Source organism: Muntiacus reevesi, chromosome 3 (genome assembly GCF_963930625.1).
Source record: "Muntiacus reevesi chromosome 3, mMunRee1.1, whole genome shotgun sequence".
In the NCBI taxonomy this organism is placed as follows: Eukaryota; Metazoa; Chordata; class Mammalia; order Artiodactyla; family Cervidae; genus Muntiacus; species Muntiacus reevesi.
The window spans coordinates 228,783,575-229,937,007 of NC_089251.1; the positions used below are offsets into that span (position 1 = coordinate 228,783,575).

The 1,153,433-nt window shown below is 36.7% G+C and overlaps 2 protein-coding genes, 1 non-coding gene and 2 pseudogenes across 6 annotated transcripts; 4 read left to right on the forward strand and 1 right to left on the reverse strand.

Moving 5' to 3' along the window:
* The first annotated feature begins 91,705 nt into the window (after nt 1-91,705).
* Nucleotides 91,706-694,988, forward strand: GALNT13 (polypeptide N-acetylgalactosaminyltransferase 13). 4 transcript variants are annotated; one of them, XM_065927849.1, is made up of 15 exons: nt 91,706-92,084; nt 125,283-125,353; nt 161,894-162,139; nt 351,961-352,129; nt 482,050-482,216; nt 482,855-483,062; nt 486,153-486,323; nt 504,333-504,450; nt 528,842-529,022; nt 639,345-639,484; nt 651,906-652,004; nt 680,058-680,192; nt 688,267-688,296; nt 690,486-690,682; nt 694,624-694,752. In XM_065927849.1, exons 3-14 carry the CDS (start codon nt 161,998-162,000, stop codon nt 690,672-690,674), a joined length of 1,749 nt encoding a protein of 582 aa, XP_065783921.1. In that variant the 5' UTR covers nt 91,706-92,084; nt 125,283-125,353; nt 161,894-161,997; the 3' UTR covers nt 690,675-690,682; nt 694,624-694,752. The 4 variants fall into 4 exon arrangements, with proteins under 4 accessions (XP_065783921.1, XP_065783925.1, XP_065783922.1 ...); XM_065927853.1 differs by having other exon boundaries at nt 161,894-162,005; XM_065927850.1 differs by lacking the exon at nt 688,267-688,296.
* On the forward strand, nt 384,104-385,395 carry LOC136162936 (syndecan-3 pseudogene; annotated as a pseudogene).
* Nucleotides 460,282-460,388, reverse strand: LOC136165599 (U6 spliceosomal RNA). Its single transcript, XR_010662607.1, has one exon. It is a non-coding gene; the product is annotated as a U6 spliceosomal RNA (small nuclear RNA).
* An 84,320-nt stretch (nt 694,989-779,308) lies between the features above and the next one.
* Nucleotides 779,309-780,054, forward strand: LOC136163434 (lysocardiolipin acyltransferase 1 pseudogene; annotated as a pseudogene).
* A 181,996-nt stretch (nt 780,055-962,050) lies between these two features.
* Nucleotides 962,051-1,135,018, forward strand: KCNJ3 (potassium inwardly rectifying channel subfamily J member 3). The gene is made up of 3 exons (XM_065927854.1): nt 962,051-962,839; nt 972,944-973,160; nt 1,134,318-1,135,018. The coding sequence occupies exons 1-3, from the start codon at nt 962,135-962,137 to the stop codon at nt 1,134,902-1,134,904; spliced, it is 1,509 nt and encodes a 502-aa protein (XP_065783926.1). The 5' UTR covers nt 962,051-962,134; the 3' UTR covers nt 1,134,905-1,135,018.
* The last annotated feature ends 18,415 nt before the right edge of the window (nt 1,135,019-1,153,433 follow it).

Genomic DNA, 1,153,433 nt, shown 5'->3' on the forward strand with positions numbered 1-1,153,433 from the left:
CCTGGGCTTCTGTGATGGTTTCATTATTGACCTCTCAATATTGTAGGCAGATTCTTTACCCACTGAGCCTCCCCAATGGTTCAGTGGGTAAAGAATCTGCCTGCAATGCAGGAGACACCGGAGACGTAGGTTCAGTCCTTGGGTTGGGATGATCACCTGGAGGAGGAAATGGCAATTCACTCCAGTTTTCTTGCCTGAAAAATCCCATGGACAGAGGAGCCTGGCGGGCTACAGTCCAGAGGGTTGGAGAGAGTCAGACATTACTAAGCATGCACCAGGCACTCATTGCCCTCCCAGTGGGAAAGCCCTCCTTAAACCCACTCACTAGTCAATATCCTCTTGATGAGCTATTGTAATTTCTGCCATCCTCTTCATCCTAGTCAGGGTCCAACATCCCGCACAGAGCTAGGTCTCCCTTCCAGGCATATACTTGGATTAACTTATTCAGGGAGGGAGGAAGGAATGCATACAGTAAGGAAGGGAGACAGGGTGACAGAAAGAGAAGAATTTTAAAACACTAGAAAAGTTGGGACCCAAGAAATCGTTACAGAAGTATTTTTATATTTTTAATGGCTTGTTTGGGGGAGTTCCTATTTTTATTTTTCTACTCTTAATAACAATGTTCAAATGTGTTGTTTTTCAGGCTTTCTATGTATTCATTGGAATGTATTGGGTCTTTTCATTTTTGGTGATCTAACATGTTTTCAGTGTTTTGGACATTCCTCATTAGAGTTTGAAAATAAAGCACATTTTCTGTTTTCGTTGTATAAAATTGATAAATATCTATGAGGTTTTATATATTCCTTAGGATATTCAGATTTTCTTCTTCCTTGCTTATCTACTATCAACTCTATTCAAGACTTTAAAAAAGTATCAAAGTCTTACATGGCAATTCTATTTCAATTTCTCTTTTATATTCAAACAGCTTTGTTTCTGTATTATTCAGTTCAGTTCAGTTACTCAGTCGTGTCCAAGTCTTTGCAATCCCATGTACTGCGGCACGCCAGGCTTCCCTGTCCATCACCAACTCTCGGAGCTTGCTCTAACTCGTGTCCGTTGGGTCAGTTATGCCATCCAACCATCTCATGTTTCTGTATTATGAAATGATATTATTTAGCATGTGAAGATCTAAGAAAATTCCCCACATTGATTAAGAGCACAGAGTAGAAGTCACATTTGCCCACTGTATTACTTAAACTCTACAGTTTCCTCATTTGTAAAATCAGAATAATTCTGGGTTGGCCAAAGTGTTCATTCAGTTTTTTCCATAAGATTGCTCTAGTAGTGCTCAGTTGTCTAAATTCATTTGAAACAATTTTGTTAGAGTGTATTGACAGCTGTCATATCAACACCCATTAAAAAAATTAAATTTGTTGAATTTTTGTGTAGCCATTTTAACATTGAAGATGAAAGGAGAAAAGGCAACGTCTTCAGCATATTATGCTTTATTGCTTCATGAAAGGGAAAACACAGCTGAAATACAGAAAAAGATTTGTGCTGTGTATGAAGAAGGTGCGTGATTGATTGACTGTATCAGAAGTGGTTTACAAAGCTTTGTGCTGAAGATTTCTCACTCGATGATGAGATGATGGGGTAGACCAGTTGAAGTTGATGGCAATCAAATCGAGACTAATTGAGAACAATCAACATTATACCATGTGGGAGATAGCTGACATACTCAGAATATCCAAATCAAGTGTTCAAAGTTATTTTCACCAGCTTGGTTATGTTAATCACTTTGATATTTGAGCTCCACATAAGTTAAGTGAAAAAAGCCTTCTTAACCATATTTTTGCATATGATTCTCTCCTTAAACATAATGAAAATGTTCCATTTTTAAAGTGGATACTATGCAATAATATGGAATGGAAAATGATCATGGGGCAAGCAAAATGAACACCACTAGCCACACCAAAGGCCAGTCTTCATCTGGGCAGGCAAGCACATATTTCCTAAAATGCTTAGCAATTCACATCACACTATCAGATTTCCTTAGAGAAATCTCTAGTCTTTCCTATTCTATTGGTTTCCTCTATTTCTTTGCATTGTTCACCAAAGAAGGCTTTCTTATCTCTCCTTGCTATTCTTTGGAACTCTGCATTCAGATGGGTATATCTTTCCTTTTCTCCTTTGCCTTTTGCTTCTCTTCTTTTCTCAGGTATTTGTGAGGTCTCCTCAAATAACCACTTTATCTTCCTGCATTTCTTTTTCTATTTGCAAACTCACTGAGCTATATATATTATTCAAATTATAATGGAAAATGGCTGATTTTGATATCCAATTGCATAATACAGACAAGTTTGATTTTTATTCAAGTGCTTAATGGATAAAAGTTACAAAAAGCTGGATGACAAAAAAAAAGTGCCTGAAAAATATAAAAGGACAATAGAAAAAAAGTGTAGGGTACTGGGCACATATTTTGAATTTTTGCTGAAAAAGGCCTACCTGTGGCTCCTGAAGAAATGAAATATAGGTCTGACAACTTAGACTAAGCATTGTAAAAACATTGATCTAGAATAGAAGACTTAGTCAATGGTGAATTCTAAAATTATTTGGCTGGAAAACAGAAAAGGATGTTGAAATACAGATAAGATGTTCTTAGTTAGAAAAATACACGCTCAACATATACTGAAATAAAACGAAGGTATTTGAAGCATATTTTGTTTGTTTCTATTGTAGTGTTTTCTGTTTTTTTTTTTTTTAAGGAAAATCTTACAGTGTGATTTAAAAACAAGCCCGTTTAAATAAATTAAGCTGATAAAATGTGTTACTGGTCTTGTTAAGTTTTACTTAAAGGAGACTAAAGTAAATTGAAATGTGTTTAACTTTATGAAACAATTATTGCAATCAAACATGTCACCTTGAAATTGATTCATTTAACAAAACAAAGCATAGCATATAAAGACTTAAATTAGCATATTTATTGACATGGCTTACAAATATGTTTTCTTTGTCACCAAATTATTTTTCCCTTTTTGATCAAAACAAGGCAAGATATTTATTTTGGTAATCGCCTTTTCTACAAAAGACAAATTGAGCTTAGTAAATGATTTATGTATGTGATCTTATTTATATGATTGCCGTCCAAGGATAATGCTTTGTACTTTATTTTTAAATGCTATTTAGTTCTCAATCAACTTTAAGAACTTAAAGAATATAAAATGTATATTTATCAGACTTCTCCAATTTTACTGTATAATCTTTTAACTTAATTTTTTTGCTTGTTAGATTAAAGATTTTTGTAGGCGCATACTTTTCCAACAACCTGCTTAAAGATCATTCTCTGTTGGAAATGTGGTAGAGAATAACAGGAAGCAACTTCTTGCAAAATCAATATGATACAAACATTAATCAGGAATAATCACTTGAGGCCACAGGAAGTGCCCATTACCTTACCCTCTGGAGAAGTGGGTAAGTGGAAGATGACGATTTGAGCACTTATTGTAAGATATTTTAAAAATAACCAACCACAATAAATGTAGTCCAGTTAAACAAAGAAATAAAGTTTGAATATTCATCAAGCCTAAATTGCTAACTATGCTCTAGGGAAAACTGACAAACCCAATTTCTGGAGAAAATTATGATATAGGTGCAAAGTCATAATTTCCCTTTATAAAAGAACTTGAAACAAAGATAGGAAAATAAAATAGAACAGTAACACTGAAACCAAGCAATGGTTCTATATTGACACTATAAAGTGTAAGAAACATTAGCTGGCTATACATTTTGAATTCTTTATTCAACAAGAAGAATATATTAAGCATTTACCATGTTAACTGAATATTAGGGGGTGAGAAAGACTGAGAAAAGAAGATAACCATAGATGTTCTGCAAAACCAGAGTACAAAAGATGGATTTTAAAATCTAGGAATCAGAGTAAAATTATATAAATAATTATATATAACAACTGTTACCTATAAAATTATATATAAAAATTATTAAAAATAACAATTTTTAACAAAGTTCCATATAGTCAAAGCTATGGTTTTTCCAGTAGTCATGTACAGATATGAGAGCTGGACCATAAAGAAGGCTGAGCACCAAAGAATTGATGCTTTTGAACTGTGGTGCTAGAGAAGACTCTCGAGAGTTCCTTGAACAGCAAGGAGATCAAACCAGTCAATCCTAAAGGAAATCAACCCTGAATATTCATTGGAAGGACGAAAATTGAAGCTCCAATCCTTTGGTCACCTGAGGTGAAAAGCTGACTCATTGGAAAAGACCCTGATGTTGGGAAAGATTGAGGGCGAGAGGAGAAGGGGGTGACAGAGGATGAGATGGTTTGTTGGCATCACTGACTCAATGGGCATGAGTTTGGGCAAGCTCTGGAAGAGAGTGAAGGACAGGGCAGCCTGGCTTGCTGCAGTCCATGGGGTCCCAAATAGTCAGACATGACTTAGGGACTGAACAACAAAAATGATACCTCAATGAGTTTTAAAAAATATTTAATATTAAAGTTCTGTGGTATAGAACATAAGTTCCCCTTATGGAAGTAATTTCAGCTTTCATGAAGAAACCTCTCTGACTTTTCTTCTTTTTCTTCTTTCCTTCTCACTTACTCTTTACTTTGCTTTTCCAGAGAAGAATGCCACTTATAACATCTATAAGGTCATGAAATGCAAGTGGCCGCTTCAATGTTGAAAATTTTCAGATAATTAAAAAATCAAGTAAATGAAATATAAGACAATATTTTAATTTAATCTTTTTCAAGACAGTATTGCTACTTTCAAAGTTTAGTTAGAATATCTAATCAAATTTATGAAGAGTATTGCACCTTAATAGGTTGCTGAAGAAATGTAAAGTGTTTGGAGAAGACCTCAAGGCACACTTCACTCAGTTTGACAACTATTATTTATGGTCTGTCTTTTCCCACTAATCTTAACCCTTACCTTTTCCGAAACTTGATATGGACTCACACCCACACACTTCTGGGGAACAATACTGGGCCATAAAACCTAAATCTAAAATAATCTAAAAGCAGTTCTAACACCAACGATGCTGCGCTGTGCTTGTCGCTCAGTCGTGTCTGACTCTGTGATCCCATGGGCTGTAGCCCGCCAGGCTCCTCTGTCCACGGGATTCTCCAGGCGAGGATACTGGAGAGAGTTGCCCTGCCCTCCTCCAGGGGATCTTCCCAATCCAGAGACAGAACCCAGGTTTCCTGCACTGCAGGCAGATTCTTTACCATCTGAGCCACCAGAGAAGCCCTATCAAACCATATATAACCTTAATTTTTAACTTGACCCTAATGTTAATTGTTTTATAGGCCCAACTCTAACTCTAGTAACAAGTACTAATATTAATGCATACTTAAATCTAGAAGTAATTTAGAATACCCAGAGCCAGGAACACCAAAAGTGTGTGTAATTATTCCCTTATTTATGCTTACTGATATTAGTTAATATAATGGATGATAAATGACAGATTATTAATTTTTAATTAATTACATATCATTGCTGGGATACATATTATTTTTAAGCAACCTTCCTGGAAAAGTAATTGAAATACATAGTATTGACTATTATGTAAAAGTATATGTACTAACATATACTTACAGCATTTAAATTATATATATAAATAATTTTAAATAATAGGGAAACTAGTCACAATCTATCTAATATATCATAAATAGGTATAAGTAAATCATGATAAATGTTATCTTAAGAAAAATGAAAAAAAATTCTGAAATATGACAAATTTATTTAGTGGACAGCATGGAACACTGGGCTTATAAGTGATGTCTCTTTTTTTCCTCTCTCTTTCTATTTTTTCTTTTCTCCAACTTTTCTCTGATATGTATAAATTAATTTCATAATCAAAACATATTTAATAAATTATGCTACTGTAATTATCAGGAAAAATAGAAGGTAAGTTATAAATCTGATTATATCTAACATAATGGAAGTTCTAAGTGCTTTTTAGGTGAATGCAGAGTTTATTTGATTCAGCAAAAATTTATAAAGGCATAAAATCCAGATTTATACTTTTCCATGATTTCTTTGACAGGAAAGTTCCTTTTGTGAGAACTTACCCATGTTAAAACTTACTGAAGAACTAAAATAAATTATCATAATTACTTCTGATCAAATTCTGCAAATGTGCAAGCATTTTTTCTGGAAGTAGAAAGCATCTAAATTGTGTGTCATTTTTACATAGACAGAATTAATTAATCCAAAGAATTTTTACAAAAAGGAATATTGGTTCAATGAATCAAATAACATATAATGTTATTTTTTAAAAATAAATAAGTGCAGGAAAGTTTCTCTTCTCTTTAGGACACCTTATGCATTACTAAACTAACGATGTAGAGTTTCAAAAATGAGTCACAATTCTTTCATTTCTTAAAACTTATTAGGACATCAGTTTGGATGCAATACATTGATGGAAACAAAGTCAAATATTGATACAGAACATAATATTACTGAATAAATATTGATTGATTTACTGTGGCAAATTTGAAACTTCATTTTTAAATGTATTGTCAAAATCAATAGGGACGGTACATAGTAACCCATGCTGCCTCACTCAGTTGTTGACATAGTCTACTGACTTTTCAAATTTCTATTAAAGGAAAGATTCCCAGTTATTAGATGCAAAGCACTCATATTGTCATACAAACTATTCACTTACTAATAATACCTCATCTCTTCCTTGTAAACTTTCTTCATTCTTTTCCCAAATGTGAACATATCCTGGACCAAAATATATTATTTCCAAGAAAGGTTAAGAACAATAACATCTTTTTTCTTCATCATGTACTCTGTTTGTATCATACTACTTATATTTAATTTTATACTGTCTTAAAAATATTCTGAAATGGTACATTTATCTAAGACCAAGAATCATTATTTTTCCTCAAACACCATGAAGTATACTGAATTATACTGAATGACTAAGTCCTGTCCGATTGCCAGAAATTGTCCATACTGAATATCATCTCTAATATTTCTTTGAGTTTTTTCTTCTTTCCTTTTTTAATCTTCTCTTTGCTTGTACCTTTAGTAAAATTTAGGATTACTCACTAAAAAATATATTCATAATATAAATTATGAAATCACTTTTCAAATGAAGTGATGACCTCCTAACTGAAAATGCACATGATTGCATAGGAAACAGGAGAAGAAAAGTATTATAGATACTAGTGTTAACATAAGGAAAATCTATTCTGCCCATTCTAGTACTTTGCCTTTAATACAGAACTTCTACATAAGTGTGATTATTATTGTGGAAACCAAGCAGAAGAAAAAACTATATAAAATTTACCATTTCCTTTCAAGTGTGCTTTAATCTGAGAAAGTGGTTAAGGACAGAATATTTTTAAAGTTTGTATCTAGACACTGTTAAAAATCAAGGTGGAAGAAGGAGAAGCTGTTTGTGTTTTGCTTCTCACAACTGGTTGTATGCACTTATTCTAAGCTGATCTATCCTTTTAAAAGCTCTAAAAATTCTCTTGAAATTCATTCTGTAAGACTAAAGAGCACCAAGACTGGGTCCCCCCATGCCTCACTTTATGCTCCCCATAGCAATCTGTTGGGCTTCTCTGGTGGCTCGGAGGTAAAGAATCCATCTGCCAATGCAGGAGAGGCAGATTCAATCCCTGGGTCAGGAAGATCCCTTAAGAAGGAAATGCCAACCCATTCCAGTATTCTTGCCTGGAGAATCCCATGGACAGAGGAGCCTGGCAGGCTACAGTCCATGGGGTCACAAAGGAGTCGGACAAAACTTAGCGACTAAAAACTACAAGCAGTCTGTTAGTTTTCTCCAAGGACAAAACATCCTCAGTGATTCACTGAAGCTATTAAATAACTTTTTGAGACTCCAGAATGTCAATTCCAGCAAAGCATTAACATCTAAAAGAAACTTCTTTCAATTGCTGCTGCCTTTTATTCCTGATTCTGTCTATGCCAAAGATTCCTGGACTAACTACCTCTAACTCACACATGACACATTTACTGAAAACAGTTGTAAAGAGAATGCCAAAAAAAAAAAAAAAAAAGCCTGTCACCCTCCATAAGAATCTTTGTAGTTTTCCTTTGCTGCGCAGCCCTGACATTTCAGTAATTGCTTTAACCTTAGTGCAGCCGGGCTTGTGCCTTCCCTAGATGAAACATTTCCTAGACTACTTATTTTAAAGTTCTCTGCTTTGATTACTAAGGCACCAAGTTTCTCCTCTGCCCTGGCCAAGGCTGCTTTTAGCCTGTCAACATGTCTTAATCAAGTTTTTTTTTTTTTTTTTTTCCCGGTGAAAATGGAGTGCCCATGGTGAAAAGTGGTTTCATCATTCCCTGTCTTCTTTTAAGGCTCAGTCTGGTAGACTAAATTGACTTTATGAAGCTGATTGGCATTTTACTGTAACTGCAAAGTTAGTGGGAAAAGATGTTTATAACAAGTACCTCTGAAAGTTAGTAGCTTCTTTATAAGGTTTGTTGACAATCAAGATTGTTTCAAATTGAAATAAACCATGTAAGGTATTATAAACACTTTAAGAAGTTAACCCTGTTATCTTTGTTTCAGGGCACCAAACACTTTTCAGTGTTCCTGAGGGTTACCTGTTCTCGTGAGAGCTGGTAACACAAGGAGGGGAGTGGAGAGGACTTAGATGATGTACATTTTAAAGAGTAGTAGTTTTTCTAGAGAAATAGAATGCAATCCTCAAATAAGTTTAAAGGTATGAAATGCTTTGAATATTTGTAAAGTTTGAAATGCTTTGAATATTTGTTCATACTACTTCTTCATTGGGAAATGACCCATAATGTTGCTGATGGTGTTAAATAGGACAGTATTATAATTAATATTCTCATGTATTTTCTCTCTTATTTTTATTCATGACTATTGCCACATGTAATCAAGTAAGCACTTCCACACCAGGTTTCAGGGAAGGGATCATGCTTATAAAAGAAAGAAGAAACAAGAACAGAAATCATTCTTGGGTTTTCAATTTCACAATCTAGGGTACAGACAAATAAGAAATATCCAAGCTATAAGCAATAGATTTCAGGTGCCATAAAGAACACTGGCAAAGTTTCCCTGGCATGAGCTCTACTTCTTATTCTTAGTCTACACTAGGTAGTATTCTTGACTATAAGGGGAAATAGATTGAGGGCTAGTAAGGATGGAGAACCCCTGGAGGAGGGCATAAAAACCCCCTCCAGTATTCTTGCCTGGAGAATCCCCCTGGACAGAGGAACCTGGTGGGCTACAGTCCATGGATTTGCAAAGAGTCGGACACGACTGAGCAACTAAGTACACACATACACACACGCACACACACACACACACACGTGCGTGCATGCGCGTGCACACACAGATGGAGAAAAGAGCTGAAATGCTAAATTTAATGATTCAGCTTATGTTCTAAGCTTGTGTACTAAGGTGTGAGCCCAGAAATTACCACGTGATATTTCCAAGCAAAAGGGGCTTGAGACAGCCTGTCAGAATTCCTCCATACCCTGGCATTGCCCAGGATCAGTTTCTATTCTTGTTCACTTAAGGGTGGCAAGTGAATAGTGCAGTCATTCCTGCTCTCTTCTGTTATACTTGTGAAGAACAGAAGTATAGGACAGAAAAAGGTTAGATTCCAAGACGGCCTTAAGGTCCAAACTAGGGACCACTCAGCTTGTACTTTGTGAGTTTCATAGGTTACCAGTGAAAAAAGATATTAAGATAAACCAGGTATGTCGACCCAGATTTTGTGCTACCTAGCCCACCTCTTCACCTGAAACCCTGGGATTTAAAGATGAGTAAATGGTCAAGTGAGGCAATTTTAAAATGGTTTGATTAAGAATCCTCAATCCAGTGAAAGTTGAAGTGAGAACTCATACTAAAAATTAAGAAGTGTTAACAGAAAATAAAGTTATATTTTCTTCTCTAAGTTAGTGAATACATCATCATTTGTTTATAGAGTGGCAAGCAAAATTCCTTGTAATGTGTATAATATGTAACCATGATTACATATTGTATTTAAAGCCAAAACAGAGAGACTATTCTAAGAATAAGCTTCATATGAGAAGATAAAAGAAAAAGCACTTTATATAATTTTCAGAAGCATGGAGTTAATATATTAGATCCACAGCTAGTCCTAGTCTAACCAAAGAAAAGATGATAGCTATTTTTTTTTAATTGGCAAACATTTGAGTTCACAATAGATAAAGGAGTCAGAAATGCTCTCCTCCTGTACTAAATCTCTTATTCTTCTTTCCAACTCTATTTAGCTGTGGAAAACTGCAGCAATAAAGCGTAATAGCCATAGTTTTCTATTTCCTCCTTTATTACTGCTTTCTTCTCTTCCTTAGTTGTTTTTATTTCTCTTGCATTTCTATGTATAATCTTTATCTTACTTCCTGCTCATTCAGTTTCTGCACTTCTCTCTTCTCCCTCCTGTCTTCTCATAAATCAAGATAAATGTAAAAATATAACATAGAGCAAAATGAGTTTAGATACAAGACCATTTATTATTATTTTTTTTTCTTGGTAAGCTAAATAAACCTTCTCCACTTACATTAATTACTTTAAATAAATGATAAAAAATTATGAGAAAATTGTCAATAAAATTTTCAATGAAAACTCAATCTTTTTCATAACTTAAGGAAAACAAATCAGTGAAAGATTAATTTTCACATACCGGATTTGCAAAATTTTAACATTGGTGAAATTATATAGGTAAAGTAATTTAAAATTTTACTTGTCAACATATCTGTCTCAATAAAACTGAAAAAAAAATTGGGAAAACCTAGTTCAGGTTAAGTAAGGGATGAAGAAATAGCTATACACACATGCTTTGGTAGAAGGGTAAATGGATGCAATGTTATTTGGCAATATCTATCCAAATAATGAAAAATGCAGAAAATCTTAAATTGAGCAACTCCAGGTGTAGGAATTTAGCCTGAAAGACACACTTTCAAATTAACGACAAGCTATATGATAGAGGATATATTATAATATTGTTTTATATTGCAAAACTGTCCTCTGGTAGAGCACCGGTTGAATAATGTGCTTGGTGACTTTCTAAAGGTGAGATAAGTGCTGATATGGAAGCTTTCCAGAGTTATTATTAAGAGAAAAGTGACTGAGGCATTATATTTGTATGATATAATACCTTTTGTTTAAGTACAAATAATATGTATGCTAAGTCACTTCAGTTGCCATGCCCTCCTCCAGGGGATCTTCCTGACCCAGGGGTTGAACCCGAGTCTCTTACATCTCCGACACTGGAAACAGGTTCTTTACCACTAGCACCGCCTGGACTATCAAGAATATATCTATATGTATATCTAGGATTGTGTAATATAAACTTAAAGGAAGATAGACTTGGAGTTAGAATGTTAAATGACAATATTTTCTTGAAAATATATAGAAGATTTGATTTGTGTGTGTCTGTGTTGCTCAGTCATGTCAGACTCTTTGCAACCCCATGAACTGTAGCCCACCAGGCTCCTCTGTCCATGGAATTCTCCAGGCAAGAATACTGGAGTGAGTTACCATTACCTTCTCCAGGGGATGTTCCCAACCCAGGGATCGAATCTGGGTCTCCTAAATTGCAGGCAGATTCTTTATCTTCTGAGCCACCAGGTCAGCACATAAGTTAGTAACAGCAGTTAACCTTGAAAAAGATGGAGGACTGGGATGAAGGGGATCAGGTTTAATTTTGTCTTTTTTTAAATTAATTTATTTATTTTAATTGGAGGCTAATTACTTTACTCTATTGTAGTGGTTTTGCCATACACTGACATGAATCAGTCATGGGTGTACATGTGTCCCCATCCTGAACCCCCCTCCCACCTCCCTCCCCATCCCACCCCTCAGAGTTGTCCCAGTGCTCCGGCTTTGAGTGCCCTGTTTCATGCATCGAACTTGGACTGGTGATCTATTTCACATATGGTAATATACATGTTTCAATGCTGTTCTCTCAGATCATCCCGCCCTTGCTTTCTCCCACAGAGTCCAAAAGTCTGTTCTTTACATCTGTGTCTCTTTTGCTGTCTTGCATATAGGGTCATCATTACCATCTTTGTAAATTCCATATATATGCGTTAATATACTGTATTGGTGATGGCTCAGATGGTATAAGTGTCTGCCTACAATGTGAGAGACCTGGGTTCGATCCCTGGGTCAGGAAGATCCCCTAGAGAAGGAAATGGCAACTCATTCTAGTACTCTTGCCTGGAAAATCCCATGGGTGGAGAGAACTGGTAAGCTATAATCCATGGGGTCATAAAGAGTCAGACACAACTGAGCGACTTCACTTTCACTGTATTGGTGTTTTTCTTTCTGACTTACTTCAATCTGTATAATAGGCTCCAGTTTCATCCACCTCATTAGAACTGATTCAAATGTATTTTTTTAATAGCTGAGTAATATTCTGTTGTTTATAGGTACCACAGCTTTCTTATCCATTCATCTGCCGTTGGACATCTAAGTTGCTTCCATGTCCTAGCTAAACAGTGCTGTGATGAACATTGGGGTACACGTGTTTCTTTCAGTTCTCATTTCCTCGGTGTGTATGCCTGTCAGTGGGATTTCTGGGTCGTATGGCAGTTCTATTTCCAGTTTTTAAAGGAATCTCTGCACTGTTCTCCGTAGTGGCTGTACTAGTCTGCGTTCCCACCAACAGTGCAAGAGGGTTCTCTTTTCTCTGCACTTACTCCAGCATTTATTGTTTGTAGACTTTTGCTTAACTGTTTAAACACAGGGCCATGTGTATTTGTCTCTTTTTGCTAACAAAAGGTGTTTTCTGGACTGGGACATTAATGCATGTTCATATTCATTTTATGTTTTTCTGTACTAAACAAAACCACATAAATGTTATTTTTTAAATGGAAAAATAACCAGTTTCTACCTCACATCTCTCATGTACTTTGAAGTATAAGATTGTAAACCATAGAATCTTTAGTACAATCTCATTTGGGGCCCTGCACTGAAATTAACTTTAGGGTTCTCAAACTCTTCTTTTTATCATTATTTTAGATTCTTTAAATGTTAACCATTTTGTAGATTCTTCCTGTCCTCATTCAGACCTGCAGTTGCTCAGATGTTTATACCACATGCCTGCCTAGTATTTACATGAAATTACTGTTAGCTAGAAGTATTTGATTACACTAAATTGTCAGTAATTTATCAATTTTTATAACATCCTTACAAAAATATTTGCACTTTAAAGACAAAAGTGGTTAATTGAACATTTTGTCTTTTATGGTAGAATATTAGATATGATTTATATGTTAAAAAGATATGTGTTTTAGAGAGAATTCCTATTTTCCCTGAAATAGGGGCATATAAGAATGGCAGTCAGTTTAGGGTTATTGGGGTTTGTATAGGTCAGGATGGGGTAAGGTTTTGCTAAGGTAATAAAATGTAAAAATGTCACTGGCTTAATACAATAAAGCATGTCAAATGAGTTCCCTTGACAGTAATGGCAAAAGAATGTACTGGAATTGAGCCAAAATAATTCCGTGTATCCATAGACAAAACTGACCCATTTCTATCCACTTCACGTTTCATTGGCTAACATAGTCACATGACAAACCTAAGTCTAAAAGGCATGGAGTGCAATTTTCCCTCCATAATGAAAAAAGAACAGGATATTGGAAACAGTAGAATTATTTCCCAAAGTGGTCTTTTATTTAGCCTATCAAACTCTATTTCCAAGTATTTGAAAACTAGTAGTAGAAGATACTTAGCACAAAGTTATTATATTAAAAGAATTTTCACTTTGCTAAATAATTCCAGGACTTCTCAATCTGTATTGCTGTTGTTTTTCAGTCACTAAGTCATGTCCAACTCTTTGTGTCCCCATGGACTGCAGGGCAACAGGCTCCTCTGTCTTTCCCTATCTCCAAGAACTTGCTCAAATTCATGTCCATTGAGTTGGTGATGCTCTCTAACCATCTCACCCTCTTCCTTCTCACCTCTCCTTTTGCCTTCAATCTTTCCAGCATCAGGGTATTTTCCAATGAGTCACTCTTTGCATCAGATGGTCATAGCATTGGAGCTTCAGCTTTAACATCAGTTTTTCCAAATGAATATTCAGGGTTGATTTCCTGCAGTATTGACTGGTTTGATCTGTTTGCAGTTCAAGGGACTCACAAGAACATTCTCCAACACCACAGTTCAAAAGCATCAGTTCTTCAGTGGTCAGCCTTCTTTAGATCAATTCTCATACCCCTACATGACTACTGGAAAAACCATAGCTTTGAATATATAGACCTTTGTCAGCAAAGTGATGTCTCTGCTTAATACACTGTCTGGGTTTGTCATAACTTTCCTTCCTAGGAGAGTGTCTTTTAATTTCAAGGCAGCAATCACCATCTGCAGTGATTTCCAAGCCCAAGAAAATAAAATCCATCACTGCTTCCTCTTTTTTACCTTCGATTTCCCATGCAATGATGGAACTGTATGTCATGATCTTAGTTTTTTAAATGATGAGTTTTAAGTCAGCTTTTTCACTATAATCAAGAGGTTCTTTAGTTCCTTTTCACTTTCTGCCATTAGATTGGTATCATCTGCATGTATGAAGTTGTTGATATTTCTCCCAGCCATCTTGCTTCCAGCTTGTGCTTCATCCAGCGTGTCATGTTGCATGATGTATTCTGCATAAAAGCTAAATATTAGATGATAGTATACAGCCTTGTCATACTCTTTTACCTATTTGGAACCAGACAGTTGTTTCATGTCCAGTTCTAACTGTTGCTTCTTGACCTGCATATAGATTTCTCAGGAGACAAGTAAGGTGGGCTGGTATTCCCATCTCTTTAAGTATTTTTCCCAGTGTTTTTTTTTTTTTTTAATCTACACAGTCACAGTCTTTAGCATAGTCAAGAAGCAGATGTAGACGTTTTCTGGAATTCTCTTGCTTTCTACACTATCCAACAAATAGTGTCAGTTTAATCTCTGGTTCCTCTGCCTCTTTGAAACCCAGCTTATACATTTGGAAGTTCTCAGTTCATGTATTGCTGAAGCCTGACTTGAAGGATTTTGAGCATAATCTTGCTAACATGTGGAAAAAGTGCAATTGTATGGTAATTTGAACATTCTTTGGCATTGCCCTTTTTTGGGACTGGAATGAAAATTGACCTTTTCCAGTCCTGTGGCCATTGCTGAGTTTTCCAAATTTGCTGGCATATTGAGTGCAGCGCTTTAGAGCATCAGCTTTTAAGATATTAAAGAGCTCAGCCAGAATTCTGTCACCTGCACTATCTGCGTTTGTAGTAATGCTTCCCAAGGCCTGCTTGACTTCACACTCTAGGATGTCCAGCTCTAGGCTATTGACCACACCGTCATGGTTATCTGGGTCATTAAGACATTTTTTTGTATAGTTCTGTGAATTCTTGCCACCTCTTCTTAATATCTTCTGCTTCTGTTAGGTTCTTACTGATTCTGTCCTTTATTGTGCCTATCCTTGCATGAAGTGTTCACTTGGTGTATCCAGTTTTCTTGAAGAAATATCTAGTCTTTCCCATCCTATTGCTTTCCTCTCTTTCTTTGTATTGATCTTTTAAGAAGGCCTTCTTATCTCTCCTTGCTATTCTCTGAAACTCTGCATTCAGTTGAGTACATCTCTCCCTTTCTCCCTTGTCTTTCACTTCTCTTCTTTCCTCGGGTATTGTCTCTGACAACCACTTTGCCTTCTTGCATTTCTTTTCCTTTGAGATCGTTTTGGTCACCACCTCCTGTTCAATGTTACAAACCTCAGTCCATAGACCTTCAGGCACTCTTCCACCAGATCTAATCCATTGAATCTGTTCTTCACCTCCACTGTATGGTCATTAGGGATTTGATTTAGGTCATACCTCAATGGCCTAATGGTTTTCCCTACTTCAATTTATGCCTGAATTTTGCAATAAGGAGCTCATGATCTGAGCCACAGTCAGCTCCAGGTCTTATTTTGGCTGACTGGATAAAGCTTCTCCATCTTTGGCTGCAAAGAGCATAATCAATCTGATTTCAGTCATCTGGTGATATCCAGCTGTAGAGTCATCTCTTGTGTTGTTGGAAGAGGGTGTTTGCCATGACTAGTGCATTCTCTTGACAAAACTCTATTAGCCTTTCCCTGCTTCATTTTGTACTCCAAGGCCAAACTTGCCTGTTATTCTGGATATCTCCTGACTTCCTGCTTTTGCATTCCAATCCCCTATGATAAAAAGGACGCCTTTTTGGTGTTAGTTATGGAAAGTGTTGTAGATTTTTATAGAAGTAGTCAACTTCAGCTTTTTTGACATCAGTATTTGGGACATAGACTTGGATTACTGTGATGCTGAATGATTTGCCTTGGAAATAAACAGAGATCATTCTGGCTTTTTTTTTTTTTTTTTTTGAGGTTGCACCTAAGTATTGCATTTTGAATTCTTCCATTGACTATGAAGGCTACTCCATTTCTTCTAAGGGATTTTGCCCACAGTAGTAGATATAATGGTCATCTGAATTAAATCTACCCCTTCCCATCCATTTTAGTTCACTGATTCCTAAGACGTTGATGTTCTTTCTTGCCATATCCTGCTTGACCACATCCAATTTACTTTAAATCATGGACTTAACATTCCAGGTTCCTCTGTAATATTATGCTTTAAAATATTATTATTTTAAAGAATATTATTCTTTAAAAGATTAGCTTTTACTTTTACTACCTGACACATCCATAACTGAAAGTCATTCCTGCTTTGGCCCAGTCACTCCATTCTTTCTGGGTCTATAGTAATGCCCTCTTCTCTTTTCCAGTAACATACTGGATACCTCCACACCTCGGGGGTTCATTTTCTGGTGTCGTATCTTTTTGCCTTTACATATTGTTTATAGGGTTCTTGCGGCAAGGATACTGGGGTGGGTTGCCATTTCTTCTTCCAGCGGACCATGTTTTGTCAGAACTCTCCAGTATGACCTGTCCATTCTGGGGGGCCCTGCATGGCATGGCTCAGCTCATAGCTTCATTGAGTTATGCAAGCCCTTTTGCCACGACAAGGCTGTGACCCATGAAGGGGGTCAATCTTTATTATAAAGTCTATTTCTCAACTTATAATTAATTTTCCTTCATATCTTTCCTAACTTCTCTTTGAAAACTAGAAGTTAATCCATAGAGCAAAGCAAGAACATAGAAAAGTAATAGGAAAACAAGTATTCAAGGCAGAGCTAGACTCAAATCTCAGCTCTGAAATTTACTAGCTGTGTGGTCTTTGACCCATTAATTAATCTTGGAACTTGACTTTATCAGTTAAATTTTGGAATGGCCTATATTATTAGGTTTTTACAAAGGCCAACTAATGTTTATGTGTTAATTCATTGCCCAGTATGTAGGAAGTACTCAATAAATGAATTAACTTCAGAAAGGGGCACGTATATAAGGCAATGACATTTTCCTCTTGTTTTCTCAGTAAATAATTCTATGCATAGAGGGAAAGAATGCAAATTCATTTATGCTGTTCATTGGAAATTTAACCTGAGTCTGTGAAGAGATGCTAATCAGATGCTAAAGTGTTAGAAGTGTGTTATCTTTCTATTAAAAATGAAACCAATGGCACTAACATAATACTGATGTTATAATTTTGATACAGTTGCTACAATGACACCAATTCAGATTCTCAGGTGTCTCTTTTTAAAAATTCACTGTTGCAATTCAATTCTTAAAGTGCACATACCATGTTATTAGTAATTGGATTCTAAAACTTCAGTAAAATGGAATATAAAATGCAACTTTAACTTCATCTCCCATGATATAGAAGAAAGATTTTTAATAGTACCTTTATTATTTCAGTATATTCTTATGAGCACAGCTTTCAATGTTAGTCCCAAGTGCATCACTGTGTTTCATTTTTATATTGTAAGATAATATGGAAGGCAAAGCTGATCTGTATATCTCCAGGCTCACAGTAAAATGAGAAGGTGTAATTTCTCGTGAGTGATGATTTTACTAGAGACTGCAGTTTTCATAAAACATCTGGATTACAATAGCTAAACTGGCTTTGATTTTTCTTAGATGTAAATATAATATCCATATGTAGCATAACAAGATTTTCAACTTTTCTTTCTTTTTGTCAGCCCCTGTAGTTGTTGAATAAATCAAGAACTGTTTACATTTTGTTCAACGTTCAGCTTCATTTCCATCTAGTTTAACATGTGTGGTGAATGTAATGTATTCATTTTTCAAGAAAATTTTCTATTCTTCTGACACTAGGCATGATTCAGCAAGACACCATCAAAGTCAAAGATAGCTTTGGTGAACTGTCCTTCTATCATAATCTGAATACCATAATAGTCCTATAAAGTAGCTAACATTTTTTCTCTTCCATGCCAGTAATCCATTATACAATGTTTCCATACAGCTCGTATCTTAAATCATGCCTTCTTTACTAGCATAATCTTCTTTTGGACAGACTTTTAACATTTATACCTATGAAGCTATCTTCCTGCACATCTGACCTTAATCTAATTCCTCTTAAACCTCACTTTAACCTACTTCTCAAACAACCAAAGTCGTTTAAACTATCAGTGTGGACTACTGCTGATCGGTCAGTGCTGAAAATTGTAATCACACTGGGCAGTCCTTGCTTATACCTAACCTCTTTTTGCTACAAATCTTACCCAACTTCACACTTTTGGTTCTGTGTTCCCAATTTTAATCATATTTCTGGTTCTTGGGATTTAGGTATTTGTTTTTACTAACAGACTCATATAAAAGAGTCTCTTGTTCTCTCTAGATATAATATCTTCTTGATGTTTACAGAGTCAAAGCCTAACAGCAACCGTTAGATAATACCTTATTAGTTAGAGAAATTAGAGAAAAAGTCCTGTGTGGGAGGGCTATAGGACATACAGTCAGTGTTCATTCGGGGATATTTCCTCTTTTAATGATATGTCCCAAATATTGACCACTTTTCACCCAAATTTGAGAGCAATGAAAATACTGCCTATGCATTTGTTACAATAGTTTGAGGTCCTGTCACATACCAAGCAGTGAACTAGGTGCCCGGGATACAGTGATCACTAACAGAGACATGATTTCTGCCTCCTAGTTCACAGATTATTGGGAGAGATGGATAATTAAGTGTGAGAGTGCAATATGGTATGATAAAACCTGGGCTCACCTTGGTGGCTCAGTGCTAAAGAATCCGCCTGCCAATGTAGGAGACCTGGGTTTGATCCCTGGGTTGGGAAGATCCCCTGGAGAAGGAAATGGCAACCCACTCCAGTACTCTTGCCTGGAAAATCCCAGACAAAGGAGCCAGGCGGGCTATGGTCCATGGGGTCACAATGAATTGTACATGACTGAGTGACTAAACAGCAGCGACAGTGATAAAACTTATTTGTTGGTGACAACATGAAACACTCAGATGAATGTTCCTAAAGTACAAAGGTAAGCTCTGAGAGACAATTAGGTGTTAGCTCAGTGAAGCTGCAGTGGTATGAGCATTTCTGAGAGAGGAACCATCATGTGCAAAGGGTCTGAAGATTTTTGTTCACTTGCTTTTGCTTTCTACAAATTGAAGTCTTGTTGCATAAAACACTAGAATCATCCCATAGCCTTAATATTATATATTACATTTTTTCCACCTTGGAGGGCAGCCTCTTGTATTGAAAGCAATCATAATGTCAGAAACTATAAAGTTGTCACATTAGTTCTGTCATTGGGCAGGTTCAGGCGTGTGGCATGACTTTCTATTGCCTCATTTTCCTCATCCTCACCCTGCCATCTTGTATTGTTACAAGAAAATGCACTTATAGACTTCTCGGTGTCACAGAATTAGAATGAAAACATCTGTAGAGAATTGATTAGTTTTCTTTCTAGTTGAAATGTACAACACGCACTAGATGATGAAGCTTTGGTGTGCATGCCAGGCAAGAATAAATAGGCAGGTACCACCCAGAGCGTGGATTCCTCTTGGTGGCTAGGAAAACTGCCATTTGAAAAGGAGGCTTTCATTTAGCCAACATATGAAGCTAGATATTCTTGATTTTCACAGATCTCAGAAAGAATACTAAAAATGGGGCACTTTTTTTTTTTTTTTTTGCTAGAAAAACCGCCTTCAAATTTTAAAAAAAGCCAAAAAGCCTAAATCTAAATGGAACAGGGTATCAGATCTGACATTTTCCGTTGTCCCAGAATTAGTCAACAAGAGTCAAAGCGGAGACATGGAGTGACAGTTACTACAAATTCTATAGAGAATTACAAACAATTGGGATTAGACACCACTTCTTATGAATAAAATATGGGAAACTGACAGGGTGTCACACCCCAAGTTTTGACTGCAAGAAGACTCTGGCTTCTGTTTTGCTTACTCTCTCAATTTTTATCTTGCTCTCCATGAGGGAAGCTTTCTACCTTGTTGCAAGCTGCCCACAGACAGGCCCTCAAGACAAGGATCTGATATCTGCAGTCAACAGCCAGTGAGAACTTGAGTCCTGAATTGTGTCCCCTCCCCAAACTCATATGTTGAAGAGCTAACTCCCAGAACCTCAAATGTGACTGCATTTAGAAGTAGAGTCTTTTCAGAGGTAATTAAGTGAGGTCATTAGCATGGGCTTAATACAGTGTGAACCGAGTCCTTATAAAAAGAGGAAATTTGAATACAGGTATAGAGGGACGAGGATGTGAAGACAATGGTAGAAGACCAAGGGCTGATAAAGAGCCTCCCCTCACAGACCTGGACAGGAACCAACTCTACCAACACCTGATCCTCAGACTTTTGGCCTCCAGAACTGTGAAAAAGTAAAAGATGTTGTTTAAACTACTAAGGCTGTTGTACTTCACAAACTAATACACCTGCCAACAACCATGTGTGTGTGCATGTCAGTAGATCTTTTGTGGCCTGTCAAAAGTCAGAAGACTGAATTTGGAAAAATCCCCCCCACCCCCCAAGATTGAGACTTGAGAAATTGTTACAGATGTACTGAAAATAGGAACAGGAAAGGGAATCTAGTGTGTGGTGAAAACAATGGATGTATCAGATGTGGTGTAAAGATGGAAGTGATTTCATCCAAAGGCATCATGGATATTTGACTAGGCTTTAAGAGTGAGGTCACTTCACAATGTTAGAAACATCTCTATCATGAGAATACAATACATATTTGATATAGAAAATATATAGCTGATAATATCAATGTGGAAAGAATAAAACTTTGGAAAATAGCATAAAAATGGAAGAGAGGATCTTCCTCTCTTCAATGATATAGGAAAATCACTTTCATGAGCAAGGAAGAAAAGTCAAGAAAGGAAAAGTCCTAGAAGTGAGATAGCTGCAAATGTATCTTGAAACCAAGGGGAGATGACCTAATCTTGAAGCTAACAGAAAAAGCTGAAAATAGATTTCTGTTTCTTTCTCTAGTTGGGTATATATACCAGAATCTTCTCCACTTCCCTTCTTTCATTAGTAATCTTTGATGGCCCCTCCATATTGCTTTGAGGGTGCATTTTAGCCTCAGCCAGAATTTCTACCCCTCCTACCAGTTGGCCAAAGCCAAGTCCCATATCTGCTGTGTGTAAGTCATCTCTCTGCTCCGTCTCATTATATCTCCTTATTACCTCCTCTTACATACAGTTTGTGCATCCATGCTTACTTGCGCAGTTGTGTCTGACTCTGCAACCCTATGGACTATATCCCACCAGGCTCCTCTGTCCGTGTGACTTCCCAAACAAGAATACTGGAGTGGGGTGCCATTCCCTTCTCCAGAGGATCTTCCTGATCCAGGAATTGAACCTGCATCTCCTGCATTGTAGGTGGATTCTTTACCATCTGAGCCACCAGGGAAGCCTATATATAGTTTACTATTTCTAATTCCACGGGCTTCCCTCATAGCTCAGCTGGTAAAGAATCTGCCTGCAATGCAGGAGACCAAATTTCGATTCCTGGGTCAGGAAGATCCCCTGGAGAAGTAAATGTCAATCCTCTCCAGTATTCTTGCCTAGAAAATTCCATGGACAGAGGAGCCTGGTGGGCTACAGTCTATGGGGTCACAAGAGTTGGACATGACTTAGTGACTAAACCACCTAGACCACCACCATTTCTAATTCCATACCTCAAAAAAGTAATATATGCTAAATTTTTGTGTGTGCCATTTGTATTGTTTTCTGTACATTTCTGTGTTTGAAATATTTCACAATTTATAAACTGAACCAATGTAAAAAGTATTTGGGAGCCATGGGAAACAATGATTTTTTTTTTTTTTTTTTTTAAGATGAAAATGCCTGAGTTTATTTTTATGAGCTCAAAAACATATTTAAATATTTAAGTTGGTGACTCCCATTTAACATTTTTCTTCACAAATATAATCTTAAGAATATTTTTAATAATTTGCCATTTCAATCAATTTAAACATGTATTTTGCATCTTTAAAGTCCCAAATATCCCCTTGTTTAATGTATTTTCATAGATACCACCAAACTCTAACTCATGGAGCCATGGGAAACAATGATTTTTTTAATAAAAAAGGAATTGTTCAAATTCTACTCTGTTGGGAACCACCATAAAATGTTGGCAAATATATTTTCAGCCTTTTTCTATATATGTCTACATGTAATTATTTTATTGAGTGTTTATATTATTTATATTGGATTATCCTTTATAGTGTAGTATAACCTACTTTTCTCATGTAAAATTCATACTGAAACATTATATTTTTATAAATGTTTTGATAAATATTTTCTGAGCATGGTATTTGAAGGCTACATGTTAAATCTTTGCATGCCTGAGTTTATATATTCAGTATGCTACTATTGGTCAGTCTGCAAGGCGATCAAACAGTCTGTCCTAAAGGAAATCAGTCCTGAATATTCATTGGAAGGACTGATGCTGAAGCTGAAACTTCAATACTTTGACCACCTGATGCGAAGAACTGACTCATTGGAAAAGACCCTGATGCTTGGAAACATTGAAGTCAGGAAGAGAAAGGGTCGACAGAGGATGAGATGGTTGGATGGCATCACAGACTCGATGGACGTGAGTTTGAGCAAGCTCTGGGAGTTGGTGATGGACAGGGAAGCCTGGTGTGTTACAATCTATAGGGTCTCAAAGAGTTGGATAAGACTGAGTCACTGAACTGAACTGAACTGACTATTGGTCATGAAAATGATCTTCCTGTGTCATAGAAATGCTTATTTGTATCACACTCTAAGATAAATAACTAGAAGAGGATAAAAATGTTTGTAAGAAATTTTATTTGTCAGATAGCTCTCCAGAAAAGTTGTATAATCAATTTGAGAAGAACTGGCATATTAACAATATTCATGCTTCCTGGCAGAAACATGGTAGATTTCTCCAATTTTTTTATTTGACTTTGGTGCTCTGCGATATTATTTTATAGATTTTTATACATGTTTTATACAGTTTTTCTGTACATTTTTAATATTCCTCTTCAAGATAGAATTGTCCTTGCACTTTCTCTCTGCAATCAAAACCCAAGACATTCTTCAGAAAAAGGAACACAATATTCTACAATAGATAACTTAGCTTCTTAACCCTTTAACTGTAGGATGTTTCTCAGCTATATTTCCTCAAATGACAAGCCATACTACTTCCTACAGCTTTTTCTCTTTGCTTTCTCACTTCTGGAGTCAAAGCTGTAAGACTGTATAAAAACTATGAAAGAGTATTTTAAAAATACTCTTCCATCCAACATGGACAATGGTGTTAGTTTTCTTTATTCTTTCCCACACAAGAAAATAGCCTTCCTGTTTGACATGTTATATACTGAAGGAAATGTCACATCTTTGGATTTAAGTGTGAATAAGCCAGAAGTAAAATCAAAAAAGAGCATTTCCTTATATTTTATCCCAGCAATATTTCATGCATCTCCATAAAAGCTAAAATACAAGCAAAATAGAAACACTAGTTAAACAGATGAATGAATACTATAGAAATTTAGCAGTTACAGGATGTAATTTCCCACAGCATACATGGATTTTCTATGATAAGGAAGTTGATCCTATTAATGCTATACATATTACAGTACCTCTTAGCAGATTACTTTGAATTTTCAGAAGGGGAAAGAAATGTCCTTTTTACTTCAAAATGTCTGTTTTAGCAGTCAGTATCAAACTGTTGAGTTCCATTTCAAACTTAAAGACAGGAAACAAAGATGGGCAGTTTCAATCTTGAAATTTAAAATTACTCATCAAAAAGGACTTTTATTTCACTGTCTTTTGATATTTTATTATAATAAGCTTTCAAATTAAATCTCATCTAAAATTCAAAAGAACTTTTTTTAAAATCTTAAAATATTAGGTATAATTTAGTGTCCTACAAACTTACTTTTAATTTAGAGGATTTCAATGGAAGTTTTTTAAAATGTCTCTCTTTTAAGATTTTTTCTCTTTTAGAATTATTTTATTCTTAGAATTATTTTATTCAGTTATTCAGAAAGCTCTCTAGCACCATAAAAAGTAATTTAATATAGCAACCTGCAGCTAAAGGCAACCTGCATGCTTAATTTTTTTTAAACCAATACACATTAGTTTAGTTTCTAACCATATAATCTTTTAAGTATGTTAGGAAAATTTTACATTAAAGCAATATATCAGAAAATTTTCAAAGCATAAATAAGATGAATTTAGGCAATGATAAACATAGTAAAAAGGTTTGTTATTTCTATTTCTGGTAAAGAGTTCTTTCACTTATCAGTAAAACAGTGCTTCAGCATAGTTTCTTCCATTTCGTTCTTACCAGAGTTTCAAAACACAAGTGACACAAATGAAAAGGAAGATAAGAAAAGGCTAAAGAAACCCAGCAAGTATGGCTTTTATCTGAGTGCAGTGGTGAGTGGCCTGAATTTGTGTGTTGAAAACTTTCCTCCCTGTGTTAGTTTGTATTCATTTCTCTTTTAAGTAATTGCACTGCTAATACCTAGTGATTGATTGGCAATCTCTTTATAATACTATGATTTATGGGCAAAATAATGCTCCTACATTATTTAAACTCTTTAGTTTGGTTGGGAAAATAGCCAAAAATTGAATCAACCTGGAGGAAATTATAGCCCAGGGGCTAATTTTGCAGAAACCTTACCTACAAAGGTGGTAGGAAATGTACTCCCTGTTTACTGCCATCAAAGCTGAAGGGATTATTCTCAGTGGATAATGAATGACCTGACTTGACCTGCCGCACACCTGCCAGTGATCATGGGACCTACCCGATGAACTCCTGAATCCAAAACAAGAAATATATTCAGAAAAACAGATCTAGTTAGGCATCTTTTTGTCCTATTCATAAAAACAAATCTTTGGAAACTTCCTTTATGACTTCATAAAAAATACACATAATTTCTTCTTGGATTCCATCCAGTTTAAGATTTTAATTAATTCCTCAAAAAGAGCCAGTTGTGGATATTCACTAATGGGCAAGATTGTTTCATGTTTTTGTTACCAGGTCTGTTTGCTTTATTCCACTTGGTTTAAGGTTGCTCTCAATGTCATAAGATTCTTAAATTCACCTACTATGTCAAGGATAAAAAGGATGCCACAGGCAGTCAATTCACAATTATTTCCTAAAATAAACTACTGGTGGCCCTTTTATACCCAGTATAGAGCATGGAGGTTGAAGTGCTCTCTCCCAAGCATGATCGCTTTCCTCCACTCTTGACTGACATGCACTTGCAGATGAAACTGTACCAGAGTGCAAGAAAGAGGAGAGGCCTTTCTTGCGCAACATTGATCTGAGAGTACAAAACTCACCTCGACTCCTTTCTTGCACACATGCAACTTTAGTAATGAGAGCACTTCTGTGCAGATAAGGAGTTTATGTAGATGATGTGTTTCATGCAGGAAAGGACTCATTACAATGCACAGCATCAATGTTGTCCATTCAACTCATGACTCATGGTCAGGCAGATTTTGAGATGTAGCAGATTGGGAGCGTATGAGACTAGCTGTTGTGGAACAGAGGAGAGAAGGGAGGGCAGAGTAGAAAACATTTCCTCCCTAATATAATGTATATCTAAAAAAAAAAAAAAAAAAAGAAAAGGTTACCTGTACTGTGGTCTGCACTATGCATTATTTAATAAGACAATCTATCATAATTTAACAAACTCCAATGTCTATATTCCACGAGCAATCTAGTGACACTCAAGTTGCTCATATGGAGTAACTAATTTGAAGCTCTGGCTTATCAATTGCCATGCAAATGATCTTATACTACAACGATGATCAGTTAAGCATACCAGAGTTATATCATGAATTTAGTACACTGAAATTTAACGAAAACATCTTTGACTCTATAAAATGTTTGAAATTGAATGTGTTTTTCCAAGCAAACATAGAAGACATGGCTATAAAAATCTTTTTTGGTCAAAATGTTGTGTTTCCAATGGAACAATGTATCTACTTATAGAATTTATTATAGTATCTCATGAAGGTGAAAGTGACCTTGTTGTCTCTCAGGATTTTCTTTGGTGCCATAATTTTTTTAAAAAATTATTGTCTGGCCTTCCTCTCTTGCCTATTTGATTACTCAGCCCTTCCATTGTAAACAAAAAATATATTTTATATTTTCATCAAATAAATGTAAATCACTAAAGGCAGTAAATTTATCTTGTCTTACTTGTTTGATGCAATGAATTAAAAGGTTTGTTTTTTATTTTTACCATTATTTTCATTTTAGTCACATTTTGTCGACAAATGGAAAGAGACGTTTTAAGCTTTAGTTTTGTATGATCTGTATTATGAAATGGAATAGTTAATAATGCAGTTGATGAGCATTAACATGAAAGCCAGCACGCTGGCCACAATTAAAGCGTACCTTGTCAGCAGTCACGGAAGAGAGGTGAATAGCAGAGAGTCTAATGGCAAGCCTGTTAAGTATGCTGAGGACAGAAGGCTTTTAAAATTTTTTTGAAATAGTAAAAGCATTTGGTACCCAGTCTGAGAGAGAAAAATGTCCAAAAGCATTGCCAATAGGCTATAACTCACCACTGGAAAGAGTTAAGCTGTGTTTCCATAAGTGGTTTTAAAAAATGGCTTGGGTGATGCTCTTGGCCTTTTAAAAAGTGTTAGGTTATCATCTGACCAAAGGTCCTTTTTGAAACACTCTCTGAACTGACAAAATAGCATCTACCCTACACAGTTTTCAGACGATCAGCTCTCCTAAGAATTAATCACATTGGCTGGCATGTTAAAGCTCACGGGATCCCTGTAGGACGTTTCCCATGAGTCCGCTTCCTATTTCACCTCCAATCAGCAGGCATAGAGATGAGAGTCTTCCTGTGTTTCCCTGAAGAGACCACCAGTTACATTCCTTTTGGTCACTAGTAAGTGCTTTATAAAAGCATTAAAATCTTCCCCTTGCAGTCAGAAGCAGTACTCCTATGGGATTCAGTTATACCTTCAGTCAAGAATCTTTGAAATAAAGTAAAGATAAAATTACAACAAAGACAAGTAATGCAAAGGACTGCTGTTTGACCTTACTGAGACCCGTATCTCATTTCTATTGTTGGCCTAGGTTTATTGAAGTATTCTTGTAAATAGATTAAAAACACAGATATTTGGCCTCAAGCTGGTGGAAGTAGGTGGTGTAGAGTATCAGTATTATGAGTATCAGATTTCTGGAGTAATTCTGATGTAAGTTCTAGCATCATCTAGGACCTGGCTACTGGTGAACCACAATGTTGGAATTATATGGAATCTTGTTAGAAATGAAGAATCTCAGGCCCTTCCCAGACCTACTCAACCAGGACCTGTATTCTAAAAAAAAAAAAAAAAAAGGCAAACTAATATCTCCCGGATATTTAAATGCACAATAAAATTTTAGAAACCTTACTCTGTACAGTCCCTACTTGATTTAAATGAACACATAACTTATTCTGTGCTAGCCAAAAACTTCTCTTAGTATTACAATTCAGGATTTCCTGTGCTTTTTCTCCTGTTGTTTTTTAATTTTCGCTGAATGCATAGAAGGGTTTCCCTGAGAGCTCAGTTGGTAAAAATTACTTAAACAATTTTTTTCAATTACATTTTGGGGACTTCCCTGGGGGTCCAGTGGTTAAGTGGACCTGGGGTCCATGGTTTCACTCTAAGGGACACAGGTTCAATCCCTGGGTGGGGAAAAATAATTTAAAAAATAAATTTTGAACAAATTTTACTGTCTAATAATGATCTGCATAACAAAATTAGAGTAGAATAATTAGAGATAAAGCAGAACACATAGGTGAAATATATTTTCTGAGTTATTTCTGAGAGTGTGTGTGTGTCGCTGTTTAATCCTGTATGTTTTGTGTGCACTCATCTCCTAAGATAGTTGCAGTATTTACTGATGATGATGCAGTAGTAGTAAATTGGATTACAAAATCTTCAGAACTAAACTAGGACTTTAGCTAAGACAACATAAACATGTGTTGTTAGACTTCATAGTGGTCATTTGTAATCAATTAACTCCTGTTTCTTAGTGAATAGAGAATAATTAAATTTAAATAGAGAATAATTAAAATTAAAAAAAAAGACTCTTTGAAGAACCAGTTTTAAGGGGAAAAGTTCACCATAGTATTGTTGTGTAGGGAAAGATTCTTCTACCTAAGTTGTTATAACAGTTGTATTAATCTTCAAGTTGGACTCAAAAAAACTAGTGTTTGGTATCTTTCCATGGTATCATTAAACTAATAGTTATTTAGATTTTACTATATTTTACTTAAAAATAGTTAAACTGATTTTTCCACATTTCTATATGTACAGCATTGAGTATATTACTGCTGAGGTTTTGAAGTGGATATTATAAATGTTTGTGAATAAGCATGTATGTACATCTGAGAAGTACTTGTAGTTTATTTTCATACCATATAGACACCAATTCTATATTTGTTAACTGTTCCTAACAAGTTTTAGTTTTCCAGAAGGCAAAATGCCAACTAATAAGTCCACCCCATCTACTGGGTGACTTCATAAGGTGAGAAATGAGAATAATGGAGAAAAATGAGCATAATGAATCCAATAAGAAAAGCCAAACACAGTTATAAATAAAGTAAAATATCATGGATATTTTCTGTTAAAAGTCATATATATTTTGTCAAATCGGACGTTGTTCTTGTTAAATTTAAAGCATTAGTCTTGCTCCAGTTCCTGAAAGGATGAAAAGGGCAGCTGCATAAACCAGAGCTACCTGGCGCTTCTTAATACCTTATTTAGTTGGCTTCAGACTCTGCTTACCTCCCCCAGCCTCCCTGACCAGAAAGGCACCTAGATTTGTTAGAAATTATATTCTTTTCTCCATTCTCAATTCCTGAAAGCATTTGTATGTGCTGATAAAACAGGGAGTGATGCAAAGAAACTAGACAGATACCCAGGAGTCTCAACGATCACCAAGTCAAACCTCCTTCAGAATCAAGAATTGTCAAGTAGATATCCAGTGCTTCCTATTCTATTGAGCTGCCATTAAAGGTAACTGTCATCAATTCTCAATTATATTATTGTTCCAAATACTTACAGTCTATTCCTGTGAGAAAAAAGAAAAGAAAGAAAGAAAACTTGTATTTTCCTGCCACATATCCCTATATCAGCCTTGATTATATAATTTAGTTTGGCCAATGAAATGTGAGGAAAAGATGATAAATGCTATTTCCAAACTCTCTTTCTTTAAAGGATACAAATGCTTTCTCTCTGTTTTCTTGGCCATGAGAGTGTACCTGAGTCTTGAATGAAGAAATGGAACAAAGATACAGCTAAATTATGACTTACATTGTACATAATGTAAAGGAGGAATAGCAAAGTTTTGTTAGACATTGAAAATTTGGATTGTTTGTTATGGTAGCATGATCTGGCCTACTCAGACAGATAAGGACAGCTATTCTCTATCTCTGTCAACTAATGTCTCTTCCCTTTAGTGCTCTCCTCACTCTTGCTCTCATGTGTTCTTTCTTCCTTTTATAAATATGTAACATTTTCAGTTCAGTTTAGTTGCTCTGTCGTGTCTGACTCTTTGCAACCCCATGGACTGCAGCACACCAGGCTTCCCTGTCCATTGCCAACTCCCAGAGGTTGCTCAGGCTCATGCCATTGAGTTGGTGATGCCATTCAGCCATCTCATCCTTTGTTGTCCCCTTCTCCTCCTGCCTTCAATTTTTCCCAGCATCAGGGTTCATATCCTACACGATCTGTCTGCTCCATAAGAGCTCTCCTCAATGGAAACACTACTACGTGTCAACAGGCAGTGTCCTAACATGCCCTGCATTGCAGAGACAGTGTGTAACAGTGCAATGCAAGATAGATTTGGAAGGCAAAATGAATCCTTTGGTTAAGCATTTGCCAATTTGGATTGTAAATCAAATTTTCAGTTCAGTTCAGTTCAGTCGCTCAGTCATGGCCGACTCTGCCACTCCACAGACTGCAGCAGGCCAGGCTTCCCTGTCCATCACCAACTCCCAGAGCTTGCTCAAACTCATGTCAATTGATCGGTGATGCCATCCAGCCATCTCGTCCTCTGTTGGCCCTTTCTCCTCCCACCTTCAATGTCTCCCCGGCATCAGGGTCTTTTCAGATGAGTCAGTTCTTCACATCAGATGGCCAAAGTATTGGAGTTTCAGCTTCAGCATTAGTCCTTTCAATGAATATTCAGGACTGATTTCCTTTAGGATGGACTGGTTGGATCTCCTTGCAGTCCAAGGGACTCTCAAGAGTCTTCTCCAACACCATAGTTCAAAAGCATCAATTCTTCAATGCTCAGCTTTCTTTATAGTTCAACTCTCACATCCATACATGACCATTGGAAAAATCATAGCCTTGACTAGATGGACCTTTATTGGCAAAGACATATCTCTGCTTTTCAATATGCTGTCTAGGTTGGTCATAACTTTTCTTCTAAGGAGTAAGGGTCTTTTAATATCATGGCTGCAGTCACCATCTACAGTGATTTTGGAGCCCCCCAAAATAAAGTCTGTCACTGTTTCCACTGTTTCCCCGTCTATTTGCCATGAAGTGAAGGGATCAGATGCCATGATCTTAGTTTTCTGGATGTTGAGTTTTAAGTCAACTTTTTCACTCTCCTCTTTCACTTTCATCAAGAGGCTCTTTAGTTCTTCTTTACTTTTTGCCATAAGGGTGATGTTATCTGCATATCTGAGGTTATTGACAACTCTCCTGGCAATCTTGATTTCAGCTTGTGTTTCATCCAGCCCAGGGTTTCTCATGATGTACTCTACATATAACTTAACTAAGCAGGGTGACAATATACAGCCTCGACATACTCCTTTCCCGATTTGGAACTAGTCTGTTGTTCCATGTCCAGTCTTACTGTTGCTTCCTGACCGGCATACAGATTTCTCAAGAGGCAGGTCAAGTATTCTGGTATTTCCATCTCTAAGAATTTTCCAGAGTTTGTTGTGGTCCACATAGTCAAAGGCTTTGGCATAGTCAATAAAGCAGAAGTAGATGTTTTTCTGGAACTCTCTTGCTTTTCTGATGATCCAACAGATGTTGGCAATTTGATCTCTGGTTCCTCTGCCTTTTCTAAATCTAGCTTGAACATCTGAAAGTTCACAGTTCATGTACTATTGAAGCCTGGCTTGGCGAATTTTGAGCATTACTTTACAAGCATGTGAGATGAGGGCAATTGTGCAGTAGTTTGAGCATTCTTTGGCATTGCCTTTCTTTGGGATGTAACAATTTACACACACATATATTTTTATTTGCCACCTGAAAAAAAGCTGACTCATTGAAAAAGACCCTGGTGCTGGGAAATATTGAAGGCACGAGAAGAGAGAAGCAGAGGATGAGAAGGTTGGATAGTATCATTGACTCAATGGACATGAGTCTGAGCAAACTCAAGGAGATAGCAAAGAACAGAGGAGCCTGGTGTGCTGCAGTCCATGGGGTCACAAAGAGTTGAACAGAACATAGCCACTGAACAGCAACATTATTTTTTATTGTTTCTGCTTCTGTATATAATGTTTTGACTTCTATTGAGACTTCAGTTTTTTTGTTTTGTTTTTTTTGTCTCCTATGTCTTTCCCCTTCTAACACCTACTACCAATCCTCTTAGTCTCATTAAAATTCCTAAGAGTATATCATTTTATTATCCTTATTAAAAGGAATTCTCGTGCCCAGCTAGTTAATTGGCTACTAGTCAGCCTTTATATTGGTATACATGAGAAATCTGCTGTGACATGCCATTTACTATGTGGATAATATTTTGGTAGCAACTTCCATGATTGAAAAAATTGTTGCATACTCTTAACTGTTTTTAGAAATAATGAATATTGTTATTTCTCTGTCTTGAAGGCTTTTTCAAAACATTAGTATCTATTAACAGAGTAATTGTACTATAGTACCATGGAATTTATTAAGGAAATCCAAAAGTAATCAGAAGTTATAATAAAATTGCTATGTTATGAGTACATCTAATCCTTAAAACCACCTTTCAGGTTTACAATTCTTAAAACATCAGTAGATATGGATGCCAATTTCACAAAACATCACTGATAATAATACATCCTAAGTTATTTTTGTAACTTAGAGCATTTATCCAGCAGAGGGAAAATAGCTTCGGTGTTCTTTCATTTCTGTTCAATTTTCACAAATTAATATTCCTTTGCAGGCCTGTTTCATTTAGTTTCAACATTACAGAAACCAAAGACTCAAAATATTTCTAAGAAAAACCCTCAGAAAAACTGTGAAGTTTATAATGGCAGCAAAGGGAGTAGGTGTGTGATCTTCACTTCTCTGAATTTCAGTGCTCAAAACCATAACACAAATTAGATTCCATATTCAGTACAGCTGACTCTTATTTTGATGATATCCTATATTCCCCTAATTCAGTGTCTACAATTACAGGCTAACTCTGTAAAGTTAGTCTTCCTCAGGAGCAATTTTAGCCTATTAGGCTGAACAGTATCTTATACTTTTAATCTTAAACTCATCATTCCCTTGTTCCAAATAAGATGGGTATTTTCATTTTCATATTTGTTGTTGCTCAGTTGCTCAGTCTTGTCTGACTCTTTGCGACCACATGGACTGTAATCTGTCAGGCTCGTCTGTCCATGGGGTTTTCCAGGCAAGAATATGGGAGTGGGTTGCCATTCACTTCTCCAGAGGATCTTCCCAACCCAGTGATTGAACCTGAGTCTCTTGCATCTCCTGGATTGGCAGGTGGATTCTTTACCACTGAACCACCTGGGAAGCCCATGTCATTCCCAACAAAACCTATTTACTCAACTAAATGCAATCCAATCTTAGTAAATCCTGATCATGCATAGTTCATTCATTTCAGTACTTTTTCATTTCTCATACTGAAATGAGAAATGTCTTCTTTTACTGAAAACACATCTTACTTTCCTTAAAAATTTTTTTCACATTAGGTTACTTTTTCTGTTGACAAATTAGTAACAGAATAAAGTCTTATTTGATGTCTAGTATTCCTAGATACAACAGAAGTATACTTAACACAATGGTTCTAAGGACATGTCTATATTAATTAGATTAACAAATAAATATTAATACCAGCTGTTAATTTAATATGTCATACTTTAGGAATGAGTTTATTTCATTGTGCTAACGCTATGGACTGAACTGTGTTCCCATTATTTCATATGTTGAAGCCCTAACTCCCAACATGACAGTATTTGGATAGAGGGCATTATGGAGCTAATCATAGTTAAATTAAGTAATAAGAATAGAGTTATAATCGATAAAGTTGGTGGTCTTATAAGAAAAGGAGGAGAGAGATATTTCTCTATCACCTAACACAGAAAGAGGTCTTTTGAGCACATAGCAAATGGGTAACCACCTACAAGCCAAAAAAAAAGTGAGGCCTCAGAATTAAACCTACTTTATTGTCATATTGATCTTTGGATTTCTCAGGCTCCAGAACTATAAGAAATAAATTTTCCCTATTGAAGCTACTTAATCTGTAGTGATAATAAACCCCAGGTGGCTCACTGGTAAAGAATCCACCTGCCAATGTAGGAGGTGCAGGAGACATGGGTTCGATCCCTTGGTCAGGAAGATCTGCTGGAGGAAGAAATGGCACCCCTCTCCAGTGTTCTTGCCTGGGAAATCCCATGGGTAAAGGACCTGGGGAGCTTCAGTCCATGGAACCTAAAGAGTCAAACATAACTGAGCACACACCCGCAAGGCAGCTTGAGCTGATTTAAATAATTAATCACTACTCTACCTTTCATCCCCCTTATACACAACCAGCTAGAGTGAAAGCATCTGCTTTTGTCAAAAGTCTCTTTGGTGGTGGTGGTGGTGTAGTCGCTAAGTCATGTCCGACTCTTGTGACCCCATGGACTGTAGCCTGCCAGGCTCCTTTGTCCATGGGATTCTCCAGGCAAGAATACTGGAGTGGGTTGCCATTTCCTTCTTCAGGGATCTCCTCAACCCAGGAATCGAACCCAGGTCTCCTGCATTGAAGGCAGGTTTCTTACCAACCGAGCTACAAGGGAAACCCCAAAAGTCACTTTAGACATTCTTAAACCAATGACATGACAAAAATAGAACGTCTTGGAACATGTAGCAGAATACAAATTTATGTTAATATAGAAACAATAAAGGAGCAGATATAAGATTCTGCCAACAAGAGGTATGTGTCACCAGTGACAAGACTTATGTGAAAAACCCTCAATCTGATGATTCTCCTGTTATCCTTCCTTGCTTTTCAAAAAAACTAGTGACTAGTTAGAATGGAAAAGGAAGAGTATCTTTCTTTCTTTTTAATTTTTAAAAGAAAACATTTGATACTTTCCCTCTAGTCTGATGAAGTTCTGGGTAGATGATATAGAAATAATTAGAAGAAAATCTAATTATTTCATGTTAAAATGAATGACAGAAAAGTATAATGTCAAAACCCACACATTTTTCATAATATAAAATAATGGATCAGAATGACATATACAGAGAATAAAGTGAACCAGAAAGATATACTCATATTAAATATGAAAAATTTCACATTTTATCTTTTAATGAGTGGAAAGATATAAAAAATGTTATAAAATAAAAGAAATAACTTTAATAAGAATTAGAAAAACTTGGAAAATGAGTGACAGGATTTAAGAAAAAATAGCGTACAAAAGAAATTATTATTTATAAACTAAAGTTAGATTAAAACACAAGAACAAATGAACATAAATTTGGAATATATCTATATAATTATGTAATATGTATAATATAGCATTGAAATATAATGAATAATGTATCTGAATTTAAAAATAAAATATTAACAGGAGAAAAATTAAAAAAGAATGGAAAGGGATGAGAAGGATTGAATTAGGAAATGACAGCTATTAACAGGTACAGAGAAGCAAATATATGGATAATAGAAATGGCCCCCCAAAAAAGCAAGGGTATGAAATAAATACTAAAATACAGCAAGTATACTGAAAAGAAAAAAAAGTATATTGTTATTAAACTTTTCCATTCCAGTGATTTATATCAAGACAAAATTGAGCTGTATAGTAAGATACTCGATAAATGAAAAACATGAGCACAAATTTTACAGCTAGGACACTTATTTTTTCACATAAAGGCAGCAGACTAACTATTGTTGACTTATTTAAACTCAGAAAATTGTTCCCTTTTCTGAGAAATCTATTAGAGGACAATCCTTTAATAGAAAACCAATATGACTGCATTGACATAAGAACTCATAATGAAGAGTACACATAGCTATTTGTAGGATTAATTTTAAGTGAGACTTAAAAGGGAGAGCCTATGATATATTCAGACTGTCTAGTTATAGTACAACAATACCAAAAATGAGCAGAGAGTATGAGAATAACATATGCAAAAATATTTTTTTGAGATTTATCAGTGGAAATGGTGATTTTAATAGTGTTATTATAAAACTTTAGTATATGTAACATGTGGGGGGAAATAGTCTAATTGTTTTTATTTCTATAATCCCCTGTGTTCTTTCAAATCAGAATTCTAATCCAAGCTGAGGAAGAAAATCTATGGATTAGTACAAATGATTAATTTTAAAATCTTATAGTACTAAATTTGAAGTGGAAGTATGAAATTAAGAGTATTTATTCTGATACACATTATATGTACATATGTCATATTTACATGCAAGATATATGTATATAATGTACTATGTACATACGTACATATAAATATAAATGTTATATATTTACATGTATAAATGTAAATATATATATAAATATAAATGTTATGCATACATACATATAAATATAAATGTATTATGACTTTACCACCAAAAAGCCTAGAAACAATGACCAACTGAGAAGTAATTAGAAGCTTTAGCACCTAGCAGGTAGGTTGTAGTCTTGAAATACCACTTACCATCAAAGTACTAGAGGTGCTTGGAAAAATATCTCGGGGTAATCTGGAGCCTATGTCCCAGCTAAACCTAGAACACTTTATTACATTGGCTGGTAATGAAGCATCAGAAATTACTAGGGTAGTGTATAACACTAGGATTATGTCAATTTGAAGAAGCTCCCACTGACTAAAGACAGGCTAATTTATACTTCAGTGAGGATAATAAGTTTGACTTAAATTTATTGATAAAATATTTTTTAAATACTTAAACAAGGAGAAAGTATATATCTTGTACCACTGAGTAACTGAATAATAGATGAAGAGTATCTCTTTTAATAATATTTCAACTAAAAATAAGCAATAAATGATGGAATTGAAATATTACTACTTTGGCAGCTGTCGAATGGCTATATAGCATTTCTTAGTATGATCATACAGTAATCTACTTTAATTATTTTATCAAATAATTGTGTATTTACAAGGGAGAAGGAACTGGCAACCCACTCCAGTATACTTGCCTAGAGAATTCTAGGACAGAGGAGCCCGGTGGGCTGCTGTCCATGGTGTCGTACGGAGTCAGACATGACTAACACAACTTTGCATGCATGCTTGCATTGGAAAAGGAAATGACAACCCGCTCCAGTCTTCTTGCCTGGAGAATCCCAGGGACAGAGGAGCCTGCTGGGCTGCCGTCTATGGGGTCGCACAGAGTCAGACACGACTGAAGCGACTTAGCAGCAGCAGCAGCAGTGTATTTACAAACATAAAAATATGAAAGATACAACAAAGACTTGTGTTCTATCCCCAAGTTTAAGAAATATGTCAATAAGTTTGAAATTCTCTATATGTCATATGTCCCATTCTTTCTCATGGGTCATTTCATAGGTAAACTTGGCTGTTCTCAAAGTTTCTTGTTCTGTGCTATCTCCAAGATTTTCTTTGATTTCTTTACATATATTATATATAGTTATTTTAAACTCTGTGTCTGAAAATTTCAATATCCAGTCTTGAGGACTTGACATTATATGTCAAGTATAGTATATACTTGTATATACTATATACATGTATATATTATATACATGTATATGTATATATACTATATACATGTATAAATATACATATATATACTTGTATATACTATATATATACACACACACATATATACATATATACACAGATATATACACACTTGTATATACTATATACTTGGCATTATATGTTAAGTATAGTATATACTTGTATATACTATATATAAGTATATATATTATATATATACATATACATGTATAATTATTTTGCCTCCGTTGAAACATCCTTCCTATCCCTTGACCCAAACTATATGTATATGTATATATATATAATATATATACTTGTATATACTATATATATATATATACACACATATATATATACACATATATATGCTTGTATATACTATATACATGTATATAATGTATAGTATATACATTATATGTTAAGTATAGTATTTCCATTTTGACCATGAGATCTTTTCCTGTACATTTTGTGATGTTTTTCTCCCATGAGTCCAAAATTTTTGTATCTTTATTTATGAAAATGCAGTTTGATGCTTAAAGATGAGTCTTTTCCTAAAGAAAATGTACCTATGCTTGGGAAGATGTCTGGCTAAACTATTAACCTGGAATCATTTTCAAATGAATTCTCAGCTTGAGGTTTTTAAGGCTACACCACAGAGGTGAGTTTTCTTATCACTGGCTCTTCAATGTCTATTTAAGAGCACAAGGAATAAAGGAAAAATCAATACAAACAGCCAAAAGAGCTATATTGAATACTGTGGTTGGCACTTTAAAATGTGAGTTACAGGGATATGACTATGTTTTCTTGCCCTATCATACTGACAGCCTTCTTGTGTTTTATACATTATCTCATTTTATCCTCTAGCTACTCTAGACAGTCAACATTAGCAACATCTATAGTCTAAAAAACTAAAGTTCATAGAATTTAGCTAACGTTTCCCACAACATTCTTAGTTTGTGCCTGGTTTTTCTGTCACTTCCCGTTACTATAGGACTTGGAGGTGGTGTGGTTTCTCCTAAATTCTCATTACCATTTTCAGCAGATTTCTCCTTTCTGCTTGCGCTTTTTTTTTTTTTTTAAGACAGTCCTTTGGAGTGCCTAATTTCAGAGTAGATCTCCTATTAGTTCTCCATTTCGCTGTCATTCAAAATTTTAAGGTTCTTTTCTTGGTTAGTAAATATCTTAGTCCCTACTTCATTCCCTTATCAACTTTTTGCCTGTCATTTTCCCTTGACTTTATCCTCCATTTTATTGATATGTTCAGTATTTAGCTTCTCAAAACTGTTATATGTAAGTACCCTCCTCTGGCAACTTCCATGTTCTCTTTCCAATTCACTTTAGCTTCTTCTCTCCAATAATTATTTTGCCTCCATTGAAACACCCTTCCTATCCCTTGACCCAAACTATTCTTCACTGTCATCTGCCTTATCTTCCTCTCGATTTTCTATTTAACCATGCTAGCTTCCATGATTAATCACTCCCTTGTAGAGGCCCTCTACTCTTTTGCCATTCTCTAGTGCTGTCAGAATTTGCCTGGCCAAATGCCAAACCTGATTAAGCTCATAATTCTGGTTACTCTGTGCATGCACCTGAATATTTGAACATGCCTGGAGAGAAAACAGAACCACTCTGACTTTTTCGCACTTTAAATTTATAGTCACTAATCTTCAGTGTGCACTCAAAAGTGCTAAGGAATCCTATAATTCCCCAGTAAATTTACTTGTCTACTCATCAAGATGATTCTTTCTTACTTCCTCCTCTCAAACATCTTAAACCCTCTCATTTTCCTCGTGGACAATCAGTAACATCAATTCTTGCTATGCTGGTAACACAGAAGCCACTAGGAGACAATTCCCTTGGCTTTTTATCATCAAATCTTTCAGACCACATTCACATGCACCCAGTGTTCATTGAACCTGTTAGGATGCTTTTGCCAGCAAGCAGCAAACCACTAAAATGTTAAGATAGAGTTTTTGACATTTCATTAAAGAAAACCAGAGATATGTGACTTCAGGAATGGTTAATTAAAAGTCAACCCACCCATTTACCCGCTGAATCCCATCTCCTTTTGTTTATTCAAGGATTTTTATCTCTCAAATAACCCCTGTTTCCTTTGCATCAGCAATTTTCCCCTTTCTAATTAATTATTTCCCTTAACATACAAATATGCTATAATATTGCTTAGTTGAACACTTCTTCCTTTTGACCTGAAGATCCCCATCAATTACACCAAAGAAATAAAAATTTTGGAAAGTGTTGTGTATGGTCACTATCTTCACTTTCTCTTTATTCCCTTTAATCAGATTAAATTATTATTAACAATCTACGTTACATCTTAAGAACTTTTATCTAATTAAAATTATTATATTATTGTGGTTTACTCTCATCGAAAGTGTTACAAATGTCTTTTACTAAGTTCTATTGACTTTCTCTTCTTACTTACATCTTTGTTATTTTACAATATCATCCATTATTTCAATTAATACCAAATGGGATAAAAGAGGGCTAGGGGAAGAGAATTAAAGAATAAGGAGAGGATAAATGAGCTTTTGGAAAAGATCAGCAAAATCCTTGGAAAGGTATAGGAAAATATGGGTGAAGGGAAGACATCTTTATATGAGGGCCTGTCATGGCCATCAGCTTCAGAGTCATTGCGTTCTATTAAGTCAACACAGAATACAGTTTATATCTTTGTGGACTCCAATTTGTCCAGTAAAATGCCTTGTTTATAAATAGGTACAAAGTAGTACTTTTCCATTTAAATTTTTCAAGTTGTATTTTCAGAAATATTAACTAAACATCGAATGTGATTTGCACAATCTCTTGGTGAGGTTGGGACTTCCCTGGTGACTCAGTGGTGAATAATCTGCCTGCAATGCATGAGTTATGGGTTCAATCTCTGGGTTGAGAAGATCTCCTGGAGGAGGGCATGGCAACCCACTCTGGTATTCTTGCCTGGAGAACCCCATGGGCAGAGAAGCCTGGCGGGCTGCAATCCATAGGGTTGCAAAGAGCGGACATGATTGACGTGACTGAGCATGCACCCTCGTTGGTGAGGAAGACTAAAAAAGAATGGCTATTTTTGTTTTACTGCATGTGTGATTTGAGGCCAATCATTTAACCTCTCTGCACTCTAATTTTATCATCAGTGAAATGAGTAAAAGGCCCATGTTGCTACCAACATGTTAGCATTAGTGAGGATTGAATTAATTTAGTACTCAGCACATAGCGAGGGTATTTGTGTTATCTTTTAAGATTATTGTCATTATTATTTTAAAGAAAGGAAAACTGATATCCATAAAGGTTATAATTACCCAACTGGAGAAGAGAATGATGAGTTCTCGATCAAAATCCATGTATTTTAATTTTTCAATGATCTTCCACTTTACCCGATTGTTGAATTCAGAGGGTATCACTTAGCATGGGTTTAAACATAAATTCAATTCCAAGCAAACTTTTATTTCCTTTAGGAGACTGATATTTGTCTTCTTTCCCGACAATGAGAATTAAAAAACTGATTAGCTTTACCTCTGTTCACTGGCTGCTGAGAAGTTGAATCAAATTTAAAGTGTAATCATAGCAATTATCTGTCTTTATTGCCTTTATCTTCATTGCTTTTATCCATGTCTTATTTGTATTCTGCTTTTCCCTGGTAATTACTTTTTACATATATTTTTTTTATTAGCTGTCCTTCTGAATTTCTTAGAAGAATTACTAACCATTGTTGAACAAATAAATCTCTGCTACTGTTGTTGGAAGCTGCGACAGAGAGTTGCCCACATGAGAAGTAGATAAATTGGAAGCCAAAGCCTACAATTTGAAGCTTCCACCCTTGTGGCTCTTTATTTAAAGCTCATAATTGAAACCACTATTTGTTTTCTCTGTCTGTGATGTCTTAATATATGCAGAATAGTTCTTCCAATTGTCAGTTACACAAGCCTTTTTTGTTTCTCAGGCTCAGCTGCTCTGGGGGACAACAGTCTTTCTTTTGAAGTGCTCATACCAGGGTTCTCCAAAATTAACACATTTGCCACAGAACGTCTACCTTTTTTCAATCCTCTGTCTCTTTCTAAATTGAGATACAATATACAGGGTAAAGTGTATAGAGTATATTACTCAATTATGCAGTTTAAGAATTATTTGCTTGTTTACATCCTTTTAGCCACCACTCAGATCAAGATATAAAATATTTCCAGCACTCCATAAGATTCCTTTGTGCCTATCTTGTCTACACCACTGCCCCCAAGAGGTAACCACTATTCTGACTTCTATCATCATCAATTAATTTTGCCAGTTATTGAACTTTCTGTAAGTGAAATCATGCATAGACTATAGACATTTTTGTGCATCTGGCTTTTCCCCCCACTTCACCTATCTATGAGATTCATTCCTGTTTATGTGTGTGTGTGTGTGTGTGTGCGCGCGCCTGTGTTTGGCAGGTGTTATTTTTTTGCTTGCTTGCTACACCTAAATGGCTCTATTCAGCTCATACAGCAGATTATTTTATTGTTATGTCCCAATCCATTGTATGAATATACCTCGATGTATATTTCCATTCTCCTTTTGATAGGCATTTGGCTTGTCTCCAGTGTGGGATTACTATGAATAAAGTCACTTTGAACACTGTATATTGGCTATAAATCCGCCTGGGCACTTAGATGGTGTAGAAGAGGCAAGATTATAGAAGCATCCATCCTTTCCTTCTCTCCCAAGTTTTTGTTTTGAAACTCCTCAGTTTTTTTATGAAGCTATGATAAGCAGACAAGCCTTGCAAAAGAGGAAGAGAGGACCTAAAATATCAGTTAGAAGGACAGAATAGAAAATTTTCACTTGCTATGAAAAATATTACTCTCCACAATTCCTTTATAATCACAAAACTAATGGACATTCTAGTATTCTTTATACCCTGTTTTACTTTGCACCCACAGCATAATAGAGAAAAGAAAAGGCTTATTTAGCAGTGGCCATCTCTTATAGATTATTTTCCTCCCCAGTCCTAATTTATATTCCTTTCTCTTTAGCATTGACCCTTACTCCTCTGCTTATCTGAGACAGAGGTAGAGGATACCCAGTGGTTTTCCTAGTCTGATTTTATCTGGGGCACACTGGCAATTTCTCTCTACTGTTTATTCTGTATTTTCTATGCACAGAAGTTGTTCCCTTTCTTATCTTATGTAAATGGTGACATCTTACAGGAATGTGACTTTAAAAAATCCTACAGGTTTTCTTCATCCTTACAAATTTATCTGAACCATTTTATATACATATAGTTATTTTGTTATTCATTGATGCTGCTGATAGATTAAAATACATTAAAAATAATTCAAAATGGTTTTCCCCTTTCATCTTGCCTTTTCTCTTTTTATCTAGACGTTTCATTTCTTATCAACTTTTTACAGAGATCTGATTTCTTATTGGGTTCATCATCACAATATCATTCTTTACTTAGTTTAGATTTTGTATATGAGTTTTGAACTCTTATCTATTTTCTTTACAGGGATTCAGAATCTAGTATATAGTTCTCTGTTACAGACCAGTGGAAGAAAATTTCAAAGTGGAGGTAGAGAGGTGTGAACATATGTAACACTGTTTTTAAGGATCTGGGAAAAAGGAAGCATTTATATGTTGATAAACTTATTGTGATATAATATAGTTGCATTGCTACTTAAAATATGTTTTAAATATGTCTCAGCTATCAAGAAAGCTAGATAAGTATCCTCAATTCTCCTGAGTCTTATACCTAAAGCAACTCTGAGTAAATTCTGGAATTAGAAAGAAGCAGATTACCCAGACCAATTCCCCTGCCTTAGTCAGCTCAGGCTGTTGTAACAAACTACCAAAGTCTGGGTGTCTTAAACAGCAGAAATGTATTTCTCACTGTTCTGGAGAATGAGAAATCCAAGATCAAGGTACCAGTCAGTCAATATGGTTCCTGGGTGAGAGCTGTCTTCTTGGCTTGTAGACAGCTGACTTCTGGCTATGTTCTTATTATGTTCTTATTGGCTATTTTCTTACATGTCATCAGAAAAAAAGAAAGAGACAGAGAGACAGATGGAGGCAAAAAAAAGAGAGAGATTTCTTTCTCTTCTTATAAAATGACAAATCTCATTTTAAAAACTCCACAGATCAGAGTTGTTGCTCTAAGTGAATATTGCCGAGGGGGTCATTCACTCAGCTGCATTGACGGGCAGCCTGGCTGTGCCTGAAGCCCCACAGAGGCACTTTGGTGCTCCCCCACATCATCTCTCTTCGCAGCGTCTCATCCTTTAGTAGTGTCTACATGGCTCTCTCTCCAGCAGGCCAATCTGTAGCTCCTTGAAGCATGGCAGCCACCTTCCAGAAGAGAGGACAGAGCCCCCAGACACCTTCGTCCTGATCCAGAACAGGCACATCATCCCTCCTTCCACATTCTGTTTACTGAAGCAAGTCACTAGCCATCAAAATCAAGGGGTGGGAGGGGGACAATAGAAACAGACTCCATTTCTGGGTGAGAGGAGCCACAAAATTTCATCGCCAAAGGTGGCAAGATGGAATATCATTGCAGCCACCTTTGGAAATGCTCTGCTACATCCAGAATATAATAAAGTCAGCCAGGACCACCTCTTCTCCCTTACAATCTGCCAATCAATGTTCCTAATTGTTTTCATTACAATCTTTCCCTACCCAGTTGCAATGACCTTCTTAAGACTCAGGCCTTATAAGATTATGAATGAATTCTAATCTTGATTTTTAATTCTGGCCGCAATGAATTTTTAATAATGTATTATTAGACTTTATTTTTTAGAGCAGTTTTAGGTTCGTCTCAAAATTGAGTGGAAGGTACAGTGATTTTTTTTGCTCCTACCCATGCACAACCTTCCCCATTAACAACAGCACCAGCAGACTGACACATTTCTTACAGTTGATGAAGCTACCCTGACAGATCACTATGTTTGAACCCCAAATCCATAGTTTACATTAGGGTTACTCTTGGTGTACATTCATTGAGTTTGGACAAATTTATAATGATGTGTGTCTGCCATTATAATATCAACCGGCCCAAATGAACTTGGTAAACACTTGTATTTTTCTGAGGTACAGTTTGGCTCATTCTTTTAACTGCCTGAGGTTGAAAATCCCATCTCACTGAGAGGAAGTAGGGGAGAATTGAACAGTGTTGTCTGAAAGATTCTGCACAGAGTGAATGCAGTTCAACTCTCTGTAAATATTGCTAATTGTTCTCAGTGCTATATATAAGCTCTGTTTAAGAACTAAAGACCATTAGCATGCTCCCATCTAAGTTTTTGCTTGCTCTTTGCTAAACTTTGCTCTTTGCTAAACTCCTCTGTTATTAATGCCAGTCTTCACTAGCATGACCATTCTCTTACCTGTGGACTTCATTTAGTTAATATATCTCTTAATGGGTGTACATTTCATTTGGACGGACTGGGCAGTGAAAAATAGATAGTGTCATCTATACCCTCGTTCTGGATGTTATAAATCTATTGACATTCCTGTCTTTGTTTAAGCCTGTGAACAAACAAAAATTCTTAGGCTTTGTTCACACTTTCTGTTCAGTTATCTCTCCCTCATCCTAGAGATAATATATCCATTTTGCTGTGTATAAACCTAATGTATAAACTTAAGTAAAGTGTCTAGGGACATTTGAAGAACTACCGAAAATTTACTTTCACCTCACTCTGTTCAGGTAAAGCCCAACAAAAAAATTAAGAGTATATAGATTTTCTAATAAAACTTCCAAATAAGAAACTCATAATTTTAAATACTGCTAAGATTTACTCCTTCAGACTCACTACTCTCCAAATACACAAATCTTGAACACCGTTAGGTAATAGCTATATGCTACTTCATAATGGGGGCAGTACAGTTCTGGTTGTTAAATAAGGTCATTAACTCTGCATGTCTTAAAATAAGAATGGTTCCATTCTTAATAAGTTTTGCTAAACATAATGGAGCATTTATAAAAATGTTCTCAAATAGTTACTTGTCATAAAACCCTGAGGTAAGATTTGGTTATAGGTCTCAGCTCCTATTATTGTGTTCCATTAAAATGTGCTGGTGGTTTATTCCTTTGTATTAAGAAAAGTCTTTACACCTGGGATTCTTTATTCTGATACCCACCCAAGTTTTTAATCATACCCCCTAAGATACACTTATTTATTCAGTTAAAGTGTCAGTTTCTTCTTTGTATAAAATGACTACCCATGATAATATCTCTATTTTCTTCATTGTCTCATTCAGCATCTGTGCTAGATGGAAGGGATATACCAGTGACCCAGGCAGGCATGTTCCATGATCCTGGGAAACTTACATTCTTATGGAGAAAAAATAGATAAAAATGTGCAGTATGCCACTGGACTGCCAGGATTTTGGAGGCCATCAAATGATGCAAATAGATGAGGAAATGTTAACCACTCACTTAAATCTAAGATATTAAGAAGCTGGTAACCAAACCCACAGGCCTTGAGAATTTAGATCTCTATGAATTACATGTATTCAAATCATCCAAGTATATTTTGAAAGACTTTTTAGAAAATGTAAGAGGTTCCTGGAAGCATGGAAAGCAGGGCAGTGTTATTTCTTCCAAGTTGCTTTAGTAAAACTCTATTAAAATAAATGTACATGCATTGACCAGAAAAATGTGTATTGTGATTTTAGATACAAGTTCTATAAACAAATGAAAAGGAATCAAAAAGCAATGCAAAGCAAGGAGAAGTGAAAGGAAGGAAGAAAATTTAAAAGGCAGTGGAGCAAGGGCTCTCTGAATCTGCGGTGGTGGTATTTGAACAGAGACCTGACTTCTGAGGAGAGAGTCTGGGGATGTGCAGTCATCCAGGCCAGAGGCACAGAATATGAGAAGGCCAGAAGATGGATCACATTTTGTAAGAAAAGGGTGAATGGTAGGAGCTGAGGTTGGGAAAGTGAGGAAGGACAGCTCATGAAGTGATTTGCATGCCATGAACATGTTGCTCAGCTTTTAGTTTTGAATACAATGGAAGTTATAGCAAAAATGGCTGGTGCTACACTTAGAAATATTCTTTGATTTATCAGGCTACTTAAAATTTGCCTTTTTGAGCAGGATCTGCAGCAAGAAAAAATTTTGTGACAAATTCAGATTGTGGTACAAGCAGTTTTGCCACTTGATGTATAAAATATGACAAATTCCAGAGTTCTTTAAGCATCTGTGGTAAATAATAGCAACATATTGAATCTCGAGGAACCCCCAGGAAGAGATTTCAAAGCAAAATCTTTAGGTTCTGAAGCAAGATTGGAGATTATGCAGAAGAGAAGCCTACACTGTTCAAAAATCATCTCCTGCCATGGTATTGGACCCTGGTGGAGAAAGTGCCTGACCATAGCATATCAGAAGCCTAGGCAACCAGAGTTTTCTTCGTGAATTAGTTATTTTCACTCATCAAGTTATAAGGTCTGGCAGGAACAGCAACAATCTACCATACAAGAAAAGGTCTACATTTGGGATCATTCCTGAACAGACAGCTCAGAACCCAATGTCATTCCTTGCACCAGTGACTCTCAGTATAATTACACATAGGATTTAATAAGGTATTTATTAAGTTTCTGTCTGATAGAGACGGAAAAACCTGGCCAGGTTCAAAGATTTATCAAGCCAAACAAAAATTTGTATACATCAATGCTCATAGCAATATTATTTATAGAAGCCAAAAGTAGAAACAATCAAATGTTATCAACTGATGAATAAAGAAAAACATGTGATATATTCATAAATAGATATTATTTCACCATATAAATAAAGTACTGATACATGATACATCATCGATAAATCTTAAAAATATTGTGCTAAGTGAAAGAAGTCAGTTACAAAGGACCACATACTATATGATTCCACTTATACAAAATGTCCAAATTAAGCAAATTCACAGAGACAGGAAGCAGATTAGTGATTGCCCATTATTGGGGATAGAAGGTGTGGAGGATGATGGTTAGGAGGGAGGGTCATTAAAATTTGCTAAAATAATTTGTGTGATGAATGCACAATTTTGTGAATATATGAAAAGCCATTACATTGTGTAATTTAAATGGGTGGAGCAATTGTATGGTGCATGCTTTATATTTCAATAAAACTGTTTTAAAAGAAGATGGATTGGCTTGTTAGCATGTCAAACGCTTAAAATTGGTTACTAATACATTACAGCTCTAGATAGCAATGCTCATGAAAGACAGCGATGAAGGGGAAATCCTTTCAGTTGTCAGAACTTCAAGCAGGTCTTCTAGCCATCAATTTAGAGGGGAGAGAGAAAAGATTGAAATTAAGAATATATACAGATTCTTCATCAGTGGCAAATAGTTTGGTTGATTGGTCAGGGACCTGGAAGGAGCAAGCCTTAAAGCTACAATGCAGTAAATTCTGAGAAAGGAATATATGAATAGATATACAGGAATGAACACACAATGTGTGGATCTTTTTGTCCCAGATTAATGATTACCAGGAACATCCACCACACTTAAAATCAGTGGAGAGAGTGATCATCCCACAGAGCTTCACCAAATGCTACCCTCACCCACTTCATTGCTTGCACAACAGGCCCAAAATGGAGAGGCCCTGGGATCAAGGACAGAAAAATATGTGTAGGTCCCAGACTGAACTAGCTACTGTTGTTGCTGAACATCCAACCAGCCTTGGGAAAAACTCTGAGGCCCCATTAATCCAGGAGATTAATAAGTAACTTGGAACATGTTGATCACATCAGACCTACCTCTTCCATCTTTGGAGGGGCAACGATTCATTATTTAGATGATACAGATTATGAATATGGATTATGCCAATAGTGCCTCAGCTAGTATCACTATTAAAAGGTTCTGAGCATTTATCAGATAGGATCCAGCGTAACACAGCTTTGGACTAAGGAATCCACTCTTTTTGAATGAAGTGTGATGATGGGCATATGACCTGGAACCCCATTGTTTCTGCCGTATACCGTATCATGGTGAAGCTAGAGATTGATAGAAATTTGGAATGGTTTGATAGTCACAATTCTAAGATGTGTCCCCAAGAGTTCCATCCCCTGTTATATACATATCTTCTCCCGGTTATTCAAACACTAATCTAGTTTTTCAATAAAGAAATTTACTTATGAAATTAATATTCCAAATGAGGTTGATCTTAAGTTAGGGTGATTATCTGGATCGATCTATCACATGAGCCCTTAAACTCAGACCATTTTCTCTGGCTGGTGACAGAAGGGGAAATTAGAGATTCAAAGCAATGGCATGATGTGGTGTACTGTTGCTGACATGAAGATGGAAGGGGCCACTTGGCAAAAGAATTCAATCACCTTTGATGAGCTGAATGATCACCCTAATGATATGCAGCAAGGACTTCACAGGGGACTTTAGTCCTAAAACCACAAGGAACTGAATTCTGCCAATAACCCAAATGAGCTTAGGAGTAGATGTTTTTTTTTTGTTCCTGAGCCTCCAGAGGAGAACTAACCCAACCAACTCGGATTTCAGCCTTGTGATACCCTGAATTTAATCAAGCTGTGCTGAACTTCTGACCTACAGGAAGTGAGTTAATAAATGGGAGTTGTCTTCACTCACTAAGTGTGTGGTAATTTGTTACTCAGCTATAGAAAACTAATACAGGTGGTCTCTGAACAGTACACCTAGGATGCCAGGCTTATGGAATTGGACCATTTTCTTTCAAGCTGCAGTATATAATTTGAATTATCAACTATTATATGATGTTATATCCTACCAGGTAGAATAATTAGGTCTGGGAACAGAGAGGTGGAAGTCAGGGTGGACTATCTCACCATCACTTTGTACTTTTCCTCCCCACAACTTTAGGCTCATTTGGACTAGAGATCCTGATTCCAGCTATGACATGATGGGGCCCTCCACCAGGAAATGCAGGTAAGGTTCCCCTAAACCCAAAGCCATGATGGCCACCTGGTCACTTATTGATCCTCACACCAGTAAGTAAGGTAAAGAATGGAATTGTTTTACTGACATGAAGAAATGAGCCTTATTTTCATGAAGAAATAGTGATGCTATGTAATGAAGGCAGACATGATTATGCTTGGAACTCAGGAAGTCCCATAAAGCTCTTGTTGGTTTGGGTCTTTTTCACCTCTAGTAATAGCCATGAGTAGGCAATTAATCAACAGCAACAGCTTTAGCCTGTCAGATTTAGCCTGACAAGTATAGTAATGAGAGGTTCAGACCCCAAGGGTACAAGGTAATGATGATCCAGTAGGCTATTTACCTAGTGATTTTCAGCTTGGAGAAGGGGTGAATTTTCCTGCCTGGGGTACATTTGGCAATATCTAGAGACCTTTATAATCACAATTTGGGGAAAGATGTACTACTGGTGTCTGTGGGTTGAAGTCAGGGATGGTACCTAACATCCTCCAAGGCGTCTCCCATAACAAAGAATCATTTGTCCCAAAATGTTAATAGTGCTGAGGTTGAAGGACTCTAATTTAATTCAACAGAAATGCTGATCAAAGTTAAATGGAATGTAGAAATAGTGATAGAGATAGATGATAAATATTTGGGGAGCGTTGAAGAGGAAGAGAAGAGCTGTATTGCTTTGCCAGGCAAAGGGGGCCACAGTGGGCTGATGCTCTGAAAACTGTGTCCCCAAGAAAAATGATAAATATTAATAATCCACCTTGAGATCAATTTCAGGAATGGACTTACACTGTACCATCTGAGCCACCAGGGAATTCCATTGTATTCTATATGTATATAAAAAATAGAACAATTCACTTTCTTGAGATTAAGTTGTGCGTGAATCAGAGCGGTACAAATGGTGCACTGGCATTTAGCTCTCAGGGCTCTATCCTTGATGGACCTTAACTTTTCTAGGCCCTCAGACCTGCCTTCCAATTTCCAGTGTCTTTTACTTTGGGCTTGAGTGCTCTGTCTCTGTCTCTCTCTCTTGGTCCACTGGAGGCTGTTACACATGAATGACTGGTGGGCCAGAAATGCTGAGGAATTAATGCCTGTGGTCCCCACCTGCCACCCCTTGTAGGAACAACCTCAGCAAACGTCTAAGAGGAACTGACTTCTTTGCTCATCTAAGTGGGCTTCCTTGAGGCACATGCTATATGCTGACTTCTAGAATTCCCTATGGGATTCACTTGCGCATAGTGGCAGTTTGCTTGGTAATACATTGTTTATGACTTCTTACCTTTCCCTGTGTTATGTCCCGTCTGACTGGTGTTCCTTGGGATCAACTGTCAAGTAAACTCTTTATACCTCAATTCACACCATGGTCTGATTCTGGGAAAACCTAAATTAAAACAGAAACTTTTGGAGATGTTTAAGTCAGAGAATGACATCATCTAATTGATATTTTTAAATAGCTCCTGGAGCTTTTTTATAACAAATGTGTAGTTGAGAGGGCAAACAGTATTGAGAAATGCTGAGGGCTTGAACTCAGCAGCGTAGGCTTGGATTACAACTGGGAATATTAACAATATAGCTGAAGATAGAGAAAAATGTGAAAATTTGGCCTGAATAATTAGATGTGCTCTTGAGAACATGTGGAAAAGAAAGCTGCTGATGCAGTGGTGCTGAGGATATAGAACAGGGCAGAGGGAATAAAAATTTATTTCTTTGCATATAGTCATTTGGTCAACTCTGTCTTCTAAGGTTAGGTGTTAGGTAACAGTTAAATGTGTAAATCTGGAGGTCTGAGAATTCAGAAAATTAAGTTGGAAGTAATAATATGAATGGCATTTCTCCTGATACACAACAGAAAAAAGTAGAATTTTATTAGTATGTGTCAAGTGCTAGAAAAAATCCTTGTACATTATTGAACTTTAAAGAACTGGAATTTGATATTTAGAGAAGTCTGAATTATTTTATTTTACTATTATAGTAAGAAGAAGTTTCAAGTCACTCCAATGATAGCTTTGGGGTATAATGAGGAAATCTGTTAGCTCTGAGAATGATGTCCAAGCTCTGAGTAAATATTTCCTTCTTGTATGAAAAAAAACAATTATGCTTCAGCAGTCAGATTTTATAAATGGCAACCTTTAAAACATATTTTAAGAAGTAAAATGATCACAAATCATTTTACCATAATGAAAAATATGAGTATTCATTTTTTGTACAATATCTATTAGTATCATAACCAAAACATTATTTTGTTTTTAATTTTTACTTTGCGTGTCTTGAAAGATTTCTGAGTTTATCAAATGTTTATTTTTAGAACATGATTTTCAATCACTACAACTCATTTCATTGTATAGTTTTAAGACAATTTGCTTATAGTTAGACATTGAGTTTATTTATAATATTCTGTTATTATAATATAGTACACACTTACTAAGCCTTTGACGATACCTCTGATCATTTTCTTTGGTTACATACCTAGAAAGAGAAAGTTATTTAAGGTTTCATGGCATATATTGTTATGTATTCTAAGCAGGCTGTGCCAATTTAATACCTGCTGTGCCAATTTAATATTTGTGCCAATTTAATACCTGTCATTATTGCCAGCATTAAGGATTGCCTTGGCCAATTTGAGATATATATATATATATATATATATATATATATATAATCAAATATATATTTGTGTGTATATATATATAGATATATACATATCAAGTTTTTATTTTATCTGCATTTTTCTAATTACTATTGAGTATTAACTTTTTGTATATTTTTGCCATTTTTATTTCTTCTTTCTCATTACATGTTCAGATAGTTTGCCCACTTTCCTAAGGAGAAATTTTTGTATCATTTATTTGTTTTGCCTGATAAGAACTGTATCTCTTTTTTACTACAAATTCACAAAATTTTCCCTGTGTACCATCACTCTTTCATTTTTGCATGCAATGACATTGTTTACAAAAGTTACATATTATACATAGTGGAACTCTTCCTTCAATGTTTTCCTTTCTTTGTATTCCTGTGTTTTATTTCCATACTCTGGACAAGTAAACAGTAAACATTATTTTCTTCTATTTTTTTTAGTGTCCTCATTTTATATATTGATACTTGAAATTTTAATCCAACTGAAAAGAAATTTGGTTTCAAGTGGGATATATAAATGATATCTAAGATTTCTTTTTAATGCCATATATTGATTAATCATTACAAATTGGAAGATATAACAGTCGATTTCTCAACAGTTTATTTTATTTAATTAATTTCACTATTTATATTTTGGAATATTGTTTGGAGTAGTGCTTATCATGAATTTTCATTTTCATAATATAAAATCACTTTTATTATGTTTGTTGATTATCTTTGCCAGTTTTTAAAAAATTACTGTTAAACTTGAAAATATTTTAAGTCACCATCATTCCGCTACCTGAACCACTTATATCTATAAATGTACGTGGTGACAAAGGACATCTGTTGTACTGTTTACGATGCTATGCTACACCCTGCTCTGTGATGCTGGAGCTCGGGCCCACGAGCCACACTTCCTGTTTGTGTCAGGTTCCTGGAGGGACTCTATAGGCAGAAGAGGATCAAGGAACTAGCTCCTTCTTATCTGCTTCCTGTGGACTCGGGTAAATTTCTGTTCCTGTAAGAATCTCCCTAGGAATACTTCTCCACTTTGATAGCAGCAATTTCTCCCTGTAAAAGCAACTGTATTCATTTTACAGATTTTCCGGCCTTCACACAATCAGCCTAACCATGTCCTCTCAGAGACTCCAGAACCAATTGCCTGTGCTCCCTCCTCAAAGTGCTTTCAGTTCTATGAGACCTTCTCTACACACTTCAGAGTATAATAAATCCAACTTCTTCCCTTTGTTTCCTCAGCCCTAGGAGTGGTAACTGCTTTTGAAATTGCTTTCTTTATGAATAACAGAGTTCTCTTTTTTCTTTAGTCATCTAGTTAAGAGCTTTATACCTTTCTCTTTTAATTGGGTTATTTTCCTCTTACGGGACTCTTAATAACTGGAAAAAAGTATTTCTCCCTGTATTAGTCAGGGTTTTCTACAGAAACAGTACCAATAGGATGTATACTTACATGATTATATACAGTGATGAGATGGGCAAGTGCCAAGATCTTCAGGGTGAGTCAGCAAGCTGAAGACCCAGAAGAGTTGCTAAACCCACACAGGTTCAGTTCCTGTGTGCAGGCTGGCAAGCTTGAGACTTAGGAAGAGTCAGTGTTTCAGTTCAAGTCAGTCAACTTTTCTGTTCATCTCTTCACTGATAAGAGGAGCCACACCCACAGTGAGGGTCAATTTGCTTTACTTTGTTACTCTCAAGCAAAAGGGCTTCCCCAGTGGCTCAAAGGTAAGAATCTGCCTGAAATGCAAGAGACACAGATTAAATCCCTAGGTCAGGAAGATCCCCTGGAGGAGGGCATGGCAACCCACTCCAGGATTCTTGCCTGGAGAATCCCATGAAAGAGGAGCCTGATGGGCTACAGTCCATGAGGTCACAGAAAGTCAGACACAACTGAAGTGACTAAGGATGAACTAACTCATGCACTGATGTGAAAACACCCTCACAAAAACACCCAGAATAATATTTGACCAACTATGAGCAACCCAGTGCCTAGTGAAGTTGACACATAAAATTAACCATCACATTCACATTTATTGACTTCTTTCAAGCCTTTCAACAGAATGTTATAGTTATATCTATATGTTCCATATTACACATACAGAGTTAATTATGAGATATTTTCAGTTCAGTTCAGTTGCTCAGTCGTGTCCAACTCTTTGCGACCCCATGAACTGCAGCATGCCAGGCCTCTCTGTCCGTCACCAACTCCTGGAGTTCACCCAAACTCATGTCCATCGAGTCGGTGAGCTATTTTACACCTTGTTATTTGTGTGCAGGGACTATCTTTTCAATATACTTTCTAGCTGATTATTGCTGAGATAAAGGAAAATTTTATTTCCATTTTCACATTAAGTGTTTTCTTCTCTAAAGTTAATGAAAGAAAACAACTATATACTGAAAGGATAATTATGTTTCTAACAGTATATATTAAAAGCTTATGCCAGCATAAATTGAAACTATCTGAAACTTTCGATGAAATTGAAACTTTCAAATTGAAACTTTTGTCAATGCCTGAGCAGCCTCACTGTCTAGGTGCAGGTCTGTATCATAATACATATCCACCAGGAAAGAATGGGGAAGGCACAGTGGCGGCTGCAGCAAAGGCAGGAAATGTCACTGGGGGCATTGCTAAACTGGCAACTGTTTCCAAAAGAAATTCTATTTATAGTGAGATACAAATCTTATTGTAGATGGATGTGATCTGTGAAGGCATAAAAGACAATTTCATTTTTTCAGCATGAGATTCTTGATTGATCAATTTTGCTGTGATCAAAACAAGTTTAAAAATAAATGGAGTTATTATGGGGTTTAAGTTGTTCAGAGAATTAAGTATAGAGGTGTGAAAGATCTTTATTTTGACCCAAATGCTTATCTAGATGAGTGTGATTAACATAACATAAAATTTGGGGGTCTTAGTTACAGAATGTCAGAGTTGGTTGTTTGCTAACAGATTTCAATGTGAATAAATTACATTGGTGAAAATGTTGTTCTTCATTTTAACCAAAGTCGAAATGAGGGGATTAAACTGAGTCAGAATTTAAATGATAGAAGAACTTGAATTAGAATGGTCATTTTGTGATATATTTATATAACATATTAATATGAGCGACTGAACTGAATTGACCTGAATACATTTATTTAGTATGTCTTTCATTATTGGGATAGACAAGCTTCCTTTGTGAAGTGTCCGAGAGTAAACACTCTAGGCTCTGGGGACCAGTCTTTGTCACAGTTACTCCGCTCTGACTCTTTGTGTGAAAGCAGCCACAGACAATAATAAACAAATGAACAAAGCTGCGTTCCAACAAAACTTTGTTTACAAAAACAGGCAACAGGCCAGATATGGGCCCTGGGCTGTAGTGTACCAATCCTAGCTTTAGAAGATTAAAGGCAGAGAATGTACAATTGACTTGCCAGGGAGAAATGTTTGAGGTTTTCTCTCTCAAAATATGGTGAGAGTTCAGAGCTTTGTACCACCAAGTTTTCTAGTCCGTGTGATCCCCTTCTGAGGCTTCTACTGGGTAGCTGCACCCTCTAGTCTTCTGACTTACTGACCTGGAAAAGGTTGTATGATTTCTAAGTCATGTTACTGAGAAATGTTGTTGAATCTTCCTCCAACAGAATTTTTCTTTTATTATATAAACATGTGCGTGCAGGTGTTTTAAGCCACTTCAGTCATGTCCAACTCTTTGTGATCCTATAGACTGTAGCCCGCCAGGCTCCTCTGTCCAGGGGATTCTCTAGGTAAGAATATTGGAGTGGGTTGGCATTTCCCCCTCCAAGGGATCTTCCTGACCTAGGGATTGAACGTATGTTCTTATGTTTCCTCATTGGCAGGCGGGTTCATTATCACCAGTGCCACCTGGGAAGTCCTATTTGAATGTAATCAAATTTGTTTTCATTATGATGTTAATATACTGATCTGCCTATCCTTACCCTCTTGCAAGGGAAATTCTCTCACCTGTGTCTGTGTGTGTCTTAGTCACTTAGTTGTGTCCAGCTCTTTGTGATCCCACAGTCTGTAGCCCACCAGGCTCCTCTGTTCATGGAATTCTCCAGGCAAGAATAGTGGAGCGTGTTGCTGCGCCCTCCTCCAGGGGATCTTTCTGACCCGAGGATCAAATCCAGGTCTCCTGCATTGCAGGCAGATTCTTTACCATCTGAGCCACCCTTCTGTTAATAAGGTAGATATATTACCTTACTTAAAGTTACCCTCACTTTCAGGATCAGGAGAGTATGGTTTATTTTAGAGAAGCTCGGTCACAGAATGGTTGCCGTGTTGTGATGTACCTTGTATGCCAAGATGAGATAAACCAGGAAATGCAAACTGGAAAGCTCCCAGAGGCCAGGCAGATAGTGTAAAAGACGGAAGGATGCCAGGGTAATCAGCGGTTCACTTCCTGCTTAGAAGCGCTCCTCTAAAATAGGTCAGTGCATAAAGACAAAGGTAAAGGACAAAGGAATTTCAGCTTAGCATGGGTCACAATTGGGAGAGCTGGGAACCTCTGTCTAGGGGTCTATAGCTAATCAGCCCCAAGTCACTCTTACAGTGAAAAAAAAAAAGTCTAATGTTGTTGGAATGTCATCCCCTTCAACCCAATCCACTCAAAGGATAGTAAAAATTATGATGATTATTGATAAAAGTTTTCAATCTTTACATGTTGGGATTTAATTCAACTGTTTTAAACCCTGTGATGGGGTCACCAATATATGAGTTTAAAACAAAACAGATCAAGATGGCTTAAAATAAACCTCGAGTTATAATTTACAACTTCTGTAGCAAAGAGCAATTTTCTTTTTGGAGAATTTAAATTTGCAAACATAAAGAGATAGATAATAGGCTTCTATAAGATTCATAATAGGAAGAAAGAAACTGACAGAAAATGAGACAGAGTTGGGGCCAGAGCAAAATGAAATCATCTGTACCTAGAATACAGGCAGTGCCTAGTAAATATTTGCTTTTCAAATTGAATACATTGAATAAACAAATCTTCAAGTTAAATATTTAAGCTACCATAAAGTATGAGTAAGCAGAGTAAGTCAATTGGCAGTAAGTCAATTGAGAGAAGACCAGAGAAGAAACGCAAAGAAAAATAGAAACTCTAAAGGAGATCATTTGCTCTATGAGAGAAAAGGGAATAGAGTCAAGTCACTGGAGTTATTTCTTTTCATGATGCTTTTTCATTCTAGTTCTGGACCTTTACCATATGTAAGCTTACATAAAGTCTTCTTACTCTGGGCTAAACTCAGTTGATTTCTTTGTAACTTAAACAATCTTAACCAAGCATATAACATTATTGGGTATCTCTAGTTGCTGAAAAATCTGTGAATATAGGATTATGGTGGTTAATCTTATCTATGGGATCCAAAGACAGTAGATAGGCAAAATATACTAATATATGTGAAACTCCAAAGCATAAAAATTGCTTATCATCCAGCAATGTACATTGTTGTCAATTCATTTAAGATTCAGTTCAGTTCAAGTCACTAAGTCATGTCCAGCTCTTTGCGACCCCATGGACTGCAACATGCCAGGTTTTCTTGTCCATTACCAACTCCCAGGGCTTGCTCGAACTCATGTCCATCAAGACCATGATGCCATACAATCATCTCATCCTCCCTCATTCTCTTCTCTTTCTGCCTTCTATCTTTCCCAGCATTAGGGTCTTTTTCAGTGAGTCAGTTCTTTGCATCAGGTGGCCAAAGTACTGGAGTTTCAGCTTCAGCATCAGTCCTTCCAATGAATATTCAGGGCTGATTTCATTTAAGATTGACTGGATTGATCTCTTTGCAGTCCAAGGGACACTCAAGAGTCTTCTCCAACACCACAGTTCAAAAGCATCAATTGTTCGGTGCTCAGCTTTCTTTATAGTCCAACTCTCACATCCATACATGGCTACTGGAAAAGCAATAGCTTTGACTAGGTGGACCTTTATTGCCAAAGTAACTTTTCTGCTTTTTAATATGCTGTCTAGGTTGGTCATAGCTTTTCTTCCAAGGAGCAAGTGTCTTTTAATTTCATGGCTGCAGTTACCATCTGCAATGAATATGAAGCCCAAGAAAATAAAGTCTATCATGTTTCCATTACTTCCCCATTTATTTACCATGAAATGATGGACAGGATGCCATGATCTTAGTTTTCTGAATGTTGAGTTTTAAGCCAGCTTTTCACTCTCCTCCTTCACTTTCATCAAGATGCTCTTTAGCTCCTCTTCACTTTCTGCCATAAGGCTGGTGTCATCAGCATATCTGAGGTTCTTGATATTTCTTCCAGCAATCTTGATTCCAGCTTGTGCTTCATCCAGCCCAGCATTTCCCATGAATGTACTCTGCATATTAGTTAAATAAGCAAGGTGACATTATACATCCTTGATGTACTTCTTTCCCAATTTGGAACCAGTCAGTTGCTCCATGTCCAATTCTAAGTGTTGTTTCTTGACCTGCATACAGATTTCTCAGGAGCAAGGTAAGGTAGTCTGGTATTCCCATCTCTAAGAATTTTCCAGTTTGTTGTGATCTACACAGTCAAAGGCTTTGATGTAATCAGTAAAACAGAAGTAGATGCTTTTCTGGAATGATCTTGCTTTTTCGATGATCCAACAGATGTTGGCAATTTGATCTCTGGTTCTTCTGCCTTTTCTAAATCCAGCTTGAACATCTGGAAATTCATGGTTCATGTACTGTTGAATTCTCTAAGCTTGGCTTAGAGAATTGAAAGCATTACTTTGCTAGCATGTGAGATGAGTGCAATTATGCAGTAGTTTGAGCATTCTTTTGCATTGCCCTTCTTTGGAATGGGAATGAAAACTGACCTTTTCCAGTCCTATGGCTACTGCTAACTTTTCTGAATTTGCTGGCATCTTGAGTGCAGCACTTTCACAGCATCATCTTTCAGGGTTTGAAATAGGTCAACTGGAATTCTATCACTTCCACTAGCTTTGTTTGTAGTGATGCTTTCTAAGGCCCACTTGACTTCACATTCCAGGATGTCTGTCTCAAGGTCAGTGATCACACCATCATGGTTACCTGGGTCATGAAAATCTTCTGATCTTCTGTGTATTCATGCCACCTCTTCTTAATATCTTCTGCTTGTGTTAGGTCCATAATGTTTCTGTCCTTTATAGTGCCCATCTTTGCATGAAAGTTTCCCTTGGTATCTCTGATTTTCTTGAAGAGATGTCTAGTCTTTCCCATTCTGTTGTTTTCCTCTATTTCTTTGGATTGATCAATGAGGAAGGCTTTCTTATCTCTCCTTGCTATTCTTTGGAACACTACATTCAAATAGGCATATCTTTCCTTTTCTTCTTTGCATTTGCTTCTCTTCTTTTCTCAGCTATTTTTAAGGCCTCCTCAGACAACCATTTTGCCTTTTCCATTCATTTTTCTTGTGGATGTTTTTGATCACTGCCTCCTGTACAATGTTATGAACTTCTGTCCGTAGTTCTTCAGGCACTCTATCAGAAATCTGTCAGTTACACTGTATAATCATTTAAGATTATTAAGTTCGTTACCTATCATTCAGACTCTGATGCAATCTTTGGTGCAAGTGATACTTTTAATAACTAGAAAATAATCCAGAGAAAGAAACAAGTTCTGGGGAAAAAAAATAATGAAAGAGATTTTGTTTACCCTATTAAACTAAATATTTTAAATATCATAATTTTTGGCAAATTGAAATCTTCAATTTTTTTTAGTTTTAAAGATATTATATTTACTTTAAATTGAAATTCATTAATTTGAAACTCAATTTCAAAGTATATAAATGCTTTATTATCCAATAAGTCTATACTTCATGATAGAAAAGAGAATATCCAGCAATCACATATATTTATATCATTATTTTAGCACTATTATTTCATGTCATATTAAAATATATTAAATATACATTTCAAAAACAGATTTTGCATTTATGGATGTTAATGCCAAAAACTGAGTCCCTGTGCATTGGTGCCAAGCCGAATCAAAGTTACAGAGTGTTGTATGAAATAGAAAAAAACAGCTTTATTGTTTTGCCAGAGAAAGGGGGACCAAGTGAACTTTTGCCCTTGAGAACTGTGTGTCCCCACCTAGGAGGACTCGGTAAGGAGTTGTATAGCTGTAGTTCAAGGGCAGTCCTGCTAATGAGATTAGGGTGTGCCCAGGGCTTGCACCCTTTAATCTGGCCTCAGGTGATCTCTTGATGAGCTTCTCTGGTTCCTTTAATCTGGCTTCAAGTGGTCTTCTCTGGAGTGAAGAATGTTACATCTTTCATGGGGCGGGGGTGGTAGGGGCAGATTGTTCTATAAAAAGGCTTACATTACAGTATACTAACACATATATACGGAATTTAGATAGATGGTGGCGATAACCCTATATGCAAAACAGAAAAAGAGACACAGAAATACAGAACAGACTTTTGAACTCTGGGGGAGAACGTGAGGGTGGGATGTTTTGAAAGAACAGCATGTATATTATCTATGGTGAAACGGACCACCAGCCCAGGTGGGATACATGAGTCAGGTGCTCGGGCCTGGTGCACTGGGAGGACCCTGAGGAGTCGGGTGGGGAGGGAGGTGGGAGGGGGGATCGGGATGGGGAATACATGTAACTATATGGCTGATTCATGTCAATGTATGACAAAACCCACTGAAATGTTGTAAAGTGATTGGCCTCCAACTAATAAAATAATATTAAAAAAAAAAAAAAAAAAAAAATAAAAAGCACCTGAAAAAAAAAAAAAAAAAAAAAAAAAAAAAAAAAAAAGGCTTCCCTGGTGGCTCAGATGTAAAAAATCTGCCTGCAATGTGGGAGACCTGCGTTCCATTCCTCGATCAGAAAGATCCCCTGGAGAAGGAAATGGCAACCCACTCCAGTATTCTTGCCTGGAGAAGTCCATGAACTGAGGAGCCTGGAGGGCCACAGTCCACTGTTTGGTGTATGCCTTGAAATGGAACCAGGCCCAAGATTGTTCTATTGTTTCTGGCTGCTCCTCCCTTTGTGTTCCCTCCTCCCTCTGTATTCCCTCCCTTTCCTGATTAGGAACTGTTTGAATCTGCCCTTTGGAACTCAAGGAAGGTGTCCCTGGAGGGAAACTGATGACTACTCCCTACAAGAAACGGGCGATACACAGAAGAAACCAACACAATATTGTATAGCAAGTATTCTCCAATTAAAAATTAAATTTTTTGTTTTGTTTTGTTTTGTTTAAAGAAAGAAGTAGGGAACACTTATAGACTTCCCTGCCCAGGAATGCCACAGGGCCTTGCTCATTTTCAAAACTAACAGATTAACTCAGATTTTGGTGGGTAATGAGGCTACTTGTTCCACATGACTTGAGGCAATTGACTACTCAACATGGAACAACAGACTGGTTCCAAATAGGACAAGGAGCATGTCAAGGCTGTATATTGTCACCCTGCTTATTTAACTTACATGCAGAGTACATCATGAGAGACACTGGGCTGGAGGAAGCACAAGCTGGAATCAAGATTGCCGGGAGAAATATCAATAACCTCAGATATGCAGATGATACCACCCTTATGGCAGAAAGCAAAGAAGAAGTAAAGAGCCTCTTATTGAAAGTGAAAGAGGAGAGTGAAAAAATTGACTTAAAGCTCAACATTCAGAAAACTAAGATCATGGCATCTGGTACCATCACCTCATGGGAAATAGGTGGGGAGACAGTGGAAACAGTGTCAGACTTTATTTTTTTTGACTCCAAAATCACTGCAGATGGTGATTGCAGCCATGAAATTAAAAGACGCTTACTCCTTAGAAGGAAAGTTATGATCAACCTAGACAGCATATTAAAAAGCAGAGACATTACTTTGCCAACAAAGGTCCGTCTGGTCAAGGCTATGGTTTTCCCAGTGATCATGTATGGATGTGAGAGTTGGACTGTGAAGAAAGCTGAGCACTGAAAAATTGATGCTTTTGAACTGTGGTGTTGGAGAAGACTCTTGAGTGTCACTTGGACTGCAAAGAGATCAATCCAGTCAATTTTAAATGAAATCAGCCCTGAATATTCATTGGAAGGACTGATGCTGAAGCTGAAACTCCAGTACTTTGGCCACCTCATGCGAAGAGTTGACTTATTGGAAAAGACCCTGATGCTGGGAGGGGTTGGGAGCAGAAGGAGAAGGGGACGACAGAGGATGAGATGGCTGGATGGCATCACCAACTCGATAGGCATGAGTTTGAGTAAACTCTGGGAGCTGGTGATAGACAGGGAGACCTGGTGTGCTGCGATTCATGGGGTCGCAAAGAGTCGGACACAACTGAGCGACTGAATTGAACTGAAGGTTGAATATGGGATTAATCTACCCTCAATCCATTTTAGTCATGCCACTTTTTGGAACAGTGAATTTCGCAAAAGCATTGAATATGCCTTATTATGGGAGCCAAAATAAAGCAATATGGATTGATCTTTTACACCAGTCCTTGTTTAAGATAATATAATCTTAAGACTTTAATTTTAGACTCTCACTTCCAATTGGAAAATTATAAAAAAAAAAAATTCTGGAGAAAGCATGCAGTTTTAGCTATGGCTTCAAAATCTGAATGCAATGATGGTGAGATAACACAAGAGAAATTCACTGATGTACTAAGATAAGAAGACCAAAATATCCTAGAGTTAAAACTCCTCTCCAGGTCCTTCCCACCATTCTATGCAAAACAAAGAACTCTCACCCTAAGAAGAAAAAAAAAAAAAAGGACATTATGTTGATTACTCCCAGCTCCCAGCCGGTTCAGCCTCTGGCCGATCTCCAAAATTCCTTGTCAGCAGCCGTTTAAGAGACAACTATTCCTAACAACCTTGGAGAAGAACAGGCCCCCTTAAGACAGTAGCTTTCCACATACATACCTATATATACTTTTCGTTTCTTGGGTAAGGGCAGCAGCTTACTAATCTGACTGCTGCCCTTCTCGCCTCATTAATGGTGATCTGTTGCTGTAAAGTACCAGTCTCCTTCTTTTTCTGAACCTCACCTTCTCTAACTCTGTACCCTACAAAATCTTTCCTTTTCTCCTTTGCCTTTAGCTTCTCTTCTGTTCTCAGCTATTTGTAAGGCCTCCTCAGACAACCATTTTGCATATTTGCATTTCTTTTTCTTGGGGATAGTCTTGATCACAGCCTCCTGTACAATGTCACAAGCCTCTGCCCGTAGTTCTTCAGGCACTCTGTCTATCAGATCTAATCGCTGGAATCTATTTGTCACTTCCACTGTATAAGGGATTTGATTTAGGTCATACCTGAATGGTCTAGTGTTTTTCCTTAATTTCTTCAATTTAAGTCTGAATTTGGCAATAAGGAATTCATAATCTGAGCCACAGTTAGCTCCCAGTCTTGTTTGTGCTGGTTATATAGAGCTTCTCCATCTTTGACTGCAAAGAATATAATCAATCTGATTTCGGTATTGACCATCTGGTGATATCCATGTGTAGAGTCTTCTCTTGTGTTGTTGGAAGAGGGTGTTTGCTATGACAAGTGCCTTCTCTTAGCAAAACCCTCTTAGCCTTTGACCTGCTTCATTTTATATTCCAAGGCCTCCAGATGTTTCTCGACTTCCTACTTTTGCATTCCAGGCTCCTATAATGAAAAGGACATCTTTTTGGGGTGTTAGTTCTAGAACGTCCTGTAGGTCTTCATAGAACCATTCAACTTCAGCTTCTTCAGCATTACTGGTCAGGGCATAGACTTGGATTACTGCAATATTGAATAGTTTGCCTTGGAAATGAACAGAGATTATTCTGTCACTTTTGAGTGCATCCAAATACTGGATTTCTGACTCTTGTTGACTATGATGGCTCGTTCATTTCTTCTAAGGGATTCTTGCCCACAGTAGTAGATATAATAGTTATCTGAGTTAAATTCACCTATTCCAGTCCATTTCAGTTCACTAATTCCTAAAAAGTCAATGTTCACTCTTGCCATCTCCTGTTTGACCACTTCAAATTCGCCTTGATTCATGGACCTAACATTCCAGGTTCCTATGCAATATTGCTCTTTATAGCATCAAACTTTACTTCCATCACCAATCACATCTACAACTGGGTGTTGTTTTTACTTTGGCTCTATCTTTTCATTGTTTCTGGAGTTATTTCTCCACTGATCTCCAGTAGCATATTGGCTACACACCAGCCTGGGGAGTTCATCTTTCAGTGTCCTATCTTTTTGCCTTTTCATACTGTTCATAGGGTTCTCAAGGTAAGAATACTGAAGTGGTTTGCCATTCCTTTCTCCAGTGGACCACATTTTCTCAAAACTCTCCACCACGACCCATCTGTCTTGGGTGGCCCTACATAGCATGACTCATAGTTTCATTGAGTTAGACAAGGCTGTGGTCCATGTGATCAGTTTGGTTAGTTTTCTGTGATTGGGCTTTTCATTCTGTCTACCCTCTGATGTATAAGGATAAGAGGCTTATGGAAGCTTCCTGATGGGATAGACTGACTGAAGGGGAAACTGGGTTTTGTTCTGATGTGTGGGGCCATGCTCAGTAAATCTTTAAACCAATTTTCAGTGTTTCCCTCCCTGTTGTTTGACCTGAGGTCAAACTATGATGGAGGTAATGAAGATGATGGCGACCTCCTTCAAAAGGTCCCATGCATGCCATGCTGCACTCAGTTCCCCCGACCCTGCAGCAGGTGACTGCTGACCCACGCCTCCCCCAGAGACCCCTGGATACTCAGGGGCAAGTCTGGGTCAGTCTCTTGTAGGGTCACTGCTCCTTTCTCCTGGGTCCTGGTGCACACAAGTTGGTTCCTTGTTGTATGTGTTTGTGCCCTCCAAGAGTCTGTTTCTCCAGTCCTGTGTAAATTCTGGCAGCTCTATGGTGGGGATAATGGTGACCTCCTTCAAGAGGGCTTATGTCATATCCAGGTCTGCTGAACCCAGAGCCCCTGCCCCATGGCAGGCCACTGCTGACCTATACCTCTACATTACACATTCAGACACAGTTCTGGCTCAGTCTCTGTGGGCTCTCTGGGTCATGGTGCACACAAGGTTTGTTTGAGCCCTCTGAACATCTCTGAAGTGTATGGGGTTTGATTCTAAAAGTGAATTCCCCCCTCCTACCATCTTGCTGGGGCTTCTCCTTTGCCATGGATATGGGGTATCTTTTTGGTGGGATCAAAGTTCTCCTGTCAATGGTTTTTCAGCAACAAGTTGTAATTTTGGAATTCTTGCAGGAGAAGATGAGCACACATCCTTCCACTCAGCCATCTTGAAGCCTTCAGATTAGCAGGAATAGCCAGGAGAGATAAGAAAGTCTTCCTCACTGATCGATGCAAAGAAATAGAGGAAAACAATAGAATGGGAAAGACTAGAGATCCCTTCAAGAAAATGAGAGATACCAAGGGAAAATTTCATGCAAAATTGGGCACAATAAAGGACAGAAATGGTATGGCTCTAACAGAAGCAGAAGATATTAAGAAAAGGGGGCATGAATACACAGAAGATCAGAAGATCTTCATGACCCAGATAACCACGATGGTGTGATCACTGACCTTGAGACAGACATCCTGGAATGTGGTCAATTGGGCCTTAGGAAGCATCGCCGTGAACAAAGCTAGTGGAAGTGATGGAATTCCAGTTGACCTATTTCAAACCCTGAAAGATGATGCTGTGAAAGTGCTGCACTCAAGATGCCAGCAAATTCAGAAAAGTCAGCAGTAGCCATAGAACTGGAAAAGGTCAGTTTTCATTCCCATTCCAAAGAAGGGTAATGCCAAAGAATGTTCAAACTACCACACAATTGCATTCATCTCACATAATAGCGAAGTAATGCTCAAAATTCTTTAAGCCAGGCTTCAACAGTGCATGAACCGTGAACTTTCAGATGTTCAAGCTGGATTTAGAAAAGGCAGAGGAACCAGAGATCAAATTGCCAATATCCGTTGGATCATCGAAAAAGCAAGATCATTCCAGAAAAACATCTACTTCTGTTTTACTGATTACATCAAAGCCTTTGACTGTGTAGATCACAACAAACTGGAAAATTCTTAAAGAGATGGGAATACCAGACTACCTTACTCCTGAGAAATCTGTATGCAGGTCAAGAAACAACAGTTAGAATTGGACATGGAGCAACTGACTGGTTCCAAATTGGGAAAGGAGAACATCAAGGATGTATCACCTTGCTTATTTAACTAATATGCAAATTACTCATCATGTGAAATGCTGGAATCAAGAATGCTGGAAGAAATACCAAGAACCTCAGATATGCTGATGACACTACCCTTATGACAGAAAGTGAAGAACTAAGAGTCTCTTGATGATAGAGAAGAGTGAAAAGCTGGCTTAAAACTCAACATTCAAGAAAATAAGATCATGGCATCTGGTCCCATCATTTCATGGCCAATAGATGGAGAAACAATGGAAACAGTGACAGACTTTATTTTCTTGGGTTCCAAAATCACTGCATATATGACTGACTGCAGCCATGAAAAGATGCTTGCTCCTTGGAAGAAAAGCTATGACCAACCTAGACAGGATATTAAAAAGCAGAGACATTACTTTGCCTACAAAGGTCTGTCTAGACAAAGCTGGTTTTTCCAGTAGTCAGGTATGGATGTGAGAGTTGGACTGTAAAAATGCTGAGTCCCGAAGAATTGATGCTTTTGAACTGTGGTGTGGATAAGACTCTTGAGAGTCCCTTGGACTGCAAGGAAATCCAACCATTTCATCCTAAAGGTAATCAGTCCTGAATATTCATTGGAAGGACTGATGTTGAAGCTGAAACTCCAATACTTTGGCCGCCTGATATGAATAACTGACTAGTTGAAAAAGACCCTGATATTGGGAAAGGTTGAAGGCAGGAGGAGAGGGGGACAACAGAGGATGAGATTGTTGGATGCCATCATCGACTTGATGGACATGAGTTTAAGCAATCTCCAGGAGTTGGTGATGGACAAGGAAGCCTGGCATGCTGCAGTCCACTGGGTTGCAAAGAGTCAGACATGACTGAGTGACTGAAGTGAACTAAGAGAAGAAAAAACTGTTATAAGTTTTTAATTTGAAATCATCTTATAATATTTTTGAACTTTAAATCCATGTATCTAACAAATTACTCATAGCTTTAAGTTTTATTCTATGCTGAACTTTTCCTGAACTATATTGAAATGCACATTTTTATTTTTTTTGAAATTAATGATAAAATTAGAAACTGGAAAACATGGACCTATATTAGATGGACTTTCTCTTCGAAATCACTATGGAGTCTTCTAATGTTTATGAACTAAAAGACTCATGACTTCAAGACAAGGAGTAAGGAGTAGATAGAACACAATTTTAAAGTTAGTAAATGTACTGAAACAGTCATGAAAATGTGGCCTTATAAAGAGTCTAAATTTACCACTTGAGGATCTCTTCAGAATGAGAAGAACATAAAGTAAAAAAATTTTTTTTTCAAAAAGTGGTGAAATAGGAGATGAGATGAAGGTACTCTTGGTATGACTATGCTTATTTTTCTCTACTGACAATGTGGTTGGCACATATAGCTATTGTTCATTTACTTGCATTTTTTCTCTGAAAATTTGCCCCAATGAATTGAAGCACTTTAATTACAAACAAAAATAATATACAACTAAAGTAACAAATTATATGAATCTATTGGCAAGAGTATTTTGTTTTGAACACATTGTTTTGCTCAGGGTTTTCAAAATGTTTGGCATTATGCAATTATTATCCTAAAATATCTGTTTACAGAAATTTACTTTCACAATTAAAACTACATGTTCAGAAAAAAAAGAGGAATAGGTGACATTATGCAAGAGTGATTGACCTTATGAACATACTAGGGAAGTAGATCATTCTATGTAATCTGTGTAGTAAATCAACAAATTTTCAGGAAGCAACAATCTGATCATATTGAGAGCAAAAAATGTTGAGTAGAGAGCCACAAAATTCTAAGCTTCCAGTTGTGTGCAAAGAGAAAATAGATGAAGCTTGCAACTGGGTAATTAAAAAAAAAAAGAAAAACTTAGTAAAAGGAGGAACAGAGGTAAACCACAGGCATAGTGCAGTACCCTAAGGCTTATAGCAGCAGCTATTAACAGCTATGTGGTGAGGACTGCCTGGCACAAAATACAACCTTAAGGAAACGATGGACTGAGCCCAGAGTGACCATGGAGGGAGCTGATACAAAGATTATATTCCTTGACCTAACTTTCCTGCCTCCTCTAATCTCCTGATAGTGTTGCCCTTTGGGTAAAGTCAACTAGAAGCCTTTCAGACCACAGTGCAAGATACAGAAGGATGGGGGTGCAGCTGGAGAAGTAGATCAGAAGTATTCAGCACAGATTCTAATCTTTTATACTTCCGCCTTTGTATCTGTGTAACCATCGAAAGTTACTTAACCTTTCTGTGTCTGATGATTCTTATCTTTTACATACCATCCCTTACTTTTCTAAACGCTCATGATTCTCTGAACATAACTTCAGAATCAGTTGTTTTAATTTGCAAGGCTTTGTACTACTTAAAATTTATTTTAAAAACATATTTTAAAAATCTCATTACAACTAAAAGATTTGGTTTCAACTACTTCTAATTATTATATGCCTTTATAACCCTGTTACTTACTCTTGGCAATTAACCTAACCCTTAAGCACAAAGGCTTTCCTGTAAGAAATTTAGCTATTTAATATTCTTCCTTCCTATAAAGGAATTCTTTTGAACCTTAAATCATTTCTCTTTTATAAAAACTTTTACCACCTTTAAATATTTGTTTAGGTTTACCTTAAAATAATCTATTCCCTTATCATTTTAAAACCCAGAATTCCAGCATAATTGTCATCTATTCCTAGAAACTTTTACTTAGCATGAAAAATTATTTTCAAAGAAGATGAGTAAGTGACTAATATTTGTTGAGCAGTTTGAGTCAAGAAAATTTTATTATACATATTATACCTATTGTTTCATTTAAACTTGTAAAATCCTCATTTTACATATGTATTAAAGGCTGATTTGGGATTCCCAGGTGGCGCTAATGGTAAAGAACCTGCCTGCCAGTGCAGGAGACACGAGAGACATAGGTTCAATTCCTGAGTCAGGAGGATCCCCTGGGGTGGGGACTGGGGGGCATGGGAACCCACTCCAATGTTCTTGCCTGGAGAACCCCATGGACAGAGGGGCCTGGCGGGAGACAGCCCACAGTGTCGCAAAGAGTCGGATACCAATGAAGCAACTTAGCATGCACAAACACTGATTTAACAGAAAAGGAAACTGAGGAATCAAGATATTAAATCCTTGGGCACACAGGTAATAAGTAATCAGCCAGAATTTGAGTATATATCCATCTCATCCCAGAGCTGAAACACTTCCTGAAATATACTACATAGTATTTATACTTTTCCCCAACTTTCTCTAATAATTTTTACTATACAAGGTGTGTCTATGGTTTGAGAAAATCTCACGAGCATCTGTGTTATGGTTAGATGTAAAGTTCAAAGCAGAACATCTGTAAGTACAGAATTATAATGAGGTCCTTTTTAGTAAGCAGTCTGTGTCTATAGCAATGTATTTTTGAGATCTAAAGAGTTCAATCAACACTCAAAACAAAGTACACAAAAAGTGGTGTTTACATTTTTTAATTTTCATTGTTGATGTAGTTCAGCTTTAAGATTTAAGCTTGTTGATCTAAGGGAAAACAAATGAGGCAAGTACAAAAATCTTAGGGGATGCGTTTTCCTATACAAAAGAAAGTACAGTGGGTATGGAGGTGGAGGGTAGAAGTTTAGAGAGATTACATTTCCAATAATAGTAAAAGAGCTTGTTGGGGAACAGCTTTGCCACTGAGAACAGTTAGAAAAGATGAGAAAACAAAAACAAAAATCTGACCCACATCAGAGAACTAGCAAGGTAGCCAGAAGGTGGAGAAAGGGAAATAAATTGAAATAAAAGCCTGACATTTAATCTTATTTTTAAAAAATTTTTTGCTAATTCATATCATACAGAGCTGAGAGACCAAGAGGTTAAAGAGAAAAAGGCACTTGATAGATGAGGAACTCCACAGATTTTCAGACGTCTGATAAGTTGATGAGACAAATATTGCAGAACAGAGACTATCAGAGAGAAGAGGTCCTGGAGAGTATATTTGGGAACCTGAAAGTGTCACAGTCTGACAGCAAGGGTGACCTGGAAACACACCAGCTTTCACAAAGGACTGAAAAAATCCTAAAACCAGCTCAGTCCCCAACTGGATGAAGGTCTATTCCAAGAAGATGTAGACTTCTAGGCACTTCAACCTCTGCAAAATCAAGGTGGCTTGTGTATTCCAAAGGGAATCCTTTGAGGATGGTCTCAACTGCAAGCCAGGAACTGGGAGATTCAAAGGTATTTGAGAGAATATATGTACTATAGAGGAGGGATTTAAGCTGTTCTGCTCTTATGAATCTTCGTGGTTGAGGTAGTTTCAGTATCCTGAATTCTCTCAGAAAGATTATAGCTATACACTGTCGGCAACAAAGAAGATGGTAAGTAGAAGATGGTTATATAGCACTGGTAAAATGAATACGAGAGGATTTGTGCACGACATCAGTGGTATCCACCAGTTACACTTAGACTGAAAGTTAATCTCTAAGATTCCATCTTAAGAAGTCAGAAAAGTATAAGTAAATTGAATGTAAATGCTGTAGACAGACAAAAATAGTAAATATAAAAATACAAATTAATGACTAGAAAGCAAATATGAAATAGAGAAAAACAACTAGGCCAAATGTAGCTTCTTGGAAAATGCTAGTGAAATTAAAATCTGGAAATATCAAGAAATTTGAAGAAATAAAAATTACCAGTATCAGGAATTTTAGAAAAGGTGAATATCATTTTAGATATTACAAGTAATAAAAACATAAGAAAATAATGAAAAAAGAACTATACCATACAAATAAAAATTTAGAGAAATATAAAAATTCTTGTAGTTCAGCTGGTAAAGAATTCATCTGCAATGCAGGAGACCCTGGTTCAATTCCTGGGTTGGGAAGTTCCCCTGGAGAAAGGATAGGCTACCCACTCCAGTATTCTTGGGCTTCCCTGGTAGCCTAGATGGTAAAGAATCCACCTGAAATATGGGAGACTTGGGTTCAATCCCTGGGCTGGGAAGATCCCTTGGAGGAGGGTATGGTCACCCACTCCAGTATTCTTGCTTGGAGAATCCCCATGGACAGAGGAGCCTAGTGGGCTGCAGTCCTTGGGGTCGCAAAGAGTCAGACACGACTGAGCGACTAAGCATAGCACAGGCTGAAAGTAAAGATGGAAACAATATGAAACAAATAATCTGAAGTAAAGTAATCAGATCTATATTTGAAAACATTCCCAAAGAAATTACTGACTCAGATGGTTTTATTGGTGAATTTGACAATATATGTAAGAAAGATACTGTATATTCTGAAAACTCTTTCAGAGAATAGAAAAAAATTTGTTTTCCAAAGCCAGCAAATTCTTGATCTCAAAACCTGACAAGGACATTAGAAGAAAGGAAAATTGCAAGTCATTCTCTCTTATTTATTTATCTCTTATATATTTATAAATATATATTTATATTTAAATATAAAATTATTTAAATACAGTATTAGCAATCAAGTCTAATGAAATATGGGAAAAATAACTATATCAAGATCAGGTTGGATATATTCCAGGAGTGTAAGTTTGTTTTAATATTCAGTAGTCAATGTAATTCACCACACTAACAAAATAAGGAATTAAAAATTATATTGTCATTGCTATTGCAGCATTCTATTGCTGCAATAGAAGCAGCAAAAGCACTTGAAAAGTTAAAACATTCAAAATAAAACCAGGAGTAGAAAAAAGTACTTTAAACTGAAAAAAGAGCATCACAAAATTCTAAAACAAAAGTCATACTAAATAGTAAACTATCTGGAGATTTCCCTTAGAGGATAGGAATAAGAAAAAAATAATGTCTGCTCTTTAGTCTCTTATGTCAATAATGAACTGAATCCAGTATTGCATTCTTGCTTAGCAGTAAAGTGAGGCAGGAAGGGGAATAAAAATAAAAGTGTTAGAATTCTGCTTCCAGCAAAATGTATGAAAAAACAGTTTTCAGGCAATGATGATTAGGCAGTGGAAGATACTGATTGCTGAGAAAGCAGGAAACAACAGGGTGAGTTCTATAATTACCCTAGTTTGTGACCTCGAAAACCAAAGTTATGGTTTTTCCAGTAGTCATGTATGGATGTGAGAGCTGGGCCATAACAAAGCTGAGTGCTGAAGAATTGATGCTTTTGAATTGTGGTGTTGGAGAAGACTCTTGAAAGTCCCTTGGACTGCAAGGAGATCCAACCAGTCCATCCTAAAGGAAATCAGTCCTAAACATTCATTTGGAAGGGCTAATGCTGAACCTGAAACTCCAATACTTTGGCCACCTGATGTGAAGAATTGACTCATTGGAGAAGACCCTGATGCTGGGACAGATTGAAGGCAGGAGGAGAAGGAAATGACAGAGGATGATGGTTGGATGGCATCACTGACTCGATGGGCATTAGTCTGAGCAAGCTCCAGAATTTGGTGATGGACAGGGAAGTCTGGCAAGCTGCAGTCCATGGGGTCACAAAGAGTCAGACATGACTGAGTGGCTGAACTTGAACTGTGACCTTGAAAATGTAGGGAGGGGAAATCAATGTAGATCTCAGTGGTCTTCCTGAGTTGATGGGACAGAACTAGGAATCCAGGGAGATAGCGAGGCCAGGGTGGTGGTGTTTGCAAGGCAAAAATGTGGAGAGCTGCATAGAGAAGTCTAGAAATATGTGCTGGGCTCTAAATATTCAGCTGATACCAATAGCACATATGCATAGAAACTAACCGGGACTGCAAAAGCAGAGAGAAGTCCTTGAAGTTCACACAGGTCTGGGAATAGATTCTGTTCCTTTTAGTAGGACACAGGATAAGTCATCAGAACGATTTTATCTCTGTAATGGGGAAAAAACTAGCATAAAAGCTCTTCTGGTCGAGCCTAACAAAACTCAACATTTAGCTTCAAACTATCACCAGAAAAATTAGCTGTTACAGAACAAAGTCAAAGTCAATGTGCATGCGTGCTAAGTTGCTTCAGTTGTGTCTGACTCTCTGCAACCCTATGGACTGTAGGGTCCTCTGCCCATGGGATTCTCCAGGCAAGAGTACTGGAGGGGGTTGCCATGCCCTTCTGGGAAGCCCTCCAAAGAAATGTATAGAAATACAAAAATTCCCAGCATTCAATGTCTGTCAACCAAGCAAAAATTGCCAAGATAGAAGCTAGGAAATATAAATCATAATGTGAAAAATCCATCAGTAGAAACAGACACAAAAGAGAAATTTATGATAAATAATAGACACGGACATTAAAACAATTTTTATAACTATATTCCATTTATTTAGATGATAGGGAAAGATTGGGCATAATTGGGAAATGCAAATATATAAAAAATTAACCAAATCAAACACCTAGAGGTGAAAAATAAAATTTCTGAGATGGGAAATGCACAGAATAATGTTAACTGCAGGTAAGACATTGTAGAAAAAAATTAGAATAGTAACAGAAACTAAAAATAATGATACAGGAGATGAAAGAATTAAAAATCTTGAAGAAGCTTTAGTATCTGTGAGACATCTTTGAGTATCCTTAATGTAAGTAGAGATCCCAGATGAGAGTGGAGGGAGGTGATAGAGAAAATGTTAAGAAGTATTGACAGTTTACCACATTTGATGGAAACTACAAACTCATAGTTCTCAGAATCTCCATAAGAAAAAAGAAGAAAACTAGATTCTAGCTTATCATGATCCAGTTGCTTAAAATAAATAATAAAATCTCAGAAGTCCAAGAGAAAAAAAAAACATACTACATTTAGAGAGACAAAAATAAAAATGACAATGTAATTCTTATTGGAAACAATTCAAGCCTAAGGGAGTGAATGTCACTGAAATGCTGGGAAAAATAGCAAAAAAGCCCACAAGCAATCTTGAATTCTATAGCCTTATCATATATAAGGGAAAATATCTTTAAAAAATGTAGCTAAAATAGGACTTGTAGAGACAGAAAAGCTGAGAGAATTAGTTGCCAGCAGACTGCCAGTATAGCAAATTTTAATGAAACTCTTTAGGCAGAAGAAAAGTGATGTCATATAAAACTTGGTATCTATACAAATGAATGAAGAGCATAAAATATGTAAATATGTTAAGTAAATATAAAAGAACTTTTTTCTTGATTTTAATATCTTTTTAAAGATAGTGAACTATTTAAAGCAAAAGTAATAACAATGTATTATGAAATTTACAACCTATGAGGAAATAAGACCTATAACAATAGCACAAGGACTGGAAGAGGAGAAATGAAGTATACTTTTGTAAGGTCTACTCTATATGCAACATTAATATATTATTACTTGAAAGCATACTATGGTAAATTAAAAATGCATGTTATTAATCTTAAATCATTTGTCAGAAATAACAGAGTAACAGCTAATAATGAAAAAGGGGCTATAATGGAGTCATAGAATTACTCAGTCTAAAAAGAATCAGAATAGAAGAAAAAGGAAGCAAGTAATAAATACATGCAATAAATAGAAAACGAAGTGCAACATGATAGATTTATATCCAACCATATTAACAGTCACATTAAATGTAAATGGTCTAAACACAAAAATTAAATGGCAAAAAATACCAGACTGGATAATTTTTTTAAAAAAGACTCAGCAATATACTGTCTACAAGAAAGACACTTTAAATATGTGTCTTAAATGTGCAAACATTCAGGCTTCAGTGGCTGTGGTGAATACTACATGAAGTAGATTACCTAGTCAATATGATTTTCAGAGTTTCAAAATATATAAAGCAAAACTGCAAAGAACTGAAAGAAATAGACAAATTTACAAATATTTAAAGAAGAGCATAAATTATAGCATCATATAGAATAATATACTGATTTGATTATTAATGATTACTTGCAACAGATGGTTACATTTCATAAACACAAAAATGAGAGAAAGAAACCATATGTGACACAGTGTGTATGATTACTTTTTATTAAGGTTAAAAGATAGATGTTAGACATCAGGTCATCTTTGGGAAAGGAGAATAGTGATTTGAGGGAGAAACATGATAGGGTTTTTTGGGTTTCAGTGATATGTTGCAATTGCCTTGCATCCACTTGCAGGAACTGATTGTTAAATTTTTGAATTTTGCAAACTGGTTGGCAACAAGTTGGTAGCTTCAAACTGGCCATGTTGGAAGTAGTCACATTATGAAGTTATATTTTTTCAATGTGTTTTTGTTTTTTGCTTTGTTTTATTTTGAGGTGGAGGGACTGGTTGTTATGTATTTAATAGCATAATCTTGGTCCAGGATGTATTCCCTTTGTGAAATCCAGTTATCCACATGTGAGTTGTGAACTTTATGTTCTACTTCACAAGATAATTAATATTTCAAGTGAGAAAAAATGGAAGTCCTTATAATTTAAAACAAATATCTTTAGTATAGATTAATCCTAACGAAGAGGAAGTGGAGCAGGAGAGCTAGGTAGACAGCTGAGGGAAACAAAGGGGCCAAAGCCCTGATACAATCATCGATTTATCCTTTTTCACCACTTAGGTCAAGGGTCATGGCCTTCTATTTTTAAAGGTCAGACAGGTAATATTAAAGAATGAAGATAGAGTTTGAGTATTTATTCACATAAGAATATTCTGCACCTCCACAGATAAATGTCTCCTATTTTCCTTGAAAATCACATACCTCTTCTTGATATATTTGTAACCTGATTACTACAATAATGAACCCTTTTATCACACTAACAAGGTTTGAATATAGCTTTTTTGTCTTTTAGCTTTGTGATCTTGGACAAATTATGTAACTCTAACTTCTAGTTCTGTCATTAGCAAAGTGGTGAAAATAATCATACCCCACCACTTAATTCATTCAAAGAAATAGGGTTATGTGCCAGATATGATTCTTAGAGAATGAGATATAGCAAAAGTAACATGCATCAGGTTGGCTCAAAAGTTTGTTCAGATTTTTCTGTAACATCTCATGGAAAAATCCAAATGAACTCTTTGGCCAACCTGCAAAGATTCTTTATCTAAAGTTGTTTCTATTATAAGATGGACACAAAATAAATAAGACACATAAGTAATATTTGTATGTGGTGATGCCCATGAAGGGAAGTCAGTTGGGGAGGGAAAATGGGGTATCAGTGACGTAATATTCAATTACCTGGTTAGTTTTCACAGAAAAGATGACATTTAAGTCAAAACTTAAGTTACAGCTGTTTGGGGGAAGGGCATTATAGGCTGAGGGGAAAACGCATAATCATGCCTGAATTATTTGAGAAATATCAAGGAGGCCAGTATGACTGGAAAAGAGTGAGAAAGTATCAGAGAGGTGGGCCACCATGAGAATTCTGAAAAGTGAGAATGTGCAGGGTTTTGAGCAGAATACTGATGTATCCCAACGTGGGTTTAATGGGATCAGTTCAGCTGCTTTGTTAATAGGTTCAAGGAAGGCAAAAATGAAAAAAGAAGACAGTTATAATATCCACATGAGAAATAATAACTTCTTGGTCTAATGAAGTAGCTCCATTTTGTATTTAGCAAGTAGGTTTAATCTTCCTAGATCTTCTAATTCTTAAGAGAATCCACATATCAAAATTTTTAGTGAAAAATATCCTAATTTTCTAATATTGAAATAATTTTTTTTGTTTTAATACATGAAGACACTTATACAAAAACCCTTATCTGCAGATGTTTTACTGGAATCATTGTGTCAATAGAATACTGCTACTAAACCTCATGACTCCTCTTTGTAGCTAGGTCTTTGCTATATAAACATGAGTTTCTCCAATCAGGTCTGGCTCGGTATTTCTCCTTATTTATTCCGTACTATTGGGTATTGGTTTTCATTTCCTGTACTTAATCTTTTTTAAAACTTTATTTTTGTTTCGGCTGCACTGGGTCTTTGTTGCTGTGTGCAGGCTTTTCTCAGGTTGTGAGGATGAGAACTGCAGTGGTTTCTCATTGTGGTGGCCTCTCATTGCAGAGCATAAGTTATAGGGCACGCAGGCTTCAGTAGTTGTTGCACATGGGCTTAGTTGCCTGGTGACATATGGGAATCTTATTTGCTGGCCCAGGAATTGAACCCATGTCCCCTACATTGTCAGGCGGATTCTTAATTACTGGGCCACAAGGGAAGTCCCCTGTATTGAATCTTGAAATATGATACATTATTAGAGAAATGTATCCCTTACTAGTAGAAACAAGAAACTGACTAGTATCCTTTTAGCCCTAGGGAGCTATTTTTGGCAGTGTTTTTCTGTGCTATTTATCTCAAAATATGAGAGGTTAAAAATTGACTAAGTAGATAACTAAAACACTATCCAACTACTAATATTGAAAGGAAAAAAAAGCAACAACATAGATTGGCACTGAACCATAGATAGTGACTATAAAATGCAAATTGGGGAACACTTCTAATGTTATAGATATATCATCCAAATTTCTATTTAAAAGTGAGTATTTATTTTTAAACCTAAGAATCATCATTTCAGAACTTTTTAATGGAAGACTTTGCAAAACATCATGGTAAATACAGCAATATTATTCAGTATTTATAGAATAATTGACTTAGAATCCAGTTCAAATAGCTCTGTAGTGCATAGATTCTCAAGTAAAGTTCATAATTAGTATGTATAAAATCAGCTCCTCTTTCCATTGGCACTGATAGCAAGAAACACAACAGTTAAAAGGTAGATTAAAAAAGAAAGAAAAAGAAGACCTAGATAGTCAACTTCTCAAAAATGGATAAATAGATTGCATTCAAATACATGAATTTGTTCAGTGATTTTATACTTTCTTCTGAAACTCTGGAAACTGGGCTGTCAAAAGGTAAACTATTATGCTGAAATGAAAGTTATCTTTCATAATTCTTTGCAAAGAAAATTTCTGAATTTGCAAAATGTTGGAGTTATTATTATCAAAGTAACTTTGGTCCTGAAAAACAGATCCTGTCTCTGTTCTTGTTTCTTCTTAAAAGCTTCCTACACTTTCACACTAGCCAGTTTTGGACATCTTTGTACTTGCTACAGTTAACTATGCAAGTTCAGTTCAGTTCAGTTGCTTAGTCATGTCTGCCTCTTTGTGACCCTGAGGACTGCATCACGCCAGGCCTCCCTGTCCATCAACATCTCCTGGAGCTTGCTCAAACATGCTCAAACTCATGTCCATCAAGTCGGTGATGCCATTCAACCATCTCATCCTCTGTCGTCCGCTTCTCCTCCTGCCTTCAATCTTTCCCAGCATCAGGGTTTTTTTCTAATGAGTCAGTTCGTCACATCAGGTGCCAAACTATTGGACCTTCAGCTTTAGCATCAGTCCTTCCAATGAAGATTCAGGACTTATTTCCTTTAGGATTGAGTGGTTGGATCTCCTTGCAGTCCAAGGAACTCTCAAGAGTCTTCTCCAACACCTCAGTTCAAAATCATCAATTCTTCAGTGCTCAGCTTTCTTTATAGTCTAACTCTCACATCCATACATGAATACTGGAAAGAACAACTTTGACTAGATGGACCTTTGTGGCAAAAATGTCTCTGTTTTTTAATACGCTGTCTAGGTTGGTCATAACTTTTCTTCCAAGGAGCAAGCATGTTTTAACTATGCAAACTTCAGGCCAAACTAGGAATATGAGATAGAGTTACCTGCTTATTTACTTAGTCCTAAATTGGTTGGATTATGTCTTCTTTTACGTGCAAAGTTGTGAAGAATTCAGCAGCTGGTTGTAGGCAAGATGATCTTCAGCGAGGAACTTTGTTGTTTAGTTGCTTAGTCGTGTCCGGCTCTTTTATGATCCCATGGACTGTAGCCCACCAGGCTTCTCTGTCCATAGAATTTTCTAAGCAAGAATATTGGAGCAGGTTGCCAGTTCCTACTTCAGGGGATCTTCGTGACCCAGAGACTGAACCCATGTCTCCTACATGTCCTGCATTGGCAGGCAGATTCTTTACTAATGAGCCACTTGAGAAGCTCAAGTGCAAAGATGGCATGTTCTTAAGCAGAAGAATGTTCTTTTTCTTTGTAATACTTGCTGAAAGAAATATTTGGGGGATATATATAGTGAAAGAGTGAGAGGACAGAAAACAAATGTTGCAAAAATTTAACAATTGGTAAATCTGGTTGAGTTGGGGAGTGATTCACTATATTCAACTCTCCAGACTTCCATAGACTAAAAATTTTCAAAATGTGAAGAAAACTGTAGACCTTGAATTTCTACACACCTAGGATTTAATCCCAGTTTCACCATTTATTAATTGAATAATCATTAGTAAATTAGCCTAACTGAACCCATTTTCTATTTTATCGTTAGTTACTTTTGTTAACCTCGTACTGTTGTTGTGTTATTGTTTAGTTGCTAGGTCATGTCTGACTCTTGTGACCCCATGGATTGTAGCCCACCAGGTTCCTCTGTCCATGGGATATCCAAGGCAAGAATATTAGAGTGGGAGGCCATTTCCTTCTCCAGGGGATCTTCTAGACTCAGGGATAAAACCCATAGCTCCTGCATTGACAGGAGAATCCTTTACCATTGAGCCACCTGGGAAGCGCCCTATATGTGATATATGCTATTTGGCCCTTATTAAGTGGCAGGCACTCAATTCTGTCCATTGGGACATTTCTGTGACAATGAAGACAAAGCCCATGGAGCTTACATTTAAAAGTGGGAATCTGTATGCATATGTGTGCTCAAGTGTGGTTGTGTGTGTGATGCTTGCACATGAGCACTTGTGCAAATGATGGGGCATTAATTAGTTCTCAGTTATTCATAGTGTGAATGTTTATTCTGATTTTAGGTTAGAATCATTCATTAGAGATTTGAGGAGGGGGAAAAGCAGTGAATTTCTGACATGTACTTAAGTGGTGTTGATCATCTTAGTTCCTACCCCAGCATTGTTCCCAAATCAGAGAGCATGAAGTCTTCTAGGATTTACTTTAAGCCCCCTTTATATTTGAAAATTGAAAGCAATAACATTTAAAATACAGAAAACTTAGAAATAGTATTTATTGGGTACCTAGTATGAGCCACATATATGCACTGCATCATTCAATTCTTAAAACATCTACTTTGATATATAGTGCATACTCATTTTACCAAAAATGACTAAAACTTCTCAGAAAGATATATGTCCAAGGTCACATTGCTACCATCAGAACATTTATTCATGTCTGTTTTTCTCTGAAGTCTACAAACTGACTGTGGCTCCCTGAGCTTGAGAAGTAAGATTACATATAGATGAAAACACACACACACTATTTTGTATAGGCCAATGAGTATATACAGGTAATTTTTTTTCATTTACTAATTTCTATAGTTTACTTATGATGAAAATGGAAGGAGAAGCACCACTTTTGAAAAGTTGATTCTAATATAGTTAACTTTTGCTGTGCTTTTGTTTCTTCAGTGGATTTTTAGAGGCCATGACACCAGGTTTTATATCAGTTTTTTTTAAATCTAGCTACTGGGAGACCTGGGTTTGACCCCTGGGTTGGGAAGATCCCCTGGAGAAGGGCATGGCAACCCACTCCAGTATTCTTGCCTGGAGAATCCCCATGAACAGAGGAGCCTGGTGGGATACAGTCCATGGAGTTGCAGAGAGTTGGACATGACTCAGCAACTGAGCACAATACAGGCAACTCATTAAGTATTAATTTCAGTTTTTCACTCTATCATTGGGTACTGAAGTATCCTTAAGAGTCAATGTAACACCTACATGTCGCATGGTACACTTAGTCCCATTGTGTGTTTAATGAGAAGTAGCTCTAAAAGCTGATTTTCACATTCAAGAACCTTAGAGGAATTACACACTTAGAAAGATGACTATGGGCATTAACGTTATAAAATTTAATTTATAGATTCACACAGACAAATAATACATGTATACCTATACATACATAATACATACATAATTCAGTATAATGAGGTGTTGTTCAGAGAAGTAGCAAAATTGTGTCAAATTGATAAAACTAAAAATATGGAAATATTTTGAGAACAGTTTTGTACATTCTTGAAGCAAGTTCAGTTCATCTCGGTTGCTCAGTTGTGTCCGACTCTCTGCGACCCCATGAATTGCAGCACACCAGGCCTCCCTGTCCATCACCAACACCAGGAGTCTACCCAAATCCATGCCCATCGAATCGGTGATGCCATCCAGCCATCTCATCCTCTGTTGTCCCCTTCTCCTCCTGCCCCCAATCCCTCCCAGCATCAGGGTCTTTTCCAATGAGTCAACTCTTCACATGAAGTGACCAAAGTATTGGAGTTTCAGCTTCAGCATCAGTCCTTCCAATGAACACCCAGGACTGATCTCCTTTAGGATGGACTGGTTGGATCTCCTTGCAGTCCAAGGGACTCTTAAGAGACTTCTCCAACACCACAGTTCAAAAGCATCAATTTTTGGTGCTCGGTTTTCTTCACAGTCCAAATCTCACATAAATCCATGACCACTGGTAAAACCATATCCTTGACCAGACAGACCTTTGTTGGCAAAGTAATGTCGATGCTTTTTAATATGCTGTCTAGGTTGATCATAACTTTACTTCCAAGGAGTAAGCGTCTTTTAATTTCATGGCTGCAGTCACCATCTGCAGTGATTTTGGAGCCCCCCAAAATGAAGTCTGACACTGTTTCCACTGTCTCCCCATCTATTTCCAATGAGGTGATGGGACAGGATGCCATGATCTTAGTTTTCTGAATGTTAAGCTTTAAGCCAACTTTTTCACTCTCCTCTTCCACTTTCATCAAGAGGCTTTTTAGTTCCTCTTCACTTTCTGCCATAAGGGTGGTGTCATCTGCATATCTGAGTTTATTGATATTTCTCCTGGCAAGCTTGATTCCAGCTTGTGCTTCATCCAGCCCAGCGTTTCTCATGATGTACTCTGCATATAAGTTAAATAAGCAGGGTGACAATATACAGCCTTGACATACTCCTTTTCCTATTTGGAACCAGTCTGTTGTCCCATGTCCAGTTCTAACTGTTGCTTCCTGGCCTGCATACAGGTTTCTCAAGAGGCAGGTCAGGTGGTCTGGTATTCCCATCTCTTTCAGAATTTTCCACAGTTTCTTGTGATCCACACAGTTGAAGGCCTTGGCGTAGTCAATAAAGCAGAAATAGATATTTTTCTGGAACTCTCTTGTTTTCTCGATGATCCAGCAGATGTTGGCAATTTGATATTTGGTTCCTCTGCCTTTTCTAAAACCAGTTGAACATCTGGAAGTTCTTGATTTAAGTATTGCTGAAGCCTGGCTTGGAGAATTTGAGCATTTACTAGCATTTGAGCATTTACTAGCGTGTGAGATGAGTGCAATTGTGCGGTAGTTTGAGCATTCTTTGGGATTGCCTTTCTTAGGGAGTGGATTGAAAACGGACCTTTTCCAGTCCTGTGGCCACTGCTGAGTTTTCCAAATTTGCTGGCATATTGAGTGCAGCACTTTCACAGCATCATCTTTCAGGATTTGAAATAGCTCAACTGGAATTCCATCACATCCACTAGCATTGTTCGTAGTAATGCTTTCTAAGGCCCAGTTGACTTCACATTCCAGGATGTCTGGCTCTAGGTGAGTGATCACACCATTGTGATTTTCTGGGTCGTGAAGATCTTTTTTGTATAGTTCTTCTGTGTATTCTTGCCACCTCTTCTTAATATCTTCTGCTTCTCTTAGGTCCATATCATTTCTGTCCTTTATCGAACCCATCTTTGTGTGAAAGATTCCCTTGGTATCTCTAATTTTCTTGTAGAGATCTCTAGTCTTTCCCATTCTATTGTTTTCCTCTATTTCCTCATTGATCCCTGAGAAAGGCTTTCTTATCTCTCCTGGCTATTCTTTGGAACTCTGCATTCAAATGGGAATATCTTTCCTTTTCTCCTTTGCTTCTCTTCTTTTCACAGTTATTTGTAAGGCCTCCTTAAACAGCCATTTTGCCTTTTTTCATTTCTTCTCCATGGGGATGGTCTTGATCCCTATATTCTGTACAATGTCATGAACCTCTGTCCATAGTTCATCAGGCTCTCTGTCTATCAGATCTAGTCCCTTAAATCTATTTCTCACTTCTGCTGTATAGTCATAAGGGATTTGATTTAGGTCATACTTGAATGGTTTCATGGTTTTCTCTACTTTCTTCAGTTTAAATCTGAATTTGGCAATAAGGAGTTCATGATAAAGATACATTTAAATATGTAAAACTCAACTTTCTTTATAACTTGATAAATTGTTAACATCTTAGAATATAAATCATAAGAGGTCAACTCTCATGTTTATGAAATTCTTCTTGGAGTCTATCATTATTCTCTTTACTGCTAATAAAATTAGTTGTTTTTATATGATAACAATGATTTTTCCAAGACAAAAGTACCTTAAAACATCACTGCATACTCTACCTTTGCATGTCTTCTTTCAGTTCAATTCAGTTGCTCAGTCACCTCTGACTCTTTGTGGTCCTGTGGACTGCAGCACACAAAGCTTCCCTGTCCATCACCAACACCTGGAGCTTACTCAAATTCATGGCCATTGAGTCGATGATGCCATTCAGCCATCTCATCCTTTGTTGTCCCCTTCTCTTCCTGCCTTCAACCTTTCCCAGCATCAGGGTGTTTTCAAATGAGTCCGTTCTTTGCATCAAGTAGCCATAGTATTGGAGTTTCAGCTTTGGCATCAAAGCTTCCAATGATTATTCAGGACTGATTTCTTTAGGATGGACTGGTTGGATCTCCTTGCAGTCCAAGGGACTCTTAAGAGTCTTCTCCAACACCTCAGTTCAAAAGCATCATTCTTTGGTGCTCAGCCTTCTTTATAATCCAACTTTCACATCCATGCATGACTACTGGAAAAACCATAGCTTTGACTATATGGATCTTTGTCAGCAAAGTAATGTCTCTACTTTTTAATATGCTCTCTGGATTGATCATAGCTTTTCTTCTAAGGAGCAAGTGACTTTTAATTTCATGGCTGCAGTCACCATCTGCAGTAATTTTGGAGCCCAAGAAAATGAAATCTTTCACTGTTTCCATTGTTTCCCCATCTATTTTCCATGCAGTGATGCGACTGGATGCCATGATCTTCATTTTTTGAATGTTGAGTTTTAAACAAGCTTTTTCACTCTCATCTTTCACTTACATCAAGAGGCTCTTTAATTCCTCTTCACTCTCTGCCATAAGGGTGGTGTCATCTGCATATCTGAAGTTTTTGATATTTCTCCTGGCTATCTTGATTATGTCTTCCTTAATATTAAATTGCATCTTATGTCTTCCTTTATATTGTCTATTAAATTTAAAATTATGGGACCTATTGTTTAAAACTTTTTCTTGTTCTCAATCTACTAAGTTTTAATTCTATGCTTGTTCTTGCAATATCTTACATTTGTAAAATGCCTTACAGTTTTCAAGGAAATATATATATTCCTTTTTCTATATCATAACTATTACATATTTCTGACTTAATGGGTTATTATGCATTTCAGGCTCATTAATGAAAAATCATAATACATGTTCTCATTTTACATTTACAGTTAATATGAAGTGTAATATAGACCACTACTATTTCAAACTAAAGTGAAATATATTTTTATTTAAGCTTCATAAGTCCCTCACCATTAATTGTAGTCACCTTTCTTACTAAATGGTAGTCAATCTTCTGTTATTTAATGTTGAGACAGCTGCTTCTTCAGATAAATTTGGCAACACAAATGGATTTAAAGTGAAACAGATTCTCTCCTTTTCATCCAGACTGTAACCAGATATTTAGATAGAATTCAAGATAGAAATTTGTGACACTTTACTTAATACTTTCTACTTCCTCTTCACTGTTACACCTTAAAAAATTATGAACTTGACTTTTTAAAATTTTATTGTCCAGTATACATAATTTTTGTTGTGTACATTGTGTAGCAACATAAATAGTTTTCTTTGAATAGGACAGCCAAAGAAAAATGAGGCCAAGAAAGAAAACCTAATGTGATTCTGGGAATCTCTTATTAAAATGCTTAAATTAAAAAATAGTGGCTTCAGTACTTTTCCTTGTCCCTTATATCTGACTTTAATTCTGTAAGACAATAGTTTTTACATCTGTGCATTGAGAAAATAAAGAGCTATGGTAGCTGCTTGTTGGCTGAAAGATTCTGTGGTTGTTACATTAATGTTACATTAATGTTATTCATACTGAACTTATGAGTAAAGCATCAAGTAACTAATTAAAGCACACTGGAAATGTCTTCATTGCAACAGGGTGATGTTTTAAAATATAGCTTTAAAATATGAAAATCAATAAAGTTTACCTGCTATATAGTTTTTTAAAATCAGTGTTCATATTCAAATTTTAAAGAGATTATTAAATTCTTAGATGTGAAAATAATTTTGTCAGTATAATGGATTTTTCCTGATCTTTAATAAGCAATGAAATGTTATTGACCAGATAATGTCACTTAGTATATATATTTAATGAATACATTACTAATACTTGTTATGTGCCAGACATTGTACTCAATCCTTGGAAACAGTGATACAGTCCCTGCTTTTCAGGAATTTATCTTCTAAGAAGGGATATGTCCATATGGTATATGGAGGTGAAAAACTCTTGAGGTTATGGATGTGTAATTGTTTCATGCTTTATGATGGTACTTAATATTCTACTTTATATTTGCCTTTGGATTTAACAGAGATACAGAGAGGTTAAATGATAGCAAACCCATATTCCCTTACGTGAATTCCAATGCTTTTCCACATTGTTCTGCTTTTCATCTATTTATTTATCTCATTTTATGAATTCTTAGTAGTGGCTTAGTTAGTCTTTTCCATATTGTCCTACTTACTATCTATTTATATATTCTTGTCAATTAATGTTAAATAGTAGCACAGTCAGACTAGAGTGACCACAAAGTTGATTGGGAGAGATTGAGTGTCGCTCTCCGTGGTGCTGAAAGATTTTTGTGGGCTAAAAATTAGTTTCCCCTAATTTTTGGACCCTAATGGTTATTGCCCAATCAAGAATTTAAAACAAGGAGAGAAAAAGTAGTGAGGAAAGGGAAGACAAAAAGGGAACATCTTATAAAAAAGGCATAGCTCTTGACTAAGAGGTGGTTGGATTGATTTATTAATTAACAGAAAAAGTTTGCAGGCACCCCACTTGGAGTGAAGTTACAATAACAGACTTTTAGACTCTGTGGGAGAGGTGAGGGTGGGATGTTCTATGAGAATAGCATTGAAACAAGTATACTATCAAGGGTGAAACACATCACCAGCCCAGGTTGGATGCATGAGACAAGTGCTCAGGGCTGGTGCACTGGGAAGACCCAGAGGGATCGGATGGAGAGGGGGGGTGGGAGGGGGGGTTGGGATGGGGAACACATGTAAATCCATTGCTGATTCATGCTAATGTATGGCAAAAGCCACTACAATATTATAAAGTAATTAGCCTCCAACTAATAAAAATAAATGGAAAAAAAAAACCAAAAAACAAAACTCCCTCCACCACCACTGCCACCTTATAAACTTTAACTTTGTGCTGGTGTATCATACTTTATATTGGATAAAGTGGGCATTAATCACATAAATATGCAAAACTGTAAGTTTGCAACTGTTAAGAAGGATACAGGGCTTTATGGATCATGAGACAAAATAGAGCAAATATTAGTGTATTAATATGGAGCTTGGTTAAAAGTTGATTGAATTTTATTCACACTATTAAATTATATAAAAATAATATATGAAAAAAATATATATGAAAAAAGGTAAAATCTGCCAAATTGTTTCTTTCCAATAAGATTTTCAAAAATATTTTAATGAGATATTGCTTCCATGAACTCACTCACCTTTATATTAATTGATTATATTCTTGAAATAGATATAAAATTTCCTGATCATGACATTTTCAATGATGATATAATAGTTAGTCAACATCAAAGGTGAGAAAGCTTGTTTGCATAAGTAGGTGAAAATATTTTAAACATTTACTTTTATGACTAAACATTTATATCAGTTAAATTGCTATTTTAAAAGCATCAGCACTACTTTTCTTTCATTAAAGTTGTGATTTAAAATTTTTATGTATATAAATGGATTTCAAATATATTCAAAATATTTATCAGAAAAAATAAAAATAATTATAAAGCTGGAGTTTGAAGAATGCCCAAGTATTATTAGAATAACCCATCTGCAGCTGACATAGCTACCACAAAAATAGAAAATTAGCAGCATACAGAATAGGATTGTCTGATATTTATGCTGGAGCTTTGGGTCATTGACTGGAATTTTGGGTCATTAATTGGAGGTATACTCACTAGAAGTTCCTGTCCAACCTCCTTGCATCCCATCTACAGTGGGGTATGTGATGTTCCTTCATCATTTGATGTTCTTTTGCTCCTGAAAGAAAAAAAATCCTCAAACTCTTCCATGAGCCCTTGTCAGTTGTCTGCAACTGAATGCTGTAGCAGATGTCCAGAAGTAGACACCTCTTTATCTATGCCACAGAAAGAATTGGACACACACTCAAATAACACTCGCTTAGTCCATTCTCCATAGAGGCCTGAATAAGTTTCTTATGATCAGAGACTGCCTAGCTATGGACTCTGGCAATCTGAGGCCACTGTACTTGGCCATTCATGATGGGTAAGGTGATTAATATATTATGTGAAATGTATAAATGATTTGTGGCAGACTAGTTTGAAAGCTCAGCTCTTAGCCTGTTTCAGTTTTCTTCTGATAATTTACCTCCTGATGGAATTACATACTTATTTGTTTAGAATACAGCACAACAAAATGTAGCATTCATGAAAGCAGTCCATGTCTTTTTGCTCACTGTTGTAAATCACGTTGCATGATATATGTATTCTACACATATTCACTGGTTGGAGGATTAGGCTCTAAGTTCAACGGGGCTCTCTTTATTCTTGCTCTTCAGTGCCTACCCCAGTGTTTAGCTCAATGTAGGTGCTAAGGAGATAACTAGGGACCAGATTATAAATGTCTTGTAAGTCATGTTAGGAATTTTAGACTATTTCCTAAAAACAATAAGAAGCCATGGAAGTATTATAACTAAAAAGAAGTATTATTAGATTTTCACTTTAAAAAAATTCTAACTTTCTGTTTCTCTTAACAGAGAAACTATTGGGCATCACCTTTCTCCTACCGATCCAATCTAAACTAAGTTATATAACACATTTCCCCCTCTTCTTCACTGCTAATAATTTGCCCAAACCTGACAATTTATTAAATTAATTAATTTAATTTAAAACATGTGTCTGTTCAGTCACTCAGTCCTGACTCTTTGCAGCCCCATGGACTATCACCTGTCAGGCTCCTCAGTCCATGGAATTTTCCAGGCAAGGATACTGAAGTGGGTTGCCACTTCCTACTCCAGAGGAACTTCCTGACCCAGGGATTGAACCCTCATCTCTTGTGTCTTCTGTATTGGCAGACAGATTCTTTACCACTAGTGCCACCTGTGAAGCCCAATTATATATATATATATATATATATTTTTTTTTAATATATATATATATATATATATATATATATATGTCTTTTTTTGTTAACTACAGGATGGGCAATTATACCTGATAAACTTAATATTCATGTCTTTTAGTATATTCTCCATCTAGTCACTCTATGTATTGTAACTAATTAATTGTGCAGTGTTGGTCACCCCATTTAAGTAAATGGGATCATCCCAAATAAATAGATGGGATCATCCCAAATAAATAAATGGGGTCATCCCAAATAAATACTTGCAATAATTCCTCATGGACTAATTTTCTAGTTTCTTATTTGATAAAAAGTATCAGACAATTTTTACTATATTTAATACTCATTTACATTAATTGTTGTATCTAACCCTTTTGTTTTGCCTTCCATTTGAAAGAAAAGAAAAAGAAAGGAAGAAAAAGAGAAGGGAAGGGAAGAAGGAAAAGGGAAAGAAAACAGCAAATGTTGGCAAGGATGTGGAGAAATCAAAACCCTTGTGTACTGTTGGGACTGTGAAATGGTGCAGCTGCTGTGGAAAATGGAATGAAAAAGTAAAAACAGACTTACCATAAAAACTAAAAAGTAGAATTCCCTTATATTCTTTCACCAAATTTAACTGTTAAAATAATTTTTTTTCTGTAGGTGTTTTTGAATCATTCTGAAAAAATTGCAGCTACTATGCCCTTTTTACTCCAGAATAGTTCATTATAGCAATCACAGCAAAATTGTCAAAATCAAGACATTTAATGTTGATATAAATTAGTTGTAATTAAACATAGATAAAAACCTAGAGATGAGTTTATTCATATCTTGCCTATTGTCCCAATGTCCTTATAGTCATGTGTTTTTTTCCAGTTGTGTTTTGACTTCACATTGTAGTATATGTTGCATTTGCATTTAGTCATTGTGTCTCTTTAATATCCTTTAATATGGACCAGTTCTTAAGTCTTTTTTTTTTTTTTAACTTTCATCACAGTGATTTATTTGAAAAGTACAGGTATTTTGTGAAGTTTCTCTCCGTGTAGGTTTGTCTTTTGCTTCTTTTTGATTATACTTGATTATGTGTTTGTTTTTTGGTCTGGAATACTATTAATAATAAGTTCTATTGTGTACTTCTTAGTTCACCACAGCATGAAGCACAGGATGTCACCTGATCCCATTAATGGTGATGTTAATCTTGATCACTTGGTTAAGATGATATTTATCAGATTTATTCACTATAAGGACTCTTAAAATTCCTGTGTCATTAAGAAGAATCTAAGGATTACAAAAATGGCCTCATGTGATTATTCCCCCTCGAGTGTGCATTCTTCTTTGCAATATGATTTTGCAGTCTCCCATTAAGAACATGGAGTATATTATTTCATCCTTTGAATCTGGGCATGGCCATGTAGCTTCCTTCTGTGTCTTAGCAGAACTTTGGAAAGTGCTCTACATTGGAGTATACACTCCATTGTTGCTTTTCAGAATCCAGCAACTACCAGTACTCAAGGATACAGGACTAGCCTGTTGAAGGATGACAGGCAAACAAAGACAGCAACATCTTAAAGATGATCCATCCCAGCTGAGTCCTGCCTCCAATCAGCTTGCCAACCAGCAGACAAGTGAGCGAGGTCATCATTCACCAGCCAGTCCAAATTGAGCCTGCCAGAGCAGAAACCACCCTAACAACTCACATAACGTTGAGAATTTATAGATGTTTATTGTTTTAAACTGCTAAGTTTGAGGATGATGTGATAAACCTCAAAACATAATTCCCAGGGAGATAATTTGAGAGTACATAAATAACTGAATACATGTATAACTTTTACCTACTAGTTTCATGATTCTTGCCCTGGTTAAATATTACTACAAAGGTTGCAAAATGGTATTGCTACCTTTTTTAGAGACGAAGAATGTAAGAATGGGGGCTTATGTGTTTTGCAAGTACATATGACTAATAAGTGGCTGTGCCAGCATTAGAAGCTTAACCTTTTACCTGCTGGTCCATAACTTTTCTCAATATGCCATGGAGATGTGAATGACGTGATGACAGAACTGACAAAAGCAAGCAATAGAGAAAAAGACCAGTGTCCTTGGTGTTAAGAGTGACATCTTGTGTCCTCACACAAGGACAGAAACACTAATTGATGAGGGTGGAAGGACTGCCCAGGGTGGACAGTGTAGGAGGGAAAATTAAATATAGTTATGATCATACCAATTTAGGTAATCATTGATTCATGAAAAGATATAAAGATAATGTCTCTAAAAATTGCCTTTCATGAATATAACCAAGAATGTCATTGATACACTAGATTACAATTAATAATAGACATTTATGCAACATGACTCAATATTTTTGGAGTAACTCTCATATCCTCCCCTAGTTTTCCCAAATAAGCTAAGAAGAAGGAGCTAAGATAACATGAGGTGACCTATGTTACTCCTCTTAAAAATAAGAAAACTGAAACGGTATTAAGAACCCAAACTAACCAAGGGTCAAAACTGAATAAATGTCAAAGCAGAGACCTAAACTCAGCAATCCCAATTTCCTAGAACAGTCCCTCCCACATGGCAGAGAGGGTTAGGTCCCAAGTCTTCAGATGCTAATAATATGAGTCTTAAGTTTGTGCCTCGTTCCATGCACTATTCTAAAACCCTTACAGATAATTTAATTCACTCAGTCTCATGGACTTGATACTACACTACACATTAACTTCACTCTGAAATGCAGACATTCAGGTGCTTCCGTGTTTGTGTCTTTTTGCTGTAGAGACCCTATCTTCCAGACTGAGAAAGGAATTCAGAGACTTGCTTTTTTCTTTACCGCTCCCTTAAACATTTAAGAGCCCAAGGAAGCCTTTTGCGTTTCCAGGTCTCTTACAATGCTTTCGGCGGCGGCAGCTGTCGCCAGCCAGAAAACTAGGATCCTGCCAGGGTAAACGAACTCTAATGGACAAGAGGCCAAACTCTTGTGTGTCCTTTCTGCTTCAGGGCGCCTAAGCCTCAAGTTCCCTGCAGCGCATCGCCAATGGAGAGCCGACCGCGGGGGTGGGGTTGCTAGAGCTTTCCCGAGGGCAGTCTGCACCCCGCGCCCCAGCACCCCTCTAGGAGATTATCCGGTGCCCTGGGCTGACGCAGTGCACTCAGCCTGTTTCCGCACCGTGGGACCCCGGGCCGGCCAGGGACCGCGGGGCGCTCCGGGGGGAGAGGAGCCGACCCCCCGGTCGCTCCTGGGGGCCGTGACTGCCAAGTATCGCGGGACTTTGCACATCGCAGGAGCGGCAGCTCCAGGAGCAGCTGGAGCGCGCTCGGTGCGCACCGCCCCAGCCCGGGGAGGAGCGGGAGCCGGGAAGGGGGAGGGCTGGGGGGTGCTGGTTACGTAAATGATACTAGCCCAGTGAGAGGCCTCCAGGCTGGGGCTACGGGAGGAGGAGGAGGGGCCGCGCGAGGAGGAGGGGCTGGGAGGGAGCGGGCCGGGGTGGGAGGGGGGCGGGGGCCGGGGGCGAAGTGACCAGGCGGTGGCGGCGTCTCCGCCGAGGTGACAATGTGCTAGGAGCCCTCGCTCGGTCTCCCGCGCCTCCTCGGCCGTGGCGCCCGCTCTTGAGGAGCCCTCCAGCCCGCCGCTGCGCTATGAGGGCGCCTCTCCGGGGCTGGCCGAGGCCGGAGCCGGCTCGCTCTGCTCCCGGGGAAGTGTGAGCAGAGAGGCGCGGGCGGGAAGCGGGGCTGCGCGCGGCGCTCGCGGGCCGGCGCGGGTTCCAGGTGAGCACGGGCTCGGCGTGCCCCACACTCCTCGCAGCCGGCCGGCACCTGCCGGGCTGGGTCGGAGGCTGAATTCCGTGCGTGGACCGCCGTTCCCTCTTCGCGGGATCCCTGGCCACGACAGCAGGTCTCCGTCTCTCTCTCTCTCTCTCGCTTCCCCTCTGATTGTCTAGGGAGAGTCCTCTTTGGGTGGCCCGAGTGCCTGGGTGGGCGCCGCAAAGTCCCGCAGCGGCTGGCAGCGCACGGAGCCGAGCGCTCCGAACCAGTCCCGGGAAAGGGGCGCCGGCGAACCCGGTACACCGGCCTCTCGGGCTCTCGAAGCGCGCTTGCTCGCCGCTGCAAGTGCGGAGGAAAGACCGCGAGGCGCGGAACTTTCTACCGCTGCCCGCCCTCCACCCTGCTCTCTCTGCTCCCGGGCCAAGCTGGGGGGGCGCCGGCCACCCTCTGCGCTCCACGGGCGCTCAGCCCCGGGGGACGTGGCCTTCCAGCCCCAGCAAGTTTCTCCCACCAGCTGCGGGCGGTGTGGCGCTGCGGTGCTCGGACTCTTCTACACCCGGCGTTCAACACCGGGGACGCGCTGGTCTCGGGTGTTGTCCTCGACGGTTGCCTTCCACTCTATTTCTGCCTTCCTTTGCCTCTGAGTCTCTACTTGTCCGTGCCCGAGTCCGTTTCTTTCTCTAATTCTCTGGCTTACCGCATCCGCTCCGGGTTTGTCTCTCTCTCATTCTCTTTCCCCCTGTTTTTCTTGGGATATTCCCGCGTCTCTGTTACTTTATCTTTTCCGCTTTCTCTCTGTCCTACCTAATTTTTTTCCTTTATATATTTTTTCCTCTCGCTGCCTGTCTCCTTCTCTCATTTCTCCTGCCTGGTCCTCCCGCACACCCCCAGCTCCCATATTCCGAGACTCCTTGTCCAGGGGAGAACACCCCGGCCCTCCTGGGCACCCCCAGGTACCGAGACCTCCTTTCTCAGAGCCAGAGGAGACTGAGGAATGGAAGCAAGGGATGGAAGCAGAGTGCTCTTGTCTGGGCTGTCGTGAGGGGGCTGAACGAGAGTCGCAAGGGCCGCCTCCACGGCCCAGGTCCGAGGGCTCTGCGCTGCTGCGAACCTGGGCGCACGCAGGCTGTTTGGACAGCGCTGGCTGCGGGTGCCCTCCTCTTACTCCGTTCTTTGCCTGGAAACAGTTGAATTTCCAGGTGGAGAGGCTACATCTCCAGTCTTTACAGGCAGCCACAGGAGGAGACAGTGGGCAGATAAACACAGAAGCTTCGGGATCTAGGGAAATCTAACCTGGGAAGGGTGGGAGCTTTCCTGAGGCAAAGGTGTTGCTGTCGGAGGAGTACTGGAAACTGCTTGCCTTCAACCGTCATAACGCTCAATCCTTGAGTGATTTCTTGGGAGAGAGAGCGGTCACTCTTCCCTGAAATACAGCATAGAGATTTTATTTGCAGGGTTAAAGATACTGACCTCCCCAGCCCCTTGAAATTTCGAGTATCCTTGGGGCCCCGAATCGTCAGCTTTATATGAAGATTGCTTTTGCTCAAGGTTGCTCCCTCCGCCTCAGTGTGTGTGTGTGTGTGTGTGTGTGTGTGTGTGTGTGTGTGTGTGTGTGTGTTTGCGCGTTCGTTCGTGCCCTCTAGTGTTAGAGAAACCTGCTGGTTTGAGAATATTGAAAAGTAAGGTGAACCTATTGGTGACTTACTTTTGATCTCTCCCCTTCCTAGTTCGTTCTCCTTGCCTTCACCCATCCTTTCCTTTTCTTCATCCTGACTTTTTGGTTGCAGTACTGATCTTTCCTTTGCCTTGATCTCTACAAACTCCTCCTCTCCTGCAGAATTAGGACCTCAATATTGAAACATCATTTGAGTCCTTAAGAGGTGGATAGATTTGGAGAATTTTCATAGCCTAAAGCAGGCTTTCAACATAAGAAAGCATGCCATTTTTCTGCATCATTTCAGTGCAAACCAGGATTTCATATCTCTTCCTTATGCCCCTGCCCACCTTCAACTCCACTGAGAATTTTCCCTGACTGTTCCTCCTTGTTTAAATAAATGCTTTTCATTCACCAGTTTCTGTGATACTCATCCCATTCTAGGGCTTAAGTTGATTGCTTCAGTAGAAAGTGAAAGTGAAGTCGCTCAGTCATGTCCGACTCTTTGCGACCCCTTGGACTGTAGCCTACCAGGCTTCTCCATCCATCGGATTTTCCAGGCAAGAGTACTGGAGTGGGTTGCCATTTCCTTCTCCAGGAGATCTTCCCGACCCAGGGATTGAACCCGGGTCTCCTGCATTGCAGGCAGACGCTTTACTCTCTGAGCCACCGTGGAAGTCAAGGCACTAAGCAATTTTGGGCAGAAGAAAAGAAAGGTTTTCCAAAGGAAACAAAGTGCTGCTGGTATAGATTAATTCTGGATCCCAGTGTCCAGAGTGGGGCCAGGTGCTGTCTCGGATATTCGGACCCTAGCACAGTGTAGGAAAACTAGTAAATGCTTCCCAGAAACTTACTGGTTGATTGATTAGCATGGAGCTAATCAATAGCTTGCATAGGCTTTCATTGAAGTCACCTAGCTATGTGAATGTCTACATACAAGAAGTTGAATTCTACGTCTTGTTGGTTTGTTTCATTTAGTCTTTTATGAATGGGAATTGAGGACTAGCAGAAGGTGAAACATGAGTCCCCTGTGTCCTTAACCCATTCGCTACTTGAATTTGACCTTCTGTGCAAGTCTTTAACTTGGCTGATGTTCTTTAACAGTCAGTGCAGAGTTGAAGAAATGAGTTTAGAGGCTCTGATGGGTGGCATCTCTCAGCCTTCTCACCTAAAAGTAAACTAGGGCATGACATTTGTGAGTGAATACTTTCTGGTGGTTTTCACAAGTGAAAAGTTCTCTCTCTTTTTTTTAATGTAAAGAACAGATGTATCAGCTTAAAATATTTGGGGCCTATAAATTAATTTGCAAACTGAATCACTTACCTTAAATAATTTATAGGTTCCTTTATTGCTTGGAATATATGTGAGAGGTGTGATACTACATGTGTATGAGAATTTACCAAAGTACCTGGAAATGTAATGCCTCCTGATACAAGTTTCTAGTAGGAATCTCTGTGCTGCAAAATTGTTTTCATGACGCTATGACAGTCACCTCTTAAAACAGTTGAGGATTTACCATGAATATTGTTCTGGAGTATGTTCAAGGCAATTTTGCTTTTAAAATATTAGTTATAAATCAGCTCCTACTTTATCCAGTTTTTCATATTTAAAAATAGCAAAGACATAGTGAAGATGGAAATTCTGATATTGGTTGAGATACATTCTGATCTCTTAATAAGAATACTGAGACATATTTAACTTTTTAACGATGTACATTACTTTCAAGTTTAAGTTATGTCAGAGTGAAATACAGTGTTTCCATTTTGCCAAGTTGACTTTAAGAAGTAGTAGTTGTACAAGAACACTTCCATGTGATAGAGATTTTGCAACTTTTTAAAAACTTTGGCATTTTAGGGAGAGGGTGCATAAAAAAGGAATAAATGGATATTTGTATTCTTCCTGGTTAGGAAAATGAAGATGATATTGGTGCTTCTGAATAAAAAGAAAATTATAGAAGATGATTGAGAATAAAATATGAATAAAGTCCTGCTATGTGAAATAAATAACAACGCTACATGTCTCTGATAAGTGTTTTTGTGCTTTATGAAACTGAGCAGATCCTATAGTTTTGTCCATTAATTTGTTTTATTAAGTATCCTATTTTCAAGAGGCAACTCCTGCAATAAGCAACAAATTCCTGATTGTGACTTTTAATACATTGCCACTTGGGGCTTGTGTTGATATCAGTAGTAGAAACATGTAGCCCTCTTAAATCTAATGAGATCTAGCAGGATCCCTACTTTGAAGTCTGACTGACCATATGCCTAATTAGCCAAGAATTTTAACTGGCCTTTGTTTTTTTAATCCTTCCTGTCATCAGAGTAGACACATGTGGAACATCAAATCAAGACTTAAATACAACTGCCACTTCTTAAACTCAAGTTGGAAAAATAGAAACATTGTATTTCACTCTGATATAACTTTAACCTGAAAGCAATGAACATTGTTAAAAAGTTAAATGTGTCTCAATATTCTTATCATTAAGAGATCAGAATGTATCTCAACTAGTATCAGAATATTCACCTTCACTATGCCTTTGCTATTTTTAAATACATATACTGAGTCTGACAGTCTACTTGATGATATTTCATAATATTTCCCATGCTCTGCTACAGACACACTAAGCATATATCTGAATACATAAATCACATTTAAAGATCCTATACTGTCTGCTTTGATAAACCATTTTAACATTTGAAGTCATTTTGACATTTTAGACTAATATTTGCAATTTATATATTTAAGCACATTGTTTAGTTACGTTTTTCTGCCATTCAGTTATAGGCATACATATTTTTGAAGAGTCCAGCTTCCTATTGTGAACTTTAGTACTTAGAAAATTCACAGAAATTTGTGAAGATGAATATACACATGAATTTACTAGTAGCTGGTCATCCGTTTGGGGCATTATAAGCAATTATCTTTGGGAACAAAGTATAATAAAGTAGATTTTAATTATTTGATATTTATTTCTTTTTGATTAAGATATAAGCCTATGTGTATGTTCTCAAGGCAGTATATTTAAAATAATATGTTTAATTGGTCCAAGATAGTTATCAAGAAATTATTACAAATGGCTAAATACATTTATGTGATTAATATGTGTTCTAATATCCCTTTTAAATACAATAGCTAAAATCTTTGGTATTAGTTTTCCAATTTTATTTATGTTTAATATATTTAAGGCCTATTTGTGCTGAAATTCTTAATTTTTAAAAATTATTGCTACAGGTTACTAAGAGATTGCTGGCACCTAACTTTCCTCTGAGGACCCAACTTCATTCAAATGTCCAAATAATTATAAATCTCATAAACTATCAGATTCTCTTTTAATGTTTGTTATTATTGTCCTCCACAGTTGACCTGAAACAAGATGCAAAATATTGTTAAACATTGTTCCATCTTAATGGTTAACCCTCCCAACATGGCTTGAGAGGGATGTAGGGGAAGTGGTGATTATTACCATCATTGGTATGAACATATTTGTGACCCTCTGTTAGGTGAGAAAATGTAAAACACTGTCCAGATAAATACTGAGGCTTCTTCTTTCTTTCTTTTTTTTTTTTTTCCAGAAGTACTTACTGTTAAGATAGATAGGAACTCTCCAAGATATACCAGGGTTTCTACCATGATGTAGAATTAATTGGGACTCTATTAAGTACATTAAACTACATTGAATTGTCACTTAAATCTTTGTTTAAGATCTTGTAGAACATTATAAGAAGAGTGTGATTAAACTGATGTTGGTACTTCGGTGAACAATACATGTGCTGAGTAGCCACTGTAAACAGGAGAATTTCAAACAGAGCTTGTACATTCAAAGTCATCTAAATTATACCTCAGAGACTAGTAAATGTCAGCTTAGTCTCTGCCTAATATTAATTGCCTTGATATTATACGCACAGTGCCACTTTTTTGTTGTTGTTATAAAATGAATTTTGACATTTGAGGAGGATTATCTTCTTGTAGACCAGAAGCATAACAATTTATTTAATTTCCTTTTGAGATTTTTATTATATAATTAGTTTCAGATGGAGAGGATGGGATTCATATGACTATCAAGATCCACATGCAGTACCACCATTAGGCTAATGAAAACAAAATTGGGAACAAATACTTGGAAACAAATACATGTAAAGGTGTAGCCATTTTGATTTATTGATGAGGAAGTTAAAATGATGAAGAGTTACAAAGTGATAAAATAACTAAAATTTATTGGATCCGTACTTCGACTTGTATTGTGAGTAAGTAAACATCTAACAGCTTGTACTACAGTTTATCCTTGAAATTGTATGAATTATATGTAGTATTACTATCCCCATTGTATAAATGAGGAAGTGCATATGCAATATCACACAGCTTTCTGCATTAATATTAGGCGCAGGGATCACATCAGTTGTATCTCTCTCTGAAGCCAGTGCTCTAAGAGTTCTCAAACTGACATTTTCACTGACTAATAAATTAAAAAAAAAATGAGTTCAACTTCCATGTGAACATTTTCTTTTTGCACAATGAGAATAATTTTTAAAAGTCTATTTATATCACTGTCATTTTATGAAAGAGTGGACATTGTAACACCAATAAGATGGCAAAACTAAATCACAAAATTTAGTCCTTATAATAGAATAAATTTAGCTTCCTGTGCTTTCTACATTGCATTTATTTTCCTAATTTAACAAAGACTGAAGAAAATTCATCATAGTCTGGTAATTTATTTCACCACATTCTGTAGCCTGCGATTGGAACACTTAGTCTGAACCACTCAAATATACTGCTATCCAGTGGACCCCAAGCACTCATGCAACACAGGCCAGCATGGGTGTGATATCTATGACTTTGTTCTTATAGTTATTCCTTTCTCTTTCTAGTTGCAAATCTGGGCAATACAATTTGTATCTAGGAAGGATGCTAGCAATTACCCTAAGCCTCAGTTTACTGCTTCAGTTTTTTTTTTTTTTTTTGAAAGAATTAGAGAATTAGAGGCAATTTGATCTTTTGTGGTAATTAACCACAAATCATTATCACTAAGACAGTGCCAATCTGTGTCCTTGAAAAGAATGAATGCTAGGCAAAAACAAAATGAGCATGTCTCAAGAACTTATTCTGTCCTCTTTAACCAGTATGTCCCAGTCTTTAGGGATCAGTTTGATTCCTTTTTTTTTTTTTTAATATGTTTGTTTTCCTTGTTGAGGACAAATCAGTTTTGCTTTAGGTGAGAAAGAAAATTCCAAAGCAAAACTTCTAACTTCTTTTGTAAAACTGACTGATGCTATTAAATCCTAAGTTGCTTTGGATAGTGACTACTGTGGCCATTGAAGGGGAAGTGAACGCTGGTGGATTGTGTGGGATGTAGTTAAATTGACTTGAGACATTGTTTAATGTCATTGGCAACAAACCAGTTTGGAAACTGAAATTATCTCAAGAGGTTTTTGTTTGTTTGTTTTAACATAGGTTGTCAGATTCCACTGATACAGATTCTCATTTGCCTGGGATAGATACATAGGGATCTATGTTTATAAACATTTTTCTAGATAAGTTTGATGTACAAGGTTTTAAGCAACTGAACTACTTCTAGAACACTTTTCAGATTTAATACTTTTTAGTCAATTAAACAAATATAGAAGTTACTATGTCCTGGACATTATTCAGAGTACTTAACAGATATTAATTGATTTAATCATAACAGCCCCTCAAAGTAGGTTTTATTAGTACCTCTATTTATAGACAAGGATTGAGACACCAAAAGGTTAAGTACTTGCCCAGGAGAAGTTGATGAATGGTGGAGCATGGGGTATGCTATTTTGATGAAACCATGATCTGCTTTAAGTCACAAAACTTGAAGCAATAGAAATGAAAATGGAAGCCAGATTTCTGTGTTTTGTTTCCTATTTGAATAATTTTTGCCTCTAAAAGTAAAGGAAGAAAATCTGACGGACAAAGTCAAAAACAAAGCATGTTTACCTTTTAGAAGTCATAGCACCAGATGAAGAAAGAAATTTAATTATGGAAGATAATAAATGTGGAAAAACAGTAGTTTTCTTCAAGTAGATTCATTCTTGACTTTTCTTAGGTGCAGACCCATCCACCCTCTCCCCACCATCCCTAGCAAAAAAGAAAATGAAAAACAACAAGAAGTTAACACACTGATGTAGACAAAAGAAAAAAACCCAGAAGTGGGATTTCTATATAGAGACTTCAATCTATAACTAAGATCTACCTTAGTTAAAATACAAAATAACTTATTGTCCTGCAATTACTGTTCATAAATTGTTTAGATTACATTAGGAAATATTAATATTTAAAAAAGAATTGGAGATATCCTGCTGAAAAATCTTGATATTTCTCTTAAATATATTGTTGAAAGCTTTATATAATATAGAGTATCTATACTCATTTGTAATCGCTGTTAATTTATAGAGAATTGATGCATTTATCTTTGAGGAGGTACTCCTTACCTCTGATCTTTGGTTGATTTTTAGCAACTTTCTATTATTCTTGTTTAAAGAACTTATGTAGTATTTAATGAACTTTCTTCAGTTTTAAAAATATTCTTTTAGATGGGTACTTGATTAGATTGTTATAAATTGTTTAAATTAGATACCCCAGTAATGAGTTATTCTACCTGCCTGGTTTTTAAAAGGTAAAAATCTACACTTAAAAACAATCTGTTTTCAGATTCTATAAGTGAAGTGAGAGTTATGAGATTACTGACTGAATTTTAAAACTCACTTCTACAGTATTCTCTCTTTCTCTCATGGTAAATTCCACCTCTTTTTCTGAATCCTCAAGGCTCATATTTCTTTGATTCTCTTGATAGTTCAGTCTCAAATGAGACTATATATCACTTGTCCTGAAAAATATTAGAAACCAGCCTGTGCCTAATCATGGTTCAGATTTCACTCATATCCTGTAGATTTTCAGGGTAGCTCTCTCTTTCCTTCTCAAATAAATACTGTTTCATCATTTCTCAATATACTTTTTCTTCTGTATCTTTTCCTGGCTCCTCTCTTCCTTCTTCATGATGCTCTTGACTTTAAATTGTCCTTCTTCCGTGGCTTAATATATCCTCATAGAGCAGGGCTGGACTTATCTATTAGCTTTTTTCTTTTCTTTTTTGATTCTATAAAAATGTAAATAAAAAAGCTTCTGTTCATTTCATCATCTAGTCCCTGAGTAGGTAAGAGACAGACGCTGTAGCTCTTGCATCTGGGTCATTTAGCAGGAGGCTTGGGATGCTAAATTTGCATCTCATTACCTTTGTCTACTTTTAGAATGGTGTGCCTGGACCCTGGGGTCAGTTGGCAGTATGCAGGCCCTGGCTCCAAGGGAATGCTGTGTTGCTTGAGGGGATGCCAATTTCAGTTGTCATCCAGTTCTCACATTCCTTGGTCAGATTTTCCTTATAAGATTTCCAATATCTATTTTATTATTAACTCTAGACTATTGACTTCATGTTAGAAATTCATTGTTATATTAATTGATAGGTTATGATGAACAACTTTTATAATTTATATTCCATGGCTTCTATTTCTGACTTCGAGATAATGTTTTTCCTATTAGGTAAACCTAGAGCAGGCATTTTGTCACAGATTTTTTAAGAGTTTTATTGTTGTGTCCTACGTTGAGATGAATTGTAGGTAATTGGATGGTGCAGCTGAATTAACACATTGAATTGCTGGTTATGAGACACTTCATTTGCTGTTGCAGACAACAATAGGCCCATTTTGCTTCTACAATGCACAAATTCTTATTATCTGTATAAAATTCTAATTCTAGTAGAATAACATGTATGCATCATTTCCATTCCTTTTGTGAGGAAAAATAACCTCAACAAATGTAAGATATTAGCCACTATTTCATTAAATAATTTTGAATTTCAATACATTTTTTTGTTTGATAATGTTAATCAGTTGCCCACAAAAATGACCCTTCAGAACATGAAATCAGTAGTCCCACCTTTACCCCGGGTACCCTAAAATGTGTGTAGGTGTGCAGTTTGCATTAATTTTTATAGAGAGCCTCACTTGAATGGTTCTGAACAGCATTGCTACCATCAGGAGTATGGTGATATGCAACAGTGTAGTTTTTAATGCTTGTTACAAGCATAATAAGAATTATGCTTGTTCTTGGGTTTTTCTTCATTTTACGTGTTTTAAGGGCAACTTCTCTAGGGAGGATGGAGACATATCTTTATCTAAACTTTCTCCTGAAAACTCATTAACTTAAGCATTAAATTAAGGAGTTAAAAAGATATCAAACTGTTACAAAGTGTATGAAGTAAAGACTGCTGAAGATGTGGGGAAGAGGGTGCTGCTTTGTCCTGAGTAAGCACCAAAAGGCTTAAGTGAGACACTGGGGCTGAACAAAGTAATCAACATGTACAGATGGAATGCGGGCATGCTTCAGTTATATATGACTCTGTGAAACCCCATGGACTGCAGCCTGCCAGGCTCCTCTGGAGGAGGCAAGAATACTGGAGCGGATTGCCATGCCCTCCTCCAGGGGATCTTCCCAACTCAGGGATTGAACCTGTGTTTCTTATGTCTCCTGCATTGGCAGGCGGGTTCTTTACCACTAGTGCCACCTGGGAAATCCTAAAGTGTTAGTGGCTCAGTTGTGTCCAGCTCTTTGTGACCCCATGAACTGTAGCCCATCAGGTACCTCTGTCCATGGAATTCTCCAGGCAAGAATACTGGACTAGGTAGCCATTCCCTTCTCTAGTGGATCTTCCCGACCCAGGGATCGAACTCAGGTCTCCTGCATCACAGGGAAATTCTTTACTGTCTGATGGGATAGCCGGCCTTTTCTTCACTAATTCTACTTCCTATGCAAATATCCTTGTAGCAAATTTTTTTTTTCACTTTCCCTCCTAACTATCCTGCTTAACATAGGCTAATGGAATTATATGAGTTGCTAAGAGACAAGAGGGGCAACTCAGTATAAAGCATCTTACAACTATGGAATAAATTCCCTTTTATTTTGACACTTAGGATATTTAAGCCTAATAATCAACTCCTTGCTTACCCAAAGCAAAGTCTTCTAAGCAGCAAGACCAACTTAAGTACAGAAGGTTCAGCCATTTCTTTTCCTTTATTCTTAAATAAAAACCCTCAACCAAGTATCACCAGACATTTAAGGGGTATTTTATGAAAAAATATTAGTAAAAACTGCAACACAAACGAGACCAAGAAAACTGAAAACCAATGACAATGAAATGACCTTGCATGGACCAGATAATTAAAAGATCATAAAGAAACCAAAAAGTAAAATTTTTGAAGAGATTCTAGAAAATATTACATTCATAAAACAAGAAGATGATAGGGAAGAGACACAATAAATGAACAAGAAAAACTATTGGAAATTAAAGATTTTCAGATCAATAGTTCAGATCAATATTCAAGGGAATATTTTTAATTCAAATACACAAAAAAACCTCAGCAATGCAAAGGAAAAGAAGAAAAAGGTAAAAAGAATCGCTATAAATCTCTCTGAAGCATGACTTCCTGCTAATTGGAGTTCTGATTATAAGAAAACAAAATATATTGTTAGAATATATTTTAAAAATTAATAGAATCATTATCAAGTTTATGAAAGAAGATGATCTGTAACTCAAAATTCCATGTCCAATATCCATTCAGAATATCAATCAAGTACAAGGGTAGAATTAATACATTATCAGGCATCTAATGATTAAATATGCTTTCCTCAAATATAATCTTTCTTATAAATTACTTGAGGTTGAACCCCATCAAAGTATAATTAAGAGAAAGAGAAAGATATGGCATAATAGCTATGAAGTAGTCCTATTAGGCAAATGATTCATATTACTTTAATCTGATATTGAGTTAATGTAAAAGCAGTGGAAAGCTTTGTCTGGTAGGAGGCTCTAGGATAAAGGGGGATATTATGCAACCTTTAAAGTCCAAGAAATGTTTGAAAAGAGAAAGAAAAATAGTGTGAAAATGAAAAAAGAAGTGTAAACTTCATCCAAGAAGAACCAAAGTATATGCTAGAAGGGAAAGTAACCATAGAACTTTAGTTGGCACTGACATGAATAATATTTTTATATTACTTAAATATGTGTTTTTTTAACTGATTTTCAATTTTCAGTATCAATCTTTAGCTAAAAAGTGGAAGAGAATCATAACTATAGACAGAATGCAAATATTAGCAATGGCATTGCCACAGTAAACATACAGATGGGAGGGGTTGGGAAGTAGGTATGATGCTTGGAGAAAACAGAAAGAAGGGACAGAAATTGGAAGATTAGCATATTATAAAATAGGGGTCAAGAGATGCAAGTTAGAAGTGTTGATACATTCCTTAAAATTAAAAAAAAAACTGAGAAGGAATAATAACAATATTAATAAGAAGAATATAGAGAAACATGGAGTGTGGTATGTGGGATAATTTAGATAATGTCTAAAATACTTTGGGTCCATTTGCTTGGTCAAAATGTGCTTTAATTTAATTTTTTTTTTTAATGTGGTTGCTTTTGGTGTGTCTCTACTCTCGAGATTTTCACAGATAGCAATCACTCTTTGTTAAATCACCTTGGTCTGTAAAGACATTTGAATTTAACCATTTTGTTTTAGAACTAATAAATAATTAAAGGTGATTCCTTCTGGGGAGAGGAATAGTTTGGAATTAAGGGAGGGGAGTTCAAGTTATAAAGAAATATAAATACTTGGAAATTTATTATTAAACATAGTATCAATTATCTCTTACAGTATTATAAAAATTATGGGACTAAGAGGAGAGCATTGGATTCTGGTCTTGGTAAAACCCTTAATAAATTCTGTAGCATGTCATTTTAAATTCTTTGGATCTCAGTTTTTTCATCCTTGAAATGATGCAACTGGTAATACCAAAAAAAAAAAAAAAAAAGCATCATATGACTCTATTCTAGTGTTTGTTTATTTTCCAAATGTAGGCCTATCGTTTTCTTTAAAAATGAAAAGAATCATACGTTTTCTAGGTCTTATTTGCTTATAATTAAAAACAAACTTATTTTTTCTGATGTAAAGCTGCAAAGCATAACCAAATGATTCTCCAGAAAATCCTATTTCCATTCCACCTCTGTTTTCCTAAACATTTAATAGCTAGCACTCAACAATAATTTTAAACAACATTTTGTAGTGGTTTCCAGATAGAGACAGTAAATTTTATAGTCCTCTGTGTTATTAAATTGTACCAGTTACTCTGATTACCTGATGTGTCTGCAGATTCACAGAGGAATTGAGAGATGAAGGATGGCTGTTTCAACATTACACAGATGTGAGAATATTGTCGTCTTAGATCTGCAGCTGCTCTGGAAGTTCTCATTGCTTCTTCTTACTTGGGTTAACACTTTAATTTTGTAGCTAATCAGAAATAGTTGCTTTAAAGATGCTAGCTATTCCTAATGAATGTGAGAACACAGATTGGTCCCATAAGAAATGTCTAACCTGCTGATTGTTAGAAGATTTCTGTGTGTGGGTGCTTTAGCATCTTTTAACTGTGAACATTCATTCAACAAACCAAAAAAAAATTGTAATAAATTTCTATAGATAGATAGAAATAAAGAGATTGGCAGAAAGAGAGATGGAGACCAGAGGCAGAGAGAGAAGAAGAGAAATAAGGAGTAATGAAGTTTCTGGTCTCTCCACATGCCCTACTCGGCAGTTTGGGCCTTGTATAACGTAAAAAGTAGTGAAAGCTGAGAACACAAGTTACATATTAATTAATACCTTACAATCTAGTATTTTCATGATCTGGAAGCCTAGGAGATTCTGAAGTGAGAAAAAACAAGTCAACAGTGAGGCATTCTTTAAAGCTGTGAGGGTCTGGTTTCTAGTAGGTTGTAATTATAAACCCTTGGGTCACCTCATTTCACCTTTTTCTGAGTGATCTGGCTTTTGGACAGTGACTGGGGGCAGAGAAGAGGATGTTTTGTCCCTTTATCTCACTGGGTTCAATGAATCGAGGGTCTATTAAATTTCCTTTTAAAGGTGGAGTTCTTGGCAATGAGTTCGAGCAAGCTCCAGGAGTTGGTGATGGACAGGGAAGCCTGGTGTGCTGTAGTTCATGGGGTCACAAGGAGTCAGACACAACTGAGCAACTGAACTGAACTGACTCTTGGCAATTAATTATAACCTTTAGCATATAAATCATACCTTGATTCTAAAGTAAGAAAAATGCCGAGATTCGAGTTTGGAAGAGGCAGTGGAACATGGTTGTGTTAAAGCTACAAGTTTAAGACTGCGGTGCCTGCATAAATGTAGTTCAGAAATTCTGAAGTATCCAGTTGCTTAAGCAGGTTGACAAAGCACAGTTAGATAGCCTCTGTGGGATTTAAGTATTTCATCTTTCAAATGCAAGTGACAGTGATCATGGCTAACTCTAATAGAACCCAGATTTCTAATTGGTTATAAGGATTTCTTTTAGGGGCTTTACATAATATTGGCACTTTCAATTCTCACAGTTCTAAGAACCAGATATTTATTTTCATGTATCTAATAATTATAACTGCTTTCATGGGTTGAGGTGATTATGCATGTAATGTACTGATTACTGTCCCTGGCACTTAGGAAGTGCTTAACAAATACTAGCTGCTATTAGTGTTATCTCCCATTCTAGGGTCCTCTTCTGGCATTTACTATGTCAGGTGCCTAGAAATCTGATCTGCTTAGCTGATTTTGAAGATAAAATTCTCAAACCTGCAAGAGTTATTGTGAAGAGTAACTGTAAAATCAGATCCTACGAGGCAATAAATAAATAGCAGGTAAAGATAGGACTGAAGCCAAGCAAAATAGAAACCCAGTAAAACTGGATTAGTGAAATATTTAGAAATCTTATTTAAGAGAGAATTGAAGGTAAATGAAGGCAGGAAAAGGAAGAGCATATCATAATGAATTGATCATAATATTGTACAAATTGTATCCAGTGCTAAACCCTGAAATGCTGCTTTGCAGAAAGTGCATCTAGCTTAGAAAAAGGGTGGAAAGCTTCTAATCCTTTTAACTTTATTTGGAAAATTTTAGCTTCACTGCTGATTTTTGTGAGGTGTTCTTGGCTAAGTTGAGCAGTCATCTTCCATTTTCCCCTTAGTTTTTTGATCAGCTTTGACTGTATTATTTTGTCTTGGCTGATTCTTAGAGAAATTGAAAGATGAGTGCTTTTTCTCTGTGGGAATATGAAAAATAGTTACCATTTTAAAACATTACTATTCTAGCCTTAGTTCTTTGAGTGAAAAAGATGAAACATTATTGTTATATTTTTGTTCTTTAGTGACACAGACTTCATTTTAATTATGTGATGTCTTATTTTAATGATTTTTTTTCTAAATGCTCAATCGAAGATTCTCCATTTTTTTATGTAGAAAGACGCATAATTTGAGATAACAAATTGTAACTGATTTTTTCATTTAGAAATATTTGAGTTCCAATTCTCTTGTCTTATCATATGAGAATAATATGTTGTTTTCAACCCTGAGTTTGTCAATTCCTTCACAATAATTTGTACAAATGATAATTATACATAAATTAATAAACTGCTGGTGGTAATCTAATGATGCATCATGCTGTTTCTGATTTATTTCTGAATCATTTGCAGCCTATTGAAATGTACCAGGACTAACTGTTTAACGTAACCTGTAACTCCCTCAACTCCAAAAATATGTTCAGTAGGATAGAATATTTATTTTTTAAAAATGATGAAGGAAAAGCTTATGTTATGTTTAGTAAGAGTTTATTATATAAGAAATGGTTATATAGGTTACTAAATAGCAAATGTGTTTTATTTGTGTTTGAAAATCTTTTTCATATTAAAAATAATGAAATTACTTAAATGAGCTTTTTACTACTTTTCTTATTGTGATCCAAACAATTTTCTAGAGCTTCCTAAAATAATGTGGGGTCATTAGTTTACATTTTCTTAGTCTTCCTGTTGCCTCCCATCCTGAAGTTTTGTGTTTGAATATATTTTACAAGTGATTGAAAAGTTTAGTGGAAATTTCAATAACCTTGTAAGGAATTTCTCTGTGAGAAATAATTAAAATCAAGCAATGACTCCTGCTATGTCTGGAAATCATGCATGAGGTTAACTCTTTTCAAACAAGGTCACATTAAGTCACAGACAGACAATTGATTTTTTGAATTGTTGCATCTATCTGCCAAAATATTACACCACTCATAATTTATAGTATGATAGTCCATTGATAACTAACCTTGTAAATTCACTTTGTGGAGAGTTTTTATTTTATTTAACAATGATTTGGGAGTTAGTACTCACAGAAAATATTCACTATCATTATAAATATAAAACCATTTATAAAATATAAATATAAAAGATTTAAAAATATGATTGATTTTGCAGTACATTTTTTGTAGTTTTTTTTTTTAATTAGAGGATAATTACTTTACAATATTATAATTTTTTTTTTGGGCCATACATCAACATGAATTGGCATTAGGTATACATATGTCCTGGAGAAGGAAATGGCAACCCACTCCAGTATCCTTGCCTGGAAAATCTCGTGGACTGAAGAGCCTGGTGAGCTGCAGTCCATGGGGTTGCAAAGAGTCAGGCATGACTGAACGACTAACACTATACATATGTCCCCTCCCTCTTGAGCCCTCCTCCCACCTCCCTCCCCACTGACTAATACTAAATAAAAGATATAAACTGTTTCCTTTCAGAGGACAGAACTGATGCCCACCAAATATGTGTATACATGTATGTGTGTGTGTGCATGTATTCCCCAAAGGGTTTTTACTGAAAGCGGAGTTTTTATTTTTATGTGTTTCCTAGGTATTTATCTATTTTTTAATGGGAGAAGACTCTTGAGAGTCCCTTGGACTGCAAGGAGATCCAACCTGTCAATCCTAAAGGAAATCAGTCCTGAATATTCATTGGAAGGACTGATGCTGAAGCTGAAACTCCAATACTTTGGTTACCTGATGCGAAAAACTGACTCATTAGAAAAGACCCTGATGCTGGGAAAGATTGAAGGTGGGAGGAGAAGGGGCCAACAGAGGATGAGATGGTTGGATGGCATCACCGACCCAATGGACATGAGTTTGAGTAGGCTCCAGGAGTTGGTGATGAACAGGGAAGCCTGGTGTGCTGCAGTTCATGGAGTCACAGAGTCAGACATGACTGAGTGACTGAATTGATGGTTGATTTAGTGGCTTCCCAGGTGGCGCTAGTGGTAAAGAACCTGACTGCCAATACAGGTAGATGTAATAGATGGAGGTTCGATCCCTGGGTCTGGAAGATCCCCTGGAGGAGTGCAGATATACAGATATGTACAGCAACCCTCTCCAGTATTCTTGCATGGAGAATCCTCATTGTCAGGGGAGCCTGGTGGGCTACAGTCCTTGGGGGTCACACAGAGTAGGGCATGACTGAGCAACTAAGCCCTGGAGTACTAACGTGGTTGATTTATAATATTGTGTTAGTTTGAGGTGTTACAGCAAGGTGATTTAGTTATACTTACATACATATGTCTACACATACATATTATTTTTCAGATTCTTTTCCATTGTAGGTTATTATACAATATTGAATATAATTCCTTGTGCTATCCAGTAAGCCATTGCTTACTGTGCAGTAGTGTGTATCTGTTACATAGTAGTGTATATCTGTTAATCCCAAACTCCTAATTCACCCCTCTTCACTCTTCCCTGGGCTTCTCTGGTGGCTCAGCTGGTAAGGAATCTGCCTGCAGTGTGGGTGACCTGGGTTCGATCCCTGGGTTGGGAAGTTCCCCTTGAGAAGAGAAAGGCTACCCACTCCAGTATTCTGGCCTGGAGAAGTCTATGGACCTTATCGTCCATGGGGTTACAAAGAGTTGGACATGACTGAGCAACTTTCACTCACACCCTTCCCCTCTGGTAACGATGTTTGCTTTCTATGTCTGAGGTTCTGTTTGTTTTGTAAATAAGTTCATTTGTATCACTTTTTTAGATTCCACATAAATATAAGTGATATTATATAATACTTGTTTTTCTCTGTAAGACTGACTTTACTTAGTATTGATAATCTCTGGATCCATCTATGCTGCTGCAAATGGCAGTATTTCTTTCCTTTTTTATGCCTGAGTAATATTCCAATGTGTATATCTACCATGTCATCTTTATTTATTCCTTTCTTGATGGATGCTTAGGTTGCTCCCATGTCTTGGCTATTTTGTAAACAGTGCTTCTATGCACACTGGGGTGTATTTATCTTTTCCAATTAAAAATTTCATATATTCTGTATATATACCATGGAGTGGGAATGCTGGATCATATGGTAACTCTATTTTTAGTTTTTTAAGGAAACTCCATACTGTTTTCCACAGTGACTACACCAATTAACATTCCTACCAACAGTATTGGAGGATTCCCTTTTCTCCACACCTTCTCCAGCATTTATTATTTGTAGACTCTTTGATGATGGCCATTCTGACAAGTGTGAAGTGGTACCTCATTGTAGTTTTGATTTGCATTTCTCTAATACTTAGTGATGTTGAACATCTTTTCATGTGCCTGTTGACCATCTGTATGTTTTCTTTGGAGAAATGACTATTTAGTCTCCTGCCTACTTTTGATTGGTTTGTTTGTTTGCAATTGAGCTACATGAATAGTTTATTTATTTTGGAAATCAAGCTATCATCAGTAGCACTGTTTGCAAATATTTTCTCCAATTCCATAGGTTGTCTTTTCACTTTGTTTATTATTTCCTTTGCTATACAAAAGATTATAAGTTTCATTAGGTTCCATTTGTCTATTTTTGTTTTTATTTCTTTTACCTTGGTAGAATGATCTAAGAAAATATTGCTGTGATTTATGTCAGAGAATACTTTGCGTATGTTCTATCTAGGATGTGTATGTTGTCATATATTATATTTAAGTCTTCAAGCCATTTTGAATTTATTTTTGCATATTGTATGAGGGAGTGCTCTAACTTCATTGATTAACATGATTTACATTGATTTACACATGATTTACATGTTGCTGTCCAGTTTTCTTCTGGATATTTTTAAGTGTGGATCTTCACAATCTCTTGGGTATTGTTCAAATTACTTCTTTTATGATAATGCAGATTTATTCTTGACTTTGAGTTGTTTTATTAACTTTAGAGTCATTTTGACCATTTGTTGGACCATATTAAGTTTTGGTTCAGCTTTTTTTGATGTCCCTATCTAAAACCTTATCTTCAGTATAACTTTCTTTTCAGACTTAATTTAATGGTTTTGAGTTTTTAGCCAACCTTCAATATATTAGAAATTTTATGAATTCCTATCTTTTTTTGCTGGTACCCATAGATAGAGCTCCCTTTGCAGAGCCAAGTATGTTTATCATAATGGCCTGACACCAACACCACCAACTCTTCATATACCCTTTCACTGTTTTCACTCCTCTTCACAGTAATACCCCTAAAACTCCACCATTTAGTCATTTTTAGCTGATTTATTTTTGTCCTCTATTTTTAATAGTGTATGTATTTGCTTCTTGCCAAAGAAAAAATATGTTATTTTAATCATTTTACTCATCTGTATTTTATTTAAGGAAAATGAAGTTCCTCAAGTCGTATCCAACTCTTTGCAAGCCCATGGACTATACAGTTCATGGAATTCTCCAGGCCAGAATACTTGATTGAGTGGGTAGCCATTCCCTCTCCAGAGGATCTTCCCAACCCAGGGATTGAACCCAGGTCTCCTGCATTGCAAACAAATTCTCTACCAGCTGAGCCACCAGGGAAGCCCAAGAATACTGGAGTGGGTAGCCTATCCTTTCTATACCAGATATTCCTAACCCAGCAATCAAACTGGTGTCTCCTGCATTGCAGGCAGATTCTTTACCAGCTGAACTACCAGGGAAGCCCTTCTAAATAGCCATGTATTTTTAATTTGCCAAAGGGCTACATCTCACAATAACTTGATGTATAAAGTTGTGGGCCAGCAAAATATTACCACATTTTGATACAGAAGCATAATTCCTTGGTGCGTGAAGTGATTCCTACTTTAGTCAATATATATAATCAGTTAATAAATAGGGCTAGTGGTTTTGGGATCTACTTGACTTAAAGCACTATGTAAATACAAGATCAGTGACAGGTACACACTGGTATACTTAAAATGGATAACCAACAAGGACCTACTGTATAACACAGGAAAGTCTGCTCAATGTTATGTAGCAACCTGGATGGAAGGGGAGTTTGGGGGAGGATGGATACATGTATATATATGGTTGCATTGCTCTGCTGTGCTCCTATCACATTGTTCATTGGCTATACTTTAGGATAAAATAAAAAGGTAAGACCAAAAAAAAAAAGCCAAAATAAATAAATACAAGATCAGGTGCTTCTAAAATTTCATTAACAGACACATACTTACAAATGAGTTTTTAGCAATGAGTTCATGTAAAACCCTGGGGGTCCATGTGGGGAGAGCCTTTTTTCTTTTTGTCTGTCCTACTGCTTTCTTTCTGTCTTGTCTCTTCTTTACTCTCTCATACTATTAAAGAGAGGATTTTTCTCATTCCTGCTTCTGGGGATTATACCTCATTCAAAATGAACAACATCTGCAAAATAGAGCTACCTATTTTCATAAGGCTAACCCATTCTGTCAAAAAAGGGCCTCTTATGCCATGAAAAATATAAATGTTGTCTTTCCATATGAACAATATTACAAATTTATGAATAAGGAGCACATTTCTACATGTTATCCTGTAGAGTTTTTACTTTTTATTCTCTGTGTCTTTCAGTAAATTCATCCACACTGTGTTATTTGTGGCTGTATTTTACAGGAAAGTGTGTGCCTTTACCACTGTGCAGGGGCTTCAAGGACAGTGAGATTCTTCAGTGTCTAAAGTTCTTATCTGATGATATGCTTAGCTGATTGCCATCAAGCAAGCCACTCAGAGGACTTAAGAATTCAGATTTCACGCAGCGTGCGTCAGTCTCAGGGATAAAATTGAAACTTCTTCACGTGTTACTCTCTCAGTACAGGTTCACACCTTCAAGTCATTAGAAATTTCATGAATGCCTACCTTTTTGAAAGATAGATCCACATATAGGTCCACCCACATATCCATCGCCCTAGTCAGGGCCATGTGGCCCGGTACCAACACCAACCACAGCACAAAGGAAGGAAGGAAAGAAAAGGAGCCTGTGTCTCTAGATGGATGCTGTGTTGTGGCTGACCTCTTCCTCCCTTCAAGCAGCTGCAGCCCTGTGGCTTGTTGTGCCTCAGACTTCTTGTGTGACCTTGGCTTACAGTGGTGTCCAGTCTGAACAGGGTAAAAATTTCCGTTTTCCTCCCAGCTGGTTTCAGGTGTGAGATCATGTCACTGAAATTTATCCTCTGACATGCGGCTCTATTTCTCCTTAAAATGGAACTGATCAGGAGTTGTCCTGCTCATTATTGATACTCATGAAGCATTTAACATAAGTACCTACATTTTTGTCAGTTTCTGCTGTTTAATAAATCCTTTCTTTTATCTTCCTAAATTGTAGATGTATATCTACATCTGTCTGTCTTTAAAAGATTATACAATCCAAGAAGGCAGTCCAACATTTTTTTTTTTTTTTTTTATGCTGTACCTAGCAAAATGTCCTGCACAATTAAGTCTTTCCTACACACATTAATTAGATTGCACATGTACAGATAGGTCCCCTAGGCCTTCCAAAGCCAGAGATGCTACTTTGGAAAATGATGCAGGCCAAAAAGGATTTAGGTCAGTCAAATTTTTATCTGGCTTTCCCAGAAGGATAGTTGAAAATGCCTTTCTGCTGTGCTCTATTAATCTCTTCCTTGTGATTTTTTTCCTTCTCACATTCCATTGTCAGCTCATCAAAGATTGTGGACTTCCTATACTTCTTATCAAGCTCATTGGGTATTTGAAATGGCAATGTCTTTGTGATATTCACCAGAGTGGCCCAAGAGTTCTTCCACTTCTGTCATTTAAAAAACAAAATTATCTGCAATGTGTCCCCTTTGCAAGGGACATAAGTCACAGAGTTTAAGATGGAAAGGGATCTTGAGGGGTGATCCTGTCAGCCCACACTCCCTCAGTCGAGTCTATGCCTAATCTAAACCCAAGACTGACATGTTTTTTAAAAATAAACTTACTCCACATTGTGTAGTCCATTACCTATTCCACATTGTCGGTAGAGGGATCTCAGTAAAAATAGTTCTGGACATGTAACTCTTGGGTATAAAAACCTTTGAAAGCCCTACAGGTTAAATTTCAAAATTTTCAGCATGTCATTCAAGACCCTTTATAGTAATCTATCCCAGTGAGCTCACTTCTCATTTATTACCCTATCCTGATCTATTTTAAGAATTCACTGTATTACTTTGTTACCTAGGCATGGTATAGATATCTATGACTATTTCTTTGCTTGTACTGTTTTGTAGCCTTGAGATACCTGTCTTTTCATTTCAAGGATCAGCTTAAATTCTACCTCTTTTTAAAGGATTTCCCCAAATTTCCAAGGCAGAAGTTTCCTATTCCTTTTTCCAGTTTTCATAGTACTTTGTTTCTATTGCTGTTGCTAACTTACATCATGTTATCTTAGTTGTATCCTCCTCTGCCTCCCACTTTAAATTATAATCTTTTTCACAGTGAAGGTATCACATTCCTTATTGTTCTCTGGAGGCTTACCAAAGTCCATAATATAGCTAGTTATTCAATAAATGTCTTGAAAAATTGTTAAATATTGATTCAGTAGGATAAAGGGCTGTGAATTTAATGATACTCTATTCAATGAATCTTTGTGACACTTCTCATGTCTGTTTCTAGAATATGATAAGGATATAAAATATTAGCTAGTATATATATATATATATATATATATATATATATATATATATATATAATCTAGTCCAAAATTAATCACTGCAAATTTATCAAAAGAGTGGGTTTGAAAGGGTATTTAAAAAACTTTTATTTCCAGCAACCAGTAGAACTTGAAGTCCCTTTCAACATTTCTGGAGAATGAACCTTCAACTTCTTTCGCTCTTTATTTGGCCCTTTTTTGGGAAGCCCATTCTTTGTCATTCTTTGCAGTAAGGCATTTTCCTTATTCTGAGCTTAAATTTGATTCCTTGTGATTTTTCTCATTGGTTTTACTGGTCTTAGTTCTGCTTTGGGGGAGCACAGAAAGCAAATTTAAACTATTTCCCACACTGTCAGTTCTTCACATAGGAACAGCATTCAGATTTATGCTGTGTGTTCAGTTTTACAGGTTGAGTGGCCCTAAATCACACTGTGTGTGTGTTCAGTTCAGTCGCTCATTTGTGTCCAACTCTGTGACCCCATGAATCACAGCACGCCAGGCCTCCCTGTTCATCACAAACCCCCAGAGTCTACTCAAACTCATGCCCATCAAGTCAGTGATGCCATCCTGCCATCTCATCCTCTGTCGTCCCCTTCTGCTCCTATCCCCAATCCCTCCCAGAATCAGGTCTTTTCTAATAAGTGAACTCTGCACATGAGGTGGCCAAAGTACTGGAGTTTCAGCTTCAGCATCAGTCCTTCCAATGGATACCCAGGACTTATCTCCTTTAGGAGATGGACTGGTTGGATCTCCTTGCAGTCCAAGGGATTCTCAAGAGTCTTCTCCAACCCCACAGTTCAAAAGTATCAATTTTTCGGCGCTCAGCTTTCTTCACAGTCCAACTCTCACATCCATACATGACCACTGGAAAAACCATAGCCTTGACTAGCCAGATCTTTGTTGGCAAAGTAATGTCTCTGCTTTTGTTTTTTTAATTTATTTATTTTTTCCATTTATTTTTATTAGTTGGAGGCTAATTACTTTACAATATTGCAGTGGTTTTTGTCATACATTGACATGAATCAGCCATGGATTAACATGTATTCCCCATCCCGATCCCCCCTCCCACCTCCCACTCCACCCGATTCCTCTGGGTCTTCCCAGTGCACCAGGCCTGAGCACTTGTCTGATGCATCCAGCCTGGGCTGGTGATCTGTTTCACCCTACATAATATAATGTCTCTGCTTTTTAATATGCTCTCTAGGCTGATCATAACTTTCCTTCCGAGGAGTAAGCGTCTTTTAATTTCATGGCTGCAGTCACCATCTGCAGTGATTTTGGAGCCCCCAAAAATAAAATCTGACACTATTTTCACTGTCTCCCCATTTATTTCCCATGAGGTGATGGGACCAGATGCCATGATCTTAGTTTTCTGAATGTTGAGCTTTAAGCCAACTTTTTCACTCTCCTCTTTCACTTTCATCAAGAAGCTCTTTAGTTCCTCTTCACTTTCTGCCATAAGGGTGGTGTCATCTGCATATCTGAGGTTATTGATATTTCTCTGGGCAATCTTGATTCCAGCTTGTGCTTCATCCAGCCAGCATTTCTCATGATGTACTCTGCATATAAGTTAAATAAGCAGGGTGACAATACACAGCCTTGACATACTCCTTTTCCTATTTGGAACCAGTCTGTTGTCCCATGTCCAGTTCTGACTGTTGCTTCCTGACCTGCATACAGGTTTCTCAAGAGGCAGGTCAGGTGGTCTGATCTCCTTCAGAATTTTCCACAGTTTATTGTGAATCACACAGTCAAAGGCTTTGCCGTAGTCAAAAAAGCAGAAATAGATGTTTTTCTGGAACTCTCTTGCTTTTTCAGGATGTTGGCAATTTGATCTCTGGTTCCTCTGCCTTTTCTAAAACCAGCTTGAACATCTGGAAGTTCTCGGTTCACGTATTGCTGAAGCCTGACTTGGAGAAATTTGAGCATTACTTTCCTAGCGTGTGAGATGAGTGCAACTGTGTGGTAGTTTGAGCATTCCTTGGGATTGCCTTTCTTAGGGATTGGAATGAAAACTGACCTTTTCCAGTCCTGTGGCCACTGCTGAGTTTTCCAAATTTGCTGGCATATTGAGTGCAGCACTTTCACTGCATCATCTTTCAGGATTTGAAGTAACTCAACTGGAATTCCATCACATCCACTAGCTTTGTTCGTAGTGATGCTTTCTAAGGCCCACTTGACTTCACATTCCAGGATGTCTGGCTCTAGGTGAGTGATCACACCATTGTGATTATCTGGGTCGTGAAGATCTTTTTTGTACAGTTCTTCTGTGTATTCTTGCCACTTCTTCTTAATATCTTCTGCTTCTGTTAGGTCCATACCATTTCTGTGTGTGTATGTGCATATAAATACATATACATATATACACTTGTTTCATATATGCGATTAACTCCTATGTTAGTGCACAACCAACGAGAAAACAATTGGAAATCATGGTAACTGAATATAAGATAACTTGCATAGATGGATGTAGAGATAGAGACAGAAAAGTAGATTGCCATATAAACAATTCACATTCTGGTCAATATATATTTATATATATATAATTTTAGGTTTTACATAGATAAAAGGTGCTAGATATTATATTAGACTTCTAGATTTTGAATTCCAAGATAATTATATTTTGTGGTTATTTTATTGCCATGCAAGAAATTATCCATAAATTTAGTGGCTTAAAAAAGCCACCGTAATCTCTGTTAGTTCTGTGGGTTAATGGGGCTCAGCTGGGAGATCCTCACTTGAGATCTCTCTTGTAGCTGCCATCAAGCGGTGTCTGGGACTGGAATCATCTAAAAGCTGAATGAACGGGATGTCCATATGTGAGTATCCTTTACTCACGTGTCCTATGCCTTGCGCTCCTCAGCATGGCTGCCCTCTCCAGCAGAGTGACCTGAAATTTTTCCATGGCAACTGAGCGTGCCAGCAGGCAGAAAACAGAAGAGGCTAGGCCAGTTAAGAGTTACTCCTGGACTGGTACCCTGTTGCTTCCATCATAGCCTTTTGGTCAAAGAAGTCCTAGCCTCTGCTGATATTCCAGGAGGGAAAGAAATAACTTCATCTTTTAATGGGTAAATGTCAAGGTTACGTTGCAGAAGTTCATGCAGGATAGTCATCTTTGGAAGATCCAACCTGCCACACCCTATGTTTGGAAGATATAGTGAAGTTAAAGATGCACTTTATTTAATCAGTTTTTATTGTTAGAGAAGTAAACACAAATGTGGTAGATTTAAACAATGGTATAAAACATGAAGAAATCACCAAAGTTGACCATAAAACATAATAGAAAGCTAACTCACATCTTCTACCTAAAGTTCATCACATATTTACATACATTTCTAATTGAATCTCATGATTTGAAAGATCTCAGTTCTAAATTTAGGCTCAAAAGAAACTTCACTTAAGAAAAAAGAAATTGCTATTATCGGATAGCTAGATTATTTAATCTTTAGTTTCTGGAAATTCATTTCTGGTGTATAATATAATCTCTTCTGCTACTGTTAAAACAATTTTGTTACTTGGAATCTAACTCTAAAAATAATCCTTCACACAATTAAAACTAAACTATTAGATATTTCCTTTTATGAAATATAGATTTTTCTATTTGAGCCATTTTAAATATTTTTAATTTCCTAAATGTTAATTCTTTCTATTCCTCTCCTCTGAATTCCTTTGAATTTTTCTTCATTTTAATTTTTGCTTGATGTATGAACCCTAATATCTGCTATTAATAATTTATCTGGGTCAAATAATCATTAAACCCATGACAGAGAAACAAGCCATATTTACAATAGAAAGTGTAAAAGGCATTGGCTTAGGGCTCTTAAGAGCCAATGAAAATGGGAAGACAGAGAGAGAGAACACATTAGAGAAGACTTTAGAAGTTACAGATCAATCAGCTTGCTTTGATATCTAGGAAAATAGGGGAATAAATCAAAGAGACATTTGATTTTTCATACATCTCAAAGAGCAGAACAAATGTGGGTAACAACCAACATTGCTTTGAAAGTATTAAATCACTGTGAGTTCATCTAATTTTATTCTCTGACATCATGACAGGACTTAAATATGAAGGGAAACAAAAGAATTCATATATCTTCACTTCAGCAAGGTTTAATTTTTATCTCATGTGATGTTCTCATCAGCCAGTTAAGAAAATGCTGTCTTGGGTGAAGGAAGGCATTTCTTGTTTTGTGTTATTGAATCAGTGACCTGCCAGGGCAGACCAGTTGAAACTCTCAAAGGGATTGATTGGATTTTTATAATGAATAATATCTGTATTAATCTCCAGAACTTAATAATACAAAATATGAAGTCTATGGACTAGGAAAGTTAAATCTACAGCTAAATCTATGTGAATTTGCAAGAATACAAAGTATAGATAGGAAGAAAAGTGGCTGAAGTATCTTGAAGTTTGATTAAAACCTTCAATTAAAGTGGCACTTAATCTAATATCTAATGCTAATATCTAATCTAGTAAAAATGTAAATGGTAATATCTAGGCATACTGACACACTGTTGCTATAAATTAAAAATGAGATTTGGTAGAGGGCTTGGATTTTCCAGAGGGGTCTGTAGCATTTTCTGTCTTTGCTTGCATCTCTTGTCATGTTGTAATCAGTCCTCTGGTATGTTTTCAGTTACAAGACTGTAACACATTTTCATCTATCATCTTCTTTAGGTCCTGTAAAACATTTGACTCTTTGCAAGAAAATAGGAAGTGTTAATTTCTCCAAAAAAAAAAAAAAAAGGCTACTTTACGAACGTTGCTCGGTTTCCATGCTTTTCCATTTAAACAGTTTTATTTCAATGTCATATTTTTGGATAACCTCTTTGAAGACATTTTAAAAGGTAAACTCAACACTTGTAACAACAAGAATGCATAAAACTCAATTCAAGACATGACAATATGAAGACCTAGGGCCAAATCAGGCAGCAAACACTATGTCATGGCTGCAAATGGATGCAGTGACTGTAAAAATACAAACTGGTTGTGGGGTTGTTCAAATATGAAAATTGTGTACATCTGTGTTAATAAGATACAGTTTAGCAAATTTTAAAAGCCTCATGCTATTTGATCCAGGAGTTTCCTTCTGGGTATTTTATCCTGAGGAAACAATCTTGCTGTGGCAGAAGATATATTCAGAAGGAACTTTACAGTGGTTTTTATTTTTTGATAGCTGATATTTGATAACAAGTTATAGATCTTTAAATAATGGCATGTATGGGATACCAATCAGTAAAATTATTTTGCATTGTAATGATAAACATAATATTGAAGAAAGGAAGGAAAAAATAACCTAATTATGAAAGAATTTACATTGTGTAATTCTTAAATAATGATTTGAAAATAAAAATAGTAAATATATTGTTTGAAATTAAATATGTTGTTTTAAGAATTAAGGGAGATTTTTATTTATGTTTCTTTTTTTTTTGAATTTGAAAAACAGAAGTTGATATTTCCGATAAGGAAAAATAGCTACATAAGGGAAAAAAACACTGATGACCTTTAAGGACTGTTTGATAATCTTTTCTTTTTTAGTTGCTAATAAATTTTATTTGTGAATGTCACTTTATTATTTAACTTTACATTACTGTATTCATGGACTATAGTAGTATTATTTGTATGGTTTATTTAAAAGTCCAAAGCTAGATTCCATATTTACTTTCATTCTCCTTTATTTTATGAATTTAATACGCTTATATAAATGTTATTAAAATATGATTCTTTCATTTAAATATTTGCATATTAATGTATAAATTATACATCAGTTCAGTTCAGTCGCTTAGTCGTGTCCGACTCTTTGCGATGCCATGAATCGCAGCACGCCAGGCCTCCCTATCCATCACCAGCTCCCGGAGTTTACTCAAATTCATGCCCATCGATTCGGTGATGCCATCCAGCCATCTCATCCTCTGTTGTCCCCTTCTCCTCCTGCCCTCAATCCCTCCCTGAACCAGGGTCTTTTCCAATGAGTCAACTCTTTGCATGAGGTGGCCAAAGTACTGGAGTTTCAGCTTCAGCATCAGTCCTTCCAATGAACACCCAGGACTGATCTCCTTCAGGATGGACCGGTTGGATCTCCTTGCAGTCCAAAGGACTCTCAAGAGTCTTCTCCAACACCACAGTTCAAAAGCATCAATTTTTCGGTGCTCAGCTTTCTTCACAGTCCAACTCTCACATCCATACATGACCACTGGAAAAACCATAGCCTTGACTAGATGGACCTTTGTTGGCAAAGTAATGTCTTTGCTTTTTAATATGCTATCTAGGTTGGTCATAACATAGACATATATAAAATATAGAAGACTATATGTTGTATACTATATTTATCAGTTCACTTCAGTTCAGTCACTCAGTCGTGTCTGACTCTTTGCAACCCCATGGACTGCAGCACGCCAGGCTTCCCTGTCCATCACCAACTCCCAGAGCTTGCTCAAACTCATGTCCGTCGCATTGGTGATGCCATCCAACCATCTCATCTCATGTATATATGGATTTTTTTAATTTTAGTTGTCCAAGAACATTGAACAATGATGCTGATTTGTTTTTTAACTTCTTAATGTTTTTCTTGATTTGAAACACTTCACTGATTATCTCTTTGGCTATTTTTCTGTGATTCCAAAATATCTCCATGAAAGCAAGACATTTATTTATTTCTACCTTTTTTCCCTAATTTACAATTTTGGTATAGCTTCAAGCATACAGAGAATTAATAATTATTATACTTAAGAACCCTGACTACTCTCTGTCCAGATTTGTTATTTACATTTTTTCCCTGTGCTTTATTATTTCTGCCTGTTCTTTCTCTCTCCATATATGTTTATATATATATATATACACACACACCTGTATATACATTCTATAATTGCATAATTATATATGCATATATATGTGTACATGTAGATAATGTTTCCCTGAATCTTTTGGGAATAAGTTATAGACATCATGCTTCTTTTTAATTTGTATTCATTTATTTTTTACATTAACTTATTTTAACTGGAGGATAATTACTTTACAATATGGTGATGGTTTTTGCCGTGAAGCAACATGAGTCAGATACAGGTATGTGTGTGTACTTCCTCTCCTGACCCCCGCCCAGCTCCCTCCCCACCTGTCTCTCTGGGTTGGCCCAGACTGCCGGCTTTGCATGCTTCTTTACTTGAAGTATTTCAGTGTGTGTTTCCTAAGAATAAGGACCTTTTCCTATGTAACTATAGTAGTTTTAACCATTAAGAATATCATTTTAACAAAATGCTATTATGTATTAATAACTCACAGTACCTCCAGGATCACACATGTGTTTGGTTGTTATGTCTTTTTTAAACTTCCTTCAGTTTGGAACATTTCTTCAGTTGTTAATGACTTTGAAGAGTTCGGGACAGATATTTTTAGACTTTTGTCAGTTTGGATTTGCCTGATATTTCCTAATGATTGGTTCAGTTTGCACATTTTTGGCAGACATACCACAGAAATGATGTGTCCTTCTCAAGTGCATCATACTTGGAGACTTGTTATGTGGGTTTGTTCCATTCTGATGATTTTATCCTTGATCCTTTATTTAAGGTGGTCTTGTTTCTCCATTGAAGATTACTGCTTTCTCTATTGTAATTAATAAGTGATTTGGGGGAAGATACTTTAAGACTATGGAAATATCCTGCTTGTCAACACACTTTCACCTACAAGGGCTGACCCACAGATATTTTCCTGACTTAATCAGTTAATTACAATAATATTAATAGTATGTGTTTCATGTTGATTTTCTAACTCTAAGGTATATTCTGTGCAAGGAAAGTTTTCCAATTCTTCCTTATATACTTTATTCATTTGTTTTATTTATAATTTATATTCTGTAATGAAGTTTAATTCTTTATGATAATTATTTATTCTGATTTTCCAACTTCCCAGATTTGACTTGTGAGAATTTCTTCAAGCTAAGGCCAGGGTCCTTTTGAAATAGCCCTATCCTTTATTTTTTCCATCTTTTGGCTGCTCTGCACATCGCATGTGGGATTTTAGTTCCCTCACCAGTGATCAAATGCATGCCCCCTGTAATGGAAGCATGGGGTCTTAGTGACTGGATTGCCAGGAAAATCCCAGCCCCACAATTTCAAAATGCCTTACTCCTCCCTGAGGAAAAAACAAACAAAAAAATGTCATCACCTTGAATTCTATATCTCTTTAAATATTCTCCCTATGTTTGTGTTCTAATATGTCAGGATAGTTTTTCACCAGTTTCAATGGACTTGCAGCTGGTGAATTTTATGTCACTCTTAGGACCTTTGTTTTCTTCTCTCCCTCAGTTTCTAGACCCGTTATATCACTGTAATACATACAGTGGGAGCTTGAAAGATACTTCTGTTAGAAATTGGTGTTTAATTTTCTGTTTACTGGTAATCTGACATTTTTATTGTCCTCCAACTTCTAGTTATGCTGAAGGCCTAGAATTTGTGTGTTTTTATTTGTTTTTGTTGGCTGTATATTTTACCGTATGTGTGGAAAGTTTCAGATTTAGGTGGCTATTATTACCACAACTACCTCAAATTCCAGGCCCATATTTTTTAAGCATTCCACAAAACATATTGGTATTTTAAGTTATTTGTAATATGCACTGATGTAACCAGACTTTCTGGGCTGCCTTGCTTTACCTTTAGTGGTCATCATTCTCTTAACTTAGATTATTTAAATTGAAGGCTTTTTTCTTTATTATTATAATTATTTTATTGAATAGCACACCTCTCAACCCAGGAGTTGTCTCTGAAAAATGTGTCCACTGTAGACAAAAATATTATGATTTGAGATGATTGAAACTTATGATTATATACCAGTCAATTGTATTATTAAAATTTCTCCTTTAGCTTTAAAAATTATCAGCTATGTATTTAAATACCTGGAAATTCAAGCCCATGACTTTAAAAAATGTATATGTAGGTAGAAATAAGGTATCTAATCAATAACATCTGGTTATGACAATATTGTGAAATGTAGTTAGAAGCAGTCACTTAAACTAATGAAATATGCTCTTGGGATATAATTAATATCATTCTTCCAGTTTTACTGCAAAGAGGTCTGATTATAGTTGGTAGTTAAGGGGGGTTTGGATCAGGAGCAAAACATTCTGATGCTTGAAAATTGCAGAGTAGGAGAGAGTTTGCAAATTAGGAATTAGATGAGTGCAGGAGACATGTCTTATGTGAGAGCAGCAATCATTTTTCTGCTCTCTGGAAGCTGTGAACCCAGACTTAAGATATATTTGCTCTTTCAAAAAAAAGATAGAAATTAGGACTCTTATGAGAAATCACTTGCTTTTGAACATTTTTTAATATTTTAAAATCATGTTGTAGAATTTTTTTAAAAATTGCCTTACACCAGTTTTGGTTGTGATGCTCCCGTTTGCAGCTTCTGCTCTGCATGAGGTGTAGGGACTAGTAGGTGTTGTGAGAAGAAATTGAGGTTGGAAGTGGCTGGCTCTAAGCCCAGGATCACTGCTTCTTAGCTGTGTCAAATTGGGCAAATCATGGGATTAAGTTTAGTTTGAATTCTCTTACCTAGGAGGATGACTATGCTACAGCATGAAGGAATACCCAAATCTGCCATTTGTTATAACTTTGTAATTCTATTGAACCAATATGTGAATGTGAGTTTGTATCAGTGTCTTCTATTTCAACTCTGAGTTTTAAACTTAGAAAAATGAAATTTATAAAAATACAGGGATTCATAAAATTTTTTGATTTACTTTGGGCATTTACCTGTGAACTCAGTAACTATCTCTAGTTTCATCTTATTTGAGAAACTCTCTGTTGAGCATTAGTGCAATCATTCATTCCTGTGCAAGGTAGAGGCCAGTGCCATCCTCATATCTTTCACATACCAGAAGATCGATTAATTAGATGTTCTACTCAGAATGCCTGTTCTGCTTGTTGAACTGTTGATTTGGTAAGCTGATATTTCTGCTTCGTCCTACAAAGAACCAAATCTCTGGGCAGAAATTCTACTAGCTGCTGAGAGCTAATGTCTCTCTAAAGATGCTTGCTACTTAATTTTTATTTGTATTGTCTATAGTGTGTTTGAGCTGTCGGAAACAGCACATTGTACTTTGAAGGGTTACTTTAATTATCATTAAGTTGTGCTTTGTTTTATTTCATTTGAACAGTTCTTTTATAAAACAGCATACCCAGAAGCATAAAATTCACTTAAATTTTGAAATATTTTGTACTTTGAAATTACTGTGCTTTCCCATACACCTTTCCTTTAAACAAACACGTTAATTAATGAAATCTGATTAAATAAATTTCTCCTTATAATTGGCTTTCTGAAAGAAATGTTTATTTTTGTGAGGTATGCAAGTGGCATGTCTGCGCTTTTATGTCTGTACATAGTTTTCAATTAGAATTGAAGCACATTTACAAAGTGAATCAGTGTAATTCTCTGAATAAATCAAGCAAAATTCTCCTCTGACTCAGGGATCTTCATGTATTAGACTGAAGTACATTTTCAAAACTTGAGTTATGTAACAACCACCTAAAAACTCCAACTAAATTCACTTACAAATACCTCATATTTTTGAATTGCTCTTATGTTATTCTGCCTCATTCTGGGGGCCTGTGTTTCTTAAACAGATTTTGAAAGTCCACATGCAGACTCATCTCAAGAGTGTCCTCCTTGACTGATGTGTAGGAGATTTGCATATAGTTGGGAACATTTCTGTTCATCAGCCCACTATAATATGCTAGATGCATAATCTATATTTTGCAAAACCTTATTTCAGTATGTTAAAATATGTGATGTCTGAATGAGTGTTGGTCTGGATTAGAGTTTCTGTGACCTTGGCAAATTGCTTACTCTTCTGTATTTCTTTCTTTTCACAGATGCATTTTGTAGGAGTATTCTGAGGATGAATGTTTGCAAATCATTCTGAAATTGCCAAGTGCCACATACAGTAAGTAATATGTATTTTTATTTTTCCACTCAATTGCACTCATGCTGAATAAATTTGGCATACAGTCATGAAAGAATACATTTCTATTTACAGTTCTTTATATTTGTGGATACTGAGGAAAAATGTATGTAAAAGAGAAAAATTTGAGCTATTTGCTAGTCTCAAATTGCATAATTTCATGATTTCTGATGACTGATTTTACTTTTGTTCTATGTACATAACTGGTACATAATTTTTATCACTTAGTATTTGTGAGCCTTTTTCCTTTTAATCATAAGTTGAGAAGCATGTAGAAAAAAATTAGTGTTATTAGCCAGTGTTGCTATGGAAATTTTAGAGTAGTATTGAATTACATATTTGGATTTTCTGAGGATTAAGATTTGCTATGTATCAGGCAGTTTATATATTTTGTCTTAATTCTCCCCCAAATATGTAAAGATCACTATTCTTATTCCCATTTTATAAATGAGAAAATTGAGATCCAAAATGTTTTAATACCTGCTCAGTATCTATTCAAAGTGAAGTTGTTAGCTTTGATGGGAAACAGGCTTTTCAAAAAATATTACCTTCACCAATAACTTAGAAAAAGTAAAATTAATTTTAGTTAAGAGTCTGAATATTTAAGAATACAAACATTTTCTAATTATTTCTTTGGATTTTTGTTTAGTGTAACCAATATCACAGAAGTGTTACAGATTTTTTTTTTCCGTATTGTCTGACATGTCATTGCTTCCATTTCAAATAATGCTTCCAACTCCTCACTTAGATTGCTTTAATTAGCAGGAAATAAGTGAAAATAACTTGATTCTGAAAGGAAGTTTATAAATCGTATAAATTATTCTTTGATGAAAAGTGTTTAGAATTAGACTTCTGAAGCTCTCTGAAAGTCCTATTTCATTTACTGAAAAAAAAAATGAGTACTCTTATATTATAATTTTAGAGTTGAAAGGAACCATAGGATCATAGAGACCTGGCATCTGTGAGCTCAAATTCCTTGTTTGATGAATTGGGATAATCTGGCATAAAATTCAAAATAAAATTTCCAAAAAATGGAAAGACAATAATGGCAGCATTGATATTGTACGTTGTTTTGCAGTATAACTACTTTTTCAAAAAGGTGGCATAGTGTAGTGTTTTAAAATTCTGACCCTGGATTCAGACCACCTGGTTTTAAATTCTGGATTTATCACTTATTCAGTGTTTCAGCTGTGTGACTTTGAATAAGTTACTTAAAGTCTCTTTAAATGGGGGAAAATTAGGAACTAATTTGTGGTGAGTTTATACATGTAAACCATAGCACAGTTCCAACTGCATAGTTAATGGTCAATAAATGTATATGGTTATTACACTGGGACTGATTCATTTGGATATTTCAATTCAAGTATGTATGTTAATAAGCATCTTAACTTCATGATTATGTCATATAAAATATACAACAAAATTACTCAGTGAATACTGTCAATTGACATGCTCAAAAAGAACCTAAACTTTAGCCTTCTTCATACACAAATCAAGATGCTCTTAGTAGTTACTTTGCCTCCTTTGAACTTTTAGTGAAGAAGCAAACTATTTAGTCAAATGGAATGTATGTCCTGTTCTGTGCTGCTTGCAAATCTAGGCCCAAAGCGTGTTTGTGTGTGTTTTGAATATGAGAGGTAGGGAGTTTTGTGTTTATGGAATATTAAATGCTTGTTTTGAAGGAGGCCAGGAAAACTTATAGATACAGAATAAAGAAAATGTTAAAACGATTGTCAAATAATTGGGAAAAATCTCATCCAATGTTTTGTTAAACAGTTCATGGAAATTGAAGGGCTATGGGCAAGAAAAAAAATTCCATGTACCTTACATTCAATATCTCAGTTAATCTAAGCAATAATATAATGAGGTAGGTATGTTATTACCTCCATTCTTCATACAAGGGAAATGCACCACAGAAAGTTTAAATATATCATTCATGGGAGCAAAGGTTGAAGTTGATCTAATTTTTTAATATAAATGTATTTATTTATTCATATTTTGGCTGTGCTGGGTCAACAAAAAGCAAGGGCTTTTCTCTAGTTGCAGCTAGCAGGGGCTACTCTTTAGCTGCAATGCACAAGGCTTCTCACTGCAGTGGCTTCTCTTGCTGCAGAGGGGGGACTCTAAGATGCACAGACTTCAGTAGTTGTGACCCATAGGCTCTGTAGTTGTAGCTCCTGGGCTCTAGAGCACAGGGTCAGTAGTTGTGACCCTGTGACATGTAGGATCTTCCCGGACCAGATATTGAACCCATGTCTCCTGCATTGGCAGGTGGATTCTTTACCACTGATCCACCAGGGTAGCCCTGATCTAATGTTTTATTGAAGCATAATTGGCATAAACATTATATCTGTTTCAGGTGTACAATATGATTTAATATTTGTATATATTGCAAAATGATCACCACAGTAAGTTTAGTTAACATCTATAGCTATACATCCCTATAAATTTTTTTTCCTGTGATGAGGACTTTTACGAGTTACTCTCTTAGCAACTTTCAAATATGCTATAATTTTATTAATTATAGTCACCGTGCTGTACATCACATTCCCATGACTTTTTTATTTTAGAGCTGGATGTTTATACTTTTGATCCCTATCACCTGTTTCTCCCACCCCTCACCTTCTCTTCTGGCAATCACCAATCTGTTCTCTGTATCTATGAACTTGGGTTGTTTGTTTTTAAATTCCACATGTAAATGAGATGATATGGTATTTATCTTTCTCTGTCTAACTTCTTTCACTTAGCATAATACCCTCAAGTTCTGTTCATGCTGTTGCATATGGTAATATTCCATTCTTTTTCATGGCCAAATAGTATTCCACATATATGGAATGTATATATGCATATACACATATGCATTACATATACACCACATCTTCTCTATCCATTCACTCATCAGTGGACACTTGTGTTGTATTCAGATCTTGACCATTGTAAATAAAGCTGCAGTGATTGTGGGGTTGCATATATCTTTTCAAATTAGCAGTTTCATTTTCTTCTGATAAATACCCTGAAATAGAACTGCTGGAGCATGTGGTATTACTATTTGTAATTTTTTGGTAATCTTCCATGCTATTTTCCACAGTGGCTGCATGTATCTACATTTTCACCAACAGTGTATGTGGGTTTCCTTTTTTTCAAATTCTTGCCAGCATTTATCACTGCTTACCTTTTTGATAATAGCCATTCTAATATGTGTGAGGTGATACCACATTGTTGTTTTGATTAGCATTTTCCTGATGATTAGTGATGTTGAGTATCCATTCATGTGTTTCTTTACCATCTGTATGTGTTCTTTGAAAAAGTGTCTATTTGAATCTTCTATTTTTTTTAAGAGGTTGATTCAATGCTATAGCTTTTTTTCTTTATCCTCTTAATCCAATATTAAGCACTAAAATTCAGTGACTGGTCTTTCTTTATTTGCATAAAAACCTTACTCTTCAATCTCAGATCATAGATATTAATTCTTTAGTAAATAAGTAGTTGCTGATTGAATTTCAACTAAACAAATTACAATTGCTTATACTAAATATTGGTAGGACCACTCAGCAACCCAAAACTACCTTGAAAAAATGCTGTTTGAGAAAAGAGATCTTGGGGGAAAAAAGTGTCTTCCTTAAGGCCGTAGAGCTATTTTATGCTTCTGTTAATCTTACTTCTTAGAATTTGAAGTTACTGGCCACACCCTTTTCTTGCAGTTCTTCAGCCACTTGGTACAATGCAGAGAGGTTCAAATTGGAGAGTCCATCTTGACTTAATCCTCCTCCCTATTCATCATTTTCAGGCGTGTCTGAGCTCAGGCACATCCTTTACAACACACCAGCCACACGGATACTTTCCCTTTCACTCTTTAGTGATCTTCATCTTTTGCCGTTTTAGTCACCTACCAATTCCCGGACCTTCACAGGTCACCTCTTGAAATGAACCATTAGCAGCATTTTACCTGAGGGATATTTTGAAACTTCCTAGTATACAAAATATTTTTACTCTAAAAATGAGTGAGTCAGGTCTTTGGTTGTTCTCATACTCATCTTGGTTTTGACAGAAGGATTTAGAGAGTATGTCTACTTTTGTTTTCCAGAATTGGTCTCTGAAAGACAAAACTAGTGTTCACATTTAGTATTTTTATTTCATTTAATTCAATAAATACTTGTCACAAGCTACTATAATATGAGAGGCACTGTGTTGGTTACAAGAGTAGGTGCTTGTTCAGTATTAGTTTAGTCGTTCAGTCATATCTGACTCTTTGCGACCCAATGGACTGCAGCAGGCCAGGCTTCCCTGTCCATCACCACCTCCTGGAGCTTGCTCTAACTCATGTCCATCGAGTTGATGATGCCATCCAACCATCTCATCCTTTGTCATTCCCTTCTCCTCCTGCCTTCAATCTTTCCCAGCATCAGGGTCTTTTCAAATGAGTCAGTTCTTTGCATCAGGTGGCCAAAGTTTTGGAATTTTAGTATCAGACCTTCCAATGAATATTCAGGACTGATTTCCTTTTGGATTGACTGGTTTGATCTCCTTGCAGTCCAAGGGACTTTCAAGAGTCTTCTCCAACACCACAGTTCAAAAGCATCAGTTCTTTGGTGCTCAGCTTTCTTTATGGTCCAACTCACACGTCCATACATGACTAATGGAAAAGCCATAGCTTTGAATAGACAGACCTTTGTTGGCAAAGTAATGTCTCTGCATTCTAATATGATGTCTAAGTTGGTCATAGCTTTTCTTCCAAGGTGCAAGCATCTTTTAATTTCATAACTTCAGGAGGAGACAAAAACTGACTTTCAAGAAAATTCTGTTTATAATTTGAGGAAATAAGATATACCCAGGCATAAAAAAAAGCAAAGGATATGGTATTAAGATACAATATCATCAAAATAGTCTAAATTAGTCAAATTAATAAAGTCATTTCAAATAATTTGAGGAATAATCAGAAAGGTTATATATATGTATATTTAAAATGAAGCATTAGAGGAGATATAAGAAAGGAGATACAATTCTAAACTGCACTGGTTCAAGATTTCACCCTGGAGATTGTTATAGATATTTATGCAGGTGGAAAATACTAACAGAGAAGTCAAGGCAATAGTATATTCAGGATTGGATGTGAAAAGGCATGCTTCACATTCACTGAGTGGCTAATTAGTTTGACAACAGAATAATTTTTTTGTCTTGAACTGAAAACTGATAACACTGAGAAAAGAGGCTGAAGCTTGTTGGTAGGAAATACTGATCATCAGAATAAGAAAGTTGAGTCTAATTAGTAGGCAATTGACAAAACAAAGAGAATATTTTGTAAGGCCAATCATGTGAAAAAAGTTTCTTATTTGAATATTAATCTGGTGTTCTCTTCACGATGGATTCCAGTTGTAGTCAGGAAGAACACTTTGCAGAAATATGTAGCACTTTAAGATGAATGAGATGAGGGTGAGACCAAGGCTGTAGCAGTGGGAATGGAGAGAAAGGAACAGATGTGAGTGAGGTTTTAAAGGACACAGGGTCAGGAAGTAATAATAGTAATTAACGCTTTATAGCATTTGCTGTGTATGAGTCTCTGTTTTGGGCTTCCCCAGTGACTTGGTGGTAAAAAAAACCCACCTGCCAATGCAGGAGACATGGTTTAATCCCTGAGTCCATCCCCTAGAGAAGGAAATGGCAACCCAATCCAATATTCTTGCCTGGGAAATCCCATGGACAGAGGAGCCTACTGAGCTACAGTCCATAGAGTTGCGAAAAATCAGCCATGACTAAAGCAACTGAACATGTACGTAGGCAGACTTTGTTTTGAATGACTTGTGTTTATTATTTAACTTAAACTTCAAACAACTGTCAATGGTAGACACTAATGGCTTCTCTATTTACACAATAGAAACTCAGGCAGCATCTAAGTACATTGTCCCAGGTCAGATAACTAGAAAATAGCAAGGCTGGCACTTGAGCCTATCCAGTCAAACTCCAGAGGATCTGCAATTAACCACTCTACATCATTCCTCTAAAAAATAACCAAAATTTCCAGATTGACTGAACTGGAAAGTGACATTACCAACAGTCAAAGAAACTGATTTCTTTTTTTTTTTTTTTTAGTGTTTACCTTTTGTTTAGTTAAATATTTGGTAGGGAGGAAAATATTCTGACCTTTGGGGAGGATTTTCCCTATGGTGAGTGATGAATCTTATGTACATTTTCACTTCTCTGCTGGGCAACAGGAACAGTGTAATTTATGATATTGTTCAATTATAAATTAGAATAGTAAATATGTCATCTTAATGTGATTTGTCTTCCTTCCTTAACAGAGCTTAAATGAAACAAGGATGAAGTGCTGAATTAAAGATTTAGTATCTTGGGCCCATGAAAGATCACTATTTCAGACTTAGTTTACCAATCATACTAAACAATAATTTTGACAAGAGAAAAAACTAACACCCAGCATAGGGAGTATCTCTCTTTTTCTATATTGAAGAAGTGGCATAATGCACTACTTAGGAGCATATGGACTCCAGAACCATACTTATGCCTGGGTTCAGATCTTAAAATGAGGCCTTGAACTGTGTGACTTGTGTAAACTACATAAACTCTCTCTGCCTCAGTCTTTGCACCCCTGAAATGTGACACTAATGCCTTTGGAATATGTAAAGATTAACTAAGATAAGAGCTTCCCTGGTGGCTTAGCTGGTAAAGAATCCGCCTGCAATTTGGGAGACCTGGATTTGATCCCTGGGTTGAGAAGGGAAAGGCTACCCACTCCAGTATTCTGGCCTGGAAAATTCCATGATGAAAGTGAAAGAGGAGAGTGAAAAAGTTGGCTTAAAGCTCAGCATTCAGAAAACTAAGATCATGGCATCTGGTCCCATCACTTCATGGGAAATAGATGGGGAAACAGTGGAAACAGTGTCAGACTTTATTTTTGGGGGCTCCAAAATCACTGCAGATGGTGATTGCAGCCATGAAATTAACAGACGCTTACTCCTTGGAAGGAAAGTTATGACCAACCTAGATAGCATATTAAAAAGCAGAGACATTACTTTGCCAACAAAGGTCTTTCTAGTCAAGGCTATGGTTTTTCCATATGTATGGAGGTATGGTCATGTATGAATGTGAGAGTTGGACTGTGAAGAAAGCTGAGCACAGAATTGATGCTTTTGAACTGTGGTGTTGGAGAAGACTCTTGAAAGTCCCTTGGACTGCAGGGAGATCCAACCAGTCCATCCTAAAGGAGATCAGTCCTGGGTGTTCATTCGAAGAACTGATGCTGAAGCTGAAACTTCAATACTTTGGCCACCTCATGCGAAGAGTTGACTCATTGGAAAAGACCCTGATGCTGGGAGGGATTGGGGGCAGGAGGAGAAGGGGACGACAGAGGATGAGATGGCTGGATGGCATTATCGACTCAATGGATATGCGTTTGAGTAAACTCCTGGAGTTGGTGATGGATAGGTAGGCCTGGCATGCTGCGATTCATGAGATCTCAAAGAGTCGGACACAAATGAGCAACTGAACTGATCTGAACTGAGATAAGGCACTTACAGTGGCTCCAACCAGAGTAAATTCTCAGTAGTTTTTAGTTATATTCATTGAACTTTATCTCATATACAGTTGACCCTTGAACATCATAGGAGGGAAGTAAGATGTGTCCACTCCCATGGAGTTGCAAATCTGCCTTAAAAATAAAGGACATGATAAATGATTCAACTAAAGGCGGGAACTTTAAACATTTTGGATTAACAATCAGGACTCAAACACTAGTTCTTTTAATTTTATGTACTATGATTTCTGATAGAATACAAACTCTTTTCCATACTTAGTTAATTTTAAAATCTATGAAATGAAAATACAAGTACTATATTTATTTTTAAAAGTCTATGTAATTTATATATAGTTCAAACCCTTGTTGCTCAAGGCTCAATTGTACATTTTTATTTATAAACTTTAATTACAGAATTATTGCTACTTTAAAAATTTTTTTGCTGTGAATTTTTATATATTAAGCATACAAAACAATAGCTTTTATAAGCAAAGATTCATGCTTCCATCATACAGATCAAGAGATAAGACATTTTCTGCATTCCAGAAACTGCTTTTTCTGCTCCTGAACATTAACCTGTTTTCCATCAATTCCCTGACAGATAGCAGTTTTGTGACTTTTGCAGTAATTATTTCCTTTCTTTGCATGATAGTTTTAAGCTTTCATTGTTGTTGTTCAGTCACTAAGTCACGTCCACCTCTTTTGCAACTCCGTGGATTATAGCCTGCCAGACTCCTCTGTCCATGGGATTCTGCAGGCAAGACTACTGGAGCGAGTTGCCATTTCCTTCTCCAAGGGATCTTACCAACCCAGGGATCAAATCCATGTTTCTTTCATTGGTAGATGGATTCTTTACCACTGAGCCACCAGCAAAGCCAACCTTTCATTATGGTCCCTAAATACAGAATTTTAATTGAACATGATTTATGAACATACATACAATATGTAGTCTTTTGTGTTTGGTTTCCTTTCCTGAATGTGTATTTCTAAGTTTTACTAATTTTTTTTTTGTGGTTCATTGATTTTCATTGTTACATGGTATTCCACTGTATAAAAATACTCAGAATATAAAAATATTCAGAATGTGCTGTTGATGCACATTTGAGCTGTTTCTAGGTTTGGGAAATTATAAGTAATGCTGCTGTGAACATTCTTTTAAATGTTTATTGCTGCATATTTACATACATTTATATTGGATATATATTCTCCAGTGAAATTGCTATTATATTTTATGCAAATTTTTAATTTTAGTAGATATTGCTAGTTTTCCAAAGTATACTAGCTATACTCCAGTCAGTAGTATATGAGAATTATGTTTCATCTTTACCAATACTTGACTTAATCAGTCCTTTTAACTTTAGCCATTCTAATGAAAGTATAGTTTACATTTCCTTGTTGAAAAATGCAGCCATGCTATGTGGTTTAATTGCCATATGGTTATAATTGCCTATAAATTATCTGTCCAGGTGCTTTTGCTTATTTTTCTACTGGTTTCATTTTTTTAAAAATAGTTATTATGCAGAAATTAGTTATATTTGAATTAAGAACACTGTATAAATTAAATAACTTTTCCTTCTCTGTGACTTGCTTTTTCAATTTCTTAATGGAGTTTTTGATGAGGAAAAGCTTTAAATTTTAATATTGATTATATTTTTACCTCTTTACATTTATATTTTTCCAGTTCAGTTGATTTTCATGAATGGTTTGAAGTAGAAGTGAAATCCTATTTTCCTTCCAAACAGATATCTAGTTGTTACAGAATCATACTGAAAATTCTCTCCTTTGCCTACTACTCTTCATTGCCAATATCATAGATTAAATATCCACATATCTGTGTTTTGGGAAAATTATTCTTTTTAATTTCTCTATTAGTTTCATCTTACTACTTATGACAATATTTTAACTATGGCTATGTTTTAATTGTTCTTGTTATCTATTAAAACACATTCCCTGGCTGACTTACTTGGCATAAAACCCTAAAGGTTCATTGATGTTGTTGAAATATATGTGGAATATAAGAAAAATGAATGCATGAACAAACCAAATCAAAACCAAACACATAGATACAGAGAATAGAGTAGTGGCTACCAGAGGGGAAGGGAGGGTTTAGGGGAAGGTGATATGTGTAAAGAGGCTAAGGAGTATGGTAACTTATGGAACTAAACTTTTTAGGTGGTGAGCAAACTGTTGTATGTACAGTGTGTGCACAAGTCGAAATACAATATTGTACACATGAAACATATAATTTTACATATCAATTAAAAATATCCTCCCATCATATTTTTATTCAAGGAATCTTGACTTTACCATATTTCATATGAGTTTTAGAATAATTATGTAAAATATGACAGAAAAGTTAGGGTTTTGGTGGGATTGTATTCAATCTATTATTTAATGAATTCCTGAAGATTCAGCATGATTACAACATGACTTGACTCCTTTAATCTATGAATATATATATAAAGTACATGCTTCATTTATTTAGATCTTTTTGGTTTTCCTCAATCATATTTTCTGCCTTTCTGCATAGAAGTCTTACTCATTGTGGTTAATTTGTTCCTAGAAATTTTATGCAGTTTAATATTATTATGTATTACATATTTTTTAAAACTTAATTTTCTTTCTGCTTTTTACATAAAGAAATGTAACTTTTGTACTGAATTTGCATACAACAAATAGTAAGCTCACTTATTACTTCCAATAGTTTTTGAACAGATTCTTTTGGATTTTCTACATAAAGAATTACACTGTGGTCAAAGATAACAGTATTTAATAGTTGTCAAGTTTTATACTTTTTTCACATCTTATTGAATTGGATAGAAAGTTTAGAACAATGCTGAATGAAAATGGAAGGAAAAAAGTACATTCTGTTGTAATTCTCAAATCAGAGGGAAAACTTTCACCATTTTACTATTAAGAATGATCCTTATTATAGTGTCTTTTGTAAATATCATACACCAGGTTAAGAAATTTATTTTAATTCTGATTTTTCTGGGATTATTAATAACAACTGAATTTTTCATTTCATCAAATGCTTCCTCTGTATCTACTGAGATTATCAAATGATTTTTCTTGTTTTCTTTGTTGATCTAACCGCTTACAATGAAGGATTTTTTTTTAAGATTTCCAATTCCAGCAGTAGTACTGTTGCTTCCTTGTGCTTCGTGTGGGCCTAGAGGGCCAGAGAATTTTTCTCAGCATTTGTTCTCTACCCTCCTAATGCTTGCAAAGCAGTTGTTGTCATTCAATCGCTCAGTCATGTCTGACTCTTTGCAACCCCGTGGACTGTGGCACACCAGGCTTCCCTGTCCTTTACCATCTCCCGAAGCTTGCTCAAACTCGTGTCCATTGAGTCGGTGATGCCATCCAACCATCTCATCCTCTGTCATTCTCCTCTTGCTTTCTATCTTTCCTAGCATCAGGGTCTTTTCCAATGAGCAGGCTATTCTCATCAGGTGGTCAAAGCCTCAGCTTTAGCATCAGTCCTTCCAATGAATCTTCAGGGTTGACTTTCTTTAGGATTGACTGGTTTGATTTCCTTGCAGTCCAACGGACTCTCAAGAGTCTTTCTCCAATACCACAGTTGAAAAAAGCATCATTTTTCAGCCTTCTTTATTGTCCAGCTCGCACATTCATACATGACTATTGGAAAAACCATAGCTTTGACTGTCAGGCCTTTGTCGGCAAAGTGATGTTTCTGATTTTTAATACACTGTTGAGGTAGAAAGCCTCTTGTCCCTTCTTGTTCCTCCCTCAGAGGTAGACTGCTGGCTTGTTACTTGGTGCCATGCTCCTGGTGTGGGTGGGAAGGTTCAAGGATACTTTATTCTAGTGTTAAGCTTACGATGTTCTGTGCATCTGGGCCTCAGCTGTGTGGCTTTTTCAGTATTCCTCCCCATTCCTCTCATGATGTTCAAACACTTACTTGACTCTGGAGTTCTTTGGTAGGGACACGTGTTCTGCTGTTTCCCCAGTGGGAGCAAATCTCTGCTTTGTGTTAGCATGAGATTCTTGGCCCAAGAGAGTGACCATCCCTCCCCTAGGCCCTGAGGACTTTTGCTTCTACCTCTCTCCCAGAAACTGTGCATCTTTTCCAGGGCCCTCAGGAGGACCAGGATTTTCTGTCCTAAAAGGTGTTGTATTAGACAATGGAGTGGGGAAGCAGAACTGGTTTTGTGCCTCTGTGATACCAACGTGCTCTCTCTGGCTTCCTGCCCTAACCTTAATCTTTCTGCTGAGCTGCCAGGAAATGCCTTAGAAAGAAAAAAGAGCTTCTGAATGAGTCTATATACCTTTGTGTCTGGGGGATCCCCGGGTGTCTGTACTGTTCTGTCAGCCCCTTCTGGCCTTTGAGAATTTGTTACCATTTTAGCTATTTGCTTCTTACCGACTTCCAAAATGAGCACATGTCCCTCTCATGAACTGTCAGAGGTGAAATGGTCCCTATGTCCTATCTCTCCTAAGAATGGCTGTTACCCTTTGAAATTTAGTTAATCTCTTTGCTTTGTGACCCCAGGTCTCTGATAAGCTCAGGAAAAGTTATTATTTTATAGCTCATCTGACCTTTTCTCATTGTTAGGATAAGTGTGATATTTTGTTCTGTCCTTTGACCTAAGTGGTAGCAAAACTGCAATTTTTTAAAAGTATACATATATATATATTTGTCCCAGCTTTTCAAGTTTTCCAAAGAAAGATGAGTTGGTTTTTTTTTTTTCTCTCTCTATTCATTACCTAGTCTGCACTTGTCAGAGCTAGAACACTTGAGTCAGTATTATTTTTAGTAGTCTTTACACACAAAATTAACTGTTGCTCTAACATTTTTGTGAGCAATTGAGGCTCAATGGATTTTCTATAACATAATTTCATTGCTTTCAACCAGGTAGAGTTCAAGTTTTCTTCTGCATAAAGAAGTCTGGCAACTGGCATGTGGGGCTGGAATTGTACTTTAATCATTAGGGAGTTGTTTCTTTAGTTCTCTTCCAATACTTTAGCAGTATGACTTCATCCTCAAGGATTTTCGAGCAGCTAAGCTGATGCCTGGAGCCTAGCCATCGTATTTGTGTTCTGTGCAGCAATAGCGAACAAACAAAATGCAATGGCAAAGGTCATGCTGCCAGCAGGTTTGTTGCTGTCCAGTCGCTAAGTCATGTTTGACTCTTTGCGACCCCATGGGCTGCAGCATGCCAAGCTTCCCTGTCCTTCACTATCTCCTGGAGTTTGCTCAAATTCATGTCCATTAAGTTGGTGATGCTATCTATCCATCTTATCCTCTGTTGCCCCCTTCTCCTTTTGCCTTCATATTTTCTCAGTATTCGGGTCTTTTTAAATGAGTTGGCTCTTTGCATCAGGTGGCCAAAGGATTGGAGCTTCAGTTTCAGCAACAGTCCTTCCAGTGAATATTCAGGGTTGATTTCCTTTAGGATTGACTGGTTTGACCTCCTTGCTGTCCAAAAGGCTCGAGTCTTCTCCAACACCACAATTTGAAAGCATCAATTCAGTGCTTAGCCTTCTTTATGGTCCAGCTCTCACATCCATACATAACTACTGGAAAAACCATAGCTTTGACTATATAGACCTTTGTCAGCAAAGTAATGTCTCTGGTTTTTAATATGCTGTCTAGGTTTGTTATCGCTTTCCTTCCAAAGAGCAAGTGTCTTTTAATTTCATGGCAGCAGTCACCATTTGCAGTAATTTTGGAGCCCATGAAAATAAAATCTGTCACTGTTTCCACTTTTTCCCCATCTACTTGCCATGAAGTGATGGGAACATGTGCCATGATCTTAGTTTTTTCAATGTTAAGTTTCAATCCAGCTTTTTCACTGTCCTCAAGAGGCTCTTTAATTCTCTTCACTTTCTACCATTAGAGTGGTATCATCTGCACATCTCGAGGTTGTTGATATTTTTCCCGGCAATCTTGATTCCAGCTTATGATTCATCCAGCCTGGCTTTTCGCATGATGTACTCTGCATATATGTTAAGTAAGCAGGGTGACAATATACAGCCTTGATGTACTCCTTTCAAATTTTGTCCAGTCATTTGTTCCATGTCCAATTCTATTACTTCTTGACCTGCATAAACCAGATGGTTTAACCCCCCTCAAAACTGCTCTCCAGAAACTACCCAATATTTTCTTCCTGAGTGCCATTTGTTTGTTGCAAACAAAGCTGTTATGTATAGTGTTTCTGTTGCACACATAAATCCTCGGAATGTGTCACTAGTAGGGAAGGGGAAGGTTAGTATTGGGTAGGCTCTTAGCTGACTCAATAGAAAAGACCCTGATGGGAAAGACTGAAGGCAGGAGGAGAAGGGGACAACAGAGGATGAGATGGTTGGATAGCATCACTGACTTAATGGACATGAGTTTGAGCAAGCTCCGGGAGATGGTGAAGGACAGGGAAGCCTGGAGCACTGCAGTCCATGGGGTCACAAAGAGTCGGACACAGCTGAGAGACTGAACAACAATAAGGCTCTTAGCAGCCTCAGTCACAATTATAGGATGGGGACTACATTTAAGTAATCAGATTTCTAAGGCAGGATGGTGTGGGTTAAAATACACAGGATCTATTATCAAACAGAGCTGGGTTCTGATCTCAGCTCTGCAAAATACTAGCTATGTGACTTTGAGCAAGGTCCTTACCCTAACTGGTCCTACTTTCTCAGCTGTAAAAGGACATGATATTAATAGTGACCTCTTGAAATATTTTTTGCAAAGATAGAATATGATAATATATGCAAAGGGTCTATCACATAGGAGAAGAGTAATAAATGATATGTTTTATTTCACCCATGTATATTAATATAAATTCAGTTATTTAAGGGAGGGCAGAGTCTATTCATGCCTAGTACTGATGGAGAGGGTAGAAAGGCAATTTGTCTTATTTCTCCTGTGTGAAGCTTCTTCTCTTAGAGGGGATGGAAAGTCTCACTTTCTACCCTTAAATAGATCAATTTTATCCTTTGAACTATACTGAAATATTGCTCAAAATTTAGGCTTAGGATAGTAGCACTTTATATAATATCAAAGCAAGAAACAGATAAAAGGATTTCTAGTGTGAATTTTACCGCTGGAAGTTATGAAACTTGGGAAAGTCATCAGAACCTACTGGGTCTCAGTGTTGTCAGCTGATAAATAGGTGGTCAGCCTTAACCACCTATTGCATAGTCTTAAACCACCACGATTCTATGCAGTTTTATTTGCCCTAGACAGATAGCTCTTCTTGTCAAAAGAAATACCCCAAAGTCTAGCAAATACATGATAAATGTTTATTTATGCTAAACAAAGTTGAATTTTTATAGGAAATGTCTTTGTGTAGAGGCTTTGCCAAGTCCTGAAATGAAACAATAGGATTCATTAAACCACATGGTGTTGTGTGTTAGAAAACTGGCTTCACATTCTGGTTGGGAAGATTTCTGGCTTAGACGAGTGTGTCATTTGGGGCAAGTCGCTTAAAGTCTCTGAGCCTTAGATTTTTAACTGATAAACTGGACAATATATTTTAAAGCCCCAAATGAAATAAGCAGCAAATGAAATAAGAAAATATAAAAAATTTAAATAAGATATAAAAAAGATATAAAAATATAAAAATGAAATAAGAAAATATAAAAGTACTTTTAAAAACTGTACAAGTTTAGCACTAAGCTCTGTAGAAGGTCCAGCAGATAAAGTATAGAAAGTATCCCATTCTTTGGTATGGAGATTGTATGGTAACATTTTATAAATAAAATACAGTAAAAATAAAGCTACTAAGGACCATTGCTTTAAAGTTTGTGTTAGATTTTGCCAGGCAATTTTTCTGTCCATGTTATGTTGTAGGAAGTGGTGAGTCTAGTGCAGCCCACAGAGGCCAGAACAGGGTGTACTTCATGACTCTGTATATGAAGTCTGTCCTTGAGGTGAATTTCCAGATGTGATCTTTCCCTGCATCCGAAGCAGTCTGCTTGCGATCCAGTGAGGCTGAAACAAATAGCAAATCATCTGCAATGCGTGGCTATTAGGACTGTCTGCTCTCCTCAACATGCCCAGCTGATTTGACAGTTAAGCCTCTTTCTCTATAAAAAGCAAGTTATTAGTAAAAGCACGGTTGCCATATGATAAAATCATCTCTATTGTTGAACTGATTAAATGTAACTGCAACGCCTGGTCTTTCAGAAGATGTTTTGTTTTTTAATAAAAACCTAAAGATCATTTTTGCTTTCAAACATACATCAAGATTATATAGCCCCTATTTCTATATGTATATGAGTGTTTATTTATCTTGTCAGCACCTTTTAAAACTAGAAGCATGCCACATGTATGTTAAATTGTGTTAAGTGCCCTAATATAAGTATACAGATTGATGGATTTTTACAATTATGTACTGTGTTATTACTACCTGGATCAAGATACAGAGCATTTCCAATCCCCAACAAATTCCCGTTTGTATCTTCTCCCCATCAGTAACCTGTTGGTTTATCATATTCTTTAAAATTTTGGCTTTATGATAATGAGCATCTGAAAAGGTAGGAAGTTTTTTGAAAGGCAATCCAATCTCTTGAAAAATTTGGGAAATATTGATAACGTGTTACATAAAAGAAAAGCTGCTGAACAATGATGAATAGTGCAATAAACTATAGTAATAATATTGAAGGCAATCAACTATACACTCATTGGAATGAAACAGAATTGCAATGTGGAAACCTCATGAAATTCTATCCAAATCTCCCACCTGCTAACCAAAAAATAGAGCCACCACGCAGCCTGGTGAGTATTCCATCAGTCATGTTGCCTGGCAACCTCAGCCAGTATCAGAGACACCCAATTGAGCAGCAGAGAGTCAAACTAGAAGGTATCTTGGAAACAGTAGGGTCTAGCTGAAAAAGAGGGACGGAGGATGATGAGAGAGAGAGAGGAATAAAAAAGGAGTAACTTGACCATTGATCCATGTTAGTCATGACCATGAACAGTTTTTTTTTTTTTTTTTTTTTTTCCCCTTTTCTCTCTAGTAACTAGCTTAGAGCAAAATTCTTTGGGTTTCTTCTTCCTTCACTGTGCTTTCCTCCTCTGCTGTGTCTGCTGGTCTGAGTGCAAAGGTTTGGTAAGAAACATCACTATTAATTTTTTAGGAGGGAAGAATGTTAATAAGTCATTTTCAGCACATTCAAACCGTGTTAACTAAGAGTTCACTGAGATTTGCATCATGCAGTATTCTGTTTGCTTCAGTCATACTTAATCTGGTTTTTAAATTAATATACTTTTGCTAAAAAATGAAAAGTAAAGGAGATCAAAGCAGTCAGTTCTAAAGGAAATCAACCCTGAATATTCATTGGAAAGACTGGTGCTAAAGCTCCAATACTTTGGCCACCTGATGTGAAGAGCAGACTCATTGGAAAAGACTGATGCTGGGAAAGATTGAAGGCAAAAGAAGATGAGGGTGGCAGAGGATGAGATGGTTAGACGACATCACCGACTCTGGACATGAATTTGAGCAAACTGAGAGATTTGGTGATGGGGAAGGACAGGGAAGCCTGGGAGCTGCAGTCCATGGGGTTGCAAAGAGTTGGACACAGCAACTGAACAACAGCAACAATAAAGTAAAATACCTTCCACCTAGAGTGAACCCCTTTCATGGAAGTCATGAAGGAATAGTGAGGGAGGCATGCCTCAGTCCCTCTAGGGGGACATCAGAAGTGATATATACCAGGCACACATGGTGATAATCTGAGATGACTTTAGCTGAACCCTTCACTTTGAGATAGAACTTTTATGTATTTTTCTAGAGAGGTATCTTCCATCCTCCATAATTTGGTATAAAACCTTATATGCTGTCTTGTGCTCTAACCCCACATTACTCTCCTTCTTTCCTTCCTAAAAGATGACATGCAGAGAAAATAGCATCTGTGGATTACAAGGTTCCTGCTAATTTACCTCTGTCCATGAATTCTTTCATTTTTCCCTCCCAATGCATCTTGCTCCATTAGGCAGTGCTGTCACACATGCTTATACCTGTATGTGTCCTAAGAGTCCTGACTCAAATGAATATTTTCTTCCTTTTCTGTATCTTCAGTTTTCCCCCTGTCTCCAAATTTCCTTCATTGGCATTAAAGATGTCAAAATATTTTTCTGCTTAAAAGCAAAAGAGTATCTATTCACAAATCCTCCCTTCATTTCAAGTCCACCTTTAGCTGCACATTACCTCTTATCTCTACTCACAGTTAAATGTTTCCAAGAATTATCTATATTCTCTGTTTTAAACCTGCATCCTCCATTCACACCTCAATGCACTAAGGCTTGCTTTCTCAGCTTGTCTGAAACTGTTCTTTCTTAGGTCACTGAAATTAGTCCTGGACTACAATTCTTTGATCTCTTAGCATGATTTTGTACCATTAATCATGCTCTCTATTTTACAGTATTATTTCTATTGGAATTATAACACTATACTCTCATTATTTTCTCTTCTCTTGATAGCCCCTGCCCAATTGAACTTGTGGGCTTATCTTTCTTTAAATTGGACTCTATAGGATTCTTCGTGGAAATTTCCATGGCTTTAATTAACATTGGTTTTCTAACCCCCTCATCTTTTACCTCTCCTAAAATTCAACTTCTGTATTCACTTGCCTCTGGGAGTCCCAGTTTATGTCCCATGAGTGTGCATGCATGCTGAGTCATTTAGTCGTGTCCGACTCTGCAACCCTATGGACGGCTGCTGCCAGGCTCTGCTGTCCGTGGGATTCTCCAGGCAGCAATACTGGAGTGGGTTGCTGTGCCCTCCTCCAGGGGGTCTTCCCAACCCAGGGATGGAACCCGCATCTCTTACATCTGACCTGTGTTGGTAGGTGGGTTCTTTACCACTAGTGACGCTTGGGAAGCTCTTTATATCTAATAGGTGCCTCAGAATCATCAAAGTCTACCAACAAATTTATGAATGCTCCTAATTTTTCTATAAAAGACTTATTTGAGATGTATAAAATGATGACTGCATAAAGAACAAAATAAAAATAATAAAATTGATACTCTTATCAATGGATCTGCTTTTAACAGGTCTTTGATTTTATCTGGAAATATTGAGTGGCCCCAACATTTTTGTGGATATGGAAAAACCCAAGCAATGTTTTGGCCAACCAATATTATATTAAAAGATCTGGGAGGTAAAATGCCCCAAGCATCTAGCAGAGGGTTGAAAGCCTTTAGGTACTTAAATTTGCCAGATAAATGAAGTAAATAACTTATATTTGAATGAATCTTAAGTGCTTCTCTCTTTCTGAGTTGTAGGAACAATTTTGCTCATTGCAATATTGATCACGATAGTAGCAATGGCTAAAATGTAGTGGTGCGTTGTTATGTGGCAGTTCCTCTGATTCTCATTTTATGGACATACTCTTTACCATGACTTTTCAAGTAGGGAGAGTTCTTATTGTTATTTTGTAAACCTAGGAGCAACTGGGCTTAACTGGCAAATTAACCTCTCCAGTATCTTCAAATTAAAGTATGGTAGAGATGGGATTTGAATTAAAGTCTATCTAATACCCTAACCATGCTGCTAATGCTGAATTTTAAGAAAAAACTACAGTTTATATATTTCTGGCTCTTTTACATAAATGTTCATTGTTTTGATATTTTTGCTGTTTTTAGCATCTTCAGTGTCTTAGTAGTGGCATATGATTACAAGTACTGTCTTTCTTAGGTATCATCAATTGTAATTTTGGTTTTGATTGGAATAAAGAAAGAACTTAGAATATATATTCAGGTGCTGAGTAAGAGATGGAACTTCTGTAAAATGGCAAGTAGAGATTATGGAGAAATATTGGGATGGTCAAGAGCGAGTGATGGTGTTTTCTGCATAGAAGAGGGAAAACTACAGGAAAGCTGGAAAAGAATTGGAAAAATAATTGATATGTGGAAAAAACGATGGACAAATATATCCTACAGAGCCAATTGTAAATTGAAATGAAAAATCCTGGTGAGATGGCTTTTCTAATTAGAAAAAGAGGAGACTGTGGGGAGAAAATGAGATGAATAAAAAAGGAATATAAGAAATATGATGAAGAGTACTATGATTAAATCTGATCAAAGAGATATAATTTAATAAAGTGAGAGAGTGTGAATAACCAGGAATTAAAATTGACAGAAAGAAAAAAAATTTCCATGCTTTAGTTAATAGGTTTCATTGACTCAGATTGCTGCCTTTATACCTATCTGCTGGAAATGTAAAGCAGAAAGGAAAATAAAGCATTGATTGCTGTTCTGCTGGGGTGGTGCTGAATAGATGTAGGAAATCTGAGAATTTTCATCCTGATTATGGTTTTTTGCAAGAGAAGAATCATACCAGTATTTTCTTTCTCAGTTTGAACACTGTTTCATTCCACAGAAATTAACAGATAAGAGATTTTGGAGCAGAGGACACCTACTGATTTTTTCGGATGTCAATCACTAGTTGGAATTATTTATTCTGCTTATCAAAATCAAAAGAAAATATTATAGCTATTCAGCTACATAAACAGTGGAGCTTTTCCTTGGACCAACAGATGTTATTGATCTTGATGCTTTATATTTTTGCTGTTTGAGCTATGAAACTATAAAGCCTTTGCAAAAAATTTATGAAGAGTTTGCTTTCAGAATTTTAAACTTGACTTAAAAATAAGCTATAATAAAAAAAGCTGTCTATTTACAACATTGTTTCTCGCTGCTATGATATAAACTATAAAAATACCATTTCTAGAAAGGAATCTAACCGTTGAGGTTAATTTGAACAGGCTGATAATCACTTTTCTCCTACCCTTCTCTACTCCCCAGCCCCCTACCATATTCCTATTGCTAATATCTGGTGAATAACATGGAAAGAAAAGTTGCTTCCAGGAGTTGACTTAATTGCCAACAACAGGAACAATGTGATACGTGAATATATGTTATTTTGGTGTCCCAGAGAAATAATGTTATATAATTATTGCCTTAAAATGATAGTTAGGGTAACACGATAGTATTTTTGGATTGGACATTTAAAAAGTGTAATATAGATTATATTAGTTGTATACTACATCTGTTATTTTTCTTGTGGTCTCTGAAAAAAGAAATATGCTGGGGTGTTTGCTTTTAGCAAGGAGGTTTTCTTGCTCATGGTAATTTGATTTTCAATCTAACCATTTTTGTTATTATCTTAGTAATGATTTTTTTCAAATTACAATATACTCTTAATATTGATATGAAACTGCTTTTCTATAGCAGTAATCACTGCACTTCTCAGATACTTCAATTAACATGCCATTTTAATCTAAATCATGTATAAGGGAAGAGCATTTTAGGATCTGAGTAGGTATGTCTTCAAAATATTACAATTTCTTTACATAAGTGAAATACAAAATCCATTTGTGTTGTCTCCTTTGTAAAAATGTAGTTGGATTTGATGAAATACAGGCTGTGACAGTGAGAGTGATTGGAAGTGAATAGTCTCCCCCACTTTGTGCATGAATGAGTGCATGCTCAGTCACTTCAGTCTGTCTCACTCTTTGTGACCCTATGGATTGTAATCCGCCAGGCTCCTCCGTCCATGGGATTTTCCAGGCAAGAATACTGGAGTGGGTGGTCCTGTCCTCCTCCAGGGATCTTTCAGACCTAGGGATCGAACCCAGGTCTCCTGCATTTCCTGTACTGCAGGCAGATTCTTTACCATTGAATTGCTTTTAAATATTGGTCCTGATGAGTTTAAGAGTGTATTTATTTGGAAGAAGGTCTACAAATACAAAGGAACAAGCAGAAACAGTTCCTGAATCTTGGGTGAGACCCCAGGTTTGAAAAGTTAGCCACTTTAAAAAAAGGAATGTGGAGTTTTAATAGAATATGGCATGTAGGGTGAACTTTTATCTTGCACATAATTCTGTAATACTGTAGACTAGCTGAAGAGAGAAATTCTGAAACAGAATCCTTAAGTCAAGCTTTATTTTTAATGAAAGGTACTGCCCCCCTTTTCTTCTTTATTCCATTTTGTGAATAACTTTTGACAATCCTTCGGGTCTATTTGTTATATTTTATCATAACTATGCATTCCTGTATACCCTATTTATAAATTATGCTGACATAATTGTGCATAAAGCCTTTTCTTTAGCATGGGTTTTTTTTTTAAAAAGGGAGTTTTGCAGTGGAGAAGCCACTAGTTCAAAATACAGGATTATTTTTTAAGAAAGCAGGTCAAAGATCATTTTTAATAAATCACATTTCTTTCAAAAAAAATTTTCCAATTTACATTTCTACTGGTAAGGGCCCATTTTATCCCACCTTTAAAATTGATTTTCTCAAAAACAGTATTTGATTTTAATTTGCAGTTCTTTAAGTGGCACAATCCCTAAAGGAATTTTCCCCAGATAATAGGGAAAATATAGCCTTGTTTTCCACTTGCCTGTTCATGTGCTTCTTAGATATAATGGTAATCTCTGCTCAACTTTAGAATTTTGTAAAGAGGCATGTTTTTCTCTTTCTCATGTGTTTTTGGTAAATAACCTTACTTTATAATATTTCCATGTTTTCTGGTATTGGTTTATATGGTTCATTATATTAGATTGCTTTATATTGATTAACAAGTTAAAGTTTTTAGCAATTTCAGATAACAAGTTTACTTTGCTAATAAGAAGATGAATTTTAATTCTTTAGGGATTTAATAATTTCACTTTACTTTTAATTAATTGGGGGCTAATTATTCAGTATCCTTATTTTTAATTCTCTGTGTACTTCTTCCTTCTGATTGTCTACCTTTTGAGGCACTTAATGTATGATTAAAAACTCAACCAGGAAGGGTACAGGAAAAAAAAAAAAACCCTGAAAACTAAAGTTGCAAATCAAACTGTTATGTAGGGATACAGTAGTTTTAATAAAGTGTTTGTGGGTTTTTTTTTTGAGTGGAAGAAGTTGAATATTTCACTTGTTAATATTTTTAAAATCTTAAGAAAGATATGTCTTTCTCTCATGTATCAACTATGGTAAAAATTTTACTAAATGGAGATGACAAATAAAATTTTATTTATATTTGTGTAATTTTAGGATGGAATTTTAGAAGGCAGCTTTAGTTGGTTTTGCTTCTGGAACTTTCTGTAACCAAGTCCTTCTGTATCCTCTCCTTTGTGCTGTTGGAGTCCTTTTGTGCCCTAGAGTTCTGGGATTTTGCTTCATTATACTTCACTTTCTTTTCATCTCCTACTAATTGCCTGCTGGAGCAGAGTGACTCTGATGTACTTTTATAAGCTAATATGATATTATTCTTTATTTTCTATAAATAAACATTTGGAAGAATGTCTAGATAAGAAATATCCATACTACCATGCATATTTCAAAGGAGGAACACTTGCAATTCATTCCTTAATCTTTTGTCGTGAAGAAATCAGAATCCTTAAGACCAGCTAAGAAGTAGGAAGCTGAGGTTAAGATTTTCTAATGGTTTACTGTCACAGTGGCATTATTTATTTTCTTTGTAATCATGTTATTTATGGCAGAAGATGACTAGCTTGCTGGTAAATGTCAACTGGGAACTGTCTAAATCCCCTACTGCTGTCTTAAATCTCTGGGTTTTACATCCAGATGAACATTTTGGATTCCTGTTTTCCTCTCTCATCAACTATTAATGAACAAGCTTAATCCACTGGTATATCATGTTATAAAATGAATACTGTGAGTGCTCAGTAACTTCAGCGTGGCTGCCTCTTTGTGACCTTCTGGACTGTAGCTCACCAGGCTCCTCTGTCCGTGGGATTCTCCAGGCAAGAATATTGGAGTGGGCTGCCATGCCCTCCTCCAAGGGGTCTGTCTGACCCAGGGATCGAACCTGCATCTCATGTGTCTACTGTACTACAGGCAGATTCTTTACCTACTGAGCAATCTGAGAAGCCAAAGATGAGCAGGTTTTAAGTGGATGAATATAGCTTTTAAAATTTAATTTCATTACTTTCTGAGGGTCATGTATTGCTTTCTGCAAGCTTTTTCTGTGAAGACTTAATTGCAAGGAAATCAAATCAGTCAATCCTAAAGTAAATCAATCCTGAATATTCATTGGAAGGACTGATGCTGAAGCTGAAGTTCCAATGGTTTGGTCACCTGATGCAAAGAGCCGACTCATTGGAAAAGGCTCTGATGCTGGGAAAGATGGAAGGCAGGAAGAGAAGGGGATGACAGAGGATGAGATGATTGGTTGGCATCACCAACTCAATGGACATGAATTTGAGCAAAGTCCAGAAGATGGTGAAGGACAGGGAAGCTGGTGTGCTGTAGTCCATGGGGTTGCAGAGTTGGACACGACTAATCAGCTGAACAGTGACAAGCTGGCACTAGTGGTAAAGTATCCATCTGCCAAAGCAACAGACTCAGGTTCAATCCCTTGATGGGGAAGATACCCGGAGGAGCAAAAGGCAACCCACTCCAGTATTCTTGCCTGGGAAATCCTGTGGACAGAGGAGCCTGGTGGGCTGCAGTCCATGGGGTCGCAAAAGAGTCAGACGTGACTGAGTGACTGAGTGACTGAACACACGTTGCTTGTAGAATCTCATTAACATATATTTTAGACTTTAATATTCACAATATCTTCATAGAATGGTTATTTCTATACCCAAGAGTGACTTAGAAGGCCAATATATAACAAACTGCCTTGAAAAATAATGTCTATCTTCTACATATTCTCTGTAAAGCTTCACCTTTCCTTCAACCTCTATGCACAATTATTCTATTGCTGTATTCTCTTAACATTAATAGTTACAGATTATAATTATATGTTGAAACGAGTTCCACATCTTGGAATTACTCCAAATATTTCACTTACATCTTTTCTTATCCCTGCTCTGATGCTCTTGTCTGTCTCCCATCTTGGATCCTAAATAAGAAGGCAGAGATTGTATCTTTTTATCTGTTTTATCTTTAGTACCTAGCATAGGTGTTGGCATTTGTATCGGTAATCAATTTTATCTGTAGGATAAATGAAGGATGTACATTACTTTTTATAATTAAAGTGATAGTTTTATTCTGGAAGTAATATATGCTGTTATTAAAAATTCAGTACTACAGAAGACTGTGAATCAGTTCTACTCCTCAGAGATTATCAAATTTAGCTAGTGTATCCTTTTAGAAAAATTTCTATATGTATGAAAACGCACACATACAGACTTCTCAATTTTTCTTTGTGTGATGATTTCAGGTCTATGAAGGGCCTGGAATTTGATTGTACTTAATGAAAAGCTGTGCTTCTCTGGGCTCAGATGGTAAAGAATCTGCTAATAAATTAGCTTGTTACTGGTTCACAGAGGTTGGCAGAATAGACTCCTATGTCAGAGAAAAGGGCATTTTTAGTCATGGCACGGCAGGTTCTTAAGTTACAACATGTTTGTATCAGCTCTTCTACCTACCAGATCTCCTGGAGGTAATGTGGACTGGCCCCAGTGCATACTGACAACATGACAAGGTTGAATTTCAGGAAAAGAACAAAAAACCATAGCGAATCAACCAATTTGTATAAAGCAGTAAAGAGCTGCTCTTGGTCCTAGAGAAAAATCTCATCTCATTCTTTACGTTGCTCACTGTAAACACAGCCCTGAGAAATGGCCTGGGTGAAGAGTGATGGGGACTTGAATCTAGGCATACACACTATAGGACTGTGAGACATCCTAAGGAGGAAGGTCTTCCAATGATAGCTACCCTTGGGTCCCCCATCATTTTGGCTTCTGGTGAAATTTCACATGAGTATGCCATTCCATTCAATGCCTTGATTAATCTGACAGAGGCTGAGGATAATTTTCTTCAATTTTTCTCATACCATGTTTACTTGACGTTACTATAAATAGGACATAAAGCAGCAGGATTAGGTGAACCTGCAGTATTGACTTTAATCAGGTCTCCCAGATCATGGACTCACTCACTGTAAATAAGTCTCAGAGGATTTCAGAATGTCTTATTTTTGTATAGCGCAGATGTAGTCTAGGCCACCTTATTATCCATGTGACTAGTGCAAGGGAATGTAGCCTGATGTGCTGATCCTTGGTTCTCATTGCAAAAGACAATCAAGTACCTCAGTAACCAATGGCAAGATAGTCTATAAGCCATCCTGCCCCACTACAAACATAAAGTCTAAAGGGGCATGGTTCACTCCAGTTCAATATTTGTGGTTAAACTTGGCTTGGATCACCACTACATTGATATGGCTAAGCATGTGCCTTATCACTGAAGATTTCTAGCCTGGGTGGCCATACGGAGCATAACCCAAAGCTGCTCAGAGAAGTGGAGAAGGAATCCCTTTTTGGAAACTGCCATTGAAGGTATCAGGCGCAGCAGAGTAGTTCAGGACTGGTCTATATAACATTTCTGTTTTATAGCACATGGATAAGATGGCAAAGAAACAGTAGATCAGATTGCCAGCTGCAGAAGCTGCTTCACTGGGGTAGACCATGGGATTATCCTGCCAGGCTCTAATGTTGGGGTGACCAAGAGAACAACATGAATTAGTCTCCCACTCCTTCCTTACACCTCTTCATAAACAATTTGCTTCCTCCTCAGATATCAAAGTTGTCAAGTTCCCTCCATAGCCATAACATTTGTGTGTCCCAGTCTAATAAATATAACATCACCTCTTTTTTCAATCATCTTTTACTCAGACCTAGATCTTTCATAGAGGAGAGTTAAATATAAGTGGGACAAGGGTGTTTTTACAAAAAATTACAGGTATCTTCTAGGTTGGCTCACATGGAATATTGTAGTGGGATTTGGTTAACAATGTACACCACCAGGGGCTTCTTATCCTCATGGTCTAGGACCATATCAGTTCAATAGAAAAATACAGGTGGTGGGGTCAGAATTAAGTTTTAATACTCTAGGCCTCCTTTTGGCTTCACTGTCAGCTAGCGGCATGCCATCTGGGTTGGCTCGAGGTTGTTGTTGGAGAAAAAAAAAGTCCACCACGTTCAGGAATGGACAGGGTGGAATCCATGTTTTCAAAATTAATTTTATGAAATTCCCTACCCATTTTATCCTGATCATTAGTCAGTAGGTAGCCAAGAGAAGATGAACTTTCTTTTGGGAAGGCCAAATTCAATGAACCAATTCTCTTGCTCAGGTGGGTGTACCAGGAGGCGATTAGAAGTTTGGTCATATATCTTTTTTGGTTTTTAAAGAGATCGTTACAATATTCAACAAAAACTTTGAATAGTAGAAAGTGTGGGAAATCTAATTGTTATTGTTCAGTCGCTAAGTCGTGTCTGACTCTTTGCGACCCATAGACTGCAGCACACTTGGCCTCCCTGTCCTTGACTATCTCCTGGAGTTTGCCCAAGTTCATTTCCATTGAATCTGTGATGCTATCCAGCCATCTCCAAGGAAACCATATCCAACCAAGGAAAATCTAATACCTTGATTGTTATCCCATTGTTGAATGGCCTTTGTGACAAAAGACATACCATTGTCAGACTGTAGGCGGTCTGGAAATCAGAAAACATGACTCAGGTGAGTTCCATGGGTCACATAGTTGGAGGTAGTTTGTTGGACTAGAACAGCACAGTGTAACCTGAGACTGGGTAGGATGATGACTTGAGCTCCTGGACTGAACAGAGATGTACTCACACAGAGCTGTAGATGGGAACTCTGCTCCCATTATCCCGCCTTCATTTCTGAACCATATTTAAAACAGGTACATATGAACTTCAGTCGGCTCTGCTAACAGGCTACTTCAGCTTCACCCTTAATTATGTTTTTGTCTTAAAGCAGTTGCGGTTTGGGCAGAGGGGACCAGAAGGATCAGAGGGCATGGAACAAGAGAGCAGCTTTATGTAGTGAGCAATTATTTTCAGTTTAGAGCACCATTTACCCACAGCTCAAACAAATGAATGTTTAATACAGTTTTCAGTTTTCATTATTATTATTGCCAGGGTTTGTATAATTTTTTCTCCATTTTTACCAGACCTTTTACTTCTCGGTCCTTCTTGCATTCACTCATTCAACAGATGTTGATTGAGCACCAATTTTGTGCCAAAAAAAATGTTTTTGGTATCTTAAGGATAGCACAGAGAATAATAAATGTAATTCCATGGCGAGAATCAGGCAGTAAATAAATTAACAAGTACTAGTGATAAGTATTCTGAATCAACCACATAAGTATATTGCATAGATGGTGGGAGGGCATTATCTTAGATAAGTTGGTCCAGAAAAGAACTCTCTGGGGATATTTGAGCAGTGATCTGAATAAAGAAAGGGTGAAAGATTGTTTCATTATTTAGGAGAACAGTGTTCTGGAGAGTACTTCAAGCATGAAGATTCTGGAGTGCATTAAGTAAGTGAGAGAGTGAGAAGATGAAATCTGAAAGGCAGTCAAGGTCCAGATTTGGTTGTTTTATAGGCAAAGTTAGGGATTTGGAATTTATTTTATTAATATATGTAATAAAAAAAACCATTGGTCAATAATGATCAGAACTTAGAAAAGATCCAGTTAAAATTTAATTTTAACATGACCAAATTTACTTCTGTGTGGAGAATAGGTTTTATGGGAATGTATTTAAGAAAATCAATCCCACTCTTACATATGTACTCAAGAAACGCATATGTCCATATGTATTTGTCCATATATCAAAACTTGTACATGAATGTTCATCATCAAATTATTCATGATAGCCAAAAGGTGGAATTAACCCAAATGTGGATCAACTGATAAATAAAATCTGATATATTCTTGCAATGGATATTATTTGTCGAGAAAAAGAGGTCAAATACTGGGATGTACTACAACACGGATAAAGTCTTGAAAACATTATACTAATTGAAGAAGACAGTAACAAAGGACAACATGTTGTGTGACTTCATTTATGTGGAATGTTCATAACAGGCAAAGCTATTGAGATAGATACTCAATTAGTGGTAACCTAGACCTAGGGAAATGGGAGGATTGGAGAGTGCAGAGGAGTTGTTTCCTTTCAAGGAAATGAAAGTGTTCTAAAGTTGATTGCGGCAATGGATGCACAACTCTGTGACTATACTACAAGCCATTGCATTGTACATTTTAAATGTGTGGATTGGATTGGATAGTATGTGAATTCTATCTCAATAAAGCAGTTTTTTAAAAAAAAGTTAAAGCAATATATCAAGTTGGTGATTATGTAGGTTAAATCTATAGGTAGAAAGTGAAAGTGTTAGTGACTCAGTCATATGTCCAACTCTTTGCAACCCCATGGACAGTAAGTGGCCTGCCAGGCACCTCTGTCTATGGAATTCTTCAGGTAAGAATACTGGAGTATAGATGAAGCCAATAGATTTTTCTGCAACGTTGCATAGGGGTGTGAAAAAAAGAGCTGTCAGAAAATAGTACAAAGTATTTTGGCTAAGCTGTGTCAAAACCTGCTTAGGACTTACGTAAGATAATGACAGAACTGACCAATGGATTTGGCCATGACTGTCTCAAATAAGTCTTCCACATAATGGTGAGGGCTAAAGACTGTTGGGTTTAAAATAGGATGGAAGGACAAGGATATGGGATGTATAGGCAGTGATTATACATAGTTCTTTCCAGGAGTTTTGCATTCAAGGTGAGCAGAGAACTGGAAGCATAGATGAAAAGAGATGTGGGGTCAAATTAGTTTAAGATGATTATTCATATGGCATCTTTGTATTGATAGAAATGACTTATTCAAGGAGAAAAACTGAGGCAGAAGAGACAAGTGCATCAGTAAAGCCCATGAATGTGTGGGGTCAGAGAATGGTATATTCCTTAAAAGATAGTTCGTCCATCATCACACTCAGACTTGCAGATTCAGGGGTGGCAGTCATAGGAACTAGCAAGTTGATACACTCCACATGGCAGTAAGCAAAATCCTCTTCTGACTGTTTATATCTTCTTGCTAAATGTATACAGGTAGTGATGAGCTGAGAGGAAATGGTGCGGAGATGGCAGTCTGAAGGCAAACAAGGTGCAAAGTTATCTGAGGAATGGAAATTGATTTGACTGGAGCTATTGCAGGATGGCTCTGAGGCACTGCAAGTCCAGTGTGAGTTCATAGATTTAAAATGAGAACAGGCAGCATATTTTTGGGGTTTCTTTCTAGTCATGTTCATCTGTTTGCATGTAGGAGTGGTGTAAGGGAAAGTTAAATTTAACCAGTGTATTGGTATGCTAAGGCTGCCATAACAAAGTATGACAGACTTAAACAACAGAAATTTATTTTCCAACAGATTTCAGAAGTCCAAATCGGTGTGTCAGTAGAGTTAGTTTCTTTCTGAAGCCTTTCTCTGTGGTGTGCAGATGATTGCCTTCTCTGTCTTCTCATGGCCTTTTCTCTGTGTTTGTCTCCTAATAACATCTTCTCGTATGGATACCAGTCATATTGGATGAGGGCCCCTTTGTATGACCTTATTTTAACTTAATTACCTCTTTAAAGGATCTATCCCCCAATACAGTCACATTCTAAAATACTGGGGGTTAAAACTTCACATATGAATCTTCTTGGGGAGGGAGGCACACAATTCCACATATAACAACAATGCTGGAGTTTTAAAATTTAAATCTATTTTTGAGGTGAGAGAGGGCATATGTAAAATGTGCAATCTGGCTTTCATAGAGTTAATTATTTAAGAAAAAGAGACAAATGATGAACAAACTTTTAAAAAAATGCATTTAAAAAATATGTTAGGAGAGTATTAATAGGTACCAAGAGTAAAAGAAAGTAAACTAAGGAAACACAGAGTGATTAAATTGTGTGCTATTTATAGGTTGATAGCAAAGGTCTCCGTGATTTGACTAGAAAGTAAGATTTGAAGGATGTTAGAGCAGGAAGCCATGACTGTATCAGTGGGCAGAGAACGCAGCGTATGCACAGCCCCGGGGCGAGACAGTGATTGGTATGTGTGAGGAACAGCCAGGAGACCCAAGTGACTGGTGTGGGGATCAATGGTGCGAAATGAGATCAGAAAGGTAGTAAGTAGAAGTGCTCTTATCTGATGCAGTTGGACTATAATTTCTCTAGTTAATAAAATTTTGAGTAAATAAGGGAATCATGCAATAGGTACATAAACATTTTGGTTTCGCCTTTAAAAATGAAATATAATTTACATAGACTGAGATGCACAGATCATTTTTTTTTTTTTTTTGAAATCCACAACTGATTCCATGTATTTTATTTATTTATTTATTTATTTATTTTTTTAAATTTTTTTTTCAGTGGGTTTTGTCATACATTGACATGAATCAGCCATAGAGTTACACGTATTCCCCATCCCAATCCCCCCTCCCACCTCCCTCTCCACCCGACTCCTCTGGGTCTTCCCAGGGCACCAGGCCTGAGCGCTTGACTCATGAGATGCACAGATCTTAAGTGTACAGTTCAATGAGTTTTAACAACTGTAAAATCCTGTGTAACTCGTATGCCATAGGCAACTACATCTGTTAACTATATGTCTAATAAGTAAATATAAAATATATTTATAATGCTCTCATATTACATATATTTCAATATAATATAAATATTAATATATTCATACATACTGAACATATCTGTGATGCTCATCCTGACTCCTGATCACACACATACTGAATGTATACTGCTTCTCTAAGGATTAGGGAAGAGAATCCTCATTCATTTTTTCTTGTTCTTTCAATGCTGTTCATGATGATAGTAATTATTACTGTTCAGTTCAATTCAGTCTCTCAGTCATGTTTGACTCTTTGCGACCCCATGAACTGCAGCACACCAGGCCTCCCTGTCCGTCACCAACTCCCAGAGTCCACCCAAACTGATGTTCATAGAGTTGGTGATGCCATCCAACCATCTCATCCTCTGTTGTCCCCTTCTCCTCCTGCCCTCAATCTTTCTCAGCATCAAGGTTTTTCCAATGAGTCAGCTCTCCACATCAAGTGGCCAAAGTATTGGAGATTCAGCTTCAACATCAGTCCTTCCAGTGAACACTGATCTCCTTTAGGATGGACTGGTTGGATCTCCTTGCAGTTCAAGGAACTCTCAAGAGTCTTCTCCAACACCACAGTTCAAAAGCATCAACTTTTTGGTGCTCAGCTTTCTTCATAGTCCAACTCTCACATCCATACAGGACCACTGGAAAAACCATAGCCTTGACTAGACAGACCTTTGTTGACAAAGTAATGTCTTTGCTTTTCAATACTCTGTCTAGGTTGGTCATAACTTTCCTTCTAAAGAGTAAACGTCTTTTAATTTCATGGCCGCAATTACCATTTTGGAGCCCCTAAAAATAAAGTCAGCCACTGTTTCCACTCTTTCTCCATCTATTTGCCATGAAGTGATGGGACCAGATGCCATGATCTTAGTTTTCTGAATGTTGAGCTTTAAGCCAACTTTTTCACTCTGCTCTTTCACTTTCATCAAGACGGTTTTTAGTTCTTCACTTTCTGGCATAAGTGTGATGTCATCTGCATATCTGAGGTGGTTGATATTTCTCCTGGAAATCTTGATTCCAGCTTGTGCTTCCTCCAGTCCATGATGTACTCTGCATATAAGTTAAATAAGCAGGGTGACAATACACAGCCTTGACATACCCCTTTTCCTATTTGGAACCAGTCTGTTGTTCCCTGTCCAGTTCTAATTGTTGCTTCCTGGCCTGCATACAGGTTTCTCAAGAGGCTCTACTGTGCCTCAAGTACTGTTACTACTATTAGTAATTGCTATTACTACTATATATTGAACTCCTCCTATGTGTCAGGAACCAGTGTAAGAACTTTGTATGTCTTAATTAATTAGATCCTCAGAGCTTTATGAGGTAGCTATAAGAAATATACATTTGGTTATCCAGCCAGTCCATCCTAAAGGAGATCAGTCCTGGGTGTTCATTAGAGGGACTGATGTTGAAGCTGAAAGTCCAGTACTTTGGCCACCTGATGCGGAGAGCTGACTCATTGGAAAAGACCCTGATGCTGGAAAAGATTGAGGGCAGGAGGAGAAGGGAATGACAGGGGATGACAGAGGATGAGACGGTTGGATGGCATCACCAACACAATGGACATGGGTTTGGGTGACCTCCGGGTGTTGGTGATGGGCAGGGAGGCCTGGCGTGCTGCGGTTCATGGGGTCCCAAAGAGTCAGACACGACTGAGCAACTGAATTGAACTGATGAACTGATTCAGATGACCATAATACGTTTCTCAACTATATTTTGGGGCTTCCCCAGTGGCGCAGTGGTAAAGAATCTGCCTGCATTGCAAGAGATGTGGGTTTGATCCCTAGGTTAGTAAGATCCCTGTAGAAGGAAATGGCAACCCACTCCAGCATTCTTGCCTGGGAAATCCCATGGACAGAGGAGTCTGGAAGGCTGCAGTCCATGGGGTCTATAAAAAGTAAGATATGACTGAGTAAACAACAACTACTGTTCATATTTTGTGACTAGAAAAAGGCATAGAACATTTAGGTAACTTGAATTAAGCTACACAATAAGTGCATGTGGAACTCAGATTCAGGTCATGGCATCATGACTCAGCAGGTCTTATGCTTAGTTTCCTACTAATAGTCACATTTTATGTTATGAATATGTGAAGTTTCCTTAAAGACAAGTGAGGGCAGTTTTTTCTTTTTTTCCACCATCTTTCCACATAAGGCATTCATTTAACATTATCATTGGCTGTTTCTTTGTCTCTTACTGTATATTTCCTTGTGGCATGGTTTTTATGGCTTACAGTGCTTTTAACAGTGCACTGTTTGATTTAGGCTATGGGTAGATTCCTCTAGTCCACCTGAATTTTAGATTTTCATTCATGTGAAGACCAGTCTTTCTGTCAATAACTGTAATTAATTCAGGGTGATTTTTTTCAAAGCTTACTCACTATAATTTTTAGTCATTAAACCAAAATGCATAATTGTCCAGTCATCAGCTCCCAGAAGTTCCTGCCTAACTACTTAAAACATTTAAAGTGTGTTGGTAGCTGGAATGTTCTGGAAGCACTGCCAAAAGTTTTTCAGGAGCTTCATTCATCCTTTGGGAGCCTCAAGTATAGCCTCATAAAATAGATTGAATATATTTGCACCAATTATGTAGTTTTCTACAAAAGAAAGCATTTGACTAGAGATAAAAATGTATCTAACAGCAATTAAAGTAGACCCCCCCAAACCCAAGTAAGTGATAGCCTTATAACTAAAAAAAAAGTCTTTCTTATTTTAAAAACGTACTTACCAAACTTCTAAGCTTTACTTAGATCTTCCTTTTCTTTTTTTTATATATTTGAGATCCTTTTTTATAGCATAGTAAAATTGGTGCATGTTTTCAAACAAAAATTCTGTAATATCTCAAAGTCTATGGATAATACCATTATTTAGTGCACAAGAAAAAAAAAAGGAAAGACAATATGATTAGCAAGATGACGCTTGATAGCTCTCTAACTCCTGATTTTTTTTCCTATCTAGAGAAATATTTTAAAGAGGGGAATACTGTGTTCAAAGCTTTGAAACAATTAGAAAAGGGTAGAAGAGCCTGTCGTTGATGCAAAGTTAGCCACGTTCCACATTGATTTGCCAAGCCAGAACCTGGATTTGGCTTGAGAAACAGTAGTGTTTGCAAATAAATAGGGTCTTACTGGAATAGATGCTGAGTCTCTTAGATAAACTTGGGCCACCTATTGTGCTTATGTTGGTTAGTGTTACTTTGTGTATTGTGCCATCCTTCTGCTCAATCAGTTTTGTTCTTAAGAAGAGAATTGAAACAGTGTATGTGATTACTATTTTAGAAGTACTAGCAGATGACAAATGATAAAATTTAGTATGTTTTCAAGGTAGAGATGTTTTCACAATAGATAGAATGAAAAACTTGATATATATAAGGAAAGATTGTTTCATAAATTAAAATATTTAAAGAGCAACTTAGCTTTATCACATAATATGGTAAAGTTAGAGTTTTCTCAGTGTTAATATCTTGATATATAGATCTAGCAGGGTATGAAATTACCATAATTTGAATAATGCTTGAAGTGATAATAAGATGTAACTTTCATTTTCTATTATGGTTAAAGTTTAAATTACATTCTCAATAACCTTAACTATTAGGCTCTTATTAGGAAATGACTTATCTAAGACATTTTAATATTTAATATTAAGTGATTTTAGATTTTGTATTATAATAATATTCTTTATATTTCTTTTAAAATAATGTTCTCATACTTTATCTAGCTTAAGTCTCACAGTTTTGTGAGGTAGATGGGGAAGGAAATATAAGTAAAGAAAATGAAGCACAGAGCAAATGCTTACTTAAATTCATAATTCCACTTTATGACAGCCAGTCATGGTTCTTTTTATGTTTTTTATTATAGATCTTTATCATAAAGTATCCTATAATACATAGATCTTATATAACATATAATATTTTTTTATTATGGGATGTTTTATTTTAAGGTTTTCCTTCAAATCTGGAAATGACCATTTAGCTACCATCAGTGTAATATATACTTTTACACAAGGCTCTTTTCCTACAATAAACTGAAGGAACCTGCTCCATCTTATGTTCAAAGAAAGACAGAAAATTCAATAGGCTGAATTGTTTCAAATCTCATATTCAGTGACACATACATAAAGTAACAGGACATATATATGTGGGAATCCTTCCCTTGTTGTCAGGTTTAGAGGCTGAGTTCCAATGTTTACTTATAATTTTTGCAGAAAAATGAAGTTGAAATGAAACTAAATAATTAGCATGCTGCTTTTCAAGAAAAAGAACCACTGTCAAATATCATGCAATTCCTTAGATTGTATATGTTCTATTTTTTAAAAATATTTGTTGAATAAATGTAAATTTTTATGTAGTTGTTAAAAGTAGGCTCTGTTATAATATTTTTTTTAAATTGTCACTTTATGTAAGCTTTGAATTGTTACTACTCTGATCAGATTGTGACGGACAATAGCATTTGTGTTGCTTTATGATGCAAGGTCAGCTGCCATTAATTTAAACAACTTCTGCCTCAGCAAATTGTACTTTGACGTTTTTACTTTGAGACAAGTGTTTCTGAAATAGTCCAAGTATCTTTGTATTTAATAGCTATTCTCCTCAAATATCTGTCAAAATTGTTACTTGTCTTATTCACATAAATGGATTTATATTTCAGTTTCTATTATTTTAATGTAGCCAATGATATGAGACTATTTTTGTGTTGATATAATTATTCTATAGATAGAAATAGCAAGGTAGTTATTATTGTTCTATGTAGTGTAAATAAAACAAATAAGTATATGTTATTAAGTCCACACTTACTTTAAGTATCTCTTATTAATTGCATGTCTTTGTTATGCCTTTAGAATTCTTGCTCTGGTTATTTTAAATCACTTTACATTTAATGTATTATTCACTGATAATTTTATGAATGTATGCTACCCATTCTCAAAAGCATATCTGTAGTGATTATTTTCTATGCCGATCAGATGGGTTTTTAAGGATAAGTAACTGATGACTTATTTCATGTAACTGTCTTTTTGTCAAATATTTTTTAAAATGTCTTAATATTAATGACTGTATTCTGCAATATGCTTTACAAGCATTATAATTTTTGGTCCTCATAGCAAATTTTTAGTTTTGGCACTGTTAGTTTCATTTTATAGATGAGAAAACTGAGGCTTACAAGGTCTCCCCTATGTAGGAAGTGAATAAGTCCAGGCCTATCTGTGTAAAGACCAGCTCTTAGCCATTGCAATATATAATAACTCAGGATGACTCTAGTTCAGCAACATTGGCTCCTTAAAAGTGCTGAATCATGGTAAATTCAGAACTGCACTATTTTATAACCTAGTTCTTTACAGAATATGGTGATAGAACTTTAAGCAAAAGGCAATACAACATGAAGAAAGCAAGTGGTTCCCAAGGGCCCAGCAATATATTGGCAGACCTAGGATTAATTGTTAGAATTTAAGCCCCTTGGCTTGCTTACAGCTCTCATTTATTTGGACTTTTCATTCTAAACTTGAAGGCCAAATGCTGATATATATGAGAGCATTAAATAGCAATATGTTTCATGTTATATCACATTTATGCAAAATAAACTGTGAGACAATTATTTTTTCTTCTTTCCTTCTTTCCCCAAATACAGTGGGATGCACCCTGCTTTTATCCGAGAGTTCAGCTCTGTGGCTTGGATTTATCATAGCCGTGTCTGTCTTTGATCTCCGCGTTAACTAGAAGTCAAGGGAAGACATGAGGAGGTTTGTTTACTGCAAGGTGGTTCTAGCCACTTCACTGATGTGGGTTCTCGTTGATGTCTTCTTACTCTTGTACTTCAGTGAATGTAACAAATGTGATGACAAGAAGGAGCGGTCCCTGCTACCTGCGCTCAGGGGTAAGCGCTTACAAAGCAGATGTTTCTTTTATACACATAAGAATGGTGGTGACTCATGATAAAACATGACATTTCTAAATAAGAGTTCCGTTTCTTGACTTAGAAGAGCATTTGGGCAGAACTGTTAATGTACATTTAGCCATGGGAAACCTACTTTACTTTTCTTGGCCTCAAGTGTTTTGTTGGAAGGAGTGAGGAATTATCTCACCTCTAAGGTACCTTCCAATTCTAATAATTCCAACATTGTTTGACTGTAGTGAGCATTCAAATTGGCCAGAATTTTAAATTTAGTCTTTCAGAAGCATAAGCCTTTAGAGATCAAGAACATAATGTAAAAAAGGAAAACTACTGAAGTGAGATGGTGAGGAAAGTAGAAAATGAGACTACATTACAGCCCTCAAAACTTCCAAAAGCAATAAAAGAAGGACACTTTTTTAAAAAGCAAAACATGTTGGTGGCTAGATTTAACTTGTGGGCTATCAGCTTGCCATCCTAAGTTAAAGGCAAAAGATAATTTTAAGTGTGTTAAAAACTCATTCTCACTCAATATTCCCTCTTAAGGAACCAGTGTCAGTGACTTAGATAAGCATGAAGGTAAAGAAACACAATAATTTATATAAATGGTGATTTATTAAATATAGTCATTCATTTCCTAAAGTTATTCCATGTAATTTTTCTATGCTTTCTTTTGGCTTAAATGTCATTAATTTATTTCTGAAATACTCCTAGTGAATGAGTGCTTCTAAAGTACTTGAGCATGCTTGAAATTGGTTTTAGTTTTTGTTTTGTTCAGTTGCTAAGTCGTGTTTGACTCTTTACAACCCCATGAAATGCAGCATGCCAAGCTTCCTTGTCCTTCACTATCTCCCTGAGTTTGCTCAAACTCATGTTCATTGAGTCAGTGAAGCCATCCAGCCATCTCATCCTCTGTTGTCCCCTTCTCCTCTTGCCCTAAGTGTTTTGCAGCATCAGTCTCTTTTCCAATGAGTTGACTTTTCCTATCATATGGCCAAAGCTTTGGAGCCTCAGCTTCAACATCAGTTCTTCCAATGAATATTCAGGGTTGATTTCCTTTAGGTTTGACTTCTTTGATCTCCTTGCTGTCCAAGGGACTCTGAAGAATTTTCTCTAGTACCACAGTTCAAAAGAATCAATTCTTGGGCACTCAGCCTTCTTTATGGTCCAACTTTTATATCTGTACGTGACTACTAGAAAAACCATAGCTTTGACTCTACAGACCTTTATTGGCAAAGTGATGTCTCTACTTTTTAATACACTGTCTAGTTTTGTCATAGATTTTCTTCCAAGGAGCAAGTGTCTTTTCATTTCTTGGCTGCAGTCACTATCTGCAGTGATTTTGGAGCCCAATAAAATAAAATCTGCCACTCTTTCCAATTTTTCCCCATCTTTTAGCCATGCAGTAATAGGACCAGTTGCCATGATCTTCATTTTTTGAATACTGAGTTTTAAGCCAGCTTTATCACTCTCTTTCACCTTCATTAAGAGGCTCTTTAGTTCCTCTTCACTTTCTGCCATTAAGATGGCATCATATGCATATCTGAGATTGTTGATATTCTTCCATCTTGATTCCAGCTTGTGAGTCATCTGTACTGGCATATCACATGGTGTGAAAATTGTGAAAATGAAATTGTTAGTCGTTCAGCCGTGTCCAACTCTTTGCGACCCCATGAACTATAGCCCGCCAGGCTCCTTTGTCCATGGGATTCTCCAAACAAGAATAATGGAGTGGATTGCCATTCCCTTCTTCAGAGGATCTTCCTAATCCAGGGATCAAGTCCATGTCTCCTGCATTGAGGCAGATTTTTACCATCTGAGCCATCAGGGAAGTAAGAGTACTACAAGAAAAAAGTTGCAATGATCTGAGAGAATAGCATTGAAACATGTATATTATCATATGTGAAACAGATCACCAGTCCAGGTTCAATGCTTGAGACCGGGTGCTCAGCGATGGTGCACTGGGATGACCCAGAGGGATGGGATGAGAAGGGAGGTGGGAGGGGGGTTCAGGATGGGGAACACATGTAAATCCATGGCTGATTCATGTCAATGTATGGCAAAAACCACTACAATATTGTAAAGTAATTAGCCTCCAATTAAAATAAATAAATTAATAAAAAAATAACAAAAAAAGAAAAAAACTGCAAGAAGACTGGAGTGGTTTGCCATTTCCTTCTCCAGGGGATCTTCCCAAACTGGTGACTGAACCCACAACTCCTGCCTTGGCAGGTAGGTTCGTTACCACTGAGCCACCTGGGAAACTCCTTCACATAGTGTTCTGTGCATTTAGGTTAAATTGTCAGGGTAAAAATATACAGCCTTGACATACTCTTTTCCTAGTTTTGAACCACCCCATTGTTCCACGTCCAAGTTTTAACTGTTGCTTCTTGACCCACATACAGGCTTTTCAGGAGACAGATAAGGTTGTCTGGTTTTTCCATCTCCTTAAGAATTTTCCACAGTTTGTTGTTATGCACACAGTCAAAGGCTTTAGCGTAGTCAATGAAGCAGAAATAGATAATTTTATTCTCCTTGACTTTTTTTCTTAACATTTTTTATCTTAAAATCTAGTTTATGTTAATTCCTTATGTAGCAAAAGTTTTCTTTATAAGCATGATGAAATGTAAACTTTGAAGCCCAGTTGATATATTTGTACCTTTTGAAAAAGTGAATCTAATTTACTGACTTGAGGTTTCCATTCATTAAATGAATGTATTTTGCTTCTAATATTATAGATATTTTTGAGGTTATGTATTAATCAAAATATTCTAAGAAAGAGAGTTTCACTGATACTATCTGATTGTATGAGTAGGGAAATTCAGAAAAGCGTTTCTAAAAATTAATTTTTTGTTGAGTGATTTTGTTGGATGTCTTTAGTTTACTTTGCAATAATACTCTGGTCCAGCTGGATAAATTATGATTATCTTCTTTTCAAAATGAGTCTAATTCTTTCAGTAGAGTTTCTGACTAGTACAAAAAATTGAGAGAAAGTAATATGAAAGTGACTGAGCCTAGACCCATTTAGATAGTTTATATACATTTTTTATGCCCTTATATTAGAATTATTCGAAGAGGAAAACTTTATGAGTCCATCAGTTTTTGATAAATGAGCATGGGAATTGATTTGCTGATCTTTGGTTAAAATCACAGAATAAATCGGCCTTCTCTGCTTGTTAGAACTGGTTGAGCAGCTGCTTGGCTGAAAGTGGAAGTGTGATTTGATGGATCACATCAGTTTAGTATGATAACTTGGTCATTTGTTGAACTGAGACATCTAGATTGGTCACAAAAAATTTTATGATCTGATTCAGCAAAACTATGACAGCCTTTTCTGGAAGTACCCAAAGAGCAATTTTGCTGATTTAAGTTCTTAATGTTCAGTTTCAAATCTCAAAATGTAAAATTTAATGATGCAAGGCAAAAATAGTAATTTTTCCTTGTACTTAAAATGTAAAATTAAACTATATTCTCTTTACTTTTAATACTTCTTTAATGTTATACATTAATATTTGTCTTGAAAAAGTGAAAATTAGGCTTTATAGTTTTAATTTCATCTTCTATTGTTACTCATTATTTCAGAATATTACTTTATTTAGGAGCTCATGCTGTGTATTTAAAATAATATTTTATTTACATGTAGATGATATTGTACAAAGTGCACTTGGCTGAAATTTTCAGGTTCTAGATATGTTAAAAACAGGATTTTTTGACCAAAAAAGTTGATCTTTCTGGACGTTTTTGTCTCCATTATTAAAATAAAGGCTTTGGACTAGGTAGTTTCTAAGATGTCTTCTAGTTCTAAATTTTAAACCACTTATAAATACCCAATATTAGCAAACACTCTGAATTAATTTTTGAGATATGTTCATTTATTTACCAAATCATCAATTATTTAAGTGCTTCTCAGGTTAACATGTTGTATATCTTAAACTTACTCAAAGTTGTATGTCAATTATATCTCAATTATAAAAAAGAAGAACATAGTCTGGTAATGGGCAAAAAACAAGAAACAATCCCAAGTATAATCACCTTCGACTTCATAGGGGGCATTACAAGATAGGTCGCCCCAAAGTTAAAAATCCAGCTTTATTGACCAACCTGGTCCTCAAGTCCTCCCCTGTGAATTATTAATAGCTGTGTGACTTTTAGCAAATTCCTTAACAAAATCTTGGTGTTCTATTTAAGATGAGAACCTTAAAGTCAATAAATCTTACTTCACAGAGCTGCCGTGAGGATTAAACATGATGATGTAATAAGCCTCTCAGGGGAGTGGTAGCTCATGCTGACCCTTCATCAGTGTCTGTTAAACACTGTGAAAGTAATGAAACATCTGAATGGACTCCACCAGGCTCTGCCGTCCAGGCTGAGTCAGGTCCACAGCCTGGGGAAGTTATTCTGGGTATAGCCCCCAAAAGGAAGTAACTCTTCAAAAGAAATGATGGACTATGAGCTAAGACCTGCAGATGTAAGGGAAACCAGGTCTCTGTTGTCATGCAGCTTATTTGTTGATGTTGTAGTTCCGTCACTAAGTCACCTCTGACTCTTTGCGACCTCATGGGTTATAGCATGCCAGACTCCTCTGTCCTCTATCCCCCAGAGTTTGCTCAAATTTATGTCCATTGAGTCAGTGATGCTATCTAACCATCTCATCCTCTGCTGTCCTCATCTTCTTTTGCCTTCGGTCTTTCCCGGCATCAGGGTCTTTTCCAACGAGTTGGCTCTTTGTATCAGGTGATCAAAGTATTAGAGCTTTAGCATCAGTCCTTCCAATGAGTATTCAGAGTTGATTTCCTTTAGGATTGACTGGTTTGATTTCCTTGCCCTCCATGAACCCTCAAGAGTCTTCTCCAGCACATAGTTAATACTAAAAATTCCTTGCTCTCTCTGTCTCTTTCAGTAAAAATGTAATTTAGAAATGATTACAAAGCACAGAGAGTATTGGGATGAGGAAGAACAGTGCTCTGAGTAGAGCATCTAGGATATTAGAAATGGATCTTGAGTACTAGTTAAAACTTCATAGAGACTGTGGCATTTAAACTGAGTTCTAAAAGATAAAAGTAGGAAGTAAATAGTTAAAGAAGAAAACACTAATTTTTATGGAATTATAAAGATAACAGAACACCCAAGATACTTCTGAAGGGAAAACATACAGAGATCTTACAAAATTTGAGTAATCAGGACTGTAGTATTTGCACAAAGGGTAGCCCAAGTGCCCAGAGGAACAAAATAGAGATCCTAGAAGTACACACACATGTTTGGAACATTCAGTATATGAGAGAGGAAGCACTGCAAATCTGTAGGGGAGAGAAGAGCTCTTCAACAAATACAGTGAAAATCGTGGTAATATGCATGGAAAATAGATGAAACTGGATGCTTAACTCATGTCATAAACCAAGGTACATTTTGGAAGTATTAGAGTAACAAGAAAACTTTACCTTTAGCAGAAAATAAAATAGGCATTTTTAGGACTCTGAATTAAGGAACAATTCTGAAATACTATACAACATCATTGACTATAAAAGATACTGTTGATAAATTTGACTATATTAAAATTCAGGAAGTTGGTTCACTTGCATATACCTTAAAGAAAGTAAAAAGAGAGATTATAAACTAGATGTTCGAAGAACATGTAGCTGAAAGATTGTCAAATATATATAAATAACTCCTATTATTAGTAAGGAAAGCCCACATAGTACAACAGGAAAAAATGTGCAGGAAATAAGCATAAATGGACATTTCTTGGAAAAAGAAACACATATAACAAAAAAGAAAGCTATGATAAAATACTGAACATTGATTGTGAGAGGGAAATGCAGACCAAGACTACAATGATATATTTATATACATTCAATTGGCAAAAATTAAAAAGGTTGCTAATACAAATTGTTAGAGGTGATGTATCTTCACTGTTTTTAATAGTAACTTCAGGTAGTGGTTTGACATTGCTGTGGATATCTAAAAATTCATGAATGAACAAGAATCCATAGTCATATACTTATAAAAATCTTTCCACATAAGCAAATATTTTATAGTTCTACTGTTCATAAAAATAAAAGTTGAAAATAATCAATAGGCCAATTAATGCAAAAGCTGATGAATGAATAGAGGTATGAAATGTAAAAGAATAATATATTTTAGTCAAAATGAATGAACTACTGCAATTTGCACCAATATGAATTAATCATGATAATACAATAGTAAATTAAGTATAGAAGTTATATCTTTCAGAGATGATACACAGCATGGTACAGTTTCATAAGTTAAAATCAACTTAGTTTTTCAAATGCATACTTTAGAACTGTATAGAGATACATCAAGACTTCATATAAAGCAAGTAAAGCTGACTGTGAACACAAGATTTAGGATCTTGATTGTCATGTATCGGGGCAACAAGTGCATGGGGTGGGAGTGAGTATTTTGACTGAATATGGGGCATGGCTAGGGTCCTAGGTGTGTTTTGGATGTGGGTTTGATGTGTCTGTAATATAGACAACTAAGTGAGTGAATAAGAACCATTGAATGGATTTGAAAAAAAGGGGAAGCCACTGAATGAGTTTAGAACACAGCAGACATGATTAGCTCTGTGCTGTGGAAGGTTCACGTGTGGAGAATAGATTGGGGAATAGACAACTGTACCGGGAGGTGGGGTAGGTAGTGGTGGGGGCCTTTCATGAGTTCTGTGCGGGAAGTAAGGCCTGCTTAGAGCATCGTAGTGCCAGTGAGATGTGAGAGAAGTGGGTAAAATAAGGAGATATTTGAGATACAGGATTAAGAGACCTGGGTGCTTGACAGACTCTGGTGGGTGGAGGAGATGGAAATGTCACGGACTGGTTTCAGGTTTCTTGCAGGCATTATTTGATCCAATTTCTTGATAGGTGAGATGTAGGAGTTGAGGTAGATCCTGAGTCTATTTTGTATGTGTCGCGTTTGAGACATGTGTCGGGCAATTGAATGGAATTGTTCAGTAGGAAGTTGACTCCATTAATAAACTCTAAATACCAGACTTAAAAACCATCATTTTTTTTTCTAAGATGGATTACATTCTTTTCTTCCTTATTAAATGGAGTATATGGAATAGAATTGAATCTTTGCTTCTGAGTCAGCATTATCATGTTATATATCAATTATTGAGTGATGCTATAAAAAATGATTATTTTGAGGGACTTTCTGGGAGCACAAAGACTTGTTCTAATATTAGATACAGGGCCATGAATCCTTTTCCTAAAGGAGTACCTTTGGGTAACATAAGTTCTTGTTAAGGGAGTATAGTTCTTTTATGCCACTCTGGGGCCACCTAGAGCTAAAATGCGCTGAAGGATATTTCTGACTCCTAACTGGTGTGGAATACTAAGTGATGCTGCTCCAGGGTTGGAAGAGTTAGAATAGCTATTTGAGAGAGTAGGTATTTAAAAGACCAATGTCGCTGCAGTGCACCTACAAATGCTTTGGGGAAATTTGAGGTTAGCCGGTCTGCATGATCTCTGTCCTCTGGCTCCTTCACTAAGAGTCCATGTCCTTAGGCAAGTTAATTTCTCTCTCTGGGCCTCAGTCACCACGTGTAAAATGAAATAAATATGAATCATGGTTTTCAGTCATGAAAAAGTGTTCTTCAGTTGTATCTGACTCTTTGCGACCCCATGGACTGTAGTCTGCCAGGCTCCTCTGTCCGTGGGATTCTCCAGGCAAGAATACTGGAGTGGGTTGCCGTTTCCTTCTCCAGAGGATCTTCCCAACCCAAATACTGAACCCGGGTCTCCTGCTTCGCAGGCAGATTCTTTACTGTCTGATCCACCGGGGAAGCCCCGGTTTTCATGCTCATTTCCAAATGAAAGATTATGTTTCTAGCTATTTTTTCTCAATAAAACTATGGAAAATGAACTATTTTGTTCAGTCCATGGAAAATGTATTGTCTGCTAGAAGAAGTGGTGATGTGGAAGTGACATGGGGAGAGAGCTGCTTAGCAACCCCAGGAGAGCCTTCTCATCACAGAGGACAAAGGGATATAAAATTATGATATTCAAGAAAGGAAGGAACCTCCCATTCTTTAACTGATCCTGAATATTGAACATATTACACATACTTAGGAAATGAAAGAAAACTTACCTTCAAAAAAAAGGGGGATGAAAGAATATTTAAGAAAGAGTTGTTGCTAGTATGTAAATAAAGATAAGTACATTAGCCAACAATAATAAAAATAAGTATAAACTATGATTATTCTAAATTATGTATACACGTTAACTTAATTATCACACAAAAATGTGGCGACATTCTTCTTTTACATATAAGTACACTGAGGCAGAGTGAGCCTATGAGGAAATCACTTCTATGTTTTTCTTTTACTCATGTACACAGTATTTCTAACACCAGACATGTTGACTTTTCCCCAAACAATTCTCTGCAACACCAGCTTGGTGTCCTCCAAGTTTGACACTGTCTTCCTGGACTGAGCATCAGACCCCACAAGTTAAGGACTCATCCCACAAGGCTGCCCCCACTTCAGACACCAATTTCAGATCCCATCTTGCGCTCAGTACTTCTGACCAACCAGTTGTCAACTGGCACATCCATGACCCCTTCTTGAGTTTGATAATTTGCTAGACTGCCTCCCAGAACTTAGGGAAACACTTATTTACATTCACCAACTTATAAAATTTATAATAAAGCATCTGTGTGAAAAGCCAGATGAAGACTTACGTAAGTTGAGGTCCAGAAAGGCATCAAGTGTAGGAGCTTCCGTGCCCTTGGAATTGGGATACATGACCTTCCTGTCATGTAGATGTGTTGAACAACATAGAAACTCTCTGAACCCCATACTTCTCAGATTTTTATGGAGGTTCCATCATGTAGGTATGTTCAGTATCAGCTCAGTCTTCAGCCCCTCTCTCCTTCCTGGAGGATAGGGGGTGGAACTGAGTGTTTCAAGCGTCTGATCATGCCCTGGTCTTTTTGATGACAAGCCCCATCTCAGAGCTATCCAAGAACCCAACCTGAATCATCTCATTCGAACAAAAGATGCTCCTATCACCCAGGAAATTCCAAGGGATCTAGGGGCTCCATAACAGGAACCAGGAACAAAGACCAAACATCAGATGCTCTTAGTGTATAACTTAGGAAATTATAAAGGTTAGAGTAACCCTGAGCCAGGTATTGGTGGCAGAGACCAATACCTATATCTTCTATTGTTTCACAGTGTGATCAAGAGGAAGTGCCAAAATTTTAACAACCAATAGAACAGAATTTGGTTATTGTAGTGTAAGTTCAGTAAAGGACTTTGTTATCACTTAATGCCAGTTTTCATTGGAATTCAAGTGTCATGCTTTCATTCAGATACCAGTATGGAGCACAGAGTCTAACAATTTGAGCTGAGAGTTTTGTCTTCGCTCTCAGAGGCATCCAAGAGTTGACCAAATCTCCCTAGCTAGTAGGATATATAAATCACGGTCAGGAAAATATTTCCTAGGTACCCTTCTTGTTTCAGATCATTTATGAATCAGTATTGCCATATCTGGCATTTTAATGTTTTGCAAAGTTACTTTCATGCCCTTGTGTCCCCCAAGGTCTCCTTGCTGCTGCTCTGAACTGGGGGGGGGGGGGGGGGGGGGCGTGAAATCAAGAAAATGAATGGAATTGTTGACTGCCATCTTAATTCCATCCCTGCATGTTTCCCTTTAGCCCTGCCCGGGAGATACCCTGGTCTCTTCTCATAAATCTGGGGATACAGGTAGCCTTGCAGGATCTTGGTTGTTGGACCAGGGATGGAACCCCCACCCTGGCAATGAAAGCAGTGAATTCTAATCACTGGACCACCAGGGAATTCCCTCTTTTGTTTCTTTCTAGGTAATCTCTTCATAACACTAACATCTAGCCTTGTAGTCATTTATTAAATAGAAGATGCTTGTTGACCTTGTTTAATCTTTAGTGCTTTAAGGGAGAATTCTCTGTGTAGGTGTGAGAGGAAACTGAAAAGTAGTGAATTAAAGTGTTAAAACTAGCATCACTTTTTTCTTGTTTTTTAAAAATATGGCTTCACCTTTAATGGGGGAGGGTAGAAGAGCATACGGAGAAGGCAATGGCAACCCACTCCAGTACTCTTGCCTGGAAAATCCCATGGGCATAGGAGCCTGGTGGGCTGCAGTCCATGGGGTCACGAAGAGTTGGACACGACTGAGCGACTTCACTTTCACTTTTCACTTTCAAGCATTGGAGAAGGAAATGGCAACCCACTCCAGTGTTCTTGCCTGGAGAATCCCAGGGACAGAGGAGCCTGGTGGGCTGCCCTCTATGGGGTCGCACAGAGTTGGACACGACTGAAACGACTTAGCAGCAGCAGCAGTAGCAGAAGAGCATAAGAGATTACAATGTATTGGAATTGTCCTGAATAAATTTTGATGACTACTGGGACTTTCAGGTGATAATATTTATAGTCATACAAAAGGTAGGACATACAGGCTCAATCAACTTGGAATAGGACATATAAATGTCCCAGATAATTTTCAATTGAGTTTATAAGTGGTATTCAAAAACTAATAGACTTTGTAAAATTTTGACCTTTGATATTTACTTTTGCCTTACATAGTTTTGTTCACAATTCACTCTGCTCCCTTCTCCAATCCAGACAGACATATCAGTGTCAGGAAGAAAAATACATTGTCATAATGAACAATTGTGAGGTTTACTGTGGCAGCTACTTTGTATATAGTTTCAGTTAGTTCTCACAGGTGCTGTTGAGTGTAGATACGATGTTACTCTCATTTATATATAAGAGACTGAGATATGAAAGGGTTAATTAATGTCCCCAAGGTCACAAAACTGAGAAGTGGGAGGAAAGGGCTCTCAGCCTGGTTTGTCAGACTTTTGAGCTCAGTATGTTTAAACCACAATGTTATGCTGTGTCCCTGACTCAAGTGTCTAGATTCCTTTAAGGCAAAATAATCATAGCATTTACATACTATTTATAAAGTAATTACAAATAGTGTGATATTTCTGGAGGACAAAGAAGGAGGTGGCCACTGACCTTGGGTAATAGTATGTCTTATTTAATTATAACTTAGGAGAATAGTACTCTGGCAAACTTACCTGTCTGAAAGGTAGGCTTTCAGACTTCGGTAATTTTGTATTTGTTGAGTTGTTACAGTATACTGATTAATTTGGGTTTCAATTTTCCTTAGCAGTTTCCTTTGGAGCGAAGCCTCTTAAGTCTTACAAAGAATGATTAAAAGTTGTAAACAGTAGTAAAGCACTATTTTTCCTCAAAATTTTAGCAAGAAAAATTGAGATAAGTTTTCATCCATTTATTTGTTAAAAGTACTGGTGTAGGTACTTTGAAATATACAAAGCTTAATCAAATAGAACATCTGTCTTGAAGAATCACACAGTCTACTGGAGACATGGCATGTACATAAATAACTACATTACAAAATAGAAAATGGTAACTGCTATAAGAGAGATACCAAGTAAATTGCTATGAAAGACCCCAAAGTATATTAATTATGTGGACATGTGAAAATTGGGAGGGAGTGGGTATCAGGGGAAATAAATTATCAGAAGAAGGCTATTGGCTTTCTCAAAATGAGGATATAACAAATCAGTGAATTGGTTGATTGGGGCAGAATCAGACATAAAGAGGATTTACAGATTTTAGGTTGAAAGTTAAGATAAAGAGAGATTTTAAAGGACTTTAAGTGCTGGGGAAATGAATTTTAGTTATCTTCTCCAGGAAATGGGAAACTGTTGAAGGTTTCTTGAGAAGGAAAGATGTGTTTAGCATCAGATGAAGTTTAGAAGGAGAATACAGTGTTGTTTAGAACGTGTGCAAGATAGCACTAAGATATTTTCAGCCACTAAAGCTATTCATTAACTAAAACCATTTAAATTACTTGGCAATTAAAACCTCTTGAATATTAAGTCATTTAAATTCTTTATTCTGAAAATTAATTGGTTAAAAACAAGAAAGTTTTCTGTTTTGTAAAGTCATGTTTAGAAACAGTTTGAAGAAGTAAATACTCATATCTTTGCTTATTAGTATGAAATAAGATGAGCCACTTCACTCAACACACAATTTGAAGGTTGATTTGTGTCAGAGCTGGAGATAGGAAAGTAAAGAATCACCCTTATTTTAGAAGGAAATGTCAGCATATAAATACTGTGCTATCAGGAGGAGATAAAATATACAAAATAAAGAGAAAAACATCAGTAAGACAATACCTGTCTTTTGAGGGCAAGTTCTAATTTTCAGTTTCATAAAGATTAGAGTTGACTGAATAGAGAATGAAGGGCAAAGCTTATTACCAAATAGTCCATCAATAAAATGGAAATGGACACATTTTTATTTCTACCCATTGGAAATCATGGGCACTAAAGGGCTGTGTTGAGCAGAGACAGCACACATCGTATATGCTCAATTAATAACTGTTGAATGAATAAAAAAATTAATGCATTATCTTTGTGGCAGATTTCTGTTTTCATGATAATAAACAATCGAGTATAGGTGGATGATTAAGAAGCTTGAAACAACTGTATTATAATGGCAAACATATTTTATTATGGTTACTCTTTCCACACAGAGTCCAAATTTCTTTTATCTTTCATTGTCTCATAAAATTTGATCTCACACACTAGCAAAGTAATGCTCAAAATTCTCCAAGTAAGGCTTCAACAGTACATGAACCGTGAAATTTTAGATGTTCAAGCTGGATTAGAAAAGGCAGAGAAACCAGAGATCAGAGTGACAACATCTGTTAGATCATCAAAAAAGCAGGAGAGTTCCAGAAAACATCTACTTCTGCTTTATTGACTACGCCAAAGCATTTGACAGGGTTCAGTTCAGCTCAGTCACTCAGTTGTGTCCGAATCTTTGCGAGCCCATGAACTTCAGCATGCCAGGCCTCCCTGTCCATCACGAACACCCAGAGTTTACCAAAACCCTTGTCGATTGAGTCGGTGATGCCATCTAACCATCTCATCCTCTGTCGTCCCCTTCTCCTCCTGCCTGCAATTTTTCCCAACATGAAGGTCTTTTCAGATGAGTCAGTTCTTCGCATCAGGTGGCCAAAATATTGGAGTTTCAGCTTTAACATCAGTCCTTCCAGTGAACACCCAGGGCTGATTTCCTTTAGGATGGACTGGTTGGATCTCCTTGCAGTCCAAGAGACTCCCAAGAGTCTTCTCCAACACCACCCTTCAAAAGCATCAATTCTTCTGCACTCAGCTTTCTTTGTTGTCCAACTCTCACATCCATACATGACCACTGGAAAAACCATAGCCTTGACTAGATGGACCTTTGTTGACAAAGTAATACCTCTGCTTTTTAAGATGCTGTCTAGGTTGGTCATAACTTTCCTTCCAAGGAGCAAGCATCTTTTAATTTCATGGCTGCAATCACCATCTGCAGTGATTTTGGAGCCCCTAAAAATAAAGTCAACCACTGTTTCCACTGTTTCCCCATCTATTTGTCATGAAGTGATGGGACAGATACCATGATCTTAGTTTTCTGAATGTTGAACATTAAGCCAACTTTTTCACTCTCCTCTTTCACTTTCAATAAGAGGCTCTTTAGTTCTTCTTCACTTTCTGCCATAAGGGTGGTGTCATCTGCATATCTGAGGTTATTGGTATTTCTCCCGGCAATCTTGATTCCAGCTTGTGCTTCATCCAGCCCAGCATTTCTAATAATGTACTCTGCATATAAGTTAAATAAGCAGGGTGACAATATACAGCCTTGATGTTCTCCTTTTTCTATTTGGAACCAGTCTGTTGTTCCATGTCCAGTTCTAACTGTTGCTTCCTGACCTGCACACAGATTTCTCAAGAGGCAGGTCAGGTGGTCTGGTATTCCCATCCCTTTGAGAATTTTCCACAGTTTATTGTGATCCACATAGTCAAAGGCTTTGAAATAGTCAATAAAGCAGAAATAGATGTTTTTCTGGAACTCTCTTGCTTTTTCAATGATCCAGCGGATGTTGGCAATTTGACCTCTGGTTCCTCTGCCTTTTCTAAAACAAGCTTTAATATCTGGAAGTTCATGGTCACGTATTGCTGAAGCCTGGCTTGAAGAATTTTGAGCATTACTTTACTAGCGTGTGAGATGAGTGTAATTGTCTGGTAGTTTGAGCATCCTTGGTATTGCCTTTCTTTGGGATTGGAATGAAAACTGACCTTTTCCAGTCCTGTGGCCACTGCTGAGTTTTCCAAATTTGCTGGCATATTGAGTGCAGCACTTTTGCAGCAGTATCTTTTAGGATTTGAAATAACTCAACTGGAATTCCATCACCTCCACTAGCTTTGTTAGTAGTGATACTTCCTAAGGCCCACTTGACCTCACATTCCTGGATGTTTGGCTCTAGGTGAGTGATCACACCATCATGATTATCTGGGTCATGAAGATCTTTTTTGTATAGGTTTTCTGTGTATTCTTGCCACCTCTTCTTAATATCTTCTGCTTCTGTTAGGTCCATACCATTTCTGTCCTTTATTGAGCCCATCTTTGCATGAAATGTTGTTTGACTGTGTGGATCACCACAAACTGTGGATAATTCTTCAAGTGATGGGAATACCAGACCACCTGATCTACCTCCTGAAAAATCTGTATGCAGGTCAGGAAGCAACAATTAAAACTGGACATGGAACAACAGACTGCTTCCAAATTGGGAAATGAGTACATCAAGTCTATATATTGTCACCCTGCTTATTTAACTTATATGCAGAGTACATCATGAGAAATGCTGGACTTGATGAAGCACAAGCTAGAATCAAGATTGCCAGAAGAAATATCAACCACCTCAGACATGCAGATAATATTACACTTATGGCAGAAAGCGAAGACCTAAAGAGTCTCTTGATGAAAGTGAAAGAGGAGAGTGAAAAGTTGGCTTAAAACTCAACATGCAGAAAACTAAGATCATGGCATCTGTCCCTTCTCTTCATGGCAAATAGGTGGGGAAACATTAATAGACTTTATTTTTGGGGCCAAAAATCACTGCAGATGGTGACTGCAACCTTGAAATTAAAAGATGCTTGCCCCATGAAGGGAAGTTATGACCAACCTAAACAGCATATTAAAAAGCAGAGGTATTACTTTGTCAACAAAGGTCCACCTAGTCAAAGCTATGGTTTTTCCAGTAGTCATGTATGGATGTGAGAGTTAGACTACAAGGAAAGCTGAGCACCAAAGAATCGATGCTTTTGAAGTGTGGTGTTGGAGAAGACTCTTGAGAGTCCCTTGGACTGCAAGGAGATCCAACCAGTCCATCCTAAAGGAAATCAGTCCTGGGTGTTCACTGGAAAGACTGATGTTAAAGCTGAAACTCCAATATTTTGGCCACCTGATACGAAGAACTGACTCATTTGAAAAGACCCCGATGTTTGTAAGATTGCAGGCAGGAAGAGATGGGGACGACGGAGGATGAGATGGTTGGATGGCATCACTGACTCAATGGACATGGGTTTGGTTAAACTCTGGGAGTTGGTGAGGGACAGGGAAGCCTAGCCTGCTGCAGTCCATGGTGTGGCAGAGTCGGACATGCCTGAGCAACTGAACTGACCTGAACTGAAAATTTGATTTACAATCCAAATTGGCAAATAGATAACCGAAGGACTCTTTTTGCCTTCTGAATCTCTCTTGCATTTCACTGTCACACACTGTCTCTGCGATGCAGGGCATGTCAGGACACTGCCTGTTGACACGTGGTAGTGCTTCCATTGACGAGAGCTCTTATGGAGCAGACAGATCATGTAGGATATGAAACATCACATGGGGGACCCAGAGGAACATTTATGAAGTTAGACTGAAGAATGTTGAAAAAGTTGCAGGTGTGTGGTAGATTTTATTCGTTTATGAAAGAAGATAGGGAAAATGGAAATCATGGAAAATTAATAAAAGAAAGTCTTAAAAGTGAAAGAATCCAATTAAAAAAAAAAGAAAATTACCAAGAATAAAGTGATGGAGTTATAGAAGAGGACCCATCGTTAGTCAGTAAGTTAGGCTCTATATAAATACATCTTTGGGAATGACTGAACATATTAGTTAGATAATGAATGTCATTTCTCAATAAATTTTGTTGAGTTGTAACATTAATGCTCCATTTTAACTGTGCAATTTGATAAGTTTGACAAATGAATCTCAGGGTTCAACCTCACAGGTATGATCCCCTGTAAAATATCCCCACATACCCCCAGGCAGTCCAATCCCTCTCATCTAGCCTCAGACAACTACTGATAGATTTTTTTGTGACTGTTGGTTAGTTTTGCCTATTCTAGAAAATCTAATGGATGACTATGAGTTCTTATGTGTCTGGTTACTTTTGCTTAGCATATGGGTATTGAGATTAATCCATGCTGTTGACTATATCAGAAGTTTTATTGCTGAGCAGTATTCTGTTGCATGTATTTACTACAATTTATCTTTTCACCTGTTGATGTATATTTTCATTCTTTCCAGGATGGTTGTGAATAAGGTTGCTACATTTGTACATAAGTCTTTGTTTACATCAGTGGACATATGTTTTTACAACTCTTGGGCAAACATCAAGGAGTGCTAGTGCTCAGTCATATGCTCAATGTTTTTTAATTTTGTAAGATCCTGCCAGTCTGTTTTCCTAAGTTGCTAGACTATTTGCTATCCCCATCAGCAATATAGGAGAGATTTAGTTACTCACATCCTGGCCCACACTTCTTAGTCAGTGTAATTTTAGCCATTTTCATAAGTTTGTAATGATTTTTCATGATGGTTTTAATTTGCAATCATGGTAACTAATGACACTGAGTATTTTTTTCATAGTTTATTATTTTTTTGGCCATCCTTCTTTTATAAAGTATTAGTCATATTCTTTTGAATATTTTTTAATTCGGTTGTTTATGGCTTGCCTTTTATTTATTTATTTGTATGAATATAAGTTTTTAATTCTATTCTGGAAAATACCTCAGAATTAAAATTGCTGGGTTGGATGGTAAGTATATTTTTAAAAAGAGACTACTAAACCATCTTCATAAGTAACTGTACCAGTTTTTGCTTGCACCAACAATGTATTATAGTTCCAGTTGCTACTTTTATTTTTAGCACTTCCTATTTTCAGTTTTTTAATGTGGCATATTGTTTAATAGATGAGGCAAATTGCTTATCAAAGATATTTATTTACACATACATATGCATGGGCTTCCCAGGTGGCTCAATGGTAAACAAACTGCTTGCTGGTGCAGGAGATGCAGGAAAGGTAGATTTGATTCCTGGCTCAGGAAGATCTCCTAAAGGAGGAAATGGCAGCCCTCTCCAATATTCTTGCCTGGAGAATCCCATGGACAGAGGAGCCTGATGGGCTACAGTCCATGGGTTGCAAATAATTGGCTGCAACTGAGCACACACATGTGTCCTGAAAAGAAATTAGGTATTAATTCCCCCCTCCAAGATTGATATGGCTTTATATTTGTTTAGGTAATATAGTATTATCTAGTTATTTATTTTTAATTTTATTGGAATATAGTTGCTTTATAATTTTAAATGATATCCTTCAAAGAGCAGAGATTTTTTATTTTGATGAAGTCCAGTGTATCTTTTCTTCTTTTGTTCTTTTGGTATCCTACTTAAGAAATCTCTGCCTATGCCAAGGCCACTCTATATTTTCTCTAGAAGATTTATGGTTGCAGTTTATAAAAGTTGAGTTAATTTCTGTGTATGAGGTAAGGAGAGTCAAGGTTACATTTTCCAAAATAAAAATCCAGCCATTCCAGAAACATTTTTCCTTGAAGGTAAAAAAGGAGAGGGTTTTAGAAATAAGAACAATGCTTTCATATTATATTTCTTAGTATGAATCTATAAGTTTTTCTATTGCTTACATGTATGGTTTGGTTATAAATATTTGAGTCTACTTTCTAAAATTCATTGCATATTATATTGAATTGGTATAAAATTTGTTATGTAGCTTGAAAAGTATCCAAACATTACTAAGCAAATTTTAACTTAAAAGGCAAATGAAAATCTAATTTACAACATTAACATGAAAACTTTTTTCTAATAATAATAAATACCTATTGTAGTAAAATATAAAATACAAATAAAAATAAAGAAGAAAAATAGCTTGAGATGCCACCCAGAAATTCCATATACTTAAATAAAATTTACTATTTAAACTGTTATGATTTGTACAACATGAGCACTTTCTCCTGCATGATATATTCTTTCAAAACATAGTTTTAAAGGCTGAGTAATATTTTATCATGTGTATTTATCATAACTTCCATAATTAACTACTTTTCATTAGTTTTAATGTATATTGCTGCTATTTTTTTTTTTACCACTAAATATTGTAATGAACATTTTTAGGAAGTTATTTTTAAACATGTTGCTAATTATATACATAGAGTAGATTCTTGGTTGTGGAATTTAGTTTTTAAAGGTGTAGATATTTTTAAAAGGCTCTTGATAGACATTTCTAATGACTTTCTGGAAAGCTCATTCGTTCTTATATTTCATCACTGATAGATGAGGATACTTATCGTACCATGTTATTTATAATTTCATTTAAAACACATTTGATAATTAGAGTACTTTCTAATCACACATTTAAAGCATTTTTATGTTTTATTATTCTTACATTAAAATTTTACTATTAAATAATGAGCATAAATATATACTGGCTTCATGTTCAGAGTTTTGAATGTAAAGATAAATGGATGATGGCTTAAAGGATGTGATGTATTAAACATTGTACAATATATTAAGCAATTACAGAATCTGGGTGTTGGTAAAATTTTAAGTGTATCACATTTACTGGTACCAGTAAACTCTGTAGGGACAGGAAGATAAATATGAAACTTTTGGCTGTAATTTAGGGGAAAAACCTTCAGGACTGACCTGAGAGGTACTTATCTTCACAAATACTTTGAGTTTTTCTGTTGTTAATTTTTTTCACATTGAATTATTTGATCTATATGTAGTTTATTTTTTGTAATAATGAGGATGTATATTTTCAGTAATGACTCGTGACACATCTTTCCTCTCATTGCTGATTTCTAATATTAAAATTGTTGTTGTTGTTGCTCAGTTGTGTCTGTCCAACTGTTTGCACCTCCATGGACTGTAGCATGCCAGGTTCCTCTGCCCATGGGAATTTTCCAGGCAAGAATACTGGAAGAGGTTGCCATTTCCTTCTCCAGGGGAACTTCCTGACCCAGGGATTGAACCCACATCTCTGATGTCTCTTGCATTGGCAGGCAAATTCTTTAGCACAGAGACACCAGGGAAGCCAAGTGTTAAAATTAACATATAGAAAATCTTTATATCTAGCAGGGTCTTATATGGTCTATTTATTTGATTCTTTTGGTTCCTTTCCATGTGATTAAAAATGTTATGATTTTAAATTGTAGAATTATTTTAATTATTTAACTTTATATTAACTGACAAATAACTTTAAAAGTTGCAAACTGCTCTAGTCTGGAAAGCAAGTACATTATAATTCTAATCTTGGCTTTGCTACTTTTATGTGTCTCCTTGTATCACTCTGCCTTGAGGCTTGGAGCAGACCTACTCTTCTTCTGTATCTAAATTTCATGATTTTTTTTCATGATAAATGAATGTAAAGTACTGTTATTATAGAATCTTGCCATATTTCTAAATAGAATCAGGCTGTGGAATGTGCCAGAATATTCATCTTAAAACTATATTTGGCATTACTAAACCCATTATTCTTTATCTTCTTTCTTTCATGCTTATTGGAAGTACTTTCAAATGAGTTTTCTTATAGGTCTGTCACCCTGATTCTATGAGTTGGTATAATGAGTGGGAATATTGGATATAAAATAGTATAGTGGCAGGAACACCAGTGCCATATTGGAAGATCTGGCCTTTATCATGACTCTGACCTTAACTTGATATCTGATCCAAACAGAATCTCACTTTCTCCACCTTTTGAGGATTAAATAGATGTAGTAGAAAAATACTTCAGGTATCACAACAAAACTCCACAAAAAGAAATTAATACAACCCCCCCCCCACACCGATATACCTGAAGTTATTGGCTCTCACAATCTTATTCCTTTAAGTAAAAACACTTAAAAAACTCAGTTATTATTAAAAATCTCTTAAATATAGTACATGCCTCCTTCTTTGAAAGATTAATTTTTCTTTCAAGTTATGGTAACATACAGTCTATATTTTAAAAAAATTCTTTCAGTGTAGAAAAATAGAAGAAAGGATATAAAAGAACCTAGAAGGCAACCATATATAAGTTATTATAATTAAAGTTTTTGTTTATTCCTTTATATTTCTAATAGGGATCCTCCTTTATTTCATTTTTATATTATGCTTAAGTCTTTGAATTTATACTTTGAATATTTTCTTGCATCAAATATTTCTTAAAACAATTTTACGGGCTGTACATTATTCTATCTAATACATCATAATTTTTTCCCTCTAACTTTTAAAATAAGAGGATAAAGGATTATAAAAAATCTTCATAACTGTCTTCATTATTTGCCACTGTGTAGTATGTCTCTATTGTAGTTTTTTCTTTTTCTTTAGAGTAATTGATGTTATAATTTATTTCATTATTAATGTACCTATTTTGGGTATGTCTCATTCTGTTTATTGCTTATTACACAGGAGATAGGCTGGATCTCAAAAGATAGATTCTTGGATGGGAGAAATTATTGAGGAGATTGACGATCCTATAGAATTAGAAGTTTTATGTGTATTGTTAATGACATCTTTATCATCATTAGAGCTACTACTAATTGTCTAATGTATACCAAGCCTCCACTCTACCATGTGATATATCATTCAGTCTTCAGAAATCTCTATGAAGAAGTTAAGAGAAAATCATCCTGATAGAGTTTTCTGAACTCAGTTTTCAATTAAATTACCCCAATCAGTGTCCTTCCACTATGACTTCACCAAAAAGACATTTTATGAAGACCACTTACATCCTCCATTTTAGTAAATCCAATAGCCAATTCTCAGCTTTTATATTACTTGACTATGAATAACATCTGAAATACCTTAATCATTCCTATCACCCTGCAATACATTAGTGAATTGTCTTAGAGGGTAACACACTGTCCTGAATTTCTACCTCATTGACTACTTCTCAATCACCTCTTCAGGTTTCCTTTCTTCATGTCACCTTTTAATATTAAGGAAGCTCAGGAAATGGGATTGGATTTATCTGTTCTTTATCTATGCATATGTGCACACTGAGTCACTTCAGTCATGTCCAACTCTTTGTGACCATATTGACTGTAACCCGCCAGGCAGCTCTGTCTGTGGGTTTCTCCAGGCAAGAATACTGGAGTGGGTTGCCATTTCCTACTCCAGAGGATCTTCCCAACCCAGGGATTGAACCCAAATCTCATACATCTCCTGCACTGGCAGCCAAGTTCTTTACCACTATTGCTACCTAGGAAGCCCATTTTTACTTATGCTCACTACTTTAGTGATCTCATCTGACCTGATCTCATTGCTTTATATGCCATCTCATATTTTACAACTTGCAAATTTTATATATCCATCTCACACTTTTATCTTAAATTTTGGACATGTACAATTCGAGGCTTAATGGATATGTTCTTTCAGATTCTTAGATACCTCAGACTTACTGTTTTCGAAACAGAACTCAAATCTTCCACCAAAGACTTCTCAACTTGCTGTCTTCTCTGCCTCAGTTTTAGCAGCTCTGGCACTGCAGTTGCTTAAGCCAAAAATCTTAGTCATTCTTAACTTTTCTCCTCTTCCATTTTATACTAGAAGATACTATTTTTTCTTCCTTTAAATATATTCAGAATTCAAGCATTTCTCACCAATTCATTGGCCTCTCTGTTTCTACCCTTGCTCACTTGTAATCTGTCCTCAATAGTTCAGCCAGAGTGATTCTTTAAAACTTCTGTCAGATCATGGCTTTCCTCTGCAAGCCACTTCATTGGCTACCACTCACTCAGCTGGAAGCAAGATTATTTTCTTTTTTCATATAACTTTATAATATTAATAAAAATTTGCACATTGATATATATATATGCTAATTTTATATGAATCGGTAAAATATTTCACAACCACTTTAATAGGCTGAATAATGTCTGAAGAAAATTCAGGTTCTCCTGGAACCTTAGAATGTCACCTTTTTTGGAAATAAGATCCTTGTAGATATAATTATTTAAGATGAGATCATATTGCCTTATGGTGAACCCTAAAGGCCATGAATGGTGCCCTTCAAAAAGAAAGAGTAGATAGAGAGAGAAACAGAGGAAGAAGAAAACCATGTGAAAATGGAGGCAGATACTGGAGTTATGCTGCCAAAGACAAGGAATGCATTCTAGAAGCTGGAAGAAGAAGGACTCTAGAACTTTTGAAAGGATCATGGCCCTGCTGACAACCTGGTTTTGAACTTCTAGCTTCCAGAACTGCAAGAGAATATATCTCTGTTGGTTTCAAGCCACCAAGTGTGTGGTAATTTGTTGTGGCAACTCTAGGAAATGAATACAACCACCAACAACCATTCTTAAAATGTTCCGTAGTCATGAAAGCCTTAAAAGAGTGAAGCATGACTTGTCCCAAATCACAGGGTAGCTCAGTCGGGATTCTGTTGGTGATATTAAGAAGTCTCTATCAGTAATTCAAGGTTCTATCTCAAATGCACTTCTCCATCTTTCTAACTTTAGTATCAAGATTAAAAATATTTTAGGGTACTGTGGGAATACATATTTCAGAAAGTCACCTCTGTTAGAAAAAGAGTTAAGAAAAATAAAGACTATATACACTGTTACCAGCTTATATAAGCAGGCTACTGGAGTGATTGTTTTATTTCATAGTTTGAAGTTCTCATTTCTCATGACAAAGAGAGTTGGAAATGAGTTGGAAGCTATCTCGTGATATGTGCATGCAACCTTTTAGCTACACAGAGTAAAACTTTCTAGTATGGATTACTCAGTGTGGTCCACACAATGGCCTTGTTGATAGAATTTATATAAATATAATATTTTAGAATTGATACACATATTATAAAAAAGATGTGAGAAAGGGTTACTGGTCAATAGGCTTTTTTTTCCAAACAAGAAATGAATATCCAAGGAGATAATGTTAATTATCAAACTTAAAAGAATAGTAGAGGCCCATATAAACCTACTGAGAACCTGAGGATTTTAACCTAGAGCCATAATTAAAAATTAGAGTGACTGTGAAAGGGCCTGTACAATTTGCAACCTTGCTGTTGGCCTCTTGGGTTTTATAATGTTCCTTCCTGAAATGCATCATTATTGTTATATCTGCTATACCTACTACCATTAAAATTTAATTTTGTTTACCAAGAATCAAACCCCAAATCCATTAATCTGTCATTCTGGATGCACTTTTTGGTGGAGTAAATTTTATCCTCAGTTACTAACAATTCACTGAAGATTTCTACAGTCCCAAATATGAGGAAATCCTTTGGTCCTCTTAACTCACGCAGTACTTTATCTAAATGTCTTTCATTATAGTCTCTTTGTTTTCAGATTCTTTATGTGCATTTTGTTTTTGTTATTGTAGTTCTTACTAAGGTCACTTTGTATTCAAAGTTAAAATCCATTTGTGACTCAGTAAATAATCCACCAATGCGTTTTTCATAAGGTAAGTAAGGAATCAATATTTGATGAATGAATAAGCTTTGATCTAGTCTGGATACCCTTTTCTGCTTTTATTTTTATTTTTACTGTGGTTCTTTGAAGATCTTTCAGTTTATCTGTGCTATTCACATGCCCACCAAGTGGAATGAAATGGGCATGGCCATGTATAGATGGTCTTGTCTTATTACTTGACATAAAATGTTTGATAGAGCACGTTGATGACTGTTGTGTGCCCTCAGTAAATATTTGCTGAATAAGTATTTATAACTGGTCTGCATTTCGAAGGTGAAGAATAATTTGCTGTTACAAGTGATGTATAGACTTTATTTTGACTAGTACCTGGAATTATCTGGACGCTGTACTTTTTTCTTTGAACTATCTTGCTGCCTTGATATTCTTCTCCTTCCCATCTGTTCTCTACAATGATAGCAGATAAATCTTCTTGAAACACTACTTTGATGCTGTTACTTGCCTGCTCAGTGTCCTTCAATAACTTCCAACTAATGGCAGCTCAAAGTCATAACTCCTTACTCTGGCACTAGAAGCTGTCTACAGTCTGATCTCAGCACAAAAATCTAGTCTCAGCTTCAAATCCTTTACTAAAAATTAGTGTGCAGTGTTTAGCACACAGACTTTAGGGTGAAAAATATGAGCATTTTAGTCCTAAACTTGTTATTGCCTAAAGATATGTCCTTGTACACTTTATTTACCATTTTGAGCCTTAGTTTCTTCATCTGAAAAACAGGAATAATGACTACACCTACTTTCATTCCATTCTTCCACAAATATTCAATTATTAAAGTTCCAACTATGTGCTAGGCACTTTTCCAAATATTGGGATAAATCGGTAAACAAATTAGACTAAAATTATTGTGGAGTTTGCATGCTAGTGGGGAGGATATTCAAGGACTAGAATAAATGAATACATAGCTTAAATTAAACATAAGAAACCTTATTTCAGAAGGTATTTCAGCTTTGAAAAAATGTTGGTAAGGAATTTTAAGAATTGAGAAGAGGTGACAATGAAGAGAAAGAGTGGAAATCACTCGTGGAAGTACTGAGGTATTTTTCCTGTCTTACTCCAGAAATCATAGAGCTACCAGAAGAATTCAGATTTTAGAGATAAAACTGATTTCAAGCTTCCTATTACTTGTTTGGCCAGAAGGTCCTAGGAAATTGGAGTTATGTGTCAGGAAAAGTAGTTGGTTTTGACAGTTTAATCTTCTGGGGTCTCTATAACATAAAATAGTCTAGATGAAGAAAAAGTGATTTTTTTTCTTACGTGGGTGAGAAGCTTTCAGAATTCTTGATTACTATGTTAATATGGGTATCACTATTAGAAAGAATAGAAAATATTTTATAACATTCTCTGCTTGGCATATGACCATCTTTGTTTTCTACGTGTTTGAGTATAAATATACAAATTAGGTAGAATGAAAAACACATGATGAATCTGGGCAAAGTATTTCTTCTGAATCTTAATTCAAGACTATATACATCTTCATGTCATTATCGATTTCCCTCTAATAACCCCGTCATGGCATTTCTTGGTGATAGACTGAAAGCACAATTCTTTTTGTGCCTTCAAGTTTGTGGATCATCGGTTCTTAACCTGGAGGCCTTGAAAACAAATGCTTCTTTGTATACTCTTCTCCCACCCTCTGCTGGTGAGGCTTCTAGTGGGGCATAGACACTGGCGCTTTGTACAGTTCCTCAAATGACTTAATGTGCAGTCTGACCTGAGAACAACTCATTAAACTGACCTAGGTTCTGCCTCTCTTCAACCTCATCTCCTACTATTCTTTTCATAATTTACCTTTCGCTAGACAAGGCCTTTTTTTTTCATCTCCCCAACTGCAAGTTACACTCATCTCAGGGTCTTTGCATTTTCTACTTTACTGAAAATGCTTTCCCACATATGTGTTCATTTAACATTTCAGCAAATATTTATTGATCACTTTCTGTTCCTTCTGTGGATAAAACTGAAAAAGAATCCCTCTTAGCTTGTCTGCCTCTTTCTCATTATTAAGTGATGCCAGTTGTGAACTATTCTGTATTTCTCTCCCTTTTAAATTTATAGCCCTTATCTTATGAGTTCCAGATTTGTCTTACCTATTCATGTACTATTATGTCTCTCACCTTTAGAACATATGTTCTAGGAAGATGAAACTTTTGTGTTTCATTCAACATTTCATTCTCAGTGCTTAGGATAATATTGATTATTCTATAATATTAGAACATGCTACTGGAACACAGTAGGTATCCAATAATTAATTAGTTAATCAACAATTATGTAATACAATGAAATGTGAGCTCTAGAGTTCTTAGCTGAATCTTACTGTTCAGTTCAGTTCAGTCTCTCAGTCGCGTCTGACTCTTTGCGACCCCATGGACTGCAGCACGCCAGGCTTCTCTGTCCATCACCAACTCCTGGAGCTTGCTCAAACCCATGTCCATTGAGTCGGTGATGCCATCCAGCCATCTCATCCTCTGTCGTCCCCTTCTCCTCCGGCCTTCAGTCTTTCCCAGCATCAGGGTCTTTTCCAATGAGTCAGTTCTATGCATCTTACTGACCATGAAGCTATTTAAGCATAAGCTTTAGGGTCCATATGATCATGAACCATTTTCAATTTTATATTCTTTATAAAGGGTTCCTCCAAAATTAATTTGTTTCAAGCCTTGTAAACCTTGATGTCACTTACATCTCAACTTAATTTTCTTCCAAACTAATCAGGTATTAATTTATTAGAGCAATATTTGTATTACCTTAATTACAAAAATAAAATAATTCTCCTGTAAAGAACAGACTGTGTTTGTATCATATGAGGTAAGTGAATAAAGATTTGAAACCAAAAATAAATGTTTGCATTAATAGCTTGCTTTGGAAAATGAGAATTCATTTTAGTTTTTATTTCAGAAACAAGTTTTTCTGTCAGTCTTCTATACTGGGCTATTTACAATAACTTACTTAGTAAATATATTTAATTTCATACTGTTAATTAATTAATTGCTGCAGAGCATTTGATATTTGCATATTAGATAGTTTTGGTAAAAATAAATGACATGGAAATAGATGAATTTGCTCTCTTCAATGCCTGATTGAAAGCTGTATGATACTTATATGAATGTTAAAATTGTAGAAATAAGGTCCAATTTTTAAAATTGTAAGTGTTTTTCAAGATCACATTCACACCTGTACCTAGTGAAGTCTTTCCTGAATCCTCTAGAGCAATATAACATCTCTAACTTAGGAATTATTATAATTTTTAAAAAATGTTATATTTTTTAAGCTTTTAACTCCTATTATTTGTGTAGAGGATTCTTCCTTGAGGATGATATTCATGCCTAAATCATTCCCTAGCAAAAGGGGTTTCATAGATTTCCTAAAGTGTTCCGTCAGTAATATCTATGCTTCTCAGAGCATTGCAAATGGACTACTGAATTTAATGCAAACTAAATTTCTCTGAGGTAAGAAGACAGAGTATTACCAATAAACTCCATAAGCTATTGATTAATCGCTGGCATTGCTGGTTCTGAGTGGGAGACTTTTCATCTTCTCCCTCCTTGACTAAGATGGTAGTAGAGGAAAGCAAGGCTGAAGAAGCTCCCTGTATTTTCATTATGGCTGAGACTCTATAGAGTTATGCTTGTATGATTATCTCTACTTGCAAAATGAAGTACTCTGGGTGTGAATTTTTCCTTTGTGTGATTTTTGGCAAGTGTATTAGTTTTCTGAGTTTTAGCTTCCTCATCTATTATCTAGACATAATAACAGTACAGTAATATACTGCTTCATAGTGTACTTCATAGAGTTATTATCAAGATTAAATTATGTAATATCTGCAAAAAATTTGCATAGTCCTTAGAACATTCTGAAGTGACTATTATTATATTAGTAGTAGTGGTAGTATTTTATTATTTTAAATCCAGGTTACTTTAGTGTAGCTATCTAGGGAAAACTCTTAAAATTAATTTATATTCACCTTTAATAGGATTACTCAAAATCAATGGTTTTGAACTTTAAATATGGATGATTTCATGAATCTTATCAGTAATTCAGCTAGCCACACTTATTTAAATAATTGCCAGGTTGCTGAGGGGCAGAGGATCAAAAATTAATGTAGTAAAAAAAAAAAAAAAAAAAAAAAAAAAAAAAAAAATTAATGTAGTAATAAAGGCTTCCTTGCTTTTGAACAGATCAATATCTGTAAGTGAACTAGAGGCACTTACAACTAAATATCCAGGAATGAATTAAAAATAGATTCACTGTTATTGAATGGAGCTAGGGATCTAAGATTATGGTCTCTGCCAAATCTTAGTGGCCTGAAACTGTATTTCTCTGCTACCATCTCCCTTTCTGTAATTCTTATTAATTTCAATACTATTGATATGCTTGGATGCTTAAAATTATATTAAAGAGTCAAGTTCTTTAATCAGTAATAGCTTTGATAATACAAATGCAAATCACAATCATTCTCTAGTAGAATTTTTGTACATACAGTCATACATACAAATAAAACATCTGTATGATGATTCTGGGCTTCCCTTTTGGCTTAGCTGGTAAAGAATCTGTTTGCAATGAGGTAGACTGGGGTTCAGTCCCTGGGTTGGGAAGAACCCCTGGAGAAGGGAAAGGCTACCCACGCCAGCATTGTGGCCTGGAGAATTTCATGGGATTGCAAAGAGTTGGACACATTGTATGATTCTAGAAATTCTTTAACTTCATTGAATATAAAAGATAGTGGAAATAGAAAAGAGCAATTTCAGACTCTAAAATGAGGCTTTTTTTTTTTAAAAGAGCCCAAGAGGATTTAAAACTTTAACTCTTATCAAACGTCTATAAAAATCAAATTAAAGATCAGTTTTACTCTTTTCCAGATCTCAGATTATCACTTACTAATTCAATTGATAGAGACTCATGAAGCTCTATTCTGTGCAAGACATCACGACACATGCTGGGATATAAGTGTAAGCCAGATAGTCCAGCCAATATGGAACATAAACTTTAAAAGCAGAATTGTGTGTTGATTTGTAGTTGTGATGAATGCTTTAATCCCAAGTGATATGACAGCATTTAAATAAATGACCGGATCTTATCTGTATCAAGGCCCAGCGGCAAGGAGGAACTGACAGATTTGCAAGACTGTGAAAACGCTAGCTACGTTGCTGGAGGACAGAACCCAAGGAAGTTCGCAGTGTGACCTAGTCATGCTAGCTTATATCAAGACGGTTGCTTTTAATTTGAAAAGCAGTAGGACACCTCTGAAGGGTTTTAAACAGGGAAGCGCTGAGGTCATAATTAACTGCTATGTAAAAAGATAGATTAAAGAGCTTGAAACATGGCTGGGAAGGAAGACCTACTGGGAAGTAGTGAGGGAGGCATAATGGCAGTTTGAATCTTTTTGGTGGCACTAGAGGTGGACAGTGAGAGAAATAGATAGACTTGAGAAAGAAGGATTTAAGAATAGGAATGTGCCTAGCTTTGAGACAGTTAGAAATTGAGCATGAGTGAGAGGGAAGTGATGAGGATAATAACCAGGCTTCCTTCCTGAGCTAGTACCGGAGTGATTGTGATCTTTGCTAAGAAAGTGAGTTTAGTCTTGGATTTGTTGTACTTGAGATGCCCTTGAGGGATTCATCGGAGAGTGTTGAGCAGGCAGTTGGATACATGTTTCTGAGACTTGAAGAACTAAGAGGCAACTTTAAAATTTGAAAACTATCATTTTAAGGCAAATGAAAGAAATACTCCTATTTTACTCATCATATAAATGTAGGAAGCCTATCATTTTACTTTTCTTGAAATGTGAGTAGGAAATAGGAGTAGATTTCCAAAGGATTCAGATGCATGCAATGGTTTACAAGTGTTTTCCTTTTCCCCCTGAGAACCATAGAGTACTATGCAGGAGCCTCAGAGCGTCTTGTGTACCAAGGTGGGATCTGGGCATAGAAAACTAGGCCCTTGAGCTCCTTTTCAAGGCAGTGAGTTTTGCTCTTATTTAAAATGTGAGTTGCAATTTCAAATAATACTATACTTTTAAAAGGACTCGTTTTTTAACTTAAAAAGATACCTACATTCCGGATTGGAAATGCTCTGATATGTTATTAAAGATGAGTGAGGATTCCCAGTTCACAACCCTAACACATGAGGATGAAGTTTTGAAGGATAACTATGCATATGTATCTCCCAAATTATTTTTTTGGATACTAAATATTAGATTGGAAAGACTGTTCTTTTAGTCTCATTCAAACGTCTTTTCACATTTGTGATATTTATAAAAGATAATTTTCAGAAACAATAAGGTGAGAGTTGCATCAATTTTCAGTTTCATATTGTGAGTTTTGCCTTGTCACCTGAGATCAACAATTGGCTGAACCAGATTATCTCCTTTCATTTGGCAGATTTCTTCTAGTTGCATGGCTTATAGACTGGTGGGCCATATCCCTTTCATGAGATGGAATGGTCTGAGATATATTTTGTTTTGTCCAGTTATTTTTTCTATGCTCTTATTATTAATTTAATATACATTTTATCATGTCTATTACAGTAATTTCATTTGTAGGATTGGTGAGTAGTCATGCCCATTTTCTGGCTACAAAGGACACTTAACACACAAAAAATGCCCCTTTACTACCGGAACTGTAAAGGTGTAATTTCAGCTTTCTGACGTCCTTTCAAACTGACACTCAACTCTAACAAATGTATGCTGGCAGAAATTAGCATTTCTTTTTCTCTCATATTTCACTACAACCTGCAAGAACAAACAGAGTTCAAACACTGATCATTTCAGGTCACTGAAACATTAGAAATCAAAGTGACAGGCTCAGAGAGAAATTATATTGTGGAATTAAACTTTATGATCCATTTGCATGGATGAAATGTATGTGACTCATTTTAGTAAGTAAATACTGTGAAATTTATTTAAATATTGATCTGTTTTCAGTGGATGGATTAAATGAGTTTCAAAATGGGGAGGTTATAAATACATGCAAAACATTTTCTGCTGTGATACAAATCCTGCGCTGTTTCCCTTTACAAGTCTGTAAATAGATTGCTGATAACTGCAAATTCTGTTGTGAGTTATAACCATCATCTATTACCAAGTTTACACATCAAAGTCAGTGTTTCTAAGAAAAAAGGGTGATGGACAGATTAGTTCCTTCATAGTATCTGTCAATGTAGATAGCTACCTCATTTTATAGGTGAAAAACTTAACTATCTTTAGCAGGTAATATAGGACTGACTCTAAGATTCACTCACTATTTCCTTTAACAAGTTGCATGATGAAACTATAACTTCTAACTTGACTTTCAGAGATATGTTGAATTATCTTAACCAAACATTATGTTTCATTTTTCAGGACAGTTTGTAGGGTTTTTCCAGTAGTCACGTGTAGATGTGAAAGTTGGACTATAAAGAAAGCTGGGCACTGAAGAATTGATGCTTTTGAACTGTGGTGTTGGAGAAGACTCTTGAGAGTCCCTTGGACTGCAAGGAGATCCAACCAGTCCATCCTAAAGGAGCTCAGTCCTGAATATTCATTGGAAGGACTGATGCTGAAGCTGAAACTCCAATACTTTGGCCACCTGATTTGAAGAACTGACTCATTGGAAAAGATCCTGATGCTGGGAAAGATTGACGGCCAGAGGAGAAGGGAACAGAGGATGAGATGGTTGGATGGCATCACTGACGCCATGGGCATGAGTTAGAGTAGGCTCTGGGAGTTGGTGATGGACAGGGAAGCCTGGCGTGCTGCAGTCCATGGGGTTGCAAAGAGTCGGACGTGACTGAGTAACTAAACTAGTATAACTTTATACAAAAACAGAAAAAAACAAACACCATACAGACAACAATAGCTACAACAAAAGCCCCAAAGCAGATAAAAGTAGTTTTACTTTATAGTAAATTTTAGTAGTTTAGTAGGTTAAACTACTAAAAGTAATTTAATCTGCCTAGAGGAAAAAATTAAGTTTTAGTTTTTTCTATATCAGGGTGTTGAGTGTATTTAAGGTACTAGGTATATTTAAGATGCTGAGAATTTTTGTTAGCACTTGGAAAGAAAGGAAACAAGATTAAATTTACTTAATTTATTACAAGGAGAGCTATTTCTATCCATAAATGATGCAGGCAATAATAAGATACATTTTCTAGAGTTAATTTTTTGATATGTCTATTTTATCTATAAACTGTCTAATTTTCTCAGTTATGTGCAGAATGGAATTTAGTATCAAGTTTGATTTAGTGAAATTTACTGCAGTTTTCTGAATTTTTACGATTTTTAAAGCAAATACACATGTTACTTTAATCTTTACCAATTCTGAGCTTTGAAATATTACCTCCAAATTATATAATTTTAAGTGAGAAAATGACTTCCTATCAAATAGGAAATCTATCTATCTATGATATATCTCAGTTACTTTAACCTAAAAAATAAGATATGTTAATCAGGCCACTATAGATATTTATTTACAAACTTTGAAAATATGAGAAACTTCAACTTATATTATAAATTTTGTTGTTATTTTTCAGTCGCCATATCGAGTTTGACTGTCCGAAAGCCCGTGAACCACAGTATACCAAGCTCCTCTGTCCTTCACTTTCTCTTTGAGTTTGCTCAAACTCATGTTCATTTGAGTCAATGATGCAATCCAACCATCTTATCTTCTGTTGCCTTCTTCTCCTCTTGCCCTAAATCTTTCCCAGCATCAGGACTTTTTCCAATGAATTGGCTCTTTGCATCAGGTAGCCAAAGTATTTGAGCTTCAGCTTAAGATTCAGGCCTTCCAATGAGTATTCAGGGTTGATTTCTTCTAGGGTTGACTCATTTGATCTCCTTGCAGTCCAAGGGACTTTCAAAAGTCTTCTCCAGCACCATAGTTCAAAAGCATCAATTCTCCAGCACTCAGCTTTCTTTCTTTTTTTTTTTTTATTTTTTATTTTTCAGTGGGTTTTGTCATACATAGATATGAATCAACCATAGAGTTACACGTATTCCCCATCCCGGTCCCCCATCCCACCTCCCTCTCCACCCGATTCCTCTGGGTCTTCCCAGCCCACCAGGCCCGAGCACTTGTCTCATGCATCCCACCTGGGCTGGTGGTCTGTTTCACCACAGATAATATACATGCTGTTCTTTCGAAACATCCCACCCTCACCTTCTCCCACAGAGTTCAAAAGTCTGTTCTGTACTTCTGCGTCTCTTCTTCTGCCCTGCATATAGGGCCATCGTTACCATCTTTCTAAATTTCGTATATATGTGTTAGTATACTGTAATGTTCTTTATCTTTCTGGCTTACTTCACTCTGTATAATGGGCTCCAGTTTCGTCCATCTCATTAGAACTGATTCAAATGAATTCTTTTTAATGGCTGAGTAATATTCCATGGTGTATATGTACCACAGCTTCCTTATCCATTCATCTGCTGATGGGCATCTAGGTTGCTTCCATGTCCTGACTATTATAAACAGATCAGCTTTCTTTATAGTCCAACTCTCACATTCATACATGACCACTGGAAAAACCATAGCTTTGACTAGACAGACTTTTGTCAATAAGGTGATATCTTTGTTTTTTATTATGCTGTCTAGGTTTATTGTAGCCTTTCTTCCAAGGAGCAAATGTCTTTTAATTTCATGGCTGTAGTCACTGTCTGCAGTGATTTTGGAGCTCAAGAAAATGTCTCTCACTGTTTCCACTTTTCCCCATCTATTTGCATGAAGTGATGGGATCAGATGCCATGATCTTAGTTTTTGAATGTTGAGTTAGGCCAGCTTTTTCAGTCTTCTTTCACCTTTATCAAGAGGCTCTTTAGTTCCTCTTTGCTTTCTGCCATTAAAGTAGTATCATCTGCATATCTGAGGTGGTTGATATTTCTCCTGGCAATCTTGATTCTGGCTTTTGTTTCATCCAGCCTGGCAATTCGCATTATGTACTCTGCATATAAGTTAAAAAAACAGGGTGATAAAATACAGCCTTGACATTCTTCTTTCCCAATTTTGAACCAGTATGTTATTACATGCCCACTAGTAACTGTTGCTTCTTGACCTGCATACAGGTTTCTCAGGAGGCAGGTAAGGTGGTTGGGTATTCTCATCTCTTTAAGCATTTCCCACAGTTTGTTGTGATTCACACAGTCAAAGGCTTTGGCATAGTCAATAAAGCAGAAGTAGATGTTTTCCAGGAACTCTTTTGCTTTTTCGATGATCCAACGGACACTGGCAATTTTATCATGTTCCTTTGCCTTTTCTAAATGTAGCTTGTCCATCTGGAAATTCTCAGTTCCACATACTGCTTATTCCTAGCTTGAAGGATTTTGAGCATAATCTTGTTAGCATGTGAAATAAGTGCAATTGTATGGTGATTTGAACATTCGTTGGCATTGCCATTCTTTGGGATTGGAATAAAAGCTGATCTTTTCCAGTCCTCTGTCCACTGCTGAGTCTTTCAGTTTTGTTGGCATATTGAGTGCAGCACTTTAACAGCATCATCCTTTCAGATTTGAAATACTTCAACTGGAATTCCATCACCTCCACTAGCTTTGTTTGTAGAAAATACTTCCTAAAATCCACTTTATTTCACATTCCAGGATATCTGGCTCTAGGTGAGTGACCACACTATCATGGTTATCCAGGTCCTTAAGACCTTTTTTCTACAGTTCTTCTATGTATTCTTGTCTCCTCTTCTTAATATCTTTTGCTTCTATTAGGTCCTTGCCATTTCTGTCCTTTATTGTGATTCGGCCCATCTTTGCCTGAAATGTTCCCTTGTTATCTCTAAATTTCTTGAAGAGATCTCTAGTCTTTCCCATTCTGTTTGTTTTCTCTATTTCTTTGCATTGTTACTTAAAAGGCTTCTTATCTCTCCTTGCTATTTTCTGGAACTCTGCATTCACTTGGGTATGTCTTTTCCTTTCCTGTTTGCCTTTTGATTCTTTTCTTTGCACAGCTGTTGGTAAGCCCTCCTCAGACAACCACAATGCCTTCATGCATTTCTTTTTTCTTGGGGATGGTTTTGGTCACCACTTACTGCACGGTGTTACAAACCTTCATCCATAGTTCTTTAGGCATTCTGTCTACATCTAATCCCTTGAATCTATTCATCGCCTCCATTATTTAATCATAAGGGATTTGATTTAGGTCATACCTGAATGGCCTAGTGGTTTTCCCTACTTTCTTCAATTTGAGCCTCAGTTTTGCAATAGGGAGCTGATGATCTGAGCTACAGTCAGATCCAGGTCTTGTTTTTTGCTGATTGTATAGAGCTTTTCTGTATTTGGCTGCAAAGAATATAATCAGTCTGATTTTGCTGTTGACCATCTGGTGGCGTTCGTGTGTAGAGTTGTCCCTTGTGCTGGTGGAGGAGGGTGTTTGCTGTGACCAGTGCGTTCTCTTGGCAAAACTCTGCCAGCCTTTGCTTTCTTTCATTTTGTATTCCAAGGCCAAACTTGCCTGTTATTCCTTGTATCTCCTGACTTCCTACTTTTGCATTCCAGTCCCCTATGATGAAAAGGACATCTTTTTTGATGTTATTTCCAGAGGTCTTAGGGTCTACATAGAATCTTCAACTTCATCTTTTTAGCATTAGTGATTGGGCATATACTTTGATTACTATGATATTGAATAGTTTGCTTTGGAAATGAACCAAGATCATTCTGTCATTTTTGAGATTGCACCCAAGTACTGCATTTTGGACTCTTTTGTTGATGATGAGGGCTATTCCGTTCCTTCTAAGGGATCCTTGCCCGCCGTAGTCAATATAATGGTCATCTGAATTAAATTCGCCCATTCCTACCCATTTTAGTTCACTGATTCCTAAAATGTTGAGGTCCAGTCTTGCCACCTCCTGTCTGACCATGTCCAATTTACCTTGATTCATGCATCTAACATGCCAGGTTCCCGTGCAGGATTGTTCTTTACAGTATCGGACTTTATTCTCACTCCCAGACACATCCACAACTGGGCGTCATTGCTGCTTTGGCTCAGCCTCTTCATTCTTTCTGGAGCTACTTCTCTGCTCTACCCCAGTGGCATATTGGACACCTACTGACTTGGAGGAATCATCTTTCAGTGCCATACCTTTTTGCATTTTCACACTGCTTATGGGGTTCTCAAGGCAAAAACACTCAAGTGCTTTGCCATTCCCTTCCCCAGTGGACCATGTTTTGTCAGACCCTGCCTAGCAGGGACATGCTCTTCAGCTGCTCCATGTCGCCAGAGGACATGCCTGGTGTCCCGGTTGTCCCACTTGAGTGTGTAAGCCTGCATCAGTCACTGCGTGTTGATCCACGTGCTGCCTGGGGCCTGGGCAAAGGCCCTGCTGGAGTTTTTGGAGTTGATCAATGCTGTAGGATGCTCAGGAGTGGACGATTACTGGCCTGTCTGCTGCTGCTGGCTGCCCTAAATTAATTACATAATGTAATTTAGTTCCCTTCAGCCTCTTTTCTTCATTTAAGTTTTGTGTTGGGTTAGATTATATGATAAAGTTGGTCTGTGATCATTTACTGAAGTGTCCATTGGATGGCTTAGGTTCATAGTAATGAAAGATTTAGGCTTTAAATATTCTCCCAAACTTATTTTCAAATTCGACAAAATAAAATGAGGTATCATTTACATAAGGAAATAATAAGAAAGATTTTGATTGAGATTTATTTCTTTGCAACCCTCGATGTTCTTGACATTCTGTTTTAACTTTTAGCACCCATTTAACATGTGGCAGTATGGATGGTCTAAATGAAATAAACACATTTGTAGCCTGATATACTGGCCTTTTCAAGAAAGGTAGTATCACTTACCACGTTTCCTTTAGAGAAAATATTGTTACTTCCTAAAGGAAAGGATATTCCTGAAGAACAGAAATAGTATGGATCTAACAGAAGCAGAAGATATTAAGTAGAGGTGGCAAGAATACACAGAAGAACTATACAAAAAAGGTCTTCATGACCCAGATAATCATGATGGTGTGATCACTCACCGAGAGCCAGACATTCTGGAATGCGAAGTCAAATGGGCCTTAGGAAGCATCACTACGAACAGACAGTGGAAGTGATGGAATTCCAGTTGAGCTGTTTCAAATCCTAAAAGATGATGCTTTGAAAGTGCTGCATTCAATATGCCAGCAAATTTGAAAAACTCAGCAGTGGCCACAGGACTGGAAAAGATTTTTCATTCCAATCCAAAAGAAAGGCATTGCCAAAGAATGCTCAGGGTACCACACAATTGCACTCATCTCACACGCTAGCAAAGTAGTTCTAAAAATTCTCAAAGCCAGTACGTGAACTGTGAACTTTTAGATGTTCAAGCTGGATTTACAAAAGGCAGAGGAAGCAGAGATCAAATTGCCAACATTGGTTGGACCAACGAAAAAGCAAGAGAGTTCCAGAAAAACATCTATTTCTGCTTTATTGACTATACCAAAGCCTTTGACTGTGTGGATCACAACATACTGTGGAAAATTCTTAAACTGTTGGGAATACCAGACCACCTGACCTGCCTCCTGAGAAAACTGCATGCAGGTCAAGAAGCAGCATTTGGAATTGGACATGGAATAACAGACTGGTTCCAAATAGGTAAAAGAGAATGTCAAGGCTGTATATTGTCATTCTGATTATTTAACTTATATGCAGAGTACATCATGAGAAACTCTGGCCTGGAGGAAGCACAAGTTGGAATCAAGTTTGCTGGGAGAAATATCAATAACCTTAGATATGGAGTTGACACCACCCTTATGGCAGAAATCAAAGAACTAAAGAATCTCTTGATGAAAGTGAAAGAGGAGAGTGAAAAAGTTGGCTTAAAACTCAACATTCAGAAAACTAATATCATGGCATCTGGTCCCATTGCTTTATGGCAAATAGATGGGGAAACAGTGGAAACAGTGGCTGACTTTACTTTTGGGGGTCTCCAAAATCACTGCAGGTGGTGACTGCTGCCATGAAATTAAAAGATGCTTGCTCCTTGTAAGGAAATTATGACCAACCTAGACATAATATTAAAAAGCAGAGACATTAGTTTGTCAACAAAGGCCCATCTAGTCAAGGCTATGGTTTTTCCAGTAGTCGTGTATGGATGTGAGAGTTGGACTATAAAGAAAGCTGAGCATAGAAGAATTGATGCTGTTGACCTGTGGTGTTGGAGAAGACTCTTGAGAGTCCCTTGGACTGCAAGGAGATCCAACCAGTCCATCTTAAAGGAAATCAGTCCTGAAATATTCATTGGAAGGACTGATGCTGAAGCTGAAGCTCCAATACTTTAGCCATCTGATTTGAAGAACTGACTCATTTGAAATGACCCTGATGCTGGGGAAGATTGAAGGAGGGGGGAGAATGGGACAACAGAGGCTGGTATGGTTGGATGGCATCGTCAACTCAATGGACATGAGTTTGAGTGAACTCCGGGAGTTGGTGATGGACAGGGAAGCCTGGCATGCTGCAGTCCATGGGCTTACATAGAGTCGGATACGACTGAGCTACTGAACTGAACTGAACTGACCTGAAAGGAAAGGAAAGATAACATGAGACTAGAAATAGGCAACTCTTTAATCATGTCACTGATTTTGCAATTTAGCTTAAGAAAACCTCTATCATATTTGATTATATCTGTTATCTTTAATTTTAGTTTTATTTTTTATAGTAAAATGCTTCTTAAAGGAAATCCATTGAATGTTAATTTTTTTATTTATAGGGAATACACTTAAAAAATTAATGATATACCTAAATTGTAATCTGTAATGTTGTCAAGAGATCAAATTGTCAACATCTGCTGGATCATTTAAAAAGCAAGAGAGCTCCAGAAAAACATCTATTTCTGCTTTATTAACTATGCCAAAGCCTTTGACTGTGTGGATCACAACATACTGTTGAAAATTCTGAAAGAGATGGGGATACCAGACCACCTGACCTGCCTCTTGAGAAACCTGTATGCAGGTCAGGAAGCAACAGTCAGAACCTGAAATGGAACAACAAATAGGAAAAAGAGTACGTCAAGGCTGTATATTGTCACCCTGCTTATTTAACTTATATGCAGAGTACATCATGAGAAACGCTGGGCTGGAGGAAGCACAAGCTGGAATCAAGACTGCCGGGAGAAATATCAATAACCTCAGTTATGCAGATGACACCACCCTTATGGCAGAAAGTGAAGAAGAACTAAAGAGCCTCTTGATGAAGGTGAAAGAGGAGAGTGAAGAAGTTGATTTAAATCTCAACATTCAGAAAACTAAGATCATGGCATCCATTCCTATCACTTCATGGCAAACAGATGGGGAAACAGTAGAAACTGATGTTTGACCTTAGGATATTTCTTTCTTTTTTTTTTTTTTTAAGACTATTTATTGTGCTTTTTGATTGTGGCGGGTCTTCATTGCTGCACGCAGGCTTTCTCTAGGTGTGGTGAGCAGGGCCTACACTTTGTTGCTCTTTTCAGGTTTCTCATGTGGTGGCTTCTCTTGTTGCAGAGCACATGCTCTAGGCACTGGGGCTTAGTAGTTGCGGCTTGAGGGCTTAGTTGCTCAGCAGAATTGGGATCTTCCTGGTCAGGGATTAAATGGATGTTCTTTGCATTGCAAGGCAGATTTTTAAGGAAGCCTGGGGTCTTTCCTTTGTAAAATTAAAAAAAAAAATATATATATATATATATACATAAATGCTTCATAGTAAATGCAATTACTTATGTATAGCTCTGAACAGTATATAGGAAACTCTCCAGGGGTATTCTCCATGCTATTTTTACCAATATTTAGTATTCATGACAGTCCATAGGGTTGCAAAGAGTCAGGCACGACTGAAGCAACTTAGCACAGATTCATGACTTACTAAATACCAATTCTTAAATAACTTAAATATGTTCATTATTTCTAGTTGTCAGGTAAGAACATCACTTTCTAAGAAAAGGCCCCTTGCTTCCTATTAACTCCTCTTCTTTCCAAAGTTCAAATGTTGATTTCTTTGAAGTCCTCTTGACAGCATTCTGCACAGACTCCTCTCACTTCCATACATACAATATACCTTCTCTACTGGTGCTTGTTGGCAAAGTAATATCTCAGCTGTCTAGGTTACTCATAACTTTTCTTCCAAAAGCAAGCATCTTTTAATTTCATGGCTGCAGTAACCATCCGCAGTGATTTTGGAGTCCCCCAAAATAAAGTCTCTCACTGTTTCCATTGTTTCCCCATCTATTTGCCATGTAGTGATGGGACCATATCCCATGATCTTAGTTTTCTGAATGTTGAGTTTTAACCCAACTTTTTCACTCTCCTCTTTCATTTTCATCAAGAGGCTCTTTAGTTCTTCTTCACCTTCTGCCGAAAGGGTGGTGTCATCTGCGTATCTGCAGAGAAGGCACTGATGACAGACTCCAGTACTCTCGCCTGGAAAATCCCATGGACGGAGGAGCCTGGTAGGCTGCAGTCCACGGGGTCGCTAAGTCAGACATGACTGAGCAACTTCATTTTCACTTTTCACTTTTGTGCATTGGAAAAGGAAATGGCAACCCACTCCAGTGTTCTTGCCTGGAGAATCCCAGGGAAGGAGGAGCCTGGTGGGCTGCCGTCTATGGGATCGCACAGAGTCTGGACATGACTGATGCGACTTAGTAGCAGCAGCAGCAGCAGCAGCATCTGCGTATCTGAGGTTATTGATATTTCTCCGAACAATCTTGAATCCAGCTTGTGCGTCATCCAGCCCAGCATTTTGCATGATATACTCTACATATAAGTTAAATAAGCAGGGTGACAATATATAGCTTTAACGTATTCCTTTCCCTGTTTGGAACCAGTCTGTTGTTCCTTGTCCAGTTCTAATTGTTGCTTCTTGACCTGCATACAGATTTCTCAGGAAGCAGGTCAGGTGGTCCGGTATTCCCATCTCTTGAAGAATTTTCCACAGTTTGTTGTGATCCACACAGTCAAAGGCTTTAGCATAGTCAATTAAGAAGAAGTAGATATTTTCTGGAACTCTCATTACTTTGCCAACAGAAGTCCATCTAGTCAAAGCTATGGTTTTTCCAGTGGTCATGTTTGGATGTGTGAGTCATGTTTGGAGGCTCAGTTTCTATAAAGAAAGCTGAGCACCAAATAATTGATGTTTTTGAACTATGGTGTTGGAGAAGCCTCTTGAGAGTCCCTTGGACTGCAAGGAGATCCCATCCATTAATTCTAAAGCAAATAAGTCCTGAATATTCTTTGGAAGGACTGTTGCTAAAGCTGAAACTCCAATACTTTGGCTACCTGATGCAAAGAAGTGACTCGGAAAAGATCCTGGTGCTGGGAAAGATTGAAGAAGGGAGAAGGGGACAAAAGAAGATGAGATGGTTGAATGGCATCACTGACACGATGGACATGAGTTTGAGTAAGCTCCGGGAGTTGGTGGTGGACAGGGAAGCCTGGCGTGCTGCAGTTCATGGGGTCACAAAGAGTTGGGCACGACCGAGCAACTGAACTGAGTCACTGACTGACTGGTGCTTGAGTTTTGTGAAGAATTCCATTCCTTTTCACTTGGTATTCTTTTTTATGTCAATTTTTATATTAAATGTGGATTTTTTTATGAATTCCTCTCCTTTGGACTGGGAACTCCTGGAGAAGTTGGTTTTCATCTTACTTGTATTTTCAGTGTAAAACATAATATCAAGCATAATAATTATATAATAATGAAGGGAAATATGTAAAATAATAAGAAAATTCTGGAAAAGATTAACTTTCATTTGTGTCATTTTCATTTAGGTAGTTTTGTTGGACTATATCAACTTCACATGTCAATGGCCTTCCTTCTTACCTATGATAAAAAATTATAGAATATGAAGAATTTATGCCAGTAGCTCCTTAATAATACTTGAAAACATGTCCTCACCAGATGTCTCAGGATGCATTCCAGGCCTGTTTGTTCAATGCATTTATCTTTATCAAAATGATGAGGAAAAACAACTTTTGTTTTTGAGACTTTTAACAGTTGTTCTTTGTTTCCAAGTCCTCTCATTCATTTCAGTTGCTCAGTCATGTCTGACTCTTTGTGACCCCATGGACTGCAGCATGCAGTACTTCACTATCTCCTGGAGTTTGCTCAAACTCAAGTCCATCAAGTCAGTGTTGCCATCCTACCATCTCATTCTCTATTGCCCTCTTCTCCTGCCTTCAATATTTCCCAGCATCAGGGTCTTTTCCAATGAGCCCACTCTTCGCATCAGGTGGCCACAGTGTTGGAGCTTCGGCTTTAGCATCAGTCCTTCCAATGAATATACTGTTTCTTTACTTATTAAAAAGCTATTCAAGAGGCCAAATTTGGCGATGGTTTGTAATGCTGTATTTATTGGAAATCTTTGATTGTATTTAATTTCTTTGGTGTAAGTTGTTATGTGATCTCAGCACAGTCCTACAGATTAGACCACTTTTTACTGTGTTGGTTCTGAAATTGACCCTCAGCCAGCTTACTGAGCATTATCTGCAAGTAAGATGAAGTTGCTGGGTAGCATTTCCAATGATGACAATACACTGAGCAGGTGTCCTGGGAGCTAACTGTCTCCTACTCTTTGGTTCTGGCAATGAAAAGACAGCAAAGTGTCTGTGACTTTGCCTCTTTTCCAAATCATTAACTTACATTTGCTTTTTATAGTAAATAGTTGGCTTCCAAATATCAAATGCCACAAGCATTGATATGGAGGGTGGTTTATTCAGGAAGAGTGTCACTTAGAGATTATAATATTTTCTTTTTGACTTTCAGCTTTTAAATCAGGGGAAAAACAAAACTAAATTTACCTAATTTATTGACAGGAGATCTATTTCTATCTGGAAATAATTTAGGTAAAAAATAAGATACATTTCCTCGAGTTAATTTTTCAGAAACATAAAAAACAATTTTATGTTTAAGCAGACATAGATCTATTTTATCTATAAACTGTCAAATTTTCTCTATTTGTTTATACATATTTAATAAGATATGTATATATAATATTAAAAAAAAGAATATTGTTACTGTTCCAAATTAAATATTTCAGCTTTAGTTGTGTTCAGTCTCTTATTAGTTTCCAACTTTTTGTGACCCCATGGACTGTAGCACACCAGGCTTCCCTCTCCTTCACTGTCTCCTGGAGTTTGCTCAGATTCCTATCCTTTGAGACAGTGATGCTGTCTAATCACCTTATCCTCTGCTGACCCCTTCTCCTTTTGCCTCAGTCTTTCCCAACATCAGGGTCTTTTCCAATGAGTTGGTTATTCACATCAGGTGGCCGGTTTTAATTAGTGATAATTAATGGGTACTAGATTACAACAATATATTTGACCATATAACAAAAATCAACCGTATAAATGCAAGGATTGGGCTTCCCTGGTGGCACAGATGGTAAATAATCTACCTGCAATCTGGGAGACCTGGGTTGGATCCCTGGGTTGGGAAGATCCCGTGGAGAAGGGAATGGTGGCCCATTCCAATATTCTGTACAACTGTAACCCACCAAGGTGCACCCTTAAAAATGATGAATATACTTGTTTATAAAGTGTATGTCAGTAAGCTGATTAAAGAAAAGATAACAGAAGAAGGTAAAAACACCATTTGGCTTAAAAAAAGACTTATACAACTCATGGAAATTAAAAGTTGGAATTTACTTAATTTAAATAATGAAAGTTATATATCTTTAAAGGGCTTCCCTGGTGGCTCAGTTGGTAAAGAATCTGCCTGCAGTGCGGGAGACCCCAGTTCAATTTCTGGGTTGGGAAGATCCCCTGGAGAAGGGAAAGGCTACCCACTCCAGTATTCTGGCCTGGAGAATTCCATGGACAGAGGAGCCTGGAGGGCTACAGTGCAAAGGGTGACAGACTCAGACATGTCTGAGCAACTGAGCACACACTCACAGAGGGAAGCAAGAGGAGAAGCATGAGGGCCAATAACTAGACCATTACAGTAATCCAAGGGAAGAAAGGATGGTTTGAACTTTGGAGGAGGTAATGGAAATGAAGAGAAATCGGTGAAATTGAGATGCATTTATACACAAATGTGTCTTGATAATATGTTGGATCTGAAAGATGAATGAGTGGGAAGAATCAGGATGAGGTTCACATTTCTGGCATAAGCAATATATAAATGCTGAAGTCATTGAAATAAAATTGGACAGTTTTATTTGTGGGAAGAAAAATTGATTGAGAGTACAAGCAATGAGGGTGCTGTGAAAGCCTGGTCTGGTGTTGGCTATTGGATTTGAAAGTCTCATCATCCATCTGAGTGGAGTTGGAAGGTAAGTGGTAGAAAAATTAGTCTGGGCTTCGGTAAGGGTACTTTGCTGCTGTTACTTAGGAAACACATACTTCACAAGAATAAAATGACCTATCCAGACATGAAAGGGGATAAATGTTTTTAGATAGTCTTTGTGTTTGACGATCTTATATTTTAATTGGAGAGATCCAATATACATATATGTTTAAATAGTCCCAGGATACAGCCCATTCTTATGCTTATTGTGAGGAATTTGGGCATTTTAACTCATGCCAGAGCAAGACATAGGGATTATATAAGTGTAACTACAAAACCAGGTGCTGAAGGTGAAAAGACAGCCTTCAGAATGGGAGAAAATAATAGCAAATGAACAACTGACAAAGAATTAATCTCAAAAATATACAAGCAACTCATGAGCTCAATACCAGAAAAATAAACAACCCAATCAAAAAATGGGCCAAAGAACTAAACAGACATTTCTCCAAAGAAGACGTACAGATGGCTAACAAACACATGAAAAGATGCTCAACATCACTCATTATCAGAGAAATGCAAATCAAAACCACAGTGAGGTACCATCTCATGCCGCTCAGAATGGCTGCTATCAAAAAGTCTACAAACAATAGATGCTGGAGAGGGTGCGGAGAAAACAGAACCCTCTTACACTGTTGATGGGAATGCAAATTAGTCTAGTCACTATGGAGAACAGTGTGGAGATTCCTTAAAAAACTGGAAATAGAACTGCCATACAATAGAACAGCAATCCCATTGCTGGGCATACACACCGAAAACCAGAATTGAAAGAGACACGTGTACCCCAATATTCATCACAGCACCGTTTACAATAGCTAGGACATGGAAGCAACCTAGATGTTCATCAGCAGATGAATGGATAAGAAAGCTGTGGTACATATACACCATGGAATATTACTCAGCTACTAAAAAGAATGCATTTGCATCAGTTCTAATTATCTGTATGAAACTGAAGCCTATTATACAGAGTGAAGTAAGTTAGAAAGAAAAACACCAATGCAGTATATTAGCACATATATATGGATTTAGAAAGATGGTAATGATGAGCCTGTATGAGAGACAGCAAAAGAGACACAGAGATAAAGAACAGACTTTTGGACTCTGTGGGAGAAGACGAGGGTGGGATGATTTGAGAGAATAGCATTGAGTCATGTATATTATCATATGTGAAATAGATCACCAGTCCAGGTTCGATGCATGAGACAGGGGACTCAGGGCTAGTGCACTGGTACAACCCTGAGGGGTGGGATGGGGAGGGATGTGGGAGGGGGGTTCAGGATGGGGGTCACATGTACACCCATGACTGATTCATGTCAATGTATGGCAAAAAGCACTATAATACTGTAAAGTAATTAGCCTCCAATTAAAATAAATAAATAAATAAATAAAAACCCAGCTGCTGAAAGATAATCTCAAAGACTTGGCTGCATAGAAAATCATAGAAATAGGATTTATCTGTTAATTTCCTTGGCATACCAGTTAGAATGGAACTCACCCTGAGTTTGGGGATAATGACTTTAAGCCAATGGAGATTTTTTTCTTTCCCCTGAAAAGATTGTTATGGAATCATTCACTTGTTTTCCTGACCAACTCTATCACCTCTTCTGCATAGAATTAAATGGAAAAGATTTTGTCAAATAAAAGTTTTGTAACACTAAAGGCTCTTTGGCAATCTGTAAAGTATGACTAAGCTCTTTAAAGGAGAAGGACATGGCAACCCACTCCAGTATTCTTGCCTGGAAAATCCCGTGGACAGAGGCGCCTGGTGGGCTGCTGTCCATGGGGTCCCACAGAGTTGGACACGACTGAAGCGACTTAGCAGCAGCAGCAGCAAGCTCCTTAAAAACATTATAGGAAGCAGCGTAATGAAGCAGGAATTAAACATATGGGTAATCTTGGAAAAAAGCATTAGCAGTGATGGCTGAGTTGCTGACATCACATGGTTGTGAGCAGCATGGACATTGGTGGCCCTCTGACTAGTACGTGTCTATCCTTACCCTTGAGAAAAGTTGTAAAATTTGAGAGGGCAAATTCAGACTAAGGACCTAAAGCCTTAATATGTAGTGAAAGCTATATGTGTGTATACACACACACACACACACACATATACTTTTAAATCATTGAATTACTTATTTATTAACTTTTTTTAACTTAATCCAGGTGACTGGTTGAATTGGGTAATGTGGTTTATGCAAAAACCAGGAAACATATTGCATCTATAAAAGAGTAAATGCTAGAAATGGTAGTGCAAATAGAATGATCCTCTCTCCCTGATAAAGTTATCATGTTGGATTTAAATTGAACCACGGAAGATGGGATAATTTACATTAACTTTGGTTAATTCTGGCCATGGTATATGCGTTCAATGATAGATAGAGGTATAGTTATGGAGTAATTATTTGATGTTATTGGTAAAATAGCTTTACCAGTGTATCTGAAATTCTCGAATCTTCTCTAAATCAGTTTCCCAGAAATTTTGTTGGGCATTAATGCATAGTAATTCAAACCAAGGCAAAGCAATGCTTTATGAAAATATGTTTGGTTCTGTTGAAAACTCTATAATCTTATTTACGGCCTCAATATTCTATACTCAGAGTACAATGATAGGTCTGCAGTGTGTATTTTAAGCTCTAAGTATAAACCTAAGTCTCAAATCATACTCCTCTATTGCTTGAAAAGGCCACATCCTTTAGGGCTAGAAGTTAAGGAGCAGAAAGTGGAGAGTGCTTAGTCTTTGCTGATTATTTATATGCCTTCCTCTGAGCCATCAGTTATTAAATATATGTGGCCCAATTATGATGACAGAAGTCAACTCACTTTATTTTTCACCTGTGGGGTGGTGTGCAAGGAAGCATGGATATAAAGGGATGAGAACACTCTTCTCTTTGAAGCAAATTGATTGGTAAATTTTGGATAGCTGTAAAGTTTTAGAAAGATCTTTGCAAGGTGGATTGTGTGAGGAAATGTGTATGAATGTGGAAAGTCCAGGACAATTTCTGGGAGAGAGTGAATATCACAGAGAACTCTTTTTTGATCATTTTACATATCTGTTAATACTATAAAATACTATAGCAGTGAAATGATGCACATCCTTTTTCCTACTCTTATATGCCTTAGGACTTTAGTTAGAAATGTTAGGTAGTAAAAGACAGAAGTGATGTTTTAAAGCATGTTGATAGGATCTCAGAATGCATGACGTTTTTGACAAAAAAAATCTAGAGGTAAATAAACTTGTCATAAGACAATGGGATTAGTTCCATTATGAGAAGCATGATATCTATAGAAGAAAATTAAACAAAAATGATCAAAAGTGTATCAAAATATGCTCATTGAAATGGAACAACACATGAGAGTTTAATCTTTCTTGATCTAGAGGAAGTATACTATTGACAGCAAAATAACTGACATTATTTAAGGCTTTTAATGGACAGTTTGATATAGCATGAGCATTTTTTTCTCTAGCTATAGGTTGGTGCTTCACTTCTTCCCTATTTTTTAGATATAAAAAAATTAAGTCACACAGAAGTTAAACTTTCACAGATCGTACAATTAGTAGTGGAGATGGCATTCTCAAGGAGTCAGCTATCATTTAAGAAAAGATGAGAAGGAAAAGGATATAAAAATGTGGCAAGCTATCACGAGAGCGGGAGAGAAGGTATATTTAACAACAATTGTTCTTCATATCATAATTTCTACCTAGACTTTCCACACTTAATTATATGGATTGCCAGTGTGCCCTGGTGACTCAGACAGTAAAGAATCTGCCTGCAATACAGGAGACCTGGGTTTGATCCCTGGGTCAGGAAGGTCCCCTGGAGAAGGGAATGAGAATCCATTCCAGTATTCTTGCCTGGAGAATCCCATGGACAGAAGAATTTGGCGGGCTGCAGTCCATGGGGTCACACAGAGTCAGACATGACTGAGTGACTAATATTCTCTCTCTCTCCAGTGTTAGAATCCTAAATCTCTGTGGTATATGGCATACTCAGAATAAATAAATAGTAACTAATGTGCACTTTCAGTTTCTTATAATAAAGTCTTTCCACATTTAATGTAGAAATGAAAATGAGTCACTGGAGGATGATAAATTTTAAAGATCTTTGTTACAAGGGAATTAGGTTTATTTAATCATATTTTAAAAATATGTTTGAAAGTCTAGTGTGAAATTCACTACATCGAGTGGTGCTCTGTTACTTTGGAAAGGAAAACAATAGAATGGGCTTGAGAATATGGAATGAAAAATATCCCAGAGCTGTGCTAAAAAGCAGTTTAAATGGATAATCTGATGTGTACTTTTCTAGCCATACAGCTTACAAAGCAGAACTTAGAGCTTTCTTCTGAAACTTTGAGGTAGTTCAGACTAACATTTTAGAAAATTGGTATACAAATGGCGATAGCCATTGTTTCAAAATCTGATGAATAGACAGAAACACACAGTTGGCTATTAGCCTAAAGCTTAAATAATTTTTAGAAAGGGGAAAAGAACTGAAACTAGCCAGTTGCCTTCTATTTGAGATGGGTGCCCTGGGTTCTGATTAAACTCCTTTGTGGCAACTTTGAGACATATGTTCAACTGACCTTTAGGAAATGGAGAAATGAGAGGCAGGGCAGATTTATTTAAAGCCACCTTCAGAGTTTTACTCAGCAAAACTTTCTCCAGGATAGTCAATCAGAACAAATCATCACACACATTTCATAGAAATTAAAACCTAACTCAGAGAAGGACAGAAGCATTCTTCCACAATGTTGGGAACGGTGTGCAACTCATTCCAATAAGCCGTCAGCTGGGTCTGGATTGTGGTGGGACAAAGATTGTGAGAAGGAGCTGACTCCTGGCTGAATGGAAAGGCTGGGAGTGGAGAGGACTGAGGGTGAGCCTGAATAGGTTAGTAGAGAGAGACCAAGAGTACAGAGGATCAATCCAAATCAGATAGGCTATGAGACCCGAGACCCGCTGGAGCACGTGGGCAAGATTCAGAAGATGAAGGGTGAACTTGGTCCCAAGGTCCAAGTCAGGGAGGAACCTATGGGCAGGGGAGTGTAAAGCAGAGGTCCCCAACCTCAAGTATCTAATGCTTGATGATCTGAGGGGCAACTGTGATAATAGTAATAGAAATAAAGGATACAATAAATGTAATGTGCTCAAATCATCCCAAAACCATCTCCCACCCCCCCCAATTCATGGGAAAATTGGCTTCCCCAAAACCCAAACCTGGTGCCAAAAAGCTTGGGAACCTCTGGTGTAAAGAGGATTTCTCTCTCAGAGACTGCTCTTCACTCTTCAAAGAATAAGCTATGATTAAAGAAAGAACTGTTGGGTTAAGCTATAAGAAAGAATGGATCTGGTGTAGTTCATGCTATTGAAGCCAGTGGTGAATATAGATCTATAAACATAGAATTATCATATAATGCATTAAAACAGAGACATTATCATATAGTGGTCAAGGACATAGTTTTGACCTTTCGTTTGATTCTTATTTCTGCCACTCCTGGCCAAGTTAACCTTGAGAGATTATTTATTTTTTGAACTGCTATTTCTTCTTCTTTAAAAGGGGTTAATAGCATTACTGATGTTGTTGGGCTGTTGTTGTGGATCAGTGTGTTGAAGATTATCAAACTCTTCTAATTTACTAGGAAAAAGATTAAACTTAATGCTAAAGATAAAAGGGTATGGTGTGGAAAACTGACAGCATCAATAATGTTTGAAATTATGTGAGAGTGAAATTACACTGTTGAAACATTAATTTGATAATTGTTACTCTCCTTTGGAAAACTAAACCTTTTAGAGAAATGATAATGTCTTATTATTTTTTCCTAAAATTTGATGAATGAATTAATTATCATTGCTAAATTTTTATGCTGTGCTTTCAATCCACGAGTTCTAAATGATGACAGGAAGTATCAACCCTTTTGTGTATTTAAATATTTGAGTATCACGAGGTAAAAGAACTCAAAAATGAAGTGATAATTAATAGTTCAGTATGTTTTAATATCTAATATGTATGTTTACATGTAGTGTGCTAAGATAACATATACTTGTTCATTTGACTGATTTCTAAAGGAAAAGTTCCAGCACAAACCATGCTTTGATGAAAATAAATTAATAGTGAATCTCAGTAATATTTAAAGCTATTCAGAATGCATATTACAACCTACCTCAGTCTGTAAAAACATATATGGAATTTAAATAGAGTAGGACCCAGTAATTTAATAATAAATTATTCATTTTATATATAATTCATTGAAAAATACATGCATGGGCAAAGTTGGATTCAACCTGAACACTGAATGACCTGATTGTACAACTTGTTTCTAGGTTCCTAGGGTCACAGAACAGGTTTCCTAGTAATAAGGGTGATTCTGGAATAAGTGTATTTGTTCCTCATAACTCTCCTAAAAATCAAAATGGATTTGTAATATGTTGTCCTGGATTATCATTTGAGTTTGGGAAAACGTAATAGAACTCATAATTGTTTTCTAAACATTTTAGAAAATAAAGATGGAATAAAAACACAGAAAACTCCTGGCAGCACTAAGAGCAAAAAAAAATCAATGTGCTGTAACTGCTGCTTCATCACTCATCCCTATTAGGCAAGTTAATTTTTCTCCTTGTGGCCCATAGAAGTAAACTAATTTCATGACTGTGTTTCTTGCACATTATGTATCTTTTTCTAATTCTCAATTTTCTCATTTCATTGAAACTTTAAAGACTTACAAATGTCTACTTTATAAAAAAATATATTGTGAAATCAGACATGATATATAGTCTGGGTATAGTGTGTGTATATATATATATATATATATATATATATATATAAAATTAAGTATTTACTTGATTAGGAAATGTCAGTCTAAGCTCCTCTTTACAGAGTAATTTTGAGAAAACCAGAAGGTGCTATCTTAGGACTAATATATTTGATAGTCTTACCAAGTACAAAAAGTCAAGTTTTAGACACTCACCAAAAAGTTTAGACAATTCAAACACCAGAGTGTTGAAACAATTAAATATTTTAATTTGCTATATTTAGCAGCTATAAATTTTTGCAATAAATTAAATATCCAGTTCATGCTAAATAGATGGATGAAATTTTTAAATGGTATAAATTTACTAGATAGAACAGATTAAAATATTAAGATATTTGGTGTACTGAATTTGATAATAGCTATACTGGAAAAATGAGTTTTTTCCAACATTCACAGTAGAAGCCAATATAATTAATATGGTCATATTTTATTAACATATTAGAAGAAATGCTGCAAAAATGCAAACATTTTGTGGTAATGATTTTTGTGTATCCATTACCGTATTTTAATTACTTAGAATCAAAGAATATATTTTCTTATTATTTAACTCATGTATTTTCAAAAAGCATTTACTAGTATTATAAAATACCAAATCATTTAAAAATGTTGAGGTCTTGTGGAATGAATCTATATGGGTCTAATTAAGATAAAGAATATTGTCAAGGATATCTCTTAGGTTAGGATGATGGTTTTGAATTATTGTGCATACAAAAATTACTTATCAACTTCTAAATAGATTAGTTATAAACACTTGCTTATCTATTTGAATCTTTTCATTTTAAAGTTCATTTATATATTTTACAATTTTAAGACACACACATTGATAACTTACATAAAATATGTAAATCAACTCATGAATTGTTTATGTGGTTCAAAAAAAACTTTAAAGAACTTTCAACTCATTTATCTAAAATACATTTCATTTTACTTTACTCTTCCAAACTTACTTCTGTGTCAGAAATGTAAATAAACAACTGCATATTAATTTTGGAATCAATGAAGGGTTTTTCAATAAATTAATAAGACATTATTGTTGCTTTAGACTAACTTACTGTCAACTTAGACATAGTTTCAGTCATTTCATAACTAACATTTTAATTTTATTTTAATCATGTTGAACACAAAGTCTTCTTATCTACCTTTGATTTGTTTTTCCACAGGAAAAATTGTTATTCCTAATTGTTACTAGTTTTATTCCTAATTGTTACTAGTTTACTATAGAGTCTCCAGATACTTTATTCAGTTTCCCTGAAATTCTAAAAAATTCACTATGTACCTAACTTGATATAATGGAGTTAAATATAGTACATTGAAACTGAGATTTGTTTCTGACAGAACATGGCCCTTAAAATAAATATGGGTCAGTTTTTCTTAGTGTTAATATGTAATGGGTCAAGCTTTCTTATGATGTAGTATAAACTGATCTTTCCACAGTGATTTTATTTGTTGCTACTGTCTCAGTGGGTCAGTAGATTAGTAGTTACCTTTAGTGGTACCCATGCTGCAAAAATTGATCTGCTTTTGCTCAGTTAGCTTATGGATGGCATGAGGTGAGCAGGTATTACAACTGTTCCATTGATGTGGAGAATACTTTTAGGGTAATAATCTTTCAAATGTATATCCTTGACTGTGAAAATAATAAATCTTTACAAATGCTAATTAGCAAATAAATATACCAGGTGGATAGTGGCTCTGGGTTTTCTGTATTATTTTATTGCTAGTAGTCTCAGGAAAACATTTAATCACTGAAGAGTTATATTTCAGGTTAGAGGAGAATGGGATGGCAAATTTAGTAATTTTAAAAGCAGGATTTAAGAATTACATTTCAAGTTATAGAAAAATGGAATGGCAAATTTAGTAATCTTAAATACAGTATTTACATAATATGTAGCTTTAATAAAAATAAATGAAACTAATAAAAAATAACTAATAAAAATAAATGAAAAAAATACCTAATACAAGGTAATTACTATGTCAATGTAAATACTGGACAATTGCTAATTATAATAATAATTAAATAGTTGCCAACAGGCAGAAAATTACAAAAAAATATATATGTAGCTTTAGAATTTAGTCACTATGAGGGAAGATGATCATATTCATTTTTGAACTTTACTGTTTTAATTTTTGTGAATACTATGTATTTTTGAATTTTGTCTTTTTAGGTCATTAAAAATAATTAAACCTTAAATTTATGTCATGGTTTTAGAGAAAATGATTTAAATTGTTGGTTGATGAAATGGCTAATTCATGTTGATTTTGATATACAAGCAGTGATTTTCTTAACTTTTAGAGGAATTCCAAGAAAGATACTACTATATTATAGTTTGGAATCTTGATTACTTATTTTTTTTTTATTGGTTGCAAATTTTATGTTCAGGGTTATGCTTTTATTCTGTGAGATTCTTTGCATGTTAGAACCTGGTGCCCACTGTTATATTTTTTAAAAATCTACTTTAAACTCCTCACTACATAATCTCTAGGACTTAAGTGCTAGTATCTCTGATTTATTGTTCACTTGTTTGCACTATGACAGAATTTACAGCCCCAAAGCATCATGTGAAAGTGAGAAATAACATTTGAATCTACATTCAGTCTGGGGCCCTTTGCCCTGTGTCCCAGAGGCTTATCCAAGCAAGGGGTGGATTTATTATCCTCTTCCTTCTTGATGGGACAGCTTATGGACTAAGACAAAGATGGGCACAAATCTAAGGGGGAAATTCCACGCACATGCTTTGATCTCTTTGTTTTGTGGTTGTTAAAATAAAAATTCCCACATCTATCAAGATGAGCTAGATATATGCTTCTCAAACTTTAGTGTGCCTCAGAATCACAGTAAGAGACTGGTAAGACACAGATAATTTAGCTCTAACTGATTCTAATTCAGTAGGTGTAGGGTTAAGTTTCTTAAGCTCAAAGGCATTGCTGATACTGCCAGTTCATAGACCACTTTGAGTAGCGTTGATGTGGATATTGTTAACCAAGCAGAGCTATCAACCGAATGTATAATACTTCGAGGAAACTGAGTACATTTATTAATTAGGCACACAGAAGCATCTTCCACATGTTTGAATGTTAATAATTAGCAGAACTTTAAGGATCCAAATTTGGTGGTAATTATGCTGAACGTCTATTTTGTTTCATAAAAATTTTACATTAGAATAATCCTGTGAGAGTCTTAATTCCCAAAACTCACTAGGTTAGTTTAAGCATCAAAATGAAAGCTCCTTCTTTGATCACTTATCAAAGAAAAATAATAACATGCAAGTTATTGATGATTTAAAAAATATTTTTAAAAATTATTTTTGATGCATACATTAAAATTTTTGCTTAATGTCCTTGGTGGTGTGAAGTATTATCAATAAAATTTATGTTTAAGTAAATGTTTAACATTAAGAGATGATTTTTAAAATTATTTTCTAATTAATTTATCACAGATGTTACTGATAAAAAAGAGGTTAGCTTTATGTCAAACTTTACCACTTGCTAGCTTGTTATTGGTCTGCTTCCTCTTGTAAATTCACTGTTTGTAAATAAAATCTCACAAGATACCCGAATAATCAATTTTGGGTTCCAGTGATGGTGAGTCATCTTGTTGCAGGTTGTTAGTGTTAACAAGAAAGAGCAGAAAACGTGGATGCTAAATAAATAAATAAATTTAGTTAACATGCGTTTGAAAATCAAGACAAAACAGGGAGCACTCAGGGACCCAGAATCCTGCAAAGAAGGGAAGCTGAGATGGGAGTCCAGCATTCAGAGTTATTTTCCAGGTAATTGCTAATTTGCAAGTGAAAAGTTACTAGACTAGAAAGCAAAAGCAGAGCTTCTGGTAACCTTCTAGGGCTATGGTATATACCAAACATCCCAAGAAGGAGCTGTGATAAATACCCAAACTTTCCACTTGAAGCACTGGAGGGCCCACATGGGATATCAGGGTTGTGCTAGGCAGAGTTTTAAGAAGGCTCCATGACTCAGCAAAATTCTAAGTAGCCTGATTGGTGCACGTCATTGGATCAACCCCCTTGTCTTGAGGGTTAGAGGAGCTCCAAATATGAGCTAACATCCTGTGATTAGATTTACCTGTGATTAATTAGAAAAAGGTGAAGAGAATTTGCGGCTAATTTTGAGTTAGTCACGTGGAAACTTTAGGCCCGTCCTAGTCAGAGATATTCTCCTACAGGCCTTGAAGTTAAAAGCAGCCGTGTTTTAAAAAAAAAAAAAAAAAAAAGGCAGCTGTGTTTTGAGGGCTCCTTGGCATCTGTAAGAACTATAGGCAAGAAAGCTGGGACTTTATTCTTGTAACTGCAAAAAGCTCAGTTTTGTCTACCATCGTGTGAGCTTAGAGAAGGATCTTAAATTCCAGAAAGGAACATGGCCTGACTCACAAACTTAATTGCAGCCATATGAGGCCCTGAGCCGTTGGCATAGTTCTGCTTTTCCCTGGACCACTGAGCCACTGGAAACTGTGAGACTCTTCAAAGGTAAGAAGAGAGGTTTTGTTTAAGAAATTTATATCAGAGCTTTTCATTTCTAAACATTATATTCCCCAATTGTGTTAATGTTATATCCTGAATTGAGATTTTTTCAATGGACTCTGTGTGAAGAGATTTGTATTTTGTTTCTTTGAAAAGGATTTCGTTTACCTGGAAAAAGCTCTATGAAAAAAATTTTGCCAAATTCTTAACATTTGATGTTATAGTGCCTACATTAGATGTAGGATTAGAAAGTGCTGGATGGATGGGAGAAAGCAAAGAAAACTCTAGCATTTTCTTTATGCTCTTTTATACTTTTTTTTTAGGCTTGTTTCCTCTTTTAGTTTCTTGCACCCTGATATCTTATATTCACATGAGAGCCAAAAATTACTTCCATATGCAGTCCCGAGGAAGTCTATTACTGACTATAGCCTCACCTAGACTTAACGATGGTGGGGAATCCATTCTGTGTTCAGTGAAAAGAAAGCCTTCATGTTGCCTCTTCCGCCATATGCACTTCTTCAGTGCTTCCAAATTCAAATCAGTTTCATCAAATTTTGGTCTCCAGATGTCCAGCCTCAGCTTATAATTTAGTTCATTATTCCTTATTAGAATTTTATATTTGGTAGAGTAATCTAGAATCTTTCTCTCAAGAGAGAATAAAGTCTACTCAGTTTATCCCCCTTTAGGGAAATTAGGTTTACTCATCTTGCAACAAAATGCCATATTATTTTACTATCTGACCTTAGTATATTATTACTTGTGCTAAAAATTTATCCCTATTTGGGGTCGATTTTCTAGTTGTTTTTTTCTGAAACTTTTTATCCAACAGTTACCTGTATCCATCTGACTAAATATACCTTTTAAAAAATGTGTAATTTCCCTTTATTGACACATGTATGAAATAAAAAAACAGAACATGCACATATTATGTACAGAAAAACATTTATCCAATCTTTATTTAAACCAGGAAACAAGTGTTCATGTATGTCAGCACAGAAAATTTATAAAGGAAGATAATGGGACTGCTTTTCTAACACCAGTGTTTGAGTGCTTTAAGTTTTACAGTACTTTGAGATTTGCCATAGTAACTTAAAATATAAATTATGCCATCAAAAGAAATCTAAGTTAGTAGATTTAAGCATTTTACTTTCAAGTTATGAGTGGAGAATATGAGGGAAAAAAATAAGATTACTTACTTCCTGCTACTAGATAAGACCCAAGGCACGGCATCACTGATTAATTTTTAAAGAAATTCCTTTGCTGAAGTAGGTTTTGCAGTTAATAGATGGGATTCTGTTATTTACAAAAGTACGAGGTATCTGTAAACTGTGGCTGTTGACATTACTATCACCCCTTTTAACAATATCTCAGTGGTTTCTCAATATTCCTCTAAGAGAAAGCACAACTCTCAGTGAGCAGTTTTCCTTATTCTGGATTTTAAAAACTAATTTTTTAAACATTTCTACTTGGAAACATGTTGCTCACTGTAGCAGTCACTCTGAGGCTTAGAGGAAATAACAAAAGCTTAAATTTTAAAGAGGTCATGTCTACAGGGAGGATTTTACTCAGATATTTTGAATGTTTCTCATTGCAATCAGGCTTCTTTCCTCCAGCTTTAGCTTGTTAGTGCCATGCTTTTGTACTCTGCTCCCTGAGAAATAAATCCAATGTTGTTTATTTAAACTTTTAGATCTTTGTAGTCCCCCCAACAACTCGCAGAACAAAAAGCAAGTACCTGTTACTATGTAAATTCTGATGTGAAAAATGTGAAAGTTTTGGGTACAGCCAGAAGTGCCAACCAAAATGAAGCTAATCGGTATCTGTTTTAGGCAGTTACCATTGACAGATGTAGCAAATTAGATTATTCTTTGGCTTAATATACATTGTTGGCCTAAAGTACATAGAAAATTTACTCTCAGGTATTTCTCCAGCATAGATGAGTTTTTTGGGATAAGCAGAGAATTGTAGTTCAGAGTCTGCAACTATTGCAAGTCATGAAGTCCCGTCACTATAAGGGAGGGGGAATCCTTTTATAGAGAAAAGAAAAAGGAAATTGGGAGGGCTGTAGTGCACAGTTCAAAATTATATGGTCCCACTCTGGACAAATACCTGACAGACAGGCATGAATCCCTTGAGAAACATGTGCCATTGAAGTGGAAATTTGAATATTATAGCTATAAATTAGCTTACCACATTCTAAATAATTTTAAATGGCGCTCTCTCATTTTCCATAAGTAATTGTTCTTAGTTGCCAAGATTGGAAGCTGGGACAAAGTGAATGAAACAGAAATTCAGTTGTATGTAGGATTATAGTATTGGGTATATAATAATGTAATATTGGATTGTTCATTCATAAACATGGAGACAATATTTACAGACTTAGTTTTTGAAATTTAAGTTTATAGTGTTAGCCTCCTCAGAAGAGATTGGGCAGACTATCATTCTGCCAGATCAACAACAATCAAGAGAGTCAGATGATTTGAATGACTTATATGAGACAATGAAAAAATTGAATAACAGTAATAATTTCTACTTTTAAATGAGATGATAAATCAATAACTGAATGCTAAAGAAAGGAAGTAAAAGTGAAGTTGCTCAATCGTGTCCAACTCTCGGCGACCCCATGGACTGTAGCCTACCAGGTTCCTCTGTCCATGGGATTTTCCAGGCAAGAATGCTGGAGTGGGTTGCCATTTCCTTTTCCAGGAGATCTTCCCAACCCAGGGATTGAACCCAGGTCTCCCACATCGTAGGCAGATGCTTTATCATCTGAGTCACCAGGGAAGTCATGAATGCTAAAGTGCGTGATGTAAATGATCATTATTGAAAAGAAAAAATCATAATTCAAGGGGAGGTTTTTTCTTAAGGTGCTAGAGTTTAAAGGATGAAGAAAATGTAGTTAATAAGAATGTTCTGAGACTGTAGGAAAGTACAAACAGAGACTTGGAGGAATTGTATAATGTACTCATCTGGCAGGATTATCAAACACATAATAGAAGACCTATGGGGAACCCATGATCTTGGGAAGAACAAAGAACAGTGTATACATAGGCAGCATGGTATCCCATAAAAAGCACTACTAGGGATTCAGAGACCTTCTTTTTTATTCATCAAGTGGGAATTGTTGATTCTGTTTAATGAAATTTTGTGAGTGCACTTTTAAAATTGTAAGTTACATGAGTGCTATAATTGTTATTGTGGCTTCCCTGGTGGCTCAGACGGTAAAGAATCCACCTGCAATGTAGGAGACCTGGGTTCGATCCCTGGGTGGGGAAGATGCACTGGAGGGGAGGGCATGGCAACCCCCTCCAGTATTCTTGCCTGGAGAATCCCATGGACAGGGGAGCCTGGTGGGCTACAGTCCATGGTGTTGCAGAGAGTCGGACATGGTTAAGCACAGCACATAATAGTTATTAAATGTGTATTAACTGTAAGCTGAAATTATATCCACGTGTACTCTTAACTTATGTTTATAGGTAGAAATGAGAAATGTGGAAGTACTAGGTTTGGAATCTTACTATGCTTCCTGGTTTAAAAAACTATCAAAAGCTATTCTCTTCTTAAATAAATGATTGATTGCTATGATAATACTGTATAAACTGAAGAACACTATCTTAGGAAATAACAAACATACTACCCCAATTCTTATTCAAAGCTTTGTTATTCATGAATATTAAGGTGTTATTTGTGATAGTAGCATTCAGAAATCTACATAGTTTAAAAGTAATTTGGCAAGGATATGAGGAGTAGTATTTTACTGCCCAGATGCAAAGCTTAACATGATATATATGACAAAAGTATTTAGAATTTCCTGCCAAGCATGAGCAAAACCAGCACTTTTCTGAAATAATAGGATTAACTTCTTTCTCTAAATAACCATTTTTAATATTTTGAGTCTTACTCTGTATGTATCTTGCCACTGCGAATTGACATGTACAATGTGGACTTTGATTCTTCATATAGAGGATTATAACTGCCTTCTGAAGTGCTGAAATGAGCTCTACTTATGTTGCATACTGTCTTCAAATGCTAACTTGTATTTTTAGTACCTACAAGTGAAAATGAGGCTATTTGTTGACACTTGTCATTGCGTATTGCTCACATTTATGGCCCTGAAGTTTGTTTGTTTGTTTTAAATCCATGTAACTTTATTCCACTTTAGTTTTAATAGCAATGCAAAGATATAATCATGCCATATTTCATTCTTTCCCTCTTGCAACTGAGGAAACTGTGGTTAGAGAAATTATTGGGTTTTATAATTGCCACATATATTTTAAATGGGAAAACTGAAATTAGACTCAGGTTCTGATGTCATGCCTGGTGGCTTTTACTATGTATCTCTCTAATTTGTTATTAATATAATGAAATTGGAATGATTTTAGAGAATTAGATAACTGTGTAGTCAAGCGAAAGACCAATGTACACTGACATACCACTTTATGTTTGCAATATTTGTTCTATTGTTTCTGTATTTTTTAAATTGAAGTATAATTGATTTACATTGTTAGTTTCTGGTATACAACAAAGTGATTTTATGTATATATATGCTTTTCCACTGAGGGTTATTACAAGATATTAAATGTAGTTCCCTGTGTATATAGTAGGACCTTGCTGTTTATCTATAGTATATACTAGAGTGTGTCTGTAAGTCCTATTTCCTAATATATTATTCCCCCATCCTTTCCCTCTGGTAACATTAGTTTGTTTTCTTTCTAAGGGACCCATTGTGAATAAGTTCATTTGTAACATTTTTTTAGTTTCCACACATAAGTGGTATCATATGACATTTTTCCTTTTCTGACTTAATTCACTTTGTGTGATAATCCCTAAGTCTATCTATATTGCTGCAAATGTCATTATTTTGTTTTCCTTTATGGTCAAGTAATAATCTGTTGTGTGTGCGTGTGTGTATGTGTCTGTGTATTTGGTGTGTTTGTGTATACATGTATGTACTATTGGGCAGATTGTCATTGTGCCAGAACCTTACATATGTATACACGTATTGTTGTTATTCAATGGCCCAGTCATATCCAACTATTTGCAACCCCATGGACTGCAACATATCAGGCCTATCTGTCCTTCACATCTCCCAAAGTTTGCCCAAGCTCATGTCCATTGCATTGGTGATGCCATCCAGCCATCTCATCCTCTGAAGTCCTCTTCTCTTTCTGACCTCAATATTTCCCATCATCAGGCACTTTTCCAATGAGTCAACTGTTCGCATCACTTGACGAAAATACTGGAGTTTCAGCTTCAGCATCAATCTTTCCAATGAGTATTCAGGGTTGATTTCTCTTAAGATTGACTGCTTTGATCTTCTTGCTGTCCAAGGGGCACTTGGTAGTCCTCTCCAGCACCACACTTCAAAGGCATAAATTCTTGAGCACTCCACCGTCATTACAGTCCAGCTCTCAAAACCATATGTGACCACTGGAAAGATCATAGCCTTGACTTTTTTTTTTTTTTTTTTTTTTATAGCCTTGACTTTTATTGGCACCTTTGTCGGCAGAGTAATGTGTCTGCTTTTCAACACACTGTATAGGTTTGTCATAGCTTTCCTGCTGTAAAGCAAATGTCTTCTGATTTTATGGCTGCAGTCACCATCCACAGTGATTTTAGAGGCCAAGAAGAGGAAATCTGTCACTACTTCCACCTTTTCCCTCTCTATTTGCCATGAGGTATCGGGGCCAGATGCCATGATCTTAGTTTTTTAATATTTAGTTTCAAGCCAGCTCTTTCATTGTCTTGCTTCAGCCTCATCAAGTAGCTTTTCAGTTCCTCTTCACTTTGTCATTAGAGTAGTAAAATCTGCATATCTGAGGTTGTCAGTGTTTCTCCTGGCTATCTTGATTCCAGCTTGTAACTCATCCAGCTCGGCATTTCTCTTGATGTACTCAGTGTATAGATTAAACAAACAGGGTGACAGCAGACAGCCCTGTCATGCTCCTTTCTCGATCTTGAACCAATCAATTGTTCCATACATGGTTCTAACTGTTGCTTCTTGACCCACATACAGGTTTCTCAGGAGACCAGTAAGATGGTCTGGTATCCCCAGCTCTTTAAGAGCTTTCCACAGTTTATCCACACAGTCAAAGATTTTGGCACACTTGATGGAACAGAGGTAGATGTTTTTCTGAAATTCCCTAGCTTTCTCTATGATCCAGCAAATGTTGGCATTTTGATCTCTGGCTCCTCTTCCTTTTCTAAACCCAGCTTGTACATCTGAAAGTTCTTGGTTCGCATAATGCCGAAGCCTAGTGTGCAAGATTTTAAGCATGCCCATACTATCCTGGGAGATATATGCAATTGCCCAGTGGTTATCACATTCTTTGGTACTACCCTTTTTGAGAATTGGGATGAGGATTGACCTTTTCCAGTCCTGTGGCCACTGCTGGGTTCCAGATTTTCTGACTTATTGAATGCAACACCTTGATGGCATCATCCTTTAGGGTTTTAAATAGTTTTGCTGGAATTCCATAGCATCCACTAGCTTTATTAATAGCAGTGTTTCCTAAGGCCCACTTGACTTCACTTTCCAGAATGTCTGGCTCTGAGAGGTTGACCCCGCCATCATCGTAATCTGGTTCATTTGGATCTTTTTGTACAGTTTTTCCTTGTAATCTTTCCATCTTGATCTCTTCAGCATCTACTCGATCTTTGTTTGTTTCCTTTATTGTGCCCATCTTTGGCCAAAATGTTCCCTTGATATCTCTAATTTTCCTGAAGAGATCTCTAGTATTTCCCCTTAGTTTTATATACTGTTTATTAAAGAAGGCCTTCTTGTCTTTCTGAGCTGGTCTTTGGAAATCTACGTTTAGTTGGACATACCTTTCGCTTTCTCACTTGCTTTTCACTTCTTTCTTTAGCTATTTGTCAGGCCTCATGAGATAACCACTTTGTCTTCTTGCTTTTCCTTTTCTTTGGGATGGTTTTGTTCACTGCCTTCCGTACAATATTATGGACCTCTGCCTATAGTTCTTTAGGCGCACTGTTTACAAGTTCTAATCCCTTGAGTCTATTCGTTACCTCCATTGCATATTCATAGGGGATTTAAGTTGTGTCTGGCTTGCCTAGTGGTTTCCCCTACTTTCTTTAGTTTAAGCCTGAATTTTACAGTGAGAAGCTGATGATCTGAGCCACAATCAGTTCCAGGTCTTGTGTTTGCTGACTGTAGACAGCTTCTCCATCTTCGGCTAAAAAGAATGTAACCAATTTGATTTCGGTATTGGCCAGTTGGTGATGTCCATGTGTAAAGTCATCTTGTGTTGTTGAAAAAAGGGTATATGCTATGACTAATGCATTCTCTTGGCAGAATTCAGTTAGCTTTTGTCCTGCTTCATTTCATTCTCCAAGGCCAAACTTGCCTGTTACTCCAGGTTTCTCTTGACTTCCTACTTTTGCATTCCAAGCCCCAGTGATGAATAGAACATCTTTTTTTTTTTTTTTTTTTTTTTTTTTTAGTATTAGTTCTAGGAGGTCTTCTAGATATTCATAGAACTGATCAGCTTCAGCTTCTCTGGCATAGGTGGCAGTGGCATAGACTTGGATTACTCTGATGTTGAACGGCTTGCCTTGGAAACAAACCAAGGTCATTCTGTCATTTTTGATGTTGCACTCAAGTACTACATTTCAGACTCTTGTTGATTATGAGGGCTACTCCATTACTTGTATGAGATTCTTGCCCACAGTAATAGATATAATGGTCCTCTGAATTAAATTTGCCATTCCCATCTATTTTAGTTCACTGATTTCTAAGATGTTGATGTACTCTTGAGGGTCCCTGGACAGCAAGGAGATCCAACCAGTTCATCCTAAAGGAAATCAGTCCTGAATATTCATTGGAAGGACTGATGCTGAAGCCCAATATTTTGGCCACCTGATGTGAAGAACTGGCTCACTGGAAAAGACCCTGATGCTGGGAAAGACCCTGATGCTGGGAACAATCGAGGACAGGAGGAGAAGGGGACGGCAGAGGATGAGATGTTTGGATGGCATCACCAACTCAATGGACATGAGTCTGAGCAAGCTCTGGGCATTGGTGATGGACAGGGAGGCCTGGTATGCTGTAGTCCATGGGGTCTCAAAGAGTCGAGCATGACTGAGCGACTGAACTGATGTTTGTTCTTACCATCTCCTGCTTGACCACAGACAATTTACCTTGATTCATGGGCCTAATAGTGCAGGTTCCTATGCAATACTGTTCTTTGCAACATCGGATCTTGCTTTCATCACCAGACACATCCACAACTGACAACAAATCTTTTCATTCATCTGTTGATGTTTGCTTCGGTTACTTCCATGTCTTGGCCATTGTAAATAGTGCTGCTAGGAACATTGGGGTGCATGTGTATGGAGTTTTCATCTTTTCTGGACTTGTGCCCAGGAGATGGATTGCTGGTAACTCTATGGTAACTCATATGGTAACTCTATTTTTAGTTTTTAAAGGAACTTCCATACTGTTCTCCATAGTGGTTGCTGTTTATTCCTATCAATAATATAGGAGGTTCCCTTTTCTCCACACCATCTTCAAGTGACTTCTAATTTCATGGTAGCAGTCACCATTTGCAGTGATTTATAGCCCGAGAATAATAGAAGCTGTCACTGCTTCCATTTTCTCCCCATCTATTTGCCATGAAGTGATAGGACCAGATGCCATGATCTTCGTTTTTTGAATGTTCAGTTTTAAGCCAGCTGTTTTACTTTTTCCTCCTTCACTTTCATCAAGAGGTTCTTTGGTTTCTCTTCACTGGACTTCCTCTTTCCTGGACTGCCAGGGAAGCCTCTTATTTGTACACTTTTTGAGGATGGTCGTCCTGACTGATGTGAAGTAGGGCCTCATTGAATTTTGACTTGCATTCCTCTAATAGTTCATCATGCTGAGCATCTTTTCACATGCCTGTTGAAGACTTGGATTTTTCAGAGAAGTATCTACTTAGGTCTTCTGCCTATTTTTTGATTGGGTTGTTTTTTTTCTTTGTTATTTTGATGTATGAACTGTTTGTATGTTTTGGAAATTGAACCTTATTGATCACATTGTTGGCAAAAATTTCCTCCCATTCTATAGGTTATCTTTTTCTATTTTTATTTATAAGTATCCAAAGGTGATAACAACCTGAGCACTGTCCTTTTGGAGATCTCTGATATAGCTCCAGTTATAAATTAATAAACCTGGTAAATATACGAGTGAAAGTTTTTTTTTTTTAACATTTTCATTTGTTTTGCTATTATTATTTATTGTTTAGAGTTTATTCTCTCCTACAAACTGCTGCTCACAACTGTAAAGGGAAAAAAATGGATTTGTAAAATCTGTTAGCCCTTCCCCAGCAACCTAGCGACAGCTGATTTGCTACACATTATCCAAGCTGGGCCAGTCAGATTTCTTTCAGAAATTTAGAATTGGGATTCTCTGATGTTAATCTCTATAGTCTCTCGAACTAGGGTAATATAAACTCATAATGCAAGGGTTCAGCTTTGCTTGACCCATGTGTATAGAAAAGCAGAGAAAGCCAACCCATAGAGGGAGTGAGGAGAGGGGGAAGTTCCAAGACGAAACCAAACCAACCAACCAAAAACCCCAAAACAGATATATGGAGAATAGCATGATTAAGAGATTAAATATCCTCAGAAAAATAAATGTCCAGGTTGCAAACATCTTTTTTTCCCCGACTCTAGTTTCCAGGATCTTGACTGAGCTTTTGCTCTTGGCTTCCCTGTGTTGCAGCTGTATTGTCTGTTCATTTATTTTGCTTCATTCTTACAACACTGAGGGTGTGTGTGTGTGTGTGTGTGTGTGTGTGTGTATCAGTGGTGTCTGACTCATTGCCACCCCACAGGCTTCTTTGTCCATGGGATTCTCCAGGCAAGAATACTGGAGTGGATTCCCATTCCCTTCTCCAGAGGATCTTCCCAACCAGGGATCAAACCCTGGTCTCCTGCATTGCAGGCAGATTCTTTACTATTTAGGCTACAAAATAGGCTACAGGTTACTGTTTTGGCCTCAAGAACTTTGACTAAGACATAAATCAAAGATTTTGTCTTTTTTAAAGATTTAAAGATTAAGATTTTGTCCTTTTAAAAAATTTTTAAAAAATATTTGTCTATTTGCTTTTTAAAATATGAGACTGGTAAATCTTTGAAGAACCTTGGCTAAGACATAAATCAAAGATTTACCAGTCTCATATTTTAAAAAGCAAATAGACTTAAATATTTTAATCCTGTTTAATATTTTGCTTTGCTGTAGAAATAAATTTATTTTTGTATTTGAAAATACATCTTTAATAAAAAAAATTGCCTGTAATCCCACCATCTGGAAGTAGCTTCTGTTAATGTTTGATATATTTCATTGTAATCTATATATGCCAGAATATACTTGAGCGCACACACACATACACACTGAATCATAATCAACAGCAAGCATAGTTTTGGTTTGCTATTTTTAACAAAATGATTTTTGGAGATGGTTCATTAAATGGTGCTACAGCAAATAAAAACCATTTTCCTGTTTATGATCATTCTGTTTTTTAACTTAAAAATATTAATTGTAGTCTCTTTGGTTCTTTGATTTTTTTGTAATTTTCTTTTTATTCAGCAAATCTATATTAAGTGTCCACCACATGTCAGATAACTTTGATATAACTAGCTCATAAGATATGTTTTCTTACCTTAAGGAAATTAGAGCCTTAATGTAAAAGAGCAATTTGTTCATCAAATTTAGATCAGTCAGTTCTTTGAGGGAAAAGAGGTAAAGTGCTTGTTAGTGGGAAATTGGATTTTGGACTGAATATTGACATATGAATAAATGACTAAAGAGAAGGGTACATGTGAAGCAGCAAGAATTAAATTAGAAAAGTAAGCAGGGCACAGATCATGGTGAAGGGAGACTTACTTGCCATTATATAAGAAATGGATAAAACTGATAGTTTCAAGGAGGAGGGGTAGCTTGTGAGATTTACATTTTCAATTGATTATATGACAGAGTAAGATGGATTGCTCAGGTGTAAAACTTGATATGAGGAAGCTACTGGAAGTGAGAAATCTACTGAAATAGTCTATGTAAAAAATGAGATCTAATATCACTATATTAGGAATGGAGAGAGATTAAGTTATGGATATATTGAAAAGATAATTTATGGTATTTGATGACTGGTGGACTGTCAAAAAGTGAAGAGTGAGGAGAATCACAGGTTATTCTCAGGTTCTGTCTTGCTATGATTACTTGTTACATAGAATACAAGAGAAGGGACAGGCTTAGCAAACGATTATGAGTATTAATTTAGACATATTTGGCTTGAGTTTCCTGTTGGGCATCTAAGTAGAGATTATCAGTAGTCAGCTACTGCGCTAATCAGTTCAGGCTGACTATTAAACATACCATAGATTTGTGGTTTAAACAACAGAAATGTATTTCTCATAGCTCTAGGGGCTGACAGTCCAAGATCACGATGCCACCGTGGTCAGGTTCTGGTGAGAGCTCCCCTCCTGGCCTGCAGTGGTCCCTTTCTCTCCTCACATGGTGGGGAGAGAGCAGGCAAGCTCTTTCACTCCCTCTTCCTCTAAGGCCACAGTCCTGTCAGATTAGAGCCCAGCCTTTATTAGCTCATTTTACCATAGTTTACCTCCTAAAGATCCTAGCTCCAGATACTGTCACCTTGGGGCTTAAGGCTTTAGCATATTCATTTGGGTGTGACACAATGTAGTGCTTAGAAGCTAGAAATAAACCTGAAATTTAGCTTTTTGTGACTGGAGAGGTAGTTGAGTACGCCTCATGAGAATAGATGAGTCTGCCCCGGTTGGGCATCCAGAGTAAGAACGGAAATGGGTCAAGAACTCAAAGATCCATGAATCTTGCTTTCTATGATTTTGTTACATTGTCTGTAATGAACAGTGTTATCAGCACAGCATTAAACTAGCCTACTGTGTAGAATGTTGTTGATGTCTACTCTTCCGTAATCAGTATATAGCAAATGTAATATTAGATCTTTAAAAAAAGATCCTTGGTTAAAATTTGCATGGGGTTAGTAGAGGCCAATTGTCAAGCAGACAGACTATTTCTAAGTGAAGAAATCTATCACAGATAAGTCTCCCTGCAGATACTAAACCATGATGGTTCTCTATTTGTAGTCATTCAAATGATACATGAGATCTATAACTCATCACGTGCGCTTAGAACTGTTCAAGCATGAACTTTCCAGAAAGAAGTAAATTTTTTTTAAAGAATTGCTGTTTTCAGAAGGAAAGTTATTGAGAATGTTGAGAGCTTAACATTTTTAGTATTAAGAAAAAATGTTAGGAAAAGATTTATGAAAGAAATTCTGTATAATATTAGAAATATAATGAGGGAATATATAAGTAGGAATTGGGAATCTGTCCAGATATTCCACAGAACAGTTTGGCAACAGCATTTCCATAAACTTAAATTGAACAATATTTTGAATTAAAAAAATAAGAAATTAAACATTATTTGTTGCAAAATTGCATCTCATGTTATTAGGCGTTCTATATCAAAAGTTTATGTAAATCGCATGAATCTTACTTTTCTTTTTTGGTAATGTTTGCCTATAAAATTCTGGTTTTTGCCATTAAACATGAACCTTGGTCATCACATGTTAATAGCCATATCTCTAGAGCATCGTGTCCAAAGTATGACAAGCTTTTAGGTAATCCTGAACCTCTAGTCTGTGAGAGCATCTGGGGTGCTAACAGTGATATGAACTGAAAGAAATGCTGACCTTGTCCTATATATTATTTTCTGGATTTTTAAGAATGCTGAGGGCAAATCAGAAGCTATATAAAGTCACAATATATTGCAACTTATTATATTGTCTGTGTTAGTTTGCTGGGGAAATAAATTTGATTAGTTTATTTTTCACAAGGGCATGATGATTTTTTTAATTCAATAGCCTGTAATTTTATTAATAGCTTGCAAATTGATTTTTTTGTTTTGTATACAGTATATTTTCACAAATATACTATATATATTATACAGTAAAAAACCAGTATATTTTACCAGTATACAGTAAAAAAACAGTATATTTTCAAGCATGAAACTTTACATTAAGATCCCTATCAACTGGGGTATTATGCTTTCATTTACTTCTTTCTACATAAACAGATGGCTTTAAGAAATGTTATTTTGACCATTTCCAATCTTCTAACATCTTAATGATATTCCATGCATTCTAATAAATAATAGGTTAACTTTTCTGTGATTATATTTACCACTTCTTTCAGGTAATTGGAGCCTTGCCCAGAGTACATAAAATTTACTTATACTTTAACCTGGCATACCTTTATGAGAATTTTCTTGTACTTTAGTCATTGCTTTTAATTCTGCTGCATTTTAAGGGACATGATGATTATGCATTTTTAAAGACATACAATACAGTGTATGGGTTAATAAGTAAATACGAGACATAGTTTCTGCTTGGGATGTAATGATCTGGAAGGGGCATTACTGTCACCTTTAAAACAGCAGTAACAAAAAAACTTGAATATCTGCAAATTCAGTTTTTCTTAAACACATCAGAGAGTTTTGGTGATAGGGCAACCAACTAACTCGAAACTTTAACACAGGGCAGGATCACTTTTTTGTGGAATCTAAAAGCGCTAACTCAAAATAAGAGAGTAAAATGGTTTACCAGGGGCTGCAGGGCTAGGGGAAAGGGAGAGATGTTTTAGTGTACGAATTCGCATCATGTAGAAAGGAAGTCCAAGAGATCTAGTGCTCAGTCTAGTGAATAGAGACAGTTGTACTGTAATCATCAGACATTCTAAGAGCCTAAACTGAATGATTCTAAGCACTAAGAAGACACAGTCGTTATTTGTGATAGAGGTGGTAATTATTGCTGTAATAACAATTAAATTGCAAGTATAAATGTCTCACATTAATGCTATACACCTTACATTTACACAGTTATGTCAAATATATCTCAATAATAAATTTAAAAATGAATTTAAGTACACTTTATTAATAAAGGCAGTGCAGGTTAGAAAAATAATTTGGTATCTAGAGGCTACAGATATAAAACAGGCATTTTTGTTCACTTGTATACTTCTCTACATGGATCTCACGGGATGCCCATGGAGAAAAATAAAGATTAGCTAGAGTCCTCAGAAAGCAGCTCTTCTCGCACAGACTTAGTATAGTGTACTGCAGCCACTCTGGGAAAGGTAGGAGACACCATCTGGATTTTTCCATTCCTTGTGAAAAGTTTTAAACGGCTAGGGGAAGGATAAACTGTGACTCTTGGGGTCCTAGCTGAAAACCCATTGAAGCAAGGGAAAGACAGCAGAAAACACCCCTCTTTCCCTACAGAAAAGACAATGCAAATATCTCCTCATCTCAGATCTGCAGCTGGAGGAAGAAATTGACGTGCTAAAAGGACCCAGAGTCAATCAAAACAAAAGAGAATGAATATCCATCATTCTGGTCTGCCACAAGGCAGGCTAACAAGCTTCAGATAAATGTAACAGTGGAACACTCCCAGGTGAGTAAAATAACATGCAGAGAGACTTTCTCAGAAGCACAGAACCAAGGAAAGACTAAAGTTGAGGGCAGAGAAGCTATTGAGAAAAATCCCTCAATCCACCTAGTCCCTACCCTAAACACAAGGTAATACAAGAAGAATATGATTCCTGAAATACAGGCAATAACCTTTGGAATAGCAAATCTCAAGCCTAGCTCAAATCGTGAGTAAATTGATTCAAATCCTAGCACTAACAGGATAGTCACTCTCATCTTTATTAAAGACATAAGAACCATTTGCTCAGTCTCTAATGTCTAGCTTTAAACAAAATTTATGACGCCTACAAAATGGCACAGTAAAATGGACAGACTGCCAAGAAAATTCAACCGACTAGACATATGACCCAGATAATAGAACTATCAGACACATTTTAAATAACTATTATTAATATTTTATAAACCCTAATGTAAAAGGTGGATACTATGCATATCACACAGATAATTTTAGCAGAGCTGGAAACCATAAGAAAGAATCAAACAGAAGTGTTACCAATGAAAAACACGGTAATGGAGTTGAGGAATACCTTTAATGGACTCCTCAGTATGGATGGTACAGCTGAACAAGAATTATCGTACTTGAATGTAGGTCCGCAGAAATTACTCAGAATGAAAAACCAGCACAAAGGTCTAAAACATAGAAAAATCAGGAAAAAACAAGAGTTATGGTACAGTATCAACTAGTGCAATTGTAATACCAGAAGTAATTTTACATATGTGTAGTTGTAATCCAATATAGAGAAGACAGAATGCAACCAAATAAAATTTGAAGAAATAATGGCAAGTATTTTTTAAAATTAATAAGGAAAACATTGAGAATTGAATGAAAAAAATCAATGGGAAACACCAAATCGTGCATTGAAGAAGCTCAAAGAACAAATTACCATCAAATGATAAAAGACAAACAGAAAATCTTGAAGATATTCAGGAAAAAATGCATATTATACACAGCTGACTTCTCATCAGAAATAGTCCAGAAGACAAAAGAAAGTCAAACACCAGGATTTAGTATAGTCTACAACTTTAAATTGTCCAAAAACTAGGTTATTTCACCTACACTGGTTAATGTCATGCAACTTGTTTCTCTATCACTAAATTGTATATAGTAAGAAAATTAGCAGATGTCTAGCATGCTGTGATCAAACAAATTTTAAAGTAGGAAAACTATTTCAAAGGAGAGTGGTTTAAACTACTAATTGATTTTTTTTAAACAGTATGTTTGATCCATGAAGGCAAATATTTTGATCACTATTGTTTATTAATACCTGCACCAGTGGTTGGAATATAGTAGATATCTGATGCTTATTTGTCAAAAATTTTGTTGAATAAATGAATCTGTAATGAGAACACATCATAACTAAATATAACAAAACCATTTTTCTAAAGCATGCTTTAGGAAGATCTAGAATTATCTATCTGTCATATATATATATACACACACACACACATACATATATATGTAACACACACACACCTAGAACATGTTTTAGGATTTTAGCATTATTGTGTTACAAATGTTAATTGAAGATTAGTCAAAGTTGGAATGAGGAGTGAAAAATTTGCTTTGAGACAAAGACCTCCTTCCATGCCCAATAATTTTTGCTGTTGATAGACTTAAAAACTTGACTTTCTATTACGTACTTACTTCATTTCTTTGTTCTGATATTTCTAATTTGCCCTTAGTAAGAGTTGAATGGTTATTTCCTCTTAAAATCTGTGCACACACACACATACACATGTATATTAGAAGAATTGTTAAGACAAATTTTTCCCATTTATCGATGCACTTTGCCACCTCTTAGTGTACAACTTAAAAACAGTTACAGCAGCAGTGACTTCTCTAGAGACCGTCTTCAATCTTAAAGTGAGAATAGTTAACATTACAGTTCCTTTGTTTAAATTTATCAATACTGAAAATAGCGGAATTGATCCCTTGATATATACTAATTGCCTAGAATGTGACCACAAATTCTGCATTGCAGTTACCATCATGGTAAATGCTGTTTAACTTATGCAAAATTTATAGAATGATGACAAAACAAAAGCTTCTGAGAGAATAATTGTTTCCCCACAAGGTGAAACATCTTAGACTCCATTCCTAAAGTGGATATCAGCCTTGACTTATCTATTGACTCATTTGATGCACACAAGTAATGGCAAGATAATATACAGTATTAAGATATATTCTATCCTTCGTGGCCGGGGTGTATGTGTGTGTGTGTGTAAGTGTGTCTGTGAGTATATGTGTATGTATATATGTATGTACTTATTTTCATATACTTTCTTTTAACTGACTTTTTCATTTTCCTTTACATAATCATGTGTTGTTGCTTTAAACTTTACAACCTGAGTCTGCCCTTTAATTCAATAAGGGAAGAAAGAAAACACTACAAGAGTCTACAAAAATTCAGAAGGATAGTCCACAAAATTGGCTGCATGTTGAAAACACTTGTGGAGTTCTAAAGAAATATCGATGTCTTGGTTACAGCCCCGGAGACTCTAATTTAATATTTATGGTGTGTAAATGGGATATTAGGATTTTTTAAAAAATCAACTCCCCAGACATGCCTTATGTGCAATAAAGTTTGAAAACCACTGCTCTAGAAAAGAGTTTATATAAGTATGTTTATATAAGTACCTAATAAGCAAAGATTCATGTGTAAATTAAGAAGTAACCATTTTATTAATCTTTTTTGATTTTAAGAATCATAAAAGTGTGCTGAAGTTATTTTTATTGAGAATTTAAAGTGATGTGATGTACTATATAAATCTTCAAGAAGGGGTATGTTCTTTTTGTGGAGTGTATAGAATTGTCCTCATTGAAAGTCAAAAAACATGGGTTTGAGTGGTGATTCTTTTGCTTCCTAAGTATACTACCTTGACTGGACTTCTTATGAAACTTCCTTATGTATCAAGTGCAGATAGTATTTTATTCCTTACGGTATTTTGCAAATTCAGTGGAGTATGTGAAGGAAATTCTTAATAAACACAGTGTAGATTTTGAATATAATTACCCACTGTTCTCTCTAGACTTATTGTATACCGTGTATGTTTTTGAGATCATTTTATTGAATAAAACATTTACTATTAACTCATTCACATATGTGTTCATTAAGTAATACTTTATTTAAATACCTACTATGTTTTTCAGACACTTGCTAGTATTGTAGATACAGACCCACACATAGTTCCTGTCTTTCAAATGAATCAATAATACAGAAGAAATACACACATACATTTGTATTTTTGATGATGAGAGGAAGTTAGAATTCCAGGATCTGCTTCACTAAAACATAAATGCCACATCAAGGTCATTTTATAACTTTTTAAAGTCCAAACAAAATGCATTCAGGTATAAGACATTTTTCTAATTCCTCTTGGGCATTGACATTTTGGTGCATTGAGTGGAATACATTGTGATTTAAAAATGTATTTATTGGGAAGTAGTATAAACTATTAATGGATAAAGGTGTAAGCTCTGAAATCATATTGTCTTGGTTTAAATCTTTGCTTTACTGGAAGTCAGCTGCACAACCTTTGGCAGATTTTTAAATTCTGTGTTTTACTGTCCTCATCTGCAAAATAAGATAGCAATGCTTACCTCTAGGAATTGTGAAAATCAATGAGACACACCTTTGATGTGTGGCACATGGGGAATGGGCATTATTCACAATTTATTGTAAAATTGCTTTGTTATTGCTTAGTCAGGGAGAATATTCTTTTTGCTTTTTTATGCATCAAAATGTTTAAGTGGAACTATGTACTTAAGGTATGTACTAGGCGTTACAGAACCAGAGAAAATGTGATTTACAGAGCCAGATAAAGGAAAAAAGTTGCAAGCATGAAATATTTTATGTTAAATCAACATATCAATATTTTCTTTTTCTGCTTTCTGGCTTAAGCCTATTATTATTCATCAGACACTCATATCCTTTATTATACCTTGTGGTAATTTTAAAGAGAACATCTGTTTTTGTAGAAAGTCTGCTATGAAACTACATTGGTAGAAAAAGTAGTAAACCTAATACAAAAAGTTGAGGACTGCTGCTAAGGAATGGGATTATATTGATTTAGTTTGACTTTTATTATGTGTAGGACACAATTATAAACTAACCACATATTTCAGATGAGTTGGTATTGTAAATTCAGTGGTTATTTTGTTCTTTGATGAAAATCTATAAATTTTAGGGTTTGTGAATGGTCTTATGAAATGTGGCTTCTTCCATTGCTGTATTGTATTTGTCCTAGAAATTACTCAAGGTAACTTAAATGGGGAACTCTCTGGATATTTTTTAGTCTGTGATACTTTGCTTGTTTTTCCCAATAAGTACACTGTGACTTTTAGGCATTAAAACTTTGCTTTGCTTCATATATATACATATACACACACACATATATATCTATATACATGTTTGCATATATGTAATGGATATATTTATATTCATATATATATGTGTGTGTGTATATATATTTAAGAGGGAGTCTCTTGATTCAGATAATGCAAATTTTTCATTGCCTTTTAAGTATTATTTTTATCTTAGAAAATGCTATGGCTTTCTTTCTGGGTTGATATTATGACAGAATGGGTCAAAACCAGTGTAAACACAGTGTTAATTTTACATATGAGGAAAGAAGTACACCAATATATAAATTGAAGTATGTAAAAAGTATGTAAATTGATGATTAATTTATATGGATCATCAAGATAGCCATAAAACCTATTCACAAATGAGAAGTTCAGAATTCCTGCAGCTTGGCTTATCCTGTTAAGAGAACATATATTTTTAAAAAGACATAAGAATGTATATACATGGTCCAGAGGGAAGCCCTTCTGTTACAGTATAAAATATAATTTGTATATGGTTACTGCTGATATAGGAAGGTTCTAACATCTACCCCAAATCATCATGATATTGGAGATGAGCTTTATAACATATCTAATTCAGATATAGATTTTATTGCTTTTTTCCTTTGTTTCTAAACAAAGTGATTATACTGACCAAAGATAGAACTGAACTAAGGTAGGATATTTTTCCTGATTGCAAGGCTATGTCTAAGACTTAATGTTCAGTTCAGTCGCTCAGTCGTGTCCGACTCTTTGCCATCCCATGAATCGCAGCTCGCCAGGCCTCCCTGTCCATCACCAACTCCCGGAGTTTATCCAAACTCATGTCCATCGAGTCGGTGAGGCCATCCAGCCATCTCATCCTCTGCCGTCCCCTTCTCCTCTTGCCTCCAATCCCTCCCAGCATCAGGGTCTTTTCCAATGAGTCAGCTCTTTGCATGGCCAAAATATTGGAGTTTCAGCTTCAACATCAGTCCTTCCAATGAACACCCAGGACTGTTCTCCTTTAGGATGGACTAGTTGGATCTCCCTGCAGTCCAAGGAACTCTCAAGAGTCTTCTCCAACACCATAGTTCAAAAGCATCAATTTTTTGGCACTCAGCTTTCTTGACAGTCCAACTCTCACATCCATACATGACCACTGGAAAAACCATAGCCTTGACGATGTGAACCTTTGTTGACAAAGTAATTTAGTCTCTGCTTTTTAATATGCTACCTAGGTTGGTCATAACTTTCCTTCCAAGGAGTAAGCGTCTTTTAATTTCATGGCTGCAGTCACCATCTGCAGTGAATTCGGAGCCCCAAAAACATAAAGTCTGACACTGTTTCCACTGTTTCCCCATCTATTTCCCATGAAGTGATGGGACCAGAGGCCATGATCTTAGTTTTTTGAATGTTGAGCTTTAAGTCAACTTTTTCACTCTCCTCCTTCACTTCCATCAAGAGGGTTTTCAGTTCCTCTTCACTTTCTGCCATAAGGGTGGTGTCATCTGCATATCTGAGGTTATTGATATTTCTCCTGGCAATCTTGATTCCAGCTTGTGCTTCTTCCAGTCCAGCGTTTCTTATGATGTACTCTGCATATAAGTTAAATAAGCAGGGTGACAATATACAGCCTTGACGTGCTCCTTTTCCTATTTGGAACCAATCTGTTGTTCCATATCCAGTTCTAACTGTTGCTTCCTGACTTGCATATAGGTTTCTCAAGAGGCAGGTCAGGTGTTTAGTATTCCCATCTCTTTGAGAATTTTCCATAGTTTATTGTGATCCACACAGTCAAAGGCTTTGGCATTAGCAATATGTGAACCGTGAACTTCCAGATGTTCAAGCTGGTTTTAGAAAAGCAGAGGAACCAGAGATCAAATTGCCAACATCTGCTGGATCATCGAAAAAGCAAGAGTTCCAGAAAGACATCTGTTTCTGCTTTGTTGACTATGCCAAAGACTTAATATTAAATGACCATAATTTGTATACAGCCACACATCAGCTATTGGTTTTATTTTTTTTCCTGAATTTTACAAATAAAGACAGAGGAAAAAAATCAGAATAGGTGAAACAACTTTATCAATTTGACAAGAAACACCTAACTTACTCAATTAAACAGTATATTGGGCCTTTGCTCTTGTGTTATAAGCTTCAATAAGCCTTTTGAGGCTAAAGCTTGTGTGTGTTCTTTTGTTCTGTTCTTGAACAGTCCTTTGAACATTTGAATGCTGCTTCTGCTGTCTTGCCGTCAATCTTCATTCCTTAGATTGTTGTTTATAGTTAGTTTTTCTCATCTTTGTCTCCTAGACTAGTTTTTTCTTATATTTGTCTTTCAGAGTAGTTTGTAAACCTCATGGCAATAAAATATTTCTTTCCATGGCATTGTATCAACTAGGTGTTTGGTGAATGCATTGAATAGATTTAAACCTAACATTTAAAACTGGCATGTTTTATAATTGATTTTAACAAATTACAATGCAAGTGATACTCTTTCTATATAATAACTATCTTCATCTATAATAAGTAAAATAACTATGTGACTTGATACAGAAGACTTGTGGGCTATATATCATAGCTCTTAAAAGAAGGAGCAACATCAAGATTTTGATGGGTGAAAGGTTGGAGAAGGAACTCAAATTGAACTTGGGTTCTGCTCTGAATATCTGTTATGATTTAACTTCTCTGGATCTCTTACTTTGCACATAAGTTGAAAATGATTGCATTTGCACCATTAATCACACAGTTGTTTCCCTCCCCAACCACTTTAGAAATACATACTGAACACTATTACATGCTTCCCATGATTCTAAGTACTAAGATTTTAATCCCTACTTTCAAAGAATGATCTTACACTCAGTGGGTTAGACAGACTAGCAGACTCTCTTACTACAGGGTTACATGTTACAGGACTTCTCTAGTGGCTCAGATGGTAAAGAATCTGCCTTCAGTGCAGGAGACTCGTGTTTGATCCCTGTGTTGGGAAGCTCCCCTGGAGAACAACATGACAACCTACTCCAGTCTTCTTGCTTGGAGAATCCCATGGACAGAGGAGCCTGGCGGGCTGCAGTCCATGGAGTCACAAAGAGTCAGACACGACTGCGCAACTAACATTTACATGTTACAACATTATTATTCGAGTCTTACTGTTTGGTGACAGCTTAAATGGCACATCTTCAAAGAGGAGACCCCTGACTTACCCACCCAGTCTAATGCTGTATCCCCAGCAGTGTCATGATCATTTTTAAAGTGAACAGCACTCTCTAAATCCTCTTTATGTCTAACAGTCTGTTCTGTTTCTCCCAAATGAAATGGCAATCCTGTAACAACAGATGCCATTTTATTCACTTTGCCCCCCAGTTTTAGTGAAAAATAATTGACTACATCAGTGCATAAGTTTGAGTTAAACAGCATAATGGCTTGATTAACATACATTGTGAAATGCTTACCATAATAGGTTCAGCTGACATCCATCTTCTCATCTATTAATAGGTACAATAAAAAGAAAAAAACGGGAAAAACTCTTCTTATTATGGTGACAAAACTTAGGATTTACTCTTGTAACATTCCTATATGTCATACAGTAGTGTTTGCTACAGTTATCAGGTTGTACTTTATATTCTAGTACTTATTTATCTTATAATTGCAAATTTGTATCTTTTGACATCTTTCCTGTATTTTTCCCTCCCTCATCCTTCCCTTCTGGTAACCACAAGCCTAATCTCTTTTTCTCTGAGTTTGCTTTTTATTTTAAGTGAAATCATACAGTATTATTCTTTATCTGACTTATTTCACTTAGCATAATGTCTTCAAGGTCCACTGATTTGTCACAAATGGTAGTATTTTCTTATTTTTAATGGCAATAATATGCCCATAAATATTTATATAACAACTTCTTTATCCATTTATACATTGATGGAAACCTGTTTTGGTGTCTTGCCTATTGTAAATAATGCTGCTATGACCGTGAGAGTGCAGATATTTTTCCAGTTAGCATTTTTATTTCCTTTGGATGTAATCCCAGAAATGTAATTGTTTAATTATATGGTGGTTCTATTTTTAATTTTTTAAGGAACTTTCATACTGTGTTGCATAGTGACTCTACCAATTTACAAGCCCATCAACAGTGCACAATGATTCCATTTTCTCCACATCCGTACCAGTGTTTTTATCTCTTGTCTTTTTGATGATGGCTTTTTTTTTTTTTTAACAGATTTGAGTTGATATTTCATTGTGGTTTTAATTTGCATTTCTCCAGTGACTAGTGATGTTGAGCATCTTTTCATGTACCTGTTGACTTCTTGCATATCTTTTTAGAGAAATGTCTATTCATGTCCTTTGCACGTTTTAAACTTGGGTTATTATTTTCTGCTGTCAATTTGTTTGAGCTCTTTACACGTTGCGGGTATTAGCCCCTTATCAGATGCATAGTTTGCAAATATTTTTCTATTCTGTAGGCTGTCTTTCACTTTGCTAACGGGTTCCTTTGCTGTGCAGAAGGTTTTTAGTTGCATTGTAGTCCCACTTGTTCATTTTCTATTTTGTTGCTTCTGTTTTACGTGCCATATCCAAAAAATTATTACCAAGGCCCATATCAAGAAGTTTATTTTTGTATTTTCTTCTATGATTCATTTTATCTATGTTCATTGTTTTGGATCTTACACTTAAGTCTTTAATCTGTTGCAAGTTAATTTTTGTGAGTGATGCAAAATACCTAAGTTCCATTTCATTCTTTAAATATGGATATCCAATTTTCTGCCACCATTTATTGAGGGTACCTGCTCCATTGAGTATTCTTGACTTGCTTGTGAAATATTAATTAACTACATATGCTTGGGTTTATTTCCAGGCTTTCAGTTCTGTTGTATTGGTTTATTTGACTATTTTAATGCCTTTATCACTATGTTTTTATGACTACTCTTGTATAGCATGAAATCAGGAAAGTTCTTCCTACTTTCTTCTTATTTTTCAGGGTTTCTTTGGCTCTTCTGTGGTTCTATATAAATTTTAAGAGTGTTTTTCCTACTCTGTAAAAAAAAAAAAAAAAATGCCACTGGAATCATGATAGAGATTTCACTGAATCAAGATGACTTTCATTAATATTTACATTTTAAAAATAATCTTTCAATCCATGAACATGGAATACTTTTCCATTTTTATGTGTCTTCATTTCCTTTCATCAATATGTAGTTTTCAGCATAGAGATCTTTTATGTCCTTAAATTTATTCCTAAGTATTTTATCACCTTGGATGCTATTGTAAATGATTTCAGATAACTATTGTTAGTGAATAGAAATACTACTGGTTTTTGCAAGTTAATTTCTTATTCTACAATCTAACAGAATTTATTGATCAGATCTGGCAGCTTTTTGGTTTAGTCTTTAAAATTTTCTATATATAAAATCATGTCACTTGCAAAGAGACAATTTTACTTCTTCCTTTACAGTTCTGATAACTTTTATTTTCCTTGCCTGACCTGATTGTTCTAGCTAGGACATCCAGTACTTTGTTTAATAGGACTGGTGAGAGTTGGCACTTTTGTCTTATTCCTGATCTTAGAAGAAAAACTTTCAACCTTTTAACCATAAACTTTTAACCATAAAGTATGATGTTAGTTTGGGCCTTTATTATGTTGCGATATGTTCCTTCAGGTCTACTTTGTTGAGAGTTTTTATCATGATAGGAGATTGTTTTGTCAATGCTTTTCTGCATCTATTAGATGATCATTTGCTTCTTTTCTTTCATTCTATTAATGTAATGTTTCTCATTGATAATTGTGTGGTGACTTTCTTTGTCTCTTTTTACCAGTTATAATTTAAAGTATTTTTTTTTTCTGATATAAGGATAGCTATTTTTTTTTTTTTTGGTTTATCATTTGTTTGAAATGTCTTTTCCCCTATCTTCAGTCTCAGTCTGAATCACACACATGACTCTCTTACAGGCAACATGTTGTTGGATCTTGTGTTTTCAACAATTTAAGCCATTCTGTGTCTTTTGATTGAATGTTTTCATTTATTAAAAATTAAAGCAATTCTTGATAGGTGAAGACTTACTGCTGTCCTTTTGTCAAATGTTCCTGGTTGCTCTGTACATCTGCTATTCCTTGTTTCTTATCCAGCTCTTTTTTTGTGTGTTTTGGTATCTTTTGCTATCAGTATGCTTTGACTGTTTGTCATGTTCTTCATATAATTAGTACAGAATTTTTTCCATGGGTACCATTAAGCTTACATAAATATGTTAAACAAATGAAAATTTTAAACTGGTAACAAATTAACTTCATTACAATTCATAAATGTTACACTTTTCCTTCTGCTTCCCTTCACATTTTAGGTATTGCTGTTACATTTTTTATATTATGTAGCTAATAGCAAATAATTGGAATTGTGGTAACTTTTACTACTTAGAAACCTTTTAAACTATAGTTTTGACTTATCCATTACTTTAAGCATCACTTTGGCATTTTCTGGAAGGCAAGTCTGATGTTAATGAAATCCCTCAGTTTTTGATTGGGAATGTCTTTATCCCACATTTGCTTCTGAATGACAGCTTCACTGAATATAGAATTTTTGATTGACATTTATTTTTTTTTTCAATATTTTGAATATGTCATCCCATTTTCTGGCCTGAAGAGTTTCTGTTGAAAAATCTGCCACCAATCTTATGGAGTTTCCCTTATATGTAACTTTTCTCTTTTCTCCTGCTGTTCTTAAATTTTTTTCTTAGACACTTGATAATTAGAATGGATCTTGGTGTAGCTCTATTTAGGTTCTATCTACATGAAGTATTTATGGATTTGAGTGTCCATTTTTCTCCTCAGGATTGATAAATTTTTGCCATATTGCTTTAAATATACTTTCTATCCCTGTCTCTTTCTCTTCTCCTTCTAGAATTCCCATAATGTGATATTTTTCATTGTGTTTCATAATTTCCATAGGATTTCATCATTCTTCTTTATTCTTTTTGCTCCTCTGACTGGGTAATTTCTAATGTTATATATTCTAGGTCACTAATTCTTTCTTCTGATTAAGTCTACTTTTTTGAAACTCTATTGAATTCCTCAGTTCAGTTATTGTATTTTTCAACTTTAGGGTTTTTGTTTTTATGTTTCATATTCGATTCTTGAACTCATGCATCGTTTTCCTAATTTTGTTTAGCTGTCTATTTTTGTTATTCACTAAACCTCCCTAAGATGATTATACTGAATTTTTCGCCTGATAGTTCATAGATACCCATTTCTTTAGGGCCATTTATTGGAGCTTTCTTAGTTTCTGTTCATGTCATATTTATATGACTTTTCATGGCCCTTGATTTCTTATCTTGTTATCTGCCTATTTGAATAATGGGGCTCCTTTTCCAGACTTGACCGGTTTGCTTTGGGAGAGACAGTTCTTCACCAATCAGCTCAATTTGGGTTTCTGGGTTTGTCTGCTGGGTTGTCTGCCCAAGGACAGGTGAACTTTGCTATTATGGTCTATTTGGGGACAGGGGAACCTTTTGAATTCTGCAGATAGAGATGGAAGGTGTAGCCTTGACTAAGAAAGTTAGATAGGACTACTGTCCTGGTTCCCTACCAAGTGAGACTGCAGGATCTGTTCAGTGGCTGCCTGGATTCTCTAGTTAGACTGACTAGATGGTCAGGACTACACACTATATTCAGGAGTAGATGGGGCTGTGAGTAGCTTCTCTGCTCTGGCAGGACAGCAGGCCAGGACTTACGGCCTGTGCAGCTCATTGGGAACCTGAGTCGGGCCTGAGCGTACACTGAGTTCCCTGATCAAGTGAGGCTATCAATTTTATTCTGCAGATGGGTCAAGCTACCTGCCATTCTCTCTGTTCAAGTCACTCACTGTACGTAGGGCTGTTGAATGGGCTTTGCAACTTCCCATGTGCTCAGTTTATGTTGCCTCAGCAGACACACTATAAACTGTATTTAGCAAGAAGTAAGGATATGGATTTGATTTTCTGCCTGGATACAGTAAAAGAAGCAGCTCTAAAATCTTTGAGCTCTTAACTCAAACTGACCTGCACTCAAATTCCTGGATGAATAGGGGTACTGGCTCTGCTCTGCAAAACTATTGAGTCTGCTTGCCTTTTTCTCAGCTTGAGCTCTGCTGGGCCATAGTGATTTCAAGTATATTTGATGGCCCTTCTGGCAAATAGATAAAGAAACATAAGGCAACTTTATTCATTTGATGGAAATTTATTATGTATTTGTTATGTCTCAGGGTTTCCCTGGTAGATCAGTCAATAAAGAATCTGCCTGCAATGTAGGAGCCCATCTGCAGTGCAGGATGTGGGTTTGAACCCTAGGTCCAGAAGGTCTCCTGGAGAAGGAAATGGCAACCCACTCCAGTACTCTTACCTGGAAAATAGTCCAGAGTGACATACAATCATATAACAAAATATCTAACCTGAGAGATCAGAACCCTTTTGAGGAAGTTTCATTGGGGCTAAAACTTGAATGATTTGTTTGTACCACCATGAAAAGGTGGTGAGGTTATCGTATGCAAAGGCACTGTGATGGTGACGACTGAGGTGTTTTAAGAAAGTGAAAGAGTTATGGATGAATGCTACATAGTACTTGATACAGTAGGAGAGATGTGACTAAGATGCTGAACCCAGAATGTGTAAAGCATTTAGTTCCACATTAATAGTTAATATCAAAAAGCAAAATGTATATGAGGAAAGAACATAAGCAAAGCAAAAAAAAAAAAAAAAAAAGAGCAATACATAGAGGCCTCATCCTGAGCTTAAGTGGATTAATTAGAAAATCAACATTTCCAAAAATATCTTCTACTTTTATTGTAAGCATTTTAAAAGTGTTACATGTATAGCCATTGCACATAGAAATAAGAAATCTATGAAATGGTGGTCAACATTTTTTTGCTAGTCACTTGTTTTTTTTTTTTTTTTTTTAATATTATTTTATTAGTTGGAGGCCAATCACTTTACAACATTTCAGTGGGTTTTGTCATACATTGACATGAATCAGCCATATAGTTACATGTATTCCCCATCCCGATCCCCCCTCCCACCTCCCTCCCCACCCGACTCCTCAGGGTCCTCCCAGTGCACCAGGCCCGAGCACCTGACTCATGTATCCCACCTGGGCTGGTGGTCCGTTTCACCATAGATAATATACATGCTGTTCTTTCAAAACATCCCACCCTCACGTTCTCCCCCAGAGTTCAAAAGTCTGTTCTGTATTTCTGTGTCTCTTTTTCTGTTTTGCATATAGGGTTATCGCCACCATCTATCTAAATTCCGTATATATGTGTTAGTATACTGTAATGTTCTTTATCTTTCTGACTTACTTCACTCTGTATAATGGGCTCCAGTTTCATCCATCTCATTAGAACTGATTCAAATGAATTCTTTTTAACGGCTGAGTAATATTCCATGGTGTATATGTACCACAGCTTCCTTATCCATTCATCTGCTGATGGGCATCTAGGTTGCTTCCATGTCCTGGCTATTATAAACAGTGCTGCGATGAACATTGGGGTGCACGTGTCTCTTTCAGATCTGGATTCCTCAGTGTGTATGCCCAGAAGTGGTATTGCTGGGTCATATGGCAGTTCTATTTCCAGTTTTTTAAGAAATCTCCACACTGTTTTCCATAGTGGCTGTACTAGTTTGCATTCCCACCAACAGTGTAAGAGGGTTCCCTTTTCTCCACACCCTCTCCAGCATTTATTGCTTGTAGACTTTTGGATAGCAGCCATCCTGACTGGCGTGTAATGGTACCTCATTGTGGTTTTGATTTGCATTTCTCTGATGATGAGTGATGTTGAGCATCTTTTCATGTGTTTGTTAGCCATCTGTATGTCTTCTTTGGAGAAATGTCTGTTTAGTTCTTTGGCCCATTTTTTGATTGGGTCGTTTATTTTTCTGGAATTGAGCTTCAGGAGTTGCTTGTATATTTTTGAGATTAATCCTTTGTCTGTTTCCTCATTTGTTATTATTTTCTCCCAATCTGAGGGCTGTCTTTTCACCTTACTTATAGTTTCCTTTGTTGTGCAAAAGCTTTTAATTTTCATTAAGTCCCATTTGTTTATTTTTGCTTTTATTTCCAATATTCTGGGAGGTGGGTCATAGAAGATCTTGCTGTGATTTATGTCGGAGAGTGTTTTGCCTATGTTCTCCTCTAGGAGTTTTATAGTTTCTGGTCTTACATTTAGATCTTTAATCCATTTTGAGTTTATTTTTGTGTATGGTGTTAGGAAGTGTTCTAGTTTCATTCTTTTACAAGTGGTTAACCAGTTTTCCCAGCACCACTTGTTAAAGAGATTGTCTTTTTTCCATTGTATATCCTTGCCTCCTTTGTCAAAGATAAGCTGTCCATAGGTTCGTGGATTTATCTCTGGGCTTTCTATTCTGTTCCATTGATCTATATTTCTGTCTTTGTGCCAGTACCATACTGTCTTGATGACTGTGGCTTTGTAGTAGAGTCTGAAGTCAGGCAGGTTGATTCCTCCAGTTCCATTCTTCTTTCTCAAGATTACTTTGGCTATTCGAGGTTTTTTGTATTTCCATACAAATTGTGAAATTATTTGTTCTAATTCTGTGAAAAGTACCGTTGGTAGCTTGATAGGGATTGCATTGAATCTATAGATTGCTTTGGGTAGAATAGCCATTTTGACAATATTGATTCTTCCAATCCATGAACACGGTATGTTTCTCCAACTGTTTGTGTCCTCTTTGATTTCTTTCATCAGTGTTTTATAGTTTTCTATGTATAGGTCTTTTGTTTCTTTAGGTAGATATACTCCTAAGTATTTTATTCTTTTTGTTGCAATGGTGAATGGTATTGTTTCCTTAATTTCTCTTTCTGTTTTTTCATTGTTAGTGTATAGGAATGCAAGGGATTTCTGTGTGTTAATTTTATATCCTGCAACTTTACTATATTCATTAATTAGCTCTAGTAATTTTCTGGTAGAGTCTTTAGGGTTTTCTATGTAGAGGATCATGTCATCTGCAAACAGCGAGAGTTTCACTTCTTCTTTTCCTATCTGGATTCCTTTTATGTCTTTTTCTGCTCTGATTGCTGTGGCCAAAACTTCCAACACTATGTTGAATAGTAGTGGTGAGAGTGGGCATCCTTGTCTTGTTCCTGATTTCAGAGGAAATGCTTTCAATTTTTCACCATTGAGGGTGATGCTTGCTGTGGGTTTGTCATATATAGCTTTTATTATGTTGAGGTATGTTCCTTCTATTCCTGCTTTCTGGAGAGTTTTAATCATAAATGAGTGTTGAATTTTGTCAAAGGCTTTCTCTGCATCTATTGAGATAATCATATGTTTTTTATCTTTCAATTTGTTAATGTGGTGTATTACGTTGATCGATTTGCGGATATTAAAGAATCCTTGCATTCCTGGGATAAAGCCCACTTGGTCATGGTGTATGATTTTTTTAATATGTTGTTGGATTCTGTTTGCTAGAATTTTGTTAAGGATTTTTGCATCTATGTTCATCAGTGATATTGGCCTGTAGTTTTCTTTTTTTGTGGCATCTTTGTCTGGTTTTGGAATTAGGGTGATGGTGGCCTCATAGAATGAGTTTGGAAGTTTACCTTCTTCTGCAATTTTCTGGAAGAGTTTGAGTAAGATAGGTGTTAGCTCTTCTCTAAATTTTTGGTAGAATTCAGCTGTGAAGCCATCTGGTCCTGGGCTTTTGTTTGCTGGAAGATTTCTGATTACAGTTTCGATTTCCTTGCTTGTGATGGCTCTGTTAAGATCTTCTATTTCTTCCTGGTTCAGTTTTGGAAAGTTATACTTTTCTAAGAATTTGTCCATTTCATCCAAGTTGTCCATTTTATTGGCATAGAGCTGCTGGTAGTAGTCTCTTATGATCCTTTGTATTTCAGTGTTGTCTGTTGTGATCTCACCCTTTTCATTTCTTATTTTGTTAATTTGGTTCTTCTCTCTTTGTTTCTTAATGAGTCTTGCTAATGGTTTGTCAATTTTGTTTATTTTTTCAAAAAACCAGCTTTTAGCTTTGTTGATTTTTGCTATGGTCTCTTTAGTTTCTTTTGCATTTATTTCTGCCCTAATTTTTAAGATTTCTTTCCTTCTGCTAACCCTGGGGTTCTTCATTTCTTCCTTCTCTAATTGTTTTAGGTGTAGAGTTAGGTTATTTATTTGGCTTTTTTCTTGTTTCTTGATGTGTGCCTGTAATGCTATGAACCTTCCCCTTAGCACTGCTTTTACAGTGTCCCATAGGTTTTGGGTTGTTGTGTTTTCATTTTCATTTATTTCTATACATACTTTGATTTCTTTTTTGATTTCTTCTATGATTTGTTGGTTATTCAGAAGCGTGTTATTTAGCCTCCATATGTTGGAATTTTTAACAATTTTTTTCCTGTAATTGAGATCTAATCTTACTGCACTGTGGTCAGAAAAGATGACTGGAATGATTTCAATTTTTTTGAATTTTCCAAGACCAGATTTATGGCCCAGGATGTGATCTATTCTGGAGAAGGTTCCGTGTGCACTTGAGAAAAAGGTGAAGTTGATTGTTTTGGGGTGAAATGTCCTATAGATATCAATTAGGTCTAGCTGGTCCATTGTATCATTTAAGGTTTGTGTTTCCTTGTTGATTTTCTGTTTAGTTGATCTATCCATGGTTGTGAGTGGGGTATTAAAGTCTCCCACTATTATTGTGTTACTATTAATTTCCTCTTTCATACTCGTTAGTGTTTGCCGTACATATTGCGGTGCTCCTATGTTGGGTGCATATATATTTATAATTGTTATATCTTCTTCTTGGATTGATCCTTTGATCATTATGTAGTGACCTTCTTTGTCTCTTTTCACATCCTTTATTTGAAAGTCTATTTTATCTGATATGAGTATTGCGACTCCTGCTTTCTTTTGGTCTCCGTTTGCGTGAAATATTTTTTTCCAGCCCTTCACTTTGAGTCTGTATGTGTCCCTTGTTTTGAGGTGGGTCTCTTGTAGACAGCATATATAGGGGTCTTGTTTTTGTATCCATTCAGCCAATCTTTGTCTTTTGGTTGGGGCATTCAACCCATTTACATTTAAGGTAATTATTGATAGGTGTGGTCCCGTTGTCATTTACTTTGTTGTTTTGGGTTCACGTTTATACAACCTTTCTGCATTTCCTGTCTAGAGAAGATCCTTTAGCATTTGTTGAAGAGCTGGTTTGGTGGTGCTGAATTCTCTCAGCTTTTGCTTGTCTGTAAAGCTTTTGAATTCTCCTTCATATCTGAATGAGATCCTTGCTGGGTACAGTAATCTAGGTTGTAGGTTATTCTCTTTCATTACTTTCAGTATGTCCTGCCATTCCCTTCTGGCCTGGAGGGTTTCTATTGATAGATCAGCTGTTATCCTTATAGGAATCCCTTTGTGTGTTATTTGTTGTTTCTCCCTTGCTGCTTTTAGTATTTGTTCTTTGTGTTTGATCTTTGTTAATTTGATTAATATGTGTCTTGGGGTGTTTCGCCTTGGGTTTATCCTGTTTGGGACTCTCTGGGTTTCTTGGACTTGGGTGGCTATTTCCTTCCCCATTTTAGGGAAGTTTTCAGCTATTATCTCCTCGAGTATTTTCTCATGGCCTTTCTTTTTGTCTTCTTCTTCTGGGACTCCTATGATTCGAATGTTGGGGCGTTTCACATTGTCCCAGAGGTCCCTGAGGTTGTCCTCATTTCTTTTGATCCTTTTTTCTTTTTTCCTCTCTGCTTCATTTATTTCCACCATTTTATCTTCTACCTCACTTATTCTATCTTCTGTCTCCGTTATTCTACTCTTGGTTCCCTCCAGAGTGTTTTTGATCTCATTCATTGCATTATTCATTTTCAATTGACTCTTTTTTATTTCTTCTAGATCTTTATTAAACATTTCTTGCATCTTTTCAATCTTTGTCTCCAGGCTATTTATCTGTACCTCCATTTTGCTTTCAAGATTTTGGATCATTTTTATTATCATTATTCTAAATTCTTTTTCAGGTAGATTCCCTATCTCCTCCTCTTTTGTTTGACTTGGTGGGCCCTTTTCATGTTCCTTTACCTGTTGGGTATTTCTCTGCCTTTTCATCTTGTTTAGATTGCTGTGTCTGGAGTGGGCTTTCTGTATTCTGGAGGTCTGTGGTTCCTTTTTATTGTGGAGGTTTTACCCAGTGGGTGGGGTTAGACGATTGGCTTGTCAAGGTTTCCTGATTGGCGAAGCTTGCGTCAGTGTTCTGGTGTGCGGATCTTGATTTCTTCTCTTTGGATAGCAATGGAGTGCCCAGTAATGAGTTTTGAGATGGGTCTATGTGTTAGGTGTGACCTTGGGCAGTCTGTATGTTGACGTTCAGGGCAATGTTCCTGCGTTGCTGGAGAATTTGCGTGGTATGTCGTGCTCTAGAACTTATTGGCTCTTGGGTGGTGGTTGGTTTCGTTGCAGGTATGGAGGCTTTTGTAGGGTCACTTATTACTTAAAGATTCATGTAGTCAGGAGTTTTCTGGTGTTCTCAGGTTTTGGGCTTAAGTCTCCTGCTTCTGGATTTCAGTTTTATTCTTCCTATAGTCTCAGGACTTCTCCAACTATACAGCACTGATAATAAAACTTCTATGTTAATGGTGGAAAGTTTCTCCCCCGTTAGGGATACCCAGAGAGGTTCACCGAGTTACATGGAGAAGAGGAGAGGGAGGAGGGAGATAGAGATGGGCAGGAGGAGAAAGAGGGGGACTCAAGAGGAGAGAGACAGATCTACGAAGTTGTCTGATCCCAGAGTGTTCTCCGTAGCCCAGACACCCACAAAGATTCACAGAATTGGATTGGGAAGAGAAGGGGGAAGGAGGAAATAGAGGTGTTCTGAGGTAGAAAACAGAGTCAAGATTGGGAGAGAATAATCAACACACTCGTGAATAAAAATGGGAGCTGAATATTGGATTCTTAAATGTTCACAATTTATATCATATACTGAAAAACAAAAATTAAAAATCTAGAGTAGAGGTTAGACTCTTAAAAATACTATATTAAAAACAAAAACCAAAACACACAAAAGAAATTTTAGAAATATATATGAAGTTTGGTATAAAAATAGGGCTTCTCTTCTTTTTTTTTTTTTTTTTTCTTCCCTTTCTCTTTCTTCTGTAAGGTTATAGTGGATTGAAAATGAAAATTAAGGCGTAGTAAAAGGCGTGCTAGAGGGCTTTAAAAGAAATAAGAGAAAAAGAAAAAGAAAATAGAAGAGAAGAAAAAAGAAAAGAAAAAAAGAAGAAAAAAAAAAAAAGAAAAAAGAATGAGAAAAAAAATTGTTTTGCGTAATTAAAAAAAATCGTAAAAATCTATGAAAATGAAAGTTAAGGAGTAATGGGGGAGTAATAAGGAATTTTTAAAGGAAAATAAAAGAGAACCAAGAAAAAAGAAAGAAGAAAAAAAATTTTTTTTTTCCTTACTTAAAAAAAAAAAAAAAAAAAAAAAGAAAAAAAGAAAAAAAAAAAAAAAAAGAAAAAGAAAAAATATATCTAGGAGTTTCCCTGGAGCTGTTGCGGTCAGTGTGGGTTCGGCTCAGCTTCAGATAGCTCCTCGTTCCAGCTTACACTTCTCGATATCTACAGGCCCTTCCGGTGTAGTCAGTCCGTGGTTTCTTCGGGGATTTTAATCTGTTACACCGGTCCCTTTGTTTATTTGGGTTCTGTTGCCGGTCTCTCTTCCGCGCCTAATTTCCGCCCTGACACACGGGGCGGAGGTGGATTCTTATTCAGGTAGCTAGTTCCGTCGCGCTGCGGCGAGGGGCTGTGCGGGGAGGGACCGGCGCTCCCGGGAGAGGCTTGCGCTCTTTTCTCGATCTGCGCTGCTCAGGCTCCGGGCTGCTCCGTCTGAAGCGCGCGCCGCGCTGCGCGCGGCTCCAGCCCTCGGGCGATTCACAAAAGCGCGGCACACAAAGCCGGGCCCGCGCTCCGTCCCCACGCCGCCCGAGCGGCCCAGGCAGCCAGGCGCTTGACGGGCGCTCTCTCCCCGGGTGCGGCGCGTCCTCTGCCCCGCGCGGTCCCAGTCTCAGTCCCCGCCGGCGCCAGTCGGGAGCGCGCGCCCTCTGCCCTCCGCGTCCCCAGCCGCAGTTCCCGCCCGCGCCGGTCGGGCGCCCGCGCCCTCCGTCTCGCCACGACCCTCCCGGCGGGCTTCAGCCGCCCAGAATCTCGGTCCCTTTGTTCTGCGAACGGCCGGCAGCGCGCTCGGGCCGGTCAATTCTCTGTCTCTTTTGCTGTCCCACAGTTCAAGTTGGCAACTCACAAAAGCTCCCTCTGATTGTCCTCAGGGTGCTCAGACCCGGATCCAGCCCCAAGTAATGCCGCCCGCTCCTCTCCGTTCCGTCCCCACTTGCTGGTGGCGGATGCGGGCGTCTGGGGTACTTTTCTGCTGGGAGTTGCTTTTAGGCTCTTAATCTGTGGGTTTTATTTATTGTATCCCTCCCAGTCAGATTCAAACTCTTGAGATTCCAACACTTCCCCCAGGCCCGCCAGAGCGAGGGTTTCCCGGTGTCTGGGAACGTCCTCTATTAAGTCCCTTCCCGGGACGGATCTCCGTCCTTAGCTCTTTTGTTTCGCTTTTTATCTTTTATATTTTGTCCTACCTCCTTTCGAAGACAATGGGCTGCTTTTCTGGGCGCCTGATGACCTCAGCTAGCGATCAGAAGTTGTTTTGTGAAGTTTGCTCTGCGTTCAGTTATTTTTTTGATGAATTTCTAGGAGAGAAAGTGGTCTCTCCGTCCTACTCCTCCGCCATCTTGGCTCCTCCCTAGTCACTTGTTTTTAAATGGATAAATCTTTAATGGATTTATCTAATGGATAAATCTATCTGTCCAACTGAAGTGAAGTGAATTGTAAAACATGTCTATAATAAACAATAAATAGAAAATTGAGAATGAATTTGTCAGTGTCAGTTCAATCACTCAGTGGTGTCCAACTCTTTGCAACCCCATGAACTGCAGCACACCAGCCTCCCTGTCCATCAGCAACTGCCAGGGTTTACCAAAACTCATGTCCATTGAGTTGGTGATGCCATCTAACCATCTACTTCCTCATCCCCTTCTCTTCCTGCCTTCAATCTTTCCAAACATCAGGGACAATTCCAATGAGTCAGCTCTTCACATCAGGTGGCCAAAATATTGGAGTTTCAGCTTCAACATCAGTCCTTCCAATGAACACCCAGGACTGATCTCCTTTAGGATGGACTGGTTGGCTCTCCTTGCAGTCCAAGGGACTCTCAAGAGTCTTCTCCAACAGCACAGTTCAAAAGCATCAATTCTTCTGCGCTCAGCTTTCTTTCTAGTCCAACTCTCACATCCATACATGACCGCTGGAAAAACCATAGCCTTGACTAGATGGGGTATATCTTTCCTTTTTCCTTTGCTTTTCACTTCTGTTCTTTTCACAGCTATTTGTAATGCCTCCTCAGACAGGCATTTTACTTTTTTGCATTTCTTTTTCTTGGGGATGGTCTTTATCCCCAAGAATGTCACGAACCTCCGTCCATAGTTCATCAGGCACTCTATCAGATCTAGTCCGTTAAATCTATTTCTCACTTCCACTGTATAATCATAAGGGATTTGATTTATGTCATACCCGAATGGTCTAGTGGTTTTCCCCACTTTCTTTAATTTCAGTCTGAATTTGGCAATAAGGAGTTCATGATCTGAGCCACAGTCATCTCCCGGTTTTGTTTTTGCCAACTGTATAGAGCTTCTCCATCTTTGGCTGCAAAAAAAATAATCAATCTGTGTTTGGTGTTTGCCATCTGGTGATATCCATGTGTAGAGTCTTCTCTTGTGTTTTTGGAAGAGGGTGTTTGCTATGACCAGTGTGTTCTCTTGGCCAAACTCTATTAGCCTTTGCCCTGCTTCATTCTGTACTCCAAGGCCAAATTTGCCTGTTACTCCAGGTATTTCTTGACTTCCTACTTTTGCATTCCAGTCCCCTATAATGAAAAGGACACCTTTTTTGGGGTGTTAGTTCTAAAAGGTCTTGTAGGTCTTCATAGAGCCATTCAACTTCAGCTTCTTCAGTGTTACTGGTCGGTGCATAGACTTGGATTTCTGTGATATTGAATGGCTTGCCTTGGAAACAGAAATCATTCTGTCGTTTTTGAGATTGCATCCAAGCATTGCAATTTGGACTCTCTTGTTGACTATGATGGCTACTCCATTTCTTCTAAGGGATTCCTGCCTACAGTAGTAGATATAATTGTCATCTGAGTTAAATTCACCCACTCCAGTCCATCTTAATTCGCTGATTCCTAGAATGTCAACGTTCACTCTTGCCATCTCCTGTTTGACCACTTCCACTTTCCTTGATTCTTGGACCTAACATTCCAGATTCCTGCACAGTATTGGTCTATACAGCATCGGAGCTTGCTTCTATCACCAGTTCTATCCACAACTGGGTGTTATTTTGCTTTGGCGCCATCCCTTCATTCTTTCTGGAGTTATTTCTCCACTGATCTCCAGTAGCCTATTGGGCACCTACTGACCTGGGGAGTTCATCTTTCAGTGTCCTATCTTTTTGCTTTCTCATACTGTTCATGGGGTTCTCAAGGCAAGAATACTGAAGTTGTTTGCCATGCACTTCTCCAGTGGACCACATTATGAGTTTATAAATAAGTCCAAATATTTATTGATATCTACTTGGCATGTGTGCTGTGTGCTTAGTCAGTCATGTCCAACTCTTTGCAGTATCATGGACTGTAACCTGCCAGGCTCCTCTGTCCATGAGGATTCTCCAAGCAAGAATACTGCAGTGGGTTTCCATGCCCTCCTTCAGGGGATCTTCCAAACTTGAGTGTTCAAACCTAGGTCTCTCACATTGCAGGCAAATTCCTTACCATCTGAGCCACCAGGGAAGCCCTACTTGTCATAGAAAGAGATAAAACACCTAGTTCTACTTTCAAAAAATCCACTAAGAGTTAAAACTTATATAAGTGAAAAGTATCTTAGCAAACACAAGGCCAATACATAATTGAAAAGGGAGGAGATGAGTAAGGTCTGGTAGTTAAGTATTTAAAACTCTGCAGGGAATCAGATTTGGATTCAATTTTGAAGAAAATGTATATTAATGAATAAGTGGGGAGAATGGAGAAAATGTTAATAACAAAGACACAAGATCCAATTCATTAAAATAAGAATTAGCAAGATATGTAAAGTTTACACATAGATTGACTTTTAATGAAAAAACTAGGTTCAGGAATATAAAAACCAAAACCTTAATAGAAAGCTACCTTGCCAAAATATTGTAATGAAATAGATTTTGCACTATGAATTACAAAGGGGAAATAATTCAGCATTAGTTAAAATTCTAGAAAAAGTGGCTTTAAAGCCTTTCTAAAGCATAATATTATCATTTATGTATGAATTAAAACTTTGAATTATATTTATAACATAAATTGATCTCCCTTAAAAATATTGCATTCAAAATAATTTTCCCATTTTTGAGATAAACACCTTTCTTTTTTCATGGAATTGTTTCTTACTTAACATCCTAAGTTCTTATTTTCAAAATTATTGAGCATAATTAATAATTTTTGCTAAAACATATACACAGGTTTCATCATAAGGCTTTTAAAACAACAAAATATTGCTTTGCTTTTGATTTTGTTACAAGCTAGTTATTCACTGATGTAATGGGTATTGTTTTGCTACTAATTTTATATGTCATGTAACTAAGATTATGGCATCTAGTCCCATCACTTCATGGTAAATAGATGGGGAAACAATGGAAACAGTGACAGACTTTATTTTGGGGGACTCCAAAATCACTGCAGATGGTGACTTCAGCTATGAAATTAAAAGACACTTGCTCCTTGGAAGAAAAGCTATGACCAACCTAGACAGCATATTAAAAAACAGAGACATTACTTTACCAACAAAGGTCCATCTAGTCAAAGCTATGGTTTTTCCAGTGGTCATGTATGGATGTGAGAGCTGGACTAGAAAGAAAGCTGAGTGCCAAAGAATTGATGCTTTTCAACCATGGTGTTGGAGAAGACTCTTGAGAATTGCTTGCACTGCAAGGAGATCCAATCTATTATTCGATCCTAAAGGAGTATTCATTGGAAGGACTGATGCTGAAGCTGAAACTCCAATACTTTGGCCACCTGATGTGAAGAACCGACTTACTGGAAAAGACCCTAATACTGGGAAAAATTGAAGGTGGGGGGAGAAGGGGACGATGGAGGATGAGATGGTTGGATGGCATCACCGACACGCTGGATATGAGCTTGAGTAGGCTCCAGGGATTGGTGATGGACAGGGAAGACTGGTGTGCTGAAGTCCACAGGGTTGCAAAAAGCCGGAAATGACTGAGCGACTGAACTGAACTGAAAGGTAGGATATTTTCTTCTAGGATTTCCATGGGATATTTCATAAGACCTCATGTCACATGTAGTAACTCATAGTTTTCGTTTACAATATTGTTAGAGTATTATGCTCCTATACTTTTTTAACATAAATCATAAGATACCAAGTCTTACCCTTTTCTTAAGGCTTAGAAATTAAGTAATGCTTTAGGTTTTTGAGTGAAAAATCAGAATTACTTACACCTATACAAGTAGTTTGTGGATTCTTTTTTTTTTTTTTTTTTGGTAATTCTTCCAATCAATATGGTGCTATACATGGTTTCTTCTTGTAATAGTCCAAGTTGGAACATAGGGGAATAAAAGTGAGTGATGAGAGCTGTGATGTGGGAAAGAAGAAAAGGAGATGTAGGAGTGTGTATAGGTTGATACTGAAATGGAATTGGAGAAGTTGCAAAGAAAAAGGAGGACAGTAGAAGGTTGATAGCTGTGTTCTCAAAATATGCAGCTCATGATGGTGGGAGCAGGGCTTGAGTTGACCAGAATTTGGAGTCAGTATGTGAGGCAATTTTTTTCCCTCTTAATTTTTTAAAACAGGTTTAAGCCCATCCCCCAAACTGTTGGATATCACTTGTCTCTATCCCCTGCCCCCAGAAAAAAAAATCAACTGGAGTTGATGTTTAATTGAAGCTCTGTGAATTTTAACTTAGGTAAAGCCTGTCTTTCGTTAAGTAACTTTTACTGAGTACATTTTTTTAGATATTGGAGCTTGTGAAAATGACTATGGATTCAAAGGTAACAATTTTATACTGACCTTTGCAAAGTGTACACACAGTTTTGTTTGGGAATTGGGCCTTTGGTATATCCAATCGTTGCAGTAGTATTTGTTGCTTATTCTTAACAAGTTTGTTTTATAAACTGTGTTTGGTAGCAGACCTTAGAAGTTACTAGATTTCTGCGGACACTGAAATACCCAAGTACTGGGTAGAAATATGCTGAGAAAATTCAAGGAGAAATATATCTTATATGATTTGAGTTTTGATTGAGTAAAACTTAGAAAACCAAGAAATTTTATTTTCTTTTTCTTCTCATTTATTATTATCACAGAAGTGATCTGTGAGAGCTAATGAACTTCAGTGATCAGAGGATATTAACAAAAGTCATGATGTCCTCACTTGGATTTTTTCATTTAGATATGGCACAATGCTAACTTCCATAGACCTGTCTGTAACTTTGTAAACTATACAGTGTATTACCTATGTTGCATATTAATTATATGAAGAATATACATTTTATTACATCTTTTCCTGAACCAGTGTTCAAGACAGTTTACAGGAAATTACTTGATCAGAAATATCAATGAAAGCATGTTGTAGGACTTCTTAAAAAATCTGCCATTTCATATGAAAATTCAATGTCAATTTAAGTACAAGTCTTTTGATTTAAAAAAAATTTTTTTAATTTATTTTTGGCCGTGTTGTGCCCTTGCAGTGAATAAATAGGTCCTGATAACTGGACCTCAAAGGAATTCCAGTCTTCTGATTCTTAAAGTATATGTGATATACACTTTCATGCAAATTTCTGTTGTTAATACTCTGATAACCACTATAATTTTACACTAAAAAGCACAGTATGAGTAAATATTTCTCAAGGTGTCAAGTCTTGACTTCGAAATCCATGCAGTATGGACTCTTCTATTTCATTTGAACTACTCTTTCTCACTTTTTTGCTTCTTTTTCGTTTCATCTGTTATTTCTCACATAGGTAATTTTTCTCTAGTCAGAGAGAATTAAGTTGAGTAACTTTCCCTGAGGATACTGTCAAACTATTCAATTATTATTTTGGAACTCCAGAGTATGTATGTTACAGTCAGTAATTAAACATTTTTTTGAGTGATAATAATTTCATTCATTTGAAACAGCAGAGCTCTGAGGCCTCAGAATAATTGTAACAAAGTATAATAAGCCTGTGAGTTTTATTCAGGAACTACTTACTGTAATAAATAACATTTTGCAACTCCAGTCAAGTTGTTTATGTGATTTTTTATAGCCCACAGATTACAAGATTGCAAAATTGGCCATTGGAGTTAGGGACACTGACAAATTAAGTGTCATCTTATTTCAAGGCTATTGAAGAAGCTCTATTAAGTATGTGGAACTTTAAAAGGTAGTGTCATTACATGGAGACATATGGTCCTATAATTATTAACTTCTGAGGGAATCCCAATGTTGTAGAGCAGGATAGCACATGGTCTGACACAGTGACGATGTTAATCAAGAATAAACTTTATTCTATGTAGTGTGTTTTAGGAATTGAATTAAGAAATTGATATCTTTTTAGAAGATTTTTATGAGTTGTTTTTTAGTCTCTAAGCCATGTCCAACACTTTGTAACACCATGAAGCACTCCAGGCCTCCCTGTCCTTCACTGTCTCCCTGAGTTTGCTCAAACTCATGTCCATTGAGTCACTGGTACCATCCAGCTGGCTCATCCTCTCTCACCCACTTCTCCTCTTGCCCTCAGTCTTTCCTAACATCAAGATGTTTTCCAATGAGTCAGCTCTTTGCATCAAGTGGCCAAGATACTATAGCTTCAGCTTCAGCATCAGTCCTTGTAATGACTATTCAGGGTTTATTTCCTTACTGGTTTGATCTTGCTATCTAAGGGACTCTCAAGAGTCTTCTTCAGGACCACAGTTCAAAAGCATCAAATTTAAGAGTAAATGTTTTCAAAGCTTTGTTAATAAATTTCAGTTTTCTAGAAAATTCACTTAAGAGACTCCTCTGATATCAAGAAGATGGTGCTGCTGTGTATGGACTTTGTTTTATTTTATTGCTTCTATCTTCTTACTTAATATTTCAAGAGGTTACTTCCCATCTAAGAGTCTATTACATTTAATATTTGATAATAGTAGTAATTAAACAGTTGTCTAAAGACTAGCAGGTTTGTTGATGAAGGGATTTTCAGAGCAGATAATTAGAATCTGTAATTGACCTTTCTCTATGAATCGGGTGTATAGTTTTGAATCCTGATAGTAATAGTGAGTCTCCATTCTTAGCAGAGCTGAACATCCTGAGGTGAGAAGTGTTTATTTCTGTTGTAGATTTTCTCTGTGGCTTTGCTTGCCTCTTCAGCCTCTTTTAGGCTTCCCTGGTAGCTCAGTTGGTAAAGAATCTGCCTGCAGTGCAGGAGACCCAGGTTCAGTCGCTGGGTTGGGAAGATCCCCTGGAGAAGTCAATGGCAAACCGCTCCAGTGTTCCTGCCTAGAAAATCCCACGGACAGAGGATGGGCTGCGGACCATGGGATCACAAGAGGCAGACACAACTTGGCGACTAAACCACCACCACCATAAATGTATTAAGTGACTAATAGTTATCATGCATCTGTTTGATATCTTCTGTGAAATAATTTCCTGATATATTCTGGAAATATATAAGTGAAAAAACTGTATGACTCCCAACCTTGCCCACTAGCTACTTGCTAGAATAATGTACAAGGAATATATGAAAAGATTATCAATGTCAAAAAAGAGTTTATGCAAAACAGAATTTTGGAGAAGATGTGACCAGGTCTGCCCATGAAGTCGGGGAAGACTTCCTCAAATAGGTGCTTTGAACTGCTTGAAACATGTATGAGAATTTATGTGAAAGATAATGAAAGAAAGGCATTTTAGATTGTGGCCGCCCCTGTGCAAAAACTTAGAGACATTCACCATTAGTCATGGGTCAGGATGATATTGCTGGCTTGGGGATGTCATAGTGGTGGAAGCTGACCACTACTCCAGAGTCTAAATTGAGATGGGCTTTGGTTCTCATGCTATAGAGCTATAGTTTGGTGAATTAAAATAGGATGAAGTGACACAGAAGAGGGTTAGGAAACTAACACCCTGGGCTTGGCGACGGATGAGGAATAATGTGATAAAGAACACAGAAGCAGTACTAGATATGAAAGAATTTTAAAGAGACATTTCAGTCAGTTTTAATGAATGACTGGCTGTAGGGGAGAGTAAAGGGGAGGGACAGTGAAGGCTGATTCTAGGTCTCTCCTGGGTGAGTATATAAAAGGAACTCTGGGGGCAGGAACAGTTATTTTTGGAGGTGAAAATGAATTAAATGTTATGTTTAATCTGAGATAATTTTGAGAGATACAAGGTAAGATGTTCAGAAGGTAGATGGATTGTCAGCTCCAGCTCTGGTATTATCCTCTCGGAAGCCATAATTTGGAAATGGACTATGGACTGGCTACTAGCTGGGTATCAGCAGATGAGGTGGTAGGACTTCCCTGCGGGCTCAGTGGTTAAGACTGTGCTTCCACTGATGGGATGTGGGTTTGATCCAGTTCAAGGAGCTAAGATCCCACATGATGCATGACGCAGTGCCCACCACGCCAAAAAAGAGAGGAAAAAAAAAACTAAATCAGAAGATAACATGTCTATGGTCAGTGCAAGGGGAAAGGGAAGATATTTTAGGCTGACTAGTGACATGATCTTAGAATAATGAGACTGGCATTACTAAACTCAGTGTGTGCTGAAGTAATGAATAATAAGGATGGATCATGAATCTGCAGGATGAGGCCAAATTGTGGAGAAAAGTAACAGTGATTAAGAGTTTATGTCCTTTTTAAATGAAGAGACAGGAAAGGGGAATGAAATCACATGGTGAAAGTGCAGTTTAAGCATAAATAATCAAGTTGAGGTTGAAGGGGGAGAATTTATTACAGTCAAACCCATGTGAGTTTTGGTTCCTGTCGTTAGAAGAGACAGCAGAGGACCATTTTAGATGTGATAGAGGAGACTAAGAAAAGGAATGAAATGGAAAATTATGTTAGAATGACAGTAGACTGATAATTATATTACTGATTTACTTATTCTTAACAAATATTCTTTAGTTATCATGCTTCTTATCTTGTTCCAATTAGCCATTTTTCTCAGAGAACATTCCTCTGTGATGTTTGCTTCAGTCATCTCTCCATTTGGTCTTTATCTTCTATCCTGCTTCTCATATTTTCCTCTTTGTTTTTACTGTCCTGCTGAGTAGACAGACAGCTCTGAAGGCAAGTTCTGCTGCTTCAAGTATGAGGGGAAAAGCATGCCTGCAGTTATGATCTTGCTTTCTTGGCAGGCACAGAGAAGCAGGCTTTAAATTCTAGTGGAAAAAAAAACTGCCTTAGACTCAAGGCAGCAGTTCTGATGTTCCTTTGGGTTTATGGGGGAAAAAATGCAGTAAGAAACAAACAAAAAAGAAACATAACTAAAAGCAGAGGGACTCCAGATTGCACTTAACTCTTCCTCACCTACACTAAGATCCAGTGCACTTTGACTATCAATGCATTTTGGCTATTGCAATCTTTCATTTATTTTTCTGTGTAGTAAATGTAGGGAAAATATTACAGGGCTATTGATGAGACCATGATTGCCATGTATATAAACGATTTCAGTATGGGTTTGGGAAAAGTTGAATCTTGGCCATCCCCTTTAGGTTTAGCACTCGCAGTGGCACCTTGAACTGACACAGTGCCATCTATTTTTATAAGTCTTTTATAGATTTCCCCTAATATCTGACAAACTGTTCGTTTAGTCCTCCATGAGAGTTCTAGGCAGGCCCCATGTCTTTTTAGTAATTGTTCTTGGCATATATTTAGCAGAATTATGTATCAGTAAAATCTAATGTTGAGGTCCTAATCTCCAGTACTTTAGAATGTACCTTATTTGGAAATAAGGTCTTTAAATAGGTAAAAATGAGGCTGTTAGGTTGGGGCCCTAATCCAATGTGACTGGTGTCCTTTTAAGAAAAGAAAGTGAATCAGGGCTTGTGAACACAGAGGAAAGGCCGTGGGAAGGCACAGCAAGAAGACTGCCATCTGCAAATTAAGGAGAGAAGCCTTAGGAGAAACCAAACCTGCCAACACATTAATCTTGGACTTCTAGCCTCTAGAACTGTGAGAAATAAACTTGTTGTTTAATCCACTAAATATTTTGTTCTGGCACTCCTAGAAAATGAATACACTGTACTTTCCAATTAGTAAGTTTGTATTATTCCTGAGAGGATTTTTGGTAGCTGTAATTCTCTCTGCTGTACTGAAAATGTGAGACCTCCTGATGATTTGATGAGCCTTTCTCTTATTTTAACTTGCTTTTACATTTGTAATATTATTCCAGAGCTAAGTAGTTTCTGTTCTCATTTTCTTGTTAGTGTGATGTGTTTCACTTAATTGTATTTTTCATTCTTTTAGACATTTTGAATATATTTGCTAAAGCTGAAATGAGAATCTCAATAAATGAATAAATAATGATTTACTGACATCTGCAGCATCTTAAACTTTTATTGATCTTCAAAAATGAGATTTTCTAATAGAGAGTAATACATCAGAGGTTTCTATAGATTTTATTAAATGTGATGCATTTTCAAAAAACTATATCAGAAAGCATATTCTCAACACAAAGGCAGTATGGTTGACCCTTGAACAATGGGGAATAGGGGCACTAACCCTCTGTGAAATAAAAAATCTGAGTTCAACTTTACACTGGGTCCTCTATATCCACAATTCTGCAACTGCAGATTGTAGTTTCTAGTATGTATTTAGGAAAAATAAAATCCATGTGTAAGTGGACCTGTGCATTTCAAGCCCATGTTGTTCAAGAGTCAACTGTATAGTGATGTAGTCGAGTATATGATCTAGAGTTAACAGACTATGGTTGAAATCTTGGCTAAACCTCTTGGAAAATAGGTAACATTGAGCGGGAAAATTACGTTAAAGTCTCATTTTGTTATCTGTAGGATAAAGTTGATAAATAATGATGCCTAACGCATAGGACTGTGGTCAGCACAGATAAGTGAGTTAATAAAACAGCACCGGTTCATGGCAAATACTTCTACATCTGAGCTATTATTTTTCTGAATCTTATTGCTTGCTGGTCTGAAAAATCATCTTGTATTAATTTTGTTCTTATTAGAACCTTATTGTGATATTAATTTTAGGCAGAGTTTCTTATCCTTGGTTCTGTTGACATTTGAACCTTGATAGTTCTTTACTGTGAGGGCTATCCTATGCATGCAGATTGTTTAGCAGCATTCATGGTTTCTGTTAGGTTCCATTAGTCAATGGCCCCTAGTTCTGACAACTAAAAACATTGCCTTGATACTTTCAGATGTTCTTGGGACAAAATTGTCTCCTGTTGAAAATCACTGGGAAATATTTGACTAACAAAAAAAAACCTTGATTTGGAAAATATTATACCTATTGCCTGCTGTTTAAGTAAGCTAATAAGATGCTTGGTTTATTCTAAACTGTTAGCATTTTGTAAGATAATTTTTCTTTTAAAATACAATTAAACTAGGCTAGCTGAAATGTAACACCATTTCTTTTATTGTGGCATAAGGTTAAAATATCTTGGTATGTCTTTTTTCTAAAATAAAAATGTATAGTAATGGAAAAGTATAATGAACTTAAAAATTGATCATATACATTGTCATGAAAACCTCTATTTGGATAAAACAAGTTATACCTACATATTATCAGAGTAAGCTCAAATATTATCAATAATGGAAGTAACTACTGTCTGATGTTTCTCATGTACTGTAGAACACTTTGACCAAAGTAGTGTTGAGTGTAGGAGAGAGAAATTTAAATATTCATCAAAGTGTGCTACCATGTTTCAAGGTCAAAGTGTAGAAAGATGAAGTATGTGGGGAATTTTAAAAAGTATCATAGATGTATTATTTTGTTAGAGACATAAAATACATGGTGATTATATGGATATGAATAATTATCACCCTACCACATTATAGTATTAATGTGATGTTCTTGTGTTTTAAACAGTAGAACCCATAAAACAATGGAAAGCTTTTTTTTTTTTTAAAGTTCAGTGCATTTGTGCAAATCTGTCTGTAGCCTCCAACTAATAAAAATAAATGGAAAAAAATGTATCAAATCTTGTCTGACATTTATTTGGGATCAATCAAATGATTAACACCTGTCAATTACCATCCCTTACTCCTTTGCTCCTTGCAAGATGGGATGTATTATTACTGATATGCTGTTATATAGAATAGTATATTCCATATGTTATAAATATAAATATCCTGCAGTTTTTATCATTCTCAGAATTTTATATTTACTTCTTTGTTTTCATTTTCTTGGGTAGTTTTTCTTTTGGATCAACTTCAGGAAGTCATTCCAAAATAAGACTATAGTTCAATCTAAACATATCTTCATTCCTTGGTTATTTTAAATGTTTATTATTGGTTTGGTTTTTTTCTCAATATGTTTTTCTAACTGTGCCTCCAAAAAATTAGATGCAAATTTTTTCAATCCTACTTCTTTTCTCTTTTCTTCATTTTGTCTTACAAAGTCAACATTGAAATCAATAACAGAAAAGTTAAAGATTTTAAATGTAATAATAATGAACAGTTTGTAATATTTTGCATACATGACTTAAAAAAAAAATCTCATAGTAGTGCGGTGACGCAGATGTAATTATTTGTGGTGGAGAAACTTGAGCCTGTGGGTGGAACAAGGCTTAGCAGGTATAGCAGTAAGAGGCAGAAGTCGATTCCTCTGACTCCATAGACGGTGCTCTTTTGTTCATTTGCACATTTGTGCATTTGCACAAATGCACTCAGGGTCTGCTGAGAAAATAAACTTGAATTCCTTATTGTAATGTGTAATTCCTCTTGGTAGAGCCTTTGAAAGACTAATAAAGAGAGCCACAAAGTTTTGGAGAATGATGAAGTACTGCTCCCCATCCCCTTTTTAATTTCACTTTACAAAGCCTTTAGGATCTCTCCTTTGGTGAAAGACACAGCAGCCAGTTTAGAAGGGAAATAATATTGAAATATAAAATATGCATTTTAACAGTTAAATATCAGATATGGTGGCATGCTCAAAGAGGGAATATGTGAATAGATTGCTGCTTTCTTTTCAAGGCTTAAGAGCATTAGGAAATATACATGTGTGTGTATATATAGATATATACATATATATATGCTATTTATACACATTTCTGATATGTATATATGATATAATGTGTTCAGTGCAGTTCAGTTGCTCAGTGATGTCTGCCTCTTTGTGACCCTATTGACCACAGCACGCCAGGCCTCCCTATCCATCACAAACATCTGGAGTTTACCCAAACTCATGTACCTTGAGTCACTGATGCCATCCAACCATCTCATCCTCTGTTGTCCCCTTCTCCTCCTGCCCTCAATCTTTCCCAGCATCAGGGTCTTTTCACAAGAGTCAGCTCTTCGCATCAGGTGGCCAAAGTATTGGATTTCAGCTTCAACCTAAGTCCTTCCATTGAACACTTAGGACTGATCTCCTTTAGGATGGACCAGTTGGATCTCCTTGAAGTTCAAGGGACTCTAAATATGATATATAGAGAGATATATAATTTATATTCCACATATAGTAGGAAAGTGAGTTGTTTTACTTCATGGGATCTACTATAGTAAAACTTTTTAATGCTTAATATTTTTGTCATTGCATTTTCTTACATACTCATCATCTTCAAAATCAATTAATCATCATTTCAGAAATACTGTGCCCTTATATTGTACTATACTGAAAAATCTCTGAATATGTCTTAAAATTCAAAAGAAATCACATGTCATTATTTCAGTAACCTAAACTGAGTATTTTATGTCCGTTTGATAGCACAGAGGCAATATTTGACCCCCACTGTGAGGACGGAGAACATTATAACCTCCAGAACAGAATGTCTGTCGGAAACTTTGGGAGCATTGTGTCAGACAGAGGGGTGGTGCTCAGATGAGAGCCAGCAGTAGCTCGAACTGTCAGTAACAATATCTGTCCTATCGTCTCATGAATCGGACATTGTCTGAGTGGAAATCAGAAGGTAATGCCCAGGAGACATCAAATGTGCAGAATGTTCTGTTCTGTGTAGGGCAGCTTGTTAAATTTCACTCCCGTTTAAATCTCAATTACTGAAAAAAGCAGGTGGGGAAAAATATTTCATTCTTTCTTCATGTTGAAGCTCTTAACAAGTATCAGTTGGGGTTTGAGTCTAGTTAAAAGAATCTAATTTGGTTTCTTTAAATAGAGATTACATACTCACTAGGAGAAGTATTATTATGTGAATGGATATCATGAAGATGTACAGATACAGGATACTTTCCTTTTTAGATAAACATAGTCTAAATTCCACTCCACCATATGAACTTTATGATCTACGTGTAAACCATGTGATTTTCCTATTTAGCAAAACATTTGATCCAGTATACTGTCCCATCCAAATGCTAAACTTCAAAAGTCTATTTAGAAATGATTTTCATTTACAAAACACTGTATATTTCTTATTGTTCACACTTTTTAGCCAAATCAAAGGATGCAAGAGAAAATAGTTTGATTTATTTTTTTACTTGTTTTCCTGGTTATATTCCTCTACCATCCCACCTCCCCAAACTAGCCTGACTGCTTGAAAATCTTCAACACCAGCCATTGCTTTTTGAGTAAAGTTCAATCCCTAAGCCTCTAGACTTTACCTCCATGAGGAAATTCACTTTGTGTGTCTTATTTGGGGCTAATATTGTCAGTGCTTGCTGTCAAACTTATCTTTTCATAAGTACTCAGGAAATATTTGTCATAGAAAGAATTAATGTCATAGCGAGTGAAGTAAGTCACTCAGTTGCAATCAATACTGCCCTAAATAACTTGTTCTCTGTCCTCCAAGTGACCAAACTTTAAGGCTCCATCCCCAGATCTGAGGAAAGTTTCTAGGGACTAGGAATAAGGCATTGAATGACACCAAAGTTGTGTTGGAACATTACTCCTCCCTGTAATTCCTGTATCCTAAACAAATTCCTTAAATCTATCCTATTTTATGGTGTGAAAGTGAAGTGAAAGTTGCTCAGTCGTGTCCAACTTTTTGTGAGCCCATGGACTATACAGTTAATGGAATTCTCCAGGCCAGAATACTGGAGTGGGTAGACTTTCCCTTCTCCAGGGGATTGTCCCAACCCAGGGATCGAACCTAGGTCTCCTGCGTTGCAGGCGGATTCTTTACCAGCTGAGTCACGAGGGAAGCCCAAGGGAAGTCATAGCAAGGCACTGCATTATTTGTCCTCAGTCTACTTTCCCAAGCTTATCTTCCATCATTTATTTCCACGTATTCTGTTTTAACTCAGTGAGTTTATTTGCCCTGTTCTCTGAATATACACCGCTTTCTTCATGTATTTTAAGTGCTTCTTCTCTTTAACATGGCATGTTATCATATCTACTTCTTGTTCTAAGAGCCACCAGCTCAAGAGTAGTCTGTTCCTATAGTTTCTGTAATCTTATCTAGATTATTTTTGTGTTCTTAAAACTTTAGTATATTGCTTACATTTCTTTTATTAATTAACTTTCTTTTCCCTTTCAAATCACAGTTATTGAATATGTCTTTTCTCTCTTCCTTGAGGAACTTGAGTGTAAGAGATAAGAGTATGTCTTAACTCCTCTTTTTCTTCAGTGGTACCCAGCATAGACCCTTTGCTATGCTGATGCTCAGTGAATGGTTGTTGACTGAATGAATGCATGGTTTCCTTCTCGATACTTCACTAAAGAACTGATTTATCTCTTAGTTGTCACTTTTTCCCTAGATATCTTAAAAACTTCCCACAGCTCATGTGATTAATTAGGAATTCAATAGAACTTGGCTTTTAAAAATAGCTGAATAACTTTTGACTTGAGATGCATGACAGGATTGAACATTGAACTGAGAGGAAGAATCTTGACTTCTGTGATTGGCTTCTCTATAAACTGATTGTATAAATTGGCATCAGAATCAATGATTTAAAATAACTAACATCACATGCAAAAACACCTAAAGTTGTATACTTAATAATAATATGTAATAAGAGGTGGTCAGTAAATGTTCATTTTTTTCATATTCTATTATTTTCCTTCACTTTCCTATTTTCTTCTGTCATTAAGAAAATTTCCAATTTTAAATACAAAGTTTAACCTTTTTAAACTTGTAAGTCTTTGAAAACTTTTATTACCTGGGTTTTATATCAATTCATCTTTTTTCTTTTAGTGCCTTTGATTTCCCATATGCAAAAACTGGAAAAAAAATCTACTGCTATATATTGATTATATAATGCAGAAGACTAATAAGACTATCGTACTCCTAGGATGAAGTATTTGAATACAGCTATTTTAAAAAACATTACTTGTGGGCAATATCTAGATGTATTACTAGTATCTACCCACTAATTCTCCTTCAGAATGAGTTTGTTTATATAGGTCAGATGTAGACTTACATATGTATGGTTAACTGATTTTCAAAAAAGGTGCAAAGGCAAATTTACCCAAGGAAGTAAAATCTTAGTTTTACCTGAATGCCTGTATGCAAATGTGTGTGTGTGTGGTGTGTGTGTATGTCTGTGTGTGTGTGTGTGTGTGTGCTCAGTCATGTCTGACTCTTTGCAACCCCATGTACTGTAAGCCTGCCAAACTCCTCTGTCCTTGGGATTCTCCAGGCAAGATTACTGGAGTGGGTTGCCGTTTCTTCCTCCAGGGGAATCTTCCCAACACAGGGTGGTCGAACCCATGTCTTTTGCATCTTCTGCACTGGCAGGCAGATTATTTACCACTGAGCCCATGGCATTTGGTCCCATGCCTTTATGGCAAGTAGATGGGGAAACAATGGAAACAGTGATAGACTTTATTTTTGGGGAGCTCCAAAATCACTGCAGGTGGTGATTGCAGCCATGAAATTAAAAGATGCTTGCTCCTTGGAATAAAAGCTATGACCAACCTAGACAGCATACTAAAAAGCAGAGACATTACTTTGCCAACAAAGGTTTGTCTAGTCAAAGCTATAATTTTTCCGGTAGTCATGTATGGATGTGAGAGTTGGACTATAAAGAAAGCTGAGCACTGAAGAATTGATGCTTTTGAACTGTGGTGTTGGAGAAGACTTCTGAGAGTCCCTTGGACTGTAAGGAGATCCAACCAGTCAATCCTAAAGGAAATTGGTCCTAAACACTCATTGGAAGGACTGATGCTGAAACTGAAGTTCCAATACTTTGGTCACCTAATACGAAGAATTGACTCCTTGGCATAGACCCTGATGCTGGGAAAGGTAGAAGGTAGGAGGAGAAGGGGATGACAGAAAATGAGATGGTTGGATGACATCACTGACTGGATGGATATGAGTTTGAACAAGCTCTGGAGATTGGTGATGGACAGGTAAGCCTGGCGTGCTGCAGTCCATGGGGTTGCAAAGATTGGACACAACTGAGCGACTGAACTGAAATGAGCTAGTTGGGAAGCTCATATGCAAATAGAGCAACTCTGTTCCCATCACTTGCCCAAAACCCACGTGTCCTTCAACTAGTGACTGGATAAATTAACTGTAGTACATTCATATAGTACTATACTTCTCAGCCACAGGTCAGAAAGATCCTTTGGAGAAGGAAATATCAATCCACTTTAGTATTCTTGCCTGGGACTTACCATGGACAGAAGAGCCTGGCTGGCTACAGTCCATGGGGTCGCTAGAGTCAGACATGACTTGGTCACTAAACCACCACCACTGATAAATGAAACAAAAAAGCTTTCACATTCATTATGCTGAGTGGGAAAACTGGATTCAAAAGACTCTAAGCTCTATGATTCTTTTTATATGATATTCTGGAAAACAGAGATAGGAAACAGATCTGTCATTGCCAGTGGAAGGGAGTAGAGAGTGAAATTTTCTACACAAGGGCACAAGAGAGTCTTGTGGGGTGATGAAACAGTTTTATGTCTTGTGATGGTAGTTACACGACTGTGTTTGTTTTCTAGAATGGATAGAACTATATACCAAAAAGGGTGAATTTGGTGGTGATTACATGGCTGTAACTCATAGAACTATACATAAAAAATGGTAAGTTTTGCTGAATATAAATTATGCTTCAGTTAAAAAAAATTCTTTCTTAATCATTGAGAGAAAATTCACTTTTCAATACCTTGGGACCCAAATTACATTAGTCAATGCTAAGTAAATTCTGGTTTAAATAAAACATTAGAGGGTGGAGACCAGTGTTGACTTAACTGATGCCATTTTGGGGTCTTATTTTGGATATTTCTACCTCTGCTAAGATATCCAAGATGTTAAGAGTTATTGGGGGTGGTGGGTGTTTTTATTTGATGCGAAGAGTGAGTAGGCAAAGAATACTGACTGGAAGAGCTTGCAGGAGCTATGCTGGCCTTGGCAGATCAAGATGAAAGCTTTTCATAGACTATGCATGTTCCTTAGTGAAAGGACAGGGTCAAGTCTTGCATGGCTTCTTTTTTATACTCATGAATTCAAGAAGAGAAATGTCTATCCTCAGAAACAAGTACATGTGAATAAACAAGAAGTAGAAAAAAGAAAGCATATTTTTTAAGAGAAAAGATCTCATATCATCATATTGCCTCATAGGATGACTCACTCAATGATGCTACTTAATTCAAATCGATTTTATTTGAAAACAAGATAATTTAGCTATTGTGAAAAACATTTAAAGTAATTTTTAAAACAAAGGGAAATTGAGGAATAGCAGAAAGGCTGACTAGTTACCTGTGGTCGCATTGCCAATTAGTTGCCAGGTCAGCCCTTTAACATAGGTTGATTCAAGAGTAAAACTCAGCCTTATGAGTTTGCCCACATCAGGTTTACATTCTTCTTACCTCCTCCAACCTATAGGACTTAAATACCTTGGGCAGATCACTTAACTTTTTGTACCACCATTTCTTGAAATAATTATAACAATAGCTCTTGCCTCTTGGGATCATTATGAAATAATGCTTGTAAATAATAATGTTAGGCAAATTATTCAATATGCTTTCTTCTTTTTAGTTAAAAAAGTTCTCTTTATACAGGACTATCTTGTATCCCTGCCCGAGACAGCTATCATATCTAACACTGAGTTCTTTTTGTGTTAGAGTATTTAGATCCTATGTCAAAGGGTTATGGTGGTTCAGTTGCTCAGTTATGTCTGACTCTTTACTATCCCATGAACTGCAGCACACCAGGCTTCCCTGTCCTTCACCATTTCCCAGAGTTTGCTCAAACTCATGTCCTTTGAATAGGGGATGCCATCCAACCATCTGATCTTCTGTTGTCCCCTTCTCCTCCTGCCTTCAATCTTCCTCATCATCAAAGTCTTTTCAGTTAAACAGCTCTTTGCATCAGGTGGCCAAAGTATTGGAGCTTCAGCATCAGTCCTTGTAAAGAATATTCAGGGTTTATTTCCTTTAGGATTGACTGGTTTGATCTCCTTGTGGACCGAGAAACTTTCAAGCATCTTCTCCAACACCATAGTTCAAAAGCTTCAGTTCTTCCATGATCAGTCTTCTTTATGGTCCAACTCTTATATCTGTACATAACTACTGGAAAAATCATAGCTTTAACTATATGGACCTTTGTTGGCAAAGTGTTGTCTCTGATTTTTAATATGCTGTCTAAATTTGTCATAGCTTTTCTTCCAAGGAGAAAGTGTCTTTTAATTTCATAACTGCAGTCACCATCAGCAGTGATTTTGGAGCCCAAGAGAATAAAATCTGTCACTGTTTCCATTGTTTCCTCATCTATTTGCCATGAAGTGATGGGACTGGATGCCGTGATTTTTGCTTTTTGAATGTTGAGTTTTAAGCCAGCTTTTTGACTCTCTTCTTTCACCTTCATGAAGAAGCTCTTTAGTTCCTCTTTGTTTTCTGCCATAAGGGTGGTATCATCTGCATATCTGAGGTTATTGATATTTCTCTGGGCAGTCTTGATTCTAGCTTGTGCTTCATTCAGCTGGGCATTTTGCATGATGTACTCTGCATATAACTTAAATAAGCTGGGTGACAATATGCAGCTTTAGTTTACTCCTTTCCCAATTTGGAACCTGGAGTCTGCTGTTCCATGTCAGTTCTAACTGTTGCTTCTTGAACTGCATACAGATTTCTCAGGAAGCAGGTAAGGTGGTCTGGTATTCCCATCTCTTTAAGCATTTTCCAGTTTGTTGTGATCCACACAATCAAAGACTTTAATCAATGATTCAGAAGTAGATGTTTTTATGAAATACTCTTGCTTTTTCTATGGTGCAACAGATGTTGGCAATTTTATTTCGGATTCCTCTGCCTTTTCTGAATCCAGCTTATACATTTAGAAGTTCTTGGGTCACATGCCATTGAAGCCTAGCTTGAAGGATTTTGAGCCTCACCTTGCTAGCATGTGGAATGAACACAATTGTACAGTAGTTTGAACATTCTTTGGTATTGCCCTTTTTGGGATTGGCATGAAAACTGACCCATTCCAGTCCTGTGGCCACTGCTGAGTTTTCCAAACTTGCTGACATATTGAGTGCAGCACTTTCACAACTTCATCTTTTAGGATTTGAAATAGTTCAGCTGGAATTCCATCACCTCCACTGTATTTGTAGTAATGCTTCCTGAGGACCACTTGACTTCCTTCTCCTAGATGCTTGGCTCTAGGTGAGTGATCACACCATCGTGCTTATCTGGGTCATAAAGCTCTTTTTTGTATAGTTCTTCTGTGTATTTTGTCACCTCTTCTTAATATCTTCTGCTTCTGTTAGTTCTATACAATTTCTGTCCTTTATTGTGCCCATCTTTGCATGAAAAGTTCCCTTGCTATCTCTAATTTTTTTGAAGAGATCTCTAGTCTTTCTCATTCTGTTGTTTTCCTCTGCTTCTTTGCATTGATCACTGAGGAAGGCTTTCTTACTTCTCCTTACTATTTTTTGGAATTCTGCATTCAGATGGCTATATCTTTCCTTTTCTCCTTTGCCTTTTGCTTCTCTTCTTTTCTCAGCTATCTATAAGGCCTCCTCAGACAACCATTTTGCCTTTTTGCATTTCTTTTTTTTTTTTGAGATGGTTTTGATCACCACTTCCTATAGGATGTCATGAAGCTCTGTCCATAGTTCTTCAGGCATCTGTCTATCAGATCTAATTCCTTGAATCTATTTGTATTTTAACTGTATAATTGTAAGGCATTTGATTTAGGTCATACCTGAATGGTCTAGTGGTTTTTCCTACTTTCTTCAATTTAAGTCTGAATTTTGCAATAAGGTGTTTATTATCTGAGCCACTGTCAGCTCCAAGTCTTGCTTTCACTGACTGTATAGAGCTTTTCCATCTTTGGCTGCAAAGAATATAATCAATCTGATTTCAGTATTGACCATCTGGTGATGTCCACGTGTAGAGTATTCTCTTGTGTTTTTGGAAGAGGGTGTTTGCTATGACCAGTGCGTTCTCTTAGCAAAACTCTGTTAGCCTTTGCCCTGCTTCATTTTGTACTTCAAGGCCAAACTTGCCTATTATCTCTTGCCTTGTATCTCTTGGAGTGTCAAGGGAATAGATGTTTTTAGATATTAGAGTATTGGTTTAGTCCTTTAGATAATTTGTGGCTTTGATTTTAAAGAAATAGGATTTAAAGAAAAGAAACTTGTAGTTTGAAGTTTGGTCTGAGAATAGATCAAAGACCAACATTGGGAGTCACTTTGAAGTAAATGCTCTTTTTTGTTTTCCTTTTCTGACTTTTCTTATAAAATCTAAGAGTATTTGTGTTCTACTATGTTTTAGGTGATGATAACATTTAACAAAATGGATAGATTTTCCTATTAGTGTACCTACAGGTAAATACCAGGTTGTTGACGCTTCACTTTCTCCTTTTATCACTTTCTTGCATGAGGACGTATATTTCCCTTTATTTCATAATCGCAGTATTTTTCTTTGCTCTTATTCTCTTTGTATGAATACAGTGCATCATTGTTGCCTGGAACATTTTTAACATTCACTTTTAATATTTTGTCATTTGTATTTCTATTATACTGATGGGAAATTTTCTATGTATGATTGTTTCCTTTTTATAGTTCAGGTTCAGTGCCTAAATATATTACATTTATATTCATATTTATAGGAATGTTTCAGATATATAGCATAGTATTATAATTTGGCATCTGTATACACTGCAGAGTGATAAGCACAAATGTAGTTACCATTCATCTTCATAAATCTGACCTCCTTCACCCATTTTTCCCACCCTCCAAACCCTTTCCTCTCTGGAAACCACAAATCTGTTCTCTGTATCTATGAGGTTTTTTTTTTTTTTTTTTTAAATATTACACATATGAGTGAAATTCTATAGTATTTGTCTTTCTCTAACTTATTTGACTTGTTATATACTGCAGGGTCCATCCAGGTTGCTGCAAGTGACAGGATTTCATTCTGTTTTTATGGCTGAGTAATGTAATATAAATATTCACATATTCTTTATCCATTCATCAGTCCATTGGCACTTAGGTTGCTTCCATATTTTGATTGTAAATAACGTTGCAATAAATACTGAACATAGAGGGTCATATGTCTTTTCAAATTAGTGTTTTTGTGTTCATTAGATAAATACCCAGAACTGGAATAGCTGGAACATATGGTAGTTTTATTCCATAGTTTTTTTGAAGACTATCCATACTGTTTTCAATAGTGGCTGCATCATTTTACAGCCCTCACTGCATGAGGGTTTTTTTTCCCCCACGTCCTCTGATGTTTGTTTATTTTTTATAATAGCCTTTCTAACAGGTGTGAGGAGATCTAATTGTGGTTTTGATTTTCATTTTCTTGATAAGTAGTAATGTTGAAAATTTTTTCATGTGTCTGTTGGCCATCTGTATGTCTTCTTTGGAAAAATATCTATTCAAATCCTCTGATCATTTTTGAATTATTTGTTTTTGTCATTGAATTGTATGAGTTGTTTATATATTTTCACTATTAGCTCCTTATCTGATATGATTTCCAAATGTCTTCTCCCATTCAGTAATTTGCCTTTTCATTTTCATTCTTCTCTGCAGAAGCTTTCTGGTTTCATATAGTCCCATTTATTTGTGTTTGTTTTCCCTTGCCCTTAGATTCAGATCCACAGAATCATTTGTCATTCAAATGTCAATAAAGTTACTGTCTGTGTTTTCTTCTAGGAATTTTTTGGTTTCAGGTACTACATTGGAGTCTTTAATCCATTCCGAGTTAATTTTTTTGTATGATGTGGGATAGTGGTCCAGTTTCATTCCTTTGAATGTGATTATTCAGTTTTCCTAGCACTGTTTATTGAAGAGAGACTATCTTTTCTTCATTGTATGTTCTCTTATCCTTGTTGTCAATTTGTTGTCCATATATATGTTGATTTATTTCTGAGCTCTGAGTTCTGTTTCATTGTTTTGTGTGTCTCTCTATTGTTCCAGTACCATACTGTTTTGATTATGGTAGACTTGTAGTATAGCTTGAAATTATGGAAATACATTCAGCTTAGTTATTTCTCAATGTTGTTTGGGTATTCAACATTTTTTTTTCTTGGTTTTCTGTTTGGTTCTCCCCCTTCCCCTGTGAATATTTTCTGTGTTTTTTTCTTACTTTTTTCCCCAGAATGCTTTCTGAACAAGCATGTCATGAATTTCAAGTAATATACTTCTATGCTCTGAGGTGACATTCTATGTCTCTACGATTGCCCATATGAGGTTAAAAAAAAAAAAAGATGAGTAATAAAAGAAACTCCACTATCAAAGTTACTGCCAGTTGATTACATATCTAGTGTTTGAGATTTATTCATGAAAATTTTGTATTTCACTTCAGAAACCCATGTTATATTGGAAAAATGCATATATTCATTTTATAATTTAAGGCATAAATCATGTGCAGGCATATGCATAATTCCTCAAATTGCATTTGTGTAAAAATATTCACAAGAATGATTTCTCCTTTCTTTGACTCCCTTCTTTGCAGACAGGAACCTAAATCCCTTGTGTGAGTTAGTCAGTCATGTCATACTCTTTGTGACCCATGGACTATAGCCCACCAGGCTTCTCTGTCCATGGGATTCTCCAGGCAAGAATACTGGAGTGGATTGCCATTCCCTTCTCCAGGGGATCTTCCCAACCCAGGGATCAATCCCTGGTCTCTTGTGTTGCAGGCAGATTCTTTACCATTTGAACTAAATGTCTCATTCTTCCTTTTATAACATCCTTTGAGGAATGTGTGTTGGTACCCAAGAGAGCAACATCTTTGTAAGAGGAAAAACCAGTTAGGCTGATCAAATTGACAAATTTTTGGTAGAATTTTCTTTACAGGAAGCTTTATGAACTGAAAACTGTATCCATAATAAAATAAGTAATTCAAAACTATGAGCTCACCTTAAAATGGTCTTTAAGTGTCCTGTATATTTCAGTGGGCTGTATGACATATTCAGTGTCTAATTATATTGGCAAAATGTGACGTGGGACAAATTTTGTTAAGAGTAAAAGAATTTCTATTATAAGCGTTTGCAGATGAATGCCAAATTACTCTGCTTAGGCAAAGTTAAATGGAGGCTTGATCAAGGATCTAGACTTTCTGGGTCACTAAATCCCACATAAATCATCTAATTACATGATTTCTCTTATAAGTAGGAAATTTTGCCATATAACATTTTCTTTTGCTGCTTATGTAAATACGGCTATTTCTCTGAGGCAGTAGTTCTCCCTATAAGAAGGCAAGATAGTGTCTTTGATAAGTTTATCCACATCAGGAGTCCTTCTTGAGCCACATTTTCTAGCCTGTAGCTCTTTGTTTCCTCTTTTTGTTTAAGCCAGTGTTGTTCATTGAAATACAGACTGAAAGAAATATAATGCCTCTTTTATGGGACTGAGTGTGATCAGTCCCTTAGTCATCTAGTATTTATTTTCTGACGACAGCATTCACAGCAGTTTAAACATATTCCTTCCTGTGCAACGTGTACACATTTTCAGGGACAAAACAAATGTTTAATTATTAAAATGGGGATAAGCACATAAGCCTAGATTGCACTGAATTTTGGCTATAAGAATGGGAGTGACTATTTGGAGGAAGTATCCTACATGCAGTTTTAGGGAAGAAAGTGCTCTAGATAGAAGGAAGAATTCTGTTCTGTAGAATTAAGACAGCCTGAGTAGAAGTGGTTTGCTTTAGAAAATAAGAAGGTAGGGCCTTCCCAGTGGTCCGGTGGTTAAGACTCTCTGCTTCTAAGCAGGGGATGTGACTTCAATCCCTGGTCTGAGAACTAAGATCTCATACGCTGCAGAGATGCCAAATATAAAAACAAACAAGAAAAGGAGCTAACTACAAAGACAGCACAAAGGCAGCTACAAAGATACGAGTGTCTGCATTCATAAACATATGCTTGTGAAATTTCCACAGTTCCTTCTCATTAAGAATATTACCTTTCAAATAGGCTTTTAGAGGATTGTGACCTCACCAGAACAAAAGCAATAGGGTGTGATCTAATGGTCATTCTCCAAATTTAATGGATAATATATCTTTCTATTGGATCAAGCATTCTCTATTCCCTCAAGCAAAGGAAATTAACTGAAATCTAAACTCGGTTGTTAAATAAACTAATAGGTTTTATCTTTTTAGTTATTATGCATTTCTGTGATAGACTTTTCTTTATGATAAAATTACTGATCCCCCATAAAGATAAACGCTTAGGTAAGAAAAATGTGTTAAACTGATTTTCTCACTATTTTTTTTTAATAGCTGTGTGTCTTTTTCTAGTTGAAAAGAAAAAAAAAAACAGCTATTTTTCTGGATAAAATAAATGAAAAACATGTTGGCTAAAAGTCAATATATCTCTGAGTTTGTTCTCCAAAAATGCCTTCCAGTTAGAAAAACAAAAAAAACAAAAAAACACCCCAGGTTGATGGTACACTTTATTTGCCTATAATGATTTAAGTGTTACTAGAGACTCAGGTTTATTGTATTCATCACAGTAATATCTTAGTAGCATCCTTACATTTTTAATCTAAGGCAAAATATTGATCAGCCTATCCTAGGATGTAGTTAATACATTAGCTGATCAATTTAACTGTCCTGATAGCTTCAGATTCATAGATCAAATGCTTTTTATAGTACTTAGAAAACCTTGAATTCTTAATATTTATGCTCAGAATTATTTTCAGCCTTTCTTCTAACTCTACTTAAAGTTATTGTTGGTAGAGCCATCATTAAATGCGAATTTGAAATCAAGCCCACAGCTGACACTAATGATAAGAATTGCTTAAATTTTAGTTAAGCTCTTAAATATACCTTTGCTTAAAGCTCCATGATCCAGGTTCCCTGAATTTGTTATAAACTCATAATTATTTCATGGTACTCTTGGGATTATAGAGTGTCAAAATAATAAAAGTGCTATCATATTTATGTAATGTTTTGAAAACAGTCAATTACATATGTATAGTAAAACTAAAGCATTAGAAAAATTTAATTCATTTTAGTCTTAAGTTGAGTTTTCTTTTTTTTTTAATTTTTTTAGGATTTTATATACTAAGTGACTACTTACAACTGAAGAAAACTTTATGAAAAAGGCAAGAAGGAAACTTACTTTTCCCAATTTTAAAACAATTATATATTGACAGGTTGCACAAAAATGTGCAGGGAGGTCTGTGTACTTTCTTATTCTTTTCTTTTTCTCTTTTTTATTTATTATACATTTATACAGTACTGCCTTTAAGTGTTAGGGAAACTAAGGTGAATGCAATAGACATAGCCCTGGAAAACTTCATAATTGTGTAATATGGAAATGTTAAGAGATAACCCCAATCAAATATATTAAATGTCATGCTGGAATAAAGAGAAATAGAATCATGTAATTCAGCGTTGGAGCCAAGATGGGATTAGTGAGCAAATATAAGAGAGAGTAATGACAAGATAAATCTATATACTTTTGTTTGTTTGAAGCAAATGTATAGAAATATTTGAATAGAATTACTCAAATTAGAAAATCTTTTTTGTGGTAAAATTGTAGTATATTATGATTTCAATACCATTTGGATATTCAATATCATTAGCCTACAGAATAAATGTTTATTAGAAAAAAATACTTTTAGGGTATCTAACAGTTTTGGAAACAAACAATATATTTCTTTTGCATGTATTAATGCATCAATTCATTCACCAAATATTTATTAAGTATTTGCTTAATTCCAGTCATTTTATTTGATTTATAGGAGACCATAAATAATATATGGAATACATAAATGATATGCAAAGTTTTTTATTTTTTATTTTTCAGTGGGTTTTGTCATACATTGACATGAATCAGCCATAGAGTTACACGTATTCCCCATCCCGATCCCCCCTCCCACCTCCCTCTCTACCTGATTCCTCTGGGTCTTCCCAGTGCACCAGGCCTGAGCACTTGACTCATGCATCCCACCTGGGCTGGTGATCTGTTTCACCATAGATAATATATATGCTGTTCTTTCGAAACATCCCACCCTCACCTTCTCCCACAGAGTTCAAAAGTCTGTTCTGTACTTCTGTGTCTCTTTTTCTGTTTTGCATATAGAGTTATCGTTACCATCTTTCTAAATTCCATATATATGTGTTAGTATGCTGTAATGTTCTTTATCTTTCTGGCTTACTTCACTCTGTATAATGGGCTCCAGTTTCATCCATCTCATTAGAACTGATTCAAATGAATTCTTTTTAAGGGCTGAGTAATATTCCATGGTGTATATGTACCACAGCTTCCTTATCCATTCATCTGCTGATGGGCATCTAGGTTGCTTCCATGTCCTGGCTATTATAAACAGTGCTGCGATGAACATTGGGGTGCACGTGTCTCTTTCAGATCTGGTTTCCTCAGTGTGTATGCCCAGAAGTGGTATTGCTGGGTCATATGCAAAGTTTTAAGACGGTAATTCTTGTGGCACAAAGAAAAAAAGAGTGGGTGATAGGGAATGGTTGGATGAGGGACATCTTACAAATGCTAAGTAGAGGTCTGGGTAGACCCCTTGAAACAAGAAAATATATAAAGTTTGTTTTGCAATCTTTTAAAGTTGAGAATTCCAGGCAGTGAGCATAGCCAGTGTGAAAGTGGCATCATGCCTGCTGCATTTGTGGGGTGGCAAGGAAACCAGTTTGGCTAAAGTAGAGAGAACATCTTGAAAATTGATAGGCAGTGAGTTTTGAGAGATAATGGGGGGGGGGGGGAAATCACATAGGGCCTTTTAAGCAAGTGTAGACTTTGGTTTCACTCAAAGTAAAACACGTTGCAGAGTTTTGAGGAGATGTGTAACATAGTCTGTCTGTCTTTTAAAGGGATTGTTCTGGCTAGTGTGTTAAGAGATATTGAATGGCCAGATAGAACCAATAATGCCATTTGGAAGGCTACTATAATAATCTAGATGAGAGGAGAAGGTAGCTCAGATGAAGATGGAGCAGTGGAGGAGGTGACGAGTAGTCAGATTATATCTGAAGTCAGAAGCAATAATTTTTTGTTGATAAATAGGATTTGAGGTGTAAGACAGAGATAGACTTTAGGATGACTCCAAGATTTTGAGACTGAGCAACTAGAAGATGGAATTAACATAAACCAAATTAAAGAAAATGTCCCCTTTTGCCTAATCCACTGATATTAATATTCAGTGGTAGAATTCAGGTAGATTTTGTTAAAGAATATGAAAAAAATATTTTGAGGAAAATGGAAGTAAGGTTAAAATTAGGGAAAATAGCAATGTTTTATATTTAAATTGCTTTCAGATACTTTGACCCTTTCTTTCCCTTGCATGATCTTTAGGATCCTAACCATGGCTGAAAGGAGAGTGATAAAGTTCACGTGATAATGCTTTAAAATACAAATGATCAGAAATAGCAAAGGCTTTGTTTTGTTCTTAAGGTATTGCTTCTGACATCTATATATAAATATTTAATCCCTACCTAAATATATATGCCTGATACATCATGCTACCCTAGAGAAATCTTTTGAGAAAACTTATGATGCTACCTTCACACAATAAAATTAGTTTCATCCATTTTTTGTCTGTGAAACTGTCCATGTAGATATTTCAAAATGACTAATGTTTCATACTGCTTGAACCTGACTGGAGCTGACTTTTGGCTCAGATCATCAGCTTCTCATAGCAAAATTCAGGCTTAAACTAAAGAAAACTAGGGAAAACAATAGACCAGCCAGGTGTGACTTAAATCCCATATGAATTTTCAGTAGAGGTAATAAATTGATTCAAGGAACTAGATCTAGTGAATAGTATGCCTGAAGAACTATGGACAGAGGTCCATAATATTGTATAGGAGATGGCAAATAAAACCATCCCCAAGAAAAACAAAAGCAAGAAGGCAAAATGTTTATCTGAGGAGGACTTTACAAATAGTGGAAGAATGAAGAGAAGTGAAAAGCAAGGCAGAGGGGGAAAGGCACATCCAGTAACATGCAGAGTTCCAAAAAATAGCTAGAAGAGACTAGAAGTCCTTCTTCAATGAACAATGCTTAATAATAGAAGAAAACAACCAAAGGTAAAAGGCTAGAGATCTCTTCAGGACAACTGGAAACATCAAGGGAGCATTCCACCCAAAGATGGGGACAATAGAGGATAAAAATGGTAGAGACTAGAAGACACTGAAGAGATCAGAATGGAAAGAATTCATGGAAGAACTATATAACAAAGATTTAATGAACTGGATTACTATGATGGTGTGGTTAGTCACCCAGAGCCAGACATTCTGGAGTGAGAAATCAAGTGGATCATAAGAAGCACTGCTGTTAATAAAGCTAGTGGATGGGATGAAATTCCAGCGGAACTATTCAGATCACTAAAGGAGGATGCCATCAAGGTTTTGCATTCATTATGTCAGCAAATCTGGAAGATCCGGCAGTGGCCACAGGACTGGAAAGGTCAGTCCTCATCCCAGTTCCCAAGAAGGGTAGTACTAAAGAATGTGCTAACTGTTAGACAGTTGTACTCATCTCCATGCTAGTAAGGTCATGCTTAAAATCTTGCATGCTAGACTTCAACATTATGTGAACCAAGAATTTCCTGATGTCCAAGCTGGGTATAGAAAAGGAAGAGGAACTAGAGATCAAATTGTCAACATTTGCTGGACTATAGAGAGAGCAAGGGAATTTCAGAAAAAAACATCTACCTCTGTTTCATTGACTACGCTAAAACCTTTGTGTGGATCATGACAAACTGTGGGAAGCTCTTGGAGAGATATGAATACCAGAACATCTTGCCTGTCTCCTGAGAAACCTGTATGCAGGTCAAGAAGCAACAGTTAGAACTCCGTATGGAAAAACAGATTGGTTCAAGACGGAGAAAGGAGTATGACAGGGCTGTGTGCTGTCACCCTGTTTGTTTAAACTGTAAGCTGAGCTCATCATGAAAAATGCCAAGCTGGATGAATTACAAGCTGGAATCAAGACAAATGGGAGAAACATCAACGACCTCAGATACACAGATGATACCACTCTAATGGCAGAAAGCAAAGAGTAACTAAAGAGCCTCTTGATGAGGGTGAAGGAGGAGAGTGAAAGAGCTGCCTTAAAATGAATATTAAAAAAGCACTAAGATCTTGGCATCCAGCCCCATTACTGCTTGGCAAATAGATGGGGAAAATGTGGAAGTATGACAGATTTCCTCTTCTTGTGCTCTAAAATCACTGTGGATGGTGACTACAACCATGAAATCAGAAGATGATTGCTCCTTGGCAGGAAAGCAATGACAAACCTAGACAGTGTGTTGAAAAGCAGAGACATTACTCCGCTGACAAAGGTCTGAATAATCAAGGCTATGGTATTACCTCAGACTTCTCTGGTGGCTCAGATGGTAAAGAATCTACCTGCAATATGAGAGACCTGTGAGAGCTAGACTGTAAAGAAAGCAGAATGCTAAAGATTTGATGCCTTTGAACTGTTATACTGGAGAAGACTCCTGAAAATCCCTTGGACAGCAAGGTAATGAAAACAGTCAATCTTAAGGGAGATCAACCCTGAATATTCCCTGGAAGGACTGATGCTGAAGCTCCAGTATTTTGATCAACTGACACAAACAGAAGACTCATTGGAAAAATCGCTGATGCTGGGCAAGATCAAGGGCAGAAGGAGAAGAGGACGTCAGAGGATGACATGACTGGACAGCATCACCAATGCAATGACCATGAACTTGGGCAAACTCTGGGAGATGGTAAGGGACAGAAGGCCTGGTGTGCTGCAGTCAGTGGAGTTGCAAAGAGTTGGAAACAACTTGGCAACTGAACAACAACAATGATGCTTTCTTAACATAAATTAGTTTCATCCATTTTTCATCTGTGAAACAGTCCATGTAGATATTTTAAAATGATTAATGTTCCATACTACTTCACTGCTTCTATTAATAATTGTGTTTTGGTAATATACATTTTTCAAAATATTTTCAGTATATAAATACATTGCGTTTTTCGTAGATTTTTTGTTTTGTGTTAGCATTATGTACCAGACAGGATCCCTGCAAGAAAGATATAACACACTCAAAAAAAAGAATGACTAGGAAAAGCTTAAAAAGGGGAATATTTATAAAGGTGTATGCAAGGTTAAAGGAAACCAACAAGGAATAGTAAATCTTGGGCAGTAGGCTCACAAGGCTAAGGTTGCTGTTACATACCCGAAGCAAGGGACAGGAACATTTCTGCAGGTTCCTGAAGATTGAGTTGTAACTTTAAGTACAGTCATGTCTGTTCAGGTGTGCATGCATGGTAAGTCGTGTCTGACTCTTTGCGACCCCAGGGACTGTAGACCCCAGGCTCCTCTGTCCATGGGATTTTTCAGGCAAGAATATTGGAGTAAGTTGCCCTTTCCTCCTCCAGAGGATCTTCCTGACCCAGGGATCGAACCTGTGTCTCCTGCATTGCAGTTGGATTTTTTTACTGGTGAGCCACCAGGGAAACCCCTAATCTGTTCAAGGAGGCCACTTTAAGGAAATAGTAAACTTAGCATGTATGTGTGCCGAGTCACGCCAGTCATGTCTGACTCTTTGCGACCCTATGGACTGTAGCCTGCCAAACTCTTCTGTCCACAGGATTTCTCAGGCAAGAATACTGGAGTGGGTTGTTATGCCCACCTCCAGCAGATCTTCCCAAGCCAGGGATCGAACCTGCATCTCTTACAGCTCCTACATTGGGAGGTGAGTTCTTTACCACTAGACCTACAGACAGTAAACTTTAGTAGAGGAACAAAGCCTGGAACAAAGCAAGTTTGACCTAACATCTCACACATGATGATCCTCCTTGCATTCTCATTGGCTAAACACAAGAGAATACTTTAAGAAAAGGGCGACCATTTGTACAGTCATAAAGGTCAGTCTCCAGAGAGACATAGTGACTGTGGAGAGCCAGAGACTAGATTTGGAGGAACAGAGAAATCCAGTCAACGTGAAATTATATTTTGTAAGGGAGGAACTGGTTTATATTGAGAACCACAAAAATATCAAATATTATGATCCGCATCATGCTCCCCAATAAATACCTTTTGCAAGCAATACTGCTTTATTAGTTTATACATATTTTTGAATTTTTATTAGAAAATGTTTTCAAACTTACAGAAAAGTTGCAAAAATAAGAGTATTACAAAGAACATTTGTATATCCTTTAACTAAATATCTTCTTTGTAAGCATCTTATTACTTTTGTTTTACCATATGCTCTGTTCGTCTTTCTCTAATATATTTTTTTATTCTATCCTAAGAATGTGACCGGCCAGTAGGCCCTGTGTCCTTGACTAACAGCTTCCTCAAAGACTTCTGTGCCCTGGCATCTACCAAGTCTGGTGTGGGCAGCCTGGCCACGAGGCCCTGAAATATCACACACCAGAATTTGGCCAGACTTGTCGGTACTTTGTGACAAATTATAATTTCATGAATGTTACTTTTCTACCTGTGATTGCACCTTTGTTTTAGTCATAATTCTAAACATAAACGTATGGACTGCTCACCATCAGTCCCTTTGCAAGTTTTTTCAGTTCTCTCTTGGTTGGATAAAGCTCATGCCCAAGTAGACTCTTCAGGAAGTGTACATGTATATAGTACTCCCTGAGTCCTTGCACATTTAAATCTGTTTTTCAATATTCTTGACAGTCTAAGGTTTTGACTAAATAATATCTCTGACTCACACTTTTAATTCTTTAATTTGCTTGAAAATACTATTCTTCTTGTACCTTGCTTTGTGTCTGTTTCTGAGAAGCCTGTTAAGGATCTAATTCTGTTGAATTTGCATCTCTTTGCTGAAAGGTTTTGAGGACTTTGTCTTTAAACTTTAATAGCCTTGATAGATACGGACCGGAGGTTAGAGTGCCAAGTCGATTGAAACCGTGTGCTACTTCAGTATGTGGAGTTCAGGTGCTCTTGTTTTCATGATGTTTTCTGCTCATCATTGTAAATATTGAAATGCTGATTTCCTTTCATTCTTGTGATTTTCCTTTCCATGGACTGTAATTGTGTTTGCTTTGTACTATTGTTGATTATCTTCCAATTCAAACACTTGCTCTCTGACCCTTCTTACTTATTTTTAAATATCATTTTTATTCTCCTGGTGATTTTACTTCTTTTATACAATGGCCTTTATTTAATTTTCATTTGAACTTCTTTTGCTGTCAAAATCTTTTCCTTTATGGCTTATCTGATATGTTATTCTTTTTCTTCTGTTTCTTTAGTGAGTTCATTCAGTTCTCTTGCCTCTTCTTATTTGTCCATTTCTGGTATTAGTTTTTGTATATATAACTCAAGGTGTTTTTTGTTTGTTTTTTTTTTCCATAACCCTAAATACATGTTTTAGGATATTTGGTTCAATTTGGAATGATTTTGTTGTTTCTCTTAGCTTCATGTTTGTTTTTTAGGACATGCTTTAGTCACAATTTAAAAATTTCAACAGCCATTTCATAATAATATTATGTTTTTTCTATTATTTATTCTTTGAATAGGATTCCTAACTTAAAAGTAGAGTTTGTCATTTTTTGCTCTTTTTTGCTCTGTTTTTAAAAGAATTGTGTTGTTGATGGTGGGAAAGAGATGAGGGGTTGGTGTTTTGTCACCCCTTTTCCTATAAGAAATATGATTTTCCCTATTATTTTCTCATTTTCCTCATGCCTCATTGTAGCCTTTCTGTTTCTCTTCAATAAGCAGTGCTTCTTCAGGCTGCCCCTGACAATCCTGCTTATTGACAAGTCCTCTATAGCTAATGCTATAATCAACCACAGTTCACTTGAATTTATTATTTTGAAATACAATGCTGCAGTTTAGTTTTGGGGAATGATTTGGTCTGTTTCATCTATGTCCTCTGTTTGCTTCACATTTTTTCTTGGGAGTCTCATGACCTTTCCATCTTACTCTTCATACCCACAGACATAGCATCAGGTGACTGGTGAAAACTCTGCTGGAATTTTCTTTTCTCTCTCTTTTTTTAAGATTGTTGTGTTTTGTTTCTTAGTGATGTTGAAGCCCTGCATTATTTTTGGATTTACTTGCCATTAATGTTATTTCTATGATTTGTTTGGAAGATATGTGTGGAGGTACAGTGTCAGTTTGCCATCTTTGTTCTCCAAACATAGCAATATTAATTTATTTTTATTGTAAATAACACAATCAGCAGCAGCAGACTTCAAAAAATTTTGGTTATTTTTTAAAAAATAATCATGTAAAGTTTTACTATTAAATTGGTGATTTTGAAACAAGAAGTCTGGTTTCAAAAGCAAGGGATTTAGTGGGGCAGGGGGGAGCAGAAATATGTATTCTATAGAAAATCAGTATAAAAAGTTTCCCTTTAGCACTGACAAGTGACCAAAGACATCCTTCTTTAGAATTTTATTCTAATGACATTAAAATATATGTGACAAAGCTACTCTGCTTAGTAGTGATATAATTAATCATGAATAACATTAAGAAAAGATGCTTAGTAACTAGAACTTACTTGCAAAGTTCCTGAAAAAATGATAAGTATTCTAATTTATCTCATATTTTTTTCTAAAACAATTGACATATTTACTGTTTTGACTACATTGACAGGACATTTAGTCTTTCTACCAGTTTGATAGACATTTTAATGTGATTAGCCACTTTGAATAACATTATTATAACATAGAATATTTAGAAGTCGGTACGATCTAACTTTAATGACTGTCAAAAACTGAATATCAGTTTAGGTGGAATGTTCCCACCTTGAAAAAAAAGGGATAGCTTTTAAATAAATTTCCCCTGTTTGGTAAAATGAATTTGATGGTAGCATGCTATTGTTGTTACTGAGAAAAGTTGGGAGAAAAATGACAGTTATATTACAGATTCCTACTTTTAAAGTTCAGCGGAGAGCTATGAAAGTAAACAGTAGTTGGGTTAAAGTTTCAAAGAGTTTTTCTCAGGTGTCTTGAAACTACTGTTGACTTTTCTTCTCATTCACTTTCTCTCTCTCTGTCTCTCTTCCTCCTACCCACCCTGGGTATAGGGTGAGTTTAGGCTGACAAAGTCTAGTGGAGGAAATGAAACATCAGAGGAGCTGTTCCTGTTTTGTTATGTCACATGTTAAAAAGTAGAGGACAGCCAAATGGCAGCTCTACCTCTTCCCATCCTCATGAGCATATGCTGAGTTCTGGTATCATAAAGAGTAGGTTTTTGATTAGGAAAGTCAGCATGAACTTCCCTTGTTATAATGGTGCTTGGGAAACAAAGTCCCACTAGAAAGAAGAGCCTGAAATAACCACAATACAGATCTCATCCTTCTGGTGATTGAAAATAGAGTGGGCTAAGTGTAAGTAAAGTTCTAACCCAGCCTCCACTCAACCTCTAAGCTACCTCCCTAACAGAACAAATACAACCCACTTAGGAAATTATTGTAGGAATTCTCTCTCAAACTTTGTTCTTGTTGTCCAGTCACTCATACTTGTTCTGCTCTTTGTGACCCCATGGACTACAGCACACCAGGCTTTCTTGTCCATTACCCACTCCTGGAGCTTGCTCAAACTTATGTCCATTGAGTGGTGATACCATCCAATCATCTTGTCCTCTGTCATCTCCTTTTCCTTGTGCCTTCAATCCTCCCTGGGCTTTCCCAGCATCAGGGCCTTTTCCAAAGAGTCAGATCTTCGCATCAGGTAGCCAAAGTATTGTAGCTCTGGCAGCAGTCCTTCCAGTGAATATTCAGGATTGACTTCCTTTAGGATGGACTGATTTGATCTCCTCGCAGTTCAAGGGAACTCTCAAGAGTCCTCTCCGACTACACAATTCGAAAGCATCAATTCCTCAGTGTTCAGCCTTTTTTATGGTCCAACTCTCACATCCATACATGCCTACTGGAAAAAACCATATGGACCTTTGTCAGTAAAGCAATGTCACTGTGTTTTAATCCACTGTCTAGGTTTGTCATAGCTTTTCTTCTAAGGAGCAAGTGTCTTTTAATTTCATGGCTGCAGTCACCATCTGCAATGATTTTGGAGCACAAGAAAATAAAGTCTGTCTGTTTCCATTGTTTCCACACCTATTTGCCATGAAGTGATGGGACCTGATGCCATGATCTTAGTTTTTTGAATGTTGAGTTTTAAGCCAGCTTTTTCACTCTCCTCTTTCACATTCATCAAGAAGATTTTTAATTCCTTTTCCCTTTCTGCCATAAGGGTTGTGTCATCTGCATATCTGAGGGTTTGATATTTTACCCAGCAATCTTGATTCTAGCTTGTGCTTCATCCAGTCAAGCATTTCACATGATGTACTCTGCATATAAGTTAAATAAGCAGGGTGACAATGTGTAGCCTTGACACATTCTTTTCCCAATTTGGACCCAGTTCATTATCCATGTCCAGTTCTAACTGTTGCTTCTTAACCTGCATACAGATTTCTCAGAAGGCAGGTAAGGAAGTCTAGTATTTATATCTCTCTAAGAATTTTCCAGTTTATTGTGATCCACACAGTCAAACACACGAAAAGATGCTCAACATCACTCATTATTAGAGAAATGCAAATCAAAACCACAATGAGATACCATTACACACCAGTCAGGATGGCTGCTATCCAAAAGTCTACAAGCAATAAATGCTGGAGAGGGTGTGGAGAAAAGGGAACCCTCTTACACTGTTGGTGGGAATGCAAACTAGTACAGCCACTATGGAAAACAGTGTGGAGATTTCTTAAAAAACTGGAAATAGAACTACCATATGACCCAGCAATACCACTTCTGGGCATACACACCGAGGAAACCAGATCTGAAAGAGACACGTGCACCCCAATGTTCATCGCAGCACTGTTTATAATAGCCAGGACATGGAAGCAACCTAGATGCCCATCAGCAGATGAATGGATAAGGAAGCTGTGGTACATATACACCATGGAATATTACTCAGCTGTTAAAAAGAATTCATTTGAATCAGTTCTAATGAGATGGACGAGACTGGAGCCCATTATACAGAGTGAAGTAAGCCAGAAAGATAAAGAACATTACAGCATACTAACACATATATACGGAATTTAGAAAGATGGTAACGATGACCCTATATGCAAAACAGAAAAAGAAACACAGAAGTACAGAACAGACTTTTGAACTCTGTGGGAGAAGGTGAGGGTGGGATGTTTCAAAAGAACAGCATGTATATTATCTATGGTGAATCAGATCACTAGCCCAGGTGGGATGCATGAGACGAGTGCTCGGGCCTGGTGCACTGGGAGGACCCAGAGGAGTCGGGTGGAGAGGGAGGTGGGAGGGGGGATCGGGATGGGGAATACGTGTAACTCAATGGCTGATTCATGTCAATGTATGACAAAACCCACTGAAATGTTGTGAAGTAATTGGCCTCCAACTAATAAAATAAAATTAAAAAAAAAAAAAAAAAGGCTTTAGTGTAGTCAATGAAGCAAAAATCTTTCTAAAATTCACTTGCTTTTTCTATAGTCCAATGGATGTTGGCAATTTGATCTCTGGTTCCTCTGCCTTTTCTAAGTCCAGCTTGAATATACCGGTTCATGTACTGTGGAAGCCTCGCTAGGAAGATTTTTGATCATTACTTTGCTAGGGTGTGATATGAATGTAGTTGTAGGATAGTTTGAACATTCTTTCGCATTGCCCTTCTTTGGGATTGGAATGAAAACTGACATTTTGTAGTCCTGCGGCCACTGCTGAGTTTTCCAAATTTGCTGGCATATTAAGTGCAGCACTTTCACAGCGTTATCTTTTAGGATTTGAAATAGTTTAGCTGAAATTCCATCACCTCCATTAGCTTTGTTTGTAGTGATGTTTCCTAAGGCAAGCTTGACTTCTCAGTCCAAGATGTCTGGCTCTAGGTGAGTGATCACAGCATCATGGTTATCTGGATCATTAAGATCTTTTATGTATAGTTCTTCTGTGCATGTACGTTCTTGTCACCTCTTCTTAATATCTTCTGCTTTGTTAGGTCCATAATATTTCTGTCCTTTAATGTACCCATCTTTGCATGAAATGTTCCCTTGGTATCTCTTATTTTCTTGAAGAAATCTCTACTCTTTACCATTCTATTGTTTTCCTCTATGTCTTTGTATTGTTCACTTAGGAAGGCTTATCTATCCTTGCTATTCCTTGGAACTCTGCATCCAGATGGATATAGCTTTCCTTTTCTCCTTTGCCTTTTGCTTCTCTTATTTTCTCAGCTGTTTGTAAGACCTCCTCAGACAACCATTTTGTCTTTACTTTTCTTTTTCTTGGGGATGGTTTTGATCAGCACCTCCTGTACAATGTTACAAACCTCTGTCCATAGTTCTTCAGGCACTCTGACTACCAGAAGGCCAAACTTGCCTGTTACTCCAGGTATCTCTTGACTTCCTACTTTTGCATTTCAGTCCCCTATCATGAAAAGGACATCTTTTTTTTGGTGTTGGTTCTAGAAAGTCTTGTAGGTCTTCATAGAACCATTCATCTTCAGCTTCTTTGGCTTTAGTAGTTGGAGCATACACTTCGATTACTGCTATATTGAATGGTTTGCCTTGGAAATGAACTGACATCATTCTGTTGTTTTTGATATTGCACCCAAGTAATGCATTTCAGAATCTTTTGTTGACTGTGGTGGCTAATCCATTTCTTCTAAGGGAATCTTGCCCACAGTCGTAGATATAATAGCCATCTGATTTAAATTTGCTCATTCCCATCCATTTTAGTTCACTGATTCCTAAAATGTGGATGTTCACTCTTGCCCTCTCCTGTTTGACCACTTCCAATTTACCTTAATTCATGGACCTAACATTCCTTTTATATAAGGATGGCAGAGTTGAAGGATGTGTGCGTGGATCTATGTGTGAGAATACCAAAGTTATTTGTAGTGTCTGCATAAATTACTAATAATAAAAATAAACAAAACTAGACATGCTAAGTGGCAAGAAAATGTGACCTCTTAGAAAAAAAGCAGATAATAGAAGCAGAAACATTGATGACTGAAACAAGGACTCACATGTGACTATTATAAATATGTTAAAATAGAAAGAAGAATGGAAAAAATAAATTAAAAACAGATCTCAAACAATATTTAAATTTATATATATTATATATTTACATATAAATATATATTTAATTATATATGTATGAAGTGGATGTTTTAGAACTGAAAAATATTTGAACAATACAATATATGAAATTAAAAATTCATCGAATGAGGATTAACTGCAATCTTGATAGAATCTTGAACTCAAGTCAGGCCAATGGAAAACATGCAAACTGAAGCCCAAGATGGAAAACTGAAGAAAAAGGAAATATACAGTTGGAGAGATTTTTTGTGCCATAAAAAGGAAAAATACAAATGGTTAAAATCTCAGAGAAGAGAGAGTCAGAATGGGACAAAGCAGTATTGGAAAAATAATACCCGGGACACATCTGAATCTACAGCTTTAAGAAATTTGTTGTTGTTCAGTTGCTAAGTCGTTTCTGACTCTTTGAGCGACCCCATGGACTGCAGAACACCAGGCTTCCCTGTCCTTCACGGTCTCCTGGAATTTTCTCAAACCCTTATTCATTGATTTAGTGGTGCTGTCAAACCATCTCATCCTCTGTCACCCTCTTCTCCTCTTGCCCTCAATCTTCCCTAGCATCAGGATCTTTTCCAATGAGTCAGCTCTTCACATTGGATGGCCAAAGTATTAGAGCTTCAGCATCAGTCCTTCCAATGAATATTCAGGGTTGATTTCTTTTAGGATTGACTGATTTGATCTCCTTGCTGTCCAAGGGTCTCTCAGGAGTCTTCTCCAATACCCTAGTTCAAAAGCATCAATTTTCTGGTGCTCAGCCTTCATTATATTCCAGCTGTCTCATCCGTGTATGACTACTGGAGATTTAGCAATCCCTAAATGGCTCAGGTATTAAGAGAACACTGCCATGGCATAACAGAGCCAAATATTTTGCACCAAAGGTTGAAAGAAAATCTTGAAAATAGTTAAAAATTTTTCTTATAAAAGCAGCAATAAGACTGAAAACTGACTTTTTCCTTTTCCATTAAAACATATTTTAAATGTCTAAAAGGAGAAAAGTTAACATAGAGTTATGTACTCAACTATTCCTCAAAAATGTATGCAAGATAAATTCTTTTTAAATAAAGCAATGTGTCTATAGTAACTTTTACTACAAGAAATAATAAGGAAATTTCTTTGACTTGAAGGAAAATAACTCCAAACGGAAGCACACAACTGCAGAAATAGTAAGACAGCTCTGGAGTGGTCAATTATAGATACAGGTCAACATGTAAAACTCACTTCTACTTTTATATACTAGTAACAAATAATTACAAAAATGAAATTTTAAGAATGCTATCAGTGACACTATAATAATAAAAGCACAAAATACCCAGGAGTGAAATTCATAGATGTGTGAGACCTCTATATTGAAAGTCTTAACTGTATTTAGTGAAGAGCTAAATGAGAATATAATTTATTTGTAGATTTATTATTATATATCTAGGTTTAGTTTTTATTTTGGTGGGTATTAATTAGATAATTTTAATGTTTGTGTGGAAATTCAAGTTTGAAGTATAGCTTGAACAACATTTAAGAAGAATACATGTTACCAGATTTCATAACTCATCATAAAGTTTGAGAAATTAATAAAGGATTAGCTCAGGGTTCAACAGGTCAACCAGTAGGATAGCCTGTAATATAGAAATAGACCAACACATATGCATTTGGGAAAGGATGATCTTTTAATGAAAGTTGTGTCTCTTTCTTACATAAAATTAACTTGAGAATAGCAATTGACAGAAATATACAGTTATCATTCATGTTCTATCCCAGGTGGCTCACACAGTTCAAGATGCATATTGGATATTGAATAAATAGTTGATAGGTTAGTAGCACAACATAAACCTCATTAAATTTTATTAGAATTCTAAGTTAGGATCAGCAATATGACTGACCTAGGGTTTAGGATCCTGAAACCTTCCTTATTGAGGGTTGGACGAGCAACTGAACTGAAAAAGACTTAGAAACAAACAAAAAAAACCTTAAAAGTCTGCAAAAAAAGTTATTTTTCCTCTTCATTTTGATAGAGCAAGATTCATGTGTGAGATAAGAAAAGTTGTGGCATTTAGATGTTATTAAGAGATCTGTAAATACTTATGGCTGATTTAAAATGGATAAATTGAAGTTTTTCTATAAATGATGTTTCTACATTTGATTGCCTTTTCTAAAACTTATGGAATTAATCATGGTCAAGGAAATGCTAATTTTCCAAAAATGAATTTTCAAAGTAAAATTGAATGCTTCAGAAACATTTTCTGATTTATGACATTTTTATTTAATTTGGTATTTTTCTTTTTTTTGGCATTTTTCTTTATTAATTCAAGCATCATAGCTTTTATACCAATATTTTATTCTATACTAAAAACTGAAAAGTGAAAGTGTGAAATGTTAGTTGCTCAGTTGTGTCCAACTCTTTGTGACCCCATGGACTGTAGCCCACCAGGCTCCTCTGTCCATGGGCTTCTCTAGGCAAGAATATTGGAGTGGGTTGCCATTTCCTTCTTCAGGGGTTCTTCCCCACCCAAAGACTGAACCCGGGTCTCCTCTCTTTGTAGACAGATTCTTCACTATCTGAGCTACTAGGGAAGCCCACTAAAAAATGCACTGATGTTAAAACTGAAATTTATTTTATTTTATTGAACTTAATCAGGTGTTGATGCATTTGGATGAGAGCCTGTAATTAAAACTGTCTAGAATTTCTTGGTTTTTAATGTTACATCATAAGTAACAAGTTATTTTAATATCATTAATTGTAATACAGTATCAAATATCTCTAAACATTAGAAATTTATAAGTGAACACTTTCATTTCTTAAAGCAAACACAATACACTTGCAGTTTCACCTTTCTGTTCTCAATTGTATCATTTTCCTAATTCCAAATACCCTTGAACTTTAAATTCTGTGTAAGTACAGTCAACTCTCATTATTTGTGGATTTTATATTTGTGAATTTGCCTACTTGCTAAAATGTGCTTGTAACCACAAAAATTAGAACTGATGGAAATTTTATATTTATTCTTGCACATACGCAGAGCAGCAAAAATTTTAGTTGCCCAATATACACATTCCTGGCTGAGAAGGTAATGACCTGGCTTCTTTTTTTTAGTTCTTATGCTATAAAAATTCATCCTTTTAGCAGTCTTTCTAGTCATATTTTTTGCTACCCCCCTCCCCCCGCCTTGTGGTATTGCTGTTGAAAATAGCCCTCAAAGATAGTGCTGAAATGCTATTGTTCCTATGTGCAAAGAGCTGTGATATGCCTTATGGAGAAAATATATGTGTTAAATAAGGTTTGTTCCCACTTGACTTATAGTACTGTTGGCCCTGAGTTTAAAGTTAATGAATCAACAATATAGTCCATCCAGAAAAAGAGAAAATTCACTGATCTCTGCACGGCTGTAAACTAATGGGTAGTACGTGATGAAGCTATGGAAAAGACTAGAAAGTGCTATACCTATGCATTCATGAGATGATGACCAATGGAAAGCATATTGAAGAACATTGTTGTGAGGCTGATAGCCAAGAAAACTTACAATCATGTTACCCGGTGTCAGGAAAATGCTAAACACTTCTTGGCTACTGCTAGTGGGCTTGCTCATTTCAAACGGTGATACAGCAAGAAGATGTTAAAGGTGCAAGTGTGGCAGTTTCTGCAGATAGTAGGCTGGAGAACAATTTTTAAAAACCTGATGAATATTATACAGGATAAGGTTTATGTAGAAGAGTGAATTTTCAAAACAGATGTGTCTACCTTATTTATAAGGAATTTAGGAAACAAGCCTATATGACCAGATAGTGTTTTGAATGTCAAAAATGTTATGATCACAGGCTTGCAGGAACCCAACTCTATTTCCTCTGAGAGCAATACTTTGGTATTAATTTAATATTCACAGAAACTCTGTAGAACATAACTACTGCAAATAATGGGGAGCAACTGTACTTTATCTACATGTGTGTGTAGTCATCGTGCTTGAGCATTAGACTTCTGTGTGAGCATCAGGCTTCTGCTGTTCATATCAAGGGTGGAAACATTTGGCATATAGCTTACAGTCTGTTATTCACTTTCAAAGAGACTGAAGCTAGTTGCAACTTTTTCTATTTTCATTTCTGTGTTTTCAGGATGACAAAAATTACAACCTAGCCCTATAGTTCATAATTGTTAGCAGTTTATCAGAGCCCACTCCTATACTTCCATGTTTAATGTTTCCTTATTACAGCATTTCACCCAAGAGATTATGTAATGCCTTAACAGACTCAGTTGAGCATTGTTGCCTTTTCATAAGTACGAAAGACTGATCTACCCATCTGTCTACCCCTGAAATCCTTACAGCAGGTGGAGGTGGTGTGCAGCTTCAGAATGCAGATAAAGTTGATATGGTGAGATTGCAATGTGCTAACACATTTTTTTATTGGAAAATTATTCACTGGTCTTTAGGAAAACAATTCCGTCCAAACCTGGAACAGTAAGAATATGTTACAATTTGCATGACTCAAGGACTTGACTATGTTCTGTGTTGGAGATTTTCAATTTGTGGTCTGTGGACCTCTGGGACCCCTGAGATTCTTTCAGAGGATTCATGAGGTCAGCATTTTTTTTCATAATCATATTAAGATATTCTTTGCTCTTTTCATTTTGTTGAATTTGTTCTTATGGAGATAACACATGGTGAGTAAAAGTGGTGATACATTCACAAGAATGAGTTCAGTGTCTATATAAATTAATGATAAAATGGAAAGTAAACTTAAAGCACATTTTTTTATAACTCATACTGTCTATATAGTGGCTATCTAGAGTAAAATCTCTGTGCAGTTGTTTGAATAGTAAGCTGAATTAACTATTCTTTTCATAGCATCATTTTTAAATGGACGGATGACAGAGAAGCTATGAGTATTCAAATTAGGTACTGGGCAGACATTTTTGTTGAAAGATAGAGTGAACCATTTACCTCAGGGAATACACATAGCAGTATTTATTGCCAGTGATAAAATTTGAGATTTCAAGTGAAAATTAGAATTTTGGAAAACTTGTATTTCTTCACTGTGTACTTGATAGTTCCCTGATATTTAAAGGCTTTTCAGAGGAGATCAGTGATGATATAAGCAAATGTGATATGTACATGAAATATCCCGCATTTGGAAGATCTGAATAAATCAACAAACCAATATTCCCCATGCATAATGTTACAGTGCATAATGTTATTAAATTATTCATAGATAAAAAAACAATTCAAAGTTCAAAGTAGACCAATAAATTAAATCTACTCTAGTGTAAAATATTCATTATTATGGCTTCAGTTTCTTCATTGCAAGTCATCTTTAAGAAACTATTTCTTGTTGAGTTTTGATGTAATATCCAAGTAGGGTATCCACAATTATTGCAGAAATGCTACAAAAATACTTATATTTTCTGAATATACATGTGAAGCAAAAAAAATATAACCAAAACAATATATTGCAACAAATTGCCTTCAAAGCCAATATGAGGCTTCAGCTGGCTTTTTAAAAAGATATTTTAGATTTTTTTTTAATGTATGAAATATCACCCATAGTTTCTGGAAAATATAATGATTTTACATTATAATATTATGTGTTAACACGTTTAACAGGTTTACTATTTTTACATTCAAAAATTTTTCAAATGGGTAGTCTTAATTTGTAATACAGTTAGTGTTGATAGCTATGACACAAATATATGCTCTTTGAGTCTTTAGTCATTTCTCAGAAAGTAAAGGAGTACTAAAAGCAAAATATTTGAGAGCTGCTACACTTTGTATTGGAGATATCTCAATATATATATAATTTTTCATATATACACACAGACACACACACAGACACACACACACACACACACACATACATATGACCAAAAGAATCAAATAGTTAAAGCTATCATAATGAGATGTATGATCCTTTCGTTAGGAGGGCAACACAATCGCAGTCATACTTTCAATGACTGACTGACTAAAAGTCTCTCAGTTGTGTCTGACTCTTTGTGACCCCATGGACTGTACAGTCCATGGAATTCTACAGGCCAGAATACTGGAATGGGTAGCCTTTCCCTTCTCCAGCCTTTCCTGATCTTCCACCCAGGGATCAAACCCAGGTCTTACATGTTACAGGTGGATTCTTTACCAGCTGAGCCACAAGGAAAGCCCAGTGAGGAAACAGCTTTCAATAGGGAAGGAAAAAAATATTACCTTTTTCATAAGGAGGGATGGTGAATATTTGGAAACAAAAATATGATCTGTCACATTAGATATCATCATTTTCCACAATTTTATGGATGAGAAAAACAATTCTAATTATTCCAATATTGAAAAACAGTATGTTTAAGTAACTTGTCCTTACAGATTTAGTGAATGATGGATCTAGCATGCAAGCTGAAGCACTCTGACTTTATGGACTATGCTCTGGGTCCAATAGTACACAGTAAATTACATCCAGTAAAAATTACCTAGCACCTCATTGTATTTTATAAATATGGCAAATCTGTAATTTATTGTTCAAACCTGGACACACTTTTTGATAAATGCTTAACTGAATGGTATGCTTGTACCAGTTGTAACCTAAAGCTGTCCCAAGGAAACGAAGATGAGCAGTTATACTGGAAACAATTTTTATAAAACATTGTAAGACTATTTGGCAGTAATTAAGGGCTTTGGCACATTAGATAAGGAACGCTAATCCTGTAAACAACAAGAGATTGTGAAATACATGAAGTAATAGCATTCGAGGCATAGTAAATGTCTAAGTTGGCTTTGCTTCTTTGATGTATACTGTAAGTGAAACTTACTAATCTTTGTAGGCACTAATCTTCTTCAAGATAGGCACTAAAATTGGTTCTATTTTAGCTCATTCTAACTACTCTCTGAAGTAATAAATATCCCTAAAGAATGCCAAATAATAGTTCTAAAGTTTTAATAGCTAGAGTAGAATGAATAATAAAACTTAAGCCAAGAATTGATTAGTGTAGCAATGAAAAGGACCAAGATTTTCTCACCTGAGATTCTGTGCGTATTACTTTGTCTGCTTAGTGAAGGGATTTATAAATGCAGCTGAGTATACAAACTACAAAAGCTTATTAATTTTAACATTGCTTATTCATGTACTAGAAACCTTTAGGGGAGTTTTGCTTTGTAAGCTTTTATAAGCTAACCAGACTCATTAATTGTACTGGTACAACTTTTATTTACAAGATTCCTATTGATGTACATAACATTTGAAATTTGAAAATTTTAAAGTAAAATATAAATCCCACATAGAGACCTGATTTTAGAGCCTGAAGTAAGCAGATTACTCCTAAAAGAAATAGTAAACAAACAAATATATTTTATACCACTTGTGCATTATTTATGAATACTCCTTTAAATTAAAAAGAAGACACTATTTTCATCTACTAAGTGGGGAAAGATTAAAAAATATAACAGTGTTGGTGAGGCTGTGGCCGCATGATCATTCTCATATACTGCCATTGAGAGTTTAAACTGACACATCTTTGTGGGAAAAAAATCTGAAACACTAGTAACTCAAACTTTTATAAATATTTCTGGACATTGACAGCAAGGAATTTATCCTTTGCACATATGCATAAATTTAAAACATATTTACCAGCATTATTTATAATATTAAAAATCTGGAAACAGTAATGGAAGGTAAAGCAAATCATGGTTTTAGGAAGTTTTCAGTCATAATTTTATCAAATACACTTTTGACCCTTTTCTCTCTACCTTCTCCTTTTGGGACCCTGCCCCCTGCACCCCAAAGCAAAAATCAGTATGCTTGTTGTTCCAGCAGTTCCTTAAGCTATTCTCATTTTAAAATTAGTTTTCCTCTTTGCTGTTCTGATTGAGTGGCTTCCATCATTTTGTCTTCCAGGTCTCCTATGCCTTCTGTGTCACCTAAGCTGCTCTTCACTTCTTCCAGTGTGTTTTTCATCCCACTTACTGTATCCAGCAGCTCTGATTGGATCTTTTTTATATTATCTAGTTCCTTATTAAAATATTCAGTTAACAGTTTTATTACTGATGCTTTGAACTATTTATCTGGTTAATTATTTGTTTCCTTAGTTTTTTTTTTTTCCCTTCAGTTTTTTCTTCTTTGATTTGAAACACATCCCCTTGTCTTCTCATTTTGTTTACCTTTCTCTGTCTCTATGAAATTCTGTGAAAAAGTTACCTCTCCTGGTCTGGAAGGGGTGTCCCGGTGCGGGAGCATGCCTGTGCAGTCTGTGTGTGTCCAGTGGCTTTGGTGGGAGAGTTAGATGTGAAGTGAGCCTGGTTGGGTCTTCCCCAATGGTGTGCTGGGAGTTAGTACCGTGGTGGGATGCGGGGCCGGACATGAAGGGGCTAGAGCCAGGGCCAGGTGCTAGCTGAGGCTTCTTCTATATCCGGTGGACATCCCCACCCTATCAGAAGTGCAGTTGTGTCCCAGAGCATGAGGGCAGGGTCTAAGCTGGCTCACTGTTCCCTCGGTGTGCACTCCTCCCCTCCCAGCAATGGAAGCTTTACCCCAGCGGGGAGCAGAGGTGGAGCAGGAGGGGCTTGAAGGAACTCCTGATGCAGGCCAGGTCATGCACTGGGCCAGTCCCTGCATACCACAGAGTTCTAGACAGCTCCAGATCCTCCGCCTCTGTGAGGACCGTAATAGCCACCCTTAGCCTGTTCAAAAAGCACTGCCAAATCCCAGCTGGCCCTGTCCCTCCCAAGTGTGCACTGTCCTGGGAAAAGCAGCTTTTAACCTAGTGGGAGCTATGCTGGAGTCAGAGGGCCAGAGCCCTGGGCCGTGTCAACTGCTTCCTCCACCTTGTTTGTAGGAGTAAACAAGCATGGCTGTGCCCTTCACAAGCTGAGCCTTGGTTTCTTACAGCCCTCTTATAAGCCCAGTGATTTCCAAAGCAGCTAAAGGAACTCATCTTCCTGGTGTCTTCTGGGACTTGGGTCCTCACTATGTGGGTCACACCCCTCACTCCCCAGGGAGGATCTGCAAGCTGGTGATATCCTTCTCTTCTGTGACTCCTCCCAGGAGGGCAAGTTCTTACTGACTGCTTTGCTCCCTTCCTACCTGACTGTGTGAACTTTTCTTTACAGTCTTGGTTGTGGAAGAGCCATTTACCAGTCACTGAAGCGACTTAGCAGTAGCAGTTTTCAGAGAGAGCTGCTCTACATGTAGATGTATTTTTCACTTGCTCATGAGGGGAGGTGAGCGCAGTGTCCTCCTACTCCTCCATCTTTTCCGCTCCCTTTTGGTATCTTTTCCAACTACCAAATACATTGCACTTGAGGTAAATGATCGAGAATAAATTACTAACATGGGTTTGCATTCGTGTGGCCAGGCAATATGCAATGGTTCAAAGAGCAGACTCTGGATCCAGCTCTTTTGTGTTTGAATCCCAGCATGTATTACTATGTGACCTAAGGAACAGTACTTAACTTCTCTGCCTCAGTTATCTTGAGTACACTGATATGGGGAGAACAATGCTAGCCTTCTTCAGAATTGAAAGAACTTCATGAGTTAATGCTTACAAAATGCTGAGAATATTGCCTGGTACATAGCATGCTTAGTTATTAAAATTTCCTTTCTCAATGACTACAGTGATTGCAGTATGAACATAAATGTATTCAAATCTGGGAATGATTTGTTGGGAGCTCTACTGTTTTATGTAGGGATGTTGAAGATAGTCAACATGTAGGCTAGTCATCAAAAGATTTTTGGATATAGAGAAATGTGTGATAACCTGAATGTTTATTGATTAATTTATAACTATATAAAAACTATTAATGTTATGGGATATCATTAAAGAGATTTTAGAGGAGGAAAATCTTACAGCATGTTGATAAGTATCAGTGAATCAGGATAAAAACAATATTGAAAGACATGCAAATAGTTTTCCTTAATTGAAATTTTCTTTTTTCAAACTTAGATAATTGAAAACAGAATACTTTGAAATACAGAAAATAACCTTTGAAGTCATTTACAAATGTAAGATGTTACAACTTATTAATAAATATCATTATAAAATTTAAAAAATGAAAGCAAAATTAAATAATTTTGACCCCTCTTTAACAACACAAAATACTGAGAAGAAATATTGAGCTGAATGAACATTACATAGTACTCTTTTGTTGATAGTTTTCTTTAGGTAATCAGTCTTATGGACTTGAGAATATTCAAATATAATATGTCCCAAAAATACTTTCGACCCCTTTTATACCTTTGTTTTCTTAATAGTTAATAGAATAGTTAATAGAATTAACTATTAACTAATAGTTAGTAGAATTGATCTCTGCAAGCATCATTTCAATAAAAGGTGCTAGGAAGCTTTATACTTTGGAAATCTTTAGGCATCTTGGCTACTTTACTTGGCATTATTCATTTATTCCATAAAAATTCACTGGGTATGAACTAGAATGGGCTTTCTAGGTGGTTCAGTGGCAAAAATTTGCCTGCCAACACAGGAGACACAGGTTCGATCCCTGGGTTGTTCCCTGGAGATGGAAATGGCAACCCACTCCAGCATTCTTGGCTGGGAAATCCCATGGACAGAGGAGTCTGGTAGACTACGGTCCATGGGGGTCTCAAAGAGGCAGACACGACTGACCTACTAAACAGCAACAACAATGGGTTAGAATACGGGCAACTCTCATTTAGTCATAATTGAATGAAACTAAGTGGGGAAAAAGAAAGAATTAGGGATTATCTTGACGACCAAAGTATTGGAAAGTTTGCTTTAGAACTTAATTAAGAGAACAGAGTTAAATAGCAATAAGGAAAAGTTAAAATTCCATCTTGGTTAGGATGTCAATCTGTAAATATGATGAAATTCTAGAACCAACAATCAATAGAAGGAAATCTTAAGATTTTTTTTTTTTAGGGTTCTTTAGAAACATGGTTTTCATATAAGGATGTGGAAAGGGAGGAGTGTTTACTTGATTTCTAACTTGACACCCTCTTTAGCATCTCCTGACATACTGCACTGGCAAATTCCTGCATATCCAGAGTTCAAAGCACCTTTCCATACTTCAGAGGCACCTCTATATTCACTTTCTCCATAATCCTTCGATTATTCTAATGGTGTTATCAAAGCGTGATGATTTCAACTCTTTGTGAGTTGGGACCCTTGGTTAGCAAAAGTATATCTGTCATCACACTAGTGTTTAGAAATTTTGCAGTTCCTCAGGTAAATTCAGAGATTATGATTTCTAAGCAGAACATTATTCTCTGAGAAAGAAGACCAAAAATGTTGGATTTTGAAGAGTTTATTTTTTAATGCTTTTCATGGTGTCTAATATATCACCATATTATGTAATCACTTTGAAGCATCTGGTGGTATATTTTATGTTGCTGTGCATATAGGATTCCCTAATACTTTTCAAACATACTGAGTTTTATGCTCTTGCTGCCTGGATGTATCTGGGGAACCCCTGTAATCCAGTTGATTTTCATATAAGCTCCACGAAGAAGTTATAAAGCCTGAAGACTCCTCCTCTATCTAAATTTCTTTCATCTCTGGATATTGATCTCAACCCCAGCACCCTTCTCTTGACTTTTTCATTTTTAATTTCCTTCTACAGTCTTTTCATATTTTATACCATTTCAATACTAGCATGCAGACCTCTTTTTGAAACAGAAACAGGCATTATTTTAGGCTTCTTTGTCTGCTCTCTGTTCCATGGCTGCCTCTGTTCAGGACTCACCTTCTTATATTGACTCACGTCAGTTTTAATTAAGCAGTGTCCTTGTGTCATCTTACCAGAAATCCACATCACTGCGCATGAGTTCCTTTTATGTGGCAGTACCAGCAAGTCTGTTTTTGTCCTTGCTATGAGTGAAAGATAGTACAAAAATGCACTCTGATGGACCAAGTACATTCCTACCCAAAACTGAGGTCATAGACACCTGAACACACTCTGAAATACTTGCTACTGCTATCCTACCCCCAAATTATACCCCTTTAACCTACATTGCAATGATTTTTCTAATACTACTGAGCAACTTCCCATGAATATGAATGCTATCAGAAACCAAATGCAGATTGCTCTGAAGGTAGACCATTGTCAAGTGACCATTGATTTATCTTATTCATGCTTGGATAATATGTCTGGTGTTTAACAATGTTAAGTAGCCTCAAACTTAAATGGACACTTGTGGTTGAACCACAATAAAGCAGTGTGCTTGAGTCCTGGGTTCTCTTAGTCTCTGGGCTCTAATTCAAGCAATTTCCTGTCTATACAGCAAAAAAGATTTTTCAAATATTTTGTGAATGTGACAGATTGCTTCTAAGATAACATAAGTAATTAGTACCTGGTACCTGAGTAAAATCCAGAAACCAGTTTACTATTCTGTGTTCAAATAGATTTCTTGGGTATAGGACTGTTAACCACTAGGAGTCTCTTATATCCATGAATTTAAAGGAAAGAACACAATCATGGTTTTATGAGCTGATATTTGCTCAAGTATTGTGTCTTCCAAGCTAGAAGTTTCCTCTACTTTATGTTACAGAGCAATTGAAGTTTCTATATGGCATTAAAAATATTTGTATTTATTTCATGAACTTTGAAGATTAATTTGATTATTGATTATATTAATGTCCTTTATCTTGGTTTCCTCACTTCTTATTTAAGGTTGTTGAACACAGTGGTATCTAAAGATCTTTAATGCTCTCACTTTCTGCATTAGCAGGGAAGTTTGTGTTTTGAATATCTTTATTATATTCATCTGTTGTTGTTTAACCACTCAGTCATGTCTGACTCTTTGTGACCCCATGAATAGCAGCATTCCATGTTTCTCTGTCCTTCACTATCTCCTGGAGTTTTCTCAAACTCATTGTCCATTCCTCTCCAGGAAGAGAAGGGGGCGATAGAGGATGAGATGGTTAGATGGCATCACCGACTCAACGGACATGAGTTTGAGCAAGCTCCAGGAAATGGTGAAGGACAGGGAAGCCTGGTATGCTGCAGTCCATGGACTTGCAAAGGGTCAGATATGACTGAGCAACTGAACAACAATATGTCTACTGAGTGGATGATGCCATCCAATCATCTCATCCTCTGTCGTCCCCTTCTCCTTCTGCCCTCAATCTTTCCCAGCATCAGGGTCTCTTCTAATGAGTCAGCTCTTCACATCAGGAGGTCAAAGTATTGGAGCTTTGGCACCAGTCCTTCTAATGAGTTTTCAGGGTTGATTTCCTCTAGGATTAATTGGTTTGATCTCCTTGCAGTCCAAGGGACTCTCAAGGGTCTTATCAAGAACTACAGTTCAAAAGCATCAATTCTTCAAGTGCTCAACCTTCTTTATGGTCCTACTCTCATATCTGTACATGACTACTGGAATAACCATAGCTTTGACTAGATGGACCTTTGTTGGCAAAGTGATGTCTCTGTATTTTAACATGCTGTCTAGGTTTGTCATAGCTTTTCTTCCTAGGAGCAAGTATCTTTTAATTTCATGACTGCAGTCACCGTTCACAGTGATTTTGGAGCCCAAGAGTGTAAAGTTTGTCACTTTTCCCATTTTATTCCCCATTTATTTGCCATGAAGTGATGGAACTGGATGCCATGATCTTTGTTTCTTGTATGTTGAGTTTCAATCCAGCTTTTTCTCTCTCCTCTTTCACCTTCATCAAGAGGCTTTTTAGTTCCTCTTTGCTTTCTGCCATAAGGGTGGTGTCATCCATATATCTGAGATTATTGATATCTCTCCCAGCAATTTTGATTCAAGCTTGTGAATCATCCAGCCTGGCATTTTCCATGATGTACTCTGTGTATACATTAAATAAACAGGGTGACAGTATACTACTTGATGTACTCCTTTCCCAGTTTTGAACCAGTTCATTTGTCCATGTCTGCTTTTAACTATTGCTTTTAGACCTGCATGCAGGTTTCTCAGGAGACAGGTAAGGTGGCCTGGTTTTCTCATCTCTTTAAGAATTTTCCAGTTTGTTGTCATCCACCCCGTCAAAGGCTTTAGCATAGTCAGTGAAGCAGGAGTAGGTTTTTTTTTTTTTTTTTAATTCCTTTACTTTTTCTGTGATTCAACTTATGTTGGCAGTTTGAACCCTGATTCCTCTGCATTTTCTAAATCCAGCTTGTATGTCAGAAAGTTCTTGGTTCACATACTGTTGAAGCTTAACTTGAAGGATTTTGAGCATAACCCTGCTAGTATGTGAAATGCTCACAATTGGATGGTAGTTTGAACATTTTTAGCATTAGCTTTTTTGGGGGGATTGGAATGAAAATGAATCTTTTCCAATACTTTGAGCACTACTGAGTTTTCCAAATATGTTGGCATATTGAGTGCAACACTTTAACAGCATCATCTTTTAGGATTTGAAATAACTTAGCTAGAATTCTAGAATTCTATCACCTCTACTAGCTTTGTTTGTTAGTAATGCTTCCTAAGGCCCACTTGATTTCGCATTCCAAGATATCTGGCTATAGGTGAGTGACAACACTATCATGGTTATCTGGGTCATTAACACCTTCTTTTTTATAGTTCTATGTGTTATTGCCACTTCTTAATGTCTCCTGCTTCCGTTAGGTCCTTGCTATTTTTGTCCTTTATTGTGCCCATCTTTACATGAAATGTTTCCTTGGTATCTGTAATTTTCTTGAAGAGATCTCTATTTTTTCCCTTCTGTTTCTTTGCATTGCTCACTTAAGAAGGCTTTCTTATCTCTCCTTGCTGTTCTCTGGAACTCTGCATTAAGTTGAGTGTATCTTTCTCTTTCTCCTTTGCCTTTCACTTCTCTTCTTTTTTCACCTATTTGTAAGACTTCTTCGGACAACCACTTTGCTTTCTAGCATTTCTTTTTCTTGGGGATGGTTTTAGTCACCACCTCTTGTACAGTGTTATGAACCTCTGTCCATAGTTAATCAGGAATTCTGACTACCAGATCTAATCCCCTGAATCTATTCATCACCTCCACTCTGTAATCATTAGAGATTTGATTTACATCATACGTGAATGACCTAGTGGATTTCCCTACTTTCCTTAATTTAAACCTGAGTTTTGCAATAAGGAGCTGATGATCTGAGCCACAATCCATTCTCAGTCTTGTTTTTGCATACTATATAGAGCTTCTCCATCTCCATCTGTAAAGAATATAATCAATCTGATTTCAGTATTGACTGTCAGGTGAAATCCGTGTGTAGAGTCATCTTTTGTGTTGTTGGAAGAAGGTGTTTGCTATGACCAGTGCATTCTCTTGGCAAAACTCTGTTAGCCTTTGCCCTGTTTCATTTTGTACTCCAAGGCCAAACTTGCCTGTTATTCCATATGTCTCTTGACTTCCTACTTTTGCATTCCAGTCCCATGTGATGAAAAGGACATCTGTTCTGGATGTTGTTTCTAGAAGGTCTTATAGGTCTTCCTGGAGCCGTTTGACTTAAACTTCTTTGGCATGAGTGGTTGGAGCATATTGGATTACTGTGATATTGAATGGCTTACCTTGGAAACAAACCGAGATCATTTTGTTGTTTTTGAGATTGTACCCAAGTACTGCATTTTGGACTTCTGTTGACTATGAGGGCTATTTCATTTCTTCTAAGGGATTCTTGTCCACAGTAGTAGATATAATGGTCATCTGAATTAAGTTCACCCATTCCAGTCCAATTTAGTTAACTGATTCCTAAAATGTTGATATTTACTCTTGCCATCTCCTGCTTGACCATGTCCAATTATCTTGATTCATGGACCTAAACTTTCAGGTTTCTATGCAATATTGTTCTTTACAACATTGGACTTTACTTTCACCACCAGATATATCCACAGCTGAGCATTTCTGCTTTGGCTCAGCCTCTTCTTTCTGGAGCTATTTCTCTGCTTTTTCCTGGAAGCATGTTGGACACCTACTGACCTGGGAGGCTCATCTTCCTATGCAATATTTTTTTTGCCTTTTCATTCTGTTCATGGAGTTCTTGAGGCAAGAATACGGAAGTGTTTTGCCATTCCCTTCTCCAGTGGACCACATTTTGTCAGAACTCTGCACTGTGATCTGTCCATCTTATGTGGCCCTGCATGGCATGGCTCATGGCTTCTTTAAGTTACATAAGGTTATGATCCATGTGATCATTTTGGTTGCAGAGAGTTACTCTGTATGTAAATAGTCTCTGGAATACTATATATATACCTTTCTGTTTTTCTATTGGAGAGATTTAAATGCTATCTGTTGGTGACTATTTTTAGAGTACCAAGCAATAATGGTTCAAAAGTAATACTGAAATTATAAATATCACTTTTTATTGTAATAGATTAAAGCATAATACAAAATCATTTTTATTAAGTTCCTTATATCTGTGTGCTTAGGAATTCATTCTATAATCTAATTATGGATTTATTTTGGGAAATTTGTTGCTGAACTGGTTAACAAAATTTTTGGTTTATGTAGTTTCTATTGTACAAATAATACTTGGATTTTATAAAACAAGATTGGTTGATATATTTGAGTATGAAAAAGACTGTTTGAAACAGTTCAATGCATAAAATAGCTACAATAGTAACTCTAAGGTAATCTCACTGATTCATGAAATTAAGTATGGCATCCCTAAATCATTTAAATATTCTTAGAAAGGTCACATTATGTTTAAAACTACTATGATAATACTAATGCTTTCAATTGCCTCTATCATAAATGCTGAAAACCCATATATTAAAACAAATTCACCTTTTATGCCAACTATTACAAGGGTGTTTATTTTAGCTAAAATAGTAACAAACCTTGCTCTTAATGTTCAGAGACTTCATATACTACCAGTATGAAGATAGCGTCATGTATTACAAAGAATTCCTTCTTCATTCATTTCATAAAAGAATGCTGTTCATTTTTTTTTACTCCTTGACATACATCAATTATTAGTCTTTTTGTATTTAAAATTGTGTAGAAATCTTTTATACTTTGAGTAATTTACCACAGGCATCAATTTTGAACATTCACATCAAATTTTGAGGTTAAAAAGGAAATTCCTATATTCTCTGTCACTGTTATTTTATTTTTTTGCTCACTAAGGCAGTTTAATTGCTTTCAATTAATTTCAAGGTCATGCTTAATTATTGATCCTGTGCCTGTTCCTACAGAAGATTTTCTATAATGAAGATGCCAGAGGACCCAGTTCCACACAATTGATTTATATTTATATTCCTGCTGAGCTCTGTTAGTCTCCCTTCACCCACCCCTCCACTTGCTCAGGAAATAGAAATATTTGGCAGGACTAATTCTCAGAAGATAAAGACACTTTAATGGAAGAAAGATACCAATTTAAATAATTTCTTTGAATAAAAAGAGCATTCCTTATTTTTTCTTGCTTAGGTTTGGAATAGTGGCGACTGAAAACTGGGTTGGTACTAATTGTTAAGATAGTGAACAGTCATGATTTAAATATAAGCTGAATGCCTAGTATGTGAATGACTTTCTTTGTTTCTGTAAACCTTTGTTGTTTTCAGGTGCAGCATAGCCTCACAAAAGCTAGTTGCAGAAATAACTAGATTCAGATGAACAAATTGGGGAAAACGCACTTAGAGGCTTCATTCAGAATTCACCGACTTTATGAGAGACAGGGCATCATGAAAGAGTCTGCCCTAACTGAGTGTAAAGGAGGCACTAAAGCCTGGACAATTCCAGTGTCTTGGTTTTGATTTCTGCTTGCATCATTTAATTGAAGTAAACGTCAGACAAATTACCTAAATTGTGAACCTCACTTTCTCGTTGATCATATTAAGAGTTTCTATGTGGATTACATGTACTTTATTTTAAGCTTTAGGCATAAATAAGGTGCATCTCCCACCTTCTGATTTTGTTCAATGAAGGTTCATTCAAGAAAATTTTATCAAGTCCTTTGTAATTTGGTTAGTTTTATAGTGCCATGATTAGTCTACATTGAAAGTTATACTGTGGTTGTTGCTTGTTTTCAGTAGACAGACTTTCAGCAAGCTGTAGTGTGGAACTGACCCTTCTTCCCTTTTTTTAGTGAAATATGTTTTTCTTTGCACAGAAAAATCTTTTTATATTTACTATTATGTTTATTTCAACTAAAAATATGAGTACTTATGAATTTATAAATAATCAGTATTCTACACACTCATCTATATAAGCTTTTGATTGTATGCATTTTTATTCAAACACTGATTTTATTTTTCCATCAAATAAATGTAACTGTCCACAGAGGATTTACCTTTGAATTTGGTTTTGGTGATACCTTAAATTTGGATTACTAAAGCAAGGTATACCCATGTATATTTCTAAATTTTATCAACATAATATAGTGGAACCCAACAGATTTATAACCTCAAGAAAGTAACAATATTCCTTAAAGAAAATGGAAGTAACTTATAGGTATACTATAAACGTAATTGAAACAGCTTTCTGGATGGAAAATAACAAATCTAGTTTGTGATGAAATAGGTGGCATTAGTTCACCATATGTAGTCTATCATCATCATTTGTTTTTCAGGAGAGAATTTAGTTATTTATATAGAAACCTTAACTCTTTATCCACATAAATACTCTTCTAACAGTATTACCTATACCTTTGGCTCAGTTGTCTAATTTTTCAGAAATTGGACAAATTAGTGGAGTCTTAAACACTATGATACATGATTTAAAAAAAAAACTCTTTGAATCATTGCGTGTCAAAATACATTGCATATTAACTGAAGGCACATTGTGTGTGGCATTCATAGCACTTATATTCTGATTGTACAGACTTTTTTTAAAACCTGGTTCTTTTATCTTTGACATTTATGTCTACCTTGGAGTTTCTTCATTTTATTTTAATTTGACTGAATTGATTTACTGTCATAATCTATTGTAAATTTACTTGGCTAGATCCCGCTGTCAGTTTTTTGCCACCACTTCTTGAATCCAAATAATTGTAAGACTTTATTCTTCTAAAATGTGATTATATTAGTTGGACTAGTAATCTTCAAATATATTTATTCATGTGCCCCAAAAAATAATTGAAAAGTTTTGTAATTTGATAATATTTTCAGTTTAATCAATTCAATTTAGGATGCCACTTTACTTATGGAGCATTTTCCTGTCATTATACAACATTCCCAGAGCAAGGACTTGGAGATGTTACTTTCAGACCTCAGTGCTGGAATAGACTGACCTTCAGAGGAGCAGTATAATATTCTTGGGCTAAACTGTGTAACTAAAGCTATTCGTGTTTTTCTCTTTTTTGTCAAAAAGGAGTCAAAATTAAACCTGTGTCTTGACTTCATGGTCAAGATATTTTGAATATATTATTTGAATCTTATAACATTTTTAAAGAATTACTCATGGCTTTATGCTACTGATTTTCGCTTTCCGTTAATGCTTTTGTTTCAGAGCATTTTCAAAGTGTTTCTGTAAATGGCCTTGTATCCTTTTTGAATGAAGTAGATTATAAGGAAATAATTGAGACATATAATTATAATACAGTGTGAAAAGTTTTACTATTTGATGAAAATGTATTTACAGAAGCAGTCACGGGCTATGCCCCATATACTATAACTTTTTACAGTGGCCTGGAGTCTCAAATTTTGCAAAAGTAACCATGGCTTTCATATTTTATGTTATAACCTATATATTCTTTTTTCTTGTTTCATCTTTGGTAGATATGAAGAAGAAACTATTCTATAGTTTAATTGAACCAGATTCAGACCCTATTTTCTTTTGCCCATTAATCCTATTTTAATCTTCCATATTCTATATATGTTAAAAATTGGTGCACATTTTCTAGAAAAATGCTCTATATACAGCTAGTTATTTCTGTATTCAGTTAACAAGTAGAGGTAGAGGTAACAATATTTGTTTTAAATAAATATCAGGACAGTTTGGGGAAGCATTTTTACACAGAAGAGCCAATGCTGTTTATGCTCTTCAACCTCAATTGCCAACTGATTACTCTATTGTTTTCTAAAATACCTGGGAGTATAAATTGCTCCAGAGACTGTCCAGTTGCACTTTTTGCAGAGGTGATGTCAGAGACTAGGCTCTGAGATATGTTCTGAACCCTGGAGGGCTCTTGTCTGTTTCTTTTTCTGGATACCAGCCCCCTCCAGTCCTCACTTCCACACACCCCATTGTTAGAGAATGCCTTTAGGCTTGATTTTCTTTGTACTTTGTCCCAAACAAAACTGCTTCCTTTGGAAAGAACTTTGGAGCTCTCTCATTTTATGTAAGCCAACCCTGGCCAAAATCTCTGTGCTTCTGGTCTCCAATGCTGAGGGTGGGACAGAGGTCTACTTTTCTTAGGAGTGACAACTCCTGCTTCACAAGAAAGATACTGACGGAGGTGGTAGCTTTTGATCTTCTTTCTTTGCCTCTCTTAGCATAGATCTTTTGGCCTATGACTGTGTGGTGGGGCAAATGTGATCAGGACCCCAGGATTCTTGGTCAGTCAGGGGTTTTTCTCCCTGCCATACCTGGGTATGACATGATCAGGCCTCTCAGCCCTTGTTGTCTGGAATAAAGCTGCTGCAGCACAGACCTGGGGGAGGGGAGATAAGAATGTTGTCTGTCTGCAGTTTAAAATTTATTTCATCAGTGCAAACCCCAAATATAAGCCCATTAAAAATAGCAAACTCGATTTAACCATTCTATCCTTTTGAAAATCCAGATTTCCTATTCTACAAAATGTACCTTCAGCACTTTTCCCAGTCTATTTTAAAATAACCTCTGTGGTTGAGCTTATTCCACAGTCTCAGGAAGCTGTTCCATAATTCATTTATTGTTCGTAGTCAGGAAGTTGCTCTGGATATTAAACTCAAATTCCCTTTACTGTTATAAGAATAAGTTTTCTCAATTAGAAAGCTTTATATTTATTCTACTCACTTATATGCCTCTACTTCTTTCCTCATTTTGCATAAACATTTATAATTATCCAACAGAAATATCTATATCAGCACTATTTAAAATTTTAAAAATTTAAAATGCAGCATTGAAGAATGTAATGTACCTTATAGGATGAGATCTCTTTGCTGTGGGAAGAAAACAACAAATATTCTCATTATAATCTTTTGCATAGTGATTTAGGTTCTTAATTTGATGAGCAAGACTAAATATTAAATATATAATTATCAACATTATTAGCAGGGATGAAAGGGATAATTCAGTAAGAACCAACTGTTGTCATAAAAATTGCTTAAAATGATTTAACTACATAAATAAACTATAACATTGTAATGATATGCAATAATCCTTTCCCTCTTTTATAGCTAAGGCTATATTTGAAGTCTAGTGCTCAAAATATTTCATGAAGCCTCTCATAATCTTGCTGAGAAGTTCTTCACTTTAGAATAGAGACACTGCAGTATATCCTGAATGACATGTTTATATAGGTTTATTTACCTGCACTTACATAGATTTAACTTGTTTACCTGTGATAGTTTTATTTTTAATATTTACATGATTTTTTACTTTTGTAGATGTATAAATAAATTTTATTTGTATTCAGTTTTTATTCTTCAATTCTTATCACTGATTAGAATGATGATAAAAGGGCATGCTTATCACATGTGTATAAGACGGTCAACTTGGGGAAGAGTTGGTTATAATGGCCCAAAAGCTCAAGACTCAAAATAATCTTCACAAGCTGAAGAAATTGGTCATATCTATATACACATACAGTTTGTGTTAAACATTTAACTAAGTAAAAGGGATGATGTTACCTTTTACCATTTTTATAGCATATATCATATTTTCTGATTATATGTTATCATTAAACTTGCTTTCAACAGTTTTAAATGAAGAGTTGAAGATCATTAATCAAAATCTGTTATTTTCAGCATCATTTATAATAGGGAATTATTATATTAAACCATTTGAAATAATCTAATTTATATAGAAAAGTATTCATAAATCCTTTCCTCAGAATTACAAGCATTTCTGTCAGACAATGAGTTATAATGGCTAAACTGAAAAGTTTTATTTTTCACTCTATTGAGGTGATTATATATATTTATTGAGATGTTAATTAATGGCTTTTTGAGTCCCAGTGACCAGTGTAAGGCTCTATAGTCAATAGCTAAATGAATCAGTTACAGAACTACTTTGAACTAATCAGGTATTTAATGGTATCCTGAGAGTTTATTATCAAAATTTAGGTAGGCAGAAGCCATGCCTGGCAAAGCTGTTATCACAAGCTAAGTATAAAGGGTCTTGCTGCCAGTGGATGCATTTCATGCTTCATGTTGTAAAAAATGCTGTAATTCAGTTGTGTATGGTTCTGATGGTTTCAAGTTGGTGCTTTGACTGTCTAAGTTCCAGCTGCTTAGGCCTGTGAGTCCTCCTGTGAAAAATTGTAAACTCTCAGCCAAATTAACTGCAGTAATTTTTGATAGATTTCATTTATATTGGTAGGGATTACTCTACACTGCTCTCTTTAAAACTAATTTGTTTCTAAAATGAGAGCCAATTAAAATTACTAAGAAGAAAATTGAGGCAACATTTGACATTTTATGTGCATTAGAAGGCCCTGTCTTTTCTGTGAAGGTGTTTTGCTAGCTAAATGAGATATGCAAAATGTCTTTTATAGTATGGATCTTTTGGAGTTTAAAAGCAACAACCCAATTTGAAATGCAGGCTCCATGTAGGCTATATCTCCTGGAATGCTGAAAATATCTTCTCTAATTAACTTAATTAACTGGAAATAACCGAAAACTGTCACTGTTGGAATTGCACTAGCATATTCGAGTACTTAAAATGTACAGTTATTCTTGCTAGAATCAGAAGTTGTTTTAAGAGGACCCAGGAATGTACTTAGTATCAAGACTAAGAAATTTATGGTTGCACAGAAACATCTCTTATCCCATAATCAGTGCTAACAATGGTAACTGAGTGTGGTTAGGTTAGCACTTGATTTTCAATGAGAAAAATAAATTGTATGTACTTGAAAAATCACAAGCATGAAATAGGAGTACAGGGAACATTGTAGGACGTAGGCAGCTGAAGGTACTGAAGGTCTTAGGTTAAAGAACTCCTAGTAGAGAAAAATGATTAATTTCTGTGCTGTACCCAAGCAAATATCTGGATTGTGTTCCACTACTTGTTAAAAAAATATATAATATTCAACACATCTACTTTTATAGCACTAAGCAGAAAGATTTTAAATATAAATTCAAATACTTAAAGGCTCAGAAGATTTCATGTCCCATTAAATGAAAATAATCCCACTTATGTTTCAATAGAATCTCAATTGCAGAAGAAATAAAATAATATGAATAAAGAAAATGAGATGTGAAATAGGTTGTAAATGCTGAATATTTCTTTTAAGCTGTATTTTTATAAATTATTCACAGGTAGAGAATTCTTTTTTTTTTGGTGCCTTTTTAAAGTGATATTTATAACCAAAATATTAGTGATTGTGGAGATTAAGAGAGATGAAAGTATAGTTAATGCTTATCTGAAGACTAATACCCTTAAGCATTAAAAAAAATTAGTTTAATGCAATTCATCAGTATTTGTTTAGCATCTCTGATATACTATGCTTTGCCAGTACAAAAATGAATAGGACACAGTTGCTGTGTGTGTTTAACAGTGAGGAAGATGAGTTAGTTATTCATTTGCACTAGCTACAAAAAGATCATCCACACTGGAGAGACTTGTTGGAAGAGTTGCCATAGTAAAGGTAAAATAATTAAACAAAAATGAATACAGAAAACCATTTATGAAATATTTAAATAATTTTTCCAGACATTGCTTGAATCTCATGGAGATTCCAGACATTTCACAGGTTAGTTATTTGACTCATTTTGGAAATGAGAAAATTTCTTGTAATAGGATGAATATCCTTGCCCAATATCCATATACTTCAGTATACAATTAGTATATCAGAAAGCTTAACTCCAGCTTGTTCTACATACTTCCTTGACCTCTGCTCCAAACTACCGTGAAGCTGTTTGTTATACTGAATAAAAATAGTATATCTATACAGCTACATGAGGAAATAAGCAGAACTGCCTGTTGACATGTTTTAAAAGCAAGGTCTCTTGATGTGATGCTTTTGTAGACATTCACTACATGTAGAATCTGTCACTGTTTAGAGTTTGGCATTTAATTTTCCCAAGATGTTGCATACAGAGTTATCTCAGAGTTCATAAATGTAATGTGTCTTTAAAACTGGGCTCATGTCCGAGGTAGATAAGTTATTGTTTTTCTCAAGCTTTTCTCTTCTGTATAAAATTCAATGCTGTTGATCATCCCCTTAAAGCCAGCTGGACAGGTTCCTATAAAATTAGGCCACAGTTTCCAGGGTTGCAAAGTGTAGTGGCTTTCCAATGAGAAGAGCAAAATGTCTAGTCACGGAAAGAAATATTTGGGCAATGAGGTTGCCTCTGTGAGTTTGTTGGCTGGGCTCAGAGCCTTGATGTAATGCTGTACATCTTCAGGGTTGTATATTCTGATCATCCTTTATTACCCTGAAAAGTGAAAGTCACTCAGTCGTGTCCAACTCTTTCTAACTCCATGGACTGTATAGTCCGTGAAATTCTCCAGGCCAGCATATCTGAGTGGGAAGCCTTTCCCTTCTCCAGGGGATCTTCCCAACCCAGGGATCGAACCTAGGTCTCCCTCATTGTGGGTGGATTCTTTACCAGCTGAGCCACCGGGGAAGCCCAAGAATACTGGAGTGTGTAGTCTATCCCTTCCCCAGGGGATCTTACTGACCCAGGAATCGAAACAGGGTCTCCTGCATTGCAGGTGGATTCTTTACCAGCTGAGCTACAAAGGAAGCCCTAGATGCCTATGATTAATAAGGCATTGATTTTAAGGCACAATAGGGTAGCAAAGTACACAAATTATTTGCCAGCAGTAATCCTTGTCTTAAAATTGCCACTTCAAATAAACTCTGAAGACATATTTTGTTGCAGCAAAAATGTATCTTTTCAAATAAAAATTAAGATAATTGATTTTAATTTGTACATATAATCTTGTTATCAGTCAATTTTTCTTTCTCTGTCTCTGCTCCCTTTTCTCCCTCTTTCATGTCTTCTCTTCCTCTCATTCTTTCTCCCCAAATACATTCCAGTATTTAACTTGGCTCTGAGTAGTTATGTACAATACTTAATTGGCAGACTGGCTTCACTTTTGAACATATTCTCTTGGTTTACTTGTTCACTATTTCTCTGCCAGTTAATTATCTTGCTTGCCCTCATCTTTGATATTTCTGTTTTCAGAGCTCTCAGTTACATAACCTGTATCCATAAAACTAATATATTTGTTATATTAAGGAGAAAAGTTGAATAAAATAATTTTATGCTTAAAAATAATACAGTGAATATTACTATTTTTGTCACCATTCAATGCTTTCTATCAGTTAATTTCCCAATACCTATACCAATTTCACTGAATCTTGGTCCATTTTAAAAAGCTGAAAATTTTTGAAGAAGAATATGAGAAAGAATATGTGTATGTATGTGTGTATACATATATATATATATAAAACTGAGTACTTTGAAATCACCAGAAACTGACACAACATTGTAATTCAGGTATTTTCAGTTTTTTTATAAAAGCTGGACATTCTTTTGGTTCAATAGAAAAGAAATATTTATGGAAGATGAATGTCAGCACTACCTGATGCACAATTGTCTGTAATGTTTTTGAAGTGAAAATTTCTGTTGCACATGTCTAATACTTAATAAATCTAACATGTATTGTTCATTTTTTAGCTAATTTAATGTCATAGCAACAGTTTTAGCGGTTAGAACAGTTTTGCAATTCTTTCAGCTCTTCACTTCTTATCCGGATGGTCTGATATCTTTAGGTATCATTTAGTCCCATCTCTACTTCAGAACATGAGACAGCAATGGCAACCCACTCCAATATCTTGTCTGGAAAATCCCACGGACGGAGGAGCCTGGTAGGCTGCAGTCCATCTTCGGACATGACTGAGTGACTTCCCTTTCCCTTTTCACTTTCATGCCTTGGAGAAGGAAATGGCAACCCACTCCAGTGTTCTTGCCTGGAGAATCCCTGGGATGGGGGAGCCTGGTGGGCTGCCGTCTAAGGGGTCGCACAGAGTCGGACACAACTGAAGCGACTTAGCAGCAGCAGCAACTACTTCAGAATTATTAAAGACAGTAGATTTGCTACTTGGTCATGATATATGATAGTTATCAGAGAAGAATTTATGTTTGCGATATCACAAATTTGCTTTTTTAATATTTTACTATTTTGATATTATTTTGTTATACCCTTATGTATTTTATTTTACATATTTAAAACATTAATCTGCAAAGAACTATAAGAACTTCACTGGAATGCCAAATTATTATATGGAACAAATGAAGGATGATTACCCCTATTTTTAAAGGTTTAATGTAATATTTACTTTCAAATCATTGCCAAAAACAGACTAAATTTTTGCACTCCACTTCCAACTTATTCTATCCTCAAATTTCTTTCTTTATTCATAATGCATATAGTTTCTCTATAACAAGAGAGAAGGGAAATAATAGCCTTTTCTTAATAGCTGAATAGAAAACAATTCTATTTATTTAGTTCTATTTTTCATGGGTCATATCAAAAAATGTTCTATTTATTAAGCTAGACATGAATAGCTAGGGTTACTTATGAGATTATTTAGAATTTACATATTTTATTTAAATTTTAGAAATATATATTTTAAAGGGCACTGGTTTTAAAATTTATAATATACTGAATGTAATAGTTTTGATTTTGTAAATTATGAAATGTTTCACTATTAATCATGAATCCCTATAAGTCGAACATTGTCTTTTTCAAAGTATGCCTATCAACTCCTACAAATCATAAAATATGTAGATTCAATAATTAATTTATTCTCTCCAGATATCACATCTATAAAACATGAATGATAATGTTTATGTTCTTGGTAGCGAGGTGCTAGACATGGGAATGATTTGAAGTTTCTCTCAGATATGAGAACAGGTATTTTATTCTGTATGAAAAAAAAGTGAAATTGTTAGTCATTCAGTCATGACCAACTCTTTGGAGCCCCATGAACTGTAGGCCACCAGGCTCCCCCATCCATAGAATTCTCCTGACCAGAATGCTGGAGGGGGATCTTCCCAACCCAGGTCTACCACATTGCAGGCAGATTCTTTGCTAACTGAGCCACAAGGAAAACCTAGGAATACTGAAGTGGGTAGCCATTCCCCTTCTCCAGGGGATCTTCCTGACCCAGAAATCAAACCCAGGTCTCCTGCATTGCTGGCAGATGCTTTACCATCTGAGATACCTGGGAAGCCCATACTACTAGTTAAGGTATAGTAAGGAAAAATCATATTTATCCTTAAGTTATCATTTTGTTAACATTTTTATTAAAATGCATATTTTTAGACAAGAAAATTGAAACAGAATTTAAAGTTTTCCAATGGAATTTATGTTGTGTATTAAAAGAAAATAAAATCACAAAATAGTGTTTTTCATCCCCATTCCTTATACCATTCTTTGCATTAAGTATATACCCACTTCTCTTCTGTCTTTAGAACATAGAATGGAGAAAGAGACAAATAATTTTGTTATGAATCATAGATTCATAAAAAACATGCCATCTTTCCAACTGACTGTGGACAATGACATTGAAATGGCTATAGTAATCTCAAACTGAGTTAAAAATAACAAATATGTCTCAACACTGAAATGCTTCTCAAGCCTTCTCATCTCATATATGCAGTGACTCAGACTTGAATATGCAGAGATGATTATCACTGCTTACAATATTTTCTCAAATGATATTCTTCTCATTTATATCATAAATGACCATTCCTTTTAGTAACACTGATAAGGTATAAAATACATTTACATCATGTAGTTCAAATATTATTAATAACTTCTTATTGCTTCTAGGATAAATCCAAAATTAGTAGCATAGTTATCAAGTTCTTGTGGGTAGTGCCTGTGGGGAGACCAATAAACAGCGACCCTCTTCCCTGCATGGATTCTAAAAAATTGAAAAAATATTTAAAAAAATGTTAATAGTTGCAGGCTTGTTAAAACAGGACTTCTATTAATAATAAAGATTAAATTGCAAGACATCACTTAGTATAAGAGCTAAATGGTTCTGTTAAATGAATCAGAGACTCAAACAGACCTTTGCAATATGACCCAGGGTACTTTGGGAGTACCTATTTTATGTCATTAAATTAAATAAATGAATAAGAAAACAAATCTTTTTTAAAGCCTTAAAGCACATAGCAAGTCACACCCTGAGTTTCTTATGATTGTCAGTATTTTAACTGGAAATTTGCTATACATTTACACATTTTTTTTCTATCAAATGAGTATTAGATTACTTTATTAAAATTTTACTAAGTGCTTACTCTGTTGAAAGCACTTTACTAGGTTTAATCAGGGAAAAGAGACTAGGAAAGTCTCTGCCCTCCCATAGTTTGTAAACTAGTGAGCAAGGTGGATGAATTAAAAAAAAAAGAAAAACCTCTGGGATGGCAGCAAATATAGGAAATCCTATTATATGTGAGTGATGTGCTATGACAATAGGAAGGAAAAAAGTTAAACTTCTGTTGACCAACAGATCCTACTTAAAAGAAAATTGTTCTAAATAAATCCAAATTAAGAAAAGGCTTGATTCTATATTTATCTTGATAAACTTAACATGGAAGATAATACACCCTATTCATTAAAATAAACAAGTTTTGGAGCATCTCCGGAAATATTTGGAAATTTGAAACTATAGTAACTGTACCATTATGACCCTTCATCAAATACTGTAGCCTTATATACAATATTTGTTCAGTATGCCTAATATAATAACAGTTAGGTTTTGAAAAGTCCTTCAGAAGTAGATTTTGCTTAGAAAAAATGTGAGAAGCTTAAGAAAATCTTATTTTATATATATATATATATATATATATACATATATATATGTATATGAAGAACTTGGACAGGATTTTAAAAGTTTCATTGGACAGTCTAGAGAATCTAGACAATGCTATCCCATAGAACTCTCTGCAGTGACAAAAATGGATATATTTAAACATTGTCACTGTCCAGTAAAGCATCTCCTAGCCCCATGGAATCTTGAGTACTTGATATGTGATTACTGCCACTGAATGACTGAATTTATATTTTATTTCAATTAATTTAAAGTAGCCACACATGACTATTGGCTACTATATTGCACAAAACAGCTTTAGAGGGTATTTATGAAAACTGGCTGGGGTGTTCTTGAGTAATTGAGGAGAAAAGGAAGCCGTAATGACAAACCAAGATAAAAACCGGTGAAGCCTACCTAGTCTCTGAAGCCCATTCAGTTCTCACTCTCCTCTCTCAGTGCAAAACTCATGCAGTAGGCCTCCCGCTTGGTATGCTGCTGCTAAGTCACTTCAGTCGTGTCCGACTCTGTGCGACCCCATAGACTGCAGCCCACCAGGCTCCGCCATCCCTGGGATTCTCCAGGCAAGAGTACTGGAGTGGGATGCCGTGTCCTTCTCCAACGCATGAAATTGAAAAGTGAAAGTGAAGTCACTCCGTCGTATCCGACTCTTCGCAACCCTATGGACCACAGCCTACCAGGCTCCTCCGTCCATGGGATTTTCCAGGCAAGAGTACTGGAGTGGGTTGCCTTTGCCTTCTCCACCACTTGATATGAAGAATAAGTAAAGGAACAAGTGATTCAGAAAATTGGAATCATGAAAAATCATGCATCTAAGAGGTGGCAAAGTGAAGCCACTTGCACCAGGAAATCTAGAGATAATGAATTTCATAGTTTTCTTACTTATGTAATGTCCAATAGGAAACACTCCATTCTTTGCTGAGTAGATCATTAAGCAAAGTGAACTAACTCTATACTCATAAAGTGAAGGTGAAGTCACCCAGTTGTGTCCGACTCTGTGCAACCCCATGGAGTGTAGCCTACCAGGATCCTCCTCCATCCATGGGATTTTCCAGGCAAGAGAACCAAAGTGGGTTTCCATTTCCTTCTCCAGAGGATCTTCCTGATCCAGATGTCGAACCTGGGTCTGCTGCATTGTAGGCAGACTCTTCACCTTCTGAGCCACCAGGGAAGCCCATAAAGGGGTAAATAAATGAGAAAGATTGCAAGTAGAATACATAGCATTTGACAATTAATTAAATGAAACAGCTCTGCAGAGATTGGTTCAAAATTGACCACAGAGGAAAATTGGGTGCAATTTACAGAATACCTAGGGAAAGAAATTGGTTTGAAGGACAAGATGATGCCATTGTAGTCTTAGAATTTGCTTGAAGGGAGTAATTATGTTGGTCTACTCTGGTAATGTTTCAGTCAGTCAGTTCAGCTCAGTTCAGTCGCTCAGATGTGTCCGACTCTTTGTGACCCCATGGACATCTGTACATGACTACTGGAAAAACCATATCTTTGGCTAGACGGACCTTTGTTAGCAAAGTCAAGTCTCTGCTTTTTAATATGCTGTCTAGGTATGTCATAGCTTTTCTTCCAAGGTGCAAGCATCTGCAGGTGCACTGCAATCACCATCTGCAGTGATTTTGGAGCCCAGAAAAATAAAGTCAGCCACTGTATCCACTGTTGCCCTGTCTATTTGCCATGAAGTGATGAGACTGGTTGCCATGATCTTAGTGTTCTGAATGTTGAGCTTTAAGCCAACTTTTTCACTCTCCTCTTTCAGTTTCATCAAGAGGCTCATAAGTTTTTCTGTAGTTTCTGCCATAAGGGTGTTGTCATCTGCATATCTGTGGTTATTGATATTTCTCCTGGCAATCTTGATCCAGGTTGTGCTTCTTCTAGCCCAGCATTTTGTATGATGTACTCTGCATGTAAGTTAAATAAGCACGGTGACAATATACAGTCTTGATGTACTCCTTTCCCTATTTAGAATCATTCTGTTGTTCCATGTCCAGTTTTAACTGTTGCTTCTTGACCTGCATGCAGATTTCTCAGGAGGCAGATCAAGTGGGATGGTATTCCCATTTTTTAAGAATTTTCCACAATTTGTTGTGATCAACACAGTCAAAGGCTTTGACATAGTCAGTAAAGCAGTCAGTTCAGTTCAGTCGCTCAGTCGTGTCCAACTCTTTGCAACCCCATGATGTGACAGGGAAGCCCGGCCTCCCTGTCCATCACCAACTCCTGGAGTCCACCCAAACCCACATCCATCGAGTTGGTGATGCCATCCAACCATCGCATCCTCTGTTGTCCCCTTCTCCTCCTGCCCTCAATCTTTCCCAGCATCAGGGTCTTTTCCAGTGAGTCAGCTCTCCACATCAGGTGGCCAAAGTATTGGAGTTTCAGCTTCAGCATCAGTTCTTCCAATGAACACCCAGGACTGATCTCCTTTAGGATGGGCTGGTTGGATCTCCTTGCAGTCCAAGGAACTCTCAAGAGTCTTCTCCAAGTAGTAGTTGTTTTTCTGGAACTCTCTTGCCTTTTTGATGATCCAGCAGATGTTGGCAATTTGATCTCTTGTTCCTCTGCCTTTTCTAAATCCAGCTTGAACATCTGAAAGTTATTGGTTCATGTACTGTTGAAGCTTGACTTGGAGAATTTTGAGCATTACTTTTTAGCATGTGAGATGAGTGCAATTGTGTGGTAGTTTGAGTATTTTTTTGGCATTGCCTTTCTTTGGGATTGAAATGAAAACTGACTTTTTCTAGTCCTGTGACCACTTCTAAGTTTTCCAAATTTACTGGCATATTGAGTGCAACACTTTCACAGCATCATCTTTTTTGATCTGAAGTGGCTTTACTAGAATTCCATCACCTCCACTAGCATTGTTTGTAGTGATGCTTCCTAAGACCATCTTGACTTCACCTTCCAGGATGTCTGGCTCTAGGTGTGTGATCACACCATCATGATTATCTGGGTCATGAAAATCTTTTTTGTATAGCTCTTCTGTGTCTTCTTGTCACCTCTCCTTAATATCTTCTGCTTCTGTTAGGTCCATACCATTTCTGTCCTTTATTGAGCCCATCTTTGCATGAAATGTTCCCTTGGCATCTCTAATTTTCTTGAAGAAATCTCTAGTCTTTCCCATTCTATTATTCTCCTCTATTTCTTTGCATTGATCACTGAGGAAGGCTTTCTTGTCTCTTCTTGCTACTCTTTGGAAGTCTGCCTTCAAATGGGTATATCTTTCCTTTTCTCCTTTGTCTTTAGCTTCTCTTCTTTTCTCAGCTATTTGTAAGGCCTCTTTAGACTCCATCTTGCCTTTTTGCATTTCTTTTTCTTTGGGATGGTCTTGATCACTATCCACTGTACAATATCATGAACCTCCGTTATTTGTTTTCAGGCACTCTGTCTATCAGATCTAATCCCTTGAATCTATTTGTCACTTCCACTGTATAATCATAAGGGACTTGATTTAGGTCATACCTGAATGGTCTAGTGGTTTTCCCTACATTCTTCAATTTCAGTATGAATTTGGCAATAAGGAGTTCATGATCTGAGCCACAGTCAGCTCCTGGTCTTGTTTTTGCTGACTGTATAGAGCTTCTCCATCTTTGGCTGCAAAGAATATAATCAATCTGATTTCAGTATTGACCACCTGGTGATGTCCCTGGGTAGAATCTTCTCTTGTGTTGTTGGAAGAGGTTGCTTGCTATGACCAGTACATTCTCTTGGCAAAAGTCTGTTAGTCTTTGACCTGCTTCATTTTGTACTCCAAGGTCAAATTTGTAGCGCTTTAGGATTACCACTGTTGTGTTTTCTTTCACAATTATGAGGTACACAAGGTGAAATAAATACATTAGTTTTCATAGGCAGAACAATAGCAAAAATGAAATTATTAGTGGCTCAGTTGTTTCCAACTGTGACCACATGGATTCTAGCACACCAGCTTCCTCTGTCCATGGGATTCTCTAGGCAAGAATCCTGGAGTTGGTTGCCATTTCCTTCTCCAGGGGATCTTCCTGACCCAGGGATGAAACTCATGTTTCCCACATCGCAGACAGATTCTTTACCATCTGAGCCATCAGAGAAACCTGATAATACCTTAAACATTCAAATGAGAACTTGTATTGTTAACAGGAATCATCAGAAATCAATTATGTACATTAATGGGCTGATAGGACATTGAAGAACTCTTCCATATATGTGTTTATGTATATGTGTATATATATAAATACGAATTATACACTGAGCCTGTATATAGGAACTTCTCAATACCTTTTTTTGACATCTGACACCATATTTTTCATTTATTTATAGAGAATGTAGGAGTGTAAATCTTTTCCCTTCTTCATGGCTTTTTGGCTGATTTAATGATTATATTGGCATAAAACAGATTAACAAGAGAAAATTTTAATTTTTTATGTATAGGAGCCTCATAGAAAATATGAGACAAAGAAGTGACTGAGGTATGCAACCTTTATATGTTTTAAACAAAGAAACAATAAATTTGTGAAGAACTTACGAGACAAAGTAGTTTGGGTTTGGGGTAATAAATTAGTGAGGATGTAGCACGGTTTATTTATGTAGCCTCCTTGCCCCTAAATTCCCTATCTCTCGTGATAAGAATGTCTCTCCTCTTCCTGTTACAGGAGGATATCTTTTACATGGGAAATTTATTTTCTCCTTTCAGGGCAATAAAAAGGTTCAGAGTATCCTTCTTGCACTGACTGTTTCTCAAACAACTTTAATTCAAAATAATTCATATGCTAAAGTGGCAACTTTGGGGGTGCCATATTTTGCTTACCTTCAAAAAAAAAAAAAGGATGACAACTTTTCATGGAAATAATATGTAAAATAATACATGTCAAGCTATCTTTAGTAATATATCTTAAGCTTCCTAAATGATTTTGCATTGTTAGCAATCTCATTTTGGCTCAGTGGCATTAATGGATATATTTAGGTAGACTTGAAAAGGATGTTTGAGAGAATGCTATATATATTTATTTCCATTAAGTTTCCGTGAAATTTTGATCGAATCAAATCAAGACTTGGCAGTGCTTTGGTCAGAGGTTATGTTGTTTATTTCATTGTTACTAAGGGATAAACTCTGGGTCAAGGCAATGTTCAGAATTGAATCGTTTAGCACTTCAGATAATAAGTTCAAGATGTTTATATTGCAGTAGAAGCACTATGAGAAATGAAAAATGTGTGGGTAAAAACAAATACTCAAAATTATGAGGAGACTAAAGTCTGTTTCTCTAGCTGAATTTGTCTCTGGCAAAATAATCAGAATCAGTAAAATGCTAAAATAATATGAATTACTACTATAAAAATAAATAGTATAATGTAATTACAAAAATGTTGCTCATGAATTTTGGTGACTATAAAGAAATCTGTACACATTCACACACGGGTTTTTATGTGAACTGAAGTTCTTAAATCGGTAGCTAGATACCCATGAGTGTGATTGCTCATTTTAAACATGATGTTTAGTTTTTTAAGGACTGTCTTACAGTTACTTTGGAAAGCAAACTGTCATCCAAAGTGCTATACCAATCTTACATGCAAGTTTATGAAGAATGTGCATTTTATTTTTAGATTTTTGTATGATATAAATTAGGTCAAATTGATTCATAGGGCTGTTCAGGTCGTCTATATCCTTACTAATTGTCTGCCTACCAGTTCTATCACTTACTGAAAGAGGAGTGTTGATATTTTTAATCATTTAGTGGATTTATCTATTTCTCCATACATTTCTATCAGATTTTGACAAATTTACTTTGATGTTCTTTTGTTAGTTGTATATATGTTGAGGTTTATTATCTTTCTTCTGATATTTGGCTACTTTATCATTATGTATATCACTTTTATCCCCCGTAATTTTCCTTGTTCTGAAGCCCACTTTGAAAGTAACATAGCTGATTCAGTGTTCTGTTGACTTGTGATAGCATAGTCCTTTAACTTTTAACCTAGTCTTTATATTAAAAGTGGTTTCTTGAAGACAACAGAGATGTGAGTCCAGTTTACTAATCTAATTGAGCGATTTGATTTAGTTGGTGTATTTATACCATTTGCATTGAAAATGGTTATTTATAGTGTTGGATTAATATCTGCCAGGTTTGTAACTTTTATTTATTGCAGTTGTGACTTGCATCTTTTTTCTCTACTTTTTCTGCCTTCTCTTAATATAATTGAGATTTTATATGATTCTGTTTTATTTTCTCACTTACTGCATAACTTTTATTTTTAAAATAATTGATGCTGTTGAGCTGTGTTATTGGAGAAGACTCTTGAGAGTCCCTTGGACTGCAAGAAGCTCCAACCAGCCCATCCTAAAGGAGATCAGTCTTGGGTGTTCATTGGAAGGACTGATGTTGAAGCTGAAACTCCAATACTTTGGCCACCTGATGCGAAGAGCTGACTCATTGGAAAAGACCCTGATGCTGGGAAAGATTGAGGGCAGGAGGAGAAGGGGATGACAGAGGATGAGATGGTTGGATAGCATCACCGATTCAATGGACATGAGTTTGGGTAGGCTCCAGCAGTTGGTGATGGACAGGGAGGCCTGGCGTGCTGCAATCCATGGGGTCACAAAGAGTTGGATGTGACTGAGCACCTGAACTGAACTGATTACCCTAGAATTTACAATACATTTAAACTAATCTACATATATTTTCAAATGATGTTGTTCCCCTTCATGAATAGTGCAGGGTTTGTTTTTTTTTTAATATGAATTTTAATAGGAAGTTAAAACTCAGCTACAATAGCTGGTTTTAATTAAGCACTTGCTATATTCTAAGACATTGATAGTATAGGTAATTTTTTTTTAACACATTCTATGCCTTATGACATTTCTTTTATTCACTACACTTATCTGTGTGCTATTATCACTCAGTACCATATTACTGTTACTTCTTTAGACAAAAATTATTGGTCATTTTATTTTAAACTGGCTTGGTAAGCTGATGCAAAGGACTTGGACAGTCTTTCCAACAAGTGGTGTTAAAACAATTGTCTATCCACATTACAGGTATAAAACTGCAACAGAAAACTGAATCTTAAACTAAATACTTATCTATTAAAAATTCATCTGCAAAGGAGTATAGAGCTAAGTGAAATAGATGTAACTATAAAATTTGTAGGAGAAAATCCAATGACTTAAAGTGCTAAAAAATTTTATAGCAGGACATATATAAGCAAACAATAAAGGAAAAAGACATTGATAAATTGGACTTAATAAAAATTTAAAATTCTGTTTTTCAACAGATACTGTTAAGGAAGAAAATATCACAAATTGGCAGAAAATATTTGCAAAACAGTATCTTTTAATGAACTTTATCCAGGATACATAAAGAACCCCTATAATTTTATGAGATGACAGATTACCCAAGTGAAACAAATGGGCAAACATTTTGATCAGACACTTCATAAGAGAAGAGCATTTAATGGCACATAAACAGATAAGCACATAAACAGATGCTCAACATAATACCATTAGGGAGATTCAAGTTTTATTCAAAATAAAAACATACATGTACTAGAATGGTATAAGTCAAAATACTAAAAATACCAAGTTCTAACTAGAATGCAGGGCAACTAGGTATTTCATTATTTGCTGATGAAGATGGGAAAAAGACTCATTTTGGAACTTCTTATAAATTTAACCATGTACTTACCATATTCTCTACCAATCCTGTTCTTTAATATTTTACCAGGAGGTTGTGACCACACAAATACCCATATGCAGATGTCTATATCTGCTTTATTTTTAACACCTAACAATTGAAAATGATCAAATGTCCATTAACTGGTGAATGAATTAAATTTTGATATGTACTTAGAAATACTACTTAATAAATAAATACACAGAGAAACATGGATAAATATCAAAAACATCATGTAAGAAAAAGGCAAACATACAAAAATAAACAGAAAACTGAATAGTGTGCAATTCTATTTTATATGAAATTCTAGAATAGTAAAAATATAGGAACACAAAACAATTATAGTGGTTGTTGGGCTGGAAGTGTGAGAAGCAGATTTTCTGCAAATGAGCACTTATAAAACTAATTGAAATCCTGACTTCAGAGTAGTCTATATTTTGATTTTGGTGGTGATTATATCTGTATGTTGTTGTGGTTGTTCACTTTCTCAGTCGTGTCTGACTCTTTGCAACCCTATGGACTGCAGCACAACAGGCTTCCCTGTCCTTCATCTCACAGAGCTTGCTCAAACTCATGTCCATTGAGTTGGTTGTGCCATCCAACCATGTCATCCTGTGTTGTCCCCTTCTCCTCCTGCCGTTAACATTTCCAGCATCTTGGTCTTTTCCAGTGAGTTGGTTCTTCACATCAGGTGGTCAAACTATTGGAGTTTCAGTTTCAGCATCAGTCCTTCCAGTGAATATTCAGGGTTGATTTCCTTTAGGATTGACTGGGTTGATCTCCTTGCAGTCCAAGGGACTCTCAAGAGTCTTCTCTAACACCACAGTTGAAAGCATGAATTCTTTTGCACTCAACCTTCTTTATTGCCCAACTCTCACATTCATACATGACTACTGGAAAAATGATAGCTTTGACTATATGGACCTTTGTCGGCAAAGTAATGTCTCTGGTTTTGAATATGCTATCTAGGTTTGTCAATGCTTTTCTTCCAAGAAGCTAGAGTCTTTTAATTTCATGGCTGCAATCACCATCTGCAGTGATTTGGAGCCCCAAAATATAAAGTCTGTCACTGCTTCCACTGTTTCCCCATCTATTTGCCATGAAATGATGGGACTGGATGCCATGATCTTCACTTTTTGTATGTTGAGTTTTAAGCCAGCTTTTTCACTCTCTCCTTTCACCACCATCAAGAGGCTCTTTAGTTCCTGTTCATTTTCTGCCATAAGGGTGGTTTCATCTATATATCTGAGGTTATTGATATATCTCCTGGCAATCTTGATTCCAGCTTGTGTTTCATCCAGCCTGGCATTTTGCATGTTGTATTCTGCATATACTTAAATAAGCATGATGACAATATGCAGCCTTGATGTACTACTTTCCCAATTAGGAACCAGTCCGTTGTTCCATGTTTGGTTCTAACTGTTGCTTCTTGATCTGCATACAGGTTTCTCAGGAGGCTGGTCAGGTGGTCTGGTATTCCCATCTCTTTAAGAATTTTTCACAGTTCTTTGTGATCCACACAGTCAAAGTCTCTAGCATAGTCAATGAAGCAGAATTACAAGTTTCTTTCTGGAATATCTGTATACATCTGTCAAAATGAACCTTAATAAGGATGATTTTTATCATATGTAAATTATATTAATATACCTGATTTAAAAATCTTTAATAGGATAGATGGAATAAGCATCAAACAATCCAATTCTTAACCAAACTGTCATAACTTCTCACAGTAAAGACCTATTTTGTTCAGTATTTATTACTCTCTACAATATTGCCAAGAGAAATATCAACAATCTCAGATATGCAGATGATACCACCCTAATGGCAGAAAACAAAGACAAACTAAAGAGCCTGTAGGTGAGAGCTTAAAACTCAGCAATCAACAATCTAAAATTATGGCACCCAGTCCCATCACTTCATAGCAAACAGAAGGGGAAAAAGTGGAAGCAGTGACCAATTTTATTTTCTTGGGCTCCAAAACATCACTGTGGATGGTGACTACAGCCATGAAATTAAGCGGCAATTGCTCCTTGGAAGAAAATCGATGTCAAACATAGACAGAGACAGCACTTTGCCGACAAAGGTCTGAATAATCAAAACTATGGTTTTTCCAGTAGTCATGTATGGATGTGAGAGTTGGACCACAAAGACTGAGTGCCAAAGAATTGATGCTTTTGAACTATAGTGCTGAAGAAGATCTTTGAGGGTTCTTTGGACAGTGAGCAGATCAAACCAGTCAATCCTAAAGGAAATCAATCCTTCATATTTACTAGATGGACTGATGCTGAAGCTCCAATAGTTTGGCCACCTGATGTGAAGAGCTGACTCATTGGAAAAGACCCTGATGCTTGAAAAGGTTAAGGGTAGGAAGAGAAGCGGTGACACAGGATGAGATATTGGATGACGACACTGACTTCGACGTGAAAGTGAACAAACTCTGGCAAATGGTGAAGGAAAGACAGGGAAGCCTGGTGTGTTGCAGTCCTTGGGATTTCAAAGAGTCGGACCCAACTTAGCTACTGAACAACAAGTTTGCCTTTCAGCAAAAATTTGTAAAGCATGTCAAAAGGCAAGATAAAACACAGTCTGAACCAGTGCCATCATTAGAATCAGACTGAGATATTTAGGATATTGTACCATACACCTTAATGGAAAAAGGTATATAGCATTCAATATCTCTTTAATAATGTCAGCATATAAAAACTGTGACAAAAATTTAAAAGGAGATATTATAAATTAAAAACACAGTAAAAGAAATGAAGAGTGCATTTAATGTGCTCCTAGCAGACTTAACACAACCAAAGAAACAAAGAACAACCTTGAAAATAAGACAGTAAAAATTACTCAAACTGAAATGCAAAAGAAAAAAGTTAGGATAAGCTTAAAGAAAAAAAAAGAGAAACTATGATGGCCAAGACAGTAAGACCAAGTTAAAAGTGTGATACTTGTGTAAATGGAATAACAGAAGACAAAGAAAAGGAAGACAAACAGTTAAAATATTTTTTCAATAAACCACAGATACCACAAGCTTAGAGAACACACATAGGATAAATAACCAAAAATACATACCTAGGCATTTTATATTAAAATTGCAGAAAACCAAAGAGAAACAGAAAATTTTGAAGGCAGCAATAGAGGGGAAAAACGTAATAAGGGAATAAGAATTACAGCAAACTGCTCATCAGAAACCACATAAAGAAGACTAGAGTGCGGTGAAATCATTAGTGTTGGGAAAAAGAAGTGAAAAAACAAAGCAGACTTCTGTATATAATGAAATTATCTTCCAATAATGAAAGTGAAATAAACATTTTCTCAAAAACTGAGGAAATTGATTGCTTACAGACTTGTAGGAAATATTGAAAAAAGTTCTTGTAAAGAAGTAAAATAACATGGCAGAAAGTTGCTTCTAAATAAAGGAAATGTGTCAGAAAAGAAATAAATGAATATCAGTATATTGATATTGTTCTACAAGCAAAAGATGTTTTTATAAATGAAGACCATGAGAGAGAGAAGTGGTATCTATAGGAACATCTGAGATTTAAAGAAGAAAAAAAGTTGGAAATGGGACCATGATTAAGTGACACATGGAGATGCATAGGTCAGCTTGAATGATGTGAACTTATAGAAAGCAATTTTTGTCATGTGAACATAAAATGTATTTCCATAATGTTCTCTACTGACCTGTGTAGGGGACTGAAGGTAATTGTTTCCTTGTTGATGCGCCTACAATACCTCAGTGTAAGCTTACCTCTTTGCCAGATAGAGCTCAAAATAACAAATATAACATTCATAGTATTTGAGTAAATACTTGTAGTTTATAAATCAATATTGAATTCTCAAATGAAATATATTTTACCCTTAAAACTTCCTTGTACCTCAAATTGTAAAGAATCTTCCTGCATTGCAGGAGACCCGGGTTCGATCCCTGGGTTGGCAAGATTCTCTGGAGAAGGGAACGACAATCTGCTCCAGTATTCTTGCCTGGAGAATGCAATGGACTGAGGAGACTTGTGGGCTACAGTCCATGGGGTCACAAAGAGTCGGATATGACTGAGCAACTAACACTATTATTACTTAGAATAAACAGTACAATGAGATGCATAATACCCATTTTTAGGGCCCTGAGCAACTAACACTATTATTACTAAGAATAAACAGTACAGTGAGATGCATAATACCCATTTTTAGGGCCAAATCAAGAAGAATAAAACATCTAATAGTGGTGAGGATATGGGGCAACTGGAACGCTCATACTCTGCTGGTAGGGATATGATTTGAGGAAAGGTTTGCAATTTCTTATCAATTTGAAAATATTCTTAGCATACAATCCAGCAGTTTTATTCCTAGGTATTAACTCAAGAGATGACTACTGATGCACTCAACAATACAGATGTGTCTTAAAGATCTGCTGAGAGAGAGAGGTCAGACACAAAAAGGCTACATACTGTATCATTTTATTTATACAGATGCTACAAAAGCAAATCTGAACTCTAGTGACGGAAGACATATGACAAGTCTGAGCATCTGTGACTGGAAGGAACACATGGCAACTTTGAGAATGGTGGATATTTTGTGTTTTGACTGGAAGAATGGTTAAATGGGTATATATATATTTGTTATAATTCAACAAACTGTACACACAATGAGTGTATTTTATTGATTTAAGTAATATTTCAATAAGATTAGTTTTGAAAAATATATCATAATTATGGGGGGCCAAGAATTAACCTTAAAACTAGTGGCATTTCTGGATTTTCCTTTTTTCCCCCTTTTTAACCTAAAAATGGGCATGATCAGAATATACTTCATTATCTTAAGAGAGATTTATCATCTAAAGGAGGGCAATCTCCTTTATACAGGTGGTAGGGAAGCTAACTATATTTGTATATAATAAGTATATGGATGTGATTAAAAAAAAAGATATCCAACATTCCCAGGTTTCTAGTCAGGAGGAATATGCTCACAGGATTGGCTCAAAAGATTCAGAATAAAATCCAGGTACATTTATCATTATGTACAAAACTAATTTACCTACTCCGATGCACTAAGGTTTGTTCTTTTATATTTTGTTATAGGTCTGTGTCCAATTAGCAATATGCAAATTAAGCCACTGTGTGTGTAAAGGGACTTTATGTTTCCTGCAGAAATCATTACATAATTATTAGAATCATATGTAAGGATGAAATATTTGGACGTATTAACTCCCTATGCTTTGTCACAAGCCAGAAAAGTCATGGCATTAGGGAGTAGTCAAATATATACACTATTCTGTTAATACAATATATCTCTCACTTGTAGGGAAAATTTTTTTTAACAGATATGAATTTACTGAGTTAACATGAAGAATGATCAGTTCAGTATGAAAGAGGGACATTTTAAATCAGTGACCTTGAGATTAAATTGATTAAGAAAGGGAGAAATACTGTGCTCTCAGAATTATTCAGTAGAATTTGATGCCTTTAGATTGATTTTAAATATACAGCATGTGTGCTGTGTTTAGTCGCTCAGTCATGTCCGACTTTTTGCGACCCCATGGACTGTAAATCGCCATGCTCCTCTGTCCATGGGGATTCTCTAGGCAAAGAATACTGGAGTGGGTTGCATGCTCTCCTCCAGGGGATCTTCTCAACCCAGGGATTGAACCCAGGACTCCCACAGTGCAGGCAGATTCTTTACCATCTGAGCCACCAGGGTAATTTCAGCCAAATGAGAGATTCTGATTGAATTTTGGATTGCTCTGCTTTCAAACAAATAATTAAAGTAACCACATTAAAAAGAACATTATGTAAACGTTTCTGGAGAGATTTTGGGCTGATAAGCTATGTATGTGTGTGTGTATGTACGTATAAATAGCACAGTCTCTGAGCTTAAGCTGCCTGGTTTGGATCAGGACTTATGAACTGGTCAAACTTTGACATTATTTAAACTTTCTGTATTTCTTCTTCCATGAAATTGGGATGGTGATAACTAGTGTACATTTTATTAACTTGCTATGCAGATTAAGTGAGTTAATGTATGTATTATGCTAAGAATAGTGCCTAGCACATGAACACAACTTATGTTAGGTGAAAGCACAGAATACTTTCACCTAATGATGCCATATTCTTTCTTATAAGGAAGATAATGTACCATCTTCACCATCTCAAGGCCTGTTTTGTTCTTGTTTATATTGAACAATAGCACAACTTTCCAATGAAAATGTGCTAGCAGTATTGATAAGAAAGATATAATAGAGGAAAATGAAAACTCTTGGTTGGTGAAGCAGAACTGTGGAATATATATAAGATTAAAGAAACACTAGAGTAGAATTTTTTTCTCTATTGGTCATTGATATATGCCAGGCATCTCAAATAGAGCCTGGCATACTGAAGTCAGTAAATGTTTTTTGAATTAAATTGAAATGAATATGAGGAGATGGTTTTGTTATATTTTGCACTTAAAAGATTAAACATTCAACTATATCAGAACAATTATAACTAAACATGCAAGACACATGAAATAGAAATTGTTTAATAAAATACCATCCCACATTTAAAAAAGGAAATCTGTGTGAACCATATAATTTGTAGGTAGAAAGGAAGACTACAAAATGTCTTGATAAGTCTTTGAAAATATCACAAGACAAAGAGAAATTAATGGCAATTTACTTTACATGAGAAAAAATGGAAGAAAAGGAAAAAACTCTAGGGAGAAAATTTTTATTGATCTATGAATTTCCCAGTGTACTCTATGGGAAATATATCCTGAACCTTGCAGTTAAACATGACAAAATTTGGTTCCATATTCCCTGCTTCCTTTTTATTTCTAATCTGCATAGTTTAAAATGATCAATACGAATAGAGATTACCTAAATAATTGTTTAATAAGTATAACTCTGCCTTGCACTTCTACTTAAGCTTGCTTTAAATTCATGGGAACATCTTTTAATAAGATCAGAATGCTTTCACCTAATGATGCCAAATTCTTTCTTATAAGGAAGATAATGTGCCATCTTTACCATCTCAAACTGTGGACCCCTACCTAAGTAGTTTTCAATGAGTGAATACATTCTGTCAGTTAATGCAAGGCAATAATAAGTTGCTGCTATCACATGGTTCTGCTTTGTTGGGTGTGATATTAAATATGTGAAGGAACTTTATTGCATTACTCTATCTGCTCTATTTTTCTCATCAATCTATTTTTCTTGAGACACTTTTTTTTTCCTGAGACACTTTTTAAGTTATCATAGTATTGTAAAATATCAATAAGATCATAAAGGTGAACTTGCAAAACATTTGCAAGCTAAACTCTGTTTTGAAACTCGAATAAGTGAGGTAAAGAAAATACTCTGGCTCTAAAGAATTCTCTGTTGAAAACACTCTTGTGCATTCAAATTTCCAATCTTGAGCTATTGTGAGTCTAAATTTTATAAAATATGTAAGTGTCTGGAATGAATGCAAGTCAATATGGCAAAACAGATGATACATATGACCTATCCAGATTAAGTTTTTTCATCCACTTGGTCTCCCATTTGAGACCGTTTGAGTTAGTGCAGTCATATAGGGGAAAAAAACAAAACAAAACAGAGGCCAGAATGAAGAAACAGCTGAAAGGAACAATATCTAAAGGGTAGTGAAATGATTTTTGCTCTGCTACAATGGAAGATGAACTAAAATTTGATCAATAAGCAATCTTAAAGTCCACTTACTAAAAAAGCTCCTAGCTACACTTTAAAAAAGGAAGCAAAAAAACCCACTTCATTTCAAAATCACTAGGGTAATTTACTTCTTTGAACTATGAAATAAGAACGGTAATAATTCAAATCAGTTCATTCATGCAGAGGAATAAATATAAAATAACTGAAAATAAAACAATATAATGATTCATATGAAAATAGTTGCCCCTTCCCAGTAGAAGGAATAAAAACTTATTAACCAAAAATCGCAATGGAATTGCCTACTGGATGACATTAACTTAAAATAAACAAATTTTACAGTTTTTTCCTAAAATGACTCCTATTACTTATTCCTGCAGAAAACTGGATCTATTATAAATGTTGAAGGCAGCGATGCCAGAGTAAACTGCTTTTCCTTCAGGTTAAAATAATTTCATGGGAAAAATTACTCAAGATTGATAGTTACCTTAAAACTCAAGTCCTAGTACAGAATCTCCATAAATAAATTTTAACTTCAGTAGGTTTATAAATAGTAGAGGATTAAACTAGCAATGTGCATGTAATGAAAATTAAACTCTTTGATAGGTAGTCATGAAAAGGAGATAATGAAATTAATATGAAAGAAAAAAGTGTTATTGGTAAAGATATTTTTAAAATTACCATTCCCCCAAATCTGTATATATATATTTATGGGTATGCATGCTGCTGCTGCTGCTAAGTCGCTTCAGTCGTGTCCAACTCTGTGCTACTCCATAGATGGCAGCCCACCAGGCTCCTCCGTCCCTGGGATTCTCCAGGCAAGAACACTGGAGTGGGTTGCCATTTCCTTCTCCAAATCATGAAACTGAAAAGTGAAAGTGAAGTCGTTCAGTTGTGCTGACTCTTAGTGGCTCCATGGAGTATAGCCTACCAGTCTCCTCCGTCCGTGGGATTTTCCAGGCAAGAGTACTAGAGCGGGTTGCCATTTCCTTCTCCAATGGGCATGCATATGTTTGCACAAATATAAACATATATGTGTGTATATGCATACATATATATACTATATATATATATGTTATATATAATCAGGTAGAATGGTAAGGATTATTAAGAGTAAACTATAAAGAAATAAGAAAAAGGGGGTTCATTATTGTTTCTCAGGCTCAGATCATTATCTGTTATTTTTTATTGGGTCACTGTTTTAATCTGTAGCTCGTTCAGGGAACTAAGCATCCACAATTTGCCCTGGACATTATGATGTAACCAAAATTTCTTTTAAGTAAAAGTTTAGACAATAAAAGCCAGGGTATATTTGGCAATATTTCATATAGATCTGATGAGTTTTGAGAAAGAGAGTGTTCATTTAAACATGTACCTTACTGGTAGTTGAACATCATGTTGATTTTTATAACAGCCTTTAATTTTAAAATTATCATATATCTTTGGCACAGACAGTAAATGCTTATTAAATGAGTGATTTAGTCCTTGTGTATTTTGAATGGTAAGTTCTTGGAATATGTGGATACTTTAAAATATATGCAGTGTATGATAGATTTCTGAAATTTTGACGTGAAGTGAAGTGAAAGTCGCTCAGTCGTGTCAGGCTCTTTGTAAGCCCAAGGACTATAGAGTCCATGGAATTCTCCAGGCAATGATACTGGAGTGGGTTACCATGCCCTCCTCCAGGGGACCTTCCCAACCCAGCCATTGAACCCAGGTCTCCCACGTTGCAGATAGATTCTTTACCAGCTGAGCCACAAGGGAAGCTCAGGAATACTAGAGAGGGTAGCCTGTCCGTTCTCCAGCGGATCTTCCCAACCCAGGAATCAAACTAGGGTCTCCTGCATTGCAGGCGGATTCTTTACCAACTGAGCTGTCAGGGAAATGTTGATAACATATTTGCATCATTAAACCATATTGCATTATTAAATATATGAAATAATACATTCAATTTAATTATATTGACTATTAAATAAGTTACCATTTATTAAAGTATATTGTTAGGGTTTTGGTTGTTTTTTATTATTATTAACTAACAGAAAATGCCTGGAGACAATGAAGAACTCACAACTTAAAAAATTAATGCTAAGCAATAAGATTTATAATATCTGCAAATAAATGCAAAGATCAGCAGCTGGTTTATACAGATGGCCAATAAAATGTTGTAATGCCCAAAACATAAACATAAGCAGTGGAGGCATGAGGCAGGTAATGATTAGCTGTGTGATCAGTGAGGTTGGCTTTTAGTTTGGGTAGAATATTGGACTTTTTTTTCCCTTCTACCAGAAATTGTCTCCATAAAAAATAATTATCAAAATATTACATTTCACATCATGGTGCCTCTTGCAGCATATTTACATCAGTTTATTTTGATGGCCTGAAATTATTGCTGGAGCTTCTGAAAAAAGATCTGCTTTAAAAATCAAGTAACCATTTAGGTAATAGGAAATTTGAGTTCATTACTTGACAGCTAAATTAAAGAACTGATATAATTTCATTTTTCTGAATTGACTGATAAAAACGTGAGCTTCCTCTCAGGGTAACATCTGATCATTCGAACATGCAAACCTTACAAGCCTTCAGTTTATCCCCATGATGTTTTTAGTATCATAGAAATTGGCACTATTTCCTACTTCAAGGAATACCTTTTGATTAATACTTTAAATGAAACAAGAAATTTTACTTTCATGATTTGACTCTATGTGCCCCACCATTCTAATCTTCCTTTCTCAGTTTTTGTCCTCCCCCTACTCAAGCCCACTTACATTCCACATCAGAATGCACACATATATTCACTATGTTAACATACCTTATTCCAATAAATGTGACTGTGGTTTTCAGTAGAGGCAGCAGAGCATGTCTGTCATTTGAACTTAATCCATATATTTGCCCTAAGAAATCCTATCCAGTAATTTTATATTTTTCTTGATATTGTGCTATTAAGGATAATCAGTAAGAAGGTCAACCCCCTGCCTATTATCAAGATGTGAGTACCAAAATGAAGTAGAACTTGCATAACAACCAACCAGTGATGACAACAAACAAACTTTTTTGACATCAAAATGTCTTGAGACCAGAATAAATGCCTGTTACTACCACTGCATCTACAGTAATTTCCAAAATGTGCTATACATGCCCTATGTTACTTCATTGGAGTGAGAAAAGAAAATATTAGAATTTTTCTTTATTTTTTGCATTACCACTAATGTTTTATGTTTGGTTTACCATAATATCTGTGTCACTCATCAACAAAAAATATAATTTATTACAAATATATACTTATGCATTTTTAATTGATTGGAGAACATGATTGAAAAAATGTTGAAGACTGTTAAAGTATATTATAGAGTTAAAGTGAAATTCAATCCAGAGAAAATGATAGGTTGAATGCTAAATTGTTTGAACCATAAAACTTTGTCACGTACGTGGGGAATTCACTACATCTCCCACATACCTTTTTAAACTTTAATCATCAGGAAACAGATGGCATTTTCAAGCAAGCCACCAAGGAGAGTATAATACAAGAGTTGTTTTCAAAAGAATCAACAGAGTTTAGAGAACACAATGAAAGATGGTTGTATATGGCGGCTCTTATCAGGGTTTAAGTCGCTACCACTTTGGACTAAAAGTGGAGGGGAGGAAGTCATTATATGAACTGATAAAAGAATACATCTTTAGTTTGAGTACAGAGTCATTTGCATCTGTGACACAAGGAAGAAGCAAAGGAGTAAATGACTTAATTTTATTTTCATCTTACTGTTCATCTTCTTATTGCTTACTTTCATTGGCCAAATTCAATCTGAAACCAGAGAAGTCCACAGACCTAGTCCATTCAAGTCAGCCTCCTGGGGCAGAGTTGGAGAAAGGTTAAGAGTGGAGTGTGGATCTGGAAGAACAAATAGAAAAATTACTGCATTCCATTTTTTCTTTTCTTTTTTTTCCCCAGCATATGTGCTTTTTTAGATGAAAAATATATGTCCCAAGTATAAGGGATATGTAAATACCATCAACTACCATATTCTTATGAATTGATGTTTTATCATTTTCCCAAACAAAATCTAAGATGTTAGTAAACATCAGTGCTCCTTGTAAAAAGGTAATCTAGAAAAAATGAAGTATGGAAATGAATTAACATAAAATACAGCTGTTATAGTCTTATGATATTTAGCTGCTCATGAGGTCTTAGATGATGATTATATATCCTTTTAGCTACAATTATTCTATGTGTATCCTCAGCTGTGTCAATAACTAGTCTGTACAGTGTTCTATACCTGATGCTATGATCCTGTGTTATAAGCCTTGTTAATTTGCCTTTATTGTGTGCTCAGTTCCTCAGTCATGTCCTGACTCTTTGCAGCTCCATGGACTGTACCCCACCAGAACCTCTGTCCATGAAATTTTCCAGGCAATAATAGTGTAGGGCATTGCCATTTCCTATTCTAGGATATCTTCCCAACCCAGGAGCCAAACCCATGTCTCTTGTGTCTCCGGCATTAGCAGGCAGATTCTTTACCATTAGTTCCACATGGGAAGACTCTACCTTATTGTGTTGCCCCATTATTCTACTACCCAGCCTATCACAGAAATGAGATGCTCCAGAGTAACCTCTAGGTTCAGAAATTGTTCTCCTTGCCCCTACCTTATGTGGGAGCAATCTCATTTTCTATTGGTGAATAACATCAATCACTTCAATCATGATTGTATTCCCTTTCTCTGCAGAGAAGGTTCAACAGCTTAAGGAGCTCATAATGGCCAGAGGGCAGACTCAGTTTCAAATTTTACAGAGCCTTAATTATGTTCTCTAGTGGAAGCATTTTTTCCCCATGGAAACTAGTATCCTTCTCCCCATAAAAGCTGGATTGTAGTGATAGAAATATGCTTCAGCGACTTTGCTTAAAGAGGCCATTTTTACATCCTCCTTTGGTTCCTGGACCTGTGCATTCTGTTTTAGGAGATACGACCTTATGCATTGAATAGTGCTTTAAGGTACATGATATCCTGTGGGATGCCATCCCCAGTCCACAAGATTTTGTCTCTCCAAAGTTGCTGTCATAGTCTTTAGCAGATTATTCCCTTCTATCAAGTTCATTGAGAGTTTGAGAGCAGTCAGTTTTGTCTTTTTTTTTTTTTGGTGGACCCATAGTCATGTTTTATTTTCCCCCCATAAAATTTTCCCCAGTCTATGGCAAGATTTTGTCAAAACCCAAGGAAAATAAAGATTTTGAAAGTCTACAAATGGTGGTACTGACAGTATCATGACTGGAGAAGGCAGATCCCAGATATCTGTTTCTCCCTTTGAGAAGACATTTTTTTCCCCACAGTGATGAAAGGGGTCTCATAGAACTGACCGCATATAAGTGGGGTCTTCCCAGGTGGTGCTAGTGGTAAAGAACCCTCCTGGTCTTAAAGACCTAAGAGATGGATTTGATCCCTGGGTTGGGAAGATCCCCTGGAGGAGGACATGGCAACCCACTCCAGTATTCTTGCCTGGAGAGTCCCTTGGACAGAAGGGTCTGGCGGGCTACAGTCCATAGAGTCTGACACAACTGAAGCGACTTAGCATACATGCATGCACGTTGGTCAAGAATGGTGCCATACAAATGGCTTCTACTATCGGCAAGTCGGGTGGTCATACCATAGCAACTGTGTTGAGAAGTTCATGTTATCAAATCAGTGTGTAGTCTTCATCTGTGTCTTCATGACCTGTTAGTACCTCTCCCGTTGACCAAGCACTGGATTAACTGGGGCAGGGAGGTGGAGAGGGGGAAATGACAGCTATAGGAAGGATAATTTTGCCCATGTGATTATTGAAGGGCTCCTCTGCCATGGAAGCCTTCTCTGGAGGATTCCATGGAACCTGAATCTTCATCTCATTTTCACATTGCAAGGGAACCACTCATATACTCCTCCATCAGACTTCTTTGCCATTGATTTTCCAGTCTTGCTGTTTTTAGTCCCCTACAAGTTGTCCAACCTTTTAGCCACAATTCATAGATGAATGTAGATTCCTAACTCAAACCATCTCTCTGTCACACAGTATTCAGCCAAATTTCCTCTTTGACTTTCTGCCTGATGGGGGTTTTCCTTTAAGTGAAAGTCACTCAGTCATGTCCAACTCTCTGCGACCCCCTGGGCTATAGAGTCCATGGAATTCTCCAGTCCAGAATACTGGAGTGGGTAGCCTTTCCATTCTTCCCAACCCAGAGATCAAACCCAGGTCTCCTGCAGATCTGCTCCTGAGTAGATGTGAGGTAACATCTTTTAGCAACTACCAGTAGATTCTTAGTTAATCTAGGCTTGTACCATTTTTTCCTTTATTAACTGGTCATAGGGCTATCCCCATGAAGTAAATTATTACTGAGAATGAGAAAGCCAACTAACAGCAATGCCACAGACAGGAAACCAGGGAAATAAATACCCCCGGCTCATCCATCTAATCCCTAATATCCCTCCACCTCCTATTCCCTAATGTCTATCCATTTCCTATTCCATAATATCCTTCAGTGCCTCCCCTACCAGAAATCAAAGGACAAGAGAACTTGGATGATGTGAGAGATCAGCCACCCTTGACACATCAGGCTGGAGCTGGTGCAGAGGAAGGCCTATCTGTATATATGTGCTCAGTTGCGTCTGATTCTTTGAGCCCCATGGACTTTAGCCCGCCCAGCTCCTCTGTCATGGAACTTTCCTTGCAAGAATTTCAAGGCATTGGCTTTTCCAGGAAAATTCTAGGCAACAGTACTGGGGTGGGTTGCCATTTCCTAGTCCAGGAGACGTTCCCAAGGAAAAGATCAAACCTGCATCTCTTGCATCTCCTGAATTGGCAAGTGGATTCTTGACCACCACCACCACCACCTGGGAAGCACAGAGGGAGGCCTTGTGGGCCAAATAAAGACACTCAACAAAATTACAATAAAAAAAGCCTCACAATACAGCAGTTGATTTAATTTTATGACTTAAAATACTTTAGGGTATTGGAGATAATCCATTTTTCTGCTCACAATATTTTATAATTTTTAATTGCAGACCTCTAGGAAGGATTTTTTTTTGCTTCTAACATAAGGAATCATAAGAACCTACTAAGTAATATTTGTTTCACATTTTCTGTGACTAATAGTAGCTAATAAATTTTGAGCATTATTGGACATCTTATACAGCTTCATAATAATTAAAATGTTACATTCAGAAATTATTTTAAAGATATGTCTCTATTACCTCAATTAGATGTATAGTCAATGAATGCAGTGCTCTTTCATTTTTTTTGGCCAAAGTGGGTATATTTTTGTGCACTTGATGAATCACATGTGTGATGATATATCAAATGCTAAGAGTTTATTATTGTGTATCTTAGATATAATTTGTAATATTGGGTAACCCAGGGGACTTCTTTAAAATGGCCATTGCTCCACTGCACTTTCCCCTTACAAAGGGTGGTTTAAAGCCAAAATCGGCGCTTCTGTTTCCAAAGATTTTTATTTATTTATTTGGCCATGTAGAGAGAGGTGGGAGCATGGGGAAATTTCCTATTTAAAGCTGAAAGTTAGGCTGTTACTAGAGCCATTGCAAGCTGAGGACAATTTAAATACTATGAATGAGGAAGCTCATTTTTAATGCAGGAGGAAATAGTTTCATGTTTCAGCATTATTTTATCACTTTAGTGAACATTTTAAAAGTTGGATCCATTGCTTCCAGGAAACATTTATGACTAATATATGCCTAACAACCTCTTAGCTGTACATAAGAATAGACATGTAGAGTGTTTTTTAAGGCTGATTGTGAAAAGAAAGAGGAAAATATTGATACTAATATAAAAATTTGCTTCTTCCTAAAAAGGAACCAAGAATTTTGCTATTTATCCCTATATGCATGTGTGTATGCTCTGCTGTGTCTTGACTGTTTGCAACCCCATTTAACTGGCAACTGTAGCCTGCCAGTATCCTAGACCATGGAATTTTCCAGGCAAAAATACTGGAGTGGGTTGCTCTTTCCTTCTCCAGGGGTCTTCCTGGCTCGGGGATCCAACCCAATGTCTCCTGAATTGGCAGGTAGATTCTTTACCACCGAGAGGCTGGTAAAAGGCTTTGGGAAGTAAAAGGCTTTGGGGAGCCTTTTAATTTTATTTTTTGTTCCTGCTCAGCTGCTCGGTGTTTCCCTTAATTCCTTAACTGTAAATTGTAGTGAAGCTCCTATGAGGAGCTTTCCTGCTAAAACAACCATCATTCTTGGATACTCTTCTACCTGCTTGTCATTTTATGTATATTAAGTAGCTTTCCTCCCTTCAGAAACTCCACTCAACACTGATCCCTTCTTTTTCATGCCCCTAATATCTACTAACAACTTCAGTATCTGTCAGTGTAAAAGCCATGTTACATCAATCATCAGTGAAACCAGAGTTTTGGTTAATACGTGGCTGAAATCACCTTATTGGATACAGTTGAACTGATTTAAAAAATAAAGATGACACTAAAGAAAAAATGTAAAAGGTCTTTTAATGAACCATTGTTAGTCTCCCTTGACATATGTTTATATGTCACATAGCTTTTTTAATGTAGAAATTGGCTTATTTTGTAGCATTGTTTTATGACTGCTTTCTTCACTTAAGTATAATATGAATATCTTTTACATTATTAATTTTCTATAGCATAGTTTTAATTACTTTTTATTTTCTGAATGTGAATATAGCAGTGTATTTTTGTATTTAAAATATGCATAGTATTTAGCATAGTCTATATGTAGTACATACAGTATTTAACACAGTCTATCTATATGGAGAGAGAGAATTTATACATTTTATCCAGCATGTAAAGACCCAAGATATTACTTTAATCATCTATGCCAGTAAAACTTTGGGCATATCTTTATTTCCTTAGAATGTATTCTTATAAAAGAATTCAGAGTCATAATTTATAAGCCATGTTCATTGTTTTTTATAGAATAGTACACAAATGAATGATATGGGTATCTACTATAGTGCATATGACGATGAGATGTCGTTCAGTCGTGTCTGACTCTTCGCGACCCCATGGACTGTGGCCTACCAGGATCTTCAGTCCACAGGATTTTCCAGGCAAGAACACTGGAGTGGGTTGCCATTTCCTTCTCCAGGGGATCTTCCTGACCCAGTGATCGAACCCAGGTCTCCCACATTGTAGGCAGATGCTTTACCATCTGAACTACCAGGGAAGCATAGTACGTATATGCATTGGCATATAAATTCCATTTATACAACACTAAAGTTATTTAAATATTTTATTTGTTGTTGTTCAGCTGTCACCATGTCTGATTCTTTTCAACCTCATGGACTGCAGCACCCCAGGCTTTCTTCCTTAACTATCTCCCTAAGCTTGCTCAAATCATGTCCACTGAGTTGACAATGCTATCTGATCATCTTATCCTCTCACTCCCTTCTCCTCCTGTCTTCAATCTTTCCCAGCATCAGGGTCTTATTTAATGAGTCAGTTCTTCACATCAAGTGGCCAAAGTATTGAGACTTCAGCATCAATCCTTCCAATGAATATTCAGGACTGATTTCCTTTAGTATTGACTGGTTTGATCTCCTTGCTGTCCAAGGGACTCTCAAGAGTCTTCTTCAGCACCGCAATTCGAAAGCATCAATTCTTTGGCACTCAGCCTTCTTTATGGTCCAGTTCTCACATCTGTACATGACTACTGTAAAAAACATAGCTTTGTTTATACAGATCTTTGTCAGCAAAGTGGTATCTGCTTTTTAATACACCTGTCTAGGTTTGTTATAGATTTTCTTCCCAGGATCAAGCATCTTTTAATTTCGTGGCTACAATCACTGTCCTCAGTGATTTTGGAGCCCAAGAAAATAAAATCTGTCAGCGCTTCCACTTTTTTCACATCTATTTGCCATGAAGTGATGGGACCGGATGCCATGATCTTAGTTGTTTGAATGTCAACATTCAACATTCAAATATTTGTAGCAGAAGAATTATGGATAAGAAAGACAGATGCATGATTATAAGACTAATAGCTGCATATATTTAAGCAGTCATGCTTTGTATTGAGTTACGATCTAGTACCATTTGTAATAGTTATACGGACTACTCTTTTTATTAAAGGTTGCAATTGGGATTTGAAATAGATTAGTTGCATACTCTGCTTTATTTAAATGGTTTCCTTAACAGTCTGCTTAGGATCTAATTTGTGATCTAATTAAAAACTCTTCAGGCCATATTCTTTGCACATTTTAATTGTGTGCCACTATCAGTAGAAATTTCTGAGCTTGTGTTAATGTATAAATTTATTTATAAGGCATAAATATAATATTCTCAACCTAAATATTAAATGGTAGTGAGGAATAATTTTTAATACAAAAGTAGATATGAAGTAGAGATTTTACATTTTTCAGTACCACATGGATAATTTTATACACCAGAGTCCTCTGTCCGTGGTATTCCCCAGGCAAGAACAATGGAGTGAGTTGCCATTTCCTTCTCCAGGAAGTCTTCCCAACCCAGGTATGGAATCTGTGTCTCCTGCATTAGCAGGCAGACTCTTCTACCACTGAGCCACCAGGGAAGCCTGATCTCTCACTTAGCAGGTGGAAAATACCTTATTAATATCTAACAAGAGGCAGTGTCCTGTTGGGAAACAGTAGCTAATATCTGCTGGACTTGACCCCATTGAAGCTTGCTATTTGCAACATTCTTACTGCCTAAAAATCTAGTTACTGAAATTTAATTGGCAAAAACCAGAAAACCACATATGGCCATGGTAAAAATTTTCAAAAAAAGTAATATTGACAGATGAATCAGATTTTTAGAAATGCATGGGTTTTTCCAAAGGTGTAATAAATGAATTACTATGTATTTCCACATTAAGTAAAATTTATATATTAAGCTCTGTATTATAATATTGATAATATTATATTGATATTTGAAGTCTATTATGGCTTTCCTGGTAGCTCAGACTATAAAGAATCCTCCTGCAATGCAGAAGAATTGGGTTTGATCCCTGGGTCAGGAAGATCCCCTGGAGGAGGAAATTGAAAACCACTTCAGGAATCTTGCCTGGAGAACCCCATGGACATTGGAACCTGGCAGGCTACAATCCATGGGGTCACAAAGAGTCGGACATGACTGAGCAACGAACACACAATAGAAATGGGCCAAAGCAAAGATATACTGAGTTCCTTTATTTTAACAAGAATTATTCTTGATAAACTCAGTATCTGTGGATTGACAAAAAAACATGGGCCAGATAACACTGAATGGAAGGCAAAATGGTTTGGATAGTGAGACCTTGTCTCAAGTGTTAGTGTGATTTCCTCATTTTCTGACTCCACTGCAAACACATTTATGATGGCCAAGATGAAAGTATTGTCTTAGGGAAATGATTTATTAGCAATGAAGTATGAATATTCAAAGATGAGAGAAATTAAAAGTCAAGATATTACATTTATTTCAGTTGACTATTTCAAACTGATAAAAACTAGAGAAGAGCTGGAGTGTATACAGAAATTAACAACTGAGTAGATCTGTGGATGGAAATACAATTTGAAAAAATTTTTTGGAAAATATGCTATTCAGAATGACATTTAGATTTTGGTCCAGTGTCATGCTTTTACCAGTATGCATCATATATTACTGTGTTCTTTAACATAATAAGTTTAAAAATGACCTAAATCTTTTACTCAAGTTTTTTTCCCCTAAATGCAGGATATCTCTTTTTATTTTTTGAAATAGACAGTGCTTGTTGTTAATTGGACATTTCTGCAACTGAAAAAGTGTTCATAATGCAATGTACATAGCAAATATCGCAGTTAATATGTTCCTTTTGGTAGACTGATCAGTTGGTTGATTTACATTTTGGGGTTTATCATTTTTATCAATGCAAATTCTATGATAAAATCAAATTTCATCTATATGGTATGCACTATGTTAAAATGAAAAATATGTTTTATATATATGTGCATATATAATGATTCTGCTTTTATATTTCAACCAGTTTTGTAATGTCGTTTTGGGTCAAGTTATCATTTTAAGTGATTTAATCCTATAATTAGAAAGGATATAACTTCTAGCATAGTACTTTAAAAAAAATTTAATTGGAGGATAATTGCTGTACAATATTGTATTGGCTTCTGCTATATAAGATGAATCAGCCCCAAGTACATATATGCCCCTTCCTTGCTGAACCTCCCCTCTCCACCCCATCCTTCTTGCACTGTTGGTGGAAATGTAAATTGATAACAGCTACTATGGAGAACAGTATGGAGATTACTTAAAAAACTAGGACAAAAACTACCATATCACCCACCAATCCCACTACTGGGCATATACGCTGAAAATAATAATTGAAAAAGACACATGTACCCCAGTTGTCATAGCAGCACTGTTTACAATAGCTAGGACATGACAGCTTAGTATATTAATCTGTTTATACAGTCCAAACTAGGTTTGGAATTGGGATATTTCCAATCATATTTAAGTGAAGTCAAGATATAATGTAGATTTAATTGCCTTCTCTATTATATTTGCCTACTAAGACTTGAAAAGTAACACCAATACTTCAGTGACAGTTCTTTTTGTTTTTCACTTTGACTGTGGAGGAGCATGGTATTTGGTGAGTGTGTGGGTGAATATTTTTTTCTTTATGTAGAGAAGAGAAATAAACAGGTGAGAAAAAAATTGAGGTTGTTATTTAAAGGTACTGGAGATACCTCAATAGTAAATTACACAGTCTTTTTAAATTTTTTTTATATTATTTGAAGAAGAAAAATAAAAAACTGTTTCTTCTAGAAAGATGTATTCTGCCAGGTAAGAGCAGGAAAAGAAAAAGTCTTCTTCCGCAGTATAATCAGTTAGCATTTTTTTCTTGAGCAAGGTGAAAAACACCAATAGGTCTGCTCATGCATAAAAAGAAAAATAACATTTTGTAAAATGTCAAATATGCATTCATTAGAGGCTATTATAGAAAAATATATTTAACTTTGGGGAGGAGACTCTTAACCTGATACACATTAAGTTGTCAACTACTTTTCACTAAGAAGCTGAGAATAATTAAGGAGAATATTAATATGTGCTTTCAAGCTAGTTCTAGGAATAAGAATCCTGTTTATGATGATTTTATTTTTATTGATAGCACTGCAAGATTATACACTTACTCTATCACTGACAAAACTATAATTTTTCTAATACTCAGCAAGGACATGGTCACAGCTTTGAAAATATTACAAAAAACAAGTACTTCTATGTGCTCTGACTTGATCTTCAAGCTCCACAATGATGTAGTTGAGCTCCATGATTTTCTACATAGAGTAGAAATCAATCCTATCTGCTTCATAGTGTTGGTAACATTGCATTGATGCTACTATTTTCTGTGATGTAATATATTTTTGTTGGAATTTATAGAGGACATTTTAAGACCTATGAATGGTGAATGAATGACTTTCTTAGCTTCTAAAAAGTGTAATTTTTTAAATCTCAAATTTTTTAAACTCTTTAATGCAACAAAAACCAAACATTTTTTTTTCCCAGAAAAAAAACATTGATCCTATATTTTCTGGCATTAAGGTTATAGACCAGAATATGTAAAATATCTATTTATCTATCTCTACCAAACTAGATTGAGAATCTATTTTCTTATAGATACATATAGATACAGATACAGACACATACGTAAAATATCTATTATTAATGGGTGGTATCATATAGCCTGATTAAATCCTTTGCTTCAGAATTAGAAAGATTTGTAAGGAAACTATAGAAATTCCTTTTAACAATTTCTATGGAATCAAATCTTAAAAAATAAACCAGAGAAATGAAAAGTACTTGGAGGCCCATCTAAGTCCATAGTCCAATCAGCAACACAAATTCACCCAAAGCCAACTTCAACAACTCCATCTGATTTTAGGGACAGTAAACTTACTAAGTCCCAGGGAAACATTACAGTTAGAATTTTGATTCGCAAATTGAACATGATAGACTTTATCATAAAATTCCTGTCTTCATTTCTACTTTTGCTTTTTAAAGTGAATGGGAGTCTTCATTAGCTTTAAGGTAATTTGTTTAATTTGAGGTTGCATATAGATATCTTTTTCATTTAAAAATTTCCCAGTCCTTACCACTTTTCTACATATGAGAGGATTTACAGGCTAATCACCTTCCTGATACCCGTACCTGAAGTTCCCCAGAGTGCCTAATCTCTTTTATAGTTTGGTTCATGGCAGTACAAAGTCAGAATAACCTTTCACAGAAAGTAATTGACTTGAAAACTTATTGTGTATTAGCACCAGTAATATCAGTCTTGATGTTTTATAACTATGGTCAAATAAGAAGAAATTCTCCTTGTTGTGTTCTACCCTAGTTTTGACTATATTTCATTTTTTTATAACAGTTTATAAAATGCTATAATTTATGGGTTATTTTCACATACTTTGTATTCTTTAATTTTTTTATTAGAATATAGTTGATTTACAATATTGTGTTAATTTTAGGTGTCCAGCTTAGGGATTCAGTTGTTTTTTTTTTTTGCAGATCATATTCCATCTTGGGTTATTATAACATTGGGTATAATGCCCTATACGCTACAGGCGTCATTGTTGCGTACCTATTTTATGCATAGTACTTTGTTAATCCCATAATCCTGATTTGTCCCTCTCCTCCTCTGTTACCTTTTTAGTAACCCTAAATTTGTTTTCTATGTCTATGAGTATGTTTCTGTTTTGTATGTACACACACATGTATTATTTTTTAGATCCCAGATGTGATTAATATCATAAGGTATTCCTCTTTTTCTGTCTTATTTCACTAAGCGTAGTATCCTCTAGGCCTATCTGTATTTTGGCAAATGGTAATATTTCATTCTTTTTATGGTTTAGATATATTCCATTATATATACATACATACATATATGTATGTATGTACATCTTCTTAATCCAGTCATGTATCGATGGGTACTTGGGTTGCTTCTGTCCTTTGGCTCATATAAATAGCACTGCTAGAACATAGGGGTGCATGAATCATTTCAAATTGGTATTTTAGTTTTTTCAGAATAAATACCCAGGAGTGGAACTGTTGGATCACATAGTATTTCTATTTAAAATATATTTTAAAGTAATCTGGGACCAAATCTTTGCCTTTTAAAGTATATGGAAATTAAACTCAATAAGATTATACTGTAATATAGCAAAGTATAATAATAGTTTATAGAAAAAATGCAGATTTAAATTATTATATAAAATTAAAAATTTAAAATATATAAAATATTTTAACTTTATATAAAATTCAATTACATTAATATAAAATAATATAGAAAATGTTATATATTATGTATATACAATATATTTGCTATAACATTGCAAAATGATGGAAGGTCAGAACCACAGCTCCATTTCTTCACAGTACCTGGTTTAATATCGTGAAAAGTAAATCAAGGGTAGATTAGGTTAACCGGAACCTTGTCTTCTGTTAACATACATACAGACATATGTATGCCCATGCCTACACACACACACTGAGTCATATATTTTATAGCCAGAAGGGACATTAGTGTGGTGATAACTTGGAGGAAATGCAAGAACATTAGCCTGTATGCCGAATCCTTAGTGCTCTTAATGAAAAAAAGTCAAGCCCAGAATACTGCTGTGAAATTCCAGTTATGAAACACATAGCCTCCAAATGCAACTTGACATTTAAAATTATATGTCACTGCTATGAAAGTTCTTTCTACTTATTTGAAAATGATTTGACAAAGGAATAAAGCTCTGATGGGGATAAAGCATTCTCAATCTTACTTGCTTTCATAAAGATATAATGGCAGTAGATATTTGAAATATTAAAATTTTTAAGTGGATGTGAGAATAAACTAATCTTGGTATATTTTCAAACTTTCTCTTTCATTATTTTGCACAACATAGTGTGCCCAAAGCTCAACTTCATCCCCTCTAATAAATGTATTAAAAACGCATGAAAGAGAAGCATGAAGTTTGGTATTTGTGTTGCTTATTTATTAAGTCTTAATGATTAGTCAGATCATATAATATGTGATATATTTGAAGGACAATGTGCAGTATTGAGTTAGTGAATTAAAATAGGTTGTTTCTTTAGTGTATGGCTTGTAAGTAGCAATAGAGACTTGACGATTATATTATTAAGCCAGTTTATAAATAATACACTTTAGAATCTGATCCAACGTGGATTTATATATTCAGTTCATTCATTATCTGTATGTTTGTATGTATATGTGTACCTGTGTGTGTCTTACAGCTGTTATTTCAAGAAACCAAGAAGGCCCAGGAGAAATGGGAAAGGCTGTGCTGATTCCTAAAGATGACCAGGAGAAAATGAAAGAATTGTTTAAAATCAATCAGTTTAACCTTATGGCCAGTGATTTGATTGCCCTTAACAGAAGTCTGCCGGATGTAAGATTAGAAGGGTGAGTTTACATTTGTTTTATAATCTAATATACTAGCAATCTCCGAAGTTTAGAATATCTTGAAACTTCAGTTAACTCAGGTTATTTGAAACCTAGAGCTATATGGTTCTGAATACCTATGCCACCACAGGAATTAACTGTGCATGCATCTGATGAGAGGTATGAACTATGTCCTTCTCTGGCAGAGCAAAATATCTTACTTGCAATGGCATTGCAGAATATACTACCAAACAGGACTTTTGCCTTCATTAAATATCTTTTTGTTTTGTTTTGCTTTAGCTTGCCAAAAACAGAGCAAATATGATCTGTGATAAATTGTTTTCTTATCTGTGTGGAAAGCTCTTACGTTTGCTTTGAAAAAAATATATGCTTTGCTATTTCAGCATAAAAATAACCTATTGCCTGTGTGATTATTGACACTTTAAAATGATTTATTGAGGATTCTTTAGCACTTTATGATGTTATTTATAATTAGAATGCTCAGTTATCAGCCATGGATGATATATACTCATTTAGAAATAATAATACTGTATGAAAAATTATGTTGAAGATTCCAACACTACTGTAAGCCATGCTTTAGGTAGTTGAACATATTTTAAATAGATGTAATAAAAATCATAATATTTAGTGACAGTATTGCATTCCTTATATGTAGTCCTTACAAAGTACGCTATTGGCACTTTGAACATGTTTTAAATAGATGTAATAAAAATCATAATATTTAGTGACAGTATTGTCATGCTTATATGTAGTCCTTACAAAGTACGCTATTGACACTTAGAAAAGGTATGTCCTCAGGTTTTAGAAAATCTCCAAGTTTACAAATATCCTCCAGAACACACTTCTGTTTATAAAGAAGTTGTTATTTAGGTATGTAATGACTTTGTCTATATACAATAAAATCATAGTTAATGCATATTTTGCTAACATATAATAAGTTATGTTACATTAGGGCTATGGTGACTTTAATATATTTACTAAGTATGATTTTTTTTCCCTTTCTGAATTATTTCAAGTAAGAGCAAAATAAAGTAACCCAAGTCTTATTGATACACTAGCCTAGGTTGTCAGAAGATTCCATTTGATAGCTAAGTATTGGTAACTGGTTATGTATACCCTTTTATGCTTTTGAAATGTCGCTCCCAGCAAACCACAAATAACTACATATTATGGATATTTTGGATTCCTAGCAAACTGCTAAAATGTCAAATTTAACATTTGTGCATTCCAGAGGTCTTGATAATTTTACAGGTAGTTCTGTCCATATTTGTATGTGTTTGTATATGTGTAGGTATACTTAAATTTTTAAAGATATACAATGAGCATGTTCTTTTAAATAATTTTGAGTATTTTATATCAGAGTTCATGTTTTAATGTTGCATTTATTACCTTCTGACGGTAAAGCGTCTACCTGCGATGCAGGAGACTCGAGTTCCTTCCTGGGGTCAGGGAGATCCCCTGGAGAAGGAAATGGCAATCCACTCCAGTACTCTTACCCTGAAAATTCCAAGGACGGAGGAGCCTGGTGGGCTACAGTCCATGGGGGTCGCAAAGAGTCGGGTACGACTGAGAGATTTCACTTTATTTTGATAAAATTGGTAAATGTAATACTTAAAACCATGTGTTTCAGGAAAACTATGTACACACTATTTCAAAATTTTTAAAATCAATATAAATATTTAATATAATTTTCAGATTTTGCAAATAATAGTAGCGAAGTAAATCATTTTATGTTTTATTTTTATGACATCACAGTGTATGCAATTAGTAAAGAAAAAATAGATACCTTCCTCAATTCCTAGACAAATCATAAAGTATATATGAAGTTCACTGGGGACATTTGCAAGTCATTTTGAGCAACTCAATTTTGTGACTGCCTGGGGACAACTGCTTTTGAGAAACACACTATGAGTCAGCTATCCAAACATTTTTAAAAATGTAAAAAGTTAATACTCATTTAATACTCATTTGAGTAGAAAACTATTTTCCAGTTTTGGTGTTACAGTTCAGTTTCTGAATAGTTATATCTCAAGATATATGACACATTAAGCTAGTTTCAGTGATGATTGATATACCAAGATATTAAAAAAATTTATAATTTACAAAGATCTTTATTTTAGTGAAAAATTGAGTTGATATTTATTTAGAAAGGGTTTGAACTGCCAAACAGTAGATTCATTAAAATATCTCAGAATATTTTGCTAGAATATATCCTTAAACTAGCTTGACTGAATTCATAAAATTGCCCAAATAGTTTAATGTTGTGTTTGACCTTAATATCAGTCTACAAATATTTGAAGATATATCCAGTGTTGGCCTGAAACAAATAGACTACCAGATATTTCTCCAGCAAAGATGGGTTTATTTAGGATCAACAGAGAATTTCAATTCATTGTCAGTGACCCTGGCAAGCCACATGCAAGTCCCCACGTAGCAAGAGAAGGAGAACACTTTTATAGAATGAAAGAGGAAGTCAGGAGTCAATCCTAGCTTTAATCCCGGTCTCCCACTTCATCTTCCCACCTATGTTCACACATCTATTCTCTGTGTCTGCATCTCTATTCAATTCAGTTGCTCAGTCGTGTCCAACTCTTTTGTGACCCAATGGACTACAGCGCACCAGCTTCCCTGGCCATCACCAACCCCTGGAGTTTACTCAAACTCATGTCCATCGAGTCAGTGATGCCATCCAACCATTTCATCCTCTGTTGTCCCCTTCTCCTCCTGCCTTCAATATTTCCCAGCCTCAGGGTCTTTTCCAGTGAGTCAGTTCTTTGCATCAGGTGGCCAAAGTATTGGAGCTTCAGCTTCAGCATCAGTCCTTCCAGTGAACACCCAGGACTGATCTCCTTTAGGATGGACTGGTTTGATCTCCTTGCAGTCCAAGGGACTCTCGAGTCTTCTCAAACACCACAGTTCAAAAATGTCAAAATGTGACTAGAGAAGGGAATGGCAAACCACTTCAGTATTCTTGCCTTGAGAACCTCATGAACAGTATGAAAAGGCATGCCTATTCCTGCCCTGCAAATTAAGTTCATCTGTACAGTTTTTCTAGATTGTACACACGTGCATTGATGTATGATGTTTGTTTTCCTGACTTCACACAGTGTGACAGATTCTAGGTTCATGCATGTCTCTACAAATGATGTATAATGTGTTCTTTTTTATGACTGAGTAATAGCCCATTGTGTATATGTACCACATCTTATTTATTCATTCCTCCTTTGATGGACATTTAGGTTGCTTCATGTACTGGCTATTGTAAACAGTGCTGCAATGAATACTGGGGTTCATGTATCTTTTTAAATTATGGTTTTCTCAGGGTGTATGCCCAGTAGTTGGATTTCTGGGTCATAGTGTAGTTCCATTTTTAGTTTTTTAATAATGATTTTTAATAGAAACAAATAGACCTTTGAAATATCAGAGTATCTCTCCTTTTAGCAGTTGTGACTCTAAAGCAGCAGGAGTCAAGTGCATTGAGCATCCTTTTACTATCTCAAAAGGTGAGCATTTGAGTTTGAAAAGTGGTGAATCTGGGATATAGAAGGACCAACACAGTTCTTTTGGACAAGATATTTGGAGGGCCTCTACAAATTTTGGCAATTGAGTCTTAATGATGGAATTAGATTGCTCATCTTAACCAGAAGATTGGTGCAACAATCCACACCAGTGTGAATGTTATAAAACCAGCCAAACAGCAAAGACTTGTCAAAGTCCCTGGCCAATAAAATAGATTAGTCAAATACCATGAAGTTCAAGTGAAGTTCTTCTACGAAGGAATCATCTTTGCCAGCTTTAGTCACAGAAAAAACAGTAACCAGTCTACAGGAGAACATTTCAGTCCAGTGTGGAAACATATAGACCATGACTGAGACATTGATATCTATTAGAGGAAATTGTATGAAGTCCAGTTGCCAAACCTCATATAGACCATTTGCAGAATACCTGAGAGCAGTAGGTATTTGAATGCCTGAGAGTAATAGGATAGACTTCCCTGGCTTGTATTTGCACAGTGAGGTAGGCACTGCTTGTGGTCTTGTTAATGCTTCCCTACTGTATTGATTCATGAAAGTTTTTTGGTCAGTAGACCAATGGTTTAATGCATGTACAGTGGTGAGGAGTGGGTTTATTATAGTCTTAGGTAGGACTGGGTTCTCATTGGTCCAAACAAGAGCTTTCTCTTTTTATCAAACCAATAGTTGGCACATTTCCAATCTTAATTTTTTGCTTTTCTGAAGCCAGTTGTCTGGCCTCTCTAACTAGTTTTACTAAATTATAACTTGGATAATTTGGAAATACGTTTTGAACCATGACAGATGCTTGGTTGCTGTTGGTCCCTTTAAGGATAACATTCCTTGCAGAAGTATCAACAGGATCGTTCCTCTTAGCTTCAAGAAATTTAAGTTTAGAATATATCAGACTCTTAATAATAGCGAAAGCGGCAGGTAAGATGTTTACACACAATAATTCCTGACCATCGGGTCCATTTTATATTTTATTTCCACTGGAAATAAGGAGGCCATGTTGCGTCCACAACCTTCCAAAGTTGTGAGTATACTACTTCAAAAGCATTTCTACTGTCAGTATAAATATTGGCAGTTTTGTCCTTGGCTTAAGTTCAAGCTCATGTTAAGAGCATGTAGTTCATCCTGTTGAGCTGAAGTAGCCACAAATTAAAGATGCTGCCTCAGCAACATCAAAACAAATTATGATAGCATACTCAGCACACTATTTACCATTGTCACCTTTAAAATGAAAACCATTGGTGAACCTTGAAAAGTCAACATTATCCAATGGAATTCACTGTAGATCATTATGAGGAGACAGGAGGTGGTGCACCAGTGTTAAGCAGTTATGAGGAAACTTGTGGGTGGTGGAGGGGGAAAAGAGTTGCCAGGTTAAGGTTATTACAACAGAAAAGAGTTATGTGAAGGGCGGTTAACAAAAGGGCCTCATAGAAGGTAAGATGAATGTATTCAGGAGAAGATTCAGGAGAGCTTCTACTGTATCAGATACAAAAATGTTTAAATGGATCACACAAAAATTTTTTGGTAGCCTTAACTGAATGGACAGTAGTCTATATGGCACTAAGGCAAGGCGGTATCCTAGGGTCACAGGGTCTGGTTGCTAGCTTTAATACTTTATAAGTTGATGATGGTGTCCATGTTTTTGGGTGAGTAATCCAAAGCTGTTCTCTTCCTTTTCATTTGCAAAAAGGAAAACTAAATCTGATCATTCTGATGTCCAAGGGTTAGTGATTTCATCCAACTCTCCTTTAGGTCCTGAAAACTGTGTCTTCCAGTTCATCCCCTAAAATTGGATTAAATTGAGTTGGGATTATTTTATTTATTTTTGTATTGTGTATAGTTGCTTTACAGTGTTGTGTCAGTTTCTGTTACACAGCAAAATGAATCATCTCTGTGTATACATATATTCTCTCTTGTATGACTTTCCTTTCCGTTTAGGTCACCACAGAGCATTAAGTAGAGTTCTCTGTGCTATACATCAGGTTCTCATTAGTTATCTGTTTTATATACAGTGTATATATGTCAATATATGTATGACAATACCAATCTCCCAATTCATACCAGCTTCCCTTTCCTCCCTTAGTGTTCATCCATTTGTTCTGTACATCTGTGTCTCTATTTCTGCCTTGCAAACAGGTTCACTTGTGTCATTTTTATAGATTCCACATGTGTGTATTAACATATGATATTTGTTTTTCTCTTCCTGACTTCCTCCACTCTGTATGACAAGACTGTAGGCCCATCCACATCTCTACAAATGACCCAGTTTCATTCCTTTTTTCTGGCTGAGTAATGTTCCAATGTAAGTACCACATCTTCTTTATCCATCCATCTGTGATGGACATTTGGGTTGCTTCCACGACCTGGCTATTATAAATAGTGCTGCAATGAACATTAGGTCCATGTGTTTGTTTTTGTTTGTTTGTTTGTTTATCTTTCTTCAGGTTACCTGCCCAGTAGAAGGATTGCTGGATCATGTAATAAATCTATTTTTAGTTTTCTAAGGAAGCTCTATACTGTTTTGCATACTGACTGTATCAATTTACATTCCCACTGACAGTGCTAAAGGGTTCCATTTTCTCTACACCCTCTCCAGTGTTTACTGTTTGTAGATTTTTTTATGGTGACCATTTCACCAGTGTGAGGTGATATCTCATTTTAGTTTTGATTTGCATTTGCCTAATATTCTCTAATAATTAGTGATGTTGAGCATCATTTCATATGCCTCTTATGCCTCTTTCATAACCATTTACTGGTCTTAGTTAATCTTAAAATCATATTTTGCAGAGGGGCAATTTTAGGCTTCTTATAACATTGGAAAACCTCAAAATACCAATCAAAATAAGTATTCCAATCATTTCTAGAAATTTTTAAACTAGTTCAATTTTAAGGAAATGAAGTTTGGGGATTTCAAAAATTCCCCATCCTTGTCATTGAGATTCTATTTAAATTGCCTTTGGTCAGGTCTGTCTATTTATTTAGAAATGTACATGAGGAAGGACCCTTGTTTTTAAACATAAAATCAACCAGAGTCCCTGTAGATAAGGCACTCTCAAAATATTAATAGTTAAGTGACTGGGATACCAGTTCCTAGAGAATTTTCCTCTAGAGCAAAGAAAATTTTTACACAATTTAAACTTTTTGAAACACATATGGTTTAATTCAAAAAGCTTACAAGTCAGTCCTTAGAAGATAGCTTGGTCCTGAAGGAGGCTAGACTGAAGGCTTTGGTTTTTTAGCCAGTCTTCAGAGGACAGCTCCCAAAGGAATAGGGCAAAGTTTGAAAAACCAGAAGTTTCATCTGAAGCAGCCCCATCCTGAAAAAATTGATCCAAAGGCCATTTTCAGCCAGCTTCAGTTGAAATAGTCTGATCTCAAGATCAGACCAAAGTGTACAAGGAGTAGTCACATACAGAACAAAACATTAACCAGAAAGACAAAACCTTTCAATAGATCCTGGAGAAAGCCTGCAGGGCTTCAGACACTATAGGATGTGAGCCCAAATCCAGGGAAAAGATGCTAATTCAGACTTCCAGGGTTGGAGAGAAATGCAGTGAATGACAATGGGCTCAATTGTGGGTATCACCTTTGTTCACCAGCCCTAGAGCCATAGGGAGTCTCCTCTGGTTTCACAGAAAGTCCATGGCTTTTCATTGGCTGAGTTGTTGCCATGAAAGAAAGTCTTTAAAAAAAAAAAAAAAAGCAAAACTTTATTTTATTGTGGATTCAGCTGGTTAACAATGTTGTGATAGTTTCAGGTGGATAGCAAAGAGACTCAGTCATACACAGACATGCATCCATTCTCCAAAATGAGAATCTTTCATCTTCCTGTTGGTCTCTGCTGTCCCTGCAGGGTGTGAGAGCTCTCCCTTTTGCTGTCTGACTCTGCTTAATTGAGGTTTCGTTTTATTAATTTTTTTACAAAAGGAATAAATCTAAATAAATATCTTATGTTTCCAAAGAGAAGAAACTAAATATAAAATGTGTTTTCTTGAAGGCAATTGTGATGAAACATCAGGACAATTTGGAATTAACTTTGAGAATGTCCATCTCTGGAGATGTCGAAATTTTTATATCAATTTGCTTATTTACTTAATATATTTAGCATTAAATTTTATAATGCATTTGTATATTATAGTTAATTATTGATGGCCATAAATAATAGAATCACAAATGATCATGGTATTTTATATTTTAAGTACAATCAAGGCTGAATGAAGCAGTTATAGTGAAAGTCACTCAGTCGTGTCCGACTCTTTGTGACCCCATGAACTTAGTCCATGGAATTCTCCAGGCCAGAATACTGGAGTGGGTAACCTTTCGCTTCTCCAGGAGATCTTCCCCACTCAGGGATTGAACCCAAGTCCCCCACATTGCAGGTGGTTCTTTACCAGCTGAGCCACAAGCAGTTAACCAAATTTATTACTTTTTTTGTTGAAGGCTCTCAGATTCTGTGATTCTTTTGTTTGAATTGATATAAGTATAAATAAAATTCCAGACAGCTATAACCAACCCTCTCTCTCCTTTGCCCATCCTCCATAAAAAAATAGTGCAATGTCATAAAATTATATTCTGAACTTAGACAAAAATGACTAGCAACTTGTGTTGATGGATCACCATTAGGGATTTGTTAGCATGTTTCTCAACTGGTAATGGATCTAATACTTTGTAAATTGATACAGTTTGAATTTAAGAAAGGAGGCCTACATATTTCTGCTTCAGAAAGCAAGTAAATGGGTGTCATTTTGTTTGGTTTTCTATCTAAAGTTTTAAAAATGATATTTAAGAGAGAAAGGGAGAGGGACAGAGAGTCTGTATAACCAAACTAAGGAAACCCATTAAGTGATATTAAACACATTATTTTAGCATTAATATGCTGATGTGTTCCAAATGCTGTTCTGTGTGCTGCGGATATAACAGTAAACAAAACTAAGTCTCTACTTCATGAAACTTAGAACAAATAAAAGAATGAAGAATGGTAAGGAATAAAGAAAGATTAATAAGGGAAATCCTTTTTAAGAAACTTGTATTTGAGTGACTTAAGTGGACCTTAAGCACCTAAATGTTATAATTTCATTTTCCTAATACACAGAGCTGTAACATATTTTCTAGAATTTTGAAACAGACAATGCCAGAAATATAGCAGACATATGGCTATATAAAACTCCATGAAGATACAAAAGCAAACACGAGATATATGTTTACCTGTGCCTGTGTGCATGTGTGTGTAATTATATCATTTTTTGAAAGGTGTTCAAACTGTATTTCCATGAAATCCAGCAAAAATCACAATCTGGTTTGCAAAAGTCATCAGTAGTCAATGCTATCCTCTGGCTCTAGGCTTTCCTGAAGTAGAGAACACAATACGATCATGATTAATGAAGTACTGACTCTATTGCATTGTATGCAAAACAAATATGAGCAACAAAAACCCAACTTTGGGGAAATTTTTCAAGTAATAAGGAGGAAAATCTCTAGGTATGGATCCAAAGAACATAGGTTTAAGATCTGACTCTGTGGCTTCTTATTGGATCTTGGGTTTCAGCCATTAATTTTCTAAGCCTCAATTTCCATTTACTGATGAACTCAGGTTGTGGTTGTTCAGTAGTTCAGTAATGTCTGATTCTTTGCAACTTCATGGACTGCAGCATGCCAGGCTTAACAGTCCTTCGCTATTTCTGAGTTTGCTCAAACTCACGTCTGTTGAGTCTATGATGCCATCCAACTATCTGATCCTCTGTCACCCACTTCTCCTCCTGCCCTCAATCTTTTCCAACATCAGGCTCTTTGCATCAGGTGGCCAAAGTATTGGAGGTTCAACTTCAGCAACAGTCCTTCCAATGAATATGCAGGGTTGATTTCCTTTAGGATTGACTGGTTTGATATCCTTGCTGTCCAAGGGACTCTTTAAGAGTCTTCTTCAGCACCACAGTTCAAAAACATCAATTGCTCAGCACTCAGCCTTCTTTACGGTCCAACTCTCATATCCATACATGACTACTGGAAAAACCATATCTTTAACTATATGGACCTTTGTCAACAAAGTGATGTCTCCGCTTTTTAATATCTGTCTAGGTATGTCATAGCTTTTCTTCCAAGGAGCAAGCATCTTTTAATTTCATGGCTGAAGTCACCATGCTCAGTGATTTTGGAGCCCAAGAAAATAAAGTCTGTCACTGTTTCCATTTTTTTCCCCATCTATTTGCCGTGTAGTAATGGGACCATATGCTATGATCTTCGTTTTTTGAATGTTGAACTTTAAGCCAACCAGTTTTTTCACTGTCCTCTTTCACCTTTTTCAAAAGGGTCAAGTAATCAATTAATTAACCCACCAATCCCTGTCATTTATAGCTAATATAGGCTTAGCCTTGACAACAAGAAAATGGATATAATATCACTGACTGTAAGAAGTAAAAAGAATATATTTACATAAACAATAAATTATAATATTGTATGGACATATAAAAATTGATAAAGGATAAAATTGTGCTGAGTTCCTAGTGAAATTTTATATTCATTATCATTCTATAGAATTCTTTCATACCCTAGCCTTCTTTTTTTTTGCCCCTTTTTTTTTTGACTAAGCAAGGAAGCTTTTTAAGCAACTGGCTTCTCGCTTTACTCTGCCATTCTTTTTGAATAAGAAATTAACAGTAATTATTGGGTGAATATTTATAAAATAGCTGTAGGCAATTAAAACAAAATGTTAAGCTTCTGTAGCATTTACTTGTATTCAGACATTTAATAGCACTTTAAGTTCTGATATTGAGTTATTTGAAGGTTATAATGCAGCTGGCATTTAAATATATTTCAGCAGGGGAAAAATGAGAAAATAGGAAATTTATTTCAGCTATTTATATCCCAGACCAAATAGCTGCTGCTTATGTATGCGTACTTGAAAGCTGATAAAGAGAAAAAGAGTCTAGCACACTTGCATTATTAGTGCAAAGAAGCTGTAGCATACAAATTCTGAATAAGATGCTCTCAAAGGACAAAGACTTTATTTACTTTATCACACAGAAGTAAACCATAGTATATATTTTTTCTGTGGTCAATCTCATAAGTGTACCTGTCCGTTTATATGGATTGCCTTTCCTGTGAATTAAAATATAGTAAATGTAGCATTGATTGCACAAGGAGACATACAAATGAGAATATTAATTGGATTTCTGACCTCTGTTCCATATCTTTTCAATTTGAGAATTACCACAACTTTCACATACTGGCAAAAATTTTGCCTGTGAAGATAATAATTTCTCTAATACTTTGATTTATGTAATGTGCTCATGTGTAGAATTAATTTCACTTCCCCAATTAGAAGTAGTGTGTAAGTACTCTGTGTGTTTGTATATGCATGTAAATATGTAATTATATATATTTGTATATTAGAAGAAGTTAGAGATGACAAGTACTGTTACCTTCCTTTCAAGTAAGAAATAACTTTTCTTTCAAGTAGAAAATTGAGTAAAACATCTAGGTATGTTTTCAGGGACATATTTGTATACTACTGTAGGCAAAAAACATGCTGCATAACTCCATTTACACTTGAACTACTCTGTAACAGTCTCCTTATTTAATTTTCTGACACTATTACTTTGAATCTTTAAAAATTATAGTAAAGTATATAAAACATAAACTTGACCATCTTAACTATTTTTAAATATATAGTTCAATAGCATTAATTATGAAGGCAGTCAGATGTGCCAGATTTAAATATACCACGTTGGCATGAAGATTATTTTGAGCTAAAGGCAATTGACAAAAAAGAGACACAGGAAAAGTTCTCTTCCCTCCCTCTTCTGCCCCAGAGAAAGGCAGGTTTCCCTTGTGACAGTGTGGTCACCTGTCTCTTGAACAAGGAAGGGAGCAACAGCAAGAAGGGAACTCATGATGGGGATGGAACTGAGATGACTACATAAACTCAATCTTACTAAATCACCCTCATCTTCCATTAGTTACCCCCATAGATTTGTCTTCCCACATTTTATCATCCCTTCAAGCTCCAATACTTTTTCCTTTGTCTTTTTCCCCTTTGTTAAAATGACCTCTTAAGTCCCTGAGTCTAATCTTTTCGGTCTTCTTTTATTTTCTAAAAGACCTCCATATACATAAAAACTGAAACAACGTCAAAATGAAACTTAGATGTCTTTTCCCAAGTTATTCTTTTCTCAGTTGAATTTGCAGTCCTGGTTTATTAACCCAAGAGGAATAATCCGAAGTTTTTCACTAGCCTACAAATATATTCACACTGTTGCGGGGCCAATCTCCAGAATTCTTTTTGTCATGCAGAATTGAAACTCTGTACCCATTAAACAGCTCCATATCCTCCACTATCGCTGGACACTGACAATCACCATTCTAATTGTCTCTCTGAATCTGGGTATGCTTTATATATAGTTGAAATCATACATCATTTGTCCTTTGACTGACTGACTTAGCATAATGTCCTCAAGGTTCATCCATATTGCGGTACGTGTCAGAAATTCCTAACTTTTTTAAGGTAAATAATATTCCACTATATGTATATACCACTTTTGTTTATCCATTAATCTGTCAAGGACACTTGCTATGCTTCTACCTTTTGGCTCCTGTGAATTATCCTACTATGAGAATAGCCAGCTGTGCGGATATCTCTCTGAAATCCTGTTTTCAGTTCTTTTGAATATACTCTGAGTAGAAATGCTGGTTCATATTCCAATTCTGTGTTCTGAGGATGCACCACACTGTTTCCTATAGAAGTTGTACCATTTTGTCTTGTTTTTATTAAATTTTGTTGACATGAAAAGAGTCCATGACATTTTTAAATGTGAAAAACAAATTGCAAGGCAGTTAAAAAGCAAAGGACAAGTGAGGAAAGTAAAATTATTGATCACTTCTAGTTTCGAAACAGAGGCCAAGCTCGTCTCATCACCTCTGTAATATTTATTTAACTCCTACCTCCAACTGGACCTATATACTGAATTTTTTGTTACAGTGAAACAAATATTTCATTATAGGTATGTGGAAAAAGTTTTCCAGAAGTAGCTGAGGTAGCTTGGTTGTGAAAGTCTTAGTCCAAAGACCTAAAGATCCCTGGTTTGATCCCAGGTTTTGATAGTTATTTTATTATTTTTATTTTTTTATTGAAACATAGTTGATTTACAATATCATATTAGTTTCTGTTGCACATCATAGTGACTCAGTATTTTTATATGTTATTTTCCATTGAAAATTATTACAAGTTAATAACCATAATTCCCTATGCTATAGAGTATAGCCTTGCTGCTTATGTGTTTCATACACAGTAGTTCTCTTTATCTCATACCCCTAATGGGCCCCTTCTCTCTTCTTCTCCTCACTAGTAACAACTAGTTTGGCTTTCTAGTCTATTTCTATTTTCTATATACATTCATTTCTATTATATTTTAGATTCCACATGTAAGTGATAGCAGGGCTTCCCTTGTGACTCAGCTGGTAAAGAATCCACCGCAATGCAGGAGACCTGGATTCGATCCCTGGGTTGGGAAGATCCCCTGGAGAAGGGAAAGGCTACCCACTCCAGTATTCTGGCCTGGAGAATTCCATGGACTGTATAGTCCATGGGGTCACAAAGAGTCAGACACGACTTTCACTTTCACTGTAAATGATATCATACAGTATTTGTGCTTCTCTGACTTTTCTCACTAAGCATAATATTCTCTAGGTCCATTCATGTTGCTGGAAATGGCAGAATTTCATGTATATTTTTATTTACATATATATAGAATATTTATATTGTTTTTTTCCTATATTTTGTCTTGTAAATAGTACTGCTATGGACATTGCGATACATATATCTTTTCAAATTTATATTTTTCCTTTTTCAAGCTATATATCCAAGAGTAGAATTTTGATAGTTCTATTTTTCATTTTCTGAGGAACCTCCATATTGTTTTTCATAGTAGCTGCACAAATTTATATTCCCACCAAAAAGTTAAAGTGTTTCCTTTTCCCCACATCCTCTCCAGTATTTGTTATTTGTAGATTTTTTGATGATGGTCACTCTGACAGGTGTGAGGCAATACCTTATTGTTTCAATTAGCATTTCACAAATGGTTAGTGATGTTGAACATTTTTTTCATGTGCTGTTAGTCATCTGTATGTCTTCTTTGGAAAAATATCTGTTCAGGTCTTCTGCCCACTTTTAACTGGGTTGTTTATTTCTTGATTTTGAGTCCTATGAGCTGGTTGTATCTTTTGGATATTAGCATTTCATGTATTTTCTCCCTCAGGTTGTCTCTTTATTTTGTTAACAGTTCCCTTCGCTGTGCAAAAGTTTTGAAGTTTAATTTGGTCCCATTTGTTTATTTTTGTTTTGTTTTCTTTGCTTATAAGAAAATGGTATGACTTATGTCAAAGATGTTCTATATTATCTTCTAGGAATTTTATGGTTTCAGGTCTCATATTTAGGTCTTTAATCTATTTTTAGCTTATTTTTGTATATGGTATGAGTAAATGTTCTGATCTCATTGTTTTATATGTAGCTGTCTAGTTTTCCCAGCACCACTTATTGAAGAAACTGTCTTTTCTCCATTGTATCAATGTATCCTGACCTCCTTTGTCATAGATTAATTGCCCATAGGTGTGTGGGTCTATTTCTGGGATTTCTGTTTGGTTCCCTTGATCTGTGTGTTTATTTTTAATGCCAGTACTATGCCAGTTTGAATCCTGTAGCTTTTGTATAGACTGAAATCAGGGAGTATGATGTCTCCAGCTCTGTTCTTTTTTCTCAAGATTGTTTTAGCAGTTGGGAATCTTTTGCAGTTACATATGAATTTTAGGATTATTTATTCCAGTTCTGTGAAAAATTTCATGGATATTTTGATAGGGATTGCTATAGATTACTCTGTGTACTATGGCCATTTTAGTAGTAGTAATTCTTCTAATACAACAGCACAAGACATCTTCCCATTTTTCTGTGTTTTTATATTGAATTTCCTTCTATAAAATTGTATATTTTTTTCAGAATATAGGTCTTTCACCTCCTTGGTTAAGTTTATTCATAAGTATTTTTAAATGTAATTTTATATGACTTATGTTTGCTTTCTCTTTATGATAGTTTATTAAAAATATATAGAAAAACAATAGAAATTCTATATATTAATCTTCTATTATAGAACTTTGCTGAATTCATTTATTAAGTCTAATAGTTTTCAACTTTTCTTCATTGAGTATGATATTAGTGGAATTTGTCATAAATAGACTTCATTATGTTCTTAATCCCTGTATGTTTATTCTTGACCATTTTTATTTTTGTAATTGATTTTTAGTTTCATACTATTGTAATTAGAAAAATGCTTCATATAGTTTCTTTTCTCTTATATTTGTTGGGACTTGTTTTGTGGCTAGCATATGATATATTCTGGAGAATGTTCCATGTGTACTTAAAAAGAATGTAAATTCTGTTTTTGAATGTAATTTCTGCAGATATCTAATTAAACCCAAAAATTTTATTGTGTCACTTAAAACTATTGTTGCCTTATTGATTTTCTGTCTGAATGATCTGTTCATTGATGTACATGGGGTGTTAAAAGTCCCCTACTATTATTTTAGTATTTTCACTTTTTCCTTTTATGCCTGTTACTATTTGCTTTATATATTTAGTGCTCCTATATTATGTATTAACCAATGTATTATACTCTTCTTGTATTGATTCCTGTATCATTATAAAATACCCTTCTCTGTCTTTTGTTATAGGCTTTGTTTTAAAGTCTGAAAATGAGTATTGCTACCCTTGCTTTCCTGTTGTTTTTATTTGTATCAAATATTTTTCCATCCTCTCACTTTCAGTCTGTCTTTAGCTCTAAAGTGAATCTTTTGTAGGCAGCATATAAAAAGATCATATTTTTTTTTTATCCAGTCAACTACCCTTATCTATGTCTTTTGATTAAAGAATTTAGCCCATTGGCATTTGAATGTTAATTGATGGATATGTACTTATTGCCATTTTATAAAATTTTTCAGTTGTTTATGTACTTTTCTGTTCATTTATTCTTTTTTTCTTCTCTTGTGGTTTGATTTTCTTTGATAGCATGCTTGTGTTCCTTTCTTTTCAGTTTCTGTTATCTATTATAGCTTTTCAATTTATGATTACCATGGGGTTCATACTTGTTGACCCATAATTATATCTACTTGTTTCAAACTGGTAGTCATTTAATCTTGCTGGGTAGACTATCCTATGCCACAGGTTTTCCCTTTCAGCATTTTGAGTATATTATGCTACTGCCAACTGAGCTGCAAAGGTTTTGCAGAGAAATCAGGCAACAGCCTTAGGGAGGTTCCCATGTATATAATCCTTTGCTTTTTTCTTGCTGCCTTTAGAATTCTCTCTTTAACTTTTGCCATTTTAATTATGATGTATCTTGGTGTTCGTTTGCTTGGGTTCATCTTGTTTGAAGCCCTCTGGGTTTTCTGTATCTGGGTATGTCCCCCCCACCCTCGCTTCTTTTCCTCAGGTTTGAAAAGTTTTCAGCCATAGTTTCCTCAAGTACATTTTTGATCCATTTCTCTGTCTTTCTTCTGGAACCCATGTAACGTGAATGTTGCTACACTTAATATTTGAGATCTTCTAAATTGTTTTCAATTTTTATAAATCTGTTTCTCTTTTTGCTGTTCTGATTAAGTGAACTCTGTATTCTGTCTCCCAGATCACTTACATGCTCTTCTGTATCACTTAGTCTGCTATTCATTCCTTCTTGTCCCTTGTTAAAGTGCTCAGTGTATGCATCATTTTCCTCCTAATCTTATAACATTTTTATCACCAATGTTTTGAATTTTCATCTGGTAAATTATTTCTGTTTCATTAGTTTTTCAAAGGCTTTTCTCTTATTCTTTCAACTGAGAGTAGTTCTTCTGCCTTTTCATTTTGCTTAACTTTCCCTGCCTCTTAAAACTTAGGTTAAACATTTACTGATTGTGATCTTGATGGTGGGCTCTTGTGTGAGAGCATCCCTATGTAATCTGCACATGCCAAATGCCTCTGAGGTGAGAGCTGGATTTGATGTGGGCCTGGAGATAAGTGGGCTAGAGCTGGCACTGGTGTGAGTTGGGACTTCTCTGCTCAGTGGCCATCACCACTCTATAAAGGGTGAGGTCTGATCTCAAGTTGCTAGAGCAGAGACCCTGAGGGATGAGTTTCCTGTAAGTATGTTTTCCCCTTTCCCTGTTCTGGTTCCTTGCCTCAGAGACTGAGGGTACTGAAACAAGTGGGGCTCATGTAGGCACTGATCTTGGTTTGGCTGCAGATAAAGTTCGGGTTCACTACTTGTACAGGTGACTATGGCTCTGCTCAGATGCAGCCGTGGATCCAAGTTCCTCTTGTCCTTTACAACTGCCCTCAGCCTCCACGGTAGCCACCCTACTATAGAACTGTTCTGCAGGGTGAGTGGGGCCTTGTGGACCCTCAGTGTGTATGGGGCAGGCGATCTGCAGTTTAGTGGCTGCCATCAGAGATCTGGGCTGCTTTTATTGCGCTGTTTGAGTCATCTTCAACAGCAATGGTACTGCCCCCCCACTGATGCTAAGCCCTGGGACTGAGTCACATCTGTGTCCCACAGTCAGATCTTCTCCCTCTTCATGGCTGCCCCAGGTCCAGTCCTGCTCTGTGATGTGGAGTGCGTGGGGCCAAAACTTTTGTCCATCTTGGGCTGAGGTGTGCTGTGGGGCAGGCTCAAGAAACTCAACAGCTTTTCAGAAGACTTCTCTCCTCCCTGCCTCAGGGGCAAATCAGTGTGTGTACTCCCCATGAGTAAGGTCTGGGACCCCCACAGTCCTGTTAGTCCCAAGTCCTCCAGCCAGCCAAGGAGGCTTGCCTCTCTCACATTGGACCCCAGGTCTGGGGTGCCCAGGATGTGGTTTGAACGGCTCGCTCCTCAGGGTGGCTGTCCCCACTCCCTTGTAATCTCTGTTTCTGTCTGAGTCCCGTTCCAGGGGCACAGTTCCCAAACTAATTGCTTTTATTCCATTCCTCTTTTTTATAACCTTCATTGTACAGGAGTTCATCTGGCAGCCTTCGGTTAGTTTTCAGTGAGAACTCTTCCACATATAGATATATTTTTGATATGTTCAAAGTGGGAGATGAGTTTCATGTCCTCTTACTCCATCATCTTGATTAGAACCTTGGGACTGTAGCATGTGACATCCCAGTGCAAAGGGTTCCACTTTCTCCACATATTTGCCAACATTAAATATATATATATATATATATATATAAACTATGCTAATAGGTGTGAAATGGTATCTTGTTGATTTGATTTGTGTGATTAATGATGTTAAACCTCTTATGTGGTTTTTGGCCATTTGTGTATCTTCTTTAGAGACATGTCTATTCAAGTTCTTTCTCCATTTTTTATTGAGATTTTGTTGATGTTGTTGTCCTTGAGTTCTATGAATTCTTTATATATTTTGGATATTAACCCTTTATCAGATATATAATTTGTTAATATTTTCCCCATCTGTAGTTCTTCACTCTGTTGATTTTATCATCTGATTAAAAATGAAAGTTATTTTTAAATAGTTCAGTTTATTTTTATATTTTGTCTGTACCTTTGAGGTCATATATAAGAAGTATTGCCAAATCTAATGTCATGAATCTTTTTCTACTATGCTTTGTTCGAAGAATTTTAGATCCTATGATTAGGTCTTGATCTACTTGAGTTAAGTTTTTGTATGTGATATAAGGTAAGGGTCCAACTTCATTTTTTCAGCATGTATATATTCAGTTTTACTGAGAGTTCTTGATGAGTTCTCTCCCCATTGTGTAGTTTTGGCACTCTTACCAAAAACCATTTGACTATATCTGTAAGGGGTTACTTTTGAGCCCTCTTTTTGTATTCTAGATTTTTTTTTTACTACTGTAGCCTTGTAATAAGTTTTGAAATCCAGAAGTGTAAGACTTCCAACTTTGATCTTTGAACATTTTTTTTAAAGATAGATGCTTTCCTCCCAGAATTTGCAGTTCAAATTTTCAGCTTTCATTCACAGACTCCTCTTTGTATAAGCAAATTATTAAAATTATTTTATATATTTGCACTTACAAAGATCTAATTGTGTGATCATGAAAATGAAATGATACAGTTCTCCATTAGATAATGTTATACATACATGATAGAAAATGTATTAAAAAGTACAGTATTTGGTTGGCAAAAAATTTCATTTGGATTTTCCATAAAATACCCAAATGACCTTTTTGCCAACCCAATTCATGGAATTATGAGTTTTAAAGAACCATTGTGTGGAGATGAGGTGAAGGGAACCTTTGTCAGAGGATGTATTTGGGGTCAGGCCGTACAGGGTGGTTGTATGTGGAACTGCAACAGATAGAAAGTAGATAACTTCCTGGGAAGGAAGAAAAGCATATTGAGGATCTTGCCAGTTCTGATTAGAACAAGGATATGAAACTACTTATTAAAAGTGAAGATTATAAGCAAACTTAGCTTTGTATCTGGATATTATTTCATTTTTACTCTTAAGAGTTTATATATTTAATCTGGCCAAATACAATTTTTTCTTTTGCTTATAAATTCTGATTGAGAAAGCAGAGAATTTAATTATTATATTCTAAATCTAACATGGTAATTGTATTTTTATTTACATATTTTGTCATGTAATTTAGGACTAAAAGGGTTTTTATACTTACCCACTTTCATGGCTGTTGATGTTTTCTTCAGTTCAGTTCAGTCGCTCAGTCATGTCCGACTCTTTGCGACCCCATGAATCGCAGCACGCCAGGCCTCCCTATCCAACACCAACTCCCAGAGTTTACTCAAACTCATGTCCATCGAGTTGGTGATGCCATCCAGCCATCTCATCCTCTGTCGTCCCCTTCTCCTCCTGCCCCCAATCCCTCCCAGCATCAGGGTCTTTTCCAATGAGTAAAATCTTCACATGAGGTGGCCAAAGTATTGGAGTTTCAGCTTCAGCGTCAGTCCTTCCAATGAACACCCAAGACTGATCCCCTTTAGGATGGACTTGTTGGATCTCCTTGCAGTCCAAGGGACTCTCAAGGGTCTTCTCCAACACCAGAGTTCAAAAGCATCAATTTTTCAGCGCTCAGCTTTCTTCATAGTCCAACTCTCACATCCATACATGACCACTGGAAAAACCATAGCCTTGACTAGATGGACTTTGTTGGCAAAGTAATGTCTCTGCTTTATAATATGCTATCTAGGTTGGTCATAACTTTCCTTCCAAGCAGTAAGCATCTTTTAATTTCATGGCTGGAATCACCATCTACAGTGATTTTGGAACCCAAAAAAATAAGTCTGACACTGTTTCCACTGTTTCCCCTTTTCTTATGTGTGTGTATATGCACACATACATATATACATATACATATCTTTATATATATAGTTTTCTACATATGAATTTTTCATGATTTGGGGCAGAATGTGTATTTTTTAAACTTCATTATAAATTAAAACTCATGTCAATAAAGTTAGATAGTTTTTGTTTAGAAAAAAATAGAATTTTAAAAGGAAATGAGAAAAGCAATTTTTAAAATGCAGAAATTTTGGATGATTAAATGGAAGAAGGTGACACAGTCTAGACTGAAACTAAACGAGGCTTTGTTAGGCTTTGTAAAACTAGAATGGAAGTTGTAACCAGCCATTATGCATTATAGGCCTAGAGGAGATGATGAAGAATCTTGAAAGTATAATTTAGACATATCATAGTAGGCAACTTGGAGGTGTTGGAAAAGAAATATGCCATGAATAAAATAATACTTTAGGAAGAGACATATCTGAAGTTTTATATAGCAGACATTATAGATAGGAGAAGCTTGAGTTTAGCAAAGAATTCCTTGTCTATTATATTCACATCGATACGATGAGATAGGAAGATGGTGATAGCAGTTACCTTAGAAACATTAATGATGAAGACCAAATTCAGGATAGCTTCAGGAGACATGAACATGTAATTAAAGTTTTAGTCTCGTGTGTGTGCATGTGTTTTAAACCTGAAGTAGATAAGGAGGAGGGACAGAAACTATAAGTAGAGATGATCCCAAGTATACTCTGAAGTGATATTTCCAAACTGGTGACTGACTGAATATAAGGCAAAAGAAAACAGAAGCCAAGGATGACTCTATTGTTTCAAATCTTAGTGACCAGGAGATGGATGGTATAGCTGATTTCATACACACACATAATCCCATACACACATACACTCACACATATGGAGGCATACATAACACTTTTAATATGGGTAGTGAAATTAACACATACATATTAGATAAAACCAGGTGTTGCAGAAACTTATCTTTCAGGCAGAGTTTCTGCCAGCATATGAAAGTTGTAGTAATTCTTAAAAGGAAAAGATATGTAACCAAGATTAGAAATCCAATTAGTATTCTCACTTTATATTTCTTCTTTGTGCAATCATTGCTACATTTTATCTGTACAATGTTAGCAAAATTGAGTAAAATATAAATTAAAAAAATTTTGAGACTCTAATAGTTCTAAAATTGTAAGTCAATTTTGTCATTAAAATGTGTAGTTTTTTCTTACTGCATGAAAAGAATGTGATTTAAAAAGAAAAGATAGTTTCTTAGGAAACACTTGCATATTGATTCAACTTAAGGAAGTACAAAAAAAAAAAAAGAAAGTATGTAGTTCTGCTATTGCTAGAAAAATCCTATGCAAGATGAATAATGATTTAGGTTTTAAAATATTCCTATTTTCCATGGACAGATGTTTTCTGTACCTTAAAGGGAGGCTAAATTGTTCTAATGCCAACTTACAATGTTATTTTGCTGAGGAAGAATTTGATTTCATAGTTAATATAATTTAACCATGAAAGTAAGAGAGTTTCATTGACATGGAGATGTTAACAGGTCTAAAATTCACATAATAAATTGTAATTTATATTTTCATGACCTTGAAAAGTCTCCTATAGAAATAAATCCATTTTCTGCATGACAGTTGCCATATAAATAAGACAATTTGTGTTTGGTCTTTGAATTTAAATGCTTAATATCTTAATTTCTATATAACTTTGTTGTATTAAAACATATTGAAAACAGTCTTAAAAATAGACTTCATTATGTACATTCCAAGTTCAACTTGAACTATATGGAACATATGTAATGATTACAATTTTAAGATAAGGAAAGATATGTGTACACATACATTTCCCATATACCTTTATTTATTGCATTTAATGCCTCTTGCTCTATTTTTCTCTTGAGGAAAGGCATTTTTCCTTTTTTGTCTTTTTCTTTCTTGGTAGTGAAAAAATATAGACAGAGTCATTGTCACTAAAGTGTCATAGGAAGTTATCTGATTCTGCTTAATGAGATAACTTTCTAAGATGGTATTCTAAGAAATTCAAATGGAAGGATCCAGTATAAAGTAATTATTTTATCATTGTACTAAGTAAGATAGAGTTAAAATTTGCAATATAAATTAGTAAGTAAAATTCAGCTTCATAAACACCTATCCAGAACCTCCTTTCTGATCAGTATTTTGTGAGAAATTATATAAGCAAATATAGCTCTCCATCTCTACCCTTATGAGCTTATTAACATATTGGTTAGGGAAAGAGATTTTCATCCATGAATTAATGAATATACATGAATTAATAAATTCTATAATAATAGTGAATGTAGTTAGTAGTCAATATTTGTTTAATTTTTATTACCTTGCAAACATTACATTAAGTAGTTTAACTACATTCTCTCATAGAATTCTCAGTAAAAGTTCCATGAAATATATTGTATGTTTTATTGTATTTGTCTTCTGGATTTAGAAACAGACCCAAGAGGTGAAGGAACTTCTCCAAGGTCATGCAGTTGACATCTGAATTGAGGCAGTATAACTGCTATTATTTGCTCTCAGCCACCAGAGAACACCCATGAATGTCACATGGAAAAGACAAGATAGGTACCTTACAAAAAGCCTCACAGAGCACATGAGCCATGGGTTAGCCCTTGAATAATTACGTACAGATGTGTACAGACAATTTCATACAGATATGAAGGAGAACAGAAAAATTCCAAGGGAGGAAGAGGAGATGGAAAAAACAGAATGACTATAATATGTGCTGAAGCAAATGATCTAATACCATAGTGAGAAACTCTAAGGATTACACAAATAATCATGCTGACTATACTTAAGGAGGCCCCTGATGCTGTCCATCAAATATATAAAACTTCCCATGTCTATTTTCTCTTCCACTTTGTGATTTATTATTTCATTATTGCAGCACTGCTTTCACACCTTCAGTAACTCTTCTTCAATCCTCACTATCAGCTTATGACATCACTTTCTTTTTAACTGAGAAAACAGAAGGAAATAGAAGAAACTCTCTGCTAGTCCCCTCATTGCATCCACTCCCTTACTTGCATTCGTAGCCCTGTTCTCTGTCTCCTCTCCTGTTATTGTGAGTTAATGACAGTCAGCCCATCCACTGCACTCTAGATGCCCTCCCTTCTTACTTACTCAAGTGCATTGTTCCAGCAACTTTCTTCACCCTTTCAATCATCAATCATTTTTTCTCTCTTGGGTTATTCCTAGCATGCGAACAAACTGTTTATTCTTCCTTAAAAACAAAACATATAAACAAAATACCTCTTGAGACAACACTTCTCCTCATAGATATGTCCACTTCCCTTCTTGTTGAAGGGATTGTCTATGTCTTGAAAGAATTGTTGGTGCTCACTGTCTTAAACCTCTCCCCATGTCCATTTTGTCCTAAACCCACTTGAGTTAACGTTATTCTTCATAACACCAGCACTGCTGTTCTTGCAAGCGTCGAACCGAGGGTTCCCGCCTTGCAGGCTGATTCCTTACCATCCGAGACACCAGGGAAACCCTTTGAAGACATTATGCTGTCCTGGTTTCCTCTTAGCTCTGTGGTTGGCCTTTCTCTTTGTCATTTACTAGTGCTTGTTTTTCCCTCCCTGACCTCTACACACAGGAATGTCCTGAAGATCTGTCCTTGGAGATGGCCTGTTTTCTCTCCCTCACTCCCTTGGCCATTTCCTTAGTCTCTTCAGATTAAATATCCTCTCAGTTACCAATATTTTCACCTGAATTATTGTAATAATCTACTGTGGTTTTGTTTTGTTTTAATTTTTGCATTTCCTTTGGATAACCCTATAGTCTCTAATTAAATATAATGGTCAAAGTGATCCTATTAAAATATAAGCTACTTTTTGCTGCTACTTTGTTTAAATCTCTTCAATGCTTTGCATCTCCTTCAGTGAAAAAACCAAAGTCCTTCCAATGCCCTATCAAGCTCCATGTGATCTAGCTTCCCATTACTTCTCCCACATCCTGTGTTAGTATTTACATACCTTCTCAGTTGGAGGTACAGTGAACACTGGAACATGTGAATAATACTCCGACTTCAGGGCTTTAGAACTTTGTATTCTCTCTGTCTGAATTGTTTGTTCCCTGAATATGCTTATGGTTTGTTTCTTTACCTTCAAGGGCTTTACTCAAATGTCACTTTCTCTCTGGGATCTTCCCTGGTCACATTATGTAAAATTATACACCTATGAAACCATCTATCTTCTTTCTTTGTTTTATTTATTTTTTTTACTAGTGGCTTCATAATATAGAGCATGTTTTGCTTATTTACTTTCTTTATTACTTGCTTCAAACACTGGAGCATAAGTTCATTGAGTGCAGAGATCTTTTTATATTTTATTCACAGCTGTATCCCCAGTTCTTAGAAGAGATTTTGCTATATAGTGGGCAGTCAATAAATATTTGTTGAACATATCTATAAATTAAATGATATATATTCTGGTGGTATATAGAGGATGTGATGGGGGGAAAGCTTGGCTTTGATTTTATAGTCATGAAGAGAGATGTTACAGGTTTTCAGAGGGAAACTGACATGATGACAGAGGTATGGATCTGCATTGGGCTAAGCTGGCATTTTTCTCGTCTTCCAGCAGAACAGTTAGCCTGGAGCAGAATAAGAAAAAAAAGAAAATTAGAAATAGTTCCATGTTGAGAATACTATAATGTGTTCTATAAAAAGATCAGAAAAAAATGAAGTAGCTGGAATTTAGTGGTAGCTAAGAGAGAGTTGACATTGTTAAATTTAAATTTGAAGTGTCCTCCTTATTTTTAGCATCAATTTATTGAGAAACTATTGGGTACATTTGACTATACTTGGTGCTTATAAGCTCTCAGCTTTTAGTCCTCCTTTCTAGTTCTCTGATTAGACTGTAAAAGTAAGTAAGTGGCACTATTCCCATTTTAGAATTAGGAAACTCAGGGGAGATGATACATTTGTTTGGACTAAACTACTGGAAATGGCTTTCTTCCATAATTTCTTCTAACCTTGCTGCCAGATTTCTCTTCCCAGTCTTTGGATGATTGATTTATCTGCATCTTCTGGGTATTTTCAACTAGAACAAAGGTCACATTTCCAAGTAGTAATGGTGTTAACCTAGTTTTGGGCTAAAAATAGGTGGTCATCATATTCTCCAGTGTGGTAGACATCCGTGTTTCCATTTTTAGTGAGGGACATTTTGGAAACCATCACTTAACAATTGCCAGAATGGACCAAGGACTCCTAGCTGACATCTTTCTGTCTCCCTCCCTAGCGTAGGATTCTGCTTCAGACAGTAAAGCACCCAAAGACTTGCTTCTGGGGCTTTCTGCCTCAGCAGACAGCCCCGAGGAATAGAGCCTAATCGAGAGGACTTGAACCCAGCTACCTTTTACTCTGTTCACTTGGAAACTGAGGTTCCTTGCCACAAGAAGGTACTTCTTCACCCACTGATACTTCTCTCCATCCAGTCCTTTTGAGACTCTTCTAGGATACTTCTTACCTCATATATCTCTAATCATCAAGGAAATCAAGTCACAGTTCCCCAAGTAACTTTCATATTTTTTAATTAATTTATTTTTTATTGAAGGATAATTGCTTTACAGAATTTTGCTGTTTTCTGTCAAACCTCAGCATGCATTAATTCAGGTTACAGATTCACAGTCAATAAATATCTATATTTGAGTGAGGTACTGATCTATCAAAAGCAGTCACAACCTCTGAAAAGAAATCTCTTGGGATCCCTTTAATTTCGCTTGATAAGTGCAAAATACCTTTCTCTCTTAGCCGAGAAGTAGGAAATCCCACCACATACCTAGTGACTTTGAATTCCCTTACTTCACTGACTCTTATTCAACTTTCTAATCTCCTCTTATAGAGGCAGAACGTGGGTGATAGAGATTTACAGTCACAGTATCGGCTCTGATATCTTTCCAGCAGCTTTTTTTTGGAATCACCTATCATTTGCTGGCTTAGTTTAGACACTTGCTAAAATTCTTACCCTATTATCATTTACCTGTCACCAGCAGTGTATACATTGCAAAGGCAGAATCTCTACAAGGATCTCTGACCCCAAAGTGGTGCCCTTCCTGATGTGTCTTACTTGTGTTCCTTGAGAGGGCAGAGGACAATGAAGTATGTGCAGAGAAGTGAGGGGGCAGTGGTAAGAAGATTGAGATTCTAAGGACAAACATGCATGTGGAAGGCTGCAGTGTACCTTGTTCAATGAATGTAAACTTGAGGACCAACTAATGTGTACTGTACTCTTAATGAGTAGTCAGCTAGAATGGGTCTGTCTGCATTTAAGGCACCTAGAAATTCATGCCAAATGCATCTCAAGACCAGATGATTTAAGTGGACTCTGGAATAGAAAGGAAAATGAATGTGAGTCCTACAGTGGTGTGATTTTCAGTTCAGTTCAGTCGTTCAGTCGTGTCTGACTCTTTGCAACCCCATGAATCGCAGCACGCCAGGCCTCCCTGTCCATCACCAACTCCCGGAGTTTACTCAAACTCGTCCATCAAGTCGGTGATGCCATCCAGCCTTCTCATCCTCTGTCGTCCCCTTCTCCTTCTGCCCTCAATCTTTCCCAGCATCAGGGTCTTTTCCAATGAGTAAAATCTTCACATGAGGTGGCCAAAGTTTTGGAGTTTCAGCTTCAGCATCAGTCCTTCCAGTGAACACACAGACTCATCTCCTTTAGGATGGACTGGTTGGATCTCCTTGCAGTCCAAGGGACTCTCAAGAGTCTTCTCCAACACCACAGTTCAAAAGCGTTAATTTTTTGGCGCTCAGCTTTCTTGACAGTCCAACTGTCACATTCATACATGACCACTGGAAAAACCTTAGCCTTGACTAGACGGACCTTTGTTGGAAAAGTAATGTCTCTGCTTTTTAATATGCCATCTAGGTTGGTCATAATGTTCCTTCCAAGGAGTAAGCGTGTTTTCATTTCATGGCTGCAATCACCATCTGCAGTGATTTTGGAGCTCCAGAAAATAAAGTCTCACACTGTTTCCCCATCTATTTCCCATGAAATGATGGGACTAGATGCCATGATTTTAGTTTTCTGAATGTTGAGCTTTAAGCCAATTTTTTCACACTCCTCTTTCACTTTCATCAAGAGGCTTTTTAGTTCCTCTTCATTTTCTGCCATAAGGGTGCTGTCATCTGCATATCTGAGGTTATTGATATTTTCCCAGCAATCTTGATTTCAGCTTGTGCTTCCACCAGCCCAGGGTTTCTCATGATGTACTCTGCATATAAGTTAAATAAGCAGGGTGACAATACATAATCTTGACGTACTCCTTTTCCTATTTGGAACCAGTCTGTTGTTCCATGTTCAGTTCTAACCATTGCTTCTTGACCTGCATACAGGTCTCTCAAGAGGCAGGTCAGGTGGTCTGGTATTCCCATCTCTTTCAGAATTTTCAACAGTATGTTGTGATCCACACAGTCAAAGGCTTTGGCATAGTCAATAAAGCAGAAATAGATGTTTTTCTGGAACTCTCTTGCTTTTTTAATTATCCAGCAGATATTGGCAATTTGATCTCCGGTTCCTCTGCCTTTTCTAAAACCAGCTTGAACATCTGGAAGTTCACAGTTCACGTATTGCTGAAGCCTGGCTTGGAGAATTTTCAGCATTACTTTACTAGCATGTGAGATGAATGAAATTGTGCAGTAGTTTGAGCATTCTTTGGGATTGCCTTTCTTTGGGATTAGAATGAAAACTGACCTTTTCCAGTTCTATGACCACTGCTGAGTTTTCCAAATTTGCTGGCCTATTGAGTGCAGCACTTTCACAGCATCATCTTTCAGGATTTGAAATAGCTCAATTGGAATTCCATCACCTCTACTAGCGTTGTTCGTAGTGATGCTATCTAAGAGCCACTTGACTTCAGATTCCAGGATGTCTGGCTCTAGGTGAGTGATCACACCATCGTGATTATCTGGGTCATGATCTTTTTTGTACAGTTCTTCTGTGTATTCTTGCCACCTCTTCTTAACATCTTCTGCTTCTGTTAGGTCCATACTATTTTTGTCCTTTATCGAACCCATCTTTGCATGAAATGTTCCCTTGGTATCTCTAATTTTCTTGAAGAGATGTCTAGTCTTTCCCATTCTGTTGTTTTCTTCTATTTCCTTGCATTGATCACTGAGGAAGACTTTCTTATCTCTCCTTGCTATTCTTTGGAACTCTGCATTCAAATGGGAATAGCTTTCATTTTCTCATTTGCTTTTCACTTCTCTCCTTTTCACAGCTATTTGTAAGGCCTCCTCAGACAACCATTTTGCATTTCTTTTCCATGGGCATGGTCTTGATCCCTGTCTCCTGTACAATGTCACGAACCTCCATCCATAGTTTATCAGGTACTCTATCTATCTGATCTAGTTCCTTGAATCTATTTCTTACTTCCACTGTATAATCATAAGGGATTTAATTTAGGTCATACCTGAATGGTCTAGTGGTTTTCCCTATTTTCTTCAATTTAAGTCTGAATTTGGCAATAAGGAGATCATGATTTGAGCCACAGTGAGCTCCTGGTCTTGTTTTTGCTGACTGTATAGAGCTTCTCCATCTTTGGCTGCAAAGAATATAATCAATCTGATTTCGCTGTTGACCATCTGGTGATGTCCATGTGTAGAGTCCTCTCTTGTGTTGTTGGAAGAGGGTGTTTGCTATGACCCGTGCATTCTCTTGGCAAAACTCTATGAGCCTTTGCCCTGCTGCTTTCCGTACCCCAAGGCCAAATTTCCCTGTTACTCCAGGTGTTTCTTGACTTGCTACTTTTGCATTCCCGTCTCCTGTACTGAAAAGGACATCTTTTTTGGGTGTTAGTTCTAAAAGGTCTTTAGGTCTTCATAGAACCGTTCAACTTCAGTTTCTTCAGTGTTACTGGTCAGTGCATAGACTTGGATTACCGTGATATTGAATGGTTGTGCCTTGGAAACTAACAGAGATCATTCTGTCATTTTTGAGATTGCTTCTAAGTACTACATTTCAGACTCTTTTGTTGACCATGACCGGTACTCCATTTCTTCTAAGGGATTCTTGCCCACAGTAGTATTGATTTGCATTGTGGTGGGAGGAGGGGCAAGTGGGAAGAAAGGAATGATTAAGTGGATGTCTGAGACAGATGGTGTGGACTTCAAATAAAGAAACCCACAGGGTGGTGGATAAATAATGATGAGAGTAGCATTGGGGAGTAAGGAAAAGTTGGACAACCCCATCCCAAGAATTCAGGAAGTATAGGATGAAATAAGACCTTTAAATGTTTGCTCCCTTTGAAAATAAAAATTGTGCAAGATCAAATAACTTGGAAGAACATTCTTCAATATTTTTGTTATAACATCTCATTATAGTCAAGAAGATCAGATAAGAAAAGATAAGACTGAGCAACATGTGAGAATCAAGTATTTATTTTAGAAAAAAAGTGTTTTTCCATCCTAACATAAATACTCAATCAGAAACAAATAAACAAAAAAAAGTTGAATTTGAATGAGAAGCTGTCATATACCTGGAATTTAAGTAATAAATAAAATTTTATTGGTAGAAGAATTACCAATTTGGATATGTGAGGAAATGTTCATTTTACAGTAAAATTTTTGTCATGCACAATTCCAAAATAACATAATAACTTTAAAAAGAAAAGACATTTAGTGCCTTTCATAAACAGTTGCAGTCATCTGAGAGTCAGTTCAGCTGTGAGTGATTTTAACAGAAGTAAATTGCTTCAACTGTGTGTTTAATAGACTGTGTCACAAAACTGCAACCCGAAAGCAGGAGGCTGGGAGACAGGAGGTAAACGTGAGATGTGTATGTTACAGCTGTAGCTTGGCCGTAGCACATACTTTTTGGGAGAACCTGACTGGGGCTAGCAAACTACCATATTTTCATATTTATTCTTGATAATAGGGGTGATAGACATAGATAGGGTCTTCCTAGTAAAGCATATTGATTTTTTATATATGCAAGAAATATTTGTGTCTTACAAAGAACATTATTAGAGAAAGAAAGTTAAGTAACACAAGGTACCTATTTTCACTATGCTTAAATATGGCAACCTAAACTATGGTAGATTATTCTTTTTACCTTTATGAAATTATAATGATGAAAGTTTTAGTTTGGTTCCACCTTAAATATGTGACTAGACTCCACACTGCCCGTATTGTATTTATAGTCACCCTTTTGTACAATTATTGTGATCATTATTGTGACTTATATTTCCCACTCACTTGTTTTATTACACTCAGTATACAAAATGTCAGATGACTTAGTATCACCACTTTTAGTGGCTATCTGAGTTTCCCAAGGCTGTTCATGAAAAAGGTCCATACTCTGTCACAGCACAGTCTTTGAATAAAGTAAGTGTTCCACTTCATCTCACTGCTATTGTCCATTTGACACCCAGACTGTGGCAACCATGTGGTCACTGGCGCAGTTTTCCTTTTGACATAGAGTACCTGGGGTGGCTGTGCATTGTTTGGGACAGAACACACCAAACTAATTCAGTTATCTCATTCACTAAATACATATTAGAGCCAACCACATGCCAGGAACCAGCGCCAGATCCTATGATTGCAAATGAGTTAGGCATATTCCCTGCCACTGTGGATTTTACTTTCTAGTTGAGGAAAGCAGAATCATACTCAAGAAACACCTTGTATGTTAGAAAATGTAGCATGATCAATTAATCTGCTTCTTTAACACACACATATAGCATTTTTTAAAGCTGTATTTTTCAAGGGCTGATAGAGGAATTCTAGTACTAAGGGAGCTTCTGATGATTAAGCAGCTTTGAGAAATTAGTTTAAATGTCTGAAAGTTTCAAAAGAAGAGGCAGCTTTTGAATGAGCTTTGGGAGTGGTCAAAATGACAGCATTCGAAGTAAAGAAAAGGCTGTTGTTTTTTTTTTTTTTTTTTTCCTTTCTCCTTTCCTGTTCATTCCTTTCTCTTCCTGAATATTTGGTTCAAAAGCCATTAGGTACAGCTGAACATAGGAGGAGCACTGTGGTCAGTCAGTCAGTCAGAGGTCATGCAAGGTGAGAAGGGGGTCCTAGTCAGCACGGGGTATCAGAACCTCTAGGGTACAGGACGAGCAACCCATGAGCATCAGAGCCCAAACAGGGTGAGAAGAAAGGCCTCATAGCAAAGAACACTTGTATGGGGCATCAAGAGCTGTGTAAGTCCAGATGGCAGTCCCAGGGAAGGTGGCCTGGAATAGCATCTCAGAACGTGAACAGCACTAAGAAAACATCATCCCCATAGGAGAGTTATCAAGAATGGATAGCGCCTGAGTGAGCAGAAGGGTGCTTTTACATGGGGGCCAGCCTGTTTAAGGTTTCATAGCCAAGTCAAATCTGCAGGATATCAATGTATGAGGAGAGTCCAAGTGGGATAAGTAAGTTTCTATGCAGGAGCTGGCTTAGGGCAGGATGTTGGATCCTCAGTAAGTTGAGGGGGCCACAGGACTGGAAAAGGTCAGGTTTCCAAAAAATCCCAAAGAAAGGCAATGCCAAGGAATGCTCAAACTACCAATCGCACTCATCTCACACGCCAGCAAACAAATGCTCAAAATTCTCCAAGCCAGGCTTCAATAGTATGTGAACCGTGAACTTCCACATGTTCAAGCTGGATTTAGAAAAGGCAGAGGAACCAGAGATCAAATTGCCAACATCTGTTGGATCATTCAGAAAGCAAGAGAGTTCCAGAAAAACATCTACTTCTGCTTTATTGACAATGCCAAAGCCTTTGACTGTGTGGATCACAAGAAACTGTGGAAAATTCTGAAAGAGATGGGAATACCGGACCGCCTGACCTGCCTCTTGAGAAACCTGTATGAAGGTCAGGAAACAACAGTTAGAACTGAACATGGAACAACAGACTGGTTCCAAACAGAGAAAGGAGTACGTCAAGGCTGTATATTGTCACCCTGCTTATTTAACTTATATGCAGAGTACATCATGAGAAACGCTGGGCTGGATGGAGCACAAGCTGGAATCAAACAGGCAGATGACACCACCCTCATGGCAGAAAGCAAAGAACTAAAGAGCCTCTTGATAAACGTAAAAGAGGAGAGTAAAAAAATGAAAAAGCTTCTAGCCGGAGCCCCAATCGAAAGCATGCCCGGCCGTCGCCACCATGAAGCCAGAGCCGCCGCACCACACCGGGGCGCCCACTGGGCTGGGGCCCGGGGCCCCCGGGCTGCTCCTGCCTCCGCTGCTGCTGCTGGCGGGGCGCGCCACGGGGGCCCAGCGCTGGCACAGTGAGAACTTCGAGAGGCCCGTGGCCCTTCAGGACTCTGGGGATGATGACTCCTTCCCTAAAGATGAGCTGGACGACCTCTACTCCGGGTCGGGCTCTGGCTCCTTTGAGCAGGAGCCGGGCATCGAGACAGACAAGCGGTTCAGCCCAGATGTCGCCCTGGCAATGCCCACCAGACCTGCGGTGCTGCCCACCATGGACCTCCAGCCTGTGGGCACCCCGTTTGAAGAGCTCCCTCTGAGCGCCCCACCCTGAAGCCAGCCACCAGCCCCCCACAGGTGACAGAGGTGCCAGGAGAGCCCAGCCAGAGAGCCACCACCATCCCCACTCCCACGGCTACCGCCACTGACACCACCTCAGGGGCCCCAGCAGCGGCCACGGTGCCCGCCACGTGGCCACCGCCGTCCCCAGCATCTCTGCGGCGCCCCCATCTGCGGCCACCACCTCTGTCGTAAGGACCACTGGCTTTCGTAGGCTTCCGCCTCTTCCACTGACCGCAGCGGCCACCACCTGGGCCACCACCCCAGCGGTGCCCTCACCTCCCACCATAGTGGCTGTCTTGGACACAGAGGCCCCCAACTCCCAGGCTGCTTAGCACAGCTACTTCCAGGCCAAGGGCCCTTCCCAGACCGGCTACCACCCAGAAGCCTGACATCTCTGAGAAGAGCGCTCTGCCCCTGGAGACCACTTCCCCTGGGCCCACGGAGGTGGCTCAGACCCCAACTCCAGAGTCCTTCCTGACCATCATTCAGGATGAGCCAGAGATGCCAGTGAGCGGGGGACCCAGTGGGGACTTTGAGGTGTCAGAGGAAGAGACTACACAGCCAGACACAGCCAATGAGGCGGTGGCTGTGGGTGGGGCCGCGGCCAAGCCATCCTCTACCCGGGACGCTGCCCAAGGGTGCCCGCCCAGACCCTGGCCTCCTGGACAGTGCTATCGACTGAGGCAGCTCGGCGGCTCAGCTTCCCCAGAAGAGCATCCTGGAGCAGAAGGGGGTGCAGGTAGCTGTGATTGTGGGCAGGGTTGTAAGCGCCCTCTTTCCCTCCTTCCTGGTCACACTGCTCATCTACCGCATGAAGAAGGACGAGGGCACCTACACGCTGGAGGAGCCCAAGCAGGCAAGCGTCACATACCAGAAGCCTGAAAGCAAAAGGAGTTCTACACCTAGCAGAGCCAGAGTGCCTCCCGGTCGCCTCAGGGCCACCGCTACATCCAGTCCCTCGCCTGGCACTACCAGCCCCAGCCTGGGACTGGGCTTCGGAGACATTCTGGCCCCACTTCATCTCTGCCACCCTCCCAAGTTCTGCCCAGACTGCCATCCTCACACAGTTCGTCCCCAAGGGGTAGGGGGCACTGGCATCTGCTCCAGACTCTGCCCTTATCAGCTCATCACTTGTTCCACATACGCGTCCTCCAACCGCCAGCTTGGGGCTTTAGGACCTCACATCAGATGGACAGGAGGAAGGGGACTCCTGACTGGCTGGTGGACGAAGGGGTGGAACTTTAGCCCCAACCTGGCCCCACAGGGCTGGCTGAGGTTTCCTTTTGGAGGCAGAGAGGCGCTCCTGCCTTTTTCCAGAACAAGCATTTGGCAAGCTCCGCCTTTGAAATCACTGGGACACTGCACCCTGTTGCTCCTGTCCCGGGCTCACTCTCTGCCTAGGTGAGACAGTATCCCTCACCCACCATCCTGTTTTGTGCGCCTGGCCTTTCTGGGGTTGTGGGATCATTTTCCCTCACCTCTGCTCAATGCACATGCACCCACAGGCTTCACTTCCTTCCTGGTCTGGCCCAGTTTCCTGAGAGTGCACTGGCAGCCACTTGTGAGAGGGGCTTGCACCTCCTTCTTCCTAGGACAGACACCGTGTCTCACATGGTTACACGTACTGTCGCACACAAAGAGAAAAGCATGCAATAACAAAATCACATGCAGTCTTGACCACCTAACTAACCCAGACATGTCACAGACACACACATTCTTCCAAAGATGTTTATTTTCATATATTTCTTATGTGTCCCCTCCAAATGCGTATGACAATGCAGTCACTAATCATCATAACCTAATGATAAAAAAAAAAAAATTCAGAAACTAAGATCATGGCATCTGGTTTCATCACTTCATGGCAAATAGATGGGAAAACAGGGGAAACAGTGACAGACTTTATTTTTGGGGGCTCCAAAATCACTGCAGATGATGACTGCAGCCATGAAATTGAAAGACCCTTGCTCCTTGAAAGAAAAGTTGTGACCAACCTAGACAGCATATTAAAAGGCAGAGACATTGCTTTGCCAACAAAGGTCCATCTAGTCAAAGCTATGTTTTTTCCAGTAGTCATGTATGGATGTGAGAGTTGGACTATAAAGAAGGCTGAGTGCCAAAGAATTGATGCTTTTGAACTGTGGTGTTGGAGAAAACTCTTGAGAGTCCCTTGGACTGCAAGGAGATTCACTCAGTCCATCATAATGGAAATCAATCCTGAATATTCATTGGAAGGACTGATGCTGAAGCTGAAACTCCAATATTTTGGCCACCTGATGTGAAGAACTGACTCATATGAAAAGACCCTGATGTTGGGAAAGATTGAAGGCAGGAGAAGGGGATGACAAAGGATAAGATGGTTGGATAGTATCACTGATTCAATGGACATGAGTGTGAGTAAACTCTGGGAGTTGGTGATGGACAGGGAAGCCTGGTGTGCTGAAGTCCATGGGGTAGTAAAGAGTCGGACACGACTGAGTGACTGAACTGAACTGAAGGTGATGGGGCACTCCTGTGTGACAGGATAGGATGACAGGAAGCTGCCACATAGGGTTGGGGCGGCACCTTATGCCCCAGAGATTATGTGTAGTGGGGAGAAGACGGTAGAGGGGATAGGAGATTGATTTCATACAATGGAATTGATTGAGAAAATCAGGATACTTGCTGTCAAAAAAGAAGATAAACACATGGAAAGGAAATTTTAGAATGAACCCTGTGGAATTAAAATGGAGCTGGGAATATCAGTATTGACTTCCAGGTTCTATTATAGAAAGAATAACAGATTGAAAACATTTTAAAGATAGTGTATCCATGCATTATATATGTTTGAGTATGTGTACACACACACACACACACACACACAGATATTCCTATACTTCTGTCCACTGAGAGGGCTTGGAAACGATGACATCCCAATAACAGTGAGCATTCCTGCAGCTATATCTTGAATTTCTTAATAAATCTACTGGAATCAGATCCTTAGAGAAATGCCTGATTGCTATCTTGAGTCAGTGGAAGTATGAGTGACTTCAGAACATCTTGTACCTGAGAGCATAAAGAATGAAGGAGGATATAGAATCTAAGGTACAGGACTCCAACAAACTTGGGACAAAATGAGCATCAAAATAAATAATGATATGAGTGAATTGCAGACTAATGAAAAAATAAGATTCCATTAGTCTATATTGAATAAATGAATAAGTAGACATTTTGGTGAGCAATGGGACATCTAAACAGCTTTAACAATCTTCTGAACAAACATAGTTAATTGCAAAGGTAAAATAGAGGACACTGTCTTAAGTGATGAAAGTGGACACTGTCAGCAATACAATGAGTCAAAATCTTGCCCCATCTGATAGTATGTAGCATCTTATTCGATATTCCTGCTGGAGATGCATAATTTGAATCTAATCATGAGAAGCATTAAACAAATCTGCATTGAAGGACATTCAACAACAACATCAACAACAAAAACTGGTCTGTAAACTTGCAAATGTCAAGGTCACAGAAGTCAAGGATTGGCTGAGTTTGAAAAGCCTAATGAGACATGACAGTCACATGCAACTCATACATTCCAATTTGAGCCTTTTGCTGTAAAGACATTAATAGAACAATTGGTGAAATCTGACTAGTCTGAGGATTAAATGATAGTAATGAATGAATTTTAATTTATTTATTTTAATTGTTGTAGTTTTATAAACTACATATCCTTATTTCTAGAAAATTCTTAAGTATTGAGGTTGATGGTTCATTATGTTAGTAACTGAATTTCTTTTGTGCTATTGTGTTATTTTTAATTATATTTTATTAGAGTATAGTTGCTTTACAATGGTAGTTTCTGCTGTCCAGCCAAGTGAACCAGCTATAAGTCTACATATATCCGCCCCTCCCCTTTTGTATTTCTTTTCCATTTAAGCCACCATAGAGCATTGAGTATTATTCAGTAGGTTCTCATTGGTTAATTATAGAGTTTTTGAGAATGTAATTTTTTGAAGTCTGAATTGAAGATGGATTGTTTGTTCAAAATTATTTCAGAAGCTGATAAAAGTATGACTGTCGTATCTTAAGTGTTAGGGATTAGTTTCCTTAAGGTGAAGACTGTTTTACAGCAGGTTTATTAGTGAGTATTCTTGGGATTAGTATCTTTGGGCAGGAAGAGAAAGAAGCAGGATTGTGCAGATGGAAAATCCCAGTAGTTTGCTGATAAATGTTTAATATATGGTATTTTAAATAATAATATTTTTAAAGCCCTGGTTTATATTGGTTGTACTTTCCCATAGTGAAAATACTCTTATTGTGGCTGATTTTAAGGTACGCACTTAGCATCACTGGACGTGATGCACAGATCAGCTCTAGTGCGCTGGTACCAACCAGCTCCAGCACGTGGTTGAGTTGAGCTGTGATGTCTGAATAGAAGCTTCAGGCAATCCTATGGGGAGACTTTGAAGACAGAATGTGCTTTTAAAATGGTCCCAGATTGGCACAAGTGGGCCAGATCACTGACCCATGGATTGATCCACCGCTGAACACAGGTGCCTTAGCAAGAAGGCATGCCACTGAGAAAATTCTCTCTCTTTCCTCAGGGCAGTCTTGAAAGCCAGCCTGGCAACTGGGGCTGTTTGCTGGCAGCACTCAAGCGGTTTAGATGTTTGTTTATTTGTTTCCTCCCCTGGATGAAGAATCTAGGGAGCACACCATAGCACCCATTATGTTCAGTGATAAATACCTGGTTTTTAACCAAATTCAACCAACCTCATATTTGGTTCTTAACCAAATTCATAAGAAATTGCTTCCCAGGTGATGCAGTGGTAAAGAATCCACCTGCCAATACAGAAGAACAGGAGATGCAGCTTCCATCCAATCTCCTGGAATAGGAAATGGCACCCCCCTCCAGTATTCTTGCCCGGAAAACACCATGGACAGGGAAGTCTGGCAGGCTACAGTCCATGGGGTCATAAAGAGACAGAGGCAACCGAGCAATCATGTGCACGCGCACGTGCACACACACACACACACGTGTGTGTATGTATCTTTAAAAATCTCTTCTCATTCTCAACTCTGTATCTGCTCACACCATATCAGGAGTTCCGATCAATTTTATTTAACACTCTTTAGTCATTAAATGAAGTTTAAAACAAAACAATTATTAAAGATACATGTTAAGTTCTGAGGAATCTTTATAAATATAATGGATAATCTGGAATTTATAGAAAAAACAATTTTGCTTCTCTTTGGAAGTAGCTTTTTCCAATGATCTTTATTTCCATAGTATTTCATTAGGTTACCACCATTAGTAGACAGAATGGTGTTATTCCCTCATCCGTCTGTGTGTATGTCTACGTCCAAATCCCCAGAACCTGTGAATATCATCTTATAAAGCAAAAAGGACTTTGTGGATGTAATTAAGTATATATTGAGATGGGGAGATTATCCTGGATTATGTATGTGGTCCCAGGGTAAGAGGGTGCAGGAGTCAGAGAGAGAGAGAAGGCCATGTGATAATGGAAGCAGAAACCAGAGGGATGCACTTTGACAGTGGAGGGAGGTTTACAAGTCAAAGGCTGTAAGAACCTCTCCAGGCTAGAAAAAGCAAGGTGGTGGGTTGCACAGAGCCTGCAGTAGAAGCCAGCTCTTCTGACACCTTGACTTTAGCCTAATAAAACTTGATTTCAGACTTCCAGCTTCCAGAACTCTAAAAGGATACATTTGTGCTGTTTTAAGCCACTATATTTGTGTAATTTGTTACAGTAGCCAAAAGATAATGAAAATACCAACCTACCCTAAGGGAGCCCTTCTAGGTCTGGCATGCAAAATCTGTTTAAGGTTTACAAGGACTTAAGATGCTGATTGTAGCTGATACACGACTTTCATGGTATAGAAGCAGTCCTCCAGGTTGACCTTAGTACCAACTAGTTTTCTTTGGTTTCAAGGATGAGAAGCCATTTGTATGAGAACCCAAGTGTATCCAGAGATCTGGGGAGCAGTAGCAAAACTTCTAGAATGAATGAAATCACCTAACTCTTGGGCAATCCAAGATTCAGATTCCAAAAACAGTTTTTTTGTATTGTCCAACTTGAGTCATAGAAAAGTTGTAGTTTTATTTGCTTATTTTTTAATTAACTTTTATTGGAGTATAGTTGCTTTACAATGTTGTGTTCTTTCTACTGTACAGAAAATGAATCAGCCACTTAAGTACATATATCCCCCCCCCTCTTTTGGACTTCCTTCCCATTCAAGTTGCCACAGCTCATTAAATAGAGTCCCCTGTGCTCTACAGTATGTTTTCATTAGTTACCTATTTTATACGTATTATGAATAGTATATATAGCCAACACATGGAAGCAACGTAGATGTCTATCAACAAAGGAATAGGTAAAGAAGATGCAGTACAGTATATGTATACAGTGGAATATTACTCAGCCATAAAAAAGAACAAATTGGGTCATTTATAGAGGTGTGGATTAACCTAGAGAGTGTCATACAGAGTGAAGTAAGTCAGCAAGAAAAACATGTACTTTTAACTGATAGGTCCTCAAGACTATGATCAATGAGGAGAATGTATAGGATATTATTCTGGATAGCTATCCACTTGGTTAATGGTGGCCATATATCTAACTGACTCAAGTTTATACCTACTGCCTGGAATAATTATTAACAGTCCAGTATGTACAATAAATCTCATAGTTATTATAACTCTACTGCCTCTGCCAGAGAGGCAGCATAGCATAGTGGCTAATGTCACAGATTTTTTCTCTCATCTGTAACATGGAAATAATAATAATGCCTATATTTTAAGATTGTGAGGAAATTTGAATGAGCTAAATATGCAAAAATAGATAAAGTATTGGAACAATATCTGGGTATTATTACATTTTCCTTGTGATGTCATTTTATATTTTATAAAAAGATGGAGAAGGAAATGGCAACCCAGTCCAGTATTCTTACCTGTAAATCCCATGGATGGAGGAGCCTGCCAGGCTACAGTCCATGGGGTCACAAAGAGTTGGACATGACTGAGTGCCTTCACTTTCACTTCACTTTCTGCTTTATTGACTGCACCAAGCCTTTGACTGTGTAGATCACAACAAACTGTGAAAAATCCTTAATGTGATGGGAATACCAGAATACCTTACCTGCTTCCTGAGAAATCTGTATGCAGGTCAAGAAGCAACAGTTATTTCTGTTGCTTGAAAGTAACGTGGACATGGAATGGACATGGAACAATGGACTGATTCCATTGGGAAAGGAGTATGTCAAGGCTGTATATTGTCACCCTACTTATGTAACTTATATGCAGAGTATATAATGTGAAATATAGGGTTGAATGAAGCACAAACTGGAATTAAGATTGCTGGGAGAAATATCAATAACCTCAGATGTGCAGCTGACACCACCCTTATGGCAGAAAGTGAAGAGGAACTGAAGAGCCTCTTGATGAAAGTAAAAGAGGAGAGTGAAAAAGCTGGCTTAAAACTCAGCTTTCAAAAGACTAAGATCATGGCACCCAGTCCTATCCATTCATGGCAAATAGGTTGGGAAACAGTGGAAACAGTGACAGACTTTATTTTCTTGGGGTCCAAACTCACTGCAGATGGTGACTGCAGCCATGAAACTGAAAGATGCTTACTCCTTGGAAGAAAAGCTATGACCAACCTAGACAGCATTATTAAAAAGCAGAGACTTACTTTGCCAACAAAGGTCCTTATAGTCAAAACTATGGTTTTTCCAACAGTCATGTATGGATGTGAGAGTTGGACCATAAAGAAAGCTGAGCACTAAAGAATTGATGCTTTTAACTATGGTGTTGGAGAAGACTCTTGAGAGTCCCTTGGACTACAAGGAGATACAACCAGTCCATCCTAAAGGAGATCAGTCCTGGGTGTGCATTGGAAGGACTGATGCTGAAGCTGAAACTCCAATACTTTGGCCACCTGATGTGAAGACCTGACACATTGGAAAAGACCCTGATGCTGGGAAAGATTGAAGACGGGAGGAGAAGGGGACAACAGAGGATGAGATGGTTGGATGGCATCATCAACTCGATGATGCCAGTTTGATATTAAGTTTGAGCAGGCTCTGGGAGTTGGTTATGTACAGGGAATCCTGGCATGCTGCAGTCCATGGGGTTGCACATAGTTGGACACAGCTGAAGGACTGAACTGAACTGATTATTACATTTTCCTTGTGATGTCATTCTGTATTACCCCTAAATGATTAAATAATAAAATGATCTTGTAATAAATTCTGACATAAATATATCCAGCACAGAAGATTAAAAGGAAGAAAGATTTGATTTAACAGATGACACTTGCAGAACAATTTGTGTAGTTTTGTTGGAAAATCTTTGGATTCAGAAGGCTTTATCCAACTCCAAAATTGAACAAGCAATAGTTGCACCTTGGGTATTTTACTTCAACTTTCTTAGCCTCTCTTTTCTCCATTGTTCAGTTGTTGATAAAAAATAATACTTTAAATCATATAATATTTGGCTGACCTTCTTAGATGCTCAGCCATGTTAATTTCCTTCTCCTGGCTGAAAGAAGTGACTACTAACGTTAGAAATTCTTTGCAGATATGAACAAGTATATAGAGGGCTTGGAAGGAGTCTTCTAAACATTCCTTCCCATGCAGAGGAACTCCAACCACGCCTTAAAAAATTCTCAATCACAGAGTAGGATGAGAAGGGTTAACATTACCTGCTATTCTAGGAACTTGTCCTCAATCCCACTTGCCTCCTATCAGTTCCCTATAACTTGAAACATACTAATGTATAATATCTATGTTGTCATTTTCATGCTTTCAGTCTATAAAATTGTTCCACAAGTATATCTCAAAGGAAATTCAAAACAGCACATGAGTTGCCAAGTCAGATAGCAATCCCATTTCACAGACGGGATAAACAAAATTCAAAGAGGTTAATTGACTTGACAGATAATATAGTGTATAATTGGAAGAGATGGGCAGGCTATGAAGCTATTTTCTTGACTCCAAAGTGTCTGTCTGTTTTGAACACTCTGAGGTCCTTGACTTTGAAATAGAAGCTTCTGTCTTATTAAGGCAAGCACTGGTGAAATAGGAACACATAAATGCTAAATTGTTTCTCAGCTTCACAGCTTGTTTTATCAGCTATTTTGAGATTATTCCACTAGAGAGTTTTGTACTTCTGGCCTGCTGTGAATCACTAATTATATAATCCATTTGTGGAAATGGTAGTATATTATGGGTGATGATAACTTTGGGGGTTTCTTATTAATTACTTGCCCTCACTTTCCATCTGATATTTCGTTGTTTTAATATACATGATATTTGTGTGTAATATACCGTGAAATATACAAATGCATACATATACACACAGTGTTAAGCAAATGAGTTTTTACTTTACTTAACCTTCAGTTTGAGTATCAACTATGAATCTGGATTCCTAAAAGCTGTGTTTTATATAACTTAAAAGAATTGTTTGGGTCAGTTTCAAATGACCACTCCCAATAAAAATCTTCTTTGAACTTCAGTTAGGCATAATTGCTACAAGTTCACAGTGTATGATTTTCTTAGCTTGTCATCTTCAGGAAAGGAATTTGAGATACCTTGAAACTGTGCAGACTTAGTCTCTTCACTGATAGGTTGAATGATTAAAGGGTAGCAAGATGATACCTCAGTATCTGCAAAACTTTTATCACATACTAGTGTCCGTGTTAAGGGGATATGGAATGGGGCAGTTACAATCAGTGTCTGAGCTAGGATACACAGCCCAAGCCTAGACCACAAAATCTGTGGGGCCACACAGAAAGCAAATTCCAATTTATAGAGTGAAAAAGGCTGAGAAATAAGGGAAATATGGGGTGTAGGGAGTACTATTAAGTAAGAAATTCAGAGACATAAGTCTTAGGATTGTCTAAGCATTCATACAGTTCTGTGAGCATGTTGGAAAGGATTCAATGGAGTAGACACACATAAAACTTGAAAACTTGTCTAAAATAATCCTTTCCAGTCAAAGGATGTTTTTAACCAAAACCAGTAAAAATGTTTGACTTCTATTAGATTTCCTTGATGGCATAATTTATATATTTTATCCTCTGTGTAAGGTGACTTTTCCAATACAAACTTTTTAGACTTGGGATTGAGAAATAAAGCTGAAACATTTGGAAAATTCTAAGCAATTGTGAAAAATGGGAATTTATTTTGTTCTTTCTATCCCTCATTTTTTATTATTGACTATAATATATCATCACCATACTTTTCTGGCTGCATATCTATTATCATAAGGAAATGTTTTTAGTCTTGGGGAAATAAGGAGATTCTTCTTATCATATTACTTGCAATACACTTGAATAAAAAGTCTCTACTTATTAAAAAGATATTTATCATGAGTTCTTATGAAAACTTGAGCTGATATTATTTGATTTTAATTTGGTTGTAATAACTATTATCTTTTCCTAAGGAAATAGTGGTAATATTTCGTATCATTTTGTTAGTTTGACTAGAGAAGTTGTAAATTCAGGTCTTCTAATATTTGAAAAGAACTAGTGAGCCAAACTTCTGCATATTCATACCAAAAAATCTCTGACATCATTAGGAATTTAATAATTTGAAAATTTTTACTTTTAACTTCTCACTTTTTGAGGAAATTTGTTTTATGCAGTATATATATATATCTCTGTGTGGATAGCTAACCTGTTAATATTAGTTATTCTCCTGATCAGTACTCTGGTCAAATCAATTTATAGGGAGCCACATTGTTGATATGGCATGACACCTTGACACATGGAGGTTTATTTAGAAAGACCTGAGTCTATTGTCTGAATATTCATATTTCTAAAGTACACACCAAATATAAAAATAATCAAATGGCAGGAATGAGAACTATTCTAGATGGAATATTTCAAGCCAATGGATCCTTTGGGCTATCTCGGAACAGGAAAAATATTTTTACCAAGTCCTGCAGGCTTTCTTAAACTTCAGGTGTCAAGGATTCCTTTGGATATCTGGTTAAACACATGAGCCCTTTCTCAGGATGTACAAAATATGAAGAGAAAAATAAGTCAGTTAGATAGAAAATATTCACCAAACTATTTTAAAATAAAATTTTTAATAGAATAATATGTGCTTCCATATTACTACTGTCTTAAGATACTTTTAATAACTACCATAATTTCAAAATAGTGCTAAGTAGAGATAATCCCAGATACCTGCAATTATGAAATGCTTATGAAAGTATTTGTGATTACTATTAGTGTCAAAGTCACAGGTACTATAATATGTTCATAGTTTGTTACTTATATTTATAATTAGCAAATGCTGGGTCTCATTTGGAAATATGCATATATCCTATCCAAGTTTATGAAACTCTGATTTATATCCATGCACTCCTTTTGGAGTAATAGAAACCCACAATTGGAAACTTCGGTCAGTTACTCCTCTGAGAGGTGGTTCAGTCACTCAGTCGTGAGTTCGGTCACTTTCCAGCCCCATGGACTGCAGCATACCAGGCTTCCCTGTCCTCCACTGTCTCCTGGAGTTTGCTGTAACTCATATCCATTGAATTGGTGATGCTATCCAACCGTCTCATCCTCTGCCATCCCCTTTTCCTCCTGTCTTCAATCTTTCCAGCATCAGGGTCTTTTCCAATATTTCAGTTCTTCACATCAGGTGGCCAAAGTACTGGAGCTTCAGCTTCAGCATCAGTCCTTTCAATGAATATTCAGGGTTGATTTCCTTTAGGATTGACTGGTTTGATCTCCTTGTAGTCCAAGGGACTCTCAAGAGTCTTCTCCAGCATATTTTGAAAGCATCAGTTCTTCGGCGCTCAACCTTCTTTACAGTCCAGCTCTCATATCTGTATATAGCTACTGAAAAAACCATAGCTTTGACTATACGGACCTTTGTCAGCAAAGTGATGTCTCTGCTTTTTAATATGCTATGTTTGTCCTAGCTTTTCTTCCAAAGAACAACTGTCTTTTAATTTCATGGCTGCAGTCACCATCTGTAGTGATTTTGGAGCCCAAGAAAATAAAGTCTGTCACTGTTTCCCCCTTTTCCCCATGGATTTGCCATGATGGCAAATCCCAAAGTGATGGGATTGGATGCCAGGAACTTAGTTTTTTGAATGTTGAGTTTTAAGCCAGCCTTTCACTCTCCTCTTATATCCTCATCAAGAGGCTCTTTAGTTTATCTTCGCTTTCTGTCATAAGGGTTATGTCATCTGCATTATCTAAGGTTATTGATATTTCTCCCGGCAATCTTGATTCCACCTTGTGCTTCATCCAGCCAGGCACTTCACATGATGTACTCTGCATATAAGGTAAATAACCAAGGTGACAACATACAGCCTTGATATACTCCTTTCCAAATTTTTAACCTGTCCATTGTTCTATGTCCAATTCTAAGTGTTGCTTCTTGACCTACATACAGTTTCTTGGGAGACAGGTAAGGTGGTCTGATATTCCTATCTCTTTAAGAATTTTCCAAAGAGATAATTTCAAAATTATCTCTTTAAGAAAATTCCAAAGAATTTTCCAAAGAAGTTTGTTGTGATCCACACAGTAAAAGGCTTTAGTGTAGTCAATGAAGCAGAAGTTTTTCTGAAACTCCTTTGCTTTCTCCATGATCCAAGTTGATCTCTAGTTCCTCTACCTTTTCTAAAACCAGCTTCTACATCTGCAAGTTCTTGGTTCACTTACTGATTAAGCCTAGCTTGAAGGATTTTGACATAACCTTGCCAACATGTGAAATGCCAGTATGTGAGCATTGCCATTTTTGGGGATTAAAATGAAAACTGACCTTTTCCAGACCTTTTCCTGCTGAAGTTTCCAAATTTGCCGACAGATGGAGTGCAACATTTTAACATCATCACCTTTCAGGATGTGAAATAGCTCAGCTGGAATTCCATGACCTCTACTAGCTTTGTTCCTAGTAATTCTTCCTAAGTCCCACTTGACTTCACACTCTAGGATGTCTGGCTCTAGGTGAGTTACCACACCATTGTAGTTATCTCGGTCATTAGGACATTTTTATATAATTCTTCTGTGCATTCTTGCCACCTCTTCTTAATCTCTTCTATTTCTGCTAGATGCTTACCGTTTCTGTCCTTTATAATGCCCATCCTTGTGTGAAATTTTCCCTTAATATATGCAGTTTTCTCAAGGCATTCTCTGGTTTTTCCAATTCTATTATTTTTTTCTATTTATTTTCTCATCTCTCTCGCTGTTCTCTGGAACTCTGCATTCAGTTGGGTATATCTTTCCCTTTCTCCCTTGCTTTTCACTTCCTTTCTTTCCTGCTGTTTTTAAAATCTCTTTTGAAACCACTTGGCCTTCTTGGCAAGCCCCTTTGCTATACCAAGGCTGTGATCCATGAAGGGCAATTGTGTGAATGGCTTTATATAAAATGGAATAGGGGAAATGATGCTGGTGACGTTTCTTTATTCTGTAGAGCTTCTATTACAGTTACTATTGTATTCATAGTCTCCTTAAAAAAGCGGATGTTGTAAAGCAGTGTCCATTATGTCTCATTTAGCATATCAACTAAAGCTAAGGAAAAACTCTTCATGAAAATACTGTCAGTGACTTAATGTTTTCTAAAAATGTTTCATGGGCTGTGTTTATGGTTTGGATAATCTAGACCAATGTTAGTCAAATTGCGGGCCAGGGACCAGCAGCATGGGCACTGACTGGACAAGTGTCAGATGGGTATGTTTGTGAGCTCCCTTCTGATCTATTGAGTCATGATTTGGGGAGTATGACCAAGGAATCAGTGTTTTAACAGACACGGAGAATGGCAAACACCGGTAACAGCAACCTGACTTAGTTGACAGTATTTAAACAATAAAAAAAATTCACATTATAATAATCTAGAATTTTAGTCGTTTGAGAAAAGACCAATTTTCTGTGTTATATCCAGGCAACAGAATATTATTCAGTGATAAAAAGAATGAGCCCTCAAGCTACAAAAGAACATGGAGAAATATTAAATGCATAATGTTAAATCAAAGAAAGCAGTCTGAAAAGTCTACGTATTATGTTATTCTAAGTACTTGACATTCTGGAAAAGGCAGAATTTTGGCGACAGTAAAAACTCAGTGGTAGCCTGGGATTAGGGGATAGGGACGAAGGGATGAATAGATGTAACATCAGGCTTTAGGGTCATGAAACTCTTCTACATGGTTCTGTAATGGTGGATACATGTTATTGTACATTTGTTAATAATGATGTCTATAAATTGACTTAGCAGTTATAGCAAATGTACCACACTGATACTTTGGCCACCTGATGGGAAGAACTGACTCATTTGAAAAGACCCTGATGCTGGGAAAGATTGAAGGCAGGAGGAGAAGGGGACAATAGAGGATAAGATGGTTGGATGGCATCACCAACTCAATGCACATGAACTTGAGTAAACTCCAGGAGTTGGTGCTGGACAGGGAGGTCTGGCATGTGTAGTCCATGGAGTCACAAAGAGTCGGACATGACTGAGTGACTGAACTGAACTGAACTGATACAAGGGGTTAATGATACAAGATACTATGAATGAGTGTGTGGAGAGTGTTGGGGTTGCAGAGGAAACTCTATATTTTCCACTCATTTTTTCTGCTAGCTTAAAGATAATTTAAAAAGTAAAGTTTGCTAAATATATATGTAGACACTAAACCAAAAAAGGATCTGGCAACACTGGGCTAGATTTTTATGTTGATATCATCATACCCTATATCTGGGTAATAGCCATTATCTTCTGAAGGGTTCAGAGACATCAGTTTGCCTCAATGCCCAACTTGCCATTTTAGGAGTTTGTTGTGTATGCTCCCAGCCCTCACATCATAATCATTCACGTAATTCAAAGGTAAGTTTTAAGAGTATAATGTTCATTAAGATCATCCCATAATTGACACCTGTGCTCTTGAGAGCTCTCAGTTAAATGACCTGCCGCCATATCTGTTACTCCTCCACCTAGATGTGGTTGGCCATTTCTTGTATGGCCCAGGAAAATGTCTTGCTTGTTCAGGCTTGTTTACTCCTCTTGTGTTAACCTCTATGAGTTAGGTGCTAAAAGATGAAACTGACTTGCTTGAGCTCATAGGAGCACTAAAAGGAAGCGTTAGTAGCAGCTGTCTACCTGCCTACCAATAGACAGAGCCAGAGCTCAGAACCACCAGCCTTGACCAAAATGTCCCTGACAACCTCTGGATTTGAAAGTGTTGACAGGGATTTTCTCAAATAGGAAGTTGACTACCAAATGAGGAAATGATGTCTAAAACATGAGAACTGCTAATTGAGAAATAACTCAGAATTTTGCATATCTTCCCTATCAGTCACCCTGAATATTGAGAGTCACTCAGATCAGTCAGTCAGTTCAGCCACTCAGTCATGTCTGAATCTTTGCTACTCCATGGACTACAGCACGCAGGGTCTTGCTGTTCATCACCAACTCCCAGAGTTTACTCAAACTCATGTTCATTGAGTGGGTAATGCCATCCAACCACCCATCCTCTGTTTCCCCTTCTCCTCCCTCCTTCAGTCTTTCTCAGCATCAGGGTCTTTTCAAATGAGTCAGCTCTTTGCATCAGGTGGCCGAAGTATTGGAGTTTCAGCTTCAACATCATTCCTTCCAATGAATATTCAGGATTGATTTTCTTTAGGATGGACTGCTTAGACCTCCTTGCAGTCTAAGGGACTCTCAAGCATCTTCTCCAACACCATAGTTCAAAAGCATCAATCCTTCGGCACCCAACTTTCTTTATAGTCCAACTCTCACATCCATACATGACTACTGTAAAAACCATAGCCTTGACTAGATGGACCTTTGTTGGCAAAGTAAATCTTTGCTTTTAATGTGCTGTCTATATTGGTCATAACTTTTCTTCCAAGGAGTGTCTTAAATTTCATGGCTGCAGTCACCATCTGCAGGGATTTTGGAGCCCCTAAAAATAAGTCTGCCACTATATCCCCATCTATTTCCAAAGAAGTGATGGGTGCGGATGCCATGATCTTAGTGTTCTGAATGTTGAACTTTAAGCCAACTTTTTCACTCTCCTCTTTCACTTCCATCAAGAGGCTCTTTAGTTCTTCTTCACTTTCTGCCTTAAGAGTGGTGTTGTCTGCATATCTGAGGTTATTGATATTTTTCCCGGCAATGTTGATTTCAGCTTGTGCTTCTCCAGCCTAGCATTTCTCATGATGTACTCCCCATATAAGTTAAATAAGCAGGGTGACAATATACAGCCTTGATGTACTCCTTTTCCTATTTGGAAACAGTCTGTTGTTCCATGTCTAGTTCTAAGTGTTGCTTCCTGATCTGAAAACAGATTTCTCAGAGGCAGATCAAGTGGTCTGGTATTCCCATCTCTTGCACAGGAAATTTTCCACAGTTTATTGTGACCCACACAGTCAACGGTTTTGGCATCGTCAATAAAGAAGAAGTAGATGTTTTTCTGAAACTCGCTTTTTTGATGATACAGCAGATGTTGGCAATTTGATCTGTTTCCTCTACCTTTTCTAAAACCAGCTTGAACATCTGGAAGCTCACGGTTCACATATTGTTTAAGCCTGGCTTGGAGAATTTTCAACTACTTTACTAGCATATAAGATGAATGCAACTGTGCAGTCACTTGAGCATTCTTTGGCATTGCCTTTATTTGGGACAGGAATGAGAACTGACCTTTTCCAGTCATGTGGCCACTGTTGAGTTTTCCAAATTTGCTGGCATATTGAGTGCAGCACTTTCACAGCACCATCTTATAGGATTTGAAATAGCTCAACTGGAATTCCATCACCTCCACTAGCTTTGTTTTTAGTGTTGCTTCCTAAGGCCCACTTGACTTCACATTCCAGGATGTCTGGCTCTCGGTGAGTGATCACACCTTCATGATTTTCTGGGTCGTGAAGATCTTTTTTTGTACAGGTTTTCTGTGTATTCTTGCCGCCTCTTCTTAATATCTTCTGCTTCTGTTAGGTTCCTACCATTTCTGTCCTTTAATGAGCCTATCTTTGCATGAAATCTTCCTTTGATATGTCTAATTTTCTTAAAGAGATCTCTAGTCTTTCCCATTCTGTTGTTTTCCTCTATTTCTTGGCACTGATCACTGAGTAAGGCTTTTTTTTAATCTCTCCTTGCTATTCTTTGGGAATCTGCATTTAAATGGGTATATCTTTAATTTTCTCATTTGCTTTTTGCTTCTCTTCATTTCACAGCTATTTGTAAAGCCTCCTCAGACAGCCATTTTGCTTTTGTGCATTTCTTTTTCTAGGGGATGGTCTTGATCCCTGTCTCCTGTGCAATGTCAGGAACCTCGGAGCATAGTTCATCAGGAACTCTGTTTATCAGATCTAGTCCCTTAAATCTATTTCTCACTTCCACTGTATAATCATATGGGATTTGATCGTACCTGAATGGTCTAGTGGTTTTCCCTATTTTCTTCAGTTTAAGTCTGAATTTGGCAATAAGGAGTTCAAGATCTGAGCCACAGTCATCTCCCGGTTTTGTTTTTGCCAACTATATAGAGCTTCTCCATCTTTGGCTGCAAAGAATATAATCAATCTGTTTTCAGTGTTGACCATCCGGTAATGTCCATGTGTAGAGTCTTCTCTTGTAGTTGGAAGACAGTGTTTGATGTGATCAGTGTGTTCTCTTGGCAAAACTCCGTTAGCCTTCGTCCTGCTTCTTTCTGTACTCCCAGGCCAAATTTGCCTGTTACTCCAGGTGTTTCTTGACTTCCTACTTTTGCATTCCAGTCCCCTATAATGAAAGGTACATCTCTCTTGGGGGTTAGTTCTCAAAGGTCTTGTAGGTCTTCATAGTAGTGTTCTGCTTCAGCTTCTTCAGCGTTATTGGTCAGGGCATAGACTTGGATTACTGTGATATTGAATAGTTTGCCTTGGAAGTGAACAGAGATCATTGTGTCATTTTTGAGATTGCAAACAAGTACTGCATTTTGGACTCTTTTGTTGACTATGATGGCTACTCCATTTCTTCTAAGGGATTCTTGCCCACAATAGTAGATATAGTCATCTTTTGAGTTAAATTCACCCATTCCAATCCATTTTAGTTTGCTGATTTCTAAAATGTCAATGTTCACTCTTGCCGTCTCCTATTTGACCACTTCTAATTTGCCTTGATTCATGGGCCTAACATTCCATGTTCCTATCCAATATTGCTCTTTACAGCAACAGACCTTGCTTCCATCACCAGTCACATCCAAAACCGGGTGTTGCTTTTGCTTTGGCTCCGTCTCTTCATTCTTTCTGGAGTTATTTCTCCACTGATCTCCAGTAGCATATTGGGCACCTACCAACCTGGGGAGTTCTTCTTTCAGTGTCCTATCTTTCTGCCTTTTCATACTGTTCATGGCGTTCTGAAGGCAAGAATACTGAAGTGGTTTGCCATTCCCATCTCCAGTGGACCACCTTTTGTCAGACCTCTCCACCATGACCCATCTGTCTTGGGTGGCATTACACAGCATGGCTGATAGTTTCATTGAGTTAGACAAGGCTTTGGTCCATGTAGTTAGATTGGTTAGTTTTCTGTGATTGTGGTTTTCAGTCTGTCTGCACTCTGATGGAGAAGGATAAGAGGTTTATGGAAGCTTCCTGATGGAATAGACTGACTGTGGGGGAAACTGGGTCTTGTTCTGATGGGCAGGGCCATGCTCAGTAAATCTTTAATCCTATTTTCTGTTGATGGGTGGAGCTCTGCCCCTCCCTGCTATTTCCCTGAGGCCAAACTATGGTGGAGGTAATGAAGATAATGGTGTCCTCCTTCAAAAGGTCCCATGCATGTACTGCTACACTCAGCGCCCCCAACCCTGCAGCAGGCCACCACCGACCCACACCTCCGCTGGAGACTCCTGGACACTCCCAGGCAAGTCTGGGTCAGTCTCTGTGGGGTCACTGCTCCTTTCTCCTGGGTCCTGGTGCACAAGGTTCTGTCTGTGCCCTCCAAGAGTCTATTTTCCAGTTCTGTGTAAGTTCTGTCGGCTCTATGGTGGGGTTAATTGCGACCTCCTCCAAGAGGGCTTATGCCATGCCCAGGTCTGCTGCACCCGGAGCCCCTGCCCCTGCGGCAATCCACTGCTGACCCGTACCTCCACAGGAGACGCTCAGATGTCCTTTATTCTACCAGTGACGTATTCCTCAAGTTTCTCTCTACTTTTCCAGATGCACTGCCCTCATCATTTGCTGCCTGAGGGTTTGCAGTAGCTTCTTAATTTATCTCCCTGTTGTCAGCTTCGTGGTCAACTCTCTTCCCCATTCAGACAGCTCCAATTTCTTTCACAAGTCTGTTAGAATTATCTTCTAAATGCAAATACGATCATATGGCTCCCTACCTAACATCTTTCAGTGACATCCTAGACGAAATGCCTTGGCATAATTTAAAACTTGAGACAGCCTTTCTAAGTTCATCGGCAGCCACTGCTCCAAAGGTGCCTTATGATCCAGACATACAGGATGCAGTTGGAGTTTTTAAACAACTCAAGTTTCCTCTTACTAACATAACCCTTTTACTATGTCGTTCTCTTTTCTATAATGCCCTTCCTCACCAAACCTGCCTGGTAACCTCTCACTCATCCTTCACCACCCAACAGTCATCTCCTTCCTCTGAAACTTTTTCTACCTTCTACCCCCTAATTCACCACTTCCATCTTTTTAATAGCACTTATTATGCTATTAAAGCATAGTTCATTGTTATGTAATGTAGCATCAGTTCATGATGATTTTTTTACATGTCTGTTTTCCCACACTGGAGTTCAAATCAGGGACTATGTTTTCTTCATTTCTCTTTTCCTAACATGTAGTAAATATTTATTAACTGTTCAGCCAACAGATACATAAATACATGGATGAATTAATCTGTGTGTGAAATACATAATGTTATTTTTTTAGCCTGATTTCATTACAATTAATTACAACAAGGGAAATTTTGTGGCAGATTGCGTATATGATTTAACTTCTTGTAGATTTTCTCATAGTCATTTTAAAATTAGAAGTGTGTGTAAGGTTTTCTGAAGTGAGAGAGGATAGGGAGGAATTATATAAAATGTGGAAGATAATCCCTTGAAACAGAGTGATTTTTCCAGGATTGTAGGCTTGGGTGTCAAATGACTTTACTAACACACTTGTATTTTTTTTTACCCAGAAATAAGCCGTGAAGGCATACTCAGTGTTAATTTTTAAGGGTTGTTCCTTTCATCTGACATTTATAACTTAAAGAGGCTTCAGCAATACTTTCATATCCAGGCAAAGCAGCTTTTTAAGAAAAACATTTAACTGTCAGTGTTGTTGGGTTTGCAGCTCTCTTTCATGATGAAAATTTTGAAGAGTGTTTCAGCTAACTCTGACATAATTCTATTTGTTACTTGACTGCGTATCCAATTAGATACTTTGGAAGGCAGATGTTTTTGGACACACATTTCTCTATAGCTGACTTAGAGTGAATTTTATTATGTGCTTGATTTGAAAACAAATTTCACAGCAGAATTTACAGAAATATGCTGCTTAGTTTGTAGTGCAATTCACATACTCAGCATGAATACTCAATTTATGAAGGTGTCATCAAGCTGTTTAAACCAACCCAAACACACATAATACAGATGGCATTGAAGACATCAGTGCCTGAAAAATAATTTGTGACATCTGTAGCCTTTCTCACAGTCATTTCAGGTTTTTGTACTTTTTATTCAGTGACTATTTTAAGCTATCTCAGATACGTAGACACTCATAGCAAGATGGAAATTGTTTTCCTGAGCATTAAAAATTAAAAAAAAAAACCCTGTATATCATTTTTGTTCTTTAATCTTCTATTACTTTAACTAGTGTATTAAACATGCTTTGGTAGTTCATTTTCTTTCCTTTTGTGTGTGTGTGTGTGTGTGTGTATGTGGTTTTATTTCTCATCAGCTCAAGAAACCACTTGTCTTAAAAAACCAGTGTAAATATTGCTTTTAAATATCTATAGTTATAATTTCTTAATGAAAGGTACACATTTCTATACTATGTATTTTTTGAAGCAAATGGATTTAATTGATTTCTGCTTATAAATATAATAAAGACATTTTTCCAGAAAATTATAACCACATATTAAAAAATCTAAACATTACCACCCAAAATAATCATAGTTAAACATTTGCTATTCATGATTCCAAACTTCTTTCTCTAAACTTATATCCTTATATAGCTATCTCTGTCTGTGTATATAACTAGGCAATTCATCTATGTATTACTTAAGGAGATTTTATGAGTACATTTTAAAATTTGCTCTATGCATTTAATTTCCTGGCAATCTTTCAATATCCACTATAAATCTTTGTAAGTATGATAATAATAAAACAAGTATTCAACAGACACACTATTTAATCTTATATTGTTGTATATTGAATAATTTTATGGTTTTGTAGACCATATTGACAATAAAGGATTTAATAGCAGAATAGATTTTAGAACTAAGATCGGAAAGCAGAAGCACATTAACAAAATGAGAGTTTAGTCTTTAAAATAAAAATTATTTTTCCTTTGATGAAAAAACATTTTTGAACTTAACTACCAGTAAAGCATTTGTTTGATGCTAATATTTATAGCATTTCTTCTATTTACATTAACATTTTCCTTTCTGGTAGGTACTTTAGTGAAATAATTTTAGGTTTTATTACTTGATTTAAATTTGATATGTGCTTTTCCCAAAAAAAGATAATTAAAACTTGAAAATGAAGCAGTGCCATTTTGCCTTTTTAAGCCAGTAATTTTGCTAACTTTTACAACATGTGATATAGCCTTCTAAGTTTTAGCTACAAAACACTTTTTCAGTTCACTATTAACAGCTACTGGATTTCATAAGTAAAAATATAAGTCATTTATTTTCCTATGATCCAGGATTGTTGCAAGTTACATTTACATATCTCTTGGAGATTGTCAATAATTTTTGTCACTTTTAAAAATCCTTTACAAGGAAATGCTTACTATTAACAATATTTCACCATTTTGTCATCCCTTTAATATCTAAGCTAATATTTTGAATCTCAAAGTCCACTAATTAGTGTGTTCTTTAAGAACATTTTCAGATGTTCTCTTTTTTCCTCTTATGTTATTAGTATCTCTCCTACCCAGAAAGTCTTTAAATCTGGAAACCTAGTAAGAGTAGCAATAATAGTGATAAAAAATACAATTTAGAGGATTTGTACTGTGAGGTGTTATGCTTAATATTTTATATGCATTGTCTATTACATCTTCTTAGAGCTATTGACATTGGCACTCTTTGCTTATAAAGAAGCAGACATATTATGTAGAGGTTAAATAAGTGGACCAGGCTGACAGAGCTAGTAAACTGAGAAATAGTTTGAAACTCAAACTGTCTGACTTCCAAAGTTGTACCAGTCATTTGACTACCAACTCATCTTGTGACAGTTTTATTTCTTCCATGCATGTCTATTTACGTAAATGGCAAAAGCATGGAGTCCTGCAATTGTTTTATGAATATGGTGGCAGAATTCCTAGATGTTTAAAATCTTTCAGCCTATTCTACATACCATGACCAGAACTAGTCTGAGCCTCAAGGGCTGCTCTTGTTTACAGTGATGTCAGTTTTATTCTAGGGTCATTAAGGATCGTTCTTTCCTACTATCAATGTGAAGAATAAATGAATCTCAAACTTTAATCTTAAAAATTGTTTAAAAAAATTCTCAAGTTATTTATATAGAGTATTATAAGCAATATTTATTGGAATAAATAATAAAGCAGAAATTTTTAAATATATATTTGATTCATTTAAAATAACAATAAACCCATTATTTGTTGCACAAATATTTTTATGAAAAGCTTTTCATTTTGCAAATTTAGAAACTGAGTAGTATTAATCTCTTTAATGTCTGTCTTAGAAAACTGAGGAAGTCTTATATCTGCTTGTGCATTCAATCTGTTAGAAATTGGTTTAGGCATATGATGAGTGTTAGAGCTCACAGAGATGTATAGTTGGAAGGGAAGATGTATTTTAATAGCCCTTGAAGATAAAAGTATGGCTATTTGAAATTTGATACTTTATCCAAACTCAAAGATAGTATACCAAAACTTTAAGAAAAATTGTTTCCTAAAGATCACTTACAGTACAGCATCTGAAACAGTATCAGTGAACTTTCTCTACTCTGCTGTATTTAAGTCTGTTACTCATGCAATATTTGTTAACATTATTTATTGTTTATTGGGGAAATATCTGTTCACTGAATTATGTTTGTTTTCCAAATTGAATCCCTTGCCTATTATACAGTTAGACAGTTTTACGATAGCAAAAAAATTTAATTGTTTAATATCACAGCTGACTGTATCAGATAACTTACATAGCTGTTAAGCTCTTTATGAAATTCTTAAGTTTCAAGTGAAGGATCTAATTCTCTAAAATCATAATTTTTGCCATCTCTTGCCTGTTTATCATAGACAAAACTCTACTATTGACAGTTGTCTTCCTTAATAAAAATGGAATCATTTTTGTTAATTTTCAAGAAAAGTCATGCACAAGCCCAAAATGGTAGATTCTTAGTTGTTCCTTCAGATAACAATAGCATTCCAAGAAACAAGCAGCTAGTTAATTTGCAACACAGATGATCTCAAAATTGCTTTTCTCTAGACAACCATTAAAAGTTGGGATGTTGCAGGAGTGCTTTAGGCATTGTAGTTCTTGTAGTTTTGGTTTGAGGGATTTAGGCATTTAGTCCTGGTTCTCCAGAGAAATGGAACCGAGAGAAGTTATGTGTGTATGTGTAGAGAGAGAGAGAGAGGGAGGGAAAGATTTATTATAGGAACTAACCCAATCAGATATAGAAGCTGAGAAGTCCCACTGTCAGCTGTGCCCAAGCTAGAGAACCAGGAATGTGGGTGGTGTAATTCAGTCTGACTAAAACTTGAGAATAGGTGTTGGGCAGAGAGGTGGAGAGATGGATAAAGAGGAATGGAGGCTGATGGTCTAAATTCCTGAGTCCAAAAGCACCCTTGATCCCAAGGGCAGGATATCTTAGCACAGATCAGTTCAGTTCAGTCGCTCAGTCGCGTCCAAATCTCTGCACCTCATGAACCGCAGCATGCCAGGCCTCTCTGTCCATCACCAGCTCCTGGAATCCACCCACATCCCTGTCCACTGAGTGGGTGATGCCATCCAAACATCTCATCCTCTGTTGTCCCCTTCTCCTCCTGCCCTCAATCTTTTCCAGCATCAGGGTCTTTTCAAATGAGTCAATTCTTCCCATCAGGTGGCTAAAGTATTGGAGTTTCAGCTTCAACATCATTCCTACCAATGAATACCTAGGACTTATTTCCTTTAGGATGGACTGGTTGGATATCCTAGCAGTCCAAGGGACTCTCAAGAATCTTCTCCAAACCACAGTTCAAAAGCATCAATTCTCTGGTGCTCAGCTTTTTTTATAGACCAACTCTCACATCCATAAATGACTACTGGAAAAACCATAGCCTTGACTAGATGTCCTTTTGTTGACAAAGCAATGTTTCTTCTATTTAATATGCTGTCTAGGTTGGTCATGGGCTACCTTGGTGGCTCAGAGGTTAAAGCATCTGCCTGCAATGTGGGAGACCCGAGTTTGATCCCTGGGTCAGGAAGATCCCCTGGAGAAGGAAATGGCAACCCACTCCAGTATTCTTGCCTGGAGAATCACATGGACAGAGGAACCTGGTAGGCTACAGTCCACGGGTTGCAAAGAGTCAGACATGACTGAGCGACTTCACTTTCACTTTCTTCACAGGTTGCTCATAATTTTCCTTCCAAGGAGTAAGCGGCTTTTAATTTCATGTCTGCAATCACCATCTGCAGTGATTTTGAAGCCCAGAAAAATAAAGTCAGCCACTATTTCCACTGTTTCCCAGTCTATTTGCCATGAAGTGATGGGACTGGATGCCATGATCTTAGTTTTCTGAATGTTGAGCTTTAAGCCAACATTTTCACTCTCCTCTTTCTCTTTCATCAAGAGGCTCTTTAGTTCTTCTTCACTTACTGCCATAAGGATGGTGTCATCTGCATATCTGAGGTTATTGAGATTTCTCCCGACAATCTTGATTCCAGCTTGTGCTTCCTACAGCCCAGCGTTTCTCATGATGTATTCTGCATATAAGTTAAATAAGCACAGTGACAATATACAGCCTTGACATACTTCTTGCCCGATTTGGAACCAGCCTGTTGTTCCATGTCCAGCTCTAACTGTTGCTTCCTGGCCTGCATACAGGGTTCTCAAGAGGCAGGTCAAGTGGTCTGGTATTCCCATCTCTTTCAGAATTTTCCACAGTTTATTGTGATCCACACAGTCAAAGGCTTTGGCATAGTCAATAAAACAGAAATAGATGTTTTTCGGAATTCCCTTGCTTTTTCGACGATCTAGCAGATGTTAGAAATTTGATCTCTGTTTCCTCTGCCTTTTCCAAAACCAGCTTTAACATCTGGAAGTTCAAGGTTCACGTATTGCTGAAGCCTGGTTTGGAGAATTTTGAGCATTGCTTTACTAGCGTGTGAGATGAGTATGATTGTCTGGTAGTTTGAGAATTCTGTGGCACTGCCTTTGTTTAGGATTGGAATGAAAAGTGAGCTTTTCTAGTCCTGTGGCCACTGCTGAGTTTTCCAAATTTGCCGGCATATTGACTACAGCGCTTTCACAGCATCATTGTTTAAGATTTGAAATACCTCAACTGGAATTCCATCACCTCCACTAGCTTTGCTCATAGTGATGCTTCCTAAGGCCCACTTGACTTCACATTCTAGGATGTCTGGCTCTAGATGAGTGAAACACCATTGTGATTATCTGGGTCGTGAAGATCTTTTTTATTCAGGCCTTCTGTGTATTCTTGCCACCTCTTCTTAACATCTTCTGCTTCTGTTAGGTCCATACCATTTCTGTCCATTTACTGAGCCCATTTTGCATGCAATATTTGCTTGGTATCTCTAATTTTCGGAAGAGATCTCTAGTCTTTCCCATTCTTTTGTTTTCCTCTATTTCTTTGCACTGATCACTGAGGAAGGCTTTCTTATCTCTTCTTGCTATTCTTTAGAACGTTGCATGCCAATGGAAATATCTTATCTTTCCTTTTCTCCTTTGCTTTTCACTTCCCTTCTTTTGACATCTATTTGTAAGACCTCTTCAAACAACCATTTTGGTTTTTGCATTTCTTTTTCTTGGGGATGGTCTTCATTCCTGTCTCCTGTACAATGTCATGAACCTCCATCCATAGTTCATCAGGCACTCTGACTATCAGATCTAGCCCTTAAATCTGTTTCTCACTTCCACTGTATAGTCATAAGGGATTTGATTTAGGTCACTCCTGATTGGATTGGTCTAGTGGTTTTCTCCACTTTCTTCAATTTCAGTCTGAATTTGGCAATAAGGAGTTCATGATCTGAGCCACAGTCAGCTCCTGGTCTTGTTTTTGCTGACTCTATAGAGCTTCTCCATCTTTGGCTTCAAACAACATAACCAATCTGATTTCAGTGTCGACCATCTTGTGATGTCCATGTGTAGAGTCTTCTCTTGTGTTGTTGGAAGAGGGTGTTTGTATGACCAGTGCCTTCTCTTGGCAGTACTCTATTAGCCTTTACCCTGATTCATTCTGTACTCCAAGGCCAAATTTGCCTGTTACTTCAGGTATTTCTTGACTTCCTACTTTTGCCTTCCAGTCCCCTATAATGAAAAGGACATTTCTTTTGTGTGTTAGTTCTGCTGCTGCTGCTGGTAAGTCGCTTCAGTCGTGTCCGACTCTTTGCGACCCCACACGGCAGCCTATCAGGGTCTGCCGTCCCTGGGATTCTCCAGGCAAGAACACTGGAGTGGGTTGCCATTTCCTTCTCCACTGCATGAAAGGGAAAAGTGAAAGGGCAGTCACTCAGTCGTGTCCGACTCTTAGCGACCCCATGGACTGCAGCCTACCAGGCTCCTCCGTCCATGGGATTTTCCAGGCAAGAGTACTGGAGCAGGGTGCCATTGACTTCTCCAGTGTTAGTTCTAGAAGGTCTTGTAGTTCTTCATAGAACTGTTCAGCTTCAGCTTCTTCAGTGTTACTGGTTGGGGCATAGACTTGGATTACCCTGATAGTGAATGGTTTGCCTTGGTAATAAACAGAGATCATTCTGTCATTTTTAAGATTGCATCCAAATACTGCATTTCAGACTCTCTTGTTGACTATGATGGCTTCTCCATTTCTTGTAAGGGATTCCTGCCCACAGTAGTAGATGTAATGGTCATCTGAGTTAAATTCACCCATTCCAGTCCTTTTTAGTTTGCTGATTCCTAGAATGTCGATGTTCACTCTTGTCATCTCCTGTTTGACCACTTCCAATTTGCCTTGGTTCATGGACCTAACATTCCAGGTTCCTATGCACTATTGCTCTTTACAGCATTGAACCTTGCTTCTGTCACCAGTCCCATCCACAACTGGATGTTGTTTATGGCTTGGCTCCATCCCTTCCTTCTTTCTGAAGTTATTTCTCCACTGATCTCCAGTAGAATATAGGGCACCTACTGACCTGGGGGGTTCATCTTTCAGTGTCCTATCATTTTGCCTTTTCATACTGTTCATGGGGTTCTCAAGGCAAGAATACTGAAGTGGTTTGCCATTCCGTTTTCCAGTAGACTGTATTCTGTCAGACCTCTCCACTATGACCCGACCGTCTTGGGTGGCCCCACACAGCATGGCTTAGTTTCATTGAGTTAGACAAGCTGTGGTCCATGTGATCTGATTGGCTAGTTGTCTTTGATGGTCATTTCAGTCTGTCTGCCCTCTGATGCCCTTTCTCAGTGCCTACCATCTTAATTGGGTTTCTCTTACCTTGGACATGGGGTATCTCTTCACAGCTGCTCCAGCAACGTGCAGTCGCTGCTCCTTATCTTGGATGTGAGTTCGCTCCTCTCAGCTGCACTTGTTTGTACACTGTCTCAGCCACCGTGCTTAGCACACACAGAGAGAAAAGTCTTCCTTCTGTTTTGTTTTTTTGTTTGTTTGTTTTTTGTTCTACTCAGGCCCTCAGGAGATTAGAGGATGCTCACCCATGTTGGGTAGGGCCATATGATTTACTCAGTTCAGCAATAAAAATGCTAATCACTCCAGAAAGCATTCTTATAAACCCAGAAATAACATTATACTAGCTATCTGGACAATCCTTCACCCAGTCAAATTGATACATGAAATTAACTATCATAGACGTACTTTCCATTTCATCACATGGAATATTTAAAAGGTATTTGTTGCTGTTTGTGTTGCTTGTTTGCTGGGAGGTGTGTTTCTGTCCTTTTCACTGGGAAGTATATTGAAGAATTTAATGATTTTTGTACAGTTTGTTGCTGAAAGAGCCAGTAGTTGATTTTACACCATCAGTGCAAATGTAGCTCTGAAGGAAATGCAAAAATAATATCTTAGTTTTGTTACGAAACTATTTGAGAAGCACTGCAGCAGTCCATCCACATTTATTGATTCTCCTTGAAATTAGTTATGGATATATAGTATGGTGATATATAGTTATATGGATAATAGTTATGGTGAGCTAAAAATGTAAAATTGTTTTTCACATTTTAAGAAGATTTGCAGTTTAAACCTATGACTTTGATCCTGAATGCACAGGACAACTAATTTAGAATAATGGATTTCATTATTTGTGGTCCCTCTCTTTGTCTTTTAACTTAACCTAAACCATATAGGAAGACAGATGTCAAAAAAGTGTTCCAACATCTCTTCAAAGTTTATGTATAACGAACTATTTATTAGGAAAGTGCTTTGCTCACTGTATTAGCCTGAGTAGATGTAAGATGCATGATGAAATAACAGGACCAAAAGACACGTAGTCTATTATGAAAATGAAATTGCACCTAAGTAGTATTGCAATATTTCTAGCTTTATACGTTTTATAACACCAGGGCTTCCCTGGTGGCTTACATGGTAAAGAATCTGCAATGTGGGAGACACAGGTTTGAGTCCTGGGTCAGGAAGATCCCTTGGAGGAGGGAATGGAAACTCACAGCAGTATTCTTTTTCTTTTTTAATTAATAAATTTATTTTAATTTTAGGATATTTACTTTACAATATTGTGGTATTTTTTTGGCCACAAAACAACATGAATCAGTCACAGATTCATATGTGTCCCCTCATCATGAACCCCCCTCCCACATCCCTTCCCACACCATCCTTCTGGGTTGTCCCAGAGCACCAGCTTTGAGTGCCCTGCTTCATGCATTGAACTTGCACTGGTCATCTATTTTACATATGGTCATATTCATGTTTCAATGCTTTTCTCTCAAATCATCCCACCCTTGCCTTCTCACACATAGTTCAAAAGTCTGTTTTTTACATCTGTGTCTCTTTTGCTGTCTTGCATATAAGATCATTGTAACTATCTTTCTAAGTTTCATATAAATGGATTAATATATTGTATTGGTGTTTCCCTTTCTGACTTACTTCACTCTGTATAATAGGCTCCAGTTTCATCTACCTCATTAGAACTGATTCAAATGCATTCCTTTATATGGCTGAGTAATAGTCTATTGTGTATACATACCACAACTTCATTATCCATTTGACTGCTGATGGACATCAAGTTTGCTTCCATGTCCCAGCTGTTGTAAACAGTGCTGCAGTGAACATTGGGGTACATATGTCTCTTTCAATTCTAGTTTCCTTGGTGTGTATACCCAGCAGTAGTATTGCTGGGTCATATGGCAGTTCTATTTCTAGTTTTTAAAGGAATTGCCACACTGTTCTCCATAGTTGTTATACCAGTTTGCATTCCCACCAAGGATAAGTGGGTTCTCTTTTCTCCACACCCTCTCCAGCATTTATTGTTTGTAGACATTTTGATGGAGGCCATTTTGATCTGCATGAGATGGTGCCTCACTGTGATTTTGATTTGCATTTCTAAAATAATGAGTAATGTTGAGCATCATTTCATGTGTTTGTTAGTCATCTGTATGTCTTCTTTGGAGAAATGTCTGTTTAGTTCTTTGGCCCACTTTTTGATTGGGTTGTTCGTTTTTCTGGTATTGAGCTGTATGAGCTGTTTGTACATTTTGGAGATGCTTTGTCAGTCATTTTGTTTGATATTGTTTTCTGCCATTCTGAAGGCTGCCTTTTCACCTTGCATATAGTTTTCTTCGTTGTGCAAAAGCTTTTAAGTTTAATGAGGTCCCATTTGTTTATTTTTGTTTTTATTTCCATTACTCTGGGAGGTGGGTCTTAGAGGATCTTGCTGTCATTTATGTCAGAGAGTATTCTGCCTATATTTTCCTCTAAAAGTTTTATAGTTTTTGGTCTTACATTTAAATCTTTAATCTATTTTGAGTTAATTTTTATATATGGTGTAAGTAAGTGTTCTAATTTCATTCTTTTACACGTGGTTAACCAGTTTTCCCAGCACTACTTGTTAAAGATGTTGTCTTTCCTCCACTGTATATTTTTGCCTCCTTTGTCAAAGATAAGGTGTCCATAGATATGTGGACTTATCTCTGGACTTCCTATTTTGTTCCATTGATGTATGTTTCTGTCTTTGTGCCAGTCTTGATGACTGTAGCTTTGTAGTGTATTCTGAAGTGATGAAGGTTGATTCCTCCAATTCTGTTCTTTTTCTCAAGATTGCTTTGGCTATTTGGGGATTTATGTATTTCCATGCAAATTGTGAAATTACTTATTCTAGTTCTGTGAAAAATACCGCTGGTAGCCAGATAGGGATTACATTGTATCTATAGATTGCTTTGGTTAGTATACTAATTTTCACTATATTGATTTTTCCAATCCACAAACATGGTATGTTTCTCCATCTATTTGTGTCATCTTTGATTTCTTTCATCAGTGTTTTATAGTTTTCTATATATATGTCATTTGTTTCTTTAGGTAAATTTATTCCTAAGTATTTTATTCTTTTTGTTGCAATGGTGAATGGGATCGTTTCCTTAATTTCTCTTTCTGTTTTTTCATTGTTAGCCCACAACAGTATTCTTGCATAGAGAATTCCATGGTCAGAGGAGCCTGGTGGGCTACAGTCCAGGGGCTCACAAAGAGTCAGACAGGATTGGGTGACTAACACTTTCACTCACATTTTACACAACAATCTAAATTAGTGAATTTACTATGTTACAGAAAATTGTCATGTTATCTGAAGAAGAGCAAATTCTGGACTAGCAGTCTGTGTTGCTTGCTCAAGACATTTGTTGTTATTTTTCAGTCCTTAAGTCATGTTCCAACTTTGCAACCTCATGGGAATGCAGCACATCAGGCTTCACTATCTCCTGGGGTTTGTTCAAACTCATGTCTGTTGGGTTGGTGATGCCATCCAACCATCTCATCCTCTGTCACCCACTTCTCCTCCTGCCCTCAGTATTTCCAAGCATCAGGGTCTTTTCCAATGACTCGGCATTTTGCATCTAATGCCCAAAATATTGGAGCTTCCGCGTCAGCATCAGTCCTTCCAATATTCATTCAGGGTTGATTTCTTTAGGATTGAATGGTTTGACTTCCTTCCTATCCAAGGGACTCTCCAAGAGTCTTCTCTAGCACTACAATTCAAAAGCATCAATTCTTCAGCACTCAGCCTTCTTTATGGTCCAGCTCTCACATCCATACATGACTACTGGAAAAACCATAGTCTTGATTATCTTGACATTGGTCGCCAATGATGTCTCTGCTTTTTAATATACTGTCTAGGCTTGTCATAGCTTTCCCTCCACAGAGCAAGTTGTCCTTTAATTTCATGGCTGCAGTCAACATCCACAGTGATTTTGGAACTCAAAAAAATAAAATCTGCCACTGTTTCCATTATTCCCTAGGCATATGCCATGGAGTGATGGAACCAGATGTCATGATCTTATTTTTTTGTTTGTGGAGTTTTAAGCCAGCTTTTCACTCTCCTCTTTCACCTTCATCAAGAGGCTCTTTGGTTCTTCTTCACTTTCTGCTGTTAGAGTGGTATCATCTGCATATCAGAGATTGTTGATTTCATCTTGTGATTCATCTAGCCCATCATTTCACATGGTATAATCTGCATATGTTAATTAAGCACAGTGACAATATACAGCCTTGGTGTACTCCTTTCCCAATTTTGAACCAGTCCATTGTTCCATGTCCCATCCTAACTGTTGCTTCTTGACCTACATATAGGTTTCTCAGGAGACATGTAAGTTGGTCAGGTATTCTCATCTCTATAAGAATTTTCCACAGTTTGTTGTGATCCACACAGTCAAAGGCTTTAGTGTAGTCAATGAAGCAGATGTTTTTCTGGAATTACATTGCTTTTTCTGTTGTAAGAGAGGCTGACAATTTGATTTCTGGTTCCTCTATCTTTCTGAAAGCCAACTTGTACATCTTGAAGTTTTCAATTCACATAATGTTGAATCCTTGCTAGAAGGATTTTGAGCATTACCTTGCTATCATGTGAAAAGAGTGCAAATGTATGGTATTTGAACATTCTTTGATATTGCCCTTCTTTTGGATTGAAATGAAACTGATCCTTTCTTGATGTTTTGTGTCAAATATTTCTCCTGGGAAATCTGCATGCAGGTCAAGAAGCAACAGTTAGAACTAGACATGGAACAGAACTGGCCCCAAATCAGGAAAGGAGTACATCAAGGCTATATGTGGTCACCCTGCTTATTTACCTTATATGCAGAGTACATCATGTAAAATGCCAGGCTGGATGAAGCACAAGCTGGAGTCAAGACTGCCAGGAGAAATATCAATAACCTCAGATATGAAGATGACACCACCCTTATGGCAGAAAGTGAAGAACTAAAGTGCCTCTTGATGAAAGTGAAAGAGGAAAGTGAAAAAGCTGGCTTCAAATTCAACATTCAGAAAACTAAGGTCATGGCATCCAGTCCCATCATTTCATGTCAAATAGATGGGGAAACAATGAAAACAGTGAGAAACTTTATTTTCTTAGGCTCCAAAATCACTACAGATGGTGACTGCAGCCTTGAAATTAAAAGGCGCTTGCTCCTTGGAAAAAAAAACTATGGCCAAACTAGACAGTACATTAAAAAGCAGAGACATTACTGCTAACCAAGGTGTGTCTAGTCAAAACTATGATTTTTCCAGTAGTCATGTATGGATGTTAGAGTCAGACTATAAAGAAAGCTGAGTCCTGAAGAATTGATGCTTTTGAACTGTGGTGTTGGAGAAGATTCTTGAGAGTCCCTTGGACTGCCAGGAGATCAAACCAGTGCATCCTAAAGGAAATCAGTCCTGAATATTCATTGGAAGGACTGATGCTGAAGCTGAACCTTCAATACTTTGGCCACCTGATGCAAAGAACTGACTCATTTGAAAAGACCCTAATGCTAGGAAAGATTAAAGGCAGGAGGAGAAGGGGATGGCAGAGAATGAGATGGTTGGATGGCATCACTGGCTCAGTGGACATGATTTTGTGCAAGCTCTGGGAGTTAGTAAAGGACAGGGAATCCTGGCCTGCTGAGATCCATGTGGTTGCAAAGAGTTGGACACGTCTGAGTGACTGAACTGACCATATGTGTGGTTTCAATTACTTAAATATAATTTTAATAACATTTTCCTTTAATCATTCTTAGAAACTTCTTAAATAGATGATTAAATGAATGAGGACAAGATAGAAAAAAAAAAAAAAAGGTCTTGAAACATGTGTGTAACTCTCTGGAGGAATCAAATTTGAGGCGCTTGAGCCAGACCTAGCATATAATATATCAGTGCTCACTTGGTGATTTTGGATATCTCCTTCTTTTTGAAAATGCATATTTAGGCTAGTAAGTCGAGTGGAGCATTCATAAATGTGTAAGTAATCTATCTTTTACAATTACTACAGTACATAACTCAATAATCATACTAAAATTTAATTACGTAACTCAGTAATCATACTAAAAATTCCAGTTACTCTAGAGATACATATGAGTTCAAAACTTGTTGAAGACTTGAACAGCAGCCTGAGATGACACTTAGAAATTATAAGCTGAGAATGGGGAAAGAAGTACCAGTAATTTGAAGTATGAATTCAATATAGCAAATACAGAATTTTGTTTATGTTACAATTAAAAGTAGTAAAAATTTTTTCTCTTCCTATTTCATTTTTTTCTGAACTTCTTTTAAGTAGAAACATAACTCATACTGTTTCAGCACAATGAGGTAAATAGCATACATTGTTCTCTATTAGTGTTAATGAGAAGGATGATTTATTTTACAGAATAATTAAGCCAAGGAAGGAGCAGTGATACAGTCGAGAATCAGACATCTTTCTCTGTTTCTTATTTCTGCTCTTTTCTCTGCATTAACTTCATATGTTCACACTGTTGTGAAAGGTCACCAAATGGTGGAAAATATGGCTTTCCAAAATTCACTTTAAAGTCACTTGACTCCTCTGGACAGATGCCCAAAAATGAACAGGGAAGGGACTCCTTGGATCACTTTTTGTCTGATGAATACTCTAGATATCATGGAATAATAACTAAGAACTAAAAATTATGGAAATCCCAATTGGACTAAATGAATGGAGTATAGGATGATGACAGTCCCCAGATAAATGATAGTATTGTCCCTGAAGAACTGAGTAACTACTAGGCAGAAAAAATAAAGGTGTGCATTGCAGAGATTCATTGTTACAAGGTTTTTTAAAATTTGTCTGTATGTGCTTAGTCACTCAGTCGTGTCCAACTCTTTGTGACCTCATGGACTGCCAGGCTCCTCTGTCCATGAGGATTCTCCAGGCGAGAATACTGGAGTAGGTTGCCATGTCCTCCTCCAGGGGATCTTCCAAACTCAAGGATGTAATCCAGGTCTCCCACATTGCACGTGAATTTTTTACCATCTGAGCTACCAGGGAAGCCCAGTCTATTAAAAGTTATTATAAATTAAGGTATAAAATGTAGCAATTTTGAATAAAAGTAAAATCCTCTACTAGGCTGATTACCAGCTGGGGAAAGCAAAAGCAACCAAAAAATATGTTATTATTAGCCCAGCTGAAGCTTTCCATGTAAGTTAATTAGTACTTATTAATGTTAAAGCTGGAAAGATAAGCCTATTAATCTCCTAATAGCAAAGAACATTTGATAAACAGCAGGCTATTTCTAAATTAGGTTGGTGAATGTTTTGTTTGTACTTACATATAACAAATGAAGATGTAACTATTATTATTTTTGCTTACTTTTGTGTTGTAAAAAAAAATCATCATAGGAAAAAAATTTCATTCTTAAAAATACAGTGTTATCTCACACACAAGGTATGGCTTTTCATTTTTCTGAATCTTGCTCTAAATTGAAATTACTTTAAGTCTCTTTCTCTACTTACTAACTATAATTGTCTTGAGGCAATTATTTACATGACTTACATGTAGTGTGCCTCAGTTTCCTAATATGAGAAACAGATCTAATAATACTGTATCATAGGGCTTCCCCAGTAGGTAGCTCAGTGGTAAAGAATTTCGCCTGCCAGTGCAGGAGACATAAGAGAAGCAGGTTTGATCCCTGGGTTGGGAAGATTCCTTGGAGGAGGGCATGCCACCCCCCTCCAGTGTTCTTCCGTGAAAAATCCCGTGGACTGAGGAGCCTGGTGGACTGTGGTCCATGGATTTGCAAGCAGTTGGATATGACTGAAGCAACTGAGCATGCAATCCTATATTATAAAAGTTTTTTTTTTTTTTAATTAGATGATGTAAAGGAAATATTTTGAACAGGGATAATTAAAAATTTTTTTCCATTTTTTTTCCTTCTGACCTCTTTTTTTTCCTAATATTTTTTTCTGGACCTACATATAGAGACAATGGAAACATTCTCAATCATAAATAAGATGTATAAAACTAAAATGTAGGATAAGAATTAGTTGATTTAGAAAAATGTTGAGTTGAAATGCATATGATAAGAGTGATGCCAACTTACATCTCAATAAATATATATGACTAACCACCCACATCACCTACTCTTACTGAGGTGGAGTGTGGGGAGAATGCTTGGTGATAAGTAAAGCTGTTTTACCAACATTAGCAAAAATTGCCTCACGTTGGAGGAAAAAAAAAGAGAGAGAAAGATACTAATTTTATAACTGCATCAATGCTGCTTATATTTTTCTATCATTATTTTTAACTTGAAAAATGCAAGTGGTTATCAAAACTATAAAAATAAAAGTCAAATAAACCAAGGTGTCCAATCATAAAAGAAACCATATTTGCTGTTCTTCTTGTGTGTTTTGCTTTTCAGCGTCTTGTTCTAAGTGAAATTCCCTCAAATGTTCCGTAGAGGCAGGCTTGCTTGCAGCAGGTTTCATGATGCTAGAGGACTGTAACTCAATTTTCTGATTTAATAGTGCAGGGCTATTCAAGCATGAAATTACCTCCTTCATGTAGAGCAATCCCCTTTGCCTGACAAGTCAAGGCTCAAAAACTTGATGTCTACTGTGATTACAGCTGTTGACCCAACAGCTGTTGCTGTTGCTGAAATCAGAGTTAAGCCTTTCTGTATACTGCACGGAAGAAAATATGCCTCTTCAAGCAGTTAGAAAGTGAAAATAGATATGGGGCTTTTATTAGAATCTAAGCACTATGTGATTAAAATGTTGGGTTAAAAAGAACCTGATTTGATTATAGCACGGATGGCAGCTGTTGTATTTTTTAAATTGACTAGAAAATGCTTTCATTAGATATACACATTCCTTTAATAAAAATTCTAACAGGTTTAAAAATTATAAAGGAGGCAAGTCTAGCTCAGCTTTATCTCTGACCATCTGGTATTCAGTAAACAATCAATTTGTTTTTTCCTCATTAACTTAATTGAATGCCCTAGGTGCTATTTTTTCCCCCTACTGAGGCCTCTGAGGTCTAAACATGGTAATAGTGTACAGAGTTGTTCAGTAGTAATCTAACTTTAAACACAAATGTGAGATGTATATGTACTTTTATTTTTCTGGGAAGTCACTTTTTAAAAGTGAAAAGAAACAAGTGAAACTAATTTCAATAGTATATGTTTTAATTTACCCAATATATCAAGTATATGAACATTTCAGCACAATCACTAAAAACATTTGATGAGAGATTTTAGATTCTTTTTATGTACTAAGTCTGGTTATAGTTTATACCTATCACACATCTCGATGTGAAGTAGCCATATTTCAAATACTCAGTAGCTTCATAATTCTGTTATTGGGTAAGGTAGGTCCATCATCCTTAAAATTCTAATGCAATCTGGACTCAAGGGTAATTGGAACACTTCAGAAAGTGGCAGAACTGGAGATGTGGAGTGGTTGAGAGGATTGACAATGATACTTAATTATAGTTGGGGCTTTTTCAGTATGATAAGGCTATAAAGGATGTTTCATGGAGTTAGACAAGGCTGTGGTCCATGTGATCAGATTACCTAGTTTTCTGTGATTGTGGTTTCAGTCTGTCTGCCTTCTGATGTGCTATTTAGCACCTACCATCTTACTTGGATTTCTCTTACCTTGGAGGTGGGGTATCTCTTCACTGCTCCAGCAAAGTGGAGCCGCTGATGCTTACCTTGGATGTGCGGTATCTCCTCACAGCTGCTGCTCCTGACCTTGGACATGGAATACCTCTTCTCACCCGTGGCTAGACTGTGCAGCCACTGTTCCTGCACCCGGAAATGAAACTAAGCCATGCCGTGTGGGGCCACCCAAGACTGCCGGATCATGGTGGAGAGGTCTGACAGAATGAGGTCCACTGGAGAAGGGAATGGCAAACCACTTCATTATTCTTGCCTTGAGAATCCCATGGACAATATGAGAAGGCAAAATGATAGGACACTAAAAGATGAACTCGCCAGGTCAGTAGGTGCCCAATATGCTACTGGAGATCAGTGGAGAAATAACTTCAGAAAGAATGAAGGGATGGAGCCAAAGCAAAAATAACAGCCAGTTTTGGATGTGACTGATGATAGAAGCAAGGTCTGATGCTGTAAGGAGCAATATTGCATAAGAACCTGGAATGTTAGGTCATGGACCAAGGCAAATTAGACGTGGTCAAACAGGAGATAGCAAGAGTGAAGGTCGACATTCTAGGAATCAGCAATCTAAGATGCACTGGAATGGGTAAATTTAACTCAGATGACCATTATATCTACTATTGTGGGCAAGAATCCCTTAGAAGAAATGGAGTAGCCATCAAAGTCAACAAGAGAGTCCAAAATGCAGTACTTGGATGCAATCTCAAAAATGCAGAATGATCTCTGTTCATTTCCAAGGCAAACCATTCTATTACAGTAATCCACGTCTATGCCCCAACCAGTAATGCTGAATCTGAAGCAGAACAGTTCTATGAAGACATACAAGACCTTTGAGAACTAACCCCCAAGAGAGATGTATCTTTCATTATAGGGGACTGGAATGCAAAAGTAGGAAGTCAAGAAACACCTGAAGTAACAGGCAAATTTGGCCTTGGAGTACAGAATGAAGCAGGACAAAGGCTAATAGAGTTCTGCCAAGAGAACGCACTGGTCATAGTAAACACACTCTTTCAACAACACAAGAGAAGACTCTACATATGGACATCACCAGATGGCCAACATCGAAAACAGATTGATTATATTCTTTGCAGCCAAAAATGGAGAAACTCTATACAATTAGCATATATAAGACCGAGAGATGACTATGGCTCAGATCATGAAGTCCTTATTGCCAAATTCAGACTTAAACTGAAGAAAGTAGGGAAAGCCACTAGACCATTCAGGTATGACCTAAATCAAATCCCTTACAGTTATACAGTGGAAGTGAGAAACAGATTTAAGGGACTAGATCTGATAGGCAGAGTGCCTGATGAACTGTGCTTGGAGGTTCCTGACATTGCACAGGAGACGGGGATCAAGACCATCCCCTAGAAAAAGAAATGCAAAAAAGCAAAATGGTTGTCTCAGGAGGCTTTACAAATAGCTGTGAAAAGAAGGGAAGTGAAAAGTAAAGGAGAAAAGGAAAGATATACCCATATGGATGCAGAGTTCCAAAGAATAGCAAGGAGAGATAAGAAAGCCTTCCTCAGTGATCAGTGCAAAGAAATAGAGGAAAACAACAAAATGGGAAAGACTAGAGATCGCTTCAAGAAAATTAGACATACCAAGGGAACATTTCATGCAAAGATGGGCTCCTTAAAGAAGAGAAATGGTATGGACCTAACAGAAGCAGATGTTAAGAAGAGGTGGCAAGAATACACAGAAGAACTGTACAAAAAAGATCTTCACTACCCAGATAATCACGATGGTGTGATCACTCACTTAAAGCCAGACATTCTGGAATGTGAAGTCAAGTGGGCCTCAGAAAGCATTACTACGAACAAAGCTAGGGGAGGTGATGGAATTCCAGTTGAACTATTTCAAATTCTGAAAGATGATGCTGTGAAAGTGCTGCACTCAATATGCCAGCAAATTTGGAAAACTCAACAGTGGCCACAGGACTGGAAAAGGTGAGTTTTCATTCCAATCCCAAACAAAGGCAGTGCCACAGAATGCTCAAACTACCACACAGTTGCACTCATCTCACACACTAGTAAAGTAATGCTGAAAATCTCCAAGCCAGGCTTCAGCAATACATGAACCGTGAACTTCCAGATGTTCAGACTAGCTTTAGAAAAGGCAGAGGAACCAGAGATCAAACTTCTAACATCCGCTGGATCATCGAAAAAGCAAGAGAGTTCCAGAGAAACATCTATTACTGCTTTATTGACTATGCCAAAGCCTTTGACTGTGTGGATCACAATAAACTGTGGAAAATTCTGAAAGAGATGGGCATACCAGACCACCTGACCTGCCTCTTGAGAAACCTGTGCAGGTCAGGAATCAACAGTTAGAGCTGGACTTGGAACAACAGACTGGTTCCAAATCGGGCAAGAAGTACGTCAAGACTGTATGTTGTCACCCTGCTTATTTAACTTATATGCAGAGTACATCATGAGAAATGCTGGGCAGAAGAAGCACAAGCTGGAATCAAGATTGCCGGGAGAAATATCAATAACCTCAGATATGCAGATGACACCATCATTATGGCAGATAGTGAAGAAGAACTAAAGAGCCTCTTGATGAAAGTGAAAGAGGAGAGTGAATATGTTGGCTTAAAGCTTAAAACATTCAGAAAACTAAGATCATGGCAGACACTGTCACATCATGGCAAATAGACGGGGAAACAGTGCAAACAGTGGTTGCCTTTATTTTTCTGGGCTCCAAAATCACTGCAGATGGTGATTGCAGCCATGAAATTAAAAGATGCTTATTTGAAACCAGATCTGAAAGAGACACGTGCACCCCAATGTTCATCGCAGCACTGTTTATAATAGCCGAAGCAACCTAGATGCCCCTCCGCAGACGAATGGATAAGGAAGCTGTGATACATATATACCATGGAATATTACTCAGCCATTAAAAATAATTCATTTGAATCAGTTCTAATGAGATGGATGAAACTGGAGCCCATTATACAGAGTGAAGTAAGCCAGAAAGATAAAGACCATTACAGTATACTAACACATATATATGGAATTTAGAAAGATGGTAACAATAACCCTATATGCAAAACAGAAAAAGAGACACAGATGTACAGAACAGACTTTTGGACTCTGTGGGAGGAGGCAAGGGTGGGATGTTTCGAGAGATCAGCATCAAAACATGTATATTATCTAGGGTGAAACAGATCACCAGACCAGGTTGGATGCATGAGACAAGTGCTCAGGCCTGGTGCACTGGGAAGACCCAGAAGGATCAGGTAGAGAGAGAGGTGGGAGGGGGATCGGGATGGGGAATACATGTAAATCAATGGCTGATTCATGTCAATGTATGACAAAAACCACTACAATATTGTAAAGTAATTAGCCTCCGACTAATAAAAATAAATGAAAAAAAAAATAAATAAAAGATGCTTACTCCTTGGTAGGGAAGTGATCACCAACCTAGACAGCATATTAAAAAGCAGAGACATTACTTTGTCAACATGGGTCTGTCTAGTCAAGGCTATGGTTTTTCCAGTATTCCTGTATGGATGTGAGAGTTAGATTATAAAGAAAGCCGAGTGCTGAAGAATTGATGCTTTTGAACCTGGTGTTGGAGAAGACGCTTGAGAATCCCTTGGACTGCAAGGAGATCCAATCAGTCCATCCTAAAGGAGATCAGTCCTGGGTGTTCATTGGAAGGGCTGATGTTGAAGCTGAAACTCCAATACTTTTCCCACCTGATGCAAAGAGCTGACTCATTGGAAAAGACCCTGATGCTGGGAAAAATTGAGGCAGGAGGAAAAGGGGACGACAGAGGATAAGATTGTTGGATGGCATCATCGACTAAATGGACAGGGATTTGGGTGGACTCTGGGAATTTGTGGTGGACAGGGAGGCCTGGCCTGCTGCAGTTCATGGAGTTGCAAAGATTCGGACATGACTGAGCTTCTGAACTGAGAAAGGATGTTTCCTTGCAGGTACAATGGAAATAGTAGCAAGCATTCACACACACAGACACACGTGCATATACATATACACAGAGCACTTATTTCCACGACTCACTGACTTTTCTTGTCTTTAGCAAGGTATGGATTAAGAAGCTTTATTTATAGTTTAAAGGTTAGAAAACTATTGTTTCAGAATAAAAGACACATCTGGAAAGGCTACAGTGGGAAGCAAGAAAAGTGTCATTGTTGGATGAGGTGTAGCAAGATGGATCAGAGATATTGAAGGAAGAGAGAATTTCCTTGTGATGTAGGAAAGCAATCCCCCTGGATTACCTATTTGATTGCCTCTGGTAAAGATTTAAATCACTTTTCAACTTCATGAGATGTTGAATTAATGGTTTTAGAATGTGACTTGATACCCAGGTAGAGTATGAAGCTGGCTAGGTTTATTTGAGTTACATTTATACTCACATAGGTTAAGTGACCAATGGTATGTGTGCTTGCTAAGTCACTTCAGTCCTGTCCAATTCTATGTGACTATGGACTGTAGCCTACCAGGCTCTTCTGTCCATAGGATTTTCCAGTCAAGAATATTGAAGTGGGTTGCCATTTCCTTCTCCAGGGGATCTTCTGACCTGGGATTGAAATTCTCAAACCTGTGTCTCTTGTGTTGCAAGTGGATTCTTTAAATTATCAGGGAAGTCCTAAACTGTTTATACTTGATAGCAATATGAATTAAAATTATGTGTTTTGCCTTTTTGTCATTGTGAATGAAGTTGATACAACACTTCATATTTATCTTCATAAAATTTGCTTTTTCATTAGCCTTCTTAGCCAGAAAATCAGCTGGTTTTCTAATAAACAGTTTTCATTTGTTCATGTCAAATATATGAAATTTTCAGAAATACTTTTTAAATTTTTAAAGACAGTACTTGGAAGCCTAGAAAATTTTAAGTAAATTCTGTTAAGTTGTAAGTTTTTTTGTGACTTACTTTAGACATATGTATAGCTTGGATAAAATGTTAAAATATTTTTGTTGCCAAGGGTTAATTTTAGTATTTTAGAAACAAAGTACTTAAAATTTGCATTAATAATTCTGATTAATGACTCACGTTCACAACAGCAAAAGTTGAAATTTGTCAAGTTCTTTAAATTAACTCTAAGTTCCATTTCTTGAATAGAAGAGCTATTGACAAACATTAATTAAAATAGAGTAAATATCACACATGTACTAAAATATTTTGACAAAATATTTTTGTGTGCATGTATGTGTTTCTGAACAACAACAAAAAAAATAAGCACGCAAGTGTTTTGCTTCAGTTCACAACAATAAATCAGATATCTCTGGCTTTTTCTGAATGATGTTGAGAGATAATTTTATTTGAAAATACCTGTAAAAAATCTATAATCCTTACCCACAGAATCAAATGAGCATAGGTATGTGTATATATCTATATGATTCACCCCATCTTCTCTCCAACAACTCAGATGGTACTGATATCTCTAACTGGTTGTTTTTCCTTTATTAGTAAATAGAACTCATGGACTCTGGCTGGGAGGCATCCAAGTTTGTGTTGTTTGATTGTTATCTCCAGAGTTAGGGCAGCCGTCTTCCTGGGAGAGTTGCTGGCCTTCCTCAGAACTGACCAGTGTGCTCTAGACATTTCCTGAAGAACCATGGCTATGACTAAATATCATTTGAATGTTAGAAGTGTTCTTCCTTTTACACTTTCCTCAGGGGATGTGATTTCCTCCATATACCTATTTCTTAATCAGTCACAATTCTGATCTTGACAGGGTCTGACAGAAACCTGTTACTCTATGCCAAGAAGCCCCCACTGTAGTGCTGTATAGAATTCCCCTTTGACAGAAAGATAATAACTAATGATAATTTTCCTCATCTAATTTACCTCCACTAATTCCTTGAGGGTTAATGCCAGAAGTTTGCTTTGCTTTCTAATATTTCCAGGAAATAAGTGGCCTCTGGAGTCAGACTTTCTGATTTTCAGTCTCAGCTCCACTTCTTATTAACCATGCTGCTAGCAACCTTTCTTTGCCTCAGTCTCCTCATTATGAAATGGAATTATAATAGCAACTGGACTTTGTGGGAGAAGGTGAGAGTGGGATGTTCTGAGAGAATAGCATTGAAACAATTATACTATCAAGGGTGAAACAGATTACCAGCCCAGGTTGGATGCATGAGACAAGTGCTCAGGGCTGGTGCAGTGGGAAGACCCAGAGGGATGGGATGGGGAGGGAGGTGGGAGGGGGGATCGAAAAAGTGATTTTAGATTGCACATCAGAACTACTCAATTTTTTTAAAAAATCACAGTATTTTAGCCTCAACCTAGACTTACTGAATTAGCATCTTGAGAAGTAACCCCCCTCCATGTTTTCTTTTAAAAAATCCACAAGTGTTTCTGATATGGAACTATGTAAGTGACTACTTTATGGAAGCATTATAATTCTAATGAGTGTCCAGTTTTGAGTAGTTATAAGCCAATCATGTACTAACAGTGACCATGTTGTGTTTTGTTGGTTGTGGAGAGCTCATGTGAAAGGATGAGATGAATGTTATCTGTGCCATACACGTGCCATGAAAACAGTGGGGTCGCAAAGAGGAACAGAAGGGTCAGTCAATGTTCAGCCATAAAAAGAAAATGTAGACAGAAAAATCCAGATTTCTGTTAAACTTCTTGGAAAAAACCATCATTTCCTGGGGGATTGGTGGTAAACTGGCTGGATCTGTTTGAACTAGATGGTGCATCTGAGTCTGTCTTCATTTTCTCCAATTTTCCTATAGTCCTTTCCAGAGCACAATTGCATTCTATTCAGGATAAACTTCTCTAGTTATCCTCATTGTTACTATTAGGTAAGATTTACTAGAGGCCGTCAAGCACTATTTTTTGTTGTTGCTATTTAGTCACTCAGTCGTGTCTGACTCTTTGCAACCCCATGGACTTCAGCATGCCAGGCTTCCTTGTCCTTCATCATCTCCTGGAGCTTGCTCAGACTCATGGCCATTCAGTCAGTGATGCCATCCAACCACCTTGTCCTCTGTTGTCCCCTTCTCCTCCTGCATTCAATCTTTCCCAGCATCAGGATCTTTTCTAATGAGTCAGCTCTTTGCATGAGGTGGCCAAAGTATTGGAGTTTCAACTTCAACATCAGTCCTTCCAATGAACACCCAGGACTGATCTCCTTTAGGATGGGCTGGCTGGATCTCCTTGCAGTTCAAGGGACTCTCAATAGTCTTCTCCAACACCACAGTTCAAAAGCATGAATTTTTCGGTGCTCAGCCTTCTTTATGGTCCAACTCTCACATCTGTACCTGACTACTGGGAAAACCATAGTTTTGACGATACGGACCTTTGTTGGCTAAGCAATGTCTCTGATTTTTAATATGCTATGTCTTTCATAGCTTCTCTTTCAAGGAGTAAACATCTTTTAATTTCATGGCTGCAGTCACCATCTGCAGTGATTTTGAAGCAAGAAAATAAAGTATGTCCATGTTTCCATTGTTTCCCCATCTATTTGCCATGAAGTGGTGGGTCTCCTCTTTCATCCTCATCAAGAGGATCTTTAGGTCCTCTTTGCTTTCTGCCATAAGGGTGGTGTCATCTGCATATGTAAGGTTATTGATACTTCTCCCAAACAGTATTTATTGGGAGTCAAACATTGTCCTGTGGGCTTTGTATGATTTTATCACAGCAGTGGGAAAACTGGGAACTGCTAATATCACAATTTTACCTATAAGGGACCTGTGATCAAAGAATAAGCAACTTGCCCAAAGCCACACAATTTATAAGTGATAGAGCCAGGATCTTAAACATTTTAACCTTAAAGAGTCAACCCCAGAGACACATTCATAACCCCTGCTCTGTGCTATTGCTCCCTCAACTTTCCCTCTTCAGCAAGATCCTTTGAAATAAATACATCCTTTTATATAAAAAACTGTTTCAAGAAACAAAAATATTCTTACCTGGGAATTTCTTTCTCTTTCTGACTTTTGTCTTCAGTTCTTAGATTTGGCCACTACCAAATCTCCTTAAGCTGAGATAGCCGTGCTTAGCATTTCAAGTTCAAATATTACTGATAACTGTTTTCCATTTTCTTCCAAAAACTTACCATGGGAGAAAGGCAGCTGTTTTCCCTTCAGGGTTCTTTCCTTTAGACATTATTAAATAATCTATATCAATAAATGTACTGACCCAGGTGAAACAGAGAATTCCTAAGAAACCATAATTCTGTTAAGTTTTAAGGCTGCTTCTCATTTCAATTTGTTCAGATAAAATACTTCACCTAAAGTTGAACTTTGATCATATCTTTCTAATATTCTCTGCCCTTAGTACTTCTCAGATTTTCAGCACTTCGGTATGACAAAGGATGTTTTATATATGTTTCTTTGTTTAGTGCTCAAGGCTTTCCAACAGATGGGGAATGTAGTACATAGCTGCTTCTTTGCCATAATTAAATAAGAACTTCTTGAAATTTTGAAAAAGCCACAGCTATTGGACTCAAATGAATTATTCTTCTCAACTTTTAGACTTGTGGATAATTATATGTGCAAACCAAGAATGCACAACTGAGCTCTTACAAGGAAATAATTTTGCTACTGGCAAGCATTCTTCTTGCTGCCTACCGACTTCGTGGTACTAGAACCCCAATTTCACTCTGAAGGACTGTACCACTTCTATTCACAGATCTATGTTTTAGGTCATACTGACCCAACCAGTCTAGAAGCTGAATTTGTAAAGTCTGTGCTCCTGCTCACATTCATTTCATTAGACCTGGGCCTGTGAATGAGTCAGTTTGAACCAATAGGACATCACAAATATCTGCTGATGTACACCCAGGTGGCGCTAGTGGTAAAGAACCCGCTTGCCAGTGTGTAAGATGTGGATTCCATCCTTGGGTCAGGAAGATCCTTTGGAGGGGGGCATGGCAACCCACTCCAGTACTCTTGCCTGGAGACTCCCATGGACAGAGGAGCCTGGTGGGCTACAGTCCATGGGGCTGCACAGTGTTGAACACGACTGAAACGACTTCACCTGTACTGAGTACGAAGCTTCCTCTTTCCTCTGAGAGCTATGGGGAAATATGTGTTCTTCTCTTTTGAACATTAGGATATAAGGTTTTAAAACCTGGGACTTTTGCAGCTATTTCCTATAGAAAGAGTAAAGTCATTCTTAGAAAGACTATGATATTCAGGCAAAACAAAAAATATCTCTAATGGCACTGCAAGATTTCAGATCAAACATATGGGGAGTCAGAGAATTCGGAACTGCTCATTCTTACAGGTGTGTTGTCTGGGATTTGGGTTACAACATAAAAAGTCCTAATGATAATTCAATAGAGAAGAGTTCATTCTTGAATTATAGTCTTTACAGTATTTCTTTTTTTTTTTTTAAATCTACTAGTGTTAGTCTAACGAAAGACAAAGTGCAGTGAATTTCTTATCCTAGAGTCAAAGGTAACATCAAGACAGAAATGTATAATATAACTCAATTCCTGTTTAGTTTAAAGCTTTGATTAAATCAACATAATGATCAGTGTGTACTTGAAAACAATGATGAAACTGGGAGGAAACTGCTGCTGGTCATTTTTGGTAATTTTACTTTTAATTATATCAGCTTTGTGATAATTACAAATAAAACCAGGTTGGCATAGTCACATTGTAATTTTAATGTGGACTTCCTAAAAATAAGGTTATTGTTTTTTGATGGTTTTTGAATTCTGATTTAAAATAATTAAATTCTCTTAAAACTATCATTTCATGAGCTTTCTATTGAATACCTTTGGCAATGTAATTGCAAATGGGTCATCAGGCTCTGTTTAAGTCCCATGAGTTCTAATTTTGATTACTTCTGTTTTTCTCCAGCTTTCTACATCAAAACATGAATTATTACATTGCTATCCCATTCCCTTGTTGCCCAATAGAAATTCTATTTACACATGAAAGCCTTTTAGCAATTTAAAGATATCTTTCATAACTGTTTTTTCCCCAAATCTCTAACATCTTCTTCAAGATAAATTCCCTCAACATCCTCCAGTTTTTTGTGTTTTTTTTTAATTTTTTCAATGTGTTATAAGTATAACAAGGTGTTTTCCCACAAGCGACTGACTACCATCTTCGAACAGGGAACTGGGGTGGAGAAGGTACCTGAGAGTGATTTTAACTCCCTCCACTTTTATGGAATGAGATTTACAGCTTTAAGGGATACTTCTGATCATAGAGTCTTTCTAGTTGGGATTACAGAAAAGAGTAAAAATGTTATTAACCTCAACACAATAAACAGTAAAATGACAGCAATGGGAAGACAGAGTAAGGTAGAGTTCAAGGGTTGAGGAGTTAATATGCTCATCTTAAAAACTGAAAAATCAACATACACCCTTTGTGATTGACAGAGCAAGAAATAAAAATTTAGATATGGTATTTATAAATATACAAGTACCACTAAGAGTAATTAAAACTGTATTGTTAAGAGGAGCGTGATATAAATGAACTAAATATTATCCTATTATAGATGAATTTCAATGTTTAATGTTAAATAATCCAATAAAAATGAGCATATTTATTCATTAAAAAATAATAGTTTATTGTTTGCAGTTATGGAGTGATAACAATAGAAAGGGCCTCCAAGTGTACACATCTGAGGAGCTTGACATAGAGTGGGAAGTCTAATCAGGAGATTGCAACTTTTAATTATAAGTTCCTCTATAATTTCTTTAGCATTTGCATATATTAATTTTATTAATAAAATCATTTTGTTAGGTTTAGAACAGTGATTTTGTTCTGCCACTTGTGATTCTCTTAAATATGTGTTATATCTAAATTTTAATATTTTTGTTAATGTAATAATGTACCTATTATATGATCATTGTAATGTATGAAATATAAGGGAAAAGAGGAAGTGTTTTCACTCTAAGAAGTAGGATAAAATACATTATAAAAAGTGTTTTTAGTATATTTGAAATAGATTCAACCTAGCATTTAGGAAAGATTTTAAGTTGTTCTATGCTTCCTTTATAATCAAACACAGGCACAGAGTGTGTATGTTAAACTTCAGGAAGCTTCAGATTTAGTAATTTTTCTTTCCTTAATACTTTTTCTAATATCACTTTTCTAATGGTTTACTTAATTTGATTTTTAGCTTTTATATAATTTAAGTCAAAGTAGTTAGACAATTTTACAGTTGTTCAACAGTAGAAGCTAAACAAGATATGTCTGAGTGAAGTAAGTTTTGCTTATTTATTTATTAGTGTAAAAATAATAAAATAATCAGCCTTATAATGTTGCCATAAAATTTGATAAGGAACATAAAACCAGAGATTGTAATACTGCTTGAATTCGGAGACTGCAATTTTTTTTTTAAATCTCATTTTGGAATGTGTCTCTTTTGGATTCCAAACAAGATATTTTGACCCTAGGTAAAAAATCTTTCATCGGAGCTCTGTCTTGAGTTTTCTAAGACTTGTCATAATCAAGACTTGGACTGAAAGCATAAAACATTATTCAGATATTCATTATGTCCTTAATCTTGTAATTGAAGAGCAAGAATCCTAGAAAAGTGCAGAATTGCTGTATTCCACATAGACTCCTCAGAAATCATATCTTCAGCATATGTAAAACTATTCCCACCAGCAAGACAATTTTGGTCAAAGGTGGTAAGGGATTAACTCCAAAAAATTTAAATATTTAGGCATTAAAGTTTCTATAAATCATTGTCCTTAAAACTTTTCTTTTAGGAATCAGTATGTTATCAATGAGTATTGAATTAATATGACCTTGCATACTGAAGTCATTTCTCTAGGTATTATTAAACTTATGCATGAAGAAGATTTTTTCTTACCTCCTTTACTTCTTTAAAAAAAATTTTTTTTTTTTTTGGTCCGCTGTGCTGGGTTATAGTTGCAACATGCAGGATCTTTAGTTGCAGCATGCAAACTCTTAGTGATATGTGACATATAGTTCCCTGACCAGGAATCAAACCCAGGCCATATTGGGTGGTATAAAGGTCCGTCTAGTCAAGGCTATGGTTTTTCCAGTGATCATGTATGGATGTGAGAGTTGGACTATAAAGAAAGCTGAGTGCCAGAGAATTGATGCTTTTGAACTGTGGAGTTGGAGAAGACTCTTGAGAGTCCCTTGGACTGCAAGGAGATCCAACAAGTCCATCCTAAAGGAGATCAGTCCCGGGTGTTCATTGGAAGGACTGATGCTGAAGCTGAAATTCCAATACTTTGGCCACCTGATGCGAAGAGTTGACTCATTGGAAAAGACCCTGATGCTGGGAGGGATTGGGGGCAGGAGGAGAAGGGGGCGACAGAGGATGAGATGGCTGGATGGCATCACCGACTCGATGGACATGAGTCTGAGTAAACTCTAGGAGTTGGTGGTGGACAGGGAGGCCTGACGTGCTGTGGTTCATGGGGTTTCAAAGATTCGGACACGACTGAGCGACTGAACTGATGTGTAGATAATATGTGTTGCATTAGTTCTTGAGAGCTATTATCAAGTTCAGCTGCCTAACTGAAGGAAACATGGTCAGCTTATGAGGAGTTGTCATAGGTATTAATAATTTAATCTAATTGTTCAGTGATGAAATTATAATAACAGTAATTAATAAAGACAATAGAAAGTCTTGCATAAATGTATATTGATGGCAGTGTGGGAGAATAATTCTCTCTAGTGCACTTTGAAACCCTGGCATGTCATAGAAGCTTTGTCTCCTTTGTTAATATTGCTTCTATGACAGAAAGTCAATTTAGGAAAGAAGTTCCAAGACCAATGCATCTGTTACCTGCTTTGTGAAGCATGGCATTGAAAACTCTCATACCTATTAGCTCATAATGAGAAGACATTCCTGGTGATAGCACACATGTATATCATCAGCCTCTGACTTTATTTGGAGTGACATGGGATTGGTCCCCTCAAATAACTGTCCCAAATGAGCTTACATAATTTTGCCACTTAAACATAGAGATAATCAAAACCATAAGTCATAAAATGTTGCTCTTTAGATCACATTTTTTAAAGCATCCTTCATTACCTGCTCCTTTTACAGATTTCCTTTATCTTCATTTGTGTTCTGATAACAGCAAGAGTCAATACTAAATGGCTTTTTGCCATAAGCATGTGTACTTGAGGATTCTTTGCTTTTCACTTACAGAATTGGCTTCTAGTTGAGGAGGGATATGCAGAAAGATTGATTTGTCTGGCAGTGCTTTGGCTTTACCTGAGTTGTTGTTCAGTTGGATTGACTCATATAGATGGACACTGGTGCTGTCCGTGATTCGCCCTTGACATCTCAAAGACTCTGAAGGATTCCCCTAGCTTTATTATTGCTGTTTACAATTTATCTCTTGACAATCACATTTTCACAACTAAGCTGCATTAAGTAAAGTAACCTTCCGGCATTTATACTGCTGACTTCTTTCCCTGAGATTTAATTCAATCTAGAATGATTTTATGAAGCACCTACCATACATCTGACTGCAAGAAAAGCTGTTCTGTGTCTAGCAGGGAAGAAAGATAGATAACTACATGTCAAAAAAAATATGCAGAAACATATAAAATTTTAATGGAATATCTATAGCGAAAATGAAAACTTGACTTTTTCAGTGGAAGAGGTTCGATTGGGGTAACATAATATTTGAACTAGACTTTGAAGCATGCATGTATTTTAACTGCATATAGTAAGTATTGCATGTCCCCTGATTAAAGATCTTTATTTCCAGGGGAGATGACATCTCTGAATGTCCTTGAAAACACAATTCTGCTTTTGGATTAACATAATGAATGGAAGCAGCGATTTTTAAGTACAGATACTACAGGTGAATTCTTCACAGACTAGGATGAGGGCTAACAGGATCCTCTCTCTTCAACCATGGTCTAGAAAACCCAGAGTGACTTAAAACCATATGATAAAGTAATAGATTATTAGCCTGAGAGAATTTAGGAGTTTTATTGGCTTTCTGATATCCAATAACAAGGTCCAAGCTTCTGTCACTGCAATATTTACTAATCTCATATTTGTATCCATCTTTCCCCACCATGACATTCTAAATAAAGAGTTTCTTTATTTCTGTTTAGAATCTAGACTCTTGATATTCCAAATAGGCTAAAACTATATTCCTTAGTACTTATGGATATATATTAATAATCCCAGCTGACCACTGTGAGTGATTTCAGCCTCACCAGGCATCAGGTTTACACAGGGAAATTTTTTTTTTTTAATTCAGAACCTTGAGCCTAACATTGAATATTTTGCTGTAGTGGATCTGGGGGAAAAAAATAAAATAAGGAGTTTGAATCACCTAATTACATATTCAAGTTGGCAGCCTGGAAACCACTGATTTAGATTTTGTATACTAGTGGGTGAAATATGCCTTTCTTACATTTTCTAGTCTGTGCTTTTGTTTTCAGGGGCTGTGATTAGCTCCCAAACAAAAATATCTCAGCACTTAAAAACTTACTGCATCCCAGTTAGGGTTGAGGACATACTTCATAATGAAATTCTTCATGAGTACTCAGAACCAGTCAGCCATTTTTGCCTTGAGCAGCCCTGGCAGAAGTTGATGGAGGAGTAAATATGAATATTTTGTATTCCTCCTTATTCACTTCCAATTCTATTTTCCTGTTAACATCTGGATAATTAATAACTTATTAATATTCTGCCTTCAGTTCAGTTCAGTCGCTCAGTCATGTCTGACTCTTTGTGACCCCATGAATCGCAGCACACCAGGCCTCCCTGTCCATCACAAACTCCCGGAGTTTACTCAAACTCATGTCCATAGAGTCAGTGATGCCATCCAGCCATCTCATCCTCTGTCGTCACCTTCTCCTCCTGTCCTCAATCTTTCCCAGCACCAGGGTCTTTTCCAATGAGTCAACTCTTCGCATGAGGTGGCCAAAGTATTGGAGTTTCAGCTTCAACATCAGTCCTTCCAATGAACACCCAGGACTGATCTCCTTTAGGATGGACTGGTTGTAGGAAGCTCAATTTATTGAGGTTGAACACCTTGCTGTCAAACTATCAGGATTGGCATCCCCAGTAGTAACTGAACTGTCTTTTCTGTGATATGTCTCATGTCACATTTCTGTATTTTTAATATTGGTTTTCTTTTGCTTCAGAACCACCTCCAAGTCATGTAATTTCTTTCAGTCATATACACTAGAAACCTGAAGCTCACCCTAATTCCTAAATCCTAGAGGACCCGCTTCATCTTTTCTCCTTCAGTCTTCCCTATGTGAGTGAGTGACAACACCTTCAACCCAGTGCTTTGGAGAAAACTCCAGGAGTCGTTCTGGATAGTTCCCTTTCAGTTCTAGCCCACCCTCATTTTCAGCTCTTCAAAACCCTTATTCTTCCGACTCTGTAATTCATCCTGAGTCAATCCTCTTGTCTCTCCTAGGCAGTCAACTTACATCACTGCCATTGTCATTGCTGAGTTATCTCCATTCCTTTATCCATGGAGTAGCAAGAGGGGACTTCATAGAAAATAGGTATACTAATGTCATTACTCAGTAACAATTTCCCAGTAGATTCTAATTGCGTTAATTGAAACAAAAAATCATTACCTAGTAGATAATCATCAATATGACTTCTGCCCACCTCTTTTACTATATGTACCACATTCCCACAAGCTCACTAAGATCAGGCACACAGGTCATAATACTGTTCTTTGGACACTGAAGTTCATACCCTTTGGACTACTGACCTTTTATCCTCTGAGGTACTTAACTCCTGAGTGACTCCTTGTTAATCAAGTCTAAGTTCACAGAGCAACAACCACAGTCAGATAGCTTCACTAATTAGCCTAACTAATACTTTCTGTCTCAATACTTTATCCCATCTAATTGATTCATGGAGCTTCATTCTATACTTAATCAAAATTTTCTCCCAGTGAAATATAAGATTTTGTCTGTTCCATTATTACCATATCTCTCACCCTGGAAAAATATCATATATGTTGTAAATACATAATAAATATTATTTGGATACATGAATAAATACATTTCAATGAATGATAACGAATCCTAGACTTTTTTCTCCATTCTGTAATCTCCTGAATTATGAGAGGACTTTGGTATATTTTCTTTTTTAAGCATCCAGTTATTAATATTCTACAATTCTCCTTTCCCCAGTTTTGTTGTTCAGTTGCTCAATCGTGTCCTACTCTTTGGACCCCATGGACTGCAGCACACCTGGCTTCCCTGTCCTTCAACATCTCCTAGAGTTTGCTCAAACCCCACTGAGTCAGTGGTGCCATCCAATCATCTTATCCTCTGTTGCCCACTTCTCCTCCTGCCTTCAATTTTTCCCAGCATCTTGGTCTTTTCCATTGAGTTGTCTCTTCACATCTGGTGGCTAAAGTATTAGGGCTTCAGTATCAGTCCTTCAAATGAATATTCAGGGTTAATTTCATTTAGGATTGACTGGTTTGATCTCCTTGCAGTACAAGGGACTCAAGAGTCTTCTCCAGCAATACAGTTCAAAAGCATCAATTCTTCAGCACTCAGCCTTCTTTATGGTCCAACTCTCACATCCAAATGACTACTGGAAAAGCTATAGCTTTGACTAGATGAACTTTTTCGGCAAAGTAATGTCTCTGCTTTTTAATACGCTATCTAGGTTGGTCATAGCTTTTCATCCAAGGAGCAAGCATCTTAATTTCATGGCTGCAGTCACTGTCCACAGTGATTTTGGGGTCCAAGAAAAAAATCTGCCACTGTTTTCATTGTTTCCCCATCTATTTGCCATGGAGTGGTTGAACCAGATGCCATGACCTTCGTTTTTTGAATGTAGAGTTTTAAGCCAGCTTTTTCAGTCTCCTCTTTCATCCTCATCAAGAGGCTCTTTAGTTCTTTGCTTTCTGCCATGAGGGTGGTGTCATCTGCATATCTGATGTTATTGATGCTTCTCCCAGGAATCTTTGCGGGGAGCGGCTTGAAAGAGCTGACTCTGGGAGCTGCCTTGATTGACTATCAAGGGTCCCTTCAAGGACATAGCTCTCTGTCCCGCCACCCCTCTCCTGGAATTTACTATCCAAAGTTAAACAGAACACTAGTAAGCCTTGAATGCACACATGACGCAGGTGGATAAGCCTTTCACGACCACCCTTAAGATAAACGGGATGCCCTTCTTATCCCTTGACGTTATCAGAGAGTTCTGGTGATTGTTATCTCAAAGTGATGTTTATGGAAAAATATTTTCTCTTCTTAAGATTCTCTTCTTGGTTTAGTATAAATGTAACCCTGAGAAATAAAGAATCATCGCTGACTGCAGCGATCCTCTCGACCCCATCTGTTCTGTGTCTTTATTTCTTAGCCTAAAGGAACGCGCCGTGTTGCTTGCTGAAATCTCCCAGCTGGTCCGGCAAATCTTGACTCCAGCTTGTGCTTCATGTAGCCCAGCATTTCACATTATGCACTCTGCCTGTAAGTTAAATAAGCAAGGCGACAATATATAGCCTTGATGTACTTCTTTCCCAGTTCTGAACTACTTATTATTCCATGTCCAATTCTAACTGTTGCTTCTTGGCGTGCATACAGGTTTCTCAGGAGGCAGGTAAGGTGGTCTGGTAGTCCCATCTCTTTAAAAGTTTTTCACAATTGGTTGTGATCCACATCATCAAAGTGGAGAAGGGAATGGAAACCCACTCCAGTATTCTTGCCTGGAGAATTCCATGGACAGAGGAGCCTGGCGGGCTAAAGTTCATGAGCTTGCAAAGAGTCAGACACAACTAAAGCAACTTAGCACACACACATGCATATAGTCAAAGGTCCATTTTGGTTACTCTGCAATTCATCTTACACAAAATTGCCAAAGTTAAACTTCTAAACCAGTAAGATGATAATCTTTTACGATTCCCCAAATCCGTAAGATAAAGCCAAAAGTCCTGAGCAGGATCTAAAGGCATTTTATATATTTCTACCTTCATTTTCTACTACTTCCTTCTTGTGAACCTACTATCCAATCTCATAAAACTATGTATAGTCTCAGATATTCCATAATATTTTTATACCCATGATTTTGCCCATGTGAGTATATTAGTTCTATGAAGGTTCACCTCATATCAGTTCTCCCCTCTTCATGGGCAGTTAGTGATTGTACAAGTATCTATATTAGCATTTATTGTGCCATATGGTAATTAACTCTTTATGTACTTTTCTAGTCCTGGAAAGTAACATAGTGATCAGCATATATTCCAAATGTGGATATTGAGTAAGGGATGGATAAGTGGATGGATCGAAGGATGGATTGATGATTGGAAGGAAAATAGCTTCCTACTAATCCAAAAGCATCATGTGGACAGAATTCTTTTTAAAATCATCTGAATTTTGCCTTGACACAGCCTTTTGTGCTAAGCTCTTTGTGCTAAGGGCTTAACACTATTTATCAAACTTTGTGTTAGTTGATGGTACTCCCAGGGGGCTCAGTGAGTAAAGAACCTGCCTACAATGCAGGAGACACTGGAGATAAGGGTTCAATTCCTGGGTTGGGAAGGTCTCCTGGAGGAGGACAAGGCAAACCACTCCAGAGAATAGCCTAGAGAATCCTGTGGAAAGAGGAGCCTGGTGGGCTACAGTCTGTAGGTTGCAAAGAGTCAGACACAACTGAAGTGACTGAGCACAGCACCATTTAATAAGAGGGATTAATCAGAAAAAACTATTTCTTTAATTCAGATATCACACATCATAATAAACACTGCAAAACTGGAAAATCTTTTACTTTGTTCTAGAAATGAAACAACAAAACTGAGAGTATTTGCTTCCAGGTTGTTAACTTAATAATATTAAATGAGAAAACTCTTTAGGTTTCTTAAGAATTGTCTAAGCTGAGTTGCTTTCTATGATGTCAATCAGTTTTAAAAGCACATGATGCTCTGCTTTAAATTTATCCCATATGCTTTTGTTTAATACTGGATTTATGTAACTGTTTTACTGCACAGTATTGAATTGATATCCTTTGCACAGGTACCAGTAAGTCACACACTGAAATGTTAATAACTTGGACATATTGAGTTGCATAAGTTATATAATTAAAATCATTTCATCTATTTTTTCTTTGATTTGGCAACTGGAAAATTTAGAATTACATGTATGACTTGTATTTTATTACAACTGTAGTTCTTTTTTCCAAAATCTCTGTTATTTGTTAACAGCTGTCATTTCTGACTCACACAATGTTTATCTCCATGATGCTACTCTCTTTCTAGGAGTTCCTCCTTTCATCATATTTTCTTTTGTCAATATTAAATAGTTAAATCAGATGAGTGTCTCTCTATATCATTAACTCTCCCAAATCATAATAATTAAGTGACTCAGTTTCATTTTTACCTCCACCACCTGAAAAATCTAGAGATTATTTATTTCAAAATTTTAGATTATGCTCCACTTTAGTATCAGAAAAAATATAGCTTTAGTTTTTTTTTATTTAAATTTCATTGATTCATTTGTAAATATTTGACTTGCATTATGTTCTATGTATAAGATCAGCCTTACACAGTTTGAGACATTTATGATTTTTACATTTACTATTTGTTTATAGAAAGGCAAGCTCAGTTTTTGAACATTTTTATCTGTTTATCTTTTATTCAGCTGAATGAAATTTATGTTTCTAAATAGGTCTGCTTATTCAGGCATAAACATATACCTACAAAACATCCTAATATTAGGGTGACATTTGTCTTGGCATATGACAGGAGGTGGACTTTGGTATTAAGGATTAAGCATAGGTCAAGAGGAAAGAGACTGCATCCCCAGGTAGAATCAGCCACTGGGTTGTATGTATCAGATTTGTTGCTCTTCCTCACCTCTGATACCATGTCTTATTTTAGGACTTTCTTGTCTCTACTTGGATGACTTAAAAAATCTAAGCGCTATCCTTTCCTCCAATACTCGCTCCATCAAATTTTCTAATTCCATACAGTACAAGAGAGGTGATTAAATATTTACAATCTTAAAATACCACTTTTCCAAGTAAGAGCCCCTGTTAATCTTTGACTGTGAGCTCATTAAGTACAGAGATGAAGTCTAAACCCGTTGAGAGGACACTCGTGGCTTCCATGTGGTTGACCGTGTGGCCGCTTCCCCAGTCTTGTGTCTTGCTAGCTACTCTCTGTGCTGTGCTAAGCTGCTTCAGGCATGTCCAACTCTCGATCCCATGGACCATAACCTCCAGCCACCTCTGTCCATGGGATTCTCCAGGCAAGAATACTGGAGTGAGTTGCCATGCCTTCCTCCACAGGATATTCCCGACCTAGGGATTGAACCCATATCTCCTGCAGCTCCTGTGTTGCAGGTGAATTCTTTACCACTGAGCCACAGGGGAAGCTCACGCTCTACATCCTGGCATATTTTCTAGTGGCATCAGTTTCGTCTTCCTCTTTCTCATCTCCATACTCGGGTCCTCGGTTTGCCATTGCTCAATTCTTTGGTAGTTCTCTCCTTAATAATGTGTTACATAACCTATCATTTTCAAGCCAATTTTGTTATGAATCTGTTTATTATAAGTCACCCAACTTAAGTGTTATAGTGCTGAGATCTTACCTTAATTTTTATGGCTAAGTTTCTTCATCAGAAAAACAAAGGGACTTCCCTGATGGTCCAGTGGTTAAGACACTGTGCTACCATGAAGGGGGCATGGGTTTGATCCCTGGTCGGGGAACTAAGATTCCCCATGACACATGGTGTGGCACCTCTCCCTCAAAAAAAGAAAAATAAGAATGACACATTACTTTGTAGGAGAATTGAATGAGTTAATGCATATACCTGGCAGATAGTCAGGGTTCACTGCATTAGTTATGTTGAGCTTTTTATTGTCATCATTATAATTATCAATAACAGTAGTAGGTTTCTATTGTCACATCATTGACATGCATTAGGCACTCAGTAAAGTGTGTAGACTGAATAGTGTTAGGTAATCAACTTGATTGAAGAACCCAGGAATAAAGGACAGGAGGAGAACTGATTGAATTAAGAAAGACAGAATGATATAAAGAAAGATTGAGGCCAGAAAACTTCAGCTGAAACTAGTCATGCCTGCATCCTTGTCTGAACCTTAATCATTCAATTTGACTGTCCCCTAAGGAGTCATTTTTCACATAGTCATTATAAGTTCCCTCAGAGACCATAGTAAGTATTAGGTGATATTGGATAGGACTAAAGGAGCATATGTAGTGCTGAAATGAGACTTTTCAATGTACCCTCTATAGGAATACCCGATTTACTTCCTACAGTTCAGTACTACTAACTTGACTGTTTTCTGCTTGAAAGTGAAAGTGAAAGTCGCTCAGTCGTATCTGCCTTTTTGCATGTCCAACTCTATACAATCCATGGAATTCTCCAGGCCAGAATACTGGAGTGGGTAGTTGTTCCCTTTGCCAGGGGGTCTTCCAACCCGGGAATCAAACCCAGGTCTCCCGCATTGTGGGAAGATTCTTTACCAGCTGAGCCACAAGGGAAACCTAAGAATCCTGGAGTGGATAACCTATCCCTTCTCCAGGGAATCTTCCCAACCCAGGAATCAAACCAAGGCCTCCTGCATTGCAGGTGGATTCTTTACCAACTGAGCTATCAGGGAAGCCCCTTTCCTGCTTAAACAATAAATAAGGTAAATAAAGTAATTTTTAAAGCAACCAATAAAGGTGTTAATAATTTTTACTAAATTTTCAATTAGATGAAAGAGAGTCTTTATTAGTTTAGTTCCGTTCAGTTGCTCAGTCGTGTCTGACTCTTTGCCACCCCATGGACCAAAGCACACCAGGCCTCCCTGTCCATCACCAACTCCTGGAGTTTGCTCAAACCGATATCCATTAAGTAGGTGATACTATCCAACCATCTCATCCTCTGTTGTCCCCTTCTCCTCCTGCCCTCAATCTTTCCCAGCATCAGGGACTTTTCCAATGAATCAGTTCTTTGCATCAGGTGACCAAAGTATTTGAGCTTCAACTTCAACATCAGTCCTTCCAATGAATATTCAGGATTGATTTCCTTTAGGATGGACTGGTTTGATCTCCTCACAGTCCAAGGGATTCTCAAGAGTCTTCTCCAACACCACAATTCAAAAGCATCAGTTCTTTGGCACTCAGCTTTCTTTATAGTCCAACTCTCACATTCATACATGACTACTTGAAAAACCATAGCCTTGATTAGATGGACCTTTGTTAACAAAGTAATGTCTCTGCTTTTAATATGCTGTCTAGGTTGGTCATAACTTTTCTTCCAAGGAGCAAGTGTCTTTTAATTTCATGGCTGCAGCTGCCACCTGCAGTGATTTTGCAGCCCCCCAAAATAAAGTCTTTCACTGTTTCCACTGTTTGCCCATCTATTTGCCATGAATTGCTGAGACCTGATGACATGATCTTAGTTTTCTGAATGTTGAGTTTTAAGCCACCTTTTTCACTCTCCTCTTTCACTTTCATCAAGAGGCTCTTTAGTTCTTCTTCACTTTCTACCATAGTCTATATTATGAGGTTTCTAAAAACAGCATTAATAACCAAAAGATCATTTCATAAAAAGTTGTAAAACAAAAAATGGGTACTGTGTGTGCTCATACATATGTGCATGCTAAATCACATCAGTCATGTCCTACTCTTTGCAACCCTATGAAGTGTAGCCTGCCAGGCTCCTGTGTCCATGGAGTTCTCCAGGCAAGAATACTGGAGTGGATTGCCATGCCCTCCACCAGGGGATCCTCCTGACCCAGCTGATTGTTTAAGCTCGAACCCGCATCTCTTATGTCTCCTGCATTGGCAGCTGTGTTCTTTACCACTAGCATCATCTGGGAAGCCTGCTATGTGTGCTCAATCCTGTCCAACTCTTTGTGACCCCGTGGACTGCAGCCTGCCAGACTCCTCTGTCCATGGAATTTCCCAGGCAAGAACACTGGAGTGGGTTATCATGCCCTACTCCAGAGGATCTTCCCCACCCAGGGATTGAATCCTTCATCTCCTGAATCAGCAGGCAGATTCCTTACCATTTGAGCCACCTGGGAAGCCCAAAATGAATTATTCCATATTATTTAATGACTAGTTCTTTGTACTTCACACTCATGATATTATTCCATAAGCATGATATGTTGACTTATAGGATGGACATAGTTCCTGGACTTTTGAGTATGTATTAGGATCTTCCCTGTTGTTCAGATGGTAAAGAATCTGCTTGCAATACAGGAGACTGGGGTTCAATCCCTGGGTCAGGAAGATCCTCTGGAGAAGGGAATGGCTATCCACTCCAGTATTCTTGCCTGGAGAATCCCATGGACAAAGGAGCCTAATGGGTACAGTCTATGGAGTCACAAATAGTCGGACATAACTGAGTAACTAACACTATAACAATGAGAAAAATAGAATTTAGTCTGAAAAATTAGTCTCTGTATTTATTGCTGTTGTTTAATCGCTAAATCATGTCTGACTCTTGAGAAGCCATGAACAGTAGCATGCCAGAATCCTCTGTCCGTGAGATTTCCCAGGCAAGAATACTGAAATGGTTTGCTAGTTCCTCCTCCACGGGGTGTTTCCATCCCACGGATCAAACTTTTGTCTCCTCCATTGGCAGGCAGATTCTTTACCACTGAGCCAACAGGGAAGCCCAATCTGTATATTCCTTTTTCATAAAATAAAGATCGGTTCGGTTCAGTCACTCAGTCATGTATGACTCTTTGTGACCCCATGAATCACAGCACACCAGGCCTCCCTGTCCATCACCAACTCCCGGAGTTTACTCAAACTCATGTCCATCAGAGTCGGTGATGCCATCCAGCCATCTTATCCTCTGTCGTCCCCTTCTCCTCCTGCCCCCAATCCCTCCCAGCATCAGGGTCTTTTCCAGTGAGTCAACTCTTCACATCAGGTGGCCAAAGTATTGAGTTTCAGCTTCAGCATCAGTCTTTCCAATGAACACCCAGGACTGATCTCCTTTAGGATGGACTGGTTGGATCTCCTTGCAGTCCAAGGAATTCTCAAGAGTCTTCTCCAACACCACAGTTCAAAAGCATCAATTCTTCAGTGCTCAGCTTTCTTTATAGTCCAACTCTCACATCCATACATGACCACTGGAAAAAACATAGCCTTGACTAGATGAACCTTTGTTGGCAATGTAATGTCTCTGCTTTTTAATATGCTATCTAGGTTGGTCATAACTTTCCTTCCAAGGAGTAAGCGTCTTTTAATTTCATGGCTGCAGTCACCGTCTGCAGTGATCTTGGAGCCCCAAAAAATTAAGTCTGATGTTTCCACTGTTTCCCCATCTATTTGCCATGAAGTGATGGGACCAGATGCCATGATCTTAGTGTTCTGAATGTTGAGCTTTAAGCCAACTTTTTAACTCTCTTCTTTCACTTTCATCAAGAGGCTTTTTAGTTCCTCTTCACTTTCTGCCATAAGGGGGGTGTCATTTGCATATCTGAGGTTATTGATATTTCTCCCGGCAATCTTGTTTCCAGCTTGTGCTTCTTCCAGCCCAGCATTTCTCAGGATGTACTCTGCATATAAGTTAAAAATAAAGATTGCAGTATTGAATATATATTATTTCAAATTTAATGTTTAAAATTGTGTGTGAAATCTAATAATACTGGATAATTTCTTGATCATTTATTATACTTTCATATTTAATATTTGCAATAATACAGAGCTAAGATTAAGTATGTTACCTGGAGACATAAAGTCATAGAAACACAGGGTTCAACTTAGATCTGGTTGACGCTGGAGTCTAATATTTGAAACACTTCACTCTGTTTTAGTCACTTATGTGTGTGCATGTATGTATATGTAGCTTATTTAATATTCATTTCTAAAAGAGTTTTAATCATACTTTAGATGAACATCATATATTTTTATTATGTCAAATGCCCTCAAGTGTCATAGCTCTTCATAATCACTTATCATAATTTGTCTTCATGATCCCTTTGAACCTATGTATATTTTATATCCCATCTAAACACTGTTTATAATAAGATCATGGATGTGTTATATGCATTGAAATACAAATTAGAAATTCTTTTTATTTCATTTAACTTGACCTGTGTTGTGGTACAGGGGTACCCATAATGATAGTACTTAAGAATTTGATGAGTACAGTCATATATCCCCTTTATATTTTTTGTATGACTATAAAAACGCTGGTTAAGTCCATTCTAACCTGTCCTAATCCCAGATCAAAGAGTTAGAATCTTGGGAAGTTGAGGTATCAAAACAAAGACAGGAAGAACTATGATTTTCTGAAGGAAAAAAAAAACTTTTGTGAAAGTTCAGGGAAAAATTAATAAATGATAATAAATGGGGTTTCTGGATAAAATGAGGATACCCAAATCCTTCATAAAAGGCAATTTAATTAAATCTCAGGATACATGGGGTTCTGCTGTTATGGTTTTTGTTGACCTATTTTTTGGTCACAAACCTCAAAGGAGGATTTAATGAAAGCTCAGATTCTTTTCTTCCAGGCAAAATGTATGTTTGCAAGAAAATACAAGTTTTTTTCATATAATTTCTGGGGATAAGACCCGAAGGATGGACCTTAGGTTAATAACTTCTGGCTAAATCTATAAATTAGGATTCACTTTACAGAAGTGCACCCAGCATCCACTCTTTCCTGCTAATGATTTTTTTCCTCCTAAGCTGTAACCTTTTTTTTTATGTTTACTGATTTAGCACTCATCTCCTCCCATCATTTATTAATATATAGTGCTGATGCTAATCTCTCCAACTCTGCTAGAAAGTTTGTTTCCAGGAAAAAGTTACAAAAAATATCCAACCTTTCAAATGTTCTGCATGCCCAGGGCAGTACTTGTACATTTTCTGAGTAATCACTGCAAGTTTCTTCAATTCCAGTTGTATTTCTGTATATCGCTCATGACAAAATCAGTAAATTTAAACTTGTTGGAGGATATTATGTCAACTTTTTATCCTAGTTTTTACATTAGAGTGATATGCAGTCTTTCTGTATTTTAACTTTCTGACATGTTTATATAAAAAATTATAGATCATTGAATTCCTTGAATATGTGGGTCGTATATCTTAGCAATAGTGTCTATAGATTTTTTTTCCTGTTTTATGTATTTTTCTCATATTTTATAAATATTTAGCTACTGGAAAATGTTCACATTTGGTGATAAGTGCATTTTAAATGGCAACATTTTACTAATTTATAAGCTTACAGAATATATATGCCCAGGAATTTGCTAGATACTTGGAATACAGTATGATTGATCCAAAATAGCCTGGGTCCCAGTGAGGTCTGTAATTTAGAAGATAGCTTGTAAATCATTAAGCCACTAAAGGGACCTGTAATTATATAGTTATTTATAATAAATGAAAATGAGAGAATGACAAGAGTATTATGAGGTAAGATAATATATGAAGGGACTTATTTCACAAACATATTTTTGGGGTAATATATATTTATAACATTGGGGGAATTTATATATTTAAGCTGAGGATAGTAGAATGACTAGCTTCTGGCCAGGTGAAAAATGGAGAATAAAATTTGCGTTAAAGAGAAAAACCTGATTTGAAGCTGGAGCAACCTTGGCACATTTAAGGAAGTAAATGAAGGCTAACATGCATACTTTATAAATTATTGGGAGAATGTCAGACAGTGTGATTTGAAATATAGGCCTGATTCATATTACGGAAGGCCTTGAGGGCCATGTTAAAAAGTTTATATTTCATTACGTGTAATGAGGGCCATTTAATGGTTTCACCGTGGTGAATTATATGATCATAATTTCATTTTAAAAATATTGGGTGAATGGTTTATGAAAAGTGGGTTGGAATTGGGCAAATACAGTGGCAGGTGTTGACTAAAACAATGCACAACATGAGAATTGTGAGTTAGTTTTATTTGAGGCAAAGTGAGGACTGCGGCCCAGGAGACAGTACCTCAGATAGCCCTAGAGACTGCTCCAAAGAGGCAGTGGGGTAAGGTCAATATGCAGATTTTGGTGAAGAGTTATGCGATCAAGCACTTAATTTACAAGAGGTTTTCTGCTAGTCACAAGGAGCTGATATCACCATGAAGGGATTTAGTGCTTTTCTAGATAGGAGGAGATACAAGGATTGGGAGCATGAAATCAGTTCCTAAAAAATACCAAACTAACTAAAGATCTGTTCTACCAGTTTCCCTGGAGCATGAGCACTTCACTCTCCTCCCAGACTTGCCTTCAGGGCATGTCGAAGGTCAACAGATGCAGCAGCCCAGGGTTCAGTCTCCACAGAGGCAGACGACAAATGCACCCGGCAAGTGCCAGTTTGTAGCTGACCCAGGGAAAGTGTTTAGGAGGCTATTTTTCTAGTACTGTTAAGTGAATTATGGTGATTTGAACTAAGAAGGTATGATGATGATAAGAGTAGATAGATTCAAGATATATTTAGGAAATATAGTTAACATACTGAAGATAAGAAGAGGCAGTGTTAGAAATGACTTTTGGAAGTATTGCTGAGCTGGGTAGTGTATATATGTCAAAAGTTTCTGGTGGCTAATTCTGCAACCACATGTGGAGAGAGAAATCACCAAAGAGAAAAATTGAACCCAGATGGAGGAGAGAGAGGGCTGCAACTTTCAGCCCCATCCCCTGACCTCCATGGAGGGAAGAGGGGCTAGAGATTGAGCTCAGTCACCACTGGTCAATGATTTAACAAATCATACCTATGTAATAGATTCTCCATGGAAACCATAAAAACCCTAAAGGAGAGAGAGCTTCAGTGTTGGTCATCACATGAAGATGTGATGAGAGCTGCACCCCTGGAGACAGCACGGAGGCTCCAGGCCCCTTCCTTCATACTTTGCATCACTTTTATCTGACTGCTCCTAAGTTATATTCTCATATAATATACTAGTAATTCAGTAAGTGAACAGTTTCTCTGAGTTCTGTGAGCTGCTCTATAAAATTAACTACACCCACGGAGGAAGTTTTGTGAACACGTGATCTAGAGCAAATCAATCAGAAGCACAGATAACAACCTGAACTTGCGATTGGCCTCTGAGGTTGGGGGTAAGTAGTCTCATGGAACTGAGCCCTTAAATTGTGGGCTCCGACTCCCAACTCCAGGTAGCTAGTGTCAGAATTGAGTTAAACTGTAGGACATCCAGCTGTGTCCCAGGATTGCTTGATATTTGAAAAACTATCCCACATTTGGTGATTAGAAGTGACAAAAGTGAAACTGAATTTTGAGAGTAGAGAAGACACCCTGGGGGAACATTTTTCTTTACAATTTGATATTCAAGACGAGATTCAGAATGTGTCATCATTAGAAACTATTGCAGCTGAAGGTGTGACTGAAGGCTCTTCATTCTTACTAAAAACCTATTTATACTGCATATACTATATAACATTAGAGAGACATTTTCCTTATATGTTTTCATAGTCATCAATTTCTAGGTATAAAAATTGATTGGATTTTGATTTCTTTTTATAAAAATCAAGAAGTCAGCAAAATAGAGTAGTCACTGTCCACATGAGGTTATCAAACAATTGGTTAGACCTAATTGGAGTGTAATATTTTAAACCATGCTACAACCCTGCAAGTCTAATGGAATTAATTAGTTATACAGATGACAGTTTCTCCAGCCATTTATAAGGCCTGAATCCTTTCTATCACATTTTTTTATTCAATATAGCAACATATTAATTTTTAAAACTCAATTACAAGCTGTAGGACTTAATCCACCCTTTTTCAATATGGTGCTTCCTAGATAAAGTTAATTTTGTTGGGGTAGAGATTTTACAAGTTATCTCATTAGAAGTTTTCCTATGATATAGAGACTTCCCTAGTGGCTCAGGCGGTAAAGCATCTGTCTACAATGCAGGAGACCTGAGTTCAAACCCTGGGTTGGGAAGATCTCCTGGAGAAGGAAATGGCAACCCACTCTAGTATTCTTGCCTGGAAAATCCCATGGACAGAGGAGCCTGGTAGGCTACAGTCCATGGGGTCGCAAAGACTCGGACACGACTGAGCAACTTCACTTTCACTTTCAGTTGGAGTGTTCTCCAAGTGTAAATATAAACTGATCTTGAAAATAGTGCAATACAGTTATATAAAATACCTCAACAATTTTTATTTTGATTATGTGTTGAAATGACTTTTTTTTGACATAATAGTTTAAATAAAATATATTAAAACTAAAAAAAAGTAGAATGTGGTTTTATAGATCCTATTTCCTTCATATATTAAAAATGTTTTTCCAATTATTCATTAGGATAACAAATTATGAATTTGAAATGTAAATTGCTTCCATTTAAAAAATACTTCAAATGTCACCCTTCTATTTATTAAAATGAGATTAAACCAGGAAAGTTCAAAATATTAATATTACAATAGGGTTTCACTTTTCTTTGTCTTTGAGTCATTGAAGTTTTGCATAGGTAGAACTTTGAGCAGAGCCACTTTTCATAGATTTTTATCAGTGTTTTTGCTTATATTATTAAGAAGAATATACAATAACAATTTACTTTCCTCCTTTAAAATGCTTTATAAGTAGCAGGTATATTAAGTATCTTTCATGTATTTTTGTTTTTTCTTTTAAAATTAAATTATTCAATTTGCTTCTGTCTTCCTAATAGACATACTAGTAGGAAGGGTAAGGGATACAAAAGGCCTTTATCATTTGTCTTACTTCTTGTAAATACTATCTTCAAAAGCAATGAAATCATCAAATAAAATTTAAAATTCAATTTCTAATGATGAAATCCTCACTCTTTAGTACATAACTTCTATTTAACCCCTTATTTTGAAACATAAAATTGAGCAAAGTACTATTTCTGGAAGGGATTATATCTGTGCATGCAATTGGAAACCAGTTTAGTGCCTTTAAGAGAAAACATAATTGTTATTAACATTTTAAAATTTATAAGTTAATTTTGTATATCATATGTTTTATTCTAATATATGTATCTATTGATTTCAGTGGCATCAAATGATATTATACACATGTACTGGCAGTTGTTAGCCTCATGAATTTTATAGCTCAAGCTGACTCTTTTGGTTTCCTTATGCATACAAAACTTTAGAAACAGCTATCAAAAAAATCTCTTAATGAGGAATTAGCATTCTACTAATAAAAATATTCAATGCTGAGATTAAAATAATTTTAATTTGTCATGATCTAAGCAAAATGAATGCTCATGACTAAAAAAAAAAAAGAAAAAGGCAATGAATTAAAAGTGTACAGAGGTATTTAAAATAGGAAGTGAAAAGAAACAAATGACCCTTTTCAGTAAAAAGCATTTTAAGACTTATTTCCAAAAGAGTGTGTGTGAACAGAATTTGTTGGACTAAACCTATGGACTAAGTTGACAACAGAAAAATCATCCATAATAAGAACTCACCTAGAGAGTCTTAGAGGTATATATTGCCATGAAAGACCAAGAGTATTCACCAAAACAGGAAACATCTAACAATGACATAGTGTGGGGAGCATGAGGACACTTCGGCTTCCAGGACACCAGAATATGACAGCCGATATGGATCCCATACATTGTTGATGTTGTTCAGTCGCTCAGTCGTGTCTGACTCTTTGCAGTGCCATGGACTAGAGCAAGCCAGGCTTCCCTATTCTTTACTTTCTCCCAGAGTTTGCTCAGTCTCATGTCCATTGAGTCAGTGATGTGATCCAACCATCTCATCCTCTGTCATCCCCTTTTCCTCCTGCCCTCAATCTTTCCCAGCATCTTTTCCAGTGAATCAGCTCTACATATCAGGTGGGCAAATTATTGGAGCTTCAGTATCAGTCCTTCCAATGAATATTTAGTTAATTTCTTTAGGTTTGATTTCCTTGCTGTGCAAGGGTCTCTCAAGAGTCTTCTCTAGCACTAACAGTTCAAAAGCATCAATTCTTCAGTGCTCAGCCTTCTTTATGGTCCAACTCTCACATCCGTACATGACTACTGGATAAACAATAGTTTTGACTGTATGGATCTTTGTTGGCAAATGATGTCTTTGCTTTTTAATATGCTGTCTAAGTTTGTGATAGCTTCTCTTCCAAGGAGCAAGCATCTTTGACTTGTGTGGCTCCAGTCACCATCTGCATTGATTTTGAAGTCCAAGAAAATAAAGCCTGTCACTGTTTCCCTTGCTTCCCTATCTATTTGCCATGAAATGATGGGACCAGATGCCATGATCTTAGTTTTTTGAATGTTTTGTTTTAAGCCAACTTTTTCACTCTCCTCTTTCACTTTCATCAAGAGGCTCTTTATTTCTTCTTCACTTTCTGCCATAAGGGTGGTGTCATCTGCATATCTGAGGTTATTGATATTTCTCCCAGCAATCTTGATTCTAGATTGTTCTTCATCCAGACCAGCATTTCCAGAGAAACACCTACTTCTGCTTTATTGACTATGCCTGTGTGGATCACAACAAATTGTGGAAAATTCTTAAAGATATGGGAATATCTGGAGAAATCTGTATGCAGGTCAGGAAGCAACAGTTAGAACCAGACTTGGAATAATGGACTGGTTTCAAATTGGGAAAGGAGTACTTCAAGGCTGTATATTGTCACCTTGCTTATTTAACATATATGCGGAGTACATCATGAGAAATGCTGGATTGGACAAAGCATAAGCTGAAATCAGGATTGCTGGGAGAAATATCAATAACCTAAGGTATGCAGATGACACCCACCCTTATGGCAGAAAGCAAAGAGGAACTAAAGAGACTCTTGATGAAAGTGAAAGAGGAGAGTGAAAAAGTTGGCTTAAAGCTCAACATTCAGAACACTGAGATCATGGCATCCGTTCCTTTCACTTCATGGCAAACAGATGAGGAAACAATGGAAACAGTGAAAGACTTTATTTTGGGGGGCTGCAAAATCACTGCAGATGGTGACTGCAGCCATGAAATTAAAAGATGCTTGCTCCTTTGAAGAAAAGCTATGAAAAACCTAGACAGTGTATTAAAAAGCAGAGACAATACTTTGCCAACAAAGGTCCAGCAAATCAAAGCTATGTTTTTTCCAGTAGTCAATGTATGGATGTGAGAGTTGGACTATAAAGAAAGCTGAGCACCAAAGAATTGATGCTTTTGAACTGTAGTGATGGAGAAGACTTTTGAGGGTCCCTTGGACTGCAAGGAGATCCAACCAGTCCATCCTAAAGGAAATCAGTCCTGAATTTTCACTGGAAGGACTGATGCTGAAGCTTAAGTTCCAATCCTTGGGTCACCTTATGCAAAGAACTGACTCATTTGAAAAGACACTGATGCTTGGAAATATTGAGGGCAGGAGGAAAAGGGGACAACAGAGGATGAGATGGTTGGATGGCATCACCGACTCGACAGACATGATTTTGAGTAAGCTCCGGGAGTTGGTGATGGACAGGGAAGCCTGGCATGCTGCAGTCCATGGGGGTCACAAAGAGTTGGACACTACTGAGGGACTGAACTGAGCTGAGCTCATCCAGCCTGGCATTTCACATGATGTAGGCTGCATAGAATTTAAGTAAGCAGAGTGAAAATATGCAGCTTTGACCTACTCTGTTTCCAATTTTGAACCAGTTGTCTGGTTCTAAATGTCGATTCTTTACCTGCATACAGTTTTCTCACAAGGCAGGTCAGGTGGTCTGGTATTCCCATCTCTAAGAATTTTCCCCAGTTTGTTGTGACCTACACAGTCAAAGACTTTAGCATAGTCAATGAAGCAAAAGTTGATGTTTTTCTGGAATTCTCTTGCTTTTTCTATGATTCAACAGATGTTGTCAATTTGATCGCTGGTTCCTCTGCCTTTTCTAAATGCAGCTTATACATCTGAAATGTTTCAGTTCACATACTGTCGAAGGCTAGCTTGAAGGAGTGTGAGAACTCTTACATACTAGCATGTGAAATGAGCATAATTGTGCAGTAGTTTGAACGTTCTTTGGCCTTGCCCTTTCTTTGAGATTGGAACAAAAACTGACCTTTTCCAGTCCTGTGGCCACTGCTGAGTTTTCCAAATTTGCTGGCATATTGATTGCAGCACTCTAATAGCATTATGTTTTAGTATTTTAAGTAGCTGAGCTGGAAATCCATCACCTCCACTAACTTTGTTCATAGTAATGTTTCCTAAGGCCCAGTTGACTTCACACTCTAGAATGTCTGTCTGACTCTAGGTGAGTTATCACACCATCATGATTATCCAAATCATTAAGACCTTTCTTGTACAGTTCTTCATATGCTTCCACCTCTTCTGAATGTCTTCTGCTTCTGTTAGGTCCATACCATTTCTGTCCTTTATTGTGCCCATCTTTGCATGAAATGTTCCCTTGTTATCTCTAATTTTCTTGAAGAGATCTCTTGTCTTTCCCATTCTGTTGTTTTTCTCTATTTCTTTGCATTGTTCACCTAAGAAAGCTTTTTTTTTTTCTTTTTCTCCTTGCTATTCTTTTGAACTCAGCATTCAGTTGGGTGTATCTTTCCCTTTTCCTTTGCCTTTTGCTTCTCTTCTTTTTTCAGCTATTTTTAAGGTCTTCTCAGACAATCATTTTGCCTTGTTGCATTTCTTTTTCTTTGGATGGTTTTAATCACTGTCTCTTGTACAGTGTTACAAACCTTTGCCCATAGTGCCTCAGGCACTCTGTTTATCAGATCTTATTCCAAGAATCTGTTTGTCACTTCCACTCTATAATCATAAGAGATTTAATTTAGGTCATACTTGACATGGCTTAGTGTTCCTCCCTACTTTCTTCAATTTATGTCTGAGTTTGGTTCAGATACTTGATTTTGGGAAATAAAAATAATAGAAATTTGGTGAAGCAGCTAGTCTGTAGCAGGTCTAATATATAGATCGGTGAACCAAAAAAGAGAATGGTCTGACCATGGAGTTTCGGTAGTCATCCTGGGACACTGGCATTCAGCGGAATTATATTTATTCAAGTTACTCAGAAACTGTGAAGAGATAATTCTATACATTCTTGTATCAGCTATAGATAGAAACATGTAAGTAACCACATTTCTTTCCTCATTCTTTGAACCTTCTTTCCTACTGACTCTTTCCTCAGCCTACAATCACTCTGACATCACTTCTGTCATATAAACAACCAGGTAAGTAAGCCGACACAGAAGAAATACGTCTTCACTTAACCCGCAATCTTCCATATGTTGCACTATTCTCAGTTTTTCTCAACAGTCAAAATTTTTGATAAAGTAGTCTTCATTGACTGTGTCTACTTACTTACCTTCAGATTATTACTCTATCCAGTGTAATCTTTCTGTCACCCAGGATACTGTATTGAAATTCATCTTATGAGTGTTACAAAGGGTCTGTGGGTTGGGACATCCAGCAGGGACTTCTCAGTCTTTCTCTTACAATGTGCTACTGACTATGCCTTCTATGAAATCTCTTTCTCTTAAATCTTATCTAAATTCTCTGAGTTCTTTTCAAGGCTCCTCCATGATTTATTTTGTCTCTCACATCATGAGCATTACAATTCATTCCTGACACATTTGTTTTCATACATCGTCTGTTGATAATTTCCCACTATCTGTCTCAACATTTGACTAACTCCAGAGCTTCAAAGTCAAATATTTTATTCTTTGCTTTCCATATCTCTTTGCTTTCTTCAAAGTCAACACATGACCTAAAATGGTGCATGATCTCTCCCTTTGCCTCTCTCATACCTCCATACCTCTTAGGGTATTGCTTATGTCCATTAATGATACTTGAAAATCTGAAGTCATCTTAAACTCCTCCATATCTTTCACCACACATCAAAATTAATCTCCAAGACCCAAGTATTTATTAAGCATGTCTTCAATTTTTATCAGCTTTCTAGCTTATTTTAATGATCATCGTCATCATAATAATACCTAACATTTACTGAGTTCTCACAATGATTCAGTCACTATGCCAAGTGCTTTACCTATTTTAGTTCACTTGATCCAACATCTTTATGAGATAAGTGTTGTAATTAATTCCATCTTTAAAATGAAAAAAGATGAAAGATGATAAGGTCACTGTACCAATTTGCTATCCCAAGTAAATGATGCAGTCAAGGTTTGAGTCAAGTTGTTTTTCTTTTTTTTATTAATTTACTTATGGCTGTGCTGGATCTTCGCTGTGTGTGAACTTTCTCTAATTGCAGTGAGTGGGACTACTCTTCATTGCAGTGTGTAGGCTTCTCATTGCCATGGCTTCTCGTGGTAGAGCGTGGGCCGTGGGCTTAATAGTTGTGGTGTGAGGGTTTATACTCCGGGGCATGTGGAATCTTCCCAGACCAGGGATTGAACCCGTGTTCCCTGCATTGGCAGATGGATTCTTAACCACTGGATTACCAAGGAAGCCTTTAAGTCAAAGTTTGAGTCTAGGCATTCTGATTCTAAAGCATACCTCCTAATCTCCTTACCTGTCTGTATCTTTCCAACGTTACCACTTCCCAAACTTTAATCTAAATTTATATTTAAATTTTGCTATGCATATTTTAAGGCAGTACCAGTTAGAGATCTGCATTAATAGTATGTTTTGCACCACTAGCATGCCTCAAGTTTGGTTTCACCTTTTCAAAAGATTCTTATAAATAAACCACTTCAGCTTCTACTTATGATAAAGCCACATCTCACCAACCCAATCCTGCTCCCAGCTGAGCTGTTTGGAGGTGGCCTTGGCCTTGGGAACTCTTTGGGACTCCCAAAAACTAGTTAAAACTAACAAAGTTTTAACTCTCCTTCATAGTCTGTGGCCCAGAATGTGCCATAGTCATACCCTATTCCATGCTGACATGGAAGAATGCCACTCTCTACCTGAGAAGTGATGATTTTTAGTAAAGTTTGTATTTTCCTGAAATATTTAGTGCTGAAATTTCAGTCTGTGGGCACATATGACCTTTAGATGCCTGATACACTAAGACAAAATGGTGCTCAGCAAGCAGTATGCTAATTTTCAATAAGTGAGGAATGATAGAACATCTCATATACTTCATACTCAGCTTCCAGAGCAGATATATGTTTGAATAAAAACTTGGGGATTGAAAAAAAAAAAACTATTTTGAAGTCTTTAAGAGAAAAATAGTAAAAAATGAAATTATAGAATTTGATAGTGTACTGAATAGGCTGTGTAGTGGATTCTGATGCTTGATCTTTGGCTTTATGTTATGTCTGCCTCAGTGCACTTCATTAAGTACCAGAATCTTGTTGACTCGGCAGTTTCCCCCATGAGCAAATGTTCCATATGTTCCCAAGCATAAATTTTATCCTTGTACCACAAATGAAAGATCTTAGATACTTTAGATTTTAGATACTAACTCTACTCTCAAAGCCTTTCTTACGCTATGGAGACATTCTCTTTTGAAATGCAGAAATTTATGTTAACACAATTTTGTTCTTGTCCTGGCTAAAAACATGTCTTGTTTCTCTTGTTATAGAAGTCATGTGTAAGTAGTGCATAAAGTAGCCTTTCATTTTTCAAAAGAGACTACAGTACTATAGTCCTCCTAGAAATGGAATCGCCCCAACATTTCTCTGAAATAGCTTGTAGTTCTTCCATAGTTGTCTCAGTTCAAGCCTTGTTTGTTATACTGGGAAAAAATTTGAATGCAAGATGGAGCTGCCTTTTTACTAACATTTCAGGAACATTTTTATCCTTGCTCTTCACCATTTGTTTTCTATATACATTTATGTTATTCTTGCCTCTTCTTTTTATCTTTTCATCATTTATTCTCTGTATATGATTATTATATCCCTGCCTGCTCTCTTTGTGCAATTCACAGGTTGATCTCACTCTCCCTAGAGAAGAAAGCACTGAGTATTCAGTCTATATTTCCTACATAGGAAATCTTATTGCAATCAAGTATTTAATCTAGATGAAAATTAAATTCCCAAAGGATTCTATAATAAATTTTTCAATGAATTAAAAAAAATTGATCAATGAGAAAAGCTTTTGAAAAGTTTCGCTGCTTTTCCTAATCACTACTATGTCATTTCAATGAGAACATATATCTTAAACAGCCAATATTATGAGAGATAAAGTTTAATGGTAAGAAAACCAGATAAGGACAGACTATACAAAAATGAAAGAAAAATATCTTATAGTAATCCCTAGAATTATTTTTGGTAAACCACTGAATGAACTTTCACCTAGCCTGTTCCTTTTGTTTTTAATCTGTTATATATTTCAAAAGGAAGTGTAGCATGCAAAGCACTTGGTACTAACATTTCATGGGGGAATTCCCCCCAGTAGCTACTAGACACACAGAAGAAGCAAGGTTACTTTTCAGGGAGTTCAAAGACCTAAATTCTGGTCACAGCACAGCCACCCACCAAGTATTTGAGAGATTTTGAAAGGCTGTTTTCTTTGTCTGTGATGCAGTTTCCCCTCCCTGACATTAAAGTTGTTAGATACTCTGAAAGGCACCTTGCTTGTCTGTGGTTCTGTGGATACTATTGCAAATATAATGTAAAACAAGAGAATAGGAAATATACACTCATGCGTAACTCTGCTCGTATAGCAAGAAGCATGGTTTCTTAAGGGTTTTGTTCTTTAGTAAGACCTTGCCTTGATATCAGTCATTTCCCCTCCTCTTTTGCTAGCTTCCATCTCTGCTCTGTACATCATTGGACTGAATGTCTCCATGGATGTAATTCTCTGGAAAGGAAATTGAGTTAACTGTCCCAAAGAGTAAATTCCAATGCTGGTTCCAGGAGTCTAAACCATCTGGAAACTAAATGAAACAGGGGTTGCAATAGCGGCTCAATCTCCCAATGTGGTTATCTTCAGGAAGAGAAATTAGGAAAAGAAACAGTCCGTGCACATATGTTGTCCCTTCAAGTAGGGACTGACTGAGAAAGTGTGAGTGTATGGAGTAGGTTTATGGACGAGAGAGCAAAATTGGCAGGGTAGGAGCTACATATGTGAACCAAAGAGAGGCAGACAGCCCCCTCCCCCCATGTTCAGAAAGTATTTAAGAGCGAAGCAAAGGAGCGCGTTGATTCGGCGATCATGTGCTGTGCTCAGTCCCTTCATTTGTGACCGGCTCTTTGACACCCCATGCACTATAGCCCGCCAGGCTCCTCTGTCCATGGGATTTTCCAGGCAAGAGTACTGGTTGTGGTGCCATTTCCTTCCCCAGGGCATATTCCTGACCCAGGGATTGAACTGGCATCTCCCGTATCACCAGCATTGGTCAACAGATTCTTTACCACTGTGTCACCTAGAAAGCCCTTGAATAAATCATAAAGAAGACTAAATTAGGAAAAATTTATGGGTCTAATCCAGAGATTGTGTGTGGTAGAGGAGAAATGCTTATTTTTTAAAATATAAAATTGTAGCTCCTTGTTAATTTATTTGAGGATAATATCTATAATTTCCTTAGCATATAAAAGTATAAATGTATTCACCATAAAGTATTTATTCAGGTAGTATTAAATCTTGGATATGATTTAAAAGAAAAACACATTATACTTATATTCAATTTGTTTTTGTTTTTGTTTTCATTTAAGACAGGGAATACTTTATTCAAACCCATCAGAGAAATGGATTGCTTGGGTCTGTAACAAAGCATCATGTTTTAAAAATATGGAATGCTTCACGAATTTGCGTGTCATCCTTGCGCAGGGGCCATGCTAATCTTCTCTGTATCGTTCCAATTTTAGTATATGTGCTGCCGAAGCAAGCACTTCAATTTGTTTTTTAGTCCTTTCTTAATCGAATGCAGATCTGAATTCTTTTAATAATGAAATTAATGAACATTACCGTGTTTTAGATATCTTAATAAAATAGATATCAACAACATGCAAAGGCTACTGGACAGATACTGAACCTATTTGACAGTAATTATAGTCACTATTTCTCTCCACTAAGTGATTGTAGATGAATAGTGATCTACTTTGCTTGAATTCATTACTTCATTTTTAATAAATCATTTGGAAATTATCTATTATAGGTAAAGTATTTATATCCAGGATTCTCATTCTTTAATAGTAATAGCTGCTCTTAACTAACATTATATTGAAATTTAGAACAGATAAATGTGACATTTTGATATTGCTTGCAGTCACTGAAGCAGGATATCTTATGTTACATTTAGCAATAACAATTGAGGCTCTGGGCATTTATGAGATGTTAATGATGAGAAGGGAGGAATTGATATATGGAGATTGCTTTGACTTTAGGTATTCATTGCAATTCACAAGATGCTTGGTAATAAGGTTGTTCTTCAGATATTTTAGATAAAACAAAAAGTTTAATTTTTTTTTTTTAACTGTGTGAGCATGTTGTGGAGAGAGAGACTGAGAGAGAATATAATGTGTTATACAGAAGAGCCCATGCAATTTATATACTTCATAGTATTTAAATTTTTCACTAAAAGAAAAAATTAAGAAAAACAATTAAAAGTCAAACTCTAGTTAATAATCGTGCTTCAAAATTTAATGGGAAGTATACTGATACTCTGAAATACATTAACATAAGATGGATAGAGAGCCTCACACAGAGAATAAACAGACCAGAATAACAATGCCAAAAAAAAAAGGGGGGGGGCTGTAAGAGAGAACTAGGCTTACCATTCAATGAAGCATAGTATAAAGCTCTATAATTAAAAGAGTGCAGTAGTGGATCACGGATAAACAGACAAGGAAATGAAATAGGATGTATAGAGATAGATAAGAAGAATAAATGAATGTTTGAGATAACAAAGTGACATCTTAAAATCACTGTCCTGGTCATAATAATAATAATTGCTTAGTCATTTTGAAAATATATAACTGGATCCATTCCTCACACCATACTAAAGCATAAGCACCATGTCAATCAGCAATCTAAATTAAAAAACAAAACAAAAAAAACCTGAATTCCTCTATAAACTTGGTAGAGAGAAATGACTTATTTTTCATTATAATTCCTATGCATGAAAGAATATCACAATACAGTTGAATACATATAAAAAGCCTTTCACATGCAAAAATATAAGTAAAATAAAAATACAACTATCAAACTGGTAGAAAATATCAGCAGGTATATCACAGATAGAAGAATCATTATTTCTATAATTAAAGATTTCTAAAAATTCCAGGGATGCAGAACAACACAAAGAAGCAAAAAAATAAAACACCTTCAAAGCAAAAATGGACAAAAAACTAGAACGAATATTCATTCATAATCACACACACAGAAAGTTGACTTTTAAGCATATTAAACACATTGAAGAATGTTTGGCTTCATTCCTAGTTAGAGAAATGCGTGTTAAAGTGACTGAGATATTTTTACCCACCCATCAGACTGGTAAAAAATTTTAAGTTTGGTACCACATTCTGTTTGCAAAACTATAGGAAAACAAAACTGTGAAGCACTGAGATGAGAATGCAGATTGGTACAACTTTTATAGTCCAGAGATTTGTCAGTATGTTATAAAATTGTGTCTGCATTTACCTTAAATCAGCTATGTTACACCTAGAAATTTACTGAGGCCACACCTTGAAATATGTGAAAAATATGCAGTATATTATAGTCTTTGTTGATATAATTAGGAGTTAAATTTTGATAAAGATATAACATTTTACAAAATCTCGAGTAGTCTCCTTACAAGGTACTTATTGTTAAAATAGGAAAGCCCTGGACATTAGGGAAACCAGGCAGACTCCACCCTATTCAAGTGGTCAACAATAAAATTAGTAATAACATAAATCAGCATCATGAGCCTCCTGTTATGGTGCACTATGAATTACAAAACATTTCTTCAGTTGTACTCTTGCCCCCAAATGGTGACCTGAGTCTAAAGATGTGGAAAAATCAGACAAAACTCTCTTCTCCCAAAATGATGTACACATTGTTGCCATTGATAGAAATGGCTGTACTTAATGAGAAATAATATAGAAAGAAAAGGAAGTATTTCTTATTTTAAAATGGTTGGGAGAAATAGAAAAGAAATTCATGATGTGTGTCATCTTTTAATTGATACTTAATTTGGCAATGATTAAGCCTTGCCATTGCTATTTGATATTTTTAAATTTTATCTTAGTAGATAATGAAGCTTGGTTTCTGTTTGATTTCTTCACTGTTTCACACATGAGACTTTGATCTTAATTTTGTTCTCATTCATGGATTTAAAATATTTTTGTAAAAATATATAACATGGTGTTTAAGTTCTGTGATAGGGGAACAACTTATAATTGTTTCCTGAAACATTTCTTTAGTGTTAGAAATCTATGATATTTAATTTCATGGAGTATTATTGAGTATAACATGTATTTTATAAGTAAATATAGATGGATATATAGATATAAAGTGCCTGATAGTAAAGAAAGCTAGAAATAAATGTAAACACTGTCTAAACCAAAGTGAAAAAAATGAATTCGTACAAAGCCCACATACTTTACTCCATATAGATAGACTTTCCACACTGACCCCATTCAAATGAAGTGCAATAACCTGTCTGATTTTCTGCCCCACTATTCATTCTATCCCGACTTCTAAAGATACAACTGTGCTTCTGAAAACAGAACTAATCATCTCTGTAAATGAGGATATGTAAAATACGTCAAGGCTTAGGGCACCCGTGTAGGGTGGTCCATGGTATGCTCTGCACAGTCATCCACTGGAAGGAGTGAGTGATGCAGTCTTCTAACGATGTTGTGCACCTTGGTGAGGGCTCTGTCTCACTGGAAGAAAGAGGGCCTCTTTCTGGGCACAAAAACCTAATTTGCTTTTAAGTCTATGGTGGCACGATTCAACTGTCCAGGACTCACACATTTTTCTAACCACGCAAAGCATAAGCTAGTTGTGGCCCTAATTCTAGTCGAAAAATCTGTTTCACATTTTGCCTGACCCTGTGTATCACTTTCAATTACCACTTTGATCTGAAGATCTAGTTCATATATTATCCTCTAATCCATAAACTGAGCACATTTCCTGTACTTGTGTGTTAATATGTTTGGCCCAATAAAGCAGAAAACTATTTTTTTTTATGAGTGAGTTCTTTTCTTTCTCTAAGCTTTCAGATACTGAGTTTTTCCAAATTTGAATTCATTCCCTAGTTTTGATCCTTGCTCCTTGATACTAGGTCCCATAAATATTACCAGTTTTCTGTTAGTATCTGTCTTCTGTTTGTTGCTAGGCGCCCCATGGCAATGCTTTCTCCCCTTGCCAGCACTTCACCTCTTGACACAGAGTTTTGCCTGAAACAATATCCATCATTATTCATTCTGTGTATAGAGCCCCACTTCACCAATTGAACTTTCTTTTATTATCTATTACTCTATCTTTCCTCAAGAATGTTTTATAATATGTGTCTCTGTGTGTGTGTATATGATAAGCAAGTGATTTAGAGTCAGAGAATTATTTAGCTAGAAAGTCTCATCAGAAGAATACTGAGAAGAAAGGAATCTTTTCTGGGAATATTTCAAACCTTTTCTTGAAACAGTAGCTACAGTACCATAGAGAGCTTTCCACACACTTTATTTTTTTTTTTTTTTTTCAGTGGGTTTTGTCATACATTGATGTGAATCAGCCATAGAGTTACACGAATTCCCCATCCCGGTCTCCCATCCCACCTCCCTCTCCACCCGATTCCTCTGGATCTTCCCAGCCCAACAGGCCCGAGCACTTGACTCATGCCTCCCACCTGGGCTGGTGGTCTGTTTCACCACAGATAATATACATGCTGTTCTTTCGAAACATCCCACCCTCCCCTTCTCCCACAGAGTTCAAAAGTCTGTTCTGTACTTCTGCGTCTCTTCTTCTGCCCTGCATATAGGGCCATCGTTACCATCTTTCTAAATTCCGTATATATGTGTTAGTATACTGTAATGTTCTTTATCTTTCTGGCTCACCTCACTCTGTATAATGGGCTCCAGTTTCATCCATCTCATTAGAACTGATTCAAATGAATTCTTTTTAACGGCTGAGTAACATTCCATGGTGTATATGTACCACAGCTTCCTTATCCATTCCTCTGCTGATGGGCATCTAGGTTGCTTCCATGTCCTGGCTATTATAAACAATTTGTATGGAAATACAAAAAACCTCGAATAGCCAAAGTAATCTTGAGAAAGAAGAATGGAACTGGAGAAATCAACCTGCCTGACTTCAGACTCTACTACAAAGCCACAGTCATCAAGACAGTATGGTACTGGCACAAAGACAGAAATATAGATCAATGGAACAGAATAGAAAGCCCAAAGATAAATCCATGAACCTATGGACACCTTATCTTTGACAAAGGAGGCAAGGATATACAATGGAAAAAAAGACAATCTCTTTAACAAGTGGTGCTGGGAAAACTGGTCAGCCACTTGTAAAAGAATGAAACTAGAACACTTTCTAACACCATACACAAAAATAAACTCAAAATGGATTAAAGATCTAAATGTAAGACCAGAAACTATAAAACTCCTAGAGGAGAACATAGGCAAAACACTCTCTGACATAAATCACAGCAAGATCTTCTATGACCCACCTCCACACACTTTAGAATGACTCCATTCTTGCTATGAAAAAAAATGTTATATAGGAGGAAAGGGGGATAAATGTATAAAATGTTCTGGGAGTTTAAGTGAGTGAGCAGTTGGACGTCCTGGGAGGAAATACGGTTTCATTGAGGAAGTGTGACTTGAGCCCTATGGTGAATAACGTGTGTGAGCACTGCAGGGAAGACAGCAGTCCAAATACAAGGAATTCTAGAGACTGAAAAAGATGAAGGCATGAGAGAGCTATGTTTCTTGAAGGAACTTTAAGATGTTCAATATTGCTGAGGAGTTAAAGGCCATGGTGAGAAGAGAAGGTATTACACGTGACACTAAGCCAGGAAGAGCTTTTATAGAATTTAACTTTAGACAATTAAGAGCCATCAAAATATTTGAATAAATAAATGCTTAGATTTGCATTCTGGTCTGCTATGAGAGGGATATACTTTGAGAGCCAAAATGTCTCCTAAATGCACTGTATTGATTCCATGCAATAAGAGAAGGGGTTGATGATCATCTATGTAGACATAGTAGCAGCAAAGAATAAGAAAGATGCTGAAGGAGGACTCATCAGGATTGATGACTCATGATGTCAACATCATCATCATAATGTCAGAATCAGAGTCCCTGCCTGCCAACCTGTGTGGTGGTTTTATTATCTCAGAGAAGTGAAAACCATAAGGCTCAGAGTGGTCAGTTGACTTGAATGAGGCCATAAATGAGGGTGGAAGTAAAACGTGTTTCAGATTCCATGCACATTGAAATCAGTGTTATTTTTACTAGCAAATGTGAAAGTTTAAGCTTATAAAAGACAACACTGAGTGATTTTGTTGCAAAGTCACTTTGATTATAGTTACCACATTCGAGAAACACATTTTAGACAACTCATTGTTAAGTACTTTCAGTAACATGAAAGAATTATATTCAGAGGTCACAGAAAGAGAACAAGCTTATAAATTCATGTTCCAAAACAACAAAGGCCATAAGACCTACTTGAATGATATTCTTTTGCTTTTAGATACAGAGTTGAATTATAGTTCATTTCCAAAATTAAAGAGTGTTCTACACAATACAAAGAATATAAAACTTTCTTGTACAATACTTATTTTTATGTACTGGAAAAAAAGAGATTGTGTAGCAACTATTAACATTCAAGTAACACCAGTAGGAGTATATGGTTGCCACTTATTTGGTAGAAATAAATCTAAAATAATTTTTATTTTTTAACATAAACCAGATGTCAACTTAGTGTACCCAATCTGTTAAAGTCAAGATAAGTTAGCTTCAAACCTAAAGTACAGTCTTTCCAAGATTGATTCAGTTCCCTGGGGGACTTACTCCTTTGTGACTGCTTTCTCTTTTCTCACAATCCAATCCCAATACTATACCTGGCTTCTTTCTTAAATGAGAGACAAACTTATGTAATCATCAATGTAGTGCATTTATGCATAGAACAGATTTAATGGATGATAGAGGTGGAAGTGGGGTTGCATTATAAAATTGTAGTCAAATGTACACATAGTGTTAATTGCTCAGTCGAGTACAATTCTTTGCAACCCCATGGACTGTAACCCACCAGGCTCCTCTGTCCATGGGGTTTTCCAGTCAAGAACACTGGAGTGGGTAGCTGTTTCCTTCTCCGGGGGATCTTCCTGACCCAAGGATCAAGCTCAGGTCTCCTGAGTTGCAGGTGGATTCTTTACCACCTGAGTCACTAGGGAAGCCCTACTTAAGATATAAAGTGAAAGTGAAGTCACTCAGTCATGTCCGACTCTTTGCGACCCCATGGACGGTAGCCTACCAGGCTCTGCCGTCCATGGGATTTTCCAGGCAAGAATACTGGAGTGGGCTGCCATTTCCTTCTCCACTTAAGACATAACTCATCTTTAAAATCTCTTGCAGTTATCACATCCTGAGGAAAGTCCACGGGTCACTTTAGCCTCTCATCATTTTACTTGCTCATTTCCTCTCCCCAGTTCCTGTTTACTCTCTGCTTTAATCTTTCCCACTTCAAGTGCTTGCCTTCCTGGAGCAAAGTAAAGTTTCCCCTTATCTCATTCAAAGCAGTTACTGTGTTCCTTTGTTTTCTTGGAAGGTACACCTTCAGGCTCCTTTTCTGCTTCCACAAGTGCCTTATCTAAGAACTCTACCTAACTGAAGGCAGTTTCTTCCCTAAATGAGAAGGGGCCGTATCTTATCAAGAAAGAGGTACAATAGCAGATTTTTGGGGAATATAATCTCTTTACAGTCTTGTATTTAACTCTCCATATCCCCTGGCAGAGGGCCCTGCAACTGACTCTGGAATTCTTGCCTGAAGAAGCCCATGAACAGAGAAGCTTGGCAGGTCATGGTCCATAGGGTCACAGAGAATAGGACATGACTGAAGCAACTTAGCATCCACACATGCACTCTGCTGCTGCTGCTAAGTCGCTTCAGCCATGCCTGACTCTGTGCGACCCCATAGACGGCCACCCACCAGGCTCTGCTGTCCCTGGGATTCTTAAGGCAAGAACACTGGAGTGGGTTGCCATTGCCTTCTCCAATGCATGAAAGTGAAAAGTGAAAGTGAAGTCACTCAGTTATGTCCAACTGTTTGTGACCCCATGGAATGCAGCCTACCAGGCACCTCTGTCCATGGGATTCTCCAGGCAAGAGTCCTGGAGTGGGTTGCCATTGCCTTCTCCGCACATGCACTCTGAATATATGTTAAATAAGCGGGATGACCTTATGCAGCCTTGAGGTATTCCTTTCCCAATTTTGAGCCAGTCTGTTCTGGTTCTAACTGCTGCCTCTTGTCCTGCATACAGATTTCTCAGGAGATGGGTAATGTGGTCTGGTATTCCCATCTCTTTAAAAATTTTCCGGTTTATTGTGATCCACACAGTCAAGGCTTTAGCATAGTCGATGAGCAGGAATAGATAGTTTTTTGGAATTCTCTTGCTGTAGTCCATGGGGCTGCAAAGAGTCAGACACAACTTAAGGATGGAACAAAGTAAAACAACAAAGGCATTTGCCATCTACATATGCTGCTATTGGAGAAGACTCTCGAGAGTCCCTTGGACTGCAAGGAGATCCAACAAGTCCATCCTAAAGGAGATCAGTCCTGGGTGCTCATTGGAAGGACTGATGCTGAAGCTGAAACTCCAGTACTTTGGCCACCTCATGCGAAGAGTTGACTCATTGGAAAAGACCCTGATGCTGGGAGGGATTGGGGACAGGAGAAGGGGACGACAGAGAATGAGATGGCTGGATGGCATCACCGACTCGATGGACATGAGTCTGAGTAAACTCCGGGAGTTGGTGATGGACAGGGAGGCCTGGCGTGCTGCGATTCATGGGGTTGCAAAGAGTCGAACACGACTGAGCGACTGAACTGAACTGATGCTGCTGCAGTTGCTGGCTTTTGACACTCCTTAAGGGGGATCCAGAATGGAAAGTGAGGCATTCAATATTCCAGGGATACTAATGAAACAGGTCTTTAGATTGTTAGGTATTTTCAGTACCTGATTTCATGATCCCAATCCTTGTATCTTCTCATATCTAAAAAAGCATTAATTCCCTTCATGGTGACATCAGCTCCTCATGAGGAGCAGAAAACCTTTTGTAAAGTAAGTGCTTGATTGCACTGAAATCCTCCTTCACAATATCTTACATATTGACCTTCCTCCACAACCTCTATAGAGCAGCCTCTCAGAGCTATCCGAGGTGCTGTCTCCCAGGCTGCAGTCCTCCTTTTGCCCCCAATAAAACTTATCTTGCAACTCTCAGGTTGTGCATCTTTTTAGTTGAGAGTTGTCATTCAGTTGCTCAGTCATGTCCAACTCTTTACAACTCCATGGACTGCAGCATTCCAGGCCTCCCTGTCATTCACCATCCCCCAGAGCTTGCTCAAACTCATAACCAGTGAGTCAGTGATGCCATCCACCCATCTTGTCCTCTGTCATCCCCATCTCCTTCTGCCTTCAATCTTTCCCAGCATCAGTGTCTTTTCAAATGAGTCAACTCTTTGCATCAGGTGGCCAAAGTATTGGAACTTTAGCTTCAGCATCAGTCTCTCCAAAGAATATTCAGGATTGATTTCCTTTAGAATTGACTGGTTTGATCTTCTTGTAGTCCAAGGGACCCTCAAGAGTCTTCTCCAACACCACAGTTCAAAAGCATCAAGTCTTCGGCACTCAGCCTTGTTTATGGTCTATCTCTCACATCCATACATGACTACTGGAAAAACCATAGCATTGACTATACAGACCATTGTCAGTAAAGTGATTTCTCTGTTTTTTAATATGCTTTCTAGGTTTGTCATAGCTTTTCTTCCAAGGAGCAAGCATCTTTTCATTTCATGGCTGCAGTCATCATATGTAGTTATTTTGGAGCCTGAGAAAATAGTCTGTCACTGTTACCATTATTTCCACACCTATTTGCCATAAAGTGATGGGACTAGATGCCATGATCTTAGTTTTTTGAATGTTGAGTTTTAAGCCAGCATTTTCACTCTCCTCTTTCACTTTCATCAAGAAGCTCTTTAGTTCCTCTTCATTTTCTGCCATAAAAGTGGTGTTATCTGCTTACCTGAGGTTATTGATATATCTCCCAGCAATCTTGATTCCAGCTTGTGCTTGATCCAGCCTAGCATTTCTCATGATGTACTCTGCATAGAAGTTAAGTAAGCAAGGTGACAATATACAGCCTTGATGTACTCCTTTCCTAATTTGGAAGCAGTCTGTTGTTCCATGTCCAGTTCTAACTGTTACTTCTTGACCTCCATACACATTTCTCAGGAAGTAGGTCAGGTGGTCTGGTATTCCCATCTCTTGAAGAATTTTCCATAGTTTGTTGTGATCTATACAATCAGAGGCTTTAGCATAGTCAGTAAAGCAGATGTTTTTCTGGAATTCTCTTGCGTTTTCTATGATCCAATGGATCATCGGCAATTTGGATCCTCTAACTTTTCTAAATCCAGATTGTAGATAAGGAATTTCTCAGTTCAGGTACTGTTGCAGGAAGGGGGACCCTTTCCAGGGCCCGAAACTGGGCTCTTGTCTAACACTCGGAAATGAATTTTCCAAGGAGACACATGTTGACAAAGCAAGAGATTTTATTGGGAAAGGGCACCCGGGTGGAGAGCAGGAGGGTAAGGGAACCCAGGAGAACTGCTCTGCCGCATGGCTCACAGTCTTGGGTTTTATGGGGATGGGATTAGTTTCCGGGTGGTCTTTGGCCAATCATTCTAATTCAGAGTCTTTCCTGGTGGCGCACGCATCGCTCAGCCAAGATGGATGCTAGCAAGAGGGATTCTGGGAAGTGGACGGACAGGTAGTGTCTCTTCTCGATCTTTCCCGAACTCTTCTGGTTGGTGGTGGCTTATTAGTTCCGTATTCCTTATCAGGATCTCCTGTCATAAAACAGCTCATGCAAATGGTTACTATGGTGCCTGGCCAGGGTGGGCGGTTTCAATCAGTGTGCTTCCCCTAACAGTACTGTGAAGCCTAGCTTGAAGGATTTTGAGCATTACCTTGCTAACATGTAGCCGACAATAGTGTTGCCAAAATCTTGGCTCTATGTGCATCTGTGCCAAACAGAAATATGGAAATAGATTCATGGAGGAGAAGGAAAGAGTGGCTTTATTACTCTGCTAGGTGAAGGCAGAGAATGCTTGTGCCTTAGGAACTGTGTCCCCTCCTTGGTGAGGTTATATAGTCAGGTAGGGATATGTGATAATGTTCAAGGGAGCAACATTCTCGCATGCTTTTTTTTCTTCTGGAAATTTTCCAAACTGGGGTTCTGTGCAGGGTCTTAGCAGTTAGGTCTTCTAATCTTGATGAGCCTCTCTGATCCACTTAATCTAGCCTCAGGTGGTTTTGTAGTTGCTCCTCCTTTGATTAGTAACTGTTTTGCCTTTCTCTATGTCTGCACTTCTATTCCTGCCCCGAAAATAGGTTTATCAGTACCATTTTTCTAGGATACATTTATATGCATTAATACATGATATTTGTTTTTCTCTTTCTAACTTAATGTAACTTAACTTATGTAACTTAATGTCAGATTTCCAGGGTTTGAAACCCATGTCTGTCCCTTAGAAGCAAGTTATTTAACTGATGTTCAAATTGTCATTATCAAATGGGAGTAATTTGGAATCTTATAAGGATTAAAGTTATAATTATTATAAGAATGATTATATTATTATATGTCATATTATTATGTAACATATAATTCTTAATTATTTTTATGAGTATTATGAAGAGTCCATAGATCACCAGAATAACCACCACCTTAACAGACAGTTCTAGAAGTCTAGGAAAGCAAAGCAAAGATAGATATTTATAGAGATTGGGAGTCTGGGCTTAAGTGGCTTAAGACAGGTCTTTTAATGCAGGAATATTATTGAGACTGGTTAGTGTCGACTAAAAAGATGCACAAGCTGAGAGTTAATTTTTATTTGGGGCAAAATGAGAACTGCAGCCTGGGAGACAGCATCTCAGATAGCTCTGAGAAGGGAAGGTCAATATATAAGGTTTTAGTGAAGGGGGAGTTCAATACCATTAAGCACATATTTTGCAAACGGTTTTTTGTTAGTGTGAGGATATGATGTCACCATGAAGCGATTTAGTGCTTCTCTAGATATGAGGAGATGCAAGGATTGGGATCATAAAATCTGATCCTAAGAACACCCAACTATCCAAAGACCTGTCCCATCAGATTCCCTGGAGCACAGAGTGCCTCACCCCACCCTGAACTCCCTCAGGGGCTGTTGAAGGTCAATAGCTGTAACAGCAGGGGGTTCAATCTCTGTAGAGGCAGATGGCAAATGTCATTGTTGTTCAGTCATTGGCAATGCTCTTGGTAAGTGCCAATTTTTAGTTGACATCAGTATGTGATGTAGTCGTTTAATACTGGTGGGTATATTGAGGGGAAAGTTTTGAGGTCAATGGATAAGCAAGCAGTCTTTCTATGTTATGATATATATTGTTCTGAGAAGACAACAAAACAACCTAGTCTCCTTAATAAGGGAACTTTCTGACCAATTAATTGTGTGAATGCATTTAGATTCTGGCATTTTTTTGAAGCATGAAACCATTTATAAGTTCATAGCCTTCTCTTAGTTCTGATATTTAACCTGTGTCATTGCAGATTTCACTTCGTTGTCAAGGTCAAATGAGATTATCCATAGAAAACATGTGGTACAAATGTCTGCTATGTAATTAAGTGTTCAATAAATGTTTGCTGTTTAGCACTTCTTTCTTATTATGATGCTTTTTCTTTTTAAATCAGGGTTTGACTACAGGAGGAGATGGCCTAACCCTAGATGAGGAATATAAGTTTTGATAATCAGATTCTCTATAGGGTGAAGTAAGTCAGTTCAGTTCAGTTCAGTCGCTGAGTCGTGTCTGACTCTTTGCGACGCCATGAATCGCAGCATGCCAGGCCTCCCTGTCCATCACCAACTCAAACTCATGTCCATCGAGTCGGTGATGCCATCCAGCCATCTCATTCTCTGTTGTCCCCTTCTCCTCCTGCCCCCAATCCCTCCCAGCATCAGGGTCTTTTCCAATGAATCAGATCTTCACATGAGGTGGCCAAAGTGTTGGAGTTTCAGTTTCAGCATCAGTCCTTCCAATGAGGACCCAGGACTGATCTCCTTTAGGATGGACTGGTTGGATCTTCTTGCAGTCCAAGGGACTCTCAAGAGTCTTCTCCAACATCACAGTTCAAAAGCATCAATTTTTCAGCACTCAGCTTTCTTTACAGCCCAACTCTCACATCCATACATGACTACTGGAAAAACTAGAGCCTTGACTAGACAGACCTTTGTTTGCAAAGTAATGTCTCTGCTTTTTAATATGCTTTCTAGGTTGGTCATAACATTCCTTCCAAGGAGTAAGCGTCTTTTAATTTCATGGCTGCAATCACCATCTGCAGTGATTTTGGAGCCTAGAAAAATAAATTCTGATACTGTTTCCACTGTTTCCCCATCTATTTGCTCTGAAGTGATGGGACTAGATGCCATGACCTTAGTTTTCTGAATGTTGAGCTTTAAGCCAACTTTTTCACTGTCCTCTTTCATTTTCATCAAGAGGCTTTTTAGTTCCTCTTCACTTTCTGCCATAAGGGTGGTGTCATCTGCATATCTGAGGTTATTGATATTTCTCCCGGTAATCTTGTTTCCAGTTTGTGCTTCTTCCAGTCCAGCATTTCTCATGATGTACTCTGCATATAAGTTAAATAAGCAGGGTGACAATATGAAGTAAGTAGTAGGGAGCTATTCCATCTTTAGTAATAGGAGGGAACACAAGTTAACAGACTTAACTCATGGATATTGAAGAGCAGACAACAAGCAGAGATCTCAGCAGAAATTCAGCATTAGAGATCTTTTAGCAGAAAATAATAAGCAGAGATTAAGGTAAGGAAGCAGGATGATTTAATAGCAGACAGCTACAGCCAGCCACAGAAATTTCAGATTATAACAATAAATGACTTTAAAGAACTAAAAGGGAAAGAGGCAGGACCTTTACTCCACACGGCTACACTGGACAAAGAAGTAAAGCAGTTTTCAAGCCAGGATGGTCTAGGCACCAAACCTATTGAAACTGCATTGAAGGTAAACAATAAAACAGATGCTTGGCACAGAAACTAAGAATAAAAGATGAGTTAACATGGCTATGATCAGAATCCTATCAGCAGTAAGGCTGAGCCAAGTAATTATAAGACCTTACTTATAAGATCTCATATATGTGTGTGTTAGTCACTCAGTCATATCCAATTCTTTGTGATTCCATGGAGTATAGCCTGCCAGGCTCCTCTATCCTTGGAGTTCTCCAGGCAAGAATACTGGAGTGGGTTGCCATTACATTCTCCCTGGATCTTCCCAACCCAGGGATCAAACCTGGGTCTCTTGCACTGCAGGCAGATTTTTTACCATCTGAGCCACCAGGTAAGCCCATCTCATATATAGTGCCTTATAATATAAGAATATAATAAAAATTACATTCATATAATTCCTTAATGATTTCATTCATTTCCTCAAAACCCCCAGAATATAGATATAGCAAGCAATTTACTCCAATTTAGGTGGTGACAAAACTGAAACTTCAAGTTTGCTCACAGATCCTGAATGGCAAAATGAAGATGTAAACATAGAATTTCCAGACACAGAGCCTTCTCAAATATATCAAAATAGAATGATGCCACTTATGTTCAAGAGGAATGTGTTATAACAGAATGACTTGTAGACCAATTTTCTTACATTCTTTCCCTTCCCTAACCCTAACTCATTTTTTTGTCCTGGCTCTACAAGCTTGAAAACCAAAACCAGCTGAAAATAAAAAAAGATGTAAAAAACTTGACATTTCTATACCTCTAGTACAGATTATAATAGTATAGAATTTTGATTGGGAAATCGATCTGGTGATTAATACAATAGCCTGTCTCGTCAAGTTTTCATACATCAACATCTTATTTAATATACTTTGTGACTTGCAGAATACTACCTTCTGAAGGGGATTTCCTGGTGGCTCAGACAGTAAAGCATCTGCCCGCAATACAGGAGACCCAGGTTCCATTCCCGGGTGGGGAAGATCCCCTGGAGGAGGAAATGGCAACCCACTCCAGTACTCTTGCCTAGAAAATTCCATGGATGGAGGAGCCTGGTGGGCTACAGTCCAGGGGGTCACAAAGAGTCGGACACAACTGAGTGACTTTTCACTTTTTCACTTTCACCTTTTGAAGAGACAGAGGCAAATAACATTAACTGCCTCTTAAAAAAAAAAAAAAAAAAAAAACCCTAGTCTACTGTATTAGTTGTATTTATTGTGAAAGAGTATAATGAGGAAAATGAGGCATATATGAAGTGCAAGACTACAGAAGGGGCTGAGTAGTCTTCTCTGGGATTAGGGAAGTAGAGAGAAAGAAGCTCCCTGTTCCTCCTTTTTCCTGCATGGCACTCCCCACCCAGGGTCCTCATGGCATGTTCAAACAGAAACCAACAAGCAGAGGAGTCCTGGGAAAAAAGTCCTGCTCAGCAACCCTCCTGTTATGCCCACCCCAATACATCAAAGAAAACAGGAGCAAGGAATGGATATGACAGCAAATAGGCCAAGGATGAATACAGGATCTGTTCATGCTGTGTGCTAAGTCACTTCAATCATGTCCGATTCTTTTCAACCCTATGGACTGTAGCCCTCCAGGCACCTCTGTCCAGGGGATTTTCCAGGCAAGAATACTGAAGTCATTTGCAAAGCCCTCCTTCAAAGGACCTTCCCAACCCTGGGGTCAAACCCGTGTCTCTTATGTCTCCTGCATCAGCAGGCAGGTTCTTTACCACTAGCACCACCTGGGGAGCCCAAGTATACCTGAATTTATAACAAAGGTGTTTGTGGCAAGTGTTTATCAATTTCTCTGGTGATTCATATGGTGAAGAATCTGCCTGCAATGCAGGAGACCTGACTTTGATCCCTAGATTGGGAAGATCCCCTGGAGAAGGGAATGGCTCCCCACTCCAGTATTCTGCCTGGAGAATTCCATGGACAGAGGAGTCTAGATGGCTACATTCCACGGGATCACAGAGTCAGATACAATTGAGTGACTAACACTTCGTAAAAAAAATTTTTTTTTAATTAGTCAAGTAATTATGACTTATAGGAACTTAACTTTTGGAAGGCTTAACACAATGTATATACAAAGAAACATATAAAAGACCTTGCAAAATTAAGCGCTTCATTTTACTTGAGGCTCCAAGCTTTCAGTTATGAAAGAATCACTTTCCTGTTGCCCAGGCTTTTGTTGCATGTATGCATTGAAAATGAAATTTCTTTCTGTGAATATAAATGTTAAGGAATTGGGAAACATTGAAACCATCCATAGTTCTGAAAGGTTCAATACAATTCCTACAGCTCTTAAAAATAAGAAGTATACAGAGGACTTGTACTGGAAGTCTTCATTTTAAATTACTGTTATTAATCTTCTTTGTTTGAGCCAGTTAAAGGTAGCCACTGACTCACTGAGCCACATTTCAGCAAGTCATGCAAACTACAGTGTTGACAGCCTTTGTTTGGAGTCCTAAATGGATTGTGTCTAACTAAACCACTGTGTAATTATGGATCCTTTGTGATTTCACATTCTCATCTTATAGTCAATTTTTCTTTCTTTCATATGGTGTGTTGTGTTCATAGCTTATCTGAAAACATCAATATAGCTTTGAAAAGGATAAAATCAAATTGTAACAATCTATGTTTCCCTAATGTGAACATAGCCAAGGGGAAAGATGGTAAATAGGAACACTATCTTACTGTATTTCCACGTTCCACATGGAGGAAATGTGATTCTATCACCATATTCTCTCCAAAGAAGAGCAGTTGCATTTATTTCTCCTACATTTATAAGTCAACAGCTGATGCACAGAAAACTGGATAAGCATTAGTATATATCCAGGTGACAGAGGAGATTGTAAATGAAGTAGAAAGACTTTCTGACTCCAGTATTTATAATGAAAGGAAATAGTGACTTATTTTAGTTCATATAAACAAAAAAAGATACTAACCTTATATATCCTATTTTATTTTTTTTTAATATATCCTACTTTAAAATGTTGATGTAAGCAAAATGTTGATGTATATATGTATGTCATATCAGTGGTTCTGTTAAATAAATCTGGGTAACTGATCTCAGTTTTGGCTGCACATTCAAATCCCCAGGAGAGATTTCTTTTTAATCTTATTACCCATAGCCACACCCCAGACACCTAAATCAGAATCTCTTTGGCTAAAACTCACATACCAGTATTTTTTTCATGCTTATGGGATGATTCTGATGTGCAGCCAAGATTTAGAGTGACACATAATTACGGAATTAAAAGGAAATAAACTTTGATTTTCTTTCAAGTATTATAGATTTAGAATGTCAAAATATAGTGCAAATATGAAATTCTGCTAGGATAAAGCTTATGATCTTGTTGGAATACCAGATTTCAGGAGCTCAATTTGAGTATTGGGTATCAAATACCTTTCAAATTGATTAAAATTGCTGTTGCAGTCTGACACATTTGCTCTCAAACTTAATTACATATACATTGTGCTCTCACAATTATGTCAAAATTTCCACTTCTATTTAGATGTTTACATAAAAGAAAAATAATGTCTTCAAAAGACAGATTGCTAAGAGTATTTGATCCATATGTACATAATTTCAGTGATAGCTGACTTTCTATACTTAGTTTTAATAAAATGATCCTAGGGAATCTACTTCTCTTTTTATAAACATATATATTTATAAATATATAAATTATTTTTTTAAATGCATAGAAATTTTTTCCTAATTTTTACACACCAACAATATCATTTAAGACATTTGATCTAGTATATATTATGGAGCAGTAATCTTTACCATTACTAATATTATTAAATTATAAATCATTTTATTAGCAATATCATTTATTACTTTATTATGCAGGGTACTGAAGTAGCTCTGTGACTTCAGATTTTTATCCTGTGAAATAAATATTTGAATTAGTCAACTTGGAAAAGTGAAAGTGTTAGTCGCTCTGGTATGTCTGACTCTTTGTGACCCCATGGACTGTAGCCTGCCAGGCTTCTCAGTCCGGTCAACTTTGAAAGTCCTTTCCCATTCCACCTTTTGGAGATTCTGAGCTTTACCCTGCTGTGTGGCAAGCATGCTCAGTCGTGTCTGACTCTTTGCAATCCCAAGGACTGTAGCAACCTGGGATTCCTCTGTCCTGGGAATTCTCCAGGCAAGAATACTGAAGTGGGTTGCCATTTCCTCCTGCGGGGGATCTTCCCTACCCAGGAACTGAACTGGTATTTCCTGTGGCTCCTGGATTAGCAGGCAGATTCTTTACCACTGGGACCACCTGGGAAGCCCACTCTGCTGTGTGGATCAAGCAATGTCTACCACACATTTCAGAGTATATCATTCAGTTGCCCAGTCACATCCGACTATTTGCGACCACATGGACTGCAGCACGTCAGACTTCCCTGTCCTTCACCATCTCCAGCAGCTGGCTCAAATTCGTGTCCAATGAGTCAGTGATGCCATCCAAGCATCTGACCCTCTGCGGTCCCCTTCTCCTCCTGCCTTCAGTCTTTCCCAGCATCAGGAGCTTAAGGAATATTGCCTACATGACAACTGTAACTAACCATCAACTATGAAACTCATACTGAGTAAGACACATGAAAGGTAAAAAGCATACACTTAAAAGATCATTAGAAAGGTCAAAACTACAGAATTATTTTAAGTACCTTCCCCCAATCCCATTATATAGGTTCCTTGTTGTATTTTCTTTGTTTTTAATTTTTTTCTGGAAAAATCACTGAGTTAAAAACTCTTCCAGCTTTGATACTAAAAGCATTTTTAAGAAAACTAAAAAAATCATTCAACACTTTAAGTATTTTTCTGTGGCTAAAGAAAAAATTACTGTATTTACCTGTTTTAAGTGTACACTTTTTACCTTTCATGTGTCTCACTCAGGATGAGTTTTATAGTTGATGGTTAGTTACAGTTGTCATATAGACAATGTTCCCTAAGCTTGTGTGAATGTGGTAATGCTGTTCACATAATCAAACTTCAACTAAGTTATGTGCACTATTTATATTCCGTGTGTGGAGTTTGTCATTCAGTATTTCTTTAGAAAGATTGCAATATGATTCTTTATAGAAACAAAATGTTACAGTATGAAAAAAAAGGAAGGAAACAGTGGCAAAAATTGAATTTTATAAGATGAAGCCAATGTTTAGCATCGGAGCAATGACTACAGTTTCTCTTGCTTATCAACAGCTGACTGATAGCCTTATTATCAACTGCTTATTATGTCAACTCAGGGCTAGCAGTGTCCACATTGCCAGGAGTCTTACTAGAAATTCAGAACCTTATTCCCATACCAGATCTACTGAATCAGAATCTGAATTTTGTCAAGATTTCCTTTGCCACTAAAAGTTTGTAAGTACAGTTTTATAGTACCAAGGAGGATACTCGCAAGATGAAATTGTTTTGTATTAATATTTTGTTACTGAGATACATGCTAAATGTATGTCTCTCATTTGTTAAGCAATACAACCCAAAACTAGAGAAATCCCTTTAGAATAGATGAAAGAAATTTCAAAGCAATAAGAAACTAGTGTGTCTGATGTATAAGCAAGCTTAAAATATTGATAGCAATCTATGTCAAAATAAATTTGAGAGTTTTTTCTATAGGCTTTAGGTATTGAATAGATCCTATTCAAGATAACACAAAGCATTTTATTATGGTTTGACAACATTTTTCTTTCCTAGTGGTGCATAAAATAATGATGTATTTTACCCTAGGTGACAAGAGGTTTGAAGAATTATAGGCAATATTTCCAGTTCAATGTATCATAAATCTGTTAAAAATTATAAAAATAAAAAACTCTTGTTCATATATATTTGTATACTTGAATAACTGGATAAACAGACATAGAAAATGTTTAACTTGTATAATAAGAATTATCCTATGAACTATTTTATTATTCAAAGTTTCTTTTGCAAAATAACTGTTTTCATAGGAGAAAGAGGAAGAATTAATAAAATATTAACCACATTTTATTTTATATGACATTAAATAATGACATAGTGGAAATTTTCTCTAAGTAAGCAAAATATTTTAGCTGCATTATTAGTAAATTAGTTCATTATAATGTTGTCACATATAATGAATATAAAATTAACATTTGTGAGTGGATTTTTTTAACCACAAAAATAAGGCTTGATGGAAATAAGTTGAGAAGCTGGATCTAAGTATCTGCTTTTGTTTTTATTTTATAAATGATTTATTTGAATAAATATCTTGTTCACTTTTTTCTTTATTAGCACTTAGCATAACATACAAGAGATTTAATTTAAAAGAAATGATTAATATACAAATGATAATAAGTAGCCTTCATAGACTATTATCCTTGGGTGAAAACAGTAGTTGCTGACTGTTGGACTGATTTCAGCCTCTTTTTCAGTTTTACTTCTTTATTGATGATGACAATCATCTTTACGACTCATTTTGTTCAGCATGCCCTAAGTGAGGGGGTGTTTTGATGAGGCAGAAGAATGGAGATTTGAGGAGAATCTTGGCGAGGACCTTTCTGACTTACCAAGACAGCTTTCTAAGTTTGTTTAATGATAAACTTCCTGAAAGCCCAAGTCAAATGACGATGAGACATATATTAGTAGAAACCACTTTAATCTTGCTACCAGAATGGGAAAAGATGACTGTGAATCAACCTACCTCTTCTACCCTACATTTGAACTTTTTTTATATTCACAATGTCTTATATAATGTGGATGGTTAATGAATGTTATTCAAATAAATATATGCTGAAAAAATGGTTAGACATATGTACATTCTTTCCTGGCTATATTACAGAGCACTTCACTGAGGTGTTATTTTAGACTGTTTTAAAAAATGATTAAAGTCTCTGCAGGCATATAGTTGGTATTTATTTTATACATGCCTTTGATGCCCACACTTTATTGGATTTTTTTCACTCACCTGTGAAGGGGACTAATTTTAATGATACTAATTTTGTGTCAAGCATTAGGTCATTTATTGATGGCAGGGTGTTTCTGGTTCATTTTACTTATGGAAGGATTTTAATTTTCTTGCTCTTCAGCATATTTCACCAGGAAAAATAACATGAGGTGAATAAATTTCTATTCCTGTCTGGATACCCAGTGACATTTTTGCAAAATACTCTATAATCACAATGATTTAACAATATGTGACAAAAATGTCTAAAATTGACAGGTGGATATGGCTGAGAGACCCCTGCACATTAAAATTGCAATGACCACCTAGAACACCTGCATGGTGATGGTTTAGTCGCCAAGTCGTGTCCAACTCTCTGTGACGCCATGGACTGTGTAGACCACCAGACTTCTCTGTCCATGGGATTCTCCATGTGGGAACTCTGGAGTGGGTTGCCATTTCCTTCTCCAAACATCTGCATATTACTTATCAAAATGTACCTTACAAGTTTGATGGCTTGAAAAGCAAAATCTGGACTTCTTTTAATTTATCAGCAAAATTAAGTTTTTTATTTTCAAAATATCAAGTTCTAAGATTAATAACAATTATTATGCAACCTTTTACTTAACCACATGTTCCAGGGATCAACAGCATCAAAATCACCTGGAAACATTTTAAAACCTGTATATTCTCAGACTGCACCCTAGATCTGCTAAACTGGAGATTGCCTGCTACCCAATCCCCAGGTGATCCCTCTATACATTCAAGAGATGTTCTGGAAGCTATACCCTTTCGTCATCTCTGATTTTGTTAGTTTTTTTTTTTTTGAATCTTTGAAATGTATCTTGACTCCAACATCTTTCTCTCAAAGTAGACATGAATTATGGCATTCTTCAACAGAATGAAAATGTACCTGACTAGATTTTAGAAGAAAAGTAATCTCCATTTTACAAGCTTCAAAGCCCTGTGAACAAATGTCTATTTATGTTCTCAGGAATTTTTGAGTTATACAATAATTCTTTTTTCTAAATAAAAAGACAGTTGTATCTACTAAATGAATTCCTTTTGTACCTGATCTTCCACTGATAGTCTCATAATGTTATTTTAGCTTTCTTAGACTCGTGTCCAAATCATGCCGTTTTGTTCCCTAGAGTTAATGTAAAATTAAAAAAAAAAAAAGTTCAAATAATACTAGTAAGTATTCATATTTCATTTTCAAAGTACCAAGTGAATACTCACAATATATATAAAAGGGAAAATAATTTTAGATAACCATAAAGTGTTGCTGTAATAAGGAACTTTTGAGTCTAATTTTGTGTCATAATGGGTATTTTTATTACAATGATCAGAAGGAAAAATGAACTTATTAGCTTGTCCCTCTTCTTTCCTTTCTTCCAGATGCAAGACAAAGGTCTACCCTGATGAACTTCCAAACACAAGTGTAGTCATTGTATTTCATAATGAAGCTTGGAGCACTCTCCTCAGAACTGTTTACAGTGTTATAAATCGGTCCCCACACTATCTGCTCTCTGAGGTCATCTTGGTAGATGATGCTAGTGAAAGAGGTAAAATTATTTTTATTGTGTATATATTTTTTAATTAAGAGCTTTATTGTGTTCAAAAAGATAACAGGGTAATGATCCATATTTTCCTTGTCATTATACTAAACCTAAAACTACCTATCAAATTTTTTCAGTATATCTAGTCAGTGCCACTCCAGAAACAAGTAACTAATTCTTTCAGTTTACCTCATGATTCCATTTGGTTCTTACTAACCTAAGAAATCAGCCAAAATGACTTTCCAAAGTATTTCTCTTTTTTCCCAACTCAATTGATCATATGACTGAACATTTATATGACACAGTAGGTATCTGGTTCTCTTTTTTTAGTGTAGGTAAAAGAAAAATAACATATTTAAGAAGACTGCATTTGCCAATGTGGCCCAGTTTATAAATTACAGTCTAGTATATTAGCTTCCTAGTGTAGCCTTATCCTTGTCAACCATGTGATAGAGTCATAATGAACTGTACACTAGTAGTGATGAAATCTCTGTATCTTTATTTTTTTTTTTAACCTAATGCAAAGCATGTTGATAGGAGTTGACTATCACTTCTGTGTGTTGAATTTCCATCTAGGTAGTGGTATCACTTCTCTGTCTTAAAAGAATTTCAAGACTTTATAAATTCTTAATTGCACATTACAGATTTTCTCAAGTTAACATTAGAGAATTATGTGAAAAATTTAGAAGTGCCAGTAAAAATTATTAGAATGGAAGAGCGCTCTGGGTTAATACGTGCCCGCCTTCGAGGAGCAGCTGCTTCAAAAGGACAAGTCATAACTTTCCTGGATGCCCACTGTGAATGCACGTTAGGATGGCTAGAGCCCTTGCTGGCAAGAATAAAGGAGGACAGGTAAGAATTCATATGCTCTGTCTGTCTGGATTTTGACTTAACTTGTTAGGACCGTTACAGCTATCCCTCAAAACTTTTCTTCCCAAGCTGCTATTTTCAGAATGTTTATTTCCTAGCTTTTAAAAAAGAAGTCCCCTTACTCCTTATTTAATTAAGATCTTGGTTTATTTATGCCAAACCTGAATATTTGATTAAGAAAGTCAAGCAATTAAAACAGTAAAGATGCTGAATATTCATTTTATAGATGAAGGAAATCAGTCCAATCAGAAATAGTAGTATATTTTACAAAATATATTTTCAAAGCAGCTTTGTCTTCACAACCACTCTGTGAGGTAGATAATAAAGATACTCTTCTCTGTGTCTGATGATAGGGAGGAACAGATGAGTTAAATAGCTTGTCCTAGAAATTGTAAATGACGAGGACAACAATTTAGGGCTCCCCACTTCCAGAACAATCTTCTCTCTTCCTAGTCACTGTTCTTAATCAAAGTCAAGTGCAAGCCACCTTGAAGATCTTAAAAATAAACTCATATACATTCATGCACCCCACTGAAATGAAATAATGATTTAAAGAAAAGCGCAGCTGTAAGAATGTTTAAGTAGTACTGCCATTCTATACAGACAGCATGAATGAAGAATGCTTTATAGAAATTAGAAACCCTCATGGATACCTGCAATTCTTTCCCATGTGATTCTATGAAGTTTAAATGGATTTCTTGCAGTTACTAATAACTATTGATGATAAATGAGTACCATTCCTAAGCACCTAATGAAGACAATTATGCCGATTGCTGTCTGAAATAATAGCAAAACATTGCATAGCACCTTGCTTGTACAGTCATTTCACGAACAGTAGAAAGGTCTTCTTAGAATTGAAGTTTTTAATTAAGGCTCCAAGACAGGGGCTGCTTTGTGTGAGCTACTGCAGCTCTATCACATAAATGGCATGATTTGGTATTTGCCAGGAAGATGGATGGAGGTTGTCAGTAAAATGAACCATGGCAGTTGAAGAAAGCAGTGGGAACCTTTTAGTCTACTGAATGTAATATATGGGTAATAACACTTTTCCATTCTGTGTATTGTACAGTATGCACAGGAGGGTAAGGCTGGCAAAGTAAAATGAACTTGGAACATCTTAAATGCATTTCCTGGCAGCTTTTCATACATTATGCTGCTTTTTAAAACATGTGTTTCATATTCAACTTAGTGAGATTATAATATAATGTTACTTCACTATGGTCATGAATAGATCATTTGTTTTTTAATCTAACAACATATTTAGATGTTCATTATATGAACATATAATGAACTCTAATGTCTTATCTTGCTTATATGTTCTAAAGTTGACATAACTAGATACTAAAGTTCTGTTCAAGGTTATTAGATCTAATGTCATCTCCCTATAATTTAAATTGTTAAATTTAGTAAAGAAAGAAAGATATTTTTTTTAATAAGGACCAGAGTTACCAAGAAGCTTATCCAAGGCTAGGTGAAACCTTTCAATTTCTTTCTTTCCCTTTTTTTTTTTTAAGATTCATTTGTTTATTTTCACGGCTGTACTGGGTCTTTGCAGCTGTGCATGGGCTCTCTCTAGTTGTGGCAAGCAGAGGCTGCTCTCTCGCTGCTGTGTGTAGGCCTCTCATTTCCGTGGTTTCTCTTGTTGCAGAGCACAGGCTCTAGGCACATGGGGTTCAGTAGTCACAGTGTGTGGGCTCCAGGGCTCGAGAGTGCTGGCTCTGTGGTGCTCAGGCTTAGCTGGCCCATGGCATGTGGGATCCTCCCAGACCAGGGATCAAACCTGTGTCCATGGCATTGGCAGGTGAATTCTTCACCACTGAATCATCAGCAAAGTTTGAAACCTTTTAACTTCAGAGGACTCTAGACATTGGTCAATTGTGTGGCATATAAGATCTATTAGAAATTGAGCGTTGGTGATACAGGTATTGCAAAACCAGAATAAATAATGGGCAACATTTCCTTGTTTTCCATGTCTGTGGATGATTCTAGAGCATATTTGTGTATTTGCTTTATATCTTATATGATAAACAAGCTCTACTTTTTGGAATTAGCTACAAACAAGACTCAATTGTTTAAACATTTACTTTGGAGATGACAGAAGGTTAACACCGTAATAAAACATATAGGCTTGGAATAGGGATAGACTAGAGAAAGTGAAACATGGATTAAAAGAATTCCTAATGACCTCCCATGGTGCAAAGTTCCTTATCCTAAAAAACCACCACCAAGAATATCAAATCTATGTGTGTATAACTTAATCACTTTGCTATGCAAAGTGATATATATAGTATAAATTAACAACATTGTAAATCAACTTTACTTCAGTAAAATAAATTAAAAAAGAAAAGAATACCAAATCTTCTGGCTCTTCCTCTTACTTTAAGAAAAAAATGAATCATAAAACTCCAGAGACTGAAGTTGCTTATCTTTTCCTATTTTAAAAAATGTAGATTGTTAGTGTAAACTGCTGGTCTAAGATGATTCACTCAGAAATTGTCATGAATGTAATATCTTTCATAGGAAATATTTACTTATACTGATGATCATGATTTTTATTGTTGCTTGTCTTTGTGGATTTTCATTTGTTTGTTTTCCATGAACATTTTCTCTGAGCTCTCTCTTTAATCTAAACTATTGCCTTTGAGAGTCAAGCTACCAGATTGAATTTGCTATCATTCATCCTTCACTCCCTGCATACCGTTGCTTTTCAGTGGGCTATAGCTGAAATGCTGCATAATATCAAAGCAATCTACTAATCATGCTGTGGGGAGAGGTTTAATGAAAAATAGGCCATGCTCATCCTGCTGAGTTAGTACTAAGAATGCATTTGGAAATTAGCTTGAGGATCAATTAGTATATTTGATTAGATTATACATGATAGAATAAAAGTAGACTGAAGTTGGATGTAATAAAAGGAAGTAATTCCATGGAGAAAAAGGTAACATGACAATAAAGGCAAATTAAAGTCAAAAAATAATTAAATTTCAATGTATCAGCTATGTGATGTTTAAAGAAGCTAATGAAATGTTTAAATCATCATTTTTGCATCAGCTGATTTTAGTTTCTCTGTAGGAAGACAGTTGTATGCCCCATCATTGATGTGATTAGTGATGACACCTTTGAATACATGGCTGGATCAGACATGACTTATGGGGGTTTTAACTGGAAACTGAATTTCCGTTGGTATCCTGTTCCCCAAAGAGAAATGGATAGAAGGAAAGGAGACAGAACATTACCTGTCAGGTATGTGGAGCATTTCTTCCAAAGCATAGAATGTGTATTCCTAGAACAATTAAGATATATTATATACCTGTTATTCATTCTTTAGGCTTTCAAAGACATCTACTTTTTATTCAAATACATATATGTATTATCGTGAGCATGATCATCCTAGAATCAATGGAAATATTAATTCTAGTTTAAATCAGCACGAACAAATTTAAGTATTGGCAGAGTACCAGTTATTTTTTGAAACTTTGTGTATTCTTATATTCAAAGTATATGTATTGTTAATTTTCCATGTGACAAACATGTATTAGCTTTGATACTTCAGGTGTAGATATATACCTACCTAAATGTAGCTTATACAGGGGTATGCTCAAAATTGAACTAACCAAAAATGTTTTGGTAAATGTTTTAAATTTGCCAACCTTAAAGAGCTACTTTCCCTATAGATACAATAAAAGATTCATTTGGAAAATTTTAATATATTAACAATTATGAAACATTTGTTCCAAATTATTTTAAGAATCTGCTTAACTTGAAATAATTACACTTAAAATATGTACGTCCTTAACTGAGAATATATATATATACACACACACATATATAGGTATACATGTACACCTATCATATACATCTTCAGTTTTCTAGACAAGCATTATCACCTTCTTCCTTTAACATATTGTTGTATACCTCTTACCTGCAACTAAAAATTGATTCTCTGAACAATACTTGGGGAAGAAGTTCACTAGTTTAGCTCTTTAAGATGAATTTGGCAAATCATCATTTGATTGGAAAATAGGCTTTTCCAGTGGTTCAGTGGTAAAGAATTTGCTTACAGTGCAAGAGATATAAGAGACATGGATTCAGTCCCTGGGTTGGGAACATCCTCTGGAGGAGGAAATGGCAACCTACCCCAGTATTCTTGTCTGGAAAATTCCATGGCAGAGGATCCTGGAGGGCTACAGCAGAGGGTTGCAAAGAGTCGGACACGACTGAGCACATACACACAGATGACCAAGAGAGAGAGAGAGCATAGAGAAATACCCTAATGTTTTAAAACAATGTATATATACATAAAACCCACTATCTAAACAAGAATATCTCAACCTACTCAGAGAATGGCTTATTCATTGTTAAGACTAATTATATAATGAATTAATTGAAGCTAACTCAAAAAAAAGCTAATAACAAGCTAATAACTGCTTGTTATTGAACAATTAAATATTGAGACTGTTAACTCTCTTGAGATATTAATTACATCAAAATAGTAAAAAGTATTTCCAAACAGTTGCATAAGGATGTGAAATTATCATGTCAATATGTGGAGTGTAATTTAGTAGTCCTTAAGTTTTGCTGTCATCTTCACATTCACCATGTCTTATTGCTCCTTGGCTTTAACAACTTGAAGGAATACAATGCCTCATGTTACCATTGTTTATTTAGAAATCCTATTTCCCTAGATCATAGTTTTATTTATTGTTAGATGATTTCTCAGCTTCAGAACCCAAGTGGAAATTATCAAAGTACTTGACCAGTACATTCAAGTAGAGATAGTGTGTTTATTTATTTGAAAATGAAGTTTAGAAGAATGCATGTGAGTATTTATTTTTTAACATGTTGGCAAAAGTTCTGCTTTATTTAATTAGTTTCTCCCAAATTCGAAACATGCATAATTAAGAGGTAGCCATTATTCATACGAAGAAATTGCCAGTGTTATTCATAAAATTAAAGATCTACGGAGAAATCAACCATTATCTCTCATCTTTAACTGAAACAAAAGAGGAAACATCTAAATTGCTGTATTTTAATCACAACTTATGTGATTTTTATTATAATAACATGGAGCAAAGATGGAATCTGAGTATGTTTATTTGTTTGCCTCAGTAATTGCACAGTATTTTCACTGTGAAGGGACAGTATTTCAGTGCTAAGGAGCAAGAGAAACAGAAATCTCAGTCTTTGCTGAAGTTTCAAGATTTTTATGGCAAAAGGTTAATTAATTCACAGGCTCTGTTGTAATAGCCTGCAGGTAATTTTCATCAGCATAGCTGTAACGTGAACTTTCTCTGTACTTGTAATCTATTACTTGACAGTGTGATCATTTTTCTTGCATTCATACAAACAGATAAATCATTGTAAGTGTTAAAGACAATTTTTTTTTCTACTTGATTAACAGAATTCTGAATAGCTAAAGTGATTAAAACGAGGTTGAAATTTTGGTTTTCTTAGTAGAATGCTTTATTTAAAATGTCAGTTATGACAGAACTTTCTAGGGACTATAATTGGCTAGTTAGTCATCATTTAGAAATACAGTCACACATCTGCATACACAGAGAAACAACTTGAACTTGTAACCTAACCTTAGTTATACTGCATTTAAAGTAAAGTTTATAATGGTTATACTTATTATTCTATTGTCAACCTCTGGTCTTTGATATTTTCTTTTTGATAATAAATGGAGTTCATGAAATGCTTGGCATTTGTGAAGTTATGAGTGTGGAATAATAGCATACATAATCCAGCTTTGTTCTTTCTATTTAGTTTTCTGTAATCAGTAAACTGTCCTTGACATTTTAGTAGTTAAATTATATGACTTTTCAGAAATATCTCAACTCTATGTACAAAAATATAGTAATCAAATTATTAAACCAGAAGCCATTAACCAAGAGCTTGTGTGTCGAATACGCTCTATAGATGTATTTTCTTTGGCCTATATAATGTTTGGCATTTATTAAAATTGCCAGTGTTTCTAAAATGAGATATTTAAAATAAAAATCTAAATTTCAAGCTATTCTTTAGAAATAAGAAGATTTTGCTACAATGGTCCAGTTTCCTACTTGGCATAACCAGGACTAACTGAGTAAAAAATGCCCATGTAGAAATAGCATGATAGTTTAGCCCTGTCTCCCAGTTCCTTTTTCAGTGTGTGTCTCCCTGATTCTAAGGCTGAAGATCAACTGCCATTTTTCATTCTTGCACTTGGAGAAATATTTCTCTGGATCTGTGTCCCAATCACAGGTGAGAGAAATATGCTTATTGCAACTAATTGACTTCACATATTTTTATTTGCATGGCTATAATCTTTTAAAGGGCTTCCTTGATGGCTCAGATGGTAAAGAATTCGCCTACAATGTGGGAGACCTGGGTTCGATCCCTAGGAGGAGGGGATGGCAACCCACTCCAGTATTCTAGCCTGGAGAATCCCCATGGACAGAGGAGCCTGGCGGGCTACAGTCCATGGGGTTGGAGAGTCAGCCATGACTGAGCAATTAAGCACAGCACAATCATTTAAATCTTTTATAATCTTTGATTTAGAGGCTACTGCCTGAAAAATGGCTGAGTTTGAAAGTCATTGAACACACAAGCCCTGCTCAGAGTCTAGCATCAGCCAGAGTCTACTGGATAAGGAAAAGGCCAGCACAAAGTGGAGAGAGTGGAGGTACAGGATTTAAACAAAGTCAGCTGATAGAGAGGTGTGTGCTTCTGAAAAAGAACCTGACGCTTAAATCTTATTGCTTGTGTTTATCTCTTAAGTATGCCCTACAAGTAACCCTAAATAAATAGTTGTAAAGATATTAGTTTCTACTTTAATTTCTCACTGATTAAAACAGATTACTTAATTAAAAATCTACAGGGTTATTTATCAAGTCTATTTGTCTTTCCCTTTTGTGTCTTACTTTATGGACTTTTTTCCCCACAATTTGTCATTATTAATATTCTTAGTATGACTCCATTCTTACTTTGAGTACCATGTTCAATATTTTTCTCAAGCAAAACTAGAGTTCTAGATTGTCTTCTAATCCATGCTAGCATAATATTGAATGAATGAGGCGTAAATGCCATTATGAGTTTTTTATTTCTGACACATTTGACTTTGTCCATTTTTGTTAACATTTGTCTAATCTCATACATGTATTTTTATCTCATTGAAATTAGGAATTTATAAAGAAAATCAAATAAATTAAGCAATAGTATTAAAAACACCTTGGGTTACAATTATTATGAATAACTCATAGTGTTCATATATATTATTTCCTGTGTCCTTCTTATATGATATGACACAAGGAGCATTGAAGTTGGCTTTGGAGGATCTGAGTTTTATTTCAAGCTCCTCCTATTGAGAATTTAGCAATTCTCCTTAACGCTGAAATGGAAAATCATCCTCCTTGTCTTGCTTTTAACTTGTGAAGTGCTGTAAAACATTAAATGAAATTTGAGACTATTTTAAAGGTAATTTTTTTCTGATAATATAAGTAGAATACACATGGATTGAAAAATAAATGTGAAAAATATCTGTATTTTTAAGCAGAACACCAGTGAGCCAGGTCTTTCATATTTTGTTATTTACTTCCAGCGCATCTCTTTCCAGATACGTTTCTCCACAGTTTAAAAGTTGGTATATCAACTTAGTATCTTTAATGCCATTAAACATTGTCACAAATAAAAATTTTAATGGTTGGTAATATCTAAATTATTTACTGATCTCTTTTTCAATTTTTGATAATCAAAGTCAACCTGAGAGTTTTACACTTTATTTTTTTGCCATTTGTATCTGTGATCTACAGTTTTTGCATATAACACAGTCTCTTTAGAATTATGCATTCAAGCAATATGAAATTTGTTTTAATATCCTGATACCTTTTGCAAGTTTGATTTCCCTCTCCCCCCAAATCATCACTAACTTCAATTTATCAGGAAGTATAATAAGTGAAATACACTTATTCTGTAAAATCTGAGACAATGTTTGTTATTATATAGTAGCAACTAGTGATATATTTCTTAGTTTTTAGCTATCAGACTTTATTTTCCTCAGTCCAGTGAAAATTGCACTTTGAAATTGGATAAAAGAAGCATAGGTAATGCCTATGAGACACCTCTTTAAAATAAGAGATGCTAAAGAAACAGCACAGAGAAAGTGAAGTTTGTGCATAGAATAGATTTTGAAAGAGTTGAACTTCAGAATATTCAACATTCATACCTACTTGTATTGAAGTCTAATATTTGCTGATTTTGAGAAAAAAATATTCTACCCCAGGTGGAATCTTTATATTCTTTGGAGAAAATAACACATTAATAGTATATTACTTCCTAATGGTTTAGGGGATAATTTGAAAGAGTTTCCTAGCAATCTGTTGGAATGAGATGGAAACAAGTCTGGTACAGAAAGTTTACAGGGTGATAAATAAACTATCATATTTATGTACTGAATAATTAATTAACAAAAACATTTTAAAATATCTGGCCCCATTTTTTATTTTAACCCATCTGAAGCACTAAATGAAAAAAAAAAAATTTGCACCATTTATTATATATCCTCTTTGGAAGTTTAGAGTTTTATCAGGTGGTGAAGATTATGAAAAAGGATTTAGGAAAAAGGAAAAAAAAAACTGTTCCTTCTTTGGGAATGTAGGTCTTTAAACACAGGTTACTGTATTTGATTCTAGTACTTCTTGATAAATGGATTCTTTGGCAGAAAAAAAAGCATTTGTCCCTATTGGGCAGAACTTTAATTTTTTTCTTATTCTTTAAATATAGCTTTGAAATTATCTGTGTTCCATAGACTCTGCAGCATCTGAACAAGTTTCCTGCTCAGAGGCTAAGTTGACATAACTCTTAAAATAACAGTTTCTTCTATACCAAAAGCTGCACCTTCTTACTCAAACATATGTTCAAATCAGTGTTGTGGTATGCAATATTCCACTAAACTTCCCGCTTTTCTCTATCCAAAAACCTTTAATTACATTCAACATGCAATTATTCATTACTTACTCTAGTAAAAGAATAGTTTATGCCTTTGGTTCCTTTCTTTCTCTTCTTTTTTTTTTTAATATTAAGTATAGTTGACAGAATACAGAAGGAAGGAAAGAAACTCACAGTGTCTAAATTTACTTTAGTTTCTAAACATTCACAGTGGTTAACCAATTGAAGTCATTATTTTTTTTATGACTTGAACAAAATCAAACTTATGGAACTATTTCAGCTTTTTGCCTCACATTTGTATAAATAATAAAATGTTTATGCTTTTCTTTTCTCTTTATCATAGTTTATAATATGTGAGAAATTTTATTAATGCAGAGCTGAAACCTGATTATCTAGATACTGTGTAATTTGACTACTGCAAATAACAGCCGAAAGCTGAGCTATAGTCTCACAAATCTTCTTTAGACTTTTCTCCAGAGATCCTGGTTATTTGCCAAGTAAGATTAAATAGAATCCTAGTATATCAAAGGATTAGTGAGAAGAAGTGATGTTTCAATAACTTTACAAGAAATTGCTTTGAACAGCAGTACTAACAGTCACAGAAAAACATGATACATATATTTGGAGCTTGAAATCAGGAAAAGACTATTTCAAATTAGCTATATCAAATCTTTTGTTGTGTGAGTTATATGGATAACTGGAAGCTGGTTAGATGGAGAAATAAATGACTGATATATAGAAGGAATTTTTTTCTCAACTGGACCATCAACTACTTGGTGGTTCCTGAATAAGATATTTAAATACATTGCGGTTAAATTTGGTTGATCACATCTGTAGGGATTTTAAAGCCCTAAAATATTACACTTCTATTAAAAATTGATTTGAGTCTGAAAATAAGATAAAGCTGATTATTATCTTGACAAACAGATGTTTTCCTCTTCCTCATTAAAATTAAAATTTAAGTGTGCAGTACTTGCTTAGTGCTGATACTATTCTAAGAGTATCACATACATTATCATATATCCCCAACTTATAGATGATCAAATTAAAGTACAGAAAAGGGACTTGTTGAAGGTCACATTGTGGAATTGAGCTTCAAATCTAGTCAGTCCAGATACAAAGTCCATATTCCTAAAACTAACTAGCTTCATCTTGGAGTGTCTTTACTGTGTACATTCTTTTCATACACGTAGTGGTTATACCAGCCCAGTGTAAAATACAGGATATATCATCTTATTGGTGAAAATGCATCATTGCATTTTAGCATTACTGAATAATCAAATGTATTCTATCACAATTTCTTTTGCCTTATGAAGTTCTGATGAAAATCTTCAGTATTTTTCCTTGTCAAATGCTTACTTTTCAAGTTCTTCACTACTCTGTGTTGTTATAAAGCTTTATATCTTTATTTCTAAAATACTATCAAACTCAATCCCCAAAATTCTTACTAGATGATAAGGTCTTTAAATATCCTGGAATTCGTGAAGTCATCTTTATTATCAATTTAGCAGATGTAAGCAAAGAATTTTTTTTCACAGTTTCAGAAATACAGTTGCAGGTAACTTTAACTTACAATATGGACATGGGGATGCATATTCTTTCTTGTTTATTTCAGTTATTCAATAAATGTCTATTAATATTAAACCAATATATTAACTGTACTTATAGACGTGGTAAGATGTTTATAGTAATAAATATAATAGTCAATAAGAAGTGACAATTGCCTCAAGAGAAGCAGAGTGCTATAGTACAAGGAAGAAGGGAAAGATGACAACTAGACTGGAGGGAAGAGGTTTGTACCAAAGCCAGCCTGTATGGACTACATAAATTTTGCGTTGACCTGAGCAGGTTTAAACATTTAAGGGGAGTTTACAAGGAAAGATTTAAGTGGCAAATGGATGAACAGATGTACGAAGGTTTGAAAGTGTGAAGCATTCACTGCAAACAACTAAACTTTTGCATGTGTACATGCTTAGTCACTTCAGTCGTGTCCGACTCTTTGTGACCTCATGGACTGTATCCCCCCCTGGTTCCTTTGTCCATGGGATTTTCCAGGCAAGGATGCTAGAATGGGATGCATGCCCTCCTTCAAGGGATTTCCTGATCCAGGGATCAATTGAACCCATGTCTCCTGCATCTCTTGCATTGGCAGGCAGGTTCTTTACTACTAGTGCCACCTGGGAAGCCCACTTTAAATACATAAAGATAGTTAAATGAAGGAGCTCATTGGGTCGCTCTACATCACTAATAGCAAAATAATATAAAAATCTGAAATTTTTTAAATATAGGTTTTGGAACATCTGGTTAATGTTTTAAGAGGAATTTTTATTTAGAGAAATTAAACAGGCTATGGTTTACAGAATACATTTTGGATGTTGCAGACTGCAGAAGTAATAACATTCCATAACAAATAGTTAGAAATAACGACAAAAATTGGATAACAGAGATAAGTGTCAGAAAATATTTAAAAAGGAGGAAGTATGTGGAAAATGACTGAATGAGACAAAATGATAAAGGTGCTAAATGGTGGTTTGATGAAATAAAATCTGATGAATAAAGTCTTAGGACTTTAGAAGGACATAGAGGTCTTTGAAAGAGAAGCAGACATGGTAGCACTTTCTCTGTTATATACACTGAGCAGAGTCAGGAGGAGTTTTTTAAGAAAGCATCTAGTGAGTTATTGAAAGAGCACAACCAATGCAGAGTAGAGAAGAGACTACATAGATCAGGAGGTGATGCTAAGGGCAGAAGACCAAGTAAAGAGTTTAGAAAGAGAAAAGTGCCTCTGAGAGACCCTTGAGAAGACTACATTTTGAGATCTGACATCCAGCAATGGAAAGGAAGGGGCATCGATAAGTATCATACAATATTCAAATTGGTAGAAGGAGAAAACTCTCTAGAACGATGCAGTGGGAATCAGAGGTGAAAAGAATTTCAAGCAAGGAGGCTGATAGATTGTGTTAAATGCTTTCAAAGGAAAGGCTATTGAAGTTCATAATCAATAGTCTCTTCCAGAAGGAAGTTATTGCAGAGATGGGAACAAGATCCAGATTCTAGTTAGAAGGTCAAGAGGAGTTGAGGGAGTATGTAAAAACCATCCTTTCAATAAGGTCACCAGTAAAAGTTATGTCCCTGGTTTAAGTGAGCAATAGAATGGAGTGAAGATGTATCGTAGTTTAGGATAGAACTTAATTGAGCAGTTTTGTAAGCTCAAAGGGACAATCTAAAAATCAAAGGTATGAAATACAGATGTAATAGTCAGTGAACAAAGACTTCCCTGATGACTCAGCTGGTGAAGAATCTGCCTTTAATGCAGGAGACCTGAGCTTGATCCCTGGGTTGGGAAGATACCCTGGAGAAGGAAATGGCAACCCATTCCAGTATTCTTGCTTGGAGAATCCTATGGACAGAGAATCTCATGTATAGAGAGAATCTCATGGATAGAGGAAGCTGGCTAGTTGCACTTCATGGGGTCACAAAGAGTGAGACATGACTGAGCAACTCATTTTCAATAGTCAATAAACAGGTAGCTGGAAGGTTGCAGGTATACTTTAGAGGTGGTGGGTTTGGTTCCAGGCTGCTGCAATAAGTGAATATTGGGTTAAAGTGAGTAATACTTTTTCTGGCTTCCTGGTGCATTTAAAAGTTATGTTTATATCATACTGTAGTCTATTAAGTGTTCAAGAGCATTGCCTCTAAAACAATGTATATACCTTAGCTAAAAAATACTTGCTAAAAAATTCTAACCATATCAGAGCCTATAGGGATGAAGGGTCTTATCTGGATGCTGTTGTTGATGCCTGCTGACAAATTAGGGTGGGCTTACTAGAAAGTTGGTGTGATTGTAGAAATTTCTTAAGACAGTAAATCTTACCACATCGATTGACTCTTTCACAAACTATTTCTCTGTAGCATGTAATGTTATTAGATAACATTTTATTCACAGAAATCCTTTCAAAATTGGAGTCAGTACTCTCAAATCCTGTCACTGCTTTATCAAGTAAGTTGATGTAGTTTCTAAATCCTTTGTTGTCATTTCCCAGTTTTCACAGACTCTTCACTAGGAATAGATTCCATCTCAATAAACTTTCTCTGCTCATTCATAAGAAGCAATTCCACATCTGGTAAAGTTTTGTTATGAGTTTGCAGCAGTTCAGGCACATCTTTAGGCTCCATCTCTAATTCTAGTTCTCTTGCTATTTCTACCACATCTGCAGCTGTATCCTGCACTGAAGTCTTGAACACCTCAAAGTCATTTGAAGATTGCAATTAACTTTTTCCAAATTCCTATTAATATTGATATTATGACCTCTTCCCATGAAGTGTGAATGTTCTTAATGGCATCTAGAAGGGTGAATGTTTTCCAGACAGTTTTCAATTGATTTTGCCCAGATCCATCAGAGGAATCACTACCGATGACAACTACAACCTAATGAAATGTATTTCTTAAAGATTAAGATGTGAAAGTCAAAAGTACTGCTTGATTCATGGGCTGCGGAATAGATGTTGTGTTAGCAGTCATGAGAATAACATTAATTTTGTTGTACATCTCCATTAGAGCTCTACGGTGACCAGGTGAATTGTCAATGAGCAATAATATTTTGAAAGAAATCTTTTATTCTCAATAAATTTTAGTTTCAATAGTGAGCTTAAAATATTCAGTAAACCATGCTGTAAACAGATGTGCTATCATTCAGGCTTTATTACTCCATTTACAGGTGACAGGTAGAGTAGATACAGCACAATTCTCAAGGGCTTTAGGGTTTTCAGATTGGTAAAGTAGCACTGGCTACTTAAAATCACCAGTTTCACTAACCCCTGATAAGACAATCTGTCCATTGAAGCTTTGAAACCCAAGCATTGACTTTTCCTCTCTAGCTGTAGATGCTAAGATGGCATTTTCAGCCAATAAAAGGCTGTTTAATCTACATGGAAAATCTGCTGTTAGTGTAGTGACCTTCCTTAATTATCTCAGAGTTCCACATAATTTGAAGCTTCTGCATCAGCACTTGCTTCTTCCCTTTGATTTTTATGTTATAGAGACAGCTCCTTTCCTTAAACTTTATAAAGCAACCTCTTCTAGCTTCAAGCCTTTCTTCTTTCTGGCTTGATAAAAGTGAAGAGAGTTAGGGCCTTGCTCTAGATTAAGTTTTGATTAAGGAAATGTAGCTGATTTGATTTTCTATGCAGACCACTCAAATTTTCTCCATATCAGCGATAAGACTGTCTTGCTTTCTCATTATTATTCATGGTTTACTGGAGTGGCACTTTTAATTTCCTTCAAGAAGTTTTTCTTTTCATTCAAAACCTATTTATTTAGTACAAGAGACCTATCTTTAGGCCTGTCTTGACTTTTATCACACCTTCCTCACTAAGCTGGCTCATTTCTAGTTGTTTATTTGAAGTGAGATATGTGTGATTTTTTTCTTTCAATTGAAAAAGAAATCATTGTAGGGATATCAGTTGGTCTCAGGGAATAGGGAGGCCCAAGGAGAAGAAGAGAAATAGGGGAAAAAATGGATGGTATTGAAGTCAGGACACAAACAGCATTGATTGATTTTTGTTTATTCGCTCAGTCATGTCCAACTCTTTGCAACCCCATAGACTGCAGCATGCCAGGCTTCCCTGTCCTTCACCATCTGTCAGAGTTTGCTCAAACTCATGTCCGTTGAGTTGGTGATGCCATCCATCCATCTCATCCTCTGTTATCCCCTTCTTCTCCTACCTTCAACCTTTCCCAGCATCAGGGCCTTTTGTTATGAGTTGGCTCTTCACATCAGGTGACAAAAGTATTTGGAGCTTCAGCATCAGTCCTTCCAATGAATAGTCAGGGTGGGATTCCTTTAGGATTGATTGATTTGATCTCCTTTCAGTCCAAGGGAATTTCAAGAGTTTTTTCCAACACCACAGTTCAAAAGCATCACTTCTTCAGAGCTCAGCCTTCTTTATAGACCATGAATAGTGGACTATAGTCTACATGAATACTGGAAACACCATAGCTTTGACTACGTGGAACTTGTGGGAAAGTCTCTGCTTTTTAATATGCTAGGTTGGTTATAGCTTTTCCTCCAAGGAACAAGTGACTTTTAATTTCATGGCTGCAATCATCATCTGCAGTGCTTTTGGATCCCAAGAAAATAAAGTCTGTCAGTGCTTCCATTGTTTCCCCATCTGTTTGCCATGAAGTGATAGGACCAGATGCCATGATCTTCATTTTTTGAATGTTGACTTTTAAACCAGCTTTTTCACATTCCTCCTTCAACTTCATTGAGTCTCTTTAGTTTCTCTTTGCTTTCTCTGATAATCTTGGTATCATCTGCATATCTGAGGTTATTGGTATTTTCCCTGGCTTTCTTGATTCCAGCTTCTATTTCATCCAGCCCAGCATTTCACATGATGTGTGCTGCATAGAAGTTAAATAAGCAGGGTGCAATATACAGCCTTGATGTTCTCCTTTCCCAATTTGGAACCAGTCTGTTGTTCCATGTCCTATTCCAGCTGTTGGTTCTTGACCTGCACACAGGTTTCTCAGGAGTCAGGTAAGGTGTTCTGGTATTCCCATCTCTTTAAGAATTTTCCACAGTTTGTTTTGATCCACACAGTCAAAAGCTTTGGCATAGTTAATGACCCAGAAGTAGATGTTTTTCTGGAATTCTCTTGCTTTTTCTATGATCCAAAGGGTGTTGGAAATTTGATCTATGGTTCCTCTGCCTTTTCTAAATCCAGCTTGAATCCACTGGAAGTTTTTGGTTCACGAACTTTTGAAGCCTAGCTTGGAGAATTTTCAGCATTACTTTGCTAGTGTGTGAAATGAGTGCAACTGTGTGGTATTTTGAACATTCTTTGGCATTGCTTTTCTTTGAGATTGAAATGAATACACTTTTTCCATTCCTGTGGCCACTTCTGAATGTACCAAATTTGATGGCATATTGAGTACAGCACTTTAACAGCATCATCTTTTAGGATTTGAAATAGCTCAGCTGGAATTCCATCACCTTTACTAGATTTATTCATAGTGATGCTTCCTAAGGCCACTTGACTTAACACTCCAGGATGTCAGGTTCTAGGTGAGTGATCACACCATCATGGTTATTTGGGTCATTAAGATCTTTTTTGTATAGTTCTGTGTATGATTGCCACCTCTTCTTAATGTTTCCTGCTTCTGTTAGGTCCATAACGTTTCTGTCCTTTATTGTGTCCATCTTTGCATAAAATGTTTCTTTTAAGAGATCTCTAATTTTCTTAAGCGATCTCTAGTCTTTCCATTCTATTGTTTTCCTCTATTTCTTTGCATTGATCGCTGAGGAAGGCTTTCTTATCTCTCCTTGCTATTATTTGAAACTCTGCATTCAGATGGGTATATCTTTCCTTTTCTCCTTTTTCTTTCACGTCTCATCTTTTCACAGCTATTTGTAAGGCCTCCTCAGACAACCATTTTGCCTTTTTGCATTTCTTTTTCTTGGGAATGGTTTTGATCACTATCTCCTGTTACAATGTCAGAACCTCTGTCCATAGTTCTTCAGGCACTCTGTCTATCAGATCTAATCCCTTGAATCTATTTGTCACTTCCACTGTATAATCGTTAAGAGATTTGATTTAGGTCATATCTGAATGTCTAGTGGTTTTCCCTACTTTCTTCAATTTAAGTCAATTTTGCAATAAGGAGCTCATGATCCCAGCCACAATCAGTTCCCAGTCTTCCTTTTGCTGACTGTATAGAGCGTCTCTATCTTCGGCTGCAAAGATTATAATCAATCTGATTTCGGCATTGACCATCTGGTGATGTCCATGTGTAGAGTTGTCTCTTGTGTTGTTGGAAGAGGGTGTTTGCTATGACCAGTGTGTTCTCTTGGCCAAAGTCTCTTAGCCTTTGCTCTGCTTCATTCTGTACTCCAAGGCCAAATTTGCCTGTTACTCCAGGTGTTTCTTGACTTCCTACTTTTGCATTCTGGTCCTCTATGATGAAAAAGACATCTTCGTTTTTGGTATTAGTTCTAGAATGTCTTATAGGTCTTCACTGATTGATTACATTCCCAGTTTTATAAAGGCGTGGTTCATGGTGCCCAAACTACAATAGTAATGTCAAAGATAACTGATTACAGATCAGTGTAGCAAATATTATAATAATTTAAAAGTTTGAAGTACTATGAACTTACCAAAATTGACACAGAGACATGGTGTAGGCAAATGCTGTTGGAAAAAATGACGCCAGTAAGGGCTTCCCTTAATGGCTCAGTCGGTAAAGAATCCACCTGCAATATATTGACCTGGTTGGGAAGCTCCCCTGGAGGAGGGCTTGACAGCCCACTCCAGTATTCTTTACTGGAGAATCCCCATGGACAGGAGAGCCTGGTGGGCTACAGTCCACTGGGTCACAAAGTGTCAGACATGACTGAGCAACTAAGCACAGACTTGACTCAGAGTTGCCATAGCCTTCCATTTGTAAAATACGCAATATTGTTGAAGCTCAGTCAATCAATGTGTGATTAAAAAAACAAAAAGAAAACGTGTGCTTATAGTCAGAAAAGAGCTGACTGAGGCAAAAGAATGAATACTATTCCACATTCAGAGGAGAGGAGACGTCTTTCCCTACCTCCTACCGAGACAAGAAGAAGGAAGAGGCCCTGAGAAACACGATGTTAACATAGAGATTGGGAGAGGTTAGACTTCATGACTGAGAGAGTTTCGATCTTATGCATTGCCTTAATCTTCAGTTTTTTGAGAAGAGTCCAAAACTTTTGCAGAAGACTCATATAAGATGAGACAAGGTAAACAAGTAAAGAGATAAAAGGATGGTTAGCTGTTTGTGGCCTAAGCAAAGAGTCAATAACATGGACTTTTAGCTTGACCAGATGACCTCAGCTTATTGCTATTTCAATGATTCTCAAAGTTTTAGGAACAGAAGTGGATGAGGAAGGGTAAGTTTACCCAGGAACTAATGTTTCTTGTTGTTGTTCAGTCACTCAGTCCTGAATGACTCTTTCTGACCCCATGGACTGCAGCAGGCCAGATTTCCCTGTCCTTCAACATCTCCCGGAGTTTGCTTAAACTCAAGTCCATTGAGTAAGTGATGCCATCCAACCATCTCATCCTCTGTCATCCCCTTCTCCTCCTGCCTTCTATCTTTCCCAGCATCAGGGTCTTTTCCTATCATTCAGCTCTTCTCATCAGGTGGCCAAAGTATTGGAGCTTTGGCTTCATCATCAGTCCTTTCAATGAATATTCAGGACTGATCTCCTTTAGGATTGACTGGTTTGATCTCCTTGCAGTCCAAGCAACTCTCAAGAGTCTTCACCAACACCACAATTCAAAAGCATCAATTCTTCAGTGCTCAGCCTTCTTTATGGTCCAACTCTCACATCCATACATGACTACTGGAAAAACCATAGCTTTGACTATACAGACCTTTATCTGTATAATATTAATATTTATAAAAAGAATGTAGTCAGGCAAGGACAGAGAGTCTAGTGTGCTCAGCTAGGTTTTTACTGACATAGTAGGATCTTGGAGAGAGGGTGGGAGAAGGGAAGTAAATGATTTGTAAAGGGAGATAATCTGTGAGAATATGGAGTAGCTAAAGAACCATATCATCAAAGGGACTTTTGTAGGATTTAAATAGGAAGGGTTAAAAAATTGAAACTTGTGTTTAGTGAAGCAGATTTCAAAGTTCAGCATCTTGGATCTGAAGTGTTTTTAGATGATTTTGCAATCCAAAATGACAGCATGTATATGGGGAGCCAAAATTAATTGAAGGACACTTAAGACTTTTGTTTGGATGATTAACATTAGCAACTATAAAGATTTATTACCAAGCCTTATTAGCTATTTATAATGTGCCAGGCACTGTGCTGAGTACTTAGTTCTATTTACTCAGTTCATCTTCACCTATTTGCTGTCTGGTAGGTAAAATTCACAGTTATTTGGCTGATTACTCCCCCCCCCCCCCAATATAATAGATTGAGTTGGTTGGTCTGACATTGTAGAGATGCTTAAAAAGATCATCTTAGCTAACTCAACTATAATCAAGGTTTTATATTTTCTAGTTACTCTGAACACTTAAGGTCTGCACAGGTGTATGTAAATAGTTCACGGGTAACATTACAGAGCAGTTAATTTAGAATAGAACATGATACACAGCACTGGCTATGACTGTAGATATTATTTAAGGTGGAATAATATCTCTGAACTGTTTGCGAGAGCTAACTGCCATTTAAAATACAAAAAAAAAAAAAAAAAATCCTAAGCATTCATCTTCAGAAAATATAGGATTTTTTTTTTGAGCAATTGCAAATTTTTAAAAGATTTTGTTACTTTTCAAGTAAAAGTGAAACTTAGAGTCATTCCCATGGTTAAAATATAATTTATTGTAGCCATTTATTATATATTTCTCACATATTTGTAGGAGTCATCACCAACTATAAGATGAAATTTAATTCATGTATTTAAGTTAAATGCATTTGTTCTTTACTAGTAAATATACAAGTGAATGGGCACTCTGAACTGATCTTTAAAAATGCATCATTTAACATTCTTAAGCACTTAGTTACATTATAATAGGATAATTGTAGCAATTTCTGTTCCTCATTTCATTAAATAGACTATTCAGCAGTGTGGTACCTTACATAGTTTTTTCCATGGACTTCCACAACCCCAATCATGTGAGGGTCATGACTACTTCATAATTAGCATCCTCTGAGCTTTGTTACTATTTCTCATTACAACTCAGTAGGTCAATGATAGTGTCCATGATAGGATCCCAGCAAGACTAGAAGTAAAAAAACAGCTCAGACCAAGTGAGGCTCTGCTGCTCCAACTGATGGACAGTTAATTGCCTAAGTGTAAAACAGTGATAGCACTGGGAGAAATAGAGAACTCTGTGATATGGTAGGTATCCAAGTACAATATTATATGGAGGTTTTTCAATGAAATACACTGTTCAGTTAGAGGATACAAACACATCCTGTGGCAGAAGAGAACATAATTTTGAGAAAAAACATTGAGTTTTCTAACAATCTCAAACTACCACTGAATAACACAGAGGTTAATCTGAATATACTTTATACCAGGCCCTTGGTATCCAAGGTTCCTCGACATCAGAGGACTCACCCAACACTGGATTGTGTAGTACTCTGGCATTTACTATTTAAAATATTTGCATATAAGTGGACCCAAGCATTTCAAACTCATGTTGTTCAAGGGTCAAGTGTACCTGAATGAACATCCTAAATCTGTTACTAGATCAGAGTTTCCGATCTAGTAAATTTAGCAGCACAGTAGAATCACCTAGGACCTCTACACAGTATCAAAGATCTGGTCCCCATTCCCGGCCAATTAAATCTAAATCCAAGAGAATGGTACCCAAACATGGAAGGGTAGTTTTTTCAGGATGTGTCAGGTGCTGCTAATGTGCTGTTAAGCTTGAAAATCTCTATTCAGAAATAATCATTGCTTGTATAGAAAGATTCATTTGTGAACTAGAACTTTCTTTTTTCAGTTTCAATGTTTACTGCTTTTACAGAAAAACTTTGTGTAGGTCACGTATTAACTACTGATTTTAATTAATCTTTTAAAATCAATTCCTTGTGAAAGTTAACACCTGATTTCTTAGTTTCTACAGAGGAAGTTTGAATGTGAAAACCAAAATCATTAATCCCAGTAAAAAGTTCTGGATCTGTGCCAAATGGCCTTCTAAACCCATGAATAGTATACAGGATTTCTGTTTATCTATAGGGTTATATGATTCATTCTATCATTTTAATTAGGTAAAGCAATTAGCTGTAGACAGATGTAGCACTATTATGGTACTTACGTAACTATTATTAGATACTTATTGCCTATAAATATTTCACAGCACTTATTTTTTCATATTCAAATAGATTGTAGATCTTTTCATAGAGAAATCATTTCCATAGGTTTCTACAGTTCATATTAAAATAATTTATAATTAGGTGACAGGATCACAGCTAGAAGTTTCATGACTAGTTCATCTCTTTAAGGATAGTGATAAGAACACAAATTTCTATTCCCTATGCCTTTCACACAGGATGTATATGCCCCTGTCTTAAATGGCCAGTGTTCCTTATATCTATTTGATCACCCATACGAAAGACTATAGACTAATCTAAGTTTAGTTTTACAGAAAATGTGAAATAAAATGCTATTTATTAATTTAAAACCTCTTATAATTTGGCTTTATGTTTCCAGTTTGAAATTTTTAAGTATACTGCTTTTTATTTAAAATGTTTCAGAAATATTTGCTATAGTCTCATTAAACTCCACACATTGTTTTCAAAAGATATTCTTTTGTTTTTGTTTTTTTTCAACTAGGACCCCAACTGTGGCTGGTGGCCTATTTTCTATTGACAGAAACTACTTTGAAGAGATAGGAACTTACGATGCAGGAATGGATATCTGGGGTGGAGAGAATCTTGAAATGTCTTTTAGGGTAATTTTATTTTACTTTATTTTTTGACTCTGAACATACTATGCTTTGGCATGCATGTGTAGACTCAGTAATTTATACTGTCAGATATTTTCTGTGAAGTGATACAAATTACTGATCAGTTGGTCATTTTAATACTTGTTTAGAAGCTAGAGTCTTTTTGCATGCAATATTTACTGTTAAATGGGAAATTAGAGGCATTTTAAAAATTTTCAAAATAATTCTTGTATACATAATTCAAAGACATTAGGACTTTTAGTTTTTGTAAATAAAGAAGGGCTTTATTTTTGAAATAAAGCATTACCCTAAAAATCACTTGGTGTTTTTGAACTGAAACTTGAAAGTGTTATATCTGTATTTACAAGTGCTGCTTGATGTTATTCTCAAATACCTTTAACCTGTGTTCAAAGGCATTCTGGATAATTCAAGAAGCATGACTGTTTTCATAATCGTAGACATTATTGTTTGATGAATGAGTTGTAATAATGCAAATGCACGTTTTAAATGGCCTTCCAAGTAAACAAAAATAAGAATTAGTCCATCATATATCTGATACTAGGAAATATATTAATAATTTTAATGTTGCATTTGAAAATTTTAAATATGAATGCATAAATATTCCTTCTTACTAAGAAATCATGAGGGATAACATACTGTTTTTTTCTTCAAACCACATTCAATATCATTTAAAAATTAGTTAAATTAGTAATACTGTTGTTTTCTCCTTTCTATAATTTGACATATTATTTGAAACACTATTGTTTTGCTGCATTATTTGTACAACAAAATTATTATAGTTTAGATATATTTGTCTATGAAATTCAAGTTAATTTCTCATTTAGAAAGTAAGCTTTATTGTTTACAAATATAAATATATTTGATATTGTGTAAGCAAATGTCAAAATCTGAGAATAAGAATTACTTTGAGTTTATATAATGTGAAATTTAATGGATCTTGGACAATATGGATTATTTTAGAAGCACCAGGATGTCTTTGTTACACAACTTTTTGCCTATAAATCTTCCTTACAGTCCCGTGTCTGAGAAGAGCATTAGTTAATGGAATTTTATTCTTTCTATCTTTGTTTATATACTTATAGTCCAATGGAACTTGCCCCACAAGACTTAGTAGCATACTTACGAGTGTCTTCTTCCTGTTAAGTACGTGATTCATCTTTGCACAATCTTTGGAACATTTGGAGACCCAAATTTTTTACTCAGTGTAGTTCTCAAAGTACAGAATATAAAAGCTAACAGTTAAAAAAGGAAGAAGAAAAAAGATGGAAGGAAGGGAGTTAGGAAGAAAGAAAATATATTTAAAAGATTAAAAACAGTTTTCTCATATCCTTAGACTTAATGAAGATAGCATTGACACATTAATTAACCAATATTCTTTGAATGCTGTGGTTGAAATTCATAAGGAAAAAAATCAACATAGCAACATTAGTAACATTTGGTGATCCTGTTGCTCATCTTTCTTCCCCCTTCTTTTCTAACAGTCTTACTCACCTTCTTTCTGCTCACCTGTTAAGCTTGATTCTCTGTCAATAGACTCCCCTTACCTTCATCGCAGAGCTCTCAGATTGGATGGGTGCTTTTCACCTAACTGATTGAAAGATGTGTTAGGGAAGAAGCTACTTAGGAAAGAATTTAGTGGAATAATATGATACATCTTCTTTGTAAGAAATGAAGTACTCATAAGTGAATGGTCTTTGAATGTGTAAAACATTAATTGTCTTTAGCTTCCATATATTATCAACAGAAACAAAGTGTGTATTTTGCTCTTTATTAACCTCTTGATTTGTGTTTTACTTTTCTTTGTGTGACATGGGTATGTGTTTATTTAATAGTTGGTACCCTGACTGAGGAAGATGTTGACTAAGAGAAAATGCTAGAACAATATATTAGCAAAGGGATGACACCCTCCTTTAGATTAATTTCAGAAAAAGATGTGTGACTGAATGAAATGAGAATATGCTAGGGATTCATAGTCAGAAGATCTATGTCTCATATCCAACTTGATTATTATACAACAAACATACATGGAACATGTAGTATGTCTGCTACACTTCACAGATACTGAGGCTGCAAAAATGAATAAGGCCTGGTGCTTTTACTCTCATAGACCTTTCCAGATGGCGGTAGTGGTAAAGAACCCACCTGGCAGTGCAGGAGCCATGAGACTCAGGTTCAGTCCCTGGGTCAGGAAGATCCCCTGGAGAAGGGCATGGACACCCACTCCAGAATTCTTGCCTGGAGAATTCCACGGACAGAGGAACCTGGCAGGCTACCATCCATGGGGCTGCAAAGAGTCAGACACAACTGAAGCAATCGAACACTCATTTACGCTCAAAGAAGCAATACATAGGCATTATTGTCAGTAAAATGCAATAGTTTCTTTCTTTATACATGAGGTTTTCTTGTCATTGTCATGTTAGTATAGGAAAATTTTTATTGTGTAGTCACTTAGCCATGTCTAAACCTTTGCAACCCCATGGGGGCCATATATAGGCAAATTACTTAACATCAACTGTGAAAAGGTGATTATGATAGTAGTAAAGATGGCAGAAAGTAAAGAAGAACCAAAGAGCCTCTTGATGAAATTGAAAGAGGAGAGTGGAAAAAGTTGGCTTAAAGCTCAACACTCAGAAAATTAAGATCATGGCATCTCGTCCCATCACTTCATGGCAAATAGTTGGGGAAACAGTGGAAGCAGTGGCTGACTCTCTTTATTTGGGCTCCAAAATCACTGCAGATGGTGATTACAGCCATGAAATTAAAAGACACTCATTCCTTGGAAGGAAAGTTATAACCAACCTAGATGGCATATTAAAAAGCAGAGACATTACTTTGTTAACAAAGGTCCATCTAGTCAAGGCTATGGTTTTTCCAGTGGTCATGTATGGATGTGAGAGTTGGACTATAAAGAAAGCTGAGCGCTGAAGAATTGATGCTTTTGAACTGTTGTGTTGGAGAAGACTCTTGAGAGTCCCTTGGATTGCAAGGAGATCCAACCTGTCCATCCTAAAGGAGATCAGTCTTGGGTATTCATTGGAAGGACTGATGTTGAAGCTGAAACTCCAGTACTTTGGCCACCTGATGTGAAGAGCTGACTCATTTGAAAAGACCCTGATGCTGGGAAAGATTGAGGGCAGGAGGAGAAGGGGACAACAGAGAATGAGATGGTTTGATGGCATCACTGACTCAATGGACATGAATTTGGGTAAACTCCAGGAGTTGATGGACAGGAAGGCCTGGCATGCTGTGGTTCATGGGGTCGCAAAGAGTCCGACACGACTGAGTGACTGAACTGAACTAGAAAGTATAGTTGTCTTATAGTTCTGGTCTATGTAGACTTGAGGATGAAAAACTGAGAAGTATTAAATGCCTGCAAAATATTATTATTCTGGCTGGTTTATAGAAGTTTAAGTCAATCCAAAAGTGTATCCTTTAGTGGATTTATTTATAATGGTATCACTTGATCTTTGATGCCCAAAATATTGTAAATACTGACAGACTTTGAATATCTGATCAAAATGATAGACTTTCCAAGAAAGAAGCATCTGGTCTCCTATACATCATAGGTTTAAATACAGTTTCAGAGCATTGAAGAAACACTTGAAGTCTCTGGATAAAAGTTCTTGGCATAAAATAATAGTGACTTCTAATGTGTATAGAACTAGTAAGTAGAATAGTTGAAAATTGAACCCCAGTATTCTGAGACCAGTGACTGCTGCTGATTTCTATACCACTACTGCCCCTAATCAGACTCATCCCTCCATAACACGACAACCCGAAAAACTAGTGGTGTTATCAGGAGAAAGAGGAGAAGTTAATATATAAATGCAGTCTTCTTCCGGAATGCTGAGAATGTGTTCTCATCTAGTGATTTAATCTTCTTCTAATAGACTGTAGCCTCCTATGGGTAATACACGTCCAGGGAAAATACGTACAAGTAGATCCAAGTGCTCTTGAAAAATTAGTCTCAAATACTATTTTCCACGCCATTACACAACAATCATCAAAAAAACATAAGTCCTAAAATATAAATGCTAATTTTTTTAAATGTTAATTTTTTAACTGATATTTATTTCCTGCTCAATAGGAAAAGGGCATGGAGTTGTGAACAAAATAGACAAAACTGTGTGTCCTTATGGAACTTATATTTTAGTGAAGGATACAGACAATAAACAGAAGTAAAATATATTACTATGTTAGTGATAGTGTTTAAGAGGAAAAAACTAAGGAAGGTAAGAGTAATTTGAAGCAGCAGGTGTTGGAAATTCTTAGTAGCTGAAATTCTAGATAGGAGGAATTCAGAAATGAATATCCATATAAAATAGTTTATGACAAAATTAACCCAGTATAGTATGACTTTATCATCAAAGGTGTCATTTATCTTTAAATAGTATCCCCAATGGCAGCATCAGAACCATCGAAAAAGCATCACCACCAAAAGTCCTTGCCTTGCATGAGGCAATAGCACAAGGGCAGTATTTCTAAAAGCACACGATATATGAGAGAATCTGCATTGTAGAACCAACTGAGTCATAAAAAGTCAGAAGGCAGCAAAGGACTCAGAAGAGTGTCCCACTGCAATGAAATGTGGTGGTTGTGGTTTAGTCGCTAAGTCGTGTCTGACTCTTATGACCCTATGGACTGTAGCCTGCCAGGCTCCTCTGTCTATGGGATTTTTCTGGGCAAGAGTAGTGGAGTGGGTCACCATTTCCTTCTCTAGGGGATCTTCCCAAGCTAGGAATTGAACCCAGGTCTCCTGCATTGCAGGCAGATTCTTTACCAACTGAGCTACAAGAGAAGGTTACAAGTATGGTCTGGAAGGGAGGCATCATGGGTTCAAGACCAAGGCTCTAGCGCCTATCACCTGTGTGAGTTTGGGTAAGGCATCAGGTCTCCTAAGCTCTCGTTTGTTCACATATGTAAGAAAGAGTGCATCAATTTTTAGATTTGTTCTCGGGAACTACTAAATGAGATGGTGTACCTAGTGCTGATCGCCCCCATTTGTCACACATAAATTGTGTCATAAGTGGCAGGTGTTATTGTTTTAGTGGTTTAAGCTGTGCAGTTTTGAGCAAGTCAAGGCATTAGTCAGCATCACTTAATCTGTCAACTTAAAAATATGCACAACATGAGAGTTGTGAGTTTAGTTTTATTTGGGGCAAAATGAGGACTGAGCCTGGGAGACAGCGCCTCAGATAGCTTTGAGAGATTGTTCCAAAGGGGCGGGGGGAAAGGTTAGTCAGTATATACGTGCTTTTGGGAAAGGAAGTATACATGGAATCGAGCACATAGTTTTCCAGCAAGTTTCTACTGATCTTGTGAAGCTTCTACTAGTCACAAGAAATAGTCATTACCATTAAGGATTTTAGTTATTTTCTAGATTTGAGGAGATACATGAATGGGCATAGAAAATCAGCTCCTGAAAATACATATCTGAAGACCTGACCTGACAGTTTTCCTGGAACATAGAGTGTCTTGTTTCTGCTCTCCACCCTGAACTCCTTCAGGGGTTTTGGAGGTCGGTAGATGCAGCAGCACATAACTTAACCCTTGTAGAGGAAGATGGCAAGTGCCCATGTGTGTGCTAAGTCACTTCAGTCATGTCCAACCCATAGAGCCACATGGCACTGGAGCCCACCAGGCTCCTCTGTTCATGGGACTCTTCCAGTAAGAATACTGGAGTGGGTTGCCATTTCCTACACCAAGGGATCTTCCTGACCTGGGGATTGAACCCGCATCTCTTACGTTTCCTGCATTGACAAGCGGGTGCCCATGGCAAGTTCCAATTTGTAGTTGACAAGTCCAGTGTATGTTAATTATACTGCAGTGAAGTTGATAAGTATTAAAGCATGCATGCACACACACACACAGAGAAAGAGAGCAACACCTTCCAAAGAGAAACAAATGAAGAAAAAATGTAACTGATGATATCAAATCAGCTATAGACTTACTGTCTAGGTGACATTCCCATTGTATCTTAGCCTAGTTTCTTTTAAAATACCCTCAGTATGATTCTAACCATCTCCCTCTCAGGACAACTATGTAGGTTAAATAAGACAATAATTATTGATTTTTTAATGAACTGTTTCACGCTATGGAAATTTTCATTTTATTATTATCACTACCCTTAAAAATAAGTTCTTTTGACAACAATCAGTAGTTTAATGAACAGAATGGGATTTACTTCAAATGCCCCAATTTTCTTTCCTTCTAGATCACTATAAAAGTAGCAATATATTTATCTGAAGAACATGTTTTATGATGTGAAGTCCATTTATATCAAAATTTCACAAGCAATGAAGTAGAAAAGAAATTTGCCTGGACATAATATATAATGGAAAAATGAAAGGCAGAGATTCTTATTGAACAGAATAGCATGGTAAATGAAGCGAAAAGTTTGTAGACTTTTTGGGGATTGTAGTACTAAGGTTTGTGAAAGTATTGAAAGTAAAGAATTTTTTTAAAATCCATGCAATTATAATTTTTACAAATGAAAATGTCAATCATAATAATTTATTAAATAGAAATAAATTTTGATAAAAGTCTGGTTGAGTTATATCTGTAAGAATTGTTTGCTTTATTTAAATTTAATTCATGTAAATTTGAGCATATTGGATTGTCAGTATATAAAACTTGACTGTTTTTGCTTTATTTGGCTAGTCATAGAAACCAGACTATAATAGAAATCTTTTAACTAAATTAACTTAATCTAAGTTCATGTGTTATCCCCAATTTTGGTGGAGATGGTTTTGTAGAACACTTTTATTTAAGTATTATAAAGTACTCACTTAATATTAACATAGAAACTTCTTAGCCTCTTCCCCCCATCCCAGATATATTGGCAAAAGTTGTATCTGTTTGAGTTTTACATCATGATGCTATACATATGTGATGTGGGAAATGATTACCACGATCAAGCTAATTAACATATTCATCACCTCACATAGTTAAGATATACTCTCAACAAATTTCAGGTATGTAAAACAGAATTATTAACTATAGTCACCAAACTGTACATTAGATCTTAGAACTTACAACTGAAAATTTGTATCTTATTAGCCTCTTTTAAAGGCTGCTGCTGCTGCTGTTAAGTCGCTTCAGTCGTGTCCGACTCTGTGCAACCCCACAGACGGCAGCCCACCAGGCTCCCCCGTCCCTGGGGTTCTCCAGGCAAGAACACTGGAGTGAATTGCCATTTCCTTCTCCAATGCATGAAAGTGAAAAGGGAAAGTGAAGTCGCTCAGTCGTGTCCAACTCTTAGGGACCTCATGGACTGCAGCCTACCAGGCTCCTCCGTCCATGGGTTTTCCAGGCAAGAGTACTTGAGTGGGGACTATTGCCTTCTCTGCTTTTAAAGTCTAAGAGGTCATAAACAGACATAAAAGTCTAAGAGATTATGTTCTTGTATAGCCTCCATAAAGAATAGAAACCACTAGCAGTTATTTAGTCCAGAAAACTACTCTAAACTTATCTATCTGTTGCAGGATCAACCTTAAACATGATGCAGATGGCTTCAAATTTTTACTTCTGTGCTTACAGTGAGATTTTCTGGCATTTGGGCCACCACTCTAACGGTTGTTTAAACATATCTCTTCAGTCTCTTTATTCTTCATTTAATTGAAATTATAGAATAAAATATTTTTAGGTAAGGGGTAGCTAAGACATTGTTTCTAGAGACTGTGTTACATCTATTATATATATTTCAGAACATTGGGTCAATAAGATCATGTAATATTTAATTTAGATATCTATAGAGAACTCTATTTTCTAAAATAAATGTTAGAATTTTATTTTGAATGGTAACCATAAGCATACTTGATTTCCTCTGCTCCTTTAGAAAACACAAGTGAACAACAGGATAATTAGATATTAATCAAATTTTAGGATAATGTTAGTTTCCTGCCTCTCTGGTTTCTATGACTAGCAGAACTTGTTTTGCATTTTAAGTTATAATACCGTAAGGCTTGGTTATTTTGATAACTATACTTCTTCATTTAAACTTTTTTGTTCACAAAAGCAAAACATGAGAATAAATATTATATTGGATAGTCATCCATGTAATGTTTAACCTCATAAACATATGCTACATTGAGATGTATTTTGTTTTAGAAATACAAGTCAATGTAGAGGACTTAAGTATACTAGAACTTGATATTAATCTATGGTTCTCTTTTATAGGGCTTTCCTTGTGGCTCAGTTGGTAAAGAACCCACCTGCAATGCAGGAGACCTGGATTCTATCCCTGGGTTGGGAAGATCCCTTGGAGAAGGGAAAGGCTACCCACTCCAGTATCCTGGTCTGGAGAATTCCATGGACTGTATAGTCCATGGGGTCGCAAAGAGTCGGACACGACTGAGCGACTTTGACTGACTTTTCCCTTTTATAGTACTTTGTTATCTCTAAAAGTGATTTTGATTTTTTTATAAAAAAATATTTTTTTGGAGGTAATAGTACCACTCACAGTTTAGTGCCTTCTTGAACTGATAACATTCACTGCTTCTTTTTCATGACCTGAATTCTTATCATGAGTGTTTCTCTGATAATGTAAATGTACACTATATTTGTCAGCCTGCAGATATACACATCTGAAATTCAACTTATTCTATTTGCTCTGTTTATTTTATCCATCTATCTATCAATCATCTATCTACCTGTCTAAATTTATGTGTATGTGATTCTGAGTGCAAATAGTTAAATATTCATAAAGGCCCAGATGAAAGTTAATTGTGGTTATTATAAAGTATATAGTGTGATAATAAATATATTTATTTTTAAAAGTTTACAGTGTAATATCTATTGCAAATGAGTGTTGAGAGGTATGCTTATCAGGTGGCTCAGATGGTAAAGAATCTTCCTGCAGTGTAGAAGACTCACCAGACATCCAGAAGGTGTTAGATAATTAATAAAATTCAGAAATTATGAAAGTTTGAAGATGGATATGTATGAAATGCATAAAATGGGGGAAATGGAGTTAAGACCCTATGAAAATAGTAATCTGTAAAATCTGCATTTTATTTCCATTAATATATAAACCAGAGTTGAATGATTCTTTATGGGATTTATTCAGAAATATTCACTGGGATAAATTTTAAGATTACTCTAAATTTTGGCTCTGTTTTCTTGAATTAAATCATTAAATGGAAGCAAAAATACAGAAAAGAGAATCTATGATTTCTAAAACTTGATAAAAACATTTTGGACAATGTTTTTCTTTAGCAAATGCAGGTACGTTTCAAAGATACTATGCAGAATTTCCCTGTAGGAGGAAATAGCAATAAGCCAGATTCACTTAGCTTTTTATTGAATTTTAGCGCATTAAGAAACCAATAACCTTTATTAGGGACAAATATCTGAAATGTCTCTTTTGTAAAACACACTAATTCTGACTTTTTTTAAAATTTTTCTCTGCTAATGTACAGAGAAGAATAACCCATGTGTATTCACATTAACTATAAAAATCCTTATGATTCTAAATATGAAGAACCTCAATTTAACTATTTGAATTTATGGAGATAAAAAGAACTTTCTGAAGAGTTTAATGTGCTCAGAATTGTTGCATGGAAAAGTTTGGCACTTCCTGTCATGGCCATATTTTACTAATGCTTACCATTAAGTGTACTTAATCATACGAAATGGCACTGATAATTAAGTCAATTATACTGCTCATTTACATTTAAAGTGCACCTAAGATATTCTGATAATGAAATGTTTGACATCCTTTTTGTATCTAAATATGTGCTCAGTGCATTGACTCTGAACTATTTATTTTATAAATTAAGGTTCCATTTTTTTTCCCCCTTAATGGAAAGGGAGAATTAAATAACTTCCAAAAATATTTCAAGTTTTGAAATTTTAAGGATCATTTATTTTATATATCCTGGGTTTGAAGAAATGAAATAAACCTGCCATTAAATTCAAATGAAGTTTGTAAGTAAATTTACTTTGGAGGATTTTACTATTTAATTTATAAATATTTGTTAGCAATTGAACATACAGATCTGTAGATCAGTCCATAGTCTCATAGAACTTGTGCCAGAGGGAGATATATGATAAATGAATAAACTGAAGAAAAAAAAAAAGTAGTCTGTTAATTTCAAATAAAGGTGAGTGCTTTGAAGAAAATCCAGTGAGAGGTGGAGCATTGCATTACTTTAGAGTGGTCAAGGAAGACCATTCTAAGAAAGCTTTTTAGCTGAGACCAAACTGACAGGAAGGATCCAGCTATGCAAGGATTTGCAAAGAGAACGTTCACTGTGGAGCATAATGCAAGAGCATCACATCTCTCATTCCAAGTCTGTAAGAGCACAAATATCCTAATGCTTTGGGAAAGGAAAGCTTTCCTATTTTAGAGTTAAGAACAGTTTATTCTCTCAGAACAGTAGTTGCTCAAATGAACAAAACTCTAGGAGTTTATTTTTTGACGAGGCTTTACATTTGAGTAGTGCTTTATAGAATTATTTTACACGTATTATCGTAATGGATCTCAGAAGGTTCTTTCTGCCATGTGTTTGGTTTTAATTCTAATGCATCAGTAATGTTTGCATTATACTTTATATTACCTTTATATGCTTATGTATCAATTTACTCCCATATTATCCATCAATCAATATAAATAATTATATACCTAGACCTGCACTAGACCCTGTGGATGGTGTATCTGTAGATAGATCATCGCCAAATTTATTGAAGGTTTGGAGAGTATAATATAGTGTAGGATCATTTCAAGGTGCAAATGTAAAGCTCATTATATTCAAAGGAAAAATTTCTATGATCTAAGATAACCAGGGAAGAATTTGTAAATTAAAATTTCAAGTGTTGTAGACAGTAGGGCAGGAGAGGAGCAGGGACCTGAAATCAGTGAAATCTCAGAACTTTGCCACTGTGTTCATTCCTTCTTTGTGCTTTGAACCACACCTGTGTTTAGGCTGGAATATCTGGTTTGCTTACCTTTTGTTTTCCCTCTTAAGAATTACTTTAACAAAATATCACTAAATCATTAAATATATAAATGTTTGCCAAACTAGGCTTCAAATGATGTAGTACCCATTAAAAACTCCAGGAATATATATATATTTTTAAAAATAGCCTCCAACTAATAAAAAAAAAAAAAAAAGAAAAAAATATGCCTATGTTTGATCCCTTAAAGATTTCTGGGACAAAATTCCAAAACTGTTGTGCCTATATATGTGCATTACTAGCAGAGTTGGTGTACCTTGCTAACCAAAATGAATGTATTCAAAATGAAATTCATGTACTTTGCATTAAAGAGCCAAATATAAGTCTCTATGGTAACTACTGCAATAAATGTGCAACGTCTTAAGCTATGATTATACTGTCACTGTTGGTGATGTCTGTCTTAAGTGCATGATTACCAATCATTTTACTGTTGTTCTAGTCAACCAGAAATGTAGATAAAAAAGGAAACCAATTATGAGATTTATTTAAATAAGGCTGAATGATTTCAGCAATAACTGGTTCTAGATACCAGCAATGATTCTTTTGAGGGTGTGAAATAATATTGAGGGAAGATTGATCCAACTGTTCAGAATTTGAATATTAAGAATCAATAAGATTGAGTTTTAAGTACCATTGAAAAGGTAGTTGGAGATTTTTAATACACTTTTAAATTACCTGTAAAAATAGATTCATCTTAATAGATTTCATTATATCTGCAGGAATTCAAACTTGATTGATTACAAATTCTTAAAATATTTCATTATCAAACTAGCTACTGGTTTATACTAGAAATATGCAAATATTGAAATAAAAATTGTGGTGTAGCATTTCTCTGTTGCCACCATGATGTGCCTGGATACTAAAACATGTTTCTACATGAGTTCCTCCATCGTCAAAGATTTGATTACACTTTTCTACTCGTTTTGTTATTTCATAGTTCAGCAATATACAGTCTTGGTCTTATATGTTTTCTCCATTTTATTTGGTAAACCAACATTCTATTTGTCTTTTAATTTTATTTTTTATTGAAGTATGGTTGAATGCACAGTAGGACCTCATAGTTTTACTTATGATTTTACATTCTGCATCTTAATTGGTAAAACAACTTTATATTCTTTTATTTGGGTTTGAGAAATCATCTTAACTTCCAGAATTTCTGAATTAAGATAAGAATATAGTAATTAACTGTTTAAGGGTAAAATGTCCAACACTAACCCTGAAATGATGAGTGATAATTAGACCTGATGAAAACCTAGTGCTCCTTGAGCATTTCTCTGACTTTGCAAGAGAAGACCCCAGGACCTACAAGCTTTCTTGTCAGTTTTGAGGAACAGAATGGAAACTCTTGACTCGTTAAGGTCATAGAAAGTTAAAAGTATATCTGAGGAAATTGAAAATGTGCTCCAGAGTGGAGGCAAATTATTGTGTAAGAAAGGTGACAGACTTGAAAGTTAGGTTTACAGAACTTATAATTAAATGAGAATATGAACATGGATATTTGCCAAGAAAGAGAATACAGAGGGCAGACTAGCAAAGCATGTCCTTAGGTAGCACATACATTTAGGGGTGGGAGAAAAAAAGAGAAAGTGAATGCCAAACCAAAGCTGTCAGGAAAGAAGAAATATATATCAGAAGAACTTAGAATGTAATGGTGATTGTCAGCAGTGTCAAATGCTGCAGAGAAGTGAGAAAGAATTATGAAAGCTCATAAAAAGCTTCATGTGCAAATTTAGATGATCGGATCAAGAAAAATACTAGAATGTAAGATGCTAAGAAAATTGAATTGTAAAGATACATAGAGAAAAGAAAAACTTTTCAAAGAAGATTCCCAGTAATTAGGGAAGAAAATGCATAGTAACTTAAAGGGTAAATATGATCAAAGTAATTACTTTATATTTGATATTTTATCATAGATAAAGTAAAATGGAAGCTGATAGGATTTTAAAATCTAAGATATAGTGAAGAAGAAAGAGGAAGGAACAACTGATCAGATTAATGCCTACAGATACTAGAAGAATATTCTAGATATGGTAAAGTACCACTTTTTAGTTTACAACACAGTTTTATGCTTATTGTTTCACTGTGTTCTTACCAAAGCACTGTGAATGAGTATTGTGTTTTTTTTTTTTTTTTCTATAATTAAATGTTTTGAGTTGCAAAGAAACTAAGTCATGCAGCTAAAAGTTGTCAGGGCTGAACATCAAACCCACACCTTTTGCTCCCAGTCTAGTGTTCCTCTATTTGAGTTCAAGATCTTAAGGTCAGGGTTTAGCTTTGGAGAGTTGACTCTCCCTCCTAAAATAGAAAGAAACAACTAAGGCTATATGAGATATTTCAAGGTAGAAATGAATAGAAAGTTGGGTCAGTTTCTTTGAGCTCAAGAAGAGTGGAAAGCAAAAGATTATCTACAGAGAGGATGGGGTTGATATTGGAAGCTTGGTAAGAGGAGAAAATTTTGGATTAAACACAGCTTCTTCAGCAAGCACCTGAATGAGCGTTGATGTTCTCTATGAAACAATCTTTAAATGTCACAAGAATGACATGTTGCAATTTTAATGAAACAGAGATGAGGAAATTACCTTCACTGTGCTTTCAGCATCAGATCTGGAGAAATAAACCATGTGCCATCTTCTTCTGGTTTGTGACTAATAAGTAAGCCAAGTAAGAGTCTAAGGGTTGCTATTTCATGTTTCCTCCTTAATTCATCTTCTAAAGTGTAATGTAACCTATGTTGACCACTACCAATTTAATTTAAAAAAATCAAAAACTGTCAAAGTAGAGTATGACTTCCCATCACAGTGAGTATTTGTAATGAATGCTTCATATCAATATGGATATTTTTATATGTTTCACTTTTATCTGACAAAAAATTTTACAACAAAGAAAAAATATCTGTAAGGTGATTTATGGAAGAAAAACATAGTTTTCCATTCATGGCATTAGAGTTTTATATGTGTTCTTTAGGAAAAGGGACACATTCTGCTTCTTTATCTGAAGCAGAACTTATAACTTTGAAAATGTATCGGGTCCTTAATACGAAACAGAATGTCTTCAGATGATTAAAAACCAGGAAAAGAAAATTCTGTCCATGAAGGGATTATGGTTAGAGTGAGTACAATCCGTTTCTTGTTGACATGGGAGACTGCTCTTAGATGCCAAATGCAAGCTGATGACTGGACCTTAATATGCCTGGTTCTTACACTCACAAAACTAGACTGGCCTGTGAACTACTTGAAGATAGAGAACCATGTTTTATTTTCTTTCTCCATGCCCCAGAGCCCAGCCTGGTGCTTGACACAAAGTCAATGGCTAGTAAATATTTGCTCGGTAAATGCCACCCAAGTCCCGAAGGAAATTGCTTGAGAATTGAGAGGTTATTCCCTTGCCTCATACTGATCACAGGCTTTCCATTTGAAAAGTGCTTGACCACTTTGCAAGTTATATAGGAGGTTCATTTAAACTAAAATGTTATAAATGCAGTCAGGGGAGGTGGATGGTTTATAGATGGAGAAATTCAGTGACTGAGGGATAACTCTTTTTGGAGGTACCAGGTTTTCTTCTCCCTCTGCATCCAAGTTCTTTTTCTGTATCTTTGTCATTCATGAAAGAGCAGGAGATGTTATAGACTGTAGCTGGATGCCCAGGTGGTCTACTGATATTCAGAGGTGACCGTTCTGGCATGAATTCTAGGGCAGGATCACACAGCTGTCCTGAGCTGCTCTGTGACAGCTAGCAGCGGATGTTACTGATAATTGACAGGCAGGCAGATCATCAGACATGGGAGGACAGCAGTGTAAAATGTAGAATATATGACCCAAGCCTCATTTAATAATCACAGAGCTTTTCATCTAGTTCTCAAAAATCTCATCTATATGCAATTTTCCACAGTTGAAATTTATTTGTAGGATTAATTATACTACAAGGAAAGCATAAATCCCATTAATTCTAGATTTTTCTTAGTAGCCCCCTTCAAAGCACTAAATATTCCAAAACCTCCAGTATTATCAAACTTTAAGATTATTGATTATTTGAAAGATGAAAAAGTATCACTGGATCACATAGCTCTTGTGCTTTTTTTTCCCCATGAATTATCTGCTTGCAACCATCCATACTAATAGAAAAGCAATACTTTTTTTGTAAATATGAAAAGTTTGATACTAATTTTCTTAAGCAAAACCTCCTTATATTACATTGGATTTTCAATATCCGGTAGGCTACTTGTTGTTCTTCATTTCTTGCCTGCTATATTCACAAGTTATTTGAGCAGCAATTGGAATATTTGCTATAACACAATCAAGACTGTGTGTTGCTCTGTTGATCTAAAGGAAAATTGAGAATTTCTGTAGTATCATCAATCCCAATAAGATGTGGGATAATGACAAGTAACAGTTCTCCTGTTGCCAGAAAGTTCAGCAGCCATGATGTGTAATTCTGAAGGTCAGAATGCTCTGAGGTGATGAAAGTTGTTGAGAGGCAAAAATAATAGTAGAATATATATTATAAAATGTTGGCCTGTGTGCTTTAAAGGTATTGTCACTCTTCATGTTAACTGCTGAGAATGGGTGCTTGTGTTTGAGAAGAATGGGAGACAAGGTTAAAAGGACTCCATCTATGACCACAGCTACCTCATGATACTTGTGATACACAGTGGTTCATACATAGACTGCCTAGTTCCTTTTCAGAACAGTTCCTCCATTTCTAGTCACACCCAGGGTAAGCACACCTTTTCAAGCTTCTGCTCTATTTTCCTTCTCTCCCTTCCTTGTGCCTCATCCCCTGCACCTTAGCCCCCAAGAATCACTTGCTAAGTCTTTGGCAAAGGAAAAAGATAAACTAGTTTGGGAGATTTCCCTTTAGGAAAGTCATTTCAGGATTAATGTGTTATGTCCTGTATGAAGTGAGTAGGTATAAGAGGTCCATTTTGAATTTGGGGCTTTCAGGAAGTTCAGTTCTAATTTAAGATACAAAGTATTTTATAAAGGAAAGTAGTTGATAAATAGATTGTTTTAGAGCCAATATGAAATAGTATGCTGCTGCTGCTGCTGCCGCCAAGTCACTTCAGTCGTGTCCAACTCTGTGCGACCCCATAGACGGCAGCCCACCAGGCTCCCCCGTCCCTGGGATTCTCCAGGCAAGAACACTGGAGTGGGGTGCCATTGCCTTCTCCATGAAATAGTATAGATTCAGATTAGAATTTTCTACATCTCATGCCAAGGTGAAAATAAAATCTTCAAACAAATTGCTCTAATATTTGGATAGTTCTTGAAAACCTCTGGAGATTGAAATTGATGTGGTGGTTTTCCTTGCCTTTATAACATCTGTGATATTTCTAAAATAGAACTATCAGTTTGAGAGAAGAAAACACATTGATTGCTTCATAATAAGTTTTATAACCTCAGACTTTCTGCTATCCAAAGAGTTCTAAGACTTCTAAGACAGCTAGGGTAAAGTAAGCTCACCCTAAAGAGGAAAATGTTGAGAGTTTTATCATTCCCATCTAAAAATCTTGTCTCTAAAAGTGTCATTTGCTGCATATAAGGAGATTGGTCTGGATCCTAGAACTCCAAAAGAAAACTTAGTCATTATCAACCTCTCTTACTCTTTTACATGTGAATTTTCCAAGGACTATCAAGATTAACTTGTTTCACATTCTACAATCAGTTTTTGTTTATTTCAAGTTCAGAATCTGGCTTTCCAGTTTTAAATCTGATGCTTTCTTTTTCATAAAAATTATTATATTAAAATTTAAATTATCTATTACTGGATAGATGCATCAGACATGTTGAATCTGTGATCTCTGGCAACTCAAGTGAGTACTTTAAAGGCCACAGAAGCTTGATATACAAGAGTCTTCATCTTGAGATATGACGATAATATCAGGATGTGACTTCAGCTCTGGAAACCTCTTCCAGACCATACACCGTGAACTGAAAGCTAGGTTATGAGACAAACCAACCAATTAAATGAGACATTTATCCAAATCAAAATGACTATGAAGAATAGCTTACAAGTTTCTTGTCACAAATGAAATAGAAATGCCTACTGAGCCCCTTCTGTCTGCTCCTTTTGAATAATGACTTCCATGCCTCTTGTGTTTATGCCAACTTATCAAGGATCACAGTGCCTTCAGGATCTTACTGAAAGCTCTTTTAGACTTTGCTTCAATTATAAAATTGAAAGGATTTGTCATTGGTCTACTCGAATATGTATAAACAAAGTAGAGAGTTGAAGTGCTGACAGGGATTATTTGATACAAACAATGACTATAGAGTGATAGATGAAAATTGAGTCATAGTATCTTGTTTCACTTGTCCTTTTGCCAGAAGTAAGAAAATAAGAACTTGTGTTCCTAAATCCACTTTATGATAGACACACATTTGTGTATACTGTGTAATTTTCCAGGTTTCCCTATATCAATATTAATAGATCAGTTAATATATATTGAGAACCAGTATTTTAAGCATATTTAAACTTTATAAAACACCAATATAGCAGCATATTTAAGTTGTGATATTTTTTTCACCGTGTGAATTATACCATTTACATAAAGTGAAGCATGTGATGATGATACTCAGTTTCATAAAATAACTTTCATGTGATGCTGAAGTTCAGTTTCATTAAGTGAAATGTGTGATTTTTTTCTCAAAGAGATAATTATGTGGTTGGCGAGATAAGATTAATGTATATATATTGTATATATGTGTGTAAATATATATATTTTGCTTAGTCTCTCAGTAGTGTCTGACTCTTTGCAACCCCATGGACTGTAGCCCACTGCCAGGCTCCTCTGTCTGGAGAACCTGGGGATTCTCCAGGCAGGAATACTGGAATGGGGTGCCATGCCCTTCTCCATAGGATCTCCCCAATCCAGGGATCGAACCTAGGTCTCCCGCATTACAGGCCGATTCTTCCCCATCTGAGGGAAATTCCCATAATTCCCACCGTGTGAATTATACCACATACATAAAGTGAAACATATGATTATTATACTCAATTTCATAAAGTGACTTTCATGTGATGCTGAAGTTCAGTTTCATAAAATGAAATGTGTGATTTTTTTTTCTCATGAGATAATTATATGGTTGGGAGATAAGATTAATGTATCTATCTATCTATCTATCTATCTATAATATATATATGTGTGTGTGTGTGTGTGTGTGTGTGTGTGTATGCTGTGCTTAGCCTTTCAGCCATATTCGACTCTTTGTGACCCCATGGGCTATAACCCACCCTCTGTCCATGGGGATTCTACAGGCAAGAATACTGGAGTGGATTGCCATACCCTCCTCCAGAGGATCTTCCCAATCCAGGGATTGAACCTAGGTCTCCTGTATTACAGGCAGATTTTTTCCCATCTGAGCCACAAGGAAAGCTGTATATATTTCATATATATATGTATATGTATGTGTGTATATATATGTATATATATATGAAAGTGAAAGTCTCTCAGTTTTATCTGACCCTTTGTGACCCCATGGACTATACCTTCCATGGAATTTTCCAGGCCAGAATACTGGAGGGGATTGCCATTCCCTTCTCCAGGGGATCTTACCAAGCCAGGGATCAAACCTAGGTCTCCCACATTGTAGGTGGATTCTTTACCAGCTGAGTCACAAGGGAAGCCCAAGAAAACTTGAGTGAGTAGCCTATCCCTTCTCCAGCGGATCTTCCCAATCCAGGAATCGAACTGGGGTCTCCTGCATTGTGGGCAGATTCTTCACCAACTCAGCCACCATGTGTGCATGTGTGTGTGTGTGTGTGTGTGTGTGTGTGTGTGTGTGTGTGTGTGTGTATAATGTATTTATATCAATATACATATACTTAAACATACATGCACACACATACACAAATATTTATCAAGATGCAAAAGTATTCGGAAGAGCTAAATGAGGCAGAGTGGGATAATATAAGTAGTAAATGTTATGAATCAGTGAAAATGGAGATCAATGAAAGATAACATAGTTAAGATGTTTCCTGGCAGAAAATGTATATGAAATAAGTTTATTAGAGAGGATGTGATACATAAGGGAAAGCACATACATTAATTCTTAATTTTAATCCCCCAAATTATGTCACATTATTGAATTTGTTTCCCTTGCCACCATCACTCTGGTCCAAGTCATTCTCCTCTCTTTTCTAGATGATTGTAATAATACCTTTATAAACCTTCCCTATTTGCTATATTCAAATTCATTTTCACATAAAAGTTTAGTATTGTTATGTGTGCTGCTTCCCTTGCCCCTCACAACATCCTCTGGGGTAGATTCTTCAAGTCTCATCTTATTACCTGAAACCAAAGCACAAAAAGATGACTTCACCCAGCTAGTGGATGTCAGAGCTAGGATACAGTATCAGGAACTAGAGCCTACACACTCAACCATTGTGCTGGGTGTCCTTCAAGTATGTTGTGGTGGTTGTCATTAAGTCCATGTTAATGACTTTGTGCCAGTGATAGATAGTATGTAGATGGGTTGAGGGGTAGGGGGTATAAAGATTGTATAAAAACAAGCACCTGCATGAATTTGGCACAACAGACTGTAAAATTAGAAACAATAGTAGCACTAGAACTGACATTGCTAAATTGGAGCTTATGAAGTTTATGAACCTTAATTAAAATGTCACTGATGTAGGTGCCAAAAAACATGAAAAGAGTAATGTATGTTAGTTAATTGTCTTCTATCTAGGGGAAGAAAATAAAGTACGTTATCAAATGAGCAATGGGTATTTTACATTTTGATTAACAACCTTCTCTATCATCAGAATCTCATAAAAGTATTTGGCAACGAAGGTAAGTAACCAGCTAACTTCAATCCTCTGTGCATAAAAGGACAGTTTGTGTTTTACACAGGGGCAAATTTCTTTGAGATAGATAATATACAAATATTAATCTCTTGGAAGCCGAGGAAATAACAATCAGATATGTTCAATGGTACAAAACAATTCATGCATCACATATTCATGTGGATGATGCATTGTTTTATTTAGTTTAAATTGTTTAGACGTTGTAAATAATTTCAGAGAACAAAATTCAGTATTCTAGTTGGAAACTAATTGGCTATTCTTTTAAACTCCTCACCTAAACCCCTAGACATTGATATTACAGTTCTAAAAAGAGGCAAAACTCACCAAAATTTGACTTTTTTAAGAAGAAGGAATCAACTAATAATCTACAGATTTTGGTTTTCCTTGATAGCAACAACAATGAACATTAAGTAGTATACAAATAACATTTTATTTCTTTCCATATGAAGTGTCAGGCATGGTGCTTAATAAGGACAATCTCATTAAGGTCTTAGGAAGTAGTTATTATTATCCCTGTTTTCTAATGGGAACATTAAAGTCTTGAAGACAGAAATAATTTTCAAAAGTATATATAGATAGTAAGTGAGAGAGCCACTAGAAAATTATTTTTGCTTATTTCTAAGCCCAGGTTCTTAATGACCCTGTCACACTTCCTTTGTTTTTTCTTCTTTCTTTTCTTTCTTACATCCATCCCAAATATTTTTGAAGATGCACTAAGGGAAATTATCATAGTCATTAAGGACTCCACTCAGTTGGAATTTTCTCCACTTTAATATTTAATCATATAGTTTTCTGGAAACTGTTTATTTTTTAATTATTTCACATTACCCAAATGTCTACTAAGTACCTGGTAACCGTCTGGTCAATTAGATATTTTGTTTTTATGTAAACTAGCTGGGGATTATCATGGTTAGATATCAGCTTAATTAATGCATAATGTTATTCTTTTCTACCTTGATCTTTTTATTTCCATGCAAGTATGGGGGAGATGCTTTACTTAGGAATTGCAATATTAATATTTCTTTACACATTCTTTGAGCACAGACGGCAATGGGAAAAGTATGCACTTTATTCCAGGAGTCAGTAGAGTGTGACCCACAAGCAAAACAGGCCAATATTCACTGAGTATGGAACAGTTACTTCTCTTGTCTCTCTTAAATATACTACAGAAAGCTGCCTCCATGTGAGAATCCACATCAGGGACAGGTTTTCCTTGTGTCTTGTAAATCAACAGTCATTACTTCACTCAGTTCAGTTCAGTCGCTCAATCGTGTCTGATTCTTTGTGACCCCATGGACTACAGCATGCCAGGCCTCCCTCTCCCGGAGGTTACTCTAACTCATGTTACTCAAACCATTGAGGTGGTGATGTCATCCAACCGTATCATTCTCTGTCTTCCCCTTCTCCTCCTGCCCTCAATCTTTCCCAGCATCAGGGTCTTTTCCAATGAGTCAGTTCTTCGCATCAGGTGGCCAAAGTATTGGAGTTTCAGCTTCAGCATTACTGCATTATGCCTATTCATGTACACATGAAGTCTTATTGCAAGTTAGAGGACAACCTAAAATCGGCACTTTGATGTTACGAGTGAGAACACTGGAAATCTACTTTCAAAGGATTTCAGATTAGATATTTTCCCTTTCTGTGCGCATGCTCAAGACATAGAAGCCATAAGCCTATAGAACCAGGGTAAGACCAAGAAGTGGCAGAGTAGAAATAAGTGCCCTCAACAACCACAATGCTAATCCAATATTTGCAAAAAAGAGAAATTGGAAACCCTGAGGTCAGTTGTAAATCACTGGTTTGTTTGCAACAGAGTTATTGCATAATCTGAATTTTAGTGAGAATACTAACTTAAAATGTTATTTTTTCTCCAGTTGTTGCATCATGCTCTGAAGAATATTCCTGTCTAATCTGACATCATTTAGAACAGATTCTATATATTTCTGGTCACTTTCAGTTATTAAAAATACTAGTAATGTTCAGCTTAATGCTTTGGTTTAATTCACAGTGCAATGAAAAACCATTGAAGGATTAAAGCAGGGGGAAAAAATGACAAGATTAAATATTTTAAAGACCACTCTGATTTCTCAGCACAAAGCAAATTATGGAAGAGCAATAGTGAAAGTGGAAAGACAAGAGTCTGTTACAGTTGACTGACAAGACATGTTGATGATTAGAACAGGCATGATGGCAGTAGAGTCAGAGATGGATCTGTTGAGAATTACTTTATAGATAACACCACCAGGATATGTTGATGGAGGAAACATAAGTGATGAAAGAAAAAAAGAAATCAGTGATGACTTCTAGGGATTTTTGGGGGATTGGGGGGAGGAGAGAAGGGGGGTTATGTTGTCTTTTTTATTTTGTTTTTTGATTGACTACCTGGTGAATAGTGGCTCCATTTATTGATGGTTTAAAGAAACAAAAAAACTGAAAAAAAATAATACCCGCTTGACAGGTGGAGATATATCAACAATTCCACTTCAGATACATTTAATTGGATGCCTCTGAGTCTTGCAAGAGGAGGTATCAAGTAGATATTTGGATACACAAGTCTGGATCCCACAGGAGAATTCTGGGCTAAGATGTCACTGTTCAGGTTTTGAGTATTCAGATCATACATAAAGTAATAACAAATAAGACCACTGAGATAGCCAATAAAGAGTAATGCCAACATTTAGATAGAAATTTAGAGTGAAAATGTATAAATAGTGACATAGTAGGATGGAAAGCAAGAGAATCCAAGAAAGGAGTCTGCTAAGTATTCATCAAAGGAAAAAACTGTGATTTTCATTATGGCAATTTTGTGGAACTAAGCATTTCACAAATGAGTAGGAAAATGGATGAAAATTGATGAAGGGATATAATATATATCAATAAATTTTTATATTAATTGCAATGAAGGGAAACAAAAAAAGATATGTTGGATGGGAATATAAAGGGGTGAATTTTTGTTGTGTTTTATAATTTTTAAAGTTTTTATCTCTTTTAAGTCTGCTTGAAAGATAGGTTTTAGATGATACTACACAAAGATAGGCATAATCTAATAATGAGGAAAGAAGTTGATGTTTCAGGAGAAAATCAAAGGGAAGACTAAACCAGTAGTTAAGACAGACTTAAGGGATATGCCTTAGACTGACATACAAGTACTGATTTGTCTTTGATAGGAGAGGAATCAACTTTCTCCATTTTAGTAGACAAGGAAGAATATAAAGAGGTGTGTATAATTACAAGAAAGTATATAGAATTTTTGCTATAAAGATGAGAAGGTTTCTGATCAGCTAAGTAATTTGATTATTTAAGAAAGAACTATCCTGTCTTTCTAGGAGAATGGTGAATTCCATTCCTCTTTTCCATCATTTCAATGTTGGGTTGGAACGTATTTTCTATTAGCAAGACACTGCTTAAGCAATTAAAAAATGAGAAAGTATAGATTGTGCATGTAATGTGCAATATTGATGAGTATAATTTAATTATCATCTTTCTTATTCTAGAAAAATTAAATGTCTCCTACTGCTACCTAAGACCAATAGCAGCCCTCTTCTAAGATAAATATTACTTGAGGGATCTATAGGAGAAAACTTTTTCTTTCAAAATAAGAATAATGTTATTTACAGCATAAAATTGAGTCTTTCCAATTAAAGCTAGCAATAATTATGAGTTTTATTTATTGGGATGAATAAATGTATATGGTGCATATATATCTATAGAAATAAATGTTTTTTAATTTATTTTAAATTAAACAAATATGAATTTTTAATGATAAAAGGTACAATTCACAAAAAAGATAAGCATCGTAAACCATAGACACTTTAACAAAAAAGAAAGAAAGGTTTTATGTATACTTAATACCTAGCCCCAACTGAAAAGTAAATCTAGGATACCAAGAAATATATGGTATATGTTTTTCAAGAGTTTATAGTTTTAATGAAGCAATAGTGAAGTAAAAATTTGTTTAAATTACATTATAATACATTCTTAATATAAGTGTGTTTAAATTACAAAAGTTACACAATACTAAGTATCCCCATAGAGCTTCCTAAAAGAAATGATCTTAGAAATGGGCTTTAAAGGTTGCATACATGTTGAACAGATATAAAGGATACTTATCATATTTTAACAATAACCTAGTCAAAGGCCTAAGATACAGGAGATATGGACAACTGAAAATGAATAGTTACTTAGAATTCCAGGTGGTTGGGTACAATAAATTGATTTTCTCCAAATCAAATTCAGTTACTGAGCATGGCATTCATGGCATTCATCATATACAAATTCACTTACTAGAAAATTTTGAGTATCAGATATGTATTAAATAGAAATTAGGTTAGCTCTAATACCAATCTAAAAATTTGGTAATCTAATAAAGGCATGTAAAGATAATTCCATCTTACTTCCTCCATTCCAATACTACAATATTTAACTATATCAAATCTTCCAAATTAGAAGCCTTTGCCAAACCCAAGTATACTAGTTCTACATTTTATGTCCATCTGATGTTTGTTTGAACCACATAAGATCTGAAGATTTGGCCTTGACTGAGTTAGCCTCAGTTGCTTCTCAGATGGTATTACTACATTATCTACAGTGATTATTGTGCGATTGCTCTCTCTTCTAGATTTGGCAGTGTGGAGGCTCACTGGAGATTGTGACTTGTTCCCATGTTGGTCACGTTTTTCGGAAGGCAACTCCCTACACGTTCCCCGGTGGCACTGGACATGTCATCAACAAGAACAACAGGAGACTGGCAGAAGTCTGGATGGATGAATTTAAAGATTTCTTCTATATCATATCCCCAGGTAAGCCATTCTGACATCTTTCTTCCTCTGCAGGGGAAAACAAAGTTTTAAGAATGCTGATCATATGTTCCATTATTGCCGTTATTCCATTCCTTTAAATAAGGTATTGTTTATCACTGTAATATTGTAGAAGATTGTGTTTGAAAAGTTGTCCTGTGAGGTGAATTTTGACCTAAAATGAGAGAGACTATTCTTGTTGCAAGTGCCTGAACATTCTTTTTCATTTGTTTCTTTATGAGTACAAGTATTATACTAAAAAAAAAAAAAAAGAAAAGAAAGAAGCAAGCAATATACAGGGAGATCCAAATTTAATTAACATGTATCAGTACAATTTAAGAAAAGAAATTTTGTTTTTATTTCTATGTTTCACACATAATGCTGACTGTTGGTAAGAAATATTTTTAATGTTTTTTTTGTTTGTTTGTTTATAATGTTCTTACAGAGATTTTCTTCTGTGTTATTTTCTTAAAATACCTGAGTAGGGAGAGAGTGAGTGATTTCCCACAGGAACAAGATGGAAAATTATGCAGATATAAAAAGTGCTTTAAAAAACATTTAATAACAGTAAATTACTCATCTATGCATGTGAAAAGGCAATAATATATGACAATAATATAGCATCCTACTTTAGTTACAGAGTAGGATAGATATGGAAATAGAAGTAGGATATCACTGGGTAATGAGGTTATGAGTATTTTCATTATTTCTTTTATTATTATATTAATTATAATAAAATATTAATTTCTATATATTATAAATTTTCTTTATAATACATAATATTTGTTTTTCAAAATTGATTGAAAACAAATTTTAAAAGAAAACAAATAATTAAAATATTAAGAGAGAAATATTTTAAACCTGTTAAAAGAGAAAAAATAAATCATTGTGAGAAACTCCATTACTGGATGATGTGATTATGAGTGATTTCATTCTTTAAGATTTTCTAGAATATCTCCAACAGCCATATTGCATAAAAAAAAACTCTGAGATATTGTTTTTAAGTAAAAAAAATGAAACATTATGAGAAGATACAAATAAGAGGAAGACAGGGTTGCCTTTAAGATCTCCAATCTAGACAAAGAAAGCAAGTCATAAATTATATAATAGAAATTCAGCTGTACTGGTAAAATAATTTGTTGTGTTCTATTTTTGATAGTTTATAATAGGACTTATGTCATCAATGCCATTATTACGTAACCTGCAAGAACAGCAACAAAAACCCATGCCCACAACCTCTTCTCTACATTATCATCTATCACAGGTTTAGAAAAGTCAGTGTGGGTTCTAATTGACATGCTCAGGTTCTGAAAGTAGATAATGAGGCTGTGAAAATCCTTCTTTTATAGATGAAGAAGAGAATGAGCAGTATGAGCTTTCTTGTTAAGATCCAGTATTACTCTGTAGAAAAGAAAAATTGGAGCAGTGCATGTGTAAATGTGTGATTAGGAGAAGGACTTTCTTCACACATTTTTAATCCTCCCCTGTGTCAAGACCCTATTGCCAGGAACACTATTTCTCATACAGATATATTTCTTGTTACAATAGAAACCCAGTCCAGATGTTCACAAAGTTGAGCTCTTTCACAAAGAGAGAGCTTGTAAATTTGCAGGAAAGCAGTGACATTTATATAACCTTTTCATTTTCTTTTGATGATAACTTGTTGAATTCAAATCATTACTTGTAGAGATATATAAGCTCAAACATCAAAAAAGAAGTAATGGACAAAAGAAATGTGTTATGTGTGATTATATACAATATACATTCAGGAATATAAGTAATTGTGAATAATTGTAACTATGTGTATTATACATGATGAATATTATTTGTGAAACCAGGTGTTAGTCTTTTGTATAATTTCATATTGAATGGAAAAGGCAGATAAATGGTAGAACCATTTTTCATAATGTAGTGAAATGACCAGCTTCAGAGTTTAAAGGTGAAAAAGAATGCCTGCTATCTGGAACTAATGACTTGCTGCTCCAGAGGGACTCTTTGTATATTCTGGAAAATGTAGTTATTTTCATTGTGATAAATATCATTTGGAAGGTTGTTATTCATATAAAATTGGCTCATTTAAGCCCAGAAAGGTACTTTGGAAAGCAGTAAAAGAACTTCTTGAGAAATATCTGGAAATATCCTAAGGGGTATTTATGCTTTTGTATGTCTCAGAGATAGCATTGCTGAGTGTGGAACCTGCCTGCTCTATACGGGCAAAGAGAGAAAACCACAAATCTGAAACAATAAATTGCTTCTCAGTGGAAAAGGAAGATGGAAAGTAAGCTGGAAACTAGAGTTGCATGCCTATAAACAATTCTAGCCCTAGGCAGATTTCAGATCATGCAAAAACAGATAAAATAGGTTGTATTGAGGAAGTCAGAAATCTGTCATTTGTATGATGGAAAGCCTTTGAGTGGGTAACTAGTTTTGTCATTACTGACGGTTTCTGTGACTCTTAAAATCATGAATTTCTTTGCTATCATCTAAAATCATGGGGTTTCTGTTTTTCATTTTAGTTTGCATGAAGAGAAGTTGGTGTGGGGAGAGATTGGAAGGATACATACATGTGCATTTACACTTAGAATTATATCCTTTTCCATAGTGTACATAAACACACATACAAACACATGTTTATGAAAAATCTAAAAAGTTTATATTGAATTTTAAGTCTCCAGAAACTCCATAAAAATCTGGTTAAGGAAAATGTTATAGTTCTTTCTAGAATTACCTCTGCATATCTGTTCATTTTTCCAAGATATTTTATAAGGATATTCCCATTTTTTTTACCAGGGCTTCTAGTACGAAATCTTATTCTCCACTTATGCAGTTGTTCAAAACGTGATCTTTAAGTACTGAGTCTTTGTGATTGAATGTTGACAACAATCTTGCTTCCTTCCAACATGCTCTATAAAATACTACCTTTCTACTTTATTGATTGGTTTAAGGATGCTTCAGTTCTGTCGTGAACTAAATGGGTACTCGTTCTCTCTCAAAAGTGTATTTCTTGCAGTTTTGATACAATGGCCAATCAATTCTTACTGTATGCTATATTCTCTTATCTTTATTACCTATCTCTATAGCCAGAGTAGTTCGGAGACTTGTGTTACAGTGCTTGGAAATCTTCCTGTCACTTTATAGTCCTTGAAAAAATTTATGTTTTGAATAATTAGAACAATAAGTGAATGAATGAATCAATGAGTGAATTTTTAAAGGGGACCCATTTTGTTTCATCTTTTCTATGGAATTCTCCATGGATGTCTGCTCTATATCAAGGAATCCCTTCATAATAATTGCAGCAAATCAGAACACTTTGTCCCAGCTCTCTATTCCAACCCTTGATAGCAGATCCACTGATAAAAGAGTAGTAAGACACTTCTCATATACCTGCATTCTCATTCCTTTGACTCTGCCACCAGAAAAGAAGTTTCCATTGGCTTACCTGTGTGCTTTAGGTTATAGGATTCTACCATAATTATTGGCGCACACAGTCATATAATTGTATCTTCCAGGGCTAATATAAAAGTCTAATAGGCATAATTTAGGAGGACAATAACATTTTCTAATAAAGCAGCATAAGAGCTCATAAACTTAAAATGATTACTTTTACACATATCGATTTGTTTTCTCATGACCCCCAATAATTTAACGTTAAAAGGAGACATATAAATAGATACATGTGTGAATTACTTTTACTTGTTGTTTTCAAAATATTTACTCTATGTCCTGACTGTCTTCCGTATGCCCATTACCCTTTGGCAATATTGATAGAGTTGCAATGTCTAATTATGTCCCCTAAAAGGATATATGAATGAAGAGAAGCAATACTTTGAAGTAGTGTTGAGGCCTGCATTTTCAGCATTTGTTTAGTTTGCTTTTCGACTGTCTTTTTAAGGATGCAAATACTATAGCATCATCGATTTTTAAAGCCCTGTAGGCTTTTAAAGCCTGAGGCGGTTCTTACTAGTAATTGGGCTGTTTCAGCTTGAGCCAATCTGATTGTCCTGGTAAATCCTTTGAAGTGATCTGATGTAAGCAGAAACCACTCTACACAGAACATCCCTTTATAAATGGAAACATTTTTCCGCCCCCCATTGGTCACAGGTAAAAAGCTTAAGAACTTTAATAGAGTGGAGTCACAGCACTGACTATATATTTGACATGCTTGCTGTTCTATAAATATTGATTTTCTTTCTTTGGAGAGGTAGATTTCTAACTGGCTATCAATTGACATGGTGATTAGAAGCAGCTGTCCTTATATCACCTCCAGTTGTTCTTCTTCTTTTTCTTAATGGGCTGCTCTGCTCTTATTCTGAGCACAAATTGAAAATAAAATGGTAAAGACTCCCAAACAAAGGTATTTATATGCCACTGGGAAAGCAGCTTATTTTCCTTGACATTATTGTAGTATTTTCATCTGTATTCCATGTAAACAGAAACCACACATTTAAAGAAGGTTTGTTGAACTTATTTTGAAAGTTAACTATCTAGTGCTAACCTTTTTAAAATGCTTTGGAAAAATCAGCTCATCAGAGGTAATGTTTGTTAATAGCATCTTTGGATCTTTTATTAAACTTAAAGGTCCACGTTCATTTCTATCTCTTGAAGTTTGTATCTGAAAATACAAATGTTTTCAGCATGCTGATTTGTTTAAAAGATAACAATATTTAATAACCAGCCCTTTGAGTGTAAGGCCTAATTTCTTTTATAATTCATAAAAATGTAGTTTCTGGCTGATATCATAAGCACAGGTTTTGATGTTTCCAGCAAAATGTGCAGCATGCAGGATTTTTGTTTTCTTTTTAAATAATCCGTGTATATCAGTTTTGGGTTGAGTTAACATGAACACATCTGAAAAGAGTGTGGCACTTCTGAAAATACATTTGTACCTATGAATTTTGAATTTTTGTTACTTAATAAGTGCTTTTTCATCAGTACCAACCATGGTATCACTGAGTGAATATGATATTATGAGGAGGAAATTCTCAATCATTTTGATATGCTGTATTGTAACAACACATAATTTATATGCCTCTGTGATCCCTTGAAATGCTAAATGTTGAAGTAAATGATGACACTTGTATTCAATATTATTGGTGTAGTGGACAGACAACTGCTTTTCCTCACTGTAGCCAATCACTGGTCAGTTTTTATTGTTGGTATTGTTACTAGTATTTCATGTGTATTTATTTATTTGTATTTTTATAATAATGATCCTGCTTTGCTTCTATCTTAATCTGATGAGAATTATTAAGTTCTTGATTTGCACTGTGCCAGGAAAAGGGACATGGAAAAGATATTGTCTTTGCCTTTAAACAATGAACTGCCTAGATCGTCACAGTTAATTAGTTTAAATGGAAAATATTAAGTACTTAGTACAAGAGGAACATACAGACAAGAATTGAAGGGGATACTTATAAAAACTGTTTACATTTTCCTAGTTTCCTCTTCCTCACCCAGGAACTTCAAAGTCAAATGAATCTTCAAGTTCTTTCCATTCTCCTTACCAAGTTCTCTCTAGTCCAGTTATCTTCATTTTCACACACATCCTGCATCCTGATAACTTCTTGATGTCCTGATGGCTCTCCCTGCCTCAAAGCTTGCCCACATTTCACTCACTCCCACAGTGCTGCTAGAGAACTTTCATAAACTTTGATCTCTCACTCACCTTAACACAAAGTCAGAAGTTTAGAACATGGCCAACAAGGCCCTATGTGGTTTAGTTAACTTTTCACCCTATACTTTCAACCCTAGCAGTCCACATACCAACCATGTAGAACCATATTCAGATGTACAGCTCAACACACTTCCTGCCACTTTTAGGTTTTTGCATATGTCTAAAACAGTATTTAATGAATGAATGAATGCTGCCGCCTCTGCCTAAAATACCATCATCATCATCCATGAATCAAGTTTGATAGAATTTCCCCCCAAGAGCTCCAATGGTTCCAGGCACTTCCTCTGTTGTAGCATTTACGCATTTTTAAAGTATTTTTTTTTCCCTCCACTAAGCTATAAAGGAACTGTTTCTGTTATTTTTTTAATGTGTGTGTTTGGTCCCATTTTTATGTAACGTTCATTGAGCTCATATTTTTAAAAGTAGTATTATATATGTCAGATGCAAATAAAATGTTTTCATCACCACCCCTGTCAGCCTTCCTTCAAATCCTTTTCCTATGCATTTGCATGAATATACATACATATACACACATATATAAGTAAATAAGATCATATAATGAGTACTATTTTCATTTCCTTTTTTAACTATGTTCTTCAATATTTTATGTTTAATTCACAAAAGATTGTCTCATTTGACTCTGCAGCTAAATTGTATTATATATCAAAGCTTATCCAATCATAGCAATATACAGCATTATCAGTTGTTTGCTGTTATAAAAAATTCCAAAAACATTATTGAAATAACATTTTGATGAACTTGGGAGGTTAATTCTGAAAAATGTAACAGCATTAAGAGAGTGCTGGAGGCAGATTGCTTGGGTTAGTTCAAATCTTGGTTCCATGTAACGCCACTGTATTTACTTAAGCTCTTTGTACTTACTTTCCTTATTATCAAATGGGATTTATAATATTATGGCAATCCTCAGAGATTTTTGAAACTAATGAAAAAAGATATATAAATCACTTAGAATAGTGGCTTGCAACTAGTGTTAGATATTTCTGTTATTATTGACTAGATATATGCATAGAAGTAGACTTATTGGGTCAATGGATATGTAAATTTATATTTTGGTAGATATTTTCAAAACTTCCATCCAAAAAGACTGAAGCCGTTATCACTTTCACCAACAGTGCTTGAGCACTTATACTATACTATCAACATTTCAGATCCTCAATCCTTCTTTTTTTCATGTATATTGATCTGAGTCTACATATATACCTACATTTATTTACAAATGGATATATATTTTCATATATATGCACTTTCTCTTCCCACACTTTTACAAGGAATGAAAGTCTATTGCCACTTTTTGTTATTTGGATTTCCTCTTTCCATTCCATACCTCTTGTTCATTTTACTTTTGGATATCTATGGTTCTTTTTAGATATGTATTCTGGTAATTAATCTTCTGTCTGTTATATATATGGCAAGAGTTTTCTCCCAAACTACCACATATGCTGTAATTCAATTGATAAACAAAAATATATTTTTAAAAATTTTTGAAAAGGAATCTGTTTATGTAAATTCTGTTTATCTTCTTCTTTATGGCATTTATGTTTTTTTTCTGTGTATGTGTGTGTGAAAACAGTCTCTCCCAAGCCTAATACATTTTAGGTGCCCCATAAATATTTGTTGAATGATTTAGGTTTGAGTTGAGTAAAATGCATGTTTTTTTTTTTTAAGTGGTCAGTGATCTCTCTGGGCAATAAACATGAGCAGAAATGTCAGATGAGATAACTCTCATTATGTAAAATATTATCATCTTTATCCTTGGGACATAAATAAAAGTATTCACCATAAAATTTCTGATTTTAAAGCTATTAATATGATTATATCAGTTCCCAATACAGTAATTCTTGCCTAGTGTCTTGAATTGTATTCATAGTTCATAAAATTAATAAACAGGTGATATAAATAATGTTTATTGAATCTTACCAAAATATTGAATTTGAACACTAAGGGTGGATCATTGTATTTCAGGATCTTTGATTAGCAATTCACAACTATCTCAGATAACTAACCCCTTAAATAATTTTATTAATATCAAATCTGGGCAAGTTCAAAGTATTTCTAGAGTGAATAAATGTAGCAAGTTCTAGTGAAGATCTGTTCACAGACTAATCACTACCTTCTAGGGTTTAGATACCAAACCCTCAGGCTTTAGTTTTTGCTCCCTGTTCCAACTAAGTGTCATATAGCCTTTGTCTAATGGGTGTGTGTTTGTATGCAACCAATTCATTATTCTGAAGTTTTCAACTAGAAAATTCTACCCCAGTTGGATTGGATGGATCATGATTAATATCCATATCCTTATGACTTGTTCCAACAGTCAAAGTAAAAAGTTTCAGTGTTTTTAAATTGGTACAAATGGTCAAGAACCCCTGTGTAAGATGTTTGGGTTTTTATTGTCAGGAGTTGGCCGAGAGTTTTTGCTTGATGTAAAAACATTAAATATGAATCAAACATGATTCAGGTGCATACAGAGGTTATATCATACCTACTTTCCTCTTGTCATCTTCAGAGTTCCCTAACTTCATTATTTAACTTTAAAGTACTTAAAACTTAACACCTTAAAAATTATAGTCAGTTACATCTCATTTCAATTCCAATTATTAACTGAATTGAGGGAATCACTCTGACACTCAGCAATAGTTACGTCACAAATTGATTGGTTGTCATGTGATTACACATTGCAGATTTCTTATTTCTAATACTCTGAGGCTAAGGCCCCTGGATTAGGTGATCTGGAGGGTCATGTTTGCCTAATTCCTATGTTATCATCATCTTTTGCTATTTTACATAAAATATGAGTTTAATTCTGGAGTTACCTAGTTAAATATAATCTTTTGAAAGTGAGAAGTAAGGATAGTTTTTAGAGAATTAGAAAGAAAACACAGTCTTTCCTAGATCCAATAATGAACTATCTAGTTTAAACTTTCCAGATATGCTCAACTGGGTTTTTTTTTTTAATAGTTCCTTGCAAAAGTAAAACAAAAAACAAGAAAGCAAAATCATAGCCACATACTTGCCTATCAAATATTCAATTTTAATGACAGATTACCTTAGCATCCTAATAATTTACAATCCAATGCCCTTGAAAGTAGATCTTCTTTAACATAGCAACACAAATTCTCTGGAAAATAAGAGTTTTACTTTTAGCAATTGTTTTTATCCAGTGTGCTTCATTTTCAAGGCAAACAATTCAGTATCACAGTATCCAAGAATATGCTCCTACCAGCAGTGTTGAAGAAGCTTAAGTTGAACAGTTCTATGAAGACCTACAAGACCTTCTAGAACTAATACCCCCAAAAAATGTCCTTTTCATTACAGGGGACTGGAATGTAAAAATAGAAAGTCAAGAAATACCTGGAGTAACAGGCAAATTTGGCCTGGGAGTACAGAATGAAGCAGGGGCAAAGGCTAATAGAGTTTTACCAAGAGAACACACTGGTCATAGCAAACACCCTCTTCCAACAACACAAGAGAAGACTACACATGGACATCACCAGATGGTCAATACTGAAATCAGATTGATTATATTCTTTGCAGCCAAAGATAGAGACGCAGTATACAGGCAGCAAAAACAAGACTGAGAGCTCATTGTGGCTCAGATCATTATTATTATTGCCAATTCATTATTAGTACTGCCAATTATTATTGCCAATCATTGCCAAATTCAGACTTAAATTGAAGAAAGTAGGGGAAACCACTAGACTCTTCAGGTATGACCTAAATCAAATCCCTCATGATTATACAGTGGAAGTGACAAATAGATTCAAGGGATTAGATCTGATAGAGTTCCTGAAGAACTAAGAACTATGGACAGAGGTTCTTGACATTGTACAGTAGGCAGTGATCAAACCATCCCCAAGAAAAGGAAATGCAAAAAGGCAAAATGACTGTCTGAGGAGGCCTTACAAATAGCTGTGCAAAGAAGAGAAGCAAAAGGCAAAGGAGAAAAGGAAAGATACACCCATTTGAATGCAGAGTTCCAAAGAATAGCCAGGAGAGATAAGAAAGGCTTCCTCAGTGATCAATGCACAGAAATAAAGGAAAACATTAGAATGGGAAAAACTAGAGATCTCTTCATGAAAATTAGAGATACCAAGGGAACATTTCATGCAAAGATGGGCTCATTAATGGACAGAAATGGTATGGACCTAACAGAAGCAGAAGATACTAAGAAGAAGTGGCAAGAATACATAGAACTATACAAAAAAGATCTTCATGACCCTGATAACCACAATGGTGTGATCACTCATCTAGAGCCAGACATAATGGAATGTGAAGTCAAGTGGGCATTAGGGAGCATCACTATGAACAAAACTAGTGGTACTGATGGAATTCCAGTTGAGCTGTTTCAAATCCTAAAAGATGATCCTGTGAAGCTGCTGCACTCAATATGCCAGCAAATTTGGAAAACTCAACAGTGGCCACAGGACTGGAAAAGATCAGTTTTCATTCCAATCCCAAAGAAAGGCAGTGCCAAAAAATGCTCAAATACAACACAATTGCACTCATCTCACACTGTAATGATCAAAATTCTCCAAGCCAGGCTTCAACAGTAGGTGAACCGCGAGCTTCCAGATGTTCAAGCTTGTTTTAGAAAAGGCAGAGGAACCAGAGACCAAATTGCCAACAACTGTTGGATCATCAAAAAAGCACTAGAGTTCCAGAAAAACATTTGATTCTGCTTTATTGACTATGCCAAATCCTTTGCATGGATCACAACAAATTGTGGAAAATTCTTAAAGAGATGGGAATACCAGACCATGTGACCTGCCTCCTTAGAAATTTGAGAAATGCAGGTCAAGAAGCAACAGTTAGAACTGGATGTGGAACAACAGACTGGTTCCAAATAGGCAAAGGAGTACACAAGGCTGTATATTGTCACCCTGCTTATTTAACTTACATGCAGAGTACATCATGTGAAATGCCAGGCTGGATGAAACACAAGTTGGAATCAAGATTGCTGGCAGAAACATCAATAACCTAAGATAGGCAGATGCCACCACACTTATGGCAGAAAGTGAAGAAAAGAGCCTCTTGATGAAGGTGAAAAAGGAAAGTGAAGAAGTTGTCTTAAAATTCAGCTATCAGAAAACTAATATCATGGCATCTGTTCCCATCACTTCATGGCAAATAGATGGGGAAATAGTGGAAATAGTGCCAGACTATTTTGGGGGGCTCCAAAATCACTGGGTATGGTGACTGCTGCCATGAAATTAAAAGACACTTGCTCCTTGGAAGAAAAGCTATGACCAACCTAGACAGCATATTAAAAAGCAGAGTCATTACTTTGCCAAGAAAGGTCTAGTCAAAGCAATGGTTTTTCCAGTAGTCATGTATGGATGTGAGAGTTGGACTATAAAGAAAGCTGAGTGCCAAAGAATTGGAGCTTTTGAACTGTGGTGTTGGAGAAGACTCTTGAGAGTCCCTTCGATAGCAAGGAGATCCACCCAGTCCATCCTAAAGGAGATCAGTCCTGAATATTCATTGAAAAGGACTGATGCTGAAGCTGAAACTCCAGTACTTTGGCCCCCTGATGCGAAGAATTGACTCATTGGAAAAGACCCTGATGCTGGGAGAGATTGGGGGCAGGAGGAGAAGGGGACGACAGAGGATGAGATGGCTGGACAGCATCACCGACTCGATGGACATGAGTTTGAGTAAACCCCAGGAGTTGGTGATGGACAGGAAAGCCTGGCATGCTGCACTCCATGGGGTTGTAGAGAGTCATACATGACTGAGTGCCTGAACTGAATTGAATTGTGGTTATGAGTGAAGAGAGCTTTGCATCAGTTTGTTGAAAGGAATGAATGCTGAACAATGGATACCGGCCAGGATGAAAGGAGACATGGGGAGGGCTTTCCAAAGGAAAGGGGAAATGGTTTCTGAAAAGGCAGGATGCCCGATTAACAAATAGGCTTTTTGCATGATTTTATCAGAAGCAGCATTACTATGGAGCAGTACTAGTAGTAGTTGTTTAGCCACTAAGTCGTGCCCAATTATTTTGCGACCCCAAGGACCTTAGCTCAGCAGGCTCCTCTGTTCATGGATTTCCCAGGCAAGGATACTGGAGTATTCCTGGAGTGGGTTGCCATTTCCTACTCCAGGGGATCTTCCTGACCCAAGAATTGAACCCATGTCTCCTGCATTGGCAGGCATATTTTTTTACCTCCAAGCCACCAGGGAAGCCCTATGTGGTGTAGTCACTGTTGATGTGGATTGTCAATGGCTAAGAGAAAGTGGCTGCCGTATTGATAACTGACTGCCTCAGAATCACATCATGGAAAGCTCTACTCTAGCATCTACTCGGCTCTGTTTTCTTTCACTTGACTTTCTCATGTTTAGAATCACTGTATTTTATTAACAAAGCAGTGAACAAGAAGGAAAGCAGTGAGGGATGGTCTTCTTGGCAGGCTTCCAAGTGCTTGTACCATAGGGACATTGTCCATAAATGTTTATGTCAGATGCCAAAAAGAAGTCTTTTTCATCATGGATGTCAGTAAAGAGCAATAGAGAAGGTTGGTGGGTATGTGGGAAAAACTAAAATGCATGGTCTAATACAAGTCATACCATAAAAACTGTATTTTATTTGTAAAAATCCTGGTGTTCCCAATGGTAAACCTTCTTCACTCTATCTCTACAGCATTCTTATCTTTCAGCAGCCAGTCTAGCCTGTCCTAGGCATAGACCAGAGAGGTTGAAGAAGGCTCTTTCTTTACTTCTACTTCCAGATGCCATCTCACTCTGGTACTAAAACCCAGATATTTCTCTGCGCAAACCTGTGTCATCCAAGATTCTAAATTTGATCGCTAGCTTCATCCGAATTCAGACTCCTGGGGACATTAACATTGAAAGGATGGTTTTTCCCTGTAGAATATTTTCCAGTAAGAGTCACTTGATGTTTTGGTTTCCCATTTTCTTCTGGTATTTATTGATCTCTCAGGAAAATCCTTATTATGTAGGTGGGAAAGACAGTAAGTGGAGAACCATCTTAGGGAAAAGGTATTAGCCACTAGCGTCATAAATGTATTGTGCTTAAGATTTGTAATGTAAGATGAGAGGGAATGCTGGGGTCTAAAGTAGGTGATTTTGGGCCAGGGAGGAGTGGAAATGGAAGAGAAGAATGATATCCTAGGGTTAAAACTCAAGAGCCAGCTTGGCTACATCATGATGAAGGGCACCAAATCTGGATAAGACAGACTTGAAACAATAGCAGCTGTTTCCCAGGGGTGGAGCTTTGGTGATGTTTTCCATTGTCAGCCTTTCTTCCTTTCTCTTAATCCATGATCCTTGCCAAGTGACCCCTATTTTCCCATACTTGCTTCCAGCTTCTTTATTCTACCATCTTTTAATTTTTTTTAGTTAAATATAACCAATAAATGCTATTTCTTCTCATTCCTTCAATTTCTCTATAAATTAAAACATTAATAGAGAAAATATGTCAATATTTTTGATCAAACAATGCAAACAGGTATACAGAAGTAAGTCATATTCCAGAAGTAGCTATGTAAGCTTACACAACTTGTAACTTTACTAGTCATATAATCTCTTTATCCCTCAGCATCTGCATCTATAAAGTGGGAATTTTATAATATTTATCACACAGAATCTCATTTTGACATCTCATTTATCTCACATATTCCATTTTTGTGAGCAATGGGATAAATTATATACAGATACTGAAGTGTATCTGAAGCATACTAAGGACTTAACAAATTATAAATAATAAATATCTGAAGAAAATAATAAAAGGATGCACTAGCCAAGGGTCAAGTATTTTATATATAAATATGTGTGTATTCTATTATTTATGAAAAGGTTATTAATTAAAATATTGTTGATAAATAACACATAGGTGATAAAATATTTATATAATAAAATGACAGTTTCTTTTATATAAGATACATTTCTGGGCAGAGATCACAGACTGCTTTGAGAATTTAAGTCTGTAAAACTATTCCCAGTTGGATACATAAATATACAACTTTGTTCATATAGGTTTGGAATTCATGGAGGCTTTGACTCCTACGTATGGATTTCAAAGGCATGTAGGATTCTAGGACTCTAGCTTTAAAGGCAAATTAGAAACCTTGAATTTGAATTTAATATCTAAACATGTAGATTTGTTTATTATGTTGGGAAAGTGACAGTTTCTCAGGTATTGAATATTTTTTATTTAAATTAGTAGCTGAAAATGATAATCTCTAAGTTCAATTATAACTTTCTATATTCTTCTGAAACAAGGAGCTCCCCTACTTCTTTTGTAATATGAGACCATTTTCTGCTCCCTGATTATGTTGATATAAACAGGATGATTCAGAAGCACTCACTAAGGAGGGATACATTCCACTGACTCAGGTCTTTTAAATTAGGGCAAGAATCAGGGGGCAAGAGCCAAAAATAAAGAGGATCAGAACCTTGCTCTCAGACTAGAAAAAAATTAAGTAGGCTTGTAACTGGATATTGTGGCAGGCTTAGTTTGAAAGAGCTCTGACTCGGGGTAGGAAGCAATTTCAGAATTTTTAATAGTATTTGTTTATCTTTGTCTTTCAGCCTTCATAATTTTATTCTTGAGATCTAGACTTTAATTGGTGGTGTGCATGTGTACTCAGCCATGTCCAGCCTTTTGCGACCCCATGGAATGTAACCCACCAGGCTCCTCTGTCCATAGGATTTTCCAGTCAAGAATACCAAGTTGCCATTTTCTACTCCAGGGGTCTTCCCAACCCAGGGATTGAACTCACATCTCCAGTGTCTCCTGCATTGGCAGGCAGATTCTTTACCACTGCACTACTTGCGAAGCCAAAATTGGTGGTCAGTTTTTATTATCAGTTTGTTTGTGCTGATTCTTGCTTTCTGTTACTGCATTGCAAATTATCCAAAAACCTGATAGCTTAAAACATAATATTTTATTGTATCTCATGATTCTGTGGATCAGAAGTTCAGGCAGGGCTCAACCGGGTGATTCCTCTGCTCCATGTGACATTGACTAAAATTACTCAGTAGTATTCAACCGTAATGCGGTTGGTCTGGGGAGTCCATGCTGGCTTTTCTTGCATATCTGGCACCTTCCTATGATGGCTAAAAGGCTGGTCTGAGTAGGATGGTCAACTGAGGAGCTTGTTGTTGTTTAGTCGCTCAATCATGCCCAACACTTTGAAACCCCGAGGACTGACTGCAGCATACCCTGTCCTTAACTATCTTCCAGACTTTGCTCAAACTCATGTCTATTGAGTCGATGATGCCATCCAACCATCTCATCCTTTGTTGCCCCCTTTCATCCTTCCCTCTGTCTTTTCCAGCATCAGGGTCTTTTCCAATGAGTCTCCCTTCACATCAAGCGGCCGAAGTATTAGAGCTTCAGCTGAAGTGCTTATCAGTGGCCTTTCCAGTATAATGGTCTAAAGGTACTCAGATAACTGTCAACGAAGCTGCCTTCCCTTTGAGTAAATGTTTCAAATGGGCAGAGGTGCAAGGATTCTCATGAGAGGCTTGAGAATCCCAGAATGTCCCTTCAACTACATTCTGTTAGTTTAGCAAGTCATTAAAGCAAATAGAATCAAGGAGAGAGAGTTTAGACTTTATATCTATCTCAAAGAAAGGAATAGCCAAGTATCTGTGACCATCTTTAATCTATAAGATTTTCCCCCTAAACTGAATAAAGAAGATTCAGTTAATCATACTCTTTGATTCATGGCTATGATTTGCTTTCTTTTTTCTTTTCTTTCCTCCCTTCCTTTGTTCTTCTTCCTCCCTCCCTTTCCCCAACTCTTCCTCTTTTTTCTTCAGCCCTCATTATAGATAACATTACATTTTGTTTAATATGTATATATTTTTCTTTAAAAGTATACTTTTGGGAGTTTTTATTTGAATATTTTATTGAAAACTGTATTGTTTGTGGTTAACTTATTTTTAATTAGTATAAATGGCATTCAATAATATTTCATTATTTTTCTTTTCTTTATACCACAAATATTATCATTTTAACACCCATGCTAGGTTTTTAAGCATACATCTATATGCTACAAAGCACTCAGACATGGAAATCCACTGCATTTTAACTATTTACCCTCTTAATGATGGTTGAAATCTTCCCTGGTAGTTCAACAGTAAAGAATGCTTCTGCCAGTGCAGGAGACATGGGTTCAATCCCTGGGTCAGGAAGATTCCCTGGAGAAGGAAATAGCAACCTACTCCAGTATTTTTGCCTGGAAAATCCCAGGGACAGAGGAGCCTGGCAGGCTGCAGTTAATGGGATTGCAGAGTCAGACATGACTTAGTGACTAAAGAATAACACCAAAGTGATAGTTACTCAAAGTAGTTCCAGTTCCCTGCCACCATTAATTTTACTTTCTTCAACAAATAATATCAAATAATATTAACTGTGTGATAGACATGTCTAAGTACTAACAACATACATGTTTTATGAATTTAGGTAAGAATGGGGAAGGGGATTTATGCCTAGGAGTAAAATTTGTGAGTCATAGAATTTTGTCAGATGTTTTTCAGAATTCCAGAAAGTATCTCATGGCAGGTTCCATTAACTTTGCCCATGCTTTTTTCATTAAGCAAGATTCTTTTTCAATTTTTAAATGTTTATTCTATTTTGAATATGTAATAAATTCATATAGTTCAAAAATGAACGTAATATAAAGCAAGTTAATGTGGAGAAATCTTGATCCAACCCCATTTCCACCCATCCTATTCCTCTTCCATGCTTTGTCTTAATTACTTTTGCATCATTCCAATGAGAGAGTCTTGATTTTGATATGACCTAGATTTATTGGGTTTGCTTACTGCCTTTTGGTTTATGCTCCTGAAGATTTTTAGAAAACATTTTCTCGTATTTTTTAAAATTCTTTTCTTTAACATTTTCACTCTTTATCATCTTATTAGTATGAGATATTTTATTATCTTAAATATTCCCAATTACGTCTTGATCTTACTAACTTTAAAATCATGTGCAAAGGGTACAATTTTACTTTACTAATTTTTTCATCCTTTGAATCTGATCCTTGTCCTCTGGAGGTTATTGAGCAGCACAATGCATAAAGATTTTTATTTTTGTATTGTGCTATATTTAAATGATACATTTGCAAATAACTTGGCCATGCTACATCAACATCTGTTTTTGTAACTCTGGGCTGTAGAGATAAGGCAGATTGATTTGCCTGAGGGGCCCAGGGTTTTCCTAAAGGGCAGGAACCAGTCCTTTTTCAAGTTCCACATTTAAGAGGTTAAACTAGGGTGGCCACAAGAGCGAAAGTAAATTGCAGAGAAAGTAGGGAGGACCAGTGGGCTTCCCTGACTGTGAATCAGAAAATGTGGGAGCGGACACAATGACTATGGTGCACAAAATAGAGATGAGGCTGCTCTCTGTAACTAGAGCTCCTGGGGCTGGTGCCCTCAGCAGGAGTATGATCATCTGGGACCGGCAAATGGGAATAGTAGGTGGGATTATTCAGCCCCACCACAGTGCCCTGGACATGGCCTCCAGAAGCAGTAGGTGATTTCCAATGAGAAGACTCTGCATTATTTGTGAGATGGTTCACTCTGGTAAAACCATTTGCCTCACTTTCCTTTCTGTCTCTTTATTGGAGACTCAGCAAGCATTCCTCCCAGAGGTCTTGAACCTGCTGGCACTGGCCCACTGTGGTTGGAATTTCCACCACCTCATCTCCACAAGGCTAAACCCTGGGGTATCTTAGCGCCTTGTAGAAGTGGTTGGGTGAGGAAATCAAAGGTACTTCCACTAGAGAGCCTGGTCAGTTTGAATAGGAACATCCTCATCCCTGAACCTGAAAAATGATCCATGCCAACTTCTCAGGAGAGCAGGGTTACCACTACCAACTCGGAACTCCTGGCCTTCTCAGAACAGAAAGCTTTGCTCCTGCCTCCAGTGTTAGGTGCAGTTATTCAAAACACCACTTTATTAGACATTTTAACAAGATCTTCAGTGATTCTTGTTCATGTTAAAGTTTGAGAGAAGCATTTGGTCTCATTTTTGTCTCCTCTGCTTGGCTCTCTTGTTCTCCCCTGGCCCCTCTAATAGATGGACAAGTATTTGGCAACATTGAGCCTCTTAAAGCTAAGATCAAATAGCTAAGCTTTTTATATGATTTCTCCACTTATGAAAGGATTCCAGTCCCCTATTCCCCCAACATAAGACTCCATGTTAAATTTGAATGTCAGTCCAACAACAAATAATATTTTAATGTCCTGAGCAATACTTGATTCTTGGGTCATATTTATGCCAAGTAATTAACTGTTGGTAATATGAAATGCAAATTTAACTGGACAAACTATATTTTTAACTTCTACATCTGGAAACTACAGTAACAAAATTACCCCTTGTATAACCAGCAATTTCTGCCAGCATCAATATGAGTATTTGATAAAGCAGCTATATCTTTTTTATAAGGTTTTCACTTCCTTTTTGAAGAGACAGAAGTTGAAATCCTAGTCTCTGCCCTCTACCAAGCCAGCATCTATATGCTTTTGTATACCTACAGAAGATGTCATTGAACAGAGCCACATTATCTTAAACAGGAACTGGCTCTGAGATACAAAACACTCTACTTTCTAACACTTGTCAGAAGAAAGCACTCAAAATTAACTGTTTAAAGAAAAAAAAAATCTGTTTTGAAAATATTCCCCAACATAAAATATCAATATTAACTAACTCTGCAGTAGATTAAATCAAATGCCAAGGGTACATTATACAACTGAGTCATTCAGGAGTGCTTGTTGCTTTAAATGTGATACCCTCTCTGCTGAATCACTGCTAAAGTTTCCTCTCATCTTGGAGGATAGCTGGTAACACCTGCTTTGAGTGGGGTTTTCTTTAGGTCAAAATTGTCTCTGCTATAATCTGTGTTGAGAATTTGCAGTTGAACACAGGATTCTTCCTACGGGCTGGTAACTAAGGCACTTTTTTGAGGAAATCGTTTACTGGCCGACCTTGGTTGGGTCCAACTCTATGCAAAGATAAAGTGCACTTTTATTTCCATGAGAGTACCAGATGAGAGCACTCTTTAATTTCAATAATGCAAAGTCTGTCCCTGCTCGCCAGATTTCCAGAACTTAGATGAATGACCTTAATCAGCAATATTATTACTGCAATTTAAACTCTGACTAGAGGAGTACTATTGATGTATAATTTGTAGTTTCTACCCAAGTCTCATAGAAGATAATTTAAGGAATATGCTGCTAACAATGCACTCCTCTGTATGTTTAAGGTCTATTTATGGATCAAATTAGAACATCAGAGTGCTGTAAATGTAATCATATCACTGGTAGAATGACCTCTTCTGAATTCTCTTTTTAGGTTTTGCCTTCAAATTTTATCAACTGTTGTTTCAGATATAGTCCTGTGCATTTAATTTTGAATTTTATTTATTTCATTTTGGCTGTGCTAGGTCTTGTCTTCATTGCTGTGAGGATTTTTCTCTAGTTGCAGCAAACAGGGGCTACTCTCTAGTTCTGGTGCCGGGGCTTCTCATTGCCCATTGCCACGGCTTCTCTTGTTGCAGAGCACAGCCTCTGGGCACACAGGGGTCAGTGGTTGCGGCTCTTGAGCTCTAGAACACAGGCTCAATAGTTGTGGCATACAGGCTTAGTTGCTCCATATAGGCATGTGGGATCTTCCCAGATCAGGGATCGAACGTGTGTCTCCTGCATTGGCAGGCAGATTCTTTACCACTAAGCTACCGGAGTAGCCCAGTCCCATGTATTTTGAAATTTTCACTTTTTAGCTTCTTGTTAACCTCCTTTCCCCCTTTTCTATGATATTTACATAATATTTTCATTAATTTATGTGTGTGTGCTGAGTTGCTCAGTCATGTCCGACTGTTTGCGACCCCATGGACTGTAACCTGCCAGGCTCCTCTGTCCATAGGGGTTCTCCAGGCAAGAATACTGGAGTGGGTTGCCATGTCCTCCTCCAGGGGAATCTTCCCAACCCAGGGACAGAAAACTCAGGTCTCCTGCATTGCAGGCAGATTCTTTACTGTCTGAGCCACCATGGAAGCCCTATGTTAATTTATATTATCTTTATTTTAGGGACATAGTGTAGAAGATTTTGTGTGTTTTTATGAGGAAAATGGGCATTCATGTGATAAAGTAAAGTTGAAAGAGTACTATCAAAGTAAATATCTTTGTACACAAATCCTGGATGTGAGAGTTGGACCATAAAGAAAGCTGAGCACCAAAGAATTGTTGCTTTCTAACTGGTGTTGCAGAAGATTCTTGAGAGTCCCTTGGACAGCAAGGAGATCCAACCAGTCCATCCTAAAGGAGATCAGTCCTGAGTATTCATTGGAAGGACTGATGCTGAAGGTGAAACTCCAATACTTTGGCCACTTGATGCAAAGAACTGACTCGTTTGAAAAGACCCTGATGCTGGGAGGGATTGGGGGCAGGAGGAGAAGGGGAGAACAGAGAAAGAGATGGTTCGTTGGCATCACTGACTCAACGGACATGAGTTTGAGCAAGCTCCAGGAGTTGGTGATGGACATGGAAGCATGGCGTGCTGCAGGCCGTAGGGTCACAAAGAGTCGGACTAGACTGAGCAACTGAACTGAACTGATATAATAGCAATTGATGTTTACATATCAATCTTCTATGCAGTCATTTTGTTAATGAAGTTGAACTTTAATTATTTGTTGGCCATCAATATTTATTCTCTTAAAAGCTTGTTCATAGTTTTGTTCATTTATTCATGTTATCATTCCCTTATTGATATTATGGTATGCTTTATGTATTCTGTACACTCTTCTTTTGTTGATTAATAGACGTTGAAAGTATTTTCACCCAGTTTGGGCCTTGTGATTTTCTTTATGAGGCTGTTAACTAACTGAAGTTCTTATTTTTAATAATAATGAAATGATCAATTTTTATAACGGTAGTCAGGATGTTTATCAATGTGTACATGCAGGCTTGTGTCTGTGCTTCTGTGCTTTGCCAGTTTAGTTCCTCTGGGTATCTAATTCTTTACATTTTTGAAAACATAAGACATAGTGAAGTTCCCATACCCTAATTCACCCCCTTTATATCATAACTAGTGAGTTCCAGGTGGGTAAAATTGTACAGAGAGGGAAAAGAATAGCCAGATGGGAAACCAATATTACATTATAGCCAGACAGATGATATGCATCTATATTCAAAGTGAGATTCCAGAGCAAACACCGTCTTACTAGGACTCCAGTTATAGGAAATTAACACATACACACACTTTAAATATAGAGAGATTGACCAGCACACGCTCACTGACCACAAGGAAACAAGAACTTCTCGAGAGCCTAGAGCTCCTATTTCTGCTATAGGGTCTAAGAAACCTATCCATTAGTATATATGTTCAGTGAATGTTTGTATATAGCTGAGTCCAATCAAATTAGCAATGCCTTCCTTGTAGCTCAGTCAATAAAAAATCTGTCTGCAATAAAGGAGACCCGGGTTTGATCCCTGGGTCAGGCAGATGCCCTGGAGAAGAAAATGGCAACCCACTCCAGTATTCTTGCCTGGGAAATCTCATGGACAGAAGAGCCTGGCAGGCTACAGTTGTTCCCTGGCGGGCAACAAGGGCAAATGAATGAATATAAAATCATCAGCTGTTGGACAAAGCTACTGTAGTAAAGTGCGGGAGACAGTAATCATCTCATTACCCTAATATATATACCTCTGTCTTCTTTTATCCCTACTAACTCATTTAACTGTGGTCAATTGAGAGAGATGCTAATCCAATTCCCAGCTTCATAATGCTGCTTCTCTTGCATCCAGGAATCAATGGTTTTGGGTATTCGTGTCTTTGTTCCAGAAATCTCTGTAAAATGGAGATTTTTTTTAGAAAATCTCCATAAAAATGGATCTCAATAAGACATCAGTTTTTACTCTAACCACACCATACCATGGATCAAAAATTCACATATTATTCTAACTCCCGTTTTACATTAGATTCAGTTGTGTTGGCTAGTATACGCATATGAAAAGGTATAGGTTCAAGTAACAAAATAAAATATGACCTAAATTTAAACAATATGATCTTGTTCTTTCATTAGTTAGTTCCTATTGAGTACTTTTAAACCCCAGTCCTTTTGTAATAATGTATATTTAAATGAATTACACTACAAATATTTTTTTATCACAATTAGTTTTTTCCCTTGTCTCAGTCAGAAGTGTGACAAGGACAAAGGATCACATGACAAGAGCTGAGTTGGGGTAATTCCTATGCCTGGACATTTTGTATTTCATCATTATAAGCATTATGAGAACTTAAAGAAAAACTTAAAGCCATCATAAATATTCTCTTTATAACACTATTTCTTTTCCTTATTAAAATATAATGTACAATAAAACTTTAATCAAGGCACTGGCTATACATGAAACAAAAATAATGCAAGCTTTTGAAAATGGGGAGGAAAGTATGTGGCAACAATTTCATAAGATTGTCTCTTGAAATAAACTATCATTAAAAAATCAGTTAAGTAACCACATTTTCTCACTTATAAATTTCCCAGTGTGTCTATTGAGAAATACTCTTTTCATATAAATAAAAATTCCTCTAGAATTGTAATGAAAATAAATTTCTGGGAAGTTAGTTCAGAGAGAAGTGACAATCGAATCTAATTTTGACAAAGTAATGTTTATGTACTGTTTTATATACTCTGAAAGATGTCAGGCTTTATCAACAACCAGGAAATCTTAATATATGGGCTTCTGTCTCAGAGTGGTGAAAGAGACAAAATCTCTGGAGGCAAATGCCCAAGGCAATCTTCATTAAGAAAGAAATTCATTTGATTAGTTTAAACAATTTAAACAGAACATACCTGCTGTCATTAATGTGATCTGTTTTAGGCTTGAATGCAGTTGTGGGTTATATAATTTATTTTATCTTATGGAAAATATTTGCTGTTACAACCTCTTGGAATCAGGATTCAAAATACCACACTTTTCACACCTGGTGAGCAATCCACACACTTAACCTCTGTATCTTTAGACACCCTCTTATTTCATTCTAGAATGCCCTTGTCCTTTATTCATCTGAAAAATGCCCTTAAGATCCTATTTACTCCTTGTCTTTTTGCTTAAGTCTTAACCCATGGCACTTTATCTGAATTCCTAAAATTTCATTTATAGAAACATATTTTTATTTATATCTTTAACTCAAATGGCATCTCCTCAAGGGTACAGACTTTGATTTATTCATGTGTGTCTGCCCAGTACCTGGAGCAAATTCTCTCCTATAGGAGAATACATAGGAGAATGGGCAAGTGGTAAATGAATGAACAAATGAAAAAAAGTTGTATTTATTTTTTCAAACATATTTGAACATGATATATTTATAATTTGTCGAATTACCCAATATTGTCCAGTATGTAAGCTGCTTCAGACATTATGAACTATTGAAAGGTTTGATGGTATTCAAGACAAAAGAACTGAGGTTGGCATGAAGTGTGTGGGAATATGAATGTTGTATATGTATATGAATATGAATGTTGTGTGAGAGAAAGAGACACTGTCTTCTGTGTGCTGTGCTTGGTCACCCAGATCCTTAGTTGTGTCCGACTCTCTGTGACCCCATGGACTGTAGCCCACCAGGCTCTTCTGTCCATGGGACTTCTCCAGGCAAGAATAGGAGTGGGTTGCCATTTCCTTCTCTAGGGGACCTTCCCAACCCAGGAATCATACCCAGGTCTCCCACGCTGCAGGCGATTCTTTACCGTCTGAGCCACTAGGGAAGCCTCCATCAGCCAAATCTAGAAATAAGGAACATAAACTCTGACTTTGTAAAGACTTGTCTAGTTACAATAAATCCTTGAATCTTAATGGGTCTCAGCAACCCATCTGGAAAGTGGGAATAATAAATTCTGCCCTAGCTACCTCACAGAGAAACCCTGAATATCTAACCAAGGGAGATTTTAAAGGAAATGGTAAGTGGTCTATAAAGCTCTGTTTCATGGTTTGCAAGGGAAATAAATAGCTCTCTCTGTCTCTCTCTCTCTTTTAAGTAAGATTCTTTGCTGGGCCCAATATTCTGAATGCTGAGAGTTCAGACAGACAAGTGGAGGCGTCTCTTGCAATAAACACCTACCTCTCCTAGTTGTTGCCAGGTCTCAGAAGTATCACCAGAAGGTGAACGGGTCTTCCTCTGGCAGAGTGGGTGGGGCTCCCTGCGCTCAGGCTTGAAATAGCTGCAACCTATGCTTCTCCTCTCCCAGAGCCAGATGACTGGGAAGGTATCTAATGGAGATCCAGCAAATTTATGAAATTATATTCAAGCCTAAAGTCAAATGAAGAAGATTCATTTGTTTTCTTATCTGACAGTAAAAGAAAATGAATGGAATATAAATCTATTTACTCATATATGTTTTCTGATATTGAGATATTTTGTTGTAGGAAAATTAAAAAAAAAAAAAAAACACACGGAGGTGTGTGCTGCCTCCTATTGAAAGCTTTTCTGCATCTCACATCTCCTTTTCCTAATTCTTTCCAAGCAGAATTAGTTATTTCATTTTCAATGCTTCTGTAGAAATGCTCAAACCTTAGATTTGAGATGTCACACTGGTTTGAAATGATCTGTTTATGAGTCTGCCTTTTCCACCAACAGGGAAATTTTTTAGAAAGTCTGTCTTTTTCTTTTTGTAAGACCAAAGCCCACCTAGCTCTGCACCTGGAAATCAGGAAGCCCTCGAGAAACACTGACTCTTGAAAAATAATGGACATTTTTAATCTTTACCTTCAGGCCTTTTTAGTATTAAGTATGTTCTAAAAAAAGGCAAGGACAGACGAGAGCTTGAATGCATGGCAGAAAATGGAGAGGTTTGGGGAAAGAAGAATCACATGACTTTATTTTTCAAAACCCTTGATAATAAGAGAAGACTGTGTAGCTGCTTCAACTTAGTCAGAGTGAATAAGGCTTTTCACTTGTTGACGCTATGCTCTCTATTCGTGTGGATGCACTTATGGAGGGGCATAGGAAAGAAAGGGCCACTCCAAAAAGCCCATTACAGAGAAAGGTCCTAGGAGTCTGTTATTAAGCTTAATATCCTCAGTGTTCTGGCACTATAGGGACTCAGCTGTAGAACAAACAGGAAACATGCCAATGAGAGAAAAATGGATTTTATTTGTACAGAAAGCAGAAAAGTCCCCAGCCTTTGAAAGGAGAGAGGGGGAAAGAAAAACAACACAACAACTTGGGAACAGTATAAAAGAAGTATAATGCCTTTGGAATGATATTATTTTAGATGCTTAGGATAGAGCTAAGGAATTCCAAACCCTAAGCCAGAAGAAAATGAAGTAGTTCTACTTATTTGGCAACAAATTTGAGTTGTAATGAAACATATATGATTAACTTTTGCTTTGACATCTTGAGTCCTTCTTGAAGAAATGTTGAATTAAAAATCCCCATCCTTTTTAGTGTTACCACATGGAGGTGAATGAAGACAAGTTAGGATGCAGTTTTAAAAGTAGGATGGGAGATGAAGAAATGCACAACAGAATGTTTAGAAAGTCTTCTGAAAATAGCTTTAGGAGGCCACAGCAGTCTTTCTGAGTGAAGCCATTTCTAAGTCAAATCATAAATGATATGCAGAAGTCAACCAGGGACAAGAAGACAGTGGGAAAAATGGATTTTTCCTGACAAACGAATCAGAATTTATCACTTCAGAGAATTAAGAGATAGCATTCTTTCCAGGAACCAAAAATGAGAAATTTAATACGATTGAAAGAGTTAAGTAACAGCATGGAATTTATTTCAAAGGGACAAGGGTGTCATTGAAACATATAAGTGGAAAATGAATTATTTTGAGAGATCACTCTTGACTGTTATATGGCAAAGGAAGTGGAGTGGGATAAGACTGAAGGTTGCAGGATGTATTCTAAACCAAGTGTAAAATGTTGACGGCCTAAATTTGTATAGTAGTGAGAATGGAGAGTTGTACAGAAAGTTCAAGAATACTGTAAAATAGAAGAAACAAAATGTAGTGAATGCTTGAAATTTTTGAGACAGAGAGAAGTCAAAGATGGTGGCAGGTTTTCTGAAGCAGATAACCAGATGGATAGTTACTGCCTTTGTATGAATGGGAACCCCAGGATAAAGTTCTGTGGTAGTGGCTTTAGGGCTTGAATGACAAGGACTGAAAATCCCCATCAGTGACTCAACATTTTTTATTATATCATATTTACAGTTCAAATTTCTCAAGTGCTTAGAATACTTCTAGTTCTGATTCAATTTAAATATTAATTATTGATTTCTTAGACATCAATGAGTTATCTTGGCAGATGTTAAAGGAATCCGTATTGAATTTAGAGTGAATTGAATGCTATGATATCCTATAGTGTTTCAAAATGCAGGCAGAAAAAAAAATCTCAATAGGGAATTTTATTTTTTAATTTGAGATTAGCTTGAAGAATCATATCTTGAACAGTATTGGAATGAATAAATGTCTTAAGTTTTCTTGGCAAAGAAAACCTTATGGGGATCTTCTAGAGTGTCATTTGTAAGGAGACAGAATGGAATGCTTAAACATTTTATGAAAGAGATGTGAAAAAAGAAATGTCCATGAGGAAACACAACAATAAGAGTTCAAAAGCTATATAAATGATTGGCTATGTGATTGGCAGCTCCAACATAATGAACTCAGCTGTCTGTGAAGCTTTGTAAGTTACTACAATTGTAGATAAAGGTGTCTGTGATATTATCCTCCATGATTAGTATCCAAGCAAATACACTAGATGAGTTTCATTTGTTAAAATAAAAGGATAGTTTCAAACAAAGCATCAGCTGCCATTTTCAGATTCAGTTGGAGAACCACGTTTTCCTTTAACAGGAAAAAATGTTCCTCATTTTAATTTGTCAAGAAGGGATAAGCTGCTAATTGCCTTTGCAATAGCAAGAACTATTCATTTAAAAGTTAGTCATTGTTCAACACTGATATTTTGAAACATTTTTTTGCATTGCTTTTGTAAATCAGAGATATAAAGAATTCATTGTTATTTTAAATGAATTCAAAATTAATATTATAATATGAAATATCAGAGGAAAATAGGGCAGTGTTACAGGAAATAAATGCCTGCACAATTAAAGCTTTGCAAAATTATTTGCTTCTTTCAATGATTTTATTCAACAAGTAGCAAATGCTAAACATTATTATTTTGAACCCAATAATACAAATGTATTTCTTACGTTCAAAGAATAAAGCTTAGATAAAGCCTTTTCTTTAATACATTACTGGAGCAACTAAAGAATCACTTTAATCATCAAACCATTTCATTTAATCATTTTTAAAAATTCATATATCTGTTATAAGAAGAATATGTCTGTACCAGAAAAGTAGAAATAAAAATATGTTTTTAAAGGCAATGATAACTATAAATCTAATACCAGAGATAGTCATTGTGAACATTTTTGTATATATTCTTGTAATATCCAGACAGAAAATAAGAAACAAAAGCAAGTAATTTATATATCTCGAACATCTTCCCATTCAAAAATTATATTTACACTTCATCATGACTGCATTATTTTAAATTATATGGATTAAGCAAAATTATTCACTCAAACCCTAATTACCAGGACTCTCGGTCATTTAAAATAAGTTACAAACTGTAGAGCAGTCAACATTTTTTGGATTTAAATCTTTACCTAACCTTAGTATAAATTATTAGAAATTAAAATTTTGGGATAATTAGTAAAATATTCAAATTTCCTCATGATCTGATAGCTTTCTTTATCTGTCTCATCTGCTTTAAGTCTACATTCATGTCTTTTTGTATCTATTCATTAAGTATCTACTTGGTACTTTGATAGGAAACCTTAGGAATTCTAAGATGAGTAATGTATAGATAATGACTATAAAGACAAGCCTGGTATGCTGTAGTCCATGAGGTCACAAAGAGTTGGACACAGCTCAGCCACTGAACACCAACACCTACAATGGCTAGAAAGAAGCAAATGTCTATCAGGATGAATGACAAACACACAATAATATCAAAGGGCAGAATATAGAACTACCAAAGTGAACAAGCACACCTGGAATTCTGATTCAGTGAGCTCCAATTAAAAGAACAGACTGTGAGGCACAACTGGGATGGTTAGTGGTAGAAATATTTTAAATTAGAGGTACAGTTTGCATAGTCAAGAGTCATAGACTTTTGATTTTCTTTCGAAAGTGGCCTTCACCTGGCCAACCCAAAGACCATCAGGGATACCAGAAAGCTTTGCCAACCTAGGCAATTAGACATTGTGCACATGAATGATAACTCCTGCAGTCTAATCAAGGATATTCTTGGCTCCCAGCTCATTTGTGAGACCGCAGGGGTCAATTTAAATTTAATATCATCAGTTGAGGTTATTTCATTTGTAGAACCTTTCCTGTTAAGCACTAAAGGAGTACAAAGTCATTCTTTAGCCAGAACATTTGATTTGAAGTGTGATTATATTTAAATGGTGCTTTTAGAATTCAATTTAGAATGCAGAAATCATGGACAATTTCTTTTGCCTAAGCAAACTAATAAAACCACGATCTTTTAAATATAATTATAACATTAGTTTGAAAATGGTCAAATTCTTTTTCTGATTAAAAGCCCTTGGTTGTAATTATAACTTGGCATCTAGTTTAGAATTTTAATGTCCCAATATTTATTAATAAGGAACACTCTGGTGAAATTAACTATTTCCCTGCAGTAGGATTTCCTACTACAAGAAACTTTTGATCTACCTTACTGTGTCAATCCCTGGTGCAAGAGTTCTAATTAGTTCAGGATATTAAAGTTCTTTTCTGGGAATATGACCACAGTGGCAGAGTAGGAAGACCCTGAGCTCACCTCCTCCCAAGGGCACACCCAAATTACAACTATTTATAGACAACTATTTATAAGAACAACCTCGAGACCAGAAGAAAAGATTTTCCACATCTAAAGATATAAGGTATGAGGGGCAGAGTTATAGGATGGCCAAGACTCACGCCCCCAGGTAGATGACCCACAAAGAGGAGGATAATCACAATTTCTAAGGTTTTCTCCAAAGTTATTGAAACAACTGGAGTGTTTATCAATACATAAATGGATACAGATAATGTAGTATATATACAATGGAATATTACTCAGCTGCTGAAAATGAGCTCTTGTCATTTGTACAACTCTTGTCATTGCCATAATATTCTTTGGATAGATCCAGAGAATATTATGGTAATTAAAATAAATTGGAGAAAAGCAAACACCACATTATCTCATCTACATCTGGAATCTAAGAAAGTAAAACAAAGTGAGAGCAGATTCATAGATATAGAAAACAAAAGAGTGGTTGCCAGAACTGAGCAGGTGAAGAGGTGGATGAAATGGATGAAGAGGATTAAGAATTTAAAACTCCAATTATATTCTAAATAAGTCACTGGGATATAATATACAGCATTATGAATATGATCTATATTATAATAACTTTGTATGGGAACATATGGTTATTAGACTTGTGATCATTTCACAATATGTGCAAATGTCAAATCATTATATAGTACACCTGAGACTAACATAATTTTGTATGTCAACTATATTTTGGTAAGTAAATAAATAAATGTAATGTTCTTTTCTGCTTTCATGCTCTAAACATTATCTAAGCAAAAATAGTTGTAATCAGTAACTTTGCAAATATACTATCTCTGATTATTAATGAATGAACATAAATCTTAAATGGTTAAATATTTCATTGTAATGGCTTATGTATACATTTCCATCAAAGAATCCTTGATATGCCTGGTAGCCTCTGGTGGAATTTCATGTTCCATATGTTAAGCATTCCACATTAGGGCTAAGGTCTAAGTGGAAATGCTACCATTCAAAATGTAAAGTAATGAGGCACATTAGCATCAATTCAGTATGATGAACATCAATTCATTAAAATGCCACACCAGATATATTCAATATGGTTTTCTTAATTACAAAGTAATATATATTCACTGAAGACTTTTTTTAATGTAAATGGATGATAATGGCATTATAGGTAAATTATGGGGAGGAAAGAAATGGAACAAGGGGGCTTTTAGCTGTATTTGTAATGTCTTACTTTTTAAAAAGATACCTGAAGCTAACATGGTAAGCCTAGATTGTGGATAAATAGTTTATCTATTTTTTAATATTAAAATTAAAAACCTAAAAGAAGACATTTTAAAACACCCATAAACTCACCACATAGTGATATTCATTCAGTGTTTTAGTGTTTAATCTTCTAGCCTTTGATGTAGGAATAACCAAATACACATTTTGTCATAAATGTGGATTGTAGTTTTTTATATCTTTGTTTGAACATTGTATTATATTAATGCTTCTATGTAAGATATATATTGTATGTCATATATGGATATATATCTAAATAGATAAAATTTATATAACTTTATTCTGTTAGGCATTTTAGGTTTTTTTTTCCTATCACAAATTGAGCTAATTGTTGCAGTCTTGATTTAAGTACTTCCAAAATGTCTTTTGGGCTTCGCTGATGGCTCAGATAGTAAAGAATCCACCTATAATGCTAGATACCTGGGTTCAATCCCTGGGTCTTAGGACATTTGCACAAAACTATCCTCAGAATGGGGCTTCCCTTGTGGCTCAGTGGTAAAGAATCAGCCCGCCAATGTAGCAAACGCAGGTTCAATCCCTGGGTTGGGAAGATCCCGTGGAGGAGGAAATGGCAACCCACTCCAATATTCTTGCCTGGAAAATCTCATGGACAGAGAAGACTGGCGGGCTACAGTCCATGGGATCGCAAAAGAGTCAGACATGACTGAGCAACTCAACAACAACAATACTCAGAGTGATAAGTTTAAAAACCTTCGCCAATTTCATAGGTGAAAAATCTCTCATTGCTTTCATATGAAATCAATTTTTTCCCCAAACGTGGAGTTTGCTTCATTTGCCCAAAGTTTCAATGGAAATATTGTCCCACAGAAATTCTATTTTAAGGGTACCAGTGTTTATTTTAATCAGGTATGAAAAAACATGTGGACATGGAAACGACTGTCATGAAAGAAGTTTGTTATACTCAGAGATCCCTAGAAACAGGAGGCCTGGCATGCCATACAAGGGGCAACTTGGAAACATGACAGAATCAGTCAGAATTACTCAGGAGGCAGAGGAAATGAGAAAAATGTGGACAGGAGACTCACCTGTGATTTCTACAGGAAGGCAGGGTGAGCTGGTTTAGGATTGGCTAATGAATATTCTCATTAGGCTCTAATATTATAGGGCCTTCCCTGGTGGCTGAAGGGTAAAGAGTCCACCTGTAATGCAGAAATATACTGATTCAATCTCTGGGTTGGAAGATACCCTGAAGAAGGAAACAGCAACCCCCTCCAGTATTCTTGCCTGGGAAACCCATGGACAAAGAAGCCTGGTAGGCTACAGTTCATGGGGTCCCAAAAGAGTCGGACACAACTTAGTGACTAAACAACATGACAACAAAATCAATATTTATGGACTGCCCCTTGTTGTCTGGTACCTGGCCATGGAATGACTGGAGCACGCAGATGGTGACCCTGGAGTGTGAGAGCCCTGCAGAGGAGGCAGTTGGGGTTGGACTCTGTACCGGTTGGTTTGCATTGGACAGGCACACTGCCTGAGCCTGCTAGGCTGTGTATCTACAGAGATTGACTAACCCTGGGAAGGGCAGTCCATCCAGGATCAGCAAGGTCTCAGATGTCAATGTGGCGAATACAGAAAATAAGAAAGCATGATTAATACAAATTAGTATTAAATGCAGTGCTTTTGAAGAATGAGCAGGCATGCATAATGCATTGGGGAATAAGAGAAAAAGACCAGAGATAAGATGGTTGTGAAAAGTATTTATTCATTTATTAAGCAGTGATTTTACATATTAAGTATTCAGTCATGGGCAAACCCAGATGCAGGCTCTCCTTTCATTCAACTTATACTCTAAACTTCATAAACACTAAACTCTTCATAAACACATAAAACTCTAAACTTCAAGAACATTGTACTGGAGTAGTTTTTTCATAGATTATACTAATAGAGGATGTTTCAAAACCAAGAGTAAGTAATATGCAGTTAGTACATCTACTGTTGTCTTCTATATCCTCTGTATATGACAGTTTTTTTCAGGTTTGCTTACTCTTTAATGGAAATAATGCTATTTATAATCTATTGATTAAAATTTGGAGGAATTGTAGATAATTACAAGGTAATTTTGCAGTGACTCCAAAGACTAATAAACATATTTTAGGCTAGTATACCATTATACTTGGAATGAAACTACAGAGATTTTTCTCCTAATATAGATGTTCTTACACAGACATTTTTGACTGGAAATAATGAATATAAGGGTTACCATGTGCTTTGAGTTTTTAGGGAGAGTTTTAGTTTTTATTGTATTCAATTCATATGCTGAAAAGGATATCCACTTTAATGATGTTGGGTATTAAATGATTGAAAGTGAAACTGAAGCTGCTCAGTCATGTCTGAATCTTTGCAACCCCGTGGACTGTAGCCCACCAGGCTCCTCCATCCATGGGATTCTCCAGGCAAGAATACTGGAGTGGGTTGCCATTAAAAGGTTAGGTTTTGCCAATTACTGATTTTAATTTTGTTTCCTTAAGAATGATTTGAACCCTATTTGGTAGTGAAAATTCTATTTTGATCATTAGTTTTGGTACCCAAGCCTTCTCTCTCTGTGTATACAATGGTTTTTCAGATTGATGACTTATTTCCCAATTACTAGAAGAGATTTTTATGTTTAATCTACTAGAAGTTTATTGTTAGATAAAATATACTTTCAGTTATAATACATGTTTTATAAACATATTTCATGTTTGTTTACCACAGGAATATTTTGCATGTAAATTAGGTGATATTATATGAACTGATTTTAAACGCAACCCTCCTATTTCTGTTTTTAAATAATAGACAGTGAAATAATTTGAATGTTGTATGTGACTTTGAAAATAGTAGAACACGTTGACACTATCCAAGCCAACCAGCATAGAATTGTGTTATTCCCATTGCCTGGCTAATATCAGATCTCTACTGCCCCAAATTTCTAACTTGATAAGGAGGCCATGGTTCCTTCATTCCCCACCTTCTGCTTATGACTCCAGTAACTGTCATTGAACCATTTTATCCCATCTCATCCTGCCCCATCTGAATAATACACATATATTCTTCAATGCAGTACATGAAAAGAATTTGACTTAATGCCACTGGACACCGTTTTCTTTGTTGTTATTCAGTCACTCAGTCGTGTCCAATCCTCTACAAACTCATGGACTGCAGCACGCCAGGATTCCCTGTCCTGAGCTTGCTCAAACTCATGTCTATTGAGTTTGTGATGCCCTCCAAACATCTTGTCCTCTGTTATCCCCTTTTCCTGTCCTCAATCTTTCCCAGCATCAGGGTCTTTTCAAATGAGTCAGTTCTTTGCATCAGGTAGCCAAAGTACTGGAGTTTCAGCTTCAGCATCAGTCCTTCCAATGAACACCCAGGACTGATCTCCTTTAGGATGGACTGGTTGGATTTCCTTATAGTCCAAGGGACTTTCAAGAGTCTTCTCCAACATCACAGTTAAAAGCATCAACTCTTTGGCACTCAGCTTTCTTTATAGTCCAACTCTCACATCCATACATGACTACTGGAAAAACCATAGCTTTGACTAGACGGATCTTTGCTGGCAAAGTAATATCTCTGCTTTTTAATATATTGTCTAGGTTAGTCATGGCTTTTCTTCCAAGGAGCAAGTTTCTTTAATTTCATGGCTGCAGTCATCATCTGCAGTGATTTTGGAGCTCAAGAAAATAAAGTCTGTCACTGTTTCCATTGTTTCCTCATCTATTTGCCATGAAGTGATGGAACCAGAAGCCATGATCATATACAACCTTAATATACTCCTTTCCCATTTGGAACCAGACTATTGTTCCATGTCCAGTTCTAACCGTTGCTTCTTGACTTACATACAGGTTTCTCAGGAGGCAGGTAAGGTGGTATGTTATTTCCAAGTCTTTAAGAATTTCCCACAAATTATTGTAAGAGACACAGTCAAAATTTTAACATAGTCAATAAAGCAGAAGTAGATGTTTTTCTGGAATTCTCTTGCTTTTTTTAATGATGTAACGGATGATGGCAATTTGATCTCTGGTTCCTCTGCCTTTTCTAATCCAGCTTGTACATCTGGAAGTTCTCAGTTCACATACAGTTGAAGCCTAGATTGGAGAATTTTGAGCATTACTTTGATAACATGTAAAATGAGGGCAAATTGTGTGGTAGTTTGAACATTCTTTGGCATTGCCCTTCTTTGGGATTGGAATGAAAACAGACCTTTCCAGTCCTATGTCCACTGCTGAGTTTTCCATATTTGCTGGCATGTTGAGTGCAGCACTTTAACACCATCATCTTTTAGGATTTGAAATAGCTCAGCAGGAATTCCTTCACCTCCACTAGCTTTGTTCATAGTGAGGCCCACTATGATTTCACACTCCAAGGTATCTGACTATAGGTGAGTGATGACACCATCACCATCATGGTTATCTGGGTCATGAAGACCTTTTTTGTATAGTTCTTCTGTGTATTCTTGCCACCTCTTCTTAATATCTTCTGCTTCTATTAGGTCCATACCATTTCTGTCTTTTATTGTGCCTGTCTTTGCATGAAATGTTCCCTTGGTATCTCTAATATCCTTGAAGAGATCTCTAGTTTTCCCCCATTCTATTGTTTCCCTCTATTTCTTTGCATTGTTCAGTTAGAAAGGCTTTCTTATTTCTCCTTGCTTTTCTTTGGAACTCTGCATTTAGATGAGTATATTTTTCCTTTTCTCCTTTGCCTTTTGCTTCTCTTCTTTTCTCAGCTGTTTCCTTAATGCTTTCATTTAGTTTTTATTAATTTTATTGGAGTATAGTTGGATTAAAATGTCGTGTTAGTTTCAGGTGACAGCAGAGTGAGTCAGTTATACATATACACACATAACCACTCTTCCTTTTAGATTCTTTCCCCACAGAGGCCATGGCAGAATATTGAGTTGAGTTCTCTGTGCCCTACAGCAAGTCTTCATGAGTTTCCTCCTTTCTATATAGTGGTCTACATATGTCAACCTGTCTTCCAGTTTATCCCGATCCCCACCCTTAACCCTTGGTAACCATAAGTGTGGTTTCTACATCTGTAATTCTCTTTCTGTTTTGTAGATAAGTTCACTTGTCCTTTTTTTAAGATTCCATACATAAGCAATATCATAGGATACTTGTTTTTCTCTGACTGGCTGACTTCACTCAGTATGACAATCTCTAATCCATCTGTCTTCTACAACAATGTTATTTTGCTCCTTTTTAATGGCTGAGTAATAGCCATTGTATATATATGCCACATCTTCATTATCCATTCCTTTGTTGATGGATGTTTAAACTGTTTCCATGTCCTGGTTATTGTAAATAATCCTACAGTGAACACTGGAGTGCATGTATCTTTTTGAATTACCATTTTCTTGAATATATGCCCAGAAGCGGGGTCGCTGGATCATAAGGTAGCTCTACTTTTAGGTTTTTAAGAAACCTCTGTAGTGTTCTCTAAAGTGAATGTACCAGTTTACAATCCCACCAACAGTACATAAGGGTTCCCTTTCCTTCACACCCACTTCCACATTTATTGTTTTTAGATTTTTTGATGATGGCCATTCTGACTAGTATGAGTTAATATATTATTGTAATTTTGATTTGCAAAATAATTAGTGACATTGAGCATCTTTTTATGTGCTTTCCAGCCATTTGTATATCTTCTTTGGAGCATGTCTATTTAGGTCTTCCACTCATTTTTGATTGGGTTGTTTGTTTTTTTTAAATATTGTTTTCATACACCTGTGCCCTGTGTTACCTGATGTATGGTGATGTTGATGGTGAAATTGAATTTTTCAAGATTCTTCTTCCTTTGCTTCTTCCATATCTGGAGAAAAATCATTATACCATCACCTTGAATTTATATATAAAACTAGTCCTTCATTTAATTCAGATTACAGAGACCATAACACAGAAAGAAATATGTGAATGTAATTGAGTTGGATGTTTATCATAAAATGATTAGTAGAAAAATATATAGTAACCTCTCTTTATATTGATCCCATGTTGAACAGCTTTTTATAGCTTACAAAATATTTTCAAATCATGTTGTATTTTATCATCAGAGTAATAGGCAGTTAAAGAATACCTTTTAATTTTATTATGTAAATGTATATGTGTGTATGTATATGTATACATATGTGTGTATATAAGTACATATCTGTATATATAACAGATAACTTTTAGTCATACAGATAAAACCTTAAGCTATAAACTTTTGACCTTACTGAAATGCACACAGATGTAAAGTGACATATTCAAGACTAGAATCCAATACATGTGTCTCTTGATCTAAAAATCTGCCCTACTTTTTTTCTTTTTAGTAAAATATATAGGCATGCACAAAGAAAAGATACAAAGATTGCCCACAATCCCATCATGAAAAAATACTCAATTATTCAACAAATACATTTTGAATTCTTACTATGCTAGGTACTGTTCTGCTGTACTAGGGAGAACTACAGCAAGAGAAGCAAATAAAGATTTGTGCTGTCAGGAAGCTTACATGCTAGTAGGGTGATTTAAGTAGGTAAAAGATCTACTATTTTTCAAATGGTGAGAATGTTATCGAGAGAAATAGGAAAGCAGGAAATTGTTGGCACTGGAGATATGGTATGTCGTGTGAAATCAATCACTAATCAAGAAACGCCTCATTGATAAGTTAGCATTTGAGCAAAAAACTGTTTGCAAACATTAGATACAGTATTCCAGATAAATGTGTGATTGTCATGCTGTAGCACAGTGAGCAGCAGGAACTGAGGAAGATGAAGTCAGACAGGTTGGAGGAGGGGGAGTAGAGGTCATGAGGATTATAGGTAAGTTATATAGGACACAGCAAGGATTCTGGCATTTTCTCTGAATGAAATTGATCCATTGGGACATTTTGAATACATGAGTGACACGATCTAGCTTAGATTATAACAGATCACTCTGAATCTTATATTGAGAATAGATTGTAGCTGGCTGAGGGGTGAGGGTGGAGATACAGTGGCTCCACAATAATTCAAGTTGGAAATGGTGATAATAGTAACAGTAGAGATGACATGAAATGATTGTATTCCAGATATATTTTGAAGTCAGAACCAAGAGTATTTGCACGTGGAAAGATGTGTGCTATAAAAAATAAAAGAATCAAGGGCAGACTCAGGTTTTGGCTTGAAGAAACAGAAGTGTTGCCAAAAATTGGCATGAAACAACTGTGAGAGAAACAAGTTTAGGAAAAAGATGATGAGTTTAGCTTTGGCCATGTTAAGTTTGAGATGAACTTAAGACATACCTATGGAGATGTTAAGTAGGGTTTTCAAACCATGAGTATAGGGTTTAGAAAGAAAAGTTCAGTTCAGCTCAGTCACTCAGTCGTGTTCGACTCTTTGCAACCCCATGAATCGCAGCACGCCAGGCCTCCCTGTCCATCATCAACTCCTGGAGTTTACTCAAACTCATGTCCATCGAGTCGCTGATGCCATCCAGCCATCTCACCCTCTGTTGTCCCCTTCTCCTCCTGCCCCCAATCCCCCCCAGCATCAGGGTCTTTTCCAATGAGTTAGCTCTTCACATCAGGTGGCCAAAATATTGGAGTTTCAGCTTCAGCATCAGTCCTTTCAATGAACACCCAGGACTGATCTCCTTTAGGATGGACTGGATGGATCTCCTTGCAGTCCAAGGGACTCTCAAGAGTCTTCTCCAACACCACAGTTCAAAAGCATCAATTTTTTGGCGCTCAGCTTTCTTCACAGTTCAACTCTCACATCCATACATGACCACTGGAAAAACCATAGCCTTGACTAGACAGACCTTTGTTGGCAAAGTAATGTCTCTTCTTTTTAATATGCTATCTAGGTTGGTCATAACTTTCCTTCCAAGGAGTAAGCATCTTTCAGTTTCATGGCTGCAGAGAAAAGTTCAGGTATATATAAACTAGGGAGCCATCAACTTGTAGATGATTTTCAGGTTAGAACCCTGAATGAGTTCACCAAGAGTAGGTATAGAGAAAATAATATCTAGTAAGAGATGAGTACTGAGGCAATTCAAAGACACTAATAATAAAATAGTTATTTCATGTCTCAAAAGATGATTGAGTTATTAAGTTATCACATAAGGAAGAAAAAGTGTATAGTAAACATTAATCTTAAAAATTCCCTTTATCACCCACCAATTTCAGTATACATGGCTTGGTTTATGCCAGAGATTGGCAAACTGTGGCCATGGGACAAACTCAGTCTATTTTTTTTAAATGAAAGCTAAGAATGTTTTTTACATTTCTAAATGGGAAAAATCAAAATAATAATATTTTATGACATGAAAATTCTATACAATTCATATTTCAGTGTCCATAAATAGCATTTTGCCAGAGCATAGTCATGTTCATTTTTTATGCATTATTTGCAACTATTGTTGAATAGTTGCAACAGAGACTATATGTCTCACAAAATCTGAAATATTTGCTTCTGACCCTTTACAGAATAAGGCCTGGCTTATACAATTCTATACATTTGTATGGATGTATGTTCAGTAAAATGAATTATATAATCAAAAATATATACTTATATATTATATGCAAAATATGTCTTCAGTGTTTTAAAGACATTTAAAATATTTTTCTTTTATGATGAACATACATGTAATTCAGCTGAGTTAAGCTGTCTGCCCTTAGGATCATGTCTTGAGCATCTGGTATATGCCAAGTACTTTGTAAATTATCACCTTTAGCATGAGTTTGCTATACATTTCACAGACAAGAAAGCTGAGGATCAGAGAGGTTGAACAAGTTATCAGAATACAAATCCAGGCTTATATGGGCTTTAAGACTGGGATCTCTTTTGCCCTACCACAACCCTGATATGTGGCATGCTAAGTTGCTTCAGTCATATCTGACTCTCTGAGACCCTATGGGCTATAGCCCACCAGGGTTCCATATACATGCGATTCTCCACGTGAGAATACTGGAGTGTGTTGCCATGCCCTCATCCAGGGGCTCTTCCTGACCCAAGGATCAAGCCCAGGTCTCCTGTATCTCCTCCATTGCAGGCAGATTCTTCACCTCTGAGCCACGGGGGACGTTCCACTGCCATGTGGAGCTAAGTAAATGGGGTGGAAGGACCTAATATACTGTGTGCAGGTCCAGCAGGTACTTGCAAAGGAAATTCAGAGATTGGGAGAATATTCAGAAACTTGGAGAAAAGTGGGGAACATGTTTTTAACATGTCAATATTAACAAGTTGTTACCTGACTCAGAAGATTGAGAACTATGTGTTTTGAGTGATATCAGTAAATACATACATTTGCCATTCTTAAGTTCATTCCTAGACAATGTATTAAAAAGCAGAGACATCACGTTGCTGACAAATGTCTGTCTAGTCAAAGCCATGCAGTCATGTATGGATGTGAGAGTTGGACCATAAAGACGGCTGAGTACCAAAGAATCGATGCTTTCAAACTGTGGTGCTGGAGAAGACTTGAGATTCCCATGGGCAGCAACATCAAACCAGTCAATCCTAAAGGAAATCAACCCTGAATACTCATTGGAAGGACTGTTGCTGAAGCTGAACCTCCAATACTTTGGCCACCTTATGCAGAATTGACTCACTGGAAAAGACCCTGATGCTGGGAAAGATTGAGGGCAGGAGGAGAAAGGGGTGACAGAAGATAAGATGGTTGAATGGCATCACTGACTCAATGAACATGAGTTTGAGCAAACTCTGAGTGATAGTGAAGGACAGGGAATCCTGACGTGCTGCAGTTCAAGGGGTCACAAAGAGCTGGACATGACTGAGCGACTGAACAACAATGACAAAGTTCATTCATTTTAAGAAAGGGGTTTTAATATATTGTACTAGTCAGTTTCCTGGGATCTAAAGATAAAAAGGTAAGTGATATGTTCCTTGACTCCAAGAAATTTTCAAACCAGTAAACTGAGAAGCAGGCAACTTTATTATGAATAAGGAACCAATAATTAGTGATCTCATAAGCCTGATATATTAAAATGTGAGACATTTCAGTTTTTTTTTTTAAATTATGTTTAGATATTCATCCCTAACCCTTGAAATTTACAAGAAGTCAATCAACAACCTATAGCCATACCCTTTCCAGAATGCCTTTTGTGGCACCTATGAAATGACATTCTGTCTTGAATGAACCTTAGATATGATAGTGTCCTGAAGTCCTAGGTAATACTGAAGGTGCTGTTCCAAATTGTGGCTACAACATCATGCTCGGTAGAAATGCACTTAGTAGTAGTAGTATAATTAGAAAGAGACAGGAGTCCTCCAGCAGGTTTTTGGTCATTTGAAATGAGATAGCAGATTATGAAAATATTTTGAAAAAATATTTTATGAGCTATTGAAGCTCAGGAAGGTGGCTGTACTTACTGATGTTACTGCACCTAATTGAACCCCTGAGAAGAACATTTTTCATTTTGAGAAGACGTGATTCTGCCACTTGTCTGTTTATAGAAAGAATATATTTCAGCATTTTGAGTGGCACCTTAGTGCCTTGGAAATATGAATACTGCTCCAAATATACACTATTTCATCTTCTTTTTGAGAACCTGATGACCCTTTACATGATAGAATATGTTTCTAAAGAAGAGGTTTTATGCATCCTGTCTCTATGATCTTTACAAATTCTTTACTAGGCAGTGACATTAACCTTGCATCTAAAACTGTCTGCTTTTAAGACACAAAGACTTTGTTTCTGAACTGTGTAATTACATGGTGTAAATATACACAATTTAAAGTAAATTAGCTCATACTATACAGCTGCAAATAAAAGAGGTTCTTGCTTGTTGACTGGCCTGACAAAGACTTTTAACATGCCATTATGTTGCTGTTGTTGTCATCCTTTCATCTTCAAACTAACAAATAGCATTCAAACAGTGTTAAAGGACATCTGAATTTTTTCTGCAGAAAACAGCTCTGAGCTGACATCAATGCTTTCAAAAAGCATAAAATAAAAACTGGCAAAGATGCTAGCTTGACATCATGGGGAAAGATTGTCAGACTGGATTATATCCAAATCCATTATTCCATTTAATCTTCACAAAAACCATGTGCTATAGGTATTATCATTTCCATTTTTCACATGAAAAATGCAACTCAAGATAGTTAAATACTATGCCTGTGGCTCTGTAATTAAAAGATCATGGAGGGACAACCAAACTGGATTTTCTTATTCCTTTTTTGTTCTTTCAATGGTATAGTCTTGGGGAATTTCCTGGCAGTCCAATGGTTAAGGCTTCATGCTTTCACCGAAGGGGCCCCAAATTCGATTCCTGCTTGGGAAACTAAAAAATAAAAATGGTAGAGCCTTGGAATACTACTGCCCACACCAGAAAATTCAAGTACTCTTGTTTCTAGACTGTTCTCATTATGCCATCACCATTAATCTTTAAGTATACAGACAAGAAGTAGATAATACAATTAGCTGGAGAGAACAGAAATCTAGAAAAATATATTTTGTTGACTAATAGAGGCATAGAAGAGGCATGATATATTTTAGGCTTGGGAAGGTTCACTTGGATCAGTTATGGGCTTTAGGACCATGAGGGGATATTTTATGGGCTCCAAGCATACTGCTTCTAATGTTGTCAAAACAGCAGAAGCTTAAGAAAACTTCATTTATAGATGTTCACTTTCCCTTGATTTATCCCCATCCTCTTTCCAAAATCTCTATAATAGTCTGCAGTAACACTTTGTTCTTTATCACTGAAATTCATATATCAATACTTTTTATATCCAAGTCAACAGAGTGGGAAGCAGAAGACCTTTAACAAGGAGACTTAGGTGGAAGCCCTAGCTGTAAGTCCTACAGGCTTCTGAGCTTGGGGCAGGGAATTATTTAACCTCTTTCATACTCAATACCCTTGTCTGTACCACTGAAAGTGTGTGTGTGTGTGTGTAACATTAAAGGGATTAAATGAGAGAAATATATATGGTAGTGTTTTCCAAAAAATAAATAGAATACTAGGAAAATCTCAAACATTACAATTACTTTGTCAGTAATCTACTTTCTCACAGACTTCCCCCTTCTTTGGATCCCTTATATCTTTATTTTTAAATGGATTTTTAAATATAATTCCATGCATTTACTGTTTAATGCATAGATTCTCTCTTAGACTCTGATCAAATATCTGTGCAATGTAGTTTTCAGAAATATTCTCAAAAATATATGATACGTAATCACTGTACACAGCAACCAACTGTGCATTTCATGGTCTCATTTTGGCATGGTAATTGTCCACTACTCCAAATCTGTTCATCTATTATCCAATTATTTATTATAAAAGTTAAAGTTAAGAATAGTATAACCTCATTCAGAAAATTTGAAATGCGAAATTCAGCATTAGAAAGTTTTATTAGGCATCATCACCAGCAGTAATTATTAACTTAAATTTTAAATAACAGGTGATTAATCCTATCTCAATATTTTAGTTTGTATCCTTTGATTAATAAAAATTCTGAATATTTTGCTTTATGTTTTTAATAGTTATATTTCCTCTTCTGTAGTCTCTCTTTTTGCCTATTTATCAGGGTCTTAGTGTATTATCATTTATATGAGCACATAATATATAAAAGATCTCTTTGATCTATCATGTTTGTTGTACATCTTTTTTTTTCTCAAAATGCTTTTCTTGTTCTTACTTTGGTAACAGATATTTTGAAGATCTGATTTTTAAAATTTGTATGTACTCAAACCTGCAATTACTCTTCTCTGTATTTTTTTTTCTATGTCTTCTCAATCTTATAAATCATTCATCCTTCAGTGGTTTAACCAATTATTATTAAACATAGTCTCTCCATACAAATCAATCACCACATATTTTGCTTGTTTTTTTTTTAATTAATTTTTTAAAATTAGTTGGAGGCTAATTAGTTCACAGCATTTCAGTGGGTTTTGTCATACATTAACATGAATCAGCCATAGAGTTACACGTATTCCCCATCCCGATCCCCCCTCCCCCCTCCCTCTCCACCCGACTCCTCTGGGTCCTCCCAGTGCACCTGGCCCGAGCACTTGATTCATGCATCCCACCTGGGCTGGTGATCTGTTTCACCATAGATAATATACATGCTGTTCTTTCGAAACATCCCACCCTTGCCTTCTCCCACAGAGTTCAAAAGTCTGTTCTGTACTTCTGTGTCTCTTTTTCTGTTTTGCATATAGGGTTATCGTTACCATCTTTCTAAATTCCATATATATGTGTTAGTATGCTGTAATGTTCTTTATCTTTCTGGCTTACTTCACTCTGTATAATGGGCTCCAGTTTCATCCATCTCATTAGAACTGATTCAAATGAATTCTTTTTAACAGCTGAGTCATATTCCATGGTGTATATGTACCACAGCTTCCTTATCCATTCATCTGCTGATTTGCTTGTTCTTCACTTTGTTTTTGCCACTAATATTAAAGCTAGTAGAATTAAGAGGTTTTATTATCAGACAAGAGTCATGGAAGAATGTCTAGTCTTATCAGTTCTCTCCAACTGAAATGAAGGACAAAAATTATAGAAACAGATTTCCAATGAAGGCAAAAGAGACCAGTTAGGTACCAGGTGCTCGGCAATTGTGACCTCATTTCATATTCAGCACAGCTCTCAAAAGTAGGTATTACTTTTTTTACACAGGAAACGACTGAGGCTATGAGAGGCTAAGCACAGTAGTAATTTCATATAGCCAGAAATCAGTGGAGCTGGTTCCCTAATCCAGATCCAGTTGGCCCAAAGTCAGTATTCTCTTCACCATGCTGGCATTTGTTTCTAAGGTATCTTTTACTTTGCCAGGACTTTCTATTTACCTAGTACCAGCATGTTAATAATAGCAATTAAGAAATAGCTAATAATTATTGACCTTCCTAGGGAGCAGATATTCTGCTCAAGCCTTGGCATGCTTTATCTTATTTGATATTGACCACAGTAATATAGAGTGCTATTATATGTCTATTTTTAAAATGAGGAAATGGATACTGAAGGTAATAGAGTTATGAAATATTAGAGGCTTATTATCATGGTCTTGTTCCTAGCTCCTGGCCCTTAACCATTGAATAATCTTGTTTTGTACCAATTCTGTACTTGATTCTTATCACATACTTTAAATAACTTTGAGAGTAGAAATATCTACTGTTATGAACAGTTGCCCAAATAATTTTTTAGTACATTTGTTTGATTAGGCACTCTGAATATATTCACTGCCAAATTAATAGTATTCAGTTCAGTTCAGTCGCTCAGTCATGTCCGACTCTTTGTGACCCCATGAACCACATCACGCCAGGCCTCCCTGTCCATCACCAACTCCCAGAGTCCACCCAAACCCATGTCCATCGAGTCGGTGATGCCATCCACCTCATCCTCTATCGTCCCCTTCTCCTCCTGCCCTCAATCTTTCCCAGCATCAGGGTCTTTTCCAATGAGTCAACTCTTCGCATCAGGTGGCCAAAGTATTGGAGTTTCAGCTTCAACATCAGTCCTTCCAGTGAACACCCAGGACTGATCTCCTTCAGGATGGACTGGTTGGATCTCCTTGCAGTCCAAGGGACTCTCAAGAGTCTTCTCCAACAGCACAGTTCAAAAACATCAATTCTTCAGCACTCAGCTTTCTTTACAGTCCAACTCTCACATCCACACATGACTACTGGAAAAACCATAGCCTTGACTAGATGGACCTTTGTAGGCAAAGTAATGTCTCTGCTTTTTAATATGCCATCTAGGTTGGTCATAACTTTCCTTCCAAGGAGTAAGCGTCTTTTAATTTCATGGCTGCAATCACCATCTGCAGTGATTTTGGAGCCCAGAAAAATAAAGTCAGCCAATAGTGTTAGTAGTGTTTAATAGTTTCACAGGGTTAAAATGTCCTTTCTTTCTTTGCTTTTTTTTTTTTAAAGCATTTTTTTACCAGGGGAATTAACAGTCAGGAGGGAAAAACACCCACACACGTGTTAGGTTTCCTAGCATGTCCTGGAGCTCCTTTGAAAAACTGTGTGCATTCCCTCCTTACAGGAGTGTTGACCCTGAAGTGTGTCACATTCATAACAAAGCCACGGCATCTGTTTCATGTTTGGGCTCGGCCTGTCTCTGATGTGCCACGAGTTGCCCCCCAACTGTGTGTCCCTGTAGGGGAATCTATTTGAGGAAGTCCCAATATTACTTTATACTAGACAGTAGCAAAACGTTCACAAAGCAATCCCTGACACCTTTATTCTGCAAGGTCTTGCAAATGCACTTAAATATCTGGCTCTCTGGAGTCTGCATGTTATTCAGAGGTGAGCATTCAGGATGAAAGAGCATAGTCAGAATCAAACAGAGCCTTTCTAGAACTTTTTAAGGGGTCATGGAAATGAAAAGACTAGTGGATTCATTCTAGTAATTCTGCTTTTCTCTATCTTCCACTAAATTTCTAGAAATAAATACTGCAATTTCAAAGTTCACCACTGTTGTGCATTCACTAAAATACTTTAGATACCAAATTATTTAAAAGTATCATAATATTTTAAAGTATCATAACAAATTAAACTTGCTCTATCAAATGTCATTCTGGAGAATACCAAGAATGTCCCAAAGAACATTCATATGAACAGTTATCAATAAATGATTTGTATAATCCAAGAAAAGAGCCATAAAGCAGGAATCAAAATATCTGCACTTAATTTTCATCAAAATTAAACATATAAATGAAGAAACACCTCACTAGTTTATACTGTTGTAATTTCCTATCTATGAAATGTGGACAAAATAAAAACATCTTCTCTTGCTTACAGAAATAGTGCAAGGATCATGTAAAGTACCATGTAAAATAATTTAAAGCACTTTTAACAAAAGGGACTCACTTTTAGGTTTTTCTCCTCCTTGGACAAAACACAGATGAACATGATACGAAGTTTTTAATTGTAAATATTTCCATTAGAAGATGGAAGAAATCAAAATGTTCTTTGCATAAAGTAGAATTATTCACAATACTGTGTTAGATCCAACATTAACACTGTTACAGGTCAAATTTTAGGATGTAGCTGATCATGGCTCAATTTACTGTGAAATCATTCAGATTGGTAAAGACCTGAGAACTGATATCAGTCCAAACCCTAGGGTGACACAGGTGCAGAAAAAGAAGCCAGGAGGGAAGGAGATGGACATACCCAGAAACTAATGCTTGAGGTGTCCAATCTAGCAAACAGACTTAATGTCCTAAAGCTGTGGACACTAATAATAAACACGCATGCATGCTCAGTCATAAAGTTATGTCTGACTTCCTTCAACCCCATGGACTATAGCCCACCAGACTCCTCTGTCCATGGGATTCTCTAGGCAAGAATATTAGAGTAGGTTGTTATTTCCTCCTCCGGGGGATCTTCCCAACTGAAGGATTGAAGGCACATCTCCTGCGTATCTTGCATTGGCAGGCATATCCTTTACCACTGAGCCACCTGGGAAACCCCAATAGGTGGCCATCCAGGCCCAAAAGCAACATAAAATGGATCCAGTGTTAAGTCACCTTTAAGTCTTGCACATGATTGCAGAACATAATGAGGTTGGATGAAAAGCAGAAGGAGGACCATGCCACTCGAGTCTGCTTGAAGCATCAGAGCTCTGCTCATTAGACTGTGTGCATTTCAGAAAGAAATGACAATTCTCTTTGTTGTTACTAAGAGCAAGGGAGAGACTCAATAACCTCGAGCAAGAGATTCAAGGACAAAAGAATAAACAGAAACAATTCTATTAAAAATAGACCATTAATTCAAAGTTAGAATAGCAGTAAGGATGATATTTATTTATTCATTCGTTCATTCAACAATATTCATGAATTCCCTACTATGGACAAATGAAAATACTGGTTTCAGGAATGTAGAAATAAAAGGCTCAATAGTCCTTATATGCTCATATTCTAATTAGGAGGTATATGGGCAAACACCCCAGAAGTAGCATTGTGTGGCAGGTGGCACAGAGCATGTAGGGTTGAGGCAATGGCTCCACAGAGAACGTCACACTCACATCACGTTTCAAGACAGAGGAAGTGTGTGTGTGTGTGTGTGTGTGTGTGTCTAAAAGCTTGAAATCAAAGTAAAACGTGTTAGTCTGTCAGTCATGTCTGGCTCTTTGGGATCTCATGGACTGTAGCCCATCAGGCTCCTCTGTCTATGGAATTTCCAAGGCAAGAATCCTGGAGTGGGTTGCCATTCACATCTTCAGGGGATCTTCCTGGCCCAGGGATTGAACCTGGGTCTACTACATTGCAGGCAGAATCTATACTCTCTGAGCCACCAGGGAAGCTTGCTTTATAGTAAAGACTTTGCTATTACTGAAGATTAAGATGTGTGTATGTGAAATGGGGTTTAGACTGCAGTTGGGGATGCAAAACTTGAAGCTGAAAAGAAAGTAAGCTTACAGCTTTGTGAAGATCTGTGTATGCCATGTGGAGAGCTCTAGTTTCTATCATGAAGAACTTAGGCATTGAAGGACTTTTATGTGCAGGAATGCCTTAGCACAGTTTTCATTCTGACTCAGTCTAAGCATTAAAGACAAAGTCATGCAATATCTTTTGGAAATGATGTAAACATGACATTATTTTTTGGAAAGATCTCAGATTTAATAAAGCTGAACAAATTTCATTTGGAAACATGAGTTAGCATTGTAATATTTTTTGCATCTTGTAGAAGTTTGCAATTGTGAACTTTAGAGCTGAGTTGGAAAAAAAATCCAAATCCAATAAAGACCAGAGTTCTACTTTATGAAATCACTCAGTCCTTAGTATACAAATAAATCTCTTATAAGATCGTATTGATCCATGCATCTCTATCACAAAGAAAATATAGATTCTAAACACTTTGATCAATAAAACAAGTAGTTTTATATAAGCATATAAAAAGGAAAATAAAATACATGTATTAGTCAACCATAGAAACCATAAAAACTATCATAATGTTCATTTTCTTTGAAACAAACTATTTACTAAGTGTACCCTCCTTCAAGAAGTCTATTTCATGTGAAATTTTTCTACATTCTCATTTCATGAGGATAATTAAATACTTTTTTTGTGGTTTTGACAATAATAAAAATATACAAAGCTAGATCACATTTTTGAGTACATTTATACAGTTTTATTTGGTTTTAAGCCTTATGCTATGAAATAAGTATCACTAGCTGTTTTAATAGAGGAGTGAACTTTGGCCGATGGAGGAACAGAAACTCAGTCTATCACTTGCTATACCTACCTCACCTCCAGGTAAGTCAGTCGACACCCCCGTGCTCTAATAACCAATAATGTGAACCGTGGATGCATCATTGTAACTGCCCAGCTGCAGCTCTACCCAATCTGCTCCTCTTTTGGGACACTAGCTATCTAACTCATTGCCAACTTTGGTTTCCCTAAAACTTGGCTCTGATTCTCAGGTAAATGAAACAGGTGTTTCCCTTTGCACATTGTCTGAAAAGTAAACTGTGGCACCTTTAGTCAACAAATGCTGCTATTTATTAAGTGCTTGTTAATACTGTTGGACATAGTTCTAAGCACTGTCCATGTGTTATTTCATTTAAGGCTGATAACCCATGAGGTAGACCCTCTTATTTTTCTCACTTTACAAATGAGAAATTGGAGTATCAGAAGAGGTGGAAGACTTCTGACCATCTGCCACATAGGACATTGTGGTGGAAAGCTTGAACTGAATCCAAATCAGTCTGACTCCCAGGTTCTCGTCCATGGCCACCAGTATGAGAAATAATTCTCAGCCCCCTCCTATGTGCCTTCTTGCAGCTACGAGTGTAGTACTCTTCAGTATCCCTCCTTCTCAGTGTCTCCATTTGCTCTTCAATTGACACAATCCTCCTTCTACTTTCCATGCAGCCTCATTGTGCTCTGCTCTCATGTGCAAAACTCAAAGTTAACTTAACACTGGATCCATTTTATGTTGCATTTTGGGCCTGAATGGCCATCTATTATCAGTGTCTGTACATTTAGGATATAAGCTACTTATTTAGCCTCTGCAGGCACTCTGAGGACTTAAAAGTACAGTATAGAGTCTAACTGGGTGCACCTTTCCTGGGTGGCACCCTGTTAGTCTTACTGGTGGTATCTTTACTTATCTGTTGCTGTGGTTTCCTGGCATCTAGATACTAAATTTCAATGACAGCTACTTAGGAGTGAGTACTGGCCTTTTTCTCTGGTGAACAGGTAGTTTTCTTGCATTATGGAAAGATCATGAGTTTTGAATTACAAAGACCCAGTTTCAAACATCAACTCAGCCTTTTAGTAGTTGTGCAACTTTCATCAAGTGATTTAAACTCTTAAGCTTACTTTTACCAGCCGTATAATAGATATTGTAATACATATGACATCAGGCTTATTGTCAATTAAGATTAAATAATGGATATAAATGACATTAACATAGTCCCTCCTATATAGTTAGCCTTCAATAAGTCCTTCTTGTTATCCAATTTCTTAACCCTAGATCCTTACCAGTTCTCTCCTTTCTACTCCTGCTCTGTCATGCCTGGGTTCCTCTACTTGAATAATAGTGTTTCTATGCCTGGCACATTCTCTTTGTTTCTGTGATACTAACTGGATCTCTGCTATAGTCTGTTTGGATCTCTGCTATAATCCTTCCCAGACTAAAATTATAGTTGGAATCTAATGATCATCATATAATTCCTAATGTCTGGGAACTGATTTGAATTTACAAACAACTTTCAATCTTTAGTCCCTACTCACCTGCCAGTAAAGTAATGTACCCCAGGCTTGCACCATACTGAGTCCCATGTCTTGTCTCTTCCAAGTTCAGGCTATATTGCCTATAGACATATTTATACTGTGCTAAGTCCTTTCGGATTCACCATGTCATTTGATTCTTTCAGTAAGTCACTTGAGGATGTGTAGTGGGTCAAATGAAGAAATAGAGACTTGCATTTTTAAAACAGTATTTCATAGAACCATATGAAATTGCTGATATGTGGACATTTTTTACCTACACAAACAATATCTTATGACTCAATCTTGTTTCTCAGTTGTCAAGTCATATCCAACTCTTTGCGACCCCATGGACTGGAGCATGCCAAGCTCCTCTGTCCTCCAATATCCCTGGAGTTTGTTCACATTTATGTTCACTGAGTTGGTGATGCTATCTAACCATCTCATCCTCTGCTACCCCCTTATCCTTTTGTCATCAATCTTCTCCAGTGTCAGAGTCTTTTCCAGTGAATCGGCTCTTTACATCAAATGGCCAAAGTACTGGAGCTTTAGCATCAGTCCTTACAATTAATATTCAAGGTTGATTTCCTTTAGGATTGACTGATTTGATCTTCATGCAGTTCAAGGGACTCTCAAGAGTGTTCTCCAGCACCACAATTTAGAAAGAATGAATTATTCACCTCTCAGTCTTCTGTAAGGTCCAAATCTCATATTCATACATGACTACTGATAAAACAATAGCTTTGTCTAGACAGACCTTTCTCAGCAAAGTAATGTCTATACTTTTTAATACGCTGTCTAGGTTTGTCATAGCTTTCCTTCCAAGCAGCAAGGGTCAAGAGATTTTTTAGATATTATTCACTTTCTGCCATTAGGGTGGTATCATTTGCCTATCTGAGGTTGTTGATATTTCTCCCAGCAAACTTAATTCCAGCTTGTGATTTATCCAGTCTGCATTTCACATGATGTACTCTGTATATAAAAAGCAGAGACAATACTTTGCTGACAGAGATCCATATAGTCAAAGCTATGGTTTTTCCAGTAGTCATATATGGATGTGAGACTTGGACCATAAAGAAGGCTGAGCACTGAATAACTGATGCTTTTAAAAAAAGTCTACAAGCAATAAATGCTGGAGAGGGTGTGGAGAAAAGGGAACCATCTTACATTGTTGGTGGGAATGCAAACTAGTACAGCCACTATGGAAAACAGTGTGGAGATTTCTTAAAAAACTGGAAATAGAACTACCATATGACCCAGCAATACCACTTCTGGGCATACACACTGAGGAAACCAGATCTGAAAGAGACACGTGCACCCCAATGTTCATCGCAGCACTGTTTATAATAGCCAGGACATGGAAGCAACCTAGATGCCCATCAGCAGATGAATGGATAAGGAAGCTGTGGTACATATACACCATGGAATATTACTCAGCCGTTAAAAAGAATTCATTTGAATCAGTTCTAATAGATGGATGAAACCGGAGCCCATTATACAGAGTGAAGTAAGACAGAAAGATAAAGAACATTACAGCATACTAACACATATATACGGAACTTAGAAAGATGGTAACGATGGCCCTATATGCAGGGCAGAAGAAGAGATGCAGAAGTACAGAACAGAATTTTGAACTCTGTGGGAGAAGGTAAGGGTGGGATGTTTCGAAAGAACAGCATGTATATTATCTGTGGTTAAACAGCCCACCAGCCCAGGTGGGATGCATGAGTCAAGTGCTCGGGCCTGTTGGGCTGGGAAGACCCAGAGGAATCGGGTGGAGAGGGAGGTGGGAGGGGGGATCGGGATGGGGAATACGTGTAACTCTATGGCTGATTCATATCAATGTATGACAAAACCCACTGGAAAAAAAAAAAAGGAAAAGAAAAAGGAAATGTCTGTCATTCACATTTCAATGATATTTGAAATGACATTAAAATTCTCTAAAGCACACACACACAAAAATGTGGTGTTGGAGAAGACTCTTGAGAGTCCCTTGGACTGCAAGGAGATCCAACAAGTCAGTCATAAAGAAAATCAACCATAAATATTCATTGGAAGGACTGATGCTGAAGCTGAAGCTCTAGTACTTTGGTCACCTGATGCACAGCACTGATTCATTAGAAAAGACCCTGATGCTGGGAAAGATTGAAGGTAGGAGAAGAAGGGGACAACAGAGGATGAGATGGTTGGATAACATCACTGACTCAATGGACATGAGTTTGAGCCAACTCCCGGAGATGGTGAAGGACAGTGATGCCTGTTGTGCTGCAGTCTATGGGGTCACAAAGAGTCAGACAACTGAGCAACTGAGCAACAGTAATAACTCTTAATATAAGTTAATAAGCAGAGTGACAATAAACAGTCTTGACATACTCCTTTCCTAATTTTGAGTCAGTTAGTTGTTCCATGTCCAGTTCTAATTGTTGCTTTTTGACTCACATACAGTTTTCTCAGGAGACAGGTAAGGGGTCTGGTATTCTCATAACTTTAAGAATTTTCTGCACTTTGTTGTGATCCACAGAGTCAAAGACTTTCTTATAGTCAGTGAAGCAGAAGTAAATGTTGTAATGGATCTCCTTGCTTTCTCCATGATTCAACAAATGTTGGCATTTTGATCTCTGGTTTCTGTGCCTCTTCACAACCAAATTTTTACATCTGGGAGTTCTTGGTTCACATACTGCTGAAGCCTAGCTGAAGGATGTTGAGTATAACCTTACTAGCATGTGAAATGAGCACAATGGTACAGTAATTTGAACATTGCCCTTCTTTGGGATTGAAATGAAATCTGACTTTTCCAATCCTGTAGCCATTGCCGAGGTTTCCAAATTTGCTGACATAACGAAGGCAGCACTTTAGCAGTAGCCTCTTTTAGGATTTTAAGTAGCTCCGTTAGAATTTTGTCAACTCTACTAGCTTTGTCCATAATAAAGCTTCCTAAGGCCCACTTGACTTCATACCTCTGTATGTCTGGCTCTAGGTGGGTGACCATGCCAATGTGATTATTCAGGTCAGTAAGACCTTTTGTGTATAGTTCTGTGTATTTTTGCCACCTCTTCTTATTTTTTTTAATCTTTTTTTTTTATTGAAGGATAATTGCTTTACAGAATTTTGTTGTTTTCTGTCAAACCTCAACATGAATCAGCCATAGGGATATATATATCCCCTCCCTTCTGAACCTCCCTCCCATCTCCCTCCCCATCCCACCCCTCTAGGTTGATACAGAGCCCCTGTTTGAGTTTCCTGAGCCATCAGCAAATTCCCGTTGGCTATCTATTTTACATATGGTAATATAAGTTTCCATGTTACTGTTTCCATACATCACAACCTCTCCTCCCCTCTCCCCATCGTCCAGAAGTCCATTCTCTGTGTCTGTTTCTCCATTGCTGTCCTGTAAATAAGTTCTTCAGTACCATTCTTCTAGATTCCACATATATGCTTTAGAATACAATATTTCTCTCTTTCTGACTCACTTAATTGTATATAATAGGTTCTAGATTCATCCACCTCATCAGAACTAACTCAAATGTGTTACTTTTTATGGCTCAGTAATATTCCATTGTGTATATGCACACTACTTCTTTATCCTATCATCTGTTGATGGACATCTAGGTTGCTTCCATGTTCTAGCTATTGTAAATAGTTCTGAAATGAACAATGGGATCAGTTCAGTTCAGTTGCTCAGTTGTGTCCCACTCTTTGTGACTCCATGGACTGCAGCATGCCAGGCCTCCCTGTTCACCAACAACTCCCAGAGTTTACCCAAATTCTTGTCCATAGAGTCAATGATGTCATCCAACCATCTCATCCTTTTCACCCCCTTCTCCTCCTGCCCTCAGTCTTTCCCAGCATCATAGTCTTTTCAAATGAGTCAGCTCTTCACATCAGGTGGTCAAAGTACGGGAGTTTCAGCTTCAACATCAGTCCTTCCAATGAACACTCAGGACTGATCTCCTTTAGGACGGACTGGTTGGATCTCCTTGCAGTCAAAGGGACTCTCAAGAGTCTTCTCCAATAGCACAGTTCAAAAGCATCAATTCTTCAGCACTCAGCTTTCTTTACAGTCCAACTCTCACATCCACACATGACCACTGGAAAAACCATAGCCTTGACTAGATGGACCTTTGTAGGCAAAGTAATGTCTCTGCTTTTTAATATGCTGTCTAGGTTGGTCATAACTTTTCTTCCAAGGAGTAAGCATCTTTTAATTTCATGGCTGCAATCACCATCTGGAGTGATTTTGGAGACCCCAAAAATAGTCAGCCACTGTTTCCACTGTATCCCCATCTATTTGCATGAAGCGATGGGACCAGATGCCGTTACCTTAGTTTTCTGAATGTTAAGCTTTAAGCCAACTTTTTCACCCTCCTCTTTCAATTTCATCAAGAGGCTCTTTAGTTCTTCTTCACTTTTTGCCATAAGGGAGGTGTCATCTACATATCTGAGGTTATTGATATTTCTCCTGGCCATCTTGATTCCAGCTTGTGCTTCATCCAGCCCAGTGTTTCTCATGATGTACTCTGCGTATAAGTTAAATAAACAGGGTGACAATATACAGCCTTGACATACTCATTTTCCTATTTGGAACCAGTCTGTTGTTCCGTGTCCAGTTCTAACTGTTGCTTCTTGACATGCATACAGGTTTCTCAAGAGGCAGGTCAGGTGGTCTGGTATTCCCATCTCTTTCAGAATTTTCCATAATTTATTGTGATCCACACAGTCAAAGATTTTGGCATCTTCAATAAAGCAGAAGTAGATGTTTTTCTGGAACTCTCTTGCTTTTTCAGTGATCCAGCAGATGTTGGCAATTTGATCTCTGATTCCTCTGCCTTTTCTAAAATCAACTTGAACATCTGAAAGTTATTGCTGAAGCCTGTCTTGGAGAATTTTGAGCATTACTTTACTAGCATGTGAGATGAGTGCAAATGTGTGGTAGCTTGAGTACTCTTTGGCATTCCCTTTCTTTAGGTTTGGAATGAACACTGACCTTTGCAGTCCTGTGGCCACTGCTGAGCTTTCCAAATTTGCTGGCATATTGAGTGCAGCACTTTCACAGCATCATCTTTCAGAATTTGAAATAGCCCAACTGGAATTCCATCACCTCCACTAGCTTTGTTCATACCGATGCTTCCTAAGGCCCATTTGACTTCACATTCCAGGATATCTGGCTCTAAGTGAATGATCACACCATTTTGATTATCTGGGTCATGAAGATCTTTTTTGTATAGTTCTTCTGTGTATTCTTGCCATCTCTTGTTAATATCTTCTGCTTCTGTTAGGTCCATGCAATTTCTGTCCTTTATTGAGCCCATCTTTGCATGAAATGTTTCCTTGGTATCTCTAATTTTCTTGAAGAGATCTCTAGTCTTTCCCATTCTACTGTTTTCCTCCATTTCTTTGCAATGATCACAATGGAGTACGTGCATCTTTTTCAATTTTGGTTTTCTCAGGGTATATGTCTAGGAGTGGGATTGCTGGGTCATATGGTGGTTTTATTCCTATTTTCTAAGGAATCTCCATAGTGTCTTCTGTAGTGGCTGTATCAATTTACCTTCTCACCAATAATGCAAGAGTGTTCCCTTTTCTCCACAGCCTCTCCAGCATTTATTGTTTGTAGATTTTGATGATGGCCATTCTGACTGGTGTGAAGTGATATCTCATTGAAGTTTTGATTTGCATTTCTCTAATAATGAGCAATGTTGGGCATCTTTTCAATGTTGGTTAGCTATCTGTATGTCTTCTTTGGAGAAATGTCTCTTTACGTCTTTTTCCTACTTTTTGATTGTTTTGTTTGTTTGTTTTTCTGGTATTGAGTTGTATGAGTGCCTTTCAGGGGACCTGCATCCCTGTCTGAGGTATGTATGGCTGCGGCAAGGACTGTCTGATTCTCATTCCATTGAGGCTGCCACAGATCAGTTGTTTCACTCTCAGCCTTAAATGTTTCTCCTCTGACTCAGAAAAGTGCCCCACTGTGGGTATTTGACCCCTGCTTCAGTTCCCCCACCGTCTGAGGGCAGATCCAGTCCTACTAGCACTCCTGTTTTTCCCCTTAGTTCATTTGTCCTACTGAGTTTTGCATGGTTCTATATATTCTTAACCACTAGTCAGGTACTCCTGTCCAATCTCAGCTAGTGTTCTGCATGCACTTCTGTGTCTGAAGGTATATTCCTGATGTATCCATGGAGAGAGATGTTCTCCACATCTATCTACTCCTCTGCCCTCTTGTTCTTTGCCACCTCTTCTTAATCTCTTCTATTAGATCCTTACTGATTCTGTCCTTTATTTTGCCCACGCTTGCATGAAATATTCCTTTTATATCTCCAATTTTCTTGATGAGATCTCTAGTCTTAAGCTTTTTATCCTTTTCCTTTATTTCTTTGCATTCTTCATTTAATGAGGACTTCTTATCTCTCCTGGCTAATCTCTGAAACTTTAATTGAGTTGGTTTTATCTTTCTTTTTCCCTTTCTCCTTTGTGTTTCACTTCTCTTCTTTCCTCAGCCATTTGTAAAGCCTCCTCAGACAACCACTTTCCCTTCTTGTATAGGATTTGATTAGGTCGTATCTGAATGGCCTAGTGGTTTTCCCTACTATCTTCAATTTAAGCCTAAATTTTGCAATAAGGAGCTCATGATCTGAGTCAGCTCAGCACAGTCAGCTCCAGGTCTTGTTTTTACTGACCATGTAGAGCTTCTCCATTTTTGGCTGCAAAGAACATAAACAGTCTGAATTTTGTATTGACCATCTGGTGATGTCCATATGTAGAGTCATCTCTTGTGTTTTTGGGAAAGTGTGTTTGCTATAACCAGTGTGTTCTCTTGACAAAATTCTGGTCACCTTTGCCTTGCTTCATTTTGTACTCCAAGGCCAAACTTGCCTGTCATTCCAGATATCTCATGACTTACTACCTTTACATATTCCAATCTCCTATGATGAAAAAGGCTTTTGTGTGTGTGTGTGTGTGTGTGTGTGTGTGTGTGTGTGTGTGTGTGTGTGTGTTAGTTCTAAAAGGTGTTATAGGTCTTCACTGAACCAGTCAGCTTCAGCTTCTTTGCATCAGTGGTTGGGGCATAGGTTTGGATTACTATGATGTTGAATAAGTACTCGGGCCTTGTGCACTGGGAAGACCCAGAGGAATTGGGTGGAGAGGAAGGTGGGAGGGGGGTCGGGATGGGGAATACATGTAACTCCATGGCTGATTCATGTCAATGTATGACAAAACCCACTAAAATGTTGTGAAGTAATTAGCCTCCAACTAATAAAATAGAAAAAAAAAAAAGAGAAAAGAAAAAAAAAAAGAAACAAATTGAGATAATTTGGTCATTTTTGAGACTGCACCCAAGTACTGCATTTCTTTTGTTGACTATGAGGAGTACTCCATTCTTCTAAGGGATTCTTGCTCACAGTAGTAGATATAATGGTCATCTGAATTAAATTTGCCATTGCCATCCATCTTATTTCACTGATTCCTCAGATGTCAGTGTTCACTCTTGCCATCTCCTGCTTGACCATGTCCAGTTTACCTTGACTCATGGGCCTGATATTCCATATTACTATGCAATATTGTTCTTCACAGCATGAGACTTTACTTTCCCCACCAGACACATCCACAGCTGAGCATCATTTCTGCATTGGTCCAACTGCTTCATTTTTTCTCAAGTTATTAGTAATTGCCCTCTACTCTTCCCCAGTAGGATATTGGACACCTTCCAACTGTAAGGGGCAGTGCTCATCTTCTGGTGTCATATCATTTTGCCTTTTCATACTGTTCATGGGATTCTTTTGTTTGTTTGTTTGTTTTTGTTCATGAGATTCTCGAGGCAAGAATACTGGAGTGGAGTGGGTTGCCATTTCCTCCTCCAGTAGACCACATTTTGTCAGAACTCTTCACTATGACGCGTCCATCTTGGGTGACTCTGCACAGACTGGCTCATAGCATCATTGAGTTATGCAAGTCCCTTTCCCATGAGAAGATTGTGGTCCGTGAAGGGGATGTTTCAGTCTAATACCTTCCTAAACATGCAGAATGTGAGCTCTTTTTCTAGATCAGGAAGTGTATCAGCATAGGTACATGTAAATGTCACACTTCATTCTTATGATACTTGCCACACTGAAATGAGAGAAGCCATCTTTAATTTTCTTCTTTGGCATAAAACATGAGATTCCAAAGGATAGATTCCATCTTAATGTCTTCAATTGGCATAATATGAAACCCTCCTCAGCTTATCACTTCTCTTGTAGAATTCAGGAAGCCAAATTCTTGGTCATACTTAGAAGGTTGTCTAGATGTTCTTTACTAGACTTATGTCCTTTAATGGTTCTCTGTTAAGTGTTTAATATGAGAAGGACTGGTAAACTTTTTGTAAACCTATAAAACATAGTATTAATCAATATATCCTTCTTAGCACAGTTAACTGACATGTTGTAACTGCTAAATTAATCTTCTTGAATGAATCGATAAACAGATTAAATAAAATAACAATCAGGTATAATGAGTACTGTAAGTATATTAGATTTTTATTATGTAAAACAGTTTCATATCTATTCTGTGGTTAAAATTAGGACCTCAAAGTAAATGATTTCTGAAATATATTCATTCTGCGACATCCTCTTGTATGGCATTAGTTAAATCATGTTACCAAAACATTAATTTTTTTCTCAAGTTAGATAACATAACATACATCAATTCAACATTGTGCCTTGAGCACTTTACTTAAAAGTGTGTTTTTACTTATTTATCTTATAAGAACTTCTTAGTACTACTGAACAATATTCTTGAGGGTCTCATAGGTTTTTTTTTCTAAATGCAAATAATAATTATGATTATATTCTAATTAAATTCAAAGCTTACATTTAAAATCAAAAGCAAAGGTAGTTTTCTTTCTTTTTTTTTTTTTTGCAAAGGTAGTTTTCATATGAACACCCTTTCACTGAAGTTGTGATGAAAGATGCATGGGCAAGTAATACAAAATACTGTTCATGCTTTAGTTTATAAAAGACTCTGAGTGCCTTCTACCTTCTCTTGAGGATGTTGTTGCAGAATTTAAATGATTTCTGAAATTTAAAAAAAAAGAAAGAAAAAAAAGTAAAATCTTATTGGTGAGTGTGGTGTTTAATGAGGAAAACAGAAATTTTAGTATGTTATTATCATACTAAATTTAATTAATTAATTAATTAATTTTTATTTAATTTTTATTTAATAAATTAATTATATAAATATAATTTATATTTAATTATTAAATTATTTAATAATAAATATTTGTTAAATATAATACTAAATAAAAATTTATTTAATTAATTTAATTTATTATCATACCAAATTTAATGAATTTATTGAATATTATCACTGTCCATATATTCTCCATATTGAGGTAGAACACCATAAATAATTGTGTCTTGTGGTCATATGTTATCCAGTATATTTTTAAGTGTCCTAGCAGTGCTTTTACCTGTTTACTATTGTATTGCAGATAAAATAGTATATTTTTTCCTCAAAATTTTTTGAAAATTTTTTAAAACACACAGCTAAGCTGACAGAACTTTGCAGAGAACAATGGTATATTCAACCTGTGATAATCTGCTATTAACATTTTACTGATTACTCCTTTTATGACATAGCCATCTACCTAGGTTTCTATTTAATAATCCCTCCTGTTTTTAATCCACTTCAAAGTAAACTGAAGATATCAATACACTGCCCATAAATACTTAAATTTAATACTTTATGTAGATACTAAATATTTAATATTAAACACTTAAATACTGTAAAATCACTAAATACTTAAGTAGCATCAACTAAAATCAATATCTGTCCAGATGTTTTCTTGAGGTGAAATTTACATACAGTGGAATATAAATATCTTAAGTGTATATATCTGAGTCTTGAAAATATACAACTGTATAAACCAAAACCCTATTCATATTATAGTACATTAACATCACACAGAAAATTCTCCTCGGCCCTTTACTTGTCAGACCATCTTCCCAGTCAGCCAGGACTCTGATGTTTTTGAGCCATGGATTAGTTTTACCTGGTCAAGAGTGTCATATAAATGAAATCATATAGTAAAGCCTCTTTATTTTAAGAAAAATTTTGGCCATGCCATAAGGCATGTGAGATCTTAGTTCCCTGACCAGAAATTGAACTCATAACCCCTGCATTGCAAGCACAGAGTCTTAATCACTGGACGGCCAGGGAAGCCTCTGAAAGCCTCTTTTATTGTGCATTTTTTGAGACATATCTGATACTGCATGTCTCAGTGGTCTCTTTTCTACTGCTGAGTCAAATGCCATTACTAGAGTTTGTTTATCCATTCTCCTTTTAATGAATGTCTGGGTAGTTTCCCATTCAGTTTTGTTTTGTTTTGCCATTATGAGTCAAAATGCTATGAATATTTATGAATAAGCAGTGCCAAGGCAGCAATCAGGTAGCTGATGACACTTAAGTTATTTCTGTTTCACCATTCTGGGGTATGTATGGTGGTATCTCTTTGTGATTTTGATTTTAATTTCCTGGTACCTAATGATGTCAAGTACTTGTATATTTATTGGCCATTGAGTGCCTTTATTTGAAATATCTCTGTTTAAATATTTTCTGGTTTTAATACAGCTGGCTTTTTATATTATTGATTTACAGGAGGGCCTATGTATCTTGTATATCAATCCTTTATCATATATGTTTCAGAAGTATTTTCTGTTTAAGTTTTTTTTTTAATCTATTTTTAAGCAGAATTTTTAAAATGTTGGCAAAACCTAATTTATCAAAGTTATCTGGTGATGTGTAAGAAACTTTTTTCCCTATAACCATGTCACAAAGTTATTTTCCCATGTTTACTCCTGAAAACTGTATGGGCTTAGCTTTTATATTTAAATCTGTGACCAGTCATTTTTTTTAAACTGTAGTATGAGGTAAGATTTGAGTATATTGCTTCATTTTGTCTGTACAGTTAATTATTTAAGCACCATTTTTGAAAATTTACTTTTTCATCTTGTTGGTTTGGCACTTTTGTTGAAAATTGAACGTCTGTTTAAATATATGACTATTTCTAGACTCCTCAGTGTTTCACACACCTGTGTGTCTTTGATTTTGCATATACCACACTACTTTGATTACTATAGCTTTACAAGTCTTGAAATCAGGTAGTTAAAATCCTCAGAATTGCTTCTTTTTTAAGATTATGTTGGGTAGAGTATGTCCTGTCATTTTAATAGTCCATTTAAAAATAAAAATTTGGAGAAGGAAATGGAAACCCACTCCAGTATTCTTGCCTGGAGAATCCCATGGATACAAGTGCCTGATGGGCTAAAGTTCATGGGGTCACAAAGAGTTGGATATGACTGAAGCAACTTAGCATGCCCCAAAATAATAATTGTCCATTTTACACTGTTTGGAGGTATAGCAGGTACTGACAAAGAATATTCACTTTATATGAATATTTTTTTATTTTTGTTTCTAAGTGTATATCTAAAGGGCTTCCCAGGTGGTGCTAATGGTAAAGAACCCTCCTGCCAATGCAGGAGATAGACTCAGTTTTGATCCCTGGGTTGGGAAGATTCCCTGGAGGAGGACAATGGCAACCCACTCCAGTATTCTTGCCTAGAGAATCCCATGGACTGAGGAGCCTGGCGGGCTACTGGACACTACTGAAGCAACTTAGCACCCATGCACATATATCTAAAAATTCAGAGTTTTCTCATTAGTGGATTGGTCATCTTATAAAAATGTAATGTTTCAAATATTTCCCTAGAAAGTAGGGATTTTTTTAAAGTTTCTAATAAGATACTGTTCAATTATTTAAACACAATTTAAAGTAATAAAACATGAAAAGCTTCAAAAGTAACATGATTTTGGTATAGGAATGAATACAAGAGACTTCTGATTATGTAAATGTAATGTCAGTTCTTGAAATGTTCATGTATTTCAGCTATTTCTTATTCACTTCTGTACTACTGGAACTCCTAAGATAACTAGTAGTTGTTCATGAACCTAATTTATTGGCCTTATAGGTTATTTTCACTATTGAGTCTAAAAGAAGATGCTATGTATTCTTAATGAAATTGATGGGAAAACCCAGAGTTTTGAATGAGACATATTCTTTCTAGGAACCTAACAGGTATTTGGGATGTGTTCAAGGTACTACTGATGAAAGCCTCAAATTCCTTGAACCTTCATCACTACTGCAGATATTTCCAGATTGATTTCTCACTATTTTAGATAATGTGGTTATTGTCTCTTTAGTCAAGTGTAGTTTTCCTTAAGCCATGTGAGATAAATTGCAACTCTGGTTGGTACTGTTTTCAATTTGTCTTTAGAAAATATATTTCAGATTTTGATGGATGAAAGCTCAGAATATATGTTACATATTATAGTGCAGTCTGCCTTTTAAAATCATCTCTGAAATCATGTATATGAAACATAAAACATATGTACAATATCATAAAAGTTTATTATATAACAGCAAAACATAAGTTGTTCATTTTCATAATTACTGATATGCTTCATGATAAATAAACTCGGATAATCCCAGAGTTTGTTTATAAATGTAATGATAAAATCTCACAGCATCCACAGAACAGCTTTATTTTGAGAGACTGCATAAAGAGTACTTTCCTCAAGCAAAATTATCTACTTCATAATGTTCTAGAACATTAGACACTTATGTTCTGAGGCTAAATTGTTTTTGATAATGGGCTATGAGGTCACATTTTCTTTTTGCTACCAGCAGATCAAAGACAGGATTTTAAATTTTGCTGGTTAGAGTCTCAGCATTCTGCCTTTCTGCTGGCCAGTTTGTTTAGTCTCCAGTAGAACAGAATTTCTTGTTTGTCACCACATCCCCCTTGAAATTAAAATAGTTCCAAGCATCTCTATTGGACTTCAGTTAGGCCTGATATTGTTCACTAAATCTCTACTAAACACAATTTCTAATGATTTCTCTTTGATCACCACTCTATTATTATTTGTGAGTGAAGTCTCTCAGTATTGATTTAAAACCAGTTTGCTTTATTTTTGACAAAGTTATATACAGATTTTCCCATTAGCTTTCTGCAGTTAAGTGAATAAATTTAAGTCTAACTGCTATTAAGTGCATTTTTCTTAACACTCCCTGAAAAAAAATTTGAAGAAGTGTGTCTCTGGCATATTATTCTGATTTTGTAAACTCAGACTCTTTAAGAGCCTGCGAATTGCCAGTTTTCAGTGGGTTCACATTAGATTTTAGTTGTGAGAAATCTAAACCCAAGGAAAAGGTGCTTTTTAATCAGTTCTTGAAATCAATAATGTAATAAAGCAATATATAAGAAATAAACCATTTTGAAGAAAATTTATAGGGTAGATATCATGGAGTATCCTAGCTCATTTCATATTTAAGTAAGTTATTTTGTTACTTACACTAAATTATTTTATTTAGGAAACTGGTCACCAATACAACTTCTGTTAAATAATTATGCTTCTCAATTATATATGCCCAATTTATTCTACTTTAGATCAGTATTCCCTCACATTATGTCTTTATGTCATTACTTTTGCCACTTCTTGTTCGGTGGTGAAGTCATGTTCAACTCTTTGCGACCCTATGGGCTGCAGCATGCCCAGCTTCCCTGTTCTTTACTTTTTCCCACAGTTTGCTCAGATTTATGCCCATTGAGCCAGTGATGCTCCCTAACCATCTCATCCTCTACCGCCCTCTTCTCCTTTTGCCTTCAACCTTTCCCATCATCAGGGTCTTTTCAAATGAGTTAGCTCTTCATATCAGGTGGCCAAATTATTGGAGCTTCAGCATTGATCCTTCCAATGAATATTCAGGGTCGATTTCCTTTAGGATTGACTAGCTTGATTTCTTTGCAGTCCAAGGAATTCTCAAGAGTCTTCTCCAGCACAATAATTCAAAACCATCAATTTTGCAGCACTGAGTCTTCTTTATGGTTCAATTCACATGTTTGTACATGACTACTGGAAAAACCATAGCTTTGACTACACAGACCTTTGTTAGCAAAGTGACGTCATTGCTTTTTAATATGCTGTCTAAGTTTGCCATAGCTTTCCTTCCAATGAGCAAGTGTCTTTTAATTTCATGACTGCAGTCACCATCTGCAGTGATTTTGGAGGCCAAGAAAATAAAATCTGTCACTGTTTCTACTTTCTCCCCTTCTATTTGCCTTGAAGTGTTGGGACTTCAAGGATGCCATGATCTTTGAATGTTGAGTTTTAAGCCAGTTTTTTCATTCTCCTCTTTCACCCTTATCAAGATGCTTTTTAGTTCCTCTTCACTTTCTGCCATTAGAGTGGTCTCCTCTGCATTTCTGAGATTGTTGCTATTTCTCCTGGCAATCTTGATTCCATCTTGTGATTCATTCAGCCTGGTATTTCGCATGATATACCCTGCATATCAGTTAAATAAGCAGGGTGACAATATATAGCCTCATTTTACTCTTTTCCCAATTTTGAACCAGTCAGCTGTTCCATGTAATGTTCTGTTAATTCTTGACACACATACAGTTTTCTCAAGAGACAGGTAAGGTGGTGTGGTATCCCCATCTCTTTAAGAATTTTCCACATATTCTAATATATATTTGCTTTTAACACAAATTGATTTTAAATATCTTCACCATTTAACTGACCCTTAAACTATGAAAATATAGGTTGATACATATTAAGTATCAGATACACATTAAGTATCCTTAACTATCAGGATATAAAATGATATCCATATACTACCTAAAAGTCCTTTTTTTCCACTAGTGGTGCAGATATCTCTGTTTAAAAAGAGCTTATAGTTGTCTTATATGCTCTATATAAATTCATATATTTGACAGTACCTGGTTGTTTTAACCTGACAGTTGATTGAAAATAAAGATGTGGATACTCAGGCAGTATGTTGAAAATAATATTATATTGGAAATTAGATAAAGTTGATCTACCTTCTAATTGCCCCTGTATCTCTTTTTTGCAATATAATTTTGAGTACATATTTTTTCTAAGGCCACATTAAAAGTGGAGATTAACCAAGAGAATCTTTAAGATCCTTTCCAGCTTTTAACTTTCTAGGAGAGTCAAAAATGCTTTATGGCACTCTTGAAAAATGAGTGCTGTATTTTTGGCAATCCATTTTTTAAGTTGCATTACTATTTTTTTGTAGTACTGATAAGAGAACTACAAAAAAAAAAAGGTAGTACTCTTTAATAATCCATCTGAGTTCTAACCTCATTAGAGTTCACTGTCTGCCTTGGGATCACAAGTCTACTCCTGGTTTCTCATTTGGCTACATGTTTGGTGTAGATCAGAGGGTGCTTTTGATATTTAACGAATGCAAATTCTTTAGTTAGCTGATTTGAGTCACTCCCAGGAGGCACTGATGAGGCACTGTGCTTTGGCAGAAAACAGCTGGAGAAAGACTTGACTTAAGATATTCTTTGTAACATTGGGTAAGCTACTCAAGTACTCCAGTCTTCCATATTCTCACAGGTAACAAAGCTACATTTATTAAAACTGCCATGAGAGTGTCAGTCAAGGAATAGCGGATCATTCAGTGGGGTGATCAGGACACTCTCTTAACACCACAATGTCACTTATGTTTGACATTCACATGGAGTGATGGCCATGGTAGGTAGGTAGGTAGATATCATTGGTCTTTAGGTGTGTGCCATATAAATGACAAAGAATGACAATGTGCACCTCTGTTGTGTTCAAATGGGCCTTATATGAGACTACTAATTAAATAACTAAGAAAAATTAAAAATATTTTATATTTTAATTTCTCTTTTTATTTAAATTTACTCATTTTTCTTTGGTCCTCTGTAGTGAGGTTCCAGCTTACTCACATCAGTAAATTTTGAGTATATCTGAGTTTTAAGTAGACTATGCCCTTGCAAACTGTAAACATTTCTGTAGAGTTTGAATATTTTTACATATTGCTTAAGGAATACTTGACTCTTGAAAATTATCCTCTGATTTGCTTTGCTCTGACACAAGTTACATGGTGCTCTAAATATACATATTAAAAGCAAGAATGCTGCTTTTTTCCAAACAGCAAGTTTTATTACCATAGAAGAGTGATCCAGTTATCTTTGATATTATTTTTCCTCCCTCTTATTTATTTGAAAAAATTATTCAGAAAAATCTGTCACTGTTTTCATAAGGTGATTTATTCAGGTGACTTGTGGGCTTTCAAAAAAGTTGTTTTCTCTACTTTTCATTATATGAACTCAGAGTTGTTTCTTTTTTAAATTAAATTCTTTTAATTTTAATTTTTTTTAAATTGAAGGATAATTGTTTTACATAATTCTGTTGATTTCTGTCAAACACCAACATCAATCAGCCATAGGTATACATATGTCCCCTGCCTCTTGACCCTCCTCCCACCTTCCTCTCCATCCTCCCCCCCTCCCCCCCCACCCCCCATTGTTATGGATCCCTGGTTTGAGTTCCCTGAAGCATACAGCAAATTCCCATTGGCTGTCTACTTTACATGTGGTAATGTAAGTTTCCATCTTTCTCTCTCCATACCTCCCACCCTCTCCTTAATTAATTAATCTCAATTAGGGGATATTTACTTTACAATAATGTGATGGTTTTTGTCATACATCACCATGAATCAGCTATATGCAAACGTGTGCCCCCTCATGCCCAAATCCCCTCTACTTCCCTCCTCACTCCACCCCTCCCTCCAGGTTGTGGCAGAGCACAGAGCACTGGCTTTGGGTTCTCTGTGTCATAGAGCAAATTCCCACTGGCTATCTATTTTATGTATGGTAATGTACATTTCAATGCCATCGTCTCAAATATCCCTCCCTCTCCTCCCACTGAGAATTGTTTCTTTTACAAAAGGCCTCAGTTACAGATCAGCAAACTGAGAGATCCCTTATAATACTAAGATGTTTCTGTAAGCATCCATAGAACTATGTTCATTATTATGTAAAATTTTACATTAAAAATGTTTAGGTTCAAAATCACTTAATTTGATATTTCCATGCAATAAAAGAACTTACTGTAAAAATTGGGAAAAGGTTACACAAGACTAAAAAAGTAAGAACCTTAATTGGTGCTGTTTTGATTTTATTTGTGACTTATTTCCCTTTTTTTTTCTTTTTAGAATTAAAAAAAAATGAGTCTTACCATTTTTCAAAATAGTTCCTCATTTGCTGATTTGATTCACAAATGTGTATGATCTTTTCACAAAGGACCCGCTCATTGTTCCAATTTTTATACATCTAACTATAGTACTTAGATACTTGCCAAGTGCAGTCTTCAGCATTTTTAAGTCTACAAAAAGCTACAATGAAAGAAATTCATGGGCTGCATTCATGGTACTATGAATTTTTTTTTTTAGCTCAATGAAATTCACTAAAAACAGAACCTATTTTTAGCCATTCCTTATTTCAATCTGCATTCCTTGCCTGAATAACTGTAATAAAATAGGACAAAACAAATTTTGATGGGCAATTTCATCTCATCCCATCTGTTCGGTTATGCTGTGAGGCAGAAACCTGGGCTTATCTGTCCTGCTGCTTGTAGGGTTGCCTTACTAAAGTGTAGAGAATCAGAACAACAACATAGTTCATTTATTTCTACTGCTATCACTGTTGGTTGACTCCCCTTCCCCTCCCTTCACAGCAGCGCTAAGACAGGTAGCTGGTGATACTGGAGATGACAGTTCAAATGGAGTGGAACTAAACCAGGTATCCTGTTCAAGATGGTCCTGACCACAGATCATTAGTGGGATGGATCCAACTCTAATCCACTAGGGACAATTGAAATTCAAACACTAGAGAGACCAACTATATACTCCAAATGACAAGAGGGATAATGAAAGTAAGGGTTGAGAGCCAAGAGTGAGCAGGTGGACAGAGACCAGATCAGCCCCGAAGCTGGTCATAATGCAGCAAAGAGGATTGCTGCCTGGAGCCATGGTAGCTAGAACTACTATTTTCCAACTAGAGGGTTCCTAGGATTAAAAGATCATGAAACTGTTGACAACTGCCTCAGTACTTGAGGACTAAAACTAGGCAAAAGTGAGACAGGATTTTCCCCTGACTTTCCTGATAAAATTCTTCAGTTATTCTGCTTCATTTTACAGACTAAAGAAAGACAGTCTCCTTGTGATTCATGGGTCACTTGTTCTTTCTCCAAAATGGCTTTGCACATTTTATTATATTTTATTTGAATGTAAACACAATTACTGAGCAGCGAATAATGATTTTCCCTACCCATTGATTACTAAGTGCATGTTGATGGCACAGATGCATTGATTTGTACAAACCCAACTTAAAATGGAGCAGGTGGGTATGTAAAGGTTTACTCAAAATCAATGTGAATTAGATTGCTGCTCCCCAGTAAAATGGATTATAAGTTAGAATGGCTATTTTCTTAAACATAATGTGATAGAATGCTAAGGCAATCTGTTAAGGTGGACTGACTCAAAATGTAGCCCTTGATCTTAAAGAGTCAGCATTGCAGAAGAAACATGTGATTTAATGAGCAGAGATATACATATCTGATGAAAGGACCATATTGTGTCTCTGAAAGTGTAGTTAATGAATTTCAGCAGATCTCAGGAAAAAAAAATGCTTGGCAATAAATCTTGTACAAAAGAAAGATGAGCATGTTCTATTACATTATATGGTATTACATCAACTGTTTTTCTTCCTAGATTGAGTATTTGCAAATATTCACATATACATATGTTACAGTAGTTTAATCATTGCACTGTTCTGAATGCAGAAGTGCTGACTTGATAGCTTTGGTTAAGGGAAAACCATTAACACTTATGTCCTTGTTTACTGCTATTGCTTACAATGTAAAGAAAATGATAATCTGTGTACAGTCCATTGGCTCCCTATTAAGGCGACTTCTTTCCTTTCACATGAAAAAGGTCTAGCTATTGATATTAAGAGAATAGACTATTCTTTGTCCAAATCTTTTTCTAAATAAATCTTGGAGGTTTGGAAAGGATATGCAGGGGACGAAGGTGTTAGAGGACGTGCAGTAGACAGGGTTTTAGCCCAGTATAGTGGACTGCTTTGGCACAAAAGCGAAATGCATTCTAAAATGATTGTGAGCTTTTGGTTTTCTACCTGATGTGCTCATCAGATGAGCTGTGCTTATGAGCTCATGTCCATTTGAGAATGATTTGCAACAGTGTACCTATGTGTGGAAAGATATCCCCTGCCAAAGTCCATTTTCATAAATAAGACTACTCAATAAGTCTTTATTGAGTATATATTTTGAATGCTCAATAAAACACACTACTTGGTACAAAATATATACTTAAAAAAGACTTGTAGTATGCTGCACACCCAGGATTTAAAGAAACAATAAGCAGAGCTCCTGCTTTCAAGGAACCCACACTTTAGTGTGGGGTCATAACAATTAGGCGATATAAACTCTTTGCAAGATGTGTGAATACAATTTCCCAAGAACTCAGAGGAGAAGGTGTGATATTAATCCAGCCAAGGAGGGTCATAGCATTTAAGTTGGCTCATAAAGGTGAATAATACTTTGGAGGGCTGGTATAGCAGGGTGAAGATGAGATTGGTGAAAAGATAGGGAATTCAAAAAGTATATAATGCAAAATTTGGAAGAGTGGGTTATATAAGTAATTAGAATGTGAATGATTGATGGGAAAAGAAGGCTAGAGGATTCTTGAATAGATAACCTGTTTCCCTGTATATTTTTCAGACTAAAAAGGAAAGTTATTTATATATGTCTGATTAGTTAATTTTGAGAAATATTTTATTGAGCAGAATATGATCAACAATGCCAGGTATAACAAAGAGTAAGCATATTTGTAGATCCATAGACTTAACAATATATTTATATACAGTTTACATATATATATATATGATATAAACGTTCCTTTCCAGGTTGATGTGTGTGTAAGCTTAATTAGATTATACTTCCATATCTGACACTAGTCAAGAAAGTAATTTTTGCTTAAGTTATTTACCCCTTTGAATGTAAGTGTTGTTCAGTTGTTCAGTCATGTTCATGGACTGCAGCTTGCCAGGCTTCCCTGTCCTTTCTTATCTTCTGGAGTTTGCTCAAATCCATATCCATTGAGTCGCATCTCATCCTCTGTTGCCCTCGTCTCTTCCTGCCTTCAATCTTTCCGAGCATCAGGGTCTTTTCCAGTGAGGAGGTCTTCGCATCAGGTGGCCAAAGTATTGGAGCTTCAGCACCAGTCCTTCCAATGAATATTCAGGGTTGATTTCCTTTAGGATTGACTGGCTTGATCTCCTTGTCCAGGGGACTCTCAAGGGTCTTCTCCAGCACCATGGTTTGAAAGCATAAATTCTTCAGAGCTCAGCTTTCTTTATGGTCTGATTCTCACATCCATACATGACTATTGGAAAACCATAGCTTTGACTATATGGATCTTTGCTGGCAAAGTAATGTCAGTTCAGTTCAGTCACTCAGTCGTGTCCGACTCTTTCTGACCCCATGAATCGCAGCACGCCAGGCCTCCCTGTCCATCACCAACTCCCGGAGTCCACCCAAACCCATGTCCATCAAGTCGGTGATGCCATCCAGCCATCTCATCCTCTGTCGTACCCCTCTCCTCCTGCCCTCATTCTTTCCCAGCATCAGGGTCTTTTCTAATGAGTCAGCTCTTCGCATCAGGTGGCCAAAGTATTGGAGTTTCAGCTTCAGCATCAGTCCTTCCAATGAACACCCAGGACTGATCTCCTTTAGGATGGACTGGTTGGATCTCCTTGCAGTCCAAGGGACTCTCAAGAGTCTTCTCCAACACCACAGTTCAAAAGCATCAATTTTTCGGTGTTTAGTTTTTTTACAGCCCAACTCTCACATCCATACATGACTTCTGGAAAAACCATAGCCTTGACTAGACGGACCTTTGTTAGCAAAGTAATGTCCCGCCTTTTTAATATGCTGTCTAGGTTGGTCATAACTTTTCTTCCAAGGAGTAAGAGTCTTTTAATTTCATGGCTGCCATCACCATCTGCAGTGATTTTGGAGCCCCCAAAATAAATCTGTCACTGTTTCCCCTGTTTCTGCATCTATTTGCCATGAAGTGATGGGACCGGATGCCATGACCCTAGTTTTCTGAATGTTGAGCTTTAAGCCAACTTTTTCACTCTCCTCTTTCACTTTCATCAAGAGGCTCTTCCATTCTTCTTTGCTTTCTGCCATAAAGGTGGTGTCTTCTCTGAGGTTATTGATATTTCTCCCAGAAATCTTGATTCCAGCTTGTGTTTCATCCAGCCCAGAGTTTCTCATGATGTGCTCTACATTTAAGTTAAATAAGCAGGGTGACAATATACAGCCTTGACATACTAATTTTCCTATTTGTAACCAGTCTGTTGTTCCATGTCCAGTTCTAACTGCTGCTTCCTGACCTGCACACAGATTTCTCAAGAGGCAGGTCAGGTGGTCTGGTATTCCCATCTCTTTCAGAATTTTCCACAGTTTATTGTGATCCACACAGTCAAAGGCTTTGGCATAGTCAATAAAGCAGAAATAGATGTTTTTCTGGAACTCTCTTGCTTTTTTGATGATCCAATGGACGTTGGCAATTTGATCTTTGGTTCCTCTGCCTTTTCTAAAACCAGCTTGAGCATCTGAAAGTTCATGGTTCACGTATTGCTGAAGCCTGACTTGGAGAATGTAATGTATCTGCTTTTTAATTCACTGTCTAGGTTTGTCATAGCGTTTCTTCCAAGGAGCATGGTGCTGCATAATCACTCAGTTGAGTCCAACTCTTTGTGACACCATGGACTCCAGCTCTCCAGACTCCTCTGTCCATGGGATTTCCCAGGCAAGAATACTGAAGTGGGTACCCATTTCTTTCTCCTTGGGATCTTCCTGATCCAGGGATCAAACCATTGTCTGCTGCATTACAGGTGGATTCTTTACCACTAAGCCCCTAGGCTTACTTGGCTAGATTCATCATAGCTTTTCTTCCAAGGAGCAAGTGTCTTTTAATTTCATGGCTGCAGTCACCATCTGTAGTGATTTTGGAGCCCAAGAAAATAAAGTTTGTCACTGTTTCCAATGTTTCTCCATCTATTTGCCATGAAGCGATGGGTCCAGATGCCATGATCTTCATTTTTGAATGTTGTCTTTTAAGTCAGCTTTTTCACTCTCCTCTTTCACCTTCATCAAGAGGCTATTTAGTTCCTCTTTGCTCTGCCATTAAGGTTGTGTCATCTGCGTATCTGAGGTTATTGATATTTATCCCAGCAATCTTGATTCCAGCTTGTGAGTTGTCCAGTTGCAATGTAATTAGATGGTCTCTAATATTTACTTCAAAATTTTGTCTCAGAACAGAATACTTGAAGTCAGACTGTCTTAGGTTAAAATCCTAGCTCTGATGCTTACCAGCTAAGTTAATGTTTTAATTTTGCTATAGTATCAGGCACTCTCTAATTCTCAAATTTCTCTTGTATAAAATAGGATTTAAAAAGTGCCTACATATGGAATTTAGAAAGATGGTAATGATGATCCTAAATGCAAGGCAGCAAAAGAGACATAGATGTAAGAAGCCTTTTGGACTATGTGGGAGAAGGGGAGGGTGGGATGATTTGAAAGAATAGTATTGAAACATGTATATTACCATATGTAAAATAGATCACCCAGTGCAAGTTTGAGGCATGAAGCAGGGCACTCAAAGCTGGTCCTCTGAGACAACTAGAGGGAGGGAATGGGAAGGGAGGTGGGAGGGGGGTTCAGTATGGAAGATATATGTGCACCCAAGGGTGATTCATGTAGATGTATGGCAAAAACCACCACAATATTATAAAGAAATTATCCTCCAATTAAAATAAATTGATTAATTAAAAAAAATTTTAAGTGCCTCCTTACAAGATTGCCTTCAGAATGAATATAAAGTGTTTGGATTACTTTCTGCCACAGAGCCACTGCTTAACAAATGCACTTTATTATTATTATGATACTGTATTGATTAGTAAGATAACAACATCCACTTAATTTCTTAGCCTGAAACCTGCCTCTTTATCAACATTACTCAACTCAGCCTTGGGTAGTGACACCTCAGTCCTGAGTTTAGTTTTCACTTTCCTAGGACTTCACAGTTTGGCTTTTGGTACTCACCCTAAGGCTTGATTTATTTTTGGAAAACTAATTAGATCCATTTCTTATGGTTACTTTTCCTTAACTGCCAAATTCCATGTACTTGTTCGCAGTTCAAGGTAAAAGGTGCCCAGTCACATGGAATTGACACCGAGTAGGCTATCACTTCAGAAAAGGAAAACAGCAGTAAAGTAGCAGTGAGGATGGGTAAACAATTGGGTGACTACAGGGAAACTTGATCCACCATTATTTTCATAGAAACAAAAGACTGGCGTGGTCCTTAGAAGTTTCTACTGTGACATGCATTGTGAGATAGGGGAAAAAAATGAACATAAATTCTTTCCTTCCCATCAAAAGTGAATCTAATTTTCCACCTCTTGAATCTAGACCCGTCTTATAACTTTGCCTTTGTGGCATAAGTGACATAGAGTAAGCTGTGAGCCTAGAATTAAGAAGAACTGAATACTTCATCTCTCCCTCCAGAAAAAGAGAAGGCTTGCCATGTGAGGAGGAGCCAGTTCTAACCCACTGAATTCTCTGAAAGACATGGAGAGATGCCTTATTATCCCCCTGCCTCCACAGTCAAAATCATCATAAGCCAGCAGCCCCCACCAAGCTAGCAGCTCCTCACAAATGCAAGAGGGAACTTGAACTTGAAAAGAAGGGAAGGGGAAAAGCCCAGCTAAACCCAGCGAGATTCCTTTTTGACTCAAAGTTGTGAGCCAAGCAATCAGTTACCGGTTTAGGCACTAATTTCAGGGTGATTTGTGCTGGAGCAAAAACTAACTGCTACACTTAGCAATGCATGAATCACCTCTTAGACATCCTCCACCAGCAGCAAACTAGCTTTTGCATTCAAAAAGAGATTTCATTCCTTGTCCCCATATTCATTTTCATGACTGAGGAGACTTTATTGGCTCAATAATTAGCTTTGGTCAACTTTTAAAGTCCTTAAAAAATATTAAATGCATTAATTGAGGTTTCCCTATAACAGATTTTTCCCCTTAGGTGATTGCTGGCTAGATGGCAACAGTTGTGTATTGGCCCAGTTTGGGAATATCTAGCTGAGAGATCACTGAGCTAGCATAATTTAAACTCTACTTCCCCCTCTTGGTTTTGTGCTATTTTCCTGACAGTCTCCTCCCTCACCTCTGTTGTATTCCATCTCCAATCTCTAAATAAGAACTTTATTGTCCTTCCTTGTACCACCTGTGGGGTTGGGTGCTAGAAGTACAGTAACATATGTAAATCACAAAATTTGTGTGTGTTTTATGGGATACCAAATTCCATTATGCAGCTTTTAAAGTGTCGTTGCCCAGTATTCATTTTGATGTCTGATTTACTTTAACCCAGTAATATTTTCTAGGCCTTAACTGAATTCAAAGCTTGTTTCTCTGTTGTATTTGTTTGCTTTCTCACCAAGTATTATGGATCTGTTTTCTAAATCTAATTTTTCTTTTTCTGACACTCTCTAGCAGCTGTGTCATACTTTCGTGTCAAAAACCCAAGTCTTAGTAAGCCAGATGTGTGCTTGTCCAACATGTTCAGCCCATTTTGAATCACTACTATTTCCTCATCCCTGTCTTCCTGTTATGCTTTAGATTTCTCAAACTTTGCCTTGCCTGCAGCTTTTTTGGAGCGGCACTCAGAATTATGTCTAAGGCATTTGTTTTATTATTTGTGGGGGGTAAATGATCATTTATTCTATGGATTTCTGTAATGGACCTAGTGAGGATTCTGTCATCCATAGTTATCTCTATCCATACATCAGCTAATTGTACGACCTTTTCTTAAAAATGCAATTTCACTGCCATCACTGTTCTGCACACTCTGACCCATTATAATAATGAAAGAAAATTAAAGTGCACTCTGAAATATGAAAAAAAACCCTAAGAGCAGCATGATGAAATGAAATGGTTATGTCTATAGCCTGAAATTTAAATATTGGGCAAATTCTTTGTCTGTAGGGAGTTTTTATGTGAAACTCTTTTAGAATAAATATAAAAGATAAAGACTACAGTTAAATAGAAGTGTTGAACTGACTCTGCAGACCTGTGCCTTCCACATCATGTTTATGTAATTGTGTTTTTAAGTCAATGTCTTTATTCATCTGAAAATATCACCCAGATGCTTTATCCCATCTACAAAGGAATCACATTTGAGCACTGCTCAGTGGGTTGGCATAAAAGTTTCAATCCCTTTATAGCCATCAGAGAAAACTAACTGGGGGTCTAAAAAGTGAAATAGTCTCAATCATTTACCTTTCAATAATTATTTTTTGATGTGAAAAGCATTTAAAATTCACTATCCTTGAGCTGCAAATAGCATAAGCTAAAAATCACACAGGTTTTGTATTGAATGGAGTACAATGAAAATTACACTGAGCAAATAGAGGTGTGAAACTGTTTCCTATCTTTACAGAATTCAAGTTGTCAGGCGAGTGTATGCTCCTCGGTTCTGTCTCGTCACAAGAAAGATTTGGAGTGATGGACATTAAAGCCCCTCTCGGCATGTCACAGCTCTTGGGTCTTGGACAGACCATATATAGCTCTCAGGTCTCGAATGGACCATTATAGCTCTTAGACAAATCAGTGTTATAGCTCCATGTTACAGCTCTATTTTATTTAGAAGATAGCAGGAAAATCCATCTTCCAGGCATGAAGGCATTTCGATCCAAAGACGCAAGGAGAAGAGCGCCCCAGCGCAAGGGGGAGAAAGAGAGAGCCGTTTGGCTCCTCTTTTTATGTTTTTTTCTTCCCCCTCGGCCTGCCCTATGCAAATTGGGTTAGCCAGGAGTGCTGTTTGTTCTACCTGAAGTCCTCACTCTGGTCCTCAGACCTTCCTTTGACCTTCCTATGTTCTATTTTTGCGGGCTTTTCCCTTCCTTGTCTTTTAGCCACCGCCATTTTGGGCTCCTTTTTCCTATTCTAACTACCTAACAAAGTGATAACAGAATACCTATTTGTAAGCAAGCAATGTTCCATTGAGAGACAAAGAAATAATTTGTAACTCATAATTATGGAAAGGTAATTTAAAATTTTTATCTCATGGAGTAAAGCATAAGTTTTCAATTAATCTCAGTTCTGAGAGCATTAATAATACAGTCTCATTGTTAGCAAGAAGATATTTAACCTGACTGTATAATTCATTAACATATTGTTCAATATCACTTCTCCTGTGGGAAATCAGCAAAATGTGATGATTAGGGAGGAGTGGCCTTAAAGGTGCAAGGGATAACATAACATTTCCAGTAATTCCACCAAGGCTATGTGAATAGTGTGATAGCAATTAGAAAGTACAGCAGAGTAATATCCTAGAAAGACTACCTTGGGCCCAATGAAATCAGATCTCACCTAAAATGTTTTCTCATGATGTGTTTTAGAAATTAAGTTTTAATCCATTTTCCTCTGACTATTAAGGATTGTTATCTTACCTTTTTTATGTGCATTTGCATTTTTATATTTTCTGCAAAAATGTAAGTGGCAATTTTTTAGCTCCTAGATAATTTAATTCAATGCCTCTTACTTTACATACAAGAAATAGAATCCCGTTCAGCTGGGGTGATTTTCCTAGTCTACTGCTTTCTTCTTCTTGAGTGGGTAAAGTCAGTAAATTCATCGAAGCTCTATTTATCCATTTACTCGATTCACTAAATGCCTTTGCCAAGTTTGTTATTAGGTTCTGGAAATATAAGAATGGGCATGTTCTTTACCTAATCTGATCAATTGTTGGATATAAACAAATAGTTTTCATACAATCATTTCCCCTATAACCTTTAATTTAAACAAACCAAAAAAACAACTATACATTATTAAAAAATAGACAAAAATATAATTGTTCTGTGTAAAAGCTTAAACTATTTAGAAAAGAGAATAAAAAGATGTTGAACCTGTGTAAGAAAGTGCTATATATATCACACCAAGTCCCTTCAAGCTCATTTGTGCACTATAATGACTCTCATACCAAATAACTTGAAAGGATAAGTTTTCCTAATAAAGTTAAGGTTGAGTTTACAAAAATCAGTTTCATAAAGTGATGTGGACTACTATGACAAGATCATCCTGTAAATGGACCAAGACTTGACATTCTCATTGGTTTTACTCAGAAAAGGTAGGAATAGCCATAGACCTAGGATTCCATCACCTATGTTCTTTCCTGTTAGATAGTCAATATGTGTAATTAGATTGATTGACTGGCAAAACAGTCTTATTTACTGCACTGAGGGAACTATCTCTATAAAAAGGAATCCCTTTTGTACCCAAGTCTTCTGAAGGCAGTCTTCAATGAAAAGAATGAGTATTTTTCTCTAGAGAAAACTGATCTAGTATAGTCTTAGTGAAGAGATCTAGACCCCTGTCCATTATTGTAAAGTCAATGTTACAGTCATCAAATGCTTTTATCCTTTCTACTAGAGTACTTAAGAAATAAATATCATCAATAAGAACTAAAGTCTGTTGATGTGTTCCTGTGATTAATCTTAATTAATAATACATGAAATACTTCCTGATTGTGTGCACATATATCATTTAACATTAATTTATGCCAAAGCCATTAGGAAGAATTTTGCAGCATATCACAGCCAAGGTTAGTCCTTTCTTTATTTTTTCCTTCCCTACCCATCAAAAAGTGTCCCAATTACCAAGAATGAACTAATCTGATATTTTTTTTGAAAGTATGGTTCCTGTCTTCTTCAAAAAAAAAGATTTCAAAAATTGTGTCTTTGTCTAAAATACATAGTTTAGAAAATAATTGCATAATATTGAAATATTGAAAAGAATTGCATAATAATTTGTATATATGTGTGTGCCTGTCTCTATACATATAAATATATATATAAATTATATATATATAAATATATATATATAAAACAGAATTTAATCATGAACCCCATGCTTGTCATACATGCATAGCTTCAGATAAAGGTCTTACTAGATTCAAATACTAAAAACAGGAATGTGATTCTGACTACCAGAACCTTGTAGGAAAACTGGGTATACCAACTGACATCTCTTCTTTTTGGCTAATAGGATGACAAGTACAATGAGTTAAGCTGTTAAAACAAATTCAAATCTGCTCCAAATCAACACTAATTTTCAAAATTTGTTATATAATATCAAGACTTCTGAGCAGGGTTAATCAAGTGAAAATTATCAGGGGCAAATTACGGTGATCTGTAAAGGACATAAGGAAGAATTAGCAAACAATGGGAGATGGAGAGAGACTGGGGTGAACAAAGACCAGCATGTGAAAGGAAGTTACCAGGGAGGAAAGGAGAGAATAGTTACACAAGAAAAGGACGGCTAAATTGAGGTCAAACAGTCATATATGAGTCACTTCCTAGATGTCACTAGAGGTGCAGGAACCCTAAACTGGGTCAAATATTGAAAGTAAGCATGTGGGGACTGATTAGTTTGGATTATGGGTGATGTAAATAAAGAACTTGTGTGGAGTACTCTTTCCCTCATGCCTGGTTGAAAACTGAGAAGAATGAATTTCATTGCTGCTATCTTTTAGCTTCAATTATCTAGGGACCACAGGTACTATGATATCTTTCTTAAATCCTGGGTATCCATAACCAAATTACATAATAGAATCCAAAGTTGATTCGGTCTGCAAATATAATTCATTGACTATATTTTTGGAGGACTCAAAGTAGTGAAGAGTACAGTTCAGGAACATCTACCTTTAGATTCAGACTCCAATCAGTTATTAGTTATATTACTTTCAGAAGGAAATATTGCCTTTTCATATTCAGCTTTTTTATATATAAAATGAAGAAAATTTTATCACAAAGATTTGAAAGTAGATTAAATGAACCAGTATATATATATAAGGTGATTTCACCACAAAGCTTGGAACATAGTGAAATCTCAATAAATAGTTGCCATTGTTGTTATTTATTAGTGGTGTAACCTTTGGTTTTAGAGATCGCCATTAAAAATAAGAAATTAAGAAATTTAAGAAAATTAAGAAAATTAAAGAAATTTAAGAAAATTAAAATTAAGAAAATTAAAGAAATTTAAGAAAATTAAGAAAATTAAAGACAGAAAGAATCCTAAAAGAATGGAAGGAAACCTGTTGCAATTCAAAGAGAAACATATCAATTAAAGAAAGTGTTTGAAAGCAATTAAAATGAAGAAATGAACTTTGTTTTTTAATTGAAATTTCCATAATGGGGTAGAAATAAAATTTGCTTTATATAGTTTGGAAAGTTCCTGGCTTTGAAACAAGGGAGGTTTAAATGAAGAGATAAAACACCAATGATGCAAATCTAAGCAAGAGCATTCTGCTTACTGGCAGGGAACAAAGGAGTTCAAGACTTTAAGAACCTTCATAGATGCAAAGAAAGGGAAATTGACCACATCAAACCCCTCCACGCAGAATCTGAGCATGGTTCCTGGAAATAGAAAAACAGTCTTAAGCAGAAATTCCCTGGTGGTCCAGTAGTTAGGACTCTGTGCTCACTGCTAAAGGCTCAGGTTCAATATCTGGCTGAGGAACTAATATCCCACAAGCTGCATAACTAAAAAGAAAAAAAAAGAAAAAAGAAGAAAAAAAATCTTAAGAAATTAAAAGAAAGTTAAGGAAAGGAATGGATAATGTAGACAAAAGGTCCAGAAATGAGTCATACAGCAGAAAGCATGATTCTGTTAGCCACTAGTTACACACTGCTGGTTCCTTGTGTCCTCAACCAAGTAGTTAGTAAGCTTTCCTGATAACACTAGCTGCTTACCAGCAGATTGTGAAGAAGAAGGTTTACTCTCTGAACCCAAAAGTCAGCATTGTTTTTTTTTTTAAACCTGATATGCAATTCCATTATTTATAATTTCAAGAGTAAAAAAACCCAAAACAATGAAATTGACTGTTTTTCCAACCTGCATAGTTTGAAAAATAAAGTTTTCCTGAATTCTACTGCAAACATGAATAATGCCAGTCCTGACTACAAAAGAATCTAGAGGCTATAACTTCTATCTTAATGAAAAAATAAGACTGAATTTTTAGGACCTTATCATTTTCTCTATTGATAAAGCAAGAGCAGAAAGGGTACAGATGATCCAGAAACATTTTTAAATGACAAGTATGGATAAAAAATTGCTCAAAGTAGAGTAATTATGGAACAAAAGCATTTAAGGATGAAAACATCTGTCATGGGAAATGGAAATACTGGGGGATAAAAAGAAAGTTCAATAGTAAAGCATGAAAATTTATGATAATAGAGGTTCTCATAATATTTTCTAAAATGTGGTTGAATAGAAAATGAGAAATAGTAGCTTGTAGTAGTCAATAGGCCAGTAATACAGATAGGAAAGATTGAGTTTGGGGAAAGAATGAATTTTAAAATGTGGATGTTTGGGGTTTTTTCCTCCTAGAATGAATTATTTGTGTCTATCTCTTATGAATTCCCTTTGATTACAAGAAAATTCAGTGGGTAATAAGTTGTATAATACTTGTGACAAATATTCCTGGCTCTGATGAAAAATCTCACACATTTGCTACCACAGCATATTATAACTTCTTGATAATGAGAAGCCTATATGAGTTTTTTTTTTTCCCTTGATATTTTTAATAAGAGTTTGTTTCTGTAGGAGATTAGATGATAAAAAAGCCAGTATTGCTCAGAAAAGCTGGTCACAACGTAGAAATCCCTGCCAACACTGAGAAACTAGCATATCCCTCCCGGGGTGAGTGGCTGACCAGTGCAGACCTGTCTTTCTCTTAAGGAATCATGAGTGCTGCTCATGTGGGGTGAAAAAAAATTCTTCTGTGAAGGATATTCAGTCAGATATTTCCCTGATATTACAATACTTCATGTTTTCATTATGGAGTAAAAACTTACTGAGTTTTCACTTTGCAGTATTCAGCTAATCAGAGTCAAGGAGATGGCTTGAGTTGGCCTAAGTGGAGGCTACAGGAGCCAGAAATCTGAAGTCAGATTTGTCATCTTGACTCCTGTTTCCCTCATTCCTTTGTTGTCGGATGGTTCACAGTTAGTTGATTTCTCTGAACCTCAGTTTTCTCATTACTAAAATAGAGGTAACACTTACATGATGCAATTATAGAACAGGGCTTGGGACAGAAGAAATGCTCAATAAATTTTGCCTATTTTCATTATAACTTCAGTGTAACATCCGGGAAATTCTCCACAACTTTCTGGAAGCTAAAGAGATGAGGGCAACAAGATGCTACAGGGGTACCGTTTTCTTTCACTTCCATCTGAGGGCAGATCTTGCTGTTTGAAATCAGTGCTCAATTGATTAGGTGAATGTTCCATTGTGTTCTAGAATTGTAGACTATCTGGCGAAGACTTTAAAAGGCCACCAAGTTTACTTTCTTGAGTTTTATTTAATTTATCCAAGGCAAATGTTGCCTTGGGGAGCCCTAAATGCTTGAGACTGAGTTTCTTTCAGATAATATTGTGTCTAGTTGTATTGAAAAGGGACTTTGAGAGAGGTGACTTGGCACTGTTCAGAGAGCACACACTTATTAAACAGACCACGCTAAATCCTGCTTCCTTACTTGTAACTTAGGTTAAGGTTCACTGACATGAGTTTCAGTTTCCTTAAGTGAAAGGAATTCATAATACATATATACCCCAAAGTTGTGAAAATTATTTAAAAATCAGGTATATAAGGACTATAAAAATTTTTTATCCAGTCAGTGCCAGTTCTCAGGAAAGAAAGTCAATGACCTCTGTGTAATTATTACACGTTTGCCAACATTGTATCAATACCTCAGATAGCTCTTTCACATCACTTGAATATTTTCCAGATCATGGAATTTGTCTTTTGAACAAGGCCTTTTGGCTTTATTAATTTTTGGTTTGTGTTCCAGATATTTACTCATCCAACAATCATCTATTAAGCTACTACTATATACAAGACATTGTTCTAAACACTAGTGATGCCACAGTGAACAGGCTAGACACAGTTCCAGCTTTCATAGAGTTCAAATTTACTGGAGTAGATGAATAATTTACAAGTAAGAAAATAAATAGGGCAGTTTCAAAGACAAAGTGCTGTTGAGAAAATAATGTAAAAGCAATTAGAGAAGATAGCTGCTTTTGGTTGAATGGTTCAAGAAGACTTCTCAGTGAAAGTGGCGTTTAACTAATGAATAGGTGCCACCATATAGCAATCTGGGAGAGAATGCTTATGGCAGGAGACAAAGTGCAAAACCCTTAGATAAGGATGAGCTTGTTATTTCTGAGGAAAAATAATAAAATTTGTCTTAGTTTTCTCAGTTTGCCATAACAGAAAATTATAGACTGGGTGGTTTAAACACCAGAAATTTATTTTCTCACAGTTCTGGAGGCCGAGTGGTCCAAGATAAAGGTGTCAGCAAGACAGCTTCCATTCTGGGGCCTTTTCTCTTGGCTGGTAGGCAGCGGCCATCTTGCCATGTGCTCTAAACCTCTTTGTGGGTGCATGGTGAGATCTCTCCCTCTGTCTTTCTCTTCCTCTTCTTATAAAATCTGTAAGATTATAACCCCTATTAGATTAGGACCCCACATATATGACCTGCCTAGCATTAATGCCATTCTAAAGATTGTATCTTCATAACAGGCTTGCCCGGTACCTCAGTCAGTAAAGAATCTGCTTGCAGTGCAAAAGACCTGGGTTTGATCCCTGGGTCAGAAATATCCCCTGGAGAAGGGAATGGCAGCCCACTTCAGTACTCTGGCCTGGAAAATCCCATGGACAGAGGAACCTGGCAAGCTACAGTCCATGGAGTCGCAATGAGTCGGATATGACTGAGTGACTAACAGACATCTTCAGGATAGTCATATTTGAGGTTGGAGTGTGAACTTATAAATTGGGGGAGTCATTAGCCTGTAGCAGTTAGTGAGGCATAATTAGTGAGGGAGGGACTGATATAACATATAGGTGGAGTGGTAGAAAGGGACTTGGTCATGTAGGGCCTTCTGGATTATTTTAAGGAGTTTGCTTTTATCCTAAGTGATGGGAACTCATCGGAGGATTTGTAAAGCATATTAAAGTCTGACTGACATTTTTGAAAAATTACTGTGGCGGCTCTGTAGAATATTGAAAATAAAGGGGAAAGAGAATAACTGAGAAAATCAGTGTGAAGGCTACTTTCATATTCAAAAGAAGAACTGATGGTAGCTTCAACTGGCACAGGAAGAAGAAGGAGGGTGTAGGTGATCTGAATTAATATATGTCACAGGGGTAGTCAACAGGGCTTGCTAATGGATGGAGAGGAGCAGTAGGAGAAATAGATGTAAAGTTTTCTATATTTAGGTATGATCTACTGGGTGGTTGGAGGTGCCATTTGCTAAGAAGGAGAGATTGGAAGAAGATCAGTTTCAGGTTCGGTAGGGCTGAATCTGGAGTTTTGTCTTGGACTTGCTGAGGCCCCTCCTAGGTATTCAAGTGTAGGTGTTAAAAAGACAGTTGGGCTCAAATCTTGCATTATTAAGATTAATGTTAACACTCTGAGTGTCATCTGAATATGTATAGTACTTAAACCCATTGCACTCAATGAGATTACTTATGAGAAAGTTTAGATGAAAACAAAGAAGAGTCTCAGAATTGAATCTCAGGACATAGCAATGTGTTGAAGGCAAGCATCAGAGGAGGCACCAAAGAGAATCTAGGGTGGTTGCTGAGACAGAAGCAAGGCCAGGAAACTGTGGTTTGTAGACTCTAAGAAAAGATCAGCTGGCAGAAAGAGAATAATCACTTGCCTGGCCAGCTGCTGAGAACATAAAGTGAGGATAAATAGTGACTATTACATTTGGTAGTGGGCAAGCGGGCAACTAGCCTTGCTTAATTTCAGTGGAGTGCTGTTGCAGGAAGTCTTCTGAGAAGACTGAAGATGGAGTGGGAAGTGTGGGATTGCAAACAGAATCTAGACCCACAAACTGAGTCACCTTAGAATCACCTGTTGAACTCCAGAAATTTCCAGTACCTGATCTCAGACCAGTCTAATCTCAAGTCAATCATAAAAGAGCCTCTGGGAGGGAGATGGAGGAACTTGGAAGTATTTTTAGGAGCTGTGAATATTTTTGAAGAATTCCCAGATAATTCTAATACACTGCCAGCCTTGTGATTTACCTTTATCAAAAGATGTTTTTGGAGTTGTTCTTTTGTGTGTGTGAGAGAGAGCAGAAAGGTGACAGTGTAGCAAGAAAGTATTTGTTTTTATTATTATTGTAGTTTTGACTTTTTTTTTTTAATCAGAAATACTGGAGGATATTTAAGTATTCATGAGAACATCTAGTAAAGAGGGACAAATTGATGATTCAGGGTAAAGATAAATAATAGCAAGAGGAAAGTCCTTGAGGAAGCTAGAGGGGACAGGAATTGTATAATTTCAAGCAACTTATCTTCTCTTAGCAGGAGTAGACATTTTTATTCCTATCACTGGAGGAATACATTTGCCCGATTTGTAGCTCTAGTCTGATCCTGAGTGGGGAAAAGGTATGAAACAAGTCCTTAATTTAAAAAACAAAATGCTTTCTCAAAAGCAATTTTAAAAGCTGTCTCAAATTTTAATATCTTTTAAAAAAATAATTTTAAAAGATAGCCTTGATACATGTTAGTTCTTTGGACACATTTTAATTTACCATAGAAGCATTAGTCTTTTGGGGTCTTTATGATCAAGAGCCTGGGTATAAAATAGAAACATTCATCTATCCCCTACTTAGTTAAAAAGGACTGATCAATTTATTCAGTACAAAGTTTTTCAGAGTTTAAGAGCATACACTTGAGCTTATACTTCACCCAGACAAACACATAAAACAAGAATGAAAATCCATTAGCTAAAATCAAATTTGATAAATTATAAAAGAAAAGAAGAGGTGCTTTCATCAAAATTGGCAGATACGATAGGCTACTTTTTGGTCCAGGCATCTTTGTAAAGATTCTAAAGATTAGTGACTTTATAAAAAACAAATAAGCCATTTTTCAGTTTATAAAAAAATTACTTGGATTTATATAAAATGGATGGTTTGATTCAAAATTTCCAAGAGTCATCAAATTGAGTGAGGCTTTACTGTCACAATAACTTGGCTTGTTTAGGAAGGAGAATAGAATTTGCTCAAACTAATAATCTTGAAATTTCATCTCAAGATCTTAGGGTATGGAAGAATCCACCATCTCCTCTGAAGCCCTATTAAGAAGAGGTTATTACAAAATTCATGCAAATATCTATTCACAAATGTATTTTTCACAGTGTCATTTGTAATAATGTTCAAGATAATATCTGACAACAGTGGGGACCGGAGTATCTAAATGATGTTATATTTGATAGATTATCATGCAAATGTTAAAATATTTACAGGGTATTTTATTAGGAAATTTCTTTGTATACAAAGTAAAATAAAATCAAAAATGCAAGATACAGTAGATTTTCAGCTAGATGAAAAGTATATAGATGATAAATATTAAAAAGAAATGTGATAAAATATTTCTCATTTTGCTCACTTTGGGTAGTAGGATTCTTGATTATTATGACTTCATTCTTTCTTTTCTGTATATTTTCTGTATATCATTTCTTTCCATAGATCCCGCTGAAACTTTGCACAATGAATATACATTTCTCCATGTTAAAAAAAGATAATGACTTTTATAAGTGGGATCAAATCATAAAAATGTTATAAAGAGTCACACTTTTTATTCCTTTTCAATATATGTTAAAATAAAAGATTCTCTTTCATATAAACATTAATATATGTCCAAAAATATCTTAGAACTTTTTTAAGAGTACTATTTCTAGGAACTAAGATAAACTAAAATTGAATCTTAGTTTTAAAAAGTCAAAACATTTAGTTTTAAAAAGTATTTTAATGCCAAAGTCAATTAGCATCATGAAAACATTATGAAAAATGAATACTGTGCAAAAAGAATTCCTCACTTTATAATAGAGCTTCACCAGTTATAATTTATTACCAGATGCTAGTGCTGAGACTAAGACATCTGGCATAATACATGAGAAAACATACTAATTAACAAGGGAAAAAATCACTGAATTAGCTATGTTAGTAGTCAAACTAAACACAGGAATGACATGACAAAATTGAAGTTGTATTATACGTAAGTCCTCACAATTTAAATTGAGACTTAAATCTGAGTAACACCAGAATCTTTCCGTCCCTTTCTTCGATTCTATCTATATCTCTATAATTCAAAGCCTAAATGGTATTATACAAATCATTTAATCCAGTTCCCTCCTCCCAATTTACTAAAAAATAATGTCCCAAAAGTCATGTTCCTTGTTGAAGATCACAAAGATAATAAGAGAGAGAACAGAGCTCCCTCATTAGATTTTTCTTCAAAATCTTATATAAAAACAATACCTACTTTGTATTTTATTTATTGAACTACAGTTGACTTACAATATTATGTTAGTTTCAGGTATACAATGTAGTGATTTGATATTTTTATAGAAAACGTACCATACAAAGTTATTATAAAATATTAACTGTATCCTCTGTATGGTACATTATATCCTATTATTTATAACTGGTATTTTGTACCTCTTAATCCCTTTCATTTATTTTGTGCTTCTTCCCACCTCTCTTTGCTCTGGTAACTATTAGTTTCTTTTCTGTATCTGAGTCTCTTTCTGTTTTATTATATTTTCTGTTTTTTATTTTCCACATGTAACTGAAAATACATGGTATTTTCCTTTCTATGTCTGACTTATTTCACTGGCATGACACCCTTCAGTTCTTTACACGTCACAAATGGCAAGATTTCATTCTTTTTTATGGCTGAGAAGTATTCCATTGTGTGTGTGTGTGTGTGTGTACACACACCACATCTTCTTTATATATTCACATGTCAGTGGGCACTTAGGTTTCTTCCATATTATGGCTATTATAAATAATGCTGCAGTGAACATGGGGTGCATATCTTTTCATATTAATGTTTTCATCTTCTTCAGATAAATACCCAGAGGTAGAATTCCTGGATCATGTAATAGTTCTAATTTTAATTTTTTGAGGATCCTTCATAGTGTTTTCCATAGTGACTGCACAATTTACATTCCCAGCAACAGTGTACTACGGTTCAAGTTACAGTAATCAAAAAAGTATTATACAGGCATGAAAGCAGACACATAGATCAATGGAACAAAACAGAGAGTCCAGAAATAAACATACATATGTGGTTGCTTAGTCTATGACAAAGGATGCAATAATATACAATGGGGAAAAGACAGTCTCTTCAATGATTAGTGTTGGGAAAACTGGACAGCTACATTTAAAAGAATGAACTAGAACATTTTCTTATACTGTATACATGCATAAAATCAAAATGGATTAAAGACTTAAGTGTAAGACTTGAAACTGTAAAGCACCTAGAAGAAAATATAAGCAGCATGCTCTTTGACATCTGTCTTAGTGATAATTTTAGTCTGTATCCTCAAGGAAGGACAGCAAAAGGAAAAATAAACAAATGGGACCTAATTAAACTTAGAAGTTTTTGCACAGCAAAGCAAACGGTAAACAAAAAGACAGCCTACAGACTCAGAGAAAATATTTGCAAACAGTGTGACCAACAAAAGCTTAACTTCTAAAACATACAAATAGCTCATACAGCTTAATATCAAAAAATAAATAGCCCTATTAAAATATGAGCAGAAGACCTAAATAGACATTTCTCCAGAGAAGACATACAGATATGGCCAACAGGCACATGAAAAGATTCAACATTACTAATCATTAGGGAAATACAAATCAAAATCACAATGGCATATTGTTTCACACCTGTCAGAAAGACTGCCATCAAAAAGACAAGAAATACCTGCTTTTAAAATAAACAAGCATCCTATGTTTAAATTTTTCATTTTCATTTTTTAAAGCTTGCTTTGTCTTACAAAATAGCTGAGTCAAAGACACAAAATTAGTTTTGAACACAGAGTGGTAACAGCAAATGCTGTTCCATCTTAGGTATAAATCTCACGTCGGCCTTGTAATAGTGGTTTACAGGTGTGGTAGGAGTGCTGCTTTGGTAACTTTTAAGGATTTATAAATGGAGTATGAGTAAGAAAAAAGATATTCAGAGCCCTGTGTGGTTTATGTATCAGTTGTTTTGTTTGTTTAAGGCAGATTTCATACAGCCAAGTGCCATTTTTGGTCTCTTAAGTTGTGGGGCTATAGCAGTGTCCCCCTAAGCTATAGCTCCTCAAAACTTTTTGTGAGTTGCTCCTCCCAACGTGTCTGCTGAGACAGTTCACCAATTATATCAGAGTATTATCTTCATCTCTGGCCTTCTCCCCCCTTTTCCTCTTTCCTTCTTCCTTAGTTCTTGTGCAGTACAGAAATTTGGGCTCTGCTAGATGAAATCCTCCATTTTGCAAATTGGAATATTATTTAACTGTATTGTCATGAACCGTCTAGATACACGGTGAAACTCCAGTAACGGGCAAACACCAACCAAATAGCTACCCAGATGTCTTCCTGCTAAAGAAAGAACACTTACATACTGTTAACATAGGGAAGTTGTTATAGTTGTTGTTTTTCAAGTCTTAATTCAGTTTGTTGCTTTTTTGTCCTAAAATGTATATCAGTTCAGTTCAGTTGCTCAGTTGTGTCGGACTCTTTGCGACTCCATGAATCACAGCTCACCAGGCCTCCCTGTCCATCATCAACTCCTGGAGTCTACTCAAACTCAAGTTCATCGAGTCGGTGATCCATCCAGCCATCTCATCCTCTGTCGTCCCCTTCTCCTCCTGCCCCCAATCCCTCCCGGCATCAGGGCCTTTTCCAGTGAGTCAACCCTTTGCATGAGGTGGCCAAAGTATTGGAGTTTCAGTTTCAGCATCAGTCCTTCCAATGAACACCCAGGACTGATCTCCTTTAGGATAAACTGGTTGGATCTCCTTGCAGTCCAAGGGACTCTCAAGAGTCTTCTCCAACACCACAGTTCAAAAGCATTAATTTTTCAGTGCTCAGCTTTCTTCACAGTCCAACTCTCACATTCATACATGACCATAGGAAAAACCATAGCCTTGACTAGATGAACCTTTGTTGGCAAAGTAATGTCTCTGCTTTTTAATATGCTATCTAGGTTGGTCATAACTTTCCTTCCAAGGAGTAAGCGTCTTTTAATTTCATGGCTGCAATCACCATCGGCAGTGATTTCGGAGCCCAAAAACCTAAAGTCTGATACCCTTTCCACTGTTTCCCCATCTATTTGACATGCAGTGATGAGACCAGATGTCATGATCTTAAGTTTTCTGAATGTTGAGCTTTAAGCCAACTTTAGGAGATGGTTAAATGAGTTTTCAGTGATACATGAACTGATGACTCTTGTTTATTAGTACAAGGAAAAGTGATGAGCAGTTAGAGCTGTTAGAAGCCATTACCAAAGACAAGGCACTAAATCAAAGCTTAACTGTAAATGTCAAAACTGAGTTAACAAACACAAGTGGAGGAGCCAGTACCTAATTGTAATGCAATTCAGTGAACAGAGGGTGGTGTTGATTCAATATCCTGGCTGTCCTTGCACAGTTTAATTGCTTCAACTTACAAAAATGAGAACACCATCCCACTGCGTCTTTTAGAATTAGAGAAAAGGTGTGCTTTTTTTTATGCCAAAGTGTAAATTCAATATTGAGATTTGAACTATAAAAAAATACTCAATACTGTACAAGGGAATGCCCTAAACCCAGATTTTTAAAATTACCCTGGCTTTTATTATCTTTCAAAGAGCACATGTGCATGCTCAGTCATATCTGAGTCTTTGAGACCCCATGGACTGTAGCCTGCCAGGCTCTTCTGTCCGTGGGATTATTAGCAAGAATACTGGAGTGGATTGCCATTTTCTCCTCCAGGGGATCTTACCTACCCAGGGATCAAACTCTCATCTCCTATGGCTCCTGCATAGGCAGGCAGATTCTTTTACCACGAAGCTACCTGGGAAGCCCATATTTCAAAGAGAGAACTAAATAACCAATCTAATAGACTAATCTTGATTTAATTCAACTAATGATTAAATCTGATCAGTTCTTTAGAATGCAATGATTCATTCCCTGGACAGTCAAGTGTATGAATAATATATGGATGTTCTCAGAGGTAATGCTTAGGAATCTGGAAAGAAGGCAGAGGTGACCAACATTTGAGAGAGGCAGAAAAGTGAAAGTGTTAGCACTCAGTCAGGTCCTATTCTTTGTGACCCCATGAGCTGTCCATGGGATTTTCCAGGCAGGAATACTGGAGTGGGTAGCCATTCCCTTCTAGAGGGGATCTTCCCAACCCAGGAATTGAACCCAGGTCTCCTGCATTGCAGGCAGATTCTTTACCGTCTGAAACACAAGGGAAAAAAGAGGCACAAAGAGGGCGGCCATGCACGTGAGCCTCACCCTTCCGGAGAATCCTTTGCTCATCCAGAGAGCCTAATTCAGAATGCCTTTTTCTGCTTATCTGAAGATTGCTCCAAAGAACTCTAATGTAAGGAAACAGATGTAACCATTAGCCTAAGGAATGTGTCACTGAGAAAGGGCAACAAGAATGTGGACAGTAATGCAGGAAGACAAACAAAATTGCAGCCACCGAGAGCCTGGCTTCAGGAGTCAACTATTCATTTATTCTTTCCTTTCTCGTTCACCTCAGAGGGTCAAAACAACTTGACTTTGATAATGCAATTTTCAAACCACTTACAAAACAGGTAAATTGTGGTCTTTTTGATATGCTCTCAGGAGAGCAAGTGCTTTTTTTCCCCAGCTATTTCCAGCTACTCTTTCAGCAGGAATAGCAAATCCAACTGCATACTCTGGAAGCAGTTTGAGTTTTAAAAGGGAAAGGCTTCCATCTACTGGATTCTTTGAGTAATAGTTTGAGAGTTCACAATAGATTTTTTCTTTTTTTTCATTTATTTTTATTAGTTGGAGGCTAATTACTTCACAACATTTCAGTGGGTTTTGTCATACATTGACATGAATCAGCCATAGAGTTACACGTATTCCCCATCCCGATCCCCCCTCCCACCTCCCTCTCCACCTGATTCCTCTGGGTCCTCCCAGTGCACCAGGCCCGAGCACTTGTCTCATGCATCCCACCTGGGCTGGTGATCTGTTTCACCCTAGATAATATACGTTTCGATGCTGTTCTTTCGAACAGTAGATTTTCTTTTGGTGTTGGTAACGTATAACCTGACATGTCTACTTAGGGGTTTCATAATTCTTTTAAATGGCATTTTATTTCAAGAATCTGTTGGTTAATGAACATAATCAGATTTTACAAAACATAAACCCCACTTTATGTCCCACAAAGGAATCAAAAGAAATATATAACTTGCTTGGCTTTTCATTTGGAAAAAGTGACATAGAGCAGTAGTATAATCAACAAAAGTTTTATTTACTGAGAAAATACATTCTAAAATAACTTTTCCCACAATGTCAAGATTATAAAAAATGAGGTGTGTTTTTATACAAAGTCACTTCATATTCTTTTCATTTCTAAAAATCATCTTTTCATGAGCAAATCTCGTCTTCATTAAAGTGCCCCTACTTTGAGTTCAGCTAATACTACTTAATGACATATCAACTTGCTCATATATTGCATTACCCAATTAGGCAATAGCAGGGATCCTTTGGGGGCTTATTTTGAAGCACACTAGAGGGATATATATATACAGTTTAAGATAATTTATGTACTACCTCTTTTCTATAGTCTTTCATTGAGTCAGTGCAAAGAGGTCAGGATCATTTTTTCCTCAGTAGAGTTGGATTCTTAAAAAGAATGTAAGTGTTTAAAGTTTTTATTTAAAACTAATTAACAGAATGCAGATGTGGGTACAGCATAACTTTGGGGTATCTGGTCTCATGTCACAATCATACTGAAGATCTTTTATAATGAATGAAAGTGAGCAAGAGTTGGCAGGTGAATATCTGTTTATAACTATGGCCATTACATGTAAAATAAAATAAAATTTGTAAATTGTTAATTTTTTACTTCAAACTCATAGATATCTAAGACAGATCTGTGGGTTTTTTATGATCCTATGAGGCTAGATTGAAGAAATAAAGCAGAAAAACTTAAGGTGTGTCTCCTAAGCTACAACAAATGTCTTAAGAATTCCCAGATGGATTCTCTATGGTTTTAACTAACTCCTTCCTGTCTAAATTAGTGAATATAATTTCACACCTAGAAAAAAATATATTTCTGTAAAGTAGAATTCTGTTAGGGTTGTGATAGACTTCATTTTGAATACTCTTAGCACCACAATCTGGACTATACTAGAAAGTAAGGACCTACCCAATCAAGATATGAAGTTATTGAGTGTACCTGCAAGATTTCCTAAAGTAGGACTTTTGATGACAGTGCAATGATTTGCTGGGAATAACAGGTGATGTAAACAGTTTATGTTTACATATATATTAGCTTGTTAAGTGTATGTAACAGATATTAAATTATAAAATGATGTGGTAACAGTTCCTCTTTAGTAAGGATCTGTTTTACTTCTGTGTATTTTCCTCATTTTGAGTTTTGTGGGTTCTGTTCATTATCCCTTTCTGTGACCAACCTTTTCATGTATCTGTCACTCAAATGTTGATTGATATTGGGAATTTTTTGTTCTTTAAAGTAGAAAATTTCTTGGCATTTGATTGAGAGGTCATTTCTTTGCAGTTAGTCCACTAAAAAATCAAGCCCAGACCCTCTAAATTTAACAATAAAGGAAGAATCACTTTGCAACTTTAGTCTATACATTAACCTTAAATTATTTAAAGGCAACCTTACAAAGGAAATAAAAAGTCATATAGAAGTAGTTCATCTGACTTAAAAGGAATAGTTCATTCACGCATTCACATTAGATTCATTATTTAATATATACCAGGCTTTCTTCTAGGTCCTGAGGATGTCGATGCACACGAAACAGACAGAAATCTTATTTTTATGAGCCTACCTTGTAGCCTGAAGAAAAACAGTTAATGAGATACATAAGTAGTATGTGTGATTAAAAGATATCAGTAGATAATGAAAGGGAACTAGGTGGAATGGTCGGGCTATTTTAGATAGGGTGGTCAAGACAGGCCTCACAGAGAAACTGCAGTGATATGAGCATCCTGGCACAGTGGCCTCTTGCTGAAGCTCAGGGGTCTCTGAGGACATGTCAGCCTTTCAACATCCCTTTTTAGCTGACCTACCTCCTTGTGACCAGGTGACATGAATGCCATAATCTGGGAGTACCCTTGAAACCAAGTAGCCTACTCAAATTTCAGATCCAATGACCATCTCACCCCCCGTTTCCTGTCCAGGGAACTGACAGGGAATACATTCTCTGTAAAAGAATCCTATCCCTGTTCAAGAGGCTCACAAAGATCAAAACAGGAGGTTTCTCTGCTACATCTGCTCAATGTTCAGATTAAAATTATTTGCCCCAAATGATACTGCACTCTCCTGGGGCTATATTATGAATGATCTGAGATGTGTTTTCTCTTGAGATAATCTAGAAGTGTGTATATAACTAATATTTTATGTTACAGAGAATGGCTTCTTCATGAACTTTCTTCTAATAAGAAAGCCTGACACTAACTCAACCTCTACTTTGTAGACAATATCTCATTTTTTCACAATAATTCTATGAATTAGTTACAATTATTATTTCCATTGAAACTTACACAAGTAAAGTAGTTTATTCAAGCTCATATGGCTAGTATGTGATGGGCTGGAATTCATACTCAGGTGGACCATTAACATATTCAGTACTTCAAAACTATCATTCAGCTCCTCTGTTGTAGGTTCCTAATCTAATATAGTTTACACATGCATGAAAATCGTATTTTCTTTTTTATGTTAAATAATGCAAGGGACAGGTTGGTTGCAATGATTTCTTATATTAAAAAGGTATTATTTAAAGTTATGTATTACAAAGTCAAAATTCTTCTCTGATTAACCATTGATATGCACCATTCTTTCATATCTTTATACTGTCTTACATAATTAAGAGTCTTCTCTCTGCACTTAAAATTTGATAAATTTTGATTTTAAAAGAATGATAAATGCCCAGTCTTATGAAGATTTATTATGCTATGTAAAATGGGACTATTATAATAGCAGTAATTTCAGAGAGCATGTAATATGTGGCTGGAAATATATAATGTATATTTAACAGATGATACTGAACCTAGCTCTTTTAAAACAGAAAACAAAACTACATTAGTAACATTTTTCTTTTGAAAACCACCTAAATTTTAGTACCATCCTGGTAGGACAGTTGAAAAAATGTGTATTTATGTGTGATAATAAAACATATGTTGTATTGGCTGAGGACTAACAGAATGTCCTAATAAAATAAACCCATGATCTAAAATACCATGTAGCTTTTCCTCCTTTTTAAAAAAGCTTTAAATTGGATTTTTATTAACAAGGTTTGAGCACATGTTCTTAACTTTTTGTTGATGTTATGTTACTATTAACTGTCTTTAAGGGTAGAAACGAGTTATGAAGCTATGAGTGAAGTTAAAACATTGCTTTAGTGCAAGTAATTTTAAAATAATTCATCTTTGGTCTATTAACATTGCCATTATTCTCCCACTTCTCAGGTCCTTAGAAGGCTGTTGGATTTTCATGCTATGTTTCTGAAAGAAACTTGAAATAGATATTAAATGTAAAAGCATACTGATGTGTTAATAATTACTAAATAGTACCTAATTACCTACTATCACTCAAGTCCCGCAGTGTCTTTATTATGTAAATGTTTAAAACAGCTTGGTTTATTGTCAAACAAAAGTCTATAATTATACCATATAATAACCATACAATTTTAATGTTCTTAAAAATTTGTGATGAATTTGGTAATACTGCCTTGCAGAGTTACTCTTAACTCAGTAAAAGCACTGGGTAAGAAGGAAAAAATACAAGAGTGAGGACTACATAAAAAAGATTAAATGGATTAAGACTGGTGGACCCTGCGAAACTATTAATAAAACAGTCCTAATGACTGTTATGTGAAGTAGCAAATATCTTAACCCATGACTCAAATCACTGAAAATTTTTCGAAATTGTTTTCAAGCCAGCAGAAAGATGTAATAATATTTTTAAAAATTTCTCACTCTCATCTAAAATTTCAAAAAGTGAAATGAGACTGTAATCTGTTATTAGATTATGAAATACTTGACTGCATAGTTTATATAACTGAACAAAAGGCATTCATTATTTTTTGACAATAGTTAAAATATTTAAACTCTCACTTTGTGCCAGTGTACTTTGCATACCATACCTCATTTTTTCACAATAATGTGGTGAAGTTACAATTATTATTTCCACTGAAGCTTACACAAGTAAAATGGTTTATTTAAGTTCATATGGCTATTATGTGATGGACTGGAATTCATACTCAGGTGGATCATTAACACATTCAATACTGAAATTAATAATTTAAATCTCTATTGGTCTAGTTTTCAACGTAATGCTTTTTAGACTACAATATGACATTTCAGAAAAATAGTGGTAGAATATCTTCCTTATTACATAATTCCTAAATGGATCATATATTGATACTTCCAAATTTTCAACTTTAAGAGACTTTTCAACAGTATATAATAAGAAGTAAATGATGATCTAAATAATTTCAAAATATTTAGTCTTCTAGGAAATTTTTATAAAATGTTAGAGGCCTTAATGCCAGATCAAAAAGAAGATACTTCAAATAGTATGAAACAACTAAAAAAGGCAATAGACTAGTTATCTGTTGATGTGTGATAAATTACCACAAACCTAGTGGCTTAAAACCACACATATTTTATTATCTCACATGTCTTGCGGGTCAACAGTCTGGCTAAGGCCTAATGGGGTCCCTACTTCAGGGCCTCTCACATGGCAACAGTCAACAAATCAGGGTTCTGTCTCATCTCAAGGCCCAGGCGGGGAAGGATCTGCCTCCAAGTTCACACGATTGTCAGAATTTAATTCCTGGCAGACGGTCAGAGAGAGAGGGGCAGTGCCTTGCTGGTTTTGCCAGCAGTTTCATGCCACGTGCTGTTCTCCATCTAGACACTGCATGTGGTAGCTTACAAGGCAGCTTAATTGACCAAAGCCCACAGGGAGAGAGACAGTAGGAAACATGCTAGCAAGATGTTAAGTTACAATCTTAATGCAACACCATCACCTTAGTGGAGTCCCTTCACCTTTGTCTATTCTCTTGGTTAGAAGTCAGTCACAGGTTCTTCCCACACTCAAGGAAGAAGGGCCACACAGTGGCCTGAATGACAGGAAGTATGGACCGTCAGGGCCATCTCAGAGTCTATTTGTCCCAGAAAATAATTATGAAAGAAAGAAATGACGCACCCTTGGTAGTAGCCAAAGAAAAACAAATTTTATTTCCCTAAGTGTTCCTAAAAAATAAAACCAGATGGCATTTTGGTGTAACACCAACCCAATTCACTGTCTCATCTCATCCATAATTCATTAACATTTTAGCTCAATGCTCTCTTCCTTGGAGAAGCCTCCTTACCTCTCTTCTTTACACCAGTGGATCAGCTGCCTATTCTGTGTTTTTGTACCTTGACCATCTCTGCGATACATCTGTAGTTTACATTTGGTAATTTTCATTTGTGTAGGTTACTCGATTAACTACTGACTAAGTTATGAGGGAAGAAACTGTGATATAGTTTTTGTTCAACACTTTATCACCCAGCACAGTATATATAACATAGGGAGAGAAACAATGAAAACATGCTGGGTGAAGTGGGAAAAAAAAAAAAGCACTGAACTGGAAGAGACATAGGTTCCAATGTGAGCTCTTTCATGTATCAGCTGTGCAACTTCACGTGAGTCCAGTTAGCTTTCTGGAAAGGTCAATGAAAGGTCAATTCTACCTCAGTTATAATTTTGATGCAATCTTGTGGTTTTATGGGCTTCCCTTCTGGCTCAGTTGGCAAAGAATCTCCCTGCAATGCGGGAGACCTAGGTTCGATCCCTGGGTTGAGAAGATCCCCTGGAGAAGGGAAAGGCTACCCACTCCAGGATTCTGGCCTGGAGAATTCCATGGATCGTATAGACCATGGGGTCGCAAAGAGTCGGACACAACTGAGTGACTTTCAGTCGTGGTTTGTGGTTTTATACAATCGTAAATCAGTAAGTTTTTGCTGCATTTTTAATTTTTCTCCCCAGAGTTTTCAGTAACTATCACCTTTATTTTTTGATCAAATGATTTTTGATGTTTTAACCTTTCTGCAACAAGCAAAGGCAGAGGACAGGAGAAATAATGTGAGATACTTAAATCAACATTGGCAAGTTTATTGATAACTTAAGAAACACTCCTGATATTTCTCAGTTTGTATATTTGAATAACACAGCTATGGTACGATTAAAAATGCTTTTCTTTCCCCTAGAAAAATCAAACCCTCACCAGGAAATAACTACATTATACACACGCTATTCCTTTCAAGATATTGGCATTCTGCCTTCTCCTTCAGCTGCCCAACTGGTCCCATTATGGTCCCAGAGGGTTTGTTGAATTAGTTGGTAGTACAGACTCAGACCAATGGCATCCTAAGAAAAATACAAAGCTCTGAAAAAGAGAGAGAGGCATGTTAGAATTCTCTGTGTTATGGAGTACTAGACTATAATGTAGAAGAATATTTTAAAATCACAATAGTACAGCTGACACACTTGGCCTATTTTCATCATTACTGAATGTTACCCTTCCTCAGTTTGCTGAGAAATTCTCCTATTAAGCAGTGTTAAGTCTGGTTTGTGAACTGTATCCTATGTATGCAATAAACTTTGGTTTGCTTTCACTGTCAAGTCTTTGACATGGCTGGTGTGAGAAGGTAAATACTGCATGGGAAATCCAGGAGCAATATGTTACTCTACCTTCACCTAAAACATAAGTCAAATTCATGCTTATTGAAATTTTTGTCTTGGGTTGCCCCACAGTAAGAGTGCACAGTGTCCCAGAGGTAACTAATGATTCTCCTGTAGCCTTTTCAGCTCACTCATTCAGTTCAAAACAGAAGAGGGAAATTTGTTGACAGTGGGAGTTGAGAATATTTTTATAATTTTTATTTCAAAACAGAAAGACATCTTCTCTGAAAACAATTTTTCTTCTTTTAATCTGAATTCCTACTGTTATTATTAGTGTATCTTCTTAAATGAAAAACTGTAATTATGGAATTTGTGATTTTTCTTGTATGACATATGTGTCAAAATCACCATAATGTACAAACCTGAGAGGGAAATGTAAAGTGCAGAGATGTGTGGAGCTTCAACTTCATTTTCCTAGTACTTTGGGGTTAGAAAAAATGCTTGGATAGAGGTCTTAAATGATACCTGCAGGAGTACTATTCTGAGAAGTCTTAGAAGTGATGTATGCTATGCTTCTCACTGAAAGGGCATCAGGGTCATAGTTAAGTTGTTGATTTCCCACACCATTCATCTAGTACACAATAGAAGTGCACAGGCTCAGAGAGTAACTAGCCTGGTCTTCTATGCAGGGGTGATGTACCGCTTGAGGTGCAGATCCACAGTAAAACAACCGCAAGCATAATAGGTAACACTTATGGGACACTTACTATGTATCATGAACTGTTTAAGTGTTTTACATGTTAACTCATTTAATAATCACATTAACGCTCTGAGGAAGATGCTATTATTATGCCCATCGAATATAGGAAAAACTTGGCCTAAGAGGTTACATTATAGCTCAATATCACACATCTAGTATACTGCAGAGCAGAATTCAAACCCAGGAAGTGATAATCAGTCTCTAAGTAAACCACTGTGTTCTTAATTTCCTTTAATCATATTACTATATAGTCAGAAGTATATTCCTTTGCTGAATAAATATTTAAAAGGTATAGAAGTCATATACATACACATACATACATAACATATATATATATATACACACACACACATATATAGTAGGTTTACATTTTGTTAGCCTAAATAACCAAGAATTGACTATGAGTACTTAATATTTGTTTGAAATGTGCTTGACAATACAATCTCAGGTATCGCTTTAGTTTATCAAATGTACTAACCAATTCACACTAGTCTTCCTGAGTCATGTTAGTAAAAGTTTGCTTTTTTCCTCCCAATAACTCACAATCCAAAAGCATAATTACATTTCCAGTTGGCTTTGCAGACAAGGCTGACAAAATACAGACTAGGAAAATGCACTTAAATATTTAAAATTGTTAATGATGTTCTTTGTTAATGAAACACTCTGGAGCCAAATATTGCATACAATTATTTCTTTTCTGTCTCTTTCTGTCTCGACTCTTTTAGTAAGTGTTAAGCAGTAATTTTTAAAAACTTTTATTTATTTATTTTTGGCTATGCTAGGTCTTTAGTGCTGCACAGGCTTTTGTCTAGTTGTAGTGAGCAGGGGCTACCGTTCCTAGTGGTCCATGGGCTTCTCACTGCAGTGGCTTTGGAGGTTTCTCTCGCTTCAGAGCGCGGGCTTTAGGGCACACAGGCTTCAGTGGTTGTGGCACGTAGGCTCAGTAGTTGCAGCTGTGGCAGATAAAGCTCACCAGCCCAAACTCAAGGAACAGACTTGGAGACATGAGCTGCACCAAGAAGCAAGGCTTTAAGGACAGTCCTGCAAGATCAGGTGTCTGGTGGGAAGGCACACCAGAGTTGTTGCAATGGGGTTCTTAGCCTATCAGCATGCAAGTCCCTCCCCCAGTCCTCACTGGCGGAGTACTATGAGGCTAACAATCTTCCTGAGGAAGTCACCTGGATTTATTACTCTCCCTTTGTCTGGATGTTCTGGTACAAGTATCTTAAGAGCTATAACATCAGCAGGCCATCACTCTCGGCTGCTGCTGCTAAGTCGCTTCAGTTGTGTCCGACTCTGTGCAACCCCACAGACGGCAGCCCTAGGCTAGCTGTCCTTGAAAATGGATCACTTTAAGTTTCTATTTCTTAAGTAGCTCTCGCACCCTAGAGCACAGGCTCAATAGCTGTGGTGCACAGGCTCAGCTGCTCCCCAGCATGTGGGATCTTCCCAACCAGAGATGGAACCTGAGTTTCCGGCACTGGCAGGCAGATTCTTTACACTGAGCCGTCAGGGAAGCCCCTGTAGTCATTTTAAGTCATGAAAGTAAATAAGAGTTGTACTACTTACTATTTACTTCTTAAATAGAGAAATACTTATTTTTAAAATTTTTATTGGAGTATAGCTAATTTACAATGTTGTGTTAGTTTCAGGTGATTCAAAGTGAATAAGTTATAGATATACATATATCCACTTTTTTTTTTAAGGTTCTTTTCCCAATAGGCCATTGCAAAGTATTGAGTAGAGTTCCTAGTACTATAAAGCAGGTTCTTATTAGTCATCCGTTTTATATATAGTAGTGTGTATATGTCAACCTGAATCTCCCAATTTATCCCTCCCCCTCTTACCCCCTGGTAACCATGTTTGTTTTCTACATCCATGACTCTACGTCTCTTCTGTAAATAAGTTCATTTGTACCTTCATCTTTTGCTGCTGGACTTAGGTCACTATGACAATCTCTAGGTCCATCCATGTTGCTGCAAAGACAATATTTTGTCCTTTTTATGGCTGAGTAATATTCCATTGTACATATGTGCCCATCTTCTTTATCCATTCCTCTGTTAATGGGCATTTAGACTGCTTTCATGTCCTGGCTATTGTAAATAGTGCTAAATGAACATTAGGATGCCTGTATCTTTTCAAATTACGGTTTTCTCTGGTTATATGCCCAGAAGTGGGATTGCTGGGTCATGTGGGGGTTCTATTTTTAGTTTAAGGAAACTCCATACTGTTCTCCATAATGTCTGTATCAATTTACATTCCCATCAGCAGTGTAGGAGAGTTCCCAAGATATACTTCCTACACAGGAGAAAGTGAGAGAGAATGATAGGGAATGAACATGAGGGAAGAGACAGCATGTGTCAGAGATCAGTATAATTGATATTTAAAGACTGACTATTGGCACTAGGTACTGTTTTAGGAACTGAACATAAATACACCATCAACAAATATATGTGTTGTACTGACTACCACTGTCTTGGTTTAATTAACAAACTTGCAATGGAAACTTGCTATTGAAAAAAATTGAAAAGCATATAGTATTTTCCCCCATGAAAGTTTTTCTCTAAAAGGATCAATTTATGTCCTGTGAATGACTAGTATTTTTGCTTATAGGGAATACAATATAGTCATATTTCTCAAAATGTTTTCCACGGAGTATTGTTATCACAAAATCTGGGGGAAAGGATAGTTAAATTTGGGAAATATCACTTTAGATTTCCAAAATGCACTGTAACACAGTAAAGGTTTAAGAAGTCTTGTAGTAAAGATACTTCTTTGAATTTAACTCATTGTTTCTATTAAAACATGACAAGCTAACAAATGTTTAATATATGCTACGTCGCTTCAGTCATGTCCAACTCTGTGCGACGCTATGCACTGTAGCCCTCCAGGCTCCTCTGTTCATGGGATTCTCCAGGCAAGAATACTGGAGTGGGTTGCCATTTCCTCTTCCAAATGTTTAATATATTTCATCTAATTTAAGTTTTCATCATTTAAAGTCATTTTCTTACATGCCACTAAAATAAAATCTCCACTTTACAATGTATCACTTCCTTTTCACTTAAAATTATTTTGTCCCTATTACAGGAATTCTTTCAGACATAAACTGTTCAGATAGCTTTTTGATCATGTCATTCTTGTACTACACAGAATTTGTTTTAAATAAGTAAAATAAACTGGTCAAACAAGTTTTTCACATTTGGAAACTGACTCTTTACAATCACTTTTAAATGAAGACTTACTGCTGTCTATGTGCTTGCCATCAACTGTCATTCTCAGTACCATGAAGATGACTGATAATGTGAGTTTCTTAAAATATTATTATTCCTGGGATTTTCTTTGAAGTCCCTGAAAGCATTCACTAAATTTTCATCTTAGTACTTTCTCGATCTTACCAGAAGTCTTAAAGTTTTTAGACAATAATCAAGATGTATTTAAATGCTTATTGATTTAAAGTTTACATTAATTACTAAAACTGTAATTGGTTACAATAAGAAAAACAAGTTTGTACATGTCCAAGTAGTGTCAGCTGCAATACAGTGTCTTCTCCCTTCAAGCAATTGTAAGATCCCATTTACTATTAAAAAAACTCACTACTTCAGAGAAGGTATAATAATAATATCATATGTGTCATGAAACTGAAGAAATAATTATATCCAGCATCCTGCAGAATGAGGGACTGATAGTACAAAATTTGGGTAGCATTTTATGGAAATATTTTAGTTGATCATTCAATTGCACACTGAGACCTTCTGGCTTGTATTTAATTGTCAGGTCAATAAAATAACTCCCAATTATGTCACTACTGATCATTTATTTCTATGAATTCAACTTCATCCTAGATCTTGGATCATGTTGATCTGTAAGGACTGGGAGAATTTGCCAGGTGGAATCTACTCTTCAAGGAATGAATATTTACCATGTTGTGTACCACCATCCAAAGAAAGATATCTCTATACAGGTTTCAAAATTTCTCCAGTATTTTTTCTTTTTTTTAAAATCTACTAGAATGGGCAAGAGCTTGGACTATAAGATGGATGTGAATGACTTCTAATCCTCTCCTGATATTTTCTAAGCAAGCTTGAGCATATTTAATCTTTTAAAGCTCAAATTCTTTCATCCTTAAACAAACAAACAAACAAAAACAATAACAGATATGGGTATGACAGAGATTTAATGAGAAAACGTATATGAGTGTCTATAGTCGAGTTTGGGCTTCCTGGTGGTTCAGCAGTAAAGAATCTGCCCTGCAATGCAGGAGCTGCAGGATACCTGGGTTCAATTCCTGGGTTGGGAAGATCCCCTGGAGAAGGGCATGACAACCCACTCCAGTATTCTTGCCTGAAGAATCCACGATAGAGATATCCAGGATAGAGGAGCCTGACAGGCTGCAGTCAATAAGGGTCGCAAAGAGTCAGACACAACTTAGCACACATGCGTACATAGTAGAATTTTAAAAGAAAAACATGAAGTGAAAAAATTTAAGCATGAAAGAAAATACACCTGGACTTTATATATATATCTGGGGATCTCTAAGCATATTGTGAAGGGTAGAAAATATAAAGGAAAGAATTTTACTATGTGTCTCTAAATTTGAAGTTAGTCTCTTATAGGCAGCATATATAGGTGTCTTGTTTTTGTTTTTAGTCCTCTGTTACAGTCTTTTCATTGGAATATTTAGTCCATTTAACATTTAAAGTAATTACTGATAGGTATGTACATACTGACAGTTTGTCCATTGTTTTCTGGTAGTTATTTCTGTAGTTCTTTTTGCTTCCTTTCTTCTTCTGTGATTTGATAACTATGTCTAGTGTAATGTTTGAATTCCTTTGTTTTGTGTGCATGTATTCTAGGTTTTTGATCTGTGGCTAGTAAGAAGTTCATATATAACAGGCTATATATATAAATATCTTAAGTTAATGATCTCTTAAGTTTTAATGCATTTTAACAATGCTATATTTTTACTCCCCCTTCCTGTTTAATGTTAGTGACATATTTTACACTTTTTTGTTTTAAATATCCTTTACCTATTGTGTACATAGATGTTTTACTACATTTGTCTTTACTACTTTAACCTTTCTACTAGATTTAGAAGTGGTTGATTTACTCTGTGGTTGCCTTCGCCAATGAGATTTTTCCTTTTGTAATTTTTATGTTTCTAGTTCTAGTCTTTTCTACTTATAGAAGTCTCTTCATTTTTTACAAAGCCACTATAATGGTGCTAAACTATTTTAGCTTTTGCTTCTCTGTAAAACTCTTTCTCTCTCCTTCAAGTCTGAATGGTAGCCTTTCTAAGTAGAAAATTCTTTATTATAGTTGTTTTCCTCTCATCACTTTGGGTACAGGATGCCACACCCTTCTGGCCTGCAATGTTTCTGTTAAAGTCAGCTGATAGCCTTTATGGGAGTTTCCTTTTAAAATGTAAATAATTGTTTTTCTCTTGCTGTTAAGGTATGCTCTTTAATTTTTGCCATTTTAATTATAAACTGTTTTGGTGTGGACCTCTTTGAGTTCATCTTATTTAGCACACTCTGTGCTTACTACATCTGGATGTGTGCTTCCCAGGTTTGGGAAGTTTTCATCTATTATTTCTTCAGGTAAGATCCCTTACCCTTTCTCCTCTTAGGACTCCTGTCATGCAAATATTAGTATACTTGCTGTTTTCACAAAAGTGTCACAAACTATCAGCATATTTTCTTTTTTCTGTTCAGCTTCATTGATTTCTACTACTCTGTCCACTGATATTATCCTCTGTATCATCTGATCTACTGTTGATTCCTTCAAGTATATATTTTATTTCAGTTAATATAGTCTCAGCTCATTTTGAATCTTTATATTTTCTAACTCTATTAAAATTTGCACTATATTCAATCATTATTTTCCCAAGTTTGTTGAACATCTTTATGATTATTACCTTGACGTCTCTGTAAGGGAGGTTATTTATCTTCATTTTTCTATGATTTTGTCTCATTCCTTCATTTGGACCATATTCCTCTCTTGCCTCATCTTACTTAATTTTCTGTGTTTATTTCTAGGTATTGAAGGGGTTATGTCTTACAGTCTTTGAAATGTGGCCTTATTTAGGTGAATTCCCATGGGGTCCGGAGCACAAACTCCTCTGTTCACTAGAGCTCCATGCTCTTCCTGCCCTAGCACGTTTCCTTCTGTTTTGACAGCCAACGGCTGTTTGCTTGCTCTTAGGCAGGGGCCACGTTAACTGCCAGGCCTTGCTTGGTGTGGTGGCTACTGGCCCACTAGTGGGGAGGGCGTGGCAAGTCACAGAGCCCAGTGGGGTGCAGGACGGATTCCTGCCTGCTGGTGGGCAGTGCCAGGTGTTGAAGTGACGGCTGATGCCCAAGGATGCCAGGTTTGGAGTTAGCCCACTGATGGTCCAGGCCAGGTGCCAATGTGGCTGACTGTGGGGTCATGGGACTGGTGCTGGCCTGCATGGCCCAGTCCCCGCTCAGATATGTGCATGCCATGGGAAATCAGGACTAGTGCTGGTCCACTGGTGGGCAGGTAAGTCCCTGGCACTTTAAGGGTGGAGGTAGGATTTCAAAATGTCACTTGCCAGCAACAGTAATACAGCAGTAAAATGAGCTCTCCAAAATAGCTGCCTCCGGTGGCTGTGTCCTTCTTCATCCCCAGAAGGCTCTCCAGGATTAGCAAGTGGGTCTGACCCAGGCTCCTTTCAAACTACTGCTTCTATGCTGATTCAGGTTGTGAGAGATTGCACAAACCCTTTAACAGAAAGTCTCTGTTTCCTATAGCCCTCCCACTTCCCTGAACAGAAGCCCTGCTGGTTGTCAAAGCCAGACATTCTAGGGGCTCATGTTCCTGGTGCGGGATCCCTGGGCTAGGTAGCTCAACATAAGGTTCAGACCCCTCACTCCTTGCAGAAAACTTCTGTCATTGTGATATCCCTCCCATTTGTGGGTTACCAACCCTGAAAGTTTGGGTCCTAACTATACTGTCTCCACCATTCCTACTAATCTTATTGTGGTTTATTATTTTTAAATTTTTATTGTATATTGGAGCACAGCTGATTAACAATATTGTGCTTCAGGTGTACTGCAAAGTGATTAGTATACATATGCATGTATCTACTCTTTCTCAAATTATTCTCCTGTCTAGGTTATTACAGAATATTGAGTAGAGAGTTCCCTGTGCTATAGAGTAGGTCCTTGTTGGTTATCCATTCTAAATATTAATATAACTGTGTGTACATGTTAACCCCAAATTCCCAATCTATTTCTCTTTCCCACTCAGTTAACTATAAATTTTTTCCTCTAAGTCTGTGAGTCATACTATTTAGTTCCTTCTTTATGTTTTTAGTTGGAATAGATATTTTTTGCTAGTCTTCTGGTCCTTCCCATAGATAGCCGTTATGCAAATAGTTGTAATTTTGGTTTGTCTCTGGGAGATGAGTTCAGGGTCCTCTTACTCCACCATCTATGTCACCTTCTGACCTGCCCAGACTTTTGATGATAAAGAGCAGATTGATATAAATAAATTGAGAAGTTTTCTGATATTCATTTCTTCTATGTGATACTGTTCTCAACAGAAGCTATGATCTTTGTACAATTCATTATCTTATTTTTATTCCATTAAAATAAAACTGAAGTGATAATAGTAAATGATAAGTTCAACAGATAATCACTGTGTATTATTAGCTGGCATGGGTCATCAGCCGCTTAATATAGTTCTAATCATTGACTTCCTAATGAGCAGTTATGAGCCTGGTAATTTCTGTGCATATTAAGAATGACTAAAAATTAAAATGGCAGGATAAGAGTAGCTTTAAATTAAAATAAAATTCCAACTTATCTGTTAAACTTCTTACACATATAGTACTTAGATACTCTAGAATGCAGTAACCCCTAGTTGACCTAAAAATGATCTTTTTATTATACTTGAGAATAAATGTAGATTCTTATTTGAATAGCCCTTGATGACAATTTTTTTTAAGTAAATAACAAAATGAATATAATTTTCTCTTTAAGAGGAATTTTGAATATATAAAAAATTCTTAGCTAAAACTATACTCATTTTATACAAGCATATTGTTAATATATAATTGTATATAGAAAACTGTGATTAAAAAAAGAAAACTGTGATTAGCTTCACAGTTTTAATTTTTGTACTTAAGGATAAAATAGATTTTTAAAGGTTTTTTTTTCTTTCTCTTCTTTTAGTAGCAAAGAGAATGCACTGCTTTTATTTTTCAGTTATTTTTGTTCCACAGATTTACTGAGTTACAATGATAGTATAAAAAATTATTTGTATTTTACTTCCATTTCCCATATTTTGTAGACATTTCAATACAGCAATCATATTTTGTCAATTAGGTATACCACTGATTTACTTAAAAATTCCCATATTGAAGGAAATTATTTCCTCTTTTTACCACTTTAAGCTATGCTACAATATGTGTTTTTATGCACAAAACTCAAGAGCTTTAGTCTAAACGCAGGTACTCTCTCATCAGGTACCTTGACTATAGGTAATCAAAACTGTTAGGCTTATTAGGTATCTGCTTGGGAGGAACTTATTTGAGATTATGATGATCTTCTATTTGAAGAATTAAAACACAATTCTTCTACATATCTAGATTATCTAGATTAATACTACAATAACATAGATTTTAACATGAATAAATAACAGGTTATTAAATAAAGTGCCCATAAATGTTATCATTTACCTATTAATCAAACCTGCAAATGTAGAGTTAAAGTACTTTTTTATTATAATTCATCATGAAACTCTAAATGTCAGAGCTTCTCTAGCATTTGTTCAAGTTCCATTGAAAGATTTACCTTAAAAACTTGTAACTCCTATAAGCTGCGTTCGAAAAAAACGTCCTAATGCATTAAGATTCCTTCTGTTGCAAACTTCTCCCCTCACCCTATTTTTGTCATAGCATGTATCACCTTTTAATGTATTACTGTTTACTTATGTCTGAAAACATGCTCTGTATAAAGGCTGGAACATGATAAATATCTGCTGATTTAAATGTTGGCTTGGCTTATGCTATCTTTGCCTGTTTCTCTTTCCATTTGTTTATCTTATTCCTGTATTTGCTTCACTACCTTAGAAGGCATTCTCTATATGGTAGCCCCAGAAGCTCCAGGCTTTAGTCATCTTTACAGCTAGCAATTCCAAAGAAAAGATAAATTCTACTTTCTAATAGTCCTAGAAAGTTGTCAGAGTATAATTTTATTTATTTATACTTTTATCACATGCCCAGTCCTAAGCCAATCATTATGGTAGGTTGTAAGTAACAACGACGAATGGGCTGCTTTGATTGTCTTGGGGGTTACTCAGAGTTTGGCCTAAGGAACAGCAGCATCCCCTGGGAGCTTGTTAAGTATGTAGACTCTCAGGTCTCAGTATAGACCACTTGAATCAGAATGTGAATTTTTAACAAGATTCACTAGTGGTATGCCTTTATTCTGTGATGCTAGTTGGAGCTGGAAAGACAGGAAGGGGGATGAGGTCAGCAAGTCACACAAAGTTGAAGTGAGGATGTGACGATTGCCCAAAGAAAACTTGAATGCTCTTACCAACATGCAAAATGAATGCCAGGCAGTCAAAAGCAGTAGGTATCCATTATAATATGTAATATGGATTCAGTAATTATCATATACCACACACAAGATACCTTAGGAATCAAGAGATTAAATTATTTGTCCAAAGTTCTTACTGGGGAGGCAAAGAGAATTAACCTGTGATAGGATATCAAGTACTAACAAGTATACTGAAGAATAAAGAATGGAGGGATAGAGCATTACCAAGATGATGGGAAAGGTGATCAGTTTAGAGAGGAAAGTCAGGGTGAGCATGAGGAAGTAAATTTTGATCAGAGATTTGGAGAAAGAGAAAGAAAGCAAAAGAAGAGTGGGAAAGCCAGTTTTGCTACAATGAAGTGAATATAGGTGATTAAGTCAGAGAGATAACCGAGGGTCATTTCATAAAGAAACTCAGGCAATGATTAAGATATTGTCAATTATTTCTAGCACAATGGAAAATTGTTGGAAGCTTTGGAGCAAGGGAACACATGATTTTATATTTCAAATATACTGTCTAGGGAGCAGGCAATAGTAAATAAAGGATAAATGGAGAAATGTAAGATGGCAGGGAGACTAGTTAGGAGGTGACGGCATGCTTAGGCATGCTTAGTCTTAGGCAAGAGATGAGAGAGAGACAGACCAGGATGGCAAAGGGGATGATAGAGGAGCTCGGAACCTATGGACAGTCCTTGACTCATGATGCTTTGACTAAAGTTTTCAACTTTATTGTGGTGTGAAAGCAATGTGTATTCAGTAAAAACTGTACTCATGAAACTTTAGAATTTGGTATTTTTCCAGGCTAGCAAGCAACATACAGCATAATACTCTCTCGAGAAGCTGGGCCGCCCCAGCACCCAGTCAGCCATATGATCAGGAGGGTGAAAACAACCGATACACTTAAAACCATCCTCTATCCATTCGGTCACCCTGTTTTTCACTTTCAGTATAATATTCAATAAAGTATGTGAGATATTCAACAATTTTTTTTAAATTGGATTAACATTAGATGATTTTTCCCAAGTGTAGGCTAATAATTGTAGGCTAATGCAAGTGTTCTGAGCACATCTGATATAGGCTTGGCTCAGCTGCAACGTTCGGTAGATTAGATCTATTGAATGCATTTTTTTAACTTATGATGGATTTCTCAGGATGTAACCCCTCTGGATGTAGAAAGATCCATATTGTGGATTGTTAATGAATTGAATGTGTGTGTGAGATAAAAGAAATACTCCTATGTTTTTGCCTTGAGAAAATGGGTGGATACTTGTGCTAGTTACTGAAATAGAGAATCTTGAAGATGGGTCATGTGGAAAATCAAGAGGACCTTTTTGGAATGTCAAATTTAAGATGCAAAACTGCTGAATTAAATCCTTTGAAGCAGCATTGACATTTTTGCTGGATCCAATAGAATATTTCTTTTTTAAATAAGATTTTCAAAGCCACTGATTTGTGCACCACTAAACAAATTCTTTTAGTAATCTATTTTGTAAATGTTATTGAACTTCTTTTGAAGGCTGCATCCAGATTATAGGTTCTGGATACAGTTATTTTGAAAGGAAGTATTTGTCTACAAAGCCCAAATATGTTTTTATTTTCTTCCAAATACTAGCTAGAAAAATCAGTATTTTGTTGTAAAAGGAAAAGGTTTGGCTGCTTAAGCATTTTGGGAAAACACAAAATTCTGGAAAAAAAACAAATGGGTGAGGAGTGGGAAGGACTGGCAGGTGGTAAGCCTCAAGAGTGCAGCCTCATTTGAAAATAGTAACCTAAATAATGGTATTAGTTACAGACATTTAGACTGTCTAAACAATTGTTCTTTTATTACACATGACTAATAGACTTTGTTGCTTGGTTGGGATAGCATATAAAGACTGGGCCATTTTTTTCCTGTGCCAAAGTATGGTTGCTTACTGCTCTTAAACAGAGATCTTTTCAAAATCTAAGAATTAATTGTCATCTTATAACAGTTCTTTAGCCATTTCAATTAAATTTCATTTTAATATTAGTAATGAGCAATTCATGTCACTATCTTTTATATAAAATTAGTGGTGTTATTTTTATTTCTCAACTAAAAATCATTCTATTAAGATCCTCAATGGAAAATTCATTTTAAATTCATATATCTTGCTATTAAATGAAGTACAGTTAAGCAATTTTAATAATACACATATGAGTATATTTCATTTGCTTGTGGTTTCTTTATGCTTATTTATTTACTGACTTAAGGATTTGAAGTGGTTTACACTAACTTATAAAACAGGGAAAAATTAGTAAAGAAAAAGTTAGGTCCTAAACCTAGATAAAATAAAAATTCAAGAAGGAAAACAGAACACAAATGTGTCATCCATTGTGAGGGTCATATTTATATATATTCTCATGAAATGCACAAGTAGTGAATTAATGACACTAAAGGAAAAATATGAGGAATAAAAATAGTGAAGCCACTGAAACTTTCATTAAAAAGAAACCACATTATCATACAGCTCAATTAGGCTTTCAATATGAGATGCTAAATTAATACTAACTTATGCTTACTTAATTATTCAATTTAAGAAGTACAAGTACTTGGTGATAAATATTTGCATTTTAAGTCATAACCAATGGAAAAACTTTCTATATCCATTTAATGTACTAATTGGATGTTAGCAAGAAATCAGTGTAGTAGCAGCTGCACATGCAATTCAATTTGATGAAATTTTAATTATAGAGAAAACACTGATAGCAAAGCAAACAGTGAAACAGTGCTAAAATGAAAACAGCATAAACGGATTTCAATGTTTCTCTGAAAAATTCCAGGTGTTGTCAAAGTGGATTACGGAGATGTGTCAGTCAGAAAAACACTAAGAGAAAATCTGAAGTGTAAGCCCTTTTCTTGGTACCTTGAAAACATCTATCCGGACTCCCAGATCCCAAGACGTTATTACTCACTTGGAGAGGTATGAATTATTTATTTTGGTTAAGTTATAAATATATTTTATATTTTGCAAAAGGAGCAATTTCTAAGGAGCTCAATATTTTTTATGTTATGAATACAATGCTTTAAAGGTTTTTAAACAGATCTATTTTAAAAGACTTCTCATAAAATTACAAGGACCATAAAGGTCTATATCTCTGGGATTTATAAAAAATAAAAACACAGTTTAAGGTAGAATAAATAGTATTTTTTAAATTTCTTTATAAATAGCTCTAAAACTTTTTAATCATATGGAATTTAGAGTCTTTGAGATTTACAGCCAATTTTGAGTTTTTCTTTGTGGGCTATAAATGTTAATACTTGCTGTGGGAAAACAAACTGGAAACTTTAAATTTATTTAGTAAAGATAATATGTAATAATCCCTTACACACTAATAGAGTAACATATTTTTGGAAAAGTAAACTTTATAAAGCAAAATAAAATAGTAAGAAATTAGCTTAATTTACATTTTTTTATAAATTGCATCAAAAACTGCCCAAAAAGAGTTAGCTGGATTCTTCTGTCTGCTTTGATATTCAGTCTATTATAATATAGCACACCATGTAACCAAGTGAAGATTCCCTATACATTCATGAGAAGTGAGGATGAAAGATATTATCATAATACTGTTATCAAAATCATAATGACTTTGTGGACACATGGAGAACACCTGATCTGCTTCATACTTTTTCAAAATATTGTCTTTATTTTTTAATAAATATTGTCACTTCTTAGAAAGTTTTCACTCTCACTCATCTGGAAATCTACTTTTTCTAATAACCACGTACAATTCAGAGGACAAACCTGCCCTAACTTTATTATATTCAGAAGAAAACAATGCATTTTTGTTTTTATTTTCTCTTCCTCTGTGACTTTTTAAATTTTTATTGGAGTATAGCTGATTTATAATGTTAGTGTCAGATGTACTACAAAGTGATTCATTTATATATATATACCTAGCTCTAGTCCTTATTCTTTTCCCATAATAGGCTACTACAGAGCATTGAGTAGAGTTCCCTGCACTATATACAGTAGGTCCTTATTAGTTAACTATTTTATATTGTGTATATATCGATCCCAATATGCCAGTTTATGCTCCCCTTCCCACCACCCTGGTAACCATAAGTCTGTTTGTATATCAAATATATTTCTGTTTTGTAAATAAGTTCATTTGTACTTTATTTTTTAGATTCCACATAAAAGCACTATTTATTTTTTGTTCTTACTTCACTCAGTACAACAATTTCTAGGTCCATCCATGTTGCTGCAAATGGAATTATTTCATTCTTTTTATGGCTGAGTCATATTTCATTATACACATGTACCACATCTTCTTTATCCATTATTCTGTTGATGAACATTTAAGTTGCTTCCATGTCCTGGCTACTCTAAGTATTGCTTCGTTAAACACTGGGGTGCATGTATCTTTTTAAATCAAGAGTTTTCTCTAGATATATGCCCAGGAGTGGGGTTGCTGGATGATATGGAAGCTCTATTTGTAGTTTTTCTTAGGGAATCTCCATACTGTTGTCCATAGTGGCTGCACCAATTAATATTCCCACCAACAGTGTAGGAGGGTTCCCTTCTCTCCAGCATTTATTGTTTGTAAATGTTTCTTAGGATGACCATTCTGACCAGTGTAAGATGTGTCTCATTATACATTTGATTTGCATTTCTCCAATAATTGGTGATGTTGAACATCTTTTCATGTGCTTTTTGGCCATCTGTATGTCTTCTTTAGAGAAATGTACATTTACATCTTCTGCCCATTTTCTGATTGTGTTGTTTGGTTTTTGAATATTAAGCTGCATAAACTGTGTATTTTAGAGATTAACTCCTTTTCAGTCACTTCATTTGTAAACATTTTCTCCCATTCTCTGGGTTGTCTTTTCATTTTGTTTATGGTTTCCTTTGCTGTGCAAAAGCTTTTAAGTTTAATTAGACCCCATTTGGTTGTTTTAATTTTCATTACTCTAGAAAGTGGAGTTTATTTTTGTGTATCTTGATAGGGAGTGTTCTTTTTTTTTTTTTTTTTTTTAACACTTAGCTGTCCAGTTTTCCCAGCACCACTTATTCAGTTTTATAAATTATATATTCCTGCCTCCTTTGTTGTAGATTAGGGGACCACAGGTGTGTGGGTTTGTCTCAGGGATTTCTATCTTGTTCCATTGGTCTATATTTCTGTTTTTGTACCAAATACCATACTGTCTCAATGACTGTAGCTTTGTACTCTAGTCTGAAATCAGGCAGTTTGATTCATCCAGCTTCATTTTTGTTTTCTCAAGATTGCTTCAGCTATTCAGGGTTTTTTGTGTTTCTATACAAATTATAAAATTATTTGCTCTGTTAAAAATTACCATTGGTAATTTCATAGCAATTGCTTGAATCTAGATTGCTTTGGGTACCACAGTTATAAAATATCTTTAGAGATTAAAAAGTTGGCTTCATTGTAACTGTACAAGCATATGGTCATAATACATATTAATTGCTCAAAATAAGTTATCCCTTTATGAATTATATGCTTCATATTGGTAATTTCCCACTTAATAGGAATTACATTTGAGAAACTAATTTAGTACTTGTTATTTTTAAAACATTTTAACAGCAGTAATAATGCATTTGGAAAATATTATTTGAATCTGCCATTTTTATAGGTCATAACAGTGGAATATCTGAAAATTCAGTCTAATATTTTTTGGTTCATTTGCCAAGATATCTATGATTTTATCCACTCTATAAACATTCCTATAAACATCACTAGAAAATAAAAGCATAGAATTCATTTCCAGCTGAATTGTTTTTCAAGACTGTTTCTTTGTGCGTTATCCATACACTGTCAAATCTCCACTCACTCATCAGCCAGGTAAATATCTCTCTATAGAAGTTTTCAGTTTATATCTATTTAACATTAATCTGAATTCTGTAGTGCAAAGGTTCATGTGTAATAACACTGAATGTTGCCACTTTCTAGGTGTAACTTTAGTCCTATGCCTCTGGCTTTTTTAAAAAATTATTTGTTTTTATTGGGATGGGAGTGTCATTGCTATTGTTTTTAAATATGCAGTATTCCCATGTTAGCTCTAATGTCACAGGATTTATTTATATTTAATACATAGAATAGCATTTTTTAAACTAGAGCTCTATGTGCATGCTAGTTATTATAATCAAGTTCTACTAAAGATCTCCAATAAAGTATCTAACACGCATTTCTTTTATGGAAAAGTTTGTTGGGCCAATTGTGAATATGTACCTTTAGAAGAGGGCGTTTTTCTATTCTTGTAGCAGGGTATTCTTCCCATGGCAGTCAGTGGACCCAGGTAGTGAGTAAATGCTGATCACTTTTTCTAAAAGAACATATGACCAACACCTGTTAACAAGACAGATATGAGTTAAGAGAAGTTTTTGGAAATTGTCTAAGGCCATCAAGGTGACTCCTGAGAAAGACTCAGGACTCTGAAACAGAACCTAGTTGTCACTTCCATTTTAAAAATTCAGTTTCATACTCTCATGCACTACACATTGAGAAATCTAATTAACTTTCTGAAAAAAATGAAGTGTGAGAAAACTCCTTTATACAATCTACTGATTTTAAAGTAGTTACCTTCTTTAATGGGTCAGGTGGCTATATTTTAATTTCTAGAAGTAATTTGAAAAACTTTTGAAGATAGAAATATACCTTTAGGGTTTTTGAAACATATCCGGGAGACGGAGCATGGTGTACTGAAAGAATCCCAGATTTTGGAATCAAGCAGAGGAGGGTTTAAATCCTGATCTCCCAGTTTAGGACTCAAGTAGCGCTAGGTCTGTCTGTGGTACCTAGCAGTAGAAGGAAGGTAATCCTACAGGTTAGTGATGATTGAGGATACAGAGCATCTATAACCCCAGTAGTTACAGTTATTGTAATTATTATATCAACTACTGTTTTCTTACTATGTCAAACATTATGCTAGATGCTTAAAATTTTTTTTTTTTAAATCACAATTTCTTGGCAGGTTTTGTTATTATCCCCAATTAAATATGGAAAGCTATTTGCAGAAAATTCACATGATTGACCTAATGGTCATAGAACTAGCTAAATACTGAAGTCAGGATTCAAATATATTTTAGTCTAACAATAATGTCCGCTTTTCCTTCTAACTAGAAGGAGAAAATGGATATCACTATATGTTATTCATTCAAAATACTTTTATTAAATAAGAGCTTAAGCTGTAACCTGTGTTATATGCTAAGGATGTAAAGTCAATAAGGAAAGAACTTTACCCTTGAGCCATTCTACTGAAATGGGAGTGAGGGAAAAAGCAAGAGATAATCAAACAGGTAAGAAATTCAGTTGAATTAAAACTGTCCTATGAGGTATTTTAAAAACTCAATAAATTAAAATATGAGATCTGATTTTGAACTTTCTGGTATATTAATGTACTCCAGTTTTCCATTTTAAAACTACCCTTCAAGAGATGCAGTCCTGCAACAGTTTCCTTGAAAACAAGGACAAATTCACCAAGTACTGTTTTCCAATTCAATTTTGCATAGACATGTGTAGTCACAGACATAGTCACAGACACTTTGATAGTGAATTTGAGATAAACTATTAATGGACTATAATGGATGACAGTCATTTAAATCTTTTTCTTTCTTACTATCTGTCATTATATATGAAGGCACTGTCTCTCAGATAGTCTCAAAGTGGAACCAGGTGTCCAAAGCTACTTATCTAGGGCACAAAGTTATTTCTTTGAAGTAATTCATATGTACTCAATTTCAAATGAAATTGTTAGGATCTAACAATTTACAAGTTCTTTAAGTTTCAATGTTTTTCAAAGCCCAGATATTTAATATTGCAGTGCACTGGTGAATATAAATACCTTCATGTCAATTTCTCTTTATAACTTTCCTAGTTATAGTAGAAGATAGAGGTAAACATGATATTCAGTTTCTATCACTGTATATTGTCACCAAAATAATCATCAGTATTGATATCAGACAACTGTCGTAATTTCTTACATTTGAATTTTATGCTGATAATTGAAATATTACTTCACCCAGCCCATGAATTACATGCAATTTCCAATGGGAAGTTAAAAGCTGAATTGCTTTGAACTAAAACCTTTAAGTAGCTTAATGAAGCATATGCCTTTTAGACTTAGTAAGCAGATCATAATGGAATAAGGAAGAAGAGCTTCTTGCAGCATTAAATTCTCTCCTAACTAACACTAGCTTATGTATATTTAGCATGTCAGCTCCTGATCTTGTAAATATAGAAGCTAATTCAACTATAAGATTGAAAATTGGCTTTCTAAAGTAGTAATGCTTTACCCTAAATTTTTGGCCTTGGACAGGCCAGCATCTTGGGAAAAAAATGTTTTGTGAGCTATGTGGAACACAAGAATACAGAAGGCAAGAGGGAAGAGAAGAGGAACTCTGGAGCCAATTGACTTAACTCTTAGGGCTTAATATCTGCATTTGCATGCTGCCTGTAAGACATTTTGACAGTAGTGTCTGAATTTTTTACTGCCTACATGACCCCTTAGCACTTCCTTTTTCTATTGTATTCTTTAACCTTATCATCTAGTTAAGATCCTTGCACACATTGACACTGTATTCCTTAAACACTGTTAAAGAACAAATTTCAGTAACTAAAAATAGACATTTGTTGAAGCTGCTAGGCTGCAGGGATTAAGGATAAAATCATTTACTGCCAAATCCAGAGACTAAAACCCTGAGAGTGTTACATGTCTGTTGGTAATCAGATCTATTTATAAATTCACCATCTTCTTGATCTTTTAATAACCAGTAAAAAAAAAAAAAAAAGCCTCATATTTTAAAACATGCATAAATGGGGCATTCTCTCTGCCCATGATCATATTCACAAAACTCTTTGGGACCCAGTAACTGATTTTTATCCCAGTGTAACTAATACACAGGCAAAATATATTACTCTCCATCACATGTTAACCCTAAAGAATGCTGAGCTGGGTAACTCACCCATGGACGAAATAAGTGAGTTTACTACTGGAAAGTCTTTTTTTTTTGGCTTTACAATACTGATAAATAATTAGAACCAATTCTCATTTTATCACTTAAATATGTATCAGCATAAACAATTACAACAAACTATATTTCCAGTTAGAGCATTTATGAATTCTCCCAGGATTTTGTTATCCATCAAAATATGTGAAATTGTCCAGTATTCTGTATTTACTGTTTTGTTGAAGGAGGTTAAGACAGCACATACTCAGTGTTTTTAAATCTCACAGTCAGGTCATTGGAAACCCAGGTTTACATAAAAGAAGTCAGCTTGGATTTGTTAATTATATAGATTTTGCAAATCTATATAAAACCATCCTGATTTATTCACAATTGGTACAGAGAAATGCATATTCACTACAGCAATTATAATATGGAAATATTAACATTAAACTTGAATTCACTGCAAATGTATTTCCTTCTTTACAAAGTAAAGAGAAACCAAATGAGGTTGACATATTTAAAATAATGATAATTAGTAACATATAGTTGAAGGATAAGCATGTGTTGGAGTAATTAAAGCCAAAAAAAAGCTAATTTTAGTCTAATTTTAGAATGAATTTTGCATATTAGTTTTGAAATTCAAAGGTGGTGGGGATGAGAGTTTATGCCTCTTTTCGAATTGGAGTTCCCACTGTTGCTTGCTGTTACAATCCAGCAGAGGGAGCAAAAGCTAGTGAATAAACCGTGTAAGTGGTAACATTACCCATGATCCTGCCAGTGAGTAGAAACTTTCAGAAAAAGACTTGATTTCTAACATCAAGACACTAGTGGGAAAAATACTGCCAAGTTTATGTCATTAAAGACTGTTCTCAGGCAATAAAAGATGCTGTGTAAACAAAGAAATGTCAAAGTAGACAACAAAGTTAAAACTATATTGGTCCTACACCACATACTCAAAGCTATAAAATAACATAAGGGATGAGTCACAAGACTTTCCCAGAATGCAGATATACCCATATGCTCTACTTACGTTGATTCAGGTTGGATTCTGTAAGGAGTTTCTGTGGATGAAGTTCCTCTATGTTTGTCTACCTAAATTTTTCTTATGATTAATGAATGGCATGATCAAGCAATTGGTGTTGTAATACCAGTGACAAGCTCAGGATATTTCCTGATATTTCATTTTTTTGTTTAAACAGCATTCTTTGGGAATATATATATATATTTTTTCCTGTATGCCAGTATCTTCTATTTATTATACATTAAGATTAGATCATTGAGGGCTGTCAGAAGACACTAGTAACCATTTTTATATTTGAGGAAAATATTACAGATTTCCAATGCTAGACTCATTTTACTTGAGAATACCCTGATGCACACCATGCTGCCTTCTAGGTGTTCATATGTTAAAAAAAAAAAAAAAAAAATGTAGATAACATAGGACTACTGCAAAAACCTCTCAGACATTGTCTCAATCCAGATTTTTCATGACCTGGACCCAGCATTTTGGCACTCAGCATGGAAACCACTTTACTTCTAGACTTTTTGACCTGGTTCTCAGGTCTGATCTTAGGCCACTTCCATGGTCCATGTGTCTTTGCCACTGTCTGGATGACCTGTCATTTACCTTCACCTTTATTCAACTGGAACTTAATCCTCCCTTACTCTTTTCACCTCCTTTCTGCAAAATACTGCCTACCTGTCTAGATGTCAGGACTAGGCAATTTCCAACCTCACTGTAACTTCCAATTCCTTATTTGCAGACTACTTAGCCTCTTTGTATCTTAATGTTTTCATATATAAAATTAGGGTAATAGGCTGGTTTTAAATTAGTTATTAGACATAAGTCCTTGGAACAGTTCATGGCACATACAACTTCAATTATTCAATTTTATTGTGGTGGTTGTCTTCCCTGTCTCATTCTGACCGCTTACCGAAGCCACTGACTCCTATCTGTTTCCAGTCTCCCAGAACTCATGTCCAGTTAGCCTCACCAGATTTGACTTGAGTTCCTATACTATAACCTCTTAGTATCTGCTACATTCTAAGGGACAATTAATATTACATGTCTAGAAACTGTCAAACCAATTTTTAGGAAGGTTAGAACATGTCATGAATAGAACAAACTCCTCTCCATGCACTCCCCCCAAATGAATCTATTCTGTAATTCTGAAAAAATAGCAGCAGCAGTGACATAGTTTCAATCTTTTTGAATTCCTCAATTGAAGCAGGTTAGCTGGATGGACAAATTTAACAGTAAAATTAGACTACAAGGTATTCTTACCAATCCTAAAATATGACTTGTAAACTTCATGACCATATGATAATACAATCATTACCGTAGGAAAAAAGGGAAAAAATGGGGTGTCTGATGGAAATGAGACCACAATAACACCTCAGTTACCAATAGACACTCATGAGAAATTGTTTCATGCTAACTTAACAATAGTAGTTGAAACTGGGAAAAGTGTTTTCATAAAATCCAGTTTGCAAGTCAGTGAAAAGTCTCCTCTTTAAATGTCTGAAGGGTCAAAGAATTCTACAACCTGTGAACTTTTATAGCTCAATAGCTGAAGCTCTTTCTCAGGAGAAAATTCAAGGAATGAAGCCCAACTTAAGCAGGCAGGTACAACAACAACAAAGGAAACAAAGTCCTGATAGAAACAGGAGAAATAGGAGGGACCGGGTCAAGGGGAGAGGTGGAGACAAAATGGCAGAGGAAAAGGACCTGAACTGACCTCCTCTCACAAATACACCAAAATCACAACTAAGTGCTACACAATCATTGACAAAAAGACTGGAATGTACCAAAACAGATTCTACATCCAAAGACAAAGCCACAACGAGGCAACAGGAGGAGTGCATTCATGAAACAATCAAATCCCATACTGACTTGATGGGTGATACACAAACTGGAAAATAATTATATCGCAGAGGTTCTCCCACAGAATAAGAAGATGTGATATATACACACACACACACACCCAGTGTAATATTACTCATCCATAAACAGAAAAAGATTTTCATACTGTCAAAGATAAATATTATATGATATCACTTACATGTGGAATCTAAGTTATATAAGTAAACTTACTTACAAAACAGAAACAGTATCTCAGGCTTTGAAAACAAACTTATGGTTACCGAAGTGGAAAAGTGGGGGGCATAAATTATGAGTTTGCTCAAACATATACACTGCTATATATAAAATAGATAATCAACAAGGACCTACACAGTCAATGCTCTGTAATACCGTATATGAGAAAAGAATCTGAAAAATTCTGAATTACTTTGCTGAATACCTGAACCGCAACATTGTAAATCAACTCTACACCAATAAAAAATTGGAAGAGAAAAAAAAAAAAAGTGGAGAGCTAAGCAGAACCAGGAATTCTCAAAAAAAGCAGGATTTTTTCCCAACTCTCTAAAAAATTACAGGAACAGATCTATCCTTGTGAAGTTAGAAATGGTATCCAGTGTAAACATGTCCTGTCAGGTACAGCTGGAAATATTTATTCTTAAACATTTTACTTGGTAGTGGCAAAATCAGCTTTACTATGAAAATGTCCTTTACTTTTCACCAGCATCCAGAGTTCTCAAAATGATTGACAAAATAATCAGGCTTCCAGCTAGGAAGCTCCATTGTGCTCTCCTGATACAAGGAGTTTCAGTCCTGATTATACATTTGAATTATCTGGGGGATCTTTTAACTGTATTCTGGTCCTACTTCAGACCTGGTCCTACTCCAGACCATTTGAATCAGAATCTATGAAGCAGAAGCAAAGTAGAAGTATATTCTAAAAGCTTTCCAGGTGAATCTGTGGGGCAGCCCAGGTGGAAACCACTGAAAAATAAGTTACTCAAAAAAGGAAAAGTACTTTTAGTAAGTGTACTGTCACCATTAAATATCAAGACATGTCATACCCTCCTCCAGAATGGTGGCTGCCTAACTTTGCATGTTAGAATCACCTGGGGAAATTTTAAAGAACCCGATGGACACTTTGTACCCCACTCCAATTAAACAAGAATAGTCTGGGTATCAGACAAGTTTAAAGAAGACAAGTCATTACTCCCATCAGGAAGCAAAGAAAAGAAAAAATGAAAGGAAGAGAGAGGGAGGGAGGGAGGGAGAAAAATTATTTCCTGATCGAATTCTCCCTCTTAACAAATCAGGAGAATTTTTTTTCTGAAAAGAAAGGAAAAGGATCACTACCATAAGAATAAAGATAATGAACAGTAAAATGATATCTCTATGAAAAATGAAACCAAATCAAAACCTTAAACTCATAAGACAGGAAAACTATTAACTAATATTTCAAAACAAGAGATATTTTATTATGATAAAATAAGTAAAATAACAACATAAATTTTAAAAAAAACCCTCTGAAATGAGGGCCTGAAATGGAGGAAAGAATTAGAAATTAAGGAATGAATCATTTCAGAAATGGATAAACTTGAAAGAACAGAGGAGTCAACAATCCCAGAAAAAAATGCCATAAGAGTTTTAAAACGAGGGAAGGAGGAAATTCTTTAAAGATAGTTTTGTCTTTCTTTTCTATCAAATAGAAAATGACATATATGAGAGATATAATAAAAGATACAAAATACAGAATTTCCTGATAGCAAAATCAAAGTAATAAAAAATGAACACTAATAATTCAATTATCTATAATTCAATATTATTCAATATTTACTCCTTGAAAATAAATTTGGAACTACATATTGAAACAGACCACCACCTATCTGGGCAATCTACTGGAATTATTCTGGCATTCAGGCAAATATATATTTGTAAGAAAAAGGGAAAGAAAACATTTTCATTTTTACCTTTTCAAAAGCAACAATTTATGCTGGAAGTGAACAGAGTAACATCTTAAATATACCCAAGGAAATACACTGTGAGTCAAGGATTTCAGATGCAGCAAATTGGTTTTGAAGTATAAAGGCCACAGATACAGTTATCAACGTGTAAGAACTCAGAATATTGCTCCCAGTAAGTGGAAACATCATCTGCCGATCTGCTCAAACCAAAATCTTGTAATGCTTCTTGATGCCTTGGTTCTCCTCTCCTGGGTCATTTCCACTTCAACTGTAAGTCCTACTGGCTCTATCTTAAAAACATCTTAAACTTGACCTCCCCACATCCACTGTTGTCCTTTTATGCCAAGTAACCATATCTAGTTGGCATGACTCAACAGTCCCCTTATTTGTCTCTCTGCTTCCGCTCTTGCCTCCCTCTAATCACTGGGACAGGGCTTGACCTCACTGCTCAGCTCTGCCCAACCCCTTAGCAAGTGTGAATTTCAATTGCTGACTGGGGCTTTACTGCAAATCACACCATTTTTCCCAACTCAGGCAACCATTACCTGACCATGGGGTTCTGTACCATACAAGAATGTTGAACTGTAGAAACCTAATCCAGCCTCTACAGAAGTTTCTAATCACTCATTTGCCAAGAGGGAGAAACAGGCACCTGAAGCATAGGTAACTAAACATATCCAAGTAATGAGTGAGTGAACAGTAAAATATGTACCCTAATAAGAATCAGAGAAAAGAACTTTTTGGAAGCTGAGTGGACAAGTGTAAAACATACTACTTTGGGTTGAGGCTAAAGGAAAAAAAACTAAAACATTCCATCTATTAAAAAAGGTTTTCTTCTTTTTTACATTCACTTGTATTTGACTTAGTAATTTGGGCATCTTTAAACTCAATAAATGGCTTTTGTAAAATTACATTTGACACAAATGTACACAACATGTTAATTATGGGACTAATGCAGTGTCTGAGTGTAAACCATGAATCTTATGTTTGCAGTTGGCAATTTAATCTTGGTTTTGAAAATTTTTTCCTGTGAAATCATCATTTAGCCTTGTAATAGTTTTTCTAAGGTCAACTGCTTTTCCACTGGTATTAGGAATGCAAAAAGATGCAAGTTTTAGTTAAAAAATTATCAGTGTAATTAGTCTTTATAAATGTACAGAATCAAGCATCTAGTAAAGAAGCAACAAAAAATACATAAATTTGCATATGTGACCAATTTGTTTCTACTACTTTGCATATAGCACTGCAGGACTTAAGGACTTCACAAAGACACTATGATTATTTGGGGGGAATTTCGAGACTGTCCTAATTTTCAGAAGATTTGGGGAAGAACTCCTAGTTTGTAATATGTAGATGCTTTCTTCTTCTCTGATACTACACTATAAACAAAGAGTGCCTCTTGACTGGATGCTAATGACAATGCCAGTGCTATTCAAGTTTACCTGAATGGGAGTTTAGAATGTTATACAGACATCAGAATAGACATAGAAAAATAAATATTTAAAGCTTTGTCTTTTCCTTGGAGAAATTTCATTACAAAAATATTATTTTGCTATCAATAAGCAATTTGAAAATACCAAAGATTTTCTGACTTACATTTTTGTGTTTCCTTTAGATAAGAAATGTTGAAACAAATCAATGTTTAGACAACATGGGCCGCAAGGAAAATGAAAAAGTGGGTATTTTCAACTGTCATGGTATGGGAGGAAATCAGGTAAACTCCCTTTTTTATCAGCTTCATATTTGGGGGGGATATTGTGTAAACTATCCAGGTAGATTATGGCTCACTGCCAATAACAATGTCTTAGTAAATTGACAGGCATACTAATCAAGACCTAATTTATGTCTTTAACATATAATAACTATGTTATTGTTCCAAGTATTGTAAGAAAGCACTGAAAAATTTAATAAGTAGAGCAACATCTTTAATTAGCCTAGAGTGAATGAGGGCAGCCAGATGTTTCAGATCTACTTCCTATTACCATGTATGAAAAATAAGGACTGCATTTTATTTTTAACTCAATCATATAAAATAATCACTCAACAATTATGATGGTTTCCTAATGGTGCTTATCCTGAGTTTCTTCCTCAAATGTTTCTTGTCTATCATGTTTTCTATGACTTTTGGTGGCTTAATAAAATTTTAAGCACATAGATAAGCATGTTTATTAACAACTTTGCTTTGGCTATATGAAGATGCCCTTTGGATCAGGTAAAAATGTATTATTTAAACAAAATTTATACTTGATTAAAATTTTAGGACATCTGTTTTGTGTGTGATGGTCCAATTAATTATCAGAGACTTATCAGACTATAACAAGGATGCTTGTGTTTTCTGTAAGCAACGAAAGGTGGCAGTGCAAGGTGGAAAATGTAAAGGCTGCTTGTCTGTGAGTCTTGCTGCCACTTTCAGAGGTTTAATTTGAAGTTCCTGGGAACTTATAACAAAGCACAGTTAAGCGACAGCTGCTCCTTGGTAGACAAGTTGTCTAAAAGGGTCAAGGTGAAGCACATGAGCAAGCTGTCTATCTAGCATTTTAGAGTGAACTGAGGAAGCAAAAATGATTCTGTTCAGCACAACATGATGATGATTACTACAGCTGAATGCATCAAGAATCCATAGAAAAATCTTCAGGATCAAGATGTCTGCTCACCTACCCCCACAAATACATCAGAAATATAAGTTTAACGATTCACACAGAGTATCTACTGAATGCTGGCAAAAGACCTCAGACTTCTGAAAGGGCAAGAACCCCTCCCATAACTCTATAGGACAAAAGAATAAAGGAAAAATAGAGTTTAAATGGGAACCCCATTTAGCACCCCAGGGAGGAAGCTATGAAGGAGGAAAGCTTCTGCACCCGGGAAAGTCCCTTCTACAGTAGGAGGATCAGCCGGGATGGAGAGGAAGCTGTGGAGCCAGGGAGGAGAGGGCAGCAGCCAGCCTGAGCCAGGCAAGATGAACAGTAACCTGCACAAACAGATCAGTAAGACTGCCCCGTGCGCCCCAGTCTGAGATGCTTGTCTGTCACTGGGGACGGGGCTGGGTGCTGAAGCCTGGGATACAGAGGTCAGACTCAGGTGGAGGACAGGAATCGGCTGTGCAGACACCCCGCCGGAGTGGCAACCAGGGATGCATTTGGAAGAAGCCTGGGGATGCCAGAGAGGCAAGGTGCCAAAGTTTGGGAAATACAGGAGGAGAGGGGTGGGGCTGCTATACAAGCTTCTTTCCCTGTGCACACTCTTAGGTAACGAGACACCACCTACGTGAGTGCCAGTGACGGGCACGAGCGACCACTGCCACTAGGCCACCCAGAAGCGGTCACCAATGACTGCCCCTGCCGCCCTGGGGGTGCTCTGGCTTCAATGCTGCCAGGAAACCCAGGAGCGGGTGCAAGCCTTCCTCAGTATCTGCCAATCAATCAGCATGATATACCACAGCAACAGACTGAAGAAAAAAAACTAAACGACCATCTCAATAGATAAAGAAAGAGCTTTTGACAGAAATCAATACGAATTTATGATGAAAACTCCCCAGAAAGTCATCACAGAAGGATGCTTCCCCAGCACAGTAAAGGCCATGTATACAAACCCAGAGCTACCATCACTCTCAACTGTGAAAAACTGAAAGCATTTCCCCTAAGATCAGGAACAAGACAAGGATGTCCCCTCTTATTCAACACTGTTTTGGAAGATGATCAACATCACAAATTGAGAGAAATGCAAATCAGAACTACAATGAGGTTTAACCTCATACTGGGCGACTGGTAGAACACCCATCATCAAAGTCTACAATCACTAAATGCTGGAGAAGATGTGGAGAAAAGGGAACCCTCCTACACTGTTGGTAGGAATGAAAATGGGTACAACCACCATGGCGAACAATATGGGGGATTCTTTAAAAACTAAAAATAGTTCTATTTTAGTTAAGAAACCCCCATACTGTTCTCCATAGTGACTGTACCCATTTACATGATCCAGCAGTCCCACTCCTGGGCATGTATCTGGAGAAAATCTTATTCAAAAGATGCACACACCCCAATGTTCACTGCAGCACTATTTACAGTAGCCAAAACACGGAAGCAACCAGGATGTCCATCAACAGAGGAAAGGATAAAGATGTTGTACACAATACAATGAAGCCATAAAAGAGAATGAAATAATGTCATGTTCAGCAATGTGGATGGACCTAGAGATTATCATAAATGAAGTAAGTCAGAGAAGGACATATACATATACTAGAAGGACAACATCATATACTATTGCTTATATGTGGAATATAAAAAATGATACAAATAAACTTATTTACAATACAGAAACAGACTCATAACAAACTTCTAGTTACCAAAGGGAAAATGTGGGGTGGAGGGATAAATTAGGAGTTTGGGATTAACATAAACACACTACTACACACAAAACAATCAACGGAGACCTACTATATAGCACAGGTACTCTACTCAATAGTCTGCAATAACCTACATGGGAGAAGAATATTAAAAAGAATAAATATAAGTAAATCACTGCTGTATCCCTGAAACTAACACAACATGTAACTCAACTATAAGATTTAAAGGAAAAAAAAAAAAGGATCCATAGTGAAAAAGCCAGAATGAAATGGGCCTGTTGAGTTTTGGCACCATACTTCAAATCAGACTTTTGTACAATTCAATGGAAAACACTAAAACAATGCTTCTCCCTACAACTAAACAAAGACAACTTCATTATTAAAATCCTAATTAGTACCTCACAGTTTAAACAAGAAAGTATATGAGTCAAACTTTCTAAATTACAGCCTGGGGAAATGACTATATGAAAGATGATGGAAACAACAACAGAGCATTCAAAAATGGTCCAGCTTATTATACTGATTCATGGTGAGTGTCAGAGGTTTCTACTACCAAGGTCACGATGAATTCAGCCCCAAGTGGCAAAAGCGATCACAGGACTAAATACACAGGGGTTTACTTTTTTCACATAGTATGAAATCTAAAAGTAGTCAGTTGTTGATAATTTGGTCAGGTCCTCAATAATTCCACCAAGAAACCAGATACTTTCTATCTTTCCATTCTTACAGTTAAGTTTTAGCATCAGCTGATCACAAGAGGGCTGCTAAAACTCCAGACGTCATGTCTACATTCAAAGCAGAAGAAGTGGGAATAGAGAAGAGTTGAGACAGCCATGCCTGTCCTTTTATTATGCAAAGCAGATGCCTTCCTAGAGGCTCAGCATACCTCTATGAATGACTCTTAGGCCACAAATGTATAATTTTGACACCTCATGGTACAAATACACTAAATACATCATCTCACACTCACACATAGGTTCTCCTCACAGTTTATTTACCATAGTATTGAGTAGACATTTAGAGGTGTCTTCCATAATAAGTTTCAACAGTTTATGAAAAAAGCGACTCATCATTTGCACCATGATGACATGCAGAATTCTAAAATAAAACATTATTTATGAGATCACTCTGATTCAAATATAGATGAAAATGAGGGAGGGAGACCCTTCAGGTGAATTATCCTCATGGATTCATTTAGATGCCATCAGTTCAGTTCAGTCGCTCAGTCATGTCCGACTCTTTGCAACCCCATGGACTGCAGCACACCAGCTCTCCCTGTCCATCACCAACTCTTAGAGTTTACCCAAACAAATGTCCATTGACTCAGTGATGCAATCCAACCATCTCATCCTCTGTTGTCCCCTTCTCCTCCTGCCTCCAATCTTTCCCAGCATCAGAGGTCTTTTCAAAGGGATCAGCTCTTCACATCAGGTGGCCAAAGTATTGGAGTTTCAGCTTCAACATCAGTCCTTCCAATGAACACCCAGGATTGATCTCCTTTAGGAAGGATTGGTTGAATCTCTTTGCAGTCCAAGGGACTCTCAAGAGTCTTCTCCAACACTACAGTTCAAAAGCATCAATTATTTGGCACTCAGCTTTCTTTATAGACCAACTGTCTATCCATACATGACTACTGTAAAAACCATAGTCTTGACTATAGACAGACCTTTGTTGGCAGAGTAATGTCTCTGCTTTTTAATATGCTGTCTAGGTTGGTCATAACTTTCCTTCCGAGGAGTAAGCGTCTTTTAATTTCATGGCTGCAGTCACCATCTGCAGTGATTTTGGAGCCCCCAAAAATAAAGTCAGCCACTGTTTCCACTGTTTCCCCATCTATTTGCCATGAAGTGATGGAACCGGATGCCATGACCTTAGTTTTCTGAATGTTGAGCTTTAAGCCAACACTCTCCTCTTTCTCTTCCATCAAGAGGCTCTTTAGTTCTTCTTCACTTTCTGCCATAAGGGTGGTGTCACCTGCATACCTGAGGTTATTGATATTTCTCTTGGCAATCTTGATTCCAGCTTATGCTTCCTCCAGCCCAGCGTTTCTCATGATGTACTCTGCATATAAGTTAAATAAGCAGGGTGACAATATACAGCCTTGACGTACTCCTTTTCCTATTTGGAACCAGTCTGCTGTTCCATGTCCAGTTCTAACTGTTGCTATGGTTACTGTTCAAAAGGATAACCAGTTATATGCTTAAATTTGTCTAAATGACACAAAACACTTAATATTTAAATGTCTTCATATGTCCAGAAGTAACCTATGCCACTTTACTATAGACTTCCTATTGGCAGGGCCCATATCTTGCTCCACTCTTCATCCCCAGTACCTGGTACTTAGGATATGGGAAGCACTTATTGCACTTAATAAATTCTAGTCAAGTAAATAGATGAAAGAATTCATGGTCAGAATAATGGATTTATACCCTAGTACTATATGAGCTCAGACGGTAAAGTGTCTGCCTGCAATGTGGGAGACCTGGGTTCAGTCCCTGGGTCAGAAAGATCCCCTGGAGAAGGAAATGGCAATCCACTCCAGTACTCTTGCCTGGAAAATTCCATGGATGGAGGAGCCTACAGTGAGATACAGTCCATGGGATCACAAAGAGTTGGACAGAACTGAGCAACTTTACTTACTGACTTACTATATATACATTGCCAAAAATGTTGCTATTGTCATAGTAACCAAAATTATGGAAAGATACTAATCTCAGGGATTCATAAACAAAGGGGACAAATAAAAAGTAAAAAAAAAAAACCCATAACTACACATTTTCTAATGTCTCTACATTATCTAGTTAATTACAAGATAAACTTTAAAACTAATATTTTTCACCTATGTGAGCACTTATTCATGTCTACAAATATGAAAATGCTTACCTAAGCCCATTTTGTCATAACACAAATAATGGAAACAAATATTTACCAAGAGGAGAATGTTTAAATAAATCATAGTGTATCCACAGTAGAGATTACTACTTAGCCACCAAAATGACTGAGAGGTCTAAATGTATTGTCATCAAAAACTGAAAAGAGGTAAAAATAACACAGAGTACAACTTACTTTGAATTTGAATGACCTCATTTGTGGAAAATGTCCTTGAACATTTTTCTCTATGTATTAATAGTATCTGTAATAGCCATATATAAATGCTATGCAACTTATTAGAAATATATAGCTATCTATTTGGAATATAAATTACCACTGGAGAGAGGATTAAGCTGGAATAGGAAATTTTTTTTTTTACCCCACATTTTCCTGTGTGTATATATACATATATATATAACTGTCATAATTAAACAAATAAAAATGGAGAAATTGAACTACTGAAATAAAAGAACATCATTTTATAACAGTATTCTGTTCTGGTAAATTGCATACCTTGTAAGTTGCTGAATATTTTTGAGCTTCAGGATTTATTTATAAAATGCATAAAAATTTTCCCTCCATTTTTTCTCTAAAGATTAGTAAACTTTATAAAACAAATAACTAGCATAGCATACACTAGATAGCACATTTTGCTCCACTGCTATTAATTATTCTCTTTATTATTTCCATTTGTGTTCTCCATTATCTCAGTCTTTACTTCTAAAAGTAAAAAATAATTATTCAGTGCCTAATGCCAGAGGTAAGTTAAAAGCACAAGACATTTTATGGTATTGTTAAGGTCAAGAAAAAGAACTGCCTCTCCTGTTATTCTAACAAATAAATATTATGAAAAATATTAAAGCATCACATAAATGCTATTCTGATATCTTTTATTATGGAATTCAATATTTCTAGAAGTATTAATACTAGCATGATTTAAAATTTTGACTGACTTTTAAAAAGAACAGATCTCAGGATTTTATTCTCAGAGCTACCTCCCTGTTTTTATTGCTATTCTTTTGTGTTACCATGGAAACAGCATTTATTTTCATGGTTATTTAGCTTTGAATTTTTAAAAGTAGCCCCAACTCCTAAAAATATTCAAATTTCTTTCTCCTGCTTTTTACGTAAAAGTCAAAGCAAATGTTTTTTCTTTTTTTAGGTTTTGTTTTGTTTTTTGCTCATTTACTTTTCTAAAATAAGGCAGTTTATATCTCAGGACAGTTATACCTTTCGCCATTTCTCCTTGCATGGTTGCTTTGGTAGTTTGGTTTTTGTTAAATTTCGGAGATATCACGAAGAAACTTACTTTTCAGTGGTTCTTGGAAGTATCCAGCATACTCTTTCTCTCGTCATTCCAAGCACTGGACACAGTGCTTGGGATATAGTAGGCACCTAATAAAAATTAGTGAAGTAAATAGATGAAAGAGTGCATGGGTGTTTTTGTATCAGGAATACTGTGAAACAGGGTAGCAAGTGAAGAATTATTACTAAAATCAACACAATCATCTTGAGGTGCTCTCTTTAAAACTTTAGTAATTCAAGTCTTCTAGCTCTAATAACAAAATTTGATACTCTATTAATTCCTACCTGTTCTTGAAATGCTTTCTTTACATTAGCAAACCATATCAAAATGATGACTACTTTAAAAAGAATGAAAATAAATAAGAACATGATTAAAACTTGAATAAAACATTTGACAAGTGAAAGGAAGAACTTACAATTTATTGGTAGAAAATGTGTTACTAGAAGTTAGGGATTATCTTCTTTATGCTTTTGAAAAGATGACGTGGATTCCTGAAGTAGTTTCATGTTACTGATGACACAGATTTACACCTTCATCTTCAGCTTCTCTCCTGAGCTCTGAAATCTGTTGCTAATTAATAACTGGAATCTTTACAGGCATCTCAAAATCAAAGTTTTCCAAACTGTACTCATTTTCTTCCCTTTCACAAAATCATACAAAATCAAAATCTGACACAGACACTCCTGAAATTTCATCAGTCCCCAAAGCCCCTATTTCTATGAAAATAATACGCTTTGACTCCTACCTGTAAGTCCTTTTAAAACCAGGATCTCTGTCTTTGTCCTGGCCTACATCTTCTTTCACCTGTGTGGTTAAAAAAAACAACTCGTTATTTCCATATATCATAGGAATTCCATAAAGACATCCCATACATGTTACATTAGAATTAAATCAGATTAAACGCTCCAGCAATTCTTCACTGTCCAAACATAAAGTAAAAATTCCCTAGTTATGACATTCAAAGCACCTCATAATTTCATCCCCATATGACTTTTCAGCAATGTCCCTTGATGTTCTAATAGGTCCTTGTGCTCTAGCCATGTTTGATATGTCTTTATTCCCTGCATGCTCTGTATATTCTTATGTCTCTGCACTGTTCTAATTGCCCTATTGGCCAAATATGGCTCCACTCATAAGCTTAAGATATACTCACTGTTTAAAAGCCAAATAATATAGCTTCTTTTATGCTACCTGTTGGCTAACAACTTCTTAAACTAAACAGGGCATATTTTAATAGATAAGCTATAATTTAGATTTAATCAAACCTTTACTGTTTAAGGCACAATCTTATTTATAACTTTTCCCTTTTATAGTCCAGGCTCATTGATACTCTTGTAGCTGAAACTTGGTGAGCTTCCATCCATATTTACTTCTTTAGAAATGTCTAGATGTTTGCTAGATCAAAAGTTATACATCATTATAACACTTTTAATATATAGTGACAAATTGTCCTCTTTAATATTTCACCAATTTAATAGGACAAAAAACTAAAATAGGAAGAGGCACTGTGATAGATATTTAACATGGATTATTCTTTTTGATTTTTACAATAATCTATGAAGTACCTAGTGTTATTCTAATTTTTAAACTCCTCATGAGTTTAATGGAAACCTTGAGATTAATAATGTGATTGAGGTAGTAAAGCCAGTTTGAACCAAAATCTGTCTGACTCCACACCAGTTTTATATTCACTGCATCTGCACTGATTCCCAACCACACTCTTCCAGCACTCTGATCACAGTGGCCAACTCTAACTGGGTGTTGTATTTTTCTTGTTTTTCATCTTTGCCAATTTAGTATGGCAAATTAGTTTAAATCATATATCTAACATAATCAATGCATGTAAGCATTTTTCAAGTTAGTGTTAGTACTTTATGGATTTCATAACCATGCCTTTGCTTATGTTTTCACTGGAGTTTGAGATGGCTCTTTGTTCTTTTCACTACTCATAAAAACACTTTATTATCTTCTGTTATACACATTAAATATATATTGCTGACTTGACAGTTTGTTCACATTGTGTTTTCACATACAGACTTTTAAATAGTTTATCTCAATCAATATTTGCCTCATGTTTTCTCTTTTTAATGTCAAAATATCATGCTTTTCTAATGGGGTGCTTTTACGTGACATTTAAGATCATCTTACAGGAGCCAATAGTAAATAGGTCTTAGCCTCACTGGATATATACTAGATCTACTCAAAGACTGACACTAATTTTTAGTGACAATTTTAAGTAAAATTTATATAAATTTATATAAGTGGGTCAAAGTAGATTAATATAATATTTATAAAATAGCCATTTTACTTTGTTAAAATATCAATATAAAATTTTTGAAAATACATCTTTAATCAAAGATAGGGAGAAGCGCAGCCTTTGTAAACATGGTACTTATTCCTTTTAAAGATAAAGAACATAAAGTGATGGAAAAACACTCACATTTTAGCAAAAGCATTAATAATGTTTCTCTTTCTCCCTGGAGCCACTCATTTGGAGAAAGCTAGAAAGCGCATGGAAACAGTGTGTAATTTATTGCAGTACTTGATTCACAGTCATGTTTCAAGGTAGCAAGTCTAGAGAAGCTTATGCTAGCCATTTATTAAAACCACCTTGTCTACCAAGATAAAGAGATCATTAGGTATTATCCATACTTTCATACAAATGTCTCCTCTTCCTCTAAAATGCTGTTATTTATACTTAGAAGAATCCAATGTTATGACAGGTGCATTACAAATTTTGATAGTAAACAAATACATTCTCTCCTTATTACAGACCCTCTCCTAGAAAAACTTAATTATTTTAGTAATGTACTCATGGATTGTAATGGATATAGTCATTCAAGAGATATGTATTCATTTTAAATATCAGATTTTTATAAGTAAAGTTTACATCGTATAATTACTTATAAGCCATTTCTATAATAATTGGTCCCCTTTTAGTAACCTGAATACTAGAATTAAAACTCACCAGGGATTTCACAAAGTAAAATCCCACAATGGCCATTAAAATGTTTAAATGAGTTGGACACATGTGAGCCAGAAGAAAGAGTTATTATAATTTCTGTGGAAACAGGGATTATTCCAAGAGCCTTTCAATCTCATTAATGCTTGGCTGGGAGAACTTGTCTTGTGTTTGGTAGGCTCAGTCTCCTATCAGGGGACTAAAATATACTATACAGAGGATGGAATGGCAAACTGGCTCAATCACTCATTAAACAAAGGTGGTTGTGCCAGTCTGTAACAGATACTCTAGATGAGGCTAATATATGATGTTAGTAGGAGAAAATATATACAAACATCTCACACTGACCTCGTTTTTCAGTGGGTCATGCAGTATCTATACTGTTCATCAAGTCCATCAATACAAGAGTTAGTCTCCTTCCAATAAGTCTCAGCAGGGTCTGCTATCATGGGATCAGTCTAGTATCCAAAAAAAAAAAGAAAGAAAACAACCTTTGGGATACATATACAAGTCAGTGAGATCACTATTTCTGTGCTACTCTAGTTATTCTTGATTCTTTTCATTCTATTTTCCTAGGAAATTAATCTTCTTAGATTTACCTTTATGGAAGCTCCAAAGTCATACCAATTCCTGAGCTTACAGCCACTGCTTAAAACTGACCAATGCACATTTCTACTTAAATGACCAACTGTAACTTCAAACTCAGTATGTCTATGATTAACTCACCTTTCATCCAAAGCCCTTTTTCTTCAGTCTTTGTATTCATCTGTCTTTTATATTTTCTTCTTTTCTCTCTTTTCATATCCTGCTCTTCTCAAACTAAGCACTAAGCCTTATGAATTCTCTCTACTTGTCCTTCTTACCTATTCTTTTATTAATAATTCTACTTTCAAATCTGGGCCTTTATTGCCTCATATTTGAATTATCACAATAGTTTTAGCAAAGCTCCAGCTTTTTCTCATATTTACTCCATCTCATTTGCTAATGACATGAGACTCCTTTAAAAATATCATTACCAATTGGAAAAACAAAAATCTTTAATATCCCATTACAAGATAAAATTAACATTCTTTACCAGTCAAAGCTCTATAGTCTGATCCCTTCTTACCTTTGAAATTTTTATCTCCTGTTGCTCACCCATACAGACTCTCAACTTTATCATCTCTACTGAGTATAGGCAGAACAGACATTTTAAAAATTGTTACCATTATCCATTTTTTAAAATCATATCTTTGCCTTTTCTTTTACCCACCTGACATCACCTTTCTCCATTTTTTCTAACTACATAAATTCTAGTTTACATAATTTCATAGTTTATATCATTCGTCGAGTTCCACTTCACCATCCTCCATGTAGTAATTTTTTTTTCTGATTTTCAATACACACTGGTATTTCCTTTTTCTGAACTCACAATATTTTAAACTTTTTCTCAATTTTAATTATTCATATATCATATATCTCAATGTTTCTCTTACTTTTAACTCCTATAGTTTCATTCAATTATGTATGTTTGTTCTTATCTCCAAAAGCAAATGGTAAATTCTTCTTGAAGCAAGTATTAATTTCCTTTTCTTAATCCTTCCACAGTAACAAGTGCTTACTGAAAGAATGAATGGGTAAACAAACTCATACAAAATTTTAAAGTTACTCAAAGACCTGCTATTAACTTAGAAATAACTTCAAAATTTGGGAGAACCACATAAAGGAAAGTCCTCCTGGCAGATGAAACTGCTCTTATGAAAATGCCTAGATCGGAGGCTGTAGTAGGCTGAAAAATGACTTCCAAAGGTATCCACATCCTAAGTCTTGGAACCTGTGAATGTCATATGGCAGAAAGGACCCTGCAGATGTGATTAAGTTAAGCATCATGATATAGGGAGATTGTCTCAATTATGTGGTTGGCACTCAGTGCAACCACATGTATCTGCAGGAGAGGAAAGCAGAGGGGAATCTGACACAGATGAGGAGAAGGAAATGTGACCAAAGAAGCAGAGATAAGAGTGATATAGCCACAAGCAAAGAAAAGCTAGGCTGTTGACAGAAACTACGAGAGGCCAAGTACAGATGCTCCCCTAGCGCCTCCAGAGGAAGCACTGCCTTCCTGGTACCATAATCACAACTTAGTGAAATTGATTTCAAATGCCTGACCTCCAGAACTGTGAGGGAATAAATCACCGTTGTTTTAAGTCATCAAGTTTGTGGTAATTTGTTTCAGCAGCCACGGGAAAATAACGTAGGTCCTCACAAACAAAACTTCAAGAACTCTCAAGCTCAGTATTCTTAAGCAATCCATTCCTTCAGAGAAGAGATTTAAGATAAGAAACCTTCCTCAAAGTTATAAACATATATTACTCTATATTGCTCTTCAAGAAATCAAGTGGTAGGTGCAAAGAATGGCTCTAAGTTATACTTTTAGAATATTTTAATTATACAGAATTTGGTTTTGGATATTCCATTTTAACTTGAGTTTGTATCTGTTCTATTTTAGTGCAATTATAGTAATAAATAAAATTGTCAACAGCTCTACAGTAATAAAGTCTTTCAAAAATAAAAAAGTGAATACATAAATACTGAATTATATCCTTTTCCATTAATAGTTAATAAATTAATAGTTAATAAATCCTTAAAACTGTTTTTTTTTCAAATCTTAATTCAAGAACTGAGCAATCAAAAAGTAACATTTTATTAATTAAAAAAATTATATTTCTTTTTGTATTAATATTAAAGAAACATCTATTAAGTTTGGAGTTGATTAAAACTTGGAGGAACTTAAACTTATAATCTTATTTTACCTAGTTTTGCCTATCCGGAGTGTTTCCTGACATATAAATAAATGTCAAATCTGTCGTGTTCAATCCTTTCTTTCCCTGGTAGGAGTTACTCAAAGATTTTTTCTTAATAGTCTCAAAAAAATGAGCACTAATATTATCTATTTCTTAGATAAAGCTTTTCTTCTAAGTGTTGTACAGTCTAATTTTATGTATTTCTACTTAATGATAGTTCATAGCATCCATCACATATTACACTTTTTTAAAAGCTATCTAAAAATTGGCAATGCAAGTCAATGTAGAAAGCACTTTTACTGTCTTACTGTAATGTGTTTAAAATTAATACCTGAATCCTTCATTCCTTTAAATAAGCAACAGCTTTGGCTCCAAGCCTTCTAGCTGTAAGTACAACACTGGTTATATGAGTCATTGAGTCAATAATATAAAAACAGATCGGCATCCAAAAGGTTCAATTATTTCTGGTGTTGAGACGATAAAAATGTCTACCCTGATTCTGGAGAGACATTGGACTAAACTTGGAGGAGACAACAGTCTTTAGGAAGGCATATAAGGAAATGACGATGGGTGTCAAAGCATGTCTGTGCACACAGAAGTCCAAAGAAATAATCTATTAATCAATTAAAGTGGTGTATATCAGCTCATGCTTTAAGGTGTTTAAAATTAAATTTCTATAAAATTTAAATATTAAAATGCTTTAAGATATTTGGGAGAATTCACATAAATTTGTATCTATTTTATTAATGACATTTACAGAATATTTTGAAAAGCGTCCTTTAAAAAGTGAACTATTACACATTTTCATAAAGTAAAAAGTTTAATACTTCTATAGTCTTACAAAGTACACACATACAAAAAAATACACACATACACATACACACATGCATATATATTTCTCTTATTGCATACCACCAATAGAACTTTTCTTACTGACAAGGGTATACTGTTAGTTGAAAACCTACTGAAAGAAAAATATTTTGCTACTAGAAGTATCAGTCTGCTCCCTCAGTCTACTATGCATTTCTTCTGAAGCTCCTGTTACTTAGAGATGGACTACAGACTTTCTGCTAACTTCACAAGATAGGTTTGTCTCCATTAAACAATTTAGTTCGAGCAGAACCTTTCTCCTCTGTACTTTTTTCCAATCTTCTGAACCTCATCCCTTTCTCTATTTTGTCTTCAAATGTTTTTTATCCTGTCTTATGCCTAATTCTTAACACCCGTGTCTTAATCATTAACCTGAACTTCCTTGTTCAAGTCATTTTCCTGCCAAAGTTTTACCTTACTTATTAAAAAATGTAATGGATTAAATGCACGAATCTACTATATATGCAGAATATTAAGGTTCTTTGAATGAGCCCCTCTTCTCCCTCAAAGAGTGTACATACCTAAATTTTACTGAAGATAAAAGTAATTATTTTAACTTACAATTTGAAGCAATTTGTAGTAGATAAAATAATTTTATCTTGGCTTACTCTAGTAGAAAAGGTCACTTTATTAGTTTCTAAGTGAGGTAAATAATGTCTGTAGTTTCTAAATTAACTGTTGGCCAGTTTCATATTCACCAGAAGAACCTATACTCAAGATTATTTGCTTTCTTATACCTAAGATATTCTTTATCTTACTGTATTTCCCAATTATATCCTAGTTAATAAAATCTTACAGTATTGGAACAAAGTAATGGGTAAGGGTATTCCCAGGGTTATTTTTTTTCCTTTCAAATATGAAAACTTGTTTTTTGGGAAAAGAAAAGATAAAACAAGTAAGCTTAGGTAACATAAAACTGGATGAGAAATTTATGTTCAAATGTCTGACTAATCAATGCAAGGAGGAGAGAGTTTAGGAAAAGGGAAAAAAGTCAACAAATGTGCAAGTCAAATAAAATATCCAGTAATATATTATCAAGTATAATAGCACCAAGATTTTTAAGGCATTCTTTGCTTAATACTCACCAATATTTGAGGGCATTTTTTGCTTAATATTAATGAATTTTAAAAGAAGTCATCATATATAAGATTTTACTGCATACAACTCAAAGAGGCTAATCAAATGTAAGCTTATAAACTTATAGTGCTGAAAAGGAAATGTTTTAAATATTTCATTTGTCTATGATTAACTATATATCCCATATATATTTTGCCTTGTTAAGAAATGTAGATATAACAATAGTGACAGGATAGCAACAAAATATCTTCCATATTTTAATGGCACCAATTATTGGCCTCCATAATATAGTGGTCCCAATATATATTCTTTGTTTCAAATAAAAAGCAATTACATTTGAAATGTCATGGAATTGTCATCAATTTTCTGTATAAATTATGAAGAACAAATATTTCTAATTTTTACTACGTATTTTTCCTAGTTAACAATCTAGTCTCATCTTTAGAAACTCTTGTTCTTACATCTATGGAAGTATACCAATATTTCTACTTTGCATGAAATTTAATTTTTTTTCTTTATTTTTCTAGGATTAACTAAATCCTACACTAAAATGAAGTATATATCATCAGTACAAGTTGGTTTAGTTATTAGTATTATTTAAGCTCTTCAAGAGGGTTCCCAGGTGGTGCTAGTGGTAAAGAAACTGCCTGCCAATGCAGGAGATTTGAGACTTGGGTTTGATCCTTGGGTTGAGAATATCCCAGGAGGAGAACATGGCAACCCACTTCAGTATTCTTGCCTGGAGAATTCCAAGGACAGAGGAAACTGGTAGGCTACAGTCTAGGGTTTCACGGAGTCAGACATGACTGAAGCAATTTAGCATGCACGCTTGCAGGATGGAACTTGAGCAGGAAATAAACTTTCATTAAAGTTGGACTTTAAACTTCTTTAGAAAAAATGTGATATTTGTATTTTTTAATTATATTTATATTTTTATGTAGGTGGACTGTTGTCTCTTATCTCTCTCTATATATTAATATATGTGTGTGTATATATGTATGTAAAGTTTTGTTTAAATCTACTTCCACTTTTCAATGAGATTAAATATAAATAAGTATATAGGCACAGAATCCCAACCCTCAATACCAATGGGAATACAAAAAACATGATTCTTGAAACAAAGAAGATTTGTACTTTTATACAGAAGGCATTCAGAGAAAAAAAGATCTGATAAGGACAGGGGTGAGTCTAAAAGGCTTCACAAAGCTGTCAGGGAGCACAGAGAATGGAGCGTGTGCAAGGACAGCAAGGATACTGGCCTTAATGGAGTCGAAGGCCTGGACAAGGCAGAGTGGAAAATTAAGCTTTGTAAGTAGTAGAGCTAAGGTCGTAAGAGAATGTAAATGTCAAGCAAGGAAATTTTGACTTGAGGGGACAAAAAGAGCAATAATCTTTCAGACTGCAAAGGTTGCCAAAGGCTAGCCTGTAACCTGTTTCTAATACAACCTCATGAAATACTTGCACATGCACCTTTGTTATTAAAAATGGCATGGTGAATGTGGCCAAAATGAAAAGGGCTTTTTTTCTTGTTATTTAGTACCAAGAATAATTTCACCACAAGCAGGGCCACACTGTAGAACTTTTTGTCAGTTCGTTTATTTTATTCTGTTGTAAAAGGACTTGATCCAATACTGAGCAGGAAGCTACATGTGGTATGCAGAGAAATGATACCTTTTCATTAAAGGAAAAAAGGCTTTGGTAGGTTACCATGGAAACAACCTAGAGTCTATTCCAATTTCTAGTAAAGAATCCTAGTCTTCTAATGAAAATCTACCAGATATATTTCTACTCTCTCTCTCTAGTTGCTAACTTTCTACACAGATTTTGAGGTATTTTTTTAAATTATGATTTAAAAGAAGTAAAATGTGTTTATCTGGCTGAGATATGCAGAAATTGTTTGAGAGACACTTGCCCCTGCTTCCTCTAAAAACACAGCAGCCTGCCAACTCAGAGGTGCATTGCCTGGCTGTTGTAACACCAAAGAAGGATCAAAGTGGTATCTGGAGGTTGCAAGGACGAATGTTCAATTCACATCTTAAGTGCTGATGAGACCAAGTGCCATCTCTAAGTGGTGGAAATTATCACATTACAATTTGCCACTATGGAGATCTTCTGTTCATTCAGTGAGTGAAACAAGGAGCCCATAAGCTGGATATTTTTTTTACTATGAGAATCTTAATGCATTACATATAAATCTAATTTAAAGACATGGCCCTGGTTTTAGACTGCAGTTTTTAGAGACATGTTAATATTGATCTCTAAGATCTCCTATAAAGAGTTCCAAATAGTTTATGTACACAATCCCTGCTCCAGAATATGGGATTTATCTCTCCTCCCCAGTTGCGTGTGTGTTGTGCTTAATGACTTGCTTTTAAAGAGTAGAATATGGAAGGAGTTGGTGCTGACTTTCCAGTGGAGAAACCTGCCAAGTGCTACATTGGGTTAGTAATCAAGGTTCTATGCTGTAAGTCATGTTAATACCAAGAACCCTTGATAAGATCTGAGGAGAATGGCATTTCACTTTTGTGATCATCCCCAAAAAACCTATAACCCCGATCTAATCATGAGGTGAACATTCAGTTACTCAGTCGTGTCTGACTCTTTGTCATGAACCGCAGCACGCCAGGCCTCCCTGTCCATCACCAACTCCCAGAGTTTACTCAAACTCATGTCCATCGCGTCGGCAATGCCATCCAGCCATCTCATCCTCTCTCATCCCCTTCTTCTCCTGCCCCCAATCCCTCCCAGCATCAGGGTCTTTTCCAATGAGTCAACTCTTTGCATGAGGTGGCCAAAGTACTAGAGAGTTTCAGCTTCAGCATCAGTCCTTCCAATGAACACCTAGAACTGATCTCTTTTAGGATGGACTTGTTGGATCTCCTTGCAGTCCAAGGGACTCTCAAGAGTCTTCTCCAACACCACAGTTCAAAAGCATCAGGTGAACATTAGACAAACCCAAACTGAGGTACACTCCACGAAATACCTAACTAGTGCTCCTCATAACTGTCAGTCATCAAATAGGTCTCAGCAGCAATCAGACCTAAGGAGATATGACGACAACACATAATGTGGTATCCTGGATTGGGTGCTCGAAAAATGAGCATAGGATCATATGGGAACTTTAAGGAAAACCCTGTGAAAACTGAATAAAGTTTGGAGTCTAATTTTCAAAATATCCCAGAAGCAAAATGTTAACTATGTGGAAAGAACATGGGATATATGAGGTCTGACAGACCACAGTTCAAAGATACGATCTCCCACTTGCAAACTGAATGACTTGGAATTTACCTAACCTTTTCAAACCTCATATTCCTTATTTGAAAAAGTGAAATTGTAATACTAACCCTGAAAAGTTATTAAAGAAACATAATTTATAATATGTGCTATATCATATTTATGTGTCTTTATGCTTAGTCGCTCAGTTGTGTCAGACTCTTTGCTATCCCATGGACTATAGCCCACCAAGCTCCTCTGTCCGTGGAATTTTCCAGGCAAGAGTACTGGAGTGAGTTGCCATTTCCTACTCCACAGGATCTTCCTGAGGGATCAAGGCTGCGTCTTCTGCACTGGAAGGCAGATTCTTTACAAGTGCACCATGTAGAAGCCCATATCTCACTTAATATACTAATATTTAAAATAACGGCTATCTTGCCACATACATGGCAGGTTATCCTGAAATGTCTGCTTTCTCTCCTTCCACCTGCTTCTAGGTTGACATTCAAAAGGCCAGAATCTGTCCCCCTGCCTGATAGTTTTCTCTGCCAGAGGCTGCTCTGCCCACCTTGTCACACCTGGGGAATTAATCAGCTCTACTCCCTGGAAGTACACCTCAGGCAAAAGCAGAGGGCAGGTGGTATAATTATCTCAGCTTCTTCACTGTTACAGGGAACTGAATCTGAGGCTTGTTTTATCTGGTTGCCAGAATTTCCCAACAGGATTAAGTTCCAGCTACCTATAGTGTAAATAATTTGTAATGTACCCTTTATTGGCTGCTTTGCCTTCCCTGCATTCCAACTGATATTTCTTGGGATCATCCACATAGTAAATTACTTGCACTTGAATCCTTGTTCAACATCAACTTCTGGAGGAAGTCAAACTACATCTTAGTTTAGCCAAACTGATCTTAGTTGGTAGCAATGATGAACTGTCATAAATAGGATCTCTTTAAGCTTAAAACCACCTAGAAAAATTCAGTATTATTTGGTTCAGTACAAATGTTCTGGTAATAATATGGAGGTGTTTTTTTTTTAATTATGTCTAATTTAAACTAAAGGTAGTTTTACCTGTGCGGGTAAGAAGCACAAGTAAGATACACAATAAAATTATCTTTGTGCTATCTTAAGGACATTATAATTTGCCTTTTGAGACATTTTAATACACTCGATAAGTTTTCTCTAATTATATGCCAAACACCAGAGTTATAGGTAGTATCTAAATAACACAGTGTATGTGAAAAGGCCTTGAAATTATATGTAATATTAGTAAAAATGTATTCATAGATGGTATCATAAAATCCCTTATCATTAATTTGGGGCTAATAAAACAAATACTATAACGAATATATATTCTCTCTATGTGTGTGTGTGTCATGTGAATGACATACTATTGCTATGTTTATTACATTCACAGGCATAAATGAGTAAGAGCCTCAAAGACTAGCTATCTTGATGCTCCACTGTTTCAACTAGTGATACAGTCATAAAAGCAAAGTGAAGTGAAAGTCGCTCAGTTGTGTCCAATTCTTTACGAACCCATGGACTAAACAGTCCATGGAATTCTCTAGGCCAGAATACTGGAGTGGGTAGCTTTTCCCTTCTCCAGGGGATCTTTCCAACCCAGGAATCTAACTCAGGTCTCCCACATTGCAGAAAGATTCTTTACTAGCTGAGCCACAAGGGAAGCCCAAGAATATTGAAGTGGGTAGCCTATCCCTTCTCCAGCAGATCTTCCCAACCCAGCAATCAAACTGGGGTCTCCTGCCTTGCAGGTGGATTCTTTTACCATCTGAGCTATCAGGGAAGCCCTCATAAAGCAAAGTATGTATTAAACTGCCCATAACTGAAGAATATCCCATCCAAGAATTCACTTTACTTACTTTGCAATTTATATACGTGAAAGCTAGTTCTTCAGGGAAAAAAAAAAATTAAGGAATAATTCAATGGGGGACAACACAGGAAAGAGTATCATCAAGAGACAGCTAATTTGTTACAGAAAATACAATGAGAACACGGAAGAATAGAGTTCAAGTAGGTAGGAACAGTGGAGAAAACTCTTAAAGAAATCTTGGCTCTCACTTGTATGTCTGTATATCAAATTCAAAGTTTCATGAAAGGCCTGTATGATTCGGATAAAGCCTGAAACTTTTAACATTCTCAAAAGTATTAGTTGACTAAATAGATGGATGAATTACTGAATGAATAAATAATACAGACAAAGCACAGGAGAAAAGTGTTCCTCATGGTGGTAGTAATTTACTTTTTTCATGTATCTCCTTTACCCTGATGGTCACTCTCTTCATATTCTATTGTTGTGTAACAAATTACTACAAATTAAGTGGATTACAACAACACAAAAGTATTAACTCACAGTGCCACAGGACAGAAATTCAGGTGTAGCACGGCTGGGTTCTCTGCTGAGGGTCTCATAGGACTGAACTGAAGGTGTTGACCAGAGCAGTGATCTTACTGGAGGCTCCAGTTCCTCTTCCAAGATTCCTGATAACTGGCAGATTTCAGTTCCTTGAAGTCAGAGGTCTGAGATCTCATCTTTGTCAGACTGCAAAGACAAAGTCTTATGTAATTATGAAGTGATTTTCCTATCATAATCACAGTCTCACTGACATTTAAGGAAAGGGTGTTATACAGGGCATGTACACCATGGGACAAGAATCTACCATAGTCACATAGAAAACAGTATCTGCACTTCAAGTATTATCTATTGAGGTATCTTTTGGAAGGTTCCTCTTAGGCTTAAATTTGCAATTTATACTTAATATTACAATAATAGAATATGACTAAATATTTGGATAATATTTGAGCATAGAATCCTGATTGTAGCTGTCCTTTAAAACCCTTCAAGGCAGAGTAAAGTATTAAACATACATAAACTTTAACACCAGGAAACAATGAAGTAGAAAGAAAACAGAAACATCAGTCACATTTTCTTATTGTATTAGTGCATTCTGCTTATTATATTACCTTAATCTCTTGCTCGGTTTTCCACAGAATGGACTAGAGAACTCTAAAGACAAATTGCTTTCATTTATTCAGCAAGTAATTACTGGACACATACTCTTCTCTTAGAATTGTTTCCACAGGTATTCAAAATATATCTCTAGTATTACTATTGGGAAAGCAAGGTTTAAAAAATAAAGATGAGACAAATGTAATCAAATGTAGAAAATATGCCTGGATTTTGCACAGATAATAACTAATACTGAGATATCACTTGGGTTTAGTGCTGTATTTAGAGTTTAGATAAATTACTTCACTCAACCTCTGAAAAAGCCCAAGGAATATCCCTTTTTTATCCCTTTTTCCAGATAAGGAAGCTAAGATTTTGCATGATGTACACTGCACGTAAGTTAAATAAGCCAGTTGACAATATACAGCCTTGATGTACTCCTTTCTCAATTTGGAACCAGTTTGTTGTTCCATGTCCGGTTCTTACTGTTGCTTTTTGACCAGCTACAGGTTTCTCAGGAGGCCGCTAAGGTGGTCTGGTATTCCCATCTCTTTAAGAATTTTTCATAGTTTGTTGTGATCCACACAGTCAAAGTCAACATAGTAGTCAGTGAAACAGATGTAGGTATTTTTCTGGAATTCTCTTGCTTTTTCTATGATCCAACGGATGTTGGCAATTTGATCTCTGGTTCTGCTGCCTTTTCTAAATCCATCTTCTAAATCTGGAAGTTTTTGGTTCACATACTGTTGATGTGTAGCTTGAAGGATTTTTAGCATTATTTTTCTGGCATGTGAAATGAGTACAATTGTGCAGTAGTTTGAACATTCTTTGACATTGCCCTTCTTTGCATGGAATGAAAACTGATCTTTTCTAGTCCTGTGGCCACTGCTGAGTCTTCCAAATTTGCTGGTACATTGAGTGCAACACTTTAATAGCATCATCTTTTAGGGTTTGAAATAGCTCAGCTGGAATTCCCTCACCTCTACTAGCTTTGTCTATAGTAATGCTTTCTAAGGCCCACTTGACTTTGCATTCCTGGATGTCTAGCTCTAGATGAGTGACCACACATTGTGGTTATCTGGGTCATAAGATATTTTTTGTATAGTTCTTCTGTGTATTCTTACCACCTCTTCTTAATATCATCTGCTTCTGTTCAGTTCATACAGTCTCTGTCCTTTCTTGTGTCCATCTTTGCATGAAATGTTCCCTTGGTATGTCTAATTTTCATGAAGAATATGGAGGAAGGTCAAACTCAGGTCTTGGTCATTTTCCAAAGCTCATGGTGTTAGGCTGTCCTGCTACATTAAGAAAGTAAAGAACGTACTAAGATTTTAAGGGGGTAGTTTTTTCCTGGAAAAGTGGAATTGGATAGCCTAATAATACAATCAGCACATATCAGGTCAGGAATGGAAGAATGAGGTGACTTGCTGAGTACAAATAAGCAACTACCAAATTGTTATATACAGTTATATTGAACTCAAAGGGGAAACAGTTAAGCCTTCAGAAGTGATATTGAGGAGAGACCGGTAATACTGAACCTGAGATAACACACCCACCTCATGTTTTTAACAACAGTCTTTTACAGCATTAAAACTGTAAAAGACCACAGATAGTAGGCATGTAAGATAAGAGTACACAGCTAGAAGCTACCTACATCTCCTTAACCTCCTCTACACAAATCACTGAGCTAACAGGCTATAAAAGAATCTGAAACAGAGTCTGAAAGAAAAAATCTTTCACCTGAAAGCAATAGTCTCTTTGCTTGGCATCTCCGTTGATAAATTCAATTCCACCTATGCATTATCCATGCTAGTATCAGGAAGATGTGACATTCAGTAAGAGAGAACATGTTAAAAAATAAACCACACTGCTAGGGACTTCCCAGGCAGTCCAGTGCTCTGCCTTACACTGCAGGGGATGTGACTCGATCCCAGCTGAGAAGCTAAGATCCCACATGCCTCACAGCCAAAAAATAAAAAATCATAAAACAACAGAACCAATAATGTAGCAAATTCAATAAGGACTTTAAAATGAATTACATCAAAAAATCTTAAACACACACACACACACACACTGCTAAATGTCAAATTTTTATTGCTAAACAATTTTCTTTTGTTATTTCCCGGGCTACATTTTTACAGAATGAGGAGGGGAAAAAAACTATGTTTACTTTCTTATAATTTGCCCTTCTGGATGGCTGTTAACAGATTCCTCAAATTGTATTTCAAATACCTAGATTCCCAGAGGCTCCAAAGCTCTAAAATTGGTATGTAAAGGGCAGTATAGTCAAGTGAAAAGAGCAGCAGCAATAAGCCTGGGGTCCAGAGAGACCTGTGCCACTAAGAAGCTTTGGCTAATTGTGCAAACCCTGTAACTTTACTGACTTTGTGTGTGTGTGTGTGTGTGTGTGTGTGTGTGTGTGTGTGTGTTCAGTCACTCAGTTGTGTTCAACTCTTTGCGACCCCATGGACTGCAGCCCGCCAGGCTCCTCTGTCCATGGGAATTCTCCACGCAAGAACACTGGAGTCAGTTGCCATGCCCTCCTCCAGGGGATCTTCCCAACCCAGGGATCAAACTTAGGTCTCCTGCATTGCAGGCAGATTCTTTACTGACTGAGCCACTAGGAAAGTCCAAGAATACTAGAGTGGGTGGCCTATGCCTTCTCCAGGTGATCTTCCCGACCCAGGAATCGAGCCATCATCTCCTGCACTGCAGACGGATTCTTTACCAGCTGAGCTACCAGGGAAGCTCTTTGTTGGACCTCAGTTTCTTCATATAGTAAGTGAAACAGTATAGTGTGACAGAGTCTCTTTAAACTGTGAACTTTTATTGTAAATGTTGTCCTGAGGAACTCATCAGGAAAAGTATTTTATAAATTCAAAACTAAATCTAGGGAAATCACAACCAGTATATTTAATAAATCTGAATCAAATACACATGTGAGTCTTTTGATAAACACGTATTTTTTGGCCCAATGTTTCTTTACCTAAGGATTAATGGAAAGAAACCCTATGTCAAGACAGAGCCAGCAGAGGGCGTTTAGTCCCCAAACCTCTTGCCGAAGAAGTGGTCCAGGTCCCAATAACACAGAACACAGTGTCCTTGTTTTGCAACTTGGACTGCTCCCCAACGTTTTGTGAAAGGCTGCTTATGCTATTTGCAGTCTTTCAAAGGGATAAATAAATGAGTAGTTTGAAAGAAGTAGCTATACAACATTAGGGTTTTAGGCAAGATATAATTAAAAAGAATATATATATAGACATTCTTTCCATTGTGTGAACTAAAACTAATTTACTACAGACTGTTTTAGGCAATTCTTACACAATCCTTAAAAAAAACATTTAAATGTTGTTATAATTTTAGATATTTGAAGAATCATAAAATGCCTTTGATTATACTTTCCAAAAAGAACAATCCAGAACAAACTGCATGCATGTGTGATATAACGAAAAAGTTTACTTTTTCTGGAAAAATATTAAGATTAAAAGGAACTGAGAATGGACTTTGCTATCATCTTTAATATGTTGGGAGTTATTTCTAAACTCATTTGAGAGTATCAATTCAAAGACAGAAATCAATCTAACCTCAATAAAGTGTACATAAAAGCAAGAAAATCATCTAGTCACAGTAAAGAACCACTTTACAAAGATAATATTTAAGTAGAAAAATGATTATGAAAATGCTCTCATGCTTTTTGAAAGTATAACTGGATATTAGAATTTTAAGCCTAGACATCAAGATACAATAGATTTGAAACCTAAAGTCTAGCTTTCCTACACAAAATTTGTAATGACAATTTGGAAAACTAATCCCTTACTTTTAAAGACTTCCACCAGCATTAGGAAGAAAAGGAACTGTATCAGCTTCCTCAAACTGCTATAGCAAACCATCACAAACTAGATGGCTTAAACAACAAAAATTCATTGATTCACAGTGTTCAAGGCTGGAAATCTGAAATCAAGGTGCCAGAAGGGGCATTATATTCTTTCTGAAACCTGTAAGGGAGAATCATTCCTTGCTGTTTCTAACTTGCAGTGTTTGTCAGCAATTGCAGTGGCTAGTACATGCATCTGTTAATTATTTTTTCAATTGCAAAGTCCAAAGAAAGATAATTTATCATACAGGGCCAGATAGTATTCTACAGATATATTTCTTAATTGTAATGTAAGTTACATATCTATTAACTGACCCAAATGAATCAAAATTAGAATTGAGGAACAAAGTGTTTTGCAGATTTCTCTCTAGAACTTTCAATAAAATTTCCAAACTATCATGAGAGACCCGAGGAGAATTGTTCCTCAGGCTGTGATTATGCTCATTATGCAAAATTCATGGTGAATATGGATGCTTTGGTGTTTCCATTTACATTACCATCTGTATACAACTAAAATAAAGCAGCTTCAAAGTGGAAAATTATCCTTTGCATTGAAATAATCCTGTAGTGGGCAAAAGATATTTCTCTAGAAATTACCCTCTAGAAATGTCTACTACCAGACTCACTTATTTAATTAAATATGTTTGTAACTATAGTAAAAATACTAATCATATTTGGAAAAGATACAAATACTTCTCTCATGCATGTTTCATTTGTTCTTTTACTCATTTTCCCATGAAAAGGATAAACATTAAAAAATATACACATATACATGACACTTCAAAGACAGGAAATTTTTTTCTGAATACATAAAATCTACAATATAATTTATATTGTTCAAGTAAATGAACTGTATATATTTCCCAAGTTTTTATATTGTTAAACAGAATGTATAACCTTTGTGAAAATTTTCCTTTTAAGACGTTGGCTTATTTAAGAGGGTACTTGGGTTCCATCACTGACTTTTCCTCTTATCAGTACTTGTGACTTTCTTAGAAGCCCTGAGTAGCAGTTCTGTAGAGGTAACCATTTCAAGACTAACTTAGTCAATTTACAGACTAGGATTCAGTTTATCAGTGATCTGTAGAGCTGACTTCCTTAGATTCATCACACTGCTTTGGGATATTAAAAGACCTTGAAATGAACTTCCTCCTCCTACTTCCTCTTTACAAAAAAATAAATAAATACCCACAGAATACTGAAGCATGCTTATCATAACAGAAGAAAATTTTTGTAATTATGTACTTAATAACCCTCATGAAACTTTAATAATCAATGTTATAATAGTTCACACTAGGAACAAAATAATATATATTATAGTATCAGTTTCAATTAGCTAACAATGAGTCTACCATCTGCCTTGACATTTCTTAGATACTTTGAGAAGAATTATAGTCAAGCCCAGCCAAAACCACATGAGAAACAAACACAGACCCTGGCTTCACAGAAATCACTAGAGTTAATTCTACAACCTTCAGAAATCCACTGACAATACTTAATAAAATGTGTGTGATATACAGGGAAATGTATGTGATGTGGGGTCACGTAGAGTTGGACATGACTTGGCGACTAAACACATACATATATGTGATGTACTTGTGTTATGGAAAGGAAATTGATGAAAAAACATCATTGTCTCTAGACTTAGGGAATTGGTCATATAGTAGTGGGAACAAGAACCGCCCTTAATGGAGCTCCATGTAGTTTACAAACTTTATTGAGTCTGTTGTATGAGCTTTATAAGGCAAATACAGTGCAGGAAAAGAAATGCCAACAAATAATAAGATACAGTTAACACTGTCTAGCACCACACACAAAATTAAACTCAAAATGGATTAAACACCAAAATATAAAACGAGGTACTATAAAACTCTAGAGGAAAACGTAGGCAGAGCACATAAATCACAGCAATACCTTTTCAAATCCATAAACAAATGGGACCTAGTTAAACTTAAAAACTTTTGCACATCAAAGGAAATCATAAAACAAAAAGACAACCTACAGACTGGGAGAAAATATTTGCATACGATGAGACCAACAAGGGATTAATTTCTAAAATATGTAAACAGTTCTTATAGCTCAATATCAAAAAAAGAAACAATCCAATCAAAAATGGGTAGAAGATCTAAATAGACATTTCTCCAAAGAAGACATTCACATGGCCAAAGAGCACATGAAAAGATGCTGAACATAATCATGAGACAAACGCAAATCAAAACTACAATGAGGTATATCACCTTACAGTACTCAGAATGGCCCATCATCAAAAACTTGAAAAGGTTTTGAAAAGTAAGTGCTGGAGAGAGGGTGGAGAAAAATGAAACCCTCATACACTGTTGACGGGAATGTAAATGGATACTACCACTATGGAGAACAGTATGGAAATTCCTTTAAAACCTAAAAGTAGAGCTATCACATGATCCAGCAGTCCCACTCCTGGACACATATCCAGAAAAGATGAAAACTCAAGTTGGAAAAGACACATGCACCCCAATAATCACTGCAGCACTACTCACAAGCGCTAAGACTTGGAAGCAGCCTAAATGTCCATTGACAGAGGAATGAATAAAGAGGATGCAGTATATGAATATATACAGAGAAATATTACTCGGCCTTAAAAAAGAATGAAATAATGTCACTTGCAGCAACATGGATGGGCCTAGAGATCATCATATTAAGTGAAGTCAGACAACAGTGAAAGTCGCTTGGTCATAACTGACTCTTTGTGACCCCATGGACTATGCACAGTCCATGGAATTCTCCAGGCCAGAATACTGGAGTGGGTAGCCTTTCCTTCCTCCAGGGGATCTTCCCAACCCAGAAATCGAATTCAGGTCTCCTGCATAAGAATTGCAGGCAGATTCTTACCAGCTGAGCCACAAAGGAAGCCAAACAATTAACATATATCACTTATATGTGGAATCTAAAACATGATACAAATGACCAAAATAAAAACAGACTCACAGACATAGAAAACAAACTTCTGGCTAACAAAGACGAAAGGGATGGGGTGGGGAGGGATAAATTAGGAGTCTGGGTTAACACACACACTACTATATACAAAAGAGATAACACAGACCTACTGCATAACCCAGGGAATAACACTCAATATGCCGTAACTTATGACGGGAAAGAACACAGACACACACATGTCACTGTGCTGTGCACCTGAGATTAACACACTGTAAATCAACATTCAATTTTACAAAAATAAAAGAAAAAAATAAAACAAGTTAGAATTACAAAAATAACAATAATAATTTAGTCTGTTAAACTGAGAGTTCATAAAAACCTTAAGAAGCACATGACATGGTACCTATTTTGTATTTTGAGGAAAAGAACACAGAGAGATGAACTAGCTTTTTCAAGATCACACAGCAGAGTCGTTTGAAAACACAAGTTTATATGATATGAAAACTTCCACAGATAAATCTGCTATACTGCAACATTTTTTAAAAGAAGATACTATTTTATTAGCTGCCTTTTATATTTGCAGGTATTTTCTTATACTGCTGACAAAGAAATCCGAACCGATGACTTGTGCTTAGATGTTTCTAGACTCAATGGACCTGTAATCATGTTAAAATGCCACCATATGAGAGGAAATCAGTTATGGGAGTATGATGCTGAGGTATAGTATTTTCTTAACTTCTTATTTAATGCTCGATTCAGTCATGTATTTCAAATATTGATCTTTCAAGCTAACTTTCTCTGCATTGAAAGAATTGTACTTTTAAGCACTCAGGCTCACAGCTGAAAACATTAAGATGGAATGTTAGGTTTTTACACATAGGTTTTTACGAAACTACGCCATTAGAATAAAATATGAATGAGGAAAATAGCCATTTTTATGTGCTTAAAATTTGTTAGCACCAAAAACACGCTCAACATAAATTAGGTAATGGACGGGCCATGCCCCGCTTAAGAGGTTTGCATGTTTTCTATGAAGATGTGCATACAGGACAATATTAGTAATATTTTCAAATGTTAACTTTTATACTACTATAATCTGTGATATTTATGCTTCTCAACTTAAAGGAAACAGTAAAATGCTACAAGATTAGCATGAATATTCTTTATATTAGTAAATATTTGCAGAATTCAATGAATTACGTACTTTCTCAGCTAAGGAGTATCTTTACAATATAGCACATTTTTATAATAGAAGAGAGGGACAGAAAACATAAAATTACTGTTGGGAATTTATAGCCAGGCAGTGTGTAAAAACCAGATCAACCATCAGATGGAGCTAATAAAAAAGAAATATTTTCCTCTGCGTAAGGAAGCTGGAATGGAAAAAGCTGCGTTTCTTTCAGTTCTCTTTGCTTAGCAAAATGAATGGGTTATCTCTGCTACATTTCCCATATCATTAAATGGTTGGTGACTTATTTAAAGATGAGTAAATTTTATTCTTACAAGATAAATAATACAACAGAGGTGAATGAATTTCACAAATGCAGTGTTCTATGCAACTGTACTACTCTGCAGGAGTGACATTTTAAAAAGCAAACTACAGGATCATTGGTATTGTTATTTTAACAAGGTCTTCTTTTTAAACACTTTTTGAATGACAATATAATTTGCAAGATGTTGTAGTTTCTTAAGCGGAATATCAGGAAAACACTGAATTCTAATGTGATTTGAAACCAGTTATGTAGGTTTGATATTAGGCTCTAAATTTATACAAAATTATCAAGCTCCTTAGACATCAAATATTTTTCTTCTGGGACATTATTAAAGACAGACACCTTCAATTTGTCCTATATTTCACAAGTGTGTTCCATTTGGATTCTTTTGTCTTCCTAATACGTTATTCATCTTCTCTGTCTGACCACCAAGTTTTTCTCTTCAACTGTTACCATCCATCACCCACCTTTAAGATTGGGTGAGGATGGATGGTATCTCCGCCATAATACACGTGGGCAGTTCGGGAACCTGAGCCTCTTACCTCTCCAATAAGGAAAAATACAGATAAAAGTACAAATAAAGGAAAAATGCTGTAAGTTTTAAAATAAAACCTTTTGTTGCTTTGTTGTTTTTTAGTTTACACTAGGAAACTAGATTTTATGGGGTTTGTGCTAAAAAACAAATTTCTAGCATTTATTAAGGGGGAAATGAATGTATATATTTTTTGTAAGATGAATAAGTAAAGAATTTCACAATACCACATCAAATCTTTAAACTTCATATAATTTTTGAGTGACAAAGCTTCTAAAGTCATAATTCAAATTCCTTCATATTTGAAATAACTCTTATTTATATATGTGTATACTTGTTTATATTTTTACCAGCCAGTAGCAAGATTATTGAGGCATTTAAGGATTCTGAAGGAAAGGTTAAAAAAAAAAAAAATTAGGTAGCTTCAGCTAATGCATAGTTTTCTTGTAAATTTACTATTTTGGATAACTAGTACTTATTCTACTGTAGTATTTTAGAGCACTGTAATAGGAAAGACACATGATAAAGCTTATAATATGCCATGAGTATTCTGAAATGTAATTCGTTCATCTTAATAATTATATTCATAGCTTAATTTACTGTTAGTTTTCAAAATTATGACGTTCAACTTGTCTAAAACTAAGATTTTAAATAATACAAATTCTTTTGCCAAGTTAAAAAATGTATAAATCATAATATAGAGAAGACACATGAAAATAGAATAATTATAGAAATAATGTGGTCCACTAGAGAAGGGAACAGCAAACCACTTCAGTATTCTTGCCTAAAGAACCCCATGATAGTACGAAAAGGCAAAAAGACTGGACACTGAAAGAGGAACCCCCCAGGTCGGTAGGTGCCCAATAAGCTACTGGAGATCAGTGGAGAAATATATCCAGAAAGAATGAAGGGATGGAGCAAAAGCAACAACAACACCCAGTTGTGGATGGGACTGGTGATAGAAGCAAGGTCGATGCTGTAAAGAGCAATATTTCATAGGAACCGGGAATGTCAGGTCTATGAATCAAGGCAAATTGGGAGTGGTCAAACAGGAGATGGCAAGAGTGAATGTCGACATTCTAGGAATCAGCGAACTAAGATGGACTGGAGTGGGTGAATTTAACTCAGATGACCATTACATCTGCTACTGTGGGCAGGAATCCCTTAGAAGAAATGGAGTAGCCATCATAGTCAACAAAAGAGTCCGAAATGCAGGACTTGGATGCAATCTCAAAAACGACAGAATGATCTCTGTTTGTTTCCAAGACAAACCATTCAATATCATGGTAATCCAAGCCCATGCCCAGACCAGTAATGCTGAAGAAGCTGAAGTAGAATGGTTCTATGGATAACTACAAGACCTTCTAGAACTAACACCCAAAAGAGATATCCTTTTCATTATAGGGGACTGGGGTGCAAAAGTAGGAAGTCAAGAAACACCTGAAGTAACAGGCAAATTTGTCCTTGGAGTACAGAATGAAGCAGGACAAAGGCTAATAGAACAAGAGAAGGCACCGGTCATAGTAAACACCCTCTTCCAAAATCACAAGACCCTACACATAGCCATCACCAATGGTCAACACCGAAATCAGACTGATTATATTCTTTGCAGCAAAAGATGGAGACACTCTATACAGTCAGCAAAAATAAGACCGGGAGCTGACTGTGGCTCAGATCATGAACTCCTTATTGCCAAATTCAGACTTAAATGGAAGAAAGTGGGGAAAACCATGAGACCATTCAGGTATGACCTAAATCAAATCTCTTATGACTATACAGTGGAAGTGAGAAATAGATTCGAGGTATTAGATCTGATAGACAGAATGCCTGATGAATTATGGGAGGATCATGACATTGTACAGGAAACAGGAATCAAGAACATCCCCAGGAAAAAGAAATGCAAAAAAGCAAAATGGCTGTCTGAGGAGGCCTTACAAATAGCTGTGAAAAGAAGAGAAGCAAAGAAGAAAAGGAAAGATATACCCATTTGAATGCAGAGTTCCAAAGAATAGCAAGGAGAAATAAGAAAGCCTCAGTGATCAATGCAAAGAAATAGAGGAAAACAATAGAATGGTAAAGACTAGAGACCTCTTCAAGAAAATGGAAAAATAAAATTAAATAAATAAATAAAAAGAAAGTGAAAGATACCAAGGGAACATTTCAAGCAAAGATGGGCTCAATAAAGGACAGAAATGGTATGGGCCTAACAGAAGCAGAGATATTAAGAAAAGGGGGCAAGAATATACAAAAGAACTGTACAAAAAAGATCTTCACGACCTAGATAATCACGATGATGTGATCACTCACATTTACCTAGAGCCAGACATCCTGGAATGTGAAGTCAAGTGGGCCGTGGGAAGTATCACTACGAACGAAGCTTGTGGAGGTGATGAAATTCCAGTTGAGTTATTTCAAATACTGAAAGATGATGCTGTTGGAAGTGCTGCACTCAATATGTCAGCAAATTTGGAAAACTCAGCAGTGGCCACAGGAATGGAAAAGGTCAGTTTTCATTCCAATCCCAAAGAAAGGCAATACCAAAGAGTGCTTAAACTGCTACACAATTGCACTCATCTCACACACTAGTAAAGTAATGCTCAAATTCTCCAAGTCAGGCTTCAGCAATACGTGAACTGTGAACTTCCAGATGTTCAAGCTGGTTTTAGAAAAGGCAGAGGAACCAGAGGTCAAATTGCCAACATCCACTGAATCGAAAAAGCAAGAAAGTTCCAGAAAAACATCTATTTCTGCTTTATACTATGCCAAAGCCTCTGACTGTGTGGATCACAATAAACTGTGGAAAATTCTGAAAGAGATGGGAATATCAGATCACCTGACCTGCCTCTTGAGGAACCTGTATGCAGGTCAGGAAGCAACAGTTAGAACTGGACATGGAACAACAGACTGGTTCCAAATAGGAAAAGGAGTATGTCAAGGCTGTGTATTGTCACCCTGCTTATTTAACTTATATGTAGAGCACATCATGAGAAACGCTGGGCTGGAAGAAGCACAAGCTGGAATCAAGATTGCCGGGAGAAATATCAATAACCTCAGATATGCAGATGACACCACCCTTATGGCAGAAAATAAAGAAGAACTAAAGAGCCTCTTGATGAAAGTGAAAGAGGAGAGTGAAAAAGTTGGCTTAGAGCTCAACATTCAGAAAACTAAGGTCATGGCATCCGGTCCCATCACTTCATGGCAAATAGCTGGGGAAACAGTGCAAACCGTGTCAGACTTTATTTTGGGGGACTCCAAAATCACTGCAGATGGTGATTGCAGCCATGAAATTAAAAGACACTTACTCCTCAGAAGGAAAGTTATGACCAACCTAGACAGCATATTAAAAAGCAGAGACATCACTTTGTCAAAAAAGGTTTTGACAGTGATCATGTATGGATCTGAGAGTGGGACTATAAAGAAAGCTGAGCACTGAAGAATTGATGCTTTTAAACTGTGGTGTTGGAGAAGACTCTTGAGAGTCCCTTGGACTGCAAGGAGATCCAACCAGTCCATCCTAAAGGAGATCAGTCCTGGATGTTCACTGGAAGGACTGATGTTGAAGCTGAAACTCATACTTTGGCCACCAGATGTAAAGAGGTGACTCATTTGAAAAGACCCTGATGCTGGGAAAGATTGAGGGCGGGAGGAAAATATGACAAAGGATGAGATGGCTGATGACATCACCAACTCGATGGACATGGGTTTGGTTGGACTCTGGGAGTTGGTGATGGACAGGGAGGCCTGGCGTTCTGCCGTTCATGGGGTCACAAGGAGCAACTGAACTGATGAACCGACTGACAGAAATAATGCACTGCCTTTTTGGAATTTCAGTTTTGAAAGAAATCACTGATTTTATTTGTGTATAGTCTACAAAAACAGATGATTTCTGTAAATGAAACTGAAATACAATATTTAATTTTTATAATTACCTTTTCAGTTTTAGGTTTATGATCACTTTAGTCTGCAAAATAGTCTCAACCATTGCTAGCCAAAGTCGAAAAGTGTAATTCCAGGACTAGTAACATCACCTGGGAACTTGTTAGAAATTAGGTATGTAAGAGATCACTCTAAATACACTATATCAGAACCTATATTTTAATAAAATCCCCAAATCATTTACAGAGATGTTAAAGAGTTTGAGAAGGAAAAGTCTAGACAGATGGTTATCTGTTTGTTATCCCAAACATCTGGTTATCTTTCTTAGTCTTTTTATAGGCACTATTGAAAAATATTGCAAAACTAGGAAAAACAATAAATAAATACATTTTAGAAAATGACAAGGCTTTCAACCAGTGGAAAGTGGTTAAATGCCCTTGCTATTTCTGTAAGTCTCTATAAATGGCTATGATGGGCAAATTTATTCTTTGACAAACCTATGAGGTGGTGCACTTTCAAAGCAGAATAAAGTTTGATGGAGTTCACGATTATAGAGCTGAAATATACCTTAAAGTTCTCTACTTCTAGCATTTATCAGAAGAAAGCTAAAACAGAGAAATTATACCACCAGCAGATTTAGGTCCTAATAAAGTAATCAAAGGGCTTCCCTGGTGGTTCAGATGGTAAAGAATTGGCCAGCAACGCTGGAGACCTAGGTTCAATCCCTGGGTTGCGAAGATCCCCTGGAGGAGTGCATGGGATCCCGCTCCAGTATTCTTGTCTGGAGAATCTCCATGAACAGAGGAGCCTGGAGGGCTACGGTCCATGGGGTCACAAGCAGTCAGACATGACTGAGCGACTAAGCACAGCAGCGCTAAGTAATCAAAGAAAGCTAGTTATCAGCACAACTGTGAATCTCACAGTGTGAACAACTGAACTATTCCATCACCTTACCTTCCATAGTCATTTCAATCTTATAAAAGCAAGTCACAGGTGGAACTGGTCAGATATACAGAGAAAAACTGAAATGGTATTATAAAGCCTCAAAACACTGAGTGTATCCAGCTGCTTTGGTTTGTTTACTTCTTAAGTGACTGGGGGGAAAGACAGAGAAGAAAAGTTTTGTCTCACACAATTCTTATAATAGTCCTATAAGATATTATTATTTGTATTTTTCACATCAATAAAACAAAGCTTAGTGTGGTTTAAATTCCTTACCTAAATGTGTACAGCCCAAGTTTCTGGCACTAAATTCAGCAATCTTCCCACTACACTACACTGCTTCCTGACTGATGTTCTTGACACAGGCCGGGACCTGAGACCCTTTGCTGCAGTGGTGTAATAATGCCTGCACCTAGACAAATGTCTCCTCCAGCTACAAATTACAAAGAAACTGTAAGAGACTAGAAACAATTGCATGCATTCATAGCTGGGGCAAATTATAGACCACAAACCCAACAGCCACCTCTGAACAGCCAGGAACAAAAGCACACCCTTACCCTTACCCCCTGTAAGGAAAAAGCTCACCCCATCCCCCAGGAGGTCACAGAAGAGTGAAAACAAGTAACTGTTTTTCTTTCTCGCTCTCTGGTGGGGGGATCTTTACATGAGATGAAGATACGGGTGTGTCCAAGGCTAAAGGGGTGGCTGAGGTGTTTTGCCCACCCCTTTGATGGTATTATGCAGTGGGCATGCATAGTACCCTGCCTTTGCTCCCTGTTTTTTGGTCTTGTTGTATCTTTTTGTTCACAATTTATTCCAGCTGCGCATGTATGCAGTTCTATTTTTAGCTCCTTAATCTGTAGCTCGGAAATGTTTGTCCAGGTGCAAGCACCGCCCACAAAGGGCCCCAGGTCCCAGCATGTCTGGATCCGATGAGCTAACTGTACAGTATTACAAATGAAAGAAGTAGTTAAATATTATCAATTATTTTGGTACCAAAGTGTATTCACACAGAACTCCTTCTTTCCTAAATAATGGGAAAGATGTACTGCAGTAAATATTGTCTGTTTAGATAAATGGTAAGTCATAACACTACTTTGTCAATATGGTCTAACTGTTTACAAATTTTAGCCATACATATTCATAATATATTAATATCTAATCATTTCACATTTTATTTGAATGAAACTAAAGCAAATGTTGGTAATAAATACATATCTTTGGCCAACTTTGATTTGAAATATAGAGTCTCCCACTTTCTTAACCAAGTATTTCTTAAACAGCACAACCATGAAATTAATTCAGTACCACTTTATACCTGGCCAGATGTGTTCATTTTGGGGGCAACCGAAGCATCATCAGCACAACTGAAAGATCCCCACCTGGTCCAGAACTCTTGAATGCATTACTTGAACACTTTGGTGTAATAAAAGCCCACTGCCACAAAGTTAAAAGAAAATAGACGAAATTTCATCTCCCTGAAATATTTTTAAGATTACTGTTATAGAGGTCTGTCATCCATCCATTCTCTTATTCAGGTTTTGTTATATTATCCTATTTCGTTGCAACTGTGCCAATCCATTTGAAATGTACATTTTACTGCAATAAGTGCACATAGTAACATTTCTTTTTGAACATCCAGGCTGCTACATACAGTGTGAGAATCTAATTTTAGAGCAGAACACTTATGTTCCACAAACACTGTGCAACAAAGGAAAAAAGGGAAAATATGATGCTAAAAATAAGTCTTGTGTCTCATGCGACAGAGCAAATTGAATGAGAAAATACTTGTTGTGAATTTGATATCCATCTGTATCAAATGTTTCCCAGAGTCACAATATCAGAAATTTTCTTTAGCAGGTTAAATATGTGGGATGATATTTACTCAAATCACAGAAGCTTATATTTAGATTTTTAACAACTCCTCTTTTATTTATCTTTATCAGAAAGCAGTTAAATGGGAATATAATTTCCAGGTAAGTCATCTATAGTTGCCAACGCAGGCAATTCCCTGAGTAGCATTCCTAATAAAAATAGTGGCTTGATTTACTTTTTGAAGGCTGTGTATATCAGACAAGTATTAAATTTCCATAGTTCTACTGACCCATAGCTGTGATTTATGTATTATTAGAAACAATTAGTGAATAGGAATTTCAGTAGTTTAGTATTGTTTTTAGTTTTTGCTTATTAAATACACTTACAGACTTATTTAATACTCATATTCTATTCTAACAAGTGCACAGATCACCTTATTGGGAGATCATACTTAACATTTTGAATAAGAACTTTACTATATTAATATTTAAATAATCATTATTCTGTACTTGATCAATAGGGGAAATCCTATTGCTTTTGCTACTAAATTAAATATAATAGTCCAAGTTTACTCTTATTTTATCATTATATAGAGCAATAATTAATTTCATTTCAAACTTTTAGTATGGCATCTTTTAAACTGAGACCTGTATGGCTGGTTTTTCAATCAACCACGCAGTCATTTCTATTTGTGCATTAAAATATTAAATTTTTTACTTAGTGCTTTTTAATCCAAAGGTACAAAGGGATTACCTAATTTTATGATTCATATTTTGTCCCAAAATTGTTTCCCTAGCCTGTTTCCAATTGGCTTCTGGCTCTAACTGTATCTTTAAAGGGATACAGTTGGAAATACTCCATGACACACCTTGTCTTAGATAGAAAAATTATGTTTAAAGACAGGAATTATTACTTTTCTTATGTATCTTAAAATAGTATGATTGAAATTTAGAAAATAATGTTCCATACTTTGGTAAAGAATAATTAAGTAATACTATATTATAAATAAAAAACAATACTAGCTTAGGGTTCATATTTCCCTGTTCTAGTCAATATTTTAAATCATGCCATTCAAAATGATATTTGGCAGTATGCTGCTTGTCAGCCTTTATGTCATATCGCCTTCAAAACTGAGTTAATATGACAGTTTCCTAAAGCTGTCAGAGGCATTTGTAATAAATATGACAAGGGCTGGTATGCTTAAAAGGAGTATTTAAAAGAAAAAATGTATACCTAATATAAACATATCCATGGTCCTGTATAAAGAGCATAGGAAAAATAGAAATTAATCAATGAAGATGAAAAAGAAGTTTTTTAAATAAATATGAAAAACCACTAAATAACTATAAGAAGTCATTTCACATGTGTTCTTTTGTCCATATAATTCTTTATCCTGTCCATATGTCAAGAAATAGTTATAGTGGCAAGACACAGTACTAGAGCAGACACAGCGAAACTGACACAAGCACAGTATTCTGACATATAGTAAGCACAACAAAGCTGCTATTACAAAATAATTATTATAGATGCTTAATAGATTTTTTTATTTTGCTAATGCATATTAAAATGTTCATACCTTTTGATCTTGGGATTTCACTTCTAAGAATCCTCTGTAAAGAAACGAGATACACGTGGAGAGAGATGTTCAGAGATGTTTATCCCGGCATTCCTCCTAGTAGCTCCAAACTGCATATCCCCAATGGAGAGTTAAATGATTTTTCGCAAGTCTCCTTTCTAGAAATTATTTTTTAGGTTTTTAGAATATTTAACTTTAAAAATGATGCCCATAATATAAAGTGAGGCCTATTTAACTAGATGAGCTCAATTACATAAAAGTGATTAAAATTACTAGAAAAAATATTAACAATTGGTATCTCTTCTATACAGAATACTAAGAAAAAAATAATACTTGTTTTTTTCAAACAAATGAAAGCACTAAATGTCTTATGTATTTTTTAAAATGAAAAATAACTTATCTCAAAAGGATTTTTCAGATTTTGAATTTCCTCTGGTTAAGGTTTTGTCTGAAGTACCTAGAGAAAAATAACTCATTTAATGCTAAGAGCATTTTATTGCTGGGATGAACACTAAGCATGTAACGTTTTCTATCCAAAATTAACTTTTGTCTCATATGTTTCACCGTTTGATCTCAGGCTCTTCTCCATATGCTCAGTCTTATCTTCAGTTACTCCTACTGAAGGGATGTGGCTCAAAGTTCCATGAATGAAATTAGTGTGATATGTGCCTTCCGTGCTTACCCAGTAGAAATTGTATATTGCTGAGAATGACTGATTTATTACTGCCTTTGTCCTTGATTTTGTCATTATTCATTATTTTCTTTGTCAAACAGACCCACACTCTTCTTCACATAATCACCCAGTCCTGTCTCTCAGTAAGCAAAGGAGCTGATGGCTCCCAACAGCCCGCTGTGGAAATATGTAATGATAGCCCTTTGCAAAAATGGCTTCTAAGAAACTATACAAGAATGGAAATTTTTAGAAATATTTTTAAGAATTCTACTGATTACTTTCTCAAATAATTTTGGAGGTTTGTACTGCAGACTTTATAAAATTTTAGTGTTTTTGTTATGCTGTGTAATGAAATCTGAACTTACTTCTTTAAAATGTGTTTTAAAATTTGTATGTGTTATTTCTCCATGGAACTATTTTTCCATCTTTAGGTGCTCATTACTTTGGAGGCTGCATATATTAAGTGATATTTGCTCATGATCAATAGGTATTTCCAGTTTTTTCCATATTTTAAATATACATAAGCATAAATGATGGAATTACAAAATGGCATATAAGCTCTTTTTAGGCTAACTCATACCCATGTCTATATGACAATAGATTTTGTATTATAGCTGAAAAAATAAAAAATAAAAAACTAACATAGCCAAAAATTATTTTTAGAAGGATGAAATTATTAAATTTTGTTAATTTTTATTCAGTTACATTGTGTGAAAATATAACATATCCTTTCTAAAGTTTATTATTTTAACTGGAAACTTAAATGCATTATTGAAGACTAATTTTCAAAAACTTTATGAAGTAAATTATTTCTAAGCGCTTTCTGTGGTTACTTAAGTGATATAATAATAAAAGCTTTTAAGAACTGTACTTCCATTTCTGACTTGTGTGATTGTGAATATCTTCACAGTAGGCAATAATATAGACCATTATTCAGTTCAAGTCAAAAAACTGGTATGGCATCTTGTAAAGAGTACAAATATGTACCTGTCCTGGTTCTTGATTTTGAGGGGATTATTGTACTGTAAATAAAACCTATCATATTGTCCAATTCTTCCCTATGCGAACACACAGGAAGTCAGGGAGTTAGTTGGTCTGGTTCAGATTAATAATAAAAGGTTGATAGAAGAAGACACAATTGAGCTTGGAATACTTGTGACAAGATTGGAAATGGAAACATGGGGAGGAGAGGAGGAGAAAGGTGGGGTGTTGTTTAGATTAGGCTTACACTTTAGACAAGGGCATTCCAAACATGCATTGGAAAGCTGGCAAAGTCTGGACTTTTTGCACAAAGAGAACTTGTATACAAGACAATTTGCATTTATCATCTTCATTTGTTTTCAAAGAAACATTGGAAAGTGCAATGCCCATCAAGTGGTCTTCTCAGATTTAACTATTTAATCTTACAAGTCAACTTACAGAATGCAAGGGCAGAAACCACAACTTGCTTCTCTCAAACTCTGCAAAAGTTCCACAGCAGTTTATATACTCTTATGAGAGCAAGCATCTCCACAGGTGATAGCCCTGAGCAAGGCCATGCGAGTCACATCAAGCGGTTGTGGAAAACTACCTATGCCTCAAAGGAGACAGTATCTCCAACAGCTGCCCAAAACCCAAGGGAATATGCAAAAGTACACTTTGCACTTAGAAAAGTCCACTACTTGGCTTCCTGTCAGGTATTATAATGCAGTTTATCAGATGAAGATGCAGTAAATCAATCAAAGGGCATGTTCACCATAACTATGCCTTTAAACATATTATAGTTAACAATTTTACCCTTATCGGGTTGGCAGGAGATCACAGACAGTTGACTACAGGTCAGATATTTTAAGCAGTAGGGAAAACAGCATTTATATATATATACAGTAAGTATATAGAGTAAGTATAATTACATACATATATAGTTAAGTATAACTAAGCATCTGAAGGAATCTAAGTCTTCAGAATGATTTAGTAGCTTGCCCAAATCTTCATAGCTAGTAACTTGGGGAGCAGAAATTCACATTTATGGCTATCTAACCCTACCTAAAATGACTGATCTTTCTACCCCACTACACTGAAAAGGAGAATACTTTCCTTGGTCGGTTGTTATCTTAACAGCAGTAGCTTTTGACTACCAATAAATTCCTTCAAAAATTTTTTTTAAAGAATACTAATGTGTTACACGTCACGTGGCAACAAGAATATGTTAAGAGTTCCCTTAAACTGTGTACAATATTTTTTTTTTATCTGCTGCCATATTGTAGCTCAATACAATGTGAAATTGTTTTTGACTTTTTTTTTTTTTGGTTTTTTGTAATAACTGTGTTTCTGTTCCAGTAAAAAAAAAAAAAAAAAAAAGAATACTAATGTTTTAGAAATTATCATTATATGTGTAGTTGACAATACATATTCAATCTAATCCTTAAAGTCATATACATGTTTTTTAAAAGGATCTAATAGAAGCATACAAGGGTAAGTGGCTTTTTTGGAAAAGGACATATATACACAAAGGACCTCAGGTATGTAACAAAAATGAAAAACATTTTGTTGATTTTTAACTAGAATTTTCTAAAAACAATGTTTCTGTTTTGTATCTTTTTTCAATCTGGCTGTTGGGTCATAAACCAACAACATAATTTCTGGCATTATAAGCATAAATCAGCTATCTTCTTGCCTATCTTTGGCCATTTCTTCTTTTGTCTGTTTTTCAGTATAACTGGCCTTCATGTATTGAAAAGAGCAACAACAAAGGCCAAAGTTTTCAAATCTTCTTCACATCTAATAGCCTTGCTCTTTTAATTTCCTGCTTGTTGTCTATTAAGCATGCTTTACCACAAGCTTATTTTCCATTCTATCTTTTCTCAGGACAGTGCAGTCCAGGGTGTTTGTAGCCCTAATCCAAAACAAACTGTAACTGTCTAGGCAGTGTTCCTCTCCCACTTTTGTCTGTGTGCGCATACCCCCTGCATTTTTTATCTTCCAACTTTCAATATAATATCAAGAGCCCGGACTAAGTTGCTTCAGTCGTGTCTGACTATGTGACCCTATGGACTGTAGCCTACCAGGCTCCTCTGTCCATGGAATGCTCAGGACAAGAATACTGGAGTGGGCTGCCACTCCCTCTTCAAGAGGATCTTCCTGACGCAGGGATTGAATCCACGTCTCTTATGTCTCCTGCACTGACACTTTACCAGTTTACCACTAGCACCACTAGCAAAGACGATCAAGAGTCCACCCCCCCCCAAAAAAAAAGTATTTGCCTCCCTTTAATTTTGGTAATTTGCAACAAAAGTATACGGCATGTTTTTTTCAAGATATATTTCCAAATCACCTTCCATATTCAAACATACCTCTTCTGGCCGGGAAGTTTTTCATATAGTATGGTTCTAGACCAACTGAGCAGAACAGTATATGATATTGTATATAATCAGTGCATAAATTATTATATATGTAAAGTCATATGTATTTAAAATGTTTATCTGAAAAGCTCAAAAATATGATGTCAAAATGTAAATATGGACTCAAAAGAGATGCAATGACTGGTTAACATGATGAAATTATTGGAATTACATTTTAGCATTTGGGTACTGAGAAGATGCTTCTTAATAATTATTATGAAAATATATAGATATAATATTTTAAAATATATGTCCATCACATATTTATTTGATGTTGGTATTTAAGATCCCTAAAAAGGTACGGTAAATATGATGATCACACTATCAAGTAAGACAGATCTTTGTTGCCATGATAATTACTCTCCTACAATGAATGTCTCACAATCACAGATACTATGGCTAATACAGTATTTTGAAATGGGAACATCTCTTCAAGTTTTGAGTCCCAGCAGTGACATCTCTTTGCATGTTTGCCAAATGGTACTAAATAACACATGCCTAAGAAAACTAAGATTCTGTAAAAGATTGTTAATATTTGCACTCTTCAACTGAACTCTGAACTCACAAATAGGTTATTTGCAAAGGAGTCTGAATTCTTGGCAGTGCATGATAAATATCAGCCCATTTCTTTAACCATCTGCAAATAAAGGTGTATTAGACAATGATGAAATCATAACAATGAAAGTTGTACAATAATTAACTCAGAACCACCTGTGCACAGTTCCTTTTACAAACATCATCACAATGTTTATACAAAAAAAAAAATCATAGAGGATATTTTAAAGAGTAGATTTAATCTGATGAGCTAGTGCAATTTAAGATAAAACATGTTGCACTGATTATTGGTTATCTTTTACAGAGACTCACCTTGAGACATGTTAACAGTAATCAATGTCTAGATGAACCTTCTGAAGAAGACAAAATGGTGCCTACCATGCAGGACTGTAGTGGAACCAGATCTCAACAATGGCTGCTAAGGAACATGACTCTGGGGGCCTGAAGACCATTTCCCCTAAGCCATGAAAGTGTCTACACTTATGTTTTTCCATTATTTCAATTAGGGAAAAATATTAACTTTGTTGAATTGAAAGTTTTAAAAATCCTTTTAGTATTCTAAAACAGTTGTTTATAATTCATTTTTAGGAATGTTTGCTTACTTCCCTACTAAAATTTGTATCTGATTAAAAAGCACATAAAAAGAATAAATAACAGCAAACTGTTATTAAACATCAGAACAACTTGAAAAACAAATTGTGTCTGCTTTAAAAAAAAAATTGCCATGATGTCACAGAATTAGGTTGGGGGTGGGGTTACTTTTATTTTTTTTTTTTATCATAATGTGGCGAGAGAGACAATGTAAATGCCTTACAAGGTAAATTCATCATGAAATTTTATAAACTCTGTTTCCACTGGACCTTCACGAAAACATGCTGAATTTCTGTCAACATCAAGTACATACATTGAATTATTTCTGAGCAATGAAAATTCGCCGTACAAAAATCAGCTCTAAATTTTGTACCAGGAAAAAAATTAGATATTGACATCTCATAAGGTCTTATTAAAACGTCACAATTTAAACAAAAAAGAGAAGGAGAATATGAAAATTCAATTTAAAGTACATGAAATCAGAAGAAACCAGCTAGGGAGCAAAATGAAATTAAAAGGCAACAACTGAAACATTTGAAAAGATACTCTGTTAGGTTGCAATCACTTCTAAGGCAGGCTAAGTCTAACAATCAGCTTGGTCCCAGAATTGATGTGGGAAACTCAATCTTTAACCACTCAGTCTCATAAACTGTACAGTTCTTTTTCTCTTCAGACACTGTGACTTGTCTCCTAGGCTACAGAGAAGTGTAGGTAAAGGGTAGAATATTAGCCTTAATATTTAATTCTTAGGCATTTAGGGTTTTAGTTAAGTTACTAAGACCAACTTATTTTATATTAAAAAATAATGCATTAATATCAGAATTTCATTGCTCTTCCAGAATATCGAAAGTTTTAATCACTGGGAGAATGAATTCAATATATACCAATTAAACTTTTAATTGAAATGCTATGAATTATGTCTCAAGGAACACAATCATAATTAACCTACCTTCACATGCTATTTTTCCATGTTAAAACACTTTGTGTTCAAAATACATAAGTAGAAGATAAGAAAAAGTAGAAAAATCTGTGACACCATTTGACACCATTTAAAATGCCCATAAAGAAAAAATAAATAGATAAAATGTTTTTATCTATTGCTCTACATATGTATTTTTTTTTTTTTTTACTGTAAATGTACTCAGCAGCTAAGAGAAATTTGGGGTAGGGGTTTGTAGGGGAAAAAGAAGAAGTGATCTTTAAAGTAGAGGATGTCACATCTTTGACTTTCATCACTTCTTGAAAAGCTCTAACAGGAAATATTAATCAGTTTGAACAGGTTGACTACAGGCAAACACTCCCCCCACCTGCCCCCCTCCCATAGACAAACACACAAACAGGCACTGTTTTATAATGACAAGGAGTACAGCTTCTAAAGGCTAGTAAAACCATGTATGATTTTCTTAGCCAACATTTCTTATCTTTTGACTTTAAACTGCTAAAATTCTAAGAATTTTACCAAGAGCATTTCAGGTTTACTCTTTAAAATATAGACATTCCTTATCTTGGAATATCTAAACTTTTTTCCCCATCTTTAAGACCCTTTGTGTTCAAAATACATGAGAAGAAGATACTAAAAGGAAGAAAAATCCGTGAAATTTGTGCTAAGTTTTCAATTTATTTTTTAAATTTATTTATTTTTAAATGAAGGACAACTGCTTTACAGTATTGTGTTGGTTCTACCAAACTTTAAATTTATTTAATTATAAATTATAAGCAAAATTTTAATGTTGGGCCATTTTTTTCTGGTGAGTGAATCAACTGCTTACAGCAAACTTTTTTTTTTTTTTTTTTTTTACAGCAAACTTCTAAGGAAGTTGGGACTCCTAAGCGCTAGCTAAACACTGACTTAAACTGATATGATAGTGACCTCACAAGTCAACTGAGATCAATCACATTTTCCATTTTAACTTCTCTTGTTTTCCTCTTGCCCTGACTAAAACATGATAAAATGTCCCTGCACAGCATTCCTACTTAAACTTAAAAAGCTTAAACACTCAAGGACTCTTATACAATTTGTTTCCCTTATGATGGATTTGTCAATCAAAAAGCATATGTTATCTAGCAAAGAGTCAATGACAAGTTTTCAAAAATACAGCTATGTCACTGAAACTGAATTTGACATACTTCAGAAGCATCTGAAGTATCTGCAAGTTCATTATGGTCCTAGCAAAAATACAGGAAATATGAAAACAGCCTGAGCTTGAATGCCAAAGAAGAAATTTCAAAGAATCCTCAGATGGTTGCAGCACATGCTACTGGAGTATCTAACAAACAAAAAATCATATAAAATATCAAAACCACAAAAGAACAATGACTAATTAAAGTTTCTTTTCAAAAATATTTATTGCATTCAATACAGAAAATTAAAATCAGGAGTGAATTCACAGTGCATTAATCTAATATACTATTTGTCTATGGAAATAGACTAATACATATTTCAAATTATTTTAATTTTCCTCATCTGAGGTCTTGTGCATTGAAGTTAATGTCAACTCCAGGATTCAAGTGCACAGAGAAGCCTGGCAGGCTACTGTCCATGGAGTTGTAAAGAGTCAGACACGACTGAGCAACTAACACTTTCACTTCACTTTCCAGGCTTCCAGATATTCAGATCAAAAACCTAGAGTCACTTGTGACTCCTCTATTTCTCTCTCAACTTTGATTCAGCAAATTTCCTTGATTTTGTACTTGAAACATAACCGACGAATTGCCACCATATCCACTGTATCACTAACTCTAACCTTCAAAATTGCAGTATGCATAAATTTTGTTCCCGAATTTCCCAATCCTTGTCCCAATAGTCTTTTTTCAATACAACAGTCATAGTGAAGTGAAAGTTGCTCAGTCATGCCTGACTCTTTCCGACCCCATGGACTATACAGTTCATGGAATTCTCCAGGCCAGAATACTGGACTGGGTAGTCCTTCCCTCCTCGAGGGGATCTTCCCAACCCAGGGATCCCAGGGATAGAACTCAGGGATTGAACTGCATTGCAGGTGAATTCTTTACCAGCTGAGGCACCAGGGAAGTCCATGAAAGCCAGTCATTCTGTTAAACATAAATTTGTTTCACTTCTCTGCTCACAACCCCCCTATGACTTCATGTTTCTTCAACCAAACTTCTTACATTGGCCCTTAAGGTCCTTCATGGATGATATCCCTCTTCACTGTGATATCCTGGGTAGAGTTATTGGCACATAGTAAATATTCTTTAAACATTTACTGAATTAATGAATTGAAGAATGTGTGTTAAGGTTCCTAAGTGCTATTGTATCATATTTTTTGCACATTATTTTAAGTATTAAAGTCTAGTAATAAATTTAGACAGGATTTCTATAACTGTCTCTAAATATAATTTTCAACCTTCTTCATACTCATGTATGGACTACATTTTGTTCTCTATGAACAAATATCCTGCCTTATAGAAATGAAATATGACATTTTATAAACATACTGCTATAAGTTGTTCTATTAAGATAAAACAATTTGTATTTTTTATTGTGTTCAATGGCCATTTGAAAGCATAGATTTTTATTTCTAGAGGGAAGACATAATTCTCTTAAGAATCTCTCATAATTCCCATAATTCTCTTAAGAAACATGTATGTTCATGATTTCACAGGAGCAATTATTTTCTATGGGCAAGTATATGAACAAAACACAGTTACAGAAACTTTGAAAGGACTTTATAGATTATCTATTCTTAGTTTACCATTGATAGATAATAAGCCTGAGACCCAGATGTGTAAATGTGGTTTGTCCGAAGATGATATAGCTATAAGCAGTGTTGTAGGGCTCATCATTGTTAATATAACCTAGAATACTGTCTTCAATTTAAAAGCACTCAAAAAAAAGGCACAATAATGAGAAAAATGTCTTTGTTAAACATTTTGTGATAAGTACACTGATTCTTTAGATACATAAACACTACCTTTCATACTTAAATAAGATTAGTTCTGTAAAATACTTCTGCAAACAATAAATAAAGGCCAAATATAGGCCTGCAGGAAAAATAAAGAGATTAACAGGAAACAGCATTTTTACAGAACATTCTAGTATTATTGGACAATAACCTCTTCTACAGTAACTAAAAAAGAATCCTCCCCCCTCACTTCTATTTTTTCTTATAATTATATTTCAAGGTAAAAGTAAGATTGGCCTACAGCTTATATAGAATTAGACCATCTATTAGAGGAACCACTGGAGTAGGTTATAGGTTACACAGCTTGAGAGACTGCAGTGTAATCACCAGAAACTTATAAGCATCCCAGTAGGAGCTCTGTGGACTGTAGTAAACACAACCCACAATTTCAATTTTGCCATGGTGCTTAGAAATAACCTAACAATAAATAAAGGGGAAAAGTAAAAGAGAAAAGAATACACCAAAAAACAACAGGAAAGAATTCACCTTTTTTTTTTTTTTTTTAAATCTTTCAGTGGGAGGCTAAGAACATAGTACAGACTGGTGCCAAAAAACTAAACATTTTGGCTATCCCCTACATTGTTTTCATGACTTGCGAAATGATGATCTGATCATAACCATTTATTTGCAACTTATTTACAAATGCTAAACCTAGTATCAGAGGAGGCAAAATTTGTATGCATTCTTAAGATATAAAGCATGCTGATTTAATAAATATGAAGAATTTAGGAAATTCAAGATCTTAATAGATGGATCATCATCTGCAATCTGTCGTTATGCACAGCTGATATCTACAAATCTTAAATAAATTTCCAATCAGTTGGGCAGCAGAAATTCAGTTAAAACTATGTTTCAGAAGTCAACCACTACCCACCATTTTTTCCAATTTTTCCTCAATATGTCAAAATATGGAATTGATAAGGTCAGCTAATATTCTGTAAAGCACACAAACACATCTGGTGTGACACACACACTGTCCAAACTACTACTGGGTATAAGGTAATTATGAATTTAAGCTACTCAATGAACACCAACAATGTGTTTTAAATAGTCTGTATAAATTTGTGTTCAACTTTTCCTTTATATTATTCAATAAATTCTAAAGGCAATTTTAATTGTATTTGTTTTTTAAAAAATCCTTCTGAAATACTAGTGATGCAGGACACCTTCCTTGTTAACTATCTTTTAAGATAAAAACAACTTCCATGATATTGATTTCATCATTATATAAAGTTATCATTTTGTTTATGTTTTTAGCTACGTAGAACAAATCACTTAATATTAGGTTTTTAATGTATGAAAAAGGATGGGAAATTAGATGACTAAGGCTATATCTATAATGGTTAAAAAGTGAGATGTTCCTCATGCTTTTAATTTGGGGTAAAAATGAATGTAAGCTTTGCTTCAGTTGTACTTTCAGCTAAAAACAGCACAAGTGGGAAAAAAGGACTTGATGATTTTTTTGGAGCTTTTGCTTTTTCAGTAGGTGTAGCCAGAGCTAAAGAGAAATAATTTCAAAACTCTTTTAGATATATGGTTGCCACACAGTTCTTTAACATGTATAAAAGTAGGCTGTGCATCAAGAATCACACATTTCAATAATAAAAGAATTACACATTTCAAATACTGTAAGCATTAATAATATACTTGTTCCTTTGCTATAACTTTCAACATTCATATATTTTTGTAGAATTAAAATATACCAATTTAGTTTTCCTTTGCAATATATTGTATTATTTTTAAAAAAGTTTTGTTAGCATTTAAAGTACACAAATAATCTCAGTATTTTAAGCTTATGTTCCATTTTGTAGATTATTTAAATAAATAGCACAGGCCTAATATAGATATCTCTTGGCTGTAAGAAAATATTGCAGTCCCAAATAAATTCTGATACCAAAAATATATAAAATAGAAACATTAAAATATGCATGATTTTTTAATTTATAATTTTATTAAAAATTAGTTATCTTTCTGTTTTATAAAAATGACTTGAAACAGAAAAGTTAAAATGCTTGCTATTATGAAAATTATTTTTTCAGTATGAGTTCCAGAAAAACATCTATTCCTGCTTTATTGACTATGCCAAAGCCTTTGACTGTGTGGATCACAATAAACTGTGTCAGTCCATCTTAAAGGACATCAGTCCTGGATGTTCATTGGAAGGACTGATGCTGAAGCTGAAACTCCAATACTTTGGTCACCTGATGCAAAGAACTGACTCATCTGAAAAGACCCTAATGCTGGGAAAGATTGAGGGCAGGAGAAGAAGGGGACGACAGAGGATGAGATGGTTGGATGGAATCACCAACTCAATGGACATGGGTTTGGGGAGTCTCCGGGAGTTGGTGATAGACAGGGAAGCCTTGCGTGCTGCAGTTCACGGGGTCGCAAAGAGTCTGCCTCTTGAGAAACCTGTATGCAGATCAGGAAGCAACTGTTAGAACTGGACATGGAACAACAGACTGGTTCCAAATAGGAAAATTAGTATGTCAAAGCTGTATATTGTCACCCTGCTTACTTAACTTATATGCAGAGTACATCATGACAAACGCTGAGCTGGAGGAAGCACAAGCTAGAGTCAAGATTGCAGGGAGAAATATCAATAACCTCAGATATGCAGATGACACCACCCTTATGGCAGAAAGTGAAGAAGAACTAAAGAGCCTCATGATGAAGAACAAAGAGGAGAGTGAAAAAGTTAGCTTAAAGCTCAACATTCAGAAAACTAACATCATGGCATCTGGCCCCATCACTTCATAGCAAATAGATGGGGAAACAGTGGCTGACTTTATTTTGGGGGGCTCCAAAATCACTGCAGATGGTGACTGCAGCCATGGAACTAAAAGACACTTACTCCTTGGAAGGAAAGTTATGACCAACCTAGACAGCATATTAAAAAGCAGAAACTACTTTGCCAACAAAGGTTTGTCTAGTCAAGGCTACGGTTTTTCCAGTAATCATGTATGGATGTGATAGTTGGACTCTAAAGAAAGCTGAGCACTGAAGAATTGATGCTTTTGAACTGTGGTGCTGGAGAAGACTCTTCAAGAGTCCCTTGGACTGCAAGGAGATCCAACCAGTCCATCTTAAAGGACATCAGTCCTGGATGTTCATTGGAAGGACTGATGCTGAAGCTGAAACTCCAATACTTTGGTCACCTGATGCAAAGAACTGACTCATCTGAAAAGACCCTAATGCTGGGAAAGATTGAGGGCAGGAGAAGAAGGGGACGACAGAGGATGAGATGGTTGGATGGAATCACCAACTCAATGGACATGGGTTTGGGGAGTCTCCGGGAGTTGGTGATAGACAGGGAAGCCTTGCGTGCTGCAGTTCACGGGGTCGCAAAGAGTCTGACATGACTGAGCGACTGAACTGAACTGATGCATCATACCCAATTCCTTGACTCCTGTGCTGGAGTCCTGAAAGACAGTCTGTCAGAGTTTGGAGGGGAGGATGGAGGCTACCCACACTACAGTGAAGTGTGATTTTCCAGGATCAACCCTACCTTCCTAGCCACACAGAATCAAGGGAGAAAATAACAAAGTATCATTTGCTAAGGTAAAAGAAAGAAGGGAGGAAAGGAGAGAGGAAGGACTCCAATATTATCTATTTTTATAACTTTATTCTAAGAAAAAACACCTAAAATACTGTATTTCCTTGAATTCAGAAGTTCCAATACTTTTTATACAACTGTCAATAAGTGTAAATATAGCCTAGACTTTATATATTAAATCCAAAAAGGCTCTTCTTGGCTTTCTGTAATCTGATGGGATTCCACATTATACCTATTTGCTATCTGCTATGTTACTTTCTGTTACTCTCGTCCAACAGAAAAACGTCGTCTTTCAAGTACAAACCATGTTAACCTTAGCTTTCAGTAGTTCTGTAACTCACCATGTTTTGCTTTTCTTTAGCACCTGGCAGAAACAAAATGAAATTGCAAGCTCAACAATGGCACTCTCCTGCCTCCTCCTCAGTAACTACTCCTCAGACACTATTCATATCTCTAATATCTCACCCTTTCCAACACAATGGTGATTTTTCCCCACATGTCAGAGGTATTAATTACCAATCTCAGTTTCCACTCTCAGAAAGAGCTGGCAGTTGGCAGATAGTTGACTGAATTTCTGCTGACAAATCTCAACAGCAATGAAAACCTAGATAAACATGCAAGAATCTGTTTCACAGTTTTCTGTCACTGAGACACATGAACTTGGTGTAGCAAGTTATACTCATCTACCATGTGATAACTTACATAAACAGAACCTCAGGTATCAACACTGCCTAGATGACTGAGGTCAGAACTGAAAATAGCCCTCACAAAGATGAATGACACCTGTGCTTTTTTAGCTCCTGATCTCTCAGCTTGATTTCTCTGTGTATACTTGAGGCATTCAAAGGATGACATGGAATTACACAATATATGTAAAAGCATTTCAAAGTTCTTCCCTCTAATTATATGCACAAACTGAATGGTGAATCCATTTTTCTCATGCACTGAGCTTTTGAAAACTCTGGTTTCCATTAGCAGAATTGGAAACATTTGACTCAGCAGATCACCTCTCCCTTTAAATCTATATTTTCTTCATTTCTTGGTTTTACTCCTACTCACTGGTCAACTGATTTCAGAAGTCTTTTCTAGACTTGCTCCTTTCTCCCATCTCTTAATTCTGGAATGCTTCAAGGTGCAATCTTGGTCATCTTCTCTATTTACCTTCATTCCCTTGGTGATCTCATGCAGAAACATAAATTTGGATACCTCCTTTATGCTGCCTGGGCTTCCCTTGTGGCTCAGCTGGTAAAGAATCTGCCAGCAATGTGGTGGGTTTGATCCCTGTGTTGGGAAGATCCCCTGGAGAAGGGAAAGGCTACCCACTCCAATTTTCTGGCCTGGAGAATTCCAAGGACTGTATAGTCCATGGGGTCGCAAAGAGTCGGACACGACTGAATGACTTTCACTTCACTTTTATACCGCTCACGATGAAGTGTCTCTTCCTGGGTCATAACCTGCTTCAGCATCTCCAACTGGATGACTAATAGGTATCTCAAACTTAGGATATCCAAGTCTGATCTCCTAACTTCATCCTATAAATCTGTTCAATTCAAAGAGATCTTTCCATCTCAATGGATGGCAACTCTATTCTTCCAGTTGCTCAATATCTAAAAATATTGATGTCCTTGAATCCTTTATTAGAAAATCATGTTGATTCCATATCACAATATTTCCTGAGTCCAATCACTTCTTAATGCCCCCACTGCTACCACCCTGGTACAAGTCATCATCTGAACTATTGCAGTAGTCTTCTAATTGGTTACAACCTTGCCTCTTGCACACCTATTCTCTCAAGAAACCAGAATAATGATATAAAGTGTAACCTAGATATGCCCTTCCTCTGTCAAAACCCTCCAGTGGCTTCTTCTTTTATACAGAGTAAAAGCCTAAAAGGATCTGCATGATCTACTCCCTGTTAAATCCCTAACCTCCTTTCATATAACGTTTCACCTTGTTCAGTTTATCCTAATCACTTTCCTTGTCATTTCTTTGAACAAGTTAGGTGTGCTCTTGATTTAGAATCTCTGCCTGGAATACTTATTTCTAGATACCCACATGCCAACTCCCTCACCTTGAAGTGAAGTGAAAGTTGCTCAGTTGTGTCCAACTCTTCGTGACTCCATGGACTATACAGTCAAAGGAATTCTCCAGGCTGGAATACGGGAGTGGCTAGCCATTCCCTTTCTACAGGGGAGATTCCCACCCAGGGATTAAACCCAGGTCTCCCGCATTGCAGGCAGATTGTTTATAAACCGAACCATAGCTTATATTCTCAATTGGATTTCCCATACACCATTTTAAACTTTAGGGCCTACCTTTCATCTCTCTTCAAGATTTGCCAATCCATAAAATGGTAACCCACTCCAGTATTCTTGCCTGGAGAATCCCATGGACAGAGGAGCCCTGTGGGCTACAGTCCACGGGGTCGCAAAGAGTCAGACACGACTGAGAGACTTCACTTTCACTTTCACTAACCCTACTTCAGTTTCTTCATCCCATAGTCCTTATCACCTGTTACTGTAGTATAAAATTTACTTATGTATTTATGCTTTCCTTTACTGTGCAAATGCATTTAAGTTTAATCAGGTCCCATTTGTTTATTTTTGTTTTTATTTTCATTACTCCAAGAGGAAGACTTAAAAAGATCTTGATGCAATTTATGTCAGAGTGTTCTGCCTTTGTTTTCCTCCAAGAGTTTTATAATATCTAGCCTTACATTTAGATCTCCAATCCATTTTTGAGCTTACTTTTGTGTGTGGTGTAAGGGAGTACTCTAATACATTCTTTTACATATAGTTGTCTAGTTTTCCCAGCACCACTTATTAAACAGACTGTCTTTCCTCCAACATGTATTCTTGAATATTTTGTCATACATTAGATGACCATAGGTGAGTGTCATTATTTCTCAACTTTTATCCTATTCCATTGATCTACATTTCTGTTTTTGTGGCAGTACCATCACAGTTTGCATGACTATAGCTTTGTAGTCGAGCCTGAAGGCAAGGAGCCCGATTTCTCCAGCTCCATTTTTCTTTTTCAAGATCACTTTGGCTATCTGTGGTCTTTTGTGTTTCCACACAAATTGTAAAGTTTTGTTCTAATTCTGTGAAAAAAAATGCCATTGGTAATTTGATAGAGCTTGCACTGAATCTGTAGACTGCATTGAGTAGTACAGTTATCTTGATTAAATTGATTCTTCCAATCCAAGAACATGATATATCTCTCCACCTGTTTGTATCATCTTTGATTTCTTTCCTATCTTAAAGTTTTCTGAGTACTGGTATTCTGCCTCCTTAGGAAGGTTTATTCCAAGGTATTTTATAATTTTTGATATGACAGTAAATGAGATTGCTTCCTTGATTTCTCATTCTGATCTTTTATTGTTAGTGTACAGGAATACAAGAGATTTCTGACCTAATTAAACTTAAAACACTATGCATAAAAAGGAAACCATAAGAAAAATTAAAAGACAACTCTCAGAGAGAAAATATTGTTAGTTGCAAACAAAGCAACCAACAACATACTCATCACCAAAATACACAAACAGCTCATGCAACTCAATATAAAAAATCAACCCAATCAAAAAATGGGCAGAAGATTCTAACAGACATTTCTCCAATGAAAATATGGAGAGAGCCAAAAAGCACATGAAAAGATGCTCATCCCTAATTATTAGAGAAATGAATACTAAAACTACAATGGGTTATCACTTCACATCAATCAGAATGGCCATAATCAAAAGCTCTACAAACAATAAATCCTGAAGAGGATGTGAAGAAAAGGGAAGTGTTGATGGGAATGTGAACAGGTATAGCCACTATGGAGAACAGTATGAAAGTTCATTTAAAACCTAAAAACACAACTACCATATGATCCAACAATCCCACTCCTGTGCATATATCTGGGGAAAGATGTTCAATGAAGGCACCCAATGTTCACTGAAGCACCATTCACAGCAGCGAAGACACGGAAGCAACAAAACTGTCTATCAATAGAGGAATGGATAAAAAGATACAGCACGCATGCACACATGCACACACACACCCTTTGAAGGAGGAAATGGTAACACACTGAAGTATTCTTGCCTGGAAAATTCTTTGGACAGAGAAGCCTGGCAGGCTACATTCCATAGGGCTGCAAAGAGTCAGACATGACTGGACACATGCACAGACACACAAACATATATATATATATACACACACACACACACAGTTGAATAATACTCAGCCATAAATAAGGATAAAATAATGCCATCTGCAGGAACACAGATGGACCTAGAGATTATCATACTGAGTGAGGGCAGATAGACAAATATATGATAGTGCTTACATGTGAACTCTAAAAAATACGGGGAGAGAACAAATGAACTTATCTATAAAACAGAAACAGAGTTACAGATGCAGAAAACAAATTTATGCTTACCAGGGGGTTAGGGAGGGTAGGGATATATTGGAAGATTGGGATTGAGATATACACACTACCATATATAAAAGAGATAACTAATAAGAATCTACTGTATAGCAAAGGGAACTCTACTCAATACCCTTTAAAGTCCTATATGGGATTCCCAGGTGGCACTAGTGGTAAAGCGGGAGATGTCAGAGACGTGAGTTTGATCCCTGGGTTCGGGAGATCCCCTAGAGGAGGCATGGCAACCCGCTCCAGTATTCTTGCCTGCAGAATCCCATGGGCAGATAGCCTGGGAGGCTATGATCCATAGGGTCACAAAAAAACAGACACGACTGAAGCAACTAAGCGCACACACACACAGGAGAAGAATCTACAAAATAGTGTTTTTAAAAGAAATGTATATATATATACACACACACACATACAATAACTGATTTACTTTGTTGTATACTGAAAATGAACACAACATTATAAATCTACTGTACTCCAATCAAGTTTTTTAGAAACATTTAAAATTTATTCTTTAAAAAGAATAAGTAAAATTTATTTATTTATTGCCTGTAATATTCAAGTCCTTATTGCCTCCTCCTCTCCACCCTCCAGTCCCAACAACCACCCACCACTTGAGTCCTGATCCTTGCATTGAGGGCAGATTCTTTACCAACTGAGACATCAGGGAAGCCCAGAGGGAACCTAACTCAACAAAATAAAGGCCATAAAGTTGGCACTAGTGATAAAGAACCTGTCTGCCAACACAGCAGACATAAGAGATGCAGGTTCAATCTCTAGGTTGGGAAGATCCCTGGAGGGGGCAAGAAAATCCACTCCAGTATTCTTGCCTGGAATATCGCATGCACAGAGGAGCCTGGCAGGCTACAGTCCATAGCATTGCAGAGTCAAACACGACCGAAGCAACTTAGCACACACACATGATAAACCTACAGCTATCATCATTCTAAACTGTGAAAATCTGAAAGCATTAACTATAAGGATGTCCATTCTTGTCATTGTTATTCAACACAGTTTTGGAAGTCCTAGCCATAGCAATCAGAGAAGAAAAAAAATAAGAGGAATACAAATTGAAAAAGAAATAAACCTGTCACTGTTTATAAGTGACATGATACTATACATAGAAAATTCTAATTATGCTGCCAGAAAACTACTACAGCTCAAAGAATTCAGTAAAAGTTGCAGGTACGAAATGGATACATAGAGATCAGGTTTCACCTTTAGGTGTTTGGAACTGAGTTGGGAGAGTGAGTTCCTGCGGTGGGTGCTGGACCGCCCTGGGGTACGGGGAGACAAAGGGATCCACACTCAAGTCGCCACTTTGCCGCTTTGAGTCTCGGTTCTCCACCGTCTCATAGCCCTCATACCAGTGGCCCTGCTCATGTCAGGTGTCTGGAGACAGGTTCTGAGGATCAGTGTTCTGATGACTGAGGGAGCTTCTACTCCAGGTTCAAGGGCAGTGGTCCTCAGGAGACCCCAACACTTCACATCTTCAGCTGAATATAACACCTGACTCAACGATCAAGTCCTGAGCCTTTGGAGTGGGAGCACTGACTCCAAGACCCTTGACTATCAGAGAACTAACCCTAGGGAGTATCAAATAGTGAGAACTCACACAATGGAAACCACTTGAATACAAGAACCAGCATCACCCAACCACCAGTAGCACTCTGTGCAGGATGCCTCATCTAAAAAAAAAACAGAACAAAAATACAAACCCAATCATCAGCAGACAGGATTACCACCTCACTCAGCCTTGCCCATCTGAGGAAAAACAAACAAAAACTCAGCACAAATTTCACCCTATACAAAGGTCACACAAAGGACTGGACCAACCTTAGGAGGGCAGAAACCAAAAGGAAGAAAGAATTCAACCTTCTTCAAGGAAAGAATTCAACTTTCCTTGAAGCCTAGGAAAAGGAGACTTCAAACACAGTAAGTTAAAAAAAAAAATGCAAAAGCAGAGAAATACTGCACAAATGAAGGAACAAACTAGAAACACAGAAGTCCAAATAAATGAAGAGGAAATAGGCCAAGTACCTGAAAAAGAATTCAGAGTAATGACAGTAAAGATGACCAAAATTCTTGAAGACAAAATGAAGAAAATGCAAGAATCAATTAACAAAGATCTAGAAGGATTAAAGAATAAACATACCAAGATGAACAACACAATTACTGAAATTAAAAATACTCTAGAAAGAATCAATAGCAGAATATCTGAAGACCATATCAGACACACCATCATTCAAACTATGGGGGTCCCAGAAAAAGAAGAGAAAAAAGGGCATGAGAAAAATTTTGAAGAGATTATAGTTGAAAATTTCCCCAATATGGAAAAGGAAATAGATAACCAAGTCCAAGAGGCACAAAGAGTCCCATAAAAGATAAACCCAAGGAGAAACATACCAAAACACATACTAATCAAACTAACAAAGACTAAACACAAAGCAAGAATATTAAATGCAGCAAGGGAGCAACAAGTAACATACCAAGGTAACCCTATACACTTAACAGCTGATCTTTCAGTAGAAACTCTGCAGGCCAGAAGGGAAAGGCAGGACATATTTAAAGTACTGAAAGGGAAAAATCTACAACCAAGTTTACTGTACCTGGAAAGGATGTCATTCAAAACTGATGAAGAAATAAAAAGCTTTTCAGACAAGCAAAAGTTAAAGAGAATTCAGTACCACCAAACCAGCTTTATAACAAATGTTAAAGGGATTTATATAGTCAAGAAATACAAGAGAAGAAAAAAATCTATAAAATCAACCCCGAATAATTAAGAAAATGGCAATAGGAACATATATCAATAATTACTTTAAATGTAAATGGATTAAATGCTCCAACCAAAAGACACAGACTGGCTGAAAGGATACAAAAACTAGACCCATAAATATGCTGTCTACAAGAACCCCACTTCAGACCTCAAGACACATATAGACTGAAAGTGAGAGGATGGAAAAATATACTAAATGCAAATGGGAAGGAAAAGAAAGTTGGAGTAGCCATCCTCATATCAGAAAAAATAGACCTTAAAATAAAGAAGATTACATGAAATAAGGAAGGACATTAAATAATGATCAAGGAATCAGTCCAAGAGGAAGATATAACAATTTTAAGTATCTATGCACCCAACATGGGAGCACCTCAATACATAAGACAAACACTAACAGACATAAAAGGAGAAATTGACAGCAACACAATAATAGTAGGAGACTTTAACACCCCACTCACACCAATGGACAGATCATCAAAACAGAAAATTAATAAGGAAGCACAAGTCTTAAATATACATTAGATAAGGTGGATCTCATCAATATCTTCAGGACATTCCATCCAAATGCAGAAGAATACACCTTCTCAGGTGCACATGGAACATTCTCCAGGATAGACCACATCTTGGGTCACAAATCAAACCTCAGTAAATTTAAGAAAATTAAAACTGTATCAAGCATCTTCTCTAATCAAAATGCTATGAAACTAGACATCAATTATAAGAAAAGAAACTGTAAGAAACACAAACACATGGAGATTAAACAACACATTTATAAATAACAGGTTGCTGAAGAAATCAAAAGGGAAATCAAAAAATTTCTAGAAACAAATGACAAAACATGACAACTCAAAACCCATGGGATGCAGCAAAAGCAGTTTTAAGAGGGAAGTTTATAGCAATACAACCCTGCCTCAAGAAACAAGAAAAGCATCAAATAGAAAACCTAACTTTACACCTAAAACAACTGGAAAAAGAACAAAAAAACTTCAAAATTAGTAGAAGGAAAGTAATCATAAAGATCCGAGCAGAAATAAATGAAAAAGAAATGAAAGAAACAATAGTAAAGACTCATAAAACTAGAAGCTGGTTCTTTGAGAAGATAAACAAAATTGACAAACCTTTAGCCAGACTCATCAAGAAAAAGAGAAGAATCATATCAACAAAATTAGAAATGAAAAAGGAGAGATTACAGCAGACAATGCATAAATAAAGGATTATAAAAGACTATTATGAACAACTATATGGCAATAAAATGGATAACCTGGAAGAAATGGACAGATCTTATAACAGTTCAATCCTCTAAGACTGAACCACAAAGAAATAGAAATTATGAACAATCCAACTGTAAGCACTGAAATTGAAGCTATGATCAAAAATCTCCCAAAAAACAAAAGTCCAGGGCCAGATGGCTTCACAGGAGAATTCTATCAAACATTTACAGAAGAACTAATACCTATCCTTCTAAAGCTCTTTCAAAAAATTCCAGAGGTAGGAAGACTTCCAAACTCATTAGACAAGGCCATCATCACCCTGATATCAAAACCAAAGACAACACAAAAAAAGAAACCTACAAGGCAATATCACTGATTAACATAGATGCAAAAATCCTCAACAAAATTTTAGCAAACAGAATTCTGCAACACATCAAAAAGGTCATACACCATGATCAAGTTGGGTTTATTCTAGGAATGCAAGGATTCTTCAATATATGCAAATCAGTCACTGTGATACACCATATTAACAAACTGAAAGATAATTATAATCTCAATAGATGCAGGAAAAGCCTTTTACAAAATTCAGCACCCATTTATGATGGAAACTCTTCAAAATATGGGCATAGAAGGGACCTATCCAACATAGTAAAGCAAACATTATTCTCAATGTTGAAACACTGAAAGCATTCCCCAAAGATCAGGAACACGACAAAGATGTCCACCTTCGCCATTATTATTCCACATAGTTCTGAAGTCCTAGCTACAGCAAACTGAGAAGTAAAAGAAATAAAAGGAATCCAGATTGGAAAAGAATTAAAGCTCTCACTGATTGCAGATGACATGATAATGTATACAGAAAACCCTAAAGATAGTATCAGAAAATTACTAGAACTAATCAGTGAATTCAGCAAGGTTGCAGGATATAAAAATCAATTCACAGAAATCACTTGCATTTCTATATATTAACAATGAAAAATCAGAAAAAGAAATTAAGAATCAATCCCATTCACTACTGCAACAAAAAGAATTAAATATCTAGGAATAAACTTACCTAAGGAGACAAAAGAAGTGTGCACAGAAAATTATAAGACAGTGATGAAAGAACTCAAAGATGACATAAACAGATGGAGAGATATTCCATGTTCCTGGAAAATCAATATTGTGAAATGACTATACTACCAAACACAATCTATAGATTCAATGCAATCCCTATCAAACTACCAATGGCAGTTTTCACAGAACTAGAACAAAAAATTTCACAATTCATATGGAAACACAAAAGACCCCAAATAGCCAAAGCAGTCTTGAGAAAGAAGAACGGAGCTGAGGAATCAACCTTACTGACTTCATATTTTACTTCAAAGCTACATCTTTACTTCAAAGACAGTATGGTACTGGCACAAAAACAGAAATATAGACCAATGGAACAAGAGCAAAAGCCAAAAAATAAACCCATGCACCTATGGGTACTTTATTTTTGACAAAGGAGGCAAGAATATACAATGGGGCAAAGACTTTTCAATAAATGGTGCTAGGAAAACTGGACAGCTACATGAATGAAATTAGAACACTTCCCAACACCACACACAAAGATAAACTCAAAATTGATTAAAGACCTAATGCAAGGCCAGAAACTATAAAACTCTTAGAGCAAAGCATAGGCAGAACATTCAATGACATAAATCAAATCAAGATCCTTTATGACTCACCTCTTAAAAGTAATGGGAATAAAAGCAAAAGTAAACAAGTGGGACCTGATTAAACTTAAAAGCTTTGGCACAGCAAAGGAAAGTATAAGCAAGGTGAAAAGAAAACCCTCAGAATGGGAGAAAATAATAGCAAATGAAACAACTGACAAAGGATTAATTTCCAAAACATAGAAGCAACTCATACACTCAATACCAGAAAAACAAACAACCCAATCAAAAAGTAGAAAAAAGACCTAAACAGACATTTCTCCAAAAAAGATATACAGATGGCTAGCAAATACATGAAAAGATGCTCAACATCACTCATTGTAAGAGAAATGCAAATTAAAACTACAATGAGATATCACCTCACTCCTGTCAGAATGGCCATTATCAAAAGTCTACAAACAGTAAATGCTGGATAGGGTGTGGAGAAAAGAGAACACTCTGGCACTGTTGGTAGGAAAGTAAACTGATACAGTCACTATGGAAGACGGTATGGAGATTCCTTCAAAATGTAGGCATAAAACCACCATATGACCCAGCAATCCCACTCCTAGGCATATACCCCAAGGAAGCCAAAATTGAAAGAGACACATGTTTCCCATTGTTCACTGCAACACTACAATAGCTAGAAAATAGAAGCAACCTAGATGTCCATCAACAGATGAATGGATAAAGAAGCTGTGGTACATATACACAATGGAATATTACTCAGCCATAAAAAGGAATGCATCTGAGTCAGTTCTAATGAGGTGGATGAACTACAACCTGTTATACAGAGTGAAGTGACTCAAAAAAAGAAAGATAAATACCATATTCTAATGCATACATATGGAATCTAGAAAAATGGTACTGAAGAATTTACTTACAGGAAAACAATGGAGAAACAGACATAGAAAATACACTTAAGGACATTGGGAGAGGGGAGGAGAGGGTAAGATGTATGGAAAGAATAACATGGAAACTTACATTACCATATGTAAAATAGATAGCCAACAGGAATTAGCTGTATGGCTCAGGAAACTCAAACAGAGGCTCTGTATCAACCGAGAGGGGTGGGATGGGGAGGGAGACGGGAGGATGGTTCAAAAGGGAGGGGATATATGTATCCCTATGGCTGATTCATATTGAGGTTTGACAGAAAATAGCAAAATTCTGTAAAGCAATTATCCTTCAATAATAAATCTAAGAAATTAATACATAGAAATTCCTTGCATTTCTATACACTAGCAATGAAAGATCAGAAAGAAAAAGTAAAGAAAAAATCTCATTTAACATTGCATCAAAAGAGAATAAAACACCTAGGAATAAACCTAAGGGGACAAAACATCTGTTGCCTAAAACCTGTAAGATGCTGACAAAAGAAATTGAAGATGACAAAAAGATGGAAAAATATATACCATGTTCTTGAATTGGAAGAATTAATACAGTCAAAATGACGACAGGACCCAAGGCAATCTACAGATTCATTGCAATCACTTTCAAAATACCAATGGAAATTTTCATAGAACTAGAACAATTTTTTTTTGTGGAGAGATTAGCTTAAAATGGCAGAATAGAAGGATGTGAGCTTACCTTCTTCTCTACAAAATAACGAGAACAACAACTAACTGCTAAACAACAACTGACCAAAAAACGTTGGATCCTAGTAAAAACGTTGGATCCATACCTTACATCCAAAGATAAAGAAGAAGCTAAACAACATGGCAGGAGGGGTGCAATGGAAATAAAATGAAATCCAAGCCTGCCAGGTGGGCAACCCATTATTATATATATATTATAATATATTAATATCTATATGTAATAATATAATAATAACTGGAAAACAATTATAACACAGAAGTTACCTCACAGGAGTAAAGGTTCAGAGTTCCACATTAGACTTCCCAGCTGGGTAGCCCACAGCAAGAGGAGGAGTTCCCAGAGAAACTGGCTTTGAATACCAGTGGGATTTAATCACAAGACTTCTAACGGACCAAGGGAAACAGAAATTCCCACTTTGGAGGGTACAAAAGTTTTGTGTGCACCATGACCCAGGGAGGGGAAAGCAGCGACTCCGTAAGACACTGGGCCAGACCTATCTGCTAGTATTGGAGGGTCTCCCATGGAAGCACAGGCAGCTGTGTCTCACTGCGGGGACAAAGACACTGGCAACAGCCGTCTTGGGTGGTACTCCTTAGTGTGAGCCTCCAAGAGGCCACTATTTCCCTCATAAGACCAAGCCTCACACAACGGTCTGGAGGCTCCACTGCTGGGATGCTTGAGGCCAAGCAACCAATAGCCCAACCCATCAGCAGACAAGTGGCTCAAGGTCTCCCTTACTGTGGTCCTGCCTAGCAGAGTGAAGACAGACCCACCTCCATACATCAGTGAGCAGGCGCCAGCCACTCTCATCAAGAAGCCTGAACAAACCTCTTAGACATCCTCATCCACCAGAAGGCAGACAGTAATAGCAAAAAGAGCTACAGTCGTGCAATCTGCTAAAAGGAAATTACAATCACAGAAAGCTGAAGAAACTAAGATGGCAGAGGAATACAACTGAAATGGAAAATACATTAGAAGAAATCAATAGCAGAATATTGATTTCAATTCAAGGAACAGAAGAATGGATAAGTGACCTAGGCGACAAAATACTGGAAATCATTTTCATGGAATAGAAGAGAGAAAAAATAATAAATTAAATGGAGACAATCTTAGAGACCTCTGGTACAACATGAAGGACACCAAAATTCACAGTACAGAGGTCCCAAAAGGAGAGGACTGAAACTGAAGCTCCAATGCTTTGGCCACCTGATGCGAAGAGCCAACTCATTAGAAAAGATCCCAATGCTGGGAAAGCCTGAAGGTAGGAGAAGAGGGCAACAGAGGACAAGATGGTTGGAAGGTATCACTGACTCAAACGACATGAGTTTGAGAAAACTCTGGGAGAAGGCAACAACAGGGAGGCCTGGCATACTGCAGTCCATGAGATCACAGAGTCTGACAGAACTGAGCAACTGAACAACAGCAGAAAGGAGAGGAAAAAGCGGAAGACTCTTACAGAATATTTGAAGAGACAACAGCTAAAAACTCCCCTAACATGGAAGAGGAAGCAGCGACACACTTTGGAAAGCACGCAGGATGCCAGGCGAGGTACACCCCAGGAGGACTGCATCGAGGCACACGGGAATTAAACGGACAAAAATTAAAGACGAAGACGTTCACAAAGGCAATGTGGGAAAAGTGACAAACACACGAGGGAACTCCTAGAGCATATCAGCTGATTTCTCCACAGAAATTATGCAGGTCAGAAGACAGTGGCATGATACACTGAAAGCAATGAAAGAGAATAACCAAGAATACTCTACCCAATAAAGCTCTCATTCAAATTTAAGAAAGAAACCGAAAGCTTTACAGACAAGCAAAAGTGAAGAGAATTCAGCACCACCACATCAGCTTTGCAACAAGCGAAGTTAATTCTCTAAGTGGAAAAGACAAGACTACAAATAGAAACAAAAAATTATGAATGGAAAAGCTCAGCAGTAAAGGCAAACATACAGTAGGGGTATAAAATTATCCACATACAAATATTTTATCAAAATTAGAATTTGTGAGCAAAGAACAAATACAGGATATTGAAAATGCATTTGAAATTAAAAGATTAGCAAGTGAAAACAATCATGTTTATACACAGACTGCTGTATCAAAACCTCATAGTAACCACAAACTAAAAGTCTATAGTAGATATACATGCAACAATGAAAAAGGTAACCAAATAACATTAAAATTAGTGTCACAAGATGAGAACCAAGAGAGGAAGGGAAGAAAAAAGGGCCTACAAAAACAAATCCAAGGCAATTAAGAAAATGACAGTAATTAGAACATACAAATCTGTAATTACTTAAACATAAACAGATAAAATGTTCAAACCAAAAGACACAGACTAGCTGAATGGATACAAAAACCAGACCATACATATGATGCCTACAGGAGATCAACTTCAGATCTAGAGACACATGCAGACTGAAAATGAGAGGCTGGAAAAAGGCATTCCATGCAAAGGAAAGTCAAAAGAAATATGGAATAGCAATGCTCATATTAGACAAAATAAACTTTAAAATAATTCTGTAATACACAAAGGACACAAAATAATGATCAAAGGATAAATCCAAGAACATGTAACAATTGTAAAAGCAGGAAGGGAAAGATAGATCCAACTGAATGTGGAGTTTCAAAGAATAGCAAGGAGATTTAAGAAAGCCGTGCTAAGTGAACAATACAAAGAAATACCGGAAAACAATTGAATGGAAAAAACTAGAGGTTACTTCAAGAAAACTGGAGACAGCAAGGAAACATTTCATGCAAAGATGGGCACAATAAAGGATAGAAATGGCAAGGACCTTACAGAAGATAATAAGAAGAGGTGACAAGAATACACAGAAGAACTATACAAAAAAGGACTCAATGGTCTGGAAAACCACGATGGTGTGATCACTCACCTAGAGCCAGACATCCTGGAGGGTGAAGTCAAGTGAGCCTTAGGAGGCATTACTAGGAACTAAGCTAGTGTAGGTGATGGAATTCAAGCTGAGCTATTTCAAATCCTAAAAGATAATGCTATTAAAGTGTTGCAGTAATATGACAGCAAGTTTGGAAAATTCAGCAGTGGCCACAGGACTAGAAAAGGTCAGTTTTCATTCCAATCCCAAAGAAGGGCAATGCCAAAGAATGTTCAAATTACTGCACAATTGTGACATTTCACATGCTAGCAAGTTAAAGCTCAAAATCCTTCAAGCTAGGCTTCAATAGTATGTGAACTAAGAACTTCCAGTTGTACAAGCTGGATTTAGAAAAGGCAGAGGAACCAGAGATCAAATTGCCAACATCCACTGGATGACAGAGAGAATCCCCATGCAGAGAGGGGTCTGGCAGGCTATGCAGTCCATGGGGTCACAAAGAGTCGAACATGACTGATCAACTAAGCATGCTACAAAACCTTGAAGATACTACTTTGCAGATTACAAAAACTATGGAAGCACACTACAAAGCTTTGCAGATTATAACAAACTGCAAAATTCTTGAAGAGATGGGAATACCAGACAACCTTACCTTCCTCCTAAGAAACTTTTATGCCAGTCAAAAACGAATATTTAGAACTGAACATGAAACAATGAACAGGTTCAAAATTGGGAGAGGAGTACGTCAAGGCTGCATATTGTTACCTTGCTTATTTAGCTTTTATGCAGAGTACATCACGTGAAATACAAGGCTGGATGAATCACAAGCTAGAATTAAGATTGCTGGGAGAAATATCAATAATCTCAGTTATGTAGATGATACTGCCCTAAAGGTAGAGAACAAAGAGGAACTAAAGAGCCTCTTGATGAAAGTGGAAGAGGACAGTGAAAAGCTGGCTTACAACTCAATATTCAAAAAACAAAGATCATGGCATCATGTCCCATCATGGCAAACTGATGGGGGAAAAACGGAAATAGTGACAGACTATTTTCTTAGGTTCCAAAATCAGTGCATATGGTGACTGCAGCCTTGAAATTAAAAGATGCTTGCTACTTGGAAGAAAAGCTATGACAAATCTAGATGTAGTATTAAAAAGCAGAGACATCATTTTACCGACAAAGGTTTGTATAGTCAAAGCTATTGTTTTTCCAGTAATCATATTTGGCCATGACAGCTGGACCATAAAGAATGCTGAGCGCTGAAGAATTGATGCTTTCAAACTGTGGCACTGGAGAAGACCCTTGAGAGTCCCTGGAACAGCAAGGAGATGAAACTAGTCAATATTAAAGAAAATCTGTCTGAATATTCATTGGAAAGATTGTTGCTGAAGCTGAAGCTCCAATACTCTGGCTGCTGCTGTTGCTGCTGCTAAGTCGCTTAAGTTGTGTCCGACTCTGTGCAACCCCACAGACGGCGGCCCACCAGGCTCTCCCATCCCTGGGATTCTCCAGGCAAGAACACTGTAGTGGGTTTCCATTTCCTTCTCCAATGCATGAAAGCTAGAAGTGAAAGTGAAGTCACTCAGTCCTTTCCGACTCTTAGTGACCCTGTGGACTGCAGCCTACCGGGCTCCTCCATCCATGAAATTTTCCAGGCAAGAGTACTGGAGTGGGGTGCCACTTCCTTCTTGGAATACTCTGGCTACCTGATGCAAAGAGCAAACTCACTGGAAAAGACCGTGATACTGGGAAAGATTGAGGGGAGGAGGAAAAGAGGATGACAGAGGATGAGGTGGTTGGATGGCATTTAATGACTCAATAGACATGAGTTTGAGCAAACTCCCGGAGATAGTGAATGACATGGAAGCCTATCATTCTGCAATCCATGGGGTCACAAAGAGACAGACACAACTTAGTGACTAACAACAACAATGAACAACACACCTAACACAGGAGCACCTCAATATATCAGGCAAATACTAAAAGCCATAAAGTGAGAAAACAACAGTAACACAATAATATTAGAGGACTATGACACCCCACTTACATCAATAGACAGATCGTTCAGAAAAAAAAATTAACAAGGAAACACAAGTCTTAAATAATAGAGCAGATGAGATGGACTTAACAGATATTTATGGAGTATTCCGCCTAAAAGCAGCAAAATATACCTTGTCAGTACATATGGCATATTCTCGAGGATTGACCACATCTTGGGCCATGAAGCAAGTTTCAGTAAATTTAAGTAAATTGAACTCATACCAAGCACCTTTGCTGACCACAGTACTATGTGGTTAGAAATCAACAAGAAAAAAGAAAGAAACTGTTAAAAGAGAAAAAAAAAAAAAAAAAACCCACAAACAGGTGGAGGCTAAACATACGCTGTTACACAAGGAGGAAATCAAGGACAAAATCAAAATCAAAACTACCTAGAGGCAAATGAAAACAAAAGCACAATGATACAAAACATATGTGATGCAGCAAAAGAAGTTCTAAAAGGGGAAATTTAGATCAATACAATCTTACCTCAGAAAACAAGAAAAATTCCAAATAAATAACCTAACCTTACACATAAAGCAACCAGAGAAAGAAGAAGAAGCAAAACCTAAAGTTTATAGAAGGAGAGGAATCATAAAGATCAGAACTGAAATAAAGGAAATAGAGACAAGGAAAACAGTAACAAAGATCAATGAAAGTAAAAGTTGATTCTCTGAGAAAACTGATAAGCCTTTAGTCAGACTCAAATAGGAATAAAAGGGGACAAGGACACAAATGAGTAAAATTAGAAAAAGGAAAAGTTACAACAGGACACCAAAGAATTACGAAGGATCATAAGAGACTACTACAACCAACTGTATACCAACAATGGACAACTTGGAAGAAAGGGAAAAATTCTTAGAAACGAACAAGCTCCCTCAACCTAGCCAGGAATAAATAGGAAATATGAACAGAACAACCACAAGTACCGAAATTGAAACTTCAGGAAAAAAAAAAAAAAAAAACTCCCAACAAATAAAAGTCCAGGACCAGATGGCTTAACAGGAAAATTCTATCAAATATTTTGAGAAGATGTAACATTTATCCTTCTGAAACACTTCCAAAAAAGTGTAGAGGAAGGAATACTCCCGAACTCGTTCTTTGAGGAGTCCTCCATCATTTACACCCTAATACCCAAAGCACAAAGATACCACACAAATAATTACAGGCCAATAACACTGACAAACACAGACACAGAAATTCTCAACAAAATACTAGTAATCTGAATCCAACAATACATAAAAAGGATCATACACCATAATCAATTGGGATTTATCCCAGGGATACAAGGATTTTTCAATACCTTTAGATCAATCAGTGTGAAACACCAAATCAACAAATTGAATAAAAATGGTATGATCATCTCAAGATGCAGAAAAAACTTTCAACAAAATTCAGCACCCATTTATGACTTTTAAAAAAACTTTCCAGAAAGTAGGCATAATGGAAGCATTCCTCAACATAATGAAGGTCACATATGACAAACCACAGCTAACACTGTACTCAATGGTGAAAAGCTGAAAACACTGCCTCTAAGATCAGAACAAGACAAGAATACCCAGTCTCACCTCTTCTGTTCGACATAGTTTTGAAAGACCTAGCCTTGCCAATCAGAGAAGAAAAAAGTAAGGAATTCAAGTTGGAAAAGACCTTAAAGTGTCAGTGTTTGCAGATGAGATGGTGCTATACACAGAAAATCATAAAGTTGCTACCAAGAAACTACTAGAGCTCAATGATTTGGTTAAGTTGCAGTTTACAAAATTAACACACGGAAATCTGTTGCGTTTCTATACACTAACAACAAAGGATGAGAAAAACTGAAATCAAAGAAACAATCCCATTTATCATTGGATCAGAAAGAAGAAAATACCTAGCCTACCTAAGGAGACAAAAGACCTGTACTCTGAAAACTACAAGATACTAGTGAAAGAAATCAAAGATGACACAGAGATTGAAGACTCAGTATTGTCAAAATGACTATATTACCTAAGGGAATCTACAGATACAATGCGATCCCTATCAAATTACCAATTTGTACTCCAATAAATAGAGAGACAACAAAACAGCATGGTACTGGCATTACACACACACACACACACACACACACACACACACACACACACACACACACACACACACACACACACACACACACACACACATTCTTTAACACCATATAGAAAACCAAACTCAAAATGAATTGAAAACCTAAATATAAGACTGGATACTATGAAACATCCAGAGGAAAACATAAGCAGAACACTTTTTGACATAATTCTCACCAGTAACTTTTTGAACTACCTTCTAGAGTAATGGGGGAAAAAAAAAAAAAAACTAATGTAACCTAATTAAACTTAAAAGCTTTTGCACAGCAAAGAAATCCTAAACAAAAAGACAACACACAGAATAGGAGAAAACATTTGGAAACAAAGTGACAAACAAGGGATTAACCTCCAAAATGTACAAATAATTTGTAGATTCAACAACAAAAAAACAAACCCAACTGAAAAATGGACATAAAATCTAAGTAGATGCTTCTCCAAAGAAGGCATACACATGGCCAAGAGGCTCATGAAAAGATGCTCAACATCACTAATCAGAGAAATGAAAATCAAAACCACAATGAGGTATCACTTCGCACCACTCAGAATGGACATCATCAAAAAGTCTACACACAATAACTCCTGCTTAGGGTATGGAGAAAAGGGAGCCCTCCCACACTGTTGGTGGGAATATAAAATGGTACAGTCTCTATGGAGAACAGTGTAGACATTCCTTAAAAAACTAAAAATATGATTCAGCAATCCCACTCCTGGACATATATCCAGAGAACACCCTAATTAAAAAGATACATGTATCTAATGTTCATAGCAATAGTATTTACAATAATCAGGACATGGAAGCAACCTAAATGTCCACTGACAGAGAACTGGTTAAAGATGTGGTAAATGCATACAATGGAATATTACCGAGCCATAAAAAGAATGAAGTAATGCCATTTGTAGCAACATGAATGGACTTAGAGATTATCACACGAAATGAAGCTAGTCAGGCAGAGAATGACAAATATCACATGATATTACTTGTATGTGGAATGCAAAAAAATGATATAACTGAACTTCAAACAGTAACAGACTCACAGACTTAAACAAATTTATGATTACCAAAGGGGATTTCCACCCTCAATGCATAGAGCAATGAATAATTAAATGAGATATAGTAGACAAGAAAGAGACTGATTTATTGTACTTGCTGGATAGACTGATCCAGAATATCAAGAGAAAGTTGGGTTGCTACTACACAATGAGGCTAAGGAAGAGGATAACTTAATTCAGCAGATCCCCTAGGATAATGCTGAGAATGCCCATGTCTCTAATAAGGCACTGATTCTAACAGCCCATACTTTCAGGAATAATGATTTAGGTCCAGGCAAAGTAGCATCATTCATCAAGGAGTTAGCCAAGGACAAGGGGGAATGGTAGATTAATGCAAGTGAGATATATATTGGATGACAAGTTGACAAAAGATGGACTGTAATGGCTTTGTTTTATTTCAACTCAGTTTAGCTGGAAGCAAGTTTCCCAGTGTTCTCTTCTATGCAAAGTTCTAGTTTAGGGTTGGCCACTTTGGCCACCTCACGCGAAGTGTTGATTCATTGGGAAAGATCCTAATGCTGGGAAGGATTGGGGGAAGGAGGAGAAGGGGACGACAGGATGAAATGGCTGGATGGCATCAATGACTCAATGGACATGGGTTTGGGTAGGCTCTGGGAGTTGGTGATGGACAGGGAGGCCTGGTGTGCTGCGATTCATTGGGTCGCAAAGAGTCAGACACAACCAAACGGAACTGAACAAGCAAAACTGGCCAAGGACTGAGGCCTGGTCAGAAGCAGCTGCTAGGTTCACTCACGTCAGTGTGAGGTCAGGACTGCTGCAGCGCAGTTTACGACACTGTGGTGATGTGCGCACGGCAGTGGTCTGAGAGTCAGCTCCTCCAGCCTTCCTTAACTCTCCTCTTTCCTTCTCTGAACACTAACTCTCCTCTTTCCTTCTCTGAACACTAACGCTCCTCTTTCCTTCTCTGAACACATGTGGGTACTAATGTAGCAAAGCGTTCCAGTCGGTTGCAGGCTGCCCACATCATCAAAGTCCAGGGCTTGGAGACTCTGTGAACTTGAGATCTGAACCACTGCTGATTCAGGTAAGAGATCGAATGTGAATCTTAGTACTGTATCTTAATAGGTTCTGATTTGCATTCCCCACCTACCCATCCCTGTTCTCTTAACTTCACATGAACCATTCCTTCCTGACTGCTACTTCTGTTGACTTCAAGTCCAGACCAGATCTAGGGGCACTAGGTTTACACAGACAGCTAAACCAGACTCTATAATTTGTCTAATCCTTACAATAAAATCTTTATATCACTCAGAGTGGTTCTGCTTCATTAACCAAACCCTAACAGATTCAGAAAGAGCTCAAATATCGTGTTTTTCTTTTTTCTAGAGAGAAAAAGTGGAAGAACACAGTGAGGGAAACTACCAGCAAAACAAAAAAGCAGCTTACCAAACATAAGAAGATATTTGCAAATAATATGTCTGAGAGGTGGTCAATATCTAAAATATATAAAGAATTCATACAATTAAATACTTAAGAAAATTCAGTTAAAAAATGGGCAGAAGACCTAAAGAGAATTTTTTCCAAAGTAGACAGATTCACAATAGGCACTAATTATGAGGGAAATGTAAATCAAAACTATAATGAGATACAGATATCACTTGTCAAAATGGCTATCAGCAAAAACGACAACAAATAAGTTATTTGTTGGTGAGCATGTGTAGCAAAACAAACCCTCATAAACTGTTGATGAGATTGTAAATTATTGCACCACTATGGAGGTTTTTAAAAAAATAAAATAGAAGCACGATATGAATTCTGAGTACTCACTCAAAGCAAATAAAAACATGAATTTGAAAAAAAAAAAAAACATGATGACCAATACTTGTTTCTCTGGTGGCTCAAATGGTAAAGAATCTGCCTGCAATTTGGGAGACCTGGGTTCAATCCCTGGGCTGGAAAGATCTGCTGGAGAAGGGAATGGCAACCACTCGAGTATTCTTGCTTGGAGAATCCCATGGACAGAGGACCCTGGCAGGCTATAGTCCATTGGGCCGCAAAGAGACAGACATGACTGAGTGACTGACAGTTTCACATTCATGATGGTCAATACCAAAATCAGATTGATTATATTCTTTGCAGGCAAAGATGGAGAAGCTCTATACAATCAGAGAACAAGACCAGGAGCTGACTGTGGTTCAGATCATGAACTCCTTATTGTAAAATTCAGACTTAAATTGAAGTAAGTAGTAGAAACAACTAGGTAATTCTTGTATGATCTAAATCAAATCCCTTAAGATGATACAATGGAAATAACAAATAGATTCAAGGGAGTAGATGTGATAGAGTGCCTAAGAACTAGGGACAGAGGTTCAAATATTGTACAAAAGAGAGTGATCAAAACCATCCCCAAGGAAAAAAAAAATACAAGAAGGTAAAATGGTTGTCTGAAAAGGCCTTACAAATAGCTGAGAAAAGAAGAGAAGGGAAAGGCAAAGGAGAAAAGGAAAGATATACCCAACTGAATGCAGAGTTCCAAAGAAGAGTAAGGAGAGATAAGAAAGCCTTCTTAATTGAACAATGCAAAGAAATACAGGAAAACAATAGATTGAGAAAAACTAGAGATCTCTTCAACAAAATCAGAGATACCAAGGAACATTCCATGCAAAGATGGGCACAATAAAGGACAGAAATGATATGGACCTAACAGAAGCTGAAGATATTAAGAAAATGTAGTAAGAATACACAGAAGAACTATAGAAAAAAAGGTCTCAATGACCCAGATAACCATGAAGGTGTGGTCACTCACCTAGAGGCAGACACCCTGGGCGTGAAGTCAAGGGGACCTTAGGAAGAATCACCACAAACAAAGCTAGTGGAGGTGATGGAATTCCAGTTTAGCTATTTCAAATCCTAACAGATGAGGCTGTTAAAGTGCTGTACTCAATATGCCAGCAAATTTGGAAAACTCAGCAGTGGCCACAGGACTGGAAAAGGTCATTTTTCATTCCAATCCCAAAGAAGGGCAAAGCCAAGAATGCTCAGACTACTTTATAACTGTGCTCATTTCACATGCTAGCAATGTAATGCTCAAAGACTTTCAAGCTGAGCTTCAATAATATGTGAATTGAGAACTTCCAGATGTATAAGCTAGATTTAGAAAAGGCAGAGGAACCAGATATAAACTTGACAACATCTGTTGGATCATAGAAAAAGCAAGAGAATTCCAGAAAAACATCTACTTCTGCTTCATTTACTACACTAAAGTCTTTGACTGTGTGGATCAAAACAAAGTGTGGACAAGTTTTAGAGATGGGAATACCAGAACATTTTACTTGCTTCCTGAGAAACCCACATGTAGGTCAAGAAGCAACAGTTAGAACTGGATATAGAACAATGAACTGGTTCAGAATTGGGAAAGAAATACATCAAGACTGTATACTCTCAGCCTACTTATTTAACTTATATGCAGAGTACAACATATGAAATGCTGGATTGGATGATACTCAAGCTGGAATCAAGATTGCTGGGAGAAATATCAATAACCTCAGACATGCAGATGACACCACCCTAATGGCAGAAAGAGAAGAGGCACTAAAGAGCCTCTTGATGAAGGTGAAAGAGGACAGTGAAAAATCTGGCTTAAAATTCAACATTTAAAAAATGAAGATCACGGCATCCGGTCCCATCACTTCGTGGCAAATAGATGGGGAAACAATGGAAACAGTGACAGACTTTATTTTCTTGGCCTCCAAAATCACTGTGGACAGTGACTGCAGCCATGAATTTAAAAGATGCATGCTCCTTGGAAGAAAAGTTATGACAAACCTAGACAGCGTGTTAAAAAGCAGAGACATCACTTTGCCGACAAAGGTCCGCATAGTCAAAACTTTGGTTTTTCCAATAATCAAGTACAGATGTGAGAGTTGGACCATAAAGAAGGCTGAGAGCCAAAGAATTGGTGCTTTTGAATTGTAATCCTGGAGAAGACTCTGAGGAGTCCCTTGGACTGAAAGGAGATCAAACCAGTCAACCCTAAAGGAAATCAGTCCTGAATATTCATTGGAAGGACTGAAGCTGAAGCTCTGATACTCTGGCCACCTGATGCAAACAGCTGACTCAGTGGAAAATACCCTGATGCTGGGAATGATTGAGGGCACAGGGAGAAGGGGACAACACAGGTTAAGATGGTTGGACGGCATCATCAACGCAGTGGACATGAGTTTGAGAAAACTCTGGGAGTCAGAGGAGGACAGGGAATCCTGGAGTGCTTCGGTTATTGGCTACAGCCCATGCAATCACGGTCGGACACGACTGAGTGACCGAACAACAACAAATTCATGTCTAACTCTTTGTGACCCTGTGGGCTGTCGCCCACTGTAACCATGGAATTTTCCAGGCAAAGATACTGGAGTGGGTTGCCATTTCCTTTTTCAATAAAATAAATGTTACAGAGATATAACATAAAGCATAACAGATATGGTCAATAATATCATAATGACTTTGCATGGGGACAGACTGTTACTAGACTCATGGTGGTGATTATTTTGTAATGTATGTAAATATACTATGCTTTTATCTGACACTAACATACTGTATGTGAACTTATTTCAATTTTTAAAAGTGGAAAGATAATCTGCAAAGCAATCAAAATGGCTACTTGGTCAGAAAGAAAGAGTAAGAAGGGGAGAGGGTGAAGCTGGAAAGCTAAACTATTCTGGGTCACAGTTTTGACTTTGGAATCATGTCAATATTTTTTCTTGATTTAAAAGTTAAAATTAAATAAAAACAGAGACCAAAGCAATCCTTTAAAATTAAAATGATAAAAATAAAATGAAAAGTATATGTTTAGTGGAATAAGCAGATAAATGTAAGGGTTATTTCAAATGATTTTTTTCAAATACTTTTTTTTTTTTTGGCTGAACGGCATGGCTTACGGGATTTTAGTTCCCCTGCCCAGGAACTGAACCACGGCCATGACAGAGAAAGTACTGAATCCTCATCACTGAGCCATCAGAGAATTCCCCCAAAACACAATACTTTGAATAAAAAGTGTAAACTTACATACTCTAAGGCCTGAAAAGAACCACACAAATTTTAAAATAGTTTCAGTGGGCAAGTTTTACTGATAACAGAGGTAACTATTACTTTGTGTATACATGAAATATTTTATATACATACATACCATAAAACAAATATTGTTATATTAGTCTGTAAAATTTTCAGAAAGGGGAAAGATATACATATTTAAAAAATCATTTTACACATTAAGTAAAACTCTGTAACACCAATTCCAAGTATCAGTATGAATTCAAGATTTATTGTTTTCCTAAAGTTTGTATATTTTTTAGCTCTGTGCCCTGAAAAGTTCTAGAAGCAAAAAGCATCCCTAACGCTCATGCTGTCATCTCTTACTGCAACTTTCTAATGAAAGGAACCAGGACTCCTTGGACAAATGGCTGATTCAGAGTCAAGGGAATGAAATGTAAACAATGAACCTGAAATAGACATTTCTACCTAGAAAAGCAAGCAATCAATCAAAGAAAGAGGAGCCTAACGCCTCTGGCACTGACAGCATAGTTTGAGCATCAAAAAGAATAATGCCTGTGATGGACTGAAATCATAAAATATCGATATGTTAAAATCCATGAGTTCTGAAAACAAAACAAAAATAAAAATGACAAAACAGCGCACAAGTTATGGGTCTCCTTAAGAGTTTACAATGGCATTACATCATAATTTTGAGAACTAGCAAGGAAGAAGAATCGAGCATCTGTCTAAAACTGTCTTCAGTGGACTTTCAAAGTCATAAAATTGAATATAAAGATCTTCTTTATGTAAGAATCAAAGCTAATAAATATAAGGATCATGCTAAAACTACAAAGATGCTATTTTGCAATATCTAATGAAATAACGTATTTAGGCAATATCATCAATACATGCTAAAAGCCTTCAGTAAAAATTTGATAGATATGAGAGAGAGATGGCATTATGGGAACCTATTGATGAATCTCTATAATAAATTTAGACAAACACAAACAATGTGCCTCTTGATGGCATACAGGAGGATGCTAAGCAACTAGATCTAGCTATCGATTCACAGAAAATAAAGGAAATTATTGATGAAATAGAGCAGAAAACTTAGTATTGTTGAAGTTTGGTTATAGGAACACGGAAGTTATCTTATTATTCTCTTTATTTCTATGTGTTTTATTGGTGAAGAAATGTTTTAAGGAGCAGCTTAATTTAAGACCCTTTGAAAATCTGCAAATTGTATGATTCATACTTTTCTTCCTTCTCTATCATTTTACAAAGAATGGTGTGTATATATTTTATAAAGAATAGTGTGTGTGTATATATATATTACTCTATAATGAAAACAAAATATAAGTCAGTGTTGCACTTGAAGTGAGAAATTTGGCAAAATTTCTAGTATTTATTCAATGTGTGATTTATTAAAAAGAAACAATAACATTCTTCTTCTAAAATGTTTTCAAATTCTCATTCTGTAACAAAACTATAAAACTGATAGACTTCTACTTTTTTAAACCTTAAATAATCTTACTGGTTAAAAAAATACTTAATAGGTGTGTCACTACTATTATTATTTTGTTTGGTTCCAAAGTTCAGATTTTTATTTCCTCCTTTTGATAATTTTTTCTAGCGGTCAATTTGGTACAATATGTGTCATTTTAAATCAATCACTGAGTTTTATCTCATGAGCTCAGACTCACGAGGGATATGATATAACACTGGCATAATTATAAGGTTAAATAAGTTTGGGAAACTCTACTGTAGAATTTCAAGTTCCCAGTTTCCTTGTAACAGGTAATGAGTGGCCAGGAGCAAGCTTCCAAATAAAGCAGTAACTAGCAAAGGGTATTTGCAAACCCATTTTGCCCTTAAAAAAATGTACCTTGATGACTCTCTTTTAAGGATGGTAATTGTGCCTTTGTGGTTGCCCTCTGTTCTCCAGTACACCCAGAAACATTATGGTTAACAGGTGGGCAATTAATTAATGAACAAAGTAGGAGAAATTAGAGATCAGAATACCCAAACGAGCTCTGAGAGATTAACCAACTAATAGTTAAAGAGGTGCTGAAAAAGGGAAGAACTGCTCACCACAGCCCCATCAGGGGATGTTTTCCAAGGCAGCTGCAGCTGAAAAAATATACCCATCCGAGTAGGGCAGCTTTCACCCCACTAGTGTTTGGAAAATATATCCTCCAGGCTTCTGCCTCCTGCTGTAGATCTGTATGGTGTATTAATGGCAGACAAATAGCAGCATGCTGTGTCCAATTGCTCATGGCACTTTTTTCCTCTAAAGTTTGCATCAGGGAATATTTCACAAAATGTTTCTAAAGGTCATTTGGAATCTTCTTGAAACTAAGAAAATAACGAGACAGCTGGAAATGTTAAAATATTCCTTTCAAATTGATAGGTGAAAATATAACAAGCCTATGTTTATATCATTATCAAGAAAGCCTTCATTTCCCACAGAGATGCTCTCTTCCAAAGGAAAGAACATACCTTCCTTCAGTATAATCAGCGCTGAAGCTCTTAGGACATATGAAGCTAGACACCTATCCCAAAACAGTTTGTGGGTGTGTTAGTCGCTCAGTCATGTCCGACTCTCTGTGACCCCATGGACGGCAGCCCACCAGGCTCCTCTGTCCATGGAATTCTCCAGGCAAGAATACTGGAGTGAATTGCCGTTTCCTTCTCCAATGTGAATTTTAGTAGTAGTAGTAGTTTAGTCGTTAAGCTGTGTCCGACTCTTGCAACCCCACACACTGTAGCCTGCCATGTTCCTCTGTCCATGGGATTCTCCAGGCAAGACCGCTGGAGTGGGTTGCCATTTCCTTCTCCCAAAACAGTTTACATATTTACAAAAACATAACTTCATCCAGGCCACAAGTAATTTTCAATAATTAGAGTTACTAAAACTCAGAAAATCAAAATACTCACAAATGTAAAGGTGATTTACCCAGTGTTAAGATTCTTAAACACGTCTCATTTTTCCCCAAAAAACAGAATTACCATTTAATATAAAATCCTCTGCAACCAACACTTCAGTTCTAATGGCATTAGAAATGATAATATTGATTAAAATAATAATGGTCAGAATTAATATGCTTCCAATTTGAGAAGTATATTTACTTGCAAACAAGCTGGTATTTACTGCGTATAAATTAGGGGGGAATGTTTACTATATAATACTGTAGTTAGTAGCAAAAATAAAAATTTTGCTTAATTTTGACATTCATTAAAACACTGTCAAAGTAGTCTATTCTGAAGAGTGTGGGAGGAAGACTTATAAAATCATGTAACTTTAGAGTTGAGCTGAGATCATTTCATATAATTTCTTTTTCATAGAAGGAAGCAAGAGGCTCAAAAACTGAATTTTTGATGTTCTGTTTTGTTTTTTGTTGTTGCCCACAGAAATTAGTGCCAGTGCTGGGATCAGAACTTAAACCACGCTTATCTACAAATCACGGAAGCAGGAAAACAATAAGATCAACAGGCATCACTACTTTCTTGGTGTCCAGTCCTCCCCTCCCTGATTTACAGACTTTCTTCTGTATATTTGTTCTTTATGCTATTTCCAAGTATATGGTATAAACACGCCAGGGAAAGTAGCACTGAGATCTGCAGTGACTAATTAATTTAGGGTGGACCCATTCTTTCTGAACTCATAATAAACTCTGATTCCTCTATATCCATCTAGGAGGTTCCTGGACAACAGAAGCCACTCCCTATCAGGATAAGATGAAATAGATATAATACAGAGAATAGCTTCCTAAGGATCAGACACTGATTCAAAACCCTACATATGAATAATCTCATTTAAGCTGCCTGCCTTCCAGAGTTGGTTATCACACATGACAAAGGCAAAGTACAAAACATTTCAAGTGATTAACCCAAATCAAAAGCAACAGTGAAGCCAAAATTTCAGTCCAAATGGCATGAATCTAGACACCGTTCCTAACTACTCTATGTTAGACATGAAAATAATACCAAGTTTACAATTAAAGACTATATTCAATTAATTTAAGTTTCATTTTGGTTAATAAGCTCACATTTAAGAAGCATGGGTTTTATCACAATTTATAAGCAGTGACTAATATTTGATAGGATTTTTAGTCCCTTTGTCTTGGGGACAGGCTGTGATTCCTATAGAAACTGAATACATCAATCTATACAAAAGATAGTGTCTGTTTTGCATATCAGGCATCAGGTATGAAGATATAATAGGAAGCAAGAGAAATGTTCAAGCTGGTTTTAGAAAAGGGAGAGGAACCAGAGATCAAATTGCCAACATCTAATGGATCATCAAAAAGCCAAGAGAGTTCCAGAAAAACATCTATTTCTGCTTTATTGACTATGCCAAAGCCTTTGGCTGTGTGGATCACAATAAACTATGGAAAATTCTGAAAGAGATGGGAATTCAGACCATCTGGCTTGCCTCTTGAGAAATCTGTATGCAGGTCAGGAAGCAAGTTAGAACTGGACATGGAACAGCAGACTGGTTCCAAATAGGAAAAGGAGTACATCAAGGCTGTATATTGTCACTCTGCTTATTTAACTTATATGCAGAGTACATCATGAGAAATGCTAGGCTGGAGGAAGCACAAGCTGGAATCAACATTGCCAGGCGAAATATAATTAACTTCAGATATGCAGATGACACCACCCTCATGGCAGAAAGTGAAAAAGAACTAAAGAGCCTTTTGATGAAAGTGAAAGAGGAGAGTAAAAAAGTAGGCTTAAAGCTCAACATTCACAAAGTTAAGATCATGGCATCCAGTCCCATGACTACATGGCAAGTAGATGCGGAAACGGGAAACAGTGAAAGACTTTATTTTTGGCGGTTCCAAAATCACTGCAGATGGTGACTGCAGCCATGAAATTAAAAGACGCTTACTCTTTGGTAAGAAAGTTATGACCAATCTAGACAGCATATTAAGAAGCAGAGACATTACTTTGCCATCAAAGGTCCATCTTGTCAAGGCTATGGTTTTTCCAGTAGTCATGTATGGATGTGAGAGTTGGGCTGTAAAGAAAGCTGAACACCGAAGAATTGATGGTTTTGAATTGTGGTATTGGAGAAGACTCTTGAGAGCCCCTTGGACGGCAAGGAGATCCAACCAGCCCATCCTAAAGGAGATCAGTCCTGGGTGTTCATTGGAAGGACTGATGCTAAAGCTGAAACTCCAATACTTTGGCCACCTGATGCAAAGAGCTGACTCATTTGAAAAGACCCTGATGCTGGGAAAGACTGAGGACAGGCGGAGAAGTGGACGATAGAGGATGAGATGGCTGGATGGCATCTTCAACTCAATGGACATGATTTTGGGTAGACTCTGGGTGCTGGTGATGGACAGGTCCATGGGGTCGCAAACAGTTGGACATGACTGAGCAACTAAACTGAACTAAACTGAAGAGAGATGTAAGGAAGATAATTAGTTTGATAAAGAAACAATGAGAAATAAGAATACAAGAATATATTGCCTATCTGTGTTAGACTTTAAAATACTTCATGAACACTCTTTAAAAAATAGAAGAGATGGTAACTTGATGACTAGAAAGAGGAAAACTAGACAACATCCAGAAGAATAAATATGAAAACTCATTTTTTTTTTTTTTTTAGAAATCTTGAGTACTGAAAACACTTGACATCAAAGAACTCTATTCCCCAATTTTGATTCAGTTCAGTTCAGTCAGTCAGTCATGTCCAACTCTATGACCCCATGGACTGAGCACACTAGGCTTCCCTGTCCATCACCATCTCCCAGAGAGAACTCAAACATGTCCATTGAGTCAATGATGCCATCCAACCATTTCATCCTCTGTCATCCGCTTTTTCTCCTGCTTTCAATATTTCCTAACATCAGGGTCTTTTTAAAGAGAGTTCTTCCCATCAAGTGGGCATAGTATTAAAATTTCAGCTTCAGCATCAGTCCTTCCAATGAATATTCAGGACAGATTTATTTAGGATTGACTGGTTGGATCTCCTTGCAGTCCAAGGGACTCTCAAGAGTCTTCTCCAGGATCACAGTCCAAAAACATCAATTCTTCAGCATTCAGCTTTCTTTATAGCCCAACTCTCATATCCACATATGACAACTGGAAAAACAATAGCTTTGACTAGATGGACCATTGTTGGCAAAGTAATGTCTCTGCTTTTTAACATGCTGTCTAGGTTGCTCATAGCTTTTCTTCCAAGGAGCAAGTGTCTCAATTTCATGGCTACAGTCACCATCTGCAGTGATTTTGGAGCCCCCAAAATAAAGTCTCTCACTGTTTCCATTATTTCCCCATCTATTTGGAATAAAGTGATGGGACTTGATGCCATGATCTTAGTTGTCAGAATGTTGAGTTTAAGCCTATTTTTTCACTCTCCTCTTTCATTTTCATCAAAAGTCTCTTTAGTTGTTCTTCACTTTCTGCCATAAGGGTGGTGTCATCTCCATATATGAGGTTATTGATATTTGTCCCAGCAATCTTGATTCCAGCTTGTGCTTCATCTAGCCCAGCATTTCTCACGATGTACTCTGCATATAAGTTAAATAAGCAGGGTGGCAATAAACAGCCTTGATGTACTCCTTTCCCGATTTGGAACCAGTCTGTTGTTCCATGTCCAGTTCTGACTGTTGCTTCTCCCCAGGTCGGTAGGTGCCCAATATGCTACTGGAGATCAGCGGAGAAATAACTCCAGAAACAATGAAGAGACAGAGCCAAAGCAAAAACAACACCCCGTTGTGGATGTGATGGGTGATGGAAGTAAAGTCCCATGCTATAAAGAGCATTATTGCACAGGAACCTGGAATATTAGGTCCACAAATCAAGATAAATTGGAAGTGGTCAAACGGGAGATGGCAAGAGTGAACATCAACATTTTAGTGAATCAGTGAACTAAAATGGACTGGATGAGCGAATTTAACTCAAATGACCATTGTACCTACTACTGTGGGCAAGAATCCCTTAGAAGAAATGCAGTACCCCTCACAGTCAACAAGAGTCTGAAATGCAGTACTTGGATGAAATATCAAAAACTACAGATCTCTGTTCATTTCCAAAGCAAACCATTCAATATCACAGTAATCCAAGTATGCTCCAACCACTAATGCTGAAGAAGCTGAAGTTGAATGGTTCTATGAAGACCTACAAGACCTTTTAGAACTAACACCCAAAAAAGATGTCGTTTTCATTATAGGGGACTGGAATGCAAAAGTAGGAAGTCAAGAAACACCTGGAGTAACAGGCAAATTTGGCCTTGGAGTACAAAGCAAAACAGGGCAAAGGCTAACAGAGTTTTGCCAAAAGAATGCACTGGTCACAGTAAACACCCTCTTCCAACAACACAAGAGAAGACTCTACACATGGACATCACCAGATGGTCAATGCTGAATTCAGATTGATTATATTCTTTGCAGCCAAAGATGGAGAAGCTCTATACAATCAGCAAAAACAAGACCAGGAGCTGACTGTGGCTCAGACCATGAACTCCTTATTGCCAAATTCAGAATGAAATTGAAGAAAATAGGGAAAACCACTAGACCAATCAGGTATGACCTAAATCAAAACCCTTACGATTATATAGTGGAAGTGACAAACAGGTTCAAGGGATAAGATCTGATAGACAGAGTGCCTCAAGAATTATGGATGGAGGTTCATGACATCATATAGGAGGCAGGGATCAAGACCATCCCCAAGAAAAAGTAATGCAAAAAGGCAAAGTGGTTGTCTGAAGAGGCCTTACAAATAGTTGAAAAAAGAAGAGAAGCCAAAGGCAAATGAGAAAAAGAGATATAACCATTTGAATGCAGAGTTCCAAAGAACAGCAAGGAGCGATAAGAAAGCCTTGTGCAATGATCAATCCAAAAAAGAGAGGAAAACAATAGAACGGGTAAGACTAGAGATCTCTTCGAGAAAATCAGAGATGCCAAGGGAACTTTCATGCAAAAATGGGCACAATAAAGAACAGAAATGGTATGGACCTAACAGAAGCAGAAGATATTAAGAGGAGGAGGCAAGAATACACAGAAGAACTATACAAAGAAGGTCTCAATGACCCAGATAACCATGATGGTGTGATCACTCACCTAGAGCCAGACATCCTGGAATGCGAAGTCAAGTGGGCCTTAGGAAGAATCACAACTAATAAAGCTAGTGGAGGTGATGGAATTCCAGTTGAGCTATTTCAAATCCTAAAAGATGATGCTGTGAAAGTGCTACACTCAATATGCCAGCAAATTTGGAAAACTCAGCAGTGGCCACAGGACTGGAAAACATCAGTTTTCATTCCAATATTGATTAGAGTAGATGAAAGACCAAACTCTCTTTTGAAGGTATAACCTTCCTGAAAGATATTTCACTGGAACAGTGAGGAAAGAAAAAATATCTTTTTCTTTAGCTCTCAAGAAAAATTCTCATCCATTTTTATTTCTTACTCTTCTCTGAACAAACAGTGAAAAAATTCAGGAAAAAAAATTTTTAAACCTTAGCTTTATATTCCATAAGAGAAGTTTCTTTCATGTTTGTTCAGGAATGACAACAAAATTAAGAGATAGTAAGACCATCCAGAATATACAACATGGACTGTAATTTAGTCTTTCCCCCTCCCAAGATAAATAACAGTATTAGAAGGGGAAAATGAAACATCTGATTAACCCTACAATGAGAAACAGCCATCGACCTGGCACTGACTTATTTATCACATTCTTCTAACACAGTGTATTTCCCCTTCATCAAAATTAGAAGTAAACATGTTCCATGTAATATTCGTATAAATTTGAGCATTTCTGAGCTATTTTCTTACAAAATGTTTGTGTCTGTCTACATTTACACATTAGTCTTAGATAAAAAAAAATTCCCAGGTTAATTCTCTCCATGCTATTCCAGACAACACACATAATTAGTTCTAAAACTAAAGCTTGCGAAAGAGGGTGACTCATATGCAAATATGTCTTTGCTCCAGTATGAAGCAGGAGGGAAAAAAGCCATCCTCTCTAGTCTCTACCAACTGCTTTAAATTTCAGCACCAAGATACTTGATGGTCATTCTTTCCTGAGGTCAAGAGATCTATTTTTCCCCTCATAACTGGTTGAGGAGGCACCACAGTGGCTTCAGGACAAGGGCTTGTGTGTGGCACACCTGTGGGAAAAAAGAGCTTCTGTCTGGGCTCCAGTATCTGAGAAGGGGCTGTGCCAACTCTTATCCAGGACACTGGTTTCCTAAATAACAGCAGAGCTTTCCTATTCTGACGTTCCCATAAGCTTTACTCTCCACTTCCTCAGAGCTTGAATTTTTTGTGAGTGAAAATTCAGAGAAATACAGATTGTACCTGAGTGCTTGACAATGCAATCACAGAATTACACAAGAGAGACAGGATGGAGGAGTACAAGACATGAGCTCACCTCCTCTCACAAAAATACCAAAATTATCAATTAAGTGTTGAACAATTATAAAAAAAAAAACAACAACAACACCGGAACCTACCAAAAATGATGTTCTATTACAAAGATAAAGAAGACAACACAAGATAGTGGGAGAGTCAAAACTGCAATACAAATCACATACCTGTCATGTGGGGGACCAACAAAGTGAAAAATAATTATATCACAGAGGTTATCCCACAGGAGTGAGAGTTCTGAGTCCCATGTCAGGCTCCCCATCCTGGATATCTGGCATCGGAAGGACGAGCCCCCAGAGCATTTGGCTTTGAAGGCCAGTGGTGCTTGAGGACAGAAATTCCACCAGATTGGGGGTGGACATCAGAAACCAGAGGAATTACAACCCTGAAGCCTACAGAACAGAGACGGCAAATGTGGAAGATTAGACAAAATGAGACAGCAAAGAAGTATGCTCCAAACGAAGGAACAGGATAAAACCCCAAAAGAAAAACCAAGTGGTGACAGGCAACCTAACCAAAAAAGAATTGCAATCTACCCAAAAGAGAATTCTGAGTAATGACAGTAAAGATGAACCAAGATCTCAGAAAAAGAATGAAGGCACAGAATGAGACGAGAAAAAAAATGTTTAACAAAGAGCTGTAAGATCCAAAGAACAAACAATGAGAGAAGAACAACAAAATGACTGAAAATGGGACTTCCCTGGCAATCCAGTGGTTAGGACTTCACCTTCCAACGCAGGAGGTGTGGGGTCAATCCCTGTTCAGGGAGCTAAGATTCAACATGCCTCATGACCAAAAAACCAGAACACAATCAACAGAAGCAATAAAAAATTCAACAAAGACTTTTAAAAAATGCTCTACATTAAGAAAATCTTTAAAAAACAAAATAACTGAAATGAAAAATACACTACAAAGAATCAATAGCAGAACAAATGAGGCAGATGAACAGGTAAGCAGGCTGGAAGACAGAAAGGTGTAAATCATTGTCATTGAACAATCATTGCCGTGAAACACAATTTTAAAAAATAATGAAAAGAAATGAGAACAGAGTAAGAGACCTCTGGGTCAACATTAAAAGTACTAACATTTGTGTTATAGGGGTATCAAAAAAGAATAGAAAAGGTGCCTAAGAAAATATTTGAAGATGTAATCGCTGAAAACTTCCTTAACATGGGAAAGGAAACAGTCACCCAAGCCCAAGAAGAGCAGATTATCCCAGGCAGGATAAACCAAAGGAGTAACACAGCAAAACATACAGTAATAAAACTGACAAAAGGTAAAGGAAAAAATACTAAAAGCAATATGGGAAAAGCAGTAATGTACAAGGGAACTTCCTTAAGTTTATAAGCTGACTCCTTAGCAGAAACTGTGGGCCAAAAGGGAGTGGTGCAATATACTTAAAGTGATGAAAGGCAAGACCTACAACCAAGAATAGTCTACCCAACAAGGCTCTCATTCAGATTCTAAAGTAATTCAAAAGCTTTACAGACAAGCTAAAGCTAAGAGAATGCAGTAACACCTAACCAGCTTTGTATCAAATGCTAAAGTAACTACTCTAAGCAGAAAAGACACTACTAGAAACAACACAATTCCAAATGAAAAATCTCACTGGTAGATCCGAACATAAAGTAAAGATAGGAAATCATCTGCACAAAAGTATATCAAAACCAGCAAGTGTGAGGAGAGCACAAAACAGGATATAGGAAATACATTTGAAATTAAAAGACCAGCAACTTAAAACAATCTTGCTCATATATAGAATATCATATCAAATCCTCAAACTAACCAAAAATTAAAAATCTACAATACACACACACAAAAGGAATCCAAACACAGCACTAATTATATCCCATGAAAAGAGATGCTTCCCAACTATGGTACTGGAGAAGACTCTTGAGAGTCTCTTGGAGAGAAAAAGATCAAACCAATCAATCCTAAAGGAAATCAACTCTGAATATTCATTGGAAGGACTAATGATGAAGCTCCAATCCTTTGGTCACCTGATGTGAACAGCCAGCTCACTGAAAAAGACCCTGATGCTGGATAAGATTAGGGTCAGGAGGAGACAGGGGTGACAGAGGAAGAGATGGTTGGATGGCATCATCAACTCATGAGTTTGAGCAAACTTCAGGACATGGTGAAGGACAGGGAAACCTGGCATGCTGCAGTCCGTGGGATTGCAAAGCGCTGGACACAAATGAACAACTGAACAACAACAGTGAGAAGAGATCAAAAGAGGAAGAAGGAGAGAAAGGAACTATAAAAAGAAATCAAAAACAATTTTAAAAATGGCAACATGAGCATGAAAGTAAGTAAAAGTGTTAGTCACTCAGTCATGTCTGACTCTTTCAACCACATGGACTGTAGCCTGTCCAGCTCCTCAGTCCACAGGATTCTCCAGGCAAGAATACTGGAGTGGATTGCCATTTACATACTGATAATTACTTTAACTATAAATGGACTAACTGCACCAACAAAAGGACACAGACTGGCTGAATGGATTCAAAAACAAGACCCATGAATATGCTGTAGCACACCAGGATTTCCAGTCCTTCACTATCTCCTTTGCTTACTCATGTTCACCTCAACATAATAAAGGTCACATAGGATAAACCCAGGCTTCCCTGGAGGCTCAGTAGTAAAGAATATGCCAGTCCATGCAAGAGATGTGGGTCCAATCCCTGGTCCAGGAAGATACCCTGGAGAAGGAAATGGCAACACATTCCAGTATTCCTGCCTGGAGAATCCCACGGACAGAGGAGCCCAGTGGGCTACAATCCGTAGGGTTGCAAAGGGTCAACACAATTTAGCAACTGAACAGCAACAACTAAAAAATGACAAACCTAGAGCTAACATCATACTCAACACTGAAAAGCTAAAAGCATTTCCTCTAAGATCAGGAATAAGACAAGGATGTCCACTCTTGCTACTTTTACTCAACATAGTTTTGGAAGCCCTAGCCATGAAAATTAGAAAAAGAAAGAATTGGCACCAAATTAGAAAAGAAAAAATAAAGCTGTCCTTGTTTGCAGATGACATGACATTATACTTGGAAAATACAAAAGCTGCTACTAGAAAACTATCAGATTATAAACAAATTTGGTAAGGTTGCAGTTTACAAAATTAATACACAGAAATCTGTTACACTTCTATATACTAACAATAAAAAATCAGGGAGAGAAATTAAGGAAACAGTCCTATTTACCACTGCATCAAAGAGAATACAATATCTAGGAATAAACCTACCTTAGAGACAAAATATTTGTACCTCAAAAACCATAAGACACTAATAAAAGAAATCAAAATGACACAAAGAGATATACCATGTTCTTGGATTGGAAGATTCCAATCTCTATCAAATTGCCAATGGCGTTTTTCACAGAACTAGAACAAAAAGTCTTAAACTTTTATGGACATAAAAGACTCTAAATATCCAAAGCAATCTTGAGGGGGAAAAAAGGAGCTGAAGGAATCAGGCTCCCTGACTTCACACTATTTTACAAAGTTACAATCAAACAATATGGAAATAGTATGAAAATAGAAATATCAGTCAGTGTAACAGGACAGAAAGCCCAGAAATAAACTAATACACCTACAGTCAATTAATCTACAACCAAGAAGACAAGACTATACGATGGAGGTCAGACAGTTTCTTCAATAAATGGTGCTGGGAAAACTAGACAGCTAATTGTAAACAATGAAATTAAAACATTCTTTAACACAATACACAAAATAAATCTAAAAAGGATTAAGACCTAAATGTAAGACCAGACACTATAAAACTCTAAGAAAAAAACATAGGCAGAATACTTTTTGATATAAATCACAGCAAGATCTTTTTTGAGCCATTTCCATAGAAATGGAAATAAAAATAAACAAATGTTACCTAATTAAATTCAAAAGCTTTCCCAGGGCAAAGGAAACCTTAGACAAAAAGACAACCCACAAAACTGAAGAAAATATTTACAAACAGTGCAACTGATAAGGGATTAGTCTCCAAAATTTACAAATGGCTTATGTGGCTCAATATAAAAAAACACAAACAGGCAGAAGACCAGAGGAGTCATTTCTCCAAAGAAGATCTATAGATGAGCAAGAGTTACATGGAAAGATGCTGAAAGTGAAACTGAAAGTCGCTCAGTCGTGTCTGACTCTTTGCGACCCCATGGACTATCCAGTCCATGAATTCTCCATGCCAGAATACTGAAGTGGGTATCCTTCCCTTCTCCAGCAGATCTTCCTGACCCAGGAATCGAACTGAGGTCTCCTGCACCGCAGGCAGATTCTTTACCAACTCAGCTACCAGGGAAGCTCTGAAAAGATGCTGGACATTGCTAATTACTAGAGAAAAGCAAATCTAAACTACAATGAGATATCACCTGACAGCAGTCAGAAAGATCCTCATCTAAAAATCTATAAACAACAGATGCTGGAAAAGGTGGGGAGAAAAGGGAATCTTCCTCTACTGTTTGTGGGAAAGTAAATTGTTACTGTTCTTTACTGAAACAGTCAGGAAATTCCCTAAAAACTAAAAATGGAGCTACCATATCACACAGCAATCTCACTCCTCGGCAAACACCTGGACAAACATCTGGTTCAAAAGGATACAGGCACCCCAATATTCATTGTAGCACTGTTTACAATAGCTGAGACATGAAAACAACCTGTTGATTTTTCAGCAGAAACTGCAGACCAGCAGGGAGAGCCACGATATAATTAAAGTGATCAAAGTGAAGATCTACAACCAAGACTACTCTACCCTGCAAAGTTCTTGTTCTGATTTGGTAGAGAAAACCAAAGTGTTATACACAAGTAAAAACTAAGAATTCAGCACCATCTAACTAGCTTCACAACTGATACTAAAGGAAATTCTCTAAGCAAAAAAGAAACAAATTTATAAATAAGAAAGCTCACAGGAGAAGAAGCGGACAACAGAGGATGAGATGGTTGGATGGCATCACCGACTCAATGGACATGGGTTTGGGTGGACTCCGGGAGTTGGTGATGGACAGGGAGGCCTGGCGTGCTGCAGCTCATGGGGTTGCAAAGAGTCGGACATGACTGACTGAGTGACTGAACTGAACACCAGTAAAAGCAAAATGCAGTAAAGGTAGGAAACCATCCACACAAAGTGTCATATCAAAACCAGCAATTGTGAGAAAAGGACATTACAAATGCAGGATATTGGACAAGAATTTAAAATTAAGAGAACAGCAACTGAAAACAATTTATTATATATATAATATGTACATATATTGGACTGCTATTTCAAAACCTCATGGTAACTGCAAATTAAAAATCTGTGTTAGATATAGACACACACACACAAAAAGAATCAAAACACTAAACAGAGTCATCAAATCACAAGAAAACAAAAGCAGAAGGGAAGAAAAAAGACCTAAAGAAACTAAAACAATTAACAAAATGTCCATAATGACACGCATTGATAATTACTTTAAATGTAAATGGGTTAAATGTTCCAACCAAAAGACATAGGCTGCCTGAATGGATACAAAAAGAGTACCCCAAAATAATACTGTCCCCAAAAGACCCTCTCCAGATCAACTGACATATACATGCTGAAATGAAAATGCAGCAAGTCAGCAGCTCAACTGGTAGAGAATTAGCCTGCAAGACAAGAGCCTGGGTTTTATTCTTGGGTTGGGAATATCCCCTAGAAAAGGCAATGGCAATCCACTCCAGTCTTCTTGTCTAAAGAGTTCCATGGACAGAGGAGCCTGGCGAGCTACTGTCCATAGGGTCTCAAAGGGAGTATGCCCCAACCACTAATGCCAAAGAAGTTGAAGTTGAATGGTTCTATGAAGACTTATAAGACCTTCTACAACTAACACCCAAAAAAGATCCCTTTGCATCACAGGAGACTGGAATGCAAAAGTAGGAAGTCAAGAGATACCAGGAGTAACAGGCAAGTTTGACCTTGGAGTACAAATGAAGCAGGACAAAGGCTAACAGAGTTTTGCCAAGAGAACACACTGGTCATAAAAAAATATCCTCTTCCAACAACACAAGAGATGAATGTATACATGGACATCACCAGAGGATCAATAATGAAATCAGACTAATCTATTCTTTGCAGCTGAAGCTCTATACAGTAAGCAAAAACAAGACCGAGAGCTGACTGTGGCTCAGATCATGAGCTTATTTCAAAATTCAGACTTAAAAATAAGAAAGTACGCCATTCAGGTACGACCTAAATCAAATCACTTATGATGATGCAGTGGAAGTGACAAATAGATTCAAGGGATTAGATCTGATAAGAGTACGTGAATAACTATGGACAGAGATTCATAACATTGTACAGGAGGCAGTGACCAAAACCATCCCCAAGAAAAAGAAATGTGTGTGTGTGTGTGTGGGGGGGGGGGGGGACATGGTCCCAAGATGGCAGAGGAATAGGACGGGGAGACCAATTTCTCGCCTACAAATTCATCAAAAGATCATTTGAATGCTGAGCAACTTCCACCAAACAACTTCTGAATGCTGGCAGAGGACACCAGGCACCCAGAAAGGCAGCCCATTCTCTTCAAAAGGACATAGTACAAAATATAAAAGACAAAAAGAGAGACAAAAGAGTTAGGGATGGAGACCCGTTCTGGGGAGGGAGTTGTGAAGGAGGAGAAGTTTCCAAACAGTAGAAAACCCTCTCACAGGCCAGTCTGTGGGGAGTTTTAGAATCTCAGAGCGCAACATAACCAGGAGAAAAAAAAAAAAAAAAAAAACACAGAATACAAGCTGCACCTGCCAGTGGAGAAGTAGCCCAGACACTCGCGGTCCCCACCAGCGAGCAGAGGCTGGACAGGGAGGCGCAAGCTGCACAATCCATACTTAGGGTAAGGACCAGGCCTGAATGCCCTTAGGACAATCTGAGGAAGCTAATGTGAGATAGCAACCCAAACTGTGGGATCATCAAAGGGAAAAAAAGAACTTGCCTGCAAAAGGCTCTAACACACCGGTGGCCTGGCCTGCTCACAGAACAAAGGATTGAATTAACAGCAAAGGAGAGCTGGCCAGCTGTGTACAGGCCCCTCCCCACCAGTGGAGTCAGAGAGGCAGGCATGAACAGCCAGAGCCAGAAGGCAAGGGGCTGCTCCAATCTTGGCCCCAGAAACTGCCATCCTCCACCAAACTGTGGGCAGGCTCCCAGTTGCTAACCACGTTTCCCTGGGATCCTGGATGGTTGACATCTGCCAGGAGGGTTGCAGCCTGAGATCAGCTCCCCAGAGGAGACACACAGCACACCCGGGAAACTGGGTGGCCGGGACTGGGGGGAGATTAAGATGCACGGCCCACCTGGGACAGTGTACTCGCCAAACACCTGGTCGCCTGAGCTGCTCGGACCTGGGAGAGGCACAAAAACACACACCCAGCAGAGTCTGTGTCCTTGTGGAGTACCCGAGAACCTGAGTGACTTAGACCTCGGAAGTGCATGAAATGCAGGGCCCGCTTTGGACAGTGACCCTGCAGAGTACCCTGGAGACTGAGCAATGTAGGCCCTGGAAGCACATGCTGCCTTGAGCTGAGGCAAACCCAGTGTGGTCCATACCCTGCAAGCACTCCACACACATGCCAGCGACATTTGTTTGCAGAGTCCCTCCCTCCCCACAACACAACTGAACAAGTGAGCTTAGATAAGTGACCACCTTCGCCCTCTTGCATCAGGGTGGAAGTTAGACACTGAAGAGACCTGCAAACAGAGGAGGCCAAAATAAACAAAGAGGAGGGAACCGCTCTGGAAGTGACAGGTGCAACAGAGTAAAACCCTGCAGTTAATACTGACTAAGCACTGGAGGGGGCCTTTAGACCCTGAGAACAAGTACAAGCTAGAACAAGGAACTATCTGAAACTTAACTGACCCCACGCTGCCTTAACAGCTCCAGAAAAAATTCCTAAATAATATTTTTACTATTATCACTTTTTAATTTTTTTAAGTCCTTTATTACTCCTTTAATTTTCATCTTTATAACCTACTATTACCTTGCAAAACAAGACCTTATTTTTAAAGTAAATTTCATATTTTTTAAATAATTTTGGTGAATAACTTTGTTTTGTATTTTTATTTTATTTTTGAGAGTCTAACCTCTACTCTAGATTTTTAATCTTTTCTTTTTGGTATTTGTTATCAATTTTGTACCTTTAAGAAGCTAATCTTCAGTATCCATTTTCACTTAGGGGTGTGATTACTGGCTTGCTTGCTCTTTCCCCTTTTGACTCTCCCTTTTCTCCCCCAGGTCACCTCTATCTCCTCCCTCCCCTTTTTCTTTTCCACTTAACTCTGTGAATCTCTCTGGGTGTTCCAGGCTGTGGAGAATACTCAGGGAACTGATTACTGACTAGATTGGTCTCTCCCATTTTGACTCCCCCTCCTCTCCTCCTGGTCACCTCTATCTCCCTCTTCCATTCTCCATGTAACTCTGTGAACCTATCTGGGTGTCCCTTGTCATGGAGATTTGTTTCACTATTAACCTAGATGTTTATCTTCTGTACTGTATGAATGGAGAAGTCTTGAGGTTACCGTACAAATAAGACTAAAAGCCAGAGGCAGGAGACCTGACTCCAAAACTTGAGAAAATCAGACAACTCCTGATTCCAGGGAACATTAAGACAAGAGCTCATCCAAAAGCCTCCATACCTACAATAAAACCAAGACAACAAGAGCCAACAAGTTCCAGAGCAAGACATATCATGCTAATTTTCCAGCAAAGCAGGAACACAGTCCTGAACACAAAAAGACAGGCTGTCCAAAGCTATGCCAAACCCACAGACACCCCAAAACTCACTACTGGACACTTCATTGCACTCCAGAGAGAAGAGACCCAGCTCCACTCACCAGAACACAGAAACAAGCTCCCCTAACCAGGAAACCTTGACAAGTCACTAGTCCAATCCCAACCACAGAAGCAGGCTCCACAATAAAGAGGAACTATGAACTTCCAGCCTACAGAAAGGGAACCCCAAACACAGCACTCTAAACAAAATGAAAAGGCAGAGAAATATTCAGCAGGCAAAGGAACATGATAAATGCCCAGCAAACCAAACAAAAGAGGAGTAGAAACGGAGTCTACCTGAGAAAGAATTCAGAAAAATGACAGTATAAATGATCCAAAATTTTAAAAACAAAATGGAGTTACAGATAAACAGACTAGACAAGAGTTCAGAAGATACAAGAAATGTTTAACAAGGACCTAGAAGAAATAAAGAAGTCAATCAATAGTGAATAATGCAATAATTGAGATCAAAAGCACTCTGGAGGGAACCAACAGTAGAATAACTGATGTAGAAGATAGGATAAGTGAGGTGGAATATAGAATGGTGGAAATAAATGAAGCAGAGAGGAAAAAAGAATGAAAAAAAATGAGGACAACCTCAGAGACTTTGGACAATATTAAATGCCCCAACATGTGAACCATTGGCGTACTAGAAGAAGAAGGCAAAAAGAAAGGGCATGAGAAAATACTTGAGGAGATAATAGTTGAAAACTTCCCTGCTGCTGCTGCTAAGTCGCTTCAGTCATGTCCAACTCTGTGTAACCCCACAGACAGCCAGCCCACCAGGCTCCCCCGTCCCTGGGATTCTCCAGGCAAGAACACTGGAGTGGGCTGCCATTTCCTTCTCCAATGCATGAAAGTGAAAAGTGAAAGTGAAGTTGCTCAGTCGTGTCCGACTCCTAGCGACCCCATGGACTGCAGCCTACCAGGCTCCTCCATCCATGGAATTTTCCAGGCAAGAGTACTGGAGTGGGGTGCCATTGCCTTCTCCAGAAAACTTCCCTAGAGAGTCCCAAAACCCAGAGAGTCCCAAACAGGATAAATCCAAGGTGAAACACCCCAAGATGCATATTAATCAAACTAATGAAGATCAAACACAAAAAGCAAATATTAAAAGCAGCAAGGGAAAAGCAACAAATAACACACAAAGGGATCCCCATGGAAGGATAACAGCTGATCTTTCAACAGAAACTCTCCAGGCCAGAAGAGAATGGCAGGACACACTTCAAGTAATGAGAGAGAAAAACCTACAACCCAGATTACTACACCTAGTGAGGATATCATTCAAATATGAAGGAGAAATCAAAAGCTTTACAGACAAGCAAAGGCTGAGATAATTCAGCGCCACCAAACTAGCTCTTCAACAAATGATAAAGGATTTTCTCTAGACAGAAAAGACAGAAAAGGTTCATAAACTGAAATCCAAAAAACAAAGTATATGGCAACAGGATCATACGTACCAATAATTACCTTAAACGTAAATGGGTTGAATGCCCCAACCAAAAGACAAAGACTGGCTACATGGATACAAAAATAAGACCCCTATATATGCTGTCTACAATAGACCCACCTCAAACCAAGGGATACATACAGATTGAAAGTGAAGGGCTGGAAAAAGATATTTCATGCAAATGGAGACCAAAAGAAAGCAGGAGTGGCAATACTCATATCACATAAAATAGACTTTGACATAAAGATTGGGAAAAGAAACAAAGGACACTATGTAATGATCAAAGGATCAATCCAAGAAGACATAAATATTATAAATATATATATGTAACCAATATAGGAGTACCTCAATATGTAAGGCAAATGCTAGCAAGTATGAAATGGGAAATTAACAGTAGCACAATAATAGTGGGAGACTTTAATACCCCACTCACACCTATGGATAGATCAACCTAACAGAAAACTAGTAAGGAATTGCAAACTTTAAATGATACAATGGGCCAGTTAGACCTAATTAATATCTGTAAGACATTTTGGCAATACGTGAACCCTGAACTTCCAGATGTTCAAGCTGGTTTTAGAGAAGGCAGAGGAACCAGAGATCAAATTCCCAACATCTGATGGATCATTAAAAAAGCAAGAGAGTTCCAGAAAAACATCTATTTCTGCTTTATTGACTATGCCAAAGCCTTTGACTGTGTGGATCACCACAAACTGTGAAAAATCCTGAAAGAGATGGGAATACTAGACCACCTGATCTGCCTCTTGAGAAACCTGTATGCAGGTCAGGAAGCAACAGTTAGAACTGGATATGGAACAACAGACTGGTTCCAAATAGGAAAAGGAGTACATCAAAGCTGTATATTGTCACCCTACTTATTTAACTTATATGCAGAGTACATCATGAGAAACGCTGGGCTGGAAGAAGCACGAGCTGGAATCAAGATTGCCAAGAGAAATATCAATAACCTCAGATATGCAGATGACACCATCCTTATGGCAGAAAGTGAAGAAGAACTAGAGAGCCTCTTGATGAAAGTGAAAGAGGAGAGTGAAAAAGCTGTCTTAAAGCTCAGCGTTCAGAAAACTAAGATCATGGCATCCAGTCCCATTACTTCATGGCAAATAGATGGGGAAACAGTGGAAATAGTGGTTGACTTTATTTTGGGGGGATCCAAAATCACTGCAGATGGTGACTGCAGCTATGAAATTAAAAGATGCTTACTTCTCCAAAGAAAAGCTATGAGCAACCTAGACAGCATGTTAAAAAGCAGGGACATTACTTTGCCAACAAAAGTCCATCTAGTCAAAGCTTTGGTTTTTCCTGTAGTCATGTATGGATGTGAGAGTTGGACCATAAAGAAATCTGAGTGCCAAAGAATTGATGCTTTTGAACTGTGGTGTTGGAAAAGACTCTTGAGAGTCCCTTGGACTGCAAGGAGATCCAACCAGTCCATCCTAAAGGAGATCAGTCCTGGGTGTTCATTGGAAGGACTGATGTTGAAGCTGAAACTCATACTTTGGCCACCTGATGCAAAGAGCTGATTCATTTGAAAAGACCCTGATGCTGGTAAAGATTGAAGGTGGGAGGAAAATGGGACAACACAGGATGAGATGGTTGGATGGCATCACTCATCACTCAGTGGACATGAGTTTGGGTAAACTCTGGGAGCTGGTGATGGACAAGGAGGCCTGGCGTACTGCAGTTCATGGGGTTGCAAAGAGTTGGACATGACTGAGCAACTAAACTGAACTGAGGACATTTCACCACAAAACAATGAATTTAACTTTTTTTCTCAAGTGCACACAGTACATTTTCCAGGATAGATCACATCCTGGGCCACAAATCTAGCCTTGGTAAATTCAAAAATAATGAAATCATGTCAAGCATCTTATCTGATCACAATGCAGTAAGTTTAGATGCCAACTACAGGAAAAAAAAAACTATTAAATACACAAACCTATGGAGGGTAAACAACATGCTTCAGAAAAACCAACAAATCAAGGAGGAAATCAAAACATGCATAGAAACAGATGAAAATGAAAACATAACAACCCAAAATCAATGGGATTCAGTAAAAGCAGTACAAAGGGGAAGGTTCATAGCAATACAAGCTTACCTCAAGAAACAAGAGAAAAATCAAATAAATAACCTAACTTTACACCTAAAGCAACTAGAAAAAGAAGAAATGAAGAACCCGAGGGTTAGTAGAAGGAAAGAAATGTAAAAATTAAGGCAGAAATAAATGAAAAAGAAGCAAAGGAGACTACAGCAAAAATCAACAAAATTAAAGCTGGTTCTTTGAGAAGATAAATAAAATAGACAAACCAATTAGCCAGATTTATCAAGAAAAAAGGGAGAAGAATCAAATCAACAAAATTAGAAATGAAAATGGAGAAATCACAACAGACAACACAGAAATACAAAGGATAATAGACTACTATCAGCAACTAAATGCCAATAAAATGGACAACTTGGAAGAAATGAATGAATTCATAGAAAAAGTATAACCTCCAAAACTGAACCAGGAAGAAATAGGAAATCCTAACAGACCCATCACAAACAAACATGAAAATCAAAACTATAATCAAAAATCTTCCAACAAACAAAAGCCCAGGATGAGATGACTTCACAGCTGAATTCTACCAAAAATTGAGAGAAGAGCTAACACCTATCCTACTCAAGTTCTTCCAGAAAATTGAAGAGAAAGGTAAACTCCCAAACTCATTCTATGAGGACACCATCACCCTAACACCATAATCAGACAAAGATGCCACAAAAAAAGAAAACTACAGGTCAATATCACTGATGAACACTCACCAAAATTCTAGCACAGAATCCAACAAATTATTAAAAAGATCATACATCATAACCAAGTGGGCTTTATCCCAGAGATGCAAAGATTCTTCAATATTCACAAATCAATCAACATGATACACCACATTAACAAATTTAAAGATAAAAACCATACAATTAACTCAACAGATGCAGAGAAAGCCTTTGACAAAATTCAACACCCATTTATGATAAAAACTCTCCAGAAAGCAGGCACAGAAAGAACATACCTCAACATAATAAAAGCCATATATGATGAAACTACAGCAAACATTATACTCAATGGCAAAAAACTGAAAATATTTCCCCTAAAGTCAGGAACAAGACAAGGGTGCCCACCCTCACCACTTCTATTCAATATAGGTTTGCAAGTTATAGCCAGAGGAATTAGAAAAGAAAGAGAAATAAAAGGAATCCAGATTCAAGAAGTAAAACTCTCACTGTCTGCAGATGACTTGATCCTTTACATTGAAAACCCTAAAGACACCACCAGAAAATTACTAGAGTTAATCAATGAATATAGTCAAGTTGCAGGATATAAAATTAATACACAGAAATCCCTTGCACTAACAATGAGAAAACAGAAAAAGAAAATATAGAAACAATCCCATTCACCATTGCAATGAAAAGAATAAAATACTCAGGAATAAGTCTACTAAAGAAACAAGAGACCCATACATAGAAAACTATAAAACACTGATGAAAGAAACCAAAGATGACACAAATAGATGGAGAAATATAACATGTTCATGGATCGGAAGAATCAATATAGTGAAAATGAGTATACTACCCAAAGCAATCTATAGATTCAATGCAATCCCTATCAAGCTACTAACAGTATTTTTCAGAGAACTAGAACAAATAACTTCACAATTTGTATGGAATTACAAAAAACCTCGAATAGCCAAAGTAATCTTGAGAAAGATGAATGGAACTGGAGGAATCAACCTGCCTGACTTCAGACTATACTACAAAGCTACAGTCATCAAGACAATATGGTACTGGCACAAACAGAAATATAGATCAATGGAACAAAATAGAAAGCCCAGAGATAAATCCACACACCTATGGACACCTTATCTTTGACAAAGGAGGCAAGAATATACAATGGAGAAAAGACAATCTCTTTAACAAGTATTGCTGGGATAACTGGTCAACCACTTATAAAAGAATGAAACTAGAACACTTTATAACACCATACACAAAAAATAAACTCAAAATGGGTTAAAGATCTAAATGTAAAACCAGAAACTATAAGACTCCTAGAGGAAAACATAGGCAAGACACTCTCTGACCTAAATCACAGCAACATCCTCTATGACCCACCCCCCAGAATAATGGAAATAAAATCAAAAATAAACAAATGGGACTTAATTAAACTTAAAAGCTTTTGTACAATGAAAGAAAACTATAAGGTGAAAAGACAGACTTCAGGAGAGGAGAAAACAACAGCAAACCAAGCAACTGAAAAGGAATTAATCTCAAAAATATACAAGCAGCTCATGCAGCTCAGTACCAGAAAAATAAGCAACCCAATCAAAAAATGGGCCAAAGAACTAAACAGACATTTCTCCAAATATGACATACAGACAGCTAATAAACACATGAAAAGATGCTCAACATCACTCATTTTCAGAGAAACGCAAATCAAAACCTCAATGAGGTACCATCTCACACCAGTCAGTATGGCTGCCATCAAAAAGTCTATGAACAATAAATGCTGGAGAGGGTGCGGAGAAAAGGGATACCTCTTACACTGTTGGTGGGAATGCAAAATAGTACAGCCACTGTGGAGAATCTCCACAGTGTGGAGATTCCTTTAAAAAAATGTAAATAGAACTGCCATATGACCCAGCAATCCCACTGCTGGGCATACATACTGAGGAAACCAGAACTGAAAGAGACACATGTATCCTATATTCACTGCAGCACTGTTTACAATAGCTAGGATATGGAAGCAACCTAAATGTCCATTGGCAGACAAATGGATAAGAAAGCTGTGGTACATATATACAATGTTATATTACTCAGCTATTAAAAAGAAAGCATTTGAATCAGTTCTAACGAAGAGTGGATAAAACTGGAGCTTATTATACAGAGTGAAGTAAGTCAGAAAGAAAAGCACCAATACAGTATATTAACACATATATACGGAATTTACAAAGATGGTAATGATGACCCTATATGCAAGACAGCAAAAGACACAGATATAAAGAACAGACTTTTGGACTCTGGGAGAAGGCGAGGGTGGGATGATTTGAGAGAAGAGGATTGAAACATACATCTTACCATATGTGAAACAGATGACCACTCCAATATCGATGCATGAAAAAGGGCACTCAAAGTGCTCTGGGACAACCCAGAGAGAGGGCATGTGGAGGGAGATGGGAAGAGGGTTTGGGATAGGGGACACTTGTACACCCATTGCTGATTCACGCCAATGTATGCAAAAACCACCACAATACTGTTAAGTAATTAACCTCCAATTAAAATAAAATATATTTCAAAAAAAGAAAAAGAAATGCAATAAGGCAAAAAGGTTGTCTGAGGATGCATTACAAACAGCTGAAATACAAACAGCAGTGAAAGGCAAAGGAGAAAAGGAAAGATATACCCATCTGAATGCAGAGTTCCAAAGAATAGCAAGGAGAAATAAGAACTCATTCTTAAATAAATAATGCAAAGAAAAGGAGGGAAAAAATAAAATAGGAAAGCCTAGAGATCTCAAGAAAATCAGACTCCAAGGGATCCGTTCATGCAAAGACGGGCACAATAAAGGACAGAAACAGTATGGACCTAACAGAAGCAAAAGAGATTAAGAAGAGGTTGCATGAATACACCGAAGAACTATACAAAAAAGATATTAATGACCTGGATAACCACTAAGGTATGGTCACTCACCTAGACAAGACATCCTGGAGTGTGAAGTCAAGCGGGACTTATGAAGCATTACTACGGACATACGTAGTGGAGGTGATGGAATTCCAGCTGAACTACTTCAAATCCTAAAAGATGATGCTGTGAAAGTGTTGCAGTCAATATGCCAACAAATTTAGAAATCAGTAGTGACAAAAGGACTGAAAAAAGTTGCTTTCATTCCAATCCCAGAGAAGGGCAAAGCCAGTGAATGTTCAAACTACCACACAGCTGTGTTCATTCATGTGCTAACAAGATAATGCTCAAAATCCTTCAAGCTAGGCTTCAACAGTATGTGAACTGAGAACTTCCAGCAGCACAAGCTGGATTTAGAAAAGGAAGAGGCCAACAGCCGTTGGATTACAGAAAAAGCAAGAGAAATCCAGAAAAACATTTACTTCTGCTTCATCGACTATGCTAAAGCCTTTGATTATGTAGATCACAACAAAATCTGGAAAATTCTGAAAGAGATGGGAATACCAGACCACCTTACCTGTCTCCTGAGAAACCTGTATGCAGGTCAAGAAGCAACAAATAGAACTGGACATGGAACAATGCACTGGTTCAAAATTGGGATAGGAGTACATCAAAGATGTACATCATCACCCTGCTTATTTAAATTAAATGCAGAGTACATCATGTGAAATGCCAGGCTGGATGAAGCACAAGCTGCAATCAAGATTGCCGGGAGAAATATCAATAAACTCAGACATGCAGATGACACCATGCTAATGGCAGAAAACAAAGAGGAACTGAGGAGTTTCTTGATAAGAGCACAGTGAAAAAGCTGGCTTAAAACTCAATATTCAAAAAACAAAGATCACGGCATCTGGTCCCATCACTTTATGGCAAATTGTTTTTCCACTTTATGGAAAAACAATGGAAACAGTGACTGACTTTATTTTCTTGGACTCCAAAATCAGTGTGGATGGTGACTGCAGTCATAAAATTAAAAGACACTTGCTCCTTGGAAGTAAAGCTGTGACAAACCTAGCCAGCATGTTAATAAGCAGAGACAAATTTTGCCCACAAAGGCCACATAGTCAAAGCTTTGGTTTTTCTAGTAGTCGTGTATGGATGTGAGAGTTGGACCATAAAGAAGGTTGAGCACGGCAGAACTGATGCTTTCAAACTCTGCTGGAGAAGACTCTTGGGAGTCCCTTGGACAGAAAGGAGATCAAACCAGTCAACCCTAAAGGAAATCAACTCTGAATATTAATTAGAATGACTGATGCTGAAGCCGAAGCTCCAATACTTTGGCCACCTGTGTGAAGAGTCGACTGGAAAAGACTCTGATGCTGGGAAAGACTGAGGGCAGGAGAAGGGGGCAACAGAAGACAAGATGGTTGGATGGCAATACCAACTCAATGGGCATGACTTTGAGCAAACTCTGGGAGATAGTGAAGGATAGGGAAGCCTGGCATGCTGCAGTCCACGGGGTCACAAATAGTTGGACATGACTGGACAACACACTGAAAGTGACAGGATCCAAAAAGATATTCCATGAAAACTGACATCAAAAGAATGTTGGAGTAAGTAATACTCATATAAGACAAAACAGATGCTAAAACAGACTGTTACAAAAGACAAGCAAAGACCAGGTAGCACAAGCGTTAAGGAACCTGCCTGCCAATGCAGAAGACAAAAGAGATGCAGGTTCGAACCCTGGGTCAGGAAGGTCCCCTGGAGGAGGGCATGGCAACCCGCTCTGATATTCTAGCCTAAAGAATCCCTTGAACAGAGGAGCCTGCCAGACTACAGTCCATTGGGTCATACAGAGTTGGACACAACTGAAGCGAGTCAGTACACATGCATGCCACAATCAGAGGATCAATCCAATAAGATACAATGATGACATGTATGCACCCAATATAATATATGTCAACATATAAAGCAAATGCTAACATCAACAAAAGGGGAATCTTAACACAGTAACAGTGAGGGATTTTAACACACCAATTTCATCAATGAACAGATAAACCAGATAGAAAATTAAATGATATGTTATCCTGGACAGACTCAATTGTTATTTATAGCACATTCCATCTAAAAACCGCAGAATGTACCTTCTTCTGAAGTGCACATGGAACATCCTCCAGGATACGTCACATCTTGGGTCACAAACCAAACCTCAGTAAATTTTTAAAAATTGAAATCATATCAAGCATATTTTTGACTACAATGCTATAAGATTAGAAATCAATTATAGGGGAAATACTACAAAAAACACAGATACATATTAAAGCATATGTTACTAAATAACCAATGGATCACTGAAAAAAATCAAAGAAGAAATTAAAAAAAATACTAAGAGATAAATGAAAACAATCCAAAACCCATATATGGGACACAGAAAAACCAGATCTAAGAGGGAAATTTATAGAAAAACAATCTTAACTCAGGAAATAAGAAAAATATCAAATAAAGAACCTAACTTTACACCTAAAACAACTAGAGAAAGAAGAAAAAAAGAAACCCAAAGTTAGTAGAAAGAAACTTAAAAGATCAAAGCAGAAAAAAATCAAATAGAGATAAAAACAACAATAGCAAAGATCAAAAGAGAAAAAGTTCATTCTTTGAAGAGATAAACAAAATTGTTAAAAACTTTTTAGCCAGACTCACCAAGAAAAAAAATAGTGAGGACTCAAATCAGTAAAATTGGAAATGAAAAGGAAGTTAAACATGATGCCATAGAAATATGAAGGATCATAAGAGACCACCACAAGCAACTATATGCCAACGAAATGGGTAAACTAGAAGAAGTGGGACATTTACAATGGTACAACCTACAAATGGACAAAAACCTTACAAAGACTGAATTAGGAAGAAATAGAAAATATAAACAGAACAATCACAAGAACTGAAATTGAACCTGATTAAAAATCTTCCAAACAAAAGTCCTCAAGCAAATAGCTTCATGGGCCAATTATATCAGTCATTTAGAGGAAAGTTAACAACTTCTTTCTGAAATTCTTCCCAAAAAAATGCTGATGAAGCAACATTCCCAAACTCATTCTATGAGGCCTACCATCACCCTGATACCAAAAATGAGACAAAGATACCAAAAAAGAATAAGGAAAAAGAAAATTACAGGCCAATATCATTCAGCAAAAATGATGCAAAAATCCTCAACAAAATACTAGCTGACTGAATCCAGCACATTAAAAGGATCTTATACCATGATCAAATGGGATTTATCATAGTTATGCATGTATGATACATCACATTGATACATGCAAAATCAACATGATATATCATACTACAAATTGAATAATGAAAGTCATATATTCTTCTCAACAGATGCAGAAAAAGATGCTGACAAATTTCAACACCCATTTATGATAAAAACTCCTCAGAATGTTGGTAAAGAAGAAACCTACCTCAATATTATAAGTGCCGTATGTGACAGACCCACAGGAAACATCATTCTCAATGGTGAAAAACTGAAAGCATTTCCGCCAAAATCAGGAACAAGAAGGATGTCCACTCTCACCACTTTCATTCAACACAGTTTGGAAGTCCTAGCCATGGCCATCAGAAAAGAAGAAATAAAGGGAATTCAAATTGGAAAACAAATAAAACCATCACTGTTTGCAGATGACATGATATTACACATAGAACATCCTAAAAATGCTACCAGAAAACTACTAGGGATCACTGATGGAAAACTTAGGCAGAGCACTCATAAATTGCAGCAATATCTTTTTCTATTCCTCTCCCAGAATAATGGAAATAAAAACAAAAAGAAACAAATGGGACCTGCTTAAACTCAAAAGCTGCTGCACAGCAAAGGAAACAAACAAAATGAAAGACAACCCATAGATGGGCGAAAATATTTGCAAATGATGTGACCAAAAGGGATTAGTCTCAAAAACTTACAAACAGCTAATGATGCTTAAAGCATCAACACAAACAATCAAATCAACAAATGGGCAGAAGACCTAAATAGACATTTCTCCAAAGAAGACATACAGATTGCCAAGAGGTACATGGAAAGATGTTCAACATAACTAATTATTAGAAAAATGGAAATCAAAACTATAACAGCATATCACCTCACACCATCCAGAATGGCTATCATCAAAAAATCTACAAACAATAAATTCTGGAGAGGATGTAGAGTGGGGAACCCCCCCTACACTATTGGTGGGAATTTAAATCAATATAGTCAGTATGGAGAACAGTATGTAAGTTCCTTAAAAAAACAAAAATAGAGCTACCATATGACCCTGCAATCCCACTCCTGGGCATATATCCAGAGAAAAACATGATCCAAAAGGATACATGCACCCCAGTGTTCATTGCAGTACTGTTTACAACAGCCAGGACATGGAAGCAACCTAAATGTCCACTGACAGAGGAAAGGATAGAGATGTTGTGCATAATACACAACGGAACACTACTCAGCCATTAAAAAGAATAAAATAATGCCATTTGCAGCAACACAGATGCACCTATAGAGTGTCATACTAACTGAAGTCAGTCATACAGAGAAAGAGAAATATTGTATGACACCATCTTAAAAGAAATGATACAAATGAACTTACTTACAAGAGAGACTCATAGACTTAGAAAATAAACTTATGGTTGCCAGGGGGAAAGGACAGTTAGGGACTTTGGGAAAGTCATGTATGTCATGGACACACTGCTATATTTAAAATGGATAACCAGCAAGGACCAATTGTATCGCACATGGATCTCTGCTCAATGTTATATGCCAGCCTGTATGCAAAAGGGGTTTGGGGGAGAATAGAGACATGAATATGCATGGCTGAGTCCCCTCACTGTTCACCTGAAACTACCATGATACTGTTAACTGGCTATCCCCAGTACAAGATAAAAATGTGTAAAGTCTGGGGAAGTGTGTGTGTGATGCTTGCTCTGTGTGTGTGTGTGATGCTTGTTCCTTGTGTGTGTGTGTGATGCTTGCTCCTTGTGTGTATGTGTGTGTGTGATGCTTGCTCCTTGTGTGTGTGTGTGTGTGTGTGATGCTTGCTCCTTGGAAGTAAAGTATGACAAATCTAGACAGTATATTAAGCAGAGACATCGCTTTACTGACAAAGGTCCATAGAGTGAAAGCTATGATTTTTAAGTAGTCACATACAGATGTGGGAGTTGGACCATAAAATAAGGTAAGCACCAAAGAATTGATGCTTTTGAATTGTTGTGATGGAAAAGACTCCTGAGACTCCTTTGGACTGCAAGGAGATCAAACCAGTCAATCCTAAAGGAAATCAAACATGGATATTCACTGAAAGGACTGCATCCTGAAGCTCCAGTATTTTGGGTCACCTGATGTGAAGAGCCAACTCATTGTATAAGACCCTGATGCTGCGGAATATTGAAAAGGAGAAGGGGGCAGCAGAGGACACAACGGTTAGACAGCATCACTGACTCAATGGACGTGAATTTGAGTCAACTCCGGGAGATAGTGAAGGACAGGGGAGCCCAACATGCTGCAGTCTATAGGGCCGCCCAGAGTCAGACGTGACTTAGCAACTGAACAACAACAAACTGAATCACTTTGCTATGCACCTGAAATCAACACAATATTGGAAAAGAATTATATTACAATATAAAATGAAAATCTGAAAAGAAAAAAAAATCTCAGCATCTAAATAATTGAGAAAATTAAATGTTTCCTCTTCCTTACAATCGTTTTGGATTGAGTCATTCTTAAGGGTAGTGGAATTATTTGCCATGATTTAATTAATTTTGGGAGGGCTTTAATACCAAAAGAAAAAAAAATAACATAGCCTGGGGTCATGCATAATACTTTCACATTTAGCAACAATATATGGCAGGCATTGCAAATATTTCTTGAATGAATAGATGAACCCCTTTTGGCCCAAATTTCAGAAGAACCCTATTAAAGCAAGATTAGAGCTAACTGAAATCTAGGCCCTTTTTAAGTAGAGATCAGATCAGATCCTTAGAAAGACAAATAAACTTAAGTGGAGCACTTGGAGGTGATTCACAGGCCAACAAACCCAGAGGAGAAAGTTTCAAAAACCGACTCTCCAATGCAGCACCTAAGATCAGAAAATTGTGTGTGTGGACCTTATCTATTGAAATTATCAGGGGACAACACTGGTATTTTTATTATATAAATGGGAATTGTGTCAGTAATGAATTATTACTCTCATACAACACTAACAATGATTAGAAATGAAGATTTAATAATCTTCAGGGGAAAAAATAGTTGGTAACAAATAATTCCACTACCCTCTGTATTATGAGCATTACAAAAGATCAAAGAAATATAGGGAGAAGATGCCCTCTCTATATGATGCACATTAATACTTGTAACTAAAAGTGGATATTATTTTCTGTTGTAACAAATGGGTAAATGAAGCTCTGGTTAACTACTTTGTTTTCAGTCAAGAAACTAAACTAGAAAGTAAACCAGAAGCCCATTTCTTTTTTTTTTAATTCTACTCTGAAAACTCATGGCAGAGAAAAAATGTATAATAAGTACCAATACTCTTGTAGAAGTGAGAGCACAGAGAAATTATATTAGTAGTGTGCCTAGTTCACAAGAGCTCACCTAACTTATGTCTTAGAAATTTATTAGTGAATGAGTAACACATTTACCATACTGATCTTTAAAATATTTTGATTGACTTATATCACTGACCTAGTACCACTAGAATACCCTTTCAGCACTTACTACCCTTTTGCCTAAATTAGCTCAACGGTTGCTTCTAGTCACTATTTTCATGTCAACTGAAGAGATTTGGTGAACAGCATCTGCAAGTCAAGCCACAGAGGAGTGACTTATTAAAGATCAAATTAGACAAGTGCTTTCTCATGCTCTGCCCTTTAAATAACTGGCGGTTTGAATCTTCAGACTCAGAAACCAAGTTCTGCAAGTTCCAAAGTTACACAAGAACATGGGACAGAGTCTTTAAAAGACAAAAAAAGAGAATAGAATGCATCTTAATCTTCAGAACATTCTCATGGATTTCTTACTGTTTCCCCCAACAAGCTGAAACTATGATTTCAAATGCCCTTGAGGAAATTAATTACATAGCCAGGGAGGTGAGTGTGAACTTGTGGTCTCTTTTTATTCCTTCCTGGAAATTCTCTTTGGTTTTCACAAGAAGTGGTGGAAAGGATGGCACTATTAATTAATTTCGCTGTGGTTTATTTATGTTTTCATACTCAGAGGTTACTGGATTGAATTTCTGGGGAAAATGTGAAACATGTCAGGGTCCTCAAGAATTGTGTGAATACCCACCTGGAGATTCTAACACAGTGGTTCTGCACAAAAAAACCTATGCAGCCTATGCAGGAAGGTAAGGGCCTAGGTGGACGCTACCTAGGAAGTTTCCTGATGTAAACACTTGAGCTTATAAAAAGAAATAATAAAACAAGTACACTGAGAATTTATCTGCTAAATTTTTCTTTTTTTATTGCAGCTATGAAGAGTTACATAATTTGTGCTAGGCAAGGAGACAATTCAGAATCCAGACTCAAGATAAAATACCAACTCTAACACTTTCTAAAATTACCACCTTGGGAAGTTAGTCTCCTTAATCCTTCATTTTTTTTTAATGTGTAAACTGGAGGAAGTAATAATATCTACTTCATACAGTTGTCTTGATAGTTTAATGAGGTCATCTATATTTATTACTTAATAACAGAAGATCTGGTACAGAAGTACTCAAAAATTATTTTACATATATGATCTGAAATTTCTTCAGATAGCTACAATATAAGTAGTAGCCTCAAATTTCTGGAGAGTAAGATTTCATGAAACCAACAAAGGACACAAATGCTTCATTAATTAATTTTTAAAAGATAATAAAAACTAGGAAGAAGAGAGTATAGAAGGAAGGTTTCCTTGCCTCAGTACCTTCAAGGTTGAGTTATTCTATCCTTAAAAAATATACGGAGAGTAAAATAACAACCCCCTCCTGTTACTATCGATGGGGATATTTAGCTGACTAGAATAAGTGACTTTCTCAGGATCACAGAATGATTTAGTTGCAGACAGAAATCAAAGCCTCATGAGTGTTAAATACGCAACATCAAGTCTGGGTCTTTTCCAAGCTTTTCTGTTTTTACATTGTTCTTTCTACTACTTGACAGTAGCACATTAAAAATACTAAGAAATTTTGAGACTATTTTAGAGAATTCCCTTGTGGTCCAGTGGTTAGGACTCTGCACTTTCACTAGTGAGGGCCTGGGTTCAATTCCTGATTGAGGAACTAAGATCCCACAAGTTGTACAGTGTGGCCAAAAAAAAAAAAAAAAGAAAAAAAAAAACTATTTTAAACTTTACTACATGCTAGGCAGGTAGTATCTGTCATCACATAGTAACATAAATGACATAATGGTAGTTACTGCTCTTCAGAAACTACAAAGATGTGAGCCAGACCAGGGTTGAATGCACAAAGCCCAGGTTTAGCCAGTATACTTGACAGACCTCACCTGAGGGAAACAAGCATATTTAATATATATAAGTTTGACTATAAGCTACATTCTAAGACTGTCTCTACCACTTAAAGTGCATTTTACTTCTCCTTATCCTTGTAAAGGTGATCTTTCCTATTGCATGTGCTCATATATCATCTCTCTCTAGGGATACTTTATTCAAACTGCAGAGGTTCTGCTGTGTTGTCTAGTCACATTGGCTTTAAATATACCTGAGTTACTCTTACCTGGCTAACTTCATCTTTCACTCTCTCTCCTCCTGTCACCTCTTCAGGGTGTTCTTGCCTGAGCTTCAGTCAAAAGCAGGTAACTAGGTTGTAAGTGCAAGCTAGGCTCTTTTTTTTCCATGCAGGGCACTTTTCTCTTAGTAATTTGTGTTTGTTACTGAGTTTATTTCATTAATGCTCAACTTCCTACACTAAACTGTAGTTTCAACCAGAGTAGAGACCATGTTTCCTTTATTCAACGGTAACTCCCCAGTCGATTACAGTGCTGGGCACCAAGTGACATCCAACAAATATGTGGTGACTGAACATTTGTTCTGAATTAAGTGGAGAAATGCTTTCTTGGCTTGTCATAAAAACTTTATCCCCTGCTCATTTCTGGATAAAAGATTTATCTGAAAGTGGTATCAACAGTTCTAAATTATAGTTTTCATGAAACTTCTGATCAATGACACTTTTAGGCTTTTATCCAAAAACAGATTTTTCATTTGGGGTTAGAAGGAGTCACTGAGTTTGCACTTATGGTGGATAAGCAGATAAATTCAAGTGTCAGGTTGGTCATTGATTCTGAAGTTTTGGTGAAAACTTTGTCATATCTGGAGTTGTCTCAGGAGTTCTGCACGTAAGACCAGCATGGACAGCCTGGTCCTTATCACTCTGAGGTCAGCTTCACAGCAAACTTGCTGACTGATACAGGCACGGATATATGAGAGGAAGTAGCAGCTGGCATAGGATCTACTGGCCTGTGCCTATCCTAAGAAAAATCAGCTCTTGAATGTTTTCGTTTTGCTAGTTAATTTTGGTAATTTAAATACAGCTTTAACCCAAAAGTTTGCTGATTTATAACCCCTCACTCAGGACTTAGGGTGCACACTGGGAACTCCCCAGTATCCTCTAGGCATTACAAAGGGGTGCCTTCCCTGGACCTTCAAACCTTTTTGTTAGCTTCAGTACCAATGTGGCTTCCTCTCATCCTGCTTTGACTCCCCCTTGAGCCCTGTCTAATAACAGTTGGAAAAATTCTGCAATTTCCATAGCATACATGGGAATGCCTACCAATGCCAAGAGACACTGTCTCTCCCTTTCTTGTACCAGAAGTTTCAGTGTGGAAACAGTGCTGAGTTCCATGCAGGAAGAAGGTTCTCTCCAACTTCTAGACATGTCACTGAGGCTCCACGTCACTGGACTCTAGTTGCAGAAACTGTTTTTAACCATACAGGCTGTGATTTCTCAACAGGATGACACAAAGGCCCCCAACAAAACCTCCAGAAAGAACCTCCTAGATTTAAGATATCAGGCAATATAGGCTAAAGGTCACAACTTTCTTGCCCTGATCTAACTTTGCTTACAAATTACCTGATGTTGGGCAAAGATACTTTGCAGCTATACTCAGTGGTCAATGGCCTTAACTGGATCTGACTTAACCAGAGGAATGTGTGTGTGCAGATGAAACCTGGAGGTGTCAGAACGTTGCCTTTGCTTCATTACCACACTAAGATCTTTGCCCAGTGGGGGGACTTGTCCCCTGCTAAGCAAGATATGCCATATGCTGAGGGACTGAGCAATGCACAGGCTATTCCTGGAAATCTCCACCCTTTTTCCCAATTTCTGATCCTGCACTTGCCTCTTGCCCTTTAAAAGCCACCCCTCCTCCCCGCCCCATCTCACCCTCAGAGAGAAGTTATCTTTAGAACTTGAGCTCCCTTTCTTCATTCTGTGGGGTTGAATGAAGGCCTGTTTGGTTTGCCTCAAACTCAGTTTCCTCACTGGCAGGGTGAACCAGAGCAGGAAAGAATCCCCTGACTGGACAGGGGCAGGGCTTTGGTTCAGCTAGGACCCCAAGAGGAGGGCCTCACATCTAATTTGGTAACAGACCTAACTTCTTATCTAGGAATTGAACAAACTTTCCATGGAATTGTTCCCACACATCTGGCTATAATCCTCATCTACATATAACCAATTCTATGAAAATTACATGCTAAATACACTGACCTAAACTGACACTGAGGAGGGAGACTGACGCAGTTTCCTATCAGTTGCTTTCCTACTCCCCAACCCTTCCTGCTACAAAGAGGGTAGAATTTGAATGTAGAAAACTAGGACTTAGCTAAGGGTGATTTAGCTAGTCTCAATGTTTTCTTGGGTTTCCCTCGTGGCACAGCTGGTAAAGAATCCGCCTGCAATGTGGGAGACCTGGGTTCGATCCCTGGGTTGGGAAGATTGCCTGCAGAAGGGAAAGGCTACCCACTCCAGTATTCTGGCCTGGAGAATTCCAAACTCAGTCCATGGGGTCACATCAAGAGTTGGACATGATTACTTAGGCAGTAGTACAGATAAAAAGAGTTTTCAGGGGCAACCTGAAAATTAATATTATCTTTGTCACCCTCTCTTCTCTGTCTCTTATTCCCAACTTTTTCTCTGTGGAAATGAAAAGCAGTTCAATACCTACACATTGGCCCCCTGTTTCTTTCTGGTCACCCTAATATTGAGTTGGCAAAACAGTTAATTCAGGTTTTTTCTATAATTTAATGGAAAAACTCAAACAAACTTTTTGGCCAACCCAACAGTTTCATGTCATTTCTTACCCTTCCAAAGAAAGAGGCTGGGAAAAGAATTACATACATTTCAAGGAACAGAGAAAAAATGCACAATCACAGTTTTTCTAAACATTTAGTTTAGAAAATAGCCAAGAAAAAAAGAGAAGTGAACGGCAAAGGAGAAAAGGAAAGATATAGCCATCTATATACAGAGTTCCAAAGAAGACCAAGGAGAGATAAGAAATCCTTCTTAAGTGAACAAGGCAAAGAAATAGAAGAAAACAACAGAATGGAAAAGACAATAGGTCTCTTCAAGAAAATTACAGATACCAAGGGAAAGTTTCACTCAAAGATGGACACAATAAAGTACAGAAATGGTATGGACCTAACAGGAGGAGAAGATATTAAGAAGTGGCAAGAATACACAGAAGAATTGTACAAAAAAGATTTTCATGACCTAGATAACCATGATGGTCTGATCACTCACCTAGAGCCAGACATCCTGGAGTGTGAAATCAAGTGGGCCTTAGGAAGAAGCATCACTACAAACAAAGCTCGTGGAGGTGATGAAATTCCAGTTGAGATATTTCAAATCCTGAAAGATGATGTTGTGAAATCCATGAAAGATGGATTTCAAATCCATCTTTCAAATCCATGAAAGATGATGATGTGCTGCACTCAATATGCCAGCAAATTTGTAAAACAAAGCAGTGGCCTCAGGACTGGAAAAGGTCAGTTTTCATTCCAATCCCAAAGAAAGGTAATGCCAATAAATGTTCACACTACCACACAATTGCACTCATTTCACAGGCTAGCATGGTAATGCTCAAAATCCTTCAAGCAGGCTTCAACAATACGTGAACCAAGAACTTCCAAATGTGCAAGCTAGATTTAGAAAAGGTAGAGAAACCAGAGATCAATTGCCAACATCCAATAGATCATAGAAAAAGCAAGGGAATTTCAGAAAAACATCTACTCTGCTTCACTGACTATGCTAAAGCCTTTGGCTATAAAGATCACAACAAACTGGAAAATTCTTAAAGAGATGGGAATACTGAACCACCTTACCTGCCTCCTGAGAACTGTATGCTGGTCAAGAAGCAGCAGTTAGAACCAAACAACAAACTGGTTCAAAATTTGGGAAAGGGCTACATCAAGGCTATATATTGTCACCCTGCTTATTTAGTTTATATGCATAGAACATCATGCAAAATGCTGGGCTAGATGACTCATAAACTGGAATCAAGATTGCCGGGAGAAATATCAAAAACCTCAGCTATGCAGATGACAGCACCCTAATGGGAGAAAACAAAGAGGAACTAAAAATCCTCTTTCTTAAAATTCAGCATTCAAAAAATAAAGATCATGGCATCCAGTCCCATCACATCATGGCAAATAGATGGGGAAAAAATGGAAACAAGACTATTTTCTTGGGCTCCAAAATCACTGTGGATGCTGACTGCAGCCATGAAATTAAAAGACACTTGCTCCTTGGGGGAAAAGTTATGACAAACCTAGACAGTGTATTAATAAGCAGAGACATCTGTTTGCCAACAAAGGTCTGTATAGTTAAAGCTATGTTTTTTCCAGTAGTCATGTACAGATGTGAGAGCTGGACCATAAAGAAGGCTGAGCACTGAAGAATTGATGCTTACAACTGTGGTGTTGGAGAAGACTTGTGTGTGTCCCTTGGACAGCAAGGAGATCAAACCAGTCAATCCTAAAGGAAATAAACTCAGAATATTCATTGGAAGGACTGATGCTAAAGCTTTGGCCACCTGATGTGAAGAGCAAACTCACTGGAAAAGACCCTGATGCTGGGATAGATTGAGGGCAGGAAGAAAAGGGGGTGACAGAGTTTTGAGCAAACTCTTGGAGATAATGAGGGGAAGCCTGGCATGCTGCCATTCATAGGAGCACAAAGAGTCGGACACTACAGAGCACCTGAACAACAACAAATGCTCTATGAAAAGAGAGGGCTGGGACCTGTGATCAAGAAAAAATTTGTTTAATCAAGTTGAGGAGAATGTTAAAACTGTCTTGGTCAGCTATAACTCAGAATTACCACAGGAAATGTAAAACCAATCAACCAACAAAATCAAACCAAGAAATCCCTAGATCCCATCCCAGACCAATTAAATCTGAAAATCTGTATCTTTAGTGACTTGGGCATCAAAATGTAAACTGCATTTTGGTGAAGAACTCACAGCATGAAATCTACCTTCTTAAAAACTCTGAAGCGTACAGAACTGTTAACTCTATGCAAGTTATTGAACAGATTCCTACAATTTTTACATCTTGCATGACTGAAATTGTAACACATTAGAAGATGTGGTTTATACATAAAACATTATTCTGGCTTAAAAGAGAATTACATCGTGTAACATGCTGCAACATGGATGAAGTTTGGGTATATGAGTTTAAGTAAATAAGCCAGCCACCAAAGGGACAAATACTGCCCCTCCTCCTTCCGCTCTTCCTTCAACCTGGCCCCCTTTCCTCCCTTTGGAATCTTTAAAGACCCAAGGTATTTGTTTACTCTGTTTGCAGTACTTGGATCTGAAGTTTTGAGTCTTTGAAAGAGATCTGTGAGACACTATAATCTTTCCTCCCTGTCAGTTGCACTTTCTGTTCCTGGGGGTTTAACTAGAAGATAAAAGACCTCAGTCAGGCATCCTGTTTCTATAAATTCAGTCATTTGGTTGTCCAATGGACTGAATGCTTCCAGGTGGAAGTGGCTAACAAGGTTCTGTACAGTTGCACCTGGTCTTGGATGAAAGTTAACACCTTAGGCTTATATCTACAGGTTAACTTAAATCTATTGGGACCAGTCCGAGAGCCCCTGTGACTGCACTTACCACTAAGCATTTCTTTTGGTGTATATACAATCAGGTGCTCTGCTACCAAGAGAGAACTTACAACCTCTCTAGAATCAGAAACAGGGACATCTGCCCTAGCATTGGTACAAACTATATTGCCATCAAAACAGGAAACAAGCTCAGATTCCCTTCAGACACACCACTGAGTTGTCTGGGAGAAATACTGGCTGGATGCACTAAAAATGAAAAATCTTATCAGATACTGCACCCAGGATTGGCTTATCTACTCCTTGAGAAATGGATTTAGCACCATTTAACACAAGGGTAAAAACAATGAGTTTTTATGTCCAAGTCTTTATGTACCTCTACCAAGAGCCCCCAAAAATGAGAAAATGTAAGCTCAGAGACTCTGATAAATGCTCCTTCAAAGTTATTTTGGCAAAGGTTAGGGTGGAAGATGCCCTCAATGTTCTCCTGATTCTTTCAAAGTAGGCAGGGAGGGCAAGGGAAGTTGTGGCTGCCCTCTAGACCACAAGACCGGGGAGAAAGTCCTTACCACTGCCTCAGGTCTGCCTCCTTATGCCCCTTCCCCCATGCAATTTTGATCAGGAAATAAGCTTTACCTTCCACATGAAGAAAGGTCTCCCTCAGGCAAAATTTGTCCCCAAAGAGAGGTACCAGATGGGGAAGGGAGATCCATGTAGGGTCATGTTCCTTTTCCATGCAAAACATCATTCAATGAGATGTTTGGGGAAAATGGGTTTCATATTCTGAAAACCCCCCAAATTTAGGTGAATTTGGGTGCCTTAAACCCTTACTTGGAGGGATGTGATGGTCATCCTCAATTGGTATTGCAAGGATAAAGAAAAAGCTATAACCCTAGATCAGGCCAGAAAAGATCTAAAATCCTAGATCAGGCTGATGAATTGTATGGGTGAATGCAGACCTAGCCCCTGCAGAAGAGGCAATCCCCTCTGCAAAGCCCGACTGGGACCCCAAAACAAATGCAGAGATGGAATCCCTAAGATATGTGATTATTTGCCTACTGCAGGGAATGACCCAGTGGGTCCAGAAGGCCATTAATTATAATAAAAGAGGTTACCCAGGGAGAGAGAGAAAATCTGGCCCTGTTTTGGGGAAGGCTCATGGAGGCACTCAAAAATTTTACCCACATGAATCAGAAAGTACTGAAGGTAGAGTCCCGCTGGTCCATCCCTTCCTAACCCCAGGCAACCCTGACATATGGAGAAAATTACAAAAACTAGAAAAAAGACCAGAGACCCCATCTCTGAGCTAGCGAAGAAAGCCAAAAAAAAAAAAAAAAAAGGTGTTTCTAATTAGGGACCAGGAGGAGGAGGATACAAGGGCAGGAGGAAAGCCCAGTCTGGATACAGGGGCTGCCTTCTCTGTTTTTCCTTTCCCACCCGGACCTTTAAACTCCCTGACTAAAACAGTGATGAGGGTAGATGGAAAACCCCCAAACTAAAATTTGACTAAGCCCCTCCACATGAGGTGGGCAATTGGCAAGGGACCCTCATACATCCTCAGTTGCTCTGTTCCTCTACTGGGGAGAGACCTCCTTTGCCACCTGTAGACCAGAGTGACTTGCGGAAAGCTACAAACCAATAACTTTGTCTAGTACCTGTGTGAACATTTGCAGTCAGACACGGGAAAGGAGAACGCCTGCCCCTGGGGAGTAAGCCATACAGCAGGGTTTCAGAGACAGCCCCCATGTATTTGGGGCTTCCCTGGGGAGAGTACTAAGAGAATTAACCATAACAAACAGTAGCCTAATACAATATGTAGGTGATTTGCTAATAGCAAGCCCAGACTTTACTAGCTCTTAAATGGATACTAATAAAACCTTACATTTTCTTTATGAAAAGGGATAGCGACTGTCCCCCTAAGAACGCTCATATAAGCTTAATCTAAGTAAAATACCTTGGGTTCAGAAGGAGAAAGGATGTTACAGAAGGAAAAAGAATGTTCACCCTCAGAGGAAATCCTTTATCTTGAATAACCACTGCCCCAAACTAGGAAACAGTTTTTGGGGATAACTGGAGTTTGCCAGATCTGGACTCCTGGTTATGGAAATCTAGCCCAACTCCTATATGAAGAACTAAACAAGAAGAAGGGCCACTTGATTGGGATGAGACCTGTAAGGTGGCCTTTAACACTCTGAAAGAGGCTATCACTTGGCTCGCGTTTTAGACCTCCCAAATCCAGAAAAGCCTTTTAGGATGTAGATCTCTGAACAGGTGGGACCCACTCAGGATGTTGGAACAAATGGAGAGGGCTATATTACAGCCTGTGGCCTATCCTTTGAAACAATTAGACGAGGTAGTCAAAGGCTGGCCCGCTTGCCTCCGGGAGTAGTAGCCACACTTTTATGTTAAAAAAAACCCTCTAAATGGTCCACAGTGGATGCACTGTGGTAGAGTGTACATGCTCCACCAGGTACAAGCAGTATCAGAGACTAACAGCGATAGATGGACGACGTGGTGGAGGGGAATTACCCAATACAGACCCCTCTCGTTAACACCCCAGCAATAAAACTAGAGGTCTGTCAGACTTTAAATCCAGCCTCCTTAATATCAGATCCCCATATTTCCCCCATAGACCACCAATGCATGCAAGTTACAGATGAATTTTACTCTTCTTATCCTAACCTACCTGTGACACCTGTAACTGACCCAGAGAAGTACAGCACAAGGATGCCAGCAGCTTCAGGGAAAAGGACAGAGGAAACTGGGATATCCACAGGGAGCCCAGAATAAACCAGGGAGAGTGGGTCTCTTGCCTCAGGCACCTCAGCCCAGCAGGTTGAACTTTTCCCCCTGACAAGGGCTCCAGAACTAGAGAAGGGAAGGAGAATTAACATCTGCATAGATGTAAATATACTTTCCTCATCCTGCATACCCATGCAGCAATCTGGAACTAAAGAAGGATGTTCAGAGCCCAAAGTTCTCCTATTAAACACACAGAAAAGTTCATTCTCAGGCTCCTTGAGGTAGTCAATTTTCTTGCTAAATTAGTTGTCATCTACTGCAAGGGTTAACAAAAGGGAGGAAAAAAAGGAGACCCAGGGTAATAGGGAAGCAGATCAGGAGGCCAAAAGACCTGCCAGGGCAGATCTCCCACCCAACACTGCTATCTTCCCCCTTTTTTCCCCAGAAGAACATTCCCAATATGCCAAGTAGACTTGGGAGATCAGGTCACATAAGTGGTTGCCGACTGACCAGGTTCAAATAATACTATCCCCTCCCACTACAAAGTCTAGAAAATTTTTAACTCCTTACATGAAATACCCATTTTGGAAGAGATAACCTGGAAACTTTGCTTAAGCCCATTTCTCTACCATCCCCATAGTTGGCTACGGTTACTAGGCAAATCACACACAGTTGTGATACCTATCTAAGAAATAATCCAAAACCCAGACCTCTGCCACCTCCCCTAATGAAACCTGTCTAATATTAGGGGTCACTCAAGAGAAGACTAGCAGGTGGATTTTACAGCTATGCTAGAATTGCAAGAGTATTATTTACTAGTTTTGTTGACATTTACAGGATGGACTGAAGCATTCCCTAGCCGAACAGAGTTACAGAAGTCTGTAAAGTTTTATTAAAGAGACAGCACCTAGGTTTGGGCTGCCCTGGAGTGACAAAGGGACCTTATTTACAGTCCTGATATCCCAAAACTTGGCCTCATGTTTAGGAATCAAACATCACCTTCACTCCTTGGAACATGAGCCCCTAGGTCGGTTGGTGTCCAATATGCTACTGGGGAGAAAGAGCTCCAGAAAGAATGAAGAGGCTGGGATAAAGCAGAAATGTCTCTCAGTGGTGGATATGTCAAACGGTGAAAGTAAAGTCTGAGGCTGTAAAGAAAAGAACAATACTGCATAGGAACCTGGAATATTAGATCCATGAAGCAAGGTAAACTGGACATGGTCAAACAGGAGATGGCAAGAGTGAATATCAACATCTTAGGAATCAGTGAACGAACATGGGTGGGAATGGGCGAACTGAATTCAGACAACCACTTTACCTAGTACTGTGGACAAGATTCCCTCAGAAAAATGGAGTAGCCCTCATAGTCAACCAACGCTCATAATCAACAAGAGTCCAAAATGCGAACTTGGATGCAATCTCAAACACAACAGAATGATTTTGGTTCGTTTCCAATGCAAACTGTTCAACATCACAGCAATTCAAGTCTGTGCCCCAACCACTAAAGCTGAAGAAGCTGAAGTTGAATGGTGCTATGAAGACCTACAAGACCTTCTAGAACTATTATCAAAAGATGTCCCTTTCATCATAAGGGGCAAGAATGCAAAAGTAGGAATTCAAAAGATAACCCAGGTATCTGGATTACCTGGATTACCCAGGTTTGATCTTGGAGTACAAAATGAAGCAGGGCAAAGGCTAAGAGAGTTTTGCAAAGAGAATGCACTGGTCATAGCAAACACCCTCTTCCAAAAACACAAGAGACAACTCTACATATGGACATCACCAAATGGTCAATATAGAAATCAGATTGATTAAAATTTTGCAGTCAAATATGGCTAAACTCTACACAGTAGGCAAAAACAAGACCTTGAGCTGACAGTGTCTCAGATCATCACCTCCTTATTACAAAATTCATGCACAAATTGAAGAGAGCAGGGAAAATAACTTGGCCATTTAGGTATAACCAAAATCAAATACCTTATGATTATACAGTGGAGACAACAAGTAGATTCAAGGAATTAGATCTGGGAGACAGAGTGCCTGAAGAACTACGGACAGATATTCAAAACACTGTACAGGAGGGTGTGACCAAAACCATACCCCTAAAAAAGAAATGCAAGAAAGCAAAGTGGTGTCTGAGGAGGCCTTACAAATAGCTGACAAAAGAGAAGCGAAAGGTAAAGAAAACAGAGAAAGATACATCTAACTGAATTCAGAGTTCTAGAGAATAACAAGGAGCTATTAATAGCCTTCTTAAGTGAACAATGCAAAGAAATAGAGGAAAAAATAGGATGGGAAAGACTAAAGATCTCTTTTAAAAAAACTGGAGATACCAAATGAAGATTTGATGCAAAGATGAACACAATAAACATCGGAATGGTAAAGACCTAATAGAAGCAGAAAGGATTACGAAGAGGTGGCTATAATACACAGACAAACTGTACAAAAAAGCTTTAATGACCATGATGTGGTCACTCACCTAGAGCCAGACATCCTAGAGTGTGAAGTCAAGTGGGAGTTATGAAGCATTACTACAAACAAAGCTAGTGGAGATGAGGGAATTACAGCTGAGCTATTTCAAATCCTAAAAGATGATTCTATTGAAGTGCTACACAAAATGCACCAGCAAATTTTAAAAATACAGTGGCCACAAGACTGGAAAAGGTCAGTTTTCATTCCAATCCCAAAGAAAAGCAATGCCAAAGAATGTTCAAATTACCACACAATTGCATTCATTCCAAATGCTAGCGAGAGTATGCTCTAAATCCTTCAAGCTAGGCTTCAACAGTATGTGAACTCAGAACTTCCAGTTGTACAAGCTGGATTTAGAAAAGGCAGAGGAACCAGAGATCCAATTGCCAACATACACTGCAACATAGAAAAAGCAAGGGAATTCCAAAAAAGCATTGGCTTCATTGACTATGCTAAAGCCTTTGACTGTGTAGATCACAACAAACTGGAAAATTCTTAGAGACAGGAATATCAGACCACTATGCCTGTCTCCTGAGAAACCTGTATGCAGGTTAAGAAGCAATATTTAGAACTGGTCATGGAACAACGGACTGGTTCAAAATTCGGAAAGGAATGCATCAAGGTTGTATACTGTCACCCTGCTTTTTAACTTACATGCAGATTACATCATGCGAAAGGCCAGGCTAGATGACTCAAACTGGAATCAAGACTGCTGGAAGAAGTATCAATAACCTCTGATATGCAGATGATACCACTTTAGTGGCAGAAAGACAAAAGGAACTAAAGAGCCTCTGATAAAGGTGAAAGAGGTGAGTGAAAAACTTGGCTTAAACTCAACATTCGAAAAACTAAGATCTGGCATTTGGTCCCATCATTTCACAGCAAACAGATGGGGAAAAAATGGAAATAGCGGCATACTATTTTATTGGGCTCCAAAATCACTGTGGATAGTGACTGGAGCCATGAAATTAAAAGATGCTTGCTCCTTGGAAGAAAAACTATGACAAACCTAGACAGTGTATTAAAAAGCTAAGACATGTCTTTGCCAACAAAAGTCCGTATAATCAAAGCTACGGTTTTTCCAATAGTTACGTATGGATGTGAGAGTCGGACCATAAAGAAGGCTGAGCACCGAAGACTTAATGCTTTTGAACTGTGGTGCTGAAGACGACTCTTGAGAGTCCTTTGGACTGCAAGTAGGTCAAACCAGTCAATCCTAAAGGAGATCAACCCTGAATATTCATTGGAAGGACTGATGCTGAAGCTTCAATACTCTGGCCACCTGATGCAAAGAGCTGACTCACTGGAAAAGACCCTGATGCCGGGAAATATTGAGGGCATGAAGAAAAGAGGGCAACACAGGATAAGATGGTCGGATGGCACCATCGACTCAATGGACATGAATTTAAGCAAACTCTGGGAATTAGAGAAGGGCAGGGAAGCCTAGCATGTTGCAGTTCATGGGGTGGCAAAGAGTCAGCGGACATGAGTGAATGATTGAACAACAATAACAACATCCTGGTGGCCCCAAACTTTAGGGAAGGTAGAGCAGGCCAATCAGATTCTTAAAAGAGCCCTAGTTAAACTATGCCTAGGGCCACTCTTCCAGATGTATGCTACCACTCCATGCATGCATCTTGGTCATTGCATAGCCTTTCAGATAAAAGGGGAAAATAGCTTTATGCCCTGGTACCAGCAACACCTGGCTATATTTACCCCCACAGTGACATCTGTAATGCCACTTGAATCCTTAATTTCTCTCTTGACCAACAGCCCCTGAGTGGTGTTCCCTATTTTCAAAAAAAACAGGAGTGTCTCCAATAGGAGAGTCTGTGGAAGATCTGGACAGTTCACAATGTAGAGTAACCTTCAGCATTGGGACTGACAGGAAAAACCAGGATCCAGCAAGTACTCTTCAGTAATACGATTTAGCCCAAAGCCTAGAAATTAGAAGTTTAAAAAAAAAAAATGACACACTATACCTATCCCCAGGTTTGAGGCCCTCCTTAGATGCTATTATCCAGTCTTAAAAATCCATGTTCTGTTCGGGACAACCAAAATATCACACCTAATCACCCTGATTTCTAAATCAGATGGGCACCTTTGACTGTTTGTTATTATCCCCTTGTAGGGTCCTCATCCCTGAGAACTGAGCCCTATGGTGGCAAAATCCACACGTAACGCTCTCCACTTTGAGGACACATACCAAGATGCCTCTTAGCACTTGAGTCCCTTTCCAAACATTCTTATTGCTCCTGGCTTTAGGGCAATCAGGGTGACAATTTCCACCCAGATACTGAAGGTCTGCCCCGTTCCATTATGCTGTGTTCCACTTGTAAGAGAAAAGTTCTATCCCCATTTGGCAAATCCATTTTGTCACCCAGCTTGAACCCCGTCATGGTGTCTGCATCATATGCAGGAATAGAGCTTACTTACCTCGTCCCCCTCTTTGGTCAGGGACCTGCTCTCTAGGGTAAGTCACACTTCACACAGATCTGGCCTGGAGTAATGCCTCAATCAGTATATCACCACCAGAGGATATACTGCGTAGTGATGCTTACCCAATCAAGGCCTTTGCTTTGTCAGTAAACGTGTCTGCTCAGACATTTCTGAGTATTAGACAAGAGCTCACTCGTGGGTCCTAGAAGGAATCTCCCTTCCAGGAACATAAGCTCTGAGAGCTCAGACACATGGATGTGTTCTTGCAGATGCTGTTAGAAACTAACCCTCCTTCCCTCCTCTTTTTGCTTTCTATATTCTCAGCTGTGTTTGGGCAGTAAGGAGCTCAGGAAAAGCAGAACTCTCACCCACCCACAGATTCAGGAAAAGAAACATGACTGATCAAAGACAAGTAAGCTAAGAGTTACCCCCTTGCTAAGGAGTAAACATGACCTAGTGCTCACAAATAAGATGCAAGAGAAATTGCCCTGGGTTTCTCCTGAGCAGGACTTTTCTCCCTGATATAAAGAGCGAGAAATCTTTTCTTCTTACTTTGGGTGAACTGCATAGCAAGTGACACTTAGAGCTGAAGCAGCCCTCCTGCAACCAGGAAGCATCAAGCTAAATGATGAAAACTCACTACTGAAGATGGTAGAGTGGAGAGGTAAACAAAGGGTCCAAGTTCTTAATGATACTATGTGACTGTACCTCACTTAGAATCACGTACTTCCAGATTACTTTGTATAAGATTTCTTTTTCTCACTAAGCCAGTGCTAATTAATTATTATTGTACTTGCAACTGCAAGTATTCTAATGATGATTCATCATAACATGAGGAGCAAAAACAGACTTAGGAAGAGGTTGAAGAAGTCATCAATACAAGAAAAGTACTATTTTTACATCTTTGCACACAGCCATGATTCCTCTTTCTACAACACAGCAGAAACACATATCAGAGATTCCCTTGTTTTAAAATTACTGATGTATCTCTCTCCCCTATTAGACTGTTATCCCCTAGAAGGTGAAGGCTATGTTATCTCTCTCTTGGAATCCCCTCCAGCCCTAATGTAATGCTTTGCATGTGCTAACTCAGTAAGTGTTGAATTGAGTGAACTGAAGTTTGAAGTCTGTAGCTGAGTGATTTATGAAGAATGGGATAATGTGTGAGCTGAATGAGGTTCTCCAGAGAGATAAAAATGTCGGGAGGATTAAACATGTCTTCAAAAGCACTCTATAAAATGAATGTCAAGAGATCTTCTGAAACTGGTCTTTGTACCATCACCATGATCCCATCAACACTTGAATTATAAAGTTGAGGTGGAATAATCACACTAGAAAATCCTTGTAACTTTTCATTTGCTTCAGTGATAAACATTTATATTCCTCATTAGTTCACTAAAATAGTTATTTTATTTATTTGGAGTGTGATTCTTTTTTCAATGTTGCCTACTACCTTAAAGGACCGTGTGAAACAAATGGCTGCCCCTCTATCTCTCTCACCTCAGCAACAGAAACATCCCATCAGTTTGGATCACTTTCCCAACAAGGACAGTCATGTGCACTGATAATGGAGTTAAAAATAACTCTATTTGGAATTCAGGATGGGTAGGGGACGCATCAGCTTCCAAGACCACAGCCTTTCAGAACTGTCAACTGCCACTCAAATGACTTAACATAGCTGCAAAGCATTTCAATAGAAAATATCTTCCCTGCCCAGAAGGATTCAAGGGTAGAAGAAAATCCACTTACAGTGACATACACTCAAAGGGTGTCCTTTGTTAAAGTTAAATAACTCTCAGTTAACATTATTATTATTTAATTGCACATAGAGCTCTAAGGTGTCTTAGGAGTCTTTATAGTCATGTAGCCTTTGACTCTCAAGTCAGTGTCTGCACCATCCATCACAGATTATTAGCTATTCAATTTTTAAAGGTTGCCAGACATGGGGATTTCACTGACATTGAACAGAACCTGACCTGGTGTTAATTAGCAATAGAATAAAGTAGTTATTTCATCTCATCTGTTAAACTCTATGATACTAAAATAAACAGTGTATCTATCTGAAAAGTGTCAAGGAGACATGAGTCATTTTAGACCAGCCTAAGAATAAAGATTTAACCTTTTCACTAAAAAAAAAAACAAAAATTAATAGTCCATGCACAACAGATTCCTAGACTTTATTCACTTTTGACCAGTTTTATTCTAAATCCTTAAGACTGACTCCAATCATAAGCCTGCCACCACCCATCCTGCTTACTCTTGGCAATTCTATCAACATGGACCACAGTCATTTTTCAGAAGACTCTACTGTCTTATTTTATACACCACTATCTGCAGTGTGCTGAAGTGTGGTTCCTTGCTTTTACTATAAGGTAAAGCCTATAGTTCTCATTGTCTCAGAAAACTAGTTTTCACTTTTATGTGGTCTTTTAACTAGATAAGGATAAATCTGAAAAAAATAGGCAAGATCTGTGTACACAATGATATCTACAAAATATTTCTGGGAGAAATTTAAATGATCTTTTATTTTTTTTTTCTTTTTATTTTATTTTTTAAATTTTTTTTTATTATTTGGAGGCTAATTACTTCACAACATTTCAGTGGGTTTTGTCATACATTGACATGAATCAGCCATAGAGTTACACGTATTCCCCATCCCGATCCCCCCTCCCACCTCCCTCTCCACCCGATTCCTCTGGGTCCTCCCAGTGCACCAGCCCTGAGCACTTGACTCATGCATCCCACCTGGGCTGGGGATCTGTTTCACCATAGATAATATACATGCTGTTCTTTCGAAATATCCCACCCTCACCTTCTCCCACAGAGTTCAAAAGTCTCTTCTGTACTTCTGTGTCTCTTTTTCTGTTTTGCATATAGGGTTATCTTACCATCTTTCTAAATTCCATATATATGTGTTAGTATGCTGTAATGTTCTTTATCTTTCTGGCTTACACCATGGCTTACATATACACCATGGAATATTACTCAGCTGTTAAAAAGAATTCATTTGAATCAGTTCTAATGAGATGGATGAAACTGGAGCCCATTATACAGAGTGAAGTAAACCAGAAAGATAAATGATCTTTTAAAATGATCTTTATTTTAACTAGTTAAAAAGCTCAATATTGTTAAGATGTTATTAACAGTTCCCTCCAAATAGATATACAGATTCAATGCCATCTTAATCAAAATCCAAGAAAAAAAAACTTTGTTTTAGAAATTGACATGTGGATTCTAATATTTCTAAGGAAAATCAAAGGACAAAACATGTTTGAAAAAGAATAAAAAGTTGGAGGATTAATATTACTGGATGTTAAGACTTAAATTCTTAAATGACAGTAATTTGGGAAGTGTGGTATTGGTATCAGGACTGACAAAATAACAGTGAAAGGGACCAGGGAATGCAGAAATAAATCCATATATTTTGGACAACTGATTTTTGACAAGATTCAGAGATAACTTGATAAAGAAAGAATTTTTTAAAATAACGAGGCAACAAATATAGTTCTATATGAAGATGATAAAGAAGATGAAGACAAAGAAGAAAAAAGAGAAAGAGCTTCAATCTTTGGTTCACATTGTTTACCAAAAAATTAAACAGTTAATAACTGTGGAAACTAAAACAATGAAATTTCTAGAGGGAAACAAAGGAGAAAAATATTTGCTACCTGAGTTTGGCAAAGACTTCTTTGATGACATGAACATGACACTTAGATGAACACATACAAGGGAACACCTGCTTCTGCTGGGGTGGTCCGGTGAAAGGAAGGAAGGGAAGTGTTTGTGGGATAAAGGGAGAAAGGGCTTCAAGCCAAAAAAGAAAGCAGCACAAAGTTAGGATGAGTGAGAGGGCACTCACCCAGGTCAGACCAGAGTTTTGCAGAAGTTGCTGAGAGAGAAGACAGGAAAGGTTAGGGCCAGATTGTGAATTCTCAGTTAAAAGAGTGACTTTATCCTGTGGGCAATGGAACCTACAGAAGGATCTTAGTCAGGTGAGTAACATGATCAACTGCATATCCTGAAGAGGGGACTTTGGCAGTGACAGGGTCAAATCCAGAATGTAAGGAAGAGATCAGTTAAGGACAGTTTCCATGCTCCAGACAAGAGATGGCATGAGAGATGGCGAGGGAGTAAGCCAGGTCATTAACTGTTTTGAAGCAGAGTTCATAGTCCACCACACAAGTTTAAGGCAGAATGGAAGACTGACTGGATGTGAAGAATAATGGGTTAGAGGAGGGGAGCACCTGCTAAGCAAGTAAAGAGAATACTAAGGTGTTTCATTTGTTTGTTTTGGTTTTTTGGTAACTATAGAATGGACATGTGCATGTGTGCTAAGTCGCTTCAGTCACGTCTGACTCTTTGCAACCCTATGGACTATAGCCTGCCAGGCTCCTCTGTCCACAGGATTCTCCAGGCAAGAATATGGAGTGGGCTGCCATGCCCTTCTCCAAGGGATTTTCCAGACCCAGGGATACTGTTTATTAATTCAGTAAAAGTAATAGAGTAGGGAGTACTTTGTTACTGAGTTTGGGGAGAATTTTAAACCCTTTTAGAATTGTTGAGTCAAATAAGGTATAATAGCACCAGGCTTAACAGAAGCCTCTAGTTTTCTGATTTCTGATACTACACAAAACTTAATTATATCAAAGTCAACAAAGTCTAGTGTAAAGGAAGCCCAGTGGAGGAAAGCCACTCCAAGGGAAGAATCACCTACGGCACCACAGAGCAAAACTCAGACTGGAAGAAGTTTACAATTCATCTGTCTGATCAAGGACTCACATTCATTGTGTCATGGAGAGGGGTTTATTTTATGGTTACTCTATTTGGGGGAAGGTTTTTTGGAAGCATTTTCATGCTGGATCCCTTTTCACCTTTGCTATTTGTAAACCCATCGTGGTATTGCTGGATCAACAACTGCCTTGTGGCAACTCGGCTCACACCACCTGTGGCATTGCTGGAGGTAGTGCATTTGTCAAATGCATCACCTGTTATAATCACTTTTTCATAATAGGTAACGCATGTGTTCCTGGAGAAAGACGTTTTATCATCATGAATCACTGGGCAAGAAAGGATAATTCCTGTGGAATTATCTGATGAGATATAGCTATTTCAGATTAGAAAAAATTTACCTCAAAGCCAGTCTCAAATGCGTCCCTGAATTTGGTTGGGCCATGCAGGCTGCTGCCTATATCTTCATTCATAACAAATGGAAGGATGACAAGAGTTATTTTAAGACATGATATATTATTTCTGTGATATCGGTGAACCACTTCAGCTCTTCATATTCCCAGAAGGGACTGATCTCATAGAAAACAGCATGGCTTGATATAATAAATTTGTTGAAAAGAATGGACTTCAGAAATATGAATGTCTTATATCCAAAAACTACGGCTTTACTTTTGTAGACGACCATCTAAGAACGTGGATGCTGCCCATGACATCAAGGTGACATACCCTCACAACATCCCTGAGAGAGGCACCTCCTCCTCAGGGACTTTCTCAAGGAAATCCACTTCCACGTCCACTGATACCCATGGATACCCTCCCCACATCCAAGGAGGACCTCCAGCTCTGATGCCAAAAATGGTGGGAGGAGAAAGAAGAGAAGCTGTGCTCCTTCTATTGAGGAGAAAAGCCACTTAACTTTATGAAAGAGACTGCCATTCCACCTTGCAAGTCTGAGCCCAAGGTCCTCGTGGTCAAATTGTTCTCCTACCGTACTGGACCCTGCTCAATCCTGGAATGTATGTGCTCATCTATTTGTACACTTTGTCCAGTGATATTTTATAATCATCGTCACCTCTGTGCTGTAGGAGAGAATATTTGGTGGACCAGAGGTCATCAGACCTTGCATGGTAACCCTGCATGTCACCATTTAGACAAACAGCCACGTTTAAGTGCAAAGAAAAATGAGTAAGATTCTAAGGTTCACAGTGTAAAAGCTTAGGGATATTTTGGAAATGTTTTAAGCCTTTGTAAACTGAGATGCATTTTTGCACGACTATGTCAAATATCTCTCACTACTATTGTTATTTGTTACAAATATTTTCCCTTAATTTAGTGGAAAAATATTGCTATATACATAGTATTTTTTTTTTTTTTTAACATCTCTGCATGTAATTTCAACACTGTAGCAGGGAGCAATCACTGTGAAGTAATACAGGCCAGTATTAGTAAACAATCATCAAGCTGTTAGCAGACACGGTACACACAAGACTGTTAAAGGCCCAATCACACTTCCCAACAACTCCCAGACAAGAGGCAGATGTGGGGCCCCTGTGCACCGGCCAGATCAAGTGCTGGCACTTAACCATGGAGGTGAAGGCCCTTCCTCTCGACTCCTCTTGGCACTGTCCCCACATTCCTTTCTATGCCACTCAAACCCTTGCATTCTGCCTTAATACCAGAAAACAGAAACACTTTGTCTTTAAGCTGAACAAAATTTTGATAGGAAGCCCTTCCTTGTTCATAAAATCTTTGCATCTAGCCTTGCACTGAGCTAGATGTCAGAAGACCACCTGGGTCATGAGGAAAATAAAACCTAGATGAGACACACACAGCAACCACCGGCTCTCCACTCGGAAACCTTAGTTTGAAATTTTAAAGCTAGGAATTCATACAGTTTAGTTCTTTGCTTTTGCATAATCCTGCCTGCTTAGTGCTACTTTCTTTATAACCTGTTGCTTTCTTTACAGGTGTTGCTTTTTTGCATTAAAAATGGTATTTATCGAGCCACTTACCTTTTTAAAGGAAAGCATAGAAGAATGTTCTGGTACTGCCATCAGAAACTCTCTTTTGCAGCTGCATCTTGGTTGAAATATTTAAAATCTGCCACAAAAAAGTAAGGTCATTGTATTTTCTACACATGCCTGGGTGTCTAATTTCTGCCATTAAAACACCAATGACAACATCTTGCAGAATAGGCCTTATGGTTTAACTTATATTATTCTATTCATACAGCCTTGACAAATTTTATTCTTAAAACCAAAGTGGAGCCCTTTTTTATGACAGTGAGAGATCTCTTAGTTCCAGACTTCTTTCATTAGCAAAATTGAAACCCACTTTTGACCAATAGTAATTTTTAGGCAAACAGCCATTTGAGGTGATGGAAAATCCAGCAAACCAAAAGCACCAGCTCCTTCTGAGGCAAAGAAACCTGTGGGCATTGTTTCTACTCCACTGGAGTCCTGCAACTACTTTTCTTTTTTAATCATAATGGGAATGCGAGTCAGAGCAGCAGAAAATATGGGGCAGTCTTTAGCTCTTAAGCAAACCTGTCAGCTTATTCCTACTGTGAACCAGTCTAAAATGCTGTTTCTTGTTTGTGTACTCTTGGCAAGAATACCTTCTCATTAATTACATCACATTTTTACTGAACAATGACTTCCACCCTACGGGTTCCCTCAAGTCTCGACGATAAAGAATCCACCTGCAATGCAGGAGATGTGGGTTTGATCCCTAGGTCTGGAAGATTCTCTGGAAAAGGAAATGGCAACCTACTCCAGTATTCTTGCCTGGAGAATCCCATGGAGAGAGGAGACTGGCAGGTTACAGTCCATGCAGTTGCAAAGAGTGGGCCACTACTGAACACACATACACATGACTTCCACCCTGGAGAGGACACAAGTTTCGCTGTGGGCTGGACTTCCCGTGCAGACTCTTCCAGAAAGTCCTGGTTCTGGCAGCACTCTGTTGGCACACCATTTTTACTGGAAGAATACTAACTAGTGCCCCTAGTGAAATGCACCCACCTATATATATAACTCTTCCCCCATTGCTGTTTTTAATTCTGATGGGGGCTACCAAGTAGTTATTATGCATATCCGCTCCAAATCCAGCTATTTAACTTCACTGGTTTTTAAGGTGGTTATTTTTTTTTTTTAAGTTTTTTTAACTTAATAAAAGAGATTTCTAATTTAGGTCTTGCTTAGACATCTTTTAATCATATTTAGAAACAAGAAATAGTTTAACCATCAGCATTGCATTTGTCCTGGGTCAGAGAGAAAAGCCCTGTGTTCTATCCCACAGGTGTTTATAAGGTAACCTGTTCACACTTCCTCCATCTTCTCATGGCTGTTACCTTCAGTTTGACTTTAATGTCATATCCTCGTTAACCCTCTGAAATCTAAAAAAGGAGAACATTTTTCCCTTTTTAAAACACATTTTGATTATTAAAAAACATCTTTAAGATAACATGCAAATTTTTACCTACCCAGAATTAACAAGCATTGTACTTCCTCTAAGAGTTATAAATGATAACTTCAAAATGAAAAAAAAAATGCCTTTTTTGGTGTGGGTTTTTTTTTTTATATATATAAGGCTCCTTCAAAATCATAATTATTTGTGTTTTTCTACAAATAACTAATTATTTGAGTTTTTCTTCTTTTATTCAAAAAAATTCAAAGAAATATGCACTTCATAATTTGGAATCTAAAATTAACAACAAAGTATCAAGTAGAGGTTAATGTCAACACTTTGGCCACCTGATGCAAAGAACCAGCTCATTGGAAGACCCTGATGCTGGGGAAGACTGAAGGCAGGAGAAGGGGATGTGAGAGGATGAGACAGTTGGATGGCATCATCAACTCAATGAACATGAGTTTGAGCGAGCTCTGGGAGACAGTGGACAGGGAAGCCTGACATGCTGCAGTCCACAGGGTCGCAGAGTCAGACACGACTTAGCCACTGAACAACAACAGAGGTCAATGCAGTTTCAATATTGTGCTTGTCCTCAGGGGTGATCCTCTCCCCACCTCCCACTGTGACTCTGGACTCAGCAGCTGCTTGTCTAGCCACATCTGGAATCTCACCTCAATGATAAACTCAAGGGACTCTGAAACATTTAAAGTGCTGTATGTCCCATTAATACACCTTTACCATTCAGAAATGTTTGAAATAAAGCAAGTGTAGCTTTAAAAAAAATATGGTACTTAGATGACACCAAAAAATCCATATAAGAAAAGATAATCCGACTTCAACCAAAATTAAAGACTCAGGTCTATGGCAAACATAGAAGCAAGAGACAACCAAGAAACCAGAAGAAAATATTTTCAAGTTATAAATCTGATAAAGGTATTATATCTAGAATACAGAACTATTAAACTCACTATAAGAAAACAAAAACCCTAACAAAATAGGCAAAAAAATTTGAACAGACACTTTACCAGAGAAGATATATGGAAAGCAAAGCTCAATTATTAAAGAAATTCATTTTAAAGCTATTCTGTAATACCCTCTAGGAACCTATTAGAATGATTAAAATGAAAAAGATTGGCCTTACCAAGTTTTGGCAAGGATACAGAGGAATTCACCTTGAGCCAAACATCCTAGATGTGAAGTCAAGTGGGCCTTAGGAAACATCACTACAAACAAAGCTAGTGGAGGTGACGAAACTCCAGTTGAGCTATTTCAAATCCTAAAAGATGCTGCTGTGAAAGTGCTATACTCAATATGCCAGCAAATCTGGAAAATTCAGCAGTGGCCACAGGACTGAAAATGGTCAGTTTTCACTCCAATCCCAAAGAAAGGCAATCCCAAAGAATGTTCAAACAACTGCACAATTGCACTCATCTCACACGCTAGTAAAGTAATGCTCAAAATTCTCCAAGCCAGGCTTCAACAGTATGTGAGCTACCAGATGTTCAAGCTGGATTTAGAAAAGGCAGAGGAACCAGAGATCAAATTGCCAACATCTGTTCGATCATCAAAAGAGCAAGAGTTCCAGGAAAAACATCTGCTTTATTGACTACATCAAGGTCTCTGACTGTATGGATCACAAAAACTGTGGAAAATTCTTAAAGAGATGGGAATACCAGACACCTTGTCTGCCTCCTGAAAAATCTGTATGCAGGTCAAGAAGCAACAGTTAGAACTGGACATGGAACAAGAGACTGGTTCCAAATCAGGAAAGGAGTATGTCAAGGCTATATATTGTCAGCCTGTTTATTTAACTTATATGGAGAGTACATCATGCAAAATGCCGGGCTAGATGAAGCACAAGCTGGAATCAAGATTGCAGGGAGAAATATCAATAACCTCAGAAATGCAGATGACACCACCCTTATGGCAGAAAGAGAGAAGGAACTAAAGAGCCTCTTGATGAAAGTGAAAGAAGAGAGTGAAAAAGTAGGCTTAAAACTCAACATTCAGGAAACTCAGATCATGGCATCACGTTCGATCAATTCATTGCAAATAGATGGAGAAACAATGGAAACAGGGACAGACTATTTTGGGGGGCTTCAAAATCACTGCAGATGGTGACTGCGGCCATGAAATTAAAAGACGCTTGCTCCTTGGAAGAAAAGCTATGACAAACCTAGACAGCATATTAAAAGGCAGAAACATTAGTCTCCCAACAAAGGTCAGTCTAGACAAGCTACGGGTTTTGTAGTAGTCATGTATGGATGTGAGAGTTGGACTATAAAGAAAGCTGGGTGCCAAAGAATTGATGCTTTTGAACTGTGGTATTGGAGAACACACTCTTGAGAGTTCCTTGGACTGCAAGGAGATCCAACCAGTCTATCCTAAAGGAAACCAGTCCTGAATATTCAATGTAAGGACTGATGCTAAAGCTGAAACTCCAATACTTTGGCCACCTGAGGTGAAGCACTGACTCACTGGAAAAGACCCTGATGCTGGGAAAGATTGAAGGCAGGAGAAGGGGACGACAGAGGATGAGATGGTTGGATGGCATCACTGACTCAATGGATATGAGTTTGAGCAAGCTCCAGGAGTTGGTGATGGACAGGGAAGGCTGGTGTGCGGCAGTTCATGCGGTCACAGAGTCGGACACAACAAAGCGACTGAACTGAACTGATGGAGGAACTGGAGCTCTTATGTACTGCTATTGGCAATGTAAGGTAGTACAACCACTTTGGAAAACAATTTGGAAGTTTCTAGAAAAACATACACCTACCATATTTATCTAGCCATTCCAAAATACTTAAAGAAAAATTAAAGTATACATTTATACAAAGATTTGTGCAAAATGTTCATAGAAGCATTATTTCTAAAACCTACACTAGATAAAATCCAAACATTCAACAGAAGTACTGGAGAACAATTTTCTGTATATCTATACAATGAAATATTACTCAGCAATACATATTGATAAATACATAATTATGAATGACTATCCCAATTACATCATGCATAAGGAAGCAGAAAATAAGATTATATACCATATGAATCCTTTCATATAAAATACAAGTTAATTTACAAAGACTGAAACTAGATTAGCAGCTACCTGGGGAGAAGGTCTCGGGCTTCCCAGATGGCGCTAGTGCTAAAGAACCTGCCTGCCAGTGCAGTAGAAGTAAGAGACACGAGTTCTATCCCTGGGTCAAGAAGATCCCCTGGAGAAGGGCAGGGCAACCCACTCCAGTATTCTTACCTGGAGAATCCCATGGACAGAGGAACCTTGTGGGCTACAGCCCATAGGGTCACACAGAGTCAGACATGACCGAAGCAGGACACCAGGACACGACTAGGCAGGAGAGAAGGGCAGGATAGGCAGGAGGGAGGCTTCGGTCACTGAGAAAATTTTGGGATTCATTGATATGTTAATTTATCTTCATGAGAGTAATTCTTTAGGTGTATATATATGTCAAAATAGCAAATGGCATACATGAATGTGTACCATTTATTCTATGTAAATTAAAAACAACTAGTTTTAAAAATCAGTTAGATCTTGTCACAAGTTTTATTTGTGCAGTTAACTAAGTTTCCACTCAAATATCTGAGCCAGCAGCAATGCACTTACCCTAAAAAAAAATTTTTTTTTTTTTAAATATTATTTTATTAGTTGGAGGCCAATCACTTCACAACATTTCAGTGGGTTTTGTCATACATTGACATGAATCAGCCATATAGTTTTTTTTAACTGAAAACATGAAGAGGAATAGGCTAGTTGGCAGTCCATAAGTGAATAAATGCATGGGCATGCTCACTCAGTCATGTCCAATTCTTTGCAACCCCACAAACTGTAGCCCTTAGGCTCCTCTATCCATTGGATTTCCTAGGCAAGAATACTGGAATGGGTTTCCATTTCCTCCTCCAGGAGATCTTCTCAACCCAGGGATCGAACCCACATCTCCTGCATTGGCAGGAGGATTCTTTACCACTGGAGGATTCTTTACCTGGGGAAGTCCACGGACTGAATAAACGGAATGAATCCCAAATATACTCCTTCCTGGCAGACTCCATTTGAGAGCAAAGTGCAGAGGAAAGAGTGCTATGTAGAGTCTTGCCTTTGCCAGTACTACTTATCCAGCTTTGAGAAAGACAATTGACTTTTTTTTTTTTTTTTTTTTTTTCAGTGGGTTTTGTCATACATTGATGTGAATCAGCCATAGAGTTACACGAATTCCCCATCCCGGTCTCCCATCCCACCTCCCTCTCCACCCGATTCCAAAAAATGGGCCAAAGAACTAAACAGACATTTCTCCAAAGAAGACATTCAGATGGCTAACAATTGACATTTTTTAAACTTAGTTTCTTCACCTCAGGACAGCAACGATATCTATTCTGGCATCTGCAGGTTTCTGGTGATGATCAAAAGTGATAACTCCATAAAATATACTAGAAACTGAAATACACATAAACATAAATAGTGCAAATTGCAAAACCAATTTACCAGTGTATCAATGTAAGGAAATGCAGTATGAGCACATTAGAAAATGGATTTATTTCCTTCCATTACTATTTTCAAAAGCATTTATCAAATCCTTTTTTTCTTTTCTGAATGTTATCTCTTAGATGCCTTAAATATTTCAGGCTCAGGAATTAATTTTTCAAGGTGTACAACTATCAGTTTAAGTAAAACTTCCATTGTCATTTGACTGAAACCCTGCTCCTTCCCCTCACACTTCAGGCCTGGAGGGCATCGAAGCCAGCAGAGCAAGTGAAACCGAGCAGGACCCTGTGGGGTTCCAGGGCACAAAAGTTTTTCCGTGTCCCCCATTTTCTTGTTAGCAGGAAATAGGCTTAATTCAGCCTCCAGGATCTTCCCTAAACTACAAAAGTGAAAGTGTAAGTCGCTCAGTCCTGTCTGACTCTTTGTGACCCCATGGACTATACAGTCCATAGAATTCTCTAGGCCAGAATACTGGAGTGGGTAGCCGTTCCCTTCTCCAGGGGATCTTCCCAAGCCAGGGATCGAAGCCAGGTCTCCAGGATTGCAGGCAGATTCTTTACCAGCTGAGCCACAAGGGAAGCCCCAAAATTACAAAAGGGAGATTCAAACAGCTGCTAATGGGGTAGAGAGGGGACAGGGAGACAAGGGAGGAAGAGTCAGGAAACAATAGTGCAGCCCTAGGGCAGGGTACAGGCTTCCCCTCAAGGAATATACATAAGAATATCTTTGAGCTGTTTTGTAGTTACTGTTTCCCAGGTGGTGCTAGTGGTTAGGAAAAAAAAAAAAAAAAAAAAAGCTGCCTGTCAATGCAGGAGACTTAAGAGATGCTGGTTTGATCCCTGGGTCCAGAAGATCCCCTGGAGAAGGTAATGGAAACCTACCCCAGTATTCTTGCCTGGAGAAGCCAATGGACAGAGCAGCCTGGTGGGTTAAGGTTCACAGGATGGCAAGGAGTCAGACACAACTGAAGCTACTTAACACACATGCAGTTACTGAAACCCCATCAGGTGAGAGAAGTTAACTGTGTGCTATCCACAAGCACACAGGCCCCAGACTGGTTGGAACCAGGTTAATGATGCTGACTCCTATTTAACTCACCCCCAACCAAATAAAAGAAAATCCACCAGCTGATCACTGCCTTCTTTGAACCACTGCTATAGAACTCCTCATTACCCTCTCCAGATCAGGACACACAGTTTCCAGGCAATTAGCCTACTGCAGCCCCCCTTTGCAAAGCAAAGCAAGCAAGCAAATCTTTTCTACTTCACCCACAAGTCTGTCTCCAACATTTAATTTGGTACCAGAACAAAGAGGCCAAACCTCAGCTACATAAGGGTAATGAAAGGTTGCCTCACTGTTCATCTGAATCATCTTTGCCACCTGCCAGTTCCCTCCCTGTAACTCCACAGCTGCAGGCACCGCGTTGACCAATTCTAACTTTAATGGTTCTAATTTGTCTTTGGAGTTCTCTGTAACATGACCAAATGCCACTTTTCTCGTGGAGTGACTGTGCCTTTCTAGAAGATCCACTCACCTGTGCCCTCCCACAGTCGACTTTCTCCTCCTAGGCGACAACTTCCTCCGGGCTGGCTCGTCCCTCAGCTCCTGGCTTCTCTAGAGTTGATGCTGACCGCCCATTTCGGCCTCACAAGTAGGCTTCCTTTTAAGAGAACTCAGTTCTAGCTCTTTTTTACAGGGGCCACAGTGGACTCTCGAAAAACAAGCACCTCTGGCCGCCCCTGGTAGAAGAGTGACTCATTCTTACTGCAGAGTTGTTGTTTCTCTCTTTATATAAAGGAGCAGCTCCAGCTAGGCTTTGACTTAGCTGTTTACGTATGAGCCATACATAAGTTGTTGTGGCCACCCAACTTCAAGGGTCACATGTCAAGTTCCCCAAGGGCTTCCCGAACTGTTTACAGCAGCCGTGGCAGCAAGTCTTCGAGCTCTCCATTGGCTGCGTGACCGTCTCCCATCACCACGCTGGGACTCCGGGGCCAGAGCGTTGCAACACAGGGGACAAGAGAGGTTTCTTTAGCTTCAGACATTCCTGCAGGAATTCAGGGCAAAAGACGCGTTCGCAGGGCACCTGCAATGGCTTCTCGGACACCTCTCGGCACACCGGCCACATGAAATGGCCCAGGAGGTTGCCTTCGCTGCGACCTCGGGCCTACACTGGCGCCGCCATCTTGCTGCCCGCCGCGCAGCGCGACGCTGCTGAGAAGAGGGAACCGAAGGGGCGGGGCCTCCAAGGGGCGGGGTCTCGAGCTCTGACAACTTGAGTGCAGGAAAGGAAAATCTGTCCTTTCTCTGAACAGGCGGGCAGGGAGGGAACGGTAACTCTATGACCATATTCACAAGGAAGTTTCAGGCAGCATTCTTCCTCCTGATGTTCCTCAACCTTCCTTCCCGTTGTCTTGAGGTGGAGAGAGGGCTGGTGTCTCTCACTGCTTTAGAGAGTGAGGGCCCTTTGGTATAGTTTGTCCTTAGTTTATTTATCCAGAAATTCCAAACAAAAAAGTCTTGTTTTAAAGCTCCTATTAAAAAGACTAAAGTTTGAATAAAGAACTTAGCAGGAAAAAATAATGTAGTAGGAAAAAAATCCAAGGAATGATCTGTGAAAGGATGCATCCATGTAATTTTTAGGTCCTGGTCATGAAGGGATGCAACTGTACCTCTTTTATTATCTTTATTATTTCATCTTTTGGAAAAGAAATCATGTCTTAGCATACTGTAATCGTTTGTAAGCCAGAATATCATGTAAAGGCTATTAAGTAGGTGATGGTTTTTCTCCTCAAGAATATAAGATGAAAGGAAAGTAGTGATTATGGGAAGAGATGTACTGTAATAATTCCTAATTTGGCTAGTATGCACATCTTTAATAAAAAAAAAAAGAATAAATCCATTGCTTTCATTTTCAGAATAATCCCAGGCTGTGGAGTTCTTATCTTCAAAGTTAAAACTATTATTATAATTTTTCTTACTCTGGGTATGGCTTTCCAAAAACCATGAAATAATGGGAGTTGATATCAAAGTTGATAACCATTATTGTAAAGAAGAATATCCACTTTCCTATCCTTTTCAAGTGCTATGAACAGAAAGTTTCCATGTGAATTTAATACACCAGAGGGGTGTATCTATGATTGGAAAAATGATTAGTGTATACACATATTTAATCAATTGAGTTAACAAAAACAGAATGGTCATTTTAAAATATTTATTTGTAAATACATCATAACATAAGAGTTGTCCTGCCTTAATTATACATAGAAAAAAACAATACTTAAGATCACTTTCATATACTAGTTAAAATTTTGTCTGATTTTCTTCAAATCTTTTAGTGTAAAAACTGTGACTTGTTTACTTTCATTGCTAGCCCTAAAAGAAATGTTTATAGCTTAGTTACTGAGAAACTTGTCATTCTGTATTCTTAGGAGGACACTTGTTGTCAGAGAAGTAATGCTAGGAGGATAAAACATATGCTAAATAAACTATACCCAAACAGCATATTTCTTTTATTATACTCTTGACAAATAAAGTTACATGATATTAACACCTAGTAGCTCTGACCCCATACATAGAATATTTTATTTCTTCATATATAAAACAAGCAAACAAAAAAAAATCAGGCAAGATATTGCAATAATGTCACATATGGTGATAAATATTTTATATCTGGTTTCAGAATTGGGTCAAATACCCTAAAAATGTAGTATTTTTAATGACTTGGCCAATGAACAGTTAGGTAAAATTTGACTCAATCATATAAAATGCTTTCTTTAAAAACTTGAAAATCAGAAGCTTGAGGAAGCTTAGTTTATTTTTGGAGGTTTGTAAATGGTAATTAAACCTGTGTTTTAAAATAATTAGATTGTTCATGTATGGATGTAATTTGTCAAATTCGCCATAAAGCAGTATTCTTGTCTGAAGAATTCCATAGACAAAGGAACTTGGTGGTCTGTAGTCCATGGGGTCAGAGTCAGGCAGGACTGAGGGACTAATACTTTCAGACCTTCACAATAGCTAAACCAAAATACTTAACCCTCTAGTTGTTGTGTCTCCATCTTTTACTTCTTATTGTCCATCTTCTCATCCATTTCACATTTTAGGTGCTAAAGTGCTTTTGCTCCCTTCTTATCTCTTTATTCTTTGAAAACCAACTTGGCATTTGGGAAATCTTATAAGCTGATCACCCATTCATTTTAAGGAGTTTCAGCCAATGCCTTACCTCAATGAACCCTTTGTCTTTTAAGCCTTTCTAATTGGAAATATTGACATCAAGAATAATTAGGAAGCTGGAATCATCCTATAGCAATTAATAAGTATCTTGTTAAAGATTAGGATGACTGTGATATAAGGATTGTCAAGGAGATAAAAGGTAGAAAGGACTTGTGCCCAGATAATTTTTTCAGAAGTCAGAACTGAGACCACCTGCATCCAGAGTTTAATTTTCAGAATTTGGACATGAGCTCACCTGTGTCAACTTAACTTAAGCACTTTTTCCAGGAAATTATTATTCAGGAAAATAATGCTGTTAAATTATAAATAACTTTAGAAAATTCCCAAAAATCAATTTGTTCAAGCAAATAATTGTCTCATCTGAGCAAACAGCTAATTTATCAAATAAAAATTTAATTAAGTCTGAATTAAACTACTGGGATGAAACCCACAGTCCTATTTATCTGATGATCTCCCACTTCTGAGATCTTATTAAGACTGTCAAGATGTTGTTCATCTTTTTTTGATTTAATTGTGATAAGCTTTGTTTTGCTTGATCAAAATGTTATCCTGATGGTCTTTTCAAGGGAGCAGGCAGTTGGAAATTCTTAAGTTCTGCTTCTGGAGGGGATTTTTATTTGGTTCTACATTGACCTGTCCTGAACAGGTGATGCATACAATGTCCACTGTCCACCCTCTGCCATCCTCCCTATCTTCAGAGAGACGTTGGGGGTCTCTTCTATACTCTAGCACCACTGGGGAAATACTCTATTTCTAAAAATATGCAAGATTTAATTTTTATTAACATATCCTGACCATAAACTGTGATTCTTACTATCTTGTAACACTCTCTTATCTCTGATTGTTGTATCTAGAAACTACATTTCTAATAGAATTATCTAAATTTAGGAAATTTAAAATTAATCTTAGTGTGAGACTTTGGGAATAGATAACAACCGAGGTATCTTTGAATGCAAATATTTCAAAATTCTCTGACTCTAGCTTATCCTTGGAATGTGTTCTCTTTATGAATAGGCAAGGCAATAGGACCACAATATCTGCCATTCCACTAATTATCATGGTTGATTTAGCAGATTTGCCTGGCACAAGATTCTTCTCACAAGAGCTACATGTAATTTTATATCTTAATCTCAGTGTTTATTTAAAAGAATAAACTTCTTTAGTAGTGATCACAATTATTAGAGTTCAAAGATCAAAACAGTAAAAGTGTGAACTCCAGATTAGCAATCTCTGAATGCAATGCATTTCATTTACTTTACACTCTGAGGGCTTAATAAGATTATGATAAGGAGACTTTCCATTCCAAATGACTTCCAATAAAAATAATTTAGAAAGTTATTGTGATTCAGTTCAGTTCAGTCGCTCAGTCCTGTCCGACTCTTTACGACCCCATGAATCGCAGCATGCCAGGCCTCCCTGTCTATAACCAACTCCCAGAGTATTCTCAAACTCATATCCGTTGAGTCGGTGAAGAAATCCGGCCATCTCATGCTCTGTCGTCCCCTTCTCCTCCTGCCCCCAGTCCCTCCCAGCATCAGGGTCTGTTTCAATGAGTCATCTCCTCACATGAGGTAACCAAAGTATTGAAGTTTCAGCTTCAGCATCAGTCCTTCCAATGAACACCCAGGACTGATCTCCTTTAGGATGGACTGGTTGGATCTTCTTGCAGTCCAAGGGACTCTCAAGAGTCTTCTCCAACACCACAGTTCAAAAGCATCAATTCTTCAGCACTCAGCTTTCTTCACAGTCCAACTCTCACATCCATATATGACCACTGGAAAAACCATAGCCTTGACTAGACAGACCTTTGTTGGCAAAGTAATGTCTCTGCTTTTTAATATACTGTCTAGGTTGATCATAACTTTCCTTCCAAGGAGCAAGCATCTTTTAATTTCAAGGCTGCAATCACCATCTACAGTGATTTTGGAGCTCCCAAAAATAAAGTCTGACACTGCTTCCACCGTTTCCCCATCTATTTGTCATGAAGTGATGGGACCAGATGCCATGATCTTAGTTTTCTGAAGGTTGAGCTTTAAGCCAACTTTTTCACTCTCCTCTTTCACTTTCATCAAGAGGCTTTTTGTTCCTCTTCACTTTCTGCCATAAGTGTGGTGTCATCTGCACATCTGAGGTTATTGGTATTTCTCCCAGCAATCTTGATTCCAGCTTGTGCTTCTTCAAGCCCAGCGTTTGTCATGATGTACTCTGCATATAAGTTAAATAAGCAGGGTGACAATATACAGCCTTGATGTACTCCTTTTCCTATTTGGAACCAGTCTGTTGTTCCATGTCTAGTTTTAACTGTTGCTTTATGACCTGCATATAGCTTTTTCAAGGGGCAGATCAGGTGGTCTGGTATTCCCATCTCTTTCAGAATTTTCCACAGTTTATTGTGATCCACACAGTCAAAGGCTTTGGCATAGTCAATAAAGCAGAAATAGATGTTTTTCTGGAACTCTATTGCTTTTTCAATGATCCATCAGATGTTGACAATTCGATCTCTGGTTCCTCTGCCTTTTCTAAAACCAGCTTGAACATCTGGAAGTTCATGGTCACATATTGCTGAAGCCTGGCTTGAAGAATTTTGAGCATTACTTTACTAGCATGTGAGATGAGTGCAATTGTGTGGTACTTTGAGCATTCTTTGGCATTGCCTTTCTTTGGGACTGAAATTAAACTGCCTTTTTCCAGTCTTGTGGCCACTGCTGAGTTTTCCAAATTTGCTGGTATATTGAGTGCAGCACTTTCACAGCATCATCTTTTAGGATTTGAAATAGCTCAACTGGAATTCCATCCCCTCCACTAGCTTTATTCATAGTGATGCTTCCTAAGGCCCACTTGACTTCACATTCCATTATGTCTGGCTCTAGGTGAGTAATCGCACCATCATGATTGTCTGGGTCATGAAGATCTTTTTGTACAGTTCTTCTGTGTACTCTTGCCACCTCTTCTTAATATCTTCTGCTTCCTTTAGGTCCATACCATTTCTGTTCTTTAGTGAGCTCATCTTTGCATGAAATATTCCCTTGATATCTCTTATTTTCTTGAAGAGATCTTTAGTCTTTCTCATTCTATTGTTTTTATCTATTTCTTTGCATTGATTCCTGAGTAAGGCTTTCTTATCTCTCCTTGCTATTCTTTGAAACTCTGCCTTCAAATGGGTTTATCTTTCCTTTTCTCCTTTGCCTTTTGCTTCTCTTCTTTTCTCAGCTATTTGTAAGGCCTCCTCAGACAGCCATTTTGCCTTTTAATATTTCTTTTTCTTGGGGATAGTCTTGATCCATGTCTCCTGTACTATGTTGTGACCCTCCATCCATAGTTCATCAGGCACTCTGTTTATCATATCTAGTCTCTTAAATCTATTTTTCACTTCCACTGTATAATTGTAAGGGATTTGATTTAGGTCATACCTGAATGGTCTCATGGTTTTCCCCATTTTCTTCAATTTCAGTCTGAATTTGGCAATAAGGAGTTCATGATCTGAGCCACAGTCAGCTCCTGGTCTTGTTTTTGTTGACTGTATAAAGCGTCTCCCACAACTGAGCATCTTCATTTTCACTTTTCACTTCCATGCATTGGAGAAGGAAAGGGCAACCCACTCCAATGTTCTTGCCTGTAGAATCCCAGGGACGGGGGAATCTCGTGGGCTGCTGTCTATGGGGTCGCATAGAGTCGTACACAACTGAAGTGACAGCAGCAGCAGCAGCATACAGCATCTCCATCTTTTGCTGCAAAGAATATAATCCATCTGTTTTCAGTGTTGGCCTTCTGGTGACGTCCATGAGTAGAGTCTTCTCTTGTGTTGTTGGAAGAGGGTGTTTGCTATACCAGTGAATTCTCTTGGCAAAACTCTATTAGACTTTGCCCTGCTTCATTCTGTACTCCAAGGCCAAATTTGCCTGTTATTCCAGGTGTTTCTTGACTTCCTATTTTTGCACTCTACACCCCTATAGTGAAAAGAACATCTTTTTTGGCTGTTAGTTCTAAAAGGTTTTGTAGGTTTTCATAGAACCATTCAACTTCAGCTTCTTCAGCGTTACTGGTCAGGGCATAGACTTGGATTACCATGGTATTGAATGGCTTGCTTGGAAACGAGCAGAGTTCATTCTGTCGCTTTTGAGATTGCATCCAACTACTGCATTTCAGACTCTTTTGTTGACTATGATGCCTACTGCATTTCTTCCAAGGGATTCATGCCCACAGTAGTAGATATAACAGTCTATAGTCAATATAGATATTGACTGTGTGGATCACAACAAACTGTGGTAAATTCTTAAAGAAATGGGAATACCACATCATCTTGCCTGCCTCTTGGGAAATCTGTACATCGGTCAAGAAGCAACAGTTAGAACTGGATATGGAACAACAAACTGGTCCCAAATTTAGAAAGGAGTAAGTCAAGGCTGTATGTTGTCACTTTGTTTATTTAACTTACATGCAGAACACATCAAAATGCTGGGCTGGATGAAACACAAGCTGGAATTGAGAGTGCCAGGAGAAATATCAATAACCTCAGATATGGAGATGATACCACGCTTATGGCAGAAAGCAAAGAAGAACTAAAGAACCTCTTGTTGAAAATGAAAGAGGAGAGTGAAAAGCTGGCTTAAACGTCAACATTCAGAAAACCAAGATCATGGCTTCTGGTCCCGTCACTTCATGACAAATAGATGAGAAAACAATGGAAACAGTGAGAGAGTTTATTTTGGGGGGGCTCCAAAATCACTGCAGATGGTGGCTGCTGCCTTGAAATTAAAAGATGTTTGTTCCTTGGAAGAAAAGCTGTTACAAATCTAGACACTACTTTGCCAACAAAGGTCTTTATAGTCAAAGCTATGGTTTTTCCAGTATTCATGCATAGATGTGAGAATTGGGCCATAAAGAAAGTTGATCGCTGAAGAATTGGTACTTTTGAACTGTAGTGTTGGAGAAGACTCTGGAGAGTACTTTGGACTGCAAGGAGATCAAATCCATCAATCCTAAAGGAAGTCAGTCCTGAATATTCAATGAAAGGACTGATGCTGAAGCTGAAGCTCCAATACTTTGGCAGACAGATGAAAAGTGACTCATTTGAAAAGACCCTGATGCTGGGACAGATTGAAGGCAGGAGGAAATGGTGATGACAGAGGATGAGATGGTTGGATGTCATCACCAACTTGATGGACATGAGTTTGAGCAAGCTCTGGGAGTTGGTGATGGATGGGGAAGCCTGGTATACTGCAGTCCATGAGGTTGCAGAGTCAGACAGGACTTACTGACAACTGAACTGAACTCATGGTCAATGAACCCATCAGTAAAGTCAAAGTGTCTAATTCTCTAGTTGCTGCCACAATTAAGGAGATTTTAAGATCTTGACTTTTGCTCCTTAATGAAAATTGATGTTTGGCTTGCTTTACTTAAGTTACTGGTCTTAATTCTAAGTTCTCAAGTCTAGGATAAAACTATAGAATCTTTCTTTCTGCAGCAGAACCAACATATGTGGAGCATGTGGGATTTGTGAATAATGCACTTTGTTGAGCCAACAGCCTCAATGCCAGCCTAATTGTTCCAAGTAGTGGTTTGTTTCTTAATGAAGATTCCACAATGCAATTGTTGTAGAAAATAATCATTATTTTAGGACAGATGGTAAAGTGGCAAGATGGGGAAATGGTCCATATAATTCTGAATCTCAATCTTGAGTTTGATGGAGGATAAGAATTTGAATACTCCAGGAGGTGTATTTATACAGCTCTGAATCACCCACTTATTGCTCAGCAATTCATTCTCTTTTCTTTAAATAATGCAAACTTTGCCTACAGGACTGAAAAAGTAAATGACAATGTTTATCCTTTAACTAATTAAATACTTTGAGTAATGCCAAAGCATGGTTATGTTTTTTCCCTCTGTGTATGTATGTTCTAAATTCTGAAATGCAAGAGGGAGAAATAAAACTGGAAGTCCAGATAAGTATATTTTTAAAATTAAAACATAAATGACTCAACCATCTGTATTTTTTTGATTAAATATGAATAGCTGCATTTTTGATTTTCACTTTTGTTCCTGTAGCTGTAGATCTATATGCAATTATCATATATGTATCTATTTCAAACACATGCCTTTCTGGGACTATGAGCATATGGACACAAAACTTAATGTGATAGTGAAAATTTTTGGCACACTGCATCAATAAAACTAATTTTTAAAATTAAACTAATTTTTAATTTACCTATTATTCTATTACTTATTATTATCAATCATTTGTCTTTTGGTTCAATCCTCTACTAAAATATACAATACTACTGAAATTCTTCTTCATATAACATTGAAACCTCACCTAACCAAGCTTTAGGGAAATTAATGATTGATCATATCAGGAATTTTTAAGGCAAGCTCAGTAAAGGATTAAGGAAATTTTACATAAAAATATGTGAAAACAAATGCACTTTTCTTCTAAGTGATTTAATTCTGTATGTGCGTAAAACAGTTAAATATTTTACATGGCTATAAAGACTTTGGACTGCCCAGTCTCTACATGGCTCTACAGCCTCAATTTATATAAGCTCTTCTCCTCCCCTATACACATTTTTTGTTCCTTAAAATTATTGTCTTCCTAACCTGCAAGTATAAACTGCCCTTTACTTAGAATCCACTCCTATCCCCCAAATTTATAATTATTTACACACTGTTCACAACTCAAAATCAACTGTCACTCTCTAGGGACTTTTTTCTGTAACCCTAAAAATGTGTTTTGTTTCCCCTGTTTGATATTCCCATGACGTTATATGAATTCCCTGCAAAGCATTTATTATAGTTAAAATTAGACTCATAGTTGTTTGGTTATTTGATTAATAGTTCTCCCCTCTTTTGGATACAGAGTTCCACAAGGACAGAAAACCAGTTTTTTCTTGCCCACCATATTGTCCTCAATACCTCTCAAGGAGGCAATAACTAATCTTTGAATAAATGAGTGAATAGGTGAATCAGTGTTGATAAATTTTATGGAGAATAAATATTTAAGCTGAAACAACAAGAAAAATAATGTTTTTTATAGAGTTAAATCCCAACGTTCAGCATTTCCTTTTCTTTTCTACTCAAGATGTCAGGTTGCATTTTACAAACCTGCATAAAAGAAAAAAAAAAAAGGAGAATGCAAAAGAAAAATTGGGGAATATGCTATATGTATATGTAAACAGGAAATTAATCTCCATTAGTTGTGGACTATTTACTAGGAATGCTCTTTTCCTGAAGTAGGGGATTTCATTACATAGCGTTTTTTCCTATGCTTTCTATAATGAACCAGAAAATGTCTGCAAGTGAAAGTAGGTGACTTTTGCAAACCCAGCTGTAATCTGGCCCCTCCTGATGGCAGCGAATTATTCTTTTGCTAAAGCGTTTTATCATCACTGCTGAAAATATGTTTCTGACTAGGATGAAATATCTCCTTTTGCTCCAATTTCCCCCAAAATGCTCAAATTAGACTGGGTACATATTTCCAATTACAATTAAATTCTAGTGTTATAATTTGCCTGCTAGACTAAGGGTTCTTACTAACTACAATAAAATTAATGAGCTGGAAATGCTGCTGCAGCTTGGCTTGTAAAGGGCATGCTGAGGGGCTGTGAACACAGGTGCTCACAGAGAACAGCAGCCTGGCCCATTTCTAGGTGGGAAATATTTGTGAACACTTGAGTTAGCTGCTCAGCATGAACATTTCCTGAAGAGTATTGGTCTCACGCGGTAATAGTTTCCCACTGTGGGCTTCCAACTATTAATAATTTAGAGAGCTCATGCAAAATGATGAATCTCAGCTCCTATATCCAAATATTCTGATTTGGTTGCTTCAACAAGCATCTCAGATAATTCTGATACTAGTCAGTATTCTATGGACTACATCTTCCAGGCACACTGGCCTATGGGAGTATGTTCCAACTCCTCAGCATACACAAAATGGAACCTGTGGTTGACTCCTATTGGACTCTCAAGTCTGTCACTCACCCTGCTTCCTTTCCAATCTACTTTCTAGTCCTAGAGAGTGCTAACTTTAACACTGAGACTGTTTGATAACTTTTGCCTTTCTTCACACATTTCCCTCTTCTTTGACTGACCTTAACCACCTTTGCCATATTGAGGTCCAATTTTCAAGGCTCTTACAGATGTCAACTCTTTTCTAAAACATCAGATCACCACCCTTCTCTGTGTAAACCTAATCTACACCACAGAGTAAAGAGAGAAAATAGACAACATGCAAGTGGACCGTCTCCATCCCGTATCTATGGCAACCATCACCAATTGATCACACTTTTGACTCAGTTCCAAACTCTTCTAAACCATGCTCTCAACGCTATCACCTACCTGTGAGGTTTGGAGGATAAAAAGAAACATGTTGACCATTCTGGCTATCAGTTTTGAAAATTATTATTATTATATCTGTATTATTCCATAATATTACTTTTTTATATACATGTTTCCTACTAGACAGAAACATGGATCATGCTTTATCTTTATATACCATCAACTCCTGTCCTAGTACCTGGCATGAAGTAGGCCCACAATAAATGTTTGAAAAATAAGTTCATAATTGGATGATACTGTTTTCTGGAGGAAGATAAAGATTTTCTGTGTTCACCCTCTTTTAGTTCTGCTCTTTTATCTTTAAGATTATAGCTTCACTCAATAAAGTCTTTCTTTTTTTCTTTTGGTCTATTTGCATAGCTTGTGAGATTTTAGTTACTGGACTGTTCACTGAACTCTAGTCCATGGCAGTGAGAGTTCAGACCCCTAACCACTGAGCGGCCAAGGAATTCCCAGTAAGGTATTTATAATCATTCAATTGAGAGTAAAAGCTAGATATAACTTAGTCTGTCTGAGAAATGGTTTAATTATATCATTTGTATATCGTGAAGATCCCTAAACCAAGGTATATAACACTGAATCTTACTGATATTTTCAGGAAAGAATTGAATATTGCTCTACATCTGATCATAAAGAGTTAATAGACAATGAAATATTTAAGGCTAAAGCGCCCTCTGTCTTAATTCTTGGGCAAATGTCATTTCATCATTATCATAGCAATAGCATTTATTGGATATCCTCTAAGCTTCTGACTTTAATATACAAGAGTTTCAGTCTGCTGACCTGCCATTAAACAGATTTAAGAAAGCTTATTCTTAATAGAGTGAGATGATTGCACTAGAATGGAATTGACATAATCAGAAAGAAGGAACCAGGAAGAACAAATGCACAGTGCAGAGTAGATACAAGTAATAAAAATCTTCAAAATAGAAACATTATGTTTTCTAAAGTCCTTGTTATTAACAAGAATGCTATCACTCATAACATTACTGTGGCTTTATATAAACCAGTATCAACCAAATAGCTTAAAATAAAATAAGTATTCAGTTTTGTGAATTGACTCTCCAAATAATTTATTAATACAGGTGAGAAAAAATAACCTATAGGCCTAATTAGTCTAACTTCCAGAGCTCTTTAAAGTATGTCTAGGCATCAAGTAAACATTTGGTGACAGAATTAGCTGGCAGTATATTAGTGGTATATTAGCTGGTTATTCATTTATGGGAGGTTAGTTTCAAAGACTAGCACTGTACTTTTTCCTAAAGTACCAGGAGATTCATTCTCAAAAAACAAAACAAAACAAAAAACTCTTTATGTATGTTCTTGATTATCACCCTTCAGTTTCCTAAAACTCTGTTCATCTTTTTTTTTTTTTAAACATCATCCCTATTTATTCTGTTGGTTTAACAAATGCTCTGAATGGAGCATTCAAGTTTAACCTCTTTGTCTAGTAGGAAATACAACAGTGAGAGACTGCCATATCTCAAAATGCTCTTACTTAAAAAATTAAAAAATCTCGGAATTATAATTACCAAGAAGATTGATGTAGGTCCTCAGAGAGGTAGCATGATATATGGATAAAACTGAGGGGCTTGGGAGAAATGCAAGATGAAGTAAGTGCAAGGTTGTTTATTATAGCAATGGCTTAAACAGCAATGACTGCAAACAACTAAATGCTTAATAACAGTGGGCTGGTTAACAGATTATAATACATCAATGTAAAAGTCTAGGTACCTATAATAAAAAAACAAAGATTTTTTTTCTAACCTGATATTGAAAATTAGTAACATTTTTTAAAAAAAGCAGGTTGCAGGGGAATGTATATTTCATGACAGTTTGTGTTTTTAAAAGGAGCAATTTTATATGCACATTTATACCTTTTTGCTTATTAATGCTTACAGATTTTCTTTCAGGACACATCTGAATCTGCTAAAATTGATTACTGATATTTAGAAATTGAACAGTGGAATTATAAAACTGCTAAAAAAATCAGCAAATACAGTTTTAAAAATCATTAGTTTCATTATAAACGATATGGACACCAGACTTTCCCCTGGGTTTGGAGGTTGGATCCACTACTTGTAGGATAAGTGAACTTGAGTAGTTTCACTTTGTGGATCAGAGTCTGGATAATGGGACTCAACTAATGCTTACTCCACATTCTTTGGGAAGGGGAGGGGCTAGTGGTAAAGAACCCACCTGCCAATGCAGGTAGATATAAGAGACATGGGTTCATTCCTGGATCGGAAAAATCCTCTGGAGTAGAAAATGACAACCCGCTCCAGTATTCTTGCCTGAAGAATCTCATAGACAGCAGAGCCTGGCAGGGTGCAGTCCACAGGGTCGCACAGGGTCAGACATGACTGGAATAACAGCATGACAGTACTTTGAAAGCATTATCTGAGCATAAAACCACGCAGTAAGTGATGCCACTATTATTAAAATATAATACCTCACTGGGCTCATTTGCCTTGTTTAATAGCCCTTTAGCCAGTTAGCCTGAAATATTCACATGCTCTTACCTAACTACAAAGAGGCTAGAAAATGTGAGGGAAAAAATTGAATGTTTCATGAAGACCACTAACTCTGCCACAAAGAAGGAATAAACTTTTAAGACTTGGAAGACACTTTAATAAAACACATTATGGCAACTGTAAATAAATAAAAAATAAAATAAATTCTGGGAGGAGTCAGAGGGAAGGAATGATTTGAAATAGTCAATTATTATGGCTACAAGTCTACTTGGAAAATAGGAAGATTGAGGCAAGTGGCAAATGTTCAGCTGAGCAAATATGAGCTGTAGTAGGCGGGTCAGATTTCCTGTTAAAAGAATAAAACTGAGATTGATGATTAAGTGTTGACAATTAAGTTGAAATCTTGTGAAAGAGGAAAATGTTTATGGGTGAAAATAGTAAAAGAGAAAGCTTGAAAATTATCTCAAAGGATGATTAGTTGCTAAGCTATGTCCAACTCTCTTGTGACCCCATGGACTGTAGCCCACCAGGCTCCTCTGTCCTTGGGATTTCCCAGGCAAGAGTACTGAAGTGGATTGCCATTTTCTTCTCCAGGAGATCTTACCAACCCAGGGATTGGACCCACATCTCCTACATTGTTAGGCAGGTTCTTTACCACTGAGTCACCTGGGAAGCCCCTTAATAAATAATAAAGAAATACAAATAGATAAAAGAAGATAAAAATAAAGAAAGGTAAAGAACATAAGATCACTATTATGAAGCTGTGCATGATGAGTAGATTTACAGACATAAAGACTTTAATACTTGGCTATAATCTAGAACAAGTTTTATTTGTTCTTAAGATGAGAGAACTGAGATCCAAGAAGGTTGTGACTTACCCAATACCTTACAAATATTTTCCTGCCAAGATATAGAATGTAATATATAGAATATACGTCTTCTTTGTTTGACCTCCATAATACACTGCCTGATAGTTGGCCTTTAATGCAAATGAGATATCAACACAAATAAGCATTTAGTGTTAACTTTAACCTAGAGGAAATTAACCAGCATCAATCTAGTACTCACAGTGAAGTAATAACAAAATGGATCTAATAGTGCAGCCAGTAGAAATGGAACTTATTAAAAGAGGAAGAGATAGCAGATGAAGACTATTTGCACAATTTAGAGAGCATTAATTATCAAATTAAGAGGTATTGGTACTTAGGACATCTGAGGTGAATTGTGGCTTAAGCTTTTTTTAAATTAAAATGTGTACTTCATATTTTTAGAACTGTGCAATTTTATTTCTTCCAGATTTTCTTCTGGCATAGCCTGTCACAAAATTCAATTTTTAAAAGGTCAAATCTATTAAAAAGCAAAAGTGCTTGAGCTATTTTCTTGTTCTCCTTTTATACATTCTGCCTTAATTTTGAACGGTTAATTGAAAACCAGCTTCAACTTCAAAAGCCCAGTTGTAGTTGGAGACAGCTACCCTTGTAACTGGTGCTAGCTAACTGTCAGAACTCCTTTGTTAGGACCTGTCCTTATTGATTTGGGAAAACTTGAGAGCTGATTTAACCAACTGTGCCCAGTGTAAGGGAGAATAGCCTGGCTTTCGCTTTGGTGTCAGTAGAGCAAGTAGGAAGTGATCCTTTAGCAATTGCTTCTTGATAGTGTTAGAAATTCCTTTGATCTCATGTGCCTGGTTCTTCTTGTAATTAGGAAGGCTCATTTTTTCTTTGTCAACCCCCAAATAACTTTGAAATCCATTTTGCTAGCAGGTAAAAGGCTAGCTGAGTGTATATACAACCTTTGTTTAATACACCTCTCTCTGGGTAAAACCAGAGCTCTGGTTCTCCATAAGGGATATCCTGGCCCCTCTATTTACCAGCTTCTGTCCTTAGTTGGGATATCCAGGCTCCACTTCCTTTAGTCTTAAAATTGAGCTAATGATACAAGCTGCCATGCTTGGTTATGTTGAACATTAAATGAGATAACATTTGTGAAATCTCTAATATACTGTCTTAGAAATACTAAATACTTTGGTTAAAGCTAATAAATGATGGAGTTTGGATTTGAACTGGATTTTATATCTTTCCTCTACAATAAATATAATGCTGGGCCCATAAATGTATTTGGTTATCATCCCTATTGCTTTTGTGCTCCAGAAAATCTGGTAGTTCTTGTGGAATTTCCAGCTTTAGAACAACACAGTTTAAGGGAAAGGACCTTCACACAAGTGACAAATACTATTCAGTAGTCCATAATATGTGCCAAATGAGCAATAAGAAAGGAAACTATAAGCAAGGTGAAAAGACAGCTCTCAGATTGGGAGAAAATAATAGCAAATGAGGAAACAGACAAATGATTAATCTCAAAAATATACAAGCAACTCCTACAGCTCAATTCCAGAAAAATAAATGATCCAATCAAAAAATGGGCCAAAGAACTAAATAGACATTTCTCCAAAAAAGATATACAGATGACTAATAAACACATGAAAAGATGCTCAACATCACTCATTATCAGAGAAATGCAAATCAAAACTTCAATGAGGTACCATTACACGCCAGTCAGGATGGCTGCTATCCAAAAGTCTACAAGCAATAAATGCTGGAGAGGGTGTGGAGAAAAGGGAACCCTCTTACACTGTTGGTGGGAATGCAAACTAGTACAGCCACTATGGAAAACAGTGTGGAGATTCCTTAAAAAACTGGAAATAGAACTGCCATATGACCCAGCAATCCCACTCCTGGGCATACACACTAAGGAATCCAGATCTGAAAGAGACACATGCACCCCAATGTTCATCACAGCACTGTTTATAATAGCCAGGACATGGACGCAGCCTGGATGCCCATCAGCAGATGAATGGATAAGGAAGCTGTGGTACATATACACAACGGAATATTACTCAGCCATTAAAAAGAATTCATTTGAATCAGTTCTAATGAGATGGATGAAACTGGAGTCCATTATACAGAGTGAAGTAAGCCAGAAAGATAAACACCAATACAGTATACTAACGCATATATATGGAATTTAAAAAGATGATAACGATAACCCTATATGCAAAACAGAAAAAGAGACACAGATATACAGAACAGACTTTGGGACTCTGTGGGAGAAGGCGTGGGTGGGATGTTCTGAGAGAACAGCATTGAAACAAGTATACTATCAAGGGTGAAACAGATCACCAGCCCAGGTTTGATGCATGAGACAAGTGCTCAGGGCTGGTGCACTGGGAAGACCCAGAGGGATGGGATGGGGAGGGAGGTGGGAGGGGGGTTCGGAATGGGGAACACATGTAAATCCATGGCTGATTCATACCAATGTATGGCAAAAACCACTACAATATTGTAAAGTAATTAGCCTTCAACTAATAAAAATAAATGAACAAAAAATTTGGGTACAGGGAGAAGCTTCTTAAAGCTGATATAAACAGCCAAACTTTAAGAAGAAGGGATTTGCCTAAACTGTGAGGGATTAATCAAATGTCAATAAGAATAATAAGAAAGTGTAGTTCAAGGAGAAATTAAATGAACAAAGACATAGAAGCTGGCATGAATGGGGGATAATTAGCATATCTGTCTGCTGGAGTGATTTGTGTAGGTAAATAATAGGAAATATGTTTAAAGAGAGAGATGGTAATGAATGGGAGAGCACTTCAAATACCAAACTAGAGTTTATGAATAATGGTAAATTGATAAACGGCTTAGTACCTTTGACAAAATATTTTATATTATGATCAAATTTTCTTTTAAAGTGCTGTCTGAAATTGTGCCGCATTTTTGGCTAATATTGGCCCAAATTTCAATAGTTAGATAAGAATCTCCATTTTTCTCAGTTTAGTAAAAGTTGTTTTTCCATATTTTTTACACTGAAAGAAACAATCAAAATGCAGATTTGAATCTCCTTAGGAATATTAAATCAAACAACAACAAAAACGTAAAACTTATAAACAAAAAAAACTCCTGACAAAATTTTTCAGTAGGAAGAAGCAGAATGAGTAATTATAGAATAATTAAAAAATAATCTGTCAAAATTATTTTTACTGTCATGAACAGAAGACCACATCAAATCTAAAGCCTGGAAACCATCTATTATTTTATGGCCACAAGGGATGCTATATTATTATTTAAAGATATTTACTTATTTGACTTCTCTGGCTCTTAGTTGTGGTATGCGGGCTCTAGTTCACAACCAGGTATGGAACCTGGGTCTCCTGCATTGGGAACTCAAGAGTCTTAGTTGCTGACCACTGAGGAAGTCTCCAGAATGCTATATCATTGATGTAGAAATTGACATTCTGTAGGATATGGGATGGGGCTTCCCTGGTGGCTCAGACGGTAAAGCATCTGTCTACAATGCAAGAGTCCTGGGTTCAATCCCTGGGTTGGGAAGATGTCCTGGAGAAGGAAATGGCAACCCACTCCAGTATTCTCCAGTATGCCTGGAGAAGAATTCCATGAACAGAGGAGCCTGGCAGGCTGAAGTCCATGGGGCCACAAAGAGTTGGACACAACTGAGGATAGAACTGTGGCCTATATAGTTTTCCTCTCCTAGGCTTCTACAGACTCTGTCTTTGTTAACCTGGTATGTGACTCATAAAGCTAATTACAGATATTACTTGATAAAAGAACCCAAATACTATTTCTAAACCTACACAGTCACAACTTCTGCCATGTTCTATCATTCTTTTCAAGTTTTCTCTATTTTAACAAATAGGACAGTCATCTATGAATTTTAAAGTCTGGTGTTTGTAGAAACATAATCCAGCTCTGTAGTTAATGCTGACCAACTTTTCTATTTATAAATCTCTACTTTTTAGAGGTTTACCAGTTAGCTTTAAAAATTCTGTTATGGTTTAGAACTCGGTGTACATGAACTCTGTCAAAACAAGGTGGTTTGACATCTCTTTTTTCTCTTTAAAGCAAGCTATTTTGACTACTTCTTAGTTTCAGAATAGCTGGGCTAAAATGAGATTGAAATTTTTATACTTACTCTCTCACAGCTATAAAAATGGCTTCATTAAATGAGTAAAACCGTTTTAGGTCATTATACTCTTATGTGAAGGGAAATATACTTAGTAGCATGACAAGAACTTGACATTTTAAATACAGGCAAATTCTAAAAAGTATTAAGTTGCTGGTTGACTGCCAATTATACATGTAATAGAAGTGTTTAAACAAAAGTTAGTGTTTTTTTGTTTTGTTTTGTTTTTTTTTAATTTTATTAGTTGGAGGCCAATTACTTCACAACATTTCAGTGGGTTTTGTCATACATTAACATGAATCAGCCATAGAGTTACACGTATTCCCCATCCCGATCCCCCCTCCCACCTCCCTCTCCACCCGACTCCTCTGGGTCCTCCCAGTGCACCAGGCCCGAGCACTTGTCTCATGCATCCCACCTGGGCTGGTGATCTGTTTCACCATAGATAATATACATGCTGTTCTTTCAAAACATCCCACCCTCGCCTTCTCCCACAGAGTTCAAAAGTCTGTTCTGTACTTCTGTGTCTCTTTTTCTGTTTTGCATATTGGGTTATCATTACCATCTTTCTAAATCCCATATATATGTGTCAGTATGCTGTAATGTTCTTTATCTTTCTGGCTTACTTCACTCTGTATAATGGGTTAGTGTTTCTTTTGAGATTTAGAGAATATACTTTTTACAGTCTCAGACTGTACTCTTTTTCAAAATTTGCTACAGCCACCCATGCTTGAAGACACTTTTTAATTCATTTCTAATTTTTTTAACTCACAGAGTCTTAAATTTATTAAAACTATTAGGAGTATATTGTTTGAGTTTCAGATACAGGGTAAACTTTTTTGTTATTATAGGAGAAATGACAGTATTAAAAAATTCGGACAAAATATTTTATCAATAAATTGCCGATATTTAGTCATTTAAATTTTAGTAATAAGAAATGTTACTTACATTTTATAAAGCTTAATAGCTTTTAAGTCACTTTCTAAGAAGATTATGTAATTTTATACTCCCAGTGATAAGGAAAGGAGGAGAAATGTTATCTCCATTTTACAGCAAGTAGAAATAAAAGCTTCAGAATTTGTACTTCTTTTGATTCAATCTTTCTTACCTCTCCCTGTAGTCTTAGTTGTGAGATCAGGGTGCATTTCTGGGGACATATAATCATTGCTCTGTCTGCCATCATACTTAGTTCTTCCTATTTCACTCACAGCCCCAAAATCAGCTGGAGAGTGAGGCTGTGACCTTACTTCTCTGCGTAACTGTAACACTGTCATCTCGGCAACTCCAGCCAAGAGAACTGTGCGGCCTGAGCAGGAGGTGGAAGCTGCCATATGCTGTTTTGTCAGTTTCTTCTGTCCTCTATTTTGTTTATACATACTTTCTGGGTTAACACCTAATTTCAAAACCCCATCATTTTCACTCTTTTTTATTTCATTTCTGTCCATTTTTAAATTACCTGGTAACACTGTGAACACAGACATATTCACCAGTTTGAGATTGTGGGTTTTGTTTTTGAGTGTGTGGTTAGTAATACTGCCGCAGTGGTTGTTATAGTAACCAGTTCTCCTCAGCAGAGGAAGGAATGTGGGCATTTGACAATGCTTAAGATTTAATAGAAGGAGATGAAGTTCCTAGATTTCATAGTTCATTATGAGATGATTCCAGGGTAATTGCTATCTTTTAAAGACTCTCTTTTTTAAAAAATTTTATTGGGGTATAGTTGATTAAAAATGTTGTGGTAGTTGCAGTTCTACAGCAAAGTGATTCTGATATATACATATATATACTCATTCTTTTCTCATGTAGTTTATCACAGAATATTGAGGAGAGTTCCTTGGCTGTACAGTAAGTCCCTGTTTGTTATCTATCCTACATAGTAATGTGTATATGTTAATCCCAAGCTCCTGATTTATCCCTTCCCCCTACATTTCCCCTTTGGTAACCATAAGCTTGTTTTCAAGGGATTGTCATTTTAGAAGATATATAGAGTTCTTGCTGCGTTTCTGGATCATCTTAGTCGATGTATTAACAACAATAACACTGTATAATGTCTGGCCTGGCCTCTGACATGGAGGGGACTTGATTCACCACTGACCTTTCACTCGTGCCTAGCATATAACAGCTACTCATGAAGAACCAGAAGAATGGAGGAATAATGTGGGTGTTATTCCAGAGGGAAAAGATCTCAGACCTGTGCAAGCATTTGCATAGGGCTGCCCTGTGACTCCCAGTGAGGGTTCCACACACCTGTGGGTACCTCCTGGGAGCCCCGCCTTGGATCCTGGTCCTCACTGAACCCTGGCTTTGTGCTCAGGACTGCTCCGCCCTGTGCCTATGTGTGTTTCAGGCTGTCTGGCCTCTCCACGTGTGTGTGTCTGAAGTTTCCACATTAATGTGTATCACGTAGACAGCCAGGGAAGCCCAAGACTGTGGAAAGAGCGGAAGGAGATGCTGAGGATAGAGACACAGGAGGGCAGCCCCTGGCTTCCTCTGCCACAGTGTTGAGCCACAAAGGGACAGGTGCTTTTGTGTTAAAAGGAGAGCCACTGGGTCTCGGGGATTTGTGTCACGTCACTGGCTTGGAGGCCTTAGAGAGGAGGCAGGAACATGTAAACACTTCTGGGCTCTTACGTGGGTGTCATGACTAACACTCACGGGGAACTCAGCTCACAGAAGCACAGACTGCCTTTCAAACTGCACACTCTCTCCTAGCTTATCCTATTTAACTCCTTTATGGCTACCCTCTAAGATAGGCGTTGCACTTAGAGGTGAGGAAACTGAGGTTCTAACAAGCTCTGAATCGCAGAGTATAGGGGGGTGGCTGACAGCTCTGGTTCTGAACCAGAGTGTCTGAGAACTAATCTCATCTCTGACACTTCCCAGCTGGGTAACTTTGGACTTGTGACTTAATGCTTCAGGGCTTAGACATTCTCATCTGTGAAATAAAGTCTCTATTTTTAATAAAGGATAAAGTAGATGAAAGTGCTATCTTCCCACTTCTTTGAATTAACCTGGATAAATTGTCTCCATTGGATAGTTTTGCTTTATGTAGTTATTCATCTAATGCATGTCCAGAGATGTAGGCAAAAGTGCCCAAGTTACCAGGAAAAATGAACAAATCACATAAAGCTGCAAAATTAATTTTATATGACATGACCACTCACAGCAGGCAATTTGCAAACAACAATGACATTCTCAGTGGGCTCTTCCTTCTTGCTTCTTGGTTTGATTTAGCTCATTCATACTAGTTATTTTTAACTTCAGAAGATTCATCTGTTGGTTTGAAATGCTGTGCTTACTTGTTCAGTCATGTCTGACTCTTTGCGACCCTACAGATTGTAGCCTGCCAGGCTCCTTTGTCACTGGGGAATTCTCCATGCAAGAATACTGGAGTGGGTTTTCATGCCTTCCTCCAGGGGATCTTCCCAAGCCAGAGATGGAATCCAGGTCTCCCGCATTGCAGGAGGATTCTTCACCTTCTGGGCCACCAGGGAAGCCCATGAACACCGAATTGGGTAGCCTATCCCTTCTCTAGGGGATCCACCCAACCCAGGAACTGAACTGGGGTCTCCTGCACTGCAAGCAGATTCTTTACCAGCTGAGCTACAAGGGAAGCCCCATCAATATGCATACTCCTGCTTAAATCATGTCCATATATGTATATGAGGTTTAAAAACACATTTTATCATAGAGCATCGGAGTTACTTTTATTCACTTAACATACTATGAAATACTTCCCAAGTTAATACATGATAATATACTGTATTAAAATAAAAGAGTGCATAATCTGTTTGCCTACTAATGAGCAGTTAGGTACCTGCAAACTTACTGCCCTGAGTAACCAGGGTTGTAATGGGTGTTCTCATCTGTAGACTAAGCACTGGTGGAAGAGAAATTGCTGCATCATGAAATAGGAGCATGTCACGTTTTATAAATATTGCTAAACTGCTATCCAAAGGATACCACCATTTACAATTCTATGAATGATATATAAATGTGCCAATTTATTTACATCTTTATCAATGATAGATATTACTTCTCTTTCAAAAATGTGTTGCCCATCTGATGGACAAAAAATCGTATTACATGGTTGTCTTTATTTTGGAGGAAATAGGGGAGTAAAGACTTCTTTATAATTATAAGTATGGATGTCAGCTCTTGAATGGGCTTATCATATTGCAACATATGGAATATACACACACACATATATGTATATATACACAGATACACACATATATATGTATGTGTATATGTGTATGTATATAGGTATATATACACACACACACAAACATTCAGGATTTTTTTCTGATGTTACTTTTCTTGCAATTTTTTTACAATATCCTTCATAACACAGAATTTCACATTTTTGTACAGTCATATCTGTTTGATCTTTACTTGGGAGCTTCTCTGCTTTTATATGTTTTTTTATATGTTTTAATTCTCTGCTTTTATATGTTTTAATTTATTTAATTTAATTATATGTTTTATATGTTTACTTGGGAGCTTCTCTGCTTTTATTTTGTTGTATCATCTTAAACTTTAGATCTTTGATAGAACTTGATTAAATTTTCACATATAGTATGACACATGCATATAATTTCTCTTCCCAATAGAAAGCTAAATTTATCAACACTTATTGAATAATTCATTCTTTTCAAATGGCGAGAGAATCACTTAACCATTTACTAATTTCTACATATATAGTGATCTATTTTTAAACTCTACTTTCATTGATTGATTTAATTCCTATAATGGTACCATTAATAACATTTATATACACACACACACAATTTATAGGGTAATATGGTATATCTTTACAATATTGTGTCTTCCCATGTAGAAATGTTTTCTTAGTTCTACAGAACATCTCTTATGTTCTTAAATAAAATAATGTATATTCTATTAGGTAGGCTTCCCTAGTAGCTCAGACGGTAAAGCATCCACCTGCAGTGCAGGAAACCTGGCTTCAATTCCCGGGTCAGGAAGACCCCTGGAGAAGGAAATGGGAACCCACGCCAGTATTCTTGCCTAGGAAGTCCATGGTCAGAGGAGCCTGGTGGGTTACAGTTCATGAGGTCGCAAAGAGTCAGATACGACTGAGCAGCTAACACAAACACACATATTCCATTAGGCAAGCCTAGTATATTTTGGACTACGTTAACTTTAAGCAGGTTCTAGATTTTTGTTGCTACTATGAGAGGGATAGCTTTAAAAATATGTCCCAATTTTTTTATCTCTGTGTTGAAAACTCTAGATTTTTATTGGCTGATCCTCTATCCAAATAGCTTTTTAAATTACCATGTTAGCTCTACCTGTACTTTACAAGTGAAAGTCACTCAGTCATGTCTGACTCTTTGTGACCCCATGGACTGTATGGAATTCTCTAGGCCAGAATACTGGAGTGGTTGGTCTTTCCCTTCTCCAGGGGATCTTCCCAACCCAGGGATTGAACCCAGGTCTCCCACATTGCAGGCGGTTTCTTTACCAGCTGAGCCACAAGGGAAGCCCAAGAATATTGGAGTGGGTAGCCCATCCCTTCTCTGGGAGATCTTCCCGACCCAGGAACTAAACCAGGGTCTTCTGCATTGCAGGTGGATTCCTTACCAACTGAGCTATGAGGGAAGCCCTGTACCTTACAAGGTATTCTTTAATGAGAATGCTTCTCATGTTTCACCACTTAAATAAATGGTACTATAAGTTTCTACATGATACACTTTATCAGGTTAAGTTGGTTGCTTTTATTGTTGAAATACTTAGAAAAACTAGTTTGGTATTAAGTATTGAATTATGTAAACGTTACAAGAGACATCAAACACTTCTGGGCAAATTTAATGCAAGATGTGAAAAATCTATACACTGAAAATTACAAAATATTTCAGAAAAAATAAAGAACCAAACATATATATATATATATATATATATATATATATACCGTGTTTATAAAATGGAATACCTAATACAATATTTATTTTTCACAAAATCTAAAGCAATGTCAGTAGAAACTCTAGCAGGTCTTTTTTTCTAGAAATGGCATAGTAATTTTAAAATGTATTTGTTAAGAACTAAGATAAACAAAGTTTTAAAAAAGAACCATTAGAGGAATCGGGTGGAGAGGGAGGTGGGAGGGGGGATCGGGATAGGGAATACATGTAACTCCATGGCTGATTCATGTCAATGTATGACAAAAACCACTGAAATGTTGTGAAGTAATTAGCCTTCAACTAATAAAATAAATAAATAAATAAAATAAAGTTAGTGTTAACATAAAAAAGAACCATTAGAGATTTTGCCCCACCTGAAATCAAGATCAAATTTTTAAATATAGTAAGATAGTATGACAGTGGGAAAAAAAAATAGACAGAATACTGGGACTTATAAAGAAACAAGAAGTAGACACGGAGCCTATTTGGTGAGACAATTTTTTCCAAGAGTCAAAAGCAACTTCTTTTAATTAATTTATTTTTTCTGTAATAAGTGATATGGATATTTTTATGAGAAAAATAAAGAACTTTGATTCTTATCTCAGACAATTTAGAAAAATCAATTTGAGAAAGATCATGGACCTAAACATAAAGTCTAAAATACAGAAAAAAATAGAATATTTTCATAATCTTGGCTAAGGTTTTCTCCTTCCTTCCTTCTTCCCTCCCTCCCTCTCTCTCTTTCTTCTTTCTTTTATTCTCAGGTTCTTTCATTTATTTTTTTTAAGCAAGGCATCACAAAATATATAATATCATATTTATAAATTTGATTCCATCAAAATTATAAAAATGACTACTAAGGTAGTCCCATTAGCAATATGAAAGTAAAGCTACAGATTCAGAAGGATTTCTAGATGGGTTATATATTAAAAGATAAAAAAGCTCCAGCAACTCAATAATAAAAGGCCACACACCCCCCCCCCCCAAATAAGTCACTTAAGACGAAATGGGCAAAACACACACACAGACACTTGCTCAAAATTAACATACAAACTAAAACATATGAGTGGCCAGTAAGTACACGAAAAACCATAAATTATCAGATATCAGGTAATGTAAATGAAATTTTCCAGGAGATACTGCAACACACCCATAGGAAGTCATAAAATGCCAAAATGATTGACAAAACTCAAATATTAGAGAGGGAGTGGAACAACCAAAAGTCTCACCCATTGGTAATGAGAGTGTCAAATTGTACAACCACTTTAAAAACTGTTCAACAGTTTCTTAAAATGTTAAATACAACTTATCAATGCCACTCATAGGTATTTATCATTGTTATGTATCTACAAAAAGCCTTTCACTAAAATGTTCATAGTAACATTATTATCATAACAATGTAATAGACAAATACAAGATCCAGAGTCTATCAATGGATAGACCAAAGTAGAAGCTAAGAAGTAATATAATGAACAAACAACACATTCAGTAAAAAGGAAAGAAATCTTGCTACATTCAAGACCATAGATAATTTTAGAAATATTAAGCTAATTGAAAGAAAATGAATGAGTCCATTCATATGAAATTTTTAAATATGCAAAACAAACTCATGATGATAGAAATCAGTTGAATGTTTGCTTCTGTGTGAGGTTGACTAGGAAAGAGACATTTGGGCATAAGAAAACTTTCTGGGGAGGTAGAAATGTTTTATATTTTGATCTGAATATATGTAAATAACTCAGTTCATCATACATTTTCCTCATTAAGAAGCACAATTAAGAAAGTAAATAAAAAATAAATGAAAAAAAAAGAAAAGAAAAAGAAAAAAATAAAGGGAAAAAAAAGAAAGTAAGTAGATATGTAGCACCTTGAAGGAAATTATTCTAATTAAATATATTCTAATATATTATTCTAATATATCGGACAGAGTAGTTTTTATCCGGAATATATAATAAGCTCATTCAAATAAATTTCAAAAATAAAGACAACTAAATTTTTAAATGGACAAAGACTTGTGTGGATACTTTACAAAAAAGATGTGGGAATACCAATTGTCACAGGAAAATTTGCATATTATCAGTGACCAGGGATTGCAAATTAAAACCATAGTGAAATATTGCCATGTACCCATTTAGATTAGAATGACTAAATCTAAAAATACTGAAAACGTCAAAATTTGGTGAGCATGTGTACAGTTGAACCCTTATGTTGTTGAAGGGATTGAAAATGGTACAACCCCTTTGGAAAACTCTTTGGCACTTCCTGATAAAATTAAACATGCACCTTACTATCCTGCAATTCTACTCCTGGATAGAGAGATGAAAATCTCACCTACTCCTTCTAAGAGAGATGAAAATCTATACCCACAAAAAGGCATGCACAAAAATATTTATAGTGGCTTCATTCATAACAATCAAAAAGAGCAGTCCATATGTTGATCAACAGGGCAATGTAAAAACAAAGAATGCACTGCTTATACATAAAAACAGCATGCAGAACCTCAAAATCATATGCTGAGTAGAAGACCAATACAGGAGAGAATTATAACCGTAATTCTGTTTATATGATAAAGAATAAGCAAAAAAGAAGTCAAACCAGTGGTTTCCTTTTCAGTAGTAGTGTTTGAAAGGGGGCATGAAGAAACTTGGTGGGTTGATAGAAATGTCCTATATCTTGATTGATTTGTAGTTATATGATTGATTACATCAATCAAAGGTTATCAAATGTTTATTTAAAATCTGTGCTTTTCATTATATGTAAATATTACCACAATTTAAGAATATATAGAAATATTTATTGTTCTGCTTATGTTACTTTATTTTGAATATTTTGAATAAAATTTATCTTGACCTTTTTTTTTTTTTACAGTGTGCCAGGGAAATGACGAGTGATCAACAGGACAGATTATTCTTTTGTGATTACTAAAAGTACTAAAGTGAGAAATCTGCAGCTTGAAATAGAAAAGAAACAAATGTAATCAGTGTTCTCATAGCAACAAATTTTGGAACCATTGTGTGTTCCCGTGAACTGTCACAGAGTGGTATTGAGATGCTGGGGTAATACAAGTGGCAGTAAGTGGTGACTACCCTTGTTTAGTTAGAAATACTCTTCCCATTTTCTTCCTCTTTAACCTTGTCCAAATATAATGTATCCTTTCCATGTCAGTGTATTTTAAAGCTTTCAGATAATTTCTTAAACCTGAAAATTCTATTCAATAAATTCATTTTCATTTGCTATGGATTTTGAGGGGTATTGAGAGGAGCAAGGGCCTTCCTGGTGGCTGAGATGACAAAGAGCCTGCCTGCAATTCAGGAGACCAGTGTTCAACCCCTGGGTCCCGAAGACCTCCTGGGGAAGGGGATGGCTATCCACTCCAGTATTCTTGTCTGGAGAATTTCATGGACTTTGGAGCCTGGTGGGCTACAGTCCATAGGGTTGCAAAGAGGTAAACATAACTGAGCGAGTGACAGAGAGGAGCAAGAATTTGGAATCAATAAATGAATGTTTCAGTCTTGGCTAAACCAGTTGTTAACTCTGGGGGTCTTAGGAAAATAAATGAACATACTGGAGCTATGTTTCTTGATGAAAGTGAAAGAGGAGAGTGAAAAAGTTGGCTTAAAGTTCAACATTCAGAAAACTAAGATCATGGCATCTGGTCCCATTACTTCATGGCAAATAGATGGGGGAAAAGTGGAAACAGTGGCTGACTTTATTTTTTGGGGGCTCCAAAATCACAGTAGATGGTGATTGCAGCCATGAAATTAAATGATGCTTACTCCTGGGAGGGAAGGTTATGACCAATCTAGACAGCATATTAAAAAGCAGAGACGTTACTTGGTCAACAAAGGTCCATCTAGTCAAGACTATGGTTTTTTCAGTAGTCATGTATGAATGTGAGAGTTGGACTATAAAGAAAGCTGAGTGCCAAAGAATTGATGCTTTTGAACTGTGGTGTTAGAGAAGACTCTTGAGAGTCCCTTGGACTGCAAGGAGATCCAACCAGTCCATCCTAAAGGAAATCAGTCTTGAATATTCATTGGAAGAACTGATGTTGAAGCTGAAACTCCAATATTTTAGCCACCTGATGCAAAGAACTGACTCATTTGAAAAGATCCTGATGCTGGGAAAGATTGAAGGCAGGAGGAGAAGGGGACAGAGGGTGAGGTGGTTAGATGGCATTACTGACTCAATGGACATGAGTAAACTCCAGGAGTTGGTGATGGACAGGGAGACCTGGCGTTCTGCGGTTCGTGGGGTCGCAAAGAGTTGTACACGAATGAGAGACTGAACTGACTGACTGGAGCTATAATAAGTCTGAGTTGTTTTAATGGACAGTTACACAGTATATGTGTAAAGGGCCTTGGTTTTGGTAAAGACACAAAAAATGTCAGTTACCTTTTATTCCATTTCTATGAGTATATGAGGTACAAGTCATTCTACTTTATTCATTGCTTATTAAATAATTTACTGTAATACCAATTATCACACCTGCTCAGTACTGCAGACAAAATTAGTAGTAACATCACAAAAAATATAGAAAAATCAGACAAAAACAGGAAGAAATAAAGATCAAATTCTAAAAGCAGATAGCATGCATTTATAAAGGGTTTCATAAACATACATATTCACAATTGTTTGTGAATTACATAAAATATTTTTAGATAAATAAAAGCATAATTTTGAAATAAATTCTGGGACTCAAGTGTAAACAAAGTTGAAGGATCCTGTGTAGCTACTTCCAGTCACTTTCCAAATCTTGTTGAAAAGACAGAAAATATATGATTTTAAGAATAAACGCGAAACAGTACCAGAAAACTGGAAAGGTGCCACCCACAAGCCAGAATAGATGGGAATTTGCTAACTTATAAAGCAAATGCTATCAATTTGAGAAAGAAACCCAAGAGAACTATGGATTCTGCAATCTCAAAGTGGAAATCTCTCCAAAAGCTGAATTTCTTTGGCACAACCACAACAGTCCTGTCATCAGATGTGGTGATGTGGTGGTGCAAGCTGACCAAAAGAAGTGGTCATGTGTAAGAACTTATCTGTGTGTTACATCATTCTCAGATTAAATCTGTGCACATAATTCTCAAAAAAGGAGGATGTTATTACCAAGGAGACTTGTGGACTTGACATTGGGGCCAGACTGGCAGAACAGTGCTACAGCTTCTGAGGCAACAGAACGTCAAGCATCCTTGCTAGAATAAAAGACACGTTACCTTCAACACTAAAGACCCCCCAAGGGGCAGCCCTCCGTCTCCTTTGTATAGCTCCTAGCTTTGAGCTTCCTGTGAGGCTCCATGTACCTCCACATGCAACCAGCTCTTCTCATGATGAACTCATGTTCCAGATGGAGTCATCTCTTCAGGGAAGACTTCCATGACCAACCTACCTAGAGTAGACCCCCTTCATTTGTTAGTTTCTATCTTAGCCCTTTTTAAAATCAGAGCACTTACTAGATGGAATTGGGCTTCCTGGGTGGCTCAAATGGTAAAGAATCTGCCTGCAATGCAGGACACCTGGGTTTGCTCCCTGGGTCAGGAAGATCCTTGGAGAAGGAAATGGCTGCTCTTTCCAGTATTCTTGCCTGGAGAATTCGATGGACAGAGGAGCCTTGGGGACTAAAGTCCATGGGTCACAAAGAGTTGGGCACGACTGAGCAACTAACACTTTCACTACTTTTTCACATGACTTGGAATTATTTTATTAGACTTCTTACTTCTACTTCTCTCTTTCAATTCAAGTATAAGCAGCATCCCTCTGACCCTGTTTCTGGTTCATGGTGCTGTTCTCTGCCTTTTTCAGAGCCTGGCAAAACAAATAAGTTGCTCAACAAAAGTTTGTTTAATGAATGAGTGAATTAGATAAGTACCTATGGAGCGTTTAAAAATAAGCCATAGTTTTAGCTACAAGGGAAAATTTATTTCCTTAGAGATAATATATGTTCTTTGAAAGCAATGTAATACTCTAGAAATTTGTCACAAAAAAAGAGCAAAAAATGAAGTTTATATAATCTATCTCTACGTAACTATACGAGTTATTAGTAACTCAAAGTAAAATTGCCAGTGAAATTACATCTATTAGAAATGGATGGAGAGCAAAAACAACACAGATAAATGGATGCTTATTTGCTTTATAAACTATCTCATTACTGAATAAATGATGGCTGGGATCCAAAGAAAAAGCAACTGTTTCCATCTAAGATCATGTTTTAGAAGACAACCTTAATAGGAATGACCATTTGACCAATCATAGTTTGTACTATAGGTTCTTTTTGTGCTTGCAGTAGCTTCATACTTAATAGTGGTGAGATACTTAAAGATCAGTTGAAAGCTAATTATTGGATACATATTTGCTTATATAATCATTTGCTGTTTTTAATAAGTAAATTATTCTGGTGTAGAATAAAAGCTGTTGAAAGGGACTAAGGGTCTATCAATAGCAACCCGATCCTACAGATACTCATATTAGAACTCTGTTTCTGAGGACCAGTCCAACATAGCACACGCTTCCTATATGATATGCTGTTCCTTCCTTAATAACTCTATTTTATTTTAATAATTGCTTAATGTCTCTCTAGGAATGTTGCATAAATAAATGTGCCAAATATTTATCAGAGTTCAGTCTTGCACTTACTCTGCCTTGTGCTATGGGCTGAAAACTTAAAATTATATTTCTTAGACTCCTTTGCCAGCTGTTCACGGGTTAGGTTCTGCCAAAGTGAGGCACTTGTGCTAGACTGAAATTTAAAGAGAAGACGTCATTATTATTTCTGCTGTGGCTTCTGCATAGCAGGCTACTGGAATTGCTCTGGTGGTACTGGGGGAAGGCCAGCACTTCAGACCAATGGGAGCTCCAAGGTTTTGCTCTATTGCCCTGTGGCCTCCTAGCCGCCTGCTTGTCTGACTTAATGGTATTTGCACCGCACTCCCGTGTGGACATGGCAGCCACCCTAGAAATGGAGTCTGAATAAACTCCTTTCCTTTTCACTCCCTGACCCTGCTAATACTTTGAGAACCAGTTCCTCTATTTAGTGCTCTTTGTTTCAAATAACTAGAGTGGTTTCAGTTTCTCAGCCTGAATGGATACAATATGAGATACAGAGGAATTTGAAGAGTTGAAAGGGTTATAGAATGTAGATACTGCTGGGCTGCATCCCATAATGCTGCAATCCATGTCACTGCCCAGCTGTTGTTAGACCAAAGAAAGAGCCAGGAGTTAGCCACAGAGACATCAGCGATTTATTGACTGCGAAACCTTACAAGTTAGAGGCAAAGGTCCTGTAGCAACACCCCACCATGCCTGGTCTGCAGTAGGCAGGACTCAGCTGAAATATGGCTACACAAGGGAGGAGGAGGCTATCAGTTATAGAGGCCATGGTGTCAGAAAGGTTCCTTGGTTGCCAAGGTGACTGCTGGCCCACTTGCTTCCTTCCCACAGCTATTGTTTTCTGTTGATGATCAAACATACTGGAGTTCCTGGTTCAGGGCTAGAACAATCATTAGCTGGGAGGAGTGTGGGGCGGGTGGGAGGGTCTGCCTGATCATGCAGATGGTTACTGATTAAACTTTCCTGGACTTTGGAGGGGAAGGCAATCATGCCCTTAAGATAAGAGTGAGGCAGGGCCGGGAAGAGCAGGGATTGTACAGAGAATAAAACAGCAACCATCTTATGGGTCCTGCTTATATAGATATGAAATCTGAATACACTATGAAGTGTTGTAGTTGAGAGCTTAGGCAATAGTAGTAACTATTATTTATTCTGTTTACTGAACAATAGTAACATTTAAAAACTACTCTCAACTAGTACTTAACTACAGGAGTTAATTAGTTTTAGGAGAAACAAAAGTTGGAATGTCTAAGTATATATGGGCTCTTCCATTTCTTTCATTATCTAACTAATTGGATTAGGACAACTCTGGTAATCTACAACATTCTTTTTGTTTATAGCCCTTTGAATCTATTAGGAAACTAGGTTTCCTTTGGCATGTAAAATTTTTGCTAGTTAGGGTTTTAAGAACACCATCCTAAAATTAGCTCTTGAAAGAAAAATATTCTTGGAAATATATTTACCAAGAATACACGACTGAAGATAAATATTCATCTCAGTGATGTTATTTTTGTAATCATACCAACTTGTACCAAAACATACTCCTTGGAGAGCTTCAGACATCACCTTATTCACTGCCAAGGAGTCCATTAATTCTGAAGAGGGTTTTAACTTTTGCCAAAAATTAATATTCCCTAGCTTTGTCTTTACCATCTGTAGATTATACCAGAAACCAAAAGATGCCACGATTACTGGGGAAGGAGGTTGGGAATGAGTGTGGAGTGAGGTGAGGAAGATTTTTTAACAAGAGGTTAAATAGAGGAATTACAACATGGAGTTTTACGTGAAATGAGGTCCTAAAAGTTATAAAATGCATAGTTTTTGCAAGTAAAAAGCTTACCTATTTGAAATTGTGTATTATTTTTTAAAGTATGTTCGTATATACAGATCTATTTCAGATCCCTAGTGTTTGTAAGAGAAGTACAGAACTATAATACCATACACATTACCCAAAGAACCATATACTTCAGCCTAAAGTGTAAGAACTGTCCTACTGAGCAAATGACTCCTGGCAGTGGAAATAATGTTATATGAACTATTTTTAAAGTGGATGAATGTGTCACAAAGCTTTTCAAGAAACATATACTTTGAAACCTAAAGCAAAAAAAGTGTGTGCTGTTCCTCTAAATAGAATATCTAATACAGAAAATAGAAACGAGTTAATTTCAGTTCTTAAAATTTCATATGACAAGTCTGCTGGAAATTTTTGTGGAGTTTGGTGTTGAAAACTTGGCACAAGACTTGAGAATTTATATTCTAAAGATGTCTTGCATCCTTTCGTATAGACCAAACGAATTGTGATGAGGGGAAAAAAAATCAGCCTTCTATTTTCTGGATGCAGATTTGAAAGCTAAAACAACTTCTCTTATTAATGTTTAATGTATCCGTTTTAAAATTGTTAAAAATACATGTAAATAAAACTATAAAATAAAGCTTTCAAAGTTGAATTATGAGACATCTAGATTTATAGTCCTCAAACAACTCATAATTTGGGGTACTATCTTAACCCATTCAGGGTTTTTATTCTGGATTATATGAAATCGAGGCAGTAAGAAACCTCTGTTAATAGGGTATGTGCTTGTGTGCTAAGTTGCTTCAGATGCATCTGACTCTTTGTGACCCCATGGACTGTAGCCCACCTGTCTCCTCTGTCCATGGGATTCTCCAGGCAAGAATACTGGAGGGGGTTGCCATGGCTTTCTACAGGGGATCTTCCCAACCCAGGGATCAAACCACGGTCTCCTGCATTGCAGACAGATCCTCTACTGTCTGAGCCACTGAAGAAGCTTGTTAATAGGGTATCCCTACTCTGTTTATGAGCAAGTAAAATCTGCAAAAGTCTTTATGGCCTTCTTAAAACATCTCTGGTCTTGTCCAACAGCAGAAAGAGCCAGTGGCAAATGGCCTCTTTCTCATGGTGAGAACTACCTCTCCCTAGGTTTTTCAACCACTGGTGAAACCTAAACATTATACTTTTGAACTGCAGTGTTGGAGAAGACTCTTGAGAATCCATTGAACTGCAAGGAGATCAAACCAGTCCATCCTAAAGGAAATCAGTCCTAGATATTCACTGGAAGGATTGATGCTGAAGCTGAAACTCCAATACTTGGCCTTCTAATGCAAATAATTAACTCATTTGAAAAGACCCTGATGCTGGGAAAGATTGAAGGCAGGAGGAGAAGGGGATGACAGAGCATGAGATGGTTGGATGGCATCACCAACTCAATGGACATGAGTTTGAGCAAGCTCTGGGAGTTGGTGATGGACAGGGAAGCCTGGCATCCTGCAGTCCATGAGGTCACAAAGAGTCAGACATGACTGAATGACTGAACTGAACTGAAACAATATACAGAACTCTAGCTAAAATGCATACTGGAAGTAGAAGTATATAAAAGGAGTGGGAATGAAGATACTGAATAATCATGTATAGCACATATATAGAATAAGAGCAATGTAAGTTTTATTTAATCATAAGAAGTTGAAATATATCATATATATCCTCAGTCATTTTCCATAGTTGATTTGTTTGTTTATTTGCTTTCTTAACCAATAGGAGATGTGTTATGGAGTGCTCTTGGGGAAAACACTTGTGGGAGGTAAGGAAAAGGAGCAAGACTGGGCAAAGGGAAACTGCCTTAAGAAAGCTGTCACCTGACTTTACTGGGAATCTCAAAATGGCATAACCTTCAGAGTTATCCTAAAAACTGGGTCAAAAATGTCAGGTCCTTATCCCATACCAACTAAGCACTGCTTATTTTCTGCCTTGAGATGGAAGAATGATGTTAGGTAAGACAGATCTTCACCTAAGGCAATCGTCAAAGGGGACTGCTAGGTGAGGGATGCCTGCTGGCAACATTTCCAGTAATTGAGATAACAAGGCCTTTAATGCTGAAGACAGTCTAAGTGATAAAGCCTGACTTCCCTACAGATCACTCTCTCTGTGTGGCTCAGATCCATTTTAAAAATTTTAATTTTTAATTGGTAAAAATTGGTCTACAATTTTGTGCTGATTTCAGCCATACAGCAATATGAATGTCACAATTATAATTATATATATATCCCTTTCCTCCTGAGCCTCCCTCCCCTCCCCCTGTTCCACCCTTCTAGGTCATCACAAGTGCCAGGCTGGGCTTCCTATGTTATATAGCAGCTTCCTACTAGTTATCTGCTTTATACATGATATGGTATGTATGTCAATGTTACTTCTCAGTTCATCCCATCCTCACCTTTCCCCACTGTGTCCAAAAGTCTCTAGTATTTCCTCAGTACTAGTTTTCTAGATTCCATATATATGCAGTAGTATATTATACTTGCTTTTCTCTTTCTGACTTACTTCACTCTGCAGAAGAGGCTCTAGGTTCATCCACCTAAATACAACTGACTCAAATCCATTCCTTTTAATGGCCGAGTAATATTCCCTTTATACAAATATACTACAACTTCTTTATTCACATATCTGTTGATAGACATGTATGTTGCTTCTATGTTTTGGATATTGTAAATATTGCTATTATGAACATTAGGGTGATGTGTCTTTTAGAATTGTGGTTTTCTCAGGGTATATGCCCACTTAATGGGATTGCTGGTAGTTTTATTCCTAGATTTTTTTTTTCTTTAAAGAATTTACATATTGTTTTCCATAATGGTTGCATTAGTTTACATTCCCACCAATGTAAGATGGTTCCCTTTTCTCCACATCCTCTCCAACATTTATTATTTGCAGATTTTTTGATGATGATGGCCATTCTGACCAGTGTGAGGTTATCACCTCATTGCAGTTTTGATTTGCATTTTGCTAATAATGAGCAATGTTGAACATCTTTTCATGTGTCTACTGGCCATCTGTATGTCTTCTATGGAGGAATATCTGTTTAGGTCTGCCCATTTTTTGACTGGGTTGTTTATTTTTCTGATATTGAGTTATATGAGCTGCTTATATATTTTGGAGATTAACTCTTAGTGAGTTGCTCCATTTGTAATTATTTTCTCCCATTCTGGCGGTTGTCTTTTTATCTTATTTATAGTTTCCTTTGCTATGCAAAGTGTTTAAGTTCTATCAGGTCCCATTTATTTTTGTTTTTATTTCTATTAATCTAGGAAGTGGGTCAGAGAGAATCTTGCTGTGATTTACGTCAAAGAGTGTACTGCCTGTGTTTTCCTCTTTCCTCTAAGAGCTTTATAGTTTCTGGCCTCACATTTAAGTCTTAAATCATTTTGATTTTATTTTTGTGTATGGTATTAGGAAGTGCCCTAATTTCATTCTTTTACATGTGGCTGTCCAGTTTTCCCAGCTCAAATAAGGACTGAGACATCTTTATAGAATTCTAATGGGCTTGCCTTCCTGATGTCTTGATCTTCAATTATGAAGGTTCTGGACCCTGGTCATCATATCTTTCTCAATCCATTTGTGTTAAAATTGACAAAAGGAGCAAAGGGTGGCACTGAAATGGGTGACTTCAGCACTACCCATATTCTCAAATATTCCCATTGTAAAGCAGTGGCCCACCTCCTCTTCTTGTCTGCTAGTCCCTTGATACAAGAGCTTAAGTGCTCAGATGGCAATTATAGTTTATAGTTTAATGGTACTCTTGCCGTGTCTTTGAGAGAAGTATTCTCTAGCAGATGCATTTATTACTTTGTTAGAAATGTAAAATATTTTGGAAGAATTTCCAACCCAGAATCTTTTAAAAATAAAAGTGAATAATAGTAGGCACAATGTTCTATATGTTTACTGTAATCATATAGGACTCACTAAAAACAATTATGCAACTGTTGCTAGGGAAGAAAATCTTACTTAACATAGTAATTCATGGTTTTATTTTAATGAAATCATTGATTTTTCTATATTTTATTATGCTATCAATGATTACAAAGGGCATATTAATATAGGGTAAAGATATCCTTTTTTATGTGTATTCATATGTGCATACATGTTAGAACAACTATGCTAATTAAGCTTTTGGTAGGTAGATGAGCATTCAGAACTTTTTAGTTTTCACCAAAATTTATAAAAAAAGAAGACTAGAGAAATATTAATGTCATTATCTGTAATTGTAGGAGAGGAAAATAACAGAAATAATGAATCCATTATAAATAAACTAAGAAATTCCTGCTTTGTGCATGCATTTTGGATGACTACTTAAGATATATTTCACTGATTAGATTAGATTAGATTAGCTCTTTCAATATCAATAAGATGAATGCTTTGGAATATTCCAGGATATTGACTGGGTCAATGAACTTCAACAGAAGTTGAACTGGGTCAGTTCTTCAACTGAAGAAAACAGACTACAACATTAAAAAACATGTATTGCCATTCATGTATTTATGAAAACTAGATAACTATAGATATATATATGTAAGAAGAAATTGACTTTTTTAAAAAAAGATTGATGTACCTTGTATTCAGTATAAACTGGATATCTTGCACTGGAATAAAATCTCTTACAGTTTAAGGAGTAAAGATATAGAATTTTTGACTACTGAGTTACCTTTATAATTTTTGTGTTTTCTCATGTTTTTGCTGCATCTTTCCAGTGAATGTATTTTCTTTCTTCCGTTTATTTAATTATACATCAAGTCAGCTATCCAGTTCTTTCAGTTTCTTGTAAAAATAAAGAAGCTTCCCCACAAAGTTTATATAGTCAGCTAGGCAAAATATTGGCAATTTGCCAATATCTGGGTGATAAATGTGAATGTTGCACTCTCCAAACATTTCTTATAAATGCTTTGTACGTAACTGTAGAAAAATAACCTATTTGTGCAATTGGATATTCCATGTTTTTCACCCTTAACTTTGAGGAATGAACATTCCTATAAAGCCAGAACAGCACACCTTAGAATTTTCTTAACATTTTATGGGTGAATTAAGTTACTGTAACTAAAAAGAAGTAATCCAACAGTAATTACCACTTGTTTTAGATTCCAAATTTTATCACAGAAAAGCAGTATCATCTCTATTGCTTTTTTAGGGGCTCTTTATTTTTCTAAGCATTCCCTGTTGTTTCTTATATTTATTTTGATATGATTTTGTTAAGCTTTTCCAGCAAATCGAATCTCTAACTCTAGTATTGTTAAATAAAAGAACTTTCATTGGGAGTATCACTAGAAAATTCTAAGCATTTATTTTTTCCTGTTTAGAGTTCAGTCATTCAGCCTTAACAACAATGTGCTTATAACAAGTAGCATATAAAAACCATCAAAAAGAGTATCATTCTTGGTAAGTGAGAACAGATGAGGTGGTTTCTTATGAAAAAGCTGAGGCAGTCAGAGGTATAAACAAGGTAGCATTTCTTCAAAAGCATAGGTAACAAGTACTCATAGATGGAAAGATGCAAGTTTAGAGCAGTAGATTTGAGATAATTTTGAAAATTATGATTCATCCCTGTAACATAATGATTTATGAACAAGAGAGAATCTATCCTGGGATGTTTGGATTCTGCTAATCATTTTAAAATCAATGGTAACAGTATATCTTCATCATTGGTGATTTTATCAAAAGAAATTACATCAATCAAATACTTACTATTGAATAATTCTTCCATGATTTATACATTTTCTTTTTCAAGGAAGCAGGAAATGTAGGTCCCAACTCAACCATCAATAACTCAGAGAAGATTTAGTAAACTCAGTGATCATTTCACTATCTAAATGTTACATTATTTAACTACATTGATATCTACTTCTTGATATTTATCACAGCTGCAATTTTACATTTTATCAGATTTGATGTCTCCCCTCTCACTAGATTGTGAGGTACATGTCAAGAATTTTGTTCCTTGGTTTTATTTTCTTTTTTGGGGGGAGCAGTAAGATGGTGGTTTCATCATTCTACAACCAGTGAATAGTAGAATGCATGGCAAATGAAAGGCAAATGAAATGTTTTTACCTCTTTGACTGAATAATAAATAAGATAAGAATTGGAAATCATTACTGATTTTAAAGAACTAGGTAGTTGTCAAGTTGAAAATTGAAGAGGATCAAATCAACATGGCCTTCTGTAGTTAATTTTATCATCTCCTCTCAAAACATCAGAAAAAAATACCAGTGAAACAAAAGCATATAAACAATATTTTAAAAGGATTAGCTGTGCTAAATAAAGCCAATAACTCAAAAAATGTTAAACACATCTGAATACCAAAAATTGTGAAAAAAAACTGAAAGCTGAAAAAATGATGGATGTGGGTGGATAATGGAGAGAAAGTACCACACAGGTTACATGATCCAAAACTAAGGTGGAAAGTATGAAAATAGGAAAGTAGTGGCCTGTGTAAGACAAATATAAAGATTCCCATCATCATATGAGATCAGTAGCCTGGGTATAGACATTTTTAAAATGTCTAATCCCAGGTGATTCTATTGTATAATCAAGGTTAAGAACCACTGACTAAGAAAAGTTATTTTCACATATAGACATACTTTTTTTTATTGTGCTTTGAAGAGAATGCATCGTCTACAAATTTAAGGTTAGTGTCAACCTCCAACCAAGAGGCTTTTGGTGCCATTTCTTCCAACATTTCCTCACTTCATGTCTGTGTCATATTTTAGTAATTCTCACACATTTCAAACTTTTTCATTATTATTACTGTATTTATTATAGTGCTCTGTGATCACTGATCTTTTAAAAAGGAACTTTAACTGGAGTATAGTTGATTCAATATTGTGTTAGCTTCCGCTGTACAGCAAAGTGAATCAGTTATACATATACATATATTCGCTCTTTTTTTAGATTCCTTTCCCATACAGGCCATTACAGAGTATTGAGTAGAGTTTCCGGTGCTATACAATAAGTCCTTATTAGTTATCCATTTTATATATACTGGTATGTGCCGGGGTCCAGCCCCAGCAGGATCCAGGGGAACCCTCAGGATGAACGGCGTCGGCAAGAGAGAGACACGTGGGACCGACCTTGATAGGGCCAAGTCTGCAAGGGAGAGAGAGAGAGAGAGAGAGAGAGAGAGAGAGAAAGAGATCAGACCAGGAATATGCAGCAGAGTCTGGCAGTTGCTTTATTTTTCACCATAGCCTTTATACCCTAAGTTGGTACATTTCTAAGGGGCAGATAAGCACACAGACTTAGTTTAACATTGTATCAGCTTGTCCTTCACGAAGCCAGGTGTGCTCTGTATACTTTTTGTTTATAAGAGTCTTTTCCCATAGATTTTTTGTACATTATCTTCTGGCCTTGAGGTTAGCAGAAAACAGAAAATTGGCAGTCTCATGGTACAGCAAGTTGTAACATAATAGAAATACAATCCTGTTAACATAAAAGACAGTCTTTTTGCAGAAATTCTCAGCTAAATTTATCTAAAAAGTTTAACACACAAAGACTCTGTGGTTCTGGTGAGGCAGCCCCTGTTTAGCACTCCTGGTTAAAAGTAATAATTATCTTATTGTTTTTACACTAGGGTTAAACTCTTATTTTACTATATCTTTTTATTAGCAATAGTTTCCACTGCACAACCTCAGCACATTAACATCAATCAAATGTTGATCTAGTAAGCACTTTTAAAACAATATTTTTTTGTATTCTCTAATAGGGCTTCCTCACCCCCCAAAGGGCTCTGTGCCTTTTAGGGCCCTTTTTATGGTTAATCCCTATATATAAGACCTTTTGGCTTTCAGGCCCGTTGACAATTTATGGTTTGCACCTGGTGCAACTTTAAGCAACGTCAGTAGCCAACCCTGTCTTTTTTGTGGTTAATCTATTTTCTTTCTACTAGGTGTCATCTCCAAGGGAACTAGATGGGATTACATTTTCACAGAACAGAAATGCAAAGGATTGCAAAAACAGCAGATATGGCACAAAACAGGCTCTTAGTCCAAAAGTTAATTACCTGCAAGAAGTCACCAGTTAATCTCTATCTAAACTATTTTCTATTAGGCGTGTATGTGGCTTTAATATTTGTGGGGCTTTACTCACCCCGCGGAGGGACCTATGCTTAATAGTTTCTTTTGTTAGCGTACTGTGCTTAGGATATTTAGAACAATCAAGAGCATTTTGTGCAACGAGATCACACATTTATCAAACAAGCCAGAATGCCAGCAAAATGTTTGAATGGAAGCATTTCCTTCATCCCTGGCCCCTTCATAGGGTACCAGCGTCCAGGAGATTTATTAATTAGGGTTTTCAGTTGGTCTTTATTCAATGAAAGAGGAACAGGAGAGCTCTCGGCAAGCAACACAAGAATCTGCAGCAAGGCAAATAAGAAAAACAGCAGAAAAGCGGGGAGGATACAGGGTGGGGTAGAGGCCGAGGCCAACCTGGAGGGTCCCTTATCCTAGACGGCCTTGCCTGCCAGGTATTTTCCTCGTGACCTCTTCATGGATGGGGTCCCGGATGGCCTTGCCTGCCCGGTATTTTCTTCATGACCTCGTCACGGGCAGGACTTCCCGTAATGGCTCCCGGCAGGTATGTATATGTCAATCTCAATCTCCAAATTTTTCCTCCTCTCCCTTGTCCCCTGGTAGCCATACGTTTCCACATCTGTAACTCTATTTCTGTTTTGTAGATAAGTTCATCTGTATCCTTTTTTAGATTCCATATATAAGTGATATCACATATTTGTCCTTCTCTGTCTGACTTACTTCATTCAGTATGACAATTTTGATGTCATATTGCAAAAGATTAAGACTTGCTGAAGGCTCATGATGGTTAGTATTTTAGTAATAAAGCATTTTAAAATTAGGATATATGCATTTTTGCCTCTTGATGAAAGTGAAAGAGGAGAGTGGAAAAGTTGGCTTAAACCTCAACATTCAGAAAACTAAGATCATGGCATCCGTTCCCATCATTTCATGGCAAATAGATGGGGAAAAATGGAAACAGTGATGGACTTTATTTTGGGGGACTCCAAAGTCACTGCAGATGGTGACTGCAGCCATGAAATTAGAAAAGGCTAGCTCCTTGGAAGAAAAGCTATGAGCAACCTAGGCAGCATATTAAAAAGCAGACATTACTTTGCCAACAAATGTCTGTCTAGTCAAGGCTATGGTTTTTTCAGTGGTCATGTATGGATGTGAGAGTTGGACTATAAAGAAAGCTGAGTGCCAAAGAATTGGTGCTTTTGAATTGTGGTTTTGGAGAAGACTCTTGAGAGTCCCTTGAACTGCAAGGAGATCCAACCAGTCAATCCTAAAGAAATCAGTCCTGTATATTCATTGGAAGGACTGATGCTGAAGTAGAAACTTCGATACTTTGGTCACCTGATGCAAAGAACTGACTCATTTGAAAAGACCCTGATGCTGGGAAAGATTGAAGGCAGGAGGAGAAGGGGACGACAGAGGATGAGATGGCTGGATGGCATCACTGACTCAATGGACATGAGTTTGAGTAACTCCAGGATTTGGTGATGGACAGGGAGGCCAGGCGTGCTGCAGCCCATGGAGTTGCAAAGAGTTGGACACAACTGAGAGACTGAACTGAACTGAATTGATACGCACTTTTTAGACATAATGCCTTTGCACATTTAATACACTATAGTATAGTGTAAGTATAATTTTTGTGTGCACTAGAAAACCAAGAAATTTATGTGACTTTCTTTATGGCAGTAGTTTGAAACCCAGAACACAGTATCTTTGAGGATTGCTTGTACCTAACAAAGTATGTACAATCACTGTAAAAATATCTGCTACAAACACAAAAATTGACTCTCCATGTTTATAATTCAGAGAATAAGGAATTTTGGCCGTAAATGGCCATAAAGTGAAATCATGTAAAAATGTATTCCTGTTAAGTGCTAATCAGAGAAATGAAAATTAAAACATTGTTGAAAATTATTTCATATTCAGATATTCATGTGTAGGAATAAAGACCTTTAAATGTTAGGATGTAGAGAAATAATGGAAATGTTTTTAGATTGCTAATCTAATGTGGAATAATATTACTGAAGAATATTTTGAATTAGGACTAAAGCCTTGAATAGTTTTTTAATAAATTTTGGCAAGAATATTTCATTGATAATGCTGTCTTTTTTAATATTAGATCATAGAGGACTGCAGATGGTACCAGTCTTACCTTTGATCATTTGGCTATGTAAGTTACAGCTAGTTATTTTCTTTCCAAAAGCTGTTCTGTTGAATTTAGAAAGTAATCTAAGAGGTAATGTGCAAGCATTTGCTTCTCATCAGCCTTCCATTTCATGATTTATCATCTATTAATGACACTCGTATGAATCATTAATTTCATTGTGGGTTGCAAAATTGGTATTTTCTAATTCTTTCACTTTTTATTTATGAGCTGGCACTCTTATTTTTATTAATTTTTATTCCAGTATAGTTGCTTTGCAGTGCTGTGTTAGTTTCTGCGGCGCAGCAAAGTGAATCAGTTATATGTATACATATACCCGTTCTTTTTCATATTTCCTTCTCACTGAGTTCACCACAGAGCACTGAGTAGAGTTCTCTGTACTGTACAGAAGGTTCTCATTAGTTCTCTATTTTATGCATAGTAGTGTATATATGGAGAAGGCACTGGCAACCCACTCCAGTGTTCTTACCTGGAAAAATCCCATGGACGGAGGAGCCTGGTAGGCTGCAGTCCATAGGGTCGCTAAGAGTCAGACATGACTGAGCCACTTCACTTTCACTTTTCTCTTTCATGCATTGGAGAAGGAAATGGCAACCCACTCCAGTGTTCTTGCCTGGAGAATCCCAGGGACGGGGGAACCTGGTGGGCTGCTGTCTATGGGGTCGCCCAGAGTCGGACACGACTGAAGCGACTTAGCAGCAGCAGCAGCAGCAGTGTATATATGTCAATCCCAATCTCCCAATTTATCCCCCATTTGTTTTGTTCACCTCTGACTCTATTTCTGCTTTGTCAGTAAGTTCATCTGTGCTATTTTTCTAGATTCCACCTATAAGCAATACCATATGACACTTATTTTTAGCTGGTATTATTACCTAAGGATGAGGAGGGCGCAGGAACCCACTCCAGTATTTTTTCCTGGAGGATCCCATGGACAGAGAAACCTGGCGGGTAAGTCCAAAGGATCTCAAAGAGTTGGACACAATTAAAGCTACTTAGCACTCATTACCTAATGAGAAGTCTTTAATCATCCACTATGGTGAACTCCAGTGCCTTACATAAAAATGCAGGATAAATTGTTAATTTTTTATCTTTAATTTTCAGTTTTAGAATACTATGTCTGGGCAGACTACTCTTTTGAGAATTTTCACGGTTTGTAGAAAATTAAAAGTAAGAAACAACTTCTCTGGTGGCTCAGTGGTAAAAATCCCTCTGCCAATTGAGGAGATGTGGGTTTGATCTCTGGTTTGGGAAGATCCCTGGAGAAGGAAATGGCAACTCACTCCAGTATTCTTGCCTGGGGAATCCCATGGATAGAGATGCCTGGCAGGCTAGTCCATGGGGTCACAAAAGAGTCAAATATGACTTAGTGACTAAACAACAGCAAAGTAAGATAAAGATATAATTACTGTTAAAAACATAAATATAGCTTTTAAAAGAGTACCTTCATATTCTATTAATAAGTACTAAATGTCCCAAGTGTTTACATAGTGAAAACTTTTTATCTTATATACTAAATGTATTTTGCTAATCAATCAGTTATGTTAGATTGTGGTGCACTAAAATTATGACTCTAGTAATGAATGTCATATAAGTTTTTCTGTTTGCATTGCTCAAATAAAGTAGGGTAGAGAAGAAAATTAAGTGATAGTGTCCAACAAAATATCTTTAGGTATGTTGCTTATTTCAGGAGATTCTTTTATTAATAATAAGCAATCTCAGGATCAAGGCTAGATTCTTATAAGTTATTCTCTAATTTCCTTTTTCAAACAACATTGTAGCTTGAGTTAATTATTTCTGAAATCTTGAACTTTACTGGAAGCTGTTTTCTAAAAACAAATATAAAGGAATCATCAGGGAAGTGTGTAATTTCCACTGTTCTGTCTCGCCGCAGCAAAAAATTGAAGTGACAGACGGACCAGTGTTACAGCCCCATGCATATTTCCTTGGTCGCAGCAAAAGTTTGAAGTGATGGATGGACCAGTGCTACAGTTCCCTATTACAGCTCAGTTTTATTTAGAAAGGAAAGGAAAATACATCCTCAGGGTGTGAGGGTGGGTCAGCAGCCCTAAAGACCGAATAGAAGAGAAGAGAAGCCCCCAGCTCAATTTTGGCTCCTCTTTTTTTATGTTTTTCTTTTCTCCTCTCCCTGAGCCTGCCCTATGTAAATTGGGTTGGCCAGGAGGGCTGTTTGTTTTACCTGAGGTCCTCACTCCAGTCTTTAGATTTTTGTTTGTTCTATTTTTGCACGCTTTTCCCTTCTTGTCTTTTAGCCACTGCCATTTTGGACTCCTTTTCCCTATTCTAACTACCTAACATTCCCCCCTCAAGAGATGGGAGGCCCAATTATTTGGGAATAGGGGCATTGAGGTCTCTCTGGCTAATTCTTGCTGAACTGGGACAGTGAGGGGCATTGGGTCTCCTCCTCTTGTTAGTCTCAAGCCTCAGACCTTATAGTGGTGAGTCCAAGGGTGAGTGATATTTTCCATGGTCAGCCATAGTTTTATATATCTTTGCTGAACTGGCACTGCATGTTATAGCTTGTTGATCTGGGCAGTGACAAATGGGTTAGACAATTGATAATACATGGAGCAATCATAAACAGCATCAATATGGTGATAACAAGGATTAGTAGGGGCATTCGCCAACTCCAAATTCCCCCTCACCAGGAGAAGGATCCCCCAAAGAGAGACTGTAGCCACCCGAGAACTCTCCAGCTCATTCTTTGAGATCATGCAGCATCTGAATGTTTTTATTGAGGACTGTGAGACTTTCTTTAACTTTACCTGGAGGTATTTACCCAGAAACAACACGTCTCTTTCAAGATGGTTCAAGTCCCTCCTTGTTCAGGGATCAGGAGATCTATTTTCTGTCTATTTTGGAGTACAACACTTGCCAAGCTGTGTTAGTTCTTTAGAGCTGTCCTGTGAAATCTTGTCCTCAGAAACTTAATTTTGGAGGTGTTCATTAGAATGACGCTCATTTATAGTCCTGAATATGTATCTGAGATCTCCCAGGCACTCACAGGTGTATTGAATGTCCTCCTCTTCTGTTTTCTTCCTTGGCTTGACTTGTGAGTAGTGAATACAGGAATCGTGTCTTGATATCTTGACTGTTGTGGGGGTAGAAAGTATTACAGGGTAGGGACCCTTATATGTGGGCTGGAGTTGAGCCTTTAGGACCCAACTTTTCAGGCTTTAATTAGGACTTGAGTCCTTGGAGCTTAGAGTAGTGGCTCTTTAGAATCTTTTGGGTCCTGGATGACACCCCACAAGTATATATCTTTTTGGAATTGCCCAATGGCTAAGATATAAGACTGGAGGATCTGAGCCTCTGGATACTAGGAAGAGGCCATTGACATAAACAAAAGTTCTCCCATATAGCGTTTCATAAGGACTAAGATCCTTGGGGCAATGTGGGTGCAGAGGAGAGCTATTGGTAAAGCCTCCTTCCAACCCAGGGAGGTCTCCTGGGTTATCTCTTTTATCACTGATTTTAAGAATTGTTTGGCTCTTTCTACTTTTCCTGAATACTGAGACCTCTAGGGACAATGAAGATAATAAGTAATGCCCAGTGCTTTAGAGACCCCTTGGGTGACCTTAGAAGTAAAGGATGTCCCATTGTCACTGTGTAATGATCTCAGTTCAGTTCAGTTCTGTTGCTCAGTCATGTCCAAGTTTTTGTGACCCTGTGGACTAAAGCACGCCAGGCCTCCCTGTCCATCACCAACTCCTGGAGTTTACTCAAACTCATGTCCATTGAGTCGGTGATACCATCCAACCAATTCATCCTTTGTTGTCCCCTTCTCCTCCTGCCTTCAATCTTTCCCAGCATCAGGGTCTTTTCAAATGAATCAGTTCTTCCCATCAGGTGGCCAAAGTATTGGAGTTTCAGCTTCAGCATCAGTCCTTCCTATGAATATTCAGGACTGATTTCCTTTAGGATGTACTGGTTGGATCTCCTTGCAGTTCAAGGGACTCTCAAGAGTCTTCTCCAACACCACAGTTCAAAAGCACCAATTCTTCGGCCCTTAGCTTTCTTTATAGTCCAACTCTCACATCCATACATGACTACAGGAAAAACCAAAGCTTTGACTAGATAAATCTTTGTTGGTAAAGTAATGTCTCTGCTTTTTAATATGCTGTCTAGGTTGCTCATAGCTTTTCTTCCAAGGAGTAAGTGTCTTTTAATTTCATGGCTGCAATCACCATCTGCAGTGATTTTGGAGCCCCCAAAATAAATCTGTCACTGTTTCCCCTGTTTCTGCATCTATTTGCATGAAGTGATGGGACCAGATGCCATGATCTTAGTTTTCTGAAGGTTGAGCTTTAAGCCAACTTTTTTACTCTCTTCTTTTACTTTCATCAAGAGGCTCTTCCACTCTTCTTTGTTTTCTGCCATAAAGGTAGTTTCTTATCTGAGGTTATTGATATTTCTCCCAGCAATCTTGATTCCAGCTTGTGTTTCATCCAGCCCAGAGTTTCTCATGATGTACTTTGCATGTAAGTTAAATAAGCAGGGTGACAATATACAGCCTTCCCGTACTCCTTTCCCTATTTGGAAACAGTCTGTTGTTCCATGTCCAGTTCTAACTGTTGCTTCTTGACCTGCTTACAGATTTCTCAAGAGGCAGGTCAGTTGGTCTGGTATCCCCCCATCTGTTTCAGAATTTTCCACAGTTTATTGTGATCCACACAGTCAAAGGCTTTGGCATAGTCAATAAAACAGAAATAGATGTTTTTCTGGAACTCTTGCCTTTTTGAAGATCCAACAGATCTTGACAATTTGATCTCTGGTTCCTCTGCCTTTTCTAAAACCAGCTTGAACATCTGGAAGTTTACAGTTTACATACTGTTGAAGCCTGGGTTGGAGAATTTTGAACATTACTTTACTAGCATGTGAGATGAGTGCAATTGTGTGGTAGTTTGAGCATTCTTTGGCATTGTCTTTCTTTTGGATTGGAATGAAAACTGATCTTTTCCAGTCCTGTGGCCACTGATGAGTTTTCCAAATTTGCTGGCATATTGAGTGTAGCACTTTCACAGCATCATCTTTCAGGATTTGAAATAGCTCAACTGGAATTCTATCACGTCCACTAGCTTTGTTCATAGTGATGCTTCCTAAGGCCCAGTTGACTTCTCATTCCAGGATGTCTGACTCAAGGTGAGTGATCACACCATCGTGGTTATCTGGGTCATGAAGATATTTTTTGTATAGTTCTTCATCTTTTAGCCACCACCATTTTGGACTCCTCCTTTTTCCTATTCTAAGTACCTAAAAGAATGTATTAATTATTGATCTTATTTTTATTTTATTAACCCAGAGTAGGTAAATTTACAATATGTATGGTTCTGACTTTTTTGTCACTACCTTCAAAATGTTTTTTATACTTTAACGTGTCTTGCCTCTCTACTCTCAAAATATGGGTTTCCATTATTCAGTGCATGTGTTTGAGAAATGGCCTATTTTAAATAACTAGTCGCCTATTTACCTTTCAGCAACTCATGTCTTATTAGTCTCTTCAGGGACTAACTGACTTCTTTAAAATTTAAGGAAGAGTCTTTTAAAAATTCTATAAAAGTAGCACTGATTAGTCAAAACAAGAAAGAGTAAATTAGCCTTACTCTGTTAAACATTAACATAGATAAAATTGCTTAATAAAGCTACATTAAATTTTAATTATCATAATCAAAATATGGCAGCATTCCATGCACAATTCATTTACATTTTTCCCTCTCAAACACATCATGGGAATTAAGTAAAATTGATATACTTATAGTCTACTTTATCTGAGTCAAATTTTTAAAATTTGTTTGTTTCAATTTTTAAAAATTAGGTCTTTAAAGAAATCACAATACTTTTACTAGTTAAGAAAGCAAGGCATAATGGATATATCTTCAATATTTCTATATATCTTCTATATTTTCCCCATTTTATAAAATATTGAATGCAGGTCATTTCTATAATGAATTTAATTTGCCTAACCCATATATTTCCTGTATTTGAAAGTTGATATTCAAAACTAGTTACAATTTTGCCACACAGGAAATACAGACAGCACAATCATAAATCAAATATTCTTGTCATATAGAAAATCAGATAAAACAATCATAAGTTTAATTATAAAATGTGAATTTAGAAATTACATTTTACAGAAATAATTATCAATTCTGCAAAAAGTTTTTCCAAATAGTATTTGCAATATGTAAGTTTCTTATTATTTGGTTATTTATTTTGCAGTTCCGTTTCAAATATTCACATTTCAGTTCATATAAAATCATAATCCATACAGCATCTGAACATAGAAACCAAATTGGAAGTTTCTAAACTTTTTACCCTTCCTCACAGTGTGAAAATGGCCTGAATTCTTCTTTTGAGGAAATGTGATTGAGAGATAATACTATCACTTTACTTCAAAATTCAAAACTTTGAGTTCTAAGAAATATATAAGCAAAAATAATATTTTAGGCTAAAGATAAGATAGAAAGGGCTGGAATATGTAACACTTATGACATATAGCATCTATAATATGTTCATATTACTTATTAAAATATATTATTCTAAAATTCTGTAACAGACTAGAAAGATAAGGAAGATGTAAAAGTCAGAAAAACTCTGCCTCAAATCCTACCATACTCCTCACTTGGCATATTTCTTAACTTTCTTCAGTTTTACTTTTTTTGTAAAATGGGGGAGAAAGATACCTAATTTATAGAGCTTTTTAGGATGGTCTGAGATAATGTTGTTTAGTCATTAAATCATGTGCAACTCTTTTGCGACCCCATGGACTGCAGCCCATCAGGCTCGTCTCTCCGTGGGATTTCCCAGGCAAGTATATTGGAGTGGGTTGCCATTTCCTTCTCCAGTGGATCTTCCCCACCCAGGATAGAACCCATGTCTCCTGCATTGGCCAGCTGGTTCTTTACCACTGAGCCACCAGGGAAGTCTGGTCTGAGATAATATATGTAAATGAAAAATGCTTGACATCTTTCTGCTAGGATATCAATAAGTACTTTCCATATATCAAATTCCAAAATATTTTAAGGCAGATTGTATTATTATTCCAAATTTACGAAGAATAGAAAAAAGAAAAGACTGGGGTTCCATGAGAGTAAACAAAAGGCCTAAAGTCACCCAGCTTGTATAAACAAGAACCCAAATACAAATTAGCTTGGCTTGTCACCTTCATCCTTTAACACACATCAATGTCTGCAGAGTTAGATATATAGTAGGTGCTCAAGAAACGCTGACTTTCTTCCTTACTCTTTTCTAACATTAAATATCCTGAGGAAGTAGATTCATTAGACTTTGACAGATGTGTTGCATTTGCTATGAAACTGAGATATAAACAAACAGTGAGTGATATAAAACTTCACTATCAATATTAAAAAATAGGAACACAATTGTGGAAAACAGACAATATAAAGGCCTTTTTTGCCCTCACCTCTATGCTTTATGATACACATGGGACAAAAGTTTATAGGGCAATAAAATTCTCTGCTCAGTGTTATTACCTATGGCACAGTCTATGATCATTTTCTGTCTGTAGTCTGTCATTTGGGTTGAATTTACTGCTAAAGAAAAAGACATATTGTCAAGCCAGGAACATAAGTCCTCTGTTAGTCTTTCCAACAGACAAGTTAATATGTGCTGGGATCCCCGCTTGACTTCATCAGCCACTCACAGGTGTATTCTCTGCCTCAGAAGTGATTTAAATTTCCTAACTAGTTAACTTTTTTGAAAAAGTCATGTACTTGGTTGGTTGTTTTGATGGGTCTTACTTGTTACCCTTCATTTTCTTATGCTCACTTATTCTTCTCATCTCAGAGTCTTTTATGTCACAGAGTGAAGGTGAGAGATATAAAAACACAGAACCCACGTCTCCATCGGTGTTCTATTTGGATACTCAGTTTACTCATTCTTAGCATGTATATGTCCTGAGGCTGTGGTTTCTTTAAAGCAGAATTAGCGGCTTTCTGACCTCTTTAAAATCTACACGTAGGAGAACGTGCGTGAGAGTTATTAACAAGGATATTACTTTCCTACATTTCTGTAGCGCTTTGTAATGCAAATTTAAAGCGTTCACGTGACTTTTATGCTCCTAACTACACGTGAAGTTAGAAAGTTAGGTGAGAAACGTAGGTAATATTATCCAAATTCACAAACTGAGAAATTTAGGAGTGAACTATCTCTAAGGATACCGAGCTGGCAATTAACAATCAATACTCAAACCTGAGTCAGGATTTCTAATCCACTCCTTTTTTCAGCAGATAACTGAAGAATTTATCGTAGTTTCATGTCATTTGTTTCTTAGCTGCTTTAAATCATGTTTGAATCACTAACTAGTTTTTGGCAGTTTCCTAAAAAAACTGAGATAGTATTTTTATATCTTTTTATCTTACATTTAAAGCAAGATAAAAGCACATGGTACTGTATGAATGAACTGCCTGTCATCTCACTCCTAGACTGAGCATAATTTTCTATAAAAAGAAATTTCTCAGTGTAATTCCATTGAATCTGGAAGCTACTGCAAATATGTTAGGCTTGGAATGAAACTAAATCAACAGAACAATTAAAAATTGGTTGGAAACATCTGGTTTCAATCCTGACATATAATAAGGTTAGAAGAAAAGGCTGAGCAAATTGAAAATCAAGAACTTTCCTTAGACCCGTAAGTGAACTAAGGTTGCAGGGAAGCTTGCCACCCTGAAATCTGGAGAGACAAACAAAAGAATGGAGCTACAGTTGAGATTTGCTTACCTGGTGCAAAAGTCTCCAGAGCCATGTATCCACCACACCTTCTATTTTCTATATTCTGATGTCTTGATATTTAGGGCCTTGCTCACTCTGGAGGGACTGCCCCTATCTAGGTAAGCTGATTCCTAGAGATAGTGAACCACTTGCCAGCAACTGTGCTTTTCAAATGCAAACCAAACAATTCAGAACCCACACACAATGACTTACTTTACTAGGCTCTTAAATCTATGAAAGAAATTGAAATAAATATTACTAAATAGTTAACACTTAAACAACATGGGGGTTACGGGTGTGACTCCTATGCAGTAAAAAGTTCACTTATAACTTTACAGTCAATCTTTCATATCCATGATTTAACATCTTTGGATTCAACCAACTATGATCAGATGGTGTTGTAGCACATGTTTATTGAAAAGATTCCCTATATAAGTGGGCTTGAACAGTTCAAATTCATGTTGTTCAAGGATCAATGAACTGTATTCCAAAAAAGAAAGCAAGAGGCTCAGACTTTTTTTAGGGTGAATTTTATCATATATTTAAGGAATAAATGATATCAATTCTCTATAATCTCTTCCAGAAAATAGAAGTAGAGAAAACCCATTCTAACTTGTTTTATGACCTAATACTAAAACCACATAAAGACACCACTGCAAAGGAAAACCTCAGATCAATATCTCTCTTTAACTCAGACGCAAAAATCTTCAAAATATTAGCAAATCAAATCTAATAATGTATAAAGTAAATTATACACTATACATGATGACCAAGTGGGATTTTTTTCAGGTGTGCAAGACTGATTAAAAATTTGAAAACAAATAATTCAATGTAATCTATTATATTATTATCAACAGGTTAGAAAGGAAAATCATATGAATGTATCAGTTGAGGCAGAAAAATATTTGACAGAATCCAATAGATATTTATGAATTAAAAAAAAGCACAGAGCAAGCTAGGAATAGAGGCAAATTTGCTTAAGTTGATTAAGAAAACCTAGAAAAATTTCTATAGTCATTTTGATGGTATGTATCTTAAAAAGCAGAGACATTACTTTGCCAACAAAGGTCCATCTAGTCAAAGCTATAGTTTTTCCAGTAGTCATGTATGGATGTGACAGTTGGACTATAAAGAAAGCTGAGTGCTGAAAAATTGATGGTTTTGAACTGTGGTGTTGGAGAAGACCCTTGAGAATCCCATGGACTTCAAGGAGATCTAACCAGTCCATTCTAAAGGAGATCAGTCCTGAGTCTTCATTGGAAGGACTGATGATGAAGTTGAAACTCCAATACTTTGGCCACCTGATGCAAAGAGCTGACTCATTTGAAAAGACCCTGATGCTGGGAAAGATTGAGAGTAGGAGGAGAAGGGGATGACAGAGAATGAGATGGTTGGATGGCATCTCTAACTAAATGGACATGAGTTTAGGTAAACTTCGGGAGTTGGTGATGGACAGGGAGGCCTGGCGTGCTGAAGCCCGTGGGGTCGCAAAGAGTCGGACATGACTAAGTGACTGAAATGAGCTAATCCTTGAAAAGTTGTGATGTAAATGGCAGTTTACTTCTTTGTTTTTCCTTTCAAAACCTATAACCTCTGACTAATCATGAGTAAAACATTGAACAAATCTCCACTGAGGGACATTCTACCAACTATCTGATCGATATTCCTCAAAATTGTCAAGGTCATTAAAAACACAGAAAGTTTGAGAAATCTAACAGCTTAAGGAGCCTAAGGAGACATGATGACTAAATGTCATGTTTTGTCCTAAAGGGATTTTGGAACTGAAAAAGGACATTAGGTAAAAATTAAGGAAATCTGTATAAAGTGTGGACTTTAGTTAATATCTATCTGTTAGATAGTTAGAATAAGAAAAAGTAGTTCAAAATGGTGGCAGCTAAAAGACAAAGAAAGGAAAAACCCTGTGAAAATAGAGCAAAGGAAGGTCCGAGGACTGGAGTGAGAACCTCAGGTGAAACAAATAGCCCTCCTGGTTAGCCCAATTTACATAGGGCAGGCTCAGGGGGAGGAGAAAAAAACAAATAAAAAGAGAAGCCAAAATTGAGCCCCGCTCTTCTTTTGTGTCGGCCTGTCCTCATGCCTTGAGGATGTATTTTCCTTTGCTTGCAAATAAAACTGAGCTGTAACAGAGCTGTAACACTGGTTTGCTGTTTAAACTGAGCTGCAACCAAGGTGTAACACTAGTACACTGCTTCAAATTTTTGCTGCAGCAAGACAGAACCGAGGAAATTACACACTCCCCTGACATATCAATATTTTGTTCTTTCATTATAACAAATACATATGCTAAGATAAGATGTTAATGATAGGGAAACTAAGTATAGGTTTATTGGAACTCTCTGTATTAATCCTTTAAATATTTCTGTAAATCAAAAACTCCTCTTAAAATAAAATTTGTTTGTTTGTTTTTTAAAGTTACCTATCCACTAAAAAAAAAATACATGCAACCTAAAAGTTGAGAGTTAGGCTTAATTTGGTGGTCGTGTTAGGACTCAAGTCTGGGAAACAGTATCTCAGGTGACTCCTAAAAAGCTGATTTCCAAAGAGGTGGGAGAGGAGCCAGGTTACATACAAACTTGCAGCAAGGGGCATGTAATCTGAATATGAAAAGATTACTATTAATTAAGAGAAAACGAAATCTCACAGGCTTCCCAGGTGGCACTGGTGGTAAAGAACCCACCTGCTAATGCAGGAGACATAAGAGACCCGGGTTGGATCCTTGGGTCAGGAAGATTCCCTGGAGGAGGGCATGGCAACCCACTCCAATATTCTTTCCTGAAGAATCCCATGGACAAAGGAACCTGGCCGGCTACAGTCCATAGGGTCACAAAGAGTTAGAAAGGACTAAAGCGACTTAGCACACAAGCACAAATCTCTCAAATGAAGAGATTTAGTGAACTATGCTTGGGAAGATCCAAGTGTCTGGGCTTGCTGAAATAATTTCTTTCATATGCATCTAGCTATCTGGGGCCATTCCTTCTTTCTTTATTGTTCACATATTAATTCCATGTTTATCATTAGAGGTGGTGAATATGGCAGGTAGCTGCTTCTCACGTCTCCCAGCTCCAGGGAGGAAGTAACTGATGGCTTCCAAATAGCTGGCTTTGTTTCACCTGGGCTCAGGAATATACATTTGGAAAAGGCTTGTTTACTATAGAATGTAAAGGAGAAAGCATTTCATTTCACATATCCCATGTCAATCTCAACATTTTCTAAACAGTGATGTTTGTAAGTCTTTATTACAGACTATGCCTTAGCTTACTATTAAATTGTATACAAAATTTTCTCTGTACTCAGAGGTTGTCTCTGCCTTTATTGTTTGTGTTTCCTTGTTTGTCACTTGCATAGAGGATTGAGTAACTTGGAAAACTCTCTTAGTACTTGTTTCTTATTGAAAGCATATCTTGTTTAATCAGAAAAATTATTTCATAATACAATTCTCTATCCCTTTTCAAAACACGAAGAAATTTTTTTTTAAATAATGAAAAAGCAAAGCACATTTTCAAAAATATTGAAATGAGATGTTACTTTCTGTTCCTGTCTACCATATTATGCCTTGCCTATTCTAGTCCTTTTCAGTCAAAGGCACTGAGGTTGTGAATTGCCAGATTCAGTTCTACCTTCCTTCTGAGCTAATCATTATTTATTAGTCATTGGATCTGGAGAAGGTGAAATGCAAGTTAAAACCCTTGGGCATAGCTAGACAGCAAGTCAAGTCCTACATGCACTGACTTCCTCTTCTTTCCAAACTGGCCCAGGAAACCCAAGTGCCGTAATGGCTTCAGGCTTAGCCTGAAGTAGAAGTTATAATACTAATACAGTGCAGAATATTCTGTCACAAGCAATAATCCAATCCTAGTCTTCCATTCAATGTTTGAGAACAATTTTTAAGTCACCCAGAGGTGTCCTGATGAATATACACATTTTCCAGATGAAGTAAACACACTTCTGGATTCTCCAACACCTTGATTGTCCTTTCAGAAAGGCATCTTCCATTTGGATGTGACCCCCAAAGACAGGACCATTATCCTAATGCTGAACCCAAGTAGCACCATTTTCACTATCAAGTGCTAATGAAAATACTAAATGACTAGCATATTAGAGTGGTTCATGGAAGTACAGTACGTAGGAACACCACAGAGTTTCACTGCCTTTTAAGGTCTAAAAATTTTGTAAAACAATTAGAAAATATGAAGCCTGTGATAAATCCCCACCAAGTATCTAGTAATGAAGACTCTTGGGAGAAGAATCTCCTTGAAGAAGAACTAGAGGTCACTTGATATAAATAGAGAAGGCTGTAGGGAGAGGTGGTTTAAAGCTGGACATTGAAGGACATAAGAAATACATTTTTCAGAGGAATAAAACTTTTAGTAGTGGAGAAGGCATGCTCAAGTCATTATCAGGGGATCATCTTCTGATCAGACTTCAGTACGTAGCATGAGATAAGTAGCTTCAAATATAAGAAGTCTGAGATTTTTCTCAGACTCAGAAAGAAGATTTTCTCAGAAAGATGATTCTGCACACAGAAATCCTGATACAAGGCTGTTATACCAGACCTTCTAGAACCTTCAGGAGATTCAGGGATCATCATCTTGCTTATCCCTTAGCCCTCAAAGGACTCATTCTCAGGACAGCAGAAATGTGGTTTGAATAACTGACATGGACACCCAAGAGTTCTAAAGATCATTTATAGCCTTAAATAAATCTTGAATCCTTGAAACTCTAGAGTCATACATTCCAAATGTGGGGCTAATCTGACATAAAAGACTGTTGATAATGAGAAACCTTAAACATAGCAACGAATCTTTTCTAACTTTCTGATCTCACCTTGTATCTAGACAATTGCCCTTTTTTATTTTAAATTTTTTATGTTTTTTCATCTTTGTATTCTGAGGATATAGTAGGTTTATAGTAGAGCACTCTTCTCATAGTTGATGCCCAGTAAATGAATTTTAGGCAGGTTATCTACTGAAAAATTTTTAGCACAGGGTGAGTGAGATCAAAACACTACTTGGAAAAGATGACTTTGGCAGTGGAGAGACATGAATTGGAGTGAGGAAGACTTGAAAATTAGAAATGTGGTTTGGAGGTTAAGTGCCTGAATCAGGAAGACTACAGAAGAACTGCCATCTGAGAGTCCATGAAGAATCAAGATAATTTGTTTATAATCATACATGATGGAAATTGCATAAATTGTGATAGTGGCATCTTGGAAGCTTATTGGAAATGTAGACTCTCAGGCCCCACAGGAGACCTAGAGAATAAAAATCTGCATTTGAACAAATTTCCTAGGAGATTTGTATGCACATTCAAGTTTGAAAAGCATTGGTCAAAGAAGAAGAAAGAATAAAAGATGACAGGCATGTTTCCTTTGTTTTCTAGTCAAACGATGTCTCAGCATATTCTTTTATTATAGATTTCTTTATAGATTCCTATGAAGTGATATTCAGCCAGGAACAGGTGAAACACTAGTTGTCTCAAAGATCCAGGGAAACAATTGAGAATTTTTTATGGAAATAAAGCCCTGTTATCTACAGAAGGCATACACACGTTTAGAAAACTCCTAATGAAACATGAAGCAATAAGGTTTATTTTCTATTGCATTTTTGTGGCAAATGCTTCTTAACTATATGAAGAGGATACAAGATCCATAAGTAGCCTTAATTCTCAGGTATCTCAATGAGGCTTGCAACTCATTTATCTTCCCCATAGGAACTTTAAAAAATCTTTCTATTAGTCTTGTTCTTCCAGGCCTTTCTTGAAACTAAATTCCAATCAGTTAATCCAGTAGATTAGTTGTAGTGTGATAATAGGTTAATGGTGAGAGTACACAATGACCTTCCCAGGTGGTTTAGTGGTAAAGAATCTGCCTGTAATGAAGGAGACATGGGTTCAATCCCTGGGTCAGGAAGATTCCCTGGAGAAGGAAATGGCAACCTGCTCCAGGATTCTTACCTGAGAAAACTCATGGACGAAGGAGCCTGGTGGGCTATAGTCCATAGGTTTGAAAAGAGTCAGACACGACTGAACGCACATGCATGGAACATAAGAGTACATAATACATGTAATGTTTATAATATGCCAGGCATTGTTCCAAGCACTTTACCTATATCAACTCATTAAATCTTCACAAGAGCTCTATGATACAACTAGTTAGTATAGTCTTCATTTTACTAGTATCACACTTGAAGAATTACTTCATTATGTAACAAACTATCCCTTTGTGTTTACTAATTTTTAGCTTATATAATTATGTTTTAAAATTGTATTTTTGTAGGGAAAAAAAACCTAGATTCACATGAGTGATGTAAATTGAGAATCCTCAGATAGTTTGAAAATACCATTTTTGAATTAAATAAGAGCTCTTCTGTAATGTCTCATACCAGACACATACTTGCTGTCTTTCTTTTCAACTAATCCTTTTTCAAAATTCTGTTCAGGCAATTCTGTTCTACTATCTTTCTTATTCTAATTTTTTTTATTATCACAGAAGGATAACTTTCTAAATATTTCACTTATGAAAAATGTTAAGTTTTGATCCCAAAATAAGGGATATAAAAATTTTCAGAACTTTCCTAAAAGTGGTAGGATACCTATGAAACTGAGTTACTCTCAAACTGAGTTCCCCTGCCAAGTTTATGATTGACTTGTCCCAATTCAAATCTTTATTCTTTTGTGTTGTTCCCTTTCTTGTTCCCCTCTGACCCCAGTCCTGGGCTAACTGAGCCATAAGCAACCAGAATCAGATGTCTAAAATCACTGTTGTCTATAACATTGTTAACATACAAATTCAGTTTGTTTCTCTAAGTCAAGAAGAGCTTACAGATGTCTGGGTCAGGGACAACCAGACCAGAGACTTGTAACCCATAGACATGCTGACTCCTAAAACTATGATCAAGAAATGTCACAAGACCATGATTAACCCAACTTCTTCATTCTTCCCTTTAAAAAGCCCCTAAGTCAAAGATCAGGTTGGAGTAGATTTGAAACTTGCCTCCCACTTTGTCTGGTGTCCTGGAAAAGCCCTTTGCTGCAAACAGCTGCTGTCAGAGCTTTGCTTTCTCTACTGTGGGCACAGGAGTCCATTGCTCAGGTTCATCTAGAAACTGTAGTTGTTTCTGCTTTGTCATTAGTTACCTACCTGTTCTGTGACTCCTCACATGACCTCTATTTCTTCATCTGTAAAAGAAGAGTGTTGAACTAAGTCTAATTGTTTCCTTTGTCCTAATCCTGTGTATGGACACAAGATGGAGGGCCAACAATCTCCCATCAGAGATCAGATTAGAGGCCCTACTGCTGAGGCACTTAATGATGTTGCAAGGATACCTGTAGCTTTCTTGTTACTAAAAAGGAGGAAACAAAAGAGAACTCTGCTAGAAGTCTACTCATCATAAATCTATGCAACGGGGACAGGGAGCAGTTAATCTCCTTTTCCTATTAATAGATACAGATGCCTAGGGGCTTAACATTTTCCTACTAGCTTAATAAGGAGAAAAAGATTGAAAGGGAGGCAGACAGAGATGCCTAATTGCATAGCCAGCAGCTATGACAGTGTTGCTCAAAGGGACACACTCAAAAACGAAGAAAAAAAGGCAAAATGGTAATTCAGCATAGCCCATGCCAGCAACTTGCCCCAAAGGGAATTAAAAGCAAATCATTCTGATCTGTTTTGCTACATCTCTAGAAGCACATTCAATTAAAACTCCAGATGAACATTCAGTTACCATCATGCCTTCCCAGCAATAGAAAACAAAGCTAAAGCTGTATTGGTCTCCCTGAATATGCCATGGGATAACAACTACAAGAATACCAAAAAAAAAAAAAAAAAAAAAAAAAAAAACCCCAAAGCTAAATGCCCCTGGTTTTACAAAACTATTGTGTTTTTCAGTTCAGGAAGCTATCAGGTCTCATTAGGCTCATATGTTTCATGGACTTTTGAAGACAGGAAGCTTGTGAGAGGGAAAGGGCCTCTTCATATGTCTGTAAAATGAAAAATATTTCATACATGTGTATTGCAGTTTTTCTAATTCCATTTCTAAATTAAAGAAATTTTTATCACATCTAAAGTACAACACTATAGAAGTTACTTAGAGTTCTTCAAATAGTTTCTTCCTGGAGGAGAAACATAGTACCCTGAAAATAACATGTAAATTAAGAAGAAATGAAAGCTACATAAAAGAGGCCAAATCTTGCATACTTAATGAATTTATCTTTGAAGACCTTTAGCTGAATGGTGTTTATTAAATTTCTATTCTGATATTACAGAATAGATAATGTCTTAAAACATGTCTTAAAAATGTCTTTAAAATGTCTTAATTTTTAGCTGAATGGTGTTTATTAAATTTCTATTCTGATATTACAGAATAGATAATGTCTTAAAACATGTCTTAAAAATGTCTTTAAAAAATGTCTTAAGATAGATAATGTCTTAAAAAACCACATTGCAAAGAATTTAATTTATACCTGGGTGTTAGCCAGTAATTTGAAGTTGAACAGTCTATTTTGAAAGCTTAGTATGAGCCAGGTCTACTACTAGACACTGAGAACAGGTATGGAAAGATGATTGCTTTAACCTAAGTATGTTAGTAAGGAATCAAAGCTGTTGTTTACAAATAACAAAACCTCTGGTTAACTTCTTGCACTTCCCCAGAGAAGAAAAATATGTTTTTGTTTTTTTTTTTTTTAAAGTGTGTTTGAATCCTGGGAAGCCCTGAGTTAACTAACATCAGCTATAACTTTAACAATGGTTCATGTAATTTAGTACAAATATGAGACTTGCCCCAGGCTGTTTAAAAGTCAGGGAAAAGATGACAGGAGTCCTAGCATTTTAGCATAGGTATTTAGAGCACTTTTGACTTTTCAAAATATTACCAGAACGTTTGCTAAAGTGGTTGCCTTAATCCACACACACAAGCCATGTAAGAGTTCCTGTTGCTCCACTTTCTAGCCAACAGTTAACATCATCAGACATTTAGAGTTTTGCCAATAGAATAGGTATGAAATTATAAAACATATGGTTTTATTTTGCATTTTTCCATTTAACAGTGAAGCTGAGGATCTTTTATGGAATAGTGAGGCTGAGGATCTTTTATGGTTATTTCATTTTCAGTTTTCCTAATTTCATCTTCTGTGATATCTGTTCATGTCTTTTGTCTATTTTTTGTTTGGATGTTAAACACTGTATTTGTATTCTTCTAATGGTTACTTTAAAATTTTTCTATATTTACAAAGTTTAAAGCAAACCGATAAGATAAATATTTTTCTGAATAGTAAAAAACCTTGAAAATGTCTTATATCTATCCTGTCAGTCCTGACTTACATGTTATCATTGTCCAGTGTTTCAGTTCTTCCCAACTTTTAATCCCCAAATAGATGTTATTTGCTACTTAATTCAATTCCTCTTTGATTACATCTTAGCAATTACTTTCTCATTCTTTGTTCACATTGCTTTATTTAACATTGTCGAATGTTAAATATTTCTACAGGATTAACTCTGCATTTTCCTTATTCTTGAGGTACATTGTTTAGACATTTTTTTAGTGAAAGTCTATTGATGCTAAACTTCATTTCATTTGTCTGAAAATGTCTTAATTTACCCCTGTATCACAATGAAAGTCTTTATTTCATCCATGTTTTTCAATAAGAATTTAAATGAATATGTTTTCACTCTGACTTTTTGGTAGCATCTTAAAAACACTTTTCCCTATCTCTTGTCCTCTGCTGTTACTCAGTTCAGTTCAGTTTTCAGTTCAGTTCAGTTCAGTTGCTCAGTCGTGTCCGACTCTTTGTGAACCCATGGACTGCAGCACACGAGGCCTCCCAGTCTATCACCAACTCCCGGAGTTTACTCAGACTCATGTCCCTTGCATCGGTGATGCCATCCAACCATCTCATCCTCTGTCATCCCCTTTTCCTCCTGCCTTCAATCTTTCCCCAAATCAGGATCTTTTCAAATGAGTCAGTTCTTTGCATCAGGAGGCCAAAGTATTGGAGTTTCAGCTTCAGCATCAGTCCTTCCAATGAACATCCAGGACTGATCTCCTTTAGGATGGACTGGTTGGATCTCCTTGCAGTTCAAGGGACTCTCAAGAGTTTTCTCTAACACCACAGTTCAAAAGCATCAATTCTTCATCACTCAGCTTTCTTTACAGCCCAACTCTCACATCCATACATGACTACTGGAAAAACCAAAGCTTTGACTAGGCAGACCTTTGTTGACAAAGTGATGTCTATGCTTTTTAATATGCCAACTGGTTGGTCATAGCTTTTCTTCCAAGAAGTCTAAATCAATATCCATCCTGAGTAAGACTGTTGAAACTCAAATTAGACCTCTGAAATACCTTTCTACTTTTACACATTGCATGAGGTCTCTTTATTCTCTGTCTTCTACATTGTGGGTTGTACCTTCAGATTCATATTTCCATATCATTAATTCCATCTTCAGTGGTGTCAAGTGTGCTTTTTAATCTCTCCTTGGAGTTATACTTTATTTTAATGATTTATTTCCTGAAATACGCTCCAGTTTCCTTTCAAATCTGCCTAGACTTTTAAAATTAAATCCTGTAGATGGAACCAACGTTCCTTGGTCATGTTCTTGTTTCTCTTATTGATAATTTTGAATATTAATGATTTCACCGTTTAAATTAATCAATTTGCTTTAAAAATCTTGCATTTGTTTCTCTGTAATATTCTATTAGATTTCTATTTAATATACTATTTTGTGTTCCACATCTTATAATTTAAATGTATAAAACCCTCATAGGACTAAAGACTGTTGTTTTTGCCAATTCTTAGTCATAGCATTCATTCTATACCTGTTGAATAGTCAGGTTATATTCAATTGCATAACAAACCACCGAATGTCTGAATTATGAATCTTAGAAACTTTTTTTTTTGTACTCCAAGCCTTGATCAGGATAGATGATTCCAGTCCATTCCCTCTGCTGGGCAACAAATGGTCTTTAGTGTCTATTTTAAGGATTTGATTTTTGTGGGGCATACCATCCAAGGCAGAGGAATGAGAGATCAAATTACCAGTATCTGCTGGAGCATCGAAAAAGCAAGAGAGTTCTAGAAAAACATCAATTTCTGCTTTTTTGACTATGCCAAAGCCTTCAACTGTGTGGATCACAATAAACTGTGGAAACTTCTGAAGGAGATGGGAATACCGGACCACCTGACCTGCCTCTTGAGAAACCTGTATGCAGGTCAGGAAGCAACAGTTAGAACTGGACATGGAACAACAGACTGGTTCCAAATAGGAAAAGGAGTACATCAAGGCTGTATATTGTCACCCTGCTTATTTAACTTATATGCAGAGTGCATCATGAGAAACGCTGGGCTGGAAGAAGCACAAGCTGGAATCAAGATTGCCTGGAGAAATATCAATAACCTCAGATATGCAGATGACACCACCATTATGGCAGAAAGTGAAGAGGAACTAAAAAGTCTCTTGATGAAAGTGAAAGAGGAGAGTGAAAAAGTTGGCTTAAAGCTTAACATTCAGAAAACTAAGATCATGGCATCTGGTCCCATCACCTCATGGGAAATAGACAGGGAGACAGTGGAAACAGTGTCAGGCTTTATTTTTGTGGGCTTCAAAATCATTGCAGATGATGACTGCAGTCATGAAATTAAAAGACACTTACTCCTTGGAAGAAAAGTTATGACCAATCTAGATAGCATATTAAAAAGCAGAGACATTACTTTGTCAACAAAGGTCCGTCTGGTCAAGGCTATGGTTTTTTCAGTGGTCATGTATGGATGTGAGAGTTGGACCGTGAAGAAAACTGAACACCGAAAAATTGATGCTTTTGTACTGTGGTGTTGGAGAAGACTCTTGAGAGTCCCTTGGACTTCAAGGAGATCCAACCAGTCCATCCTGAAGGAGATAAATCCTGGATGTTCATTGGAAGGATTGATGCTGAAGCTGAAACTCCAATACTTTGGCCACCTGATGTGAAGAGTTGACTCATTGGAAAAGACCCTGATGCTGGGAGGGATTGGAGGCAGGAAGAGAAAGGGATGACAGAGGATGAGATGGCTGGATGGCATCACTGACTCGATGGGCATGAGTTTGAGTAAACTCCGGTAGTTTGTGATGGAGAAGGAGGCCTGGCGTGCTGCGATTCATGGGGTCGCAAAGAGTCGGACACGACTGAGTGACTGAACTGAACCATCTACCCAATCTTGCTTGATTTCAAAGTCTAGTCTCCTGTTCATAGTGTGCCTGTTAACTCAGAAATTTCTCAACCACGGAGACTGGTGTATCTCTGAAAACAGATTAGAATTCTTGTTTCCACTCCCTTGTTGTTTATGACCCCTGGGCATATCACTAAATTTGGGAGAGTGTTTGTTGTATTTTTTCTAGTATTTCTAGATATCTTATAGTTGGAAGAATTTTTAATCAATCCTGATTCCTAAGTTACCAGAATAGATACCAGTCTTATGTTTTTCATTTAAAAAAGTAATCACTTTAGGGGTGTGTGTGTGTGTATGTGTGTGTGTGTGTGCATGTGTGCACATATGCTCAGTTGCTCAGTCTGACTCTTTGTGGCCCCATGGACTGTTGTCCACCAGGCTCCTCTATCTATCCCAGGCAAGAATACTAGGGCAGGTTGTTATTTCCTACTCCAGGGGAATCTTCCCCACCCAGGAACTGAACCCATGTCTCTTGCATCTCCTGCATTGGCAAGCAGATTCTTTACCACCAACACCACCTAGGATGTCTAATCACATCAGGAAGTATATCTAAATATGGAAGTGTTCAGAAGCAACAGGATGTAATGTCAGGTACTAAGTACTTGGATCCTCACTCTGATCCTATCACTTAGCTTTATGATCTTTGATACATCGCCTAACCTTTCTCTGCCTTGATCTCCTCATCTGTAAAATAAGGATGATGATTTATGGATTACACTAAGTGAGTCAGTAAAACCAGCATTGTCTATGTGTGCATTAAGTTTTAAATAAATATTACTTAATCGGCACATCTTTTGTATGTAGAATCACTAAAATACTTGCATAGGAGTTGAAACTGAAATTATCATCTACTGTACAGCTGGTCTGAATGAGGCACGATGTATCTTCTCTACTATGGTGACAAACATAATTCTCACAAGTCCATTATGTATGCATGTATATTTTATTCCTATTATAGCTATGAAAAAATTGCTCACCCCTGATTCACACAGCTTCTGCATAGTTGAGTAAGAATGAAATCCAGGTTTGTCTTGCTCCAGAGTTTAAATCTGACAACCGATTTAAGTTCAAGTCTAGACTTCATCAGTTACTAATATCCAATACTCATATTTTCTATGTGCGAATTACTGTTTAGGAGAATTTGACTCATCTCTTTACCATAATAAAGGTGTGAAAAATGTACTATCATTTTCATCACTCCATTTTATGAAAGAGAAAACTAGAGAATAGAAAGTTTGAGTAACTTTCATGAGTTATTCAGTAAATGCAAAGTAGAGAAAAATTTGAACCCAGAGTGTCTAGTTCTCAAGTCCATACTTTATTAATCTGTGCTATAGAATTTGTTCAAGCATCCTATTCTGCATGAACTTTAGATCCCTCATCTCTAATATGAAGATTAATGTGCTTTAAGAGACTTTTGTGAGAGGTTTTAATAACATCATACAGATGAAAGTGTTTTTTTTTAACTAGCACCTTCAAATGAAGGTTTTTACATGACAGATTTTTGTAATATAGGCAACAATTTAAGCTCATAAAATGAATAAATTGATATCTTGATAACTTAATATTTACTTTGGATTTTCTTCCAAAAGAGATTGTCAACATTGAGATGATAATTTCATCAGCTTTTGTGAAAAAATTGAATTTCATCAGAGTGATCCCACCTTGACTATCATTTATAAATATTTACTTATGTCTTCCCCTTTCATTATAACAATGACTAATCATGCATCATCTGATCTTGATTATATGAGTGATTTATGAAACATTGAATTATTTTACATGATTGAGGGTTTGGATATTCAAGGGAGTTGAAAATTGTCAAAAGAGGCACCTGTAAATGGAAGAGATTAGAAATTGTACTGTTCTTGTTTGAAATTTGGGGGCCAAACATAGATATAGATATGTTATAAGTATCTGCATAAACTTCTAATTCCAGTCCCTTCAACTTTCCATGATATGAAGTATCTATACAGATATTGCTACTGCTGCTTTGTCACTAAATTGTCTCCGACTCTCTTGCGACCCCATGGACTGTTGCCTGCCAGGCTCTGTCCATGGGATTCTCTAGGCAAGAATACTGGAGTGGGTTGCCATTTCCTTCTCCAGGGGATCTTCCCAATCCAGAGATCAAAGGTCAATTATAATAGTGTTTAGCTGCAAGGCACCCATCAGAAAACTGATAAAACACCTTGATTATGATGCAAGCAATTTATATTTATAAACAAGAGCAGTTTATAGAATAGGTATGAAATTCCTCTCTTATATACTTTACAGTAAAGGTAAATCAGGCAGCTCACTAGGGCATAGTCCTTTTCCTAAATGATTCATTAGAGTGAAATAGTTAAAAATAAGTGTTTTGTCTGAAACAGTTTCTTCAAGAGGAGAAGTTTCTTCATTTAAACTGAAAACTTAATGTACTTCTCTGCTCTTTTGTTAGCATTTTCTTACAATTTTTACTACTCTTTTTATTACTATGTGTGAAACTATTTACCCAATATGCATGACTGTAAAATCTAAATGAAGTTTTTAAGCATAACAATGTATCTAAGTTGTATTTTCATTCTTACGGAAAGATATCTGCCTTTTTCATTGAATGACCATGTAATATTTCACAGTAACATGATCTAATGCCATTCTCTTATTAATAAACTTTTAGGTTATTACTATAATTTTTCTACTAGAAGTAATGTGATGATAAGCATGTTTGTATTATTGTGTACATGTGACTGTTTGTATAGAATCCTAAATAATGAAGTTTCTGGGATAAAAGCAATGCCCATGTTAAATATAACAGATACTGTTAACCTTCTCACCAAAAAGCTTATGTCAATATATATATAAACATAAGCAAGTGAAGGAAGAGGATTTCTCCCCATCCTGCCAACATTCTCAGTCTATTTTAAGAAATTCTTAAAGAATGTGGTTGTATTTTTTTCTCCACACTCCTTATTTATTTTGGTGTAAGTGTTTTACAGCATTAGTTTTAGGAACACAACATAGTGATTAGATATTTTTATAGAGTACAGAATGATCACCACAATAATTTTATTTTTTACCATGCAAAATTACTGTGATATTATTTACTGCTTTTCCTGTGCTGTATTGAATCCTGTGACTTATTTATTTTGTAACTGGAAGTTCGCGCCTCTATATCTCCCTCCTATTTCACTCATCCTCCCAACCCTCTCCCCCTTTGCAGTTACTAGTTTGTTCTCTGTATCCATGAGTTTCTTTCTGTTTTGTCATGTTTATTTGTAAGTTTTGTTTTTAAAATTCCAAAAATATGTGAAATCATATGGTGTTCATCTTTTTCTTGACTTATTTTGCTTAGCATAATACTTTCTAGGTCTGTTTATGTTGTCACAAATGGCAAGGTTTCATTCTTTTTTTTTATGACTGAGTGATATTCCATCGCATGTATATATATGTGTATATATGCCACATCTTTTTTATCCACTCATTTATCTATGGACACTTAGGTTGCTTCCATATCTTGGCTATTCCGGACAATGCTGCAATAAACATAGGGACACATATATCTTTTCAAATTTGTATTTTTGTTTTTTTTGGAAAAATACCCATAAGTAGAATTGCTAGATCATATATTAGTTCTATTTTTAATTTTTTAAGAATCTCAGTACTGCTTTTCATAGTGGCTGTGTCAATTTACATTCCCTCAAATAGTGAGGGAGGGTTCCTGATTTTCCACATCATCATCAACGTTTGTTATATGTTGTCTTTTTGGTGGTAGTCATCTGACAGATTTGAGGTGATATCTCATTGGGGTTTTGATTTGCATTTCTCTGATGATTAAAGAGTATGAAGACTGTAGGACTGTATTTGAATCACTTTTTAGTACTGCAATTTGATTTGTCCCTCAAGAAAAAGAGAATAAAAGTCAACTTATATTGAGCAAACCATGGATAGTGCTCACACTTATTATCCAGACACAGCAAAATAAATCTATTGTTATTCATTAAAATGGCAATTTAAAAATTGTCCTTATTTATATATTTATATCTTCATGAACATCTATTATTTAATAAAGAAAAACTTGCTTTCCAGTTTCCAGGAAGTAAAAGATAAAATAGCAGTTACATAAAAAGAGAGATGAGAAAGAGGTTTTCAGAAACTAAAATGATTTTTAAAACCTAGAATAGTTCCTGGCCTTAGAAAATTGAGTAATTTGTGCAAAAAATTATTTTCTACCTTTGGTACTGGATTGATAGTATAAACACTAAAGACCAGTTAACACAGTATAAGAATACATGTTATAGTGGTTTTCCAAATATGTCACTAATTTCTCTTGAAAACCACTTTACATTTTAGAAACACCAGCTATGAATAAATGTTTCTGTAACATACCCTTACTTTCAGGATTTTAGAATTATTCATAACAACTTCCTGCATAAAAAGTTGTCACACTTGCAAGTGGGTAAATATTACATAAAGTTGTTAAATAATTTTATGTAGTATTAGTTTCATCAAATAAGTTTTAAATAAAATGTGTCTGAGCTAAAAATGGAGTGTATCAAGTATGTTACATTTCACAAACTTTGTTTTAAAATTTTATTCTGTATGAAAATTCCTTGGTGGTCCAATAATTAGGACTCCACGCTTCCATTGCAGGGGGCAGAGTTTCAATCCCTGGCAGGGTCCAATGATTAGGACTCCATGCTTCCATTGCAGGGGGCACAGTTTCATTCTCTGGTTGGAGAACTAAAATTCTGCATGCCACATGGCTTGACCAATTTGTTTTTTTATTTTGTAAACTAAAATACTAAACAAAATCCCCCAAACGATATAACAAATATAGCTCTCCCCTAAAAAAAGTATTATTAATATTTGGTAAAATTAAAATCCAGTATTTTTTAGAAGAAATAAAACTGTGCTCACATAAAGGATTAACTTGTCAAAGCAGACTAATCATCGCATTTAATCAGAAGAAACAAACTTTCACTGGTGCTGCCGTCTACATGTGTCTAATAACTGGAATTGTGACTAGCCATGGTTCTGTAGCTTCTGGATTTCATCAGTGTTTCTATTTTTTGTTGACTTAGTTTTTATAAGTTGAAATTTTTTAGCAATTTGTCAATTTCATCAATATGCATTTTCAAATTTTTTGTTGTAATATTGCACATAGTAGTATTTTGATATATTTGCAATGTTTAAAGTTCTGTAGTACTGTACCTTTTCTATTCCTGAAATTATTTCATGGTGAGCTTGTTTCTTAATCAGTTTTGCCACAGGTGTGTACATTTTACTTATATTGTCAAAAAGTTAACTTATAGCTTTGTGAATCTTTTATTATATTTTGCTTCCATTTTGTTATTTTTTTCACCTAATACAATGTAAATGCTGTGTAAACAGTTGCAAATATAATTGTGAATGCTATGGGAATAGTTGCCAATGTGCAGCAAATTCAAATTTCATTTTTTGGAACTTCCTGGAAATTTGGGGGGGATAGTTTTGATCTGCAGTTGAATCTGAGGATACAGAACACACAGATTAGGAGGCCGACAGTATTTGCATTGGTATTGTACACTTAGCTCCAGTCATATTTTCTAGCTTGATTTCATTGTGTTCAAAGAAATTTTAATGAATAGTATTCCACCATGTAACTGTGCAAATCTATTTACTCTTTCTGTGGTTCACACCTGGATACTCACAGATTTGTGTGTGTGTGTGTTTATTCTCCAGATTTGTGGATTTATCTTTAAACTTGTATAACTGTAATCTTATAAACCTTGATAACTTATATAATTTTGTGTATAGCGTATATAACATATGATATTCATTTAGCTTTGTATTACTATAAACATTTTCTTCATTTATTTTAAATCTGATTTTAAATGCACGTGACATTTATGCCACGTGTATGCTCTGTCACTTCAGTTTTGTCTGACCCTTTGCCATCTCATGGACTGTAGCCTGCCAGGCTCCTCTGTCCTTGGGATTCTCCAGGCAAGCATACTAGAGTGGGTTGACATGTCCTCCTCCAGGGGATCTTCCAGACCCAGGGATCAAACCTGCCTCTTTTATATCTCCTACATTGGCAGGCGGGTTCTTTATCAGTAGTGCCACCTGGGAAGTCCATAGCATACATAACTATACATAACATATGATATTCATTTAGCTTTATATTATTCTAAACATTTTCTTCATTTATTTTAGATCTGTTTTATTAGGTACATGTAAATTTAACCTAGTTATATCTTCTGGTTAACTGAAACTTGGAATCTGGTCTATTTGTTTAGAGTGTTCATGGAGATTGTTTTTCTCCTTTGTTAATTTAAAATTTTAAAAAATCTAGATTTCTAATATATCTAAATGGTAAATTTTCTTATACACCCATTCTTACTTCTCTTGATTCTTAACCCCCCTATTCTTATTATAAAGAAACCTTTCCCTATTTATCTCCTTGATGGTTTGTGCCTAAATCATATCTCTGAAGTCTCCTTTGTCACTTAAGGTAACATTCACAGGGATTATGATGTCGACATATTTGGGTGGAGGCATTATTTGGTGCATTAAGCCCATTTTGGGGTCTTCCCTCATAGCTCAGTTGGTAAAGAATCCACCTGTAATGCAAGAGACCCTGGTTCGATTCCTAGGTCAGGAAGATCCCATGGAGAAGGGATAGGCTACCCACTCCAGTATTCTTGGGCTTCCTTTGTGGCTCAGCTGGTAAAAAATCCACCCGCAATACAGGAGGCCAGGGTTTGATCCTTGCTTGGGAAGATCCCTTGGAGAAGGAAAAGGCCACCCACTACATTACTCTGGCCTGAAGAACTCCACAGACTGTATAGTCCATAGGGTCTCAAAGAGTCAGACGTGACTGAGCGACTTTCACTTTTCAAGTCCATGTTGTTTCATTCATCTATTCCTCTAATGTACTGTCTTATTTACTGTATATAATAGATCTTGTTATCTGGTAGAATGAGTATGAGAATTGTTCTTCAAAAGTATCTGTTTTTACTTCAAAAGTATTGTTTGCCCTTTACATTTACATTTTATGATTATTGACTTGTCAATTTTCACATATATGTATACCTACTGAAATTTCCTTTTGATTGCAAAACATCTGTAAATGAATATGGCAAAATGTAGCACCTTTATATTTTTTTCTCCAATTATTGCATAGATTTACAAGGTACATTTAGATTTTCTCTATTAAAAATTCTATTAAACTTAGCTAAACTTCTATAGGTCAAGGTCATTCAGTATATGCACAATTTGTTTTAGAACATCAAATATACCTAATTCCAGTTACACATGAACTTACTGATGGACTGTTAACTTGAAATACTTCCTAGTGGTAATCAATTTACTTGTGCTACCATCTTTACTGTTCATTAACTTGCTGAGACCAACCTTCTTTCTCAGATCTTGGTCCCTAGATTTATTCTTTTCATTTACATTTATTCCTAGTTTTTCATTCCTGATGAGTATAAAGGAAACCAAAGAATCTCAGCATAGCTGTAAAACAAGAAAAGCCTTAGTTGTTAAGAAGCGATGCAGACATATTTTTCAGAATGTAAAATGTTAATTTAGAGGCTGCAGCTTCACTACCTGCACTAAACATGTCTAGAGATGCCAGGGACTTTTAAACATATTTTAAATGGTTGATCTCCTGTTTTGAGTTGGGTTCCCTAGAAGCAGATTGTAATGAGTATTTGTGTGCCTGAAAGAGATTTGCTAAGGGAGTGATATTTGGAAATACCTCCATGGGAATTAGGAGCACTAGACAGAACAGAAGTAACAAAACAAGTTTTGGTGTCAGGTGGAGTCCAGCCATGAGTTTGAGCAAGCTCAGGAAGTTGGTGACAGACGGGAAAGCCTGGCATGCTGCAGTCCATGGGGTGCAAAGAGTCGGACAGGACTGAGCAACTGAACTGAACTGAAGTCCAGCCTCCACCTATTTCTCAATGAACTCTGGAGCTTTCGCTACAACACAGATTCTCTCCCAATACTGGGCAAGAGAACGAAACTTGTAATCCCTACCAGTCTTTCACTGAATATATTGTATACCTTCAAGGCAGTTCCCGAGAAGTGATTTCAATTACCCACGGGCATAACTCAGAAGTTACTGGAGAATTTACAAGTGTGAGCTTTGAGCAACACTTGTGACTGTTGAGGAATGGGAGTATTGAACAGGAGCAAAGGATCCCTATGGATGTGGTTAGGGGCCATCATCATATGTCCTGTCTTTATTCCCTTGAGAGCTCTCTTTTACATGAACCAATGCTTATAACAAATATCTATCTCATTATTAATCATGATTTCTTAGATTATATATTTTATTGTTTAGAATGAATCGTAAGAAATTCTACAGGTGCACATAATTTTAGAATAATGTTCTTTGACTTCTTATGTGGGCTTAAAAATTATATCTGGAAATCAAACATTTTCAAAGGAACAAATATTGAAATTGTATTGTGAATTAAGGAGATATTAATACAATGAGAGGGGGACGACAGAGGATGAGATGGCTGGATGGCATCACCAACTCAATGGACATGAGACTGAGTAAACTCTGGGAGTTGGTGATGGACAGGGAGGCCGGGTGTGCTATGATTCATGGGGTCTCAAAGAGTCTGACACGACTGAGCAACTGAACTAAACTGAACTGAACTTTATAGAATGAAGGGACTACAAAAGACACTTGTTAACTGTTTGCCATAATAATTTCCCTGCTATTTCTTTTCTTCTTAGACTATTTTCAAGCCTACCTTTATTGTGACTGAATTATGACCAATAGGATGTGCACGGCAGTGATGAAAATGACTACCAATACAGGCCTATAAAAATCCCTCATTCAATCCTTCAAGTTTTATTTCTCTGTATGTGTTGGTTGGATGTCAATGTCTAAAGTGGCCTTATGAGACATGCATTCTAGATGCAGACCTTCCATCAACCTGAATTCCTGAATCACTAAGAGCACACAGCCTTCCCTTGCCTCTAGCTGAATTTTAAATAAGCAAGGAATAAGCTTCAAAAATACAAAGTGGTAGAAATCTCAGGGTTTGCATAATATAGTAGCTAGTGTTAGCTTACTTAACATGCATACCAAATTACACATTTTCAGCAACATATGGATTATAAAAATTGTTAAACATATTTGTGTATGACAAAACAATATTAAAATCCTTTCTAGTTTGCTATTATTAGAAACATACTTTTTTTTCTTTAAGATAGTAAATAACATTGCTTAATAACTTGAAGCTAAATCTTTAACTTTGCATATTCTACTCTGTCCTTAATATAATTATTGAAGATGAGGAAAACAAGAAGTAATTTTAGAAAATATAGAATGGGAACATTTTCTGGGTTTTAAGAGTTTTGATGGCAGTTGTAAAATTTCCCCAAAAGTTCTTTATTGAATTTACTGCAATTTGATTTTCCATATTTTAGGGTTTTTTTGTAAAAACTGTTATAATAGAAAATGAACCTAGGCCACAATTGGTATTGGATCCATTTACTTTCCTATTCTCAGCTCACATAGCCAAGCTGCAAAACAACTTATCAGGGATAATCAGAAAATACCTATTCTTTCAGCTACAAATGTGATTATAGTAAATTCATCAGTTACTGAGGTGACCTTTTACTGGAAGGTTTGAAGAAAGCATGTATGCTCAGACATAATATTTTATGTTCCTGATATTCTTCCAAAGAAAATAATTTTCAAGAAGGTAAAGTTTCACAGGAACTTTCTTCCTATGAAAAATAGGAAATTTGATTAGTAACTCAATAACATCCATTATCACAAGAGCTTGGCTTACTGGGGAGTATATCATCAATGAAGAGCAGATATAATTTAGACAGTCTTTGAGAAAAGGAAAACAAAGTGAAGGTCTCTGTTGAGTTTCTTTATTTTTTAATATCCTAGGAATAAATGTGTTGTTTGTGAATAGACGTCCTGCTGTGTCTGAATGGTGGAAATGAAAGAGTTCATCCATGGTGGACCATAGAACATTACCAGCAGTTCTCGTTGTAGACTGCAGGCAGGACCAATCCTTTCTCAAAACAGATTCAGAACTTAGATGAATTTGTAACGACATTATCTTTAAGACATTTTATTTCTTGTAAGCCATGCTTACAAATCTGTTGTTTTTTTGGGGGGGAGGAGGAGATTATACCTAACATGATAAAAGATGTGGTGCTATTATCTGGGTCATTGTGCTTTCAAAAATAATATTATTTGAGGAATAATTTATCATCGACTTTCCTTCCTTTCCAGGCTACTATCTCCCAGGACCAAAACTGGGTTCATAATTATGCTCAAGCATTATTTTTGAAACTCAGGAAATTACGTGTCTGTTCTATTTTCAAAGGTCAATGCATGTATACCTAACAATAAATATTTATTAAGCACCTATTTAGTTAAAATCATGTGAGAAAAAACATTATATAACTCTAAATGTGCTTAAGTTTATATCCCATATTTAGATATGAATGTGATTTGAACTATTTCTTCAAAGGTTGTTATAATAATTCTTCCTTCAATGGATACTGCTAAAGATTTAAATAATGCGCTTTTTTTTCTTTGAAAAGTAGTAATTGGCTTTCTTTATTGCTCATGCCAATAAACTATGTGTGATTAATCTGTATATTTTTCTAGACATCTAAAAACACAATTAGATACAAAGTTGAAAGTGATAGTGCTTGACATGATTATTTGAGATTGTGTAAAAAAAAATAGAAATTTACCTATAATTATTCTTCATTCCATTGGTAAAGGGGGCCGCACAGAGTCTGTTCAGTTCAGTTCAGTTGCTCAGCCGTGTCTGACTCTTTGTGACCCCAGGGACTGCATCACGCCAGCCCTCCCTGTCCATCACCAACTCCCAGAGCCTACTCAAACTCAAGTCCATTGAGTTGGTGATGCCATCCAACCATCTCATCCTGTGTTGTCCCCTTTTCCTCCTGCCTTCAATCTTTCCCAGCATCAGGGGCTTTTCCAATGAGTTAGTTCTTCACATCAGGTGGCCAAAGTATTGGAGTTTCAGCTTCAGCATCAGTCCTTCCAATGAACACCCAGGACTGATCTCCTTTAGGATGGACTGGTTGGATCTCCTTGCAGTCCAAGGGACTCTCAAGGATCTTCTCCAACACCACAGTTCAAAAGCATCAATTCTTCAGCACTCAGCTCTCTTTATAGTCCAACTCTCACATCCAAACATGACTACTAGAAAAACCATAGCTTTGACTAGATGGACCTTTGTTGGCAAAGTAATGTCTCTGCTTTTTAATATGCTGTCTAGATTGGTCATAACTTTTCTTCCAAGGAGAAAGTCTCTTTTAATTTCATGACTGCAGTCACCATCTGCAGTGATTTTGGAGTAAAAAAAAAAGTCTCTCACCATTTTCACAGTTTCCCCATCTATTTGCCATGAAGTGATGGGACCAGGTCCCACGATCTTTGTTTTTGGAATGTTGAGCTTTAAGCCAACTTTTTCACTCTCCTCTTTCACTTTCATCAAGAGGCTCTTTAGTTCTTCGCTTTCTGCCATAAGGGTTGTGTCATCTGTGTATCCAAGGTTATTGATATTTCTCCTGGCAATCTTGATTCCAGCTTGTGCTTCATCGAGTCCAGCATTTCTCATGAGGTACTCTGCATATAAGTTAAATAAGCAGGGTGACAATATACAACCTTGACATAATCCTTTCCCAAAATACCTTAGCAAATTACTAAACTGAGACTAAAAACCTAGATTGCCATTCAAGTTCAAACTGCATTTGTTCTCTTAAGTAAGTAACATCCTTTCTAATCACATACAGAGATATTAGATATTACTCATGTTCTTTCAAAGGTGGCCATGATAGATGGTATGGTTTAGATACTACCTGAAGATTTGATCCTGGCTAACTGGACAATTTCGAGGAGAGTCATGGAGATTCATTTGTTCTCTTAAACACAAAGATTTACTTAAGTAGAATTTTGATTTCCTGAAGTTAGTTAAAATGTGGAGGGAGCTTTGGGTATTTCGTGTTGATGGAAAAACTTATGCATATTTAGTCCATAGTACTTGCCCAGCTTTGGACTAGATGTTCCATGTACAGTGTTTTATTGAATTTTCCTAAGAGCCTTGCAAATTATACATTATTTTCCCTATTGTACAGCCAGTGGTCTTCTAGAGTTATAGAGAGAGGAATGCAGAAATAAGAATTCCAATGGAGGGACTTTGCTGGCAGTCTAGCAGTTAAGACTCTGGGCTTCCACTGATAAACTTATCCACTAGGGATCCCTAGTGGGGGAACTAAGATGCCACAAACCCCACAGCCAAAATACAACTACACGAAAATTTTAAAAAACAATTTCAGGGGGCTATTTCACTTGAGATCATTTTTGCCTCCTTACCTAGTGCCTTCTAGGACTTCCCTGGTAGCTCAGATGGTAAGGTGTCTGCCTACAATGTGGGAGACCTGGGTGCGATCCTTGGGTCGGATGATCCCCTGGAGAAGGAAATGGCAACCCACCCCAGTATTCATGCCTGGAAAATCCCATGGACCAAAGAGCCTGGTGGGCTACAGTCCATGGGGTCACAAAGAGTCAGACACGACTGAGGGACTTCACTTACTTCACTTCAGTACCTTCTAAGAGTCTTACTCTGCACCCTTGCTTGGAGATAAAATACATTCCTCTTTGGGTACTCCTAGGCTCTTCATCCCTCAACTTTTCTTGCCTTGTGTAAGATACTAAAGTGAGAGGGGAAAACCATCTAGGGTAAATAACTGTGAAAACACTGATACAGGTTAAGGCCTGAAGAGCTATCAGCCACTGAGGTGAACTCAAAATCTTATAACCGAGAAACAAATGTATTTGTGGGCTGAATTTCTAGATCGTTTGCCCCTTAGATCACCAAGCCAGGTTAGCAGGAAAGGTTGCTAACTCACTGATGTACGAATTCCCAGACCCATGTCTCAGAATAGCAGGATTCTTAAGGTAGCAAAACCTTGACTTCAAAACACTACTGGTCTTCTTACTTGATTAGTTCTCCCTGTCCCCACTCAAATCCTTGCAAGTATGAGGCAGCAGGGGGTGAGCTAAGCAAACCCATAGTAAGTCTAGCTTTGACTGGCCAGTGTTTATCTCTTCATGCCATCCCATGAGCCTTGTACCTGAGAATGTCCATTTTGAGATTTTACAGTATATTATTTATGCTGTTTAGTTTTATTTTAATTCAAAAATAGTTTGATGAAAGTCTATGCAGTTCAGGATACGCTTTCTTCAAAGATGGCAATTTGACATTTTGTAAATTTCAAGCTGAAGGAATTTGAAAAGTGGTGTGTGCAGGAAGAAATTTCTGACTATCCCTTGAAGCAGGTCATAAAACTCCCATGTGAGTAATGCCCTCTGTATACCCAAAGTAAGGTGTATCCTTATTTCTGAAAACAAAAGACTCAGAGAAGAATCTGCATAGATCTTACCTCATTTTTGTCCTATCACATCATTCCACCACTCTTCATTCTTCATTAAACTAGCATAATAACACCCAGGCTTAACTGCTTCATTGGATCTTCATTCCTTTAAGAAGGTCCTACATTGCTTAAAACTTATATTAAATAAATCTGTATATTTTCTCTTGTTTATCTGTCTTTTGTTATAAAACTAAATAGCAGAAGGCAAAACTTTTCTTAGTAACGAAATTATTGATGAGCATAGAGAATAGTCTGTGTATGTTTATTCAACAATTTTCTTTCTTCACTCTGTTTATATTACAGCTGTCATAGTAGGTGAAGGTTTTCTAACAAACAAGCCCAGTCAATGTGTTCACCAGTCAAGAATTTAGAAGGGGAGAAGAAAAAGATATTTTCCTCTCCTACAAAATTATTCTCCCCGTATTGGTTGCATGTGAACCGTAGGCATAGCTTGGGGCAGCAATAACACTTGCAGAGTTTGAGAGGCAAATCTCAGTATTGATTACCATCTGTGTCAGGGAGAGTGAAAGCTTTCTCTTATACTATTTGTTTTTACCACTGCTAAGCTTAGCACTTCATATTTTAAATGGGAAAATTCCAAAGCAAATAAAACATGTGAAGAGTAGCCACTACGTTCTATGTAATGAGGAGGAAACCCATCAGCAGTCAAGTCAGATATCTATTTCTAGGGTCTACCTTCTGAGTGACATCTGCATTAAAAGAGGTGGGAGGAAGGGAAAGAGATACTTCCATTATATAGAGTAAAATTCCTAGAGATTTTAATTGAGAGAAAAGACTGACTAGCAGAAGGCAAAACTTTTGTTAGTATCAAAATTACTGATAAGAATAGAAAATAATCTGTGTATACTTTAATCAATAATTTTTTCCCTGCACTTTATCTGTTTATATTACAGTTGTCAGAGTAGGTGCAGATTTTCAAACAAATCAGCGTAGGCAATGTGTTCACTCATGTTCTGTCTCACTATTTATTTCTCTCAAGTTCAGGGTTACAACTTGCCTTCAGACTTACATCCTGCCTTTTCATAACCAGGGCATTTCGAGCAAACCTGGTGTCAGTCTCATGAAAGTGCATTTCCATTTCTTCAGTGGACTAAATGTCTCCTTCAACCACACATATGCTTGCAGGGATTGTAAATTAAGCCTCAGAAGATAAAACAAGTTATTAATGAAAAGACATGATACCAGAATGCATCAAGAATTTAGCAGAGTGGAAATGCTTTAGCAGGCTATAGTACATATAATCAAGTAAAACTTGCAAATGATAAAAGTTGAACTGCAAGCTATATATTTATTTCATCGTGTAGACGTCAATATGATGACACTTGTTAGTATGTGTGAAATAGTGATTTGGAATCTTCCCTAAAGCAGTGAATGATAATTATCCATAGATGCTTCCATTATTTCCTGATTGCCTGGCAATCTGATATTTAAATAAACTAGCTTAAACTGAAATGAATTTCAATCTCACAGTTTCCTTTGTGAGCTTGAGCAACTTGCAATTTTAAAATTCAGTAGGCTATGGTACATCTGATATTACATACCAAAGGAGGAGACTGATTTCTTAACCAACTGTCACTTAAAAAGAGAGACTGTGAAAGGGAGAGGATATACATATACCTATGGCTAGTTCATGTTAAGGTTTGCCAGAAAACAGCCAAATTCCGTAAAGCAATTATCTTTCAATAAAAAAATAAATTAATTAAAAACAAAAAGAGACTATGAAAAAAGAATAAATCTTGGGTTTGCTAACTGCAGACATAGATATTTGTTCCAAAAATAACAATAACAATAGCAGCAACTAGAAAATTGGATATTGACTTAATGAAAATATATTGAGATCAGGCCAAACAAATTACTAGGCTTTGTTAGACAATTTTTAGAGCATACTGGAAACTAAAATAATACTGTTTCTATGGCAAAGATGAAGGGTTTAGTATTTATTTGGTTATTCACTTACAGACTCATTCTTTTCTCTTCTGTTCATGAATAGACAAGTACTAAGCAGCAATCCCTGGGGCCAGATATAAAAAGTAAAACAGATTACTGGCAACAAATTGTGTCAGGTTGTTAGTACTTAAATTGGTGGGAAACGCATAATAGAGGATAATTTTTTTAAATTTGCCAAGATCTATGAATCGCTTTCCATTGAATCTGTTTGTAAATACACATTGATATCACTATAAATAGAGATTTAACAGGACATGATTCATTCTGTCAAGTTTGAAAAGTTTATGTTTCATTTAAAAAGAAATTGCGTCTAATACAGTGTCTACTGAGAAATCTTTCAGCACCAAATATCATTATCCTTGTCCAGGCCTCCAGAAATGTCGACAGAAGCTAAGTAGTTACATACTTTGAACTCTTCTTTTTCTTTTCCTGATGCCATGGGCACCCTAAGATGCTTTGGAATTGAACGGCATTATTTTCAGAAGACCATGTATGTGTGCCTCTTCAAAATCTCTTCATCGTTCATTTCATCTTTATCACAATGATATTTTTATTTATTTAGCTATTTATTAAGTTTTTGGTCACGCTCCATGGTTTGTAGGATCTCAGTTCTCAGGTCATGACAGTGAAAGCCAGGAAACCTAACCACTGGGCCACCGGGGAACCCCCACCATAGTTACATTTTTAAAGCATTTCAGTATTTCTTAATTTCTACTTCTACTTCAGTTTTCCCAAATTCATGCCAGATTTCCTCAATCTAATCAACTCACTCCACATTCAGATGCATAAGTAGACAGTCCTGCTGTCCCAATTCTCCTGAGTCTAGCAAACATAAATAAGTAGCTCTCATTAAAGACTTCACTGTCACCTTACCTGTTAGTAAGTTAGTATAAATCATTAAGAAAAGGAGCACTCTGTTCTCAAAAATTGTCCCACTGACAGCTCTAAGAAAATTAGAACGCATTAGACAATATAAATATAGGAAGAGGGGAGACTTTCTATGGATTTCTTACTTTATTTTCTAAGTCATAAATCTATGTCAAGTGTCTACTTGATATTTGATTTTTACTGCATTGAAAAACTTCTATAGTTATTTTCATCAATAGTTTTTTATTCCTTCCAATACATTCTGGTTGTAATGAAATAGATTCAATCAAACTCTATCTTTATTTTTCAGAGTGAAGGAAATAAAAGTTTGGTAACTCAGTACCTTTTCTTTATTTTGCCCCTTAGCCTTATCTGCCTCAGGGATATTAGAAACTCTAAAGTTTGCTTCTTTAATTTACAAGTGATTTATTTCTCTAGCTTTTCCAAGTGAATTGTATCTTGTGCTATATACATGAGTTGTGATAGACAAGTGTCATTGATGGAATCACCAATGTCTTCTCAATGTGATCATTTCAGCACCTCTAGCCCTCAACCATGAATGCTTGTATGACCACAGATCTTTATTCTTTGTCCTTAAGCAACATGATGTTGAAATAAGCACCTGGTAGGTCCAAATGACTCTTGAAAAATATGTCAATAAATTACTTGGTTTCAGTGGCCAGACAATTCAATATTTAATTCTTTAGTATTTCACTTTTGTTCCTTTGGGTTTATATACTTGCTCAGTCTTGGCACTGTGACTCCAAGTCGTCTCTTAACTGCTGCCATAAAGTACAGCTCTAAATTGTGCCGTGATTTGACTCACCTAAAATGATGGTTTTCTTCCTTTTTCTAAGGAAAAAAAATTAGATTTTAAATACGTAGATTTTTTAAGAGTATATTGATTTTGGAGATCCATAACACTAGTCTCAGCCTTTATGTTTGAAAAATTTCATAACTGAAAAAATAAAATAAAAATAAAGTCTAGTTGCTTTATGTGAAAAAAAATGTAGATAAATCTGGCTTTAAATAAAACATAGTAATGATAGCTGTAACTATTCAAGTAATTCAGAAACCCAGTTATGTTCTTGTGTCATCTGAGTCAACAATATTTAAATAGGGAAAGGGGAGTAGGGTTGAATGTAATAGTATGAAAACTATGGTTTTATTTTACTTTTTTAACCTTTGAGCTTTGATGTGGGCCTATTATGTTTCCCAGTGAAGCCAGGATCTGCTCTGCCTGTTATAATTCACCATGCCTTAATGAGCTCCATGTAGCTGTTTTAAGAACTGGAGGGCTTGGAGAGCCAAACCTTTGTCTTATCACTTGCATAACTTCCTGCCAGAAATCTTCCTTCCCATAAAAACATAATTTAAAAAGCTGGTTACTGCTCAAATCAGGTTTGTTCGGAAACTCATAAGTTGAAGATTTGTGAGAACAGCTGGAAGAACTAAAAAAATATGGAACCCCTCCCCCCAGCAGCTTAGCAATAAGTAAACTCATGATTTTAAAATATCAGCTTTATTTCTAAGAATAAAGGATTATTATCTCATGTTAAATGTGATTGCCATTCTCTGTGAAAATTCAAGCATTTTTATTTCTTGTTTTTGTTCTACTTACATTATTTCCATGTTAAAGACTAAAGAAAGTCTTTTAAGACAAAGCAAGCTATAATTTATCTTAAAGATAATTGTTGCAGATAAGAAACAAAAACTGGATTTATAAGAAAATTTTAACGGTCTTACCCTCAGATAGTTTGTAATAAGATGCCAGAATAAATAAATAATATTTTCAAAGAGTGTACTTGTTTCTATCTAAAAACAAAAGGAAAAACTTACTCACCGTATATACCCTTTTGTATCTAAGCCGCCCTCAATTAGCCTTTTCCTAATTCAGGAGGGCATCACAACTGTCATGTACATATTCTGCCCTGCACTTCTACTAGAATGTTGAAGTCCATTTCTTCTAGCCATTTTCCAAAAATCTTTCTGAAGTTACCATCTATTAAGTCATTCTTTCATTTTTTGACAAATATGTATTGAACTCCAATTGTGGTCTATGCTCTGTGCTAGGGATATAGCAGTAAACAAAAAGACAAAGTCAGCACTGCCCTCAAGAAGCTTACTTTTAACTAGGCAAATCCACAGCAAGCATAAAAAAGAATTAATAATTAAAATGATTTTAGTAAAATAAAATCCTGTGTGCTATGTTAGTCATGATGACTTGGTAAAACCATATCAAGGACACATTTAAGCAGAGGCATGAGAGAGCAAATGAGACAGCTATACAAATGGCTGGCATAAGAAGAATCTAGACAGAGGGAACTATAAGAACTAACCCACTGAGGCTTGCTTGAGTTAATGAAGAACTGCAAAAAGACTGAATTTTGAAACCTGATGAATAAAGTGTGATATAAGAGGTGGAGGTGATAAAGTTACTACAGCAGCAGCCAGATTGAAAAGAATCACTTAGGCTAAGGAAGGAAGAAGGGTTTTTGTTCTCTGTTGTGTTTTTCTAATAATATTATAGTGAGGATTTTTATTACGGGAAATAGAAGAGCTGATTCTTTTAAAAGATCATGAATGAAGAATGGGTTCTAATTAAGCCATATGGAGAAGGACAGGCTCTCATACAAGAGTATTCATCCTACTTGCTTCTGTTTAAAACACAGCGTGTTGCACTGTATATCACATGATTCTTTGCAGAATCTTCCATATAAAAGGCTAAAAAAAGTTTCAGTCAGAAGCCCGTAGGTTGGTTCCTTATACTCGCACTGGAAAATGATGCTGGGAAAGATTGAAGGCAGGAGGAGAAGGGGACGACAGAGGATGAGATGGTTAGATGGCAACACCGACTTGATGGACATGAGTTAGAGCAACCTCTGGGAGTTGGTGATGCACGGGGAAGCCTGGCGTGCTGCAGTCCATGGTTGCAAAGAGTCAGACATGACTGAGCAACTGAACTGAACTGAGCTGAATATACTTGCACTTAACTGAGGTGCCCTTTCATTGTTCTCTGGCCTTTCTGGTCTGAACAGGGAGGAGCTTCCATTCTATGACGCAGAGACCCGTTGGTCCATGTGTCTTGTAAACTCATCTCTTCTTCTAAGACCAATATCAGATGACAGGTACAAATTTAAAGATGTGTGATTCATGACCTTGAAGAGTTGACAGTCATAATCACAACCAAAAACATTGCAAGAGATACTCTGAAAAGAGTTGTACCATAGTGTGTAGACACATTACAATAAGGACAAGAAGAAGGAAGAGAAGGTTTCTGACTTGGGGTGTTAGGGAGGATGTGGCATTTGAGCAAGGCCTGAAGAAGACTTGCAGTTCTAGACAGAGAAAACTTGAATAGGAAATAATCTTTAAATTACAAGAGTGCAAATATGAATATACTTGATTTTAAGAAAAAAAGGAAAAAGACATTATTTCACTAGAAAATGTGAATACTGCTATGTCCCTGGCAATAGTAGGAAATGAAATTGAAAATCTTGATACTGCAAGTATTTGAAGAGGAATTTGAACACTAATTTTCAACCCTATTGGAGAGACAGTGAATATGTTTGAACCTGAGGTTAATTTTACAAATTCTGTGTTTTAAAAAGATCATGCTAACAAAAAAGATCTTCATGACCCAGATAATCACGATGGTGTGATAACTCACCTAGAGCCAGACATCCAGGAATGTGAAGTCAAGTGGGCCTTAGGAAGCATCACTACAAACAAAGCTAGTGGATGTGATGGAATCCCAGTTGAGCTATTTCAAATCCTGAAAGATGCTGCTGTGAAAGTGCTGCCCTCAATACGCCAGCCAATTTGGAAAACTCAGCAGTGGCCACAGGACTGGAAAAGGTCCGTTTTCATTCCAATCCAAAAGAAAGGCAATCCCAAAGAGTGCTCAAACTACTGCACAATTGCACTCATCTCACACGCTAGTAAAGTAATGCTCAAAATTCTCCAAGCCAGGCTTCAGCAATACGTGAACCGAGAACTTCTAGATGTTCAAGCTGGTTTTAGAAAAGGTAGAGGAACCAGAGATCAAATTGTCAACATCCGCTGGATCATCGAAAAAGCAAGAGAGTTCCAGAAAAACATCTATCTCTGCTTTATTGACTACGCCAAAGTCTTCGACTGTGTGGATCACAATAAACTGTGGAAAATTCTGAAGGAGATGGGAATACCAGACCACCTGACCTGCCTCTTGAGAAACCTGTATGCAGGTCAGGAAGCAACAGTTAGAACTGGACATGGAACAACAGACTGGTTCCAAATAGGAAAAGGAGTACATCAAGGCTGTATATTGTCACCTTGCTTATTTAACTTATATGCAGAGTACATCATGAGAAACGCTGGGCTGGAAGAAGCACAAGCTGGAATCAAGATTGCAGGGAGAAATATCAATAACTTCAGATATGCAGATGACACCAACCTTATGGCAGAAAGTGAAGAGGAACTAAAAAGCCTCTTGATGAAAGTGAAAGAGGAGAGTGAAAAAGTTGGCTTAAAGCTTAACATTCAGAAAACTAAGATCATGGCATCTGGTCCCATCACCTCATGGGAAATAGATGGGGAGACAGTGGAAACAGTGTCAGACTTTATTTTGGGGGGCTCCAAAATCACTGCAGATGGTGATTGCAGCGATGAAATTAAAAGACACTTACTCCTTGGAAGGAAAGTTTTGACCAACCTAGATAGCATATTAAAAAGCAGAGACATTACTTTGCCACAAAGGTCTGTCTAGTCAAGGCTATGGTTTTTCCAGTGGTCATGTATGGATGTGAGAGTTGGACTGTGAAGAAAGCTGAGCACTGAAGAACTGATACTTTTGAACTGTGGTGTTGGAGAAGACTCTTGAGAGTCCCTTACTGCAAGGAGATTCAATCAGTCCATCCTAAAGGAGATCAGTCCTGGGTGTTCATTGGAAGGACTGATGCTGAAGCTGAAACTCCAATACTTTGGCCACCTGATGCGAAGAGTTGACTCATTGGAAAAGACCCTGATGCTGGGAGGGATTTGGGGCAGGAGGAGAAGGGGACAACAGAGGATGAGATGGCTGGATGGTATCACCGACTCAATGGACCTGAGTTTGAGTAAACTCTGGGAGTTTGTGATGGAGAGGGAGGCCTGGCGTGCTGCGATTCATGGGGTCGCAAAGAGTCGGACACGGCTGAGCGAATGAACTGAACTGAACTGAAGAAAGAGTGTGGAGATTTGCACTAGCAAGACCTGTTAGAAATCTTTAAAATAATCTAGGCCAGATATGTTAATGGTCTGGACTGTGGGAGTGAGAACAGGGAATAGGGATAAATTCAAGATTCATGTTGGTGTATAAACAGAAGGGTTAATGATTCATTCAGTTTTATCTTTGAGGAGGCTAAGGAGGTACATGGAAAAGGAGGTGATAGCCCACTCCATTATTCTTGTCTGGGAAATCCCATGGACAGAGAAGTCTGGCGAGCTACAGTCCATGAGGTCGCAAAAGAGTCGGACATGACTGAGCAACTAAACAACAAGGAAGTATAAAGCTTCAATCTAACATTCCTTGCTAGACTGGGATCTAGAAATCAACTAATCTAGTTTTGGACGCACACATTAGAGCTCTCCCAAAGAGGACAGTCCCTTCAGTTCAGTTCTGTTCAGTTGCCTAGTTGTGGCCAACTCTTTGTGACCCCATGGACCCCAGCAAGCCAGAATTCCCTGTCCATCAACAATTCCCCAAGTTTACTCAAACTCATGTCCATTGAGTCAGTGATACCATCCAACCATCTCATCCTCTGTCGTCCCATTCTCCAGATGCTTCAATTTTTCCCAGCATCAGGGTCTTTTCAAATGAGTCAGTTCTTTGAATTAGGTGGCCAAAGAATTGGAGCTTCTGCTTTAGCATCAATCCTTCCAATGAATATTCAGAACTGATTTCCTTTAGGATGGACTGGATGGATCTCCTTGCAGTCCAAGGGACTCTCAAGAGTCTTCTCCAACACCACAGTTCAAAGACATAAATTATTTGGTGCTCAACTTTCTTTATAGACCAACTCTCACATCCATACATCTCCATATGGAGAAACCATAGCCTTGACAGGATGGACCTTTGTTGGCAAAGTAATGTCTCTGCTCTTTAATATGCTCTCTAGGTTGGTCATAACTTTCCTTCCAAGGAGGAAGCATCTTTTAATTTCATCACTGCAATCACCATCTGCAGTGATTTTGGAGCCCCCAAAAATATAGTATATCACTGTTTCCACTGTTTCTCCATCTATTTTCCATGAAGTGATGGGACCAGATGCCATGATCATGTCTTCTGAAGGATGAGCTTTAAACCAACTTTTTCACTCTCCTCTTTCACCTTAACAAGAGGCTTTTTAGTTCCTCTTCATTTTCTGCCATAAGGGTGGTGTCATCTGCATATCTGAAGTTATTGATATTTCTCCCGGCAATCTTGATTCCAGCTTGTGCTTCTTCCAGCCCAGCGTTTCTCATGATGTACTCTGCATATAAGTTAAATAAGCAAGGTGACAATATACAGCCTTAACGTACTCCTTTTCCTATTTGGAACCAGTCTGTTGTTCCATGTCCAGTTCTAACTGTTGCTTCCTGACCTGCATACAGGTTTCTCAAGAGGCAGGTCAGGTGGTCCGGTATTCCTATCTCCTTCAGAATTTTCCACAGTTTATTGTGATCCACCCAGTCAAAGGCTTTGGCGTAGTCAATAAAGCAGAGATAGATGTTTTTCTGGAACTCTCTTGCTTTTTCGATGATCCAGCGGATATTGGCAATTTGATCTCTGGCTCCTCTGCCTTTTCTAAAACCAGCTTGAACATCTAGAAGTTCTCGGTTCACGTATTGCTGAAGCCTGGCTTGGAGAATTTTGAGCATTACTTTACTAGCGTGTGAGATGAGTGCAATTGTGCGGTAGTTTGAGCATTCTTTGGGATTGCCTTTCTTTTGGATTGGAATGAAAACGGACCTTTTCCAGTCCTGTGGCCACTGCTGAGTTTTCCAAATTGGCTGGCGTATTGAGGGCAGCACTTTCACAGCAGCATCTTTTAGGATTTGAAATAGCTCGACTGTATTTCGATTGTAATTCTATCCCCTCCACTAGCTTTATTCATAGTGATGCTTCATAAGGTCCAGTTGACTTCACATTCCAGGATGTCTGGCTCTAAGTGAGTGAAGACACCATCGTGATTATCTGGGTGGTGAAGATATTTTTTGTATAGTTCTTCTGTGTATTCTTGCCACCTCTTCTTAATATCTTCTGCTTCTCTTAGGTTCATACCATTTCTGTCCTTTATTAAGCCCATCTTTGCATGAAATATTCCTTTGGTATCTCTAATTTTCTTGAAGTGATCTCTAGTCTTTCCCATTCTATTGTTTTCCTCTATTTCTTTGCACTGATCATTGAAGAAGGCTTTCTTATCTCTCTTTGCTATTCTTTGGAACTCTGCATTCAAATGGGTATATCTATCCTTTTCTCTTTTGCTTTTTGCTTCTCTTCTTTTCACTGCTGTTTGTAAGGCCTCCTCAGACAACCATTTTACTTTTTGCCTTTCTTTTTCTTGGGGATCATCTTGATCCTTGTCTCCTGTACAATGTCATGAACCTCCATCCATAGTTCATCAGGCACTCTATCAGATCTAATCCCTTGAATCTTTGTCACTTCCACTATATAATCATAAAGGATGATTTAGGTCATACCTGAATGGTCTAGTGGTTTTCCCCATTTTCTTCAATTTAAGTCTGAATTTGGCAGTAAGGAGTCATGATCTGAGCCACTTGCTGACTGTATAGAGCTTCTCCATCTTTGGCTGCAAAGAATATAATCAATCTGATTTCAGTATTGACCATCTGGTGATGTTCATGTGTAAAGTGTTCTCTTGTGTTGTTGGAAGAGGGTGTTTGCTATGATCAGTGTGTTCTTTTGGCAAAAGTCATTAGCCTTTGCCCTGCTTCATTCTGTACTCCAAGGTCAAATGTGTCTGTTACTCCAGGTGTTTCTTGACTTCCTACTTTTGCATTCCTGTCCTCTATAATGAAAAGGACATCTTTGGGAGGTGTTAGTTCTAAAAGGTCTTGTTGGTGTTCATAGAATCGTTCAACTTCAGCATCTTCAGCATTACTGGTTGGGGCATAGACTTGAATTACTGTGATACTGAATGGTTTGCCTTGGAAACGAACAGAGATCATTCTGTCATTTTTGAGACTGCATCCAATTACTGCATTTCAGACTCTTTTGTTGACTATGATGGCTACTCCATTTCTTCTAATGGATTCTTGCCTGCAGTAGTAGATATGATGGTCATCTGTGTTAAATTCACCCATTCCAGTCCATTTTAGTTCGCTGATCCCTAAAATGTCAACATTCACTCTTGCCATCTCCTGTTTGACCACTTTCAATTTGCCTTGATTCATGGACGTAACATTCCAGGTTCCTGTGCAATATTGCTCTTTACAACATTGGACTTCGCTTCTATCACCAGTCACATTCAGAAGTGGGTGATTTTGTTTTGTTTTGTTTTTGCTTTGGCTCCATCCCTTCATTCTTTCTGGAGTTATTTCTCCACTGATCTCCAGTAGCATATTGGGCACCTACTGGCCTGTGGAGTTCATCTTTCAGTTTCCTATCTTTTTGCCTTTTCATACTGTTCATGGGGTTCTCAAGGCAAGAATACTGAAGTGGTTTACCATTCCCTTCTCCAGCAGACCACATTTTGTCAGAACTCTCCACTGTGACCTGTCCGTCGTGGGTGGCCCTACGGGTCATGGCTCATAGTTTCATTGAGTTAGACAAGGCTGTGATCCATGTGATCAGATTGGTTAGTTTTCTGTGACTGTGGTTTTCAGTCTGTCTGCCCTCTGATGGAGAAGGATAAGATGCTGATGGAAGCTTCCTGTTGGGAGAGACTGACTGAGGGGAAATTGGGTCTTGTTCTGTTGGGCAGAGCCATGCTCAGAAAATCTTTAATCCAATTTTCTGTTGATGGGTGGGGCTGTGTTCCCTCCCTGCTATTTCCCTGGGGCCAAACTATGGTGGAGGTAATGAAGGTAATGGCGACCTGCTTCAAAAGGTCCCACGCATGTACTGCTACACTCAGTGCCCCAGCCCTGCAGCAGGCCACCACCAACCCACGCCCCCACTGGAGACTCCTGGACACTCCCAGGCAAGTCTGGGTCAGTCTCTGTGGAGTCACTGCTCCTTTCTCCTGGGTCCTGGTGCACACAACATTCTGTGTGTGCCCTCCAAGAGTCTATGTCCCAGTCCTGTGTAAGTTCTGGCAGCTCTGTGGTGGGGTTAATGGTGGCATCCTCCAAGAAGGCTTATGCCATAGCCAGGTTTGCTGCACCCAGAGCCCCTGACCCTGCGGCAGTCCACTGCTGGCCCACACCTCCATAGGAGATGCTCAAACAGTTCTGTCTCAGTCTCTGCAGGGTCCCTGGGTCCTGATGTACCCAAGGTTTGTTTGAACCCTCTGAGCATCTCTGGAGGGAATGGGGTTTGAATTGGACTCTCCTACCATCTTCTGGGACTTCTCCTTTGTCCCTGGACATGGGGTATCTCCTCACAGCCATTCCAGTGCCACACAGCTGCCACTCCATGGCCTACCATCTTGCTGGGGCTTCTCTGACCCTGGACGTGCAGTATCTCCTCACGAAGTGACAGGGGTATCTCCTCACGAAGTCACGAAGTGACTTCACTTCAGTGAAGTGACTGGACAGTCACTAAGACAGTCACTTCGTAGACCAGAACTTCCTCCAAATTCTCTCATAATCATCCTGACTTAAAGTTTTTTTTTCTCCCATAGGGTTTTCCATTTGCATCATGAACGTGGACTCCCTTTAATCAGGGTATAGTGTGCCTTGCTTTTTGAGTTGGAAATTTGTCTCCTTCATATTAGTTTTGTCAGTGTACTTAATGTTTTTTGTCTCCTTCATAGGTGAACTCATTTTGACAGAGTCATTGTTCTTAACAGGCAATAGATTCACATATGGTTTTGGGTTCTGCTTCATAAAGCCATTGTAGATTTTACTTACTGCTGATTAATATTTTATGCTCATGAATTTAGTTATCTTCCATCCACCTCAATTATTCCAATCTAAAGAAAGTGTGGTTTTTCCAGTGGTCATGTATGGATGTGAGAGTTGGACTGTGAAGAAAGCTGAGCACCAAAAAATTGATGCTTTTGAACTGTGGTGTTGGAGAAGACTCTTGAGAATCCCTTGGTCTGCAAGGAGATCCAATCAGTCCATCCTAAAGGAGATCAGTCCTTGGTGTTCATTGGACGGACTGATGCTAAAGCTGAAACTCCAATACTTTGGCCACCTCATGTGAAGAGTTGACTCTTTGGAAAATACCCTGATGCTGGGAGGGATTGGGGGCAGGAGGAGAAGGGGACGAGAGAGGATGAGATGGCTGGATGGCATCACTGACTCGATGGACATAAGTTTGAGTAAACTCCAGGAGTTGGTGATGGACAGGAAGGCCTGGCGTGCTGCAATTCATGGTGTTGCAAAGAGTCGGACGTGACTGAGCACTGAACTGAACTGAAAGAAGGTGTGGAGTTGAAATTCTTTATCAGTACTGTAAACTGGCTACTACATGAAATTAAGTTGTACTCAGCTACAAAGAAACAAAACCCAATACAACTCTTTTTTTAAAAGAAGAGATATTTTATCTCATAAATCCAAATATAGAGCAACTACTAGGTTGATTCAGAGGATGAATATTGAGAATACAACTTCTTTCAATCTTTTTGCACTGCCATTCTCATCATACTGAGTTGTCTTTTTAGATTGGCTGCACTTATGTCCCCAAGAAGACTGTCAGTTCCAGACAACCAGAAAAACTGATGGTCCTTGTATTATGTCCCTTTATAAGAGCTAAGAAACTTTAGTAGGTGATATCAACCAGATTTCTTGTCACATCTCATTGGCCAGAATTGAAACACTTGCTCTGTCTAAGCCAATCAAGTGTAATGGCAAAAGTAATGAGGCCACTGGGCTTCCCAGGTGGCTCGGTGGTAAAGAATCCCCACCAAGCAAGAGATGCCTGCCAAGAAGGAGACCTGGGTTCGATCCCTGGGTCAAGAAGATCCTCTGGAGAAGAAAATGGCAACCACCTCCAATATCTGTGCCTGGAAAATCCCATGGACAGAGCAGCTTAGCTGACTATAGTCCATAGGGTTGCAAAGAGTCCTACATGACTTAGCGACTGAACAGCAGCAGAAGCAATGGGACCATGATGATTGTTTAGACTCACCTTCCTCTCAAACACATGATCGTCTAATACGTGAACAAAATCAGGGTTCTGTATGCAAGGATGGAGGAGTATGGGCAGATGGGCAATCAACAATATTCACCACTGAAATATTATTGAAGAATGTTTTTTTTCTGGAGTACTTGACATTTTTTAATTACATAGAATAGTATGTGGATAGATAACACTCCCTCAATACCTGCCTGAACTTGGGAGCTTCCAGTATCTATTGATTACTCATCCGGAGAAAGTGGAGTGGACCAGATATCAAGGTTGCTACCACAGGAACATAGTCTCAGGAATTTGAATGGAACATTGGAAACTTTTAACATTGGTCCTGCTCAGCCCCTTTTCAGTGCCAATCATTTTGCTATTAGAATTTGTTGAATTCATGCTGCTCTGTGACTGCTCAGATATTCTTTCCCTTATCTATTTTATCCAATTAGTAGATTTAATTTTCAAGCTTCTCTTTCATCAAAGTGTACCTGTCTTATATCTTCTGAACCATGTCTGGTTAATCTAAGAAACTAAACTTTATCTCTATAGTCACTGGAACTAGTAGATTTTGTTTTTAAGAGGCTTCTCCCAAGCAATGCAAGTGTATTTTGACAGAGATGTGGAAGTTCTAAAGATTACTATGAAGAGTATCCTCATCTGGAAAGAATCCTCTAGTCTGTTGCCCACTTGGCATTGGACATTTGACCATGCACTGGTTATATCACTTCTCAAAATTAAATCTTCCTACCTACTTCTCTTTAAGGACCAGGTGAAACAATGTATTTGAGAGGATGCTTTCATTGTGAGGTGTTGCCTGATTTACCACTAAGGAGTTCTTCTTGGCCCTGGAAGCAAAGGATCCAGTTTAAGAGCCCAGCACCATTATGCTGAATGGTGCTCCAGCAAGTTGTAGTTTCAATTTTCAACAGAACCAAACAGTGGAAATTCTGATAGATAATGGTATCAAAAATCTCTGGGAAACCAAGGAATAACTATTTTACAACTATTAATGTTTAATGTCCATCTACCTAAGTATAATCTATTTAATTTCTATAATTGATGAGCAGTTATAATATAATGATACTAGTCAGAAAGTAAATATTGTAATGATTATACCAAATTCATCTCTTCATACAGAGAAACATAACATTAAAACAACTAGAGATTATCAGCTTTGTATACGTGAAGAAGAATAAGGAACTTCTGAGGAAATCTCACATTGGTGTAATAAATGTATGGCTTTACAAACTATATATCTTCTGAAATTCAGCAGAAAGTATGTCTTCGATGCCCTGAGTATTTAGAACAACCAGAAAACTATTTGAAAGAGTTTGATGATAGAAGATGGGAATTAGTTTCCATTTCTTCAAACTTTTTTTCTTCCTTCAGTTTTTCCAGAAATCCTATCTATCTTTCTTCTCTGAATATCAAAAATATTTGTGTTAACTTGATAGGGTCTTGGAAAATGATTCAAATTATTAAAATATAGTTTCTGTAGGTACAAAAAGTTCATGTAGACATTCTATTCTTCCCTATTTCAGAGTGACTTCCTGCCCTTCTCCATATTTTGTGGCCTTCTGCACTTGTCTGAACACAGATGATATCTTTTATGTATAAAGATTCAAGTGAAGTGCTATGAATCATTTACTTTTTAATGTTTCCCATTGAGTATTTCCTCTTGCTGTCAAATAGAAACCCATATTATTCTTAGACTTAAGAGTGATGAGTTGGCTTTTGCTTGGAGTACTTTTCTATTTTATTTTGCTTCTGCATTATTTCTTGCATTAGGCTTCTTTGCTCCCTGATTCTATATGCCCACACTATTTCTTTGTAACTTGGCCTTGTTATCCAGTGAAATAGGACATTTCAAAGCTCTAAGCATCTGGAACCATGATGATTTAATGATAGAGAACTTAATAAAATAATATCATGAATTACATAGTGTGAAATTTAATAAGTGTAATTTGAGAAGTACCTATAATGACCAAGACCAAAATCAAAGTTTATTTGTTTGTCAACCATAGGTAGAGTGTGATAGGACAAATGTCAGCATGGGTGTCTGAAAAGGTCACAAAAAACCTCTATTATCTTTTACAAGTCACTTTATCATCCTGACTCTCTGTTTCCACATTTATAAATATATGAATTTTGAGCTAGATGGTCATTGCGGTCTCTTTCAAGTCAACCAATCTCTGATAGTTAATATGATAGGTATCTCCTTTAGGCGACATTGAACTTCACTGGTGGTTCATATAATAAAGAATCTGCCTGCACTGCAGGAGACTAGGGTTTGATCCCTTGGGCCAGGAAGATCCCCTGGAAAAGATACTATCCATTCCCAGTATTCTATCCATTCCAAGAATTCTCCATCCTGGAAAATTCCATAGACAGAGGAATCTGGCAGGCTACAATCCATGGGGTCACAAAGAGTCGGACACAATTGAGTGACTAACACTTAGGTTGTATTACTTTTTTTTCATCTGCAGGAAATGAGATTTTAATGTTTCTCTTCCCTGAAAATGACTTCTAAAGCATAATTTGTAATTATAGCTCAGTTGAGTCTTATCAGAGGGTATAGATATTTTAGGTGGTTTTCCATAGAGTCAGAAAATTTCCCAGGGAGTTTAGGACAGGGCAGCTGACTGAATATAAAGTTTACTAGAGAATATTGGTTACATTTTAAAGAAATGAAAACTATTTGAAAGGCTATTGCCCTTTCTTTCCACTCCATTTTTTCAGTGTTTAATTCTACAATTTCAGTCTGAGTCTTAATATAAGATTTTGTTCTTTTTACAGACAATGTTTTTGGTAACTGTCCATTTGCTACTCAATCTGATTAATGCTGCAGAATATGTTCATTGTCCATAATGTATCCCTTCTTATCCAAGTCAATGTATCTTTTTATTTTAAATGATAACCATCTAGATAAACAATTTGGATAGAAAGGAATATTATTAACTCTTTGGTTCTAGGATTTTGGATATCAGGAATTCAGACAATGTAAGATTTGAATGTGAAGGATGGGGAACATACCATGAATACTTGGAGAAGTAGAATTTCTTATTGAAAAGAGTATGAGAATTCAAGTAAGGCGGGTTCTCTTTTCTTTTTGCGACCATTAACTATTTGGGTGACCTGGAACAAAGGAATAGAAAAGATACATGTGTTAGGATTCACAGCTGTAAGTAACAGAAAGTAGCAACTCTAGCTAATTAAATGAAATTTGATTTATTGAAAGGATCATGGTATGGCTTGAGGGAATGAAAAGAATAGGCTGAAACTAAACTTTATCTGTTTTAAAGGACTAGAAAGCAAGAAAAACAAAAATTATTTCAAATCTAGGAGAGCTAAAGGTATAAGACAAAAGACAAAATCAGTCACTGGCCCCATGTCCCACTTGGACAAATCACCTCTAAATATCCTTCCACTCTTGCCTCAGAGGCTCTAGATTGAATGCCTTTGAAGGGAGACCAGGATTGTGGTATACCTGGGACCCAGGTGTAGTTGGCCAACATAAGGGAAGATGCAGCACCTTTGACAGCCACAATGTCTATTGCTCACTGCCTTCAAGATGACCAAAATGGGGAGGATTAATTCCTCAATAGGGAATTTAGGTGTCACATGTAAGGAGGCAAGGATCCTCAGTAGACAGGAATTAACTAAAGTCCATTGCCTAAAAAATAAACAGACAAAACATTTATTTTCTCAGATCTTTGTCTTCAAAATTAAGTTATTCAGAAAAATCATCCCAGTATCTTATTTAGCTCTACAGTGCTATAAATTCTACTGTGATTTTTATAAATCATGAGTATTGTAAATATAGCTATTACTATCTGTACTTATCAATGAGGATATTCTATAGAAAAAACAAAATATAAATTATTAAATAAAAACTCATTTTCTAGAAACTTTTTAAAAAGTGGAGAATTTTTTCTGACAGTTTATGCAAGTGTCTTAACATCATGTAGTAGGAAGGTGTCCCAAAAGATCTATAATTTTTCCAAATTAAAAAATAGATATAGACTAAAAAGCATAACAAGAAAGTGTTTTACAAATATGATTGCATTGTTACCTATTTAATACAGGTAAGAGTCAGAGTCAATCATATTGTTCATGTAGCCATTAAAAACATGGACTTTAGACTGTGAATCTTGCTACATGCTGACTTACTATCTTTCAGATCCTGGGCAAGCTCCTTAACTTTTGTAGGCCATAGTTTCGCTTACATCAAAAATAGAGAGAACAAAAATTATACATACCTCATAGAAGGGTCATGATGAAAACATGAACTTGTGTTCATAAGCACTATGCAAATATAAAATTAAGACCTAAAATCATTCTACCAAATGTATACTTTCATTAATTCATATAAATGATGTATATAGATATCAAAAAATTACTTTTTTCTTCAATTCATTGTCTATGTAAAATTCCACATTATTAGATGCTTAATAAATATACATGAAACAATAACTAAACATGAAAACTTAATAAATATGAAAAATCATGAAAAAATCACATGAAAAACCAATTTCTAAATTTTATTCATCATGTTACTTTCCATTGTGATTGCTTAGGATAGAAGTAATGTGTTGTAAATATCATATAATTTCTGAAGCTCTTGTTGTTTTATCAATAATAATGTCTTTTGACTTCTACTGCTAGTACAGTGTTAAAAAGCTATTTCACAAGACTTAAATCAATCACTAGGTAGTGATAGACTAGAAATCCTATCAGGATCTGTTCATTTACTTTTGTATTGTCTTCTAAAAGATGAAAGTGAAAGTGAAGTCATTCAGTCATGTCCAACTTTTTGCAACCCCATGGACTGTAGCCTACTAGACTCTTCTGTCCATGGGATTTTCCAGGCAAGAATACTGGAGTGGGCTGCCATTTCTTTCTCCAATCCATAATATATAGCTCTCAGGTGAGAAAACAATATTGAAATCTTTGTGTAGCATTGTTGAGTCACATCTCATTCAAGGGATGTAGGTGTTAAAGCAATTTTATAATAAAACGATCTCACTGTTAAAATGGTTGCAAGAAACTAAGACTTCATCAGCTTTAAAAAATTGTTTCTTTGTTTAATGTTTCCCCCTTAGTTATTTACAGATCTTGAATTAGATCTATTCTACCTATAGCTGTCTTAGTTTTGGACATATACATTTACTCAGAATCTCATAAGAAAATTAGGTTGTTTAGTATATGCCCTTTTCCCTTTTATATGAGCTTTACAAATAAGAAGTGACAAGATTAGCCATCCAGGAAACCACAATTAAAGGATATGGTTTATTCATAACTGTTAATCAGTTGGCAAAAATTTCCTGTCAGCATTCTGACAAACCAGTCACAAAAATAACCAAAACCCTCTTTGATATAAAGAGAGGCTAATTTGTTAAAATGTTATCCCCAGTTTGACTAATGTAGAGGCTTAGTCATTATGTTTTCTAAAATGTTCATGATAATTTAAAAAATCATTCAATAATTATCACTTTGATTTGAACTACTTTAATTCTTGTATTTTAAATAGGAAAATAAAAGAGAATGAGTTTATTGTGTAAGATCTGGACTTCAGAATTTTTCAAGTTTTTGACTGCCTAAAATGGAAATGGAGCATTCATGATACACAATCCTTATTATTGTGACAAATTTATTTGATGATAAAGAATAAGGGAAAAGTAATTTTTCCCCATCAAGCTGGAGTAGGCATATTGATACATAACTAGAGGAAATAGTGGTCAACGCTTCCCTGGTGGCTCAGAGGGTAAAGGGTCTGCCTAAAATGCGGGAGACCTGGGTTCGATCCCTGGGTCAGGAAGATCCCCTGGAGAAGGAAATGGCAACCCACTCCAGTACTCTTGCCTGAAAAATCCCATTGACGGCAAAGCCTGATAGGCTACAGTCCATGGGGTCGCAAAGAGTCGGACACGACCGGGCGACTTCACTCAGTATTCATATAGTTGATCTCCTTGTTAAAAATGCAGATTTCTGGATGCCATTTCCAGAGATTCCAACCTGTTAGATTAAACAAACAAACAATAGGACATTCTGGTGCCAAAATTCAAGCACCAAATTGGGGAACAGTGCCTATCAGACATTTTTCTTGATTTTTTGTTTTTGTTTTTTTAATAACTCCATTGGTAATTATAATTGGGTGGGCAACTCATTACCTGAGATGCAGCTCTCACTTCAGGCTCACTCTTGGTAAAAACCTATCTTGTTAACAGAGTTTTGACTGTAATAGCAGGTAGTACTCTCCTCAGGCATCTTGGCGCAAACAATGACAGCCAGTACTTTCAGTGATGCTTTCTTGCACTACCCATGACCTGTGAAACTGCTATTACTGTCAGTGAAAGGATGGAGGAAATCAAGTGAACATGGAAAGGAGAAATCCCTTGCTTTTAGCCACTAGCATTTTCTTCTGATGAGATAATCTGTCAGGGGCTGTACTTGTTATCTCAGCATAAATGACAGTGTACTGATTTACTCACATCAGATGCGCAAATTAGAGACGACGAAAAGCTAGCATCCTTTAACACTCACGCTTCAGAGGAGAGATGCATTGACTCTATCTCTTACATGGCTAATTTGCTTTGACCATTTAATACTAATATTGTGTGTGTTCTACTGTCATTCATTTTTCATCTTGAGTTCTGCCAGCATAATCAGTTCAGTTACCATCCTCCTCAGGTGTCCCAGTCTTGCTATTGCAGACATCACCTTTTTACATAAAAAATAGGCATGTAAAATTTGAATAATTTGCCAAAACATGGCTTTTTAAAAAACCCTTTAGAAATATCTAAACTATTCCTTAAAAACACAGAAGAATAAGATGTCATATTACATGACAAAACTTGTCGGTGGTATGATGCAATTAATGGTCTGTGCTAGAATTGCCGTAGGGAAAATTTTCATACTTTTATAGCCACCAGGCATTGAGTAGATATTAACAAAAAAATGCATTTATTTTCTTCTTTACATATTATTATCTGTATAGTTGGACAATATAAGTCATAATAAAGCGTTTCAGTAGAAAGGATGTTTTGAATTCAAACATGTTTGTTTCGATTTTGTTTGTTGTGTGTTTGGATTTTGACCCCTTCTGTTAATGGCAAGTTTATTTAGCCTATTTGAACTGGGGTTCTGCCTCATAGGATTTTTCTGAAACTGTTATACATAAATAATCTTAAAGGTAAAATTTGAATCTCACTAAATCTGGGTCTTTCTAGGTGTATAGATGTGGAAAATGTGTTACTTAATGATGTTTTAAAGCAGATATATTTATGTTGTAGACTTCCAGCAGATGGTAAATCACATCAGCATTAAAAGACAGGTGGTGGCAAAGACAGAGCAGTGATTTTGGTATCCTGGAGTTAACATGCACAAGATTAGTGGCTTCATTCTATATATAGTCCTATGCCCTTTGGGTAATCGTATTTTGTGGGGTTTTAAAAAGTTACATAGCTCCCCAAATTATTTTCATTTGAGAATTTATTTTTATTTACTTTTCTATAGTGAGAATTTCAGCCACATACACAAAACTCCTAATGAGAATGATAATAAATATAGAGTTAGAAAATCATAACTGAATAATACAACAAATGGCCAATATGGTAAAAGCGAAAAAAAAAAAAAAAAAATTCAGACCTCATGTTTGTTTCCAAGTTACTTTTAGCCAGGGTAATATTTGTAAAATAAGTTACAGCATTTTGTAATCATAGGAGAAAATGCATATCATTTCTTGAGCAGAAATAAGAAAAATTTTCACATGGGCCTTCAAAACAGATATTTGATGATAAAAGGGAAATGTCACTGATAAATTTTTAATAAAAATAGAAGCAAATTTTATGTTACTATTTCAAATCTTTAACAGTCTTAAGAAACAAGTATTTATAATTCAGTGAAAGTCATTCTAAGAAGCACTAGGAAAATGTGATCCATGCATACATTTTTCTAGTTGTTTAAATAACAAACAACTAATAAATAACACAGAAATGGATAAAGGATGGAAAACATTTTGCTTAAATTCTCATGATTATTATTCCCATAAATTGAGTTTTTAAGAGTAGGTAGTTTGATATTAGTTAGTAACAGTGTTCTCACTGGCTGATAGCAAAATCAGATTCTTTGGAGATGAGCTGAAACTCTCAAAACAAATGCAACACAGCTGATAGGATATTAGGAAAAGAACAAATTACATTTGTGATTTTTTCTTCACTAAACATCTCCCTACTTCCACATACATGGTCTGAGAGAACAAAACTTATGTTTGATGATGAAAATATTTATAAATTATTTTTCTATTCTCTTCTATTTTTCAATCTTTCACATGATTAAAAAATAATGTCCTTGCCTATTTCCTTTCCCAATTCCCTGACCATCTCTTACTGAATTCTCTCTTCTTCAACTCTCAGGGACTGTCTATGTCCTACTTCATCAGATGAGGCCTGTATTTTTTAGTTCATTAACAGCTTCCACTTCTAATGACAAATTTATCTATTTCTCAACTTTATCTCCTTGCCTCTAATCACAAATGATACAAGGTATTGCTTTTTCCTTAGATCAGTCCAAACGTTTCCCCAGATCAACCCCATGTGTGCCTGACCTCCGTGTCTCGCTGTGAGCTCTGCACCCCACTTCATACCACTGTGGTGTTCTGTAGCAAGCGTGTAGGTGGCCGCCTGTGTCCTCTGGGCCTTACTACTTCAGGGCCCTGACCCCTGCATCTCTTTGCCTGGGCTTTCTCTACTGGCAGCACTGCTCTCACATGCACCTCGTGTGGAGGTCCTGGAGAATTAATCACCCCTTTCCCAGACCTGTTTCCAACCGCCAACTGATAAGAAGGGCTGAAACCAGGTCAGGGTTTCCATGGTGACTCAAACGGGTAAACAAGTCTGCCTGAAATGTGGGAGACCCCAGTTTGATCCCTGAGTCAGGAAGATCCCCTGGAGAAGAGAATGGATATGCATGCCAGTATTCTGGCCTGGAGAATTCCATGGACAGAGGAGCCTGGCGATCTTTCATCCACGGGGTCACAAAGAGTTGGACATAACTGAGCGACTTCACTTCACTTCCCTGACCAGGTTTCACTCCTTAACTGATGATTTAAGAAAGCTAGTATATAAATAGTCCAGCCCTCTTGCCCCCAAGATGGGAAAACTTTTAGGCACATACTCTGTACTGTCTTCCAAAGTTTATCAGCGGGATTAAATTCTACTGATCCAGAGTTGTAACTAACTTAATTATATACCCTTTATCTGTTGCTATTATATCTATCTCACTTCATCTCTGCTGGACCCAGGGGCTTCCTGAGATTGCTTCCCAGAGAAATAATTTAAAACTAAATCTTTGTCTCAGAATTTGCTTTTTTTTGGAGGGAAAATTTTAAAAAATTCCTTGCATCTGACTCTGAGTCTATCACACAGTCAGAATTTTATAAGTGACTATTGAATGAATGGATGAATAAATAAGGTTGATGAACCATGAATCTTGCCATATTATTAGATTTATATAAACTTAGCTTGTATTTTAAGGTTTGACATAACAACTGTTCTGTACATATTTTTGCACCACATTGAATTCAGAATTGTGTCTAAATTGTCATAAACTTAGATAGTCTTCGCTAAAATTACTTCACCTTGTCAGTGAACATTCTTCCACATTGATATTTTCTAGATTGTAAAATGTTTCCAGAAGGATAAAGTATGTGCAGTCTACATACTATGAATGATTTGCAAATAGCAGAAATTTAAGATAATGATGCCAGCTCTATCTTTAGAACAGATCACAATGATAACTGAAGGGTTCGCCTATTGGTGTGAAAATACATCTTTGCTGTGCCTCTTAAATGAAAAATAAAACCTAGTCATAGCAGGTACAGCTGTGCTAGAGACAAGCTTCATTGGAATCCCTTATTATTTCTCAACTCTGTTGGACCATCATGTCCCTGAATTTTTTGTGATCATTATTTGGTTCTCCTAGTTTCAACATAAATGTAAATAAAATTATGTACTATGTCAATGAACTCCCCTCTCCCCCCGCCAAAAAATATATATATATAAACAGTGTCAAAGGAGGATTTGAAAATGTTTTTCTCTCTCTCCCACAGTCCAGCAGAGGGAGCAGTGTGCCACCCAGAAAAGCCTCAGCCACCTACATACCTGAGTATTGAACTCTGTGAGGTAAGACAGACTCTCCCATTTACTCTCCCATACAGATAACCTGTATGAGGTTATCTCTGAAAGTAACAGAGCAGAGCTCAAACAAAACTGCTAGTGAAGGTGAAAAGGAGAGTCACTTTGGTAAAATCTAAGAGATTGCACCAGACATTTCTTAATCTTAAATCTGTTTCTTTTACTGATGCATTCAAAATTCCCCTGAAAAAGAAAACAATTTTCAGAGAATAGAAAGACAGTCTAGAGCCTTACAAGTCATAGATGTCTTTACCAGATTTAGTTTGCTAGGAGCAGTAGATGAGATGATTCAGAGAATGAACCTTGAGATCACACTCCACCTGAACTAGGTGCAATTTCTGGCTCTTTCACGTATTACTTGCGCGACTTTATTCAAGGGATGAAACACTTTTACCTTTCAAATTCCTCACCTTAAAAACAAAAATAATAGCATCTACTTCATAGTACGGTTGGGAGTATTGGATGAGTTATTGCCTGTGAAGGGCTTAACATAACCAGGCCAATAGTATTTTAGTGAACGTTAGCCCTTTATTAAATTGATTAAAATTCTTTACCATGGCCCTGAGGAAAAGGAACATACTAATGTGAATTTTAGTGTTAATAAAGAGAAAGGGGAAATTACGTCAGAAGGAAACTCTAGGGAGGAGATAAACGATGGGTATCGAATTTTAGAGGTTGTTCAGCATGTCCACTGGCATTAGGCACCTGAAAACTGAGGCATGAAGGGAGAGAAGGGAGGTGATATTTAACTCAAACTGTTATTTTTGTATACTTAACTGGCTTGACTCTGCCGGGAATGTTTTTCATTCACTATGACCAAAATATGAAAGACAAAAATGAGATAGCTAAACTCATTACTGAACTATATTCAAGTCAGTTTTTCTTTAGTGTACAAAGCACAAAAATACAGGCAAAGACATGTGAACACTTGGAAGACATGTGGACACTTGGCATCAAAGGCAGCTGGAAATAAAGATGCTGAGCATCCTTCTGGGAGTGGCGGTCTCACTTGAGCTCCGTCTGTTCCTGTGCCCATGCCTTCAAGATGAGCTTTGTGTCCATTCTCCTAGACAGTCTTTCAGGAGCAACATCTATCTCTCTGGTTTAGATTTTTTGGAGGCATATTCTGAGTTCTGTGAGACCAGAGATGACCAATAATCTGCACATTCCACACTCTGATGCTTTCCCTTTTCTCCACTTCCCTTGAATTTCTTATTTGCCCTTTCAAAATCAATATCATATTCCATCGCCCACGTGTTTCACCTGTATTTCTCCTTCCCGCTCGCCGACCCCACACTACCATTCACATATATTGAAGAGATGTTGCTGTGGCAACCTTCTGTGAGGAAGCTTTGGAGCTGTTCTATTACTATATATTAAAGAAGATTATAGCAGAGGGAGTCATTTTTAAAATAGAAGAAGTTTAACCAAATTTATATCTCAAAATTAAGAAGCACCAGGACTCAAGTTGTAAAAATAGTCTGTAATTGAGCTCCTCATTTACAAATATTATTAGTGTTATTACTCTTAGTGCTCATTTTTACTTTGGGGTTTGGAAAAGCATTTCCATTTCCCCCTTTTCACCCTAGAGCACACTGCAAATTGGCATCTGGTACAATTGTTCTCAAGTGTGTTCCTCGATGTGTGCTATGCTAAGTGTGCCTCTCTTTAGTCTCTCTGGTTTTCAGTAAATTTTAACTCATAATTTCCTTTTTCTCCTCTGAATTCCCCTTTGTGAAACATTGGCTTCTCTGTTAGATGAATCTGTCGTGTCCAAGAGGGTCATGAACTTAGCACATTTTGGAAAAGTTGTGATTTCTAAATGTGGCTCTCAGGTGGGTATCAAGAGATAAGAAATTTTGGAAGCAAAATCTAGTCTTTGTTGTGTCTTTTCCTCTTTTCATGCCTCAGTTCTCATGTGCCTAATTGCAGTGGACATGCTGGGCAGTCTTTGAAATTCAATACCTACCATTTATCTCCTCTCTAGAATTTTCTTCCTTTGTAGTTTTCCCTTTTTATTTATTCATACTAAAAATCACATTAACACGTTCCTTCTCAGGACCATGGTAAAGAATTTCAATCAATCTAATACAAAGGATTAACATTCTCTAAGATACTGTTGGCCTGTTTATGTAAGTCCTTCATAGGGATTATCCTACTCAATACTCACAACTGTACTATGAAGTAATACTATTATTTTTGTTTTTAAGGTGAGGAATTTGACTGTTAAAAATGTCCTATCCCTTGAATAAAGGCACACAAACGCTATGTGAAAGAGCCTGAAATGGTACCTGGTTCAGTTGGAGTGTGATCTCAAGGTTCATTCTCTGAACCATCTCACCCACTGCTCCCAGCTAACTAACCCTGGTAAAGACATCTGTTGTGTCCTTCTTTCCTTTGTCTTTATAGTTTCCACCATGACCAGGATTTCCTTTTTCCACGAACTATGCCTATGGGTGTGTACGTGTTTGTACCACACATATGCATACCCAGGTACATATATACGTCTCATCCAGTGAATGGCAGAGCATATTATAATATTTACATATTGCTCTCAGAGGGAAGCATTTAAAGCCCTCCTTCCTCATGGTTTGTTTTCCATAATTGTCTTTCACCTTCACAGTCCATATTTTTCAAGTCCGTGTCTTTTAATTCTCAGTATTTTAGGCTCACTAGATTGAGAATTCCTGAAAGTAGGACTTATAGCTTGCTCATTTTTCTATACTGAGGGTACAGGGTCTGGCTCACTATAGACACCTCACAAATGATTTGTTGAGTAATACAATAAATAACATACAGACGTTATACATGTCCCAGTATACATGAATCAGTTCAGTTCAGTTCAGTGGCTCAGTCGTGTCAGACTCTTTGCAACCCCACAAACCGCAGCACACCAGGCCTCCCTGTCCATCACCAACTCCCAGAGTCCACCCAAACTCATGTCCATTGAGTCAGTGATGCCATTCAGCCATCTCATCCTCTGTTGTCCCCTTCTCCTCCTGCCCTCAATCCCTCCCAGCATCAGGGTCTTTTCTAATGAGTCAGCTCTTCGCATAAGGTGGCCAAAGTATTGGAGTTTCAGCTTCAGCATCAGTCCTTCCAAAGTACACCCAGGACTGATCTCCTTTAGAATGGACTGGTTGGCTCTCCTTGCTGAATACATCCTTCTTAAGAATCATAGAATCACACACATCACATCCATAGGAATTAACAATGTACAATGCAGTGGACTCTACGTATGTTGCTGTTCAGCCACTCAATTGTGTCTGATTCTTTGCAACTCCATGGACTGCAGCACTCCAGGCTTCCTTGTCCTTCACTATCTCCCAGAGTTTGCTCTAACTCATGTCCATTGAGTTGATGATGTTATCCAACCATCTTATCCTCTTTCACCCCCTTCTCCTATCCTCAATTTTCCCCAACATCAGGGTCTTTTCCAATGAGTCAACCCTTCGCATCAGGTGGCCAAAGTACTGGAGTTTCAGTATCAGCATACATATGAGTCGTTATCAAATATACAGAAATTAATTTAATTTGTCTTAATACTTGTTCCATGTTTTGGGGTTGATTAATTGAATATATTAAATCATTTGTTTTCATATCAATTTTTTATTTACTAGCATTTGTATATAGATGCCTGCAACTACTCGAAATGTGGTAAAGCAGTTCAGATTTTCAATGAATATTTTGCAGAAACTAAGGAGTAAGGCTATTACCCTCTTTAACATTTTTGATACAAAATAATTTTAATCTAAAGAATTAACCCTGTAATATTTCAATTTTAATATATGTACGGTTAATTTAGAAACTGTATTTACTGAATAACTTGATTCAGTGAGTGAAGTCGCTCAGTGGTGTCCAACTCTTTGTGACCCCATGGACTGTAGTCTACCAAGCTCCTCTGTCCATGGAATTTTCCAAGCAAGAGAACTGGAGTGGTTTGCCATTTCCTTCTCCAGGGGATCTTCTCGACCCAGGGATCGAACCCAGGTCTCCCGCATTGCAGGCAGACGCTTTACCATCTGAGCCACCAGGAAAGCCAAAAAGGCGACTCTGTGGCTGCATGGGACTGGAAACAAGCCCATGCCTCCCGCGTGGTAAGCGAGAATTCTACCACTGATCCACCGACACACCATCTAAAGTGTTAGTCGCTCAGTCGTGTGCAACTCTTTGCGACCCTACGGACTGCAGCCCTCTGTCCAGGGGATTATCTGTGCAAGAATATCCACTGCCAGGCAACCCAGGCAGTGGGTTGCAACATTCTCCAGGGGATCTTCCTGACTCAGGGGTAGAACCCCAGCCTCTTGGGTCTCCTGCATTGGCAGGTGGGTTCTTTAGCACTAGCGCCTCCTGGGAAGGTATCCACTTGAATTACTTGTCTTGCCTAGAAAATCCCATGGACATAGGAGTCTGGTGTTCATGGTTGCAAAGAGTCAGACACAACTGAGCTACTTCACTCACTCACTTGAGTTTGATGTAAAATATGACTTCAAAACAGAGAAGGAAATTCTCCAGAAAAAGAGAACTGAGGGATTTATTATAAAGCATTGGTTTACATGATTATGGACACTGAGAAGTCCCACAATTTGCTGTCTGCAAGTTGAAGACCCAGGAAAGTTAGTTGTGTAATTTGAAAGCTTGAGAGCAAGGAGCTAATGGTGTAGATTCCAGTCTTGGGACTAAAGGCCTGAGAATAAGGAGTGCAGGGGGTGAGAAAATCCATGACCCAGCTCAGTGGTTAAGCAGAGAACCAATTCAAATTTTCTCTGCCTTTTTTATTCTATTCAGGCCCTCAGAGGATTGAATGGTTGATCTGGGGACCAATGTAGAGATTCTGCCTGCTGCTGAGTATAGCAATGCCAATTATGTGTTCTAAAACTGAGGAAATAACCACAGGTTGTATTCAGGGATTCACTGAGCCCATTGTCAGAGGGACCTGGGCTAAAACTCCATTGATCATATGAGCACCATAAGCCGTTACTCTGACTAGTAATCCAAGGTGATGTTTTAGGTCTCCTAGAGTTGGTGTCAGTTCAAAACCAGTGTCCAGTAATTCCCCAAAGGTATAATGAGTTTCATTTTCCCAGTGAACAATTACCTGAGTTAAAGGCTATAGGACATTTGGAAAGATTGGAGGAAAGAATAAAAATATAAAGTATTGATAGGGTTCCTGGATCCTTCTTCAAGGAGATTTGACCTCCCCTTTGTTCAAGGGGTTCTGGGTCTATAAACTGGCTCAAATTTGAGATTTAATTGAGAAACTATGTCAGTTTTTAAGATTCAGTTTAGATTTTTGTTCACTCAACATAGAATGTTTCTGCTTCTATAGATTAAGGAAGAATTTAGTAGTCTTCATATCTATTTTACTTCTAGAAATACCATGATCATCAAGCCAATGCCCTACGTCTGTGTGAGTCAGACTATTCTGATTCCAGCTGTGACCCTGCTGCTCCTTAGAGAAACCATGTCTACTCTGCCTTTGGCAGTTGAATGCCAACACTTGGCCTCTGTGACCCAAGGAAGCAATTACTTATTTTGCATTTAGGTTTCCCAATTGAATGTCTGTAGTTCCCACTAAATTTAGTCTGACTTACAGAGAACAAGTACAGAGCTATTCAAAGATGCCAGGGCTCCCTCATGAATTTATTCCTTACAGTACTGTTAAAAAATATGTCTTCTGGACTCTCCCTGTGGGCTTCCTCAGTGGCTCAGCAATAAAGAATCTGCCTGCAATGCAGGAGTCAAAGGAGATGTGGGCTCAATCCCTGGGTCAGGAAGATCCCCTGGAGGAGGAAATGGCAACTCACTCCAGTATTCTTGCCTGGAGAATCCCATGGACGGAGGAGACTAGTGGTCTATGGGGCCACAAAGAGTTGGACACAACTGAACACAGCCCAGTGTGGGTGAGAGAGCCTTAGGACAAACACACTCTGACATTCCAATCTCCCTAAGCCTTTGAATCCACTCCTCTTACTAAACCAAAGCAGTTTATATATTACATAACCAAGAAATACATACACATATGTTTTTATATATTAACATATTAATAGGATACATAATCTGATATGACACATATTAATATTGTACAATATTAATGGTGTGGATCCCAGTCTTGGGACTAAAGTCCTGAGAACTAGGAGTGTGATAGGCAGGAGAAAATCCATGTCCCAGGCTGGTAGTTTATATATGTATAAAGAGATTTATTATAAGGTATTGACCCACATGAGTATGGGAGTTGAGAAGTCTTATGATCTACTATTTGCAAATAGTTTGAAGGCTTGGGAGGTAAAGAGTAGATGGTGTATTAATAGATCCTAATCCTGATGTGTAGGTCTGAGGATCAGAAATATCAAGGCCCAGAGATGACTGATATCCCAGCTTACAAGTCTGAGAGTGAATCTCACTTTCCTCTGCCTTTTTGTTCTATTCAGGAACTAAATGAATTGGCTGATGCCCATCCACATGGAAGGCCATCTGCTTTACACAGTCCACCATTCCCAATCCTAGTCTCTTTTGGAAACTCAGACACACACAGGAATAAAGTTTAACCAGCCACCTGGGCATCCCTTGGCCCAGTCAAGTTAGCATAAGAAATTAACCTTCACGTAAAGATTTAGTACATGTTCAGAAATATCTTTCATTGTAATATTCTTGATATGCTGGACATCTTATCAGCAGGACTGCCAGATGGGCTAGCAATATGTAGCCACTAGAAAAATGAATTTTAGGTGTCAAATTATTTCCCCTTCAATCATTTTTCAATAATTAACCATCCAACTCTGGGATATGATGATTGTTTGCTTCTCAATTACATTTTTTTCTGGAAAATTATATAAAATCACATGGTGCTTCTTTGAATGTAAATTTTCAAATATTTCAGAATGACAAATTACATGTACATAATCATTGAAGAGTAGACAATTTAGCAACATAGTGCAAAGTTTTTGCAAATATATTTAGATATGTATGCATATTTTGTATAATGCTTAAAAATTTTTATACTCCTAAACACTTTCGCCTTTGGTTTGCTCACCTACAAAAATGAAAGATGTGATGAAATTATTTCTCAATCTGTTCTTGCAATTTCCTTTTCTGATTCTAAGTATATATTCAGAGGAAACTCATGACCATTGCCCAATTTGTCATTTTATCTTCTTCCATTGCTCCGTATTATAGTAATTGTCTCCATCATTCATATTATTTCACAAATTGGGCACAGAGAATTCTTTGAGATCTCCATCTCTTTTAACCCCATTTGAATTTCTTTCCTCAACTTATTACAAATGATTTATATCTATTTTCAATAATAATTCAATTATGATCAAATTTTTCTTGGACAATTGCAACTGTCTCCTTAGGGATCTCCCTAAATCTTTCCTTCATTTCAGTTCAGTTGCTCAGTCATGTCCAACTCTTTGCAACCCCATGGACTGCAGCATACCAGGTTTCCCTGTTCATTGCCAACTCCTGGAGCTTGCTCAAACTCATGTCCATTGAGTCAGGGTAGTCTGGCGGGCTACAGTCCATGGGGCCGCAAATAGTTGGACACTGAGCAACTTTCACTTCACTTTCACATAACTGTGCAAATTTAAGGTATACAACATGCTAATTTAATACATTAATATATTGTAATATGATTGCCATTTTAGCAATAATTAGCACCTCTCTCTTCTTTCATAACTATCTTTTCTCTTTAGCGCTTGGAATCATTAGTCCCAGTTTCTTAGCAAGTTTGATGATTATAATACAATATTATTGTTTATATTCACTATACTGTACATTAGATCTCTAGGCCTTATTTACTACTTTGTAAGTTATTAATTGGGCAAGCTATTAATTTTAGCTTAGAGCTCAACATTCAGAAAACTAAGATCATGGCATCTGGTCCCATCACTTCATGGCAAATAGATGAGGAAACAGTGGAAACAGTGACTGACTTTATTTTTTAGGGGCTCCAAAATCACTGCAGATGGTGATTGCAGCCATGAAATTAAAAGATGCTTACTCCTTGGAAGGAAAGTTATGACCAACCTAGATAGCATATTAAAAAGCAGAGACATTATTTTGCCACAAAGGTCCGTCTAGTCAAGGCGACAGTTTTTCCAGTAGTCATGTATGGATGTGAGAGTTGGACTATAAAGAAAGCTGGGCGCTAAAGAATTGATGATTTTGAACTGTGGTGTTGGAGAAGACTCTTGAGAGTACCTTGGACTGCAAGGAGATCCAACCAGTCCATCCTAAAGGAGATCAGTCCTGGGTGTTCATTGGAGGGACTGATGCTGAAGCTGAAACTCCAATACTTTGGCCACCTGATGTGAAGAGTTGACTCATTGGAAAAGACCCTAATGCTGGGAGGGATTGGGGGCAGGAGGAGAAGGGGACGAGAGAGGATGAGATGGCTGGATGGCATCACCGACTTGATGGACATGAATCTGAGTAAACTCCGGGAGTTGGTGATGGACAGGGAGGCCTGGAGTGCTGCAATTCGTGGGGTCGCAAAGAGTCGGACATAACTGAGCGACTGAACTGAGCTGATTAATTTGGGCTTCCCTGGTGGCTCAGACAGTAAAGAATCCGCCTGCAATATGTGAGACCTGGGTTCAATTCCTGGGTTGGGAAGATGCATTGGGAAAGAGAACGGTTACCCACTCCAGTGTTCTTTCCTGTCCAATTCCATGGACAGAGGAGCCTGGCAGGCTACAGTCCATGCAGTCGCAGAGTCAGACATGACTGGGTGATTTCCACTTTCCCTTTCAAGTTATTAATGGTAGAGTTAAACAACAACTGTCCTGTCCCCTCACCCTGCAACAATTGTTATAAACGGCAGTGAAGTATATTTCAAGACTCTAGCGTTGTTTTACCAGTTCGTTTGCTTTGTTTTTACTAGAAAATAATTCCATAATGGTTCATAAAACTCTATTCACCACCACAATCATTTCTAAAGCACAGTGTTCTTCAAGTTCCATTCTAAAACAGAGAGGAATGGAAGAATGTGAATCAAGGCTGAAGTGGCTCTTCCAGAATATTTTCTATAAATTGTACTATTTTCTTATCTCCTTTGTGGTACTCCAAGGAGATCCTAAAAGAAATCAGTCCTGAGTGTTCATTGGAAGGTCTGATGTTGAAGCTGAAACTCCAGTACTTTGGCCACCTGAAGCGAAGAGCTGACTCTGAAAAGACCCTGATGGTGGGAAAGATTGAAGGTGGTAGGAGAAGGGGACGGCAGAGGATGAGATAGTTGGATGGCATCACCGACTCCATGGACATGAATTTGGATAAACTACGGGAGTTGGTGATGGTCAGGGAGGCCTGGCGTGCTGCAGTCTATTGGGTCACAAAGAGTTGGACATAACTGAGAGACTGAACTGAACTGAACTGGACTCATGGTATTGTATTTCAAAGAATTAAACCCACATATATATGTAGGTGCAAATAGTAACATTTCATTACTTCTTTATGACAGTTCATGAAGAGAAATGTTGGAGAACATGCAAACCTTTTGATCTACTTTATGGAAATGTTGATGAGTCTCATATTGTTTAGATGTGAACTCACTTGGTTCTTATGTTGAACTGAAAGAATCTCAAATCTCCTTGTTAGTCTGTTTCACTGTTTCAAGGCCCTCTTTACCTTTTCTTTTTTCTGGGCAAAAAGATGACTGAAAACATTATACTTTATCACAGTCACTGTGATTTTCATCATGTGCAAATGAATCAAGTCACTAATTAATTCAAGAGACTGATCAACAACACTTTTCACCAAATATTCAAACTTGCTTTCATGTGTTTTGTCACGTGTAGTAAAAACAGCCACTCATTTCTCACTTTTAGCATTCAGAATTTTAACAAAATATTTCCAAATAAATCTGTGAAATAAGCTGACCTAATAATTACAATTTATTGTAATTTTGATTAAAAAGTTTATGTACCTTAACTAGATATTTCCTCTGTTTTCAGGTTCTTTATTTTCTTCCATAATAAAAATTACCAATATGACAGAGTTCAAAAAGTCAGAACATTCTTTTTCACTAAATGGTCATATATTCCCCCCAAAGAACTAGTTCTTAAAAGTTCTCTCCATTTCATTAAATACTTAATAATAATTTTTCAAGCCGTTTATTTTTTCTTAAAGTTAATTCCATTGTTCAGAAGTAATAAAAAATCAAGAAAAACAAGATCTTTGATGCAACATGCATTTGATGAATAATAGTAAAATGGACTCTGGTGCATAAAGGTTTTGATGAGAACTATCACTTTCATAGATCTTTGAGATCATGTTCATTAATAGAAGCCTCAGGTCAATATAATGACAATTGAAAACTTAAGACTCAAAATTTTATATACTGCATTTTTCTACCTATCTCTTCCATCAGAATTTTATCTTATGCATCAAATTTCTGTTTTTATTTATAATTCTACATTCTCAATTAAAATTATGCTAAAAATGACATACAAATTGGTATTAAAATTACTAGTTTCCAATTTCTTAATCTTTGCATTGAATAAGTAACTGAAAGAGAAATGTTAGTATAATTAATTATAGCATCCACAGGAAGTTTAGCCGATTTATTAGAATATATCCTTCTTGGAGGGTGAATCAAATATAGAGATAAGTTATTAATTCCAAGACATGTAAAAATATGAATTTCAGCGATCTCTTAGGACTCACTGAGTAATCACACAATCCAGCATAATTGCTCAAGGAACCAAGACTACCCATTAGCCCAGTTTGTACTGACTGCATTTTATAGGATACACTAGTATGAAAGTTCCAGATTCACTAGTCTATGCTCATAGAAATGTTACTTTTTTGATGTCAGGAAAAATGAATGCTCTCACATCAAATCAGGATTCTAATAATTGCCTGGTTTGTGTATCAGGGTAATGGTGGCCTCATAAAATGAGTTAAGAAGCATTCGCTTTAATTTTTTGAGAGAGATTGAAAAGGGTAAGTATTAAATCTTTTTTGAATGTTTGATAGAATTCAACTGTGAAGCAGATGTTCATGTAGCTTTAGATAAATTCTCTGCTCTCTTCTCCCTGTCCCCTTCTCCTTCTGGGACATCCATTTTTCTAAAATTTCGCTACCTAAAGAAGTTTAATAGTTCTTATAAGATTTTTGTCATTTTTCTTTAGATCTTAATCTTCTCTCTTCTCCTACCTATATCATTTCTAGATTTCTATCCTCAAGTTTGCTAATTCTCTCTTCCATATAGTCTGCTCTATTTTAAAGGCTTTTTAATGCATTCTTTGGGCTTCCCAGGTGGCACAGTGGTAAAGAATCCACCTGCCAATGCAGGAAGGGAAAGAGACATGGGTTCGATTCATGAGTCAGGAACATCCCCTGCAGGAGGAAATGACAACCCACATTTTTGACTGGAAAATTCCATGGGCAGAGGAGCCTGGCAGGCTATATAGTCCATGGGGTCACAAAGAGTCTGACATGACTGAGCACACACTCTCCACTCCAATGCATCATTTATTCCATTTGTTGAATTCTTTAGCTCCAGAATTTCCGTTTGGTTCCTTTTTAGAGTTTAAATCTCTGGCCAAGTATTCCTCCTGTTCATAAATTTTATTTCTTTTTTTTTTTATACATTTAAAATGATTTTATTTACAGGGTCAAATGAAGAAAAAGCATATTTGTTTCCTAGCTGCCACATCAGAATGGCTGTCAAGACTTTCATGTAATTTTATAATAACTTGAATGGGCAATATATGGATTAACTAAGGGTTCCAATCTGAAATTAATCTATGGACAAATGGTAAAGACAACCTACAAAGTTCAAGGGATTTAATAAAAATTTTCTTAAGTGTAATATTCCTGACACTAGAATATGCCAGCTTATTCCTATGCTTATAGATATCCAGTTCTTTACATACCATAAATTTTATTTCAAAGCTCATTGAACTGCCTTTTTGATTCCTTGTAGCTCACTGAGTTTCTTCATGATAGTGATTTTGAATTCTCTCTGTTAGATTGACTTTAGTTTCTAGAGAATTGTCATTTTATTTCTGTGATACTGTGCTATAGCGATCCTTCATAGCTCCACCAATGCATTTGAAGTAATAAACACCTTCTTAAGTAAATGCCCCACCATCCCCCTTGCTTCTATTTCAGTTTAGAATTAAAGGTACTTCCTTTGGTGTCCAGTAGGTGGCGATATAGCACAAGTTGTTGATTTCTCCTCCCTGCGCTATCTCTGGTTATATTTGAGAGTTGGCACTTTCCACCTTCCATCATCTCTCAGGGGTGTTTCCTGGGGCCCTTGTTGTCCCTGCTTGTGGACAGGGACATTGGTGCTAATTGTGTCACTGGCATCACTTCCTGGGGCACCAGGATCGGAGGCCCTTCTGCCATATCTGGGGTCTCCTGTGTTGCAGGCTCTGCTGCTGTAGCTAGAGGGTGACGGTGATGGAGGAGCCAGGGTCAAGGGAGCCTCTGTTATGTCTGAGATTGTTGGGTTTGTGAAGCCACTGCTGTGGACAAAGGTGGGGGTAAGAGTACCTCCAAGACTAGAGGGACAAAGTCACTGGCCCACTCCCACTGCATCGCTGTGGCCCCGAGGCTGAAAGTGTGTGTGCTCCCTCCCCTGATGCTCTGGTGTTCTCTGGGGCAGTAGGCTGAGCCACCACAGCGAAAGCGCTGGGATGGAAGCATCCCTGGTTCCTCTGTCCCCTGGTTCTACCTTCCCGATGTGTTCATGTCCACCTACCTTTCCAAGTACAGATATGTCGAATACCCCAGTGTCCTGCTGTACCGAGTAGAGACCCCTTTGCTGGGCCATGGACATTTCACTGGTTGCAGATTGAAGGGGAGAGACAAAGGGAATGTCTTATTCTACCACGATACTAACATTACTCCCTAAAAACATCTTTAATGCATTTAATCTACACAAGTCTAATAAAAGAAGTGGCTATGAGCAAATGAATTTGTATTGCCTGCAAGCTGTCATACTCAGAAGTAAGAGAACAGAATGATTTAATTCAACGTATGAACGATAAGCCTATAAATGACAATAGAACTCTGAACTTCAGTAGCCACAGGCCTGCGAAGCCAAAGCATAACCTCTGTAGACCTCAGCTTAGAATGGTCAAGAATTGGTCAGTGACTTCCGGTTGCTCTAATTTTTGCCTTTGCTTCCAACTCAGATGAAGCCAAATATATCCCCATGGTCAAGCACATAAAATACCTCACTTGTAATTAGTCCACCTTCTTATGCCAACAACTTTCAATCAATGCATACCTGAAGTGTTCTTCTTCATATTCTTTAATTTTTTTCACTGTAAACCTTTCCCACTTTGTTGCCTGCCTTTAGGTCTCTGGCAAATGCAAGTGATAGTGGCTGATTCCCTTGCTATCAGCTCAGTTCAGTTCAGTCGCTCAGTCGTGTCCGACTCTTTGCAACCCCATGAATTACAGCACTCCAGGCTTCCCTGTCCATCACCAACTCCCAGAGTTTACTCAAACTCGTGTCCGTTGAGTCGATGATGCCATCCAGCCATCTCATCCTCTGTCGTCCCCTTCTCCTCCTGTCCCCAATCCCTCCCAGCTTCAGGGTCTTTTCCAATGAGTCAACTCTTCGCATGAGGTGGCCAAAGTATTGGAGTTTCAGCTTCAGCATCAGTCCTTCCAATGAACACCCAGGACTGATCTCCTTTAGGATGAACTGGTTGGATCTCCTTGCAGATCAAGGGACTCTAAAGAGTCTTCTCCAACACCACAGTTCAAAAGCATCAATTTTTCGTTGTTAAACTTTCTTCAGAGTCCCTTGCTATGGTAAACTGTAAATAAATAGCCTCTATTTGTTCTCAGTTTGATAATCTTTATTTCCAAAGAGACATTCTGCAGGGGGCAAGGAGGGGCAGTGTCCTGGGTCTTCACTGCTATGTGTGGGCAATAGTTATGGTGCACAGGCTCAATTGCCCCAGGGCATGTGGAATCTTCCCAGAGCAGGAATTGAACCTATGTCCTTGCATTGGCAGGCAGATTCTTAACCACTGGACCACCAGGAAAGTCCCAAAGTGGCATGTTTTTGAGCCTTAATACTTTGTGGATTTTTGTTTCTACTCTTGAAACTAAAATAATATAAAATTATAATAGCTCAGTTGTAAATTGGTTTTTATAGTTCGTTTTGTGGAGAATCCTATAATTACTAAGTACACTCAGTTCTCTTCTCATTGCCAGTTACCTTTCACATTATATCATATATTGTTTCTTCTCTTCCTATTATTATTTGCCCAGCATCCAAATAGTTTACAATATAGTAATAATTATGGTTACAAGTTGGTTTTACAAGTGCAATCTCACTTAATCCTCATTACAAACAGGTTATTTTGGTTTTATTCTCCCCATTTTAGAAGTCAAAGTACTGTTGCTAAATGATAGCGCATGGCAAGGCCAGCCTTCAGTCCAAGATTCTAATTCTGGTGTTCTCTCAACTTCAGAACAGGTAGTGTGTGAGAAGACTGGATGAGCAATACCATAGAGAAGTCAAGCATTGAAATGAGCAAAGCTCTAAGTGTTAGGGCACAGAACTTCTGTTTAGTATATCAAACTTGACTCCTATCCTCTGCGAGCTATCAAAACAGGGAGACTCCTACTGTCTTATTGTATAAACCAATTTAATCTTGAATTTTGCATTTATGATGATGGACCTTTAAAATTTGAAAATGATTGCTAAACAATTTGGCAGTGTTTACATGACATCTGAAATGCTGTTTAAGATTCCATACATGCGTTTGTGGAATGCATATATATATATATATATATATATATATATGTATACACACACACACATACACTGTATAGGTATATATGGGGTTTTCCAACTTAGCTCAGTAGTAAAAAATCTGCCTGCAGTGCAGATGCTGCAGAAGACGTGGATTCAATCCCTGGGTGGGGACGATCCCCTGGAGGAGGGCATGGCATACATGCCAAGAATACACTCCAGTATTCTTGCCTGGAGAATTCCATGGACAGAGGAGTCTGGCAGGCTCTAGTCCAGAGGGTCACCAAGAGTTGGACATGACTGAAGTGACCTAGCACACACGCATAGGTATATATATTATATATGTGTGTGTGTATATATTATATATAATGTATTATATGTATATATTATATATACATAATGTACATTTATGTACATTATATACAAATGTACATAATATACATTTACATAATGTAAATGTATACATAATATATATATATAATATATACACATGTATGTGTGCTAGGTCATTTATATATATATTTTTTTTTTCTTTTTCTTTCCCTTTTCTCTCCTTTGAAAAAAGCCCAGTTTGCTTCCTTTGGTGGTTAAGCTAAATCAAAGTGGGAGGATCACAGTGCATCAAACAAGTCTGAAATTTGTCTCTATTTCCTTCAATCTTAACTGTCACTAGTTGAGTTTTTGTAGTAGAGTGCCATCTCCCCATGCAGTGTTGACATGGAAATTCCATTTCTAACCTCTCCTGCTTGCCCTGAGCCTTCTATTCTATAAACATTTCATTTTATTCCTCAGCGTGACTCATATAATGAGTTTTCCCTTGTGTGTTAACTGAAGGTGGAAATTGTACTTGATAAATTATAAAAGATAGAATTAAAGGTTGGATTTCTAAGCTTGTTTTTACTGATAAATGGGATTTTCAAGCTTTGATGGTATATTTTCTCTTAAGCTCCTGGGATTTTTACTGTTTAGCTTTGAGATTGGATGAGGATATGTGCTTTTTATTTGCTAACGAAAGATTAATTTGGTTGCTATGAGATCGATTTCATTTTGCTTTCTGAACATATTTTACTTTTCAGCTCCTTTAGGAAGTTGAAAATTGGATAGCATTTCCTCTTATAGTTAGTTGGCAAGGGTCTCTCAACTTGATATGAAGATATTCTAGCAGTGTTTTAATTCATATCTTCTAAGCAGAAAATGTATTTTTCAGAGTTCTTTTTCATTGCTTATAATAATAGGGGTAGATTGGTCATTGAAATACATTACATGTAATTTTAATTAAATGACTTCATTGCACATAAGGGATTGCAGACTTGATTTTGGGGTGACTGTATAGCCCGGCATCCTCTTCCATGCTTCTTATAGTTTCATTTGTACCTTGAAATATTGTCCACCTGACCATGACCTACTGATTACACTGGGTTTCTGTTGGACTTCAAAATAACCTTAAATACCTTGCTTATTACTTTTTGGAAGTATTCAAATTAGCTATTTGAAACCTCCAGGCTATGTTTGCTCCTGTGTACTTTCCAGATTGCTTTCAAATACACAATTCAAAGATTAAATCATGTTAAATTAACAAAAGTTAGGTAATTTATGTTTAAATAACTCCTGGATATTCAAGACTTGGTGGTGCACAATTGCAAATGGCATAATTAAAAGCTAAAACAAAGTAAACCCTATAATTGGCACTAGAACCTGACCTCAGTGATGTGCAAGGCTGATTGTCACCTTTTTCAGAAGGATAATACTAAAGCAGAGTGGCAATTTGCATAGTGATAAAATATATAGTCTGTGAAGCCAATCTGGATTCCATATCTAGTTCTGCCACTTGCTAACCATGTGCCCTTCGACAAGTTACTTTTATACCTGTTGGTGGAGAAAATCAGGAGGATATGACACTAGTTGACCCTTGAGCTGTCCCTGGGCGGGGCAGATGGAATCTGCTCATCCCTGCCCGCTGTCTTTGGAATGCATGCACTGCCCACCACGTCCACAGTGGGACCCATTCTCAAGGATGCAGCCTTGAGAGACAGGATGTTGGTGAGATTGTCTGGACGATACACACGACTAAAAACACTTAAGGCTGCTATATAAACTTTTAAAATTCTGGTGGGCAGGTGCAGAGATGCAGAGATGTACTGTCTTATGACTGCCCGAGACAATCCTTGGGTGCAAGTCCCCTTGCTTATTAAACCTGCCAGCTGCCCACCTGCAGTGGGCTACCTCTTCCTCTGGTGTCTCCTGGCTCTCTGGGGATGGGAGCCAGCTCATGCACCAAGATCCCATAATTCAGTTCCTCTAAATGAGTGTAATAGTAGTGCCGAACTTCACAAGATTCTTGGAATATTTAAATGCACTCATACCTTCAAACACATAGGATCTGTTCCTTCTTCCTTGTTGTTTCAAGTTGCTAAGTCATGTCTGACCATTTGCGACCCCATGTTTGACTCTTTGTGACCCCATGGGCTATAGCCTGCCGGGCTCCTCTGTCCATGGGCTTTCCTAGGCAAGGATAATGGAGTGGGTTGCCATTTCCTTCTCCAGGGAATCTTCTGGCTCAGGAATTGAACCCATGTTTCTTGCATTGCAGGCAGATTCTTTACTGCTGAGCCACCAGACAAGATCCCTTCTCAAACACATAGGAAGCATTTGATAAGTGATGATGGATTATGAACCCATAACTATTTTTCTGGATTATCTCAATTGTTTTTCTCACTAAACAAGTTTAGAATGTGGTGACAATATAGAAATATGCCACACCTAATTTGTTGTTTTACAGCTTTATTCCAGCATAGATTCATCAGGGAACATGTGTTTTATTCAGATTTGTCTCATGATGACAATTTGGATTCCATTTCAATCTAATTAATTTTATTCAAGAATGTGCCAGACCTTCATGAAACTCAGAAATTACATTCTCATAAACCCTACAAAGCTTCCTGATTCATGAGCCAAGACCTTCACGCAAGAAAGGGCAAAGCAACACTTTGAAAGAATTTAGCACCATTGCAAAGCTACTTAGAAATATAGCACATAATACTTGGCTGCAGACCATCATCTCTGTTAGGAAGCTTGGAAACAGAATATCATTGTGTCCCACAAGGTGTTACAATACATAACGGTGAGCAGCTCTTTATTAAGACTCTTGAGAGGTGATTGGTGTTTGGGTCAAAATAAATTCTGCTCCACATTCTCTGCCCTGCTCTGGGAAACATCCCCTTTACCTTAAAAGGATTTCACTCTGGGGAAAAAAAAATCCCAATACAGCTGTAACAGAAGGACATAAAAATAATTATATCAATTTATGCCTCTCCATTGATTTTATTCAAACTTCATTGCATTTTGTGGATGTGGATGTCATGAACTTTTCACTTGTAAGAACTTTAGGATGTAACGGTTTGTTTACTAGAAGTGAATTCTTGATTATCTTTATTCTTCCATTTAGATCTAGGACATGAGCTCTGTATTTTTCAGCTTTTGGCTAAAAGCAGAGTTTCCAAGTTATTTGTACTTGAGGATAACCTGGTAAGGGAAGTGGAGTTGCCAGGTGATATTGAAATGACAGAGTGTTTATGTAGTTAGCACAAACCACAACTGATATAAAATCTAAACCTTTACTGAGAAATTATGCCTATTCCATTGAGTGGTGCCCTGAGAAATCCTGCAGCTTTTCCTTCCAAAGGCTTTTATTAAAACATTAGTCTATGCCAGACACTGTGTTAACTGCTCTGAGAGATTCCCAGGTGAACCATGCATTCTTCCTTTGTCAAAGCATTAAGGGTTTAAGAGCAGATCTAGACTCATGAGCTGCAAATAATAGGATGCTGTGGAGAATGCTATATGAGAACTTATGTATACCAGGCTTTGACTACGTGACAAGGAGAGATTAATTCTGGCTGAGAGCTGAGGCTGCTGCTAGGGGTAAATTTTAGAATATTACTGAGCTGAATATTCAGAGATAAATTATGGTTTTCCAGGCAGAGAAATAAGGTCAGGACATTTGAAGCTGAGGAAGAAACACATATAACTACACAGTATCAAGACGAAACATGGTATGTGTGCAGAAAAGTGAGATACTCTCGTTAGATGTCTAGGTTGGAGCCTGGAAATGTGTAGAAGAAAGATACTAGAAGAAAATCAACCCAGAAAGGTGGAGTGGGGTCTGGTCATGAAGAGCTGTTGAAGATATGCTGAGCAGTTTGATTTTCCTGTAGGGAAAATCACTTTTTGATTTAGAAAGATAATATTTTGCATCTGGAGGACAGATGGAAGGAGGAGAAATTCATGGCCAGGAGTTCGAACAAGAGGAGACTGCAACATCCCTCATGAGAGAGAAGGAAGAATTTGGCCTACAGGGTTACTCATTGAGGAAAAAGAGTAAATAAATTCATGGCTGCTTTAGGAAGTAGAGAAGACAAATATGTGTTACTGATGGGATAAATGCTAGAAGGAGAAGATGAGAATAAAATGTTGAAGATTCAAGTTAAGTGGATGACAGTACATCAGATAATGAGAATATAAGTAGTGGAAGAAGTCATATTAGTTCGCATATTAACACAGGTGAAAATTATAAGATTAGAATTCTAATTTGAAGACGCTGGCAGATAATTCAGGAGGAGATAACTAATGACACTTGGAAATATAAGTTTGTTCAGTAGTGAGTGCTGACTTGAATATGTCAATACGCAGAGGGTCATTAGAACCATGATAATAGAGGAAAACAATCAAGGGAACATGGAGATCAAGAAAAGAAAAAAGACTGTGATCAGAATGAGCTTATCTGATCACATCTAGAAAGAAAAAGTAGCAGAAGTGCAGAGAATGGTTTTTGTCAGTTGAGATGCTCTTGGATGCTATGAACTTATTTGGGCTGGCTTAATAAGGAGAAGAATTATCTCACATGGTAGAAGTGCATTCCCGGACTTTACAAGTAAGGTCACATGATTTTTCAGCTTTAAACTCTTCCTCAGGCTGGTTTCAGTCATCAACACCAAATGGTTGCTGGAAGCAATTGAGGCTATATGCTTGAGAAGAGCGGAGAAGGCAATGGCACCCCACTCCAGTACTCTTGCCTAGAAAATCACATGGATGGAGGAGCCTGGTGGGCTGCAGCCCATGGGGTTGCTAAGAGTCAGACACAACAGAGTGACTTCACTTTCACTTTTCACTTTCATGAATTGGAGAAGAAAATGGTAACCCACTCCAGTGTTCTTGCCTGGAGAATCCCAGGGACGGGGGAGCCTGGTGGGCTGCCATCTATGGGGTCGCACAGAGTTGGACAAGACTGAAGCAACTTAGCAGCAGCAGCAGCAGCTTGAGAAGAGAGAGAGAAAAAAAAAAAAAACAACTTTTAACCACAGAAATAAAAGCTTCTTTCTTTGGACTGGTAGAGCCAAGTAAAGCCTGTGCCCATCTCTGGTCAAATAACAATCACTTGGAGAAGTCCATCTGGCTAAACTACATAAAGTAAAGGCTGGGAATAGTTATGACCTCCAGAATGTAAACCCCACTCCAGAGCTGAAAATGCTGTCAGCTCCTCTTGAGTCACATGGGCTGAACTGGGAGAAGTAGATATTTGAACAAAATGACAGTTATATTAGGAAAGAGAAATAAACAGAATGGTTTCTAGATAAGCAAACAGTCTCTACTACACTAATATAGAAAGACAAACTGACAATTACTAAAATTTAGGCAAGTTGACGAGTACTTTATATACATGATTAGATATTTTTCCTAAGGAATGATTTTTTTGTTGCCGGTTTAGGGCTGAAAGGAAATAGAATAATCTGTGGAGCAACTCCATCATAGCACTGGGTTAGTTTTCTGAGAGTAGAATCTCAGGCAGCATTTGATATCTAACATTTGCTAATTTTAAAAAAATTTTGTCTGAATACAGTTGATTTATAATGCTGTGTTAATTTCCACTATACATCAAAGTGATTCAGTTACCATTTAATTCTAAGTATTTTTCTGGATTTTTTTACATGGGTTGCCTCAACCCTACAATACACCAAAGAAGTAGACAGTCAACCTTGCATAGGATCATATCAGTACTTTGAGGTAGAACCAGTGTTCAAACTCAGTCCTTAAAATCCCCCAGACCAGAAAGTCAGAGTCATCACACATCACCCCCATTCATCAAAGGCAAGTGAAACCATGATGGGAAGAATGCTATCCTTGGGAAAACAAATGCAAAGAAACAAATTTTTTTTAAAGACAAATGATACAGGGTTTGAAATCTCCATGAGTTGTCAGGTACTCTAACAATTGAGCTGAAGTTCGATTGTTTGAACTGAACTCTAGCTGATGAAACAGGAAGTAGTCAAGAAGACTGGGGTTAGGAGAAGGCTATTTCTTTGTTTTCTGTATCTTTAGGTACAAAGATTTCCCTGTATCTTTAGGTACAGAGGTTCCATGGCTTAGCTCCTCATTTGAGACCAATGGCTGCTGACTGATGCTAAATCTGTTGAGAAATAAAAGCTCCTATCTGAGTTGAACTGGCTCAACAATTCATACAGAATTTTTGTATAAAGAATGTAAATGCCTGTGGTTGACAAAGTGTAGGGAAGGTGGCTTGTGTGGTAATACTGCTCAATCACTAGCAGCTTAGCCTCTCCAGCACTGGTTAATTGACAGCCAACAGCATCCACTCTCCTATAGAGGAAGTTTGCTAAAACCTCACCAAACAGGCTGAAACTCATACCAGCTCCCAAACCAAAGCTTTTAAGGCACGGTTTATGAGTTCTTAGCCTTTACACTGTCTTGTTTTTCATAAGACTTTAGTATTTCATCTACCAGCATTGGGCTTCCCCAGTGGCTCAGATGGTAAAGAATCTGCCTGCAATGAGGGAGGCCTGAGTATTTGGATCCCATAGTGTAAGCAGGTTTCATTTTGATGAAGTCTCACTTAGAATTTCATATCCTAGTGCTCTCTGTGAAATCCCACGTCATTTCCTGAGTTACAGCTCCACAGTCTTTGGAAAGAGGCTCTTCTGATATTTTGCCTGCCCTGCTCCATGTTACCTAGCCTGAATTTTACTGTATCTTTCTGCTCAGATCCTATTCTGAGATTCTGTTTCAAAAACATGCAGTGTTCCTCAATCTGCCTTTTAGAGCAGACTTCTTCCTGGTCTCATTAATTAGTCTCCTTAGGAACTTGAATGCTGACTCCCACTAGTTCAACTCGCCCTGGGTCTGAATAGTGAATGGAGTTTCCAGGCAGCTCACCTGCTGTGATGAATATTTCAGGTAGCCACACTACACCAGGGGGCAAATGACCCCGAGATATTTTACAATAAATAAACTGTCCTGGGTCATATGGCAGTTCTATTTCCAGTTTTTTAAGAAATCTCCACACTGTTTTCCATAGTGGCTGTACTAGTTTGCATTCCCACCAACAGTGTAAGAGGGTTCCCTTTTCTCCACACCCTCTCCAGCATTTATTGCTTGTAGACTTTTGGATAGCAGCCATCCTGACTGGCGTGTAATGGTACCTCATTGTGGTTTTGATTTGCATTTCTCTGATCATGAGTGATGTTGAGCATCTTTTCATGTGTTTGTTAGCCATCTGTATGTCTTCTTTGGAGAAATGTCTGTTTAGTTCTTTGGCCCATGTTTTGATTGGGTCGTTTATTTTTCTGGAATTGAGCTTCAGGAGTTGCTTGTATATTTTTGAGATTAATCCTTTGTCTGTTTCCTCATTTGTTATTATTTTCTCCCAATCTGAGGGCTGTCTTTTCACCTTACTTATAGTTTCCTTTGTTGTGCAAAAGCTTTTAACACAATACCACTTCTGGGCATACACACTGAGGAATCCAGATCTGAAAGAGACACGTGCACCCCAATGTTCATCGCAGCACTGTTTATAATAGCCAGGACATGGAAGCAACCCAGATGCCCATCAACAGATGAATGGATAAGGAAGCTATGGTACATATACACCATGGAATATTACTCAGCCGTTAAAAAGAATTCATTTGAATCAGTTCTAATGAGATGGATGAAACTGGAGCCCATTATACAGAGTGAAGTAAGCCAGAAAGATAAAGAACATTACAGCATACTAACACATATATACGGAATTTAGATAGATGGTGGCGATAACCCTATATGCAAAACAGAAAAAGAGACACAGACGTACAGAACAGACTTTTGAACTCTGGGGGAGAACGTGAGGGTGGGATGTTTTGAAAGAACAGCATGTATATTATCTATGGTGAAACGGACCACCAGCCCAGGTGGGATACATGAGTCAGGTGCTCGGGCCTGGTGGGAGGACCCAGAGGAGTCGGGGGGAGAGGGAGGTGGGAGGGGGGATCGGGATGGGGAATACGTGTAACTCTATGGCTGATTCATGTCAATGTATGACAAAACCCACTGAAATGTTGTAAAGTGATTGGCCTCCAACTAATAAAATAATATTAAAAAAAAAATAAATAAAAATAAACTGTCCTGCCTCACAGATGGACACTGAGTGAAAACACTTGTCACTGTCAACTCCATTGCCTCTGTAACTTTTAGTGGATTCTCAAATATTTCTATTATCCATAAAGTTTATATATCACTGATTTTAAAGAAATAAGATATATTTATAAATCACATATATATCATGTATTTTAAAGAAGTATTTTTTATTAGAAGGGAATATAGTTGATTTTTCAATCAAATTCAGAAAATATACTATGATAGTCTTGGAAAGGAATTCAGACCTTGCACTCAGCCTATATAATTTATGTGACTGAAAAATGAAGTACTTATGCAATTTGCAGAGTCAACACAAATTCGGCCTAGCTTGTACTATTGAAAAATCATGGCTTTAAGAAATCTTAAAATCAAGGCAGACTATAAACTCTAGACCTCCTTTATGGGATATAAAGAAAAAAATATATTTCCTCAAATCACTTTTATATTTTCAATCTGTCAACCTGAATTGATGTCACTAATTTGATTACAAATTCATCTGTATTGCTTCTGGCTTGACAGGAGCTCAGGCTGCAATATCCAGCTCTTCTGGGATTCTGATACTGTCAGGAGGCCAATTTTGTGAAACATTTTAGAGAAATAGTATTTATATAAAATGGGGACATTGTTCATGCAATTGATTATACTTGATTTATGTTTCTGTCTTTTAAATCAGGTAAATGTCTGCAACCGAATCCCTTCAATGCTTTTCCCCTCACAGTTCCCTATTATGTATAAGGTGATTGAAAAAGAAATCAAACACAAAAATATATTTTTTCAGTAAGTTAGGTATATAAGATTATGTCATCAAGCCAAAATGAAAAGAAGGAACATGAATATCATTGAACATATTCAACACATCTCCATTTCACCAGGCACACATCAATTATGTGATCTAATTCTTTCAAGATCCCTCTTTTGCGTGTTGTCTTCCATGATTGAGTAAGATTTTTACCACGTGTTTCTTCTTTCTCTTAAAGATGTGAGAAAGAAATCTTACAACATCAAGGTTATTAATTGATCTCTCTCAGAGTCTTATAATTTGCTATCTAGGGATCTGGGGATTTGGGCATCTACTCTTCAATTATTCATTGTATGTATGGAGTGTGTACGGACAGCTTCCCTGGTGACTCAGTGGTAAAGAATCTGCCTGCAAGGCAAAAGATATGGGTTTGATCCCTGGGTCAGGAAGATTCCCTGGAGAAGGAAATGGCACCCCACTCCAGTATTCTTGACTGGGAAATCCAATGGACAGAGTAGCCTGATGGGTCTACAGTCCATGGGGTCACAAAAGAGTCAGACACAGCTTAGTGGCTGAACAATAGCATATGTATATTATATACTGCTTTTCAGATATATTTTTATTATTATCAAGGATTATATCATGTTAAAATAAAAGTGGAAACTGTTATACTTCTTGACCACTGTTAAAAGGTACTAAGCAAATGTTTATTGGCATACAGGGTAGGTTAATTACAGTATTATTTTGTTCTAATTTTGGATATGTTATAAATGCCAAGAATAAAGAAAAGGGAATCTACAAAAATAATACTTTTTGAAGTACTCTAAAATATTAGCACTTTTTAATCTTACATAGATAAATATAGGAGTTCTTGAATATGACATTTCTCAATAAAAGTTCTGATCCAAAAAGTGCATATTAATATGGATTTAAATAATAGAAAGTGAGAAAATTGCATTATTTTGTATCATGTAGATCATTAGTTTGTCACTCGCAGACATAATGTACTGAATAGATGAAAAACATTAAAAGTTAACAACTCAAAGATATCCAAGGAAAATCAAGTCTGTTATTAAAATGCAGAAGAGATGTGCATACAGTGTACCATGATTTATAAGGAAGGTTTGGTTAATAGAGATGTCTCAAAATTACTAATTTTGATATAAGTAATTTCATATAACTAAGTGATGCACTTGGATTTCAGAAATCAGTGTTTTGGTATAGTAGTTAAAACACATGGAAAATAGTATCAGAGCCAAGAGAGAAGATGTCTTTGAATCAATGTCAGCATTATAAGATAACTCTAATTATCATATGTGCTTTATTCTTTAATGGTTTCCTTAAAATAAAACTAGATTTAGTGAATGACCCAGTGACTTAGCATTGAATATTTTGAAATTATTTTATCTAATTTTTACATTCATGTAATAACAGAAATGTAGTACAGTATATGGTTGATATAAGTTTAATACAATAATATAGTACCCCCAATAAGATAATTTTTAAAAATCACAATGCATACATTAGAAGAGCCTAACTCTAGATGTCAGAATGGTATCTAAAGTCCACTTGAATGGATTAAGCTTCTTGTCATATTTCATGCAAAATGCACATTTCTAAATGTTCTTTTCTAGAGTTAAGAAATTCAGTGTGGCTATTAGCCAAAAGGAAAGGGGACACTAATGCCTAAAAATGAATTTTAAACACACAGGAGGTAACTGTTAAGAGCCAAAGCAAACAAACTTGGCAAATATAGAAAATCAAAAATGTTCTCTGGAAGGTCAGAATAAATGAATGGTTACTGAAGTATAAAGGTGTAAAATGAACATATAATTTTTGTATGGCAGAAGGATAATAATGAGAAAAATTAGAGTTATTGAAATGGAAACCAGTAAAGCATGACTGAAGAATGTGCATCTTTGTCACTTCTTCTGTTGTAGGGATAGACTTCATGTCATATATAGGGTTATCATAAAATTATCATGCAAATCAGGATATATTTGAGCATGAATAAGAGTGCTAGTAGCCATTATTACAGGCAAACTGGGACATGTATTCACCATAAGTGGCAAAGGTATTTTCAAAGAATGCCTCCGCCAAAAATTTACTCCAACCCTTATTAGTGCTATAAACTTTCTGAATATGGTGATTAGTTTCTGTATGCCTGTTTCCTTCCCAGTGTAACAGGAATAATAGTTGCATTTTGGATTGTTGTGTAGAAGTTTCCTAAAATTACTATACAACTTTCAAATATTATTTTGCTTTATTTCTTCATACTATTCCATTAATAACTGCACATAACTTACTTAGGAAGTTTAGATTATTTCCATTATTTTGCTATTATATAAATACATCAATATCATTTCACATGTATGTGAGAATATATGTATATATTATGTGAATATATATAATATATTTCTGTAAATTCCCAGGTATGGTATTGATGGGTCAATGGGTATATGCATTCAGTGTGTTTCTGCACTCTCAAAAATTTATTTTGGAACATGTGAAGATATACAGTTAATAGTACCAGATATAATCAATATAAAGAATAATGTCACACACATACATATTTCTGAAATTTCCCTCGTATAATGATAATTGAATTACTTGAATCCAGAGAATTCTCCATGGCTTAATATTTCATTACTAAATAATGATGTCCCATTACATTATCCCCCTGAATTTTTGTCACTTCCTCAACGTCCATTTTTAACTTTTAGTTTAAAGGAGTATATTGTAGAACTTTGTGTTTGCAATGGAGAACAAGGAATGAGAAAGAAAAGATAAAATAATGTGGCAAATTGGTTGCAGTAGAAGAAAGATGATTTGATGATGATGTTAACGGCCTTTTTAATTCAGTTGGAGCACATTGAAACAATTCATTTTCCTCATGCTTAGCAGAATCCTCTACATTTATTAAGTGATTTCTTGAGCCTCGCTTATATCACTCCTATTTTGGTACTCTCATCCCAATGGTGTACTCTTCAACTAAGTACCAATTTCCAGCAGATCACAGTAGTTAATGCTAGTTAATTATTTAAAATGAAGCAAACATGCTGAGAGAAAAATCAATATGTCATTATTATTACCCAAGTAAACTTGAAGATGCTGGGGCTGTCAGAGGCCCTGGAAGGATCTGAGTCAGGTTATGTATGTGACCTTTCTGACTCGATTCCTTCTTATGCTTTTAAGGCTTATTTTTAAACTTTTAAAACTGGGTCCTACTCTAAGGGTGGTTTCAATCCACAATTGAGGTGTGACCCACATTGGATGTCTACTGAATGGCCCTCCTATTCAACATGTATCTCTATTCTGACTTGTGGGGACTCGATGACACCTGACTATATGATCTCTTGAAATTATTTGACTTATAGTAACCTGATAATTTCTCTTTCTTTTAAAGTTTTTTCTACTCTGCATTGTGGGTTTTCACATGTGCAAAGTAATGTTTATCCATATACTCTAGAGCACCCTGTGGCCCCTGAATCTTACCACTTAGTTGAAAAGTTGAGAAGATAATATCTGCAGAAATAGCATTCATATAATGATTGTTTAGAAGTTGATGGATAAAAACTCCAGCTTCCTCATCCTTTGGTTGGGATAGCTCTGAGACACATTTTATAACATCTCCTAAAGTTCTCTAGTGAAGTGAAACGAAGTCGCTCAGTCATGTCTGACTCTTGGCAACCCCATGGACGGTAGCCTATCAGGCTACACAGTCCATGGGATTTTCCAAGCAAGAATACTGGAGTGGGCTGCCATTTCCTTCTCCAGGGGATCTTCCCAACCCAGGGATCGAACCCGGATCTCCTGCATTGCAGAAAGACGCTTTACCGTCTGAGCCACTAGGGAAGCCCTAGTTCTCTAGGGAGATTGAATTTCAGTTATCTGCAGAGGTAATTAGGTCAATAATGCATCCTTCATTAGTTTTTTTCTTTTCCTTTTCTTATATCTCCATTCCTCTGAAAAAGTTTTTTTTGGAGTCAAATCACTTCAAGAATATTTTGGAGTCAAATCACTTCAAGTCTACTTCTAGGAAGAACCTATTTTACATAGCTTTTATAATCCCTTTGTGTTTTGTTCATTTGTTCATTTTGATTGAGAGTTGTGTTTTAAAAATTATAGAAAAAAATTAAAAGTAAGAATGATGTTGTATTCCTCTAAAGATGATTTCAGTTATTTTCATCATGAAACCTGTGTCCAGAGCAGGGATTGGCAAACTATTTTTTTCCTGTACAGATTCAGAGAACAAATGTTTCAGGCTTTGAGGGCCACATGACTTCTGTCACAACTACTAAGCTCTGTCAATGAGCAAAAAAACATCATGGACAGTATAAAAATAAATAAATCAGATATTTTCCAACAAAATAATTTTAGTTAATTTACAAAAACAAGTAGCATGCCAGATCTGATCCATTGGCTATAGTTTTATGACCTCCAGTCTATAGACATGTGTAGCCCAATTCCTTTTTGGTTTTCCTGCCTAATTCTGTTCATGCCTCAAAAATCTCCACTCCTTTGGTAGTTTTCTAGTATTTCTAAATACTTTTTACAAAATATACTGAACAGCTTTTCTAGATCTTCTCAGTGGGAGAGTTTGTCCACTTTACCTAGTTTTCTATTGCTGAAACTGGAACTCCTATACTTTACTTGTCGTTAGTTCCTCTCATTTGAAAATTTCCTAGTTTATTGTCATTAAACTTTAAAAAAAAAAACTTTTTAAAATTGTAATATAGCTGATTAAAAAGCTATAAAAAAGCTGATTAAACTATAGCTGATAGTTTAAAGTGGACAGCAAAAGGACTCAGCCATATATACACAAGTATCCATTCTCCCCCAAACTCCCCTCCCATCTAAGCTGCCACATAATATTGAGCAGAGTTCCCTGTGCTATACAGTAGGTCCTTGTTGGTTATCCATTGTAACAATAGCAGTGTGTACATGTCCATCTCCAAGTCATTGATTCTTGTACTTAAAAATTCATATACATGGTTCTTCCATTACACGGACCTCCCAGATTTTTCATCTTGTTTCTAACAGTGACCATGTCCTCCACTATGAATGAATCCTCCACTGTTAAATATCATCTAGGTGCTGTCATTATTAATAAATGTTTCAACTTGAGGTCAGTATCTTCTTTGTTTCTTGTTTATTGCTTCTAGAACTTCACCTTGAGTTCTAAAAGTCTGCTTTGCTCCTTCCTCATCTCTCAGACCAAACACTTTATTCTATCAGAGCTCAGTAGCCACTCACTATCTTCAGGACCTCTTCCAGTCTTGTGCTTTCTCCTCAAGGCAAGGCAGGAATGCACAGGAGGGTGGGTCAGAACAAGTTGAAGACATTGTCCACAACCCAGAGCTGGAAATTAATTTTGGAGTTGTGGGTTTTATACAAGGCCAGTTGTGAGGCCAAACGCTAAGAAAGGAGATAGTAAAGAAAAAAAGCCTTTAAACAGGTGGAATTCTGGCCTCAGAAAGATAGCTTTCTAGACACTTTCTCTTTCAGTGGAAGCAAATTACTGAAATCTTCCAGGCATTATTCCAGGATATGAATAGTTTAAATGCATTAGGAAGATCATGAATAAACTTTTAAGTAAAATTAAAGCAGTTCTAATTGTTTGCAAACAAATTTCCTTTTTCTTTCCTACTCTTTAAGAAGCCAATTAATTAAGAAGAATCTTTTTCTCTAGCTTTGGTCCATGGAATTCCAAGTATATCCTATTGGAGACGAAGGAAAACATTGCAGATATTACGTCCAAGAAGTTTGATAGCTAAATTGGAGAAAGGGCTGAGACTTCTGTAAGTTCTGAAAAATTCTTCCACTGCAGCATTGGAAACTTTTGTTCTAGTTTAGTCCCTTTTCAATACCATCATTATAATAAAATGAAACCACCTCTAACCCATAATTTGTACCATCTGGAGACAAATAAGAACTAAGCACTCCATTGCATTTAACTTTGCCCCTTCAGAGATATTCACCCTTGTAGTTTTCAGTGAATAATCTTACCATATTCTTGTGAAATTTTGAAATTTTATGACACATAATACTATTTCTTCCATTCCAGAAAAGTTCTAGGTCCATCCAAAGTTCTGGGCAGTCTATTAACTTGACTCTAGAGGTTTACCTAGGAATACCAAAGTACTAACTCCTACATGTCAAGTTGAAGATTTAAAAAAAGATGAAGATTAATTTCAATTCTATTTAAACAAATGCAGAGTTATATAGAAATGTCTACGTTCCTATTTCTAGTAAGATTGCTGCTGCTGCTGCTAAGTCACTTCAGTCGTGTCCTACTCTATGCCGATAGGGGAAATACTACTTAAATCATGTTGAAATTAGAAATTCTCCTCCAGGTTCTAATGCATAATTGCCTCTAATAGGTCTCTATAGTAAGGTATCATTTTTTAGAAAAGTATGCTATAACAGCCAATGTGGTATAAAGACCTGGTTGCACCACATAATACTTTTATGTTTGAGAACATATTTAAACTCTCTGTCCCTAAATAACTTTATCTGTAAATGGATTGTGAGGATTCAATAAGATAACTACTCCAATAGTACCTGGCATATGAGAAGCACTTAACTGATGGATTCGCTCATCCTCTCTATCTTTATGATAATTTTTTATTATCATTGTTTGTCAGCTTTTGTAAACAGTGTATAAAATCTTACAAAAATGTTCACTAAATATTAACTGAGAAAATAAAAATATGCTATATCTAACACAACTCTATAAAATGTTAGCAGGTCAGAAAGGCTTACACAACTATTTGTAATTGCCAAAATAGTTACGTTTTCATGAATTTTTTCAAATATTCTTTTTGATATATTATTATTTTAATAAAAATGAGTCTTTTGTTGCTTTTCAAATGATCCTCTTCTCCTGACAATTGGGGCTTCCCAATTGGGAAGTGGTAAAGAATCTGCCTGCCAATGCAGGAGACACAGGACATGTGGGTTCAATCCCTGGATCAGGAAGAGTAAGAAGTAGGAAGATTTAAGTTAATCTTCTTCTGACAATTATCTAGCTCAAATTTATTTTCACTTGGTCAGTGAAAATGTGCATAGAAAATCTTCTTACAGGACTGGTAATATTACCATCACTGTCTTCTATTGATCATCCTTAAAAGGTAATTTAGTCTCCTGGTGAATTTTTCTGAGTCACTACATCCTAGGGCAGAGAGTTCTCTAATTGTTAGAAACTATCGCTTTATACTGAGCTTAAATCTGTCTCTTAGTTACAGATATCAGTTTATTCCAGTTCTGCCTTCTGAAACTCAAAATCTGTAATTCTAGCATATTTTCAGGAGAATATTCCTCCACTCTTGTGAGTGAGGATTTAAAATAAACCTAATCAAACATGATTATGAATGTACACATTTGATTTATTCTGAGCTTAATCTTGAGTAAATAAGGGAACATATACATAAAGAAATTTTGTGGCTGCTTTTTATTTATTTTAGGATTCCAATTTTGATGTGATTTATAATATTAGTTACATAAGTAAAGTATTTCAGCCATTGCTATTGGTAAAATACATTGCATTCTTTTAAAATTGAATTTTAATTCAAAACTGAACTTATATATGCAGTTTAAATTTTTAAAAGCATTTCCTTTTATTATGTATGATATTCCTATTAAGATACATGTTACAAGTTTATAATCTTTAGGCCAAGAAACTTTTCATTATCTTCACTTTTGGATCTATATAAAATATATTTACATTTATTTCTAGCTTTTGAAAGAAGAAATGTTTTTGGGTACAGTAACCATGCAAATATTTCATCAGGAGAACTTTTAGAGAGTTCTGAGTAGTAGAAAGCACAGCTTAATAATCATAGTTATCTTTCTGGTAGGGTTTTCTTTCACAAACTCTGTTATGTAGAGTTCTAAAGATCACTACATTGCAAAAAGTGATCATAAATATGAATCTGAAGTATTTCTTTTCAATTTTTGGTAGCTTATCTTTAACCTGATTTTTATTTTGGAGTATCCTAAATAAAACACAATTTAACTTAAAATACAACACTATTTGAACTTAAAATGCAACACTATTTGAACTTAAAATACTTATTCTATAAATATAGTGTTTAGAAGTACAGTGCATTGATTATTTAAAAAAATGGCTTTTTATTTAGTTACTCATTTTTATAACTTTTACAATTTAAAGTTAATTAACTTCAATACATACAAAATGGTACTCAGCATGGTGATTTCACTTCTTGCCAAGATTCTGTGATCCTTAAGTCATATTTAGAGATGTAATATTATTTTTCCTTCCTCAAACATATAAAGATAAAACAGTGGAGAAAAGGTATAGTTCTAAAATTATACTCTTTAACAGTTAGTATTTGAAGGTAAAAGGCATTATTTCACAGTTGAAGTGACAGAATAAAGGCTGTTACTGTCAACCCCCTGTTAGAATGATCGACTGTGAAGTGTTTATTTTCTCTAAACTTTTCCTTTTCTAATTTGTTCCCCTATTTAGAAGTTGGAAAAAGAATAAGCAAATTAGCCAAGAGAGACTGTTATATATTTTCACAAAGCAACCAATGCTTTATTCAACAGACCATTGGATAAAACCAATATTTATTAAGCATCAACTGTGCAGTAAACTAGGCATTTCCATAAGAATATTTAACCCTATGGGTGAATGCTGTTATTTCTATTATTTGGATAGAGAAACTAATGCTAAAAAATTACACAAATTTGCCTGGAGTCATGCAATACATTGAAATTTCAACTTTAACATAAGAAAGTCTTAATTCTTCTATAAAGTGGCATTTCCCACTTTACACTGCTGCTGCTACAATAACAAGATACCTTTGATCAAATTAGTTACGTACAAAACCAGAGTTCATATGAGACATTCCTAATGTAAAACCTTTGGAAACTCTATATACTTAACATGTCAAACATTCTTTTAAACAATTATAGTGTGATATGATATTGAATGTGTTATATTGACACAAAATAGGTTTGCACATAGAATTAAAATTGATTACTATAATGACTCTGTGAATTAGGTGGGATGATGACATATTGACCACATAATTAATAAATAAGGAAATACATACAAAGAAGTCTTAGAGTTATAGGCATAGATAGAAAAGTGTTAAGAGTTTTAAGAAACTCTCAAAGCTTCTCTACCCTGTCCCTTTTCCCTGTGTAAAGACTCTAGACCCTTCTGCATAACCACCATTCACCCTATGAAATACAGATTGAGATTTACACACACACACACACACACACACACACATGTTTTTTTACTTTGTAATTTGAATTTGAACATGGTATCAGGCTTGGTACTTGATAAGTTTTGTGGTAAGGATCTATACAAGATATGTAGAATGTCTTCTTCAGAAGTAATTTAAACTAGGAAGGATTAGAAGTAAATATCATGTGTTTTTTTAGTTGATATTTCAATACTCTACTTGCATAACTTTGAAAAATTCATCATAATTTTTCGAAAGCATTAACTTGAAGAAGTAATTCACAACTGATTGATTTTTGTATAAAAATACAAAAAAAGTGTTCAGAGCTATTTTGGCTTAAGTAATTATAACATTGTTTGTTCTTTTTGTTCAATATAGTTCTGCATTTGGCTACTTCTGCCCCAATGTGATGCTGACATAATGTTAATATTCGACAGTGAAGGGTGTTTAGGTCAATAGATCCAAGAGCCTTGAAACAAAACTAGATAACACTTGAAAAGGTTTCTTTCATCTTCATAGGAAAACTGGAATACAAAATGACAACTGTGCCTTAGGCATAATTTTTGAAATTTGTCTTTCTTCCTCTAAGGACTATTTTTCTGAATATGTTTTCTTACCAAATACCATGTGCTTATAGACATGTCTGAGTAATCCAGCATTTTACTTGTTTCAGTAATTCCTTAAAATGCCTTTATATTCCAAATGTATGTTTTGTGTAACTGATCTCTGGGCTTGTGAATCTCAAGTTTTCAATCAGGAATGTATGAAACTTACTGAATCCACAGTTTAATTTTAACAGACATAAACATTTCAAATTACCTTGTTAACTTTTAAAATTGGGCACAAACATCGTTGTCCCCTTACCCATTCTTAACATTTTGGGGGCAGAAAATTCTTTTGAGATTAAAAATTGAGACAAAAGCTATTTTTTGGTGTCAAGAAATATAAGTAAATGATTGACCAAAAGGTGTTCAACCACAATGATGCTCGTAAATTTTTCTTAGTACTGGTACTTTTTGACTGTTGGAGTAAATAAATGAAATTTTATACGTAGATCTTAAATGACATATTAACCATAGATCTTTAAATAGAGAAATTCTATTTATCTATCCATGTATCATCTACCTATCTAGAGAAATGATTGAGCATAGGTACAGAGAGACATTTTCCTATTTTAAGGGCAGATAAAATAAAACCATTTACTATAACTGCAATTAAGATTAAAATAATACCAACTGAACAGTGGCCTCACAGAAGGAAAAAGACAATCTCATAAATGATTAATAAATAATAATTTTGATAACTAATATAAAGATTGAGCCAAAGTATTGGACATGATTCATACTCTATACTTTATTTAATATAGAAATCATATGGTAGTTACTACCATTGTCCTGATTTTCAGATAAGACAACTAAAACTTAGAAAGGTTAACTACACTGCTCATCTTGAGGGTTTAAACACAATATTTAAACATAATAATTTTGGTAGAGGGACATAAACATTCTATCTATACCAACTACCATGTTATGCTCATTTAAATTTAATATGTAGCACTGAAAATGGGGAATACTACACATTCCTAGCTCCAGAGCTCAGAGTCTTTGGGAGGGGATCAGCTCCTGAGAGCAGAGTTCTCTTGACTGGAATTAGTTTCTTTAAAAGTCCTTCATCCTTTCTACCATGTCAGGACACAGTGAGACGACTTCTAGGGATCAGGAGGCGGGCTGTCACCAGACACTGAATCAGCACATGCCTTGATACTGGACTTCCCAGCCTCTAGAACTGCAAAAAATACATACATTTATTTTGTGTATACTGTATCCAGTTTATGGTATTTTATGATAGCCACCCAAATGGACTGAGGCAGTGATCTTGGATAAAATTGCAGCTATGAAGTTTGTCAGAAAGATGAAGCAAATATTAAATTAGATGCAGCTATTTTCATTGCAGTTAGAATCATCCTAAGTAAATTAACCAGTTAATATTTCTGAATGTTGGTAGACTTGTTCTGAGCAGATTCAATTTGAATCCGCATTCATCTGTCACTCATTAGATTAACAAATATTTAATAGACTTCTGCTAATACTCTCAATATGTTTGATTTAATCATGATGACATTACAAATATGAAGACTAATGAGTTTAAGAGAAAAACTTAACAAATGTGAATCTCATGAGTTTTATATTTGAATATCTTTGGCAAAATGGGATAAAATTGTAACAAATGAGAAAATAAACTCTGGAAAAACCAATGTCTTGAGTTTAGTTGTGTAAAAATCTCCTTTTACACGCAAACTTTTACTAGTTTTGCTGTAATGCAACACATATATTTGATCTGAATTTTAAATTCTTTGCACTTTCTCATGAATATTAATATAAATATTGCTATGAAATTGCCAAGATGGGCAAAAGTATGAAAAAAAGGAAAAGATTGCTGGCTTGAATAAATCCTTAGATTTATTAACAGAGTGAATCAAATCAAGGAACAGAAGTCAGACTGATTTGTGGTGTAGGATTTCAAGATTTCAAGCTCATTAACCAATGAAAAAAGGTAGGGAAATGGTTTAGGATTTTTTACAGTGCAATGATACTTTAGATATTTTATTGGGACCTTTAATCTCAAAGATCTAATAGTCTCATTGAGAGAAAAAGAACAGCCATGTCTTAAGCAGACTATAGAGATATCAATTGTGTGAATGAAGCAGGGATTTCAGGCTAGATACACCTCTGAATTTGGCCCCATCTTCTCTGAAGATTTACACAGTCAGGAAGAAGTAGTATAGGGCAAACACAAGATGAAGACACTGACGATGCATTTTAATGTTTATAGGTGAAAAACACAACTATCCAACATGGTACCACGCCCACTAAAAACAAGTTCTGGGGGTTGCAGATAAGTTTATTTCTGTCCTTTCACTTCATTTCTGCCTTTGCTCTATTCTCCTGTGTAACTGAATGCTGAACCTAAAGCTTTGACTCCTATCCTTTATTCTTTGGCATGTTCACCTTAAGGACACTTTTCTTCTTTTAATCTATGAAACATTATCATAGATGAACTGCATCTATGATAATGCGTTTGATCTCATTGCATTTTTTTCAAACAGTCCCGTGTAACGTAAACTGGGAGATAGAAAGCCACTCTTGTGTCAAATCCTACTTATTCTCAGTGACCTACTGCTCTCCCCAACCTCAGCAACCTACCCCCTCCCTCTTCCACCTTTATGCCCTCCTCCTAAAAATGATCATATATGTAACTCAGTAATATCTCTGAATATTCCATCATTCCCAGAAATGGATGAAATGGATCATGGTGGAAGATCAACACTTCTCGTAAGAAAACTGAAAAATGATGTCTTGAAGGCAGCATGTAGGATTTGATTTGATTTGACAAGTAATTGGTAAATTCTACAGAATGGAGTAAATTGTTGCAGGTATATATATGTGCATATATTTAGGGACATTTAGCAGGAACTACTTTCCCATATGAGGTCAGCCTATTACATGAGATGATGTTTGAAGTGATTCAGAATTAGACTAAACATGTGACTGAAAAATTGAGGAAACTAATTCTAAATAACTTGAACTCTGAAACACTTTTCATGTTTTTTTCTAGCTACCTCATTCTTTTCTACCTTTCTGGTAAAATAGAGTAATTTACATCTAATCCTAAGTTGTTTTGCAAAGTATATCATAGTCAGATTTCGGTATTCAACCTAATTCCATACCTGACACATAGGGGTTTTATTTTCATTGCAGTTAAACTAATTAATTAATTAATGTTTACAACATCCCATGCCATTTTTTTTCCTGTGAGACAAAATTCCTCTGCTCACCAGTGGAGAGGTTGGAAACTCAACTTCATCATCACCTCTTACACCTGTTTCCATTCTTCTATAATCATCCAGGACTTCTAAGCATCTGTGAAGCAGAAATCAAAGATGTTGGCTAGGTTCCCGCTCATTTGGTTTTTAGCTATAGTCACTTCTCTGCTTCTTCATGCTGAAGTTCAGCCCTGTAGTCTATCCTTTTTTCTGGGACACATTTCTTTAGAAAGCTTAGAAATTCCCCTAACAGTAGCCCTCCTTGCTGATGAGCCTCATGGGCCTTCAGTCATTTCATTTGCATTTCTGCTCTCTTGGAGAAGCATTCATTCAGTCCATGATCTACCTTGTCCATTTTCTCCATCAAAACATTTTCCTATTTCCAAACTCCTTGCAGGGACTTTGTACAAAATTCCACTCGGGACCATTAGAAACTCAATGCTGGCTTCGTCTAGAGTTGGATGGAAATTCTAAAATTCATATGGAAATTCAAAGGTCAAAAATAGATAAAGCAATTATGCAGTAAAACAAACCTGGATGACTCCCACTTGAGGATGGAAGATATATAGTTACAGTAATTAAGTAAACGTAGTTTTGGAGCAAGTGTGTGTGTGTGTGTGGGGGGGGTGATAAATGGCCAATAGAACAAACTAGAATCTAGAAAGACACCTTCATGCTCAGTTACCTGATTTATGAAAATGCAGTGTTCTTGATGTGCTCAATCATTGGATATGCACATGGAAAAATATAAATTTTGACTCATTTATCATACCATCTATGTTTGGAGTATAGTCTCCATATCTTCATCAACACTTATCAACCATTCTGTTTTCTTTTTGGCATATTAATTTTGTTTTAATTTGCATCTCCATGTTTATGCTGAGTAACTTGCCATTTGTTTGTTGGCCTTCTGATTTCAAGACTAAATCTAAATAGGGATCTTCTATAACTTACATCTAATCCATAAAAATTATAAAAAAGAATATAAATACTTAAATTGCTGAGCTAGACAATAAGAAGGGAAATGCTTGGCAGACAGAGAGCTGAGAAATTCCAAGCAGAATTAATCCTTTCTATTCATCTTTTCTCTTCCAGAACATGACTTAAGCCTATATTCTGGCATCCATTTAATTCTCGTTACTAGAGTTGGACAGTTTTATGTCTTACTGCTTCCATTAGATAATAAGCAAGATATCAAAAGCCATGTTGTTGTTTTTATCTGGATCTACCAAATAGGCAATAGAGCCATTTTAGAAATGCAGCTAATGTGTGTTGAATAATGCAACATTGAGATTGAGAAGAAACATCTTAAGCTGGATATATTAGTTTTGCAGGTCTGAGAATGAGCTTCCCAAAGCCTATTCATCTGTTACATTTTAAAATCAAAGCTAGTGTCCTCCAAGAGGGCATACAAAGTCATAATCTTTTGCTCTATAGCAGTAAAATAATATATTTATGAGTGGGTAATCAGACAAAGGAAAACATACTTTTTAAAAATACCTATTTCAATAATATTACAAACTCATTTTTGTGAACGAAATTTGTTGATTGAGTTTGAATGTCCCATTTATGATGTTAAACTATGGAAGGGATACCTAGGCAGCTTCCAGAAAACCTCTCTACTGTAGACACTTCCAATAAGTATTTTCTCAAAATATTCCTAAAAGTACATACCACAATTGAGAGAGGTTGAGGAATACAAGGTGACTAATGGGATGAAGATACATCTTTAATAGTTATCATAGACTATTTAAGTTTCTGTTTGAGTCTCTAAATTGTGACCTAAAAATAAGTTGCTCATTTATCAATAATAGTCCATTTAAAGCATAATTAATGATGTTGCCCTAAAGGGCTTATTAACATATCACACAAGACATGGTTTATTTTAGAAGTCATTTTAAAAGCATGAAAGAACAGAAAAGGAAGTTTCTAGTCCAAAGAAACATTATATTTTCAGCTCCATAATTATTGTCATTTGCAGTGCTGTAAGGCTTTAATCCAGGGGAGCTCATCAGTGGAATATGACTCAGTTTGATCTGAAAGTCCTTGAGAGGAGGAGAAATATCTGCAGATGGTGGTTCATCTGCATCGTGTAATTACAGTATATGTTCACACTCTAATAAACCTAAAAATATATCAGGACCAATATAGTCAATCCTCTGAATAAGCAATAACTAATGAACATCTGGGAATGGCTGCATGACATATAATTGAATAGATAATTTCCAAATCAGTCAATGAAGTGGTGGCTGTTAATTTCTTAGTATAAGTACATACTTCAGTGCCATCTAGCTAGACCCATTTGAAAGGACTTCCCAGATGGTGCTAGTGGTAAAGAACCCGCCTGTCAATGCAGGAGATGGTAGAGATGTGGGTTCAATCCTTTGGTCGGGAAGATCCCCTGGAGGAGGACATGGCAGCTCACCCCAGTATTCTTGCCTGGAGAATCCCATGGACAGAGGAGCCTGGCAGGCTACAGCATATAGGGTCGCACAGAGTAGGACATGACTGAGGTGACTTAGCACTCATGCAGACCCATTTTAAATATTTCTTTATGCAAATTATAATATGATATACTTTTAAATAAGCCTGTATATGAAAATGTACTTATTGGACATAAACCACCGCACGGTTGGCTAAACAACTGGTAACATTGATAAAATGATTCTAGGAAATGCAACAAGTGGGAAAATAAATAAGCCCTGTTAATATATTTACTATAACTATAGCTGAGCCATAGTGGGGGGGGGGAACACTCTCAGGAAAAAAGATTCAGAGAGGGCCAACTAGTACTAGCCTCAGTTCCAAAGATATTGCATTTTCTGTTGCCTTTCTAATTCAGTTACACTTACCATTTTTGTGGCCTTTGCAAAAAACAATTGCTAAGCTTATTCACTGAAAAACATTACATTCTATAAGATAATGGTATTCTCAATTTGTTATTTAACTGAGTGTTCTGGGCTCCTGGCTTCCTGAGCCTGCTTCAACAAGAGGAGATCTGGTTTTATTTTCGTCTTTCAAATGACATAAAAGTTTGTTTTAGTAATTCACTGGGCTACAAAAAAGTAAGGTTTGAAAATTTTGTTGTAAAAAGCCAGGTCAATACTTGACATCAACAGGTGAAACAATCAATGTGAAATTTCAGGAAAAAAGCACAACATGTTTGACAAGTAGATATTTTTTAAAAGAGAACTTTCCTGGCATTTATCTATAAATGTTACATTGAAGACAAACTTTTTAACCTACAGGAAAAACTGGGGCTGATCTTATTTAAAGAAAAGACACATGAAACAAAAGAATTAAATTATTATTTTGGATTTGGATATGACTTTTTGTTTTCCAGAATTCCCTTCCTTAGTTTTTGGATGGAAATAGTAAATGTGAATAAAAAGAAGAAGGCAAAGCCCTTTCTCTTATTCAGTTGTAAGCACTGAGCTAAGCATTTAAGCATTGCTTTATTTAATCTTTAAAACAATTTGTTTAGAAGAGGTACTACTTTTATTCCAACGTAATAGACAAACTTGGCCTGGACAACGAGATCCTTAAAAGTATGTGATCTACATCATTCTTGGTTCCAAAATCACTTCCTTTTCTTTCTTTATCTCTTTAAGGAAGTAATACTTTAAGAGAATTCAGAGTGTGCCATTGTGTAAGTAAACTTGCTCTTCAATTCATATTTTTTTTGGGTATGTGAACAGAAGCAAGAATAAATAATGTGTATTTCAGTAAACTCAGAACTTAATTACCTCTTCAGTCAGTCAGTCAGTCAGTTCAGTTGCTCAGTTGTGTCCGACTCTTTGTGACTCCATGAACCGCAGCACTCCAGGCCTCCCTGTCCATCACCAATTCCTGGAGTTTACCCAAACCCATGTCCACTGAGTCGATGATGCCATCCAACCATCTCATCCTCTGTCGTCCCCTTCTCCTCCTGCCCTCAATCTTTCCCAGCATCAGGGTCTTTTCAAATGAGTCAGCTCTTCACATCAGGTGGCCAAAGTATTGGAGTTTCAGTTTCAACATCATTCCTTCCAATGAACACCTAGGACTGATCTCCTTTAGGATGGACTGATTGAATCTCCTCGCAGTCCAAGGGACTCTCAAGAGTCTTCTCCAACACCACAGTTCAAAAGCATCAATTCTTTTCTTCTGCGCTCAGCTTTATAGTCCAACTCTCACATCCATATACTTCCCTGGTGGCTCAGACGATAAAGCGTCTGCCTACAATACAGGAGACCTGGGTTCGATCCCTGGGTCGGGAAGATCTCCTGGAGAAGGAAATGGCAACCCACTCCAGTACTCTTGCTGAAAAGTCCTATGGACAGAGGAGCCTGGTACGCTACAGTCCATGGGGTCACAAAAGTCAGACACGACTGAGTGACTTTACTTTTACATCCATACATGGCCACTGGAAGAACCATAGCCTTGACTAGACAGATCTGTATTGACAAAGTAATATCTCTGCTTTTTAATATGCTGTCTAGGTTGGTCATAACTTTCCTTCCAAGGAATAAGCATCTTTTAATTTTAAGGCTGCAATCACCATCTGCAGTGATTTTGGAGCCCAGAAAAATAAAGTCTGACACTGTTTCCACTGTCTTCCCATCTATTTCCCGTGAAGTGATGGGACCAGATGCCATGATCTTAGTTTTCTGAATGATGATCTTTAGGCCAACTTTTTCACTCTCCTCTTTCACTTCCATCAAGAGGCTCTTTAGTTCTTCTTCACTTTCTGCCATAAGGGTAGTGTCATCTGCATATCTGAGGTTATTGATATTTCTCCCGGCAAACTTGATTTCAGCTTGTGCTTCCTCCAGCCCAGCATTTCTCATGATGTACACTGCATATAAGTTAAATAAGCAGGGTGACAATATAGAGCCTTGATGTATTCCTTTTCCTATTTGGAACCAGTCTGTTGTTCCATGTCCAGTTCTAACTGTTGCTTCCTGACCTCCATACAGATTTCTCAGGAGGCAGGACAGGTGTTCTGGTATTCCCATCTCTTTCAGAATTTTCCACAGTTTATTGTGATCCACACAGTCAAATGCTTTGACTTAGTCAATAAAGCAGAAGTAGATGTTTTTCTGGAACTCTCTTGCTTTTTCAATGATCCATTGGATATTGGCAGTTTGATCTCTGGTTCCTCTGCCTTTTCTAAAACCAGCTTGAACATCTGGAAGTTCACAGTTCATGTATTGCTGAAGCCTGGCTTCGAGAATTTTAAGCATTACTTTACTAGTGTAGGTATAGAAATATGATTAAGAAAAATGTTTTCAACTTAGGAGTTAATGACTATTTTTCCTCAAAGTAGACACTACATTATTTATTTTGGTCTAATAGAAGATGCCTAGGTTATTATGAATTTGAGTGTATGCATTACTGTTAATTTATTTTCTAATCTCTCAACTAGTTTCTGAGAAATAAAAATGACCAGCTCAAAACCAACATAATACTGCAAAACAATTATCCTGCACTAAAACTAAATTTTTAAAAATAATTGGCTCTATTTCTTTAGAAAGAATTTTTTTTGCTTTGCTTTCATAAGATATCATCATTTGGTACTTTACAACAGAATTTTTTTAGTCCTAAATCTGATACATTTATTTAAGATGCTATTTTAAAGTGATTTTTCTACCTGACAAATAATCATTTTAACATTTTTCATCTGACATTTTGTACTCGGTTGTCAAAAAATCATGTGAGTTTCTTAAGACAGTATACATTTTTTTAATGAATTAACTTTTGAGATAACATTGGTTTATAACATTATACAAAATTCATCTGTGCACTTTATATTTCTACTTCTGTAAACACTGAAACATGCTCACCACCAAAAATTTCCTTTTCCCCCAATCACCATACAGTTCATCTCCTTTATCCATGTTGTTCTCCCCCAAAACTTCCCCTCTGGTAACCACTACTCTGTTCTTAGTATCTATATGTTAACTGTGTGTTTATTTTTGCTTAGTTTGGTTTGTTCATTTACTTATTTTCTTTCTTTTTTATATTTCACATAGGAATGAAATCATATGGTAATAAGAAATGTAGGAGAAACGGCAATCCTTGTACCCTGTTGCTGGGGATGTAAGTCAGTGGAAAACAGTACAGAGTCCTCAAAAAAAATTAAAAATAAAGCTATTGTATGATCCAGCCATCTACTTCTGGGTATTTATCCAAAGAATATGAAAACAGTAGTTTGAAAAGATACATCCATCCCTATGTTCATCTCAGCATTATTTGCAATAGCCAAGATATGGAAACAAACTAAGTATCCATCAACAAATGAATGGATACAGAAGATGTGTATTTACATACAAAAGAATACTACTCAGTCACACAACAGATGAAATCTTACCATGTAATAACAGGGGTAGACTTTGAGGATATTAACTAAGTGAAATAAATCAGATGAAGAAAAAAGAGAATAGCTCTTAAATGTTCTCGTTACAGAAAAAACTGTAATTATATGATGGATGTATTAGTTAACATTTTAGTGGCAATCAGGTTGCATTATATATGTGTATCAAATGACTGTGTTGTACACCTTAAAATTACATAATATTGTATGTCAACTGTATCTCAGTACAGCCTAGAAAAAATAAAAATTAAAATACTAAGTTTGGTTTCTGTAATTATGTATGCTCTCTTGGCCAAGTGGTACTTCTTTGTAAGTTATTTGTCTTGATTTCAGGAAACTGAAATAAATAAGCAACATCTCTTACAACTTGTTATTCATACAGTTTATTAGAAGGGTAACTGTTAAAAATTGAATTCTAAACCCCCAAAGTTTATATGTTGAAGACCTGACCATTAGCATCTTATCATGTGACTGTTTTGGAGATGCCATGGATGTGTTCTGGGACAGAGGAAAGTTTATATAAGACACAGGAAGAAGGCAGCCACCTACAAGCCAAGGAGAGACCCCTCAAGAGAAACCAAACCTGCTGACATTTTGATCTTGGACTTCCAGCATCAAGAATTGTGAGAAAAAATTGTTTAAGCCACCCAATCTATGGTAGTTTATTATGGCAACCCTAGGAAAGAATATAGGGCTTATGAAGTTTCTTGGTTGTATAAATATGTGTGGACATAGAAGAACAAAACTCATTTGGACAGAACAAATTGACAGCTTACCTCTCATCTTTTGCTCATGCAGTGACTTACAAGACAAATATTTAAGAACTATGGAAAGATAGCCAATTTTTAAGTGCCCTAAATCTATGGAATGAACATTTTATCATTATTTTCATGTCCAGTTTTAGAGAGGGTAATCATCATAATCATTATACTCAATTACTGATTATCTAAAGGATGTGACATTTGATTAGATCCCCAATTCTAATCATGTCAAATCATCAAACATTAGAAAACAATTACCTGATAATGAGTCAATCTAAATAGTTTGGATCACAAAATTTTCTCTTATTCTGTCTCTGCTTCTATATTTCTTTAAATCCATTCTTCTCACTCAAAAGAGTGATCATTCTGAAATGCATTTGACCATGGAACTTTTGGGAAAACACTTTTGAATTGTTCCCTCATTAATTCAAGATAAATCTCAGTCTCTAGAGCATAGTACAAAAAGTCTATGGTAACTTGATGACTTCTGCCTTGTCAACTTCCCTCCCAGGCCTTACTCTGCTCTGGAGTCCAGCTTCCCAACCTACTGTGTCCCTGGGTTTTCCTTTTTGCCATTTCACTTGCTTCTGTCTTTGCTTGGTTAGCCTTTCTCAAAGACACCATGCTTGACAAATGAGTGTGGTGGCTAAGATCAGGAACTCTGATGTTAGACTTAATAGGTTCAAATCCCAGTCTGTCATTAATTAGCTGTATGATCTGTCTCTGCTTTAGTTTTCTCATCTGTATGTATCTACAAGATTAAATTCATATCAAAATGAACACTTTAGGATTGTTACACTTAATAAGTTAATTCATGAAGAAAAAGTATTATTTGACTCATTATAAACTTTCAGCAAATGCTGTTGCTCAGCCTCTAAGTTGTGTCCAACCCTTTGCCACTCCAAGAACTGTAGCGTGCCAGGCTCCCCTGTCCTTCACTGTCTCCTGGAGTTTCCCAAACTCATGTCTGTTGAGTCGGTGATGACACCCAACCATCTTATCCTCTGTCACCCTCTTCTCCTCTTGCCTCAATCTTTCCCAGAATCAGGGTCTTTGCATCAGGTGGCCAAATATTAGAGCTTCAGCTTCAGCATCAGTCTTTCCAGTGAATATTCAGGATTGATTTCCTTTAGATATTAAGATTTAGGATAAGGGTCTCCTCCTCTGGGGAACTGTCCATGAATACAGTAGCTACCCTCCAAGTTTTTCCAATGTTATCAAGTCCATATTTCACTTTATTTTAATTGACAAATACAAAGGTATCTGTGATATAACTAGAGCATCTTGAAAAGAAGAATATGGTCTTATTTTCATTGCATTCCCAGAGCATATCACTGGAGCAGATATATAGAAGGGCTCTATAAATATTCATTGGATAAGTGAACTAAACAGTGGAAGAGCAGTGTTTGATTCAAAGATTAAAAAGGTTTAAAATAAATACTTGAGAGAGATGTTGTTCTTATACATAAATCAGTTCAACTAGAATGACAATTTTCATTACTTCTACCAACTAGTGTTTTAAATATTGAATCACTAGGAAAAAATTTTTCATTATGAGACCAATACAAGTTTATTAATAAAATTAATAAATAATTACTTAAATGTTTGAAAATACAAACAGGAAAAATAAATATGAAAAATCCATAATAAAATCATCCAAAGATAAATGTTGTCAACATTTTAATATATTTTTGTCTTTTTACTCTTTAAAAAAGAATGTACATATTTTCTATGTTATTCCAATATCTTTGTAAACATAAACCACCCAATAGATGTACCATTGTTTACTTAAATATTTTTTATTTTAGGTCATGGGTTTGACCACTCTTGTTAGCCTGTAAACAGTGTAAACAACGAACATCTTTTTGTATGAATCTTGTTTCTGCATATAGAATTATTCCTTGGCATGCCATGTAATTCAATTTCTAGTTCAAAGTTTGTGGACACCATTAAGACACTTGAAATCTACTCATAAACTGGCTTCCAAAAGATTTATATTCACATTTTTTTGTGTGAATTTTTCTAGTATTTCAAATTGCGGTTACAACTATGGAAATTTTTACTTATCAAATAAATACCTTCTTTTTTTTTTTTTTTTTATTAGTCGGAGGCTAATTACTTCACAACATTTCAGTGGGTTTTGTCATACATTGACATGAATCAGCCATGGAGTTACACATATTCCCCATCCCGATCCCCCCCCCCACCTCCCTCTCCACCCGACTCCTCTGGGTCCTCCCAGTGCACCAGGCCCGAGCACTTGTCTCATGCATCCCACCTGGGCCGGTGATCTGTTTCACCATAGATAATATACATGCTGCTCTTTCGAAACATCCCACCCTCACCTTCTCCCACAGAGTTCAAAAGGCTGTTCTGTACATCTGTGTCTCTTTTTCTGTTTTGCATATAGGGTTATCGTTACCATCTTTCTAAATTCCATATATATGTGTTAGTATGCTGTAATGTTCTTTATCTTTCTGGCTTACTTCACTCTGTATAATGGATTATTATCTGTACTTTCCTAGTCTCCTTTGCTGTTTACTCACATCTTGCTAGAAAATGATTAATAATTTCCTTATATCCTAGGTCTTCTTAGGACAGGTATTGAGAATTAGCAAACATGACAAAACCATTCTTAATGATCTTCTTTTCTTTGGTAAATGGGACGGAAGAGCAAAGAAAGACAGAGAAACCAAAGGCATGGAAGAAGAGAATAGGGGGCTTTCCGGGAAGGATGTCTTACTGCTAGATGAGTCTCATTTCAAGGTCTGTCCCTCCTTTTCTTAGGATTAGAAATTAAATTAGAGATCACAGGATTGTGGAAGACAGTTTTCTGTTAAATACACTAAAGGGAGCTGATGCATAAAAACCTGAAGGTCAAATGACTAATAACCAGTGAGAATAATAATTATATTTACTGCTCAAGAAATCTTAGATGAGAAACCAAATTATTATTAAAAAATCACTGGGTGACCATGCAGTTAGAAAATGGAGAACTAGTTGCAATATATCTATGGCTGGTGTTGTCAAGCCAGAAGTAGAATATAGTCTTCACTCCTATTGGATGTATGTTATAGAGAACCTGTGATCTTATTTATGGAGCACTGTTAGCATGTCAGCAACTTCCCGTTTGGCTTATTTTTACTCTACCTTCACAGCAGAGAAATTGGCCTCTCATTAACAGTCTTACATTAGGTGCGCTAATGTTCACAGTTTACAGAGTCTAGTTTAGCTCTCTGACAGTCATTTTGCCTAATGATGAAGACAATGATGGTCATTACACTGATGATGATATTGGGCCTAAAATTGCTTTCTGCTTTTCTGCTTTAGCTCTTGGTTGTGGTTGTTTGTTGTTGCTTAGCCTTTAAGTCGTGCCCAACTCTTTTGTGACCCCATGGACTGTAGTCCACCAGGCTCCTCTGTCCACTGGATTTCCCAGGCAAGAATTACTGAAATGGGCTGCCATTTCCTTCTCCAGAGGATCTTCCCAACTCAGAGATCAAACCCACATCTGCATTGGCAGGTGGATTCCATGACACTGAGACACCCGGGAAGCCCTTAAGTTCAGTTCAGTTCAGCTCAGTTGCTCAGTCGTGTCCGACTCTTTGCGACCCCATGAATCGCAGCACGCCAGGCCTCCCTGTTCATCACCAACTCCTGGAGTTTACTCAAACTCATGTCCATCGAGTCAGTGATGCCATACAGCCATCTCATCCTCTGCTGTCCCCTTCTCCTCCTGCCCCCAACCCCTCCCAGCATCAGGGTCTTTTCCAATGAGTCAACTCTTTGCATGAGGTGTCCAAAATATTGGAGTTTCAGCTTCAGCTTAGTCCTCTATAAATTATATTTATGGTTTAACTCAATAATCATAACTTTTTTTTATTTATAAATTTCATGGCTAGGATGAAGAGGGAGATACCTTATTCCCATGTGTGGACACACACACACAAATTCACCATGAATATTTTCCAATTTATTTGATTATCAATATAAGATTGATTTGATAGCATATAATAATGGTGAAATAAATTGCCTTTCTTTTATATTATAGGAAGTCAGGGCTATACAGGTAAGACCATTTATTCCCTTTTGTGTGGTGTGTGTGTGTGTGTGTGTGCACTCAGTTGTGTCCAACTCTTTGTGATCCCATGGACTACAGCTCCAATTTTATAATTTTACAAGCAAGAATACTGGAGTGGGTTGCCATTTTCTTCTCCAGGGGATCTTCCTGACTCAGGGATTGAACCCATGTCTCTCGTGATTTATTCCCTTGCCTACTTATATAGGAAGAACAGCTTTTCTCTTTAGAAGTCTTTTATACCCAACACCAACTATGACCCAACACCAGTTTTGGATTTGTTTGTGACTTTCTTTAAAATCTCTCAGATTCTGCTGAATTTCAAAATTCAGTTACTAACTCCTGAAGTCACCCAAATCACCTGAGCCATCACCAAACATTTTCTTTCTGGCTTCTGTGGCTGCAATGGATTTATCTTCTTATCGTGTCATAATTCCTGTTTCCCAGTTGTTGCCAATGCTGAGCCTGTCAATTAGACCCACAGATCTCTGTAGCAGAAAGCAGAGTGCCAGACACAAGCCATTACCCCGCGCGCATGTGTGAGCACTTTTAGGAACAGCCTCACTGCAGTTGTTTTGACTACAGGGCGAGGCTAATGAAGCAACTCCAAGAATTTTTCATAGTGAAAGCAATTACCCAGATATGGGGCTTGAACAACAGCAACATGACCTTCCATCATGACACTCTCTTTATTAATATTTTAATTACTTCTATGCAGATACCCGGTAATATTGGCCACATTTTATCTGGTAATTTTGTTTTTCTGCAATCCCTGGATCATAGGTCAAAGAAACTGTTGTAGCAAAATTTGGGAGGAAAGAGTCACTATATATTTATACTTATCATCATATTCCCCAAAAATGACAAAGCTTTTTTTAACTTCATTAACTTTGCTGACTGCAGAGTTCTTTTTGCCCTTGGTTCTAACATATACTAGAAAATGTATTTATTACTTAAGTAATAAAACAAAAAATACCTATAAAAGACATAAGACTTCTGAATATTTTGAAGTATTGACAATGATATTGTGCCAATATGAGTGTTATGATTATATACAGATTAGCCTAATTTATTGCATTTGATTTGTTATTTTCATTCATTGATAATGCCACTTCTGATTATGCATCTTCTCAAAAAATCTGTGTGTGTCTCTGTAGAAAAAAACTTAATTTATCTTCAATTAAAGCACAAAAGCTTAATTTACTAGAACTTTTGAGGCCAAACATACTAATACTTGGGATATTTTAGTTTTTGTGCAGGCTGCTCTCCCAGGATCAAGTGAATCTTAACTTATAATGGAGACATTATTTTTGCATTCTTGTCATGTATTCTGTGAAAATATACAGCCCAACTTAATTAAAATATAGCAGGCAACATACATTGATGGGGGGTGTGTGTGTGCGTGTGTGTGTGCGTGTGTGTGTGTGTGTGTGTGTGTGTGAAGAGAGAAGCGAATGTGTATATCAGCTTGTGATTATCTGTGGTGAAATTGTGCTTTACATTTATTGGCAACATTTATATTTTAACATAATTGACAGTTCCTAATCAGCTTAATTACCTGTTTGTTGACTTACTGTTTTAATTAGAAGGTCTTGAATTGCAAATAGCAGAAAGCTCCACTTTAATTGGCTTAAAAAATAAAGGAACATTCTGGTTGAGTAGATTTATTGGTGGAAAGGGAAGGACAGGCTCAGGCAGGGATTTATCCTGAGGTTTATAATATCATGAGGGATCTAGCTCTGGGTCTCTCAGCTCTGTCCATCTTCACTTATTGATTTTTCCTCCTGATGACTTTATTAAACTGGCTGCAGCAGACTTAGGCCTCATATCTATACAAAAAATCATCTAGGGAAGAGAGCCCAGTCGCAGCACATCAACAATCCTGAGGTTTACCATTCTTGGGTCAGTTTAGAATGAATATTCAGGCCTGAACCCCATGACAGTGCCAAAGAGGATAGGATATACTGAGTCAAGATCACATTCCTGCACCTGAAGCTTGCAGGATGATCAGCTCCCATTACCCGTACTGGAAGGTGGGAGGGGAGCCAGTTTTCCTGGAAACACTGGAATGTCTAAATAAAAATCAGGGACTGTTAAAAAGGGATAGGATAAAAGGAAAAATGCATACTGAAAAGAAAATCCACAAATAAGTTGTTGGTTTTTTTTTAATCTACATTGCCTACTGCAAAAATAGTCTGTGGTACTCACATGTTCATTTCGCTTTTCTGTATGGACTGACATGATTCTAAAAGACATTGAGCCATTCCTTGTGGTGTTAGAGAGTGGGAGTCAAAGAGAAGTTCGGCGGGGAAGCAGAATGCAAAGAAAGCTGGACCATTTCCCAGCTCTCCTGAGTCAGGTCTTCACAGTATGGCTTCATTAATCTCTTTGAAGTAATTTCTCAGAACATCAGACACACATTCAAATGTTAGTACAAAAATACCTTTCAAAGCCAAATATGAATGCTTTTCACACCATGTATCATTTTGGATTAACCATATCTCTCTGATCGGGTGTAACTATTCCTCTGGGTTTTAGGCAGCAATGGCTTCAGGTAGACCCAGGAGAGATATTCAAAATATTTAACAACTGCTATGTTATGGGTTTCTGCCAATCGCAGCACCCCCAGCCAAGAAGATGGGTTGTCAGCTAATGTTCCTAACTTATGAGTCCAGGTAAAATTACATCCTGATTAGATCCTTAGACAAGGAACACTTGTGCAGTTATACTAATAGTAAATTTTTAAGATTTAAGAAAGATTTATTATTTAAAAAATGCAACTCCAGTGGTAAAAAATGGATGCCAAATGGCTTGATATTTGTGGATATGAGGTCTCTTTCATTTCTTTCACTCTTGGTCTTTCACTATTGACCTACACTTTTCTACTACAGTGAGTTGGTTTAAGTTGCTGTTTTTGAAATAGATAATTTATCAAACACACTTAAGCTTTATGATAAAGAAGAACAAATAAATGTACCTCTTAATTATAAATTTTGTCTCCTATAGTTATAACCAATTTATTGTTTTATCTTGTTTTTCACCTGTTGCTCCTGCATCAGTGATCTGTCAATTATTTCTTACATTCTCTTCTGGGAGAATGTGTGTGCTGAAAGAAAACTACCATGTCTTTGACTACTGTCCACTAATTGTCTGCATTCATAGCTCTGCCAATATTAGAGATTACAGGGCCCACTCCTGATATCAGCCAAGCCATAAAGAAGGATCATTTTGTTAGAAAACTGAATTTTTCTCAGAGAGGATGCTGGTAACTTCTGGAAAAATTTTAGTAGCTACTTTTCACTAGTCACCTATAGTTTCTTGATGCCATAGTCATTGTTCGGAGTCATTGTGGAAGTATAACCCTAGAGTCAAGAAAATCAATTCCTTTAGTAGATTAGACAACATTTAGACATATTTCTGTAACATCAGGAATAACTCAGATTGGAATATGTGGGTCTATTAATAGATAAAAGAAAAATCAAGGAAACTTTTACTGAAATGATTAGAACTGGATTTCCATTGAATGTAATTGCTAGTAGAACTGCTTAATTGCATCTTCCTTTACATTCTAAGCCAAAGAGAAAAGAAAAAAAAAAAAAAAACTGCTTTGAAGGATCATTTGGAAACTATTGATCTCTTTTTTTCCCTTCTCTTCAGAACAGCAATGCAGTATCTTAAGCATAGATAAAAGAAGCACATCTTGACCATACTTTAAATAAGTTTAAAAAAACTCTTAGTGCAACCATCTTACACTTTTTAATTCAGCCCGTTTCTCATTTCTGTAATAATTCATAGTCCCTAGAACCAATGTGTTACCAAAAAAGAGAGAGTACTGATCTTGTAGTCCAAAATTTATTTCTGTATTCTAGATATACATACTCAACTTTTTGTATTTAAAACTTAAAAGCCCAAGGTAGAATTAAAAATTTGGTTGTCTTGCATTGATCCTATTTAGTCAAATGGTAGAATCTTGTGATCTATTGCTTGTAGAAACCCAGGAGTCAAAAAAAAAAAAAAAAGAAAGAAACCCAGGAGTCATGGTTCACTCCCTCACTCTTCGCCCACACCCAGACAATCAATTGACAATTTCCCATCAGTTTTATCTCTTAATGTACCTTGGATCCATCAACTTTTTATTCTTTACTGCTACTTCCCTCACCCAGCCACTTAATCTTCTGATGTTCACACTTTACCCTCCCTACCCAATTCATTCTGTCCCAGCTGTCAGCATGAGCATATAAAAAATACTTAAGCCTGATAAGGACACCTCTTTACTCAAAAGCTTTGAGAGGTTTCCCTGACTCCTAGAATTAAAAATAAAACCACTGGCCTTGACATTGCACATAAAGACTGATATCAGTGGTTCTCAGTCCTGGCTTCAGTATTTCAAGTACCCCAAGGCAGATTGATTTTACTATCTCAGTTTTATTTCTGATGTTTAAGGGACAGGGTCAGGTTGGTTTATCCAGACATGCAGGGTGGAATGGAGAGGTAGAGGAATAAATGAAATGGGCATTCTCAGCAGATGATAGAGTCCTGCAAATCAATCAACACGAATTCCAGAACCCAGCTTGAGAAACGTTAGAAGTTGAGTAATTGGGCAACCGCTGACATTGTTTTCCCTGTGTATTAGTTAGAGTTCTCATGAGAAACAAAACCAATAGGATAGATTGAGCTGTCTGTCTATCTGTCTGTCGGAGTAACCTCTTGTGATTTTAGAAGACTTATGTCCAAAATTTGATGGGGATAGGCTAACAGATGAGAACCTTCCTTGGTGGCTCAGACGGTAAAGCTTCTGCCTACAATGCAGGAGACCTGAGTTCGATCCCTGGGTCGGGAAGATCCTCTGGAGAAGGAAATGGCAACCAACTCCAGTACTCTTGCCTGGGAAATCCCATGGACTGAGGAGAGTAGTAAGCTTTAGCCCATGGAGTCGCAAAGAGTTGGACACGACTGAGTGACTTCAAAGTAAGAAAGTAAGCAGGTGAGAGACTCAGGAGACTTGAAGTTCAAATCCAAAGGCAGTCTTCTGATGAAGCAGGAAGAGGTGCTGTGACAGATGAAGTCCGAAGGCAGTGTGCTGGAGAATTTCCTCTTTCTCAATTGGGAGTGGGGAGGTCAGCCTTTTGATCTCGGCAAGTCATCAACTGATTGGATAATGTTGCCCACATTATAGCAGGCAATTGACTTTACTAAGTCCACTGATTTAAGTGTGAATTTCATAAAAAACTTCACAGAAGTTCTTGTTTTCTAATCTTCACAGAAACATTAAAATACTGTTGGACCATCTATCTGGGCACCATGGCCAAGCCAGGTTGACACATAAAATTAGTCTTCACACCCTATTCATTCACTTTCCTTTGTGTAGCCTTTAAGTAGACTGTTATAAGTGAAGGCAGGGTATGTGCAAATGTTATCTGTTAGTTCTGGACTTTTTGCATAAGAATTATAAGAAAAACTTGTTAAAGTACAGATTCTTGAGTCCCAATACAGATTGATGTAGTCAGAACTTGCCTCTTTTAATAATTTGGCAAATCATTTTCTACCTAGTAAAATATGAGAATAATTTGTGTTTCCTCTGAAATACCCTAATCAAAAAGTGTTTTTTATTATTTCCTTGTTTGTTTTGGTACTTACACAATAATGATCAATGTGCTTATTTTCCATTGTCAGCTTTGCCCTGAGTTCTCAAGGTCTCGAGCCAACAATTTAGTGAAGGATATGAATACAATCCAGAAAAAAATACATGATGTTTTATTTATTATTGTTATTGTTGTTAGGAATATGAAATCATCCACAATATTTACTTGGAATGGCATTGAAAAGTTAACCTTGCCCTGTGTTCCTTTCATCTACCTTGAAGAATAGTTTAAATTTAATTATAAGAAAACCATATGATCTTTGGCTTATATTATATATTCTTCTGGTGAATAAAGATATAGATGAGAGGAAACTGTCTTTATTATTGTCTTATAGTGAATTAGTGAACCTGCTCATAGAAACATTTTTAAAATAATTTCCTTAAAGTATAACTCATTTCAAATATTGGTTTGGTAGAAAAATGTTCAGTGAATATTTTTATGCTACATTGCTTTTTTAAGATTCATGATATGCATTAAAAAGAGATTCTGAGTAGTCCAGTTAAAATTATTTCATTTATTTATTTAATATGTCCCCAATTGGTTTATCTACAAAACCATATTTATATATGACAGTATTTTAACATACTTCTGAAACATATTTTTGAAAGATCCTACTTTAGCAATTCCTGTCTCTAAATATTCATTCAATCAGAAGCATTTTTGGGATCCTACTCTGTTCTAGTCAATAGATTATACTCTCGGGCATACAAATATGAATAACATAGAGTTCTTATTATGATGGAAGGCTCAATTTAGAATTTCCAGAAACATAAATGGTTGACACAAACTTCAAAACTAGGATTGAGATGTTTAATAGATACTTGAACAGTGGAGTACCAGGAGTTGAGGGTTATATATTTGTCTTCCAGGCAAGCTTGAGGTTAAAAAATATTGTTTAAAAAAATAATCCTTCTGTGAGAAGTGGGAACAAGGGAGGTTTTAAAACAGGATAGGGACACGATCAATTAAAAATGCTTTCAGGAAGATCACTTGGCAGGAATTTGATGGAAGGACTATAGTAAGAGAGCCTGGTGAGAGAAGGAACAGATGGGAAGCTATTGCAATATTTCAGATGAGTGATCCCGAGTTCCTGAATTAAGGCAGTTGCAGTGGAATTAGACAAGCCAGACTTGAGGAACATTCTGAGAAAGAATTGACAAGAGAGGCTGATGTGTTGAATATGGGGAAGAAAGGAGCCAATGCTGACTCTAAGATTTCCATCTCAGGGCATGGCAGGGATAACAATTTCAGCAGTGCCTCAAGACAAGAAGGAGTCCTGATGTGTCCTGGGAAAGAAGTACTGATTTCAGATTTGAGCCCACAAAATTTGATATGGGTGGACAGCAGCTACATGGGAGAAATATTGATATGGAGCTCGAAAGAGAACAGGATTGACAAAATAGATCTGAAAATCATCAGCCTATGGATAATTGTATTTGAGAGTGTCAACAAGAACATTCAGAGGGCATGGAGTGAGGACAAACAAACAAGACAAGGATCTGGCAAACCTCACATGTACAGTACAAACCTGGGTGAGAGTCCTTGAGGAGACCAAAGAAATGCAATTCAATGACACTGAAAGATAATAAGAGAGGCCAGGGTTCCGACTACACAGAAGGAAACAGCTCCAAGAAACGCATCAATGCATCCCTCAGCCCTGGACAGAATTTGGACTTCCCTTATCATTTTCTTTTGCTTTGCAGTCTCCTTCATCACCAGTGTTTTATAAGCTTTTTAGAGATGCATATGCATCAATATCACCTTTTATTTAATGTTTAATTTTCTATTTTCTTCTGTCTACTGGCATTTATTTTGGGGTAAGCATTGGCATACAGGTTTAAGTTGATACCTGACTTCCACACAATAGTTAATTTTTTTTTTTTTTTTGGTTCCAGATACACACTACTTCAAAATGGTTCTCCCTCAGCCCTTCCGTCTCACTGTTTTACCTGCTCCAACCCCAATAACTATAGCCAGACCTCCTAACTGGGGGTAGACTGTGACCAACCTCGCAACACAGACCTCCTGCCCTAAGGCCTTCTTATTGAAGAGTAGTGACATAGAGGTATTTGTATCTGATGTCAAAATATATGTAAGCAGAGGATGTGTGTATGGGGGGTATACATGAGTGTTGTAGGAACTGGAGTAATTAATCTTTTGGGGGCACATCCTTGACTAACCAATAACAGGTGAGGGGACAACTAGAGATCACTTTTTTTTTGCTTTATGAGAAGCTGTTGTCCATAATGCCTCTTAGAAAACAATCTTTGGAGATGGAGCAGTCAGTCAACTCAATCCTTGCATCTTCTATTGCCTTTTCCCCCTTCCTAAACTCATTCTCCTTTTCTTCACTCTCACTATCTAGGATTATATTCCCTGATACAGGGGTATCTCATGAATCTTTGCCTCAGAATCTGCTTTTCAGGGATCCCCTGTTAGGACATTCCTGGGACGTTCTTGGTGGTCTAGTGGTTGGGACTTTGTCTTCCAATACAAGAGGTGTGGGTTCAATCCCTCATCAAGGAGTTAGGATCCTACATGCCTTGTAGCCAAAAATATAAGAACATAAACAACAGAAGTCAATATTGTAACAAATTCAATAAAGACTTTAATAAAAGGCATTCCTTAACAATAACAATGATATTTATTACGAATCCACTCTGCATCACTAGTTTGGAATTCTTTTAGGTTTTTATGTGGGTTCTGGGTATATAATCTATTTAGTTAGTATCTCTTTAGCCTGTTTATTATAGCTTTATAAAATATTTTAGTATGAGATTTACCAATTATCTTTAGACTATCATTTATTTTCCAATGTTCTTATTTCTTTCTGTTGATGCGTAATGCTATCAATGTATAATGTGATCACTGGTCCATGTGATCCATGGGTAATGTTATCGAGTTACAGCTGGACTTCATTCACAGGAGCCTGGAAAGCTATGAACAATGCAGTAGTTACAAAGTCCCTGCATGTCTGAAATAAAGTGCCAGACGTCTTTGAGACATGGTCATAGATCATAAAATTGGTTCAGTCAACATTATTTCACCTGTTGCTTAAAAAGGCTGTAGTGACATAGCTTTTTAAAGAGTTGATAATTTATTGTGTGTCCTCTTCACAATCTCCCAAGAGGGAAAAAATGAAAGATAATGCCAGATGGAAAGATTTTCAAGAAAATATTTTGGAAAGCTTGACATAGATTCCCTGGAGCTTAGGGAACCCTGGAACAAGAACCTGAATCGCACCAGGAAAGTGGAACAAAACTTTGCTTTGATAGAATATCTGAACAGTGACATAAGAGGTGTATCCCTGGGAACAAGCTGTAAAGTATCTGTGGGGAGTGGAACTGGCTGAGGACCATTTTGGAAAAGCCCCCAAGGGTGTCCCTGCTTGGAAAGCAAAAGAGAAAAGAGATGCAATCCCAAGACAGGAAGCTAAAGATGGAACTCTAGGCAGCCAGCACTGTCCATCTGCAATCAGAGGGCACCAGAGAAATTCTGAAGGTTTTCAAACAGAACCCTCAAAAAACGTTTAAAAAAGAAAACATTTAAGCAATAAGGCAGATGCCTAGAGGTTCGAGTCCTTTTAATTCTCTGCCACTTCATGAACTTGAGACAGTGAGGCTTGGACAAAGGTGGATGCTAGTAAAAGGGTGCATTATAGTTGCTGAGGGGCACTAGGGTGGCTCAAGTCGAAGCACTGTCTGAACCAGCCCCTGATGGTTGCCTTTGGAGCACAACTAGGAGACTGCTTTCTCTAGCCAAGGTTCCAGTTCTGGTGAACAAGATTTTCTCATCATATATAAGGCTACCTCTCAGAAAGGCAAAACTGGTCCCATGAACACTGGATCAGGGTAGAAGCCAGCTTCCTACATGGCTGGCTATGTCCATCACATGGACACAGAACACATGGCTTCTATTGCATTATCTCTCAACCACATGGGGCCACAGTCTTTATCATCCTAAGGCTATGGCCTCCTCTGTGCATAAGGAAGGCCATTTCCAGTGATTCCAAGATGGATTATCTTTCTTAGCAATGCTAGCCTCAGTGATTCCACAGTAACTTTCTGTCTTATCTGTCTTGTAATGTGGTATCAGCTTTTCACATTAAAGAAAAAAGGGAACTCCACACATCTAATTTCACGTAAGGTGAACAGACTGAAAAGTACCTATGACATGTGAGCTCCAGGCGGCCACTGAGCTCTACTCAGCGCAGAGAAGTATGGTTGGAATATTCCAGAAGTGCAAAGACAGAGTGTATAAGTAAATACAGAAATAATTTGACCAATTGCTTTCTTAATATTTGAAAGAGTAAAGGCTATGCAGTCTGCTTCTCTGTTGTTGTTGCTGTCGACTTACCAAGTCTCTTTGAGACTCCATGGACTGTAGCTCACCAGACTCCTCTGTCCCCGGGATTCTCCAGGCAGGAATACTGGAATGAGTTGCTATTTCCTTCTCCAGAGGACCTTCCTGACCCAGGGACCAAACCCAGGTTCTCCTGCATTGCAGGCGGATTCTTTGCCACTGAGCCACCAGGAAAGCCCCTCCTTCTCTATAGTTAACCTCTTTTTCTGTTGTTGCCACTTGATCCTAGCACTTTCTTTTCCAATTAATGCAACTTCCACCATCCATCATATTTTTTGTGGGGAATCTTTTGGTGGTCATTCACTATTGTTGAGGTATAAGTCTAGGTCTGGTCAAGTAACAGAGGCTTGTTTTTTTTTTTTTTTTTTCCTATTTTTTCCTGCTCTGCTGCCTCTCGGGGAATGGAAGTTTCCACTCAGGGGAGGAACCTGTGTGTACTGTCAGCTCTGTAACTTCTGACACTCTGTTCCCCCCTTGAGGAATCACACACGGAGCTGCCTCTTCTGGGCATTTTACTCTCCCTCTGTGACAGCCCCTGTTCTGAAGCTAGGATCAAGATTACTCCATCACATAGCAGGTAGGCTAGGCAACTTTTGGATATCCTAATTCTCAGAAACCAAGCTTTTTCAAAATAGCTCTCTCTTGCAGTGTTAATACCACTCCACAAGCGCACCAAAGTGTGCTGTTTATATTCAATGTTTTTCTCCTCACAGAATTCTTAATGAAACAGCCTATTCTTCTTGAATTTAGGCTCCCATCAATCCTTCCCCACACCTGCACATCTATAAGACTCATACATTATATTAGACCATTAGTTCCTGGATGAGGACATTTTGTGTGCTAGGTAACCTATGGCAGAATTGCTCATCCTTCTATGACTAAGGCTTTGCTACTAGCTTCTCAACCTCACTCCTTCTTCTCTCAGAAGGAATGGACTTCCTTTCATGAGACTTTTAAGTCCTTCAGGGAATTCACTTTCATCAGTTTGGCCTCCTCATTCCTCAAATGTCAGAGCATCCCGGAAGTGGACCCGGTTTGGGAGGAATTTGGCATCTCTCCCTCACCCTATCTCCATTCCATTCTATCAATTACATTCCAGAGACATGGAGGATGTGCCCTTGTGAGTGCTATAGTTTCTATTTGTGTTGAGGAGATTCTCTGCCACGACCCAGCCTCAACAGGAATAGCTCTGCTTTTATCTGTTTTATTTTTCCTTCCTTGTAAGTTCTCTTTTAAGAAGGAGTTCTAAGAATATTATTCTTCCTTACCTTCAATTACAGTTCTAGATGGTACATAGGGTCATGAGTTATTTAGCACTGGAAACTCTTCAAAGTAACCCTAGTATTACTGGAGCCAATTAAAACTTATATGGCAAACAGATGATGAATGCTATCAAATTCTGAAAAACGATATAAATATTTCCTCTTTCCACATACTCATTGTGACAGTTTCATGAAACTAATTTATTACTTATAGGTGTTCTGACTTTTGAAAATAAAATACTCTTGCTTTAGAAATGTGTGTATTAAGATGTTTCTTAGAAAATTATATATATACACATATGTGTATATATATATAAATATATATTCTGCTACAAGTTTTTGCTTTTATTTGAGGTAAATCCTAAAGTTATAGCTTTTCATACTGTTTGAAAGGCATGTAGAATTGAAGTATCAGTGTCACTTTTTATAGTACAGCTATTTTGCCTTTAAACAGCACCAATTTAAATGTGCTCTATTATGTTAGGTAGGTTTACTTTCTAAAGTCATTATTTGAAATACTCTGATAGCATTTCCAGATTGTTATTTGCACGGTTAGTTTAATAACTTAGCCCACCGCTCTCTCTTAATTTCAAAATGCCCTTTTCTCGGTTGTGTCACTTTGTAACCCACACAGAACACAATGAAAGGTTAATGGTGATAAAGCTGATCTGGTGCAGCCACTGGTCTCTTTGACTCAATAAGGAAAATGTTTTTAAATAAATCCAAAACCAAAACCAGGATTGTAAACCAAGGATCATGTTGGAGGCAACTTACTCTTCACAGAACTTTCCCAACTTGATTTGATCCTTATGGCCTTACCCAATGCAAAGCCCTCCTGAGATGTCTCTGTTTTCAGGGCTTATTTCTTCCTGCATCTTTTTATCTTTCAGATCTTGCAGTTGCAAGGACCATCTTGGCTTTCCTTTATGTTATATCAAGAGGAATGTGTGTCCCAAGCACTTCACTGGGTTCAAAAACAATCAGACCAATGAATTTTGTGAATTTCAAAGACTGTCATTGGGAGGTCTCCCATCAGCGCTGAGACTGCTCTCAATTCTTCCTCGATTCCTTTTGTCCTTCTTCCTCCCTCTCAAGACTAACAAGCACCTCTTGAAGTCTGACTTTGAAATAGTTCCATCCACTTTCATATGTCTCAGACGCTGCTCAAACACTTCCACATCACAAAAGGTGTTCTGGTGAATACTTCTTTCACTGTTTCATTACAGGAGAAAGTTAAGGAAAGTTTTATTCTGCTTTGCCTCTAGCAGGAATTTTGTTGTTGTGGAGAATGGATGAGGGCTGTCTTTTTGTTGGACTGCTAAGAAGTCCATTCTTCTCTTATACTGATGCAAGGACTTGGGTACGGGTGGGGGTGGAATGAGCTGACCTGTGGACTTCTTCCATCAATAAGCAAAGGGATTCTGAACGAGTGAATGCCAAGTGCGCATTAGACCACAAATAGTAGACTCAGGTGGCGAAACTTCAGATACAGCCAGCATTGAGCGAGAAGCAGGGAAATAGGAGAGTGGAAGGAATGAGAGGGCTTTCCTCGTGGCTCAGCAGTAAAGAATCCACCTGCCAATGCAGGAGGCTGAGGTTCAGTTCCTGGGTTGGGAAGATCTCCTGGAGAAGAAAGTGGCAACCCACTCCAGTATCCTTGCCTGTGAAATTCTGTGGACAGAGAAGCCTGGTGGGCTATAGTCCATGGGGTCACAAAAGAGTTGGACCGGAATTAGTGACTAAACAACAAGAGGGAATGAAAACAGGCACATTCGTTTCTGTTGACTTGAGAAAACAGAGTTTGTAACTTGTGACTTACAATGTTTTTTCCACTAAAGAAGGTGAATATACTAAAATCTTTTGACTTCAGTTGTTGCTTTAATTTCATTATATTTCTGTGGCCATAAAATCATCTGTAAACTAATAGCAGGTGAGACGTTCTCCCTGTGGATATTTTACTTATTTAAAGATAATTTTTATTTGCTTTTCAGTGAATTTGAAAATATTTTGTGCTGAATATTAGACACTATGATCTATGTAGATTGTCAGTTAATTCTCACATCATACTACATCAACAAGGTGAAAGTTACTTTTATCTCATTTTAACAGTAAGAAAAGCCAGAAACAGAGAGATTAGTAACTTGCCTAAGATCACGAAGCCAGAAATTTCAAAGCAAGGATTCATATTCCAACAGCTGGAGGTAGTATCAGAGGTCACAGTGAAGACCCCCAAAAGCCTAGCGATTCAGTTAACATCGAATTGTGTTTTGAACATCTAATGTATTAGTACCTGTCAGGATAATGAATAGAGGAAAATGTTAGTAGAATGTTATCCCTAATTAAACAATGTTTTTAAATTATTTTTAATATTTGAAATGTATGGTGACAGATTTATAATCACCTTACAGATTTTACTGATTGATTTGATAAAATATTTTCACAATACTTAGTTTTATCCCATTGATCTACCTTTTATCTCACTTAGTTGGAAAAGGAGACAAGGAACTCAGGAACAAAGGGGCTGGATATCTTAGTCCCTTTGTGTATATATTGCAAAGATTTTATCACTGTGTCATTTGGGTTTATTTTGTGTTATCCAAACTTTATTGGTGATAGCAATCTCCTGTAAATACATAGACTTCAAATTCAATACCAGAAGAAAGAACATCTGAAACAACATGCAAATAAAGGAGAAAAATAAATGACACTTCTTCTTCAGTACGACTATCCACTTGATAGCAGGGATTCAGAAAGGCATTTTAATCATTAAACGCTTTGCATTAAGTTGTTTAGTCAATATTTTTTCAAGCAGGAGAATAACAGCTGTGTGTACTGTGTTGGCTGCTGGTAACATACCTAATTTAATGGCACAGTTTAAATGAATTCTGCTGACTACGTTGTCCTTCATCTGTGTTACCTCTAACAATTGGTATGCAACCTTTCGCAGCTATAGAGGCAGCCTTGTCATTCATTGGTATTGTCAAGAAGCATAAATAATCACCATGTGACATTTTGACACAGGGGTTTATTTAGTGATGTTTGCATTCTGACATTGACAGAATATGTGAGGACATTTCATCAGCAGCAACTTTAGCCTCACAGAATGCAAAAAGATATGCACTTTACTGATGGCTAGACCTGGGCTGTGACCTCCCTATTCCATCCTCTCTTTCTCCCCTTCTCTAATTGCTGCATCCTTGTTCTTTGATTTTGCTAAAAACTACTTGCTGAAACAATTTTACTTCTACATACATGGAATTATTTGGCACATTATTTGGTCATATATCCATTATTTGGTCATTTCACAGTATGTTTAATTTCTTTGATTGTTCATCTTGATGCAAAACAGAAACAATATAGAAAGGTAACTATTGAACAGCCGGCATCTTCTTTATCTTACCTCCATAATAGATTGCTAACCCCTATCCGCTCTCTCTAGAGAAATTCACTAATTAAAAAAAAAAAAGTGTCAATCACCTAAGCTCTGTTTGGAGGAGAGACTTTTCAATTAGTAGATAGAGATGAGAGAGAGGAAAAAAGAGTAGCTTTGGAGAATCATTACATTTAATTATTACTTCAATGCCAAGATGCTTTCAGAGCCACAGTATAATCTATGGTATCATAATAAATAGGTAGAAGCTCTTTATGAATAAACTGGATATGGTCTTTACTTTCAGAGCAGTTTTGACAATAATTGCTTAGTCTAGTCAACCAGAAATTTGAATTGCTGAAGCACCCACTTTGAAAGTCGGAGGAGGAACGATGTAACAGGGAAAGGCAGAGTTTTAGTGCACTTCCCCCACTGTACCCCTGAAGTAACCCACAGCGCCTCTTCTGCTATCTCATAGGGAACATGAAGATGATCCCTGGATGGCTGGATCATCACTAACATGGGTGAGTTTATGATGTCATTTTACTAAATGAAAGCAAAGCTAAATGAAAAAAAAATATTGAGAGTTTTCTCTGAGTAAAAAACTGGGAGGAATTTTAGAAGTAAGTGTGTACAAAAAGGACATTCCAGTTTCTAGTTGTAATTGTCTTTATTTCTGCAATTGTTCTTTACCCACCCTTCTCCAACTAGTCATGTAACACAAAGCATGTATTAGCTGAGATCTGCTAATTTCAGCTTGGCTGTCAGCCGACGCGGTCACCTAGTTTCAGGGGTAACGTGCTCTGCCACAGGTTGATCAGTGATCTTTGTGAGAGTTTTAATTTTTGTGCTCTTTCTTCTTCCCTCCTTTTCTTCCTTCCACTCTCCCTCCCTTTCCTAGTTTCTGTTATTCTAATTCAGGAAAGTATGATAAATAGTGGTGAAGAGAGATTATAAAGGCAGAATTTTTAAATTTACATCTGCATTCAGAGAAAGTTGTAGAAGCATTATTAATGAAAAAACTTAAAACATTAATGGGCTTAAGAATTTAGTGGCCCCAGATCCTTCTATTCAGTTTCATTATTTATGAGTGTGGGTGGTAGGACTGGATGAAACTGCAAGCAACCTGCACTGCATCATGCTTTTCCCAGGTGCTTTTGCAAGGAGGGAAAGAGCTGCCTGTTACTTTGCATTCAGATCTACAGGTGTTGGACTCTGGTGATTTGTGACAGTTCATGGAACAAGGGGTTACTAATCCCAACTGTCTTTCTCCAGTTAATCAAAGGATGGGGCCTTTGAGGAATGGGGAAGAAAGAGTGATGATACTTCTACATGTAACACTTCCCAGGGAAACTCCTCCACCATAGGCAAGCAGTTCCTACAACCAATGTTTCCCAATCCTAGCTGTGTTGTCAGAACCACTAAAGGGAGCTTTAGAAAAATACTGATGCCTGGGCCTTATGCAGAGAAAATCTGATATAATGACCTGGGGTAAAGTCACGAGGCGATGCTAATGCACAGTTATTGATAGAAACTATAACAGGATAATTAGATTTCAGAAAATTCTACATGTTGTTCCACTTTCCTTTCTGGGGCTTCCCAGGTGGCACTGTGGTAAAGAATCCACCTGTCAATGCAAGAGATGCGAAAGACATGGGTTCAATTCCTGAATTGGGAAGATTCCCTGAAGAAGGAAATGGCAGCTCACTCATGCCTGAAAAATTTCATAACTAAAGGAGACTGGTGGGCTACAGTACATAGGGTCTCAAAGAGTCAGACACGATTGAGCACACACAGGAGCACTTTCTTTTCTAATCTGGGTTTCCTGCTATGAAATGTTGCTTGATTTCCATCCTCCATCTCTTTATTGTCTAGGATATTTTCTTTCATAATTTCTCTTTTACTCTCTTCTCCTATCCTATGCCCAACAGTTTCATGACTCTTGTCTCTCCCTCTGTCAAGCGGCCTCAGTCCAGGAAGATGCTAAAAGAAGTTTAATGTGCATATATATATATATATATATATATATATATATATATATATATATATAATTCTATTCTCTAGAATACTATAACTGAAGACAAGATCAATATGGCCATAGGCTATTACGCCCCTCACTCTTGCCAAAAAAAGAGAGAGAGAGAGATTCATGTCATTGTACCAGGACAAAACTGAAGATTTATGAACACAGTCATAAACAGTTGTTTAGACTATACTAGTATTTCTGGATATTTGTAACAAAACTTCTGAAAAGACTCTGATAGATTCCACTTCTCTGATTGGCAGCCATTTGATCTGCCTTGGAGAATGTCTTCAGATGAAAGGAGTGCAAGGGATGGTCTGGTTTCTGGTGACAGCATCTTCCTGGTCTGCTGCAGCATTCAGTCAAAGTCACGTTCTTCTGAGGGCATCCCCTAGCCAATGACAGCTCAGTGAGCCCATGGGACAGGGCTATCTGTGCCTGATTTTGTATGGACACTATTCCATGGGGTCAGCTTTTACTTCCCATGGGGTTGGCCAATTTGCATCACAGTCTGAGTGTCTCTATATTCTACTTCTTCTCACCTTTCTTTTAATTACCATCAGATCAACAACACAGCCTAAAGGCTCTTTCTGCTTCATCCTGTCTCTTCCTCTTTTAAGTGTCAACCCTAAGAAAGCTTTTGCCCTCCTAGCTTTTGTCTCTGTATCTGAATTCCAGATAAACTGTACTGACACAATCTGTCAATCTTCTAACATTTTAATGAAAATGGCAAAAGTTGCATTTCTATTTTCCCATAGTGGAAACTAATTATAATCTTTTCTGTGTATACTAGCACAAAAATTAGCATGAAAAATGTACTTTATCATTCCAAAATGCTACTCTTTGTATTTTTTCTTCCAGTATTTTAATGTTTAACTTTTTATGAGCATAAATGATTTCTTATTCCATTAAGTAGAAATGTTGCCTCTTAGAAATCTGGTCATTAAAACTCTGTCTTCAGATATCTAAAATAAAGTCATTTGGATAGAGATAATTTAATGCCTAAAAATATAAGTGGTTCCAGTTTGATAGGTTTGGAAAACTCACCTTCAGAAGCATTTCCTAAAGAGACTCATTCTTCTGAACGTTAACTAAAGCAATCTTTTTCCTTTAGATGCTTACCACATTGTATTATTATTGTTGTTGTTAACATATTTTATTTACATTATGTTGTTATCATTTCTGACCTGCACAACCCTTGGCATAGTGCTGGGCACATCATTTATGCACATTATGTGTGTGTTGTATTGAACTAAGCAGCATTTTTGTACATATTTTGACATCTGGGACTTTATCAGTGTTCTCAGGGGAGAAATTCTCAAATAACTTCAAAGGACATAATTCCAATAGGAAATTATTTTTTCCTTCATATCCTTAACAAACCCTTGAGTCTGATAATTATTTCTGTTCTAACAGACCTTAAGTTTTGAAAGACTTTTAAAAGTCTTTTTTCTTTCATAAACCAGAATATTCCCACATATAGGACTGGAGTAAAGAGCAGGTTTATGTCAGGAAAAGTCTCACTAAATAAACGGTCTCCAAGTGACAATGGCATCTTGCCTTTCTCTGAATCCTCTGGCAGAGGCCAGGATACGGAGCCAAGATGAAGGACTGGATGAGTCATCTGCTATGGTATGGCAATGCCTCTGTTCTCAAGTCTGTGCAATCAGATCTCAAACTGATTTCTCCCTTTCATTTTTTTTTTCCTTCTTTTTTTGGCAAGAGAGAAAATAACTTCAGTATTTCTTTTTTTAGGAGGATTGGAAAAAAAAAAAAACACCATTCTATTGCTCAAAATTGCATACAGAATTTCAAAGAGTGACCTCTTCCCAAATATAGCGGAGCTTATGGTGGTAATGGGATGTGTTACCTTTTGAAGCATCAGAGCGTCAGATCCCAAGGCTGCCCATCCCTTCATCAGACTTTGGAGAATGGTAGGATTAGGAGTAAAGGAGTATTAAATGTAATACCATTTTCACCTGGGAGTAATTAATATTTCTGGCCATGCAGACTGTCCCATGGTGGGAGTCACAGTAACAATCAGTGAATGACGAGGAGATGAACTCCAGGTATGCTGAAATGTTCAAAGCCTTGCTTTTTTCACAGTTGGCAGACTAAGTCATTTTTAGAATTTGGACTTCTCGGGGGCAGAGGGTTTTTTCTTTTACATTAAATATACTCTTTTCTCCACACTGTTCTGTTATATAATAGGGTGAGTGCAAGTGCAAAGTCATGCTTTTTCAGTATTAAAACACAGAATCATATCCTTCATTTTTAAAGTTACAGTTATTCATGTTATTACTAATTTTGGACACAGAAAATAAGACATTGCCAGAATCACTTTCTGGGAAGAATAAATGTGTAGCTTGTTTAGGACTGAGTTGGTTGTTAAATATAGTTTTGATTCCTTCCCCTCCTCCAGCCAAGAACCGCATGGTAGTTTTGTTGATAATCTACCACCTTATCTTTAAACGGTAGCTTGTGTATTCTCCAGTTCTATTTTCCAGATTGTTCCGGCTTTGTGGCCTTGGCTGAAACTGTGTGCCTCTCCTGTGTTTGACCCATTCTGTCCACAGTGTTTCACTTCAGTTCATCAGATAGCACCTGATTAGGTGGCTTTCTGTCATCCATTCCCTACACGTCTTGCCTGACCTTAGCACCGTGGGGCTGGCTGCTCTCCAGAAACTCATCATGCAAGCAGCCGCCCTGACAGGGAAGATGTGCCTGGTTCATCTTTAAACATTTTCAAGGAGTGGGACTGGATGTCACAAATAGGTCAGAGGTTCAGTCACATGTAAAGTGTGACAATGATGGCATCCTGAAAAGTCTTTAACTTATCAGGCAGTACTGTTTCTCTCCAAGGGAGACCTTGAAAATGGGGAGACATGCTTTGGGATCTCGTCTCTACCATCTTGCTAGCTCTGAAACAGGAATACTAACTGTAAAGTTCCAAGAAAGTTTCCTGGCACAGTAAAAGTAGGCTCAGCAGTTTATGTTCTTTCTAAAAATGTATTAAATATTTACCTTTGCAAGGGAGGGTTGGGTAGCTGGAGCGCTAGACGGTATCTAAATATCAAAAGGTGGATGCTCAGGGTGTTTACTATTTTACAAGGGAAATCTTGGTAAATTTTGGTAAAATAACTTGAAATAAAAACTAAAGAAACTTCCTCTTTCCTTTATGTATACACTAGAGATGGTAATTTGGAGTTTTCAGGGATAGAAAAAGAAAACTTAAGTGACAGGACAGACGTTGAGCAAATGCAATTAATGTTTGGGAAACTGCAGAACCAAAGTTGTCTGAATCATAGACCACATTAAAAGGAATAGAGGAGATAATTTTGGAAAGATAGGTTAGGCTATATTCTGGTGAACCTTAGATCTCAACCTGTATGATCAGTGTGGTGGAGCGGAGGGAGACCCTGGCTCTGGAGCAGGAATCTCAGATTCCTTTCTAGGCACCTGGGAAAAGATGGCAGAGCAACCAGGTTCTAAAGATGCACTGCTTTGGGTTCAAATCTCAAAGTTTCTACCTATTAAGTCTGTGATATTGACCCAAGTGATTTCCCCCTTCTAGCCTCTAGACTAGACTATGCTTCTTAACATATAAACTTGTTTATAAATTTGGTTGTTGGTTAGGGACTTTGGGAAGGTCATGTACACACTGCTACATTTAAAATAGATAACCAATAAGGACCTATTGTATAGCACATGGAACTCTGATCAATGTTATATGCCAGCCTGGATGAGAGAGGGGTTTGAGGGGAATAGATATATGTATATGTGTGGTTGAGTATCTTCATTGTTCACCTGAAACTACCACAACACTGTTAATTGGCTATACCCCAATACAAAATAAAAGTTTAAAGTTTGGGAAAAAAAGATTGGTTGTTGGAAAATGGCAAAGGTTTAGCACAGAAAAACATTTTTTTTTTAAAGTGGGAATGTTTAAAAGCTTGGAAATGACATAATTAAACGAAATAATCAAATAACTCTTTGGTTTCCATGCCACTGATAAATGGATACGATTCTAAGGAGACAGACCTAGTAATATTACCTAGGACAGCCTGAAGGAGTAAAAGACTAAAGGTAAGAACATCATTTGACTTTGGGTCTAAAACGAAATGACAATTTGAAGAAAGTAGCATTTTAAAAAGAGAGATCAGAGGGACAATCAAAAGGATTTGGCAACTGACTGAATACCAGTTCGAAAACTAACAAGCACAGGAAGGATTGCTTTAATTTACATGCTCTTTTATATTAAATTATTTAAGTGACCTGATTTAGTGATAACTTTTAATTTTGCATTACTCAGTGCAGTGTGGAGTTTCTAGTTATATACGTATATTGGTATATGCTATTGATCCAATAAATATTTATTGTGGATCTAGTACATGACAGATAGTGTTCGAGGTGTTAGGGACAAGATCTGTGCTTTTCCATTCCAGGACTCTGACAGAATGAGAGAGAAACAGGAAACAAATGAAGAAAATAGTAGCTGGAAAAAGAAGTATCATGAAGATGAACTAAGTTGATGTGATAGGGTGTAGCTGAGAGGCTAGTGAAAGAGCTCCTTAAGGAGGACACATTCAAGCTGAGGTGAATGATTGACGAAATCGGCAACATGGAGCGCCATGGCAAGTACATTTCAGAAAGAGAACACAGATAAATAAAGGTCCAAGGATGAGGATTATGCCTCAGTGGGTTTCAGGATTTGAAAGAAGCCAGCCTGGCAAGGGTATCATGACTTAGGAGGAGAGCAGTCAGAGATGAGAGGAGGATCTGTGCTAGTTCACAGCTTGAGACCAACTCCAAACACTCATTCCTCATCTCTTGGCCTCGCTGCAACTTTACAGCCCAGTCTATGACATCCTTTGCAGCTAGAAGAGTTAATAAAACCACATTCATTCTCCTTTTCGGGTACTGACTTTGGGAAAATGTTCAAACTCCCAATTTTCCAGAATAGAAAGCTCAGGGTCAAATATGTTGTGTGCAACTTGCTCAGGGTCACACAGTTTGTAACTAGCAGGCCAAAACTCAAATCAGGTCTATGATCCAGGCCCAGAGAAGTTCCCACTTCCCACAGGGTCACTTTCCCTTATGTAATCGTAAAGGATCACAGTCACTGACCTCTTATCAGAGAGCCTGCAGGAGATGTCTGTAATCTGGGGTGGGGGTTTTAACCAAACCACAGGGCAACAGTCCTCTACTTATGGCTGACCTGCACTAAGGTTGAGAGACAGAGAATTAGAAGAGAGCACCTATTGGAGGAGAATTAGTAGAAAGATTCATTTTCCTTTGCCTGGGAGTCTTACAGCCATCCCTTGTTTTCATAGTCCCATGGTTTGATGATGTTCCAACAATTCAATTTTATGGATCTGGACTGAATGGAATATGCCATAAGAGACCATGGCATCTTAGAACAAACATGAAACGTGGTAAACAAACTGATGTTTCCACATGGGCACTATATTAGCTATTTCTGCACTTTGCCCTTCCATTAAGTTAACTGCCAGGCCTGGCCCTTACAATCCAGTCTTCATCCCTCAATTACAGCCACACATTAACTCCGGACATTCTATGCCTTTCTAACTGTGAGCTCTCCTAGGAGCGCCTCCCGTCTCTTCTGTTCCCATCTTGAACCCCCTCTGCTACTTGCAACTCTGAGTTCTGAACATGCTTATCACGAAGCCAGTTGCGGTCTCTCTTTAAGGTGCATCCTTAAACCCAGGCATCCGTGTAAAGGACAGCCCTAGTTATACAGACACATTATACTTCTCCCCTTTCAGAGAGAAGCCTTTCGTGCTTGTTGGGGGGTTTCTGTCTGATGCAGAGGGGCGAGGTAGAAGAGTTGGCTGGCTTTGGGGAGCAGATTTAGAGTCGCTTCTCATTGGAGGGGCTAGCTTTTTCCTGAGCTGCCAGACACTGCAGGCTCAACTGAGGCGCGGAGGTGCAATTCAGGCTGGTGAAACAGCGGGGGAAGCAGGACAGGCGGGGCTAGCGCGGCTCTGCAGCGGATCACAAGCACCCGCACACACACCACTCTCCCGCCGCCCCCGGCTCGCGCCTCGCTCCGTCCCACCCGGGCCGCAGAGACGCGGACCGGCGGCGGGGGGCCAGGGAGGGAAGAGGAAAAAGGCCGGCGCCGTGAAGCCGAGGAAAAGCTGGAGCGGCGCTGGTATTTCACCTGAGAGTCTGACCCGAATCCCGAAGCTCAGACCCCCTCCGGCAGCACCTTTGTCGCCAGCCAGGAGAGCGCGGCGGCGGCCAGGAGCCCTCGAGTCCCGCTCCCAAGTCTTCCCGCTGCCCGGTGCACCAGGATCCTGCCGGCGGGGGCCGCGCGGTGCCCCCAGGAAGGCGCGGAGCTTGGGGGACCGGCGTTGGCGCCCACCGTGGTGCGCCGGGAAAAGTGGAGGCGAGAAGAGCCTTGAGGGCAGAGTGCGAGGCCCGGCGGCCGCTGCCGCCCGCGGCGCCGCCTCCTGCCCGCTCCCCTCGGGTGAGTGCCGGGCGGTAGCCACCGCCGCGTCTCTGCCGGGCGCGGGGGCGGCCGGGGGGCCCGGGGGGCGCCCGCGGAAACTCCGCGGCCGGCGGACGGCAGGCGGACGCGTCTCCGGAGTCCGGAGAGGGCACTCTGAGCCGGGAGGACGTGGGTAGGGGCTGCTGCACCCGTGCCCGGGCAGACATGCCTTTGGGCGGGATTTGGGCCAAAAGATAGGAGGCGGGCGCGCCGGAGGGAGCCGGCAGCCGCCCCGGGGGGTGGGGGGCGGGCGAGCTGGGAGCGGCGGGGTGGGGGGGAGGGTCTGGTCGGAGCAGGTAGCGCGGCTCGGGCAACCCGGCGAGTTGGCGGGTGGGCTGGAACTCGCTGGCCAACTCGTTCATTTGAAAGCAGTCAGTCTGGGAGTGCGGCAGGATAGTCAGGGGGGGCTGGGAGAAGCGAGAGGTGGCCCCCGGGATGCCGGTGGTGGGGGCAGAGAGGAGAAGCCTGGAAAAGCTTGGAGGCGAATTCGCGCTTGGGCTCGTGGTCCTCGCAGCCCTCCTGCCTTGAGTGTGGGAGAACACTTTTTTCGGTTTTAAGACTCAGCGTGGAGAGAAAGCGTCCGTCCCAGGGGAGGAGAGACGTCTGCGGGGGGCAGAGACCGCAGCTGCCGCCGGGTGCGCCCCCCACCCCAGGCGCGCCGGCTTTGGTCCCCCCTTTCTCTCCCGCCCCCACCTCCTTATTGGTGCTGGTTTGCAGCGCTCGGCTCCTGCGCCTTCGCTTCGCGTTTGAATCTGGCTCGCCCCTCCGTATTATGTCTGCACTCCGAAGGAAATTTGGGGACGATTACCAGGTAGTGACCACCTCGTCCAGCGGCTCGGGCTTGCAGCCCCAGGGGCCGGGCCAGGGCCCGCAACAGCAGCAGCTCGTGCCCAAGAAGAAGCGACAGCGGTTCGTGGACAAGAACGGCCGGTGCAATGTCCAGCACGGCAACCTGGGCAGTGAGACGAGCCGCTACCTCTCGGACCTTTTCACCACCCTGGTGGACCTCAAGTGGCGCTGGAACCTCTTCATCTTCATCCTCACCTATACAGTGGCCTGGCTCTTCATGGCGTCCATGTGGTGGGTGATCGCCTACACTCGGGGCGACCTGAACAAAGCCCACGTCGGCAACTACACGCCCTGCGTGGCCAATGTCTATAACTTCCCTTCGGCCTTCCTCTTCTTCATCGAGACCGAGGCCACCATCGGCTATGGCTACCGCTACATCACCGACAAGTGCCCCGAGGGCATCATCCTCTTCCTCTTCCAGTCCATTCTCGGCTCCATCGTGGACGCCTTCCTCATCGGCTGCATGTTCATCAAGATGTCCCAGCCCAAGAAGCGCGCGGAGACCCTGATGTTTAGCGAGCACGCGGTGATCTCTATGAGGGACGGGAAACTCACGCTCATGTTCCGAGTGGGCAACCTGCGCAACAGCCACATGGTCTCCGCGCAGATCCGCTGCAAGCTGCTCAAAGTAAGTGCCGTCCGCCCCCTCCCCGCCTGGCGGCCGCCACCCCCACGCGCGGGGGATTAGCCCACCTGCGGGCTACCCCCTGGCTGCTCGGCTGTCCCACGCTACTGGCAAACTTGCTTTTTCGGGGTGGAGGATGGGGCAAAGAGAGTGCAGCCGACAGTTCTGTTCTTCTCCCACCCATTCTCTTGCACTTGTTTGTTTTATTCTTGTTTCTATTAATCGGACGTACTTCTATCGCTTCTGGACTAGTAACACTGACGGAGTGGTGCTGGCTCCTGGCCCTCTGAGGTACAGGCAGACCCTGTTCTCCTTCCCACCCTGGCTCTTTTCCTATTTAGAGAGCTTTGGATTTGTTGTCAGTACACCACTCCAGTAAACTTGAAGTATTAAAACTGAACAGGCTTTTAGTCTGAAGACAAAAGGTGCTGAACTTGCCTCAGTTTTCACCCAAGGCTTTATTTATTTATGTATAGTTCTCTCCTCTCCACCCACCATCCCCGTCCCGCTCCCTAAGAGTATCAGCAAGTGGATTATTGCTTCAGACCCAATAAGTCTGTGGTCATCTTTTTAACAAGTACACAGATGAGAGAAGCAGTTTATAAAGTGGAAAAAGTAACACCTGGTTGTTGTCAATTTTTATTTTTCCTAAATATTATCCTAGAGAAGTATTCTGTGAAAGCTGAGTGCTTTTCTTGCAGTCTCTTTTATTCATTTTATTCTTAATTGCTTGTTTCTGTGAAGCCTTTGTCAAGTACAGATTTCACCTGAAACTTCTTAGTATCTATTAAAGAAGATTGCTTCCTACCAACAGCCCTGTAAATGCTAAGAGAAATCGCTTCTGGAGTGATTTTTAAAGCAAGGTCCATCTGGTCGTTAGAGGGCACCACTCCAACAAGGAGGGAAGCCCCCTCTGCTCACCAACCCAATTAGAGTGTGGGAACGAGGGGTACAGGCCCAGTTCTCTCTGTGTTATTTATAGTTCATCTTTTTTGAGGGATTCTCCCTAGTTTTCAAATGTTCATAAAGCAAAAAGGATGACCCGCAGTACAATCTCAACAATTTCTCAGAGATTCCATAGAAAGTCATAGCCCCATTCACAATTTAACACTAATAAAATGAAAATCTAAAGTATTTAGGTTGACATTTTACCTTTGAGATTTCAATTCTACGTCCCAGGTCTATATGGTTTTATACAGCTTCAGTTTACACGGCAGTTAAAGTAGTACCGTGTGCTTTTTAAAAGTTTGACTCTTGGGTCATTTTTATCATTGATTTAAAAGGTCTTGCCCTAATCAATTTTGACTGTCTTGCTCAGTATAGTGTTAGAATTAAAGTAGCTCGGTTGTCCTGTCACTTCACATCATATGCATATTTCCTATGCTACAGACAGTAAATAAATTGTGTGTAGCTTACTGGAAAATTTTTAACCTAGTTCCAATGTATATGTTAATTAAGTAATTGTAAATAAGTAATTTGAGTGGATCATATTCTTTATAAAACTCCAATAAGCTGCATGTAATTTTTAAAACATTTTAACATAGTGTATCCTGCTATGAACCTCTGTTTGAACTGAGTTATTTGGATCAGGCTAAACATGCTGTAGACATGTTTGTTGTATGTGCTTGTTTCTATGTATATAACAAGATACATAACCTCTTTTTTAGGTTAGGTGTACTGGGAACATTTTGTAAATATATAGCAAAAGTCTCTATCATGGAAGCCATGTTTGTGTGTCACTTTGAGATTCTTACTGAAGAATAGTTTACCATATTGATTGATCTACTAGAAATTAAAAATTAGACCTTAAAGGTCAGTTATTGCTATTCTCTAGTTTTTCAAAGATATAAATACATTTATTAAAACAAATATCTTTTTAAGGAAACATATTTGGATGTTTTTAGATGATCAGAAGTCAGAAATAAATAGAATTAACATACATAGCATGTTTTGGTTATTGTTTTTGTTTTTTACAAAGTTATAGTGAATCTGAAGCCCCTGGTCTCTAGTGGTTCAGGACGCTGATAGTGATTTTTCTGCATGAGACCATGTAGTGCATGTACTGTAAGAAGTGTCTTTATTAAAAAAAATAGATTTCTAGTGTTGGCAAATTTGGAGCAAGGTGCTATATTAACACAAGGTGATTAAAAACATCTAATTAAAACAATATGTATACTATTAAAATTTTTTACTTTTGATATGTTGGGAAGACGTCAGGGTTAAAAGTAAAATTGATTGGCATGTGGCGTCAGTTTATATCTAAACAAAATTATGATGAAATTCTGTCCTGATTTTTTTGTGAAGGGAGAGGGTTGATGAGTGGCAACTCTTCATCCAGTCACTTACTTGTAGTAAGTAGTTTGCTTGAAGTTGATTTCTCCAGTAGCCATGGTGACTAAAATGAATTCTCAAGAGTTCTTGTTATTTCCTTAGACTTCATTAAAAAGGGGCCATGTTTTATTGGGAAAATGATAACATACAGCAAAATTAGAGGGAAGATTTGCTTTTAGTAAATGACTCTTATTTTCTCTTAGGAATTGAGATGAAGTGACCGAAAGCAGCCAACTATATTTTTAAAGTGAAGCTATACCAAAAGCTTAAAGCAGTAACATTTTGATGTTAGTCTTATATATTCTTATTAAATATTATTACACATTTCAGTTTCTTCTCTTAATCCATGTTTGACATTTTAAATGTAAAATTTATATATCTTTAATACAAAGAAATACATAGACTTTTAAGGCAACAAAAGCTTAATATTTAACAATAGTATTATAGTCTGTATGAGTTCTTCCTATTACCTGTTAATTTCATTTGTATTTTTTCTATTACTGTATTCTTATTTGCTGAATAAAGCCTGTTGTAAATATTAATGTAAGAATTCTATTTGATGACTATAAAGCTTGTTCTATTCTTGCAAAGACAGTAAGAACATTCATGTGGCTTTCTAATCCTTGCCACTATGAGGTTTTTTATGCATTTTTTGGGGTTCTCTTTCTTGATGGAAGTTTTTTATAATTTTTCTGCTTAATTATTAACTGTTGTTAACATACATGAAAGCAAATTTTATTTCAACTCTATTCCTATCTTCTGAGCTTGCAAATACTGATTTTTATTTTGATGTTTAAATATAGATCTTCCAACTTTATGCTTGGAGTGATCAGTCCTTTTCTACTTAGGAAAAAATGAAAGTAGATTAAATAAAAACTTTAGAATATAATTGGAAATTATTCTTTAAAATTTATAATATTATTATAAATACAGCTATAGGAAGCTCTTTTAAGATGAATGGTCTTTCTCTTTTCCTCTTTTCATTCCCATATTGATGTTTTATTTGAATTTTCAGTTTATTTTAGCTATCTTTTTATTTTTTTATTTATTTTTTTAGCTGTCTTTTTAAAAAAATTTTAAATATAGGAACTAGTGAATGGCACAGTTGTGTTAAGTTAGCATAACATCCAGTTAAAAATTTTAATAAAAATGCCTGAGCTAGGGAGTTGAGACTAATGATTGGTACATTGGAGCTTGTAATTTAGTGTTGGGTTAAAAGGATTTGGAAATCTCACTCCTTCCCACAAATCTAACACTGATGGTTGACTGCCCTAGACTTCCATCTTAGTAGGGAAAGATTTCAACTTCTTGAGGCATCATGTAAGAGCTTGCACACTTACTGTCCGGAAGCCACTGTACTTATATGTATACATGTGTATATGTGTGTATATGTATAGATACTCAGTCAAACCTTGTTTACATACAATAAACATAAAATCAACTGTTGTTAGATATATAATTTAAAATTAAATGGTAAGGATATTTTTCTCATGGAAATATAATTTTATTTTTTCATATTTTTATTCATGGAAAATAGTCATCATCTTTCTTTCCTAGGATGCCAGCTATGTAACCCTTAAGCTCTCACTTAGTGAGAAGTGATGGTTCCCAGTTATCTTTTAATATATCACTTACATTATTTTTATGGTCATGTTTTCTATTCTCCATTTATATGGATACTCAAAATTGGATGTTATCTGGTTTCCTCATATGATTGTGATCCAGTGCAGATGCTATAAAAAACAAAATTGAATCTGCAAAACTAATAAGCTCTTCATTCTCTTCATATGTCTTAATCTTTTAATCACAGTGATTCCTGGACCATATAATTGCTGATATTTTTCGTATATTTATTAGTTTGTCTTCATTCTATACCCTGCACTTAAATGTAATTTTGATTTTGACTCTATATGACCCTGTTTTATATGACTGACTCTTTTCCCCAGTTGATCTTGGCCAGTTTGCACTTTAGTTTTAATCTTGAGATTATTAGTCATCTCTTTTAAATAAAATAATTCACAAATGAATATCTATTAAAAAACACTCTTCTTCTTAACATTATACATGTGACTAGTAAAAAGACTCAAGGAGTCTAAGGCTGAGTACCCCAGAACTCTTGGGCTAGATCTTAATGTCAGTGAGGTTTTATTAGGTGCGTTTATTAAAAAAGTACAGTTCTTATTTAGCCTAGCTTTGCTTTCTCTGACCCAAGTACAATAATTCTGTAATAGGTATAGAACTTGGGTTCCTTTTAAAGACTATAATTATTATTCTTCTTTTCAATAGTAGTAATATGTTGTTTTGTTTGTTTTTTATTTTTAATATGGTTTCTACAAAGTACAGGGTGGCTTGTGCTTAGGGGACTACAGCATGAACAGAAATAAGGACATAAAGACCCACAAATACACAGCAGTAGGTAAGAACAAATGAGAAGCAGGGAAAAACATTTGATGGGTTTGAGGGTGTTTGGTGAGTAGGAGGAGAATGTGCAAGTAGGGTTACAAATCCCATCCACAGTTATTATTATAAATTCCATAAAAAGTCCCCAAGGAATTAAAAAGCTGTTCTTTCATTTGAATGGAATAAAATCCTCACAAAAATTTATTACAAGATAAATTACATTCCATTCTATAAGTTACTTTCTTTTCATAAAAATGAACATATTTTTATGGGATAATTGGCTTAGCATTAAAAAAATCTTTATTTTAGGCTTGATGTTGGTCATATTTTTTCCACCTGAGTATTGATGGAATTTCAAACTTAAGGAGTAAAAAATGTACAATTGTAGTTTATCCAGATGAAATTCTAGGTCCATACTTTCCTCTGCCTGACTCTAATTTTGGTCTGATCCCAAAACCATTGCCAGAACAGCTTTGAGTCACAAGACATTGTTCTTTATCCTTGTACCTGCTTTTGGCTCATTTCCTAATTTCAGATTCCACGTGGTACCCTGACCTCATTTCGTGTAGTTTTCTAACTTCAGCATATATTCAACATACACATAGACACACACAGTGCCCGTTTAAAGAGAAGTGAAATTTCAGATAGAATAGTGCAGAGATGGTAGGCAAGAGGAGCCACCCTCTCCATCTTCACCTACTTTGTTTTCTTTTCCTTTTTGAACCACTGGCGCTCATTGCCTTTTCCAATGGAGACGTGTGAAAGGTGGTAGAGGGGTAGATCAAGTCTTAGAATATGATAAAGGTGCATCTCATATGTCAGATGTTAGTGATTAAAAGTTTTTTTTCTTTTTCCCCCAGATTCCCCTTGCTCGCCTCTGAGCTGGGAAAGGGCACAATAGTTATAACACAGTTATGGGATAGAGAGATGGGAGAAAGAGAGCAAAGAGATTTATTGTGTTGGTAAAGTTTGTCCATGTTGAATGAATGTGGGCAACTGACCACAAATTTCCCAGAAGGAGAATGAACAAATGTGGATCTGGTTATGCCAAAGGCAGTTGTAACCTGTATCCCAGAGCAGTGTGTGTGTGTGTGTGTAAGTGTGTGTGTCTTTGGATATGTACTCAGCAGTCTTTCACTATAGGTAATTTGTCTGTAAAGTACATGACCATGATAATCCCTTCCAAGCATCTGTGACTTTTGGTTCTTTTTTCACCTATAGTCAGAATTTGTTATTGATTATCTTGCAGGCCTTTTTGGACTCTAAGGGAGTTCAAAGTCATTTGACATTAGTTACTTCTTTGAAATTAGTACTTGTGACTATAGAATGAGTCACAAACCTTAAATTCTAGACATAGATCCATGTGACTTTTTTTTTTTTTTAATATTATTTTATTAGTTGGAGGCCAATCACTTCACAACATTTCAGTGGGTTTTGTCATACATTGACATGAATCAGCCATAGAGTTACACGTATTCCCCATCCATGTGACTTTTAACTGAAGTGTATATAACAGAAATAGTATATTTCAATAATAGTATTTTATTACAAAGAATAACTTGGAAATTATTGCCAAGATCTAAATTGTATAAAATCATTTCAAATATCTATGATATTCTACTTATAATTTATTTGGACAATAAATCTAAACAAACTTTATGCCTTAGAGTTACTTGATTTTTCTCTTAATTCCCAGAATTTTCTATATGCAACCAACCAGAAAAGCTTTAAAATTTCAAAGAGATCTTTATTTCCTTTTGAAAAGTTATTCTATACAACTGAAAATAAAAGTTATATGGAAGTCATTCTGAAGTCCTAGTGTTTTCAAATTATGTTCTAAATTTTAAAGAATTAACTCATTTTCCATGAGCTGTTTCATTCCACCTTTCCCCCACTTATTCATCCAATAGTTTCAAGACTCTAAGTGATTATTTCATCAAGTAAAGTCAACCTCAGTAATTTTAACAATTTACCACATTAATCTTAACCTTTAGCAGGTGTTTTGAGTTAGTTTTTTGATTTTGACTGTATCTGTTTACATATTTTTATGTAAAAATGATCATGATTCTGTATTCCCTTTGGAATTAGGAGGTTTATACAACTAAAAGATATGTAGACTAGGTGCAAGCTGCTCTACTAATGAAAGATTCTTCTTTTATCATAATTCTTAAGATACCATAATAAATTAAGGTGAAATAGGTTTTTCTCTAAATTTTTTCTATTATCAACATTTCTGAGTGAAATACAGTAATTGTTATAAAATAAGATTATTAGAAATAGATGAAATATTATTGCTTCTGATTTATTACATACTCAAGGTACAGATCATAGTTTAAGTTTATAAAGGCACATACGTAACTCCTATTTTTTCTTTGTGTTTGTCATGTATGTGTATGTATTACAATTCCTTGAGGAAAAGTTCTCAAACTCCAGTAATACAAGTTGAGAAACTTAAAACTATCATAGACTTTTTCCCCCCCTTGCTCCAGAAAATCTCTAGAATTGCACCAGAATTAGAAAATCCTAGATTAGAATGCCTTGTAAGCCTAAAATAGAATGTGCCTGCTTCTAAAGATATATTTGGTAGGCATATATCAGTTTCTGGAATATTGTATTTGTCTGAGCGTTGATAAGATAACCTTGCTCTTGCCAGGAGCTCTGACTTCAAACAATTCCAGTTCTACAAGCACCTGCCAATCCCTTCCCAACCTTTAAATAGAAGAGCTTTCTTTTTAATTCACAGTGATTAATAGGCTTCTCAGTCTACTGCAGAGTCAGAGAAGCAAACAGAAATTAGTGAGTTAAGCATATTGATAGTTGAAATAGCTCTTAACCAAACAAAATGGAAGAAGACTTGAAAGATAAAATTGTGGATATATGTAGTACCTCAGAGTCCTTTAAAGAAGAAAGGTTTAGGTTTATGCACTGGGAAATAATTTTCAATGAATGTGCAGAGAATTTCACTTATCTAAAAAGGATGTAATTGTGAGAATCTTTTTTCAGTGAAATGAAGTATTACTTTCCCTATAGGATCACAAAATAAATGCAGTTGTTAGCTTTGTTTCTGCCAAGACTTAGGATATAAAGCGTTTGGAGGAGGATATAGGCTTAATTTTGAGTATATGGAACACATTTTTAAAATCAGAAGATAACGTAGAATGGAATAGATTCATGCATATTTAAGTGTAAATTACCTACATATGAATTAACTGCTTTGCTAAAAATAAGACATTTCTTGTTCTAGGTTGGCATTTTCCTGATAGCCAGTCTGTTTCTAGGCCACTTCTTTCCATGGGTTGTAGAATGAGCAGAGAATATGAAGCTAATAGCTTACTCTGAGAATGAGGCACATGTATAAATAACAAATATATGAGCGAGGGAGATGAATTTCAGTCTTGGTGTATTATATAAAAGTAGAAAAATATCTGTTCTTTGGGGGAAATTATTTTAAAATGAATGGGGAAGTGAGCTTAAAATTATACTTGTGAATATTTTTATTTCATGCAGAAAAAGCAGAGCTTAGAATAGTTGGTAAAATGACCCAAATTCTGATATTAACTATAAATGTTAGAATACCACCTTGTGTTTATATAGCACCTGTTTCTTAGTAGGTGGGAGAACAGTGACCCAGGATTTTTGCTTTTATTTTTGCTTTGAATTTAGCTTTTATTTTGCTACATAATCAATATAGCTATACAACTGTATACTTGGAAAGATACTGGTCTCATCTGTATTTTACCAATTTGAGAATATATAGTGAAAGATAAGTGAGTTCTGCTGGCTTAGAAATGATTAGTTTTCTCCAACATTGATTGTTAGAGCTGCTGTTTTTATTTTTGCACCATCAGGTTTTTGTTTGTGGTTTTTTTTTTTTTTCCTTGTCAGTAATCATTTTCTTCTTCTTTTAAAAAATTTAATCAACTACTCCTAGGGCAGAGAAGGAAAATAGTCTCTGTCTTTTCATTGGATGTTTTTCCTACTCAAAACTCCTGAGTATCACTAATTACAAAGTAGCTTCATTAACTGACTAGCTTTGTTTTTAATAATCTGCAATTGCTGCTACAACAATTTGTCACCAACTTTGCAGTCTTGGTTCTATTTTGCTATGGAGGGCAGGTTACTATATATATACCATAGTTCTCAGTGTTTTCAGGCTCATTTACAAAACCTCTGTCTTTCCTGGAACTCTGAGTAAAGACTCTGTGTTCAACCTACTGATTCATTGGACAGACTAGTGTTATGGAGTCTGTTTTGTTTATTAAATTAGCTTTGCAAGAGTCTCTTAAAATATACTGGATTTTTCCAAACCCCAGTTGACCAGCAGCAAGCCTCCCTCCACCCTGATTTTTCTGTATGTAACTGCTTAACCCAGCTTTTATTTTACCGGTATCAGCATATAAACCTAAATATTTGCTTTTTGTGGTCCTTGTAAGTAAGATAAGGAATACGAATATGGAAAGACCAGATATGGAAAATGAATAGAAAAGGGAAATAAGTTTACTTTCATGACTTGCTAATTGTTTATAATCATGTGTATACTTTTTTTTCACCACGTAAGCAGTTTGTTGAATTAACCTTTTCAGTGATTTATATCGAATGCCACTGTCTTATAAAAATTTTAGTAAGCTACAAGTTTGTCTAATACAGATATTTTAAACTACATTTTGACTTAAATTCATTTGAGCATTAATTTTCACTATTTTTATAATTTGTTAAATAGGTAGAGAAATGAACAACTTTAGTGCAGTTATTTAGTAGTAGTTCGAAAACCGCTAGATAACAGCATCTGTCTTTATTTTTACTATGTGAGCTGTTGTGTATATAACGTTATTTAATATGATAACATCTTCACTATTCTATTCTAGCTCATATCTATTTATTAGTTTTCAAAGGTCCTAGAAAAATAAATTATTATGCTTGCTTTATAATAATGCGGTAAATCTGTTTTTAAATTATGATCAACCTTTTATCTTTAACTCCATAAGAATTGCCTACTTATATGCTTTGAGAGGAAGAAACATCTGGCATGCAGTGTGTTATCATTTAGTGATTTATGTCAAGCCGTAGCACATGTACAGTTAGTTCCACAGTTTGTGTTATCAGCCATTGTTGGACCAGGCGTTTCTCCAAAGCTCATGAGTTAGGGAATGGTAATTATAGTAAGTCGTATATTATAAATAATGCATGTATGTTCCACATGAGTTATGTGGGATTTCGGCCCATTTGCTAGAACATAGCTGCATAATGATTTGTTTGGATTTTGTTGCAGATGATTGATAGTGCAGAATGTTGGCAATAATGTAAATTACTGTTGGGCTGCCTTGCAAATTTCAGTACAAGTGGTGATTTCTTCTCTTTTTCTGTGTGCTTGTCTAGTCTCGGCAGACACCTGAGGGTGAGTTCCTTCCCCTTGATCAACTTGAACTGGATGTAGGTTTTAGCACAGGGGCAGATCAACTTTTTCTTGTTTCCCCCCTCACGATTTGCCACGTGATCGATGCCAAAAGCCCCTTTTATGACCTATCTCAGCGAAGCATGCAAACTGAACAGTTCGAGATTGTCGTCATCCTAGAAGGCATTGTGGAAACAACTGGTGAGTAAAAACATAGCTATGCCATCGAATTTCTTTATTCCATGATAACTTTGTATTACATGCATAGTACCTCTCATAGGTTGGGCTAAATGTCTCAGCTCGCAATAATGAAAGTGATGATTTGTCTGTTATTTCTTTGTAACATTCAGTTGATACTGCTTTGAAAATGAAGATTTATTGTTGTGATGATTGCATGTATAATGTTAACTCAGAAATACTTACTGCAAGACAAAAAAGGGAACTGAGATGACTTCTAGAAATGACTATGATGTTCTAGTTTAATTGTGGAGTTGGATTTCCTATAATCATGTTTTTTAAAAGGTTTAAGGTTAAAATAAATTCAGGGCAATTAGTGAGCAGCCTGAACTCAGCAGGCATATTCTTGCCTTAGGGATGGTGATTCGGGTGTCACTGATAGAGCTTTGATATGCTACTAAGTGCAACCTCAGTGGAAAATTCCCTGTGTGTACATGTGTATGTGTGGGTGTGTGTGTGTGCGTGTGCTAACGCAGCATTTTAATTTCAAAGTAGGTCAGTAGATTTCCCCAGCTGAACCTTGACCAAAAATTTTTTAAAAAGAAAATTTCTTCCTTTTCTGCTTTGCTATAGCTAGCTGTGTGCTGTATGTTATTCTTTAAGATGCAATGTTGGTAGTGCTGCGAATACTCACAATTTACTACTCTCTGGGGAGAACAAGGTTGGCAAAAGAAAAATAACAGTAAATCAGAGTATATTATTTGGGACCTAAGCATTGCCAGTTGGTTCACAATCTGCTGGATGCTTGAGACTAAGAAAGGAGTATCTACATAGTTATATCTATCTATCTGTCTATCTTGAGTTTTTTCCTTGCTACAAATAGTGAGAAAGCAGAAATATTTTCACTTTCCATTTTTTTCTGCCAATATCATTCTAGTCATCTTAAAGTGCTAGTTATTATGTATAAACTATAGCACTGAAAGTTGTAATAACATTGGCAATAACATAGATGCGTTCAAGCCTTATGTCAAGGTAGATGTTACATAAGGAAAGAATCTCCCACCTTGACATAAAGCTTTGTCCAAGGAGCAGGGGGAGGCAAGCCATTGTAATATTATACATCTGCTACATAATTCATATTTGAAATGTGGGCAAGATACTCACTCTCTATAAACTTCTTTTTCTTCTCTCTAAAAGGAGAAAGATATAATAATTGCCTTGAAGCTACTTGTTGTATTACTATTATTTTGTTAACATTAGTGCTTCACTTTAAAATTTAAGGTTTAGAGGACAATGAGTAAAGACTTAATTCATCAATCTTTATCTGGAATTTGATTTCTGTGGACAGTTTTCTGGTTTAAATTCTCTAGATTTTTAACTTAAAATTGAAATCATGCTATAGTATATTTTTTATAATATATTGATAATGATGCAACCAATATGTAAAAGCTTCTAGTTCAAGAAATCTTTAAATTTCAGTTTTATTTGCCTCGTTTATTGAAGTAATAATATATTGTTAGCACTTAAACAGCAGATGGTTTTTATTGATTTGTTTTTATAGCATATGGTTCTTCTTTTGGTGCAGCTGGTTATTGTTTATTAATTGCTTATTATTCTAATCACTGCTACAGTGAAGTTTCTGTTTCCCTTGACAGTCTCAGAAACCTTTCACTAGTTCTTTCTGTCTGCCTATCTATCCATTCATCCATTTTTCCCTACTTATCTCTAGTTAGTGTATATCTCTTAAGAATGAGAAAATTCTTCTACAAAATCACAATGTAATTAAAAAAATCAGAATATTAGACAATGATACAGTACTATTATTTAGCACATAGGCTCCCTTCAGTTGTTCTACTATCAGTTGTTCTAGTAATTTCCATCATGACTATTTTTTTCCTGGCTCAACATCACTTTAAGGATTATGCCCTTATTTGTTTGCTTGTCTTCTCAGTCTCAGGATGGAATCATTCCTCATTCTTACTTTGTGTTCTTGACCTTGATGTACTTGAAGTATAAAGGCCAGGTATTTAGTAGAACGCCTCTCAACTTGGATTTGTCTGAGCCTGCCTTATTCATTAGTTCTTTCAAATTTTGACTTCTACATGGGTATCTTAAGGGAATACTGAAGCAGACTGTTTTAAAATACTCGTATGTGTTCTTGACTGAACTGATGTGTCTCCATCAGATTCAGAGGATCATGGTTAGTAAATGATATTCTACATAAAGTAATTTGGAGTTTTGTAACATTAAATTATTCATTAGGACTGTAGATTTCACTTTAACAATTTCTTCGCTCTCCTTTTTTAAAAATAATGAACTGGCAGAGAGTACTTTCCACAGAAAATGTGAAAACTTGACTGGAAACTGAATTTCTTATTTAGAGATTGCCTTTCATGGAGAAAAGAATAAAGTCTACCTCCTCTTAACCTCTTAACTAAGCCTGTTTTCTAGATCCAGTATAGCAAGAAAAACAGCAAAACATTACTCATAATTTATACATGTTATTTCATGGAAAATTTATCTGACATTTTGTTTGTATATATGCCCTAACTAATTAAATCATGTACTGTTCAAACTCTGTAAAATCTGTCTATATTCTCAGACCTTCCTGAGTCTGGTAAAAATATCATGAACTGTTCTTATGTCCATATGATCATTTAAAATTATACTGAGATTTATTTAGATTCATTTTTCAGGATGTTTCCTCCTTTATCCTTTCATTCATAATACTTTCTCATAATAGTTATTTGCTTAGAATAAGGCAAATATGATCTTTGGGGATGTTTTGAACATCAGTAATACCATTTTAACTCCAGTGTTTTTTTTTGTTTGTTTGTTTGTTTGTTTCACAGGCTTGCGACTGTTTACTCAATGTAACTTTTCATCATACTTAACATTAAACCACTAAGATTTTTTAAAATCATTCATTCATTCACTAGATAAATATATAAATGCATGCTCTGTACTTGGAAAATATTTGAAATTCTGGCAATATAAAGCATGCTTCCCAGTCTTAGGTTGACACTCAGGAAAGGTCTCCCTGAGAAGGTGATACCAAAGTGGAGGCTTGCCTATCAAGAAGGACCTCTGGGCCTGTCTAGAGGAGAGCACAACAGAGGCTGAGAAACGGCTGGCACAAGGATCCTGAGTCGGGAACCAACCTGATCGATTCCAGGAACTAAAAGAAGGAGGTGGTGGTTAGGATGGAGTGAGCAGTGTGGAGTGTGGGGTGAGAAGTAAGAGAGGGGGGGAGCACCTCTACATGACAGACGATTATATTGCATTGCTACAGCAAGTACTGGGGTTTGATTCAAAAGCAAAGCCTACATTGAAATGCTAGAGTAGTAATTTAGTAATCTCAAACTCTACATAACTAACAAAACACATTTTTTCATAAATAAACTGGATTGCATGAAGTTTACTTAACAACAAGTGACCCCAATGCCTAGGGAATGTATTAAACTTTTGACAGTTTTTGTATTAATAGTACTAAACTCGCAGCCTTTACCCCCCAGCACAGGCCCACCATTGCTCACTTGGCTGCAATCCTCTGATGAGGATCTCCTGATGTCATTCGGTTTTTGCCTCTTTCCTTCCTGTAGTCACAGTGGGAGTGGTGCTTGGTGATGAGGAGAGGGGGGTGGAAAATTAGAGGCTTTCTCATTTCTTTGAGAGTCTCAGCTTCCAGCTCAAGGCTCACAAATAATTACTTTCCCCACCTCCTTGGAAATACTCCTCAGTGATCAAGTTCAGGGATGCTGCTTTGCTTGCTTCTAATGAGCTGGTCTTTCACTTCCATTAAGGAACAGAACATCCACCTCTTCATGAATAACCTCTGCTTCTTGGCTCACATAGCAAATTTCTAAACATAGGTTACCTCCAACTCTTGCTCTCTTTGCCGCTTCTCCCAGGAGGCAGAGCACTGCTAGCGGCAAACAGCCTTGCAGATTTGGCTCATTAGAACTCGATGCTTTCAAACTTCAATCTGCTCTCCGCTGCTATTTGGCAGTCTTCTTAATTGTCTTTTCTGCACTCCCAGGCTCTGTCCCCATGGGATCTGTTTTAGCCCTTTTCTCTCTTTCCATGCCCCCAGTCCCAGCTGTCCTATGCCTTCCTTAGCATACCGTCTTTCTACCTAGTCCATCAAAAAGAATGTGACACTTCAATTTTGATACATTTTTTTTGCCCTCTTTGTCCTTTTCTCATGGCTATCTTCTCTTTTTCTTTGCTATTGTCTGTGAGTAAAATGTTTTTATTCTTCTTCAAAACCATCTCCTTTATTATTATATTTATTACCTGTGACTCAAGTGCCAATACTTAGCATACCTAATACTTAAAATAACTGACTCTCATTTGTCTCAAATGTATTCCAGTGTTTTCTTCGTGAAAAACATAATCCAATTATTTATTCCTTTATACTCAAGGTACTTTCTGGAATTCAGAGACACCACATTCTCTCTCTCCTTCTTTTTTGTTTCTTCTAATTTTTATTTTCCAGTTGTTCCTTATGACCTGTATGACTGCCTCTCCCTGGATCACTGCCCTTCCCTTCTTTCCTTTTGAATCAAACTACTTGATTTTTTTTTTTTAATGAATGCACAAAGTACTTTCAAGTCCATTATTTCTCTTATCTCCAGCTATGAGAAGGAAATGGCGACCCACTCCAGTATTCTTGCCTGGAGAATGCCATGGACGGAGGAGCCTGGGAAGCTACAGTTCATAGGGCCACAAGAGTTGGACAGAACTTAGCGACTAAACTGCTACTATGAAGCCTCTCACTGGTCTTATATATGCCATCAATTTCCAGGACATTCTTCTACTCAGATGTCACTTTTTTGATTCAGAGTCAACTTGTCTAAATACCAAGTAATCATCTTACCCTCAAATTGCATCCTCATCTGGAAAGTTTGTTCCTTTTAATCATGGCTGTTTTATCCAAGATCTCTTCCCCTTTTTTCCTTTTTAAAAATTATCCAATTAAATCATTTCACAAATATCTATTGAGTACCTGTTACAGGCTAAACAGTATGCTAGACTCTAGGGACATGTTAGTTAACAAAATACAATTCCTGTTTATAATCACATGTGGAAATCAGACAATAAAATGAAGTGCCTCATTTAGAATGTTAGAAAATAAATGCTATGGAAAAAAAATAAGAAAACAAGGCAAGAGGGATTAGAGTTGTAGGGAAGTCAGAGTAGGCGGCGATGAGAAGACGATTTTTAAGCCCAAACACAGTACCTTGAGTAAAGTAAATCTCTTTTCTTTGAAAGGGATTCTGGATAGAGCTTCAGCAGTTGTTAGAGCTCCAAGAGAGCTGGTAACTGGCTTCTGCTCTCTCTTCGTGATGTTTCTTAATTCAACACTTCCCCTTTACGTTCACTTCTAAATCACAGTAGTTGTCTGAGGAATGGATTTAGTATTTGCTTACATGGAGACTGTGTACTATTGAATGGTTGCTTGGTGAATTTGCTTCAACACTACTATCATAACAAACCTGTGCTCAAAAAGCCCTAATGGCTGCCAATCAAGATGCATGTGTTACTTCCTGAGAAAATTAGACTGCTCTGCTTCCTGTAATGTCCATACACTGATGCTCCCTTTTGCTCCTATGTTTGCGATAATACCATTTTCATTACCTAGGACAGCATTTCTGTCTTCTCTTACATGGTATGAGAACTGCCATATTTGTTTATAGTTCTCCCTGGACTCTATAGTCCATGTGCTTTCCTTTAATAAACTCATTTAAAATGCTGTTTTATTTTTTTACTATGAAAGGGCTATTAAATGCATTCTCATTATAGAAAAAAATTTAAAAATACAAATATGCAAAATAAACACTTTACTCTTATTTTTAGCACTGTACCTTTAATGTATAGGTCATTAACCTTTCAAGTGTCTGTATTAAGATATATTGTTATTAAACATGTGCTGTCTTATAGCGTTCTTTATTGCATAATATGTGTTTAACATCTCTCATGTCAAATTACAGAGAAGGCAATGGCAACCCACTCCAGTACTCTAGCCTGGAAAATCCCATGGACGGAGGAGCCTGGTAGGCTGCAGTCCATGGGGTAGCGAAAAGTTGTACACGACTGAGCGACTTCACTTTCATTTTTCACTTTCCTGCATTGGAGAAGGAAATGGCAACCCACTCCAGTGTTCTTACTTGGAGAATCCCAGGGACGGCGGAGCCTGGTGGGCTGCCGTCTATGGGGTCGCCCAGAGTCGGACAGTGCCAGCAGCAGCAGCATGTCAAATTAGGGTTCTACACCCTTCATCTTAATGACTTTATTGTATGCCAATTGTGTGTATTTGAATTTTCATTATCTATCTCCTAGTCTGGAATTTTTAGCCATTTCCTTTTTATTGAGATAAATACCCTTATAGGCCATAGTTTTAATTTACTACTAGCTTTACTATTTTATATTAATTCTTTGAGATGAAATTCCTGGGTAAAGGAACATATATATATTTATCTGTTTCAGGGTTGCTGTATAGAAAGTTGATACCAATTTACATCTGGATATAAAGGTTCCCATTTCTTCATACCCTTGCCAATAATAGATTTTATAATCAGCTTTATTTTTGCCAATTTGACATCATTTTATTCTAATTGATTACTAGCAAGGTTGAAATTACGGTATTTATTGACTATGAATTTTATTCCATGAATTCTCAGACACTGTTGCTCATTTTGCTTGCAATTTATTGTATGTATAAATTGCCTATATAATTAGAACATTATTTAGAAAAACTCTATCCCTAGTAGTCTGTATACTATTATCAAAATAATTTCTTTATTATATGTACATGTATATATTTTTCACATTCATCTCCCATGTGCTTTATTAATATCTAGAGATAAACTGTAAACTGCCATTGATTGAGGACTTTGTTTTGAGGCTATATTTTTTATATCACATATTGTATATCATAGATTGCAGAAAGTAGTAGATACCAGTAAACACTTCTAATCTGCTTATTGTTATTTTTAACTGATTTTAATAGAGTTGTTCTCTGTTTATAAGCTTGCTTTCTGAGTCACACATTATTTTCTTATAGGAAATTAATCAACAAATCCTTGTTGATTATTCATGTTATGGTAGGTGTATGTTCGCGCCTACTCTTTGTGACCCCATGGACTGTAGTCCAGCAGGCTCCTACGTCCTTGGAGTTCTCCAGGCAAGAATGCTGGAGCCGGTTGCCATTTCCTCCCCCAGGGGATTTACCTGACCCCCGAGATCAAACCTGCATCTTCTGTACCTCCTGCATTGGCAGGCAGATTCTTTACCACTGAGCCACCTGGGGCTCCTCTATGGTAGGTGTGAGATATTACAAAGGTAATAAAGGAGGAAGCCCACAGTCCAAAGGGAGAAAGCAGTTGAATGAAATTGACTATTAGCAATATGTGCTCAAACAGGTGTATGTCATGCTATCGTATAGGCCAAGAGTGGTGGTTCCTGATGGATTCCTTCTTAAGCAGTCTGAGAAAGCCCCATAGAGGACACAGCATGGGTTGAGACAGGGAGGTGAAGGAGAAGGTCATAAGGAGGGTGAGGAGAGCTGGACATTCCAGCCCAAGGAACAGCAAATGAGAATTCATTTTGTTAGAATCAAATTGTTTTATGTGGTCCAGATACAGGACAGGTGAAGGGGGATTGCCTGGAGATGAGCCTATCCCTGAGGCATGATTTGAACCTAATTCTACAAGCAGTAAAGCCCTCCAAGGATTTGAAGCAGGAGAATGCCACAATCCTATTTGCTGGATCGAAAGATCTCTCTGGCTGCAGGTGGAGGATGGATTGAGTGGGGCTGAGGCCAGAGGCAGACCAGTCATTAGCTGTTACAATAGGCCAGACCAGAGATAATTGGTTCGTGTGTGAAATTGTCTGACTCAGACAACTATATAACTGTTGAAAGTAATGAAAAAGGCCTCTGGTTTCAAAGTTGTTACTTATGATTAAACAGGAATGGGAAAAATCAGCTCCGGGATCTTTCCCACTGAAGTTCCTCTGGCTATTTAGAAGAAGCTGAGACAGAGAAACAATAAGATAAATTGAGAAAAATAAATCAAACAGCATGAACAAGCCACTGACTTCTCCTTACTAGTGAAAAACAGTTGGAAATTTTCTAATGAAAAAAATCACAGAGCAGAAGCTCAACTTGTGAATAATTGAGATGTGCCTACAATTTTCCTCTGTGAATGAGTCTACAATATTTAGCTTTATTGGTGGTAATTAATAGTTACACTTTAATGATCCTTTCAAAGATAGTGTTCAACAAACCCCTAGTGTTACTGCAAATGATGTAGCTCCCTTTTGACTACTGGAAATTTTATTCATCCTTCCTCATTGAAAGTACTGAATCATTAGCCTGTGAGCTCCTTGTCCCTTTTGTAGTCAGGACCTAAATCAGGGATGTCTTGTTTATTCTCTGGTTTCCCTGTTCCTGCCCAGGTTGCAGTTGCTCTTAAGGTAAGTGGTGTTTCAGAAGACTTACCTTGCCACATAAGACCCATGGATGTGTACATTTTGGAAATCTCAAAGTACCCTCCTCCAAGTAACTTCTTAGGATTATATATTTGTTTGAAATTTATTGTTTCTTAATTGTGATTTTTTTTCTCTTTTAGAGATAGCTTTTGAATAATTTGTTGAGTCGAAATAGAACTCAGGTTTTTGAAAACCATGGATTCTTTTTTAAATATAAGGGAATTTTTATGAATAATTCCTAAATAAAATCTTGGTTTATTATTTTCTTTTGATAGGCTATTATAGACATTTTCCCAGGGACTGTTTATTAACTCCTAAACAGTGAGGCATGAAGTAGGATGACTATCTCCACTAATCTGAAACTGAAAGTTTTTCTGGGGCATGTAGCTTTCAGTGCTAGAGGAGCTCTGAGCAAACTGGGATGGTCACCGAGCTTCATAGTCAGGAATGTTAGTTAAGCCCTCCTAGAGGCCTGCTTCAATATAGAAGTGGAAGTTTGCTTCATTGGTAGTGGAATAGGTCTTCTCAAACTCATTATTGGAGTTACTCCACTGTTTTCCATATTCTGCCTTTGTCAATGCTGAATCCTCAAAAATACCTAAAAAGAATATTTTCATGTTGTTTTCTCTGTTATTTTCCTATCTTGTATAGAATATTTAATTAATACAGTCCTCAGTGTTTTAGAATGAAGTTTATCGTTTGTTGTGCAGGAGGGTGGTATGGGTAAGTTACTGAGGCTAAAGTGAGTTGGGGAGGGTTGACACTATATTTGTCACAATTTGCCTATGGGGGATATGATAAAGTAGTAGTGTGGGTATGCTCAGTTGTGTCTGACTCTTAGTGACCCCATGGACTGTAGCCCATCAGGCTCCTCCGTCCACGAGAGTTTTCCAGGCAAGAATACCAGAGTGGGTTGCCAGTTCCTACTCCAGGGGATCTACTGGACCTAGAGATCAAACCTGCATCTCTTGTGTCTCCTGCATTGGCAGGCAGATTCTTTACCACTGGGCCACCTGGGAAGCCAGCACAATAAAAGAAGTCTGCAAACCTTATAGATAATGTAGCTAATTGTTAAAATGTAAGCATGGGGGATTGTAATTGGGGAAAACAGTTTTGGTGAAGATGTGACTTAGTCCAGTGACAAGGAACACCGAGATTTATACCTTAACTAGGTAATTGTCAGAGATTTTCAAGGTAAAGTCCTAGGACTAACTGCATTGGAGTTTCATGGGATACTTATTAAAATACTGACTTTGAGGCCCTCGCTTAGTCTTAGAGTATTCAAATATCTGGTATTTGTGAACCATGAAATTTGCATTTGTAATAGGCACCCATGTGATTCTTATTAAGAACATTAAAGTTTGAGAACTCCTCAATCCAGCAACTAGTAAAGCCACAAATATTTAGTGAATTAATTACTCAACTGAAATACTAAGGACTAATGAAAGAGAACATAGCTCTTTAAATTTTTGACGTCTTCAGAGATGAAGCTTTGTGTCGACTCAGACTGTACTGATCAATGTAGCCAAATGCAAATGAATGTGGGTGGAAAACAGTGAAAATCAGGAGTATGAATTAAAATGCATTGCTATTCATCATCATAACGAAGAACAAGATGTGATAGCTATTGTGGAACATTGTGTGAAGATATAATGTAAATGCCAAACAGCAGTTTTAGTGCCACTCACTGCTGGAGAGTATTCCATTCACTGAAATCACTACATATGGGCTTGACCAGAACTCTGCATGCAAGTATTTAATGCATGCAGTATTTATCGTTTCATAAGAGGAATTATGCCTGTGAATGGCATCAGCCCCCAATCCCCACCTTATTTCTGAGTCTTATTTTTCTTTATTCTTCTGTGGCACTGCTCCCTCAGGTCGGTTCATTGTTGGGCTGATCCCAACATTTGGCGCCCAAACAGGGACCTGAGCTTTTGAGGCTTTTTTGACAGTGCCAGAAGACGCAGGGAATTCCAGCCGAGAGATTGGAGGACAGAGAAAGTACTTGATGATGGACAACACCATTGGATACCAGGAAGGCATGTCAAAGAAAGGAAAGAAGAGGACATAATTTGACATCGATCCTCCTGGAGAGTCGCCTGTGAGGGGGATAAGAAGACTGACGATCGGCAACCACCTGGAACAGGCTCCAAGGACCAACAAAGCCAAACCATCCACTTGGGGTCAGTTGAAGAAATTGACCATTGAAAGGGAAAAATTGGTCAAAGAACAGGGACAGCTTTGACCTCGGCTACCTTGTTCTTGGCTATGTTACCCGTGATAACTACCACGGTAGGTGCCAATCATAATTATAGGGCATATGTACCTGGGCCTCCCCTATTACGACCAATTACATGGGAGGATTCTTCTGTTCCAGTTTTCATAAATGACTGTTCCTGGTTACCCAGACCTTTGGACCTGAGCCTTCCTTTAAAACCAGAAGAGGGCCGACAACTTTCAAATGTTAGTGTTAATTATACTGTGGGAACAGGTCTTACACCTGTATGTATGGGAGACTCGTTGTCTTAAGAGAGGATTACAAAGTTGGTTATCTATAAAGAACCTCAAGTGAACAAAACTCATTTTTTCTTATTAGAATTATTTGCCTTTAATATCACAGAAGAAAATACTACTATGTTTCCGCCTCATCTACCTAACTGTATTATTTCGATAAAATCTGGAATAGAACATTTGGGTACAATGGAAATTATGTAAAGCTAATCTAGGCTTCCCTGGTGGCTCAGAGGGGTAAAGTGTCTGCCTCTAATGTGGCAGACCTGGGAACGATCCCTGGGTCGGGAAGATCCCCTGGAGAAGGAAATGTCAACCCACTCCAGTACTCTTGCCTGGAAAATCCCATGAACAGAGAAGCCTGGTAGGTTATAGTCCATGGGGGTAAAGAGTCAGACATGACTGAGTGACTTCACTTTTACTTTCAAGAGGAATTATCATTATGTTTACTGCAAAGTTCAATAGGACTTTTTTTTTCCCCCCGTAATTTTACATTAAGACTAACCCTGGCTGTTGATCTTTAAACTAAAGATTTGAGGGCTTTGTTTTCTGGGATAAGTTTTGTGGATATTGCAGAGATTAAAGAGAAATAAAGTTATAATAGGAAATGGATAATGAGTGAGTAAATTTGAGATTCGGATGGATGGAGTTTGTCTTGACAAATAAGGATTCTAGACCCAATTTGGATTGCTTCATTTTGATTAGTTATTTCTTTGTCCTAGGCTCTGTTTGGAAGAGCTGAGATCATTAACCCATTCAGCTCGTAGTGGAGAGCTCAGAACTGCAGTTCAAGTGGGAAATCATGGCTGCCGTTGTTACTGTTGCAGTTGAAAATGAATGTTGAATAAAATAAAAATATATGAAGTTATTTTATAAGCTGTGCATTTTATTATTCATTAATGATGATAACAGGGTGCCATTATAAAACCGAGAAGCTATCATCCTGGGGCAGGAGAAAAAGGAGGATGATTCCTTCTTTGTTGTCCAAAGATGACTTACCCTTGGAGCCTAAACTTCATTGTATTGATTATGAGTGGTGTGTATTTTCTGAATGTCTTGCCCCAAAAATAACTCACGAGCATGAGAGTAGCTCTTTTACAATCATTCCTGCTTCATAGTTCAAAAGTGATGTCTGGATGATTTGATTTTAAAGGCTTTTGAAAAAAGTGCATCTTTGTCTTCCAAATTACTGTCAAGCAACCTTTTTGTACACCTCTAAATAATTTTTATTTTAATTTAGACCTTTTATTTTATTTTGTTTGATTTTGTTTTTACTTTAGATTTCTTGTCATTTAAGTTGGAAACTTAATGGCATTAGTTTTCAGGGCCCTTTTTAGGCACATGTAATATTAACTCTGTAGCTTATCTCAACATTTAGATACAGACAAAATCTGAGTCCATGAGAGGAAATCTTTCTTCCAAATGTACGATATGAAGCGGTAACTTTGGGAAGGGAAGAGCTCATGGTGCTTTGATAATTAGGGAAGGTTTGGACCTTCGGAACAGAATGTACATATATAAGCTCCAAGCACTGTTTTTATTACTTTTTCAGTGCTAAGGGTTTACTTTCTGACTCATGCTCCTGATTCAGCAGTTCCCCAGAAATGGCTCCGATCCTTCCGTATTTGGCAGCACTGCTTAGAGAATGTAGAGAGAAAATGATGTAGCCTCTTTGTATGTGTGTATTTATTCAGATTAGCATTATCGGTTCCAAAAATGTTTTAACATGTGTTATCTGTTTCTTTCTAGTTTTGCTTTGCTCTACATTTCTCCCAGTGGCTTTTTTTCAAATATGCTTCATTACCTTCATTTTAATTTGTATACATTAAATGCAAAGGTTTGTTAGGCTTATAGTGGCTTATTTTCTTCATTTAGTTAAGATTTTAACATTTTATAGCCTTTAAATTATAGAATGGTAGTGACTCACCATAATCCCTTATGAAAAAGTTTAGAAGTTTTGAGTTTTTAAGGCCCATTTGCCATAATTGAGGACAGACTTTGGTCTTAAACTTTTAATGTCTCTCTTATGCAATGCATTGATGGTTTGTTGTTTTTTGTTCAGTTATTTATTAGTGTTTAAATTCAGTCTAACAAACTGAGTTTTGCTTATCTTTTTAAATATGTCTAAAAAATTAATAAAGAAGGGAAATAACCTTTACAGAGTGCCCTTCTATATTCAAGGTTCTCCTAGACCAGTTGTGTGGATATCAGGTAAAATATTGTACCTTAGTTGAACTGGTCATTTAATCATATCTGCCCAATATCATATGTTCCTTGGCTTGGATATGCTTGATTAAGTCTAATACGCTATTTCAGCTTTGAAGAAGTGTTTCTTTCTTTTCTTTACACTAGAAGCCATAATATTACCAAAACCAGAGAAAGTTGAGAGGAAGGAAAAAAGGGCACATTTATTATTTTTAAAACCTAATAGAATTGAAATGATAATATTATAAAGATAAAGTGCACCTTAGTGATATTTTAGTTGAAATGGAAATGGAAACTCTGATTCGATGAGGTGAAATAACTTGCCTGTCTTTTGAGAACCAGTTGGTGGAAGCATCTGGATTATATCTTTGCACTTTGAGTCTTTTTTTTTTTTTAAAACAAATACATTAAATCAGCTGTTTATTTTTTTTTTTCCATTTATTTTTATTAGTTGGAGGCTAATTACTTTACAATATTGTAGTGGTTTTTGCCATACATTGACATGAATCAGCCATGGATTTACGTGTGTTCCCCATCCTGAACCCCCCTCCCACCTCCCTCCCCATCCCATCCCTCTGGGTCTTCCCAGTGCACCAGCCCCGAGCACTTGTCTCATGCATCCAGCCTGGGCTGGTGATCTGTTTCACCACTTGATAATATACATGTTTCGATGCTATTCTCTCAGAACATCCCACCCTCGCCTTCTCCCATAGAGTCCAAAAGTCTGTTCTATACTGCTGTGTCTCTTTTTCTGTCTTGCATATAGGATTATCGTTACCACCTTTCTAAATGCCATATATATTCGTTAGTATACTGTATTGGTGTTTATCTTTCTGGCTTACTTCACTCAGTATAATGGGCTCCAGTTTTATCCATCTCATTAGAACTGATTCAAATGTATTCTTTTTAATGGCTGAGTAATATTCCATTGTGTATATGTACCATACCTTCCTTATCCATTCGTCTGCTGATGGGCATCTAGGTTGCTTCCATATCCTGGCTATTATAAACAGTGCTGTGATGAACACTGGGGTACACGTGTCTCTTTCAGATCTGGTTTCCTTGATATGTATGCACTTTGAGTCTTATTGAGGCTTTCTTCTCATTACCAACAATGATTCACTTATTTAAATGTAATTCTTGTTTACCATCTTCAAAATAATTGATAATGATGGCAATTGTGTATCTTTTAAGACGTGTCAAGGATTTTCTCCCTGTTACTAGAGTTTTAGTTTTTGATCAGGTCAACTAGTTGCCTAGCTGAGGAGAGGGGAGGGTCAGTCAGGAGATATATGCCTTATAAATAGGCCTGGTCTTGAACAAGACTGCAGAATCCTTTTTTTTTTTTAATACAATACGACTGGTAGTTATTGAGCTCATTCATGTTTTCAATAACTATGTATTAAGTAACCGTGTATTTCAAGCTCTGTGCCAGGCAGTGGGTACATAGTGATAAATAAGAAAATCTGAGGATGCCAGTTGGCAAAATTCATGATCCAGTGAGAACTAACACTTACCCAGGCAGTGAGAGTAATGTAAATTGGGAAATACACTGTTAGTGGTATAATTAGAGATGTCTCAAAGCTACAACCTATGGTTAGAAATGGTAAGGGAGTTAGCCAGGCCAAGAAGGAGTAGTAAGAGCATTACTGGAGGACTGAACAAACTTAGAAGACCTCAAGTGTAGCAGAAAGAGAACACCTGCTTTGTTTAAGTTACTGAAAGATATTCTCATGGTTAGAGATAGAACATATATGGGGCTATTGTAGTTCAGCTGCTAAGTCATGTCTGACTCTTAGTGACCCCATGGACTGCAGCACACCACGCTTACCTCTCCTTCACTGTCTCCCAGTTTGCTCAGTTTCATGTCCATTGGGTTGAAAAGAGGATGGCAGAGGATGAGATGCCTCTTTTCTTTTTGTCTTCAATCTTTCTGAGCATCAGGGTCTTTTCTAGTGAATCGGCTCTTCTCATCAGGTAGCCAAAGTATTGGGGCTTCAACTTCAGCATCAGTCCTTCCAATGAATATTCAGGGTTGATGTCCTTTAGGAAAATATCATATGCAGATGATATATGGGGTAATGGAGAAATAAAGAAGTTTCAGGAGATGGTATTGGAAAAGTAAAGACTGGAAAATGTAGCACTTTTAAGACATTTATGTGTTTGCACTTAATTGTTTTGAGCAATGAGGAACCACAGATGGCTTTTACGTAGAAGAATGATGTGATCATAATTACATTTTAGGAAAAAAAAATCACTCTGGCTGAATTTATCAAAAGTATTAAGCAGGAGAAAACACTAAAGATGGGTTGATCAATTAGGGTGTTAGAACAGTAATTTGGATGAGAAGTGATAATCTATTGCTAGGGGAAGTTTGAAAATGCATCTGGTGGCTCAGCTGGTAAAGAATCCACCTGCAGTGTGGAAGACCTGGATTCGATCCCTGGATTGGGAAGATCCCCTGGAGAAGGGAATGGCTACCCACTCCAGTATTCTAGCCTAGAGAATTCCGTGGGGTTGCAAAGAGTTGGACATGATTGAGCGATTTTCACTTTCACTTTAGCCAGCATATGGGGAAAGACTTATTGAAAAGTCTTGTTGAGGTATTGCCCCTGATGAAATTTAATGTCTGAAGATGAAGACACTTAAGATGAGGAAATTGCAGACTTAGGGGTGTACAATACAGGGACTATATATTACATAATTTTCTAAATTCATGTTTGGACTAAAGAGAGAGATGTATGAAGTGGAATAAGCCCAGAAATTAAAGCTGGGAAGGTATTGGGAAGTCATGGATAGGTCTCAGGGCTGAAACTTCAATTTGTTAGGGAAAACAGAAGGTATAACAGGTTTTTAGAGCAGGAAAGTGCTATGATCAGATTTGTACCTAAAGGTCTCTGAATGATGATGTATAAAATAATAGTAGTGTATATATCAATAATATTGTCTTTCTCATTTCATTGTTTTCTTTGTTCATTTTGAACCTCCTGGGAGAGGAAAGATAAGTAAAATGGATATGGTTTGAATTCCTTTACCTTTTGAAAAATGCTTTATATCAGTATGGTATGTAAATTTTGGAAATCAAATGAGATATGCTAAATACTTTAGTTAAAATAAGTGGTCCTAAATTATTATTTTCCATCAATATTCGCTGCAAAAACTTATTCTTTAATTTAGATATGTAGAATGAGTTTGTCTTCAACATGATCTTTTTTCTAAAGACCTACTGTAGTGTGGTATATAAACCAAAGTGTCAAATTAGACTTGGAATTTAAAAACCTTTTTTAGATCTGTGTAAAGAAATCCTCTGTGTTAGTTGCTCAGTCATGTCCGATTCTTTGTGATCCCATAGACTATAGCTCACCAGGCTCCTCTGTCCGTGGAATTCTCCAGGCAAAATACTTCTCCAGGGAATCTTCCCAACCCAGGGATCAAACCCGCATCTCTTGCATTGCAGACAGATTCTTTGCTGTCTGAACCGTTGAAATGTTTATTTGTACTGTATAACTTAAAATTAAGTCCTAGAGAGCCCTGTTGAATTATGCTCCATTTATCTTTCGGAATTCTTTAAGGAATAAAATTATGACTCTGTGATGAAAACTAAAATCTCAGAAATTTGAAATGTGTTAAAATTAGATAAATGCTTTGTGTGAAGATAAATATTGTAATTTTATAGTTATGGAAATTAGTCTATTAGTGACAACATCTAAGGCGATACTGTGAGTATCTGAACTTACAAAATGTTGATGTGTGTGTCTGTACAAATGTGTCTTCTGATGAATACACTTAAAATTAACCAAAAGCTGCTATTATTATTTTGACCTTTGCTATATTAAGAATAATTGAGTTCAGTGAGTGCTGAATATAGGTAAATTTCTGCCATGTTTCTTTGAATAAAATACTATTCAAAATGATCTTGGGAAAAATGATGTAGAAAAGCTCATTGCTCCTTAGAGTCAAGAATTTTCTTTCAATGTGTTGCCATATTGAAATTTAAGTTGTTATACAAAATCCCATGGATGGAGGAGTTTGGTAGGTTACAGTCCATGGGGTCACAGAGTTGGACACGACTGAGTGACTTCACTTTCACTTTCACAGTTCCTGCTCATGCAGTGGTTTTTACTCTGCAGGCAGAAGTGAGATTAGAATATACCTGTTGAAAAATGCCTTCCCTCACATCTTTCATTTCTTGGAATTGTACTAGCAGTCACATGTCCTAGGGATGGATTATTTCCTTTATGTGAACACTTTGCCTTGCCTCAATAGAGTATCATTTTAAATTGGATGATGAGAAGCTTAACTGGCCGGACAAATAAAACCTGATGTAATGGGTTAAAGTAAATTCTATTCCAGTGTTATATTATAAAAGTAATGTTTCACTTTACATTATTTATAAAGTAAAATGTTACATTTTACTTTTAACCTACACGTGTACCTTTAATGCAGAGCTGAGACATGAAGTATTACTTAACTCTGAAAGAGTTTTTATGACTTATCTGGACTTTTAGTGTTTCATTTGAGAGATTCTTTTGCAGTTTAATGATTCATATTTCAAAAATAATGTTCTTAGACTTTCAAAATCTTCAAGAAATAAAACTTCACTGTTAGTATTATTAACTAGAACCTTTTGACTTTTTTCTTTTTAAATGAAATCTTTGAAATTTTTTTCTGGTTTTGACCATATTCCTGTCATCACTCACTGGTCAGACAATAGATGTTTATTTTCTTTTTTTTCCTTCCAAAATTCTCTTTTGGAAACTTGTGTTTTACTACTTTTTACATTTTGTATCTGGTAGCCTCCACCAACTATCTGTGTATTTTGGGAAGATATCATTGAACAATTCCTGTTTTTAAAATTGGTAGTAATACCTTCTCTACTTACCTCTCAGTTCCTATTCTAAGAATTCAAAGGGATGATGCTAAGACCATGCTTTGCAAAATTGAAGTTCTGTATCATAAAATATCCTCAAACTCACTGTGTCTTCCATTTTCCACTTCTCCCCACCCCTGTGCCACTTGTTTGAAAATATAAACTTATATGGTTTTGCTTCCTTTATTTTTCCCTAGTAATATTTGACTTAATTTTCTTGTGTCAAACTTTATTTCATCAACTCTTTTTTTTCTCTTTTTAAAAATTTTATTGCAGTATAGTTGATTCACAGTATTGTGTTAGTTTCAGGTGTAGAGCAAAGTGATGCAGTCGTATATATACCTACGTTTTTTGAGATTCTATTCCCATATAGATCATTACAGAGTATTAAGTAGAGTTCCCTGTGCTATCCAGTAGCCCTTATGTAGTTATCTGTTTTATATATAGTAACGTGTTTATGTCTTTCTCAATATTCCAGTCTGTTTGTTTCATTAATCCTTGACAATGCTCTTAAACTTTCCATTTTTAGCTGTTTGGTGTGATCTACACAGATCTGCCAATAACCTGAAGATTATTTTAATTTATGGAAAGATTGTAAATCAGATCTACTCAATAGCTGAATGTTTATGTGTTTACGGAATACTGTATACATTCTTTTACATGATATCTCACACTAACAGTTTGATTATATTGAAAGCTAGAGTGCAGACATTATGTATGGTATTAACTTTTTCCAATGACATTTAGAGTAGTCTTCTACCAGCGTGGCCAGTTACTGTGCTAGAGTGTTGAGTCAGAATCCAGTTCTGCCCCTGACGGCCATGTTATCATTGCCAAGTCAAATAATATCCTTGAATAAAATTTTCATTATTTACAATATATGAATAACACTCCTTATTCTGGTTTTTGCTAAGGCAAAGGGTAATTAATATTTTTTGAAATTATTAAATGCCATAATATATAAAATATAATGATTTTCATGAATGGAAATAAATCATTTTTCATATTTCATATTTATTCATATGTATTAGTATTTTATTTATGTCACAGTTTTTCAAGTAGGCTCCTTTAACTCTTCTTTTTTTGGTTGTATCAAAATTTCAATAGTATTTTGTGTCATTTTGCATAGATGTTTAGTAAAAATTTATATTTTTTTGGTGATGCAGTTATAGCTAGTGAAACCTCTGATACTCTTGAGCTTGTTTATTTTTTATAGAAAGCCTTGTAGCTTGCTTTCATCCACCATGGTTTGTGCTTGTCTCTGTGTATTTTAAAATACTGTGCTCTGATGCTGGATAGCCATATAAATGCCAGAACTACCTTATATTGATGTCAGTTTGGAAGGGGAATATCTAAAAGATCATACATTCTCAAAACTTTTGTCATGGTACAGTAAACCACTTCCCTATTAATCTAACAAGGATGGGATTTCACTTTCTGGGAATTATGTGGTGGGTTTCTGAAACCACTGGAACAAATTATTCATCCTTAGTGAAAAGATTCAGTATTTGAACAGTTGACTCACTGTAAAAGAATATGTTGCGTGATATTTCAACTTGATGATTTTTAAAATATGTCCATTAGTAAGAGGATATTGGGTTGTTTGTTAAATTTGAGAGAGTAAACTCACCTATAAGTTATAATCTATTGATTATAGATACAGACTTTCAGAGTTAGATCGCCTGACTTTAAAGACTATATGCTGTCTGTTATTCACATTGATTCTAGGAAAGTTGATTAATTTTCCTCTGTCTTGATATCTTCATCGGTAAAATGAAGGTAAAAGATTTTCCCATCTCTTTTTCTTTGTGTGTGTATGGGGGGTATTAAACTAACAATATTAAAACAAGATAATGTCGTGATTGTGCTTAGTATACTTAGGACTTAAGGGCCACCCAGTAAAATGACCATTTGCTGTTGCTATCATCAAAATCCTTAGGTCTTAGTTGAACTCATTTTTCAATAACTTATTAACATATATAATATATACCAATTTCTTCAGACTATTGCTCTAAAACTATTGACTAATGATAAGCCTTTATGTGAAATTGCAATGAAATTTTATTAATGAATGGCAGAAATGAAGCCTTCTTCAGTTTCAGCAGGTTTTTAATTGACAAGTGCAGGTTTAGCATGATTATAATGAATTCAAAATTGTATTTATTTATGCCAGCTTGGAAGAATTATATCCAAAATTTATTGCTGTCATTGTTCAGTTGTTGTTCAGTCATGTTCGACTCTGTGATCCCATGGACTTCAGCATGCCAAGCTTCCCTGTGTTTCATTATCTCCCAGAGTTTGCTCAAATTCATGTATATTGAGTTGGTGATGCTATCTAACCATTTTATCCTCTGTTGCCCCTTTTTCCTCCTGCCCTCAATCATTCTCAGCATTAGGGTCTTTTCCAATGAGTCGGCTCTTGGCATCAGGTAGCCAAAGTATTGGAGCTTAGCTTCAGCATCAGTCCTTCCAATGAATATTCAGGGTTGATTTCCTTTAGGATTGACTGGTTTGATCTCCCTGCAGTCCAAGGGACTCTCAAGAGTCTTCTCCAGCACTACTCTTCAAAAGCATCAATTCTTCAGTGCTTAACCTTCTTTATGGTAACTCTTACATCTGTACATGTGATGGAAAACCATACTGGAAAAACCATAGCTTTGACTGTACAGACCTTTGTCAGCACAGTGATGTCTCTGCTTTTTAATACACTGTCTAGGTTTGTCATAACTTTCCTTCCAAGGAGCAAGCATCTTATATATATATATAGTTTTTAAAATTACTAATAGTTTTTAGTTAGTTAGTTTTTAGTTTAGTTAGTTTTGCTAATAGTTTTTGCTAACTATACATGGAGGAATTTCATCTTTTATTTGCAAGTGCTGTAAAATGTCATAAAGTTCTAACAAGAGTAAGGAACTTTCCTTTAACTGAGACAGCCATGGTCATTTAATTAAGTTCTTCTTGAACTGGTCCATGAACCTGAATATAATATTCAGTGTTCAGAACATGCTTAGATATTTTATGTTTAACTCCTAATTGACTTAGGCTTTTTTTTCTGTTCTGTGGTGCTATATTTTGGAAAGTGTTTTTCAGAAGCGTTATCATTTTATAAACCTCTGCCAGTAAATCTCTGACCTCTCATCAGTGAAAATCATGGACTTGGGGCCAAAACACTACATGTAGAGAGCAATAGAGACTATATTTTGTTGTTGTTGTTTAGTCACGTCCAAATCTTTTGTGACTCCGTGGACTGTGGCTCACAGTCTCCTCTGTCCTTGGGATTTCCTAGGCAAGAATACTGGAGTGGGTTGCCATTTCCTTCATTGTGCTACCTGGGAATCCTAGAGACTATGTAAATCCATTTTAAAAACAAATGAATAAGAATAAGTCTTATTATAAAATAAGCTATAGTGAAATAATTTAAAATCAGAATTACTTTAACTCAGAAAGCTTGATTTATATTTGCAGTCCTAAATAATACTGAATGAATTAGGCATGCATTTGATGGCAAATAGTAGAAAATCCAGTCAACAGTGATTTCAACAGCTAGAGGTTTATTTTTCATTTCTAACAAGATGTGCAGAAGCTGGCAGACAGGCTGGTCCAGCTGCTCAAAGACTGCTTAAAGACTCAGACACCTTCTTTCCTCTTGCTGTGCCATCTTTAACATATGTCTTTCCTGCCACTGGCCATTATGACTGCCTCACTTTTAGACATTATTTAAAGTTACAAGCAGAAAGAAGGGGAAAGAGGAAAGGCTAACAGAGCTCTGTCCTAGTGAGACTTAGACATATTTAGGAGAGGAAATTTCCTAGCAGTTTCTCTCTCCATTGCATTGGTCAAAACCTAGTTCAACTCTCTTATCACCCATGGAAGTGTTTTAGAGATTGAATATTTTGAGCAGTGCATAATTTCTTAGATTATATCAAATTTTTAATATTGAGTTTTTATTTATTTGTTTTTTTGGCTGTGCCTGGTGGCATGTGGGATCTTAGTTCCCCGACCAGGGATCAAACCTGTGCCCGGAAGTACACAGTCTTCAGTGAACTGCCAGGGAAGTCCCTAGATTAAATAATACAATGCAGTATTACTCAGCCATAAAAAGGAGCGAATGTAGTCAGTTGAACTGAGGTAGATGAACCTAGAGCCTCTTGTACAGAGTGAAGCAAGTCAGAAAGAAAAAAACAAATATTGTACTTTAACTCATTTATATGGAATATAGAAAAATGATACAGATGACTCTATTAGCAAGGCAAGAATAGACACAAATGTAGAAAACAGACTTGTGGACACAGTGAGGAAGGGGAGGGTGAGACGAACTGAGAGAGTAGCACTGACATATATACATTACCGTGTGTAAACCAGGTAGCTAGTGGGAAGTTGCTGTACCACACGGGGAGCTCAGCCCAGTGTTCTGTAATGACCTAGAGGGTGGGGTTGGAGGGGGGTGTTGTGAGGGAGGGGATGTATGTATACTTGTGGCTGATTCATGTTGTATGGCAGAAACCAACACAACATTGTAAAGAAGTTATCCTATAGTTAAAAATAAATTTAAAAATACATTAAAAAATTAGAATGAAAATCTTGCTCTTTGTAAGTCAAAGTTTCTACCTAAACCTTGTAAGGTAAGCCAAGATACCTACCTAATAGTTTAAAACGTGCTGGCAGTATACTTTATTATTTTTCCTACCATTCTGCAGCTATTTGTAGAGATAAAGCTTGATAGAAAGTGAGTTTTTCTGCTGTGTCTAATTCTGCATATGTTTGTATTTTAAATTTCAAAATATCCTAGGTATCCCAGGACAATTTTGTTGCTATGGAATTTGTCATTGTTTCCTAATTAGCATAGTATTTTGGGGCTTTTCTCTTTCTCAACCCTTACCTCCTTTTCTTCATATCAGTCCATACTTTTCTTACCCACTGGTGTTTAGATAAATGAAAGACAATGGCAGACTTCAATGGGCTCTTTAGAAACATAAAAACATCTCACAGGGTCATATTCTGGAACAGGATTCAAAAAGATTTGTGGCTTTCATCAATTTTTTTCCCTTTGTATCACCACTTGGTTTGAAGTTTTTCTTGGATGCAGTGCCAGGCTGGCATCCCAAGTAGCTCATTAGCTGTTCATTTCTGCCTTCTTTGCATTATTTCACTAACTGCCCATCAAAATTCAGTGTGTAGCTCTAGGCCTGCTAAGAACAATCTGGCAAGATATCATTCAAAAGCATGTATTATTTACAGATCACTTGAAAGTATCAGGGATTAATCAAGGATAGAAAGTACAAAAACACATTTAGCTTCTATGAGTGATTCATTTTAAAAGTGGAAAATAAATCAGATGTTTAGTGCATTTCTAGAAAACAGAAGCTAAGTTTCCCCACCATGATATTGGAAAAAGCAAGCAAGTAAAAGCTTTAGTATTGATTTTTGCTTTAACCTATTCATATGTAGACAGTTTGTTTCTTGAAATCTACTTTCCTTATACAGATTTGGAGACTAAACCAGCCACCTTACCTGGACAACCGACTTGTGTTAAACAAGGTGAAACTAAAGAGCTGTCAGTGTTGTGCTCCCCTGCCTCTTATCCCTCCTCCTACTGTCCTTTCCAGTTTTGCAGTACCAGCAGGTGGAAAAAGGGTGAGCGCAGTGATGGAGAGAGGGAATGATCAGACCACATGCCCCTACTTATTTGGAATAATAAAAAAAAAGCGGCATTGAAGTTTGATTTTAGACAAGACTGAGCCATTTAGTAGTGAAAGTGAATTGTCATGATCAGCAAAGATACGGTTCTTTCCATGGAAATTGAGATGTTGTCATTCATTGAAGAATCAGGAGCCAACAGAGTGAACTGAAAGGAAATAAGTAGAGAAAAAGGAAGCTTTTTCTTTTTCCTGTTCACCTCGCATTCAGGTTGTTCATTAAACCGGTTCTGTTTGTGTTCAGTCAAGTAATAGCTCCAGCTTTAGCTTCCTGGACTTTACACCCAGCTGTGGTCTGTCTCCAGGTCACAGGAGTGAGTATCTTAATCAGTGTTCTTGTTGACACAAACCGCCTGAGATTATAAGGCAATCAGCCTTCCAGGGTAGGAAGAGGCCTAATTTTGTGGCAGCTTTTTTCCAAGCATGAAGGGAGACCCTGGAAATATGCTTAGTAAAATCCTACATTTTTTTGTTTTCATCTGGGATGTAGTTAACTTAATTCGCTTGAATTATTAATGTAAGTACAAAATGTCTTTGAATACTAAGAAATCCGTTTAAAAAGTGAAACTTGGCTTATATAGACATGATGCCAATTGCTCTGAGAATTGTTTTTCTTTGTATATTATTATAGATGGCTTCATTTATTTAACATTTTTATATTTATTTCCTTCAGAATAGTCAAGCTTACATTGTGTGAAGCCATTGTGTATCACTCAGGTTTTCCCCCATCTTTTAGGAGAAGCAAAAGAAAACTGTGAAATTTTGACTTTAAGTTACAGGTCCTGGACTGTTTCATAGAAAGATATTCTAGTTTGGCCTAAGAATTTTAGCTCTATCCTTCTAATTTGATACAATGAAGTAAATAATAAGCTCAATTCTGATTTTTAAGTTATAATTTTTGACTATTAAAAGAAGGCTACTGTGTCGCTATGAATGTCCTATGCCAGTGTGTACCAGGTGTGTGGCATTACTCCTTGGAAATTCGCAGTGTCTTCTGAATAATTCTCGGAGTTTCTGTTTCCTGTGCTTCTTTCTCTCTTGTTGCTATAAACTACATACGGTTTTCCTGAACTTCATTGGTTGGTATAAGAAGTCATAAACTTAGTTATTGCAGCTCCCAGTGCAGGCCACTTTAATGTCTAGGACCTGAGGCTGTTTCAACAGTAACAGGCCCTGGAGACTTCCCTGGTTGTCCAGTGGTTAGGGCTCGGAGCTTCTACTGCAGGAGGCTGGGCTTCAGTTCCTAGTCAGGGAACTAAGATCTTGCACGCTCACTGCACAGCCAAAAAAGGAAAAACAACAACAACAACAACAAAAATCCCCAAAAGTAAGAGATCCTCAAAGCCATAAGAAGTGGGAGAAAGTGACAGGATCACTGGTCCTAAGTAGGAAGAAACAAAACAAAATGAAAAGACCTAAAGATTGAATTCTGCTTGTGGCCACTCTGATTTAACTTGCCACATCTGAGGGTTCACAGCGTGTATTTACTGAAGCAATAGAAATGGTAAAGAATAATGAATGTGGGGAGGAAAGGACAGACTCGCTCTGAAAACTATACATTTGAAAGAAAAAAAAAACAACAGATTTCTGACTTAGCTACTAAATCATCATCATCATCCTGCAAAGACAGATTGACAGAGACAAAGCATATTATCCTGCCTGAAACATCTGAAGAACACACTGTATTAGACAACAGTTTTCAAGACATTGGATATTAAACCCGGAAAGGCCCTGATTCCTGAGAGAGGAGAAACAATGCAGTGAGCCTGACTGCCCTGCTTCCCCCCTGCGCAGATTCCAGGCTGCGGTGCGGGGGAGGGCAGCAGGTGGAGCCTGGGGGTCCCCCGAGTGAAAGGGAAGCGCCAGGAACCCAGAGAGAGGGAAGTGGTGGGATGTTCCAGAGGAGAGAGCTGCACAGAGACGCGCTTCTGGAGGTCTGCGGAGGTCTACAGTCTTCAGACCCATGTGCCTGGGAACTGCCTCAGGTGAGGGAAAGAGCCACTGGAAAAGGTTAGAGGGACCCGACAGGGAGCGTTCTTGTTTCCACTAGCCAGAGTGGAAAACCTCATAATTTGCAGGGCCTCAGAATTCAGCCTTGGGGAGAATGCACACAGAAATGTACCGGCCTACTTAGGCTAATACTTCAAGATATAAGCTGCAACGTATGCTTTGACAGATATGTTCTTTCTGCCTTTATGTTGATATTTGGGAAATAATTCAGTATTTTCGTTTGCATTTGGCAATCGACTGAGGTGGTATTGTGCCTTATAGGCATGTATATGAGTTTTTTGTTCTGTAAATAGAAATGAAAGGCAGTGAGGTGTAGAAATGGAAAAGACTGGCTGATGGGAAGAAAATCTCCTTATCAATTTGCCTTAGAATGAAATGAAATACAAGGGGAATAATTAGGGTTTCTTAGGGTGAAGTAAAATTTGAAGTTGACAAAATATTCACCTATGGTACTTCTTTTATTAATTCTTTTCTTTGGTTTTTTTTATGGTGTTTGTTTTTTCTCATACATTAAAAGAGAAAGGAAAATTTATTTATTTGATTCTCTTTTATAGGGTTGTCTTTAGTGGTTCATATCTCATTAAATAAATCGCTTACTCATGTCCAACTCTTTTGAGACCCCATGAATTGTAGCCCATCAGGCTCCTCTGTTCATGGAATTGTCCATGCAAGAATACTGGAGTGGGTCTCCATTCCCTTCTTGGTGGAGTCTTCTCAACCCAGGGATTGAACTTGGGTCTACCACATTACAGGCAGATTCTTTACAGTCTGAACCACCAGGGAAGCCCATCATAGCTCATTACAACATAGGCTTTATTAATGATTTTATTTTCCTTTGAAACACTGAATAAGTTAATAACCATACCGGATTATTATTATTATTATTATTAGTGCTTCTTCTCACCTAAAACACAAGTAGAAATGTATGCTGTTTTGTTACCTTTTAGAAATAAAGAAATAGCAGCTAGATTTCTCTCATTTTTCCTTTCATTTCTTGAGAAATCTAGAATTACTTCTGACATTGGGGTGCTTTATAATCCAGTTTTTCCTAGCCAGTTTATATCTCTTACTTATAAAAACTGAACAGAATTTGCAAATCACAGGCTTTATCTTCATGTGAAAAGTCACATGATATTTGGATTGCATGGCCATATCATACTTCCCAAACAAAGCAGAACAAACAAAACAACCTTCTTTATCTTTTCGAGTTTACTTAAATTTGAGACCTTTCAAGAGATTACCATCTGGCAATCTGTGTTAGATTTAGTTCATTGATGTATATGATGCCCATGGTTTTAAAATAATCCTTGGTATTTCTTTTGTAAAAAACAACAACACTTATGTAACTTGTGATTATGTAGATTGTGTTGTGCTAAGTCATGTCCAGCTTTTTGGGACCCTATGAACTGCAGCAAGCTGGGCTCCTCTGTCCTTCACTATCTCCTGGAAGTATGAATTTTCAGAATTTTATTTGAAAAGTGAGATTTAACTATACCAGGCTTGCTTTATCACACCAAGCTGAATAGCACTCATCTTCTGTCCTTGGGCCATTCTCTCTCCTGGTCCCCACAGTTCTCACATTGTTGGCCTCACTCATCCATGTTACCTGCTTGGCACTTGAAGTTTGCAAGCTTATACTTTAGAACATAAAGCCCTAGTCGTCAAGTATACTTTCAGATTCAGTCTGATTGACAAGCAGCTGAAGACTATGAAACCTTTAAAGCCAAGTTTCTCCTCTGATAGAATGGAAATCTAAAGGGAGTAAAAAATCAAGTTCAAAAATATTTGAGCATGAAATAGGTTTTACTAAAGGCTATCTGTGCTTCTGGATCATAAATTCCCCATTGTAATGGTATTAATTATAGATTGTTTTTCATTTTTCTTGCTGAAAGTTGTCTTTGAATTATCAATTTTCATTATCAGGTCTCTATCTCTGTATTGTTAAAACAGCAGGAGAGATTTCCTTATTGTTTTTCTTCAGCTCTGCACTGTCATTAGAAACTATTTTTAGTAATGGCTTCTGTTATTATATTGCTGGTTGATCATATGTTCCCTGTTGTCACCCATGATTAAAAAAAATACCTCCTGGTCTCTTGGAAACCAGTTCAATCCAGATTTTACTTCCCATCCCACAAAGCAGTATGTTCATTTTTGTTAATAGAATTTTAGTAGTATAACTATTTAATGGAAGCCATTTTTCATTAAGAAACATGCTTTTGTTTTCTTCTTAATACTTTGTTGCTATTGTTACTGATGCTTTTTTAGAGAGAAATCATAGAACTCTAATGTCACGCCCTAGATGAGATTTTCCAGTTTTAGCATCTGTCCCCTTGGCATAATTCCTGGTGTTGACAGTTGGGTAAGAAGACACCCCTGGGTTTTAAGAAGGCCTCCTGCTACAAATGGTAGTTTTTGCTTGAGTCTGCTTTAGCACTGACTCTAACCTCCTTCCTATGATTTTTTTTTTTGGTGTGTGTGTGTGAAAATTTTATATAATCAAAAAAAAAAAAAGAGAAGTTTCTCATATAAAATCAATATAAAATTTTACTATGGCATAGAACGTGAAATTAAAACCACATATTTTGAATTGGCTAAATCTACCAGTTCTGGCTTTACTTTCTACCAGACAGAAAGTAAAAACAAATTGCAAATAAGCCCAAGACAAAGCGCTTTGGTCATTTTTCTTGAGCTTTTGGATTGAGTACAGAGTAACTCAACATTTTACTCACTATGACATAGCTTTCCAGGGAATCCTATAACTGAAATAATTAAGGTTGAAAGGATATATGGTCTGGCTTTCCAGGCATTGCCATCTCTATGCTTTCTGAGAAACACAGCTTTTTGTTTTTTGTCATCCCGTGTGGCATGTGGGATCTTAGTTCTCCGACCAGGACTGAACCCATGCCCCTACATTGAGAGCATGGATTCTTAATTAGTAGACCTCCAGGAAAGTCTCTACCTTTTAATAATCTTAAGAAATATTTATTGAGTAACTATTATAGAGTAATTCTTATTTTGTGTCTTCATATATTATTTAAACCTCTTATCTAATTAGGTGGACACTGTTATCATAGGTGATGAAACTAATTGTCAGAGAGGCGAAGTAACTTCCTTACAGTCACACAGCTGATCAGTGATGCCTTTGAGATGTGAGCCCTTGTGTCACATTTGTTTGATAAGTTTAATTCAAACTATCCTGTATAGAAATAAAAATATAATTGGTTTAACTTTGCAATATTATTTTCCAATATTGTAATGAACATTTTGCTCGCCACCCTCATGACCTTAGGCAGTTTTTTCCTGTCTTCTTGAAATGGGTGACAAGGAATTGATTGTGTTAAAAATTCTAATTGTTCATTTCTCCATTCAAATCTTCTATGGAAGTAGGTAGAATAGGATGAAAATTTGAGCAAAAATTTTTCCAGTTATTTGTGTTGAAAACTATAGCTGGAGACAGAACTTAAGAGTATTGATTTGCGGATTCAGATGGCAAGTTTAACATGTGAGTTTAGCCCAAATTTCATTGAAATAGCAGACAGAGTAAGTGCAAAAAATGAGTTCATTTAAGAATCCTAGGAAGCCAGAAAGGATACAGTCAGTAAATAAGCCAGTTTGATCAATTTCTAAAGTGTGTAAAACAAACGAAATAGAATAAGAGAAATCAGAGGAGAGAAATTCAAACCACAAAAGTCAAAACTGAAATTTGCTTCAGAGCAAAGAGACCTTGCTCCCAATGGACCTCCCAAAAGTTGTCTTCCCCTTAGGGAGGGTGATAAACAGGAATTCTTGAAGACAGTCTGCTTAAGGGTTGGTCCATGTGGGCCCCTCTGGCCTTCTGCTTGATTTCAGTGCTTGTAACCTGGATACATCTGGGAGAACAGTTGTTTAGGTTAAGTGAGAATTTTCTCCTCTGAGATGGGGAGAAAGATGATGTTGGCGTGGACTGAGGGAAGAGACAGACCAACCTCATCGAAGCCTCAAGACTCCAAACTGATACATCAGAGGTGCGTTTTCTGTTTGCAAGGAGCTCTTAGATTAGTTTGTATATCCTAGCTCTGTGATACTTAAAATGACAAAGAAAGCTCAATTAGGAAGATGGAGCTATTATAGCAAATGAATAGACAAAGATATACCAAGCAAAATGAACTCAATGATTTTTTTTAAAAAATCAAGTATTGTATAATTTAGAGTCTAATGTATCAGATAGAAAAACAATAGTTAAAAGTTCCAGTCTCCCGGAAGATAGAGCTTAAACCTATTGGGTAATAAATAGAAGAAACCTAAAAACATTGAAATATTAGAAAAGAATTACAAAATACAAGGACAATTTGACAAATCTACAGTATTTCCAAAATTGATACTCATTTGACCACATTTCTTGCTACCATGACATAAAAATAGAAATTCAAAGCAAAAGATATATTTTTTACATCTCTAACCCCAATCTATAGCGCCGGAAATTTAAAAGTTTAGAAAATGCAAAAATCAAACAAGCAGCAATTTATTTTATGACATTTTGAGTTTAAATAATTCATACTAAATTTACAGACTGTTTAATTCAAAATGACCAAGAATTCCACAAATTAAATCCTGTTTGGTGTCTAAATTTGTAGTCTTAATGGTACTATCAGCAAATAAAAGGACATCACGAACTGACTTAAACTAGAAAAGAACAATGAAATAAAGCTACAGAGGTAAATTAAACAGAATAAAACCGAGATTTGTTAAATAAACCTCTTCAGTCCCAAAGTAGAAGAGAACACACAACCCTAAACCTGATTTGTTTAACTGGTAAAAAAAAAAAAAAAAAGACAAATAATTAGCAAATCAGAGTGAGATGCAGGGAGAGATGTAATGCAAATGACTCTGAGAGTAAATGTGAACAGTAGTCTTGGTATCAACAATAAATAAAGTTGAAGAATGTACAATATTATTGAAGAATTGAGATTTGCTTCATAAGACATGAAGCATGTATGTCACGTGTGGATTTTATTTAACGCACTTTGCAGTCTTTTGAAATTAAAGTCACAAAGGGCTGACTTTGAATTACTGATTTCAAGTTAAGTGTGTTCCTAAGGAAGAAATAAAGCCATCTATGTATTACAAGATTGTATTGCAAGATAGTGTCTTCAGATGCCTTATGTTTTCTAAAATAACCTTATGTTTTCTAAAATAAATTCGGCAAATAATGCTTTGCCAAAAAGTAAATGATTATATTCACATTATAGATTGGAATATTTCATTTGTATTGTTTTGTTATGAAACAAAATTTCTGTATGCACTAAATTATTTGTGGTTATCCATTCCAATATTCTTGCCTGGAGAATCCCATGGACAGAGAAGCCTGGTGGGCCATAATCCATAGCATCACAAGAGTTGGATACAATTGAAGTGACTTTGCATGAATGCATACCTTACATATATATATATATATATATATGTAGAGAGAGAGAAAGAGAGAGAGTTTCACTTTTGCTAAGTGAATAGCTTCACTTTTGCTAAAGTGATCTATAAAAAAAAGCATGTATCTACAGACATGGGCTTTTGCATATGACAATAGAAGTGTCTTGACTTTTTAACAATGAATCTAAATGCCATAAATAAATATGCAATAGAGTAAGTATGCCAATAAAAGGGCTTAGAAAGTAACATGAAAACCTCTTTGGTTCTGTATAGTACTGCGTAAAGTGTTAAGAAAACTCAAGGACTCAGTCAGTTGTCCTGAGAGCATGACTATGCCTCATAAGGACCATTTTCTCTATAAATTTCTTATTCAAATTTATAATGGAACTCTATTTGATATCTCCATTAGGAATTCCAGAATATTCCAGAATATTCCAATTCGGTTAGGATGAGTCTGGAATATGTGGATCTGGGCAAAGTCACAACTTTCATAAGCACAAAAAAAGAAGCATATTTGTTTTCAAATAGCACACCATTATATATTAAGGTGAAAACGTAAGGGATGTAATTATTTTTTAAGATTGTAAGGCAATTTGTTTTTTTATTTTTTTTGATTGTAAGGCAATTTAAATTGCAGAATACAAAAGATGAGCTTTAGTCAAATATCTTCTAACCTGATGATTTTTTTCTTCTATATTATCGACTTGAGACACAAGATTTACATTTAGACTTGATTTTTATTTAATTTTTATAAGTAATCAGCGTCTGATATCTCATTTGATCCTTATAAAACCATTATATATTCAAAATATTCTAATTTTGTTAATGGAGAAGCAAATAACCTCAGAGAAGTTCAGATATTTGTACAAAGGTAAATAACTAATGCTTCTCTAGTGATTCAGAGAATCTGAATCTGCCTGCCGGATTCAGGTTGATTGGCAGAGACAAGGTTCGATTCCTGGGTTGGAAAGATCCTCTGGAGAAGGAAATGGCAACGCACTCCGGTATTGTTGCCTGGAACATAACATGGACAGAGGAGCCTTGTGGTCTATAGTCCATGAGGTCACCAAAGAGTCAGGCATGACTTAGAGTGCCTTAACAACAACAACATAACTCGTAAGTGGTGAAACAGTCAGTGTGCTAGTCTGCAGACCCATTTAATCTTGAACTTAATGTTCATAATGGTTTTACTTATAATAAACAATTTTGCATGCTTTTCTTATTACATTTTTAAATCCTTCAGGACAGATTTTATGCAATACCTTTCCCAAGTACTAAATATTTCTTGTAAGCTCTGCATAAATATTTATTAATTGATTTCTGATCCAGACTGGTGCTGGAGGAGGAAAGTTGGTTTTGTTATGTAGGAATCAACCTTTGAACCAGTGAAAGTGAAGCGTGTGCCATCAAGTGCAGGGTAGCCAAGAATTAATGTTTGAAACTCCCAGACAATGTTCTGTATCTAAATGTTCTGCTTTCTCTCTTTCCCATAGTCTGGGCAGAAAACTTAACATTTTGCTTTTACTTTTTGACTTAGATCTCCTATTCTTGATTTTGCTTCTGACTTGACTTTTTCTGCTGATTGATCCGCCTGTTTTAGATCCAGTCATCCCTGCTTTCTGCTTACTTCTCTCATTTCAAGCTTTTGTTTAGATTCTATGCTATGCAGTTGGCCCTCTATATCCACGGATTCCACATCTACAGATTCAAACAACCAGGGATTGAAAATATTTTTTAAAAATTCCAGACGGTTCCAAAAGGCAAAATGTTGCCACTCACTGGCAACTATTTCCATAACATGTACATTGTATTTATAACTAGTTATATAATGTTTATACTGTATTATATATTACAGGTAATCCAGAGGTGATTTAAAGTATAGGGGAGGATATAGGTAGGTTATATACAAATACTACCCATTTTATATAAGAGAATTAAGCAACCTCTCAGGTTTTGGTATCTTCAGAGGTCCTGGAATCTATTCCCTTTGGATACCGAGGAACGACCATATTCTAAGTTTGATTAACTCAGGCAGAGTGACTCATAAGAAAGAGCTAGGGCATCTTTCTAACTAATTTCAGAATCATTTAGCATTTTTGAACCTTAATTTTTTAAACTTTTTAAGAGATAATTGCAAATTCACATGTACTTGTTAAGAAGTAGTACAGATCCCATGTACTCTTTACCTCATTTCCCCTAATGGTTACCTCTTGCAAAACTATAAGCATGACATCACAATTAAGATAATGACATTGGAACAGTCAAGATACAGATTATATAGATTGCTTATGTTGAATTTTGAAAGTTCTTTGTATATTCTAGACACAAGTCTTTTGTTGGTTATGTGGTTTGTAAATATTCTCACCCAGTCTGTAGCCTATCTTTTTATCATCTTCACAGGGTTTTTCAGAGAGTAAAATTTTTTAATTTATATGAGGTCCAAGGTACCAACTTTTCACTTTATGAATTATGTTTTCCGAGTGAAGTGTAATACCTCTTCCCCTGACCCTAGATCCCAAAGAATGTTTTCTGTTTTTTTCTAATAGTTTTTGAGTTTTACATTTAACATGTAAGTCTGAGTTATCTTTTGTATGTAGCGTAAGATTTAAATCAAGGTTCGTTTTTCCATGTATGCCAATGAATGTTGAATTGATCTAACACTGTTGAAAGTGCCATCTTTCCTCCATCAAATTGCTTTTTGCACCTTTGTTGAAAGTGAGTTAGGTGTATTTGTGTGGATCTATTTTTGGATTCTCTGCTCTGTGTCATTGATCTATGTGTCTGTTGCTTTGACAAAACCAAATAGTCTTATTTCTATAGTCGTATGCTGCTGCTGCTGCTGCTAAGTTGCTTCAGTCATGTCCGACTCTGTGCGACCCCGTGGACTGCAGCCCACCAGGCTCCTCCATCCATGGAATTTTCCAGGCAAGAGTACTGGAGTAGGTTGCCATTACCTTCTCCGTCTGTAGTTGTATAGTAAGTCTCAAATCAGGTAGATAGATTCTTCCTGCCTTTTTCTTTTTCAAGGTTGTTAGGAAATTCTAGTCCCTCTGCCTTTTCATAAAACTTTAGAGTAATCTTTTCATGTCTGTAAAACACCTTGCTGAGATTTTGAAACATACTAGTTTGAACCTATAGATCAATTTGGGGAGAATTGACTTCTTTGCAATTTTGAATCTTCCAATTCAGGAACAATGTATGTCTCCCCATTTATGAGATATTCTTTGATATATACACTTAGCACTTAATAAGTTTTCAGGACACAAATCCTGCATATGTTTTGTTAGATTTACTCCTAAGTATTTTCTTTTTTATTGATTGTTATGGTATTATTTTATTTTTAATTTGAGTGTCTGTGTGTTCATTTCTAGTATATAGGGATAAAATAGATTTAAAAAATAAAAAAATAGATTTAAAAATATTCTACCTTGATATAGACTGAATATTTATGTTTCCTCCTCCCACCCCCAATTCATATATTGAAATTAAATCCCGACTGCGATGGTATTAGGAAGGGGGGCCTTTAAGGTGGAACCTTCATGAGCAGGAAAAGTGTTTGTATAAAAGAGACCTTAGAGCACGCCCTTGCCCCTTCTGCCTTGTGAGGACACAGCAGGAAGATGCCCATCTTTGAGCCAGAAAGCAGAAACTCAACAGACAACAAATCTGATGGCGCCATACTCTTGGACTCCCCAGCTTCTAGAACTGTTTGTTTATAAGCCACGCAGTCCAGGATAATTCTGTTATAGCAGACTGAATGGACTAAGACATGCCTGTAACCTTGCTGAACTCATTTATTAGTTCTAGGACATTTTATAAATACATATATATATATATATATGTATATATATATTTTTTTTGTGTGTGAAATTTCCTACATAGAAAATCATGTCATCTATAAAATTTTATTTAGAAATTTCTTTCTGATGTGAATGCATTTTTATTTTCTTGCATAATTGCATAGGCTTGAACTTTCAGTACTATGTTGATTATGCATTGTTAGTATGGACATTCTTGCCTTAGTCTCTATTTGAAAAAGTAGCATTCATTATTTAACATTAAATATAGTATTACCTATAATTTTGCAGTATTCTTTATAAAGTTGAAGAATCTACCCTCTTATTTCTATTTTCATATTTTTAAGTATTTATTTTTATTATTTATTTTGGCTGTGCTGGGTCTTAGTTGTGGCATGCAGGATCATTTGCTGTGGTTTGAGAACCCTTAGTTGAGATATGTGGGATCTCATTCCCTGACCAGGGATCAAACCCCAGCCCCCTGCACAGAGAGTGCAGAGTCTTAGCCATTGGACCACTAAGGAAGTCCCTATTCCTATTTTCTGAGTATCTTTAAACTTATGAATGTATATTAAATTTTGTCAGATATTTTTCTGCATCAACTAATATGATGCAATGATTTTTCTCTTTTAATGGGCTAGTGTGGTAGATCATATTGATTGATATTTTCATATTGAAAGAGCTATGCATCCCTGGAATAAACCTCACTTGGTCACGGTTTGTAATTATTTTTTATATGTTGCTGAACTCTATTTGCTTATATTTATTAGAAATTTTGGCATCTATATTCATGAGGAATATCATGAATGTCAATAAAATTGACATGAAAGTTAATAGTTTATTTTTCTTTATTTAAAAAATTAAAAAATGTTTTTTTTTTTTTTTTCTTGGCTGTGCTAGATCTTCATTGCTGTCTGGGCTTTTCTTTAGCTGCAGCGAGCAGGGGCTACTCTCTAGTTGCAATACGAGGGCTTCTCATTGGGATAGCTTCTCTTGTTGCCAAGTGTAAGCTCTAGGGCGTGCGAGCTTCAGTAATTGCAGCAAATGGGTCAGCAGTTGTGGCTCTTGGGCTCTAGAGAAAAGATTCAGTAGTTGTGGCACATGGCTTTAGTTGCTTGAGGCATGTGGCGTCTTCCCAGATCAGGGATCAAACCCATGTCTCCTGCATTGGCAGGTGGATTCTTTACCACTGAGCAACCAGAGAAGCTTGGATACTGATATTTTTTGTACTGTTTTTGTTTTGGTATTAGGATAATCCTTGCTTCATAAAATGAATTTGTGAGTACTTCCTTCCTATTCGGGTTTTTTTTTTTTTTTTTTTTTTGGAAGAGAGTGTGTAAAATGGGTATTAGTTACTGCTTAAATGTTTGGTAGAATTTTCCAGTGAAACCAGCCTAAAAATTTGTATTTGGGGGATTTTTAGTTAGGAATTAAATTCTTTATATCTCTAAGGCTGTTCATATTTTCTATCTCATATTCTATTTTGCTAGTTCGTGTTTTTCTTTAAGGAATTAATTCATCGTATCTGAGTTGTCAAACATTTCTGTGTAGAATTGTTCATAGTATTCTCTTATAAGCCTTCTAATGTCTACAAGGTCTGTCGTGGTAACCCTTACATTGGTTACATTTATTCTCCTCCTTCTTTTCTGTTAGACCTTTGATTAAGTTTTGTTGATTTTGGTAATTGTTTCAAAAAACCAACTATTTGATTTTTTTAGAGTGTTTTTCTGTTTTTAAATTTCATTTTTTTTTTAACTTTTGTTTGTGCTCCTCTTCCTTGCTGTGCATAGGTTTTATCTAGTTGTGGTGAGCAGGGACTACTCCTTAGTTGTGGCTCATAGACGCTAGAGAGTAGATTCAGTAGCCTGGTGCACAGTCTTTTTGCACTGTGGCGCGTGGAATTATTCTGGAACAGGGATCACACCTGTGTTCCCTGTATTGGCAGGCAGATTCTTAACCAGTGGACCACCAGGGAAGTCTATGTTTTTAATTTCTTTTTTTTTTTATTTAATTTTAATTTAATTTTTAAAATTTACTTTATTGTTTCTTCCATCTGGCTTCTTTGGGCTTATTTTACTTTTCTTTTTCTAAGTTCTTGAGGTAGGATTTTAGATTATTCATTTGAGGCCTCTCCTCTGTGCCAACATGTGCATTTAGTGCCATACATTTTCCTCTAGTGTTGCTTTATCTATGTTGTGTGCTTTTTTCAATATGTTGTGGGGCAGTGGTAAAGAATCTGCCTTCAGTGCAGGAGACTGCCTGCCATGCAGAAGACACAGATTTGATCCTTGGGTAAAACAATCCCCTGGAGGAGGAAACGACAACATACTCCAGTATTCTTGCCTGGGAAATCCCATGGACAGAGGAGCCTGGTGGGCTACAGTCCATGGGGTCACAAGAGTTGGACAGGACTTAGGGTCTAAACCACCACCAGGTATGTTATTTTTTTCATTTTCATGCAGTTCATTGTGCTTTTTTGGATTTTCTCTGAGATTTCCTCTTGACCTATGAATTATTTAGAAGTATGTTGTTGGATTGTCAAGTACTTGGAGATTTCCCTTGTATCTTTTGTCACTAATTCCTGATTTGGTTCCATTGTGGTCAGTGAACTCATGCTACATGATTTCAGTTCTCTTAAACCTAATGAGATTTATTTTATGGTCTACTTTGTTCTAGGTTCTGTGAGTATTGGAAATTAATGTACATTCTGATGTTCGTTAGTGGAATATTTTATAAATAGTGATTAGATTCTGTTGGCAGATGAGTCAACTTATTCTGTATCCTTCCTAGTTTCTGTGTAACTGTTCTATCAATAGTACAAAAAGGGGGTTTTGAGTCTCCAACTATAGTTGTCAATTTGGGTACTTTTCCTTTCATTTCTGTCAGATTTTGTTTCACATGTTTTTCATCTTTGCTGTTTGGGTATGAGCACATTTAGGGTGGTTATATCTTCTTGGTGATTTGGCTTTTTATCATTATTTAATGTCCCCCTGTGTCCCTGGTAATCTTTATTTCAGTTATTGTGCTTTATACTTCTAAAATTTCCATTTTGTTTATCTTTATATCTTCTATTTGTTTGATGAGATTGTCTTTTCCATTTATTTCAAGTGGCTTTACACTTGCTCATTAAAGCATTTTTAGGAAGTCTGCTTTCAGTTTTTTCTCAAATAATTAACAGCGTCTTTGTCATCTTGGTTTTGGCATCTGTTGGTTGCATTTTGTCATTCAGTTTGAGACCTTCCTGGTTCTTGGAATGACTAGTGGACATTTTATGGGTCTCTGAAATTTATTTAACCTTTCTGGTTTGGCTGGTTTCCTCTGACTCTGCTTGGATGGGAGAAGGTAAGAGGGCAGTAGAAATTTAGGTTCTCACTCAGCCTGCATTGTTACCTCTTTACTGCTGAGCAGGAATGGGAATTCTGGCCCTCTGCTTGGCTTCTGCTGGTATCTCTGTGTTGGGGAGGTGTAGCAAAGCCACTGTACGTCTCCACACGTGGCCTCCGCTGACTGTAGAGGTGGAGGGGTGTGACGTGGTTATGGCGAAAGTTCTGTCTCTCTACCAGGCCTCCTCCTTTCATTTCTGTCAGATTTTGTACCATAACAGTACTGGGGGGATATCTTGTTACTGCCTGTTGGTCGTACAAATCCAGATTCCTCATGTGGTCTCCACCAACACCAGAGAGGAGAAGGTAGGAGTTCCCCACTCCGCCTGCTCTGAGACCCCTCCAGTAGAAGTGGGCTCCTTTTTACAGTCAGGTGAGGGTGGAAATCTCTATTCCTCACTTGACACTTGCTGGTGTTGGGGAAGTAAGGGCCGAAGGATATCGTGTGGTGTTTGACTGGAGTAGGATTTTTGCCTGACAGCTTTCGATCTTGTTGTGGTGTCCTTTCTCTTTTCCTTTGGTTAGAGGGACCACGCTTTTGTTGAGGCGTTTTATGTCTGTGTCCTTTGGTGTTTCTTAGTTGTGAGTTCTTTTGCTCCAAGTCTGGAATGTATATGAAGTAAAAAGGAAATCCAGTGAACTAAAAACTATGTCTTTTCTTGGGCCCTGAGAGCCACCGCTATTTTGCCTCATTCTCTTTCAGTTTTCTTATGTTTGCTTTAAATATAACATCTGTGGAGTTTAGTTGTGCTTAACTGGAGACACAGGGATAAGTATATTTACTCTGTCTTCCCAGGATTGGAAGTCCCTCTGAACTTTATTTTATTTATAAAATGTATGCCATAAAATCTATTAACTGGTTTTCTACTAGAGAAATTTATAAACATTTTTGATTCATAGATAGACATGTACTAAAATTATAAAGACATGTAATGATATTATTATATTATCATTACTGGTGGTAAGGGTGTACATACACACATATATATGTATTTGAAATGTATGTATTTTGAAAGGAAATGACAGTGAGCACAAAAATGTTCATAAAAATAGCTAAAGCTACATAGAAAATTAATAAGCACCAAATTCTTCTCTCAGATGTTTCTTGCTATAACTTCCTGGAAAATCATTTGTGAAATGCATCTCCTGTCTTATGACATCATAATTACATGGACAGTGTTTTTATCTAAATAAGCAATAATTGCTTGCTGCTCAGATCATATCAATACAATCGAGTCTGCCCATTGTACAATGGCAGTAAGAACTTCTAGCAAGCAAACTACTTCCTGCTGTTGCCGTTGGAAGATGAGGGAAGCTCCAGAACATTATTTTTGTGCAGCAGGGGATACATACCAAGCTTACAGTTCTTTTTCACTGCGTAAACCCACTTTAGAGTTGTACTTTATAGTCTATTAAGTAAGAAGTGAATTGAAAATAATGCTTCTCTTGAGAGGTCAGTATTACATTTGTCACAAAATGTGTACCTTTTGAGCTGTTAACAGTTATTCCTTGTACTCATTTATCAGAGTGATTAAAGCTATATTCTCTAGTTCTTTTAGAATGGTTTGCAAACTAGAAGAGTTACAAACATAAGACTAAAGAATTACTGAAAGGGAAATTGAGAAACTTCAATTAGTGTTGTACTTTACTTTTTTATCTTTTTTGTTTTTTCTTATAAAATTAATAAAACAAGGTATATTTTTAAGAAGAAAACTAGAGTCTAGGATTTTTTTTTATTGTTGTTGCTGTGGTTCCATTAGGGAAGAATGAATATAATATATTTTCTATCCCTATCGTGGGAAAATGGGGGGTGTAGTGGAGGAGTAAAGTGGGGTGGTAAGGCACCACATTAATATTTCTAAAAGTCTGAACTCTCCTTACATTACTCCCATCACTACAGGTAAACAGCTTTGCCATCTCATGCCCTTTCCAGACAAGTGAAAGAAGAGGTTATTTCTTGAATTTGAAAAGGACAAATAGCCCTCTGTGAATGTAATTTCTCAAGAGAAATGGGTTTAGAGCTCTAGATTTTTGAAATGGCAAGACTTTGATTGAGCCCAAAACACTATAGAGTCCCAGAGGAAGACCAGATGTTTGATGGAGCCAAATACCAAAGATCATGACTTTGGGAAATAAAGTAAAAGTTTCCAGTGCCCAAGGCAGGAAAACAGTTAATCTTCAATGAACAAGTGGGCTTGGTCAGGGAGCATTTTCTCAGTGTCCAATTCTCACTAAACTTAGTTCTTCTTCAAGTTTTCTAGACAAAGTATGCCTCCCTGGAACTCTAATAAATCCCTAGAGATCATTAAACTTCCTTGACTCTACCACCTACCACCTCAAAATATAATACATGAATAAGTTAGAATTATCCGTGACCCTTTTGTGACAAGAAGAAATAAACCCTATTATGTTATTTTGATTGTTTTAAATTTACATCTTGACTTTTCTTCCACTTGAATTCATAACCAAATTCATAACTATCGCATATATGCCTATTAAACAATACTTAAAAAGATAATGTGACTCCTAGTTTAAAATCAGTTTAAATTGATAGATCACTTGTCCTTTTTTTTCCCTTTATTCTATTTCATGCACTAAAGGTACAGTGGCCTTTCAAATAAAACTTCTGTAAAATATAAAAGTATTAGTCACTCAGTTGTGTCCAACTCTTTGCAAGCCCTTGACTGTAGCCCACCAGGCTCCTCTGTCCATGGAGTTCTCTAGGCAAGAATACTGGAGTGAGTAGCCATTCCCTTCTCCAGGAGATCTTCCCAACCCTGGGACTAAAGCCTTGTTTCCTGCGTTGCAGGAAGACTCTCTACCATCTGAGCCACCAGGGAAGCCAATGCATTGGCATCTTAGAGGTGCGATCGCTTACCTTGACTATCACCTTTTAGAACTGAAAAGTTGAAAGGTATAGGTGGGTTCTCTGCCAGAGGCTAGTTTTTCTTTTCCAGTTGTTGAGGTGTATGATATTATCCAGTGAGAACAAGTAAGGAAGCAGTTCTTTGTTACATTTCTAGGATGCCTGGGACCCTGTGTCTTATATCTTGGAACTAAATTCATCCAGTTGTAAGATCTAATTTAGAAGAAATATGAGTGATTAAAAACTATCAGTCATACATTGATTGACAAATTTATTAGACACCTATACTCCTTTATTCAGATGTATTACGGAAATAGAATAAATAATGATTTACATGTTCAGGAAGCAGTGATAAAATTCAAATTTTTCTTTTAAATATTCCTTTCGGTGAGAAGACTGATATTCTGGGAAACACAAGTTGTTTCATGTGATTTTACATGGTAAATATACTATAAGAATGAATAAATTGACAATTCTCTGTCAGCTGCTTGACTTTTCCCTCACTTGATGGTGAAAATGAACTGGCTTGCAAAGCACTGTACAGGTTTCAACTGACCAGACTCGTTGAAAAAGAAACTGTTAATATTTTTACTATTCAACATTAGCAGGAATTGTTCTCATTCCATTTTTAAAAGTTACCAGATGCACTGCATAATGAGAATCACTGCTCTTATTTTTGGTTGGAATGGGGAATGGTAGGGTAAATTCATGTCAACATAGATGTCAATCTGTTCTTTTGGAAGCTATTAATTTTGTATAAATTATTGATTAGGAATTTTGCCACTGACCACTAAATAACAGATTCACCGACAAGTAAAAGACCTTTCAAATACACTTAGTTGACACCAAATGACCTCCACCCAATATTAAAGTTTTCTCAGATGTCTACATTTGTAGCCAGCTCATCTGTATGTCCATGGAAAATTGAATTTGTTCAAAAGTTTTAGGAGATCTGCTTTATCATAGTTCATAAAGGTAGTTAACTTGCCAACCCCTCACGCCAAATAATCTTTGGTTGCATCTGATTGTCATATGTTGCATAGGCATAACCCCAAATTGTTAAACTCTACAAGAATGTAGTTATAACCCTCATCTCAGAGGGTTGTAACCCAAGATATTTTATCAGTTGCTTTTCTGTATTTTAAACTGTGCTTGAATACTGTTTTTTTTTTTTCTTTCCTTTGCTTAGTGTTATGACCTTGGCAGAGTAACCTGACTTCTCTGATACTGATTTCTCTCTTCTAAAATGAAAATAGGTTACTTCTGAATTTTTTGCTTCTATTATATTAGCTTTCTAGAGCTGCCTTAGAAGGTATCACAGACTGGCTGGTTGAAACAGCAGAAATTTATTTTCTTACAGTTTTAGTGGCTAGAAGACCAAGATCAAGGTCTCAACTCAGTTTGTTTCTTCTGTCTTCTCTCTCCTTGGCTGGTAGATTGGCATCTTTTCCCTGTGATTTCACGTGGTTTCCTTCTGTGTCTGCCTCTTGTATCTCTTCTTTCTATGACATCAGTCATATTGGAACAGGACCCAGCTACGATCTCTTTTCAGTGTAATTACTCGTTTAAAAGCCCTATCTGCAAATACAGACACATTCTGAAGTGCTGGGGTTTAATTAGAACTTCAGTGTATGAATTTGAAGGGGACACAATTCAGCCTGTAACATCTAGTAAAATTGTTTTTAATACATTTAGGGAAATACAGCTTTTTAATTTTATTTTCAATTAATTCCTTCTTAAACCAACTGTGCAAGCAAAATGGTTCTGTTTTAAAAATCTTGAATGCAGAAACAATGGATCAGTGTACTGAAATTGAGATTACTTTTCTTTTAAAATAGACTATTGTCATTAAAAGAATAATACCAATAAAGATCAGTAGTTTTCCTTTGCAACACCAATAACCAATTAAGAAATGTGATGAGAAAATTAAATCCATTCATAATAATAATATAAATTGCCACACAAACTACAAAATATGTGTGAATAAATTTAAGAAGGATAGAAGTTACACAAAAGTATGAAGCTTAATAGGAGGATATGAGAAACTTGAAGAAATGGAGAAGATTTTAAACTTTATGATTTAAAATATTAAAAGTTTTTGCACAACAAAGGAAACTATAAGTAAGGTGAAAAGACAGCCCTCAGATTGGGAGAAAATAATAGCAAATGAGGAAACAGACAAAGGATTAATCTCAAAAATATACAAGCAACTCCTGAAGCTCAATTTCAGAAAAATAAATGACCCAATCAAAAAATGGGCCAAAGAACTAAACAGACATTTCTCCAAAGAAGACATTCAGATGGCTAACAAACACATGAAAAGATGCTCCACATCACTCATTATCAGAGAAATGCAAATCAAAACCACAATGAGGTACCATTACACGCCAGTCAGGATGGCTGCTATCCAAAAGTCTACAAGCAATAAATGCTGGAGAGGGTGTGGAGAAAAGGGAACCCTCTTACACTGTTGGTGGGAATGCAAACTAGTACAGCCACTATGGAAAACAGTGTGGAGATTTCTTAAAAAACTGGAAATAGAACTACCATATGACCCAGCAATCCCACTTCTGGGCATACACACTGAGGAATCCAGATCTGAAAGAGACACGTGCACCCCAATGTTCATCGCAGCACTGTTTATAATAGCCAGGACATGGAAGCAACCTAGATGCCCATCAGCAGATGAATGGATAAGGAAGCTGTGGTACATATACACCATGGAATATTACTCAGCCGTTAAAAAGAATTCATTTGAATCAGTTCTAATGAGATGGATGAAACTGGAGCCCATTATACAGAGTGAGGTGAGCCAGAAAGATAAAGAACATTACAGCATACTAACACATATATACGGAATTTAGAAAGATGGTAACAATGGCCCTATATGCAGGGCAGAAGAAGAGACGCAGAAGTACAGAACAGACTTTTGAACTCTGTGGGAGAAGGGGAGGGTGGGATGTTTCGAAAGAACAGCATGTGTATTATCTGTGGTGAAACAGACCACCAGCCCAGGTGGGAGGCATGAGTCAAGTGCTCGGGCCTGTTGGGCTGGGAGGACCCAGAGGAGTCGGGTGGAGAGGGAGGTGGGATGGGGGACCGGGATGGGGAATACGTGTAACTCTATGGCTGATTCACATCAATGTATGACAAAACCCACTGAAAAATTAAAAAAAAAAAAATTAGTTTACTAAAACTTATTTATTTGGTATATCCTTAACTAGAGGAAGAGGAAATATGAAATTTCATTTGATGATAATAATAGTAATCATAGTAATGGCTAATCAGAAGCCTTTTCTGAATATATACCATTTGTAAGTTCCTCAAGTTCCTCAAATACGTATTACTTGTTAGGTTCAAATATTTCTCAAATAGTTACTCTTTATAAGATCCTATGTAAACCTTCATATCACTAAATACATTGGTTTCCTTAACTGTAAAATAGAAATACTAATTGTTCTAGTAAGACATGAAGTGTTAGAAAGTTTGGGATTCTATTGAAACAGAATTCTATAAGAAAGCTATTGTTAATATGACTATATGAAGATTAACATTTTTGTAACAAAAGCATCATTAATAGAGATGAATGGCAGTCAGAAATAAAACATACATGAAATATGACAAACTGTGTCTAAAACATCTAATGTGTGTGTGTGTATGTGTGTGCTCAGTCGTATCTGACTCCTGCGACCCCGTGGAGCCCACTAGACTCCTTGTTCGTGAAATTTCCAGGGAAGAATACTGGAGCAGGTTGCTGTTTCCTGCTTCAGGGGTCTTCCCAACCCAGGGATTGAACTCATGTCTCCTGAGTTGGCAGGTGGATTCTTTACCACTGCGCCGCCTGGGAAGCCCAAACATTTAATAGATATAACCAATCAGTATATGAGACAGTTTAATATAAGTAACATTGAGCAGTTTTTGTGTACCACATATTGTCCTAAAACAGCAATCCTATTTTGATTAGTGTTATTATTCACCTCAATGAAGACCTTAATCCTCTCTTATTGCACACAAATTTTGTCTAGTGACTTATAATGACTATTGTTTTTGTAGCAAGGCTTTTTGAGCTATTGAAATATTCTTTGTAATGGATTGTTAAAACTGTAATTATGAAGTCAAAGGGCAATAATGTGACAGTTCCCCATGCTTTCAGTACAGGTTGTATCAATTAAACTGCCCCATAAATGTTTATTTATATAATGTTTATTAATAGCAGCCTTTCTGATTGATGTGAAGCCACTTAGAAATAGCATGACAAAATTGGCTTATTAAGTTTTTGTAGACACTAACATTTGAGAAAATATCTCCTTTATTTCACATGTTATTTCTTTATATATTGTTGTTCTTTCTTGTATTTAGGATGATAAGAAATCATGTTCATTGTAGTATTAGTTCTGGACTCAGCACTGTAGCATAAATGCCTTGTCCTTCACCCAAATTTTAATTTCCAGTATTTTTTTTTCCTCTTTGGTTTGTTTTAACCACGTGAATGGCTTTGACTCGCAAATTTAAAATGGCACTTTGAAAATTGTATCTGAAAAAGGAAAAAAATAGAGGTGGAAAAGGCTTGGCTTCCAGAGACTACTTAAAGGATGGGATGGGGAGAGGGAAAAAATTTGGCATTAATGTTAATATATGACAGATTTTAAACATTATTCAGATGTTATTTCCAAGAATTTTTAATACATTTACTTCAATTGTATGATACATAGTTTCTTCTTTTTCCATGAAATTTGTCATATCCTTTCTTTTAAGAGGCATTGTTTTGAGATCATTTTATATTTACAGAAAACTTAGATAAATAATATAGGGAGTTCCCACTTACATATCACCTAGCTTCTCTTGATGTTAATATCTTTCATAACTGTAATATAATTGTGAGAACCATTCTATATGTAATAGTTTGCATCTACTAACCCCAAACTCCCAGTCCATCCTTCCTCTATCCTCCTTCTCCTAGGCAACCACAAATCTTTTCTCTGTGTCTGTATGATTGTTCTGTTTCATAGATAAGTTCCTTTGAGCTATATTTTAGATTCTACATGTGAGAATATCATATGCTATTTGTCTTTCTCTTTCTGACTTACTTCACCTAGTATGATAATCTCTCTAGTTGCATCCATGTTGCCACAAATGGCATTTTTTTCCTTTTTATGACTGAGTAGTATTCCATTGTATATATGTACCACATCTTTATCATTCATTTGCTTTCATGTCTTGACTGTTGTGAATAGTGTCACTGTGAGCACAGGAATGAAGGTATCTTTTGGAATTACAGTTTTGTCTGGGTATATGCCCAGGAGTGGGAGTGCTAGATCATCAAGAAATTCTCTTTTTAGTTTTCTGAGGAACCTGCACCAACTTACATTTCCACCAACGGTTTAGGTTCCTTTTCTCCACACCTTCTCCAGCATTTGTTACTTACTGACTTTTTAATGATGACCATTCTGATTGGTGTGAGGTGATACCTCATTGTAGTTTTGATTTGCATTTTTCTAATAATTAGTGATGTTGAGCATTTCTGCTTGTGCTTTTTAGCCATTGGTATGTTGTCTTTGTAGAAATGTCTGTTTAACTCTGCTACCCATTTTTCATTTGTTTTCCTGTTGTTGAGTTGTATGAGCTGTTCATATATTTTGGGAATTAAGCCCTTGTCAGTCACATCATTTTCATCTATCTTCTGCAGTTTCTTAATCCATTTATCTGTTAAAGAAAACTTTAGGTTGTAGTAGGTTTTGTTGCAAATCTAATTTCTTTATCAGTAATAGCACTATTCAGATTTTCTACTTTTTCTTGTATCAGTTTTGTCAGGTATATTTCTAAGATTTGTTTATTTATTCTAAGTTGTCAAATTTATTGGTGCATAGTTGTCTATAATATCTTTGTTTTATCTTTGTAATATTTCTAATCTATAATGATAGCTCCCTTTTCTTTCCTATAATTGGAAATATGTATTTTCTCTGTATTTTATTCATCAGTCTTGCATGAGATTTTTCAACACTTAAAGTTTTTCAAAAAACAGACTGGTGACTTTGTTGAGGTTCCCTATTTTGTATCTGCCACTTTTGTTACTGATTTCTTCTTAACACTATTTTTTCTTTTTGTCCTATTTCTCCTTGAGGTTGAGTTACAGTATTTTCCTAGCTTCTTGAGATGAAAGCTTAGATCATTCATTCTTGATTTTTCATTTAATTCAAAATATTACCTAATTTTCATTGTGACAAAATTTGTCGCATAGGATATTTTTAGAATTTTGATGCTAAACATTAAATTATTGAATATTTTATTTAATCTGATATTTCAGTTATTTACAAACATTATTCTGCCTAAGATTCATGCTAAGAAATATTAAGACTCCCTGTGAATATTTGTGGCCAGAAAAATTACTCAAATTCAAATAATTTTAATTTTTGTTAGCGTTTATAGGTTGTTTCTCTCTATGGTCAGCATTTTATGTTCATAAAACCTGAGCGCAATGATAGACATTTCATTCTAAGGTTCTCACTCAAGTCTTTTCTCACAAACCTGCTTTTCCTTTTAGTTTGATATTGAATCAAGATTAGTATATCCTCTGTTGCTTTTAAGTTTACATAGAAATGAAGTTGCACAAAAGGAATACAAAGAATGTAACATGATTTCATCTAAAAGTTAGTGAGATAGATTGAATAGTTTGGGTTTGGAGTTTACCTCTAGTTTCTACTAGCTTTTTTATATCAGATAAATTAATTAAACCTTCCTAGAGTTTCTTCATCTGTGAATTGGGGATAGTTAATATAGTTATGGGCTTTCCTGGTGGCTCAGAGGTTAAAGCGTCTGCCTGCAATGCCGGAGACCTGGGTTCGATCCCTGGGTCGGGAAGATCCCCTGGAGAAGGAAATGGCAACCCACTCCAGTATTCTTGCCTGGAGAATCCCATGGATGGAGGAGCCTGGTGGGCTGCAGTCCATGGGGTCGCAAAGAGTGAGACACGACTGAGCGACTTCACTTTCTTTCACTTTTCAATATAGCTAGAGGTATCTGCAAGACTCTGTCACCAATTCTGTTTTAAGTGTGTTACTGTTTTTCCTCATCATCTCCCCTTAAAGATGTCACTTTGAGGACCTTCACTGTTTACCTTTATTCCAATGGCCTTCAGTATTTTTCTGTTATGGTTCCTGGGTTTCCAGACAGTTTATGTCTTGTGTAAATAGCATATATGGTACATGCCTTCTTATTATCACCATTTGATCAATCCTAGAATAGAATCTGTCTTCCTTACTTCAAGTTGATAGAAGTTTCATGTTTATATATAGATAGTGTCTCTATTCTATACTTTCTTATATTCTTCATTTAGTGTACAAACAATGGGACTTAATTCAGTAAGAAGGGAAATAATTATTATCTATGAATATAAATAATAATAATTATAATGATTGTAACAATTATCATATATATTAATCACCTCCTATATATAAAGTTCTATCTTAAGCACTTTATATGTATGTAATTTAATTTTTCAAACTAACACTGTACTATGTATTCAAGGGCTGATATCCTCTAGTATAATTGTGACTCATGTTTGATAATTCGTTGAATAATAAATAGATTCATATTTTATATATTGGAAATCCTTACACTAGATTTCTATAAAATTGCTTCTATAGATGGTTGTATGTTCACAGTGCCATTTTTATCAAATGTGCTATGTGGCATAAGAGAGCAGATACCTTTCTTTTAAGTCTAATTTAATATTTAGGATAAAAGAATTGGTTCAAATTTGTAAATTGTAAGAAATTTATAGTAGAAAGAGACCAAAACATGTGTGAGAGGATTTTGTGTGAGTTTTAGTGGGAAACTATGTAATCTTGGGAAGCTATAAAACTTAACATATCTAGGCTTCTCTATCCTTCCAAATTAAATAAGTAAAAAAAATATGATAACTTGACAGGCCATTACAAATACATTAATAATGAATTTAAAATATACTTTTAAGTGGGCATTATATAAATATTTTCACAAGTGTGGGATTTTTAGAGTGAAATACAATGTATTAATAGATACAGTATTACAAATGAAGAATATAAATCAACATATTTGAATGCAACGGAATGTTCTTCCCATTCCTCATTTTTTTTTGGCTCTTTCTGGATGAGCAACTAAAGAAAGCTGCTGATTTTGTATTTGTGAGCAGCAGAGCGGTATAATAAGTGAAGTGAATATTTTGGGGGAAGAAGGTTTAGTATTGCGACAGCTGGTTCAGGCTGTTCCTTTATCAGAAATAGTGCCTCTAGACTATCAAAAATAGGAATAGGAACTTAAAATATAATTTTCACTCAATCAAGTAAACTTTGCCCTTTTTCCCTTCTTACATTCATCTCTGTATCTCCCAACTTACAACTGTGCACATTTTGGCTTTTTCCCCCTGCACATGAGATCTTATTATGTAGTATCAAATAGAAGAAAGATTTGGATACTTCAGTATATTTTGCAAGCTTAGTTTTAATCTCTGATTTTGATGGCCTCCTTAAAAATTCTCTGCTTAAAGTTGGAGAAATGCTCAGCATTTCAAGCTTATTGAACATAATCTTGACTAAGTAAATTTCCTTAATTTCAGGCATTTTTGTAAATCTCTTGACAATAGAGAATCTTTTGACAATTAGTCCCTACATTTAAGTTGAGTGATTTTGCAGGGATGTTGGCGGGGGATCCCTCAGAATTTCAGAACAAGGATTATTTTAGTATGGGGAGGATGGCACTGGGTCAGCAACAGTGTTCAGAATTTATATCAAGTTTGACTTCCAGAGAAGACATAGTATCTGAAATGCAACTGAATACAAATTAAAGGCAAAGACCAAAAGCTAGTGATGTCCAAGCTGCTTCTAGCCAAGTTTAGAACTTTGCTTAGTACTATTGGGTGTCCCTGGAGGGACTGCAATCTTGGACAACAGACGAAATGTGACAAAGGAAAAAGGATCTTTTTTTCACATGAAACAAATGCTAATTCTTTAATTGGATTAAATAATAAACTGAATATGTAAGAGATAATTTAACTACTTGAAAGCCCAGGTTTAAGGAAAAGGGTACTTCTAAATTGTCTTGAGAGCTCTTTTTTTAGGTTTTTCTTCAGGGCATTATGCTTAGTGATTGTAAGTTTGCAGCTTACGCTGATGATTGGACTCTTAAATTGGCCCTGGAGGCCTCTGACAACAGAAAACAAGGCTCAAAAGCAAAGAATTAAAATAGATGACAGAAATTCCCTGGTTTTGCTGACTCATGAACAGATGGTGCTCCCAGTCCTTCCATTAAATGCTCTTTTATAACATTGCTATCTGTAGCCAACCAAGAATGAGTCTCATGGCTATAAAGTCTAGGTTTGTGTGAAATTGGAATGAACTTTGGAACAAACTCAGAGTTCTGGGACACTAATGTCAATTCTTAGTCCTTTGTACAGTTGAACTGCCCTCCAGACTAGTGTTTAGCCTAAGAGGAATTTCAGATGTGCCAGAGGGATGTTGTACTTTTGATGTTAGCGTGGTTCCAAGCGATTTGCCGTTTGAGCCAGTTCTTTTTGCAATATACTTCAAGGACCTTCTTCATATTGGTTCTATTTCAATTGAATTTTATTTATAAAATATTTCAAACATATGGGTAAGAAGAAACATTTGTTTGAAAGTTGAAATGTTTATTTGAAATTTTGTTTTAAAAACACAAATTGCTAAGATCTAACTGCACTTCTTTCTACTTCCTTATTCCCCCAAGGAAATTACTCTTCTGAAATGATGTGTATCAATACCATGCACAGTTTTTATTTTCATCATATTTGTATGCATCTCTAAAATAAATATTGATTATTCTGCCCATATTTAAACTGTAAGTAAATTATATCACTTGTGACTTGTTTTTTTTTTTTTTTATTGTTGACTTCACTGTGTGGTTTGAAAACTTAGATTAACTTATCAGTCCCTAAAAAAAACCTCTCTGGAATGCTGATCGGAATCTTAATTTTAGACTTAAGTGGGGAAATTTGCAATTTTCATGATATTTAAATAATCATAATATTTATTTGGAGAAACTCATAATCTCCATAATGTTCCCATCCTTTTATATTTTCAATATTTTTTTATTGTTTTATTATGCTTTCTTAGGATACTCAGCATTACAGAACTTGCGAATATATTAATATTACCTTACACATTGAAAGGGGCTTTGCAGATGTGTAACAAGTATTTTGAGATGGTGAGATAATCCTGGATTAGCCAGATGAACCCGGTGTCACTACAAGTGTTCTTATAGGCTAAAGAGGAAGGTAGGAGGTAGAAAAAGGACTTGTAACTGATGGAAGTAGAGACTAGGTTGATGAGGCCACAAGCCAAGGAATGTAGGCAGCCTCTAGAGGCTACAAAAGGCAAAGAATGGATTCTCTCCAAGAGCCTCCACTAGAAACTCAGTCCTACATTTCTTGGTTTTGTATTTCTGACCTCCAGACATCTAAGATAACAAATTTGTGCTTAAACCACTAAGTGGTGATTTTTACTGAAGAAATCGGAAACAAATGGGCCTTCTGAAGAAATTGCTTTGCAAGGCTCTGATCTGATTTAGTGTGAGAAAGAAAATACCTTTAATATTATGTATCAAATATCAAATGCCGTGTCTGGTTTTTAAAAGGTTGTTATTTTGGTGAGAATAATCTAGAAATGAACATCTAGAAGAGGTTCATTCAGTGTTACCCAGTGTGTATAGGTGATGTTTCCACATGCGTCTCAGAGAACGGGCCAGAATTTTAAGCCTGGTTGAAGGTGAAGGAGGCAGTTACTTGTAATAAGTGAGACTTGGACTAGATGTTTGAAGATATGATGGTTACCTGTTTACATAAGTACCCCAGCAAAACCAGTTTACCTCCTGGGAACTTGGTTTCTATTTTTTGTGCAGCAGGGTGTGTACTATTTCCTATATCCAAGAGTTGTTTGCAGAAACAAATAGGATTTTATATAAACTGTCAAGAGATACCACTGAGGGCTATGGTTAGAGGGACTCTAATCCTGGAGGCCTGCACATAGAGAAATAGTATCAAAAAGAGAAAACAAACTGGAAATCAAAATGGATGATGGTCCCTTCTAACTGTGGTTGTCACATTAAATTGGGTGTTGACTTGAAAAATAGTGTAGGTAACCTCCACTGGTTATTGAGAAGGCTGGGAAGCTTTGAAGGAAATGGGCTGGGGGGTGGTTGGGAAAGAGTTCCTAGCAGGCAGTCTGCTGAAAATACAGAGAATTCGTTGTTCTGACACCAACCAGGGTTCTTGTCCCTCACTAATCAGAAGAAATTGACCTGAATCCAGACAAATTCACCAAGGCTTTATTGGGGCTATGCTGCAGCAGAGGGGAGCAAGAATAAATAACAGGTTCCCTTGCTTGCAAGTTTGCTGAAGATGGGGTGGAAACTTGTTCCTTATATGGAGTAAGGGTACGGCTGTGTCCAGGGGTCAGGCTGGAGGTGTGACTTATGTGGTTTGTCCACCCCTGTCTGGTGGTATTGATTTCAGGGGGCATGCACAGTACCCTGCTTTTGCTCCCAACACCCTGTTTTTGCTTCTGGCTCTTCAGAAGTGGCAGGAGGGGCTTTTTGTATCTTTTGTCCAGAATTTATCTCCGTTGCTCCTTCAGTTCCATGTAGTTTGTCTGTATTTTCTTACTGGAGGAGAGGTTTATCCAGGTGCATGCACTGTAGCAAAGGGTCCAAGGTCCCAGCCTGTCTCAGCTCTACTTTGAATGTACCTGCTGAGGCAGATTATTTAATTTCTGCAAGCCCTGGTTTCTTCATCCATCTGTAACGTAATGATTCCAAAGCTTTCCAGAATTGTTGTGATGATAAAATAAAATAATGAAAATACTAGTCCAGGATATTTATAATAGTAGCTTTGGGATCCATATTTCTGCCAATTTCTTTTGTTAGATTTTTTAACTTAGTTATTAAAAGTTTATGTTATCAAGTGCCTTTTTAATTTCTTTTCAGTGAATCAAATCTGATTTGGACAGGTGACTTCTTTTTGTATAACTTGTTTTCTCTGCCTTAACATGAGGATATTTGAGGAGCTGAATATAAACAAGTGAGAAGTTTTAGCTCTAAACCTATCACATACAAACTAGATGTTTTGTATATGTATCTGCTGCTGCTACTAAGTTGCTTCAGTTGTGTCCGACTCTGTGTGACCCCATAGACGGCAGCCCACCAGGCTCCCCCATCCCTAGGATTCTACAGGCAAGAACACTAGAGTGGGTTGCTATTTCCTTCTCCAATGCATGAAGGTGAAAAGTGAAAGTGAAGTTGCTCAGTTATGTCCGACTCTTCTTGACCCCATGGACTGCAGCCTACCAGGCTCCTCTGTCCATGGGATTTACCAGGCAAGAGTACTGGAGTGGGGTGCCATTGCCTTCTCTGTATGTGTGTGTGTGTGTATAAATAAACCTATTACATATAAAGTAGATGTTTCTATATAACACACACACACACACACATATAAACACATCCTTTCTCTTTGTTTTATCTATTGTGCAGCTGCTAATATTAGGAGGGCTTTTTTAAGAGTGTATGCTTCTTATCATAGCCTATATCTGATGGCTTATAGCTGGTGGGGATCCTACCTGGATTCTTCAAAGATGTTGTTTAAACAAATTAGTCTGTACTCAGTTCTGACATCAGTTTCTATAGTGAAGTCGCTCAGTCGTGTCTGACTCTTTGCGACCCCATGGACTGTAGCCTACTAGTCTCCTCTGTCCATGGGATTTTCCAGGCAAGGGAGCTGGAGTGGGTTGCCATTTCCTTCTCCAGGGGATCTTCCCAACCCAGGGATTGAACTTGGATTGAGTATGAAAATCCGCCTGCAATGCAGGAGACGTAGGAGACTTGGGTTTAGTCCCTGGGGAGGGAAGATCCTCTGGAGAAGGAAATGGCAGCCCACTCCAGTATTTTTACCTGGGAAATCCCATGGACAGAGGCCCCTGGCGAGCTATAGTCTGTGGAGTCACAAAGAGTTGGGCGCAACTTAGCACCTAGATGTCAGCAGCTACTGTATCAATTACGTTCTGGGGTAAAAGAAGTATCAGTGTCAAAGTAATGAAAGTAATTATTTTAGATGGAAGCTAAAGGGTGAAAGTGTCTCTGATTATAAAATGGCCTCCTGTCTTTGTCCCTTCAGGTTTTTTGATTTGACCAAAAGCCAGAGTATGCTTGATCAGCTGTAGAATCTCACAGTTGCTCAGAGGCCAGTACAAGCCATGGCGCAGCCATTGAGTCCCTGCGTAGGCCTTTGTGTAGATCAGTGTTTTCTTCACTGAGTCACATTTTACAGCAGAAGGTAAAGTTGAATGCTATCATAATATACTGCCCGATATCTCCTTGAATAATTAAAATGACAGCTACTGTGCTCCTCTTCTTTTTACCCTAAGGATTATTTAGGCAGAACAGCCTTTTTGATTACATTTTTCTCTAACTTTCTTCAGTGAATTTTAAGAATTGTTGCAGTTGTCTACACTGGCCTCCATCTGGACAAACCCTCTCTTTGTTCATTGGATGTACTATGAAAGTGATAGTGAAGTCGCTCAGTTGTGTCTGACTCTTTGCGACCCCATGGACTGTAGCCTACTAGTCTCCTCTGTCCATGGGATTTTCCAGGCAAGGGAGCTGGAGTGGGTTGCCATTTCCTTCTCCAGGGGATCTTCCCAACCCAGGGATTGAACTTGGGTTTCCTGCACTGCAGGCAGACACTTTACCATCTGAGCCACCAGGGAAGCCATTGGATGTACTATATTCTTACTATTTAAGAGTTTGTAAGTTCTGTTCCTTTTTTCTGGAATGCCCACTGATCCCCACCAACCCCAAACACACACACCTCCCCCACACACCTATGTAAAGCTTCTCAGCATCGTGAACATTTGGGGTCAGACAACTCTCTGTCAGGGGGTAGCACATGTGGGCTGTCTGTGTATTCTAGGATGTTGGCAGCATCTGTGGCATTTACCTAGTGGATTGCCTGCAACATCCCTCCCAGTCACAACAGCCAGAATGTCTTCAAGCCTTTCCAGATGTCCCATGGGAAGCAGAGTCACCTTCCATTGAAAATCACTGCTTCAGAGTTTACTGCACATGTTATCTTTTTAAGGAAGACCTCTCATCTCCCTTAAAATAACTTGATTCCCTCCACCCATATTTATTCTCAAGTCAGCTTATGCTCTTTGTCAGTTTCCTTTGTAGCCCTTACCACACATAAAATGACATATTGAGCATGTCTTTAGATATTTTGCGTTAGTTGTTTTTGCTAGAATGTAAAGTGCAGGCGGGAAGTGAGTTTTTCTGCCTGGTTCCTCACTGTATTCCTTGTGTCTCGTGTGCTGTAGCCTCTGTGTAGGCACGCAGTATGCATCGGTCACCTTTGTGATCTTTGACTTGGGTTCGGTTGATATCCTACTGCGTAAAATTAATAGTTTTGAAATGGATGATTGTTTTTGGCCACATAGATGTGGAACCTTAGTTCCCAGACCAGGGATCAAACCCTGGCCCAGGGCAGTGAAAACCCTAAGTCTTAACCACTGGACTGACAGGGAATTCTCGAAATGAATGTGATTCTTGGAGCCCCAGCATTGAGTTTTGCTATTGTGATCCTGAAGCATCCTTAGCCCGGTGGTTTCTAAACCATGTGCCAAGGCACTCCCATTGAACTCACAGAGGCCATGGAATATTTTAAAATTTCAAGGAAAATACAGTAACATTTCCCATACACCCTACAAACTACATGCTTAAGTTAGTTCAGTTTCAACATAAGACTGCATTACCTTACTTTTGATGATGTCATTTATTTGTGAGGTATAGGTTTTTGACAGTGCTGTGATACAAAACTATTACAAGAAGGAAAATTAGTGTGTAACAGAAAATGGGGGTAATGATAGTCAAAGTGATTCCAGGATTTTAGATATGATATGATATGGTGCCAAACAGGTGTACACATGCCAGTGGTTATTTAAGAATGAAATAAAATATTATTTTCCCTTTGATTTAGTTTTTAAAATGACTACTTAGTTGTTAAGGGCATAAATAATTAGTAAATTGTTTGAATTTAATTGCTTAATGAACAGAACAAGCAGATATTTCTTGGTAAAGAAAAAAAATTACTGAAGCAGGAAGGAAGCAATGAAGAGAGAAAGTGTGGAAATCTCTGCAGTCACCAATTTAACCATTTTCATTCTAAACATTATTTTTAACTGACCCTAGTTTCTAGTTTCTTAAATAAGCAGTGACATATTTTAAAAGGTCTGACTATATTTCTCATGTGATGAATCATTATTTCTTATGAAAGAGTATGTGATAAGAAACTTAAGATGGATATGAGTTGCAAATTTTCTTTTGCCATTATGTGGAAATTCAGTCCTCAAGGAAAATGAGATTGGTTTTAGAGAGTTTTCTGTTACTCAAATTGGAAAGAAAAATATTTAGTTAAAATAATCTATTTTTTTATGTTCTCATTTTTATAGGGAGTGTCTGGTAATGTTGAAACTGAGCTTAATATATGTTTGACCTTATCATTGTATCTACTAGGGTTACTAAGCTACTCATAGGTTATTAATATTTTTGGCAGTACTAGATAAGGTTCTTATAAGAACTTATTTGGAATAGGCCTTAACTGTCACTTTTAATTAAACTCCAGATCTCTTTGCTTTTGCCTTTTCAATAACTTTCAGTAAATTGTGGCATAGATTGCATAAATGCCATTATAATTAAAGCAAAATTATTTTAGCTGAAAATCTAAATCCTGTTTAATTGCTTTGATATTCTTTACATTTGTAATAGATTCTGTACACCGATGCCAACATTCTGTGGTTATATGAATTACTGCAGACATGGGTAGAAGGGAAGCTTTATGAGTCCTGAAACTATTAATAAATTTTGCATACTCATATTATTCTTCTATTGGTAGTTTTAATGCAGAAATTTTCAGTAATAAATTCAGGTCTTTTAAAAGATATTTATAATTGTGATTGTATCTACAGACTTATTACTATCGCTGGCTCTGGAAAAGTACTAGAGTAAGAGATGAAATTTTAAACTGAGTTCCACACTTTGGGGGAAATCCAATAGTTTACAATTCTCAGTGTTAAACATATTTACAAAAGATACAACTTTTTAAACAATTATTTTATTATTGAAGGATAATTGCTTTACAGAATTTTGTTGTTTTCTGTCAAACCTCAACATGAATTAGCTATAGGTATACATATGTCCCCTCCCTTTTGAACCTCCCTCCCATCTCCCTCCCCACCCCACCCCTCTAGGTTGATACAGAGCCCCTGTTCGAGTTTCCTGAGCCATACAGCAAATTCCCGTTGGCTATCTGTTTTACATATGGTAATGTAAGTTTCCATGTTACTGTTTCCATACATCTCACCCTCTTCTCCCCTCTCCCCATGTTCATAAGTCTATTCTCTATGTCTGTTTCTTCACTGCTGCCCTGTAAATAAATTCTTCAGGGCCATTTTTCTAGATTCCATATATCTGCATTAGAATACAATATTTTATCTTTCTCTAAAGGATATCGCATTTCTTGCTTTCTTATGCTCTCTCCATTAGTTCATATCTTTGAAATTCATTGCTGTCTCAACAGTTCCCTTTGAAATTCCAGATATTGTGCACCAAACTAATTTGTTAAAAAATAGCGTCACTGAGACTTCTTGGAAGGATGGGTAGAATTCATGTTGGTGGAAATCTTCCTAGTCCTAAATTCTGCCCCAGCACAGCTCTTGGAAACTGGAAGCAGCATATTTGACAGATTGAAGGAACTGAGAAATAGGAATTTTTGCCTCTGTTTTTAAATTTTTTTCCTTGTCTTTCTTGCCTGCAGTGTTTTAAGGATTATTTATTATTTTTAAGGATTATTATTAAGAGTGATTATTTTATACTATTGCTAATTAGATGATTTTCTGAATTAAAGGGGTTGTGTTTTATGATTTTATTCATTCCATGAGTGATTAATCTTATAATATTGTTCTTGTTATTGCTTTGAAGTACTGGGGAGACAGTGAATTGGGGGAGGTCAGGAATCATAAGGATCCATAAAGATCCTGTAATTTTCATTAAATAACTTATTAGAAATAGTTTTGTTTTCCCTCATTCTAGTCTTCAGATGACAGCTTCCTCAGAGCAAAACACTGAAGCCAAACTTTTGAAGATGCTAGCAGAATTTGATTGATGTGTTAAATTTGTGATAAAATAAATATTATATTTATTTTCATAGATAATAAGCCTCAAGAAGATACATTTTAAAGGCTGTTTGTTAAAATTAATTTGTTCAGAAGATGGAAAAAGGAGAACCACCTAGGTCATCTCTTCTACACAGACACAGAAAACAGGCCTTTTTGATAAATGATACAGTACTTTTGATGAATAACACTAGAACAAGTGAACTGTCATCTGGAAAAAAATGAATTTGAATCGGTACCTCACATATGTGAGATAAATTACAAATGTATTAAATATAAGAAATGAAGCAATAAAAGTACTCAATAATAATAATAATATTGAGGGATTTTTGTGAATCTGGAATGGTGCAGTATAAAGCTAACTTACCGGGAATAAAAACTTTCTGTAGGAAAGTTTAAAGCCAATGGGGTCAGATAGCTGAAAAGATAGTGATAGTGAGGCAGAATAGGACAGACCCAACTCTGGGAATTAAGAGGTGGTGTATTCCATAAAGTAGAATCTGTCATACCTTGGGCCATTTATCAAGCCACTGTTACTCATTACTGTTGGTGTCAGCAGCATCCAACATGGTCGCAGTATTCTGAGAGTCCAGTAGAAAAGAAACAAACACTTTTAAAGAGTGGTGTAGACTCTAGATACTAGACAATGTCATTGATCAATAGCAAGACCATAGCCTTAGACTGAGGTCAGGATTTAGATTCCTCTAATCCTTAGAGGAGAAATTGGTACTAGCAAGGTAGACTATACAAGTTTCTATGTAAAGAACTTGGAGCACAAAATTAGTGGTGGCTTCATGCAAAGGGTGACTTTTTAAGAAGTATCAGGTATAATATATTAGTTTGAATTTCCCTTGTTTATGTTTGAAAACAAGTGGAGAAACTACATGGGATTGTAGACATTTAGTCCCATGTGTGCTGGGAAATAGAGGCCAAGATAGAAGTGAAAGGAAATCTGTCAAGATACTGGAAATACATACATTTATACTGAGAAAGATGACTGGTTTTGAGTGAGGTCATAAGCCAAAATTGACATAAAATAATCATCTGTGTTGAAAATTTGGATTTATGGAGAAATCTAAACAGAAATAAAGGATTCTGAAATTGCTTGCAAAGATGCAGGGTTGTTTTTGTATTTCACATGCCAAATAATATATTCAGCAGATCAGTCTAATTCCCTATCCCCTATCCTTATATTTATGTTCTCCCTGGGATAGGACATTGAGTAAAGAGAGGAAACAAGAAATAAAAGCTGAGAATAATAGGCAGTAGTTTCTCAGTTGTTTTTTAATTTGTTGCATATTCCTGGAATAAAGAAAACTCTAATGTGCAATTCATGGGTATTAAAAGCACATCATGGAATTTGGAATGGTTGGAACACAGAAATATAAAATCTACACTAACAGTTGCTTTTGTTTTTGAAGTATGGGTTTTGACAGTATAATGATGAATTGTAAACTTAACTTTTTCCTGTCCTTGTGATAAGCCATGCTGTGTCGTTTCAGTTGTGTCTGACTCTCTGTGACCCCATGGACTGGAGCCCCCAAGGCTCCTCTGTCCATGGGATTCACCAGCCAAGAATACTGGAGTGGGTTGCCATGCCCTCCTCCAGAGGATCTTCCTGACTCGGGGCTTGAACCCATGTCTCTTACGTCTCCTGCACTGGCAGGCAGGTTCTTTACAAATAGCACTACCTGGGAACACCCTCACTTTCCTTGTTACTTTCCCTTAATTTGTGGAAAAGAAAATGTACTTTAGCAAGAAAAAACATATATAAAGTACTTAATTAGTTTTAAGCTTTACCTCAGAAAATCAGAACAATGTGAAAGCTGAGAATCATTCTGAATTATTATCCTTAAATTCTGTTTTCAGAGGCCAGTTCTTATAAGCTAGATCAGAAATGGTAGTGGCATCTTTCAAAGCCTTCTTGCCTTTACCAATCCCAGTGTCTTAAAAAGCTCAGAAAGTTTATAATTATTCAAATTGTACAGTTAAGCAGTTTAATTAACTCAGTATTGTATTAAATGATATTTCCAAATTTAAATTTACTTTATTATAATTCCTGTGAAAAGCATTGGAGTATTTAGTGGTTTTTGATGTACCATTCATCAGCCTCCTGTACTGTACAGGAGGTCGTGATAAAGACCATCCCAAACAAAAAGAAATGCAAAAAGGGAAAATCGTTGTCTGAGGAAGTCTTACAGATAGCTGAGAAAAGAAGAGAAGCTAAAGGCAAAGCAAAAAAGGAAAGATATACCCATTTGAATGCAGAGTTCCAAAGAATAGCAAGGAGAGATAAGAAAGCCTTCTTCAGTGATCAATGCAAAGAAATAGAGGAAAACAATAGAATGGGAAAGACTAGAGATCTCCTCAAGAAAATTAGAGATACCAAGGGAACATTTCATTCTAAGATGGTCACAATAAAGGGCAGATTGGTATGGACTGAAGAAGCAGTAGACACTAAGAGGTGACAAGAATACACAGAAGAACTATACAAAAAAGATCTCAATGACCCAAATAACCATGATGATATGATCACTCACCTAGAGCCAGACATCCTGGAATGCAAAGTCAAGTGGGCCTTAGGAAGCATCATTACAAACAAAACTAGTGAAGGTGATGGAATCCCAGTTGAACTATTTCAAATACTAAAAGATGATTCTATGAAAGTGATACACTCAAATGCCAGCAAAATGGAAAATTAGTAGTGGCCACAGGACTGGAAAAGGTCAATTTTTATTCCAATCTCAAAGAAAGCCCATACTAAAGAATGTTTAAACTACCACACAGTTGCACTCATCTCACATGCCAGCAGAGTAATGCTCAAAATTCTCCAAGCCAGGCTTCAACAGGACATGAACCGTGAACCTCCAGATGTTCAAGCTGGATTTAGAAAAGGCAGAGGAACCAGAGATCAAATGGCCAACATCCGTTGGATCATTGGAAAAGCACAAGAGTTCCAGAGAAACATATACTTCTGCTTTATTGACTATGCCAAAGTCTTTGATTGTGTGGATCACAATAAACTGTTGAAAATTCTCAAAGAAATGTGAATACCAGACCACCTTACTTGCCTCCTGAGAAGTCTGTATGCAGGTCAGGAAGCAACAGGTAGAACTGGACATAGAACAGCAGGTTGGTTCCAAATTGGGATAGGAATACGTCAAGGCTGTATATTGTCACCCTGCTTATTTAACTTATATGCAGAGTACATCATGCAAATTGCTGGACTGGGTGAAGCACAAGCTGGAATCAAGATAGCTGGGAGAAATATCAATAACCTCAGATATGCAGATGACACCACCCTTATGGCAGAAAGTGAAGAAGAACTAAAGACCCTCTTGATGAAAGTGAAAGAGGAGAGTGAAAAAGTTGGCTTAAAACGCAACATTCAGAAAACAAATTAATGGCATCCGGTCCCATCACTTCTTGGCAAATAGATGGGGAAACAGTGGAAACAGTGACAGACTTTATTTTTGGGGGGCTCCACAATCACTGCAGATGGTGACTGCAGCCATGAAATTAAAAGACACTTGCTCCTTGGAAAGAAAGCTATGACCAACCTAGACAGCATATTAAAAAGCAGAGACATTACTTTGCCAACAAAGGCCCTTTTACTCAAAGCCATGGTTTTTCCAGTAGTCATGTATGGATGTGAGAGTTGGACTATAAAGAAAGCTGAGCGCTGAAGAATTGATGCTTTTGAACTGTGGTGTTGGAGAAGACTCTTGAGAGTCCCTGGGACTGCAAGGAGATCCAACCAGTCCATCCTAAAGGAGATCAGTCCTGGGTGTTCATTGGAAGAAATGATGTTGAAGTTGAAACTCCAATACTTTGGCTAGCTGATGGGAAGAACTGACTCATTTGAAAAGACCCTGATTCTGGGAAAATTGAAGGCGGGAGGAGAAGGGGACAACAGAGGATGAGATGGTTGGATGGCATCACCAACTTGATGGACTTAAGTTTTAGTAAGCTCTGGGAGTTAGCTCCAGGGTGGTGAACAGGGACGCCTGGCGTGCTGCAGTCGCTGGGGTCACAAAGAGTTGGACATGACTGAGCGACTGAACTGAACTGAACTGATTCATCAGCCTTTAGGAAGTCATGTGGCAAGTTCCCATGAATAGATTGAGACAATGAAGTTAGCATGGGATCTAAGAGGCTCTGGATTAAAAGTTACTACATTTTTTATGAGGTAAGTGGTGTATTTCAACAATTGAAATTAACTTTTAATTTATATTAATATATTTATACTTATTTTAATGTAGTCTTTGATTTTAAAATATAATCACCTCCTTAAATAACTCACTGTATTTCTTTTAAGCATAACACCATGGGATTTCTTTCTTCTTTGATAATTAGATAGCACCAAAAGATGAATTTTAGGAGTGTGTCTGAGGGATGGCTGTTAAATCTGGCGGCTTTTGGAGTGTGGGCAACTTTACTAGGTAGTTAACTTACATGTGATTCTGAAAATAAGAATTTGGAGTAGTTTAAGGGATGCATTTGGAGAGTATATATGTACAGTTTGGTAGAGATATTATGATACAGCGTTTTTTGGGGATACTTCTCAGTTTTGAGCAGATCCATGGTGCTGTCAGATTCATTTCTTTCCCACATGTTAAGAACCATTGAGTTGAGTTATTTGAAATCATGTTTCAAAACACCTTTTATTTCTGATGTGAATATCTCTAGTATTTTAATATCATTTTAATAATCCAGACTTTTACCTTTTTGAGTGCACATTTTTCTTTTATGCACTTTAAAAAGTTTTAAAGGATTATTAAAGTGATTGAATGTCTAATGTTCATACTTGAGAGCATATCTTAATATACCTGCTAAAAACATTTTTGTAGTCATTATGTTACATTTTTTTATTTAATACTTTGTCATAGAATAATTTTTTTAGATACAAATTCATTAATCTTCAGCCATTTTTATACTTACTATGCGATTGTTAACACCACCAGTGCATAATTACTAGAGCGTTTTCTTTAACTGTCTTTTCCTATAAGTTCATATTTTCATTAATAGCATCACAATGAGCTGCAAAAAAAGGTCATCAAATGTAATTTTGTCATATTAAGTTGGCCAAGGATGGGTATTGGTTTCCTCTATTTTATTAAATTTTTTAAAGTTAGTAAACTAGTGTTTTAATCACTTACAAATATATTGATCAACATTTCCCAAGCATAATTTGCTTTCAAGCATGTCTGAAATGACACATTTCCTCAAAATGAAAAAAAAAAAATTCTGGTCCAGGGAAAATGCTTTAAAGGAAATCTTATAGAGTAGAACTAGTTCTCTCAGATAGAAACTAATTTCCATGCGTATAAATTCTGCTTCATTTCCTCACCAACACTGGATGAACAGCACTTGAATAATAAGGTTACACTTTTCCACTTGCATTGATTCAGTGTTTTAAGAAAGTCATTTATGATCAGATAGGCAAATTTAACATTTTTATCAAATATTTATATATATTCCAATCTTTATTCAGTTCAGTTCAGTTGCTCAGTCGTGTCTGCCTCTTTGTGACCCCATGAATCACAGCACGCCAGGCCTCCCTGTCCATCACCAACTCCCGGAGTTTACTCAGACTCATGTCCATCGACTTGCTGATGCCATCCATCCATTTCATCCTCTGTCGTCCCCTTCTCCTGCCCTCAATCTCTCCCAGCATCAGGGTCTTTTCCAGTGAGTCAACTCTTCATGTGAGATGGCCAAAGTATTGGAGTTTCAGCTTCAACATCAGTCCTTCCAATGAACACTCTGGACTGATCTCCTTTAGGATGGACTAGTTGGATCTCCTTGCAGTCCAAGGGACTCTCAAGAGTCTCCAATCTTTATTATACACCAACAATACAAATATCCAAAGTAAGAGAATTTGGTCAGCTTAGTTTTATATTTGAGGCTTCTTGGGTGGCACTGGTGGTAAAGAATCTGCCTGCCAGTGCAGGAGATGCAGGAGACCAGGGGTTCAATACCTGGGTTGGGAAGATACTCTGGAGTAGGAAATGGCAATCCACTCTTTGGGTTGCCAAGTATTCTTGCCAGGAAAGTCCCATGGGGAGAGGATCCTGGTGGGCTACAGTCCATGGGGATGCAAAGAGTCAGACACTACTGAGTTCGTACACAGTTTTGCGTTGAGAAATAAGTAATGTTATAATTCCCTGCAACGTCTTTGATTTATTTTAGGATTTAGTTATTTAGATTGATTTTTATTGGAGAAGTATTTATTTTTTTGACTTTCTGTCTTGTATTGGAGTATAGCTGACTCACAGACAACGCTGTGATCATTTCAGGTGAGCAGCAGGGTGACTCAGCCATGTATACGTGCATGTATCCACCCTCCCCAAACTCCTCCCCGTCCAGGCCTCCGTATAACATTGAGCAGAGCTCCCTGTGCTAGTAGGTCGTTGTTGGTAATCCGTTTTAAATACGGCAATGAGAAATATTTACTTGTGAAGCATCAGATGCTTTCAGTGTTTCAAAAACTAACTGTAGTAATAATGGGGCATATATTTTGATGAAATGGTGAAATCAGGTGGAGACACTATAATAAACAGGTGATGGAAAATGTATACTTCATTTAAAACTACCAATTTTATACATAATGTTTGGAAGCAATTCTGAAATACATGGGAAAGACTTAGAATTCTGAACATATTAGCAAAAGCAACTGCAGAGTAATTTTTCTAAACCACGGTTAGCTTTTAAGGAGGATGTTGCTTATTTTTAGCATTTATAATGGCAATGTAATAACTGGGCACTTTTTAATTATTAAATTCAGATGAACAGCCCATGAGGATAGTCCTCTTTTTTAACCTCTCACTCTAAATTTATTTTTGCTACTTTTATTTCTTTTTAGATAAAAGAATTGTCTTCTCCATGATACTTTTGTATATCACAGAAAAGTGTCCTTCCTGTTGGATAGAATTAAAAAAAAATTCATCAGTTTATCTTGGTATTCAGGAGCCAGTATTTTGCAGAAAAGTTTTTTGCTAAACCACTCATCTATGTTATTTGTATCACATTCGTTTTTTATAAGGCTGTTTGCTTCACAGATTTGGGTATCTATCTTCTAGATGAAAGTTTCTTAAATACATAAATTCTTTTTTTTCCTTTCTAATAGTTACTACTGCTAAAAAATAAAAGATTGAGTTTACAGCATATTTTATAAGTAAACATTAAAAATAATCAAATAGATTTTATAAAATATACTAATTGAATTAAAATACATTTTTACTAATGTCATTATGTAACACAATAGGCCTTTCCTGGTATTCAGTTCTGTTGCTCAGGAATGTCCAACTCATGTGACCCCATGGACTGCAGCACGCCAGGCTTCCCAGTCCATCACCAGCTCTTGAAGCTTGCTCAAACTCATGTCCATCAAGTCAGTCATGCCATCCAATCATCTCATCCTCTGTCATCTCCTTCTCCTTCTGCCTTCAGTCTTTACCAGCATCAGGGTATTTTCCAGTGAGTGACACCTTCGCATCAGGTGGCCAAAGTATTGGAGTTTCAGCTTCAACATCAGTCCTTCCAATGAATATTCAGGACTGATTTGCTTAAGGATGGACTGGTTGGATCTCCTTGCAGTCCAAGGGACTCTCAAGAGGCTTCAACGCCACAGTTCAAAAGCATCAATTCTTCGGCACTCATATAGTCCAACTTTCACATCCATACATGCCTACTGGAAAAATTTTAGCTTTGTCTAGACGGACCTTTGTTGGCAAAGTAGTCTCTGCTTTTTAATAAGCTATCTAGGTTGGTTATAGTTTTTCTTCCAAGGGAGCAAGTGCCTTTTAATTTCATAGCTGCAGTCACCATCTGCAGTGATTTTGGAGCCCAAGAAAATAAAGTCTGTTACTGTTTCCATTGTTTCCCCACCTATTTCCCATGAAGTGATGGGACTGGATGCCATGATCTTAGTTTTCTGAATGTTGAGTTTTAAGCCAACTTCTTTACTCTCCTCTTTCATTTTCATCAAGAGACTCTTACTTCCTCTTCACTTTCTGCCATAACAGTGGTGTCATCTGCATATCTGAGGTTATTGATATTTTTCCTGGCAATCTTGATTTGTTTGTGCTTCATCCAGCCTGCATTTTGCATGATGCACTCTGCATATAAGTTAAATAAGCAGGGTGACGGTATTGCCTTGACATACTCCTTTCCCAATGTGGAGCCAGTCCGTTGTTCCATGTCAGTTCTAACTATTGCTTCGTGATCTGCAAACAGATTTCTCAGGAGGCAGGTCAGGTGGTCTGGTATTCCCATCTCTTTAAGAATTTTCAACAGTTTGTTGTGATCCACACAATCAAAGGCTCTGGCATAGTCAATAAAGCAGGAATAGATGTTTTTCTGGAACTCTTGTGCTTTTTCAGTGATCCAGTGGATGTTGGCAGTTTGATCTCTGGTTCCTCTGCCTTTTCTAAATCAAGCTTAAACATCTGAAAGTTCTTGTCTCATGTACTGTTGAAGCCTGGCTTGGAAAATTTTGAGCGTTACCCTGCTGGCATGTGAGATGAGTGCAATTGTGTGGTAGTTTGAACATTCTTTGACATTGGCTCTCTTTGGGATTGGAATGAAAACTGACCTTTTCCAGTCCTGTGGCCACTGATGAGTTTTCCAAATTTGCTGGCTTCTTGAGTGCATCACTTTCACAGCATTATCTTTTAGAATTTGGAATTCCATCACCTCCACTAGCTTTGTTCATAGTGATGCTTCCTAAGGCCCACTTGACTTTGCACTCCAGGATATCTGGCTCTAGGCCAGTGATCACACCATCATGGTTATTTGGGTCATTGATATCTTTTTTGTGTAGTTCTGTGTTTTCTAGTCACCTCTTAGTGACTGTCTTGCCTGGTGGCTCAGTGGTAAATACTCTTATCTGCGCAAGGCAGTATATGCAGGTTGAATCTCAAGGTTTGGAAGATCCCCTGGTGAAGGAAATGGCAATTCACTCCAATATTCTTGCCTGGGAAATACGATGGACAGAGGAGCCTGATGGTTATAGTCCATGGGGTCACAAAGAATCAGACATGACTGAGCCACTCAACAGCAACAGTGTGGCACAATATTCATTTTAGAGTCAAAGGAATTCAGTATGTCTCTTTTTGGAATTGTATAGAAGTTTTTCAGTTAATGACTGTGCATAAGTAATTACACAGAATATAGAGGGGACAAGACTGTAGATCCTGGCAATCTTAGTAAGTGGAAAAAGTACAAGGAAGTATGGAGATAATAGAATTTTGGTACAATTGCCTTGTCTATGAGGCAGAATATTGCCTTCAAAATGTTGAGCTTGCTTTTTTCTTATTCAGTTCAGTTCAGTCACTCAGTCATGTCAGACTCTTTGCGACCCCATGAATCGCAGCACGCCAGGCCTCCCTGTCCATCACCAACTCCCAGAGCTTACTCAAACTCATGTCCATTGAGTCGGTGATGCCATCCAGCCATTTCATCCTCTCTTGTCCCCTTATCCTCCTGCCCCCATTCCCTCCCAGCATCAGGGTCTATTTTCTTAGTCCATTAGAAGTTGCTAACTGAGAAAATTTTTATGAGCACTTTTAATTGTAATTTGGGAGAAAGGAATTCTTAGGGTTTCTGCTGTTTCATTGTCTTGTGATTTCCTTTCTCATCCTCCCTCTGTCTGGAAGTTTGGAGAGTAGATTGAGAAGGAGCTTGAATAAAAGCAATTGTTCACTATCAGTCATGATAAAGAAGCATATGTAACATACTGATATATATATAATTAATGAATTAATTTGTAAACTTCTGAATTAAATTTATTGCATTTGAAGCTGAAGATTTCAGACATTTTTTCAGTAATTTGTAGCCCTAATATTTGGTAAAACATGTTTTTTCCATACCTGATATAGGAAATGTTCTTTCAATTATGTGATCATATCTCTACAGTATGGTTCAGAAAGGTCAGATAAGTACTTTACAAAATTATTCTTGATTATATTGAATAAATATTTTAGTCTAACTGAAGGAAAAAAGTATATATATAGAGAGATAGAAATATAAATATGTACAATATTAGTTTTAAAAAATTACTATAGTTAAATGCTGATAATACCAGAAAAAGATGGCAGTACTAAATGTTTAGCAATATTTTGCAGATTATTAAACATTTATTATTTTTTGTTCTGTATATGCATGTTTTGTAGCAATCCATTGGTAATAAATGCTGCAGTCCTTGCTGTCGGACAGCCGGACACGACTGAGTGACCGAACAACAACTTCCACGTTTAGAAAAATTAGGATTTCAGAAAAGCAGAATTATGTTCTGGTGTTCTATTTTTAAATAACATCACACATACCAATCACTCAGTTTCTAAATATTCCAAAGAAAAATTTTCAAAAGTCTCTTCAACCAATTTTCTCTCTCTCTCTCCCTCTCTCTCTCTCTCACACACACATCATCATCATCATCATCAAATTGGAAAGATGCAGTTGGGGCATGAGCTAAATTTGTCTGAATGATCAGAATGGTAAATCTAACTTGAAAACACCTCTTCATACATAATGCACATAAATAAAAATTTTTTGTGCAAGTAGGATCTTTTCAAAGTTTTCACTGAGAATATATCAGTTGAGTCACAATGGGCCTTGTTATTTACGTTTGACTATGTATTCCTGGACTTTGTGTGAGTATGAGTGTGTGCGTGTATGTGTCAAACTTAAGCAAATATTCTTTTTTTCCCCTTTTTATTCAATATCATGTGCATTTCTTAGTTTAGCCAGGTTGATTTTGTCTGCTGTCAAAAATTATTGACCCAGTACAAGCCAGACAACTATCAACAATCGTATGAAAGTCATTACTTAGCTTCCTCTTTGCTGTCACTTTGACAAATCCTCTTTATCCTTTGTCTCTATTTCACTTTTCCCTCCTCTCCCATTCTGTGCCAGTGACCTGATACTTTTTATTCTTCTGCATGATGAAGGATGTTGCAAAGTGATAACCTTATTAATTGAATCAGTAACTACTCTACCCCCACCTCCATTGTTTGGTGTATTCTGTTTAAACATGTTGGACTTTAGGAATGTTTCATTTCTTAAATATATTTTTCTTTTGAAGTATATCTTTTAGTGATGCTTTTTCAAAGAATTAAAAGTGTTTTGTATAAACGTGCTGAATATTTCAGTCATAGCTGCTCTGAGTTGGTTGTTACATTTAATGAACAGACTAAGTTGACAAAAGGAACCTAAAGAGAGAAAGGATATTGCCTTTCTGTTAACCATTAGGCAATACAAATCAGTGTGAATATGGAGCTTTAATGGCAGAGAACCAAAAACTAACTCAGTGGACCATTTCTTTCACAAACTCTGTTTCCTGCGTGCCAACTCATGGATGTAGTTTACTTTGTTCATTGGTTTGTTCTTAATTATAAAGAAAAGAGATAATCACAATTTTTAAAAGAAAGATACCAAATGTGATAATCTGCAAAGTGTGCTATTTTCTAAATATTTACTAAAATAACTCTATGTCTGCTTATACAAGATGATTAACTAAAAGCTAAAGGTTTCTGAAAATTTTTTACAACTATATTTTATAGTCTCAGTATAGAGATCACATTTTGAAAAAAAATAAATTTCAAAAAGAAAGCAATAATTCATTTTTTGTTAAAATATAGTTAATGATCAGCTACAGCTTCCATATTACTATGCTGTTACCAAGATTACTATGTAGAACTGAGATACTTAAAGGCCAAAGCAAAGCAACAAATATTGCTTTCAAGAATAAATGACAGATTTCTATCTTGTAATTTTTATCTGGTAGACTAAAGCTCTAGTGTAGGAAGTGCTTTCTGCAGTATCACTCAGAGGGTGTTGGTTTTCATTTCATTTATTTATTTTTGGCTGCCCTGGGTCTATGTTGCTGTGTGTGGGTCTTCTCTAGTTGTGCCGGTCTCCCTTGTTGCAGAGCATGGACTGTAGGCGTGCAGGCTTCAGTAGTTGGACCTCTGCTGCACGGGCTCAGTTGCCCCACAATATGTGGGACCTTCTTAGACCAGGGACTGAACCTGTGTCTCCTGCTTTGGCAGGCAGATTTTTAACTACTGGACTACCAGGGAAGCTTCAGAGTGAGGTTTTTATTTTTTTTTTTTAATTTTATTTATTTTTTTTTTTGAGAGTGATGTTTTTGATGATTTAAAATACTAAACCTCCTTAAAACTTTTAGCCTATTACATTATAAAGATTTAAGAGTTAAACATGGTTAGCTTTCCCTTAAGACAACTAAGTACTATGTAAATATAAATGATATAACAGCTTTAGTAACTGAGATTAATTTTATTTAATTTTTATTATGGGTTTAATCATTATAACATGTATGCATGCATAGGTCTTTTTTGGTGAGCAGTAATTTTCTTATGTATTTGAGACTGGAGATATTCTCCCTTCTCTGTGGTCTAAGAGAGGTTTATCATTTTTTTGTCCTTTGTTTCAGGGAATGTAGGAAAGCCTACAGTTTAAGGGCATGGGCTTGTCTTTGGAGGGGACCAAAGCTTTGTGACTTTAGCAATAGGAGCTAGTATAATGCCCTAATCTTTACTTTCTTCCTATGTGAAATCAAAATGATAATATTCTTCTCAGTGAGATGTCATAAGGATTGGACCCGTCCCATTATGTGTGTTTGCTCAGTGGCTTCAGTCATGTACGACTCTTCACGACCTCATGGACCATAGCCTGCCAGACTCCTCTGTCCATGGGATTTTCAAGCAAGAATACTGGAGTGGGTTGCCATGCCCTCCTTCAGGCGATCTTCCTGACCCAGAGATCATACTCACGTCTTCTGCATTGGCAAATAGATTCTGTACCTCTCAGCCACCCTGGAAGCCCCATAAGGATTAAATATATGTAAATCCAATACTTGCTTGGCAAAAAGTAGGTGCCTAGTAAAGTGTAGTATTACTTATCTTCTGAAATGAAAAGAAAAACAATGTTAATTCACTGATGGTTTACTTTGTCTTATGAAGTACAAGGAACATCACAATATGTTGATAATTCATTGCATTGTGTAGTTGGAGATTGATTACTTACCTCTAGCCTGAAAGTGGGTTCTGTAGACTTTGTGCAAAGGAATGCATGATAAAAGGAGACCATCCTGGATGATGCTTTGGTACCTGAAGCTGCTCAAGGTTTTTGCTTCTCTAACATGTCAGCTCCCACTAACAACTCAATGAATTTAAACACTTAATGACTTATCAGGCTGGTTCTCAGAGTCAGTGTTACAATAATGCTTTGATTAGCATATTTGTCAAATTGCTTCCAAATTCCGACTCCCAAAGGAGTTGGACACTTTCATGTATTCTTCTAATTTAGGGTTATGATGAGGCGTTTGAGATTTTTTCTATTGTTCAAAATGTGTCTCAGCACTTGTGACCTGGTAACTAAATACTAATAATATGTTAATATAATAAAATAATGAATTATGTATTGCATATATAAGGCAATGCCAAAGAACGCTGAAACTACCCCACAATTGCACTCATCTCACACGCTAGTAAAGTAATGCTCAAAATTCTCCAAGCCAGGCTTCAGCAGTACGTGAACCGTGAACTTCCAGATGTTCAAGTTGGTTTTAGAAAAGGCAGAGGAACCAGAGATCAAATTGCCAACATCTGCTGGACCATGGAGAAAGCAAGAGAATTCCAGAAAAACATCTACTTCTGCTTTATTGACTATGCCAAAGCCTTTGAAGGTGTGGATCACAATAAATCGTGGAAAATTTTGAAAGAGATGGGAATACCAGATCACCTGACCTGCCTCTTGAGAAATCTATATGCAGGTCAGGAAGCCATAGGTAGAACTGGACATGGAACAACAGACTGGTTCCAAATAGGTAAAGGAGTACGTCAAGGCTGTATGTTGTCACCCTGCTTATTTAACTTATATGCAGAGTACATCATGAGAAACGCTGGGCTGGAAGAAGAACAAGCTGGAATCAAGATTGCTGGGAGAAATATCAATAACCTCAGATACACAGATGACACCACCCTTATGGCAGAAATTGAAGAAGAACTAAAGATCCTCTTGATGAAAGTGAAAGAAGAGAGTGAAAAAGTTGACTTAGAGCTCAACATTCAGAAAACTAAGATCATGGCATCCAGTCCCATCACTTCATGCAAATAGATGGGGAAACAGTGGGAACAGTGGCTGACTTTTTTTGGGGAGGAGCTCCAAAATCACTGCAGATGGTGATTGCAGCCATGAAATTAAAAAATGCTTACTCTTTAGCAGAAAAGTTATGACCAATCTACATAGCATATTAAAAAGCAGAGACATTACTTGGCCAACAAATGTCCGTCCAGTCAAGGCTATGGTTTTTCTAGTGGTCATTTATGGATGTGAGAGGTAGGCTGTAAAGAAAGCTGAGTGCCAAAGAATTCATGCTTTTGAATTGTGGTGTTGGAGACAACTCTTGAGAGTCCCTTGGACTACAAGGAGATCCAATCAGTCCATCCTTAAGAAGATCAGTTCTAAGTATTCATTGGAAGGACTGATGTTGAAGCTGGAACTCCAATACTTTGGCCTCCTGATGTGAAGAGCTGACTCATTTGAAAAGACCCTGATGCTGGGAAAGATTGAATGTGGTAGGAGAAGGGGATGACAGAGGATGAGATGGTTGGATGGCATCACCGACTCGATGGATGTGAGTTTGAATAAACTCCGGGAGTTGGTGATGGACAGGGAGGCCTGGCATGCTGCAGTCCATGGGGTCACAAAGAGTCGGACATGACTGAGCGACTGAACTGATATTACATATATAATACAGTAATCAAAGAGTAACTTTTATTTCAGCAATATTTATTTAGAACCATCAGAAGCTCCATTTACATGTTAAATAGATTAAAAATGATGGTTGTACCATTCTTGCTCTTGAAGGGATTAGATTCTAGTCAGAGAGCAAGAGAAATGACAGAGACAGGAAGAGAGGAAAAGAGACAGAAAGAGAGGAGAGAAATATGTGTGTGATTATGTGAGAGAGACAGAGAGGGAGAGAGAGAGAGATGTGGGAACACATTTCAGAGCGACATGATAATGTCACTAATAGAGTAGTATATCCTATTATATAAGGGAATACAGAGAAGGAAATATCCTACTTTGGGAAGGCCAGGGAGGAATTTGCTCATGAGGAATTATTTGAACTGAATTACTAAAAGGACTTTTTGAGGCACACAAAGAAGGGATTTTTATAAAAGAGAAAACAAGGTACAAAAGTAGGGGACAGCCTGGCACATTCTGGGCATAATAAGTATTTCAGTATGGGGAGAGGTATGTATGTATGTGTTTGTGCACATGTATGTATGTATATGTTGTGATAGAGAGGATTGTGTGTCAAGTGATTTGACTGCTGGGTACTGAGATAGATTACTTTCACAAATGACTTAGTTTTATCCCAAAGTGATGCAGAACTATTTTAATCAAAGGGGACATAATAGGATTAACATCACAGAAACTGTCATCAGTGGGAAAGATGTTGAAAGAGGAAAAACCTGGTGATAATAAATGTGTGCTTGCTCAGTCTTGTCTAACTTTTTCACGCCTAGTTGCTCAGTCATGTCCGACTCATTGTGACCTCAGGGACTGTGGCCGGCCAGACTTCTCTGTCCATGGAATTTTCCATGTAATACTGGAGTACAATACTGGCGTATCTCCTGCATTGGCAGGCAGACTCTTTACCACTGACTCACCTGATTCTTTGCAACCTGCCAAAAGTGGATGGGCTTTAGTCCCAGGCAACAGAATTGAAGATGGAGGAACCTGATTATTGCTGAAGTGAGTTAGCTGGAGTGAGAGGGGATGGGTCCAGTGAGAGAACCTGAATTTTGGTTTGCACAGTCTCTTAAGTGTGGGCTACAGGAAGTTTGTAAGATGATGTTCTTGTTTTATCCATATGTATTACATGTGATGCACATCTAATCAGAAGCTCTCCTTTAGGATTTCCTCTTTTTTAAACAGAAATATTAGTATGAATATTTTCTCAATATCAAAGAAAAACTGGCCTTTTTTGGTAGACAGAATCATAGGCCTTCCCCCTGAAGATGTTCACATATGACTCGCAGAGCCTCTAATTAAATGTTACGCTACAAGGCAAGGGGGAATTAAAATGGAAGGTGGAATGAAAGCTGTTAACAAGCTGCTTTTAAATTTGGGTGAGTCTCCATGATTTCCAACTTCCTTAATAAAGCTATCTCTCCCTTTACTCCCCACCCCAAATCAATAAATTAGGGAGAGTATCCTGAGTTATCTGGGTGGGCCCAGTATAATTACTGGGGTCCTAAAATGTGGAGGAGAAAAGCAGAAGAGTCAGTCTCAGTTGATTTGTGAGACTCAAGCAACCCTTGCTGGCTTTGAAGATGGAAAGGGGCCATGAGCCAAGGAATTAAGGTATAATCATTTTTATAAAATGAAAAAAATCAAGGAAATGAATTTTCCCCTACAGCTTCCAGAAAGGAATGCAGCCTAGATGATATCTTGATTTTTAGCCTGGAGACACTCATTTCAGATTTCTGATTTACATAACTGTAAGATAATACACTTATTTTAGACTACTGAATTTGTGATAGTTACAGCAGCACGAAGAAAACATTTCACCCTGGTACAACACTGAGGCCTGTACCTTTTGACTTTTGCCCTACAATCTTGTGTTCAGTTATTTACATGAAGATTGCAAGTGTTACATTAGTACTAAAACATCACTCACAGTTTTCCAAAGAAGTCTTAGTCTTGAATTTTAGTCTTTTGCTGATGGTAAAAGCAGTCTAGAGAGAAAAAAAGAAGTAACACAACAATAAAACAGAAATACAGATGCATGAATTAGCCATGAGGACTGTTTAGAAATTTATACTTAAGTAATGTGCATTTTAATTACTGAAATAATAGAATTCAATAGCATGCAAAGTCTTGGCTTTTTATTGACTTGTTTCTTGGCTACTAATGATATAGTAAGACAAAAATAGATCTTAAAGGGAAAATATAAATATTTGGATACTTCTTATTCGTCTGAACTATCTAGTAATATATTTACTGTTGCTGTATCTATAGGTAGAGGTTAATGATCTGTGTGGAGCACATCTGTGATTTTTTATTTCTCCCACTTTGCCTACCTTATACTTAGTGGGAACTCAGTAAAGACTTAATAAATTCAATTATTTTTATTTAGTGTTTTATTGGGTCAGGCTAACAACGGTGAACTGGTGTGTAGTGCTGGGCATAACGTTCAGTGGTTTTGAGTTCTGCAAAGTTTTCTCAAGTGAGTATATAATTCTTTGTGCCTTTAAAGATGTTCTTGTGATTACTTGCCCTGTCAGTGAAATTGAATTAAGTATATTGCTGTTTTATTTGTGATATTTTAGGAGCTTCTTCTTGCTTATGTACATTGTGATTATTGGGAAGTGTTACTTGTTGAGGTAGTTTAAGGAAGCACTGTAGTGCTTGAGAAGATTAATTATGGAGCCAGAATACCAGGTTAATGTGGTTCTGGTATCTGCTTACCATATAATTCTGGTCAAATTCTTTATCCTTTATATCTGTCACTTTCCTTATGTGTGAAATGATGATAATAATAATGCCTATCTGAGAAGGATGTTGGAAGAATCAAATGAGTTAGTGTATTTAAGATACTCAGGACAAGATAAGTACTAGACAAATGTTCAGTCAGTTCAGTTCAGTACAGTCACTCAGTCGTGTCTGACTCCTTGTGACCCCATGGACTGCAGCACTCCAGGCTTCCCTGTCCATCACCAACTTCTGGAGTTTACTCAAACTCATTGTCCACTGAGTCGGTGATGTCATCCAACCATCTCATCCTCTGTCGTCCCCTTCTCCTCCCACCTTCAATCTTTCCCAGCATCAAGGTCTTTTCAAATGAGTCAGTTCTTCCCATCAGTGGCCAAAGTGTTGGAGTTTCAACTTCAGCATCAGTCCTTCTAATGAACATTCAGGACTGATTTCCTTTAGGATGGACTGGTTGGATCTCCTTGCAGTCCAAGAGACTCTCAAGAGTCTTCTCCAACACCACAGTTCAAAAGCATTAACTCATCAGTGCTCAGCTTTCCTTATAGTTCAACTCTCATGTCCATACATGACTACTGGAAAAACCATAACCTTGACTAGACAGACCTTTGTTGGCAAAATAATGTCTCTGCTTTTTAATATGCTGTCTAGGTTGGTCATAACTTTCCTTCCAAGGAGTAAGCATTAGCCATAATTATTTACTCTACGCATGATTGCAAATGGGTGAAAAATCCATTTTAAACTCTTATGAAACATAGCATATGCATATTCCTACAAAGCTTGTGCAGACACACACACATACACACATAGATTCTTTCACTTCCAGCATATATTTTATAGATTAGAAAATTGGAGGCAAAATGACATGATAAAATATCTGCTAATAAAACTGTGTCCCCAGCTGCCTGTCTGGTGCCATGCATGGGAACTAATAAAATGTTCCCTTGCATTCTGCCTCAGTGAAAGATTGGGAAGAGAGATAGTTTCTTTACAGTATTCTACTCAGATCAATCATCTACAAAGTATCCTTATTTATTTTGTTTACTTTCTTAGTTGACCAGGGTGTGTGAAGATACAAAAAGATAATAAAGCTTAAAATTACTTCAGCCAGAATTTCATTCATCTTTTGAATTAAGAGCTCCACATTTAAATCAGGGAAGAGTGATTTTAGCATGTTTTGTTGAAGAAACACTCACAGGTGACTTTAAAGCAATGGGCTTGGATTTCAATAGCATTGGGATAGTCATGGATGTTAACATTTTTATCTCATCTCCCAGTGCATTTTGCGTGAGTCCAGTGAGTTTATAAAAAATGAGCTTAAATAATGTTCACAGGTCTATACCTTGTTTTCTCGTCTTTTTGTTTCGTTTGGAGTCAGATGGAGACGAGGAAACAGGTTGTTTTTTTCATAACATGTTAAGTAAGAGAATGACTCCTTAGTGCATGTATTTCTGCCACCACTAACTTGCTGGATTAACCACAAAATTATAGTATTTCCATGTCTTTAAAAAATACATAGTAGATAGCATGACTAAATCACAGTTTTAAGTGCCATATAAATGTAACCTTGTTAAATCCTCATAAATCTATCAAGTAGACACTATGATTTTCCACATTCATTTCCACACTCTTCATTTGAAAGATGAATGAAATTTTGGCTGAAGTAATTTTAAGCTTTATTCTCCTTTTGTATCTTCACACAACCTGGTCAACTAAGAAAGTAAACAAAATAAATAAGGATACTTTCCACATGAGGCACAGAGAGGTTAAATAACTTGCCCGATGTCTCACAGCTATAAAGTGATGGAGTCATATCTGAACTCCATAACCTTCTACTCTACTTTTCTCAACTACAGGAGACAATGTTTTATTTTTATATTAGTAATTATTTCCATTATTCTATTTTTTTAATGCCTAGTTTAAATTCTGTGTATGCTACAGACTTAGAATGTATTTGGATTACTATGCTTTTATTGAATTCATTGGAGAAAGCTATTTCTCAAACATACCATAATGAAATTCAACTTGGATTTAGGAACAAATGATGGAAGAATTTGGTACTCTCTCCAATTTATAAACTTTAAAATATGTTTTATTTTTTCTTTATGGGAGATAAAGTTGGAAGTTTATAATATACTTCATTAAATTTTAGGGTATTACTTTAATGATATATCAATAATTGTGGCAGGGGTAATTTGGTTTTCCAACTGGTACTGTTACCAAGGATTTTCAAACAATTTTTAATATTTACAAGTTCTCATTTATCACAGAAATATTATTTATGACCATTTCTAAACTGGAAAATATTCTATTTATCTTGTCTATCTGAACCAAAAAGCTATTGGTATTATATAAAAGAAAAAAAAAACTTTTGAGTGGAAAACAGGTATGACTTCTGTAATAAATATTCAGGTTGTGTAAGGAGAATAATTGAACCAAAATGGAAGACAACTGTACTTTCTAAAATGCAGAATAGTATTTAAACCCTGTAATGTAAAATATAGTCCCAGTTGACTGCCAAAGTTTGTACTTTTGGCCAAAGTTTGTACTTTTACCTACCTCTCTGTGTCTATTTCCCAGTTTATAAAATGATCATAAAAATAAATGTAACTGTGGAATCATGAGAATTGAGTGATTCAGCAGGTCAAGCATTTAGAATAGTGCCTATGACATACTAGTTACATTTTGCTGTTGTTGGAGTGATTAATGGTGGAGGATAGGAGGAAGGAGAGAAGGACTAGGAGGGGAGAGCTTTCCTGGATTGTGATCTAATGTGCAGGTGGTACAAGGCAGCACAGTATAAGTGAAACATTCCTCCAAATGTTGCTGTCAGCTGTTCTCTCAGAGAGAATATATGGCGATTAAATAAACTGTGTAATGGTAAATTTCGTGTAAATGGTAAAGCTGTATGGTAAAATGATCAGTATTAGTTTACCATAGATGCCATAACAAAATAGTCCAAACTGGGTAGAATAAACAGCAGGGATTTCTTTTTAACAGTGTTGCAGACGAGACGTCCAAGAGCCAGGTGGCGCGTTTAGTTTCTTCTGAGGTCTTTGTCCTCGGTTTGCAAATGACCATCCTCACTGTGTACTCACATAGTGTTTCATCTCTCTGCAATCGTCTGTGGTCTCTGTGTTCAAATTTCCTCTTCATAGAAGGACATCAGTCAGATTGAATTAAAACCTTCCCAATGGCCCAGTTTTACTTCATACTACTTTAAAGTTCCTATCTCCATATGTAGTCACATTCTAAGGACTAGGGGTTAGGGATCAATTCAAAAAATGAATTATAAAGAATGCATTTCAGCCCATAAGAGTCATATTTAGGGTAGATGAATTTAAGACCAATTGCTAAGTATCTGGACCAACCTTGTTGTTGTTTAGTTGATCAGTTCTGCCCGAATCTTTGTGACCCCATGGGCTGCAGCATGCCAAGTTTCCCTGTCCTTCACCATCTCCTGGAGTTTGCTCAAACTCATATCCATTGAGTCAGTGATACCATCCAACCATCTCATCCTCTGTTGTCCCCTTCTCCTCCTGCCTTCCATCTTTCCAGCATCACAGTCTTTTCCAGTGAGTCAGCTCTTTGCATCAGGTGACCAAAGTATTGGAGCTTCAGCTTCAGCATCAGTCCTTCCAATGAATACTCAGGGTTGATTTCCTTTAGGATTGACTGGTTGGATTTCCTTGCAGTCCAAGGGACGCTCAAGAGCCTTCTCCACCACCACAGTTTGAAGGCATCTGTTCTTCGGCCCTCAGACTTTTTTATTGTTCAGGTCTCATATCCATACACGACTTCTGTAAAAACCATAGCTTTAACTATGCGAACCTTTGTTGGCAAAGTAATATCTCTGCTTTAAAAAAATTTAATTTATTTTAATTGGAGGCTAGTTACTTTACAATATTGTAGTGGTTTTTGCCATATGTTGACATGAATCAGCCATGGGAGTACATGTGTCCCCCATCCTGAACCCCCCTCCCACATCCCTCCCCATCCCATCCCTCAGGGTCATCCCAGTGCACTGACCCTGAGCGCCTTGTCTCATACATCGAACCTGGACTGACGATCTGTTTCACATATGGTAATATACATGTTTCAGTGCTATCCTCTCAAATCATCCCACCCTCACCTTCTCCCACAGAGTCTAAAAGTCTGTTCTTTACATCTGTGTCTCTTTTGTTGTCTAGCATGTAGGGTCATCGTTACCATCTTTCTAAATTCCATATATTTGCATTAATATACTGTATTGGTGATTTTCTCTGACTTACTTCACTCTGTATAATAGGCTCCAGTTTCATCCACCTCATTAGAATTGATTCAAATGCATTCTTTTTAATAGCTGAGTAATATTCCATTGTGTATATGTACCACAGCTTTCTTATCCATTCGTCTGCTGATGGACACCTAGGTTGCTTCCATGTCCTAGCCATTGTAAACAGTGCTGTGATGAACATTGGGGTACATGTGTCTCTTTCAATTCTGGTGTCCTCGGTGTGTATCCCCAGGAGTGGGATTGCTGGGTCGTATGGCAGTTCTATTTCCAGTTTTTTAAGGAATCTCCACACTGTTCTCCATAGTGGCTGCACTAGTTTGCATTCCCACCAACAGTGTAAGAGGGTTCCCTTTTCTCCACACCCCCTCCAGCATTTATTGCTTGTAGACTTTTGGATAGCAGCCATTCTGACTGGCATGAGATGGTACCTCATTATGGTTTTGATTTGCATTTCTCTGATAATGAGTGATATTGAGCATCTTTTCATGTGTTTGTTTTTCCATCTGTATGTCTTCTTTGGAGAAATGTCTGTTTAGTTCTTTGGCCCAATTTTTGATTGGGTCGTTTATTTTTCTGGAATTGAGCTGCAGGAGTTGCTTGTATATTTTTGAGATTAATTCTTTGTCTGTTGCTTCGTTTGCTATTATTTTCTCCCATTCTGAAGGCTGTCTTTTCACCTTGCTTTTCACTTTTCCTTCGTTGTGCAGAAACTTTGAAGTTTAATTAGGTCCCATTTGTTAATTTTGCTTTTATTTTCATTACTTCGGGAGGTGGGTCATAGAGGATTCTGCTGTGATTTATGTCAGAGAGTGTTTTGCCTATGTTTTCTTCTAGGAGTTCTATAGTTTCTGGTCTTACATTTAGATCTTTAATCCATTTGTTTATTTTTGTGTATGGTGTTGGAAAGTGCTCTAGATTCATTCTTTTGCAAGTGGTTGACCAGTTTTCCCAGCACCACTTGTTAAAGAGATTGTCTTTTCTCCATTGTATATTCTTGTTTCCCTTCTCAAAGAGAAGGTGTCCATAGATGTGTGGATTTATCTCTGGGCTTCCTATTCTGTTCCATTGATCTATATTTCTGTCTTTGTGCCAGTACCATACTGTCTTAATAACTGTAGCTTTGTAGTAGAGTCTGAAGTCAGGCAGGATGATTACTCCAGATCCATTCTTCTTTCTCAATATTGCTTTCTCTATTCGAGATTTTTTGTATTTCCATATAAATTGTGAAATTATTTGTTCTAGTTCTCTGAAAAATACCATTGGTAGCTTGATAGGGATTGTATTGACTCTGTAGATAGCTTTGGGTTCAGTTCAGTTCATCCTCTCAGTCGTGTCTTTGTGACTCCATGAGCTGCAATGCTCCAAGCATCTCTGTCCATCCCCAACTCCCAGAGTTTACCCAAACTAGAGTTGGACATGACTGAAGTGACTTAGCAGCAGCAGCAGCATATCCATTGAGTCGGTGATGCCATCCAACCGTCTCATCTTCTCTCATCCCCAACTCCTCCTGCCCTGAATCTTTCCCAGGATCAGGGGCTTTTCAAATGAGTCAGCTCTTCACATCAGGTGGCCAAAGTGTTGGAGTTTCAGCTTCAACATCCGTCCTTCCAGTAACACCCAGGACTGATCCTCCTTAGGATGGACTGGTTGGATTTCCTTGCAGTCCAAGGACTCTCAAGAGTCTTCTCCAACACCACAGTTCATAAGCATCAATTCTTCAGTGATCAGCTTTCTTTATAGTCCAACTCTCACATCCATACATGACTACTGGAAAAACCATAGCCTTGAGTAGACGGACCTTTGTCAGCAAAGTAATATCTCTGCTTTTTAATATGCTGTCTAGGTTGGTCGTAACTTTCCTGTCAAGGAGTATGTGTCTTTTAATTTCATGGCTGCAATCACCATCTGCAGTGATATTGGAGCCCTCAAAAATAAAGTCAGCCACTGTTTCCACTGTTTGCCCATCTATTTGCCATTAACTGATGGGACGGGATTCCATGATCTTAGTTTTCTGAATGTTGAGCTCTAAGCCAACTTTTTCACTCTCCTGTTTCACTTTCATCAAGAGGGTCTTTAGTTCTTCTTCAATTTCTGCCATAAGGGTGGTGTCATCTGCATATCTGAGGTTATTGATATTTTTCCCAGCAATCTTGATTCCAGCTTGTGCTTCATCCAGCCCAGCATTTCTCATGATGTACTCTGCATATAAGTTAAATAAGAAGACTGACAATATACAGCTTTGACATACTTCTTTCCCAATTTGTGACCAGTCTGTTGTTCCTTGTCCATTTCTACCTGTTGCTTTCTGACCTGCATACAGGTTTCTCAAGAGGCAGGTCAGGTAGTCTGGTATTCCCCTCTCTTTCAGAATTTTCCAGTTTATTGTGATCCACACAGTCAAAGGCTTTGGCATAGTCAATAAAGCAGAAATAGATGTTTTTTTCTGGAACTCTCTTGCTTTTTCAATGGTCCAGCAGATGTTGGGAATTTGATCTCTGGTTCCTCTGCCTTTTCTAAAAACAGCTTGAACATCTGGAAGTTCACGGTTCACATATTGCTAAAGCCTGGCTTGGAGAATTTTGAGCATTGATTTACTAGCTTGTAAGATGAGTGCAATTGTGTGGTAGTTTGAGCATTCTTTGACATTGCCTTTCTTTGGGATTGGAATGAAAACTGACCTTTTCCAGTCCTGTGGCCACTTCTGAGTTTTTCAAATTTGCTGACATATTGAGTGCAGCACTTTTACAGCATCATGTTTTAGGATTTGAAATAGCTCAACTGGAATTCCATCACTTCCACTAGCTTTGTTTGGGTAGTATAGTCATTTTCACTATATTGATTCTTCCAATCCATGAACATGGTGTATTTCTCCATCTGTTTGTGTTATCTTTGATTTCTTTCATCAGTGTTTTATAGTTTTGTATATATAGATCGTTTGTTTCTTTAGGTAGATTTATTCCTAAGTGTTTTATTCTTTTCACTGCAGTGGTGAATGGAATTGTTTCCTTAATTTCTCTGTTTTTTCACTGTTAGTGTATAGGAATGCAAGGGATTTCTGTGTGTTAATTTTATATCTTGCAACTTTACTATATTCGTTGGTTAGCTCTACTAATTTTCTGGTGGTATCTTTAGGGTTTTCTATGTAGAGGATCATGTCATCTTCAAACAGTGAGAGTTTTACTTCTTTTCCTATCTGGATTCCTTTTGTTTCTTTTTCTTCTCTGATTGCTGTGGCTAAAAGTTCCAAAACTATGTTGTATAGTAGTGGTGAGAGTGGACACCCTTGTCTTGTTCCTGATTTTGGGAGAAATGCTTTCAATTTTTCACCATTAAGCATAGTGTTTGCTGTGGGTTTATCATATATGACTTTTATTACCTTGAGGTATGTTCCTTGTATTCCTGCTTTCTGGAGGGTTTTTGTCATAAATGGACGTTGAATTTTGTCAAAGGCTTTCTCTGCATCTATTGAGATAATCATATGGTTTTTATCTTTCAATTTGTTAATGTGGTGTATCACATTGATTGATTTGCAAGTTTTAAAGAATCCTTCCATCCCTGGGATAAAGCCCACTTGGTCATGATGTATGATCTTTTTAATATGTTGTTGGATTCTGTTTGCTAGAATTTTGTTGGGGATTTTTGCATTTATGTTCATCAGTGATATTGGCCTGTTTTGTGTGTGGCATTTTTGTCTGGTTTTGGTATTAGGGTGTTGGTGGCCTCATATAGTGAGTTTGGCAGTTTTATCTTCCTCTGCAATTTTCTGGAAGCATTTGAGTAGAATAGGTGTTAGCTCTTCTCTAAATTTTTGGTAGAATTCACCTGATAAGTCGTCTCGTCCTAGGCTTTTGTTTATTGGAAGATTTTTGATTCCAGTTTCAATTTCTGTGCTTGTGATAGGTCTGTTAAGATTTTCTGTTTCTTCCTGGTTCAGTTTTGAAAGGTTATAGTTTTCTAAGAATTTGTCAATTTCTTCTAAGTTGTCCCTTTTATTGGAATATAGTTGCTGATAGTAGTCTCTTATGATCCTTTGTATTTCTGTGTTGTCTGTTGTGATTTCTCCATTTTCATTTCTAATTTTGTTTATTTGATTCTTCTCCCTTTTTTTCTTGATTAGTCTGGCTAATGGTTTGTCTATTTTATTTATCTTCTCAAAGAGCCAGTTTAATTTTGTTGATTTTTGCTATAGTCTCCTTTGTTTCTTTTTCACTTATTTCTGCCCTAATTTTTATGATTTCTTTCCTTCTACTAATCCTGGGGTTCTTCATTTCTTCCTTTTCTAGTTACTCTAGGTGTAAAATTAGGTTATTTATTTGATTTTTCTCTTGCTTCTTGAGGTAAGTTCGTATTCCTATGAACCTTCCCGTTAGTACTGTTTTTACTGAATCCCATAGGTTTTGGGTTGTCGCGTTTTCATTTTCATTCATTTCTATGCATATTGTGATTTCTTCTGTGATTTGTTGGTTATTCAGAAGCGTGTTGTTTAGCCTCCATATGTTTGTATTTTTATTAGTTTTTTTCCTGTAGTTGACGTCTAATCTTACTGCATTGTGATCAGAAAAGATGCTTAAAATGATTTCAGTTTTTTTGAATTTACTGAGGCTAGATTTAGGCCCAGGATGTGATCTATCCTGGAGAATATTTCGTGTGCACTTGAGAAAAAGGTGAAATTCATTGTTTGGGGGTGAAATGTCCTGTAGATATCAATTAGGTCTGTCTGGTCCATTGTGTCATTTAAAGTTTGTGTTTCTTTGCTAATTTTCTGTTTAGTTGATCCATCCATAGGTCTGAGCGGGGTGTTAAAGTCTCCCACTATTATTGTGTTACTGTTAATTTCTGTTTTCATATTTGTTAGCATTTGCCTTACATATTGCAGTGCTCCTATGTTGGGTGCATATATATTTATAATTGTTATATCTTCTTCTTGGATTGTTCCTTTGATCATTATGTAGTGTCCTTCTTTGTCTCTTTTCATGGCCTTTATTTCAAAGTCTATTTTATCTGATATGAGTATTGCTATTCCTGCTTTCTTTTGGTCTCCATTTGCATGAAGTATCTTTTTCCAGCCCTTCACTTTCAGTTTGTATGTGTCCCTTGTTTTGAGGTGGGTCTCTTGTAGACAGCATATATAGGTGTCTTGTTTTTGTATCCATTCAGCCAGTCTTTGTCTTTTGGTTGGGGCATGCAACCCATACATTTAAGGTAATTTTTGATAAGTATGATCACATTGCCATTTACTTTGTTGTTTTGGGATCAAGTTTATAAACCTTTTCTGTGTTTCCTGTCTTGAGAAGATCCTTTAACATTTGTAAACGAGCTGGTTTTGTCTCTGCTTTTGTTTGTCTATAAATCTTTTGATTTCTCCTTCATATTTGAATGAGATCCTTGCTGGATATAGTAATCTGGGTTGTAGGTTCTTCTCTTTCATGATTTTAAGTATGTCCTGCCATTCCTTTCTGGCCTGAAGAGTTTCTATTGAAAGATTAACTGTTATGCCTTCTAATATGTTGTCTAGGTTTGTGGTAGCTTTTCTTCCAAGGAGCAAGTGTCTTTTAATTCCATGACTGCAGTCACCGTCCACAGTGATTTTGCAGCCCAAGAAAATAAAGTGTGTCACTGTTTCCATTGTTTGCCCACCTATTTGCCATGAAGCGATGGGACCAGATGCTATGATCTTAGTTTTTTGAATGTTGAGTTTTAAGCCAGCTTTTTCACTCTCCTCTTTCACTTTCCTAAAATGCTGTCTAGTTACTTTTCATTTTCTGCCAAAAGGGTGGTGTCATCTGCATATTTGAAGTTATTGATATTTCTTGCAGTAATCTTGATTTCAACTTGTGCTCCACCCGGCCCAGCATTTCACAGGATGTATTCTGCATATAAGTTAAATAACAGGGTGACAATATAGAGCCTTGATGTACTCTCTTCCCTTTTTTGAACCAGTCCTTTGTTCCATATCCGATTCTAGCTGTTGCTTCTTGACCTGCATACAGGTTTCTCAGGAGGCAGGTAAGGTGGGTCTTGTATTCCCATCTCTTAAAGAATTTTCCACAGTTTTTTGGACCAACCTAGAAATGCTTTCAAGGTCTCCTTTCAAAATTTCAGTCTTGAAATTGATGGCTGTCAATTCTTTTAGTATTCTTTTAGGATCCCCTGTTGTGATATGAATATTATCTTCTAAGGAAATTGGTTGTATTTGAATCACTGTTCTCACTCAGACTGAACCTATTTTAGAAATCGGGTGGAGACTTTTGAAATACAGTTTTGGCTCTGTATATTTAGAACTGAAATGATTACTATTAGAATATTCAGTGTTTTCTTTTTATTCCTTCATTTTAAGAACTGAAGTGAGAAAGTTATTAAATTTTCCTTCATAGACCCTTGGGAACTTAAGGATACTAAAGGTCCTTTCCAAAAAAAGTTGAAGTGAAGTGAAGTCGTGTCCGACTCTTTGTGACCCCATGAACTGTAGCCTACCAGACTCCTCGGTCCATGGAATTTTCCAGGCAAGAGTACTGGAGTGGATTACCATTTCCTTCTCCAAAAAAAGTTATTCAAACATAAATATTTCACTCATTTATGGGGCCAGAGACAATAGACATGATAAATGTTTTTCAGGATCAATGATGTCATCCACCAAAACTATAAACTACCCATTGGTTATTGGGCACCATTTTATATGAGGAATGAAATGTCATTCCTCATGTTATTTTAAGTCAGTCAAATTGTTTCTTAGTACTCTGTGCTATTTTATTTTATACCATTGAGATGCAGATATATAGTCAAGATTCCTCTGTTATTTATTACCGTGGCCAAATTACTGTGCATCATTAATAAAACTGTGTTATCATAAAAGAATTTCATTTTGGTCAAGAAAAATACATATGTTCTTTTGCTTAGTACAGCATTCTAAAAACTGAATTATAAAATGTATTGTTTTTGATGAAGAACAAACCAAGAATGAATTAACCATAATATATCAGTATAATGCACATTATAAGGGAAGCAGAAGATTTAATAGTTATATTTCAAATATAAACCAGATAATATCAATTTGTTAATTTCAAATTTCATTTACTGTACAACATACAGGACTCTTGAGATATCAAGTGGTAACAGCAAATGATATTACTTGACTTTTTACAAATCTTCCAATAAATTTTCTTCTGCCACTCTAAAGAATGTATGTCAATTTAAAGACAGTAAAACATATATTGAGATGAAAAATATTTCCATACTTGGAAGATGGAGGAAAACATTTTTTTTATATTCTGTTTTCAAATTAAGATTCCATCTTATTGTCCTTGCATTTTCTATGACATAAAATATTGCTGACATTGTATTGTATTCCTCTCATTTTTCCAGCTCCAGCAGTCACTATTGGCTCTATTTCCTAGCATTCGTTCTGAAAAAAATTGATTTTCATTATGCATTTTTCTCTTATTTGCTGTTTTCACTGTTTTTTTTTTCTGTTAAACTTCAGTAAAATATTAACATATCTTTATGGAGCTGCCCCACACCAGGGACTGTGTCAACCTTATTTGTTCTTCTCTCCTTTTGCCTCCCTCCCACCCCCCAACACATCACAGAAACCACTGACTTTCTCTTGGAAACCCTAGGGAACCAGGAAGAAGATATGAATATGACTGCTGCAAGCATTACAGAGATACTCATTTACCTCTTGTTATTCTTTCTGTTTTGTCAAACTTCTCTAAGTCCAGTTCTCATGAAAGGAGTTTAATAAACACAAAAGTCATATCTGAGTTGATTTAGATGTAGATAAAGGTGGCACACTTCCCCCACTCTTCAGCCTGTACTTCTCAAGTTCCTTGAATTTACCCTGTGTCCTTCTGCATTCATTTCTCCACGATTTTCCCTTTGAGTGGAACATAGCTTCTTCCATCTCTGCCTTTTGAAAAGCCATACATCCTTTGGTGGTCATCTGAAGTACTCTTAACTCTCATTCCCTGATGCTTTCCAACTAAATGATATTAGAAAATTATGATGGTAATCTTACCCTTCCTTGTAATATAATACAAAATATACTTTGTTGTTGACAAAAAACAAAACAAAACAAAACAAAAAACCTCCTTCAGTGGAGGGAAGATTTTCAGGGGAAGACTCAGGCATTCATCCACAGCTGTTTCTTCAGTTTGGAATTTTAAGAAATAGAGTAGCTAATATTACTGTGAAACTATGCTTGAAAAATGAAATGAGAAGAGCTTTCAAGACAACCAATATTTAAGATAGAGCAAAGAAGGTCAGTCAGAATGATCAAGAAGAGACACATACATACCACATATCTATATGCTGTATTGATAAATAAGGTCAATAAAGTTGCATATATTTCACCCATAATGTATACTAGGCAAAGTAGAAATAGTGAGAAGATATAATGAAAGCTACAAAACTATCCCAAATTATTGTATTCAGTTGCTTTTTGGTGTTAGTCGAATAGTGTTAGTCACTCAGTCATGTCCAACTCTTTGCAATCCCATGGACTGTAGCCTGCCAGACTCCTCTGTCCGTGGAATTCTCCAGGCAAGAATACTGGAGTGGTTTGCTGTTCCCTTCTCCATGAGATCTTCAAGACCCAGCGATTGAATATGAATTCATGAGTGGTCCTGGCGTGTATCACAGACTGCTGGTATTTTGGAACTTGAATTGTGGTGTTATACCACTACAACTGAGAAAATCGCAGTCTTTCTTCATTTTGCAGAAGAAGCAATTTACTGTATAGCATTTTCTTGCACCTAAATGGATATTTTGTCATTTTCTCTTATTCCTTTGAAACCACAGCTTGTCTGCTAGCAAACGTGGTCTTTTATATAAATATTGATGGAAAAATTTGAGATGGCTAGTGACATTTATAATAGACAAGTATTTTGCATGGCCACATGTTCTTATTTTAAAAATATTAACTTAAAATATATTTATGTTTTCTGAAATTAGTATTGCTATCACTTTTTAAATGGGAGGAAAAGATATCACTGACTGAGTTTGAGGTATTTTTCAACTCAAATATGAGGACTACTAGTCAAATATATTCAAAGGGATAATTTTCAAAAAGTAAGGTAGTGTGTACCTTCCTTGAAAAATGTGAATATCATGGAGGAAAAAAAATGTTATCCAAAATTTGCCTTGATATGGCTGTGAGGGTTTTTTAAAAACCTTATCTTTTCTTGATTCAGAGTTATTTGTGATTCTCACTCTGAAGTTCAGTTTTAGAGTTTGAGAAACCTTTGCCATATGGTCAAGAATGTGTTGATATGAATGTTAACTTTTGCTATTTTTGGTAGTTCTGTGTTATATTATTTTTATAACCCTTAATTTGCTGAAAACTCAGGGATTTGGTGGCTGATATTTATCTTAGCTGTATAATATTGCAATAAGATAAAGTACAAGAATTTCTGAATATTAGATTTTTTTTTCTAACCAGCAAGTCCAGACGTTATCATGTACCTAGGGCCTAATAGTAGTCAGCTTAAGCCTGAAATGAAGAAGACAGTGGCCCTAGGGGAAAACAAACCCACTATTGCTTTGAATTTGTTTGTTGGAATATCATGAGGCTTATATATGAAGAGAACACTAAGGATGCATATGTACTTTTTCTAGGAATCCAAATTGTGCTAGTTTGTTTTATACAAGGCTTTATTAGAAACTAGAGAAGCAAAGGGATCTTGGAAACTAGAGTTACTTTCTTTGGAAAATACTAACTCTAAATATTATGATCTTAATAGACTTAGCAGAACACAATAAAAGTATGCTCTGCTTACTGAGATAATGCACTCAAAACTGCCTTGAAATATACAAAACACCATTAAAATGATAGATATCATTATTTTATTAAAATGTAAACTCTTCCTGACAAAGCACAGTCACACAAGATAATAGGGAAAACAATTTTATTTATCCTCTGTTCTCAGTATTATAGATGTGTATATTTACCCAGGTGTTCCACATTGTCCTGTTGAATATGAAATCTTCGTTGACATTCTGTGGAGAAATGTACAGTATTGACACTGAGGAGCCCAAATAGAAAAGGCTTTGGATATTCAAAAATAAATAGGTAGATAGAAGAAGAAAATTTAAAGATAATGTGATGGAGAGAATAAGGATTTACAACAGAGAGCATTTGAAGCAAAATTGAAGTGAACAAATGACTACTACTGTAATCAGAGTTCTCTAATAAGAATATTATTAACAGTACATTCTAATATTTTAGAAATCCATAGGAATCAGATTCCGTTCAGTATGTTCAGTAACAAGCAGCTGTTGTATTTCATGTAGAAAAGGGGAAGGCATCATAAATATGACTGTCATCATGAAGCATGACCTTGTCTCCTTTTCTTGAACAGACATATATCTGATAGTACTTTGATAAAAGTCTGCAAATAGCCCAGCTTTCAAGACAGGTTGACCAAATTATTCAAAGTAATACAGAGAACTAAAAAGATACCCTAGAATGTCTATTTAGTCATCACAGGTAATATAGTCATGTGTGGAACAAACCTTAATAGTGGTGAATCTTACTCTGACAACCAAATTACTAGGGAATAGAGCAAGAGACACCAGACATAAGTTGTACCTTCTTTTGACGCTGTGGATGCTTCCCTAATTATATTGTTGCATGAACTTCAATTATCTCCTCCACTTGCTTTCATTATTCTTCTTAATACTTGTCCTGAATCTGTCACTCTTAAATGACTCTGAGGCTTCCCAAACGAGTGATTAGTGAGGTAAGATGATAGATACACTAACATTTAGCTATTTCATTTGTCTTCATTTTTCACCATCATTTTGTTGTGAGGTTATGTGCTTTGTAGAAAGTTGCCTCTCCCTTCAAAAAAACCAAACAGCTTTATAAGGGTTATCATAAGATGTAAGTTAAAAAAGTGAAAGTGAAATCTCTCAGTCGTGTCTCTTTGCGACTCCATGGACTGTAGCCTACCAGGCTTCTCTGTCCATGAGATTTTCCAGGCAAGAGTATTGGAGTGAGTTGCTATTTCCTTCTCCAGGGGCCTTCAGGGATCGAACCCAGGTCTCCTGCATTGCAGGCAGACGCTTTACCCTCTCAGCCACAAGGGAAGCCCCATAAGATGTAAGAGTATTTCCTTATTTTTGATGACTAAGATTCTGGGGTTTGGTGGGATGAATTTCCAGTTAGGAGGCATATGTTTTCAAGTCTATATCCTTCCAAAGGTGGTGGTGCTAGCAGGGAAGAGCTCTACGGAATGTACATTAGGAGTTGGATAAGAATCCGGAGGGTTCTGCCAGGGAGTTTTTGCTCGTGTTGCCTAGGGATGGGGTGAGGGAGGATTCCAGCAAGGTTAGAGGGTGATCTTTGAATAAGTCAGAAAAATACTTCAATAAAGATAACTAGTACTTGGATCTCAACAGCAATGGTTAAGTGAGACCTTGATTTTATCCTTATTTCTCCTCTTCTTCAGCCTAGATAGTCAGAAGTTGTCCAGTGATAAGAGGTTAAGAGGAGAAGGTGAAACTTTGAGGAGGAGGAGAAAACACAGGGAAGAATACCAAAAAGAGATAAGTCCTACCTCCACTGTCAGCCTTTGGAAATCATTAGTTGTGCCTGATTTAGGGAGGTATTGCAGTTTTAACTGGTTAAGATTAAAGTTTTAGGAGACATTGGAACATATCCAGGGACATAAAAGAAGGTGTAAAAATTTCATGGTCTAAAGGTTTGTACCTTGTTTTATGCCCCTGGGAATATTCCAGTGTCATCTGGTTTATAGTCTGTGGGAATTTGAATAGAATTTGTACCCTGCTGTTGTGTGAAAGTTATATAAATCTTCATTATGCTGAATTGGTTCATAGTGCTTTTCAGGTCTACTATATCCTTCTACTTTTCTGTCTATTCATTCTACTAACTTTTGAGAGTTTAATATTGAAATTCTAAATATCTTTAATTTATCTATTTAAAAATAATTGTAATATATAGTAGAAGTATATATATACTTTGTTCTGTTTTTTTCCAAGTCTCCTGTGTGTTATCATGCTTTCATAATTTAAAAATAAATATTAAAATTTTAGTAGCTTAAAATACATAAGAACTGCTAGCTCATTAACTTCTGAAAGTGGTTAAAAATCTAAAGGATGTACCCCACATTTTGTCCAAGAAAGAGGTGAAAGGGTGCAGCAAAGTTAATTTTGGAAGCTAGCATGTGAAAAAAAAGTAAAGTTTCTTATTGCTCATTGAACTTTCTGGATCTAGTCTGTTCTGTGAACTGTTTACACATGGTTTACCTCATTTAATTTTCATGAGGTGGATTTTATCATTATTATCATTTTAACAAATCTAAGTCAAAGCGAGACTACACCACCTGTCTGAGTTCATGAAGCTAGTAGCTAACTAAATCACATTTTGAAAGTGGACTTTGACCAAGAAATTCACTCTTTTAACCAGTATGGGCAAGTGTTCAGAGCTGGTTAGAAAAGTAAGGATCCACAACTGTGGAGAACAGAAATGAAGTAGTGATCTAAAAACTCTGAGGGAGATAGATGTGATAGTTAAAGCAAGGATCTGGGAACAAGGGCATCCAAGGATAGACCAGAAAACCTTCAGTATTAATTGACATTTTGACATTAGTGACATTAGTTCACATTTTGTCACAGCCGAGGATGGTGATTCAAGCAGAAAGTACCCCAGATTCAACTGGTTAAATCAGCAAGGTGCCTAATAGAATGGGGCAAATGGCAGACAGAATTTATTTAATTATTCAACAAAAAATACATTGAACTTTTCTTAACCACATTAGACTTCCTGGTAGCACAGTGGACAGGAATCTGCCAGTCAATGCAGGGGGACATGGGTGGATCCCTGGTCCAGGAAGATTCCACGTGCCGCTGAGCAGTTAAGCCCATGAACAACAACTACTAAGCCCACCATCTAGAGCCCACAGACAGCAACTGCTGAGCCAGTATGCTGCACCTACTGAAGCCCGAGCATCCTAGGGCATGGGCTCTGCAACAAGACCACCACAGTAAGTCTGAGCACCGCAACGAAGAGTAGCTCCTGCTTGCCACAACCAGAGAAAAGCTCCTGAGCAGCAACGAAGACCCAGTGCAACCAATAAATAAATAAATAGTTAAAAAAATCTTAACCCTCAATTAGAGTCCAGGTTCTATGTTTTGCCCTAAGATTAAATTAACCTAAGGAACAAATAAAATCTTCTGTCCTTATGCAGCTTCTCCAGAAGGCAAAGTGGAACTATAATAGAATTGGAAAAATTTTCCTTGAACAATTTTGTTTTGGTATTGCATTGTTACATATTTTAGATTTCTAGATCTAAAATATTTTTTATTCTATTGTTGCTGTTCAGTCACTCAGTCATGGCTGACTCTTCGCAATCCCGTGAACTCCAGCATGCCAGGGTTCCCTGTCCTTAACCCTCTCCCAGAGTTTGCTCAAACTCATGTCCGTTGAGTCAATGATGCCATCAAACCATCTCTTCTTCTGCCATCCCCTTCTCCTCCTGCCTTCAATCTTTCCCAGCATCAGGGTCTTTTTAATGAGTCGACTCTTCCCAAGAAGTGGCCAAATTATTGGACCTTCACCTTCAGCATCAGTCCTTCCAATGAATGAATATTCAAGACTGATTTCCTTTAGGATTGATAGGTTTGATCTTATTGCAGTCCAAGGGACTCTCAAGAGTCTTCTCCAACACCAAATTTCAAAAGCATTGTTTCTTCGGTGCTCAGACTTTTTTATGGTTCAACTCTCACATCCATACATAACTATTGGAAAAATCATAGCTTTGACTATACAGACCTTTGTTGGCAAGGGAATGTCTCTTCTTTTTAATACACTTTCTAGGTTTATCATAGCTGTTCTTCCAAGGAGCAAGTGTCTTTTAATTTCACGGCTGCAGACACCATCAGCAGTGATTTTGGAGCCCAAGAAAATAAAGTGTGTCACTGTTTCTATTGTTTCTCCATCTATTTGTCATAAAGTTATGGGACCATATGTCATGATCTTCATTTTTTAAATGTTGAGTTTTAAGCCAGCCTTTGCCCTCTCCTCTTTCACCTCCATCAAAAGGCTCTTTAGTTACTCTTCACTTTCTCACAAAAGGGTGGTGTCATCAGCATATCTGAGGCTGTTGATATTTCTCCCAGCAATCTTGATTACAGCTTATGCTTCATCCAGCCTGCATTTCACATGATGTATTCTGGATATAAGTTAAATAAGCAGGGTGACAATATACAGCCTTGACATACTCCTTTCACAATTTTGAACCAGTCCAATGTTCCATGTTCTGTTCTATTTCTTCCTGTCCTGCATGCATGTTTCTCAGGAGGCAGGTCAAGTGGTCTGGTATTTCCATATCTTAAAGAATTTTCCACAGTTTGTTGTGATCCACACAGTCAAAGGCTTTAGCATAATCAATGAAGCAGAAGGAGATGTTCTTCTGGAATTATCATGCTTTTTCTATGATCCAGCAGATGTTGGCAATTTGATTTCTTGTTCCTCTGCCTTTTCTAAATCCAGCTTCAACATCTGGAAGTTCTTCATTCAAGTACTCTTGAAGCATAACTTGGAAGATTTTGAGCATTACTTTGCTTGTATGTGAAATGAGTGTAATTGTGCAATAGTTGGAACTTTCTTTGGCAGTGCCCTTCTTTGTGATTGAATGAAAACTGACCTTTTTTGGTCCTGTGACCACTGCCTAGTTTTTCCAAATTCTGGCATATTGAGGGCAGCGCTTTCACAACATCGTCTTTTAGGATTTGACATAGCTCAGCTGGAATTCCATCACCTCCAGTAGCTTTGTTCCTAATGATGCTTTCTAAGGCCCACTTGACTTCACATTCCAAGATGTTTGGCTCTAGGTGAGTGATCACACCATTGTGGTTATCTGGGTCATGAAGATCTTTTCTGTATAGTTCTTCTGTGTATTCTTGCCACCTCTTCTTAATATCTTCTGCTTATGTTCAGTCCATACCATTTCTCTCCTTTATTATGCCCATCTTTGCATGAAGTGTTCCCTTGATGTCTCTAATTTTCTTGAAGATATCTCTAGTCTTACCCTTTCTATTGTTTCCTCTGTTTCTTTGCATTGTTCACTTAAGAAGTCTTTCTTATTTCTTTGCTGTTCTTTGTAACTCTGCATTCAAATGGATATATTCTTTCCTTTTTTTCTTACCTCTAGCTTCTCTTCTTTTCTCAGCTATTTGTAAAGCCTCCTCAGACAGCCATTTTACTGACATGTAAATTGACATATAGCAGTGTATAAATTTAAGGTGTGCAGCATCATGATTTGACTAACATAAGTCATGAAATGGTTTTTATTTTTTAATTCATTTGTTTTTAATTGAATGATAATTTCCTTGCATTGTTGTGTTGGTTTCTGCCATACATCAGCCATAGTTATACATACATCCCCTACCTCTTGACCCTGCCTCCCACCTCCCACCTCATCCCACCCCTCTAGTTTATTGCAGAGTCCCAGTTGAGGTCCCTGAGTCATATAGCAAGTTCCCACTGGCTATCTATTTTACATATGGTAGTGAGTTTAGAGAACATCCATCAACTTGTATACATACAAAATTAAATAGAAAAAAAGTTTTCCTTGTGATGAAAACTCCTAGGATTTAATTTCTTAACAACTTTCATATATAACTTATGCTGCTGCTGCTGCTGCTGCTGCGTCGCATCAGTCGTGTCTGACTCTGTGCGACCCCACAGACGGCAGCCCACCAGGCTCCCCCGTCCCTGGGGTTCTCCAGGCAAGAACACTGGAGTGGGTTGCCATTTCCTTCTCCAATGTGTGAAAGTGAAAAGTGAAAGTGAAGTCGCTCAGTCATGTCTGACTCAGCGACCCCATGGACTGCAGCCTACCAGGTTCCTCCAAAGTGGGATTTTCCAGGCAAGAGTACTGGAGTGGGGTGTATATAACTTATAGTAATGCTAATAATATTTACCATGGTGTAAATTACATCTGTGCTGTTTATTTATCTTATAACTAGAAGTTGGTACTTTTTGGTTACCTTCCTCCACTTCCCCTCCCTCCATCATCCACCTCATATACCCACAAATCCGATCTCTTTTTCTATGAGTTTGTTTTTAATTTTTGTTTTATAGGACTTCCCAGCTGTAGGTGCAGGCAAATCACTTGTCAGATCTGTTGCCTGGCAGTCCATCCTGGTCCCCTTGACATCTTACATGTCTTCCACAATGTGCCAAACCATCCTTTACCTGTGTTCCTTCTGAGGATTGTATATGCAGCTGCTGATTCTGAAAAGTAGGGGAACACATCCCAGGGGTGCACCGTTTAGTCCTAAACTAGACTTGGTCTCCCTCTGGGCAGAACTGCATGTAAGATCAGCAGATTCCCTGAGCTTGGGGTTCCTCTCTGCTGACATGTCCCACTGTGTATCCAAGCTCCACATAGACTTTTGGGTTACCTTGTGGGATCTGGGGCTCAGAAACTTTTACCTCTGATTTTGCTGTGAATAATAAAGTTAATTTTCTTTGATCAAGAATTCCTTCTCTTCTGTGAGAATCCATGGGGCTATGACAGACTAACTTATGAGCCCATATAGTTATTTTAATGAGAATTCTCCTGCTTCAAGCATTTAATCACACTTATTTTAGTAGTGAAAATTTAAAAAAAAATCTATTTGGAGCAATGAAGATTTTGTAAATCAGTTCATCACTGATGGGTGATTGTATTGACCAGGAGAATCATTCTGTATTTTGATCATAGCCAAAGGCAAAGGCAGAAACCTTGTGGTCTCACAGAATGTTTGACCTTGTTTATTTCTCTTTCAGTTATCCACATGTTTTTAAACATGTCTACCCTCATGAAAAATATTAACTGTATTGTGCTGTCAAACACACTTCAACCCACTTGAATAGAAAAACATCTTCTGAACAAAGTTGCCATTTATGATTATAAACAAAATCATAGAGGTAGGGGAAAGAGAAAGGGAATCTCTACTACAAACTCTTAGCACAAATTTTCAGAAAAGTGAAAGTTAATCGTTCAGTCATGCCTGACTCTTTATAATCCCATGGATTGTAGCCTGCCCAGCTCCTTTGCCCATGGAATTCTCCAGGCACGAGTACTGGGATGGGTTGTCATTTCCTCCTTCAGGGGATCTTCCCAACCCAGGGATCAAACCTGGGTCTCCTGCATTGCAGGCAGATTCTTTACCAATTGAACCACTGGGGCATTAAAACTAAAATAAAATTTTGTTGAAAATGAAAACCCAGAGTTGTACTAAGTAGAAGTTTAGGAAATACTTCTTAAAATGGTCAGTTTAAACTTAGGCACCAGGCTGACTTAATTTTTTCTTTCCTCAGAAAATAGTATAGTTTCTAAGGATTCATTCCATGGCCCTTGAAAGTAAAAGACTGCAAGTACTTGGGGAAATAAATGAGCTAATGAAAAGTGCAAGTCACATCATAAGAATTATATTGGTGAGTTTCCACAGTTTTCCCCTCTTTGCAGCAGTTCAGTACCTGCTCTCTGCTTTCCGCCACCTCACTTTGCTCGGTGGAAAACATCCACTGATGACATTGAGTCGTTTTAAGTAATCAGAAGCAACTGCATAAACTCCATCAGGATGACGCCTTCCAGCACATGCTCATCAATTTATGGTGAAAGCTGGAAACTGCATGCATATATCTGAGCAGATGAAAACGAGGAGATGAAAATGTTGCTCTAGTGCTCTGCCTTTTCACGTCTTTCTTAAATCATGATTTCTAAGACTACACTCTACCATAAAAATTCAGAAAAATGTGATTGTGTGACTTTACCATAATCACACAGTCCTCAATCTTTTTGACATTTTTTACCCGCATGAAGTTTTCTAAAGTGATTTCAGAATGCAATCTCTGTGGTTTAAAACCTATAAACAGAAATCTTCTGAATGAGAGCATTACAACATATAGTATTTATCATCTCAAACTTTTCAAATTTTGGGTTTGCCAAGTATTGGCTACTGGATAGCTCCTTTAAAAACACACAGACACACAGACACACAGACACACAGACACACACACACACACACACACACACACACAGATACACACACCACAGCAGCTACATTGGAATTCAAGTTTCCAGAGACCGGTGACTAACCTTTAATACATATGCCTGTAAGCTCACCAACTAGTGCAAGGAGCCTGGCATCTAACAAATATTTGTTGATTGAATGAACAAATGTGAGTGAATAGCAGCACAAGAGATGGTCATGAATTGAATATAGGTAATTGGATTTAATGCCTCTAGGCATTCATACTGTAGATTCTGAGCCCAGACTTTATGGTAATTCTTTTTATTTTTTTCCTGAAGCAAACGCCTTGCTATTTTCAGGAACTGGTATATGTTCACTTCCAGCAATGTAACGTGGAGGTGTCTGGAAATGCCTCCAAACTAATCTATGAGGAAAGTTTGGTTTTGCCGAATTGGGAGCTGACAGTTCACATCTAAATGGAAAAATCAGATTAATACATAATTTCACATCCTGGGCCCTTGAGTAAGAATTTCTGTTGCTTTATTGATAGGAAGCTATTGTTCAGATTGAATTGTTTTTGTCAAATAGGAGAGAATATATGTTTTGTTGTCATTTCTCATTGAAATTTTTATTTCCTTTAAGGGAACTGACTTTAGAAACTTTTGTTCTTATTCAGTATTTCCTTTCAGTATTCTTAAAAACATATCTGCCAAGAAAAATAATTCACCTTCTTGCAAAATGTTAACATTTTCCATTTTAAGTTAAAGCCACCTTGCCAACAGTGTTATTTCAAAACGTTTGATTTGTCATGATATGTTCAGTCTATTTTTAAGGTTCTCCAAATTATATTTTGAAGTTGGTACTTGTTCCAAGTTAAAGCAGTGTGCAATATGTTGCAGTATGACTGAGTGGAGGAGAGAGAGAGATCCAGGAATAAATATAACTAAGAGAAGAGCGCTCACAGCTACATTCTCTCTTTTCGTTTCCTAAGCAGAGGGGATTAACCTGCCAAGTGGCAGCTTGCCCTCAAAGTCATACTGGATCTCATTCATGAAGGAGTGTGATCATTACTTTTTAAAACATTTAATTTTTTTTTTTTAAATTAGAGGATAATTGCCATAATGTTGTGATGATTTTTGATGAAAATTTTCACTGGTATGAAGCACTCAATCTTGTTGAATAATAAAAAAATCATCTGAATTCTCATTGTTTTCAATCAGAGGTAGTTTTGTGCCCAGTTCTAGTGAAATAAATAATTGCATAATACTCAAAATGTAGTAGGTATTCTGTAAATATAAATGGATGATGAAATATTGATGTCTATAAAAAAAGCCTAGCTCTTTTCCTATCAAAGAATACTTGAAATATATTGTTTTCTTTCCTAATATCCAAACTCTATGCCAGCCACTGTGTAATGGGATATAAAAATGAGTATGAAACAATTTTAGCCATCACAACACTTGCAATCGCAATAAGCCAGGGACACAGATCTAAAATCAGTCAGTTCAGTTCAGTTGCTCAATTGTGTCCGCCTCTTTGTAACCCCTTGGACTGCAGACTTCCCTGTCCGTCACCAGCTATCGGAGCTCACTCAAACCCATGTCCATCACATCGGTGATGCCATCCAACCATCTCATCCTCTGTCGTCCAAATCTCCTCCTGCTTTCAATCTTTCCCAGCATCAGGATCTTTTCAAATGAGTCAACTCTTCACATCAGGTGGCCAAAGTGTTGGAGTTTCAGCTTCAACATCAGTCCTTCCAATGAATATTCAGGACTGATTTTCGTTAGGATTGACTGTTTTGATCTCCTTGCAGTCCAAGGGACTCTCAAGAGTCTTCTCCAACACCACAGTTCAAAAGCATCAATTCTTCAGCACTCAGCTTTCTTTATAGCCCAACTCTCACCTCCATACATGACCACTGGAAAAACCATAACTTTGACTAGACGGACCTTTGTTGTCAAAGTAATGTCTCTGCTTTTTAATATGCTGTCTAGGTTGGTCATAACTTTTCTTCCAAGGACCAAGCATCTTTTAATTTCATGGCTTCAGTCACCATCTGCAGTGATTTTTATAGCCCCACAAAATAAAATCGGTCACTATTTCCATTGTTTCCCCACCTATTTCCCATGAAGTGATGGGACTGGATGCCATGATCTTAGTTTTTTGAATGTTGAGTTTTAAGCCAGCTTTTTCACTCTCCTCTTTCACTTTCGTCAAGAGGCTCTTTAGTTCCTCTTCACTTTCTGCCATATGAGTGGTATAATCTGTGTATCTGAGTGGCAATCTTGATTCCAGCTTGTGCTTCATCTAGCCTGGCATTTCACATGATGTACTGTGTATATAAGTTAAATAAACAGGGTGACAATATACAGCCATGACATACTCCTTTCCCAGTTTGGAACCAGTCCAATGTTCCATGTCTGGTTCTGTCACTTCTTGACAGGCATACAGATTTCTCAAGAGGCAGGTCAGGTGGTCTGGTATTCCCATCTCTTTCAGAATTTTCCATAGTTTGTTGTGATCTACACAGTCAAAGGATTTGGCACAATCAATAAAGCAGTAATAAATGTTTTCCTAGAATTCTCTTGCTTTTTCTGTGTCCAGTGGATGTTGGTAATTTGATCTCTGGTTCCTATGCCTTTTCTAAATCCAGCTTGAACACTTGGAAGTTCATGGTCCATGTACCTTTGAAGCCTAGCTTGAAGAATTTTGAGCATTACCTTGCTGGCATGTGAGATGAATGCACTTGTGCAGTAGTTTGAACCCTTTGGGACTGGAATGAAAACTGATCTTTTCCAGTCCTGTGGCCACTGCTGAGTTTTCCAAATTTGCTTGGTGTTATAGATTTGTAATACCAAGGGAGAAAATGTTGCAGAGGATGCTTCATCAAGGAAGCCATCATTTTAGTAACATTTGTAAATATTTTGATATAATCTGATTGAAACTACCATTTTTGAAGAATCTGCTCTTAAACAATCATTGTTTTCTTTGCTCTATGAAGCCTATATTTTAAGCTTAGCAAATGAATTTGCTTTGTTGAACAGAAACATGCATGTACCTTCTCACAAACTAGGGCTTTTCAGTAGATAACTTTGGTTTACACTGTATATCTATGCTAGATTATATTCAGACTTATTAAACATATGTTTGTTTCATCTATGTGTAACTTGTTTCAATTTTGTTCATTTTTCCTTTGTAAATTCTGTGCCTAAGAAGGCCTATTATGTTGACTTTCTCATTTCTCCTTTAAATGACTTTGTGTGTACAATTATGTTTTCTACAGTTTTAGAAGAAAATTGCTGCTTTTTTAGAGAAAAATTGGAGATCATGAATCTATAATCTTCACCTAGAAAACAAAAGTCAAGTCAAACTGTGTCTTTGAAGCTGAAATTATATTTTGCTGCCTATTTTATCAATATATGTGACTATTATATACTATTTGTTAATATATTTATATGTATGTGTGTATATATATGTGTATAGTGAGTATTTTTATACACATTTGGTGGAGAGCCAACACTTAAAATTAATTTCCTATGGCTATCACTATTTTAATGTAATAATACTTTTTATTTTTATAAATGTTTCAGAAACTTTAAATGCTAAGACTCAGGTTTTTTTTTTTTCTTTTTCTTTTACTGTCTCCATGTATAATTTTTTTTTCCAAATTTTTCAAGTCTTTCAACTTCTTAAGGATATTTTTATTTAGTATTCCAGAGGCGATCTAATAGGCTTATAGTCTTTTAAATGCTTTATAGTACTGATTTGCTACCTGTCTAGATGAAATAGATTATGACTGATATTTTTTGTCCTATTGACTCTTGAAAAGCAGACCCTTTTGGAGTCATAAAAGAAACCCTGGTGTTTTACTTTTGCATTTCTCTGTGAGGTGTTTTTCTTTTCATCCTCCCTGCTAAATCAGTGTGGAGCCCAAAGCATCATTACAGAGTAAGGAATGACTTAAGTAATTGGATTTCTACCTGGGAAATTGGATTTTGAGGAATTGGATTTCCCCATTGGAATGTGAATGACAGTAACACAAATTCTAAAGGAAGGGCATCTTTTGGAATATCCTTGCAGACTAATTCACAAACCCTGGACTGATGTTATTTTCTACTAAACTGCAGATTTTTTCATTGCCATTTCTCTTACTATCACTTGCATAACATGGATTATGGATTAAACAGCAAATTATGTTGAATGTCTGAATGAAGATTGTGACATAGTGTTGAATTACATAATCATGTCAGGTTATCTGAAGGTCTTGAATCTATCTGTAAGGTAGAAGATTTAAAAAAAGAGACTCATTTTAGGAATGGCACTCAGGATATAAAATACGAAAAGAAAAGATGCCAAATCAGGTAGATACTCAATAGAACTATGGATTTCCATGGATATAAAAAATCCTGCAGAGTATCTTCATGCAAAAGGGAAAAACTGAAGTTTTTCCAGTTATGTTGTTTAGACAATATTATTGTATCACATATTATTGACTATGCCAAAGCCTTTGGCTGTGTATCGCAACAAACTGTGGAAAATTCTTAAAGAGATGGGAATACCAGACCACCTGACCTGCTGCCTGTGAAATTTGTATGCAGGTCAAGAAGCAACAGTTAGAACTGGACATGGAACAACAGACTGGTTCAAAATCGGGAAAGGAGTATGTATGTCATGGCTGTATACTGTCACCCTGCTTATTTAATTTATATGCAGAGTACATCATGAGAAATGCTGGACCGGATGAAGCACAAGCTGAAATCAAAATTGCCAGGAGAAATATCAATAACCTCAGATATGCAGTTGACACCACCCTTATGGCAGAAAACGAAGAAGAACTAAAGAGCCTCTTGATCAAAGTGAAAAAGGAGAGTGGAAAAGTTGGTTTAAAGCTCAACATTCAGAAAACTAAGATCATGGGATCTCGTCTCATCACTTCATGGCAAATAGATGGGGAAACAATGGAAACAGTGACAGATTTTATTTTGGGGGGGGGCTCCAAAATCACTGCAGATGGTGACTGCAACCATGAAATTAAAAGATGCTTACTCCTTGGAAGAAAAGTTATAACCAACCTAGACAGCATATTAAAAAGCAGAGACATTACTTTGACAACAAAGGTTCATCTAGTCAAGGCTATTGTTTTTCCAGTAGTCATGTATGGATGTGAGAGTTGGACCATAAAGAAAGCTGAGCGCTGAAGAATTGATGGTTTTGAACTGTGGTGTTGGAGAAGACTCTTGAGAGTCCCTTGGACTGCAAGGAGATCCAACCAGTCCGTCCTAAAGGAAATCAGTCCTGAATATTCATTGGAAGGACTGATGTTGAAGCTGAAACCCCAGCACTTTGGCCACCTGATGTGAAGAATTGACTCATTGGAAAAGACTCTGATGCTGGGAAAGATTGAAGGCGGGAGGAAAAGGGGACAACAGAGGATGAGATGGTTGGATGACATCACCGACTCAATGGACGTGAATTTGAGTAAACTGCGGTAGTTGGTGATGAACAGGGAGGCCTGGCGCGCTGCAGTCCATGGGGTCGTAATGAGTCAGATACGACTGAACCGCTGAACTCGAGTATCACAGTTAGCTGCCTTGGTTATTTTGTCTCAGTGATTTCACTGAAATGTTGACATAATTATTTGTTTTGTGTCTTTTAAATACTACCATCTTGCTCAATGAAGTGACATCTTTTTGTCCTTACACACTTGATACTCCTGGATCATGTTTTTCCATCAAGTGGAGGCAAATAATTTAATATTTGAAAAGCTAATATGGTAGTCTGTGTTGGTCTCTAACTTTTGAGTCACTGAGTTCAAATCATGCATTAAAGTTTCCTTTGTGATTTTAATTATGAAAAAGATACTATTAATATATAACAGTAGAATGGCTTTATGCAGACATCATTTAAAGTAGGTTACCTGGGTAAACAACTGAATACCTTATTAGTGTTTTTGCTGTTACTACTTAAAATTTAGTACGTAAGAGTACTTAAGAGTCATCTAATATATTTATTAGGGGGAACAATAAATTCAACCTTGTAAACTATTCCTTTAAAGATCAAGAATTCTTTTCAGAATACTTGCTTTAGGATCTGTGGTGATAGCTCATTGAGTCTTTTCTATTCTAGACCCATTCTCAAGCCTATTTTATTATAACATTGCTGATCAAAAGTCATATAACCTGTTCAGGAATGTCTAGAAAGGGTTCACCTGCCCAGGTATAGGTGAAGAAAAAGCCTCAAATTAGATGTTTAGATTCCTGGTCTCTAGAAATCTGTCTTTTATTTGTGTCATTGAGTACCTACTGAGATATACGATGTACCACCTGTGTTCTAATTGCTTTGCATATAAAGGCAGCTGTCATCTTTCCAGTGCCTAAGCATTCCCATTGTCTTCTATGGAGCATTTTTTATTTCTTTACTAATTTTGTGAAATTGAATATTAACACGTATGATTGTGTTTCATGAAGTTGATGTAAGATAATGTTAGATAATGGATATTCTTCAAAGAGCCTGAAATTTGATACCATGATACGTGTATAGATATATGTTTAATTACAAATGCAAAGCATGAAATATGTTGCTTGTTTAAAATTTCCAATAACACAGAACCCTAAAATAAAAAGTAAAGTCCTGCTTTTCCAAACCTCACTGTTCAATTTAGTGTATTCTCTGATATTTTTAGCCATGTGAATGTATACAATGCAAATGCATTTAATCTTGCTATTGTTTCTGTTTGAGTGTTAATATTTTATAAAAATGGGAGCATATTTTATATGTATGTATATGTATGCATATATATGTATATATGCATATGTACATATATGTATGTACATACATATAGTATAATTTGCTTTTCTCCTGTAAAGAAAATATTATAGGCAGTCTTCCTTACACACTGTATTTTGTAGTATGTATGACAACTTATTTAATAATCTTCCCTAGGTTGAACATTTAGGTTGTCTCTATTATATTTTAACAATAAATGAAGTTGCAACAAATGTCATAGTTTATTTATCATGATGCTTAAGTCCCAACATTCATAGGCTTTATTCTCTCTTTCTTTTTTTTGCTAATTCCTGCACTGAAAACACTATATTAATGACTACAACCTTTTGTACATTTGTACTTTTTTATATCAAAAAAGTCTAGCCTTCCTTATTATTCTACTTGGCTGTTCTTTCAGTTTTTCTTTCAGATGGACATCAGAATCAACCTGAAAAAGTCTACACACATACACAAACACAACTTTGTTGAAATTTTGATTGAGATTGCCTTGAATTACAGATGTTTTGGGGAAGGGTTCACATAATTAAATTGCTGAATCTTTGTCTAGGAGTCTTCGAAGATTAACCATGTATCTTACATTTGGTGTGCAATGTGGCTGAGGAACAGACTGTGTGGTGGGTGGGTGTGCATGCATGCCATAGTGTATGCTGGGATGGGAAAGAAGCAGGGCTCAACATGTAAGACTGGAGTCTTTGAGGATTGTATGTATGATTTTACAAATTTGTAGGAGGGTGTTGGAGAAGAAGGGGATGCAGAGAGAAGCCAGTAGTGTAATCAGGTCCTAGATGTTTCCAAGGCTCTTCTTGTTGGATTCAAACACCCACTCTTCTTTTAACTTGGATAACTCAACATGTAAATCCTATTGTCTCCAGAACTGTCTCCAGAATTCTTAAAATAAAATCCTCTTCTTCGTTATTTGACTTCCATCTACCATTCCAGGACTTCCCAGGTGGCACAGTGGTAAAAAAAAATCTACCTGCCAATGCAGGAGACACAAGAGACAAGGGTTTGATCCCTGGTTCTATTTTTCCCTGGAAATTTCATGGACAGAGGAGCCTGGTGGGCTACAGTTCATAGGGTCCCAAAGAGTCAGACTTGACTAAACAACTGAGCACGCATTCTGCCATTCCAACCACTTTTCTGTTCTCCAAATGTTGTTCTTGGGACCTGATATTTCTTTCTATGTATGTATCCTGCCTTCTGTCCCTTTCCTAAACATTCCACTCCTTAATAAAACTGACACTTAATTGATACGTAATATGTGTCCGGCGCTGTTCTGTGTTCTTGGGACTCATCACTGAGTAGCATAAAACATTCCAATCCCTCATGAATCCTATATTCTAGTAATAATATATAAAAATGTATATCATACATTATTATGTGCCAAGCACTTAACATAGATAAAAACAGAGCGGAGTGGGATTGAGTAGAGAGTAGACTGTAATTTTAAATAGGATAGTCAGGACAGAGTCAACAGAAAGGTGACATTTTTGTCACCTAGTCTTGAAAGTGACAGGGGATTAGCAGTGCAAATATCTGGTCTCTACAGTAAAAGGCTTATTTTCGTCGCCCCTGAAACCCAAAAAGGTCAAGAAAATATGCACATATTGTTTCATTTGTGTTATGCTTCTCTAGTCTTCAGTGACTTATTTTGATCTATAGGTTCAGGTGTTTCCATGCCCAGCTCTGGGCAGTTTACTGTTCAAAACTTTGAACACATCTTAGTTGTTCTAGCTTTTTCTATAATAGTCCTTGGAACGTCACTAAAATTCAAGCAAAGTGAAGGTAAAAGATCAACTTCTTTCAATTTATGAGTTCTATAAAAATATGGGTATGATTTTAGAGGCAAGGAATTTTAGGTTTTGAGTAGTCATGGGGAGGAAATATCTGTTGAATGAAGGGACAGAAATGAATGTGTAGGTTTGCCTCCCCCCACCCTGCACCCCGCCATTCTGTTTCCCCCAAGTCTATCATGTTTATTATATTGAATAGCTTTTTTTTCAGTGATTTTTTCTTTATGTTCAAAGTATTTACATTTTTCCTCTACATCACTTATTTTCAGTTTTTAATTCTGCTTTTTATTGCCTATTGCCTTCAATATGGATTTTAATTGAGCTTAAGTATTTAGAATATTTTGCATTTTCTTCCTATTTCTGCCAACTTCTTTTATAATATCTTGTTCATTCTCACTTATTTTCTCCTTGTGGCATGTTTTTTTTTTTTTCCTTGATGCTCTTTTATTATGCTAACCAATTATTTTTAAAAAATATATTTGAGTCCTATTGAAAAGCTATTTTATTTTTACTGTGGTGCTTTTCCTTGGTGACTTTAGAAGAAGCTTTGGGTTGTTGTATAGATTATGTTTTAAGTGAAAATTATATACAAATGCCAAATTGAAAAATGGCTGTGCAAATCAGGACCTTTAGTATCATCCCCATCTGAGGAGCGTGTTCCATTGACCTTCCTGTCCTTAAGAGCCTCCTGCCCTGCCTATTTGACTCCACTTGATTTGGAGTAGGCACCCAGTAGTGTTTTAAGAATCTGTGGTAGATGCTGTCACTTCCTCAAAATCCTCAGGTGTATCAAATAAAGTGAATGTTAAGTCTGTGTACTCTGGAGTCAGATGCCTGAGTTTTAAATCCCCCTTTTGCCTATTTGTGTTCACTGCATGACCCAGCATAAATCACTTACCTTAACTTGGTAAGTTACTTGACTTCATTTTTCCTATTTCTAAGATAGAAATAAAATCCCATTGACTATAGAGGATTGTCATTAGGATTAAGTAAGTGGATATGTGTTAAATATTTAAAAGCATAATTGGCATATAGTAAAAACCTCGTAAGAGTAGCACTAAGAGTAACTAACTCTAAGCATTAGCACGTTCATTCTTAATTCTTATGATTATTTGTAGATCCCATAGATTTGTTTCTGTTTACTCAAAACAGAACCTCCATAATTAGCCTTAGCCCCATTCTCTCAGCATGTATGAATGTAGTTTGGATCTGTATACTGCCGCTTTGGGATTTTCTCCTGCTCTGGCTATTTGGTTCTGACTCTAGTTCGGTCAGGGTTAGTGTGTTAACTGTTTATATGTGTCTTTGATGAAAGAATCTGCTACTCATTATGTGATGTTATCAGGGTTTTAAAAGAGTTCTTGTTTTTGACAACAACTCTTCAGCTGCACTGTGCCTCTAGGAGTCTTCTCTATAGAAAGTGCTGGTGGGGGCAGAAGAGGAGTGCCACGTGGGGAGGTGTGATTCAGTGTGGCTGGGGGAGGGAGCTGAGTTTTGTTACTGGTGTTCTGGTCCCTGCTGAGACTTGGTTCTGTTATCCTCATATATCCTTTCAGTTCCTCTTGCCAGTTCTGCAGTTGCATATCTCCATAGTGTTTCTGAGCAGCAAGCTTCAGAGAAAAACTAAGAAAATCTGTATCACAGGTTCTTTGTCATGAATTTATCCTTCATTCTTTAATTAAATTATTGTATCTCTTTAATCTTAACTTTAAAAAACCTATGATTTAAATTCTGGCTACTAACTGTATTCTTTTATATGAAGGTATGCTGGCTTTTCTTCTTCTGTCATGTATTTGAAGTTAAAGTAAAAGCAGTTAATTAGAGCATCTTGTTAACAAGATGCCTATAGAAATAAAGCTATTTTGTGGCATGGAAAGACAGTGTATTCAAGATTAATAGTGAAATTTGAACTGAAGTGTAATACAAAATGAGTTAATAATGCTGATTACCTTTTAGATGAATAAATAATGCTGCTGTTGCTATAGAAAATTGTTCTAAGTATAATTTTTGAATTGCACAAAAGAAATAAAAACACAAGAAAGGTTACAAAATCTAAGAGTTATCATAGTGTCTTAGTATTTCAGTGCATTCTATATTAAGATATCTTTTAAAGTTTTTGCATTTCTAAGAAAGATTTATTTTAGGGTTATGAAGGCTATTTAAAAAATATAGAGGGCTAGAACTTTATTGGGCATGATTGTCCTCAAGACATTTTATTTTTTGAGCAAGGAAATGGCAACCCACTCCAGTACTCTTGCCTGGAAAATTCCGTGGACAGAGGAGCTTGGTAGGCTACAGTCCATGAGATCGCAAAGAGTCAGGCACGACTGAGCAAATTCACTTTATTTATAAAATAGTGAAAATAATACCTACTTCAAAAATATATAATATCTCTAAGGAAATAGTCTTAAGGGTTTCAACTTAACTGAAAAGTGCCAGTTTTCGCTAAAATCTAATCAGTAGATTTCCTGCAGAGCTACTTCTGATATGATGTCTTGTGCATTGCTTGCTAGTCACACAGAATTTTCTTTATTTTCCTCCATTGTCCTTATTTGAAAGAATTTTGCCTTTCTAGATTGTCTAGTGGATATTTCACAATATTGAAATGTAGAGAACAGGTCAAGTAAATAAGAGTGAAGGAGAAATCATATTGCACCATCTTCTCATGATCAATTTTATGCTGAATTTCTCATGAGATAATAATAGATAAACTCTATTGTGATGAGTAAATCCAGGTACCATGCAAGTATGGTAGCATCCGACTCTGTGGAGTAGATGTTATTTACACCCTATTGATGAATAATTCTAAGTAGAGGGCATTGAGGAGTTTATCTGTGTGAACATACTAACCAACAGTGGTGCTGAGGTTCAGATCCTGATCAGTTTCACTCAAATATGTGCTCCCAGCTGGAGGAATGCTTGCCAATATTTGACATGTTCCTCACCTATTTAGTATTAGAACATAAATATGTTATAATGTAAAATAATTACACATGATCAGTTTTCTATTATTACATCATTCGAGTTTTCCTATATTTGAATATAATTTTCTAGGCAGTTCCCAAGTTGCCAGTGGATTTTCTCCCTGAAATTCATTTCCAAATCAGATTTTAAAACATGAAGATAAGAAATTACTTTTTTTAAAGTTGACAAAAAGCAAATATAGACAAAGAGAGTGAATAGGTAGATTGAGGTATATAAAATTCCAAAGGGGGTTCTGAATACTTTGAAGGACTAACAAATGGAATACTGAGAAAAAATGAATGATTTTTCTAAGAAGTTCCTTCAGCAGTTGGAATATGCATGCATGTGAAAAGCATAATCTATAGCTATGTGTACCAAAGAGGTGGATTTGATAACTGATAAAAGACTTTTAAAAGTAGGTATGATTGTGCAGTATTTTGTACAAACTTTGTCCTAACAGACTCGAGGGGACAAGAGGAAGTAATGGACCTCTGGGGCAAGATAATTTCCTCCTGTGTTCTGGAGGTGGCGCCTGTAGTCTGGGCTTTATTGTTGAAATGGTGTCAGTAGCTGGATAGGAGTGAAAACATAGAAGGATCTGAAGAACATTGAAGATGAAATAGAAGTCTTGTGAAGTTGACTTGTACTCAAAATAGGATATCTGTAAATATTTTTTTTTCTTTTTCTGCTTCAGAAAACATATTAATAGCACTTTGAAATGATTTTAAATTTTCCTTTTCCCTTTGGATTAATTAGTTAATGATAGTACAGGGATAATTTCAAAGTGGCCACATCCTATGAATTGCAAATTGTAACACAGTAACTAAAATATTGTATTTTTACTTCATAAATTCTTGACATCTAGATTTCTGGAACTTTTCAATGAAAGGACTATAGTATAACTCATATTATTTTTGATTTTGAATCAAACTCCTTTTTTAACTGTTTTATTCAAATGATTGAATGTGATACAGAACATGGACATGTTGCAGTTACATAGTTTGTTTTTTAAAAAGTTTATATATCATATTCAAATTAAAGAGAATGATGATGATATCTGTCAAATTTAAAGTGATTACCAATTTAGAAAATAACACTGAAAAAGTTGATGTTTAGTGAGTTATAAACAGAATTACATAATATAGACATGGGAAAATTAGTAAATAAAATGCAAAATGTTCCAATGTTTTTAAACTGCATCAACGTACAAGGAAATATAGAAAAGTAGTTAACAGCATGTTCTGCATTTGTATTTCTGATTCAAATTCTAGTCCGGCTACTTCCTAGCTAGCGTGCCTTTAATGCATTGTAAGGATATATTCAAATATTTTGGAAGATAATTAAGAGATGCTCAAGTAGAATATCTCATTCAAAACAGTGTTTCTCTCAAGAACTGTGAAGATTCTGAAATTTGATTTTACTGTATTTGCAAGCTACATCAGCTGTATTTGCACAAGAGTCATCAGTTGGAGACAGAGGACCTTATTAGACATGGCACAGAGAGCAGCGTGAGCATCAGCGCGTTTGTCTGCCCCCTTTACCTCCTGTGTCCCAGTGGGGCCATGCAGTGGATCCAGAGAGGTGCTGCGGTGGGTTTGTTTCACTGCTGAGGAACCAAGTCCTAAGTACTTTAGGAGCAAGCAGTAAATATCACAGCACTTGGCAGAAAAGCAGATCTTCTTCCACTAGAGAGCAGGCAGCTACCTGGTTGTCCCACTCTGGTGGACCTGGCTTACTTAGCTCCTTATGTGATTACCTAGAAAAACTGCTCAGTATCAGGAGATGGATAAACTCTGCATCTGAAACACTCAGCAAGAATATGTAGGGAGGCTTAGAGTCCTGGCAGACAGCCTCTCCCTCAAACCACACCTTAACCCCACATACTCTTAGCTGTGTGGTCACATGACTATCCTACTCTGTGGGTCACTCTGATTATTCTTACCAAGAGAGTAAACCTATATCAGTTCAACTTGTCTTATAAAACATTGAATTAAAGGCACTATCAGCAGGACTCCAAGCAGCAACTTAGAGCCAACCTGTAGTATTGACCTCAGCCATGACCCTCAGGGCTCCAGACTCAGCCTACTGAACAAATTCCTGGAAAAACAGGGTATATACTTTAGAAAAACACATGACTTTCTCTTTAAGTCTCTTCATTAACCTTTCTTTTTTTCAGAGGAATTACTGTAGGTGGAGAGATTGAAAGATGGATACTTAGGACAGTCTTCCATAACAGTCCTGGCCAGTGAGTTGAAACTGACCTAAATACCTTCTATGTTCACAGTGGTATCACTGATAACTTCAGCTAAGTCAGGGACACATTTGTTAGCATCTTTTCTAATTGGTTGGCTCCAATTTTAAGGATGACCACCCAATGACTGTATGTACCACGAGTCAGTCATTTATTAGTAACTAAGGTTGTCCAATCCCCAAAGACCTCCACATTTATCTGAGAACTACGTGATTCACTGGTAGTGTTTCCTTAAATACTTGAAGGGCTCTTTTGACCACTCCTGAGGTACAAATCAAATCAAAGCAATTTATAGATAAATTAGTGTCTGGCTTCCACAGAAATAGTGCAGTCCCAGAGACATACATGGTGCCCCTAGAAAGAAGGTGTTAACTGAGATGGTTCTTCTATCTGAGGGTAATATACATCAATCAGGGGACACAGGGTAGAGATACTTTCAATGTGGCTTCCTGGCTAGCTAGTACATCTTAGGTTCCCCAAGTCCAGTTCAACCCGTGTGTTTAGAAGAATTGCTTAAAGGAAGAGAGTCAGATCTATCATACTTGACTACCCCACTGGCCAGGTGGCGCTCATCCATCACATGTGAAAACCAAGCAAGACAGATGGGAATGGATACACTTAGAGGTGCTGCAAGGCATTTTGCATGAGAGCTGCAGGAGCTGAGGCCACACTTCGTGCTTCTTATTGACTTCTATAAAGTTGTAGGGACTGGAGATCAAGTTAATGGTTTATCACCATTTAATGAGGAATGGCAGATCTAGGAGTCTTTTAAATGTAAGCAGCTTACTACCTTTTGAGAGAGTGTATCAAGAGGTTTTCTTTTCTTTTTTTTGGTAAAGAAGACTCCAGAGTGGCTTTAAAAAGATGAGAGATCATTAATGTCTCTCCCTGCTCTTACCCCCTGAATTCCAAGGTGATTCCTGCCCCAGTGCTGGCATTGTTCTCCTCCGGCACACGGACAAAATCAGTGTATCCTGTTCCACTAACTGTAACACTCTAATCACCATCTCCATGTACCCAGACCTGTCATCCAGAGTGTCTGATGCAAGAGGAATAAGGGCATTTTGATAAAATTTATTGAGGTACATTACCTTCCTTGCTTCATGTGGATCTCATCAGCTACTTTTTGACCAGGATGTCCCACCTGCACTTGCCTGGAAATTACCTGCCAGTCTGGCCTGAGGCTGTTGTTAGGGAGAAAAAAAGAAGCAGTAGCATGGGCAGGAATGATAGGATGGAATCCCAAAATTTCAAAGAAGAGGTCTACTCCTCAACCCTGTGGTCCTAATCACTACCCAGGAGGTGGCCAAGAAAAGAATTATTAGGGAAACTTCCTTATTTAGTAATCAGACTGCCTTTACAAAGGTATTTGGATTGGAAAAAAGGTGAGGGAGGTGCAATCAGAAAGATAAATCTTTTTTTAGAGAATTTATTGAAAGACCATTCTACTTAATAAAACCAACATTTAAGGATGAGAAGAGGCATCAATTGCCCTGACTGTTGGTTTAATGCTGGGTGACCTTTGTGACAAAAGTTACACCATTTTCAGAGAGTAAAACCCACCCCAGTCACCACCCCAAGACTGTCGCGGGCAGTTAAATGTGGCGGGAGCTTTTCTTTCATTAGCTCGCCCACTATGACGATCACCTACAGCTGCATTGCAAATGGCCGAGCGGTCCTAGCGGAGCTGGCCCTAAACAGCGGCTCTTATCAGGAAGCAGAAGCAGCCGTGCTTAAACTAGTACTTCTTAGAGCTGAACCAAAGATCATAATTCAAATGGGAAGCTTACACTTAATATAAAGACTGCTTCATGGGACTGGCTGTGAGGAGATACCCCATGTGCAAGGTCAGAGAAACCCCAGTGAGACAGTAGGCGCTGGAGCGGTTGTGAGGAGATACCCCATGTTCAAGGGGAAAGGAGAAGCCCCAGCAAGGTGGTAGGAGGGGTGAATTTACATTTACAATCAAACCCCATCCCTGCCAGAGATGCTAAGAGGGCTTAAACAAACCTTGTATGCACCAGGATCAAGGGACCCCACAGAGACTGAGACAGAACTGTGTTTGAGCGTCTCCTGTGGAGGTACGGGCCAGCAGTGGTCTGCCGCAGGGGCAGGGGCTCCGGGTGCAGCAGACCTGGGCATGGCATAAGCCCTCTTGGAGGAGGTCGCCATTAACCCCACCATAGAGCTGCCAGAACTTACACAGGACTGGGAAATAGACTCTTGGAGGCACAAACAGAACCTTGTGCACCAGGACCCAGGAGAAAGGAGCAGTGACCCCAAAAAAGACTGACCCAGACTTGCCTGTGAGTGTCCAGGAGTCTCCAGTGGAGGCGTGGGTTGGTGGTGGTCTGATGCAGGGTTGGGGCCACTGAGTGTAGCAGTTCATGCATGGGACCTTTTGAAGGAGGTCACCATTATCTTCATTACCTCCACCATGCTTTGGCCCCAGGTATATAGGTAAAAAAAAAAAAAAAAAAAAAGATGGTGGCTCAGGCAATAAAGCGTCTGCCTGCAATGTGGAAGACCCGGGTTCAATCCCTGGGTCGAGAAGATCTCCTGGAGAAGGAAATGGCATCCCACTCGAGTATTCTTGCCTGGAAAATCCCATGGATGGAGAAGCCTGGTAGGCTACAGTCCATGGGGTCACAGAGAGTCAGACACTACGGAGTGACTTCACTTTCACTTCACTTTAAATAGCAGGGATGGGAACGCAGCTCCACCCATCAGCAGAAAAGTGGATTAAAGATTTACTGAGTATCAGTTCAGTTCAGTCTCTCAGTCCAGCCAACTCTTTGCCACCCCATGGCATGCCAGACCTCCCAATCCATCACCAACTCCCGGAGTTTACTCAAACTGATGCCTATTGAGCTGGTGATGTTATCCAACCATCTCATCCTCTGTCATCCCCTTCTCTTCCTTCTCCTCCCACCTTTAGTCTTTCCCAGCATCAGGGTCTTTTCAAATGAGTCAGCTCTTCGCATCAGGTGGCCAAAGTATTGGAGTTTCAGCTTCAGATCAGTTCTTCCAGTGAATATTCAGGACTGATTTCCTTTAGGATGGACTGGTTGGATCTCCTTGCAGTCCAGGGGACTCTCGAGAGTCTTCTCCAACACCACAGGTAAAAACATTAACGCTTTGGCACTGAGTTTTCTTTATAGTCCAACTTTCACATTAATACATGACTAGTGGAAAAACCATAGCCTTGACTAGATGGACCTTTGTTGTCAAAGTAGTGTCTCTGCTTAATATGCTGTCTAGGTTGGTCATAACTTTTCTTCCAAGGAGTAAGCGTCTTTTAATTTCAAGGCTGCAGTCACCATCTGCAGTGATTTTGGAGCCAAAATATAAAGTCTACTTACTGAGCATGCACCCCACCCATCAGAACAAGACCCAGTTTCCCCCTCAGTCAGTCTCTCCCATCATAAGCCTCTTCACCTTCTCCAGCAGAGGGAAGACAGACTGAAAACCACAATCATAGAAAACTAACCAGTCTAATCACATGGACCATAGCCTTGTCTAACTCAATGAAACTATGAGCCATGCTGTGTAGGGCCACCCAAGACGGACGGGTCATGGTGGAGAGTTCTGACAAAATGTGGTCCACTGGAGAAGGGAATGGCAAACCATTTCAGCATTCTTGCCTTGAGAACCCCATAAACAGTATGAAAAGGCAAAAAGATAGGACACTGAAAGATGAACTCCCCAGGTCATTAGGTGCCCAATATGTTACTGGATCAATGGAGAAATAAGTCTAGAAGGAATGAGAAACAGAGCCAAAGTAAAAACAACACCCAGTTGTGGATGTGACTGGTGATGGAAGCAGGGTCGATGCTGTAAAGAGCAATATTGCATAGGAACCTGGAATGTTAGGTCCATGAATCAAGGCAAGTTGAAAGTGGTCAAACAGGAGATGGCAAGAGTGAATGTCGACATTTTAGGAATCAGTGAACTAAAATGTGAATGGGTGAATTTAATGCAGATGACCATTATATCTACTACTCTGGGCAAGAATCTCTATGAAGAAATGGAGTCGCCATCATAGTGACAAAAGAGTCCGAAATGCAGTACTTTGATGCAATCTCAAAAATGACAGAATGATCTCTGTTCATTTCCAAGGCAAACCATTCAATATCACGGTAAGCCAAGTCTATGCCCTAACGAGTAATGCTAAAGAAGCTGAAGTTGAATGGTTCTATGAAGAACTACAAGAACTAACACCCCCCAAAATTGTCCTTTTCATTATAGGGGTCTGGAATGCAAAAGTAGGAAGTCAAGAAACACCTGGAGCAACAGGCAAATTTGGCCTTGGAGTACAGAATGAAGCAGGGCAAAGGCTAATAGAGCTTTGCCAAGAGAATGCACTGGTCATAGCAAACACACTCTTCCAACAACACAAGAGAACACTCTACACATGGACATCACCAGATAGTCAACACTGAAATCAGACTGATTATATTCTTTGCAGCCAAAGATGGAGAAGCTCTATACAGTCAGCAAAAATAAGACCAGGAGCTGACTGTGGCTCAGATCATGAACTCCTTATTGCCAAATTCAGACTTAAATTGAAGAAAGTAGGGAAAACCACTAGACCATTCAGGTATGACCTAAATCAAATCCCTTATGACTATACAGTGGAAGTGAGAAACTAATCTAAGGGACTAGATATGATAGACAGAGTGCTTGATGAAGTATGGACAGAGGTTTGTGACTTTGTACAGGAGACAAGGATCAAGACCATCCCCAAAAAAAGAAATGCAAAAAAGCAAAATGGCTGTCTGAGGAGGCCTTACAAATAACTGTGAAAAGAAGAGAAGAGAAAAGCAAAGGAAAAAAGGAAAGATATACCCATTTGAATGCAGAATTCCAAGGAATATCAAGGAGAAATAAGGAAAGGTTCCTCAGTGATCAATGCAAAGAAATAGAGGAAAACAATATAATGGGAAAGACGAGATCTCTTCAAGAAAATTAGAGATACCAAGGGAACATTCCATGCAAAGATGGGTTCGACAAAGGACAGAAAAGGTATGGACCTAAAGGAAGCAGAAGATATTAAGAAGAGATGGAAAGAGTACACAGAAGAACTGTACAAAAAGATCTTCATGACCCAGATAATCACAATGGTGTGATCACTCCACTAGAGCCAGACATCCTGGAATGTGAAGTCAAGTGGGCCTTAGGAAGCATCACTACAAACAAGCTAGTGGAGGTGATGGAATTCCGGTCGAGCTATTTCAAATCCTAAAAGATGATGCTGTGAAAGTGCTGCACTCAATATACCAGCAAATTTGGAAAACTCAGCTGTGGTCACAGGACTAGAAAAGGTCAGTTTAATTCCAGTCCCAAAGAAAGGCAATGCCAAAGAATGCTCAAAGTACCACACAATTGCACTCATCTCACATGCTAGCAAATTAATGCTCAAAATTGTCCAAGCCAGGCTTCAAGCTTACATGAACCATGAACTTCCAGATGTTCAAGCTGGTTTTAGAAAAGCCAGGGGAACCAGAGATCAAATTGCCAACATTCGTTGGATCATTGAAAAAGCAAGAGAGTTCCAGGAAAAAATCTATTTCTGCTTTATTGACTGTGCTAAAGCTTTTGACTATGTGGATCACAGTAAACTGTGGAAAATTCTGAAAGAGATGGGAATACCAGATCACGTGACCTGCCTCTTGAGAAATCTCTGTGCAGGTCAAGAAGCAACAGTTAGAACTGGACATGGAGCAACAGACTGGTTCCAAATAGGAAAAGGAGTATGCCAAGGCTGTATATTGTCACCCTGCTTATTTAACTTATATGCAGAGTAAATCATGTGAAATGCTGGGCTGGATGAAGCACAAGGTGGAATCAAAATTGCCGGGAGAAATATCAATACCCTCAGATATGCAAATGACACCACCCTTATGGCAGAAATTGAAGAACTAAAGACCCTCTTGATGAGAGTGAAGGAGGAGAGTGAAAAAGTTGGCTTAAAGCTCAACATTCAGAAAACTAAGATCATGGCATCTGGTCCCATCACTTCATGGCAATTAGATGGGGAAACAGTGGAAACTGTGGCTGACTTTATTTTTCTGGGCTTCAAAATCACTGCAGATGATGACTGCATCCATGAAATTAAAAGTCGCTTACTCCTTGGCAGGAAAGTTATGACCAACCTAGACAGCATATTAAAAAGCAGAGACATTACTTTGACTACAGAGGTCTGTCTAGTCAAGGCTATGGTTTTTCCACTAGTCATGTATTAATGTGACAGTTGGACTATAAAGAAAGCTGAGTGCTGAAGAATTGATGCTTTTGAACTGTGGTGTTGGAGAAGACTCTTGAGAGTCCCTTGTACTGTGAGGGGATCCAACCAGTCCATCCTAAAGGAGGTCAGTCCTGAGTGTTCATTGAAAGGACTGATGTTGAAACTGAAACTCCAATACTTTGGCCACCTGATGCGAAAATCTGACTCATTTGAAAAGACCCTGATGCTGGGAAAGATTGAAGGTTGGAGAAGGTGATGACAGAGGATGAGATGGTTGGATGGCATCTTCGACTCAATGGATATGTGTTTCGGTAAACTGCGGTAGTTGGTGATGGACAGGGAGGCCTGGAGTGCTGCAGTTCATGGTGTCGCAAAGAGTAGGACACGACTGAGTGACTGAACTGAGCTTAAGTGACTAAAATGGGCAAATGGTATGGAAAGCTGAAAACACAACAGCATTAAGTTTCCTAGGTCACAGTGATGTGACTGTTATCCCATCAGCTTATTTCACTATTTATGAGCACCTCCAAGTGTTGCTGGTAACTCTGTTCAGGGTGGGCATCTGACCACATAGCAGAAAGAGGCAGTAGGAAGAAAACCTGCAACTCCTGAAAAATCACCCCGTTCTTTTTCCTGGTCTCCGCAGTCAAATAAGTAAGATTGGGTTAGAGGGGTTTCCCTATTATCTCTGAGAGATGAGAATCTCGTTTCAATTGTCAGAAAACTGGGAAGAAGAGGGAGTGATATCACCTAAACAGTGCTAGACTAGAGAGTAAGCTAATTATATCAGAAAATCTAGTTAATTAACAAATTGAGAGGCAAAGTGAATTGTCTACACAAGCAATTATCAGAAACACTCATACAAGGCTGAAAATAAGTAGCATTGGATGGGCAGAATTGTCAGGCTTTTGTGCCAGTAACATCTACCTCAGAATGTCTTGATTTGAGATTTTTCTTTATTCACCATGTTTCCATCAGAAGCAGTGGGGTTAGTGGTGTCTTTTTTTTTTTTTAATAAAATTTTAAACTGAAACCCAAAACCTTCTTGACTATGTACTAATATAGAGCAATATTAAACATATTTCCTAGAATAAAATGATACTTTATTTTTACCTGGTACTCAAGGAACTGGCTTTACATACTTAGTTTTTACAAGTTCTTTCACCATTGTATGAATTTTTATAAAGAGATAACATTAGTTATTTCACATAATGAGTATGAAATTCCACATCATTGAAAAATATATCTATATATATGTACCTGTGCATCTATATAATGTGTAAAATTTGTTTTACTTTTCTGTATTATAATTTTTTCAAAATTTAGTGCCACATTTATATGTGCAGAGCACTAATTTTTTTTTTAATCTTTATTGGAGGATAGTCACTTTACAATGTTGTATTAGTTTCTGCTGTATAGTAATGTGAATCAGTTATATGTATGCATATATCTTGTCTTTTTTAGATTTCCTTCCCATTTAGGTCACCCAGAGCATTGAGTAGAGTTCCCTGTGCTATATAGTAGGTTCTCATTAGTTAGTTATTTTATACGTAGTAGTGTATAAATATGAATTTAAAGGTCATTGAGACTCTCTACATTAAGGGTCAAAGAATAAGAGAAACAGATAAGACAAGGGCATATTTAAAAACATGTCCTACTGTGTGCTTAGTCGCTCAGTCATGTCTGACTCTTTGTGACCCCACGGACTGTAGCCCACCAGGCTTCTCTGTCCATGGGGATTCTCCAGGCCAGAATACTGGAGTGGGTTGCCATGCCATCCTCCAGGATATCTTCCCAACCCAGAGATCAAACCCAGGTCTCCTGCATCGAAGGCAGATTCTTTACTATAGGATCACCAGGGGAGCCTACTAGATAGGCTAAAATATTGGCCAGTATAAGCAGTTTGTGAAATTAAGATATTATGTACTTAAAATAATACTAGCATAAGAATTCAGGGAAGCATGGCATGCTGCAGTCCATGAGGTTGCAAAGAGTCGGACACAACTGAGTGACTGAACTGAACTGAACTGAGCATAAGAATATACAGAAAAGTTAATCAGGACAAAGGACCCAGAAATAGATTCAGCATATCTTAAACTTGGCATTTCAAATTGTTTTATTTTTAAAAAATTATTAAATGATACTATAACAGTAGGTTTACTATTTGAAAAATATTCAAAAATATGTAAAGTTCCCATGAATTAAAAAATAAAAATCAAGCCAAAATTAACTAGATAAAAATGTAATTTAAATATTTATTTGAACTCATTTGTGACTAAGCTATTTATTAGATCAATAAAAAGAATCAATAGATAAATATATTAAACTTCCTTTCCTGGAAAGGGCTTTGGTCTCACCCTTTAATAAAATTTTATCAGAATAAAAATATTTTATTTCCCACTGCTTATAGGTGGTTCTTTTACCATTCAAAAAATTTATAGTGTATGTCTCTTGCATTTTCTTGCCCAGGGTGGAAGTAGAATGATTAGGTGTTTTTCAGTGTGGGATAAAGCCTTGGTAACATTTTTTCCATCTTTATGTATTTATTACATTGGTTGTATACTTACTATGTTCAAAGCAGTACTCTAAGTGTTAAAAACTCACTTAAACCCAGCTGCAGTCTGATTGACACCTGGGTTCAGGTGAGGGACGTGAGTGGGAAAGGCCATGCTGGAAGAATTAAGTGCCTTTTTGTTGTTATTTAGTCCCTAAGTCATGTCCGACCCTTTGCTACCATGGACTGAAGCTTACCAGGCTCTTCTGTCCATGGGATTTTCCAGGCAAGAATACTGATGTGGAATGCCATTTCCTTCTCTAGGGGTATTTCGACCCAGGGATTGTACCCACATCTTTTGTATTGGCAGGCAGACTCTTTACCACTGAGCTACCAGGGAAGAGTCTTTTGGGGATACCCAGACCTTCTGAAAGGCATGGTCAAAAGAGAGGTAGACCAGGGAGGGGTTACATGACTTCTTTTCCTTTTTATTTATTTTGTAAAAATAATTTTTATTGGAATATAGTTGCTTTACAGTGTTATATTAGTTTCTACTGTATAGCAGTGTGAATCAGTTATACATTTGTCCCCTTTTTTATGGGTTTCCTTCCCATTTAGGTCACCACAGAGCAGATAGTAGAGTTCCCTGTGCTATCTGGTAGGTTGCCAGGGAAAAGTGAAAGTCGCTCAGTAGTATTTGACTCTGTGAATCCTACAGGCCAGAGTACTAGAGTGGATAGCTGCTCCGCTCTCCAGGGGCTCTTCCCAACCCAGGGATTAAACCCAGGTCTCCCACATTGCAGGTGGATTCTTTACCAGCTGAGCTACCAGGGAAGCATGGGTTGCTATTAGTTATCTGTTTTATACATAGTTGTGTATATATGTCCATCCCAATTTCCCTATTCATTCGGCCCCTCCCCCCTGCTTTCTTTCCCACCTTGGTGTCCCTACATTTGTTCTCTACCTCTGTGTCTCTATTTCTGCTTTGCAAATAAGTTCATCTGTATCATTTTTCTAGATTCCACATAAAAGTGGTATTATATGATACTTGTTTTTCTCTTTTCTGACTTACTTTTCTCTGTATGGCAGTCTCTGCTGCTACTGCGAAGTCACTTCAGTCATGTCCGTCTCTGTGCGACCCCATCCCTGGGATTCTCCAGGCAAGAACACTGGAGTGGGTTGCCATTTCCTTCTCCAATGCATAAAAGTGAAAAGTGAAAGTGAAGTCGCTCAGTCATGTCTGACTCTCCACGACCCCGTGGACTGCAGCCTACCGGGCTCCTCTGTCCATGGGATTTTCCAGGCAAATGGCAGTCTCTAGTTCCATCCATAGCTCTGCAAATGGCACTATTTCATTCTTTTTTATGACTGAGTATTATTCCATTGTGTACTACATCTTTATCCATTCGCCTGTTGATTAACATTTCAGTTGCTGCCTAGTCTTGGCTGTTGTAAATAGTGCTCCAGTGAACACTGGGCACGTGTGCCTTTTCGAATTGCGGTTTTCTCTGGGTATATGCTCAGGAATGGGTTGCTGGGTCATATGGTAGTTCTGTTTAGTTTTTTAAGGAACCTCCATGCTGTTCTCCATAGTGATTGTATCAAATTACATACCTACCAACAGTGTAAGAGGATTCCCTGTGCCTCACAACCCTCCAGCATTTATTGTTTGTAGATTTTTTTTAATGATGGCCTTTTGACCAGTGTGAGGTGATACTTCACTGTTATTTTGATTTGCATTTCTCTCATAATTAGTGATATTTAGCATCTTTCCATGTGCCTTTTGTTCATCTATATTTTTTTGGAGAAATGTCTATTAGGTCTTTCGTCCATTTTTTTACTTTTATGGAGCTATATGACCTATTACTATATTTGGGAGATTAATCCCTTGCCAGTTGCATCATTTACAAATATTTTCTCCTATTCTGTAAGCTGTCTTTTTATTTTGCTGACAGTTTCCTTTGCTACACAGAAGTTTTAAATTAGATCCCTAATATAACATTATAAAGTGACTATAATTCTATTTAAAAATAAATTAAAATAAGAAAATATAAAAATGAATCTGAAAAACAAGACAGGTTGTATGAAATGTTATGGGGAGTAGAGGGTGATGCCTCTAAAGTGATTTCCTATGCTTTTATTCTTTGGGAGCCTCTGCTAATGAAGATGTTCCTCAAGAAAGACAAGAATGTTTGGGAACAGTTTTCAAGTTTGTTTCAAGCCCCTCCATCACTTCCTTGGAGAACGGCAGCTTTGTCTCCCTTTGGCATCCATCAACAAACCATGAGCCCTTGCTCCACTACGTCTTGTCCATTTTTTTTTTTTTTTCATTTGTTTTTACTAGTTGGAGGCTAATTACTTTACACTATTGTAGTGGGTTTTGCCATACGTTGACATTAATCAGCCATGGATTTACATGTGTTCCCCATCCTGAACCCCCGTCCCACCTCCCTCTCTATCCCATCCCTTCTTGTCCATTCCTGTCCCACTGCCATGAGTTGCTCCATGCTCCCATTTCAGCATGTCTAGGAAAGAAGCAATTTTCAGTGTACTTTGAGCTGTAAGTGAAAAAGGATATGAGAAGGAGAATTTCAGGTGTGCCACAAAGACTGGTGGAATTTCATCCAATTCCCAGGTGGCGCAGTGGTAAAGAATCCACCAGCCAGTGCAGGAGATGTAAGAGACATGGGTTCGATCCCTGGGTTGGGAAGATCCCCTCAAGGAGGAAATGGCAACCCACTCCGGTGTTCTTGCCTGGAAAATCCCATGGACAGAGAAGCCTGGTGGTCTACAGTCCATGCGGGTCATAAAAGAGTAGAACGCAACTGATGGAGCATGCATAGTGGCTGCCACACTTAATAAGCCTGGAAGGAAGGTGTGGTCCCTGTTGCTTGAAGTTCTCTTTAAAATAAAAATTTTAAAACTACCAAAAACTTTCTTGGGTTTTAGGTTGTTCCCTACGTGTCAATTGTTGGGCAAAGGAAGTCTCACTCAGCAGCCTTTCTTACTAGTGACAATTAAATAGAAAATTCTGTAAGAGGAAAAAGATTTAATTTACCAAAAATATCTTGAATCAACTTGAAATTTTAAGACCTATTCTAAGAGCATGACAAAAATCACTGAGTGGGATTTATTTATTCCTTAGATAAATGCCTGTTGACTATTATACAAAAGAAAATTTGAATGTCATCACCCTCAATGAGAGGAATCAATATTAGAAGGATGAAACTTTACTCAAATTGATCTCTTAACACAGTGGTGATCAAAAGCTCAGTACAACCAAACAGGCACATATATAATCAAGAAAATTTTGACAAACTGCCTTGTCATAGTGTGGGGCATACTAAACTTGTCCTATTTGTTAATTGAAAAAGAAGTGTAAGGACAAAAGTTAATATACATATATATATACACATATGTGTATATGTATGGCTTTTTAAATTTTTAAAATTTTATTGGGGTATAATTGCTTTACAATGTTGTATTAGTTTCTGCTATACAACAGAGTGAATCAGCTATATATATTTTTTAAAAATTTTAAATAAGTGTTTAAAAAAATTCAGTCTAAGTTTTCCTAGTGTATTATAAGCATTCTATTGTGAAAGTCACAGAATCTTTTGAATTCTGTTAGAAATTAGAAACTTTCTAAAGTTGTTTCACATTTTTTATAGCATATTGATTTCATGGGAAGTCAGTGATTCTGTCTCCATGGTACTCCCTTTTTTTCAGACTAAAGAATCTTTTGTTTTTAAGCATTGACAGATCTGCTTTCTTATTCTTAGAGGCACAGTACAATACTGGCAGTTGATTTGGGCTCTACAAAAGTTTGTTTTGATTAATTTGTTTCTGCCATAACCAGGTCAAGAGACGTTAAAATAGTTTGTCTACAGATTATTTTGCTATGTCATATGCAATCAGATTGCCTGACATATGACATAGTCAATGAGTGAAGCTGGAAAAAGGGCAATAAAAGCTTCATTTTACAGATACTATGGATATTAATAATAATCAAAACTAAAATTTATTGAGCACTTTCTATGTGTCTCCTGTATACTTTTCATTCAGTGTCTCTGTTAATCCCAGCAATACAGACAAGCTAGGTATTATTATTGTCATTTCTGTTTTTTCAGATGCGGGAATTGATGTTAGTAAGGAATTAAAGTTAATTTATTAACCCAGGATATATAGAGAGTAAGTATCTGGAATATACCCCTAAGCATTATTTTGAATGGCTAAAGAGTTTTTTTCATATATTTAGTGTCAGCAGTCCCGTGTTTTTTGTTTTATCCTAGTCTATGTGCCTTCACTAGTAACCAGCTTGCAGCCATGCCCCACTTTCTTTCTGCCCGGCACAGCAGTCTTTTCCAAGTGCAAACCTCCAGCCTCTACTTGAAGATTACTAGATAGGAACCTACCATCCATGAAGTCTCTTCTTAGAGAGCAGGATATCCGTGTCTTCTGAGATCTACTCTACTTTTTTTTCTGAATCATGGATTAGAGTTGCATTTCCATTGTCTGACTCCACATTCTGTTTGACAGTTTTCTTCTGTTAGGATCCAGATTTAACTCTGGTTTTCCCTTCTCCTTACCTAGTTTTGCCTACTTCAGTGACTGCTGATGAGAGCATAGCCTTAGACAGATATGATGATATGCCACTGTTCAAGGTTAATTTATTATTTGGGGGTCAGTTTTATGACTATCTTGGCAAAATATGAAATAAAATATGTTAAATATTGGCATCATCCAGTAAGTTTAAACAGATTTCACTATAGAAACTAAAATATGAAAAAATTGTTATTGATCTTATCAATTCAACCTTTTTGCCCTAAGAACAAAATGTTAGGAATGGGTGAGATTTTGAGTTACAGACTCTAATGGTGTCAACTGGCACCTTCCTCACCTATGAAGAACTATACATTATACCCTACTTCATTAGAGATAAATGCATTATCCATATAATAATGTGTTTCAAAATTGGGTTTACTTGTCTCAGGTAAATTTTCAAAACTCACAGCTATGAAAATGCATATATTAATCAACTTGTTGTGGTGTCTACAGAGTTGTCACTCACTGCACACTTACTATTTTTCTCTCTAAATGATGTCACCAATTCCAATCTGAACACATTCTCTCCTATCTTGTTTTTTCCTCAAAATTTCTGCCAAGATTATTACCTGATACATACATTTTTTTAAAAAGAGGTAGCTTTTCTTTTTAAAAGAAATAACTTTTCTTTTTAAACTAACTTTGGTGATTTCTCTTGGTTTTCAGTACTTAAGTAACTTTTGACGTTGATGACATATCTCCATTCCTAAGGGGACAAATATCATTTTATGAATTATTAGTAAAGTTTTCAAATACATCATTCTTAATATAATGTATAGGTATAGGAATAGTATGGCTTCCCAGGTTTGCTAATGGTAAAGACCATGCATGCCAATGCAAGAGACACCAGAGATGCAGGTTCGATTCCTGGCTCAGGAAGACTGCCTGGAGGAGCGAATGGTAATCCAGTCCAGTATTCTTGCCTGGAGAATCCAATAGGCAGAGGAGCCTGGCAAGCTAAAGTCCATAGGGTTGCAAAGAGTTGGACATGACAAGTGACTTCACACACACACACACACACACACACACACACACACACTAATAGTATAAGTCATGGTGAAATTGTATATAAAAATGAAGTATTTTAAAGGAGGAGATCACAATATAGTAAGCTAATAAAATGATTTTGCTCACTCTTTGGTCTTTTTCTTTTATAATTTAATCTCAGTAGAAATGCCTTACAGGGCCTTTGTGTGAAAAAATATACAATCAATAATGTTATGTGCATTATTGTGAAAGGTGACCACCCAGGAACATTTTAAGATCTTTGTTAAATCCTAGGAATACAGTGGTAACAAAAGGATTTATTGTAAACCAGGCAATTTAACAAAATACTTTTAGAGCCAGATAGCAATTCTGGAAAAGATCACAGCCATAAATAGGTAAGACAGTTAAAAGCAGGCACTGTGACTTCCACAGAGACAAGGCTGGTGTATTTATGGCATGTTGAATGTGCAAGAGTAGCTGCCGTAGCCCCAGTAGTTAGACAGACAGGAGAGTAGAGTTGCCTCATTTGTTTGACTTTTGTTCAGTATAAACGTTTCCTTTAGAGTCACGTCTGTGTGTGTACTCAGTTGCTCAGTCGCATTCAACTCTTTGCAACCCCATGGTCTTTTAGCCACTAGGCTCCTCTGTCCAAGAAATTTTCCAGGCAAAAATACTGGAGTGGGATGCCATTTGCTATCCCAGGAGATCTTCCCAAGCCAGAGATTGAACCCTCATCTCTTGCATCTTCTGCATTGGCTGGTAGATTTTTTACCACTGTGCCACCTGGGAAACCAAGTTTCTGTATAATTATTCTTCCATATCCTTGTTTTCTTTCTGCTTAAGGAAAAGGTCCTCCTTAGCTTCTTAAATATATGTTTTGAATTTAACTCAGTCCTAAGGAGGTGAACATGCATGGTTATTATTTCTGTTGTAGAGAATTCTCAGGAATTTAACAAGTATCAACAGCTAATTCTGTTCCAAAGGACTATATTAATAATCAGTAATAGCAAATAGATTCTGTGGATTTTATTCAATTCTTTACCTCTTTTTATTTACTAAAACTGCCTTAGACATTAATATTGATTGTAGAGTTGGCTTTCAACAGTGTCCTTCTCTGTAATTTAATTATAGGTTTATTACACATGCCCTTGTTCACCAGAAAGAATCAATGTTGAATAGATGAAAAATGTGTGAGTCAATCCAGTTTTGATCTTATGTATAGTAGGTGTATATGAAGCCCTCCTGGGATTTGACTGGGTATAGATCCCCTTCCTGTCTTCCTTATATCCTTCCTCCAATCTATGAGGTTCACATGAGCAGTCTGCCTGACTCCATTCTTAATATTCATTGCCTCACATATTTTGCCCTGCAGTCATGGTGGACGCCGCCCCCCCCCTCACCACGCCCCCCGTAACTACTGTTGTTCATACTTGCCATCTTTACACCCTCCCCAGGACCTTTGCATTCATGGTCCTTTTGATGAACCCCGGTTCTGCCAGATGTTTTCATGGTTTCCTTTGTTTACTTTATTTACACATCTGCCCTTCTGGGAGTTATTTCTTGACACCTAACATATGGATGCCTGCGCCATCAATCACGCTGCTTTATTATTCCTGTCCTTGTGGCTCAGCTGGTAAAGAATCTGCCTGCAATTCAGGAGACTGGAGTTTCATCCCTGGGTTGGGAAGATCCCCTGGAGAAGGGAAAGGTTACCCACTCCAGTATTCTGCCCTGAAGAATTCCATGGACTGTATAGTCCATGGGGTCGCAAAGAGTTGGACACTACTAAGTGACTTTCACTTTCACTATTATTCCTCAAAGAGCTTAACATTTTTTAGCATGATGTCATTCAGTTGTCTATCTTTTGTATCTCTTTCCATTAGAATATATATTTTGTGAGGGTGTTTCTTTGCCTGGTATATAGTACTTTCTCAATTACACATATAATTGAAATAATTAAGAATTTAATAATTAATAAACATATTTTTATGATAAATTCAGAATATTTTGATGAAAAGGAATAAATTAGTTAATGTAATCAAACAAAAACATTCTGCATAAAAGCTACACTAAGTGAGTAAAAATTGCTATACATCATACTATGCAAAATGGAATATTGATTGTTGGGACTTGATCAGAATTTTTTAAAAGTTGTACATTTTAGAAATTAGTTTTCACAGTACGGTATGATTATCACTGACTCAGAAGAAAAAATAATAGTTGTTTTTGGTTTTGACTTGTTTTTTGCTTTTCCCTTCATCTGTGTTGCATTTTGGAGCTTGCTATCTTTATGTATATATAGTTACAAATATAGATATATGCAAGTATATACATATGTCTATACCTCTGTCTACTTACCTATCTATCATCTATCTGTCTTATACAATGTGGTGTTTGGATACATGAAATTATTAAAGCAAAGGAGATCGGACTAGAGTTGGGGAAGAAAAGCTCATCGATAGATATCATTCAGTATGTGTGAACTGTTGCAAATATAAAAGAACTAAAAATTGACTATAAAAAATTATATCTGTGTTATTTAATAAATATAAATGGGTATGTATTGATTGACAGTATTCTTCAAAACTTTGGGTTATAAGATGATGGGAAATTATGAATAAATCAGCAAATGTTTTTGTAAATAACCTACCATTAAACTTTCAGTTTATGGAAGTTTTGAAAAAACTTCCATGGAGTGACATTTTTATATATGTGAATAACTATTCTGTAGATGTATTCTGATATATTGTTTTAAAGTGTAGTTCAGAGTTAGTTCTTTTATCCATATTGCAATTTCTCATTGACCTTTACTTTAGTCACTAATAATAGTTTCATATTTTAAAGATAAAGCCTTGTGAGAGGTTTTAAACAACTCGGGACTTTATTTTTGTTCTCCCAAGTCATTTGGCCCTGAGGCATTGTGTCATATCTATGCATGTCCTCAGTTATAAAAGTGACTAATGTGAGAAAATAACAAAACACCTAGTACAATCATTTTAGTTCATTAATTGCATTCAAGATACAATCTTTTTCTTCCACCAGATAATAAGAACCCATGTTTGGTTTTCTTCCCATTTACTGCATATTCCTTTTTCATTCTAATAATAACCTGCAATCTGCAGCCTTAATCATGATAAGCAGTCTCAAATCACTTTATCTCATCACAGTGTTGGATAAACACTTCTGATTTAAATTTCAATAATTCTACATTAGCGGTGCTGATATGAGCCTTAGATGTCTGATGGAAATTCTGCACAGGGATTACTTAGTAATTATTGGTTTCATTGAGGTTTACATTGGAGCTATAGTTAGTGCAGTGCCAGTAACCCAAGCCCCAGAGAGCAAGCCAGGCCAAGCTTGCATGATCGCTGCTGTTCACCTATTAAATGTGTCATAAAAAATGAAATTAAAGTCTCTACAGGGTGAACAAGCTGTCTAAAAATCTTAGAGAATTTTAGAATCATGGACCTTTAAAGATGAGACAGTTCTATTACATTACCTAATCAACCTCCCACCCCATCTTCCTCCTGAGGAGGCATTCTCTTAATGCCATTTTTGATGATTTTGTCTAATCTATTTGAAATGACTTGGTTCATAAGACTTCAATACTTCCCCCAGGAGAACTTTCCCTGCTCTAATAGATTTCCTTATTGGGAAGTGCTTTTTAATTGCTAAATCTCCCCTCTTTAATTTCATGCTATTGTCTTATTTTTTTAGCCTTTGTTTTACTGTCTGGTTGTTTCTGTATTTTATATACAATCCACATCTCAAGTAAGTTTTACATTTATCCTATTGGGATTCAGAAAATGGGCAATAAGAAACCTCGCTAAAAGTAAAACTTAGTTAACCAGTCATATTTATTCATAAACTAAGAAACTCTCTTATTCAATATGTCTGTTGGAGACTGAACTAATCATTTTTATATAATTGTTACTCCCTTCATGTTCCTATGTTAAAACACTGAGCCACACTTGGTCATTCAGAGATGTTTGTCCCCTCACCCTTGGTGGTGGTGGGAGAGTCAGAACAAATATTCCATTGATATGTGCTGTAGACTGGATTGCTCAGTTGCTCAGTCATATGCGACTCTTTGTGACCCTTTTGACTGTAGCCCACCAGGCTCCTCTGTCCATGGGATTTTTCAAGCAAGAATACCGGAGTGGGTTGCCATTTCCTCTTCCAGGGGATGTTCCCATCCCAAGGATTGAACCCATGTCTCCTGTATCTCCTGCATTGGCAGGCAGATTCTGTACCACTTAGCCACCTGGGAAGCCCCATGGAGTGAATTTTAATCCTCTAAGTTCATTTGTTGAAGCCCTAAACCCCAACGTTTGGAGATAGGATCTTTATGAGGTAGTTAAGGCTAAATGAGGTCATGAAGGGTTGGACCCTAATCCAACAGGATTGGTGGCTTCATAAGAAGAGGAAAAGAGACATTTCTCTCTCTCTCTCTCTCTCTTTCTCCCCCTCCGCACCCACCCATGTACAGAGAAAAGGCTATGTGAGGTCTTATCAAGATGGTAACTGTGTGCAAGCCAGGAAGAGAGTTCTCCCCAGGATTTGAATTGGCCAGTATTTTGATCTAGGACTTCCAGCCTCAAGAATTTTTAGAAAATAAATTTCTGTTGTTTAAGTCACCCCATCTGAAGTATTTTGTTGTGGCAACCCAACAAACATGACTGATGCATCTGACATTTTATTTTTTGGAAGTTGGTAGCATGCTGGTGTAATAAAAATCCCATAGCACTTGCACTTTAGTTACTAAAACTTTTCTTTATTATTAATATATTGTGAGATTCTCTTGCAGACTCATAGTAGGCACAGAGATTGCCAGGCAGCCCTCACTGGTCATAAGGCAGTTGTGGGATTCAAAAGCATATATATAGCCATGAATGATGTGGGTCAGGGCTGAGTGAGCCCAGAACTCTGTTCTTATTGCATGACCAAGGAGAGGTTACAGAATATAAACTTTTTAAAAACTAACACAGATGTGGAAAGGATGTTATAATGAACTCCCATAAACTTATCCCCAGATTCAACCCATATCAATGAAAAATCATCAGTGTGAATTTTCCTTTTTTCCCTTCCTATAGAATTTTAAAGTCAAATCCTTGGCACCGTGACATTCATGTCCAATTACATCTGTATTTGTTTCTTTCAAAATAATTTGCTCTTCTACATTCATAATGCTATTATCATACCTACAAAATTAAGTATATCTAAGATTGAATTAATCTTTTAATTTCCCAATTTGTCAGGAAGATCTGGAGTAGGAAATAGCAAGCCACTCCAATATTCTTGCCTGGGAAATCCCATGGACAGAGGAGTCTGGAGGGCTACAGTCCATGGTGTTGCAAAGAGTCCGACACGACTGAGTGAATGCACACACACACACACAAGTTGTCTTAAAAATGTCTCTTTGTAATTTAAATGTTCAAATTGGGAAGCAAAAACACTGTGCACTTTGCATAATTTTAGTTATTTGAACATTGCAGATTACAGTAAATTGCAGAATAGCATTTACCCTCCTTCCTTTAGTTACCATCGTACAACCATACATATATACCACTGTATAGCCATAGTACAATGATCCAAGGGAAGAAGTTAGTATTGGTGCAGTATTATTAATTAAACTATACACTTTATTTGAATTTCATCAGTTTCTCACTGATTTTTTTTTTACCCCCAGAATCCAAAATGTCTCTTGAATATACAGTCCAGTCTCCCATTCCCTTATCTCCAGTCACCTAATTAAAAAAGCAAAACAATTAGTGGGCAGAATGTCTTACATTCTAACCTTGTCTGCTTCCTCATGGTCTTACTAAATATGTACCTGCATCTACAGGGGTATTTTCTGAGAATTGGAAGTGAAAGCCAAACACATAATTCAATTTAGGTTTATCTTTTTGACAAAAATATTTCAAAGCTGATACTGTGTAGTTAATGTCATATCACATCAGGGTACATGTAATATCTGCTTGTTCCACTTTAGTGATGGAGACAGGTTGAGGGATGAAGGTGGTCCCAGACAGGTTGTTTTGTTGTTAATTTCCCCATCAACTTTTTTCATGATTTTAGTATCCATTGATGATCATTGCATGAATCATTATTTCATCTGGGATTGAAAAATGGTGATTTTCTTATTTTGTAGTTTCTTTTATAATTTGTTATCAGGAATGATACTGTAAAGGCAAGCTTCCCCTTAATGACTATAGGTTTTTAGTTACCTAATGTATCAGTTGGGTTAGCTGGGGTGACCATAACAAATTGCCAACAATTTATTTGTCACAGTTCTGGATGTTGCAAGTCTAAAACTCAGATGTCAGCAGGTTTGGTTTCTCCTGAGCCCTGTCTCCTTGGCTTGCACATGGCAGTCTTCTCACTGTGCCCTTAGCCTGGCTTTTTCTCTGTGCTCCGGCGTTGCTGGTTTCCCTTTCTCATCTTATTTTAACACTAGTCATTTTGGCTTAAACCCCACACTAGTGACCTCATTTAATCGTTATTACCTCTTTAAAAGCCTTGTCTCTGAATATAGTCACATTCTAAGCTATGGGGGCTTAGAGTTTCAGTTTATGAATTCTGAAGAGACACAAATTCATTCCATAACACCCTGAATATTAATTTTCTATTTATTTGCCAGTTCTTTGTTATGCCCGATGTCCGAATCCCCGAGCGGGAAGAGAGAAGGCTTCCAAGACAATGCAACTCTCAGGAAGGGAAGTTTATTACTGACTCGAGTCAGGACTCCCTGCCGCAACCAACGCAGTGGTGTGGGTCAGAGAGCCCCGAGCCCAAGCTGTTACACAAATTTATAGAGTGAGAAGCGGATTGTTTACACGTTTGCAAAACAATTTCATTTGTGAATACTTTCGTGTGGGCGGGACTTTCCTGGGGGTTTCCGCCCCGTTCCTAATTTCCTAATTGGCAAACATGGGTGAAAGCTAATTGGCCCTAATTGGCAAACAGTAGTCATTGTTAAGCGAAAGCTACGTGATAGTAGGAAGGCCTACTCCTAATCTAAGTTGCGTTACTGCTCCTCGCCTCACATTCTTATCTAAAGGGTTGGTGTTCCAGCTACCTCCAATAACAACCAGAAATTTTATTTTTTCTCTTTTATTCTGCTTGAGCACTTTGTCTCTCTTTGTAGCTGTGTCTGTCTATATCTGTTTCTATAGAGAGATACGTTTTAAAGTGTCGTTATGAGCTCATGGATTTTTGTACATTCAGTGTTTCTATTAATAGTACTTGTTATTCTTTTTCATGCTGAAATCCTCCATCTCTTATCAGTACTGACCGAATTAACTTGTTTCCTGTGTTCTTTTTACACGACTTTTAGATTTTGACAGGTTTCTTGTTTTTCAGTGTAAAAAGTCCGAGTTTCACCTTGTGCATTTCTTGTTTAAGACCTGGAATGAGTTATTTCTTCAAAGTGCCCAATCTCTTTTTGTGTTAAAACGAGATTGAGAATCATAAACTGAAAGCATGATTCAAAAACATAGACACTATTTCCTTGAAGTACCTTATTTCATGGGCAGACTACTGAGCAATTGACTATTGCAAAATAATCTCCTGTAAAAATTAAAAGGTTGAACATATTTTGAAAAAAATATTTTCCTGTAAATTTTCAAAATCAGGTTATCTAAAAATCATTTTTCTACAGAGTACTTTAAACAGAATCCCATTAGTTATATCTTGTACCCTTGTAGAGATGGCTTTCTGATTTCAAGAAAGCAAAACCACCCACAGAGGCTTATGGTCACTGGATGGAAATGTTCGCACCAAAACCTTTCCAAGAAAGGAAAAGAGAAGGCACTACTTTTTTAAAATAAGTGTGCATCTGTCTGGCAGCAGAAGTACACCAAAGACTGCAGCCATGCTTTTTTATTCTTGGGCTTAGACCACATTAGCATGCTGCTGCTACCGCTCACTGCATACCGTACAGTCCACTTGTCAAACTTCATGATGTTATTCTTCACAAAAGCCTTCAAAACCAGGTGCAGTGTAATATTTTTCTGATTCTAGTATGAGGTTTGGAGATGATCTCCACAGATGTTTACAAGTGAAACTGAGCAGGTTTTCAAATATCTGAGATGAAATAAGTCATATGTGAGTGGTTATTTTATTTTTTTTCAATATGTGAATTTAAAACTACAGCACTAAAGAAGGTATCCATCTTGCTTTCATCTCCAGTCTCTATGTCTCGTAATTTTCTTGAACCACTGGGACATTTCAGCAACTCTAACTGACCTAGGATAACATTTAAATATGTTTTATTCAATTTCTGTTGTTGACAAAATGAAACAGTAAGTGTGGCATATAGTAGAAGAATTGGATCCAAGACAATCTGTCCATTCATTATAAACCAGAAACCCAGTCTCTTTCCATTTGCCTTTGCTTCATTGATAAGGGTGAGCTGTAACCAGTGCAGTTGAAACTTTATGTAGCTCAGATTCCAAATATTTTGCTGTAATAATGGATACTATGTTTCCATGGAAACAGAATATACTGTTAGATTATAAAATTAAATGAATCATTATTTTAATTAACATTCTAATTAGATATTATTAAAGCTATATTTTAATTTCTCAAGTTATTATAGTAAAATATCCTTTCTAAAAGTATCAGCATTTGTGTGTACTGCATACCAATAAAGAATAGGATAAAAATCTGGTTCAATAGAAATAGTTTGTAGTATTTTATTATAAATGCTTTTAGCTTGACTAAGCAATAGTTGAGTCTTTAAATTTGGCATTGAATATTTTGTGAAAATATTAAAGCTTGGGATTCTTTTCTAACATGAAGGATATTATTTTAATGAAGTGGATGATACATATATATTTATTTTTTGACAGCTTAGAACTTTAGCAGGTGATTCTTAATAATTTATATTGCATAATAATATTGATACAGCACTAATAGAAAGTATGACATATAAATCATGCATATGCAACATTGAGTTGACTTTTATCCATTTTTACTACTATACACTAATGTAACTTTATGAATCATAATTGAAAGATAAACAGAAGTGATACAACAAGGGATAGTCAATGTTGATATAGAAAGGAACATTGAAGGAGTGAAAAAAAGAAAATAAAAAAGAGGTCAGGGTAAAGTAGAGGACTGAGATAGCATAGCTGCTGCTGCTAAGTCGCTTCAGTCTTGTCTGACTCTGTGTGACCCCATGGACAGCAGCCCACCTGGCTCCTCTGTCCACGGGATTCTCCAGGCAAGAACACTGGAGTGGGTTGCCATTTCCTTCTCTGAGATACCATAGAGATTTCTCTTATCTACTCAGTGAACAAAGTCCAGTGATGATTCATAGTTTTATTTATTCAGTCTTTTTTTCCCTCAATCAACAAATATTTTTCCAGCACCTAACATGACAATCTCATGATCCTAATGCCTCTGTCTGTCTCATGTAACCTGTCTCTAATTTTATTGCCTTCATTATACTTTGAATATATTATATCCATTCCTTTTCTTATATTTCCCCTTTTAATCATACATGTTTTCCATACATTTTAAGCTCAGTTCATATGTCTCCTTTTTTGAGTGATATTTCTGATCTCACCCACAATGACCAGTATCAGTTATTTCCTTTTTTTAATCTCTCTATATATACATATATTTCTTGCTCTGTTCCTATTGCTTTTTAGTGGGGTATTTGTTTATAATTTTGCTTCTATATAAGGCTGTGATCTCCTAAATCAAAGGTCTTGTCTTATTTATTCACCTCTGGTCTGATGACCTTTTAGTATTGTGCACAAAGCAAGTATTCACATACTTGAATACTTTTGGTGTGCTGTTTTGATTTCTTTACTTAGGTTTTAAAGGAGTGAGAATTTGAGAAGCGTTTATTTGGTCCTAAATTATTTCATACTTGAGAATACATCATTGTGTATTAATTTTATTAATTTTTTTATATTTTTTATATATTTTATTAATATTTATTTCATGGTATACTCATCTTCGTCTCCTTAAATATTAAATACCAGGCTTTCATTCTTAACAAAGATTTGAGTACCTAACGTAATAGACATCAAAGTCACATTGTACCAGTTTTCAGTCCTTTCAACATTATTTAAAAGTCAAGAGTTCACTGTGGGTCTATCACTGAAATAAAATCAGTGGACAATCTATTAAAAAACCTCAATGTGTACCTCTGGCCTGCAGCAATATTCCTTTAACTTAGAAATATGTAAATCCACTTACAAAATGGGGAAACTAAATCATATGACACAGATCATAAATATACATTTTCATGTATAGAAGCCAGAAAGCAGAATCTAGTCACAAGAAACCCAGATGAGGAATTGTGAACTAGAAACTGGGTTATATCAAAAACAGATTTATAGGTAACCTTCCAGGGGATGCAGGTCAAAGTAACTCCCGGAAACTAATGACTGTAATAAAGTCTTCTTGAAAGGGCTTTAGTAAACCACATGTGATGCTCCTTTAAGGGAAAATAGTCATGTGGATTATTTAGTGCTAGCCATCCTGTGCAATCTATTTAAGGGAGACCTTTGAAAGGGAAATCAAACAAATCTGTAAGGGAAGTAATCACTTGCTAGGTATGTGACACATTTAATATTCTCCAATGCTTCTCTGTTTCTCTCAAGTTCACTCTGCTTAGTATGACTTCATGGCTGTCTATGACCTGGCTGTCTTATGACATGCCTCTCTATGACTCAGTCATGTCTGACTCTTTGCAACCGCGTGGACTGTAGCCCACCAGGCTTCTCTCTCTGTCCATGAAATTCTCCAGGCAAGAATACTGGAGTGGGTAGCCATTCCATTCTCCAGGAGATCTTCCCAACCCAGGGATCAACCTGGGTCTCCTTCTTTGCAGGCGGATTCTTTCCCATCTGAGCCACCAGGGAAGTCCGTGGCCTGGTCACTACCTACTTATTTGTTATGTTATTATTGCTACCTTATTTTTAATGGTCTGTGTGTGTCCATAACTCATTTTATTCAATATATTCAGTGTTTTTTCTGGCTTCCACTTTCAGCATTTAAGTTTTCCTATCTCTTGGCCTGGAACAATCTCCCTCCCAATTTGCTTTTTCATGATCATTTCTCTGTGTACTATCTACTGTGTACTATCTACTATCTACTGTGTACTATCTACTGTGGGAGACCTTACTTTTCCTGACCTGGGTGTGTACATCAGCCTTGTGTTCCAGAAGTGCCTAGAGGGAAGTTGTCACATTTTATTGAAATGTGATTAGAAATCTATTCTTTCCTACACTCTTGTGTCAACTAGGTGGGGATCAAACTGCTTTTATTGTTCTATTTACATTTAGTGCCTAGTATTTAATATAATGCTCAATACCTAAATGTTTGAGTGTATTAATGACACAACTGAAATATTTAGAGAAATGTTAAGAAACAAATAGTAATTTTGAGGAGTTAGTCGTGGGAATGAAGACTCAGGACCCAAGGACCCATGCAATATTTTTCATTAGACATCAGCTATTACAAATGAACTTAATTGTACATTCATACTCAACCAAGAATACTGGGATAGAAATTTTAAGAGTTAAAGATCAGTGGTAGAATTACCTAACATGAACTCACTCACCATTTGTTTTGTTGAAGACTTCCTAGGTAATACTTCTTTCCTAGTTTTTGACCTTGTAGAGGAGGCATTCTCCCCTCTATTTCACTTAGAGGGGAGAGTAAGAGAGAGAGAGGTTGATTGAGGCTCTGATTCACTTCCCCATGACATCCTTGGTCACTTGGTACTCAGGACCCATGATTTGTTTAGTGAGGGTCAAATATGCAACTGAGCACAACTAATCATTAGAAATGGCACAGAAAATTATGGAATAGCCTTTGCCCAATTTGATATGTGAAAATACCCATAAAGAAAAGTTCAGAAAGCATAGCATTTGACTAACAACAGATTTTTTTTCTAAAATGTTATTGGAAATCTGGAAATTTTTCCAAAACTTATAAAATATTTAGAGTTTTTAGCTCCACGTTATTTTCTTTTTATTTATATAAAAGGAAATTTGGTTAAGATATTGACTTACAATATAAGTTTATGGAGTTTTACTAATTTAACTTAATGTGGGGCCAACTTTCCCACACAGATAAAAAACTGTTCCCACACATATAATTTGAGAATTGTCACATTTGCTTTTCAGAGATAATGTTAAAGCTAATTTTGTATTTAACTAGAAATAAATACATGTGGATACTTTTGAACAGTTGTTTCTTTTTGATGAGAGCTTGCCAATAATTAGGGTATTTAGGTTAGATAGGATGGGTTCCAGCAACACAGCCTGTTCTAAAATGCTTTACAGTGAATCCAGAGAGTACCAATTCTGTTACGTGCATTTTGACTGGACATTTTATTTCTCAGATAAACCTACCTGTACCTGTATTTCTATATGTGTAAGGGTGTGTTTGTTTGGGGGGATATTTTCTGCAATTACATTTTAATGTAAAGCAGACATACTTGATGTAACAGAATAGCTTACTAAATTTGTTTATATTAGTAGTAACTGTTCAAAAACAGCATACATGAATTGGGGCCTCTGGTCATCTTGCACGGTTTCATTTTCAAGAACAGGTTAGAATGTGTAACTCTCCATTCCTTTTATGTGTCTGTGTATCTGAGCCTCCAGGATCCCCATTTCCCTTTATTACTGATACATTCTATTCTCTAAGGTGACAACCTTTCACCAAATCAAATCCTTCACTCCTTTTCAACTTAATAAATCTTCCTTTGTTTCCCATTCTGATCATAAACATATCTTTTAATTAATTTATACCCTCCTTGATTTGCTGAGAGAAACTAACTCCTGCAAGCAAAGTGTTCTAGACATAAGCTTCTTTTTGGCTTCTTAGTTTTTTGGTTAACAGTATATATTTCTTTTATACTTCAATAAAGGAAGTTCTCAAAATGATCTCTCCTTTCTTTTGACTTATGTGTTGATAAAATCTATCACTTTTCTGTGGCTTAGTACTTAGAAATTTTAGTAACTCAGAAAATTCCTTTAAGACTTTTGAAAGGTGATATTTTCTTAAGTCAGTTTAACAGGTGTTCTACTAAATTAACTGCCTCATTCATGTTGATGGCTCTCTCTGCATGTCAAGTATGAAGAGACCATTGCCTCTTTCCTGTGATGACCCCTGCTTGAAATACAATTCATCACAACTCTAAACTTCTAGGAGTCTCACAAACTAGTGATTGTTGGATGACACAAGGCAATGAGATAGTAAACAAGTTGAAGACAGAAGTGTATAGGTGCTTCCTATGAATGTTCAGAAAATTGCCAATTTTATTGAAACAAATGCATTTAAGAGACTTCATGCTCAAATAGGTTTTTAAGATAGATGCTATCTCAAGTGTAGCATATTCCAATCTAATATGTTTAATAGTGTATAAACATATTTTATAAGCCATATAGTTCAACATAATTATGATAAGGAATTTTATTTTCTGATATCATTGGTAATGATTCTAATAATCAGATTCTGGAGAAAACTATTTTTCCTGTAATTCACATTTTAGAAAATGTAAGCAGACTATCAGAAGACTAATAGTGTGTTAGTATGTTATGCATAACATTCATGTTATATATAATATATGCAAGAGAGCATATATAGGCATACCAATATGCAATATGTTAGTACAATCTAACAATATATTAGATTCAAGAACACATTTTTGAGTGTATTTCTATACTCTGCTAACCTTCATATTAAATTGATGACATGAGTTTGACATTTGAATTCTAGTTGTGCTAAAATTAAGTCCTAGAAGATTAAGTAAATGGCCAGAACACAATGACTCCATTTTCAAAATCACTACTACTTCCCTATTAACATATACATTAAAAATGTTTAAAGCATGCTTTTCATTTGATCTCTAGACGTGTAGGTTTCACTGACAAGAGCCATCTTCTGAAAACCTCATATACCTGAACTGACCCAAAACTTGGAAAATCTACCCAAATGTTTTAATAGACATCAAAATCTTTAGGTAGCTTCATAGAGATCCCAGTGACCTCAGCCCTGCCCACCTCCCACATGTAAGAACAAACAAAGCAAAGGGTAGATTCTTAAATACTCAAGAAACAGAGTTGTTACCACACATAAAATAGATAACCAGCGCTAGTTTGATAGATGATGCATCCAAAGCCAGTGCTCTGTGACAACCTGGAGGGATGGGGTGGGGAGGGAAGTGAAAGGGGATTTCAGGATGGAGGGGACCCATGTATACCTGTAGCCAATTCATATTGATGTATGGCAAAAACCCATCATAATGCTGTAAAGTAATTATCCTCCTATTAAATAAATAAAATTTTTAAAAAATTTCCAGTTTGCTAGATGGGGAAGGAGTGTTGGCATTTCGGGGTGTTGATTTGGGAAGACTGGTTGGGGAATTTGAGGTAATCATTGGCTTTAGTACCATCAGGGTCGAGAGATGTTAACATGGAATGGCAAGGAGAACACAGTTCAGATGGACTATTGGTTCAGTTAAAACAGAGCTATTCTGTTCTAACATGAAGCACAAGTTTAGGACATAGACTTCAAACACGAGCTGCTCCCTTGCATGGTGCTGTTTCTGGCAGGGTGGGAAATTTCATTACTCTCATTTTTTTCCCATGTCTTTGGATGCATAAAATCTTATATATCCTTTCACAATCAAGAACTTTCACTCTGTATTGCTAGAGAGATATATTTATAGAGTTTTTGAAACAAAAACAGTGGAAAGTAGAATTTACTTAACCAATCAGTTCAGTCACTCAGTTGTGTCTGACTCTTTGTGACCCCGTGGACTTTAGTGTGCCAGGCTTCCCTGTCCATCACCTTCTCCCGGAGCTTACCAAATTCATGTCCATCGAGTCGGTGATGTCATCCAACCATCTCATCCTCTGTTGTCCCCTTCTCCTCCTGCCTTCAGTCTTTCCTAGCATCAGGATCTTTTCCAATGAGTCAGTTCTTCACATCAGGTGGCCACAGTATTAGAGCTTCAGTTTCACCATCAGTCCTTCCAATGAATATTCAGGGCTGATTTCCTTTAGGATGGACTGATTGCATCTGCTTGCAGTCCAAGGGACTCTCAAGATTCTTCTCTAACACCACAGTAGAAAAACATCAATTCTTCGGTGCTCAGTTTTCTTTATAGTCCAACTCTCACATCCATACATGACTACTGGAAAAACCATAGCTTTGAATGGCTGAACCTTTGTCGGCAAAGTAATGTCTTTGCTTTTAAATATGCTGTATAGGTTGGTCATAGCTTTTCTTCCAAGGAGCAAGCATCTTTTAATTTCATGGCTGCAGTCACCATCTGTAGTGATTTTGGAGTCCAAAAAAATAGTCCGTCACTGTTTCCATTGTTTCCCCATCTATTTGCCATGAAGTGATGGGACCAGATGCCATGATTAGTTTTCTGAATGTTGAGCTTTAAGCCAACTTTTTCACTCTCCTCCTTCACTTTCATCAAGAGGCTATTTAGTTCTTCACTTTCTGCCATAAGGGTAGTGTCATCTGCATATCTGAGGTTATTGATATTTCTCCCACCAGTCTTGATTCCGGCTTTTGCTTCATCCAGCCTGGTATTTCTCATGATGTACTCTGCATATAAGTTAAATAAGCAGGGTGACAATGTAGAGCCTTGACGTACTCCTTTCTCAATTTGGAACCATTCTGTTGTTCCATGTCCAGTTCTAATTGTTGCTTCTTGACTTGCATACAGATTTCTTAGGAGACAGGTCAGGTGGTCTTGTATCCCCATCTCTTGAAGAATTTTCCATAGTTTGTTGTGATCCACACAGTCAAAGGCTCTGGCATAGTCAATAAAACAAAAGTAGATTTTTTTCTGGAACTCTCTTGCTTTTTTTGATGATGCAGTGAATGTTGGCAGTTTGATCTCTCGTTCCTCTGCCTTTTCTAAAACCAACTTGAACATCTGGAAATCATGGTTCACATACTGATGAAGCCCAACTTGCATAATTTTGAGCATTACCTTACCAGTGTGTGGGATGAGTGCAATTGTGCGGTAGTTTGAACACTCTTTGGCATTGTCTTTCTTTGGGATTGGAATGAAAACTGATGTTTTCCAATCCTGAGGCCACTGATGAGTTTTCCAAATTTGCTGGCATATCGAGTGCAGCGCTTTCACAGCATCATCTTTTAGGATTTGAAATAGCTCGACTGGAATTCCATCACCTCCACTAGCTTTGTTAGTACTGATGCTTCCTAAGGCCCAGTTGACTTCACATTTTAAGATGTCTGGCTCTTGGTGATCATACTATCGTGGTTATCTGGGTCATGAACATCTTTTTTATACAATTCTTCTGTGTATTCTTGCCACCTCTTCTTAACATCTTCTGCTTCTGTTAGGTTCATACCATTTCTGTCCTTTATTGAGCCCATTTTTGCATGAAATGTTCCCTTGGTATCTCTAATTTTCTTGAAGAGATCTTTGGTCTTTTCCATTCTGTTGTTTTTCTCTATTCCTTTGCATTGATCACTGAGGAAGGCTTTCTTATCTCTTCTTGCTATTCTTTGGAACTCTGCATTCAAATGCATATATCTTTCGTTTTCTCCTTTGCTTCTTCTTTTCTTTTTTTTTCTACCTTTTCTTTTTTTTCTGTTCCTCCTCCTTTTTCTTTTTTTCTTCCTTTCCCTTCTCTTCTTTTCTCAGATATCTATAAGGCCTCCTCAGACAACCATTTTGCCTTTTTGCATTTCTTTTTCTTGGGGATGGTCTTGATCACTGCCTCATACTTAACCAATGCACTATATCAAAAATGTGTTATGCCAGCTATGCTGTCTTATATATAATAGATTTTTTATAATGTTCAGATCTAAAGTTACAAACTTTAAAAACCCTCTGCTTAATGGTAGCATATCACCCGCTATACCATCCAGGTTCTGTTACTTGCTTCCTCGCCTAGGTAAGGAAAGGTTGAAAGTATCTGAAAGGACTTTGGAATAGGTATAAAGATTTGAAACACAGACATTATTTTTAAATGGCAGTAAAAAGAGAGACAGATGGCTGTTCCCTTTACATATTGTAATAACAACCAGTACTGTCAATTAAAATAAGACACAGCTCAAAATATAACTAAACCTATACTGAGAGTGAAATTACTTAGACTAGACCATAGCCTTCTTCACTTTAAAGCAAGGCTTTAGGTTGTGTTCACTTTAGTTGGTCATTGAACTCCCATTCCCAGTTCACTTACCTAGTGTTGAAATCATCTTGTACATAAAACATGTTATAAGTGAAAAACAGATGAGACTGGCACCTTTATAGGAAGTTGTTCTTGTATCTCAGTTTCCCTCTTTGAAGCAAGTTAATGTTTTACATTGTTTACTAACTCAAGTTGTTCTGAGTTTCTTTCATTTTCTACTCAGGCTAAGATTGCTCAGCTTGCCTTAGATATATTTCTTTGTCACAGTTCTTAATAAAGTACTTTTTTTTTTGGCCTATTTTGCTCTTGTATTCCTAGAAAAGAAGCAGTGAATTGTGGCTGTTTTCCAGCAGATTTCTATTGATTTTAGGAAAGTTAATGGCTTCCATAAAAACTATATTTTAATATCACCAAATCATTATAATATTATTGATAGCTATTTGTCCAGAAAGGAGCCTTGGAAAAACAATTGCATTGATGTGCGTCATGTACTTCAAACTCAATGTATTTAATCTGACTTACTTGGCTGAGACCTAGTCAGTGCTTTGTCAGCATATCAGGAGTAAAACAAAGCTATAATTAATTAAATAAAGGCTAGATATAGAAACTTGAGATTTGAGATGATATTTTGGTCATAACATTTCCTTTGAGCTTAGCAGTATGGACAGACAGTTTAGTTGAAAGTAATTGTTCTTGATTTAATGGCACATGATTAGATGAGGATGGTTATTTTTCTTATGCTACTGGCTGCTAGGACTCAGTTGGCAGGCAGGATGGTACAAAACTGTCAAACATTTAATCAAAAAGTTCAGAAAATAAAAGGGTATGATTTAATTTGCTATTATTATCTTCTCTTTCTTATGAGAAGTACTAGTAAAATTTCACGGCATGTCCATCCATCTTTGTCTTTCTAACAATATGAAATTGTTGGTCTCCCGTCTTTCTCACCTTCTAAATATAATCAGTTTTCAAGTCTTGTTAAATTTGCCTCTTAAATATCTTTTCAGTCTATCTCCACAGTCATTGTCTTTTAACACAGCTTCACAACTGGTCTACTTGCTTTAGTCTAGACCTGATCAGATATTTTCTCCAGGAAACAGTCAAGGTGATTTTTGCAAAACCTATCAGACAGTGTCACAACCTTTGATTAAACACATCAATTACCCCCTACTGAGTGGAGCAGCACATTTTTTTCTAGGTGATAAGTACAAATTTCCTTCAATATAAAACAACAGATACTCCTTGTCAGATAGAGAATAAGAGAGTTTAACCTTTTTCTATAAAAATAGTTTTGTATAATATGATCTTGGTCCCTGAAAGTAAACATTGAAATCTTGGTGATTGTAGTAGTACAATAACAGGCAATATTTATGGAATTTTCTATGAAATCGAAGGATGGAAATGGTGAGGAAGAGTCCTTAGGCTAATTGCCAGGTGCTGTGGAAGGCTGTTTTCTCAATTAGATCTGAGGTGGGGAAACACGATGTCATGTTTGGGCAGTTTGTACAGATAAGCTACGTACTTGAGGTGAAATATGGAATGCCGGTAAAAGGTATGTAGAATGTATAATCTCCTTCCAAAGTTAAAAAATACTAAGAACAGATAAATTATAAAATAATTGCATAAAGATAATGGAAAATCTTTTTAATTGTGATGCAGTCTGTGTCACTGAGCATGTCACTTTGATTGTACGTTATAGCACTTTGTGGGTGCAAATCTAGGCAGGAATGGATGCTCTCATAATTTGAGGAGGAGGTCTTTTTAAGGAAAAAGGAATACAAAATGATGAAATCAAGTATGTGAAAATGAAAAGGACATGTGCTAGTGGAAGTCCCTGAAGCATAAGCTTCATAAGTATCATCTTAAATCACCTCTGGCAGATTGAGGTTTTGAATGTTTACTTTCTGCTTCTCTTGATGAATAGTCTATGTACATTTCCCTTTCTCTTCTGATGATAGGAACATTTCTTCATTAAGATCCTAGAATGTTCTCATGACAGTCCTAGACTTAGATTTTATTTGTTAAATACTTTGCAGTAAGCTCTACTTCTTCCACTGTTTATTAGATATTATATGCACTTAAAGAATTCATGTCTGAAGAAAGATTAAAAAAAGAGTATGTATTGCTTAAGGGAAGAAGTAGATTAAAAAGAGCTTGAGAACAGCCTATAAATAACTAAGAACTGTCAGTATCAGAAGGAATGGAGCTCCTGTAGATGGTATAAGCAGTAATGATAGTTTAAAATTACAGATGGAAAGTTTTGTTTATATTTTTAAAGAATGCCTGCATACTTATATCTTTGTTTGTGGAAACTTTGACTTTAAACTTAGGTTTTGAAATTTAACTTAGACTACATAGAAAATATACCTATTTCTTACTTCCATTCATTTTCTGGAGATAAAATATAGGCACAGTAAGAGAGATGTGCCCATTTACACTTATGTAAATAGGCTAGGTCTGTTGTGGTGAGCAGGATAGTTAGAGTGTACAAACGTAAGAATAATAAAATAGGATATTTAATTATGCGACTTTTCATTCCACCCTTAAAAGTAATTATTTTTTTAATTTAAGTGTTTCAGACCCCTTTGTGAATTATAATATTCAAAATTTAGAAGCTGTTAAAAAAAAAAACAGATTTGATAGTATATCTCTGTCAATAGTTTTTTTGTTTTGTTTTTCCCTCCATGTGCATCATGGTACCTAGTTTCACCGTTAAGGCAGACTAAAATGGTTGAAATGTAGCATGTAAGCACTGATAAGGGCTCCTGAGGTGTAGAAGAGTTAATTCCAAAATAGAAGCAATCTGTTTTCATCACTTACAATCAGTGTACCAACACTGACAAGTCCTCTTCAGTCTACATCCATAGTTTACTTAGGGTTCACCTTTTGTGTTGTGCATTCTAAATTTTGACAAATACATAATGACATCACACAGAATAGTTTTACTGCCCTGAAAATCCTGGTGTGCCAGCTCTTCATCCCCAAACCCTGTACTGATTAATCTTTTCACTCTCTCCATCATTGCCTTTTCCAGACCAGAATGCCATATAATTGGAATCATACAGTATGTAGGCTTTTCAGATATACTTATTTTCTCTTAGTAATATCCATTTGAAATTACTCCATTTCTTTTTTTGGCATGATAGCTCATTTATTTTTATCACTGAATAGTGTTCTTTTATGTAGATACACACCAGTTTGTTTATCTATTTATCTACTGAAGAACATTTTGGTTGCTTCCAAGTTTGGGCAATTATGAATAAAGTTGCTGTAAATATTTGTGTACAGATTTTTGTGTGGACATAAATTTTCAATTTATTTGAATAAATAACAAACTTATTGCTGGATCATAAGTAAGACTATATTTTGTTTTGAAAGAAATTGTCAAACTGTCTTTCAAGGTGGTTGTACCATTTTGCATTCCCATAGCAGTGCCTGGGAGTTCCAGTTGCTTCACAACCCCATCAGCATTTGCTATTGTCAGTGCTCCCGATTTTGGCCATTCTAATAAGGGGATAGTGGTATGTCTTTGTTATTTTACTCTTCAGTTCTTTAATTACATACAATGTGGAGCATCTTTTCATATGATTGATTGCCATCTGTATATCTTCTTTGATGAATTGTTTGTTCAGATCTTCTGCCCTTTTTTTAGATTCAGGTTTATTAGCTAAAAATGAGATAGCAACTTTACACAAATTTTGAAAATAAAATAATTCATTTCAAATCTTAGCATAGACTAGAATGTGTATGTACAATAAATTTTAGGTGATATTGCTGTAAACTGTGTATATTACCTCATAATAACATGTCTGCAACAAAGCTTACTCCCCACACCTCATCCCATCAACCAGCTTCCATTTCCTCTTTTAAAAATCAATACTGCCAATATTCTTCCTTTTGATTTAGTTTAAAAGATTTCTATTATTCTTTATGTATTCCCAAAATGCGGACAAATTTATTTCACTTTTTTTTTGAATTCTTGATAAATGAAGGTATAAATTACTGAATGAAACAGTCTCAGGATAACTTTGGATACTTTCGTGTCAGTATATTTCAGAAGATATAATAATACACATTTCCTGTATTTTTCAGGTCAGTCAAATGGAATATAACCTTATTTAACTTCAGGAATGTTTATCAGGGAGAGTAAAATATTTCTTGAAATAAAATAACTGCAAGACGTTATTTTCTAACCCTTGTTTTAATCTTGTTCACAGTCATGTATCGAAGTATAAACATCAATAGCTGCAAGCCTATTAAAATTGGTAGAATATTTGAGAATGTAATTTCTGATGATGATTCATATAAAAATTGATACATGTAGGTATTGGTCACAAAATGAGCCTCTTCTTTGCCAATTATTAATTCTATCTTATGTTTCATTAAGTAGACATCTATCCAGAGAGCTTGAGTCCTAATATTCTAAGTGGATTAATTTACTTGCCTTTTCTCCTTTCTCTTTCTCTTCTTTAGTTAGACCTTGGTTATTAGGTCATTATTTAGACCTTTGTAATATTAAGAAGTCTTTGAATATTAGACAGTTTTATATATTGTATACCGAGCATCATTTATATAATATAAATAATTCTTTTTATAAATGTCAAAACTTTCTGCAAAGATATATATGATAAAATTTCCCCACAAGGTCACCAAACCAGTGGGGACCACTGTGGGGGGTCACCAGTTGAGAATTTTTCCTCTATGTCTTGGTTCCCTTCATTAACAAAATGCTGTAGAGATCATTTTTTACTTAAAACATGGGAAAAAATTTAGGGTGCCTTAGGAGTTGAGCTGTATTTTAGCATAAAGCTATAGAATTTGGCTTCTTCTGAAAATGTCAGTTTAAGGAAGTTACTATTCTCATCTCATATGTTATTTGCCTTAGCATTTTTATATCTGACTTTTTACTTGAAGTGATTTTATTTTTTTTAATTCAGATAATTTTAAGTGTTATTCATGGAGATGAGGAACAATGTAGTTTAAGGAAACCTTTAATAGTTTGACTTTTAAATACCTGTTTATGTCATGGAAGATAAATAGAATATTTCAAAAGACTTGTGTATATGTGTTCAAAACAATCATTTTCCTATAAAATATCATATATTTGTGATTATTACTGTGATGTGATGTTTTTCACTCTTAAAATAAAAGCTACTCTGTAATAGTTCTCATAAAATTTTAGGGACTTTATTTTTCATTTAGGCTCTGTAAATAACAACAACAAAATTAGAAGCAAAATTCTCTGACCTTTTACTGCAAAGCGTAGAACCAGAACAACAGCTGAATTGCAAATATTTATTCAGGCTCTGTTCTAAGCCTGCAAGCAAACAAAATGTATTTGAATTTCTGCCAAAGAAGATGTTAAAAAAAATAGCCATAGTTTGTGATGCATAGAGATATAGCAGCCTATGTAAAAGTCAATCTCATGAATTAAAGGGAAAATAAGGTTTCAAATATCCGATAAAAATGGATTGTCTTCGTTTTCTAAGGTGATCGATTATAGTTGCATAAGGGGTAGTTTCCTCAAAATTTTAGCTATAACTAGAGGTTACCTAGTAATTTAATTATCTTAATAGTTAATGGTTAAATGCAGATAAATCTAACCTCTAGTAGATGTATCTAGTTGTACATCTCTCAGTGTATAATTTCACAAAAATGTGAGGAAAAAACTGACTGATTATCATTGAATATGATTTATTAGCAAGTATGTTTTGCTTCTTTGTGTAAGAATCATTCATATTCTACATAGTGATTATATATAATATATTTTAAGATTTTCCCCTTCCTACTTTACTAATCAAAATAAGAAGCTCTTAATATAGTTGTTTCAAAGTGAATTTTTGAGTTCATGTGATGAACTAATTAATAGATCATCACCTTAAAAGCATAGAAAGTAATCAATATTGTCATATTACATGTATGTATATTGTAGTTATATCACTTCCATTTTGTTGACTACAGTCTCTCCTGGTGGCGAATAAATTATCCTTGTGTATGGGAACTCTGATTCATTCAAAAAGTTGACTTTTCTTTCACTGCCATTTTAAGCTTCCCATTCTTCCCTTTCCCCTGTTCCTTTTACTGTCTCTTCCCAAGAAAGCATTAAGCATCCAATAGAGGCACAGTGTTGGATACCAGCAATGTTATGTTGATAAAGAGTTCTCTTAAGAAGCTTACTCCAATATTTATCTGTAGCCATAATGAATGAACAAAAAAGAAGAAGTGAACCTCCTCAGTCGTCTCTGACTCCTTTGTGACCCCGTGGACTGTAGCCCACCAGGCTCCTCTGTCCACAGAATTCTCCAGGCAAGAATACTGGAGAGGGTTGCCATTTCCTTCTCCAGGGTTCTTCCTGACCCAGGGATTGAACCCAGGTCTCCTGCACTGCAGGCAGACACTTTACCCTCTGAGCCACCAGGGGAGCGTATACCCGTATAAGGTACATAGTAAATATGGATCAAATATGTGATTTCTCCATTACTCATCACTGCATAAAAAGGAGCTGTATTCTAAATTCAGGTACAACTGGTTGTGCCCTTACATAGCTGAATGTGTGCACAAGTCTGTCCTCATCCCAGAATGTGTTTTTTCACGTGGTGGGTGTGAACTGTGTGGTAGACTACTACATTTTTCAGGCTAGGTGTATTTTTTATTTTATTTTTAATTAAAAATGTAAGTGTAATGTTCCACTGTATCCTAAGAGGCAGTTGCTTTTATTTTTATTTATTTTTAAAATCTTTCTGGCTGTACTCTGTGGCATATGGTATCCCTGTTCCCCATCCAGGAATCCAACCTGTGCCCTCTGCAGTGGATGAGCAGAGTCATACCATTGGACCGCCAGGGAGGTACCCCAAAGCTTGGTTTAAACATGGAGGTTGACAGTGTTGATCTTTCATCCCATTGCCATAGCACCTTGTAATTCAGCACCTGGAAGAGTGCCTGGTGGAAAGGAGATGTTTAACAAATTAATAAATTTTAAACATTGTCATTGATCAATATGTGTATATATATGTGTGTGTGTGTGTGTGTGTGTGTGTGTGTGTGTGTGTGTCATTGAGATATTTAATACACTTACTTGTCAAAGAATGTGAATGTGTGTATCTGGGCATATGAGCATGAAAATAAGACACATTTAAAGCATAGTAAATTAAAGTAGAAAAATCCTATTAGGAAAGACTCCATAGATTTAATGACATTTGATCCCAACATTCAGTTCAGTCACTCAGTCATGTCTGATTCTTTGTGACCCCATGGACTGCAGCACGCCAAGGATGCTGGGAAAGATTGAAGGCAGGAGGAGAAGGGGATGACAGAGGATGAGATTGTTGGATGGCATCAGTGACTCAATGGGCGTGAGTTTGAGTAAACTCTGGGAGTTGGCCATGGACAAGGAGGCCTGGCATGCTGCAGTCCATGGAATAGCAAAGAGTTGGACATGACTGAGCGACTGAACAGAACTGAACAAATAGGACTGGATCCCATGATCTTTGTTTTTTGAATGTTGAGTTTTAAGCCAACTTTTTCACTCTCCTCTTTCACTTTTATCAAGAGACTCTTTAGTTTCTCTTCACTTTCTCCCATAAAGGTGGTGTCATCTACATATCTGAGGTTATTGATATTTCTCCCTGTAGTCTTCATTCCATCTTGTGCTTCATCCAGCCTCGTATTTCTCATGATGTACTCTGCATATAAGTTAAATAAGCAGGGTGACAATATACAGCCTTGATGTACTCCGTTCCTAATTTTGAACCAGTTCCTTATTCCATGTCTGTTCTAACTGTTGCTTCTTGACTTGCATGCAGATTTCTCAGGAGGCAGGTCAAGTGATCTGGTATTGCCATCTCTTTTAGAATTTTGCAATTTTTTATGATCCACACAGTCAAAGTCTTGAGCATAGTCAATAAAGCAGAAGTAGATGTTTTTCTAGAATTATCTTTCTTTTTCTATGATCCAGTGGATGTTGGCAGTTTGGCCTCTGGTTCCTCCGCCTTTTCTAAATTCAGCTTGAAAATATGGAAGTGCACAGTTCACCTACTGTTGAAGCCTAACTTGGAGAATTTTGAGCATTACTTTGCTAGCTTGTGAGATGAGTGCAATTTGTGGTAGTTTGAACATTCTTTGGCATTGTCTTTTCTTGGGATTGGAACAAGAACTGAGTTTTTCCAGTCCTGTGGCCACTGCTGAGTTTTCAAAATTTGCTGGCATATTGAGTGCAGCACTTTCACAGCATCATCTTTTAGGATTTGAAATAGTTCCACTGGAATTCCATCACCTCCATTAGCATTGTTGGTAGTGATGCTTCTTAAAGCCCACTTGACTTCACATTCCAGGATTTCTGGCTCTAGGTGAATGGCCACACCATTGTTGTTATCTGGGTCACTAAGATCTCTTTTTGTATAATTCTTCTGTGTATTCTTACCACATTTAATTAATATATTATGCTTCTGTTAGGTCCATACCATTTCTGTCCTTTATTATGCCCATTTTTGCATTAAATGTTACCTTGGTATCTCTAATTTTCTTGAAGAGATCTCTAGTCTTTCCCATTCTATTGTTTCCCTCTATTTCTTCCAGCATTATCTGAAAGATATTCTGTTTTCTTTTAAGCTAAAAATCTATTACATTTTTCTTTTTGAAAAGTATCTTTTATGATTTCAGTCTAATAATATTGAGTATTTTCCTATATATTGGTATATTCCTAACAGCAATTGGGTTACATTATACCTATACCACTAAGATATTTCAGAAGCTAAAAATTGTATCTTAACAGGCGAAAACAATAGCATGAATGGATTTAGGTAGCTTTGATTCTAATGTTGTCAATGCTAGAAAGAATGTTTAATAGATGCCGTGAAGGAAAAAAAGAAAAAGATGTGCAAGAATTGAACATTTCCAGTTAGCTAAGGAAACGATAATCATTTGAAAATATATCCTTTAATATCTGCAGTGCTTCTGTAGGAAGTGAGTATGGAGAGCTGAAGATAATGCCTTGTCAACAAAGTAGAGAATTTAATTGTATTTTGAGGGAAATAGTTGCTGCTGTAAAGTTAGTCACATTTGTGCAGGGCAGTCCAGGTTGACTGTGCTAGACTTGACTCACTTTATTATGTATGCATTAATAGATATTCCCTCATACTCTAGATAAACAACCTGAAATGTATCAGATTAATAGAAACAAGATGAAAATTATTTACCTTGAGTTGATTCTAAGGACGTGTTCACTAAAGAATTGAAATGATCTTTTGTCTAGTTGGAACACTAATAATAATAATAATAATAATAATAATTAATAATAGCTACCAATTATTGAACCTTTATTATTTATCAGATATATGGTAAACCCATCAGCTAGATAATATCTTATAATAATAATAGCCTTATAAATGGTATATTATTATCCTTGATATATTATTATCACTTATTACTGTTGATTTTTTTAGTAATCAAAATTCAGATCATTAAAGTAATATGCCCAAGACCTTACTAATGAGTGGTTAAAACAGCAACAGTCTCATTTATATTCAAGGTCCATGTCCTTTTACTTAACATTACCCTGATTCTCTTTACTATATTTTCATCAGTATGATAATGAATTCTGCATCATATATTCCATCTGCCATTGACCCTTAGGATCTGCACTTATATTCCTTTCTGGGAAGCTAGCATTTTGTTCTGTTGGAATTGGATAAAAATCTATTTTCTTTTGTTCTTCTGAGAACTCAGAAATCTAAAGTAGTTCATTTGAGACATTTATTGCTAAATGCCCTATTTACACTTTATTCTCTAACAAATATCATTGGTTTTTTCTTCTTGTTTTTATTTTTTTAATTTACTTATTAGACTTTGACCTAACTTAGGCAATGATAGCAAGTTGGTGTCTGTGAGCACACTGTAAGACCAAAGTGCTTGTAAATAATAGAGGATAATATTTGGTTGAATGTATGCCAGAAACATCTTACCAAAGTCTGTCTGATCAAAATATGCTGAGCTTGAAAGACATCCATCTTTTTGAAAACTGCAGTTTCTGGAAGCCAATGATGTATTCTTAGGAACTTTGCAACATATATCCCAGAAGAGCCTGATGCCATGACCTTAGTATTACTGAGCAGCAGTGAACACAGGGTCTTTATGTTTTGTAAACAAGATAAAGCCCCAAACATCATATGCTTCCTCAGAACCTTTATCCTTTATAGTTCAGCTCAGTGCAACACAGTAGGGAGCGTGCAGAGAATGCCAAGTGAGCTTTACAGTTGTTACATCTTGGGTGATGGGTGAAATTTTGGAAGTACTTTAGGAAAGGCACAGCTACAGAACTTATTCAGTAATCCTCAGAGCAGTGCATAGGGCAGACTAGGAAATTACTTTGTGATATAGCACACGGGCTTCCCTCATAGCTCAGCTGGTAAAGAATCCACCTGCAATGCAGAAGACCCCGGTTCGATCCCTGGGTCGGGCATATCCGCTGGAGAAGGGATAGGCTACCCACTCCAGTATTCTTGGGCTTCCCTGGTGGCTCAGCTGGTAAAGAATCCGTCTTTATTGTGGGAGACCTAGCTTGGATCCCTGGGTTGGGAAGATCCTCTGGAGAAGGGAAAGACTCCCCACTCCAGTATTCTGGCCTGGAGAATTCCGTGGACTGTGTAATCCATGGGATCACGAAGAGTTGGACATGACTGAGCAACTTTCACTTCACTTTCATAGCACATGACATGCATGCTAAGCTATTTGTCAACTCACTTATAAAAACCAATGCCAATTTAAAGGAAAAATAGACAAAGAGGATAGAATTAAGAAACAAAAAGATGTAACTTGGCTAAATATTTCAGCTGTGTGTGTATAAATGCATAATGAAATTTGTAGAGTTGTATAGCCTGTAAGTAGGGACTTCTGGATGAAAGTGACCAATTTTTATTGTATAAGCTATATATATATATAATTTAATTATATATGTAAGTTACATAAATATAACTTAAGTACATGTATCTATTAATTAATTTCATTTAATTCTCAGAATAGTCAGGTGAAATCATTTGTTAAGTCACTCAGTCGTTGCAACCGCATAGACTGCAGAACGCCAGGCTTCCCTGTCCTTCATCATCTCCCAGAACTTACTCAAACTCATGTCCATTGAGTCGGTGATACCATCCAACCATCTCATCCTCTATCATCCCCTTCTCCTCCTGCCTTCAGTCTTTTCCAGCATCATGGTCTTTTGTAATGAGTCAGCTCTTCACATCAGGTGGCCAAAGAGTTGGAGCTTCAGTATCAGTCCTTCCAATGAATGTTCATGGTTGATTTCCTTTAGGATGGACTGATTTGATCTCCTTGCAGTCCAAGGGACTCTCAAGAGTCTTCTCCAACACCACAGTTCAAAAGCATCAATTCTTTGGCACTCAGCCTTCCTTGGTCCAACTCTCATATCCATACATAACTACTGGAAAAACCATAGCTTTGACTAGATGGACCTTTGTCAGCAAAGTAATGTCTCTGGTTTTATTACACTGTCTAGGCTGGTCAGAGCTTTTCTTCCAAGGAGCAAGTGTCTAATTTTACAGATGATGAAATTGAAGATTAAGAGATTTAGTAGATTTTTTTTTAAGATCATACATTAATTAGTGGTAGAGGTGGGATTCACATACTTTCTTTAAGGAATTGTGAGGATTCTGAAAAGTGCTTAGAATGATATTTGACACACAGCCTTATAGCAATGTTATTTATTATTATTATTATGTCATGGATTATTTAAGGAGTTCTGCTTTTGTCTTTCTTTTTATTACACACATGATAAAACACAGTCACAACCACCATTACTGAAGAATTTCTAACCCTCCACCTGTCTTTCTCTCTCATCAACTTCTATACTGAGTAAGGTTTAGATAAAGCTTCCACTGTGCAGAAGTTACTGATTATTTGATATTTTTGCATCACAGCACCCACTCACCTTAGACTGTGGTAATACTGTATTTAACTATCACATACTCACTGCATGTAGATGACATATTCATCACCTCTGGCCAGAAGAAGCAACAGAGAACAGCTAACTTAGAGATACTCTGATAGCTTAATTAAAGACTTATCAAGTAACAACTCACTTTACCATTTTTACTTTAAAAGCTTTCACACTTCTTATCTGAATGAACATTCAATTTCGTTAAGGAAATGAACGTAATGCTATAAAGGCAGAATCAGGAAAAAGAAAAGTCAAAAATAAAAAGATTAGACTACATTGCCTCTATCATTTTAAGTTAAAACACTGACTTTGGAATAAATTAAACAATAATATATAATTTCTCTGTCCGTGAATCAATGAACAGATAAGTCATTTTTTCACAAAATGTTTTTCATCTCAGGATTCAAAAGTTCCAGCTATTTCCAGTTAAAGCAGCATCTGTTGCTTTGCCAGTTTCCACAGAGATGAGCTCGTGTTGATTTTCATCACATTTGTTCAAGTCTGGAATCTGGTTAAAACATGCAAACAGTTGCATTGCAAGTTAAGAGGCGCAATCAGATAGTATCTTTTCACCTGCATTTATTTTGATTCAAATGGAATTTGTAATTACGATTCCAGGCATGGATTATTTTTAAATAATTTGGCTGGGAGCAGGAATATCATCAGTTAAAGCATTCAAGAAGGAAGAATACTATGATATATACATGTTCTTAGAAAACATAGTTATGTTTACATTAAATCATCTCTTGGATTCTGTATTCTATTTTTTTTCAACACCGTTTTTGGTGTTACTTATTTGGTATAATTGTAAAAAGAAGTAGTTTATCAATTGTATCTTAGCACACTGTCTAAACTGCAGACTGACCGTCATAGACATTTTCCTGTTATTCAGTTTATAATGTCATTATGCATATGTTGGTTGATTGTACATTAATATTCTGAGGTGAAACCAGATTTTTTAAAAATGATGTTGTTGAATTGGAAATTTCTGATATTTGTGCACCTACTTTTAATGACAGGGTAAAAGGAACAGAAGAAGAACAAACAAAGGTTAAAGTGCTGGCAAATGTCGTTCATTACCAAAGTTTATAGTGGATTGTAGTCACTTACCTTGTCTTGGCCTTTTTAGTACACACCAAGTTTCCACTCTGTCTCCCCTGCTACTCTAGATAATTAGGTGGAAAATGCTGAGAACCCCTAAAAATTGGGAAGATGAGTAACATATCTTTCTCTGCATTTTTAAATATTTCAGATATTTAATTGACCATTTCAAAAGAAAATTGCTGTGGGATACTTAGCAATTTTTAAGTGAATTTCCCCTATGGGACAAATTACTAAAATGACAAAATTGTCCAGTTATAATAATGCTTTGTCACTAATGTCTAGGAAAAACAGGAAATGCAAGTGATCACCCACAGAATGATTAAAAAAAAAGGTAGTTATGATTGAGCATTGTCTAATACCAAGCACTGTTTTGCATACTTCACTTATCTCAAACTCTCAATAGCTTTGTCAGAGGATACTCTTATCCTTATTACATAGAAGAGTAAACTGAAGCCCAGAGAGCTTTAAGTGATTTCTACAAGCTGCTTAGTAGTGTGTTAGGAAGCCAAATTTATATATTTTTCAATTATATAAAGATGTTGTCTCACAAGTATTAGGTCACTGTGGAAGGAAGTAAAGTCAATTTCATATAGTAGAATAAAATTACCACCTTCTTTTTCAGTCAGAATTAACCACTGGCATTTTAGTAACAAAGTTTACAGGTATTTTTATGCAAACAAATATCTGAATTTGAAATACCTGTTTCCATTGTAGATGTCACATCACCTCAGCTATCAGTCCTGTTTCCTGAAAGTGAAAACTTTACAAGATTTTATTTCCCCATTTTTTTTCCTTTCATTTAAGTTTCTCTCTCTGATTTCTGATAACTTCATAATAAACAACTCAGGGTAGGCATTGAGGATCAGCAATGCTGTATATTATAATAAGTAATGGAGACAGAATTTTGATTTTTTAATTTCATAGACCTTTCCTAATGTTAAAAAAGGGTCACTAAATATGGGCTTAGATGGTGATAGAAATCAAATTTTGTTTCAGTATGTACTCTATTGTTAGAAATAATTGAACAAAGTTCATGATATGAATTTACTTCAGCTGTTAATATATACATGCATTTAAAGTGATCAAAGGACAAGCACACAGGTCTCTGTTACAAAAGTAAATACCGAGTTAGTTATATATGCCCTCCTGTCAGATAATCCCACCCACTATCAATTTTCAGTGGTGTGTTTTTAAAATTAAAATGAAGTTGTAAGGGAAGTACTGTCATTTAATAGTAAGTATATATTTATAATCATTTTTCTTTAATTTGTATTAATACCCCATACTGGAAACTATACATAAAGAATTCATGAGAATGATTGATCTTGGAGAGAAATTAAAGGATACTTTTAAACTAAACAAATAAAAGTTATTTACTCACTTTAATATTCCTATTTTGATACTAATGGATAAGAACATCAGTATTTGTTTTTCTAAGTAGTTTGCTCAATATTTAAACATCTTGAAATTAAACCAAGTAGATATATCAAGAAATAAATTTTTTATCATTTTTAAATAAGTGATGATCTATAATTTTTTGTCATGAAATATTTAATCAGAGGCTAGAAGTGTTTGAAAATACAGAATGCTACTTAGTGTGTGCATGTCTATAAAATGTACAAATCATTTTTAAGCTATTTTGTTATTTTCACTGTACATATTTCTGGAGGTGGGAGGGCTTCCCTGGTGGCTCAGTGGTTCAGAATCCACCCACCAGTGCAGGAGACATGGGTTCGATCCCTAGCGTGGGGGGATCCCACATGGCATGGAGCAACTCAGCCTGTGCAATTCAACTATTGAGCCTGTGCTCTGGAGCCTGGGAACCACGACTGCTGAGCCCACACACCACAGCCCCTGAAGCCAGCATGCCGTTAGGGTTCTGAGCTCCCCAACAAGAGAAGCCTCCGCAACGAGAAACTCATGCACCACAGCTAGAGAGTGGCCCCCGCTCATGGCAGCTAGGGGAATACCTGCATATTAACAAAGACCCAGCACACTTTAAATAAGTAAATCTTTCTGGGGGCTATTCTTGATATGAGAAAGATTATGAAGACTAATATTGTATCACTATTAGATATCCACCATAACAGTGAGATTGACAAGTTGTTTAGAATCAGGTTCCTAACAGAGACATCGTGGCAAGGTAAAAATAGCAACAAAAAAACGTAAGTTAGAGTAATACTGACATCTTTTCTTTTCAGCTTCCTAGATCTGTGTACTAGGAGGGCAAGAGATTTAATCTCTCTGAGAACTATATTCCTTATCTTTAAAATGGACATAAGAAGATTTTCTTAGCAAGATAATATTGATGATTAGAGATAATATATAGAGAGAGCACCTCACATAGTGCCTGAGATGGGCATTTATTTTCTACATAAGTTTCTTTAAAACTGTCTGGAGAAAACCAATATATATGTCATAATAACTGATTTCCTGGTCATATAGAACTGATAATAATTATAAGGTAAGATTTTGGAAGGATTTCAGTGAAGGATTTAATTTCTCTTTAATATGGTTTTTGAATTATGCCTTTTATCTTCATTCTTGCTATTATATGTGTGATTACTAGTCAGGGGAAAAAAGGAATATCTCTTTATCCAAACTATTCCAGGCTTAAACACAATAGAAATTATTTATAAAGTGGCAAAGAGAGAATAGAAATGAAAGAAGAAAGACTCATTACTTGTTTAAATTATACTTAACTATTGAAGAGATGAATTTTTAAAATTCATCTTTTATTTTACACTTTAGTAGCCTTTATGAGAAGTCTGATAGTAAAGGTAGAGGACAGTAATGAGTTTTGCAAACGATAGAGAAAATCGTACCTTTTGATGAATATAAAACTGAAATATAATATATGGCTTTAATTTATTCATATATTTCCAGTCTTCACAAAGGAATATTGAAGTTGACTGATTTAACAGTAACTCAGTCTTAACATATGATTTATGAGAACAGAGCTGAATAAATCAGAGTATCATAAGGTAAATGATATCCAAGCAACATAATATTCATATACAAATAGCAACGTTTCACATCTTAAATGCAGCATACAGTTTCCAAAGCTTTTATAGCAGGAATAGAAGTTGTAACATCACAGTGGCCCAGAGTACTGATTTTATAGGTTTCTAAAACTTGAGCAAAAGTTTGTTCTGGCCTTAAAAGTCCAGAAGAAGGGAATCACTACTGTAACTTTACATTATGCAACAGAAATGTTTTCAACTTTTATTCATTTAGCAAATACTTGAGATGGCTATTATGCTCTCATCTATAAAAGGCAACCATTTTTAGACATTATAAGATATGTTTTACATTTCTGTATGAGTACTTTGGGAACTTACCTGGTGAAAAACGTGAGTGAAAGCTGACTTAAATTCAACATTCAAAAAATTAAGATCATGGCATCCGGTTGCATCACTCCATGGCAAATGGGTGGGGAAAAGTAGAAACAGTGACAGATTTTATTTTCTTGGGTTCCAAAATCACAGTGGATGGTGACTGCAGCCATGAAATTAAAAGATGCTTGCTCCATGGAAGGAAAGCTATGATAAACCTAGACAGCATATTAAAAAGCAGAGACCTCACTTTGCCAGCAAAGTTACATATAATCAAAGCTATGGTTTTTCCAGTAGTCGTGAACAGATGTGAGATTTGGACCATAAAGAAAGCTGAGCACTGAAGAATTAATGCTTTCGAATTGTGCTCGAGAAGACTCTAGAGAGTCCCTTGGACTTTAAGGAGATCAAAGCAGTCAATCCTAGAGGAAATCAACTCCGAATATTCATTGGAAGGACTGACTGATACTGAAGCTAAAGGTCCAATATTTTGGCCACCTGATGGAACAGCCAAATTACTGGAAAAGACACTGATGCTGGGAAAGATTGAAGGCAGGAGAAGGCAGTGATAGGGGATGAAATGGTTAGATGGCATTACCAACCCAATGGGCATGAGTTTGAGCAAACCTCAGGAGATAGAGAAGGACAAAGAAGCCCGGCATGCTGCATTCCGTGGGGTCACAGAGAGTTGGACACAACTTGGCAACTAAACAACAACAACATGAGTGATTTTATTTTGTACTCACAGCATTCCTGGGAGATAGGTATTGCTTTCTATGCTTTACTCTTCAGAAGAGGAAGCTGTACTCAGCTAAATATCCTTACGTTTCCACAGATGTAAAGTTTGGATTCAAAGTCAGGTTTGTTTGTTTCATATATAATATTGCTTCTTCAATGACGGCAAATGACTGTGTGATTTTTTTTCCCACTTATCTCCTTATAGAAGAGACATACATTATGACACTGTTCTATGCCATTTTTACTTTTGGTTTATGATAATAAACAATTAGTAATGTTTTGATGTACTATCCTTCAAATATATACACTAAATGTACCCTTCATTTTTATGGGAAGAAAGTATATGTATCAAAGTTATTAACACCACAACTTTGAACATATCCTATGTTCAGTCTACTCAGATAAACAGTCCAGAGCTTAAATAAGAAAGCAAAATGAATTCCTTAATGAAAAGTGCCTGAACATGTGCTTCTACTATGCCTAATTTATCAAGGGCTTTCTTTTTGCTTTCAGGGATGACTTGTCAAGCTCGAACATCGTACACTGAAGATGAAGTTCTCTGGGGTCATCGTTTTTTCCCTGTAATTTCCTTAGAAGAAGGATTCTTTAAAGTTGATTACTCCCAGTTCCATGCAACATTTGAAGTACCCACCCCACCTTACAGTGTGAAAGAACAGGAGGAAATGCTCCTTATGTCATCTCCTTTAATTGCACCAGCCATAACTAACAGCAAAGAAAGACATAACTCTGTGGAATGCTTAGATGGACTTGATGACATAAGTACCAAACTTCCATCTAAGCTGCAGAAAATTACTGGAAGAGAAGACTTTCCCAAAAAACTCTTAAGAATGAGTTCTACAACTTCTGAAAAAGCCTACAGCTTGGGCGATTTGCCCATGAAACTTCAACGAATAAGTTCAGTACCTGGCAACTCAGAAGAAAAACTGGTATCTAAAACCACCAAAATGTTGTCTGATCCCATGAGCCAATCAGTGGCTGATTTGCCACCAAAGCTTCAAAAGATGGCAGGAGGAGCAACCAGGATGGAAGGGAATCTTCCAGCAAAATTAAGAAAAATGAACTCTGATAGATTCACATAACAAAACACCCCTTCAGGCATTATTTATTGTTTGATTTAGTAATAGTCCAATATTTGGCTGATGAGGTAATCCTCTCTAAGGAATTTGAAAGGTACATTTTTTTCTCCCAGTCATATATGCATATTTGAGAACCCTACCTTTTCAAGTATTGCTACTGTGCAGAAAGAAAATGTTATAAAGGGAGGACATCAGAAGGAAGTTCTTAATAATGGGCATGTATTATCACATCAAGCATGCAATAATGTGCAAATTTTGCATTTAGTTTTATGGCATGATTTATATATGGTATATTTATATTGTATATTATGGAAAATGTATATATATATTTAAAGGGGTGGTACTATCCACAATATTTCTAACATATGTATTAAGCCAAACATGAATTGATAGCTTTCAGGGTGATAAAACTATATATATGTGTGTGTACACATAGTTTTATATATACACACGCATATATATGTACATATATATATATATTCACACATACATACATATATCTGATAAAATTGTGATGTTTTGTTCAAAGTTGTAGTTCTTGTGCATGTTTACTTTATTAGGCTAGGAAAGCTTCTGGCATTAATTATTAATACCAAATATTTTAGCCTTAAATTATTTGTCATTTTAAAATCTGATTTAATGTTTTCTGCTGTTTAAGGACCTGGAAGGTTTTCCATTGTACTTTTTATGAGGGAGTCACACAAGTATGTGCTACTTATGGCCCTGCAAAAATGTAACCATTATATATTTGACATGTAAATTTTGAAGCATACTAATACACTGACAATTTCTAATGATTTTTAAAAGTTGCTAGTACTGGGGAAAAAATAAACATTGCTTATTTTGAGAGTTGGTCCTTTCCTGGACTAAAGTCTGGAAATCTCTTTTGTATATGATCTAATTTAAATATGAGCTCTGAACAAATGCTGAGTCATTGTAATAGTCAGTAGCCAAGTAATATTGAATATATTGGAATCTGTGTGAAATTGCATAATGAATGGTCCCTGTTTCGAGCTGAGTGAATTGGTAATATTTTTCACTCTTTTTCTCGAACTTCTGTCATTTTAAAAACTAATAATTAATCCTTGAGTAGACAAAACAACACAATGAAATAGATGATAGATATTTATGCATAAAATATGTATGTCTAATTGTGTCTCTCATTTTATGCCATTTTCTTGTTTGTGGCATTTGTTATAACAGGACAGATTTTTTCCTCACCTGGGCAACCTACTTTATCCCATACTGTCACTCAATTCAGACAGAATGTTTTGTACATACCTGAGAGAATTTAAAATCAGATAACTTGAAGATATTTTACCCATGTGAGTTTTTTGCTTTGTTTTGTTTCAGTAAAGAATCAATTTATTGGTGTCTTGGATCTCTGGCCTACCAAAATAAGTGTAGCAGTACTATTTTTTTAACCCAAAGGTCTGATATTTATGACTCATTAATGGGAATTAAAACTATTCCTCAAAAGAACACAGGCGAAATAAAGATTTGGAATGTAGAGATTTTAATGAAAATTTATAAGTGCTCCTTATCAGAATATCATGGACTTTCCTATAAAACTTCTTTGGGTGTTGTACTCTAAAGTCTGTCCAGAATTAATCTATTTCTCCTTATAAATATGTAAATCCTTAATAGCTGGTTTGGAGTCCCACTATTTTCCCCTTTTTTAGCAATCCTGTGATGATTTTCATATTGGAAAATTATTATATCAACAATTCTGTCATTGACTACAATAATATTAATACCTTCTGGCTACCTCTGTATCAGTCAAATTCTGCAGGTGCAAACATATACCAGGGAATTGTTACTGGCAAAATGATCAACTTTGGGCATCCATCCACTGTGAATAGACCTGGTTGACCTAACCCTTTACCCCCAAACTTTCTTATTTGCTGGATACAGGAAATGAAATAGTAGCAGAGCAAGAAGGCGCCCGAGGGGCACAGTATATTTGTTATCAGTGGAAGAAACTGCACAGATCATTTGGTCCAACCACTTAAAACTAAAGAGCCATAATTTAATTTGGAGAGTCATTTGAGTTTGGTTTTGGTGCCAAGGGGAAAATGGGACCAAAAATAAACTCTCCAAATACATTCAATCATTCATTCAGTGAAATTTCTGCATGTCTTTTAAGTTCAAGGCATTTTTAGCTCCTGTAGATTTGGATATGACTAAGTCAGAGGTGGTCCTTGCTCATTCAAACACCATGTATCAGTTGGAGAGGGGGGAGGGGAGATAAAAATAACATAATTTCAAAGTCAAAATATCAGTTAATGGAAGGAAAGCAGAGTAACACAATGGGAAATGATTGGGTGAAATAATTGATTATTTTGGAAGGGGGAGGCGGTGATATTTAAACAGAGACCTGGATGATGAGAAAGAACCACTGTTGCCAAATTAATTTTTCTTAGTGAATGCTGTTCCTTTCTCTTTCCCACATATATGTGGGAAAAGTATGGTTTCTGCATGTAATTGCAGTTTAACTCCGGTTACTAAGTTGATCATTGGTCCCGGTTTACCCAGGAGAGATCCAGTTTTTACCTGTTGTACCTGTGTAATTATTAATAGTACTCCCTTTCACTCTTATAATGTCTTGGTTTGGATGATATATGGTGACTCTACATTTTTGTTAAGACTATATTATGAAGTCTGATATATTTGGATAAAAATAAAGAATTGCTTTTTCTTCTCATTTTGCTGATTTTTTTGACACTGGCATTCCAAGCAAAGTCATCTCAGTTTCATATATTTCTTCCTGGAGGACTTAACAAAGTTAAGTTAACAAAGTTAAATAACTTAACAAAGTTATCTCCTGTAACATGTGTTTAATCTGTACATGACATGTTTTCCTAACAGTGAAAAGTTATGCATTTTATTGACTAAATAAAAGGTAAACCTTTGATATTTCCATTTCAGGAATTTGTAAGAGCTCAAATCAAACGGAGTAAAAGTCAACTTAAGTCAAAATAATTTTCAGCCCACCAACGTGGCAACTGTTGTAAAGCAAAATATAGTATTCATTAAACTGAATAATTCAACTTAATTAGAAACTAGTCCCTTTTAATGGGATTTTCATGGGTAGTTCTGTCATGGTAAGATATTTCATTCTATTTATTTAAATGTAAATGAAAATACAATTATTTTGATAATGCCTATCTTCAATTTAAATATCCTTCTTAGCAATAGGTGGATACATTTTTGTAAATATATATTCAATGAAAAATTAGAATATTTTATCATTAATTATTTATGAAAAAATTTTTATGCTGTTTTAAATTCATCCATATATGGGATTAAATACTTTGGAAAGTATTTAGTTGTGTCAGTACTCAAGAGACACTTTGTAGAAATAGGATGGAAACATAAAGTGTGATTTCTTTTGGAGGAAAAGTGAGATTATGGGGAAGATGACTTACATTCCATTTTAGTGAAGGTTTCTGCTATTTCATACCTTGGAGAGAGTTCAGCTTGACCACACAGCACATCCATGAGCTCTACTTCAGAATTTGTGCTTGAGTTATGTTGTACATATTTAAATTAGCATCAAGCTAATTGCATTGTCTGGTAATGCAATTTATTATTATTTAAATGTGCAAGGTCATTTAAATTACAAAAGTAGTAACTTATGTATTCAGTACTGCAAGTTCAGTTTTATAAGAACTGTTTTAAACTTTCAAAATATGATTGGGTTAAAATTTTTTTTTTTTTTGAGGAGGTTGATTGGGTTAAATTTTTATAGCGTGCTCATCCTTTTTCTACTTCCCAAAAGTTGATGACTCACCTTACTTTATTTGGTCTATCATAAGACTCTTTAACTCCTGAAAATCAATAATTCAGTCCATTACAAGTCTTTCCTCAAAGGTTACTTTTATTTTGGCTCCTTACTGATGAGATGCTTCAGCAATACAGAACCTGAACTTACTAATACAGATCATTTGAGACCTGCATTTCTTGGAAGAAGCTTCATGACCATCTTACCCTTTGCTGAACCTGAGTATCAAAAGCCACAGTAAGTAAAGCAGAGAAATACACAGTTTTCCTAATTTTATTTTTTAAGTATCAAATCACCTTTTGGAAAAGTGGTCATTTATTTTTTCTGATAGTGTTTCAAGGAAAAAGTGTTTTCCTAATTTTAGATCAGATGAGTTTGATGATATGTCATATGTTCAAGTCTCTGGTGCCTCACAGAATTAATCCACAAAGTTATGTTCCTAAGATTCTGCCATAGTGGAGTTCAAAATGGATGATCTGCATCATCCAGTAGAATTTTTTTCCAAATTATGGTTTTTTGTACCTGAAAATTTTCTCAAAATCATGGCTGGTTTTGAATATTCAGGCAGCGTGTGACCAATGGACAAAAGATATAGTAGGGCCCATTATCTTTCCTCATTACTTATTAAATTCAGCATTCAATTTAACTACTCTTTATCCTTTCCCAGCTTTGCTAGTCAACCTCTTGCATCAACTTTACATGGTGGAGATTATCCCTTTTGCACTTGAAAAAACTGATTCTAAATGAGGTTGTTTAGAGGGTTTTTAATTAAATGAAATCCACAAAGCTTGAGTGTCCTTACCTTCTTGGGTGGTTCTATTGCTATGCTGTTGCTTCTGGATTTTCCATTTGGGGCATTATCTGTTTACATTGTGGTAGATGGACATATATTTCTACTTCTACACTTGCTGTTCACCACACCTCTACTGTGTACACGTGTGCATGTTCAGTTGCTCAGTCATGTGCAACTCTTTGCATCCTCATGGACGACTGTAGCCCACCAGGCTCCTATGTCCATGGAGTTATCCAGGCAAGAATACTGGAGTGGGTTGCCATTTCCTCCTGCAGGGGATCTTCCCAACCCAGGAATCAAACCCATGTCTCTTATGGCTCCTGCATTGTCAGGTGGACTCTTGACCACTGAGCCACCTGGGAAGCCCCTACTATGTACACCCTACCCTAGATTTCCAATATTGTTATATATTTTCATATTTTTAGCTAGATTAATTAGCAGTGTTTTAAGTTCTACTGTATGGATGTGAGAGTTGGACTGTGAAGAAAGCTGAGTGCCGAAAAATTGATGCTTTTGAACTGTGGTGTTGGAGAAGACTCTTGAGAGTCGCTTGGACTGCAAGGAGATCCAACCAGTCCATCCTAAAGGAGCTCAGTCCTGGGTGTTCATTGGAAGGACTGATGCTGAAGCTGAAACTTCAATACTTTGGCCACCTGATGTGAAGAGTTGACTCATTGGAAAAGACCCTGATGCTGGGAGGGGTTGGGGACAGGAGGAGAAGGGGACGACAGAGGATGAGATGGCTGGATGGCATCACTAACTCAATGGACATGAGTTTGAGTAAACTCTGGGAGTTGGTGATGGACAGGGAGGCTTGGCGTGCTGCGATTCATGAGGCCGCAAAGAGTTGGACACGACTGAGTGACTGAACTGAACTGAACTGAACATTTGAATTCATGTATTTTGATCATTTTTCTCATTCTTCACAGCTTTCCCCGCCTAAAGTTGGTAGAGTCATTTTTCCTTTGCTTATTCATACATATACTTGTGGAACTAGTGGTAGGAATTCATCTACCAGTGAAGGAGACACAAGAGATGCGTGTTTGATCCCTGGTTTGAGACGATCCCCTAGAGGAGGAAATGGCAACCCACTCCAGTATTCTTGCCTGGAAAATTCCATGGGTAGAGAAGCGTGGCAGGCTACAGGCCATAGGCCCCAAAGAGTCAGACCCAACTGAACACACACCTGCATAGATCAGGAATTTAGCCATAGTGTCTTTCCCAATTATAAATATTTTCCTATTAATTCCTCAAACACATAAAATATTGGAACAGTGTTATCTTCGTGATGAAATCTCTATCAAAACATTCTGATCGGCTCAGTTGTGTAAATTTCTCTCCATTGGGATCTCCCTTTATAATCATGGGAATTTCAGTTACGTCTTTCTCGGTATAGAAACCTAGTTTCATGGACCATATGTAGCTTACTTGGTCTACTTGTGTTTGTTTTACTGGCGTGCTCCATGGCACATGGGATCTTTCTTAGTTCCCTACCAAGGTTGGAACCATGCCTCTTCAGCAGAAGGGCAGAGTCTTAACCGTTGGACTGCGGGAAGTCCTTACTCTTTCAGTTTTGATGAATCACATTTTCCAGGGGTTTCTCAGGAGAAATAGGAAAAAAAAACCTAGAAGTAAACTTTTTGAAAGCTCGATTTCTTTAAATAAGATAACTTGTCCCTGATAATTAAGAGTTTGGTCTAGTATAGAAATTATGATCCTTCTGAATTTCAGCAACATTGTTCCTTTTACTACTGTACTCTAGTATTGCTTTTGAGATGTCTAACACCGTTAAGTTTTAGTCACTTGTGTAAAACTGATTTCTCTGCTTAAAGCTAATAGGATATGCTAATTCTCCCTGGTATTCTAAAATGTCAAAATTTCTGCCTAAGTGTGCATTCATTTTAATCTATTTTGCTGTGCACTTTCAATCTGGAAATTCATGACCATCAGGAAAATTTTCTTAAGTTCTTTTTCCTTTACTTACTCCTTTCCATCTTCCTCTAGCCCTCTTTCTGGAATCTTCATTATTTGGGTGTCAGAATTCCTGGAATGATTTTCTAATATTCTCATATTTTCTCTTCTATGTGACTCTTTGTTTTTTTTCTCTACTTTCTTGGAGATTTTCTTAATTTTATCATCTATAACGTACATCTATATGCATCTATTTGATTTCATTTATCTTCCAAGATGTTCTTCTATAGTAGTCTTAATTTTTAAGAATGATTTGTTGTTGTTGTTTTCTAAAAGTTTCCTTTTTTTTTAAGAGTCTTTTTCTTGTATCATAAGTGAAGGATTTTAGTGCTGTCAAATTTTTGACAGTGTGTTTTAGCTGTTTCTTCTGCGCACATTCTATTTCTAATATCTATTAATATATATGATTTTGAATTTAAGATTGTTGAGACTCTGCACAATTGTATGCAGTAAGTCTGTCGACTTCCATTTTCAGTGATGTGGTTCGACTCTTCACCAGAAGTTAGTGTCTTTAGACGTCTTCTTTAAAGTCAATGACATTGTCCAGGTAAGACACCTAATCACCTTCCTACAGAGAGGTGCCTTGCTGTCATTGTTCTGAAAACAAGTTGAGTTGATTAAAACAAAGGTAAGTGTGCTTTTTAAACAGGCTTTCAAGGAGTTCTTTTTACACTCTCCTTTCCTGATCTTTTTACTTTGCTATGCTTTGAAAATTCCTCTACTGTTGTTTCAGTAGTTTCAGAAAGTAGCAGTGATAAATACTTAACGGTTAACCTTCCATTTTGAGAAGAAAGGCCAGCTTTCCTGTATTAGTTTTCTATCACAGTTATAATTCCCAGGTGGTGCTATTGCTAAAGATCTCAGCTGACAATGAGGGAGATGTACGAGACTCAGGTTCGATCCCTGCGTCGGGAAGATCCCCTGGAGTAGATAATGGCAACCCACTCCTGCATTCTTGCCTGGAGAATCCTATGGACAAAGGAGCCCGGGGGGCTACAGTCCACTGTGTCGCAGAGTCTGAGACAGCTGAAGCGACTTGGCAGTACACATACATTACAGACTTGAAGCCTCAGTAGCACAAACGTGTAATACTGCAGTCTGTACGCAGAAGTTTGACCTAGGCCTCATTGGGCTAAAATCAGTATGTTCCCAGGACTTAAGTTCTGTCTGGGAGCTCTAGAAGAGAATTAATTTCCTTGATGTTTTCAGTTTCTAGAGACCATCCCTATTCTCTGGCTCATTGCCCTCTCCTTCCATCATCAAAGCCAAAAAATTTGCATCTCTCTGTGCTTTTGTTCATACTCACATCTTCTTCTGACTCGTCTACTTTTTCCCTCCAATTTTAAGGACTGTTGTGATTACACTGGCCTCACCTAGATAATCTGAAATAATCTTCCTATATCTGTCCTTAATATAGTCACATATGCGAGTCACTTTTGCCCAAGTAAGGTAGCATATTCACAGGTTCCATAGATTATGATGTGGATTTCTTTGAGGATCATTGTATTTCACTAATTTTTCTTCTTTCCTCCTTTTATATCAAGTGAAATATTGTCTCAACAAAATACTTTTTCCAGTGTCTCAGTATATGTAAAAATAGGGGCAGTATTTATTTTCATTAATAACATCCTTTCTTATAAAGAAACATATTTAACTAGACATTATTTAATTATTCTCTTAGGAATTTATTTTTGTCATAGTCTATGAGCAAGCCTCATAGTCTATGAGGTTTTATTTTTCCACTTCTTTAGAGGGGAGAAAAACAAAACAAAGCAGTATTTCATTAAATAGATTGAAAATAACATCCAAAACTTCAGTGTCCTGAATCTGAATTTGTATATCAAGTTCACTTTTCTTGATAAGAACCCTATCCTTTGGACTTAAAAAAATATCAAAGATGAATTTACATTTCAGTACATAACCTACAAGCTGGTGTCAGTATTTATTGGCAGAAAACTATCTGCCATATAGACACTTAAAATGTATGAAAGCTTGTGACCTAGAAGTTAATTTTAGAAATAAATCCTGTCATATCTTAACCAAATGATCAATCAACAGTATGCAGAAACAGTGGATGGGCCATGAGACTTGCATTATGATCAAGGTTAATATTTCAGTGGCTGACTAAATGAGAAGGGGAAATCAGAAAATATCACTTACATGAAGGTTTATTTTTTTAAATGAAAGGTAGCAGCGTGTCTTTTACCGGTAGTCTGTTGTTATAATGATATGGACTTACAGTAATATAAATTTTTTAAGTGTGAGATATATGGCTTCCTTTTTCATTAAAGCTTCCTAAATAAATGGCTGCTTTTTATTATCAGCTTTTATCTCTTCCCCCTATTCACTGATGATATAGCTTCTTGGTTTCATAAGCTATTTGTATTAAAAAGGAAAGTTGTGCACAGAATAAGACAATTAATGATACCATAGACTAGTTTTTTTGTAACCCTGTAAAGGTTTGACTTCACTGACTCTCACTTCCCCATATGTACAATTTATAGTGTGAAACTGTATTACACTATATTCTGAGACTTGTATTCCACATTATTCAGAACTTCACTTATTAATAAAATATTTAGATTTGCACATGTGAATGAACCCTCTCATCCAACTGTGGTGTTTTGACTAAGATGACTCATGTTTAACACTAGACACTTTCCATTCTGGATGACTTACTGAGTTGATATTTAACAGTAAAGAAGACATTGTGGCAGATATTTGGTAAATTGAGATCTATGCTGTGATAAGATATATAGTTTCTTAAAGAAAGTAAAGATTAATCACAAATTTTAGGCTTATTAGAGGATAAAGTAACTATTGATGATCAAGTTGGAGGACAAAAAGTTTGCCTGGGAAAGTGTGTACTTGTGCGCAGATGATTAATCATGTCCGACTCTTTGTGACCCCACAGCCTGCAGCCCACCAGGCACCTCTATCTGTGGAATTGCCCAGGCAAGAATGCTGGAGTGGGTTGCCACTTCCTCCTCCAGGGGATCTTCCCAACCCAGGGATCAAACCTGCATCTCTCAGGTCTCCTGCATTGGCAGGCAGATTCTTTACCACTAGCACCATCTGGGACGCCCTTGGGGAAGTATACATTACAGTTAGTCTTGAAGAGGGTAGTTTCCCTCTCCACTGAGAATCTAATGTTGGTAAGGTTGGAATGGAGCACTACTGTGAATGACCAGTATTTATACCAATAATCTCTTCTGAATCCATAAATTATTTTTTAGTCAGTGGTTATATATTTCACTTTGTTTCTTTTCTCAATGCCCCCTTTTAATACTTTCCAAATTCTCAGGCATGCCTTTTATATGTGGGAGCTCTTATTTGAAGATGATGTAATCAGTTTTACCATATGTACAATCTATGCCACCTTTTGTCCATTGACAGGAATTGTCTGGGTACTCATCCAGTTGGAAATTTTCTGCAGGGCTGTTATATCCAAAGACCCATCAACTTAAAAGTCAAATCAATAAACACTTGTTTGATCAAATTTGTGTGCCTATTATGTTGTAGGTGTTTTATAAAAGCATCTCAAACATTCAGTGTTCTGAATGTTTTGAAGCATAACTATATATGATACTATGAGCACAATGAGGAAGACAGTGGTTCAACTCATATCAGGTTTGGGAATGGGGTGGGTTTAAACCATGTGGGTTTAAACCAAGATCCTCATCTTGAAAAGCATTTTGTAGCAAGGGATACTGGGACTGTATTTTCAGAGATTTGGAGAAATTACATAGATAATGAAAAGAAGAGTAAAAGAAGCTCTGTTATAGATTAATACAGTATGGAAAACATGTGTTGCAAATATAAGTAGTTCAGAAAGACTCGATGTTGGGTTATGAGAAGTACATTAATATAGGTGATAATTAGAGAGGTAAATAGGGACCCATTCATGAATATTATAATCCTCAAAAAGAGTTGAGTTTTTATGTTGAAAACCAACTTTTAAAGATTTTAAACGGATGGTGGAATCAGATACGTATTTTAGGAAGTTTACTCTTCCAGTATATACATGGGATAAATGGACTTCACAATTTTTATTTCAATGGAACCAGTATGTTGCTCATTAAATTTTATTTACAGCTTTAAATCCATCAGAACTTATAGGGCTTACAAAATGATATAAAATACAAATAAGATTGAATGCATAAGAGGTGAGACAAATAAAAAACATTCTTATTGCAATGGTTAATATAGATACAGTAATTGTAATATTTCACTCCTGAAAAGTAGGGAGGAAAAAGAGAACCACTTTATGTGGTTCCCCTTACCTAAAAAGGAAAACACTAACATTTCCCCAAAGAACAGCCAGCAATTTCAGATCTTTTTAACTCTCATTATATTTTCACAACACTGTCTCCTTCCTCAAACATTGTAATCAAGGACTCCAAATTACCTGAACTGTTCCCCAAAGGAAAATGTTATTTGAAATTTATTTCCTCTCTTTACTTTTCTTGCTGAGTTTAAGAGCATTAACTTGACTTAAAGAAAGATTGTAAAATGCAAACTATGAAGAAGCAAATGAAACAATAAAACAGTTTTGATATTGGCCATTTGCTAATCAAGAGATGATTTTTGCATCAGGTATGTGTTTCAGAGGGATAATTCCTGTTGATTTCTAATCCAAGATGGAATTTAAGAAAAAACAATATCGGGTGTTAGAACATAAGTTAGAATCATCTGGAATATTATTTTAGGTTTTCCACTACTTAAAATTTAATAATTAATGATTCATTGGTTAAATCACTTGAATTTAAAATTTATCCAACAAAATGTATTTTTCCAATAATTATTTGTAGGAAAATAAAAACTTGATTGTTATTCAACATCACTCAAGGAAATACATGTTCATATATTGACCCTTTCATTCAGCCTTGGGATTCAGCATAGTGATGCGCCAATGTAGACCACATATAGACTGATATCCATACACAAACCACATATAGTTAAATCCCTGCAACTGTGTGAGCTTTGATGAGGTACAAATCAGAATTTCTTCTTTACAATTTTAATTTATAGCTAACTTGCTATAATATAGCTAATTTCCCACATCTGGGGAAAGAGAATCAGTGGTATATATCTTGGTCTCCCCCAGGTCATATAGATCATTTGAAATTTCAATAGAAATTGAATTGAATAGACCACTCTACACCACTCTGCAATATCTGGGATGATGGGCACAGATACAATGTATTCTCTGAGTATCCTGGTTGGGTTAGACAAATGTCAGTTGACAAATGCCAATCTCCACCCAGTTTCACCATGTAAATTGGTCTAATTTATATCCAGTGAAAAGTTAAATAAACAAGGCAGACATTTTTTTGCCATACTAAGATAATTTTAATTTTAATTAAAGGTTTAACTTTAACTTTCTTTCAGGATAAGTCCTCAACTTAATGTGCTCTCTTGAAAGAAACTCATTCCTGAACTATCTGAGTATTTAGTGTGCTTAATGGCAGCTGACTTGGCAAAACCTGATAGGGAAATCTGAGGCCTGATGACAAGAAAGGAAGTCAACCAAACTCCATCTCAAAGTAATTTTTAAAAAATCTAAATTTCCAGATCACTATTCCAAGAACTTGCTTTAATTAATGTTAGAATTCACGCCTATTCAGTGCATTAAAAATAACTAAATCATAGTTTCAAAATAATAAAATAACCTGATAATTCTGATATATATATATACATATATATCTGTATATGTATTCACATAAAGTTTGAAATGTGAAAACGATATTCTTTGAGATAGAAGAAAGAGACTACAATAATTATTTTAGATATTTGCTTATCTTTGTTGTTGTTCAGTCACTGTCAGACTGTCTGACTCTTTGAGACCCCATGGGCTGCAGCGGGCCAGGATCTTCTGTCCTCCACTATCTCCCAGAGTTTGCTCATATTCGCACCCATTGTGTCAGTGATGCTATCTAACTATCTTACCCTCTGCTGCTCCCTTTTCTTTTGGCCTTCGATCCTTCCCAGCATCAGAGTCTTTCCCAGTGAGTCAGCTCTTCTCATTAGATGGCCAAAGTATTGGAGTTTCAGCAACAGTCCTTCCAATGAATATTCATGGTTGGTATCCTTTAGGATTGATAGTTTGATGATTTTACTGTCCAAGGGACTCTCAAGAGTCTTTTCCAGCACCACAACTTGGAAACATCAATTCTTCGACACTCAGCCTTTTTTATGGTCCAACTCATATCTGTGACTACTGGAAAAACCATAGCTTTGACTATACAGACCTTATAAATTATATTCTTTGAGATGGAAGAGACTACAATAATTATTTTAGATGTTTGCATTCATGTACATAAATGATTTCAAAATCAATATGCAAGTTTTAAGAGAATATATAAAATAGAATAGTCAGATAATTTTTAAGATATTAGGAAAACTGTTTTTGTATTTACCTATAAACGAGAGAGTCCGATCAGAGAATAATTTTAGTTCAGTTTAGAAGAGGAAACTAATTACAATGCAGAGAATTTGGCGACTCTAGTTTGTACTAGGCCTCCATGTAAACAGACTGAATGATGTGAACAGATTGCTTCATTCTGTGAATGAATGTGTCATTCATTGTTCTCAGCAAACAGGTGACCCCTTATTCACCAAAGTGTAGAGCAATTTTTTTCCCCCATACTCATCTACCAGATAATCATTCTCCAGTAATCATGTAAGATATAAGAGCTGGACCGTAATAAAGGCTGAATGCTGAAGAATTGATGCTTTCAAACTGTAGTGCTGGAGAAGACTCTTGGCAGTCCCTTGGACTGCAAGGAGATCCAACCAGTCCATCCTAAAGGAGATCAGTCCTGAATATTCATTGGAAGGACTGATGCTGAAGCTGAAACTCCAACACTTTAGCCACCTGATGTGAAGAGTCGACTCAGTGTAAAAGACCCTGATGCCAGGAAAGATTGAGGGCAGGAGGAGAAGGGAGTGACAGAGGATGAGATGGTTGGATGACAGCATCACCAACTCAATGAACATCAGTTTGAACAAATTCTGGGAGATAGTGAAGGACAGGGACGCCTTGGCATGCTGCAGTCCATGGGGTCGCAAAGAGTCAGACACAACTGAGTGACTGAACAACAACAAATCTTCCTGATACGTTACTCCCATGCCAGTGAGGACATATTTGATAGTGAATTACATCCCATTCTCTTCCAGAGCTATGGAATTGAATGTGTAACTACTGTTTCAACCATCCTATGGAAGATTTTAGATATATGCTCACTGAACTCTTACTTAATCTGCATTCCTTTCACATCCAGCACAATGGTAGCTTCTAACATAAAATATGTAATATGATTGATGAGTGCTATTTTCCTGATAAAGTCTAATTAAATTGACACTTTTGATCTCTGGCCCTTGAATGAGAAGTATATGGGTCTGTCTTATCTTTGAATAATAATTAAGTTATGTATTATAATAACCCTGCTATTCAGAAGTAATATGAACAAGGTAAGTGAGAAATATTCCTTTCCTTGTGGCTGTAGGGTTCATGGAAACTTGCTTCTTTTTATTATTGTTATTTTTTTAATTTTTACAATGTTGTGTTGGTTTCTGCCATACAACAATGGAAAGGAGCTTGCTTCTTTAAAGCCAGTAATAGAAAGAGAGACAGGTGCTGTCACATCTATGTAACTATCTAAATTCCTTTGTCTTGCCTCCATTTTCTCTATGTAAGCAAGCCACAGGTGCTGCCCACATTCAAGGGTAGAGATTACATAAAAGCATTAATATCAGGAGATAAGTTTCAGGGATTTATTTCTTTATTTGGTCAGTCTTGAAGACTATGACAATTTTGAATAGTTCAACAATCTGAACAGATAAATTCCCAAAATTATAGGTCATCAGGAAATTTCCAGAATGCATCCTCTGCTGCTCTTTCCATCTTAAAAAATATCAAATGTATAGGACTCCACACAGACCGCTAAGTAGCTCACTTTTATTTAGTCCTACAGAAGTATCAAGATTTCCAAAATGACCTGAAGAAAATGTGTCTACCTCTGAGTCAGATCTTATCCATGATGTTAAGTGAGAATTTTATAGGGAAAGAAAAGTTGTGTAGCAGTAACTAGAAAAGGTAATTTTCTGTTTATCCTTATATTAATATTTTTCCTTCCTAATATTAGTTATAAATAGGGAACCTTTCTTTTTATTTGCTTATTTACTCATTTATAATTTTATTCTTTTCCCTGTGTTTAGAATCCTTAACCACAGAGAATCTAAGGTAGTTTTTAAAATACAGTAAAACTTTAAAATTATTTTTTAAAAATCCAAACATAGAGGTATGCCAATACTGAAAAGAACAAAAAATAAACAGAAATATGTGACTTAAAAGACCATTGTATTTTAATTGGGCTGAGAATTTGGATCAGTTTGGTGACACAGTAATATGAAGAACATTTATTTCCTTTTTATATAGAAAACCTCATTGAAAAATATGGCTGTATGTATTAAAGTTGGAACTATCTATATCTAGAGTCAGTATTTCCTCTTCTACGTATAAGCACTAGAGAAACTCAGGAATATTTTTACACCAGGGTACATGTAAAAGAATATTTACAATCTTATTTTCCATAATGTTGAAAAATAAAAAGACCCAAATGCCCTTCAGTAGTAGAAAGAAAAAATAAATTGTGGTAAATATATACAATCAAATCCTATAAAATAATGAAAATAAAAAAACAAGACTACAGATAACAGTGTGGATTAATCTTGCAAGCATAATATTAATATAGGAAAAATAAAAAATAGAAATTAACTTCATATTAATTTTTTGCAAAAGAAGACCAAACAGATACCTTATATGATGTTACCAGTCAAACTGTATCAGCAACCACGTTTTGTAATAACCAGGCTTGTGTAGCTTTATCCTGTAGCTTCTGTCTGTAAGTAGCAAAACATAGCAGCTACCACTATCATTACAACAAAACCTCACAAGCTAAAATTTGAAAATTTCAACACAGTTGTTTGTATAACCACTTATAAAACTCAGAAAGAAATGTGACATTGCATTTCTCATGAAAAGGGTCAACAAGAAAATGGTCATTTTTGTGCACATTCATAGACTAAATATTATCCAGTTTTCAAAAAATGTGACTTATTGTCTATGTTTTAAATTTTTTTTTTGGTGTTTTTGAGTATTTAGATTATGTTGCTTTTGTTAACAGGGAGCAATTTATCAAAGAGTTATTCCTTTGATAATTTGGCCTTTCTGTTTCTCCTTAAAATCTTTTCCTACAAAAGTAACTCTAGTATGAATATAAGTGAAAGCATACAAGTGCACTCAGTCACTGAATTCACCATCTATTTTCAAACAGCAAGCATTTTAAAAACTGACTTAACTACAAATACATTTCTTTGTGCTAAGGTTCAAGTACAACTAAATTTTAACAGTACAACTATTAGCAATGTTTATTTCCCTAGAATATTTTTTTAAAAAAACAAAATAATCTTTGATTATAGCTTTGAAAATCTTCCTTTTTCTGGGTTAACAAGGTAACTTTTTTGTTGTTACTTTGCATATTAAAACTGTATTGACTAAAATTACTGAAAAAATAGGCCATATCCATATTTCAGCTTCTAAGATCAGTTTTTTAAAATCAAATGTTGAAAAGTTAATTTGCAAAGTTCAATAAAAATTCATATGGGATATATTTAAGACAGTCTTTTTTATAATGTACCTCAAAATTAGTAAGATCTTTAGATAAAACTGATTGCAGAATGGTAGTAATAATTTTGACATGTGTATCTGTAAACCTGTTTGATAAAGTAATAAGAGTATCACTAAATTGCTGAAACAATCATATCCAATTATCTAGAGAATGAAGTTTTAAGCAGTGAAGCAAAGAATAAACACATATAATTGAAGATAACAGTAAGGATGAGTGTGGATATATAAGTAAGAGCCCAATAATGTGGAAGGGAAAGTAGTTTTTTATTCACCTGAAATGGAAAACTTATAAAAAGAAGTTATATTTAGTGAGATGATTTGGTAACAGGGACCAGAGGCTGTAATTGCCTCTCAGAATTAAAACCTTGAGAAAATCAAATGTTTGCCTCTATGTTTTAGACTGCATAGCTTGAATAATGAAACGTGAAAGGAGAATCTTTTGTTTCAAAAGATGATTTGTTTGATTTGACAGTGTATGTAGGAAGGAGAATTATGATAAAATGAAGCAGCAAAGTAGAGAAGGAGACAAATTATACATTTGAAATGGACCTCCCTGGTGAATGTAGGATAACCAGCCAATACTGACAAACTCCTGATTCTGAGTCTTTAGCTCATCAGCTTCTAGTTGTTCAAGCTCTTTTTCAGGGATAGGCAATGAGCTTTTTATTTTGTGTTTTGTATTTCAAGAGACCAAATCCAGCGAAGTATTCCCTGAATCAGGTAACAAACACTCATTCATCATTATTATCGTACTTATAAAGTCGTATTTATGGCGTCCTTGCTGTGTTCCTGATAGTGACAATTTTTATGGGATTTTATTCTTTTTAACCTTCACAAACAGTCAATAGGCTAAAAGAATAGTTATCTTCATATTAAAAATGATAATATTGACACACAGAAGCATTAAGTAGCTCTTTTAATGCAGGAAAGTATATGTTCAGTGAATGAAATAAATATCTTTCCTAAACAATTATACATTTCAGAAGACTGAATACCCAAAACAGAAATATTTTATGGAGTCATGTATTGTTTTGTTGTAAATATAAACAATAACTCAAAATAGGTAAAGTAAAGAATCCGCCTGCCAATGCAGGAGACACAGGAGAAGTGGGTTCAATCCCTGGGTCGGGAATATCCTCTGGAGGAGGAACTGGCAACCCACTCCAGTGTTCTTTCTTGGGAAATCCCATGGACAGAGGAGCCTGGTGGGCTACAGTTTATGGGATCGCAGAGTCGGACACAACTGAGCAACTAAATGCAAGATCTGTGTAGACTGATTATTGCTAGACAGAAAAATGTAGGAAGGATGGTAGGAAGTACTAGAGAGGGGGTACACAGGAAGTGCTTACTAAGATAGTGACATTGGAATAAAGACCTGATGGAGGTCCCAGAAGCTCTGTGAGAAGAAGGCATCCAGAAAGTAGGCATATTCTCCAGACATGAACATAGTTAGTAATTTGATTTCAAGAAACAGCAAGAACAATTTAACTAGAAAGCAAAAGCAAAAATAAACAGATGGGACCTAATTAAGCTTGAAGGTTTTTGCACAGCAAAGAAAATCAAAAAAATGAAAACATCTATTGAGTGGGAGAAAATATTTCCGAATGATATGACTGATAAAGGGTTGATATCCAAAATGTGTAAATAGCTCATACAATTCAATTTAAAAAAAAGCCCCAATTAAAAAATGAGGAGAGGACCTGAATAGACATTTTTCCAAAGAAGACATACAGATGATCAACAGGCACATGAAAAGATGCTCAACATTATTACTATCAGAGAAATGCAAATTGAAATCACAATAAGATATCACCCTTTGAGATGATGGCTATCTTCAAAAAGAACACAAATAGCAAATGTTGGTGGTGTGGAGAAAAGGAAAACCTGGGACACTCTCCGTGGGAATGTAAATTGCGGCAGGTTTCTGAAGGTTTCTCAAAAAGCTAAAAACAGAACTATCATATGACCCAAAAATTTCACTCCTGGGCATCCAAAAATACAAAAAAATACAAATTCAAAAAGATAATATGCCCAAATATTCATAGCAGCATTATTTAGAATTGCCAAGATATGGAAGCAATCTAAGTATCTATTAACAGATGAAAGGATAAAGAAGAATATATATATATATATATATATACACACACACACACACACACATATGAATTTTACTGACATGAAACGAGAAGTTATTGAGAGAACTTTTTGCAAAGAAGTGACATTGATTTCATTTACACTTTAATATTATCATACCACCTGCTGTGTTGAAAGTAGATCAATAAGAAGCACAGAC

Coding starts and splice junctions, on each gene's coding strand:
- GALNT13 (XM_065927849.1), top strand. CDS start 161,998: ATGAGGAGGTTTGTTTACTGCAAGGTGGTTCTAGCCACTTCACTGATG. Junction 352,130..482,049: donor CCGGATGTAAGATTAGAAGG/GTGAGTTTACAT, acceptor CCTTTCTTCCAG/ATGCAAGACAAAGGTCTACC. Junction 483,063..486,152: donor GCAAGAATAAAGGAGGACAG/GTAAGAATTCAT, acceptor GTTTCTCTGTAG/GAAGACAGTTGTATGCCCCA.
- KCNJ3 (XM_065927854.1), top strand. CDS start 962,135: ATGTCTGCACTCCGAAGGAAATTTGGGGACGATTACCAGGTAGTGACC. Junction 962,840..972,943: donor TCCGCTGCAAGCTGCTCAAA/GTAAGTGCCGTC, acceptor GTGCTTGTCTAG/TCTCGGCAGACACCTGAGGG. Junction 973,161..1,134,317: donor AGGCATTGTGGAAACAACTG/GTGAGTAAAAAC, acceptor TTTTGCTTTCAG/GGATGACTTGTCAAGCTCGA.